General features: G+C 39.2%; 12 protein-coding genes across 16 annotated transcripts; 6 read left to right on the top strand and 6 right to left on the bottom strand.

Moving 5' to 3' along the window:
- The first annotated feature begins 794 nt into the window (after positions 1–794).
- LOC128743669 (very low-density lipoprotein receptor-like) lies at positions 795–727,086 on the top strand. 4 transcript variants are annotated; one of them, XM_053840287.1, is made up of 16 exons: positions 795–2,033; positions 276,292–276,429; positions 523,224–523,343; positions 534,148–534,270; positions 652,465–652,691; positions 652,757–653,027; positions 653,087–653,309; positions 653,371–653,703; positions 653,767–653,985; positions 654,055–654,199; positions 654,285–654,494; positions 663,345–663,543; positions 664,052–664,252; positions 703,188–703,309; positions 703,369–703,518; positions 724,271–727,086. In XM_053840287.1, the coding sequence occupies exons 1-16, from the start codon at positions 1,772–1,774 to the stop codon at positions 724,313–724,315; spliced, it is 2,988 nt and encodes a 995-aa protein (XP_053696262.1). In that variant the 5' UTR covers positions 795–1,771; the 3' UTR covers positions 724,316–727,086. The 4 variants fall into 4 exon arrangements, with proteins under 4 accessions (XP_053696262.1, XP_053696263.1, XP_053696264.1 ...); XM_053840288.1 differs by lacking the exon at positions 534,148–534,270 and adding an exon at positions 523,541–523,660; XM_053840289.1 differs by lacking the exon at positions 664,052–664,252.
- A 5,538-nt stretch (positions 727,087–732,624) lies between these two features.
- On the bottom strand, positions 732,625–734,150 carry LOC128742561 (developmentally-regulated GTP-binding protein 2). The gene is made up of 3 exons (XM_053838960.1): positions 733,965–734,150; positions 733,033–733,898; positions 732,625–732,964 (listed from the first exon to the last, which is right to left on the bottom strand). Exons 1-3 carry the CDS (start codon positions 734,026–734,028, stop codon positions 732,803–732,805), a joined length of 1,092 nt encoding a protein of 363 aa, XP_053694935.1. The 5' UTR covers positions 734,029–734,150; the 3' UTR covers positions 732,625–732,802.
- Positions 734,151–737,199: 3,049 nt separating this feature from the next.
- On the bottom strand, positions 737,200–748,948 carry LOC128742302 (uncharacterized). The gene is made up of 7 exons (XM_053838630.1): positions 748,630–748,948; positions 739,328–740,407; positions 738,968–739,267; positions 738,313–738,908; positions 738,077–738,248; positions 737,821–738,018; positions 737,200–737,753 (listed from the first exon to the last, which is right to left on the bottom strand). Exons 1-7 carry the CDS (start codon positions 748,931–748,933, stop codon positions 737,200–737,202), a joined length of 3,204 nt encoding a protein of 1,067 aa, XP_053694605.1. The 5' UTR covers positions 748,934–748,948.
- Positions 748,949–749,200: 252 nt separating this feature from the next.
- LOC128739502 (odorant receptor 85c-like) lies at positions 749,201–766,610 on the top strand. Its single transcript, XM_053834996.1, has 6 exons — positions 749,201–749,209; positions 754,157–754,312; positions 757,574–757,586; positions 757,658–758,628; positions 766,226–766,381; positions 766,551–766,610. Exons 1-6 carry the CDS (start codon positions 749,201–749,203, stop codon positions 766,608–766,610), a joined length of 1,365 nt encoding a protein of 454 aa, XP_053690971.1.
- A 16,102-nt stretch (positions 766,611–782,712) lies between these two features.
- LOC128742222 (glycine receptor subunit alpha-3) lies at positions 782,713–784,304 on the top strand. Its single transcript, XM_053838509.1, has 5 exons — positions 782,713–782,792; positions 782,862–783,316; positions 783,375–783,610; positions 783,677–784,030; positions 784,095–784,304. The coding sequence occupies exons 1-5, from the start codon at positions 782,713–782,715 to the stop codon at positions 784,302–784,304; spliced, it is 1,335 nt and encodes a 444-aa protein (XP_053694484.1).
- Positions 784,305–792,238: 7,934 nt separating this feature from the next.
- Positions 792,239–795,099, top strand: LOC128742607 (ribosomal protein S6 kinase delta-1). The gene is made up of 5 exons (XM_053839018.1): positions 792,239–792,498; positions 792,564–793,278; positions 793,334–794,390; positions 794,450–794,768; positions 794,827–795,099. Exons 1-5 carry the CDS (start codon positions 792,397–792,399, stop codon positions 794,932–794,934), a joined length of 2,301 nt encoding a protein of 766 aa, XP_053694993.1. The 5' UTR covers positions 792,239–792,396; the 3' UTR covers positions 794,935–795,099.
- Positions 795,100–795,134: 35 nt separating this feature from the next.
- LOC128739438 (40S ribosomal protein S3-A) lies at positions 795,135–796,437 on the bottom strand. Its single transcript, XM_053834925.1, has 3 exons — positions 796,349–796,437; positions 795,792–795,988; positions 795,135–795,727 (listed from the first exon to the last, which is right to left on the bottom strand). Exons 1-3 carry the CDS (start codon positions 796,376–796,378, stop codon positions 795,220–795,222), a joined length of 735 nt encoding a protein of 244 aa, XP_053690900.1. The 5' UTR covers positions 796,379–796,437; the 3' UTR covers positions 795,135–795,219.
- Positions 796,438–801,463: 5,026 nt separating this feature from the next.
- On the top strand, positions 801,464–802,474 carry LOC128741451 (60S ribosomal protein L6). Its single transcript, XM_053837277.1, has one exon. It carries the CDS (start codon positions 801,505–801,507, stop codon positions 802,297–802,299), a length of 795 nt encoding a protein of 264 aa, XP_053693252.1. The 5' UTR covers positions 801,464–801,504; the 3' UTR covers positions 802,300–802,474.
- A 9,247-nt stretch (positions 802,475–811,721) lies between these two features.
- On the bottom strand, positions 811,722–843,611 carry LOC128741400 (dihydroxyacetone phosphate acyltransferase). Of its 2 annotated transcripts, none has more exons than XM_053837198.1 (6): positions 843,332–843,611; positions 821,621–821,976; positions 821,377–821,553; positions 812,713–814,131; positions 812,480–812,652; positions 811,722–812,421 (listed from the first exon to the last, which is right to left on the bottom strand). In XM_053837198.1, the coding sequence occupies exons 2-6, from the start codon at positions 821,903–821,905 to the stop codon at positions 812,286–812,288; spliced, it is 2,190 nt and encodes a 729-aa protein (XP_053693173.1). In that variant the 5' UTR covers positions 821,906–821,976; positions 843,332–843,611; the 3' UTR covers positions 811,722–812,285. The 2 variants fall into 2 exon arrangements, with proteins under 2 accessions (XP_053693173.1, XP_053693174.1); XM_053837199.1 differs by lacking the exon at positions 843,332–843,611 and adding an exon at positions 843,129–843,323.
- Positions 843,612–854,708: 11,097 nt separating this feature from the next.
- LOC128742374 (uncharacterized) lies at positions 854,709–868,681 on the bottom strand. The gene is made up of 9 exons (XM_053838714.1): positions 868,370–868,681; positions 867,519–868,292; positions 858,211–859,593; positions 856,791–858,150; positions 856,517–856,730; positions 856,210–856,455; positions 855,813–856,151; positions 855,633–855,749; positions 854,709–855,557 (listed from the first exon to the last, which is right to left on the bottom strand). The coding sequence occupies exons 1-9, from the start codon at positions 868,392–868,394 to the stop codon at positions 855,429–855,431; spliced, it is 4,587 nt and encodes a 1,528-aa protein (XP_053694689.1). The 5' UTR covers positions 868,395–868,681; the 3' UTR covers positions 854,709–855,428.
- Positions 868,682–872,024: 3,343 nt separating this feature from the next.
- On the top strand, positions 872,025–872,949 carry LOC128743513 (uncharacterized). Its single transcript, XM_053840110.1, has one exon. It carries the CDS (start codon positions 872,132–872,134, stop codon positions 872,759–872,761), a length of 630 nt encoding a protein of 209 aa, XP_053696085.1. The 5' UTR covers positions 872,025–872,131; the 3' UTR covers positions 872,762–872,949.
- A 60,349-nt stretch (positions 872,950–933,298) lies between these two features.
- LOC128743708 (uncharacterized) lies at positions 933,299–934,334 on the bottom strand. The gene is made up of 2 exons (XM_053840334.1): positions 934,229–934,334; positions 933,299–934,175 (listed from the first exon to the last, which is right to left on the bottom strand). The coding sequence occupies exons 1-2, from the start codon at positions 934,319–934,321 to the stop codon at positions 933,345–933,347; spliced, it is 924 nt and encodes a 307-aa protein (XP_053696309.1). The 5' UTR covers positions 934,322–934,334; the 3' UTR covers positions 933,299–933,344.
- Between the last annotated feature and the right edge of the window lie 23,033 nt (positions 934,335–957,367).

Genomic DNA, 957,367 nt, shown 5'->3' with positions numbered 1-957,367 from the left:
ATGCAATTATACAAACAACAACATTGTTGTTTTGATAGTTTAGGTTAAAACTATGCCATACTTTGTTAAGTTGTGTTAAGTTTTCACTTATCATTAAAAAGCTTTTTTAACTATTGTGTGTTCCTGGATTGATATATATTTCTTATCTAACTCTAACAACAAGAATGTTTCCTTTTAATTTTTATGCATTTCCGTAAAAGTAAGACGTAAAAAATTACTGGTAATAGGAATAGAATATTTTGCAAATTAATTCCAGGTCAAAAACATCCGAAGTCAAAAACGGGGCCCTCCCCCGTAATGAACCGTCGCACACGATGTGGTATTTGGGTTTATTTCGGGATTTTGCACCGTATCCGTATGTAAACAGACAGCTGCTCGCCGTTCGCCGTGCTTCCCCGATATGGTTAATTCATTCTTTCTCTCGTTTTTCTGTATCCCACGCGCCCGGTAGGGCTGTGGTGGTGGTTCTCCGACTGATACAGACACCTCTGGCCCGGACCATGCGCCGTTAGGTTGTTTTGATCTTCTTCTCTGACAAATAGCCATGCATGCTGTTGAGTCTAGGCCAGACTAGACGTCGCAAAGCAAACCGAGATGGATACATAGAAAACAAGTTTGCGTGATATCTGGCCGGTTGCCATGGTAGTTGTGCGGTGGCGAGAGAGCACCGTCAGAGTGGAAGCCTTCAACAACACCATCATATCAGAGCAAAGCAGCTCGTAACTCGTACAATCGAACCTGTGAAATGAACCAACCCAATATCAGTATGTCACTTGAAATGCGTCGACTCGGTTTGGTTGATGGTTTCGTTGCTACCGTCGCGATTGTACAGGGCAAGAAGAAGTGAATCCTTCCGCTATCTGGGACGGAATTGCGATTTTGGTGGTCCCGCAGCTCTTCGAATCGGAAGTTTTTCCTAATTCTAGCTGGTTAAGTTGATTTGCATTGCGAAGGTGTTGACGGGTACCTCTGTATCCGGTGTTGAATTTTCCGGCTCAGTTGACCGTAGAGCAATTTTCAGGGGGCCTGTCGTCTCGGTGGAAGAAATCAATTCAAGGCTCCTCCGGTGGAGCGCGAGTAGCATAACGAAAGAGAAAGAGAGCCCCGGTCGTCGTCTGTGCTATCTCGGATTGTGGCGTGTTTCGGAAGTATTGTGTGTGCGTGCGAAATTCAGCGTAACAATTACGTTTTGAAATTTACTATTCATTTTCAATAGGTGTCGTGTAACGTGTGCAGGTGCCAACTAGCGCATCAGGTGTATCGGTAGTGCTAATCAAAGTCGGCTCAGCAGACCGAGGCCAGTATTGTGCTCTCGATTGATAGTTGGTTGCCGTTTTCCCCGCTGGTTGGCGCGGGTGTAGTGGTACTGCAACATTGTGTTTGTGTTGCGCTAAGTTTTGGTTACTGCTTTCTTCACCTCTCGAAGTGTGCCCCACAGGCCCCGGTACCGACGGCAATCGGCGGGTGTTCATTCTGCAGCAGTTTTTTTTGCATTGCAAAAAGATTGACGTAACCTCGTGTGGTGCCGTTCGTTTATATGCGAAGCAACCGTAGTGTCCGTACAAGCAAAAGCTAACCTCAAAGCGCGCGGTGCATCTTTTTTGTGTGTTTTGCCCGAGAATCATAATCGAAGCAAAAACAAATCATTCCGGTGTTTTGAATTGGTGGCATGTGTAATGTGTAAGCGGTAAAGTGAATTGTTCAAAGTTTAGTGTTAGTGTTGTTTATAGTTAAATGTGCTGAGGAAGTGCTACAGTCAGTGTTTTAAACCATGACCCTGTCACTACGTTTGTTAGTGCTCGGGGCACTGTGCTCGTTGCAACTGGGACCGCTGGCCGGAGCCAACAAGCTAGGCTCGACAGGTCACAATGATCCGGTCTTACTGAATGAGGAGACACTTCAGAGTAACATGTTGCCCGATGAGGAACCGCAGCATGTAACCAAAGGACCTAAGCTGCCGGCTGGCAAACCGGTAAAGAATTCAACCTCCGGCAAGGGGATGCCGTCTCTGGTGAAAGGATCCGCTAATGAATGTAGGTTTTGTCTGATTTATCTAAAATATTTAAATTTAAATAGGTTTTTTGAAATGTGTTTACCGTTGAAAATAAATTTTTCCACCCGAATAATCGAGTCCGACCTGTATTGCTAAATGTATTATGTTGTTCTAGGATCTTTCCTTATCTATTAAAAAGTCAATTTCGTTAGAAAGGAATTTTATTTCTTTGGGGAGATGAATCAATAATCAGAAACTTTTTGTCGTATTGAACGTCAAAAAATACGACATGTAAAAATAAATTTTCACAGAAAAATTTGACTCGGTATTCGGAGGGTTCGCTTATCCCGAGTGATTAACAATGAATACTCGGATAATCAAGTTTAAGCCAGATATAACGTGAAAACGATGACATTAACACTTAAAATCAAATATTTGAAAATATATTTTGAAAGATTTTTAACGCTAATAGCTCTTCTAAATCTTTTATTAATTTTGGTGGTTTGCATATCAATCGATTTATAAAAGATTTAGAAATTCTGTAGTTTTCATCAAACATTAGGCCCTATGAATAAAATAGTTTGCTTTGCTTTTCCCGTGTATAGCTTATAGGAGAGTTTGCTCCAACTCTTTTATTCATACGGCCTATTGCCTTTCAATTGCTAGAAAGTGAAAACTAACAAAAACTTAGATCAAATTCCACCATATATTTCCCGTGTGATAGCCCTTCTTCTCAGGCGCGGACGACCATTACATACGCCAAGCATATGGCTGCTACTACTGCTGCTTCAATAAAAAGAAGTAAAAGAACATTAAGGAGCTTGCGTAGCTCCGCCTTCCTCACTGCAAATACTATTGAAATCAGATAAAAAGAAAAGCAGAGTTATTATCGTCATTTATTCATCGCTCAGCTTCCGAGCTGTTCAGTTCAGCTTTTACTCTGACTTTGGCACTGATAAAAATATTCGTTGTTGCCATCCCAAAATAGGCAACCTACCAAAAATACCATAAAATGGCATTTTATCATGTATTCCAAAAAATACGATAACTTATGATTTCATATAACTTTTTGTAATTGTAGTCTTTCTAAGAGACCAAATATTACTGGTATCATTACTATAATGAAACATATTTGTGAGACTTCAGAAAATTAAGAAGCCGTTTTTGGAGGCACTCTTTCAATTACATCTGTTTAGTCGTAGTATCTGTAGTCATGAAACGTGTACTCCGTTTTCTGCAAGTTTTTGGCAAACTTTGGCATCTTCTGTTTACGGAGTTTCTCTGGAATAATAAACATATCCTTGACAGTGAGCTGCTGGTTCTCCGGAATCTGGTTGAAGTCCGCTTTCACGTAGCTCTAGTTGTCCATAACGCAGCAGTATGGTTCCGTCAGCTTTTGATAGTATAACTTTCAGGCACTGTTTTCCGCAACCATATTCTGTTTTTCGTCACGGTTTGGAGCCTTCTCAATCTTGAACGTTCAATCCAGTTCGAGTTTTGGTCTTTCGCACGAAACTTGCTTAGATACAATTTGTTGCCACATCTCAAACGGAGGAGTTTGGTTTCCGGTCCAAGACCCCAATTATGCGCTTGTGATCCTTAACGCTATACAGGCAACATTTTTCTTTGCATCTTGGCTTACGACGATCGACAGTGAGATGTTCTTCGAACCGTCTTATGATGCGAAAAATGGTAGAATTCAGGATCCCCACTTTTTACTGATGGCGCCACGTGAAAGATTCTTATTTTCTATGTTCTCGTGCAGATTTTTACAGATAATTTTCTACAGACGAACTTCAAAAAGCCCTGGAAGAACTCGACTCTACGAAAGGATTTGGAACAGACGGCCTGTCTCCAATTTTTCCGATAAACTGTGCCATTTCGCTTGCATCAACGATTGCCGCTGTTTTTAACCGCTCGTTACAGGAAGGGATATTCCCAGTTACATGAAACATGGCGTCCATACTTGCAATTCACAAGTCGAAATGTCATAATTCGGTTGCCAACTATCGTGGTACATCCATCCTTCGCGGCCATGATAAAGTATTTGAAAAACTGATCCACAGAACTTTGTACAGAGCAGTGGTACCGATCATCTCGAACAGTCAGCATGGTTTCGTGAAGCATCGATTTATTTTGCTTTTGCCGAAGTCTTTGATACTGTTCCACTTAATCTCGTTTCACGTCATCTCGTTATATTAAATCACGGGATTTCCATCAAGGTTCACTGAATGGCAAGGCTCATACTTGTCTGACTACAGAGCTTTCGTTGCAGTGAATTTCGTGCTGACCAGAATATTCTGCATTTCATCTGGGGTACCCCAAGGCAGTAAGCTTGGCCCTCTCATCTGTATCACCTATATCAATGACTTGTTGGAGCTGCTTTCATCATCGAAACTTTCTTTTGCCGGCGGTCTAAAAAAATTTCGTGTGATTGTCGCTCCTGTCGACTACGTCGTGTTACAAGAAGATATCAACCCACTGCTTATTTGTTGTGGTGACAGCGGTATGCGTGTTAACAGCAAAAAATGCTAGGTAATCCTACAGTCGCTGTAATACTGTTTCTCTCCATCAGTGTAAAATGGGACCGTATTGTCTGGAACGTGTCAACTCTATCCGCGATCTAGGTGTTACAATCGACGCAATTCCTTGCGATTTAGAAAGATTTTTTTTTGTGATTCGCCTTGCGTCAGCTACCTTGGAATGATACAGTTAATCTTCCAAGTTGTCTAGACCGCTGTCAGTTGATTAACCTGGAGATACTCTCAAACAGGAAACGTTTAATGGTCCGAGCTCTAGCAGCAGATGCGTTGAAATGTACCTTCTCGGCGGCTTCGTAATCCGCCATTATTTGCAATTTCGTTTTACAGAACAAATAGCGGTTATAATAATTGTTTTAGTTTTTGTTTACGGTCCTTCAATGATGTTTGTAATGTGTTTTATTGTATTAGAAATGTGTTAGTGTTAAGTTAATAATCTTGTACGACGTCGTCGGAGTTGGTTAACAAAGTAAAATAAAATAAATTAAAAAATACGTAGTGTCAAGGGAAAAGACTTACTTGGGAAGGCTGCAAGGAGGATTGAACTTTGGGAAAATGAATGTCAGGTCGGAATAAGTAATAATACCAAATTTAGTTGAAATCGTAGGTGGTCGTATACAACGGGTAACGGTCGCTTGAGAGTGCATGACCCTTATATAAACTTAAAAATTGAATTTTTATAAAAAAAACCCGATAAATAACATTTTAAGACCTTCTTTAAATACATTGTTTTGACCAATGCTAACACCGTCTGATGAAAAATCAGGTGCATGAAAGTTAAATAATAAGAGCCTTCGGATATAGTGTGCGACTCTTGACGATCTTCAACCAACTGAGCGGTTGTACGCCAGGTTAGAAGTGGCTCACGATAGCGTTTGATCCGGAGTGCGTAGCTGAATTAGGAAACGTGGTGTCTCGGGACTGAAGCTGAGATGGCAGCTCTATCACGAGACTCGGTAGCGTGGTCCTAGTAAGGCAATCTAAACCAAATTCCCATGATCATTTGAGCAAATGCGAATCGGAATTGGCGTAGATGGAGACTCGAACAGTTTGAATCCCGCAAACTAGGCAGCGTAGTTGTTCAGGGGATTTTTTGTAAAGAAGAGAAGAGAAGGTTTGAAAGATCACCGGCGGAAAGACCAAGTTTTAACTAAACACTACCAACGAACTGGGAACGGTCTTTGTAGTGTTGTGCAGAATGCAGGTATGCAGGATCGCGTGATAGATTGGAAGGCGATCAATGAGAGGCTGTGCCTTTTAAGCATAAATGTCCGCTTCTTTCATTACAGCATCATCAACGTGCACTGCGCGAACGAAGGTAGACCCGGTAAAGAGAAGGAAGCATACTCCACGCTGCTGGAGGCAACGTACAACGGCTGTTCGCCACGGGACGTCACGATATCGTCATTGGGGACATGAACACCCAGGTCGGTAGGGAAGAAATGTATAGACTGATGATACGGCCTCATAGCCTGCACACCGATATGAACGATAACAGCCAATGATGTATAAACTTCACAGCTTCTCGAGGCTTGGGGATCGGAGGTAACCACGCGAAGGTATCAACAAAGCCCCCTGGAGATCACCTAACCAACGTACAATCAACCAGATTAACCCCGTTCTTATAGTGCATCGGTTCTTCTCTAACATTTCGAATATATGGTTCCTACGGGGTGCGGATATTACCTCTGACCATCACCTAGTAGCAGAAATGATTGGTTTGATAAGGAATGTCAACAAGCAATGGAGAGGGAAAAAATGACTTCGAAAAATTATCCTGAGCATTGCCACTAGGGAGAACTTGGTCAAATACTGACGAACAAGAAACCAGTTGACCACGATTCTAAGGAGTAAAAGGCGCCAGAAAAACAGAGATCGTTAAGAATTGGAACACATATTCCAGGCTAAGGACATGTGCAAGTTTTACGAGAAAGTGAGCACCGTAAACTGACATGTGTAGGGACGAAGGAGGCTCCCAGCTAGCACCAACTCGTATATCAATGTACGAAAACTATCGTAAATATCTCCTAACAAACTCGAAATCGTAACTAAAAGTGGATAAAGTGCGATCAAGTTGATTTTCAGTCGTATAAAATGATAATAACTGACATACATACGATTTTCAGCACAAAATCGTAGAGTAGTACGGAGCGACTCGCGCTTAATCGAATATTATCTTATATATAAATACTTATATAGTCGTAACGCTCAAAATTATTCGTTATCACGTATATCGCCTCCAAAATAGTACGGATATGCCAATTTTGCGCATGAAATACGATTTATTTAGCATGTATATCTGTACGTAATGCTGATTTTTACCCTTTTTATACATATGGAAATGCTTGCTGGGCTATCTGATCACAAATGAGCACGAGATGGTCGACAAGTGGAAGTAGTTCTTCGATGAGACCCTCAATGGCCTGACTTTGGAGCATAGTGAATTTTTTTTCAGTCTTTATTTTTTCATGTTTAAAATTCATTTTTCAAAAACTCACGCTTAGGCTTCATTATGGAGCAAACCTAGTTTCAGGAGATACAATTTCTCAAACATAGCACCTATTAAAATAAATACGCCCTTTTTAGAAGTGATACTTGAGCCTAAATGGTGCCAAATTTTTTGGAAGGTGCATGTTTCCTCTTATCAAAAACGTAAGTGACGTTTAGAGTAAACAGTTCAAGTTTTTTTATTTACCTCTTGCACCTGAAACTGCTAAAATTTGAAAATTACAGAAATGTGATTTGTTTCGCCTTCAGAAAACGGTGAATATCTCAGCGAGATTTAAAGATACATCCTTACTTTCTTCGGCAAAGTTGTTCGTCATAAAATTTCCCATCTATACAGTATAGCTACGTTGCTCTAAGACACTGTTTGATACCCTGTTTTGACGTTTAATTAAATGAAATTTCGAAAATTTTAAATTTTTGCCAAATTCAATAAATTTTTGTAACCAAATATGACTCCAGACATGCCACCATAACTTTTTTATGGATGTATTAGGTCCCAATGATTGTGAAAAAAATAGTTAGGTACCTTGTTTCATCTATTATAACATTTCTAAAAATATTTTTTTGAATTTACTCCTGAAAAATGCCATTTTTCCATAAAACTCAAATGTGCGACCCCTAAATCGCGGCAACCAATGTTGACGTCATATAAAAGTTTTGTTGTGACACCCTAAGCTATCATTTGAGGGGTGAGCCCCCGGGTTTTCTGACATAGTGCTATTTTGGGACACTCTAATAATACATGGATGGCCACTGTGAATCAATTTTCGTGCCATGATGGTTCATGATTGGGTATGAAATGGAGAGAGTTACCTGGAAGGAGCATCACATACAGCTCTGGCTATCTCAAGCTCCCACCTAGCGCCTCCACGCAGGTCTAAGTCAAATGATGACGGTCGATGGCCTTACCTGGTCGATGGCTTCATGTACTTCCTGGAGCAGCTAAGCTAGGAGGTGCGAACTAGAGCGCCTGTTCTCCAGGTGAGGGGCGGCTCACACAGCGTCTCTCTCGGAACGAGTGGCTGAATATGAAATGCTGTATCTCGCAAGCTATACCTAAGACCGGCAAGGGACATGGAAACGATTAACGCATAACGATTGGAAAATTGGTACCTGGAATGTCCGAACTATCCATGAACCGGCACGGGCTGGCTTGCTTGCTCGAGAGCTGCATCAACTCGGGGTGGAGATCGCTGCTATTCAGGAAGTTCGATGGCCAATTTCCGGAGAACGGGAGCTTCGTGCAGTAGACCCTATTCAGGCACTTCTTTCAAGTACCACATCTACTACAGTGGCGGCAAAAAAACAAGAACATGAAGTCGGTTTCTTAGTGTTGGGAAAACAAAAGCAACGAGTTATCCGGTGGAGGCCCGTAGCTGACCGTATATGCGTGTTGAGAATTAAGTAAGATGGTTCATGATTACGAATAAGAAAACCGACTGGACGGAATAGGTTTGGACGAAACGGAACAGAACTGGACAGCACCAAAACGACAAGTTTGCTTTTCTTTCATTGCCGGTGTTGACAAACGTACGTTTATTCAGAGTTATTTAAGTGTGTGTAAAGTGTAAATAAGTGACGACTGTTTATTATTGGCAGAGAAGCATTTTTCAAAACAACCGTACAAAATGGGCTAAAGAGTCTTAGCATTTTGCTTATTTAAAAAATTCATAACTCTTCAACGAACCATCGCATTATAATTTCGGAAATACCGGAAAAATATTAGAAAAGTTTTTCACGAATTTGCCACTGCAATGGAAAGCTCCAAACAAAGGCCAAAAAAGCTATGTTCTAAATTGAGTAATTCTCGCTGAAACACGGCCACTACTGGCACGAGGTCTTCAAATATTGAAATTTTTGCACTTAATTGGTTGAAAATGGTTAAAAAATAGGAATTACACTTCTAATACCTCGAAATAGTGAACCCCTCGTTCGCCAAGGGACCTATCAGTTTAAAAAAGAAAGTTGAATTTTGAGCAAACCTTGAGATCTATATCATGTGATATTTCGTAAATTTGCCATGAAACAGCTAACAAATGGTCCGGTTCTGTGAAGAAGAAGAACATTGCTTTCAAATGGAGCAAAGCCCTATGTTTTCTCTTTACAAAACCGTGTCGTTTGTAGTTTGTTTCATGGCAAATTTATGAAATATCACATGATATAGATCTCAAGGTTTGCTCAAAATTCAACTCTTTTTGAAACTATTAGGCTCCTTGGCGAACGAGGGGTGCACTATTTCCAGGTATTAAAAGTGTAGTTCCTATTTTTTAACCATTTTCAACCAATTAAGTGCAAAAGTTCCAATATTTGAAGACCTGGTATCCGTAGTGGCCCCGTTTCAGCGAGCGAGTTTTAATTTTCGACATGTTGTCCAAGAATATCATAAATATCAGAGTTTTTTTTTTCAAATTTTAGCATGACGTTCCTCTGCACCATTCAGGTGAAAAAAGTCCAAACTTAGGGAAGCTTGGTTTTGAGCCAAAATTCATCAAAAAGTCAGAATAAGCACCACGTTATCGCTGTACATATTATGATTTAACAAACTTCAATCATTTACGTCAATCCGTAATTTAAGAGTTCTATACCTTTGCAGATCAGAAGATTAATCAATTCACTCATAAGGTTTTACGGTTTGACAAGTAGGACCACAGGTTATGGTTCATGTTTGTCGAAGTTTTTTTTGTGCTATAAGACAATGTGAATACAACACCCTAAGTGTGTGTCGCTCAGCGAGGTGGGACATCAATTGACTTCTACCCGAGCGGCAGGGTTGAAATCGAAATTGCAAACAGGGTCACTGGCTTGGTTGACTGAGTTCTATCCAGCCGTTTTATTGGGCCCCAGACGATCGAACCATGCTGATTGGCGGCTTGGTGCTGTTGTATTGTAGCCGGTGTGAAGCAGATTTTTGCCACTTTTTTCCTTCTGCTGACGTCTGTGAACCTTCCTTCGATTAGTTCGGTTGATTGACGGCGGAGAACGCGACAGACATATGGCGTCTTGCGGCGTTGGATATGTTGCGTTGCTCGAATTCGCGTGAATTGTTGACATGATTCGCTTTGAATGTACTTTGAACCCATGCTAGGTTGCCTCAACTCATTCGACTTAAAGCTACTTGATATTTCAGAAATAAACAAAATCCGATTGCTGTCTTTATTGTTCCATAAAACATTTGCGATAAAATTCTTCGATGACTCCGTTGCGACGCATTATGTTTTGCTTGCATGGCTAATTTTAGTTTAAATTAGAAATTTAAATTTTGGAAGAAGATCGTTTGAATGCCACATGTTTTGTAGATTTGTAAAGTCACTGTGAATATTGTTATTATTTACAGTCTTGGGTCCTTGACTAACCGGTTATTGAACCACCTTGAAGCTAGAAATATTGTTCGTCTTAATTTTTGCGACATACATAGATTACGAGACCATCTGCTCAGCTTCTGAACTGTCACCGTTCGGCGTTGGACAGGTCAAGATCACTTCAATCGGACTAACATAAACTGTCCGTAAGCTATCGTGTTTAACGTAAAACGATTTTTCGTTCGAAATCTAGTCACAAGGAAAGGTAGGTAATGCTTTTCAATGAAGCACGAAATTGTTTCCTAACTATCTCAATCGATAAAGCCGTTAATCTAGCGCTAATTAATCCAGCTAAAGAGCCAACGACATTGACCGAGAGAAATAATCCTAGTCGAAATCGGGTGCCGCTGCCGCCGCCGCGATAAGCGTGAAGAATCCTTTGCCGCTGTCAGCACATTCTCCCGCATGACGTGTTGCTGCTTGCTGCTGCTGAGCTTGAGTCGCTAATGTCGCTCGAAAAACGCAATTACCCGTCACGTTCGTGTCCCACTTATCCATCCCCACCCGCTTATCATCCGAGAGGCTAATCCGAGGCGGCAAATCCTCGCACCCTTTGAGAGTCGCGACTTTGCGTTCGCCCCTGAGCCGGATTACCGCATTTATGTGTCGTATAGGCGACCGGATAAATTTCGACGCGGTTATCGTTCACCGGCGGCTGTAATAAATTGCACCGACGGATAATCCTTTTGTCTGCCTGTTTTCGGACGAGACCAAAGTGAAATCGAAAACGATCGCGATTGCACTTCGCAGCAGGAAGCGCGATAAGCATGCGGTTTTCCATCGAATTGCCCTGCTTAGCGTGTGGAGCGGGAGGATATTTTTGGAAGCAGCAATAAAACTCGTTACTGTGTCGTATTTTTATGTTCGGATTTTCGCCTTTTTATTGAAGGGGGAGTGAAGTGATTCCGCTGCTTTGTTGCTTCTTTTGTTTACTTACCTTCGGCTTCAGTGCTTCAATTCAATCTTGCTCTTGGTGTTGCACACCTGCGCGACATGCATGCAAAGTTACGAAATGACACATGACCGTGGAAAGCGGCTGAAAATAGCTATCTTGTTAGTATCGGAAAATCGACCAATCGATACGAGATTTAATGAGCAGTTAACCGATCAGCCAGTTATTGTTCTCTGAAAAAAATAGAATAGTTGGTGGGACATGATTCGACGGCTATTTTCGTAATATCGGTCCACTCGCACGGAGCTGTCAACGGCTCTCGTTTGTACGATTCCGTGTTGAATTTTTAGCATACCCGAATCAGTTAATGACAATGTAACGCGTTCTGTAAAGGTGTTCTGTTTTTAAATATATCGATTCGAACTGTAGACCTATTTGGTATTGAACGCTTAGTGTTAGTTAGTAATTATAACAATTAGGCCATAGCAACTATTTTATAAAGTTTTTGTTCTTCCGGCGTTGGGCAGCTGAAGGGGGAGGGTGAAAAAAAAAACAATGAACAAAAAATATGCGTTTTGTACATTTTAACTTAATAATTTGCAATTCAAACCAACTGCTGATATATAATAGAACGAAGCCGGCGAGAGTAGTTCCTGGTTCAGAATCTTTTTTTGCGTACTGCGCTTATGCATTTATGCATTCGGCATTGTTCTGCCGCAAAACCAAATTGACGTTATAACGTTTAACCGTAGTTCTACGGTTTTAAGAATTTTCCACGGACCTACGGATCTAGTGCGGTACTGATTTTTTATAAACTTCACGGAAAAAGTCGAAAATTTGAGTATCTTTCAGTTCACGCGTATGCTACGTGCGGTGAATAATATCTCGAAGAACAAAATTTTATTTTTTAAGAGTCGATATGAAAGTTTCTAATAGAATTCTTCGGAGAGAACCCGGGGCAGACTGGGAGCCAAAGGGCCCACCGGGCCTTTGAGATTAGGGGCCCCAGTTTGCAATATTCTCATGATAGTAAATTAACACAAAAAACGACATCTGCTCAAAAGACATCAGCGTTACAAGGGCAGTAAATCGAATGAATATGGGCTCTGTAAGTCACGTCGTGCAACTCGCCTCGACTCAGGCACTGTCGAGTGTCGAGTATCGGGAGAACGGGCAGCATAGCGGCTCGATGCTCGAAACAAAACAAACTCAGTCGTTATTAGGACCGAGTTACCAGCTTTTAGCGTGTGTGTCATATTAGCGGTTCACGGTACTTTCGTTTGGACGCATTTTTCTTCAACCCAATCTTCGCTACTTTGGGTTTTAGTTTGTTCAGCCACCAGCACAGATGCTGTTCTATCGACAATATCCATTTCATTGGGAAAGAACACGAACTAACTAGATTTGCTGAAGATTGTGCCTGTGTGGTGCTCCTTTCATAATATCCTGTAATGGCATGTTGAACAGCACGAATGTTCAATTGCTGGGGCCCCATGATTCATGAAATCAACCGATTTGATGATTGAAAATTCAGCTTCAAATGGGACTGTTGGGGCCCCGAACTTTGAACCAAAATTTCTCTTTCAGTTGAACTTTTTCTACGACTCACGAAGGTTCAATTGCTGGGGCCCTATGATTCATGAAATCATTTAAGTTGAGCTGTTGGGGTCCAAGCTCCGAAAATATTATCAGCTTCAATTCTGAGTATTTAAAAGTAGAATTAGTATTTCATCCGCAGTTATTTGACTATATAAATATTGAACTGTCGGCTTAAGCTCCATACTCAGTTTACTTCAGTGGCGACGGTCCGTTATCGATCCTGCGCCGAATGAATTATGGTCCTACAGTACTCAATCCTGGGCTACCTTTCTTCAAACCCCTCGAACACCAGTTGAACCTGCATCATCTTCGATAGCGCACATTTATCAGTGCGATGTCTACTCCGAAGTCTACTGCCTCTTTTTGATTCTCTGCTTAAAATATTTTTGGCTACTCTTTCGTTGGGCATTCTAGACACGTGACCAGCCCAGCGCAGACTGCCACACTGTACTATCTTCATTATAACAGCATATTTGCATTCTTTATATAGCTCGTAGTTCATGCCTATCATGTGCACTCCATTTTGGAATTTGCCAAATTTTACGCTAAAACCCCAAGCATTCGTCGATCAGCTTCTTTTAGCGTCCATGTCCGTAAAGGGCCACCGAGAGGATAAGTGTTCTCTAGAGCGTCAGTTTTATGCGAATTTGCAAACTACGGGACTTCAGCTACAAAATGTAATGCCTGCGTAAAGGCCAATTCGCAGCTGTAATTAGTCGTTTTGTTTTGCGACTTACATCGTTATCACATGTCATGAGCATACCAAAATCTTCGAGACCAACACCATTTGGATTTCCACGCCATGTACTTCGTTTTGGCGGTGTTAATGATAAGTCCCAATTTCTCAATAAATGACCTAAAGGCCAAAAATCATACTGTTAAAATGCGCCCAAATGAGTTAGCTACGAAATCAGCAACCTATGATTCGTGCTACCTAATAAATGAATTAAGGGCGCTATCGTGAACGCCGCCGTCCAGTATGTGAACTTTGTTTTTCCTTTAGCGATTGTGGCAGTCAACTCATATATGATATCACTGAGTCTGAACTTTAAAGAAAATCATTTTCATTTCAACTAAATGATTTTTTCCGGGAGCGCCTATGCGTATCAAGAGTGTTCATAAAAGTGCTTATAATATAATTTACATTGTCTGTTCAATCATGAATGGTTAGTTCAGACGCTATTAGAATTTCATTTTTTTAGGTATATGCAGCAAGATTTTTTGTTTAGTTGTACAATTATTGTGATTAGAATTAGAGTGTTAAAGTAAAAAATCTTAAAACTAAATTCTTGCGAACATAGGCGCAATGAATGTTAACTGCCTGTGTGTCTAGAGGCGTTACTGAAAAAATCATTTCATTTGTTGAATGCTGATTTTTTTGATAACTGAAAGTAGCTCACTAGACTGCGTAGGGAAAGTAAAACGCGCGCAAATTCAAAATCAGCTTTTGGATATGTAGGTATCAAATATCTCCGAGTGCTATGATTTGATGTTGGTCTTACAATAGAGGGAATATAATGAACTGATATTTTCCTTTTTTCAAATTCATTATTTTCTGTCAACTGTTTTCAGCCCTGCCAGAGGCTTCTTTCGCTGCTCTACTTTTGATTTCGGTGATATCGACGTCATCCGCAAAATCAAAAAGCACGTGAGGTCTCATCTGATATTCTGACTCATAATTTTTACTCATTCAGCGTCACACGAATCAACGTAACTAGTTCTGTGGGAAAATCATGTCCTAGCGTTAACTGTCACAGCTCATTTCATTTGACTGAATCGTATGCCGCCTTGAAATCCATAAAAATGTGATGAGTCTGTAAGTTGTACTCCCGAAACTCGTCAGTTACTAGACGCAGCTTAAATATCCATCGTGAAGCGACCCTTATGAAAACCAGCTTGATACTCGCTGACGAAGAACTCAGCTAACAGACTCAGTCTAAAGCACTGGATAGGGAGAGCACCTTATACGCAAAATTGAGCAACGTAATGTCTCGATAGTTTTTACTCTCAAGTCGATGTCCGTTTTTAAAATTATGGGAAATGAGACCAATCAACCACTCCTCCAACCTCCCATATTCTGTTCCTGACAATGAGGTGGTGAATTGTTTCGTACAGCTGCTCGCTCCCCGTTTTTAGAAGTTCAGCCAGAATACCATCCTTTACAGCAACCTTACCGTTTTTCAGCTCACTGATTGCTATTTTGACCTCCTCCTGTGTTGGTGGCTCCACAGTTTGGCCGTCGCTCAAAATTCTTATCCTGTACCTGCTGATCTTCGTGTTTACTTCTCTATTCAACAGCGTCTGGAAATACTCTTCCACCTGGCTGCTACCGTCGTTTTGTCAGTAAGCAGGTTGCGCACAATTATTTCATTGATTTCAAAGTTGCGTATGATACCATCGACCGTAAAATCATGGCCATTCTAACCTCGCAGGGGACTTTATCAACGTGATGGTTCCTCATGTGGGCTGTACGGCGTAACGACGGCGAGAAGGCGATGATAAATGACGAAAACATTATTAAAATATGGCAAAAATACGTTGAAAAGTTCATAAAAAGACGACGAAAGACGACAAAAATTCGACAGAAATGACTTAAAAATAAGCCAACACAGCGATAAAAACAAGGCGACGAAACATGCAGAAAAGACGACGAATATGTGACAGAAAGACGACGAAAATGTAATAAAAACAATACTTTTGTTTTCTTGATAACACGACGACAAAAAATGGCAAAAAATTACTAAAAACGACGAAACGACGTCGAAAAGAATATAGCAACGAAAAGACGATAGAAACAGTGAAAAATCGAAGCACTGCAACCTGAAAAGATGGCAAAAGATCATGAAAAATGACAAAAATACAACAGAGAGATGGAAAGATCGAGGCCGCAAAACAGCCATTAACAGCGTAGTTGGGAGAACGTGTGGCACCGAATCGACGTAACGAATGGTTTGACGAGGGGTGCCAGTAGGATATTGGATAAGAAGAATGCAACGTGGGTAGAAATATTAGGTAGAGCCACCCGTCAGCATGGGGAGCGATACAAACAGAAGCGAAGACAGCAAACTCGACTCTTCCAGAAGAAGCAGCGCCTCCAGATGGAAAAGGAGTGCGAAAAACTCGAGCAGCTGTACCGCTTTCAAGACACGGATGTTCTGTCACGATGAATCTCGCAAAGGCTTTGTGCCGCGGGTTGAAATGTGCAGATATAAAGATGGACGTATCTTGACTGATGACCGTGCGGTGATCGAAAGATGGAACTAGGTGGAAGACCATGATAGTGGAAGAAGTGACCTCATTGGTGTAGCAAGCAACGAAGTTGTGCCACCCCCATCGATGGGGGAAGTTGAAGAAGTCATCCAGGAACGGGTCTGCGTCAACGGTTTGTCAAGATTTGGGATACGGAACGACTACCGGAGGAGTGGAAAGACGGGGTTATCTGCCCCATCTACAAGAAAGGCGATAAGTGATTGATAAGATTGTGAGAACTACCGAGCGATCACTGTCACTATCACCTGAATGCCGCCTACAAAGTGCTGTCCCAAGTCATATTCCATCGACTATCGGCAATAGCCAATAGATTTGTGGGAAGTTACCAGATCGGAGTTTCAAATATCTGTTAAACACAGAATAATTTGTGCATGTGGCAACCCTGGAAGTGCCGCGAATTCCGAGACCCCACGCATCACCGGTTCATCGATTTTAAAGCCGCATATGATAGCGTAAACCGACAAGAGCTATGAAAAATTTTGGACGAAAACGGCTTTCCGGGTAAGCTTACTAGACTTATCATGGCTACGATATATGTGATTCAGTGCTGTGTGAGAATCTCGGGTGGATTGTCGGACCCATTCGAATCTCGCAGGAGACTTCTACAAGGAGATGGTCATTCCTGCTATTAAACATTGCGCTTGAAGGTGTGTAGGATGAGGGGCGTGTGTAATTTAGTCAATTTATCTTCTTTGCTGACGTTGTAGAAGCTGTCTGCAGAACATTTGTGGCAGTGGGAGATCAGTACATCAGATCAAAACGCAAAACAGAGAATACTGGGTTGAAGATAAATTCGTCTAAAACGAAGTATATGCTGGGGTGGCGGGACCGAGCGCGACAGGGCCCACTTGGGCAGCACCGTGGTAATCGACGGGGATGAGTTTGAGATAGTCGACGAGTTCGTATACCTTGGTTCACTGGCAACAGAGGACAACAGTACCAGCCGTGAGACTAAAAGGGATATTATCAGCGGAAGTCGGTCCTACTACGGACTCCACAAACACTTGCGCACGGACAATCTGAGCCCCCGTACAAAGTGCACACTGTATAAAATGCTAATTAGGCCGGTTGTTCTCTACGGGCACGAAACGTGGACATTGAATCCGGTAGGAAAAAGACGGATAGTACGGAAGGGCACAGCGAGCGAGGTGGCAAGATCATGTGGAGATCTGGCGTGCACCGGGTACCCACGGAACTGGAGACCAGCTGCCATGGACCAAAATAGATGGAGAAATTATGCTACGCAGACCTGATCATAAGATAAATGATGACATAAAAGATGATAAAAGAATGCGTAATAACAACAATATAATGTTGAGAAAATCCTCGCTAAAGATCATTCTAATGGGTTAGGTACATTGAAAAAAGAGGACGGCTCTTTTACCAACTCAACTAAGGAAACATTAGAATTAATGATGAGAACACATTTTCCCTGTTCAATCACTAATACATGCGGATACTAAAGTGTACCGATTTTCAACACCTATTTTAACAAACCTTTTTCAATCAAACCTGATACTAGGCCATACAGCAGCAGCATGGCGACAAGTATGGGTCACGTTCATTCCGAAGGCTAATTAGAAGGATAAAACTTTACCAAAATCCTTCAGGCCGATAAGTTTATCGTCTGTTGTGTTAAAAACAATGGAAAAAATAATTGATGAGCATATAAAGTCATCATATTTAGCCCAAGATCCTTTGAGCAAATATCAAATCGCATATCAAGAAGGCAAATCTTCGATAACAGCAGTACAAACTGTTGTAAAAAAATTAGAAAAGTCTTTTGAAGCGAAGGAAATTGCACTAGCTGCCTTCCTAGACATAGAAGGCGCATTTGATAATTCATCTCATAATTCAATGATTACGGCTATGACGAAACGTGGTTTCGATATATCCATTATTCACTGGATTAGGGAAATGTTATCAAAAAGGGAGGTTTCAGCAAACCTTGGAAGCTCATCTATAAGCATTAGAGCAGTAAAAGGGTGCCCACAAGGAGGCGTAATATCACCTTTATTGTGGTCTTTAATAGTTGATGATCCTCTTCGAACGTTGACAGCGCTAGGTTATGAAATAATTGGCTTCGCAGATGATATAGTCATAATTGTTCGAGGAAAATTTGATATCGCTGACCGAATGCAAATAGCTTTAAATTTGATTTCGTCATGGTGTGATAGGCAGGGCCTCAGCATAAATGCCAATAAAACTACTATCACGTAAACTACATTTACGAGAAGGAAAAAAATTATATTAAACAACATTAGATTAAAAGGAACACTTTTAAAACTTTCAGACACTGTTAAATATCTTGGAGTATTTCTTGAAAACTCAATTGGAACACACATCTAGAGCAAGCAGCAAACAAAGCTACAAATGCTCTATGGATATGTAAAAGAACTTTTGGTAAGCAATGGGGACTGAAACCGAAGATGATCCATTGGATCTATTCGGGCATTGTTAAACTCAGGATTACCTATGCCTCGTTGGTCTGGTGGCCAAAAACGAAAGGGAAAGCTACCCAAAAAAGCTGGAAAGGCTTCAAAGGGTAGCCAGTCTCTCAATAACAGGTGCACTGAGAAGTACACCATCGAAGGCATTTAATGCTTTACTCCATTGTATCAGTTTATACAATTAGAAGCTGAAAAGAGTGCTCTAAGCGTGTAGAGCGCTATATCTGTGCTGTGCTGTCTATATCGTTGGTAAGAGGAAATGCTTATCAACTTAGGGACTATATTGGCTCGTTTCATTATCCTTGATTTCCCTGATCGCGGATAAGCTCAAGTTGTTACGTGGTTTTTGAGCCGTAAATCTCGCATGTGCATAGTATTTTTCGATATAAATTAAATTATGGTTGTATATAAGCACCATTGGTATTGTATTAAATGTGTTAAAAAGGTATTTTTTATATCTTAATTTTCGTAGTTACTGACTTTACAAGAAAATTTTCGAATATCCAGCTTAGTCTCATATGACTGATGCTTACATACTTACATTATCCATCTAGCTCCGCCCATCTACTAACAACAATTCCTTTCCCGAAATACTTGTGAAGATGCAGATGATTCCCTGGTCTTTAGTAGCAACAAGTATTGGACTAACATTCCTTTCCATCCCACCAGGACCCGCATTCGGACGTGGCCGGAGTCGGTATTGATCAGCATGCAGGGACCTGATAAGGTTGCACAATGAAAAATAGTGTGCTGTCCCAAGTATGCTTTTTCCAGCCATCATTTTGCAATTTTCATCGGTCTTGGTCAATAACGGAGTAGCAGCACACGGGCGGTATCCTATGCTTATGCTTATGCTTATGCTTAGAAGCTGAAAAGAGTGCTCTAAGGATCAAAAGATCAATTAACCTCTTTGAAGGTGATTTAACAGGTCATCTCAGTATTCTAAAAACTATTAGTATTAATCCTATTGTAACTAATAATGAAGATTGAATGGAGAAAAAATACGACTTTAATCGAATATTTCGTGTATTTGAGCCTATTTGACGTGATGCTTGGGAAGATGGTGGTCCCGATCTTCGTCCAGGCTTGACAGTTTTCTATGCAGACAGACGGTTCAAAAATAGACAATCAAGTTGGAGCAGGAGTGACTGGCCTAGGAATAGACATGTCAATTTCTATGGGCAGATGGCCAACTGTATTCCAAGCTGAAATACAAGCAATTATAGAATGTACGACTGTGTGCTTGCGCAGGAACTATAGACGTTCAAATATATGCACCATGTCCGACAGCCAAGCAGCTCTAAACGCTCTGTAGCCGCGACACATCAAAACTTGTCTGGGAATGTATTCAATCACTCCAAAAATTGTCTTGTCGTAACCAAGTCAACTTGTACTGGGTCCCAGGTCACTGTGGAATTGATGGAAATGAAAGAGCTGATGCACTAGCAAGACTCGGATCATCTCATCAATTTGTAGGACCTGAGCCCTTCTGTTGCTTATCTGCTTCCGCTTTAAAAATGGAGCTAAAAGCATGGAAATGTACGAAAGTGGAATCAAATTGAAAATCACTTTCAATGCTAGGCAGTCGAAACGGTTTATCTCTCCAAACGTTTCAATGACTCGCAAAATCCTGGAACTTTCGAAGAAAGATCTTAGCATTTATACTGATCTTATAACAGGACATTGTCCGAGCCGATATTATCTGAAGCTAATGGGAAAACTTCAAGATGATATATGTCGCTTCTGTGGCATAGAAAAAGAAGGCTCGGAACACCTGTTATGCCGATGTCCGGCAATTCTCTATAAAAGATTAGGGTTCTTCGAAAGAGGGCTGTTAAAACCCTCTGAAATTTGGAGAACAACTCCCAGCACAGTAGTGCACTTCATCCGAAGTGCATCACCGGGCTGGACAAATGCTATTAATCAAACAATGACGATCACTTCTGATAGTGGTACGTCATCTTGACAACATAGCTATAATAAAACGGGGGATATATCACAATAGATCAAACAAATGGTCGCAGTGATAAAAATGCCCAACGCGGGGAAAAAACAATAAAATGACGATAAGACAACAACAGAACAAAAGGCAAAAAGACGATGAAAAGCAGAAAAAACGAAATTGTCAAGACAGACAAAGAAATACTAAAATAAGACAATAAAAACGACAAAAAGATTATAAATGAATGCAGAAAAGACTGTGGAGAGAAATGACGCTGTGGTCAAAAAAGACTACAAATTACGACAAAAAAACGCTGTCAAGACCAACCAAAAACGATGATAAATGACAACAAATCGCAGAAAAAACAGAAAAAGTTGGGGTCTTTACCAGAAATGGACGCTTTCCGCAGTGACAAAAACACAGATGGCAAAATGACGGACCTCTCTTCAGCGAAGTCTGGTAACATGCCCAGCTAGCACCAACTCGTATATCAATGCACGAAAACTATCGTAAATATCTCCTAACAAACTCGAAATCGTTACTAAAGCTGGATAAAGTGGGATCAAGTTGATTTTCTGTCGTATATAATGATAATGACTGACATACATACGATTTTCAGCACAAAATCGTAGAGTAGTACGGAGCGACTCGCGCCTAATCGGATATTATCGTATATAAATACTTATTTAGTCGTAACGCTCAAAATTATTCGTAATCACGTAAATCGCCTCCAAAATAGTACGGATATGCCAATTTTGCGCATGAAATACGATTTATTTAACATGTATATCTGTACGTAACGCTGATTTTTACCTTTTTTATACGTATGAAAATGCTAGCTGGGTGGGAATTTTTCGCTTTTCTTGGACGTCGTTTATTTCACAAATTCACACCTCTTGAACAAGCAACTGTAAAATAAACATTTTTTTTTGTAAAAATGCAAGCAAATTTTCTCAGCAGTCCAAAAGAAAATATTAGTTGGGAAAAGTTCATGACATAATTTTGCATGATAGTGAAAAACAGTTTCAAAAAGGGAATACTTAGACTTTTCATTTTAAAGCTGAAAAATTGAGTTGTCAATCAAAATTTTAAGGAAGGAAGTATTATCGACCTGGTTGGTGAAGGTTAAGCTATTAAAAACTCAATAAACCAAATGCTAAGTTCGGTAAAAGAAACGAGAAAGAAATCAAGTTAACGTCGGCTCGAAAAAATGAAGAAATGATGAGAAAAAATGATTTTTTGAATCGATGAACATCCCTCATGAACATACGCTATTCGCCTGCCTCACCGATAATGAATCTATCGGCCTTGAATTTTATCACGATGAGGTTATGCGTTGCGAACATCGTTCCAAAATTGAATATTGAGTGTGGCCGATTTAGCGGGTATAGGATGCCCGGGGGCACCGAAAAATGTTCAAAATAATAACACCATGAAAAGAGTGTCAGTTGCTTTTGAAGCAGCAGAAATCGGAAGATGTTATTTCGCACTTTTACTTTGCACACGATATTCGTGTATTCAGCAATGCTATGAAGCGTTAATATATGTGGCTCATTAGTTCTAGGCGGATTGAATCATTCGCTTCTCTGTTTTGTCACGATAAAATCGTTTGCTGATGCTCGACGTAGATATTCATTTTGCGAATTTTTCTACCTCTGTAGCTCACACAATAACGATCAAAGGCTACCTGCTAAGGAAAATTATATAACATTTTTTTGGCATCTGCACAGTAGTAATTGAAACCTCTTCTAATTTTCACGTTTAGCTGGAGAATGACATTTACTAATTTCATTGTTACTAATTTCTGTTAATTGCTTTATGAGCACGCAAACTATTCAGTCCAACACTGCCAGAACCCTGCGATGTTCTAACCACTCCATAAAAGTGTCCTTACCAAGCCAAAAAAAAACTGTTGGTAAAAAAAACCTATTAAAATTTGCGCTATCAGAATGGATTCTTTCATTTTCCATCAGGAACGCAATCTGCTGCAAACAAATGGTAATCGATGGATTGTACAGTGTTTTTTTTTGCGGGACCAAAAAAACAGAGCTAAAAATGTATGTAAATTTAGCGACCCGTAATGAATTCCGGTTGGCGTTCGGCAAACGGCATTTTGTACCGCCAGCCAGCTAGCTAGTGCTCCAACTTATATGTAGTGTAGCAGTTACATGTTTACATTTTGGATGAGCCGATGGGCTCGTCGAAAATGGATCGGACGTGTTTCCATTTCGTTATGTTTATCGAAAACAATCGTAATGTGTCCACATGCTGGCAGTCAGTTTGTTTTATTGCTTGCATCAATATGTTTTGGAATTGTGTCATTTGAAGCTCGTCCGTTTGAAATGGTTTCCTCAATTTCGTGCAGACAGTGCGTTATTAGCAGTCTCGAAATTAAAAACTTTGTTTTTGTTTATTTATCACTCAGAAAAATTAATGGAAATGAAGGGAGGTCGCTTCAAGCCTAGTACTTTTCAATTAACGAAAATTCTGTTGATTATTCAATATCCCTATTATTAATGGAAATTCGTACCAAGAATTGCGACAAAAGACAACGTCAAAAAATCTAAACGAACAGGATTCTTCAGCTCGCAAAACAAGTTGTAAAGCTTCCACGAATAAAATAACCTTGGCACGCCTCGCGATTTGGAGACAATCCGCTGCTGGTTAATCACGGGAACAACAGTAGGCATCCAACCCACACCACAGCAGGACCACAAAAAGGAAGAAGCTTGCCTGCCAACAACGCCGGTCCCGAGCTTGTTTTCACTTTCCCACTGCTGCGTTCCCGAGGCTACATAATCAGCATCGTAACCGGAGGCCATGGAATCCGTTCTCCGTACCACAGACAAACAAACGCTCAACATCTGAAAAAAAAGCTCCAGTAGTGGAAACCGGAGCCGGAACGACGGGAGGGCACGATTATTGCTTCACTTCGTTTCTGCTTCACGAATTCGACAATAAGGCATCCATTATTTATCATCGAAACCGTACCCGAACGAAATCGATACGAATTGCAAATATTTCCAGGAATCGGAGAGGATTCGGTTGATGACTTCCCGGAACTCGATGCCGGACGAAAAATGCGTTGATGGGATTGATGTTTTAATTTATTATTTATGTAGCAGCGGGAACAATTCCGTTGTTTTCTGTTTACTTTAATTTCACTTACTTGAAAGCCACCCAGAAAATAAAATGGTTTTACACTTGCTGAAATGTGGCTTTTGAGATTGTCGAGAAACTGGAACATGGTCCAAGGAAACTATTTCCCAAGTTGAATACAAATGGTGAAAATTTCCGCTAGTTTTCTCCGGCAGTAAGTAATACTCTACTTTAGCACGGGGAAACCCCTCAACATACCGGCAAACATTCACGTCTTGTCACGTGCTTACTCTCATCTGGTTGAATACTTCGTACAGCCACGAAAAGCATGCTTCCGATTGCGGCACTATGATTTATTCGTGAGCCTCAGTCAAAGCTCTTTTTCCAGCTCACCCGCTCTCCCCCCGTAACACCAAACCGGTGCGGTGTGCTACAAGAATGTGCTAGTCAACCAGTTTTCGGAATCTAGCCCCATTCTTTGTTGGCAAAGATGCGACAAAAATAAAAAATAAAAGGAGAAGGATAAGCATCTACTAAAATCCGGATATGCCTTTCAAGATCCAACGCGTTCTACATTCGAGCCCGGTACATACCCGGTGCTTACCCTCGAGCCATACATATACTGGCTAGATTTATGTGTGCCAGTGTACCACCCACAACCGCTGAACCGTGTTGTTCGTCATGCACGTCTATTCGGAAGCAGCGGGAACCGTATTTCAAGCGCTCTACTTTCTGCCTCAGACTCAGACTCAGACGGGTGCTCTTTTCGGCCTTTCGAAGAAGACGAACCGGCGAGGAATCCGTACGGCAAACACCGACCGTAGGTACAAGAGCTATCGAGGAGCTGGATGCCAGCAAACAACACTTTCGCCCACCCGGCACTCGATGAGGTAGAGGAGAGTTACTACAACGTGAGCAGCAAAAGCAGCAAGAGCGCCAAACCGGGTGCATTCTTGGGTGACTACGAAATACTGGTTGACCGTTAAAGTTTCGTCCAGCACTAAATTCGATTAATTTAAATTACCGTGAGGACATGCAAGGTAAATTTCGGGGCCGATTTAAAAAATTACCACATAATTATAACCTTAGCAGTGAAGGGAGACAGCATTGACCTCAGCAGTTAGCAAACGTCAACAAGATGCAGAGACAAGTCTGCCCTAAATGCCTTACAACCGTACAGTTCATGGATGGTGAACCCAAAAAACACAAGCAAAAACCGGACTTGAACATAAACATAAAAGCCTAACATCAAAAATGACAGACCGTTCAAGGTTGAAGGGTCTCAGCAAAGAGCAAACTGTTAATTGAAAAATAAGTTTAGTTACTACCCTATATAGTAGCTACTGTGAATAATCTGGCCTATTTACAGGCAATGATAACAACAAGTACAACGAAATGGAAATTTTCCAGTAAATTTTATGTGTTGCCGATTCTATTTGGGACGATGCAATAAGTTGTCCATGGATGCCACTCATTTTGATTTATTTCCTTTGACATTCAAATGTTTAATTGTAAATTGTAAAGGAAAGAGTTATCACTTTGTTACAAAATTTAAGCTAGAGAATGAATGCTAATACTTAATTTGTCACCATTCTAAACGATCAACCGAGTCGACCAACAAAACTTTCTTATTGCTTAGAACAGCGGTTTTTCTATGATGCCGAAGCAAATAATATTTTGAAATCATGTGAGCTGTAGGCAAAACTTTTTGACGAAAAATCTGCATCTGATTCGGAGGCTGTCGTTGCATCTGGTGATGAGCCATTTACGACGATTCCTGTTTTTTAAAGTGGCGACCGTCGGAAGTTGGAACGTTCGAAACTATCATGGCATCACTAGTCTTTCTGATGTTATTTGAAACAGCAGTGAGCAATTTTACTCTTGCTAGAACAAAATGCTATATCTCCACCGACCAACATGGATTTATGCTCGGTCGATCCGTACGAACCTTCTGGATTTCACGTCTGCTTATATATCCCACATGGAATAAAGGATACAAATTTTTCCGATTTAAAGGCTGCGTTCGATCGTATAGACCATGAAATAATACTGCAGAAAATATCGCGACTTGGCATATCTTGGAATTTTGCGAAATGGTTTAGTTCCAACTTATATGGCAGCGTTCTATGTGTACAGCTTGACTCCTGTTTCTCTTCCCGGTTTACCAACCTCTCGGCTGTACCTCAAGGCAGTAACACGGGACCTCTTCTCTGTTTGCTGTTTGTTCTGGACACCTCAATTTTACAATAAAACAAATTTGCTAGAAGTTTAATCCATGAAACAATTTTATATCATTTATGTGTGAATCGTTAATAATTATCAAACAAATTAACATTACTTATTAGGTCTGCATGAAAAATGGCGAACTTTGGAATTTACCCTTGCCATGAGGGTCAGTGCAGACTTGTTGGCAACCAATTTACCTGCGTTTGTCGAATTTAGCTGAGATTTCCGAAATTTATCTATAGTTGTTACTTGTTGTTTGTGCTGGGACAGCTCTTTCTTCACCAAAGCCCATTACCGCTCGATGGGGCATAACTCTGGACAGTTAGGTGGATTCGCCTCCTTCGGTGCAATATGGACTCCATTAGCATCATACCATTCCAAAACATCTTTGGCGTAGTGACAGTATGCCAAATCAGGCCAAAACAGCGAGGGTACATCATGGCTGTGTAGGAACGGTAACAATCGTTTCTGCAGGCACTCTTCACGGTATATTTCCTTGTTAACCGTTCCCGTAGTGATGTAACTTTTGCTTGCTCGATCAAAGCTGCACATGGCCTACCATACTAAATATTTTTTGGGGAACTTGGCTTTCTTCTTTGTCCTCAAATGCTCTGCAACGCCATTCCGTTTCATGGCTTTGTAAAAAGACATACCAGGGAGCTGTTTAAAGTCTTCTAGAATATACGTATCATCATCAATTATAACGCATGGAAACTTCGTTAAATATTCGCGATAAAGCTTACGAGCGCGTGTTTCGACCGTTGTATTTTGCTTATCATTACGGTTTTGCACAGTCCTCACCTTGACAGACTTCATGCCTTGTCGTTGCTTACGTTGTGTGCACGAATGTTGGCGACATTTTTATTTTACGAGCAATGGTAGGGTATTGTCGTTATGGTTGGGCCACTGTTATGGTCGGGCCATCACGATTTTACAGTTTTAGCACAGACAAACAGACGAGACACTCGCATTAATTCCTTCGTTCAATCAAAAATCACTCATTTTTCAAAAAAACATGTTTCGCAACATGTGGCCGCACCGCGGCGCGGTTGTTGCTTTGAGTTTTCAGTATAAAACCATACAAATATAAAAACCCTACAGCATAAAACCCTGCAAATGCAAGCTACTCTGCAACATGCATAACAGAGGGTGCTAGTGTGCAAGCAAAATGTGTAGGACGATGGTTTTTAAAGGATTTTCTTCTATGTGTCATGTCATTTCGTCAGTGGTTTTAGTAACTCATGATATCTATGATACAACCATTGTAAAACTTCTTACTGTGATAGCTAACTTTTCACAATATTGTGAGTTTCAATCGTGTATTCAAAACACCCGTACTGAATTCAGTGACTAATTCTTACAAAAAAAGTTTTCCAGGCGCAATGAACTTTTCTTCAAGAAATGGTTCATGAAATGTAATTATCGAGATAAATTTTGAAAATGTATGAAGTGTGTTGTGCTGCACACGAAGACTATAGAAAAATCCCCTCCATGAAGGTGTTTGGGAAGGCTAAGCTGAAATACTAGAAAAGCGCTATTTGTAAAGGTCGGGCCACTTGAGTAGTCATGGTTGGGCCACCATAATTTTAAGCGCAGAAGCGCAATAATTGCTAGAGAATGTCAGTCACGTAAAATGTGATGAAATAAAGCAAAATTAATACGATAAAAACCTAGATTTTTGTTGTTTTTTTCATTGTAGTTCGGAAAAGGCGATTATAGCAATGTTGAATTTACAAGATCGTCAAAATTTCGCAAAAATGCAATTAAAAATAGGGTATTTGTAGCTATAAGAGTCGTTGTTCACGGAATTCATTCTTTTCATGTCTATATAGAATTTCAATACGTATGTCTTAGATTTTCTGCGGTGGCCCAACCTGTACAATATGGCCCGACTATGACAACAATTTTTGTCTTCACGTAAATGCCTATAACTTTTTTATTTTTCAAGCATCAAAACTTTCTAGAAATATACCTTATTCTTAGCCCTTTGCAACGATATATTTAGATTTCCAAAATTCCTTTTGAAACGAAAGTTATGGGCGAGTTCCAAAACGTGGCCCAACTATGACGACACTTCCCTACGTACAGAAAGATCTGGTCTCCTCCGTAATATTTGTTTTATCTTCGCATCCTTGTGGTGGTTCCTCAGATCCGTTTCAAGCAAGTATCGAACGATTTTAAAACACTGTGAACAGTGCTTGGAGGAAATTCAAGCTTTTTGGCAAGTTTGGCACAATTGCTTTTCGCACCTGCTCTTCATTTCTCCTTTTGCATTTTACAAGGTAAAAAAAATAAAAAAAACGCCATTTTGACGCATTTTACGCTGAGCGCGTGTAATATAAGTGTTAAGTGTTATATTTTCAGAAAGAACAGACATACGTCTACACTCTGCAAAATATTTCACTCATTGTTAATGTATTTCCGAAGTTGTGTGTGTTTAGGGGTGTCCAAATTTGCCAAATGAATCTACCACCGTATGCCGATTGTTGCCGTACGCGCGGGTATCCTGCCTAGAGAGCTGCAGAAGATAAAGGTCAAGGTTGCAGCCATCCAGAAAGTGCGATGGCCGATTCAAGTATCACATCTACTACAGTGGTGGCAATAACCCAACCAGCTCCAACTCGTATATCAATGTACAAAAACTATCGTAAATATCTCTTTACAAATTCGGATTCGTAAATAAAGCCCAATAAAGCTTGCTCAAGTTGATATTTTATCGTTTATAATGCTAGTAACTGACAAACATATGATTTTCAGCACAAATTCGTATAGCTGCATGCAGCTGGTCGCGCCTAATCGGATCTTATCGTATTGAAATACCTATATAAGTGTATCGGTCAAAATTATTCCTTAGTGCGTATCGCCTCCAAATTGGTACGGATAAGTAGCTTTTGCGCGTCGAATACGATTTTGTTGAATACATATCAGTACGTAATTCTTATTTGCAATATAATTATACATATGAAAATGCTGACTGGGAAACTAGAGCATAGAGTCGGATGTGCATTACATGGAAAACAAATGAAGGTCATTAGATGGAGGCCCATTAATCACTGTCTATGTGTGTTGAGGATTAAGGGCAAATGCTTGAACTATAGCCTAACGGCACCGACGAACAATAAACCCGATGACGTGAAAGAGGAGTTCTATGATCTTCTCGAATGGATATCCCAACAAATATTTTTGTTGTATAACAGCTTGCGATGCGCTTGTTACCCGCTAATTAGCTATACAACGGTTGAATAAGCTGCTATTCAACAGAAATGTTTGTTGGGATATAGAGACATATAGAAAAAGCAATCATATAAAAATAATTACCTGTGGCGGGTGGAGTTATGGTGTGTGTTTACGAATGATTAGACTGGAATGATCAAAACTAGATGTGAAATTTTCTAATATAGGGTGTCGTGTACTGATAGTTTAATTGTCAAAACACTTGGGCGCAAACCGAGAGAGTGTGGGTTAGAATCTCACTCAGTAATTGAACTACACAATATATTTTGGGCCCCACATCGAAGTTTCGCAATATCATCCAGTCTACCATTCTTCCTCACCAAACGCTCCTCCACCTTTAATAAAAAATGATATAGAGAGTGTCCAGCACATAACATAAAGTCGGGGATACAAATGCACTGTTTGGACGCGAAGAGTTCTTTCGTCCCGTTATTGGCTGCGTTAGACAGCTTCCATCCTACCACAAACGATAATGGCCGAGGCTAATCAACTCCGCTGCACCCATAGGAATGGCAATCTGTAGTACCTATTTTGCACGATGGAGCATTCGGAAGCTCACCTGGAAAAACTCCAGTGGAGTGGCCTGCTGCCAGATCAACCACTTTTCTGATGTCGCAGATGTGCGGTAGTAAGCAAAATTCGCGTCCGGTTGTCCAACGTATTCAGATCAAGACCAACAAGGAAGATATGACACTAAATTCGGCAGTTATCAACGAAAAGAGTTGTTGCAGAGTACCTACTCTTGGAAGACTGATGAGCGGATCGGTGAACATCTAGGAAAGAACCTGAACGAACAGTGGAGACACATCCACGACGCGATCAGTACTACAGCGCGGGTAGTGTTGGGTACTACTGCTGCAGTCACTTCCAGTGAGTGGTTCGACACAGACTACCAACGGGGGTGTTGCCGAGAAGAATCGAGCCAAAAGTTACATATTGACTGCAACTGTGATACGCCAGAGAAGGGAGAGATACCGAAATACTAGACTTCAGCGAGACTTCACCGTCGTAAGAAATGCAGAGGCAGAGGCGTCTCTTTGCAGAAGCGGAGAATTGCTTCGGGAGGCACGATAAGAAAAACGTCTTTAAAACGGCCAACGGAATCAGGAACCGGGCCGTGCCATCTTCTGTTATATCAACGATCAGGAGAGAAACTTGATTACCAAAAGATTGGTGGTAGTCAGGCGTTGGAAACAACATTTCGATGTACTGTTGAATGATGAACAAGACGAAGCTGTCAACAGAAACAGGATAATGATCGAGGACGATGGACAAGCAGTGGATTCACCAAATTTGAACGTTGTTTAAAAAGTAGCTTAAGAGCTGAAAAACGGCAAAACAGTTGGGAAGGGAAGGCATCCCCGCCGAACTTTTGAAAGTCGAGAGGAGTGATGTATTGTGCAGTCCATCAACATCAGGTTATACTAAAGGTATTAACTGAGGAGAAACTGCCTACGGACTGGTTTTAAGGTCTCATATGCCCCATTTACAAAAAGGGCCACCGACCGGAATGCAGCTATTACCGAGGCATTACTATCCTCAATTCTGCATACAAAACTCTCTCCCGCATCCCGTTTCATAGACTGAGGCCGTTGCAGGAAATCTTTGTTGGTGCGGGTTTCAAGAGGGACGCTCCACGATGGACCAAATATTCCCCTTGCGATTGCGACAAATCCTCGATAAATTCCGAAAATTTAACTTGCAGACTCACCATTTGTTTATAGACTTCAAGGCGGCGTACGATTCAGTTAAACGAAACAAGCTGTAGTGGATTATGTTTGAACATGGTTTTCCAACAAAACTGACTAGACTGATGAGTGCTAACCTTGATGGATCAAAATCAAGCGTCAGAATAGCGGGCGAATCATCAGACTCGTTTGTGACGTTAGATGGCTTGAAGCAAGGTGACTGGCTATCGAATTTGCTATTCAACATTGGAATGGAAGGTGCTATTCGAAGGGCAGGCGTGCAAAGAAGTGGTACCATCATCACGAAATCTCACACACTCTTAGGGTTCGCGGGTGAAATCGATCGCTCGTCATTGTTAACCGTAGGGCTGTGGAAGAGGCGTACATGCATCTTAACTCTACCAAAAAAAAGTATTTAGTGGCTGGTACAGAGCGCGGTAGCCTTTCGGGTGTTAGAACTGTGGTGGTGATAGATGGAGATACTATTGAAGTGGTCGACGGATTAACCTTGGTACGTTAGTGACATGTGACAATGATGTGAGCCGTGAAATAAAAAGGCGGATAGAGGCTTACAACAGGGCCTTCTACGGAGTACGTAGCCAGCTGAGGTCCCGTAGCCTACAACTCCGTACAAAACTCGCGCTCTATAAGACGCTACATCTCCCGGTGGTACTCTACGGCCACGAAGCGTGGACGTTGACAGAGAGCGACCGACGAACTCTTGGCGTTTTCGAGCGTAAGATCCTGCGATCAATTCTTGGCGGCATATTAGACGAAGGAGTGTGGCGCAGGCGCATGAATCATGAAATATACCAAGTATCGTTGTATACGGATATTGTGAAGCGATTAAAATACGGCAGGCTACAATGGGCTGTTCACGTAGCGAGGATGCCGGGTGAGAGACCAGCGAAAACAATATTAAGCTGAGAAACCGACAGAGGCCGACGATTTCGAGGCAGGCTCCGTACCCATTGGATCAGCGCTGTTGACGAGGATGCTAGAACAGCGGGTGTTAGGGGCGACTGGAGAGCGGCATCCCAAGACCGAGTAATGTGGAGACGGCTCCTGAATTCGGCATGGATTTCGGCTCGGCTAAAGAACCTCCATTATGCCGAACGTTTGTATACCTTACGTCCGTATGACTAATGGGGTACACTCGATGAGTATATATATATTGGGGATTTCTGGTCACCGCCGACAATAATACGAGTAAGGAGATTCAACGACGTAGTCTAGTTAGAAATCGAGCCTACTTTTCCCTCTGCAAGACGCTTCGATCAAGGAGCATTCGCCGCCGCACAAAGCTGACGATGTACAAAACGCTAATCAGACCGGTAGTTCTCTACGGACTTTAGGCAGTAACTTTGTTTACGGAAGACATATGCGTTGGTGTTGGTGGGACATAGGTGTTGCGATCTATTTTTGGCGGAGTACCAACAGAAAGCGGAGAATGGCGTATGCGTATGAACTACGAGCTGCAGGCATTACTTGGAGAGATTCCCTTCGTACATCAGGCAAAAAAGGTATACTACTGGGCCGGACTCTTCGTAAGGATACCGGACGACTGTGCTTTGAAATCAGTTCTCTCCCAGAACCCCAGTGGCCCCTGGAATAGAGGCGTCAAACGTGCTGGATGGCTCGACCAGATTGAAGCCGACCTGCGTGTGACGAGATACTCAACGAATTGGTGACGAGTAGCCCAGGACCGAATACAGTAGAGAGGAACTTTTGCTACGATAAGAGCTATTTCCGGCTCTATGATTCTAGAAGTAAGTACCTATAAGTACCTAAGTTGCTTTATATCAGCTTTTTGACTGCCTGCATAGCTGTTATGATTTGGCATCCAAAAATCTATTCAAATTCTTCTGGACTATAATCAACTGCAAATAAGCATTATAAAGAGTTAGCCTAAACTAGTTGTATATTTTGCCAAACAAGTTTCTAAGTTACATTTAGATGTTCTAATTAGTTACTTATTACTTATTAGTTATGTGGGTTGTCTTGCTTCTTGGATTATTCAATGCTTGACTACTCTTATATTTTATATTCATTGCATTCTTAGATAATTGAATTGCAGGAATTTTTAATTTTTGAACTACCAGATCTCAGATTGTTAGATTCCTGATTTCTTGGATACTTGGATACGTAAGAACTAGTGCACTAGAACTACAGGACTTCAGCTGGCTATATAATTCGTAGAAAGCTCGTTTTACGACTACAATTCGTCGCTTTACTTCGCGATTTACATCGTTGTCACATGTCACTAGCGTATCAAGCTATATGAAATTTTCCTCTATTTTATATCGTTCATCCTCCAGCTCCATCTCGACACCAACACATGTGAACCCCTATGTTGCCTACCCACAACCATGTTCTTCATTTTGGCAGTGTAAAAAAGTTTTAAAAATTCTAATCCTAAAGGCCTGCGCTAGGTTGATTCCGATGATATCGAGGTCATCCGTAAAGCATGTGTGATTTCTTGGTAATAGTCCCGTTCATTCCACGTTTGTTTGTCGAATTGCACTTTCAAGGCAATGCAGTCAGAGTGGTCAGAGAGTGCATCCGCTTGCTTCACCCAACGTCACGAGCTGAAGTCTCAGTCAGTCGTTATACTGGCACATGATTTTGACCCATCCAACATCGTACGAATCTGCTTCACTAGTTTCTCCGGAATATCATGTACTAGCATGCTCTGCCACAGCTCATGTCGTTTGACTGAACCGTACGCAGCCTTAAAGTCAACAAACAGATGTTGAGTCTGCAAGTTGTGCTGTCGGAACTTATCTAGTAACTGGCGCGGGGTGAACATCTGACCCGTCGTGGAGTGACCTTCACGAAAACCAGCTTGTTACTCGCCGACTAACTACTCCGCTAATGGTCCTCAGAATAGTCTACCTTATAGACAGAATTAAACAAGTTCATGGATTACTTAACACTAATTTTCATTTTCCATGATTATTCTGTTGATAAAAATTCTTTACTTCTTCTATTTTTACAAATTGAATTCTTTGTTTGAATACAAAAATCTTAGTTTTCAGATTTTTAAATTTGTGGGCTCTTGGATTTTATATTGTTTGGTTCTTGAATGCTCCAAACCTTGAATTTTAGAATTTTGATTTAGATCTTAATTCTTGACTCTTAAGTGATAGTTGAATTATGACAAAATTCAAAATTCCGCTGGATGGAGCAGGGTAGTTTATAGATTTTGCATTCATTACTTCGGTATTGTATTTTTAATTTGAGATTTATGATCATCCGAATGGAATCTTTCGGAATCATCGAGTTTTCTTCCTGATATCGGTTCAACACTCTACTGTGACATGATTCAGTAGAGCTCCCAGAGTATGTCACGTTGCAATCGGTAAAGTACAATATATATTTGCAAATGAGTGTTGGTCCTTGAGAAGTTTCCCTGCACTTCCACGTGTCCCTTCCGGATCTCCCCAACCTTTCCAAGCCAATGCCGAAGTACATTATAACGTGACGCACCATTTACCTCAAGACTCTCACGTCGCGCCGTATCCGGCTACCGGCCCAGGCCGGGCCGATGATAGATCCAGATAGAAGCCAGTTTTGTCTCAGCTTACCACCCAGCAGTAGCTGTCAGCCTCGCAGGATCTCGCAGGTTAGTATATATGTGGGATAGTGTGACAAACTTCAAGTGGGACTCGAAAGTGAAATGCCCCGAATGGCAGCAGGAGTGGAAAACGATGAAATATGCACCATTATAGGACCTCGCCGGTGGGAGTAAATACACCCCGACAGAGGGGAAATCTTCTGACTGACGCTCGCTCGCGTGGGAGAAGAGTCTGGGCGGAGGGTTTCTGACTGAATAGTGACACATTTGTACACATTTTAACGAACACGACACAGAGGTAACGAGGACGCAGCGTCGACATTGATGTAGGAAGAAACCCCCTATACTAGCAGGGGGCATTAGATTCACTCCAGTTTATGATGCCTTTGTGGTGAACATTTCAAATGCGCCTCCTTACCTGTGTGTTATAACCGCATCTTGAGCTAAGCACTCGGAGATTTATGCAGAGCAGCAGCAGCAGCAGAACGGTCTATTCTGCCATTGGAGGGGTTATTTAAGGCATGAAAGCTGAACACAAATATAATGCGCTCAATGCGGTGGTGATATTTTAGATTAATCTCAGATGCAAAACTGGCATGGTTGTGTTATCACGATGTGCAAATATGCTTTGGGAGTGTCGCTTCAATTATGCCTCTATTTTAGAGAGGTTGATTTCTAATAATAAATTGACGGTGCTTTTGAAAGGTTCTTTTGAAAAAACCTCTCCATTATCGCCTCCGGTTTCGAACGAATATTGCACTCAGCTGCCACTTTCCTCCGATGATGATCAATGGAACGAAGCTTGGTGGCCTTAATTGGCAATAAAAACCTCAGTAAAATGTTTCGTGTAGTGCATATTGATGTCACCAACGACAATGAAACATCCAACCAGTTTGCCTCTTTGCAGCCACAACCACAGATTGTCGGAACAAAGCGTCTAATTGATGGCATGTCAATTAGGCTGAATCGTACCGGAGCTTCCAGAATATCGATTGCGAGGTACATGGGTAGAGTATGTTGTTACTATTGTTTTGATTCTGAGAATTGTTCAGAAAATACAATCTCCACAAGTTTGGAAGGTTTTAGGATTTTAAAACTATTGCAGAATGATTCAGAACATAGAAAATATTGCTACGCAAAAAAAAACCTCCGTGTGCGTGCGTGGACATGAAAATCAATCAATCAACAAAAACAAATAGGGTTTATTTCTAATTCCCGTCATAGTAAATAAAGCCATTCTAATTTTCATCATTTGCTGGATGGATTTAATGAATACTCCAAAAGTTCTTGTGCTGATTGACTAAAACACACTTAACTTCCGATCCGTGAACTTTGAAATCACTGAAAAGCGATTATTAAAGCATGTTATTGAAATTACGCAACTGACTTTATTTCTTAAATTCGTCGTATCGTTTTAAAATCCGTACATCAAAATTTTTCATCGTCCGAACTAAAAATCACAACAGTGTTTACGAAGCTAACGCGCATGTATTTGTGTAGGACGGCATGACAAATGTTATTCTGCAAAAGTTCTGCAGGTCAGGCAAGTTCTACTGGCTGTAGAATAACGACAATGCCCTGCGTGAATTATTTTCATTTATGAATGACGGAAATTAAAACGATTAGTCAACATTTTCTTCTTCGTCGCACGAAAAAAACGTAGGAAATTTGGCTGGTAGGACTTCTTTAATGATAAAAAGCATTTAAATAGATCTCAGCTCACTTTGATTGATCGCGTATGATAGACAATAAATTAAAATATTAGGGAATAACTAGTTTTGCATTATGTGTCATAAAAATGCTGATATTTTTAATAAATTGTGTTGGATAGGACGGGAATAGGTAATCCCGACGAAGCAGCAACATACCCTACAACTTTCTGCTTCCTCATGCTAAAGCCGTTTGAATGTAGCCTATAATTGGTTACCAATGAGGTGCACTGTGTAGGTACACACATACGTTCCGCGATCGAGAAGCCAATTCAATATAGTGATCAAACAAACCGGCGACCCTGAAGCATATTACCCACAACGAGGAAGTTGCATCAAAACAAAACCTCTTCTCCATTTACTTCACAAAGCAATGCTCGAAGTTAGTAGAAGAGTTGTAGATTTCACACAAACAACAGTAATTTTCATCTTTCCTTGTAAACGTTTTCGAACAATGCTATCAGGTTAAGTAAATGTCTATGGTCTACGGCTCGGCATATTTGTGATTCAGAAAAATCTGTACGGAAAGATCAACGAACTCACATGTCAATCAATTCGGATGAGACATGCGTACTTACTCACTAACAATCCAATAGCGGCTCTGAACAAAGCAAAAGCAAAAATAAAATCGACAAAAATTGATAAATCTACTTTCTGTAGGTTAGATTGAATGCCAAAGAAACAGATCGAAAGAGGCGTGGTCCGGTGTGCTGGAGGTGGACCAACTGGAAGCTGTGTAGAAGGAGGAAGGCTGGTTGTTCTGAGGGAAGCTGAATGCAATGGGAAAATAGAGTAACAAAACAAACAGCTGTCGAATGTAGCATTTGATATGAATCGTTCTGCCGGCGGCGGTGGAAGAAAGCCGAAGCGTGTCAAGATCAAGGTTTGAAATTTTCGGATAATATCGGACGGTGTTCCGTTTCATACATACATAGGTAGAAATCCGATACAGGATATGTTACCCTCCTGCTGTATAGGGTGCATATGCATAACAATAGTGGCGAAGTTAGTCACTTCAGTTCCGATTGGTAATTTATAGGCAAGGCGCGAGAGTGATTTAATGGCCTGACAAATTGTATTTGACGCATGGCTACCTACTGGGACAGCTGGTAATAAAATTAATTAGCGGCTCTGCTGAATAGGCGGCCACTGATGCCGCCGTTCGAAAATCGGGCGCCCGTTTCCCGTAGGTTAGCACTGAGATGTCAAGAGAAATATATCGCATCCGGAAATTTCCAAGAAGTGAATAGAGCGATACAGTATCGTTGGTTCTACCGTTGTTATCAATTTGTCGACCACAAATATTCAAACAGTAAACAAACAAGGGAACATAAAGCTAATAGACAAGTTTTTTACTCACTTTAACACTATATCAAGTTGTGAACGTTGGTAATTGCAGGAAATCAGCAATTTAATGAAACAGATATTCTGTCATGCTAAGCCGGCGAGAAGATTAGTTCAGGTTTAATTTGTACAAGAGCGACAACACTTGATTGGCAGCAATGTGCCGAGATAATTATATGTTGCTAGAATGTGTATCAAAACCTGTATTCAACGGTACCCATTAAAGGCACAATGAAACAATTGGTGGCGGACTTACTTACTTAATACATACTTAATACTTAAGTGACGTACCGTTTCAGTTAAGGCCCACTACGTTGCGGAAATTTGACAGAAAACCAATGGAAAAACTGTCAAATTGCCGCAACGTGGTAAAATCCGTATGCATTGTGTCTGGGTTTTTATTCTCATAGTTTTGCGAATGACGCTGTAATAATTAGCACTTGAGAGACCGTGTAAACGGAAAAAAATATTCCAGTGTTGTCTAGTCAAACTTCACAAAGGCTCGTGGCAATCTGGTAAAGAAATAACCGTTAACCCTTAAATGCGCACGCTGAAAAAATTCATTTAAAAAGAAAATTTAAGTACTTATCTAAAGGCGGTAATCATAATTTATTTTGGGGATCTTTTTCACTATGTTGTTTTAAAGCAAAGGGTTTAACGTCGAGTCAACATAAGCAATTCGCTTATGTCTATCGGATATCTTTCGGACTATTTTTGCCGGAAAAGTTAAAATAATAGCACTGGCATCGCGCTAGCGTGTTCAGATTGTGGTAACAGGTCGGGCACCAAATTTTAGTCACACGCAATAGATCCGTTTTGACGATACTAAAATTAATGCGGAACATACTGAATCGCAAGTGATACGTTTTATGGTCCATTTTGTATCATCGTATTATCAGATATTTATTTAATTTGTTTTATAATGGCAGTTTTTTACAATCGACGGATGGAAAGGTAGAAGAAATTCATGAAACAAAGGTGCTGGTAGTATCTCAGGGGAGACAAGGCGTGAAGAAAAAAGCGGAAAATTAGAAGTTTACCCAGCTTGGGTAAAAAGGTACATTATGCTAACTTAATAAGCGTTGTTTCAATGACCCTCCTTTACCTATAATATTTTGCGTCGATTACAAAAACCTCATTGTCACAGGTAAATTTGACGCAGTGCTGTCCAGTCGTATGCAAGGAGCTCTAAACTCCACTATCTCATGGTGCCTACGAGAGGGGCTTAATATAAACCCCTCCAAAACAGTCGTGATACCATTTACTAGGCGAAGAAGACATACTCTTACTCCTCCTACACTGAATGGAATCAGACTAAGCTTCAGCAATGAAGTTAATCATCTGGGTATTATTCTGGATCATAACTAAACTGGACTGCTCACCTAGACTATGCTGTCAAGAAAGCAACAACAGCCATCTGGGCATGCAGTTTACTGTTTGGCAAAACCTGGGGACTACCCAAGCAGCACTTGCAACATCTTTCTTGTTGCTATTAAGTCTTGTTTAAATTGCAAAAAACTTCACCGGTTACAGTATTGAAACATGCAACAAATAAGCAACTTCATGTTATTAATACGTTAGATTCAGATTATCCAATACTTATACTGGCTATCACAAATATATTAGTCTATTGGTCTATTCCATAGGAACGGAGCCTTTCCCCGAACAACCGCATTAAGAATCGCGGCTAATATGTTGATAGACGAACAAGTAAGTCGTCGTCCCGTCAGTAAAACGAATTAGATTAAACTTCTCGATCGGCGGTTTCTACAGTAGACGGAGGAAGAGACACAATTTATGTCTGCAAATAGCTCAACCTGCCAAGGATTGGACCTTAGATAGAGATTATTTCCTGCTTCGAAACAATTTGAATTGTTGCCGAATTATATGAAATTTTTTCCAAGAACGGTACAGTGAAGTTACAGCATAAAGTGTAGTAAACAGTAAAATTCATTGTAATCGTAAAGTTTTTACATTAATATGAACACATTATATGAAAATTTTTCCAAGAACGGTACAGTGAAGTTACAGCATAAAGTGTTGTAAACAGTAAAATTCATAGTAACCGAAATGTTTTTACAATAATATTCGTTATGCACAGACATTTTTCCTCGCCGTACAGATTGTCAGATTTTTCCAACAAAAAACACAGAATTGTATGTGGCATCCCTGCTTGCAAGTCGTAAGGGCCTGCATAGTGTCGTCGTCCTGAAAGTAAAAACAAGTTAGATTAAAACTTCTCGGTCGATGGTTTCTACAGTAGAAGGAGGAAGAGGCACAATTTGTGTGTCTGAAAATAACCCAAAACCAGATACGTCGCTACATTAATAAGGGGGGTTGCGCAGTCTCCTTTTGTTCAGCGCCTCTATGGTTCATAGGTACACGGGTACCAGCGTGCCACACGCGCTGGCGGGTGTTGTGGGTTCGACTCCGGTTATAATCTCTGGTTATAGCTTGGTTCAACCCATGCATCTTCCAGCATTGGACAAAAGGTAGAAGTCACAACGACAACCAATTAACCCCCTCCCCCTTCTTTTCCACTCTTTCCCCTCCATTCTCAAAATTTTCTCTACTTTCCCCTACCGTCCCTCCATCAATTGTAGAACCATCGTTTCGAAAAAATATTTAAAAAGTCAAGACAAAAACACGAGGTAGGTCTATTCAGCGATTAGACAACCCGCGTGTTGCCGAGAGTTACGCGCGACTACTGGATAAAGCTCAATTTTCCTCTGTGGTGCGATGTGCTTTGACCCTTGTAGACGGATAGAGCAGAACACGTTTGGCCGTCAGCGAGGCCGCAACAACCGTAGTGCTAGGTGAAGAAACCTAGAATGAACGGAATGACTAGTTTGACGGAGAATGCCAGCGAGGAGAGGAAAAAAGAGGTTCGAAAAGTTATCTAAGCATTTCCATGAGGCCGAATTTGACCAAATATCGATTATCGAGTGCGGAAAAAGCGCTAGAAGGAGGACAGAGATCGTGTAGAGTTAGAACAACTAATCCGTGCTAATGACATGCGCATTTTCTACGGGAAGGTGATACAATCTTGTAAAGGATACATACCAAGATGAAGAGAGAAACCTGGGAAACGAGCTGCAGGAGGCTACTTGGAGAGATTTCCATCGTGCACATGACGAAAATCGGCCGGCCATGTCGTAAGGATGTCATGTTGGACGGTTGTGCAGTGAAATCTGTTCTCTTCAAGATCCCCAAGAATAAATGAGTCCAGCGTGCCAAATGACTTGACCAGGTTGAAACCGACTTGCGTGGGTCGAGACGCACAACGAATTGGCGACAAGGAGCCCAGGACCAGCAACAATGGAGAGAAATTCTTGATACACCACGAGTCACCCCAGCACTATGCTGCTAGACAGGTTATATGGTGCCATAATATTGAATTGTTTGAAAATGGTAAATTTTTGGTTATGGTTTTTATTTTTACTGACCTTGAACCTAGGCAATTTTCGAATATTAGAATAGACCTTTATATAGTCGAATACTTATATTGAGTGTCATTTCGTACGGTAATTCAGCATCGTTTGCTTGTGTGCCTCGTTTGTTGCAAAAACAACCAAGTCATTTTGTATTTTCCTAGACGCACTTAAGGATTTACATTGGAGCGTTATAAGCGAGGTACCTCGTACGTTCGAAGTACGTTCATATATTTGACAAATCTTTGGAAATTTGTTTGCTATAGACGCCTTATTGTTCTTCAGGTTATAGTAAAATTGGCATTATATAATAATATACCGTCAAATGGGGTAACTTGCAACAGTTCTCAACTGTGAACGCAAGTCAAAATTTATCTGCAGCACATTTGAGGACATCTAATTAATACGAAGTTCTTAGGTCTAGGATAGAATAATTTAACATATGTATGTATGTGTATGTATGGGGGTAGCCACCATCACCTCAAGGGTTTCCCATTGTATACAAGTAGAATTACTGCAGAATCGAGTTTATCTACCTAGCAACTTTCATGTCAACGCTGTTCGTGAAGGACCAAAAGGGGTTGGGTGGATCTATAAGCTAAGTCGCTTTGCAATGTTCGCCGTGCAAACTTATCTTGCGTGATGATTTGTGTGCTAGAAGGGCGCGTCAAAATCCTCTCCGACCTTATATTACTTGGGCTGGTTACCACATCCCTCATCCAGTCTTCGATTCATTCGATACCCTTTCCGCTTTACGATAATGATGGTATATGGCAATGTAATAAAACATGTATTACCGTGTTAGCACCATATTCAAAACAGTGCCCAATTCTGAACAGTTGCAAATTTTTCCCATACATTGACAAAATTCTAGCTATTTAAACCGTGTTGATATATAGGAAATCATCAGATCTAGGGATTAAATTGTTTAAATAGCTAAAATTTTGTCAATATTTATGAAAAACCTGCAACTGTTCAGAATTAGGCACTGCCTCGAATATGGTGCTTGCACGGTATATGAATATACAATATATGAAGATATATATACAAAAACAGAACAATCTCACCAGCAGTCCTTCGAATGGAATAGAGTTGCATCATTTGAGTTTACATGAGTGCTTCCATTATTAATTTAATTTTTTCTTCTGGTATCCATGAGCATTATTTAAACTTTCTTCGACCCGAGTTTTCACTGTACAGTAGGAGGTGCTTGCTCCATGAGCTAAAACGAAACAAATCATTAAAATAACTTATGTTAAGCTTACCTACTAACAAGGTCGTGTGGCTCAGCCGTCATCCAAACCCGCAGTTTTGAGATCAGGCAGCCGGGAACCACCCATCATCGCACCTCCTAGCTTGGCTACTCAATAGAGCATTACCGGGTAAGGCCGTGTGGAGGCGCTAGGTAGGGGCTGGAGCAATGTTGGACGCTTCCTCATTTGCCTTCCCCATTTCATACCCTAGAATAATTTCACATATTGACAAAAAATATATAATCAATGTTGGCTATTGTAGAAATATTAAACTATTTTGTGGCTAGTAACCCGTTCAACGGGGTAACTTGCAACAAACAATATTTGTCGGAAATTGAACGAATTTAATGCTTTGTATGAGTTTCTTTTACCTTGACTTGCGAGTTTTAATGCTTTTGCTATGAATATACGCTTAAATGGTCTACGTTACGTTTGGAAAATAGCATGAACCCCGTAATTGAAGTTACGAATTTAAGTTTTTATGTTATTCATGTAGTTGATATTCCGTGTCTGGATCCGATAGAGCTGCCTTTCTTAAGGACAATTCACACATTACGTAGCGTACTTAGCGGAGCGGGGGCTGTGTAACAACGCATTACATGTCGTAATAACTTTTTTTTTTTTTTCCTGTATGGACTCATCACTGCGACCAGTAAGTTAGATCTATTGTGATATCGCCCGGGTGTTTGTTGTATAACCCGCACTGCATTTATTTTAGCTATAGTCGCTATTGAGTGAGCGATATGCTTATTGAATTTCTTTTTTTTTTTTATGCGTGCTTGTGTGTAATTGGGTACCCTTCTTTCAATGCTTTACTCTACTTTATCCACCTCGTTCCACATGACAGCGCACAGTCCCCAATTATAGTCATCCCTGGCGTAGCAAACCAGTGCATTTTTACTACAAGGGTCTCATTTTTGCACTGTCAATAGGCCATATCGGGATAATATAGAACTCAGCATGAAGGAAGGGCGATGAGGGGCCTGAGAATAAACCCATGCTAAAGTCACTTTGACATCGAATGGCCTGATTCTACTAAGATTCGAACCCATGACCATTCGCTTGTCAAAGCAGACTCGGTAACCTTGCGGCTACAGAGCCCCCCGTCGTAATAACTTCGTCCACTATACAAAATACTATATAAAATACAAAATACTATACACTATACAAAATCTCGTCGAGCGGGCGAGTTAAAAATCATCGATATCTGGATTACGTAATACACTGAAGTCGCTTTTTACGCGGTTTTTTACGCGTTTTTCGGAATTTACGCGGATGTGCTCAAAAGGTCTATTTTTTCGCGTAGTGTTGAAATCCACAAAGTTTTTTTTACGCAAAATTTTGGTTTTTTACGCGAATTTTGGAATTTACGCGGTTTTGACTTACGCGGTACGAATCCTTCGCGTAAAAAGCGACTTGAGTGTATATAAATATTTATTACGTTACGACTGATCGTAACTAGACACTATCACATTGCTGGCCGGTCTCTTTCAGTGATATTCTTTTTGACTCCTTCTATGCCATTGTGCTTTTAGTATTGCTTGATACAAAAAGAATTGATAACTTGCCTCGTGAAGTTAACGGAATACAACACCGAATCCTGACTGCTGCACACCAAGTTCTCGTCGATAACGATTCCAGCTAGACAAAAACTGTGCATCAAATAGGTTTTAATGCAAGATATGCTACGAATGCGCTCTTGTACCAAATACGAACAATTCGTAATAACTACGCTTGCGGTAGACAGTAATTACTTCATTTCTCCAGCAACCAGCAATTTGTAGCAATTTGCACGAAACCGCCTAACCTAGACTAGGTTATCAAGAACTCCTCGACGCCATAATGCGCCTCAGATGTTTTCGTGAGCTAGTTGGTTGAATGCTTTTTCGAACCGACAACCGACTTTGCATGCCAATTTACAATAGTAATGCAGTAAAGTAGCTAATATACAGTAACGTGCTGTAAAAATGACAGATATGCTAATAAGCGGTTGGTTTACTATAATTTCCTATGGCAGTTCAGCATCATTTGTTTGTGTGCCTCGCTTGTTGCAAAAACAACCAAGTCATTTTGAATTTTCATAGACGCACCTAGAAACTTACATTGACGCGTTATAAGCGAGGTACCTCGTACCTTCGAAGTGCGTTCATGTAGTTGACAAATCTAGGGAATTTTATTTGCTATAAGCTAACGGCACCAGTTTTCCTGGTCGAAAAAGTTGTTAAATGTATAGTTTAACGGTCAAGCTTGTCTGTACGGTCGGTTGGTAATTGGGCAGCTCTGCCCTTGACATCCTTAGCATTGGGGCTATGCTTACACCACAAAGGCGGCAGACATTTTCTACAATAAGTTGATATGTCTACTGGCCGTGCCCCTTCCTCCCTCTTCAACCAGATAGGTAACCCTGGCTCTCTTGTTCCGTTTTAAAGACTTCTTAACAGCCTTCTCCAGCTTGGCGTTTCGTTGATGGATTGGTGTCTTAGTCGCCCTGGTTAGTGCACGCCTAATGCTGGTTTTCGTCGTGTTTGGAATCAGCTAACGACTGTTTTTATTGTTTATCCGTTCCCATCTCATCAAGGGCCAATTGAGCCAGCTGGCCAAATGAGGCAACTCGCCTTTTTGGCCAAGGACCTGTGAAATAATCTGTGGCCACATTCTGAACTTTACAGAATTGAACAGAAAGCTTTTAAACAGAATTACAGAATAGTTACAGAATGATTTGAGTTTTAAATGGAAGTGCGAAATTTCTCTTTAAATGAGTTAATGGTTCTAGATTAAGGCAATACGTGAAACGGTTGATTTCCAGTCTTATCACTGTGGCAAATATCAATTTCTATCTTTATTCTTTCAATTTAGTAAAAAGGGAATAGCTAACCGGATAAACTCCAGCATAACAGAAAAAACATAACACATAACATAACACAAAAAACTTTACTTTTTCATTCTTGTAGCTAATTTTGAGCTATATTCAAAAACCAGAGAAAAAAACTAGAGATTTGAAATCACAAATTGGGTCAGTCATCACTGACTGTTTCTCGGTTTCACGGGAAGGTTTTACAAACACTTGCTCCGTCATGTGCTTTGTGATTTTAAAACGATTGTCACTTTGTTCGTGAAATTAACATCACTAGGAATGGAGAAAGGAGAAAAGTTTTTCCGATTATTATTCTTCAATTGGCCGATACAGACAGATCTGCAACCGATACTCTATTCAACTGAAATGTCTTAAAAAAATGGTACATGTTTCCGAAATCAATACCATTAGTTGTCTTTTTTATTTTCAACCGAAAGCTAGACATCACATATCTTTTTTCCTTCTCTCAAGTGCTCAATGAATGAATCACGATGACGAAAAAAAGCTCCTTCCATTCGCTTTTGTGGGAAACAATTCTAAATATGACAAAGCTTTGTGTGACAGGATTCCGCTTTTGTCGAAGCGCCCCGCCCCCACTTCCCCCTCACATTTCTAGCCATCCTTGTCACAAAACGGTTGAGATAGGTTTCGGTTTGGTATTCGAGAAAAAAAAGAAGAATCTCTTCGACGTTCACGACGGTGACAGCACAGCAACAACGGAACAAATCATGGACTCTGAACTGAACGAAACAACACTGCTGCAGTAGCTCACAGAGTCACGGCAACAGCCAGCCGGATCGGAGAGGAGACGATCCTCCAGAGTGCAATAAATATTTCTGTTTTGATGGCCCAAGAAGCGAAATGGAGAGTGGGAATTTAGTTTTCCTCGTTTGTCGTATAAAAAAATTATCAGAAACGATATCTTATTTATTATAACAAACGTCGGTTGATACTTCCGCTTGTATCCTGACGATTGATCTACTAAGTAAGGTACAGTCCAGTAGCGGTCTACAGCAGATAAGTACTTCAACCGCTTAGTTGCAGTTGAAATATGACAGATTTGTTTTCTTCGGGAAAAGAAACTGAGTTTAATGTTTGCCCTGTGGAAAGATACAATGAGCTTAAAAATTTCGCAAATCATTTAAAAGTAAACTCTTTTGAATCGACTAAGCCTCCGATTTAGCAAGATGCTTGTTGGTATGTGTACAACAATTTCTAGCGTTTTATTGTGCGTGACATAAAGACACCATTTCTCCTTAGCTGGTTCCGGTTTCACCCTCTAAGCCTTGTTCAAAACATTCCACTTCCTTTTTACTAGCAAAGATATTCGAACGATTTATCAAACAGTGCGGAATGCTCCCGGCAGGTTAGAAATTGACGCTTTTATGTTTGCCAGTTACAAAGCTCCTTGAAGAGCTCGGTATTGTATTTCACACGCGTCAAATTCCAGCTGCTTCGAAGTTGTTTTTTATTTGGTACGAAGTTGTATAATATCAAATCGCACATCTGTTGGAATTAATATTTGAAATGTTATCAACTTTACTGATTAATTGTTCGCTTGGATCTCACTCACGGAGAAGGATAATCCGCTGCTCAAACGCTGTGGGCCGTATACTTCGACAACGGGCCTCATTCAACTTTTGCTTCAGGGTGGGGTGGAACGAAGCTGTGTGTAGAGAGGCTTTACTGGAGCTTTTCCAGCCAGTACTCGCAACGTAATCCAACCGACGAACAAGGGTTAAAATTTATGGTTTCTATCCTCATAACCCAATCTCCGCACTTCACAGTGCAGACGTTTTTCCTGCCGACAGGCAGGCAGGCAAGCATTTGGATTAATTTCGTATGCCGGAACAGATTAAACTTTGTTTTGAAAGGTTTCTCCGATTCCGTCGGAGAGGGCAAAAAAAACTAATATAATTAATCTCAACTATACCCTTTCAGGGATGGATCCATCCTTGGTAGTAGGCAGGCGGTTGGATGGATCTCCTGTAGCCGGAATGGTTACCTTGTTTAGTAGCCCTCTCCGTTTGTTCCAAGATCGGTTTGCTACGATATGATGCTGTGTTGCAGACATGTTCTTATCTGAAGTACCCTCTGAAGAAGAGCTTTTCGAGTTTTCTTTCTGGCTACTGACGAACCGAGCCGAAGATGCTTTCCAAAGAAAGAGCCTTTTCAACAGTTTTATCGGAAACCTGTAAATAAACGTTATGGTGAAGTATCAAGTAACGAGAGATAAAATGACTAAAAATGTCCAAAAATAAACCAATAAAATAAACCCGCGTTTAAAGTCTAACAAGCCAAACAACGCGAGTTTCAATTTCGATTTAGGGGTACCGTTAGAGCACCGTAAAAGTAAGCACGAAATTGTTATTTGTACGGGATGACTGGAAAACTTTACAATTTGAAAGTTAAACTTTTTTAAATCTATATGAGAAAGCTTGTCTTAGAAGTTACAATGTATTTACTGTTTAAAAACGTAAGGTTGTTAGAATCAATTGCATTCTTCTTCACAAACAGCATTAACTAATAATCAACCTTTTTCTATCTCCTATTTCAGGTAAGTTTCTGATCTCAGCGATGTAGCAAAGATTGGCTAAGGATCCCAGCACCGAAAACAAATAATATCCATTGCCGTCGATTGTCGAAAGAATCTGCATGTAAAATCGTAATTCTGCAGAAAGGTTGACCATAGAATGGTAGTTATAATGCAATTCATCTTACGGTATTGGAAACAGTGCAAAACTTTAAGTTACTGTATCGGTTTGGCAGCAATTTGATTAGCTGCTGTATTCTGAGAAGGAGTAATTTTTAGATTTCAAATTGTCTTTGTCCTGCATCAAGTACAGTATTAACGCACGTTGTCGCGTTTACGTGTCGAGGACCTGCTTCAATTTGGAGTCGGCTTTTTTCAAAAACTCCAGTGTGAAACCTGTGAAGATGTTACATTGCAAGCGATTGCATTCGTCATCGTCCAAGGAGGGAAAACAAAATTCTACAATTGATGAAGGGACGGTAAGGAAAAGTAATGAAGGATTTTTTTGCGGGAATGAAGGGGAAGGGGTGGAAAGGAAGGGGGGGGGGGTAATAGGTAACTATGCTTAACAAGTTGTCGTTGTGACTGGTTAATAAGGGGGGTTGTGCAGACTTCTTTTGTCCAGCGCCTCTGTGGTTCAAAGGTACACGGGTACCAGTGAGCGACACGCTCTGGCAGGTGTTGTGGGTTCGAATCCGGTTATAATCTCTGATTACAGCTTGGTTCGACCCATGCACCTTCCAGCATTGGACAAAAGATAGGAGTCACAACGACAACTTGTTAAGCATAGCTACCTATTGCCCCCCCCCCCTTCCTTTCCACCCCTTCCCCTTCATTCCCGCAAAAAAATCCTTCTTCATTACTTTCCCTTACCGTCCCTTCATCAATTGTAGAATCATCGTTTCAAAAAAATATTAAAAAGTCCTAAGTCAGGTGGCTTTTATCGCTTCTGGTCTGCCTGCCTACATTGATTATTGATCAGAAGCAGAAGGAGCTCTTAATACGTGCCGCATACAATCAAGCTATGAAAAAACCTATGATCACTCCAAATGGAATGGCCTCTACTTTTCTAGTACCGTCAAACGGGGTAACTTGCAACAGCGGGGTAACATGCAACAACACTATATCGATCCAATTTACTGTACTTTTTGATCTGTTACTTCAATTTTTAATCCATATCAGTCATTGAATCTTGTTGTTAACAGTTCAAAGAAGCCATAGATACTGTTATGTTGATTTTCTGCTGTTTTTGTGATTTTTAAAAAATTCCACAAGATGGTTTCAAATTCATCGCCAATTTTTCGTCAGTAAAACCTTTGTGTCGCCCACAGGCACTTCAAATAAAAGAAGCCTAACATACATTTTTTATAGTAAAATGAACGATAAGGAAACAAAATATTCGATTTATGATGACTAGTTTTGTTTATCTTACTTGTTACCACATTATTCGTAAAACAAGTACTTAAACGGGGTAACTTGCAACAGCTGGTAGATATAACAAGCTGTGTTCCGTTAGCTTCAAGAGGCAAGTTCGCATTTATTTTGCATCAAACAATACTAAAGCACACCTGAAGAATGTAAGATACTTTCGGTAAACCGGAAATATCTCCGTTGTTCTCTGGACATACTGAAAATGGCCATAGAAGAGGTCAAAAAGAAAATAACCTCACTGAGAAAACCGACCAGCAATATGACAGTGTCTAATTACGATCACTCGTAACGTAATGAACATTCATATATTACGTAACCAAGATATCGATGATTTTTAACTCTCCCGCTCCACTTCATGACGCGGTTTTGCATACGATATACGACGTGTAATGCGTTATTACACAACTCTCGCTTCCCTAAGTGCGTTACATAATATGTAATTGGTCCTTAAAGAAGGCAGATATAAAGAATCCAAACAAGGAATATTAACTGCCTGAATAATATAAAAAGTTATTTCTGTAATTTCCGTTACGGGGCGCATAATTTTTTTTCACCAACGTGACATAGGACATTTATGCGTATATTCATAGCAAAAGCATTAAAAATCGCAAGTCGGATTATCATTTGCATTTTCAAGTCAAAAGAAACTCATACAAATCTTTAAATTCGTTCAATTTCCAAAAAATATTGCTTGTTGCAAGTTACCCCGTTTAAGGGGTTACCAGTAACAAATTAGTTAAAAAATTCTACAACAGCCAATATTGATCGGAATTTTTTTCTCAATACGTGAAATTGTTCTATGCTAGACCTAATAACTTTGTATTAATTAAATGTCCTCAAATGTACTACAGATAAGTTTTTACTTGCACTCATAGTTGAGAACTGTTGCAAGTTACCCCGTTTGACGGTATGTATTAATTAGAATTCCCGAAAGGTGAGTACTTTTACGGTGCGTCTAATGCACTCATTTTTCCTCCTGTGATTCAGCTAGAATCTGAATTTCTTAAATTATCGGGCATTGTGAACTGGATTATTGCAACCTCTAACATGGATGATCTACTTGTAGGTCTTTTACTGGTAATTTTACCAATAGCTGGAAGGTTTCTGCATCCGTTCCTCTGAAATATGATTTACGTACAATTTTAAGACACTATAATAACGTTACACATCTGCATGGGATAGTTTAGATGAATTTCATGTTCAGGGTGCTGAATCCATAAATGATTTCCATTCCTACAGCACGTACAGATTTCGCGTTCGTTAATTTCCATGGAATTGTTGATAGCAGCAATCATTGTGATTGCTTGATTTGAAGTATAACTGTTGTACAACTAACATGTGGACAGTTAGTTAAAATATCAATTAGCTAACGTCCTCTGCACCTTACTAGTACTTTCGACACTCTATTTTACAGCTATTTGCATACTTGACAGAAATACAATTGAAACTATGTAATGAATTGTAAGCAACAAACCGACGCTGATTTTTCTCGCATTGTTTATTTGTTTATTTGTAAAAAAATCATCGGACACAAGGTGGTCTTCATGATATAAACACTTATGACAGTAAATACATACAATAGTACAATTACAAATTTATCGTCTACGAGAGAGTCGTCGTTGAAAGTTATTAGGCGTCATGTTGAAATCGAACCAGTAGACTAGAGTTCGTTGAACCGCATTGTCATAAATCGGATAGGGTCGTACAGTCCGTAGTTGCATTCCGCCCCTGCAGATGCAGGAAATACCTAGTTCTGAGGGGTCGTTCAGGAGCATACAGATTCAGTTGACTCAGAAGAGCGGGGCTGTCAATATCTCCTAATTGCAATCTAGCCAGGAACGTGGCTTGAGCGTTGGCACGTCTTCTTTCAAGGGTCTCCAAGTTAAGCAGACGGCAGCGTTCCTCATATGGCGGAAGGTTTCTGGGATCGCGCCATGGAAGACTGCGCAAAGCATACCGTAGAAATTTTTTCTGCACTGCTTCGATTCTAGTGATCCAAATTTTTTGATATGGACACCAGATCACTGATCCGAATTCCAAAACAGACCTTACAAGTGCATAGTACAAAGATCGAAAACAGTACGGGTCACGGAACTCCTTGGTGATTTTGAAAATAAATCCAAGTTGCTTATTGGCTCTGGAGATAATGTCGTTGTAGTGTATACGGAAGGTTAGTGCGCTATCCAGGACGACAACAAGTTCACGAATGTGAAAGACGCGTTGTAACAAATATCCTGCCATGTTGTAGCTTAAAGCTATAGGCTTATTTTTACGATGAAAGGAGATGGCGAAGCACTTTAAGATGCTGACGGTGAGCATGTTATTCGAGCACCAATTTTCAAATTTGTTCACAACGTGTTGCAGTTCAATGCAGTCGGAGTCCATTTTAATTACTTTAAAGATTTTTACACCGTCGGCATAAAAAGACCGACAGCCTGGTGGCAGAAGAGCTGATAGTTCGTTTATAAAAAGAGAAAAAAGCAAGGGTCCAAGGTTTCTCCCCTGTGGTACGCCAGAAATGTTGTTGAACGAGTCGGAAAACTCTGATCCGATCTTCACACTTAGCCTACGGTGTGTTAGGTACGAATGTAGCCACTTGCAGAACGGTGCGGAAACTCCCAGTTTCTCCAGCCTAGCAAGGAGGATGCCGTGATCCACCCAAACGCAGCTTTCAGGTCCGTGTACACTGCATCAATTTGCACCCCTTCATTCATGTTGCGCAGGCAGAACGAGACGAAATCGACGAGATTCGTGGAGACTGAACGTTTTGGCAAAAAAATCATGCTGGTCTGAGGAAATGTAGTGTTGACAGCTAGCGTTGAAATTTGGGTCTGTTGATTATTAACAGCACAATGTGCTACTTATGCTATGATTATAAAGTTTTCAACCAATTTTCTACGCGTCAATAGAAAATCAAAAAACAACTTGTAGGGCATTGTCGTTATCGTCGGGCCACTGTTATGCTCGGGCCATCACGATTTTACAGTTTTAGTAACTCATGATATCTATGATACAACCATTGTAAAACTTCTTACTGTGATAGCTAACTTTTCACAAGATTGTGAGTTTCAATCGTGTATTCAAAACACCCTTACTAAATTCAGTGACTAAATCTTACAAAAAAAGTTTTCCAGGCGCAAAGAACATTTCTCTAAGAAATGATTCATGAAATGCAATTATCGAGATAAATTTTAAAAATATATTAAGTGTGTTGTGCACGAAGACTATAGAAAAATCCCCTCCCCCCAGTAAGGTGTTTGCAAAGGCTAAGGTGGATTACTAGAAAAGCGCTATTTGTAAAGGTCGGGCCACTTGAGTAGTCATGGTTGGGCCACCATAGTTTTAAGCGCAGAGGCGCAATAATTGCTAGAGAATGTCAGTCACGTAAAATGTGATGAAATAAAGCCAAATTAATACAATAAAAACCTAGATTTTTGTTGTTTTTTTTCATTGTAGATGTACACTTCGGAAAAGGCGTAGATGTAGCAATATTTATTTTACAAGATCGCCAAAATTTCGCAAAAATGAAATTAAAAATGGGGTATTAGTACCTATATGAGCCGCTGTTTACGGAATTCATTCTTTTCATGTCTTTATAAAGAATTTCAATACGTATGTCTTAGATTTTCTGCGGTGGCCCAACCTGTACAACATGGCCCGACTATGACAACATTTTTTGTCTTAACGTAAATGCCTATAACTTTTTTGTTTTTCGAGCAATCAGTTCAAAACTTTCCGGAAATATACCTTATTCTTAGACCTGTGTAACGATGTATTTAGATTTCCAAAATTCCTTTTGAAACGAAAGTTACGGGCGAACTCCAAAACGTGGCCCAACCACGACGACACTCCCCTATTTATTAATGTTTTTATTTAGATTATATATGATTGAGTATTATAAATCATTTTATGATAATTCTGCTTTTTCATTCAATACCGGCTATTTTTCATCAAATTATTGCGAATGAAGTTCTACACCGATGAAACGTTCATCGTGCAAAATGGATTAAATTAATTTCCCATATTAAAGAGGATTTTTACGGCGGATCATGAATCGACGAGAATGAAAAACATATTCATCGTTCGTTAGCAGACAGGGCGGAGCCTTTTGATCGTAAACATGTTTTTTTTCTCAAATAGAACGTGAGCGTAAACATACATAAAACCGTCGATAAACATTACCATTCCCAGCGTAGTACATTCCCTTCTATCTATGCGAGCATATTCCGATATAGATATATTCCGGTGTCATGGCTGCGGCCATGAGAGTTTATTCCGAAATTGAAATTTTAATAGTTAAGTCAGAACGAAACTTATTTGTTTTAATTTTTGTTAAATGCTGCGCAGCAGCAATAAAGTTTCTTCCAATTATGGCGACTAAACTCTAAAGTAGGAAGTATTTCATTCATCGAACAATCCGTTTATAATCGCTTCCTTCCTCTGAGCACACATAGTTTACCCAACTTAAAACGTGAACCAATACACATTCTAGTACAGCACATCCGGTTCCGTTTCCCGATATTTACATTCGGGATAAGAAGAGTATCGGTGTGCCCGCACAGTCAAAGAGTATTAAGTATGTCATTACATCCGGTGAATTAGCGACTAGCGTCGATAGTATGGAGCGTCTTGCAAAATCCGAAAACTTCCTGACGATTCTATTTTCAACCAAAAATTTCCCAATTCAGGCATCGCACTTGGACGAGCGTTGATCCTCTGCGACACGCGTCCCCGACATCCACTGAATCCCATTTTGCATATCGGTTTTGCGTGTCACATACCATAGTTAGAGGCGTTTGACAGTCTGTTTGTTTAGCTCCCGTTAGCCGGTCCGGAACATAGGCTAAGCAGACTTCAACTGCGTGTCCTTTGTCGACCACTCGCTCGCTGAGAAATATAAGGTACAATGTTGTTTGCACGTTATTCAAAACTTGCAGGGCTAACATGTTGGGTTAGACAAGCAGACATAACATTTTGAAGAAAATCCCACCAGAAAAGCTAGCACCATCTGTGATCGATATTCCCAAATATCAACTTCAGGAATGGTTCTATTACTTTGATTTAATTTTCATTCATTTGACAGTACTGTCACAGCCGAGCAAAATTTGAGAAAGTTATGTATGGGACATTTGTAGAACCAGTTATTATCTAAAATTTTGCTGAGCAAAATTTTGTTGTATCTTTTGTAGTTACGGAGCTACAATGTTACAAATGAACGTTCACTTAGTTACTAATGAGGTACTAGTATTGTAGCACCGGAGCTACAAAAGATACAGCAAAACTTTGTTCAGAAAAATTGTAGCTAATAACTAGTTCTATAAATGTCACATATATACCTTTATCAAATTTTGCTCGCTTGAGTCGGTACTGTCAAATGAATCAATATTGAGTCAAATTGATCGGACCATCCCTGATCAACTTACAACAGGAGTATCCCTCGGACAAGCATGTATTTTCTAAGTGGTTTTCCCCTCCTTTCGTCAAAAAGCGCCACTTTGACGAATACGGAGAGAGTCGCAACCAACACAGCGTTCGATGAATGGGACAGCGAATGTTATGTCTGTTTGTCTGTGGTTAAACTATGCTCCGTATAATTTTTTTTTCGGTAGTGACGTTCCATTTTCAACATATCCAATAGTTCACAAAAGCTGGGAAAGCTGCAATGAAGCAGTAGGTAAACAATATAGTGGTAACGCACTGCAATAGCAGTGCGAAACACGAAACTGTTTGTGTTTGTGTCGATTGCATCGCAGTCACTTCGATCTACCGAACAACGCAATGGAATGAAACGGGAACCAGAACGGGCACAACGCAGCAGCACGCGGTGCAGTGCGGTGCGGTTCGACAGAATTGACACGTGCCGCTTCTCTAGCTGAGACAGTGGGGACAAGTTTAATTGGTACAATTTTCTGTCCCCAGTGGGGAAGCTGCGAAACTCATTGTGAATTCAATTTGCGAACTTGTCGTATAGCAGCGGCGGCGGCGTTCGTTGGTTTGGATTTATGGTCCAGTTTTGCTGATGGATTGCGTGTTTGTGACTGCGTGCGTGCGTGCGTGGCACCAGTGTTTGTGTGGAGCAAACTACGGAAGGTGACATTCGAACCTTGGACAAGGTAAAGGTGTAGATAATGTTTCTACCGTTGGAAAAATTGAAAAGTTTAAGGTTTCTTGGTTACTAAATGAATCCACTCCGGAGCGTTCTCGCTTGCCGTTCCTCTTACGGTTGAGCCTCAAGTCTAACCTAAAAATGTTCAGGGCAAAAACCCGGCGAGATATTTCGTAAGGTGTAAGGTATTACAAATTCAGGCAACACACCACCTGGCCCAGGATCGTTGTCATGTCTTCGCAGAAATCACCGTGTCTCGCAGTACACGAAATAGATAAACTTTCACTGACCGTACCACGGCTTCCCACAGTCCTCCGAATCGGGGTAAAATTGGACGGATTCTCGCTAGCGTCGCGTGATGCTTCGTAATTTTTGCATCATTTTCTATCATTTAGGCCTCCTTGCGCCCACGAACAGGGATGGTTCAATCACTTTGACTTTTAGATTTACTTTTAGTCAGACTTTATAACGAGCAATACGTGCACTTCAACGAGAGTGAGAGTGTATGGCAGTGAACAAGGGAGGTTATCAGCTTTTGCTCAATTTGACTGAACAGTCGCACATTATATTTTTTTAATGAAATTTTCCCATCACGGCCGAGAAATTCCAGTAACCGTTGTTGTAAACATTCGTAGAACATTTTCCATGTCGCGCGTTCCCCGTATCTGTGTTTCCGATGCATTGTGCTTGTGCAGCTCGAATTCCTACATGGCATTTGCTTAATTAGCTACACAAAACCACACCGGACAAGCTTAAGTTCAAATTTCCGCCGAGTAATACCGCCTGGCTCTCGGAAATGGAATCCCACCGAGCGACGCTGCCGGCCGGCCGATGTCGTCGTATCGTTTTCACTAGCTAGCCGCAACAACAACTGCCACCGCCCTCGGACCTGGACCTGGACCTGGACCCGGAGTGCACACTTGATGACATAGGGTTAATGTTAATGCGATAGCCTATCATGTGTGTATGGAAGCTCGGTTCGATTATGATTCAAGGCTGGCAAGGCAGAGGCAGACCTCCGGCAGCTCTGGAGCGTTGGAATTTTCAACAAATATGTTACATTTATCGAGTCTTCTCAGGTGCAGCAGCGGTATCAGAGAACACCGATAGTTGGAAGGCACGTTGTCTGGTGTATGTGTGCCTGGGCCTGCCTATGCGTGCAAGTGCGTGCCTCTTCCGATCCGCAATTACCGCAAGCCGATTTGACAGCGACAGCATCTGCGTCATGCTGTTTTGTTGCCTGCTGCTGCTGCTTCCACCGCTACATTTCGAGAGCAAATGTTTGCATAATAAAATTATGCCTCGGTAGACAATAAACCATAAGCTCTTTTTCCCCCAGTTTTCGTCCCCCGCACCCTCCGGGATTCAGATTGTCAGCTCTAGGCAATGAATAAAATTTGCACCATAAGGCGGGGGTTCAAGAACAGTGTGCAGCGCAGCTATCGACTATATTTACACAAAATTGGAACAACACTGCCAGATAAGTGCTGGTGCTGACTGTAGAACTTTCCCGTAAAGTGTCGACACGGTCGACGGGTTGACAGTGGATTGACTTTAATTGTCATCTATCCAAATCGGTCTTTGTTTGTGTCAGACAAGGTACCAAAACCTAATCAAATTGTTGTCTAGATGGAAAATTAACGTTCGGTTTGATCAATACTCTCCTTATTCAAGATAGACGTAATTTATCGTTATTTTTTCTGTTCCCGGCACTTTTGTTTATTGCTAACCCTTTTTATGCAATCATTGCTTTTTCCTTTAATCAGCAACTTTGGGGCATCGGCGGAGACCTTCACTGCAGAACGAGTTGCTCTCATTAGCTACCGTATTGCTGTTCTTGTTGTTGTTGTAGCGACCGCCGACAGAAAGAAACAATCTAGGCCCCAGTGCAGACGTTTCTTTGATCTCAAGCAGCTTAATATTCATCCGGTGAATTTGAGCTTGAGCCTGAGCTGTTTTCTGGAGCCTTCTGAGAAATGGTTAAATATTGTTTTCTCTTTGATATGCGAATTGCTGATTGATTGGCCGAACCTTGTGCCTCGAACTCGATTACGATCCTGGTAGTTGCGACGTCGGATAAGGCAATTATGGTTAACAGACAGGAAGTGTGTAGCGGGGGAAAATTGAAGGAATGATTGCGAATAGGAAGGTGGTATAAGGTACAAGATGTAAGAATTTGTTCTATTTTTTTTAAGTTTGGGGTAAGTTTTGGCCGTCATATTTTCAGCCATTTTCGTTTGAAAGCTGCAACTCATAAATATATGAGACTAGCTGACCCGACAAACTTCGTGTTGCCACATATTAAATTGTGTTGTACATAAACCGTGAATCTCGGATGACCTTTGTCACAATCTTGAGTTTTGCAAGTTTCTGGGGAGTTCATGGGTGTTTTAATATACAAATATACAAAGCGATAGAGTGAGAGAGCGGTAGAGCGAGAGCGATAGAGTGACACCAGGAGAAAGCGCACGTGTGTGTGTGTGTGTGTGTGTGTGTGTGTGTGTGTGTGTGTGTGTGTGTGTGTGTGTGTGTGTGTGTGTGTGTGTGTGTGTGTGTGTGTGTGTGTGTGTGTGTGTGTGTGTGTGTGTGTGTGTGTGTGTGTGTGTGTGTGTGTGTGTGTGTGTGTGTGTGTGTGTGTGTGTGTGTGTGTGTGTGTGTGTGTGTGTGTGTGTGTGTGTGTGTGTGTGTGTAATTTGACATGTTCCAAATTTTCTGAAAATTTCGCTTGACTACCAGTGAATGGTCATTTTTAGTGCGATAATTCAATTCAAGGACAATTCACAAGTTAATTCATGATACCTTTTAGATTTGGCTACCTTTCATTTGATACAAAAATCATTAAAATGGATTGAGTGGTCTTAAACTACAAATTAAAAAAAAAACAAAGTCAAACACAACATGGAAAATGTTTTTTGAGACTTTCCTAACTTAAAATGGAGCACTCTATTTCTGCTGGTTTGTATGGGCTTATCACCGCGGACAGCACTTGGAGATCTATTGTAATATTGTCTGAGGTGTTTGTTGTGTTCCGCACTGTATTTGTTTTTGCTATAATCGTTATTGAAGCAGTGAAATGCTTATTATTATTTGTATGTGTTCTTGTGTAATATAAGCGAGTTTTTTAACCCTTGCTTCGAAGCTTACTCTACTAACTAATTGCGCCTCGTTATTGATGACTTTGGCGTGGCCTTATTAGGTTTTGTTAAGTCTTCCCTAGATACAGGGATTAGACCCGACGGATTTGCGTTCTCTTTTCACCAATCGACTGGATATGAAATCTAGTTTTGAGATAAAATATGAATACCTATTAATAAATTTCCATCACAGAAAAAGATACCAGCGATGATCAAAATCAGTTTTTGGCCCTCGGACAACTCGGAATAACTCCGGTGTCCGCTGACTACTGCGAGTCTTGAAATATTTTAGACAAGCTAGACAAATATCCCCTAAATTGAAGAAAAGAAGAAAACTTTTTCCAACCGAAATTCCACTAATAATATTTCTCGCGTAACTTTTCAAAAGGACCTAAGAAACAATGAGAGATTCTCTTTGTGCCTCCTCTCTTTCGCTTGCCACGATGATGCAAATGCACTTTAAGACATCAGCCTTGTATGAATCTGTTGGCTAGCGTCACTATTTAGCTAAACATTAAGCAATTTTTTGTTAAACTGCATTACTGTCGCCGTAATAATTGAAAGAGAGAAAGACGCTGAAGAGAATCTCTCAATGTTACTTAGGTCCTTTTGAAAAGTTACGTGAGATGTGTTCGCGACAGATACGTATTTCGCCTACGACTTGCAGGCTTCATCAGTGTCTGTTTTCGGAATTTAATTTGGATAAAGCAGACTCTGTAACCTTACGGCTGTTAAGCCTCCTTGGGAGCACTCTAAAAGTGCCAAATAAATAAAAACGGTTCTAACAATCACAGAACAGGAAGAAGTACAAAAGTGTTAGATAAAATTTAAACACAAGTTTTTTTCCTTACTTTTTTAGGAATTTATATTTTTTTCTTTTTATTGCTTAAATTTCAGTTCAGATCTTACATTTTACATTTGGCTTCTTTGTACACTTTAAATTTTACTGTTCTCATTTTACTTTTTGTTTGTTTTTGCTTTTTAGTTCTTACCTTCCACTTTTTCTATTATTTATTTTATACTTTTTACTTTACATTTTTCATTTTTTATGGTTGCTTTTCACCGTTCATTTTTTGCTGCTTAATTTTTAATTTAAAAAAATTGCCTTCCGTTTGAAAGGTTTTGAAGACCAGACCCTATTTATTTTAGTTTTTATTTCTTTTTACTTTTGGTTCTTTGTTATTCAATTTGTACTGTTCGCTTCTAAATTCTAACATGTCGATTTTTTGTTTTTCGTTTCACGTTTCACTTGTTGCTTTTTAGAAAATTAAGAGACGCCTGGAGAAAAACCTTGAAAATTAAATCGAAAGTCAAATGTCAAAAACGAAAAATAAAAGCCCTGAATTCAAAAATCATTCAACCCAAAATCAAAATTTAAAATTCAAGAGTAAAATATCCAAATCCAACAGTTGAAAGCCAGAAGTTGCGTCAAACGTCAAATGTAAAGTGCAAAATTAAAAGTTAGAATTCAAAATTCTAAGGTACAAAGTCAAAAGCTAAACTTGAAATTTTTTTTTTGAAACGATGGTTCTACAATTGATGGTAGGGGAAAGTAATGAGTTTCTTTTGGAAAATGGAGGGGAAAGAGTGGAAAGGTTGGGGGGGGGGATGGAAATACGTAGCTGCGCTTAACAAGTCGTCGTTGTGTTGTGATCTATCTAGGTTTATTTATTTTGCTAGATCTATTGACCTCTATTACTTTCCTTCAGTTGGGTCGCCCCTGCGAAATGGTACTTTCTACGAAAAGATTTTCCGTGAAATGGTACAAACAGTTTGGTCACATTTTGGTTCCACCTAAACGATATTAATTGAATTTGGAAAAGCAAATTTGATATAATTCAGCAAATCTGCAACTGGAATTGAAACAATAAAGTGTTGTGGTTATTATAGTAACTATCGTAACTATCTCTTATGAGTAGCTCTACCGAATTGGGCATGGTAGAATAAACAGATCATAATCGTATCTTCGAGCTATTAAACAATGGTTAATCCTAAATAACGAATAAATAAAGAATTCGATGCAACGACATATTCAGCTACATTTCATTACAATAATGCTTTACAGCGTAATTGCTCACGATCTGTGTTTCATATAAATTATAAAGTCGCCCGTTGTGATCTGATTTCGTTACGCTATTTTTGAATGAACCATTCGTACAAATATTGTCTTTGATTGCTTCTTGCAATGCTTTAACATTGCTGTTTATTAACTTACCCAATTTTCTGTTATTTTATGCTTTTTAATCAAATTTGAATATAGGTCCCACTTGCCCCAGTAAATGAGGCAAGTGGGACCTATCGCCATAATTTGGGGGGTTCCGTAGCCGCAAGGCTATCGCTTTGACAAACGAGTGGTCGTGGGTTCGAATCTTAGTAGAATCAAACCATTCGATGTCAAGTGACTTTAGCATGGGCTTATTCTCAGGCCCCCCACCTCACTTACTTTTCCTTCATGCTGAATTCTAAATTTACCCATTCTTAACAGTGCAAAAGTCCCTCCTATAGTTAGGTGCACTGGTCAGCGGAACGAATTAGTCCTCGGACGGCTATAATATGGGATAGTACTGGTAGTGAGGAATAAGTGGGTAAAGTAGATCAAGCTTTGAAGGAAGGATTAAACCCACAATACACACAAGCACGCAGCAAATTTAATAAGTATATCGCTCATTCAATAGCGATTATAGCAAAAAGAAATGCAGTGCAGGTTATATAGCAAAACACCCGGGCGATATCACAATAGATCAACTATACTGGTCGTAGTGATGAGTCCACACATGAAAAAAAAATCGCCATAATTTTGAAAATTCTCCTCCAGATTCATTTCATGTAAATTGATAGACCTTTTTCGTAATTAAACCATCAAAGTGATACCACTGAAGGGTTTCTGTGCTGAAAGAATTTTAAAATAATCATATGTATAGATAACACAGTGGAATAAACCCTAACTATGTATTTTTAGGTCCCACTTGCCCCGGGGTACCTTATATTAAAACACCCATGAACTCCCCAGAAACTTGCAAAACTCAAGATTGTGACAAAGGTCATCCGAGATTCACGATTTATGTACAATACAGTTTAATTTGTGGCAATACGAAGTTTGTCGGGTCAGCTAGTCTATACATATAAAAATGAATTTCTGTCTTTCTATATGTTTCTTATTGACTAGGAAACTACTGGACCGATCGACGTGAAAATTTGTATACAGGGGTTTTTGGGGTCGAGGAAGGATCTCATGATGGTTAGAGACCCTTCCCCCTCTAAGAGGGGGGGCTCTCATACAAATGAAAAAAAAATTTCGGCACAACTCGAGATCTAATCAAGCAAATGGAACAAAATTTGGCAAGTGGGGATTTTGGAGGTAGGAATTTTTTCTATCCCTTTAAGCCCGAGCCCACACAATTGTGTAGGTAAGACATGACTACTTTTAAAAAAATTTCCTTTCCTTTCTAAACGTCGTACTTTTACATATATGGCACCAATCTCTTGTGTAAACATCGTAACTCGTAGAAAAAATAGAAAATAGCTGAAAAGAAGTTTTCTTCTGTGCTTGGATTAATTATTGTCTAGTCTTTAAAATCTTGTGAAAACAGCAAAAAGTTTTATCTGTCGTATTTTCTTATTGAATCCGTATTTCGAAATTGCTTAGATAAAAAATTATCGGTAATAAGTATTTCTAATTGATGTAATTAAAAATTTACGGGAAATAACTTTTACAACTTACTTATGCACATTGTTCTTCATACCTACACAATTGTGTAGGTTCGGCCTTATTGTATACCTAGTTTTACCTTTACGTTCCCGCCGGGACTTCAAAAATTAGTGTACTTTCCGTTACACTTTTGGCTCTATCTTTACTTTTTTGATCAATTTTTTTACAACTTGTCTTCAAAGAACCACCTTAGATTGACATTCAATGAAAAAATTTATTAGCAAATTTTAGATCCATTTTCCCGGAGATATTCCAGATCGCAGTGGGATTATTTTTTCACGTCATAAGTAACAGATGAAATAAAACGAAATCTGCTGCTGCCATCTCATTTTGAGTCAGTAAGAATGAATACATTATACTGTAGAGCATTCGTTCATGCTCCACACTACGGAACTTCCGTTTAGAGTACTACCGGAACCTAAAACTGGTCATTTATAAATTGTAAAATAATAAAGAAGTGTGGCAAATGATGTATTCAACTATGGGATTTTCTAATACAAATTCTTGGATCAACATTTGAATGTTTTTAAGCCAATCTGGACGTTCCGGTATATCTGTTGTATTGAGGTTAGTAAAAACTTTACTTGCAAAAAGTTGCGTGTATTTCCATAGCTACGTAATGACCGTTCCGCTGCTTCAGAAGCTGAAGTCTATGAGCCCCGAAGCGATGATCTCGCTCTAAACTAAACGGGTTCAACCCTATTCAATTCTGTGGACTTCTTTACACAAAATAATTAGGTTTTCATGTTTTGTTTTTTCAAAGCCTGCCAAAAAGGGTAAAAAATGTTAAAAACAGGGGAAAATGAGCAAAATGGGGCACTTACTGATGACAAACAGGAAAGCGGTGGGCACCATGCGATTCTCCGGAAAATTTTACATAAGATCACCTACATTTTATCAGCCTGCAGGCCATATCTTAATTGCGTCCGTTTTTTCGGCTCGTTTTTGCCCATAGTGCAATGGTATAAGATAAGGCCGAACCCACACAATTGTGTTGGTTGCTAAATTTAGCAAACATTTATTGCAATGTGTAGAACACACTGGTTTTGGTATCTCGAGAGATAAAAAAAAATTATATTGATCCAAAAACCAAAAATAACGTAACTAAAACCCGCCGTGCTTAAAGGGCTATGGTAAATTAGGACCCCTTCCTTCTTTAGAAGGGCGGCTCCCATAAAAATTAAATACAAATTTCCTCATAACTCGAGAACTAATCAAGCAAATGGATTCAAATTCGGCATGTTGGGAATTTTGGAGGCATGAATCTATTTTATGATGTACTGAGACCCCTCACCCTTGTGGTAGGGGGAAAGACTCTCATACAAATAAAACAGAAATTTTTGCGTAACTCAAGAACTAATCGAACTCGAGAAATTTTAGACTCTTTCATAAAACATTAGTTAATAACGAGACCACCAGAAACTACCTATAGTAACACTAGATGATTCAGGGCGAGATGACCGCAGGTCGCGAGCGTTGCTGGCGACCCGCCGTCAGAAGCGCCGGCCGGCAAACTGAAAATTTGTATATTAAACTACCTATACATTCATAGTTACGTAATTGTCATCCGAGATTCATGATTTATGTACAGCACAGTTTAATTTGTGCCTATACGAAGTTTGTCAGGTCAGCTAGGACATAGAAAATTTAAAAGTTAGAATTGAAATTACTAAAGATGAAGTCAAAAGTAAAAATTAATAATCAGAAAACAAAATTCACAATAAACAAACAAAGCCAGAAGTCAAAGATTTAAAACCAAAATCAAAATCAGGAGTAAAAAGTCATAAGCTAAAAAGTCAAAAGCAAAAAGTCATAAGTAAAAAGTCATAAGCTAAAAGTCAACAATTAAACGTCAAAAGCTAAGTCATGAGGTGAAAATCAAATGTTTAAATCAAAAGTCAAACGTCTGAAAATGTACAATTAAACCTTAAAACCAAAACTTTAAAGTAAACAGGTGTAACTTAAAAGTCGAAATACAATATTCAAATGTTCAAAGCCAAAATTCCTATAAAGATAATGTTTAAAAGTCAAAATTAGAGAAAATAGGAACAAAGAGTCAAAGTATAAAAATCAAAAGATTGCAGTTGAAATTGAAGTTGAAATTTAAAAAAAACCATAAGTTCAAACTCAAATGCTAAATATATTCATACGCTCAAAACAAAACATAAAATTGAAAAGATAAGAGTCAAAAATCAAAAGTCATAAATAAAAGGGTAAAACTCAAAATTTTAGTTCCAAAAACTCTAACGTTTATGGTCAAAATTAAATTCAATAGTAAAAAAATTAAGTTGAAAGCCCAAAGCCAACTCAAAAGTTTTCTTTTTTCTTGCGTGGACTTATCACTGCGACCAGTACTTTAGATTTATTGTGATATCCCCGGCAGTATGATATGTTCTGCACTGAATTTGTTTTTGCTATAAGACTTCGTACACAAATTACGTAACGCTTAGAGGGGAGGGAGGGGGGTCGAGTTAGCGTTACTTGTTGTTACATAGGGGGGAGGGGAAGTCATGAGAATAGTCACGTAACAAATTTATGAATACCAAAAAGGCAGTTGCCAAATGAGGAAAGGACTTGTAGGAGGTGGAAAACAGTGAATCGGTTTACACTAATGAAAATTATGATACAAAATTATGGTTTGTAGCTGATGAAGATAATCTTACTAAATTTCTAGTTATTACGGTTGAAGACCATTCAGACTGCCCACTTTGCTTCGGGGTACGATGCTCGCCTAACAAGCCGTTGTATGTTCGAATCTCGGCTGGGAAGTGCTGCTATTGAGCCAGTAGGATCGTTGCACTAGCCCCGTAATTGTCCTGTTCTCACAGACGCAATTAAGATATGGCTTGCAGGCTGATAAAATGTAGGTGATCTTATGTAAAATTTTCCGAAGAATTGCATGGTGTCCACCGCTTTCCTATTTGTCATCGGGAAGTGCCCCATTTTGCTCATTTTCCCCTATTTTTAAATTTTTTTACCCTTTTTGGACTACACCAAGCTAGGCTTTGAAAAAACAAAACATGAAAACCTAATTATTTTGTGTAAAGAAGTTCACAGAATTGAATAGGGTTGACTCCGTTTAGTTTAGAGCGAGATCATCGCTTCGAGGCTCATAGACTTCAGCTTCTGAAGCAGCGGAACGGTCGTTACGTAGCTATGGAAATACACGTAACTTTTTGCAAGTTAAGTTTTTACTAACCTTAATACAACAGATATACCGGAACGTCCAGATTGGCTTAAAACACTCAAATGTTGATCCAAGAATTTGAATTCCGTAGTTGAATACATCATTTACCACACTTCTTTATTATATTACAATTTATAAATGAGCAGTTTTAGGTTCCGGTAGTCCTCTAAACGGAAGATCCGTAGTGTGGAGCATGAACGAATGCTCTACAGTATAATGTATTCATTCTTACTGACTCAAAATAAAATGGCAGCAGCAGATTTCGTTTTATTTCATCTGTTACTTATGACGTGAAAAAATAATCCCACTGCGATCTGGAATATCTCCGGGAAAATGGATCCAAAATTTGCTAATATATTTTTTTATTGAAGGTCAATCTACGGTGGTTCTTTGAAGACAAGTTGTATAAAAATCGATCAAAAAATAGTAAAAATAGAGACAAAAGTGTAACGGCAAGTATACTAATTTTTGAAGTCCCGGCGGGAACGTAAAGGTAAAAGTAGGTATACAATAAGACCGAACCTACACAATTGTGTAGGTATGAAAAACAATGTGCATAAGTAAGTTGTAAAAGTTATTTCCCGTAAATTTTTGATTACATCAATTAGAAATACTTATTACCAATAATAATTTATTTAAGCAATTTCGAAATACGGATCCAACAAGAAAATACGACAGATAAAACTTTTTGCGGTTTTCACAAGATTTTGAAGACTAGACAATAATTAATCCAAGTACAAAAGAAAACTTCTTTTCAGCTACCGTGGACCCCCGTTCGTTTGACCATTTTTAATCTGAACAATTTTTAATATGAACCCCGTTGGTTTGCACGACGTGCAAATTAAAAATGGTTCAAATGTTATTCTCAACATGACATCATTTGTTTATGCAGACAATGCACATAAACACGATTCGTTTGTACTGACCTAGCGTGTTTAATCGGTTTCACATTTCGTTTTCCGAACGATTAAGAGAGAAATCCGATCGGAAAATGCAATATTCGCACTTGCAACTGCCAACTAAAACAAACCACCAAAACAATAACAAAGAGCAGGGCGGCCAGTTCACACAGGTTTCAGCAGATTTCGGGTTACCAGTTGTTCAAATTAAAAAGTAACCCCGTTAGTTTGCATGAGGAATCGTTCAAACAAACGGGGGTCCACTGTATTTTCTATTTTTTCTACGCGTTACGATGTTTGCACGAGAGATAGGTGCCATATATGTAAAAGTACGACGTTTAGAAAGGAAAGGAAAATTTTTTAAAAGTAGTCATGTCTCACCTACACAATTGTGTGGGCTCGGGCTTAAAGGGTTATATCTATGGCTTTGCTTTTTTACCATTTCAGCTCATGAGCCGATGCCTGATTGTTGTTTTTAATATGCTAATTTGCTAATCTTGCTAATTTGGTTGAAATTCTTAAAAATTAAAAAAATATATGCGGTTCAAGCCGATTTTATTGAATGTTGATAAACGAGGGGGGGGGGGGGGGTAACGTAATTTGTGTATCACACCTAATTGTATCTTAATTTTGATTTTATTCTTTTACTAGCTGACCCGACAAACTTCGTATTGCCACAAATTAACCTGTGTTGTACATAAATCATGAATCTCGGATGATCTTTGTCACTATCTCGAGTTTTGCAAGCCCCCCAGTGGGCGGCGCTTCCGACGGCGGGTCACCGGCTCGTCCTGAATGATCTAGTGTTACTATAGATAGTTTTTGTGGTCTTGTTATTGATTAATGTTTTATGGAAGAGTCTCGAATTTCTCGAGTTGGATTAGTTTTTGAGTTTCGCAAAAATTTCTGTTTTATTTGTATGAGTGTCCATATCCCCCTACCACAGGGGTGAGAGGTCTCTAACTATCATAAAATAAATTCAAGACTCAAAAATCTCCTACATGCTAAATTTGGTTCCATTTGCTTGATTAGTACTCAAATTATAAGGAAATTTGTATTTCATTTGTATGGGAGCCCACCCTCTTAAAAGGGAAAGGGGTCGTAATACACCACAGAAAAAAAATTCTGCCATCTAAAACTCTCACATGCCAAATTTGGTTCCATTTGCTTGATTAGTTCTAAAGTTATGAGCAAATTTGTATTTCGTTTGAATGGGAGCCCCCCCCCCTCCTAAAAAGGTAAGGTCCTAATTCATAATGGGAAAAATGGTTGCCTCCAAAAACACCCACATGCCAAATATGGTTCCATTTGCTTGATTAGTTCTCGAATTATGAGGAAATTTGTATTTCATTTGTGTAGAAGCCCCCCCTCTTGAAGTGTGGAAGGATCCTAATTCACCGTAGAAAATATTTTTGCCTCCAAAAACCTCCACATGCCGAATTTGGTTCTATTTGCTTGATTAGTTCTCGAGTTATGGGGAAATTTGTATTTCATTTGTATTGGAGCCCCCCCTCCTAATGTGGGAAGAGGTCCTAATTCATCACAGAAAAAATTCTTGCCTCCAAAAACACCTACACGCCAAATTTGGTTCCATTTGCTTGATTAGTTCTCGAGTTATGAGGAAATTTGTATTTCGTTTGTATAGGACCCCCCCTCCTAAAGTGGGGAGGGGTCCCAATTCATCATTGAAAAAAAAATTGTCTCCAAAAACACACATATGCTAAATTTGGTTCAATTCGCTTGATTAGTTCTCGAGTTATGAGGAAATTTGTATTTCATTTGTACAGGAGCCCCTCCTCTTAAAGTGGGGAGGGGTCCTAATTCACCATAGAAAATTTTCTTGCTCTCGAAAACCTTCACATGCCAAATTTGGTTCCATTTGCTTGATTAGTTCTCGAGTTATGAGGAAATTTGTATGGAAGCCCCCTCTCTTAAAGGGGAGAGGAGTTACAATTCCCCTTATAAAGAGGGAGGGGTCGCAATTTACCATAGAATAAATTCTTGTCACCGAAAACACCCACATGCCAAATTTGGTTCTATTTGCTTGATTAGTTCTCGAGTTATGCAGAAATTTGTGTTTCATTTGTATGGGAGCCCCCCCTCTTAGTGGGGGGAGGGGTCTCTAACCATCACTAAAACCTTTCCTGGCCCCAAAAACCTCTATATGCAAATTTTCACGCCGATTGGTTCAGTAGTTTTTGATTCTATAAGGAACACAGGACAGACAGACAGACAGACGGAAATCCTTCTTTATAGGTATAGATTGTATTGCGCATTTTTGGCTTTTCAGACAGTTTTATATTGAAAACGGCTTTTTTATACTGCCTGACGTTTCGGCCTTTGGTTTTGGCCTTTTTCAAAGGTAATATGGTTACGTTTTCTTGTCTAATCATTGATTGTCAACGGAAGGAAGTTCAAATTTTAACAGCTCCAAATGCATTGGTTTAGTCTTTAGTGACAAAATAATGTACACACCTAGACCTTTTGACCATAGTGCACAACTTATCTTTTATTATTTCCTAGTCAGTTTTGACTCTACTTGTAGCTCTTTCTACTCTCTATTTCTCACTCTCTTTTTCAAATTTTAAATTTTTTGGCTTCTCATTTTTGCTTTTCACGTCTAATCTTTGCCGTTTATTTTTTTTAGATCCTGCTTTTACGTTTGGTTTTTATTTTATGTATTGCCATTAAGATTTTGAATTTTATTTGAGCATTTTCATGAAAAAAGTACTATCAACATTCGAAAAGTACTTTGGTGTTGATCAAACCCTCTGTCTTTGTTTCTTTTCGGAAAATATTTAGACTCTTAATTTTGATTTGACGTGCTCGCCCTTGAGGATGGGAGAAAAATGGACATTATTTTAACATGGTAAAAAGCTTTTAATTATTTTGGTATCATACCAGAGGTATATTAGTGAGCATTTCAGAAAAAAAATCAGAGAGGTTGTGTACAAGACACGACCGCATATATAGGTGACGCAGGACTACGTAAGTCTCTTTGTAGTGTTAGTAGCATGTATTCATGCTTGTAATCATTCGATTCTTCATGTATACATGCTATATGCATCATATATACATGCTACATGCGTTGTATGTAACGTTTATCAAAGTAGTAACATTGCATACGTTCAATTCTCAAAAGATTGTGAATATGAAAACAATTTAACAAAATCAAGAACACAAACTATTACTTTCCTGCTACCTTACTGAAATTAAAGATTGTTTTTATTACCCAGGGTTCCCCACGTTGAATGGATTTTACCAATTCAATCCTATTTTATCAACAGCACATCTTTTCACTACACTTCTAATGAAACGGCAAGCATGCGTATTCATACAGAGTAGTATTATAACCGAACACTACAGCTGTAGCACATTTTTCCAACACAGATATCAAATTCGCCGAGGTTTAATCGTCTCGCAGTAAAGAATTTGCGATCTGTTGGGACAACGAACTTGTGTCATTTTTTCTGGCACACTTCCCTAACACAGCCATCAGATAGGACTAGGTTTAATCGCGTTCGTAAGAAATCTGTTGGCTCGAGGGGGCTTTGTCACTCTCTCTGGCGTACTTCCCAAGCAAGGACATCAAAATGATCTAGGTTTAACCGCAGTGTTAAGAAATCTTGTTGAAATGAGGAAACTTTGTCACTTGTTTTGGCTTACTTCCCAAGCACAGATATCAAATTGGTATAGGTTTAGATCATCGTAAAGAATCTTCCAACCAATCACGAAGCGACAATTCTGGTAAAACAAAGGTTCATTATTTTCAATTTTTCAATAGTTCAACATCAAGAGTCAATACTTTTCTTCATTTGGGTCAATTCTTAGAAGATTTTCCGATCGATTGGTGTAAGAATATTGAAAATCGATCGGAAACCCGCTGAGCTATTAGCGCTCAAAACCTTTCATTTTTCGTGACGCTCGCATTTTTCGATTTTTTGGAATGACACCCTATCTCAAAACTTGCCGTAAGACGTAGTCCTACGTCAAAATATTAGAGTGAAACTTTTTTAAGACGATGAAAACGTTGAAAACATTTGTTTTTTTTTCGTGTTTTTATGGCATGAGGACCAAAATCTGTTTTTATATTATTGTTGGAAAGCCGAGTTTTTAGTACCAAAAATATCAAGAATTCCGAAACGCATTTAAACAAAACTTCGATAAAGCAACGGAAACGCATGGTATTTTATTCTCAACTGTAAGGTAATGTACGTTTTTGGGTAGGAAAAGCTGACAATTTTTCCCCATAACCGTCAACACTTTCGGTGGTTGTGAATCCAAATTGAGCACAAATTGACAAAACTCACCGACAGATAAGCCACCGTTTGCACTCAGCATGTATATTGCTTTCCTCGCCTGCAATTGGAAACCGAAATTCCAAATAAGACCTAAATATTGAACCGCACCGGTCGGCGGGCTCTGGAAGCCCGGAACGAAAATGGGCTCTGCAATCGATCGATGCCGAAATTTGCTGCATCTATGTGCAGTCGGAATCGAAATTTACTCACTCGTCCTTGCTGGAGTCGACTGCAGGTGGCTAAAAGAGCTTGGGTTCGAGTGTGGGAGGGGGGAGCAAAACAAACCAACCAAAAAAAAAACTATGAGAAAAATGCGCTTTCCAAAAGCATCCATTTATCTTAGAATAAGATAGAGCACACAAGTGGGAAACAGAAAGAGAACAGGAAAAAGGATTCGAATGCAGTCCTAATTTATGTAGCACTTCGGCTGTAGGTGATGCTGTAGTCGGCTGGTGCAGGTAGGTTGGTACCAGGAAACGAGACACGGGTAAAAGAGATATTGACTTTCATTAGATGGTTTGCTGAGGGGCAGGTGTGGAAACAGAACCACCGGTGATACTCCGGTGTGTCGGTATTACCGCGCTCAGACAGGAGATTTGTTATCGGTGCAGGTCTACACTATGGATTCACATTCGTTCATTGTCATGGATTTCGAATTTCGCCTGTAATGGGTCAATTTGTGGACGTCGAAATCGGTGACAGTCATTCTCGGAACAATTTAAGCGGATGCCGAAACCAATGCCCACTGCTTTCGAAACAATGGGAAATTAGAATAGTCCTGCACCGTCGTCGGTGCCTGTTTGGTACACGTGCTTTACAGAGTAAATTATTGGTTACGTCGTTGCAATAAAATGAACACTTATATTTTTATTAAAACTAAATAACCAATTAAACATCATTCCATCAATTCTACTCGCCCCAATAATTGACCCGCTTTTTAATTAGAACGCCAATCAAAGCCAATAAACTATTCAAGGGGACACCAAACGTTTAGCTATGCATCGAATCTCAACAACAATCGTCCACCCAGTCCGTTTCACTTGGAGCCTAGGGATTCCATTTGCATCCGCTCGTAAAGAGCATTATGATTCTCCCGTGTATCCTGCCTGTGTGCTTGTCAAAAACTCCCGGTTCGACCCGGGATTATGCGACCATCGATGTTGGTCCGGTCCTATGAAACTTTACTCTGATAGGATTGGTGTATAAATAATATCTACCCCATAAGAAATGACGCGCAACAACAACAACACCAATGTGGATGACCGCGCTAGCTGCTAGCACAAACCAACCGAACGAGATCGATTGCACATTCATTTAATCCCCCAACCGGGGAACCGTCGGACCGTCCCTTAACTCCTGATCTGAGGGCGAGAATCCCGTCCGTCCCGGTTACGCTGATTCATTCGGGGCGCTGGGGAAATGATTTCGAAATCATGATTCACGCGATTGGCTTGATTCGCATGTTCGACTAGATTAATCCGATTTACTCGATTGACACGAGTCAGAATCATCGATCATCACGGGGTTGGACCACCCTGGCTGGCAGACCCCTGCCGTGTCGTGGGGTGAGCTGAACAGAAATTAACTCTAATTTGACCCATAAATTCCGGAAATATACTGCGGGGCTAGCGGTCAGACGAGGGTCTGGCCTGGCTATCCCAAAGCCGGAGCTGTAAATTGAAATTGGTTCTAAATATTTATGCGGTTTTTAGTGGCACCGAGTGCCAGTGGGGACGATATTAAATTAAAACGGCAATGATAAATGTTGTGGTCCGGTGGCGGTACGAACTTTGTTTGCTCGCCAAATGGACCATTTAAATATTGAAAATCATCCGGGCGCGATATGGTTTATGTTTTTATTTCCTCGCACTATCTGACTGCTTTTCTTTCTCTCTCTGTGTGTCTCGCTCTGTCACCGCCGCCGCGGTGGCATCCAGCGATAACCCACAGTGACATTCTGATGATTAATTTGTATTCAAACTGTTGACTTTTTAATTAGTGCTTCCAACTGATAGGAGGTTAATTGTTTAATTACGTTTTTCATAATAATTGGCTTTCGGAATGATTGGAATTTAGAGGCAAAACGATCGCAGTAAGCGTCAGTTAAGAATTTATTATTTGTGTCACAATGAATGACTACGTGGCATTCCATGGCAACTGGAATTCGGTTGGATAGTGAGGAACCGGTGGGAGACGAATTATTGTCGTGTACTATTGAAGCCATAATGAACCAATTTCACGCGATTTTTACTCAATTGGACATCGAACCGCCCCACAGTGGGACGGATTCATAATCAGGCGAACATGAAATAGCTTAAAGTCAATGCATGAGAAAAAGTAGCGGAAGATGCTATTTAAAACGACTTTTTCGAAAAAAGGAAAGAGGGAAGTTAAGGAAGAGAAGTTTCCGGGTTGCATATTAATGTACCCCCTTAATATTAGTTTTCCTAATTTCATTTGGTTATGTTCATTTTTACGTAATTTTGTGAAAATCGAGTTTATTTCTAATTCCCGTCGTAGTAAGTAAAGCCATTCTAATTTTCATCATTTGTTGGATGGATTTAATTAATACTCCAAAAGTTCTTGTGCTGATTTGACTAAAACACACTTACTTCCGATCCGTGAACTTTGAAATCACTGAAAAGCGATTATTAAAGCATATTATTGAAATTACGAAACTTACTTTATTTCTTAAATTCGTCGTATCGTTTCAAAATCCGTCCATCAAAATTTTCCATCGTCCGATATAAAAAATCACAACAATGTTTACGAAGCTAACGCGCATGTATTTGTGTAGGATGGCATGACAAATGTTATTCTGCAAAATTTCTGCAGGTCAGGCAAGTTTTCCTGGCTGCAGAATAACGGCAATGCCTTGCGTGAGTTATTTTCATTCACGAAAAAACGTAGGAAATTTGGCTGGTAGGACTGCTTTAATGATAAAAAGCATTTAAATATATCTCAGATCACTTTGATTAATCGCGTATGATAGACAACAAGCTAAATTATTAGGGAATAACTAGTTTCGCATTGTGTGTCATAAAAATACTAATATTTTTAATAATTTGTGTTGGATAGGACGGGAATAGGCAATTGCGACGAAGTAGCAACTTACCCTACACCTTTTTGCTGAAGAAAGTGTAACTCTAACCTTTCAAGCTTTTGAGTTATTACAGATTTTATCTAATTTCCAAACAAGCATCAAGAGGGCTTATTTTAAAACTGCGTAGGTAAGTCAATAATACGGCAGTACAGGGTACATTCGTGAGGTAGGTTGCCAATAAAAATATTCAAAAGGAAGAAGCAGACACCTATTTATTAGTACTTTTTTCCAACTCCATATGAAAAGAGGCACTCGCTCAAAACACATGAATTCTAATCTTATAGCAACCATTCTTGTTAAGTACTGGCAGTGTTCCTGTTCATTCGTTTAGCGGTAGAAGAAGACGGTACGTCTTTAGCATCATCGCATGCAGCAGTAAAGGGACGCATCCGCTAGTTGCTTGTTGCTAGTTGCTTTGCAGTAGCAGTAGTGCCGCGCAGTCGGTAATGTTGTTTCTTCTTGCGGTCGGTCGCAAATGACGCAGCAGTTGAAGATTTGAATGAACGAAATCGCTGGACGGAGACTTTGTAACCCTCCGTGGACGATGCGGTATTTGTGAGCCAGCCATTCCAGTCAAAAATGATTGGAAACCACTGATGAAGGCGCTCCGGAATTATAGCGATGCATACAAGCATAGATACAAACATACATTCGGTTTTATAAATTTAGATATAGAGTTATGGACATTAGCGGTACCAACATCAACAACACGTGGGCTCTTCCCTGTTTCAACATAGAACAGCCGACAAAGACGCCAACACACGCTTAGCAGCGAATATTGCCGACTTCAACATCAGACATCCGGCACGCCACGCTTAACACAAATATTGCCGACCTCAACATCAGACATCCGGCACCAATATCGATTGACATCAGCGTGCTGGAGTTCGCCCAGAACTTTCGCACGCCCGGATTCCTGACACAGCAGAATGCAACCCTCGATGCAGCCTGGATACACCTGGAGCATGTTCGGACACGAAAATCCTGACAACGCAGAATGTGCCAGCAGCTTAGGTTCAGAAGTAGACTTTAGCGGTAGCAGTAGTCAGTTCTTGTTAGACCTCAAGGTAGTGAAAACGTGTAAACTCTGTATTAGATTAAGTGATGGTGAATAAAAGTTTATTTTTTTATTAATATAAATGAACTCCTAACGTAACTATAGACCTACATATTCCTTGCGAGATCTTATATTCACGTGGAATCATATAAGCGACCCAACCCCTTTTGGCCCTTCACGAACAGTATTGATATGAAAGCTGCTGGGTAGATAAATGCGATTCTGCAGTAATTCTACTTGCATACATTGGGAAACCGTTAAAGGGATGGTGGCTACCCTCATACATACATACATATATACATAATCCACAGACAAACAGACGAGACACTCGCGTTAATTCCATCGTCCAATCAAAAACCACTCATTTTTCAAAAAAGCTTGTTTCGCAGCATGACCACACCGCGGCGCGCGTGTGTTGCTTCGAGTTTTCAGTATAAAACCATATAAATGTAAAAACCCTACTGCGTAAAACCCTGCAAATGCAAGCTACTCCGCAACATGCATAATAGAGGGTGCTAGTGTGCAAGCAAAATGTGTAGGACGATGGTTTTTAATGGATTTTCTTCTATGTGTCATGTCAGTTCGTCAGTGCATATTACTTGCCAGACTTGACTCCTTGACTCTTGTTTCGATGAGAGTCCACCCCCTCAAGAACGATGTTGAGAACAGCATGCAGAAAAAGCCGTTACCTTGTTTCAACCCTCATCGCGTCTCGAAGAGTCTCAAGATGTACACGAAACATCACTCGATCCAATGTAGCTCTAATCAGTCGAGTCAGTCTTTCCGCAAAATCGTATTCGTGCTTTATTTGCCATAGCTGGTTTCGATCGACTGTATCGTCTGCTGCTTTGAAATCAATAAAGTTGTGATGCGTGGGCACGTTGTACATCCGAAATTTCTGTAAGGCGTGATACACAAATTACGTAACGCAAAAAATATGCATATTTGACCCCCTTCCTTCATGTAATAATAAGTAGCGCTTGGTAAAGCCCCCCTTTAAATTTAAATTGCCCAAATGGTCTTAAGCTGCTCAGATGTATTTAGTAAAAAATAATTATTTAAATTTGATAAAATTGTTACGTAATTCTTCTCATGACTCCCCTCCCCCATGTGTAACAAAAAATAGCGCAAGCTCGACCTCCCCCTTCCCCTCTGTACGTTACGTAATTTGTGTACGAAGCCTAAGATCAGATGTGTCCGATGGTATAAATCTGGTCCGTAGTTCCGCGAGTCCCCATGAAGCTCGCCTGGTAATTCCCTACGAAACCCTGTGCTATCGGTGACAGCCAGTGTAACAGCATCTGGGCGAGCACCCTGTAAGCGCGTTGACCAGCGTTATGCCGCAATAGTTTTGGCAATCGTGTCGATCACTCTTCTTGTAGATGGGGCAAACCACTCCTTCCATTCATTCCGCCTCCTCCCATATCTTTGAAATAACCCAGTGTAGATCCATTGCCAGCGTTTCTCGGCCATATTTGTGAAGCTCTGCCGGTGGCGGTTTTTACCAGATTTCTCGTTGGATTTCTTGAAGTTTACATTACTATCTTCCATGGGTACTCCTAGGTTAAATTCCGTCCCACTACCTTTTGCAACTTCACCATTAAGGTGTTCATCAAAGAACGCTATTTTGGATGATTTCGGTTAGCCAACACTGTGGACAAAAGTCGATGAACTATCCTGGGCTTCCTGGACAAAGGAGCGTCGGTAACTCTGGTGGAAAAGAACTAAAGTGGAGGAGGAACCCAAACGAATGAACCTGTCAGGTACCAGATGTTGAAGAAGATGAGAAAATGTTGTTCATTCATCCGCTCTGCTTGAAATCAAGATCGGAGCAGTGCACGTGGAGCAGCACCACGTGGTAGATCCGATAGCGGTGCCTTACAAGCTCAGATGGATGGTCTACGACCTGATGCAAGCAAATGTCATCCAATGGGGTGGTGGATTTCTAGGATTCCACCATGAAGCACCCAACGATGACCTTCACACGTCGGTGAAAATACGCTGCGCGCTGGGAGAATCAGTCAGCATTCCACTGAAGTTTGCCGACGACAAAAGAGCTTACGAGTTACTGAAGTAGACTACGAAACGAATCGATGACCACTTCGAAATTGGTTCATCATGGAGGACAGATAATCCGCAGTCTGCAAGCAGGTTGATGAGTGCCAAAAGAAAGGATACGTCGCGGCCTAAACTAGTTGGCACTTTAAAATCCATCGCAAATGGGTGGCATTTTGGAACGGATGGTGAGGTTCGTGAAGGAGGCGATGAAGACATTAGACCATAAAGCGAAGATCGAAGTAGTTCGAAGAACAGAACCCGATGAAGGTGGAGTCTTTATTGTAGAAATTTGTCTTCTGATTCGAGGTGTTGTACCTCAGGAGTTGCTTCCGGGACTAAACGGACGGATTCAACGAATCAAACAAACCAAAAAGTGTACCTACAACTGAAAGATAGATGCCATTGCAAAAGCGTATTTGATTAAAGTATGATAAATCCGACTATGCTAAGGATGAGCTCTACGACAGACTCGAGAGAATCTATGGAGAGTGCCCAAAAATGACACTAAAATTAGTACCGAAGATGCAAATGCGCAGATCGGGAGGGAGAAATTCTTCCGTCCTGCCACTGAAAGACATAGCCTTCATCTGCCGATCTATGATAACGGTCTGAGGATCATAAATTTCGGCCAGAGAAATGCCCATCTACTGTAGCAACTGGTTTCCACGTTTGAATATCCGGAAATACACCTGGAGGCATCCAAATATCTCAGATCTCAGATCGATCATGTCTTGATTGACGGTCGATATACGGTCGTTTCGGGGACCAAACATCGACTCTGGCCATTATCTCGTTGTGTGTAAGACTCGCGCAACGGTCGCACTGAGAGAACAGGTTGGCAGCACTGCACTGAATCACAGAACTGCAAGAAAAACGGTAAGCAGTTGTAAATAGGCTGCGGAGGAAGTAAATAATACATGGTGCTATTGAAACAACTGCGAGAGAGTTTGTTGGGATGTGGAAGGCAGAGGAACGGCTGGTTTAATGCCGAATGTCAAAGAGTGACAGCAGAAGAGTGGCAGTGTTAGAGAAGAACCCGGTTAGGAGTAGTATGCTCACCGTGGTTAAAAAAAGCAAAGAAAAAAGAACTTATTGTCTAAAACGGCGCGTATTCAAGGAGCAATTCGCCAGAAACGATGACGCACAGGGCTTTTGGAAAACGGTGTGGGGCAGGAATTTCACCATGCCTGCGATGTTCAGTGATAGTGTTGGCTTGTGTCTACCTGCGGAAAATACGATGGTAGCGGCCAGATGGATGACGCACTGCCAGACCTTGTTGAATGGAAAGGTAAATACGGACAATTGCACCACGGAGAACATGATAAGAAATGTAAGCGATGGTCAAGCTGTGGAGTCGCCAACACTAGAGGAGGTTAACATGGCAATTGGGAAGTTGAAAAGTGACAAGACTGCTGGGAAGGACGGTATACTGAATAAAATTCTAAAAGTGGGGAGCGAGAGGCTGTACGAAGTAATCCACCGGATCATTGTCAGGATCTGGGCGGAAGAAAAAAAGCCGAAGGAGTGGTTGGATGACCTCAGGACATCGAGTCTAGTGATAGAAACTATCCAGACATTACATTGCTCAATTTTGCCTATAAGGTACTATGTTATCTATACTAAGACCGTTACCGGAATCTTTCGCAGGCGAGTTCCAAGTTGGTTTTCCTGAGCATCTCTCCACGACGGATCAGATGTTTACCTTGCGTCAATTACTAGACAAGTTCCGGGAGTACAACTTGCAGATTTATCATCTGTTTGTGGACTTTAAAGTGGTGTGCGATTCAGTCAAACGAAATGATGTAGTAGATAATGCTAGAACATCCGACAGTACTAGTTAAGCAAATTCGTGCCAGAATGGCCGATGAATGAGTAGGCCAAAACCATAATGAGTAGTTGGACAAGCTGGTGTTCGTGGGAATTGGAGAACGGCAGCTCAGCACTGATAGTAGGGGAGTGTCGTCGTGGTTGGGCCACGTTTTGAAATTCGCCCATAACATTCGTTTCAAAAGGAATTTTTGAAATCTAAATACATCGTTGAAAAGGTATAGGAATAAGTTATATTTCCGGAAAGTTTTGAACTGATTGCTTGAAAAATAAAATATTTATAGGCATTTACGTGAAGACAAAGAATGTTGTCATAGTCGGGCCATGTTGTACAGGTTGGGCCACCGCAGAAAATCTAAGACATACATATTGAAATTCTAAATAGACACATGAAAAGAATGAATTCCGTTAACAACGGCTCATATATATATATTTTTTTTATTCTATATAGCACTTTTCTAGTATTTCACCTTAGCCTTCCCAAACACCTTACTGGAGGGGATTTTCTATAGTCTTCGTGTGCAGCACAACACACTTAATACATTTTCAAAATTTATCGCGATAGCTGCATTTCATGAATCATTTCGTAAAGAAAGTTCATTGCGCCTGGAAAACTTTTTTTGTAAGATTTAGTCATTGAATTCAGTACGGGTATTTTGAATACACGATTGAAATTCACAATATTGTGAAAAGTTAGCTATCACTGTAAGAAGTTTTACAATTGTTGTATCATAGATATCATGAGTTACTAAAACTGTAAAATCGTGATGGCCCGACCATAACTGTGGCTCGACGTTAACGACAATACCCTACTGGAGGACTATAATTCGTTCGGTACAGAATCGATAATGGACCGTCGCGACGCGTCGCCATTGAAGTAAAGCAAAATATGAGATTACTTTTTACCAGGTGTGGCTCAAGTGTTACGTAATATCGGCGAATTAGAGGGGGGATTAGAAAAAATGGGTTCGATTTCAATTGTAATTGGCTTCCGTTTAGTTCTGGTTCAATTCGCGGATTTCCTAGCTTGGTAAAACGTAACAAACTACGAACCTAGTTAGTGCTGCTGGTAGTGGTCATTGCATTGCATGAATGGGTTCCTGCCATCATTAGCAAACTAATCCTTATAAAATCTTGCGTTGAAATTCGTTTATGTCGCCGTGATAATCAGAAGAGAGGAACATTAATGAGTGTCTCTCATTGTTAGATTGGACCTTTTGAAAAGTTACAAGAAAATCAACAATACAAAATTGAGTAAAAAGCATAGAAACAACTCTCGAAATAGTCTCTGTCTGATGAGTCTGGTTCTAATAAATCGAACGTTAAAAACTCAAACAATTCTTTCCATCCATTGAAATTGTTTTTAGCTTAAGATGCCTAATGCGTAATGCTTTATAGTTACGATTTTACAGGCAATTCGCCTTACGCTATGTTTATTTTCTGTAGCATTTGTAGTTTTCGGTCGTGCAGCAATCAAGCGGCGCACTCTTTTCTGAAGTTAAGCCTTTAGTTTTTATTTCTCTTAGAATGTTTCAGATGGAAATAAGGTCCTTCCGCAACATCGCATCAGTTTAATGGTCGAAACCCGAGCGCCATTAGACGGGAAACCCGCGATGGAGACGTAAAGTCTTACTGGTTAGTTGAAAATCACCGGGCGTCTCCATCAAGAACCTTTATTCTCAAATAAGTACCGGCATCAAACTGCTAACCTATTTACAGCGCATTACGGCATCTGTCCGTAGTCGGGAATGAGAATTTAAACAACTGCAGACCATCGCAATTACCCCTTGAACGCTTAACGTTTATTGCTTTGCTGCCGCGAGCCCGGCAAATGGTGGCACCAGAGCCGGTGGGTTTCGGGCCGGGCCGGGTGCGCCCGGTGTGGTAGCTGCCACACCGCTCAAATCAAATTATACCGATAGCATCTGGCGCGCAAAGTACAAAAGGAGACCCTTTCGTGTATCGCCAGTTTCGGTCTTTCTCGCAGCCAGTGAGTGCAAGCGAGTGAGCCAATTTCCGACTCGGGCAAAAGGAAGCCCCATAAAGTACCGAAAATCATCCACTGCTTCCGGGACCAGGACGCCGGCACCGAAGGTGGATGGTTCGTTGGGTGGCGCCACCGTTAGTGCCTCTCGGAGACAATACCGTAAAAAACTGCCACAAAATAAAGGATTTGAGTGCCTTCGGGGCTGAAGGGTTGTAAAACCCTTCCATCCGAAACGGCAGCCTCGCGACACAGAACACCAGCGGAGGAATAGTTGACATCGAGGCACATAGAACAACACAGACACAAACAACAGACAGACACAGAGCAGATACAACCAAACAGCCAAAAAATTGCAAGCAAGCGGACGAAACGAACCAAATGTGATAAGTTCCAATTTTAGTTTCAATAAAGCCATTGTTTTTATTCGACTGCTGGCGGCGGCCGCAGTGGTAGTTATTGGTGATTTTTGCTGGTTCCACCTGATGGAGAAACGACGAGACAGAAAAAATATCCAGCTTCGACGGACTGTTTCGACTGTGCAGCAGTCGTGAGCAATACGACAGCAATGGGAGCTAAAGTGTACGTGGTGGGACGGCAGAGGACGGCCATACAACTCGGGAGATGAGACTCTTTTGGCCGGTCCAGTTAAAACAGAAAAACCAAAAAAAAAAAAAAGAACGGCCAGGAAGATACGGTGCAAGGCACAGTCATTATTGGCATTTCGCTTCTGATAACGAAGAACTCGTCAGGTTTTACAAAGCGGTCAGTGGTGCCAAACGGGAAGGTTTTTTTTTGTTAATTCCAAAGGTGAGTATGATTTATTCATTTTAAACTATTCAATAAATATTCTAAAGCGACCTACAATTGAAGAAAACTGTGCCGCCCTGGCAGCACTGCTCTGGTAGTGATGTCTGCTGTGAATAGTAGTCTGCTGCGAAGGGGCAATTTATCAAGTCCAATTGTGGGATTTTGACGGCGGTGAGGGGCTGCGGCAGCCGTTCACACTGAGTTGACACTCGATTTTGGGCCCGGCGGTAACAAATTGCAGCGATGGAATGGTTTCGGAAAATACGCTTTTTAGATATAGGACTAAAATTGTTGCAAATGAAATATCTAGAAGTATGAGCAATTCATGGTCAGTATCCTTAAATTATCGATCGATTGATAGTCTTGACATCTCTGGAATAAGTGTGTGTCAGCAAACATGCACGACATCCCTGGATGCATTCCAGCATTAAGGGAACGTAGGACTACATCGAACCTGCGCTCGTGCTCCTAGCCAGCTAGGCTTCCAATTTCCAGTTTTGGTAAAACAATAGGACAGACATGAAAATATATAAGCATTTGAAGCTCATAATGTTGAAACTAACATCAAATTAAGGAGTTCTAATCTTTAATTTACGAACGATGAAGACACTAACGTGACATTGAAAACCCACATCCAAATCATTGTTCAAGAGAACAATGCACTTCACACATTCACGGCCTGCAATCTCCTACTCTGTAGTTGCTGCAGACGAGAGAGCAGTTCTAAGGTGCAACCGTTCTGGCACAAGTCCCACATATAACAATGCACGAGGAGTGTCTGTCTAGAAAACGGCCAGACAGTTTACGAAGCAAGCCACTTTCGGACAAACTGGTACACCTGAATGCAAAAGTTCATCGAAGCGTGTAACGAGGGAAGACATTTCTTCACCGGCCAAAGCCTCCGGCCAACTTCCGTCGGTGTACCGACGAACCAACCGAGAAGAAAAAGGACTTTTCTCCTATAAAACTTATCTACTATGGTTGCAGTGCAGCCCACTACTACGGGTGAACAACGGCGGCCTATCGTCCCGCATCCTTGAACGGAGAAGACTAGACAAAAATCGCCCCGTCGATGGCAATAAACGTCACCAGCCGCCAACAACGGCTAAAATCAAGCAGCCTTTCAAGTACTCTCCATGTTTATCTATTCAGCAACGACGAACTCGGGCGAACCATCAGAAAAGCAGATCATTGGAAAAGTAGAGAGAAAGTAATTTCCAGAGATTAAATCCTCTGCTGACTCTTGACCAGCAGCAGACACCACCGGCAGCTCGGCGAACCAGCCACTAACTGCACTCGATAAGACTTCAGTCTGGCACAGCGTCGTTGTTGTTGGCGTCGGGTCTTTGCATTCCCGACTGTTGCCAGGACAGAAGCACAGCACAGCTGGGCAGGAAATAATGGATTGGAATTTCGATAACAATTTATGGCTTCTTATATCCTGGGCTGGGCTGAGCTGTGCTGTGGTGCATTGTTGTTAGCTAGCCGGTCGGTGGATCAATATGTGTTGCACATACTCGATTGGAAACTGGACGCAGTAAAATTTCACGGCTCGTTGAATACTGCTGGCAAGTTTTGCCATTTGCCAGTATGTGGAACCGCAATTGCTTTCGAGCTAAATGTTGAAACTTTGGGGGTACACTGGCAAGTCCGAGCTCAGTAACAGTCAGTAGGGTTAACGTGCGACATAAATAAGAACAACACTTGACAATTTTTTTTTCGCTTTGGACTTTTCTGCTGGTGGCCGAGTGGGTTCTTTTTGACATCGGCGTCGGTATGGTTGTATATCGGTCAGTGAGAAAACATAATAAATTAAAAGTAATGACTCGAGCCTGGTTTTTTCTTCATTCATGTTATTTGATTTTGTCCTATTTTTTGTTTGTATCCAAGCTGTAAACATGTTCATGTCGTAGAATATAATTTCTCAACTTTTTTAAGCTGTCCACCGTCGTGGTTGAAATCACTAAAATATTGTAGAAAACTGTTTCCAGCTAATATGTTTTGTGGATTGCTGAGTGGATTACAGCGTTCTTTTCATGGCGGCTCTACTGACGTGATTCAGTATCGTGAATATTAAATTGATGGAGCCAAAAATACTTCCGATTTGTTGAGAGTGAACAGGAATCTTCTTCTTAAGGCATAGAGCCGGGGTGGCTCTTGCCGTATCAAGAATTCTGCTCCACTGTACTCGGTCGTAGACTACTCGTCGCCAATTTCTTGAGCGCCTCGACCCGCGCAAGTCCAACCTGGCCGAGCCATCTTACTAGCACGTCAATTGTGGGGTTAGTACTACGACTCTATTTACTCTAGTTGCTGCTTCCAGTCGAAATTCCAGCACGCGACGATTTGTTTAGTTTGTGCTTGGAATATTATTTTGTTGTTTATATGTTGTATATGTCGTTGTAACTTTATTAAACGTACAAAAATAAACCTATAAATAGCTGAATTTAAAGAATTACTTAAAATTTTTATTGTTTCTTAGTGAATTCTGCTAAGATGCTCAATAATAATTCATATTTATTCGTATAAAAATATTTCTTGGCTACAATTCCGCATATAAAATTCGATTCCGCGTTCTGTTCCAAAGTCATAGACCTTTTCAGAAGTTCGAGAACGACTTTTTACAATGGTTGTTAACTTTACATCCACATGTTGACTTCTACACAGCTGTTTCCGTAAATTCAATCTCCAGGTCCATCATTCATAGATTGTAACGCGGCGTTCGGTTCAGTTAGGCGAAATAAATTATGGAAGGTTAAGTTTAAACGTAGATTCTTAGCAAACTAACTGATTCTTGGTCACCCTCGATAGTTCCGCATCATGCGTCGAGATACGAACCGAGGTTTTATTGGTCTTGTTCAGCTCTCGAAAGCGCACTATTATCACGGAGTCTCGCATGTTTCCTGGATTTGTACATTGATAACAAAATTTCTTTGTTTTTGGAAAAAAATTCGTTGAAATATATTTGCAGCTGAAAATTCTTTTATGCTATTTAATAACATTCGTAGGCTTATATTCCACAGCAAATGCTGTTATCACGAATGGTTCGTGTTCAGATTTCAGATTTTTGCTCAGTAGATGCTCATTCGACTACAGGGCCTCAACTAAACAGAATTCGGAAATGTAGTGTAAAGGGCAATTGTAGAGCTAATTATTATCTACATTATTGTTGAAGAAAGTATAGTTTTATCTTTTGTATTTACGGCGCTATGCAATTGCTACCCCGTTGGTAGCCAAATGAGCGCTCTTTTTGCTACCGACGCACCGTGGGATGAAACCCAAATCTAGGTGGACAAAAGTAATTACGCTAAAACCGTTAGTCCTAGGTATATAATATCTTCGGAGTAAATTTGTTATTTTAACTTCCACATTTTTTTGGTGTATATGACATTAGGGTGATAGTATTACTCAACATCTATACAAAATTTGATTTGCTGCTTTTGAGCAATTTTTATGTTATTGACATTTGAGAAAAGCATTTTTTTAAAGAAAAAATGCCTGTAGGTTCAGAACCGTAGGAGATAGTGACTTGATTCCTTCAAGCAAAATGTGCGTTTTTCATGCATGTGAAAGTGCTCAGAAGGCATGATTTGTGAGAAATAAACACGAAAGGAGATATAAAGAAAAAACGGATTTTTAGGTCCACCCCGGCCAAAAAACTTTAAATAGCTCCAGCCCATCAACCATAAGAGATTGAATTTTCATTTCTTTAGCAAAGTCACTCAAAATTAAATGTTCTTTAACTTTGCTGAACATTTTATTCAGCTAACTTAAGCCTTAAATTTTTTTATGTTTTTCACTCGCTTACTGTGATGGTCACTCTAATGTCATATTCACCAAAAAATGTGGAAGTTAAAATAACAAATTTACTCCGAAGATATTAGAGTAAGGAGGGGTAAAAGTGCGATGTGGGTAAAAGTACAATTCAGTGCTTTATCGGTGCAGATTCCGAGTAAATTAACTAGATTGGCATGGATGGGTGACTACTATGACAGCTTGAATCTAACGTAAACATTGGTTGCTTACGATGCATAGTTGCTAAGTTATGTACAAATGTTATTTTAGGGCGGTCTTGATGTAATTTTTCGTTATACGGCAAATACGATATCAACAGGAGGATATTACTTGTGGAAAATTTGTAGCAGCGTTTTACATCATTCACATATTTGTTTTGAAAATACGTTGAAAAGAATTTACAAAATATATTTCGCTTTTCCGTAATTTAATCTAACCCTGTCAAGCGCTTAGCGGGGTAAAAGTGCGATTCACGGACGGGGCAAAAGTGCGATTCATGGACGAGGCAAAAATGTATAGCTCATTATATACAGCTTTAAGCACTATATTACAGATACTAGAAAAGGAAGATCTGCAGAAAACTGTGTGCTCTACAGATGTTGGCCGAAGGAAAACAATGCTTTACCGCACAAAAACAGACGTTTGGAAAAGTTTCAATTTAACGGAGGCTGCAATACAACAGCGCAAAATAGGAAAGGTGCAAATTGAGAATCCTTACCGAAACATAACGCAGATTGGAGATAATATGGTATTGTGCTAATTTCATGGAAGCTGCGAAGCTCGAACACTTTTGCCCCGCGGTATTCGCACTTTTGCCCCGCTAGTGGGGTAAAAGTGCGAATCGGCACTTGATCAGAAGACAGAAGAATTTATTTTGTAAAACACCATTAGCGCAGATTATTTATAGTTGAATGTAAAGACATTGAGTTACTGCATCACTATAAAATATATGATGTTGTTGTCCTTCTTTTTATCTCACGAAAATTGATGACAACTTCAAACATCGAACTTATGCCCCGCCCTACTCTATATACCTAGGACTAACGGTTTTAGCGTAATTACTTTTGTCCACCTAGATTTGGGTTTCATCGCACGGTGCGACGGGGAGGCAGCTCCTGATTAGCGTTTTGTACATCGTCAGTTTCATGCGGCGGCCTATGCTCCTTGATCGAAGCACCTTGCGGAGGGAAAGCATTGGCGCATTGATTTGTAACCCATTCCTCCAAGCTCCGTTTTTAAGCTTTTAGCTATGATATCAAGGTAGTTTGCGAAAGCTAACAGTTGACTACTTTTTTCGAAAATCATTCCTCTCGTTTTGATGCTCGCTCGCCGGATCATACTTTCAATGGCGATGTTAAATAACATACACGTCCATATCGTTCCCGCAACCCTCTACGCGATTCAAAAGGACTCGAGAGTGCCTGTGAAATACTCACCGTAGTTAGCACATTACTCGCTCCAGAGTAGTTTTGATCAACCGCGTCAGTTTATCCGGGAAGCCATTGTTGTGCATTACCTGTCGTAGCTTTTCGCACTCAACTGTTTCGTATGCTGCTTTGAAATTGAAACGAAAATGTAATGTATGGGTACGTTGTGCGAAATGTAATGTATGGGTACGATTCGACATTTCTGAAGGATTTACGGAGTGTGAAACTTTGATTCCGAGCAACTCGGTTGGAACCGCCCTTGAAAATCTCATGTTATTGGAGTTAGACAACACGGATCTAACAAGATCCGGAAGAACACCTTGTAGGCGGCCTGAAAACTCGCTTTCCTTTCTCACTCCTTAATCGCATAAAAGCAACGCCTATGTGCTACATTCCGTTATCGAAACTTGACCTTCTGTTTCTATACGATAAACTTCACAACCAGCTGTTAGAGTACAGGACAATTGCGGTGCCAGTGCAACGATCCTATTGACTCTAACAGCCTTTCCCAGCCGAGATTATATTTTTCTGCTGTGAGTAATTCTCGCTGAAACGGGGCCACTTCTGATACGAGGTCTTCAAATATTGGAACTTTTGCGTTTAATTGGTTGAAAATGGTTAAAAAATAAGAATTACACTTTTGATACCTCGAAATAGTGAACCCCTCGTGCGCCAAGGGGTCTAAAATTGCCATTGCACACTTAACTTGATAAATGTTTCTTATAGAATTTTTTATCAGCTTTCCGATGGTGGCCTTGAAATTAAAATCAGTTGGGGGGATCAAGATGAAAACGGCGATTTTTTGATAAAATCCAACATGGCGGCCAAATTCAAGATGGCGGCAAATTTTTTCACTTGGTTTATAAGTCCTATCTCTCCGCTTTACATACCGTGTCGTTCGTAGTTTATTTCATAGAAAATTTTGGGAAATATCACAGTAATTATATGAAAATTGTGAACCTTGCTGCAAATAACTGGTTGTTTTATTCAGTTCATGCCATTGCACGCTTTATTTTATGAATGTTATGAATTTTCAGCTCAGTTTCAGTTTATTTTATGAATTTTCAGCTTTCCAATGCACAGTGGTCCAAACAGCGAAATAGGTGATCGTTTGATATAGCGCCGAAACGTGAAGTGTTTCGCATATAGTACCGTTAGGAACATTTCTTGGTGCTTGTTACCCTTCTTGTGAGAGAAATCTTTGGGTGATTAATTCCCTTAAAAGTGAGATACGAAATTTATTTTCTCGTATATTCGAGATACAGGTTTGGTAATTTCGGCAAAGTTGTAGTAAATATCAATACAAATAACTTTGTCAGACACTATACTTGTAGCACTTCATGGAAATGGTCTATGAAGCGTTATTCGTGAACAAACCCTTCAAAACAGTTTTTAAACCCTGATTATACGTAATTATACGTGCAGTTTCGAAGATTTTGAGCATTTTTGATGAAAAATAGTACTACTTTGAGCTTAAATATTTCCCTCCTAAAAGTACAACACAAAACCTTTAAAAGCATGTGTCAATTGTCTGTATCTGTTTGTATCCTCAAAAGTTATACATAGTTGTTTTAAAAATGCATCTCAGCTATTTTAATAGAACAATTAAAATGTACTTCGGATGCAATAAACGCTATTTTGTTTACGTTAACAATCTCTTTCCAACAAGTTGAGTTACCAGCAATTTTTTCGCCTAATTTTGAGTCGTAGACTCGCCAAATGAATGTAGACTTAAAATTATTTGACGCAATTAATAAGAGAGAAGCTTCCAAATAACTAACTTAAGTCTATTTTGTTCAATACCTTGGATTGGTGTCTTTTCAAGAGATTACACTCATAATGGGCTGGTACCGAATGGCCGAAACACAAATGGTCGAATCACGAATGGCCGAAATCCAAAAGGCCGAATTTCAGCAACAGCCACCATTTGCCACCTTGGGAAATTTTTAAGCTCAAAGAAATACTATTTTTCATCAAAAAAGCTCAAAATCTCCGGAACTTCAGAAAATCACGTATAATAATGTTCTACAAAAACGTTGATTTTAGCAAAATAAACCACTTTATAGAACACTATGAACACGTAAAAGTTGACCAGAATAAGTCAAAGCTTAAAAACTGTTTTAAAGGGTTTGTCCTCGAATAACGCTTCATAGATAATTTTCATTAAGAGATACAAGCATAGTGTCTTTCACAAAGTTATTTGCATTGATATTTACTACAACTTTGCCAAAAATACCAAACCTGTATCTCGAATGTACGAGAAAATAAATTTCGTATCTCACTTTTAAGGGAATTAATCACCCAAAGATTTCTCTCACAAGAAGGGTAACAAGCATCAAGAAATGTTCCTAACGGTACTATATGCGAAAAACTTCACGTTTCGGCGCTATATCAAACGATCACGTATTTCTCTGTTTGGACCACTGTGCATTGGAAAGCTGAAAAAAAATTCTACAAGATACATTCATAGAATAAGGCGTGCAATGGCATTAACTGAATGAAACCATAAACCAAGAAATGTTCTAAAGACACTATATGCGAAAAACTTCACGTTTTGGCGCAATATCACACGATCACATATTTCGCTTTTTGGACCATTGTGCAATGGTGGTCTTAAAATGAAAATCGGTTGGGGGCTCATGGTGAAAACTGCGATTGTTTGATAAAATCCAATATGGCGACCAAATCCCAGATTGTCGCCAAAAAAATTTTACTCCATTTGAAAACCCTGTTCTTCTTCTTTACAGAACCGGGCCATTTGTTAGTTGTTTCATGGCAAATTTATGAAATACTAGCTGACCCGGCAAACTTCGTATTGCCACAAATTAACCTGTGTTGTACATAAATCATGAATCTCGGATGATCTTTGTCATAATCTCGAGTTTTGCAAGTTTTTGAGGAGTTCAACCTTAGATGATTCATTTTGGCAGTTACGTAACTATGAAAGCATTTCAGGTAACCAATAAGCATCACCAATGCTATTCAGTCGTAGGCCAATAAGCATTTAAGTCGCCTTAAATGCTACTTAAATGCTATTTTGGCAAAATATAAAGCTACTTTACTGATAACCTTCTTATAGTGCTGACAATGCTACTTTACAGCTAATTACCGACACGAACAATTTGAATACAATTTTGGATGCCAATTTACACCTATGCAGTCAAAAAGCTAATATACAACAACGTGCAGTATAAAATGCCAGATATGCTGATTTGCTGCTTTTGTTAATGCTTATTAGTTACCAGGAATGGGTAGTTTAATATACAAATTTGCAATTTTTCCTCACAGTAAAGTAGAAAACAACTCCCCTGCAGGGATGCCACATATAATTCTGTGTTTTTTATTGAAAAAATCTGACAATCTGTACGGCAAATGGGAAAATGGGATTTTTTCTTTTTATTCTGTATTTAAAGTAAAGAATTAAAGCAGTTTTAAGTTCTATAATAAAGCATTATTTTCTTACGTAAGGTATTAGCTTGAGATCATTAGGAATGTATGTAAACAGTTGAGAGCTTTGGAGATTTCTAATTCTAAAAACAACCTTATTGGGCACACAGGTCTTAGAATTTTATGAAATTTTGTACAGGGACCATCCATAAAGTACGTCACGCTTATAGGCGGGAGGGGGGGGGGGGTTGACCTAAACGTGACGATTTGTGACGTAGGGGGGAGGGGGGTATAAAGTTATGTGACGTCACAAGAAAAAAAATTCAAATGTAAAATTTATAAAAAGGCTACTTCATTTTGAGATAAAACTATTGAAGGCTTCTATAAAATTAACGTACTGATGGATTTTTTAACATATTTGTATAAACAGGACTTATTTATTTTTGTAGTATGAACTGTCCATTAAAGCTTTACAGAATATGCTGTACATCACTGAAGAACTCTTTGAGTACCGTCCTGCTTAAAAGATTTTTGCAACCGCAAATAGTAGTCGCATAAACTCCTGAGGGGCTACGGGGTGCTATCAGAGACCAATGGCAATGTTGCCTCTTGATATTCTTGCTGAACTCAATCGATGAACCTAAACTCATACCGAAGTTCCACGGCTGGTTTTAAGGTTCTTCTGTACAACCTATGCTGCCCCTCTCTCAAAAGCTTCCGGAAGAATAGAGTTTGTGCCACTTGGGATTAAATTTCGCATCTAAAGTAATATTGAATGATTGCAAAAAATACACAAAATGACAAAATCCGTCAGAAAAGTTCTTCCAAGGCGTGTTGCTGCCAGACGTCAGCAGGAAGTCCTGATTCTTTCAACTATAGTTCTATAAATCAGACGAATTTGAGTGGATGGATGTAAAGGACGTGGACATGCGCGAAACATTAATCGACGACACATCAGCGACTTCTGAAGCGTTTCCGATCGCAGTAATTGGAGATCATCTTCAAAATCCGTGAATCGATGACTTATAAGCTCGAATATTTTCCGTCTTTTATTTGCTGAAATTCATTTTTGTTATTTGATGAATTGATTGAAGTGAATTAAATTGATAGCTTGAAATTAAAAGGCTGGAATGTATATTTAATTTTTTTGTTGTGAAGTGGGGGGGGGAGGTGCCGTGGTGACGTGACGTACTTTCTCAGGGGGGGTCATGAATGTGTGACCAAATGTGTCAATGGAGGGAGGGGGGGTTGATTTTGGTCAAAATTTGCGTGACGTACTAAATGGATGTTGCCACATTGGAATAGCTTATCTTCTTGTGAATGAAAACAATATTTCGAACATCTACAGCAGTGGGAAAAGTTTTAGCGAACGTTGTGCCAATCCTCATTAAGGGCATCGTTAGAAAGGTTAGAGCATTCTTCGGATATAAGCAGTAAATCTTGTATTTCTCTTGATTCTAGCATACGTACAATCATTTTCATATAGTCAACCCAAACTTATGAAGTTGTACGATAATAAGCAGTTTACTACTCAAAATAGGTGGCTAGATTGAGCTTTTTTCTCTTTCTGACTATATGGCCTTACTTACTTACTAATTGGCCCACGTCTGCCAGTCCGGCTGAACAAAGGTATGAAATCAGAGAACGCCAGTGCCGACGGTTACCCGCCACGACTTTCATCTGTCATCAGAAGTAATTCTTGTCAACAGTCACAGTAGGCTAAGCTGCGTCGCCATAAGCCTCTTGGTCTACCTTTTCTACGTTATCCTTGTGGATTCCCGTTAAGTGCATCTCTGCATATCTCGTTCGGTCCTTTCCTCAAGGTGTGTCCGATACACTTCCACCTACCTATCGGACTTTTGAGCAAATTTACCGACTCTACTGGGCAAAAGACAACGTTTGTCTCCTTTTTAATTTAGTCCGTTCAACTAATTGTCAACTGTACAAATTGTTCGATTACTTTTTAATGTGAACTTTTTTAAATTCCTGTGGTTTAGACTACAAATGGCTATATTTGCGGGGTGGCACACTGTTCATATTTGACCAACCGCCAACAAGAGATAAAAATTAATTTATGTTCCCCAAGGCTCTCATGTGGTATTTATCTTTTTATTCTGTACGTAAACCTAAAAAAAAATATTTTCTATTTTAAGGTGAACTGTAATTTTTTTAGCCCAAAATCATTAGATTTTTGTACCTCAAATTTGGCTTCAAATTTGTTTTCGATTCAATCGAACAAACCAAACTTGGCGTACAGATTGCATATCTACTCATGGATTGTTCTTTCCCCATATTGTGGTAAATAAACATAAAGTTAATTGGATTGAAGCTTGATTACTCAATGCTCAGTACGATTATGCTTTTAAACTCCAGCCATTTCACTTTCGATTCGTATATCAGCCCGAGCTACCGACTTCGTTGTAGACTATAAAACCTACACACAAACCGATGATGGTAGCAAAACAACTAACGAAGCTTTTTTGTTTTTTTTTTCTCCCTTCTTCTAATTACAGGTACGTACGCACTGAAATGCAAGTTATTAAACTCTGTGCACAAAAAAGGTAGCCACCTAAATCCAATCCAACGTTTCCGTATGCAAAACATGGTCCGGATCGAATCAACGCCTCTTTAATCTCGGAATTAGAAACGAGCTGGTTAGATCGAAAATCGGGTCGGATTGTTTTCCGACGGCCGGACCGGGACCGGGACCGGGTCCGGGTCCATTACGCACGCAGTGTGGGAGTTGCAATTTTAGTTTACAGGACCTGACTGACTGCCTGTCTGCCTGCCTGGTCAGGCAGTATGGCTTCGTTAGTAGAGATTGTGTGTGGTCTACAATTTAGTTAACTTTTATGGGAATATATTGCAGAACATTATCCGATATGGTTCACTCTACTGACCCGCCCGAGCCTGCCTGAGTCAGGGATACTGAGAAGGCTGCTGTTCTAGGAAAATGTAGGTAATTCAATTCCGGAACTCATCTTTTCCCTCGAATGGTTCGGGCTTTTTCTTGTTTCCTCTTGTTTTCTATCATAGGTTTATCATCATCATCATGATCATCATCAAAGCACTCTCAAAGTCACTCTGAGCATTCATTAGCAGTTGGCTTTTCGTGCAATTAGATTTTCACACCCGCCGCATAAGCCGTGTACACTAGCATAACCAACAAGTTTAGTTCAGCAGGTTGAAAGTTCACTTACATCGTCCTAGTCCTATCAACATCATCATCATCATCATCATCATCAACATCATCACACGGTTGTTGGCGCTGTCAAGAGGTGTGTGCGGTAGCAGAAATTAAAACTCTAAAAGTGTCCCTGCTCTCTGGGTGGAAGTTAAGTCCCCCGGACGAACCCACGTCACAGTCCGTGCGCGGCCTAGGTGTGTGCCGCTGCAGACCCTTGTCTGCCGAAATGAGGTAAAACATATACTTTATACCGGTGTTGATTTTTTCACCCACCCACCTACGGCCCCGTAAGTAGGGGTAGAAAAGACGTATTTCACACCACGAGACAGAAGCTTTCCGCTTTGGAAAATTGTTTAAATAGCATTAAATTTAAATTGAGTTCCACTTGAGTGCGCCCGACGACGACGACGGCGGCGGTGGCAGTTTCAGCGAGCGAGCGAACGAACGAACGTTCTGAGAACGGATCGCGCGGGATGTTGTGCCGGGAGGGAGTTTTCATCCTAGCTAAATGTAAGGCTTCGGTTGATTGAGTTACAGTTGTGCGGAACTTGATTTATGTATCAGTGATTCATTTTGAAAGATTACACTGTTTGAGTATGGGTAGTATCATCTAAACAAAGCGCCAAAGATAATAGATAGTAGATCTCTAAAGCACACTTGTCCGTTTGTGGATCTAAATTTACTTGCGAGATATGCCCCCGTCGCGTCGCTACGCTACGGTAATTGACCGAGCAATATGCAAAACCACGCTTCGTCGGGATGGTTTTTGCCATCCCGATAGCGCCAGCACTACGCTGGCGTGCCTAGGCTGAGGCAAACTACGGGGCTGTGTCTTAACTTATATTTAAAAAAAATTAAATTGCAGTTCAGAAAAAAATAAAAGGATACAAAATAGCTCCATAATTAGAAAAGAAGCGACAGACATTTTACAAATAGGATTCAAAGAATAACGCAAAAATACATAATAATGATACAAAAGAACTCAAATAATACACAGAATGATGGGAAATACAAATAAGATAAACAAATGGTACAAAAAAAAACATAAAATAAGTTACAAAAACTAATATACCAAACAAGAGATAAAAAATACAAAAAAAATAATATAAAAAAGACACTACATAACGCAAAAATGATTTAGATATTATACTAAAATTAATTCACGAATACTACATTAATACATTAATACTGTAACATTAATTCAATAAATTCACGAATACTAAAATGTTACAAAATGGGTATAAAAATGAAACCGAATTACTACAGAAATTATTTTAAATAGGCAATAAATATTAGCCCAAAAATATTTCAAAAGATACAAAGCTAAAACAAAAGAATTTCAAGCATGGCAAACACTGTAAAAGAATGACTCAGATATTACTCATATATAATACAAAATTTATGTCAAAAATGATAGCAAAATAAAACAAAAGAGCATCAAAACTGACAGAAGCAATATAGAGAAACGACACAAAAATTGTCAAAATATGTTTCAAAAAAGTGCAACAAAAAAATGACAAGAAATTGATATGAAAAATGAGAAAAATACGATTGCACTCAAAAATGGTACAAAATGGTACAAAAATCTAACACAAATAACACAAAAGAGCTATAAAAATGTTACAAGATATTATTGATAAAAAAATTTCCACGAATGATACATTGTGTGTGAAATAAATGGAGTGAATACGATACAAAAGTGACTCACAAAATGATCAAAAATATAATTGTAACACAAAACAAAGATACAGAAATAATACAAAAAAATTGTGAAAAAAATGGTGTCAATTCCTGTGTAGTGGTTAGCATTCACACCTCTCATGCCGAGGCCCCGGGTTTAAATCCCAACCTTGCAGAAGTCCCAACGAATGACTCAAGTTGTTAAAGTGACTGAACAAAAAAAAAAAAGAATTGTGAAAATAATACAAAAAATGATAAAAAGGGCACAAAACAACGCAAAAATGATAAACATGATGCAAATTGCTGAAATGGAAATGATGCAAAAATAATACAAAAAGACATTAAAATGACACAAAATTATCACTACAAAAATGACACAAGAATATGCAACATATAACACAAAAATGACACAGACGACAATAATAATTCAAAAAGGACACAGAAAATCTACGAAAATGAGACAGAAATGATACAAGAATAACAAAAATGCAACAGAAATATACAAGGATAAAAGTGTGAAAGTGATGCCAAAAAGTGATACAGTGACAGTGAAAAAAGAGATATAAAGTTGAAAGAAATAATATAAAAACAAGACTCTAAAATGATGTAATTGATGTAAAAATTGAAAAGTGGTAAAATCACTGAACAAAAATACACAAAATGATAAAAAATACTAATATTATATATATTCGGCCTAAAAATTACGCTATAGAAAGAGATGTAAAAATGATTAAAAAAAATCCTTATAAAAATGTCACAAAGGGCATATAAATGATTGGAGAATGACGCAAAAGTAACCCAGAAGTGAAACAGGTGGCAAACAAATGGCAACCTGCTTGTTGACGATAGCCGCCAGGTGGAAGGAGCACTTCCTGACGCCATTGAATGGAGAGATAAATAAGGCAAATAACCGAAACATTATACTCATCTAAAAAGGAACACTAAAGTAGCCAGTAAAATAAGTGAGTAGGCAAATAAATATAAAAATGACACAACAATGATTCACAGATGATAGAAATGATGATTTACCCCTACTGGCGAAATTTTGCACAAAATTAATACAAAGAAGATTCCAAAACTCAAAATAACACGAAAATGCCCTGAATACCATAAACACGATACAAAAATAATACTTGAAAGTGAAAAATAACACACAAATGATACGAAATCAATACAAAAATGATAAAAATCTATAAAATTTAGTAAAATACTAAAGCCAGGCCTCCCAGTTGGCTTCGAGTTATGACGCTGGTCTAATAAGCCAGTCGTCGTATGTTCGAAGCTCAACTGGGAGATGCTGTAAGAATCAATAGGATCGTAGCAACTGGCCCTGCAATTATCTTGCACTCTAACAACCGGCTGCGAAGTCTGTCGTATAAAAACAGAAGGTCAAGTTTCGATAACGGAATGTAGCGCCTAGGCTTTGCTTACTAAAGTCATTTGGTTTTATTTGAATTTTTAAAGGTTTTATTGCGGTATTAATCAGTGTTGCGAAGCCCACACTCGCGTGGTCTAATTTTCTCATACCCGCGTACTCATTCTAACGAACACGCCGGCATAAGCATCCCTTTAAAACTCCCGCACTTATTTCTTCATGCACTGCAACGATTTTTTGCAACTGTGTGTTTAGCTAACATCTACTTACGACGGCTCGTACTTCCGCCTAGTGGTAGAATCGAGAGCGAAGATTAAGAAGAAGAAAAAGTAATGCAAAATTTGTATCCCAGTGCGCCACTAGCCTCACGGGCAGCTGATTCCCGGTGAATTTTTTGACTCGGGAATAAGCTATGCAGGAAGACGATGTGAGGAGGTGCGCGCGCGAGTGTGTGGGTAGCAGAATGTCTGCACACAGCACCGGCGGCTGTTTCTTTTACGTCTGCGTGTGCGGCGTAAGCGTTGAATGCTATGTTCTTCATACTCTTTTACGTGTGAGTAGAATGGTTGACTATTTGCTCGATTCGCAACATTGGTATTAATCATTACCTCTGGTTTTCTTATGGTATTACGCGTACTGAGGATACCAGCCAAAATATACTTATAGCCAGCTAGAAAAACATAATAAAACTGTTTATAAAGCAAATTTATTGTGGCTACTTTTATTACCACGTCGTTACCACCACGTTACTTACGGCTGCACCACGTCGAAAAGCTTCATTAAATTATGGTGGCAGCTGTCAAGCAGCGAAACGCATAATCGGTTTTATTACGGCTTTTTGTAGAGCGTGATAAGACTACTTCAGTTTATGATCTGATTCTTATACTTACTTACTTATGTGTTCATGTCCACCGGTCCGGCAGAACAAAGGGATGAAATCAGAGATCTTCACTGCTGACGGTTACCCGCCATGGCTTTTACTTGTCTCGTCTACAGCCTGGATGTCCTTGGCCAAGCTGCCTCTGGGTCTGCCTCTTCTGCGTTGTCCTTGCGAATTCCAGTCGAGTGCTTCTCTGCAGATCTCGTTTGCTCCTTTCTTCAAGGTGTGACCGATGCACTTCCACCTACGTTCACGAATTTCTGTTGCTATCGGCCGTTGATGACATCGACGATGGAGTTTCTCGTTGGATATCCAGTTGTCAGGCCACCTGGCACGAATGATATCTCGCAGGCACCGGTTGATGACCCAAGTTGTTGAAGTGACTGGAATAAAAAAAAGAATTGTGTAAATAGGGTAAGAACCCCACAATTCGCCCCCACCCCAGAATTCGCCCTCCCATTGGTATTCCCGTGATTTAACTCAATATACAGTTGAATTATACGTTGTTAGTTCAATTTATATTCAATTTAACTCAGTTTTCAGTTATTTGAATAGAATTCGTTGTGTTGTTTTATGTATTTTAATGATTTAATGTGGTTTGAAAAATAGGTATTGTATTTAAGACGCGATTTTTCCATTCTCAAGAACGAGCACGAAAAATAAAATTGAGGAAAAGTAATGGAAAATCGTATCTCCTTGCACTTTTTTCGCATCAATTTGGTTAGATCTGATTCAAATTTAATAATTGTGCTTTTATTTTAATATTTTATCGCAATTCTGCTGAAAATAGAACATAAATGCACTGGGCGAAAACTGGGTACTGTAAATCATATGAGTTCCAAAATTCGCCCGGGTCGAATCTGTATATACTTAACCGAACTTACTGCGTGAACCAGTTTTCGCCCTCATCTATCAAACATATACAAATATGCCACACATAAGCAAAAGCAAGTCACAATCGATTAGTTTGTTCGCTGATTTATGTTTATCAAAATGGTGAGTAAAAGTATCGAATAAATAATATTTTGATGCAGAAAGCACATCATATCTTCATTTGAATTCATCTAACAAAATAATTACCTGCTAAACATGGGCTAATGGGGTTTTTACCAAACGAAATGTTGAATTAGCAATAATCGACATCGAAATTGATAATAAGGTTAAAACCGCACGAATTAGTAAGATGCGCATAATATTCTCAAAAATCACAATTTTTCTTGTCATGAGAATAAATCTGACAACGTGGAAAACCACGCGAAAAATCTACTATTTTAAAACTTTGAAAAGAATTTAAAGTGCAATGCAGACAACAAAGAAATAATCGTGGTGATAAAATAAAATATTCCGGTAATATCATGAAAACTCTAATAGCTTAGCATTTCAAACCCGGTCTAGCCAAAAATGCTAGTTAAGAATTCCAAGTTATGTCAAAAAATATCCTAGTTGAGTAGGTACGATGGAAATGCTTGCCAGTTACCAGGAATATTTAATACAGTAAACCGGCATACCCATTTATAGACAGTGATTTACTAAACAATTTTTTTTCTTCATCTTTTTATTGACTATTAAACTAGCTTAACTGCTATAAGCTTAGTTATTTCTTGGGGAAAAGGTTAGGTTGTGGACTCGAGTCTCACCTTCGATTAGTCAATATATATAGCCGAATATCAAGATTTTCCAGTTCATCTAATTTTTTATTGTGCACAGTAAACATTTACTCTTTCCCAAAAAATTACTAAACAATGATATAAGTAATGATTATATAAGGTTTTTAAACTACTAAAATAAACATTGACCCTTCCGTATGCACTGAATTGTATTTATTCGCCCACATATCAATAGTGAAAATGAATTCAACAGATGACCAGAAAAAGAACCAACAGGACCATTCATTTTAAATATCTTTGACGGGTGTCAAAAGTCTTATTTTACTGCAATGAAAGTAAACATTTAGTAAAAACCCACCTTCTTTGTGTTTTTTGTTTTACTGAATCAAGTATCAGGAGGTGAGCATGTTCAGTTTATTTCAATTTAGATTTACATTTAACGAATTCCTGATACAAATTAATTGCCATATTAAGCACTGAATATAGACATAATCTTAACGTAAAATAATAGTAACAACAATTCTAACATAATAATTGAGGTTATTTGGGAAATTTGCAACAAATAACAAGTGGGCGAAATTTGGGTCACATGGGGGTCGAATTTGGGATCGCTATGGGCGAAATGTGGTACTAGAGGTTCCTGCTCAAAATTGAATCTTTTACTATCAAATTTCAATTTTCGTTATTCCGAATAACCAAACTAGATAGAATATTAATATATAGTCATACTTGTCTGAGTTCAGGGCTGATTTTATAATAATATGGCGATTTATTCATTTTACAGCATAAAAACCTGATAAAAGGGGCGAATTCTGGGGTCGTTACCCTAGTACAAAAATTTATAAAACAACCCAAAAATGATAAAAATGACGCAAATTACTGAAATGGAAATGATACAAAATAAATACAAAAAGACATTAAAATGACACAAAATTATTATAAAACTGACATTAAATGTAATGACACATGAGGACGCAACATATAACACAAGAATAACACAGAGGACAATAATAATTCAAAAACGACACACAAAATATACAAAAATGAGACAGAAATGATACAAGAATGACAAAAATGCAACAGAAATATACAAGAACGATATGAAAATGATGCCAAAATGTGACAGAAATTGAAAGAAAAGTGCTATAAAATTGACACAAACAATATACAAACATGTCTGAAAAATGATGTAAATAATAATAACAAAAATATATCAAAAAGCGGTAAAATACTACACAAAAAGCATATAAAATTGGCTTTAAAATACATAAAAATGATACACAAAATTATAAAATATACTAATATGATACATAACCGGTCCAAAAATTATCACAAAAACCATACATAAATCAATCTATACATATAAAAAAGGATTTCTGTCTGTCTGTCTGTCCCTATGTTCCTTTTAGAATCGAAAACTACTGAACCGATCGGCGTGAAAATTTGCATGTAGGGGTTTTTGGGGCTACGGAAGGTTGTCTCGATGGCAAAAGTCCCCTCCCCCCACTAAGAGGGGGTGCTCCCATACAAATCTAAGCCTTAAAAAATGGATTTCTGTCTGCTTTATGTTCCTTATAGAATCGAAAACCATTGAACCGATCGGAGTAAAAATTTGCGAGTAAGGGTTTTTGGGGCCAGGGAAGGTGCTTATGATGGTTAGAGACCCCTCCTCTCACTAAGAGGGGGGGCTCCCATACAAATGAAACACAAATTTCTGCATAACTCGAGAATTAATCAAGCAAATGAAACAAAATTTTACATGTGGGTGTTTTTGGAGATAAGAATTTTTTCTATAGTGAATTGAGACCCCTCCTCACTTTAGGAGGGGGGCTCCTATACAAATGAAATACAAATTTTCTCATGACTCGAAAATTAATTAATCAAATGGAACCATATTTGACATGTGGGTGTTTTTGGAGGCAAAAATTTTTTCTATGATGAATTAGGACCCCTTACCTTTTTAGGAGGGGGGCTCCCATACAAATGAAATACAAATTTCCTCATAACTCGAGAACTAATCAAGCAAATGGAACCAAATTTGACATTTGGGTGTTTTTGAGACAAGAATTTTTCTATGGTGAATTAAAACCTTTCCCTACTTTAGGAGGGGGGCTCCTATACAAATGAAATACAAATTTCCTCATAACTCGAGAATTAATTAATCAAATGGAACCATATTTGGCATGTGGGTGTTTTTGGAGGCATGAATTTTTTCTATGATGAATTAGGACCCCTCTTTCTTTTTAGGTGGGGGGCTCCTATACAAATGAAATACAAATTTCCTCATACCTCGAAAAGTAATCAAGCAAATGGAAACAAATTTGGCATGTGGGGGGTTTGGAGGCAGAAATTTTTTTAATGATGGTTTGAGACCCCTCACCCCTGTGGTAGGGGGATAAGGACTATCATACAAATAAAACAGAAATTTTTGCGTAACTCAAAAACTAATCGAACTCGAGAAATTTTAGATTTTTTCATAAAACATTAATCAATAACAAGACCACCAAAAACTATCAATAGTAACATTAGATAATTCAGCGCGAGACGGCCACAGGCCGCGAGTGTTGCCGGCGACCAACCGTCGGATTCTCCGGCCACTGCGGGGACTATCTAGGTTTATTTATTTTCCTAGATCTACTGACCTCTATTACTTTCCTTCAGTTGGGTCACTCCTGCGAAATGGTACTTTCTATGAAAAGATTTTCCGTGAAATGGCACATCCCGCGTAAGGTTTTTCGCGAAATGGTATTCTGCGAAATTCTATATTCCACGTTACGATCAACCGGGAATTGGTGTTCCGCAGAATGGTATTCGGCGAAATGGTTTGAGTTGTTTTCTACTTTACTGTAAGGAAAATTTGTAAATTAAAACACCCATGAACTCCCCAGAAACTTGCAAAACTCAAGATTGTGAGGAAGGTCATCCGAGATTCACGATTTATGTACAACACAGTTTAATTTGTGGCAATACGAAGTTTGTCGGGTCAGCTAGTATACGTATAAATGATCAAGAACGCCGCAAAAGTAACCGAAAAATGGCAGGTGGCAAACTGATGGAACTGATAGCGGCCAGGTGGAAGAAGCGCTTCCAGACCAACCGGAGACAATCAACGAAAACAAAAACCTCGCACTAAAAGAAACACTAAAGTCGCCACTAAAATAGGTGAGTAGAACAGTCCAATATAAAAAGGACACAAAAATGATGAAAATGATTACTGCTAACTGGCAAAAATTTGCACAAAAATAACACAAAGAAGATACCAAAACTCAAAATAATAAACAAATTAAAAATGTTTTAAATGCTTTCGAGAAAAATGACACAAACATAATACCAAAAGGTAAAAAATAACACACAAATGATATAAAAATGATAAAATACAATAAATAACAGTAAAATGTGACAAAAAAATTATTATTCTGTTGTAGTTGTTTATTTATCAATTTAAAATTGATCGTGACTTGACTTAATTTCGTTTCAATCTTTCAATTGCGTTCAACTTCGTTTAAGTTTTTTCGAAATTTCATCTTTCTTCTTCTTTTTTTGATTGAGGATTTTGTTTAAAATTTTGTCTCAATTAGACTTCATCTAGCAATATTTTTACTATTGTTAAAGTTTCACTGTTATTCTCTACAGAAGCCGATTTTATATTGAAGTGGTAAAACGAGGAGGATAAAATAGAATTTTCAATCATAAATTGGGAGCATTAAGTTTTAAATCAATGTAACGTTTAGCACGGTACAAATGTAGTAGTAGTAGGGGAAAGCCACCACCAATTCAAGGACTTGCCAATGTATGTGGGTAGAATTACAGTAGATCCAAATTTGATTATCAAATTTTCACACTAATGCTGTTACAGACGGGCCAAAAGGGATTGGGCGGACCCACAAGCAGAGGAACTTGTGCGCATTCCGGGGTTATAAGAGTCGCCTTCCAGTATTAGGATCCTTCCATGTAATAATCAATTTCGCAGTACCAACTTTAACCTCCGTGATGATTTGTTTGTTTTGAATTGAGAAGTGCCAAATTTGCTTCAGACCTTAAGGATTCAGGTTGGCAATCCACTCCATCATCCAGCCTTCCACATTTATGATATCAATAATAATACTGTTAATAATATGATATTAAGATGAAATGTGGTATATATGGTAAAAATAGAACAATCTCACCAGCAGTCCTTCGTATGGAATAGAGTAGCGTCCTTTCAGGTTCCATAAGTGCTTCTAATAGTTAATTTAATTTAATTCTGGAGATGCTTCATAAGCTAAAATAAAAAAAATAATTAAAATAGCTAATTAGGCTTACTATTAGCTAGGCCGTGTGGCTCGGTCGTCTGCTCAAAACCGCGGTTTTGAGACCAGGCAGCCGGGAACCACCCAGCATCGCACCTCCTAGCTTGGCTACTCAATAGAGCATTACCAGGTATGACCACGTGGAGGCGCTAGGTAGGGGCTTGGGATGGCTAGAGCTATATTGGACACTCCTCATTTGCCTTCCCCATTTCATACCCCGTTTAGCACGGTACAAATGCAATTAAGAAACACTAAAAATTAGAAATAAACCAGGCAAAAAGAAATGTACATTACATTTCCGTTTTAAACCGAAACAAAACCGACAGTACTCGAATAAGAGTGAGTAAAACTCAAGTAAAAGTAAAACAAAATGGAAATAAATAATCGAGAAACATTAAATCCATATTAAAGGTAAATTGTATTAATGCAATTAACACGGCGTGTTACAAAAGTTCGGTGCCCCACTTTCTACCAAGATCTGGACACGCCCCAGTGAGCATCCTGCATGAATCCAATGCTTTGCTGCCGTCCGACAGGAGGACAGCTGGCACAGAGTGCAAGGGAAATTGGAATGCCCTCTGGAGTGTATCTACTTCTGGTATGTGACTATGTTAGAGTGTGTGTGTGCACACAGTTGTCGTTGGTTCCGTTGGTTGGTTGGTTGGCCCAGTTATGAATTTATAACCCTTTCGAGAAAAAGTAACACAAGTGGACACTTTGTAACAAGGAGCCCACATTTCATGTTGAGTGGCTGATATTTCTCCTGCAATGTTTGTCGGTACCTACCTACTGACAGGCTGCTAAGCATCGAACGAATTTCACCGAAATAGAATATTAACATGTTCGGTTCGGTGCAGTGCAACGGAACAAAAACACACTTTTTTCTCGAATGACTTTTGTACGTACCAAATTTACGCCATAAATTTTCCGCTTACTGCATTGACTTTGTGCGGCGCTTTGTGTGTTTTCACTCTGACCAACCGCAGGCCAAATCCACATTCAGCTGAACCCAGCCAGTCAGCCAGCAGTGGCTTTTCTGTCGGACGTTGACTTGTTGCGCTGCTGCCGTCTGCCTGCCTGCCTGCCTGCTTGGCTGATGCACAATTTGTTCAGCTCTGCTTGCGAACGCGGATACAGAATTAATTTGTTAAACATTTGAATTATAATTTCCTCGAGGTGGAAAGTTAGATTCAGCGTCGTCACCCGTTCCCGTTGCGAAACGGCAAGCAGTCGACAGTAGTTGGTTGGTTGGTTGGTTGGCGAAAATTTCCCATTCATTACTGCCACCAGTAGCCTCCGAAACCGCAACAGCTCATAAATCTCGAAGCAAACGTTTCTTCTCCGGGACCGGGACGTTGCAAATTTTGACCGGTTCGGTTCGGTTCGGTGAAGAAAGTTGGAAAGAGGAAGTCGGCATGGCTGGCGGTTTGTATCTGCATAATTTCACGTTCATTCATCCGTTTGTTCCGTTCGTTACGCCGAAATCAGTGGGAAAATGGTGGGAAACCTCCCGCGAGGGTTACCAGCGACATACGGTGAATTTGCCGAGCTGCCAGTTTTCTAAGCTTCCTGGGGGAGGATAGGCTAGGCGGGCAAGTGAATGCGGAACTGTCGGATTAGACTAGACCAACTGAAGGCCACAGCCTTGTGCAACCAATACACGTTTATAGGCGTGTAAGCTTTCAGTCAGATCGACACCGAGATGAAATGGACTGACACTGAATTCGTTAACGAAACGGTTCGACTCTTCATATTGGACCATTGTTGCACACGGAACGCACACAAACTAATTGTAACATGGTCATTTCATATCATCCTTCGGTTGCGATGAGAGGGCCTCTTGTGCTGACGTTTATGGTTTAGCATTAGAGAAGCTTTTCGGGTTGGTTGGTTGGTTGGTCGTCGACAGTGAATTATGGGGCTCAGATGTGGTGAAACGATTTATGTTTTGTTTCCAGACCAGGGCGGATTTCGGTGCTGTTTTTAGAGTCGGAAATATAGAATAATAGTCAGCAGCAGTTGCAGTGGTTTTTGCCCTAAAATAGAAACAAAAAACTTTTTCTGAGTATAGAGGAAAATGATAACTTGTCCATGTTCAGCAATTTTGCACTAGGAACAGTTAGGGCGAACGTCATGTGTGATTATTTTGTAGCCTCGTTTCTAGATATTTCAAGAGACTTGTCCAACTTTTAGACAGAATTCACAGTACACCGTAGCGTGTAATATACTTGATGGGCTAGAATTACGAGTTTACTGAATATTAAATGCATTTATAATTAGCTCTGCTTACTCTTCGGGTACTTCTTGTATTCAAAATACAAGTGGTCGCCATTGCTATTAAGGAAAAGTACCACCCAAAGAATAACTCCGAAGTCCCAATCGGCTAGGTATTAAAAGAGAGTCAGCTACTGCATTTTTCTTATCTAGTAAATTCAATAGTAACCTGCTCGTGATCCTTACTTTTTAAAAGGACGTAAGTACATAACATTGAGAGTTTCTCTTCTCCGATTATCACAGTGACGTAAATACATTTTAACGTAAGTTTTCTTAACGTATAGCTAACTAATGGCTCCAGTCCAGTGACGCCATTCGAGTTCAACGCGTTCAAATTCATTTACATTGCCGTGATAAGTGAAAGGGAGAAGCGATAAAAAGAACATACATGGAATACATGAATTATTGTGAAATGTTACGCGGAATAGCTTACCTGCTCAGCATTAAAGGACGACAACCCAGGCAACACAAAATTCTTCGAAAATCGTAGCACATCGGGAGACCGAGATGTAACAGAAGATTACAGAATGGTCTTCTGTAAATGAATCAATGAACAACGGGTGGCAACTAAAATTTTGGAATTTTGTCTCGATTCTTTTGCTCAACAACAAACGAGCTCAGAGAGAAATGAGAGTATGTATGTGGTAGCTCTTTCTCTCCTCTTTTTGTTATTTTTTTTTGCTTTGTTTATGCTTGCCCAGTTTTGCTAAAAATGGCGTCGAAACAAGAAGCATTTCGCAAGCGCGTTGTACACTTCTACGAACTGCAACAGAAATCTCGGCAAAAAGTATACGGTACAACATTTAAAAAGTAAATATGTTGCGGCTTCGACTGTTTACCATATCCTAAGATGCTCAACAATTTTTCGCAAGCAAGGTTGTGGAAGACCAGCCAAAATTATGGACGCAGAAGGACATCGTTTTCTTTCTCGTTTCTTCAGCAAGAAGCCCTCTGGTTTGACTATCAGTTCAGATGCACCAGACGAATATTTCAAGAAAATTTTGATCCCATTTCTACAAAAACATCATGCAGATGGACAATACGTGTTTTGGCCGGATAGAGCATCATCGCATTACGCCAAAAAAATACAATCGTTCCTGAATACCCATTCGATCTCATTTTTACCCAAAAACCACGACCCGAAAAATCTGTCTCAGTGCGCCCAATCGAAGATTTCTTCGGGATGTTGAGTTCCTTGGTGTACAAAAGTAACTGGAGAGCCACGAATTGCACACTCAGTTGTTTGGTAGAATCAAGAAATGCATTCGCAAAGGTGACATGACGGTCGTATAACGCTCCTGTTTCGACGTCAAACGAAAGCTTCGCCGAACAGCCGATTACGGACTGTTTTCAAATGTACACTAATTTTTTTTCAACAATGGATAATGTGTCCTTAATTTCGGTAAATCAGATCTTCTTCATGTATCTCTGTCTTTTTTTTGACAGCTTGAGAAAAAATTCCAAAATTTTAGTTGCCACCCGTTATTTTAGAAGATCGACTGTTGAAATAACACGAACACGACGCATGGAGGAAAAATGTAGGAAGATTTTTAAAATTGACACGATTGTGTATGGATGAGAATTACTATTGATTAAGAGGAAATTTCTACAAACAAACTAAGAGAGCACCAATGGGCAACCCGTTACCACCGTCCCTGTGCGAACTATATGAGATGCTCCGAATTATAGTGGTCTATTCACCATTTAGTTAATTTTACAGGAGACGCAATTGTCTAAAAAACTCTACAATAAATTCTACAGAATTATTTTCTCCAAACCAAGTGTTCTAATGTGTATAAAGTGTATAAAGTCATTCAACATGAGAATACATAAAAATCCCAACTTTTGTCAAAATATACGATTTATTCACACCAATGTACATAGACCACTATGATTTCATATATATTTTCACCGTAATCCCCAAAACGTTTCGCAACATAGTGGTCTATATCCAAGAGATTTGTAAATGACTGTATTTTGCGCTGCTGACCATCTAGCAAGTTGCGGTCTTCGGGAAGGTTATTCCAATGACTACCAGCTTTAACATAATATCAAAATAGTACAGAATTGTCTCACTACTACAAGGCTATGAGAAATGATTAACTTCAACACTCAATTTTTTTTCCTCTAGCTACGTTAACTACCTGCAAAAAATCCATCTACCATCTATTTAATGGTACTTCTAAAAAGGCCAGGAAAATCCCACCAACTCAATTAATTTATTGGTCTCAGTCACGTGAACACATTCGTAGTTTATTTTCTAAACATTTTGCACGATTCATGAAAAATTGTATAATCAAAGAAAATTCGGTACCAACTTTTCAAAAGGGCCAATCTGCAAAATGTAAACAAACCGAGTGATGGTTATTTTCTGCTGGACTAGCATAGGAAAAGAAACCCTCACTCGGTTTCTTTTCCTATGTACGTTGCAGATTGGCTTTTTTAAAAAGTTGGTGCCGAATTGTTGCATTTTTTCACTAATTATTCTAAATCTAAACTTGCAACAACTTAATAGGCAATTATGTCATATAAGTAAATCTATACCTATAAAGAAGGATTTCCGTCTGTCTGTCTGTGTTCCTTATAGAATCGAAAACTACTGAACCAATTGGCATGAAAATATGCATGTAGAGGTTTTTTGGGGCCAGGAAAGGTTTTAGTGATGGTTAGAAACCCCTCCCCCCACTACGAGGGGGGGCTCCCATACAAATGAAACACAAATTTCTGCATAACTCGACAACTAATCAAACAAATAGAACAAAATTTGGCATGTGGGTGTTTTCGGTGACAAGAATTTATTCTATGGTAAATTGAGACCCCTTCCCTCTTTATAAGGGGAATTATAACTCCTCTCCTCTTTAAAAGGGGGGGCTTCCATACAAATTTCCTCATAACTCGAGAACTAATCAAGCAAATAGAACCAAATTTAGCATGTGAAGGTTTTCGAGGGCAAGAATATTTTCTATAGTAAATTAGGACCCCTACCCACTTTAAGAGGGGGGGCTCCTGTACCAAAGAAACACAATTTTCCTCATAACTCGAGAAGTAATTAAGCAAATGGAACCAAATTTGACAAGTGGGTGTTTTTGGAGGCAACCATTTTTTCTATGATGAATTAGGACCCCTTACCTTTTAAAGAGGGGGGCTCTCATACAAATGAAAAACAAATTTCCTCATAACTCGAGAACTAATCAAGCAAATGGAACCAAATTTGACATGTAAGTGGTTTTGGACGCAAGATTTTTTTCTATGATGAATTGAGACCCCTCTCTTCTTTAGAAAGCGAGTTATGGCTCATCTCCCCTTTAAGAGGGTGGGCTTCCATACAAATGAAATGCAAATTTCCTCTTATCTCGAGAACTAATCAATCAAATGGAACCAAATTTGGCATGTAGGAGTTTTAGATGGCAGAATTTTTTTCTATGGTGAATTACGACCCCTTCCCCTTTTAAGAGGGGAGCTCCCATACAAATGAAATTAAAATTTCCTTATAACTTGAGAACTAATCAAGCAAATGGAACCAAATTTGTGACCCGCCGTCGGAAGCGCCGCCCGCTGGGGGGCTTGCAAAACTCGAGATTGTGACAAAGATCATCCGAGATTCATGATTTATGTACAACACAGGTTAATTTGTGGCAATACGAAGTTTGTCGGGTCAGCTAGTAAATAAATAAATGGTAAATAGTAAAATATTAACTAATTTCTGGTTAAATAGCAACTGTAACCTAAACACCCTTTCCAAAGAAAGCAACTTCTTATAGTTATTACTAAGACAATAGCGCCGCTCATTGAGTAGATTCTTAATTATTTTCCATACCATCTTGAAGATTAGAGTAATTTTATAGTTTGAGTCACAAAAATCCTTTTGACATCATTTTTTCACTGATGATAATGATGATGATGAAGTCGTAGCAACTTGCCCTGCAATTGTTCTGTACTCTAACGGCTGTACTATGAGCCAGAAATGGCAATTTCGGGACAAATATATTTGCGGTTAAACGGCGTGTCTCAGCTCAATGTAGTCTTCGGCAACTTTTTGAATGAAAAAATGATGCATCTTTTGAAGGGGTCGTCCAACATTTACGTGTTACTTTAACAACAATTTAAGTAATAACTTTTTGAGTAAATTTTTTTTTCACCTTTTTGGTTTCAGAATATTAAAGATAAACCAATTTCAAGTATTTTTTCTGAAGATATCAAACTTCTACCGTTTACCCATTTTCAGCGATAGACCTTTGTTTATAAACGACCCCTCAAATCACATTTCTTCTTGTAACATGTTTATTTCAACAGACAGCTCAATGTGATGTTCTAGACAACATTTTGTATATTAAAGAGGAATATTTTTGCTGAAAACTGGATCGCTTTTTCTGCATTAATTAATAAGATATAACTGTTTTTAGGCTAAAACCGTTTGATGAAAAATGTGAATTTTTTCAAGGGTGGTGTCTTCGGAGAAGTAAAATAATAAAATATAGCGCATCTTCTTGCACTATTAGGGTGACCATGAATTCACCTATTAGGGTGATACAAACTTTTGTTTTCTTAAATAATTAAAAAAAAAAATGGTTTTTTCTCCAAAAGTTACAGAAAATACTAAAATAAGCAACTTTGCTGAATAAAGTAACTATCTATCTCTTACCGGTTACGAAATATAATGATCTGTTAAAAAAGAGCATTTAAAAATCAATTACACTCACTAACTTTGCACACAACTATTTTATTGCTTACAAATGTTCTACAAAGTTATTTAGTATGTTGAAATACATATTCTCTGTGAAGACTGTTTGACGCTGGGACGCATATTTATTAAGTTATATTCTCAGGCCCCTCCATTTACCCTTCCTTCGTGCTGAATTCTATATTTACCCTCTGAAGCCTCTTGACAGTGCAAATGTCCCTCCTATAGTTAAGTGTACTGGTCAGAGGTACGAATGAGTCCTCGCCAGGGACGGCTATAATATGGGATAGTGCTGGCAGCGAGGAATAAGTGGGTAAAGTAGATTAAGCTTTGAAGGAAGGGTAAACCCCAATACACGCAAGCACGCATAAAAAAAATTTAATAAGCATATCGCTCACTCAATAGCGATTATAGCAAAAAGAAATGCAGTGCAGGTCATACAGCAAACACCCGGGCGATATTACAATAGATCAACTATACTGGTCGCAGTAATGAGTCCACACATGAAAAAAAAAGTTATAAAGTGTATGAAAAAAAAATCCGCACTATTCCCAGGTATTCCCAGGTATTCTCTGAAATACACATTTGGGCAGATAGCTTTAATAATTCCCTACAAATTGGTATGCAAACTAATTGCAGATACTTGCAGATGGCTAAGATATTCGGATTTTTCATCAAACGGTTTTAACCTAAAATCAGTTATATCTTATTAATTAATGCGTATAAAGCAAAACAATCTTCAGCAAAAATATTCCTCTTTTATGTGCACAATATTTTCTAGAACATCACATTGAGCTGTCTGTTGAAATAAACATGTTACAAGTAGAAATGTGATTTCAGGGGTCGTTTATAAACAAAGGTCTATTGCTGAAAATGAGTAAAAGGTAGAAGTTTGATATCTTCAGAAAAATTACTTGAAATTGGTTTATCTTTAATATTTTGAAACCAAAAAGAAGAAAAAAAGTTTACTCAAAAAGTTATTACTTAAATTGTTAAAGTAACGCTTAAATATTGGACGACCCCTTCAAAATATGCATCAATTTTTTATTCAAAAAGTTGCCGAAGACCACATTGAGCTGAGACATGCTGTTTAACCGCAAATATTTTTGTCCCGGAATTTTAATTTCTGGCCCATAGTGGGCTGGCTGCAATGTTTGTGGTATAAAAAGAGAAGGTCAAAAAATTTTTGACAGAGTTGACAAATTACAAAATTTAAACTAAAAAGCTGGCAACACTGCTCAGGAAAATGTTACTACATACTGTATAAGGTACACCGGGACAAGTGGGACCTAGAAAATGCACAGTTTGGGTTTATTCCACTGTGTTTTCTATACCTTTGATTATTTCAAAAGGCTTTCAGCACAGAAACCCTTCAGTGGTATCACTTCGAAGGATTAATTACGAAAAAGGCGTATCAATTTACATGAAATGAATCTGGAGGAGAATTTTCAAAATTATGGTGATATTCAAAATCGATTAAAAAGCATAAAATAATAATAAATTGTGTAAGTTAATATACAGAAATGTTAAAGCATTGCAAGAAGCAATCAAAAACAATATTTGTACGAAGGGTTCATAAAAAATAGCGTAACAAAATCAGATCACAACGGGCGACTTTATAATTTATATAAAACACAGATCGTGAGCAATTGCGCTGTAAAGCATTATTGTAATGAAATGTAGTCTAGTTGAATATGTCGTATCCAATTCTTGCGAGACGTAATTTAGGATTAACCATTGGATTAATAGTTCGAAAATACGATTATGATCTGTTTGTTCTACCATGCCTAATTCGGTAGAGATACTCATAAGAGATAGTTACACTCAAAAAAATCGACACATCGCATCCACGTGAAAAATTATGTAAACTTCTGTACAGTAACTTACATGAACTTCATGTACTAGTTAATGGGAACGTTGATAAAATCTACCGGGATCGCACGTGAACTGGTTAGTATGTGTGCGAGTTACCAATAATTCACGTAAATGTAACATGAAAAATGTGATGGATGAGAATTACCTATGTTTTCACGTAAACTTAACGTGCCGATTTTTTTGAGTGTACGATAGTTACAATAATAACCACAACACTTTATTGTTTCAATTCCAGTTGCAGATTTGCCTTTCCAAATTCAATTAACATCGTTTAGGTGTAACCAAAATGTGACCAAACTGTTTGCTCCCTCATAAGCCGTGCATGTGGGCTTCTTTTTGGGGCCCCTTGGTTCAATCCTTTTCGGTTTTATTTTAAAGCTTTACTGATATTTACTGATTGTTCCCGGTTGGCTTCGAGGTATGACGCTGGCCTAGTAAGCCAGTCGTCGTATGTTCGAATCTCGACTGGGAGAGGCTGTTAGAGTCAATAGGATCGTAGCAACTGGCCCTGCAATTGTCCTGCACTCTAACAGGTGGCTGCGGAAACGGTCGTATAAAAACAGAAGGTCAAGTTTCGATAACGGAATGTAGCACCTAGGCTTTGCTTTTACTGATATAAATATTATGTAATTGACCTGAAAATGTTCGGAAGTACATCTAAAAATGTATTAAGACAGGAAGTTTTGTGCCGAAACACTTTATTTTTAATAGGTCTCACTTGTCCCGGGTGCTTTGAAGTGCCGACCTTATTTTGACCCATTTTTTTAATGCCGTTTGTTTATGTGTTTGTTAAATTAAACAACTAGTTTTCGGATGTAATTTGTTAATGCATTCATTATGTTTACCTACTGTCAGAAAAACATGTACTTTTACGTAAAACCTGTGGCCAAAATATTATTTATAGAAAGGTGCATCAAACTAACAAAGCAAATTGTAAATAACGTACAAATTTAAAGTCCAATTTTGATGTTAATGTTGGAATGCCTGTTATAAATAATCTATAATTTTAATACATGCGTTTGAGTTGTAACTTTTATATCTTGAAAGGTTCGGTTGGAGAAAATGAGGTTGACGAGAGTTATGAGCTCCGTTCCCACTTACCCCGTATTCCCACTTGCCCCGGGGTACCTTACCTGCTTTCACAACAGGACATAGAGACTCACTGCTTGATGAAAAAATTATTTTGCTCTTGGTTTTACATAATAAATTGGAGGCCGCTTGTTCAACACGTTGTCTCTGGATCGGCAAGGAATACTTGTGACGATAAGTGATTCTAATGAAAAAAAAAATCTGTGGAATACGATGGAGTCGGAACTTTTGAGATTAAAATGTATTCATTGAAAGAAAAATAGAACTTTAATTTTCAAATCGAATTAAAAAAATATTTGGCAGCACTGGTGCTAAAAAATACCACTATTTTAGAATTCCTTGGGCAATTTTATTTGAAAATGTGAAAATAGTATCTTTCTAGACTTAATATTTCCGGAGATATAGGCAAAAGAAAATTAGCAGATTAGTCGAAAACAAGACTTGTGCTAAAAAGGGGGGGCTCCCATAGAGGGACGGGGAGTCCAATCGGCACCAAAAAAAAACAATAGTCGACTTACGCTTATTAACTACCTTCACCTAATGCCCAAATTATGGGAGTTTTATCTCAATCTAGTCCTCAAAGTAAGTCGCATGCACATAGACCACTATAAAGCGGAATAGAATGGTCATTCTGTTCCGGACCAAAAATTCAACATGAAAAAAGTAGGTTGGAAACCTACCATTTGTAAATTTCAGCGTTTATATAGTACATCTAGCCAAAAAGATGCGATTTATGCAAAAATCTCATTTTTCACAAAAATGGTCAATAGACCACTATAATTCGGAACGGCTCATGTGCGGCAAATGTCGAAATTAAGCTGGCAGGTTAATAGATAGATGTCATCGCTTAATGGGCTGAAAATACCCTCCCGTACCCTATTACATTACAAAAACATAAATTTTCTTAGACTAATCTCAAGTTTTCAGTCTTGACCTTGAAATGCGGTCATACATATATATTAATATTTTTTTGAAACGATGGTTCTACAATTGATGAATGGTAGGGAAAGAAATGAAAATTTTTTTGGTGAAGGAGGAGAAGAGCGGAAAGGAAGGGGGGGGGGGGGGGTATTGGTAGCTATGCTTGACAAGTAGTCATTTTGACTCCTACCTTTTGTCCAATGCTGGAAGGTGCATGAGTCGAACCAAGCTGTAATCTGAGATTACAGTGGGTTCGAATCCGGTTATAATCTCAGATTACAGATCAAGCATAGCTACCAATACCCCCCCCCTTCCTTTCCGCTCTTCCCCTTCTTCACCAAAAAAATTTTCATTTCTTTCCCTACCGTCCCTTCATCAATTGTAGAACCATCGTTTCAAAAAATATTAATATAAATTTTCTTTCCAAATTAATCTTTCGCTGTCTGGTTCGTTACATGAAATGTCTACCTGTGGAAGAGGGAAGCAAAATGCTCACAGCAAAATGTGTGGTCCCGTACCCCTTTGTTGCGAAGTTTACCTAAATGATTTTAAAAGCTTACCTGTTACGTCCCTTTTTAATATCAAACTGAAGCCACTTCAACATTGGTTTACCTATCATGTTATGGTATGATAGGTAGGTAAAATATGAAGAACCTATAGAACCTATAGAAGAGAGTATATAAACCGTTGTGAACTAATGAATGTAAGTATTTTCCTACGAACTTTCATCGTTTGAAGACTAACTTACTTACTTAGCTGGCGCTCTTCAGGTACTACAGTTAGACAACATAGAAATGGACAATCGCGAATTGGATATCGAAGTTGAAACACTTTGGGCTGAACTTCCTGAATTGAGTATCTCCTGTGAAGTTCAGAATAAATCGTATAGCGTTTGTCCAACACCCAAGAATTTCAGTATAGTTTGTTATCCCTGCAAACGATTAGAAATGTTCCATAATTTGATTATGCAGCATATTTCACTGGGATGCGAAACCGTGGGGTTACCAATTTATTTCCGAATCTTAAGTGAATTAAAGAAGGATAGTTCCTGTGCACACGAGGCAGTGGGCCGTACAATTGATGCATTGATAAAACAGTACTTTAAGCGAAACAATTGTGCGGAAGCATTAAAACTAGCGTATTATACGTTAGAGATACGGAATGCAACGCAGAGTGACCATGATATAACGATGATCCAGGCAAGTGTCGAAGCACTACATGACCTCCTGGAAGTTTACAAGGAGCTTGAAACGATATGTGAAGGATTTCCGGTAACTCAGGAACTCGAATTGGGAAACTACAGCTTGGTAGCGGGGAACTACATACGTTTAGGTATGCTTTCCCAAGCCCAGGGCAAATATGAAAAAGCCGTATTTCACTTTCAACGGGCCTTGGGAATGTACGAGATAATGGCTAGCCCTGGAAATACCTATGCTGCTCGTATTGCTCGAGTAAAAAACCTTTTAATAAACTGCCTTTCGATGAAAAATCGGAACGGATTGCAATGGTAATCTAGCGCGTAAGAAAATTAGTATTAGTTTACTTGTAGGAAAGTGATATCAAATAAACTGGAACTCTATTTACAAAATCCCGGTGTTTTAAACTTACGTATTACATTGCCAAAACATGAATTTTCGATTCGTTTCTCATTGATCCAATTGACTGAAGTTTATGGAGGGTCTTAGTAGAGTTCGAAACCTGAAATTAAAGAAAAGAAGAAAACTGTCCAAATTAAATTTTACTATTAAGATATTTATTCGCGGCAGATACGTATTTCGCCTACGATTTGCAGGCTTCATCAGTGTCTGTTTTCGAACTAAACAGAATGGTTAAATTCAAATCCCCTTGCAGATATGATGAAACGTGTTGATAATGTACTTTACTTACTTTTTTTACTTATGTGTCCATGTCCGCCGGTCCGGCAGAGCAAAGGGATGAAATCCGAGATCTCCACTGCTGACGGTTCCCCGTCATGGCTTTTACCTGTCGCCAGGACAGGTTCTCGTCTACAGCCGGATGTCGTTGGCTAAGCTGCGTCGCCATGAGCAATGTTATTCAGTGTTATTTTGGACTACATAATATAGATCAAAACTGAAAATAAAAATATCGTGTTCTGATCTTATTTTTAGCAATAGCCTCTAATGACCCTCTTTTGCCAAATTTTCCACTCTGTCTCCTTCACGCCTTGTCTCCCCTTAGATACTATAAACTCCTTTGATTCATTACTTTCTTTTATCGTTCCTTCAGTCGATTGTAAAGTACTACCGTTAAAAAATATTTAGCAAAAAACCGGCACCGATTAATGATTAATGAATATCTGCAGTTTTTACGTTGTTTCCACTGAGACGCACCACGTTCCGCAGGCATGAAGCAGTGCAGATTTAACGTTTGAATGGAAGATTCGGGTTTTCGTACGTAGAGTGATCTGGTCTGGTCTTCCTGATCAGTTTTGGTACCACCAACGGGCGTTGTCTGGCAATCAAGATATGCCGTCGGCTAGGTCAAGGTCATTTAGCAGCTCCATCGTTAGAGCAGCCTTTGGCATAAATGGCAACCTGAAGGATGATGTGGGTGTCAAACTTCTGTCCATGTCCCACTCATTGGTTTTGGTACTTTTGGTTCTGGTGCCTACTTACAGGTTGATTTATCTTAAAACAACTGAAACTAACCAGAAAGCAGTTAAACATAGTCTATTAGCTCTAACTTAACTTTTATTAGCTGTTAGTTTCGATATGTAGGCTACTTTAAAATTGTCGCCATCCCACTTTGGGCCAGAAATTAAAATTTCGGGACAAAACTATTTGCGGTTAAACGGCATATTTCAGCTCAATATGGTCTTCGGCAACTTTTTGAATAAAAAATTGATGCATATTTTGAAGGGGTCGTCCAATATTTAAGCATTGCTTAAACAACAATTTAAGTAATAACTTTTTGAGTAAACTTTTTTTCTCCTTTTTGGTTTCAAAATATTAAAGATAAACCAATTTCAAGTAATTTTTCTGAAGATATGAAACTTCTACCTTTTACTCATTTTCAGCAACAGAGCTTTGTTTATAAACGACCCCTCAAATCACATTTCTTCTTGTAACATGTTTATTTCAACACACAGCTCAAGGTGATGTTCTCGAAAATATGTATTTTGCACATAAAAGAGGAATATTTTTACTGAAGACTGTTTTGCTTCATATGCATTAATTAATAAGATATAACTGATTTTAGGTTAAAAACCGTCTGATGAAAAATCCGAATATCTTAGCCATCTGCAAGTATCTGCAATTAGTTTGCATACTAATTTGTAGGGAATTGTTAAAGTTATCTGCCCAATTGTGTATTTCAGAGAATACCTGGGAATACCATGGTTGGAAATACCTGGAAATAGCGCGGATTTTTTTTAAAACATTTTATAACTTAATAAATATGCGTCGATACTTTTTGGATTTTTTCGACGGAGTTTCCTTGCGTATTTTTTACAAACAAAACAATTTGCGTTTGTCCATTCCTTTAAAAGTACTCTCTAATATTATTTTTTGATAAAAAGCATCTTAAAGCATTGTTTTCTAACTCACCTGTGATGTTTAGAACGATGCTTTTTTACAATAGATGGAGGGGACGGTACAAGAAAATCATGAAACAAACGTGTTTATAGTGTCTCCAGAGTGAAAAAGCAGGTAAGGGATGGCCCTTGAAGCAACGCTTACGGGTCCATGGAACAAAACAAGCTATAATGGGAGCCAATTATAACAGAATTCGAACCCAACTTTTCCCCTGGCCCTGCGGATCGTAGATATTGGTGAACCTTTGGACCACAGCGCGCTGAATATGGAAAAATACTCACTTTTTAAATGCGTTTTTCTATAGAATACATTACATTACATTTATTATAGTCAATAGATAAAATATAATCATAATGACAAATATCTATTTAAAACATATATGAACTAACCTAGCACAAACATCTTTTAAAACAACGCTTATTGTTTTCACGAGACACATTAAAATCAAACACTTCATAGCAGCTATTAAAAACCCGGCACATACTAAGCACTGGTTCGTGTAACCCATAGTTAGTTCTTGAATGTCGATTGACGAGAAAGGCGTGCGAATGGAGATTACGTCTTCTAGTGTTGATATCTAGACGACTAAGCAATTCAGGACAATCGATATTTCCTTGAAGAAGATGGCCGACAAAACACGCCTTAGCCACATTGCGCATTCCTTCCAGCGGTTCTAAATTAATCAGCTTGCAACGGCTTTCGTAACTCGGCAGGTTACGTGGGTCACGCCAGCGTAGGTGTCGCAGAGCAAACCTAATAAATTTGCGTTGAACTGCTTCAATCCGATGAATTGCATTTTGGTAAAAAGGTGACCAAACAATGGCGGAGTATTCCAGCATAGGACGAACTAGCGAACAATATAGAGATTTTAAGCAATATACATCCTTGAAACTTTTCGCAAAGCGGAACAGAAATCCTAGTTGCGAGGAAGCCCTGGATACAACGAAGGAAATGTGGTTCTTGAACGTTACCCAAGTAACAATCCAATAGCAAATTGGTCTTATTCATTTCTTATAGTAGTTTTATCAGAGCATTGCCAAGTGTATCAAATTTTATAATGTTTTTCCCCAAGAGAATTTTATCTTATTTGATTAATATTTTTGAAGAATGACTGAAGGAGACTTGAAGAAACACTCATAAAACTGTATTATCGATAAGTGTAATTCGCCTTAGAAGCGGTTTTAAGGGATACTTGATTTATGCTTAAAATCAACGCTCCTCAAAGCTTAGCAAAAGATTTGACAAAAATTTATGACATTCATCTACAAGATTGGTTCATCTTAACAATACTGCCATAAAACTCTCTTAAAACCGTGTATTCTTGAAAGAGAAATCATACTCTTAACAAAGAACATTCTAGCGTAAACAACTGATCTGTCAAAACGGGTGTCTGAACCTGGAGAAAATTGAAAAAATATGGATCTTTTAAACGAAAATTAAGCAAGAATCGGCCCAATATTTTGAAAACTCTTTCATATAAACAATCAAACAATCAGAGCAACAGAGCTGGGGAATGACGGTGCCGGTGATGATTTATCAGTGGTAGATTTGTTTGTAATTAGATAAATTTGGTTCGATTGTGTTTTGCCGGAGACGTTGCGGATTTCCTCTAGAGTTGTTTGCATTTTTTAAACTGAATGACCGCTATATCACTAGTCTTTGTTTGGTGTCACGGTGTCTTTGTTTGGAAAATGTTTGAAAGGATCGAAGCAATTGAAGCGTATTTTGTAAAAGCGATGGTAACGATAAAGTGTATAAAAAATTCTGCAGAATAAATTTTCCGCATTTTGGAAATCAATTTATATTGACAATCAACATGTCTGCTGTACTTTAAAATTATCGAGCTAAGGGGAAGTATATGAATCTCTAGCACAAACATCGACACTTCGACGTTTTCTTTGTTTATACTAGAATGGTTGCGAAAAAGCTTGGTGCCTTAAGTAATTCTAACAATTCTTATTCAAGCGCAGCTTGTCTTCTTCAAGAATGCAATAAGTATAGATGAACTTATATTCCTCTTGGAAAAATTTTGTTTGCCTTGTGCAAGAAATGTTAGTCTAGGAATCGCTTTCTGATTTAGATTTAGATAAAACCATTGAAAAAATAACGAACAGAGTTGTTTTGACTACTTTTGAAATTGTAGCCAATTGCATATCATTGTTTATAAACATGGTGTTTTTTTTTTTTTTTTTTTTTTTTTTTGTATGCCAGAAGGGCATTGGGTTAAAAGGCCACTGCGACAGTCTTAATGATCGTCTTTTGTGGCAGGCCCCGATTGCTGTACACAGTTTACGGATCGCTCATACCCATTGATGGAGTTGAGCGGAATAGTTGTAATCCTGTGCCCCAATTCGGTACTACATGGTTTATAAAGCCAATAACCGTTTTGGGATTTAGGCTCCATACCTGATATGGAGTAAGAAGGAAACTTCCTAAGAAGTTGTGCCTTGATAATGCAAGAGCTCCGCAATAGCAGAGCAGATGCGCTGAACTTTCAGGTTCAGAGTTACAAAAGCGGCAGGTGTCAGATGATACCTTGCCGATATTCTTTAAATGATAAAGAGCGGGGCTGTGTCCTGTTAGGAGTCCCGTGATCGTGCGTAGTTCACTACGAGTTAAATGGAGTAGTTTTTTAGCTACTGCAGGGTTTGGGTAGATAAACTGTTTAGCTTGCCTACAACCCTGTGTTTGATTCCAACGGGATGCTATTTCTAGCATTTCCCATGTCATCAGTTCGCCTTTCACGGCGGATGTGGAGGTGCCCAGAAACGGTTCAGGACCAATAAATTGCTGAGCTGATCCTTGTCTTGCTAGGTTGTCAGCAAATTCATTGCCCTCGATTCCGCAGTGACCGGGCACCCAAAGTAATAAAACTTTGTTTTGGCGGGAGAGTTCCCTCAATGCTGTGCTGCACTCCCAAACTAATTTGGACACGCATTTGGCGGACTTGAGAGCCAGTAGTGCTGCTTGGCTGTCCGTGAAGATACCGATTTTCGCATGCCTGTACTTTCGTTTCAAGCATATTGTCGCACAGATGTATATGGCATATACTTCTGCTTGAAAAACGGTGGGCCACTTTCCTAATGAGATAGTTTCCCTGATGCCGGATCCGTAGACTCCGGAGCCTGTGCAGGCCCCCATTTTTGAACCATCTGTAAAAAAACAGATAGTTCCAGATGGAAGATCTGGCCCTCCATTATTCCACATTGAGCGATCTGTTTCAATCACCTCATATGGAACGTCCATATTGGGCCTGGCTTCCATGCAGTCAGAGACTGAAGTTACTAAGGGTGTCAGATTGAATTCCCGAAGTATGCGAAGATGACCGATTTGGTCACCTTCGAGTATGGTTTTACTCCTTTGCAACCGTAGTGCGCCGAGCTCTGCTTCCTTCTTCACATGAAGATGCAAAGGCAGTAAGCATAGCATTGCCTCCATGGCTGCAGTAGGTGTTGTACGCATGGCACTGGTAACTGTAAGACAGGCCAGGCGCTGAACTTTGTTTAGTTTGGCTTGGGCTGTCACCTCATTCACCTTTGGCCACCATACGACTGCAGCATAGGTTATCCTAGGCCGTGCAATAGTAGTATATGACCAGAAGGCTAGTTGAGGTTTCAATCCCCAGGTTTTGCCAAACAGTGACCTGCATGCCCAGATAGCCGAAGTTGCTTTCTTAACAGCATAATCTAGGTGGGCAGCCCAGTTCAGTTTTTTATCGAGAATTATTCCGAGGTGTTTGACTTCATTACTGAAGCCCAGTCTGACACCATTCAGTATAGGCGGAGTAAAGGTATGTTTCCTTCGCCTAGTGAATGGTATAACGACTGTTTTGGTGGGATTTACATTAAGTCCCTCTTGTGAGCACCATAACATGGTGGTGTTTAGAGCTCCTTGCAAGCGACTTGACAGTACTGCGTCAAACTTTCCTCTGACGATAAGTACAACGTCGTCGGCGTAAGCAATGGTCTCATAACCAAGCTGTGACAGCTTGTGAAGGAGTGCGTCGGCCACCAGTGACCAGAGCAGGGGGGAGAGAACTCCTCCCTGTGGACATCCTTTGATCACCGAAATCGTGACCGACGTATCTCCCAATGATGCTGTAATTTGTCTGCTCGAGAGCATTGCTTGAATCCAGCTCATTGTAATGTGGTCGATTCTCTTTTGACAGAGAGCCGTATTAATTGACGCAAAGGACGTGTTATCGAAAGCGCTTTCAATATCAAGAAAAGCACAAAGTGCCGTCTCTTGATATTTGAGCGATTTCTCAATTAACGACACTAAGCAGTGCAGTGCGGTTTCCGTAGATTTACCGTGTTGGTATGCATGTTGATTTACATGTAACGGAGAGTTTTTTAAAAACTCATTGCGGATATAGTTATCCGTGATTTTCTCCATCAGCTTAAGAAGCGTTGAAGTCAGACTTATCGGTCTGAAAGCCTTAGGCATGGTTTTGTCTTTTTTGCCAGCCTTAGGTATGAACACAACCCTTACTTTCCGCCAATTCTCTGGGATATACCCCAAAGTGAAACTGGCTCGAAAGAGGTTGATGAGCTCGGACATTATAACACCGTCCGTTTTTTGTAAGAAAATGGGTAGAATACCATCCGGACCTGGAGATTTCATTGGTTCAAAAGAGCTGAGTGCCCAATTGATCGAGGCCTCCGTAAACAATCGGCGTGCAAGTAGAACCGAATCATTTGGCACATTGTGTAATGACCCATTCCACTGTTGCCCGCCTATGTTTTGCCCAGTGGTCACTGTCGAACCAGGGAAGTGCGTGTTCATCAGAACTTCCAGAGTTTCCCTGGTGGTAACAGTGAGACTCCCATCCTCTTTTTTCAATTGCCCTAGACCATTGCAATGGTCCTTGGACATCGCTTTCTGCAGACGCGTAGCCTCTGGCAGAGTTTGAATGCTTTCGCAAAATTTAACTCGAGATTTCCTTTTGGCTTTGCGTAGCTCAGCGTTGTATTTGGTGAGGGAAGCTCTGTAGTCTTCCCAGTTAGACGTGATTTTGGTCCTGTTGAACAGACGCCTTGCCTTCCGACGGAGATTGCTAAGTGTCTCATTCCACCAGGGCACATCACGGCAAACTGTTCGCGTGTTTACGGGACAGTTTGTGTTATACGCGTCTGTGATCCTACATTGCAGGTCACTAGCGGCGATATCCAGCTCAACTGGAGTTCGTATATTATTGTGACAGGAATTACGTGAGGCAATCAGATGATCCCTAAAGGAACTCCAATTGGTTTTCCTCGGATTCCTGAATTGTTCTCTCTTTAGAGGATTAGCCTCGATGTCGAAAATGATATGTCTGTGGTCTGATAAACTCGGTTCATCAGAGACATGCCAATTTTTGACTTTCTCAGCTATAGAGGTGCTACATAGAGTAAGGTCTAGGACCTCTTGTCTGATAGCGTTTATAAAGGTGGGGTCATTCCCTACATTGATTACATTGACATCGTTAGAAGTAAGATATTCAAGTAGGTACTCACCCCTGTTGTTTGTGTCCGAGCTGCCCCATATCGTGTGGTGCGCATTTGCGTCGCAGCCTATCACGTACGGCTTGTTGACTGCTCTGCAGTACCGCACAAGTTCAGCAACCTCGGGCGGTGGTATTTCGTCCTTGTCCCCTGGAAAGTAGGCGGACGCAACGACTATCTCCTGCTTCCCTCTAGTCGTCGGGACTACCACCGTAATGGCAACGACGTCGCGTTGGATGAATTCTGTAATTGGAGAAAATGTTATTCTCTTATTTAACAGAATGGCAGTCCTAGGCTTGGACTGTGTATTACAATAGATCAATTTACCATTAGCGCCGGATAGACCGAGGATCGTGGTATCGTTGATCCATGGCTCCTGGATCAGAGCAGCACTCAGCTGCTCTTTGGTGAACCTCCGGCATAGGACACTAGACGCGCCCTTGGCATGGTGGAGGTTCACCTGAATGCAGCGAAAGCTGCTCATTTGGAGGCAGGATTGCCGTTTTCAGCTTGATCCAGTACTGGATCGAGCCTTGGCGAACGGGTACCAGCAGCGTTTTCGCTGAGTTGAGCGGCTGGGTCGCTCACACCGGCAGGCTTCGGTTGCCGCAGGCGACAGGCCACAGATGTCCGACCCGCACTTAACGGCGGATTGAGCCTCTGAGGTCTGCTATCGACTGGTGATTGCTGCGTACGCCTCTTGCGAGGTTTTCGCGGCGCTCGCCTAGTCTTCGCAGGATTGCATTGTTTAGGTGGCGGCGGGGCACTTCCAGTGGGAAGTTCCGCACTTTCCACCCTCAACGTTGCAGGATTGCATTGTCTTGGTGGTGGCGGGGCGCTCCCAGAAGGGAGTTCCGCTCGTACCTTCCTCGACTTTGCAGCAGAGACTGTTGCGCCTGTGTTGATCAGACCTCTACCAACCTGTCGCATGCGTGCTTTGCCAAACATAAAATTTAGCGTAAAGCGCTGCTCAGTGATCTGACTTGCCGACTTTTGGTCAACCTCCATTAACAGTTCCACGGTATTTCCACGCACAATGCGACGGCGTATCTGCCACGCTTGCGTTGAAAAGCCGTCGTTCTGATTCTGGAGGAATCTCAGGATTTTCTCGTCCGTGGTACCGACACTGTCCTGGAAGTACCCTATGAAGGTGTGAGCCTTCGGCAGGTCCTTCGTGTCGTAGGCCCGTAGTTGTGCTCCTTCCCACGGGACGAGAGTAGATGCCGTTTGCTCCAGCCATTTGACCGTGTTCTGGTCAGAGCAAGCCAGTATCAAGTAGCCGTTCTTGAACTGGCAGCTCCTGAACTTGGGTCTAATGGCTGGAGTCTCCTGGTCAGCTATTTGATCCAGAAGAACGGCGCGGACAGTCTGGAGCTGATCCGTAGTGAGCAGGGAAACGGGATAATCAGCCGTAGTTATGGCTACACTGAAAGCATCCACCATTTCCCTGTAGGTGCACCCCGAGGATGGTTTTGGTGCCGAAGGACCCGCGCAGGCTCGACTGCGTGGTCTCTTTTTAGTGGGACCTTTGCTGCTGATGTTCGGCGACGCCGTATCAGCGGATCGTTGCCTTTTGGTAACGACAAGGTCCCGCTGGCTAGGCTGGCCGGCCGGCAGAAGGGCAAGTTCCTCCGCTTCGTTCTTTGAGTAGCCCTTGCTCCGATACCACTTCTGCCGTCGCCGTTGCGCTTTGGAGAGACGCTTGGCTACAACTCCGGAAGTCCCAGGTTGCCCCTTGACTTCAGGTAGCGTCACCGGATCGGGAAGGTTATCCGCGTCGCTCTCCGCATTCCCTGATGGTGAATTCAGGATCAGAGATGAAGCCGAGAGTCCTCCTTCCAGCGACATGCTGTCGAGGTTAAAGTCCTCTTCCATCCCTGTATCCATTACTTCGCCAGTATTGTCCGTGCCGATCGGACTGCGCACTTCCGGTCTACCGTCGTGCGCCACCTCTACACCTACTCCGGTGTTTATCACCAACTCTTGGGGGTCGTTGGTTGCCCCATCAATTATTGTTTCAAGGTTATCCATGGCGATGGTTGTACTCTGCTGGGGAGAAAATCAACGGTTCTTTACCAGCTTGGAACAGAGGGAGCAATATACTGCACAGGGTGCTCTGGTACCATGCAGGCTCCGTTCGACCTTGGGAAACTTTATTAGACCCCCCCAAGCATTCATCCCTAGGCACGGGTCGCGTTACACCGAGGATTGGGGTCCTCCTCCGCACTTTGCTCAGAATGTAGCATGCTCCTTGACTACTTGCTACATTGAGAGCAAAAGATTTTTACAAGATTTGCCGCGGAAGAGACTCGATGTGCAGTTCCGGATGGATCCACCATAAACTTACCATGGAGCCATCCGGAGCTGCACACCGAGCGACAAATCTCAACACTCCTCCTTTATCCTGGCTTGTGACAGACAGCTCGGGTCCCGATCCAATTTCCCCATCACTTGTTCACTCTTTTTAGGGAGCCACCCGTGGCGGTTCATCAGCGAAGGTCCGTCACTGGCGGAGTTACCATGGTATTTTACAATACCATAAGTGATTTTATCTTTTTAAATAAATGTTTGAACATATTAAAGGCTATTTGCTGCAATTTGTTAAAAATTTGGAAGCTATCAACTTTCTAAAGAAACTATGGAATTTTTTTTCAATAATCTAGCTAAAATAACTGGCGCGGTAAAATTGTCTAACTTTCATGTCACAAAACATCGACAAACTGAGCGTGACATGAAAAATTTGTCATCTATGTGCAACAATGCAGCTGCTTTTGTTACCATTTTTATTTTCAATTTTCATTATATCCATTTTGGAAAAGTAATATCTGTGAATGCTTTTTTCTCTTATAGTCAGTCAATTAAAAACTTTAAGGCTGCGAAAAGTGTTTGATGTCTTGCAAGCGTTCTTTGAGAAGACTATTATAAAATCAGCAACACTTGTGGTGGTTTTCTTTTAGTTTCAAGCGACTCTTGAAAGTCACTATAAATAGATAACGATAAAAATTACAAGTTTTAAAAGGACCTTTGGAATTATTCTTGAGAACCTTCTGTAGTGTGGCCCTCTTAGTTTTATAAGGGTTTTATGGTTGTTTTATCGCAATTTTGTAGAATTATAAGTTTTATGGTCGGTTTTAAGAAGAAAATGCTGGAAACCTCTTCAAATGCACCTTAAAATTAAATTTGTTACTTGGGTAGTTTCGAGTCAAGCAAGACTCCCAAGTCTTTAACAGTTGTTTCGTGCATTAGGGTCGTCTCACGAAGGGCGTAATCGTGCGGATACATGTTACGTTTGCGACCGAAGGAGATGACTGAGCACTTGGACACATTTAGTGACATATTGTTAATTCGGCACCATTCGTCAAAGGTCTCCAAATCCTGTTGCAAGAGATGGGCGTCATTAGGGCTTTTTACTGTACAGTACATTTTCAAATCGTCAGCATAAGATAATCTCGAACATTTCAGGATACTGTTCACGTCATTCATGTACAGCAGAAACAAGAACGGTCCCAAATGACTGCCTTGGGGAACGCCGGAAGTTGCTACGAAGGGTGACGATACGTAATCGCCGATTTTGACTGACATAGTTCTGCCGATAAGATAGGAGCGAAGCCAAGTCAGCAGGCCAAGGCCGCATCCAGTTGAGGATTTCAAATGTTTCCCAGCAGAGATCCCCACATCGCTAGTTATGTTGTACGGGAAACTGGAAACGGTTAAGCGAGTAATGCTACTTGTGGCTGCCACAATGTCATGAGCAAGGGCGATCTCATCAGAAAAAACGCTACTGAATTGCGAAACAAGTCGGCAATATCTGCGACTGAATCCGCTACTTTAACTCCGTCAGTCATATTGGAAGGAAGTCCAGATTCTTTCCGTTGTTCGTTTACAAAGGTCCAAAACTTCCTGGGATTTGCTCTAAGAGAGCTCTGCAGATGCGAATTATAAGCAATAAACAAACTATTATTTAGGCGCTTGTAGTTGGAGTTAGCATGTGCATAGTCAACTTTGGTGCGGTCCGAGCGATATTTGCAGTATTTCCTAAGGGCAGCTCTTTTCAGTCGTTTCAGGCGTTTAAGTTCCGAGTTGGACCATGCGGGCTTAGAAGGCTTGCGCTTGAATTTTTTGGGTGTAAACGGTGTAAGCAGCAAAGTTAACGTCATGACTAGCGAGTAAAGAATTCCAGTCCAAGTTAGCCAAAAAATTGTTCATCGCCTCGAAGTCTGCTCTGAGAAAGTCGTAATAGACGGTTTCAGCATGGTCTAAGAAACGATATTCGGGTTTCAAATCCAGTATCAACAATAGAGGTGGATGATGCCTGCAATGCTTGGCGAGTGGTGTTGGGGCTTGCAGAATAGAACAACGTTGCCCTAATTCTTCGCTTACGAAACACAGATCAAGCAAACGGTTATTTGCATTCAAAATGTCATTCAGCTGTCTCAATCCGGCTGTTGAATATGAATCAAGCAAGGACAGTGAAGCTGGACGAAACGAGGAATGAGCAAAGTCAGGAAAGCGGAAATTATTCGTATCGCTGAGCCACGAAACTGTGCTGAGGTTGAAATCGTCTACAATAATAATGCTATCATTAGCTTCCATTTGAGAGACAACCCATTCGAGAGAGAGTGCATGTTTGTCGATTATGCTGCTGTCATTGATGCGGTCAGGTGGAAAATATACGACACAGATAAAAACCGTTCCAGATTGAGTCGATATCGCTACCCACATATGCTCGACCGTCGTTATTGCCAGGATTTGATGCAGGAGCGCACGACCAAAAGAACTCCGCCGCCAGATTTTTTGTTACTATTTAAGGCTGTCCGATCGTGCCGATAAACCGAGTACGTGTCGTCAAACAGTTGCTTTGATAGTGTGCTGTTCTTCAGCCAAGTTTCCGTGAAAGCGTAGATATCGTAGCATGCGTCACTGCAAGCCAGCTGGTACTCAGCAAGAGAACTATTAATACCACCAATTAATACCAGAATAGGAGAAGTGTGGAAAAATGTCATTACATGAATTTTGTAGATCCAGGTACGTACTTTTGAACCATTAATTCCGTTTTCGAAAATATGTGCCAACGGAAGTGTGAGACGCCGTAGAAAACTATAATATTTTGAATCGAAAACCTCTATATCTTCCTTCAGACAATAGATAGCAACTATCTAGAAGTTTTAAAAAATGCATCTTTTTACGCTCTAAAAGTTATCTGAATTCAGTTTCCAAAATGGTTTTCAAATAAAAAAGTTAGAGAGAAAAAACTGCTTTTTCAAGATTCACCCTGACTTAGTCTAGAAAATTCGTTGTATGGCGATACACAGATGAGATACAATTTTGATTTCTTCAGCAAAGTTTCTGCAAAATAAATTATTTACAACCTTGTAGTAGATAGTATTGCTTTATATCGCAAGACCAAAAAGTTAAAAAAATTATAACGAGTAAAAGTGGACCACCCTAATGACTAATTATACCAAAAGATAGGTCTTTTTTTCTAAACAAAATCTTCTGAATACATGAAATATGTAGAGCCAATGGTTTTCGAGATATTGATTTTTGTCTGGAATTTTGGCTTTTTCGACCATAGTGCAGTGGTCTGTTTTCGAACTAAACAGAATGGTTGATTTCAATGAGTTTTTTTGCTACTATGAATTTCGCAACACTAGTCGAAAAATACTAGTTTATACTTTTCTCCTAGACCTCCATGGTTCGACGATATTCGTATCCCTTGAACCACAAAGGATTGGTGAAAGTTATCTCTAAAACCTGAACATCTCGTCGCGTCTTTGGAAATAATTGAAACCGCAGTAATGGGAAGGTATATGTAATTGGCGTCCGTGTTTGGGACGTTAAGATTCAACAGCAACCAGTTACAGAATCAAAGTTAACAGATACATCATTGAGATTAAAAATTTCACAATGACGATCAAGAAAGTGTGGATTCACTTAATCTATAATTAGCTGTGATGTTTTAGTTTATTAAAATTTTAAATCTTATAGCCATTATTTTGACATTTTGCCACTAAGACCCTGTGTTGCCCATTGTTGAAGTTCTTTTCCTGTTATCTTTCGTAATCCAAATTTATCCGTTGTAAAGACAACAACTAACTACCCGCCAGTGTCAGTGTGTGTGTGAGTCTGTACAGGTGTTGCACCACCTAATCCTAACTAATTTCTTTGCTTTAGATCACAATTTCACCCAAAATGTACCTATAAATTTGCGAAGTCGGACAGCCAGTTCCAGCTCTCCATTTAGCTCCCACACCGTAGCCGTAGCCGCACGATGGAATTTATCTTCATTTCTGGCTCAGAACGCACACGCTCATTGGTACTGGTCCTCGGTACTGGGAGGATCTTCATTCCGGATATCGAGCCGAATGCTAAGCCGGTCGGTGGTGGCGGGTGGCTGCGCTGTGCTGCAGCAACGAACGAACGGTCGTCGCTCGTCGTCGGTCACTAGGTACATTGTGGCCTGGGATGAAAGTCATAAATTTCAACCGCAATTCCGGACGAGTTTATTTAGTGCAGATAGACTAAATCGGTCGGTGTGGGGAATGGCTTAGACAGCGGCGCCACCGCTACGTACTTTCGTCGTTACTCCGGCCGGCGTCGTCATCGACGACCATCGTGGCACGATTCCGTCGGATCTTGGAAGTCGTTGGTGAGTCCAATTTGATGCCTAATTGAGTTGCTTGCACGGTAGTGTGCTGCCGTGACTGCTCAACGCGTGGTCGGGACCCGACCCACAGTGGGACCATTCTGGAAAAAGGCGGTCAAAAGTCTTTTCTCGCTTTTCCTGACGTTTTCGAGCTTAGGTGTCTTAGGAGAAGTATTATAAAAAAATATTCTGCATCTAATGACATTTTCATATAATTAGATATTAAGGGGATAACAAATTTGAAAAAAAATATTTTTTTATAGGAACTAGAGAGCATGGTCATGTGTTCGGCAAAGTTGTAGAACTTTGTGTTTAATTAGACTTTGCTGAAGACACTGAATGGTTTGCGAGTTATAATTAACTTTCTGTCGTGACCCCCTTAAAATCAGTTTTTTAAACTTTTTGTACATAAAACCTTATCTAACAGGTTCGACATGTTCTACAAACTTTTAGATACTATCAAAACACGCAACTTTCTAGAAGGTGTAAATATCATATGTTGCTTTATTTACTTTAAAAATTGATTTGAAGCATAAATTCTACCGTTTTTACAAGTATTTTTTTCCGTAAATAGGCACATACTAGCAGCTAAAATTAGCAGAACGAACGAAGATGTTTTCAGGAGATTGTTAATGACGTCGGATCCATTGATTTAAACTTTAAGAAGACCAACAGTAAAAAAACAATGCGGTTGTTACCAGCAGCATACAAACTTTTACAAAAGTACCAGAACGAAAATAATTCTGCAACAGATAGTGAGGCAGACGTGGACGAGGTCCTGTGAAATTATTATGAACATATACGAATATTAAAACCCTGATAACTTACTAAAACCAGCATATTTGTATGTAACTAGCTGACCCGACAAACTTCGTATTGCCACAAATTAAACTGTGTTGTACATAAATCGTGAATCTCGGATGACCTTTGTCACAATCTCGAGTTTTGCAAGTTTGTGAAGAGTTCATGGATGGTTTAATATACAAATTTTCCTCACAGTAAAGTAGAAAACCACTCCCCCCATTGCTTAGCCAGATAAAATAAAGTGGATACCGTTCGCCGCATACCGTTTTGCGGAACACCAATTCTCGGTTGACCATAACGCGGAATATAGAGTTTCGCGGAATACCATTGCGCGAAAAGTCTTACGCGGGATGTACCATTTCACGGAAAATGTTTTCGTGGAAAGTACCATTTCGCAGGGGTTATTCTCTCCTTACTCGCTGTCGCTCATTCGGACCCAACTAAACGAAAGTAATAAAGGTCAGTAGACCTAGGAAAATAAATAAACCTAACTGATAGTTTTTGGTGATCTTGGTTTTGACTAATGCTTTATGGAAGAGTCTAAAATTTCTCAAATTCGATTAGTTTTTTCTGTTTTATTTGTATGAGAGTCCTTATCCCCCTACCACAGGGGTGAGGCGACTAAAACCATCATAAAGAAAATTCCTACCTTCTCTAGTTATGAGGAAATTTGTATATATACCGTGAACGTACCATATTCTGCGCAGTTAAGACATTTTTATGATTCTTCCGCTATTCTAAGTATCCTAGATTTAAATTAACAACGTGGATAGCAGCAACGTGTAGTGCTACGATCTATAATATCTGGTAAAAAATATGGGAATTATAAGTCGACCAACAATTGAGTTTTTTTTTCGTTTTGTAAACTTATCCACGGTGCCTAATTCTGCGCACTTTCTTGCCCATGTTCCTAATTCTGCGCATGTTTGCTCCTAATTCTGCGCACCCAAAAAGTGAAAATAAATACTCCTGACATGCTGTTTATGTCTTTATACGCTGAAAGCACACCAAAAAATCCGGCACTAGCCATTACCATGATTAAATCCATGATCCGGCCTTCTTGTGCTGTCCGGGTGGCAAAGGAATATTGTTATCATTTTGATTGCCTCATTTTAATATTTTATTCTCGATAACGTGAAGGGCGAATTGATTCGGGTTTTCTGCATACTGAACATTACACTGTAGACTAATACTAAAAATTGTGTTTTCATATAGAAACCACTTCCCACTCTCTGACAGTCCCATGAGGTTGGACATTAACAAAAAAATAGAACACATGGTTTCATGAATTGGCGCTCGTAGGTTCGGACCCCGAGACACAGCACAGGATGCCAATCAATGCAAGTTAAAGATACTACTTGAATTTTCATGCCTCTATACCTCAGCCATTTGGGCGAGGTTGCGTATTCTTTCGCGATTTCTTCGTAGGATACATTACTGCGCAGAATTTGGAACATGAATAAAAAATCTGTGCCTAAATCTGCGCATTATTGCATCGCATTTTTCTAAGGAAAGCAATGCATGCAATTACTCTTTTAGTCTAAAACATGACTAAAACTAATTATTCTTTCTAATTATGCTGGGCAATTTGATCATTGCAAAGAATTTCGATCATAAATTTGTTAATTTTCTAGAAGGACAATCTTAGCTTTGGTGCTAACGACGATGTTTTCTGCCATATAAAATACTTTCAGTTTCACGTTAAATTATTTCGCTCTCAAATATTATGACCCGTTAGTGAATAATGGCGTAATATTCAACAGACATTTATAAAAAAATAACGCAATGATCATAGTTATGCACAATGTTGAAAAATACTCATATAAAGAAAAATGCGCAAAATTAGGAGCTGCGCAGAATTAGGGGCGGTCACGGTATCATATGTATGGGAGGGGTCGTAATTTACCTCCTGACGAGGGGAGAGGTCTCAATACACAATAGAAAAAGAATTTGCCTCCCAAAACATCCACATGCCTAGTTTAGTTTCAGTTGCTTGATTAGTTCTAAAGTTATAAGGAAATTTGTATTTTATTTGTATTGGAGCCCCCCTTCTAAAAAGGGAGAGGGTCCTAATTCATCATATAAAAAAATTTTACCTCCAAAAACACCCACATGCCAAATTTGGTTCCATTTGATTGATTAGTTCTAGAGTTATGAAAAAAATTGTTTTTTATTTATATAGGAGCCCCCCTCCTAAAGTGGGGGGAGGGATCCTAATTTATCATAGAAAAAATTCTTGCCTCTAAAAACCTTCATATGCCAAATTTGGTTCCATTTGCTTGATTAGTTCTCGAGTTGAAAAAATTTGTATATCATTTGTATGGAAGCCCCCCCCCCCTCGTGAAGGGGAGAGGAGTAATAATTCCCCTTCTAAAGAGAAGAAGGGTCTCAATTCACTATAGAAAAAAAAATTGCCTGCAAAAACATCCACATGCTAAATTTGGTTCTATTTGTTTGATTAGTTATGGAATTATGAGGAAATTTATATTTCATTTGTATGGGAGTCCCCCCTCCTAAAAACGTAAGGGGTCCTAATTCATCATAGAAAAAATTCTTGTCTCCGAAAACACCCACATGCCAAATATGGTTCCATTTGATTGATTAGTTCTCGAGTTATAAGGAAATTTGTATTTCATTTGTATAGGAACCCCCCCTCCTAAAGTGGAGAGGGGTCCTAATTCACCATAGAAAAAATTCTTTCCTCCTAAAACCTTCACATGCCAAATTTGGTTCCATTTGCTTGATTAGTTCTCGAGTTATGAGGAAATTTGTACATCATTTGTATGGAAGCCCCCCCCCCCCCTCTTAAAGGGGAGAGGAGTCATAATTCCCCTTCTAAAGAGGGGAGGTGTTTGTGTTTCATTTGTATGGGAGCTCTCCCTCTTAGTAGAGAGAGGGGTCTCCAACCATCATAGGAACCTTCCCTGTCCCCAAAAATCTCTACATGCAAATTTTCACGCCAATTGGTTCAGTAGTTTTCGATTCTATAAGGAACATCCCGACAGACAGACAGACAGACAGACAGAAATCCATTTTTATATATAAGATTCATAATTGAAATAACCAAAATGCCCGACCAGACCCGGCCGAGATTTTTGGCACACTTATACTATATTCTATGGCGGTTCAAGCGATGCTAACTTTAGCTGCCAGTAGGTGCCTATTTACGGAAAAAATTACTTGTAAAAACGGTAAAATCAATTTAATAAATAAATAAAATAAATAAAGTAAATAAAGCAACAATTTAATATTTACACCTTCCAGAAAGCTAAGTATTTTGATAGTATCTAAAAGTTTGTAGAACATGTCGAACCTGTTAGATGAGGTTTTGTGTACAAAAAGTTTAAAAAATTGATTTTAAGGGGGTCACGACAGAAAGTTAATTACCGTGACCGCACATAATGGCGATCAGCTCCTAATTCCGATCACTCAACCTAAATGGTCAATTTTTAGAAAATTGAGCCAAAATCTGTAGTAAATGAGCACGATTAGTTATTGTGCTATGTGTTTATCTGTCAGTTGTTGAAAAATGACTGCCTTTGGGGAACCATGTACTTCAAAATAAATTAAATTCGACAGGCAGAAGCAAAAAACTCCATCAAAATGTATTTTCTTAGCCGAAGTGCTAGGCGCACGATCAAATTTGCTAGGATCATAGCAGCGTGAAAACATATTACCTTCTTCGGTATTCTATGATAACTAATAGATACAAGCATATATAACCGTTCTGTATCAAATTTGGCTGAAAAAACGCTGAATTTGCGGAATTTATTCCATTAAAGTATGATCGGAATTATGAACATAATTTTTTTTTCTGCTTCTAATTTCGATCACTATATTAAAGTTATAATCTGGCAAAATGCAAGCTAACGAAGTTACTATTGGGATTTTAGGATTGATTGCAACATGATAACATGGTAGGATTATCGAAATTTTTTCACGTAGGACTACGTCTTACGGCAGGGTGTCACCCAAAATTTGGAGTTAAGCCACCGTCACGAAAGTATGAAAAATTTTGAACACTAATAGCTCTTCCAATTTAAAACGGATTTTGATCATAAACGATGCAGCAATTGTATGGCTTTCTTGAAAAGATTGTTTGCCAATCGCTAAATAGTGAAAATTAACGAAAGCTTTCAAGCTAAAAATTCTCCATACATTTTCCGTATGATAGTCTTGCTTCCCAGGCACGGACGATCATTACACACACCAAGCTTGTGGCTGGGGCTGATTAGCATAAGCAAGCATAAGCATAGGCACAAGCATTGGAATCCGCCCGTGTGCTGCTACTCCGTTATTGACCAGGACCGATGAAAATTGCAAAATGATGGCTGGAAAAAGCATGCTTAGGACAGCGCACTGTTCCTTTTTGTGCAACCTTATCAGGTCCCTGCGTGCTGATCAATACAGACGCCATGCTTGTGGCTGCTGCTGATTCAAGACAAAGAAGCAAAATAAACTTGCGTGTTTTTTATTTACTACAGAGCACAGCATAGCCTAGGTGCTACATTCCGATTTGGAATTTTGACCTTCTGTTTTTATACGATAGACTTCGTAACCTGTAAGAATACGGGACAATTGTGGTACAAATCCTTTGACTCTTTTAGTCGAGATTCGAACATGTGACGTCTAGCTTCCTGATCAGATGATTCTAGCAAAAATCTTAATTTCTATCAAACTTTGTTATAAATGTTTCTATCAAGATTCTATCTCGTTCTGTTAGTTATAAATTGCTTTGTCACAATTTGGTTATACAGCAAAACAGAATACTGATTTTTGTTACTCATATGGATATAAACTAGATAAAATTATATCATAATTTGATATATTTGTGATATGCCTTGAGCAAATTTTGTTACAATTTTAGTTATTTCAACTGCTAACGAGACCAAGTTTATAACAAAACGCAGAGAATACTTTGTTATAAAATACTTATTATCTAGAACTCATCCTGTTATAAATTTGATATATTCATATGATCGGGTTATTAAACCAGTGCCGTACCTCCAAGCCAACTGAAAGGCTCAGACGTTTTGCTTTTCTAACGCTGCAAACAAGCGACAGCGACAGCTCAGTTATGAACTATCTTATTAATGCGTGTTCTTTTAATATAACAATAACATATTATTTTAAGGACTTAAGTTTTCTCCTAGAACTTTGTTAATAGCTGGATGCGTGAGGCAAATTTATATACTGAAATACTCCGACTTTGGCGCTGGTAAAAATATTCTTTTGTGATATCACAAAATAGCTCACCTACCATAAATACGGTACAGCAAGATAATATTATTATTATATTGTATGTTTTTTTCTCACTTTACGTTATTTTACGCTACACATATACCAATATGGTGTAAAAAGTTTTCTTTAACATTCGAGGTTTCTTCGCGAAAACCAGCCTCGCGTAGTTCTACGCCAACTACGCGGTCATGTCTGGAACACAATCTTTCTGATTTTAGTTTTACTATTATTTATGATCAAAGCTTTATGAAAACGCCGAAGTGACCCAATTTTATTGTAATTGTAACAGTTGAACAAAGATAAAAGAAGAGGAAAGTTTTATAATCCGCGTGTCGATCTTTTAAGTACACAAATTTTATGAATATTAAGCTAATGATAATAATGATGATTAACGCAAACAAAAGATGACTGGTTGGGGGATTGTCGTCAAACTACATAAAAGCAATACATTTTAGATCCATTTGGTACGAGTTGACAAAAGTTTTTTGCTTTAACAGCTCATCATGACGTGATCGGAATTAGATACACCTGTGATCTGAATTAGAATCACCCCTTATAATTGATGATCGGAATTAGATGCACTGATGCATCATACTATGACGCATTTTTTTAACTTTCGGTAAATAATTTAGGCATTTTAGTATTTTTCCATGAAACATAATTGAAAATACTTGCTAAAGACACATACTGTGTTAATAAATATCAAAGCTATATTTTTCAGTAGGGACTCAAAGATGAATCATGCCTTAGGTGATCGGAAATAGGTGCTTTCACGGTATATCTCGCAAACCATATGATTCAGATACTTAGTATCTTCGGCAAAGTTTAATTAAATTTAAAGTTCTACAACTTTGCCGAATTCATGACCATGCTATCTAGTACCTATAATAAATTATTTTTTCAAATTTGTTATCCCCTTAATATCTATTTATATGAACATGTCATTAGCTGCAGAATACTTTTTTATGAAACTTCTCCTAAGACACCTAAGCTCGAAAACGTCAGGAAAAGCGAGAAAAGACTTTTGACCGCCTTTTTCCAGAATGGTCCCACTGTGCGACCGTTCCGTTCGTGTGTGTTCCGGAAATAAGAATTTGATTCCATTCAGTACCAATTATCGTGGGTTCTGGAGGTTAGCGTTGGGCCAGCCTGGGGTTAAGGACGGGCCGCAGTCGATTGATTTAATAGACGAAATAGTGTCGTTCGATGGCGCTCACACTCGTGAAAAAATATTAGTTTGTCTGTCAATCTTGGTCGTCAATCGAAGCCGGGTTGATTTCGTGGACAAATAATAAAAACGGTTGACGTTTCTCACGGCCACTGTGGAATTCGATTCAACTATTCAATGGAATTCTTTATCAAATAAAGGCCATTATTAATAAAAGTTATTATTCTTAATTGTGCGAATTGAATTTTTGTTGGTAAAGATTCATTTCTCACCGTAATTTTAAGCTAGTTTCACGAGAAAAAAGAATTATTCGCTCAATAAGACTATGCTGACTATCAAAATAACTTCCATTTCATTCCATCAGCAGGTGCAGCTTTATTTACGTGTCTCGCTTCTCTCCCTGGCTAGGAAAACCATAAAGAGAATAAATCTTTTCCTACTAGCGCAGACGGGATGCTTTAAGAAAAGCAAACCCCGAGCGTCTCCTGCTGTTCGCGGACCAACGGAGGAGTTCTTATCGGATTATACTTTCCTGTTTATCACGTCACGTACAGACCTCTGCGATCAATATAGTAGCCAGCGGTGGCGTGGGTACTGCTGCTATACGGCATAACGATAACGGGTCGTCGGGCGGCGGCGGCGGCGGCGGCGGCGGCGGCGGCAACAAATCCGAACTCCGCCGGATGGTGTCAAAATTGTTTTCCACATCCGACCGGTCGGGCAGGACCCGCTGCTGTCGCATCAACTTCCGACTGTCTTTCTGTCCGGTTGATCGTCGATCAAAATTTAGCCGGGCACAATTTCGATTGTAATAATATTGTCCGGTTGACCCAGTTCAAATTTTGCCCCGTTCGTTCTCCTCCAACCATGTCCTGTCAGTAGGCAGCAGCAATAGATAATCGCCATAAAATCAACGAGCTAGTTTATATGTAGTATCTCGCAGTTCAGCAGCAGTGCACCACACGCTTCCTGGAAAGTGAACCTCTTCCTGTTTGTTTGAGCGCGCACCGCAGCGTTTATGTGCGCGCCCCTGCCTGCGTCGCGGTGTGGCCTGGGTTGGTTGGTTGGCTGGCTGGTTGGTTGGCAGCATGCAAGCACAACAAGCAAAATTGTTTTTCCCTGTTGAATGCTTTGACAGCCCCATCCCGGGCAGTACCTTACCTACCAGTCAGTGGCACTACGAGTAGTAGCAGTACAGGTTCTTCTGATAGTGCGCGGTGCATTTATATGGCGGTACGCCACACTTTTGAACATTATTTATGTTTCCCGGGTGCGCGCAACTAGCGGAGCGAGACAATTGGATTACGCTGGTTTTGTGTGCGGGAAAATGCACTAATATCCTCCGCACGCAAAACTATCACGAATAGAATGCCAGCGACATAAATTTTGGGCGGGATGGCGTGGCATTTGCTTCTGGTTTGATTTGGGTGCAGTTATTGCATTCATAGCAGCACAGCACCAGGACAGCTTCTTTCCTGTCTTTCCGTGAAATGCGATTTTTTTTAGTCGCTTGTTACTCGTGGCCACGTTACTCGCTGTGTGACTGCCACGAAACGGAATTAATATAAAACGGGAATTTATTTTTTGGTGAATAGACAAATAATTTACCGCGCTGCTGAATTGCTTTTGTTATTGGAATAACGAATAGCTTCCGGTTTGTTGCCGTTTCGGCAACCGACCGGCCGATGCCAAAAAAAACGAGATGAAAAATTGATGCTGCATCGCATGATGTGAAAAACTTTCAATGAATTATTTGTTTGACGCGCTGCCTACCCCCTTTTACCCCTGTGTAGGGGGTGATTCCGTTTGGATCAAAAAGATTTGCTATTGTTTTTTTAATAAAACCAAAAAGGAAAGAAAAATTTATTTTGTTTTATTTCTGCTGCAAATTGACTGAAATATTATGCTAAAAAGAGCAATTTCAGCGACTAAGGGGAAAAAATTAGCAATCGTTAGCAGAGCAGTTTGATATTTTTAGCTTAATTTCATCTGTTGTATCAACCAAAAGCTAAATTGATATTTGAATGAACGTTATTTGGGTCTCGTTAAGTTTGTTAAGCCAGCCCTTCCTGAGCATAGATCTAAACGTCCTTAAGAACTTGACCGTTATTTATCGACAGACTTCGCAGCCGGTTATTAGAGTACAGGACAATTACAGCACCACCCAGTGGTGTTAACCCGCAGGGATTCGAACATAGGACGACTGGCTCATCAGAGCAGTATCCCGAAGCTAACTGAGCGGCCAAATCGGTGAAAGAAATCAGGGTAAACAGAATCCTAAATTTCCTAAACGTGAGCCAATTGAACCGGTAGTTAGTGCAGAACCTGTGACTTATCTACCCGTACAAGCTAGGTCAGGTCTCAGGTAAATCATATGCTTCGGTCTTAGCCGGAAACTCGAACATACCTGTTGTTTCAGGCATTTCCAAAAAGACCATTAATCCTGGGTTACCTAGGAACGATGCCATTACTGACGACCTAGGTATGATTACCCAGGATACACTTTTATTTTTGGAACAAGCAATGTCTATTCGAATGACTGCTTTGTTGCAAGTAAGTTCCATGACCAAAGTTATTCGAATTGGAACAAATTATACATACGAAATTGTAATGAAGTTGAAGTTCAGCAATGACTTTAAATAATTCAATTAAATTTCTAAATTGAAACGCTCGTTCATTAAAAGCGAGCGAAGATGAGTTTTACAATTTTTTAACGGTTAATAAAGTGCACATTGCAGTTATTACCGAAACTTTTTGAAAGTATACAAGCAAAATGTAATAAATATATGAGATATTTATATTCTCTCATTAACAGAATTTCTAGACTTTGTCTGAAAAATAAACTATTGATTTACAAACAAATTTTTAGACCGGCAATGTTATATGCCGTTCCGATTTGGTCAAGTTGCTGTATTACGAGGAAGAAGAGTCTTCAGAGGATTCAAAATAAAATTTTGAAAATGATTTTGAAGCATCCTCCTTGGTCTAGTACATTAGAATTACATAGACTTACTGGTGTTGAAACCCTAGAAGCTATGGCAAACAAAATTATTTCAAATTTCCGACAAAAATCGTTGCAATCCTCTATTGCCATGATCAGGTCTCTTTAAAGATTACTAGCTGACCCGACAAACTTCGTATTGCCACAAATTAACCTGTGTTGTACATAAATCATGAATCTCGGATGATCTTTGTCACAATCTCGAGTTTTGCAAGCCCCCCAGTGGGCGGCGCTTCCGACGGCGGGTCACCGGCAACACTCGCGACCGTCTCGTCCTGAATGATCTAGTGTTACTATAGATAGTTTTTGTGGTCTTGTATTGACTAATGTTTTATGGAAGAGTCTCGAATTTCTCGAGTTCGATTAGTTTTTGAGTTTCGCAAAAATTTCTGTTTTATTTGTATGAGAGTCCATATCCCCCTACCACAGGGGTGAGAGGTCTCTAACTATCGTAAAATAAATTCAAGACTCCAAAATCTCCCACATGCCAAATTTGGTTCCATTTGCATGATTAGTTCTCAAGTTATAAGGAAATTTGAATTTCATTTGTATGGGAGCTCTCCTCTTAAAAGGGGAAGGGGTCGTAATTCACCATAGAAAAAATTTCTGCCATCTAAAACAATCAAATTTGGTTCCATTTGCTTGATTAGTTCTCGAGTTATGAGGAAATTTGTTTTTCATTTGTATAGGAGCCCCCCCTCTTAAAGTGGGGAAATCCATAGAAAATATACCATAGAAAATATTCTTGCCTACAAAAACACCCGCATGATAAATTTGGTTCCATTTGCTTGATTAGTTCTGGAGTTATGAGGAAATTTGTATTTCGTTTGTATGAGAGCCCCCCTCTTAAGAAGGTAAGGGGTCCTAATTCATCATAGAAAAAATGGTTGCCTCCAAAAACACCCACATGCCAAATATGGTTCCATTTGCTTGATTAGTTCTCGAATTATGAGGAAATTTGTATTTCATTTGTGTAGAAGCACCCCCTCTTAAAGTTGAGAGGGGTCCTAATTCACCATAGAAAATATTTTTGCCTCCAGAAACCTCCACATGCCAAATTTGGTTCTATTTGCTTGATTAGTTCTCGAGTTATGAGGAAATTTGAATTTCATTTGTATAGGAGCCCCCCCTCTTAAAGTGGGGAGGGGTTCTAATTCACCATAGAAAATATTCATGCCCTAGAAAACTTTCACATGCCAAATTTGGTTTCATTTGCTTGATTAGCTCTCGAGTTTTGAGGAAATTTGTATTTCATTTGTATAGGAGCCCCCCCTCCTAAAGTGAGGAGGGGTCCCAATTCATCATAGAAAAAATTTTTGTCTCCAAAAACACCCACGTGTCAAATTTGGTTCCATTTGCTTGATTAGTTCTCGAGTTATGAAGAAATTTGTATTTCGTTTGTATAGGAGCCCCCCCTCTTAAAGTGGGGAGGGGTTCGAATTCACCATAGAAAATATTCATGCCCTAGAAAACTTTCACATGCCAAATTTGGTTCCATTTGCTTGATTAGTTCTCGAGTTATGAGGAAATTTGCATTTCATTTGTATAGGAGCCCACCTTCCTAAAGTGGGGAGGGGTCCCAATTCATCATAGAAAAAAAATTTGTCTCCAAAAACACCCACGTGCTAAATTTTGTTCCATTTGCTTGATTAGTTCTCGAGTTATGAGAAAATTTGTATTTCGTTTGTATAGGAGCCCCCCTCTTAAAGTGGGGAGGGGTCCTTATTTACCATAGCAAATATTCTTGCCCTCGAAAACTTTCACATGCCAAATTTTGTTCCATTTGCTTGATTAGTTCTTCAGTTATGAGAAAATTTGTATTTCATGTGTATAGGATCCCCCCCTCCTAAAACGGGGAGGGGTCCCAATTCATCATAGAAAAAAATTTTGTCTCCAAAAATACCCACGTGCCAAATTTGGTTCCATTTGCTTAATTACTTCTCGAGTTCTGAGGAAAATTGTGTTTCTTTGGTACAGGAGCCCCCCCTCTTTAAGTGGGGAGGGGTCCTAATTTACTATAGAAAATATTCTTGCCCTCGAAAACCTCACATGCCAAATTTGGTTCCATTTGCTTGATTAGCTCTCGAGTTATGAGGAAATTTGTATGGAAGCCTCCCCTTTTAAAGAGGAGAGGAGTTATAATTCCCCTTATAAAGAGGGGAGGGGTCTCAATTTACCATAGAATAAATTCTTGTCACCGAAAACACCCACATGCCAAATTTTGTTCTATTTGCTTGATTAGTTGTCGAGTTATGCAGAAATTTGTGTTGCATTTGTATGGGAACCCCCCCTCTTAGTGTGGGGAGGGGTTTCTAACCATCACTAAAACCTTTCCTGGCCCCAAAAAACCTCTACATGCATATGTTCATGCCGATTGGTTCAGTAGTTTTCGATTCTATAAGGAACATACGGACAGACAGACAGACAGACAGAAATCCTTCTTTATAGGCATAGGTAGGTTAGCTAGGTTAGCTATTAGGTTAAGATTTTCTTTTTTTTCTTTACATGTAGGTTTTAATCCCTACTGTTAAATAATCTTGATTGTCGTAACAAATCATAAGAAATCATAATAATAGTATATAATGCAATTCTAATTGTGTTGAAAAGTCACGACTTGTGATTGAACACACATTATGATATAGGATAGTTGCTCTTAAGTATTTTATGTAATTGAATATTTACCAAAAAAAAGGGAAATTACCAATTTCCAAGCTTCTCACCGTACCAAAATTCTTAACCGTGCCAAAAGCTATACATATATCAGCCTACCAGCACGGGTTCATGTCTGACCGATCGGTTTCCATCAACCTACTCCATTTTACCTTCTTTTGCTTGCGTGATGTAAAGCAGAAGTAAAAGCACAAGTTGTCGTAGTGTCACTGACATAAACACTGCACTTCACCTACACTGGTGTGCCTCAAGGAAGCAATATGGGCCCCTTGCTGTTCATATTATTCTTCAATGATGTAGTTATGTTACTAGAAGCCGGATGCGCACTCATCTACGCTGACGATCCTAAATTGTTTCCTACTGTGCGTTCCATCGACGATTGTCGCCGGCTTCAATGATTGCTGGTTGCCGCTAAACTTATGTTTAGCGCTTACCCTTCTGCTATTATTTACAAAGCATCCCGACAGTTAAGATTTATCGCTAAAATCGGAAGAAATTTTAAGGACCCTCATTAGGGGGGCTCCGTAGCCGCAAGGTTACCGAGTCTGCGTTGACAAGCGAGTGGTCGTGGGTTCAAATCTTATTAGGATCAAGCCATTCGATGTCAAGTGACGTTAGCATGGGTTTATTCTCAGGCCCCTTATCATCCTTCCTGCATGCTGAATTCTGTATGACCATCATAAAGCACAGTGCAAAAAGTCACTCTTACAGTTAAATTTACTGGTTAGCCTCGCCATGGATGGCCGTAATTGTAGCCAGTACTGGCAGTGAGGAGCAAGGTGGGTAAAGCAGAGCTGGCATTGAAGGAAGGGTAAACCCCACTATCACACAAGCACGCATTAAGTTTAATAAGCATATCGTTCTTTCAATAGCGATTATTGCACAAAAATTCGGTGCATGTTATACAGCAAACACCCGGGTGATATCACAATAGATCAACGATACTGGTTGCAGTGATGAGTCCATACAAAAAAAGGACCTTCACTACTTAAAATCTTTATACTGTGCATTAATCTGTACTTTGCTTGAAAACGCCTGTATGATTTAGCAACCGCACCAGCTCATCTGGATTCTAAGAATTGAATGCATCCAAAGACGATTTATCCGTATTGCCCCCAGAGATTTGCCATGCACGGATAGAAATTTAATCTCCAAAAAGAGCAAAATGATTCATGATTTCAGGTTTTTAGCTTATGCTTTATAAAAATACGCCATGAATAATAAACATGATATCACGAGCTTCTTGCAGTACAACACAACGCAAAATCATGAACTATTACTCATGATTTTGTGCCTCCTGATATGGAAGTTCAGTCATGATTTGACAGCAATTCAAACTTCACGAATTCATGATTTCATTCATGGTATCGGAATCGGATTTCTTTCCATGTGGAGAGGTCCAGAGAATCTGCTTCCTTATCGCGAACTTTGTCGTCTGCTCGGCTTGGATACAAGCCTGAAACGGCACAGAAAAGTTCAGCAAGCAGCGCTTGTAGCAAAAATTTTGAACAACGGCATTAGGTTCGCCAACGCTGCTTTCAAAAGTGAATTTTCGAGCATGGCAAAGATTTCTGCGAACTACGATTCTATTGCACACGGATTTGTGTTCCTCGAACCGCGAACCAATGACAGTATCCAGCCAGCACCAACTCGTATATCAATGTACGAAAATTGTCGTAAACATCTCTTAACAGAATCGGATTCGTAAATAAAGCCCAATGAAGTGCGCACAAGTTGATATTCTATCGTTTATAATGCTAGTAGCTGACAAACATACGATTTTCAGCACAAAGTTGTATAGCTGTATGAAGCTTGTCGCACTTAACCGTATCTTATCGTATTGAAATACTTATATAAGTGTATCGCTCAAAATTATTCTCAATGCATATATCGCCTCCACAATAGTACGTGTAATAGGCTTTTGCGCGTCAAATACGATTTTGTTGGATACATATCAGTACGTAACTCTTATTTGCAATTTAATTGTGCATATGAAAAGGCTGACTGGGCTCAGGTTGAAGAGCTGGACGAATTTGGAGAGCCGTCAAAAATTGATGCTTTATAAGAGTTTATGTGACTTTTATTAAGACAATGTCAGATGAATGTATTACATAAAATAAATAAATTAATAAACATAATTGTATTGTAGGTTTATTAGGGCATTGAATATCTAATGCGTAACATATACGACCCAGCTAGCATTAAATCGTGCATAATTGTACAAATATCGTCAATAATTCTTAACAATTCGGAACCATAACTTAAGCCTAATACCGAAGTTGATTTTTAATCGTATATAATGCACAGCACAGAATTGTATAGTAGTGCAGGATTGGGATAAATGCCGACAGTAGTTGAGGTGGCTCATCAAACTTTGATAGCTCACTGATACGACATGGCATAAATTAAAAGAGGACACACCACAATAGATCAGAATAATGGTCGCGGTGGTAATTCCCCAACACGGGGAAAAACTACAGAGCGAGTCGCGATTAATCGGATATTATCGTATATAAATAGTTATTATTCCTCATCACGTATATCGTCGTCAAAATAGTACGGCTATGCCAGTTTTGCGCATCAAATACGACTTATTAGCTTGTATATGTAATGTTGTAATGTAACCTTTAATATACATTCATAGAAAAATGCTGGCTATAAGCAAGGAATTCTGAACGAATCCCTTGCGAAACTCCTGTACCTAGATTGTTCGGGTGCGCATTTTGCTTGTAGTTTAGACGCAGGAGTTGAACGACTTTTTAGACGAGTTTCGTTAAGTCAATGTTCACTCTCATACAGGAGAATGGGGTTGCGGTAGCATAAGACTTTCAGATCATTTTTGGAAAGCAGCCATAGCGATAAGACGTTATCGGAATAAAATAATTCAACTCTATCGGCTACTGGCTATTCGCTTCACGGTTAATTAAACAGTTGAATCTCTAATAAATTGTGTTTATTCGTATCTCAAATTGAAGTGAATAATTAAAGCGAAACTTCGCCGATATTACTTGGTGTGACGAATCTAGGACGTGATTTAACGGATATATTTCATCCCCAGAAAAGGACACTTTACCCCAATTCCACACGATTGAATTCCGGAGCAAGGAATCTCTTCAACGCCGGTCACTAGACGTAACATATATGATTCTTATCCTATGCCAACTGGGAGGTTTCTGATACGAAATGCCGTTTCGTATTTTTTCGTTTCAGGGTAGTGTCCTGTCCGCTCACTGCCATCATGCTGCTTCTCGCGCCCGCGAAACGAGGGCATATGAAGAAAGCATGTTCTGCCGTTTCCTCAACATCCACGCATTCGGGACACGCGGGGGACTCCGCATGCCCAAACTTAGGCAGATTGTCACCGGAGTGTCAACCCCTCGGATCGAACACACCGAACGCACTCCAGTAGCAACAGCCCTGATCGAGCGAAAGTGGGCTGTATCGAATACAAGTGACGGTAGGAGAATCGTAAACAAAGGAAAAAAGAAGATTGATCTTTACAACGTGAGACGCGAAATAAAAGTCTGATTAAAATTTCTTTAAAATATCATTAAAAGTCAAAAGTTAATAGTTAAAAGTTTATAGTTTAAAGTTAGTAGATAAAATATTGTTACGGAGGCAAAAAACTTACTTTCTAACAGTGAATCTAAGGTAAAGATAAAAACTATAGGAAATTTGTGCTTAAAATTACTGTAAAATTGCTTATACTTAGGATCGTATGTCTACTTATGCCTATGATTAGTACGGAAGAAGGAATAGCTTGCTGATCTAAGTCTATGGTAAGGAAATCTATTCTAAAACGAGTTTAATGCCTAAAGATAAATTTAAATTAAAGGTAAAGCGTATTAACAGTGGGCTCGTACGTCAGCGAATAGAGAGGAAAAAGGACACTAAACGTAAGCAGACCTAGTTAACCTAAAAATTATCAAAAAAACTATCTAAAATTTATGTACTACACAGGAATTTAAAACGCTCGTTAAGCTTCGTACGAATAAACGACGTTGCAAATTTGGAAAGGCCAAATCACCCTCTTTGTTACCGTGTTCCGCAAGTAACACAGATACTGTCTGAAGCAACCATGCCCTGACAGAATCTTAACGAAGAATCTTAATATATACTTAACTTTAGTGGCGATGGTTCGTTATAAACCCTGCACAGAACAAATTAACGTTCTCCAGAAAGCCCGATTCGTGGATTACATCGTTGCCACATGTCATGAGCGTAAAAAAGGTATATGAATTCCTCCATTACTTCATATCGTTCTCCATCGAGCTCTATCTCGACATAAACACCACTTGGACTCCAATTTTTCTTGCCAGCAACTATGTACTTCGTTTTGGTGGTGCTAATGGGAAGAGTCCCAATCTTGTTGCCTCCCATTTAATTGGCCTAAATGCCTCTTCCACTGTTGATTCGGATGATATTGATGTCATCCGCAAAACTAAGTAGCATTTCATAATTATGTCCCCGTTCCTTTATACGTTTACTCTCCATATTACGTCTTCCAAGATAAAGTTGAGTAGCAGGTTAGAGAGTACATCTCCTTCAGTCCTCCTCCTCGCTTCAGTCGATCTAACGTCTCAAAAGCAGCTGAGGTCTCACCCGCTACTCTGACCTTTCCAGCCACGCACGAATCAGCGTAACTAGTTTCGTCCGAAAACCATATTCTAGCATTATCTAGCACAGCTCGTTTCGTTTGACTGAATTGTATGCCGCATTAAAGTCTACAAACCTATGATGAGTGTGCAAATTGTACTCCCGGAACTTGTCTAGTAACTGACGCAGGGTAAACATCTGATCCATCGTGAAGCAACCCTCACGACCAATAAACTTAGTACTCGCCGACGAAAGACTCCGCTAATGGTCTCAAGCTATCGAACAGGACACGGGAGAACAGCTTATAGGCAGAATAGAGCAGTACAACGGCTCCTCTATAGAGCAGGGATGGCACCTGAGGAGGAAGAAAAAAAGAGAAGAGAAAAATTCAAACTGTGCTCAGTCTTCAACGCGATTTATTCTACTCCGTTTCGTTTTAACTGTGCTCTTTCTTGCTGAACGCAGTTGTATGAGCAACCGCACACTGTGCTACTCATTGAGGAGAATATTAATACACTTTGAATAAGTTGATGCGATGCGCTGACGTATGACAACTACGGGTAGTTTTAACATGGGTAGTGCGTTGAGAAAAAACGACGATTGTCAGTAGCGGTCATTGCCATCAGAAAAATATTAATCCATTAATGCAGTTGAATCATGATTCTTACATTTAGTATATTCAGTTGAGTTTGGCTGCCCGTGAACGCAACTGCATCATATGGTTAGGCATGTCACAACGGCAACAGTGCGAAAAATGTTATTTAGATATGGCAACATTTGAATTCCCATACATATGCTTCTTGTCGCGTACCAACAGGAAAGTCCCATTATAAACAAAGGCAATTCTCCGCTAAGATTCAAAATATAACGACTTTTGATTGTCTTGACGCCTCTGAGTCTATAGCTGCTGTACGCGCACCGGTTGTTTTGTTTCCAGGTTTACTGCTGTAGCTACCGAGAGGACCGGGAGCAAAACCGAAAGTTGCTCATTTAAAGAGCGCATTAAGAAATTTTTCTGCACGTCAGTTTTTCTCATTGTGTTTAGTCTGTTTCTCATTGTGTGGATTTACTTCTCATTTCTGGAAGCAGTTCTGCTCATTGTGTGGAACAAAAAAAGTTGCACTTTTTGCACAATGAGTGAGGAAATAACAAGCCTGCTATAGAGCATCATTTTCCTACATTTCCGGAGGAATTGAAGCGCTAGTCTCCAAGTAGGTACGTATCCCATCGATGCAAATAGTTGGAAGGAGTTTCAAGTCTGGAGAGTAAGCCGCACGTGAAAGAACTTCCCAAACAAATTACTTATTGCTTGACCTGTTTTGTAGTGTGTGATGGAGCATTATCATGCAACAAAATCACATTGCGTTGCTTTTTTTGGTGGTCAGGTCGTTTTTCCCCTAAAGCTTAATTCAAATTGATCATTTGTTAACGGTTTTGTCGCGTCTGAGCAGCACTTTGTAGATCGCATCCTTCTGATCCCACCAAAAACAAAGCATTGTCTTTCGCTCATTGGACTTCGATATTTCCCACAGTCTTCAAACTTATGAAAATGTCTTCATTTTCAATCAATCATATTCAATCGATCCCATCTTCGCCCAATAGTGCTTTCAGTCCTTTCGAAGGTTTTGTCCGCTCTTGGTCTCTCACGTCAAAATCACCATTTTTAATTATCTTGAACCACTCGGCGCACTGTACCTACTTTCAAGAGCATGTTCACCTTAAGCTTCGACAAGCATTGCATGCATTTCTGCAGAGTAAAACTATTTTTTGTGTTGAAATCCTTAGCAAAGTGTCAAAACAAGGCAATGTTTCCAACAATGCATTATGATGAGAATGATTTTAACAGTTAAAGCCATCTGCTGGCAAATTTAGGGGAATGTCGTCGTGGTTGGGCCACGTTTTGGAATTCGCCCATAAGTTACGTTTCAAAAGGAATTTTAGAAATCTAAATACATCGTTGCATAGGTCTAAGAATAAGGTATATTTCCGGAAAGTTTTGAGATGATTGCTTGATAAATAAAAAAGTTATAGTCATTTACGTGAAGACAAAAAATGTTGTCATGGTCGGGCCATGTTGTACAGGTTGGGCCACCGCAGAAAATCTCAGACATACGAATTGAAATTCTATATAGAGACATTAAAGGAATGAATTCCGTGAAGAACGGTTCATATAGGTACAAATACGCTATTTTTAATTGCATTTTTGCGAAATTTTGGCGATCTTGTAAAATCAATATTGCTCCAATCGCCTTTTCCATAGTGTACAACTACAATGAAAAAACAACAAAAATCTAGATTTTTATCGTATTAATTTTGCTTTATTTCATCACATTTTACGTGATAGACATTCTCTAGCTATTATTGCGCTTCTGCGTTTAAAATTATGGTGGCCCAACTATGACTACTCAAGTGGCCCGACCTTTACAAATAGCGCTTTTCTAGTATTTAACCTTAGCCTTGCCAAACTCCTTACTGGAGGGGCTTTTTCTATAGTCTTCGTGTGCGGCACACCACACTTCATGCATTTTCCAAATTTATCTCGATAATTGCATTTCATGAATCATCTATTGGAGAAAAGTTCATTGCGCCTGGAAAACTTTTTTTGTAAGATTTAGTCACTGAATTCAGTACAGGTGTTTTGAATACACGATTGAAACTCACAATATTGTGAAAAGTTAGCTATCACAGTAAGAAGTTTTACAATGGTTGTAGCATAGATATCATGAGTTACTAAAACTGTAAAATCGTGATGACCCAACCATAACAGTGGCCCGACGATAACGACAATACCCTACATTTACATTACATTTTTCCACATCCGTATCGGTATTTGTTATGTGAGGCAACGACGTTGATCTTTGATTGAAATTATACCTTCGCATAAGACCGAAGCCGTCAAATGATTCTAAATGTATAGTTATTAATACTATTAAAGTCCCACCCCGAAACATGAAGCCTTCTCGAGTACCACTCCTAGCAATTTGTGCGTGTCGCTGCTCTCGCCGCCACGGTTGCGTCTGGTAATTGAATTGAAAGTCAATTAGAAGCAAATAAATATCAATTAAATATGCTAACGAAAGCATAACACGAATCTGGCAGCAGGCAGCAGTCGTACACTGGTAGTAGCAGAACCGTTCCGCTCGGGTGAACTGTGTGCCCGCTAAAGTCTCGAGGCTCGGAAAACCAACGACGACGGCGACGCTTCAAGTACAATGTAGCAACTTGGTTGGTGTCTACCAATTACAACACCCAATGATGGCTGTACTGCAACAAACAGCTGTTGGGGGTGTATGTGCTTTCGAGGACGCGATACAGACTGACTGACTGACTGGCTGCCTGACTAACTGTTTACACTGCCTGGAACCGACACGAGGTGACTGGATCGCGCGTGTTACATGCAATCATCAATTCCAACAGGATATGCTAGTAGGGCTGGCAGTAAGGTAGCGCTATATGAGTGCTTACTGTTTTGCCAGAGATCCCAGCTGAGCCACCTGGAAATAGCAAACGAACTACTACACAATTTCTGGTTTGGTGTGAAACTTATCAGGTCGCTTCCATAAGTGTCTCCCTGCCTGCCTGCCTGGCAGGAACTACGTACAGAACGCTCTGCGTACGGGTCGGGATAATTGGATGACAGACAGGATAATTTGTCACAACGAAACGACACACCCGGCCGGTGGGGCCGGTAGTCGGTTGGGTAGGTTGGGCTGGCGCAGCGGAGTGAAAGTTCCTTACATCCTTTAGAGCATGTTTTTAAGCGTTAATGAAGTTAATTTCAGCTGGGTGTGAAAGGGATGTTATTTCTACCTTTTTGTAAATAATTCTTTTTTAAGCTTTTTTTAATTCTTTTTTTAACAAATGCACTTAAACAATTGATACTTATAATTACTGACAATCAATGGTGATACCACCTAATAAATTTTAAAATTATTTTCTCAAACTTTATGAATTTCTGAATTATTTGTTTGACACACGACATTCCTGAAGAAAGTAAAAACTCGAAAGTTAAAAATATGCAAGAAGACTCAAAAAAATCATGTCCCACGTGTCACATCGCATCATCTCAAGGCGCAACAAATGCAACTCATGTTTCACAGGTGCAAATCATTGTGACACGGTCTCACCGCTGCCGGCATCAACTAGCTCATTCAGCGTTTAACATTCGTGTCTCGTACGCCAAGGTTGACATACTGTAACAAAAATAGGATAAGAAGTTGGTTGAAAACTTTAGCTGCGAATCGTACAACAATGTTGAACCAAAGCTGTTGGAAGCTGCAAAGGCTTTTGATCGCACAAGCGGGTTGTGAATTTTGTCTGCGAAAGCATGACAGCACACATTTATCAATCAGTTTCGATGGGAAATTTTTTTGACACAGCCACTTTCAAGAACGGAGTTTTTCGGTAGAAGGAGTTAAACATGAGGCGTAGATTTGCAAGAAAATACTGAACAATGGTTATACAGTTAGCACTAGCGTGTCCAAAATTACCAAATGCTGGGGTACCCGAACTGTTTTTTCTTTATAGTCACTTGAACAGTTTGGGTTAATCGTGACTACTGTGCGGTTGGGATTTGAACCCGTGTCCTCGGCGTGAGAGGCATGAGAAGCGTGAATGCTAACCACTACACCGGGACTGACCCCACCCGAGCTTTCAGAAGAATGTTTTGGCCTGTAAAAACGGAATAATCGTAAATCTATTATTCCTTATCGCGGCTAATTAAGTTGAAAACTCAGGACTTACGCGTGCAACTGGATTTAAAATCAAAGCTCAAATCGAATTAGATTAGTAATTAGGCTTGGAACTAGACTAGAAATTAGAGTTGAAAGCGGCCTTGACAGGGGGCATTTTATTAGACTTGAATTTGAACTAATTTGGGCATGACGCTTTACTTTAGATTGAACTGAAAATTAGACTTGAATTTGGAGTAATTTGGACAGTTTTAGTTGGAATTAGACATGAAATCGGACTTTGACAGAATTTGATTTTTTTATTGAAACTGGAAATTTCATTTTAAATTGCACTTGACTTAAACTTGAAATTGAAGTTTTTGACTAAAAAATGGATTTGAAATTGTGAATCTTACAATTTGGTGAAATTTGTAATCTTGCAATTGAACTTAAAACTGGAATTGAAATTGGACATCAATTGAATTTAAATAAAACTTGAGATTAGACTTGGAATTGTATTTAAAATTAGTCTTGAAATCAGAGTTTAAACACAAGCAAACAGACATAACTCTTGAAAGAAAAATCAATAAAAATTATCGTTACGCATATTTTGCCTGACACCAGCACCATCTATAATCGATATTCCCAAATAATACCTTACAATAAGAGTATCCCTCAAACAAGTAAGTATTTTTTACGGGGCATTCTCTTCCTTTCATTAAAAAGCGCCACTTTGACGAATACGTAGACATTTTCCAACAACAAGAAATTTGAAATGACTGTTGCAGCATGCGAAGAATGGAAGAGTGAGTGTTGTATGTCTGTTTATCTGTGATTCAAATTTGGCTAAACGTTGAACCTAAAATTAAAATTAAATTTGGCTTAACATTCGAAATGCAATTGAACTTGACATTGAACATTAAATTGGACTTAAATTTAGACTAATTTCAACTTGAAATTTAACTTTAAACCGGACATGAATATGAAATTGGTAACGAACTTTTACTTGAAATTATTTTTTTTCATTTATTCTCTTATTCGTCTTTTTCTTTCACCCGTTTTGCCTCTGTTCTGTTCCATATTTTCTCTTTACTAATTCCCTTTTTGTCCTCCTTTTGTTTTATTTGCCTCTCACTTTCCGTCTATTTTTCCGTCTTTTTTATTGTTTCCCTTTTTTCTGTGAGGTGTTTCATATTTCATTGTAACGCTTTTCTTCGTTTCCTGTTTTATTTTTTCTTATTTTCATTCATGCTTTCCCTGGTTTTTTTTATTTTCTATCTTTAAGCCTTGTCTCTTCTTTTTTTCCTTTCTTCGTTTCTTTGTTCGTTAGTACTCGTATTTTTCTAACATTTTTAGCACATTTCTTTCTCGTTTTTCATCTTCGTCTATTCGCTTTCCGATTTTTCATGTCTCGTTTTTTCGACTTTTCTGTTTTTACCTTTGTTTTATACTATAACAAAGGTTTAGGAATTGGTCGAAAAACACGAAATTGATCCGAGGCCCGGAGGGCCGAGCCACATATACCAATCGACAGGGTTCGACGAACTGAGCAATGTCTGTGTGTGTGTGTGTGTATGTGTGTATGTATGTGCGGGGCGCAACTTTTCTATATTATAAGTAAAAAAGTAAAAATTACGTGACACGATTTTCTCCGTACCCAAATGACCGATTTCAACGATCTTGGTATCGAATGAAAGCTCTTATTAACACTAAATTTTTCGGATAAATTTTATTGAAAACAAACAATCAGTTTAAAAGTTATGCTTAAAAAACCTGTTTTGACAAGGTAATAATTATCGCCTGTTTCTTAGAAATGACTAAAGCGATTTAGACACTATTAGTCTCATTTGACAGGTAACATAACCTAATAGATCACTATTGATTTGTTTTTTGATTGGACGTTTAATTTGAGAGTTATGATCAATTGAATACAACACATTAAAATTTACAATAATTTATAACGATTTCATCTAAGATGATTTATCTAGTTTGAATTATTTTGGCATCAAATTAGAGATTTTAATGCTACAAATATATCTGAAAAATTTCAGAAGAATCGGTTTTGCCGATCAAAAGATATTAACCCTCCAACACTCGCGCCGACTTTTGTAATTCGGTTACTCGTGCGCACAATGGTCCAAAGCCAAAAAGACATGCGCATTAGAATTTTGACTGGGAAAACTTGGTTTTAGGTTTATGGAACCTTCGGAAGAATTTCTTGAAATTGAAAGTTCTATCGTCTGGTGCAATTTAAATTTTGATTAATCCCCCTATAAGTGAAATAAAAAAATTATTTTTCTTCAGTTTCAATATAACACATTGATGTGTTCTGCAAAGTTTTAGAACATATTATTACAAGAAATTTTGTTGAATACAGTAACCTTCTATCTATTAAGCGAAGAGAGAAAAATCTTATTCATTGTATATGAATTTGTAAGATCAGTTTTTTCTATTTTAGCTCTTTTTGTAATTGTTGCATTCCTTTTTCATGTATTACAAAATTGTATAAATAGTAAAAATACACAACTTTGATTAATATAGTATACCTCTATGTTTAGGTACTGTAGAACTTTGATTAAAAAAAAGCCTTAATTTTGACCCCGAATGACTCGACTACCAACAGATACATTTTAAACATTTTATATTTGCTAATTATGTTGCTGCATACAGACACCATTTTTACATATGAAGAAACGAGAGAAACTTCCAGGGCCAATCGCGGTACAACTCACATGCTGATTGCTTCGTTTCTGTGATGTCAGTTTATGCTGATCTATTTGCCCAACAATTTAAAGTATTAATGCATAATTATGACATTTTGCTCATAACAAGGTAATTGAAGAACATACGTTAGTTAAGCAGAGATTTGTAACTTTATAACAATATGGCATTCAAAAACCTACACGTGTTGTACAAAATGCAACAGCGTGAGTAATCGAAGGTTAATAGAAATTGATGAAATTTATTCAAGAAAACTTTATTGATGTCAATAAAAAATAATGGCGTTACAGAAATTTATGCGTAGTTCAAAAACCTATGAACTAGACTTTTACTACGCAATGTATATGTTAAAGAATAATATTTCCTCTTATAACTTGCTTTTACTTGCACTTACTCAAATTAGAAACAACCAGCTTACCCTTACTCAGTAATTTCATGAAAAAAGGATCTATCAAAATTTATAGGTGCTGCTATTTTGTTCAAATTTTGTAAACTTATTAAATTTCCAAAAATTTAATGAAAACCAACGCACCACGCAACGTTAACCAATAGATGAATTATGTTTCGAAGACGTGTCGATTTCTATCTCAAATAGCAAGTAAGACCGTATAACAAAGGTTCCTTTCACCACTAGGTGGATTAAATCGGGTTTTTACCTTTGTTATACTATAACAAAGGTTTAAAAATTGGTCGAAAAACACGAAATTGATCCGAGGCCCGGAGGGCCAAGTCACATATACCAATAGATAGGGTTCGACGATTTGAGCAATGTCTGTGTGTGTGTGTGTGTGTGTGTGTGTGTGTGTGTGTGTGTGTGTGTGTGTGTGTGTGTGTGTGTGTGTGTGTGTGTGTGTGTGTGTGTGTGTGTGTGTGTGTGTGTGTGTGTGTGTGTGTGTGTGTGTGTGTGTGTGTGTGTGTGTGTGTGTGTGTGTGTGTGTGTGTGTGTGTGTGTGTGTGTGTGTGTGTGTGTGTGTGTGTGTGTGTGTGTGTGTGTGTGTGTGTGTGTGTGTGTGTGTGTGTGTGTGTGTGTGTGTGTGTGTGTGTGTGTGTGTGTGTGTGTGTGTGTGTGTGTGTGTGTGTGTGTGTGTGTGTGTGTGTGTGTGTGTGTGTGTGTGTGTGTGTGTGTGTGTGTGTGTGTGTGTGTGTGTGTGTGTGTGTGTGTGTGTGTGTGTGTGTGTGTGTGTGTGTGTGTGTGTGTGTGTGTGTGTGTGTGTGTGTGTGTGTGTGTGTGTGTGTGTGTGTGTGTGTGTGTGTGTGTGTGTGTGTGTGTGTGTGTGTGTGTGTGTGTGTGTGTGTGTGTGTGTGTGTGTGTGTGTGTGTGTGTGTGTGTGTGTGTGTGTGTGTGTGTGTGTGTGTGTGTGTGTGTGTGTGTGTGTGTGTGTGTGTGTGTGTGTGTGTGTGTGTGTGTGTGTGTGTGTGTGTGTGTGTGTGTGTGTGTGTGTGTGTGTGTGTGTGTGTGTGTGTGTGTGTGTGTATGTATGTAATGATTTTTTCTATCGCCTGTTTCTCAGAGATGGCTGAACCGAATCGTTCGCTATTACTTTTGTTTGAAAGGTATTATTGTCTAGTAGATCACTATTGAGTTGCTTCGTGACACGACGTTTCGTTTAAAAGTTATAAACAAAAATGTGAAAAATACGTGACACGGGTTTCTCTAGAACTACATGACCGATTTCAACGATCTTAGTATCAAATGAAAGCCCTTATTAAAGCTAAATTATTTAGAAATTTTTAATTGAAAACAAACAAGTAGTTTAAAAGTTATGCTTAAAAAACCTGTTTTGACAAGGTAATAATTATCGCCTGTTTCTTAGAGACGGCCAAACCGATTTATGCGCTATTAGTCTCATTTGAAAGATAATATATCCTAATAGATCACTATTGAATGGTTTTTTGATTGGACGTTTAATTTGAAAGTTATGAGCATCCGTATACACCACACCAAAATTAACAATAATTTATAATGATTTTAACCAAGATAATTTACCTAATTTCAATTATTTTAATATCAAACGAGAGGTTTTGACACTACGAATATATATGCAAAATTTCATAAGAATTGGTTGTACCGGTCAAAAGATATTAACCCTCGAACACTCGCGCCAACTTTTGCAACACAGTTACTCGCGCGCACAATAGCCTCAAACCAAAGAAAACGTGCGTACTAGAGTTTTGACTGGGAAAACTTGGTTTTAGGTTTATCGAACCTTTACAATAGTTTCTTGAAATTAAAAGCTCTATCGTTTGGTTGAATTCAAATTTTGATTAATCCCCCTAAAAGTGAAATAAATAAAATATTTTTCTTCAGTGTCAATATAACACATTGATGTGTTCTGCAAAGTTATAGAGCATATTATTATATAGTATACCTCTATGTTTGCTTGTTTAGGAACTGTAGAACTTTGATTATAAAAAATACCTTAATTTTGACTACGAATTACTCGACTACCAGCAGACGGATACATTTTAAACATTTTACATTGGCTAGTTTTGCTGCATACAGACACCATTTTTCCATAAACGAGAGAAAATTCCACTTGGGGTCAATTGCGGTACACCTCGCATGCTGATTGTTTCGTTTCTGTGATGGCGGTTTATGCTGATCTATTTTTCAAACAATTTGAATTATTAATGCATTGAATAATTATGACATTTTGCTCAGAATAAGTTTATTGAAAAATATTCGTTAGTTAAACAACGATTTGTAACTTTATAACAGTATGGCGTTGAAAACCCTACACGTGTTGTACAAAATACAACAGCGTGAGTAACCGAAGGTTAATAAAAATTGATTAAAATTATTCAAGAAAACTCTATTGATGTGAATCAAATAGAATGGCATTACAGGAAATTATGCATAGTTCAAAAATCTATAAACTAGACCTTTACTAGGCAATGTATATGTTAAAGAATAAGATTTCCTCTTACAACTTACTTTTATTTGCACTTACTCAAATTGATAACAACTTACTTATCCTTACTCAGCAATTACATGAAAAAAGGATCTATCAAAATTTAAAAGTGTTCCTATTTTGTTCAAAATTTGTAAACTTATTCAATTTTCAAAAATTTTATGTAAACCAACGCATTACGCAACGTTAACCAATAGATGAATTATGTTCCGAAAACGTGTCGATTTCTATCTCAAATACCAAGTAAGACCGTATAACAAAGGTTCCTTTCACCACTAGGTGGATTAAATCGGGTTTTATTCTGGTTTTTGCCTCCTTCTTTACCATTCCCTTACAGTTTCCTTTTTTTATATCCTGTTTGTTGTCTTTCCCGTTTCGTTTTATCATTCTCTTTGGCCCGTTTTTGCTGTTTTTTCTCTTTTTCGGTTCCATTTTATATCCCGCTTGACTTTTTTCCACTTTTCTCGCTTCCTCTATCGGTTTTCTTCTTATTCTTCCGTTGTGCTTCTGTTCCCTTTTGAGTTCTTTTATTTCCTGTTCGGTATTCCCTTTTTGTTTCGTTTTTCTTTACTTCTGCTCGCCGTTTCCTCTTTCTATGTTCCTTTTCTCTTCTTTTCTTCCGTCTTTTTTTTAAGTCCTGAATTTCCTCTGCTTCGTTTTTCTTCTTCCGTTTTCCTCGTTTTCAGATTAGTTTCTTCTTTTTTCCTGGCTCGTTCTTTGTCATTTTCTGTCCTGTTTCGGCTTTCGACTTTTAATCTTTTTTTTTTGTTTTTTACCGCCTTTTCTATTTCCTTTTTCATTCATTCTTCGTAGGTTTCTTGTTCATCTGTTCATCCTTTTCTGTCACGTTCTGGTTTTGTTTTGTTTTCGTATTAATTTTTTCCCCTTTCTGTTTTTTTAAGTTTTAAGTTCAAGTTTATCCTCATTTTTCGGGTTCTTCTTTCTTTTCGCTTCTTTTTCGCTTTTAACGTTTCATTTTTCCTCCTAAAACATCAGTCAAGAGCAAGAAAATCAACTGGCAGGTTAGTCGAGCAATCATTCAACACCACAACTCATGAATGAATTGTTGTTGTTGTGTTGTTGTTATTGGTTTATTAGGATTTTTTAAACGCCAGGCGTTCATTCGAATCCTTGAAGGGTAGGAAACTGAGAGAGACAAACTGTGCCAGCAGTTCAGTAGTAATGCCCATGGGCTGACAGATAAAAGAATACAACCAGGGGTAAAACTGTATGCGCTGAATTACACTTGAAATTGGACTTTAAATTAGAGTTTAAATTTGACTTACAATTGAGCAACATTAAAATTACCAGATTAGAAATTTGGCTTAAAATCGAACATGCAATTGCTCTTGAAATTGTGCTTGACATTGGACATTCAATTAAACATGTATTTGGACCTTGGAGTTTTCGGCCATTGCAAATCATATTTAAAGTTTTTGTTATCCCCCCCCCTTGGAAATTAGCTTGAAAAATCGGGGGGCAAAAAAAAAAATTTGTAGGATATGAGTCAAATTTCTTTTTATAAATTCAATTGTCTGTGGGCTCTACAGTCTAAAAAACTCGAAAAATGAGTCTCCTAGTTGAATTAACGCTTCTAGCATGAAACAGAAATGGAAATTCAAACAATGGAATTTCCGAAAATCGTCCAAAAAAATTTTCCTTCGTTTTTGTCGTTTTTCGTATATTTTTGCATAGAAAATTATAACGTATATATTATAAGCAAGAATAGCTTCGGTTTTCACGTTTAAACCTTAAATAAAAATTCTTAAAATCCAGGTTTTTTTTGCTCGATTAAAAAATTCACTTTGGTTTTTTTTCGCCCCCCCCCCTTCAGTAGCCGGACACCGGAAGGACAAAAACTTTATAAAATATTTGTAATGGCCATACTATAAACCGCATATCGACAATAAATTAGACATGAAATATTACTTAAACTTGGGATTGACATTTTTCGTCTTATTCTTTCACACGTTTTACCACATTTCAATTTAAATGTTTCGCTTTTCCAGTATTATTTTTTATTTCATTTTTATTTATTTATGTTTTTTCTGGTTTTTTCTCTCACTTTACTTCCGTTTTTCCTCTATATCTCTCATTTTCCTGTTTTGTTCCGTTTTCCCTTATTTCCTTTCCATTTTCTTCATTTTCAGTCTTATTTATTCATATGTTCGTTCGTTTCGTTTGTTTTTTGTTATTGTCTCTCCCGTTTTCCATCGTTTTTGTTTCCCTTTTTTTTCATTTTTTGTCTCCTTTCCTTCTTGTTTGTCGTCTTTGTCTGTTCCGTTTTTCTATCTTTTCTGTTGCGTTTATTCCCTTTTTTCCTTTCATTTCCGGTTTTCCCTTTTTATCATTTCGACCCCGTTTCGACTTTTTTCTTAATTTTGGTTGTTGTTTTTCTGTCTCGTGTTTCGTTTTGGTCTATTCCATGTTCCATTATTATGTCTTGCTTTTCCTCCTTTTCTGGCACGTTCTGTTCTTTCAATTCCATTCGACCTCTGTTTTCATTGTTTGCTTTTTTGTCCCGTTTTTTCTCTTTTTCTGTTCTCGTTTTTCCATTTTCCTGCTCTCGCATTATCCTTTTTCCCGTTTTTGCCTTTTCTGTACAGTTTATTCTCATTTTTTCTTCACGGTTTTTCCTTCTTTTCTTCATCTTTTTCTATCCACTGTACTTTTCTCAAGTTTTTAGTCTTTTAGACTAATCTCAAGTTCTCAATCTCAAGTTTTAGTTTTTAGACTAATCTCAAGTTTTTAGTCTTGACCTTGAAATGAGGTCATACATATATTACTTTTTGTCCCGTTACATTTACATTCTCGCTTTTTTCCTCCTTTTACGTCTCGTTTTCTCTCCCATTCTCTCGCATTGTTTCTCTTTTTATATCCCATTTGTCCAGTTTTTGTCATATGGAGAAAGCAACTACGAAGAAGCGCCCAACATAGCTCTAGCTATTCAAAGTGCCTACCTAGCGCCTCAACGTGGCCATACCTGGAAATACTCCAATTTGTATAATTGAATAGCCAAGCTAGGATGTGCGGGGTCACGTAGTTTTCAGTTCCTGATCTTACAACAATAGTTTAATCAAACTAATGGTCTAAATGCCATTAGTTCATCCCTGAGGGTCCTAAGTATCACTTAACCTTTATGAGCAAAGATACTCCCAACGACTGTAAATAAATCATTAACTATACGAGAAGGCTAATCTCAAGTTTTTAGTCTTGACCTTGACCTTTTTGGTACAAGTACCAGCGAACCACATGCCCTGGCGGGTGTTGTGGGTTCAAATCCGGTTATAATCTCAGATTACAGCTTGGTTCGACTCATGCACCTTCCAGCTTTGGACAAAAGGTAGGAGTCAAAATGACTACTTGTCAAGCGTAGCTACCAATACCCCCCCCCCTTCCTTTCCGCTCTTCCCCTCCTTCACCAAAAATTTTCATTTCTTTCCCCTACCGTCCCTTCATCAATTGTAGAACCATCGTTTAAAAAAATATTAATATACGAGAAGGGTTTGTTACGGGAGGTCCACGCTTTATGTCCTTTATTTCAACGAGTTGGAGGGAATTGGTTTTTTTGGTTCAACTTGATTCCTTGGAATTCTCTATGCGGTACATGCTGCGCAGTTAGCCTAGCCGTTAACAAGGGAAATGATTGATTCAAGAAATCGTCATTTCCAGGATGCTTTCAAGAATTGGCTGCGTTAGTATGAAAATAGATAAAATGCGCTGAATGCGTTTTATATTCGCCTTCATCAGTGCTGTCAATTTTTTCATGCACTAATACAAAATGAAAAAACGCAAAATACAAAATACAAATTTGATTCGAAGCTCAACACATTTTTCCAAACTTTTTAAGAAGACTTCTACAATCTTTCAACCCACCCTTTCATAGGTTAAAGTATTAAAAGACCATCCGTTTTCACAATCATTGAACACTACCGGGCCAGTAGTCAACCGCTTAAAGTATGCCACCGGGGATTGCAATAATTCGATTGTCACCTCGTCGGTCGGTCGGTCGGTCGTTCACTGCTCTTGTGCCCAATTAAGTTCGCACCAGGTGCGTGTGGTTTCCACGCCTTCACCTGTCAATCAGAGAAAGGCACAACGCGTCTATCCATCAATGTGCCAAGCTGCCGAACCACTCTCTCGTTCTCGCACTTTTGCTTGACCCTTCTTGCTTTTGCACTTCACCGACCCAAAACATCAGCATGCTAATCCGCACGCAAGTCAGGAATCGACAGGCACCTTCGCTTTTTCCGTTTTGCGGTTGCACCATACTCCGGAACGAGTAAGAGCGGCGAAAGGAGGGATTGATCCTGGTTTGCCCCCGACTAAGTATAACTGAATTGAGCAATTATTGTGTATGTGTGCGGTTGTGTGTACGGGTGGGTGTGGGTGGGTGATAATTGATTCCGAAAGCGAGTTTCATCAGCTTTGGCCAGATCACTCGCCAGAATGGGGTTGGCTTTTGCGTCACTGACGGCCAGGAAAATTAAGAGCCACACTACTGAACACATATGATTACATCCGATAAAGTGATTAAGGGAGCATAATCGATTTCAAAAAGGGGAACTGCTGCTTAATGAAAGGCCCACTGCAGCCGGATGGTACACAAATTACGATAAAGGATTAGACTGGGGTTCTCTGTGTAGATTCAATCTTTTAAAGTTCATTATTTAATGGGGACTCAGCACTTAGTCAAAGAAGTCAGGATTATTTTCCTTGCTCGGTAACTAACAGAACAGAAACTTTAAAGTCAAGCCACTCAGCACACATTCAGACCCCTTCGCTCGACTAGTCGTCCACCAGTCGATATAAATCAAACGATGATACCTCGACAAACGAGGGCACACCTGAATGGCTGTGTTTTAATTTGCACAACTTCTTGACAGTTTGCTGAGCAAGAGAAATCGAAATCGTTCGTTCGTTCGTTCTTTCGTTTGCCAGTTCCGATTCGGTTTGATATTTTGTCCAAACAGCAGCACCCTCACTGACTGGTGGTGCAAAGAAAGGACCCGACATCGTCGGTTCGTCGTCGTCTCCCATTTCCGGAGCAGCATCGTGTTTTTTTTTTCATTCGTACCAAACTCGTGGTCCACAACGTCGTCGTCGGCGGCAATCGCAAATATAAAATATTGAATAGTGAGTATATGCATACCAATAAATCCATTATAAGAAGAATGAATTATTCATAAGGATTGCTTCTTCTGTACGGTTGCACAATAAATAGACCGCTAGAGCTGCCAAGCAACGGCTGTGTGCCGTAGGAGGATTCTCGATTGCTTTCTCTTTTTCTGTTCGAATCTCGGAACTTGTTTATTGTCAGAAAGGAATGATAAAAAAAATTATCCAACGAGTGATGACATCTTTATATCGAAGCAGCACAAGCAAGCATAGTTTCGAATGCGAACAGGAGAAATCGAATTAGATTTGGAAATGGGATAGATTTGTGCACAGCAGAAAGAAAGACACACAAAAGCCAAGTTGTTTGATTCTTAAAACTGATTGGGAGGCATTTGTTTTAGGACAAATTATAATCACTAATCGAAGGGAATCTTAACTTAGTCCAAAAGATGTGTTCCAGCTCGGACATCTGGGGAGCGGTCAATGCGGCTGCTACCCAGATTGTACTCGAGCTACAACACCACTGGAGATCCGATCAACGGCGAATAAACAGCCTAACTACCATAGTCCAGTAGTTATCTAAGCGAGTGCATTAAGCACAATAGCCCCTCCCTGAAGTAATACCGATAAGGTGGTGCCAGGGGGGATTGAGGCTGGAGACTCGAGTAGGGTTTTAGTGGGTCGGGATCCTCACGCCCCATTAGGGGGGTCGGGATACCTAAACCCCACTCCCTGAGTTATCTTCTCAGGTGTCTGATAGTACCGTATCTTCCAAGGTGCTCAGCAGATTTACCAACTCGTAAAAAAAAAGAAAAAAGTTAAGTATATAAGTAACTGTTCTAGGAAACCATAATTTTTAGCTTTCAGTGAAGTTCGAAACTAAAAGGTTTTTTTTCCAAAAGTAAATAAACTTTGTAGAAGATATCACTACGATAAATCTTATAGTTTCGTCATAAATATTTACTTATGTCCGCCTTTCTTTGGGTTCGTCCTACTGCACTATGGGAAAAAATGAACCAAAAAATGGACGAAACGGCCGGGCAGGTAATAAAATATAAGTGATTTTATGTAAAAATTTCTGGAGAATTGCGTGGTGCTCACCCCTTTCGTGTTTGTCATTAAAAAGAACCCCATATTGCTTATTTTCCCTTTTTTAACAATATTTAAACTTATTGTATTGGGGCGTACCAACCAACGGTTGAAAGCCCCATCAAATAGTAAATAAATAAATAACTTATTGTGCTACAGTACAGTGAAGGAAGTGAAGAGAGGACTGCTCCGCAATGAAAAGATGGGGGTAATTCTCCCTCAGAACTTATAACTATAAACGAAAGAAAAACGGTATTAATATTTCCATCCCGCCAAACATAGGTTCATTTGTTCTCAGCTTAGAATGAGCGTGGAGCGTATCTCCACCTACTTGGTTCCCTAAGTGAGTTCTCCATGCGAGACTCACGTTATCCTACTCTACCCAGTGTTATTTCGCACTCCGCGGGTGAGTGTCTCGTACGCTATCATTTCGACATTAGTTTACTGCGCATTTAATCGCGCGTGGTGGGAGATAAAGCGATAAACAAGCGGATGGCATCTCTCGTCTCTCTTCGTCAACCGTTCACATTCTCTGAGCCATTGGCCCGACTGAGTGGTAAACTATTTAGCGACCTAAAGGTTAGTGATAAAGACGTTTTTATACTATTTATGCCGATGCTGGTCGTTCTACTTTCGGACGCGGCTGACTCAACCTTACCATAAATCATCCGGGTTTTAATCTTCCGGTCGCTACATCTCCCCCCCCCCCCTTATAATCTACTGAGTATCTCTGAAAGAGCTGCTCAGCAACTGGTACGTAATCTTCGTAACATGTCTTCAGTACTATACATAAGTTTTGTGACAGTAGCTTAATAATATTATCACTATATACTACTTACTTTACCAGCCGAGAGTTGGGGTTGCCGTATCAAAAATTCCTTTCTACTATAGTCGCTTCTGCGCTACGCGTCGCCAATTCGTTGCGCATTTCGACATACGATAGTTGGCTTCAACTTGGTCGAGCCATCTGGCACGTTGGCCCTCTCTATTTCTGGTGCCGGTGGGGTTCTTGAAGAGAACGGATTTCACTGTACAGTCGTCCGACATCCTTGCGACGTGGCCGGCCCACCGCAGTCTTCCAACTCTCAGGTGAATGATGCAAATCTCTCCAAGTAGTGCCTGTAGCTCGTGATACGTGATCCGACAATCTCCGCTTTCCGTTTGTACTCCATCAAAAATAGTTCGCAACACCTTTCGTTCAAATATGGCGAGTGTACGTATGTCTTTCGTGAGCAAAGTTACTATCTCAAGTAAGTAGAGGACTACCGGTCTGATTAGCGTTTTGTACATCGTTGTGCGGTGGCGTATGCTCCTTGATCGAAGCGTCTTGTGGAGGGAGAAGTAGGCTTGATTTCCAGCTTGAATGCGTCGTTGGATCACCTTACTCATGTTATTGCGGGCGGTGACCAGAGATCCCAAATATACGAACTCATCAACCACTTTCAGTTTATCGCCGTCAATAGTCACTGTCCGTGGAAGGCAAACGTTGCTTCTTCTGAAGGGTCTTCCTACCATATATTTGGTTTTCGACGCATTGATTTGTAATCCTATCCTAGCCTCCGTTTTTAGTCTGACGTAGATTGCCTCCACCGTTCCAAGATTGCTAGTAATGACGTCGAGGTCGTCTGCGAAGGCTAGGGTTGGCTACTCTTGCTGAAGAGCATTCCTCTCGTTTCGATGTCCGCTCGCCAGATCACACCTCCAATAGCGATACTGAATAACATACAGGACTGTTCAACCCCTTGCCGCAATCCTCTGCGGACTCAAGAGTGTCCCCGAAACACACACAAAGCAAATCACACGGTCCAGAATAGCTTTCATCAGCCGCGTCAGTTTGTCCGGAAAACCGTACACGTGAATTATCTGCCATAGCTGTACGCGCTCAACTGTATTGTATGCTGCCTTGAAATCCACCAAAATATGATGTGTGCCCACGTTGTACTCCCGACATTTTTGGAGGATTTGTAGGAGAGAAAATTTTTTATGTATAGCTGCACGGGCCCCCACGAAGTCCGCCTGATACTACTCTACGAATTCTCTTGCTATTGGGGACAAACGACGCAACAAAATCTGGAATAGCACCTTGTAGGCGGCGTTATAGGGCGCAATATTTCTGCATATTAGCGTTAGTAAGAGGAAATGCTTATCAATTTAGGAACTATATTGGCTCGTTTCATTATCCCGGATTTTAATTTACAGGTATAATAAGTTCAAATTGTCACGTAGTTTTCGAGCCGTAAATCTCACATGTGCACAGTATTTTTCGATATAAATTAAATTATGGTTGTATATGAGCACTATTGGCATTATATTAAATTTATTAAAAAAGGTTTTTTATATCTTAAATACTTGTGAAGATGCAGAGGATTCCCTAGTCTTTAGTAGCAACGAGTATTGGACTAACATTCCTTCCCATCCCACCAGGATTAGGACCCGCATTCGGACGTGGCAGGCGTCGGTATTGATCAGCATGCAGGGACCTGATAATTTGGCATGAAAGAGGAATAGTGTGCTGTCCCAAGTATCCCAAGTAGCACACTTTTGTCATTTCTGGTTGCTGCAACCTATTTATGACTGAAATTAGTCATTAATCGGTTACCACAACTAGTGTATAACAACCGTGCTAGTAGGGATGCTTTTTCCAGCCATCATTTTGCAATTTTCATCGGTCCTCGTCAATAACGGAGTAGCGGCACACGGGCGGTATCCTATGCTTATGCTTATTCTTAATTGCATCTTGTAGGCGGCGTTGACCAGAGTAATGTAGTTTCTTCTGCTCCCAAATCCCTGAAACTATCCAGTGAAGTGCTGTTGCTAGCGGTTCCTGCCAGTGGTGGGCACCGCTATCCGAAAATTTAGCGTCGCTAATCGCTAATGCGCTAACCGAAAAAGGTAGCTCGATAATCGCTAAACGCTAATCGATAAACTCAGATAAGCGAAAATTTCGCTAATCGCTAAATCTAAATTACCCAAAAATTACTACATTTTTGTTTGAGCATGTACTATATATAGCGCAAATAACTGTCGACAATTCATAATTTTTGGACATAATATATGCAAAAAAATTAACTGATTTTAGCAATTTTTCATGCAATTACCCAACCAACTGGTTATGAACCCACCTATGTGCCGTCAATCGTAAGAATTGATAGTGTACATTAACAATTTGACAGCGTTATCAATTGATTTTTAGCAGTTGTGACGAAAACAGACGAACAACTACACTCGATGCTTGTTCGTATTGCCAGATAAAGCCCGGAGTGAAAAAGTTGGACATCGTGAGGCACTTCGTGTCCGCCGGATATAGCCGATCCCTTCATCCTCTCCCCTCTAGGGAATGGTTAAGTGCAGTAGAAGCTAAAAAGGGACACCGAAAGCAAGATGACCTCAGCCCTCCGCGCCTTACCCTACTAGCACGGTTGTTACAAAGTTGTTGTGGTAACTGAAATATGACTAATTCCAGTTGTTATCCGGTTGCCGCAACTAAATGGACCTAAAGTGTGCTACTTGGGCAGGGAGGTCGGAACTAAACAGTAAAGAAGTACCTTGCCAAAATAGATATTTTTATGTGGATGCGTCAGTCAAAGCTAGCTGAAGGTGCTGGTAAAAACATTTTTTCGTCGAAGGATGATTAGACCTACTTGAAGTTAGACGGCAACGACTGGCAAAGCACTGGGTACATTACGCCCCACCAAGAAGGTAAGCGATGGCGTCAAATATATATCCGACACAAAGTTTCCAAAGAATGTCCATCTATAACTGACGATCAGCCAAAAGCGAATGTCCAGGCTGCTGTACTTTCCTTCGGAATTTGTGGTGAACGGGGATATATGCAGTATGAAGTACTTGCTGGAAGTTATCGCCTGGAGGACGTGGTCTTTTGGCCGCCCTGGCCTCGGGCCAATATGCCAAAACAGGAGATGTACCGGATCATTGTACTGAATACCGCCAACCCTTCCAGCATCACCCAGCTGCAAACAAAAGAACCTTTTTCATCGTTTCATCGGCCATAACTAAACTTCCGGCTAACTGCCGTAAGGTCGACCGACAGGGCACCGAAACATTTGTTGTAAAAGGCTTAATAGAAGTAGCGTTTAAGGAACCGTTTTGTAGTTCTTTTCATCGCCGTCCGTATTTTGTTTATTTTTGTAATGCATACCCGATTAGGAGGCCATAACAAGATTATATCTGCTTTATAACACACTAGCTGACCCGACAAACTTCGTATTGCCACAAATTAACCTGTGTTGTACATAAATCATGAATCTCGGATGATCTTTGTCACAATCTCGAGTTTTGCAAGCCCCCCAGTGGGCGGCGCTTCCGACGGCGGGTCACCGGCAACACTCGCGACCGTCTCGTCCTGAATGATCTAGTGTTACTATAGATAGTTTTTGTGGTCTTGTATTGACTAATGTTTTATGGAAGAGTCTCGAATTTCTCGAGTTCGATTAGTTTTTGAGTTTCGCAAAAATTTCTGTTTTATTTGTATGAGAATCCATATCCCCCTACCACAGGGGTGAGAGATCTCTAACTATCGTAAAATGAATTCAAGACTCCAAAATCTCCCACATGCCAAATTTGGTTCCATTTGCTTGATTAGTTCGCAAGTTATAAGGAAATTTGAATTTCATTTGTATGGGAGCTCCCCTCTTAAAAGAGGAAGGGGTCGTAATTCACCATAGAAAAAATTTCTGCCATCTAAAACTCCCACATGCCAAATTTGGTTCCATTTGATTGATTAGTTCTCGAGATAAGAGGAAATTTGCATTTCATTTGTATGGAAGCCCACCCTCTTAAAGGGGAGATGGGCCATAACTCGCTTTCTAAAGAAGAGAGGGGTCTCAATTCACCATAGAAAAAAATCTTGCGTCCAAAACCACTTACATGTCAAATTTGGTTCCATTTGCTTAATTAGTTCTCGAGGTATGAGGAAATTTGTTTTTCATTTGTATAGGAGCCCCCCCCCTCTTAAAGTGGGGAAATCCATAGAAAATATACCATAGAAAATATTCTTGCCTACAAAAACACCCACATGATAAATTTGGTTCCATTTGCTTGATTAGTTCTAGAGTTATGAGGAAATTTGTATTTCGTTTGTATGAGAGCCCCCCTTCTTAAAAAGGTAAGGGGTCCTAATTCATCATAGAAAAAATGGTTGCCTCCAAAAACACCCACATGCCAAATATGGTTCCATTTGCTTGATTAGTTCTCGAATTATGAGGAAATTTGTATTTTATTTGTGTAGAAGCACCCCCTGATAAAGTTGCGAGGGGTCCTAATTCACCATAGAAAATATTTTTGCCTCCAGAAACCTCCACATGCCAAATTTGGTTCTATTTGCTTGATTAGTTCTCGAGTTATGAGGAAATTTGAATTTCATTTGTATAGGAGCCCCCCCCTCCTAAAGTGGGTAGGGGTCCCGATTCATCATAGAACAAAATTTTGTCTCCAAAAGCACCCACGTGCCAAATTTGGTTCCATTTGCTTGATTTGTTTCGAGATAAGAGGAAATTTGTATTTCGTTTGTATAGGAGCCCCCCTCCTAAAGTGAGGAGGGGTCCCAGTTCATCATAGAAAAAAATTTTGTCTCCAAAAACACCCACGTGTCAAATTTGGTTCCATTTGCTTGATTAGTTCTCGAGTTATGAGGAAATTTGTATTTCGTTTGTATAGGAGCCCCCCCTCTTAAAGTTGGGAGGGGTCCTAATTCACCATAGAAAATATTCTTGCCCTCGAAAACTTTCACATGCCAAATTTGGTTCCATTTGCTTAATTAGCTCTCGAGTTATGAGGAAATTTGTTTTTCATTTGTATAGGATCCCCCTCTCCTAAAGTGAGGAGGGGTCCCAGTTCATCATAGAAAAAATTTTTGTCTCCAAAAACACCCACTTGTCAAATTTGGTTCCATTTGCTTGGTTAGTTCTCGAGTTATGAGGAAATTTGTATTTCGTTTGTATAGGAGCCCCCCCTCTTAAAGTGGGGAGGGGTTCTAATTCATCAAAGAAAATATTCATGCTCTAGAAAACTTTCACATGCCAAATTTGGTTCCATTTGCTTGATTAATTCTCGAGTTATGAGGAAATTTGCATTTCATTTGTATAGGAGCCCCCCTTCCAAAAGTGGGGAGGGGTCCCAATTCATCACAGAACAAAATTTTGTCTCCAAAAACACCCACGTGAAAAATTTTGTTCCATTTGCTTGATTAGTTCTCGAGTTATGAGGAAATTTGTATTTCGTTTGTATAGGAGCCCCCCCCTCTTAAAGTTGGGAGGGGTCCTAATTCACCATAGAAAATATTCTTGCCCTCGAAAACTTTTAATGCCAAATTTGGTTTCATTTGCTTGATTAGCTCTCGAGTTATGAGGAACTTTGTATTTCATTTGTATAGGAGCCCCCCCTCCTAAAGTGAGGAGGGGTCCCAGTTCATCATAGAATAAAAATTTGTCTCCAAAAACACCCACGTGTCAAATTTGGTTCCATTTGCTTGATTAGTTCTCGAGTTATGAGGAAAATTGTGTTTCTTTGGTACAGTAGCCCCCCCCTCTTAAAGTGGGGAGGGGTCCTAATTTGCTATAGAAAATATTCTTGCCCTCGAAAACCTTCACATGCCAAATTTGGTTCCATTTGCTTGATTAGTTCTCGAGTTATGAGGAAATTTGTATGGAAGCCCCCCCTTTTAAAGAGGAGAGGAGTTATAATTCCCCTTATAAAGAGGGGAGGGGTCTCAATTTACCATAGAATAAATTCTTGTCACCGAAAACACCCACATGCCAAATTTTGTTCTATTTGCTTGATTAGTTGTCGAGTTATGCAGAAATTTGTGTTTCATTTGTATGGGAGCCCCCCCTCTTAGTGGGGGGAGGGGTTTCTAACCATCACTAAAACCTTTCCTGGCCCCAAAAAACCTCTACATGCATATTTTCATGCCGATTGGTTCAGTAGTTTTCGATTCTATAAGGAACATACGGACAGACAGACAGACAGACAGAAATCCTTCTTTATAGGTATAGATTTTGATATTTTTAACATATTGTGTTACAAATCGAAAAAAAAACTAATTACGATGCAATTTCAAGTTTGTAACAGATTCAGATATAAGTACCACATTGAGTTATGGATGAGCTATTCAGATTCCACCACTAAGAACGACACATTTCGCTTTAATAACAAATTATGTTACTTGCAAATTAATTTCATAACAAAATATGTTACTTGCAAAAAATATTTTAATTACCATCATCATTTTAAAAGTATATTAAATATGTCACTTCACAGTTACTAATACTTGTTAATATATCTTTATTTGCTGTGTTATTTTTGGAATATCTTGAAATGTTGACAATTAACAGCGACATTACGTGAATTAACTATCCCCAACAGCAAGAGATTTCGTAGAACAGTAGCTAGTGGGCGCCCAGCAAACACCAACTCGTATATCAGTGTATGAAAATTATCGTTATTGACTTTTAATAAATTCAGTATCGTAAATAAAGCCTAATGAAATGCACACAAGTTTATATTCGGTCGTATTTGACGATAGCAAGTGATTGAACTGCGACTTCCAGTATAGAATTGTATCTTCTATACCTATAAAGAAGGATTTCTGTCTGTCTGTCCGTATGTTCCTTATAGAATCGAAAACTACTGTACCAATCGACATGAAAATATGCATGTAGAGGTTTTTTGGGGCCAGGAAAGGTTTTAGTGATGGTTAGAAACCCCTCCCCCCACTAAGAGGGGGGGATCCCATACAAATGAAACACAAATTTCTGCATAACTCGACAACTAATCAAGCAAATAGAACAAAATTTGGCATGTGGGTGTTTTCGGTGACAAGAATTTATTCTATGGTAAATTGAGACCCATCCCCTCTTTATAAGGGGAATTATAACTCCTCTCCTCTTTAAAAGGGGGGGCTTCCATATAAATTTCCTCATAACTCGAGAACTAATCAAGCAAATGGAACCAAATTTGGCATGTGAAGGTTTTCGAGGGCAAGAATATTTTCTATAGTAAATTAGGACCCCTCCCCACTTTAAGAGGGGGGGCTCCTGTACCAAAGAAACACAATTTTCCTCATAACTCGAGAAGTAATTAAGCAAATGGAACCAAATTTGGCATGTGGGTGTTTTTGGAGACAAAAATTTTTTCTATGATGAATTGGGACCCCTCCCCGTTTTAGGAGGGGGGGATCCTATACACATGAAATACAAATTTCCTCATAACTGAAGAACTAATCAAGCAAATGGAACAAAATTTGGCATGTGAAAGTTTTCGAGGGCAAGAATATTTTCAATGGTGAATAAGGACCCCTCCCCACTTTAAGAGAGGGGGCTCCTATACAAACGAAATACAAATTTCCTCATAACTCGAGAACTAATCAAGCAAATGGAACCAAATTTAGCACGTGGGTGTTTTTGGAGACAAAGTGTTTTTCTATGATTAATTGGGACCCCTCTCCACTTTAGGAAGGGGGGCTCCTATACAAATGAAATGCAAATTTCCTCATAACTCGAGAATTAATCAAGCAAATTGAACTAAATTTGGCATGTGAAAGTTTTCTAGGGCAAGAATATTTTATATGGTGAATTAGAACCCCTCCCCACTTTAAGAGGGGGGGCTCCTATACAAACGAAATACAGATTTCCTCATAACTCGACAACTCATCAAGCAAATGGAACCAAGTTTGACACGTGGGTGTTTTTGGAGACAAGATTTTTTTCTATGATGAACTGGGACCTCTCCTCACTTTAGGAGGGGGGGCTCCTATACAAATGAAATGCAAATTTCCTCATAACTCGAGAGCTAATCAAGCAAATGAAACCAAATTTGGCATGTGAAAGTTTTCGAGGGCAAGAATATTTTCTATGGTGAATTAGGACCCCTCCCAACTTTAAGAGGGGGTGCTTCTACACAAATGAAATACAAATTTCCTCATAATTCGAGAACTAATCAAGCAAATGGAACCATATTTGGCATGTGGGTGTTTTTGGAGGCAACCATTTTTTCTATGATGAACTAGGACCCCTTACCTTTTTAAGAGGGGGGGCTCTCATACAAACGAAATACAAATTTCCTCATAACTCTAGAACTAATCAAGCAAATGGCACCAAATTTGACATGTAAGTGGTTTTGGACGCAAGATTTTTTTCTATGGTGAATTGAGACCCCTCTCTTCTTTAGAAAGCGAGTTATGGCCCATCTCCCCTTTAAGAGGGTGGGCTTCCATACAAATGAAATGCAAATTTCCTCTTATCTCGAGAACTAATCAATCAAATGGAACCAAATTTGGCATGTGGGAGTTTTAGATGGCAGAAATTTTTTCTATGGTGAATTACGACCCCTTCCCCTTTTAAGAGGGGAGCTCCCATACAAATGAAATTCAAATTTCCTTATAACTTGCGAACTAATCAAGCAAATGGAACCAAATTTGGCATGTGGGAGATTTTGGAGTCTTGAATTTATTTTACGATAGTTAGAGACCTCTCATCCCTGTGGTAGGGGGATATGAACTCTCATACAAATAAAACAGAAATTTTTGCGAAACTCAAAAACTAATCGAACTCGAGAAATTTGAGACTCTTCCATAAAACATTAGTCAATACAAGACCACAAAAACTATCTATAGTAACACTAGATCATTCAGGACGAGACGGTCGCGAGTGTTGCCGGTGACCCGCCGTCGGAAGCGCCGCCCACTGGGGGGCTTGCAAAACTCGAGATTGTGACAAAGATCAACCGAGATTCATGATTTATGTACAACACAGGTTAATTTGTGGCAATACGAAGTTTGTCGGGTCAGCTAGTAGCATTATAAAACTAATCGCTTTGGGTCGGGTTTTATAGCATACAAAGGTTTGTAAAGTTGAATTGTTAACGTATGTGGCCTCCAAATTAGTACGCATATGCTAGTTTTGTGCATCAGATACGATTTCTCATGGTATATATAGGTACATATAACTCATTTGTTACTCTGATATGTGTACGAAAATGTTTGCTGGGCGTTATAGAAGCTCGTACTTCTCAAATCAAATCGCAGATCAAATTTTCGCACTCCGGCAAATCTTCCAGAAATGTGCATCATGCTAACGTATTTGTTCTTGGATTTCACGGCAGCGTACGATACAGTCGAGTGCAAAGAGCTATGACAGATAATACACGAAAACGGTTTTGCGGACAAACTGACGCTCCTGATCAAAGTTACACTGGAGCGAGTTATGTTCTACATGCGTGTTTCAGGGGCATTCTCAAGTCGTTTTGAATTGTGAAAAGGGGTTCGGCAAAGGAATGCACTATTCTGCATGTTTTGAAGGTGTGATACGGCGGGTGAGTATTGACACGAGAGGAACAATCTATAGCCAATGCAGCCTATTCCTAGCCTTACCAATATTACCAGCAACTTTGCGACGGCGTAGGCAATCTACGAATGACTAAAATCTAATTGGGCTAATTAATTAATTTCACGAATTTTTCTCAAGCCAAAACCAACCTTTCTTGGGAATTACAAACCGATGAGTCCGGTATATGTATTTATTTATTGCCATTTTTCTGTTAGTCTCCTTTACTAGGAAACTAAAGCTTCGTGGAAAACAGGAGCTTATTTTTATCTCTAAAAGTCATAAACATTTGTCCGAAGCCACATAAGACGGAAGATTGTGGATTGTGGCTCCTCGTTGGTTGGTTACGTGAGTACCTGGACGTTTTGCTCATACATACCCATCCCATCCCATATGATGGTACCTGTAAGTTTTGCTCTATTGCTCTAACGAATGTGAACAAACACGAACAAAGCGAAACTGCATGTTCACTGAAGAGAAACGCCAGAGTCAGAAAGTCCAGTCCAGTATTTTTTTTTTTTGGTTTTTAGATTCTGGTGGTTGGTCCGGGAAAACAATGGTACCGCACCGGGAATGCTACCCGGAGCTGCGATGCGGTGCGGTGCAGTGGTAATGGGATGAGATTTTCTTCGTGGTTCGTGGTTAAATGCAACCAAGAAAATGAACGGAAAAAGTATATATATAACTAAATAATTGACTGACGTTGTTGGATTGGGACGTGGCAAAATCGTTTTTGTTTCTGACAAGCAATGAATAATGGTCCGACGGTCCAGTTCGCGCGCGGGAAACACCACACCAAAGTATCGAAGCCATAATTGGTGCCAGTTTGATTTATTCTGTAATAATGTCGGGAACGCGTTTCGCGAATTTGTACAATGTGGAAACCAGAATGAAAATACATTGTAGTAACTATTATTTTTCTTTTCTTTTCGTTTTTTTCAGGTAAGTTGACTTTCCTGCAACTCAGCTCTGGAATGGAAGTATGGTGGAACCTAAGCAAACAGCAGCGAACGAGCGCCACGGCGCCGCGTGATGTTTCGCAACCTGCTTGGTAATTTCTCGGAACAAGCGGAAAAACTGCTGACTGCGGAGAGGTGAAAGAAAAAACAAGCAACTTCAGCGAAGGAGAACAACACGATATTGGCATCGTTTCAGCGGGAGCAAAACGTGCTCCGGCAATTTTTCTGGGCTTTTGTGGTTGCTAAAGTTTGCTTCTCGGTTGTTTGTTTTTTTGAGGGGGGAAAGTTCAGTGCCAGAAAATTTCCGAATGTCAGACGTTCGATAAAATTGTAATCATTAGTAAGAAACGCACTTTGAATCACGACGCGTGAGCGTTGTTTTCAATGTGTTTTGTCCTTAGTAAGGACTGTTAGCATCAATTATGCACGTGTCACTTTAACTCAAACGTTCTGAGGCGCTGTAGAGCTCGTGTAAATATAAATAGCTACATTGTTTGAAAACGTTTGGAATTACCTTTGAAAGTTATCTGTGTGCATCAGTACAAACACAGTGCAGGATGCACATTCACTTCAGATCGCATGCCCCTAGCTGCCATGCAGAAAGCCACATGAAAGGGCTTGAGCCCCTGTCACGGCAAACTTGGCGGCTGAACGAAAACAAACCGCCTCTTCACGTTCCGAAGTCAGCCCTCTTATCAAGCAATCCGTCTTAAGCGTCCCTTTAGCAGTACATGATGCGTGCGTAATTATGATAAATGTAAACAGTTTAGATATCTACGAAAAGTACCCACTCGGGACACTCGAACTCGGGTGAAGAATTTCTCGTTCAGAACGATCAACAAACAACAGCGGCCGGATGGAACGAGAGCCACAGCGTTTCGCACATAATTTCTATTGACAGCGCGCCCTGTAGAAAGGAGCCAACTGATAAGCCGCACGGAGGCCCAAGTGGTCCCGTCTGCGTCGTTACGGTCATTACTTCGGCTTCTGGTAAGGATCTGGGCACGCTGCAGCGCCGATGGCTTGAGATGGTTTCCGCTAACTTTCTGTCTAGCAGTGGAAGCTCGGTCGGAGTGGAACGGAGAGGACGGTACATTCCGCGCTCAATGTTGCACGTGTTCCTACCGATTTAGTTAGTTCGGTACGGGGGCAGCCTGGCAGCTGGAGCAACTATGCAGAACACGTACACGACTGTGGTAAGCCACGGGCGTTCGGCGTGGTACACGACGTCAAGGCCATTCCAGACGCGCGAGTAGAGAAGTTGACTCGACCGGTAATTTTGAAAGTTTCTGTATCGGTGAGTGTGACGTGGGGGACGGGAAACGCAGCGCCACATTAATGATGAGGACGAGTGGAATTAATGGCTTCATTTGGGAACTTTATCATGATGGATGATGGGATGCTATCTACAATGACTGCTCTTCCATCTTAGGCAAGGCTAATTTAAGAATTATTGTGTATAAAATAGTTGCTGTTAAAAATCATGATTGCTTTCATGATTTCATTCAGCGAAAAATCAATCAACTAGACTGTTTTCAAAAGCACTTCTCCGTAGCACTTTGAAGGAAAAGTTTCTGCTATCAACGTCTACTCGATCCGTAATGATAGAGGACACTTCAGCGCTAGTAAACAACAACTACGAAAAATATTTTCTAAATAATTTTTTTTCCAACACTTGAAACACCAACTTTTCGCCCGTCGAGGTGTCATATTCCTTCAACTCCGTCGTCCATCCAACCGTTCCAAACGGTTGTAGGCGAACAGCGTTATCACTGTCATTTAATCTGCCTCAATTTTAGTATCGCTCTTGAAGATGGATTCCGATGGCCGACAAGTACCGGCCGGCCAGGCCGGGGTGTCCAATGACAGTGGAAATGTGAAAAATTCTTGTACAGCAGTCCGTCGTCGTCGTCGTTTACACGGCCCTCGACATTGTTGAAGTGCCACCCGGAATCGATTGCACACCGGCCAAGTTTAAATCGTAATCAAATAAATCAAGCTTCGTTTCGCCATTTCCATTTCGCAATCTCGTTCGTTTCACTGTGCACTGCAATGCACTGGCACTTGCACTGTGCTGGGGAGACAACGGTATAGCGGTAGGCACTCGACCTGGTGTGACACACTTCCTATAATGGATTTGTTTTGTCGACTGTAGAATTTAATATTCTCGTTTTAATTGGCTGTCAGTCTATTGATAGTCGAACAGATTTTGTAATCTTTCCAACGTTTCAACTGTTTATTTATAAACAGTATAAAATATAATAAACAGTTGAAACGTTGGAAAGATTACAAAATCTGTTCGACTATCAATAGACTGACAGCCAATTAAAACGAGAACACTTCCTATAATATTGGCGATTTTAGCAATTGGATTCTGTTTCCGGCCGGTAGGACCATCGCCAATCTATTGCCTGGCAGCTTCTGTCCCTTGCAGCAGCGCGCAGGAGCGATTGTGTGTTATGAAAGATTTTGAATGGTGCAAGTGAGCGATGATCTGATTGGGAATTGATGTGGAATGAACGTTTTTGTTTTCGGTTATTTAAATGATGTTGCATGATAACCGGAATTTGTGCGAGCAATTTGTAGCAACACTCAACATCCGCAATGATGTTCTTCTGGAGATAAATATCTGATAAGTAAGTGAACTGACTTTCAGAGTAATCTTGTTATGTTACGTTTAAGAAATATTATATTCATCTTATGATATGAAGAAATTAGTGTGAATCAATTATCGTTATTTCCAACTGTTTTCTTCTGAATGACTTGTTTCTTATAACTACTATCTTTGCATCTTTGCTTCACTTTTACTTTTAAAAGTGAAAAATAAAATTAACTCGACATCGTGATGCCGAATATTTTCTTACGAATAAATTTCTATAGACAAACCGCAGGAGCACCGATGGAAAATCTTATTTCTCCTCAAAAGACAAAATTTTATTTTTCAACCATCACTTTTTTTCTCGAGCTGATTGTTAGTGAATACGTATCAAACACTTTTAAATATAAATCAGGCCAAAAAAACTGTTACATCGTGATCAGCTGCAAAGATTGCTCGGCACAGATTTCTACTGGTTTCAAGCAGCCGTCTCCATTCAACTCGACCTCGACCTAGTCGAAAGTCTTTCGCTAGATTACGATGGGAATCTCTCTAAGTAGTGCCTGTAGCTTGTGATTCATACGCCTCCCCCAGTCTTCGCTTTCAGTTTGTACTCCGTCAAATAACGTCGGCAGTACCTTCCGCTCCAACACGGCAAGGGCGCGTATGTCCTCCGTGCGTGAGTAGTATCACAACTTAAACTCCCAAATACACGAACTCGGTTACAACTTCTAGTGCGTTCTAGTTCGTTACGGTCCGTGGAAGGCACGCGTTCGTTTCCTTCGCATCGCTTCCTTTCATGTATTTAGTCTTGGACGCATTTATTTTTAGTCCAATTCTGCAAGACTTCGCTTTCTGTCTGGCGTAGATTATCTCCGCCGTTGCAAAGTTCCTGGCTATGATATTGAAGTCATCCAGGAGTTGGTTACCTTTGTGGAAGATTGTCCCTCTTGTTTCGATGCCCGCTCGGCGGTCGCCCCCTTAATGTTGCAATGTTGAATAGCATCCAACATAAATCGTCACCTTGTCACCTAATGTAGCTCTGACCAGTCGCGTTAGTTTGTCCGGCAAACCGTGTTCGTGCATTATTTGCCATAGCTGGTTTCGATCGACTGTATCGTATGCTGCTTTGAAGCCAATATCTGTCGGATACTGAATATCTGCTCTGTAGTGGCGTGAGCTCACATGAAGCCCGCTTGATCATTCCGTTTTAAATTTTGTGCTATCGGTGATAGCTGGTGTAACAGGATCTGAGAGTGTACCTTGAAGGCGGCGTTTACCAGCATTATGCTGCGATAGGCATTCCTAGGTTAAATTCCGTTCCGCTTTATTCTGCAACTTCACCACTTCATCGAAGAACTGCTTCCTCCTGTTGACAACCTCGCGACCATTTGTGATCAAATTCTTTCCCTCGTCCCTACACATGTCCGGGGTCACGATCTCTGTCCTCATTCTGGTGCTCTTTCCTGCTTAGAATCATGGTCAACTGGTTCCTTGGTCGGCGGTGTATGACCAAATTCTCCCTAGTGCCAATGCAATAATTTTTCAAGCCATTTTTTGGTATCTCCATCGCTTGTTGGCATTTCCCATCAAACCAACCATTTCCTATAACCCGGGGTTCGACACTTAGTACTGTAGCAGCGGTCTTTCCGATGACCGATTATGTTCCAATTGTCGGTTCGAGGTTTGAAACATCTAACTCCTCGGAAGAAGGCAGTGTCTAATCCACTATTCACCCGTAGTTCTCGGGTGTTCGTGATGTTAGAGAAGAACCGGTCATCTATGGAAATGCAATCAATTCAATTTATCAATCAAGTCAATTTGGTTCATTCTTCGTTAGTCAGGTGATCTCCTGGTTGCAAGTCTGCCAAGTCCAATTAGTATCAAGCCCGCTTCATATCTCAGTAGCTGGAGTAACGTAGTATTTTTTCTATCCAGTTTTTTTTCTAGTGTGGATATTATCGCTACGACCAGCATTTTGATCTATTGCGATATCGTATAGGTGTTGTGCCACACTTCATTATTTTTACAATATCGGTATAGAGTGAGCAAACTGGTTATTATCCGTGCTTAAGTGTCGATGTTTTTAGCGCAAAGTTCACATCGTTGAAATGCATATAGCACGAATATGATCTACTTTACCCACTTATTCCACGCTGCCAGCACTATCCCATATTATAGCCGTCCTTGGCGAGGACTCATTCGTACCTCTGACCAGTACACTTAACTATAGGAGGGACATTTGCACTGTCAAGAGGCTTCAGAGGGTAAATATAGAATTCAGTACGAAGCAAGGGTAAATTGGAGGGGCCTGAGAATAAACCCATGCTAAAGTCACTTGACATCGAATGGCTTGATTCTACTAAGATTCGAACCCACGACCACTCGTATGTCTAAGCAGACTCGGTAACCTTGCGGCTACGGAGCCCCCCAAGTTAAAAATGTTAATGTTGCTGGCAAGCTAAAAATGAATGAATGATTCACATTTGCGTTCATTCACTATTGTCGAGAATGAATGAATGTAGAGAACAACACGAACATGAACGCAAGTGATTCGCTCGAATCGTTGGTTGTAGGTTGGCAATGCTGAGTTCATTTCATCTGTATGAGCAGTTTGTTGAGAATGAGCAGCGTATTGCATCAATTCTGGCATATTGCATAAATTGAATATGTGATTTCTAAGCTAATCAATATGGGTCATTCCATGCCAAGTGACCAATAAAAAGTACAAACGTGTAATCGACCTTCACGGATTTGAACCAAATTTTGCCAGATTGTTCGTTTTCGGTCAGAGAGTAAAAATCCAAAATTTGGTATGGATCGAACATTCTCTCGATTAATGGGAGCACCTCTATTTTTAAGGAAAATACCCTTTTTTGTCAAAAGCTCTTTTTTTCTTTTGTTTATTTCTCCGGAAATATTAAGTTTTGAAAGATACTATTTTCACATTTTCAAAGGAAATCATCCAAGGAATTCGAAAAAGATATTATTTTTGAGCACCAGTGCTGCCAAACATTTTTAAACTCAATTTGATAACTATATTTACATTTTTCTATCAATGAAGACAATTTTATCTCAAAAATTTCAACTTCATCGTGCTCCGCAAATTTTTTTACATAAGAATCACTGTTGCGGCAGAAAGCCGCATTGTAATCCATCGCAGTTAGCGTCTATTGTCCAGCCGAAGCTAGTCACAAAACGCTATTGTCCGTTCAATTGAACGTGATGCACAAAGGCTATTATTCTGACCATGTAATAAATCTATTTACCGCAAGTGTATAAAAGGCGAATAATAAATAGCAATCAATACAGTGCACTAGCAACCACCGCTGTTGGCGGATGGTTGCCGTAAGATAAATCGAGCGTTTTATTTTAGTGTGAAGACATCCAGTCCCGTTGGTAATCGGCCCCCCTAACGACGATCCGGAACATTGGTGCCGTGACCAGGATTTGCCCTGGCACAGACAACGTTTTACCAACGGGACTTCAGTTTTATCGTTCGTGCTATCGGTTCGCAGCAACACGTGATATTTTCGGCGCTGAATTAGTGATTTCAGCAACATCATTTTACTCGCGGGACATCAAGTTCGTCGACCGTGTTGCTGGCTAGCTGCTAGAGGTGGAACATTTGGTATGCGGACAGTGGATAGTTCCTGTTCGACGTTAGTTGTGTTAGCCGTATTATTGCAGGTAGTGCGGTGTGAAATCGTTATCGGACATTTACGCTTCAGCTATGCCGGTGTGGGTGACTTCGCAGCCGCTTAGCAATCAATTCCCCCAGCGGAGCTATGCCGGTGTGGACGAATCACAGCCGCTTAGCAAGATGCATTCAGCTCCTGAGTCCCCGGTTCTTGGATTCAGCGTAGTAGTAGGAGGGCTGTACAGCACGGAAGCTTGCAGCATCCGAGAATGTATTAATTCCTGGAAGTGGTCAGTTTGCGGTTCGAGAAATTCGTCTGGGAATGCAGGCCTAGGACTACGCATAGTCAGGCTTGGATTGCGCCGCTGTGACCAGCGAGCAATTACCGTCCGCGTCGTTCGCCAGAAGCAGAATTCAACTAATCCACTGACATCATCGTTCATCCGTTCCGTCTAAATGTGATCATCTGTTCCTCCGCACGCCATAGTGAAAAACCGTTGGTTTTGGTGGTGGAGTATGTTGCGGCAGAAAGCCGCATTGTAATCCATCGCAGTTAGCGTCTATTGTCCAGCCGAAGCTAGTCACAAAACGCTATTGTCCGTTCAATTGAACGTGATGCACAAAGGCTATTATTCTGACCATGTAATAAATCTATTTACCGCAAGTGTATAAAAGGCGAATAATAAATAGCAATCAATACAGTGCACTAGCAACCACCGCTGTTGGCGGATGGTTGCCGTAAGATAAATCGAGCGTTTTATTTTAGTGTGAAGACATCCAGTCCCGTTGGTAATCGGCCCCCCTAACGACGATCCGGAACAATCACTCATCACCTCGAGGTATTCTTTGCCGATCCCGAGATAGAGCGTTTCAAAGCAAGCAAAACCCCATTTTTTATGTAAAACTAAGAGAAAAATAACTTTTTTTGAAGCAGTAATTCTCTACGCAATGTAAAAATACTTTGGCATATTGGGAAAGCATTTATACAGTTTATAGCAAAGTTTTTCTTAACAGTGTTGCCAACTTTTTAGTTTCCCGCATGATTAGTTACATTAATTAAGGGAATATTAGTCTCCTAGCAACAATAAACGCAATAAACAAGGAAGGTAAGAGCTCATGTTTATTAGCGAGATGAAGAACAGTTTACAAGGCTATGATCAAACAACTAAGGTATATTGTACGCCTTTTAAAAGTAACATTTCCTCATCTAGTGCTATAAATCAAACGAAAAACTGAAAAGCTGGCAACACTGTTAAGAAAAACTTTGCTATATATTGTAAAAATGCTTTCCCGATATGGCAAAGTAGTTTTACATTGCGTAGAGAATCACTGCTTAAAAAAAGTTATTTTGCTTATAGTTTTGCATAAAAAATGGGGGTTTGCTTGCTTTAAAATACTGTATCTCGGGATCGGCTAAGAATACCTCGGTGCGATGAGTGATTCTTATGTAAAAAAATCTGCAAAACAGGATGAAGTTGAAATACTTGAGTTAAAATTGTCTTCATTGAGAGAAAAATGTAAATTTAGTTTTCAAATTGAGTTTAAAAATATTTGGCAGCACTGGAGCTCAAAAATAATATCTTTTTCGAATTCCTTGAGTGATTTCCTTTGAAAGTGTGAAAATAGTGTCTTTCTAAACTTAATATTGCCGGAGATATAAGCGAAAGAAAAAAATATGCATAAAAATGGGGTATCGCTTGTTTTAAAAAGCTGTATCTCGAGAATGGCAAAGAATACCTCAGGGCGATAAGTGATTCTTATGTAAAACAAATTGCAAAACACGATGCAGTTGGAATTTTTGAGATCAAATTGTCTTCAGCAATCAGCAGTTTTCGTAGTTGTGCAGCATATGCGCATTAAATTTTATCGCTCATATTGGAATAAATGGCTAAAACTAACGTGTCATCGTAATAATGTAATTTTTGAAAACCATCTATTAAAACAGAATGTTATAGAGTACACTCAAGTCTTTTTTTACACGGGGGATACGTGGCGCGTAAAAACAAACCGTATAAAAAAACAGCGTTAATTCGAACAATGTAAAAAAATGCGTTAATTCAAAAAATGTTGTAAAAACCGCATTAATTAAAAAATCGTTGTAAAAAGCTGCGTCAATTAAAAAACACGAAAAAGCCACTCGAATTTAAAAATTGCCGAAAAAACGCGTAATTTGAAAAATGATATAAAAAAAACCGCGTTAAATGGAAAAATTATGTAGAAAAACCCATTTTGTAATTTTGTAAACCCATTATTTGTAAGGCCATTGCAAATATTTTATAAAGTTTTTGTCCTTCCGGTGTTGGGCTACTGAAGGGGAGGGGGGCAAAAAAAACAAAGTGATTTTTTTAATCGAGCAAAAAAACTTAAACTAACTTACTTAAAGTTTAAACGTGAAAACCAAACCTATTCTTGCTTTCAATATATACCTACGTTATTATTTTCCATGCAAAAATCTACGAAAAAAGACAAAAACGAAAGAAAAAATTTTCGGCCGATTTTCCGAAATTCCGTTGTTCGAATTTTCATTTCTGTTTCGTGCTAGAGGCATTAACTCAACTCGGACACTCATTTTTCGAGTTTTTCAGGCTGTAGAACCCACATACAATTGATTTTATGAAAAAAAATTACCTCATATCTGACAAATTATTTTATTATTAGAACTTGTTGATTCTTTTCGGTGAAAATCAAAAACTATTGATTTGGTGTGACGTTTCTGCCTACTGTTTTCCTTCGGCCATCATCAGACGTCTACAAAAAAAATTATAATTGTTGTATTGTAATTAAGAAATTGACTGAAAATTTTATGTTGTATGTAAAATGTAATAGTAAATAAATTTTATAATTGTTTTGTAGACGTCTGATGATGGCCGAAGGAAAACAGTAGGCAGAAACGTCACACCAAATCAATAGTTTTTGATTTTCACCGAAAAGAATCAACAAGTTCTAATAATATTAGTGTCACGGTGATCTAAATAAGCAGACAAATTATTTTGTTGCCCCTCGATTTTTCAAGCCAATTTCCAATTTCCAAAACAGATTTGAATGTATTTCCAGCTCAAAACGCTGAAAAAAGAACCATTTTTGTCTCGACTATTTTTTGTTGGAGTAAAATTTTGCTGATGTGTTGGATACCACGCAAGCATTTATTTTCCATACAACATTTTTTATCGTCAAGAGTAACTTTTCCAAAGGGTATATTTAAAAACTAGTTGAGCCATTTGATCGTACGATCCGGAAAATATAAATGTCTGTTCAGAGTTCCGAAAACTGCGGATACATTCCATTGGCCAGTGTTTGCGAAGATGTTTAATCTTTGTATTAGTTCTTTGAGTTCTTATATTGCATAATATAGCTCTAAGATGTTGAGCATAAAAGAGTAGTTTTTATGGATGTATTGGATTTTATTTAATTGAATAAAAACTTCTGGCTGTTTGCAACATTTATGTAGTCTGATTAGAGTAAAATGTTGCTTAGAAAATTCTTGATCGTTTGCTATTATTAACTCATTTTTTTAAATTTTGCGACTTGATCCGGTCTGATTTAACACCGACCATATGATATTGCGACAAGCAGTCGAGTTGAGCAGGCGAATCGAGCAGTCGAATCAAGCAATCGATTCAACAGTCAAGTCGAGCAGTCTAGTCGAGTAGTTGAATCGAGTGGTTGAGTCGAGCAGTTAAATCGAGCATTTGAATCGAGTAGTCTAGTCGAGCAGTCGAATCGAATGGTTTAGTCAAGCAGTCGGGTCAAGCGATTAAGTCAAACAATCGAGCAGTTCATTCGTGCAGTCGAGTCGAGCAGTCGAGTCGAGTAGTCCAGTCGAGTAGTCCACTCGAGCAGTTGAATCGTCAGTGAAGTCGAGCTGTCGAATCAAACAGAAGTCAAGCAGTTAAGCCTAGCAGTCAAATCGAGCAGTCTGGTCGAGCAGTTAAATCAGGCTGTTCAGTCAAGTAGTCCAGCCGCGCAGTTGAGTCGAGCAGTCAAGTTGGGCAGTTGAACCGAATAGTCGATACGAGTAGTTTAATCGAACAGTCCAGTCGAGCAGTTTAATCGAGCAGTTAACCCTCTAGTTCCCAACCCTGCCAATTGGCGGGCTTCAGCAAAATTGTTGTAAATCTACTATCCCGAGCAGGAGAAAATTACTGAAGAATACCTGATCCAGATATTTTTTGGGTGAATAACTGCATATCTGAATTAGGTATTGACGAGGTTGATATAAGAGGTAAAATAGCTAAAATAATAGCTAAAAAATGTTCTATAAACACTTAAATAATAATTGATTTTGCTATTGTAATACCTAAATAATATCAAATGTTTTTGCACACGGGACGTCAATCGAATATCTCAGTTTGGTATTACTATGCTATTCAATACTAAATCTAAATCTCATTTTGACATTTTAAGAAAAAAACGAAATATCTCGTTAAGTTATTCAGATGATATTTAATACTAATTGAATATCTCCTTTTAGTATTATAAGAAAAAATAATTAATATTTCATTTTGTTATGGCTATGGTATTCAATACTAACAGAATTGCTCATTTTAGTATTTTTACCTAAAATTAATATACACTGAAATCGCTTTTTACGCAAATTTCAGAATTTACGGGGTTTTTTCGTGATTTTGAAATTTGCGCGGTACTTAACGCGAATTTCGGAATTTACGCTGCTTCGATTTACGTGGAACGCATCATTCGCGTGAAAAGTGACTTGAGTGTACCTCATTTAGCCGATACTTAGAAAAATAAATAATTCCACAGTTAGCTTTGTAAATTTACATATTCTTCCAGCAGTTTTCTGAGTTTCATGTTTATTTAAAAACATCAATCATAGGCATAGAGGCCTGTCCGGCCATACAGGACTTCGCTCTATATGATTAACAGTATTGATAAAAATTCTAATTAACCTTAGACGTTCATATGATAATTTTAGAACGTTTTAAATGCAAAAAACAGATTTAGGTACACAAAATTACCACTAAGCGGCATTTTAGTATCTTCGGATAACTTGTTTATTTTTGTCCAGCTTTTGTATGGAGAGGAACCATAGTGCGTCGAAGCAGCGCTAGCATCAAACATTAGGCCGTATGAATAAAACAGTTTGCTTTGCTTTTCCCGTGTAAATCTTATGGGAGAGTATGCTCTAACTCTTTTATTCATACGGCCTATTGTTTGTGCGAACGAGAAAAATCGCATTTTGAAATATGCTTACATACTTATATCTTAAATACTTCTTAAATAACACTAACATAGTTTTCCTAATACACCATTATGTGTAAAACCCGTACCTGATATGACGTCACTATAGCTGAGTATTCAAAACTATCTAATAAAAACGCACTCTCATTGAATATTTTGCTAAGTCTTTTTGCTCTCGCTCTAGTGCGCTGCTTTAAGCATTAAATTCACGTAAATTACGAATTGCGTAAAAATAAATCGCATAAACGGCTTCAACACAACCAAACCACAAGATTGGTTGCCGAAAGTAAAACGCCGTGTGATATGATACAACAATCCCATCGACTAAACTAACGTCCCGAAAGTAAAGTGAACAGATCTCTGCTCACGCCACAGCACCAATTATTTTCGCACAGATCTTCGGTTTGGTGCAGTGCCTCAGAATTGTATGACATTTGGCGTACGGGCATAGTTTATGGGCTTATTGAAAAAAAAACTATTGAAAAAATCTCCAGTTTTCCATGAAAGCTCTAAGGGAAATTTTCCGGTTTTCTCGAACAAAGATTTTTTTGTAAAGATACAAGAAAATTTTCTCAGCAATCTAGGAAAAATACCAGTTTTCACAAAATTTTCCACGGCAGTGGTAAAAAAATGTCGACAAAACCATGTTCTTATTCAAAGAATTTTTTTTAAATATTGTTTTCTTATTTGCAAATTCATTATTTTTTAGTGAAAACACTTTACGATAGTGTTTTTTGTTGTTCTAAAGCCGGAAAAGGTAATTTTTATGAACATTTATTTATCTCAAATAATCATTTCTCAGGAACTAAGCATCGCTGAGAAAATCCTATTTTATGAAAATATTTCTTAGTTAACCACAAAAAATACTTTCTGGAAAAAAATTCTACAAAATCTTTCACGGTGGTAGAAAATTTCAAAGAAATGTCGGAAAATCTATGTTCTAATTCTTAAAAGTTACGTTTTTCTTATCCGTAGATTCATAATCTTACGATGACAAACATTTCACGATATCGTCACGATTGGCCATAACTCAGGAAGTAAACTTAACGCTATCGTAAAATTTTTGTCATCAAAATCTAATGAATTGGACTTGATATTGTACTCAAATCAGACTTGAAAAAGTGAACTTAGAATTGAGCTTGAAATTATACTTCAATTGGATGTGACGTTGATATCAAATTAGATCAAGTTTGGAACCGAAAGTTGGACTTTAAGTTGAACCTAATTACTGTTATTGCTTAAAAACTAAACTTGAAATTTTCCTTAAAATTGGATTTGAAATTGAACATATCAGACTTTCGTTTGGTCCAATTCAGACTGGAAGCTGGAACATGAAATTAGATGTGGAAGAGAACTTAAAATTGAAATTGAGATTTCACTTGAAATTAGGCTTGAAATGGACGTAAAATTACCGTTAATTTTTAAGGAAGCTGGGACTCGTGCCCCTACGCAGGTTGGGGATGCCAGAGATGATGCGTAATATTTTTAGTGGTGGAAGGCATATTGCTCTTTTATACCTCAATTAGTTACAACTAGTGTCATTCGAGAATACTTGCAATACCTTTGAACTTTGGCATAACTTTCGAAGTTTACCGTTTAGGTCAAAGTGTAAGTAGTCAAAACTTGTAAAGTGGCTAGTATTTATAAATTATGATTATAAAAAAATAGCAACTAACGAATCGAAGACCGAAAAATAGGGGTGTTTTGCAAATCAACTTGTGCACGGTATTACTTGCAACACTATTTTGATTTAGCCTTCATTATGAAAATAAATGTGATTTCTAACCATGAATGCATCTATCGTTTTTTTAAAGATATTCTGTGAAAATGCAGTATATATGCCAGCTTCGATCTGCCTTTTGAAGGAACGCAGAATTTTTCACAATTTTTAATTTTTTATGGAATAGAAGAGAAAATAACATCATACAGATGCAAATTTACTTTGCATGTACGGTCTACTATAATAATTATTTATTGTACAAGTGCTGTAAGTCGTGCTATATTGGAAGTCACAATAGGAATTCATCATTTCTTCTCCATGTTCAAAACATAAACAAAAACTACAAGGTATCCAGCCCTAAGGGTTGTACGAAAGGGTGACGTAGGACTATGTCAGATCATTACATCAAAGACTAATGTAAACTGCATTTCTGGTATATGTATGTTTATAAGAATATGTGACTGCCATTGTTTAAGTGGATGTTTAAAAGAGAAGAGCGAAATATTCAGATTCAATTTTTCGTTCAATGCAATGGTGGCTTTGAAAATACGTGGACGGGGGTTCATAAGTACAACGCCTGCAACCATTGAGACAGAGATTTTTTTTAAAATTACTTGTGGGCACATTAAGGTTGAAATAGTAATAAATGACCAGCCCAGAGATTATTGCATTAAATATGATTATGCGTAGCTTGACATGTTTCAATAATCTTACTTACTCTCGCTTGTGGCCTTTAAAAGGGCCATTGGTTACAAATAACTTTAAAGCCAAAGCACGTTCATCGCAAATATGATGAGCCATTCGAATGTCCTTCTCTTTTGACATGGCAACAAGCACGTAAGTTAGCGACGTCGATTCACCGTCTCTTGCTCCGAGAAGGTTTCACTACTTTACTTTCACAGCTTACCACCTGTTACATAGCGGAAAATATGGCAAATACGCAAAAATTTCTATTTTATTTGAAAGAGAGTCCTTATCCTCCTACCACAGGGGTGAGGGGTCTCAAACCATCATAAAATAAATTCATGCCTCCAAAAACCCCATCTGCTAAATTTGGTTTGCTTGATTAGTTCTCGAGTTACGTGGAAATATGTGTATATGAGAACCCCCCTCTTACGTTCTTCATAAAATTGCTCTCTATCCCCCTGCATAAAACTGCTGGTCATTTTTTCTATCCAACGACATATAAATTGTTCTGTTTCGTTCAGTCGTTTAGTAGTATTTAAAATCTTTCATGCAAACGTTACACTTCTATTTTCGTTTTCAGAAAGTGCTACCCAATCTCAGTATAGTAAACAAAGACGTAGTCCTACGTCAAAAAGATGCTATTTGTTAGCCTATATGATGCACTAATTTTTTAAAACGGCATTCACTGCAAATGGTTATATAAATAAACAAATGCGTTGTTTGTAAAAGGAAACCATACTAATAGATGGTGTGGTTAACTGTCTTCCATGCTTGTGAAGCAAGGTAATCACGAAGAAAATGTATGGGAAAATTTGAAGTTGAAAATTTTCGTTAATTTTAACTGTATTTAGTGATTGAAAATGAAAATTATAATGAAAACCATATAATTATTACATCTATTCTGAATCGTTTGGTATTCAAACCATCAAAATCCATTCATAATTGGCAGAGCTATTAGCGTTCTAAATCTTTCATTTTTACGCGACGCTCACATTTTTTTATTTTTTGGAATTACCCCCAGTGCCAGCTACCTTCCTGGGAGACGTAGTGCTACGTCAAAAAAGAAAATTTAACTTGCTTAGTGAGTTATTCATTTGATATAACATAAAACAGCACAATAATTAATTAATAACAAATTGAGGTATTATACCTCAATGAGGCATTTGTAAGTCATTCTTTGTAACTTCATAGCTGATTCAGTAATTCATTTGGTATAGTACAAAAATGTAAAATAACTTATTAATAGCATATTGAGGTATCATATCTCATCGAGATATTTATGAGTTATTTTTTATTAAAATAGGATTACTAATGAATATCAAATTTAGATATGATAGCTGAGTTTGATATTCATTAGGTGTGGATGAGGTATTGTCTCCTGCTCGGGATGCTTATTCGTTTTATGTTGAGATCCACCCATATCTTCTCATTATAGTCTAATCTAACTATTCGAGTGGTTTGTTTGTTTTATTACGTTAATTTAAAACAGATATTTCGTGCAAAACTTGAAAAATGCCAGAAAACTGCGAAAAAAATTATTTTGCTCTGCAGAGTGAAATTCAAATTGTTGTAAATTGCTTATTTCTTGGAATAAATGAACAAAACAATTATTGGTGAGTAGCTGATAAGTTGTACTTCATGGTAAAAAATGAAATTTGCGATAAAAAGTTTAGGAACTGGCCGATTTTTATCAAGGAACTGACCCCGCCAATTGGCGGGGTTGGGCATTAATGTCAACTTTTTTTTGGTAATTTGACAACGTGTTGTTTTCGTTGTATTTATTGATTTTTTTCGAGTTTAAACTACAAATTATTATTATAGGCCTTGTTAGCTTCTTTTATATGCCTTAAAAATATACAAGCATGCAGTGGCATTAATATGGAACGGGAATTTGCAGGATTTATCATCTAATTTTCAGTGCGCCTTTTTGACGAGCTGCAATATAACGCTTTATAGCTATATCACAAAACATTTTTGCATTTTATGGTATTTGAAAACCATAACCCTATAACCAAGAAACAGATTCATTGAAACTCGGCGAATTTTACTGCTTAACGACAAAATTTTGATAAGCAAGACAATATTATTCAAAATGGGATCTATCATAGACCATTTTAAAACCGCAAATTTTAATCTATACCGCTTAATAAGTTTGTGTTAATGAACAAATTGAATGAATTACCAGTCGATAAAAGATTATTGTGAACAAATGTGTACTACAAAAATGAAAAACCCAATTTATCAAACAAGTCACATAAATGAGGATTTAAGTTTCATGTTCTATCAGACTCTAAAGGTTTTTCAAAGGTTACAGTTTCAAAGCATATTATGGTGTAGGCAATCCTGACTTGGGAGCAGCTACTAATGTTGTTGTTCGCCTTTCTAAAATTTTGCCGGATTTTAAAATCATATTTTTTGATTATTATTATACGACATTACCATTAATTTTATATCTCCACTCGAGAGGAACGAGAGGAATATACGACTGGGAACTATTCGGAGTAATAGAATCCCTAAAAGCAAACTGCTTACTGATAAGGACATCAATAGGCAAGATCGTGGTGATTCTGCTGAATTCATTGCCAAATTTGAAAATACAACTGTTTCTGTGTCTGTTTGGAAAGATTCGCTTTTCACGGGCAATGACTATAGACAACGATGAACTGGAAGTGGTTGATGAGCTCATATATTTGGGATCTCTGGTCTCCGCCGACAATATTACGGGTAAGGAGATTCAATGATCCATTCAAGCTGGAAGTCAAGTCTAGTTTTCCTCCGCAAGACGCTTCGATTAACCCCTCTAGGGTCTACTTCATTTTTAGCACTGCAAAATTCACAAATTTTCTATTTTCATAATATCTATAGATAATAGCCATATGTCATATGGTCCCGGAGTTATTCCGGAGACCGTGACATGGCTTTTTTAGATAAAGTTGCCAAATATTTAAAACTTGTTTGAAATCAGTTGATTTTTGTAAGCATATCATCGACTGTGGACATATCAGTTACTTTACCGCAGTTATGAGCCATGGTGCGTGCCATCCGAATTCGGGGGGATATTATAAATCTGGAACCGATTCCCATAAAGGGATATTTCAGCATCAGTAAATTATGTCGTGTCGCATATCAAAAAACATCAGCATTCGACAAAATAGCGATTGGCGATCATCTCATGTCTCACAGAGGCCGTATGACCGGTTCCGGGCCCGGGGAGGGTTTCTTTTCTGATTCAAGCACGGAACGGATTTCAAAGAAACTTGTCCGGAACCTGGAATCGGCCATATGGTGAAAAATTTCAGTTGAAGCTCATTATAACTAGTTCCATAAATACTAGCACTGTTATAGATGTTCTGAAATCGATGTCCCGAATTAAATCGAAAAATTGGATTTTGCAACTTTTTTGCGCCCAGGTGCCCAACCCCGCCAATTGGCGGGTTACGAATTTTTATAAATAATCAAACTATTCCTGAGCTTAGTAATTAGAGAATATTTTTTCCATTATTCTGGCCACGAAATGAGCATTTTAAAATTTTTTCAAGCAAATCAAAAATTTGGGCACTAGAGGGTTAAGTCGAGTAGTCCAGTCGAGCAGTTGAATCGAGTAGTCTAGTCGAGCAGTTGAGTTGAGCAGTCGAGTCGAGCAGTCGGGTTAAGCGATTCAGTCGAGCAGTTAAGTCGTGTAGTCGAATCAAACAGTTAAGTCAAGCAGTCGGGTTGAGTGGCTAAGTCGAGTAGTCTAGTCGAGCTGTTGAATCAAGCTCTCAGTTGAGTCGAGCAATCAATTCGTGTAGTCTAGTCGAGCAGTTAAATCGATCGATCGGGTTGAGCAGTTGAGTCGAGCAGTTCATTCGAGCAGTCATTCAAGTCGAGCAGTTGAGTCGAGTAGTCCAGTTGGGCAGTGGAATCAAGCAGTTGAATCGAGCAGTTGAGTCGAGCGTCGAATCGAACAGTTGAGTCGAGTGGTCTAGTCGAGCAGATAAATCATGCTGTTCAGTCAAGCAGTCCAGTAGAGCAGTCGAATCGAACAGTCCAGTCGAGCAGTTCAATCGTGCAGTAAGGTCGAGCAGTCGAGTCGAGTAGTAAGTCAAGCAAATGTGTCAAGCATTCGAATCGAGTAGTTGAGTTGAGTAGTCCACTCGAGCAGTTAAATCAAGCTGTTCAGTCAAAAATTTTGTGCACTCTGAATATAGCAGCTAAGTTTGATAAGAAATGGTCTTACCGATAAAAGTTACGCCAAAAAAAAATTTCTCCATTTGAAAGCCCTGTTCTTCTTCTTTACAGAACCGGATCATTTGTTAGTTGTTTCATGGCAAATTTATGAAATATCACGTGATATAGATTTCAAGGTTTGCACAAAATTCAATTTTTTTAACCTATTAGGCTCCTTTGCGAACGAGGGGTCCACTATTTCGAGGTATCAAAAGTGTAATTTTTATTTTTTAACAACTTTTTTTTTTAACAACAACTTTTAACGTCATTCTATGTGACGTGACCGAGATCTTTGGAACCAACGTTTACGGATTTGAACCAAGTTTTTCATATTATCCGCTTTAGCTCAAAAAGTAAAAATCTAATATTCGGTATCGGTTGATCCTCCCAACGATTACTGGTGGCACCTCCTTTCCTAAAGAAAAGAGATTTTTGTAAAATGTTAGGATCAGAAAGAAACTATTTTCAAAATTTTTAAAGAAAATTGCCCAAGGAACTCTAAACAATTTTTTTAGCGGCCTGGCCGCCAAATACTTTTTAATTCGTTTGGAAAACATAATTTTCATTTTTCTTTCAATGAGTACAATTCAATCTCAAAAATTCCAACCCCATCGCGTTTCGCAGATCCTCGTTATCACGAGGTGTTCCGTACTGATCTCGAGATACACCGTTTTTAAGCAAGCAAAACGCCGTTTCTCATAAACCACGAGCAAAATTATATGTTCTTTTGAAGGCATCCACCGATATGTGGTTAATTCCGATGATATGGATGTCATCCACAAAACTAAGAATAATGTGAGCTTTCGTGATGGTAGTCTCGTTGCCTTCCTCATTTGCCCCTCGTATTGTACTTTCCACGGTAATGAAAAGTACCTCGGATGAAAGTACCTATAACTATTCAACTTCAAAGTGAAATCTGACATATCCATTAAAGCAAAGCTATAAGCTTTGGTGGTACATTCCGCATTTCGAACTTGACCCTTCTGTTTTTCGCAGTCGCAGTTGTTCGCAGTCAACTGTTAGAGTAAACAGCATAATTGCGGAGCTACGATCCGATTTGACTCTTACAGCCTCCCCCAGTTGACATTCGAACATACGACGACTGGCTTGTTGGACCACAGTGTCCTACCTCGAGACCAACCGGGAGTAACGTAGCCATTATGTTCTCTAAAACGGCAGTGAACGAAAAAGTTTTACCAGACACGAAATGTAGTTTTCCGTTTTTACTCGACTCGTGTGTTATAGTCGCAATGAGGCATGCCAAGAATGACCAACTGAATGAACTGAACAGGATAACGCAAGAGCATGATAGCATCAAATAAAAAAATGTCCGTCTAGTTTATCACTTGTGATACACACGGGATGGGGATGCTTTTATTGCAGCAAATATAAAGGAAGTTTCATTTTCGGACAGTCACTCTGACAATTCTCACAATCACAAAAAGTTCCTTCAAACCTAATCCGTTGAGATTTTCCTAAAAATGACGCACTGCAGTTGCTAAAAAAATACTAGCATTCGATTCGATTTGCGTCATTCGGTTTAACTCAAGCCAGTGTGGCCTAGGATTGCGGCTTAACTCGGGCTCTTAATCCTTAATCGCAAATCCGCGTATCGAGTTAATCAATTCCGTATCCGTGTTAATTCGGATTAATTAATTTTAACTGCGTGAGGAAAAACAAACAACAGTAGCCTGTAGCCAGCCCGTGTGTGTGTTATCTGTGATATGACCAAAGTGGATCTAAGACCGAGTGAGAGTGAGATTCCGAAAAAAATTAGGTCATCAATCACCATCAATTCTACGGCGACGACTACGACGGCGGCGCCGAGGATGGTTGGTTACCGGTTTCTTTGCTTTCACTAACTTTGGCAGGACCTGGAGCTGCTGCTTAATGTGCACCATCAACACCCGCCCACATCTAACGATATGGATTTTGCAATTTACGTTCGTTCCCTTCCCACGCCAGGACACGGCCAGCGGCGGAGATGGATTTTCGTTGCAAAATAGATGAGAAGCCAGGCAACCACCTGAGGTTGGCTTGGCAGTAGGTGGCGGGGGTGAGGATTCAAAACCTGGACAGCTGATGGATGATGTTAACGGCGGCGGTACCCCCGAATGATACACCAGACAACTCGGGGGAACGTTCAATTTATTTAATGTTAGAATAAACAGAAATTTATCGGTCCATTATAGTTGTAATGATCATAATGGAAAAGCTAGCCTGAATAGATAACTGGATCATCGGGTAAGAGGATTAGAACTGTCTTGACAACATGGTCCATTATAACAACTATAGAAAATCAATTGAGACAGTTCTATAGTAATTGTAAATTTACATTTTAATGGATAATTTACTTGAAGCTTTGGGAACGCGTGCCTAAGTTGTCTAAGTAAGCCTAAGTCACATTCGGCTTTAGATTTACTGGCATACATATTGGTGATACGGATCAGGTAACTTACATTTTCATTAAAGTCCTTCTAAAATTATAAATTAAATAGGTGCTTAGGCGAAAGTCACTCAAATTTCAACCAATTAAGGATAACGCTGAAATAAATCTGAGCCGAAAATAGAACAATAGCATGTTAAAATTGCTTCGCAATTAAACGATATAATTAAAAATATGTTCAATGGCTCAGCTGTGGTTTTAAGGTTCATCAATCCACACCTGCAATCCACAGGGTCTGAGAGGAGAAATAGGTTCGAATCCCGTTACAATTGGCTCCGATTATAGCGCGGATCCCCCAGCTTGGATAAAAAGGAGCGGTACACATCTTTTTAAGCGTTGCTTCAATGACTCTGCCTTACTTATCTTTCCGCTCTTTCCTCTTCACGCCTGGTTCAATTTGGCTTGAATCCTATCAACATTTTTCTTTCATTATTTTCTTCTACCGTCCCCTTCGTTGATTGTAAAAAAATCACCGTTATAAAATAGTTCGATAAGTTAATTGACATTTGCTACCACTTTAAAACGTATTGAAGACTTCGAGTTACTTACCTTGTTTTGGTATTTTTTTTTTCAAATTACGTTTGGCTTCTAACATTTTAGAAGCGAATTTATTTTTACATTTCGCCGACATTTTTTCATTCATTTTCAATTCTCTTTTGATTATTTTTGTGCCCATTTTTACTGTTGTTGAAGCGAAGTCGCGCTTTGAGTTCATATTGGCCTATTTTTAACAGTGTTTGACATTTTCTTGACGCAATCTAAATTTTATTTTTGACATATGATCGAATTATTGTTCACTTTTTAGGCTACGATTACCTTATTTCGTTCTCAACATAGTGTTAAGACATTTTTTGATTTTTTTCTGTTTTTTCTACTCTCTGATTAGCCGTCTTTCAACTGTTTTGGGTATTTGTTGGTCACTTTCTTCAATTTATTTTCTTGAAACCATATATTCTCAAATTTTGGGCTCAACCAGCTCAAACTTTTTGTCTTAAAAACTCATTGAGTCTTATTTGTTAGCGTTTGAAAGTGTCGTTTTCTTTTATATTTTAAGCACTAGCTGACCCGACAAACTTCGTATTGCCACAAATTAACCTGTGTTGTACATAAATAATGAATCTCGGATGATCTTTGTCACAATCTCGAGTTTTGCAAGTTTCTGAGGAGTTCAACCTTAGATGATTCATTTTGGCAGTTACGTAACTATGAAAGCATGCCAGGTAACCAATAAGCATCACCAATGCTATTCAAATGTAGGCCAATAAGCATTTAAGTTGCCTTAAATGGAACTTAAATGCTATTTTGTCTAAATATACAGCTACTTTACTGATAACTGTCTTATAGTGCTGACAATGCTAATTTACAGCTAATTACTGACACGAAGAATTTGAATACAATTTTGGATGCCAATTTACAACACCTATGCAGTCAAAAAGCTAATATGCAACAACGTGCCTTATAAAATGCCAGATACGCTGATTTGCTGCTTATGTTAATGCTTATTAGTTACCTGGAATGGGTAGTCCCCTGTCCCCTCATTGCATAGCCAGAAAGCGGATAGTAACATTCGCCATGATTATACAACATTTCGCCGAATATCATTTTGCGAAAAACCTTCAGCGGAAAGTACCATTTCACGGAAAACTTTTTTGTGGAAAGTACCATTTCGCGATCCTCTCCTTACTCGCTGTCGCTCGTTTCAGGAAACCCAGGTAGACCTAGGAAAACAAATAAACCTAGACAGTAGTGATTTCTGCGGGGAGTTGCCTCCCCCCAATGGGCGGCGCTTTCGACGGCGGGTCGCCGGCAACACTCGCGGCCGTCTCGTCCTGAATGATCTAGTGTTACTATAGATAGTTTTTGTGGTCTTGTTATTGACTAATGTTTTATGGAAGAGTCCTGAATTTCTCGAGTTCAATTAGTTTTTGAGTTTCGCAAAAATTTCTGTTTTATTTGTATGAGAGTCCATATCCCCCTATCACAGGGGTGAGAGGTCTCTAACTATCTATACCTATAAAAATGGATTTCTGTCTGTCTGCCCGGATGTTCCTTATAGAATCGAAAACTACTGAACCGATCGGCGTGAAAATTTGCATATAGAGGTTTTTGGGGCCAGGGAGGGTTCTTATGATGGTTAGAAACCCCTCCCCCCACTAAGAGAGGGGGCTCCCATACAAATGAAACACAAATTTCTGCATAACTCGAGAACTTATCAAGCAAATAGAACAAAATTTTATATGTGGATGTTTTTCGAGATAAGAATTTTTTGTATGCTGAATTGAGACCCCTCCCCACTTTAGGGGGGGGACTCCCAAACAAATGAAATACAAATTTCCTCATAACTCCAGAACTAATCAAGCAAATGGAACCAAATTTAGCATGTGGGTGTTTTTGCAGACAAATTTTTTTTTCTATGGTGAATTGTGACCCCTCTTCTCTTTAGGAAGGGAATTATGACCCCTCTCCCTTTTAAGAGGGGGAGCTTCCATTCAAACGAAATACAAATTTCCTGATAACTCGAGAATTAATCAAGCAAATGGAACAAAATTCCGGCTCTCCTCTTTAGAAAGCGAGTTATGACCTATCACCCCTTTAAAAGGGTGGGCTTTCAAACAAATGAAATGCAAATTTCCTCTTATCTCGAGAACCAATCAAGCAAATGAAACCAAATTTGGCATGTGGGAGTTTAGTTGGCAGAATTTTTTTCTATTGTCGATTACGACCCCTCCCCCTTATAAGAGGGAGGCTCCCATACAAATGAAATACAAATTTCCTTATAACTTGAGTACTAATCAAGTAAATGGAACCAAATTTGGCATGTGGGGCTTTTATGGGCCCCCCTTCTAAAGTGGGGAGGAGTCCTAATTCATCATAGAAAAAATTCTTGCCTCCAAAAACACCTACATGCCAAATTTAGTTCCATTTGCTTGATTAGTACTGGAATTATGAGGAAATTTGTATTTCATTTGTATAGGAGCCCCCACTCTTGGTGGGAGGAAGTGTCTCTATCCATCATTAAAACCTTTCCTGGCCCCAAAAACCTCTACATGCAAATTTTCACGCCGATTGGTTCAGTAGCTTTTGATTCTATAAGGAACATCCCACAGACACAGACAGACAGACAGACAGAAAACCATTTTTATACATAAGATAAAAGATAAAAATCAGCATTACGTACATATATGCATGCTAATAAATCGTATTTGATGCGCGAAATTGGCATATACGACAATATCCGATTAAGCCCGACCCGATCCGTACTGCTATACGATTTTGTGCTGAATATCGTATGTATAGCAACTGGTGGCGAAGATTGCTCGGCTGAGCGCTTCGTTTAGCTTCGTAGAATGGCTCAAATCATACCTGACTAGCCGTTCACTTACTGTAAAGATCGGAAACAATGAATCGTATAGCTTCGTCAGCACATCAGGGGTACCTCAAGGAAGCAATCTCGGGCCACTGCTATTCTCTATATTTTTCAACGATGTCTGTTTTGTCATCCCGCAAGGATGCAGGCTACTATATGCGGACGACCTCAAGTTGTTTCTTGCGATTCGATCCATAGGAGACTGTACTGAACTGCAAGGATATCTCGACGATTTATTTGGATGGTGCTCTTATAATCAGCTGATCCTCAGTATAAGTAAATGCCACGTAATCTCCTTCACACGTAAAAAAACATCCATTCTATGGGACTACACTATTTCTGGTCACCCGCTAGTAAGAGTGTCAACTTTTAAAGATCTTGGGGTTCTGTTGGACGCTTGCATGTCCTTCAGAGATCACTACTCATCGATCATTGCACAGGCAAATAGAAACCTTGGTTTTATCACCAGAATTGGCAAAGCGTTCACTGACCCACATTGTTTGAGGGCACTGTATTACTCCCTTGTTCGCCCTGTTTTGGAAACTTCAGCAGTAATTTGGAGCCCCTGTGCAGATGTTCGGATAAGCAGAATTGAAGCTGTACAGTCCAGATTTTTACGTAGTGCTCTTAGATCTTTACCTTGGCGTGACCCAATGCAATTATCCCCATACGAGCAGCGTTGTCGACTACTTAACATGGAAACACTTGCGCAAAGGCGTGATATTTCCAGAGCCGTTTTTATTGGAAAGCTTCTAACTAGCAAAATTGATGCTGCTCATCTTCTTGCACAAATCAATATTAATGCCCCTACTAGAAGCTTGAGATCATGGGACTTTATGAGGCTTGACTATCAGCGCACTGAATACGGCCAAAACGAACCCGTCCGGGCGATGTGTAACGCTTTTAATAGATTTTATGTGCTTTTTGACTTTACTATTTCAATAGATGTTTTTAAAAATCGCATAAGAAGATTTATTAGTTAAATGTTTCTTGTTTAGTTGCATTACTTAGATTATAAGACCGACAATGTATGTAAATAATATTAGTGTGTAAGCAGTGATATTTATTATTATATGAAATTATTGTATGTTATGATTGTAATCCAAAGTCAAAAGATGATGGGGTTTTTACGCCCTCTTGTAGAGGCTTCACCTCAAGGGGGCTTTTCCCCATCCTACCATAAATTCATGAAGACCAGATGGTCAGATGAATCAAATAAATAAATGATAAATGATAAATGATAAATGAAACTATTATCATTATATACGACTGAAAATCAACTTGGGCGGATTTTGTTAAGCTTACGTTACGATTCAGAATTTGTTCAGAGCTATTTTCGATAATTTTAGGTTATTGATGTACGATTTGGTGCTAGCTAGGTGTTGAGCTCAACGGCATAAAATCAGACTTGGCTAACGGAACAAGCGGAGTCCCGCAAGGATCAATTTTAGGACCGCTTCTGTTCTCGATGTTTATTAACAATGACGATGTTTTTTAACGATCTTCCTGAGCAACTGCTATACTGTAAATTTCATCGTTATGCTGACGATTTTTAATTATACCTTCCCAGAAGTAATAAAATCGACATTTCTTGTAATTAAAATTAATATGGACATAAAGAAATTTATGGATTGGAGTAACTCAAACGGTATTTGATTAAATGCTGGAAAAACTCAAGCAATCATTTTCATAACGCAGAGAATGATTTTTGATGAAGTTGCTCAAATTATGGTTGGAAACGAGATTATTCCCTTTTCAGCGGTTGTCAAAAACTGGGGCATACTCATGGATAACTATGTGAAGTAGGACGCTCACGTAGCAGCGGTGTGTAAGAAAGTTTATGGGTCTATGCAATCATTAGTTGCATTACATCATTACATTACACTCCACAACCCATACGATTACAACTAGCTAGAATTCTTATTGTTCCTTTGTTCGAATATGTATGGTAGTGTCCTGTATACAAATGTATCTAACGAAAATTTCGAAAAACTCTAGGTGGCTCTTAATTCCGTCACTCGTTACGTCCATAACATTCGCCGTTTTGATCATATTTCAAGGTTTCAAAACTCGTTGGTTGGGTGTACATTTAAATATTTTTTCTCAACTTCCGAATATGCACTCAAAGATACAAAATATTGTTTGATGGGCCAACTTATTTTTCAAACTTTTCCCAATCAAATAGAACAAACAATCTTTTGCTAACTAGTTGTGTACCTGATTTTGGTAGCAAAGCCTTTCGTCACCGTAGTATCTGTCTCTGGAACCGTCTGCCGAGCGTGTGCAAAAGTGCTAGAAGCTATGCCGCCTTCAAAATATCTTGTAAAACATTCTTCTCAGCAGAAAACTGATTAGTAAAATCACATTGTACGCAAACTTTGAAAACCATTATAAGGTTACTTGTGTGTTGTGTTACATGGATATGTAGTTAAATAAATAAAAATGAATAATAAATAATTTAATTTCATGTAGCGTTTTCCAAGCAGCAATACTGTTGGAAAACTTGTAGACCAGTTCTGGAATGGAGGTGTAGAACTGAACATAGAAAGGATCCTTTCTATGCTCAGTTTAAACAAAAAAGGAAAAATTGGAGAACAAAATTTAAAAACAATTTATTACGACACAGAAATAATGACAAATGTTAAAAACTTCTGCCAGTAACAGTAAAAACAAAAAAAAATTAAAGCATTAAACTTGATGCATGGTGCATTTACGTTCGATTGAGTCACTAAAATCCACTGAAATATTGGAGTATGGTTTCCCATCTTCTGGCAAAGTTTGAGCTAACCAGTAGTGCGTTTAATCAAATCAAATCATCATTGTTAACTATATTACTCAGAACGGGAAATGCAAACAAAACACAATCGGAACTAGAAAATGTCGGAAGAAACCGACATGCACATGTCGTGAACTCGGCAAATACTAACATTACTGCATAGAACAAGTACCATATTATGAAATTCAATAGAAGCTTAGTGATTTTAAAAATTCAACTGTTTCAGCAAAATTTCAGCGATTTTCCACAGCATTCTCCGGTCGGTTGTTCTACTCGGTTGCAGTAACTTTTACGACACTTTACATTAAATTCCGCATCATCTGCGTTGAACGTTGCTGCTGCTGCTGCTGCTGCCGCCGAGAAGAGCTTTGAAGCTCTGATGCTCTAGCCAGAGGATAGTGTATGTAGTCACGAGAGGTCGTAACCATCGTCGTCGTTCCAGCGGCGGAATAAAAAATTTACCATCATTCTCTATCGAGTCGAGTCGAGTCGAGTCTACGGCGAGCGTGCAGGCTGCTGTGTACCTACCCGGGCAGAGCAAGTTATGTTTTGAACTATGTTCATTATTTTGTACCAGACTGGAGAGCATACATGTGTGCGGAAGTGAGCGTGGTTAAACAACAGTACGGACCCACTCAAATGTTCCCGCTCGCTAGTGCTCTGCTGTGCGTCTGTTGTGGGAACAACGAAAAATGTCAATAACAGAAGCATGCTTGAAGATATGTAAATAATCCAAACTTTTTTTTTCCTACCGGCGTGTTTGTTTGCTGTAGCTTATTCCGTGTAATGTCGGATGGTTGAACAAGCAAAACAAATTTGACAGAACAAAATGGGCAGGCCAAATAAAATGTGGCTGTTTGTTTTAGCTCGAAACACTCGAAGCAGTTTTTTTCTGCTTGAGTGTAGCGCACAGCGTATAATAATTACTGATCAAAAAGCATGTAGGTACTCCTACTTTGAGAAATATACGCAAAAAAATATTCAAACGTGCAACAACCAAGCTTAAGCGGTAAACAGAGTAACAGAGTCACTTTCAGTCACGTAAGGTAGTACAGAAAATTAGAGAATATTTTTCTTTCTGTGCTCCTGTGCATAGAAGCTGAAGAAAAAAATTCAAATGAGGTCTCCATCTCCGAAGGAGCTTCTGGGAAATCCATTCCATTCTTTTACCATTCATTTGCCCTGTTTCTCTTGATTTCATTTTATCATTGTTGCCGTCGGTAGCCAACTTCCGGTTCCTTAGGTTGCTTTGGTAAGAAATCTGCTAACACGGGAAGTCTTGTTATCTCAGCCCAACCTTGAAGCTACTTTTTTGCTTCGCACACACCGAGAAAGGATGTCAGAAAGGATGTCATTAAGACGAAACTGATAAAAATGTACTCTCATATAAGAGAACAAAATTAGTAATTCAGAGGCTTTTAACTTTCCGGCCGAACAGCTATCAATTTGGGAAATTCACGAGTCTCCAACGGTCTCCTTCGGTAGAGTTGAATAATCTAGAAACCCGAATCAACGCTTCGCCGAAATCCCTATGTGAGCATCAATTCTCGGTCGGTATGAATAACCCGAACAAAGCATTCTTTTGGCTTTGCGGGCTGATGGGTGCATGCTTGCATTTCCGCCGTTCAGCAGCAGCAGCAACAGCAGAAGCACAACAATCACAGGAGCACATAGAAGTAGCTAAGCGTCGATGTGCAGCAAAAAAAAAAACAAGATCGCAACAAAAAGCGGCCAACATTTTCTGTTGTTGAAAGGGAACTTTTTTTTCATCCGAGCAGCGAGCGAGCTCCTCCCGGAAGGTAAAATCCAGTGCAATAAATAAATTTGCATCTTTCAATAGATTCTTGTTTATTTCCGCTCGTTTCATCTTTAATGTGCCATCAAAAGAAGAACGGGGAAAAAACAAACTGTTTTCTTTGTTGATTTCGGATTTGATAATTTTGCTTGCCAGCTGCAATTCAGGCGGATCTTTTCTGAAGTATGCGAGAACAGCATTATGTTTTAATAATGTTTGCTATAAGTTCAATTCCGAACAAAAAAACCCGAATCAATCCACTTAGTAGCGTGACCTGACCTTTCTACTAGATCATCTTTCATTTCTTAGTATCCGAATAAGTATCTATAAATCAGTTAGCCATATTTTTAAACTTCAATTTACTGCGAGCAACTATTATATTTTCCTTACTAGACTGCATCATGAACATCTGTAGTAGATCAATAATTCGAAAACCAAAGTGCCACAGACATTTCCGATTGCGGGTAACAGTAAGAGAAGAAAATTACGATTGAAATATTTCAGAGCAATTTCTGCTTAAAACGCTGGATAAAGAGACATTTTTAATTCGACTATTTTTAATTGAAATGGAATTTATTGGAATTTTGCTGTTGTGTTGGATGCCACGTAAGGATTCATTTTCTATGAAACTTATGTTTTTCGTCGAGCGTAACTATTTAAAAAGGCTTTTTTAGAAATGAGGTCAATATTTGATATAAAGCCTAAATTATGCTCTAAAATCTGGTGCAGTGTTATCGATACGGACACTCCTTCGAATTTAAAACAAATCTTTAAATTTTGACAAATTTTTCGAAAATACCCAAATTTTACTTTCTTTTAATAAAACTCAAACAAAATCTAATTGGAGCACCTTCTTTTCACTGAAAAGAAATTTTTGTTAAACCCTCTTATTTTATTTTGCTTATATCTCCGGAAATATTTGGTTTAAGAAAAAATCATCTTCACATTTCCAAAAAAAAATTGACCAAGAAATCCTAAAAAATATTATTTTTTTAACGTCAGTGCTACCAAATACTTTCTAATTCGATTTGAAAACATGGTTTTTTCATGAAATTTGGAAGTTTTTTCTTGCAGTGTATTTTTTTATTGAAAACTAGCTGACCCGACAAACTTCGTATTGCCACAAAGTAACCTGTGTTGTACATAAATCATGAATCTCGGATGATCTTTGTCACAATCTCGAGTTTTGCAAGTTTCTGAGGAGTTCAACCTTAGATGATTCATTTTGGCAGTTACGTAACTATGAAAGCATTCCAGGTAGCCAATAAGCATCACCAATGCTATTCAAATGTAGGCCAATAAGCATTTAAGTCGCCTTAAATACTATTTTGGCAAAATATACAGCTACTTTACTGATAACCTTCTTATAGTGCTGACAATGCTAATTTACAGCTAATTACCGACACGAAGAATTTGAATACAATTTTCGATGCCAATTTACAACACCTATGCAGTCAAAAAGCTAATATACAACAACCTGCAGTATAAAATGCCAGATATGCTGATTTGCTGCTTATGTTAATGCTTATTAGTTACCAGGAATGGATAGTTTAATATACAAATTTGCAATTTTTCCTTACAGTAAAGCAGAAAACAACTCCCCTGTCCCCTCATTGCATAGCCAGAAAGCGGATAGTAATATTCGCCATGATTGTAGGGTAACTGGTGGTAAAATGCCCAGTCGGGGCAAAATGCGCCGCTGTAATATTTCACGAATTACTCACTTTTAAACTGTAATTAAGGTGCTACTATTTTACATTACAAACTTGTGTTGAGCATATAAGCTTTCTGAATTACATAAATCCTGTGAAAAAACAAAAGAATTGTTTGCAGGCTTATTTCTTACAATTTTCGCAACTTTTTTCGTAAGACATTACGCCACCAATAAACAATATTACGTATCTGTAAATGGCTCTTCTTTTGAACAATGGTCTCGGTATCCAGCAGCCAACGTAAAATTGCTTAATTGAATTATTATTAATGTGATTTAAACTATTTTTTTTAAACAAGTTCTAGCGGGGCAAACTGCGCCGTGAGAAGCATGAATTTACTTACAGTGCAACCAAACGTTCGATGGGCTACTAGCCATACACTTTTAGGCAAACGTCAAAACGTTCGTAAAAGGCAAAGTGTTGTTTTAATTCTGATTCGTTCCGAAAAACTCGGTTAAGATGTCGCGAAGCTACATAAGAAAAATCCACCGTCGGTCTTGGCCGGAGCCTGCCACTTGCGGCGGTAGTGAAAAACAGTGAAAGACGCGTTGCCGGCAAGGTACGAAGAAAAACCCTTGTGTGATATTGTAGCATCGACCGCTCCAGCAAAGATGGACAAATTTTCAAATGCCTTATATAGTTTCTCGATTTAAACGTGTTTTATTGATTTTTATGCTTCAGGACGAGCATGTTAGGTAAAAAACTGTTCTACTTTACTTTTACTACTGAAATGCATTCCGCATTGATGAATAATATAGCATTCTTCTTAACGTGGGATATAATTATACACCCTACCACATTTCGCCGAATATCATTTTGCGAAAAACCTTAAGCGGAATGTACCATTTCACGGAAAACTTTTTTGTGGAAAATACCATTTCGCGATCCTCTTCTTACTCGCTGTCGCTCGTTCCAGGAAACCCAGATAGACCGGGGAAAACAAATAAACCCAGACAGTAGTGATTTCTGCGGGGAGTTGCCTCCCCCCAGTGGGCGGCGCTTCCGACGGCGGGTCACCGGCAACACTCGCGGCCGTCTTGTTCTGAATGATCTAGTGTTACTATAGATAGTTTTTGTGGTCTTGTTAGGCTTATACAAATTTGGAAAAAAGTTTATGTCCTGGTCTCGAAATATTGTTCAAGGGGGGGGGGCAAGAAAAAAATAATAACATCAAACCTTCAACAACTAAACAAAGGAGAAGAAACCAGTGCTTATTTTTCAAGATTAATATAAGTTTAATACAAAAAAGTTGTACAGTACTTAAATTTTAGTTCAAACCGAAACAACTTTCAAAATTTTTTGATCCAAGCACATAAAGTTATTATCTAGCAGAGATGAATCAACTTGAAAATAGTGGAGTGCTACGGGATCACCTTAGAGAGCCATAAACGCGTAACTTGATCTTCATTTGAATTTTTCGTTTTACTTGCATGACACTCGGTTAATTACCTTGTATTTTAGAATAATCCAAATCTGTGTCACTTACTAGTTCAGTACTCGGTAACCACGAAATAATATCGAAATCTAATCTTCTCGTAAAAATGGCAATTTAGTTCCCTACAACTTTTTTTACTTGGAACGCATGTGCTTTGCTACCGACATTTCTTAAGAAAAAAATCTCTGACACCATTCACGTTTGAAACCACTTGTTTCTTGGTCAACCTTTTAGTCATATGAATATCAGCCCATTCCTCAGCTGATGGTGGTGCTCAACAATAATGTGTTTAACTATGATATATTAAGGATGCAAGGATAGTGGTGCATCAAAGCGATTGTCATTGTTTGACTAATAGCATTTGTCCATTCCGTTGCTGCACTTCGGATGAAGTGCAGTACTGTGCTGGGAGTTGTTTTCCAAATATCAGGACTTCTAACAGCCTTCTGTCGAAGAACCTTGATCTTTAATGGAAAAATGCCGGACATCGGCATAACAGGTGTTCCTAGTTTTTTTTCTGTGCCACAGAATCGACATATATCACCTTGCAGTTTCCCCATAAGCTTCAGATGATAGCGGTTTGGACAATGTCCTGTTATAAGATCAGTATAAATGTTTAGATCTTTCTTCAAAATCTCTAGGATTTTGTGTACCATTGAAATGTTTGGAGAGATAAACTGTTTCGACTGCCTAGCAATGAAAGTGTTATTACAATTTAATTCCACTTTCGTACATTTCCATACTAAAGCTCAATAAAAAAGCAATATAACTTAACATTTCGTGATTTCGGGGCCACCGTTAATCCCAATGATAATCACAACATGACAATAGTCAGAAAAGTTTCGAACAGTTCAGTGACATCCTTTCTGCATGCGATCAATGCATGGTAAAATATTTTATCATTCAGTTTTTTGTCCCTTACATCCAAATTTAGGGTTGGTACATGGACACTACGGAATAAAACGATCAATTAGGATCCCCGAAAGCACCGAAAGCTGATTTTCCGGAGTGTGTAATTTGTTGTATTTTTATTTTAATCTTATCTATTACATATGACAGTAAAATATAATCCCACAGCAATTCGGAATATCTCCATCATAAGTGGGAGCAAATTTCACTAACACATTGTTTAGTTGATTGATGCCTCAATCCAATTCGGTTCTTTTGAAGCAAGTTGAATTAAAATGGAACAAAATTTAAAGTAAATGGAGTCAAAAGTCTAATTCCAAGCACCCCAATTTTCGGCGTCGAAACTTGAAGGTTAAGCACAATAGTCGCCTGTGACCTGTAGCAGGAATCAGAAAGCTTAGATGGTGTAAAATAATACTTCAACTTTGCACGAATTGGGTAACTTAGAAATGTAAACTCGTTGAATTGTACACATCTGCTCACCATTAGAGAATGCAACATTATTGCACTTTATTTTTTTGCCCCTTCAAATTTCGAAAATTTTTGAAGGGGGGGGTGACATAAACTTTTTTTCAAATTTGTATAAGCCTTATTGACTAATGTTTTATGGAAGAGTCTCGAATTTCTCAAGTTCGATTAGTTTTTGAGTTTCGCAAAAATTTCTGTTTTATTTGTATGAGAGTCCATATCCCCCTACCACAGGGGTGAGAAGTCTCTAACTATTATAAAATAAATTCAAGACTCCAAAATCTCCCAAATGCCAAATTTGGTTCCATTTGCTTGATTAGTTCTCGAGAAGAGAGGAAATTTGCATTTCATTTGTATGGAAGCCCACCCTCTTAAAGGGGAGATGGGTCATAACTCGCTTTCTAAAGAGGAGAGGGGTCTCAATTCACCATGGAAAAAAATCTTGCCTCCAAAACCACTTACATATCAAATTTGGTTCCATTTGATTGATTAATTCTCGAGCTATGAAGAAATTTGTATTTCATTTGTATAGGAGCTCCCCTTTCTAAAGTGGGGACGGGTTCTAATACACCATAGAAATTATTCTTGCCTACAAAAACACCCACATGCTAAATTTGGTTCCATTTGCTTGGTTAGTTCTAGAGTTATGAGGAAATTTGTATTTCTTTTCTATGGGAGCTCCCCCTCCTAAAAAGGTAAGGGGTCCTAATTCATCATAGAAAAAATGGTTGCCTCCAAAACCACCCACATGCCATATATGGTTACATTTGCTTGATTAGTTCTCGAATTATGAGGAAATTTGTATTTCATTTGTGTAGAAGCCCCCCTCTTAAAGTGAGGAGGGGTACTAATTCACCATAGAAAATATTTTTGCCTCCAAAAACCTCCACATGTCAAATTTGGTTCTATTTGCTTGATTAGTTCTCGAATTATGAGGAAATTTGTATTTCATTTGTATGGAAGCCCCCCCTCTTAAAGGGGAGAGGAGTCATAATTCCCCTTCTAAAGAGGGGAGGGGTCTCAATTTACCATAGAATAAATTCTTGTCACCAAAAACACCCACATGCCAAATTTTGTTATATTTGCTTGATTAGTTCTCGAGTTATACGAAAATTTGTGATTCATTTGTATGGGAGCCCCCCCCCCCCTTAGTTGGGGAAGGGTCTCTAGCCATCATTAAAACCTTTCCTGGCCCCAAACACCTCTACATGCAAATTTTCACGCCGATTGGTTCAGTAGTTTTTGAGGTTTTGGGATGATTTATCTTACGACATGTCGAATTACATCTCTTTGATAACATAAGACTGAGTAATTCTCGCTGAAACGGGGCCACTACTAACACGAAGTCTTCAAATATTGGAATTTTTGCGCGTAATTGGTTGAAAATGGTTTAAAAATATGAATTACACTTTTGATACCTCGAAATTGTGGACCCTTCGTTTACCAAGGGGCCTAACAGTTTCAAAAAAAGTTGAATTTTGAGCAAACCTTGAGATCTATATCATGTGATATTTCATAAATTTGCCATGAAACAACTAACGAATGGTCCGGTTTGGTAAAGAAGAAGAACAGGGCTTTCAAATGGAATAAAAAATTTTTGGCGGCCATTTTGGATTTGGTCGCCATAATGGATTTTATCAAAAAGTCACCATTTTCACCATGAGCCCTCAACCGATTTTCATTTTAAGACCACCATTGGAAAGCTGAGAAAAAATGCTACTAGAAACATTCATAAAATTAGGTGTGCAATGGCATTAAAACTGAATAAAACAACCAGTTATTTGTAGCAAGGTTCGCAATTTTCATATAATTATTGTGATATACTGACGTCGCTTTTTACGCGGTTTTTCACGCGACTATTTTTACGCAAATTTCGGAATTCGGAAACGCGTTTTTTTTACGCAAATTTCGGAATTTACGCGGTTTTTTTACGCGATTTTCGGAATTTACGCGGCTTTTTTACGCGATTTTCGGAATTTACGCGGATGTGCTCAGAATGTCTATTTTTTCTATTTAGTGTTAAAATCCACAGTTTTTTTATGCAAAATTTTGGTTTGTTTTTACACGAATTTTGGAATTTACGCGGTTTTTTAACGCGAATTTCGGAATTTATGTGTTTTTTACGCGATTTTCGGAATTTACCAGATTTTTTACGCGAATTTCGGAATTTACCCGGTTTTTACGCGATTTTCGGAATTTACTCGGTTTTTACGCGATTTTCGGAATTTACGCGGATGTGCTCAGAATGTCTATTTTTTCGCGTGGTGTTGAAATCCTTAGTTTTTTACGCAAAATTTTGGTTTGTTTTTCGCGAATTTCGGAATTCACGCGGTTTTTTACGCGAATTTCGGAATTTACGTAGTTTTTTTTACGCGAATTTTGGAATTCACGCGGTTTTTTACGCGAATTTCGGAATTTACGCGATTTTTTTACTCGGTTTTGATTTACGCTGGACGTATCCTTCGTATAAAAAGCGACTTGAATGTATTTCCAAAATTTGTTATGAAACAAACTACAAACGACACGGTTTCGTAAAGACGAAAGATAGACTTTATAAACGAAGTGAAAAAAAATTGGCGACCATCTTGGGTTTGGCCGCCATGTTGGATTTTATTAAAAAATCGCCGTTTTCGCCATGATCTTCCCAACCAATTTTAATTTCAAGGCCACCATCGGAAAGCTGAGGAAAAATGCTATAAGGAACATTCATCAAATTACATGTGTAGTGGCAGTAAATAAACGAAACATTTAATTATCTGTATCAAGGTTTACAACTCTCATATAATGGAATATCTTGCTACAGAAAATTGTTTTATTTAGTTAATGCCATCTTCGAATAGTCAAGTCGAGCAGTGAAATTGAGCAGTCCAGTTGAGCAGTTTAATCAAGGTCGAGGTTTAAGTCGAACAGTCCAGTCGAACAGTTGAATCAAGCAGTTAAGTCAAGCTGTCGAATCAAACAGAAGTCAAGCAGTTGAGTCGAGCAGTCAAATCGAACAGTCTAGTCGAGCAGTTAAATCAAGCTGTTTAGTCAAGCAGTTCAGTCGAACAGTTGAGTCGAGCAGTTGAATCGAGCAGCTGACTCGAGCAGTTTAATCGAGCAATCCAGTCGAGGAGTTTAATCGAGCAGTTAAGTCGAGTAATCCAGTCGAGCAGTTGAATCGAGTAGCCTAGTCGAGCATTCGAACCGAACAAATTAGTCAAGCAGTCTAGTCGAGCAGTCGGTTCAAGCGGGACAGTCGAGCAGTTAAGTCGAACAGTTGAGTCGAGCAGTTCAGTCGAGTAGTCCAATAGAGTAGTTCAGTCAAGCAGTTCATTCGAGCAGTTGAGTCGTCCAGTCGAAGCGAACAGTTCACTCGAGGAGTTCAGTTAAGCAGTCTAGTTGAGCAATCAAACCGAGCAGTCTAATCGACCAGTCCAGTCGAGCAGTCTAGTCAACCAGTTGAGCAATCGAGCAGTCCAGCAGTCGACCAGTGAGGTGACTGAGAATACAACCCATTGCTACTAAAGCATGACGTCCTTACAGGGACCTGTTTTTAGTAACCGATAAGCCTCTTATGACGTCCTGTCAGAGACCTAATTTTCGGTACAGACATAAGCCTCTTATATAAATAGATTAGAGTGGGTACCTTCGATTTGTTCTCATTTGGACGCAAGGCGATGCACGCGGGCTACAGCTAGTTTTCACAAATCTAGCCAAATAACCGGCGCATTAAAATTTTATAACTTTTATGTTACAAAACATCGACCAACTGAGCATGGTATGAAAGGTATGTCATTTATGTGCTATCAAAGTGGATGCTTTCATAAATATTTTTAGTTTCAATTTTCATATCTGTGGATATTATTTTGTTTTAGTCAATTTATATAAAAAGGGACATCAGCTAAGGCTCTACCGCTTCTGTCCCAACCTCCAACACAACATTGAAAGGTAAAAATGGACGACTTCTAACAACATCAGCTTAAAACACATAAATGTCCTCATCATTTCAACAAAGACTCGTTTGTTTTTTGCGAATGTGAATGCTTTCGATTAACTCACCATCAAAGCAGGTGCCAAATTTGTAGCCTGCACTGAAAGCAATCTTCTCACTACAAAGCAACTTGTCAGTTGCTTTAGTGGATCTTCCGCATTAGGATGGCAATTTCAAAAGCATTCGGAAAAAAGAAAGACGGGGTGCCAAACGATATGGATAGCTCGACAAAATAAAACAAAACGTCCTGCCCATTGTTTTCGTCGTCGTCGTTGTCGTCGTTGACTTGTCTGCTCCTTTCGAGCTTAGCCAGGACATTCCAAGCCGCCATGGCATGGCACCACCGGCGGCTATGATGGTGAATTATTCTCCGTATGTCAGACAGTCGGCCCTGACAGGCAGCGGCACATAATATAATGAAAGTAAGAGTATTTCTCTTCTTCTAAGACAGACAACTGACTGCTGCTGTTATCATCATGCCGTCTAGGTGAAAGGCGCACCACTCAGTCACTCGAAATCCTCGAATCATATCATATAATCAACACTTTGCTTTGACTCATTGTTATGAATTGAAGTCATCGACCGTGTTGATGTCGGAGGTTGGAAGAGTCTTGCGTTGAGTGGTGGCACAGGTTGTGAAATTACGGAAAGCTTCATCTTATTTTGCTCCTTATAATGTCATTGTCGGTTTTGATAGCTACGACGCTGGAAGTTCATCAGGAAAACATCATTCCGACCGGGGGGTCGGACTGGTTGGCTGGGCGATATCTTTACACAAGCGAAGTGAGTTATCATCCAGCTATCCCTCGCCTTTTTCATCACTATCAATTTGACCGATCTTGCCAAACAACTAGAAGATTAGAATGTAAATGAAGCAATGATAGGGTTCCATCCAACTCTAAGCGAACGACGATGGCGACGGCATTCTTCAATATCGTAGCTTATGGAACGCTTCAAGAAGTACTTGCTTTTCCATTTCCTGCTATTTCCTCCCTCTGCCGGCACCCTCATCAACGCAGTGTTGAGTGTGTTAATTCCTAAATCTTGCTTCCCTCAGTTCCGCTTGTTTCTTCCACCAGAGCCATATCGAACCAGTATTGGCACCACTCAGCAGCAGTAACCATAACACTTGAAAACTTTTCCACATTTTATCATTTCGGAAGTGTGTCTCCCGGAGAAACGTCCTTCCCTATCTATCGTGGTGTGTCCTGATGATCGTTAGAGAGCTTTTCCGGTTTCAATGGCAGCAGCCGCCTTGCTTAGGCAGGAGGCGGTTTGGTTCGCCAATCTTTTCCCCCTCCATCCATCCATCCATCCATCCGTACCCATCCACCGCGAAAAGCAGATTAATTTGAATGGACAAAGTTGCGTCACCATCGCCGGCAGAAATTGGATTTAAAATAGATAGGTTCACTGATTAAAGCTAACCTTAGCACACCGCACAGTGGTCCAAACGGGTGAAAAGTGGAACTTTTTTTCCTAGTGTCTTTTGCTTTCATTTTATCATTTTTGGTCTTCAGCACTTTTGTTCGTATGAATATCCCCCTTAATCCAAAATGGTCAAAAGTTAGTCATTGCTTACTATAATGAAAATAAAAAAATAACTTTTTTATGTTAGGAAATATAGACATAGTTTGTTCAGCAAAGTTGTAAATAATGTAAAAACAAGCAACTTTGCTGAAGAAATAAACTATCTATCTTTATCGAGTGCTGAACTATAGGGCACATTCTTTTAAAATTCTTTAAAAATTAGTTTTTCATTCTTAGCATATGTTGGTTGCATTTTACAAGAATATATAATTCTAGGCGATTATTGAAGGACTCAAAATAGACGTTTTTGCAGAAGATTGCAAATCTCTAGGACCTTTCCTTACTAAGTTATCGCTTTTGGCTCGCGAAGTTGAAGAAAAATTAAAATTTAATAAGCGATAACTTTGTGAGAAAAGGTCCTAGAGATTTGCAATCTTCTGCAAAAACGTGTGTTTTGAGTCCTTCAATAAACGCTTAGAACCATATACTCGTGTAAAATGCAACCAACGTACGCTAAGTATAAAAAACTTATTTTTAAAGAATTTCCAAAGAAAATGCTCTATAGCTCTGCACTCGATAGAAATAGAAATGTCATTTCTTTAGCAAAGTTGTTTGCTTTTGTATTTTCTATAACTTTGCCGAAGAAACCATGTGTCTATCTACTAACACAATAAAATGGACATGTACCGAGCCTTTAGCGAACGCGAAACACATAAAACGTATGCTCGTAGTACTCTCATTTAGGTGGTTGGGGACAAGTAGAACCCATACAAGTTTATAGTACTCGACTTAAGCTTTAAGATGAAGTGCTGATTTCATAAATTCGCTTGCCCCATTTTACCCCATGGGCTCGTGAAGCTATGGAAATTTAAAGCTTGAATATACGAGAACTTAGCAAGTAAAGGTCCAAGGGATTTTCGGTCTTCTACAAAAACGTGTATTTTGAGTGATTCGATAATTGCCTAGAACATTACATTCTTGTAAAACGCAACTAAGAAAAGCTAAGTGTGAAAAACCAATTTTTAAAGAATTTTAAAAGAATATGCCTTATAGTTCAGCACTCGATAAAGATAGAAATTTTATTTCTTCAGCAAAGTTGCTTGTTTTTACATCTTTTACAACTTTGTCGAAGAAACTATGTCTATATTTCTTAACACAAAAAAGTTATTTTTTTATTTTCATTATAGTGAGCAATGACTAAATTTTCACAATTTTAGATTAAGGGAGATATTCATACAAACAAAAGTGCTGAAGACCATAATTGGTAAAATGAAAACATAAAAAACTAGGAAAAAAGTTCCACATTTCGCCCTTTTGGACTACTGTGCATCGGCGCGGCGCGGCCGTGCGTCGTCGGGCCGGGAGTGGGCCATTAATGAAGTCCTAATAAAAGTGAAAAGATTGTAATGGACAAAAAAAAGCAATCTCAAATGCATTCAAGACAAGTTTACTTTTAAAATTGCGTTTCTAATTTCGAATATAGTTTTTCTCTAGGACTTATTTGATGCCCGAAAGATTAAAAAGTGCTCATCCCCTTTTTTGTCTTTTGTTTTCTGTTTTCTATATCTGTTTATTGTTTTTCATTTTCTGTTTTCTTTTTTCGGTTTTCTTTTTCTTGTTATTTATTGTTTGTCTTTGCTTTCATTTGTATTTTCTATTTCCTTCAATACTTTTGATGTTTTTTAAGTTTCTGTTTTCTGCTTTAACAGTTGACCTTAACCGGTCATAATTTCAAGTGTTGTAGCGGAAATAATCACACCCGATGTTCAACCAACCCTATTCCTTGCTGTTGTTTTCAATGAAGAAAAGGACAAGCTGACCCGAATCCGGACAATTTATTACTTTCCTAATGTTCCGAATTCCTTTACAGAGTATCAAGTTCCTTCCTTAGGCTCCATAGCGAAAACCGATGGTCAGCGATGGTCAGTCCAGTGCTTTAATAAGTCGTTTTTTCCCTCGACTCGTGTTCTTTATCATGCTGAGACTAGCTTTCCGGGGCTGTTGAAGCAGCTGGTGTTTTCCATGGTTCGTTCCATTTCCATGGCAGGGCAGGAAAGTAGCTTAGGCCTCCTAAAAAACCGCTCGTATTTTGCAGTGAATTTATTTTACTTCCCAGTGTGTAGCATCGTAGCTTGTAACTTTTATATCCTTGCGAAAACGGTGATAAGATGCAGAGAAAATTGAGCTGATGAATTTCGTCAAATAAACATTTTCAGAAGCTTTTTATACATTTGGGTGTGATTACTCAGAGGATAGACCAAGTAAATTATTTTTGTTTTTCCTTCGAAGATCCTTTCCCTCTTGTTTCAGTAACAATCTTTCCCTCCAGCAAGTATTCGATTCGATGAAGTATGTTTCACATTTTATCTAACTTTTTAACTGCCCTTTTTTCTAATGGACTTGATCGAAACAAATGGACATAAAACCCAACCACCCCCATCAGTGTTGATTTGCGCTAAATTTTACGCACTAAAAGTTAATCGTAAATTACGACCCATCTGCCGGACGGGGACGGAGACGGGGATGACATTCTCCTTTCGTACCGCTCCGGTTTTATTACGCATCTACTACCAGTCAGTCAACCACCAGCCAGGGAAACTCGGCTGCGGTTAGGCGGAGCCTTCCTTCCTTGCCTTTCTACGGAAAGCAAACCCAACCATTAAATAAAACAAACTTCGCTTCTCATCTCTCGTCGTCGCATAAACTCAACCTGACCGGAAGTAGAAAAGTTCCTTCCCATTCTCAGCAGCCAAACTTGCCGCCGAAGACCTTGACTTAACGGCTCGAGCGGTACGGAAAAGCAGGAAAAACCAAAGACATCCCAAAATGACACTCACGTTCGTTCGTTCGTGTCTCATCCGGTCTCTGGCTTGCTCTAGCGGCGAACAAAAACGGCCGGCAGCGGCGGAAGGACACGACTAAAGAAGCCCGCGCTCTCCCGTGGTTGTTGTTGACTTTTCCTACTCGAAACAGCAGCAGCACCGAGAAGAAACGCTGGGACAAATTTCATTTTTAATTTATTTGCCTTCCAAACGTCATCGTCGTGGCACACTTATATTTACTACTGTTTGAGGTGGTTGTATTTCTTCTGTTTTTTTTTGTTTCAGAAAGAAAACAAAGGTACAAGGGGCGCCGCCTTCTTGCTTGGGGTGGGGGTGCTTGCCAAGTTGATTTTCCCACTTACGTGCAGCAACCAAAGAAGTCCAAGTTTCAGTGAAGAGATGAATAGCGAAATGGCGTGGTTTTCTCGTTGCGATGGGTGTGATTTAAGTTTTAAATAGAAGCTTTCAAGTTTTTCTGTGAGGGAAGTTTTAAAATAAAAAGGCAGCTAGAGCTAGCGCGTTGAATATTTGAGCTCGCGCTCAGTTTGCTTTCGTGGGTAATAAATTTCTATTATTACATTGTTGATGTAAGAAATGCTCCGGATTCAGTTATTATGAGGCAAAATAAATGTTTGCTGCAAGAGTATAAAACTGGTTTGTATTCTTTGTGCTTCTTGTAGCATTGAAATTGATACTACTTTCTAAACAGCAGCATTAAAAAACGATATCTATTAAAATAATAAAATTTCGTCAAAATAGGTATTGAAATGCGAAATACGCACAATAAAAATCTATAAATTTCAAACATGTAGAGTTACAATAAGAAATCTAATATCTTGAGAAGTTTTTTTGATGCATTGAAGAGGGAAAAATATTACAAACAGTAAAATTTCAATAGCAGAAAATAGAAAATGGTAATTACAATATAGAAGAGGTAAAAAATCTAATAGAGAAAACTGAAAATAGAATGGAATAGCAAATGGAACATGGAACATGAAATGAACCATGGAATACTAAATAGAACATGGAACATAGAAACCAAACATCGAAAATCGAAAGTCAAAAATCGTAAATTAACCGCTGAAAATTAAAAATGAAAACAATTGAAAATCAAAAATCAAAAATTTAAAGTGGAAAAAATTGAAAACCGGAAAAATCGAAAAGGGAAAACTAAAAATTGAAAAAAACTTGAAAGTTAAAAATCAAAAAAAGAGAATATCGACAATGGAAAATTAAAAATTGAGAATGGAAAATTGAAAGTTAAAAATCAAAAGTGGATAATTGAGAATAAAAAATGGATAATAGAAAACAAAAAATTGCAAATAGAAAAAAGAATATAGAAAATAGATATAAAAAAAATAGAAAATAGAAATGAAATAGCAAATGGAAAAATGAAACAGGAAAAATAGAAAACTGTCAATAGGAATCAAAAATCTAAAATCCAAAAGTTTTTTCATCAAAATCAAATATCAAAAGTGGGAAACTGAACAAGTGAACACTGGAAAAAAAAGTCCAAATTCAACTCCTAGTCCAATTCTAAGCCCCGGTTTAAGTCCAAGGTCAAGTCCAACTCCACGCCCAAGTTCAAGTCCCGACCCCATTCCCAGTCCATATCAGAGTCCAAGTCTAACTCCGAATCCAATTCCAAGTTTCGATCGCAGTCCAAGTCAAAATCCAAATCCAAGTCCAAGACTCGGTTCCAGCCTTAGTCCTAGTCCAAATTCAAGTCCAAGTCCCGATTCCAGTCCAACCCAAATCCAACTGCTGGTTCAAGTCTCGAACATAAGCCCAAGTTTAAATCCTTCCAAGTCCAAGCCAAATCCAACTCAAGTCCAAGTTCCGAGCCCAGCCTCAGTTCAAGTTCAAGTCCAAGCCCAAATTCAAGTCCTAGTCCAAATCCAAGTCTAGCTACAAGTCCAAGTCCCAATTTCAATCCAACTCCAAATACAAGTTCAAGCCCAAGGTTCAAATCCAAGTCCAACTCAAGTCCAAGTTCCGATCCCAACCTCAATTCAGGTCCAAGTTCAAATCCAAGTCTAACTCCAACCCCAAGTCCCGATCCCAATTCAAGTCCAAATCCAAATCCAAATCCAAGTCCAAGTTCTAGTCTCAGCCCCTGTCCCCATCCAAGTCCAAATATAATCCCCTGTTTCAGTCCAAGACAAGTCCGGGGTAAGTCCAACTTTCGATCTCAATCCCAGTTCAAGTCCAAGTCCAAATCCAAGTCCCGATCCTAGTTTTAGGCCTAGTCCAAGTCCAAGTTGGATTCAAAATCCCGGCCTCAGTTCAAAAATCCATGTCCAAGTTCAAGTGCAAATCAAAATCCAAATCTAAGTCCAAGTCCCGATTCCAGTGCAACCGAAATACAACTGCAAGTTCAAGTCCCGAACCCAAGCTCTAGTTAATCCTAGTCCAATTTGAAGCCAAATCTGACTTAAGTCCAAGTTCCGAGCCCAGCCTCAGTTCAAGTTCAAGTCCAAGCCCAAATTCAAGTTCAAGTCCAAATCCAAGTCTAGCTACAAGTCCAAGTTCCGATTTCAATCCAACTCCACTTCAATCCAAGTTCAAGTCTAAGACCAAGTTCAAATCCAAATCTAATCCAAGTCCCAATCCAAGTCCAAGTTCCGAACACAGTCCAAATCCAAGTTCAAGTTCAAGTCCAACTCAAGTCCAAGTTCCGATCCCAACCTCAATTCAGGACCAAGTTCAAATCCAAGTCTAACTCCAACCCCAAATCCCGATCCCAATTTAAGTCCAATTCCGAATCCAAGTTCAAATCCAAATCCAAGTCCAAGTTCTAGTCTCAGCCCCTGTCCCCATCCAAGTACAAATCTAGTCCCCTGTTTCAGTCCAAGACAAGTCCGGTGTAAGTCCAACTTTCGATCTCAATCCCAGTTCAAGTCCATGTCCAAATCCAAGTCTCGATCCCAGTTTTAGGTCTAGTCCAAGTTAAAGTTGGATTCAAAGTCCCGGCCTCAGTTTAAGTTCAAAAATCCATGTCCAAGTTCAAGTCCAAATCAAAGTCGAAATCCAAATCCAAGGCCAAGTCCCGATTCCAGTCCAACCCAAATCCAACTGCAAGTTCAAGTCCCGAACCTAAGCCCAAGTTTAAATCCTAGTCCAAGTCCAAGCCAAATCCAACTTAAGTCCAAGTTCCGAGCCCAGTCTCAGTTCAAGTTCAAGTCCAAGCCCAAATTCAAGGTCAAGTCCAAATCCAAGTCTAGCTACAAGTCCAAGTCCCGATTTCAATCCAACTCCAAATCCAAGTTCAAGCCTAAGGCCAAGTTAAAATCCAAATCTATGGCAAGTACTAATCCAAGTCCAAATTCCGAACAGAGTCTAAATCCAAGTGCAAGTTCAAGTCCAACTCAAGTCCAAGTTCCGATCTCAACCTCAATTCAGGTCCAAGTTCAAATCCAAGTCTAACTACAACCCCAAGTCCCGATCCCAATTCAAGTCCAATTCCAAATCCAAATTCAAATCCATATCCAAGTCAAAGTTCTAGTCTCAGCCCCTGTCCCCATCCAAGTACAAATCTAATCCCCTGTTTCAGTCCAAGACAAGTCCGGTGTAAGTCCAACTTTCGATTTCAATCCCAGTTCAAGCCCAAGTCCAAATCCAAGTCCCGATCCCAGTTTTAGGCGTAGTCCAAGTTCAAGTCCCGGCCTCAGTTTAAGTTCAAAAATCCATGTCCAAGTTCGAGTCCAAATCAAAGTCGAAATCCAAATCTAAGTTCAAGTCCCGATCCCAGTCCAAGTCCCTGTCCCAATCCAAGTCCAAACCTAAACTCGATCCTAGTCTAAGTCCAAATTCAAGTTCCGGTTCCGATCTTAGTCCAAGCCTAAGTCCAAGTCCAAACCCAAGTCCATATTCAAGTCCCGGTCCCAGTACAGGTCCATGTCAATGGATGGGAGAGGCTGATCACATCAAGTGATCTACGATTCCTACATGACTTCTTAACAGACCCGCTTAGTACTATATTTGATCATATATTCAATTGAACATTGTAAACCAAAAATCAATCGACAGTGGAATATTGAAAATTGAAAAAAATAATGATAATAGAAACTGAACATATAAAACAGAAAAAAGGAAATAGAAAATAGAAAATGGAAAAAATAAAACGTAAAATATAAAGAGGAAATTGGCAGTATAATTAACCCTTTATAAGGCCTGTTATATTGCCACCAACGAAAAATATTTGTTTTGCGTCTATTATAACATCAATATAATTATAGAAGCAAAATAAATATTTTTCGTCGGTGGCAATATAGTTGCCACTGCCTTATAAAGGATAACAGATCTTTTCAGGTATTCTACTAAGACACTCAAATAAACGTTTGTTAATTAGAAAAATGGAAAATGAAAATCATAAAATGGAAATCAGAAGAAAGGAAACATGAAACAGAACAACACACGGATACAAATCGGCAAATTTGAAATGAGAAAATTGAAAAAATTTGAAATTGAAAGTCAAAAATTGAAACTTAAAAGTAGAAAGTTTAAAATAGAAGATACAACTGAAAATTTAGAAAATTGAAAATAGAAAATACGAAATGGAAAATAGGAGGTAGGAAATTGAAAATAGTGAATAGATACAATAGAAAATGAAAACTGAAGACATAAAATAGAGAATTGAAAAAAGAGAGCAGAAAATAGAAATAGAAAATAGCGAATGGAAAATAGAAAACAGAAACAAAGAGACATGAAGTAGAGAACAGACTATGTAAAAGGGAACATGCAGCATAGAAAGTGAGAAATGGAAAAAAGAAGAAAATAGTAAGCGTCTGACAACAGACAACAGCAATACCGACAGCAAGCAAGGAAAAATAAAATAGAAAATTGAGAAAACAGAATCCACAAAATAAGAAATAGGAATTAGAAAATAGAGAATAGAAAAGAGAAAACAGAAAATAGAAAATAAAAGAATAGAAACTAGAAAATAGAAAACAAAAAATGGAAAATTAAATACAGTAATGTTCCGATTTTGTCAGCCCCATGTTGAATTTTTGGCTGACAAAATGGGGAAACTGACCAAATCGTGAAATTTTTTTTTTCGAAAATTTTATCAAAATTTAAGACTTAAGACCTTGCTTGCAATATCGAAGACTTCTACCAAAAATTAAATTATAACCCTCAATTGGTCAACCGAAAGCTCAATGAACCGAGCACAGCACACTGCACTGGTCCAGAGCCTTTTTTGATGCGCATTAGCTTTGAGCGGGAAAACTTGGTTTTAGGTTTATGGAACCTTTGGAAGAGTTGAAATTAAAAGTTCTATCGTCCAGCGGAATTCAAATTTTGATTGATCGCCCTAAAAGTGCAATAAAAAACTTATTTTTCTTCAGTTTCAATATAATCCATTGATGTGTTCTGCGAAGTTTTACAGCATATTATTACAAGATATTTTGCGGAAGACAGTAACCTTCTAAGTCTTCAGTAAAGATAGAAAAATTCTATCTTATATATAAAAATAGATTTCTGTCTGTCTGTCTGTCGGGATGTTCCTTATAGAATCGAAAACTACTGAGCCAATCGACGTGAACATTTGCATGGAGAGGTTTTTGGGTCCAGGGAAGGTTCTTATGAGGGTTAGAGACCCCTCCCCCCACTAAGAGGGGGGTGGCTCCCATACAAATGAAACACAAATTTCTGCATAACTCGAGAGCTAATCAAGCAAATGGAACCATATTTGGCATGTGGGTGTTTTCATCATTTTATTCAAAAACTCTCCCCAGAGAATCAGACAGTTTCAAGCAGGCTGAAAAGTTTTATAAATCATGTTTAAAAGCACAAAAGTTCAACGAAATTTTTAGGTTGACCAAATCGGGATCAAAAGCTAATAAAATCGGGGGTAGACAAAATCGGGAGCTGACAAAATCGGAACATTACTGTATTGAAATATATAATTGGAGAATAGATAGTAGGCAATAGAAAATGGAAAAAGGAATTTGGAAAACAACAATTGGGAAATGTAAAATCGAAAATGTGCAATGGAAAATGGAGAACGGAAAGTGGAAAAAAGAGAAAAGAACATAAAAAAGAAAATAAAAAATGGAAAATGGGAAAAGGAAAATGGAAAATAAAAAAAAGAACATCGAAAATAGAAAATTGAAAACAGAAAATAGAAAATATAATGTAGAAAAAAGAAGATAGCAAATAGAAAACAGAAATAGAAAAAACAAAATAGTAAACAAAACATAGAAAACAGAAAATACAAAATAAGGTCATTACAATTATTTTATAATGTTTTTGTCCTTTGAATGTTGGGCTACTGAAAAGGGAGGGAGCTTTTTTAAACGAGAAAAAAACGAGAGGAAAAAAAGCATTTTTACTCACAGTTCAAACGTGAAGACCAAATCTATTCTTGCTTTTCATGTATACATTATTTTTCGTGCAATAACCTACCAACAGAAGGAAATTTGTTTGCCGATTTAGGAAATTCCATTGTTCGAATATCCACTTCTCATTTTTCGAGTTCTTTAGGCTGTAGAGCCCATAGACGATTGATTTTATACCAATAATTTTGACTTATATCTCACAATTTTTTTGCCCACCGCTTTGTCAAGCCAATTTCAAAGGCGGGGTGACAAAAACCATTTAAAATAAATAAATAAATGGCCTTAATAGTAAAATTGGAGAGTTAAAAATCTTAAAAATTTGACATTGTATAGTCGTAAAATCGTAAGAACATATAAGTACCAAAGTGGAGCAATATACGGGCGAAAATTTTGTCAATCATGTGTAATTCTATCTTTCATTTTTTACAATGATTTTTATAACACGTAACTGAATACTCCTGAATATATGATTAAGATATTACTTAATATTACAGTCACCCATATTGCTTTATAATTCACAGTCATGAGTTGTATATGAGGACATGCTACACGCACGAATGCAAAACAATTTATTATTTACTTTGCTTTGACATACTCTAATCATTGTGCAATTCCAATTTAAAATTGACATTCATACGACTTAATGTGAACTTTCTATTATGATCTTATCTTAGCTTATTGATCTTATCTAATTGTTAACCTCAAGAAAATTACTGAAATTACTTCATATCAGAGACATAATCCACCGACGAAAAACAGAAACGAAATAAGTTGTCAAACTAAACCAATCTCAACGTCTAGCTGAATTATTAATAAAAGGCAATCGCTTGCCAATGGTTTAGGCTGCCCCTCTGTGGGTGGCACTCGTCTCACCCGTTCGACAAGCAGCGGAGATCCTCTTTGATCCATCGACATGGCGCAAACATCTAATAGATAGAACAGCGCGCTTGATTTCCGACGGAAGAAACACAATCCAATTGAAGGCCGAGAATGTAGTAAGTAGCGCCTTCTGCAACTGCTGTGTTACTGCTTTACTATGCTAGTCTACTATGCTCTACCATTATGTACGATTAGACGGACGGCTTCCACCCAGGCAACGGTTGAGTGTAAGAGTTGCCGTTTTTCCTGAGTTGCGAAAGTTCCCGCCCATCAGCCGTTAAAGTTAATACAACTTGATTTATGATTACTGCTCGCGAAAGAGATAAAACAAGCGGAAGGTAGTTAATTAATCACAACACATTAAAGGATCACAGTGAAGAATCTCCGGCCTTGTATGTGTGTATGTGTCTGTGTGACTGTGTTCTTGTTGGTGTACCTTTTGGACCAGCAATGGTTTTGATTTTGTGTGATTTTGCTCCAAGCTTGACTCGATGTGACCCGGATGCTAACGATAAAAGGACTAAATTAATTATGATAGGGCAGGCTGGATCTAATTGGGTGTCTCTCTTGGTAAAGATGAGCAGCATTAATTGAAATGGACTGGTGTGATTTTAGTGAGTTGTTGGTGAATTTAAATTGGTCTGCTGCTTAAAATTGACTCTCCCAAGCTGATAAGGCGTCGAACAAACTGGGGTTATGGGGCCTTTGATTGCATACGACTAGGCTGATAGTTGATCCATTTGAAGTAAATTAAACTTCGGAGTATTGGAAACGAACCTTACAAAATCTTTAGAAACGATCCCTTTATTTGCAAACAGAAGTGATGGTTACAGTTACTCAGTGACTTAATATCCTTCTGTAAATTGGAAATAATCATATCATATTTTTTTTCGGAAATTACTAAAATTATCCACGCTTCATGCCTGCAGTTATATCGATTTATATCGACATTACTATCCATTCAGTTTATCGCATCACACATTCTGCACCTCCGATCCGGCAATAAGAAAGTGCAACCTTCCGTGGATGCAGCTGGTCCAAACAAAGGCGAAATAAATTATTCATCAATCATTGATTTACTGTCCCCACCCTGTGTGACACAAATATCTCTCCACCGGGGCGCGCTGGGACGAGATAGGAAAGGTCAACACAAAGAGCACCTCGAAGCAGCTAGCTTTTGCTTGTCCGTCAGGGATGGGGAATCATAAATTTCAATCAAGTCGAGCGATCCAGACCAAGAGGATCTGCCAATCTACCATGCTCTTTATGGTGGGGTACACTACCGTTCGGGGTCAACCCAGACGTCGATGGTGATGCTGACGACGATGGCTGGTCGGTCGGTCGGTCTCATCTGAAAGAATTTCCTCCGCCCGAGGCGTTCCGCATCATTAGCTAGTGTAAATAAAGTTTATGACCAGCTTCTTCCTCCGGCTTCCTTCGGCGGCAGTGACGTAGCTTGAGTCAAGGACGGTCCGATTTTCAAACATTGTATGTACATTTTCAAATCGACTAGAGTGCTTCTTGTTTCAGATTGTTTTTTCGCTAATTAAATTTGAACCAGATGGCGCACTTTCGCTACACTGACTGGAGTGTACTCCGATTGGATGGATGTGGTCGGAATGAAACTAAATAGGCAACAAAACTTCCCTACAATATTTTGTTCTAATTATGAGTGATCTAATTTCTGCATTCAATCGTACAAAAATAATATTGTTATTATTTTTCATTTAATATTAAAATCAGAAAATAAGACCGATATTGTTATTTCGTTGCTTCCACCCAAACGGGTTGCTTTGCTACCCACTTGTGTCTGAAACATTCATCCCAACGAACGACGACGTCTGTGGCGAAAGATGGCCCGGACATAACACTCTACCGGTTGAAATTGGTCTCGTCCCTTCAGTGAGCGAGTGAGACTGTTTCGTTTTTTGTTATGCTAGTTGTGCCACAGACAAACTGCAGCAGTGTGCAGCTCGAAGTGGTCGACAACGATACCGGTTGGCGGCCGGCGGTATGACGCCGAGGACACTCCAAGAACCATTGACGACTTCTCTTTGTTCTGTTATTTAATTCCACAAGTCTTTTCAGCCAGAACAAAAACCAACGAGAGCAGATTGCGGAAACAGTGAAACCTCTCTCTAGAATCGACTGATACTGCACAAATGACTAAGTAATGCTGGAGCTACAATGTTGGTAAAGTTTAAATCTGTTTGTAAAGCTGATGTAAGTCCTGAGAAAAAACCAGTAACGACCAGTGTCGATAAGCATTTCCCTAACCGTTATTCTACAGTGAATTTATTGTTATTGCTGATAACTTTTTAATTGGGAATGCCATTTGCGTTTTGAAGTAAGCTATGATTTTTTTTTAATTTGACTTTTTGCAATGTCAATTTATTTTTTGTTAAATCTTAACAAAAAATAAATATTAAATTAAATTCGATTGTTTTGTTGTTGTTGTTGCGACACTTTACACTTGATAGTGCATTCGTGTCGTGAAAACTACCGTACATTTTGACAGGTCGTATTTACTACTGAGTAATTCTCATGTTTGGTTGAATTTTATTTTTGATTTCATGTGAGATCCCTCCTTTCAGAGGGGGGAGGGGTATCGAACCATCATAGAAACATTTCTTGCCTTCATAAACCTTCACATGCCAAATTTGGTTCCAATTGCTTGATTAGTTTTCGAGTTATGCAGAAATTTCTGTTTCATTTGTATGGAGCTCCCCCCCCCCCTTCCCAGAGGGGTACGTCTCGAAACTTCATAGAAAAAAATTCCTCTTCCAAAAATTCCCACATCCAAAGTTTGGCTCCATTCACTTGATTAGTTCTCGAATTGTGCAGAAATTCGTGCTACATTTGTATGAGAGCCCCCCTTTTTAGAGGGGAGGTTTAGATCATCATGAAAATCGCTCCCGGCCCCAAAAACCTCCGCATACGAACAATTTTCTTACTTTAATTATGATTTTCCATTAACGACTCTGGTTTTCTACAATTAGGCCATTGCAAATTATTTTTAAAATTTTTGTCCCACCCCCACTCCATACCCCCCCCCCCCCCCCGCCCGGAAATTTGTAGGATGTACGTCAATTTTTTTATAAAATCAATTGTCTGTGGGCACTACAGCCTAAATAACTCGAAAAATGAATGTAGGTATGAGTTTAACTCCACTCATACCTTCTAACGCTTCTAACACGTAACAGAAATGGAAATTCAAAAAATAGAATTTCTGAAAGTCGGCTAAAAAATTTCTTTCAATTTTATTTCTCTTTTCGTAAATTTTTGCCAGGAAAATAATAACGTCTATATGAAAAGCAAGGATAAATTTGGTTTTCACATTTAAACTTTAAGTATAAATGCTTAAAACGCATTTTTTTTTATCGAATAAGAAAATCTCTTTGTTTTTTCAAGCTCCCCCCCCCCCCTTTAGTTGCCCAACATCGGAAGGACAAAAACTTTGTAAAATATTTGTAATGGCCTTATTCTCAACTTTCATTTTCCAATTTTTAATTTGCAATTCTCTACATTTTTTTTAATGATTTTCCTAACATTTCTGTTCTACTTTTTTTTCTTATTTGTGTTACTTTAACAGCTTAGGTCATTCGTGAGTTCTGCGGGGTTGGGATTTGAACCTGGTTTAACCCTTATGTTCTACTTTGTACTATATACATACTTTCAATAACTTTGAAGTCATTTTTTCAGTTTCTTTGAATGACTTTTTACTTTCTTATTTTCAGTTTTTTTTTATTTCAGATGTTCGCTTTAAATTCTCCATTTTCCATTTTTCACTTTGTTTTCTGTTATTTTTAATCGGGGGTGTGCAAAGCCTAAATTGCTGCCACAGAGAGTCCCAAAGTCTTGATTGTATAACCAACTGAATACGACTGGCTGTGCTCAGCTGTTGGCCTTTTGAATGCGATTGGAACCTAGACGACATCGGTGCGTTCATATCGTTCATCGCACCGGCAGCACAATGCATCGCTGCCGAGATCTTCAGATTGTATTAGATATATTCGGAACGTGGTGTAAACTATATTCTTTAATAATAAGCACTGATAAGTGCCAAGTGATTACGTATAGAGTATAAAATACCATACCCCGTTTTCGGAACTTGTTTACTGCTGAATTTCAATAGTTAGTATTATTAATATATCACTACAAGAGAGATAAGACATCATTCTGACGTGTGTTTGAGATAATCTGTTAGTTTTTGTCATTTTCAACAGTGCCAAGCTGTAGAGAATGGTGGAAAAAAAGTTAAAAAAATGGCAAAAAAACTTTGTCTCCAAAATGCATGAATATGTCTGCATTTTGTGACGAAGCATTACCTGCAGTATAAAATGGTCTAAATATGTAAAGTCTATCACAAAATTCAATAAGAAATATGTAAACAACGTTCGAAACTGAGCGTATTATATATAAAACCTGCAATATTTTGACCTTGAAATCATTCCAATTGACGATTCCGAGATTCCCGACACATTCGAGTCATAATATAATGGGTTACACCGTTTCACTTCATTTGTTCTAAATTTTGGTATATCCGGATCATAACGGGTTAAAGATCTTAGCGCTATTCTGGACCGAAAGCTAACGTTTAACAAGCCCCGCACGGAAAACATTTCTAAAGCAACCTGTAGGGAACCGGGGTTAAGCGCAAAAATTGGACGGAGCTCGAAATATCCTCATTGCTTGAAAAACGTTGTACTGCTCTCTGGTACGTTTCTCACTTAAAAATGCATGCTTGGTTTGGACTCCACACCATTTTATTTAACAGTGGTCGTATCAAGCAATTTCTTTCGTCTATGGTGTTACCGATTCATATCTTTTCATTTAATTATAATCGTTCCGAACGATATACTTCATTTAGCAATGATCGTACCGAATCATTTAATTCATCTATGTTCGTACCGAACCATATGGTTCATAAGAAAGGCGATAAAAAGGACATCTATGATTATCAAGGTATCGCCGTTTGGTGTGCGGCATCCAAGCTTTTCGAAAAAGTAATTTTGAGACCGTTAAACCATTGTAAGCAATTCTACGACGATTCTCAACATGGACTCATGCCACGTCTGTCAATCACGACAAATCTCCATTCATTTACTACTTATGCTATGGATACCATGTCGAGACGGTTCCAAACGGATGCAATTTACACCGACCTCTCTGCTCTGCTTTTGATTAGTTCCATCATGAAATTGCGATTGCCAAACTCGACAGGATGGGGCTTGGCGGCACCCTACTGCTCTGGTTGAAGTTCTACTTGCCGGATCGGCATCTGCACACTTAGATTTTATCACCGAGCACGGTAAAATAAATTGCCGAGATCCCAACAGCTGAGATCTCGGTGAAAATCTCGGTAAAACATTGAAACACCGAGATCTTCGAAATCCAAAACATCAAACAACTGTCAAACTTTACCGACAATCTCGGTATTATTTTTCCAAGATATCCGGTAATCAATACTGAAACTCGGCTGAAATTACCGAATATTCGTAAAGCGTAAGCGACCCAAACTGTCAAAATTTAACGAGATTTTCTGTAAAACACTAGCTGAAAATGCCGAACTACGGTATGATTATGCTGAAAACTCGCTATTTTTAATAAGTTTATGAAAATCAATAAAATGTTGAATAATACCATAAAACTATCATAATTAACCAATATGCGCATTTTTTTATTTTAAACAATTATTGTGAAACAGGGTAATAGTATAGTTAATAGTATAAACTATTGAAATATAAGGGCAAAGTTAAAAGAAATATAAAGGCAAGTTAATAGGTAGCAAAACGAGCAAATTCTTTTGTTTTGTTTTATTCTTTCCATGAGATGACGCATTGGCCTCCACACTGCAACATCTCACCACGAATTATTAGCTCTGGATTCACGTTATGGGTTGGGAGGGAATCGTGGACCTAGAGAAATGTTTTTCATATTTTGTCTTCCAAAATTCAGTACAGTAATTATAAAAGCTTACTCCAGTCCATTGCAGTCCATTCAAATGATTTTCCTGTGTTGCGGCTGCATCACGCGTGCGCTTACAGCCTCTGGTAGGGTTCTTAGACCGAATGATAACCAGGGATCAAAAAAAATCTGCAAGAATTTATGCGTTAAGTTATAACATTCACACATTCAGAAACATTCCATTTACCATCCGAAATTTTTTTGAAGAAATGCCGATACGCGAATAGAATTTTCTCCTGTCAGATCCACCATTGATCTACAAATACTGTCGTACACTTGTGTATTTTACAAAAATCGATGTCAATCTATGAAAAAAATCATCCATTTTCACAATTTTAACTTCACCGATAACGAAACTGCTGTCGATCGAGCACAGTTAATTTTTGACATTGCTTTCCGAAATCTCGGTAAAACAGTTTGTGGCTTTTTTCAGTAGCATTTAACGAAATTTCGTTAAAACGATATTGAAATAGCTAGATTCGGCACTTTATTTTACTGAGCTCGGGGGTTTACTGTTTTACTGATCTTTTCGGCAAATAAGATTGCAGTATCTCGGTAAATAAGTTTCATTTCCGATATCACAGTAAAATAATATTCCAAGTTACGGTAAAATGAGAAATGTTTACCGATATCACGGGAAAATAGACCTATTTTTGTGTAGTTCGGTATTTTACTTTACCGAGACTTTATTTTGGAATTAAGTGTGTGGCTGTTAAAAGTCCACAAGGCAGTCATCTAGGCCCGCTCATCTTCGTGCTATACTTCAACGATGTAAACTTTTCGCTACGAGGACCCAGGCTTTGCTTTGCTAATGATCTTAAGATGTATCTCTAGGCCAAAAAGAAGAAGACACCGTGTTCCTGCAGCAGCAAGTGGAGTACTTTTCTAGACGAAAATAGAATGGTGCTCAACATTAGCAACCCAGCTAGCACCAACTCGTATATCAATGTACGAAAATTATCGTAAATATCTCTTAACAAATTCGAAATCGTAATCAAAGCTTGATAGAGTGGGCTCAAGTTGATTTTCTATTGTATATAATGATAATAACTGACATACATATGATTTTCAGCACAAAATCGTATAGCATTACGAAGCGAGTCGCGCATAATCGGATATTATCGTATATAAATACATATATAGCCGTAACGCTAATAAATATTCCTAATCACCTATATTGCCTCCGAAATAGTACGGATATGCCAATTTTGCGCATCAAATACGATTTATTAGCATGTATATCTGTACGTTATGCTGATTTTTATCTTTTATAGACATATGAAAATGCTAGCTGGGAAGTGTTCAATTGTGTCGTTCTCCAGGAAAAAACGGCCAATCCTCTTCAGCTAGGCGGTGAACTGATCAAAATAGAGCCCTGCATCAAGGATCTGGAAGTTTTCCTTGACTCACAGCTGATCTGCAGCAGTTCAACTACAGTTGCTGAAATATCCCGCAGTCTTGGCCTAAACATGAGAACTGCGAAAAGCTTCAGCGATATATATAGCTTAAGGAATTTGTACTGCACGCTTGTCCGCTCGACGCTGGAATATTGTTCGGCGATCTGGAATTCCTATTACCTTAACGCGTTAATCGGCTAGAGAAAATACAACGCAAATTCATTCGATTCGCCCTCCGTCGCCTGCCATGAAACAACCCGCTCCAGCCACCAAGATACGGAGAGCGCCAGATGCTAATTGGACTGGACACCTAGCAACTGGGCTGCTAGCAACCAGGAGACATCGGTGCCAAGCAATCCTTGTAGCTGATACCCTGATGGCGAGGGTCGATTGTCCATGGTTTCTCAACCATATCAGTCTACGAGCTCAATCACGATATCTGCGTAGCAGAATGTTCCTCCAAGTACCGTTTCGAAGAACAAATTATGCAGCAAACGGGGCCATCGTCGGGCTGCAACGAGTTTCCAGCCAAGTTCGACTTTCACCGAAATCTTGGGACTATTCGTATGAACTTTATAGAACTAACGTCTGTTGGTATAAAATAAAATAAAATATGTTTCATCAAAAATGATCGTATCGAATCATTTAATTCTTCTATGATCGCACTGAACCATACCGCGTAAATTTGCGTAAAAAACAAAGCGCGTAAAAAGCGACTTCAGTGTACATCAGTCAACAATGATCGTACCGAATTATTTGATTCTTCTATGGTCGTACCGAACCATATTTTTTTATTTATTTTTTATTTCATTTGATTGTAAAATTCAATTAACATAGTTGTCTTATTGTATATTAGTCATACTTATAAAAAATATGTAGTAGATAATTTCTGTGCAAACTCAAAGAGGGCTTCAGCTGAAGAGAAAGTTCGAATGCAGGAGGCTATTGGTTCGTTGCATCCAAAAGTTGTTCGATGAAAACTCGGCTGCAGTAGTCCGGCTGATCGGAGGGAGCGTTCCGACGCACGTAATCTCAAAGTAGATAGAATTGTCGGTGAGTCGGTCTCGCCATTTAGGATCTTGGCTATCATACAGCTTGCTGAACCTTTCTACGTCGCTCGAGTGTTTGAAGACCCAGAAGACGAAAACGATCGGGATACGGTGGTAGATTTGCTGGATTGCTGGAAGTGAATGCTGACCTCTCTCCCCGGATTCATTTAGACGGTGGTGAAATCGAGGTGGTAAAAGAGTTCGTGTATCTGGGATCACTGGTTACTGCAGACAACGACACCAGCAGAGAAATACAAAGACGCATTATGGCAGGAAATCGTACCTACTTTGGACTCCGTAGGACGCTGCGATCGAATAAAATTCGCCACCGCACGAAGTTAACAATCTACAAGACGCCGGTTAGACCGGTAGTCCTTTACGGTCATGAGACATGGACTATGCTCGTGGAGGACCTTAGTGTTTTCGAACGGAAGGTGCTGCGCACCATCTATGACGGAGTTCAGATGGAAGACGGAACATGGAAAAGGCGATCGAACCATGAATTGCATCAGCTGTTTAGGGAACCACCCATCGCTCACACCGCAAAAATCGGTCGCCTGCGATGGGCTGGGCACGTCGTAAGGATGTCGGACGACAGCCCGGTTAAAAAAGTTCTCAATAATGACTGGAACGAGACGGCGGGGCGCGCAGCGAGCAAGATGGAACGATCAAGTAGATGGCGACCTGCAGACCCTACGCAGACTACGTGGCTGGCGAATTGCGGCCATGGACCGAGTGGAATCTATGGTCGTACCGAACCTGATGTTTCATCCAAAATGATCGTACCGAAGCCAAGCATTGAAAAGAAATAGGTTTAACTACACTCTATATTTCTCTGATGCTGAACAGCGGGGGAGAAAAAAAATCAGCCCGCCAAAACAATCTGTGTTATCCTACTCATGCATAAAGCAAAAATGCGTTAGGTTTTTTGGTTAACATATTCCATACGAGAAGAAGAACGCCACGAGCAGAAACAAAATGTATTTGTTAGAAATTTGGTAACCCATCGAGCACTGTATTGACCTCTGCAGCAAAGCCGCACCAACAAATGCTTGTACCAGTTCCCCTTTTCTTTGTTATAATATCGTTGCGTCATTTGCGCCTAAAACAAAATGAAATGCGGCCGGCAGAACGCCAACAGAGCCATACAAGAACTAACAACATTGACCTGCTCTGACCACCATCACTGTCGTTATCGTCACCCGTAAGAATTGTCGAAAGCCACTCGTAATCTGAACAATTTGCCATTTAAGTCGTTGTGAACGAGACAGCATTAAGTAACGCCAAAAAAACAGCCTGAAGTCTAAATTACTGCTACAAAGAACCGACGATTGAAAAATGTTGATTAGGTGGTTGTTTTTTTGTACATTTAAGGTTTCTCGAGCAAAATCTATTTTCGTGTCATACTAGTGTAAGTCCATCCATTAATCTCACCGTTCTCAGTTTATTATAACGAACAAAATGATTGATAACCAAGTGACCGCGAGCAGCTCTGCTTGTCTAAAGTTTAAATTTTCTCCAAAACATAGTATCCCACACTACATCCATCCCGGGTCCGTTTGTAATCAATCAGAAAAATATTGCTGTGGCTTGAACTACTACAAGCTCCACCACTATCCTGAGTTTACTCCGGGATTACTCCATAAAAGGATTTAATCCATCTCATTCCCCACAAAAACATCATCATCCATTTTCGAGGATGACAAATTACTTTCCGTATGATGTACAGAGGATCGAGACCATCAACAGAAGCGAGAGAGAGAGCAGTGAATGGAAAGTGCATTCCGCCGACCTCGGCCATGGCACTTGCCGTTGCCGTTTCATTTTCTTTTCCTCTCGGGTGGTTTAGTGCACCAACCAGCCAACAACTTCCTGTCAGCGTTCGATAAATAGTTAGAGAGCCACGGGAAGTGCTTCGGTGCACGTTCGCCGACTTCGTTTTTCCGAAAGGGGCCGGAGGTTGACTGTACGTTACTACGGCAATCCGAGGAAGAATTGCCACTTGTTTCGTTGTTTGTTCGAGTGCAATTGCTAAACGATTCCAACAACCACTGCACTGGCCGCCCTTCGATCGGTAAGGGTTGGTGTAACTTTTGCATCGTCCATTGCACTGCCTGGAAAGTAAATCGATGGAGGGGTCTGAGAAAGTAAGCAGGGGAGGAAAAAAGCTGTAAATCGAAGTAAATACAAGCATTCTGATGCAAGCAAGCAGCACCACCCTCATCTAAATAACGATTGTTTATTGAGCGGTTTAATTGTTTGTTGGTTTGCTAAGTGTTCAAGTGCTGTTTCATTAGTGCGAAATACCGGCAGTGTGGTTGATTGTTAACTGCTGGGGGAGTTCCGTTTGGTCTTATGATGTTTCTTGTGACTAAAATCTTATTATTTGATAGGCTTTTATGTGCTTGAAAAACTCGCTAACTGTTATTTAATCGACTTTATTCGCTATTCATATTTAATTCAAGTTAATTCACAATAATAACAAACAGGTAATCGATTCCTTGCATGTCACTGGCATTAGTTCTATGGGTTTGCTTCGCAAAGAAATTATTTTCTTTATAGCATATGGGAAAATTTACGATTTGAACAATTAAATGTACAACGAATTACTGTCTGCAATTAAATTCAGTAAATTAAATTTTAACGACTTTGTTTAATGGCGACGATTTCCCGCCCCACAGTTCATTTGAATTCTAAGCAATCACAACAGGAAATAGTCGACCGTCGTCAACTAACTATAATGCCACCGCCATTAGAAGCCTATCGAAACAAAACAGAACCCAACCGCTCGTAAACCGCAACGGTAATCGCTTTAAAGCTCACCACCTTTTAAATGATTCGCCTAACGAACTGAACTGAACTAAACTAAACTGAAACGGAAGTCGCGCCGCGTCACGTGGCGAACAAAGGACTCATTCAGTCGAACGGCTTGTGGCTTTCCTCTTCAATTGTCAAACGACTATTGTGCTGCTGTTGTTCCTACTGTAAAGCAAAGTATCCATAAACGTCGGCTTTGTCGAAAAGTCCGGAATTATCTGCTGCCACGTGTCCTTTGCTGCTTCGCCTTCGCCGCCTCTATCAACCGCCTCCGATCTAATGCACTGCCTGGGACAACTTTACCTGGGAAACCGGAAGCAGATAAATGTTGTTCCTTCTTTTGTCACCGATTCCGGAGGTCTTGTTTGTGCCCCGTTCGTTTGGAGCAAACTTGGAATGTAGCTTGTTTTTCATGCTCATACGTGAGCAGAGAAGGTGGCATCCACCAATGAACGGGTCGTTCTTATGCTTTAATTTCAGACGGCACCTATAGTCTGTCTAATGCAGTTATAAGAAGAAACCATGTTTCCTCCTGCGCCAGGGAGAGCACGGCAGAGCAAAAGACGTATGAACTAACAAATATTTCCGTTTTATTGTCTTCCAGGTAAGTTTTCCATCCGGAACAATTGCAAGCGTAGGCAATGGACTGTACGTACACTCGTTTGCCATTGTGAGCCTCACACTCGGAATGCAATGAGCATAAAAGGTAAAATTGTAACTACGTGACTGGGATGATAATTTCCTTTCCAAGAAACAGGTGAGCTTTTGTCGCCGTGTAGCAACGAGCGTCGTCATACGAGTAGTACTGGGAAACAGTTTCCCGTAGCCGCCTATCCATAGGCTAGCTACTGGATGCTGGAATTCTCTTTTGCTGCGCTGGCGGACGCTGTAAGACGCTAGCAACCGTACCTTCTCGGTTGCTCCAGTGTTGAGATCGTCCTGGCTGGTAGAAATGATACCACTGCCTACCTACCATGGTTCACGGCTTACGTGGGAGACAAGTCCTGGCATGTAGAGCCTCCCGGAAAGGAATGAATGCTGCAAATTTGCTACTGGCAGCAGTGTGATTCATTGGCGTGTCTAGGAAGGAGCACACTGGAGCACCTGCTGCTGTTGCTTCTTTTTTCAATTATTTTTAATTTACAAATTTTACAAGATGCAAAATACAAAATAACTTAAAATACAGAATACAAAACATAAAAATTGAAAATCGAATATTTGCAATCAGATATAAAAAATTGGAAACCAAAAATCCCAAATCGAAGAATGGAGATCAAAATTCCAGAATCGAAAGTCTTAATCCGAATATCGAATGAAGACAAATTGTAGTATTTTCAATGCTTTAAACGATTTATGTATCGTTAAATATAAACATTAGCTATTTTGATCAAGCTATTGTATAGTTCTAGAAAAAGTCAATTTTTAGTTGGTCATAATAAAGTACGCACTACTAATATAATGACTGCACAACGCCGCCTACTGCATACGAATAGCGAAGTGCCAAAACAAATTGTTTGTGATTGATTTTTCATTACGTACGATGTCAAAAAAGCAAATTTGTGAAGATATCCGTAAACTTATCGTTAAAAATCGTAAGGAAGGTTTCTCGAATAGAGAAATTGCTCGAAGATATGAAATTAGTGAGGCAGGGGTATGAAAAACATTGAAAAAATATGAGGAACTTGGAAGCGTGAAAGACCGGACTGAAAGAGGAAGAAAGCGGAGGACTACAACCAGTGATGATCGCCTGATTCGTCGAAAAGTGGCTAAAGATCCGTTCTCTACCAGCCGAGTAATCCGAGAAAATACGAACTTAAATATTTCCGAACGAACTGTTCGTAGAAGACTGAAGGAAATGGGATTTAAAAATGGATTTGCTCAACGAAGGCCATTTATTCGAAATGTTACTGGTTTTTTTAATTTCATATTCAATATTTGTTTTTAAGTAATATTAATTTGTATAGGATCAAACGTTTTAAATTTGCTCAAAAATATATCGACAAACCTCTGGAGTATGAAGCCTCTGTATAACACATCTTCTGAAAGTACATCTATAAAGCTAATTTTTGTTCGATCACTGTGAATAGTTATCTACTATAAATAATGAGAAAAGCATGAAAGTTTCAAGATGTGGTAAGTGCGTACTTTATTTTGTCCAGTACTGTATTTTAAGCTTACCTACTAACAAGGTCATGTGGCCCAGCTGTCACTCAAACCCGCAGTTTTGAGATCAGACAGCCGGGAACAACCCAGCATCGCACTTCCTAGCTTGGCTATCAATAGAGCATTACCAGATAAGGCCACGTGGAGGCGCTAGGTAGGGGCTTGGAATGGCTGGAGCTATGTATGTTGGACGCCTTCCTCATTTGCCTTCCCCATTTCATACCCAAGAAGTAGACCAAGACTAAGGCCTAAATCAAGACCATTAACAGGAACAAGGCCAAGACCAAGACCAAAATCAAGAATAAGATCAAGACCGAAACCTTAGTCCTCTGCTGCCCACGGCAGCCCTTTGGCGGGTTAGAGGTATTTCTCATTAAATGCCTATAAAACCCTGATAGTTGATTTTTATATATTAATCATACTCATACCTTCTCATTATTGTCTAATCTATTCATTCAAAGATTTAGTTTGATATATTTCGTTAATATGAGGTACTTATTTCGTTTCGTGAAAGTTGAAAAAATCATGAAAATTTAGAAAAAACCTGGGCACCAGAGGGTTAACCAAGATCAGAATCTAGACCAAAACCAGGAACAGAAATAAGACCAAGACCAAGAGGTAGACTAAGACAACGACCAAAACCAAGACCAGAAACAGGAACAAGGCCAAGACCAAGATGAAGAACAAGTTCAAGGCCAAGACCAGAGCCTAAACCATGATCAAAACTCAAAACAGGCATAAGGCTAAGACCAAGACCAAGAGGTAGACCAAGACTAAGAACAAAACCAAGACCAGGAACAGGAGCAAGGCAGAGACCAAAACGAAAACTAATAACAACATCAAAACCCAGAGCAAGACAGGAATCAGACCTATACCAAAACCAAGACTATGACCAAAACCAAAACCATGACCTAAACCAAACTCAAGACCCAGACAAAGACCATGACCGGGACCAAGATTAGTATCAAAACCAAGACCAGAAACAAGACCAAGACAGACCAGAAACAAGACCTAGACCAAAACCTAAACCAAGATCAAGACCAGGACCAGGAATAAGGCCAACATTAAGACTCACACCGAGACGAAAACCTAGACCAAGGCCCACACCTAGACTAAGACCAAGACCAAGATTAAGAACACGACCAAAACCTACACTAATACCTAAACCAAGATCAAGATCAAGACCAGGACCATGAATAGGAATAAGGCCAAGACGAAGAATAAGACCAAAACCAAGACCAGCAACAGGAACAAGGCCAAAACCAAGACCAAAACCAAGATCAAGATCAAGACTCAGACCAAGACCAAAAATAGTAACAGGAATAGGACCAAGAACAGGAACAGGACCAAGACCAAGACTAAAACCAAGACCATGACCAAAACCAAAACCAAAACCTAAACCAAGATCAAGACCCAAACCAAGACCAGGACCGGGACCAAAACCTAAATCAAGATCAAAACCATGACCATGAACAGGAATAAGGCCAAGACCTAGACCAAGACCATGGGCAAGAGGAAGGCCAAGACCAAAACCAAAACCATATATATAACTAAGACCAATACCAAAATCTTAACTAAGCTCAAGGCCCAGAAAAGACCAGGACCAGTACCAGAACCAAGACCAGGAACAGGAACACGGCCAAGTCCAAGACCAAAACCTAAACTGAGATCAAGATCAAGACCAAAACCAAGACGAAGACCAAACTAAGACCAAAACCTTCACCAAGATCTAGGTCAAGCCCAAGACCAGGAACAGGAATAAGGCCAAGATTAAGACCCAGACCAAGACAAAACCTAGACCCAGACGAAAGGCCAGATTAAGACCAAGACCAAGAGCTAGACCAAATCCAAGACCAAGTCCAGAATCAAGACCTAGTCTAAAACCTAAAACAAGATCAAGACCAGGACCAACATCTAGACTCACACCGAGACGAAAACCTAGGCCAAGACCAACATTAGGCTAAGACCAAAACCAAGACCAAGATTAAGAAATCGACCAAGACCTACATTAATACCTAAACCAAGATCAAGGTCAAGACCAGGACCATGAACAGGAATAAGGCCAAGACGAAGAATAAGACCAAAACCAAGATCAGGAACAAGGCCAAGACCAAGATCAAACCAAGATCAAGATCAATACTCAAACCAAGACCAAAAACAGAAATAGAAATAAGACCAAGACCAGGAACAGGAGCAAGGCCAAGACCAAGACTAAAACTAAGACTATGACCAAAACCAAAACCGAAACCAAGACCAAAACCTAAACCAAGATCAAGACCCTAACCATGACCAAGACCGGGACCAAGACCAGTACCAGAACCAAGACTAGGAATAGGAATAAGGCCCAGTTCAAGACCAACGCCTAAACTGAGATCAAGATCAAGACCAAAACCAAGACGAAGACCAAAACTAAGACCAAAACTTTCACCAAAATCAAGACCAAGACCAGGACCAGGAACAGGAATAAGGCCAAGATTAAGACCCAGACCAAGACAAAACCTAGACCAAGACAAAACCTAGACCAAGACGAAAGGCTAGACTAAGACCATGGCCAAGAGCTTGACCAAAACCAAGACCAAGTCCAGAATCAAGACGTAGTCCAAAACCTAAACCAAGATCAAGACCAGGACCAGGAATAAGGCCAACATCTAGACTCACACCGAGACGAAAACCTAGGCCAAGACCAACATTAGACTAAGACCACAACCAAGACCAAGATTAAGAAATCGACCAAGACCTACACTAATACCTAAACCAAGATCAAGATCAAGACCAGGACCATGAACAGGTATAAGGGCAAGACGAAGAATAAGACCAAAACCAAGACCAGGAAAAGGAAGAAGGCCAAGACCGAGTTCTTAACCAAGATCAAGACTCAGACCAAGATCAAAAACAGAAACAGAAATAAGACCAAGACCAGGAACAGGAGCAAGGCCAAGACCAAGACTAAAACTAAGACCATGAACAAAAACAAGACCGAAACTACGACCAAAACCTAAACCAAGATCATGGCCCAAACCAAGACCAGTACCATAACCAGGACCAGGAACAAGCTCCAACCAAGACCAGAATTAAGACCTAGACCAAAACCAAGACCAAGATCAAGACCAAGACCTAGACCAAAACCTAAACCAAGATCAAAACCATGACCATAACAGGAATAAGGCCAAGACCAAGACCATGAGCAAGAGGAAGGCCTAGACCAAAACCAAAACCATAACTAAGACTAAGATCAAACCCAAAACCTTAACCAAGTTTAAGTCCCAGAAAAGACCCGGACCAGGACCAAAACCAGAACCAGTACTAGAACCAAGACCAGGAACAGGAACAAGGCCAAGTCCAAGACGAAAACCTAAACTGAGATCAAGATCAAGACCAAAACCAAGACGAAGACCAAAACCTTCACCAAGATCAAGATCAAGACCACGACCAGGCACAGGAATAAGGCAAAGATTAAGACCCAGACCAAGACAAAACCTATACCAAGACGAACAGCTAGACTAAGACCAATTCCAAGAGCTAGACCAAAACCAAGACCAAGACTAAGACAATGAGCAGGAACAATATCAAGGACAAGGGTTTGAACAGGAACAACAACAACACGATCGAGAACAGGAATAGAAGCAAGAACAAGAACAAGCGAAAACCAGAACGAGCGAAAACAGAAGCTAACGAAAACAACAACAAACAAACGGAAACAAGAAAAAATGAAAACTGCTAACAAACCATAACAAGAACTAATGTAAATAACACCAAACGAAAAGAAAAATAAATAAGTACAAGCGTACAAAAGAAAACAGAGAATAGGAAATAGAAAATTGAATATATGATATAGAACAAGAAAATAGAGTTTTGTTTTTCGGCTTTGCAGTCAAATTGCTCATAAAAATGAACGTTTTTCTTCTACTTCCGACGTTTCGATTTGTATTAAATCTTTTTCAAGGATCAGAGAATTTTCGTTTTTCGTCTAATGGCTCTACCAGTTAGTTTTCGGGAAAGGAAGCGCATAGTACCAAATTTCAGATTTTGAAAAGTTTTTTTAAATTGTGATATTTTGTGATAATTTTTATACAAAATTGTAATGCAAAAACGAATGCTAGCACCATTTAAAGAAGTGACCGTTAATGCTCAATTGGATAGAGCCACTAGACGAAAATAGACATTTTCTAATCCTTGAAAAAGAATTAATACAAATCGAAACGTCGGAAGTAGACGAAAAACGTTCGTTTTTATGAGCAATTTGACTGCAAAGCCGAAAAACAAAACTCTGCAAAGATACTCAGCCGAAAGCTTCAATAAGAACAAGAAAATAGAATAAAAGGAAATAGATAATAGAAAACAGAAAACGGCTAATAAAAAACAGGAGTTTGAAGACAGCTTTGTTTTGGATATACTTTTCTGACACAAGGCAAAATACGGAAGACAAACAGAAACAGAAAACGGAAAACAAAAACGGCAGGCAGCAAACCAGAAGCCAGAAAATGAAGAATTGAAAGTAAAAATTGCAAATTTAAAATTCTAAATTGAAGGTTGAAAACGGAAAAATTGAATTTCAAAATTCAGAAATTCAAACTCAAAATGCAAAATTCGTAATTCAAATTCAAAAGAAAACAGAAAACAAAACAATAAACAGAAAACAAAAAATTGAAACGGAAAACGAAAATGCTGAAAATTGGAAGCAGAAAATAGAAAATAACAAACAAAAGCAAAAAACTGAAAACAGAAAAAAAATTAGAAGAATATAAGAAATAGAAGACATACAGAAAATGGCAAATGTATACGTAAAAGAAAATAAAAACTAGAATGAAAACCACAAAATAGAAAACAGAAAATAGAAACTAGAAAAAGGAAAATGGCAAATAGAAAACAGAGAATAAAAACCAGTATAGAAAATCGAAAATAAAAATATTATTTGCTGTTTGCTATAAAAAAGGAAAAGTAAATCGAAAATAGAGGAATGGAAAATGGCAAATGAAAAATTAAATAATCGAAAATCGGAATTCTAAAAGATGAAAATAGAAAATATAATATAGAAAATAAAATAGGAAATAGACAATAGAAAATAGCAAACTGAAAATAGAAAATCAAAAATACAGAATAGAAAACAGAAAATAGAAAATAGAATATTGAATATAAAACGGAAAATTGAATATTCTATTTATATAAGAGGCTTATGTCTGTACCGAAAATCAGGTCTCTGACAGGATGTCATAAGAGGCTTATCGGTTAATAAAAACAGGCCCCTGACAGGACATCATGTTTTCGTAGCAATGAGTTCTATTCTCAGTCACCTCACTGGTCAACTGCTGGACTGCTCGATTGCTCAACTTTGCTCAAATTGGGGTTGACTAGACTGCTCGACTGGACTGGTCGATTAGACCGCTCGATTTGATTGCTTAACTGAACTACTAGATTGAACTGTTCGATTCAACTGCTCAACTGCTTGATTGGACAGATCGACTTGACTGCTTGACTGAACAGCTCGATTTAACTGCTCGAGTGGACTACTCGACTTAACTACTCGATTCGACTGCTTGACACATTTGCTTGACTTGCTTGACTGTTCGATTCGACTGCTTGACTGGACAGCATGATTCATCTGCTCGATTAGACTGCTCGACTCAACTGCTCGACTCGACTGCTCGACTTGACTGCTCGAATGAACTGCCTGACTCAACTACTCGATTGGACTACTCGAATCGGCTGCTCGACTCAACTGCTCAACCCGATTGCTCAACTGCTTGACTTAATTGTTTGATTCGACAGCTCGACTTAACTGATCGATTCAGCTACTCGACTGGACCACTCGATTTAACTGCTTAATTAAACTGCTCGACTGGACTGCTCGATTAAACTGCTCGGTTCAACTGCCCAACCCGACTGCGCGACTTAACTGCTCGGCTGGACTGCTTGATTTAACTGCTCGATTTGACTGCTCGACACAATGGCTTGACTTCTGATTGAATCGACAGCTTGACTTAACTGCTCGACTGAACTACTCGACTCAACTGCTCGACTGGACTACTCGACTCAACTGCTCGAATAAACTGTTCGACTTAACCGCTTGCCCCGACTGCTTGACTAAACATTCGATTCGACTGCTCGACTCAAGTGCTTGACTAGACTGCTCGCTTCAACCGCTCGACTGGACTACTCGAGTTAACTGTTCGATTCAACTGCTCGACTCGACTGATCGACTCAACTGCTCGACCGGACTGCTTGACTGAACAGCTTGATATAACTGCTTGACTTGACTGTTCGACTCGACTGCTCGACCTAACTGCTTGACTCGATTGCTTGATTCGACTGCTCGACTCGCCTGCTCAACTCGATTGCTTGTCGCGATATCATATGGTCGGTGTTAAATCAGACCGAACCAAGTCGCAAAATTTTAAAAAATGAGTTAATGATAGCAAACGATCAAGAATTTTCTAAGCAACATTTTACTCTAGTCAGACTACATAAATGTCGCAAACAGCCAGAAGTTTTTATTCAGTTAAAAAAAATCCAACACGACCATAAAAACTATTTGTTTTAGTTTCCGGCTATGACTCTTTTATGTACAACATCTTAGAGCTAAGCTATGCAATATAAGAACTCAACGAACTAATACGAAGATCGAACAACTTCGCAAACACTGGCCAATGGAATGTATCCGCAGTTTTCTGAATTCTGAACAGACATTTATATTTTCCGGATAGTAAGTTCTAACCGTAAGCTATGCCAATTAGCAACTGGGAGACGCTACATTATGGTGCTCTCAGTAGCTTCCGGGAAACCAAAATTAGGTTCCGGGGGAAGTATAGTTGCAAAGTTGAAACTTATTCGGGATCAACTAGTAGAGAATCAAATACAAAATAGACAATAGAAAACAAAAAGTAGAAAATGCCCCAAGCAATAATGTGAGTTTTATTGTACCCTTATGGCGGTGTCCATGACCAATTTTGGTCTTTAATGCCATCATAAGAGTGTAATAGAACCCCAATTGTTACTTGGGGAATAATGTAAAATGGAAAATTGAAAATGGAAAATCGGAATTACAAAAGATGAAAATACAGAATATAGAAATTAGAAATTCGAAAATAGAATAGGTATAGAAAATAGAATATAGAAAATAAAATAGAAAATAAAATAGAAAATAAAATAGAAAATAAAATAGAAAATAAAATAGAAAAACAAATGGAAAATAGAAAACAGAAAGTAGACAATAGAAAATAAAAAATTTAAAAAGAAAATAGAGATAGAAAATATAAAACGGAAATTGAAATATAGAAAATAAAATAGAGTCTAGAAACTAAAATAGAAAATAGAAAATGAAATTGAAAATAGAAAATAGAATCTTATATATAAAAATGAATTTCAGTCTATCTGTCTGTCTGGTCCGTATGTTCCTTATAGAATCGAAAACTACTGAACCGATCAGCCAGAAAATTTGGAGGTAGGGACTTTTGGGGCCGGGGAAGGTTCCTATGATGGTTAGGGTCTCTCCCATACAAACCCAAATTTCTCCATAACTCGAGAACTAATCAAGAAAATGGAACTAAATTTGGCATGTGGGGGTTTTAGGAGGCATGAATTTATTTTAAATGTAATTTACATCACTACTACTGCTTCATTGTGTTTATTTCCTTCTCGACTGTGTTGTTTCATTACGATAATTGTTACTATATTTTTGTCAAGTTTGTTTTAGTTCAATGAAATAACTTGTTCCAATATGTTTGTCTCATTTATATATGAATCATTGACTAAATGTTTTATAATTTTGTTTTTTTAGTGTGAAAGTTGCCGTGGTTTAATTTTAGTTTTACAATTATCTTCTTGTGACTTATATTGTAAATGTTCAGTCAATTTTGTCCTGTCGTGCGAAGCAATTGTAGCTTCGTTCTTATTTTGCTTTGTTATTTGAATTTTTATTTAATTTTTATCTGCAGCTCTGTTCAGTTACATTTCAATTTATATTTTAAAATAGTGGCTCCAAATCTTGTTAGTTAACTTTCATTTTTTTTAAATCTTTTTTCACGTTTCAAGTTCTTCTGCTTTAGGCCATAGACTGAAAAAGTTTATTCCCCCATCTTCCCCTAAGACTTGAACACGCCACTGGACTGGCGGCGACAGTAATACAGCTGCAAGTAGTACGAGAATGACCTACTTTTAGGCTATTACCCGTGCGAGTGGAAAGTGGGAATACGGGAAAAGTTCTGGTAAGAAGTACTCGGCACTGTCTTGGGTTTGTTCTAACATAGCTACCTACATTTGCTAGCATGTGCATCTGGTCTGGTCTAGGTGGTGAATCGAGAAGACGATTGGAGGTTTACTTTCGAAACACGGATTATTTTCATATTTTTTGATGGTGCATCTGCAGATGTCACTCGAAAGAGGGTGAAGCAGTTTATGTTGAATTTTATTGCCTAACGGGAATGTTCTCGAATGTTCTTATTTGTGGACATTTTACAACGGTTCAAACACAGAGGTGTTTAATTTTAACCACAATCACATATGGTATTGAAGTTGACATCTTTGGTCGTTGAAATAGTTTGTAATGTAAACGAATAATTGGCTGTCGATTATTCTTCCGGAACGGTGCTTAAATTGATATGCTAATAATCAGAAATTACAGTAAAAATTGTTGGAAATTTGCGTTGTACATATGCAAATGAGTCTCATTGATTTGTTATCGCAATTATGGAATCTACGCACTTCTGCTGCCGCCATTCCAATCATTACCGATCAACCGTGCAAAACGGAATCAATTTTAAAACCCACTGAATAAATATCATTTGCAAATGGCACCAATATACATATAGAATATTTAATTGAATAATTAGATAAGCAGGCAAAATTTATCGGAAATAAATCGAAGCACGCCCGGTAATATCACACGATCGCTTTCGGAATCAAATATCACCTCCCGGCGGAACCACCAACAAGTGGTGGGTGTAGCGTTTAGCATCGGGATGGGATTGAATTGATTAATAAACACACACACTTTTGTCAACTCGATCCTGGTACAAATGGCCCGCGAAACCAGCAGCGTGATTGCCATGCGGTGTGGTGCTTGAATGATGATTTTATCATTTGTCCATCGAGGCTCAAACGATAACTCTCTACTCTACCCACCCACGCCCACGGAAGAGTGTGGGCACAGATTAGTTTACGCCCCGAGCATCAATTATGATGATAACTATAAATGCTTGCCTCCGGTTCATCTAATTTGCCGGGCACGTAATCATACACTCAAACTATTGTTGCACCCTCGAAATGGCTCGCGAAAGTTGAAGTTGATAATGAATTTTACAATGTAATAAATAATAAACTAGCATAAACGAAAGTAATCAAAATTTTACTGCGAACTTCTGACGGCCAGAGCTGCAACAAATAGGGTGGAAAATTATCTCGATTGTTTCGAAACATATCTGTGAAGTAAATTATATTTTGAGTGCTCGGGGAATGGAAGGTGCCACATCAAGCGTCCAGATTCCCACATGACTGAAACGCATGGGTGGCAGTAATTTCACCTCCCAGCACAATAATCATAATTTAGAACTTCCATTTCGCTTCCACTGGAAAGTCCGATATAATTGCTTCAAATTTCCGCACTGTCAGATTGTCCGAAAGCCTGATTTGGACAGACAATGAATGCTATAGACGGAATAAAATCCATTAAACTTTGCGAAGAGATTACGAAAAATCCTTTTTGCTTTATTTCGAAAACAGTGTCAGTAACAACAAATGCGTGTTTCTGAGTAAAGTTAATTTGGCTGGTGATTGTCCTTTCTTTTTTGCATTTCACGTTAGTTTTTTCTGTACGATTCCAAAAGCACCCACATGTCTGTTAGTTCCATTGAAACACGTCTTGTTGACTAGTCAGAACTTACGAAGCTTTTTTTGTAGGTGCTCTCGCTCTCTCTCCCCCTAACTGTTACAATTGGAGTCGACGGTGATGTAGCTAAAAAGTTCCTCCGCTTGAACGGCAGCAACAGCTGGTGGTGGACCGGGAGAAATCCTGCTCGTAACGAAGTCGAAGGAAATTAAAAACAGATCATCATTGTACAGGAAAAAGTTGACCATGGTACCGTGCCGTTCAGTGCCGAACGACCACCATCGTCGCACAGTGGGACCACTCTGGAAAAAGGCGGTCAAAAGTCTTTTCTCGCTTTTCCTTACGTTTTTGAGCTTAGGTGTTTTCGGAGAAGTTCCTTAAAAAAGTATTCTGCCGTGATTTTTGGTAGACTTATACTATATTCTATGACGGTTCAAGCGATGCTAACTTTAGCTGCCAGTAGGTGCCTATTTACGGACAAAATAGTTGTAAAAACGGTAGAATTTATGCTTCAAATCAATGTTTAGGGCAAATAAAGCAACATACGATATTTACACCTTCTAGAAAGCTACGTATTTTAATAGTATCAAAAAGTTTGTAGAACATGTCAAACCTGTTAGATGAGGTTTTGAATACAAAAAGTTTAATAAACTGACTTTAAGGGAGTCATGACAGAAAGTCAATTATATCTCGCAAACCATATGATGCAGATACTTAGTATCTTCGGAAAACTTTAATGAAATTCAAAGTTCTACAACTTTGCCGAACACATGAACATGCTATGTAGTTTCTATAAAAAGTTGATTTTTTCAAATATGTTATCCCCTTAATATATACTTGTATGAAAATGTCAACAGATGCAGAATACTTGTCCGTCTAAGCTCGAAAACGTCAGGACAAGCGAGAAAAAACTTTTGACCGTCTTTTTCTAGAATGGTCCCCCCACTGTGCGTCGTCGTCAGTCTTGTGCCGCACGGAATTGAACCGAAATTTGGTTCGGAGAAACAGCTGGATCTGGAAGCTGGAGATAACTTTTCCGTATTTTGAAAACTGGCTATTAAAATGTAGTCACAACAGCAGCACCAGCGGCAGCAAAGCCATCCTTAGCATTTGCTGGCTTAGGTCGATTCAACTAACTCTTTCTCGAAAGTTTGCGAACGAGTTCAGTTTGAAACAAAATGTCTAAAAAATGACGCTAACAGCCACAAGTGTCCTAGCTGCTTACATAACCAAGCCGATGGGGAACGACAAATTGCTGGATTTGTAATCGCCCTTTCAAAACTAAAAACTGGATCCTTTAGTTTAATATACTTGCTAACCGTTTAAATTAAATTAAAGTTTCCAAATTGCTCAATTTGATGACGATTGAGTCGAACTGAATGATGCTATCGAAATAAATTGGTTTCAATTTTATGATTTTCCTTTTGTTTGAAAAATTAATCATAATTATGATCAGGTAGTTATTATTATTTCAGATAAAAATTGATAATCTGTTGTGCAAACGCACAATCAAAAATGGCAATGACTGTTTCGCTTAAAAGCGAGGGATATTTGGTCCACCAAAATTCGCAGTAGATTTAATTAATTACTTAGTAATCATAGGTGTACATAACCACGCTTTAGACAGTAAGTAACTTGAGAGTATTTAAGCATAGAATGGTTTTCTGCCTGGTTTCTAGTTGCTGTTTTGTTTCTAAATGTCTTAACGATTTTTTCCTCCACGCTTGAGATCTAGATATTCGATCTTCGTTTAGGAGGCTTCCTTCGAAACTACTTCAGGTTCTGATGATGATTATACTAACTGGTTGAGGTTTTGATTCCTAAATTCTTCGGTAAGAAGTAAAGTCAAACAATGATAATTTTAGTCAAAATCCTCTAATGATGAAATTTTCTCCCTTTTTTGCCCTCCTCCCAATAAATCAATAATCAAATATTCAATAGCTGGTTCAGAAAAGTTAACAATTACTCTCAACCATCCTCCTTCCTTTCCGAACAATTGCTTCAATGAATCAATTGTGAACCACACGGCATGGTATGTTGTACCGTCTTGTTGGAACCACAGTTTGTCCACATTAGGGACACTCATTTGTTATACAAATAAGTCAGTGATCATGGCCCTGTAACGATCATCATTATCTAAAATCGAGTAAAAGACTGTAATCAAAATAAGTGGGACATACAAAAATGGTCGCCTTGAATTCATTTTAAGTTAGGTGTCTACTTCATTACTTAATTGGATCTTCTCTCCATAAGCGCACCTTTCCATTGACGTCACTAAAAAGGGTACACACTATTTCTTCGCAGCCAGCTTGTTCTTCAACACCTTAGCACAGTGGTCCAAAAGGGCGAAAAGCGGAACGATTTTCGTAGTGTCGTTTGCTTTTATTTTATCATTTATGGTCTTCAGTAATTTTGTTCGATTGAATATCTCCCTCAATCTAAAACTGTCAAAAGTTAGTCATTGCTTACTGTAAGGAAAATAAAAAAATAACTTTTTTTTTGTTAGGAAATATAGACATAATTTCTTCGGTCGAGTTGTAAATAATGTAAAAACAAGCAACTTTGCTGAAATAAAAACATTTCCATCTTTATCGAGTGCAGAACTATAGAGCATATTCTTTAAAATTTCTTTAAAAATTAGTTTTTCGTTCTTAGCTTTTGATAGTTGCATGTTACAAGAACACATTGTTCTAGGCATTTATCGAAGCACTCAAAACACACGTTTTTGTAGAAGACCGCAAATCTCTGGGACTTTTACTTGCTAAGTTATCGCAAATTCAAGCTTTAAATTTCCATAGTTTCACGAGCCCATGGAGTAAAATGAGGCAAGCGGATTTATGAAATGAGCACTTCATATTAAAGCTTGAGTCGAGTACTATAAACTTGTATGGGTTCCGCTTGTACCCAACCACCTACACCTAGTACGGCAAGCATACGTTTTATGTGTTTCGCGTTCACTATAGGCTCGATACAGGTCCATTTTTTGGTGTTAGTAGATAGATACATGGTTTCTTCGGCAGAGTTATAGAAAATGTAAAGGCAAAAAATTTTGCTAAAGAAATGACATTTCTATCTCTATCGAGTGTACAGCTATAGAGCATTTTTCTTGGAAATTCTTTAAAAATAAGTTTGTCTTAGCAAATGTTGGTAGCATTTTACAAGAGTATATGGTTCTAGGCGATTATTGAAGGACTCAAAACACATGTTTTTGTCAAAAAATGTCAAAAAATTGCAAATCTTTAGGGCCTTTCCTTACAAAGTTATCGTTTTCGGCTCGTGAAGTTAAGGAAAAATAAAGCTTAAATAAGCGATAACTTCGTAAGGAAAGGTCCTAGAGATTTGCAACCTTTTGCAAAAAAATGTGTTTTGAGTACTTGAACAATCGCCTAGAAACATATATTTTTGTAAAATGCAACCAACATAAGCCAAGTATGAAAAACTTATTTTTAAAGAATTTTCAAGAAAATGCTCTATAGCTCTGCACTGGATAGAGATAAAAATGTCATTGCTTTTGCGAAGTTGTTTGCCTTTAAATTTTCTATAACTTTGCCGAAGAAACCATGTATCTATCTCTACTAACACCAAAAAATGGACGTGTAACGAGCCTTCAGTGAACGCGAAACACATAAAACTTATGCTTGCCGTACTTTAATTTAGTTGGTTGGGAACAAGCGAAACCCATACAAGTTTATAGTACTCGACTACGCTTAAATATGAAGCGCTCATTTCATAAATCCGTTTGCCCCATTTTATCTCATGGGCTCGTGAAGCTATGGAAATTTAAAGCTTGAATATGCGATAACTTAGCAAGTAAAGGTCCAAGAGATTTGCGGTCTTCTGCAAAAACGTGTATTTTGAGTGCTTCGATAATTGCCTAAAACATAGTATTCTTGTAAAATGCAACTGAAAAAGGCTAAGTATGAAAAACCAATTTTTAAAGAAGTTTTAAAGAATATGCCCTATAGTCCAGCACTCAATAAGGATAGAAATTTTATTTCTTCAGCAAAGTTGCTTTTTTAATATTGTTTACGACTTTTCCGAAGAAACTATGTCTATATTTTCTAACACAAAAAAGTTATTTTTTTATTTTCATTACAGTAAGCAATGACTTCCTTTTGACAGTTTTAGCTTTAGGGTGATATTCATACGAGCAAAAGAGCTGAAGACCATAAATGATAAAATAAAAACAAAAGACACTAGGAAATAAGTTCCACTTTTCGCCTTTTTGGACTATTGTGCTCAGGTGTTTTACGAAATCTAGCCTTTATGATGACCCAAACTTCTCTATCGAGCGCAGTTCTGCCGAATTCGGTTGTTTAGGTTCAAAAACAACATTATTATCTCTGTAGCAATCGGCCGCGCGTAATGGCAGGATACCAAATCGGACCAACACAGCCAAAAGACTGCAAAATAATGGAGAAAAGACAGAAATATGACTAAAAAGTTGCAGGTAAATTACAGAAAAATGAAAGAAGACAGAAAAATTAGCAAAAATTTACAGAAAATTAATCAAAATTGATAAATTACAGATGATAGAAAAATATTAGGATAAAGGCGCATAAGTGACGAAAAATGACAGAAAAAAATTCTGAACGGAATAGAACAAAATAACGCAAAAGTGTCCTAAAAATTATCGAAACCTAATGTCAACTAGGAAAAGATCCGTAAGCCAAGAATTACAGAAACTGACCAAAATACGGCGAAAAATTAAAGAAAACACAAAAAAAAGATTGTTCGGGGTACAATGCTGACCTGACAAGTCAGTCGTCGCATGTTCGAATCTGGGCTGGGCGGTGCTGCTATAGATTCAGCAGGATCGTTTGTCTAGCCCCGTTTTGTCATGTACTCTAATGATCGGCTGCGAGGTCTGTCGATAAAGAAGGGTCTAGTTCTTATGCATGTTTATACCCATGGATTTGTTTTGATATCAAAGTCCTCTGCGAATCCTACTAGCTGTCTACCTTTGGTGAAAATCGTGCTCGAAGGGACTCCAGAGCCTGAAATGCATCACTCGATTGAATGTAACTCTGATCAGTTGCGTTAGTTTGTCCGAAAAACCCTTGTTCGTGCATAATCTGCCATAGTTGGGCTCGATCGACGGTATCGTATGCTGCTTTGAAGTCAATAAAAATGTGGTGTAGGCACTCCCTGTACACAAGCAATTTCTGCAAGATATGTGATATGATCAAAATTTGGTCCATACACTCAAGTCTTTTTTTACACGGTTTGTTTTTTCGATTACTCAACAACGGTGCAACTTAGAGACCATTTACAAACGAAATAAATGAATGTCCCTAAGTTGCCCCGTTCTTAATAATCGAAAAAAAAAACAAACCGTATAAAAATAGTACTTGAGCCTCATGAAGCCCGTCCGGCAATTTCCTACGAAACCTTGTCCTATCGGTGACAGCTCTGTGCCTGACAGCTCAGCTCGGTGACGTTTATCAGCGTTATGCCGCGATAGTCGTAGCAGCCGATTTGTAGATGGGACCAATAACTCCTTTCAGGCATTCCTTTAGTTGCTTCTTCACCTCTCAAATCTTGGAAATAACCCAATGTGGAACCGTTGCTAGCGTTTGTTTCTCAGTCAGGTTTATAAAGCTTTGCTGGTAGGCGATCCTTATCGGCTTTCTTTTCAGCTACCCGATTCGGCTTAACTTGCCATACCCACAATGCATTGCAATGGGTCGACCAAACCAAGAACATTTTGACAATTCTGGTAACGTAAAACTCCTTCCCCGGTAACTCCTTTATCTCCGTCTTGATGTACATCTCGTTGCACACCATAACTTCGGTCTCGATAGCCACTCTCGATATAGTTTCCTGGCGCGGGGTTTGACCTCCGTGTTTTGTTTGTCATTCCGGTTTGGTGCCTTGCGGACCTTGAAGTCGTAATGACTTCACCACCCTAGACACCGTCGAGTGACCGATTCCCACGCCAACCTTCAAGTCTGGTGTTAATTTCACGGAAGATTTTTAAGCCGCCTGCGAACACAAGTTTCGAATAGCTTCAACCACTCGCATACCTCGTCAACAAAAAGTACCGTGACCGCACATAATTGCGATCAGCTCCTAATTCCGATCACTTAACCTAAATAGCCAAGTTTTAGAAAATTGAGCACAAATCTGTAGTAAATGAGCATGCTCAGTCATTGTGCTATGTGTTTATGTGTCAGTTTTTGAAAAATGACTGCCTTTGGGGCGCCATGCACTTCAAAATAAATTAAATTCGACAGGCAGTAGCAAAAACCGCCATCAAAATATATTTTCTTAGCCGAAGTACTAAGCGCGAGATCAAATTTGCTAAGATCATAGCAGTGTGGAAACGTATTACCTTCTTCGGTATTATATAATAACAAGTAGATACAAGCATATATAACCGTTCTATATCAAATTTGGCTGAAAATATGCTGAATTTGCGGAATTTATTCCATTAAAGTGATTGATCGGAATTATGAACATAACTTTTTTTTCTGCTTGTAATTCCGATCACTATACCATAGCTATAAATTCGCAAAATGCATGCTAACGTAGCTGCTATTTGGATTTTAGGATTATTCGCAACATGATAACATGGTAGGATTGTTGAAATTTTTTGACGTAGAACTACGTTTTACAGCAGGGTGTCACTCCAAAATTTGGAGTCAAGCCAACGTCACGACAGAATGAAAGATTTTGAACGCCGATAGCTCTTCCAATTTAAAACGGATTTTGATCATAAAAAAGCAGCAATTGTATGGCTTTCTTGAAAAGATTGTTTTCCAATCGCTAAATGGTTAAAATGATCGAAAACTAAAGCTAAACGAAACGAAAACTATAGCTACAATTTTTCCATATATTTTCCGAAGGATAGTCTTGCTTCCCAGACAAGACAGCTGTGGCTGCTGCTGCTTCAAGACAGAGAAGTGAAATAAACTTGGGTGTTTTTATGCTTACTACAAAGCACAGTAAAGCGTAGGTGCTACTTTCCAATTTGGAATTTTGACCTTCTGTTTTTATACGACAGACTTCGCAGCCAGCTGAAAGAGTACAAGACAATTGTAGGACTGGTGCCACAAATCCTTTGACTCTTACCACCTTTTTCAGTAGCGATTCGATCATGCGACGTCTAGCTTATTAGACCAGTGCCGTACCATGAAGCCAGCTGAAAGGTTCAGACCACTGAAGGCCTACTGAAAGACTCAGACTCTAACGCTGCAAACAAGCGAGAGCAACAATGCAGTTATAGACTATCTCATTATGCCTGTTCTCTTATTATAACAAAATATATTATTAACAAAGTTCTAGGAGAAAACTTAAGTCCTCAATTAAATTTGCGTGAGGCAAATTTCTATACTGAAATACTGGCACTGGTAAAAATATTCGTTTTTGATATCAAAAATAACTCACCTACCAAAAATACGATACAATTTATTAAGCGTGATAATATTACTATTATGCTGCTTGTTTTATCTCACGTTACGCAATTTTACGCTACACCTATATCAAAATGGTGTAAAACGTTTTCTTTAATATTCGAGGTTTCTTCACGAAAACCAGCCTAACGTAGTTCTACGCCAACTTCGCGATCATGTCTGGAACACAATCTTTCTGGTTTGATTTTTACTATTATTTATGAACAAAACATGAAAACGTCAAATGTGGCCTAATTTTACTGTAATTGTAACAGTTGAACGAAGATAGAAGGGGAATATTTCATATTTCGCTCTCGAGTACACAAATTTTATGAATATTAATCTAATGATAATAATGATCATTAACGCAAGCAGAAGATGACTGGTAGGGGGATTGTCGTTAGACTTTATAAACGCAAAACATTTCAGACCCATTTGGTATAAGTTGACAATCATTTTATACTTTAACAGCTCATCATGTCTTGATCGGAATTAGATTCACCTGTGATCGGAATTAGAACCACCCCTTAAAATTGATGATCGGAATTAGGTGCACTGATATATCATATTTTGATGCATTTTTTGTAACTTTCGGTAAATAATTTGGGCATTTTCATATTTTTCCATGAAACATAATTGAAAATACTTGCTAAAGACACATATCATGTAAATAAATGTCAAAGCTTTATTTTTCGGTGAGGGTTTAAAGTTGAATCATGCCTTAGGTGATCGGAATTAGGTGCTTTCACGGTACAAATATCGAGGACCTTAGATGACTGCCTTGTGGCACGCCGGATGGCATTTCGAAACAAGCCAAATTAATACCATTGATGCTGACAAAAGCGGAGCGTTCGGTAAAGTATAAATGGATTCACTGTGCCGTTTGGTAACCCCATGCATCTCATACACTTTCACTGCCAGTGCGTGTGGAACTTTGTCAAACGCCTTGCTGAAGTGTATCGCTTCAATCTGTCTTTTCTTTTCAGTACTCTTGATCTAATTAGTTGACGAATCTTATCATCAAATTCATGGTTGTGGACCGTTTTCTCATAAAGCCGTGTTAGTGTTCGGTAATTATTGGGTGTACTGCATTTTACACTACATCGTTGACCATCAATTCAAGAACGTTGGGAAGTCAGTTTAGAATTAAAATTCCGCGATAGTTTTCAATGCCGTGGATATTTTTAGTCTTGTGTATTGGATTGATGGATGCAACTTTTCGCATCGTTAGAAAAATTTTACAATCAAAGTAAACGATTGAAGATGATCGTTATGGGCGAAGCGCGAGGGATGAAGCAAATTGTTTAATGAACGATGATGGCTGACTGGCTTTGACCGCGACTTGCTCCAAATTGTTAGCGTTAACCAAGGAAACCAACTTACTTCGCAAACGCTTTCTAACGCTTATCAGCACTCCACTGCCCCGTAGCAGTGGACATGTAGAAGGATTACGGTCCAGCTCTAATAAGCAAATTCGTTTCATTATTCGCTATAGACAAATCACAAATTTGGGCGAACAAACTACCGCCACATTGAAAATAATAAATAAATAATCAAACAAATCACAAAATGTCGTTAGAACAATCTTACGGATAAGCAATTTTTCGCACAACTCGGTAACTGCCGGTCTGTCGCGTTTACAAATAGTTTTGGTGTACCACATGTATCCATTTGGGACCACTGCTATTATGTATCTACATAAATGATGCAGTGTTACTGCTCACTGAATGTGGAAGGTTTTTCTTCGCTGATGATTTAAACATCTATCTTGAGTCAGACGAATCGAGAACTGCAGAATTTTACAGAAGCTTCTGGTCACTAAACAAGATTGGTGTGTAAGGAATCAACTCTAATAGACGGCTGCGAAGTCTGTCGATAAAGAAGGGTCAAGTCTTAGAAAGGACGTGTAATCTGACGGCTTTGCTAGATGAAGGATCTTAGAGTAATACTTGTCGGGAAACTCATCATGAAGTCTCACATTTCTGCCATCATTGACAAGTCCAATCGTGGGCTTGTGTTCATATTTAACATCACTGGTAAATTCAATCAGTCGTTTTACTTCCAAGCTCTTTATTGTTCTATTGTACGGTTAACGTTGGAGTTTACGAACATCGTTTGGAACCGGCACGAGTCTATCTGATTCATCTTTCCTGAAGCAATCAGCAATATAAAAAGTATTGCGAAGACCGCTGTCGTCTGCTGGAGTGCTGGATTTCTGCCAACTCTCTGCTAAGGTTTATCAACTCTCCCATCGCTTCCATGACCAGACAATTCAACTGTTTTGCTTCCTTTTAAATTTTGTTGAATTTTGTAGTAGTAGTAGTAGTAGTAGTAGTAGTAGTAGTAGTAGTAGTAGTAGTAGTAGTAGTAGTAGTAGCAGTAGCAGTAGCAGTAGCAGTAGCAGTAGCAGTAGCAGTAGCAGTAGCAGTAGCAGTAGCAGTAGCAGTAGCAGTAGCAGTAGCAGTAGCAGTAGCAGTAGCAGTAGCAGTAGCAGTAGCAGTAGCAGTAGCAGTAGCAGTAGCAGTAGCAGTAGCAGTAGCAGTAGCAGTAGCAGTAGCAGTAGCAGTAGCAGTAGCAGTAGCAGTAGCAGTAGCAGTAGCAGTAGCAGTAGCAGTAGCAGTAGCAGTAGCAGTAGCAGTAGCAGTAGCAGTAGCAGTAGCAGTAGCAGTAGCAGTAGCAGTAGCAGTAGCAGTAGCAGTAGCAGTAGCAGTAGCAGTAGCAGTAGCAGTAGCAGTAGCAGTAGCAGTAGCAGTAGCAGTAGCAGTAGCAGTAGCAGTAGCAGTAGCAGTAGCAGTAGCAGTAGCAGTAGCAGTAGCAGTAGCAGTAGCAGTAGCAGTAGCAGTAGCAGTAGCAGTAGCAGTAGCAGTAGCAGTAGCAGTAGCAGTAGCAGTAGCAGTAGCAGTAGCAGTAGCAGTAGCAGTAGCAGTAGCAGTAGCAGTAGCAGTAGCAGTAGCAGTAGCAGTAGCAGTAGCAGTAGCAGTAGCAGTAGCAGTAGCAGTAGCAGTAGCAGTAGCAGTAGCAGTAGCAGTAGCAGTAGCAGTAGCAGTAGCAGTAGCAGTAGCAGTAGCAGTAGCAGTAGCAGTAGCAGTAGCAGTAGCAGTAGCAGTAGCAGTAGCAGTAGCAGTAGCAGTAGCAGTAGCAGTAGCAGTAGCAGTAGCAGTAGCAGTAGCAGTAGCAGTAGCAGTAGCAGTAGCAGTAGCAGTAGCAGTAGCAGTAGCAGTAGCAGTAGCAGTAGCAGTAGCAGTAGCAGTAGCAGTAGCAGTAGCAGTAGCAGTAGCAGTAGCAGTAGCAGTAGCAGTAGCAGTAGCAGTAGCAGTAGCAGTAGCAGTAGCAGTAGCAGTAGCAGTAGCAGTAGCAGTAGCAGTAGCAGTAGCAGTAGCAGTAGCAGTAGCAGTAGCAGTAGCAGTAGCAGTAGCAGTAGCAGTAGCAGTAGCAGTAGCAGTAGCAGTAGCAGTAGCAGTAGCAGTAGCAGTAGCAGTAGCAGTAGCAGTAGCAGTAGCAGTAGCAGTAGCAGTAGCAGTAGCAGTAGCAGTAGCAGTAGCAGTAGCAGTAGCAGTAGCAGTAGCAGTAGCAGTAGCAGTAGCAGTAGCAGTAGCAGTAGCAGTAGCAGTAGCAGTAGCAGTAGTAGTAGTTTTCAAGGACTTGCCAGTGTTTGTAGGTAGAATTACAGTAGATCCAAATTTGATTATCAAATGAATTTCACACTAATTCTGTTACAGAATGGCCAAAAGGGATTGGGTGGACCCACAAGCAGAGGCACTTGTGCGCATTCCGGTATAAGAGTTGCCTTCCCGTATTAGGATCCTTCCATGTAATAATCCATTTTTCTGTACCAACGTTAACCCACGTGATGATTTGTTAGTGAGAATTGAGAACTGCCATATTTACTTCAGACCTTAAGGATTCAGGTTGGCAATCCATCATTCAGCCTTCCACATATATGATATTAAGAAGAAATGTTGTTTATATGGGTAAAAATAGAACAATCTCACCAGCAGTCCTTCGAATGGAATAGTGTTGCGTCCTTTGAGTTTCCATAAGTGCTTCCAATAATTAATTTAATTTTTTCTTCTGGTATCCATGTGCAGTATTAAAACTCGGGTTGGCCAAAGTTTTCACTATATAGCAGGAGGTGCTTCATAAGCTAAAACGAAAAAAATAATTAAAATAACTTATATTAGACTTACCTATTAGCAAGGCTGTGTGGCTCCGCCGTCTTCCCAAAACCGCGGTTTTGAGATCAAGCAGCCGAGAACCACCCGGTATCGCACCTCCTAGCTTGGCTACTCAATAGAGCATTGCCGGGTATGGCCACGTGGAGGCGCTAGGTAGGGGCTTGGGATGGCCAGAGCTATGTTGGACGCTCATCATGTGCCTTTTCCCATTTCATACCCTTGACGAACCATCTAGTATCTAGTGCCTACGAATTCTTAAGTGTTCATTTAGACCCAAATTGTCCGATGAATTAAACGTATAAAAACAACAGTAACAATAACTTACAAAAAACTACGGAAAATAATGAAGCGCTTTAATAGTAATTATTCACTATTTGATACACTGTGCTGTTAAATAAGGCCATTGCAAATTATTTTTAGTCTTTGTCACCCCCCCCCCTACCCTTGAAAATTGGCTTGAAAAATCGAGGGGCACAAAAATATTTTGTAGGATATGAGTTAAATATTTTTTATAAAATCAATCGTCTGTGAGCTCCACAGCCTGAAAAACTCTAAAAATGAGCGTAGGTACGAGTTGAGTTAACGCTTCTAGCACGAAACAGAAATGAAAATTCCAACAATGGAATTTACGAAAATCGGGCAAAAAAAATTCTTTCGTTTTTGTGTTTTTTCTGTGTAGATTTTTGCATGCAAAATAATAACTTATAGAATAAAAGCAAAAATAGATTTGGTTTTCACGTTGAAACTTGAAGTAAAAATGCTAAAAAAACCCATTTTTTTGCTCGATTAAAAAAATCCCTTTGTTTTTTTCACCCCCCCCCCCCCTTCCCCCCGAAACGCCCAACACCGGAAGGATAAAAACTTCATAAAATATTCGTAAAGCCCTCATTTTAGTAATTCAAGTGCCATAAAAAGTACTGTAAATCTTCGTCCAGGATTCTCTTTTTAGCCACTACAAAAAAAATCCCAAAAACGTTTGCAATGTTTTATTAAAAATCTGGAAAATCGGTCACTGTTCCGACGCTAATGTCTGCCCCATTTCGGCGGCTTATGGGAAGCTGCGGTGAATATCTTTAAGCACCCTCAATGTCAGCTGATCCCATCACGCCCGGGCACTTTCATTTGCGTTTCTTGTGGTTTCTCTTCGATTAGTTTGTGAACATTATTCTTAGTTGAAGCCCTAATGAAGACAAAACTTTAAAAGTTATATGTACGTAACATAACACATGGCATGGGAGCTTTGCTAGTCAGTTTGTAGGCACATGAAACCTGAGAAAGTCCTCTAAAGTAAGCACACTTCATACCTCACTAAACAGATCGAAAAATACCACCAAAGAGCTGCGTACACTCGAACGCAGCCAACCAACGGAGGCGGTAAGTGCTTTGTTCACAGTAGGTAGCAGCATCGAATGCAACCCTTCGGCGGAGAGTGGAAGAGTGAGAGCTCGTTCACGAGGATATGTAAATAAGGATACGCTTTTCCTGATTTTTTTCTGCTTCAGCTCGTCTTTCATAGAGCCAGCCAGCCAGTCATCCATAGTAGGCTTCACCGACCGCACCGAATGTGACACCATATTCATAGGTACGTACAGTCAGCCAAACGACCGACGACGACGACGCGACGCTTGCCAGCTGCAGCACACAGGAAGCGGCAGGATTGAAAAGTGCCCTCTGTTTGCTTCGAGCTCATTGCAAATTCAGTGCGAAAACAAAACAGGCTACCGGTTCGGTACGGTGGCAAACGTGCGCTCCTTCGGTGCTTCCTTGTGACCGAACCCGGCAACAGTGGGATATTTTCCCGGGTGACAGCGGTCAGAAAATGATTATTTTTGTGTAAATGTGCAAGGTGATATTTTGAAGTAAACAACACGAACTTGGAAGGACTACAGCAGTAACGATGGGAGCGTACTTTTTCGATTACAAATTTCCCAGTGGCATACGTCAATCCGTCAATCAGTCACCCAGGCAGCCAGCCAGCCAGCCAGTCGATACATGCTCTGGCAAGGCAAGTTTATTGATTTCGCAGCTGATGACTTCGATGACGAGGACGACGACGACAACACGTATCTGATGGAATGCATTATGGAAATAGAAAAAAAGCTCACTCAACCAGAACGACGGCGTTAGTTCTCTTATGAATGTTTGGCTTCCCATTGCCTCCTGTGCCTGGTGGACATTTTTTCATCATAAGGAAAAAAAGCGACATACCGTGACTTTGTGAACCAACACAGAACGCACCTGGACCGATCTAATTCTTCCAATATTCGGATAGTCCAAGAGCGTTTTCGCAAACAAAAACTACTGGCTGCATATTCCAGCTGAGCTTATATTTTTGCAGCACTCAATCTAACTCATCGCATTTCGAAGTCCGTTCTCCACGCGAGCAGCGTCTGGTTGCGCCGGTTGTAGATCCGAACATCGCACCGATAGTTTCCTCGCAGCAGATAGGGCAACACCATGCTGGCTCCCATCACGATTCCGCTGGCATTGACCACTCCTTCGTACGGGCAGGGTTTGACCACCTGCGGAAAGTTTCGCCGCGCCAGGTTCAGCACCAGTTCGGACACTTTATTGCTCCCGTTGGTGCCATCCTCTATCACTTTACACAGGTCCACGGTTGTCCCGTACAGGCTCGACCTCAGCCGTTTGTGCTGGACAAACAATCCGAAACTTACAAACACGCGCTGCTGAGGTTCCAGGGTTTCCAGCACAATGCTGATCACCTGTGGACGGTTGATGTCTCGAAAGTTTTGAACGCTACACTCGAGCAGTTTCGTGGCCGGGTAGGGTTGTCCGTAGCATTCAAGCTTGCGAATCCAGATTTTTAGATTGCTGCTGGAAGAATCAGTCGATAAATCGGTGGTAGTGCTAATGGCCCCTAACGTTGATGTCAAAAGCAGCGCAAAAATGGAGACAGTCAAAAATTGAATGGTCATCTCTGGAAGCAAAACCGAGCGTTACTAAATATGAATTTGATCTGGTAGCTAGTTTTTACAATTGATCCATCAACTCTATCAATCTACATTAATCTGTTGACATCATTTTGCTGTTCTAGTTGGGCAATAATATTAACTATCTGATGATTATACGATCTAGAAATGGGACAATTACAGAGCATGTTAACCAAACCACTGATTTTATCAGATTGGTTCCAAGCCACCTCCATGTAACGATGTTATTTGTTTTTGTGCACCTCGAAGGCAACACAAACTATAAAGTTTAAGACTACAATTTAATTGAAAATGTCCAAAGGACATAACCACGCCATGGGCAGAGTTCCTTCCACGTGGGCGGACATGATGTTGGCTGTGGTATGTGTTTGGATTTTTTTTAACTTTTTCTCAAGGCAAAATAGAGAAAAACAAATCTGCGGCATGCAGGCGCCGAGCGAGTAACTAGTAGTGGAATGGAATAATGGATTCCCATTACAAACCCACGAGTGAAACGAACCGACCCGCCACGCTAACGAGCCTTCTGAATTCTCCGCTTAACGGACCATGAAATGAGCGTACTTGAATGAGTGAGTGCTTTTGAAGAGGAACTGTGACGTACAGTAGTGGTGGCAACGGAGCAGCAGCGAACGTTTACGGGGATGCTTTTATTAACGCATCCTGACAGATGCTTTCGACAGATAATAATAATAATACGGCGCTGGAAGACAGTCCAGCGATGGAAATAAAAGTACCCCGTCACACACAGCCTATCACAGACGCGCACACACACAGGTGGTTGACGTTTTCCGTTTTTCATTCCACTGTAGTACAGGCAATCGAGTCAAGGTTGAGTGACTTATTTGCTGCTTAATACTCTATGTTTCGGATGTATCTACACAACAGCCACAGTAAGTGATACTCTCGGGCAGGAGTTCAAAGCTTCTTTTCGCAGAAATTTCAACGCAATTGGAGTGACTTTTTAAACTTTATTAATTTCTTTAACTCTTCGAACGTCTTGAGCTTCTTTCAACTTCTTTGATGTGATGTTATTGTACTCTGCACATAAAGACTTTCGCATTCAAACGGACTAAGGAAGGTGCTATTTTTTTTTCGTAACAACCAAAACGATTTGATCCAAATACCTACAACCAAATTATAAGGAATAATCTGGTTGTTTAGGATAGCGATTCAAATCTCTGTGAAGATCTGTGCACCAGTATGAGTGCTTCGCATTTTTGCCAATGAAATTAAAAGAAAAAATATTTAACTTCAAACATAAACCCCTCGACAACAGATTTACGGATCAAAATATTGTTTTCGGCAAAGTACATTTCGATCATATTTCGTTTCATTTCATTTATAATAGTGGTGTATAAAACTATCGTCCCGGTCTTGGGAATATCGTTCGCGCTCGACTGGATTGTATGATGCCTTGAAATCCACGAAAATATGATGTATGCGCTTGTTGCATTCTCGACATTTCTTGTGAATTTGTCGAAACGTGAGGATTGGATCCGCAGTAGCACTGGCCCCCTTAAGGCCCGCCTGCTACTGCCCTACGAATTCTTTTGCTATTGGGGATACACGATGTAACAAAATCTGGGAGAGCACCCGGTAGGCTGTGTTGATACTCTTTTTGTATATGGGACAGCGGGGATGATTCCTCCTCAGAATAAAAAAAAAAGGAAGAGAAAAATTCACACTTTACTCAGTCGCGATTTATTCTGCTCCGTTTTGTTTAAACTTTTCTCTTTTTTACTGACCGCCATTCGCACATTGTTCTACTCATTGAGGAGTAAACTAAGCGACAAAAAGTTAATACACTTTTTGGCTGCCCATGATATCCCAAGCAACAATTCCGGTTTTATTACACTCTTGTGATAGCATTTACGACCGAAATTGGTCACGAAAACCATCATAAGAGTACAATAAAACTCACTTTGCTTTGGGTTGCTTGAGATGTACACAAAAAAAATTATACTACTCGCAACCACAGTGCAAAAAATGTTGCATATGACGATAGTGGATGATAGATACGGCAACATTAGAATTCCCGTGCAGTTGCTTTTGACGCGGATCTTTTTGTTTCACTTTTACACGTAGATACTGCAGTACGAGTGATTTCGAAAGTTTCCCATTTTTCACATAATGAGAAACTTAATTTACCGTTTATATTTCTCCTTATTTTTGGTCTATTCCTGATTGTGTGGATGTATTTCTCATTTGTGGCGGCAGTTCAGCTTCTTGTGTTGAATAAAAAAAGTTGCACTTTTATGCACAATGAGTGATGAAATAGCAAGCCTGTGGGACGGACTACCCCTTCCATTCACTACTTCGGTAGTTTCTCCTCCAAAATCCATGAAATTATCTTAAGAGCTCTGCTGAAAAATGTTCATTCCAGTAGCTCTATTATTCTTCAGCTGACCGATTTCCCAGTGGATAACTTGGTGATCAGGAAAAATCAGACAGAGAAAGAGATGAAAACGAAAAAGAGCACAAAAGAAAAAATGCGAGATAGAGAAAGAGCCAGACAGATAGAAAGAGCCAGACAGATAGAAAGAGCCAGACAGATAGAAAGAGCCAGACAGATAGAAAGAGCCAGACAGATAGAAAGAGCCAGACAGATAGAAAGAGCCAGACAGATAGAAAGAGCCAGACAGATAGAAAGAGCCAGACAGAGCTAGACAGAGCCAGACAGAGCTAGACAGAGCCAGACAGAGCTAGACAGAGCCAGACAGAGCTAGACAGAGCCAGACAGAGCTAGACAGAGCCAGACAGAGCTAGACAGAGCCAGACAGAGCTAGACAGAGCCAGACAGAGCTAGACAGAGCCAGACAGAGCTAGACAGAGCCAGACAGAGCTAGACAGAGCCAGACAGAGCTAGACAGAGCCAGACAGAGCTAGACAGAGCTAGACAGAGCTAGACAGAGCTAGACAGAGCTAGACAGAGCTAGACAGAGCTAGATAGAGCTAGACAGAGCTAGACAGAGCTAGACAGAGCTAGACAGAGCTAGACAGAGCTAGACAGAGCTAGACAGAGCTAGACAGAGCTAGACAGAGCTAGACAGATAGATAGATAGATAGATAGATAGATAGATAGATAGATAGATAGATAGATAGATAGATAGATAGATAGATAGATAGATAGATAGATAGATAGATAGATAGATAGATAGATAGATAGATAGATAGATAGATAGATAGATAGATAGATAGATAGATAGATAGATAGATAGATAGATAGATAGATAGATAGATAGATAGATAGATAGATAGATAGATAGATAGATAGATAGATAGATAGATAGATAGATAGATAGATAGATAGATAGATAGATAGATAGATAGATAGATAGATAGATAGATAGATAGATAGATAGATAGATAGATAGATAGATAGATAGATAGATAGATAGATAGATAGATAGATAGATAGATAGATAGATAGATAGATAGATAGATAGATAGATAGATAGATAGATAGATAGATAGATAGATAGATAGATAGATAGATAGATAGATAGATAGATAGATAGATAGATAGATAGATAGATAGATAGATAGATAGATAGATAGATAGATAGATAGATAGATAGATAGATAGATAGATAGATAGATAGATAGATAGATAGATAGATAGATAGATAGATAGATAGATAGATAGATAGATAGATAGATAGATAGATAGATAGATAGATAGATAGATAGATAGATAGATAGATAGATAGATAGATAGATAGATAGATAGATAGATAGATAGATAGATAGATAGATAGATAGATAGATAGATAGATAGATAGATAGATAGATAGATAGATAGATAGATAGATAGATAGATAGATAGATAGATAGATAGATAGATAGATAGATAGATAGATAGATAGATAGATAGATAGATAGATAGATAGATAGATAGATAGATAGATAGATAGATAGATAGATAGATAGATAGATAGATAGATAGATAGATAGATAGATAGATAGATAGATAGATAGATAGATAGATAGATAGATAGATAGATAGATAGATAGATAGATAGATAGATAGATAGATAGATAGATAGATAGATAGATAGATAGATAGATAGATAGATAGATAGATAGATAGATAGATAGGTAGATAGATGGAAAGACAAACAGGGCAGAAAAAGAGAAAATAAGTGGAAATGTTTAAAAACGGAAGGAAGAAGTGGGAAAGTGAGCCAAAACACGAACGGTCAGAAAAAGATGAAGAACGAAAGAGAAAAGAAGAAGAAAAATATGAACGAATCGAGGAAAAAGAGAAAGTAAATGAGAGTAAACTGGTCAGAAAAGGTGCAAAATAGAGAGAGAAAAGGACGAAAGAAAATACGGCAGCAGGAAAAGAAAGGAGACCATAAATACAGGAAAAATTAGCAAAAAAATTAATTCGAATGATAAAAAGGAACAGAAGGTTGCAGAAAAGAAGGGAAAGTAGGACACGACAAGAGGAAGAACAGAACACGATATACGGGATAGTTAAGCGAAAAAAGACGAAACCCGAAAAATTAAAAAGTTGAAACGGGACACAAAATTACAGCACATGAAAAGTGGAAAAATGTGCTTGAAAACAAGGAAAAACAAAAGAAAAAAGACCGAAAAATGGAAAAGAACAACAGGACAAGAAAAAAGAAAAAATGAACAGAGAAAGAGAGAAAAAGGAAAGAAAGTAAAAATGAGCGAAGAAAAGAGAGAACGGGGCAATAAAGGAAATACGGAACAGAAAATAAGAGAAATTTAAAAAAAGAAGAGCGAGAAAAGAAAATCGATGGAGGAAACAAGAAAAACAGGAAAGAGGTAGAAACAAAATACATAAGGAGAAAGAAGGAAAATAAAACAGCAGAATAGGACAGAAAAAGAATCGGACAAACGAGCTTGTGACAAAGAAAAAGAAGTGAAACGGGAGACAGAAGGGAAAATGGGAGACAAAAACCGAATAAACGCTACATAAAAGACAAAACAATGGGGTATTAAAATGAAGAAAAATAAAAGAGAAAAGGTGGAAAACTGGAAGAACGCTACACAAAACCGAGTTTGAAAAATGGGAAGAACCAGGACCAAAAATAAGAAAAAATGTGATGAGAAACGAAGAAAAACGGAGCAATGAAACTGGAAATACGGGACAGAAAAGAAGAAAAACGAGGGAAAAAGAGAAAAATCGGAAGAAAAGTCATAGCAAAATCCTAGAAAACGGTACAGAAAAGCAGAAAAAATCGAACAAAAAGTGGAAAAACTGAACTGAAAAAACTGAACTGGACTGAAAAAAGGAGTTAGTAGAATTAGTATAAATTCAAGTCAAGCTGAATTTCAAATTGAATTGCATGTCCGATTTTAAGTTCAATTTCAAGTATAATTTGAATTCCGATATCAAGTCTAATTTCAAATTTGATTGCAAGTCTAATCTCTAGCCCAGCTTAAATCTTATTTATGTGCAATTTCATGTTCAATTTTAATTTCAATTTTAGGTTCAATTTCGAGCTTAATTTCAAATTCAATTAAAAGTCAAATGTCAATTTTAATTCCAAATCCAATTTCAAGTCTAATTCAAATTCAATTTCAGATAAAATTCCAAGTTCAAATAAAAATTTTAATTTCAAATTCAGTTTCAATTTCAACTGTTTGAATCCAAGTGAAACTTCTAGTGCAAATTACTCTAAATTTAAGATCAATTTAAAGTTCAATTCAACAAATTCAAACTCACTTCAATGTGCCTAAAACTTCAAGCCCAAGTTAGTCCGAATTCGAGTCTCATTTAATCCTAGGTCAAGCCGGATTTCAAGTCCACTTTCAACTCTAATTTTTAGGCAACTTTAAAACCAACCCAGTGAGAATTTGTCGCACGAAGTCGTCCGACACAAACGAAACTTTTGCTTGCGGTGTTGCAACGTCGGACGAAAAGTTTTTACTGAGAAGTCTAATTTCTAGTACAATCTCAACTTTGATTTTAAATCCAATTGCTCCCGAAAGTGTGAAGTTTTGAACCCAATCGACCGCCGGTATTTTTGTGATAAGTAATTATAAATTTTAACCGCTCAGTTAATTTCAATGTACGATACTGACTGGTCCATCGAGCTAGTCGTCGTATGTTCGAATTGCGGCAACGTGGGGCTGCTAGATAGAGTCAGTAGGATTGTTGCACTAGCGCCGTAAACTGTCCTGTATTCTAATAGCCGGCTGCGAAGTCTGTCACTAAAGAAGAGTGAAGTCTTAGAAAGACGTTCAAGCCCAAGGCTTTGCTTTTTTAATAATACTAGCTGACCCGACAAACTTCGTATTGCCACTAAACTGAACTACACTAAACTAAACTAAACTAAACTAAACTAAACTAAACTAAACTAAACTAAACTAAACTAAACTAAACTAAACTAAACTAAACTAAACTAAACTAAACTAAACTAAACTAAACTCAACTCAACTCAACTCAACTCAACTCAACCCAACTTAACTCAACTCAACTCAACTCAACTCAACTCAACTCAACTCAACTCAACTCAACTCAACTCAACTCAACTCAACTCAACTCAACTCAACTCAACTCAACTCAACTCAACTCAACTCAACTCAACTCAACTCAACTCAACTCAACTCAACTCAACTCAACTCAACTCAACTCAACTCAACTCAACTCAACTCAACTCAACTCAACTCAACTCAACTCAACTCAACTCAACTCAACTCAACTCAACTCAACTCAACTCAACTCAACTCAACTCAACTCAACTCAACTCAACTCAACTCAACTCAACTCAACTCAACTCACCTCAACTCAACTCAACTCAACTCAACTCAACTCAACTCAACTCAACTCAACTCAACTCAACTCAACTCGACTCAACTCAACTCAACTCAACTCAACTCAACTCAACCCAACTCAACTCAACTAAACTAAACTAAACTAAACTAAACTAAACTAAACCAAATTAACCGTTATGTGTGCAACAGGGTACCCGGGTACCTTTTCAGTTTTAAAATAGTTATAACTCATTCAGTTTAAAACATACGTCATTGAAATTTTGCGACATCGTAAAACTCGTTGATCTTAAGTAATTGAGGTATTTTTGGTGCATATCCATAAAGGGGATTAGCCATGAGAGGCACTTGAATTTTTTTATTACGTAGGAGGGCGACAAGGGTACCCGGGTACCCATGATTTGCTATGTACATAACTTTGGCTATCTTGAACCGATTTGGATGAAACCAGTGGCATTTGATTCGTACATTTGTCTAGTTTTGATTAAATAAGGCATTTGGCTATCAAATGACATATACTTCCCGGGAATCGGTAATCCCGGAGCAACGTCCGGTAAAACGAGGGAAGCCGCTTGTTTTGAAAGAATATCAGCCTTCAGTAAAGCTATTAGTTTTGAACTTGACATTGTGGACTCTTTTTTCATCTTATTATATAAATTGGTGACTTTAGATTGCATTGGCCATTCCAGAATTGGGTTTCTGTAGGGTTACAGATGACCAGTTGGGTGCCTAATCCAATATTAGAATTGGTTTAGCGGATCTATTAGACGTTTTGAACCGATATGGCCAGTTTAGTACTGATTAATAATTTTGGAACTGGTTCCAAATGTATAACGGATGGTTCTACGTTTTAAACTGTTCTGAAAATGCATTATCTTGAATTCTGCGGTATCATCTGTGACCCCGTAGAAACCATTTTCGAAATAATCAATCAAAATATATCGAAATGTAAAAAATATCACCTACCGAACTAATTCCAAGAACTTTGATACCCATATTGCCTGGTTTTACCTTCAATCCTAGACTGGCCACCCATGACCCCATAGGAACCTACTCCGGAATGGCCAACCTGATTCATCTCATTATATGAAATAGTTCATTGTATGAATTTTTAGAGTTTTTATATCCGACTGATTTTCCTGCAATACAATTTCCTGCAATACAATCAGTTCTCTACCTCACAGCGGACACTCTGCCGGAATTCCGGATTTTCGGGCCCCGTATGTCTTTTAATGGCCAAATGGCCAAGTAATTCAAAACTAGATTAATTAACGAATCAAATGACACCTATTTCATAAAAATCGGTTTAAAATTGTTGATGTTATAACAATATCAATTTTGGGTACCCGGGTACCCTTGTCGCCCTGCTAAAGGTGTTTTTTTTGTCGCACACATAACGGTTAAACAGTAAAGCAGAAAACAACCCCCCATCCCACGTTGCTTGGCCAGATAAAATAAAGCGGATAGCACTTAAATATTTGCTGTGATTGTATAACATTTCGCCGAATACCATTTCGTGAAAAACCTTACGCGGAATGTACCATTTCACGGAAAACCTTTTCATGGAACGTACCATTTCGATCCTCGGGGTTATCATCTCCTTACTACCTGTCGCTCGTTCTAACCCAACTGAAGCAAAGTAATAGAGGTCAGTAGACCTAGGAAAACAAATAAACCTAGACAGTGGTAATTTCTGCGGGAGGAGTGGCTGCAGATAGTTTTTGATGGTCTTGTTATTGACTGTTACGTTTTATGGAAGAGTCGAACATTTCTCGAGCTCAATTTGAGCTCGGTTTTGAGATACGCAAACATTTCTGTTTTACTTGTGTAAGCCCAAAAGGATAGATGTGATATCGGACTACGTTCTTGAAAACGAAACGAACGATTCTATGATACGAATTCAACTGTCTGTTTAATTAGCTCTCTTTACCTTTTATAATCGTTTGAATGGAAACAACTGGTATAAAAATCATTAAGGTAGTTTAACAAATTATAATCAAAATCAATTAGGCGTTACAATGGACACCACAGTATTATATCCCGTCCCGGCGATAATCAGTCATCGCCAGAATCACCTAAATAATCTTCCTCATCATCACTAGTCTCTACAGATGTACTAACTGCCCAGGGTTTCATCCTCTCCGCCGCGAATATTGTCGACGTTCGTTTTTGAGTAAAACGAACTCCAGGAACGTCGGTAATCAGATAACGATCGTTTCCAACTGCCTTTTGAATGATGAACGGTCCCTTGTAGCGCGGCTCCAACTTTTTGCTTTGACCAGTGGAATGCACGTCATTTTCCACCAGCACTAAATCACCTTCACGATATTGCTGCGCCGGCTGCCGTCGTTTATCGAAGTGCATCTTCTGCTTTTGTTGTTCACGCTCGATCCTGGTTTGTACAGTTTTGCGCAGTTTTTCAGATCGACCTACAGGAGTTTCCACTGAGAACATCATCAACAACTGGTTCTGCATTATGTCACGCGGATTGTAGCTAAACAATAACGAATGGGGCGACGTCTTTGTTGAATCGTTTACCAACGTGTTCAATCCCCACTGTATCAACCGGAGTTGCTTATCCCAACATTTGTCGTTGTCTTTCACCATACATCTCACTGAATGCAATACGTTCCGATTCTCGCGCTCAACCTGTCCGTTAGCACGAGGAGTTCCGACTGCCACTCTTACATGAGCAATACCCAGCTGCACACAAAACTCTTCAAAATCCTTTGACGTGTATGCCGTTCCTCTGTCGGTAATTATTCGGTTAGGCTTACCGAACGTAGCGAAAACGTCACTCAACATTTGGATCACTGGTTGCGTCTTCGTATTTCGAACAGCCCTCAATACAACGTATTTAGTGAACCCATCTACCAACACTATAATGTACTCGTTTAGGAGAGTAGAACGAATAAATGGGCCTAGATGGTCCAGATGGATCGTGTCGAACGGCACAGGAATCTTTTGTATCGGATGAAGCAATCCTTCCTTCCTACCGCTCTTGCTCTTCACGTAGGCACAATACACGCACGAATTTGTATACCGCTTCAAATAGTTTTTCATCCGGCGAAACCAAAAATTTCTTCTTACAGCTTCAAACACTTTATCAGCACCTTTGTGTCCTAAATCGTCGTGGTAGCTACGTGTGATTCGCCACCGTGCACGAGTAGGCACCACCCACTTCAACCCATCACTGCACCGTCGCATCACACCTTCATCGCGCAAAGCATACTCCTTATGTATCTGCCTACCACGATTATCAACCGGAGGTGCAGACAGAATCCGCATTAACTCGTACAAATTTTCGTCTTCTCGCTGCAATAATTTTAACCACTCATCTTCTCTGATATCAATTTGCATCACACTGGCCATCGCAGGCTCGGTTTCTTCACACACTGGCTCTTCAACTGGGTTGCGACTCAAGCAATCGGCGTGCTTCATTTTGGTTCCTTTTCGATGGTCGAGCTCGTAGTCATACTCGAGTAGTTTTAGTAGCTATTTTCCCACCACGGGTAACATTTGCTTTTTCGCGACCGTCTTCTTCACAGCTTCGCAGTCGGTAACAATTTTCACATGGCGGCCCAGTACATATTTCCGAAAACGTTCTAATGACTCCACTATAGCCAAAGCTTCCAGCTCATAGCTGTACTTCTTACATTCGGTCGGTGACGTTTTTCTACTGAAATAACTGATTGGATGTAAACCGTCATCCATTTTCTGCAACAGAATACCCGACAAGCCGTGAGAACACGCATCTGTGTGTAGCTCAATCTCTTTTGCTGGATCATACATCACTATCACTGGTCGATTTACTAATATCACTTTGAGTCTCTCAAAGGCCGATTGTTGCGCATTATCCCACAGGAACTCAGCGTCTTTTTTAGTTAACCGAGTCAAAGGTTCGGCGATCAAACTAAATTCTCTCACAAAGCGTCTAAAATAATTAGCCAGTCCCAAAAACTCTCTAATGTTTCGCACATTTGCAGGAACGGGAAAATCTTTGATAGCACAAATCTTTGCCAATCCTGGCTTTATTTCCCCCTCACTGATTTCAAACCCCAAAAACTCCACTTGCTTCTTCAAGAATTGTGTTTTTTCCAAATTCACTGTTAATCCATTCTCCGATAACGCATTTAACAGTACTTCAAATTTCTTCATCACTTCACTTTCGTTACATCCACCAAAGGTAACATCGTCCAGGTATGCCACGAATCCCATACGACGAAGTGGTGCAATCACAGCATCAATCATTCGCTGAAATACCGCACTGCCATTGGACAACCCGAAGGGCATCTTTAAGTATTCGTAATGGCCCATCGGTGTAGAAAAAGCTGTAAACTTCCGGCTTTCCAACGATACTGGAATCTGGTGGTAACCGCGGAACAGATCCACCGCTATAAAAAGTCGTCCTCCCACTAATCTGTTCAAGCAATCCTCGATGATCGGCATAGGCCATTTGTCCTTTACCGTCTTTGCATTAAGAGCGCGGTAATCCACCACCATGCGCCAATCTCCACTCTTTTTCTTAACTAAAACCGTAGGACTGTTGTACGGCGACTTTGATTGCTGGATTATTCCTGCCGCCAGTAGGCTCTCCACTGTATCGTCCACCACCTTTTCACGGGAGTATTCCATCGGGTACTGTTTAGTGTATATGGGCTTCTCATCTACCAATTCGATTAGCATCTCACAATTTTTGGCTGTGCCCATCTCTTTGTAGTTCTTTGCAAAGCAATGCCGATATCGTTCAACTACATTTAAAATCTTTTGGCGCTCATTATCACCACCATCCACATTTATCTCAGTAGCTGATATAGGCTCGTATGCCCGAATGTTACACATATTCGGATGAGTGCCGCTCGGTCCTGAAGATTGTTCGATACTACTAAAGGTGATCTGTGGTTGCTCTTCATCGATTTTTTCGATACGAACGCTTCCCTTCTCTTTGACGAATCGGACATCATCGCGATCGAGAACATCTCGTTCAATTATCACTGTATTCATCTGCACTTTATTCGGCACTACTAAAAAACTAACTTCCAACTTCAATCCATCCACTTCTATTTTTTCGGAGCTACGCTCTCGCACTTGTACTTTATTACCGCCAAATCCAACCAATTGCATTGTGCATGGTTCCAGGTTAATCAAAATTTCTCGGCAACTTTCCTTTATAGTGGTTACCGCCGAACCGCAATCATACAAAGCATCTACACTGTGTACACCAATTTTCAGTGTTTTCACATAGCTACTCGTTTGGCCAATTTCATGCATCACTTTAGGAAAAGCCTTTTGATTCGGGATCTTGGTACAATTTTTCGCTACATGACCCCTCTCATTGCAATGAAAGCATTCGATATTAGAGGAAGGTCGTGTACTTTTCCTCTCACTGCACATTGCTGCTACATGCCCAATAACACTACAACGATAACACTTGATACCCGATCCAGCATCTCCTTTTATCACTGATTTAGAAGAAGATCCACGAGAGACATCCGTCGTTTTCAGTTGCTTCACTTCGGCCAGCCACTTCAGCTGTTTCAATAGTTCAGGCAAAGTATCGACCTGAGGGATTGTTCCATAACGGCCTTCCAGACCAGACACTATATATTTGATCGTGGCCTGATCAGGAAGTTTTCCCTTTCTAGCCAATGCCACGTGGCTATAGAAATACGTCTCCAAGCTTTCTCCCGCCATTTTCTTACGATTCATCATAGTTTGGTGAATGTTCACGATATCTATCGCCGTTGGAAAATCGATTACCAGCTTAGCTTTAAATTCACTCCAATTCTTCACCGTAGCACCGGAAAACCAAATTTTGGCTGCTCCCTGCAAATTCACTATGCCACATTGCAGCATCCAGGCATCATCGCCGTTATACAATGCTGCCGCCTTCTCGATGGATTCGATCCATTGTTCGGCAGTCGGCGTCGTTGGCACATCAGGGTCAAACGGTAGCACTATGTCCTTTACATCACGTACGTCGAACCGGCGCACATTTCCCGCCGAAATTGTTTGTAACGTTTTAATCAGCAATCTCATTGTTTCGTTATCCATTATGTCACTGTTATCGCCTGGACTCTGCTTATAGCGCGGATCTCGAGCGTTTATACGTTCAAATTGTTCACGATCAGATTGGATAGTCTCGTTATTAGAATTGCCCCCACTGAACAAGTTTTTCAACAGGCCAAAAGCACCAGCACTATGCTCGCCCGTTTCCGTATGTCCAACAACTTGTTCGGCTACCTCTCTGGAAATCTCTTCCAACTTTTCGTCGTGATCACTCATCACCTTCCGGCAAACACCAAAAATATCCAATCTACCGCTACGATCGCTAACATGAACTTTATACTGACCGTCGCGACAATAGCATTACGCGCGCTAAGTATCTATCCTGTCTACAGAATTGTAAGCCCAAAAGGATAGATGTGATATCGGACTACGTCCTTGAAAACGAAACGAACGATTCTATGATACGAATTCAACTGTCTGTTTAATTAGCTCTCTTTACCTTTTATAATCGTTTGAATGGAAACAACTGGTATAAAAATCATTAAGGTAGTTTAACAAATTATAATCAAAATCAATTAGGCGTTACACTTGTATGAAAGTCCTTATCCCCCTACCATACTGATGAGGAGTCTCGGTATACCATAGAAAAAATTCTTGTCTCCAAAAACGCCCACATGCCAAATTTGGTTCCGTTTGCTTCATTATTCCTTGAAATGTGAGGAAATTTGTATTTCAGTTATAAGGGAACCCCACCTCTTAAAGGGGGGAGGGGTCATAATTCACCATAGGAAAAAAAAATCCTAGCTCCTAAAACCCCCCAATGCCAAATTTGCTTCCATTTGCTTGATTACTTCTCGAGTGATCGAGGATATTTGTATTTCATTTGTATGGGAGCCCCCCCCCCTCTCCTAAATAGAAGAAGGGTCCTAATTCACCATAGAAACAAATGCCTACTTTCGTAAACCCCCACATGCCAAATTTGGTTCCATTTACTTGATTAGTTCTTGAGATATGAAGAAATTTGTATTTCATTTATTCTAAAAAATTCTTGTCTCCTAAAACTCTCATATGTCAAATTTGGTTCCACTCATTTGATTAATTCTCGAGTTATGAGGAAATTTGAACTTCATTTGTACAGGAGCCGCCTCCCCTCCTAAATAGGAGAGGGGTTCTAATTCGCTATACAAAAAATTCTTGCACCCAAAAGGCCCCTCAAGCCAAATTTGGTTCCAATTGCTTGATTACTCCTCGAGTTTCGCTCGAGTTGTGCAGAAATTTGTGTTTCATTTGTTTGGGAGCCCCCTTCCCCCTCTTAGTGGAGGGAGGGGTCTCTGACCATCATACTAAACTTCCCCGGCCTTAAAACCCTCTACAATAATTTTAATCGCACAAGTGTATTTTCTCTCACATACAATCTTTGCAGCAAAAACTTATCGATAACCTAGCCCAGACAATAATCGCGTATCAAATGCTTTCTGGTGCAAAATATGCTACGAATGTGTTCTCGCACCAAATGCGAACCATATGTAATAGCAACATTTGCTGTAAAAAATGAACCCACGAATGTTTTTAAATGACATGAAATCTTTTCATCGCCTACGAATATAGTTTCACGAATATATTTTCTAAAACAATACTATGAAATTATGTTCACAGTATAACTTCATGAAGCCGTTGTACGTAATTTGCTCCGATATTGTTGAAGTCATGAATTCTTGTGAGGATTTCATTTAGTCTCATTAATGCGCAAACTTTCTGTCTCCTTAAGAAATCCATTCGAAAAACCACGGTTTAAAGGGGAAGAATTATGTTCATATCCGCAGTCCTATATCCAGCCCGCATTACAATCTAATTTTTAAAAGTATGCAAGTCTCGTTTCATAAATTATCTGCTTAAAGTAGGTAGCAGGGAGGAAATTTTCCTGCATGGTTTGGAGTCAATTTCAACATTTACAGTGAATTGACCACCGGCCGCACTTATCGCGATGTGGTTTTCACCGATTCGAGATTACTCGCTGGCTGTACCTAGGTTTATTTCAGCCAGATTTTTCGCATTTCATTCGGTTGGGTAAAACAATCCAATTACGAGGGTTTTATTTTTCAACCGCATTCATTGTGCTTACCTGGCACCGCCTTTGCATTTGCATCATGCATGGTGTTGCACGGTTGCATGTTTGCACGCTGAAAATTTAGAAAAAACTCAAATGCACCGCCGGTACTGTACTGAACTGAACACCAAATTCAGCGCTGAAGTGTGAAACTGATCCAGCACAATTTGCGTGTGTTGTGTGTTTGTGTATGCGCGTATGTTTCCATTGGGAAATTAAAGGCAGGACCATTTGCTTTTTGTGTATTTCATCCTGAAACTAACTATGCAGTGCCAGCGATAATTAAAGGATTGTTTACATTCGCGGTGTTTTTACGTCGGTTTTGCTGACCTAAACCAGGCTCAGTGGAAGCTCGATCGACATTGAGCTATTGTTACGTTTCAATTTTCCGAGTAGCTCGCTAATATCACATTGCATGGGATCAATTCCCGGCACTAAATTGATTATAATTAAAAACATTTTTTAATCTCCTGGTTAACTAACCGAAATGATTGACATGGGTCCTGTTACAGGAGCTGTCAGCGTGTTAAAAATAGTTCACATGTCGATTCAACCCAACAACTCAGCTGCACTTTGCGTAATTATCTTCTTTTTTTCTAAACTAATGATTTCCTTCGTTTTCTCTCTTTCCGTTTCCACCAGTGAACACAACCCTGCAGTGCTCGGAACGGCAATTCCACTGCAACGACGGTCACTGCATTCACGTCAGTTTTATCTGCGACGGCGAGGCGGACTGTGCCGACGCAAGCGACGAGGACCCGCGCGAGTGCAAAATTACAGGTTTGTTAGCTATGTGCCTACATATATATGTACCAACATACATTCACAGCATCCTTACGCAAGGAGCAACACATGTCGAGTCGACGAAGTCGAGCACTGGCTGCTGGCAATCACAGCCAAACTACGGACCGAACTGCGGAAGCAGTAGATTTTAGGAAATTTAATTTTACGGATTATTCGCTTCGGTTTTGTTTGACTGGAGAAGTTGTCAACTAGGTTCGCTTGACCCGGGTAGTGAAATCAGATCATTTGGTGCACGCCAGTGTAGTCGCAAGGTGGGTTTGTCGCGGTCGAAGTGCGAAGCACTTCAAAGCCCTCCGCTGTTCTGATTTCACTGGAGCCGCCTGCTGCTTCGTTAAGCGAAAAACTAGTTGCGCCTACTTTCTGAATCATCGCACTCACTCGGTCGTCCGTGTGCTCACAGAACAGAACCGGGAAACGCAATCAGCCCACTGGTGCGTTCCTCCAGTTTCCGGCAGTCAGTGATTGAAAATCTGTCGCTGCTGTCAAACTTTTCGATGCTGTTGATGAAAAAGTACCCAGTGAGGTTGTGTCACTGCTTGGCACCGTAGGTTAGGGCTGTTGGTGCTGGTCTAATTTTTCGTTTCACCAAAAAAGTGGTTGGTTGGATAGTAGCTAGGAACGTGCCTGCCATAGAATGGCAGAGAGTGTGAATGGCGTGCTGGAAAAAAAGGCTTACATTTCCGTGTCGCGAGAAAACTTTTGCCATTCGAGGCTGTATGCAGAGATCAGCACACGGCATCGACAGCATCATGTAGAATGACGCTTTTTTGTTGGTCGTGCTAATCAGGACGTAATGTTTGCTGTGCACGGTAATGCATGGCCATTTATAAAGGCCGCTGCTCGCTGAGGACAATCTATGCAACTCCGATAAACTTATCTCGAGAAAAATTCATCCGTATTTTATTACCAAACTAACTTTTGGTAATAAGATCTTATCCATTTTCCAACTTTCATTCGTTGGACTTGATTGATTTTTTGTCCAACTAACTTTTTATGTGATCTGTGAATTAAATTTTGGAGTTTAGACTTAACGGTCCTTTAGCTTTCATCATTTTTATATTTCGGTATTTTAATATTCAGAAAACTTGAGAATGTCACAGTTTGACTTTTTACTTGTTTAGGTCTGCATTTTTAAGATGTTGACAAATGATGATCACGTGATTTTGTCCTTTATTTTATTTTTCCTATAAATTTCCTTTATTTTCTTGGACTTGGACTGTTGGACTTTTCTAATTTCTTGGACCTTTCGGCAGTTCAACTTATTTGTATTACGGTCTTTCTTTTTCATTTCTATTTGTTTTTATTTTTTAATGTTCCAGATATTTAACGTTTTACCTTCTCAACTGTTCTATGTATAATATTTGATTCTTCGACTTCGACTTCTCGCCTTCTTTCGGCTTTTTTTCTGATTATTTTTTAATGTAGGACTGTGTCTTACGTGTAGGTAGGCTTTTATAAACAAAATATAAAAAGCAGTTCATTCTTTTATTCTTTAACGAATTTTTATCAATCGACCAGAAATTCTTTTACGAGTTGATCCGCATGGGAAAAGATCACATTTCGATTGATGAATAGTGAAAATTGATAACAAGTAAGATAAGGTATAAGGTGCAAATTTTGCAAACATTTGCTTACGATTTCCCAACTTCAATGCCGATTTTCAATCATGATTATAGCAAACATTGACATGAAAAAGCCCAAATTCTAGCCTCAGCTCCAATTAAAGACCCTAGTCCTAGACCCAACTATAATTCCCAGCCCTAGCTGGGACTCCATATCAAATTCCAAGCCCTAGCCCTAGCCCTAGCCCTAGCCCTAGCCCTAGCCCTAGCCCTAGCCCTAGCCCTAGCCCTAGCCCTAGCCCTAGCCCTAGCCCTAGCCCTAGCCCTAGCCCTAGCCCTAGCCCTAGCCCTAGCCCTAGCCCTAGCCCTAGCCCTAGCCCTAGCCCTAGCCCTAGCCCTAGCCCTAGCCCTAGCCCTAGCCCTAGCCCTAGCCCTAGCCCTAGCCCTAGCCCTAGCCCTAGCCCTAGCCCTAGCCCTAGCCCTAGCCCTAGCCCTAGCCCTAGCCCTAGCCCTAGCCCTAGCCCTAGCCCTAGCCCTAGCCCTAGCCCTAGCCCTAGCCCTAGCCCTAGCCCTAGCCCTAGCCCTAGCCCTAGCCCTAGCCCTAGCCCTAGCCCTAGCCCTAGCCCTAGCCCTAGCCCTAGCCCTAGCCCTAGCCCTAGCCCTAGCCCTAGCCCTAGCCCTAGCCCTAGCCCTAGCCCTAGCCCTAGCCCTAGCCCTAGGTTAAGCTTAACTTGAACTTTATTTTAAATTGGACTTGAAATTTAACTGGAAAATGGACATCAAATTGGATTGAAAGTTAGACTTGAATTTGGGCTTGCAGTGGGATTGAAATTGGACTTGGAAAAGGGCTAAAAATTGATTTGAAATTAAAATTGACCTTCAAATCGGAATTGAAAAATGACTCTAAAATCAAAAGTCTAGAACACAGAAGTCAGAATTTTACTTGCAAGTGAAAAGTAAAACGTCCAAAATCGAAAGGAAAAAATTAAAAGTCAATAGCCGAAGGATAAGAATAAAAAGTTTGATTGCAAAAATGAAACGTTCGAAGTTAAAAGCCAGAAGGTTAAATTCATGAGTCGTAATTCAAAAGAAAAATACTGTCAAAAATCGAAAACCAAAATTAAAAGTCATATATCAAAAATTACAAGACAAAATTCGAAAGCTAAAAATCAAAGGACAGAAGCAAGTTTGAAAGCCAAAGGAAGAAATCATACGTAAAATATCGAAATTCAAGATTAAAGTCAAAAATAAGGAGAAAAGTCAAATCAAAAATCAAAAGTTAAATGCTGAAATTCGAAAATTAAACGACAAAAACTAAAAGTAAAAAATCACAAGTCAAAATCAAAAGTCGAAAGTGAGTAGTTAGAAGTCAAAAATCAAGGCTAATGTCAAAATCAAAAGGAAAATGTGGAAAGTCGAAAATCAGAAGTCAAAATCCCAAAAGTCAGTGTCAGTCTTGACTGCTGACTCAAGAAAAAAGTCAAGATTGAAGACAAAAGTCAAAAATCAAAAGTTAAAAATAAACGGAGAAAGTCAGCAGTCAAAAATCAAAAGTAGAAATTCAGAAGTCAATAGCTAAATATGAGAAATCAAAAGTAAAAGGTCAAAAGTTAAGAAAAGGTCAAGTTTGCATGTCAATGTCAATATCAAGTGATAAAAAACAAAGGTAAAAAGGCAAGAGAAAGGTCAAGATTAACGTGAAAACTGGAAAACCGAAAGTTTAACATGAACAGTCGAAAGTTTGAAATTAGAGCCCCAAAACCAAAAATCAAAAACATGAAGTCAAGATTTATGTAAGTCAAAAACCAAAAGCTAAATGCTGAAAGTCGAAAGTAACAGAAACAGAAAGTCAAAAACCTAAAGTCAAAAGTCAAGAAATAGGTCAAAACTACAGTCAAAAGTCAATAAGCAAAAGTTAAAACTTGAAGTCGTAAATTAGAAGTCGAAAGTGAAAAGCCAAAAATCAAAAACCATAACTAAAAAGTTGAAAGTTAAATGCCAATAGTCAAAAATTAAAAGTTAAATGCTGAAAGTCGAAAATCAGAAACCCAAAATGGAAAAGTCAAAAGTCAAGAAAAAATCAAAATTAAAGATTAAACTCAACAATTAAAAGTACTAAATTGAAAGTTGACAGTCAGATGTCAAAAACCAACAGTTAAATACTGTAAGTCAAAAGTCCGAAGTCAACAGTTAAAAGCTAAACATCAAAAGTAAAAGGTTAAAAGTCAAGATTAAACGTCAGTCTATGCCGAATGTCAAAAACCAAAAGTAATAAATAAAAAGTCAAAGAATAAAAAGAAGAAGTTACAAATGCAAAAATCAAACGTCTGAAGTTAAAAGTTCGAAAAGCAAAAATTCACAAAAAACAACGTCAAAAACCATAAAGCACAATTAAAAGTCAAATATAAAAAATTAAAAGATAAATTTCGAAAGGCAAAAATCAAAAATCGGAACCACGTTTGAAAGCCAAAAGTGAAAAATTATATGTAAAATGTCAAAATTCAAAAAAAAAAAAAAAGACAAAGTCAAAAGTCAAAATAATTTAAATACTAAAAGTCGAGGGTCAGAAGCCAGAAACCAAATACTACAGTAAAAACCTTTGATATAGTATAACAAAGGTAAAAGGTAAAAGACTTGGAAAAAGTCAAGATTCAAGTGAAAAAACAAAAGTTAAATACTGAAAATGGAAAGTCAAAAGCCAAAAGTCAAGAAGAATAAAAACTTTTTCATCATTTACTCCACTAATAATTTTATTCGCGAAAGATACGCACTCGAGAGCTCGAAAACAGGTACTGATGAAGCCTGCAAGTCGTAGGTGAAATGCGTATCTGTCTTGAATAAAATTGATAGTGGAATTCAATAGTGAAAAACTTTTATTTTATTTAATTTTTCGTATCCCACTAAGACGTTCATTAAAAACCTTTAGCCGAAGATTAAAGTTAAAAGTTAAAAGCTGGAAGTTGTAAGTCAGAAATTAAAAGAAAAAAGTTTAAAGTCAAGAATAAAGTCAAAAATCAAAACTTTGAAATAAACTACAAGTTATACAGCCCTAAGGTTTGTACGAAAGGGTGACGTAGGACTAAACTGCATTTCTGGCATATGTATGTTTATAAGAATCTGTGAGTGCCATTGTTTAAATGAATTTTTAAAAGAGAAGAGCGAAATATTTAGAAATATTCTTTAACTCGCTTGTGGCCTATAAGGGCCATAACATTAAAGCCAAAGCACGTTCATCGAGTTATGAGGAAATTTGAGTTTCATTTGTATAGGAGCCCCCCCCACCTGTTAAAAGACGGATGGGTCTCAGTACACCATAGAAAATATTCCTGCCTTCTAAAACCCCCACAGACCAAATTTGATTCCATTTGCTTGATTAGTTTTAATGGTAAGAGGAAATTTGTATTTCATTTGTATGGGAGCCCCCCTTTTAGAAGGGGAAGGGGTCTCAGTACACAATAGAAAAAAATCTTACCCCCAAAAACCCTCACGTGCCAAATATGGTTCCTTTTGCTTGATTAGTTCTAGAGTTATGAGGAAATTTGTATTTCATTTGTGCGGGCTCCCCCCCTCTTACGCCCTTCTTAAAATTGCTCTCTCACTACCTCCATAAACTTGCTGGTCATTTTAACTATCCAACGACATATAAATTGTTCGGTTTTGTTCAGTAGTTTAGCAGTTATTAGTATTTGAAATCTTTCATTCAAACGTTGCACTTCTATTTTCGTTTGCACAAAGTGCTACCCAGTCCCAGTATAGTAAACAAAGACGTAGTCCTACGTTAAAAAATGCTGGAAGGCTAAAGTCAGAAGACAAAAGTAAAAATCAACAGTAAAAAGGCAAAAATCAAGATTAAAATTAAAAATCAAAAGCTAAAAGTCACGACATCAAATACATCAAAAGTCGATGTAAGTCAAAGGTCAAAAATCGAAAGTAAAATATTGAAAGTCAGAAGAAGTCTCAAGATCAAAGTCAATAATCAAAAGCAAAATTCTAAAAGTCGAAAGCCAGAAACCAAAAGTTAAAAAAAGTAGAAAATCGAAAGATTAAAGTCAAAAATCATAAAAGATAAAGTTCGAAAGTCAAGAAAAAAGTACAGATTGACGTCGAAAATCAAAAGTTAAATGCTAAAAATCGAAAGTTAAAAGACGAAATCCAAAACTAAAAAGTGGAAAGTCAAGAATAAAGTCAGGATTAAAATCAAAAATCAAACGTGGAGCACTGAATTTCCTGAAATCGAAAGTCAGAAGCCAGAAGTCAATAACCAAAAGTCAAAAGTCAAGAGAAAAGCAAAGACTAAAGTCCAAAATCAAAAGGTAAATGCTGAAAGTCGTAAATCACAGGTCAAAAACACCAATAGTAAAAAGTTAAAACTTAAAAAAATCAAGATTGAAATCAAAAATAAGAAATCAAAAATTAAATGCTGAAAGCCTGAAATCCATTTTCAAGCCAGAACCAAATGCAAACCTGATTTAATCCACCTAGTGGTGAAAGGAACCTTTGTTATACGGTCTTACTTGCTATTTGAGACAGAAATCGACACGTTTGGTTTACATGAAATTTTTGGAAATTGAATAAGTTTACAAAATTTGAACCAAATAGAAGCACTTATAAATTTTGATAGTTTCTTTTCTCATGAAATTGCTGAGTAAGTTGTTACTAATGTGCGTAAGTGCAGTAAAAGTAAGTTGTAAGATGAAATATTATTCTTTAACATATACATTGCGTAGTAAAGGTCTAGTTTATAAGTTTTTAAACTATGCATAATTTCTTGTAATGCCATTCTATTTGATTCACAACATTCTTGAATAAATTTCATCAATTTTTATTAACCTTCGGTTACTCACGCTGTTGTATTTTGTACAACATGTGTAGGTTTTTGAATGCCATATTGTTATAAAGTTAGAAATCGTATATAACGTATATACTAACGTATATTCTTCAGTAAACTTGTTATGAGCAAAATGTCAGAATTATTCAATGCATTAATACTTTAAATTGTTGGAAAACAAGATTAGCATAAACCGACATCACAGAAACGAACCAAGTAGCATGTGAGGTGTATCGCAATTAACCCCAACTGGAATTTTCTCTCGTTTCTTCATATGGAAAAATGGTGTCTGTATGCAACAAAACTACCAGCAAAGGTAAAATGTTTAAGATGTATCCGTCTGTTGGTAATCGAGTAATTCGGGGTCAAAATCAAGTTATTTTTTACAATTAAACTTCTACAGTTCCTAAACAAGCAAACATAGAGGTATACTATATTCAGTTAAGTTGTGTATTTTTATTATTTGTACAACTTTGTAATACATGAAAAAGTCATACAACAATTACAAGAAGAGTTAGAATAGAAAAACTGATTTCACAAATTCATATACAATAAATAAGATTTTTCTACCTTCACTGAAGAGATAGAAGGTTACTGTTTTCAGCAAAATTTCTTGTAATAATATGCTCTAAAAGTTTGTAGAACACATCAATGTGTTGTATTGAAACTGAAGGAAAATAATTTTTTTATTTCACTTTTAGGGGGATTAATCAAAATTCAAATTCTACCAGACGATAGAGCTTTCAATTTAAAGAAACTCTTCCAAAGGTTTGATAAACTTAAAAACAAGTTTTCCTAGTCAAAACTCTAGTGCGCACGTTTTCTTTGGTTTTGGGCTATTGTGCGCGCGAATAACTGTGTTATAAAAGTTGGCGCGAGTGTTCGAGGGTTAATATCATTTGACCGGTAAAACCAATTCTTATGTAATTTTGCATATATATTCGTAGTGTGAAAACCTCTCGTTTGATATTAAAATAATTGAAATTAGGTAAATTATCTTGGTTAAAATCATTATAAATTATTGTTAATTTTGGTGTATTTGATTGCTCATAACTTTCAAATTAAACGTCCAATCAGAAAACCATTCAATAGTTTTCTATCCGGCTATATTATTTGCCAAATGAAACTAATAGCGCGTAAATCGGTTTGGCCATCTCTGATAAACAGGTGTTCATTTGTATCTAGTCAAAACAGGTTTTTCAAGGCTAACTTTTAAACTGCTTGTTCGTTTTCAATAAACTTAGCAAAATGTTTAGTAATAGTAAGAGCTTTCGTTTGGTACTAATATCGTTAAAATTGGTTGCGTGGTTCCGGAGAAAACTGTGTCACGTAGTTTTCACATTTTTGCTTATAACTTTCAAACGAAAAGTCAGACCTCGAAACAATTTAATAGTGATATACTAGGCAATAATACCTTTCAAACAAAAGTAATAGCGGTCGAATCGGTTCAGCCATCTCCGAGTAACAGGCGATAGAAAATTCGGAGCGAACACACATACACACATACACACATACATACACACACACACACACACACGCGCGCACTCAGACATTGCTCAGATCAATTTCGTGTTTTTCGACCAATTTCTAAACCTTTGTTATATAGTATAACAAAGGTAAAAAGCCGAAAGTCAAAGTCATAATACCAATCAAAATTTTACTGGAACATCAAAAATCATAAGTCAAAATAACAAGATAAAAATTGCGGACAAGTCTCAACACTTATTACTCTTAGAACACGTTTAAAAACAAATAACGTTTTATTCGGGTCTTGTCCGCGTTTATATCTTGTTATTGTGGTGTTCTTACTTTGGCACGAAAGTTTAGTTATGCCGAAAATCAAAAATCAAAAAGTAAAAGTTAAATGGAAGTCGACAGTCAGAAGTCAAAAATCAAAAGTAAAAATCAAAAATCAAGAAAAAAGCTGTAAGAAGTCAAAAGTTAAGAATCAAACGTTAGAGGTTGAAAATCAAAAGTCAAAGCCAAAAGAAAAAATCTTTAAAAAAGTCAAAAGTCAAGATGATAATTAAAAATAGAAGTTTATAATCTGAAAGTAGAAAGTCAATATTATAGCCAAAAATCAAAGACGACAAGTTGTCCAAATACAAAAAACTTCAAAAGTCAAAAGGTGTAAATCAAAAACCAAAAATTAAAAGTTAAACCCTGAAAGGCGAACGTTAAAAATTAAAAATTAAATCGCAGGTCAAGTCAAAATTGTCGAAACTGAATACTACAAACTTTTCGAAACTAATAACTAATAACTGCTCGCTGTCTTGTGAAATATTTGTAAAACTTACAATAAGTCTGCCCTTGAAAGATAAATTAAGCCTCTTTGACAGTTCGAAAATTATACTAGCATGAAAGTAGTCAGGACTGTCCTACTTGGCAAAACCACCATCAATTAATTAAACCGGCAATGCTCGCGTAACGGTACACCGCTAGAACGTGTAATTACTACAGCGTGAACGTAGGATTTAACGACTGCAAACGAGCGTGATTCTTCCAGGGCAATGAAATGGTTCCTGCGAACTGCAACAAATCATTCCGGCTGTAGTTCAAAAGAAACTTTTCGATTTACAGCGATTTGCCGCACCAGCAAATTCTACAACTAGAGAGTTTACACTGAGGGCAGCAGCACAGGTGCAAAATTTATAGCCGACAAAAAAGTACGAAAGGCACCCTCATTATTTTGAAAGTGTCCGAAGAATTTTTTCTCTCGTATGTTGTTATTTCGTATTCGAAACAGCTTGAGCTACGAACAATGGACCCTCGTCAGTGGAAGCCAGGCGCATTCACCCGTCTACTTGCTATAGATAAATCATTTCCGACGGAAACAATAAGAAATCCTTGCGCCGTGGAATCCATTTGTCAGGTACGGTTCAAACGATCATTATTTGGCCAATTTAAATTTAGCATGTTTGAACGGAACAACTTTCATGAGCGTTTTCGTTTTAATTGTGATGCGATCCGTGAAAAATCATCAAGCAAAAACAAGCTCCGCTTGAATGAATTTTCCTCATTCAGCGTATTGTATCAGGCTATAAATAACCGAAATTTTAATCCTTCTTTTGAATGCACAATTTTCCTTTTATGAATCAAATTAAAGTTCAGCCCGCTTTAGCGGTCGAATCGCGAAACAACGTGAAAATATTTCAATGACCATGCGTCTCCTTTCCCCCGTTCATTCCCGGTCCAGAAGCAGACGCTTTATAGCAGGTCTAACAGGGCGGCACAGCTGCTGTTGCTGCCTGCTGCTAAGAATCCATCCCTGCCCAAAGGACCAGAACGTTGAAAAACTATTAAAATGTTCAGCTTTTCATGTTCCTTCAACCATGGCACAATACAAACTGCCACTTTGGGGGACCGGTGAAGAAGCAAAAGTTGCATCCAGCGGAACTACTTGTTCTCGGACGAAACGACCTACCGTCCGACCGACCCGAGAGCCAGGCAGCAGCTCAGCCGGGGGAGAGTTTGGATTCTGTTTGGCTCTTATCCTCGGCCGTTTTCCGAAAGAACGGCTTTCCCGTTGTACAGCAGCAGCAGCAGCAACAGCAGCGGCGAAACTTTGCTAATTTGTTTCTGTCCAGGAGCCAGCCGCCATGCCACACCGTTGCCGTCGCCGTCGTCGACGTCGGGCGCGTCGTTCCTTCTTTTTCAGTCCACTTAACCTGGCCACTTTAACCCTTCGGAGGAAATTTGCAACTTCAACAAACATGCAATCTGGAAAATCTTGCCCTTCTGGCTTCTCAATAGTTTCGGCCGGTCGGTCGTCGTCCGTTCGTGAAGCTCAAGCTTTTTGATCGTTCGACTGACTGCTGGAGTCGGACCGGGTCGGGTCGGGTCGGGTCGGCCGACTGGGCCGGGCGGTCGGCAAGATGGACGTTGAAAGTGATTAAGTAATTACACCGAGAGTTACAGAGTGAAATCACTTTATGCTTTGCTTTCGGGTTTGCTTCTGCATTTTTCAGCTGGATCGATTGAAGCTAATAGCGGTCGAAGTGAGGTTTTTTTTTCGAGGTGCTTGGGAGGTTATGTGGATGCACTGGGGGAACCTAGGGACCGAGACTCTATGTAAAATCAATTGAATCTGAGTGTACCACGGGGACCCATTCCAACGGAGGAGAATCTGTGCTAGAGCTAGAGGTTTAATTGTATGGCTCGTTTATAGCGTTTGCTTGAAGCGGGAAATTGAATTTGGCTGTCCAAAAGAAACGGAAAATGGTGATTAGCCTTTGATGCTGATAGTTGGTAGTTGTGGTTTGTTTGTAGTGGAGGTAATCAATTGGAAAGGCAATAAAGATTTTTGAATTGAATCTAAATGTTAATCAGAATACGCACAGTGTTGAGTACATTTATTGGAAGACAATAAATTACATGATTTATCGCGCATTGTTTGTTACTTCCGATTCCAGTCAGTTTAATCATTAATATGCCTCAGTGAATGCCTTATTTCAGTATGATTGCGGGACAGAATAAATGAGGCTTATGCGTTTTGGAACAATCACTTTATTTCACGATTCCCCAGAATCTTCGTTCCAGTCTACAGTAAATTTAGAATTATTTAAGCTTAATTTCTCCTTAACTTCACGAGCCAAAAGCGATAACTTTGTAAGGAAAGGCCCTAAAGATTTGCAATTTTTGCAAAAACATGTGTTTTGAGTCCATCAATAATCGCCTAGAACCATACACTCTTGTAAAATGCTACCAACGTTCGCTAAGTAGGAAAAACTAATTTTTAAAGAATTTTCAAGAAAAATGCTCTATAGCTCTGCACTTGATAGGAATAGAAATATCATTTCTTCAGCAAAGTTATTTATCTTTATATTTTCCATAACTTTGCCGAAGAAACCATGTGTCTATCTACTAACACAAAAAAATAGACGTGTATCGAGCCTTTCGCGAACGCGAAACACATAAAACGTATGCTGGCCGTACTCTCATTTCGGTGGTTGGGGACAAGCGAAACCCATATAAGTTTATAGTACTCGACTTAAGCTTTATGGTGAAGGGCTGATTTCATAAATCCGCTTGCCCCATTTTACCCCATGGGCTTGTGAAGCTGCGGAAATTTAAAGCTTGAATATGCGATAACTCAGCAAGTAAGAGTCCAAGAGATTTGCGGTCTTCTGCGAAAACGTGTATTTTGAGAGCTTCGATAATTGCCTAGAACATTGTATTCTTGTAAAATGCAACTAACAAAAGCTAAGTATGAAAAACCAATTTTTAAACAAGTTTTAAAGAATATGCCCTATAGTTCAGCACTCGATAAAGATAGAAATTTTATTTCTTCAGCAAAGTTGCTTGTTTTTACAATATTTACAACTTTGTCGAAGAAACTATGTCTATATATCCTAACACAAAAAAGTTATTTTTTTATTTTCATTATAGTAAGCAATGACGAACTTTTGACAGTTTTAGGTTAAGGGGAATAGTCATATGTACAAAAGTGCTGAAGACCATAAATGATAAAATGAAAGCAAAAGACACTAGGAAAAAAGTTCCGCATGTCGCCCTTTTGGACCACTGTGCGTTGGGCTAGGAACAATCTTTTAATATCAAAAGAAAACTATTTTCATGGAGATTCCAATGGTGTGTTGCTTGTTTACAGCACGCATTTATTTCCAGCAGTTTTTGCCAAAAGAAGGGTATTTTACCCTACTTTTTTAGGAGTACAGGGATATATCGATCAATAATTCTGGAACCCGCTGGGATAAAACCGTTCTTTTTTCACCACGAAAAAGCTAACTTTATGAAGATTCCAATGGCAGGGTATTTGATCACGGCAAAATTTTACCCATTTTACCCTAATTTTTACAGTTTACGTTGCCAAGTTAAGGTAGCATGATATTTATTTGACCAAAACTACAAGAAACAATCAGGTGCTGTGAGCAAAAACCAAACTGTCCGAAAGTATATCAAAATAGCTTTCTTGTGGTGGAAAAAGATGTATTTTTTCTCAGCGGAATTCAGAGATATTCACTTTTATTGATGATCATTGATAAAACTAGGGTAAATGCCGTTTATTTGACAAAACAACATGAAACAACATTGTTTCCTAAACAAATAGAGTTTATTTCTAATTTCCGTCATAGTAAGTAAAGCCATTCAAATTTTCATCATTTGTTGGATGAATTTAATGAATACTCCAAAAGTTCTTGTGCTGATTTGACTAAAATACACTTACCTTCCGATCCGTGAACTTTGAAATCACTGAAAAGCGTTCATTAAAGCATAATATTGAAATTACGCAACTGACTTTATTTCTTAAATTCGTCGTACCGTTTTAAAATCCGTCCATCAAAATTTTTCTTCGTCCGAACTAAAAATCACAACAATGTTTACGAAGCTAACGCGCATGTATTTGTGTAGGACGGCATGACAAATGTTATTCTGCAACATTTCTGCAGGTCAGGCAAGTTTTCCTAGCTGTATAATAACGACAATGCCTTGCGTGAGTTATTTTCATTTATGAATGACGGAAATTAAACCGATTAGTCGATATTATCTCCTTCGTCGCACGAAAAAACGTAGAAAATTTGCCTGGTAGGACTTCTTTAATGATAAAAAGCATTTAAATAGATCTCAGCTCACTTTGATTGATCGCGTATGATAGAAAACAAACTAAAATATTAGAGAATAATTAGTTTTGCATTGTGTGTCATAAAAATGCTGATATTTTTAATAATTTGTGTTGGATAGGACGGGAATAAGCAATTACGACGAAACAGCAACATGCCCTACTATGTCATCGGATTCTTAATAAGATAGCTTATGACGAAAAACGAACAATTTTATCTTAGTGGAATCCGGAGATATGGACTTTTACATCTCTCTATGTCGAGAAAAGTAGGGCAAAATGCTCTTCTTTTGGCAAAAACTGTTAGCAATAAATGCGTGCCGTAAACAAGCATCACCCTATTGGAATCCTTAAAAAATATATTTCTTTTGGCATCAAAAGAATTGATTCTAGCCCAGCGGCATTTTGAGATATAGAGATAAAGGACTTTTTTTTCGAAAAAATCCCCATTGTGCAGTGGCTTTGAAACTAGAATCTATTTATATAAGAGGCTTATGTCTGTACCGAAAACCAGGTCTTTGACAGGACGTCATAAGAGGCTTATCGGTAACTAAAAACAGGTCCCTGACAGAACGTCATGCTTTCGTAGCAATGGGTTGTATTCTCAGTCACCTCACTGTTCGACTGCTGGACAGCTCGATTGCTCAACTGGTTGACTAGACTGCTCGACTGGACTGATCGATATGACTGCTCGATTTGAATGCTCGACTGGACTGCTTAACTGAACTGTTCGACTGAACTGTTCGATTTGACTGCTCGACTCAACTGCTTGATTGGGCAGGTCGATTTGACTGCTTGACTGAACAGCTCGTTTTAACTGCTCGAGTGGACTACTCGACTTAACTACTCGATTCGACTGCTTGACACATTTGCTTGACTTACTTCTCGACCCGCCTGCTCGACTTAACTGCACGATTGAACTGCTCGACTGGACTGTTCGATTCAACTGCTTGACTGGACATCATGATTTATCTGCTCGACTCAACTGTTCGATTCGACGCACGACTCAACTGCTCGATTTAACTGCTCGACTGAACTACTCGACTCAACTGCTCAACTCGACTGCTCGGCTTGACTCAACTGCTCCAATGAACTGCTCGACTCGACTGCATGAATGAACTGCTCGAATCAACTGTTCGACTTAACCGCTTGACCCGATTGCTTGACGAAACCATTCGTTTCGACTGCTCGACTCAAGTGCTCGACAAGAATACTAGATTCAACTGCTCGACTCGACTGCTCGACCGGACTGCTTGACTGAACAGCTTGATTTAACTGCTCGACTGACTGCTCGACTTGACTGTTCGACTCGACTGCTCAACCCAACTGCTCGACTCGATTGCTTGATTCGACTGCTCGACTCGCCTGCTCAACTCGATTGCTTGTCGCGATATCATATGGTCGGTGTTAAATCAGACCGGACCAAGTCGCAAAATTTTAGAAAATGAGTTAATGATAGCTAACGATCAAGAATTTTCTAAGCAACATTTTACTCTAATCAGGCTACATAAATGTTGCAAACAGGCAGAAGTTTTTATTCAGTTAAATAAAATCCAATGCAACCTTAAAAACTACAGTCAAATTCCGTTAATTGCACTAAGATTATCGTCGGTTTTCACAAAAACTTTTATTAATTGGGCTCTGCTGTTATAGGTAACAGTTAAAGTGTTGTTCATGTCATCTATTGAATTAATCAGATCAGCGCAATTACGAAAAGTTCTTCTTAAAATCGGCGATAACCTTAGTGCATTAACGAAATTTGACTGTATTTGTTTCAGTTTCCAGCTATGACTCTTTTATGTACAACATCTTAGAGCTATATTATGCAATATATAAACTCAAGGAACTAATATAAAGATTAAACATCTTCGCGAACACTGGCTAATAGAATGTATCCGCAGTTTTCGGAATTCTGAACAGACATTTATATTTTCCGGATCGCAAGATTCGGGTTCAACTAGTAAAAATATATTTCTTTTGGCATCAAAAGTATTGATTATAGCCCAGCGGCATTTTGAGATATAGAAGTAAAGGACTTTTTTTTCGAAAAAATCCCCACTATGGAGTGGATTTTAAACTAGAATTTATAGTAAACTAGATATTATATAAGAATTTGGATTTAGATTTGAATCTTCATTCGGAGTGGAACTTGGAGTTTGGACTTGGATTTTAAATTTGGCTTTAAATTGTACTTATAATTGAACTCCACATTCGAAGTTTAGCTGAACTCGATTGCTCTACTACACTACTCGATTTAACTGCTCGACTTAGCCACTCGACCTCAACTGCTTGACTGTTCGATTCGACTACTCTATTCAGCTGCTCTATTCAACTGCTCGATTCTACTGTTCGACTAAGCTGCTCGACTCGACTCCACTGCTAGACTCAACTTCTTGATTTCACTGCTAGACTTAACTGCTCGACTGAACTACTTGACCCTCCCGCTTGACTAGAAAAGTTGACTGAACTATATGACTCGACTGCTCGACTCAACTGCTCGACTCAATCGTTCGACTTAAACACTCGACCTGACTGTTTGACTCAGCTGATTGTCTTAACTGTTCGATTCGACTGCTCGACTCAACTGTTCGATTCAACTGCTTGACTCGACTCAACTACACGATCGGTTGCTCGACCCAACTGCTGTACTCGATTGCTCGATTCAATTGCTCGACTAGACTACTCGATTCAGCTGCTTGACTGGACTACTCGATTCAACTGATCGACTGGACTACTTGACTGAACTGCTCGATTCAACTGCTCGACTGAACTACTCGACTGCATTGCTCGACTCGACTGGACTGCTCGATTTCACTGCGAAACGTAACTGCTCGAATGAAACACTTAACCCTACTGCTCGACTATACTGCTTGACTAAACTGTTTGATTCGACTGCTCGACTCAACTGCTTGACTCAGCTGCTCGATTCATCTGCTCGACTAGATTACTCGATTCAACTGCTCGACCCAACTGCTTGACTCGACTACTTGATTCGACTGCTCGACTCGCCTGCTCAACTCGATTGCTTGTCGCGATATATGGTTGGTGTTAAATCAGACCGGATCAAGTCGCAAAATTTAAAAAAATGAGTTAAAGACAGCAAACGATTTTACTCTATATCAATATATTTTACTCAATATATAATATTGAGGCGCAATATTTTACTCTAATCAGACTACATAAATGTTGTAAACAGCCAGAGTTACAAGATGATTTCGAATGATTGATAGCTATAAACCATACAGAGCAGCAAATTTTGAATCCGTATTCTTCGCGAAGGCAGAATTTTGTCACTTGGTTCTGTCTGACTTACCACCGACCATATGAATCGGTTCGCGGCAGAAAATGGCCGGTTAAAAGCTACTCACACAAAAGACCCATTTTGCCAACCTATAGAATCAGCACAGTGGAGATGTTTTTATTCAGTTAGATAAAATCCAATGCGAGCATAAAAACTATCGGTTTCAGTTTCCGGCTAAGACTTTTTATGTACAACATCTTTGAGCTATATTATGCAATACAGTAATGTTTCGATTTTGTCAGCTCCCGATTTTGTCTATCCCCGATTTTGTCAGCTTTTTAGCCCGATTTTGTCAACCTATAAATTTTGTTTAACTTGTGTGCTTTTAAAGATGATTTATGAAACTTTTCAGCCTGTTTGAAACTATTCTGATTCTCTGGAGAAAGTTTTTGATTAAAATGATGCCTTCTTGCGAGTAATTCGGAGTCAAAGTTAGGGTATTTTTATAGTAAAAATTCTATAGTTCCTAAAAAAGCAAACATAAAGGTATGCTTTATTCAGCAATGTTGTGTATTTTTACTATTTGTACAACTTTGTGAAACAGGAAAAAGTCATACAACAACTATTAAAACAGCTAAAATAGAAAAACTGATTTTACCGATTTTTCATTTATGAGAAATAGGATTTTGCTATCTTTGGTGAAGAGATAGAAAGTTACTATCTTCAGAAAAATTTCTTGTAATAATATGCTGTAAAACTTTGTAGAACACATCAATGTGTTATATTGAAACTGAAGAAAAATAAATTTTTTATTGCACTTTTAGGGGGATTTAGGGGGATTTGAATTCCGCTGAACGATAGAACTTTTAATTTTAAGAAAGTCTTCCAAAGGTTCCATAAACCTAAAACCAAGTTTTCCCGCTCAAATCTAATGCGCACCAAAACAGGTTCTGGACCAGTGTGCTGTGCCCGGTTCATTGAGCTTTCGGTTGGCCAATTGAGGGTAAAATTTTATTTTTAGTAGAAGCCTTCGATATCGCAAGATCTTAAGTCTTGAATTCCGAAAAAAAATTCGAAAAAAAAATTCCCGATTTTGTCAGCCCAAAATTCAACAAGGGGTTGACAAAATCGAAACATTACGGTTAAGAACTCAAAGAACTAATACAAAGATTAAACATCTTCGCAAACACTGACCAGTGGAATGTATCCGCAGTTTTCTGAACAGACATTTATATTTTCCGGATCGTAAGATTCGGGCTCAACTAGTATCCTATAAAGCAATTATTAAATTTTCAGCAGTCTCCGTTGATTTCCAGCATATGCGCATTAAATGATATGAATAAAATCACCGCGACATCGAAATATTCCAATTTTTGAAAACTGGCTGTTTTAACAAAATAAATATATTCAGTTAGTCAATCTCAATCTTTAGTAAAATCATCTTGGCTGCTTCCTGTGACAGAAAACCCAATTGATAACAACTTTCTTAATGCAACACACTTTGCTTTGATGAATTTTTGTTTGCGAGCTAAAACAAAATGCTAGAATATGGCCTCGCATAAAAAAATGTTTAATCGCGGTCGTAAGGAATATGGTTGGTACGGAGGAATTTTAGTCACTCTTTCTGGCGTACTTCCCAAGTAAAGACATCAAATCGGTCTAGGTTTGATCGTCGTAAAGAATATTCGACCCGTTGGAACGAGGAGACTCTGTCATTTTTTTTCTAAAAGAAAATCTATTGTAATCACAGTAAACAGCTAGTGTATTTAACTGTCATTCTTGGCTGTGAAGCAAGGCGATTGAGAAGAAGTTGCATGGGGATATTTGACCTTGAAATCTTTCCTGAATTTTTACTAATCAGTGATTGAAACAGAGAACTATAACAGAGTTCACATAATTGCTACATATATTATGAGTCGATTGGTATCCAAACCATGAAGATCCATTCATAATTGTTATGAGCAGAATCATTAGCCTTCAAAGTTTTTCATATGGGATGTGTGAATGGGAAACAAAAACATAAGTAATGTCAAACGGTACTGATTTAGCAAGCTCTCCGAGTCATATTTTTGCCAAAAATTTTGCCAGTGTTTTCAAAAGTGAATTTATTCTTGCCAATTTATTCTTGATTTATTTTTGTTTTCAAAAGTGGATTTAAGTGGACCTGGCCAGGAAGGCATTCCGTCTATTATTTTCAAGAAATGCTGTGACGTTCTCTGTGCAGCTCTCACTGCTGATTGCAATCAGTCCATATCCCAATCGAAGTTTCCAAAGGCCTGTAAGGAATCCATCTTATTCCCGGTATTTTAAAAAGGATGATGGTGACGTAGCCAACTACCGTGGAATTACCTCCTTGAGCAGAGAAGTACGAAGCTGAACGACACATTTCCTGTGCCCAGCACGGTTTCTCTTTTGAGTGATCTACTATCACTAATTTTGTAAAATTGCTATGCACAACGTGCTTTTAGCCAAAATCGAACATATGGTTACGGCACCAAACTTTGTAAACTAGTTGAAATCATACCTGGGTAATCGTCATTTTTCAGTAAACCTAAACGATGTCTCGTCCAGTAAATTTGGTACCCATTCTGGTGTTCCACAAGGAAGCAACCTCGGACCACTATTGTTTTCCTTATTTCTAACGACGTTTCTGCTGCACTTCTACCAGGATGCAGATTACTATTGGACAGATGCTATTGAAATCTAAGAAGAAAAACACCTGATTCTTTGCTCTTTTGAAGGTTTATAAAATCACAATTAATAAGCTAGCTAATTTACATTAAATTTGCAAGTTAAGTGATACATTATATACCCAAAGATATTATCTGCAGCATCCCTCCAATCAGTTCCGTATAATTAATATTCTTCCTAGCATGCGTCGTCCCAAAATATGAATATATTAACTATTGCTTAATTTAGCTTCTCCAACTGACAGCGAAAAAACATAAACTCACAACGGAGTTGCTCTTCATTTGTACTTTCGAGGGCATGAATAATCAACCGGGTTTCCATCAGCACACTGGCAGCAGTTCACTCAAGAGATTAATCATCTCCACATCCAGCTTCACCGTACCTTTTTCACTAACCATCCCGGCGGGCGGTCTTCCGCTGGCTGGCCGTGGACCGTCGTCGGTCCCGTCTGGTGGGAGTTAGGAAGAGGACCGAGCCGCCCCAAGATCATAATTCATTTTCCAAACCTATCAACCCCGACGGCCGGCTGGCCGGCTGGTTCGCACGCGTCGGAAAATGGGGAAATAAATTGAAAAAGTTTCCTCTTTCTCCGTTCGCTTGGCGACGACTTTACTGGCGGAAGCTCGCTAAAAGGTGGCCGGAAACTATGGTGAACCTTTTTTCTGCTGGTTCTTCTTCTTCTTTTTCGAGTGTCCAGAGAGGCAAACCATAGAGATAAAGAAAACGGCAAATGCACCGGCTTTTATCTATGCCCAATTTTACTTTTGATTCTTTTGGCTGAGAAGGATTTTCCCGTCGTCCTTTCGGCAGTAGTAAGGAAGCGGAAAACTTTTCTCTGACAGCAAAGTTCCTCAAACACTGAAATCGAGCGACTTCAGTTTGCGGCAAAATCAAACGAACCGACGCACGCAAACATCAAATTTTGCCCACTGTGTGCCAAGTCGATTAAATTGCATTTACTGGCCTGCGGTTGAAAGGGGTGTAAAAATGTCCCGAAAAGGCAAGACATTCATTGGTACTAATGTCTGAAAGTGATAATCTTTTCTTCCCTTCAAGGAGCTATTCTCTAATGCATTGTGTTGTGAATTAATTTTTCAAACGAAAACTTTCTCGCGCGAAGGCAGTTGGACGAACTTTCCGGAATCAGACAGAACGGCCAACCAACTAGCATATGCTGCCAGCCTTGAAGCGAACCACCGCGGGAGATCTGTCCGGATGGGAATGGATTTTTCAACTGTTGGTTGGTGCATTGGTTTTGCATTCAAGGTGCCAGCAAATCAGGATGGCCTAGAAGAAGAGAATGACTGTTTCGATTCCTGACGGAATCAGAAGGTGCAAACTTTTCGATCTCGCGGACGTGTGCAAGCTCGTGCGGCTGTGAGAAGAAGTTTCTCCGTGGAAACTGTCTCCCTGGATAGTGACTGTACGTTAATGGCATTTTCACTGAATTGCACTAATTGCAAAAGTGCAAAACCGGTGCAGCAAGTGGGGGCGAAATTTTAATTGAAATATATCTTTCGCGCGTTCTGTGAGCGAAGCGAGTGAACTTTTGCGGTGTTCGAAAAGAAATAAGTTTCCGTAACAATATTTATTTAATAGACACGTGGGAGATCTTTGCTGGAAATTGTCGTTAACTAGTTTTGATTGCCTGTGCTCAGTGGTGCAGTCTTATCCTATTAATGTGTATTGTGTGTTAATTCAAGAAATTTAATTTCGATTACTTTAAAACATCGGTAAGTCGTACACTTAAGGTCCAATCACGATGCATCCGTTTTTTAATACGTTGCTGAAATTTGACAGGTTTCCAAGGTTTTATGAATAATATTTGTAAGGTTAGTCCTAGCTGTAAGGTAATAAAACAGTTTGGGCGCTGCTTTCAAACTATTCGAAATATTAATAGAAAAAAAACACAGTGTTAAGTCCTATATCTCCACTGATCAACGTGTCTTTTTTCAGGTAGATCGACAACCAGTATTTCGGCATAATTAACGTCACAACACTGGAATAAACATCATACAAAAATAATTTACGCATTTGACGTAGCCGATTACTCTAATCTATTTGCAAAAACTGCTCGAGAGGGAGTCTCTTAAAGCTTCACACCTGATTAACCTTTCCTTTAATATGAATATATATGAATATTGGAAACTATTAATCAAATAGTTTCGTTAGTGCATCAGGTGTACCTCAAGGCAGCAATCTAGGGCATCTTCTTTTTTCCTTACTTTTTAATGATGTCTGTTTTGTCATACTACCAGGATGTAGAATATTTTATGCGGACGATCTCAAACTGTTTCTTATAATTCGTTCCGTAGCCAACTGTAATGAACTGTAACGATACCTTGATGACTCAGCTGGCACTGTGTAGTGATTTCGGGTTCAAAGGGGTGGAGCTTAAGGAGGGTAGCCGAGAAGGTAATAAGGAAGGGAATTACATCCAAATGAGAAATAAAAATTTGTTTTTTTTTGACGAAAAGCTACGTCTCTCAGGAAGTTGGTTGGTACAGGAGGCAATTCCAAAAACTTAAAAAATGAGTGTCACGAAATAAGGAAAGATTTTGAACGCGTATAGCTCTGCCAATCTATTGCTATACATGCTATCGATTGCTATACCAATCGATGCATAATAGATACAGTAATGACCCGATTTTGTCACCCCCATGATGAATTTAGGGGTGACAAAATTGGATATTTTTTCAATTTTTATTTTTTTGCATTTAATTTATAACGAACTACATATATTTCATTCTGATCGCTTTTAGAACATTTCGCACTCCGTTCTAGCTCTCTGTGGACATATGTTCCCTTTTCACAGCACAGGTCCCAAAGGTATCAAAACACGCGTTTTTTTTAATTGCGCCTAAATGGTTGGTTATACTGGTTATCTTTGTTCAGAGAAATTTCTCAGCGTAAAAAGCTCTTTTTTATGTTATGAACGATTCTTTGAAAATTAAGATAGAAAATTTATTTTTTTAACGGTAAGAGACAGAGCAAAATAATGTTCTACAAAATTTTTGAGAAGATTATTATAAAGAGCTTTGCCAAAAAAAGTAACCTTCTAGCTATTATAGTTGGGGAGATAAGAAACAGTTTTTGTGGAAACTCCACAATAATCAACTTTTTGAACCCAGTTCGTTCCACAGTGTTTTAACACATTTGACAATGATTTTCAAACAGTCAAATTGCATACTTTTCTAGAACAAATCTAGTGAAATACAATAAAAATACTACAAAATGCTAAACAAATTAGCCTGACTCTGCATGACTCTCTACCGAAACACTTGCATTGGAAGCTGTTACTCGGTGGGCTCTAATATGGCGTGGTTGAAAAACAATGTTATCCAGTAATAATTATCCGTCCATCTCCGTTATAATTATTGAAAATATGTAATTCAAGCAACATAGATTATTTCTACAGATTCAGATCATAATTTTCAAATATCCTTTTTGTATGGAATCTAATTAGTTGTAGTTCAAGGTGTACAAGTTTCAAAGGGTATTTGAAACTTCTTCATCATCACTATCGCTGTTACTGTGCCTGTCATCTGTACTGATCAATTGATAAATTGATAATTGATAAAGATATCATCGTTAAAAAATTGCGCATTTTTGTGTAAAAAAAGACTTGAGTGTATTTCGAAATTTAACCCTCCGATTTTTTGTGCGACAAACTACGCGCAACTGTTAGCACAGGACAATTTCGGGCCCGTACTACGATCCTTGTGAATAAGTCTTTCCCAGGCGAGATTTGAATATGCGATGACTAGCTTGTCAGACCAATGTCGTATGTCGAGAGTAGCCTCTCAGTTACATGCTGCATATATTTTTATTATCAGTAGGATTCAGTTGCACTGGCCCCGTAATTTTCCTGTAATCTAACAGCCGGCTGCGAAGTCTGTCGATAAAGAAGGGTAATGTCTAAAGACGGTATAAACCCATGGCTTTGCATATTTTTATTATGCATTTTTCAACACACTTCCTTCCGTAGTACTACAGTAATGTCCCGATTTTGTCTATCTCCGATTTTGTCTACAGCTTTTTTATTTTATCAGCTTTTTATCCCGATTTTGTCAATCTATAAATTTTGCTTAACTTTTATGCTTTTATAATACTTTTTAGCTTGCTTGACTCTATTCTGATTCTCTGGGGAGTGTGTTTGAATAAAATGATGCCTTCTTGCGAGTTATTCGGGGTCAAAATTAGGGTGTTTTTATAGTAAAAGTTCTATAGTTCTTAAACAAGCAAAGATAGAGGTATAAAATGTTCAGCAATGTTGTGTATTTTTACTATTTGTACAACTTTGTAAAACAAGAAAAAGTCATACAACAAATACAAAAACAACTAAAATAGAAAAATTGATTTTAACGGTTTTTCATTTATGAGAAATAGAATTTTTCTATCTTTGCTAAAGAGATAGAAGGTTACTGTCTTCGGTAAAATTTCTTGTAATAATATGCTGTAAAGCTTTGCAGAACACATCAATGTGTTATATTGAAACATATACATTCATGCGATGAATCTTGCTCTACTTTTAGCTTCAACGTTCGATCAGTTTATGAAGCAAGCGTCCAGTTAGTTCTATACTTGTTTTTAATATGTATGTTATTTCTTTCCTTACGAATGCCAACTAAAAGCGAAATACAATCGTAAGAAATTTTTTTTACCACTTTTCGGCCATTGCATTGTACGAACTTCCACTTCTGTTTCGCGCTGGAAGCGTTGTTAACAATCCGTACACTCATTTCTCGAGTTGTCATGTCCAATCAATTTTATGTGATTTTTAACTGTTATTTTTAAGGAGGGGGAGCGGCTGATTAAAGTAGTAGTAACGAAGTAACGAAAAAACAACAGCAAGAATGGCGAAACGACGTCAAAAACGATTAAATGATGACAAAAAACGAAGAAAAATACGATGAAAAGACCTTCAAAAGAAAACAAGAATACGACAGAGAGATGAAAACAAGGCAACGAATACGAGGTAAGGACAACAGAGACATGATAAAAAGAGAGCGACAAAAGTATGACGGAAAGACAGCATGTAGACGACAAAAGGACGACGAAGAGGCGGAGAAAAAAGCGTTGACAAGTACACTGAAGTCGCTTATTACTCAGTTTGTTTTTTACACGACTATTTTTACGCCAACCTCGGAATTTACGCGGTTTTCATGGGAATTCCGGAATTTACGCGGAACGTATCCTTCACGTAAAAAGCGTCTTGAGACAATAAAGAGACGGTAAAACAGCGATTCGAATTGTCAATAATGACTATAACTAACGACAAAATGACACAAAAGAGGATGAAAATGTCGGAAAACCAGATGTTGAAAAGACCGATTAACAACTAATAGACATTAAAAGACAACAAAGAAACGACAACAAGACCCCAGCGAAAGCTTTCTATACCTATAAAGATGGATTTCTGTCTGTCTGTCTGTCCGTATGTTCCTTATAGAATCGAAAACTACTGAACCAATCGGCATGAAAATATGCATGTAGAGGTTTTTTGGGGCCAGGAAAGGTTTTAGTGATGGTTAGAAACCCCTCCCCCCACTAAGAGGGGGGGCTCCCATACAAATGAAACACAAATTTCTGCATAACTCGACAACTAATCAAGCAAATAGAACAAAATTTGGCATGTGTGTGTTTTCGGTGACAAGAATTTATTCTATGGTAAATTGAGACCCCTCCCCTCTTTTTAAGGGGAATTATAACTCCTCTCCTCTTTAAAAGGGGGGGTTTCCATACAAAATTCCTCATAACTCGAGAACTAATCGAGCAAATGGAACCAAATTTGGCATGTGAAGGTTTCCGAGGGCAAGAATATTTTCTATAGTAAATTAGGACCCCTCCCCACTATAAGATGGGGGGCTCCTGTACCAAAGAAACACAATTTTCCTCATAACTCGAGAAGTAATTAAGCAAATGGAACCAAATTTGGCATGTGGGTGTTTTTGGAGACAAAAATTTTTTCTATGATGAATTGGAACCTCTCCCCGTTTTAGGAGGGGGGGATCTTATACACATGACATACAAATTTCCTCATAACTGAAGAACTAATCAAGCAAATGGAACAAAATTTGGCACGTGGGTGTTTTTGGAGACAATTTTTTTTATGATGAATTGGAACCCCTCCCCGTTTTAGGAGGGGGGGATCTTATACACATGAAATACAAATTTCCTCATAACTGAAGAACTAATCAAGCAAATGGAACAAAATTTGGCACGTGGGTGTTTCTGGAGACAAATTTTTTTTTATGATGAATTGGGACCCCTCTCCACTTTAGGAAGGGGGGCTCCTATACAAATGAAATACAAATTTCCTCATAACTCGAGAGCTAATCAAGCAAATGAAATCAAATTTGGCATGTGAAAGTTTTCGAGGGCAAGAATATTTTCTATGGTGAATTAGGACCCCTCCCAACTATAAGAGGGGGGGGGGGCTCCTATACAAACGAAATACAAATTTCCTCATAACTCGAGAACTAATCAAGCAAATGGAACCAAATTTAGCACGTGGGTGTTTTTGGAGACAAAAATTTTTTCTATGATGAATTGGGACCCCTACCCACTTTAGGAGGGGGGGCTCCTATACAAATGAAATTCAAATTTCCTCATAACTCGAGTACTAATCAAGCAAATGGAACCAAATTTGGCATGTGGAGGTTTCTGGAGGCAAAAATATTTTCTATGGTGAATTAGGACCTCTCCCAACTTTAAGAGGGGGTGCTTCTACACAAATGAAATACAAATTTCCTCATAATACGAGAACTAATCAAGCAAATGGAACCATATTTGGCATGTGGGTGTTTTTGGAGGCAACCATTTTTCTATGATGAATTACGACCCCTTACCTTTTTAAGAGGGGGGGCTCTCATACAAACGAAATACAAATTTCCTCATAACTCTAGAACTAATCAAGCAAATGGAACCAAATTTGACATGTAAGTGGTTTTGGGCGCAAGATTTTTTTCTATGGTGAATTGAAACCCCTCTCTTCTTTAAAAAGCGAGTTATGGCCCATCTCCCCTTTAAGAGGGTGGGCTTCCATACAAATAAAATGCAAATCCTCTTATCTCGAGAACTAATCAATCAAATGGAACCAGATTTGGCATGTGGGAGTTCTAGATGGCAGAAATTTTTTCTATGGTGAATTACGACCCCTTCCCCTTTTAAGAGGGGAGCTCCCATACAAATGAAATTCAAATTTCCTTATAACTTGAGAACTAATCAAGCAAATGGTCGCAGTGGTCAAATCTTCCGACAAAAAAAAGCAAATGGAACCAAATTTGGCATGTGGGAGAGTACATGAGTCTTGAATTTATTTTACGATAGTTAGAGACCTCTCACCCCTGTGGTAGGGGGATATGGACTCTCATACAAATAAAACAGAAAGTTTTGCGAAACTCAAAAACTAATCGAACTCGAGAAATTCGAGACTCTTCCATAAAACATTAGTCAATACAAGACCACAAAAACTATCTATAGTAACACTAGATCATTCAGGACGAGACGGTCACGAGTGTTGCCGGTGACCCGCCGTCGGAAGCGCCGCCCACTGGGGGGCTTGCAAAACTCGAGATTGTGACAAAGATCATTCATGATTTATGTACATCACAGGTTAATTTGTGGCAATACGTAGTTTGTCGGGTCAGCTAGTTACCTATAATAATTTAATGTTCAACATAAAAAGTTATATCCCTGCGGCACAACATGACTTTTTTCCTGGCAGGTCCGTAACTACCAATTTATCGGAATTTACTTTACTTTGCCTGCGTGCAGTGTTTCGAAGCCCACACTCGTGTGGTCTAATTTTCTCACACACCCGTACTCGTTCTAACAAACACGCCGGCATACGCATGCCTTTCGGACTCTCGCTCTTATTTATTCATGCGCTGCGACGAGTTTTTGCGAGTGTGTATTTACCTAACAGCGGTCGGTCGTCGGTCTTCTCGTTCGTCATTGCAGTCCGAGCTGCTGATACCGATTACTCGCGAGGATTCGCACTGCCGCCCGTGGGTAGAATCGTGGACGAAGATGAAGACGAAAAAAAAGTAATGCAAAATCTGTATCCCAGTGCACCACTAGCCCTCACGAGCAGCTGATTGCTCATGAGTTATTGTACTCGTCAGTAGGCTATGCAGAAAGACGATATGAGGCTGTGCGTTCGCGAGTGTGTAGGTAGCAGAATGTCTGCATACAGCAACGGCGATCACTTGTCTTACGCTTGCGTGAGTGGCGTAAGCGTTGAACGCTATGCTGCTCATATACGCTCGCGTGAGAGTAGGCATCGTTGGCTTCTCACTCGATTTGCAACATTGCATGCCTGGTATGGACCCGAGTAACCAGATAGATGATAGATGATAGATAGATAGATAGATCTGACCTAAAAGCTACATTCGATCGTGTCGATCATGGCATACTATATGCTAAATGTGATAAACTTAGAACTTCTATTGCAATTGTAGCGGGTTGTCTTATCTACGTAATAAAAAAATTGCTGTAAAGTTGGGTGCGACTCAATCTGGCTGGCTCAGTAACAATTCTGGGGTCCCGCAAGGCAGCATACTGGGACCTTTACTGTTATCGTTGTTTATTAACGATGTCACCAAGTTGTTACCAGCTGGCACGCGATTAGGCGTGGTACACAAATTACGTAACGCAAAAAATTCGGTTTTTAGACCCCCCCTCCCCTATGTAACATTAAGTAACGCTTGGTATAACCCCCCCCATTAAATTACGTAACGTTAACCAAACCTCCCCCCCCCCGTACCTCAACATTCAATAAAAATGTCTTGAACCGCATATTTTTTTTTAATTTTTAAGAAATTCAACCAGATTAGCAAGATTGGCAAATTAGCAAGCTCATTTTAAAAACTACAATCAGGCATCGACCCATGTTAAGCTGAAATGGTAAAAAAAGCAAAGCCATGGGTATAAACGTCCTGTTGAGAACTTGACCCTTCTTTATCGACAGACTTCGCAGCCGGCTATTAGAGTACATGACAATTACGGGGCTTGTGCAACGATCCTACTGGCCCTATAGTAGCACTTCCCAGCCGAGATTCGAACATGTGACGGCTTGTTAGGCCAGCATCTTACCCCGAAGCAAACTGGGCAGCCTGAAATGGTCTTCAACCGTAATGACTGGAAATTTAGTAGGATTATCTTCATCAGCTACAAACCATAATTTTATATCATAATTTTCATTAGTATAAACCGATTCACTGTTTTCCACCTCCAATACGTCCTTTCCTCATTTGGCAACTGCCTTTTTGGTATTCATATATTTGTTACGTAACTATTCTCATGACTCCCCCTCCCCCCTATGTAACAACAAGTAACGCTAACTCGACCTCCATCCCTCCCCTCTACGCGTTACGTAATTTGTGTACGTAGCCTTATTGTACGTAGACGACACTAAAATTTTTCAGCATTTCGAAACTAACAATCGACTAATTCTCAAGGACATTTTTTTTTTCTATTTTTCTGTATTTCGATTCTTTTTTTATTCTGTGTCATTACTTCACTAGTTTTATATCTTCCTCTGATTTTTTGTTGCTCACATTTTTTCTAGTTTATTACTAAGAAAAAGATATTCTTAAAAATGTAATACCATAGCAAATAAACAAAATTTCTAGCCTCTTGCAGACAAAAGGTAAACCAGCAGTGGTTGCAAAATGCGACTGAAGTCAGATCTTCTTACAGCATTGCGAAGGTACAACACACTGGGCAACAAACAAACGAGCACTGCTTTCGAAGCAGATTATTAAAAAATAGCTTCCTTCCAATCCGCTCATCGAATCACTGAAACAAATGGTAATCCCTCTCCGAATAACGATCTTGTTAGTGGCCATTCGTTATGATGATGCTCTCGTCCTCTTTCCGCTATCTACACTGCATCCATTTCGATTTCACCGGAATTTTGCATGCATGAATAACGGTCCCGATGGGCCTGCCGAGTTGTTCGAGCACAGCTCGAGGCAGGTTCCGATCCGATGCGATGGCGATGCTTCGAAACGAATGTCGGAAACAGGAAGTTGGTAGCACATTGTTGTTAGCAGTAAGCAACTGTTGCTAATTTTCAGGATATTTTTTTGCTATCGGAACTATTCACCGGAATCGATTACCGGCGGCGTGTTTCGATGCACTATCCGCACTCCCCGCGCGAAAGGAATTCAATTAAGGCTGAAAATAAACTCGACTTCCGAATGGAACCACTTGGCTACTGTCGGTTTGCATGAGTGCATAAATTTGGCTCTTTACGATATTCGGTAGATTGGAAATCACAGGCAAATGTGCAAAGCCCCTGGTGCAAGTTGGTTGACCCTTTTAATTTTAAACCTAATAAAATCAGAGCCGAGTTTTCCGAGTGAGCGAGGAACAAACGCACTGTTCAAGGGACTGTTCAAAGCCGAACTTTTTTGCGTTTATTTTAGTTTCAGTAAAGAGAGGTTAGTTTTTGTTACTCATTGAAATTGTTGCGAAATTTGTTTTACCCCTTCAAACCGTCAATGAGTGTCCTATCGGTGAGTTGGCCTGTGCACGGAACCGGCAACTATAGCCATCACAAGTTGGCCTGTGCGAGGAGTGTAGAAAGCAGAAGAAGTACACAAACAGTTTCAATAGAATACAAAATTAAAACGAGTACCGCCGTTCGTTTTCTACCCTACCTAGAGGATGCTGTGTGCCGATTTGTCCCCCGTAGCGGTCGGTCGGTCGGCGGGAAACTTCGACCGCAAATATTTTGCCGAAGAACAAGCTTTTATTAGTGTTTTATAGCGCTTTGTTCGAACGGCAAACCGATCCTGGAGTACCCACCTCCCGAGCAATCCAATCACCCTTAGTTATTATTCGAAGCAAGCTTCCGAGCCGGCGTGCCTCAATGATATCGGTAAGATAATGAAGGTGCTGCTGCTGCTGCTGCCCGTTATCATTGAGCAGGGTGTACTTTTCCAATTATGGTGTGGCATTTTGCGATTGCGGTTGTTTGGCAAACTTTCCAACAAACGGGACCGCTTCCCAAAGAATTGCCCAGCTGTCTGCCGGTTTCTTGAGTGACAGGAGTTTGAAAGTTGTTAGAGTTGGGCAATTGTTTGGGGTTAACTGTGAGGATAATCCGTAATTGTAATGAGGCTAATTTCAGGTTTTCAGACTGGTTGACGTGTGCCTTTAAAAGGTAAATTAGAAAACTTTGATTGGTTGAAATTGTGTAAGGCACGGCTCTGAATTCCAATAAGCTTTAGCTTAATTTGATACGAACTGAATTCATCGTTTGTTCATCAGATCGAAACCGACGGACGTGTTTGCTTGCTTGCACCAACCAACGCAACGGTGCTTATAAATACGTTCCAGATATCCTTCCGTTTTCCGCTGAACAAGCGAATCGTAATTCCTTTTTCGTTTCCCGCTCTCGCCTACGGCGATAGAACACAAACCTATAATAGCAGCAAAGAATGCTTTGCGAATGCTATTTCCGCTTTATTTCGAAACCGAATCGAGATTTCCGCCCCAAACACGAATCAATAACAAGTGCGTGTAAAAATAATGATCTGCAATTCGTTTGATGGGGTGCCGCACTTTTCCGTTTTCACGCCCAGTTTCTCTTCCTCCCGGGCTACTACTACACTATACACAGTACCGTACAATGCCGAGTACAGCCCATAAAAGTCTACGTTGTACTTTTGCGAGGATAATTGATCGTTTTTCCCTTACTTGTTTTTCCTAATGGTTTCTCTGCTTAGGATATTTATTGAATTGTGTTTGTTTTTTCCTAGATGCACAAGCGTTTCAACACGTAAGCGACAGGAGTTTTTTGCCTGTGATTTATGTACGACGTATTTATGTAGGTATTTATATTTATGCATGTATCTATAACACATCTATCACAGTTTGGTAAAGCTGCATGGACGAAATTCATAGATTTGTTGTGTTGTATGCATATATTTATAATACTGGGGATAGCAAGTGAGAGACAGAATATGTTACTATAAAAGATGATTACTGACCATCACATAATTGTCACGAATGTTGATAATTTGAATGGTCATACTATGCATCTGATTAGACCAAAATGGAGAAATGAATTGTTTCGTTTTAGTTGTGCATTACGAGAAAAATGACCAAAATATACGAAAAGACGGGATAAAATTATTCTACTGCATGACAATGCTCGGCCTCACGTCGCCAAATTCGTGAAAAAGTATTTGAAAAGTATTTATTCGCACTTGCCGTAACATCGCATATTTGATTACTGGTTTTTCTGACGGATGCAATACAATTTGACAGGTCGCCGATTCGTTGCTTTTTTATTAGAGATTAAATATTGACTTAACTGAAAAGAAAACAATTTTTCTAGACGAAATTCGAAAATTTTGGAGCACAATGACGCAAAAAGCTTATATGTATATAACCTTTGAGTATTACGTAAAAAACTAATTATTTTAGTAGACGTCTACAGCGAGACAATTTTTATCCAAAAATTCACTCCCTTTGAAAGGTATATTCTTCCAGTTGTTTGAAAAAAAGTTTCCGTCGCTTTGAATTAGTTACAACCACAAATGTGAAAGCGTTATTTTGTCTCCCTGTTCCCCAATAAACAGAAACAAAACAAAACAGAAAAGAAGTTGAAAATTGAAAATTTTAAATTAGAGAATAGAAAAAACAGAAATATAAAATTGTTAAATTGAAAAATTAGAAAATAAAAAAATTACCCGAAAAATTAAACATTGAAACATATAATGTCATTATAAAATTAAAATAACACAGCTCTGCATAAAAAAACTGCACAGAGTGCACTGAAATACGCTCTCTTATGGAAAAAAGCTGCAAAAAATACTACAGTACTCAATTTAGGAAGATTGCAGATAACGTTCAGCACTACTAATATTTCATACAAATATTTTTACATATTTTGCTTCTATGAGGCAGTGAAGTTGAACGAATGTAAGTGAGCGTAAGTTAGTGTAGCAATCCTGTTTTGAAAACAAAAATAAAGCAATGAAATTTGAATAAATGAATATTTCAGTCCACTGGTATTTTTTGCGTTAATTAGGTAAAAATTGATAAAAATTCTTTAGAAAATCTTGTTTAAGCTTTTTATTACAGATCTATGGTATTGATTGTTCTTTCGAAATTGTGACTTTTCCGTATAAAAAGCATGTTTTGCAAAAACGTGGAAATCAGTTTTGAATTCAGCACATCGAAAGACATAAATATCATCTAAAATTTCACCTAAAATTCTGAATCTATGATTGTTAGAGACCCCTCCCCCCTCTAAGAGGAAAGGCTCCCAAACAAATGAAATACAAATTTCTGCGTAACTCGAGAACTAATCAAGCAAATGAAACAAAATTTAGCAAGTGGGTGTTTTTGTAGGCGAATTTTTTCTCTGGTGAATTGGGGCCCCTCCTCTCTTTAGGAGAAGAATTATGACCCCTCATCCCTTTAGAGGGGGGGGGCTTCCATACAAATGGAATACAAATTTTCTCATAACTCCAGAACTAATGAAGCAAACGGAACCAAATTTGGCATGTGGGTGTTTTTGAAAGCAAGAATTTTCTTTATGATGAATAAGGACCTCTTACCTTTTTAAGGAAGGGGGGGTTCAACTTCCCATACAAATGAAATATAAATTTCCTCATAAATCCAGCACTAATCAAGCAAATGTAACCAAATTTAGCATGTGGGTGTTTTTGTAGGTAATTTTTTTTCTATGATGAATTGAGATCCCTATCCCTAGGGGAATTAAGAGCCCTTCAATAGTGCGGGGCTTCTATACAAATGAAACACAAATATCCTCATAGCTAGAGAACTAATCAAGCAAATGGAACCAAATTTGGCATGTGGAGGATTTTGGAGACATGAATTTTTTTTATGATGGTTTGAGACCCCTCACTCCTGTGGTAGGGGGATAAGGACTCTCATAACAAATAAAACAGAAATTTTTGCGTAACTCAAAAACTAATCGAGCTCGAGAAATTCTGGATTCGTCCATAAAACATAACAGTCAATAACAAGGCCACCAAAAACTATCTGCAGCTTCCCCGCAGAAACCACCTCTGTCTAGGTTTATTCGTTTTCCTAGGTCTAGTGACCTCTATTACTTTCCTTCAGTTGGGTCCTAGGGTCCTAACGAGTTACAGTGAGTAAGGAGAGGATCACCCCGAGGATCGAAATGGTGCTTTTCACGGTGCTTTTCGTGAAATGGTGTTCGGCGAAATGTTATACAATCACGGCGAATATTTAAGTGCTATCCGCTTTATTTTACCTGGCTAAGTAATGGGGGATGGGGGCTCTTTGCTACTTTATTGTGAGGACAAATTCTAAATTTGTATATTAAACTACCTATGCTTTCATAGTTAAGTACCGTGACCGCCCCTAATTCTGCGCAGCTCCTAATTCTGCGCATTTTTCTTTATATGAGTATTTTTCAACATTGTGCATAACTATGATCATTGCGTTATTTTTTTTATAAATGTCTGTTGAATATTACGCCATTATTCACTAACGGGCCATAATATTTGAGAGCGAAATAATTTAACGTGAAACTGAAAGTATTTTATATGGCAGAAAATATCGTCGTTAGCACCAAAGCTAAGATTGTCCTTCTAGAAAATTAACAAATTCATGGTTTAAATTCTTTGCAATGATCAAATTACCCAGCGTAATTAGAAAGAATAATTAGCTTTAGTCATGTTTTAGACAAAAAGAGTGATTGCATGCATTGCTTTCCTTAGAAAAATGCGATGCAATAATGCGCAGATTTAGAAACAGATTTTTTATTCATGTTGCAAATTCTGCGCAGTAATGTATCCTACGAAGAAATCGCGAAAGAATACGCAACCTCGCCCAAATGGCTGAGGTATAGAGGCATGAAAATTCAAGTAGAATCTTTAACTTGCATTGATTGGCATCCTGTGCTGTGTCTCGGGGTTCGAACCTACGAGCGCCAATTCATGAAACCATGTGTTCTATTTTTTTGTTAATGTCCAACCTCATGGGGCTGTCAGAGAGTGGGGAAGTGGTTTCTATATGAAAACACAATTTTTAGTATTAGTCTACAGTGTAATGTTCAGTATGCAGAAAACTCGAATCAATTCGCCCTTCATGTTATCGAGATTAAAATATTAAAATGAGGCAACCAAAATGAAAACAATATTCCTTTGCCACCCGGACAGCACAAGAAGGCCGGATCATGGATTTAATTATGGTAATGGCTAATGCCGGATTTTTTGTGTGCTTTCAGCGTATAAAAACATAAAAAGCATGGCAAGAGTATTTATTTTCACTTTTTGGGTGCGCAGAATTAGGAGCAAATATGCGCAGAATTAGGAACATGGGCAGGAAAGTGCGCAGAATTAGGCACCGTGGATAAGTTTACAAAACGAAAAAAATACTCAATTGTTGGTCGACTTATAATTCCCATATTTTTTACCAGATATTATAGACTGTAGCACTACACGTTGCCGCTATCCACGTTATTAATTTAAATCTAGGATACTTAGAATAGCGGAAGAATCATAAAAATGTCTTAACTGCGCAGAATATGGTACGTTCACGGTAACTGCCAAAATGAATCATCTAAGGTTGAGCTCCTCAGAAACTTGCAAATCTCGAGATGACAAAGTTCATCCGAGGTTTAGTTAAGGAGTCGGGTCAAGCGGTTAAGTCGAACAGGGTTACCAGCTGAATTTTTGAAAAGTCTTCACGAATCAAATGTCTTCATTTGTCTTCTCCCGGGTTTCCAAAATTTCCCACCCATTTAAATTGCATGGTGAAGACATGTTTAAGTGTCTTCAAGTGAAGACATTTCAAAATAAATCCTCAAAAATGTCTTCAAATTAAGACATGTCTTCACTTCTGGTATCTCTGAGTCGAACAGTTAAGTCGAGCAGTTCATTCGAGCGGTCGAGTCGAGTAGTCCAATCAAACAGTTGAGTCGAGTAGTTCCAGTTGAGCAGCTGAGTCGAGCAGTTGAATCGAGTAGTCTAGTCGAGCAGTTGAGTCGAGCACTCGAATCGAACAGTATAGTCAGGCAGTTGGGTCAAGCTGCTCAATCGAGCAGTTAAGTCGAACAGTTGAGTCGAGCAGTTCAGTCGAGTAGTCCAGTAGACCAGTTGAATCGAGCAGTTAAGTCGAGCGGTCGAATCAAACAATTAAGTCAAGCAGTTGAGTCGAGCATTCGGGTTGAGTGGCTAAGTTGAGCAGTCTAGTCGAGCAGTCTAGTCGAGCTGTTGAATCGAGCAATCGGGTTGAGCAGTTAAGTCGAGTAGTCCAGTCGAGCAGTGGAATCAAGCAGTTGAATCGTGCATTTGAGTCGAGCGTCGAATCGAACAGCTGAGTTGAGCAGATGAATCATGCTTCCAGTCGAGCAGTTCAATCGTGCAGTTAGGTCGAGTAGTAAGTCAAGCAAATGTGTCAAGCAGTCGAATCGAGTAGTTAAGACGAGTATTCCAGTCGAGCAGTTAAATCGAGTAGTCCAGTTGAGTTGAGAAGTCGAATCGAACAGTTCAGTTAAGCAGTCCAGTCTAGCAATTAAATCGAGCAATCTAACCGATCAGTCCAGTCGAGCAGTCTAGTCAACCAGTTGAGCAATCGAGCAGTCCAGCAGTCGACCAGGGAGGTGTCACTGAGAATACAACCCATTGGGCAGAATCGACCGAAAAAACGGAACTTTTTGTTGCCGCTGTTTTTATGGGATAAAAAGTGACTCTTCTTATGTTAAAAAATCATGAGAAATCGATTGGTGTTGGTCTCAACACGCGGAAATGACGAGAAGTAGTCGATTTTGCCCCATATTTTTTAAAAATTTTGAAAGAATAATGTAAAAAACTCTCTCTAATTTGAGATTCTATGGTAAGGAAAGAGGAAGAACGTTCGGAAATAGGTATATGAACAATTTTATTTTAACATAACATAATCTAGAAGTCTGTTTTGCCCCATTTTCCTCAAGGTATTTGTACTACAGGCAAAATACCAATTCGATACTTTTACCAGAGATTTTCAAGAAGGCATGCCTGTTGTCCAAGTTGAAACAGTCAGAATATCGAATGACGATCAAGTTTTTCACAAAAATGTCGTGTAAGGGAATGTTTTGCCTTGTTTTACCCTACAACTTGCTCTGAAATATTAGAAAGTATTGATAGAAAACGAGCATATGTAAAGGTGTTCCGATTTCGTTCAAATTTGGTGTGTTTGTTCCTAATCGAAAAATTTTAGATCCAAATTTTTTTATTGGACGCTTGGGGTACCCCTTTCTGAGTTAGGGTTGTCACAAAAATCGTCATGCTTTCCGATTTTACTTCATTCAAAATATTACTTTTGAACCATTGAACCGATTTTAATAATTTTTATTCCAAATAAAAGATATTTCAATCAACTTTTCAGAAAATATATTTAACTGTAGCTCAAAGCATTTCGGACAACAAAAATATTGAAATTTTGAAGAAAGAAAATATGACAAACATGATGGATTTTGTAGTCATCCTAATTTAGAAAAGGGCACCCTATGCGTCCTATAAAAAAATATGATTCTAAAATTTTTCGATTAGGAACAAGCACACCAAATTTGAACGAAATCGGAACACTTTTACAGTCGCTCGTTTTCCTATCAAAAAGACTAACAAAAAAACTTCAAGATATACAGCCCTAAGGGTTGTACGAATGGGTGACGTAGGACTATATGCGATCATTAGATCAAAGACTAATGTAAACTGAATTACTGACATATGTATGGTTATAAGAATCTATGAGTGAATGTTTAAAAGAGAAGAGCGAAATATTCAGATTCATTTCTTCATTGAATGCAATGGTGGCTTTGAAAATATGTGGACGGGGGTTCATAAGTACAACGCCTGCAGCCATTGAGACATGCAAGATTTCTTTTAAAAATCACTTATGTGCATCATAAAGGTTGAAATAGTAATAAATGACCAGCCCACAGATTATTGTATTAAATATGATTATGCGTAGCTTGACATGTTTCCATAATGTTACTATTACTCGCTTGTGGCCTTTAAAAGGGCCATTGGTTACAAATAACATTAAAGCCAAAGCATGTTCATCGCAAATATGACGTGCCATTCGAATGTCCTTCTCTTTTGACATGAATGCCAACAGGCACGTCAGTTAACGGCGTCGATTCACTGTCTTTTGCTCCGAGAAGGTTCTACTAGTTTACTTTCACTGCTTACCGCTTGTTACATAGCAGAAAATATTATTTGTATGACAGTCCTTATCCTCCTACCACAGGGGTGAGGGGTCTCAAACCATCATAAAGTAAATTCATGCCTCCATAAACCCCCACATACCAAATTTGGTTCCATTTGCTTGATTAGTTCTAGATTTATGAGGAAATTTGCATTTCATTTGTATGGAAGCCCCCCTCTTAAAGGGGAGAGGAGTCATAATTACCATTCTAAAGAGGACAGGGGTCTCAATTTACCATAGAATAAATTCTTGTCACCAATAACACGCACATGCCAAATTTTGTTCTATTTGCTTGATTAGTTCTCGAGTTATGCAGAAATATGTATTTCATTTGTATGGGAGCCTCCCCCCCCTCTTAGTGGGGGAGGGGTCTCTAACCATCACTAAACCCTTTCCTGGTCCCAAAAACCTCTACATGCAAATTTTCACGCCGATCAGTTCAGTAGTTTTCGATTCTATAAGGAACATACGGACAGACAGACAGACAGAAATCCTTTTTTATAGGTATAGACTAGCTGACCCCACAATCTTCGTATTGCCACAAATTAAACTGTTATACGTAAATCGTGAATCTCGGAGGACCTTTGTCACCATCTCGAGTTTCTGGGGAGTTCAAGGGTGTTTTAATATACAAATTTTCGTCACAGTAAAGTAGCAAACATTGCTTAGCCAGGTAAAATAAAGCGGGTAGCATTTAAATATTCGCCGTTATTGTATAACATTTCGCCGAATTCCATTTCACGAAAAACCTTACGCGGAATGTACCATTTCACGTTATACCTTTTCGTGGAAAACACCATTTCGATCCTCGGGGTGATCCTCTCCTTACTCGCTGTCGCTCGTGTGGACCCAATTGAAGGAAAGCAATAGTTATAGTCAATAGACCTAGGAAAACAAATAAACTTAGACAGAGGGGATTTCTACGGGGAAGCTCCAGATAGTTTTTGGTGGTCTTGTTATTGACTGTTGTGTTTTATGGAAGAGTACAAAATTTCTCGAGCTCGATTGGTTTTGGAGATACGCAAAAATTTCTGTTTTATTTGCATGAGAGTTCTTATTCCCCTACCATAGGGGTGAGGGGTCTTAAACCTTAATAAAATAAATTCATGCCTCCAAAATCCCCCACATGCCAAATTTGGTTCTATTTGCTTGATTAGTTCTTAAGAAATGAAGAAAATTGTATTTCAGTTATATGGGAGCCCCCCCCCCCCCTTTAAGAAGGAGGGGTCTCGGTACACCATAGAAAGAATTCTCACCTCCAAAAACCCCCACATGCCAAATATGGTTCCGTTTGATTAATTAGTTTTCGAGATATGAGGAAATTTATATTTCATTTATAAGGGAGCCTCCCCTCTTAAAGGGGGGAGGGGTCGTAATTTTCCATAGAAAAAATTCTTGCTTCCAAAAGCCCCCTCATGCCAAATTTGGTTCCAGTTGCTTGATTACTTCTCGAGTTATGCATGTTTCATTTGTATGGAAGCCCCCCTCTTAGTGGGTAGAAGGGTCTCTAACAATCCTTCCCAAACTCCCTACATGCAAATTTTCACGCCGATCGGTTCAGTAGTCTTCGATTCTAGAAGGAACATACGGACAGGTAGACAGATAGACAGAAAACCATTTTTATATATAAGATTTCTTTATGCTTGCGCACGTTTGTCGTTTCGTATAAATTCTGCATATGTAGGGTTTAATTCTAATTCCCGTTATAGTAAGCAAAGCCACTCTGATTTTCATCAGTTTTGGGATGGATTTGATGAATACTCCAAAAGTTCTTGTGCTGATTTGGCCCAAAAATACTTACCTTCTGATCCATGCGCTGAATTCACCGATTATTAAAGCATTTTATTGAAATTAAGCAACTAACTTTATTTCTTAAATTCGTCGTACTGTTTTAAAAACCGTCCATCAAAATTTTCCATCGTCGGAACTAAGAATCACAACAATGTTTACGAAATTAGCGCGCATGTATTTGTGTAGGACGGCATAGCAAATGTTATTCTGCAAAAATTTCTGTTGAACATGCAAGTTTTTCCGGCTGCAGAATAACGACAATGCGTTGCGTGAGTTATTTTCATTTTATGAATGACGAATGTTGAGACGATTAGTCGACATTTTTTCTTCGTCGCACGAAAAAACGTTGGAAATTTGGCTGCTAGGAATTGTTTTACGAAAAAAAGCATTTAAATAGATTTCAGCCCACTTTGATCGATCGTGTATGGTAGTCAACAAACTAAAATTGATTTTTAATAGGAAATTACGACGAAGCAGCAACATACCCTACATGAAGAACCGTATTATTACATGTATGGATTCCTGTTACTATCCCTACAAAAGAAAGTTACGCAGTCCTATGTCGTCTATGGGGTCGTGTCTTGTACACAACCCCTCTGATTTTTTTTTATTTTTTACGTTTGAGTAAAATCTTGACTTGAGTTTTAATTTTTGGTTTTGAATTTTTAACTGTCCACTTTCGACTTTCGCCATTTAACTTTGAATTTTTGATATTTGGCTTTCAAACTTTGATTTTAATTGCTGATTGTTGACTTTTGATTTTTGATTTTGGCTTTCGGTCTTTGACTTTGTCTTTGATTTTTATCTTTTGAATTATTCCTTTTATTTTTAACATTTGACTTTTTAGTTTTTCACGATCCTTTTTTTTCAATTTAGACTTCTAACTTTTATTTTCGGATATTTGACTTTTAAATTTAAACTTCTTGATTTAATCTTTTTGCTTTAAACTGGTTGCTACTTGCTAGTGGCTTATAACTGTATTTTCATTTTTGACTGTCAAATTTAACTCCAATTTAAATTTCAATTTTATTTTTAATTTCAGGTCAACTTTATATCCTGTTTCAAATTTAATTTATCTTCATTTTATGTTTAAATTTTAGTCCAATTAGAAGTCGAACTTTAAGTCCAATTCATACCTATAAAACTGAATTTCTGTTTGTCTGTCCGTATGTTCCTTATAGACTCGGAAACTACTGAACCGATCGGCGTGAAAATTTGTATGCAGTGGTTATTGAGGCCGGGGAAGGTTCTTATGATGGTTCGAGACTCCTCCCCGCTCTGGGAGGGAGGGCTCCCATGCAAATTAAACACAAATTTCTGCATAGCTCGAGAACTAATCAAGCAAATGGAACCAAATTTGGGATGTGGGAATTTTTGAAGACAAGAAATGTTTCTTTGGTGGTTCGAGATCCCTCCTCCTCTAGAATATAATCGAAGTCACAAAATTCTTTCGGAAATACAACCATAAAACCAGTGCTATTACATTTTCATTCATTTAGTTACAAGTATAGCAACGCTCACATCGGGTTCAGTTAGCTTAAAACTCTAAGTTCAAGTTTAAGTTCAATCTCAAAAGCGTGGGAAGAGAATATATCCTTCAAGTAACCTTTAAACGGAGCCTACGGACAGGAAGGTCTACCATGCGGTACAAGTTTGATATTTTATCGTCTTACAAGATCTAGCCACACCACCGAAGTCTCAATAATTGGACACGAACTGTCACAAAAATGCCAAACTCAATCTAAAACCGATTCCAAATTAGGAAATCAGGGTCATTAGAAGCTCAAACCACAGAAAACCGAACTTCTTGAACTCGAACGTAATTTGCCATCATCAGGAGGCCGACCATCGTAGAAACCAACTGCCAGCCAACGCAACGTGAAGGAATTGCCAGTCTTCCGTCGAGTGCCGCAAATCTAGCGACCAACGGCCACAATCGGGTCCTTCCGGGCCGGCGCGCCTGCCGGCCAGCATAATTTACGAGATGACAACAATAAAATCCAAACATTGGCAATACCATTTTACGATCACAGGCCATCATCATCTGTCTGTCGTTGGTCGACATCGGCAGTTTGACAATGGTCGTTTGTCGTCGTCATCCGCCGTCCGCCATCGTTTCACGATACGAGATGCCATAGGATAGGCTGTGCTGTGCTGCGGCATGGAAATGTGCTGTGGCCAACGAATCGAAACGAGCGATTCCTGCTTTACGATTGTTATTTCTCGGTTGGTCATGCGAAAATGAAACCTCCCCCCCTTCAAAAAAAAAGTTTTTACATTTCTAGATGATCAAAATAGTGTCGACATTATTCATGTTTCTCTCATGGATGACCATGAGAGTCCTGTCTTTGTCCTAACCATTGCCCAAGCTTAATCCTAATGTTAGGAAATTTAACTTTGCTTGGTGTAAAAAGTTCCGCAGGTACAACAAAAACCCACAGCAATATGTTTAAAATGTTGACACTTTGTCAGTCTGTGGAACTTTACAGTCCAGAAAAAGGTTGTTTTTGTTTTGTTAATGAGTCAACCAAAAAAAAAACGAACTGCAATCGAAAGGACAGATATTTTTTCTTAAGTGCCACAAAGCTGCCATCCCCCCGAAGGTGGTGATATAACGATCTCCGGCAAGGAAAATGGAAATCCGCGTACAAAAGCTTCCACGAAACGCTCAAGGCAGATCCCAGTGAGCAAACAAAGCCCACGAAATATTGCGCCACCACTCCGCTTCCTTGCTCCCGGGAAGGCGCACAACATTAACTTGTGTGTGTGTATCAGTCAGTGTACCAGTAGCTAAACAAACACGGAGCGGTGAAAAAAAAAAACGACAGCGAGCTGGCTGGAGGAGGTTGGCTTGTATAAATAAATAATTTCATTAAAACAGGGAACATCAAAATTTATCCCGGCAATTTATACCGTCAATCCGCCGAAGGAGCGAAGGACAATTTTTTTTTGGTTGGTTGTTGCTCGTTGGTCTATTCTGTCGTGCTAGCGCGACGATCCAGCTTCACACAAACGAGACCGGTGTCAAATTGTATTAAATATTAATTTCGAGTTTTTCTTTCAGTCTGTGCGCTGACAGGCTGGAAGCGTGCGATCCTGAAGCGAATACGCCCCGTTAGCGTACGTACAATAAATAAATTTGAACAGAGTGAGAAATTTGCCTGAATGTAACCAACACCGCGCTGATGAAGTTGTTGTTAGTTTTCAATGTCAGCTGAAACGTAGGCAAGTAGTTGGCCAGTAACGGAGTGAATAATTTAATCACATTTTGAAAATAAAATTAGAAATTCAGTCAGTTTCAGTTGCTTCAGTTAATGGGATTAAAACAAAAAGCTTTAAACTTTGAATAGTTGACGACTCAATCGCATCAGGCAGTCGAATTCCTTGTTCTGCCTTACCAATCAATACACCAATAAGTCTTCACTCAACCATGAAACATGGCTGATTCCGGATAAGTGCACATAAAAACCGAACCCACTTATTTCCATCTGGTTCCACCTGAGCAGCGTCAATCGGAATCATTTGCCGTTTGCTGAATTTCCATTTGTAACCGGACGCGACCATATGATGGTAGGTATAGGTACCTCCATATATGTGTATGCGTACGAACGCTATAGCTTTCGTCCCGTCGGGCGTGTGCCGTATGCTGTAGCCAAACAAAAATATCCACCGGAGCGAATCGGAACGAGGAATCAGATTCTGTCGCCACCTGAATACAGGAGCCGGCGGAGCCGGAAAGCTCGGTGGTCGGGAGGGTGGGAAAACTCGAAAATCATCCTGCGGCCCGACCCTGCCTGACTGCCCTGCTTGTAAGCTCCCCGTTCACACCAAACCAAACAAAATATTCTCGCATTTTAAATTGATTAAAAACAAGCAATTGAGGGATTCTGTTTTGAAGCCACCATTCTACCTCCTTTTCCCTTCCTTTGCCGCCTGCCATTCACACGCTGGAAAATGAACAAAATTCAAACATTCACACAAACGTTGACAAACATACACACAAACATGTTATGCATCGTTCCACTTGCACAATACCACCCTTTCCTTTGTCTTGTTCAGTGGCCTGAATCGAGCCGAGCTCGATTGCTTATTGGGAAAATATTTTCACAACAGTCACACCACCAATACAGCATCAGCACAGCAAAGGGAAAACTTCAGAAGCCATCGGATGAAACTTATTTGCCTGGTAATACCGGCCGGCCGGGAGTCGATCGAACCGGTCAAAACTAAAGCAAACATTCCTTTGCCCGGTGTTGTTCCGACGGCCAGGTTAAATAACGCTTGTCGTAAGCCAGTTTAAAGTTAAAGCCAAGTACCCGTGCTAAGTCTTTGTTTGTTTTTGCATGCTTCAATGGATGGCAATCATTTTGCTTTGGCCATTCAAGCCAGAAGCCACTAAAGTAAAAGTTCACTTAAAATTCACGCCAGCAAACAGTATCGACAGCCCTTCAGAAACACTCACACCCACACGCGCGCACACTTGCCTGGAAAGCTCAAAAGAAACCATTACCCTTTTGCTGGAAATTTACGTACCTACTCTCTACTCGGACTGACTGACCTTTCCGACAGTTCGGAAATTCCGAAGAAATCATGCTCAGCCAATCAACCAGAAAGGATCGGATTTGCATGCTAAAAAACCCCGGGACCGATAACGAAACACTCCTCCGCTGCACTCCGGAGCAAACCCGCACCGAACCATTCCGCCGGCCGCTGGCCGCCGCCGCACCGGAACCAACCGGAGACGAGATACGAGCAGAACTCCATTTGCTTCGGTCGTCGTCGGTGGTTCAATCAAAGTACCAGCCAGGCAGGCCGTTACCATTAAGCTAATTCTGTTCGATATCAATTAGCTAACCCACAGCCGCCACAGGTCAAAGAATGGAGCTCCATTCCAAATTGGGTAGATTAGAAGTGAAAGCATATTTTTCCTCTAACTCGCCGCTTCCCGTGCTCCCTCGGGAGAGGCAAACTGAACGGATGGGGCCAATTAGTTAAATGTACCTACTCTCTGAACCGAGCGAGCGGGTACGGCACGGTGAGGCCGAAAAAGGATCCGCCATGGCTGTGAACCGATCGTTTTATTGAAAAAATGAAACATAAAAATTAGTTAATCCACCCTTTTTGAATTCCACAAGTCATCCCCGTTTCAAAAAATTCACCTAAAATTGTGTATGTTTGATAGACTCAAGCTTTCGACCGTTTCTGCTGTATTTTTATCCAAATAAGCAAATTTATATTCTATGTCAGACTTTCACCGGAGTTTCTCGTCACTGTTGCCACATAGAAACAAGGATGTCAATACTATCAGCATTTTTTCCACCCAGCAGTTAATCCACCCTTCCCTTTGAATTCCACAAGTCATCCCCGTTTCAAAAAATTCACCTAAAATTGTGTATGTTTGATAGACCTAAGCTTTCGACCGTTTCTAACTAAGCAAATTTATATTTTATGTCAGACTTTCACCGGAAGTTTCTCGTCACTCTCGCTACATAGAAACAAGGACGTCAATATTATCGGCAAATATTTGTAATTTTTGACCCGACAAACTTCGTATTGCCACCAATTAAACTGTGTTGTACATAAATCGTGAATCTCGTAGGACCTTTCTCACAATCTTGAGTTTTGCAAGTTTCTGGGGAGTTCATGGGTGTTTTAACATACAAATTTTCCTCACAGTAAAGTAGAAAACAACTCCTCCCATTGCTTAGCCTGATAAAATAAAGCGGATAGCATTTAAATATTCGCCATCATTACAAACCATTTCGCCGAATACCATTTTGCGGAACACCAATTCTCGGTTGACCATAACGCGGAATATAGAATTTCGCAGATTACCATTTCGCGAAAAACCTTACGCGGGATGTACCATTTCACGAAAAATCTTTTCGTAGAAAGTACCATTTCGCAGGGGTGACCCAACTGAAGGAAAGTAATAGAGGTTAGTAGATTTAGGAAAATAAATAAACGTAGATAGAGGTGATCTCTACGCGGGGCTGTCTCCCCGCAGTGGCCGGCGAATCCAACGACAGGTCGCCGACTACACTCGCGGCCTGTGGCCGTCTCGAGCTGAATTATCTAATGTTACTATTGATAGTTTTTGGTGGTCTTGTTATTGAATAATGTTTTATGAAAAAGTCTAAAATTTCTCGAGTTCGATTAGTTTTTGAGTTACGCAAAAAATTCTGTTTTATTTGTATGATATGACCCCCTACCACAGGGGTGAGGGATCTCAAACCATCATTAAAAAAATCCTACCTCCAAAACCCCCCACATGCCAAATTTGGTTCCATTTGCTTGATTACTTTTCGAGTTATGAGGAAATTTGTATTTCATTTGTATAGGAGCCCCCCCTTCTAAAGTGGGGAGGGGTCTCAATTCACCATAAAAAAAATTCTTGTCTCCAAAAACACCCACATGTAAAATTTTGTTCCATTTCCTTGATTAATTCTCGAGTTATGCAGAAATTTGTGTTTTATTTGTATGGGAGCCCCCCCTCTTGGTGGGGGGAGGGACCTAACCATCATAAGAACCTTCCCTGGCACCAAAAACCCCTACATGCAAATTTGCACGCCGATCGGTTCAGTAGTTTTCGATTCTAAAAGGAACATAGGGACAGACAGACAGACAGACAGACAGACAGACAGAAATCCTTTTTTGTAGGTATAGATTGTAGTTAACCCTTTATAAGGCAGTGGCAACTATATTGCCACCAACAAAAAATTTTTATTTTGCTTCTATAATTATATTGATGTCATTATAGACGCAAAACAAACATTTTTCGTTGGTGGTAATACAATTGCCACGGCCTTATAAAGGGTTAAGATACATTAACCGTTAACAAAAAGTCACTAGCATTGTCAAATGGACCAGAATCGAAAAACAAATTATTCCTAACAGCCGTCCCATCAACAAACCCTGACCGAAGGCTAATTTTAGGAAAGTTTACTTGCTAGTTATTTGACTTTTTGTCATATTTTAGCGTTTCGGTTTTGTTTTGCTATTCGCTTACATTCTCTTGAGGAATTTTGGATTTCTCACTTTATTTTGTTAAATCTATGTTAAGCGTTTATCTTTCCACTTTTGTAACTCAATCTTACTCTCTTTGTTTAATTCTCCTTCTCCATTTCACATTCTTGACAGTCGTCTATTCTTTCATTGAGAATGATTTTTTTCCCTTTTGGTAGCTGGTATTTCATCAACTTTTGTATTATTCTTGGTATCTATTTTCTCAGTTTTTCTGATATTCAGTTTATATTTTATACTTTATTTTTCAAATCTATTTTATAATTTTTTTAAATCAATTTTTCAGTTTTTCATGTTTTCAAATTTGTAGTCAAATGGTTCGATTTCCCTTAATTTTCACATTTTGCAGTTGCAGAGCTAAATTCTTCTGTAAATACATTTTTTCTATTTGTTTGCTTTTCTTTTCATCTATTTTATTGATCTCAGAAATCAGCACTTTTTATGCCAGATTTTGTTTTTTAGACTTTTTTGCTTTGTTTGATACTCTAAAAAAAGAAGAGAAAAGGATATTCAAAAAAAAACCTTTTGACGTAAGCCTACGTCTTTCAGCAAGGTAGTTGGTATAGGGGGTCATTCCAAAATATCGAAAAATGCGAGCGTCACGAAAAATGAAAGATTTTGAGTGCTAATAGCTTAGCGGGTTCCCGATCGATTTTAAACATTTTTGCACCAATCGATCGGAAAATCTTCTACGCATCTATACGAATAAAGAAAACTATTGATTTTTAAGTGCGCACTATTGAAAAATTGGAAATAATGAAGCCTTGTCCATCTAGAAATTCTAGCTTCGTGATTGGTTGTTGGAAATGACGTCATCAAAGTGGTAATGCGTTTTCACGCTTCGGCTTATGATTCAGTCAATTCCTAATATATTTCCAAGCTATTTGCACCAATAGATCGGAAAATCGAATTGGAAAATATAGAAAACTATTGATTTTCAATGCGAGCCATTGAAAAATTGAAAATAACTCTAACTCGGTAGTTAGACAGCAGTTTGTTCATCTCTTCGTCGAGGTATAAATTCCCGCTTCGTGATTGGTTGGAATAATTTCCAATTATTTTCGAATAAGCTTTGATACAATTTAGGAACCAACGAGAACGTTAATGGAAAATTCCATTTAATTCTACTATAACAAAGTTACAAGAGAATTAAATGGAATCCTACCCTTTCTCGTTGATTGCCAATTGGCTTGATATTTCCTTATTGTGATGTACCACCAACGGCAACACGAGCGGTGCCGCAGTTATTTCAATTTCAATAATCTTCACACTGAAAACTTGTCTGCCGTGAACAAGTGATAGCAATTGAAACCAAGTTAACACCAAATTAAACACTATTGACCGCAACAAATGCGCAGGAAAATGAATTAAAACCAATCCCAATATTTTGTTTTGTTAATTATTGCTGACCCAATAAACTTTATTGTGATCAGCGGAGAACAACAATCTTTTATATCTTCATGAAAGCAGTATTTGTTTGTTCTTAAAAGAACAATTTTCGGTAATTGATAAAACTTAGGAAACTTAGGGCTTTTCACTCGTTTTTCTTTAGCAACACCAGTGATGTTAAAAACTCGAAATCTCAAAACTCATCAAAAATCAAAATCAACTGTGAATCATGTCAACTTGATCCTATGCAGAAAAAACTCACGCGTGAGTTTTTCTGTTTTCATAGCAAGAAGCACAAAACTCACACATTTTTCTTCTCGCTTGATCATATTCTGCTTTGCTTCAACTGCTACCCGGAGTTATACACCTATACATACAAATTCGTTGTTGAACAGCATAGGCATTCTCTCGTGCGATACGTAACTGTGACTGAGTGTAAGAGAATGAATCTCTAAATAAATCGTAAAGTTAAATTAAAACACACATTAAAACTACAAGTTTTTCTAATTCTTATTAGGCTTTTTACTTTCTAGTAAAGAAAATGTCGATTCTCGCGAAGGAAAAATGTAAATTCTGCCAATTTGTTTGCCATCTTCATTCATGTATGTGTGTTAGCTTTTTTCGCAGCTGATATTTTCTCTGGCGGTTAATTCTCTTTCGCTCTCTGGTTCGTTGTATGAAATGCCAGCTGTGGAAGAAGTAAGCAAAATGCTCACAGCTGAATTTGGTTCACATCGCATAGCAACAGAGACAACGCATATAATAGCGAGAGAAATTCATATGTGAGTTCGGCGTTTCTGATCAAAGATGAAATTTCTTGTGCTTGAAATCTCATTGAGTATTTTCTGCTATAAATTTTTCAACACTGAGCAACACAAATCTATCCTTCACCAATGCTACAGTAATACGTAGCGTAATTTTTCTTTGGCAGCAAAAGGTGAACGGCGCACTGGTAACTTTACTCTTTTGTTCAGATTGGAATTGAAATGCAGTTTGTTCAACGTAGATAATGGAAAGATGGACCATGCAAAATAGGCGGGACCGATTCTTGTCGCTTGCTCTGGTACATAACACGAGGTAAGTCGGCGAATAGCATTATTCAAACGCTAGCTGAGCTACTGCCAACAACTTACTGGTATGTCTGGACGCGGCAAAGGAAAGGAGGAAGCATCAAGGGCAAAGGAAAGTCCCGCTCGACTCGTGCGCGTCTGCATTTCCCGGTCGGTCGTGTTCATCGGCTGCTGAGGAAAGGAAAGTATGCTGAGCATGTTGGAGCTGGAGCACTCGTCTCGCTGCCGCGATGGAATATCTGGCTGCTGAAATTCTGGAATTGGCAGGAAATATGCTGCTCGCGACAACAAGACGACCACAATTATCCTACGTCACTTGCAGCTGGTCACTTGGATTGGTATTTCATCGTGACTCATGACCATACACGAACGGCTTCGTCGATCGCATAGCTGCTGAGGCTTTCCGGTTGATCCGTTGCAACAAGCCATGCCTGATTTGCGGTTATCGGTACGGTACTCCAATTTGCCGAAAAGAGAATTACGTTAAGTGCGTTAGTGAAAGTTTCTTGCAAGCTGGAGTTATGATAATCAAACAATCGGTCCTTTTAAGGGCCACATAACAATTGAAAAGTTTATTATATTTTCTTGCCCAGTTAATACCATAATAACACAGGCAACGCGGCATAAGTTTAAATTTTCGCTGTTGCGGACGACCAACAAATGACGGAAATAAGTTATCTGGTCACGGGCGACATTTTTTGCGACTTCCAAAACATCTACAGCTTGTAAATGCTTTATTATCAGTGTTCTTTTGTAAGCCGCAGAGAAGTTGTGCAAAATTTTCAACTTTTTGAAAACTCGCGCGTTCCGTCTACCGATTACCAGAGGAAAAGCACTATTCAACTTAGAAACAGATCATAAAAATTTATTTACTGTATGGTTTAGTGTGACTTTGATTCGTTTTAATAAAATAGATTTAATCAATTCATGGATATAACTCCAAAATCGGTTGAGGATTGAATGTATACAATGTTACTACTTTGATAAACGTTACGAATGTAGCTTGTATACATGAAGAAACGTGTTATCACAGACTAACAGACGTAACACTGAAGCTTCATTCGATCGTCAATAAAAACGATCATTTCAAATTTTCGCTTAAGCCAAGACTCAAACAACAGTGGCTGCGCAAGAACGCCGCTCGCTTGCGCTGGCGCTGATGTCAGATATTATACAAATAAATTTATAGCATTGCTAAATTTATAGCAACCTACTCTGCGTAGCGCAAAAACTGCACCAGGTGATGCTAGTGCTTTCTCCAAGTTTTAGGGGTGTCAATGAAACGATGTTTTAATTACGTCTGTTAGTCTGTGGTATTATTACGTACATGGATACATTATACTATCACTACAAAGAGACTTACGTAGTTCTACGTCACCTAGTCGGTCGTGTCTTGTGCACAACCCCTCTGATTTTTGACGTAGGACTTCGTCTTTGTTTACTATACTGGGTAGGGAAGCACTTTGTGAAAATGAGAAAAGAAGTGTAACGTTTGAATGAAAGATTTCAAATGCTTATAACTGCTATACTACTGAATGAAACATAACTGTTAATATGTCGTTGGAAAGATAAAATGTCCAGCAATTTTATAGTTACATAAATAATCTTTCATAGTGAAAATGTATGTAAAAACAAGGTCAAATTTCGTTAACATGGAAGGCTAGCGGTAAGTACGAATGACAAGCAGGAGCAATGGCAGCTGCTAGTAAAAGCTTTTCGGTGCAGGATACAATGAATGAATACCGATAACCTACCCTGTGCCTGTTGCCATCAGGGGTGTAAAATTGTCAAAATTTGGCGGACAAAATATCCATGGATGGCGACAACTCTGAAGTAGCCTTCATATCGAAAATAACAGCTAGTAATAGTTAAATTATAGCTAATAGGCTGTGTTTAATGATTTCTGATTAGTTTGTTGTTTTCAGATGAATCAATCAGTAAGTAGGTACCAGAACCAAAAGTATTTAATAGATTTAATGATTGATAATATTCATCAAGTACCAAAACTAATGGGTGGGACATGGACAATGTATGTAGTTTGATACCCACACCATCCCTCTGGTTGCCATTCATGCGAAAAGGAAAAGATATCCGGTATTTGCGCTGAACTTGCTTTGGCTTTGAAGTTATTTGTAACCAATGGCCTTTTTAAGGGCCACAAACAAATTGAATGAAGGTTAAATAAAATTTTTCGTAATCTGCAAATCGTATTTATAATTGAAAATTAACTTTCTTGTAAAAATGTTTAGTTTATCGTAACTAAAACGCTAAATATATGCTACTTTTGTGGCGTTCCCTTCGAACTACTAAGCTATAACACTGTAAAAATACCTAAAACAATTTTTGCTGTTGCTGATACATCGAAGAAATATTTTCATCTGAAAGAAAATTCAATTTCACGTTTAATTATTACTTGATGCTGAAGGCCACCAAGGCTAATGGATTGATGGATGATATTCATATTTATCATGAAACATTTACTAGGAGCCCGAATGCCATGATAATTATGAGCCTTCCGGGACGGAATTTTGGCTAATTCAATCACCAACAAGAAACGAACGAAGATCTGAACCTCACGAGCGGTTTCCGTAGCGCATCTGCTCACTGGAGCTGGAGGCGGTAGATATAAGTATCATACATATGCCAGAAATGCAGTCTGTATTAGTCCTTGCTCTAATAATCTGACTTCATCGAGTAAAACATGTTATCAAAATATTACAATATAATGTTAACACAGACCTACGTCACCCTTTCGTACAACCCTTAGGGCTGTGTACCTTGTAGTTTTTTCTTTTATTTTCTATCTGGTTGTGTTTTACGCTGAAAATTCAAACGTTATGAAAGTCTTCTTCAAACGTCTATCGACAAAACAAAATTATATGTCCCCATATGTCAATTGCTTGCCGAGCAAAAAGGTACATGAAGTTTTAAGATCCTATCAACAGGAGCTCTAAGAAAAAAAAGAGAGGCGTGAAGGCGAAAGAGCGGAAAATTAGGTGGGTCCCGGAAGCAACGGTTATTAAGTTTGTATAACGTTCCTCTTTACCCAAGCTGGGAAATTCGCAGGTCGAACCAAACTATAATGGAAGCCTATTATAACCGGTTTCGAACCCAACCTTCATGCCTTGTCTGCCCTGAGATAGTATCAACATATCAAGCATTACTTTCTTCCGTCGATTATAAAAACCCACCGTAAAAAAAATCAATCATAAAATAAAATAAAAATAATAATAATAATAAAAAATCATAAGGATAATGTAATGTTTGCGGTCTTTTCTTAGGGGTGCATGCCAACAAGCGATGGAGAGGGAAAAAAATAATTTGGAAAAACGATCTAAGCGTTGCCACGAAAAATAATTTGGCCAAGTATCGACGAGCTCTGAATGAGTTGACCGCGATGCTGAGGAGGAAAAAACACCAGATGTAGGACAGAGATCGTGAAGAACTCATTCCGGGCTGATGAAACGCGCAAATTCTAACTATGAGAAGGAGAACCACTATCGTAGATAATGCACACTGAACCCTTTGTTATGTGTTGAGACGAAGGGGAAAACCTGATCACGAACGAGCGCGAGGTGGTCGACAGGCGGAAGCAGTTCTTCGATGAGCATCTCAACGGCGGTATAACAGAAGGAGACGGAACGGAAGTTAACCTAGAAGTGTCTACAAACGATCTACAGACAGCGTGTCGGTTCCCGATATTGAAGAGAACCGGCGAGAAATCGGTCAGATGGTGAACAAAAGAGCCGCCGGAAAGGACTGATTCCAGCCAGAACTTTACAAAAATGACCATGAACCGCTAGCAACGACACTTCATTGAATAATTTCAAGGATTTGTGAGGAAGGCAAACTACCGGAGGAGTGAATGGAATGTGTAGTCTTACTTACTTACTCCAGGCCGTAGTTTCCTCTGTTATATGAAGAAGTCGTCTCCATTCCACTCGGTCCATGGCCGCAATTAGCCAGCCACGTAGTCTGCGTAGGGTCCGCAGGTCGCCTTCCACTTGATCGATCCATCTGGTTCGCTGCGCGCCCCGCCGTCTTGTTCCAATCGGATCATTATTGAGAACTTTTTTAAACGAGTTGTCGTCCGACATCCTCGCGACGTGCCCAGCCCATCGCAGGCGACCGATTTTTGTGGTGTGAGCGATGGGTGGTTCCTTAAGCAGCTGATGCCGTCTTCCATCTGCACTTCGCCGTAGATGGTGCGCAACACCTTAAAAATGTTTTCGAGGTATAGATTTTTGAAATAGGCAGTAAATGGTTCCACAAGGATGTACACTAGGCCCAATTGTGTGATTTTCCAGAGACGCTCCTAGAATTAAATCGGTGATGTTCTGAAGAAATTATACCACACATATTTCTTTACCAAAAATTACAAAATAAAAAAAACATTTTAAAGTTTTATTAATTTTGGATGCAGATTTTCGCTATTGATGACCTGCAAGACATTTCAAGCTATAGAGCATAATCGAATCTTAAGCATCACCAAGTGGATGATGATTGTTATTGTCAGTTGGATGGGATGATTGTTCTCTCAATACACAAGTCGCAATCATTTTAGCCCTCTTCAGAATAGCTTTTAGTACCTCCTGGTGCCTATTTCTATCTCCTCTTGATGGCATAATAATTCCACTTTCCATTCATCGGACTACTTATCAATAAACGGACATTTCAACAAGGTACTTGAGTGCTTAGTACTTACGCATTCACTATTAGTGCTCTTCACGTCAGGTAACGGAAATTAAAGTCCACTGCTATTGCCACGATTCGCACTTTTACATTGTTGCCTTAAATGATGATAGGTCCTATAACTGAGTAGGTACATACTAACCTTAGCTTCCTTTCTTTTTTGCAGGTAAGCTCACTGAACCACACAGAAACTTACTTTCAACTAATTGACAGCCACAATAATGTGCGAGGATGGCAGATATCCTGTTGCATATGGGCGGCCCGGCCAGGAATTGGCAGTGCGCTGGGAGGGGATGAAAAAAGCGGAGAAAAGTGCCATTAAGGTGAGTGCCTCGACGGTCCATTGGCAGTCTCGGCGGTTGCTGTGCAGCCTTGAAAGCTTAAGTAAATGTATTTTTGAACCCGCAGTAGCAGCAGTGGCAGCAACAGTGGCAACAGAAATGGCAGCGGGTGAGAACGGCGGGTGTGCGTTATTGTAATAAACATAATAACTTTGCCAGGTGTATGGCTTTCGCTCTGCCTGGTGGCTGTTGATGGTAATAAACGGCAAACTGCAAAAGGATTTGAATACTGTGCTATGCTAAAATGCTAGAGGTACCGTGTTTGTACTGTTTTGCTGCTCTGTTCTGTGTTTGCGGTGGGAAAAAGAAGTGCAGGTTTGCCAAAACCATTTTCACCGCAACTTTCGCCGGTAGCCGTTTCTTTCCCTCCCCCGGGAGGAGCACGGTTTGGTTTGGTTTGGGGGAGCGGATGCTTGTGAATGAAGGTTACTCACATGAGGCTTAACACTTGTATGAACTTTTTTATGGAATATTATGGGAGGGTGCGAGAAAGTGGCATTCACCGGCCTTGATGTGGAAAATTTTTATATACCTTCTTTACGAAGGAGGCAAAGCATGAAATGTGTCTCAAACATTTCGCACACACACACACACACTCACTCATGCACTTACACTCGCGCACATGTTACATGCTCACGGTAGAAGAAAAGCGCAGAACAAACAAAATGTTTTAAAACATGTCGAAAAGAGATCAGTAGCTGGTACTGTCGCTGTGGGGGTGGGGTCCTTGTGAACGGAAACTAGAAGGAAATAAGCATGAATGCGGCTTTGTGGCTCAGTCGGCTGAGCTGAGCTGGGATGGGCTGAGCTGTTGTACTGTACTGGGTCAGGCCTGAATGTGAGGAAATTTTTATTTAAATGTTGTACTTTCTCGCTTCTGGTTCCGTGCTGGCTCGGAAGCTGCTCCGCTTTCAGAGCACACAAATGGAAAATTACGACGACGCGTGTGTTGTGTTGTGCTGTGTGTGGTGTCTACGGCAAGGAAGGCCTCGTCACCTAACATTTTTCCAACCACCCACAGCCACTCCCACTTCTCCTTCCTCGTCTTCTCTACGATGATGCGTGCTGTAGAATTTGTTTGTGCTGGGCCCGGATTAACATAATCCGGCAACGGATATAGCTTTCATTGGCCTTTTTATGGGTGGTAATAACTCTGGCCGCCCAAATTCTTGTTTATGCCGGTGCTGAATTATTGAATTTCATTGCTGCTCTTTCTCTATCCCGCAGCAAGGCTAAATATGTGGGCCTTACCCACTTACGTTTTGTGGAAATTTACAGTTAATGATTTTGGGCGTATGAAGCCGTCAAGTGCCACGGAATTGCCTTTTTATTGGTCGCAATTTTCGACGGAAGGTTTTTCGGTTCGAAAAAAAAAACTGCCTTCGAAGGGGTGGTTGTAATATATTTTTTTTTATTATTTTTCCTGTGCTAAAGTTATACTTTCACACGCTGGCGTGCCTAGAATGGGGCGCACTGGGGCACGTGCTTCACCTTCTGTTCAAAGTAGTTATGTTTGACTTTTGACTTACTAGGTTTGTCGAGTTTTGATTTTTGATATCATCTTTTGGATTTTGGTTTGACTATAGCTTTGACTTCAAACCTTTGAATTTTACCTCAGCCGTTTGCATCTGGGAATCACGCGGCACCGCACCTCCTAGCTTAGCTACTCAATAGAGTATTACTGGGTATGGCCACGTGGAGGCGCTAGGTAGGAGCTTGAGCTGGCAAAAGCTATTGGTCGCTTTCTCGCTTGCCTTCCCCATTTCATACCCCTGAAATGTTTGAAGTTATAAATGCACCATTTTGATTTACGTTTGATACGAAAATGAGGCAAAAAAGGATAGAAAACTGAAACAACAGTGGCATAAAAATGGCACATACAATGTACAAAAATGACGCAAAAATGTTGCAAAATCCAAAATTGACATAAAATAACAAAAATGTTATTTAAATAGGACACAAAAATGGCACGTGAAATCGTACAAAAATTGCAAAAATGAAACACATAAGAACACAGATACATAATTAAAAAATCTATACAATATTCTAAACTGGCACAAAATAGTACAAAAATATCACAATGATCGTGCAAAAGGTGATACTTTTTTCATTTAACAAAATTGATTCAAGAATAATGCGAAAACCGATATACATGACATGCATAATTTGATAAAAGCATTATACAAAAGTAACAAAGAAATTACTCAAAATAAAATAAGATGCAAAAATGATAAAAATACTATCCTAGTAGAACCAAAAATTGACACAGAAATGATCCTCCACATATCATTGAATAAATATGAATATTATTCAATAGCAAATAAAACACAAAAATAATACAAAGGAGATACAAAAGTAGTACGAAAAACAATATAAAAAGCCAAAATGACATAAAATAGACTAAAATTATCATAAAACTGACGCAAAAGCATGTAAAAATAATACGAAATGTCAGAAAAGCCAAAATAAAATACAAAACGATAAAAATAATTCGAAAATTACAGGTAAAAACAACAAATATAGTACAAAGAATAAACAAAAATGATCAGAAAATGATTCAAAGAGTAAGCAGACAACACAAAACTGACACATCCGTGTAATTCTTAATGTGTAATCCAAATATGATACATAATAACACAAAACTGTTCTAAAAATAAGCCAAAAAATTACGGAAAACCAAAAAAAAATAAATAACAGAAACAAATACATAAGCGTTTCTACCGCTGATGATACAAATATCCTGCAAGAATACAGTGGTATTCCGATTATATCTACACCTGATTTAATCTACACCCGATTTTAGGTACCCCCGATTTTGTCTACCATTTTGACCCGGTTTTATCTACCTTTTTTTTAAATTGTTATTTTAACCGTGTGGCATGAAAATTTGAAAAATTTCAGGGATTTATGCATAACAGAGAATATTTCTTTGTATTTTATAGTTTACTATATGGCATCTGTGGTGTGTAATTATACACAAAATGTGTATAATAATGCTGAAGTCAAATACGCAAAGTAACTTCCATTTATTTTGTAACGCATAATTTTAACATTTCACAATGATCCTTTGTGAGACTTTTCTATACCGTAACGCTAACGGGCACACCTTGTCTCCGCTAGGAACTCTTTCTCTCCTTATAAATTCTCAGCTTTTGAATCGTTGAATCGATTTTAATGATTTTATTACAAAAAAATTGTATTTTAATGAACTTTTCAGAAAAAAAACCCGAATTAATCCACCTAGCGGCGTGACCTAGCCTTTCTACTGCCACAATAATCATTATTTAATTTCTCAGGAACATCTATGTATAATTAACTTGACTATATTTTTAAATATCCGTTCCGTATTCCTCAAAATCCTTATTTGCCAGTACAATTCCCAACGTATTGCGTAGAATAATTAAATTTTCTTTCCTTGGGTGCGTAAATACTTGTAACACCTTATTTAGTTTTATAATCGGTCAGCCTTAACTTTCGGGCTTCAGAGCCACATACGAAACTTGTTTTGAATTGACAATATGAAATATGTGTTCAGAACAGATTTTTTGATAATTAATTAATACCATGTGTTCAAAAGTTAGCATCTTTGAAAAACAAGAGTTCAGAAAAATTATTATTATACTTCGCCTTTGAAGACAAAGGATATCGACAACAAAATGATTAATCTCAAAATTTATTAGTACTCAAAATACTATTAGTTTGCTTGACTTCAATTTTGCAATATATCTGAATTAGAAAAAATAACTGAATAGAGCATTAGATATGAAAAAGAGAAATTGAACTTTTTCTTAGCTGGCGCTCCTTCAGATAATTATTTTTGCATGAAAATCAAAACTTATGCTTCTTTTGAATGTACTTTCATGAAAAGATAGTCATTAGCTTGATCGCATCGTTTTTACAATGTTGGAGGGTTAGGAAAACAAGAGGGTTGCAAAAGCTGCGCCTTAAACATGCTTGAGAATGGGAAATATGATCGATATGATTTTCAGTGCTTGTCATTTTTGATTTATTTGTTGAAACATGATACATGACATAAGACATCTGTCCTTTAAAATGTCACTAACGAAAATAAATCTTACAAAATTACTACCGTGCAACGTTTACTTCCTATTTTTCATATAACATTTCTAAGCTCTAGTATCTATTGATTGAAAAGAGCATATATTGATACGCAAAATATGTTTGAAACTTGTATAAATTTATTTGGAAAAATCAACTCACTAGTATTTTTAATCCTATATATGTACCACTATACCTAAGGAAAGAAGGAAAGCCTAGGTGCTACATTCCGTTATCGAAACTTGTCCTTCTGTTTTTATACGACAGAGTTCGCAGCCAGCTGTTAGAGTGCAGGACAATTGCAGGGCCAGTTGCTACGATCCTATTGACTCTAACAGCCTCTCCCAGTCGAGATTCTATACTATATCTGCATGCTGAAATTAACTGCTATTCTTCGCTTTTTGCTTTTCTTGTACAATTGTGAGCAACAGCAAGTGAAGAAAATGACAATTGAATTCTGAAACCAAAGAAAAGAAAAAGCTTTTCGATTGAATCCCACTATTTAATTTTTATTTGCAACAGATACGTAGTTCGCCTACGACGTGCAGGCTTCATCAGTGTCTTATTTCAAAGCGTATACGTATCTGTCGCGAAAAAATATCAAATAGTGGAATTTAGTCGTAAAAGTTTTTTCTTTTCTTTAATTTCAAATTTCGTATTCCACTAAGAGGCTTCAAAAATTTCAGACTATTGATTCAGAAAAGTGAGAAACATCTTTTCTTGAATTTCAATGCAAATTTAAAAATTGCAAATTGTCATCCCAAGTAACAATTTGAGTTTTATTACACTCTTATGATGGCATTCAAGACCAAAATTGGTCATGAAAACCACCATAAGAGTACAATCAAACTCACATTGTTGCTTGGGATCACATACATACACATACATACATACATACATACATACATACATACATACATACATACATACATACATACATACATACATACATACATACATACATACATACATACATACACATACATACATACATACATACATACATACATACATACATACATACATACATACATACATACATACATACATACATACATACATACATACATACATACATACATACATACATACATACATACATACATACATACATACATACATACATACATACATACATACATACATACATACATACATACATACATACATACATACATACATACATACATACATACATACATACATACATACATACATACATACATACATACATACATACATACATACATACATACATACATACATACATACATACATACATACATACATACATACATACATACACACATACATCACACACATTGAATACAATCAACATTTGTTTTGAATTCACACGTTTTAACGGTTTAATACACGGTGCTTAAGTGTTAAAGTTTAAATAACTTTTGAATGAACCGTCCGATTTTCAATAACTCGGTTTTGTTTGATAGATCTCAGCAGTAATTTTCAAATAATAATAAAATGTGTGATGTTTTTCATTGAATTAATGCTTATATGTTACAAAAATATGTTTTTAATACTGTTTTTCACATTTCTTTATGTAACTTTCAAACTACAAGCCCAATCGTCATGAAATTTGGAAGTTAAGGGTTTGCAAGGCTTCTCTTTCATATGCAATCAATTTTGTCCAAATCGATTAAGGGACCTATGAGATAATGAAGTCCCATATTTTTCATATTTTTATACATAACTTTTGAACTAAAAGTCCGATCAGTATAAAATTCAATAGCGACCAACGGGACACCTAGACCTTTCATTTGACACTAAGAACATTAAAATCGGTCTAGCCATCTCCGAGAAAAGTGAGTGAGATTAAAAGCGTCACATACACACACACACACACACATACACACACACACACATACATACACACACACAGAAAATGCTCAGTTTTCGAAACTGAGTCGAATAGTATATGACATTCGGTCCGCAGGACCTTCTTTCCATTTCCGGTTTTCCAAGTGATTTCTATACCTTTATACTATATATTTATATAGTAGAAAGGCAAAACAAAAACAGAAAAAAAAAACAATAAACTGGCGTTCAAAGTTTTTTTATGATTGCAAAAACATTATTTGTAGGAAACCCACTTAATCACTTAAATCACTTAAAACATTTAAAATATTCGTTATCAATTTTTTTATTAATAAAGCTAGTTTTAATGACAAGCTAGTTGTTTACATACGATATCAAAAAAACAGATATGACATTTTTAGTTTTTTTTATTAAGAAATAAAGATACGAAAATGTAATGGACTCGCATGGCTTTTTATTTAAGAGACGCATTTCTTTGTCAAAAAACCCTTTTATTACTAGTAAAAACAAAAACCATGCGTCTCCATTGTATTCTTGACACTTTATGCAAACTTCAAGTTTCTTTGGTCTACAGACCATGTAAACACAAAAAGTGAATGTTTTCAACAATTTTGCGACAATAAAAAAAACTGGGCTTCAGTCCAATATTTTTTCTGAAAAGCTCATTAAATTACTTTTCATTTGGTATTAACATTATTCAAATCGATTCAATAGATCAAAAGTTATGAATTTTTAAAGAAAGAAAGGTGGAAAAAATGGTAACTTTTGGGACCACACTGACTCAGAAAAGAGAACCCTAAGTGCCAAATAAAAATACGGTTCTAAAATTTACTGTGCACTTGTGCACACAATTTGAATAAAATCGGAGCAGTTTTGAATTTCGGTATGTCTTTTTTCATAATATGCTGAGTTGACGTGCATTATGGCTAATGGTTGATATGATGAATAAAATGTGCCCTAAGCGCAAAATTACGCTGAAATGATACACTATTGAAGAAAATGGTCAACATTAACAATATTTTTCGTTCATTTAAATTATTTTGGAGAAATTTATTCTTCCCCAAATTTGTCTACTTTCCAAATATATCTACCAAAAATTTTCGGATGGGTAGATAAAATCGGTAAACCACTGTAGTACAAAAATAATAAAAAATGGCAATATTTAAACATGACACGAAAAAATACATGTAAATCTAGGGGAGTGTCGTCGTGATTGGGCCACGTTTTGGAATTCGCCCATAACTTTCGTTTCAAAAAGAATTTTGGAAATGGAAAAAACATCGTTGCAAAGGTCTAAGAATAAGGTATATTTCCGGAATGTTTTGAACTGATTGCTAGACATACGTATTGAAATTCGATCTAGCGACATGAAAAGAATGAATTCCGTGAACAACGGCTCATATAGGTACAAATACCCCATTTTTAATTGCATTTTTGCGAAATTTTGGCGATCTTGTAAAATCAATATTCCTACAATCGCCTTTTCCGAAGTGTACAACTACAATGAAAAAAATAACAACAAAAATCTAGGTTTTTATCGTATTAATTTTGCTTTATTTCATCACATTTTACGTGACTGACATTCTCTAGCGATTATTGTGCTTCTGCGCTTAAAATTATGGTGGCCCAACCATGACTACTCAAGTGGCCCGACCTTTACAAAGAGCGCTTTTCTAGTATTTCACCTTAGCCTTCCCAAACACCTTACTGGTGGGGATTTTTCTATAGTCTTCGTGTGCAGCACAACACACTATATATATTTTCAAAATTTACCTCGATAATTGCATTTCATGAATTATATCTTGAAGAAAAATTCATTGCGCCTGGACTACCGTGAACGTACCATATTCTGCGCAGTTAAGACATTTTTATGATTCCTCCGCTATCATAAGTATTCTAGAGTTAAATTGATAACGTTGATAGCAGCAACATGTAGTGCTACGGTTTATAATATATGGTAAAAAACATGGGAATTAAAAGTCGACCAACAATTGAGTATATCTTTCGTTTTGTAAACTTATCCACTGTGCCTAATTCTGCGCACTCTCTTGCCCATGTTCCTAATTCTGCGCATGTTTGTTCCTAATTCTGCGCACCTAAAAAGTAGCAATAAACAGTCATGCCATGTAGTTTATGTCTTTATACGCTGAAAGCACATCAAAAATCCGACATTAGCCATTACCATGATTAAATCCATGATCTGGCCTTCTTGTGCTGTCCAGGTGGCACAGCAACATTATTATCATTTGGATTGGCTTATTTTAAATATTTTATTGTCGATAACGTGAAGGGCGAGTTCATTCGGGTTTTCTCTATATTGAACATTATACTTTAGACTAATATTAACAATTGTGTTTTCATATAGAAACCACTTCCCCACTCCCTGACAGCTCAATGAAGTTCGACTGTCATAAAAAATCAGAAGACATGGTTCCATGAATTGGCGTTAGTAGGTTCGGACCCCGAGCCGTAACACAGGATTGCAATCAATGCAAGTTAAAGGTTCTACTTGAATTTATATGCCTCTATACCTCAGCCATTTGGGAGAAGTTGCGTATTTTTTCGCGATTTCTTCATAGGATACATTACTGCGCAGAATTTGGAACATGAATAAAAAATCTGTGCCTAAATCTGCGCACTACTGCATCGCATTTTTCCAACGAAAACAAGGCATGCAATCACTCTTTTGCCTAAAAAAACATGACTAAAACTAATTATTCTTTCTAATTATGCTAGGTAATTTGATCATTGCAAAGAATTTCGATCATAATTTTGTTAATTTTCTAGAAAGACAGTTTTAGCGTTGGCGCTAACGACGTTGTTTTCTGACATATAAAATACTTTCAGTTTCACTTTAATTTATTTCGCTGTCAAATATTATGGCCCTTTTGTGAATAATGGCGTAATATTCAACAGAGATTTATAAAAAAATAACACAATGGCCATAGTTATGCACAATGTTGAAAAATACATATATAAAGAAAAATGCGCAGAATTAGGAGCTGCGCAGAATATGGTACGTTCACGGTACTTTTTTTGTAAGATTTAGTCACTGAATTCAGTACGGGCGTTTTGAATACACGATTGAAACTCCCAATATTGTGAAAAGTAAACGACCACAGCAAGAAATTTAACAATGGTTGTATCATAGATATCATAAGTTACTAAAACTGTAAAATCATGATGGGCCGACCATAACAGTGGCCCGACAATAGCGACAATCTATACCTATAAAAAAGGATTTCTGTCTGTCTGTCTGTCCCTATGTTCCTTTTAGAATCGAAAACTACTGAACCGATCGGCTTGAAAATTTACATGTAGGGGTTTTTGGGAAAGGTTTTAGTGATGGTTAGAAACCCCTCCCCCCACTAAGAGGGGGGGCTCCCATACAAATGAAACACAAATTTCTGCATAACTCGACAACTAATCAAGCAAATAGCACAAAATTTGGCATGTGGGTGTCTTCGGTGACAAGAAGTTATTCTATGGTAAATTGAGACCCCTCCCCTCTTTATAAGGGGAATTATAACTCCTCTCCTCTTTAAAAGGGAGGGCTTCCATACAAATTTCCTCATAACTCGAGAACTAATCAAGCAAATGGAACCAAATTTGGCATGTGAAGGTTTTCGAGGGCAAGAATATTTTCTATAGTAAATAAGGACCCCTCCCCACTTTAAGAGGGGGGGCTCCTGTACCAAAGAAACACAATTTTCCTCATAACTCGAGAAGTAATTAAGCAAATGGAACCAAATTTGACACGTGGGTGTTTTTGGAGACAAAAATTTTTTCTATGATGAATTGGGACCCCTCCACAGTGGTCCGAAAGTCCAAAAAGCTGGCAGAAATGTCAAAACGGTCTCCTAGAGTGTAGGTGACTTCTGCGAAGTTGGTTGATATACTCAGGAGATCTATGTGATATAATTCAACTAGTGCTTAACCCTTAAATTATAGGTTAACTCTTTAATACACGTTATTACCATAATATAAAATTAATTATTGGTTAAGTTTTTCAGTAATGGTTGAATTGATTTGATAACTCTCAGTTGCCTTATAAGGCACTGAAAGGTTGGATAACATTGCATTTTCATTTAATTGGATTGTTATCCAATAATTGCTTAGGTACTTTTTTTATTGAAAGATTTTTTCACATTTCTGCGATTCGATGCGATTCATTCGATTTTCTCAGTACATTTGATTCAGCATTCTAATTGCACCCGAATGGTTTTATAGACAAGCTATTTATTATTAAATAAGTTTTCAAATAAAGAAATACAAATAAAGTTCATATTCAAAACAGACACTGATGAAGCCGGCAAGTCGTAGGCGAAATACGTATCGGTCTGACTAATGAAACAACAAATAAAAGTTAAGCAGAAAAACCAGAAAGACTTCTATTTTCTTCCACTGAAAAGTGTGAAATTCTTTTTTCATATTTTATTTATTGTATTAGATATATTGATAATAGCTACGAACTTAGACTGGAGCCTACATTAATGTAATGTAACATACAGTGAACGATAATTACAGTTCCATGATTTGTTTCGATGTTGTGTCACATTTTGAATTCTTTTGAATAATTTTTGAATTAAACATTAGTTTTAGACCTTGTATATCCTTATCGTAAAGGGGCCTTCAATCTAAAATGCAAGCCTAATAATAAGATGTAATGGGAGTGCTATGTCTCCTGTAAATCCTATTGAAATGAACCTTTGCATCAGATGTGCCTTAGAAGCGCGTCATTCTGTTTCGATATTCCCGAAACAAACTAAATTGTTGTTTTGCGCTTCGAAGCTTTCTTTGAAGTATACTTCATAATCAATTTATTGAACTATATTAATGCTTGTCGCTTACATTTTCCACGATATCCTGGAATAATCAATGCCTACTATCATATATTGAAACCATTGCAATGCATTGCAAGGATTATTCGTTAAAATCAAATTTGCGTACATGAATTCGTACATCCTCTCTAAGATTTGTCTTTACTTTCTTAATTGCAGAAAGTTGCAACCAAATTTAGGTTTAATCGGTTCCTTACAGGTATACCTGCACACTAAAAGTAATATGGCAGCGGAACTCGACGGGTTCCATAAGTTACGACTGTCAATTCGAAAGAGTTTAGATATTCGTCCTCATTTTTGTCATAATCAAGCCAGATTCGGTGAACCAATAATATTTTAAATAAGTGTAACCTTCTCAAAAATATTAAAATAGATGTCGTTCAACTAAATATGTCATTGTTTATGATATTTATGCAACGTTTGCTACATACCTATAAGAAACAACCATACGTGTTTTTGAAAAGATTTCACTGGCTTTAATGTTATTCAACAAGTTCAGAAGGCTATAGCTTTTAGAAAACTAAGAAACGGACAACCAAAACGAAGATTTAAGCTCATATGGGTATGTAGAAGAACACTTTTGAGTTATTTGATCAATTCAAAATACTTGCAAAATGGGGTTTCTGCCAACTATTTTGATTTTCGGACCACTGTGCCCTCCCCACTTTAGGAAGGGGAGCTCCTATACAAATGAAATGCAAATTTCCTCATAACTCGAGAATTACTCAAGCAAATGGAACCATATTTGGCATGTGAAAGTTTTCTAGGGCATGAATATTTTATATGGTGAAATGGGACCCCTCCCAACTTTAAGAGGGGGGGCTCCTATACAAACGAAATACAAATTTCCTCATAACTCAAGAACTAATCAAGCAAATGGAACCAAATTCGGCACGTGGGTGTTTTTGGAGACAAAAACTTTTTCTATGATGAACTGGGACCCCTCCCCACTTTAGAAGGGGGGCTCCTATACAAATGAAATACAAATTTCCTCATAACTGAAGAACTAATCAAGCAAATGGAACAAAATTTGGCATGTGAAAGTTTTCGAGAGCAAGAATATTTTCTATGGTGAATAAGGACCCCTCCCCACTTTAAAAGGGGGGGGGGCTCCTATACAAACGAAATACAAATTACCTCATAACTCGAGAACTAATCAAGCAAATGAAACAAAATTTGGCATGTGGGTGTTTTTGGAGACAAAATTTTTTTCTATGATGAATTGGGACCCCTCCCCACTTTAGGAAGGGGAGCTCCTATACAAATAAAATGCAAATTTCCTCATAACTCGAGAATTAATCAAGCAAATGGAACCATATTTGGTATGTGAAAGTTTTCTAGGGCATGAATATTTTCTATGGTGAATTAGAACCCCTCCCCACTATAAGAGGGGGGCTCCTATACAAACGAAATACAAATTTCCTCATAACTCGAGAACTAATCAAGCAACTGGAACCAAATTTGGCACGTGGGTGTTTTTGGAGACAAATTTTTTTTCTATGATGAATTGGGACCCCTCCCTACTTTAGGAGGGGGGCTCCTATACAAATGAAAAACAAATTTCCTCATAACTCGAGAACTAATCAAGCAAATGGAACCAAATTTGACATGTAAGTGGTTTTGGACGCAAGATTTTTTTCTATGGTGAATTGAGACCCCTCTCTTCTTTAAAAAGCGAGTTATGGCCCATCTCCCCTTTAAGAGGGTGGGCTGCCATACAAATGAAATGTAAATTTCCTCTTATCTCGAGAACCAATCAATCAAATGGAACCAAATTTGGCATGTGGGAGTTTTACATGGCAGAAATTTTTTCTATGGTGAATTACGACCCCTTCCCCTTTTAAGAGGGGAGCTCCCATACAAATGAAATTCAAATTTCCTTATAACTTGAGAACTAATCAAGCAAATGGAACCAAATTTGGCATGTGGGAGATTTTGGAGTCTTGAATTTATTTTACGATAGTTAGAGACCTCTCACCCCTGTGGTAGGGGGATATGGACTCTCATACAAATAAAACAGAAATTTTTGCGAAACTCAAAAACTAATCGAACTCGAGAAATTCGAGACTCTTCCATTAGTCAATACAAGATCACAAAAACTATCTATAGTAACACTAGATCATTCAGGACGAGACGGTCGCGAGTGTTGCCGGTGACCCGCCGTCGGAAGTGCCGCCCACTGGGGGTCATGCAAAACTCGAGATTGTGACAAAGATCATCCGAGATTCATGATTTATGTACAACACAGGTTAATTTGTGGCAATACGAAGTTTGTCGGGTCAGCTAGTCTATGCCTATAAAAATGGATTTCTGTCTGTCTGCCCGAATGTTCCTTATAGAATCGAAAACTACTGAACCGATCGGCGTGAAAATTTGCATATAGGGGTTTTTGGGGCCAGGGAAGGTTCTTATGATGGTTCGAGACCCCTCCTCCCACTAAGAGAGGAGCCTCCCATACAAATGAAACACAAATTTCCTCATAACTCAAGAACTAATCAAGCAAATGGAACAAAATTTTACATGTGGGTGTTTTTGGAAACAAGAATTTTTTTATGGTGAATTGAGACCCCTACCCACTTTAGGAGGGGGGGCTCCTATACAAATGAAATACAAATTTCCTCATAACTCGAAAACTAATTAATCAAATGGAACCATATTTGGCATGTAAGTGTTTTTGCAGGCATGAATTTTTCTATGATGAATTCAGACTCCTTACCTTTTTGGGAGGGGGGGCTACGATACAAATGAAATACAAATTTCCTTATAACTTGAGTACTAATCAAGCAAATGGGACCAAATTGTGCATGTGAGGCTTTTAGGGGGGAGAAATTTTTTCTATGGTGAATTAAGACCCCTCCCTTGTTTAGGAGGGGGGGCACCCATACAAATGAAATTCAAAATTCCTTATAACTTGAGAATTAATCAAGCAAATGGAACCAAATTTGGCATGTGGGAGATTTTGGAGTCTTGAATTTATTTTATGATAGTTAGAGACCTCTCACCCCTGTGGTAGTGGGATATGGACTCTCATACAAATGAAACAGAAATTTTTGCGAAACTCAATTCGAGTCTCTTTCATAAAACATTAGCCTAGCCTAGCCTAAAACACTAGATCATTCAGGACGAGACGGCCGCGAGTGTTGCCGGCGACCCGCCGCCGGAAGCGCCGCCCACTGGGGGGAGGCAACTCCCCGCAGAAATCACTACTGTCTAGGTTTATTTGTTTTGCTAGGTCTACCTGGGTTTCCTGGAACGAGCGACAGCGAGTAAGGAGACGATCGCGAAATGTTACTTTCTACAAAAAAGTTTTCCATGAAATAGTACATTCCGCTTAAAGTTTTTCTCAAAATGATATTCGGAGAAATGTTGTACAATCATGGCAAATATTACTATCCGCTTTCTGGCTATGCAATGAGGCGACAGGGGAGTTGTTTTCTACTTTACTGTGAGGAAAAATTGCAAATTTGTATATTAAACTATCCATTCCTGGTAACTAATAAGCATTAACATAAACAGCAAATCAGCGTATCTGGCATTTTATACTGCACGTTGTTGTATATTAGCTTTTCGACTGCATAGGTGTTGTAAATTGGCGTCCAAAATTGTATTCAGATTCTTCGTGTCGGTAATTAGCTGTAAATTAGCATTGTCAGCACTATAAGAAGGTTATCAGTAAAGTAGCTGTTTATTTTGCCAATATGGCATTTATGTAGCATTTAAGGCGACTTGCTTATGCTTATGCTTATTGGCCTACATTTGAATAGCATTGGTGATGCTTATTGGTTACCTGGGATGCTTTCATAGTTACGTAACTGCCAAAATGATTCATCTAAGGTTGAACTCCTCAGAAACTTGCAAAACTCGAGATTGTGACATAGATCATCCGAGAGTCATGATTTATGTACAACACAGGTTAATTTGTGACAATACGAAGCTTGTCGGGTCAGCTAGTACCCTATATATCTATATCTACAAAAATTAATTTCTATCTGTCTGTCTGCATGTGCCTTCTAGACTCGGAAACTACTGAATCGGTCGGCATGAAAATTTTTATGCAGGGGTTTTTGGGGCCAGTAATGGTTCTTGATGGTCTTGAAAGAGGGGGGAGGGAGGGGCTCCAATACAAATTAAACACAAATTTCTTAATTACTTGAGAACCAATCAAGCAAATGGATTCAAATTTGACATGTGGAGGATTGTGGAGGCAGGATTTTTTCCTATGGTGAATTGAGACCCCTCCTCCCTTTAAGAAGGGGGGGGGGGCTTCCATTCAAATGAAACACAAATTCTGAATCGAAAAGAGAGGCAGAAACGGATAGAGAGGTCCAATCTAAATACATATATAAAAGTGAATGCATATTTGTATGCACTGCCACACTCCGGAACGCCTTGACTGTCTTTCATAAAAATTGGCATACATGTTCCTTGATATAAAGGAACCAGAATATGATAGTTGATACAACGGGGGCTGGGATACAACGGGAGCTGGGGGAAGATTCGAATAATTAAAAGAGATTTAGTCACTTTTTGAGGATTACCGAAAAGAAGACAGATATTCAGATGGCTGGGTGGGGAGAGAGCTAACAAGGGGACCAGGGACGTTCAAATGATGTAAAAGGGTTTTATTTCTTGCAGTATGCGAATTTTCGTAACAATAACAGATATACAAGTGGCTGAGAGACAAAGGGGCCCCGAGTAAGATCGGACACTTGGCTAGTGATAAAAGGTAAATATGCCATGAAGGTGATTCATACCAAAATGATATTCATAAGCTCAAAAATACCACAAAAGGGATACAAAAATCAATTTAAAAAAAAAAAACAAATAGTTCAGAATATCACAATAATAACAAGAAAAGATACAGACATGACACAAGGGACTTACCAAAGTGCAGTGATGTTAAAAACTCGAAATCTCAAAACTCATCAAAAATCAAAATCAACTGTGAATCATGTCAACTTGATCCTATGCAGAAAAAACTCATGCGTGAGTTTTTCTGTTTTCATAGCAAGAAGCACAAAACTCACACATATTTCTTCCCGCTTGATCATATTCTGCTTTGCTTCAACTCCTACCCGGAGCTATACACCATACATACAAATTCGTTGTTGAACAGCATAGGCATTCTCTAGTGCGATACGTAACTGTGACTGAGCGTAAGAGAGTGAATCTCTAAATAAATCGTAATGTTAAACTAAAACACACATTTAAACTACATGTTTATCTAATTCTTATTAGGCTTTTTACTTTCTAGTTAAGAAAATGTCGATTCCGCGAAGGAAAAATGTAAATTCTGTCAACTTGTTTGCCATCTTCATTCATGAATGTGTGCTAGCTTTTTTCGCTGCTGATGTTTTCTCTGGCGATAGATTCTCTTTCGCTCTCTGGTTCGTTGTATGAAATGCCAGCTGTGGAAGAAGTAAGCAAAATACTCACAGCTGAATTTGGTTCACATCGCATAGCCACAGAGAAATCGCATATAATAGCGAGATAAATTCATATGTGAAATCGTCGCTTCTGATCAAAGTTGAAATTTCTTGTGCTTGAAATCTCTTGAGTTGTTTTGCTGCTATGAATTTTTCAACACAGCTAAATTGACAGATGGATGATGCAAAAAAAGTACAAGTTCAATACAAAAATACAAATACACAAAAATGACAACAACAAAAAATTAAAATTATTCAAAATTATACGTAAAATACCAATATGACATAGAATTGATAATAAAATGGCACGAAAAAAGCACAAACGAGCTTACAAGTATGTTGATACAAAAACAATGTAAAAATCACAAATAACACAAAATATTACAAAAATAACAGAAAAATGATATGAAAGCTGACATAAAAGTAACAGAAATAAGACAAAAGTGACACAAATAGCGAAATGGTTCAAAAGTAATACCATAAATGACTCAAAATCAATCCAATATAACTAAAATAATACAAGAATAACAAGAGCACTAATACTCTTTTTGCTACCAACGGGGTAGCAACCCCATAGCGCCATAAATACATATGATAAAACTATACTTTCTTCTACATATTACAGATAATAATTAACTCTACAATTGCCCCTTACACTAGTTTGTCGAATTCTGTTTCTCTGAGGTGCTGTAGTCTACTGAGCAAAAAACTGAAAATGAAACCTGGAAGAGAGTGATAATATCGAAGGTGTTTATAGGAGCCCAACAGAGTAGGATAAGGCATAATGGCACCATTATAGGTTCAATTCGCAGATCCCCTAGCAGCGGTTGGATAAAGAGAAACGTTCTACGAGCCTCGTAAAGCGTTATTTCAATGACCTTACATTGCCTAATTTTCCACTCTTTTTCCTTCAAAGTGGGATGAGTCCACTCTGTTTGAATACTATGAAAATCTTTGATTTTATTGCTGTCTTCTACCGTTTCCTTCGTCTATTGGAATGGCTACCATTATGAGAAATTAATTATTGCCTGACCTCAAGGTCAATAGAATGAAAACATGAGGTTGGTCTGATATTCGTCAGCTGCCTGTAGCAATAGTTTGGAACTCTGCCTTTAACTAAGGTCTGGGTACGCCAGCGTCTTCACTTATTTATTTTATGTGGCTTACTGAGCGAGCAACTTTTGACATTTTCACTCAAATTTATAGTAAATTTTCTCAAGTATCTATCAAACAGAATTGGCTTAATTCGAATTGATTTACTTAGTTCAGAAATCCAAGTTTCTTACACCGTCATTGTCGTCATTTTTCCGTCTCTGTTCTAGGCTCATCCGGTTCCAATAAATCAGCAACCGTTTCAATCCTAATTCGGCTAGATTATCCCTTGTATCTTCTCCTGCTCAATCCAATTATCCTTCAGTAAAAATTTCCAGTACCTTTGGTGGTGCCTTTTTCAGTTCCTATCGACACACACAAACACGCCCGATAATGCTTGTACAATAAAATCTTGCCTGTGGCTATTCTGAGAAGAAACAAAAAAATAAAACAACAGTAGCAGCGGATAGATTCAGGTTGCAGTAATCGTCATCATCATCCTCATCATCATCGTCACCACGATCAGTTCGAAACATCCACCAACGCCACACCAGAGTATCAGGTTCGAAGCGGCCAAGGCCAACACACTTCGCTTATCGCGCGATTTACCAACCAGCCACTGTCTGCCTGCGGCAGGCTCGCTGGCTGGTGGGCGAGTTCGGTCCCGGTCCGGGTCCTGGATGGCTATTTTAGGTTTTGTCATTCGGGACCCCCCGCTAGAGAACAAAGCATACAAAAAAGCGTTTTTCCCTCTTTCCCTTGGAAATCGCTTCGAAAAGGCCGCCAGTGTTTTATTGCTGCAAATTTGTCCACGCTTGCAAGGTTCGGTGGAAGGACGACACTAATGTCCAGCTCGCTGCTATTGACGAGGGCGTCTGTGTTGAGCAAGTCTAGGAAACAAAAAACGGGGGAAAAATGTCCAAGTCATAGACCGTCTCATAATTGTATCTCGAGAAGTGACAAATCATGAACGAACGCCTGTGCCGACGAAGTTCCTCACTGCTTGTCGTCCAAGACGTGATTTTGTGCTGGCTGGCTAGCTGGCCCCTACCGAACAGGGCAGGTCGAGCTGAGCAGTCGTCCTGGCCTGGCGCATGGGAATCGATTTTTATTACCCGATAACAACTTCGTGATAAGAAATGGGGCTCCTTTGTCATTTGTTTCCCATTATTTTCGGATCCACCCGTACTTCCTGTAGGCAGTAGGCAGCGATTTTTTTGCTGTCGAGATTTTTCTCCCTCTCCATTCATTGGTCGCATCTGGTGGCTGGGGAAGTTTTTTTTTCGTTTTCGTTTCGTGGCTGTCCTGGGTGGGGGTGTTCACAAGTGCGAGTAGGCTGTGAGAATTACGCGGGGATTTCGCCAAACAAGCAAACAACGACGACAGCGACCGACGACAGGCTCCCTGGAACGGGAGGTGTAATTTTATTGGATTTTATTATGGTCAGTAATCTGCTGTTATCGGTGGAAGCTTGTGCCAACTGGGTGCACACTTACTCACTTTTGCACACACACTCGCACACATACACACGGGCACACGTACGCAGAGGGCACGGTACAGAAACGACGGTGCTAAATTTAACGAAGCTTGGGCTGGATCGGAAGTGGGTTGCTTGTTTCGATGGCTACCAATTCCCAATCCTGCTAAGCCAATGTGCTCGTTAAACAAGATTAATAGCTGATCCGTTCAGCTAGAATTGGTTCGGCCGAATCTGGCTGGTGGTTTCCGGAATTGTTTTACTGGTTGAGTGATTTTTTCCAATGTAGGTATTCTCATTTGAGAATTTTGTAAGCATGCGGTGAAGGATGAGATGGACTGTTTGAAAACAAGAAACAATGTAATTAACCTTCATTCAACTAAAATATGTACTAGAAAATATACTAATAAAAACCGAAATTTATTAAACTAAGAAAACTTACAGAAATTTGTAACCTAACGAACAAAATAAATTAAATTAAAATTAAACTTGAAATTAGAACATACATAAACAAAGACAATTTGCGACTAAAAAGGACAGAAACTGCTTATATTTTATTATAATTCTCTGGGTTAATTTAGCTTTCAATGCGATGGCTTCTGGATCTTCATATTTTGATTTTTTTATTCCTTAGTTCTTACTTTGAATTTTTAATTTTCAAACATCTCAATTTTCCACATATATTTTTTATCGTTTGTTTTTCGTTCTTTATATTATACTTACTACCTCATACATACATACACTTACATACCTTTTGCCCCTATTTTTACTATTCCACATTGCACACTTTAGTTTTAACTTGTGTCTCCTCCTTTTATGTTTCTTATTTTTATCTGCCTCCTGTTAACTTTCACTGAACATTTTTCAGTATCCACAGTTTTGACATGATTGTGAGGAACGTGCTGCTCGAGCCAAAGATACTGATCCACAGTTTAAGTTTAAGTTTTTACGTTTATTTAGCTTATATATTGTTTTGCTTTCCACTTTTGACAATAATCTTTTTGCTATTTCCCTCTTTTTGTTCACTTTTTCCTGTTAGTAGTTTTACTCTTTATGTTTTATCTATTTATATTTTAAATTTCGGAGTGTTAATTTGATTTTTGCTCTCTGCTTTGCTACTCTGTTTTATATTCTACTTTAAGTGCACTGCTCTTTTAAAGTTTGAACTGGTTCTTACTACTCGTTTATGGATAACAGTAATGTTCCAATTTTGTCAGTGCCATGTTGAATTTTGGGCTGACAAAATCGGGAAAATTTTTTTTCGATATATTTTTCAAAATTCAAGACTTAAGACCTTGCAATATCGAAGACTTATACTAAAAATTTTAATTTTAACCCTCAACTGGAGAACCGAAAGCCCAATGAACCGGGCAAAGCACAGTGGCCTAGAACCTTTTTTGGTGCGCATTTGCTTTGAACCGGAAAACTTGGTTTTTGGTTTATGGAACCTTTGGAAGAGTTTCTTAAAACTAAGAGTTTAATTAATCCCCCTAAAAGTGCAATAAAAAATTTATTTTTCTTCAGTTTCAATATAATACATTGATGTGTTGTGCAAAGTTTTACAGTATATTATTACAAGAAATTTTACTGCAGACATTAACCTTCTATCGCTTCAGCAAAGATAGAAAAATCCTATTTCTCATGAATGAAAAATCGTTAAAATCAGTTTTTTTTCTATTTTAGCTGTTTTTGTAGTTGTTGTATGACTTTTTCCTATTCTGCAAAGTTGTACAAATAGTAAAAATACACAACATTGCTGAACATAGTATACGTCTATCTTTGCTAGTTTAGGAACTATAGAACTTTTACTATAAAAATACCCTAACTTTGACCCCGAATTACTCGCAAGAAGGCATCATTTTATTCAAAAATTCTCCCAAGAAAATCAGAATAGTTTCAAGCAGACTGAAAAGTTTTATAAATCATGTTTAAAAGCACGAAAGTCAAACAAAATTTACAGACTGACAAAATCGGGGGTTGACAAAATCGGGAACTGACAGAATCGGAACATTACTGTATTATTTGTGCTGTACCCTATCTTATTTAACGTTTTTCATTTCATTCCTTTGTGCTCTTTCATATTTTGCATTTTGATTTACATTTTATAGTTGAGAATTTTACTTTTACATTTATATTACATTTTACTTTTTGCACAGTTTCCACGTTATTTTGCTCTTCACTCTTCTTTTTAAGCGAATTTGGGAATTTGCACTAATTTACGGAATTTACCCGACTTCTTTAAAAGAATTGCGGAATTTATGCGTTTCTAAGCTATTTTTGAAATTGATGTCGTTTTTAAGCGAGTTTTGGATCTTGATAGGATTTTTACGCGTAGTTTTAGCATTCACGTAATATTTTTAGATGCATTTCAGAGTTTGGTGTTTTTAGGTGACTTTCAGAACAATTTCTTTCATGTAGTTTTGGAATTCGCAAAATTTTTTAGGTAACTTTTGAAATTTACGTGTTTTTGAGGAATTCAACCGTAGATGGTTCATTTTGGCGGTTACGTTACTATGAAAGAATGGGTAGTTTAATATACAAATTTGCAATTTTTCCTCACAGTAAAGTAGACACAACAATTCCTCCCATTGCTTAGCCAGAAAGTGGGTGATAAAGCGGATAGCAATATTCGCCGTGATTGTATAACATTTCGCCGAATACCATTTCTCGAAAAACCTTAAGTGGAATGTGCCATTTCACCGAAAAATTTTTTCGTGGAAAATACCATTTCGCAGGGGTGGTCCTCTCCTTACTCGCTGACGCTCGTTTGGACCCAACTGAAGGAAAGTAATGGACGTCAGTAGCCCAATGAAAACAAATAAACCTAGACAGAGGTGATTTCTGCGGGAGGCTACCTTCCGACGTCTGTGGGCTGTACAGCCTAATGAACTCGAAAAATGATTCCATACACTCATGTTAACGCGTCTAACATCAGACAGAAATAGAAATTCAAACAATAGAATTTGCAAAAATCGCCATTTTTTCTTTCTTTTCGTAGGTTTTTGCAAGGAAAACAATAATACAGTGTTAACCAGATTTTGTCACTCCCCGATTTGTCACGTTTTTGACCCGATTTTGTCACGCTTTTGATTTATCAAAAGCTTAGTTTGAAAATCATTTTCAAATATGTCAAATGTGTTAAAACACTGTGAAAAGAACTGTGTTCAACAAGTTGATTATCGTGGACTTTCCACAAAAGTTGTTTCATATCTCCACAACTATAATAGTTAGAAGGTTACTTTCTTTGGCAAAGTTCTTTATAATAATCTTCTTAAAAAATTTATAGAACATTGTTTTGCTCTATCTCTTACTGCTTGAAAAATAAATTTTCTATCTTACTTTTAGGGGGGTTAATCAAAGAACCGTTTATACCATGAGAAAGAGCTTTTTATGCTGTGAAATTTCTCGGAACATAGTTAACCAGTATAATCAACCATTTCAGCGCAATTAAAAAACGCGTGTTTTCATACCTTTGGGACCTGTGCTGTGGCAAGGTGTAGTTCGTTCTAAGTTATCTGCAAAAAATAAAAATTTAAAAACTACCCGATTTTGTCACTGTCCCGTTTTTGTCACCCCTAAATTCATCATGGGGGTGACAAAATCGGGTCATTACTGTATATGAAAAGCAAGAACAGATTTGGTTTTCACGTTTAAAATTTAGATAAAAATGCGTTAGTTTTGCTCGATTAAAAAATTCTCTTTACATTCAGTTGCCCAACACTGGAAGGACAAAAACTTGATAAAATATTTGTAGTAGCCTTATTGACTAATGTTTTATGGAAGATTCTAAAATTTCTTGAGTTCGATTAGTTTTCGAGTTACGCAAAAATATCTGTTATATTTGTATGAGAGCTCTTATCCCACTACCACAGGGGTGAGGGGTCTCACACTATCATAAAATGAATTCTGGCCGCAAAAATCCCCACATACCAAATTCGGTTCCATTTGCTTGATTAGTTTTCGAGTTATGAGGAAATTTGTATTTCCTTTGTATGGGAGCCCCCCCCCCTCTTAAAGGGGGGAGGGGTCTCAATTCACCATAGAAAAAATTCTTACTTACAACAACACCTACATGGCAAATTCGGTTTCATTTGCTTGATTAGTTCTCGAGTTATGAGGAAATTTGTATTTCCTTTGTATGGGAGCCCCCCCTCCTAAAAAGGTAAGGAGTCCTAATTCATCATAGAAAAAATGGTTGACTCCAAAAATACCCGCATGCCAAATTTGGTTCCATTTGCTTGATTAGTTCTTGAGCTATGAGGGAATTTGTATTTCATTTGTATAGGAGCCCCCACTCCTAAAGTGGGGAGAGGTCTCAATTCATCATAGAAAAAAATTTTGTCTCCAATAACACCCACATGCCAAATTTGGTTCCATTTGCTTGATTAGTTCTCGAGTTATGAGGAAATTTGTTTTTCGTTCGTGTAGGAGCCCCCCCTCTTAAAGTGGGGAGGGGTCCTAATTCACCATAAAAAATATTCTTGCTCTCGAAAACTTTCACATGCCAAATTTTGTTCCATTTGCTTGATTAGTTCTCGAGTTTTGAGGAAATTTGTATTTCATTTGTATAGGAGCCTCTCCTCCTAACGTGGGGAGGGGTCCCAATTCATCATAGAAAAAAATGTTGTCTCCAAAAACACCCACATGCCAAATTTGGTTCCATTTGCTCGATTAGTTCTCGAGTTATGAGGAAATTTGTATTTCATTTATATGGAAGCCCCCCCTCTTAAAGGAGAGAGGAGTCATAATTCCCCTTCTAAAGAGGGGAGGGGTCTCAATTTACCATAGAATAAATTGTTCTCACCAAAAACACCCACATGCCAAATTTTGTTCTATTTGCTTGATTAGTTCTCGAGTTATGCAGAAATTTGTGTTTCATTTGTATGGGAGGCGCCCCTCTTAGTAAGGGGAGGGGTCTCTAACCATCATTAAAACCTTTCTTGGCACCAAAAACCTCTACATGCAAATTTTCACGCCGATTGGTTCAGTAGTTTTTGATTCTTTAAGGAACATCCCGACAGACAGACAGACAGAAATCCATTTTTATATATAAGATTTGTAATGGCCTAATTGTCGTGTGTTTATTTCTCGTTTTTGTAATTTCTGCTTATTGTTTCCTATTGTGGTTAGCTTTATGCATTCGGTTTTAAGAATATACTGTACGATTTGCCATTTTGTTCGTTTTTATTTTCTATTTTCTGAGTGTTTTTTCGGATTTTTGATCCGGAAGAGGAGGGTTTTTATTCCATTTTTAATTCTACATTGTGCGCATTCCAGTCCATTTGTCGTTTTCAGTTTTCGTGCTTTGCTTTTCTGCTCTTTTCTTAATCTCCTAAATTGTCGATTGCTTTCTCCCGTCTGATTTCTGTCTTGTATTATCTATTTTTGACGTAGGACTACGTCTTACGGCAAGTTTTGAGATAGGGTGTCATTCCAAAAAATCGAAAAATGCGAGCGTCACGAAAAATGAAAGGTTTTGAGCGCTAATAGCTCAGCGGTTTTCCGATCGATTTTCAACATTCTTACACCAATCGATCGGAAAATCTTCTAAGAATTGACCCATATGAAGAAAAGTATGGATTCTTGATGTTAAACTATTGAAAAATTGAAAATAATGAACCTATGTTTTACCAGAATTCTCGCTTCGTGATTGGTTGGAAGATTCTTTACGATCATCTAAACCTATACCAATTTGATATCTGTGCTTGGGAAGTAAGCCAAAACAAGTGACGAAGTTCCCTTATTTCAACAAGATTTCTTAACACCGCGGTTAAACCTAGACCATTATGATGTCCTTGTTTGGGAAGTACTCCAGAAAGAGTGACGAAGCCCCCTCGTGCCAACAGATTTCTTACGAACGCGTTTAAACCTAGTTCAATTTGATGTCTGTGTTAGGGAAGTGTGCCAGAAAAAATGACACAAGTTCGTTTCCCCAAGAGATCGCAAATTCTTTACTGTGAGACGATTAAACCTCGGCGAATTTGATATCTGTGTTGGAAAAATGTGCTACAGCTGTAGTGTTCGGTTATAATACGACTCTGTATGAATACGCATGCTTGCCGTTTCATTAGAAGTGTAGTGAAAAGATGTGCTGTTGATAAAATAGGATTGAATTGGTAAAATCCCTTCAACGTGGGAAACCATGGATAGTAAAAACAATCTTTAATTTCAGTAAGGTAGCAGGAAATCAATAGTTTGTGTTCTTGATTTTGTTAAATTGTATTCAAATGCACAATCTTTTGAGAATTGAACGTATGAAATGTTACTACTTTGATAAATGTTACATACAACGCACGCAGCATGTATATATGTTGCATATAGCATGTATAGGGTAACCAACGTATTTTGGACCCCATCAGCAGCTGTACATAATTTGGACACTTACAGCAAAATCAAATGGAAGTGTCTAAATTATGTACAGCTGCTGATAGGGTCCAAAATAAGTTGGTTACCCTACATGAAGAATCGAATGATAGGGCTTTTGCTACACACACATGCAAGACGTTTGTTAGGCACACATTGCATCTTTTCCTATTCAGTGCAGCAAAAACGCGTTGGATAAAATGATCATTTTTTCTAAAATTATTCATACATTCGAAACAATTAATGTTTAACTCAACCAAGAAATGTATCCCGATATATATGTTCACATTTAGCAACTAATATTTCAGTGAATTAGCATTAAATCGGTGACCCAAAAATACGATTTTCGGATGTAGCCTGCCGCATAGGCCAAGTTCGAAACAACTGAATGTATCATTGGTTTTAGTATAATTTATTGTTTTCTTGGCCGAAAGCAATCGCTGCTTATAGATATTTGGTCAGGTTTATCCCGCTAACATAGTTAATAGTTAGCTTGTTTGTTGAAAATAGATTTGTTATTTAGTAAACAGATATATTACGTTGCTATACATATAACGCAAATAGTAATTTCTGTTTTGAATGATGAAATTAAATTATTTAAAAAATCTCGCCCTTTCCAACCCTTACAGTTTATATAGAGCTGTCACTTTTGCCTGCACAACAGCTCTGCAATACATATGCACTCTGCAAACACCCTATTACAAGCATGAATACATGCTACTATCACTACAAAGAGACTTACGTAGTCCTGCGTCACCTATATATGCGGTCGTGTCCTGTACACAACCCATCTGATTTTTTCTTTTTCATTTTTCGTGTTTCATTTATCATTCTTAAATTTTCATTTGTCATTTTTCAATTTTTCACTGTTTTTCATCTTTCGTTTCACGTTTTTTACCAACAATTTTTTTTATATCATTTTTCATTTTTCGTTTTTCATTAGGTCATTACAAATATTTAAAAAAGTTTTTGTCCTTCCGGTGTTGGGCCACTGAAAGGGGGGGGGGCAAAAACTTTGAAAATGATTTGCAATGGCCTTATTCATTTTTATCTATTCATTTTTTTCATTTCTCATTTAGGCCATTACAAATATTTAAAGTTTTTGTCCCTCGGATGCTGGGCGACTGCAGGGGGGGGGGGCGAAAAAAAACAAAGCGATTTTTTTAATCACGTAAAACAAATTAAGATTCTTAGGAATTTTTACTTGAAGTTTAATCGTGAATCCCGAATCTATTCTTGCTTTTCATTTATACGTTACTAGCTGACCCGACAAACTTCGTATTGCCACAAATTAACCTGTGTTGTACATAAATCATGAATCTCGGATGATCTTTGTCACAATCTTGAGTTTTGCAAGCCCCCCAGTGGGCGGCGCTTCCGACGGCGGGTCACCGGCAACACTCGCGACCGTCTCGTCCTGAATGATCTAGTGTTACTATAGATAGTTTTTGTGGTCTTGTATTGACTAATGTTTTATGGAAGAGTCTCGAATTTCTCGAGTTCGATTAGTTTTTGAGTTTCGCAAAAATTTCTGATTTATTTGTATGAGAGTCCATATCCCCCTACCACAGGGGTGAGAGGTCTCTAACTATCGTAAAATAAATTCAAGACTCCAAAATCTCCCACATGCCAAATTTGGTTCCATTTGCTTGATTAGTTCTCGAATTATGAGGAAATTTGTATTACATTTGTGTAGAAGCACCCCCTCTTAAAGTTGGGAGGGGTCCTAATTCACCATAGAAAATATTTTTGCCTCCAGAAACCTCCACATGCCAAATTTGGTTCTATTTGCTTGATTAGTTCTCGAGTTATGAGGAAATTTGAATTTCATTTGTATAGGAGCCCCCCCTCCTAAAGTGAGTAGGGGTCCCAATTCATCACAGAAAAAATTTTTGTCTCCAAAAACACCCACGTGTCAAATTTGGTTCCATTTGCTTGATTAGTTCTCGAGTTATGAGGAAATTTGTATTTCGTTTGTATAGGAGCCCCCCCTCTTAACGTGGGGAGGGGTTCTAATTCACCATAGAAAATATTCATGCCCTAGAAAACTTTCACATGCCAAATTTGGTTCCATTTGCTTGATTAATTCTCGAGTTATGAGGAAATTTGCATTTCATTTGTATAGGAGCCCCCCTTCCTAAAGTGGGGAGGGGTCCCAATTCATCATAGAAAAAAATTTTGTCTCCAAAAACACCCACGTGCCAAATTTTGTTCCATTTGCTTGATTAGTTCTCGAGTTATGAGGAAATTTGTATTTCGTTTGTATAGGAGCCCCCCCTCTTAAAGTGGGGAGGGGTCCTTATTCACCATAGAAAATATTCTTGCCCTCGAAAACTTTCACATGCCAAATTTGGTTCCATTTGCTTGATTAGTTTTTCAGTTATGAGGAAATTTGTATTTCATGTGTATAGGATCCCCCCCTCCTAAAACGCGGAGGGGTCCCAATTCATCATAGAAAAAATTTTTGTCTCCAAAAACACCCACATGCCAAATTTGGTTCCATTTGCTTAATTACTTCTCGAGTTATGAGGAAAATTGTGTTTCTTTGGTACAGGAGCCCCCCCTCTTAAAGTGGGGAGGGGTCCTAATTTACAATAGAAAATATTCTTGGCCAAATTTGGTTCCATTTGCTTGATTAGTTCTCGAGTTATGAGGAAATTTGTATGGAAGCCCCCCCTCTTAGTGGGGGGAGGGGTTTCTAACCATCACTAAAACCTTTCCTGGCCCCAAAAAACCTCTACATGCATACTTTCATGCCGATTGGTTCAGTAGTTTTCGATTCTATAAGGAACATACGGACAGACAGACAGACAGACGGACAGACAGAAATCCGTCTTTATAGGTATAGATTATTTTCCATGCAAAAAGCTTCCAAAATAGATTGAAAATCGAAAGAATTTTCGGAAATTACTTTCTAGAACTTACTTTCTTGTTTCTTGCTATAAGCGCTTATACTCTGTAAACTCTTTTTTCGAGCCTTAAGATGTAAAACCCACAAATAATAGATTTTATACAAAAAAATTTTACTCAAGTTTAACAATTAACCCCCCCCCCCCATTTTTAGAGCATATTTTGAAGGGCGGGGAACAAAAACTTTAAAAATAATTAGCAATGGCCTTAACATTTTTTAATTTTTATTCACCATTATCCATTTTTCGTGCTTTATTTTTCATTCTTAATCCGCTTTTCTTCATTCTTTATTCTATTTCCAATTTCCATAGTATTTAAATTTTCAATGTTACTTTCTAGCATTTCCGCTTTTCAGCTTTGCTATTCTACCTTACCTGCTTATCTATATTCATTTTTTTCTATTTTTGCTTCTTTTCTATTCTGTCCTCTGTTCCTTGTCTTTTGCTTCAGGTTTTTCTGTGATGGCAGCAGATGGTGTTGCTATTTTCTGACATCTGGTTTCTATGTTATATTTTTCATTTTTAATATTTTATCTTTCATTAGACAATGGAAAGTCTATTTTTCATTTTCAATTTTCAATTTCCTACTTTCTATTTTCTCTTTTCCATTTTCCATTCTCCAATTTTCATTTGACATTTTACATTTTCCAGTTCCCATTTTCGATTTTCGATTTTCAATTTTTAATTTTCCATTTTCAATCTTCAATTTTCAATTTTCGAATTTCTACATTTCCACATTTCATTTTTTGTTTTCCGTTATATATTTTTCCTTTTCCATTTTTCTTTTTGCATTTTCCATTTTCCTATTTTCTGTGTTCTGTTCTTTGTTCTCGGTTTTTAGTTTTCTATTTTATATTTGCTGTTTTCTATTTTCTGTTCTTTGTTTTCAGTTTTTAGTTTTCAGTTTTCTATTTTCTGCTTGGTGCTTTTTACTTTCTATTTTCTGCTTTCTATTTTCTATTTTTTCATTTCTTTTTTCTGTCTCTTGTGCCATGTTTGTCTTTTTCTGTTTTTTCTCTACTTTTTTCTATTTACTGTTCCCTGTTTTCTATGTTCTGTTGTCCGTTTTCTGTTTTATATTTTTTGTTCTGTGTTTCCTGTTGTCTGCTTTCTGTTTTTTATATCTTTTTTCGTGTTTCTTGTGGTCTGTATTCTGCATTTAGCATTTTTAATTTGTATTTTGTAACTTTTATCTAGTCTTTTCTATTTTGTATATTTTGTGTTTTGTGCTTTGGATTATGTTCTTTGTAGTTTGTGTTTTATATTTTGTATGTTGTATTTCGCACTTTCCATTTACTATTTTGTAATTTTTCCTATTTTGTATTTCTCTTTATATTTAATTTTTTTCCAGACCGACATTCTTGGCTCGCCTTTTTTTTAAGTTTTACATTCCATTTCTGACTATAGAATGCTATTTCTTAAATGATATTTTCATCAAAAGCTCAGACCACGCAGACTGATCTCCTTCAAGTACAAACGCGTTTTTTTCTTTTAAAATTATTTGAACTAGCGAACGAAAACACCTTTATATGCATTCAATTCTATCTCACACATTAAAACTCCAAAAAATGATGAAGCACGCCTGCTTTCAGATTGTGCTTTTCATTCCGGAGACTCCACTAGCAGCCGAAAAAAAAACGAACGAATTCCTGAAACGACTAATTTCGATTCCTTTTATCATCACGTTCTTTCCGTGAGGCAAAAATTGGACTACTTTTGCTGCTCGTCAAAACCAACAGCTTCCATTTTTGCATTTATGCTAAACTCATGGAAATACAACCTGAATCCTGAGCTGACTGGATTACTCTACCTTTCCCGAGCGAGCACGGAACATGCAAATGCCTGGAACGAATAATCTCAACCGAACGAACGAAAGGCGGGAAGCAGTTTGCTGCTGCTGCTGCTGCACTGCAAGTCTCAAAAGAACATTTTCAGCTTTATGAAAGATTTTTTTTTGTTTTTCTTCATACTCGTTTCGGATTCGGATGTTTTATTTTCCGGCGCAAATTTGCCTGAAAGCGTCAATGAAAAAAAACCCGAATAAATATAAATAAATTTATCGCACAAGATAATGCCAAGGCAGGAAGAATGAACTTTTCGCTGCTCTCGGCCGTAACTTTAAAATGAACACCAGCTCCGCTTTGATATAAAGGTTTTCATATGATTGATGCTGCTTGTTTTATCAGTTTTTGGCGTAACGACGTGCTTTTGGCAGTTTTTTCTTTTAGTAGCTAGCTCAATTGAGAAGTCTTATTTCGTTGGATTAAATCTTCTATAATAAATATTCAGAAGGTTTACTAAGGTATGAAACCACTAAAAATAGAGAATAAGGAAAATTCAAACGTCAATTTCACGCTCCAACGGAAAGAAACAGCCAGTGCTATTTGGTTAGTGACCTGCAAATCTACGATTTTCTGTCAGACAGTCAGAGAAAGTCTGTTCGGTTCTGTTTTACGGATTGACTGAAACACAACGATACAAAACGATAACGAAAAAAGCGTGGGACGAACGATGGAACGGTCTGTAAACAACAGGGAATGTAATTTAAAGGTACAAATTGAAAAATAATTGTCTCGTTAAAATTCAGTTATGCGCGAAAATAGTTTTCCCTTCGCATTGACGGGTTGGACAGTGGGGCAACAAAGAGATTGTTAAAACAGAAAAACGAAAGCAAATATAGCCATGAATCTTCTATGGCTGCTACTACACGGATGACAATTAATTTGAGCTTCAACTCCGTTGCGTTCGAGTGCAGCAAAACCAATTATTTCGATTTCCAGAAAGGCTGTAATCGATTGGATTGCTACCACTGAATAGCTGTTCGAAATTAAACCTCCAATAATGGAGAAGATTTAAACGTTCGACGACAATTTGATTATTACCACTGCAATTGTGGCTAGTTTTGCTAAAATATTAAACTTGAAATTGAATATTTACCAAACTGTCAAAGTTTTTAAAAGAATTTTAAAGCAATAAATCATCAAAAACAAACAGTTTCGCGAAATGTTAGAGCATCAAATCGCTAAACCACTGAGAAACTGAGAAACGCTTAACTTAAACCTGCAAAACTTAGCATGGAAAACTAGCCCAAAGGGAGGAGTTGATTTATTTTTTCCTCGCACCTGGTCGAATTATCACACTTACTTTGACAGCCACTTCTTCTGCTGTTGGAATTTTATGCATGCTCGCAAAAGTTATAATACATGGGACCTAGCTAGGCTAGGAAAGCTACGATTTGGGATTACAGCCGCCGAAGAGGAAACGAGCTGAGTGAGAATATAAAATAAAAAAAAAGAAGAAAAACTAGGTGATATAGGAAAATCCCCACCCGGCAGAAAGGGCCGAGCATCGAACGAGTGGGTTAACTTTGCACATTACACAAGTTAAAGTTTTCCATTTCGCCTTCGTTGACTTGGTTCGGTCGGACGGCCGGGCGGATGGACGGACGGGCGGGCGGAGAACCGAAGGACGATCGGGGACGGTTAAATTTTTATGTAAAGAAACAGAGCTCAAGTGGCAGCAGCTGGTGGAGTTCGGTATTCTGTTTTGATGTTTTGCCAAGGCAAACTTTCGCCAGAGACCGCGCCGCCTCTCATAATCAGCAAACAGCCAGGGCTTAAGCCATATAGTTCCGCGGGAAGCGGCCTAGATGGGAACGAACACGTAACGAACAACGGTTGAGGTTCGGCGGTCTGCTACTGCAGCAGCAGAAGCGATCTTATTAAATTACACAGTTTTTTTCAATTTTCTTTCCGTTCTCTGGGGTGCATTTGGTGGGAAGCTGATAACCAATTTTAATTTCATTCGAGATATAACGGAAAGCGTCAGGAAATGAGACAAGTTTAAATGGGGGGGTTGTTGGAAAAGGAAAGCTGTTCTATCGCGAAATAATGGGCCGTAGTTTTGTTGCTTCGCAGAATTCACTGACAAATTCGCTAGGGAATTGAAAAAGTCACCACCAGTCAACACATTCCCATGTCCCATTAAAATAGGGTTTGAAGTTTCAGATAACAGCCTGATATTTAAAATGTAAGACTAATGTAAGTGGAAACACGGAGAAAAAGTCGAAATCAAATGGAAAACAGCAAAATGATCTGTAAAAATAGGTTCAAAATAGAGAATAAAAAGATAACTGCAGAAAGCCAAAATGAAAACCTGCTTAAGTTTAATTAGTTTTAGCCAAGTCAGAAATAAACCAGGTCAAAAGTTACAATTATAAGGCAAATAGTCAAAAATGAAAACCAAAAAAGTAAAAAAGGTACACAATTCAAAAAAGCAAAATAATAATATGTCGAAAGTCAAAATTTAATAGTAAAAGGTAAAGATAACAAATGAAAAGTAAAAAAGGAAACAACACAACGTAAAATTTAAAAAGTGAAAAGTAAAAAATTAACTATAAAAAGCGAAAAGTAAACAATAAATCGAAAAACGGCAAAAAATCCGAAGCATCCAGAAACCAAAAAATTTGGAAAATAACATACGTATCGAAAATTAAAAACTAAAAAGAGAATCTAATGTGAAATTTTTTTTTAAATTGTCAAGGATAAAAAAAACAATAAAAATAAGGCCATTGCACAGTGGTCTAGAGGCGAAAATTAAGTGGAAAGTTTTTTGTGGTTCAAAATAGCTTCCCATAATGTTCAGCAAAGTTGCTCAACTTTAAAAGACAATTAATGTGAAATTAACGGCCAAGTTGCAGTTTGGCTTGTAAATACATAACACATAATAACTTTTTATAGAAAAGAGATGAAAGAATAAATTCTTCGACAAAGTTGTAGCTATAGAATATATAAGTAACTTTGCCAAAGACATAGTAGGCGTTTTTTCATAGTTTTTGACCCACAGGGTGTTTTATATCAGGACCTACCCAAAATCACTTTTTCGCTAATTACTTCAAATTTAATGGTTTCATTGCATCATTATGTTTTACAAAGTTGTTTCACTTATAAAAAGACACATTTTTGTGAAATATTGTATGTTAAAAACTCGTACGTATGCCGAGTTCTAACGTTTTTCCATTATTTTTTTTAGTCTTTTTCAGAACAGAATATCTCAAAAAGGGGTAAACGAAAAAATCAAACTTAGCCGTTTATGACAGCTTGAAGTTTTGTCTCAAACTCATCTTATTTATATGTGGAAATAAAAAAACTGGTTTTTTCACTCGAGTAATTTCAGTTTAATTATTCCAAGTTTGACCGTTTTGTACTATACAGCATTTTCTAATATCTTCTTGAAAACGATTAGCGCTAACGATGTGATCGGTGTTAAATGCAGACCGGACCAAGTCGCAAAATTCAAAAAATAAGTTAATGACAGCAAACGATTAAGAATTTCTTAAGTTACATTTGACTCTAACCAGCTTACTTAAATGTTGCAAACAGCCAGAGATATGAAATGATTTCGAATGATTGACAGCTTTAAACTACACAGCAGCAGGAAACTTTAAACGCGTTTTTCTCGAAATCAGAGTTTTGTCACTTAGTTCGGTCTGGCTTAACGCCGGCCATGTAATAGTCAAAAAAATTAACGACCATGACACAATTTATTCTGATTGTCACGTAAAATAGTTTTCGGATTTTGAATATGTATATCATCAGTTTTCTATCGGCACCAGCTGTTTCGGATAAATATAGGGTACGGGAGGGTCTTCCCAGCACGCTACTAATTTCGGCATACATTACCTTCTTTGGCTACACTTTCCCAAATAAAAACTTTGCCGCTATATAACAATACTGAAACGAATGTGGCACTCATAGGCTTTAATGTGTTATAACTATTTTCATAAAAATGTAAGTAATTTGCTAAATTTTATTCAATAAACATCAAAACCACTATTTTTCCATTAGCACGTAACCAGGCTGAAAAAACCAGCAGCAATCGCTTACGCGTATCCGCTCTTGATGATGGTTTGGAAAACACACAATTATGATCACGTTTACTTATTCTAGAAACTAAACAGCTGTGAATATGCTATCACAGAACAATTCTACTTCTTTTTATCACGGAAGAACACCAAAATTCCCCTCTGATATGAAAATATAAATCAATTTTCATTTACTAGCCATTAGCAGCATTTTGTTTTTAATTCCAGCATTATTTACACTACTACCGATATGTGAGGCCTGAAACGTCTGAAAAGCTTCTATCGTGTTAACATAGCTAGTTATACATAGTAGCAAGCTATTATCACTGTAAAACTAATTATCTTCAATGAGCCCGGAATGTAGGCAATACCGAAACGTTATCCATCGGTCTCTTTTGATCTGTTTTTGAAAAGCATCCCTGTGCAGGCTATTTCGGCCCGTCGGATTTAAAAAACACAGACACCACTATAGAAAATGGGCTCAATTTAGCCGCAGCGACTTCATCATTTCTCGCGACTACCACTCAAATTCAGTAGCGTTTCATTAAAACCAAAATACACGCCGATATTCAGTAAATATTATTCTATCAACTGGTATAAAAATCTTGTCTCGAATAAATATAGTTTCAACGTAATTCCTGAATATTGTTCAGGCTGCCGCTTAATGGGCTGGAAATACCCACCCGTACCCTATATCTTTCAATATTTATTACTTTGCAAATATCAAGTATCGAAAATAGTACAAAGTGGTCAAACATGGAATAATTAAACTGAAATTTATACTCGAGTTAGTGGAAAAACCAGTTTTTTTTATTTTCACATATGTTTGAGATAAAACTTCAAGCTTTCATAAACGGCTAAGTTTGAGTTCTTTCGTTTGCCACTTTTTGAGATATTCTGTTCTGAAAAAGACTAAAAAAATACTGGAAAAACGTTAAAACTCGTTATACGTATGAGTTTTTAACATACAATGTTTCTCAAAACTATGTCTTTTGGTAAAAAAACAACTTTGCAAAACATTATGATGCATTAAAATCATTAAATTTGAAGTAATTAGCAAAAAAGTGATTTTGGGTAGCTCTTCATATAAAACACCCTGTGGGTCAAAAACTATGAAAAATACGCCTACTATGTCTTTGGCAAAGTTACTTATATATTCTTTAGCTACAACTTTGTCGAAGAAATTATTCTTCTATTTCTTTTCTATAAAATGCTATTATGTGTTATGTGTTTACAAGCCAAACTGGAACTTGGCCGTTAATTTCACATTAATTGTCTTTAAGAGAAGAGTCTTTTAGAACAGCTTTGCTGAACATTAAGGGAAGCTATTATGAATCGCTTAACCGTAAAAGTAACTTTCCACTTACCTTTCGTTCCTGGACCACTGTGTATTGCAAATTATTTTTAAAGTTTTTGTAATCCCCCCCTTGGAAATGGGCTTGAAAAATCGGGGGGCAAAAAATAATTTGTAGGATATGAGTTAATTTTTTTTATAAAATCAATTGTGCATGGGCTCTGCAATCTGAAAAACTCGAAAAATGAATGCACGAGTTGTGTTAACGCTTCTAGCACGAAACAGAAATGGAAATTCAAACAATGAAATTCCCGAAAATCGTCCAAAAAAAATTTCTTTTGTTTTTGTCTTTGTTTCGTAGATTTTTGCATGGAAAATAATAAGGTATATATTAAAAGCAAGAAGAGATTTGGTATTCACGCTTAAACTTTAAATAAAAATGCTTAAGGGGAAACCGAAAGTGGCTCAAAGATGGCTGGATAAATGGCTACCATTCGAAGCATGTATTGTTTTGCGCCTTAAAAATGCATCTGTATTGGCAGAGCACGCTTTCGCCACGTAATCAGTGCTTCCAGCGCTGTTATAATGTCCTAAAACTTGTAATTCAATTTATCGATCTGCTGTGTATCAATAAACGCTCAGCAAAACATAATTGCTAATGGAAAATAAATTTAACTGAACATATCGATCATTACGTGTTCATAAAAGCGACCAATGTATAATTTGGTATTAGTTAATTGATATTTGGTTACGCACATATTTCGTTGAACTAGCGATTTCCGAAAAAGCAGCAACACTGTATCAAACTTTCGTCACATCAATGAGCTTTTAAAGAGCTTTCGCCGCATCGATGAGCTTAGAGTGAAATAAACAAACAAAACGCAAACGCAGGAATCAAAAACGCAATCCGATGCAAGCGGATTAATTAAACATCCTAGTGATCCTACGCATTATTCAGTTGCTGTTGCTAATTTTGATTGAATCGGAATGCCTTGATAACGAAAACAAACCCTTTTTCGGGATGTTTGTAGTCAGTGCGGTTGGCTGCGGATCAGCTGTTTATGTTTGCAAGCTCCGCTATTTGACATATATTACCAATACTAATGCAATATTCAAATAAACGATTAGGTTTTTAACGAACACATGAGATGTACAGTACAATGTTTGTCGCACTAACACAATAACGTTAGCCACTTTCGGTTCCGCCTTAAAACCCATGTTTTTTGCTCGATTAAAAGATTCACTTTGTTTTTTGTTCGCTCCCCCCCCTCCCTCTTCAGTGGCCACACACCGTGAGAACTAAAACTTTATATAATATTTGTAATGGCCTAGCAATAAACAATCAGCAGCACGTCAAAATAAACAGCAGTGGGCGAAGTCTAGATCAAAAAGCAAAGCGCAAACAGCATATAACGAGATCAAAAATCAAATTAAAAAGGAAAACGTAAGTAAAAAATTGTAAAAAATAAAAATTAAGATTTTCTCAAATTGATAATCCAGGACTAACTATGAAAACGGAAAGAGCAAGTAAGTTATACAAACCAAACTGTAAACATACAAATTAATAGTGAAAATATATATAAAAATTGAAAGAAAAATACACAGTAGAAAAACATTGAAGAAACAGGTATGAAAAGAATTCAAAATTAAACGGTAAAACCTCAGAGTAAAAATAGGTAAGCAAAAAATAACAAGTGATAAGTTAAGTGTTAAAAATGAAATGTCAAAAAAATAAGAGAAGATTGGAGCAATTGGATTTTTTCTTCGTTGATTCGTTAATTCTACTAAGACGGGCGTCTATAATAACATTTTTTCTGAGAGAAAATAGAGTAAAGCAAACCACAAAAAAAGGAAAAGTTAAAGTAAAACACAACAGCAACAGTAAAAGTAGCAATCTGAAGGTGAAGTAAAGTGCAGTGAAGAAGTGTAAGCAGTCAGCAGTTACGTAAACAGTCGCATTACACTAATCAACAGTCAAAATTTAACACAAAAACAGTGGTACCAAAAATAAATTAGAATGTAAAAAAGAGAACTGTAAAGATCAAAAACTAACAAAAGTATAAAGGAAAAAAAAGTTAGGTAAGCATCGAAGTACAAGAAAAAAGTCAAAAATTAATTGTCGAAAGTCTTGAAAAGTTTAGTCAAAAATCTCAAATCAAGAACAAATGCCAAATGTCAAAAATGAAAAATCGAAAGTTAATTCGTGTATCGACAAATGAATAATGAAAAACGACAAATGAAAAGTGAAAAATGAACAATTAGAGATGAAAATTGAAAGGTCAAGAATGAAAAATGGAAAATAATAAAAAGAAAAATTTAAGTCGAAATTTGAAAAGTGAAAAGAGGAAAGTTCTTTTCCTCTTGAAAACAAAAAATGGAAAATAAATAATGAAAACTAAAAACTTCGAAAAATGATTCGAAAGAAAACTCAGAAAAGAGATAATAAAAACTAGAAAACTGCAAATCGTAGACAGTAAATTTTTAAAAACGAATGCATAAAACCAACCACAATAGCAAGCAGCAGAAATTACAAAACCGATAAACAAACACACTATCCAAGAGATACAGAAAAAGAGTGTAAGATACTCGAAGGTAGAAAGTAATAGCAAAGCAAAGCAAAGCCTAGGTGCTACATTCCGTTATCGAAACTTGACCTTCTGACAGATAACAGACTTCGCAGCCAGTTGTTAGAGTACAGGACAATTGCGGGGCTAGTTGCTACGATCCTATTGACTCTAACAGCCTCTCCCAGCCGAGATTCGAACATCCCAAGTAACAATTCCAAGTTTTATTACGTTCGTATAGTGGTTTTCATGACCAATTTCATAAAACCACTAATAAAACTATGAGCTTCACCAGAACTTTCTGATGGCCGCTATAAAACCGCTTCCTGACCAAGTGGCCCACTCTTCAGAATGTTTTCATAACCTCTAAAAGAATCAGGTTATAAACTCAAGTAGTCGTATCACGTTCTGCTGAAAGCCGCAATAAAACCGATTAGGCTTTCGCTGCTTGACAGCCACCGCCATTATTCTAGTAAAGCTTTTCGCTTTTCGCCTCTGGCAAAAGCTACATATCAGTTCGCCAGCTTTGTCAACTTGAAAATATATCCGTGAGCAGAAAAGTTTAAGTTTAAAATATCCCGTAGAATAAATAATGAATTTCTAGCAGTCTTAGTTCATTTGCAGCATGTGCGCATTATATTTTATCGTGCATATTGATATGATAGGTTGATAAATCAACGCGCCACTGAAATTTTACAATTTTCGAAAACCGGTTCATTTAGTTCTCAATTTCTAGCAAAATCATCAGCAACTAATGCTTCCTCTGACAGAAAAACCGATTGATAATAACTTTCTTTCCGCAAAACACTTTGCTTTAATGAATTTCAAAATATTAGAATACGGCAATATGGTCTCGCATAAAAAAATTGATTTTGGTGTTGAATTTTGGTATTCTTCATAATAGCAGCAAGAAAACTGTTTGGTCAGGGTGCTACCGATTTAATAATTCTATAACACTAACAGATTTATTGCGGTTTGACAAGCAACCGCGATAAGATCAATTCTGATTAGTGCGACATTTTGTATTGCCAGCCATCATAAATTACCAATAGTGTAAGCAGTGTGTTGGTTTAGTAACCTATTGACGTATTCCTGAACTACATATAAGAGCAATTTTAATATTGAACTTTTCAAAAGAAAATTTGGCCATCCACATTTTCTAAAAATCTAAGAAAAACCCTGTTATTTATACATTTGATTGAACAATTTTTTGATAGAAAAAAATAAGTGGCGCCATCTTTGGAACACTGAAAAAAATGCTCTTGAAAACTTTTTCGATTTTTTTACGGTGATATTCGCATCGAAAAATTTCCAAAAAACAATGGAAATGTGTCCTGCAATGAGTATAACATCTGTGATTTTTTTCAAATTTTTATGATAATTGGTTTCGGAGTAAACTGCGAAAAATGAAATTCACTCTAGCCGCCATTACTGATTCAAGATGGCGTCTAATGATCTGAAAATTTGCCAAAATGCTCCTCAGGTCAAGTACTTTGTTTGAATCATTGCATAATTCAATTAGGTTTGGGGACATTTTTTGTATGGAAAACCGGCTAGACCCTTTGTTTTATTAACAGTTTTGTTATGGTTTCCTAGCTTGCTATAAATGTGTTTGGACTCGTATCCTCTTGGTATTGCGCAATACCACAATAAAACCAGAGGTAATGATTAATACCACAATAAAACGTTTATAAAATTCAAGTAAAACTGAGTGGTTTTAGAATTGTTACTTGGGATATGACGACTGGTTTACTAGACTAGAACCGTGCCTCGAGGCCAACTGGGGGGCAGTGGAAAAGCTCGTTAGTGAAGAGTTGAAATTTTACAGAAAAGAAATGAAAATTGAAACTAAACAGAATAAATATCAAATGCAAAAAAAGAAAAAAAAAAATGATAGCAAGGAGTTGAATGTCGAAAGAGCTAAAAATCGAAAATTAAAGGTTTAAAGCCGTATGGAAAGATGTCAAAAGTGACGAATAAATAGACGAAAATAAAAGAGGAACTAATCGAATGTCGAAAATAAGAGAACAAAAAGTCTAAAACAAAGAAGCCAAACTAGAACGCAAAAGAGCAACAAGTCGAAAATAGTAGAATTAAAGCGGGAAAATTAAGCAACGAAAACTCGGAAATAAAGAAGTATGAAAGAAAAAGAAGAACAAAGTCGAAAATAAATGAGGTAACAGTTGAAAATAGAGGAGTAAAAATTCGAATATCATGCAATAAGAAGCTGAACATAAAGATGTAATAAACCGAAATAATGAAGTAAAAAGTTTAACAAAACGTAGTAAGCAATCGAAAACAAGAAGAAGAGTGGTTGTAAAGTTTTAAAGTAAAGTGAACAATGATCGACGAGAAATACGTCGACAGTCGAGAAACGAGTGACAAACTGATTTCTGCCGGTAAACTGTGAAATAACACATCAAATATGGAGGGTTGTATAAGTTCTCAAAATAAATATGCAACAGTTTGGGTTGCCAGTGGCTGTAACGAACCATTTCTCTACCATTTAATTCCGTGCACTGCATTCGGTCTGGTTGGTTGCTGCCAGGTAAACTTTACGTTCGCATGAGCTTCTTCCATATTTGATTATGCAGTGAACTCTGCCACGCACAAATTCCAATTTCGCTTTGCTAGGTTTCATGCCAGAATAAATTATGTCTCGTCTGCAGGACTATAACTGTTGAATAATTTATCTTGCACCGAACTGCCGCGCCGCAAACTCGACTGACTGTAGCTAGCAGTAGTGTTTTGGTCCTGTCCTGTCAGGACGAGGTGCTCTCGTCGCCTGCAATCGATCAGATGTTCTCGCTCGGAGCGACGAGATTCTTGAGTTAAGCTTATTTTCTTCTCTGGAAAGTTGTTGAATCGTACTTGGAAAGTATAATGGCTAATACGGTGTATAATCTTTCACTCGGTGCAAATGTTCACAGCTCCAGGCGGGTGGCTCTTGCTGGGCGCGTAATATATCAACCTGAAGCGACAGAAATGGGATCCCATCTAATAAGAGAAGGACAGGAAAGTTTTTTTACTCCTCGTACGAAACAATCCTCACCTTCACAAGAAGTGAGTAAAACAGCAAACAAGGACAAAATTACAAATAAGCAATTCTGCAATTTTCATTCTTTGTTAAAGAACTCTATACTCTGGGCTGATGTCATCGTTGTCGTCGTCGTCGCACACATGTCATTCCACGTGTACATCTTTGCCATTCTGTTTCGCTGTCTTCGGTTGTTTTGTTGAATCCGGCCAAGAAACCTAACTGGGATTCGATGGCAATCGAGGATGTTGTGTTTTTTCCTCTGTGGGCGGGAGCATGCAGCAGGGAGGGGAAAATATAAGAAAATAAAAAAGAGAACACATTGCAAAACTTGTCTCCTAATCAATTCCTGACACGTAGACACTTTTCATTTTTCTTACTGCTTTTTCGGATTTGTTCTTGTTTTCAGTCGTTTGCTGGCGTCCGCCGTTATTTCCAATCGGCCACCATCCATCGGGGTCCCCATGGTCGCACGTATTGGTTTCCATTAGGAGCAGAACGTGTTGCTGACCCTAGAGGTTGATAGAGCTTTCAACGTTGTGCTGCCCGTTACGGTGGGTGGCGAGAAAAGCTTTTTCGCTGCAAATGATTTACGTTCGATGGAACGATTCTGGGTCACGTTGAGAGCGGAGGTTGTGTAATTGTAGCAAAATTGCGCTGAATTTGTCATCAGCAAAACGAAATCGAAGCTCGTTGTTTTTCCATAATTATTTCAAAGCAATTTTATTCTAAACTTTCACCAGTGATCAACGAGTTCCAAAGGTACCATTGATGATTAGCTACTTTGTGCCTGGTATGTAGGTATACATATCCCTGCAGCAGGGATTTAGACCAAACAATCACAGACGGAATCCTCATCGTCGACGTCGTTGTCGTCGCCAGCTGTGCCCCACTACGGTAAGAGCTTTGTAAACAACTCGTTTGCTGCAACATCACTACCAGGACCAGCAGCAGGAGCAGCAGCAGCGTCATCGTCATCATCGTCGTATTGCCGTGTCGGGCCGTTTAGGTGTCGGTGCTACGCCGCTTGGATGTCCGAATATTCTCACCTTTGCCATGCGAGTTGCTCCTTCGTTCGGCTTAACGAGCCGCCACCATTGCCGTAGCCGCCGCTGCTGCCGTTCATCGTCATCGTCATACAGAGTAGTATACATGCAGGCGGATTTGAAATATTCACAACTCGAGAAACAAAGAGGAAGCTTTTCTGGCACTTACGGTTCGGTCGGGGTGAGTTTTATTGGATGGTAACGATGCGGTGGGATGGGCCGGGCACAGGCAAGGGCAGGTGTGGGTGGTATAAAACGCCACCGAGAGCCTAACAAGTGCCATCCATGCAAATTTCTCCCTCGGCTGAGATGGCTAGGTCGGGTCGGTTCGGTACGTATGAACTGCTGTTGTTTGTTTCCGTTTCTACAACTGCAGAGGTATTTCCGGGTATTAGTTCGCTTGTGTGTGGAAAAGCTGGATTTGGGTCTGAAGTGAGCCACTGGAATATGGGCCGAGTGGGAAAACGAACAAATGAAATGAATTAAAAGGTAGTCTGCTGGTAGATGAGTCTAAATTTATGATTTGACGATTCAATTTCGGGTTTCGTGTGTGGTTGGAATCTTTAATGGGGGAGAAATTCCTTGGGGGGTACGTTTTTCGTTTATGGCCAGATGGATTTTCTGTTTCTCGAAATAATAGATCAATGCTATGAAATTCTTTTGTGTCATTGAAGGATTGTTGGTTTGATTTTCATTTATGATTTCGATTTTTACTAAAATTGAAAATAGTTTTGCTTTGCACTTTTGCAGTTGAATAGTAGCATACAGAATAAATGCAGCTTCAGTAATTTTGCCATGCTAGGACATTTAAAATTGTTCGCATCATATGCTCTTAGATATATGATGACTGGCCAAACTTCCGATAATCGCGATCCGAATAACCCTCCTTTTTTCTTCGTAATAAAGTGGTACGCCACAATGTCAACAAACTTTCCATTTTTACAGCCAATGTAAATGTTAGCCAATAGAAAATTTTGACGGGCATTGTTTTACGTACTTACCGACGAAATAGGGCATCCAACGGATCAACGTATCAATCAACAGACTTCGCCGGATTGTATGGATGGTTTTCATCACTCGATGCATTACATTCCTGCTTTTTATATATAGGGTTTATTTCTAGTTCCCGTAGTAGTAAGCAAAGCCACTCTAATATTCATCATTACTTGGATGGATATAATGAATACTCCAAAAGTTCTTGTGTTGATTTCACTCAAACACACTTTACCTACCGATCCGTGCTCTTTGAATTCACTAAAAAGCGATTATTTAAGCATTTTATTGAAATTACGCAGCTGACTTTATTTCTTAAATTCGTCGTACTGCTTTAAAATCCGTCCATCAACATTTTTCATCATCCGAACTAAACATCACAACAACATTTACGAAATTAGCGGGCATGTATTTGTGTAGGACGGCATGACCAATATTGTTCTGCAAAAATTTCTGCTGATCATGCTAGTTTCCCTGCTGCAGAATAACGACAATGCGTTGCGTGAGTTATTTTCATTTTATGAATGACAGAAATTGAAACAATTACCCGCCATTTTCTTCTTCGTCGCACGAAAAAACGTAGGAAATTTGGCTGCTAGTAATTATTTAATGAATAAAGCATTTAAATAGATCTCGGCTCACTTTGATTGAACACGTATGATAGTCAACAAACTAAAATATTTGGGAATAACTAATTTTGCGTTGTGTGTCATAAAAACGCTCATATTTTTAATAATTTGTGTTGAATAGGACGGGAATAGGCAATTACGACGAAGCAGCAACATACCATACTTTATTTTGCGTGCTGAACTAACCAAAAGAGAGACAAATTTTAAAGAAGTTTTTTTACCGCTCTTCGGTTATTAAATTGTTTGAACTTTCACTTTTGTTTCGTGCTCAAAGCGTTAACGGGGTGTACATTTATGTTCCGAGCTGTTTAAGGTTATCGAGTCCACCGATAATTGACTACAAAATTACAAATGTTTTTTATTCCCCCATTTTCGAAGTCAATTTCAAAGGCGAAATTTTTTTTTGAAATGATTTGCAATGGTCTTATTTCCATATTTTTGTCATTTCAGTCCTTTATTTTCGACACGTCATGTTCAATTTTTTACTCTATCATTTCGTCTTTTCACTGCTTTATCTTCAACTATTTCAACCTTTATATTCTATTGATTCTTTACTTCTTTATTTTCGACCTTTTCCCCTTTATTTTTTATATTTTAACATTTGCATATTTTTTATTCTTCTTCTGTTGTTCTTAACTAGTATACCTGATCCTCATTGTTGTTTTGTAGTTCTCTCCTTTGTTCAGTTTTTTGATCTTAAAATGCTTCAGATAACGATTTGCAGTTTTCTGATCTCTTTTTTTTCTATCCTAACAAGTAAGTGTCATTTTTCGATATCCGTTTGGTCTTTTATTTACGAAGTTCCATCTACTTTTCACTGTTTTTACGTTGTTGCTTTGACGTAGGACTACGTCTTTCAGGAAGGTAGCTGGTATAGAGGGTAATTTCAAAAAACCTATCTCGAAAAGTGGTCAGGTTTTAAACTCTAATAAATTTGCGATTTTCAAACCGATTTTCTATACATATTTGTGCACCAATCGATCGGAAAATCTTCTACGCGTCGACCCAAGTAGAGAACGCTGTTGATTCTCAAGTGTGCACTAGTAAAACAATTGAACATAATGAAGCTTTGTTCAACTTGAAATCATAGTTGGAAAAGACGTTACCAAAGAACGAGCTTTTAGAAAAAAGGGACAGTCTCCCCGTTCCAATAGGAAGAAGATTCTTTTTTCTTTACGACGATTAAACCAAGAACAATTTGATGTCTTTGCTTGAGAAGTACGCCAGAAAAAGTGAGAAAGTTTCCTCTTCCTAACAAAATTTCCTACGATCGCGATTAATCCTCGAACAATTTGATATCTGTGTTAGGGAAGTGTGCCGAAAAAAAATGGCCAAAAGTTCCTTGTCCCAGCACATCTAGCCCGCAGATTGAATCTAGACGAATTTGATATCTGTGTTGGAAAGGTGCGCTACAGTTGCAGTGTTCGATTATGATATCTATAATTCTGTATGAATGCGCATGTTTGCCGTTGCATTGTAAGTGCAGTGAAAAATGTGCTGCTGGTAAAATGGGATCGAATTGATAAAATCCCTTCTATGTGGGGGAGGGGAACTATTGGTAATTAAAACAGTCTTCAACTTCCGTAAGGTAACAGTACAGCAATAGCTGCCTCCTGCCTGTACAGTTTCGTCGCAAGTCCCTATATAGTTTCGTCGTCCCGTGAGTAAAACGAGTTAGATTAGAACTTCTCAATTCGGTGGTTCGGTTGCAATAGATCGAGGAAGACGCACAGTTTGTGTCTATAAATAGTCCAACCTATAAAAGCTATTAAAGACCTGCTGTGACTCGTTGGCTGATCCGTTGACCCAAAATTTTCAATGCATCTCTAGCGACTGGATTCTTTCCTAACTCGTGGAAAATCTCACGACTAAGACCGATTCACAAAAAGGGGTCCAGAATAAAATTATAGAGGAGTAGCTATATTATCCGTAATCCCGAAGCTGTTTGAAGCGCTCGTCTATAATAAGTTGTATGCATCAGTGGAGAACTGGATATCATCAGCACAACATGGATGCTTCAAGCGCCGGTCAGTTGTAACAAACTTGTGTGTATTCACAACGCGTGTTATAGAATGGATGAAAATGGGATATCAAGTTGATTGTGTGTACACAGACAGGACAAAAGCTTTCGACGTTGTTGGAATTCTAGAGGTGTTACGAGCCGCTGAACGTGCTGGCATTGGTGGCCCGTTGTTAACATGGATCCATGGATACTTGGCCGGAATAAAGCAATATGTTGCTGTAGATGGGACAAGCTCAGAACTTTACGATGTAACATCAGGAGTTCCGCAAGGTAGTCATTTGGGACCACTTCTGTTCATCCTACTGATGAATGAACTGCCAACTGCTGGTTGCCGAGTGTCTCGCACTATTTGCTGTAGTAAGAAGATTCGCAACAGAACTGGATGACGCGTATATTAGAATTCGCAAGTGTGGTGTGGAGGCCAATGTATGCAACATACATGAATAAATTGGAAATGGTACAGAAAAAATTTGTTAAATTAGTCGTGAGAAATTAAGGATGGAGAGGAAATCTTCCGGAATATAAAAGACTAAATATAAAGACTTGTGCTGTCTGCTGAATATGGATACTGGAAAATAGGTACCACATTGGAGACGTTAGCTTTTTTCTCAATTTGCTGAGAGGACGATACGACAGCGATTATTTGAAATCCAGTATAACTGCTAACCAGTGTACAGTAGTTCTGAGGAGACCAAGGCCCTTCACTCTAGACCACCGTCGAGCAAACTACGAGCGCAATGAACCAGCATATCGCTTTATGCAGCTAATGAACAATTTTAGAAACATAGTACACTTAAATATGTCGACTGATACTATTAAGGAAAAACTTAGCCTATTTCTGAGAGGTCAATTACATGTACACTAAAACCTCTGCATTTTATATTATTTTGTATTTAGCTTTATATTTTATATTTGTATTCTGTATTAGATGACGGGCGAAGCCCATATATCTTGACAATGAACAAACAACCCACTAGTACTCGATGGTGAGTTTGAAGATACGTGGCGCGCTTAATAAGGGGGTTGTGCAGTCTCCTTTTGTCTAGTGCCTCTATGGTTCAAAGGTACATTAGTACCCCCCCCCCCTCTCACCTTTCCGCTCTTTCTCCTTCACTCCCAAATTTCATTACTTTCTTCTACCGTCCCTTCGTTCTTGACTTTTTTAAATCGTTTTCAAATGTACAAAAAAATAACTATGAAATCTATTGAGAATTGAATGTATACAATATTCCCACTTTGATGAATGTTACACACATACATACATACAACGTAGCATGTGTATATGCTGCATGTATACATGAAGAATTGTTCTACGTTACTTATGCGGTCGTGTTTTGTACACAGCCCCTCCGATTGTTTTTTGAGTAAAATTAATATTTTTTTTGGATCAAAACAGTTCAAGATACATTTGAGAATTGACTTAAATTATTCAAGGACGCTTTTTCTCGACTTTCATTCTTAAATTTATTCTTTCTTTTCGTCGTCTTTTGTGACATTTTTGGTTGCTTTTGATATTGTTTTTTATTGTTATTTATAGTCTTTGTCTTGGCATTTCTTGTTGCTGTTTTTTCATTGTCTTTTCATCGTCTTTTGGATACTATTTATAGTCATTCATTTTTTTTGACATTTTTGTTGCTTCTTTGGCGCTTTTTCAGCGGCTTTCGTATTTGTATTTCTGTTGTCTTTCGTCGTTTCGCCTACAATTTATCAACACTTTTTCGTCAGGTTCCCATCGTTCTTTCGCTGTCTTTTCGTTTTTCTTTTGCCGTCTTTTCGACATTTCTCGCGTAACTTTTCAAAAGGACCTAAGTAACATCGAGAGATTCTCTTTGGTCTTCCTCTCTTCCGATTATTACGGCGACATAAATGCATTTCAACAAAAGTTTTCTGGACGATTAGGTAGGTAGTGACACCAGCAACCGATTTATGCAAGGCTGATGTTTTAAAGTGCATTTGCATCGCCGTGGCAACCGAAAGAGAATAGGCACAAAAAGAATCTCTCATTGCTACTTAGGTCCTTTTGAAAAGTTTCGCGAGATTTCGTTGTTGTCGGTTCGACCCCTTTCGCCATATTTTGTCATCTATTTGTTGTTTTTTCTTTATATTAGTCGTCTCTCTTCATCGTATATTTATCGTCTGTTGGTCATTCGTGACTTCTGTTTTCGTGACTTCTGTTTTTTTGTATATTTTGTTGCTTTTTTCCAATGTTGCGTATTGAGCGAGAAGTCAACCATGTCTACTCACACGCGAAAAAGTATGAGAAACATAGCATTTAACGCTTACGCGGCACGCGGCGGCATAAAAGAAACTGCCGCCGGTGCTGTATGCAGACATTCTGCTACTCACACACTCGCGTAGGCACATCCTAACATCGTTGTCCTGCATAGCTTATTCCCGAGTCAAAAAATTCGTGGGGAATCAGCCGCCGGTGAGGCTCGTGGCGCACTGGGATGCAAGTTGTGCATTACTTTTTCTTCTTCTTCTTCTTCATCTTCGCCCTCGCCCTCTACTCACGGGCGGGAGTATGAGCTGTCGCACAGTGGCGCCAGTGAGAACAAAACTGAGACAAAACTAATAAAATTGGTAAAGTAGCATGGAACTTACGTATTTTGTATATAACCCAATTTGTATTGTGACCCAAATTGACTACTAAAACTTAGTTTTCAAATATTTAAAAAAATCAATAATTAGGGTGTCTCTAAAATAATTTTCTAAGAAAAGTTTTATAACTACTTGAACTATTATTTTTATTTTCTGTTTTTTGCATTGGGATAATTAGGTGAAGTAGTAATGGCCACAGTAATCCATAACATTGAGCCACATTTCAAAATAAATTTTGAATTTTAAAAATAGCACTTTCCCCAGCCAATAACCATGTTTATTCACTAAATTTTGAATATCAAAGTGTCACTTCTGCTCTGCTGACCTGGTACTAACCTTAATGCGGATATGATTTTTGGAAAGTAGACTAAATTCTACATAAGATATGAAAAAATGACGGTTACCTTTCGTTCCCAAAAAAAGATGCTCAACTTTGAAAATGCGAAGTCACATGTGTGTTACTATTTTGAGATTTGAAGTAAATATATTTTAGAGTGTACTTGATTTTCGTCAATCTTCAAAATAAGGTGCTAATCTATAACCATTTTAATACCAAATCACGTGTTCTTTGTATACAAATACCTAACCGGATACGATTAAAGGCAGTTTTTCGAAACTTGCGTTGAATGAATAATATGGGAAGTTGTCACACAAACCTCCGATTCAAACAATTTTCCAAAAAGCTGTATCATTCCCAGTGCTCTGAAATTTTGGAATATAGTTATTTAGTCTGTCTACTTTCATAGAAAATTAATACTTCATAAAAAACTTCAACTCCATTTTGGGTGTTCTGTCCCAGTATTTTCCACTGTGCGTCGTGAGTAATCGCTTCCAGCAGATCGGGCTACAACGACGAACGACGAGCGACGACTGTAGCTGTTAGCTAAACACACAGCCACAAAAACTCGTTGCAGTGCATGAAGAAATAAGAGCGAGAGATTTAAAGGGATGCTCATGCCGGCATGTTCGTTAGAATGAGTACGCGTGTGTGAGAAAACTAGACCACATGAGTGTGGGTTTCGCAACATTGCTTTTTTCGGCGACTTTTTGTTTTTTTATCGTCTTGTTTTGCTATTTAAGTGTCTTTCCGTTGTCATTTTGTCGGCTTCTCTTCATCTTTTCAGCGTCTTTTATCGTCGTTTCACCGTTTTTTCCATTGTCCTTTTTGTTATCAGGAATACAAAACTGTTGTCCTTTTAGTTTTCATCGTTGTTTTGTTGTCTTTCTGTCGTATATTCTTCTTTTCAACGTTTTTCTGCAAGTTTTGTGTTCTTTTTATAGGGTTTTTACGACATTTTGTCGAGTATTTTCTCTCCTTTTGTCGCTTTTTTGGGCGGATTTCCGTGTTTTTTTTCCAGTGGCGACTCGTCCGCATGTTCAACCCTATTTATAGAACAGGTAACAATATTCAGTCGGATATAAATATTTTCGTCTCTCCTTTAATGATTTCGCTTGCTCCGACGCACACGAACTAAGACGCAATCCTATTTGAATTCTCTTTATTTTTTTTGTTGCAAAGACGTTAAGGAATTTATCATTAGCTGGTTCAGGGATTTAACTGAACAACTTACTACTACATATTTCTATGGCCTGCGCTTCGATTCCATTTTATTCAACTGAACAAGCATACCAACACATTCTTCCTGGTCACATTTAGTATCAATGAACGAAATAAAAAGAGAATCATCTTCTTCACAGTATAAATAGAAAGCGGTTGTCATGCTTGCATGCATCATTCGCAGAATTTTCACATTTGCTGGTTCAGCGATACCATTGAACAACTCATTACCACATATTGCTTGTGGTGTTCTGCAAAATTTTAAGTTTATTTGCCATCGTTTGCGTGCATCGTAGCAAGGTTGTTATTCTTGAATTGAGTAAAAAGTTTTCGGTTCATAGTCAAAATTCAGTTGTTACCGTGCGTTAGTTCTGTGCCAAATATAACAGATATGGTGGAGGATTGCTTTTCTGTATTGCGGCGACTGAAAAATTATATGAGGACCACTGATAGAGATATGGTGGATCACATGATTATAGATATTACTCACTGCGTGTAGCGAAATTGTGTTTTTTTTGTAGCTGAAGGAAATTTCAGCCTTTTCCGCAAAGTTTATGAAAATTCGTAGACATAAGTGTTTGATCCGTAGGTCTTTAGAAAAACCTAAGTCCGTAGAACTACGGATTTATCTCTAGATGGCATCACTGCTTCAAAGTTGTTTCTACCACCATTATCTGACATTTTGTATTTTATGCCATTCGTTAACCATGTCAACATAGAGAGTTTTACTTTTCTCCTAGAACTTTTATCTATCTATCTGTCTTTGATTTGTTTTAATATCTCCATTAAATTCGAACGCTCATTTGGCTTTCAGTTCAGTAAGTTTACACCCAGAACGTAACGAATAAAAATAAGATAATGCAACACCTTTTTCCTCTGAAAGAGGAAACCGGCGCACAAACTTTTCCGGAATTTAACCCCGAAACATTTAAAATGCATTTAGTCCAAATACGGTAAAATAATCACAGTCAAAAGCCAGCTAAATCTCTCGCCTCGCACGCAGGCTGTGCTTACCTACGACGACGTCGTCGTCGACGACGACGTACGGGGTAATATTTCCTGTAAACGACGCAAACGGCAGCGCCGCCAGCATCAGCAGCTTAGGCCACCCGAGAAGGGTAATAAAATATGCAGGATAACAGAAGGAGATCAACATTCTGCTAAACTGAACCGAAAGCAGCAACACGAGACGATGAATGGTTCGTCGGTTGGTTGGTTGGTTGGTTGCGTACTTACCGGTAAGGCACGTCCTCAGCGCAGCGTCTCGTAGCTTGCTTTTCACTTTTCCGACAACCGAAAATAATTTCGATGTTGGTATGCACGAACGGCAGCCTTACGCGGGGTGCCAGGGGTAGGGGGAATTTGAGCTTTCACCATCCGAACCGGAAGTTGACTTCTAACTTTTGGGGAATTAAATAGCTTGTGTAGTTCCGACCTGTCTAATGTGTGTGTGATCCGACGAGATGTGTAATAGAGAAAAGGAGGTGTGCTGCAGGCAGCACACGTTTTCACACAACCTTCTACCCACCCACCCAGCCACCGGAGAGGTCCGGATTCCGGCCGGAATGGCCTTATTTTACGCATGTTTACCTGAGGATTTAATGTTTGTACGACTGCTTGCCTACGTTTTTTGCTAACATGGAAAAAGGTCTAGGGGGGGTGGGGTTGCTGATCTTTATTTATATGACATTTGCTACAGTCGGATGATTGAATTTCGAGCTCGAAAGTGAGCTGGAATGGGGCGGCGGATGACAGGGCAAATGATATATGCGTGCTTGATTGAAAGTTGATTACGTTTGTGTTTGAAGGTGTGCGATTGCGTCACTTGGCTGGCAGCCGGCGCGTGTTTGTCGACATTTTTGAATGAAGTTTGTTGATGGATGATGTTTGCTGTCGGTGAATGCACGATGCACGGGCCTCATTTCCGCACCGCCACCGACGACGCCGATGGATGCGCGTTGTGCAGATGCGCTCGAGGGGATCGTAAATATTTCATGTTTAAAGTTTACATCCGTGCGATACGTGCTCCGCTGGGAAAACTGGGTTTCTTTTAAAAGAACTATTGCATATCGGAGCGACCCGTCAGTGTCATAGTTGGACGCGATGGCTCGGTATCAAGTGTGTAGTCTTTTTCTGATAGTTTTTACTTTGGTGGTGCCTTCCAGAGGCAATCGAATAGTGAATGATGGACTGCTGCAAGCTCAAGCCACCTGCGCGCAGTATCTCGGAATATCCGAGTCCCGGTTGGCGCAGTACAATATTAGCATTTATCCACCGGATCGGGACACGATGTGTATGATTCGTTGTGTCGGAATCATCCTCGGCTTTTGGGATGATGACAAAGGACTGCTGGTGGACAACTCCAGGCAGTTGTTCCCGAATTCTGGTGACATTGCCGTCTTTTCGCAGAAAGTTTTACAATGTGTCGAACATAAGCTAGCCTCTTACGATCCTTCGGACGCTTGTACTCGTGCGTATTTCTCCTTCCGATGTGCTATGCATCAGAATGAGCCTTGCAGTACCCCGGCTCCGTTCGAGAAACTAACGGCTGAGCAGTTCCTGCGAGCCCAGGTCACGTGCGCCCGCATCCTTCGAATCCCGCCGAACCACTTGAAGCTTTACAAGCAGGGCATCTACCCGGATGATCCGGAGACCCGCTGTCTGTTCCGCTGCTTTGGCATCCGAACGGATCTGTACAGCGACACGGAAGGTCCCAATCTAGAGCGACTGCATGCACAATTCGCTGAAGATCAACCGCTGGAGCAGTTCAAAGCTCGTGCCCTTCAGTGCATGGAAGCGAACCGACCGATGATCAACGATAAATGCACAGACGCCTACCGGAATCTGTTCCTTTGCTTCAAGGAACATTTCAATGCGTTCACCACCCGAAATCGGCAGGTCCTAGTCAACACGGCAACCGTCATGCCGACGCTGCCAGCAGCGCTGGAAAAGAGAGATTCTCCGACTGAATTGTTGTTGTATAGTGACGATGATTGAACTAATAAAAGATAAGTTTATGTTTAAATTAGGACGTTGAGGTTGGTTTTGTTTTTCTCTGATCACTCGAAAATTTTCACCCCAATTGTTTTATCCCTCCATCAGATGGATCTATCTAAATCAACCATCGGTTTTGTTTCACCGACCCAGCCCAGCCGGGTCAACTTTTTGTCCAAATTTGGTCTCATTTCCGCTCGCGTTCTTAAACCGATGATAATCTCTTGAACTTAAAATTTACGACTCGATTTTATTTAGTCTTGGATCTCGAGTCATGGAGCTAGACGATTGGAAAGCAATTTTGATTTTACGACGACGACCACCGACCGACAAGGTGGTTGGTGCCGAAGAGGCTATCGACACATTGTGACCGGGCGCGCACGCCAGAAAAAAACGGACGCGTGGCATTGGTGATTGCTGTGTTATCGTCTCGCAGGACAGCAGACCGGCATTCGGTTCGGATGGGGAAAAGTTTTTATAACTTCATCATTCAAGAGCTGCAGCCTGGCAGCTTGTTAAATAGGACGCGCAACAGTGCAGTGCAGTGCCAGAGAGTGGATAATAAAACTGTGCTTGTTTACAAACAACGTACGATCCAAACATGCTGCCGGCGGGTTCTTTTCCAATTGTTTTGCAGCAAAATAGCGTAGGTACGCAGTGGGTTTGCAAGAAACGTTGCGCAGTCCGACGTGACAATTAATTGCAGTGATTAATTAATTCTGTTTTTGTTTTTCCATTGTAGGTACTGTGTCCCTGTGGAAGGGCGGAAAAGTACCGATGTTTTTCAGATAGTGGGACAGCGCAGTAGACGGATAGTTTGCGCGATGAATAGCATCCAGGTTTCGTAAATAATAATTAAACTGGACAAGCTTTGTTTTAATTAGCTTCAAAGGCGGCCGATGGAATTTTTCTTAACAACTACTGGAGCAGCTAGTTGAAGGATAACGATTTCTGAGTATAATCGTTTTAATTATCAAGCCAATTATATTTTCTCAGTCAAACATTCTTGATTTTGCCGCCAACGTTTAGCGCTTAACCGGGCAGTGGCAACTATATTGCCACCAGTTTTTTTCAAATTTTTCAACTGGCTTTTTAACAAGAAAAAAAATATCCACTAGTTCTCCCATATGTTGACATTATGCTTGTGTTTATTCTACGCGTAGTTACCACGATATGATAAAGGGTTAAACAAAAACCTAAATATTTTACTCGAAGAAGCATTTCTATGGTCTTACGAACTATTCTGTGCATAAAATTTAATTTTTACCTACGCGAAAAAAAACAAAGAGATTTTTTTAATCACGCAAAAAGATTTTTGGGAATTGTTGCTTGAAGTTAAATCGTGAAACCCGAATTTATTCTTGGTTTTGATATATACGCTGGTATTTTCCATACAAAAACCTTCCAAAATAGAGTCAAAATCGAAAAAAAAAAAATTTCGCCGGCTTTCGGAAGCTACATTATTTGTATATCCATTTTTGTTTCGTGCTAGAAGCGTTAACACTCCGTACACTCTTTTTTCGAGTTCTTTTGGCTGTAAAATCCATAGATAATTGGTTTTATACAAAAATATTTTACTCTAGAAGTAGTCCGTCCTCTGCTTCTCTGCAAAAAAAACAAGCAAAAGAGGAAAAATGAGACAGAAGGAGAATGAACGGGAAAGAGCATGAAGTAAAATGTAACAAAAATAGGACAAAGGAGATAGGAAAAAAAGGAAAAACGCGAGAGAGAGAGAGAGAGAGAGAGAGAGAGAGAGAAAGAGAGAGAGAGAAAAGTAGCAAAACTGGTAATCTGGCATAAACAATAGAAAAATGAATGAAAAATGTGACAGAATAGGAGGAAAAACGGGACATAAAAAGATAAAAAAGCGAAAATAAAACAAAACGAGAAAGTTAAAGTGGAAAAACGAAGCAAGAAACAAGACCAAAGACGAGGAGCAAGCATGGAAAAAATCACATCAAACAGCATTCATTTTGAAATCATCGACGAACCTACTCATCGTAAGGTTTCAATCGCACTGACCATCTCTGTACAAAATTACGCACTCATACGAACGAAGCAGAACAAGCAAAGCAAAGGAAAATATGCGACAGCGTTCGTTGGTGGTTTTGTTCACGCGATGGATCTTTCGTGTGGTGTGTTCATTATACTACGAACGCTTGGGAAAAGATTCGCTTTTGAATGCATTCACTGAGTCGCAAAGAATCGTTAAAAAAAAATTCGTTCGAATGTTTCTTCCGCGATCGTTCGAATGTTTCTTGAGCGTTCGTTATTTATTAACCCCTCTATGCGGTCGGCATCATTTTTAAGCCCCGCAAAATTAAATGAAATAATCGTAATTTTTAGTTTTTCCAATATTGTTTCACCAAATTTGGAAATTTTCTCTTCATAATCGCTACAGATTGTGATTATATGTCATTCGGTTCTGGATAGGGTTGAGATACCGGGCGTACCGGAACCGGGAAAACCGGTAGTATCGGCTGATTTTTCAATACCGAAATACCGGTACTGGCACGGGAGAATACAGGTTGTTTCGGTACCGACCAATGATGCAATTTTTCTAACATTCGTCCACAAAAACAAAGACGAGTAATAATTTTTGCAAATTTTGGAAACTGCGCGGAATGTTTTAATAAACCATTATAACGAGATTGGCGAAATCGTTGGTAAGGGTCCGCCGAGCGTTGGTTATGCGAGTAGAACTGAAGGAAAAATTTGAAAGGCCTGCAGAAGCACAAGGCAGTGGCAGCTTGAAGGGACTCGATTAGGCCCGTATTCCAAAAAAATAGGTCATATGAATTCACTTACAGTTGGATTTTGATTTTGGCATGGTTCGATTTTGGCATGCCTCGACTTTGGCAACAAAAGTATTCGTTTTTGGCAACACAAGATATTTCACTTCCAAAAATATGCTTAAATATCAATCAGTTTCCGCATACATCCCTTAAATGACGAAAAATGATGCCCTTAGTATGTTCATGAAAAAAAGTTATGTGCTTTCGAACAATAAAATTTTTATTGCCGTAGAACTACGTCTTACCGCAGGGTGTCAATAACTTATTTGTACCGGACGGATAGCTCTTGGCGGACTTTTTAAACATAAAATTGTTGCAATCGTTGATTAATGATATTTAGTCAATTTCTAAAGCATTTACATTCAATTTTTTCTCGTCAAAAAAGGGTCTCGATTTTGGCACGGTTTCGATTTTGGCAACATAGGCAACACGCATTTGTTGCCAAATTCGAAATCCTACTGTACTTCGAAACAAAGATTTGAAGAACAAGTATTTGACTATATGCTTTACGATACCTTGTGTACAGGCTGTCCTACGATGATAGATTCAGAGAGAAGATTTTGGGTGTCTGGCAATTTTGTTACAAAGGCATGGAGAATAGTGTATTGAATATTCTGTGCATCTTAAAGTCGAATTTTTGCAACCGCTAATTTTATTTAGAGTCTGTTATCTTATCTACACCGGTAGTATTATTTCCGGTTTTCGGACATTGTACTGCTAAAAATAATTAATACAGTTGGATTTAAAATTTGGCAACAAATGCCTGTCGCCTATGTTGCCAAAATCGAAACCGTGTCAAAATCGAGACCCTCTTTTGATATGAAAAAATTGAATGGAAATGCGTTAGAAATTGAGTAAATATTATTAATCAACGATTGCAATCATTTTATGTTTGAAAAGTCTGCCAAGAGCTATCCGTTCGGTGTAAGTAAGTTTTTGACAACCTGCGGTAAGACGTAGTCCTACGGCAATATAAATATTATTGTTCGAAACATTCTATAACTATAACAGCTAACTTTTTTTTCATGAGCACACTGAGGGTATCATTTTTGCGTCATTTAAAGCATGTATGCAAAAACTGACTAATATTTAACCATATTTTGTTAGGGAAATATTTTGTGTTGCCAAAAACGGATACTTTTGATGTCAAAATCGAACCATACCGAATTCGAAATCCTACTGTGTTTCGAAAAAGTTTATCGACCCGATCCCCAATCGATTAACTTTACCGAGAGTCTACTGTACCTCTAACCGTCACAGCTATCCAGCAAAAATCACTTTAAAATTGTTTTACTTGATGCCATACGTGACCAACATCGATCGATAACATGATAACATGAAATAAAATAATTTAATTTTTAGATTGGTCACACAAAGCCCGCACGACTAATTTGCATCATTTCATTTTTATTTAGCCTGTTAATGATGAGCGATACTTAAAACATAAAACAAAAATGGCAGGATTATTCCGTCAATACCATTACAAAATCTGCTAAAATATAAGTTTCAGTTAGTGCCTTAGTTGAAAAACTGCATTGAATGTTCCTTGCATAGCTACGTATTGCGCGGTTTGCGCTTTACCAACAGCAAACATTCTTCTATTTCGTTCAGTAAGAAGATCGTTGAACGCATTCATTTGGATTCGCAATCATAGTTCGCAGATGATTCTTTCCAACACAATCTTTTGATTCAAATGATTCTAAATGAACCTCGATACAAAAGTTCCGATCTTGTTTGAATCATTCGCATTCTTCCTGCTGTAGGTCGGCGATTCATCGGCGAATTAACTCTGTAGGGTTCTATTCGAGAGCTTGCATGCGAGGGAGAATGATTGGAAGCAATACTTCGAAGCAAGCAATATATTCACCAAAAATAATGTGAGTGAATGAATTTTTCCATGCTTGACGAGGAGATTTAACAGAGAAACAAAAGAAAATCTCTCGTTCTGAAGAAAAAAGAGAAACGCATAAAAAGCAAAAACAAGACATAAACCTGGACAGATAAAGTCGAAATAGGACGGAAAATAACAAAAAACACAAGAAAAGGGGAAAAAGGTCCTAGAAACCAGGAAAAACAGAAAAAGAACAACGAAATAGAGAAAAATCAGCACTTAGGAAAAGGACAAAAACGGGAAATGAAAAGAAGAGAAAAGAATATAAAATAGTGCAAGAGGATACATCGGGAAGAAAAACGAAAGAGAAAAAGAGGAAAAACGAGACAAGAAAACAAAACGGAACGGGAAACCAGAGAAATCAACAGGGAAGAGAAGAATAGCGAGAGAGAGAAAATAGGGAACTATAACGAGGAAAATGAGGAATATACGTTAAACGGGATATTTTTATTTTATTTGTCTATAAGACTCATCTTACAATAAGTATGTCTTAAGGCGGAACCGAAAGTGGCTAACGTTATTGTGTTAGTGCGACAAACACTGTACTGTACATCTCATGTGTTCGTTAAAAACCTAAACGTTTATTTGAATATTGCATTAGTATTGGTAATATATGTCAAATAGAGGAGCTTGCATACATAAACAGCTGATCCGCAGCCAACCGCACTGACTACAAACATCCCGAAAAAGGGTTTTTTTTTTCTTTATCAAGGCATTTCGATTCAATCAAAATTAACAGCAGCAACTGAATAATGCGTAGGATCACTAGGATGTTTAATTAATCCGCTTGCATCGGAGGCCAATTTTTGATTCCTTCGTTTGCGTTTTGTTTGTTTATTTCATTCTAAGCTCATCGATGCGGCAAAAGTTGAAAGCTCTTTAAAAGCTCATTGATGTGACGAAAGTTTGATACTGTGTTGCTGCTTTTTCGGAAATCGCTAGTTCAACGAAATATGTGCATATCCAAATATCTATTAACTAATTCCAAATTATACATTGGTCGCTTCTATGAACACGTAATGATCGATATGTTCAGTTAAATTTATTTTCCATTAGCAATTATGTTTTGCTGAGCGTTTATTGATACACAGCAGATCGATAAATTGAATTACAAGTTTTAGGGACATTATAACAGCGCTGGAAGCACTGATTACGTGGCGAAAGCGTGCTCTGCCAATACAGATGCGTTTTTAAGGCGCAAAACAATACATGCTTCGAATGGTAGTCATTTATCCAGCCATCTTTGAGCCACTTTCGGTTTCCCCTTAATGAATATTCTTAATTACTACCACTAATTTTTAACATTAAGCAAACGGTGACGAAAAACTTGTATTGGTACATTAAAGTCGAACATTTCAAACGCCTCGTTAAAACGAAAATACATTATTCGAACAGGTTCATGAGATCCATATAAATGACTCCGTGGTTTTCCAAAAAGAAGAAGTTTCTCTGGCGTAACAGTCATTCGGGAGCGTAAAGGGCCAGTTGTTCTAATAACAACGGGCAGTCGATGCGATCCGTCAGTAGTTTAGCAGCAAAAACTTGTGCAGTTCGTCTTCTGAGTTTCAGTGGCTGAATGCCAAGAAGTCGGCAGTGGTTTTCATACGACGGTAGGTTCAGAGGATCACGCCACGGAAGATGGCGAAGGGCATAGCGGACGTCTTCTGTACCATCTCGATTCTGCGCGACCAATTTGCGTGAAATGGACACCAAATGACAGAATTAGTCTCGAGAATTTCCCGAACAAGTGAACAGTAAAGCGATTTAAGGCATAGTGGGTATCGGAGCTCATCCGCAATCTTGAGCATGAATCGAAGTTGACGGTTGGCCTTGAAGATAATACTGTCGTAGTGGCTCTTGAATGTTAATCCATTATCCAACAGCACTCCCAAATCTTTAATACACTGTACGCGGAGGAGGTGGTGGCCGGAAACAGTATAGTCATATTCAACAGGCGCACGTTTTCTGTGAAACGAAATCACGTTACACTTCTCTATACTTAGTGTTAAGCAGTTTGCTCCGCACCAGCTCACAAACACGTTCAAGTACTCTTGCAGTTCCACACAGTCACTCAAGCACGTAATAGTTTTAAAAATTTTAGTATCGTCATGGAAGCAGAAAAGTAACCTGGTTTATGAAAATTGAAAAGAGCAGCGGGCCTAAGTTACTGCCTTGCGGGACTCCAAATTGCTTGGAGAAGCAGCTGGAGACAGTGGATCCTATTTTGACACATAAGTTTCTGTTTCTCAGGTAAAATCTGAACCAGCATACGGCATCCGTAAACACCCAGTCGCTCCATTTTGCTCAGCAGTATTTCGTGATCCACTCGATCGAAAGCACTTTCAGGTCCAGGAAAATAGCGTCAATTTGAAAGCTAGAGTCCAAATTTGTCAAACAGCGGGATATGAAAGGAAAAAGATGGAACAAAACTCGGGAAAATGAGACAGAAAAAGAATAAAAGAAAAATAGGTAAAAGGAAAAAGAAAAAATATAAACGGAAGAAAAAGTAATACAAGTAGTAGTAGTAGCAGTAGGAGTAGTAGTAGGGGAAAGCCACCATCAGTTCTAGGACTTGCCAATGTATGTGGGTAGAATTACAGTAGATCCAAATTTGATTACCAAATGAATTTCACACTAATGCTGTTACAGAAGGGTCAATAGGGATTGGGCGAACCCACAAGCAGAGGCACTTGTGGGCATTCCGGGGTTATAAGAGTCGCCTTTCAGCATTAGGATCCTTCCATGTAATAATCAATTGCGCTGTACCAAATTTAACCCACGTGATGATTTGTTTGTTTTGAATTGAGAAGTGTCATATTTGCTTCAGACCTTAAGGATTCAGGTTGGCAATCCTCTCCATCATCCAGCCTTCCTCATTTATGATATCAATAATAATACTGTTAATAATATGCTATTAAGATGAAATGTGGTATATATGGTAAAAATAGAACAATCTCACCAGCAGTCCTTCGTATGGAATAGAGTAGCGTTCTTTGAGGTTCCATAAGTTCTTCTAATAGTTAATTTAATTTTTCATTCTGGTGTCCATGTGCAGTATTAAGACGCGTTTTGGCCAAAGTTTTTACTGTATAGCAAGAGATGCTTTATAAGCTAAAACGAAAAAAATAATTAAAATAACTTATTAGGCTTACCTATTAGGCCGTGTGGCTGTGTTTTTACTGTATAGCAAGAGATGCTTTATAAGCTAAAACGAAAAAAATAATTAAAATAACTTATTAGGCTTACCTATTAGGCCGTGTGGCTCCGTCGAATGCCCAAAACCGCGGTTTTGAGACCAGGCAGCCGGGAATCGCCCAGCATCGCACCTCCTAGCTTGGCTACTCAATCGAGCATTACTAGGTATGGCCACGTGGAGGTGCTAGCTAGGGGTTTGGGATGGCTAGAGCTATATTGGACGCTCCTCATTTGCCTTCCCCATTTCTTAACCAGATTATAAACGGAAGAAAAATATGAAAAACCGAAGAAGAAAGCAGAAAAAAAGCCACAACAGAAAAGCGTTGCGGACTGCGGACTGAAAATAAGGAAAAAATGGGACTAGAAGTGAAGAGAAGCAGAACAATCTATATAATAAAACCAAGTTGGTTCGTTTGTTTGTAAGGGATAAACTCAAGAACGGCAGCACGGAATTGCATGATTCTTTTTTCAGTTGATGTGTTTTGGTTTGCGTCAGGTTTATACGCAAAAAAAATATTAAAAATCTACGCGAAAAACTGAAAAATAGTAAAAAAAACCGATATTTTACTTTTCCCGCCATTCGTTGCATAGACAATGTTTTAGACTACTACGATTATTATCGGTGCAAATCAACCGGCGTCGCATTCAATATGATGCGTCGTTGCTGGGCTAACAAACATGTTGATGAGGGTAACTTTGATTGAATGGTCAATAGTGCCTTTCACAGAACATCTGTTCATTACAACTGTGTTAGAAATACTGAATACTGAAATACTTAGAAACTGAGTTAGAAATGTTTGTTCGATTTAATCGACGTTTATCGTATTTATTTTTTCGTCCATTAGGTTCTACTTAGTTTATCTTTCTCCAAGTCCAAGTAGAACCTAATGGACGAAAAAGTTGTTCGCAGATGATGAGCGAAGACCAGTAGTAGCTCGAAACGTCCGGACTAACTGGTATTTAAAAATCTTCATACTTATTTCGCCGAAAAACGTCGATTAAATCGAACAAACATTGCGATGGCGGCGATTATCTGAAATCAACATTGGTTAGAAATGGTAATCTTTCCAGAATCCTAAAACTTATTGCCAAATATTCATTGAAAACATGTGGAAAATGTTGATTTTTCAATTTATAGCACTCAACAGTTAAGCTGGCTGTTAATTTATTTTTTGTAAAAGTAAATTCGATAGCTATAGATAATGCCTAATTCCGTCTGCTGTAGTTGTCCGTTAATATGGTATGCAATATATGTACATATCATATGTACAGAATCTTTATTCTTGCTAATAAACAGTTTTATGGGCTAGCAAATTTAAAAAATAATAAATGTTGTATAATGCGTTGGGGTTCAGTTTGTAAAAGAGCCTAATAGTCTAAAACTAATTCTTTCACATCATTTATCAAATTAATGAAATTAACCAGAACTGGAAACTTTCTACGTTGTATGCGTTTCTAATGCATGTTTACAAATGTTTCAATGACTAAAAATTAGGTATGGAGCTATATGACCGTCAAGTGAAGAATATACTTTATGTATTAAATTTAATTGAAAAGTGTACTTGAAGAATATTAGCTGAAATAAATTAACACTAAAAGTACATATAACCCATTAGAATAAATCGTATTGAAAACAACGTTAATTATTTTTTGTCCTTTTCTCTTCTAACTAGACTTCTAAAAGTGCAAAAAGGCTCATAAAATTATAATTCTGTTTCAAATTGTTTTGAAATACCAAAGTAATAAAGTAGACAAAAAGGGTTTAAGACAAGGCGTACATTTATTTGCATTTTCGTATGTTTGAGGAGCCCAGCAAGAAATGAAATTAGCAAATAACATTGATTATATTTTGAGGAATAATGAAACCTATCGGATTGGTATAATATACTAACAAAGGTAATTGCTTGAGGACTTTCAGTAGAGTATAATTCATTCGGTAAATTCTTACCAATCGATTGATAAGTAAAATTAAAAATCTAATGAATCTAATTGACATTCTCATTTCATACATATGAATATCAAATTTAAATTCAAAAATTACGGTGGCAATCACAACAAAGCTCTGATTTCGATAGAGGAAATCTAAAGTGTCAACAAATTATATGTTTAATAAACCAACAATTTGCGTAAAAAAGAACATGCAAAATTTCAAATCAATAATGGAAGAATGCACAAAGGCGAAAGAAAACATTTGAGGGCGTTGAACAGAACAATCATAGATTTCGGCGGCAATGAAAATATAATTGGTGGTGCAATGATTCTGTTCTCAAAAAGTTTTGAATGTATATTGCATATCATTAGACAGTTAACTGCAGTAGACGGAATTAGGCGTTATATAATAACATCGAGTCTACTTTTACAAAAAATAAATTGACACTCAGCACAACTGCTGGGTACTGAGAATTGAAAAATCAACATTTTCCACATGTTTTTAGCGTATATTTGGCAATAAATTTTAGGATTTTGATTGCCATTTATAACTAATGGTTTAGCACAGTTGTAAGAAACAGATGTTCTATGAAAATCCGGTAGTCAATTAACCATTCCCTCAAAAGCTAAACTTCTCAAAAACGCACAAAACTTAACCTACACTTTGAGTACATCCAAAATTTACTATTTACGGCATTTAATTCAATTGGTGGCAGTACGAAGTTTGCCGGGTCAGCTAGTAAAGTATAAAACAAAAAACGATAGAAAAAGCGAGACAACGGTAGGAAGGTGAGAACAAAAACCAAGAAAACTTAACAAAAAGTGATAAAATTGGTCTGGAAAAGAGAACAAACGGAACAGAAAAGCGATAAAACATATGAGAGAGTAAGACAAAAAATAGATTACCTACGAATGGCCGAATCACGAATGACCGAAAGACAAATGGCCGATATTACAAATGGTATAATATATCTAATGGTCAAATCACGAATGACGGAATCACAGCAGGCCGAAATACAAGCGGCCGAACGTCATATTCGGCCGAAACTATTCACGGCCTTCAACCTGCAAAAACGTTGGGTACATGCTGTCCTTACTCGCTGTCGCTCGTTCGGACTTAACTAAGGGATAATCTCTACTAGTCAGTAAACCTAGGAAAATGCATGCACCTAAATAGAAGCGGTTTCTGCAAGGGGCCTGCCCCCCGCAGTGGCCGGCGCACACTCGCGGGCTTTGGCCGTCTCTCCCTGAATCATCTAGGAAACAATTGCTACTAACAAGGTAAATAGTTCCCGCACCTTATAATGAACGCAGTTCATTTGAGCTTAGGGGAACAAAGAACTATCAATCATCTATACTCTAAAGTGAATAGTTGTGTTATTTATTTTGTTTTTTTGTTTGATTATTTATTTATTTTATTTGTTTGATAAGTTAATTTTTAACTACTGGCCAATTCTAGTTTTTTATTGAATAGAATTAGGCATTCCCAAAAAACTCGGCCTTTCGTGATTCGGCCATACGTGTTTCGGCTATTCGTGATTCGGCCTTTAGTGATTCGGCCTTCTGTGACTGTTGTTGAAATTCGGCCATTTGGATTTCGGCCATTCGTGATTCGGCCATTTGTGTTTCGGCCATTCGATAAAAAATGTCAATTCTAATTTCAAGTAAAACTCGTCTAATTTCGCGTCAATTGTCGGTTGGAAGTAAAACTTCAAGTGTTTTTTTAAGGGCTTATCACTTTGACCACAACATTATTGATCTATTGTAATGTTGCCAGGGTGTATGCTGTATTTTTGCACTGCATTTCTGTGCTTCATCGTTATTGAGTAAACGATAAGCTTATATTTTTTTTATGCGTGCTTATATGTTGAGGGTTTTACCCATGCTTCGATGCATGTCCAACTATACCAAACCTGTTTCGCCTCGTTATAGTTAGCACTGGTGAGTCCTCCTGAGGTTCAAAACCATTACCTCATTAGGTCCTCATACCAGTATATTAACCATAAGAAGCGTCTTCGGGATAATGTAGAGCTTAGCATGAAGGAAGGGTGATGAGAGGCCAGAGAATAAACCCATGCTAAAGTCACTTTGACATCGAATGGCCTGATTCTACTAAGATTCGAACCCACGACCATTCGCTTGTCAAAGCAGACTCGGTAACCTTGCGGCTACAGAGCCCCCCGACTTCAAGTTTAAATTAGTCCAAATTCAAGTCCAACTTGAAATCTACTATCAAGATCAATTTTAGGTTCAACTGCATGTTCGAATTTGAATTCCAATTTCAAGTTACAGCAGTCCCTCGAATAACACGGTGGGTGGTGGTGTACGCCCATGGCAGTTTCTCAGTTGTCCGTTAACCAATAAAGTTGATTTTTGGTACATTGTTCGTATGTGGTACTACCTAGTCAACTACCAAAAATCCACTTTATTGGTTAATGGTCCGCTCAGATATCGCGATGGACGTACTGCACCACCCATCGCGTAATTCGGGGGATTCCTGTAATTCCAAGTCTAATCTTAATACGTAGACCTACCGCTTCGCATATATAGATAATGATGTATTTACAGCCGCTGGGAGTATCTTCGCTAATAAAGGTTAAAAGGTACTACGGAGCGTCGGGGATGAACTAATGGCATTTAGATCAGAAGCTATGCGGCAATTGGCCAAGGATAATGCCTTATTTTACTCTGAAAATAGATTAAACTGCTAAAAATATTAGTTTAAATAAGGCCATTGCAAATCATTTTAAAAGTTTTTGTCACCACCCCCCCCCCCCACCCTTTGGAAATTAGCTTGAAAAATCGGGGGGCAAAAAAATAATTTGTAGGATATGAGTTAAATTTTTTTTATAAAATCAATTTTCTGTGGGCTCTACAGCCTGAAAACTTGAAAAATGAGTGTACGAGTTGAGTTATCGCTTCTAGCATGAAATAGAAATGGAAATTCAAACAGCGGAATTTCCAAAAATCGGCCAAAAAAATTTTCTTTCGGTTTTGTTTTTCAGTCAGCAGTCATTGTACAAAAATAAAATCGTCGCATAAGGAAATGGGAATGGAAGAATAAAATAAAATTAGATATATCTTAAACTATCTAATATAAGGCTTGTTCGCGACAAATTCTGGACACTTCAATTTTGCAATAAAACAAATTTGCTAGAAGTTTAATCCATGAAACAATTTTATATCATTTATGTGTGTATCGTTATTATCAAACAAATTAACATTACTTCTTTGGTTTGCATGAAAAATTGGCAACCTTTGGAGTTTACCCTTGCCGTGAGGGTCAGTGCAGACTTGTTAGCAACCAATTTAGCTGCGTTTGTCCAAGATTTTCGAAATTTTTCTATAGTTGTTGCTTGCTGTTTGTGCGGGGACAGCTCTCTCTTCACTAAAGCCCAATACCGCTCGATGGAGCGTAACTCTGCACAGTTAGGTGGATTCGCCTCCTTCGGTACAATATGGACTCCATTAGCATCATACCATTCCAAAACATCTTTGGCGTAGTGACAGGATGCCAAATCAGGCCAAAACAGCGAGGGTACATCATGACTGTGTAGGAACGGTAACAATCGTTTCTGCAGGTATTCTTCACGGTATATTTCCTTGTTAACCGTTCCCGTAGTGATGTAACTTTTGCTTGCACTCGCACAGCCTTAACAGCGTTATAAGTTGATTTGCGGCAACCATTGCCAAAACAAGCAACTACGCTCGATGCCTTGTTCGTACTACCAGTTTCCAGGCACCCCGGAGCGAAGAAGTTGAACTTCGTGAAGCATTTCTTGTCCGCGCGCCGGATATAGCCGATGCGGCATTTACAACATCTCTTCCGTTTTGGAGAAAGGCGAAAGTTTCGACTGGTCAGTCGGTTGAAACCAGACTTTTTACAGGACCGACAGGACTCGGATCATTTTCATGTTTTTCAACCAAGTTCTAAATCTATGCTACAGTCTAACAAAGATAATACTAAAAGAAGGAAACTCTGCACAGAAATTCTAACGTTTGTTAACAAAGTAAATGAGATTCGAAAGTTTGGGGCCTGTACTAAAATGAAAAAAAAAATGTATTGCATACGGCCTTGAAAATTCAAAGTCATCGCCAACCTACAATGCTTCGCTCGCCTCCAACTGTTGATGCTGTTCCTACTGTTGCAAAAAAAACTGTCCGGAACTGTCCGGACTATTATTGACCAAAGCTGACAGATGATTTGTTAAGTTCAGCTTCTCGCCGACGCACGGGACGTGGCTATTGGTCATTTGGAAAACATTTGCGAAAACAAATTTTCCTCTCAGTCCCCGTAGGAATGAACGTAGCAACAGCGGAAGTTAATTTTCACGTCAAACAGCGATGCAACAAAGCAACACCATCGCCATCGCATCGGGTCGGTACGACGATCCTTTGAATGGCAAGCCAAAGAAAAACCGACAGCTTTCTTCATTAATCACCAGCCAGAGCAGGAAGATGCGCCAGAAACGTGATACACCCTGGACGGTTTTCATTCAGAGGGAACAACTTTAGCTGGCGGCACTGTTACGTTACTAGGTACTGTAGTAGCTGCCATGGTAGGAAAGTCCTGTCATTTACCACCTGTCATTATAGAACATTTTTCACATCGCTCGTTTCCGGTGTTCCGACAGTACAGAAAAAAGTGCACCGTTCCGTTATTGCTTTTGCTCATACACAGACTTAGGTACAGTGAAATGTAACAAACAACTTGACTGTGCTGACTCTCTGTGCGATCTGCGACAGACGGGTGGCCCTTTTATTACTTGGTCGCATCATTTCCCGATCCTGATGGCAACAATGCGGGTATTGTTGAACGGAACGGAAAAGGGACACAAAGGTGTTCGACACAATATGTAATGTAGGTGTGGTTGGAATGCATGCAAATGCTGCACTATTGTGATGGTGTTGATTTCCTACTTAGGTTGTAACAAGTTGTAAGCATCTTAGAGGTACTGCGAATTCTACAGTTCAAGGTTGACTGTATCAATCGTGTATTAATAACACGCGCTTTGAACGTCAATTCAAATGCGATTTAACTCAAATGACAAGAAAACATTTTATTTTTTACTGTGTTTACCCAGTTGCGACGCACATGGATGATGACAAAGCATACCGAACGCCGCGGTATCAGCGCAAAGCAAAAACCAGTGTTGTTTGTTTTGGTTTTTTTGTTTCTAAATAATAATTTTCACTCTAATCAGGTCGGTTGGCGTTAAAGTAAAGTGTTACAAAACACCGGCTGCTGAGATGGCAGTTCAATTAATTGTTTATTGTCCGGGAAATTGCCATGTCTGTCTGGTCGGCAGTACCTAAGTAATCTGCCCGACGATTATTATGATGGCGCACACTAGGATGAGATTACGGATTACGGTCTTTCGGGGTCAGTATTTACAACCTCTGTGCACAGATGAGATGCTCGCATGCTTCTCCGACCGTTATCTCTCTGGGTTAGTGATGTAAATTATGTGGACGATTCTTTGTACTCGCGGATTAGAATATTTTGACGACGGATTTCCTAGTATTTTTCGCCTTTGTGCAGTGGCAACGAATAATAATGCGTCGTATGGAACAACGATTACTGAACGAGAAACGACGGAAGCTAATTGTAATACCCGGGTATTCATTAATTAAAATCTAGTCAGGCACAGCGAACGAACCTCGCACAGGAGGAAGCTTCAGTTCAGCGGGCTCCATAAAGAAAAGCCTCATCTATTATGGAACGGTCGTTCCTATGCTACGTTTCATGGAACGCGATCAGAATAGCGTGAAGAAAGTGGGGTTAAAAGTATATCAAAAAAAATTTAAAGTTTGACTTTCGAAAAATCGGGATTGTAAACATTTTACCCTGCCTTCCCCCGTTCGGCCGCGTGCAGTTCCGATTCGTTGCAAAATGTTTCATCAATTAGAATTGCTGCGCCATCGATGCTGGAGCTAGAGCAGGGCTTTGGCACATATAGTACAAGCTCGGTCCGCTTGGTTATCCGTGAATAATGTATCGGTCCTAATATATCATCGAACCAACCGACCGAGCAAGCGAACGAGCGAGCAGCCTCTACTTACGACCGACGACGAACGGACAGTAATAGTGGGATGAACTAATCAAAGAGCGCCGGATAATCGATGGCGCTCACTGCACTGGCTGGCTGGCTGCACGCTGCTTTCGATTGATGGTGCAGCAATATCCGTTCGACCATTCTTCCGTACGGCTTTCCATGAGGCTTTTTGAGCTAATTAATAGTGCGTTGAGCTCGAGATTGGACTGCAGTTCCCGTGAAATGAGGAAATATTCCCCATGAAATAAATCGATGGCGTCTTCCTGTGTACGCGTGTTGATGGGCTGATCTATTTCCGCTGGTGCTGCAAGGCCGCGCTTTGTGCTATTGTGGATGCAGCTTTCGGTTGGATGGAACCCAGTAACGTACCGGATGGATTGGTTTCGTAGTAAGCATAATTAAGGACCTTTTATGTACGCGGCCACTATGAAGAACAAATCATTTTCGAAAAAGCACCGGCATTCGAAAAGTTCTGGTAGCAAATCCGCACTGCACTGGTTCTAGAATGGAAAGGTTGAATTAAGAGCAATTAGTGCTTCCTATCTGCTACTGTAACTGCTCTCAATTTTATTCATTGGGGTTTTTTTCGACGTTTTAAAAGGCTCTTGACTTTCTATTTCATGATTTTTATTTCATGGCTTTTCGACTTTGTATGACTCTCTAACCTTTTTACAATTATTCGAACTCAAATCGAAAAAAAAAATTATTTCATAGTCATTCGAACTGTTTTTGCCAAAAAATTGGTGAAACGGAAGACAATTCACAGGGTAACAATTGGTGCTAATTGTGTTTCGTAACGCAGGAATGTGTCCTATGCTCTCTTGATATATGTTTACTAACTCTGTAGATCATTTCGACTCATTGATTGAACATCGCAACGATAACGATTAATCTTTTGTTCGTACGTTCCAATCATCGATTAAGATTTTTTCGGGGTTTTCACCTTTCTTATACCTTTCCGATCTGTGTTGTGTACTGTTTTTGCTTTTCGTTGTTAAATTTTTTACTTGCTTACATACTTACTTACTTACTTACTTACTTACTTACTTACTTACTTACTTACTTACTTACTTACTTACTTAATTGGCTTACCGTCCTAAGCAAAGCCTGATGAACAAAATTTCTCCAATTCACTTTGGGTTTTGAGCTACCACTCTACAATTTCTTGGAAACCGCGTACTCTCCACCAGATCTCGCTCCACCCGGAGATAACTCTTTTCGGTCGATGGTATCGTATGCGGCTTTGAAGTCAACGAAAAAATGGTGCGTGGGAACTCTGTATTGGCGGCCCTTTAGGAGGATCTGCCGCAGTGTTGTTGACCGTCCTTCAACGAAGCTGACTTGATAATTTCCCACAAATCTGTTGGCAATTGATGATAGACGGCCAAAAATGATTTGGGACAGCACTTTGTAGGCGGCATTGAGAACGGTGATCACTCGATAGTTCTCACAGTCCAACTTGTCGCCCTTTTTATAGATCGGGCAGATAATCCCATCTTTTCACTCCTCCGGTAGCTGTTCCGTGTCCCAAATTCTAACAATTGGCCGATGCATACAAACGGCCAGCTTTTCTGGTTCCAAGCTCCGCTCCGATGCCATCTTTCCCAGCTAACCCATTGTTCTTTAGCTGCATGATGGCCTCCTTAACTTCGCCTATCGTTGGGGCTGGCAACTCTTCCCCGTTCGTTGCACCGTCGAAATCGCTTTCTCCGCCGTCATGGTTCTCCGCCTGGGCGTCATTCAGGTGTTCATCGTAGTGCTGTTTCTATCAATCGGTCACCTCACGATCGTCCGTCAAAATACAGTCATTCTCATCCCGACATATTTGGGCTCGCGGCACAAAGCCTTTGCGAGATCTGTTCAGTTTCTGGAATAACTTTCGCGTTTCCTGAGAACCATGCAGCCACTCCAACCCCTCGTAGTCCTGCTTTAAAATAATTTGCAATGGCCTTAATTCCATTGCACACCTAACTTGATAAATGTTTCTTATAGCATTTTTTCTGAGCTTCGGTGGTCTCAGCTTTGGCTGATGGTGGTCTTACAATTAAAATCGGTCGGGAGGATCATGGCGAAAACGGCGATTTTTTGATAAAATCCAACATGGCGTCCAAATCCAAGATGGGCGCCGATTTTTTTCACTTCGTTTATAAGCCCTATCTCTCCTCTTTACAAAACCATGTCGTTTGTAGTTTGTTTCATGGCAAATTTTGGAAATATCACAATAATTTTATGAAAATATGAACCTTGCTTCAGATAACTGGCTGTTTTATTCAGTTAATGCCAATGCACAGCTAATTTTATGAATGTTTCTTGTAGCATTTGTTTTTCAGTTTTCCAATGGTGGTCTTAAAATGAAAATCGGTTTGGAGGCTCATGGTGAAATCGGCGATTTTTTGATAAAATCCGTTATGGCGACCAAATCCAAGATGACCGCCCAAAACTTTTTTTGCTCCATTTGAAAGCCCTGTTCTTCTTTACAATACCGAGCCATTTGTTAGCTGTTTCATGGCAAATTTATGAAATATCACTCGATATAGATCTCCAGGTTTGCTCAAAATTCAATTTTTTTTAAACTGTTAGCCCACTAGGTGAACGAGGATTTCGTGATTTCGTGGTAAGTGTAAGTCTTATTTTTTAACCATTTTCAACCAATTAAGCGCAAAAGTTTCAATATTTGAAGACCTCGTGTCAGTAGTGGCCCCGTTTCAGCGAGAATTACTCATATATGGTACTACCACATGCCATAGCAATGAGCCTATCATGTCAAAAAGAGTTGTACATATTCAACGATTGGTCATGCTTCCCAACTCTTGTATGAAAGGCCAAAAGGGAATTGGTCGATAAGCAACATCACTTACACGTACCAGGGATTTAGAGAATCTCCTTCCAACTGCTAAATCGCCTGAGTCAATCGTTGAATAAACCATCTTAATGAAGAATGACTCCAGCAGGTGGGGAGAAGAGCACGCTCATTATCCACGAAGTGTGGTTAATCGGGTCGAGATTAACCCTAGAAAGTTGACTGTTTCACTCGCCCTAGGCACACCGCTTCAAACAAGTGCTCTGATGGTCCCCCCTCTTCCCGATTCTAGTTTATTTATGAAATGTTGTATATATGGGCAAAAATAGAACAATCTCATCAGCAGTCCTTCGAATGGAATAGAGTTAGGTCCCTTGAGTTTCCATCAGTGCTTCTAATAATTAATTTAATTTTTTCTTCTGGTATCCATGTGTAGTATTAACACTCATATTGGCCTAAGTTTTCACTATATAGTAGGAGGTGCTTCATAAGCTTATAATTTATATTAAATAATTTATATTGTGCTTACCTATTAGCAAGGTCGTGTGGCTCCACCGTTTGCCCAAAACCGCGGTTTTGAGACCAGGCAGCCGGGAGCCACCTAGTATCGCACCTCCTAGCTTGGCTACTCAATGGAGCATTACCGGGTATGGCCACGTGGAGGCGCTAGGTAGGGGCTTGAAATAACTTGAGTTATATTAGACGCTCCTCATTTGCCTTCCCCATTTCATACCCTGGTGTACATGAAAGAGTCATAACCTGAAACTGAAACAAATAGTTTTTATGCTCGCATTGGGTTTTATTTAACTGAATAAAAACAATATCTCCACTATGCTGATTCTATAGGTGGGCAAAATGGCTCTTTTGTGTGAGTGGCTCTGAACCGTCCATTTTCTTCCGCGAACCGATTCAAATGAGCGACACGTTGATATCGCGAAGAGCAATCGAGTCGAGCAGTCGAATCAAGCAATCGAGCCTATAGCAGTTGAGTTGAGCAGTTAAATCGAGAAGTCTAGTCAAGCACTTCAGTCAAGCAGTTCAATCGATCAGTTCAGTCGAGCCGAGCAGTCGAGTAGAGCAGTCGAACCGAACAATCCAGCCGGGCAGTCGGGTCGAGTAGCTAAGTCGACCAGTCCAGTCGAGCAATGAAGTGACTGAAAATATAACCCATTGCACAATGGGCCAAAACGAGCTCGCAATCCCAAGAATTAGAAGCCGCTGGTTTGGAATCTTACAAGATACCTAATCTTATGTAGCAGGAAATCTAAAATGCAGGAAATCGATTGGTGACGGTTCCATCTTGCGCAGACTTCGGAAGTGGTCCACGCAAAAATCAAGTTAAAAGTTAATTAAACAGTATAAAAACTTATTTGCCGCCCGTGAAACGAACTCAAATAGCTTCCAAATTTTGTCAAAACATCAGAAGAATCAAATTCCATCCATCCGCAGCAATTCTCAAAACGAGGCAAATCAGCGACTGTCTTATCCGAGAATAGTTTTTGAGCGTTTAATTTGCTGCTTTGTGTCAGTTAGTTGGTTGCAATTCTTTACATAATTTCAATTGACTGAAGGTTTTGGAGCGTCTTAGTGTCTTAGTAGAATACGAAACCTGAAATTAAATAAAAAGAAAACTATTCCAATTAAATTCGTTAAAGTCGTAGGCGAAATACTTATCTGTGGCGAATAAGTATAGATAGTAGAATTTAATTAGAATAGTTTTCTTTTTATTTAATTTCAGATAGTTTCAATCGTATTTCTGTAAGGTATGCAAATAGCTGTAAAGTAGAGTGTCGAAAGGAACTAGTAAGATGCAGAGGACGTAAGCTAATTGATATTTTAACTGGCTGTCCACATGTTAGTTGTAAGACAATTATACTTCTAATCAATCTATCACAATGAATGGTGCTATCAACAATTTTATGAAAATTGACGAAAGCGAATCAATGTTGTAAATGATTGATAGCCCAGAATTGATATTTATGTTTTCGGTTAAATCATAGTTGTAAACAAGCTTCTTAAATAAGCTTACTTCATCAACTGGATACCAATTTCAAGCCAGTTGCTAGAAGTTGACTAGTACAGTAGGATTTCGAATTTGGCAACCAATGCGATGCGTGTCGCCTATGTTGCCAAAATCAAAAACCGTGCCAAAATCGAGACATTTTTTGGATATGAAAAAATTGAATGTAAATGCGATAGAAATTAACTAAATCTTAGTAATCAACGATTGCAACCTTTTTAGGTTTACAAAATTCGCCAATAGCTATCCGTGCGGTGCAAGTAAGTTTTTGACGTTCTGCGGTAAGAGGTAGTCCTTAGTATTGGGCGATACCGTATCGATATCGATACTCGAAGGCCGATATTTCTATATATTTCATTGATTATGCTAAATCGATAATTTCATCCCCAAACTGTTTTGATAAAGCGGGATATGCAGCTGAAAAAATATATAAGCTAAAACTAGGCCAGGAAATGCTCGAGAAAGCAATATGTGAAAGTGGCAGGGGTGGGTCAGAGATCGAGAAGAGCTAGAACCGGAAAGGAGCAACTCCCGGCGGAACTCTGCAGGAACTGCCAAGAACCGCCAACAACGACACGCGATCACTGGATGGTTTCAGGGGTTTGGGAGAGGGTTGGCGGACGAGTGGATTGAGGGTGTGATTTGTCCCATCTCGGATAGATTGCTGTAATTACCGCAGCATAACGCTGGTCGAAGCCACCAACAGGGTGCGAAATTTTTACTCTTCGGCAGATCATCCAGATGTATCGGGAGTACGACCCATCATATTTTTGTGGATTCCTGGGCAGTATACGATTCAGTCGGGCGCGAACTGCTGTGGCAGGTGTTGCACGAGTGCGGTTTTCCGTACAAAGCGACGTGTCCGAAATAGAGCTGCACTGGAGCGAGTGATGTGTTGCGTGCGTGTTTTGGGGACACTCTCTTTGCTCAACATTAATTTTTATGAATCCCTTTTTTGTGTAGCATTTCCTAATCCCAGAATGCCGCCTTAAATAGTATCGATAAATCTAATATCGATGCTTCACGAATGATATATCGATGGTATCGATAAAGCGGCGGATTTGATATTGATATTCAATTATCGATACTTTCGGGAATTTTGCCCAATCCTAACAGTCCTACGGAAATAGAAATATTATTGTTCGAAACATTCTATAGCCGCAAACTTTTTCATGAACAAACTAGGGCAATATTTTTTCGTCATTTAAAGTATGTATGCGGAAACTAACTGATATTTAAGCATATTTTTGGAAGTAAAATATGTTGTGTTGCCAAAAACGGATACTTTTGTTGCCAAAATCGAACCATGCCAAATTCGAATTCTCACTGTACTACAAGTCATTCTAAAATTGTCAAAATGCGAAATCATCACCAATCATTAGAAGATATGTAATTGTGGCCCGATGATTTTACTCTTAGTGGAACTACAAACTCTAAGAAGCTGATAAAAAGGATACACAGAGTACAGAAGCTTAGGATATTTTAACTTAATTTCATTTAACGAAAGTATTTAAACAAATTATAAATTTGCGTAACAAACTGCTGAATATTTTCAAATTGCCAACCATTGTCGAATTGTATCCGCCTTCATAGTCCTACGTGAACCCCTCGTTCTGCGCACTCTCTTGTCCATGTTCCTAATTCTGCGCATGTTTGCTCCTAATTCTGCGCACCCAAAAAGTGAAAATAAATACTCCTGCCATGCTGTTTATGTCTTTATACGCTGAAACCACAACAAAAAATCCGGCATTAGCCATTACCATAATTAAATCCATGATCCGGCCTTCTGTGCTGTTCGGGTGGCAAAGGAATATTGTTATCATTTAGATTGCCTTATTTTAAATATTTTATTCTCGATAACGTGAAGGGCGAATTGATTCCGGTTTTCTGCATACTGAACATTACACTTTAGACTAATACTAAAAATTGTGTTTTCATATAGAAACCACTGCCCCACTCTCTGACAGTCCCATGAGGTTGGACATTAAAAAAAATAGAAGACATGGTTTCATGAATTGGCGCTCGTAGGTTCGGACCCCTAGACACAGCACAGGATTTCAATCAATGCAAGTTAAAGATTCTACTTGAATTTTCATGCCTATACCTCAGCCATTTGGGTAAGGTTGCGTATTCTTTCGCGATTTCTTCGTAGGATACATTACTGCGCAGAATTTGGAACATGAATAAAAAATCTGTGCCTAAATCTGCGCATTATTGCATCGTATTTGTCTAAGGAAAGTAATGTATGCAATCACTCTTTTTGTCTAAAACATGACTAAAATTAATTATTCTTTCTAATTATGCTGGATAATTTGATGATTGCAAAGAATTTTGATCATAAATTGTTAATTTTCTAGAAGGACAATCTTAACGTTGGTGCTAACGACGATGTTTTCTGCCATATAAAATACTATCAGTTTCACGTTAAATTATTTCGCTCTCAAATATTATGGCCCGTTTGTGAATAATGACGTAATATTCAACAAACGTTTATAAAAAAATAACGCAATGATCCTAGTTATGCACAATGTTAAAAAATACTTATATAAAGAAAAATGCGCAGAATTAGGAGCGATCACGGTATATTTAGTTTGTTTCGAAAATTGCAAAATTAGCAAAATTAGTGGTTTTCGAAAATTGCTAAATTTCAATGGCGCGTTGATTTTATCCACCTTTCGTATCAATATTCACGATAAAATTTAATGCGCATATGCTGCAAACGAACTAAGATTGGTCAACATTTTATTAATTATTCTATGAGATATTTTATTATGGTCGCTATAACCCAAATCGATCAGAATGATCTGACGGTTGACAAGTTGACAAAGCTGGCGAACTTATTTAGCTTTTACCAGAGTGAAAAGCGAAAAGCTTTATTAAATTATGGCGGTGGCTGTCAAGCAGCGAAAACTTAATCGGTTTTATTGCTGCTTTCAGCAGAACGTGATACGACTACTTGAGCTTATAACCCGATTCTTATAGAGGTTATGTAAACGTTCTGAGGAGTGAGCACCTTGGTCAGAAAGCAGTTTTTAGCGGTCAGCGGTTTTATAAAATTGGTCATGAAAACCACTATAGGAACGTAATAAAACTTAGAATTGTTACTTGGGACAGCCACTATCTTGCCAGACCAGTGTCGTACCTTGTAGCTAACTGCGAGGCCTGCCTATAGACATGTTTTCAGCAATTTATTATTTTCTTTTACTACCGTTATTATTCTGAATTTGCAGGTATTTTACGATTGAGTAAAAAAATCCAATCTTTGGTGATATATAAATTCTACTAAGTTTGGCAAAACTATCTTTCGATTATTTGATAAAGTCCATCTTTTTCAATATTTCATTCTCGTATATTCAATGAACCTTTACATTTGATCCTTTACAATTCCCTTGAATTTCATATAATGGGTTAAAACTGGGTTATTGCACTGTGACAATTTTTGCGAATGTCCGCAATGCAGCTTTATTCGCCTCAGCCCATCTTGCACAATTACGTTTGCATTTTAATAATACCATTCTTTTACCTTGTGTTCTCTGTTTGCAGGTATGAAGAATCAACCATTTTTTTACGGATGAAGCGCATCTTTGGATGAAATATTACACGGAAAACCATGTAAGCATTAATTTTCTTTTCCATAAAGATCCTGAGATACAATGCAGAGAAATTATTCCCTCCACTTCGCACGTGGACTTTATTATCACAAGAAAGGACGCTCTTGTTACTAACGACAGCTCTGCTCATAAATTTCCCCCCCATCTAAGAGAAAGTCCAACCGTAACCATTCAGCCTTGGCTGAATTGTCCAATCGGATTAATGCTTGATCTGACAAAATGCTACTACACACTGAGGTCATCGCTGATGTACATATATGTATCTACATACACAGTCACACTCACCCAGCAGGACTCGATCCGCCGAAATGCCGCTATTTTGCGGCCAAAGCCGAGAGCTGCTGGCAAGTCGTAAATATTCCCAGCTCAGCTTAGCGGAAGTCTTGTCAAAAAGCGTTAGTTTTTATGGGTTTACTCCATGACCTACCACCCACCGCTGCCGTCGCCTCTCGGAATCAAAACCAAGCGGGATTTTGCATACGTGAGTTAGAAACAGCTGCGGTTGGCCACGCCTCCCTCCCGCACTCGCCCGGTCTGACGAGATGGCGGTTACCCGTTTTAGTATGCTCTTATCTGAAATAGTATGTAGTAGATTTGTTTCATTTTTAGCGACGCGCGTGGGCCCCTAGTGGGCGGGAAATATTTTGAGAGGTTAGAACGAGCACCGGTTTTAGTGCCGGCGAAAAGATCACAAGTCATGCGAGCGTTTTCGCACGGATGTGCGGCTTTTTCGGTTATCCTCAAATACCGCGCTGACAACGAATGCCGCCCCTCCGGCATGGTGAGTTACGAGCGCCTGGGAAAAAAACGCATAAATCTCCGGAAGTTGGTTCCGGGATGAGCGAGCTTTTCGGGGCTTTAAGATAAAGCTGTTCGGAGTTTTAAATTGTTTAAAATATTTGCGGTGTGGAGATTGCGTTGCGAATGGTTTCTCACATGAATCAGTTCAATCGTCTAATATTTATTTTCCTCGTCGTAAAATTCCCATGAAAATTCCACTCCGGAAACGTGTAGAGCCATCGAGTAAATTTTGCGATACAATCAACACCTACCGGATAGAATTACGCGCGTTGTATCACGTAACACAGAGAAAACCGAGCAACCGGAACGCAGCTCGCGCTTATCAAGGCAGGCGTCAATCGCAAGAACGATTACCGCTGGGACTCGGCGGTGCCCCCAAGTTAAGCGATTTCCTTCCCTGTATCGGGGAAAATAAAAAAGAACCTTAAAGAATCGACTGGGCTGGAGCTGAATATTCATAAGAACAGCAGCCTCGCGCTGCGGTTGTGTATTGTGTTGCACACGGTCCGTGGTGTGGTGGCAAGCAAGGCGACGACGCGACGTTGAATTCATTCTCAATCGGGAAAATCTTTTCGCTGAAGCTTTCACCCCCCCTGGAGGCAATTTTTCACGACCGTGTGGTCCAAGTGGGTGGTGTGTGGTGAAGCAGAGTGGCCTAAAACGTATTCGTTAAAAACGTTAAAAACTGTTTTCGATCGTTTTACTCCAATTGTATTCAAAGAAATCTACGATCGCACCTGGCAGTGAATCAGATTCATCCTGGGGATGGGGAGGCTCTTTATCTTGAGGTTTTTTTTTCGTTCGCTCAAGTCACTCGGTTTCCGTTTTCTGGTACTGACGCGGCTGCTGCTGCTGCTGCTATCGGTTTTGCAACTCAACTACAGACGAGTGTGAAGATCTGTGAACCGATATTCGGGTTACAATTTGGTATTGAATTTCTCAACACTACTGACGGCGGCATTCAAGCCCATTCTAGCTTATGGTAATTTCACTCAAATATAGAATCAGGCTTTCGAGTTTTATGTTCGAGAATGTAGGCGGTTGTGTGTGTTTATGTTGTGGTTTCAATGTGACAAACGGCCCACCCCGTCGACGTCGACGTCGTCGGGGGAATCGTTCGTTCGTTCGTTTTTCCTATAATACGTCTGTCGATGAAGGTTCAGCAAACGGGAATGACTTTCTCCCTCGTTTGAAAAGGAATTTTAAATCGACCTTGGTGAGCGCGCGCGTTAAGAAGGCGGAATTTGGGTCGTATTGTGAACGATTTTATACGCCACTAAGGAATGAGGTTTGCAAAATAGCGCGAGATTCGTCGAGTCATTGTGGGGAAGGTCTTCGACTTCGGTTCTCCGGTTACGGGAAAATGAAGCTTTAAATTGTGATTTTTTCTCGATTGAATCGGAAGTCATTTTTCGTCGGAAGAGTAGTATTTTTTACTTCTTAAAAAGCGATATTTCATTATTGCAGAACGATTTGTAGCTTAACCAGATCTTAATATAAAGCGGGATACCGATGTTGTATATATTTTAGGAAGCTCTACTTCAGTATTTTGTCATGCAATTCTCGGTTTCTGCTTATTTTACGTGGGGTTTATTTCTAATTCCCGTCGTAGTAAGGAAAGCCACTCTAATTTTTATCATTTCTTAGGTGGATTTAATTAATACTTCAAAAGCTCTGCTGCTGATTCGACTCAAACACACTTACCTTCCGATCCGTGGCCTTTGAATTCACTAAAAAGCGATTAATAAAGCATTTGATTGAAATCTTAAATTCGTCGTTCCGTTTTAAAATCCGTCCATCAAAATTTTCGTTATATATATACTTTTACAACACTTAAAGTTTCCTTTGCAAATGCTAGTTTTTTCAATTAGCGCGCACAATGAAATTGGCATTTACTTTTTGTGCCGCGAGGTGCCGTCGAATGTTATATGTTTTTGTGAGCGTCAGATTGTGACGGTTCGAAGGGTGTGTAGCTTTTTTGCAACTATTTGCAACTCCACGAGAAAATGGAGATTTAGTGTTGACGCGCACTTGTAGGCGAAATCAGACGTGTGAGCTTTTGATGCTCCAAACAACCTGTGCTAGCTTTTAACTTATTTTTTGCTATTTTCCTGTTCTTTACAAATAAATCGTTGATGGTGCAGAGCAAAGCCTAGGGGATAACCGTCTTTAGACACTACCCTTCTTTATCGACAGACTTCGCGAGTACAGGACAATTACGGGGCTAGTTCAACGATCCCACTGACTCTAACAGCACCTGATCCTTCTTAATGTGACAGATTATTGATATTAACTCTTACGATTCATTTTATAGCTTCTGCAAATTAACGAATGGATGAGGGTAACTGGCAGCAGGGTCTCCAAAAGGAGAAATTAAGGCAGATGGGCCACATTATTATTTGCCGAATTAAATGAACGCTCAGAATGTTGAAAAGAAAACGGTTGAAACATGGAAATTATAGATACAAACATGCATAAGTATTCAAACTTGCTGATTGATCGCTCGAAACCAGGATTGGGCAATTCTAATGACGAAAATACTGCAAGACGTATTATTGAACATTGGAAAGTGTCCGCACAAATTCTGGAGCTTGGGAATCGCGCAACATGAATATAAAGCATCAAGGAAATATACGAGTGAGAAGATAATGGAACATATTTTTCGTAGAATGATTGCTTGCAAACGCATACAACATTGAATGACACTGACAGCGATAAAATCGGCGACGGTGATGAAAGTAGCAGCGATGATCATTCCGATTAATATTATTTTTTAAAGTAATGTTGCATAACCTAATAGAATATAGAATTTTGCGATTTTAATAGGGTAAATAAGGCGATTATAAATTTGATTTGTTATTTAATTCAATTTTGTTTCTTGAAAAAGGGACCAAAAACGTGCTGATATAAACTTTTTTTTTTTTTTTTTTTTTTTTTTTCACCGAGAAGAATCAACGACACATGTTATTAATAACGTTACGGTGACTAAAAATATAAAGTATAAACTAAAAAGGACTAAAAGATACAAAAGTGGTCCTCCATATTGGTCAGCTATTTTACATTTTGAGTTTTATTGTTGAGCTCAACGACCTGAAGTCACCTTTAGATGAAATTTACAGCAAAAACTTTAAAATTTAATAAAAAAGGCCGCCATTTTGGGTCAGCCATTTTGAATTTCACATTTTCAATACCATTTTTGAAATCAGCAGCCCGAAAAACATGGAATCTCATCATCTTGAGGTTTTGGTCAAGAATTTTAAATTTCCCACCACTGTGCGGCTGCAGAATAACAACAATGCGTTGTGTGAGTTATTTTCATTTCATGAATGACGGAAATTGAAACGATTAGTCGACATTTTCTTCTTCGTCGCACAAAAAAACTTTGGAAATTTGGCTGCTAGGCATTCTTTAATGAAAAAAAGCATGTAAATAGATCTCAGCTCACTTTGATTGATCGCGTATGAGAGACAACAACCTAAAATATTGGGGAATAGCTAATGTTGCATTGTGTGTCATAAAAATCGCTGATAATTTTAATAATTTGTGTTGGACTGGACTGGACTGGACTGGACTGGACTGGACTGGACTGGACTGGACTGGACTGGACTGGACTGGACTGGACTGGACTGGACTGGACTGGACTGGACTGGACTGGACTGGACTGGACTGGACTGGACTGGACTGGACTGGACTGGACTGGACTGGACTGGACTGGACTGGACTGGACTGGACTGGACTGGACTGGACTGGACTGGACTGGACTGGACTGGACTGGACTGGACTGGACTGGACTGGACTGGACTGGACTGGACTGGACTGGACTGGACTGGACTGGACTGGACTGGACTGGACTGGACTGGACTGGACTGGACTGGACTGGACTGGACTGGACTGGACTGGACTGGACTGGACTGGACTGGACTGGACTGGACTGGACTGGACTGGACTGGACTGGACTGGACTGGACTGGACTGGACTGGACTGGACTGGACTGGACTGGACTGGACTGGACTGGACTGGACTGGACTGGACTGGACTGGACTGGACTGGACTGGACTGGACTGGACTGGACTGGACTGGACTGGACTGGACTGGACTGGACTGGACTGGACTGGACTGGACTGGACTGGACTGGACTGGACTGGACTGGACTGGACTGGACTGGACTGGACTGGACTGGACTGGACTGGACTGGACTGGACTGGACTGGACTGGACTGGACTGGACTGGACTGGACTGGACTGGACTGGACTGGACTGGACTGGACTGGACTGGACTGGACTGGACTGGACTGGACTGGACTGGACTGGACTGGACTGGACTGGACTGGACTGGACTGGACTGGACTGGACTGGACTGGACTGGACTGGACTGGACTGGACTGGACTGGACTGGACTGGACTGGACTGGACTGGACTGGACTGGACTGGACTGGACTGGACTGGACTGGACTGGACTGGACTGGACTGGACTGGACTGGACTGGACTGGACTGGACTGGACTGGACTGGACTGGACTGGACTGGACTGGACTGGACTGGACTGGACTGGACTGGACTGGACTGGACTGGACTGGACTGGACTGGACTGGACTGGACTGGACTGGACTGGACTGGACTGGACTGGACTGGACTGGACTGGACTGGACTGGACTGGACTGGACTGGACTGGACTGGACTGGACTGGACTGGACTGGACTGGACTGGACTGGACTGGACTGGACTGGACTGGACTGGACTGGACTGGACTGGACTGGACTGGACTGGACTGGACTGGACTGGACTGGACTGGACTGGACTGGACTGGACTGGACTGGATTGTGGGATTGTGGGATTGTGGGATTGTGGGATTGTGGGATTGTGGGATTGTGGGATTGTGGGATTGTGGGATTGTGGGATTGTGGGATTGTGGGATTGTGGGATTGTGGGATTGTGGGATTGTGGGATTGTGGGATTGTGGGATTGTGGGATTGTGGGATTGTGGGATTGTGGGATTGTGGGATTGTGGGATTGTGGGATTGTGGGATTGTGGGATTGTGGGATTGTGGGATTGTGGGATTGTGGGATTGTGGGATTGTGGGATTGTGGGATTGTGGGATTGTGGGATTGTGGGATTGTGGGATTGTGGGATTGTGGGATTGTGGGATTGTGGGATTGTGGGATTGTGGGATTGTGGGATTGTGGGATTGTGGGATTGTGGGATTGTGGGATTGTGGGATTGTAGTGTTTTACCGAACACCGCAATGTATTGATGTAATTAAAATTCCTAATCGTTCGGCAAAAATTTCGGTGGTACCAAACGTTACTTAAGATCTGAAATCATTAATATCTATCATCGAATTTTTTATCGAACGTAAAGGCAGCTGCCAGCAGTTCTAATTTCGTCAAAAAAATTGCGGTGTTCGGTAAAATAATTTAAGTGTGTGAATTTTTAAAATAGGCGTCCATTAAATCGAAAAAATTTCATTGGAGTTTTCCAGGAAAATGGGTAAACTATGCCTTTGTACAAAATTTTATGTAATTGTATGAGACCTTTCGTCCCAAACTTGAACGATTATTTTTAAAAATTCACTAACATTGCATCTAGCGCCATGTTTATCTAGTGCATCTAATTAAACCAAACTTGTGAAGGGGTCTAAAGCAAGGATTGTTGCCCGCTTCTAAAAACCTTTCAACATCCGGTTCGACAGACAACCGACCAGCACAACAAATTGAATCTCATTACGGAGGGTCTTTTTCTGTTATTTCGCTACTCTGCTGGTTGGATGCATTTACCGAACAAGCGCACGCGCGTGTGGTTCATGGTATAATGTTGAAAGGAAAAGTTGTCTGATGCGGAAAGTGTGCCTGGAAATAAGCGTATGTCAAGCAGCTGTGTCTGCTGCGAATTGCTGACGTCTGCATAGGCAACATTGTATCATGTTGGCATCTACCAAACCGTGAAATAGCAGAGACGAAGAGAGGACACTGCGAGGCAATGAGTTCAACAGCGTATTTGAAAAAAAGGGCTTCCGACCGACACCGGCACCGTAAGCCACACGGACAAGTTGCCTTGCACACTTCGAAGCCGGTTACGCCTGTGCCTTTAAATGGCTGATGAAACTTATTAGCTGATTGCAATTTTTCTCCTCACGATTTGCGGCTTTCTTACCTCTCAACAATGTTTTTTCCCTTTCCACATTTGACTTGTCCACAATCCACATAGTATGACACCGACAAGCAATCGACACTAATTCATGCTCGATTTAAAACCCATTTGTGGTTAACCGTTTTCCAGCTTTGCTCGAGCTGCATAGAGCAACCACACTTTTTTCCCGTGAAAAATGCAGCCCGCAAATTACGACGACTACGGACTCCTCGCAACCTAGTGGGTGGTTTCCACAAGCGTTTACAAAAAAAGGGCAAAAGCCAAACAATAGAGTTTGGAATTAGATTAAAACATCAAACGGATTGATGCTTGCCTTCGTTACCTAAATCAGCTGACCTAGAAGGTTTGGGCGTTATGAGAAATAAATACCTATATAATAAGTATAGGAAATTACCATTACGGTTTGATCCTGCGAAAATCGATTGTTATTTTCCACAATTTAGAACGGAAAAAATCAACAACGTATAGCTCACGTTCCATCGAAACAACGGGCAGCAAACTGCCTCATAAATAAAGTCTAAATAAAGGTCCAAACAAGAGCTGACGCCACCCATCACACGCACGTACCCTGCCGAGCAGTCGAACGGTGGCACTCACGAAAAGCGACGATGCAACCAGTGAGCGATCTTCCATCCAGCCAGAGCGTCCGTCAGTCAGCCAGCAGAACAACAAACAAACTTCACACGGCACAAGCACAACAGCAGGAAAGCCAAAAGGCATCTCCACTGGCATCTAGTTATGGCAAAAGGCTTTAGCTACTGGAAAACCAACTGAAGAAAACTTTGCCTGGAGCGGCAAGCACTCATGCTCAGTAGAGTACTGTAGGTACTCGAACACTGTATGGAGCATATTATTGAGAGGAAAATGTGGATACAGATGCATTCTTAAGCGGTGCTCACCAGAGTTACGCATACTTTGCCGTGGAAGATGTAGTGGGCTCGGCCGTTACTGCTGTTACCAGTCGGGTGGGTATCTCCAGTGCTGAATTGTCACACGTTGGACGCAAAATTACTGAAAAATTATTTTTAAACAAATGTCCTGAACTACAACTTTGTTTGAAACAGTCAGCAAGACAAGCTTCTAGTTTTGAGAGAATAATAAAAAAAATTAACATGGCATCTTTCAAAATATCCGTACAAAATGGACCGAAGTATCTCAGAATTTTGTTACATTTTATATACGGGCAATACATAAACGAAAACAATATTTAAAAATGTGTGGTCATCAATGCATGCACCTCCACCATTTCATATAAGGCACTAAAATTGAAGACCGTCTAGAGGCGATTGGCCTTGGGTTATGTACGACCAGTGGTTTCAACAAGATGGCGCGACATGTCATACAGCTCATTAAAACGATTGCGCTAAACCAGAATTAGCCGTTTTAACCATATAAAATTACACCTTTGAAGCTAAAATTCGATGATCCATTCATAAAAAAGTCTATAATCATGAACAATGCACAGTTATCCGAAACGAAAATTTAAGTTGTGACTTAATTTTGCTGTGATACTACACGAAATAGCCCTGCCATTATTCTAAAGACAGTCATTAAGATTATCTCAGTGACCATTTAACCTAATGCCCTTCTGACAAACAAAAAAAATGAGGTAGCTTTGCAATGTCTAAGAAAAACTCTCAATCACTGCAAAACTAAATGAAATCATTCTTCGCGTCAGACATTTCCTTCCTTTCTAATAAAATATGCAGTTTGGTAAAGGAAATTTTTCATTTTCATTGTTCAGTTTGGGGCGAAGACCGAGAAATTTTGTACATCGGTATAGTCTAATGGATTGAACTTATGAAGCGAAAAATTCGGAAACACCAATTTACTTATTTAATAGGAATTATCCGAAAATGGATAATTTTGTCGTAGAACAGGAATTTTCGAATGAAAATATAAGCACATTTTCTCAGCAATGTTGGCAAAGTATTATCTAGAAAACGTTTTAATAAAATTTTCCGAAATGGTAGAAAGCTTCAAAGAAAAGTCGGAATATCTATGATGTTAATCGAGTATTTTTTCGGTTATAAAAAAAATTAAAAAACGGTACAATTCAGAAAACAATATTTGACTTATCATCTAATTGTAGAAAGTACGAAAATTATAGTCTGCATTCGGCACGGTGCTGTCGCGTAGAGGTACACTCTCACTCGACTATTTTACTACACTACTTGAAGAATTTTTTATAAGAAAAAAATCAGGAAGGTTGCATTCCAGACTCAACCGCGTAGGTGGCGTAGAACTAAGTTGGGCGGGTTTCTTTGAATACTAAAGAAAACTTTCTATACCATATTGACCTATGTGTGGTGTAAAACAGCGTTAAGTAAATAATAGTGCTGAATAATGGAAGTTGGAATTTTTAAGATTAAATTGTCTTCATTGAGAGAAAAATGAAAATTCAGTTTTCAAATTGAGTTTAAAGATATTTGGCAGCAGTGTTACTTAAAAATAATTTTTTTTTTCGAATTCTTTGGGTAATTTTCTTTGAAAATGTGAAAGTAGTTTCTTTGTAAACCCAATACTTCCGGAGATGTAAGCAAAAGAAAACTAGAGATTTTGATAAAAAAGGGTATTTTCCTTAAAAATTGAGGTGCTCCCATTAATCGACGGAATGTGCGATCGGCACCAAATTTTCGATTTTTGCTTTTTGGCCGAAAACGAACAATCTGGCGAAATTTGGTTCAAATTTGTGAAGGTCGATTACACGGGGCTCGGACACTTCGCGTGGAATGACCCATATATAGTTCCGTACGACCATACATGAATTAAAGGACTCAGTACGATGATTGTTGAATGAAGTATATAGTTCGGTACGACCATAGATAATTTAAACGGTTCGGTACGATCGTTTATAAGTCAAATGATACGGTGCGATCATTATTAAATGAAGTACCTTGTACCCCCGCTGGAATGACCCAAACACCGTTTTATACAGTTTTATATTAAACCATTTTTTTAACCATGTTTTATCTTGTGAGAAGAGGAGAGATTCGGGGGTTGTATTCCCCTGCTACAATATATCGCTAATCCAAGCATCAGACATGTCTCGCGGAGTACATAATCTCAGCAGAGTTACGCTGTGCTACCGTCGCGACAAACGGTATGAACTGTTCGGTGCGTCATCGTGTCGGCAATCAGCGGTATCATCTATGTAGATTATGAACGCGTTCAACGATCTGACCGCTGATCACAGTCGGTCGTCTGCAGTTTGCTTATAAGCAAGATTTGGGCGATTTTTTGTGGCTGTAATTCAGGCTATTTACAGTAAGCACAGATGGTCGCGGAGTCCTCGGAGATTTTACATATATAACCAAATGGTCTGTTAACTTTCGTCAAAATAGCATTGTAATGAGGTTCGAAACTCAGCTCCTAAGTTCTGGTTAACCCGCTCAAGGTTGTGTCCAGAAATTGAATAATCAAACTTGATCGGTGTACAGAAACACGAACCATCACTTAGATGTATAAATTTATTAGATTAGTCAGCGTAAAACAAGTGGGATCCAGGTGGTAGTTTAACAGAAAGCTCGTAGGTAAAAAGCGAAAACAAAAAGGGTCCAAGTTTACTCCCCTGGGGGACGCCGCAAAGGATCTGCAGACCACGAGTTTCTCTAGTTTACTAAACAGAATTCCGTTATCCACTCGAACAAATGACGCCTTGAGATGAATGTAAATAGCATCAACTTTTGTCGCCATTGTCGATTGTGTGATGCGTTTGAGTGATATAAATTCAATCAAATTTTGCTCATCTGACAGCTTTGGACAGAATCCATGTTGAGTAGTTGATATATAATTCTTACATGGGCCGAAAAGCGCCTCATTGGTGATCTCAAAAACTTTTGAACAGCAATGTGATAGGAGGTGAGGAGGAAATGGCTTCTATAATTATTATGTACGATTCTCTTGTCAGCTTTCTTGTGAACAAGAAACGTAAATGAGGATTTCCACAGTTTAGAAAATTGGCTATCTTGCAGTCATCTGTTGAATAGTTTCATAACCGGAGCAGGCAGCATTTCTGAACACAACCTCAGAAAGGACGCTTGAATGCCATCTGGATCAGCAACAAATCACAGTTTTATTCAACTCAACTCGAAAGCATTACTAGGATAATCATTGTTGGCAATCGCGACCTGCTAGGGTGAAGCAGATCAATAGTTGAACGAATTCTTAAAGTATTGCGCAAAATGATTGCACTACCGTTCAAGGGGTAACGATTGTTTGCTGTCCATAATCGTCGAATAATTGCGTCAAAAATCCTCTCACGTTTTGGTAGTATAACGCATGAGGTAGTCATCTTTTACGTTGCACCATAATTCAACACTGAAGCTGAGCTACACGATGGTTAACAGCACGAGCGGTAAAATCTTAGGCTCGATAACAAGGAATATCACTACAGAATACAGATACCATTGCTACGGACGGAAAGATCTACACGAAACGAAGATGAATTATCAAGACGTTACTTGCCTGAGAAAGCTAGATGAAATCCCTCATCACCGGTATCGAGCACAGAAACGGAACAGCTGTAATAGCAGGAACTGGTTATATGCTCGACTGTGCCGAGATCACTGAGAGTTCCTCTCATACTGTCTGATTCTGATGACTGATGGGTATAAATGTCTTTACGACTTGACACTTCTTTATCGCCGGTTATTAGACAATTACGAGGCTACTGCAACGATCCTGCTGACTCAAGCAGCGCCGGTCAGTCGACGATTGGCTTGTTAGACTTTCTGATGTCCGTTCCGTTGAAGAGGAATGGAAAGAAATTGTTAAAGAACCTCCCCTAAATGGATGCATCATAGAGGCTTAAGGGATCAAGTAATATCTTTAACAACTTAACTTAACTAAACTTTGGAATTCTGTGAAGCGTCTCGGGTGTCTAACCTTATGAGTGACAATCTATGGAACCATATCTTCTGATTTGTTAATGACCAACTTCATGAAACTATAGGGGAGTGGGGAAAGGGTTTCTATATGGAAACACAACTTTTAATTTTAGTCTAAAGTGTGCAGAAATCCTGAATTTACTCGTTCTTCACGTTGTAGAGAAGAAAAGATTTAAAACGAGCCAAATAAAATTATAACAATATTCTTATGCCTCCTGAACAGCACAAGATGCTAGGCTGGATCATAGATTTAATTATGGTAATGGCTAAAGCCGGAATTTTGGTGTACTTTTAGCGTTTATAGATATAAGCAAGACAAGGCATAAGTTTTTGTTGTTGTTTTTCTAGCTGCGCAAAATTACGAACATGCGAAAGAAAGTGCAAAGAATTAGACCGTGTAGATGTTTACAATACAAAAAATATACTTAATTTTTGATCGAATTTCTACATCGACATTTTTTATCAGGTATCACTTGCCGTAGCCCTACACGTTGGTGCTATTAAGATTGTTGATGCAATTTTCGTTGGAAATCTGGATTGACAACGTTACGTATTTTAATGGTGCCAGCTTAAAGCTGCACAATATCAACCTACAGCTATCAAAATTTTTTACTAATACCAACGCGAGACGCGTTTTCATTCCACTTTCAGTGCCACATTTGGGCGGATTGTGGGAGCGAGCAGTTCGTTAAATAAAAGTCGCTTTCGTTGGACTGACGACCATTTGCAAGTCCCGACGAGGAAACCTTGGTGATGCCTTTGATTACGGCGGATGGAGAAGTCAATTTACACATGTGATATCTAGTCCCTTTCTTCTACTAAATTCTCAGGAAGCAACTTTGGGTTAATGAGTTGTTTGTTGCATGAATTCTGGGTGAAGGAGTGACAACAGCAAGGCATAACAAATAAGTAGGAGACTTGAAAGAAATAAAAAAGAGTGATAATGTGCCCTTTGTTTGAGAGTCAACAGGAAATAGATGGCTACGAGGACGAGTTTTTTTTTTATAAAATGAAGAAACGCGATGAAGAAGTTAGGCAAACTTTTTGGTTTGTTGGTTATGACCAGACAGCGTTATGGATGTACAATCCATTCTATCGCACGAAACGAAGTAAAAAGAGCTCCAAATTATTTGTTTGTAAGGAGAATACAGAGAACTTACCACAACTGTAAGTCATCTAAAATATCAATATAATATCTATTCAGAACTCTTACGTCAACCATACTTTACGATGCTGTTGCTGGTTCGAAACTGTCCCTAATAATTAGCGAAATAGGTATTAGTTTTTCGGCATGTCAGCAAAAACACATCAGCATCAGGTCACGCCCCGACGTCTGGTGACGTCTTAACGCTGGTAGACACAACACTGGAAAAAACGGCGGGAAATCCACGTAACTCCATGTGCACAACAGCTCAGATTAGCAACGCTAACTGCCAATAACACAGGGGATAAACCGTGCAATCGTTCGAAACGGAAAAATACTGAACGGTAAAAAAATCGCAGTCGAAAAGTTTACGGTCGGAACCGGCTCGGGAGAATGATGGATCGATTGCGAGCCGTCAACAATTTGCAAGAATGTCGCGCGACTAGTAATTTATGGCACCTTGTCAACTCGCTCGCAATCCAACAAATTCCTTTTCAATCAATGAATATCTTATCGAAGCCTCTCGATAGCGTTTTGTGAATGGCAGCATAGCAGGCTGCGCACGACGAATACCTACCTGCAATCAAAACAGCTAGATTCGCTACTTCTAATCCCAATTGGACGTCATAAGCTCCGGTTGTCAGGGTGGGGTCAGCGAGATTAGATTGATTGGTTTTCAAGTCCGCGTCAACATAATGGGGTCGTAAATTTTTTATACCCCAATTTACAGATTTCGAAAGGTAACGATTCGATAATAAACCTTCAATTGTTCGTTTATCTGTCTGGCAGCTGGTTTGCAATTATGACGGGAGACTTCATAACCAGATCGCTCCTCTGGAAGGTGATTGCAATTTTAATCGGCTTTGATTCCCTACTAGACGGCTCTGATAACAAATTTGATTCCGGGTTTCGAGATTTGGGATATTTAGGTCGCAAAAACAAGTCTGTGCATTCGAATGCTGATAATAGTATATAGAAATAGTAACATTTAGTGATCGACATGATGCAGATCGCACGTGTCGCCATCTCCGGGCAGACAGACGCCGAACGGTTCGTAGAATATGTATCCGGGCAGGCAGCTCAGTAGCAACGGGTCCTGATCGATCAGACAGACGTAGAACTTGGTGCAATCGTCCGGATGGGGCAGCAGACCGCTGAAACCATCCCTGCATGGTGACGATGGTTGCTCCGTCGTTGTTATCGGTGGTTTACTGGTTGTGGTTGTTGTTGGGGGGTGTGGCTTCTTCGTGGTTGTTGTATGTGGTTTTTTTGTAGTTGTTGTATGCGGCTTCTTCGTTGTTGTTGTTGGAGGTTCTTCCGGTGTCGTAGTTGTTGGAGGATGCGGTTTCTTTGTTGTTGTTGTGTGCGGCTTCTTTGTAGTTGTTGTGTGTGGTTTTTTCGTTGTGGTTGTTGGAGGCTCCTCGGGTGTCGTGGTTGTTGGAGGATGTGGCTTCTTCGTCGTTGTTGTGTGTGGCTTCTTTGTAGTTGTTGTGTGTGGTTTTTTCGTTGTGGTTGTTGGAGGCTCCTCCGGTGTTGTAGTTGTCGGAGGATGCGGCTTCTTCGTCGTTGTTGTGTGCGGTTTCTTTGTTGTTGTTGTGTGCGGTTTTTTCGTTGTGGTTGTTGGAGGCTCCTCCGGTGTTGTAGTTGTCGGAGGATGCGGCTTCTTCGTCGTTGTTGTGTGCGGCTTCTTTGTTGTTGTCGTGTGTGGTTTTTTCGTCGTTGTTGTTGGAGGTTCCTCCGTTGTCGTAGTTGTTGGAGGGTGCGGTTTCTTCGTCGTTGTTGTATGCGGCTTCTTAGTTGTTGTTGTGTGCGGTTTTTTCGTTGTTGTTGTTGGAGGCTCTTCCGTTGTCGTAGTTGTCGGAGGATGCGGTTTCTTCGTCGTTGTTGTGTGCGGCTTCTTTGTTGTTGTTGTGTGCGGTTTTTTCGTCGTTGTTGTTGGAGGCTTCTCCGTTGTCGTAGTTGTCGGAGGATGCGGCTTCTTCGTTGTCGTTGTGTGGGGCTTCTTCGTCGTTGTTGTGTGCGGCTTCTTCGTTGTCGTCGTGTGTGGTTTTTTCGTCGTTGTTGTTGGAGGTTCCTCCGTTGTCGTAGTTGTTGGGGGGTGCGGTTTCTTCGTCGTTGTTGTATGCGGTTTCTTCGTTGTTGTTGTGTGCGGCTTTTTCGTTGTTGTTGTTGGAGGCTCCTCCGTTGTCGTAGTTGTAGTTGTTGGGTGCGGCTTCTTTGTTGTTGTTGTTGTAGGGTGCGGCTTCTTCGTGGTTGTAGGCCACTCCGTTGTTATCGTAGAAGTGGTTGCAACCGTGGTTGGATGGAAGCATCTAGCCTCGGACGTTTCTACACATTCCAGAGAAATATAGTCGAAACTATAATTCCATTGGCACCGTTTCTGACTACTCTTTCCATGATAGCATTGAAAATATTCTTTGCAATTGTAAGGATTGGGTAAACGTGTTCCATCTGCTACTCCATGACACAAATCGTGCCCAAAATACTCCTCTGCTTCAGTGTCCCCTTCAGCCACAGCTACCGCCAAACAGGCTAGTAGCAGCAAACACTTAAGATAAGTCACCATTACTTGGCTGTCGATAATCCAAATCACACGACGATTCGCGGGCAACTGAAGCTCAACAGCTGCGGTTGGTGTTTAAAGCCATTTTTAAAGCCATTATCGCCGAAATTCGACTATCATCGAGATCATATCGGTTGGCTTTGATTATTTAATTAATCAAAATTAAGCTGATAAAGCCACAATTGAAAGGATGTTATGCAGACGGAATTATCTGGCTGTGATCAATACAATGGAATGCGGCTACCCCACTAAAAGATAACATACGAAAATTAGTTTCTCTACGTTTTTTCGTTGGACAATCAATCTGTGGGAATTTATTGAACTTTCGGAAAAACCGCTCAGTCTATGTCAATTTACACTTGGTTCTCTCGGAGTAAAACTTATGACAGAGTTTGTTATTTTGATTCTCCTGAAATTACTATAATGAAAGCTGTTTGATAAATTTGAATCAGGTTCCTCTCGAAACTATATGCACTAAAGTGTTTGAATTGTTTATACCGTGAGTTTTAATGAAAACTTTTTCAAGTTATATATCTTTGATAGTTAGTCCTCAAACGATTGTAACTAACAGTTACGGTTTACGATATACTTTAGTATAAAAAGTCATATTACAATCTTTGAGAATATTTTCCAGAAACGCTCGGATTTATATTTTTTTTACGAAAAGTTGAGGCGTTGAAATCTCCTACAAGGTTGAAGAACATTATAGAAAAAATATAAAAACACCGAAAAATCTGCTAAGAGCAGATCGCGAACAGTGTTGCGAAGCTCACATTCATTCTCGTCCTAACGAACACATTGGCATGAATTTATATTTCGGACTCTCTTTCTTATTTTTTCATGCACTACGACGAGTTTTTACATGTGTATATCACGGTCGTCGTTCTTACTTGTCATTGCAACCTGGACAGTTGACATCGATTGCACGCGAGCGCCCGCACTCTTACCAACGTGTGTATGCGAGGGCATAAGATGAAGAAGAAAAGAAGAAGTAAAGCAAAATCTGTGTTCATACATTCTTGTGTGTCGCTCGCGTTTACAAGCTATTGGCTTCGTGAGCGGACTGTGCAGAAAGACGCTACGAGGCTGTGCGTTCGCGAGTGTATAGGTAGCAGAATGTATGCACACAGCACCAGCGGTTGTTTTTCGTCAGGCTTGCTTTTCGTTCGATTTGCAACATTGATCACGAGTCGAAGTCGAACATAATCGTCCGTTCAGGAGTTTTCACGAACGGATTCCCTAGAGGCCTGAAGCAAAACTACGCATCCTAGACTACTACCATGTTTGGTCACACTGATGCTGAATTGCTGACAAGCTAATCTCAACGGTTCAATATACAAATAAGTAAACTATCAATTTCTCGAATGCCTCTTACAGAGCAACGTGGGCATATGTTGACTTCAAATTAGTATAAGCAAATCGGGCAATTCCTGATTGGGAGGACTCATTTTCAAATTGAATTAGAAAAGTCTTGGGTCCGTCTTTAAGACATTACCCTTATTTATCGACAGACTTCACTGCCGGTTATTAGAGTATATGACAATTACGGGGCTAATGTAACGAATCTTCTGACTCTAGCAGCACAATCTAATCGAAATTCGAACATATGACAACTGGCTTGTTGGACCACCATCGTACCTTGAAGCCAACTGGGTGGATGCGGCTGACTTTAAAACTTTTTGCTAATTTCCACTACTTAGCAGTTGAAAAACAATCTTCTAATAAAATCCAAGCAATTGCTGCTACTTTTATGAAGCAATCGAATCGATCAATATTTCGTGACCAAGAATCAAGATTATGGAATGACAGTCTGCGGTAAGATGTAGTCCTACGATAAAAAAGAATGTCATGACTTGCGTGTTTGATTATTCACCCACCAGAGAATGACACATAGTATATCCAGTGATTCCTGTATCGTAACTTTTCAGAGATTTGTACCCACCTCTGGGTCTCCAGTGGAAACATTCACGGCCAGCGGCCGCAATGTCGTTAATGATAAAGACAATATTTTTTCGAAGGAAGAAGCTAGAATTAATATGACGAACGTAGACACGTTTCCAGATAAAAAAAACCAAGTGATCTTTCAATCCACCATCGGATCCGCAATTTCGCATAAGGGTGGTGTATGGGAGCGCTTAGTGCCTTGCGTGAAAGAAACTATGCGTGCCATTGATGATGGCAGCAAGTTGACTGATGAAATACCGCTAGCGGATATTAAGTGGTTCATCAGCTCGCTACCTTTCTATTCTTAGTCTTGGTTGGCCGAATTTTCTCGGAATGACTAAGTAAGCAGTGCGTCTTATACAGTTAATTATGTTAAATAAAGGTGTAGGTGAGATGAATTGGCTGCGTTAGTGTGAGATTAGATTAGATTAGATTAGATTAGATTAAATAAAGGTGTAGGTGAGATGAATCATCATCAAATGTTGTTTTGGAAAAATGCGGAAGGAGAGAGCAATGCAAAATTGAACAAAATAGCCTTAAGTTAGTTATTTGGAAGCTTTTCTCTTATTAATTACATCAAATAATTTTAAGTCTACATTCATTTTCGCGACTCGAAAATAGGCGAAAAAATTGCTGGTAACTTAACTTGTTAGAAAGAGATTGTTAACGTAAACAAAATGGCGTTTATTGCATTCGAAATACAGTTTAATTGCTCTGTAAACATGACTGAGATGGATTTTTAAAACAATTATAACTTTTGAGGATATAACCAGATACAGAATAAAAAAAAATAAAAAGTACTCGAAACTTCAAAAAATAGCATATAATAATGTTCTACAAAAACGTTGATTTTAGCAAACTAAACAACTTTCTAGAACACTATGAACACGTAAAAATTGACCAGAATAAGTCAGGGTTTAAAAACTGTTTTGAAGGGTTTGTCCATGAATAACGCTTCATAGACAATTTTCTTGAAGTGATACAAGTATGGTGTCTTTGACAAAGGTGTTTGTATTGATAGTTACTACAGCTTTGCCGAAAGTACCAAACCTGTATCTCGAATATACGAGCAAATAAATTTCATATCTCACTTTTAAGGGAATTAATCACCCAAAGATTTTTCCCACAAGAAGGGTCTTGTTATACCATGAAATGTTCCTAAAGACACTACATGCGAAAAACTTCACGTTTCGGCGCAATATTACACGATCACGTATTTCGCAGTTTGGACCACTGTGCACTCTTATGATGGCATTTAAGATCAAAATTGGTCATGAAAACCGCCATAAGAGTACAATAAAACTCACATTGTTGCTTGGGTTCTGTGTTTCGCTGGTTTTAACCTCTGCTTTTCCGGCATCTTACCATCATTTTGTAGTCTATTTGCTGTCTGTTCGTTGTTATTATGTTGTCTTTTCATTATTTTTTTTGTTGTTTTCGATGCGTATCGGTGTCTTTTTGTCACCTTTTCATAGTCGTTTGGCCATCTTTACGTCACATTCCCGTCTATTTCTGTTCGTCTTTTTTTGACTCTGTTTTTGCACGTTTCGTAGCTTTTTTCAACGGATTTGCTGTTGCTATCGTTTTTCTTTTTTTTCTTGGTTTTTTGTCATCTATCCAGCGTTGTCGTTGTATTTTCATCACCTTTTCTCGCCGTCCTGTTTGTTTTGAAACCAACAAACACTGCATCAAAAGACGATCATTATGACTGTTGCAGTGGCTTTTTAACCCAAATGCCCTTCTGCCATATTATATTGCTTTCTTTACTGTCGTTTCGTCGTTCTTTTGATGTCTATATTCATGGTCCTTTTTGCCTACTTTTTCGTCTTTTTGACGCTTTCTAAATGATTTTTTGTCGTGGTTTCTGTTTTTGTTTGTTTTTTTTCTGTTGACTTTTTGCCATTTTTGTCGCTCTTTTGGCTTCTTTTCGTCGTCATGTCATGTCATGTGCCGTTTGTTCGTTATTTTCAAATCATTTTTTTGCATGTTTTGTCGTATTTTTGACATTCTTTAAACGTCTGTTTATCGTGTTTTTTTAACGTATCTTCGTCGTCTTCATCATATTTCTGTCGTCTGCACACCTTTCGTTTGCTGAGCTTCATTTTTTCTTTGATCTTTCGGCGGCTGTTTGGCGTTTTTTTGGTATTTTTGTTGCTGTGTTGGTGGTCTATTATCGTTTTATTGTCATTTTCTATTGTCATCTTTCCGTTGTCTTTTAACATCGTTTCACCGTTTTGTTGTTGTATTTCCGCCTATTTTTGCAATTTTATCGCCGTCCTGTTTGCTGTCAAGACAACAAAAAGCTGTCTTTTTACTGTTGTCGTTCGTCGTTCTTTCATCGTTTTTCTGTCGTATATGCGCTATTTTTTCGTCGCCTTTTTTAAGCTTTTTATTTGTTTTTCTTTGTCATGTTGCTTTTTGTTCCTGTTCGGCTGTCCTTTTAACGTCTCTTCAACAACTTTTCTACATCTATTTCTAGTCATTTCGTCATTTTATCGTTATCTTTTCGATACCTTTTCGATTTCTTTATGTCATCCCTTTGTTTTTTTCTATTCGTATGCATCGTCTTTTAGTCATCTCTCTGCCATATTTCTGTTGTCATTCCATGGTCTTTTTGTCAACCATTTTTATCGGATTTTGCCGTGTTCATCCTGTTTTTTGACACTTTTGAACGTCTCTTTTGTTGTGTTTTTTGTTTGGTTTGACGCATTTAGTCATGTGTCATCGTGTTGTTTTTCTTCGCCTCTTCGTCGTCTTGTTGTCATCTCTCTGTCGTATTTCGGTTCTTGCTTTGTGCTGTTTTTGTCGACTTTTTGTTGCTGTTTTGCGTCTTTTGTGTGTTTTTGTTATCTTTTGTCGTCGTTTCGCCGTTTTCTTGTTGTCCAATCATCAATTTTTGGTAAATTTTTCACCATTCTGTTAGTTGTCAAATCAACATAAACGTAAAAAAGGTAAAAAGGTAACTTTTTGCTTTCTTTTCATTGTTGTTTTAAGCATGTTTCGTCGCCCTTTTGACGCTTTTTAAATTTTTTTGTCAGGTTTTTGTTCTTTTTGTCGCTGTTTTGGCGGCTTTGTTTATCATTTTCATGTTGTTTTCGTGGTATTTTTGTCGTTTGTCGTTGCCTTATTCAACTTTTCATTAACTTTTTACCATCTCCTCACTTTTTTATTATTTTTTCACATTTTCGCCGTCTTTACGGCGTCTTATCGTTGTTTTTTTCGTAGTTCTTTTCGGCGCCCTATTGTTATGTTTACTGAAGGCTTAAATGTTCAACAGTTTTCGATTGCCGCATAAAAGGCCTGAATAGGACACCATACGAACCGTTGCATAATGGGCAAAAACGCGCTCGTAATCCAAAAAATTAGAAGTCGCTAGTTTGGAATCTTGCAAAATACCCATTCTTATGTAAAATAATGCAAGAAATCGATTGGTGATGGTTTCATTCTGCGAGACTTCGGGAAGTGGTCCATTTCGCCCTATTATCCTCACAAATTATTATAAAAGCTAATTAAACAATATAAAAATTTATTTGCCGCCCGTGAAATAAACTCAAATAACTTTCAAATGTTGTCAAAACATAAAAAAAAAACAAATCCCATCCATTCCATACAGTGCGAAATCCAGGTATAGTCCATTTTGCCCAATGCACCCCTAAATACATAGTAAAACATAGTTCATCGTTCTTTCAATGTTGTTTTAAGCATCTTTCGTCATCCTTTTCTGCGCTTTTTAAATCGCTTTTTGTCATCTCTTTGTTATTTTTGTCGCTGTTTTGGCACCTTTGACTCGCATTTTCATGTTGTTCTCGTCCTATTTTTGTCGTTTTTCGTTATCTTTTTGTCAACTTTTCATCGTATTTTCGCCATCTTCTCATCACTTTATTATTTTTTTATCGCACTTTCGTCGTTCTTACGACGTTTCTTTGATGTCTTTACTTCGTGTTTTAGTTCTTTTCGTCACCTTATTGTTGTGTTTTCTGAAGGTGAAGTTTTCGATTGTCGCGTAAAAAGACCAAAGCTAATCAATAGATCAATAGAAATAGAACAAGAATTTTATAACTGAAATTTCCAACAATTTCTGTGACGTTTAGGAAAATCAGTGGATACGAGCACTTGATCCGTAGGTCCGTAGAAAACTCCTAAATCCTTATAACTACGGATAAATCCGTAGATCTGGCATCACAGGCGAGGACTCATTGCGTTCCTCTGACCAGTACAATTGAACTATTAGAGTGACTTTTACGTTGTCAAGAGACTTTATCGGGGTAATATTGAATTCAGCATGAAGGAAGGGTAATGAGGGGCATGAGAATGCTAATAATTGAGTGGCCTTACTTTACTAAGATTCGAACCACCCACTCGCTTGTCAAAGCAGACTCGGTAACCTTGCGGCTACGGAGACCCCCCACCCCCCCATCTAGCCGGTCGCCTTTTTTTCTATATGGGACAAACCACACCTTCCTTCCATTCCTTCGGTGGTTGCTCCTCCTCCCAAATCCTTGAAATTTTTCAGTAAAGTACCGTTACTAGCGGCTCTTGGCCATTTTTGTAGAGTTCTGCCAGGAGTCGGTCCTTTCCGGAGGCTCTGGTAGTCTTGAGCTGTCCGATTTCTAATTGAAACTCTATCAAAATCGACAGCCGGGATGCTACTAGGGGAATTCCAAGGTCAACTTTCGTTCCGCCTCATTAAAGTCAAAGTGTCCTACTAGCACAATTGTTTTAAATTGGTTATGGTAACCGATTAATGACTAATTTCTGTCATAAATAGGTTACAACCTCCAGAAATGACAAATGTGTACTGCTTGGGTGGAAACTATATTGTTTCTAAACTAATTTCTAATCATCTTAAGCACCAACTACCCTAACCGCACAGGGTTTGTCCAATTTATCTGCTTTTTTAATTTCCAAAGTAACCAAATGTAAACGCGAACATATTCGAATCAATCAAAAGGATGCAGTTTTTGTAGAACCTTCAGTTACAGTTAATTGGGTATGAAATGCTGAAGGCAAATGAGGAGCGTCCAATATAGCTCTAGCTATCCCAAGCCCCTACCTAGCGCCTCCACGTGGCCATACCCGGTAATGCTCTATTGAGTAGCTAAGCTAGGATGTGCGATACTGTGTGGTTCCCGGCTGCCTGATCTCATAATCGAGATTTTGGGCAGACGGTGGAGCCACACGATAATAGGTAATAGGTAAGCATAATATAAGTTATTTTAATAATTTTTTTCGTTTCAGCTTATGAAGCATTTCCTGCTATATAGTGAAAACTTTATCCAAAACGAGTGTTAATACTGCACATGGATATTGGATACCAGAAGAAAAATTAATTAATTATTAGAAGCACTTATGGAAACTAAAAGGACGCAACTCTATTCCATTCGAAGGACTGCTGGTGAGATTGTTCTATTTTTACCCATATATACCACATTTCATAAATAAATTAGAATCGGGAAGAGGGAGGGACCATCAGAGCACTTGTTTGAAGCGGAGAGTGAAACAGTCAACTTTCTAGGGTTAAGCTTGGCTCGATTAACAATACATCGTGGATAATGAGCGTGCTCTTCTCCCCACCTGCTGGATCCATTCTGCATTAAGACGGTCTATTCAACGATTGACTCAGGTGACTTAGCCTTTGGAAGGAGATTCTCTAAATCCCTGGTACGTGTAAGTGATGTTGCTTATCGACCAATTACCTTTTGGCCCTTCAAACAAGAGTTGGGCATGACCAATCGTTGAATATGTTCCACTCTTTATGACATGATAGGCTCATTGCTATGAACGGATGTTCTGCTAACGCAGGTGGTAGTACCATATATTCATATATTCATATTCAATCTTCAGTTATAGTCAAATTTAGGATAATTCTGCCTTCGATCATCTCAGTGAACGCTTTTCTATCCAGGACTTCAGTCACGTCACGAGACTCACTCGGGAACAAGCCACACCTGTTCTTGCGTCCCAAATCGAATAGCGAGAGATAACTGGCCTTAGACTAGAGAAACGATACTAAAAAACTACTCCACAGAAATATTTCATTTATTGAAGTAAAGAAAAAGTTTTTATTCGAATCTTTGCTTCGAAGAGACCTGCAAATGTAGTGTGAAGCCGCCACCAGCTCAAGGATCTACCTATAGACGTAAAAAGATTGACTGTAGAATCCAGCTTGTTCATTGAGCAGCCTTTAGATAGATGTTGCTAAAAAGTATCAAAAGAGATTGAATGGTCCTGTAAGCAGAAACCCTTACACGCATTCCATGGACAGACTACTTCCCAGCTAGCATTTTCATACGTATAAAAAAGGTAAAAATCAGCATTACGTACAGATATACATGCTAAATAAATCGTATTTCATGCGCAAAATTGGCATATCCGTACTATTTTGGAGGCGATATACGTGATTACGAATAATTTTGAGCGTTACGACTATATAAGTATTTATATACGACTAGCTGACCCGGCAAACTTCGTACTGCCACCAATTGAATTAAATGCCGTAAATAGTAAATTTTGGAGGTACTCAAAGTGTAGGTTAAGTTTTGTGCGTTTTTGAGAAGTTTATCTTTTGAGGGAATGGTTAATTGACTACCGGATTTTCATAGAACATCTGTTTCTTACAACTGTGCTAAACCATTAGTTAGAAATGGCAATCAAAATCGAAAAATTTATTGCCAAATAAACGCTAAAAACATGTGGAAAATGTTGATTTTTCAATTCTCAGTACCCAACAGTTGTGCTAAGTGTCAATTTATTTTTTGTAAAAGTAAACTCGATGTTATTATATAACACCTAATTCCGTCTACTGCAGTTAACTGTCTAATGATATTATGCAATATACATTCAAAACTTTTTGAGAACAGAATCATTGCACCACCAATTATATTTTCATTGCCGCCGAAATCTATGATTGTTCTGTTCAACGCCCTCAAATGTTTTCTTTCGCCTTTGTGCATTCCCCCATTATTGATTTGAAATTTTGCATGTTCTTTTTTACGCAAATTGTTGGTTTATTAAACATATAATTTGTTGACACTTCCGATTTCCTCTATCGAAATCAGAGCTTTGTTGTGATTGCCACCGTAATTTTTGAATTTAAATTTGATATTCATATGTATGAAATGAGAATGTCAATTAGATTCATTAGACACATTCCAGCGTTACGAGACACCATGAGCAACCGTTTTTTCGAAGCAAATTTGTTCATATCTTACCAACAGTCTGACGAATATCTTTCAAAATAGGTGTTTTGAGATGCTATTTAGTAGTACTTTCTCAATACGAGGGCGAAATATTTATTAGAATAAGCATCATTGAATAGTGGCGGAATACTTTTCGTTACGGGACACCATCGCAGAAAATGCGTATTCTGAACATGATTCAAACATTTGCAAAACTCTGCTCTGTTTCAAGTTTTTCAAAGTCGACATGTTCCGAAAATTTTTAGCTGAAGGCAGCCTGAAACTCAAAATGTAAAAGTATATTTTGGTTTTGCGTTTAGTTTTTAAGATATAATAAAAATCATTTCGTTACGGGACACCATGCGCTGTTGGGCAAACGGTATTCTGCAAATGGTGTCCCGTAACGGAAAAAATGAACTGCATTATACGGTTTATTTTCTCTAGATTTCTGTTCAGGCCGTCATATTTTCTATATCTGGTCTAAATTCACTATATTTTGTAACAATAGTGTACTGGTTTGGTGTGTTATAGTCTGGTAATAAGACATACGTAACGAAGTATATGTAAGGTAAAGTTTAATTCCAGGTAAAGAGAAATACTCATGTGAGAACTATACTGAAGTATTATAATGAAATGCTTGCCTAATCTTAGGGTTTGGACACATTAGTAATTAAAATGTAGGGGCTATGGCTTAATTATGTAACGAGTTTTCCCCATTGTTGACTAATCGCCCCCTCCCCCTATGTAAGATTTTGCATGATTTTGGCCAAAATAACAAAATTCAAAAATTTTATTTGAAAAAATTTAAAACTGTAAATAAGGTTCGTCTTGATGCGAAAGGAATGCTTTATTTGCGCTGCACACCAAAATGGTATTAAATAGCAAATATTCGAAAATTAGGTATTTTGTTTTACTTCAGACGTATCAGTTAACGTATCATAACGCATAAATTTAAAAGTTTTTAAGCAACTCTACTATTTCATGCAACATTAACAACTCATGTTGCGAACTATAACTATAACATAAGTTGCTATAAAAGACTAATTTTGCCTATTCTTGAAAATAACTTTGTTGATAACTTGCAAATTATTCTACAGTCATAAAACAGTTATATAAAATATAAAAAAATAAAACAGTTGAAAAGGGTCGTGAAAACTTTCAAAAAAGAAACGCTAAAAAAGTAACTGAAAATGATGCCGTTCGAAGTACGACACTTACTATGCATTTTGCAAGCTAAAAATGTTCTCTGGGGTAGGCTTTCTTGCTAGTGTGCTCAGCGAAGTCACTATAATTGCTAAAAAAAGCTAACTAAACAACTTTCAGAAACGGAATTCCAAGTTTTTAGACTATTCAAGTATTTTAATGATAAAGTATTCAAGTAAGTCGCAATCGGCGTTAGGTATAAATGTCTTTAAGACTTAACCCTTCTTCTTTATCGAGAGACTTTCTTTCTTTTTCATTAACTTTTTTTTTGTTTTCGGGTACAGTGGGTTGTTAGCCTCAGGTCCCTATCCCACTGACGTGGCTGCCATCTTAAGGTGCGAGGAAGCCACTCTGTCCCCTTCACTGTTAGCCTACAGCAACCGAGATTGCGTACCCCAGCCGGCAACACGTGGACGTACGGGTAGAAGTTAGTAAACAGAGGTTATGGAATGCACATGTTCACCCTTTGCCTGGAGCCACCCTTAGTCGAGAGACTCTGCAGCTAGTTATTAGAGTACAAAACAATTAGGCTGATTTGTCTATTTTGGATAGGCTTTACGCGTACTTTATTTTGGTCACTTCTATTTGATTTTGCCGTAAATGTCCAAAATAACGTACGCGCAACGTCTGCCCAAAATAGATAAATCACTCTACGGGGCTTGTTCAACGATCCTACTGACTTTGGCAGCACCATCCAGTCAAGATTAGAACATACGACGACTGGTATGATACCTCGTTAGGTATTACTCATCAGGCATCACACCTTTTTTGCGGTGTCCACCTTTCATATAATGTGTCCGTTTTTCTGTACAATGTCTATAAAATATGATTACTAGGTAATGTTTTTGATGTTAAGGTATAAGTTTTGAACAAAATGTAGTAGTAGTATGGCTACATCAAACAGAGATACTTGTGTAGATATTGAATTTTAATCTTGAGGTGCCCGTCTTTACCGCACATTCCTTAATATTACAATATATTATTATATTTTAATCATATATTTATACATACTTATAGTAAATACATATTTACTTGCATTCGGTCATCAAAATAATAGATTTGTTATCGTCGATGAAGATTAGTTGAAACATGATGTGATAAGTGCTTTTTCATTCAATTACTTTTTGCCTTAAAAAAACGTTACGGGACACCATTTTGAAGCACCTATTTTATTTTACATAGAAATGCTTATCAAAAGTCAAGCACAGCGCGATTTTGATTGTACATATATGGTTAAAGAAAATCCATAGTGTCATAAAATTTGGATTTAAACTCTCTGGTATATGGAAATAAATGCAAAATTTTCGTTACGGGACACCATTATAAAAGTACCTGTTTTTAAAGGCCGCTTATCTGGAAAATGCTTTCATTTTCCAAAAAACTCTGTATGAACAAAATGTTAACCTAGTAATGAAACATGTTTTGACGATATACAGTTTTAAATTATTTGGGTTTAAAACTATTGACAGAGAATTAATTGCAGCCTTGCCCAAATGGTGAAAAAATCTATATTGTTAACCTCCCACTTGTAAGCTGCATTTTAGCATGAATTGTCAATAAACAATATGACAATTCAGGATTTTTGTAAGCTTTATAGTATGTTTGAACATACTACATACAAATATTTTTAATATTACTACTTTCAAAATTTGCTCTCATGGGATAGATGCGCTTGGAATGTGTCATTAGATTTTTAATTTTACTTAACAATCGATTGGTAAGAATTTACCGAATGAATTATACTCTACTAAAAGTCCTCAAACAATGACCTTTGTTAGTATATTATACAAATCCGATAGGTTTCATTATTCCTCAAAATATAATCAATGTTATTTGCTAATTTCATTTCTTGCGGGGCTCCTCAAACATACGAAAATGCGAATAAATGTACGCCTTGTCTTAAACCCTTTTTTGTCTTCTTTATTACTTTGGTATTTCAAAACAATTTGAAACAGAATTATAATTTTATGAACCTTTTTGCTCTTTTAGAAGTCTAATCAGAAGAGAAAAGGACAAAAAATAATTAACGTTGTTTTCAATACGATTTATTCTAATGAGTTACATGTACTTTTAGTGTTAATTTATTTCAGCTAATATACTTTTCAAGTATACTTTTCAATTAAATTTAATACATAAAGTATATTCTTCACTTGACGGTCATATAGCTTCATACCTAATTTTTAGTCATTGAAACATTTGTAAACTTGCATTAGAAACGCATACAACGTAGAAAGTTTTCAATGTTTTCAATGAATATTTGGCAATAAGTTTTAGGATTCTGGAAAGATTACCATTTCTAACTGATGTTGATTTCAGATAATCGCCGCCACCGCAATGTTTGTTCAATTTAATCGACGTTTTTCGGCGAAATAAGTATGAAGATTTTTAAATACCAGTTATTCCGGACGTTTCGAGCTACTACTGGTCTTCGCTCATCATCTGCGAACAACTTTTTCGTCCATTAGGTTCTACTTGGACTTGGAGAGAGATAAACCAAGTAGAACCTAATGGACGAAAAAGTTGTGCGCAGATGATGAGCGAAGACCAGTAGTAGCACGAAACGTCCGGACTAACTGGTATTTAACAATCTTCATACTTATTTCGCCGAAAAACGTCGATTAAATCGAACAAACATTTCTAACTCAGTTTCTAAGTATTTCAGTATTCAGTATTTCTAACACAGTTGTAATGAACAGATGTTCTGTGAAAATCAGGCACTATTGACCATTCAATCAAAGTTACCCTCATCAACATGTTTGTTAGCCCAGCAACGACGCTTCATATTGAATGCGACGCCGGTTGATTTGCACCGATAATAATCATAGTAGTCTAAAACATTGTTTATACGACGAATGGCGGGAAAAGTAAAATATCGGTTTTTTACTATTTTTCAGTTTTTTGCGTAGATTTTTAATATTTAATATTGCGTATAAACCTGACGCAAACCAAAACACATCAACTGAAAAAACTACAAGGTAAACAGCCCTAAGGGTTGTACGAAAGGGTGACGTAGGACTATATCAAATCATCAGATCGAAGACAAATGTAAACTGCATTTCTGGCATATTTATGTTTATAAGAATCTGTGAGGGCCATTGTTTAAGTGAATGTTTAAAAGAGAAGAGCGAAATATTCATATTCAATTCTTCCTTTGCCTGCAACCTTTGAGACATTAAAAAATTTCTTTTAAAAATCACTTGTGTGCATCATAAAAGTTGAAATGGTAATGGATAACTAATTTCTGTATGAGTAGTCCTTATCCTTATCCTACCACAGGGGTGAGGGGTCTCAAACCATCATAAAATAAATAAATTTGTGGTGTCTGATCTACCTCATTCCAAATTCAGTCCAGTGTACCTTAGGGCAGCATCCTGGGACCATTGCTATTCGTTTTATTTATCATCGATCTATGTTGGAAATTAAAGTCTCCAAAATTTTTATACGCGGACGACCTCAAATTTTACCGAGTAATCACGACGTTGACAGATTGTTGCGCACTCCAAACAGATATCAACACACTCATGGATTGGTGCAGTTTTTGAACAGAATGGAAGCAAACGTGAATAAATGCTGCATAATATCATTTACCAGGTTACGTGCACTAATTGGGTATTTTAGCGGTATTTAAATTCTCGCATATTATGATAATATATGATGTCACTGTAAAGTCACATGAAGACTTTTTCAAATTTGACGAGTGAAAGTAATAAAAAAAGCATTTTTTTCATTTAAAAATTTTTTTTAGGATAAGACGATAGCTTATAAGTAAACCATTTTTCTTCTCAGCTCGCCTTAGACAACACAGTGGATAGATAAACTATGGTCATCAGCCGATACAGGTTTCATATGGGAGCTGGGGGAGCTGTCAAAAGGTCGGTCAAAATGAAAAGCTCTATCAGAAAGATAGAAGAGAGGAAGAGAACTTCTGACATCATTTCAATCAATCGACTTGGTTGATATCTGTCAAACAGCAAATCATTCTATTTTTGATTTTTATTAATTTTTTCATCAAATATTCACTTAATTGAAATAAAAAAAGAACTGTTAGATTCAGAAAACGACGGGCTATCAAATGAGGTAAAAAAAGCAACTTTTTTGGGAAAATTAAAATACCCAATTGTGTTTGATTATATCATGGCAGCAACCAGTTTGGAACGAAAGGCAACTGTGAAAGATTTGGGAATTCTGATCGATAGTAAACTAAGATTCGTAGAACATATCTCTGCTGTTACGGCTAAGGCATACGCAATGTTGGGGTTCCTGAAAAGAAATACGAAGTTTTTTGCAGATATCTACAGTTTGAAGACCCTGTACTGCTCGCTCGTGCAGAGTGTTCTAGAGTATGCTGTGCAAGTGTGGACACCATATCATGTAGTTCACATCAACCGAATCGAACGTGTGCAAAGGCAGTTTATTTGTTACGCTCTTCGGAATCTTGGCTGGAGGGATAGGACAAATCTACCACCGTATGAAAGTCGCTGCATGCTGATCGGCCTACCAACATTGCCAAGTAGGCGAGTATTCCTTCAACGCATGATTATTTTCGACGTTATAGCAGGCAACATCGACTGTGCGGATATATTGAGCAAGCTACGCTTCAACACGCCATCACGGGTGATGCGCCAAACTGACTTTTTTCGGCAATTGCTTCATCGCACTGTTTACGGAATGAATAACCCGCTGGAAGTTTGCTGCAGTCGTTTCAATGAAATTTACTATCTATTCGACTTTGGTTTGTCAAAAAATGTATTTAGACTAAGAATTAGTAGTATTTAGTTAGATAAGTTTTATGTCTGAGCGATGTTTCTTTATGTCGAAGATAAATTAAAATTAAATTAAATTAATTTGTATTTCATTTGTATGGGAGTCCCCCTTTTTAGAAGAAGAAGGGGTCTCAGTACACCATATAAAAAACATCTTACCTCTAAAAACCCCCTAATGTCAATTTTGATTCCTGTTGCTTGATTAGTTCTCGAGTTATGAGGAAATATGTATATTATTTGTATGGGAGCCCCCCCCCCTCCTAAAGACGGGAGGGGTCTCAATTTACCATAAAAAAATCTTGCCTTCTGAAACCCCTACATTCCAAATTTGGTTCCTTTTGCTTGATTAGTTCTAGAGTTTTGAGGAAATTTGTGTTTCATTTGTACAGGAGCCCCCCCTCTTAGAAGGAGAAGAGGTCTCAGTACACCGTAGAAAAAAAATCTTGCCTTCTGAAACCCCCCCATGCCAAATTTGGTTCCATTTGCTTGAATAGTTTTTCAGTATTGAGGAAATTTGTGTTTCTTTTGTATAGGAGCCCCCCCTCTTACGTCCCCTTAAAATTGCCCTCTCACCCCCTATAAAATTGCTGGTCATTTTATCTATCCAACGACATATAAATTGTTCGGTTTCGTTCAGTAGTTTAGTAGTTATTAGCATTTGAAATCTTTCATTCAAACGTTACACTTCTATTTTCGTTTTCACAAAGTGCTACCCAGTCCCAGTATAGTAAACAAAGACGTAGTCCTACGTCAAAAGAATCATGCAATTCCGTCCTGCCGTTCTTGAGTTTATCCCTTACAAACAAACGAACCAACTTGGTTTTATTATATAGATAATATCCGATTAAGTGCGAGTCGCTCCGTACTACTCTACAATTTTGTGCTAAAAATCGTATGTGTGTCAGTCATTATCATTATATACGACAGAAAATCAACTTAATCCCACTTGATCTAGCTTTAGTTACGATTTCGAGTTTGTTCGGAGATATTTACGATAGTTTTCGTACATTGATATACGAGTTGGTGCTAGCTGGGTTGTTCTTTCAACGCCTGAAATGAAGAACGGCTGCAGGAATGTGTCCCTGTATAAAAGTGTTGCTCTAATTATTTATGTAAACTCGTGATGGTCGACGTCAGACAATGTTCAACAGGGCTTTATCGTAGATTAGCATGTAACGTCTCGCTGAAGAACAATGTGCATAGTCTTTGAGACTTAGCCAAAGCTTTTCGATATGAAGTAAATCAACACCAATAGTATCACTTGAAGAACCAGCCTCACTCCCATTCTTGTTTATCCGACTGACCTAGTGGCGAACTTATGCAACACCAGTAGGTAGCCCTAACGTAGGCGACAATCGGCGACTGTCACAGACAGCAGCTCCAGTCAGTAGCAGCCTATAAGCACTTAACCAAAACGTTTCTCGTGTCCAGTTATCTCATCAATAGCCGTTCTGTATAGCCCATCGTCATCATCACCAACATCACCATCATCATCATCAACACCATTCAGCATCAAATGAAAAGTTTCCATCTTCTCGCGGGGACCGTGGCACACGAGCTGTTGGTGAAACTGACCTAACCTGAAAACAGCAAGCGACAGGTCCAGAGCAGGTGACGCGCCGCGAGTAGCAGAGCAGTACGGATCCTAAAACAGTAGGCGACGAAACTTTCGCCGTCAATCGGAGGAATGCTGCCGCTGAGTTGTTTTGGAGCGAGAAAACTCTCACCGTCGTCGTTCCACCACGTGCATTTTGGGGCACTCACTGGAAGTGGAGCAGTTGTCTGGCGATAGCTGGCTGGCTGGTTGTTGTTACTCAGTGATAAGCCAGCAGCAACTGGGTGGCAGCTTTGATGATAACGATGAATGAGAGCGTGAGAGGGCGTGAGAATTACGACGATGAATCGGAGCGAAAAAAAAAAAGAGAAACCGAACTCAGGCATCCTGTCCGATTGTGGTCCAGATTCAGCACACACAGCATCCTTCTAGCGCTAACTAGCGCTCGCAGCATTCAGTTTGTCAGATCGTTCCGTGCTGGAATGTCACGAATTGATTATTGATCCGGGAAAAAGCTGAAAACGACTCGAAAGGATTGTATCGCGCGTGGCCGCTGTCTACCGTACCATAGCCTAGCCTGCTTCGATTGGTTGTCTCGCAGGGCGAGTGAAAATAAGAAGGATAGCACTGACTTGGAGGATTTGTTTTAAAGTTCCGATTCGTGAATCGTTGTACGTGTATGTCTGTGTATGTGTATGAGTGTGTGTGTGGGTGGGCGAGTCCTTGAAACTGAATTGAGATATAAAGTGAAGAGGATATTAGAAGGAAAAGTTTTTCGCACCCGGCGCTCGGTACAGATTTTGGCAGTAGGAAATTTTGCGAATCAGGCAGGATTGATGCAAGTGCAATTGTTTTTAATTAAAGCATCCTCGGCCGTCTATCAGATCAGCAGAGAGAGAGAGGGTGCAGTGTTGTGGCAGTTGCGTTGCGGATCCGCAGGACGAGCGAAGTGGCTTCGCGGGTGTAAGCCGGTCAGTGTCAATTGTCTGCACAAGACGGGCCGGATTTAATGGGATTTGAGGAGCTTCGTTCGGTCCTTGTACGCTACCAGCTCTAAGAACAACAGTCGCTAGAGCACGGCACGGTCACGGGCGGGTGGCCTTCGCGGTAGGGTGTGCGTGCGTGTATGTGGGCATGTGCCATTGTTCGGCGATGAAGTGCATTTGAGTGCAAGATAGGTGGCCTCTTTATACTGCAGCACCGGGTATCAAGGATGCTTTAGGTGAGCAATTGTCGACAGTGCCGAGTGCAGTTTGCAGCTGGGATTAATCTTGGCAGAGTAAATAAATTTTCGGTTTGAAGAAGCAGAAGCACACCTACCGGGAGGAGGTGTGCGCGTTTCGGTGTTTGTGTGCGTTCGCGTGATTCGTTCAGCAGCCAGCCAGCGGAAGGACGTGTGGCCTATCGTCCGTAGAGGGCGAAGTGATTGTAGTTCGGGTTTTTTTTGCTTGTGTTTCGTGGAAGGTTTTCGGTGAAGACCGTTGACTACCGGAGTGGAACTGCGATAAGCTCAGCAATGGCTAGTGGACGCTTCGTTGTTGGCTGGATGACGCTGCTGGTAGCGACTGGCTATGTCCAGTCAGCCATACCTCCGACTCAGCTGTCCAGGGCAAGTACAAAAGGTAAGAGTTGAGCACGCCATTGTTACGCCACGTGTTTTGTTTATTTGTAATCTTTTTACTAGATCTGGTAATTCTGTTCGGTTGGTCCAGTGAAAGAGTATCCACTTTCTAGGTTGGCTAAAAATCGTAGTCTTTTGTAGATTGAATTGAAATGCAATGTTATCATACACAATAATACAAAAATTGCTTAACTCTTTTAGCAAATGGAATTTCTATTATTTCAAATTACACATTATTCTGCAGTCAGTGTGCTTATAATTGAAATAAAATTCCAGAAAAGCAGAACCAGCACCGGCAGTACAGCAGTGCTGTTTGGATTAGTTTTCTGCAGAACTACGATTATATCCAAAGCAAAGGAAAGATTCGAAAATAAACCATTCATGGGGCTTACTCCGAACTCTCTTTGCTTGTGGGTGTTGAAAATTAATAAAGAGAAGTAACTGTGCACTGTTTACATTGGTTGTCTGTAGCTGCTGAGCAGTAAATGCAAAAAGGCAAAATAAATAGCTCAAACTAACGACTTTGCTGGTTTTCTCGGAAGTCTAGAATCTATCTAGAGTCGGTAGAATATTAAAATTCTGGTATTTGATTTGCTATGAGCATTCTTTCGAAAGATAGGGTTTATTTCTAATTCCCGTCGTAGTAAGGAAAGCCACTCTAATTTTCATCATTTCTTAGGTGGATTTAATGAATACTTCAAAAGCTCTGCTGCTGATTTGACTCAAACACACTTACCTTCCGATCCGTGCCCTTTGAATCCACTAAAAAACGATTAATAAAGCATTTGATTGAAATTACGCAACTGACTTTATAACTTAAATTCGTCGTACCGTTTTAAAATCCGTCCATCAAAATTTTTCATCGTCCGAACTAAAAATCACAATAATGTTTACGAAGCTAGCGCGCATGTATTTGTGTAGGACGGCATGACAAATGTTATTCTGCAAAATTTCTGCAGGTCAGGCAAGTTTTCCTGGCTATAGAATAACGACAATGCGTTGCGTGAGTTATTTTCATTTTATAAATGACGGAAATTGAAACGATTAGTCGACATTTTCTTCTTCGTCGCACGAAAAAACGTTGGAAATTTGGCTACTAGGAATTCTTTAATGAAAAAAAGCATTTAAATAAATCTCAGCTCACTTTGATTGATCGCGTATAAGAGGCAACAAACTAAAATATTAGAAAAACTAATTTTGCATTGTGTGTCATAAAAATCGCTGATATTTTTAATAATTTGTGTTGGATAGGACCGGAATAGGTAATTACGACGAAGCAGCAACATACCCTATTACATTTCTATACAATCATTTGAAGCGGCCACTATCCTGGCCACACATTCTGTTTGTCCACTGATAGAATTTTTTTCTCACCCACACAGTTTATTAATAACTAGGAAAATGTTACCTAAATCCTGGCACTGCACCTCTTCGCATTTGGTGAATATTTCCTTTTTCGAAATCATCTCGCCGAAAAACTAAGTCCGCAGCAACGAAATGCGCTAAATTATACGCAAAATGAAAATGAATCGAATAGTCTCCAGTCCAGACAGATGCTGCTAATGGAAATTGCATAGCTAATACCACCAACAGGTGGTGGGAACGTACCGGTTTGCTTTCATATTATTTCACTGAGCACTGAATTTTTTTTTCAAGAATTGGTTGCACCACAAAGTCTGTATGTGCAGAGCAGAGAGCCGAGCAAAATGTTGTGAGCAAATGCTGTGCGCTTTATTAATTATTCAAAGTGATTTTTCTGCATTCGTTTTTCATACAGTCAATGAGTTCTTCTGCTGGAAAAAATCTGCCGATCCTTTGATAGGTGGTTTGTAGGCTTAGTGTGGTTTACTGTGGTAGTTGATGCGCATTTCTCAACCGTTGTAATAGTTATTTTAGTTGACTACCAGAAAATGGCAGTTCTCTGCCATGTACGATAAAATAGGTATGTTTTGATGTTTGAACAACAAAATATCCATTTAATTTCATAAGCACTACTCAATAACATTGCAGGGTGGTCCAAAATAAATTTGTACTTCAAATCTATCATTGTCAAATATGCCATTCATAACGAATCAACAATGGTTTTGTGGTTTCAAGTCATAAAAAGAATAATACAAATTATTTGAGGTCAATCCTTGAACTACGTAATACACTCTGCATTCGGCATTGTACTGGCGAGAGGAGAGGTTGACACAGTGGCATTCGCTGGTTCTGTTTTGTCGTCGTACATAGTAAACATCAGTGGCCGGCCGGAAACAAAAAACCTTGGGTGTAGACGTCTTCAAGACTTGACCTTTCATTATCGACAGACTTCACAACCGCCTATTAGAGTACAAGAAAATTATGGGATTAGTGCAAGGATCGTACTGACTCTAGTTGCCGACATTCAAGCATACGATGACAGGTTTGTTAGACCGGTAACGTATCTCGAACACTTACTCTCTAATGGGTTTGTGGTCAAACCCTACCGGTCGTTACTGGTAAGATTCGCTCATTCCAAAGACGCTGGTTCGATGATACACAGGTTTACAGAACCCTTATCGAGTAGTTTCCTCGAGCCATCAAGGAGCTATTATTAAACACTTGAACAAATACTGTAATAAACACTGGCGTGTCCAGGCTAGAGCACACGGGATCACGAGTCTCGAACTGTAACCTGGCAGTCTTGGGGACTTAATTTGTTCGCTCAGTATTTTTTTTTTTTTCCATGTGTGGACTCATTACTGCGACCAGTATAGTTGATCTATTGTAATATCGCCCGGGTGTTTGCTGTACGACCTGCACTGCATTTCTTTTTGCTATAATCGCTATTGAGTGAGCGATATGCTTATTTTAAATTGTATGCGTGCTTGCGTGTATTGGGGTTTACCCTTCCTTCAAAGCTTGATCTACTTTACCCACTTATTCCTCGCTGCCAGCACTATCCCATATTATAGCCGTCCCTGGCGAGGACTCATTCGTACCTCTGACCAGTACACTTAACTATAGGAGGGACATTTGCACTGTCAAGAGGCTTCAGAGGGTAAATATAGAATTCAGCACGAAGGAAGGGTAAATGGAGAGGCCTGAGAATAAACCCATGCTAAAGTCACTTGACATCGAATGGCTTGATTCTATTAAGATTCGAACCCACGACCACTCGCTTGTCGCTCAGTATTTTAAGCCCAATTTCAAGTCTAAGTTTTTCTGACGGTAGTTTTTTATAACGGCGGAGGGAACGGTAGAAGACATCAATCAAACAAAGATGTTGATAGAATTTCAGGGGAGATAAGGCGTGAGGAGGATTGAGCTGTAAATTAGGTGAGGGAGGGTTATTGAAACAACGCTTATTAAGTTTGTATAACGCTTCTCGTTACCCAAGTACGGGAGGTGGCATTCACGGTTCGAGCCAAGCTATAACGAGTGCCAATTATAACTGAATAACCCAAATTACCCTGCGTTGCTTCAATGACTCTCTATTACCTAATTTTCCGCTCTTTTCCATTCACGCCTTGACTCCCCAATGAATGATACTATCATCAACTTTGATTCATTACTTTCTTTTACCGTCGATTGTAACAAACTATAAAATTGTAAAAAGATCTAATTTCCTATTCAATTCCGAGTCCGGTTTAAAGTTCAATTTATTTCAAATTTCCAATTTGGTCTCTGGATATTAATTTTGTTATTTTACTTTTAAATGCGGAATTACGGTTTGACCGCTGACTTATGCTGGTTTTTAAATTTTGTGTTTTCTTTTGAGTTTACTTTTTGACCTTTGATTTCATAAACTTTGGACTTTTACCTTATGGATTTTGAGCTTTTACTTTTAATTGAAACTTTGACTTTTGACAATAGGAACGAGTTTACCAGTGCCACCAGTTTTAAACAGTTGAAAATAAATGAGCCAAAAATACACTTTTTTATTCATATTTTCAAAATCTTTTGATAAGGACTACCAGGGATGGTTCGATCACTTTGACTCAATTTTGATTCATTTGACAGTACCGTCTCAGTCGAACAAAATTTGACAAAGTGGTGTATGGGACAATTGTAGAACTAGTTATTAGCTACAATTTTGCTGAATAAAGTTTTGCTGTATATTTTGGATTTACAGTGCTACAATGCTAGTACCTCTTTAGTAACTAAGTGAACGTTAATTTAGTCACTAATGAGTTACTAGCATTGTAGTTCCGTAAGTACAAAAGATGCAAAAAAACCTTTTTCAGCAAAATTGAAGATAATAAGTAGTTCTACGTATGTCCCATATACAACTTTGTGAAATTTTGCTCAGCTGCGACGGTACTGTCAAATGAATCAAAATTGAGTCAGCGTGATCGAACTATTCGTGAGGACAACATCATGAATTACTTAACCATAGTTTTAATTTTCACAAACACAATTTACTGTGTTTCCGACAGGAAATATGATGAATTAAAAATTGTTTTCCAAAAACGTATATTTTTCAGCTGCTGAAAACAATCGCCGCCTCGCTAATAAGCAATTCACCATATTTTTCAACACTGATTTCAGTGATTCTAAAAGTCAAGCACGATAGGAACGCGAACTTACTGAATAGGGGGAAAAGTTCGAGGGATATTTTATGGGGGCGTATAAAAATGCAGATTTCAGGACTGCTTAAAAAAGCACCTTGAGGGTTAAAATATGTTCGATCTGATCAAAATTAGTTCCATCGCTCCAACTTTTAAAGCGAAAAATCAAAAGTTTAGCTAACCAATAGTGTCTTTCAATGGTAGCAGCTAGAAGAACTAAAGATAGCAAGAAGATTGGTATGCTGATATCCCCCACTTAGTCAACCCATCGCTTGTAATAAGGTAAAACAATCAGTGCCCCGCTTAGACTGTTTAAAACCGGTTCTTTACCCTACTTTTGATTTACAAATTTTGAAATTACACTTTCGACGTTGTGACTCTTGGCATTTTACATTTGATTTAGGTATTTCAACTTTTGACTCTCAATTTATGACTCAAATCTAGACTTTCGACTTTGAATTATATTGACGTTTAATTTTTAGCCGTTTCGAATTTTAAATGTTGACTTTTGAATGTTTACTTGACATTTGAATTTTTGCATTTGATGTTTACTTGTTTAATCCTCGATTTTGGTTTTCTATCTTTCGATTTTTAATTTTCATCGTTTATATAGAATTTTGCCTAAACTTTTGACTTAAATTTTCGTTTTCGACACTTGTGGTTCACTTTTTGATTTTTTTTTAAATTTTGACTTGGGGAAGTGTAAATATTTGATATGAAAAATATAAATTTAGATAAACCTAAAACTCTTGATATTAGGCTAAAAATATAGGCTTAGCGAAAGTGAGAGTTCGAACTTTCAAAAACAGACACTGAGAAAGCTTGCAAGTTGTAGCCAAAATAGGTATCTGTCAAGAATAAATATACATAGTAGAATTTAATTGGAAAGTTTTCTTTTTAATTTAATTTCTTAGCTTTGATGGCGCGTGCAATTTACTATAGCTACTATATAATAAATTTTCCACGGTTTCCGTAGTTGTGCAGCATATGCGCATTAAGTTTTATCGTGTATATTGGAATGAATATGCACGATAAAATTTAATGCGCATATGCTGCACAACTGCGGAAACTGCTGAAAATTTATTATAGTGGAGAGTAGTCAACAGTGAGACAACAGGAACAGTGAGTGAACGGGAATAGCTACGTCATAAAACATTCAAGATCCATGATATTTTCATGCAAAGTCAAGTTTGTGAACCTACATTGCATAATGTAGTTTGAGAAAAATTTGTTGATTTTTTTACATATTTTTCATCAAAAATTAGTTTTGGGGGGGTCAAAGTAAATTTTGTTGCTATCATTTTCAAGTGATTTTCAACAACAAAATACATATTATTATTATTGCTAACTCCGCTAGTTCACTATTTTTCATAAAATATTCCTATTGGCAACAGTGAGACACAGACTCGTGGGTGACACTGAGACATAGCTGTTGTCATGCAAATTTTTTTGATTTTTTTTGTGTTCAATTGCAAATCAATCCATAGGAATTGACTGTAAATGTATTCTGAAGTGTAAGTTAAAAGTCAGATGTTCAGGATTTGTCCTTTATATGAGCACTAGCTGACCCGACAAACTTCGTATTGCCACAAATTAACCTGTGTTGTACATAAATCATGAATCTCGGATGATCTTTGTCACTTCTCGAGTTTTGCAAGCCCCCCAGTGGGCGGCGCTTCCGACGGCGGGTCACCGGCAACACTCGCGACCGGCTCGTCCTGAATGATCTAGTGTTACTATAGATAGTTTTTGTGGTCTTGTTATTGATTAATGTTTTATGGAAGAGTCTCGAATTTCTCGAGTTGGATTAGTTTTTGAGTTTCGCAAAAATTTCTGTTTTATTTGTATGAGAGTCCATATCCCCCTACCACAGGGGTGAGAGGTCTCTAACTATCATAAAATAAATTCAAGACTCAAAAATCTCCTACATGCTAAATTTGGTTCCATTTGCTTGATTAGTACTCAAATTATAAGGAAATTTGTATTTCATTTGTATGGGAGCCCACCCTCTTAAAAGGGAAAGGGGTCGTAATACACCACAGAAAAAAAATTCTGCCATCTAAAACTCTCACATGCCAAATTTGGTTCCATTTGCTTGATTAGTTCTAAAGTTATGAGCAAATTTGTATTTCGTTTGAATGGGAGCCCCCCCTCCTAAAAAGGTAAGAAGTCCTAATTCATCATGGGAAAAATGGTTGCCTCCAAAAACACCCACATGCCAAATATGGTTCCATTTGCTTGATTAGTTCTCGAATTATGAGGAAATTTGTATTTCATTTGTGTAGAAGCCCCCCCTCTTGAAGTGTGGAAGGATCCTAATTCACCGTAGAAAATATTTTTGCCTCCAAAAACCTCCACATGCCGAATTTGGTTCTATTTGCTTGATTAGTTCTCGAGTTATGGGGAAATTTGTATTTCATTTGTATTGGAGCCCCCCCTCCTAATGTGGGAAGAGGTCCTAATTCATCACAGAAAAAATTCTTGCCTCCAAAAACACCTACACGCCAAATTTGGTTCCATTTGCTGGATTAGTTCTCGAGTTATGAGGAAATTTGTATTTCGTTTGTATAGGACCCCCCTCCTAAAGTGGGGAGGGGTCCCAATTCATCATTGAAAAAAAAAATTGTCTCCAAAAACACACACATGCCAAATTTGGTTCAATTCGCTTGATTAGTTCTCGAGTTATGAGGAAATTTGTATTTCATTTGTACAGGAGCCCCTCCTCTTAAAGTGGGGAGGGGTCCTAATTCACCATAGAAAATTTTCTTGCTCTCGAAAACCTTCACATGCCAAATTTGGTTGCATTTGCTTGATTAGTTCTCGAGTTATGAGGAAATTTGTATGGAAGTCCCCCCTCTTAAAGGGGAGAGGAGTTATAATTCCTCTTATAAAGAGGGGAGGGGTCTCAATTCACCATAGAATAAATTCTTGTCACCAAAAAAACACCCACATGCCAAATGTTGTTCTATTTGCTTGATTAGTTCTCGAGTTAGGAGGAAATTTGTATTTCATTTGTACAGGAGCCCCCCCTCTTAGAGTGGGGAGGGGTCCTAATTCACCGTAGAAAATTTTCTTGCCCTCGAAAACCTTCACATGCCAAAGTTGGTTCCATTTGCTTGATTAGTTCTCGAGTTATGAGGAAATTTGTATGGAAGCCCCCCCTCTTAAAGGGGAGAGGAGTTACAATTCCCCTTATAAAGAGGGAGGGGTCTCAATTTACCATAGAATAAATTCTTGTCACCGAAAACACCTACATGCCAAATTTGGTTCTATTTGCTTGATTAGTTCTCGAGTTATGAGGAAATTTGTATTTCATTTGTATAGGAGCCCCCCCTCCTAAAGTGGGGAGAGGTTCTTATTCATCATAGAAAACATTCTTGCCTCCAAAAACACCTACATGCCAAATTTGGTTCCATTTGCTGGATTAGCTCTCGAGTTATAAGGAAATTTGTATTTCGTTTGTATAGGAGCCCCCCCCTCTTAAAGTTGGGAGGGGTCCCAATTCATCATAGAAAAAAATTTTGTCTTTAAAAACACACACATGCCAAATTTGGTTCCATTTGCTTGATTAGTTCTCGAGTTATGAGGAAATTGGTATTTCATTTGTACAGGAGCCCCCCCTCTTAAAGTGAGGAGGGGTCCTAATTCAACATAGAAAATTTTCTTGCCCTCGAAAACCTTCACATGCCAAATTTGGTTCCATTTGCTTGATTAGTTCTCGAGTTATGAGGTAATTTGTATGGAAACCCCCCCTCTTAAAGGGGAGAGGAGTTATAATTCCCCTTATAAAGAGGGGAGGGGTCTCAAATTACCCTAGAATAAATTCTTGTCACCGAAAACACCCACATGCCAAATTTGGTTCTATTTGCTTGATTAGTTCTCGAGTTATGCAGAAATTTGTGTTTCATTTGTATGGGAGCCCCCCCTCTTAGTGGGGGGAGGGGTCTCTAACCATCACTAAAACCTTTCCTGGCCCCAAAAACCTCTACATGCAAATTTTCACGCCGATTGGTTCAGTAGTTTTTGATTCTATAAGGAACACAGGACAGACAGACAGACAGACAGACAGACAGACAGACAGAAATCCTTCTTTATAGGTATAGATAAATGTATGTGTGAAAATAATCGGTATTTTCAATCATACCCGTAATAATGTATACTTTATAGACACAATAAAAAGCACGACACAATAGACATGTTCTTTATTACCCAAAAATATGGTTTAAATCGATTTCAAATTGGTGTCTCAGTATGCAATACTCGTTGTCTCACTCTTCCCACCTATTGGTTAACAGTGAGACAAAAATACACCCACACGTTTGTGGTTGTAACTAATTTAGCTTATAACCAAAACGACTGGAACTTTTTTTCAGGTAACTAGAAGAATACACCTATCAAATAGATTGAAGAGCGCGTTGGTAGCTATCACCAAAAAAAACACTAAAAATTTTTGGAAAAAAGTGTCTCACTGTAGACGTCTCTCCCCTATATTTTTTGGATAGTTTATTATGATTATCTTTGCCTTCTCAGTTTTGATTTTTGACTTTTGAATTTCGACTTGACTTTGAATGCATGCCTGATTATCAACTTTCGATTCGTTGACTTTTATTTTTCTGACTTTTGATTTTGTTTTTTAAATTTTGCCGTTCCATTTTCGATATTTGACTTTTAATGCTGGCATTTGGTTTATGACGCTCGTTTTTTTTTTTAATTTTGACTTCTAAATTTTACGTTTCAATATTTTAATTTGGATGTTTGGTTTGGAATCAAATCTTTTCATTTTCATCCGCTGGATTTTGATTTTTGCGTGTGATAGATAGATATTCGACTTTTGAATCTTCATTTTCAATTTTTGGCTTTTGTGCATTTAACCCTCTAACGGGTAAGACTGTCTGCAGACGACCTTCGCTTTTGGAGCCACATACAAAATTTGTCTTAAATTGAAAATATGAAAAATATGTTCAGTTCAGATTTCCTGACATTTCAATATCAATCACAACATTCCGAGCATGCATTCAAAAGTTATCATCTTTCAAAAACAAGATTTTTTTAGAAATGTCGGGAGAACAACGTGTCCACGCATCATATTTCCATGGATTTCAGGGCAGCATACGATACAGTCAAACGCAAACAGCTATGGCAGATGATGGTATGAGTACGGGTTTCCGGACAAACAGACGCGTCTGATCAAAGCTACCCTGAAGCGAGTGTTGTGTTACGTATTTGTTTCGGAGGCACTCTCGAGTCTTGTTGAATCGCGCAGAGGGTTGCGACAAGACAGTGGACTGTCCTGATTTATGCAATTCAACATCGCGATGCGCGAGCAACGAAACCAGAGGAATGATCTTCAGAAGGAGTAGTCAACTCCTAGCCTTCGCAGAAAACCTCGACAGACTCAAAACGAAGGCTTGCGTCGAAAACCGAATATATATGGTGGGAAGAGGCTCCAGAAAAACCAACGTTCGCTTCCCACGGACAGTGACTATTGACGGCGATGAACTGGAGGTGGTTGATGAGTTCGAATATTTGGAAGCTCTGGTCACGGCGCGCCGTCAACGCTAGGAGTAAAGAAATTCAACGGCGCATTCAAGCTGAAAGTCGAGCCTTCTTTTCCCTCTGCAAGACGCTTCGATCAAGTAGCATTCGCCACCGCACAAAGCTGACGATGTACAAAACACTAATCAGCCCGGTAGTCCTCCACCGACTTAAGACAGTAACTTTGCTTACGGAAAACATATGTGCACTGGCCGTGTTTGAACCAAAGATGTTGCGGACTATTTTTGGCGGAGTACAAACGGATAGCGAGGAGTGGCGTAGGCGCATGAATTACGAATTGCAGGCACTATTTAGAGTGATTCCCATCGTACAACTGGCGAAAGTTGGAAAACTACGACCACGTTATGTAATCTGTTCTCTTCAAGAACCCCACCGGCACCAGGAAAAGAGGAGAGGTTCAACGCGCTAGATGGCTCGACCAGGTTGAAGCCAACTTGCGTATGTCGAAACGCTCAACGAATTGGCGAGGAGTAGCCCAGGACCGAGTACAGTGTGGAAGAATTCATAATACGGCAAGAGCCACCCTGGCTTTATGCTGGAAGAAATACGCCAGTATATTAGTCCAAATATTTTGCTACTTTTAAGTTATATTTTGTTTTGTTCTCGCTATTTCAACTATTTCAACTTTCCTCTCCGATCTATACTTGGACCTCACCAGTGGTAGTCCGACATCGATAACGTCGTTTGCAATTTTATTGTACAAGGCACTCACGGACTGAATGGTTTTCAAAATAGAAATTAGCCTAATATACAGCTATCTTTAGCAGCAGTTTCTGCACATAATTCATTAACATCGAAAAAGGTTAGACTTATTAAGGTATCGATTTTTGACCGACTCTTAACACCCTTCCCTTTTTATCTGTGCCAATCTTTCATTCATCATTTTCTCTTGTAATGTTCTACCGGAAGTTCATTGCATAACTTTTTCCATACTATTGCATTACAATATGGTAAAAGTTCTACATTATTTGTAACAACAGCTCTGTTTCTGTTCCACTATTACAACACAAGTATTACGTGGCAATTAGTGACGCGTCAAACACACACATCCGACATGTATAGTATCGTATGTTGGCCGCTGACCAACCGGAGTGGGCCTGCCAACCGCTAAACACCTGCTCTTCACTTAACCAGGACCATCCAGGGATACGTTTCGCGTGTCTGCCGCGCGGATCGGAAAGTTTTTCTCGCATCTTTAGGTTGGGAAAGTTTTTTTTCCCTCCTGCACGTGGTTGGAAATATTCAATACCCATCATTGATATGCACGGTTGCCGGTTGCTGCCGACAGCAAGTTTCTGCTCATCGTCAGTCAGGACGTATTTGCACACCGGATGAAAGGATTCCTTTTTCCCGTTAGTTTAACTTAAGGAAACAAGTAACGGCATTAGGAAGCCGTCCTGTTTGCTGTGGGTGCTGCTGACTGACCCCCATCGAAGGGACGGGAGCAGGGTTGTAGTTTGCCCCTGCTGTGGTTAGAAGAGCAATCGGAAATGCTAAAAGAGACATCCTGAGCTAGGTATTAAGCAGTTGGTTGTTTGTTTTAATCAAAAAAGTTTTCCTATTTCGGACGAAATAGTTTGTTTCGTTTGAACCTTCCCTGAAGGGCATCCGATCAGCCGTAAGCAGTGCTAGTATTATTACATCTCCGGATAAACTTTGTCAGCTAACGAAAGCTGCGTACGGTATTACATCAGTACTTTTCGATTATCATCATCATCCTCATCATCATCGTCGTCGTCGTCCTTCTGGTGTGGGCTAGTGGTCTCTTGGTTAGGTTGGGAGATATCCATCAACGAACGATGCAAGCACACTCACTGCACATAATTGGCCATTAAGTGCGAAGCCTGTCCGACCACTTGGAACCGGATTCTGGCCGCAGCAACAGCAGTAGCAACAGCAGCAGCAGCATCGACCGAACGGACTTTGGACCGGAGAACTGGATCACACCCAGACTGCTGATGCAATTTCGATCGGACCAACCGTAAGCTGCACTCTAGCCAGCCAGCCAGCCGTCTGCTTTTGCTCACTCGCTAGTCCTGCTGCACTGTGACGGACCCATGTGTGTGCGTCTGCGGACCGGAGGCATTAGAATCGATTCAATTTTCTGATAATGGAATGCTAAATTTACTTCATCGTGTTTGTTGCGCGAAACGTTGGATGCCGGCACGGTAGCGCGGGAGTCTGTCTACCTTGAGAGGTCCCATTTTTCCGGGATTGGGATGTCAGCAACGATGAAGCTGTGTAGTAATCGGATTTTCCTACCGGTGAGTGAATTGCTACCGGACAAGTGCGGTGCAATTCTGTAGGAGTTTTTGTTGAATCCATCAAAGTGCTTTGAATACTTTCGTTTTCTATTTTACCGATTCTAAAAAAAACCAGTAGTTTAAGTAAACTTGACTTGATGGCAATTTTTTACACCAAGCTGTTTGCCGAAAAGTTCTTTATTCTCGAAATGGATCCCTATTTAGCAAAACGTTCAACACCGGGTGACTTACCGTATAGTTGTAAACACTTTCCAGATGTCAATCGATTTCGTCAATTCATCTATGTACACTTCAGAGTGATTTGCACATAAATTGAACCTTCAAGAGCTCTTACGTTTTGTTCCTCGGCTCCATTCTATCCCCACCGATTATGCTATGCGAATGGAAAATACTCGAATCAACAGCAGTGAGAGTGTTGTCGGCAGCAGCTAGTGTGACGATGGATTGAAGTCTGTTTTTTTTCAATTCGAGCTCCATCGCAAATTATAACCTTATCGACGGAAGTCTAGAACAAGTTATACCTAGTAGAAGCTTCGTTTGCCTCTAATTACCCTACCCATTCCAACAAAGTCACCTTTTTCCCGCAGGCTAATATTAGCGTCATTTCATGTTTTAATCGGTTATGATTGCACCTGCTCTCGCATTATGCGACTCGTTGGGGAAGATGTCATTCGCAATCAACATAACTCTCTATTGTTGATAACTGCCGCAGGCAGTGCACAGAACACGTAACACCGAGTCTCACCTATTTTCTAATTAAATCATCTTCCTTTGCTCCTTCATTTGCGGTAGCCGGTCTAGAACGAGTCTAGGCGTCAAGCCTCAATTATCCCCAATCTAGTTCTTCTTCTTCCTCTTCAAGGTAGTTTCGAAAAGAACTCATAACGGAAGCAGTGAGTGAGCAGAGCAGTTTCCTTCTTCTTTGTTCGAACCAGTAGTCGGTCAATCGCCCGAAGCGTAATCGATCACTTAATTAGCTGGTAGGTACTGTTAAAACTCGACATGAGAGCGATTCCTGCCGCCATCCGTCGGTAGTCAGCTGCAGTTGTTTGTCCTCCAGCTGGGATCGACAGCAGTTTTGGTGACAAATCGATTGGTTGTTGTGTGCAATTATTGCCACTTGTGTAGTCTACTTTTAGCCAATAATGGGATTTAATGAATGAACAATTGAGTGACTTCTGATGTACCACTCAATCAGCTGATGGTACTTGTGGTGTCAGTAACTTCGACATTTAATGAAATTATGTGATGTTTTGTCCAGACCTTGCTTATAGGAACTGTTTTCATTCATTGTCTGTTGAAATAACCGATGAAACGAGCAACCGATTTGTTCTTACGTACCAGTATCCGAACTTATTTCCTCCAGGGGTCGTAATACGAGCAGAAATCTTGCTGTTGGGTAACACTCTAGTTAACTTAAACAATGCAATTTAGAGAGGAAAAATAACCCGCGGAATAAAAGCCTACAGAAAATGCTTGTTACATAATAAAAAGAACAGGTCCCACAGGAGAACCTTGAGGTACACCAGAACTGATTTTAATTAGATGCGATGAATTCTTTTCGCTCAGCTTAATTATTTGTTGGCGTTTAGTTAAATATGGTTCAGAGAGACAGTAGTGGCAGCATTGGTATGTCAATACAATGTTGCTAAACTCCACATGAAGAGCTTCTAAAGGGTTTGCCAATAGGAAGGATAGCATTATGTTAGTTGTCAAATCTTTGGTTAAATGGATTTGTCTTCAGTATAGTTTTCCATTTCATCCTAATCATGATGATTTTATGTAGACATAAAACATCCTTTGGACACCTTTGGAAATTGTGCAAACGTTCTGTCTAAATTGAAGAAGTGTTACCGCTATTGAAAGGAGAATTTTTACAAGATATTAGGCCGTTTTTGAGACCCTAGATAACACTTCTAAAGCCGCTTGGTTTTATTTAAATTTTATAAAGGATTTGATCCATTACAAATTATTTTTAAAGTTTTTGTTTGTTTTGAAAATTAAGAATAGATTTGGTTTGATGCATAAAAAGACATAGAAGGCTTAATTTTTTTGCGTGAATTGAAAAATGTCATGGGTTGCTTTCAACGGTCCAACATCGGAAGAACAGAAACTTGAAATATAAAATATTTGTAACAGATAAATAAAATAGTATGAAGGTCTGTTCCTAGGGGCACGAACGAGAAGCTCACGTAGGACTAGGGATGCAGATTCAATACGACAAAGCTTGACCTTTTGCAAATCTTCGTCATACACATTTTTATTTACTGTATTGTAGAGCTTGTAGTAACACTAAGCGTTTCATCAGGCCACAATTACACTTCTTCTGGTGATTGGAGACACATTTTATTGCATTTTAAAAATTTTATGTGACTTCTAGCACTTGAAGATATAAGGATCTTGCTCAAAACATAAAATATATGTCATCGGACGCCCAACTTATGATTGAACGGAAAAAATAAATAAATAATCTGGATTATCATTTACCACTGGTTCACATTCGTCAATTGCCATGAAAATAGTTGATATATGAGCTGTTCCGAATTATAGTGGTCTATTGACCATTCAGTGATTTTTACAGAAAGCACAATTGTCTAAAAAACTCTAAACAAAATTCTATTTAATTATTTTCTCCTAACCAAATGTTCTAATGTGTATAATATAAAGTGGTTGAACATGAGAATACATAAAAAATCCCAACTTTTGTCATAATATACAATTTATTCATACCAATGTACATAGACCACTATGATTTCATATATAATTTACCTGCAATCCGCAAAACGTTCCCGTAATATAGTGGTTATTTTGGCATCAAAGATGGCAGCTTCCGTTTTTCTGAAAATGACCGCATATGACTGGAAATAATATAAAATTTCCACAATATGGGTATCAGATGAAAGGGTTTAACGAGCAAAAGTCAAATAATGTGTTCCGACGTAGTTTTGAAATCAAGAAAGGGTCGAATATAGATTATTAACAAATCCCATGTACACAGACCACTATAATGCGGAACAGAATGGGCATTCTGTTCCCAAGCAAAACTTCAGCATGCAAAAAAGCAGGTTCAAAAGCTACTTTTTTGAAATTTTTATTGTTTGCATAGTACATCTATGCAAATGTACATCTATGTACATCTATCTTCTATTTGATGCTTCGGTTATTAGTTATTTCATACAGCAATACAGCAATGGCAGCAATACAATCGAAAGTATGTAAACAATTACATGCAACAAATTAAACGCCCAGAACCTATTTTCGGATTAGACAGTCGCTAATTCTTTTTCACTTTGAAAATTGCTGCATCACGTCACATGCATGAATATTCCGTCAACTTCTTCTTCATATAAGACATCAGTTATGAATAAATTCTAACAGCATTTGGATACAATCGGGTGAGAGATAGGGTTGGTCGCTCACTCTTTTATAACTGTGCACTTCCAGTGCATCAAATTGGACTAGGTTTAACGCGATCTAAAAAAATCTTGTTGGGATGAAGAGACTTATTACTTTTTCTTGCGCACTTCCCTAACACAGACATCTAGGTTAATAACGGTTCTAAGAAATTTTGTTGGGACGAGAGGACTTTATTACTTTTTTGGCTTACTTCCCAGGCACAGATATCAAATTAGTATAATTCTAAACGTTGTAAAGAATCTTCGACCTATTGGAGCGGGAAACCTTTGTGGTGTATTTAACTGCCGTCTTTACTTATGAATCAAGGTGATCACCAAGAAAATGTATGGGACTATTTGACCTTGAAACTTTTCGTTGATTTTCACTAATTAGTGATTGAAAAAGTTAAAATGGAAATCTTATAATTGCTACATCTATTATGAGTCGATATCCAAATTATCCGTTTCCAAACCATGAAAATACGTTCATAATTGGCAGAACTATTAGCGTTCAAAATTTTTCATATTTTCGTGACGCTTGCCTGTTTTGATTTTTTGGAAAGACACTCCATGCCAAGCCTTGCCGTAAGTCGTAGTCCTACGTCAGAAACAAAATACAGAAAACTGACATCAGCAAAGAGAAAAAAGAACAGAACCTCACAACACAAAAACAAAATTAAAAGAAAAAACAAAAATAAAAAAAAGCAAAAAAGCAGGAAACAGAGAACAACAGATAAGTAGTAAAACAGAAAAACAGATGTCGGAAAACAGCAAACAGAGGCCAAAAGACAAAAACACTAAAACAGAAAGCCTGAAAACTTAAAAACAGAAGAACAATAAAACAAGAGCAAAAAACAAAAAAAAAAGATTTACAGGAAAACAGGAAACAAAATCACAAAACAAATAATAAAAATACGAACAAATAAACATAAAACGAAATGATAAAGAAATAAAACTTACTGCGTTTATTAGTAAAACAGAAAGACAGAAAAACACAAAAACGTCAAACAGTTGCTAAAACAGAAAATGAACTCAAAACGAAAAACAAATTAGGCCATTTGTTGCGTAAGCAAACAAGAATGCGACGATTTTCCGGTTTCGTAACCCGACTTTATTGTTGTACTGTGTGACAGGGTTATAAAATCCCTTTGGGATGAAATCAAATCAATTGTACATTAGTTTTAAGTTTTAACTAGTCTTCGTGTAAATTTTAACAATATGCTTGTGTAGAATATTTTTAACATAATAAATTTGTTTATCGTTACTCACGTTTAGTGCCTTTTTGTTGCAGCAATTATAATTAACCGTATGCGTTGTAGATTAGATCTAGATAGTTTTAATTTAGGTTAGTTTTGTATCGTATGTGCATGATGTAACAATTTTACCTGTATGTCTTTAGATAAGTAGATAATAGTTTAGCGTAAGAAATCCCCTTTAGATTTAATATAACTTATACTATTTTAGGCACTTTTGAAATTAATAATAAGGAAAAAAACTAGGTTTTAAGTAAATTTTTTCACCGCACTTACTCCACATGTACTGCTTGCAATTAGAGAAAGAAAATGACGGTCTCAATCGTCCAGATCAGAGGATGACATGCAGATGACGTTCGGTCGGTCACGGTTGCCAGTCGGCGGAGTTTCGGCACTCGCCGCAGGTGTGTGACACCATTTGTCCCCCCGCCCTTTAAAATTTGCTCTAAAAATCGGGGGGCAAAAAACTACAAGTTATACAGCCCTAAGGGTTGTACGAAAGGGTGACCTAGGACTATATCAGATCATTAGATCAAAGACTAATGTAAACTGCATTTCGGGCACATATATGTTTATAAGAATATGTGAGTGTCGTCGTTAAGTGTCGTTAATGTTTGAAAGAGAAGAAAGAAATATTCACATTCAATTCTTCATTGGTGGCTTTGAAAATACGTGGACGAGGGTTCATAAGTACAACGCCTGCAATCATTGAAACATAGAGTTTTCTTTTAAAAATCACTTAAGTGCATCATAAAGGTTGAAATAGTAATGAATGACCAGCCCACAGATTATTGTATTATATACGATTAAGCATAGCTTGACATTTTTTAATAATCTTACTTCAACTTGTATGTGGCCTTTAGAAGGGCCATTGGTTACAAATAACATCAAAGCCAAAGCACGTTAATCGCAAATTTGACATGCCATTCGAATGTCCTTCTCTTTTGACATGAATGACAACGGGCACGTAAATTCATATTTCATTTGTATGGGAGCCCCCCTTCTTAGCAGGGGAAGGAATCTCAGTACACCATAGAAAAAATTCTTACCTCCAAAAACCCCCACATGCCAAATTTGGTTCCATTTGCTTGATTAATTCTCGAATTTTGAGGAAATTTGTGTTTCATTTGTATAGGAGCCCCTCCTCTTACGTCCTCCCTAAAATTACTCTCTCACCAGTCATAAAATTGCTGCTAATTTTATCTATCCAACGACATATAAATTGTTCAATTTCGTCCAGTAGTTTAGTAGTTATTAGCATTTGAAATCTTTCATTCAAACGTTACACTTCTATTTTCGTTTTCACAAAGTGCTACCCCCAGTCCCAGCATAGTAAACAAAAACGTAGTCCTACGTCAAAAAATTGTTGAGACTTGAGTAAAAAGTTTTTGTATAAAATCAACTGTCTGTGGGTTTTACAGCCTAATGAACTCGAAAAAAGACTGTGCGGAGTGCTAGCGCTTCTAGCACGAAGCAAAAATGGAAATACAAATAACGTAGCTTCCGAAAACCGGCAAACCGGCCCCCCCCCAACAGCATCGGAAGGACAAAAACTTTAAAAAGTATTTGTAATGACCATACAGGAATAAAAAACGAGAACAAAAAACAACAGAAAATTAACATACAAAGACAAAAAACAGAAAAGAATAAAATCAGAACCAGACAACAAAACAGAAAAACTAAGCAGAAAAGCAATAAACCAACAAAACTGAAAACATCAAAACAGAAAAGCGCAAAATAGGAAAATAGAAGATCAGGAAAGCAAAACAACATATATACAGACGAATTTAAAAATAGAAAAATAAGAACATAGCACTAATGAACAATGAACAAAACACAAAGAAATAGAACTGAAAAACTAAAGCGATAAAGTACTATAGAACTGAAGAATTAAGGAACTAAAGAATTAAAGAACTAAAGAAGCTGTAAATTATGAAAAACTAGAAAATCAGAAAATAAGAAAACTTGATAATTAATTTTTAATTAGGTCATTATAAATATTTTATAAAGTTTTTATCCTTCCGATGTTGGGCGACTGTAAGGGCGGGTAAAAAAACAAGATTTTTTAAATCACGCCAAAGATAAGTGTTTTATGCATTTTTACTTTCACTTTAAAAACATTTCTATTTCTACTTTTCATATATACGTTAAGCCATTACAAATATTCAAAAAAGTTTTTGTCCCTCCGGTGTTGGGCCACTGAAGGGGGGGGGGGGTTGCGAAAGAAAACAAAGAGAATTTTTTAATCGAGCAAAAAAAATATGGATTTTAAGCATTTTTATTTTAAGTTTAAACGTGAAAGTGAAAATCAAATCTATTCTTGCTTTTAATATATTCGTTGTTAATTTCCATGCAAAAATCTACGAAAAAAGACCAAAACGAAAGAAATTTTTTTTGTCCGAGTTTCGGAAATTCCATTGTTTGAACTTCCATTTCTATTTCGTGTTTGAAGCGTTAATTCAACTCGTACACTCATTTTTCGAATTTTTCAGACAATTGATTTTATAAAAAAAATTTAACTCATATCCTATAAATTATTTTTTTGCCCCCCGATTTTTCAAGCCGATTTCCAAGGGGGGGGGGGGGGTGACAAAAACTTTGAAAATGATTTGCAATGGCCTTACTATTTTCCAACAAAAAACAGAAAAAAGTATAACCATGAACAGAAATCATCAGAATCGAAAACCTGACAATGGAAAACGAAAAACAAATACAAAACAATAAAACTAAAAACAGAATATGAAAAATGGAACAACAGAAACCAGAAAGCTAAAGACACAGGAAACAGAAACCAGAAAAGAGAATAACTAAGCAAAAACAAACAAAAAATAAAAAAAACAGAAAACATCACAACAGAACAGGAAAACAGTAAAACGGGAAAACAAAAATAAACAGAATAATAGGAAAATAGAAAAAAGAATAAAGCAAAGCAAAGCAAAGCCTAGGTGCTACATTCCGTTATCGAAATTTGACCTTCTGTTTTTATACGACCGACTTCGCAGCCAGCTGTTAGAGTACAGAACAATTGCAGGGCCAGTTGCTACGATCATATTGACTCTGACAGCCTGTTTCAGCCGATATTCGAACATAAGACGACTGGCTTATTAGACCAACTGGGACAAAAGAAAGAACATAGAACATTGAAAACAACTAACAAACAAATCAACTGAAGAACTAAATAGTTCACGGGTTAATGAACTAAAGAACTAAAGAACTAAAGAACTAAAGAACTAAAGAACTAAAGAACTAAAGAACTAAAGAACTAAAGAACTAAAGAACTAAAGAACTAAAGAACTAAAGAACTAAAGAATTAAAGAACTAAAGAACTAAAGAACTAAAGAACTAAAGAACTAAAGAACCTTTCCATATGCGTGTCCGTAGCACGCAGTGATCTAGTGTGCTATGCATGATGTATGAGTTCGTGTAGTTTTCAGATACTAATTCAACACCCAAAACCATGCGTTTGAAATGGAATTGCAACAAAACTAAAATAGATAGGCGTTTCACGTCAAAGAACAAATTGTAAAATGGTACTAAAGCTTTAACTTGGTAAACAAAAGCAATCAGTTTAGCACACCTCGTTAGGAGAAATTTGATAAATTTGGCTAGAGATACATTCATTTCAAAGCTTCTTGCTTCTAAAAAGTTACTAAATTTCATGAAGTAGGAGGTTTAAGACTAATTTTAATACAAAATTTTCTCAGTTTTCGAATGAAAGTAACAGAAATACGCGTGTACATACATGATATTTGCCTCATTTTGGGGAAGAGCCGATGCCTGTTTACCTCATTTTCAAGCACCAACACACACAAAATTGGAAAGGTCTATTGTAACCGAACACTACAGCTATAGAGCACTTTTCCAACACAGATGTCAAATTCGTCTAGGTTTAATCGTCTCGTCGCAAAGAATTGGCAGTCTGTTGGGACAATGGATTCTAGTAATTTTTTCTGGCACACTTCCCTAACACAGACATTAGATTGAACTAGGTTTAATCGCGTTCGAGAGAAATTTGTTGGCACGAGAGGGTTTTGTCACTCTTTCTGGCGTACTTCCCAAGCAAGGACATCAAAATTGACTAGGTTTAATCGCGGTGTTAAGAGATATTGTTGAGGCGAGGGGACTTTGTCACTTGTTTTGCCTTACTTCCCAAGCACAGATATCAAATTGGTATAGGTTTAGATCATCGTGAAGAATCTTCCAACCAATCACGAAGCGAGGATTTCCAGTGGGACAGTACTTTATTATTTTCAATTTTTCAATAGGTTTCATTATTGGTGTGGATGCGTAGAAGATTTGCCGATCGATTGGCGCAAAAATGTTTGAAATCAATCTGGAAACCGCTAAGCTATTAGCGCTTAAAATCTTTCATTTTTCGTGACGCTCGCATTTCTCGATTTTTTGGAATGACACCCTATCCCAAACCTTGCCGTAAGACGTAGTCCCACATCAAACAAATCCTAACAACGGAGAGTAGATTATATTCATTTTCAGATTTCGGAATAAAGTCAGCATGGCGCAGAATAGAGTCACATAAATTTCCCATAAACTATATCACGCTAAAATTTCAACCAACCGTCTGTTCTGATGGTCCAACAACGCTCATACCGAAATTAGGACCCGCTCTAGAGAAGCTCATGGCTCGTAATCGTTCGTTGTTTAAGTGCTTTAGTGTTTGTTTTAGCACTCGTTGAAACGAGATGCGACGATGTAAATCCGCCCGAAAGCAAATGGAAATGACCCTTCCAATAAAATGGCTATAAATTTTAGTTTATTACGGTTATTAACCACGATACGAGCGTTAAAATTTTCATTCCGGTCAACGGATTACGCTGGGTCAAGCTGTCTTGTTGTTTTAGTTCCTCTAGTTTAAATTTTATTATCAAATTCGGTAGTTTTGTTTCAGCTTAACAATATAAACCCGAAAGTTTTATCGTAAATCCTCCTCATCCCGACGACATGCAACCCGAGTTAGCTTGACAACTGGAAGCTGCTTCTGATTGCAGCCAGCAGCCAGCAACCAGCAGCTCTGATTGACTATTGCACTAGTTTACCTACATGATGGATTTCCTCACTCCTCAAGCTTTCCTCTCCTGATGGATGGGTAAGGGCTGATGCAAGCTTCGAATGACAGCGGCTATATTGTTGAGTACTCTAGCGTAAAGCGAACTTTTCAGAAGGGTTGAGAACTAGGCGCTTGCACTGTGAGTCGTTTTACCCCTTTATCCTACAGTCGTGATAGAGCTTTTAAAAGACCGAGCATAAATCGGCTCAAATCATACCGTCGAGATCCTGTAAGCCAGCAAATACATGAACTCTGATGACAACGACATGACGACGTCGACGACGACGACAACGACGACATGCTGCAATATAATCACCATAATCGAGTTTTTCTTCTCCACCTGCCGATGCCCGCGCCGTCCCGTGCGTCCGTCGTGCGCCAAGCCCTTTTATTGAATCGCTGCTACCACCTGTATTGAGCGTGAGCCGAAGGGATCTCTGCGTTGTCTAGCCGTGCCGTTGTCATCTGTCTATAATGATGATGATGAGGCGGCGGACGACGGTGATGCACACCGTCAGTGCCAACCATCCTGTCTCGCGCCCGACTAAGAGTCCTGATTAGTACTCGTAGTCGTTGGTTGCAATTGAGTGAACGCGATTTCCATCCATTCAAGCTAGCAGAGCTAACAATTGATGCCCTTGTCAACTTCATTAGCTTTTACACGCTGCGAAACGAAGCCAATTGGAGCGCTCCGCACTAATGCGAACTTTTAACAAGATCATGGAGCAGCTAAAAATAGCTCTATTTTGTAACATTGGAATATCAGTTAAAACGGTGAATACTTCATTACATAAAATTCTATTTTATAGGTCAAACCCGCTTGCAGATTAGCTGCAATAGACAAATAATTCTTCGAATTAGTCATTCTAATCAATTTAATTGTTCCGCAAGGCTTCACTCTTGGTCCATTATTGTTTTCACGTCCATAGATAATTTAGCCAACACTAAGAACACTATGAGTGAAAATTCGACGCGTAACTTTGCGGAAACTTTGAGAATATGAATCATTTCATTGGTGAACACATTTTAGTAGATTTTATATTACTTCGAATAAATTCGGCTCCAATGGACACCATAACTTTCCGATATGTTACACAGTTATTCGTCTCGTTTGGATTACCATTTCAGACCATCTTGATGAACAAACAGGATGAGGGGGATGGGCAATCTATCACATTGGTTGCGCTTTTTGAACAACACAATTCATCAAGCTAACCAACGCAACGTACGATCTAAAACGACCGGGCAAGACAACTACGAAAGAGGATCTTTCGATACAGTACGCCGTCGTTCGTAGTTCGTAGCAAAGACAGGTTCCAGCGAGGCGCTGTCATCCATGTTCCGACGGTAGACAGGCCAGGGTTTCAGCTCGAACGAACGAACAGAAAGGTTTACTTAAACAGGCAAGCATGTATTCTGCTGCAATAAATTACTAAACAAAATACCATAAATATCTTCATGCATATTTCAAATTTCTGCTCTAAAAAGCCCAACCCCCTGGGCGGCGTCGGCGGCGGCTTCAGTTTTCGTCAAAACGCTACACTACAGCCGTCAGACGGAGTTTCCTTTCCAATCCGGCCACCCAGTTCGGTCCGTTTCCGCCTCCGCTGCGGGAGGCTTTTGTATTCCGCCAATCAAGATATAAACACATACCATGTTCCATCCGCAGAAAATTTCCTTTGCAGCAAACAGCAGTTTACCATTAGTTCACTATGGTATTAAATTGTTGATTCTTGTTCGTTCTTCCATATTTTTGTTTGCTGTCTCCGTGTCCTGTCTGTGTCGAGACGACAATGCTGCCGACGATGACGACGACGACGACGACGACAAACGGTGACGCTGGTTGCTAGTTTTCGCCCAACCGAGCGTAATATCTCCAGATCGTTGGTTCATGTGGATGCGTTCTTCTTCGCTTGGTTACATACGTACGTACATTACATGGAACATCGTTTCCGTGTCGGGGCCGACATGGTATATTGTCATCATCGGGAGTGTAGTTTAAGCTGCTGCTAATGCCCGGTCGCTTCAGTAAATAAATGACGGAATGCTGCAACATTGTGTCTGTGTGCTGTGCATCGAATCCGTGACACAATAGTGAGCATAGAAAATGTATTACAAGTTTTTGGCGGTTTGTAACAGGACAAGTTTGTACTTTAACTATTTTCATTTTCTCATTTTGTGCAACGACGGTGACGATGGAGCACAACTGCGGTCAGCACTGGAAATGGAAAGCACGCCACTCAAAAACCAGTATGTAAAGTGATTTTGGTTTTATGGTACGAGTTTGAAAACGTCTATGAATTTATTTTCTGTGACAAGTCTTGAAATAGCGATCAAGCGATCAATAAATAATATGTAAATGTACCCAACTGAATGTTGAGATCCTATAACCTAGAAGAAATTTATACTCACAGATTAGAGCGTATAAACGAACTGTCTTTTCCTGCTGCTTTTCAACAAAGCAAAAAATAAACATTTTATCATAAACCCAGCGAAGGAGAAAAGTTATAAATCACTGGATCTATACGTACTCCAAACTCGCTGTTTACAACCCAGTAGTATCCAGGGAAACAGTCTTCAGTTGATGTTTTATAGCATGCATTGGATGTGTAGATTAAAATCGCGCACTTTTGAGCCTCAATGCATAACGTTACTTAAACGAAACCACGAGAACCACGTAAAAATGTACATTTGGAAACAATTTAACAAAATCAAACAAAGAACAAAACAACTGCTTTCCTGTTACCTTACAGAAATCAAAGATTGTTTTTATTGCCAACCCGTCCCGTATGTTGGAGAAATATTACCATTTTGATCCCTTTTTATCAGTGGTACACCATTGCCATAATACAATACATTTTCTTTTCATCATTTTTCCATCATTCTTCAAATTTCGTTTGTATCAAGATTACGCTTTAATTTTGTTTAACTTTTCGGTCAATTATAACCAGAAACGCTTGTTGTTTTTATTGATTATGCCAGTACATATTTTTATTCATTTAAGTTTTGTCGTTGCTATAATTTTTTACTTTTCTTCAAAATTTTGCACTTATTTAATGTATTGTTTTCTCGATTTGTTCTCTCATATTATTGTTTGATTTTTTGTGCTTACCTTATGCAGTATTGTTAGAAGAGTGAAATCTGACACAAACTAGATCGGTAAAAAGGAGAAAAAAGTAGAATAAAATAGGCTAAAATAGACAAAAAAGATTTGTTAAAGGTAGACAAAGAGCGGACAAAAAGTATATAAAAGACAGATACGCAAAAGTTAGAGCAGAGGCAAATTAAAAACAAACAAAAAGTATCACCGAAACTAGTCAACTATCAGATACAAAGTAGTCGAATAGTAGAAAAATACACAAAAAGCAGTTAAAAACAGACAAAAATACAACCAAAATTAGGCGAAAAGTAGACAATGAGCAGAAAAAAAGAGACGAAGTCTATCGATAAAGAAGCATCAAGTTCTTAAGGACGTTTATATCCGTGCCTTTGCTTTATAAAAACGAGACAAAGTACCACTAAAGTTAGGCAAACTATAGATCGAAGGCAGTCAAAAATAAAAGAAGAAAAGTAGACAAAAATAGGCAAAAAGTAGACAAAAATATTCAAAAACAACGGAGTCCACTCTGTACTTGACTCTCAAAAATGTTAACTCTCAGCAAAGTTAATTGTTCGGAAAAGTTAAGCGTGTGGCAACTCTCGTGTAATGCTTTAAAAAGTTAATTTCTTCCTTGACTTTTCAGAGAGTTTGAATAATTTACTCGCTGTCTGAGCAACCATGCTCACACGTACACCTTTCCTTTCATATCGAAACCTTATTGCACAGTGGTCCGTTGGTAAAATCCCAAATGGAGTAAAATGGAATTCAAATAACTGGGAGTTTTTTCGACTGTGATAATAATAGGTTGAAGAATTGGCTGTTCAGTCTTTAAATGCAGCGGACGATTTGTTTTATTTTACGCCAACGTTTCGATCTTTGGTTTAGATCTTCTTCAGGGCTTTTAGAATGTGTCTTTTATTAGTGAATTGTGACCTATCTTGTAATTTGTGTTGTGACTTACAAAGTTAAAACCATCCTGGTCTAGCCACACCATGACGACAGACAACATCTACAAACGCACCGACACGGAAGGAATAAATATATGTTACACAGCAATATTAAACACACTAAAGCTCTAAAATTATAAACCTCTTACACAGACAAATTCAAATTAGCACGTACATAAATGATTAACGCTACACACAAATAGAATATAAACAGTGAATAGGAAAAATCAAGCTAAGAGTTAAAAATATTGTGATCATAAAACTGCTACAAATGAGTGCAATTGTGACACAATTAACATATTTTAGAGATTATAGACAAACGAGTGAGTTTACATAATATCAATTACTTCAATATTCATGACTATACAATATTTACCAGACCATTATACATCCAAACCCAAAGACAGTCAACACTATAGGCTAAAAGTTACTAAACAAAGACGGTTTAAACTTTGTAGGTCACAACACAAACTATAAGATAGGTCACAATCTATACCTATAAAGAAGGATTTCTGTCTGTCTGTCTGTCTGTATGTTCCTTATAGAATCGAAAACTACTGAGCCAATCGGCATGAAAATATGCATGTAGAGGTTTTTTGGGGCCAGGAAAGGTTTTAGTGATGGTTAGAAACCCCTCCCTCCACTAAGAGGGGGGGCTCCCATACAAATGAAACACAAATTTCTGCATAACTCGACAACTAATCAAGCAAATACAACAAAATATGGCATGTGGGTGTTTCCGGTGACAAGAATTTATTCTATGGTAAATTGAGACCCCTCCCCTCTTTATAAGGGGAATTATAACTCCTCTCCTCTTTAAAAGGGGGGGCTTCCATACAAATTTCCTCATAACTCGAGAACTAATCAAGCAAATGGAACCAAATTTGACATGTGAAAGTTTTCGACGGCAAGAACATTTTCTATGGTGAATTAGGACCCCTCCCAACTTTACGAGGGGGGGCTCCTATACAAACGAAATACAAATTTCCTCATAACTCGAGAGCTAATCAAGCAAATGGAACAAAATTTGGCACGTGGATGTTTTTGGAAACAAAATTTTTTTCTATGATGAACTGGGACCCCTCCTCACTTTAGGAGGGGGGGCTCCTGTACAAATGAAATACAAATTTCCTCATAACTCGAGAACTAATCAAGCAAATGGAACCAAGTTTGGCATGTGAAAGTTTTCGAGGGCAAGAATATTTTCTATGGTGAATTAGGACCCCTCCCAACTTTAAGAGGGGGGGCTCCTATACAAACGAAATACAAATTTCCTCATAACTCGAGAACTAATCAAGCAAATGGAACCAAATTTGGCACGTTGGTGTTTTTGGAGACAAAATTTTTTTCTATGATGAATTGGGACCCCTACCCACTTTAGGAGGGGGGGCTCCTATACAAATGAAATTCAAATTTCCTCATAACTCGAGAACTAATCAAGCAAATAGAACCAAATTTGGCATGTGGAGGTTTCTGGAGGCAAAAATATTTTCCATGGTGAATTAGGACCCCTCCCAACTTTAAGAGGGGGTGCTTCTACACAAATAAAATACAAATTTCCTCATAATTCGAGAACTAATCAAGCAAATGGAACCATATTTGGCATGTGGGTGTTTTTGGATGCAACCATTTTTTCTATGATGAATTAGGACCCCTTACCTTTTTAAGAGGGGGGGCTCTCAAACGAAATACAAATTTCCTCATAACTCTAGAACTAATCAAGCAAATGGAACCAAATTTATCATGTGGGTGTTTTTGTAGGCAAGAATATTTTCTATGGTATATTTTCTATGGATTTCCCTACTTTAAGAGGGGGTGGGCTCCTATACAAATGAAAAACAAATTTCCTCATAACTCGAGAACTAACCAACCAAATGGAATCAAATTTGACATGTAAGTGGTTTTGGACGCAAGATTTTTTTCTATGGTGAATTGAGACCCCTCTCTTCTTTAGAAAGCGAGTTATGGCCCATCCCTTTAAGAGGGTGGGCTTCCATACAAATGAAATGCAAATTTCCTCTTATCTCGAGAACTAATCAATCAAATGGAACCAAATTTGGCATGTGGGAGTTTTAGATGGCAGAAATTTTTTCTATGGTGAATTACGACCCCTTCCCCTTTTAAGAGGGGAGCTCCCATACAAATGAAATCCAAATTTCCTTATAACTTGAGAACTAATCAAGCAAATGGAACCAAATCTGGCATGTGGGAGATTTTGGAGTCTTGAATTCATTTTACGATAGTTAGAGACCTCTCACCCCTGTGGTAGGGGGATATGGACTCTCATACAAATAAAACAGAAATTTTTGCGAAACTCAAAAACTAATCGAACTCGAGAAATTCGAGACTTTTCCATAAAACATTAGTCAATACAAGACCACAAAAACTATCTATAGTAACACTAGATCATTCAGGACGAGACGGTCGCGAGTGTTGCCGGTGACCCGCCGTCGGAAGTGCCGCCCACTGGGAGGTTTGCAAAATTCGAGATTGTGACAAAGATCATCCGAGATTCATGATTTATGTACAACACAGGTTAATTTGTGGCAATACGAAGTTTGTCGGGTCAGCTAGTTCACTAATAAAAGACACATTCTAGAAGCCCTGAAGAAGATCTAAACCAAAGATCGAAACGTTGGCGTAAAGTAAAAGAAATCGTCCACTGAATTTAAAGACTGAACAGCCAATTCAAATAACTTTATCCTGAAAATCCTGGTTCGTTCATTCCCGAGTGATGGCTGGCTTACTAAATTCCTGAATTGCTGGCTTAAATTTATTATTTTTGAAATATTCATTGAAATTGTACCTTAAAATCAGTATTATATTTGCAAAACTATATTTTTCTACTTCATCGCTTTCTAAATGATTACTCTGAAAAGTTAATCGACCGATTCCCATTTCAATTGACTTTTTCGAGAGTCCGCTTTAAATCAACGAGATAAACAAAAATTAGATAAAAATAGACAGAAAGTAGGCGAAATGTAAACAAAAAGTGGATAGAAAATCGTCATAAGATAGCTAACAGTAAGTTGCCAAGTAGTAGGCAAAAAGTAGATAAATAGCACTCAAAAAGTAAATAGAAAATAGATTAAACAAAATCAAATAGGCAAAAAATCAAAATTGATAAATAGTACCACTAAAAGTAGCTCAAAAGCAGATAAAATCTAGGCAAAAAGTACCATTAAAAATAGACAATAAGCAGGTTATAAGTAGCCAAATAGTGGGAAAAGGGTAGGAAAAAGGAAAGAAAAAAGAGACAAAAGTATCACCAAAATTAGGCACACAGCAGATGAAAGAGAGTCAAAAAATCAGAGGGGTTGTGTACAAGACACGACCGCATATATAGGTGACGCAGGACTACGTAAGTCTCTTTGTAGTGATAGTAGCATGTATTCATGCTTGTAATCATTCGATTCTTCATGTATACATGCTATATGCAACATATATACATGCTACATGCGGCGTATGTAACATTTATCAAAGTAGTAACATTGCATACGTTCAATTCTCAAAAGATTGTGCATTTCAAAACAATTTAACAAAATCAAGAACACAAACTATTGCTTTTCTGCTACCTTACTGAAATTAAAGATTGTTTTTATTACCCATGGTTCCCAACGTTGAAGGGATTTTACCAATTCAATCCTATTTTATCAACAGCACATCTTTTCAATACACTTCTAATGAAACGGTAAGCATGCGTATTCACGGGAAACTAGCAGTAATTGACTTTTCGTCGGAAAGCCCAATTTCGGAAGCAGCTTTTCGGCCCAAAAGCGGGATTGTGTTTATAAAAATGTATATACTGCATTCTTCTTGCCAATCTGAACACAGCGAATATATTTTCATAAACCGAATTTTTGCTTCAAACAAAAAAAAACTGCTTTTGAAATTGGCAGAATCGATGATGACTAATTTCACCTTCATACAGAGTCGTATTATAACCGAACTCTACAGCTGTAGCACATTTTTCCAACACAGATATCAAATTCGCCGAGGTTTAATCGTCTCGCAGTAAAGAATTTGCGATCACACTTCCCTAACACAGACATCAAACTGGACTAGGTTTAATCGCGTTCGTAAGAAATCTGTTGGCACGAGGGGGCTTTGTCACTCTCTCTGGCGTACTTCCCAAGCAAGGACATCAAAATGGTCTAGGTTTAACCGCGGTGTTAAGAAATCTTGTTGAAATGAGGAAACTTTGTCACTTGTTTTGGCTTACTTCCCAAGCACAGATATCAAATTGGTATAGGTTTAGATCATCGCAAAGAATCTTCCAACCATTCACGAAGCGAGAATTCTGGTAAAACATAGGTTCATTATTTTCAATTTTTCAATAGTTCAACATCAAGAATCCATACTTTTCTGCATTTGGGTCAATTCTTAGAAGATTTTCCGATCGATTGATGTAAGAATATTGAAAATCGATAGGAAAACCGCTGAGCTATTAGCGCTCAAAACCTTTCATTTTTCGTGACGCTCGCATTTTTTGATTTTTTGGAATGACACCCTATCTTAAAACTTGCCGTAAGACGTAGTCCTACGTCAAAAGAAGGAAAAAAGTGGATTAAAAGTAAATAAAAAGTATACAAAAAATAGACGCAAAGATAACAAAAAGTAGATGAATCTCGACAAAAAGTTGATGAAAACAGGGAAAGAAGAGTAAATGTGAAATAATGTAGATAAAAATAGACAAAATATATATAAAAAATCAACAAAAAATAGATAAAAAATAAACAAAAAATTGCAACCAAGTAGTAGAAGTATAAACAGTTGATTAAAAGTAGAAGAAAGTAAATAAAATATAGGCAAGAAGTAGACAAAAATAAACAAAGAGTAGACCAAAATAAATATATAAATAAAACAAGAAATAAGGCCACTGCAAATTATTTAAAAAGTTTTTGTCACTATCCCCCCCATTGAAAAATGGCTTAAAAAATCGGGGGCAAACAAATAATTTTAGGCAACAAGTCAATTTTTTTTATAAAATCTATTGTCTGTGGGTTCTACAAAAATGAGTGTACTTGGTGTACGGAACGCTTCTAATGCAAAACAGAAATGGAAATTCGAACAATGGAATTTCCGAAAGTCGCCAAAAAATATTCTTTCGATTTTGTGTCTCTTTTCGTAGATTTTTGCATGAAAAAAAATAACATACGTATAAAAAGCAAGAATAGACTTGGTTTTCATGTTTAAACTTAAGTAAAAATGCTTGAAACACATTTTTTTGGTTGATTACGAAAATCTCTGGTTGTTTGTTCGGACGCCCTCCCCCTCTCTTCAGTTTCCCAACACCGGAAGGACAAAAACTTTATAACATATTTGTAACAGCCTTGAATTTTTTTATAAAATCAATTGCCTGTGGGCTGTACAGCCTAAAAAACTTGAAAAATGAGTGTAAGAGTGGAGTTAATGCTTCTAACACGAAAAAGAAATGGAAACTCAAACAATGAAATTTCTGAAAATCGGCCAAAAAATTTTCTTTCATTTTTGACTTTTTATTTGTAGAATTTTACAAGGAAAATAATAACGTCTATATGAAAAACAAAAATAGATTTGGTTTTCACATTTAAGCTTTAAGTAAAAATGCTTAAAACGCATATTTTTTTGGTTGAATAAAAAAAAGCTCTTTCTTTTCTCTGCAAAAAAATAAAAATTGAAAAAATACCCGATTTTGTCACCCCTAAATTCATCATGGGGGTGACAACATCGGGTCATTACTGTAGTAAGAAAAAATAGCGCACAAAGAGTACATAGACTATATAAAATTAAATAGACAAAAACGGACTAAAATACCAACATGTGTAGACAAATAGCAGATAAAATATAGGCAAAAGGGCCAGATAAAAAGTATTTAAATAGTGGGAAAAAAGTAGAAACAGTGGAAAAAGTAGAAAGCAAAGGAAGAAGAGACAAAAGTTCCATCAAAATTGACCAAAAGCAGATCAAAATCAGATATAATATAGATAAAAAGTACCACTAAAAGTAGACCAAAAGCAGATAAAAGTATTCAAAAGGTAGGAAAACAGTAGCCGAAAAGCTAAGAAAAAAGAGATAAAAATACCATCAAAATTACGCATAAAAGTAGACAAAAAGCAAAGAAAAAAGAGACAAAAGGCATAAAGTAGACAAAAGGGAGTCAGAAAGAAGAAAAACGTAGGTAAAAATTACACAAAAAATAGACAGAAAGTGAACAAAAAGTAGATATACTACGATAAAAAGTAACCAAAAACAGACAGTGGATACAAAATCAACTAGAAGTTGTTAAATAACTGATATGAACTAGACAAAAAGTACTATCAAAAATACTACAAAACAAATAAAAAGTACCACTAAAAATTGACAAAAATTAGATACAAAAAACAGACAAAAAGGGAATAAAAAACGACAAACTGCTGATCAAAAATAAATAAAAAGGGACAAAAAGTACCATCAAAATTGACTGCTTTTGTAGTAGAAAAGTAAAAAAAAATAGACCAAAAGTAGAAAAAGTAATTTAAAAATAGGGAAAAATCAGTTAAATAGAGACAAAAGTACCATCAAAATTAGGCTAAAAGCCGATAAAAGGGAGTTAAAAGGAAGGAAACAGGTGACCCAAAAGTAGAAAAAACAAAGACAAAATATGAATTAACAGACAGAAAAAGTTAAAAATGATCCTAAAGCAAGCAGAATATAAATGAAAAGTAGATAAAAAATCGTCAACAAGTACTTAAAGAGGAGTCAAACAGTAGGAAAAAGGGGCTAAATGGCATACAAAAACAACCAATGAAATAAGTCTATTTTCTAAGTCTAAAAACAAAAACTTGATGAAAAGCACCACTAAAAATTAACCAAAAGTAACAAAAGTGGATACAAATGGACAAAAGTAGTTAGGCCATTGCAAATTATTTTTAAGGTTTTTGCATAGAAAACAATATTAACGTAGACATGAAAAGTAAGAATTGATTCGGTTTTCACGTTTACAATTTAAGTAAAAATGCTTATTTTTTTGCTCGATTAAAAACAGCTCTTTGTTTTTTTGCGACCCCCCCCCCCCCCGGCCCCCTTCAGTTGCCCAACACCGAAAGGACAAAACCAGCAAAACACAAAAACAGCAGAAAAGAAGTGTATAATAGATAAAAAGTAGATAAACAAATAGACACAGGAAGGCAAAAATAACAAACAGCAGATAAAGAAGCAACAAAAAGTAGATAAATAACAGATATGAAATCGACAGAAAGAACTACCAAAAGTGAAAAAATAGATAAATAGTTAACATAATGTAGATGAAAATGAAAAATTGACAAAAAGTAGGTAAAACATCGAAAACAAATCGAACAGAAGGTAGATAAAAATAGATAGAGTCCCATCAAAAATAGACAAACAGTAGAAAAATAGACCAAAGGTAAACCAAAAGTAGGAAAAAATAAATAGGCATATAGGCAAAAAGTAGACAAAAACCTATCTTAGCATAGTGTAGATAAACTGCTCGTGGTTGCATTCCGTGATTGGCTGAACCAGTAAGATTATTGCACAAAGAACAAATTGAATGGTGCTTGGGAGTAGCATGACATTCTCCTTGGTCATCTTATTCATCTTGGTTCATCTTGGTAGGTCAGGTGATATGATCCAACGAAACAACGCGTGCGTAAGTAATAACATTTAATCAATTACAGAAACCTTCGCGCAATCTTCAGTATATTATAAATTCTTGTTTAGAAAACGCGTGTGACGCGTGTATTTGGGCCTCAATTCAACACATTAGAAATGTATCGAATCTGTACCGGGCAAAACTATTTTGCTTTGGACATTTATTTCTTTGTGTAAAATATAAACTAGGGAGTGAATCTACTATACTAAAGATGAAAAATATTGCGACCATCTTGCTAGATGAGGTTGACAATTTATCACGATAGATAATGAAGTTAGCTTCCGTGAAATATCTCGGCACTAGATCATGTATTGATTAATTTAACATTTTCTCGTGGGCTCGAACTTACGACTGCATAATTGTAACGGCTTCAGAACAAGGTTATTATAAAATTGTTTGCAACGAATGAGGCACGAAAGCAAGCGATGCTGATCCCTTACAATAAATTACTCAGAACCTGAACAAGTCAGTACCACTTACGAAAATTGTTAATATTTATTAATTCGTTTCATAAATGATTTGCAAAAAAATAAATTTTGAACTTTGACCACTGTGGAACAGTATCAAATTCTTGGCGATATTTATGACGATAACGATAATCAAACATTGCTAGTTGGTTCACAATACCTGACAGCAAACCCTAGGTACAGTGAAACCAATGAAGCACTTCTTGAAGTATATAGCATTTCCTCTTGCCAACGCAAATATGCAGAGAAGTGCAAAAGCAGTAAAGAGTAAAAAGTAAAGCGTCTGAAGAATGTAAAGAGTAAAGAGTAAAGAGTAAAGAGTAAAGAGTAAAGAGTAAAGAGTAAAGAGTAAAGAGTAAAGAGTAAAGAGTAAAGAGTAAAGAGTAAAGAGTAAAGAGTAAAGAGTAAAGAGTAAAGAGTAAAGAGTAAAGAGTAAAGAGTAAAGAGTAAAGAGTAAAGAGTAAAGAGTAAAGAGTAAAGAGTAAAGAGTAAAGAGTAAAGAGTAAAGAGTAAAGAGTAAAGAGTAAAGAGTAAAGAGTAAAGAGTAAAGAGTAAAGAGTAAAGAGTAAAGAGTAAAGAGTAAAGAGTAAAGAGTAAAGAGTAAAGAGTAAAGAGTAAAGAGTAAAGAGTAAAGAGTAAAGAGTAAAGAGTAAAGAGTAAAGAGTAAAGAGTAAAGAGTAAAGAGTAAAGAGTAAAGAGTAAAGAGTAAAGAGTAAAGAGTAAAGAGTAAAGAGTAAAGAGTAAAGAGTAAAGAGTAAAGAGTAAAGAGTAAAGAGTAAAGAGTAAAGAGTAAAGAGTAAAGAGTAAAGAGTAAAGAGTAAAGAGTAAAGAGTAAAGAGTAAAGAGGAAAGAGTAAAGAGTAAAGAGTAAAGAGTAATGAGTAATGAGTAATGAGTAATGAGTAAAGAGTAAAGGGTAAAGAGTTGGTGTCACCAACTCGACATCTCAACCTTAGAAGGAGGCCAGGCATTCACAGTTTAACAGTAGGTCCAACTAATATGAGATTTATTTATTTCGATACACCCCGAAGGTATTTATGCACTGTAAAATCAAATAGCTAGTAGGTGTGGCACCAATTCAATTCATTCATATTTTTACAGTTTCAAAAATCGATTGAAATAGACCTTTAGAGCAAGGAAACCTTCAACATTCCATTAAATAACTTTTTTACTAGCCTTTGCCTAGTTTGTGCCAAGGGCCTTATTTTCAACCTTTTGCATGCAGCAGCACCCAAGACTAACGGTAATGCCAACCACAAGCCATTCAAACGCCGGCTAAATGATCTGCTTACCGGTTACATTAGGAACCCAAATTTATCCTAACCGGTTTTGTTACGAAGACCAGCATACAGAGCGATTTCTACGAAACAATATTCATTTCATTGCTACGAAGCTCCACCACCAATCCCGTAAACTCAATTAAACTGCTCTTCTACACGACAATAATAAGCACCAGAGAAGCACTAATCGATTAACTTACAGCCCGGATGAAGATCCTATCGAACCGTTCCTCTTCTCCTAATCACCTGAAAAATGGGAATCCTTCGTGCGACCTTTCCCTCTGCTCGTTTACCGTTAAACCCTCCCAATGTAAGGCACAAGTACAGCAGACTGGCGGAAGCTAAAACAGCCTCAATAAATTGATACATCCTTAGCCAACCAACGCGAACGGCGGCGCCATCGCCGTTCGGACTTTTTCAGGTTGACTGCAATACCATCAGCAGATCGGAAAAAGCTTTCCCCCTTTTTCCCATCCAATCCTCCTGTGTACCCGCTCTACATCGCGCAAACGAGTGTGGCTTATCGCTTGACGTTGATGGAAAACGGAGAAGCATAAATATTTGATCTGATTCTCGTTTTGAATGCTTCTGCTGTTAGTCGCTATTCGGTTCGGATCCTATCCCGTTATCCGAACAAGCCACAGGTCCTCTACCTACCCAGCTAGCGTTCTTCCTCACTTGTGCCGCTAGCATGATTGAATCGATGGATTCTCATTTTGTGGTCTCTATATATGGAGGTTGCGTCTTTTCCGCCATGCCATGCCGCAGTCTGTACTGGGGTGCTGGAAAAGATGCATACACCCACACCCACACAAACGAACATACGAACTCAGGAATATGCCACTGCTGCGGTTCTGTGGGTTGTGTGCCAGAGTTATGCATTCAAATTGCAGCAAATCTCCTGAAAGTCCGGCGTAAGCCGGGCTAGCCTTGGCTTTGGATCAGCTATGCTAATTGGTATACGTTTTCTGTTTTCTTTATTTTCAGGTGAGTGCTAACATCGCCCGACGCTTGGTTACCACCACCGTCCTCCTGACGGGTGCTGTCCTGATCCCTGTTCCAGGGATTCTTTAACCGCATCATATGGTATGATTCTAATGGATGTAAAAGGTATTTCGAAATAGTTGAGGAATTAAAATTGAAAGCCGACCGACTTCAAGGATCATTTGGATAAAAGAATCACATTAGGATTCTTTTACTTTTGCAGCCTAAAATATCAGCAAACCATATAAAGACATTCCGAAAAGTGTGCGTGTGTGTGCCGAGACTTATTTCCTTTCGCAACTATACCTTTTTCTTCGATGGCAATTTGGAAGCTTCACTTTTCGCTTTGACACAGAAAATGCCATTTTCCGTCGAGCTTCAGGCGCTCACGCAGGCAGGAGGCAGACATCATCTGTTGGCCATATAGCCACCGGAAAGTCTGATTAAATTTTCACGGAATTCAATTTAGACTTTTTGTGGGAGACAAAAAAAATGGGCTTGCTTCTCTGGTATCCCGGAGCTGGCAACATTACCAGTTCAGCACGCTGGCTGGTGTCCCCGTTGTTGGTAAAAGAGGAAATTGGATATTTTGCGTCTCACAATCCGAAGTAACAATATCGAAAATGGAAGTTCATTGATTAGCGGCAAATAACATGCAAAGGAGCCTTTTTCCTCTAAAAGCTTTCGGTATTATCGTCATTTTGATTTTGAAAACAAATATTACTTAGAAAAGTAGAGCTATCTAAAAAATTGAGCTTTTCTATAGAATTGTTTGCAAATAACAATTTGCAGGCAGCTCTCAGTGGTTTGGATTTATTATGACGTCTAATTTTTTACTAATCACTTTACTTTTTTACACTTTTTTTCGTCGCTACACTTTACTCTTAACTTTTCTATTATTTTTTGTTTAATTTTGGGCTGCTTTTTGTCTACTTTTTCCCAATTTTGTTTGCTTTAGGTTTGCTTTTGGTCTAATTCCAATCTATTTTTGGTTTATTCGTTAATTCATTTACGGTATTCGTTTTTACTCTTTGTCTGTTTTTCATTTACTTTTTGTCTACTAGTTGTCTATTTTTTTATCTAATTTTTCAATGCTCTCTATGTACTTCTTTTTACTTCCTATCAGCTCGGTTTTTGTCTACTTTTTACTCGTCTTTATTTGTCTACTTTTGGTCACTTTTTGTCTTCCTTTTACCCGCTTGTTTTCATTTTATCGGAAAGAATTATTTAGTGGAAAACTATTACGCAGACAATGCTGTATTTTTGCAGTAATTCATACAATCTACCCCGGAGCTTTCGATTTGCTTACAAAGAAAGTGTGCTCCGTCCTTACTCGCTTTCGCTTGTTCGGACCTATAACTGAAGGAATGTACTAGAGCTCAATAGACCTTGTAAATGTTTGGATTATTTTTTTACCTGCCGTTTGTCTGCCTATTTTGTTTATTTTCCTATTTTTTCAACCGTTCATCTATTTTTTACCTATTTTTTCCTATTTTTTCGTTATCTACATTTTGCCTACTTTTCGACTACTTTTGGTGATATTTTTTGTCTAAATTTTCTTTACTATTTTACATTTGCTTTTTATCTACTTTACGCCTTATTTTGCTGGTACTATAAGTTTTGTCAAATTTTAATTTACATTTTGTCTTATATTTATCTAATTTTTATTTACTTTTCAGCGGTTTTTTGTGTACTTTTTTCTATTTATACACGCTTGATTTTTGTTAACTTTTTATCTACTTTTTATCTACCTTTGATCTATTTTTGTTTACTTTTTGAATACTTCGTTTTTTAAAAAAAAAGTCGATAAAAGGTCGATAAAAAGTGGACCTTTATTTATTGCCTATCATTTTTTGTCTACTCTTTTCTCTACTTCTTTTTTATTTTTCATCTGCGTTTGGTCTTCTTATTTTCTACTACTACTCTATTTTTTGTCCGCTATTTTTCACTTTTGGTCTACTTTACGTTTGCTTTTGGTCTACTTTTGATCTACCTTTTGTAAACTTCTTGTCTACTTGTTACTTACTTTTTTACTGTTTATCTATTTTTTATCTACTTTTTGTCTACTCTTCGTCTATCGGTTATCTAATTTTTATCTTCTTTCTGTGTATTTCTTTCTGCTTTTACCCGCTTAGTTTTTGTCTAATTTTCGGCTTTTTCTTACCCGTCTAGTTTTTGTCTATTTTCACTCATCTACTTTTTGTCTACCTTTTTTCTTACTCTTGGAGTACTATTTATCAACTGTTTGTGTACTGGTGCTTTTTGTCTACTTTTTGTGTATTTTTGGTCTATTTTCAATCTACAATTTGTGTACTTTCTGCTTACTCTTTAACTCTTTTAAATCTTTACTCTATCTACTTTTGGAATACTTTTGGAATACTTTTGCTCTACTTTTTCTACATTTTGACTACTTTTAGCTCTATTTTGTCTACTGTTGGTAATATTTTTTGTGTGATTTTTGTCTATTTTTTGTGTGATTTTCATCTATTTTAAGACTATATTTGTCTGCTTTTTATCTACTTCAGGTCTATTTCTTGTTCCTTTTTTATTTTATTTGTCAATTTTTCTGTTTACTGATAGTCCATGTTTTGTATACAATACACTCAAGTCGCTTTTTACGCGATGGGTACGTCCCGCGTAAATCAAAACCGCGTAAAAAAACCGCGTAAATTCCGAAAAGCACGTAAAAAAACCGCGTAAATTCGGAAAACCGCGTAAAAATACTCGCGCAAAAAAATCGCGTTAAAAACCGCGTAAAAAGCGACTTCAGTGTATTTGCCTATTTTTTATCTACTTGTGGTGGAACTTTTCGTCTACTTATGGTGGCATGTTTTGTATATTTTTATCTGCTTTTTTCAGTTTTTGTCTACCTTTTTCTTTCTGTTGGACTATTTTTTGTCTACTTTTTCTTCACTTTTAGTAATAATTTTTGTCTATTTGATCTATTTGGAACCAAGTGACAGAATTCTGTTTCGAGAAAAACGAGTTCATAGTTTGGTTCTCTGTATGGCTTGTATCATTTAATCGTTCGAAATTATCTGAAATCTCTGTCTGCTTGCAACATTCATGTAACTTGATTAGAGCAAAATGTAATTTTGAAAGTTTTGGAAGGTTCTGGTTGCCTTTAACTCATTTTTAAAATATTTGCGACCTAGTCCGGTCTAACTTTATATCGACCATTTGTAATCAACTATTTGTTTACTTTTTGTCTGCTCCTTGAGAACTTTGTATCTACTCTTTGTCTACTTTTTGTAAAACTGTTCTCCACTTTGGATCTACTTTTTTCTTACTCTATTATATTTTTTGTTTTCTTTTTGTCTACTTTTAAACTACTTTTTGTCTTCTTTAGTCTACTTTTTGTCTATTTTTGGTGTTGTTTTTCCCACTTTTTGACCCCTTTATTTTTTGTCTACTTCTGGTGGTTCTTTTGGTATGGTTTTATCTACTTTTCCCTTTTGATATCTTTCTGGTTATTTTGGTACTTAATGTCTGCTTTTGTTGGTATTTTTTATCTAGTTTTAATCTGATTATGGTCCGATTTTTGTCATCTTTTTGACCAAATTGAGCAATCTGTTAACTGTCTGCTATTTTTATACTTTCTGATCGCTTTTTATCTATGTTTGGTCTATTTTTTGACAAAATTTTGTTTACTTTTGGTTCACTTTTTAACCACTCTTTGTTTGTTTTGTGTTTTGTATTTTTTTATCTACTTTTTATTTACCTTTTGTCTCTTAATAATCTCTGCGTCTGCGTTCAGTATATATTTCCTGTATTTTTCATCTAGTTTGATCTGCTTTTTCCTTGCTTTTGAAATATTTGATCTATTTTTATTCACTTTTGATGACACTTTTTGTCTGTTTTTAATCTACTATTTGTCTTCCTTCCTACCTTTCTACCTACTACTTTTAAGTATACAGTACTCTACTTTTTTCCTACTTTTAAACTAACTTTCAACTAGTTTTAGTGGAATTTATTGAGTATTTTTAACTACTTTTTGTCTACTTTTTTGACTACTTTTTGTTTTTTTAACCACTTTTTGTCTTGGTCCACTTTTTTTCCTACTTTTTGACTACTTATTTATCTTTTCTATTTGTGATATTTTTTGTTTGCTTTTGTACTGTACTTTTTATCTGGTTTTTATCTGCTTATTGTCCGCTTTATATCTACTTTTTGACCACTTTTCAGCTACGTTTTGTCCATTTTTTTAATTACTTTATTGTTTATTTGTAAACTACTTTTAGTCCACTGTTTGTGTATATTTTGTCTATTTTTCATCCACCTTTAGCGTACTTTTTGTCTACTTTTGGTGGTGCTATTTACCTCCATTTTATTTAGATATTGTCTGTTTTCAATCTCTTAGTTTTGTCTACGTGTTGTATACTTTTTGTCATCTTTTTGTGAACGTTTTATGTATTTTCAATCTACCTTTTGTTTACTTTGCTGTTCTTTTATCTACCTTTTGTCAATTTTTTGAATACTTTTTATGTATCGTTTGATCTAATTTTCCTACTTGGTGTTTCTGTTTGATTACCTCAATGGTCTTAAAAAATTAAAAGTAGCACAAAAACCAAAAGTAAAATAGCAAGCAAGCATGTAAAGAGCAAACGATAGAAGAGCAAAAAGAGGAAAAACCAAAAGTTGAAGAGTAAAAAGTAAAAGAAGCAAAACTAGAAGGTTTAAAAGCAGATGAGCAAAAAATAGAAAAGCGAAAAATAACAAAGCAAAAAATAAGGAATACTTTTTGTTCACGTTTTTTTTCGTCAACGGTATTTTTCGTCTACATTTTGATTTCAACTTTTTTACTACTTTTTCACTGCTTTTTGTTTTCTTTTTATCTACTTTTCACCTGCTTTTTGTCTACAATTTGTTTATTTTTTTTTTTTTCAATTATAGTTAGGCCATTTCAAATTATTTTTTAAGGTTTTGTTAGCCTCCCCCCCCCCTTTGGAAATTGACTCGAAAAATGGAAATTCGAACAATGAAATTTCCGAAAATCGGCCGAAAAATTTTTCTTTCGTTTTTGCATTTTTTTCCTAGATTTTTGCATGGAATACGTTTAAACTTTATGTAAAACTGTTTAAAATCAATCCTTTTTGCTCTTTTAGAAAAATCTTTTTTTTTCACCTACCCTTCCCCCCTCCTTCAGTGGCCCAACACCGGAAGGATAAAAACTTTGTAAAATATTTGTAATGGCCTGGCCATTGCAAATTATTTATAAAGTTTTTGTTTCCCCGCCCTTCAAAATTGGCTTTAAAAATCGGGGTGCAAAAAAATTGTTGAACCTGAGTATTTTTTTTTTGTATAGATCAATTATCTGTGGGTTTTTCATTCTTATTTCTTATTCTTATTAATACCATCACAGCCACAATTAAGGATTCCTGGAAATAATTTTAAATATTGCTAATCATAGAAATATTTCAAATTATTTTCTTGTCTGTATTAACATTTGCATAATATTCGAGATATATTGCAAATGTTTAATCGGCCAGGCCAACTGTGAAGTATTGCCGCGAAGACGATTATGCGAAATGAATCTTGTGTGAATAAGTTATTCACACATAGATACATTTCAAATCAACAGGGGAAGAAGAAACGGGGACGTCTCGTACCAACCGTTCCTATATTTATAAGTGTAAATTGTAAACGTTGGGAGTATCATTGCTAATAAAAGTTAAGTAATACTCCGGACCCTCGGGGATGAACTTATGGCATTAACCACAAGCCAAGCTGCAATAGGCCAAGGATATAGCGCCTTTTTTCGCTCTCTGAAAATAGATATAGGACAGCAGCTACCATGCTACTAAAGATATGTTAGTATAGATTAATTACTTATTTAAGCAACAAAAATTAAAAAATATTAAGGAAATTATTCTCTCTTTTATTCCTAAACTTATTTGAAAGTAATATACTTTTATAAACTTTGTACAAGTAGAGAATAGCATCTTAAATCAGTTTCACGATCAAAATATTAATTTAAGTTTTGTGAAAATAAATGTTTTTGAGCGATAGAAACTGCAATTCGCCAATGGTTTAACGAAAAGTATTAAACAATAAAGAACTTCAGCACAACGTCATGACTACCAACGCCATGTAGTTGCTATGACCACGAGAGTCGACCTCTTCACTTCTGGTCACTCAAGGACGCGCTTAGTAACCTAATAAAATAAATATTTAAAACTCACGTCATATTGGTTTCTGTATTCCAATTTCTTTAAACTGTCCTTTGCTTCCGCTTTCACAAAATTTTACCAAGCCACTCTAATTACTTCATACATACCAGAAACGTTAGATTCCAATCACTTACAAAATACCAATTTAAATGGCAATCCGTTCCCATTCGCAATCGTCGGCCGCAGAGTTCATTTTTCACCTTTTCTCTGACCAAAACACAATCGTTCTTTCTTCCTATAAATTCACTTTTTTTTATACCACTATTACTATTTACACTTCATGTACAGTAGATATTTAGTTCTAGGTGTAATTTTCTTCTTTTTTCCATAAAATAATTATAAATTTAAGGAAAACTTGAGACACGAAAATTTTTGCGTCCATTCACGGCCGCAGTTTGCTTCGATCTCTCTCAATTATCTGTGGGTTTTTCAGTTCAAAAACTCGAATAAAGAACGGACGAAACAAAAATGTACAAATAATGTAATTTCCGAAAATCGGTAAAAGATTTTTTTCCGGGTTTGGCTCTATTTTGGAAGGTTTTTGCATGGAAAATGATAACGTGTATATCAAAAGCAAAAATGAATTCGGGTTTTACGATTAACCTTCAATTAAAAATACCTAAAAATCTTAACTTTTTTTGCGTAACTTAAAAAAGTCTTTTTTAGTACCCCTACCCCCCCCCCCCCCTTCAGTTGTCTAGCATAGGAAGGAAAACAACTTTTAAAAATAATTTTAATGCAATCTTATTACAAATCCCTACGAAAAGACAGACAAAATCGAAAGAATTTTTTTACTGCTTCGAAAATTTCATTTCTATTTCTGTTTCGTGGTGGAAGCGGTAACACTCCGTACACTCATTTTTCGAGTTCTTTAGGCTGTAGAGCCCACAGACAATTGATTTTATAAAAAAAAATTGACTTGATAATAAATTATTGCTTCCTTGCTTTGTTCTTTTTTTGAATATCTCAATGGCTTTAGAAAATAAAAAGTAGAATAGCAGAAGTATAGAAGCAAAGGGTAGAAGAGCAAAAGGGGGAAGAACCAAACATTGAATATCAAAAAGTAAAAAAAATCAAAAGCAGATGGATAAAAAGTAGAAGAGTAAAAAGTAACAAAGCAAAAAGAAGAAGAGTAAAAAGGGCAAAAGCTTAAATCAGAAGAGCGAAAAGTCGAAGAGTAAAAGCAGAAGAGCAGAAAGTTTAAGGTCCAAACATAGAAGTGTACAATGTAAAGAATATAAAAGCTCAAAAATAGAAAGTAAAAATTCAACCGATTCATAGTAAAGATTTGTTATTTGAGGTGCTACACACAGAATGTCAAAATGAAACATTTCCTGAAAAATGATTATTTGGACCTATTCCATATGTTCTTTGCATATTTCGCTCGTTGGCAAATTTGTTCAACACGTATTTACTTTTTTTCTGCTGAATGGTGCTAAATAACATTGTGTACATCGGATTGGGTTAGAATTTTATTACATTTTTATAAATATGCTGGTAATACTTCGACAGTATTGACGCTACTAGTTGTTCTGATTTCTATGAAAAGATTTATTAGCATTTATTTTTAGATGCTTAAGTAACACGCAAATGTCATTTACAGATAAAGTAAAAAGTACGAGTCCTAAGTAGAAACTCTGTGGCACGAATTTTGTTTGCATTTCGTTGAAGCCTTTTTGAAAGTTAAAATTTCATGTTAAAATCCAATAGTTTATTTGATTGAAATCTATTTAATACTTTCGTACACAAGTTATGCTCGCAGTTGTTGTTACTAATCATCAGAAATATCTATGGTACCGCAAGGCAGTTGCTCGGGATCACTTCTATTCATTTCAGTTTTCGAAATGTTCTCAATGTTAACCCATTGTCTACAATAACCGTTTCAAAGTATTTTCAAATATAATACTAACAAAACTTTTTCAACGTGTATGAGAACTGTGACAAGATACAGTTAATTTATTTTAGATATATTTTGATTTAATAAACTTTAGAATATTTGATGAATAACTGGACTTTTTATTTCCAAAATGGGCTTCATGATTTTTAAAATTGAAAAAAAAAGTTTTCATCAGAATGAAAAGAAATAGTTTTTAGTAAAGCTTGAAATGATAAAAAATGCTTCTAATACTTCAGTCAAAAATTTTGCTGAAGGCAGTGTAAAGATTAATTTATCATTACAAATTAGAAATGGGACTCTATTAATTTGCTCTAAACTTTCCCAGAACAGTAAAGTCTACATAGATAACTTTTTATGTGTATAAAAATCAAAACATGTTTTAATAACCATAAAAGTTGAAATGTAAGCTGTTTCATTAACGGCAAAATAAACAAAAAAACTTATATTCACTAAAGTAATAGCAACACGTTTGTACATCGTAGAAGATAAACCAACTTTTAATTAATTTCCCAGTGGACTTTCGTTGCCTAATCTCGTATTTTACCGCAGCGCACTACCATCGCATCAAACAAGTTTAATATGAGAAAAAAAGTGTGTATATTCTCATCTCCTTGTCCAAAGCAGGTAAACAGACGATGAAACCCAAGTCCCTTGAGAGAATTACACTATGAATTTTACCGAGCTACGAAGAAACCAGGTGTGTCTGTGTGTGTGCGTGTATAACCGTGGCTAAGTGACCGCGAGTGTCAGCAGGTGAAAACCTTTTGAACAGAACCCTAGAGGAAAACTACTTCAGTATACATTCCTCCTCGTCCTGCTCTCCTCACTTAATTCCACCCATCGCAACCCACTTTCAAGCAGAGTACAACCGAAAACCGTAACCAAGCGAAAATCAGTCCAACTTTCATGGCATACAAGCATCCCCCGGATCAGACCTTCATCACTTCCTGCAATTTAGTGCTGCAGCTTGACTAGTTTCTCACCAAGCAACCGCAATCCAACGCTCTGGCAGCCTGGAACTTGCTGGAAGCAAGCCAGAAATAATGCCAGGGTAATGTTTACTCATTTACAATTCAGCACGCTCGAAAGAAACTCCGCCGGAACAGCTGTGAATGAGAACGCACAACCATGCACACATACACACACACAGACAGCCAAGCCACATGCCAGGTCATTTTTCGCCGACAACTGCTAAATTCACCCATGTGTGTTGTATAGCGAACAACGACCAGCAGGACGATATGTGGCCGAAACAATTCGTCCACGGTGGGTGGTGCGGTGATGTGTGGGTCAAAGTGGAGAAGCGGAGATAGCGAGCCACCAGAAACTCCCCTCAGCAGCAGCAGCAGCAGCCGGGTATGGCAGTTATTACTGCTTGGAGAATAATTTACCGTACCGAGTGGCCAGCTTCCAACTATATAGTTCGGTGGAATTTTTCAGCACGACAGCGCAGCGCGGCGTTTGTTGGCGCGGTTCCTGTTTACGCAGGATGCACAAACTAGCGAGCGCACAGCAGCGGTCACGCTGCATTAGGCCAAAGCTCGTCTGTGATCCGCCATCCGCTCTGGACCGGCTTAGCCGGGGGTTCATAAATCGCTCTGGCGACTGTTTACCCGCTGTGGCCATGGAAAATAGGATTTTTTACTCCACTCTGTTGCATTTGTTTACGCAAAAAAAATTAAAATCGGTTCTTCCAGCCTAATCGCACAGAGCTTGTCTATCGCAATCAATATTATTTGTTTTTTTTTTGTCAGCGTCGAGCCATCTAATGGTGGACTCAACGAAGCGACGACCGACACGGGGTAAGGCTTTTCGGTTAGGCAACCAATCGCACATAATTGGTTGTCAGCCACCAGCCACCAGCATCACAAAGAAGCGTTGCGGTTGGTGCCGTCAATCGATGTGCCGGCCAAGCCGAACCCACAGTGTCCGTCCGTCGTCGTTTCGTTGGTGCGACAATAATTTTGAAATTGGACGGTACGTGCTCGGAATAGGAGGCTCTACCGGTGGCGGCGGGTAAACTTAATTCTCTGGATAAGAGAGTGGGAAATTGTAAATTTCGTTATCTGTCTTTTCTTACCTACACAGTGGAAACGATCAGAAAAGCTGTTCGCAAGACACGTGGCCGTTGGCACGGCAGTTTTCTAATCAACGCATAATGTTTTCTTTTGCGAAACTTTTAATGATTTTATTTATTTCCACAGATTTATAGATAAGTGATTCACTTTTGTTTGACAAACTTCGGTACGTGATCGTATCGATAATTTTGAATCCGATTGGCAAATTGTCGTATTCTTATTCTAGAGTAAACAAATTTGATTGAAAAATAAACAAGAAATTTTAAAACCCAACTAAGCAACTAAGCGTTTAGGTAGCTGAAGATTGAGTAGAAATAACAGACAGTAAAATACATTCAATCGAAAGGCGTGAATACTAACCTAACCACCATCATAATGAAGCCTTTTACTAGGGCAAATTATAAGAATAGTACTTGCTCAAGGTGCGTCTGAAGTCTCTTGTCCAAGGGCAAATTACAACTAGTCTCCGCACTTCCTGGCTGGTTGGTCGACTGGTTGAAAAGCAGTAAATAGTATAAAAAACCACCGACGCTCAAGTACGGATAATAAGCAGCTCGAAGTGCAGAAGTGAACGATGTGCAGAATACAACACTTGGACGATATCACAATAGATCAAAATACTGGTCGTAGTGATAATGTCCACCAAAAAAAAAAAACAAACACCACGCACTGCATAGAAAATATTGAAAACTTTTATAAATATTGGTCTTCAGCTTTTTGCTTTTCTTCTCGTTGCTCTTTTTTCGTTTGCTCTTCCCCTTTTTGATCTTCTACTTTTCACTTCTTGCTTGTTATTCTTTCAACATTCAAATATTATACTTTTTCATTTTTCTTTTCTACTCTTGCTTCTTTGCCCTTTGCTTTTCTACTTTTAAGTTTTACATAGGCCCCTATTCTGTAAGTCACGTCGAGTGTCACTTTGCTCAACTAGTCGACTTTTGGTATTATGTAAGTCACACGCGACCCGCTTTTGTCGAGTAACTCGACTGAGTCCACCGCTAGAAAGCTAGTGACTAAAAGGTTAACAAGTGACGTCTGAGCTAGCTTTGTTTTGGTCGTGCAATGAACCGCTATGCTGCCCGTTCTTCTTGCACTCGACACTCGACAGTGACTGAGTCGAGCCGAGTTGCTCGACGTGACTTACAGAATAGGGCCCATATTCTACTCTTTTACTTTATAATTTTAAATTCTTTACTCTTCTGTTTGTTGCGCTTGACTCGTTCACTTGGCTATGCGCTTCCACCTTTTTTATTCTTTACTCTTCTGCTTTTTGCTCTTCTATACTTCGTTCTTTTACTTTGATCGAGCAAACCAAAACTATTCTCATTTTTCGTATTTACGTTATTATTTTCCATGGTGACAAAAGATTTAAAGGTAATTTGCAATGGCCTTATTTTTCTATCGTTATTTCTGCTATTATTTCTATGTTTTTATTTCTTTTGTTTAGTTGAAAATTGACTTATTCCTTAGTTTTTCTGTTCCCTTAGTTACTCACTTTTACAATTCGTATATATTTCTGTATTTTGTATAATCGTGTTAAAATGGAAACTTTCCAATTTTTCATATCTTTTTATTATTTTCGTAAAAAAATAACATTTTAAAAATTATATTTAAACGTTTTCTTTATTTGTTCTGTTCTTTTTTTTACTTTTGCTTGCCTAGTTTCCTTGTTTTCTATTGAACCCCTCTATGCACTATGGGCCAGGAATTAAAATTTCGGGACAAATATATTTGCTGTTAAACGGCATGTATTAGCTCAATGTGGTCTTCGGCAACTTTTTGAATGAAAAAATGATCTTTTGAACAATTTAAGTAATAACTTTTTGAGTAATTTTTTTTCATCTTTTTCAAAAGTTTCAAAATATTAAAGATAAACCAATTTCAAGTATTTTTTCTGAAGATATAAAACTTCTATATTTTACCCATTTTCAGCAAAATAGACCTTTGTTTATAAACGACCCCCTAAATCACATTTCTTCTTGTAACATGTTTATTTCAACAGACAGCTCAATGTGATGTTCTAGACAACATTTTGCACATAAAAGAGGAATATTTTTGCTGAAGACGGTTTTGCTTTTTCTGCATTAGTTAATAAGATATAACTTTTCAAGGATGGTGTCTTCGGAGAAGTAAAATATTAAAATATAGCGCATCTTCCTGCACTATTAGAGGGACCATGAATTCACCTATCAGGATGATACAAAATTTTGTTTTCTTAATAAAAAAAAAGTTTGTCTCCAAAAGTTGCAGAACATACTAAACTAAGCAACTTTGCTGAATAAAGTAACTATCTATCTCTTTCCGGTTGCGAAATATCATGATGTGTTAAAAAAGAGCACTTGAAAATCAATTACACTCAATACCTTTGCACACGATTATTTTATTGCTTTAAAATATTCTACAAAATTAGTCAGTATGCTGAAATACATATTTTTTATGAAGACGAACATTGGTCTGGACTAACTTTTGGAAAGGGCTTAATTTTTTTCCTCTTTTTTAGGCCATTGCAAATCATATTTAAAGTTTTTGTAACCCCCACCCCCACCCTTGGAAATTGGCTTGAAAAATCGGGGGGCAAAAAATTATTTGTGAATGTATTCAAATTGATCACGATCGGTGAATCAATTTGAATACATTCACATAAGTGCACGGTGATTAAAACCAAATCATAAAAAATAATTTGTAGGATATGAGTCAAATTTTTTTTTATAAAATCAATTGTCTGTGGGCTCTACAGTGTGAAAAACTCGAAAAATTAGTCTCCGAGTTGAATTAACGCTTCTAGCACGAAACAGAAATGGAAATTCGAACAATGGAATTTCCGAAAATCGTCCAAAAAAATTTTCCTTCGTTTTTGTCTTTTTTCGTATATTTTCGCATAGAAAATAATAACGTATATATTATAAGCAAGAATAGATTCGGTTCTCACGTTTAAACCTTAAATAAAAATTCTTAAAATCCATGTTTTTTTTTGCTCGATTAAAAAATTTACTTTGTTTTTTTTCGCCCCCCCCCCCACTTCAGTGGCCGAACACCCGAAGGACAAAAACTTTATAAAATATTTGTAATTGCCTTATTATAAAAAATATAACTCGAATATTATAGGACCTACAAAAAAAAGATCGATGGGTGACTTTTAGAAAATCTTCTGAATTTTCATTAAAAAATACTGAAAAAAATAAAAATTAATTTCTACACAGAGAAAAAGCATTTTAAAAACTTAAAATCGATTTTCCAAAAAAGGACATCTCAGATATGGATGATTTCTTTTCTGAAGATAGATAATTATATGGCCTGCAATTCTTCCATACATCGCAAAATAGGCATATTTAAGGGAAAAAAGTTTTTCTAACCAAAACTTTTTCAAGTCCTTCCTGGGAAAAAAGATATAAATAGGTATAAGTTTTTATTATACCTTTTATCCCTCAAATATGATCATTTTACAATATATAAAATACTTGTTGGTCATATAAACTACCTTCAAAACAAGTTTCATCAATTTTCGAGATATGTGTTTTAAGAAAATCGAATTTTAGTTTTTAAAATGCTTTTTTTCTCAGTGTAGAAATAATTTTTATTTTTTTCAGTATTTTTTTATAAAAATTCAGACAACTTTGTAAGTCATTTGTTGTAGGTGCTATAATTTTCGAAAATACTGAAATACGTTTTTTCCGGAAAAAAGTGTTTGTTAGAAAAACTTTTTTCCCATAAATATACCCATTTTGTGATGTATGGAAGAATTGTAGTCCATGTAATTATCTATCTCCAAAAAAAATTTCATCAATTTCTGAGATGGCCTCTTTTGGAAAATCAAGTTTTAGTTTTTAAGACACTTTTTTCTCAGTGTAGAAATTAATTTTTATTTTTTTTTCAGTATTTTTTATGAAAATTCAGAACATTTGCTAAGAGTCACTCATACATCACTTTTTTGTAGGTGCTATAATTTTCAAAAATACTTGAATACCTGTTTTTCCGGAAAGGACTTGAAAAAGTTTTTGTTAGAAAAACTTTTTTCCCTTAAATATGCCTATTTTGCGATGTATGGAAAAATTGTAGGCCATATAATTATCTATCTTCAGAAAAAATTTCATCAATTTCTGAGATGGCGTTTTTTAGTTTTTAAGATGGTTTTTTCTGAGTGTTGAAATTAAGTTTTATTTTTTTCAGTATTATTTTTTATGAAAATTCAGAGAATTTTCTAATAGTCACCCATAGATAATTTTTTTGTAGGTCTTATAGTTTTCGAGTTATATTTGTTATAATAAAAAAGAGAAGAATAATTCTTCTCTTTTTTATTATAACAAATAGTTAGTCTAGACCAATTTTCGAAAAACTAAGTATGCAAAGATGTTTATTTACATAAACTGCTTACACACACAAAGTTTCATTGAATTCTGAGAGGGTCATGCCAACCTTTGGTCGAGTTGGCGTGAAATCCGTCTATTTCGAATTATCTTTGGAGTTTCTACCTTTACCATTTTCATACCACTTTTTTCATTTAAGCTATTTGTCTGTTTTTATACTTTTTTTTTGTATATTTATCAATTTTATTTTTGCAGGTCTGAGCATTCCCGATGTTTATTAGTTGAGTTTCCTATTTTTTGTTTTTGGTTTTTAGTTTAGTGTTTGTTTTAAGTTTCTTTTCCGTTGTATACTCTCACGCGAGTGAGAATGAGAAGCATAGCATTCAACGCTTTACGCCGCACACGCAAACGTGAAACAAACAGGCGCCATTGCTTGTGCAGGCATTCTGCTACCTACACACTCGCGCACGCATATCCTTACATCGACTGCCTGCATAGCTTATTCCCGAGTCAAATAACTCCTGAGCCATCAGCCGCCCGTTAGGCATAGAAGCACACTGGGACTGGGATACAGGTTTTGCATTACTTTTTCTTTTCTTCTTCATCTTCGCCCCCGATTCTGCGCGAGCGCTCGGCATCAGCAGCTTGGGCAGCAACGAAGAACGAGAGCGACGACCGTAGCTGTTAGCTAAACACACACTCACAAAAACTCGTCGCAATGTATAAGTACGAGCGAGAGTCCGCAATGGACGCTTACGTCGGCACATTCGTTAGGGTGAGTACGCGCGTGTGAGAGAATTAAACCACACGAGTATGAGTTTCGCAACACTGATATTTTTACCATTTTTATCTCGATTTTATTAAGTTTTGAATTTTTTTAAATCCTATGTGTAAACTCGAAATTAAATAAAGAAACCAAAGCAATGAAATTCTACTATTTATATGAGTCATTCCACGTCAAGTGTCCGAGTGCCATGTAATCGACCTTGTCGGATTTGAACCAAATTTTGTCAGATTGTTCGTTTCAGGTCAGCACGAAAAAATCCCCTGTTTGGTGCCAATTGGAGATCCCCTCAATTAATGGGAGTACCTCCATTTTTAAAGAAAAGACACGTTTTCGTCAAATTCACCTATTTTCTTTTGCTTGTAACTCTGGAAACACCAGGATTAGAAAGACAATTTTATCACGTTTCCAAAGGAAATTGCCCAAGGAATCCGAAAAGAGTAATAATTGTTAGGGGTAGTGCTGCCAAATATTTTTAAAGTCGATTTAAAAACTAAATTTGTATTTTTCTCTCAATGAGTACAATTTGACATCAAAAATTCCAACTTCATCGTATTCCTCAAATTTTTTACCTAAGAATCACTCGAAACCACGAGGTATTCTTTGCCGATCCAGAGTTATAGCGGTTTGAAGAAGGAAACCAGCGATTTTTCATAAATAATCAATAGTAAAATTATATTTTCTTAAAGCGTTGAGTTTCGTTGCAATATAAAAACACTTTGTGTTATCGTGGAAGCATGCATACCGTATATAATAAAGTTTTTTCCTTAACAGTGTTGATTTTTTGACTGATATTTTAAATATTTTATTTACAGCTAAAATAAAATAGAAATTCTTCCATTACAAAATTCAATATGTAGCATCTATTTTCATCACAATTCACTCAATCCTAAAACACAATCTTCACCGACGGTTGCTTATGCCGTGAACCCGCCGCCGCCACCTGATGACGCGCATCACGTTTCTCGTCCATCTCTCGGAGGTACAGCTCTTCAATCAGGTCCTCGATCATTCGAGCCATCCCCAGCAGGTGGTCTTTCTGGACGGCAATCTGCTGCTCCTGTGTGGACAGTTTCTGTTCCAGCTGTGTTATCTGTAAACCTTGCTGCTCGCGAACCGAAGCCAACTTCTGCACCAACGTTTCGTTCATGACTTGCATCTCGCGCTGTAGCTTCCGAACTTCCCACCGCGAGTGCAGTGTTACGTAGTTGACGTAACTGTCCAGGCAGCATAGTCCCTGGATGGAGGTCCAATTTTTGGCGCATTGGATGTTACTGGAGGGGACACTAATCGATTTGTTTTTGGAAAACTCTACAAGATCGAAGAGGCCTCGACAGTTCCATTGGTTCTCTTGCAGACTAAGGCTTTCTAATTTCGGAAAAGCAGCGTGCAGTTCTTCTCCATTCAAGTACAGGAGTAGGTTTGAACTGATGTCGAACGTTGAAAGGTTTGGGAGCTTCCAGCCGGTGAAATCTAGTTCTTGAAGTTGATTATCGACTAGACGAAGTTCTGTCAAATGCGTTAGCAGAAAACCCCCTTCCAGTGAACGAATCTTGTTGTGACCCAAATCCAATTTACGCAATTTTTGCATTCGTCCAAAAAGGTTTAAGTTTACAAAATCTATTGCATTGTGTGATAAGTCCAACTGTTCGACTGCTGTGAAGTCCTTCACGTTGGGTATTCGATCAAACTGATTGTGTGCCAGGATCAGTACTTGTAGCCCACTGTAATCTGCCCGGGAGGAACGTTCCAGACGCGTAAGTTTATTCCAACTTGCGTTCAAATGCTTTAGCAGTGGACCAACGAACAGTCTTGCCACTTCGGAGTGGGTGATTGTGAGATTTGTTGTTGTTTCCAGTTGCTCATAGATCGGTTCACCAAAGTCCGGAATGTTACCATCGAGAAACTGAATCGTTGGCTGTTCCGCAGGAAGTTCAATTGAGTTGATGTCAGCGGAAGAAAGTAGTTACACGTTTTTTAAAAGACAAACATCCTTCGAGGTTGGCTTGGCACATTCGTAAATGGCCGCATCTTGTGCCTTTGTTGTTTGCAATTGGATCAACAAAATAAACCTACAAAACGTTATTTTCGTAATAAATTTGGAAAATGAGACACACTTAACACTGTACTTACGGCAGAGTGATGATGATCGACATTTCAATCCGAAGGGATGATTCGATTTGAGATTGTTCAAGAAATGCGCTTCAGCCGATCGTGTATCACTCACTGTCAGTGAGTGACCCACTGACCAAGGAGCTTCGGCACGGATCATCGCAAGCTACTGATAAGACTAATTGGAGAGCCTAATCTAATCAGTAGTATACTACTGCGATAGTATGCATAAATTGACTATCTGTAGTTTATATTATATTCTTGAACCCGTCATTGCAAACAACTAAAGAGTCATTCCCGAACTACTAACCACACGCACACACACACACAGAGACTAGACGATTCAGTAGACAAGTCAGGTAGGTAAATGCAATCTAATTACAGGGGACAAATGACTTGACTAACCAGCTAGCAGCGCCGAGCAAGTCAACCGGCAAGAAACTTGCTCCGAAACGGTAAGGTGACATATAATTTCCTATTCACGTAATTTTCAGCCCCACAGTCTGGTGCGTCGTCGTCGTCGTCGCCTGTTGCACGACCGGACCGGTTCGCGGCCGGATGACTCGCCAGGGAAGCGGGCAGACGATGGCCCCGGCCGGCAGTGGGAAAATTAGCATTCGTAGTGCAGCGTAAATGCTGCACCCCAGGATGGACACTCTACAGCTCTACGGCTCGTCACAGTCACAGTCGCTACAGCTGCGGAATATTATTCTTGACCAAATTGGGACGGACGGAATGTTTCAACGGGTGCGGCGTGGCACTCGGGCGTTGACACAAGAAATTTCAATTAATGCCGTGTCTCCAATTATCCGCTTCCCGATGGTTTCACTACAAGGGAAATCAAAATATGTTATTCCAGAGCATGTTCGGCTTGCTTGCTTGCTTGCTTGCTTGCTAGGACAATGGCTTCAACGAGACGTTAATGATTGCATTCATGCGTTCATGTTATTTTGTTACATACTAGAATGCTAAATAAATCGGTGAAATATGTTGAATAAATGTGTCGGGAGGCATATTTAGGTTCACATCTTAACTTGGACAGAATTCGATAAAGTTGTTTAAAATAGTTTCTGCCATAGTTTTCTTAAGGGGTTATATACAGTTAGAACTTTCGAAAAATCGATTTTCTTTTTATTTCATGATCGTAGTGTACATATATTTAAGTGTGCGCACAGAAAATTTCATGCATATCCGGCAAATATTAACGATGTTATACGCAAAAATATACGTTTTTATTTTTCATGCAAAAACCGTCGAAAAAAAACAAAAACGAAAAAAAAATTTTCGGACTATTTTCGGAAATTCCATTTCTGTTTCGTGCTAGAAGCGTTAACTCAACTCGTACACTCATTTTTCGAGTTTTTCAGGCTGTAGAGCTTACGGATAATTGATTTTATACAAAAAAAAAACTTATATCCTGCAAATTATTTTTATGCCCCCCGATTTTGCAAGCCAATTTCCAAGGGAGGGAGGGGGGGGTGTGACAAAAACTTTAAAAATAATTTGTAATGGTCTCAATATTCACCGCTAAAGCACGTCTATTGCGATTGAAATTGTTTTAATTTCATTTTCAGTCCATTTTCTTTTAAATTAGACAATCAAAAATTGAAATATAATTGAAGTCAATCAAAGACGGGGCGAAGAAATAACACGAACATTGGGAAAAATGCTGCACGTGATAAAAGTAGAATAAAACTGAGGGAAAAAGAGGAGAAGAAGAAATAGAAATAGAAAAACAGAAAGCAGTATAAAAGTAAACAGAAAGTATAAAAGTAAAAGGTAGTAAACCAAATAGAGAAAAGGTAAAAGCTAGAGAATAAAAAGTAGAAGAATGAAAAGAAAAATTAAAAATATAAAGTGTAACAAGTAGAAGAGTAAGTAATAGAAGCTGGAAACTAGAACAGTAAACAATAGAAGAGAAAATGTAAAAGTAAAAAGATGCAGGGTATATTGCTGCTTCGTCATAATTGCCTATTCCCGTCCTATCCAACACAAATAATTAAAAATATCAGTGATTTTTATGACACACAATGCAAAACTAGTTAATCCCTAATATTTTAGTTCGTTGTCTATCATACGCGATCAATTAAAGTGAGCTGAGATCAATTTAAATGCTCTTTTTCATTAAAGAGTTCCTAGCAGCTAAATTTCCTACGATTTTTCGTGCGACGAAAAAGAAAATGTCGACTAATCGTTTCAATTTCCGTCATTAGAATGAAAATAACTCAACGCAACGCATTGTCGTTATTCTGCAGTCAGGAAAACTTGCATGACCTGCAGAAATTTTGCAGAATAACATTTGTCATGCCGTCCTACACAAATACATGCGCGCTAGCTTCGTAAACATTATTGTGATTTTTAGTTCGGACGATGAAAAATTTTGAAGGACGGATTTTAAAACGGTACGACGAATTTAAGAAATAAAGCCAGTTGCGAAATTTCACTAAAATGCTTACAATAATCGCTTTTCAGTGAATTCAAAGTGCACGGATCGGAAGGCAAGCGTGTTTGAGTCAAATCAGCACAAGAACTTTTGGAGTATTCATTAAATCCACCCAAGAAATGATAAAAATTAGAGTGGCTTTCCTTACTACGACGGGAATTAGAAATAAACCCCATATTAGAAATTAAAAATATTAAACACTAGCTGACCCGGCAAACTTCGTATTGCCACAAATTAACCTGTGTTGTACATAAATCATGAATCTCGGATGATCTTTGTCACTTCTCGAGTTTTGCAAGCCCCCCAGTGGGCGGCGCTTCCGACGGCGGGTCACCGGCAACACTCGCGACCGGCTCGTCCTGAATGATCTAGTGTTACTATAGATAGTTTTTGTGGTCTTGTTATTGATTAATATTTTATGGAAGAGTCTCGAATTTCTCGAGTTGGATTAGTTTTTGAGTTTCGCAAAAATTTCTGTTTTATTTGTATGAGAGCCCATATCCCCCTACCACAGGGGTGAGAGGTCTCTAACTATCATAAAATAAATTCAAGACTCAAAAATCTCCCACATGCTAAATTTGGTTTCATTTGCTTGATTAGTACTCAAATTATAAGGAAATTTGTATTTCATTTGTATGGGAGCCCACCCTCTCAAAAGGGAAAGGGGTCGTAATACACCACAGAAAAAAAATACTGCCATTTAAAACTCTCACATGCCAAATTTGGTTCCATTTGCTTGATTAGTTCTAAAGTTATGAGCAAATTTGTATTTCGTTTGAATGGGAGCCCCCCCCCCTTCCTAAAAAGGTAAGAAGTCCTAATTCATCATGGGAAAAATGGTTGCCTCCAAAAACACCTACATGCCAAATATGGTTCCATTTGCTTGATTAGTTCTCGAATTATGAGGAAATTTGTATTTCATTTGTGTAGAAGCCCCCCTCTTGAAGTGTGGAAGGATCCTAATTCACCGTAGAAAATATTTTTGCCTCCAAAAACCTCCACATGCCGAATTTGGTTCTATTTGCTTGATTAGTTCTCGAGTTATGGGGAAATTTGTATTTCATTTGTATTGGAGCCCCCCCTCCTAATGTGGGAAGAGGTCCTAATTCATCACAGAAAAAATTCTTGTCTCCAAAAACACCTACACGCCAAATTTGGTTCCATTTGCTTGATTAGTTCTCGAGTTATGAGGAAATTGGTATTTCATTTGTACAGGAGCCCCCCCTCTTAAAGTGAGGAGGGGTCCTAATTCAACATAGAAAATTTTCTTGCCCTCGAAAACCTTCACATGCCAAATTTGGTTCCATTTGCTTGATTAGTTCTCGAGTTATGAGGAAATTTGTATGGAAGTCCCCCCTCTTAAAGGGGAGAGGAGTTATAATTCCTCTTATAAAGAGGGGAGGGGTCTCAATTCACCATAGAATAAATTCTTGTCACCAAAAAAACACCCACATGCCAAATGTTGTTCTATTTGCTTGATTAGTTCTCGAGTTAGGAGGAAATTTGTATTTCATTTGTACAGGAGCCCCCCCTCTTAGAGTGGGGAGGGGTCCTAATTCACCGTAGAAAATTTTCTTGCCCTCGAAAACCTTCACATGCCAAAGTTGGTTCCATTTGCTTGATTAGTTCTCGAGTTATGAGGAAATTTGTATGGAAGCCCCCCCTCTTAAAGGGGAGAGGAGTTACAATTCCCCTTATAAAGAGGGAGGGGCCTCAATTTACCATAGAATAAATTCTTGTCACCGAAAACACCCACATGCCAAATTTGGTTCTATTTGCTTGATTAGTTCTCGAGTTATGAGGAAATTTGTATTTCATTTGTATAGGAGCCCCCCCTCCTAAAGTGGGGAGAGGTTCTTATTCATCATAGAAAACATTCTTGCCTCCAAAAACACCTACATGCCAAATTTGGTTCCATTTGCTTGATTAGTTCTCGAGTTATGAGGAAATTGGTATTTCATTTGTACAGGAGCCCCCCCTCTTAAAGTGAGGAGGGGTCCTAATTCAACATAGAAAATTTTCTTGCCCTCGAAAACCTTCACATGCCAAATTTGGTTCCATTTGCTTGATTAGTTCTCGAGTTATGAGGAAATTTGTATGGAAACCCCCTCTCTTAAAGGGGAGAGGAGTTATAATTCCCCTTATAAAGAGGGGAGGGGTCTCAAATTACCCTAGAATAAATTCTTGTCACCGAAAACACCCACATGCCAAATTTGGTTCTATTTGCTTGATTAGTTCTCGAGTTATGCAGAAATTTGTGTTTCATTTGTATGGGAGTCCCCCCTCTTAGTGGGGGGAGGGGTCTCTTACCATCACTAAAACCTTTCCTGGCCGCAAAAACCTCTACATGCAAATTTTCACGCCGATTGGTTCAGTAGTTTTTGATTCTATAAGGAACACAGGACAGACAGACAGACAGACAGACAGACAGACAGAAATCCTTCTTTATAGGTATAGATTCCAATTATATTGAAGTTATCCATGACGTGTAACACAATTAGTAGTAATTCTGTTTGGACACGGGTTCACTGCCACAAAATTCAGATCTAATCAGAAGAAAGTTCTTCATGATTTAACAAAACAGCTACATTTGGAAATTTCATTACGATTTGCAAAGAAAATTTTTATCTCTTCATAAATGAATTCGCTCGTCCTAAAAAGGACGGTTTGGAACCTTTAGGATGAAGCCACGGATGTGACTCGAAAGCTGCCTGCCGATGTGTCACCTACCAAAACCGCTGACCGAATGACGATGCGCAGCAAAAGGCAAGCAAAAGTATTTCAAATAAACACCTTTATTCTTGTTTTTGGCCGTATCCTGCATTCGTACGAATAGTTTGTTTCGAACGAATCGGGAAGCACTATTCTCATATTCTAATGAACAAAAGGAAGGGATTCGAACGAAAACAAGAATAAGGGTGAAAACCTTTCCTGTCGATGTGTCGCCTTTCCTGCTGATCTGTAGCCTACCGAAGCTGCTGACCAAATGACGATGCGCAGCAAAAGCATATCGTTCACTGGCGGATGAGTAGATGGATTCTTCGGTTTGTTGGCGTCTCGCTTGGTGAATTTGGATGTCTTCGTTGCCTTATCCGGGGAAGCAGCAACAGCTGAAGCTCAACAATATTCGAGCGGATTCTATAGGACGTAAATTAAATACAATAAAAGGGAGCTTAACCCAACCCATAGCTCATCTCGTATATATTTCTGTCATTCGTGCTACGGAAGCATTGACGTGGAAAGGCGAGAAAAAAATGAAAATAATGAAATAATGAATAATCGTCTAATATTTTCTCAATTATTAAACGTCTGTTAGGGAAACGTGTAATCTGCTGTATTGTAATGGATTTTTTGAAAAATTTCCAATCGATTGATACCAATATCTCTAAAATCTATTGACGGATGACTGAGTTATAAGCGTGCAAACTATAACCACTTTTCGTTACATGTTCCCTTTTCGTTTTTCTAAAGTGCACCCCCATATAGATAGAATAGAAATCAAAGACGTAGTCCTACGTCAAAAAGCAAGGAAAGAAAAAGAGAAAGATGCGAAATAGAAAGTAGAAAGAGAAAGGAAGTAGAAAGTAGAAAGATTTTATTACCAATCGTTTCACTACGTTGAAGGAATTTTACCAATTCACTCACATTTTATCAATTCTTTTAACAACTATTCACTGCATTTTCAATGAAACGTGAAACTTGCGCATCCATATAGAATGAAATTATAACCGAACACTACAGCTGCAACGCACTTTTCTAACACAGATATCAAATTTGCCTAGATTCAAACGTCTCACTGTAAAGAATTTGCAATCTGTCATTTTTTCTGACACACTTTCCTAACACAGACATCAAACTGGACTAGGTTTATTCGCGTTCGAAAGAAATTTGTTGGCACGAGGGGGCTTTGTCACTCTTTCTGGCGTACTTCTCAAGTAAGGACATCAAAATGGTCTAGGTTTAATCGCGGTGTTATGAAATCTCATTGAGAGGAAGAAACTTTGTCACTTGTTTTTGCTTACTTCCCAAGGACAGATTTCAAATTGGTGTAGGTTTAGATCAGTGATGGCCAAACTGTGACTCTTCAAGATATTTTATGCGGCCCGCAGACTGATTTGAGAGATGGTGGACTTATGAGTAACTTTTTTGATGACACAGGGGTCACTCAAATCAGCTGTAATGCCTCGTGCATTTTGTAGTTCCGAGTACTTTCAGGTTTGAATCTTGTGGTAATCCCCAAAAAAATGGTTTTTATTGCCGCATATCTTGCATTTTATTATGCACAGGAATGGCCAGAGGAACCTGCGGCCCGCGACATCATGGGGCGATCATGTTTGGCCCGCACCATGCCTATACCTGGGCACCACTGGTTTAGATCATCGTAAAGAATCTTCCAACCAATCACGAAGCAAAGATTTTCAGTTGAACAATACTTCACAGTTTTCAATTTTTCAATAGTACGTACTTTGAAATCAATAGATTTCATTATTGGTGTGGATGCGTAGAAGATTTTCTGATCGATTGGCGTAAAAATATTTAAAATCGATCTGGAAACCGCTCAGTTATTAGCGCTCAATATCTTTCGTTTTTCATTACGCTCGCTCTTTTCGATTTTTTTAAATGACACCCTATCCCAAACCTTGCCGTAAGACAGTCCTACGTCGAAAGACGTTAATAATACGGATTTGAGATGCCGCGTGTCTAATGGTACGGCAAGGCAAATTGAATCAAAAGCCAGGGTCAGGCGGCGAGAGTATAAAGTTGTCTTCACAGCTTTATCGAATCTTTCCCATCGAGAAGAAACGACAATTTTGAACCTTCAATTCAAGCCTTTTAACGTCATCCAGCTAACTATAGAGTAGGCGCAATTATTCATAGATATAACTGCAAGAGAAGGACCTATAGATCTGCATTTGGACGCTACTGGTACGCAATCGACCGTTGTGGTTAAAGGAACTATATTATTTTATAGTTTCATTGCGAATGTGAGTAGCCAGTTCAGATAATAGCAAAAAGCCGTTCTCTATGGCGTATTTTTCTCAGAGAATCGGCTTTGGAAGATGTGATAAAATCCTTTTACAATAAACATACCACGAGATCAATTTAATCTATTATTCGCTCTTTTACAATTACCCTTATTCTGCGAGTCACATGACTCAATACGACAATTGTCACTTGGGTGACTCGCCACGGCGAGTCGAGTCACCTAAGTGACAATCATGTCACCTAGGTAAGAAACCCTTGTCACCTAAGTGACAAGGCGAGTCACCTAGGTGACAATTGTCACCTGATTCGCGGTGACTGCAACATAGTCACGTCACTCGCCTCGCAGAATAAGGGTAAATGACTGCTCTTTGGCAGATATGATTAAAATTGTAACAAAAGTCTCAATTTTCTGTGTTGAGAACTTACCACCGCCACCATTATTGATCTATTGTGGTGAAAGTCCCAACAAATTGTGAAAGAGTAAATCTGTGAATGCCTCAAAATAGGAACAAAAAATTGAAACCCTGAAAAGCAGCAATACTGTGTAATATGAAAACAGAATACAATAACAGAAAAACTGGAAAAGTTCTGAATAAAAATATAGAATGGGGAAGTTTCAGAAGTGCAAAATATAGCAAAATATAAGTAAATAGCTAAATTTTTATTTCAAAATAGGGATGCATTCAGAAAAGTAACCATCTATCCAGCCATAGGGTGGAAGCCCCTGAGCCAGAGAATCTAATCCCCTTCGCAAGCGTAGTGTCGTGTATTTTTAGACCTGTTGATTTCACGGTAAAAGTATAAATTCACTGCCATAATTACACCATAAAACCTTTTACGTTAGGTCACCGTATTTCACCATTATGCAAATAATCTTCTTTCTGCTTTTAAGAGAATTTTAATTATGAAATTATCACCATACTGAATGTTTGATGTTTAATATCTTCTGATCCACCCGTTCCGAATAGAATCTAATTTGGGAATTATTTTCACCATCTGGTTGGCGCAGATTCTTTTCCCTCCGGGGGGGCGAAAAGCAGCGCGCATTTTATAGTTATTTCTGCCTTCTTTTATAATTCAAAAATCCCGTTCCCGTGGGTCGCATATCCGCATCCTCTTAAGGCGCACACAAACAAATAGATTCTGATAAAAGCGAAAGCAATCGCAGCAGCTCCAACCGGCGAAAGGTAATCCTCGTTAATTCCAATAATAAGATTATAAAATGAAATTTTATGCAAATAGCATACCGCCTACCACTCTCTCCCGGGAGGCAGGCAGGCGCCGCCCGGCGGGCCGAGGGATATCTCATTAAGCGATAGCCCTTTCTTTCCAACTCGGAACAGCAACACGGTGAAAGGGCTAAAACGTCATCTGTTTTTGTGTGTGTTTTTTCTGTACTGTTGTTGCAGTTCCGCTGGTAAGCGCCCGGTAACCAACCGAGGGTTGACAATTTAACCAGTTGTCACTAGCTTACCACCATCGGGTAGCCCCCCGGTGGTAGTGGGTCGGGTCGTCTGCTGTGGGAACGAAGAATAGCATGTGCCTCCTTTTTACCTTGGTAGGTACTAGCTCTAAAGCTGCAGCAGCAGCAGCAGCAACAGCAGTAGTTGGTTGATTCAGTGCAAGGGAAAAGTGTGAAATTGAGGAAAATGCAATTAAGTGAACGCTTTATTTATGAACTGTGAAAGCGACAAAGAAGAAAGAGGCACGCGCGGAGTGCTGGGTTGAGCAGAAGGGACGCGGGGAGGGGGAGGTAAACAGGTGCCACTGTCTTGTGTTTGTACAAGTACAGGCAGTGACAATAAACAATGCATGAGCACCGCCTGCCTGTGGCTGATACCGGGGATTCTGATTTTGAAATTATCCTTCTATGGGCGGTTGTGGCACTGATTTTGAATGAATTAAGTTTGCTTGACATTTAACCAGTGCAGTGCACAATGAAGAAGGATAAGCTTACAGATGTTATGTGGGATCGATTGTCAATCCAAAATCGGTTGGAAAACTCCACCGGATTTAACATAAAATCACAATCTCGTTAAAGATTAATCGGGTGCTAAGTGATGACACGTGTTCCATTCAGTTGAGAATGCACCAATGTGACGGAGAGGAAATCGAATCGATTCAATGAAACAAGCATTTGAAAAATTAAGAAATTTTAGCTCAAATTCGAATCCCCTTCCATTTCGCCTTCCAATCGTAAGTCGGAAAATAAGCTAACGAACTACTAACCGGGCGGTTAGTGGTAACGTTTGAACGATGGAACGGAGAAGAAAACTCGTTAGCAAACTTTGTTCGAACAGGAGGAAAACTATCGCCGTTGGGATTATAAACCACGGGTGCTTGCACACTCTGGCACATATGTAGGTACCTATGTATACGTATGGAATTCTCCGATCGTTCGGCGCGTATCCTGGCAATGGACCAGTTGAAAATTTTTCCTACCGAACAGAAACAACCGAAACGCAAACGAGCAAGTTCGTTAACACGGATTAAAGGACGGTTTTTTTTTCTTTCTCTGTCGTTGCTGGTTTCTGGTTTCACGATGCCATCGTCTCCGTTTGATGGCTGTTGGAGCTCTTTACGCTGCGCCTGAATAGATGATACTTTTCCTTCATATTTCGGTCGCGCTATCGGAATCTTCCTTTCTTTTTCTTCGGTCATTATCATGTTCACTAATTATCACGGATGGTGCGCTACGCATTGCAGCTTATTCTGGCTGTGTGCCAGCTTTCCGGTGCAACCTAAGTAGTTGAAATTATCTCCGATGGTAGCGTAGCGCTAGAGATATTATCGTGAAAGTTTTTCTGCAATTGCCTAAACTTTTCTGCATTGCATTGTAAGGATTTTTTTGAGTTTTCGGATGCAGAATATTATTTATTCAGCATTTAGGAATACTGTCATGTACTGTAACGCACTGTCAGATTAAATCACATGAATCCAATGCACGTTTGGTAAAATATTTTATTATTAATTGCGTAAGTGAAAATTTACATTTTGTCTGCGTTATTCAAAATTGACAATCACCATCAACCGTTAGAGTAGTATGGTTGAATCTTTCACCAATCTGCCGTTTAACGACATATTTTGCAGTTATCTTGCATATTTAGTTATCTTGCATGATAGTTTTTTTTTCGGAGTATAGGTGATTTGCATAATAGCTATTTACAATTATGTTGAATATTTGAATCATTTTTTCAAAAGAGGGAGGTGTTGCATGAATTGTAAAAACAAAAAAAAAAAATCATTATTCGTGAAAATTCGAGAACCTTTACAAGCCTTACGGCAAGTGCTTTCTATCAGTATTCCCGATCGGTTTACTTACTTTACTTTAGTGGCAACGGTCCGTTACCGATCCTGCGCCGAATGTACTTCGTTTTGGCGATGTTAATGGTAAGTCCCAATCTCGCCGCTCCCCTTTTAAAAGGCCTGAAGGCCTCTTCCACTGCTCTACGGTTGATTCCGATGATATCGACGTCATCCGCAAAACCAAGAAGCATGTGAGATTTCGTGATGATAGTTCCATTCCTTTCCACGTTTGCCCTTCGTAATCCACCTTCCAAGGCAATGTTGAATAGCAGGTTAGAAAGTGCATCCACTTGCTTCAGTCCATCCAACGTCATAAAAGCAGCTGAGGTCTCACCCGCTATTCTAACGCATGATTTGGATCCATCCAGCGTCGCACGAATCACCGTAACTAGTTTCGTCGAAAAACCATGTTCTAGCATTATCTGCCACAGCTCATTTCATTTAACTGAATCGTACGCCGCTTTAAAGTCCACAAACAGATGGTGTGTCTGCAAGTTTTCTTGTCTAGCAACTGATGCAGGGTAAACATCTGATCCGTCGTGGAGCGACCCTCACGAAAACCAGCTTGGTACTCGCCGACGAAGGACTCCGCTAACGGTCTCAGTCTGCAGAACAGGATACGGGAAAGCACCTTGTAGGCAGAATTGAGCAATGTTATTCCTCGATAGTTTTTACACTCCAGTTGATGTCCCTTTTTAAAAATTGGGCAAATGAAGCCATCCAACCTCACAGATCCTGACAATGATCCGGTGGATTGCTTCGTACAGCCGCTCACTGCCCGCTACCTAGGTAAGCTGGAAAGTACCTATCGTCTCATGTGCTTGAGAGTGGCGAGTGTGTATCGCACAGTTTCATGTGACGCAATCTGCGTCTTATCGGGTATGATGCCTATTGGCATCATCATCAGTGAGGACGTTGAGTGCTTTAACCAACGTGGAACTAGAGGCATACGGAGTACCACAAGATCGGCCTCGATGACCACATGGCAGCGGGCATGGTCTGTTTCCACAAAGGGCCGGTGGACGCACCGACTTATTCCGGATGTATCCGGGTGGGTCGACAGGCGCCACGGCGAAGTCAACTTCCACCTGACACAGATTCTGTCAGGGCATGGTTGTTGTAGACGGTATCTGCACAAGTTCGGGCATGCAGAGTCCCCCGCGTGTACCGAATGCGTGGATGTTGAAGAAACTGCACAATATGTTTTCTTCATATGCCCTCGTTTCGTGGGCGCGAGAAGCAACATGCAGGCAGTGAGCGGACAGGACACTACGCCGAACAACTTAGTCCAAAGAATTTGTTCTAGCTCGGATGCCTGGGGAGCGGTCAATGCAGCTGCTACCCAGATTGTACTTGAGCTACAAATACGTTGATAACCGATCAACGGCGAGTAAATAGCCTAACTACCATAGTCCAGGAGTTGTCTAAGAGTATGCGTTAAGCACAATAGCCCCTCCCTGAAGTAATACCGATATGGTGGTGCCAGGGGGGATTTAGGCTGGAGACTCGAGTAAGGTTTTAGTGGGTCTGGGTCCTCACGCCTCATTAGGGGGGTCGGATTACCAAACCCCACTGTTTGAGTTGTCTTCTCAGGTGTCTGATAGTACCGTAGCTTCTAAGGTGCTGAGCAGATTTCCCTACTCCTTAAAAAAATACCTTCATTCCGCTGATGGGTCTGCCATCTTAGGTACAGCTTGCGGGATACAGCATTTCATATTCAGCCGCCCGTTCCGAGACAGACGCTGTTTGAGCCGCCCCTCACCTGGAGAACAGGCGCTCTAGTTCGCACCAGTAAGTACATGACGAATTTCCGGGTAAGACCATCGACCGTGATCTTTTGACTTAGATCTGCGTCGAGGCGCTAGGTGGGAGCTTGAGAGAGCCAGAGCTATAGTTGACGCTTCTTCCAGTAACTCTCTGCATTTCATACCCAATTGCAGTTTATGCAACTAAAAGTGCTGAAATTGTGTTGCTTGGGATGAAAGGAGAGAGGAGAGAGATGCTGCTTTACTACCAGAACGTGCGTGGACTCCCAACCCAAATCTAATTTTTTTTTGTATTTTGATACGCGTTTGATGTGTAAATGATGAAGATAGTAGAAACTGCCGTTGGAAAGCAAAACTATTCGTTAGCCGCTGGGCTTATAGCTTTCCTATTTTGTGCCTCGAAAAAGAATCCGACTGTTGACCGTGACCGATAGACCTCATTCACAATTGTTTGATGGTAGGTTTCCTTCTCAGTGGATAGATTCTGTTATGCTCCCTGTGCACAAGAAGGATGACAAGCGTTATGTGGAAAACTATTCAGTTGTTACATCGTTATGTTTCTGTTCTAAACCTCGACTCACAATAACTGGACACACTATAGTCCCCTATAGGGGAGTGTCGTCGTGGTTGGGCCACGTTTTGGAATTCGCCCATAACTTTCGTTTCAAAAGGAATTTTGGAAATCTAAATACATCGTTGCAAAGGTCTAAGAATCAGGTATATTTCCGGAAAGATTTGAACTGATTTCTTGAAAAATAAAAAAGTTACAGGCATTCACGTGAAAAAATGTAGTCATAGTCGGGCCATGTTGTGCAGGTTGGGCCACCGCAGCAAATCTAAGACATTCGTATTGAAATTCTATATAGAGACATGAAAAGAATTAATTCCGTGAACAACAACTCATATAGGTACAAATACCCTATTTTTAATTACATTTTTGCGAAATTTTGGCGATCTTGTAAAATCAATATTGCTACAATCGCCTTTTCCGAAGTGTACAACTACAAAAATAAAACAACAGAAATCTAGGTTTTTATCCTATTATTTTGCTTTATTTCATCACATTTTACGTGACTGATATCCTCTAGGAATTATTGCGCTTCTGCGCTTAAAATTATGGTGGCCCAACCATGACTACTCAAGTGGCCCGACCTTTACAAATAGCGCTTTTCTAGTATTTCACCTTAACCTTCCCAAACACCTCACTGGAGGGGATTTTTCTATACTCTTCGTGTGCAGCACAACACGTTTCATACATTTTCAAAATTTATCTTGTTAATTGCATTTCATGAATCATTTCTTGAAGAAAAGTTCATTGCACCTGGAAAACTTTTTTCGTAAGATTTAGTCACTGAATTCAGTATGGGTGTTTTGAATATATGAACACGCACGTTAGAAATCCGACATGTTGTTGCTGATTTACCATATACAGTGTTCTCAATTGTTTCCGTGAACAGAAGGACGGATCTCAGTAAACGGCGTAATAGAAAACACGATCGGCAACTGTGTCGCAGGGTAGTGAGATCCAGTAACAGATTTGGGGCTTGCGGATGTTGATATGGCCAAAAAATACTATTAAAACATGAGTGCATTCAGGTGAAGTACCAAGGATACCTTCCTTATGAACGACGAAATGGATGTGAAAATGTATTTGGGTTGCTTCCCTGCTAAAATATGGCCACGGTTCGAGGAGATGTCTCCACTCCCCAGCAGTCCTGATCTGGTAGGAGACCTGCAACTAAAGCCAGAAAACTAAGGTTATCGCTAAAAACCAGACTGTAAGCTCTAAAATTTACATTTAGAAGAGTGCCTGACGGAATAGAATCTTCCATATAGAGTAGGGCGGGGCATAAGTGCGATGTTTGAAGTTGTCATCAATTTTCGCGAGATATAAAGAAGAACAACAACAAAATATATTTTATAGTGATGCAGCTACTCAATGTCTTTACATTCAACTATAAATCCTCTGGAATAATAGTGTTATTGAAAATAAATTCTTCATTCTTCTGAACAAGTGCCGATTCGCACTTTTACCCCACTAGCGGGGTAAAAGTTCGATTACCGCGGGGCAAAAGTGCGAAGCTCGAATCCATGAAATTAGCACAGCAGTAGCTAACAAAACCATATTATCGTCAATCTGCGGTATGTTTCGGTAAGGAATATTCTCAATTTACACCTTTCCTATTTTCCGCTGGTGTATTGCAGCCTCCGACAGATCGAAACTTTCCCAAACGTTTGTTTTATGTTTCATCAGCGGAAAAACATTGTTTTCCTTCGACCAACATCTGTAGAACACAGTTTTCTGCAGATCTTCCATTTCTAGTATCTGTAATATAGTGCCAAAAGCTGTATATAAGCTATACATTTTTGCCCCGTCCGTGAATCGCACCTTTACTCCGCTAGGCGCTTGACGGGGTTTGATTAAATTATGGAAAAGCGAAACTGTTATTTTCTTGATTCAAATAGAATTTCGTTTCGAAACAAAAATATTTTTAGGTTGTTATAAAAATTTCGTTTGAAACAAACGAATTTTTTCGCTCTGTGATAGAACTAGAACTCCTTTCCCCGAACAACCCCGTTGAGAATCGCGGCTATAACGCTGACGGACGAACAGCGTCGCCCGCAGTACCTTACAAGTCGCAAGGACTTGCATAGTGTCGTCGTCCCGTCAGTAAAATGAGTTAGATTCTCGATCCATGAATCGAACTTTTACCCCGTCAATAAATCGAACTTTTGCCCCGCTAGGCGCTTGACGGGGTTTGATTAAATTATGGAAAAGCAACATATATTTTGTAAATTCTTCTCACCGCAATTTCAAGAGAGATATCTGAGTGATGTAAAACGCTGCTACAATTTGTGAATAAGTAATATCCTCCTGTTGATATCGTATTTGCCGTACAACGAAATATTACATCAAAACCGTTCTAAAATAACTTTTACCCATAACTCAGCAACTATGATTCGTAAACAACAAATGTTTATGATGGATTTAAGCTGTCAAAGTACTCACCCATCCATGCCAATGTAGTCAATTTACTCGGAATCCGCACTGATAAATCATTGAATCGCACTTTTACCCGCATCGTACTTTTACCCCTCCTTACTCTATATCAAATCAGGTAGAGTTCTTGTGAAGGTTTGACCAGATTTAGCTAGCTGCCAGTAAAGCCGAAAGACACTTTAGACACCAAGATAATGGAGTGACTTTTGCCGCAAAAGACCCCAACTAACCTGATTGTCCCCAATTGTGCCCGATCGAGAAATATTAGTCAATTGTTAAGCGGAAGCTGAAAAAGAGTGGCCAGGTGGCACGGGATGCAGCTGCGATCAGGTTGATCACCAATATGTTCCGAAAAATTATGAAAGGTATTTGAAGAAAAATTCTTAAATTCACTGATTTCATTTCGTTCTGCCTAATGAACCAAGACGAGTGTTCGAATTCATTGACATACATCTGCGGCGTACCGCAGAGGAGTAATGTCGGATCACTTACTCTTTTCACTTTTTATAAAGGAACTGTCAGTTCTGCGGCCACTTGACCGTCGGTCATTTCATGCCGATGATGTTTCTTTTTACGATAATTTGATTATTTTTTATCTGAATGATGATCTGAAGATGATTTTTTTAAGATGTGGCTGGTTCATCTGAGTAATTGACCAAATTGTTAAAGTTTGATTCAAAACTTCATTGCTGAGTAATTCTCGCTGAAACAGGGCCTCTACTGACACGAGGTCCCCAAATATTGGAACTTTTGGTTGAAAAATAAGGATTACACTTTTGATACCTCGAAATAGTGGACCTCTCGTTCGCCAAGGGGCCTAACAGTTTAAAAAAAAGTTGAATTATGAGCAAACCTTGGAATCTATATCATGTGATATTTCATAAATTTGCCATGAAACAGCTAACAAATGGCCCGGTTCTGTAAAGAAGAAGAACAGGGATTTAAATGGAATAAAAAACCTTTGTCGGCCATCTTGGATTTGGCCGCCATGTTGGATTTTATTACGAAATCGCCGTTTTCGCCACGATCCTCCCCACCGATTTCAATTATAAGACCACCATCGAAAAGCTGAGAAAAAATACTATGCTTAACATTCATCAAATTACATGTGTAGGGGCATTAAATAAACGAAACAATTAATTATCTGTATCAAGGCTTACAACTCTCATATAATGGAATATCTTGCTACAGAAAATTAATTGTTTTATTTTATCTTTTAGTATTTTGTCTCAGCTTTCCGATGGTGGTCTTGAAATTAAAATCGGTTGGGAGGATCCAGGCTAAAATGGCGATTTTTTGATAAAATCCAACATGGCGGCCAAATCCAAGATGGCAGCCAAATTTTTTTTTCATTTCGTTTATAAGCCCTATCACTCCTCTTTATAAAACCGTGTCGTTTGTAGTTTGTTTCATAGCAAATTTTGGAAATATCACAATAATTATATGAAAATTGTGCACCTTGCTACAAATAACTGGTTGTTTTATTCAGTTAATGCCATTGCACACCTAATTTTATGAATGTTTCTTGTAGCGTTTTTTTCAGCTTTTCAATGGTGGTCTTAAAATGAAAATCGGTTGGGGGCTCATGGTGAAAACGGTGATTTTTTGATAAAATCCAATCTGGTGACCAAATCTAAGATGGCAGCCAAAGGTTTTTTATTCCATTGAAAAGCCCTGTTCTTCTTCTTTACAGAATCGGGCTATTTGTTAGTTGTTTCATGGCAAATCATATCATATGATATGGATCCCAAGGATTGTTCAAAATTCAACTTTTTTTGAAACTGTTAGGCCTCTTGGAGAACGAGGGGTCCACTATTTCGAGGTATCAAAAGTGTAATTCTTATTTTTTAACCATTTTCAACCAATTAAGTGCAAAATTTCCAATATTTGAAGACCTTGTGTCTAGTGGCTCCGTTTCAGCGATTAGTCTGCTGTATTCATTCACTATCGAACATTATAAGTCGAAAGTGTGAAGAAACATTGGACAATTCAACAAAATGTTAACACTTTTGTCGTAATATATCTTGATTTTTACCCAACTAGATGAGTTAATTATGAAAAAAAAATCCAGTCGTTTTTCGGCCAAAGCGTCGCCTTGGAAAAAGATCACTGCACATCGCTCGCTGTGCACCATACGGATGGTTGCTTTCTTTTGCTGCATTGTGAACCTCCCCGAAAGCTTAATTTAAAAATTATTTGCTCCAAAGACCATTAAGAGCAAGACCAGAGTTTGTGGAGTAGCATCACTTCAAAGCTAGCGCTAGAAGAACTCAAATCTAATTACACTGTAATTATCCTTTTTTACCTCGTTTCCTTGGTCCTTCCGAAATCCTTGCCGCTAGGATTCCGTCCGTTGGACTCAGCAACAGCAGCAGCAGCAGCAGCAGCCCGAGCTCGATGTAGTTTTTGTGAACCTTTGAGCCCCGTTTTAAAGTGCAGCGAGTTCGGTTTCACGTCTGTTTGTCTACTCCCTGCTGAATGCTTGTAAATTAATTTGTCTTCTATTTTTATTTCCTTGCTCAGTGCAGAAAACCGTTGAGGGGAAAAAAATCTTCAATAGCTTTTTCTTTTACAGCTGCTGTGCAGTGTGGAGTAGCTTTGAGGAGAAAGGGTACCCAACGAAAGTACCCACCACCGCAATTGTCTTCGCGTCGCTTACTAGTAGATTTCGTCATTGGCCTCATCCCGAGTCGTCTTCATCCCGAGGGTTGCTGTTGTTGTTTGTTCTTGATTGCGTCGCCGTCCGTCGCCGACTTCGTCGTCATCGTCATCGTCATGACCGATATCGAGCAAAATCTAATTCGCCGCTGAAAATTGTTATTGACGCTGGGAATGCAATTTCATTTTCGCCGCTCGAGACGCATTCGATGTAGCGCAATCGACAATCTTCCCAAAACGACGCAACCGCGCCAACCGTTCAGCTGCGGCATCTTGAAGAAATCGATTTACTTCTCCGTAGAGGAAGAAAGGAACGGTTTGCTACTCGGTTGTTTTTGTTGTTGATGACGAAAATCATGATGATGACGAAAATCATGATGATGATGATGATGATGGTGATATCGGTGTACTAAGGAAGACAATGATTATACGGTTGGTCGGAGTCTCGAACCACTCATTCGTTGGTCTCCTGATGGCCAACATGACTGCCCGCATGGCAAGGCAAACCGCCCCATCTGGCTAACGAGAATGAGACGTGCTTCGGGTCGATTCACCGGACTGGACTGAAACCGTTATCGTACTTGCGAGAGGCATTTCGATTTAATTTCGAAGGTCGATACGGTTGCTGGGTTCGGATAATTATTAGGATTTCGAACACCGGGACCGGGTGGACAACGACGACGACGACGACGACGACGACGACGAAGACGACGGTTAGGGATTGTCGTCGTTCCAAATGGACGGTTGTAAATTTTCTTCGCTCCTCACATACATATGTGTTTGCAGTTCAACGCTCCTGGTGGTTCGGGGTTTCCGTCTCAGAAAACCGATATCTCTCTTGCTTTGGATGCGGGCGGAAGCAGATGAAACGGAACAGGGAAGATGAACGAGGGAAGAGTTCCTTCCGGATAAAGCCACCTCTCGTATCGGGTTCTGTAGGCTAATGAGAAGTTTAGTGATTAGTGGCAAGTGCGAATTTAGAACTTGATATCGGCAGCGAAGGTGACAGCTGCTAAATTATGTAAATACCGGAACGCTTACATAAGCGGGCTAATGGTTGGAAAATTGTCGTCTTATTGAAAATCGATTTCATTTGCTTGTGCTTCGACTCGAAGCCAACAATGTATTAATCGTTTTATGTGGTCTGCATTTAAGACATTCAATTCAATCAAACGAACATTTCATCAGGTAATTTATAATACAAATAATTAAACCTAGCAGAAAAAAATCAATGCAACACTTGATACCGGTCGACGCCAATCATCATTCTACCGATAATACTTTGTTATTACCGTTAATACCGGCAACTTATCGCCCGACTGATTGCGGTTGCGAACGTCGCGCGAACCTGCGGCGATGATAGAGCTCTGACAGGCGGCAGGTACCTATTTGCGCCCCGAAATCGGACGATTGCAGCCAATCCCCGTGACCTTTTACTTCCTTGATAACGACAGAATTAGGCGGACATCAAATCACCGCAGGTGATGTTGTGGTCGTGTGGCCAGCACAGGTTATCGGTGGGCGGTGATAGTGGCCATAAATACGCGCACCGGAATGCCCCCGTACACTGTGAAGACTGTGAAGATGCTCGTCGGTCGTGGCATCCTGACAGACAGTCGGTCGGTCGGTCGGTGGCAATCTTCCTACAGTTTCTATTTGCTAAATTATCTCACGAAATGCTACTAAAATTAGATTGTTGTTTAGCCGTAACTCAGCGTCCGATCGATCGGTATTATTAGTTGTGCCTACCGAAGGATAAGAGCCGCATAGAAATGATGGGTTCAACACTACACACAACATCTGCAACTTTTCCAAATGAGCCAGATTGTGTTTAGCCCGGAATAGAAACATTATCAGCCCTCGCACTCTCTCTTCGGGCTGCTTTCCGACGGTGTATTTAAGCATATTAATTTATATTTATGACGAACATAAATCCTATAGGCATAACGTACGTTCGTTCATTCTCAGGTCCGACCTGCGCCACGGTCGGCTTATGAGCCCTGTCGATTCCGATGCCGATGTGTTATTCACCAGGATGTTACCCCGGAAGGCTTGCGTACAAAGACATTGGGAAACACATGTTTGTGCACAATATCGATATTAGTGCAGGCAAACACAATCTTGCATAATTGTAATGACCATCAGTCTTCTCGTCCTGGCCGGCAGTGCTGGCCTTTCGGTCGTTTTCTTCGGTTCGCTGCTTGCTTGTGGGTCGACTCGGTCCCGCCGCAGTATGCGCCGATAAGCCACAACAATAATGATTAAATCACACTCCATTAGAACTGTACGCCTCTTCTAATGGAATTTGCCGACGGTACTAATTGCGCACTTCTTGCGCGATGAGTGCATAAATCATTCACGCCGCAAATTGGTTTTTAGTCTAAACCTATATTCGCAGTGCTACAGAACGTGACCGTTGGTTTCGGTGTTTCAAAATCATATAACCTACTAAACTGGCACCAATAACAATTTGAGTGGTTCACTGCTTGGCAAGTATTTAAAAAATAGAGGAATTAAAATGTAATATTTCATCTATCTCAGGACCAACAGGATCTACTTAGGCCCTCATCAAAGCATCGAAGTATCGCCGTAAGCATCCTGTTATTGTTGCTACTTAGCTTATCATTTTAAATATTCTCCAGATCCTCCAGAGCATTCCAAGCTTACCTTTTTTGTATTCTTCTGTCTATTCTCCTATCGTTGTGTGAAGTTTTCTTACATTCCAATTTTTCATTTTACAACTATTGATGTAAGTCTTTTAAAATTACTTATATTTCACTTGTCTGCTAGATTTCATTCTTCTATTTCTGTATTCTCTTATATTATTCTAGTTTACTGGGGGGAAGGGGGGGAGGCTGTGTCTGTACACTGCTCCGTGCACCTGTCGAGACGTGAACCGATCCGGAGATGGCGACCGTCATAACGACCACTCCTTCACAGCCACCCTCTCAGGGTTCTCCCGAGCAGGAGCGAAGAGCAAAATAATATAAAAGCAATATCAAACTGTGGTATAATGCTATATTTTGTTATTGAATAGATATGGAGATACATTGATAACACATTTTGTTATTGAGTAGATATTTAAAACAATGGTTGTAAGATGAGTATTATAACTGATTTTGTAAAATTTCATTTTATTGATTTAAGAGATTTTAGATTATAAATATTTTATAAAATGATTTTTTAATATCTCTTATGCTACTGCATTTGTTATACAATACTTTAATAATACTAAAATATGCTATTCCAAACTCTGAATATAGTCATGTTATTGCTTTGTTATTTAAATAACATAAGTAGTTATTCTTTTAGCCTTAAAGGAGAAAATTTTGATATTATTTTTTGTTATTTTACCAACTATGTCAGCCAAAACAAGACCAAATTTTGATATGAGTTATTCGAATTCCATAACGCATTTTGATATTATTTTGCTCTTCGCTCCTGCTCGGGCTGCCATCCGTGATGTTATTCATGCTCCTTCACCGTCCACTTTCCTCGCACCTGTCGACACGTGTACCAATGTAGGGATGGCAACCGTCTTAACTTCCGTCCCTTCACGGAATTTCTTCCTATGTCGCGCGTTTGTAGTTCCTCAAATAATCCCCAGCAATGGATTTATTCTATTCCGACAGAGATTTCCTCGGCGATGGAATATCTCCCGAATCCGATACGCGAATCGACTTCTTCAGCTGCTCGAACTATGTCCATCTCGCTGATGCCGGATCGCTGTTCGTTTCTCCATTTACGTTGCAGCTCCGACAGAATTTGCGTCATTGCTCCACTAACGGTATTGCAAGTGGCCTCTTCTCGACACATTTCGGTGACAATATTCTCCGCGTAAAGAGTGGGCATAGTGGGCATTGACTAAGTGTCAATTAGACAAACGTTTCTCAGAGATGGCCGAACCGATTTCTGCACTATTTGTCTCATTTGAAAGGTAATGTAGCCATTATAGGTCACTGTCGATTTGCTTAATGGCTTTTAATTTGAAAGTAATGAACAATCTTGTAAAAGCACATTAAAAGCTATAATAATTTACTTTTAAACAACGTAATTTATGTCTGTTTCAATAATTTTAGCGCAGACAAACAGACGTAACACTGAAACCTCATTCTATCGTCAATAACAACGATCATTTCAAAGCTTCACTTAAGCCAAGACTCAAACAACAGTCGCTGCGTGCTTGCGTTGGCACTGTTGTCAGATAATATACAAGTAAATTTATAGCATTGCTAAATTTATAGCAACTTGCTCTGCGTAGCGCGAAGACTGCACCAGGTGATGCTAGTGTTTTTTTTCCAAATTTTAGAGGTGTCATTGAAACGATGTTTAGTTAGAAAATTTGTTCGACGTGTTACGTCTGTTCTTCTTCTTCTTCAGCAGCATAGAGCCGGGGTGGCTCGTGCTGTTTCAAGCACTCGTCTCCATTCAACTCGGTCTTGGGCCACTCGTCGCCAATTTCCTAGTCGTCTCAGAAGTCGCAAATCGCTTTCGACCTGGTCGAGCCATCGTGCACGTTGGGCCCCTCTGTTCCTGGTGCCGGTGGGGTTGTTGAAGAGAACTATTTTCGTCGCACTGTCTTCCGGCATCCTTACGACGTGTCCGGCCCACCGTAGCCTGCTAACTCTCGCTAGATGTACGATGGGAGCCTCCCCAAGCAGTGCCTGTAGCTCGTGATTCATACGCCTCCGCCACTCTCCACTTTCAGCTTGTACTCCATCAAGCATCGTCCGCAACACTTTCCGCTCGAACACGGCAAGGGCGCGTATGTCCTCCGTAAGCAGCGTCACGGCTTCAAGTCCATAAAGAACTACCAGTCTAATAATGGTTTTGTATACATTGTTAGCTTCGTGCGGCGGCGTATGCTTCCTGATCGTAGCGTTTTACGAAGGGCAAAGTAGGCCCGATTTCCCGCTTGGATGCGCCGCTGGATCTCCTTACTAGTGTTGTTGTCCGCGGTCACCAGCGATCCCAAATACACGAACTCCTCTACCACTTCTATTTCGTCGCCGTCAACAGTTACCGTCCGTGGGAGGCACGCATTTGTTTCCTTTGAGCCTCTTCTTTTCATGTATTTGGTCTTCGACGCATTTATTTTTAGCCCAATTCTCCTAGACTCCGCTTTCAGTCTGGCGTAGATTGCCTCCGCTGTCGCAAAGTTCCTGGCAATGATATCGAAGTCATCTGCAAAGCCTAGAAGTTGGCTACTCTTGGTAAAAATCGTGCCTCTCGTTTTGATGCCCGCTCGTCGGATCACCCCCTCAAGAGCGATGTTGAACAGCATGCAGGATAGACCGTCACCTTGTCTCAACCCTCGTCGCGTCTCGAAGGGACTCGAGAGTGTCCCAGAGATGCGTACGAAACACATCACTCGATCCAATGTAGCTCTGATCAGTCGCGTCAGTTTGTCCGGAAAACCGTATTCGTGCATTATCTGCCATAGCTTGTCTCGATCGACTGTATCGTATGCTGCTTTGAAATCAATAAAGATGTGATGCGTGGGCACGTTGTATTCCCGACATTTCTGCAAGATCTGTCGGATAGTAAAAATTTGGTCCGTAGTTGCGCGAGCCCCCATGAAACCCGCCTGATAATTCCCTACGAAACCTTGTGCTATCGGTAACAACCGGCGTTACAGGATCTGGGAGAGTACCTTGTAGGCGGCGTTTACCAGCGTAATACCACGATAGTTGCAGCAGTCTAGCCGATCACCCTTTTTGTAGATGGGACAAACCACTCCTTCCATCCATTCCTCCGATAGCTTTTCCTCCTCCCAAATCCTAGAAATAACCCAGTGTAGAGCCTTTGCTAGCGTTTCTCCGCCATGTTTATAAAGCTCTGCCGGTAGGCGGTCCTTCCCAGCGGCTTTATTGGTCTTCAGCAGCCTGATTTCTCGTTTGACTTCTTGGAGATCAGGTGCTAGGACATCACTATCTTCCATGGACGCTCCTAGGTTAATTTCCGTTCCGCCTCCTTCTGCGACTTCGCCATTGAGGTGTTCATCGAAGAACTGCTTCCACCTGTCGACCACCTCGCGCTCGTTTGTAATTAGATTCCCTCCCTCGTCCCTACACATGTCAGGTTTCGGTGTGTAGCCCTTTCGAGTTTGGTTCACCTTCTCATAAAACTTGCGCGTGTCATTAGCTCGGAATAGTTGCTCTAATTCTTCACGATCTCTGTCTTCCTTTTCGCGCTTTTTTCTCGTCAGGATCGTGGTCAACTGGTTCCTAGCTCGTCGGTACTTGGTCAGGTTCTCTCTAGTGGCAATACTTAGATAATAATGGTTTTTCTCCAAGCATTTTTTTCTCTTCCACCGCTTGTTGGCATTCCCCATCAAACCAATCATTTTGTGTACTCTGAGGCTCAGTACCTAGTGCCGCGGTAGCGGCCTCTCCGATGGCCGAGCGTATTCTGCCCCAACCGTCTTCGAGGTTTGAAGCACCTAACTCCTCGGAAGAAGGCAGTGCCTCATTCAGTACTCGCGCGTAGTTCTCGGCAGCTTGTGGGTTGTCTAGCTGCCTGATGTTCAGCCGAGGAGGGCGGCTTTGACGTGTCCGGTATACGGTGGACAGCTTTGAGCGCACATGTACTGCTACTAGGTAGTGGTCAGAATCAATATCCGCACCCCGACGGGAGCGTACGTTCGTGATGTTAGAGAAGAACCGGCCCTCTATGAGAACGTGGTCAATTTGGTTCATTGTACGTTGGTCAAGTGATCTCCAGGTGGCTTTGTGGATATCCTTGCGCGGGAAAAAGGTGCTTCGGATCACCAGGCCTCGGGAAGCTGCGAAGTTTATACATCGTTGGCCGTTATCGTTTGTGTCGGTATGCAGGCTATGGGGTCCTACCACCGGTCTATACATTTCTTCCCTACCGACCTGGGCGTTCATATCCCCGATGACGATCTTGATGTCCCGTGACGAGCAGCTGTCGTACGTTGCCTCCAGCCTCGCGTAGAACGCTTCTTTCTCATCGTCGGGTCTACCTTCGTGCGGGCAGTTCACTGTTAGTCTGTGATTTTAGTATTCAATGATAAACCTTAACGCTACGAATATATCTGCTTAATTTCATATCAAACTGTCTTACTGGTCAAAAGTTATTAAAAACTTATTTAAGAATACTGTTTTGATATCAAACAACAGCACTTCCATAAAAAATGCGTATTAATATAAATTTCGTATAAAGATATGAAATTTGAACATTGTTAGGTTAAATTGTATTCGATACATCTATACCACTCTATTAATTTCATTCTTAAATTATTTTAAATGCAGGAATACAATTCTTCCTGCGTCAAATCAGGGTTCAAGACTCAAGACGGTGTACCTTCTGGTTTTTCAATTATTATCCAATTTTGATAGATTTAACGCTTGTTCTGTTTTGATATATTATCCGTCAAGTTTTAAATCATGCAGTTTCAGCGATAAAGCCAAAGCACGTACATCGCAAATATGACGTGCCATTCGAATGTCCTTCTCTTTTGACATGAATGGCAACAGGCACGTATATCAGCGGCGTCGATTAACTGTCTTTTGCTCCGAGAAGGTTTTACTGGTTTACTTTCACAGCTTACCGCTTGATACATATGGTAGAAAATATGGCACATACACAAAAAATTCTGGTTTATTTGTATGAGAGTCCTTATCCTCCTACCACAGGGGTAAGGGGTCTCAAACCATCATAAAATAAATTCATGCATCCAAAAACCCACCTATGACAAATTTGGTTCCTTTTACTTGATTAGTTTTCAAGTTATGAGGAAATTTGTATATTATTTGTATGAGAGCCCCCTATCCTAAAGAGGGAAGGGGTCTCAATTCACCATAGAAAAAATTCTTGCCTTCTGAGCCCCCCACATGCCAAATTTGGTTCCATTTGCTTGATTAGCTCTAGATTTATGAGGAAATTTGTGTTTCATTTGTATGGGAGCCCTCCCTTCTTACGCCCTCCTTAAAATTGCTCTCTTACCCTCCCCCTCCGCTCCGCATAAAATTGCTGGTCATTTTATCTATCCAACGACATATAAATTGTTCAGTTTCGTTCTGTAGTTTAGTAGTTAAGAGCATTTGAAATCTTTCATTCAAACGTTACATTTCTATTTTCGTTTTTACAAAGTACTGCCCAGTCCCAGTATAGTTAACAAAGACGTAGTCCTACGTCAAAAAATCTTCGACATGTTGGGACAAGTATATTTTGTCACTTTGTGGCGTACAAGCAGAAACATCAAATTGGTCTTGGTTTAATCGTAAATAATTTTCAACCTGTTGTGACGAGGAGATTATGTCACGTACTTTCTAAAAAAAAAAGCAACCGAAATCAAAGTAAACAGATGGTGTATTTAACTGTCGTCCCTGCCTGGGAAGCAAGGCAATCTCGAATAGAATGGGTGAGGAAATTTAACCTGTGAAACTGTTCGTTAATTTTCACTAATAAGCGATTGGAAAAGTAAATTACAATTGTTTTCTGTTTTTGGATTGACGCGTAAAAGATTTTCCGGTCGATTGGTACAACAATATACAAAAATCGATTAGGAAATCCGGAAAAGTTTTTTGGTTTAAAAACCTGACCACTTTTCGAGACAGATTTTTTTTGGAATGGGCGCCTATCCCTGCTAACTTCCAGTAAGACGCAGTCCTATGTCAAAGTTACAATCGATTGATACAAATATCTCATAAATCTAGTGAGTTATAAGCATGTAAAATGTTACCACTTTGATACTATATGTATATATTGGCTATATATATATATATATATAGCCTTATTTATTGCATTTGGCTTGATGTAAAAATATATCTTTTAAAACGGTTTAGGCTATTTACGTTTTATTTAATGGAATAATATATGAGATTTTTGTTACGTGTTCATTAATTCGCGTTTAATTTCAGTTTCATTAAATTCAGTTCACGTCGAATGTGAGATTCGTTTTTTCGTTCTGATTTTTCAATAGTGTAGGTACACTTCTTTATTTGGGTCGACGTGTAGAAAATATTCCGATCAATTAGTGCAAAAATGTTGAAAATCGATCGGGAAACCGCTTTGTTATTAGCGTTTATTAACCTGACAATTTTTAGAGACGCATTTTTTTGAAATGACACTCTATCTTGCTAAAATCTTGCCTTAACGGCAAATTAGCAGTTATCACCTTTTCGCCGGAAAGCCCAATTTCGGAAGCAGTTTTTGGGCACAAAACAGGGGTTCTATTTATAGAAATCAAATGTATTTACGGTATTCTTCTTGCCAATCTGAACACAACGAATATGTTTTCATGAACCGAATTTTTGTTTCAAACAAAAAAAAACTGCTTTTGAAATTTGCTTAATCGATGACGACTAATTTCACCTTAAGACTACCCTACGTCGTAATCCAGAATCTTGACAAACAATGGACGATTGAACAATAACCATGCGCTTCCATTTGTTCACATTTGATGGAGGTGCTTTTCAATTAGATCTTAGATGTAAGAAAGCTGTAGGAATTCATCATACCAGAACCAATTTCGGAAACGTTCCGATAGGAAAGAAATGTTTCTAGCAATAAGGCCGGTCACACGATAATCACTATCATTAATTAGGATAATTTGAGGTGTTAATTGAACTCTCCTGGTGACCTCTGCGCTTTCATAAACCTACAATGTTTAGCCGTAAATCTTCCTATAATCATGATTTGTTGTTAGCCAACGCGTGCGGTAATCAAGTCAATGATTTAACACACCACAAATGACCTAAAAAAATTGACGCATCGTTGTTTTTTTTTATTCCTCTATCGACGCATCGGTTAATCCCGTCCTCGGCAAATCGAACGACGGCCGAACGACAGGCCGGCGGCGGCGGCGGCCCCGGCAAATGGTAAAATTAATTCACGCTGTCAGTTGTCCAGTGCTGAAACATCATAAATTGTCACAAATTGACCCCACCTTCCCCCACGCCTGCGTCAGATCATCGGCTTGTCATTTCTGTCGAGTGTTGTTTTTTTTTTGCGTGTGCGATTGCACCCCCAGTTAAAAATGTGAGCCCTTTTGACAAGCTGACAACCCGGCATGCATTGTGCTGTAATTAATCTAACCACCGAACATGCATAAATAAAAGTTTATCCCCTCGCAGGCCCAGGCCGGCGCGCGACCTCGGCGACATTTTTGGCTTCGGTTGGCGTCCGCTGGCTGAGGCAGTAGGTAACACGCACGCGGCCTGTTGCACATGACGTCGCTGCTGATGCTGACCACGGTCTATTTAATTAAAAACTATATCTCACTATGGCCAGCCGCTCTGGAGCCGCTGTGTTGGGTGAGATGGGCGAGCTTGGTGATGGTGGTGGGATGGTGTAATCGAGAGGGAAGATTAAAAAAAATGCTGCCGGTGGCTTCGGGTGATTCACAGCTTGTGGTCAGCGATTTTTGTAATTTGCCAACACAATGGCGAACAATAGCGCGTGCTTGCTTTTGCGGGAACGTTGGCGCTGGGGAGGGGGAAGGTGTCATATCATTCAAACCAGGTGTCAGATGTGATTCGATTGTATTGATTTGCATTTGTCACTTGCCTTCGTTCGCTTCCCATATGGTAAGGTCTTGCGGTCGGATTGGTGGGTGGCATCATTGTACTTGGCCTGATCCGTCTGTCGATTACCAGCAAATTTTCAATTATTTTCATTTCTGTTTTTCTCTCTTTCTCTTTCACAGAATCAAACTGCTCCGATGATAAGTTCCGTTGCAAGAGCGGCCGGTGCATCCCGAAGCACTGGCAGTGCGACGGGGAGAACGATTGTTCCGACGGTTCGGACGAGGATTCGGAAAAGTGTCGTAAGTAGAGAGCCCCTTAAACCTTCTGTACAGACCGTTTTTGCTAGCTGCTTCTAATTGTTGTTGACTGCTGTTCTATATTTTCCTATCCTATCACACACACCTCTCTTTGCTGTCGCTTGCTTCCCTGTACTTGCTTGTGATAATCGCTTGGTCGTGTGCACCCCGGAATCCATCGCACACCGGACATCGCACAGTGCACAAAACCTGTCCGTTCAACGAAGTGATGTGCAAAACCGGCGACCGGTGCATCCCGAAGGCGTGGCTTTGCGATCGGGACATCGACTGCCCGGACGCTTCGGATGAGAAGAATTGTAGTAAGCATTTTTGATTCAACGAAAAAGAAAAGTGGAAAATCTCATTCACTGTGGGTGGGTGTTTCTTAGGATTTGCGTGAAACTATTTCCGAGGAATTTATTGCACACTCGAGCATGGAGCGTCTTACATAAGTCTAAAAATTTTATTATTAAACTTAGCAAACAGTGTTAAGTTTTTCCAGTTGAAACTAAACCGGCACAACATCTCGTTGTGAGCCAGCCGATTCCTGGGGAAAACTTTTCACCAATCTCGTCGTACTATTCCATTTCTGTCAGCACAATAGAATGGAAAATTACCACATTCCAGAGTCCACCCACAGCTGCCGAGGCGAGGTACCGGGTACCGGGTACCGGGTACCGGGTTATCGGGTACCGAGTAGTAGTAACGACAACAACGACAACAACTGCAACACCCGGCGATATTTGTGTCACGTGTGGCTCGGTTTCCCACCGAACCGAACGTGATATGGTACGAGTTGATGTCATCTCCCGTTCTTCGCTTGGAGTTCCCCAACAACATACAGCACACACCACACATATGCAGGAAATCGGCAGGCAGGTCGACGGCGGGAACGTGAAATGTTCGCGTGCTGGAACGCGCAAAAGCATTCCCAACTTTTAATGACGACATGCTTCCTGATTATCTTTATTATATTCCTGGCTGGCTGAAAGTTTTTCCCGACTGGAGTCGTCACTTATTTCTTTTTTTTTCGCTCTCTCGCTTCTGTCCGACCCTGTTTTAATGTCATCCTTGTTGTTGCCGCTGTTGTGTCCATCCTATTCTGATGACGATGGCCATTTCACCGGTTCACGGTCCACGCTATGGTAGGTACGTGATATTCGGCGGTAAGTGGCAGTTTTATGGGTCGTAATTAAGATGAGTTTTCCAGCCAGCCGCTGTAAGCGGTTGTAAAAATCCAACCCAATCCACCTAGTAGGAGCGTATCATCCCTGCTGCTGCAAATCCTAGCGCAATCATTTCCAAACTAGCAAAAATCTGTAAGTGAGATCCTTTCATTAGTGGCTGCCAGGGGTCACGATAAACGGTGGCACACCGAAAAGATGCTTGTTACAAATCGTGCCATGGCACAATGAATGCCGAATGCAGTCTGCGGTAAGCATCATCGATTTCTCGTTCTGTTGTCGCTGTTGGTTGCCCTTCAGGGCGGCCCCCTATAACGACGATTTACACTGCTGCTGATCATGGCAGTCGAACCGGGCACCGGGTTGAATCCGGGCTCATGGGATTTTATTGCTGTCGGAATGACCTGATATGGAAGAAGCGAACCTTAATGAAGCTGTACTGCACCTACCACGGACTGGATGGATGAGTGGTGCCTCTGACTGCCACTGTGAGCTCCGTTGTCGTCGTCGTCGTAATTGTGTTGGTACATATGTACCGACGAAACTGTGGCAGCCATTCAGGGGTACCGACCGCGTTCGTTCCGCGATAGAAGAGGATCGTTTGCGCCTACGGCTAGACAATTACCGGGGTAGTGTAATTGCATTATTACTGTAGCAGCAGCAGAGGGAACAGAACGGTTTGTGTGGGATCTAATTATAGGATGATTGTTAGCGTTTGATACCGAGTGAGCTGATTCACTAGTTGGTTTCATTATTCGAGACGCTCTGTGGCAGCGCTGGAGGTTGAATGCATCTTTGGATGAACTTTAAAATCGATTTGCGACACGCAGTACTACAACTTCTAAATCAGGGATTTTTTTTTATAATTTTACCAGATATTAGCATGAGAACATTTAGATTCAACAGTGAAATTAACAGACATTTGAAAACTGTACATTAATAAGGCAGTAAATATCATATTTTGCCAAATCAATTGGATACGTCAAATGCATGAAAACATTGCTTGTTTTTCTGAACATTGATGGGATATCAATTTTCGGGTTGGGGTCAGCCCCGGCGTAGTGGTTAGCATTCACGCCTCTCACGTCGAGGACCCGGGTTTAAATCCCAAATCCCGCAGAAGTCATGAATGACCCAAGCTGTTAAAGTGACCATAATCTAACAAAAAAAAATTCGGCTTCCATTCCACTAGTTATCCCCATTTCAAAAATAATCATACTGTGTGAAATTTGGAGTATTCGTAATTGAATATACTAGGCGTTAGGTAGCTCGGTGCAAATATTTCAGGGGGTGATAGAGGACCACATTTGACGAAAACAAAATTCTTCTACGCATATGGTCAAATCTCACCTCTCTCAGACATGCCACGTGGATGTGGAGGCATAATTTTGATGACCTTCGCGTTTTTTTACATACCACTGATTGGTCAGTCATCACGAATGCAGCTGACATTAATAGTTTCGTCGAACAATTTACTTCGGTGATCAGAATGGAAAACGTCCCTAAACGTAATTCTCCTGCCAAACCTCTATGGGGAAATTCAACACTGAAATCACTAAAACGAAGAAAAAACTCAGCTTTATGTAAATATCGGTGCACTCGAAATCGTAGTAACCAACATAGCTTTGTTGATGCTAGTAGCAGATATAAGTAATATAACAAAGTTTGCTATCATTGATACGTGGCACAGGTGGAAGAAAACCTACGGAAAAGCTCAAAATCGTTCTACAATTTCGTGAACTCAAAGCGTAAAAGTTACGGTTATCCTTTATCCATGTATTTGCGTGATACTGTTCTACTCCGGTGGACATAGTCAATCTCTTCACCACTCATTTCGAAAGCGTGTTTGATTCAGCTGTACTTCCCGCTCAAATGGAAACAGCAATGGCAACGACGCTTGTACCGGAAGGCTACGTGGATTTAGGAATTTTCCCTATAACAGAGGACATTGTCGTGGCATCAATGAAAAAGCTTAAATCATCGTTTGCAGCAGGATCAGATTGCATACCAAAAGTGTTGTCGGTGTTCAGTGGAGTTTTTTCTACCCTTTGGAAACAATCTTTCATGTTCCCTGTATTCAAAAAAGGCGAAAAGCGAAACATGGCAAATTATCGAGGAATTACGTCACTATGCGGTGCTTCCAAATTGTTAGAGCTGATTGTCTATGACTATCTGTTCTTTAAGTGTAAGCGATATACGCCAGTCGTTCGGTTAACACAAATCTACTACAGTTTACCTCAGAATATCTTAACGCCATGGAAAACCACCAACAAATTGTCACTATCTACACAGATTTGAAAGCAGCATTTGATAGAATGAATCGCGATTTGTTCATGGCCAAAATCTCTAAGCTCGGAGCCGACAAATGCCTGGCGCAATGGCTGTGATCTTACTTTTTCGATCGAATGCTTCGAATTATGCTCGGAAGTGTTAACCTTTCGTTACTCGCGTCAATTTCGATTTATAGGCGTGCTAAAATCTAATAGAATTCACTCAAATACTAATGCCGCTTGGCGAAAAACTTATGAAACTTTTACCACCATTTGAAAGATCTTGGTCTGCGGATCAACTGTACTGAAAACAGTAATTTTCTATATTGCTGGAATCCTGAGTTATGCCGAGATAAAGTTAACGATTCACAGGCGTTGTACAAACTACAACAGCGCGAGTAACGGAGGGTTAAGTCCCGGGCCTGCACGAACCCATCTGGAGTTCCGCAAGGCAGTAACCTTGGTTCTTTGATATTTTTGTTATACGTGAATGATACGTGTTTGTTTTCTGCTTCCCGATGGATGCTGCTTGCTTTTCATGGTTGTTAGAAACACCGAAGATAGCCCTGAGCTCCAGAAAACTCTTCATATTTTTGTTTAGCGGTGCAAGTGGAACCATATCATCATAAGTGTCGAGAAATGCTGTGTTGTATCATTCACGCGTAGTAAAAATCAAATACTTCACAACTATTACATCGAGGGAAGTTGTTTGGCAAGAGTTCATGAAGTAAAAAACCTAGGTGTTACATTGGATAGTAAATTGACTATTGATACGCATCGATCAATCATCGTACAGCAATAATGATCACTGAATCATCGAGTTCAGTGATCCTTATTGCTTTCGATCGTTGTACTGTGCTTTGGTAAAACCTCTCCTTGAAATTGCTTGCATTATCTGGGGCCCGTATAAGGAGTACTGGAACGACCGTATAGAACAAATACAAAAGCGATTCGTTCGGTTTGCTCTAAAACGAGTATCTTGGAGAGATGCCAATAACCTGCCCACGTATCCAGGTCGGTGTCATCTGATCAATATAAGCACACTACTTACACGCCGTAAAATTACCCAGGCCAAAATTGACAGCCCCTTTCTGCTGTCACGTTTCCAATTCAACACGTCCGAACGGCCGTTACGTCAACGTAGCTTAAGCAATTTACCATTCCACAGTAGCCAATACGACAGTAAGAACCAATCACCAGGCTCCAACGAACATCTCCCGAGATCGTCGAACTATTCGACTTCCACGAAACTACTGGATCCTTCAAAAACAATCTGAAGACGACAAGAATTTTGAACTAGTGATGTATTACGGACGATTTAATTTAATTGTATTTGACTATTATATTATTTGTACTTTTTTATTGTTTCATGTATGTACCTAAAAGATGGTGGGGTGAGAATATCAAGACGGCTTTTCCCCACTCCTAGATCATTAAGGTCAATTAGATCGGATAACTATATTTAATAAACATAAATATAAACATCGTCTCCCAGTTGGCCTCGAGGTATGATGCTGGCCTAATAAACCAGTCGTCGTACGTTCGAATCTCGACTGGGAGAGACAATTTCGTGTATTTCAGTTATTTATTATTGAATTCAAGATCTTTTCTTACACAAATGTAGCATTTTCTTTATACTTTAAAGAAAAAATACGGATAAAATTACTCGTCGTTTTGCGGAATGCCAAAAATACATAGGTGAAGCTAACCAAATTTCCGACACGTGGGTGATAAGAACTTCCAAATCCGTCCACCAAGAGTGCCACAATATGAGCAAAAGTTTGCCCCAATTCTAAATGAAGCAAGCTTTACGTAGTACCAGTCGGATGAGCTTCCTTTTTTGGTAAGAATGGCAATAGGCACGCAGATTATTATCGGCATAGATTCACTGTCTCCTGCACCGCGAAGGATTTAATAGCAGCTATCATTGCAGTTTTCAGTTGCCATCCGTGCTACTCCCGTATCTCCTTGACATATCTCCGACGACGTTGAGTGAGTACTCAGACTGTGAAATGAAACTAACACTGTTTTACAACTTACCGCTTGTTATATAACAGAAAACATGACACGTTTTTTTTGTATGCCAGAAGGGCATTGGGTTAAAAGGCCACTACGACAGTCTTAATGATCGTCTTTTGTGGCAGGCCCCGTTTGCTGTACACAGTTTACATGACACGTTTTGGAAAAAGGGTGTGGCTTATATAATGGTCTCGTACTATATCATTTGGATCCGAATTGCCCAATTGTCTGTCGTCCGTGTCTATGGAATAAAGCGATCACCAAGAAAGAATTTGCTGTCGGTTGCGACTAGGGATTTTTGTTAGTTTTCCTGGCGCACTTCCCTAACACAGACGTAATACGTAAAACATCTTGTTGAGACGGGAAGACTTCAGCACTTTTTCTGGCGTACTTCCCAAGCACAGATATCAAACTGGTCGAGGTTCAATCGTCGCGAAGAATCTTCTTTCTAAAAACACGTTAAAACTTACATGCCACCTTCTCCAACCAACCACGAAGCGATTCTAGTTGAACAGTCCACTTTTCGAGATAGATTTTTTGGAGTGACCCCCTATTCTTCTTCTTCTTCTTCAGCATAGAGCTGGGGTGGCTCGTGCTGTTTCAAGCACTCCTCTCCATTCAACTCGGTGTTGGGCCACTCGTCGCCCATTTCCTAGTCGTCTCAGCAGTCGCAAATCGTGCAGATTGGGCCCCCCTGTTCCTGGTGCCGGTGGTGTTGAAGAGGACTGTTTTCGTCGCACTGTCTTCCGGCATCCTTACGACGTGTCCGGCCCACCGTAGCCTGCTAACTTTCGCTAGATGTACGATAGGAATTTCCCCAAGCAGTACCTGTAGCTCGTGATTCATACGCCTCCGCCACTCTCCGCTTTTAGTTTGTACTCCGCCAAATATCGTCCACAGCACTTTCCGTTCGAACACGGCAAGGGCGCGTATGTCCTCCATGAGCAGCGTCACGGCTTCAAGTCCATAAAGAAGTACCGGTCTAATAAGGGTTTTGTACATTTTTAGCTTCGTGCGGCGGCGTATGCTTCCTGATCGTAGCGTTTTACGAAGGGCAAAGTAGGCCCGATTTCCCGCTTGGATGCGTCGCCTATCTATGATATCGAAGTCATCTGCAAAGCCTAGAAGCTACCCTTGGTAAGAAACGTTTCGATGCTCGCTCGTCGGATCACCCCTCAAGAGCGATGTTGAACAGCATGCAGGATAAACCGTCACCTTGTCTCAACCCTCGCCGCGTCTCGAAAGGATTCGAGAGTGTCCCAGAGATGCGTACGGAACACATCACTCGATCCAATGTAGCTCTGATCAGTCGCGTCAGTTTGTTCGGCAAACCGTGTTCGTGCATTATCTGCCATAGCTTGTCTCGATCGACTGTATCGTATGCTGCTTTGAAATCAATAAAGATGTGATGCGTGGGCACGTTGTACTCCCGACATTTCTGCAAGATCTGCGGTCCTTTCCAATGGCTTTATTGGTCTTCAGCAGCCCGATTTCTCGCTCGACTTCTTGGAGATCAGGTGTTAGGACATTACTATCTTCCATGGGCGCTCCTAGGTTAAATGTCCGTTCCGCCTCTTGCTGCGACTTCGCCATTGAGGTGTTCATCGAAGATCTGCTTCCATCTGTCGACCACCTCGCGCTCGTTTGTGACTAGATTCCCTCCCTCGTCCCTACACATGTCAGGTTTCGGGGTGTAGCCCTTCCGAGTTTGGTTCACCTTCTCATAAAACTTGCGCGTGCTCGGAATAGTTGCTCTAATTCTTCACGATCTCTTTCCTTCTTTTGGCACTTTTTCCTCCTCAGGATCGTGGTAAACTGGTTCCTAGCACGTCGGTATTTGGCCAGGTTCTCTCTAGTGGCAATACTTAGATAATTTTTCCAAGCAGTTTTTTCCCCTTCACCGCTTGTTGGCATTCCCCATCAAACCAATCGTTTTGTGTACTCCGAGGCTCAATACCTAGTGCCTCTCCGATGGCCGAGCGTATTCTGCCCCAACCGTCTTCGAGTTTTGGAGCACCTAACTCCTCGGAAGAAGGCAGTGCCTCATTCAGTATTCGCGCGTAGTTCTCGGCAGCTTGCGGGTTATCTAGCTGCCTGATGTTCAGTCGAGGGGGGCGGCTTTGACGTGTCCGGTATACGGTGAACAGCTTTGAGCGCACATGTACTGCTACTAGGCAATGGTCAGAATCAATATCCGCACCTGTCGGTGGCCCCTGTCAGAACAAAACTGAGACAAAACTAATAAAATTGGTAAAGTAGCATGGAACTTACATATTTTGTATATAACTGTGAACCAAATTGACTACTAAAACTTAAAGTTTTCAAATATTTAAACAAAATCAATACTTAGTGTCTCTAAAATAATTTTCTAAGAAAAGTTTTATGACTACTTAAACTATTATTTTTATTTTTTGTTTTGTGCATTGATATAATTAGGAGAAGTAGTAATGACCTTGTAATGACTCATCAATCCATAACGTTGAGCGAATAGCGAATAATTTAATAATAAATTTTGAATTTTCAAAATAGCATTTTCTTCAGCCAATAACCATATCTTAATCTAAGTTATTTTTCCTAAGCCTTTGGGTCACTTTTTGGTCACTATTTTTCAAATTTTGGTCACTAAAGTCACATTTTAGTTGGCCAGTTCGCTTTCAGCCCTTCGGTTGCAAAGCCCGCAATCGTGTGGTCTAATTTTCTCACACACGCGGTCTCGTTGTAACGAACACACGGGCATGAGCAATTTTCTCGGACTTCCTTTCTTATTTTTTCTTACCCTGCGACCATCATTTGTGAGTGTGTATTTAGCTATCAGCCACGATTGTCGCTCACGCTCGTCATTGCAATCCGCGCAGTTGATACTGAACGCTCACGAGGGCCTGTGATCTCATCCGTGACCGTGAGTTAAAAAAGAGAGCGTAACATGAAGAAGCCCCAGTATAAATAGTCAAGCGGTGCTACATGACCATTATTCACCGCGCGATGTGGCATGTTGTACCGTCTTATTAAAACTTTTATGTGAAAATATTGTTTGGATATTGTTTTCGGCTGCTACCCGTAAATCAAAGGAAAATAAATAAAAGAAAAACACACCCGGTGGTCGTTTTATCACGAAACTTGCCGGAGCGACTGTCGGCAATGCACTGCTTGTTTCTATTGCACCGAGTAGATAACAAACAAGAGCAGTCATTCAAAAATAATATCGTCTTATAAGAGTGTGTGGTGCGTATACAGGAATGAAAGAACTGGGAGAATGAAAAAGAACTAGGTATTAGACTTCCTAATATAACGGATGGCAGTAATTTAGTGAGTAAAACATTCGGGTACCAACCGAAAGAGCGTGGGTGCGATCCCCACCTGCCATTGCACAGCCAAAGTCATCCCCTTTCCTAAAGTTTCCATCTAATAAGGTGTGGATAACGACTTTTAGTCTCTTCAAGTTAGCTCCGTTTCAAAGATACTGTAAGGATTTCATTCCTTATTCCAAGCTGTAAATATTCATTCAACTATCTTCCGCCATCGGCGGAAACGGCATTGCATATCGACTAGAAGAAATGTGCAACTGTAACATCAAAGCTTTTAGGTACCATATCCCGACCAATCAAACTGCATTTGAAGAAATATTAACCAGTGCTCAGCGTCCGGTCTTTTAACGAACCTTTAAGAGGATTGGACTTCCTCTGCAAATCTCTTTATTTGACCTCTGGAAATAGAATCCACTCTTTTGCTAACATACAACACAGCGAACACTACCAGTACAAGTCATATAATCAAACATTGGTAAAGCTTCACCGAGCACCGAACTTGATTTCCCTCCGCAGGGCAGCAAATGAATAAATCGGATAAGAAGCCTGGGTGGTGCACCAATCTAGCCGAGGCATAACCGAGATAACACATCCGGCACTATTCGAAACAGGGCCCGGAGCAGACGAAACTCAATCAACAATATTGCAATCGGTCACGGGATTTTTTTTTCTCGTTCATCGATCACAAACCATAAACCTGAGACGATAGTCGACAGTCGCCGGCAAGCAGCGTCGGACTTCTGCGGCGAATGAGATTCACTGTGCCGGACAGAAGATCCCCAATATCCTACTGCACTGCACTATTTCGGATGTCGGACACGGAGACATTTCCGAAAACTTTCTACCCGGCGCTGTTCGACATGAGAGACCCGGAGAAGCATAGAAGCCATACATCAAACCAATATTTTCCTCCCGTTCATCGTTTGTCAATCTTGGGGATTTTTCCTCGCTTCTTGCTCGGTCGAAAGCACCGGCCGAAGGCGGTCACAGTTTGACCACACTGGCTGTCTCGCACTGGCCACTCGCCACTCGTGACACACTGTCACACAGCAGCGCGCGCGGGGACAGTCCGTATAGTCCGGTCCGAGTGAGAGCTGAGAGGTGTGAATTGCAAACGCAAAACCAACATAGCAGAGCTCGTCGAGCAGCTTTGAAGTTGGAATTTCTTCCTGTCAGCTGCTTTTTTTTGTCTCTATTCAACGCTAACATTTTTGCACTGGCTGTAGGTTATCAAAAGATGGTTCGATCGAGTAGATGCTGCTTCTGTTCGGTGATACGAAGCGAAATTGTCAGCTTCAATGTGAATAAATCAAGCTGAAACATGCATGTCTAGGCGACATTCCCCTCGGGTATAGAGAGAAAGGATTCACCCTCTCTTGTTTTTTTTGCTCTTGCTTTATCGCATTGTAATAATTTTCGATCTTGAATCATATCTTTTCATTGTTCAAACGTTCAAGCGATGCTTCCTGAAAAAAGGAACCGAGCCATATTGGGCAAATTACGGAAATGGATTTTTTAATTTATTGATGGCTTTTCAACCATAAACATGTTTCACGAATTAACTATGCGTGAAGGGTACCGAGAATATTGTGTGTTTTAATAAACCATGATTCTTTTTCCGATATTAACCTCACATTTCCTCATTTGCACGCTTTCAATTAACATATTTAAACCTTCACCTGTTCCTGTTTTTAAACGCATCCGTTTTTTTTTTAATTTTATTTCATTATTTAACCCAACGTAGCCGATCGACATTCATAAGGTCGTGTGTATTTGCATAATATGTTGTGTTGTTGTTGTTTGGTTTTTTTCTCTCTCTCTCCTTTGCATGGTAGAATGTAGCGTTACGTTGACAATTAAAAATTGCATGTGTGTGTGTTTGTCCGAAAACGCCCCGCATTCTCTCGGTACACAACAACTCACCATTATCCGATGCAAACGTGAACTAACGGGAAAATTTCATCCAACATTTTTTTTTCTCTCTGTTTACCTTTATTTGCCTCTATTTGCATGTCAATTGCCCCCGCAGAAAGTAAGGTGTGCTCATCGGAGGAGTTTACCTGTCGCAGTGGAACCGGAACGTGCATCCCGCTGGCCTGGATGTGCGACCAGAACCGAGATTGCCCGGACGGATCGGACGAGATGTCATGCAGTAAGTAGCAATAGTAGTAGTAGTACATAGTAGCAGCAGCAGCACAGCTGGTTGCGCTTATGTTTGATATTCAGTTTTTATGGGTTAAACAAACGACCATCTGCTCAATCTGGCAGAGTACCTACGCTCGCTACCGTTTGTAGCTGGGATTTTAAATGTGAATTGTTGGGGAAAATTTCATTCTCTTCGGTGTAACCAAACGATAACTGTGATATGAACTCATACATCATCGGGCTAATTTATCTGTACTTAACATTCGAGGTTGAATTGTGTAGTTTATGAAGCCAAAAGGGTTTTAATTCCATTTTGATAACTTTATGTGATCAAATCTTTGTTGTGTATTGTATTGCGAGGCACGGTGGGACCTTTTTAATGAAGAACATTTAGTTTATGGACGATATAAACGTAAAATACTTGCCACCTTCATTGAGTCCGATTTAATGGAGGCGCTTGGTTAGCTTTCAAGAAGTCAAATGACTTGCTTTATGAGTTATTCAAATAATAGGGCTTGGGACCTTTAATAGACAAGACTGTGTGGTATTTTACCATCCCATGATAGAGATATGTGAGCACTGTTTTATGTTTTGTATTGTAGCGAATTTTTATTTGCTTTACTTTTGCCTGTGGCATTTTAAATCATGGTTTTCATGATTGAGTTTGAATTTTGTATCGACTTAGTCTCAATCTTTAGTTTGTATTGTTCCACTTCTTTTCCCGTTCTTTTTTTACTTCTTATTAATTTTATTTTAATCATGATTTTGTTTCGATTGTTTTTTATTCAAATAAACAAAATTATATAAACTGTCATGGATCTACATAAAACAGAAAAGAAACAAAGCAATAGTAAAAAACGAAATAGAAAGATGATAGATGCAAAAGAACAGGCAGAAATTATTTAAAAAAATTTACTTAAAATATAGCAATATAATAAACGGTTATAAATTTTTGGTAAAGAAAAAAAATAAAACAGATAAATAAACGAATAGTAAGCCAGTCATCGTATGTTCGAATCTCGGCTGGGAGAGGCTGTTAGAGTCAATAGGATCGTTGCACTGGTCCCGCAATTAATTGCCATCTACTTTATCAGCTGGCTGCAAAGTCTCTCGTATAAAAACAGAAGGTCTAGTTTCGATAACGGAAGGTAGCAGCTACGCTTTGCTTTTTTTAAATAAGCAAATGAATCAGTTGTACCACGCATACATTTAAATAGGAAAAGATAGAAGAAAAACAAAAAAAAAATGTTAGCAAGGACACAATTTGGGTTGGTAAAGCAGAAAATGAAAAGAGTAGATACAAAAAAAACTTGAAATAGAAAACAGAATTGAAGAAGAAGAAAAACGACAAAAGAACGAGTCAAAATTCTTCAAGAAGATTTTAGTTTTTCATCAAAGAAGTCTGTAGATGCAATGAAAAATGACCTCACACAGGAAAACAGGGAAACATACAGGAAAAAGACCGAGATAAAAAAACAAACTGAGCCAGCATAAAATGAAAGGAAAAGAATAAAAATGCTTTAACAAAAACACAGAAAAAAAGCAAAAACAGTTTGAAATGGAATAAATAAACACTGTAAATAAACTGAAAATAAACAAAATAAGGTTGTAACGACAGTGATTGAAACAAAATTGGAGAAACAATTAGTTTTCTGTAGCAAGATATACCATTATATGAGAATTGTAAACTTTGATACAGATAATTAATTGTTTCGTTTAGTTAATATCACTAGACCACTGCACATTTCTAATTTGATGAATGTTTCTTATAGTATTTTTTCTCAGCTTTCCGATGGTGGTCTTAAAATTGAAAACGGTTGGGGGGATCATGGCAAAAACGGCGATTTATTGATAAAATCCAATATGGCGACCAAATCCAAGATGGCCGCCAAATTTTTTTTTACTCCATTTAAAAGCCCTGTTCTTTTTCTTTATAGAACCGGGCCATTTGTTAGTTGTTTCATAGCAAATTTATGAAATTTCACATGGTATAGATCTCAAGGTTTGCTGAAAATTCATCTTTTTTTGAAACTGTTCCCCAAGGGGCCTGACGAGGGTCCAGTATTTCGAATCAGGGATGGTCCGATCACTTTGACTTAATTTTGATTCATTTAACATTACCGTCTCAGCCGTTGAGGTGTGGCTAAAAAATGAGAATTACATTTTAATACCTCGAAACAGGCATAGTCCGATTTTTAATACCTCGAAACAGGCATGGTCCGATCAGTTTAACTCAATTTTGATTCATTTGATAGAGACGGTAAACCGAGCAAAATTTGAAAAAGTACATTTGTAGAACTAGATATTATCTACAATTTTGTCGAATACAGTTTTGCTGTATCTTTTGCAGTTACGGAGCTACAATTCTAGTGCCTCATTAGTAACTAAATGAACGTTCACTTAGTTACTATTGAGGTACTAGCATTGTAGCACCGTAACTACAAATTATAGTCATTCAGCAAAATTGATGACAAATGTTCCATACAAAACTTTGTCAAATTTTGCTCGGTTTACCGTCTCTATCAAATGAATCAAAATTGAGTTAAACTGAAAAAATTTTTAAGTGCAAAAGTTCTAATATTTGAAGACCTCGTGTCGGTAGCGGCCCCGTTTCAACGAGAATTACTCATACAGAGAAAAATGAAGGCAAAAGAGGCGGAACACTGAGGGAAAACGGCTGAAAAGTAAGGGAAAAACACTGGTCAAAAAAGAACAAAGTCCAAAGAAGGAAATAAACTGGAAGACATAAAAAATGGTACAAAAAAGGTGGAAAGAAGACGACAAATCCGAAAGACCGAAAAACAGAAACTCAGGAAAAAAACAGAAGACAGACGAATCAAACACGATGAAAAAGAGCACAAAGACGAAGATAGAAAAAGGCGGAGAAAGGAGAAAAAATTAAAAAAAAGAAACCGGAAAATAGAAAACAAAGACAGAATTAGGTGGAATAAAGAAGAAGATAAGTGGTACAAAGACGGAAAAAGGCTGGGAAAATGAAAAACTGACCATGCAAAGTGGAAAAAGAGAACAAATACAAAACAAGGGGGAATATAAACGAATAAAAAGAGAAAAGACAGAAAATAGAAAAGAGAGTAAAAAACGGAAAGCTTGCAAAAGGACCAAAGAGCACAGAATAAGGCCGAAATTATATAAAAGAGAATAGAAAAAATACTGTAAAATTAAAATCCGAATCCGATTAAACAAAACGCAGTCTGAAATAGACCGAAGAAAGACTGTAAAAGCCTGAAAAAAGATTCGAAAAGACCGAATAATGATTGGAAACGGAAGAAATAAAAAAGACAAACATAGATGGAAAAAATGAAAAAGTAAGACAGGAAAAAAACCGAAAAGGAGAGAAAAAAACGAAAAAATACCAAATAAAAACTTAAAATGGTGGAATAAAGAACGAAAAAACCGGAACAAACACAGAAGAAGGACGAAAAAATGTCAAAGAATGGAAAAAGAACAAATAAAGACAAAGAAAGGTGATACAATGATGGAAACAGCAGATTTAAAAAGATAAAAAAGAAAGAAGATGGAAAAGGTGACAAAGCAGTGCAATAAAAAATCAGAGGGGTTGTGTACAAGACACGACCTCGTATATAGGTGACGCAGGACTACGTAAGTCTCTTTGTTGTGATAGTGGCATGTATTCATGCTTGTAATCATTCGATTCTTCATGTATACATGCTATATGCAACATATAGGGTAACCAACTTATTTTGGACCCCATCAGCAGCTGTACATTATTTGGACACTTGCATTTGATTTTGCTGTAAGTGTCCAAATTATATACAGCTGCTGAGGGGGTCCAAAATACGTTGGTTACCCTATACATGCTACATGCGTTGTATGTAACATTTATCAAAGTAGTAACATTGCTGCATACGTTCAATTCTCAAAAGATTGTGCATTTGAAAACAATTTAACAAAATCAAGAACACAAGCTATTGCTTTCCTGCTACCTTACTGAAATTAAAGATTGTTTTTATTATCCATGGTTTCCCACGTTGAAGGGATTTTACCAATTCAATCCTATTTTATCAACAGCACATTTTTTCACTACACTTCTAATGAAACGGCAAGCATGCATATTCATACAGAGTCGTATTATAACCGAACAGTACAGCTGTAGCATATTTTTCCAACACAGATATCAAGTTCGCCGAGGTTTAATCGTCTCGCAGTAAAGAATTTGCGATCTGTTGGGACAACGAACTTGTGTCATTTTTTCTGGCACACTTCCCTAACACAGACATCAAATTGGACTAGGTTTAATCGCGTTCGTAAGAAATCTGTTGGCACGAGGGGGCTTTGTTACTCTCTCTGGCGAACTTCCTAAGCAAGAACATCAAAATGGTCTAGGTTGAACCGCGGTGTTAAGAGATCTTGTTGAAATGAGGAAACTTGGTCGCTTGTTTTGGCTTACTTCCCAAGCACAGATATCAAATTGGTATAGGTTAAGATCATCGTAAAAAATCTTCCAACCAATCACGAACCGAGAATTCTGGTAAAACATAGCTTCATCATTTTCAATTTTTCAATAGTTCAACATCAAGAATCCATACTTTTCTTCATTTGGGTCAATTCTTAGAAGATTTTCCGATCGATTGGTGTAAGAATATTGAAAATCGATTATAAAACCGCTGAGCTATTAGCGCTCAAAACCTTTCATTTTTCGTGACGCTCATATTTTTCGATTTTTTGGAATGACACCCTATCTCAAAACTTGCCGTAAGACGTAGTCCTACGTCAAAAGGCGAAAAAATAAGGAAAATTCGGGAATCAAATCTAATCTAATCTAATCTCACGCTAACGCAGCCAATTCTTGAAGGCATCCTGGAAAATGACGATTACTTGAATCAATCATTTTTCTTGTCAACGGCCAGGTCAACTGCATGTACCGCAGAGAGAATTCCAAAGAATCAAGTGGAACCAGAAAAAATACTTAATTCCATTAAACTCCTTGAAATCGAGGGGAAGCAAGAAAGCGTGGACCTCCCGTACCAAACGCTTCCCATATAGATAATGATTTTTTTACAGTCGGAGAGAGTATCTTTGCTAATAAAGGTTAAGTGATACTCCGGACCCTCAGGGATGAACTGATGGCATTTAGACCAGAAGCCAGGCTGCAATTGGCCAAGGATATAGCGCCTTATTTCGCTCTCTGAAAATAGATTAGTTTGCCAAACAAAATAGTTCAAACCGTATAATATTTGAAAATAAAGTCGTGTGGTTTAATGATTGCCGAAAACTACATTTGTAAGGTTAGGAACTGAAAACCGCACGACCTCGCACCTCCTAGCTTGGCTACTCAATTATACTAATTGAAGTATTTCCAGATATGACCATGTGGATGCGCTAGCGAGGAGCTTGGGAAGACTAGAGTTATATTAAGCACTTTTTCCTAGTTGCCTTCCCCATTTCATATCCTACGGAAAATTCGGGAATCAAATCGGAAAAGAGAAATCAAATACGGCAAATAACAAAACAGAATAAAGACCGGAAAGAGGTGGAATAAAGACAGAAGGATAAATATAAAAACAAAAAGAAGGAAGAGAGCGAACGAAGACGAGTAAAGAGCACAAAGACGGAAAAAAGAAAAAAACGGTTGGAAAAGGCCTAAAAGCACAGCTGAGCCAAGATCGAAGTTTAAAAAACTACTATTCTCGTAGCAAACGAGATTGGAAAAAAATAAAAGACGTCTAATCATATAGAATCAAAAACATTCGAACAAAGAGATCAGAAACAGTCAGTTATTTTCTAATTCACGAATGAACGAGAACCAAATTTAATCTCGCTTAACCTGAAACAGATTGAAATAAGACGGAAGAAACGAAAGATGGAAGACTGAAAAAACAACTACTGAGAAATGATTGAAAAAATAGTGAAAAACCCGATTTAATCCACCTAGTGGTGAAAGGAACCTTTGTTATACGGTCTTACTTGCTATTTGAGATAGAAATCGACACGTCTTCGGAACTATTGGTTTCATCTATTGGTTATCGTTGCGTAGTGCGTTGTTTTACATAAAATTTTTGAAAATTGAATAAGTTTACAAAATTTGAACAAAATAGGAACACTTTTAAATTTTGATAGATCCTTTTTTCATGAAATGGCTGAGTAAGGATAAGTAAGTTGCTATTAATCTGAGTAAGTGCAAATAAAAGTAAGTTGTAAGTGGAAATCTTATCCTTTAGCATATACATTGTCTAGTGAAGGTCTAGTTTATAGATTTTTGAACGATGCATAGTTTCCTGTAATGCCATTCCATTTGACTCACATCAATAGAGTTTTCTTGAATAATTTTCATCAATTTTTATTAACTCACGCTGTTGTATTTTATACAACACGAGTAGGTTTTTCAACGCCATATTGTTATAAAGTTACGAATCGTTGTTTAACTAACGTATATTCTTCAACAAACTTTTCATAATTATTCAATGCATTAATAATTTAAATTATTGGGAAAATTTATGCAGCAAAACTATCAGCAAATGTAAAATGTTTAAAATGTATCCGTCTGCTGGTAGTCGAGTAATGCGGAGTCAAAATTAGGGTATTTTTTATAATCAAAGTTCCACAGATCCTAAACAAGCAAACATAGAGGTATAGTATTTTCAGCAAAGTTGTGTATTTTAACTATTTGTACAATTTTGTAGTACATGAAAAAGTCATACAACAATTACAAAAAGAGCAAAAATAGAAAAACTGATTTTACAAATTCAAATACAATAAATAAGAAATTTCTATATTCGCTGCAGAGATAGAAGGTTACTGTCTTTAGTAAAATTTCTTGTAATAATATGCTCTATAACTTTGCAGAACACATCAATGTGTTATATTGACACTGAAGAAAAACAATTTTTTATTTCACTTTTAGGGGGATTAATCAAAATTTAAATTCCACCAGACGATAGAGCTTTCAATTTCAAGAAACTCTCCCAAAGGTTAGATAAACCTAAAACTAAGTTTTCCCAGTCAAAACTCTTATAGTGCACACGTTTTCTTTGGTTTGGGGCTATTGTGTGCGCGAGTAACTGTGTTACAAAAGTTGGCGCGAGTGTTCGAGGGTTAATATCTTTTAACCGTAAAACCAATTCTTATGCAATTTTGCATATATATTCGTAGTATCAAAACCTCTCGTTTGATATTAAAATAATTGAAATTAGGTAAATTATCTTGGTTGAAATCATTATAAATTATTGTTAATTTTGGTGTGGTGCATACGGTTGCTCATAACTTTCAAATTAAACTTCCAATCAAAAAACCATTCAATAGTGATCTATTAGGATATATTATCTTTCAAATGAGACTAATAGCGCATAAATCGGTTTGGCCATCTCTAAGAAACAGGCGATAATTATTACCTTGTCAAAACAGGTTTTTTAAGCATAACTTTTAAACTACTTGTTTGTTTTCAATTAAAAATTCCTGAACAATTTAGCTTTAATAAGGGCTTTCATTTGATACTAAGATCGTTGAAATCGGTCATGTAGTTCCGGAGAAACCCGTGTCACGTATTTTTCACATTTTTGCTTATAACTTTTAAACGAAACGTCGTATCACGAAACAACTCAATAGTGATCTACTAGACAATAACACCTTTCAAACAAAAGTAATAGCGAATCATTCGATTCAGCCATCTCTGAGAAACAGGCGATAGAAAAAATCATTACATACATACACACACACACACACACACACAGACATTGCTCAAATCGTCGAACCCTATCGATTGGTATATGTGACTTGGCCCTCCGGGCCTCGGATCAATTTCGTGTTTTTCGACCAATTTTTAAACCTTTGTTATAGTATAACAAAGGTAAAAAGATAAAAAAAATATGAAAGACATACAAAAAGGGTAGAGCAAAAACAAAACAAAACAAAAATTACGGAAAACGATATAGAAAAGACGTAAAAAAGGAAAAAACAAAACGAACAAAACAAACAAACAAAACGAACAAACAAAACCGACAGAAACAGAAGTAAAAAAGACAGAACAAAGAAAGAAAAATAATAAAAAATACTGGAAAAACAGAAAAGACGAAACACAGGCTGAAGAACAAAGAACAAAGACAGAAAAATCATTAAAAAGCAAAACAAAAACATCAAAATGGTAGAACAATGTGAAAACCGACGAAACCAAAAGGAACAAAATATGAACCAACACAAAAAAGGACGAAAAAAGAGCCAAAGATAGAAAAAACCGGAACAAAGACGGAACAAAGGCGGAAAAGGATGAAATAAAGATGAAAAAAAAGAAGTTAAAACGATAAAAGAAGGAAAGGATAGAAAAAAAAGAAAACAGACAGAAAAAGGCGTAAAATGAACTAAGCAGAATAAAGACGGAAAAAGGTTGAGTAAGAACAGTATCTCAAAGATGGAAAAAGGAAAAAACAGTTGAAAAAACTTAAAGTTTTAAGTTGACTTAAAAACACAGCCTAGACAAGACCGAAATTCAACATAAATAATATAATGAGAATACAAAAAAACAGACGTCTAATCATAGAGAATTGGAAACATTCGAACGAAAAGTTCAAAGACTGAAAGTCTGAAAGAATTATAAATTATTTTCGACTATCTTTGCAAAATTGACGGATGAAGAGAACCAAATTTAATCTCGTTCAATCTGAAACAGATTGAAGAAAGATGGAAAGACGGAAGACTGTTAAAAGACGTAGGTTGAAAACTGATTAAAAAACAGATTAGAGAAAGACAAAGATAAAAAAATACGAATTGATTCGAAAATGGTGGTAAAAAACGTTGCAAAAAATTAAAAAATTAACAAAAAAAACAGATATAGAAAAGACGCAACAAAGAGGGAAAAAGGCAAAACACCGAAAAAGAATAAAAAACAGAAGGTACACAGGAAAACGGAAGAGTACAGAAAAGTGGCAGGAAAAGACGGAGGACCAACTTCGAGGTTTTAGTCTTGACCTTGAAATGCGGTCAAACATATTTATTAATATTTTTTTGAAACGGCGGTACTACAATTGATGAAGGGACAGTAGGAGAAGTAATGAAAATTTATTTGGAAAATGGAGAGGGAAAGAGTGGAAGGGTAAGGGTCCCCCGTTGCGACAAAAGGTAGGAATCGCAACGACAACTTGTTAAGCGTAGCTACCAATTATCCCTCCTCCCCCCCCTTATCTTTACACTCTTTCTCTTCACATTTTCCAAATAAATTTTCATTACTTCTCCTACTGTCCCCTTATCAATTGTAGTACCGCTGTTTAAAAAAAAATATTAAGGACGGAGGAATAAACACGAACCATGCGATAAAAGACCACGGAGACGGAACAAGGGCGGAAACACTAACAAAACCGAAAAAAGAATAATGGAATAATAACGGAATCGACAAAAACATGGTTACAGAATGGAAAGACGGAAAAAACGAAAAAAGTCATACAACAAACAGAACAAAGACAAAATACGGATCAAATATAGTATTAAAGAATAAAAAAGAGAGAAAGAGAAATTGTGAAAAATAAACAAAAACGAAATAAAACTGAAAAAAATATGAAGGTCTATGTCTAGGGGCACGAACGAAGGCCTTACCACGAAGACCACGAATACAGGTTCAATTCGACAAAGCTTGCCTCTTTGCAAATGTTCATCACGGAATTTTTTATTTAACTTTATTGTAATAAATGCTCTGAAACATTCCTATACATATGATCCATGAAGGGAAGTTTAAATTTCCTATATGCCCGTGCTCTGTACATTAGTTTTATCCGTTCCACCACTAAGATTTTCATCAGGCCATAATCACACCTTTTCTGCTGATTGGAGACGATATCGCACTTTGAATTTTTTTGTGTAACGAAGCATTAGCACTTTAGGTTTGAAACTGGTATGCTGCTGACGAATGTTCACTGGCTTAAGGATTATGACAGTCAAAATATCATCAATTAGCTAACGTTTACTGCGCATTGATAGTTCTTTTTGACACTCTGTTTATCAGTTATTTGACAGTTGATGGTTGTATTCGAAAGTTTATATACTGTTTACACGCAACTAATTGTAAAGCATCAGTAATTTAAATACCCGAAACCTATCTGCGGATCAGACAATCGCCAATTCTTCTTCACTTTTAAAATCGTTGCATCACGTTACATGCATGAATATTCCGTCAACCCCTTTTTCATATAAGACATCAGATTTGAATAAATTCTTGTATGTGGGTATCGGGTGAAAGATGGGATTGCTCGCTCAATTTTTTTAAAACTGTTTACTTTCAGGACATCAAATTGGACTAAGTTTGTCGCGATCTTAAAACACCTTGTCAGAATGAGAGGGCTTTATCACTTCATCTGGCGTACTTCCCAAGCACAGATATCAAATTAGTATAAGTCTGACAATTTCACTTATTTTACTTCATCACTAATATTTTTAACGCGTTTAGAGTGCTGGCATAGATCGAACCACAACCTTACTCGTTCAACAAGCGTGGTGGTGCTAACATAAAATCACCAATCCGGAACTGATTTACATACAGTTTCATCAACTTTTATAAGCTACTACGCGACTCCGTACCATGCTGGAACTCTCATCGAATGTCATTCACCTGCTCTAAAAGCTTCATTCCCGCTCTGAAGCATCCCCACGGAAGCATCACTTCACTACTGCTGGTGTGGCAGTGGCACTGCACCCGTACAATGTTGCGCCGATTTTTGGCTTTTCCGGAGATTGTGACCTTAGACGGGGGTTGTTGAGCTGCCGCTGCTGTTGCTGCTGCTGTCGGTGGTCGCTGATGCAATATATTAAATTTCATGCTCCCGTGAACTTAATTTTCGCCGCCTTCTTCCTTCTCACCCCCAAAGGCCCGAAGCTGGCGGGGAAAAATTTCACTGTGGTCGAACCACGGTGCACGGTACTGGAATTTACCGCTTTTCGCCTACGGATTGACGTTTCAATTTCGAAATTTTGATTGTGCAGTACACCTGTACTGGTGCTGGTGGTGCTGCGACTTTATTCATGGTAAAATGTCGATGCTGGAAAAAAATTTTTTCAGTGAAAGCAAACTGCACACTCAATTCGGAACGTCAAAGTTCGTGCAAAATTTGCGAGCGGATGTATTTCACCCAAAACACGTTATGATAAATGGAACAAGTGCAAACAAACTAATTGAATTTCTCGCAAAATGGCTTAATTTTCACAGCGCAAAATAAGTGTTGCTCTCTCTGTATATGTGTGTTTGGATCTCACCCCTGAGGGAGAGCAACTTTGCTAATTCTAATTGGACGCTCTACGCGCGTAACACACGACGACAAAGACGATGACGACGACGGCATATCAAAGGCACAGCCTTGTAGTGGCTCTAATCCGAATCCGAATGAAACCTACAGTCGGGGGGGGGGGGTCCGTGCGCGCCTGGAACCATAACCAACCAGACGGAAAAAGGATCCACCAAAAAGCGAAACTTCTGATTATCATCGCTCTTATCTGACAGGGGTGTGTCGACGTCGTCGTCATGGTCGTCATCCTGCTGGGTCCAGCGAATTGTGGTGAAAATCTATGAGATCATCCACAGCGCGGTAGAAAATCTACGGGTGGGTGGGCCCATGGTACGGATGAGCTTACTTGAACGACGTTAAAGTATTCTACCGTTTCGGAATGGATTTAATAAATTTTAACGATAATTACTTGCTGCATGCTAGCCTGCTGACGGTGCTGCTGCTGCTGCTTGTAGAGCGCTGCACAGCGGGCCCGGTTATTAGATTGCCAGAGGATCATTAAAACCGGGCGATGCGATGGTATTAAATGGGGAAGTCAATCAGTAGTGTGACGTGTGCAAGAGCTAAAGGATCAAAGCTTTACGAAGCTGATGGCCATCCAATTATTCGCAGCAGCAGCAGCAGCAGCAGCTCGTTGGTTGGTGGCTGCTGTGGAGTTCAGTTCTTCACGGTGCCAACCTCCTGGAACAGCTTGATTTAATGCGATGATTAAATGACTTTCACTTAAGTGTTAAGTTGCAGGTTGCAAACAACTTGCAGTGTGAAATGGATTGCAACTCTTTTTTTTACCTTGAACAGTGTTATTCAAGACAGCAATTTTCATGAACAAATTTGTATTTTTAAAATTGTTGGTTTTTGCTGTTTCAACTTTAAGCTTTGGGAACGTACGCAAGCAAACGCCATTTTCCTGTCTCATGTTATCGGCATCACACCCCCGGAGATCATAATTTAATGACCGAAAATTTAACGATCTTCTGATACGCATGTTAATGTTCATCCGCCGTACTTACTGGAAGCTTTTCCGAAATCCAGCTCAAGTTGTTCAAGCCTCTTCCATTATATCCCATCACATCACCACCATCCTCGTTTCCATCGGAAGCAAATGTCACAAGTTTATGACTTTCGCAATGTTCGAAAATCGTTCTCTGAATCTGATTCTGTTTGCCTTCGTTCTTTTTTTTTTTTGAGGGGGGGGGGGGGGTTTGATATTCCACCATCAAAATCGAACCAACGACGACGACGAAAGGGGGACATTGTAAAACATTTACGACGATTGCAGGCTTATCTTTTTCTGGTTGGCTTCTGTCACAGTCACAGAAACGAAACGAAACATCGAAAGGGTCATCCGGAAATTCCGCGTTTTATGTCCCTTCCGTTCTGGATCGCCTTCCCGGAAAGAATGCCAACGGCAACAATATGGTTGGTTTATCAGTTTACTGCCTGCCAACCAGCCAGCCGGCTTGCGAAGAAGTCCGAACTGTTTTAGATGCGAGGCTTATCGCTTCCGGCGAGAGTAAGTTTATTTATAAGTTGATTTAGCGGGTGAATGGTTCAGTTCAACCCTAGCCATAAACCTCCCCAATCAATCCGTCCAGTCGCATCGGTCCTGAATCCTGGTCGGATAAATTCACTGGGGCGATTAGACACGCTCATTGCGAAGCAAAGTCCGATTAATTGCTTGTGTACAATAGAGTTTGGTTTAAACTATGTACCCCCCCCCCATGACTGGCTGCCAGCCTGCCTGCCTGCCGACCACCTACCCATCGAATAATGATAACGATTTAATACCGACGATCCAATTTATTAGGTGTATTTAGAACTGGAATATATGAATCGAGAGCTGGGGTTAGTCATTCATTCCGGTTGGGCTTCAAAGTGGTTGGGCCGGGTGGCATTATGGCTCGATTACGGGAGTACGGCGTGCGGCAGAAACTAGTAATTACACACGTTTAGTTTTATTACAGTTTCAACACAAAGAGATTTAGTGATCAATTTTGTCTATTGATGCTGTGCATTATGGGAAAATTATTAAATAAATTATAATCCCTATGATTAGACCACCACCCCCTCCTCACATTCGGGGAGCGTCGATATTGTTTCTAAACACTCCAACCTAGCATTCAGTTCAGTGCAGTTGTGCATGACCAAATCGAAATGAATGATTTTAACTACCTACGGAAAACCATCTAGCCAGAGGCGTTTGTCGATGGCACACCTCAACCGGAACGGAAAAGTGGAAATTTATACCGTATTGTGAGTTTGTTGAGGTTGATTAAGGATATCTGATCAAGCGGTTGAGGAGGAACTATTTTATGATGCTTTGTTCTAGTTCATTTAAATTAGATTAAATTAAATTAAAATGAACAAAAAAATGTAGCTGGTGCAATGGTACGTTTGTGCGAATCTTTTTTCTGATTAACGTAAAGTTTCAAGGTTAGATATGCCCATACATTTTCTTCGTGATCGGCACAAATCGTGACAAAGGTCACTCGTCCCAAAAGGTCCAAGTTTCTTTACGACGCACAGTGCGTTGAATGTATGGTACTGCGGGACAAAAATCAAAAGGTAGTTTTAGACATTTTATCAAGCTAGTTTAATGAAAAAAGTAGTTTGTATTAATCAAAGCTAGTATTTGCTTAAATGTCTCAACATATTTACATAATGGCAAAAATGTCTCAAGCGCCAAACTTTTACGCAAGCATTGCTAAAGTTTTTTATCATTATATGGGTTGCCGACGGCTATATAACTATCAAAGTAGTTGTGAAATTGCCATTTATACTAGAAATACAATGGTAAAATCAGCAATGCAATCTAGTGTAAGATTAAGTAGCACTTGAAGATCAACCTTGGCAGCAATTTCGATAATCGAAAGGTTTTTTTCAGTGCATGAAAGCTTGGAAAGCTATGTTTATGGAAGACGGTTAAGCATTTCGAAGCACAATATACTTTCGCACTAACAGATCTAGATTATGAACAGATCTATTGTTCGAGTAATACCATTAATGCCAGAATATACATAAAATACAGTAATACCATGAATTAACATTCTCAGTCGTAACGGAAAAGTAAATAATAATTTTTCCGCGACATTATGTCAGATAAAGTTTGCAGCTCGTCGTTTTCTGTTTTTGTTGGGTAATTTCTGAAAACATTTTAATTAGATCCACGAAACGAATTTCGAGCAAGAAAATCATTCATTGTTCGTCATTATTATCAAGTCGAGAAACGGGAAAAACGGCAACCGGTACCAAGTTGATTATTTTTTATCTAGAAATATTTGCTCACTATATGAAATAAAATCGCTTTGAGTTTAATTTTGAGCAGTAATAACACAAAACTTCATAAGCAGTGGTTTCTTCTGACAAGGATAACAGAATATAGCAGAATAAACGGAAATCTGACGGTTTATCAGTGCCTGACATTGGTCTATAAATATTGAAATATCTTGCAGAGTTGCAGGTAGTTGCAGCTAAAAGCTATTCGATCGTGTAGAGGACACTTTGAACAATCATTCTGTGCATATTTTAGCTTGGAAGTCGGTGGAAGATTTTTTAAATCAGTAATCGAAGTTGGAGTTCTGTTTTGTTGAAGGTCAATATCTATGTCATTTCTAGCGGCGATTTTTTAGGAGTGAGGTCAAAATGAATTCTTTCTATAACCAAAATTTATTCTACTAACCTTGGTTGTTAATCTCCATTTTAAAGATTTTGATTACACGAACTATAAAACTTTTACGAGCGTGATGAATAACCTTCAAAAATGATATCAAAATTTGTAAGTAAAATCCACTTTGCAACATGACAGTTTGAACGCTTGTAATAGTAGTTGTGGTGCTTTCCCAAGCAAACTTATACTCGTTTATATAGCAGAAGGCATCTATAAACAATTCTAAATACTTAGTATACCCGATTAAAAAAAAGTGAAAAACGATTTTTGTCTATGGCTCAACGCACTGTGCGACGTTCAGACTTATACTGATTTGATATCTGTGCATGGGAAGTACACTAGAACAAGTCGAAAGTCCTCTCGTTCCAACAAAATTTCTCATGACCGCTATAAACTAGACCAATTTGATGTCCGTGTTAGGGATGTGCGGCAGAAAAAGTGATAAGTCACCACATCCCAACGAGATACCTTAGGACCGCGATAAACCTAGTACAATTTAATGTCCTGAAAGTGAACAGTTATAAAAAATTGAGCGACCAACCCTATCTTTCGTCCGATTGTTTCCACATACTACAAGAATTTATTCAAAACTGATGTCTTATATGAAAAATGGGTTGACGGAATATTCATGCATGTGACGTGATGCAGCAACTTCTTTCAAAGTGAGGAAGAATTAACGACTGTCTGATCCGAAGATAGGTTGTGGGTGTTTAATTTGTTGCTTTACAATAACGTGCATGTAATTGTTTAAATACTTGCGACAAAGTGTGAAAGAACTGATAAACAAAATGTCAAAAAGAACTATTATTGTGCAGAGGACATTAGCTAATTGATGATATTTTAACTGTCATAGTTTTAACCAGGGATGGTTCGATCACTTTGACTCAATTTTGATTCATTTGACAGTAGCGTCCTAACCGAGCAAAATTTGACAAATTGAAGTATGGGACATTTGTAGATAATAACTAGATCTACAATTTTGCTGAATATAGTGTTGCTGTGTCTTTTGTAGTTACGGTGCTACAATGCTAGTACCTCATTAGTAACTAAATGAACGTTCATTTAGTCACTAATAAGATACTAGCATTGTAGCGCCGTAACTACAAAAGATACAGCAAAACTTTATTCAGCCAAATTATAGATAATAACCTGTTCTACAAATGTCTCATATATAACTTTGTCATATTTGACCCCGTTTAGACGGTACTGTCAAATGAATCAAAATTCAAAGTCAAAGTGATCGAACCATCCCTGGTTTTAACTCGTTGTTCGTATGTTAGTTGAGCGGCAATTACATTTCACCTCAATCTGTCACAATGAATGGTGTATATATCGACTATTAACCAAGAAATAATTCAAGAAATTAAGAACGATAACCTAAATTATTTATGTATTTTTTCCGTTCAACAAATATTTTACTTATGTTTTGAGCAAGCTCTTTAAACCAGTTAACATTTGTTTCAAGCCAATTACCTAGAATTGACTAGTGCTACAATTTAAAAATGCGATTTCGTTGCCAATCACCGGAAGAAGCACAATTGTGACCTGATAAAATTCTTAGTGGAACTACAAACTCTAAGAAACGGATAAAACTGATATACAGAGCCCTAGCATTTAGGAAATTTAAACTTGTTTTCTTGTATCAAATTTATAGGAATGTTTCCGAGCTTTTACTACAAAATGTCAAGCTTCGTTGAATTGAATTTGCATTAGTAGTCCTACGTGAGCCCCTCGTTCGTGCCCTTGGCTCATACTTTACACTGTAATTCTTGCGTTGCCATTTCCGCGTGTTATCAGGTAGCAGTATCTTTGGCTCAAGCAGCGTTAAGACCAACACTAAACGATTTCTCATAATTTTTTAACTTAAGAAAAGTTGAAAACAGCGGCAATGGAAACTCAGTGTTTCTAGAAGATATATTGCGCAGATTCCACCTATTTAGACTCCCGTGCTAAAATTATTAGCGTGGTAATTTTCTACGTGTCCCACACATGTTTGCAGTTTAGCAATTTGAATCAGTTTTTCGTTATTGCCTCCTCACTACACCCCTACTTGCTTAACAAACATATTTTCAATATAATTGGTAAGTACAGGATAATTATTATTAAAATATTGATTTGCGTAGGACTTGTAAAATTGCTGCAAGGCACAATACTTACCTCGATTTTACATGCGAAATTGGAAATTGTTTGCTTCAAAACGTTGCATCTCGGGCTCAACGCAAAATATTCCATAGTGATACCGTGAACTACTTTAGTTGAATGATCGGAATTACCTGTGTTCACACACGGCAGCACACCGTCCCCCTACGGAAGAATAACGTAATGGAATGAAATACGTCATTCTCGAACAAAAGATCGTTTCAATTATCTTTTTCGTACAACTTTATAATTATCTTCTTCTTCTTCTTCTTCTTCTTCTTCTCCAGCATAGAGCCGGGGTGACTCGTGCTGTTTCAAGCACTCGTCTCCATTCAACTGGGTCTTGGGCCACTCGTCGCCAATTTCCTAGTCGTCTCAGAAGTCGCAAATCGTTTTTGACCTGGTCGAGCCATCGTGCACGTTGGGCCCCCTGTTCCTCTTGCCGGTGGGGTTGTTTAAGAGGACTATTTTCGTCGCACTGTCGTCCGGCATCCTTACGACGTGTCCGGCCCACCGTAGCTTGCTAACTTTCGCTAGATGTACGATGGGAGTCTCCCCAAGCAATGCCTGTAGCTCGTGATTCATACGCCTCCACCACTCTCCGCTTTCAGTTTGTACTCCGCCAAATTTCGCACGCAGCACTTTCCGCTCGAACACGGCAAGGGCGCCTATGTCCTCCGTGAGCAGCGTCACGGCTTCAAGTCCATAAAGAACTACCGGTCTAATAAGGGTTTTGTACATTGTTAGCTTCGTGCGGCGGCGTACGCTTCCTGATCGTAGCGTTTTACGAAGAGCAAAGTAGGCCCGATTTCCCGCTTAGATGCGCCGCTGGATCTCCTTACTAGTGTTGTTGTCCGCGGTCACCAGCGATCCCAAATACACGAACTCCTCTACCACTTCTCGTTCGTCGCCGTCAACGGTTACCGTCCGTGGGAGACGCGCGTTTGTTTCCTTTGAGCCTCTTCCTTTCATGTTTTTGGTCTACGACGCATTTATTTTTAGCCCAATTCTCCTAGACTCCGCTTTCAGTCTGGCGTAAATTGCCTCCGCCTTCGCAAAGTTCCTGGCTATGATATTGAAGTCATCTGCAAAGCCTAGAAGTTGGCTACCCTTGGTAAAAATCGTGCCTCTCGTTTCGATGCCCGCTCGTCGGATCACCCCCTCAAAAGTGATGTTGAACAGCAAGCAGGATAAACCGTCACCTTGTCTCAACCCTCGCCGCAACTCGAAGGGACTCGAGAGTGTCCCAGAGATGCGCACGAAACACATCACTCGATCCAATGGAGCTCTGATCAGTCGCGTCAGTTTGTCCGGAAAACCGTGTTCGTGCCCGAAAACCGTGTTCGTTCTGCCGTAGCTTGTCTCGATCGACTGTATCGTATGCTGCTTTGAAATCAATAAATATGTGATGCGTGGGTACGTTGTACTCCCGACATTTCTGCAAGATCTGCCGGATAGTAAATATTTGGTCCGTAGTTGCACGAGGCCCGCCTGATAATTACCACGAAACCTTGTGCTATCGGTGACAACCGACGTAAAGGGATCTGGGAGAGTACCTTGTAGGCGGCGTTTACCAGCGTAATACCGCGATAATTGCAGCAGTCTAGCCGACCACCTTTTTTGTAGATGGAACAAACCACTCTTTCCATACGTTCCTCCGGTAGCTATTCCTCCTCCCAAATTATCAAAATAACCCAGTGTAGAGCCATGGCTAGCGTTTCTCCGCCATGTTTACATAGCTCTGCCGATAGGCGTTCCTTCCCAGCGGCTTTATTGGTCTACAGCATCGTCCTCATTCATTAGCGGTTACTCAGCTGTAGATATCTGCATAGACTCCCAGGCATTTTAATATCGCCGCTCTTCAGTTTGACCAAGTTGAGGATGTAGATGCTCTATCTCTTCAAGATAATCAGTTGGACATCACTCCGTTGATGGGAAACATGTTTCCCGAAACCGGTCGGTTTAAATGGTAAACGATATCCGTTTTGTAAGAACTATTAGTGTTGTGTCCCATTCACTAAATATTGAGTTACTGGTTCTTACGTTGGCATGAAAAACGTTATTGTGGTGGGACTACAAACTCTTAGAAACAGATAAAACTGATATATAGAGCGCGGGCATTTCCGAAATTTAAACTTGTTTTGTTGTATCAAATTTTTGGAAATGTTTCAGAGCATTTATTACAATACAATAAAGTTAAAATTTGCTTAACGCGCATTAAAAACACCATCAAACGATTTCCCGTGATTTTTTACATAAGAAAAATTCCTTTTTACCCTTTTTTTGTTTTGGATTATAGTCACTTTAACTAGTTTTTAGTCATTCGTAACTTCTGCGGGGTTGGGATTTGAACCCGGGTCCTCAGCGTGAGACGAGTGAATGCTAACCACTGCGCCGGAACTGACCCCCTTTTTACCCATTAAAAACAGTGGCAACAAAAAGTTTCGGTCGATTTTACTCACTCTGCATTGTATGGAAACTCAGTGTTTCAAGAAAATACTTTTTTTCTCCCTATATTTTCAAAAAATTGAATTACAATTCATAGTTTAAGGGCAAGTTTGGATAATGAAGATTCTCATTAACTATGGTTTTTGATCCAGTCTTCTAAAAATCGACTTCTTTGGTTGCGTGATCGAAATTACCTGCATTACACACGGCAGCACACCGTCCCCCTACGGAAGAATAACGTAATGGAATGAAATTATTCATTCCAAAATTTGTCATTCATCTCGCATTGTCTCGTACAAAGGATCGCTTTGTTTCAATTCACTTTTTTGTGCAATTTTATAATTATGCTCCACTGAATTTTGCACTCCTTAGAATAAAATTGAATATCTTTAGCTCACCTCGTCTTTAGCTTACTAATTTGATTTCCACTTTCCAGCTGGAGTCTGGTTTTTATTTTGCCTATAACTTAAGTTTTTTGTATACTACAGATAATTTTCTTGCAGTCACGTGCTTGATTTCAAACAACTCGAACGAACCAATTGATTTTAATTTTCAAATTTGTCTTTTCTGATAGTAACGGTAAACGGGGTAACTTGTAACAACGCTGTATCGATCGAATTTATTGTATTTTATGATCTGTTACTTCAACATTCAATCTAATTCAATTATTGAAACAATTTGGTTAATATCAAAGCATTTGTTATGTAGAGTTTTTGAATAACCTCTGGGCATGCCGTTAAATTTGTTATGCAAAAAACAATGACCCATTCCGGACTACAAGTGTACAAAGTTGTGAAGGCTCCGAATCGGAAAGACAAACATAACACGGTAGCCAGACGTTGCGCTAGAAAGTGGCCCATAAAATCGTTCTGTACTGTAATGATGGTAGATAAAGCCTGCATCAAGTCCGACACCAGACAAATGCCGGAACGTGAATACACTACGATACTGGTAGCATCGCAAAACACCGTGGAGATGGTCATCAAAAGACTGCAACGTCAGCTAAGACTGTTCGAAAGTCGAGAAGTGATATGAGCGAAATCCACGGTGTCAAGTGCCAATAGCTAAAGAACTGAAAATATGCAATTGCAGCATCCGACGTTTATTATAAAATAAGCTTTACAGGTTCCAAAAATAGCATGGTCTTACACCGAAACAGCATCAAGTTGGACTTGAGAGAACGAAAAATTTCCCATCTGTGCAATTCATAAACTCCCAAAACGATAAGGTTTACTTGACCGAACTTACTTCTTATGAGAATTAGAGTCTTTGCACAATGGACAAAAATCCCAACTATTTAGATACAGTAATGTTCCGATTTTGTCAGCTCCCGATTTTGTCTACCCCCGATTTTGTCTTCCCCCGATTTTATCAGCTTTTTATGCCGATTTTGTCAGCCTATAAATTTTGTTCAACTTTTGTGCTTTTAAACATAATTTATAAAACTTTTCAGCCTGCTTGAAACTATTTTGATTCTCTAGGGATAGTTTTTGAATAAAATGATACCTTCTTGCGAGTAATTCGGGGTCAAAATTAGGGTATTTTTATAGTAAAAGTTCTATAGTTTCTTAACAAGCAAAGCTGGAGGCATACGATATTCAGCAATGTTGTGTATTTTTACTATTTGTACAACTTTGTGAAACATGAAAAAGTCATACAACAACTATAAAAAAAGCTAAAATAGAAAAACTGATTTAGACGATTTTTCATTTATGAGAAATAGGATTTTTCTATCTATGCTGAAAAGATAAAAGGTTACTGTCTTCAGCAAAATTGCTTGTAATAATATGCTGTAAAACTCTGCAGAACACATTAATGTGTTACATTGAAACTGAAGAAAAATAAATTTTTTATTTCGCTTTTAGGGGGAATAATCAAAATTTGAATTCCACTGGATGATAGAACTTTTAATTTTAAAAAAGTCTTCCAAAGGTTCCATCAACCTAAAATCACGTTTTCCCGCTCAAAGCTAATGCGCACCAAAAAAGGTTCTGGACCAGTGTGCTGTGTCCGGTTCATTCAGCTTTCGGTTGACCAATTCAGGGTTAAAGTTTAATTTTTAGTAGAAGTCTTCGATATTGCAAGGTCTTAAGTCTTGAATTTTGAAAAAATGCTTGAAAAAAAAATTTCCTCATTTTCTCAGTTTCCCCATTTTTTCAGCCCAAAATTCAACATGGGGCTGACAAAATCGGAACCTGACTTTACCGCTAGTTTGTAATTTTGCAAGATACCTATTCCAATGTAAAAAAAGCAAATAATCGATTGGTGATGGTACCATCTCGTGCAGACCTTGAGAAGGTATCCATTTTGCCCTATTACGCCCAATAATCATGGTATATGCTAGTTATACAGTATGAAAGCTTATTTGCCGGCCATGAAACGATCTCAAATAGCTTCCAAATGTTGTCAAAACATCAGAAGAATTAAATTACATCCATTAAGTGCTGTGTGAAATGCATGAATAGTAAGAATAGTAACGGAAGTTTTATACAATCGACGAAGGAACCGATAGCAGAAAGTAATGAAACAAAGGTGTTTATAGTATCTCAGGGGAGACAAAACGAGCTATTTCCACTCTTTCTCCTTCACATTTTCTAGGGAATTATGGCTAATGGGATATCAAATCACAGGATTTCTCAAGCTAGAGTGGACATTTGGATGTATTTTGAGCCAATTTGGACATCCCGGAAAAGCAGTGTTATTGGTTTCACCTGAATTCAAAATGTTTCGTTTTAAATTTTCTTCAGTAGTAAGGCAAATGCGGCATCAAATCACAGGATTTTTCAAGACAAGTTAGAAGAATCTTTTAAGCCAGTTTCATATATATATATATATATTTTTATTGTATACCATTTGTTGTTTGCTAGTTAATATGCCACTTAATTCAATTTTTTAAACTCAAACCATAGAAAACTATAGACAGGGCTGCACGCACACCCTCCCCCTACGAAAGAATATTGTAACGGAATGAAATTATTTTACAAAAGTGCAAAAATCTGCGCCTAGGGACATGAACGCGAGGCTGATATTGAACTACGAATGTAGATACAGATCGACAACACCTGACATTTTACAAATGTTCTACAGTTCCATATGTTTCATAGGTTTATGATTTACCATTTTGTAACAAATCTCTTGAAGTATCTTTTTTTATCAATTCGCATATCTTTTTTATCAACTATTAGTTTCCAGAGATTATTAGGAGTTATTCTACTGCATTCTGCATACCAGTTGACGAATAGTGGCTTAAGGAGCCTTCTCAAAACATAGGATATTAGATTATTGGACGCATAACTTTTGGTTAAATAGAAAGAATTAAGCAGCCATTTTCAATACTATCCCTCGTTTCGATCAAATTGGTTGCCAGATTTCGGCCAGACACTTTCATACGTGTTTGCCAGGTTTGCCAGGTCATATTTTTCTTGCTCTTTTTAACTCTCTTTGTTAGTCTCTTTCCTAGAAAAGATCAACTACAACACTGCGACAACACTAACAACACTTCGACAGCGACATAACACAGCTTTTTTTTGTGTTTGCAATGAGTAAATTACCGTCCAGATTTATCAGTCGAGTTTTCGTAGCACAAAAACATTTCCTTTATCTCCTGTGCCGGAATTTCCATTCCTGCAAGCTCTGACAGCTGGCAGCTTTACCGTCATGTCTCCCATGAGAAAAAGCAACACTGTCGGAGGTAGGAGGTAGCATCGCATCGGTGTTTAATTAAATGTCTCTCGATAATAATGACACATAAGCCATCTGTCGGGTTGCTCGTTCGGTTACCAGCCACCAGGATGGAGCAGGACACACGGACCGGGAGCTCGGGTTTTTTTTCCCTATAAAGATATAAATTGTGCATACCGGATGGGGCTTCATTCCACATGTTCAGCACACAGGGACCCTACACTGATAGCCGACCCAGCCACGCGTGCCGATAGTGATCCTTCTCTTTCTCTCTCTCTCTGGTCCCCGTTCAGGAAGCAAGGTGCGAGAGGGCAAACAGGATAACATACATAGTGTGCGGTAAAAGCCACTAAAACCGCCATTATCGCCATTTGCTATAGCCAGGGATGGCTGACGGGATCCAATTCCGACTAGCATCTTTCACTCGGTTGACTACTGAGTGTGCCGCTCGTGCGCTCCGTTCGGTGCCGGTAATTCGAAGATAAAGAGATTCTACAATAACCGTAAATTTTCAGCCACCCCTTTGGATAGGTGCTGCTCGAAGGGAAAAAAATCGACTGAATGGCGGTCGAGATAAATGGCAGAGGTTTCCTTCACTTGATGGGATATATCTTAATGGGTGCTTCCATTGGTATGGCAACGAAAAGAGTGTTGAAGCTTGCAGTGCTGTATTTTAGCGTGATGAATTCGCTGCAGTTAACTGTTTGGCTGACTCCTCACTGCATTAGAATCTAGCAATGACATATGAGTTTGTGCGATTAGAAAGTTATCAGGAATCTTCAAAATTATGTTCAACCTTTAGAACGTGGTGAATTATGTAATTGGATGCAAAGCAACGTTTCGCCCAATCGCTTAATCACCCTCTGGCTTACTTGGCACAAAACACAACCATACGCATAAATCAGGATTTATGTGATCAGCCCAGCAATGGGAATCCCTTTGCTCCAGCGTAGTTGGTGCGGATGGGCTAATTATGTAAACTACGCGAATCCTCTCGGCCATCACTATTAATCACGTCGAAACGAAAAGGAGCGCGCGGATACAGACAGTTCCGGTTTCCGGCGTGGAAATCGATCGGTCCCTTCGTATTTGCTGCTGCTGCTGCTGTGAGACATGTGAGCCCATCAATTGAATTATAATTCTATGTTATTAGAAGCCGTTTCGCTGCGCGAACCGACGCCGCCTGATGCCTGGCGCCCACAGTGCTGTAAACGTACATAAATATGTATCCAACTGATTAAGTGTATTGAATTTCATAATACAATTAGCCGAAGTTGAGGTAATTGATTATCACAATTTATGAAGCATACCGTGAAAGGGTCGCCGCGCGAGATCCCTTGATCCCGCCGGGATCCAGGGCAGCTGTTTGCGCTTAATTCGAGCGGGATAATTTATTTTATAACTGTTTCGATTTTGTAGAGCGCGATAGGAGCCGAGCGTGTAAATTAACTTTTGTACGGGTCTCATTGCCGTTTATGCTAGGTTCGTAAAGTGGCGTTTTATAGCAGATAATAAAAAAATAATTTCCGATTTGACAGAATATTTATATACTTTTGCATGCAAATCAAATATGTCTCTTGTTTCGCATGTGTACGTTACTCGCTTTAATTTTAATTAATTTTCAACGACTTTAAAGTCTGTTTTTTAATATTTGAAAAAGAGAATAACCAAATTTCATTTCGTTAACTTTGTTTTCGACTGTTGTTAACTGTAATTTTCAACTTTATCGCGTCCTACGTGCATGTTTAGCGTTTGCAATCCATCCACGTTTTTAAAGTACTCATTCTGTAAGATTTTTTGTGCATTCATCAGATGCAATGGTGTCAGATATTCAGGGATAGTTTATAAAGGTAATTTTTAGTACCGTAAACTGTCTCCCTAGAATATATACGCCCAAGTTTTGGTGCTCCAGTGACCAGTGCTACTCCTGAAGGTGGCCAAGCTTTGCCATCAGGAAATAATTTTCGTTCCACAAGGTCTTGTTCTGGGAGCCGTTCTCTTTTGTCTATACCTAAATTATCGGTTGATTCTATCGCTGATATCTATGGTTGATCATCGAGTTATAAGATGAATGCTAGTACGAAGTTGTTTCTGGACTCTTTGAATTAATCGATAACGGTACACAGCAGCATGCATTCAAAATAAGAAAGTCAAAAGTAATACAGTGAGTAGAACATCGATTTTGGTACGGCCAAAAGCACATATTTTTGGCAGTACGGAGTAGTATACTATTCTAAATACCATAAACTGTCCGTTATTTTGCCATAGACCAACCTCGTGTTTCTGTCTTGACCTTTATAATGAGGTCAGGCATTGAATTAAATTTTCGACGGATGGATCGACGGAAGGGACGGTGCAAGAAAGTAGTGAAACAAAGGTGTTTACGGTATCCAAACAGAGTAGGACAAGACGTGAAGGGGAAATTGCGGAAAATTAGAAGAAGAAAATTTAAGCAATGCGTTGCAACGCTCAATTAGGTATCGTTCCTCTTTACTCAAGCTGGGGTATCCGCTGATCGATCCAACTAATGATGGGAGCCAATTATAACCAGTTTCGAGCTCATCTTCACTTTCTTGGCCCTGTGGGTCACTGATATTGATGAATCCTTGAACCACAACGTGTTGGACACAAATTTTGCCTCTTTCTCCATTTATCCTCGACAATACTGCCCATAAAAGCGTAACTGTCCCATATGGATTTTTATCCATTTCGAGAAAAGTACGAAAGTAGCTTATTTAGATCATAATTTATCTAAAAAACTGTAATTTATACGGACTTTGTTTGAAAAATTTTCCAAAAAATATCAACTCTGAGCAGTCCCATACGAAAAATAAAGGCATGACTGTCCCATTATGATACTGTCCATTAGAAACATTTCTTTTTGCCAGTTGAGGCAACCATAAAGCATTATATCTTTGATAAAATAATATTATTTCAATTTCAGCCTCTATTGAGTACGATAACAACTTAACAAAAAGATATATGACAGTAATATTTGTTTCAAAGTTTATTTCAATGTTCGACTACGATTTTTTCTTAATCGGCAAAGCTTTCACAGGTACAACTTTTTTCGGCAGTGACAGGGAGAAGAGTATTTAATAGAGCAGCTTTTTCTCCGTTTTGATTCCGTGATGCCTTTTATGCAGATTTTTATTTCGATTGAAAAGTTTTCAAAAACTTGTCAAAAACTTCAACAGCGCTATACTTGATGTTCGAAATTCGAACTTCAGCAAGTTTGCTGTTGTATTTAACAGCGAGGCTGCTCTTTTTGAATATAATTTCTCGAATATCTTCAAAATATAGCCTTGGTTAGGGTTTATAATTTGTGTATTACGAAAGCAGCATCACTGGTTCGAAAAAGACTGACGACTCTATGTTCAAGACCGCGACGGCTTTCCTGCCTTCTTTAATCACGATCTTAAAATCTTGGAATATTATAGAAGCATTCCTGTAGCGCACACTTTGGCGTAGGAACTGTCTACTACTATGTACTGAAAAAAATTAAAACAAAAATGGGACAGACTTGCTTTTATTTAGCAACTAGCGCTTGTAAATAAAAGCATTACTGTCCCATCTTCGAAATTTTGAAAAAAAAATTGCTTTAGTGTTTAATTTTACAACAGAATTCCTGTGGATAGTTCAATTACTAGTGTAACGTGATGTTTTCTTCGAATAGGATAAAATAATTGTAGTATAACGACCCACAACATATAAATAAGTCTGTCACTTTCAATCTCGTTTTCCCACGCTTCACGTTTTTCCATATGGGGCAGTTATGCTTTTATCGGCAGTATAGTTAACCCACCGACTGAGAAGTCTACCTCGTTTTACTAACGGGACGACGAAACTTCATGCTCCGTTTGGATACTATAAACGTCTAGCCCTAGCCCTAGCCCTAGCCCTAGCCCTAGCCCTAGCCCTAGCCCTAGCCCTAGCCCTAGCCCTAGCCCTAGCCCTAGCCCTAGCCCTAGCCCTAGCCCTAGCCCTAGCCCTAGCCCTAGCCCTAGCCCTAGCCCTAGCCCTAGCCCTAGCCCTAGCCCTAGCCCTAGCCCTAGCCCTAGCCCTAGCCCTAGCCCTAGCCCTAGCCCTAGCCCTAGCCCTAGCCCTAGCCCTAGCCCTAGCCCTAGCCCTAGCCCTAGCCCTAGCCCTAGCCCTAGCCCTAGCCCTAGCCCTAGCCCTAGCCCTAGCCCTAGCCCTAGCCCTAGCCCTAGCCCTAGCCCTAGCCCTAGCCCTAGCCCTAGCCCTAGCCCTAGCCCTAGCCCTAGCCCTAGCCCTAGCCCTAGCCCTAGCCCTAGCCCTAGCCCTAGCCCTAGCCCTAGCCCTAGCCCTAGCCCTAGCCCTAGCCCTAGCCCTAGCCCTAGCCCTAGCCCTAGCCCTAGCCCTAGCCCTAGCCCTAGCCCTAGCCCTAGCCCTAGCCCTAGCCCTAGCCCTAGCCCTAGCCCTAGCCCTAGCCCTAGCCCTAGCCCTAGCCCTAGCCCTAGCCCTAGCCCTAGCCCTAGCCCTAGCCCTAGCCCTAGCCCTAGCCCTAGCCCTAGCCCTAGCCCTAGCCCTAGCCCTAGCCCTAGCCCTAGCCCTAGCCCTAGCCCTAGCCCTAGCCCTAGCCCTAGCCCTAGCCCTAGCCCTAGCCCTAGCCCTAGCCCTAGCCCTAGCCCTAGCCCTAGCCCTAGCCCTAGCCCTAGCCCTAGCCCTAGCCCTAGCCCTAGCCCTAGCCCTAGCCCTAGCCCTAGCCCTAGCCCTAGCCCTAGCCCTAGCCCTAGCCCTAGCCCTAGCCCTAGCCCTAGCCCTAGCCCTAGCCCTAGCCCTAGCCCTAGCCCTAGCCCTAGCCCTAGCCCTAGCCCTAGCCCTAGCCCTAGCCCTAGCCCTAGCCCTAGCCCTAGCCCTAGCCCTAGCCCTAGCCCTAGCCCTAGCCCTAGCCCTAGCCCTAGCCCTAGCCCTAGCCCTAGCCCTAGCCCTAGCCCTAGCCCTAGCCCTAGCCCTAGCCCTAGCCCTAGCCCTAGCCCTAGCCCTAGCCCTAGCCCTAGCCCTAGCCCTAGCCCTAGCCCTAGCCCTAGCCCTAGCCCTAGCCCTAGCCCTAGCCCTAGCCCTAGCCCTAGCCCTAGCCCTAGCCCTAGCCCTAGTCCTAGTCCTAGCCGAAAGTTGTGCATTTCAACTGCGCCTATAGTTGCGTTATATTTTAGAAAATCGGCATTTTAGCAAATAATGTTTTAATTTTAAATGGTGATCGTGATTGTTTTATTAAAAATTCTACGGTGACGAAAATATGCATTAATTATTAATAGTAGCGCAACTATTGGTACTACCACAATTATTGGATCAACTACCCTATAGATCTCAAGGTTTGCTAAAAAGTCAACTTTTTTTTAAACTGTAAGGCCCCTTGGCACACGAGGGGTCCATTGGTTCGAGGTATTAAGAGTGTATTTCTCATTTTTTTTAACAATTTTCAACCAATTAAGTGCAAAAGTCCCAATATTTGAGGAACTCGTGTCAGAAGCGGCCCCGTTTCAACGAGAATTACTCATATTCAAGTTCAAGTCAAAATATATATGTATAACCGCTTTTCAAGGTCAAGACTAAAAACATGAGATTAGTATAGCATTGTCAATGCGATCAAAAGCAACTTTTAAGTCCGTGTAGACTACTGCAATTTACTTCTTGATCTCCAGTTGCGAAATGCAGAACAAAGGAAATTCCCTCAAATTTATGCCAACGAAGCGATCATAACCATTTATGCTAACGAAGCGACCAGGCTTGAAACCATGCTGAAACAGAATTAAACAGGAAATGAGTATGTGCCTTAGTGTGCTTCAGCCTAGGTACGCCTTTTTTCCTAACGTCTAGCCATCAACAGTTTCGATCCCTAAAATTATCGTTTTTTCTTCAAAACAGTGGAATCGTAGTTTATCAGAAAACTTGACTTAGCCTACAGTTTCACGAACTGGGGCAAGTTCTGAGTTTCCCAACAAACGTGATGTTTGACTTTTTAGAAGTCTGTTACGAATATTATCAGTAATTTCTATGAGAGATAATGAGAGATTACTACCTTGCAGTTTGTTTGCTACGTTTACTGAAAAAAAAACTCACCGAAAAGTTAAAAGTGGTTTCCCATGGACGCCCCTTTAGTTTGTTCATATCACAAAATGTGAACAATTTCAGGAAAATAATATTTTTGGGAACTTTATACTTTTACTTTTGTGCTGTATGTATAATTGTATACCTAGGGTATAAAATACGAAGTTGATTCAAGGTTTTAGACGTCTAGATTTGACAAGATGTGTAATGGTTGCATCCAATACAATCTAATTTTCTCAACTAACACCAAACGGATTTCAATGAATTTAGAATTAAATGAAAGATCTCATTTCTATTAAGTTGTCTGGCAATATTTCCTAAACAAGGATGTCACGAGTCATTATATTAACATGCCGATGAGTCTCTTATTTGACAAGCGATTTTATCGCTTCCAAAGCCAGAACTAGAACCGTAACATACCGGAACGTGGCCTGCAGTTTTCGAACGTGATGTTTGAATGCGATGCCACCTGTCAAATAAAGCGCAATTCAAGTTATTTTCTTCGTAGCGTAGTCGTTCCGTTATGAGTTTGTTTCAGCATGTCTACACCAGTCAGTGGCTCGTAAATATTTTCTTTCTCGACTATCTACAGACAGACAGAGATATTACGCAAAAGAAGAAAAAAAGTCGCCAAACAGCTTTTGTTGATGGTAAATTGATCACGTCTATTTTTCCTTCCCGGCTGACTGCTGTCGAACGTAATCTATTATCGAAAACATGTATTTCTTTTTTCTCTGGATTGTTATACCCCGTTCCTATTGAGGAGCTCAACTTCAAGTGATTCCCTGTTCTTCCGTGAGTGGAGATTCGATCGCTTGCAGCAGCGCAGGTTGTAGCGTTGGTTGTTGCCTAGTTGCTGTGGCCTTCATAAGTATCACCGCGTGGCTGGCTGGCTGGCGGGTTGTCTGCTCCCGAGGAAGCCGCCGTTTTTCGCCGTTCGAAAAGGTATGCAATCGAGAAACCTTTGTACACACAATGGCATACAATGAGTGTGCGATGATGATGCTGATGGCGCTGACGACGATGGAGCCAGCCTGTTTTCTACAAAAGCCCTCGACGTTGACAATCTGTGTCGAGTGCCTGTTTGCTGCTGCTGCCCTCGGGTTGGAGGTAACAGGATGCCCATATTAGAATGCAAAGTGAGTGATGAGTTTACTCGAACGTCAGGAATGTTCTGAATAGAGGAAATTGTATAACTTTTATGGATACATCGATTCGACGGGGTGTGTCACATTGTTAGCTCTCGAACTCGTCGTTCTCAGGCCAGAGGATGCGACCTGTTGCAGGAAATATGAAGCAACATTCACCTTAACTTGCACACCCACCGGAAATACACAGGCACAAAAGCACACTAAGCACAGAGAGGACGAGGGCCGAAGAAAGAAATGTAATATTGAAAGTTTTATTACAGCCGACTCCGGGATTGTCATCTGGTTCCTCAGTGGTACTGCTGCTGTGACGAGAAAGCTGTGTGGCCAGGGAGCAGGGCAAGGAAGAAATGGCTTTTCAAAAGGTGAATACAGCAACAAGCTCCATCGCCAACGGCTCGGATTGACTCGCTCTTCCGTACCTACTAATGCATGGCTCACCGAGGAAAACTACTTTCGAGTTGTGGTGATTCGATTACAAGTTGAATGCGATTGCATTTGTTCGGATTGAATTGCTCGTTTGGTCGTTTTCGCCTGAATGAGAACCGGGCAGAAGTTTCGCTATTTGGTTAGCGTGGGAAGGACGAACGTTGGAGTCGATTCTATCCGGCGGCTAATGGAATGAGTGTGGCTCGATTATGGGATTCATTTGCGCTGCGAAATGCTTTTTTTCCTCTGAAAAATGTAAGTTTTGTTACACGAAGCAAAAGATTATGTCAATTCTGTGATTATCTGTCGATAAAACAGTAGTGGCACGATTATTTTTCTGCTCCACCAAACAACGAGATACAAATCACGTAAAAGTATCTCAGATCGTTCATAAGAAGACTATTCCTAATCGGTTAAGATGTAACAAATTTGTTCCACGTCTCACGTTCGAACCTAAATATATACCAATTTTCCGGTGGAACACCTGCAAATGTTCGCTAAATTTTTATTTTTCCGCAAACCATACAAGTGTCAATTCGTTTGGATTGCCAATTTTGCCACATTCGAATGTGAACCGTAAAAAAACAAAACAGACCGCCGAATCTTCACATTTTTTGCACCACTTATGCAAATTCTCTGAATCGACACGCTCGCTTATATGGCCCTCCTCCGTATCAGTAGCGTCCACGAGGACGACGACGACGACAGGTGGTAACAATGACAACAAACGTAAAATTAAAGTGCCCAAATTATGTCGAAGGAGAGCAGCAAACCGCAGCGCGTTTCGGGTAAAGTTCCGACAAAACGGTACACCTTTTGCCAGCCAGCTAATTAGACAACGACCGATTAGTCGGTTTGTTTTTCGAGAACGGACACAGAAGCTGGGCACCTGTGCTAACAGTAGTAGGTGGGTTAGTTGGTTGTTTCACATATGTTTAAATTGAGCTTAATTTTTGGACCACACAAAAAAATGCAAAAATCTGACGAAATAATCCGTTGTTGTCTCCGATGATAGATAATGGATCTGCCAAAATGAGGTCTTCATTCGCAGACAATTCCCTCGCATTTGCATTCCAATTTATTTCATCATTTTTTCACCCGAATGGTTTCACCTTTCAATCAAAGTGAAAGAAAAAAAACTCTTCCATAAATGTGAATAATGGTCTCCGTCACGAACCAATTCCGGAGCCCATTTCTAATTTGGCGGGCCGTAGCGTAGTATCTCGTGAGCTAGAAGAACGGGCGGCCGGCTCATCTGTCAAGCTCTTGCCAGCCAGCACACATGATTTCACACACGAACTCACGCACGCACGGTCGGTCGGCCGGTCGGTCTCGGTCATGATGGAAGCAAGCAGTTCCGTCGGAGGGTGAGTCGATTAATCTTTATTTGGTCTAGTTCACGCCTTTCGACGAAGGCGATCGTTTCGTGACGCTTCGCTTGCCTGGTTGGTTGCGCGTTCACAGAACCAGGCAGAAGGGAGAGCTTTCCGGAAAGCTTCGGGCTGATCCCTCCCTTTCCGCTGTGTGCTCCGTCAGTCACACCTAACGAACGAATGAACGGAAACGGCTTTGTTATCCGACGTTGTTGGCCTGCTGTTAGTGACTGCTTGCTTGCTAGGCACCACCAACTCACTCGAACGGGATCAATATGCTTTGAAATGGAGAGCGACGGATGCTGCTGCCGCTGCTGATGCCATAGGCTCACCATCAAAGTGACAAAAAGTCATAAATCAAGGCTCTTTTCATTGTTGGTGGGTGGATTCGCGGATGGATTTCTAGCCATGTGACATGTGAACCATGATGGTATGAAATATATTTCCCCTTCAGCTAGTATTATTTTTATTAGCCGTGAATAAAACCATTGTGATGTACTTTTCACAACGATTTTTTTAAAGATTAGAAAACAGGGGTTATATGGAAAATAGCAAGACGTCAAACGTTCATTCAAAACATCCTTCCCTTGGAAACGGTTGATAAAATTTGAAATGAAGATGTCGCCTTGAACTGGCGGACTATCTGCTTCTTTTCTGTGGAGGGTAGAATGGCCCATGCTATTAATTGTTTAAAAACGCGTAAACTATTTTATAAAATTATGAATGCGCATTTTATTTTGGTGTAAAACAAGCTAATTCATAATTGTGTAGCATGTAAAAGCATCAAACATAGCCACATCCAATAAAATAAAGCGATTATCCACGATCTCATTCCACATGCAAGAAATCACGGGTTTCACTTAAGCTTTTACCACTAGTCGGTATGCAAATTTCATAATAAATACAGTCTATCTAATTGATATACTGTCATACTCGATGATTAGCATTAGCATTAGCATATGTCGCTGCACACATCGTAGATGGCTATATAATCGCATTATATACCTGGCTACGTCCGAACAACCGCAGGGGAAGTGGGCAGGAATGTTAGTGTAGCATCTACTTTTGAAAGTGCAGGGAACCCATACTACCTTCATAGATGTTACAGGAAAACAGAGTATATCATGTTAGTAGGGCTAGGCAAAAAATAAGGCTCATGAGGAAGATTTATTCAATAATAAACTGTATATAGTATATATTGAGTATATATATATATGCAAAAATAGAACAATCTCACCAGCAATCCGTTGCGTGAAATACAATTGCGTCATTTGACTTTCCATCAGTGCATTTAATATCCAATAATTAATTTAATTTTTTCCATATCCATGATATCCATGTGTATTATTTAAACTTGTTACGGCCAAAGTTTTAATCGTACAGTAGGAGGTGCTTGATGAGCTAAAACGAAACAAATAATTAAAATAACATATTAGACTTACCTGCTACCAAGACCGGGTGGCTCAGCCGACTGCGCAAAACCTTAGTTTTGAGGTCTAGCATCTGGGAACCACGCAGCATCGCACTCCCTAGCTTAGCTACTCAATAGAGTATTGCCGGTTATGGCCGCGTGGAGGCGCTAGGACATACTGTCATACTCGATGATTCATCCCAAAAATGGCATTAACTAGGCATGTTTTTCACATAAATTGCAAAAAACTTCAAAATACAAAACAAGGGTAGAATGCATCACAGCGGGATCGAACAGTTATAAAATATTTTTAATTTGCAGTACATCCTCTGTTTCAGACTATTTATTAAGAATGTAGCAATATTATGTATTGTATAGGACTTAGAATTTGCCTTAAACCTAATTGTACTTTGTTCAACTTACAATATTTCATCACATATTAGTTGGAGAAAAGTAGATGAATAAATTTTATTGCCAATTATGTTGAGATATGAACTCATTATATCCCATCTCGTTTTTGACATTTTTGAGACTGATTAAGCCGAGAAAAAATCAAAGAACATAACATATTTATTCATAACTTAGAATGGAACACAGATAATATTAGCAAACTATTTAGCCTAAATAGGGTTTCAAAGTTCGCGATCGAAAATACGCGGAAATAACGCTAGTAAAAAAATCAGAGGGGTTGTGTACAAGACACGACCGCATATATAGGTGACGCAGGACTACGTAAGTCTCTTTGTAGTGATAGTAGCATGTATTCATGCTTGTAATCATTCGATTCTTCATGTATACATGCTATATGCAACATATATACATGCTACATGCGTTGTATGTAACGTTTATCAATGTAGTAACATTGCATACGTTCAATTCTCAAAAGATTGTGAATTTGAAAACAATTTAACAAAATAAAGAACACAAACTATTACTTTCCTGCTACCTTACTGAAATTAAAGATTGTTTTTATTATCCATGGTTTCCCACGTTGAAGGGATTTTACCAATTCAATCCTATTTTATCAACAGCACATCTTTTCATTACACTTCTAATGAAACGGCAAGCATGCGTATTCATACAGAGTCGTATTATAACCGAACACTACAGCTGTAGCACATTTTTCCAACACAGATATCAAATTCGCCGAGGTTTAATCGTCTCGCAGTAAAGAATTTGCGATCTGTTGGGACGACGAACTTGTGACATTTTTTCTGGCACTCTTCCCTAACACAGACATCAAATTGGACTTGGTTTAATCTCGTTCGTAAGAAATCTGTTGGCACGAGGGGGCTTTGTCACTCTCTCTGGCGTACTTCCCAAGCAAGGATATCAAAATGGTCTAGGTTGAACCGCAGTGTTAAGAAATCTTGTTGAAATGAGAAAACTTTGTCACTTGTTTTGGCTTACTTCCCAAGCACAGATATCAAATTGGTATAGGTTCAGATCATCGTAAAGAATCTTCCAACCAATCACGAAGCGAGAATTCTGCTAAAACATAGGTTCATTATTTTCAATTTTTCAATAGTTCAACATCAAGAATCCATACTTTTCTTCATTTGGGTCAATTCTTAGAAGATTTTCCGATCGTTTGGTGTAAGAATATTGAAAATCGATCGGAAAACCGCTGAGCTATTTGCGCTCAAAACCTTTCATTTTTCGTGACGCTCGCATTTTTCGATTTTTTGGAATGACACCCTATCTCAAAACTTGCCGTAAGACGTAGTCCTACGTCAAAATGTCTCGCATGAACCAACCCAAACAAGAAATCGCATCAACTTGCTATTTTGAAGGTATATAAACTAACTATTCATTTACAATGTATTGAATGGTTATTATGCGTTGGATAAGTTTTGATTACGAAAATAATATTTTTCGAAACTTTTCGAGCTTTACGGGGGCGAGATTGTGCCAAGCCATAATGATCGATCCAATTTGTGGATTTCACATATACAACAAAAATACGTCAGTATAACCAGTACACTCACATTCTTTACTATTGAGCACAATATTTTGACAGATTAGATTGCATCATCCATTTGGGAGCAAACAGCATCATAGGTCTGTCTAATTTAAACTAATTTTTACTTTTTCTCTGGAAATACTTTGAATAAACACTCTAATATAAGACGAATATATTATACCGTGTATAAACTGCCAGTTTTAAGGAGGGGGAGGGGGTGGGATAGGCCACATGTTCTGCGGCCCCGGGTTCTCGAACGAAGAAATGGTTACTTTTGTTAAATGATCAAATAGGTATGCCCCATTAGGATACACCCCTTCATATATCTCCTCCTTGTTAACCCTAGAAACGCTACTGGCTATATAAACGCTGTCCATTGATTACGAACTTATTTTTAGTTATTTCAGACCTCTCCGGGTTATTTTCGCTCATACTTTTTGTATGATGCGTTGTTTTTGGCCGACCCCCTGCCCCTAATAGTCCACTTAGTCCATGGACGGCCCCATGTGAACTACTTTATACTGATATTTATGTGTATTGTTTATAAACATGCTAATGTTTACTGTTTAGGTTTTTAGCCTAACTTTATGTTTTTGGCACAATGTCACCCCCTAGAAGGGGTGAGATTGTGCCAAAGTTCATGCACTTCCAGTAAAATTAGGTTTCATTGTAACTAAACCATCTCTACGGTAGTTGTTAATTGAACAATTTAGTATATATTGACAGGTTTGAAATCAACTTAGTTCCTAAATTGTGTGTATCCCGAGCTAAAGAACCAAAATATACGCTTTTTTGGCCTAATCTCGCCCCGGATGACGGTACTACTATCGTTTCAAATGCAATATAAATGCGACTCCTTCAACTTATTTGGATCCTCCCCACTCTTATTTGGGACCACAACCCTCCCTTTTGTCAACCTTCTTCGCTGATTCTTTTATGTCAAGGAACATATGTGCCAAGTTTGATGAAGAATTGACGAACCGTTCAGGCGTTTCAGAGCTATGGCGAAACATACATTCATACTCATGTTTCGCTTGAGCTTGGCAGAAGTTTCGCTATTTGGTTAGGAGGATGCTTACCCTCGCCAGATACAGTCCGGAAGAACGCCCCTCTGTTGGCTCCCTTCCAGCTTACCTTCTCTTCTGTCACACAGTCAATTATTCAGCCATTTACTTACTCAAAGTCCCTATAACGGAAGAGATATAAGGCCATTTTCTCATAATCTATTTATATCTATTTATATAAGAGACTTATGTCTGTACTGAAAACCAGGTCTCTGACAAGTCGTCATGAGAGGCTTACCGGTAACTAAAATCCGGTACCTGACAGGACATCATGCTTTCGTAGCAATGGGTTGTATTCGCAGTCACCTCACTGGTCGACTGCTGGACTACTCGATCGCTAAACTGGTTGACAAGACTGCTCGACTGGACTGGTCGATTAGACTGGTCGATTTGATTGCTCGATTGGACTGCTTAACTGAACTGCTCAACTGAACTGTTCGATTCGACTGCTCGACTCAACTGCTCAACCCGATTGCTTGGTTCAACTTCTCTGTTCTTTGTCTGGTTCAACTTCGATCTGTCCGATCGACTAGACTGCTTGACTGAACAGCTGGATTTAACTAATCGTGTGGACCACTCGGTATAACTACCCGATTCGACTGCTTGACACATTTGCTTGACTTACTACTCGACTCGACTGCTCGACTTAACTGCATGATTGAACTGCTCGTCTGGACTGTTTGATTCAACTGCTCAACTGGACTGCTTGACTGGACAGCGTGATATATCTGCTCGATTAGACTGCTCGACTTAACTGTTCGATTCGACGCTCGACTCAACTACTCGATTCAACTGCTTGATTCCACTGCTCGACTGGACTACTCGACTCAACTGCTCGAATGAACTGCTTTACTCGACTACTCGATTGCACTATTCGAATCGGCTGCTCGACTCAACTGCTTAACCCGATTGCTCGATTTAACTGCTCGACTAGACTACTCGATTTGATTGCTCGACTCAACTGACAGCTTGATTCAACAGCTCGACTAGCCTGCTCGACTAAACTGCTCGACTTAGCCACCCAACCCGACTGCTCGACTCAACTGCTTGACTAAACTACTCGATTCAACTGCTCGATTGGACTGCTCGACTTGATTGCTAGACTCGACCACTCGACTCAACTGCTCGACCGGACTGCTTGACTGAACAGCTTGATTTTACTGCTCGACTGGACTGCTGGATTTGACTGCTCGATTTGACTGTTCGACTGGGGTGGTAGATTAGACTGCTCGATTTGGTTGCTTGACTGGACTGCTTAACTGAACTGCTCGACTGAACTGTTCGATTCGACTGCTCGACTCAACTGCTTGATTGAACAAATCGACTTAACTGCTTGACTGAACAGCTCGATTTAACTGCTCGAGTGGACTACTCGATTCGACTGCTTGACACATTTGCTTGATTTACTACTCGGCCCGACTGCTGGACTTAACTGCACGATTGAACTGCTCGACTGGACTACTCGACTCGACTGCTCGAATGAACTGCTTGACTCAAATACTCTATATTCGAATCGGTTGCTCGACTCAACTGCTCAACCCGATTGCTAGATTCAACTGCTCGACTAGACTACTCGATTGGATTGCTCGACTCAACTGACAGCTTGATTCAACAGCTCGACAAGATTGCTCGAATTAGCCACTCAACCCGACTGCTCGACTCAACTGTTTTATTTGACAGCTCGACATAACTGCTCGACTGGACTGCTCGACTGCACTGCTCGACTGGACTACACGACTCAACTGTTCAACTTAACTGCACAACTGAACCGCTTGATCCGACTGTTTGACTAGACTGCTTGACTAAACTATTCGATTCAAGTGCTCGACTCAACTGCTCGACTCGACTGCTCGACTCAACTGCTCGACCGGACTGCTTGACTGAACAGCTTGATTTAACTGCTTGACTGAACAGCTTGATTTAACTGCTCTACTAGACTGCTCGATTTGACTGCTCGACTTGACGTTCGACTCGACTGCTCGACCCAACTGCTAGACTCGATTGCTTGATTCGACTACTCGACACGCCTGCTCAACTCGATTGCTTCTCGCGATATCATATGGTCGGTGTTAAATCAGCACGGACTTAGTCGCAAAATTTTAAAAAATGAGTTAATGATAGCAAACGATCAAGAATTTTCTAAGCAACATTTTACTCTAATCAGACTACAGAAATGTTGCAAACAGCCTGAAGTTTTTATTTAATTAAATAAAATTCAATACGTCCATAAAAACTATTTGTTTTAGTTTCCGGCTATGACTCTTTTATGTACAACCTCTTAGAGCTAAATTATGCAATATAAGAACTCAAAGAACTAATACCAAGATTAAACATCTTCCCAAACACTGGCCAATGTAATGTATCCGCAGCTTTCGGAATTCTGAACAGACATTTATATATTCCGGATCGTAAGATTCGGGCTCAACTAGTTATATTATATTCTTTCTCGCCCACCCCTTTGCTAATCCCCCAACTGTAATCGGTCTAAATGCAGGTGAAACGCAACCTTTTACCTATTTCGACCTCCTCCGCTTGATAGGGACCCCCCTCCCCTTTTTTGTTAACCCCACAATGCTGATTTCCTTATGTCCCTTGTGTGATGCGCCAAGTTTGGTGGAAACCGGTCAAAACGTTCTGGAGTTATGGCGGGACATACAGATTTTGCAATTCAAAATATTTGTTGGTATTTCTCGAAGAAGCATGCAAAATATGGAACTAAAGCAATAAAAACCCTGGAAGTTATGAGTTTTTGGCAAAAAGGTTGTTTCCACAAACCCTTTTTTAGTTAGGGCCGGGGTTCATTGGGGCTCTTGCCGCTACCTTCTCTGTAAAAATTAATGTGAAAAAAAAACCAATTCGTGTAATTCGGAAGTCCGCAGCTTCAAAATTACCTGATAAATAAAATAATTGTAAAAACTTCTATATTGTATTTGTAAAAACAGTTGCAGTTACAAGTTTCAACTGATTTCAAAAAGATTTAAACAAATTCAAGTCTAGTTTCAGTTTCAATTTCAATTTTAAGTTTAGTTTGCAGTCCAATGTAAGCTCAGTTTCAAGTCCAAATTTAAGTTTAATTACCTGTCAAGTATAGGGTTAAACGTCAAATTTAACTTAGGGTAAGAAACGAGCTAAGCAGTGTCACCTATTTTAATCAGTTGAAAATAAATGAGCCAAAAACGCTCTTTTTTATTCATATTTTCAAAATCTTTTGATCAAAAGATCATCATGAATCACTTAACCATAGATTTCATTCACTCAAACACAATTTACTCCGATAAGAAATATGATGAATTAAAAATTGTTGTCCAAAAACGTACATTTTTCAGCTCCTGAAGAGAATCGCCGCCTCGCTACTAAGCAATCCATCACATTTTTAAACACTATTTTCAGCGGTTCTAAGAGTCAAGCACTATACATTCATATACCATATTATTCAATACAATTATGGGGGGCCCTGTAGCCGCAAGGTTACCGAGTCTGCCTTGACAAGCGAGTGGTCATGGGTTCGAATCTTAGTAGAATCAGGCCGTTCCGATGTTAAGTGACTTTAGCATGGGTTTATTCTCAGGCCCCTCCACATCCTTCCTGCTGCATTCTGCATTTACTAATAATGAAAGCCTCTTGCCAGGGCAAGTTATAAGAGTGGTACTTGCTCGAGGTGCGAATGAAGCCTCTTGTCCAAGGACAAATTATAACTAGTCTCCGCACTTCCTGGCTCTAGCGCTAAGTTGGTTGAAAAGTAGTAAAAAGCGTAAAGGGAAAACGGGGTGAAAACACACCGACACTTTAAGCACGGATAATAAGCAGTTCGCTCACTCTATAGCGATACTGCAATAACAACGAATTGCGGAACAACACCCGGATAACATCACAATAGATCAAAATGCTGGTCGTAGTGATAATATCCACACAAAAAAAATCAATACAATTTATTCTACAACCTAAAGTTTTGTTACCTGCCGAAAGTCTGATTATTTTATAACAAAACTGAAAATAAATTCTGAATCGACGGGACCTGTTCAGCAGCAGTAGCAGCAGCAGCAACGGCAGGAAAATTCGTGAACTATTGTGTTGCCAAAACACTAATTTGTTTCTGGAAATAAGAATTATAGGTTTGAAATTAACTGAAACCTATAATGGTGAAAACGTGGTTTAATAGTTTCTAGAGATATGTATGTTCATAATTAATTTTAATCTTTATTAATCTTCATTAGGCCATTACAAATTTTATGTACATATTATTTTGATCAAAGCAGAGGAGCGTTTGGTGCGAAAAATCTTAGACTAAATACTGGGAAAATTTCGATTTGCGGCTAAAAAATTGGGTAGTTTGTGGTAGTGGGACTCCAACCCACAATTTCTCGGTTGGTACCCGATTTCAAGTACAATTTGAAGTGTAACGCATCACTCGTCAGTCGAAATTAGTGCAAATTTAAGTTTAAGTTCAAGTTCAGTTTAAGGGCAAATTTTGTGATCAATTTGAAGTTCGATTTCAATGTTAATTTTGAGTTCATTTTCAAGTCAACTTCAAGTCCAAGTCCAATTGCATGTTCAAAAACCCGAAATAAAACCAACTAGCGGTGTTTGAGGTAAATTTGAAACTCAAAGTCGAACAGAGGTAATAATTATTACTTCTGCTAAATTAAAAATTAATAAAGCTATGAAACCTTCGTTACGCGAACGAAAGTTCATACTCATAGCGAGTAAAATTAGCAACTGTCTTAGCCGTGAATAGTTTTTGTGCGTTTCGTTTGCTGCGCTGCGTCAGTTAGTTACTTACAATTCTTTACGTAGTTTCAATTGTATTTCTGTCACGTATGCAAACAGCTGTAAAGCAGAGTCTCGAAAGCAAAGGAAGCTAGTAAGGTGCAGAGGACGTTAGCTAATTGATATTTCAACTGGCTGTCCACATGTTAGTTGTAAGACAATTATACTTCAAATCAATCTATCACAATGAATGGTGCCATCAACAATTTCGTAGAAATGGACGAATGCAATTCAGTGTTGTAAATGATAACCCAGAATAGGTATGTATTATCTTCTCGGTATAACCATAGGTAAGCAAGCTCTTTAAGTAAGTCAACTTCGTCAACAGACGGCCTTGTCCGTTAGAGGATTAACTACAAGGAAGCACATATTTCTAACAAGAAAATATTCATTTCTGGTTTATCTTCACTAGAAATACGGTCAAGGTTTCGTTCTTTAATAAAAATATAAAGTGCGATTCCGAACAGTGCACTATTAGTTTGAAACAGCATCACATCTTGTCACAGCGAATAATCGTCGATTACTTTTAAAACTTACAATCCCTTCATCTCAAGGTGGAATTTGGTATTTCCAAAGTGCAGTTCTAAATGAAGCTCTCACGACGATACCAACCGGCACATTTCGTTAAACCTCTCGAATGGTATTATCATTCCTCTCACCGCCCGGTAAGCTTCTTTACTGTTTCTGGCAGCAGCCTTTTAAGTAGTGCTTAGACTCCTAAGGGTTCCCCAAAGAGCACTACAAGCCGAAATTCCAATTTGTGCACGTTAACCACTGTTTTCCACTTCAACGTACCTCTGCCACTTGGTGTGGATTACGTAATTCTGTGCTGCATCAGCCGTACCGTACCTGGCACAGGTAGGTACCTACGAAAGAGCGGTAATTTTTTGGTGCTTTCAAATCCTAACGCTAACCTTCCGTCCGTGTGCCTCCACGTTCGTATTAAATTCCCAACACGTGGCAACGTAATTCGTCATTATTCGACTCACCGGAGGATTGGATGCCGTCAAATGGCAGCCAAGTGCCAAGATCGGGTCGCGTTAGGAAAAATATCCTCGATTCATTACGCCTCGCTGGCTGACTGGCTGGCTGACTGGTGATGCACACACACTGACCCGGTTTAGTAAAATATTTTCTCTACGCGTGTAGTGCCACCGCGACGGGATACGACGGAAGTTTGCACCTTTATCGTCCGCTCGGCAAGTGATAAACGGCGATACGTGACAGGTTTTAGCAAGTTCGAGGTTTCAAGGGACCACTACCTACCTACCGTACGTACAGGAAGGAAGGAAGGACACGTTTTATCGTCAAGAAGTTTGTAAATAGACGCTCTGTTAACCTAAGCAAATGTTAGTTAATCGGTGAATTATTTCAACTGCCTGTGAGGAACAAAACCTTCTTCGTTTAAGAGAGGGGTGTTTTATGTTCGTAAACTTTCTCAAGTGCAATAAAAATATAGCCACTCAAAACGGGGAAAGTACGTAAATACTTTAGCAAAGAAACATCAAACAAACGAATCGAATGTTTCAGCCGATTGAATTACATCATCCCACCATCCCACTCAGCCCACCATCGCCGTGTTCGAGGATCATCTAGCCTATCCTAATCCAATATTGAAAAGAAATAAAGTAACAAACTCACATCGAAGTCGAAACGACATTCCGTAACCCGATGCAGCCCCGAACATCCGTCATGCCTGGGCGTGGGTAATAACTTTGATCGATTGCAGCTCCGTCCACCTGCCTGCTGCTGCTTTGGCAGGTAGGAGGTGCGAACAAAGGTGTGATTAAATGGTTCACTCGCTGTCCCTGTCACTGGCAGATGCGCGGAGGTAACACGAACCAGTGTTATTGAGTTATTGAGCTATTGAACACAGGTGGGCGGAGGGCGGCGGGTGGTTGAGGAGTTGTGCAAACCGGTTTCGAGAGCCCTTTTGATTTATCGAGCAGGCCAATGGAGATGGCAAACGACAACAATATAACAACAGAAACAACAGTGCTTGTTTTAACGTTTTTTTCTTCCTTTGAAGGTGGAATGAAGATGACATCCGGCTTCCGGAATCTGCCGCGATGAAGGCTGAAGGAAAACTGTTTGCGTTTAATGTCGTACTCAACGAGAGCCGGGTGTGGGTGGAATCGACGGTGCCAGTAGAGAAGGGAGAAGATTTATTGACCACGATGGAGCGACTGATTCCGAGCTAGCCTTGATGATGGGATCATTACAACTGGGTGGAATCAAATGGGGCAGATGATTCCTCTAATACACACTGCCGAAACTGGAATTAGTTATCGAGCAGTGAAGTGATAAAATAATTATTGGATATTCGCTCATACAATTCATAATTCACTGGAGACCAGGCGCCCGCTTTTGTAGATCTTTGTGCAATACCATGCGCCTCCATATAAGTTCATTCAGTAACCGAACAAAGTCAAACATGAAAATAAATTGAAAACATATTTGAAAATATTAAATTTACTCAACAATCGGAACTGGCCAGCTCTTTACCGGTTACACTCGTTTTATAACATTACGTTTACCAAGAAATCTAACGAAAGTTTTCCACTGAAAACAAGGAAGACATGTAAAAAAGTACAACAAGGAAGCAAATATTCCCACCGGATCCGTCCGGAATGCCTGCTCACTCGGATAAATGTACGCACTGTCAAACAGCAGTAATATTTAGCGGTCGTCAGTCGCCGGGAAGTGGTCCAGGCAGGAGGTGAGGATGCACACTGTGAGGCAAATAATGGAAAGCAAACAGCGGAGGATAGGTAAAACCCGTGTGTAATAAAGCAGCAAACGGTACTAGTTTTGCCATAAAAGTCAGCATAAATAAAATGGCGATCTCTCTGGACGCTGCTGCCGGAAATGCGCTGCTCGCTCGTTTTTTTTTGTTTTCGGGTGGCGATGAATGCGAAGCTTCCCGGAAAGCGGGATATGAATAATTTTCGGATAAACCAAACGCTGTGAATGCTGATGATGCTGCACTTCGGTCGTCGGCGGTGAGTGAGTGGCCAAGCAGCGGAGCGGCGAGGAAATCTCCGAAAAAAAAAATGTTTCAACAAGACGGATAAAAGTCTCGTTTCCGGGCGTGGAACAAAATATTTGCATGCATTTATTTATTTTTATCAGCATGCATTTTCTAGTCTAAACGAATTCGAGCTTGAGCTGGGCGGCTCGAGCGAAGGAGCAACGGGCGGACTTTGCATATCCGGAAAAGTTTGCATTATTCCCTTTGGCTAGAACAGTTGAACAGTAGTGCGCTCTCCGTAGCGGAAAATCATCCCTGTGGACATTGCTGATTTCGTTTGTAAAAAGCTTTTTCCGGAATGGATTCAGCGCTCAGTCGATTTTCGTTCTGGCAAACGATACGATAAGCTTGTATCTGCACTAGCTGAGAGTGATGATAGTGTTAGCAGAAACAAAGAGGATTGAAGATCTAAATTACGAAACAGTTGCATTGCTTGGAGCGCACTCCATTTTCATACACTAATGGATCATTAATGATCTACATTTTTAAACCGATGTTCACCCAGAAGCACTTGCTTCCAAAATAAAACCTTGCCGACCATCGGTCTATTGTCCCATTCTACTGCAACACCCTTTTGACAAATGAAATCAATTCTCCGGCAAAATTGATTGAACTGGTTCGGGCAATTCGTCCATTCTTGCCCGAACCTCTATTGTGACGGGGTTGTCGAGGAAACCATCAAATTTTTGACACCCACGGTTGAGGTTAGAAGCTGTTCCCCGAAAGTCAATGGCAACAACAACAACGGCCGGACAACGGTCCGGTTTCCCTTTTGGCTTCATCCCCCGACACGACCGGCTTCCTCTTCTGTCACACCTTTGGCTAGGCGGGTTTCCAAAAAGGGCAATCAAATTGAAGCTTATTCTTCCGAACCGTAACCGGTCCTTTTTTAACTGCTCGTGAATGGGCTTCCGGTTTTCGGAAAGGCTGTAACATATTTTTTTTTGTTGTTGTGCTGTTCCATTGAGACCCAACCGACCGACGCACACGGGTGTAATTGAGAGCTGCCTAGAAACGCTTCGCGCCGGCTGCCGACAAAGGTGGGTTTCCCGGGAAACTGAATTAGTTTGAGTGTCAATTCAAGAAAGAAAAAAAAAGATCAGTAGAATGAACACAGAAGTGATTGTCGCGTACGTAGTTCTGCGTGTAAATTGTTTATTTACTTGTTATCCACCTGGTCAGATCCACTGGTTCTATTATAATAGAAGAAATCAAATTTTTGCAACACGCAGTTGGTCCGTTTTGCTAATTGTAATAATACAATGACGCTTTAATTTGCATTTATTTTTTATTTCAGTTTTTGTGTCATTTTTGTGCCTTCATTGATTATTCGTGAATTCCATCAAGCTGCTAGAAAATAATTTATAATTATTCCGCAGGAAATTATTGTGACATTACAATTCTAACGACTTTGTAGTGAGTGACTTTATCCTTTCTCATACGAAGAATTACATTCTTCAACATGAGTTCGTACTAGGTCGCTCTGTTTGTTTCTGGAAGTATTTCATCGTATATCTCGTAAATGAAGCACAAATTGATGTCATTTAATCTAATATAAAACCCACCTTCCCACGTATTGATCGGAGTCCTTTTCTGTAAGATTTCGCGTCTTGGAGCTTCTTGTCGATTCCCCGAATGACTAAGCTTCCGGTAGAGTCTTACTCGATAACCATGGTATTAGTGTATCTTAGCAGTTTACTAATAATTTAAGAGTTCCACAAGGAATCAACGTGGGACCATTATTATTCGTGCTCTTACAAACAATCAGTTACAAATTAGTATATGCTGATGATCTGAAATTGTATTCGACAGTTCGAGCTAAAGAAGATTGCAATCGTCTGCAAACCTTGCTTGATAATTTCGTTGACTGATGCCGGAAAAGTTGGCTTGTGATCAGCATCGTTAAGTGTGAGACTATGACATTTTATTGTAAAGTCGACGGGCTGAAACTGAAAAGAATCGACTAGTGCAATTGATCTCGGTGTTCTTTTGGATTCTAAACTCATGCTTTTTATTGCTCTGAGGTTCGCCCACTACTAGAATTGCATTTTTAGTGAATTCCAAAACCAAAAGTTTTGCGTTCAATGGTAGGGTAGCTCCGAGTAACCCTGCGGACTTTTTCTCGAGATAAACGGAAAGACGGATTAATGATTAATCTGGGACCAGGCTCGCCTCAAGGGTTACCCGCCCAGCCTCATCGACTCCTCGAATCGAGCTCACTGTATTTTACTCAGAAGTATTCGTTCCTGAACCAGCCTAAAATGAAGGGGAAATTTCCCCACCTACTGTGTGTCCCTAAGCAATTTCTCCATGCGGGGAATCGTTTCCTTCTATTTTTCCAACAGTAAAATTGCGTTCCGCAGGGTGAGTTTCTCTTTGAACATCTCGCTTGCGCCGTTTATTCTTGTATCCCAGTGGGTGAAGGTGGATAAACAAAGCTTAGACTGAGCGGAGTGCGTCACTTACACTCTGCACTTAACTTGCACACTCTGAGACATCAGCCTCTCGTGGTGCAGCAACTCGAGCCACAAGGCATTATGGGTTTATTTAATTTCAATTTCGTGACTTATCATGAACTAACCGGTACTTTTCTTAAACGAGTTAGACGGATGGTACGATCGTTACATCTCCCTCCCCTTATGAGCTACTGGGTGTCTCTGAAAAAGAGGTTTAGCCTAAAACTGGTAAGTAATCGGCAGTTAGTATGGCATTCACAGCGGAGGAATGAACGGTGGAGGACCTCAGCTATAGGTGGCAATTAATTTTAAATATGATCTTCATAATCGAATACGTTTTCCAATATAATACATAAGGCTTCTTATACCAATTACGTAACGCTTAGAGGGGAGGGAGGGGGGTCAAGTTTGCGTTACTTGTTGTTACATAGGAGGGAGGGGGAGTCATGAGAATAGTTACGTAACAAATTTATGAATACCAAAAAAGCAGTTACCAAACGAGGAAAGGACGTGTTGGGGGTGGAAAACAGTGAATCGGTTTATACTGATGAAAATTCTGATACAAAATTATGGTTTGTAGCTGATGAAGATAATCCTACTAAATTTTCCAGTTATTACGGTTCAAGACCATTTCAACTTAACATGGCCCGATGCCTGATTGTTGTTTTTGATAAGAAGCTATTGCTAATTTCGTTGAATTTCTTAAAAATGTTACAAAATACTTACTAATGTTACATAGGGGAGGGAGGGGATCAAAAAACGTAATGTATGTACCACGCCTAATCATTCTGTTATATATTCTTGGTTATATTTATATCTTTCAATTTTTGGAACTCTTATCGTATCATTATCATCATATCATACTCTTTTAGACTTTACATAAGATTTAACGCTCAAATTCAATTTTAAATACAGACAAGACATTAGTATACCGTTCCCAGTATAGAGCTATGTTATTAAGTAATTCATTATTTTAAGTTCTCATCATAAAATTTAGGTAAATATGACACTTTCCTTTTCGTTCAACAAATATTTTAGGTTTTGAACAAGTTGCTTAAGGTCATAAATGAACATCGTGCGTTAACTGGTGTGTAGTTTCCAGCCAGTTATCTAGAGTTATCTAGAGTAACAACCTGTTGAACGATTGAAAAACATTTAGCACTATTGAATTGTACCTACGTTCGTAGTTCTACGTCAACCCAGCGTTTGTACCCCTAGATATAGATATTCATGCTTTTTTGTTTTTTTTTTGTGCTATTTCTTGTAGAAAGCAAGGGCGACGAATTTGGCATTCTATTGATTTTGTACGACAGACTTCGCAGCTAACTGTTAGTGTACGAGACAATTGCAGTGCTAGTTTTATCCTATTGACGGATTTCACGCCAACTCAACCAGAGGTTGGCATGACCCTCTCAGAATTTAATGAAACTTTGTGTGTGTAATATGTTCATGTAAATAAACAACTTGGCATACTCAGTTTTTCGAAAATTGGTCTAGACTAACTTTTGGAAAGAGCTTAATCTAAAATTAAATAAAAAGAAAACCTATCCAATTTAATTCTACTATGTATATTTTATTCACGACAGATACGTATTTCGCCTACGACTGGAAGCCTGCCAGTCGTCTGTTGCAATGTCTGTTTTTTCCGACTTCAGTCATTGAGAAAAATAAAAATTAATTTCTAGACTGAGAAAAAAGCATTTAAAAATCGATTTTCCAAAAAAGGCCATCTCAGAAATTAATAAATTTTTTTTTGAAGATTGATAATTATATGGCCTACAATTCTTCCTTACATTTGCATTATGATGCATCGCAAATTTAAGCGAAAAAAGTTTTTCTAACAAAAACTTTTTTGAGTCCTTTCCGGAAAAAAGGTATTTGAGTATTTTCGAAAATTATAGCACCTACAAAAAATGGTCTATGAGTGACTTTTAGCAAATCTTCTGAATTTTCAAAAAAAAAAAATAAAATGAAAATTCAATGAAAAAAATAAAAATCATTTTACACTGCAAAAAAAGCATTTTTAAAACTAAAATTCGCTTTTCCAAAAAAGGCCGTCTCAGAAATTGATAAAAAAATTTCTAAAGATGGATAAGGCCATTACAAATATTTTATAAATTTTTGTCCTTCCGGTGTTCGGCCACTGAAGGCGGGGGGGGGGGCGAAAAAAAAACAAAGTGAATTTTTTAATCGAGCAAAAAACCATGCATTTTAAGAATTTTTATTTAAGGTTTAAACGTGAAAACCGAATCTATTCTTGCTTATATATACGTTACTAGCTGACCCGACAAATTTCGTATTGCCACAAATTAACCTGTGTTGTACATAAATCATGAATCTCGGATGATCTTTGTCACAATCTCGAGTTTTGCAAGCCCCCCAGTGGGCAGCAACACTCGCGACCGTCTCGTCCTAAATGATCTAGTGTTACTATAGATAGTTTTTGTGGTCTTGTATTGACTAATGTTTTATGGAAGAGTCTCGAATTTCTCGAGTTCGATTAGTTTTTGAGTTTCGCAAAAATTTCTGTTTTATTTGTATGAGAGTCCATATCCCCCTGCTACAGGGGTGAGAGGTCTCTAACTATCGTAAAATAAATTCAAGACTCCAAAATCTCCCACATGCCAAATTTGGTTCCATTTGCTTGATTAGTTTTCAAGTTATAAGGAAATTTGAATTTCATTTGTATGGGAACTCCCCTCTTAAAAGGGGAAGGGGTCGTAATTCACCATAGAAAAAATTTCTGCCATCTAAAACTCCCACATGCCAAATATGGTTCCATTTGCTTGATTAGTTCTCGAATTATGAGGAAATTTGTATTTTATTTGTGTAGAAGCCCCCCCCTCCTAAAGTTGGGAGGGGTCCTAATTCACCATAGAAAGTATGTTTGCCTCCAGAAACCTCCACATGCCAAATTTGGTTCCATTTGCTTGATTAGTTCTACAGTTATGAGGAAATTTGTATTTCGCTTGTATAGGAGCCCCCCCTCTTAAAGTTGGGAGGGGTCCTAATTCACCACAGAAAATATTCTTGCTCTCGAAAACTTTCACATGCCAAATTTGGTTCCATTTGCTTGATTAGCTCTTGAGTTATGAGGAAATTTGTATTTCATTTGTATAGGAGCCCCCCCTTCTAAAGTGAGGAGGGGTCCCAGTTCATCATAGAAAAAATTTTTGTCTCCAAAAACACCCACGTGTCAAATTTGGTTCCATTTGCTTGATTAGTTCTCGAGTTATGAGGAAATTTGTATTTCGTTTGTATAGGAGCGCCCCCCCCCCCTCTTAAAGTGGGGAGGGGTTCTAATTCACCATAGAAAATATTCATGCCCTAGAAAACTTTCACATGCCAAATTTGGTTCCATTTGCTTGATTAGTTCTCGAGTTATGAGGAAATTTGTATGGAAGCCCCCCCTTTTAAAGGGGAGAGGAGTTATAATTCCCCTTATAAAGAGGGGAGGGGTCTCAATTTACCATAGAATAAATTCTTGTCACCGGAAACACCCACATGCCAAATTTTATTCTATTTGCTTGATTAGTTGTCGAGTTATGCAGAAATTTGGGTTTCATTTGTATGGGAGCCCCCCCTCTTAGTGGGGGGAGGGGTTTCTAACCATCACTAAAACCTTTCCTGGCCCCAAAAAATCTCTACATGCATATTTTCATGCCGATTGGTTCAGTAGTTTTCGATTCTATAAGGAACATACGGACAGACAGACAGACAGAAATCCTTCTTTATAGGAATAGATTATTTTCTATGCAATATACGAAAAAAGACAAAAACGAAGGAAAATTTTTTTGGACGATTTTCGGAAATTCCATTGTTCGAATTTCCATTTCTGTTTCGTGCTAAAAGCCGTAATTCAACTCGTAGACTCATTTTTCGAGTTTTTCAGACCGTATAGCCCACAGACAATTGATTTTATAAAAAGAAATTTGACTCATATCCTACAAATTATTTTTTTGCCCTCCGATTTTTCAAGCCAATTTCCAAGGGCGTGGGGGGGGGACAAAAACTTTAAATATGATTTGCAATGGCCTAATTATATGGCGTATAATTCTTCCATACATCGCAAAATGGGCATATTTAAGGGAAAAAAGTTTTTCTAACAAAAACTTTTTTCGGAAAAAAAAGGTATTTCAGTATTTTCGAAAATTATAGCACCTGATCTGAGAGTGACTTTTACTAAATTTTCTGAATTTCCATAAAAAAATATTGTAAAAAATAAAAATCTTTTCTACACTTAACAAAAAAGCATCTTAAAAACTAAAATTCGATTTTTCGAAAAAGCCCATATAAAAAATTAATGAAATTTTGTTTGATTGTTTGTTTTGGTAGATAATTATATGGCCTACAAGTCTCTCATACGTTGCAAAATGGGCATATTTGAGGGATAAAAGTTTTACTAACAAAAACTTTTTCAAGTCTTTCCCGGAAAATAAAGTATGAATGGGTATAAGTTTTTGTTAGAAAAACTCTTTTATGTTAAGTATGCCCATTTTGCAACATATTAGAGACTTGTAGGCTATATAGTAATCTACCTTTGAACAAAGTTTCATCGATTTCCGAGATGGGCTTTTCTAGAAAATCGAATTTTAGTTTTTAAAATGCTTTTTTGTTCAGTGTAGAAACGATTTTTATTTTTTTCAGTACTTTTTCATGAAAATTTTGTAAAAGTCACTCATAGATCATTTTTTTGAAGGTGCTATAAAATTTTCGAAAATACTGAAATACCTTTTTTTCGAAAAAAGTTTTTGTTGGAAAAACTTTTTTCCCTTAAATATGCCTATTTTGCGATGTATGGAAGAGTTATACGCCATATAATTATGTATCTTTAGAAAAATTTCATCAATTTCTGAGATGGCCTTTTTTGGAAAATCGAATTTTAGTTTTTAACATGTTTTTTTGGAGTGTAGAAATGATTTTTATTACTAATATTTTTTAATGAAAATTCAGAAGATTTTATAAAAGTCATTCATAGACCATTTTGTAGCAGGTGCTTTAATTGTCGAAAATACTCAAATACCTGTTTTCCGGAAAGGACTCAAAAAAGTTTTTGTTAGAAAAACTTCCAGTTCCGTAAAGGACTTAAAAACAGTTTTTGTTAGAAAAACTTCCAAGCTCCAGTTTTTGTTAGAAAAACTTTTTTCTCTTAAATATGCCCATTTTGCGATGCACAGAAAAATTGTATAATTATCTATCTTCAAAAAAAAGTCATCAATTACAGAGATGGTCTGTTTTCGAAAATCGGTTTTTAGTTTTTAAAATGCTTTTTTCTCAGTGTAGAAATCAATTTTTATTTTTTTCAATATTTTTCTATGAAAATTCAGAAGATTTTCTTAAAGTCACCCATAGATTATTTTTTGTAGCTTCCATAATTTCCGAATTATATTTTTTATAATAAAAAGAAAAAAATTAAGCCCTTTCCAAAAGTTAGTCTAGACCAATTTTCGAAAAAATTGTTTATTCTTATTAATACCATCACAGCCACAATAAAGGATTCCTGGAAATAATTTTAATTATTTCTATTTATAGAAATATTTCAAATTATTTTTTTGTCTGTATTAACATTTGCATAATATCAGTGATATATTGCGAATATTTAATTGGCCAGGCCAACTGTGAAGTATTGCCGCGAAGACAATTTACGAAATGAATCTTGTGTGGTTATAGCGCCTTATTTCGCTCTCTGAAAATAGATTAAACTAACCAACTACCAAAAGTATTAACATAAATTATTTTATAAAAAGGTCAAATTTTCAAAAATAACCAAATAAAGAAATAAACAGGAGGAAATGATTAACTTCCCAGTTTGTGCTGTGATTTGAACCGTCAGATAGATTACTTCTGGATGGCACTGATCCCAGTTCCTCTTGGGCTCGCTATTAAATATTTTGCTGCTGCTTCGAATTACCCCGTAGCAGCCGCACCATCAGTCTCCAATGAGGTCTTGTTGCCTTTCTACTGCCACCGTTGGATGAACTCGGCACCTGCCGCTTGAGCAAGACTTTCAAATTTAACCAATTCGACTGAGACGGCTTCTTCAAATTTTTCGATTTGTTCCGAGTTGGCTCCAATTCTAGATTGTTGCACCCTGCCAAACACCGGCTTTGACCGCCGGAGATATTTGCACGGCTCTATCCACAGTTACAAAAGTCAAAGCACATCGAACTTTCATCCTCCTACTTCCGGTCCTTCTCACTTGCTCCAAGATTCAATCGGGAAGTACCATCCGGAACTGACGAAATGGTAGGAAATCTTAGCTTACAAGTATCGACAGAATCCACATTACACTATTTTTCACTTCAAATGGTCCAGCCACGCAAAACTTGAAACTGGATTACACATCGACAGCCAATTAGCAGAAAGTTTTCCAGATTTCAAAAGGAAAAATGCACTGTACTTTTACTTTTTTCGATGGGCTGATTTCACACGGTTTCTGACGAATTCGTTAATTAAATTTTATGTTAAAATCGAAGTTAAATGCTTCAATTTAAAAACGAAAAATTCGCGACGTAAAAATTTTCACGTTAACGTTAACATTAACTCTTTACACACAAAAAGTTTCATTGAAATCTGAGATGGCACTGCTAACCTCATAGACGAGTTGGCGTGAAATCCGTCTATTAACTCTAACTGTTTCTTCTAGGCGAGATTCGAACATGAGACGACAGGTTTGTTAGACCAGTGTCGTGCCTCGAATTCTTCTGGAAGAACCATTAGATAAAATAACAAGAATAATGATTTAATTCAATTTCGCAAGTGTTCCAACAACTCGTTTGAAATGAAATTTCATAGACCCAATGCCCGCTTCCCACATTCCTCCGAAATGACGGCTTTTCAGAGGAAAAAAATGCCACCGTATTCCCTTAGTTGAGTCGAATTCAGCAAATTTCAAACATCAGATCCAACTGGCTACCCAATGGCGCTCAGAGCATCTCGGTTCTGAAATTTCGGATGCCTTTGACTTTGACGGATGAATACTAGACTCTACTTTAATAAATGGATAATTGATGTAACACTTCTTGTCAAGTGACTTTAGCATGGGTTTCTTCTCAGGCCCCTCATTTACCCTTCCTTCATGCTGAATTCTAAATTTACCCACTGAAGCCTCTTAACAGTGCAAAAGTCCCTCCTATAGCTATGGGTCAGAGGATCGAATGAGTCCACGCCAGGGACGGCTATAATATGGGATAGTACTGGCCGCGAGGAATGAGTAGGTAAAGTATCCAGCTTTGAAGCAAGAGTAAACCTCAACCGTGGAAACTAGATATCAGATTCCCTGATGATAAATTGGTCGGTGGTGTAATCGGATAACGCAATACTTTCCAAAGTTTGCCTATCATTTGGCATAGTTTGCAAATTTTAGGCATGGTGCCTTTTGATATGTTTATAATAGGCCGCATGAATAAAAGATATAGAGCAAATGCTCCCATACGATTTAAACGGGAAAAGCAAAGTAAACTGTTTTATTCATACGGCCTAATGTTAGCACTGCAGGATACTCAGCTTTATTTTACGATTTTACGATCAGGTAAATGGTGTTAATTACCATGAATTGATGAATTTGGCTTTATTCGAAAGATAATTCTTTGCAATTTTTATTTGAGTATGATTTTTGGTATGTCGGATGGCTCGGGGGAAGCTCAATTTTTAACCACTTTTTGCAGTAATGGAGGTCGTATATCAGTGAAACCGGGGCGAATGCTGTCTTTCAAAGTGTCGATCGTCTGCGACTAATTGTCGTCTGCGACCTCTTATAGCCCCACTAAAAGTAATCCATTGGTCCAATTGCTCTTTACGCGAAATTAGGCATTCGCCGAACATTTCATTCAATGCATCAACTGTGAAATGTGCAATGTGGCATGTTGTACCATCTTGTTGAAGCCAAAGCTCATCCACATTAAGCACACTCAATTATTGTACAAAAAAGTACAAAAAGTGGTACGAACTGATGCAAAATGACACCTCACTAACTGTAACATTCATTGACGGTCCTATCTATGTGTCCGCCCGGGGCTTAATGACCCATGGGTTACGAAGCACTTTTCTTTGACCAATTAACCACTTTCTACTGCCTAATAAACAGCTGAAATAGGCCTCACACGGACGCACGAAAAACCGAAAAACAAGTCAAAATAGCTGCAGAACTTTGAGTAGTCTAATCACCACTCAACTTGATTCCATTAACGACCAGGCCATAAAACAGGCCGTCTTTATGCTGGCATGATTCGCACAAAAATCTTTCGCTTCTGGCACATTCTCCATCAGGACGGAGCCGAACTTCACCACCAGAATCCATAGCCGGAAATTGGCCTGCATCATGGACGCACACGATGGACGGAAGGAATGGCGCAGCCGGCCGGGTGCCATCTACATGTTGCTAATATATCATTCGCATCACAAACCGCTCTCGTGTGTTAGAGAAGTGTGCATTCGAGGGAAGCTCACGTCATTTTTATTCCGCCAGCAGCAGCAGCAGCAATAGTAGGCACCGTTGTTCCGAGGATCCTTTGACTCCGGGAAAAAGGATATTCCGCCTTTGCCACGGTTTCAACTGCAGCTATAGGGCATAGGAGATAATAGATAAAAGAAGTGCACCGTCGTTGTCGCCTGTGATATGCAGATGCGACCGGCCGCGCTTGCAAGCGTACAAGAGTAGAACGTGTGCAGCACACATTCCCCAGCTACAGGGAGAATCCTCGTGGCCGGGGAAGTACATGTCGCTTGGCGCCAGAACATGACACTATCGCACGCGTGCTCATCGTCGTCGTCGCCACCGTCGCCATTACTGCCGTCGCCCCGTTGTTCGTTCCGGGCGCGGTGATATCAGATATTGCGACCAGGTTGCGAAAGAAAACGGAGCGAAAAGCGTAGCAGAGGCAGTAAAATAGTTTTTCAGTCGAGTGGAATGTTTTAGCAGCAGTTTCCGAAGTGTTGTGTCGACCGGACTGGGTTCCGGTGATGGTTGTGGGGGGGGGGGGGGGAGGGGGAACATACTCAGGAAGTCGTTTTTATTAAGTTTCACCATAACGCGCATCATTCTTTCGGTTTTGTGTGTTGCCGGTTGGATTCAAATGTTTGATTCTCTGCTGGCTTTTTGTCGACTTTGCCTGGTGAGGGGAAGATGCACATATGGCGCGGTTGAGGAAAGGGATGTTTGGGAGATTTGACTTGATGGGTTTTAGATGCTGATATATGGTTGCAGAACGATTTAAGGTGTGATTTATGATGGATTTTGTTTGGTGGTTCGCTGTAAGCGTCTTTAAAACATATTTCATCCGAACGAGCAACGGAACAAACGGTTTGTTCCCACCCTGCCCTGGCTGGCCTAGTTTAAAACGATTTAAACGGTCGATATGAGTTACCCGGTTATAAAGGAAATTTAAAAACCCGTTGCTAATTCCGAAAAAGGAAAAGGCATTTGCAATAATTAACCGGAAAGTTTCTCCTGTGCAAACAGGCAAGAAAATTTGGATCATGCGATTGACCGGCTTGGCCAGGAGAACTACTAACAACACTATTAAAAGTTTCGGCAAAGTTAAAACAGCCACACAGACGTCGTTGACAATCCTCTTTCCATTACTCGGAACAATAAGCAATAACAATGTCAATTTAATTTGGTTCGACGGTTCACTCTGGCCCGTAGTCTAGCAAAAGCCGGAACGGGTGTTTGCCGAGGAAACTTCGGCTCCTAAAAATTAAACTTAAAAACAGCAAAGCATGTACATGTACAACCCGGGCCAATAGGGAACCGGGACAACTTAAGAGCCATGTTCGAACCCGAAATGGTTATATTTACCTCGTCTAAGACACCCTGAGCTGAAAACACAAACAGAAACGTGGAACTACTCAACGGGCAGGGCGGGCAGGAACGGTAGCCGAGGGAAAAGGTTAAAGTTGGAAAAGGTATAGTCGAGCAGGCAGCATCAGTGCCGAAGTTTGGTTTTGAATTTTTTCTCCTCCCCATCATCGATGCCGCCGATGTCAGCAGGTAGTGGAAGAAGTGAGCAAGTGGAAGGCAAAAGTTTTAATTTTACTTTTCGGTTGATTCTTCAACAGCAGAGAATGGAGCAGAGACTTCAATTGCTTGCTTGTCAAACAGACGGGAAGGAGTTGAATCACTTTGTAGTGCGAAATGATGTTTGTCATCGGAAGAACTTCTTAAACTTCTTAAAAAAATAGACCTGACATTTGTTACCATCAATAAATTATAATTAATTAATTAATGGTTTTCGAAGCTGCGTGGATGAAAAAATGTGTTCCCCCTAATGGAACATAATCGACATCCATTGCCACTACTGTTCACAGGCGAAAAGCCAAACGAGCAGTACCTACTGCTACGAACGGGGCTAGGATCCTTTTTTTTATTTCATTTCCTACCCATTCCAGCAACCTAATGCCGCCGCAGGCGTGCCAGTTAATTGCATCCAATACTGTTTGCTAAAGTCAGTTTTTTACCTTATTTCGCACGCTTTTCCGCTCCGGCGGTAACGCCAGCAAAAAAGGGGGTGGCCCCGACCGACTGTGTGTGTGGGTGCGAATGTTGTAACTGGCGTGAGCTGCATCACCAGCAAACATAAACTAAAAAGTTAAATACGAAAAATTCTACCAAACTTAATTTGCTAGCGAACTTTTGGCTCTGCCAAACCAGCAGCAGCACATGTTTGGCACGTACCTACTACCCAGTGCTCTTTCTGTTTGGCGAGAGTTGCTGACCGAAAAAAAGCAGAAACGGCAGCTTCACTGTCGAAATTGTATTACAGCTGGAAGCTGTGCGGTTTCTGGGCTGGAAAATGTGTGAGAGAGAGGATACAGAAATAGTCGACGTAGTCGACCGAAACGCAACGGTTCACTATGGTCGGTTCTGCATCATTCGCAAAAGAGCAAAATATTCGAACAGATTGTGCCCTGACAGTTGGTACCACTCCACTTTTGGAGATAGGTTCCCGCCACTGACTGTATCTTGCCACTTGAAATCTGCTAGTGATATAATCAGATAACGAGAGGGGGCGAGCGGGAAATCCACGGGTGCACTATGAGATATCAGGCGGACAAAAATCAGAAACCTGACTTTCACTAATCATCCTCATGAAATTTTCTATTGATAGCAAATACTTCAATTAAGAAAAATCCAAAATAAGAAATCTCTAATCGATGTTGCTTCTGAAATAGAGGCTGTCAAAGTTGAAAAACGATATGACATATACGCTTTTTGCCATTCAAACACGTTTACTTTCAAATCAATTTTTGAACACTATTTCCAAAATTAAATCTTATGTATTATATATCATTAGAAAGGTAATGAAATGAGCTTTCCGAAAAATAGATGGTTTAGATGGCTAGAGGAGAAATTATAATAATAAAAAGCATGACAAGAAGGAAAATATAAAAAAATAAGAGAATTTTCTGCTTTCTTAGTCGAGAACTTTTTTTCTCCAGATATCTCCAGGTTAATTCCTCCTTCTGGGTTAAATCTCAGGTATATACTATCAACTTATGAAAGAATTACGTGCCACCATGCGCCACTCTGCGAAATATAGTGTTTTGAAAATGTCTAGTCACCATGGCAGATTTCAAGATTAAATATATTTCCAGCGAATAACACACACACACACACACACACACACACACACACACACACACACACACACACACACACACACACACACACACACACACACACACACACACACACACACACACACACACACACACACACACACACACACACACACACACACACACACACACACACACACACACACACACACACACACACACACACACACACACACACACACACACACACACACACACACACACACACACACACACACACACACACACACACACACACACACACACACACACCCACACACACACCCACACACACACACACACACACACCCACACACACACCCACACACACACACACACACACACACACACACACACACACACACACACACACACACACACACACACACACACACACACACACACACACACACACACACACACACACATACACACATACACACACACACACACACACACACACACACACACACACACACACACACACACACACACACACACATACACACACACACACACATCACCGAGATTTCCTCCATACAACGTTAATGGAACTATGAAGAAAACATGCGCCCCTCCTGTTAAGTTCATCGAAGAAATGTCTTCGAAAATTTTAAATTGCAATCCATATTGAGTGGGCTGAATTTTTAGACCTATGGCCTATTTCAAGATATGTTCTAGATCTGCTGAACTTATGGACCAATTTCGGTAAATCTTACAAAGCTTATATAAGACGAATGAATAACTTAACTGGCCTGATAAACTCCATTAAGTAAAAATATTGTTAAGAATAGGGGAAAATCAGCAAAACTTAATAATTTCCGATGACAATTAAGGAAGGGGTGGGCACCATGAGATTTGCCGGAAAATTTTACATAACGTCAGTTATATTTGATCAATTGCAGGCAGTTTCTGAATTTCGTTCGTTTTAGGTTAGGTTTTCCCGTAGTGCTAATAAAGCCATTTTCAAAATTACTTCGAAGTTTCGAATAATTTCAGAAGTGAAATACCATAATAATTTTACCAGTGAAATGCATTATATTGCACCAATAAATAGCACAATTAAATAATAGAACTATAAAAATTTGTACGAAATTATTACTTTTATTTAAATACATACAAAAGTATCCCGAACCTCAAAATTTATTATGTTGATTCTATGTTGAAAATGCATCTTTTTCATTAAAATACATTATTTAGTCATACAAATGTCTGGAAGCTTCAGGTAAACGTATTTAAACATACTTTTACTAATAATTCAGATAGAATAACGTATGCCCCGGATATTCAAAACACCATATCTCCCGAACTACTAATATTGTCTTTTCTAGTTAAGTGATTCTTATGTAGAATTTGTCTGGGGAACATTTTGAGCATATTTATTTGAAAATAAAGTTGGGGGTGTTTTGAGATATTCGCATTTTTGGTTTTAAATTGCAAAAATATGTATGATCTTGACAAAAAACTGATAACATCATTCGATTGCGCGGTCAAAAACCCATAGAAAAAGTACATTGGCATGTCTTCACATCAAACTGTTACAGAGATATTTAAGCCCGAAAAATGACTTTTTTTGAAAATCTGTAAAAAAGTAAGCAGCGCCACTGCTAGGGGAATTGATCAATCGGCGTATAACTTCGGGAAATTGGTTGTGGGGTCGGAATGAACAATTATGCCAACTTTGGTTGAAATCGCTGATGGTCGAATCCAAACGTTTGAGATGGAATGACCCCTATTAGTTTTTCACATATGACAAAGGTAAACAGTTAAACCCTTTTAAAATATGTTCGTGAAATGTTTGCAAATGTACTCTAACAACATATTTTAATCATATCAACTAGAAAAACGTCAAAAATCCTAGAAAAAATTCGAAAATATTTTTGTCCGCCTGCTTGTATGGAAATCCCCCATAGTGGGGTGAGGGGTTCAGCTTTATTTTCTGGATGTCAAAATTGGTTTTTTGAGAGTTCATGTTTCGTTGGATATAATTGAACTTGCAATGACAGGAAGAGGAAAAAAATTACCAAAAATAATGATGGTGTCACACTGAGAGCTCGTCCTTTTCCTGGTTTAAATTGATTCGATTGGTCTAAAGCATAAAGAAAAGCTGAATTTGTTTTTGATAATGAATAACACATTGGTGGCTTATCAATTCAAGAATTTTAGAACCTTAGCTTAGTGCACTTATAATGATTTACCCGAATCAGTGGAATTGCACAATGAATCAACTGAATAAAGTTAGGAGTGACCTATCATTCTCACTGTGCAAAATTCAGTGACTCGATATTCAAAGGATCAATACCTGAGCCGGCCACCTCCTTGTAATCAGGTGGGACTGAGGAAGGAATGTTAGTGTAATCTTTGTTGTTTTAGGGACCGTGTTAACCTCTGCAACCCCAGCAAAGATTACAGAAAGGAAGAAGTTGCTTTTTGTTAGTAAGATAGGTTTCGTTGGATCGGACCTAAAATTGAACTTGACAATGGACAGTAAATTAAACTTGAATTTGGACATGCAGACGAAATTAGATACGAAGATTTACTTTAAATTAGAATTGAGATACATATTTCGTCTTACTCTCTCACACGTTTTACGTGTTTTCTTTACCTTTTTTACTCTTTTGCAGTACCGGTTTTCCACTTTTCGTTCCGGTTTTCCTTCTTTTCTGTACCGTTTTCTTGATTTTTGCGCTCACTTTGCTTCTTTTTCATCCATTTTTTCTCCTTTTCCTTGTTTTTGACGTAGGACTACGTCTTTGTTTACTATACTGGGACTGGGTAGCACTTTGTGAAAACGAAAATAGAAGTGTAACGTTTGAATGAAAGATTTCAAATGCTAATAACTACTAAACTACTGAACGAAACTGAACAATTTATATGTCGTTGGATAGATAAAATTACCAGGAATTTTATGGGTGGTAAAAGAGCAATTTTAAGGAGGGCGTAAGAGGAGGGGCTCCTGCACAAACGAAACACAAATTTCCTCAAAACTCGAGAATTAATCAAGCAAATGGATCCAAATTTGACATGTGGGGGTTTTTGGAGGTAAGAATTTCTTCTATGGTGTACTGAGACCCCTTCCCTTGCTAAGAGGGGGGGCTCCCATACAAATGAATACGAATTTCTTCATAACTCTAGAACTAATCAAGCAAATGGAACCAAATTTTGCATGTGGGAGCTTTATGATTATGACCCCTCACCCCTGTGGTAGAAGGATAAGGACTTTCATACAAATAAAACAGAAATTTTTGCATATGTGCCATATCTTTTGCTATGTAACAAGTGGTGATTTAATGATAGCACGGATAGCAACCGTGATTCGCTGGACTGAGAATATAATTTCGTATTTATTTTGAAAAAACATTCGTAAAACTATATTCGTAGCTGGTAAAAATAATTTCATACCATTTCAAAACTTTCGTAGGCTTATTGTCTACCGCAAATGTTGTTATTACGAATGGTTCGTATTTTTACGAGAGCACATTCGTAGCTGTCTTGCATCAAAACCCATTTGATGCACGGTTGTTGTCTGGCATCATTATCGACGAAAACGGGATGCGAAAATTGTACGAAGAGAAAATAGACTTGTGCAATTATGACCTTCTTGGTATGCAGTAGCTATGGTTCTGTGGTTTGCGGCGTCGTCGGTTGTTCGTTAAGAAGTATGACAAACGAGCTCAGTTCGATTCCCGATAAAATCAGCTCTTTTCCAGAGACAATAAAGATTTCGCTAATTTTCGATAGGTGTCGGTAATGTAGCATACTGACACCTATCGGAAAATAGTGAAATCTAGTATTATTTTTATCGACAGCCTTTTCGTGCATTCGTAAAATCTACGAATCATTTTGTAAAATGCAATAATTCGTACGAATATAGCTTTGTTACTATGTACAAAACATTCAGGATTGATTTTACGAATCTACTTCGTGGTAGAAAATAACGAAAGAATTCGTAAAGCAAACGCTCGTTTTCGTACTATAAACCAAGTTTTATTATCAGTGTGTGAAAGGAAACAAAAACCTTCTCGGAACAAGAGACAGTGAATCGAAGCCGCTAACTTACGTGCCCGTTGTCATTCATGTCAAAAGAGAAGGACATTCGAATGGCACGTCATATTTGCGATGAACGTGCTTTGGCTTTAATGTTATTTGTAACCAATGACCCTTTTAAACGCCACTAGCGAGTTAAAGTAAGATTATTAAAAAATGTCAAGCTACACATAATCATATTTAATACAGTAATCTGTGGGCTGGTTATTCATTACAATTTCAACATTTATGATGCACACAAGTGAGTTTTACAAGAAATCTCTATGTCTCAATGGTTGCAGGCGTTGTACTTATGAACCCCCGTCCAAGTATTTTCAAAGCCACCAATGAAGAATTGAATCTGAATATTTCTTTCTTCTCTTTCATACATTCACTTAAACAATGACACTCACATATTCTTATAAACATACATATGCCAGAAATGCAGTTTACATTAGTCTTTGATCTAATGATCTGATTTAGTCCTACGTCACCCTTTCGTACAACCCTTAGGGCTGAATACCTTGTAGTTTTTTTTCTCTAGTTTTCTGTTTCATTATTCTGGTTTTCTTCAATTTCTGTATTTTTTCTTATTTTCAGTAGTGTTTTTCTTTTTGTTTTTCATTACTTTCATGTATTCTTGCGGTCCGTCTTTTCTTTTCCTTTTTCCTTTTACGTTTCCAGTTTCGTCTTTTCCAATTCTCCTCCTTCTCGTTTTTCGTATTCGTTTAATTCTCCTCTGTCCGTTTTTCTTCGTTTGGATGACCCGTTTTTTCTTCTGTCTTTACTCTGTATGTAACTCCCTTTTCCATTTGCTCTTCGATTTTCCTTTCTTAAACCGCGTTTTTTACTTTTCCTGTACAGTTTTTTTGTTCCGTTTCTTCCTGTGTTTTTTTTATTGGCCACTCCCAATATTTTAAAAAAATTCTGTCTTTCCGATATTGGACAACTGAGGCCCCCCTTAGGGAGGAGTGGGAGGGGGGGGGTCGACAAAAACAAAGAGATTTTTAAAATGAGCAATATAAAAATTATGTGTTTTAAGCATATTTATTTTCAGTTTAAATGTGAAAACCAAATCTGTGGCTGCTTTTGATATATACGTTATTTTCCATGCAAAAGCTACAAAATGAGAGACAAAAGCGAAAGATTTTTTGCCTATTTTCAAAAATTTTATTGTTTAAATTTCCTTTTGTTTTGTGCAACAAGCGTTAGCACTCATTTTGTAGGCCTAGAGCCCACAGACAATTGATTTTATACAAAAAAGTTTGACTTATATGCCACAAACTTTTTTTGACCCCCCCCCCTCGATTTTCAAGTCGGGGGAAGGGGGGGGGGGTGACAAAAAATTTAAAAATAATTTGTAATGGCCATTATTTTTTGTTCCATTTTCTCGTACTATTCCCATTTTTCTCGGTTCCCATCAGTGTTCTGTTTTCTATCTCGCTATTTTTCTTTTTCTCTTTTGGTTTCTCTTGCTTTCTGTACCGTTTTTCCTTTCTTGTCTCGTTTTACGTCTTTTTCTTTCCTGTTTTCCCACCTTTTCTGTGACGTTTTATTTTCTTTTTCTGTTCCATCTTTCCTCTATATTTCTCGTTCCTTTTTTCTACCCGCTGCACAGTGGGACCATTCTGGAAAAAGCGGTCAAAAGTCTTTTCTCACTTTTCCTGACGTTTTTGAGCTTAGGTGTCTTCGGAGAAGTTTATTAAAAATGTATTCTGCATCTGTTGACATTTTCATACAATTAGATATTAAGGGGATAATAAATTTGAAAAAATTAACTTTTTATAGGAACTTTCGGCAAAGTTGTAGAACTTTGAATTTCATTAAACTTTGCCGAAGATACTGCATGATATGGTTTGCGAGATACAGGTATACCTCGATATAAGACAATTTATAATTTCTAAAAGTTGTCTTATATCGAAATTGTCTTATATCGAAACATGGTTTTTTCAAAAAAAAATTGCATTAGCGGTCGCCAGTTTTGCTCTGTTTTATGTGTTTACGGTTTTTGAACTATTTATTATTGTTTGAGCTATTAGTTTTTTACTATTTTTGGGGTTATTTTGAAATAATGAACAACTTCATGGCACCGATTCCAGAATGGAAAACCAGCTCTGGTATCGTTACCAGCTATGTCAAAGGGATTTGTTTCGATATAAGACAAAATTGTCTTATATCGAATTGTCTTATATCGAGGTTGTTTTATAACGAGGCTGTCTTATATCGAGGTATGCCTGTATAATTGACTTTCTGTCGTGTCGTGACCCCCTTAAAATCAGTTTATCAAACTTTTTGTACAAGAAACCTCATCTAACAGGTTTGACATGTTCGGCAAATTTGTTGACACTATCAACACTATTTTTAGCACACTTATACCATATTCCATGGCGGTCCAAGCGATGCGAATTTTAGCTGCCAGTAGGTACCTATTTACGGAAAAAATTACTTCTAAAAACGGTAAATTTTATGCTTCAAATCAATTTTCAAGGCTAAGTTCAAGCGTTATTTACACCTTCTAGAAAGTTACGTATTTTGATAGTGTCAAAAAGTTTGTAGAACATGTCAAACCTGTTAGATGAGATTTTGTGTACAAAAAGTTTAATAAACTGATTTTAAGGGGGTTACGACAAAAAGTTAATTATATCTCGCACACCATATGATGCAAATACTTAGTATCTTCGGCAAATTTTCATGAAATTCAAAGTTTTACAACTTTGCCGAACACATGAACATGGTATCTAGTTCATATGAAAAGTTGATTTTTTCAAATTTGTTATCCCCTTAATATCTAATTGTATGAAAATGTCAACAGATGCAGAATACTTTTTTAAGAAATTTCTCCGAAGACACCTAAGCTCAAAAACGTCAGGAAAAGCGAGAAAAGACTTTTGACCGTCTTTTTCCAGAATGGTCCCACTGTGCGCCGTTTCCTTTTCCCATTTTTCCTGAGCCTTTTTAGCCTTTTCCTCTGATTTTCCTCTTATGTTTCTACTTTCGTCTATTTTTTCTCATTGTTAGGCCTGTTTTTTATTTCATCAGTCTCGTTTTTTGCTTTCTGTCCCGCTAACTCCTTTTCTATTTTTTGTATTCGTCTGATCCGTTCCGTGTTTCCTCTTATTATGTCCTGCTTCTTCTCCTTTTCTGCTACGTTTTTTTTCGTTTTATCCCGTTTGTCCTCCGTTTTATTTTTTTTCCATTATGCCCTTTCTCTGATCTCGTTTCTCAGTTTTCCTGCTTCCGTATTTTCTCAATTTCTGTCACATGTTACTACTTTTCAGTCACGTCTGTCCTCATTTTCTTTACCATTTTCCTTCATTTTTCTTCTTTTTCTTCTTTTGTTTTCTAATCTCCTTCTATTTCTATTTAGACTGCTCTGTTTTGCCTCGTTTTTCTTTGTTTGCCCCGTCTTCTTTCTTTTCCCTTGTTTCTTTTTCTGTCCCATTTTCCCTCCCATTCTGTAACGATTTCTTTGACAGTTTTTTTTTCTTTTTCGTTTGCTTTTTTCTCTCTTTCTATCCCTTTTGTCAATTGTTTGTCACATTTTCCGCCGCTCTCTTTTCCGTTCTTTTTCTCTAAGAGCAGCAAGAGACAAACTACTCAAAGAAAACTTTATGTATGATTCCAATGTGTCACAATAAGCAATACCGTCATCCGGGGATACTTTTGAACTTTGACTTGGTATAACTTTGGAAGTGTACTGTTTAGGTACAAGTGTAAGTAGCCAAAACTTGTATAGTGGTCAGTACTTTTCATTTATGATTATGAGAAAAATTATCAACTAAATGAGCCTGTAGAATGAACCAAAAATAGGGGTGCTGCAAGTTACCCAGTAAACGGGGTTACTTGCAACACTTTTCTGATTTTGCGTTTGTTATGATTTTAAATTTGATTTCAAACCGCGAATGGGAATTTTTAGATATTCTGAGTATATTTCTAGTAAAACAAGTAATACTGGACGCATGTTTCGTTTCCCAATTTTGTCTATCGCTTTTTTAAAGATATTCGGTGAAAATGCAGCATGTCGGTGAACTTCAAATTGCCGTTTCAAGGCACGTGGAATTTCTCACAATTTTAATTTTTCTGGAGATCGCAGTAGACAAAATAACATCGTACAGATGCAAACATACTCTCTATTACTATAATTATCTATTTTACAAGTGCTGCAAGCCGCGCCATATTAGAAGTAACAACACGAATTCAGTAACAACACGAATTCACGAATTCATATAAATAAAGCTAAAAGTTGCTATTTGTTAGCTTATATGATGCAGTAATTGTGTACAGGAACCAAACGATGAAAAATAACTTCATGTCAATGCACTGACGCAACTTTGCGCACCCATTTTGCTTACTTTGAAAGTGATATTAATATCCAATCGTATAAAAACAAGCAAATCAATGATATAATGGATTAAACTTAACTAAACAATAGGTAAACGTCCCTTCTTTAAAACCCCATTGACTACAAATGGTTATGTTAACAAACAAATGCGTTGGAACTGTCAAAAGCGCGATGCACAAAACTGTTGCATGTAACCCCGGTGTTGCAAGTATCCCCGGATGACGGTAGTTATTTAGCAATTAAACAGTTAATTTTATAAAGATATTAATACTCAATCGCCTCCGTCATAAAACGAAAGCTTCACTACATATCAGGCTTGTTTTTGCTTATCTTAACCATACAGAGACAGCCCAAGTAGCAATGTGAGTTTTATTGTACTCTTATGGTGGTCTTCAAGACCAATTTTGGTCTTAAATGCCATCATAAGAGTGTAATAAAACCCAAATTGTTATCTGGGAGAGCTATCTACTTCTCACAACTACCAAGTGCTGTCGTGTTCTATTCAACATTTTCATTTCCGTCAAAATGATGGTTACTTAGTAACTTAGTTGGCCTTACGCGCCTTATGACAAGGCCCGCCTAGCATAATTTCTCCATCTAATTCGGTCCATGACAGCTGGTCTCCAGTTCCGCGGCATCCCGGACTCGCCAAATCTCGCTCCACCTAGTTTTGCCACCTCGCTCGCTCTGCCCTTTTTCGTCTTGTTCCTATCGGATTCGTTGCAAAACCCATGTTTGCAGGATAGTTGTCCAGCATTCTAGCAAGTACCATCTAGTACCAACCATCGTAGATTGAATTAGTTTAATGAGCTTTTAGGAGAAGCTGTTCTCGTCAATGATTTTCCATAGCTCTCTCCGGTCGATGGTATCATATGCGGCTTTGAAGTTAACGAACAAATGGTGCGTGGGAGCTCTACGATCTCGGCCCTTTTGGAGAATCTGCCACAGTGTAAACAAGTTTGACAAGTTACCACAAATATTTTTGCAATTGGTGATAGTCCGTGTTTTCATGGTGATGGTATGGGGATGTTTCTTCAAAAATTTGAAGATTTTATTGCTGTTCATGGAACCGTGTGTTTTTTTTTCTTGACCCATCGACTAAAAATACTACAAGAACGCACCATACTGCTTCCAGTAAGATTCTACACCGTCTCACTAGGCGAAAGCTACGCAGGTTTGGTGTAGTACAATTTTCCGGAGACTGCCTCTTCGCTTGATTTGAATTCTCTTGACTTCTATGCATGGGGTTACATGCTAGGCAAACTAGAGAGTGCCAACGGATTGGCTGTGGATACTTTCAAGCAATGCCTCAGGATATCGTGCATGCCAGCTGTAACGCTTTTCAACAACGATTACGACTGGTAATTAAAGCAAAGGGAGAATGATATAAATTGGATTAATTTAACACAAATGTTATGGATATACTTTCCACAAAATAGACTCAAAATTTACATTTATGCAAGCGTGTATTGAATTAAATATAGCTGAAATCTTCCAAGTCATTTTCTGTACGATTTCGCAACTGCCTAAGCACGGGTAATACAACTGTCCACATTATTATTGCCAATAATATTTATTTTCAAGGTTTCCAATTTTCTAAAGCGTTCAAAGTGGGGCCAGTCCCGGTGTAGTGGCTAGCATTCACGTCTCTCACGCCGAGGACCCGGGCTCAAATCCCAAACCCCCAGAAGTCACGAGTGACCCAAGCTGTTAAAGTGACTATAATCTAACAAAAAAAATCTAATAATTTTAGCAGGGCTTATTCAGTTCCATAAACAAATAGAGCGAGAGTGTCCGGTGTCGGTGTTTTTCGAAACTTCGAAAACACTCGGTATCGCGTACGCTAGCTTCGTAAAAGTACCTCGGAAATATACTGGACGATCAGCATGAACACCCCAAGTAACAATTTGGGTTTTGTTACACTCTTATGATGGCATTTAAGACCAAAATTGGTCATAAAAACCACCATAAGAGTACAATAAAACTAACATTGTTGCTTGGGATGTGTCTTTTTGCTATAGCGTTAGCTTTTCGTATTTACTTTTTCAATTTCACTTCATGTTTTTGCAAACTTGATTTTGAAATTATGCAAAAGTTAGGTTACAGTTTTCAATAAAAGCTCAGTACAACTGGCGAAAGTCGGTAGGTAACATTTTTCGTAATGCATGAATAGTCTTTCAATATGAGTATTTCTGGAACAAAGATAATTTGTGGAAGTCAAACTTGATGACTGATGTCACATATGAATGTAGGGTAGCTGATCGACCTGACGGGTCGACCGGCACCTTACGACTCATTTATTAATATTTTTCAAACCTATCGTGTAGCCCTAACTTCTACGTAAATACAAAATAATAAACGCGACCATGCGCGTTTTGGTGACTTTAATAAAATGACTAAATAGGTCGATGCTATAAGTGAAAGACTACCGCGGTTAATATCTTCTTAGTCATTGTCATTTTCTAGAAATACGCATTCAGTTGGAACATACACAGAGAGAATACCCAGATAAACGAGCAAATTTCTGCTGTTCATGACCATCGACCAATTGTTATACTTTTGTAATTATACAACAACGGTAAAACCCGCAATTTGATTGCTTTTACGTTCGCATTTACTCAACTTTTGAAATGAAGCTGCAAGCAAACATTGCGTATCCATTCGCCGAACCCGTGCCAACCTGCCAAGCAACGCGCGCCGTGGAAAGGAAACATCATCAACATCCTCATCATCATCCCCGCCGTGGGCTATTCCGCCGTACGTAATTCGGCGGGTACCATTAAAAGTGATTTACTGTTATGAGATTAGTGCACCATTATTGCCATCAAAGCAACTGGCCTGATGGCGGCGGTCGTTGCTGGCTGCCTAAGCTAGCCTGGCACTGTGTAGCTTACTGCCAGGCCGGCAGTCAGTGTGGTGTGGGCGGAAGCGTAATTTTATGGGTGAATTTCTTTGGTTTGCTTTTGCTATTTTATTGACGCTGTCCAGGAAACCCAGCTCCAACGTGCCCTGCGGTTTTACGACCTTGACCGCTGTCTGTGACCCGCTCCCGTTCCGATTACTTTCGTTGCCATCGTCCAATACTATTTTTTATTGTAATTTTTGTCAAAATCAGTGCTTTGTGTGATTTGTGTCCTTAATCGTTGTTTTTTTTTATTTTTACAACATCCCACCATTTGGAAAGAATGTTTGAACAGATAAATTGAATGAGGCGAGCTAATGAAATATTTTCCGCTTCGATTCATAAACTTCTGCCAAACCGAGCACAGCTGTGCTCTGCAAAGAAAGTGCGTCCTACACTTGTCGGACTAATAACATCAGCCCAGACATGGCATAGGACTAAACAACTTAATACTGATGTAAGCCACGAGAAATCGTCTACGCTATCGGGTAATCCGTTTCGTTCGATAAAAGATTTATCAATTGCCAAAGTACTAAGACTGATGAAGAAATTATTCCACCCAACTGATCGCGTGTTATCATCTAATTAATTTTCTGCTTAATTAGAATAAAAGAATTTGTGAGTAAACCTCACGCTTTGGGGTCAACCATCTTAAGAGTTTCAAGCTAGAGACGTCTTTAAAATTCAGAGCAAAAATCCTATCATCAGAAGAAAAAATAACATTAGTAACTGCCAGTGAGGTTGGACACGGCAGGACGAAACGGCATAAAACCAAGCCGTGAATTTTAAATATTCCCCCATCATGCACACCGAAAGAGAGAGAGATAGAACAAGAAGAGACACCGGAAATCCGTCCACCAAAGTCCGGAGTCTACACTCACTGGTGGCAAGTTGTCGTCGACGTCGTCGACGTCGCTAGCTGCAACTGCATTCCAGCTTGCCAACAACCGTCCGACACACACAGAGTTGCACGGGTTCCCCCGCTGTGGGCAGCGGGGAATATCTTCTGCTAGTGAACTGCCATAAAGTGCACAACTGTTAACCACACTTTCCAGTCAGCCAACCAGTCATACACACACAAAGCCACCCATTTACATTGACAGGGAGACCAAAGTTTTCTTTCGCAGCGAATTCTTCGTTTCGTCTCATTTTATATTCAAATCATAGTGCGGGGGATTCAACGCTTTTTTTTGCTCTCGCTGTGAGGACTTCTTCTATTTCCGCCCTGGGAGTATTCTGCTGTGAGTCATCGCCGTCGTCGTTGTCGTCGTTGTCGGTGGTGTCACCGCAACGCGGTACAAGTGAGTAAAAAGTTTTTGCTGGTGGCAGGTTGTTCTGTTCTTGTCTCTTCTATGCGTAGCTAGAAAAAGGATGTGTAAAACTAAAGTTAAACAGTTTTGCTCGCAATCCACGGCAGGCCAATTGGGGGCAAATATAAAGGATCACATATCCCATTGCTGCAATATGTAACTACTACTCTTCACCAGTCTGCACTGAGAACATAATTTCGTATTTTTATTGAAAAAATACTTTATTGAAATACTGAATAGAACACGACAGCACTTGGTAGTTGTGAGAAGTAGATAGCTCTGTCTCTGTATGGTTAAGATAAGCAAAAACAAGCCTGATATGTAGTAAAGCTTTCGTTTCATGACGGAGGCGATTAAGTATTAATATCTTTCTAAAATTACCTACGACGGTAGGCGAAAGTAATGAAATTTTTTTAGGAATGGAGGGGAAAGAGTGGAAAGGAAGGGGGGGGGGAATAGGTAGCTACGCTTAACAAGTTGTCGTTGTGACTCCTACCTTTTGTCCAATGCTGGAAGGTGCTACCGTCCCTCCATCAATTGTAGAACCATCGTTTCAAAAAAATATTAATATTAATACCTGACCGCATTTCTAGGTCAAAGACTAAAAACACGAGTTTGGTCAAAATTAACTGTTTAATTGCTAAATAACTATTGCTCATTGTGACACATTGGAATTATACATAAAGTTTTCTTTGTGTAGTTTGTCTCTTGCTGCTCTTGAAGAAAAAAACGGAACAGAGAGCGGGGGAAACGTGACAAAAGCTGGGCAAAAGGGATAGAAAAAGAGAAAAAACGCAAGCGAAAAAGAAAAAAACTGTCAAAAAAATCGTAACAGAATGGGAGGGAAAATGGGACAAAAAAAGAAACAAGAAAAAAGAAAGAAAACGGGGCAAATAAAGAAAAACGAGGCAAAAAGGAGCAGTCCAAATAGAAAAAGACGGAGAATGGAAAACAAAAGAAGAAAATGAAGAAAAACGTAGAAAAATGATAAATAAAATGGGGACAGACGTGACAGAAAAGTAGAAACATGTGATAGAAATGGAGAAAATACGGAAGCAGGAAAACTGAGAAACGAGGTCAGAGAAAGGGTATAATGGAGAAAAAATTAAAACGGAGGACAAACGCGATAAAACGAAAAAAAAAGTGGCAGAAAAAGAGGAGAAGCAAGACATAATAAGAGGAAGCACGGGACAGAACAGACGAAACAAAAAACATAGAATAGGGGGTAACGGGACAGAAAGCAAAAACCGAGAGTGGTGAAATAAAAAACGGGCCTGACAAAGAGAGAGAAAAGACGATAGAAAAAGAAAATAAAGCGTCACAGAAAAGGTAAGAAAACAAGAAAGAAAAAGACGTAAAACGAGACAAGAAAGTGAAAACGGTACAGAAAAAAAGAGAAAATAAAAAAAGAAGAATAGCGAGATAAAAAACAGAGAACCGATGGGAACCGAGAAAAATAGGAATGGTATGAGAAAATGAGACAAAAAATAAGGCCATTACAAGTTATCTTTAATTTTTTTGTGAACACACCTCCCCCCTAATTGGCTTGAAAGTCGGGAGGCAAAAATAAAACTTGTGGCATATAGGGCACGGGAGGGTATTTTCGGCCCATTAAGCGATGGCATCTATTTTTTCGGCCTATGGCCTAGTTCTAGTGGAAGAACAGGTGGTTTTGACGTTCTTTGAATGAAAAATAGTAGATTACTTACAGTCTTGAGAAAATAGTATGTCGTAATATTAAAATTGTATGTCGGCAAAGTACTTTTATTGGCGGAAGAAAAGACGAATAGGTTGAATTTAGAAACCTGCTGAAAATATCCTCCCATACCCTAAGTCAAACTTTTTTGTATAAAATCAATTGTCTGTGGGCTCTATGGCCTAAAGAACTCGAAAAATGAGTGCTAACGCTTGTTGCACGAAACAAATTTAAACAGGAAATTTAAACAATGAAATTTTTGAAAATAGGCAATCTTTCGCTTTTGTCTTTCATTTTGTAGCTTTTGCATAGTAAATAATAACGAATATATAAAAAGCAGCAATAGATTTGATTTTCATGTTCAAACTGAAAGTAAATATGCCTAAAACGCAAAATTTTTTTTGCTCATTTAAAAATTCTCTTTGATTTTTTCGACCACACCTCCCCCCCCCCCCTCAGTTGTACAACATCGGAAAGACATAAACTTTATAAAATATTTGGAGTGGCTCAAGAAAAGAAAAACAGGAAGAAATGAAACAAAAACAAAAAGAAAAGTAAAAAACGGGAATTAAAAAAGGAAAATCGAAAAGTAAATGCAAAAGGAAGTTACACACAGAGTAAAGAAAGAAGAAAAAACGGGGTATCCAAACGAAGAAAAACGGACAGAGAAGAATCAAACGAAGACGAAAAACGAGAAAGAGGAGAATTGAAAAGAGACGAAAACTGGAAACGTAAAAGGAAAAAGGAAAATAAAAGACGGAACGCAAGAATACATAAAAGTATTGCAAAATAAGAAGAAAAACACTACTGAAAATAAAAAAAAATTACAGAAAATGAAGAAAAACGGAATAATGAATCAGAAAACAAGAAAAAACTAAGAAAAGGAGGAAAAATGGTTGAAAAAGAAGCAAAATAAGTGCAAAATTCAAGAAAACGGTATAGAAAAGAAGGAAAACTGGATCGAAAAGTGAAAAACTGGCTTTGTACCGAAAAGATGGAGTAATTCTCGCGGAAACGGGACCAGTACTGACACGAGGTCTTCAAATATTGGAACTTTCGCGCATAATTGGTTGAAAATGGTTAAAAAATAAGAATTATACTTTTGATACCTCGAGATAGTGGACCCCTCGTTCACCAAGAGGCCTAACAGTTTCAAAAAAAGTTGGATTTTGCGCAAACCTTGAGATTTATATTATGTGATATTTCATAAATTTGCCATGAAACAACTAACAAATGGCCCGGTACTGTAAAGAAAAAGAACAGGGCTTTCAAATGGAGTAAAAATTTGTTGGGCGGTCATCTTGGACTTGGTCGCCATATTGGATTTTATCAAAAAATGGCAGTTTTCACCATGAGCCCCCCAACCGATTTTCATTAGAAAGCTGAGAAAAATTGCTATAAGAAACAGCCATAAAATTAGGTGTGCAATGTCCATTTTATGAACGTTTCTTACAGCATTTTTTCTTAAAATGAAAATCGATTGGGACTTTCTTGGTGAAAACGGCCACTTTTTGATAAAATCCAATATGACGACCAAATTCAAAATGGCCGCCAAAAAAAATTTTTACTCCATTTGAAAGCCCTGTTCTTTTTCTTTACAGTACCGGGTCATTTGTTAGTTGTTTTATGGCAAATTTATGAAATATCACATAATATAAATCTCAAGGTTTGCTCAGAATTCAACTTTTTTTGAAACTGTTAGGCCCCTTGGCGAACGAGGGTTCCCCTATTTCGAGTTATCAAAAGTGTAATTCTTATTTTTTAACCATTTCCAACCAATTAAGCGCAAAAGATCCAATATTTGAAGACCTCGTGTCAGTAGTGGCCCCGTTTCAGCGAGAATTACTCATTCATTAAATTACGGCGGTAGCTGTCAAGCAGCGAAAAGCATAATCGGTTTTAAGTATTGCGTGATAAAACTACTTGACCTTGTGATCTGTTTCTTATAGAGGTTATCAGCATTTGTGGCTCGAGCAGCACGTTCTTCACAATCGCGTGGAAGATTTGGGGTTATAAGTTTATAAGTTTATAAGTATAGTTTGGGTTTAAAAGGTTATAGAGGTTAGAAAAACCTTCTAAAGAGTGCGTCACATGGTCGGAAGGCAGTTTTATAGCGGTCATCAGAAAGTACTGGTGGAGGTCATAGTTTTATTAGTAGTTTTATAAAAAACTGCTCACGAAAACCATTAGAGGAACGCAATGAAACTGAAAATTGTTACTTGGGTATTGACAGGGTGGAGGAAATATATGTTTTCAGAAGTAATTGGTTGTTCTTTTAAGAAAACTGTGCTCTGAAAATCAGGATTTGGAATGGTAGATTTTTTTCTTCTGAGTTCTTTTCTCGCTTTTGTTAAGTTCGGAAATATGCTCCCTTAGTTGCATTTGAAAATTCCTTTTTGTTAGTTTATGGACCCTAATCGTGTTTGAGTTGCTTTTTGCTACTACTGTAGACAAAATCCATCGTATATTTTTTAAATTTAGTATGAAGCTGGTGTCTTATAGCACCATCGTACTCGACAGCTACACTTTTTAGATCTTCTGTTTATTAGGATGAATGTCGTAAAAGGTGCAAAGAGCTATCCTGGAATTATGAGCCTTTATGCTGCGCCAAAACTGTTTGAGATAAGTAGAGCTGACACAATTTACATGAACTTGAAATATTCCCAGCCAGGGGCATCTCAACAGACGATTCAACGGCTAAGCTCGTAAATGCGTAGAAGAGTACTTCATTTGAAGCGCGGTTTCTGTATTTTTTTCGCAGTTTACGAATATGCCTGAAGTTCCGCCAGGCACCAATATGAGCCCGCTGTTTTTCAATTCAATTTTTATTTTTTCAATGACGTGACCTTCCTATTGGCTGCTGGTTGCAGATTTTGATACTGATAATCTGAAACTGTTTTTGGCAGTTGGAAAAATTGATGATTGTCGCCGCCTACAAGCTTTGCTCGATGTATTTTGTGCAAAGTCTATTTCACAGCCACAAAGAATCGCATCGAAGCCCTACGTGTTAACCAACTGCATACGACTGACTGAGATCAGCAGAGGTCGTTGAACGCGGCCGGAATGTAATCCATTTTGTGTTGGATTTCGTGCACCATGCATTGCTCCACGCCACTGCGTGCACTGCTTAGAGAACTTCATAGGAAATTTTCCGATTTTCCCGTACATGACCATGACATTCCATGACAAACGGAATATCTTCCAAAAAAAATTTGTTATTTTTTTTAAATATTTACATAGCGTTTTTGTTGTTGAGGGCAGAAAACCTAACTTTTTTTAAAGATTTACCAGTTTTTAAAAATCAAATTTCATGAACCAAATATCTCGAAACAAGGATTTTTGTTCTAAAATGTAAGTACATTTTCTAAGCAACCCAGAAAGATATCTGTTAACTCATATCTGCTGAAAAAGCACACATTGGTGGAAAACTCTAAAGAAAAGTCGGAAAAACAATGCCCTGGCTCATAGCAAGTAATCAAAATATGTTTTTCTTTTTCACCGAAAAATAATGTATTATTGATGGAAATTTCACGAAAGGTTTATGAATTTTTGAAATAAACTATGTCCGATAAGTTCGAGGAATTTTTCCTGGATAGTTATCTAGAAAATAGGAATTTACCCGCGTACAAATCGTTTTTAAATTCTGGGACCCCTCGACTAAAACCTATTTTTTAAATAATACTCTATTATAAACAAACCAAATGGGCACCAATGGGAAATCACTTTTCGCCTTCTCAACGTGGGTCATCGAGGAGAAACTCAGAAGAAAGTTCAAAGTTCACCCATTCACTGGTTGAAGTCTTACTTACTTGGTAGGCCTTACTTCTTATGACAAGACCAGTGTAACGGAATACTTCTGATCTGATTCGGATTCGATTTTTAAATATTGCTTTCGTTCATAAATCTACGACTACGACCTTGTATAAAATTATCCGTAATTCTGGAAGCCTTCGGTCTATACACGTGCGTTTTATGCATCGCAAAGCACTGAAAGGATTTCTTCGAACATTTCATCGCACAGCAATAACCGGTAATCTCTTTATCGATTCATCATTAAAGGTTTTATCTTTCCAATCCGTGTCCCGTTCTGTTTCGCGCTAATGAAACGGCTGAAAATCTTGGAAAATGCTTTTAAAAAAATCCACTTTCAAGCGACCGACCGGTAGGAACGGAACCAACCAACCGCGTTCCAGCCTTGCCACACATCTTCGTCTTCACCGTCGCGTCGGTCGGTCGCTCCACTTTTATGACCACCGTTAATGGGAAAATTTCAAAATTTATTACTTTTCATTATTTTTATGTCTTGCCCACGCGAGAGATGCAAATTTTCTTCGGCGCAACTTTCTTTCCGTCCGCGGCACAGTTTGTCGTCGTAGGTCGGTTCGGTGTTAAACTTTTGCACTTCAGCGTTGCTCTGGAGCCTCCTTTGTGGGAGGGGGGAGGACGGACTGACGAAGAGAGGATGCGAACCCATAAAAAGATCATTCCCTTGATCTTGTACTCTATTACTGCGCCGGCCGGGGTGATGTGCATACTTTATGGCAGATACGACGGAAGTGCCGTTGTCTGATTGGAAGAACGATGAATGCTTACCGGGGTGCGAAAGGTAAAGTTGCATTTACCGAATGAAGTTCTGGTTCATTGTTAATGGGGGCCACATTCGCTTTGATTTTTTAATCGTTATTTTCCTTTTTGTCTGCTTGGTTTAAAATTCGAAGGTGGTTAAATGCAGAGAATTCAAGTGACGGAGAGTGGAATTATCCGTCACTCAGTTTTTGATTATTTCCACAGTAGGTTATCATCCATCTCATTGGAACGGCAAACACTCACCACATTTCACAACCAAAAAGGCTCCAATCCGTTTAGTGCAAACACAAATTTACATTTCCTCACCAATCGAAACGTATATGAGCTTTGCGTCAATCTCCCGCAAGCCAGAAGGAAAATTCGGGCACACGTTTTTATGATCCCTCTGGAACCTCGACTGGCAGGAGCTAGCAATGTGTCGCCATTTGTCGTTTTCCTCGAACAACATACATTACCGCCACGATTTTCGTTCGTCCTAGAGAGCTGCCGCCCGCCCGTCGAAGTTTGCTGCTAAGCTATTCTCCGTCCGTAACAGATTTGTTATCCTCCTTGCCTTCGGCAATCAACGTTCGTTGTTTGATCAATGCGTGTGTGCGTCACACATCCGTTCATTCGTCTTCACGCCGGAGCCGGACGGAAACTGGAAACACACACATCAGATCCGTTTTCTTTTCGTTTGAAGTACAGTTCATCTTATCGTCCGATAATAAATATCATCGACGCAGGCACGCTCGGTCGTTCGCACTCACGAACGGATGCAGGACGAACGAACGAACGAACGGAACGCACGCACGTACGCACACACACGTCCATCATCCGGGTACGCGCCCGGTGACGACTAGGACGACGACGGAGCTTACTGAAATCCGACGGAAATGGGAAAGGATATATGGGAACATATGTCATAACTCACAGCCGGTCAAATCAAGTTCTGTGTCTGTAGATAAATGTTTTCGCCTTCCATCTTCTCGTCATCCTGCCGGAAGCTTTTTGTCGTCCGGAGCCAGCAGCAGCAGTCGGTGCGGTGGTCGGTTCTGGCTGACGCCCTGGAATGAGTGATGCCGTTTGAATTTGAAACGGATTCGGCAAAACCTCGCTCGTTCAGCGGTAGCAGCCGTAGCGCCGGTGGACCACTAAATGTCGGATAAATATTGCCGAAATTTGAAATTTACGCCTGGCGGTTGAATACATAAGTAGCACTTAACGACGTGTCGTCCTGGTTTTCGGTTGCTTCCGCGATGATTTATGGTTGTCCTGGTTTGGAACAATGGTTACTGTCAAGGTACAGGACGAAAACATGTGCGGAAGATTATCGTTGGTTTGTACTGCGTGGCAATGCGATAATGTTGGTCGGAAACCAATTTTTGTTTCATTTCTAATTATTTTTAGTTATAAAACTTGAACTTGTGGAACAGCACAGTACTAAAATAACACTAAACAATGCTGTTTATGAGAAAGAAATGAAGTCTTCAAAGAGACTTTCCCAACGCTTGAAAAGTGATTATCTTACTATACAATTGCACACCAGCTAGGATCTTTCTTCCGCTCGAAAGACCTTGTTTCTGCACTCCTTTCTTGGCTCAAACTAACAAAATCTTTAGTTAATAGACTAAAGACTGCTTCCCACTTACAGTACGTTGTCGCCGCTTTGTTCCCCGAACATAATAGAGCGAGAGGGAGAGAGAGAAAGTTGATAAATTATTCCACTCAAACGCATGCATCAGGTATCCCCTCTGATCTCGAATCCTGCTGAATTGCATTATTCGGATTCTCCGGGGGCTACAAAGCGATTCGGTGATTGTAAGTTTATGACAAAACCATTTGTCTTTGAGCTTAACTGAGACATATCCGGACGGAACTCCTTTCGCAGACTCCAGCTGGTTTCCGCCTCCGACCGGTTTCGTTGTGCGAAGTTGATTTTGAATTTCTTATTTAAGCTTTCGAGACAGTTGCCCCTTTATTCCGAAGGTACAATAGAACTAGACGACGAACAAAGAGATTATACATTTACCGTTTGCAGCTGGAATAGGGTAACTGCTCTATCATTCACCAGGAAGAAAGGATGATATTTTTCAGCAGTTGAAACGTTTGCTAATCGAGGTCGGTTGGTTACCCCCCACACAACAATGTTAAATGTGCATGACAGTTTCAGTTACAGGACAGCTTTGAGAACAAACTGATTACACACGTACGCAAACAAACCACATCTTGCACACGAGAGCAATAATGAGCAACGTCAACATGTTGCCCGACCAAACCTAACAATCCGCAAGCAAGCGAGAAGATGAAGTTTTCATTTGAAATTGTACTGCCGCTTATAAAATAGTTCGTTTTCCGACGTGGAACTTACGCTTTCGTCTTTCGGTCTAAATTACACCCGAAATTCTCGTCCCTCGAAATTACCAAAACGGTACGACGCACAGCAGGGCGAAGGGGTTTGTGCTGGACAAAAAAAAGAAATATAAACTTCGGGCAAAAACTATTTCAGAAATAACCTGAAATGTAAAATCTTCACTCTCATTTGAACATTGTAAATCGATCGTAGACGGTATGAAAGGATAACATTTTTGGCCTAATTCCGTTACAACCTAAACCGATGTTAGCTCGTGTGGAGTGAGCATTGTAATCCCGTGTAATTGCAAAAGTTGGTCGCCGGTCAACATGTAGAAATAATAATTCTAGTTTAGCATACTTTGCGCGAAGCTTCCCAAAGTTTGCTTCAGTGTGCGGTGCAAGTGCCGTGCTGCTCTGGAGAGAGTCATGCAATACAACTTCCTTAGAATTTTAGAATTCCAAGCTGGCATTCGCTGTTAAAAACGACATAAGAAACGAAAATGTGAGAAAAAAAAACCTAAACGAAGATGCTTTGTTTTACAATCAGTGATATGCATGGTGGGAACAAATGCAAAACCTTAGGTATAAACGTCTTGACTCTTCTTTATCGACACAAACTTCGTAGCCAGTTATTAGAGTACAGAACAATTACGGGGCTAGTGCAAGGATCCAACAGCTACTTGAATATTGTTTTCAATCGTCAGTCTACTATGGAATCATAACACTTTCAGTACATTTTGCTTGTTAATCTGACAAAAATTGAAAATCAAAAACTTGTAAGGACTAGTAATCGATATTTCCGTAAAACAAAAAGTCAAAAACTTGAAAAAAAAATTCTAAAAGTGGAAAAATCTAAAAATTAAAGTCGAGAAAACCAAGAAGCCAATAATCAGAAAGACGGAAACTCAAAACTACTGTAGAAAATCAAAAAGTCAAAATATCGAAAATCTAAGACACATTGCAGCGTTATGGGCTGATATGCTTTGCTCTGCGAATTAGTTCCTGTTCAGGGAATCAAAAATCACGAACGCACAGCAGACAATGATATTATCCCTGCTTCAAAATGTTGGAACAATATATGATTTATGAAAGTTTGTCACTACCGTGCCGTATCGAAATCCGTACACCTAAGAACTAGACAATTTTAAATGGTCAATATAAAATTATGATATCGTAATACGTAGCAATTCGACATATTTTAACAGTATAATGCTTATTTTAACATTATTTGGAATAACAAAAAACTAAAATTAATCCTAGTTATAAAAAATCGAGATCGAAATGTGCAGCTCTTGATTCAAAATCCGTACACTTTTTTATGTCTGATTCAAAATCCGTACACCTGTGACTCAAAATCCGTACACCATGTTCAAAATCAATTAAAGTCCGTAGAATTTAGAAATCTAAATTCGTGTAAGCTTGATCGAAATGAGTTTAAAGTTTATGGCTAAGTTGTTTTTGTTTATTTGACTAATTGCTTTATAAAATATGCTTTTCTCGATAATTCACGCATTGTATTTTAGTCCTGCTCATCTAAGAGTCGTTTACACGCGCAGTAGGTACACTACAAGGAATCAATCTTTTCTTTGTTTAGCCAAATTATGGGTAATTGCTCATTTTCGGTCGGATAGTTTAAATATCAGGTTTGGTACTGATTAAATATTGCCTCTATCCATGGGACCAGCCACTTGTAACAAAACCTCGTTTGTGTTAAATGTTCTTACATTCTTTTCCTTATGCCTCAGGAAATATTAGGCTTTTTTAACATTTTAGAGTAAATTAACTTGACTTATAAGCAATATATAACATTTTTTCTTGATTTTTGTTGCAAATTATACGGAAAGCTGAAAAATTGCAGAAGAGACTCCGGTATTTCGAGAGTACCAATTCAACATACTAGCTCTTATCGTAGTGACCGGAACTTAAACTATCTCGATGCTTTATTAAAGGATTATCCACCATTTATTATCGTAATTCCCATCTTCCAGTTTATCGACATATATTTAGCTTTAGTTATTAAGCGTGTAGGGCGCTATATCTCTGCATATTAGCGTTGGTAAGAGGAAATGCTTATCAACTTAGGGACTATATTGGCTCGTTTCATTATCCTTGATTTCCCTGATCGCGGATAAGTTCAAGTTGTTACGTGGTTTTTGAGCCGTAAATCTCGCATGTGCATAGTATTTTTCGATATAAATTAAATTATGGTTGTATATAAGCACCATTGGTATTGTATTAAATTTGTTAAAAAGGTATTTTTTATATCTTAATTTTCGTAGTTACTGACTTTACAAGAAAATTTTCGAATATCCAGCTTAGTCTCATATGACTGATGCTTACATACTTACATTATCCATCTAGCTCCGCCCATCTACTAACAACAATTCCTTTCCCGAAATACTTGTGAAGATGCAGAGGATTCCCTGGTCTTTAGTAGCAACAAGTATTGGACTAACATTCCTTTCCATCCCACCAGGACCCGCATTCGGACGTGGCCGGCGTCGGTATTGATCAGCATGCAGGGACCTGATAAGGTTGCACAATGAAAAATAGCGTGCTGTCCCAAGTATGCTTTTTCCAGCCATCCTTTTGCAATTTTCATCGGTCTTGGTCAATAACGGAGTAGCAGCACACGAGCGGTATCCTATGCTTATGCTTATGCTTATGCTTATATATTTAGCTTTAGTTATTTCCATTTTGTTTGGCAAAACATAGAATAGAGTAAGATCGCTAAGGATACTGCACACGTGTACGGATTTAGATTCAACTACTGAAACTGAATCAAAATCCGTACAGTACTAATTATGATGAATAAATATTACTTCAATGCCATAGTGAATTAAATTAAGCTGTAGAACGATAAACACCTATAGTTCAAATTGATTTTCGGGATTTTAAATAGGAAAATCACTTCAAGTACGCTTAACACTTCATTTTATTGGAAGTTATTTTCTTAGCAAATTGCTAACAACACAGCCAATTTAGAAGGGAATCTGATAGGCATTAACGTTTTAATTTTTATTAGTTGTATTTCGTGGCCTACTGCCTATGTTTTGACATTGACGTAATGCTAATAAACCACGGATCTAGGCCTATTATTGATATTTTGCATTTAGACTGTTTAATACATATAATCAAGCAAATTGTATTAGGTGTACGGATTTCGATACCGCATGGTATTGCATGAAAGTTAGGACAGCAACAAGGTGTCGTAGCTGCTTATAGTAGATACAAATGTTTCATGACAACCATGCTGTTGCTTGCGAAAAAGACACACTACCCAGCTAACACCAACTCGTATATCAATGTACGAAAACTATCGTTAATATCTCCTAACAAACTCAAAATCGTAACTAAAGCTGGATAAAGTGGGATCAAGTTGATTTTCTGTCGTATATAATGATAATGACTGACATACGTACGATTTTCAGCACAAAATCGTAGAGTAGTACGGTGCGACTCGCGCTTAATCGGATATTATCGTATATAAATACTTATATAGTCGTAACGCTCAAAATTATTCGTAATCACGTATATCGCCTCCAAAATAGTACGGATATGCCAATTTTGCGCATGAAATACGATTTATTTCGCATGTATATTTGTACGTAATGCTGATTTTTACCTTTTTTATACATATGAAAATGCTTGCTGGGTATTGTATACAATACGTATTGTATGCAACAAAAGCAAACCTGATCATATCACACTCAAGATGAGTTAAGAGGCTTAAGACAGGTGATCTAGTTTTCACAGTTTTAGGAACAGCAGTGCGCGGAGCGAATGGTTAGAAACCATCGAGTTTGTTTGTACATATTCAACAGTTTCCCGTTTCAAAAATTTTCCGGTCCGAGAAAAATTTCATTCGCCAATGTTAGAATTTCAAAGTTTTGTACGGTAAAAGGGCAGTAAAATGGATTCTCTGCAAAGAAGAATGTTAAGAAAATCGTGATCTTGCTATTTCAAGTGAATTGTGAAAAAAAAGAATATCTTTCTATGCTTTGGTTGTTAACAGGGTCGGTGATCGTCAGGGGTAACACCCTGCAGGGCTGATAAACAAATTTGAACATCAGAAAACCTCTTCTGACTTGTAGTGACAGTGACCTCACTGTCTGGTAGTAACTAATGTAACGTTGGTAACTTATCAGTGGTAAGCATTGTATGCCAGACTTTTGATCAAAGCAAGCTAGTCTTTTTATTAGGTTTTTACTGTTTGTCCCTTTTGTTCAAATCCCTGATAAAGTATTGTCTTTAACCAGCCGACTTGCGACAAACACATATTTTATTGTAAAGGATGTCCCACATTAGATTGCACCACGGAAGAAACGCTGTAGAAAATTACCTAATTGACCGATCCTTTTCAAACTTTCAGACAACAAAATATAACCTATTAGTAAGCTTTTGGCATATTTGTTTCATTCAACATCAATACCATAACCGTATTCTCGCCCCTTACGCTTAACTCCACTCAAAAAGTTTTGTACAACCTACCTGCAGCTTCATCTGTACGGAAATCCACTTTTTCTTCATGTCTTCCTCAGACTTGACCTCCTTGGGATGCTTCCGTGGTGCCTGCTTCATAATAGCCTAGTATTTTTCGATAGGCCTTAGTTCCAGTGCGTAGGAGGCGTTCATGTACTTGGGTACGAAAGTGACTCCGTTGGCTTCGTACCACTCCAATAAATCCTTTGAATATTAGCACGAAGATAGATCTGGCCAGAAGATCGTAGGGCCCTCGTGTTGCTTCGACAGAGAAGTATTTCCATGTATTTCTTGGCCAAATCATGTATTTCTTGGCAAACTTTGCAAGTTTTTGCATCCTTACTTCCTCCGGAACATCAAACTTGTGCTGGGCGGTAAAGTACAGTAGCACCGGAAGCTGCCGGAAGTCCGCCTTGACGGAAGTCTAATCATTCATCATGATGAGAGAATTCAGGATTTATCGAAGTGCTTGCGCAAAATAAATTTGCGACGTTGCTTTTCGGGTGACGCCATTTTTCTAATTTTCGAAAAACTGATCGCGATAAAAATAGAATGTAAACAGTACGCTCTAAACTACTTCTACTCAAATTTTCAAGAGAAAATACCCAATGGGTAATTTTCTGCAGCATTTCTTCCGTGGTGCAATTTGATGTGGGCACCCTTTATACCTGTAACACTAAACCAAGCGCTTGTAAGAGCGAGTGTGTAACAAGATATATTCTTACCGAAAGTTATACTGTTCATATCCGTGAGGCAACATTTGTCCCTTCATTTTGTTGTCGTGATACATTCTGGTTGCTATGAATGTTTGCTTTATAGGCAGAGAATAACTTGTTTATCTCTCATCGTTTTTGTCGTTTATTTCTTGGTATGACCAATGATATTTTTTACAGCAAATAACTGGAAAAATAGAGTGATGAAGGACCCGTCGGTTAAACTACTCTATAATAATTTCAACAACAACTGGAAAAATAAACTGCTAGAAGTGAATTAAGTTTTCAGTTGTATGCCAGACAAGTTTTCGTAACGCTGGAATTAAAACGTTAAAAGGTCTTAGGAACGAAACATTGATAGTCGAAAAGTCAATAAATCGAAAAATCAAAATCAGATAGATGAAAAGGCGAAAAGTCGAAATCAAAAAATTAAAATACGGAAATAAAGATAATCGAAAAGTTTAAAAGCTGGAAAATAGTTGGTTAGGGAGCTCTTGGCGAAAACGGCCATTTTCTGATAGAATCCAATATGGCGACTACATCCAAGTTGGCCGCCAACATGTTTCCTACTCCTTTTGAAAGCCCTGTTCTTCTCCTTTACAAATCATTCATATCATTTGTTAGTTGTTTCATTGCAAATTTAGGAAATATCACATGATATAGAAATTCAACTTTTTGACGTAGAACTACCGTCGATTCGGGCGAAATTGATCAGTCGGGTGAAATTGATCACCGCGGACCAATGAGTAAAAAACTTACTATACTACGTTTATACTGATTCATAAAGCTGTATATGCACCCATTCATGTAAAGATTGAGTTACAGATCAAAGTCACTTGGATTTCAGCAAGATTGATCTTGTAAATGGCTTGATTTTTTAAAATTTACTATTTTGATCGAATCGCAATTTTTAACATGACCGATAAAACTCTTTGCCTTTAACACAAATTTCGTTGCAGCAGGAAGTTTTAATGGGACTAGTTCGGTTCTATAATTATCTGGCTGTGCTTTGATAGTTTCCATGAATAAATAATTCGATAGAAATTGTTTAATTTGACCTTTTACAAAATAAACCGATTGATAACATCATGAACTGACACAACATAGATTTCTAGTCAGCAGTCAACATAGTCTAGATGGAGCTGCCACCTGCGAAAGTTTGTTCTTTCTGTGAAGCAGAATGGAGATTTATAAAAGAGTGCAAAAGACAGACATATGGCAGTTGCATGAGAGTGCAAGAGATCGGTTTGTGCTTTCATACCGAAATGCAACTATACACATTCAAAGAGACAGTCAAGCTCCCGTATATGAGGAGAATCAAATTAATTGTTTCACTAGATAGGTGAAGATTGTATGCGTAAATCGTACATTTACACATATATACAGCTATGTTTAAACAAAAAATCGCGATTACGATGCAAAATTTGCTTAATATCTTTTTTATCGTTCATATTTATAGCAGCTGCATCAACCATGCTAATGTAGAGCTGTCTGTCTGATTTTTGTGCTAGTTGCTATACGCGACATTGTTGCCTACATGCAGGATGTTATGTTGCCTATCTCGATTATGCCAAATTTTATACTGCACGCTAGCTTATTGCTGTCAGAGCATATGGTTTGATAGCAATATCGTCTTGATTTCTACGTGATCAATTTCACCCGTTATTTGTGATTTTTCAATTTCACGATTACATTAAGTTTTATCTAAAATAAAACTATTTATATACGATGTACATAATACTGTCGTGTAGCCAGCGCTACAGTACTTATTTTAAAATTCGATCATCTTCTTAAATATGTTTCTATTCAAAGATATTTAAAAAATACTCGAAAAAGTGATCAATTTCACCCGAATTCATGATACGTCTTTGTTTACTATAGAGCAGTTCCACGCCAAATCGTACAAAAAAACGCTGAAATCTGATATGTACCTCTATGATTTAGGTGCAACTTTACAAACGTTTTTGATAGGAGTAAATATGCACCTTCAACAGGTCTTGGCGCCATTTTGATTCAAGGCTCATTTTTAAAAAGGGCGTATTTATTTTCATGTGTATTATGTTTGAAAGATTGAATCTCGGAAACTATCGATTTCACAAAAAATGTGTCTAAGCAAATGTCTCTGAACATGAAAAAATATGTACTGAAAATAATATTTTGAAAAATTTTTCAAAAATTTGAAAATAAAACTCAACTTAAACTTAAAATCAAGATATCAAAAATATACCATATTTGAATTTTTTAAATTATTTTTTGGAAAAAATATAAGTAATTTGCAGTCTTTTAAAAGTTATTCTGAGATGGAACAACTTTCATGGACGGACTTCGTAGAACAACGACCTTCATGATTTTTTCCAACATAGAATTTTTCAAGTGATATATGAATTTGTAATACAAATAACAATTATTTATGTCATTTACAACAAAATTGGTCATAACAATTATTTTTCTAAATGCAGCCGTTTTCGAGGTATTCGGAGAAAAAGTTAGATTTATTTTAATTTTTTATGTTAAACACGTCTTTTTCATATGTTACTCTAGTCGCTCCACTGTTTCTATAAAATAGCTTAGCTTAGCTTAGCTTAGACTGATTGCACATATCAATGGTTGCACTCAGTGATTGACCCGAACCAGTGAAATTGCACAATGAATCAAGTGAATGAGGTTGGGAGTGACCGATCATCCTCACTGTGCAAAATTCAGTGACTCGATATATAAAGGGTCAATAACTGCGCCGGCCACGTCCTTGCAATTAGATGGGATTGGGGAAGGAGTGTTAGTGTAATCTTTGCTGTTTTTGGGACCGTGTTAACCTCTGCATCCCTGCAAAGATTAGAGGAAGGAGTTGCGACTTGTTAGTAAGGCAGGTTTCGTTGGATCGGGATTCACCTTGATAAGTGATGTGATCGTTATTCTTTAAATTTATTTAGTTTTTAAAACGATTAGTAGAATTATTACATATTTAAATATTTTTAAGTCGACAGTCAAGATAAGCCTGTTTAAGATATTTTAGTTTTGCGAACAGATTTATACCAGAAATTTTTTTTAGCTTTGCTTGAAAATAGTGTAAACAACAGGCAGAGAATTGTTGGATCAAGGTACCGAGTAAAGTATGTTATCATTATTGGTAGCGAAATAAATTCCAAACCGCTGGTCGTAGGGAGTTTTGCTATAGGTATCCGCGATTATGATTTGTTTCTGTAAATAGAAGTTTTTTGAGGACTTCGCGCGTATGAGTTATGGTGTATACATTAATCGTTTCGTTTACTACAGAGAATGAGCATGATGTACTGATATTGGATCCGCGTGTTTTAATAGTATATAGTCAATATGTATGAAAAAGATTGACTATCGGGTATCTTAAACTTCAATCAGCACAAAAGGAAAAGAATGTTGGTTATCGATTACTTTGCTAATCAGTTCACTCCAAAGACTCTGCGAATAAATTAGTATACTCAATGACTTGACCACCTATCAATTGATCTACTTGAAAATTGAGCATCACTATGTCCAGTCCAACCGCTGCTTATTTCGAAGACTGAGTTCTGGAGTCTTCGCTTATATCAATGTATCGCAATCATACTCCTAAACCATTAAACAATGAATATGTTGGATGATTATAATCCCTTCTGTGGATCAAGCATTAGTACACAGTAGTAGAATTAAAGGATACAAACAACTCTCTGTCCCTCCTCCTTTTTTATTATTTGAATGTTATTTTGTTTTAATTACAAATAATAAATATTATATATAATGTACAATAATATGCAATAATATAAACATATTGGGAATTTAGTCAAATTGGTTACACTGCCATAACTACTTGCGTATATACGGTACACCAGTAGTTGTGTTGACAAATTACAGCAGAAGATTAACTTGGATTTTGAGCGACGCACTTCCCGAATGTAAAATCATAGGCCTTGGGCCTTGGCCGAGAGGAGAGAATACTTTCGATAGAGTTATTCAAATCTAATGATTATGCTTTTGAGATTCACTGTCACTATGCCGATGTTAGCTTCATTCAATCAGACAAACCTATTTGTAATTTGCACAACGGTACGCGCCGCAACCAAACCAAAATCCCGTACATAGCACACACACCGGCTGCCCCCAGCGCAACCGTCTGCTATGAAAGAAGTCACCGTCAAAATTTCGCTTTCCTATGTGCGTTCTCACTGTTCCCACAAACCGTTAAAAAAACTGCTATCACTCACACACTTATCCTAGGCCTCGTGCCAATACAGCCTTTTTCTATGATAGCCGAAAAAACTGGCGCTACGCCACCTTCACAGCATGCAAAAATCTTAATGCTTTGATTAAAGGAAACTATTCCCATTTAACCAAGGGGCAATAAACCCCTACCAACGGCACTCGATCTAAACATTTATTTGAGACAATAACTTAGCTGATATTTTGTTACACTCCGTCTCCGTCATCCAGCGCCTCTCGAGTTGCAGCGGCTGACGCCATGTAATTTAACAACGCCGATTCGCTCACAAACAACAAATTGGCTGCAAAAACACATGCACTTTTTTGCAGCCTAGTCTTTTCTTTATTAAGAAATCAGATAACTTCGCCGAATAACACATTCAATTTCGCGATACACAAGGATCTCGAGTCGCTCCACTGTTTCTATAAAATGTCTAATAACTACATTTAATTTCCTACAACTTATCCAAACATACCTTATTGATGCAACCTTTCGCTTTTGAATTGTGGGTATTTTAAAAACTGTATTCGAAAAAACTGGACACGCTGATTAATTAGTAACTTTTTGCCGCGTGAGTAAACATAAGGGAAATTTTGACTAAAAATAGTTGAAAGTATGTTGTTTATATCATTTCGTTCAGTAGTCTGATGCTTCTTGAACGTTTAATTACTTGGAATACGGTTGAGTGTTCGATTCTGAGCTGTTTACTGCTCCGTTGATGAGAAGCTTTTGGCTTTTGGAAGAAATTTTCCAAATTTTTTTACGTACTTTCTCTTGTTTCAAAGATATTACAGTTATCTCTTAATCTATTTTGGTAAAATTCTAGCGATATAAGGAACATACTTTCAACTACTTTTAGTCAAAATTTCTGTTATGCTTACTCAAGCGGTAAAAACTTACTAACTATTCAGCGTGTCCAGCTTTTTCGGATACAGTTTTAAAAATACCCACAACACAAAAGCGAAAGGTTGAATCAATAAGGTGTGTTCGGATAAATTGTATGAAATTAAATGTAGTTGTTAGAAATTTTATAGAAACTGTGGAGCATCTGGAGTAACATATGAAAAAGACATGTTCAAGATAAAAAATTAAAATAAATCTAACTTTTTCTCTGAATATCTCGTAAACGGCTGCATTTAGAAAAATAATTATTATGACCAATTTTGTTGTAAATGACATAAAGAATTGTTATTTGTATTACAAATTCATATTAATTGAAAAATCCCAAGTTGAAAAAAAATCATGAAAGTCGTTGTTCTATCAAGTCCGTCCATGAAAGTTGCTTCATCTCAGGATAACTTTTAAAAGCTTGGAAATTACTTCTATTTTTTCCAAAAAAAATTAAAAATTTTCAAAAATGGTATATATTTGATATCTTGATTTTAAGTTTTATTTTCAAATTTTTGAAAAATTGGTAAAATATTTTTTTCAGTGCATATTTTTTTCAGGTTAAGAAATCAATTTTCTACAACTTCTGCTTAGATATAATTTTTGTAAATTTGATAGTTTTCGAGATACAATCTTTCAAACATAATACAAATGAAAATGAATACGCTTGTTTTTAGAAATGATTCTTGAATCAAAATGGCGCCAAAACCTGGGTAAGGTGCATATTGCCTCCTATCAAACACGTTTGTAAAGTTTCACCTGTATCAGAGAGGTTCAAATTTTGTCATTTACCTATTTCACGTGGAACTGCTCTATGTGAAAACGAAATGAAAGATTTCAAACGGTAATAACTAGGGTTTCTTTCTAATTCCCGTCGTAGTAAGTAAAGCCATTCTAATTTTCATCATTTGTTGGAAGGATTTAATAAATACTCCTAAAGTTCTTGTGATGATTTGACTAAAACACACGAACTTCTGATCCGTGAACTTTGAAATCACTGAAAAGTGATTATTAAAGCATAGTATTGAAATTACGCAACTGACTTTATTTCTTAAATTCGTCGTACCGTTTTAAAATTCTTCCATCAAAATTTTTCAACGTTAGAACTAAAAATCACAACAATGTTTACGAAGCTAACGCGCATGTATTTGTGTAGGACAATATGATAAATGTTATTCTGCAAATCTTCTGCAGGTCAGGCAAGTTTTCCTGGCTGTAGAATAACGACAATGCCTTGCGTGAGTTATTTTCATTTATGAATGACGGAAATTAAAACGATTAGCACGAAAAAACGTAGGAAATTTGGCTGGTAGGACTTCTTTAATGATAAAAAGCATTTAAATAGATCTCAGCTCACTTCGATTGATCGCGTATGATAGACAACAAACTAAAATATTAGGGAATAATTGCATTGTGTGTCATAAAAATGCTGATATTTTCAATAATTTGTGTTGGATAGGATGGGAATAGGCAATTACGACGAAGTAGCAACATACCCTATTTTTCTGAATTATTGTTTTTGAAACATAATTACTTTTGAACGCATCGTCAGAATGTTGTGATATTAATATCAAAATGTCAAGAAATGTGTTCTAAACCCATTTTTCATATTGTTGATTAAAAAAGTCGTAATCGTTGCTTCGAAGCTTCAAAAATGAAAGCCGTTTACAGATGGCCGTTAGGTTAGATAAGCATAATTAAAAACCAGAAAAATTACAGTGGTGCCTATTTTCTTCAGATATGAAACCGCAATCGTTTAATTACAGAATATTCTTTTAGTTTGTTTTTTCCTTTTAACAGACCAATCTTTTATTTCCATTTTAGAATAAAAGAAATCATTAAAATTTAAATTAAAAGTCTTTTCATTCCACTGCATGAATCAATTGAGACAATGCACACCCATTAAATCCACTGGACAATGTTTTATTTCCCGTCACCGTACATCCGTACAAAACCCTGAAATTAAATTCAGTTTCCGAAATGCCTTTTATCAACCAACAACATTATTGTAAACACACTTTCATGTAATATTCATGGCTCACTCCGTCCAATTCGACCAATTCTCCAGTAGAAGGCATGAAAAGTCCTTTGAAATATTTCCACTAAAATCACAAACGGTCCCCTCCCCCGCGGGGCTGGTCGCCGTCATCACCACCATCGCCGCCATCAGTTCATTGTTTCCGTTCGCAAGCATCGGCAACGGCAGCAAGACTGTGCGGTAGCATAAATCGCCCGAATCAGACCGCCTCGAGTGGAATAAAAGCAGCCCAACCCCCAACCAAACCGGTGCAGTGCGGTGGTGGGCGGTGGTGGAACCTTTCCTTTTTTCGCCGCCGCTGCCACCGTCAACACCACCACCTTTCTGTGCTTCGCTTCTGCCCGGACCGGTATTGCCTGACAAAAGCGGTATACCTAATGAGCCTTTTTCTAAACACTCAGCCGGCAGCCAGCCAGGCAGGCAGGCAGGCAGGCAGCGTCGTCCTTTTGTCTGCCATGAAAATTAAAATCTCGCGTTCTCGAGCTACTCGGAATAAAAAACACTAATATTTTAAACGACGCACACAGTGATGAACTAGCCTAAAAGTGGCCTTTTATGCTAATTGCTTTGAGCTTTGTGTCACTCTGTGACGTATTTTAAATACCATGGCGCGGTTGTTCGTCGGTTGCTCTTCTCGCGAAGACTTTTATCAGACATTTAAATATGAGTAGACGGTTGAGATTAATTGACACGCCACGTCGGGCGGTGAAATGACTTGACATTATGCGTATTTGCTTTGTGTAACTTTCTGTTATTGAAATAGACAGGCGTAAAACCAGCCGTTCGAAAGCAAATCAAGCAAATTAAGAAGTCATTATTGGGTGGGAGGGTGAAGCTTGCACGTTCGAACAAATTCATCAAACACGTTCGCTTACGATTCAAACTTTGGCCTGTTACCGCACAAGCAAGTGGAACCACTTTTCGTACGAATCAGACGCAAGGACAAGATAGCAAGGAAGAACGTTACGAACGAAAAAAATATATAAAGTTGTGCCACCAATCGATCAATCAGTCGAAGTCGTTTTCCGCCCAGGTTTGCGGTGCGGTGCAGTGCGCTGGTGGGAAGATTGGAAAACAAAAATGTAATTATTTTCGCCATGTGCTCCGCGCAGGATCGGTGGGTTCGCTGGGTTCCGGTCGAAACAACAGCAGTCCCAGCGAAATAGAATTGGTGGAATCACATTGGTTCCGGATGGCTAAGCTTGACTGTGTTCGGATCGGAAAACAGACGGAACACCGGTCGGCGCTGGTAACGTAGATCTTCCACACCATCACCGTCGTCGCCGTCTCGTCTCTCGGACTTCTCAAACGAAGTTAGCTTGGTTTGCCAAATTGGCGGAGGCAATTTCAGGGATGAATGGTTCGAAATTTTATTAGCGTACTTTCCGATGGAATGGCGGTGGAAAAACTTTTATAAAGCCATCAGAGGTGCTTTCTAAGTAAAATTCTGTTTAAGAAAAAAAGCTTTAAATGAACTTAGCTAGGAAATTTAAACTAAAAATTGGTAAAATTTGGTCGAAAAGTTTTTATCAAAGTAAATTACCAAGTTACCACGGTCGGTGGAGTAACTTTCTGTCAGTAAAGTTCAGCTTTGTGTAAAAAATCAGTTTCATGTTTCTTGAAGTAAATCAGTACAAAGCAGTCAAGTCATTGCATTGTTAATTTAAGACAGTCCACTTAGGTATAGCGTGTAATGCAAAACTTCGAATAAAGAGAAGAAACTATAACAAACAGGAGACGTTTCAAATGTTCAAAGAGAATAGTGATCAAAGAAAAGAATCAAGAGTGGACAGATAGACAAAAAAGGAACTACCACTAATGGGAAAAATATCTGAACGGGTTGCTCAAGCTGATAAAAAATGCAAATAAAATTTTGTGCACCACACAGTGATACTGCAAGACGTTGCTTTATTTCAACGAAAACAGAGTAGATCTTCCAATTATGTTGAGGATGAAATCTTTTTCAAGTATCTACATACAACACAACCAAGTATACAGGCAAGAAGAAAGATGGATGTTTTAAAAGAGATGAATTTCAAGAGACACAAAATATACTGGCATTTACGGGTACGAACAACATAACTCGTTTTTAGTTTTCATGCTCTAGGTACTTGCTATGAGTTGATGACTTTAATTCTGGTTTAAACAGGGTACGGCACTAGTTCTTCAACCAACTTCTATTTTGAACCTACTCTTTGGTCTCCATATGTTGAGAGGAAAAACTAATTCTTACTAATATGCAGCACTGTTTTTGCATATTCGTTCCGTGATGACAAATTGATTTTTTAGGCTCATGCAGCACGGAAACAGAGTAAGCCCAATAATTAAAAGCATGCTGGATATACCAACCCATATCCTATACAATTCATACATCAAATTAGCTGCAAACTAATCAACTCTCGTTAATTTCCTTTCAACTGAGATTTTCGATTCTCAGTTGGAAAGAATATGGACCTCTCGGTTTATGACTAATGAATGTTTTGAGTTTTTAACTTTCGGACTTTTTGACTTGTTTCTTTTTCACCTTATGATTTTGACTTTTCATACTTTTTACACATTTATTTTTTGGGCTTTCGAATTTCCATCTTCTCGACATTTCGAATTTTGGACATTTCAAATTTCCAACCTCTCGTCTAATGGACCTAGCAGCAGTGACAAGAGCAGCGGGTCCATATCGGTGCCTTTCGGAACTCCAGGCATGTTCGCAAACTGCGAAGAAATACAGGAACCAAAGTTCACACGCTGTATTATTCCGCGCAAGTACGAGCTCAGCAATTGAATTTTCTGTTGAGGTGCCCCTAGCTGGGAAAGCTTACGCAATAATATTGCATGATCAATTTCATCAAAAGCAGCCGTCTAAGTCCGTTTAAATTTTTCATTTCCAAAATGCAGAAAGAAGTAAATTCCATCAAGCTGTCACCGGGTATGAAATTATGCTGAGCTTTAGATAGATGGCTTTTAGTGCAAGACAGAATCACTCCACTCACGATAAACTCAAACAGTTTTGACGCAGCAGAAAGGCTCGTCATTCAGCGATAGCTCTTTGCGCCTTTTACGACATTCATCCCAATAACAGAATATCTAAAAAGTGTAGCTGTCGAGTATGATGGTGCTTTAACATTTATAAAATATGGCATGGATATTGTCTACACTAGTAGCAATAACCAGCTTCAAACACGATTAGGGTCCACAAAAGATCGCATTAATAAATTAAAGAAAGCAGGTTTATACTCAATCTCATATAGCCACTGAATAAAAGTTATAACAGACCAACAAAAAGGAATTTTGGAATTCAATTAAGGGAGCATATTTTCGAACTAACAAAAGCGAGAAAAGAACTTATCTTCTTATCACGCTCTGCTGAAAGCAGCAATAAAACCAATTTTGCTGTTCGCTGCTTGACAGCTGTCGCCCTAATGTCACGAACTTTTTCGCTAGAAAGCTTGCGCTGGTGAAAAGCTAAATCCTTCGTTTGTCAACTTACAATACATCTGTGAGCAGAAAAATTAATATTTTACTGTCAGATTATCTTGATCGATTTGGTTTGTAGCCAACATAATAAAATATCCAATAAAATAAATAATTAATTTCCAGCAGTTTCCTTAGTTGTGCAGCCATATGCGCATTAAATTTTATCGTGCGTATTGGATTCAATTTTTGAAAACAAGTTGTGTTATCGTTTTAATAGCTCTATAAAACTAACTGATTTATTGCGGTTTGATAAGCAACCTAATTAAGATCAATTGATTAAATTGAATTGATTGGTGCGCCAAATTGTATTGCTACGCCCTACGTAAGTGGCGCAGCCAACTAATTTTATCATTGTAATATAAGCAACCACTGTGACTTTGGTTTGATAACAGCTTTATTGTGATTTTATAGCTTTCTATAAGTAGTTTTAGGCTTGTGACATCTTGGTATTGCGCAATACCATGTTAAATGTTAAAACGAATAAACTTGTGCTTTATAACCAAGTAGCTGGAATCCTTGTCCTGTGTGCATTATATAGCTTCACTCTTTTTACAATCCAACAATAAACTAGCAAGGAAAGGATGACTAAAATACAAAAAAAAACTCGACAAATCATCGTAAAGACAGTAAAAACTACAATACGAAAGCCAACAAAAAAATCAGAGGGGTTGTGTACAAGACACGACCGCATATATAGGTGACGCAGGACTACGTAAGTCTCTTTGTAGTGATAGTAGCATGTATTCATGCTTATAATCATTCGATTCTTCATGTATACATGCTATATGCAACATATATACATGCTACATGCGTTGTATGTAACATTTATCAAAGTAGTAACATTGCATACGTTCAATTCTCAAAAGATTGTGCATTTGAAAACAATTTAACAAAATCTAGAACACAAACTATTGCTTTCCTGCTACCTTACTGAAATTAAAGATTGTTTTTATTATCCATGGTTTCCCACGTTGAAGGGATTTTACCAATTCAATCGTATTTTATCAACAGCACATCTTTCCACTACACTTCTAATGAAACGGCAAGCATGCGTATTCATACAGAGTCGTATTATAACCGAACACTACAGCTGTAGCACATTTTTCCAACACAGATATCAAGTTCGCCGAGGTTTAATCGTCTCGCAGTGAAGAATTTGCGATCTGTTGGGACAACGACCTTGTGTCATTTTTTCTGGCACACTTTCCTAACACAGACATCAGAATGGACTAGGTTTAATCGCGTTCGTAAGAAATCTGTTGGCACGAGGGGGTTTTGTCACTCTCTCTGGCGTACTTCCCAAGCAAGGACATCAAAATAGTCTAGGTTTAATCGCGGTGGTAAGAAATCTTGTTGAAATGAGGAAACTTGGTCACAGATATCAAATTGGTATAGGTTTACATCATCGTAAAGAATCTTCCAACCAATCAGAAGCGAGAATTCTGGTAAAACATAGGTTCATTAATTTCAATTTTTCAATAGTTCAACATCAAGAATCCATACTTTTCTTCATTTGCATCAATTCGTAGAAGATTTTCCGATCGATTGGTGTAAGAATATTGAAAATCGATCGGAAAACCGCTGAGCTATTAGCGCTCAAAACCTTTAATTTTTCGTGACGCTCGCATTTTTTGATTTTTTGGAATGACACCCTATCTCAAAACTTGCCGTAAGACGTAGTCCTACGTCAAAAACGGAAACGACGGATGACGGATACACTGAAAAGATGATAAAATGACACCAAATCAACGACGCACGATACAAAAAACCCGACAAAAACGACGAACAGACGTTTACGACAGAAAGATGACGAAAAAGCCATAAAAATAACATTTTTATCTTGGCATCAAACGGGATGAAAAAATGGCAAAAAAGTGACGAAATGACAACAACAAAAACGACAATAAACGAATACAAGATGACAAATAAAGTCAAAAAATTTGGCAAAATGACAACAAAAAACTGCCTATACAGCAACAAGGTGACAAAGATGGCTAAACGCCGCGAAAAAAGCAACAAAAAGAGCCAAAACCAGAGGTCAAAAAGAGGCAAGCAGACGACGAAAACGCTATGGTTGGAAAGATGGAAAGATGGTAAAAAACAATCAAAAGACGACGAATGCAAAGAAAAACAACCAAGTGCAAACCAACAGCAAATAAACGACGAAAAGAAGGCGAAGGAGTGATTGCGAGTAGGTGAAAAGATGCTGTAAAAAGACGAAAAACGACAAAAATACGATGAAATGAAAAGAAAGACAGAACTAACATGAAAAAATCTATTTCTAGTCAACAAAAAAACGCCAAATTAACGACAAATCTGCGGGAAAAAAACGTTTAAAAGGGTCAAACAGGCGCAACATGCAAAAAAGACGCCGAAGAGATGACAAATATACGACAAAATGATGACGAAAGAACGATAAAAAGCATTAAAAAGACAATGTTTATGTTTTCTTCACAACAAGCGGGATGAAAAAATGGCAAAAAGAAGCGAAAAAACGTCAGTAAAACAAAGAAAAAAATCGGCAAAATGACGACGAAAAATCATCAACAGGAAAAACGACAAAAAAACGGCTTAATACCACCGAAAAAAACGACAAAAAGCGCCAGAAACAGAAGTAGAAACCGACGGACAGACGACGAAAATACGCTGAAAAGATGGCAAAAAAACTATGAAAAAATGACGAATACAAAGGAAAGACAACAAAGAGATGACAAAATAAGGCGAAAAGACGACTAAAAGGCACCGAAGAGGCAATGGAATGACAGTGAAAATTATGATAATTAGGCAAAAATAAGATGAAAAAGGGATAAAAGGCTATGAAAATATGATGAAATGACACCTGAAAAACAAAAGCGATAATCATTCTTAAAAAAGACAGAAAAACGACGAAAAGACCATTAGTAGATGGAGGAAAAGTGATGCAGGAACGATAAAAACACGACAAAAAATGACAAATCGCTGAAAAGGGACAAAGACAATCGCCGGGCGTCTGCCATGCTTCCCAAAGCCGCCACATTATGAGGTGGCGCTACAGGTGCATTGTTTTTATTAAGCAGCGTACACATGGCAGTGGAAATCACGCGACCAAGCCAATGAAACTTAATCACGTGTGTATCAACTATATGATATAGAAGTGAAGATTTTTTTAGGAGTCTCAATAACAGTTCATTGATAATATTAATTTACATCCGACTAAAAACTTCATCTTTTGGACGCTAAACAGATGATGATGCAGCGAAAATTGTATGGCGCTGCAGAAATACCGTGTGAATCGTTCCTTTACACGCACACTAGCATAAAAGTGATCCAGTGATCAAGCCAAAGTTGCACACAGTTGGGTGCAAAAAGGCGATGCAAAGCCGGACATTAATAAGAACGAAAAATGACTAACAGACTTTAAAAACGACGACTGCAAGAATTGACAAAGTATAACATAAAAGGAAACATTAATAACGTTCTAATCCGGTTATAATTGGCCAATAGTTTGATTTGATACGCGGATCCTCTAGGTTGGGAAAAGCAAAAGAGGAGCGTTATACAAACTTAACCCTCCGTTACTCGCGCTGTTGTATTTTGTACAACGCCTGTGAACGGTTAACTTTATCTCAGTATATCTTGAGATTCCAGCAATAAAGAAAATTACTGTTTTCAGCAAGGTTGATCCGCAGACCAAGATCTTTCAAATGGTGGAAAAAGTTTCATAAGTTTTTTGCCAAGCGGCATTAATATTCGAGTGAATATTGTTAGGTTTTATCATGGCTATAAATCGAAGTTGGCCGAGTAACGAAAGGTTAATAAGCGTTGCTTCAATGACCCTTTCTTACCTAACTTTCCGCTCTTTACCCTTCGTGTCTTGACGCGCCCTAAGATACTATCAACTTTCAGTCTGAAGTGACCAGAGTAGGGGAGAGAGAACTCCTCCCTGTAGACATCCTGTAATTTCTCTGTTCGAGAGCATTGCTTGAATCCGGCTCATTGTAGTGCGGTCAATTCTCTTTTGACAGAGAGCCGTATTAATTGACGCGAAGGACGTGTTATCGAAAGCGCCTTCAATATCAAGAAAAACACAAAGTGCTGTCTCTTGATGTTTGAGTGATTTCTCAATTAACGTCACTAAGCAGTGCAGTGCAGTGCATCGGCGAGCAAGTAGAACCGAGTAATTTGGCACATTGTGTAATGACCCATTTCGTTGCTACCCGCCTATGTCCAATGGTCACTGTCGAGCCAGGGAAGTGCGATTAGAATTATTAGAATCATTAGAACTTCCAGAGTTTCCCTGGTGGTAACAGTGAGACTCCCATTCTCTTTTACAATTGCCCTAGACCATTGCAGTGGTCCTTGGACGTCGCTTTCTGCAGACGTGTAGCCTCTGGCAGAGTATGAAGGCTTTCGCAAAATTTAACTCTTGTTTTTCTTTTGGCTTTGCGTAGCTCAGCGTTGTATTTGGTGAGGGAAGCTCTGATGTCTTCCCAGTTAGACGTGATGTTGGCCCTGTTGAATAGACGCCTAGCCTTCCGACGGAGGTTGCTAAGTGTCTCATTCCCCTAAGGCACATCACGGCAAACTGTTCGCGTGTTTACGGGACAGTTTGTGCTATACGCGTCTGTGATCCTACATTGCAGGTACATAGCGGCGATATCCAGCTCAACTGGAGCACATAGACATAAAGCTGCTTGTACATGTGCGTGCGTCCCACTATATTCAATTAGCGTTCTTTATAAAAAATACATTTACTCCTCACATAGGAAAGTAAAAACAATTTGACCAGTACACTAGATAAAAATTAAAAGAACTCAAATCGCAAATATTATCCAGCTAGCATTTTCGTGTGTATATAAAAGATAAAATTCAGCATTACGTACAGAAATACATGCTAATAAATCGTATTTGATGCGCAAAATTGGTATATACTTACCATTTTGAAGGCAATATACGTGGTTAAGAATAATTTTAAGCATTCCGGCTATATCAGTATTTATATACGATAGTATTCGATTAAGCGCGATTCGCTCCGTACTGCTATACAATTCTGTGCTGAAAATCACATGTGTGTCAATGATTATCAGTATATACGACTGAAAATCAACTTGAGCGGCCTTTATTAAGCGATTAGTTACGATTCCGAATTTGTTAAGAGATATTAACGATAATTTTCGTACATTGATGTACGAGTTGGTGCTAGCTGTATTATATTATCGATGTATTATTTAAACTGAAGTTTTTGGAGCGTCTTAGTAGAATACGAAACCTAAAATTAAAAAAGAAGAAAACTTATCCAAATTAATTCTACTATGTGTAGAATTAAACTGGATAAGTTTTCTTCTTTTTTAATTTTAAGTATTATTTAAAACCAATTTGTATAATTCGTCCGATACTAGATTTGAAATTATCTAAGGGGTGTCGTGTACTGATAGTTTAATTGTCAAAACAGTTGGGCGCAAACCGAAAGAGTGTGCGTTAGAGTCCCACTCAGTAATTGAACTACGCAATATATTTTTGACCTCACATCAAAGTATCATAATATGATCCAGTCTACCATTCTTCCTCGCCAAACGCTCCTCCATCTTTAACCTTCCGTTACTCGCGCCAACTTTTGTAACACGGATACTCGCGCGTTGTATTTTGTACAACACTCTTTATCTCGCAATATCTCGAAATCTTGGCTATATAGAAAGTTACTGTCTTCAGCCAAGTTAATCAGTAGGTCAAGACCTTTCGGTTGGGGGATAGAATTTCATAAGTTTGTTACCAGGTGGCGCTAAAATGTGCTGTACATTGTACGTCTCACCATTGCGGCTGTATACAGGGTGTTGCATTCGAAAAGATCATTTTATCGTTCCTAAATGAGATAACATTCTATTGACTAGATTTTTTTCTAGAAGTTATCATGTTTTCTTAGATGTTTTTCGCATAATATCATTATAATATCACGCATGATATCATTTCTGCTGTTGACAGCTTAGAAAGTAGGGCTGATGTGGTGTTTTGATTCGCTTGGGCAAGAATGTTTAGGAAGTTACTTGCACAGTAATGACACATAGTGAGATAATTTGAAACTTCCGTTCATCAGCCTAGCGTTTTTGATCTACTATAACATTTTCTCAACAAGTCCTTACAAAAAAAAACAGATTCTGTAAATATAACAAATTCAGAAAACTGATCCATATACTAGCGGCCTAAAGCCACGAAATTATGAACTTTTTCACACCTGCGGAATGATCATCAACTGCTGAATAACTTTGCTGGATACAGAAACCAATTTCCCTTATGAAGAAACGAGAGAAAATTCCAGTAGGGACCAATTGCGGTACCACTCGTACGGCGCTTGCAGCATTTCTGCGATTTCGGTTTATGCTGATCTATTTTTCTGAACAGTTTAAAGCTTTGGTGAATTTAATAATTATGTCATTTTGTTCATAATAAGTTTATTGAAGAATACGCGTTGGTTTGACATCGATCTGTTACTTTAAAACAAAACGGCATTCAAAAATGTACAAGTGTTGTACAAAATACAACAGCGCGAGTAACGGAAGGTTAATAAAAAAAATTCTTACGGTGAAAAAGTGCCAGCGCACAGTGGTCGGAAATTTAAAATTCTTGGCCAAAACCTCAAGATGATGAGATTTCATGTTTTTCGGGCTGCTGATTTCAAAAATGGTATTGAAAATGTGAAATTCAAAATGGCTGACCCAAAATGGCGGCCTTTTTTGTTAAATTTTAAAGTTTTTGCTGCAAATTTCATCTAAAGGTGTCTTTCAGGTCGTTGAGCTCAACAATAAAACTCAAAATGTAAAATGGCTGACCAATATGGAGGACCACTTTTGTATCTTTTAGTCCTTTTTAGTTTATATCTGGTTCAGCACGTTTTTGGTCCCTTTTTCAAGAAACAAAATTGAATTAAATAACAAATCAAATTTAAAATCGCCTTATTTACCCTATTAAAATCGCAAAATTCTATTTTCTATTAGGTTATGCAACATTACTTTAAAAAATAATATTAATCGGAGTGATCACTGCTACTTTCATCACCGTCGCCGATTTTATCGCTGTCAGTGTCATTCAATGTTGTGTAGCGCAACAACGCGATTGCAAGCAATCATTCTTCGAAAAATATGTTCCATTATCTTCTCACTCGTATATTTCCTTGATGTTTTATAGTCATGTTGCGCGATTCCCAAGCACCAGAATTTGTGCGGACACTTTCCAATGTTCGATAATACGTCTTGCAGTATTTTCGTCATTAGAATTGCCCAATTCGTTAATTTGCAGAAGCTATAAAATGAATCGTAAGAGTTATTATTAATAATCTGTCACATTAAGAAGGATCAGGTGCTGTTAGAGTCAGTAGGATCGTTGAACTAGCCCCGTAATTGTCCTGTACTTGCGAAGTTTGTCGATAAAGAAGGGTAGTGTCTAAAGACGGTTATCCCCTAGGCTTTGCTCTGCACCATCAACGATTTATTTGTAAAGAATAGGAAAATAGCAAAAAATAAGTTAAAAGCTAGCACAGGTTGTTTGGAGCATCAAAAGCTCACACGTCCGATTTCGCCTACAAGTGCGCGTCAACACTAAATCTCCATTTTCTCGTGGAGTTGCAAATAGTTTCAAAAAAGCTGCACACCCTTCGAACCGTCACAATCTGACGCTCACAAAGATATATAACATTCGACGGCACCTCGCGGCACAAAAAGTAAATGCCAATTTCATTGCGTGCGCTAATTGAAAAAACTAGCATGTGCGTAGGAAACTTTAAGTGTTGTAAAAGTATATATATAACGAAAAAAACTGAATTCCCATATAACGCTAATGAACTACATTCCTTCAGAAACGTTATCCATTTTGGTTGATTGTTAGTTGATAATGCAATAACGAACCACATGCGTTATTGCCGAGAGCCACAAAACGTATGCAAGCCGCACTAGCGAAGAGTCTCTCATGCACTGACGTTTGACAGTACGCCAAACCACAAATCTACATTATCGATAGTTGATATTACAGGATATGATAAAATGACTTATTCTACGTGTAATTATGTCAGAATATGTCATGAATGATAACTTTCGATTTTGGAGGTTTTGGCCAGGTTTTTAAGGTTTCCAACCACTGTGCAGCGTGGCCCTACTCCCATCAAAAGGCTCGACTGTTCACGTTACAGCTAATTTTTCGAAATCCGAAGCTGCTAAAGTTACCGGAAGAGCTTGGATTCGGGAACTCACGGGAATAAACCACGTTTGTTTTCACACTCCGCTTGTACTTTTTTCTGTGCAAAAAAAGTTAGATGGAGTAGGTTATTGCGGTATGTTTTTTAATTTAATTATTTTAAATGGTTGATTTTTCAGTTATTGTCGAAATGACCCATTTCACAATTATTTGTCAAAATTCAATCTCAAATCAGTTGAAAACAAACTTGGCGTGAAATGTCTTCTCGTTTAAGACATTTATGGCATTTCCATTTAACATTTGAATGCATTCTACTGTTGAAACAATTCATATGAAGACCTGCTTCGTAGTTAACCTAATAAAACTGTTAGGTTTCCTTCTAATTACAAGTTTAATTTAATTTTCTAATTTAATTTAGCTTATAGCTACGGTGTACGACGGTTCTGTTCATTAAGTTCGTCTACAAAAAGTCGATTGATGCGCTTTCAATAAAAACTAGTGATCAGTGTCTCCCATTGTATCTAAGCCTGCACCCGGGCTAAGAAAAGCAAAAATATGACTTCGGTCTCATGCAGTGTGTGTGTGCATCACATATCAGCTGAGTCCGATCGCATCTACTGCTTCGGCGGTTGCGAACGAATCATACATACAAAATGTGGTGATATCTGTGTTGCGGCTTAGAGTGCTCTGCGTGAGAACGTGGCTCTGAAGTACATGTGCTTCGAATGCAGAAAGAAACAGATTCGCCTTAATGACGTCCAATAGATATGCAATGCACTTCTGCAAAAAGTCGAAAAACTGACCGAGGCAATGATCAAGTGTGAATCGAAAGTGGGGAAAATTGTTTCGGGGCAGTGCGAATTATTCGAGGCTGAGCTCATTCCGCGGGTAAAAGCTACAGTGAAGGAAGTGGTTACTGCTGAATTAAATAATATTAAATTGTTCAGCCGCGAGGGTTTTAGCGCCAAAACAGCAGATATTGGTGATGAGGATGTTGCACCCAGCGGTGATACTGTACGTGGAGCCACTTATACCAGCGTTACTCGTGCGACTAGAGCCACTGCATCAACGTTATCTAAACGTAAAGCTCCTTCATGCGTTCAGAGAGTGGGTGATGACAATAATAGTGTCCTGAGATCCGGCAAAAGGCGCAGAATGGAAAACTCTAACAGCGCATCAATCAGAAATGAAAATTTCATTGAAGTGAGTGACACGCAGTCCTCGCCCAAGATTAAGTCACCGAAATATAGGTCGTCCAACTCCGATATGCCGAAGCCTAAAACTAGCGCCGTTCTGAAGTTAGAACAAACAGTTTTGTTTAAACCAAAGAAAACTCAACCTGCCGAATCCACCCCAAAAAGATATTCGAGAAAAACTCGATCCTATGTGCTTTGAGTAAGCAGTAAGATGAGGCTCGATTGACTTTGTGATGAATTTGGTTCGTGATGCAAAAAGTCTACGAAACTACGATATTGAAAAGCATAGCGGGCTGTGCTGTAAACCTAGAATTAAAATTATTGGTATTGATGAAGATTTATCGGAAACTGATATAGTTGACAAAATTAAAAAGCAGAACCATTTGCCCTTAAACGCTGACTTCCAGCATAATCAATATTCAGTTTACTCCCACTTTTGCTAGAAGCAAAAGCGTCTATCGTTTTTTAATTGGAATAAATCTACAAAATATTCAGCTGGAATATTTACCCGAAAGGAAGTGATAATATTTCCCGCTCCCAGAGCACACTATATCAAAGTAAAGAATAAAAATACAATTTATATTCGAAACACATCTTCATCGAAACGAAGTTTCGTGGAATCGGAGAAACTTTGCAGACGAAGAAGACGGGGTACAGTTGGCGGTGATGCTGGCGTTGGAATATTGGCGCTATTTTCGCTCCCTCGAACTAATCAGTAATCAATTCCTGTCGTACACCCACCCGCGTCCACCGTCGCCAACCCGGGCAAGAACCGAGCGAGTCGAATTTCGTGGTTCGAGCGATTTTCTATTCAAACTCTTGGCGGGAACCTCCCACCGATGTTTCATATCGTGGAATCGCAACCAAAGTCCTTCGATTAATTCAGCAATCGATCAATTTAGAATATTGCTTTCGGGAACCCACACTGACGAGTCGACTAGCTAGCTACCCGTTTGCTAACTCAGAAAAAAACAGCAAAGAAAAAAGCGCACTCCTTTCGTTCGAAAGGTTTCGTTTGCTTTGCTTTGCTCCGGAGGAATCCGCTGAAGTGGAATCGAAAGCACATTGCTTTCGGATTGGTTGGTTGGTTGGGAACGAGATTGCCGGCAATCGGAGTGATTGGAGGACCTTCTCCGTGCCTCCGTACTGAAGCTTTAAACAAAAGTGTAATTTGTGAACGATACTTTACTAACGTGTACAATCAGTAAAGGATACGGCAGAGCTCTCGGGAACAAACAACCTCAGATTTCCTCTAATGATGTTTTATCACTGCTTGATTATTTATTTCCCCTCTTTTCGCAGAGGTTCCAACCCCGCATCGCATCCTACCCCCGAGACGGGGGCACCATTTGACGATAATTTGCCTCCGATCGGGCACGCTCTACAGCCAGCGCTATGTTTATCAATTGATTTTTTTTTGTGTGCTGTTGTTGCTCTCCTTTACTAACATTTCAAACGAATCTCAATTAAGTATGCAATCGACAGCATCCGTTCGGTATCAAACGAGAGCATTTTCGAGCGCACAGCCAGAATTTCAAACGCGTTCCGTTGTGATGATGTTTTCTAGCTTCGCTCGCCAGGTCTTCCCCATGGTGATGCTGGTGGGTGGTGGGCGGTTGATGAACTGAAGTTTTAGCATCATGCTTTTATTTTATGTTGTAGCAAACAACAACCTAATGCTGCCAACAACGAATGTGAACCGGCGAGGAGAAACAACGGTTGAGCAGGGTAAATATTTTGAAACACAAAAGCGAACGTTTGACAGCTCGAATCGTTTATTCGAATAGATTATTCGTGTCGTCGTACAAAGGCTGCGCGCGGGTGGGTGGTGACTGCCCGGGATTTTAGAAAAGGATTTTTTTATTGTTTCAACATCCCACCACCGAACGAGGATGATGGGAAAACTGCCGGAAAATGCAATCGCAGTTTATGTGTTATGGAAGCGCTCGATTTATCTACAATGATGTTATGCTTTGTTAGCTATTTATGCAGCAGCTGTTAGAGCAATTGCACTAATGAGACTTCATTAACCTTTTGATGGTAGACCATTGTAGGAGAGCATTATTTCAATTCTGCAATTTGATTTCCAATGTTCCTACAGAACGAATCTATTTTCAGAAAAGCCATTCAATTTAAATCGTTACAATCAGTTGATCGCATTTTGAACCTAGATTAGCATAACAATTTCGATTGAAAATGCAATTTACCGATGAGTGAAGCGAACTCGCTTCCAAAATCCAGTAACAGAAGTGTCATAAACTTTATAGGTACCTTAACTTAACGGAGGGCACAGATTGCATAAATTGCTGCGAACACTTTTCAGCTTCGACAAAATGCTCCAGCCGTAGGTACCTTACGTCTTGTTTCGAGCATGGATTAGAAACAAACTTTCCCATGCAGCTAACAGCTTACGTGTCGTTATTTGCCAGCTTGTGTCCATCCGTGTGTCCTTTCCGTGCTTGCTCAGCTCGTTTTTTGCATCGTTGAATGTAAAACTTACCCATCTCGTTTTTTTTCAACATAAAAAAAACTCAACGTGTGTCGTGCCAGATTGTGTGCTGCACTTTTGTGATTTTGGGAAATACTTTTTCCCGACCAGGTAACACTTTTGCTAAGCCATGACCAGAAACAACAGCTTGTCGTCGTTGTCACCGTCGTCGTCGTCGTCGCTGTCATCGTTAGATGAAACTGGGCTGCTTGCCGGGACGGGCAAAGGGTTGTTAAAAGTTTATTCCTTTCTTTCATTAGTCCCATTCTTGTCCTCGCAGTGGCTCGCAGTAAGATTTGACTCTTAGCACCTAACTTTTGCGAACCAATTTTATTCTTCTTTTGCATGAGCCTGAAGGATACCATTATTACAACAGGCAGCCACATTCAGAAACGATATTGTTCAAATTTATGTAAACTTTACACCGCTCAAAAGTAATTAAAACTGTTATCATATGAAATCGAGTCCCGGTCCCTCCGGACAGGATTTAGCTTTCACACGCGCTTCTAGTGTCTCCCCTTCAAACACTGCCTACCACGTACTTTAGGTACGATAACGAGGCTCAAAGATTTCGGCTCATTTCCAGGAAAAAGGATACCGCCATTTTTCGGCAGTCAAAATTTACCGTTTAGAAACTCCTTAGATTAGAGCCTGAAAAAAAGCAGCTGGCAACAGTCGGCGCAAATTGTGGAATTTCTGCGAAAGGGGCGTCGTCTCGCTGCTGCTGCCTTTGCTCCTGCTGGAGAGGTGAGTTATTTTCAAATTTATGGCATATTGAAAAAGTTTGTTCGGTCTGTGCCTTGCTAGAGCACTAGTAGCTTCGTGTTCGCTGTGACAATTACACGATGCTTATTTCGTCGACGATGAAGAGCTGCGTCTGGAAAATTGCTTCCACTTCTTTGGAACCGGGTAGGGTGGCGGAAGCAAACGAGACCTACAACCGCCGCCGCGCCGGAAGCGATACCGCTCGGGACTATAATTGCGGGGATCGCAAAAGAGAATTAGCAGCGTTTAAATGTGGTCTGCTCGGTTAGTTATGATTAGCAATTATTAGTTGCTGGTTGGATTTATTTATTTCAGATGGAGATTAAATTAAAGCGAGTTACAGAATTACATGGAAATTCAATATTTTTTTATGTAACTTTTCGCAGTTTTCTCTTAAAATTGTTGTAGTAAGTTAGTAAACGCGAAGACAAATCACAAGATTTACATCACTTTCATCACCATTTAAAAAAATATCAGATCAGAACATAACTAATGATGCCAGATCTACGAATTTAGAAATTTACTACGGACCTACGGATTCAAGCACTTGGTATATACGGATTTCCATAAACTTTACGACAATGAAAAATGAAATTCCATTTTTTCGTACATTTTGACAGTTCCTTCTTTCAATATGAATTCTGTAGTGCTACAGAAGTTCAAAATTCTTTACTACAGTCAAACTAATAGGGTTGTTCTTTATAGCCAAGTAGTTGGAATCCTTGTCCTATTTGCATTAATAATTTTCACTCTTTTGACACGATAAGTAAAACCTTTGAAACCTACCTTCAAACCTTTAAAAAAGCGGCTTAGCATAGTTTAGACTGATTGCACATATCAATGCTTGCACTCAGTGATTGACCGGAGTCAGTGAAATTGCACAATGAATCAAATGAATGGGGCTGGGAGTGACCGATCATTCTCACTGTGCAAAATTCAGTGAAGAGTGACGGTGAAACATGTCTATAAACCTTCAGAATGCACAACAAAAAGGCGTCAAAAAGATAGCTAAAATACGAACAAGAGACAAATGGAGAATAGACGGTGTAAACACGGCGTAAAGCGACGAAAACGTGATGAAGAGTTGACGAACAAGTGACGAGAAAATGGAGAAAATACAATAATAAATCGGAAGCCGAATCAATTGAAAAAGGCGTAAAAACGACGAAAGACGACCAAAATACGGCGGCAATTGCGTTCAAATAAATTGAAACGACACCGAAAAAATGCTAAAAAGCGACGAAAACATGGGAGAAAAGAAAAAAAGGCGCCTACAAAACGATAAAACATGCGAAAAATACGATGAAAAGATGCAAAGAAAAGACGATGGAAGAACGATGAATAGACCGTAAAAAGTCAACATTTTTGCTGTATCTTGACAACAGACACGACGATAAAAGGTGGCAGAAAAGCAACGAAAAGACAACAGCAAAGAATGGCAAAAAGACGTCAAAAGACGATGAAAAGATGACAAGAAACGAAGAAAAATACGTTGAAAACATGGCAGAAGACCCTCCCAAGGAACAATTCTGAAGCTAGTTGGTTTTACTTGAATTTTATAAAGGTTTATGGTTTTATTAAGGTATTACGCAATACCAAGGGAAGGCGAGTCAAAACACACTTCTAGCTAGCTATAAAACCATAATAAAACTGTTAATAAAGCAAATCTATTGTGGTTGCTTATATTACCACAATAAAACTAGTTGGATGCATCACGTCTCTTATAAACTTACCGGTGTGGTGTAGCAATACAATATGGCGCACCAATCAAAATTGAACTTATTGTGGTTGCTTGTTAAACCAGAATAAGTCTGTTAGTTTTGTAGAGCTTTTAAAACCCTGACTATATAGATTTATTGGTGTTCTGAAGAATATTAGAGTTCAACACCGAAGACATATTTTATGCGAGGCCATTGTGCCATATTCTAGCATTTTGTTTAAACACGCAAACAAAAATTAATCAAAGCAAAGTGTTTTGCAGAAAGAAAGTTATTATCAATCGGGTTTTCTGTCACAGGCAACTGCAACTGAAGCAATTGAAGTAATTTTGCTTGAAATTGAGATTAAATAACTTATGTTTGTCTTATATTTCTCGAAAATTGCAAAATTTCAATGGCGCGTTGATTTTATCCACCTATCATATCAATATGCACGATAAAATTTGCGCATATGCTGCAAACCAACGAAGATGGCTCGAAATTTATTAATTTTTACCAGAGCGAAAAGCGAGAGGCTTCATAAAATTATGGCCGTCAAGTAGCGAACGCTTAATCGGTTTTATTGCTGCTTTCAGCATACGCGTGATACGACTACTTGAGCTTAGAACCTGATTCTTAAAGAGGCTATAAAAACCTCTTGAAGAGTGGTACACTTTGTCAGAAGGCAGTTTTATAGCGGTCATCAGAAAGTTCTGGTGGAGCTCATAATTTTATTAATGATTTATGAAATTAGTTTTGAAAAACCATTAGAGAAAGGTAATAAAACTTAGAATTGTTACTTGGGACGAAAAAACAACAAAAGTACGACAGAGAGATGCAAATAAGCGACGAAAACGAGGAAAACAGAATAAAGAGACGGCAAAAAGGTGTCGAAACGGCAATGATGAGATGACACAAGAATGACAAAAAGACAGTATATAGACGACAAAAGGACGACGAACAAGCGGCGAAAAGAGGGCGAAAAGACGATGATGACGGGAAAAGGATGACAAGTAGGCGAAAAGCAATGAAACAAGACAGCAAAAATACGCCAAAAGGACAAAAAAAGGACTAAAAGACTAAATAGATGCAAGAAAGGCAATGAAGAAACAGTGAACAGACGGCAAAACAGAGATACGAGATGTCAAAAATGGCTACAACTAACGACAAAATGACACGAAAGAGGATAAAAAATGTTGGAAAGCCGGATGTTGAAAAGAACAAACAAAAAAGGTCAAACAGCCATTAAAAGACAACAAAAACACGTCAGCAAGAGCTATTATCTATAATCATTTAATGTTTAACATAAAAAGCCACTTCCAAACGGCATAACATGGCTTCTGTTCTGGTAGGTCCGTAACTACCAATTTAGTGAAATTCACTTCATGTTGCCTGCGTGCAGAGTTTCGTGTGGCCTAATTTTCTCACATAAGCGTACTCGTTCTAACAAACACGCTGGCATAAGCATCCCTTTCGGACTCTCACTCTTATTTATTCATGCACTGTGATGAGTTTTTGCGAGTGTGTATTTAGCTAACAGCCACGGTCTTCTTGTAGTTTGTCATTTTAGCCCGAGCTGCTGATACCGATCACCTGTGAGGACTCGCACTCCCACCCGTGAGTACAATCGTGGACGAAGACGAAGAATAAAAAAAAGTAATGCAAAATCTGTATCCCAATGCGCTACTAGCCCTCACGGGCAGCTGTTTGCTCATGAGTTATTTGACTCACGAGTAGCCTATGCAAAAAGACGACACGAGGCTGTGCAACGGCGGCTACTTGTCTTACGCTTCCGTGGGTGGCGTAAGCTTTTAATGCTTTGCTTCTCTATGCGCGCGTGAGAGTAGGCATCGTCGGCTTCTCGCTCGACTTGCAACATTGCCTTCATGGCATGGACCGGAGTAACCAGATAGATGATCGATAGCATCTGACCTAAACTCTGCATTCGATCGTGTCGATCATGGTATACTATGTGCCAAGTGTGACAAACTTGGAGCTTCTGTTGTAATTGTAGCGTGGCTGGAATCTTAACTACACAATCGAAAAATTACTGTAAAATTGCTTTCAAGGTAGTATACTGGGACCTTTACTGTTTTCGTTGTTCATTAACGATGTCACCAAGCTACTACCACCAGGCACACGATTATTGTACGCAGATGACACTAAGATCTTTCAACTTATCGATTACAATGATTACTAAAGACTTCAAGCATCCGGCAATCATCCGGAAGCAAGCGCGTAATGTCGTTGATAAGTAGCATGAAGAGCAACGGTCCTAGATTGCTGCCCTGTGGAACACCGGAGTGATTGAAGAAATATTCAGATTGCTGCTTACCTATCTTCACATAGAGCATACGTTACAACAGGTAGAATCAAAATCATCGTACAAGTGCAAAATTGACTCCAAGTTTCTCCAATTTAACCAGTACTATGCTGTGATCAACTCGAGCGAAAGCAGCTTTTAAATCGGTATAAACCGCATCAATGTGGGCACCTACGCTCATGTTTTGTTGGCATGGTGCTATGAATTGCATAAGGTTTGTAGCAGTAAAGCGTTTCGGATAGAATCTGTGTTGGTCTAATGAGACGTAGTTTTTGCAGTTTGCGAAACAAGAGCATTGTGTATGATTATTACACTTTGGAACATGTAGGGGAAATGTGTATAATGTGCCCCCCCTAAGAATAAATGGATATATCTCCGTTATACTTCCCCAAATTAACGTTACAACTACGTGTATATGTTGGTATTTAAGCTGACAACCAATTGCAATTGGTTATTTCATTTAGTATTGTGGAATAAACATGCTAGGAATTATTTAATAAAAGCACCTAAATGTTGTGTTGCTCGTCTGCGCGGAGTAAAATGCCCCACCTGCGGTATAATATGCCCAATGCGGTACTTTGAGTATTTCTACCAGTGACAGACCAACTCTATTTTGTAGAAAGTAAAACTATTTCCTTTGTTTTGCAAAATATCGTTATTTTATGTAAAATAAACCTAGTTTCGGCCTTCTGGTGCACTTTTTCTTTTCTGCATGGGGCACATTATACTGCAGCTGTGGCGTTTTGTACCGAGTAGTTGAATTACCCAGAATTTGGACGTTGGTAATAAATTATTCCCACCACGGTTGCTCTACAATACTAATTGAATTAAATAATGGCAATTGACTTCAACTTGGATCTATTTACCTATGTTTATAGCCACATTTGCAAGGGGGGCAAATTGCACCACCGCAAGTGGGGCATATTGGCCTGCTTTTACTTATTTGAAAAAATATTAAATGCTAAAGCAAATCAAGCGTTTCATACCGTTATTTTTGACTGGGATGTCTTTTTGAAGTTCACTTTACGCAATCGAATCGCAACAACCGGTTATTTACAGATTTTGACAAGAAAATAGCTTATGGAAATGACGCCAAAAGTTACATCGGAAGCTGCTCAAAAACAAATTTATTTTTGTTTTGTTTTTACAGCATGTGACAACTGTCATACTTGCATAGTAGGCTAGTTCCATCAAATACTATGGTTTCTGGGTGGTTTTGCATTTTGATTTCGCTTGTTTAGCGAAAAACGAAGGGGGGCACATTGGCCAGGGGGGGCACGTTATACACAATTCCCCTACAAAGGGATGTTATACCTTTCAAATTTTTTACATCTCGTTTGTCACCTTTCTTGTGCACAGGGAACATAATAGAAAGCTTCCATAAATTTGAAAACAGACAATAATGAAGCGATAGGTTAAATAGCAGGCACAATGGGTGTTTAAAACGAGCTGCACTTTTTGTTAAAACACATGATGGGACGCCATACTTTTAGGAATTTCATAAGAGATGTGCCGCAGCCAACTGATTTTATCTTGGCAATATAAAGCAACCACAATAAATTTACTTCATTAACAGTTTTATTATGGTTTTATGGTTGGATGAGATGTTGGCTACGCGAAAAATGAATGGGAATGTCATTTGTGACGGTGCGGTGTATTAAATATAAAAAAAATAAACAAGAATGGTTCAAAAAATTTATTTATTTATTTTTATTTATTTTATTTGATACATTCATCTGACAATGTCTTAATGAAGGTCACACAAACTCTTACAAAGCATCAGTTCTTGACAATTTTTGAACAAAAATTCGAGTAGGCTCTCCAAATTCGTACAGTTCTTCAACCCGAGTGAACATCCGGATGCATGACGTCACTGGTTCGTGGTACCCAAACGTGGTTCGGTGAAATTCCGTGTGCAATAAGGCCGTAGTTCGCAGAGATCTTTGAGATGCTCGGAAATTCACTTTTGAAAGCAGCGTCGGCGAATCAATGTCGTTGTTCAAAATTTTTGCTACGAACGTTGCCTGCTGAACTTTTCTGCGCCATTCTAGTGTGTCCAAACCGAGCAGAAGACAACGTTCACGATAAGGAGGGAGATTCTCTGGGTCTCTCCAAGGCAACTCTCTGAGGGCAATACGGATAAATCGTCTTTGGATGCGTTCGATTCTTAGAATCCAGGTGAGCTGATGTGGTTGCCAAATCACGCAGGCGTTTTCAAGCAAAGGACGAACTAGTGCACAGTATAAAGATTTCAAGCAGTGAGGGTCCCTAAAATCTCTTCCGATTTTGGAGATAAATCCTAGCTGTCGGGATGCTTTGGAGATAATAGCAGAACGGTGAGCGTTAAACATAAGTTTGGAGTCGAGTAAGATGCCGAGGTCGCTAACTTGCTCTACCCTCCGGAGAGTATTTCCATTTATATTGTAGTCAAAGATGATAGAGTTTTGAGTGCGATGAAACGTTATAACCTCACATTTTGCTGTGCTCACTATCAAATAGTTGATCTTACACCAATTCACGAAGCCATCTAACAATTTTTGGAGCCGACGGCAGTCGTCGATGGAGCGCACGGTAAGAAACAGTTTAAGATCGTCAGCGTAGATAAGTGCGCATCCAGTTTCTAGTACCATAACTACATCGTTAAAAAACAATATGAACAGCAAGGGCCCCATATTGCTTCCTTGAGGAACACCAGACTTATTTGTAAACACAGATGAAACAGTAGATTCTAACTTGACTTGCAAGACTCTATCGCGTAAATATGATTCAAGCCAAGCCAATAGCTGCTCTGAGGCTCCCAAACGATGCAATTTCTGCAGAAGGATGCGATGATCGATCCGGTCGAATGCAGCTTTTATGTCCGTGTAAACTGCGTCGACTTGTGCTTTTTCTTCAAGTTGCGTGATGCAGAAGGAGGTAAAGTCGAGTAGATTGGTGGAAACCGATCGGCCAGGCATGAACCCGTGCTGGTGGGCTGATATATAATTTTTGGTACGGTTAAGCATGGCAGTGCCCACAATAATTTCAAAAAGTTTGGAAGCTGCAGACAAAGGAAGTGAAACAAATGCACTAAAGTCACTTTTTAAGGGGGCCAATCCCGATGTAGTGGTTGGCATTCACGCAATTCTGGGAAAATCTCTATATCACTGATGTCGCTCTTTACGCGACTATTTTTACGCGAATTCCAGAATCGGTTAACTTTTGCACGATTTTTATTTATGCGGAACGCACCCTTCGCGTAAAACGAGACTTGAGTGTACTTGAAAGTTTACGTATGTTTGTATATTCTGGCATAACTCCAGAATGTCTTGAGCGTTTTCCACCAAACTCCCTGACATAAGGGAATCAGCACGGGGGGAAATCCCAACACGGGGGGAGATCAAAATAAGTAGAAGAGATTGTGTTTCTCTTGCATTTAGATTGATTACAACTAGTTGGGAAACATGAAGGTAAGGTAGTTATGCAGAAGGTGGGGGGATAAGGACAAGGGGGAGAGGAGGGATATAAAAACAAAGGCTTTATTTCTCTTCCGTTCCATGGATTTTTAGAGAGCAAACAGATGCATGATTAGCTACGTGACGGAAAGGGGAGCTGACTAGAACAGAGCCAACACGGGGAGGGGGGATGAGGAACGTCAGTATGAATGTATATTTCGCCATAACTCCGGAACGCCTTCACGGTTCTTCGTCAAACTTGATACACATGTTTTTTGACATGAAAGAATCAGCGCAAGGGAGTTTAATAAAAGTTAAAGGCGGTTTCTTACAAGCGGAAGAAAGGTTCAAATGGGTAAAGCGGTGCGTTTCTCTTGCATTTGGAATGACAGCAGTTGTACAAGTGGCTGGATGACAAGAGGGAATTTCTGAAAAGGGAAAATGGGGTGGTCATTTGCAAGGGGAAGCTGTAAATGCTTAAAAAAGGCTTTGTCTCGCTTCATAAGGATTACCGAAAAGAGGACAAATTTACAAGCGGCTGGGAACAACAAGAAGGGAGCTGACAAAGGTAGTAGACACATTGAAATGAAGAAAAAGGGTTTTGTTTCTTGCGCTATGAGAGTTTTCGTTACAATAACCGATGTATCCGAGGGGCTCCGAATATGATCGGGTAATTAAGCTAGTACATGTATAAAACTAACCTACAAATTTGGTTTTGAGAGCACGGAGCAGGAGATGATGGAGCACGAAAAATGATTCCGAAAACGAAAAGTTAACACAAGAGTTTACAAAAAATATAAAAATATAATAACAGATTAAAGGGAATCAGAAAAAATTATTAAAAATAAACAATAAAGACACAGAACGACAATCTACTGACTAGAGCATTACTTGTTGTATGGAAAAAAAATTATTTTAGAAATGGTTTAGAATGATTTGATTATAATTTTGGGCCGTCTCAATAAGGCTCTGCTTTGACAATTTGAACTATTTACTCAGATAACAAAGATGGTAATAGAAAGTACACATTAAATTGTATGCACGTAAGTTATACATAGAAATTGTTTAATGATTAGAGTATCTCAAAACCAAGTGAACACTAAGTTGTTTTGCAGTCGTGCATGTCCTCATATACAACTCATGACTGTGAATTGTAAAACAGGGCAGATAATTGTAATATGTATAAAGTTATATCTTAATAATATATTCAGAAGTATTAAGTTGAGTGTTATAAAAACCAGTTCTAGAGTTAAAGTTCTACAACAGGGTGTATGTGTTGTCAAATTGATGCACACAACTCTCGATTTGATTTGTTGTAATACAGTGCTGAACTAGCTAGTTGAAATCTCGACTATGACAGTCCAATGAACCTTATATGTAAAACTCAATATAAATAGCACTCTTTTGAAAGCCTCAATCATCACTATTCACCGGTAACTTCGTGCATTCCCTCGACATCGGTGTTAATTTGTATGTGCTGCCATCTATGTGCAGTAATGCTTCATTCATATTCTCTACCGCCAAATATGTGCACTACTTTTCAGCTTAGCCAAATAATAGCAACAGACTTTAGGAAGGCAAAAGTTTTCCGTTCCGATTGCCTCACTAGTTTCCTGACGTTGATGCCATTTGAATGCCATTTCCGTCTGTAATCGTTCTACACACGTTCGCTCGCCATCGGGGCATCACACTAAACTAGCACTACATTTGCACATATAAACCGGTCCAGGGAAAAAAAGGACAACAGCTGTCAGTTGATTATTTTCAAACAAACTTTCGTACACACTGTACTGTGCTGTGTGGTTAAAATAGTCGAATAACTCCTCCGGGACGATGACCGGCCAGCCGGCCGACTGTGAAGGTACGTCTGTTGAATTTTGCGAATTGGGGGGCGTTAGGTTGGGAATAAAAATGACTGCATAAAAAATACGCCGTCGTATTTTACGATGGCGGCTACTGGACCTGGACCGGGTTGCTGCGCTGCTCGGTTGCTCGGATATTGGATGGAAGTGGATTGTTTTCTTTTTTTTACTATCGCCGAGACCACTCAGAATAGAATTTATGCCATCATCCCAGCGGGCCAGCCCTCAGAGTAACTATCGACCCCCGGATGTTAAACCGTACTCACATGGTGAGGCTGGCATCGCATCGGTTGGTTCCTCGGATGGTCAAGCTCGAGTTCAAACCCCATCAAATTGTTGTGATCCTACGGGGAAGCAAAATGGAGGGAAGCCCCGGATGGTCTCTTCGGAAGCGTTATTCTTCTTGTTTACAATCGAAGGCTTTTTGGGACAATCGACCGGGGGCCAATAAAAGTATTGTGCTTGCCAGTTCCGGACCGACTGAACCTTACAAACGACGCGTAAATTATGCAAAACGTATCGGAACAGTACAGTCTTTCGATGCAACCGATTTCCTGAGCCGGGTTTGACAGCCGTCCGATGGCGTGTCAATTAGCCGTCTGTTGACGGGCGACCAACCGGCCAACCAAATGGCACTAACCTCACAGTTCATAATTGGATTCCCGTAAAGATACCGCGCGCTCACTATGAGAATGAGATTTTCCACTTGGTTTTTCAACTTTTTTTTTATAGTTTCCTTTTAGATGGGTTTGAAAATAACCGTACATTTTTGTTTTGCCTCCCCCAGATGAAACCTGTCGCTCGGATGAGTTCACCTGTGCCAACGGGCGCTGCATACAGAAGCGGTGGCAGTGCGACCGGGACGATGACTGCGGAGACAACAGCGACGAGAAGGGTTGCCAGGCAACGACCTGCGATCCACTGAAGCAGTTTGCCTGTTCGGAGAATTACTGCATTACGGCCAAGTGGCGCTGCGATGGTGAACCAGATTGCCCGGATGGATCCGATGAAAGGGTACTGTGCTGTTAAGGAATCAGTTTTTATTTTATTTTTGTTTATGATTTCTTTTCTTTGTGTAGGGTTGCTCGAATTCAACTCCACCGGCGGTGAACCCGTGTCTGTCGTTGGAGTACCAGTGCAATGATCGAATCACCTGTATTCACAAGAGCTGGATATGTGATGGGGAAAAAGACTGCCCCCAGGGTGATGACGAAATGCCGCCGATCTGTCAGAATGTAACCTGCCGGCCGGATCAGTTCCAGTGTAAGAAGGACAAGACCTGCATCAACGGGCGATTCCACTGCAACGGGAAGCCCGACTGCTCGGATGGCAGTGACGAGTTGGAGTGTGGTGAGTACTTAAGAGGGTTTACTGTTCGATGGAGCGAGTCAAAATAATGATTTTTCCAGCTGAACGACCGGTAGTTAAGTGTAATCCAAAGACAGAGTTCGACTGTGGGGGAGGTATGTGCATTCCATTGTCTAAGGTTTGTGACAAGAAGGCGGATTGTCCAGAGTTCCAGGACGAACCAACGGATAAATGTGGTAAGAACGAATGTCTACAAAACAATGGGGGTTGTTCGGACATTTGCGTGGATACACCCGCTGGATATTACTGCGATTGTAAGCAGGGGTATGTAGAAAACTTCACTCTTACAAAAAAACAGTTCTAATTAGATATTCCATCATATCAGCTACAAACTGGTGAACAACCGAACTTGCGAGGACATCGATGAATGTCAGGAAGCCGGTTCGTGTTCGCAGAAATGTACCAATGAGATCGGTACGTTCAAGTGCGAATGTATGACCGGATACCTTCGGGATCCGCGCGATCACACCAAGTGTAAGGCTACCGAAGGACACGCTTCGCTTCTATTCGCTAGACGGCACGATATTCGCAAAATTTCCCTGGACCACCGTGAAATGACATCGATCGTAAACGATACCAAATCCGCTACGGCTTTGGATTTCGTGTTCCGAACGGGCATGATCTACTGGAGTGATGTTTCCGAGCAGCGCATTTACAAGTGAGTTATTTTATGGTTTTAATCGTTAGAGATTTGATCCAATTCGTTCACACAAATTTACAGGGCTCCGATCGATGAAGGATCAGACAAAACGGTGGTGGTTAAAAGCCAAACCGTTACTTCAGACGGACTGGCTGTCGATTGGATTTACAATCACATTTACTTCACCGACATCAAGAAGTCCACAATTGAACTGACCAACTTCGATGGAAATATGGGAAAAATTCTGATCAAAGATGATCTGGAAATTCCTCGGGCGATCGCGCTGGACCCAATTGATGGGTACGTTGTGTTAAACCTGTTGCTAGTCAATTGCACTGTTTCAATTATTATTATATTTTTGTTTCACAGATGGATGTACTGGACCGATTGGGGTACCAGTCCACGAATCGAGCGTGCCGGAATGGATGGAACCCATCGGCAGGTCATCGTAAACTATGAAGTCAAGTGGCCGAACGGAATCACGCTGGACTTGGTGCGGAAACGAGTTTACTGGGTCGGTAACGAACTTATCACGCTGTGTCACATGGTTTTTATCTGAATGTTAATTCTGTTTTCGTTTGCCTTTGTCAATCACGCAGGTTGATGCTAAGCTAAATGTCATTTCATCGTGCAATTACGATGGCAGCCAGCGAACGGTTGTACTCTACTCGGCAGACTATCTGCGGCATCCGTTTTCGATTACCACCTTCGAGGATTATGTGTACTGGACCGACTGGGACAAGGAAGCCGTTTTCAAGGCGAACAAATTCAACGGCAAGGACATTGAACCGGTGACGGCGATGCACATGGTAAGGGAATGCTTTAAGTTTCTTGTATAGCAGTTTAGGTTATTGTTTTGTAATCTTTTTTTATAACGTTAGTTTTTAACGGGGGCCACCCATTTGGCATAATGTTATTTGGCATAATCATAAGGAATCATTTGGCTTTTCTAGATGATTCAGGGTGATACGGCCTCAGGCTGCGAAAATTTGCCGGTGAATTTGGCTAAATTATCAATTATGCCAAAATGTCGTTATGCCAAACGATTGTTATGCCAAATGGATTTATGCCAAAAGACTTTATTACGAAAAATAAGTTTTATTACGTTCCGCTAGAGGTTTTCATGATCAATTTCATAAAACCGCTAAGAAACCTCCACCAGAACTTCCTGATGACCGCTTTATAAATGCCTACCGTCCAAGGTGCCTCTTCAGAAGGGCCTTGATAACCTCTGTAAGAATCGGGTTATAAAATCAAGTAGTCTTTTTACACCCTGCAGAAAGCAGCACTAAAACCGATTTTCCTTCTCGCTGCTTGACAGCTATCGCCTTAATTTAATGAGACATTTTGCTTCAAAGGTATAAATCATACAGCTTGCTCTGGTGAAAAGCTGAATCAGTCCGTCAGCTTTATTAACTAACTGAAAATAGATCTGTGAGCAGAAAAATTAAAGTTTTACTGTCAGTTTATTCCGATGGATTTGATATAAAGCGACCATAATGAAATATCTCATAGAAAAATTAATAAATTTTCAGCAGTCTCCGTTGGTTTGCAACATATGTGCATTAAATTTTGTCCTGCTTATTGATATGATTGGTGGATAAAATCAAAACGCCACCGAAATTTTGTAATTTTCGAAAACAGGTTATCTTACAGGTAGTGTAATAAAACCCAAATTGTTACTTGGGACTGTTCCGCTAACGGCATTCCAAGTGGCCTCTTCTCGACGCATTTCAGCTACAATAATATCCGTGTAAAGAGTGGGCATCTCTCTTCGCGCTGCCTGGAATCTAGGACAGTCGGACACTACATGTTCTGGTGTTTCATCCACGTTTCTACACCTCAGACAGAGGGGTGACCTTGCATGTCCGAAACGATGAAGATACTGCCTAAAGCAGCCGTGATCAGACAGAAACTGCGTCAGGTAGAAGTTGATTTCACTATGCTTTCAGTTCACCCACGTCGAGAGATTCGGTATTAGTCTATGGGTCCATCTACCGTTTACCGCCGTGTCCCACTGTTACTACCACTTAATCATAGAAGCCCTCCGCACCAGTTTCCTAATGCCTCTGGTTTCCCACCGCCTGTAGCACTCGCTATTCTCCCACAAAGTTATACCGACAGGAATCATGCCGGCGATGACGCATACTTCCTCTGATGAAATGGTCCTATTTGCACTCCTAACCCGCATAGCCCTCAGCCGGAATGTACTGTCCAGCTTCGCTTGAATACGCTTAGTTTTTAGTGCAGCAATCCAAGCGGGACCTCCATACCTTAGTATCGATGAGGATACACTGGCCAGCAGACGTCTTCTACTACTCCTTGGCCCATAGTTGTTCGGCATTATCCGTTGGTGATCTTTCCCGTCTTCTCACAAACGTACTCAACGTGGCCATTGAAACTCAGCCGGTCGTCAAACAACACTCCCAGGTATTTCAACAGTCGTTGCGAGATTGTGACGTGCTCTCCAACGGTGATTTGCTCCTGCTGCACCGCTTTACTGTTACTAACCATTAGTATTTCCGTCTTTTGGTTGTGCTAACTAGAGTTTCGCTCTAGGCATCCAGTTTACTATCATGTCTATGGTTTCGGAGACCAGCATTATCACCTCTTGCAACGATTCACCTATGACAGTTAGAACTACATCGTCTGCAAAGCCAACAATCTCGACACCTTTCGGCAGCTTCAATGTCAACATGTCGTTGTATATTCCATTCCAGAGCGTTGGACCCAGGATGGAACCTTGAGGAACTCCAGTCGTGATTCTGATGGATTTCTGTCAATCTGACGTATCATAAACCAGTACCCAATTTTGGAAATAGCTCTCAACAATTCTGCATAGGTAGTCGGGGACCCTCATTCTGTGCAGTGCGACGTCAATGACTTCCCAGGTGGCACAGTTGAAGGTGTTCTTACAATTATCGTTATCACGGCGCAGTAACGATCTCATCACTGCTTCTGCATTAACGGTTTCATTCTCGGCCCTCTCAATTACCGTCCGAATTGCATCCACTGTGGACTTTCCTTTCCGGAAACTGAATTGTTTGTTCAACACTCCGTATTCGCTCTCCGTATATCTCGTCAATCTGTTGAGGATGACTCTTTCTAGGAGTTTACCGTGTGTGTCCAGCAAACATATAAGCTTATACGAAGCCGGACCTCCCAGTGGTTTTCCTGGTTTAGCTAACAACACCAGTTTCTGTGCCTTCCATCTGTCTGTGAAGTGGCTTTCGTCCAGACGTTTCTGCAGCGCCAACCTAAATATGTCCGGGATTCCGTCCATCCCAGGTGTTTTCCTCACCTTCAGTCCTTTTACCACTACAGCCCGGACTCGATTATCCGGGTGACAATTTTTATTTTCAGCCCGGATAATCGAATCATCATTTTTGGTACAAAAAATTTTCAGGCATGTCAAATTTTTTGACTTTTAGGTATCAGAAATGTTTTATTTATTATTGATCTATCTTCCCAAAAGCCAGAAAATTCCTTTCTTATGATTTTTTCCACTGATATTTTTTTTGGTACCATATTATTTTTTGTATGTTATGTTTTTCAATATTTAGGTATTGTAAACGTTTTTTTATTATTGATCAATCTCCCCTAAAGTCATAAAATTCCTTTTTTGCAATTTTTTTATATTGGTGATTACGATGATGATGATGATGGTAATGGTGATGATGATGATGATTTTTAAGTAAAAAAATTGATTCCATCATCGCAGGATTTATTTTTATTTTCTCGCCGATAAAAGGAATATAAGAAAGGAATTTTGTAGCTTTAGGGAGGTGTATCAATACTTGTCAAGTTGGAATCATCATGTAGCATGACAACTATAACATTAAGGTTTAAAATAAATCATTGAAAAAAATAATTTTTTTTTTCACCCGGATAATCGAGTCTAAAAACCCAGATAATCGAATCCCCGGATAATCGAATCCCCGGTTAATCGAATCCCCGGATAATCGAGTCTGGCCTGTACTACTAATTCCTCATTGGAAATTATTCTCTCAACAGCGTTATCTGCCTCCTGGTCTTGATACGGTGTCAAGGGCCAGACCATTGGGGCGTGCTGTGGAAGTTGCTTTCAGCTTTTCTGGACATGTTTCAACGGGCATCGATGGACCTTTGAACTTTCTCATAATGTTGCGGTATGCGTCGCCCCAGTGTCAGCATCTTGACACTGCTCCTTCAAGCAGTTAGATTTGCTCCGCTTGGTTTCCTGTTTTGATGCTGTCCTAGCCGCTCTATAGATTTCTCTACGCTCCTCTCTGTCTGTCTCCGTTCTTGGAGGCTATGCCCGTCTTCTTGCCCTCAGACGTCTAGCTCTAAGGACGCTTAGCTCTTCATTCCACTGGTACACTGGTCGCCGTTTATTTCTGGGTTCCAGTTTCTTGGCATAGTTGTGTCACAAGCTCTCATTAGCAATTCAGTCAAGTCTTTTGCATTCCGGACTGTCTTCCACTTACGCTCGTCTTCCATTTACGCTCGTGGATTCGAGACCCCTGTATCACCGCCGCATTACGTTGGCCAACGCTGTACCGGATCGCCTGACGGTCACTATGGGTATACCCCTCGTAAACTCTCCAATTTGTATAGGCTGAAGCCTCTTGCGTCAGTATATCTGCTTCCCCAATCAATTGCCCAAGCATTGAAATCCCCACCTTTTACGACTGGTTGCCGATTGCTGAACTGTTCGGTGAATTCATCCAGCATGTGGTTAAACTGCTCCATTGTCCACCTGGGAGGTGCGTAGCAACTGCATACGAATATACCGTTGAATTTGGCGATCATGAACCCGTTGCTTGAGCTTGCCACCACTTCCTGGATAGGGTATCTACCCACAGCATGGATTGCTGCCATCCCTGCTCTGTCTGCAATCCAGTTACCGTTGTCGGGAGAACACGATATGGTTCTGCAATGATTGCAACGTCGCATTTTGCTCTGTAATCGACTGCCTCAGCAGTTGTTGTGCCGTGTCACAGTGGTTTAAATTGATTTGGGTCACCTCCATTATCTTCTGCCAGTCAACGCGTCTTTGTAGACCGGGCATTTTGGACCACCTGTAAAGTGGCCATTTCCATCTTTCCATCTTCCTTAGTACACAACCTACATTTTGGCCGGTTAGTGCCATCTTTCACAAAATGACCAGTTTCGTTGCATTTTCGGCCCAGCTTAGATCTGTCTGGCCCTTTACAATTTTTTTGCTTGGTGTCCAAAATTCATGCACTTTCAAAGCATCTCTCTGGTCCTTCCTTCCTGATGTGTGTGTGTGTGTGTGTGTGTGTGTGTGTGTGTGTGTGTGTGTGTGTGTGTGTGTGTGTGTGTGTGTGTGTGTGTGTGTGTGTGTGTGTGTGTGTGTGTGTGTGTGTGTGTGTGTGTGTGTGTGTGTGTGTGTGTGTGTGTGTGTGTGTGTGTGTGTGTGTGTGTGTGTGTGTGTGTGTGTGTGTGTGTGTGTGTGTGTGTGTGTGTGTGTGTGTGTGTGTGTGTGTGTGTGTGTGTGTGTGTGTGTGTGTGTGTGTGTGTGTGTGTGTGTGTGTGTGTGTGTGTGTGTGTGTGTGTGTGTGTGTGTGTGTGTGTGTGTGTGTGTGTGTGTGTGTGTGTGTGTGTGTGTGTGTGTGTGTGTGTGTGTGTGTGTGTGTGTGTGTGTGTGTGTGTGTGTGTGTGTGTGTGTGTGTGTGTGTGTGTGTGTGTGTGTGTGTGTGTGTGTGTGTGTGTGTGTGTGTGTGTGTGTGTGTGTGTGTGTGTGTGTGTGTGTGTGTGTGTGTGTGTGTGTGTGTGTGTGTGTGTGTGTGTGTGTGTGTGTGTGTGTGTGTGTGTGTGTGTGTGTGTGTGTGTGTGTGTGTGTGTTTTTACAAGGTTTCGGAAAACTTATGTTCTTATCCGGAGCCAACCCGGACGTTGTGTGGGACTTTCGCCCACCAAAACCTCATCCTTGCCCTCTGCCTGGATCCCTCGGTACCACAATGAACTTCAGGGGGACGCTGTTACTCCTTCAGGCATATCGAGGGGATGCCCTGCTCATGCACTTTGCAGTTATCAACGCAGGCTAACGTTGCTGGTGATTTGCACTGATTAGAAGGTGTCGACAGTCATAACGTGCACCCCGTCAAAGCCACCCTCGCGGGATTTTTTGACCTGACGAGACATGTACCGATTAGGAAGTGCCCTCCAACATGACGCGCACTCCGTTACAGCTTCCCCCGCAGGATTTCTTTGCTACGCCTATTTCAACAAGGACCGATCTGAGTATTGGGATTATTTCGGGATAAATCCCATCCCCACACATATGAATCAGTCTAGGGTTTTACCGCGCCCCGGATCGCGTTGCTTTGGGGCGTCATATGCGGCTCTGAGAGGTTTGTTCCCTAGGCCACCTTTCATCCAAAATATGTCACTTAACTGACGATGCTAGCTCGCTGTTCCGCTCTCCACTTACGCTGCAGATCACACATGATGCATGCGATTGCGCTATTGACGACATTCCAAATGCTCTCGTTGCGACACATTTCCTCCACCATATTTCCGACGTTAAGACTGGACGGCAATTCTTCCCACCACGCAGCAAACCTGGGACAGTCAAAAACCACGTGCTCTGCTGTTTCTTCCACGTTCCCATATGCCGGGCATAAGGGCGACCTGATGTGCCCGAACCGATAAAGGTATTGCCTGAAGCAACCATGACCAGACAGGAACTGCGTTAGGTAAAAGTTCACCTCCCCGTGCTTTCTATTCACCCAAACCGAGAGAGTCGATATGAGCCTGTGGGTTCACCCAAGTAGCACACTTTTGTCATTTCTGGTTGCTGCAACCTATTTATGACTTAAATTAGTCGTTAATCGGTTACTACAACTAGTTTAGAACAACTGTGCTAGAAGGGCATCTACATTTCTGTGTCGTGTTCCACTCCTGTTGCCACTTAGCCATTGATTGCTGCTCTCATCAGCTTTCTAATTCCTCTGAGTTTCTTTTGCCTATAGCACTCGTAGTCCTCCATCAGGGTGATGTCGATGGGAATCATCCCAGCAATTACGCATGCAGCTTCCGATGAGATAGTCCTATATGCGCTCACGATTCGAATGACCATGAGTCGGGCCGTACTTCTCAGCTTTGCTCTGTTGCGCTGGGTTTGGAGCGCTGTAATCCAGCCTGGTCCGTCATACCGCAGTATCGACGATGATACACTGGCGCCTCTTACTACTGCTTGGTCCAAAGTTATTCGGCATGATCCTAGACAGTGCACTGATGGCTTTCGTTTCGCATGCGTAGTCAACGTGACCGTTGTATTTTAGCCGATTGTTGATCATCACACCCAGGTGCTTCAACTCGCGTTTTGAGGTTATGATATGTTCTCCGACAGATTGACTCAGTCGTCAATATGTTCTCCGACAGATTGACTCAGTCGTCAATGCCTCCACTTCCTTTAGCGATTCGCCTGTAACCGTCATCACGATGTCGTCCGCAAAGCCGACGATTTCCACTCCCGTTGGTAACTCTAGGGTAAGCACGCCGTCGTACATAGCGTTCCAGAGAGATGGACCGAGTATTGACTGATCACGGCCGTTTCCTTTCCGAGGTTCGTCCGGCATACTAGCACCCGATTCGTGAAGTAGCTCTTCAGAACTCGGCACAGATAGTCGGGGACTCTCATTCTATGGAGCGCTGCTGCGATGGTTTTCCAGCTGGCGCTGTTGAATGCAGTAACCACTGCGCAGTAGCGGTTTCCTCTGCGTTTCTGCTTGGACGCCTTCTGTGCTGTCTCGACGACAGTCCGGATCGCATCTAGCGTGGACCTTTCCTTCAGGAACCCAAACTGCCTTTGTGTCAGTCCGCACTCGCCCTCCGTGTATATGGATAGCCTGTTCAGGATAATCCTTTCTAGCAGCTTTCCCAGTGTGTCCAACAGGCAGATTGGCCGATATGACGCTGGATCCCCCGGCGGTTTTCCTGGTTTCGGCAACAGTACCAACTTCTGGATTTTCCGCTTGTCTGGAAAGTGTCCCTCGTTTAGGCAGTTTTGCATCACCGTGCGGAACATATCCGGGAATACATGGATTGCCACCTTAAGAGCTGCGTTGGGGATCCCATCCGGGCCCGGCGCCTTCTTCATCTTCGGGTCTTTCGCGATTCTGACTAGTTCGTCATTGGAGATTCGTCTCTCGTCGGCGTTCTCATCCTCTAGTGCCCGGCAGGGGGTAGGGGGCCAGGACGTTGGCTCGTGTTTCGGGAAGAGGCCTTCAATTATTCACTATAGCTTATCTGGGTATCCTTCGGCTGGCATTGCTAGGTCCCTGCTCTTTGCCATCACATGGAGTGGGGTTTGGTATCCCGACCCCCCTACTGGGGCGTGAGGATCCAGACCCACTAAAACCCTACTCGAGTCTCCAGCCTCGATCCCCCCTGGAACCACCTTATCGGTATTACTTCAGGGAGGGGCTATTGTGCTTAAAACACACTCTTAGATAACTACTGGACTATGGTAGTTAGGCTGTTTATTCGCCGTTGATCGGCTTTCCAGCGGTTTTGTAGCTCAAGTACGATCTGGGTAGCAGCCGCATTGACCGCACCCCAGACGTCCGAGCTAGAACACATCCTTTGGACTAAGTTATCCGGAGTAGTGTCCTGTCCGCTAACTGCCATCATGTTGCTTCTCACGCCCGCGAAACGAGGGCATATAAAGAAAGCATGTTCTGCAGTTTCCTCAACGTCCGCGCATTCGGGACACTCGGGGGACTCCGCATGCCCAAACTTGTGCAGATACTGTCTAAAACAACCATGCCCTGACAGAATCTGTGTCAGGTGGAAGCTGACTTCGCCATGGCGCCTGTTGACCCATCCGGATAGTTCCGGAATAAGTCTATGTGTCCACCGGCCTTTTGTGGAATCAGACCATGCCCGCTGCCATGTGGTCATCGAGGCCGATCTTGTGGTACTTCGTATGCCTCTAGTTCCACGTTGGTTGAAGCACTTCACGTCCTCGCTGATTATGATACCAACAGGCATCATACCCGCTAAGACGCAGATTGCGTCATGTGAAATTGTGCGATACGCACTCGCCACTCTTAAGCACATGAGACGATAGGTGCTTTCCAGCTTGGCTAGATAGCTTTTGGTACCTAACGCCTATGACCACACCGGCCCGCCATACCTGAGTATGGACTGGACCACGTTGGCTAAAAGCCAAAAAAGTATGGTTTTATTTACTGAAATCAGTACCATGTTTTACAACACTATACAAAGTCATAATAAAATGAAAAGTTAGCAATCGCAAAAGATAAGATTTACTGCCGAGATGGTCGTGCCTTTACAGTGGCTCGATTCTTACGACATCACCCTATATAAAAAGTGGAGTGGAAAAGATGTTCCAGCTGTAAAACTAAGACCTACCTAAAATTGTAAATGCAAATACCAGCAAACATAAAGATTTGTTCAAAATTTTGAGAAAATCAAATTGTATCAAAAATTAAAATTGTATCTACTGGACTTGTGGCGTTTTTCGAACGAATTTGTTTATTTACCATTACTTCGAATAAGCTTTTGAATGCATTACTCTAATCTACATACAAATAATTCTACGTTCTCGTACAAGGAACTTAAACCCATAGCCTTGCAAATCAACATCAACAAAAGCATCTATTTTTACCTTCTTAACTATCCCGCAGCTCCAGCATCCGATGACAATCCACGTGTACCATCCGTACCGCCAGCCGGACGGCACCAATCACTGTCAGGCGGTGAACGGACACTGCTCGCATCTCTGCCTACCGGCGCCGCAGATCAACAGTCGGAGCCCGAAAATATCCTGTGCGTGCCCGACCGGTCTAAAGCTGATGGATGACGGTCTCATGTGCGTGGAAGACGGTAAGTACCTACCCGCTCGCGGCCGAATGTCAACGGCAAGCCAAGTCAGTGAATTCCTTGCCCGCATTCTCACTGTACCCGATTGTCCGATTGTGTTCGTACTGCCAAACAAGAACAGCTGCTTCGAATGACAGAATGGCTGTAGGGCGACAAGTATGAGTGCGAAACCGTAAATACGACTCCGCAAATCTTGTTCAGTTCGGATTTCAGTTTCTTGATTGTTTTATTTATTTTACTTTTTTTTTACGTTTCTTTTTTTATTCCTCTTTCTTTTCGATTATTTGTACCGTGAACTGCCATTTTCTCGCCAATCGTGGGGTTACGAAACGTGACATCCGGTATGCATGACTACATCATTGGGCTTTATTCTTTCGAATGTGTCCATGCGCGAACTGAAATTCTCTACCATCCGTGTAAATTGTAAAAATGCATCTCCGGTATGTTAATTTCAATCAATCAATCAATCAATCGATCGTTTGATCGATCTGGGCTGTATGCATCGTCGCAGTGAGTGCAACTACCAGGGGTCCACCAATGCATGCCGTACCTCATCCGTCATCGGGACCGAGTGCAACCAAAGACAACAAACAGATCGAGCACCATTCCAGTAACCTATACGATAGCAGCAAGGATATTATAAGCTCCTCCACGGTAAACCCGTTGACGTCCTCCTCCTCGTCCTTCTCTACTTCGTTCGAAAGCCAAAACTGTGAGTATGCTGATCGACTAACACGTTAGACGAAACAAAAGCACAATCCGCTCAATCCGAACACTCGACTAACATTGATTAACTAATTAGCTTAATAAGTCATTCGGGTGAAAAACGCTTACACGCCTAATACGCTTCGCTTGTCACGCCCATCAAGCGAACGCACGCACGTTCACATGCTCTTCACATTCAGCCATACACACGCACATACATGCATACATACACCGTTTGTACTAACATGGAAAACCCACGGATCGTCCGAAAGGCAGGCGTGTAAATAATTTCCCAGCCGTCGATTAATCAACTCGGATGCGGAGCGATGGCATTTATTCGAGGATGAGTTTGCTGTCGAATTTCGGCTCACGGTTCATCGCATCACAGACAGGTTTTAGCTGTTGCTGGCTGCTACTGTTGTTGATGTTGTTGTTGCGTAAAGTGGGCATCATTAGGTTTTCTTTTGCGCCTCTAACCACCCCCTGTCCCGCACCCGCCCCTTACCCCTCATGGTTTTATGGAACCGAAAGCAAAGACCCCCCAGGGCAGCTTAGCACAGGTGTGTAAATACCGAAAAGAACTTTTATCATTAGGTGAAAGGAAGCAAAAGAAGAAGAAAAATGAATACCGCAGGCATCCACCTTTTTTTGTTTGGGCAGTCCATTGGAACAATTTGGGCTTGTAGCATCATTTCGTTCCTGGCCTGGATTAGGATGGACAGGTTGGTTTTACGAGAAATTAGGGAAAATATAAACAAACAAATAGCGAGTGAAATGGAAACATGAAATGGCCGGGGGGCCGTTGGCTGCTGTTGTGCAGTTTTTGGCTTTCGGTGTTTTTCGCGCGTTTGTTGGTTGTTTTTTTTTGTGTCCGAAAAAGAATTTCGACAATTTGTCATTGTAAATCCCTGTTTCCGATGGAGAGGGAGAGAAACCGGAAGCCGGTATCAGCATTATTTGTTAGGTGGTTTTCATCGTTTTTGTTTGTCGTTTACATTTGCTAAGCTAAAGCGTTCATCATTGCGAAGCTGGTGCAAAAGGCCGGCTTCGATCTGACCCCTAGTGAATTGAAATTTTAGTGCTTCCTTCAGCAAGCGAAGAATAATGGCATATTTTTGTATGGAGCACACTGCATATTTTGCTCTGTATGATACCTAACAATAGACTGACTTGCAATGTGCCAGAATAGGAAAATTAGAAGAACATATAATAAAAAGTATATAAAACAGGAAAATAACTACATAGATAAATAGAAATATCATAAAAACAATAAAACAAGAAAATATAAAACAATAAAAAACATGAAAAAAGTGAAACCAAAGATAGAATAGTATATAAAAGAAAAGTTGAGAAAAGTACGAAAACTTAAATATAAACAAAAATTAGAAAAATTAAAAAAAAGTTTAAAAAAATTAAAATGTAAACAGAAAAAGATTAATAAAATTTCAAAACCGAATGATAAAGAGCAAGATTTTTATACTTTTCACGTATTTCAGCGGTTTAAACCCAAAAATATGTATAAATCTGTAAATAAAAAACCAGAAGAATGAAATCGAACTCTCAAATAAGGAGAATGTACAAACTATTGAAACAAAAAATAAAGTAAAAGAGCAAATCTTATTGCCCCAAATATGTTAACAAGAGCAAATCAAATAAAAACTATGAAACTGCAGAATGCAAAAATGGAAAGATAAAGCTAAAAAATAGATAAATGGAACGATAGAACGCAAGAAAAATAGAAATACTGAAAAATAACAAAAGGAAAAAATGGGAGAATAAGACAACCTAGAAACGGTAAATAGAAAATTAGAAGCAGAAAAATTGAGAAATCAAAAAATTAAAACGTAAAAAACACGAAAAGAACGAAATTTAAAATATTGAAAAATAAGAGAATAAAAAATTCAAGATTTAGAAATAAGAAAATAGAAGTATGGTTGAAGAAATATAAAGACAAAAAATTAGGAAAAACAGAAATTAAAAAAGAAGGTTTTGAATAGAAAATCAGAAGATTGAAACGACAATTTTATGGCAAAATCGGACATAGTAGAAATCCGAATAGAATAATCGAAAAGTGAAAAATGGAAAAATCGAAAAACTATAAAATTTAAACTTAACAAAAGGAATTTCTAACTAAAACTACCACGACCGCTAAGGTGGTTTCGAGGTACGATGCTGGTCTAACAAGCAAGTCGTCGTATGTTCAAATCTCGGCTAGGCGGTGCTGCTAGATAGAGTCAGTAGGAGTGTTGCACTGTCCTGTACTCTAATAGCCGGCTGTGAAGTATGTCGATGAAGAAGGGTCAAGTCTTAGAAAGGACGTTTAAGCCGAAGGCTTTGCTTTTATTTTACTAACATGACAATATTGTAACTATCCTCGAAAAAGATTAAAACAAATAGTCGAAACGTTGAAACGAATTGAAAAATTTTCGTTACAGCCTGAAAAAGCTAAAAAAAAGCATAGTACAAATTGTAAAATTTTTGAGCATAGTAAAAATTGTAAGGTTTTTGACTTCTAACTTTCGATTTTTGACTGAAGTCCTTTTAGGCCAATGCAAATCATTTTCAAAGTTTTTGTCACCTCCCCCCCCCTTGGAAATTGGCATGAAAAATCGGGGTGCAAAAAAATAATTTGTAGGATATGAGCTAAACTTTTTTTATAAAATCAATTGTCTTTGGGCTCTACAGCTTGAAAAACTCGAAAAATGAGTGTACGAGTTGAGTTAACGCTTCTAGCACGAAATAGAAATAGTAGTTCAAACAGTGGAATTTCCGAAACTCGGCCAAAAAAAATTTTCTTTCGTTTTTGTCTTTTTGTTCGTAGATTTTTGCATGAAAAATAACACCGTATTTATTAAAAGCAAGAATAGATTTGATTTTCACGTTTAAACTTTAAGTAAAAATGCCTAAAATCCATTTTTTTGGTTTTTTTTCGCCCCCCCCCCCTCAAGGGGCCCAACACCGGAGGGACCAAAACTTTTTTAAATATTTGTAATGGCCTTATTAGTAGTACGGCAAAGTTATTAGTAAGGCCATTACAATTATTTTAAAAAGTTTTTGTTCCTCAGGTGTTGGGCCACTGAATGAAGGGACGAAAAAAACCAACGAGAATTTTTTAATCAACCAAAAAAATATGGATTTTAAGCATTTTTACTTGAAATTTAAACGTGAAAACCAAATCTATTCTTGCTTTTAATATATACGTAGGCTATTACAAATATTTAAAAAAGTTTTCGGCCCTCCGGTGCTGGGCCACTAAAGGAGGGGTCGAAAAAAAACCAAACAAAATTTTTTAATCGAGCAAAAAAACTATGGATTTTAGGCATTTTTAAACGTTAAAACCAAATCTATTCTTGCTTTTAATAAATACGGTGTTATTTTTCATGCAAAAATCTACGAACCAAAAGACAAAAACGAAAGAAATTTTTTTTTGGCCGAGTTTCAGAAATTCCACCTGTTTGAATTCCCATTTCTATTTCGTGCTAGAAGCGTAAACTCAACTCGCACACTCATTTTTCGAGTTTTTCAGGCTATAGAGCCCACAGAGAATTGATTTTATAAAAAATTTAACTCATATCCTACAAATTATTTTTTTTGCCCCCCGATTTTTCAATCCAATTTCTAAGGGTCGACAAAAACTTTAAAAATTATTTGCATTGGCCTAAAAGGACTTCAGTCAAAAGTCGAAAGTTAGGAGTCAAAAACTTTAAAGTCATGAGCTGAAGTACCGAACTTAAAGCTAAAGCTAAAAATCAAAAGTCAAAAAATAAAAGCGAAAGCTTTTACTGAACAACAAAAACCAAATTTGACTTTGGTCCAAAGCCAAAGTCGAAGATCAAAAATTAAAAGTTGAAAATGAAAAATCTGAAGCCAAACATCAAAAGTTAAAAGTCAATAGTCCAAAGTCAAAGGTCAAAAATCAGAAGTCATAGATCAGAGTATAAAAATCAAACAGAGAAAGCTAAAAGTCCGAAGTCAATAGTCAAAAGTTAAAAGACAAAATTTAAAAGTCAAAATCAATATTTAAAAATCAAAAATTTAAAGGCAATAGTTAAAAGTTCAAAGCCAAAAGTCAAACATCCAAAGACAAAAGTCAAAAATCAAAGGTTCGTAGTCAAAAGTCAAAAGCAACAGTCAAAATTTAAAAGTCAAAGTTTGAGTCAAAAGTCAAAAATCGTAAGTTAAAAGTCAAAAGGCAAAAATTAAAAGCATCTTTAGCAGAACAACAAAGTAAAAATAGTCATTTGTAAAAGAACAAAAATCAGAAGTAAAAAGTCGAAAGTTAAAAACCAAAAGATGAAAGCCAAAAATCTGAATTTAAAAATCAAGAGGCAAAAGGACAAAAATCACAAATTAAAAGACAGAAATCGGAAGTTTAAAGTCAAAAGACAAATCAGAAAGTCATTGATAAATGGACAAAACTCGAAAATCAAAAGTAGAAAACCAAAAAATCGAAATTTTCAAAGACTAAAGATTGAAGTTTTTGAAGCGTCTTAGTAGAATACGGAACCTGAGTTTCGACTTTCAACTTAGGATTTTTAATTTTAAACTTTCGACTTTTTTTATGATTCCTAGCCTTTGTCCTTTTACCAATAACTTTTGGTCATGATTTTTATTTGTTGGCTTTTTTATCTTTCACTTTTGGCTTTTAACTTTTGACCGCAAACTTTTGTTTTTTTTTTCAACTTTGGCTTTTGTCCTTTTAATAATGACTTTTGATGTTTGATTTCTGACTTTTGTCTTTTGACTGTAGACTTTCATGGTTTTATTTTCGATTTTTGAACTTTCACCAATAACTTTGAATTTTTGACTTCCGAGTTAGATTTTTGAATTTGTCTTTTTACTGTCTTTTTGACTTGATTTGTGAATTTTATCTTTTGATTTTTGCTGTTTGCTTGACTTGCAACTCTTAACTTTCGTCTTTTTTCGAATGACGTTTATTGTTTGATTTTTGAATTTTGATTGTTGACTTTCGTTGTTTGATTTCTGATATTTGTCCTTTTACTATCGATATTTGATTTTTGACTTTTGACTTTCGAGGATTTTATCTTCCAATTTTAGATTTTCTACGCGTGATATTGGATTTCTGTTTCAGGCCTTTCCCTAAAAACTTAGATTTTTGATTCTATCTTTGCGCTTCCGGCCTTCGATTTTTCAATTTTGCCTTTTGACTTTTGGGTTTTTTTTACTTTTGTCCTTTTACTAATGACTGTGATTTTTAACTTTCGAATTTTTGACTTATGTTTTTTTTTATTTTTATCTGTTAATTTTCGAGTTTTGTTCATTTCATTTATGACCTTTATCTGTCGACTTTTTTTCTTTTTGTGTCTGATTTTTGTCCTTTTATCTCTTGATTTTTGCTTTTCTTTTTAAGTTTTTGGTTTTTGACTTTTGTCCATTTTTTAATGATTTTTTGATTTTTGACATTTGACTTTCAACTGTCGGTTTTTTACTTTTGATCTTTAACATTTGATTTATGGTTATTGATTTTTGACTTCGGAATTTGATTTTTATCTTTAGCGCTTGATTTGAGACTTTCGCTTTTTTGGCTATTTTTGATTTTTGAGTTTTTTCCATTTACTAAAGATTTTCTAATTTTTGTTTTTTGACCTTAAACTTTCGATTTTTGTCATTAAATTTGTGATTTTTATTCTGTTACCTATTAATTTTTTAACTTTTCACTTTTGACTTCTGGTTTTTGGTCTTTTACTAATGACCTTCGACTTCTAATTTTTTAATTTTACCTTATTTTAATCTTCGACTTTTGGCTTTTGGCTTTGGTATTTGATTTTTGTAATTGTACAATAGATTTTACTTTTAATTTTTGACTTTCGACTTTTATAAAAACTTTGATTTTTGATTATGGATTTTAGGCTTTTAACTTTGGTGGTTAACTTTTATACTTCTGCTCATGAATTGTACCTTTGGTTTTTGACTTTTAACTTTCGGTTTTGACTTTCAGATTTTGACTTCTGACTTTTAATTTTTAACTTTAAACTTAAAACTGTTGCTTTTGACTTCGGACTTTTTAATTTTTAACTTTTGATTTTTATCTTTTGACGTTTAACATTTGCCTTTAAACCTTTGACTTTGAGTTTGAGAACTCTGAGTTTTTAACTTTTAACTTTGATGTTTCGTCCATTTACTAAAAACTTTTTGGTTTTGGTCTTCTGACCATTAAAAGGATACGAATAACTAAAATATTTGAAAAATTCGCAATTTTTGAGTTCAGATTTGGATTATACAGACATTTACGCTTGTATTGATATTAAGTAATTTTGCAATGATCCGACCACGACTTTGGACTTTTGATTTCAATCTTTAGCTCTTCAGAGCCCTTCAGTTTGAGAGTTTCGATTGTTTGGCTTTCAACTTTTGATTTTAGAGTTTTGTCCATTTAGAAAAAGTGTTTTGATTTTTGTCTGCTGACCGTTAACCTTTCACCTTCTGACTTTTGAGTTTTAACTTTCAATTTTCGACTTTAGGGTTTTGACTTTGGTATTTGATTTTTATTGTTCTGCTAAATAGTTTTTAATTTTTGGTTTTTGATTTTTATCTTTTGGCATTTGATTTTTGACTATGGATTTTAGTCAAAAAGTCAGTAAAAAGACAACTTCAAAAATTTAACCTCGGTAGTCAAAAATCCAAAGTGATTGGTAAAAGTTTAAAAATCAGAAATCAAACCATAAAAGTCTACAGTGTAAAGTCATTATACTAAAAGAACAAAAGCCAAAGTTGAAAAAAAAACAAAAGTCTACAGTCAAAAGTTAAAAACCAAAAAAGAAAGATCAAAAAAGCCAACAGATAAAAATCAAAACCAAAAGTTATTAGTAAAAGGACAAGGGCTAGGAATCATAAAAAAGTCGAAAATTTAAAATCAAAAATCTTAAGTTGAAAGTCGCAACTCAAAAGCCGAAAGTCAAAACTCAAAAGTGTAGAGTTTAACATTAATCATCAAAAATTAAATATCCGTAATTAGAAACTAAGCCAAAACTCAAAGTCTTTAGTTAATGACCTAAAACAAAAATCAAATGTCGAACGTAAAAAAAAATAAAATCAAAAAGTTGAAATTCTCGAAAGTCAAATTCAAAAATCGAATGTAATTAGTAAAAGAACAAAAATCAGAAATCAAACGACGAAAGTCAACAATTAAAATTTAATATTCAAACAGTAGAAGTCATTATTAAAAGTAGTCAAAGCTTAAAAGTCAAAAGTTCTAAGTTAAGTTAATAGTTAAAAACCAAAGGATGAAAATCACAAATCAAGTCAGTAAAACGACAAAAGTCAAAAATCAAACGTCGGAAGACAAAAATTCTACGTCATTCAAAAATTCAAAAGTCAGAAATCAAACCTCTAAAGTCTACAGTTCACAGACAAAAATCAGAAATCAAGAGCCATTATTAAAAGAACAATAGTCAAAGTTGGAAAGCCAAAAGCCTGTAGTCAAAAGTTGCAAATCAAAAGTGAACGGTCAAAAATCAAAACCAAAAGTTATTAGTAGAAGGATGAATGTTGGAAGTCATAAATAAAAAGACGAAAATTAAAAATTTAAAATCTTAAGCTAAAAGTCAAAACTGAAAAGTGTAGAGTCATTAAAAGTTAGACATCAAAATTCGAATATCCAAAGTTAGACGTTAAATCAGAAATCAAAATTGTTTCAATTAAAAAGCAAGAACTCAAACTCAAAATTTGAAATCTAAAAGTAGATTATACTATACCGTGAACCCCCGCAGGTATGACGTTCTTTAACCTGAACATTTTAATCTGAGTTGCGGTAATATGAATACGCTCTTATTATAAAATAAACTAGCGTTATACTCAATTTCTTTGTTAGATTATAGTCACTCGAACGACTTGAGTCATTCGTGACTTTTCCAGGATTGGGCGTCCTCGGCGTGAGTGGCGTAAATGCTAACCACTATACCGGGACTGACCCCTCACACTTAATTGACGGTAAAGTTGCCCAGGCAAATTGGAAAAGCAAAAAAAAATATGTTGCTTCTTGATTAGCAACTTTAGCAATACACTCAAGTCGCTTTTTACGCGAAGGATACGTCCCGCGTAAATCAAAACCGCGTAAATTCCGAAATTCGCGTAAAAAAACGCGTAAATTCCGAAAATCGCGTAAAAAAAACCGCGTAAATTCCGAAATTCGCGTAGAAAAAACCGCGTAAATTCCGAAATTCGCGTAAAAATAGTCGCGTAAAAAGCGACTTCAGTGTATAGGTCATATGTATAGAATGTAGCTTACCTCTCTTCAGCATCCAAAATAGACCTAGTTTCAGCCGGAATTGCGGAGCAAACTTCCTATCTTTTACAATCCGGTCGTTGAGATTTAGAGCACTTTTGATACATTTTCTAAACGTTTGTTTTCGTCAAATCAAAACAACAAAATACGCCTTGCGCGTATGTGACAGTCAGTAGAGTTACCAAAACTTCAGATTAAAAATAGGCTCGCCTATTTTGAACGAAGATCCATTCATATTAGCGGGGGTTCGCGGTATATGTTAAATGATGTAATGTAAAAAATAAATTTAAAGAAATTTAAAAACCAAACAACTGATGAAACAATAGAAATCAAAAATCAAACCAAAATCAAGGTTCGATAATAGAAATTAGTGCTATTAATAATGGTGGAGTATTAAATAGAAGGGTAAAACTATAAACTTCGAAATGGAAAGCAAAAGCTTAAAAATTGTGTCAAAGATAAAAAAGGAAGTAAGCAAAGTGCATAGCTTTTGAAGCTGTAGAAATTAGAAAATGAATAAAGTAAAAGAACATCAAGCAGAAAAAAATTAAGTGCAACGAGCATAACATCAATAAAAATATTTTACCAAAAAACTCATTCTAAATAAATGAGGAACTAATTAGATAAATAGAACTATAAAAATTAATTATAAATAGACGAAAGAAGTCTCGCGTAACTTTTCAAAAGGGCCTAAGTAACATTGAGAGACTCTCTTTGATCTCCCTCTCTTCCGATTATTACGGCGACATAAATGCATTTCAACAAAAGTTATCTTGACGATTAGGTAGCTAGTGACACTAGCAACCGAATTATGCAAGGCTGATGTTTTAAAGTGCGTTTGCATCGCCGTAGCAACCAAAAGAGAAGAGGCACAAAGAGAAACTCTCATTGTTACTTAGGTTCTTTTGAAAAGTTACGCGAGAAGTAAGCAGAGTAGAATTTAAATCGACAACAAAATAAATGAAACGTAAAAAAGTAAAAGTTAGAACGGTAAGATGTAGAAGCGGAAAATCATAAGTAGATAAACAAAAAGTACGCACTCGCTTGTAAAAGTGAAAAAAACATAAGAAGTTTTACATAAGAGTAAAAAATAGAAAACTAGAATTGAAAAGTTATGAATTAAAACTAGAAGTGAAGAGATTAAAAAACAGAAATGAGCACAAAGAAAAATCAAAAAATTAATGGTAGAGAGTATAAAAACTATAGCTTATTTCCACACTATGAGCACACTAAACTAACCGATAAAAACGGCTACGATAAAACATTGCATTAGCTGGACTCAAAATGACACATAACTCAGTTCGGATTGATAAATCACCGTTCATTTCCTGTTTTAATTACTCGCTTGCCAAACGCGCATTTTCCGCACCGTCAATTTCTTGGTTTCTGTTGCCCTATGAAAAATCCCACTTGAATTAGTTCTTGCTTGCTGCCGCCTCCCCTGTACTGAGGCTGATTCCCTGCTGGCCATCTTACATAAATTGCTCAAGTAGCCAAATTCGACAGCAAAATGGGAAGATAAAGTTTTTTTCTTCTACTCCCTTTCCCGGACTTGACTTTTGCTCATTCAATTTTCCGCCGCTTCCAAAATGAGATTAATCTCACTCCTCTTTGGCACCGATTACTGCTTCTAGGAAAAATTGCTTGCGGAAATAGTTCGAATAGAGCGAAAAAAAAGTTGGACAAGCGTGAAATAGCGTATTTTCGGAGAGGACGCAATGAATATTCATCGCCCGGCCAGCCTAGAGTGCAGTCGGCGGGGATCCCATCAATCACCATCGTTAGCACGCATTCATTCGCATTTTCGCACAATCCATCAAAAGTTACTAAACCAATTTACACACACACACACACAGACATTCACACCTCCTCATACACTTCAAGGGTTGCACTAATAAATTCATCAACATTTACCACTTTTCACCTATTTTCGGCCATTTAACACCAGCACCCGCTTTAGTATCATCCGTCACTCGACAATCAGCGTCACCAGCATCATCGTTGCACCCCTCGTTCGCTAATAGCCTGCACATTGCGGCCATCTGCAGTAACCTTACGCATATCGGCGCTTTGGTCGCGGAACTGAAATCCATCAAAACGGTCAACAAAACAGCCCTGCACCGATCGTACTTTAACAGACGCTACCGAGTTCGACTGCCGACGGTGACAAATAAGACGGTGACGACGGACTTCGGTCGGGAATCCCATGAGTACGTCACGGCAGGACCTCAGCCAGCAGTGGAGGAACCAAACGAAGACGCTTTGCCGACAATCGCTCCTCTGCTGATTTTCATTGGCAACGATCACCGGGACCACCATGACGATGATGACGACAATGATCCGATGACGACGACGACGGTGCCACCGACGACGACTGCTGACAGTGACAGCCGAGAGGCACTGACCGAGTATCGCTACTGGGAATTCCGGAAGCGATTCAACATGCTGGAGACACTGTTCACGGACCGGGTGGACGACATTGGCGGACCGGACGGGGGCAATCGGGACATTTACGACAGCGAATTGCAGGCGTCCTACGAGTACGTGCGGTGGCTTTGCCGGCGCTATCAAGGTTTGTGTCTTACGTCATTTCGGGTGGAACGGAAGGTATCTTCTACTGCTGTACACGTGTTTCGTCTTGTGTTTCTGGGACCGGCCGGCCGTCGCGTCACTACAGCAGCGCACTGTTTGTGTCCGTCCCCGTTTGCGTGTTTGTTTGATGGCTTTCGTTTATTTGTCTGTTGATTCAATTTGTTACTGAAAGCGTTTCTATGTTGCAGTGTAGTGCTCTGTTCTACTGCGTTAGTGAACCCACTTTATTCCTAAAATAACGCGAAAATTACTTATTTTCGCAAAAAGTTTTGATTTGAAAATGTGTTCCAAATCCACTCCGGATTTATTTATTTTAGTTATAACATGTGCGATTTGAATTCCGTCAATAACCCAACTGTACCAGTAAACTTACTCTTAAAAAAACGTATTACTTTTGCTGCAAAGCAATCTTTTTCAATCGGTCTTTTTAGAAAAAGCAACTAAAAAAATTCAATTTACGAAAAATTATAAAATTATAAATATTCTTAGTCAGGTGAAAAAACTGAGTCGTCCAAACTATTTTGCTGAAAGCGTCCAGCATCCGCTTCTTAATTGATTAGTATTTTGAAAAATAGCTCAAACAACAATCAAATTACTCACATCTTTACCAGAGCCATATGACTCTTTAGCTCCGCATCCGCTTATTATCGCAAAAATTTCTCGAAAACGGCAAAACTCTAGATATTGACTATCATTTACCAAAGAAGCAATTATCATTTTAATAAACAGAAACCGATGCGTGAACCTTTTATCCGTTTGATTGACCAACAAAGTCTAACTACTAATAAAGTTTATGTTCTGAAGAGGTTTTAATATATCTTAAGGCGTACGAAAGGTAGGTAATAGGTTGATAATCATTATGTTACAGACGTTTCAGAATTTCTGGGCAACTTTAGGGTAAGCCTAAGAGCAACTTTATCTTCAGTAATGCAGTCATGCGGAAAATTATCCTTATTTCTTGTCTGTCAAGTAAATATTCCTTTACACGCATTATTGTGTCTTTCTGGACCCGCAGGATTCGCTACCTGGGAACATTGCCGAAACGGTGCTATTGAATTTTCCAGCTCTTTTTAGTCTATCTGCTCAATATAACAAAAATCTATTGTGTGTGATAGAATTTTACGAGTTAAGTTTGCATCGGATTTATCTCCTACAACTACAAACAAATCAGGTGTACCGCAAGCTTGGCCTCTCCTTTTGATCATGTGGCAGCAAATGCCATAGGAAAAAGTTAACGTCGATGATATAAAGATTCAGAAGGTTTCTACGTTTGGAATTAAGGGACTTACTCTGGCGAGACCCCAACAGCCTTCCTCCTTATAAGAATCACCGCCGTTTGCTTGGAATGGACAACAGGTATTACTCGTGGACAAAGTGCTGAATGGCGAAATTGATTCACTTCCGTGATCGCAACGTGTTCCAAGTAATAATTTCAGGCTGATCAAAAGCGGTTAAAGCTTATGCAATTCAACGTTTGTCTGAGTGAAGGTTTGTTAAAAGAAATGAAAACCTTTGTTCAGCTCTTAAACATATAAATCTGATGAATTTGCCAAGCCCAAATTCTTAATGGCTGCTTTCAAAGCTGCAATGAAGCTTAACAAAGGCTTTTCCGCGCTTTTAAATAGTTTTGCTTTTCGAACCATTTAATCAACGTCCCAGCTAGCATTTCCATATGTATAAAAAAAGGAAAAATCAGCATTACGTACAGATATACATGCTAAATAAATCGTATTTGATGCGAAAAATTGGCATATCCGTACTATTTTGGAGGCGATATATGTGATTACGAATAATTTTGAGCGTTACGACTGTATAAGTATTTATATACGATAATATCCGATTAAACGCGAGTCGCTCCATACTACTCTACGATTTTGTGCTGAAAATCGTATGTATGTCAGTCATTATCAATATATACGACAGAAAATCAACTTGATCCCACTTTAGTTACGATTTCGAGTTTTTTAGGAGATATTTACGATAGTTTTCGTACATTGATATACGAGCTGGTGCTAGCTGGGGTCTCTGCAACATTTATGCAGCTTTAAAAATCTATTTAAAATGGGTCAGCTGTTTCATCTGTAAAAATCCACATAAATCAACAGCTTGAACCTGTATAACTACTTTTGCATATAATCTGATACACGATTCACACTAAATAAAACCATCATTTGGACATGATCGTGCAAAACCATTTAATTTTTGTCAATGGTTGTATTTTAAGCAATTTGGTTTGTCTATGGTCTTACCGATCCATATCTTCTCATTTAATTATGTTCGTACCGAACCATATACTTCATTCAACAATGATCGTATCGAATCATTTAATTCATCTATGGTCGTACCGAACCTTATACTTCATCGTCGATCATCGTTTCAAACCATTTAATTTATCTATAATGGTACCGAACCATAGACGTCATTCAACAATGCTCGTACACAATTAACGACAAGGTCGTCAGTGTACATTTATGGCAATCAATATGGCACCGGATATCACCCTTCCCTTCCCTTTTTCAATGTACCCACATGCTTCCAAAGACTCGAGAAACTATCACAAAATAATAAAATTGGTTCAACTAACCTGCTGGCTGTAATAAAATCTTGCAACTCGAGGCAGTAAACATTGCATTTTATAGCTTCCATTACTTTTTGGGGCATAAATTACACTAAATACTGAGGTTTGTGCCCAATTAAAATGCATCACTATATTTTCACTTTTTTGCTGTCGATTTGTCACTAAGTTTTTTTAGGGCCGTTCCATTCGTCACATAACTCGCGAAACTTAACTTGAGGCACAGAAAACTTTAATTTACCACCCGAACAGTTATTTAGTAAGATACTACAATTATTTTGCTCAAACTGTTCATTTGAATTGCTCGGAAAAACTTCACTTCGTTTCGATTGCAATTCCGAATCCACGACCGTCGTTGCTGTACGTTACCAAGAGAAAAGGCGTATATATAGAGTGATGCCAACGTAAACATTTGAGCATGAAATTGTCCAATATGTTTCGCTATTAAATTAACGGTCGTAGAGTGTCGATAATATACTTATGAAATTCAATGATAATAAAATTGACCGTAAACAACATCTACTGTCGGATCTAGTTCAACCGCAGAAATAGATACGCGATTCTACGTTTCGCAATTGTTCATAACAGATTATTACCTACTACTACCAACTCTGTTCTCCTAGAAAAAGTGCCATAGCATAAACAAAACGATAGTGACAGGACGTGAAAGTACTGCAATCTATAAAAAATGCAGCTGGATTTTGACGTCCTTCACCTTAATTAATCTATGGTCGTACCGAACCATATACATCATTCAACTATGATCGTAAAGAATCATTTCACTTACCGATTGTCCTATCCAACCATATACAACAATAATCTAATCTAAATAAAAAACTACAAGGTATACAGCCCTAAGGGTTGTACGAAAGGGTGACGTAGAACTATATCAGATCATCAGATCAAAGACTAATGTAAAGTGCATTTCTGGCATATGTATGTTTATAAGAATCTGTGAGTGCCATTGTTTAAGCGAATGTTTAAAAAAGAAGAGCGCAAAATTCAGGTTCAATTCTTCAGTGAATGCAATGGTGGCTTTGAAATACGTGGACGGGGGCTCATAAGTACAATGCCTGCAACCTTTAAGACAAAGAAATTTCTTTTAAAAATCACTTGTGTGCATCATAAAGGTTGAAATGGTAATGAATGACCAATTTCTGTATTATTTGTATGAGAGTCCTTATCCTCCTACCACAGGGGTGAAGGTTCTCAAACCATCATAAAATAAATAAATTCATGCCTCCAAAAACACCCACATTCCAATTTTGGTTCTTTTTGCTTGATTAGTTCTAGAGTTATGAGGAAATTTGTATTTCATTTGTATGGGAGCCCCCCTCCTTCTTAGAAGGGGAAGGGGTCTCAATACACCATAGAAAAAATTCTTACCTCCAAAAACCCGCACATGTTAAATTTGGTTCCATTTGCTTGATTGGTACTCGAGTTATGAGGAAATTTGTATATTATTTGTATGGGAGCCCCTCTCCTAACGAGGAGAGGGGTCTCAATTTACCATAGAAAAAATTCTTCCCTTCTGAAACCCCTACATTCCAAATTTGGTTCCATTTGCTTGATTAGTTCTAGAGTTATGAGGAAATTTGTATTTCATTTGTATGGGAGCCCCCCCGCTTAGAAGGGGAAGAGGTCTCAGTACATCGTAGAAAAAAATCCTGCCTTCTGAAACCCCCACATGCCAAATTTGTTTCCATTTGCTTGATTAGTTCTCGAGTTTTGATGAAATTTGTGTTTCATTTGTATAGGAGCCCCCCCTCCTCTTACGCCCTCCTTAAAATTGATCTCTTCCCCCCTATAAAATCGCTGGTTATTTTATCTATCCAACGACATATAAATTGTTCAGTTTCGTTCAGTAGTTTAGTAGTTAATAGCATTTATAATCTTACATTCAAACGTTACACTTCTATTTTCGTTTTCACAAAATGCTACCCAGTCCCAGTATGGTAAACAAAGACGTAGTCCTACGTCAATACCGAAATTTAAACCAGTTTGTCTGGCAAATTAGTGTTGCCTTGCTTTTCTGCACCATTCAGATTAGTTTTTGTCGAATTGATTCGAATCATCGTTTGCTGTGCTCGATAGAAATTGATACGCATGTATTGTTTCCGTCGCTTCTTTTTGAAGTGTGTCCTCGTGTGCGAAAGCGACTTTTCAATGATCGTTGCTTGAACATCCACCAAATTTGGCGAAACTAGCGGTCGACCAATACCGCAGCGAGTACCTTATCCAATCGAATACGGTCTGCATTTGTAGGAGGCTAGTAGCCTTCGACAATAACTATATCTCGAGCCGTGATTTTGAATTGTTTACCGCAAAGTTGTACTACCGCGAACAAGTGCCCTTCATTGCCGTATGCAATTTGTTTGTTAAACGACAGATTCATCGGTAAGCTGGGTACTGCCACTGTCGAACAATATCGGCTGCATACAGCCGAGAATGGAAATTTGATTGCGGAATGAGCCGAAAATGGATTAGACGCACCGAAGGTTGATGGCGACTGTTTAAATACATAAAATAATGCTGGCCATTTGCTAAATATTTGTTTAGCAAATATTTCAGAAATAGAAACCGCTAAGTAGTGAAAATAATAAGTTATCCTACAATTTAGATCAACTTTCAGCAAAATATCGGCACATCCAATTCGATTACGGAATGATCGTAGGAATCATTCAACTATGGTCGTACCGAACCATATCATTCAAATTTGCTCTTGCCGAATCATTTAAATCATCTGTGTTCGTACCGAACCATATAGATCATCATCGATCATCGTTTCGAACCATTTAATTCATCTATGGTGGTACCGAACCATATACCCCATTCAACAATGCTCGTACCGAATCATTTAATACATCTATGGTCCTACCGAACCATATACTTCATGAACAATAATCGTTTCAAACCATTTAATATGGTGGTACCGAATCACATACTTCACAATGAGTGTTAAAGGAATATTAAAGTTGTTTGTTCGATTTAATCGACGTTTTTCGGCGAAATAAGTATGAAGATTTTTAAATACCAGTTAGTCCGGACGTTTCGAGCTACTGCTGGTCTTCGCTCATCATCTGTGGACAACTTTTTCGTCCCTTAGGTTCTACTTGGTTACTAAAGGTTGTACCGCAATATGCAATATATGGTATACGACATGTAGCTAGTTATTGCTTCTGTCACTACCTGAACATTTATGATAAGTTGCCATAGTTGCACGGAAACATCGACCAACAAAACTGAAAAAACACGAATTATCGCACACGTAACACTTTTTTTCATACGCGGTCCCAAGATACAGGCTTTCTTGTGTGATTCTTTCGCGTAAACCCGAACAAACAACTTGGAAAAAGAAACTCTATGATTTTATTAAATTGGGTACTGTCCTGTCACGGTCGTATTGTAAAGGCGACCATTACTGCACGAAGAATCGCCCAAGTCTTACTCGTGTTACCAGCTGCACACGACTGACTACGCTCAGCAATCCGTTCTTTTATTTTTACTAGAGAAAATCGTCCAAAATTACGAACGATGGAGCCTCGGATAATGAACTCCGTACTGTACATTTTTTAATAAAAATATTGGAGTGATTACCTACTTACTTACTTTACTTTTACCGGCCGAGAGCTGCGATGGCGCTTGCCGTATCATTGTAGTCGGTCGTGGGCTATTCGTCGCCAATTCGTTGCGCGTCTCGACACACGCAACTCCGCTTCAACCTGGTCGAGCCATCTAGCCCTCGTTGTATGTACCCCTCTATTCCTGATGCCGGTGGTGTTCTTGAAGAGACCGGATTTCACTGCACAGTGGACCGGCATCCTTGCCATCCTTTGTTTCGCTATCTGGTGCAGATACCAGAACGAAAATAATTCTGAAACAGATAGCGAAACAGACGTGGACGAGGTCCTGTGAAATTATTATGAACATACTCGAATAATAAAACTCTGATAACTTACTAAAACCAACATATATGTATGCAATTCATAATTGAAATAACCAAAATGCCCTACCAGACCCGAGATTTTAAGCACACTTATACTATATTCTGTAGCGGTTCAAGTGATGCTAAATTTAGCTGCCAGTAGGTGCGTATTTACGGAAAAAATTACTTGTAAAAACGGTAAAATTTATGTTTCAAATCAATTTTTAAAGCAAATAAAGCAACATATGATATTTACACCTTCTAGAAAGTTACGTATTTTGCTAGTATCAAAAAGTTTGTAGAACTTGTCGAACCTGTTAGATGAGGTTTTGTGTACAAAAAGTTTAAAAAACTGATTTTAAGGGGGACACAACAGAAAGTCAATTATATCTCGCAAACCATATGATGCAGATACTTAGTATCTTCGGCAAAGTTTAATAAAATTCAAAGTTCTACAACTTTGCTGAACACATAAACATACTATCTAGTTCTTATAAAAAGTTATTTTTTTTCAAACGTGTTATCCCCTTAATATCTAATGGTATGAAAATGTCAACAGATGCAAAATATTTTTTTATGAAACTTCTCCTAAGACACCTAAGCTCGAAAACATCAGGAAAAGCGAGAAAAGACTTTTGACCTCCTTTTTCCGGAATGGTTCCACTGTGCGTCGTCTTGCAGTAAAGAATTTGCAATCTGCAGGGACAAGGAACTTTTGTCACTTTTTCTGGTACACTTCCTTAACACAGACATCAAATTGTACTAGGTTTAAGCGCGCTCGTAAGAAATTTTGATGAGACGAGAAGTCTTTGTCACTCCTACGGGCGTACTTCTCAAGCAAAGACATCAAATTGGCCTAGGTTCAATCGTCGCCCTGTTGGGCCGGGGAAATTTTGCCACCTTTTTTTCTAAAAACACACTAAAACTATGATGGCGTCACGAAGCGGAGATTTCCACTTGGACACAAACTACTAAAATGGGGATAGTTTTCGTGTTAAAAGGCGCAAACCACTCAAGCCTAGAATATAACAGAACTTTGCTTTCTTAGGTGCATGCAGTGACTCAAAAAATTATAATTTTGTGTAGTTTATAGTAGTCGGAATTCGAGCAATATCAAGGCCATGTTATGATAGTTTCACTACCATAATAATGCTTTTATTCATTTGGAAATCACATGCATGCAATCGACAGTTAGCAGAACTAAACTAGAGTTGCAACGAAAAAATACAAACCGAATTTGTTGGCTATTTTTTCTACATTTACTGAAAAGCATAAATAAACAGAACGCTATAGTTTCTATTATTGTTCGAGCCAAACAATCACCTGCAGTCGAACGGAGTAATAAATTTATCCAAACATTCGTGGCAGCAGTTCCAACAACAACAACAGCACACTAACGCATACATACATATTCCAATTGCTGTGTACTCCAAGCGTACTTAGAACTGACCTGCTTAGCATGTGCAACGTAAATAATCATGGAGAGAAGCGAAAATAATCACGCTGAAAGTTTGGTGAAAACATGATTTCAGTTGGAATCCGGCCAGGGCACAGTGCGCTCAGTGGGGAATAAAATTGGGACAAAACTCACAAAATTAGTACAAAGTTAGTCAACGTTTTACATAAATAGGATTTTCGAAACAATTTTAAACTCGTCAACAATCAAGATTTTTTAAGCTCAGTTATCTGGCTGTTCTATCTGTACTGTGTACAAATAAAAATGGCAATGAAAATATTCCCATAATTTTCCGGAATTATTTCGTTTTTTCCACTGTGATTACATTACACTAATCCCTTCCCGCACTTCAGCATAGGCAGTTGAAACATCGAAATCTAAATAATTTAGATGGTCTAATGACGATGCTCAAATCCTAAACAGAGTACACGAGATACACTCGTGCAGGTAGATTTGGCCATACCAATTGGCGTGAAACTGCCCGTTAATATCCGGCGTCCAGTCGAACCGCGGGATCGTTTGTACGGTACCTACACTCAGTACCGCTCGATCGCTTCAACCGTCATGAAGTCTACCCACGCGGCTGGCCGGTCACTTCTTTGAGTCAGATTTTCCTGCACTGCAACAAGAAGCACAACAACCGGTGAAAACGATTTCGGCGTGCGGCGCGGAAAGCGCCGGCAGCTATTTTTAGCGCGGAACTCGTAAATCAATAAGGATTGAGTTTTCATATTCCTAAAAACAATAACTGGTGATGGTGAAACTTTGTGCCGGACGAACGTTAATTGAAATTTGGCAGCTGTTGGCCGGATGCAGATTTTCCTACCAGTAAACAGTAGAGTTTCATTTTGCGACCCCGAACGGTGCCACTCGACCGACAGCGTCAATATTGATGAAACAATGCGGCTTACCAATGCAACCCTGCTGATGCTTATCAATTCCATTCAACAAAGGCAGCACGAGCAGCAGCGTGGTAATTAATTTGAAAATAAAAACAAAAATCGATACCGAAGAACCCGGTAAGAGTATGGTGCAAATCCCGGTTTCGGTCGTTCGGATTTTTTTTTTGTATTTTTAAGTGTGCAAAAGTGTTTATGTGACAGAACGCGGAAAATGTTTCACAAATGTCAACTTGAATTATTGGCTTCGGGCCGGTCGAGCGAAATTTTAATTACATACTGTCACCACCCGAACCGATAATTTATTACAAACAGCGAAGCTGTTTATTATGCAGCGCAGTTCGTGGCCAACCGCAACCTATTTTCAACTCTTTTACACCTATGAACTTGAATATTGCGCGGGATCGAATAAAAAATACGTACACGTCCAGCCGCTGCTGCTGACGTTCGGAGAACCAGCATTAAATAGCTTTAATTTGGCGCAGAAAGTAATGTGTTGTAATTTGTTGGTAAACCGGCAAACAACGGAGCGCTATCTTGTGCATGTTTAAGTGCTTCTCGATCGTTAAAACCGCGCGCGGATTGTACAAAGGCAAACCACCACCCAACACCCTACAGCAGGACTGCGCGCCCCGTCGTCGGAATGCTACGTCGGCCGGCGGCGTTGGGGTTGGGTGGGGCACATGAGCCGGACGCCATCGAGTGGAACGAAAATTTAATTATTATTTACCAGAGCACGCAGACATCAAAGTTATTTCCTCCAGGTCTTCCGTCGGGCTTTCGGACATTCAGTGTCCCCGCGAGGTATTTGACAATGGCGGTGGCGGCAGCTGAGAAGCGTGTAAATATTTTTTTCAACAAAATATTTTCTCATGCGTTACTTCAATCTACAGTATGGATGGCGACAATTCATTGTGATTGTATCGGAAGAGGGAGGGCATAAAACGTGGAGATCGATATGTTTCCGTCAGCCAGGACATGTTAATTAGTAAAATCGCTTCGGTGCTTGGTTTCCGGGCCGAAGGTTAATTGGACTGATGTGTCACTCATTCCTACTCTTATCGATGTTTGGATTTGTGAAAATAATTCAATGTGAAATTTTGTGATAATTGAGAGGGGCAACGAAAAGTTGAACGTGAAGCTCCGTAAGATAAAAATGGGTCGTTGACCTTTTAGTTCTTACAAAAAATTACCTTATAGCGAGATAAAAATTATCCAAAAATCAGATCCGTCAAAAAATTGAACCATTTCTGAGTATTTTTCTAAAAATTATTTCCAAAAAATAATTTCTTAAAATTATCATGATTTAACGATATAACGATTACACTCCATAGTACATGAAATTAAATTTTGTTTTGATTTGTTGAAAAGATTCGTAGCTTGTGAAGTTACTTTTAAATTTCTTACCTTAAGTGCACTTCTGTTATAAAAATTAGCCATTCACTGTTCTCCAGTATTAACTAGTAATCAAGTCAGCAGGACAAATTGGTTTTTTTTATAGAATGGATACTTGATGCTATATTGAAATTCAAGATGGTGGATGACAACATCAACATTTTGTTATAAATGTGTCCCTTGCCTATTGTAGGGATTTTACGTGAATCATCAAATCATTTTCCATCTAGAAGATTGAAATTGCATCAGCCATTGATTTTCGACCTCTGACACACATCCCTGTTCTAAAGAATATATATTGCAGCATGTATAATCATCGATCGATATATATATATATATATATATATATATATATATACTAGCTGACCCGACAAACTTCGTATTGCCACAAATTAACCTGTGTTTTACATAAATCATGAATCTCGGATGATCTTTGTCACTATCTCGAGTTTTGCAAGCCCCCCAGTGGGCGGCGCTTCCGACGGCGGGTCACCGGCAACACTCGCGACCGGCTCGTCCTGAATGATCTAGTGTTACTATAGATAGTTTTTGTGGTCTTGTTATTGATTAATGTTTTATGGAAGAGTCTCGAATTTCTCGAGTTGGATTAGTTTTTGAGTTTCGCAAAAATTTCTGTTTTATTTGTATGAGAGTCCATATCCCCCTACCACAGGGGTGAGAGGTCTCTAACTATCATAAAATAAAATCAAGACTCAAAAATCTCCTACATGCTAAATTTGGTTCCATTTGCTTGATTAGTACTCAAATTATAAGGAAATTTGTATTTCATTTGTATGGGAGCCCACCCTCTTAAAAGGGAAAGGGGTCGTAATACACCACAGAAAAAAAATTCTGCCATCTAAAACTCTCACATGCCAAATTTGGTTCCATTTGCTTGATTAGTTCTAAAGTTATGAGCAAATTTGTATTTCGTTTGAATGGGAGACCCCCCCCCCTCCTAAAAAGGTAAGAAGTCCTAATTCATAATGGGAAAAATGGTTGCCTCCAAGAACACCCACATGCCAAATATGGTTCCATTTGCTTGATTAGTTCTCGAATTATGAGGAAATTTGTATTTCATTTGTGTAGAAGCCCCCCCTCTTGAAGTGTGGAAGGATCCTAATTCACCGTAGAAAATATTTTTGCCTCCAAAAACCTCCACATGCCGAATTTGGTTCTAGTTGCTTGATTAGTTCTCGAGTTATGGGGAAATTTGTATTTCATTTGTATTGGAGCCCCCCCTCCTAATGTGGGAAGAGGTCCTAATTCAACACAGAAAAAATTCTTGCCTCCAAAAACACCTACACGCCAAATTTGGTTCAATTTGCTGGATTAGTTCTCGAGTTATGAGGAAATTTGTATTTCGTTTGTATAGGACCCCCCCTCCTAAAGTGGGGAGGGGTCCCAATTCATCATTGAAAAAAAAATTGTCTCCAAAAACACACATATGCCAAATTTGGTTCAATTCGCTTGATTAGTTCTCGAGTTATGAGGAAATTTGTATTTCATTTGTACAGGAGCCCCTCCTCTTAAAGTGGGGAGGGGTCCTAATTCACCATAGAAAATTTTCTTGCTCTCGAAAACCTTCACATGCCAAATTTGGTTGCATTTGCTTAATTAGTTCTCGAGTTATGAGGAAATTTGTATGGAAGCCCCCCCTCTTAAAGGGGAGAGGAGTTATAATTCCTCTTATAAAGAGGGGAGGGGTCTCAATTCACCATAGAATAAATTCTTGTCACCAAAAAAAACACCCACATGCCAAATGTTGTTCTATTTGCTTGATTAGTTCTCGAGTTAGGAGGAAATTTGTATTTCATTTGTATAGGAGCCCCCCCTCCTAAAGTGGGGAGAGGTTCTTATTCATCATAGAAAAAATTCTTGCCTCCAAAAACACCTACATGCCAAATTTGGTTCCATTTGCTGGATTAGCTCTCGAGTTATAAGGAAATTTGTATTTCGTTTGTATAGGAGCCCCCCCCCACTTAAAGTGAGGAGGGGTCCTAATTCAACATAGAAAATTTTCTTGCCCTCGAAAACCTTCACATGCCAAATTTGGTTCCATTTGCTTGATTAGTTCTCGAGTTATGAGGAAATTTGTATGGAAACCCCCCCCTTTAAGGGGAGAGGAGTTATAATTCCCCTTATAAAGAGGGGAGGGGTCTCAAATTACCCTAGAATAAATTATTGTCACCGAAAACACCCACATGCCAAATTTGGTTCTATTTGCTTGATTAGTTCTCGAGTTATGCAGAAATTTGTGTTTCATTTGTATGGGAGCCCCCCCCCCCCTCTTAGTGGGGGGAGGGGTCTCTAACCATCACTAAAACCTTTCCTGGCCCCAAAAACCTCCACATGCAAATTTTCACGCCGATTGGTTCAGTAGTTTTTGATTCTATAAGGAACACAGGACAGACAGACAGACAGACAGAAATCCTTCTTTATAGGTATAGATATATATATATCCACCTTTTTCTTCCAAGTTTTCTTGTCAGATCATCCTGATTGATTTGATTTACAGCGAGTGTAAAAAAATATCTGAAAGAATGTATAATAAATTTTTACTAGTTTCCGTTGTTCCGAGCAGCATATGCGCATATAATTTTATTGGAAGTTCATCTGTGAAATCTACGGGCTGGTAACAAATTGCTCATTTTGTGAGCATTTACACATTTTGAACACATTGTTCATCCATTTCTTCCGCTGAAGAAACCTTAGTTGACTTTGAATGGGCGGTAAGGACAGCACGTACCCAAAATTTGTGCAGATTGAGGGTCGTGAATATTTTCGGCCGAATATGACATTTGGTTATTCGCATATCGGCCATTTGTGATTCGGTCATTAGATCTGTTATGCCGTTTATTTCGGCACCAGTTGAGCCCGAATCTTACGATCCGGAAAATATCAATGTTCAGAATTCAGACAACTGCGGATACATTCCATTGGCCAGTGTTTGCGAAGATGTTTAATCTTTGTATTAGTTCTTTGAGTTCTTATATTGCGTAATATATGAATGACTATTTATATAAGAGGCTTATGTCTGTACCGAAAACCAGGTCTCTGACAGGACGTCATAAAAGGTTTATCGGTAATTAAAAACAGGCCCCTGACAGGACACCATGTTTTAAGCGCTCTCTGTAAACACACACGAAACTATAGCAGAGAAAGGGACCGTGCACTCTGCTGATAGAGATTGTTAATTTGTAGTTGGGTTCCCCGGTTTTAAAAAACCCTTGAGCAGCACAGTAGGAAAACCACCAACAGCAACAACAAAGCGCGTGTGCGCAATGTGTTTCCAGTGAGACTTATGGTAAAACGGCACGGAATCCAACATGGCCGAAACGATAGCACCTATATGCTCACATAGACGTCATTTTTCCGGCCATGTTGGGCTTCAGTACCGTATCACCTTATAGGTGCGTAGTAATTATTTCCGCATCATAGGATTTGGGCTCAGCTAGGTATGAATAATCTCCCATGACGAATTTCAGAATGGCCCCAAAAAGGGCTGGCCTTTTATAGAGCTTATCTACAAAATTGTTAAATTAACTGTTGCTGTATTTTGTGAATTTACGGCACAATTCTGGTTTTCACTGAGTGTTACAAATAGTATCATAGCATAGATCAACTGAATTTGCGCAAAGAACCACCAGAATGATGCTTGGGAGTATAGCATCATCATTCTCAGTGTGCATTTTCTGGTGATCCAATACTTTGTGATGATCAATAACAAAGTCGGCCACTTCCAATGCGGGTCAATTTGGGAAGGGGAGGAATGTTAGTCCAACACTTGCTGCTGCTAGAGACCGAGGAATCCTCTCTGTTGATCGAGTCATTTGAAGATGTGTTTATGGTTGCATGGTCATTGCGAAAAAGGTAGTGGAAATCCGAAATATCGATACGAGAAAAAGTCATGAGCAGTCCTATTTCGACCTATTTGATCTGTTTGAAATCGCGTGCGAGCAATTATTAGATGCCGATAGACTTTTGTTGCTATGCGTGAAAGCCGTCCTGAGACAAACGCGTCTATTTGGCCATTGACTCGAAAACGAGATACCTTTTGGCTTCCTTCGTTCATAAAATATCTTTAGATACTCTGACTACTTTATCAGGGAGCTGTACAAAAGCTATCAAGCTATTGATATACTATAATCATATAATGGAAAATAACGCGCGCGGTACTCCTAAGTATATAATTTTACTACTCGAATGTACCAGATTGTTTATAACGCTTCAATATAAGTCCGGGTTTGTAAACGCGTCATTGTTAAGGGTGCCCCAGTGAATTCGATATAACCTTCAAAAACAACCGCTGTCGGAAAAATGCAACGAGCGAGGCACGAAAGCAAACGATGCTAAATTGTCATACTAAACGACACTCAGTATGTAAGCACCAGCTATATGAGACTAACCTGGATGTTTGAAAATTTTCTTGAAAAGCCAGTTATTACGAAAATTAAGATCAAAAATACACCTTTATAAATTTAAAAAATAAACAACCAGAATTTGGAAATTGATAACGAAAAATACTATGCAAATTCGAGATTTTCGGTGGTTCAGAAACCATTTATCAAACTTGAATTTATTACATCAGAAAATAAAAATCAGGCACATTAAAACGTGCCAACGTTAATATGCAGAGATAAAGCGTCCTGCACACTTACTTTTGAGCAAATATTAATTAATGTATCCATGCTTCACGTATACATGCTACATGTGTTGTATGTAGTTCCATCCTCAATAGATTTCAGAGTTATTTCTATGTGCATTTGGAAACAATTTAACAAAATCAAGAACACCAACCTGCTACCTTAAAGAAATCAAATATTGTTTTCATTACCGATTGTTCCCCTACATTGCAGGGTGGTAAGATCCCTCATTTTGTATCCATATCGATCGATCTCATTTTGTATCCATATTAGAATTATATTATAATCGAACATTACAGCTGTAGCGCACTTTTACAACACAGATATCAAATGCGCCTAGATTTAATCAGCTCGCTGTAAAAAATTTGCGATCGGTTGGGACGGGGAACTTTTGTCATTTTTTCTGTCACACTTCCCTAACACAGACATCAAATTAATTTAGGTTTAATCGCGGTCGTAAGAAATTTTGTTGGAACAAAGAGACTTGCTTAAAATAATGAGAATTCATCTTCCAGATGCGCTCGAAGCCTATCATTTTTTCCTGACGCTGGCAATTTTTTTTTGTAATGATCCGCTATATCAGCTGCGTTTGTGAAAGACGTAGTCCTACGTCAAAAATTGTCGCTTACCGAAAATCTAACGAATGCTTTTCGTCAATGCACATCCCTTTGTATCTCACTGAAAACATCTGAAGACGCCGGAATGCAATGGCTTCTTCAATCCAACAGGTTCACAGCACAGCGCCGCTCAACGACGCTAAAATCACCATTGCACGGAGAAAATTACCAATATACACGCGCATGTCAAGCATCGCCATGGATACCACCACACTACAACCACTATACCAGCACTTTTGGCACCGTAAGTTCGCCACAAGCAAAAAACGAAAAACGATTCTTTTTTTTATGATCGCCCGTTAAATTTTTCTGGGGGAAAAAGCCATGCACTCCAAACAATTTTTGCTCGTTTTTCTCTGCTTTCCACTGGGTATATTCGTTCTTCAAGATATTTTTAACTAAAGCTTTTTCTGCAACATATCTTCCCAAAATACCCAAAAGCGTGTATTACATACAATAGCACGGTATCATTCTTTATGTTGAAGTTCCTCGGAATGACCTTTCTGATGTTTCACTCTACTTACCGAAATATTAACTTCAATGCTGCACTAATTATAATTAGTGATAACCTGATAATTATCACTTTTTCCACGATAGATGTTACTTTCACCACGCGAACCACAAAGCTTTTTTTGCCGTCGCCACAAAATGTACCGTTAAACTGTAAGATCAGACGCGAACCAATCAACAAGCTTCGAGTTTATCAATGTACTGTTTGAATTTCTAGCCTTGCACTTTAAATACGCGTTATTTTTAAGGAAAATACCCGTTTTTGTCAAAACCTGGCAACACTGTTAAGAAAAACTTTGTTATATACTGTAAAAATGCTTTCCCGATATGCCAAAGTATTTTTACATTGCGTAGAGAACCACTGCTTCAAGAAAAAGTTATTTTGCTTTCAGTTTTACATTAAAAATGGGGGATTGCTTGCTTTAAAACGCTTTATCTCGGGATCGGTAAAAATACCTTGGGGCGACGAGTGATTCTTATGTAAAAAATATCTGCGAAACACGATAATAGTTGAAACTTTTGAGGTCAAATTGTATTCATTAAAAGAAAAATGTTAATTTAGTTTAAAAATATTTGGCATCAAAATTCTTGGGTAATTTCCTTTGAAAATGTGAAAATAGTGTCTCTCTAAACCTAATATTTCCGGACATACAAGCAAAAGAAAAAGAGGTTTTGAAAAAAACGGGTATTTTCCTTAAACAAGGGAATGACCGATCGACACCAAATTTTGGATTTTTACTTTCTGACCGAAAACGAACAATCTGGCAAAATTTGGTTCAAATCCGTGAAGGTCGATTACAAGTTTGAACTTATGACGCAGGACTACGTCTTTGATTTCTATATTGGGGTGCACTTCAGAAAAACGAAAACGGAATATGTAACGAAAAGTGGTTATGATTGGCTCGCTTATAATTCAGTGATCCCTTAATAGGTTCTAAAGATATTGGTATCCAACTTTTAACCAACTTTTAACTAATTGAAGAATGTTGAGCATTGTGTAACTAAAATTCCATGCTCTGTTATTGGTCGGAATAAGCAATGCTGATTTGCCGTAACGATAATGAAGTTTCCATACCACAAGCAGTACGGTTGTACACAATCGTACTTAAATTTGCATTCATTCCAATTTTAACACTTGCATTCAATGGTTTTTCATGGTCCCAACAGCTGGACAATTGGTTACAACGTTTAGATTTATACTAATTTCAATTTGATACCTGTGCTTGGGAAGTACGCCAGAAAGAGTATAAAGTTCTTTCGTCCTAACAAAATTTCTCAGGACCGCTATAAACTTAGTCCAATTTGATGTCCTGAAAGTGAACAGTTATAAAAAAGTGAGCAACCAACCCTATCTTTCGGCCGATTATATTCACATACTGAAAGAATTTATTCAAAACTAATGTCTTCTATGAAAAAGGGGTTGACGGAATATTCAGGCATGTGACGTGAGGTATCAATTTTTGAAATGATGAAGAATAAGCGACTGTCTGATCCGAAAATAGGTTTTGGGCGTTTAATATGATGCTTTAATTGATGGTATTTTAACTGTCATAATTTTAACGCATTGGTCGTATATTAATTGAAAGACAATTATATTTCAAATCAACCTGTCACAATAAATGGTACTATATATCAACTATTTGCGAGGAAATTGACGAAAGTGAACCAGTGGTAAATGATAATCCAGACTATTTATTTATTTTTTTCGTTTAACCATAAGTTGTGTGTCCAATGAAATGACAAATATTTTATGTTTTGAGCAAGATCTATAATGCAGTTAACATTCGTTTCAAGCTAGTTATCAAAAGTTGACTAGTGCTACAAGTTACACAAAAATTTTCAAACTGCGATATCGCCGCCAATCACCAGAAAAAGTGTGATTGCCTATGTGTGATTGGCCTATGAAACATCTAGTGGAACTACAAACTCTAAGAAACGGAAACGCTATGTCCGAAAGCACTTATTATTTAACTTTCATGCACCTCAGATTTCTCTTCACAGGATGTTAGTATTGGTCCAAACGATTAATTTGAAAAAGTTCCTAAAATATTCTATCTTGGGTTTTTAGAAAAATTCAATTTTTAAGTTTATACAGGGGTCATTCCCTTTCAAGTGATCTTACCTGTTGTAATCTCCGATAATCCGGTTATAATCTCAGATTATAGCTTGGTTCGACTCATGCGTTAAGCGTAGCAACCAAAATCGCCCCCCCCCCCCCTTCCCTTTCGCTCTTCCCCTCCTTCACCAAAAATTTTCATTTCTTTCCCCTACCGTCCCTTCATCAATTGTAGAATCATCGTTTCAAAAAAAAATATTAAAACAAACTTGTATTTTTTCAGTTCAAATAAAAATACCAATATTTTGAAATTCGTTACCCTGCATATATTATTGGAAGATATCAGAACTGATAACGTTAGCGATTTAACATTTTATTGAACCACGTCTTCCGCCCAACCATTGATTCACACATCCTACAGCGCACTAAAACATCATCTTGACACGTTCAGTAACGTATCCATTCGGGTGGAATCGTTAAACAAGCGATCCACTGGAACAATCCTCGGGTACGACTTGCACAGCTTTTATATGTGCTCGCAACAATATTTATTAGGATAAACAGAATTTATGGCAATAATTCCATGCATTGAACGTCTCAGCGGATTCGATGGGTTCACTGGATTATGTTTTCTTCTCCAAGCGCTCTCAACGCTTACACGTGTAAGGAAGCACCACCATTCACACCCATAGAAAACAGACAGAAAATGGTACAAAGCACCGCGCGACACCCCCATCGCAGCAGTGCCAAGCTACCGAGGAACCGACACGATCCAATGTGAAATCAATTACGCGGAAATTTCGCCATTCAAGCGACCAGAAAGAAAGTTGTATCCAATAAAAATAAAAACTGCTCATTGCTAATCGAAGCGCTTGTTGTGTAGCGTGGAACAGTAACGTACGGGCAGCAACAGCAGCAGCGCACCCGACAACAGCACAAGTTTCCGCTTCCGTCTGCGGAAATTGAAAACTTTAACTCTTGTTAAGCAGTTTTTCAATCCACTTTCGAGTCAAAAAGGTGCACAACACAGACCGAGTCAGAGTCGAATCACGACGAGCTAGCGAAAAGAGATGAAGGAAGAGAAAAGCTATCCCGGAATCAAACTGAAGGTGAAAAGAACAGCTTTGCATTTGCGTCCGCGACGACGCCGTGCCCGCCACCTGGTTCCCTCCGGAAGATGATGGTGCAGTTGAGTTGCGTTTGGGTGTCTGTAGTCTGTAGTGCCGCCGCCGCTGCCGCCGCGCCGTTCGAGTTTGAGAGCCCAGAAAAAAAATTATATCGTCATCAAAACCGAGTCATTCAGAAAAGTCAGCCGGGGTGAACCAAATGGCAAAAGTCATTTTCCACCCGGGGATAAAGTTTCCATTCGTTCGATTCCCGGAAGCCATGTCAACTTTTGTCGAATGCCATAGAGCTTCTGATGGGAATTGTTGGTTTTTTTTTTGTTGGTTGGTTGTTGAAAGGTGGGATGCCCGCCTGTTTTCGAAAATCGTCGTTTTCAATACGTCGCAAATTGATTTGGCTTAGCATTTGGCGACTTTCCTAGTATTTCGGGGGAGATTGGATTTGGTGGTACGAGGATGATAGGAGGATAAACTTCCTAAAAAATATGATTCCATCTAAAAGTTACCTGATTGGTTTAACCTTGAGGCGGCTGGAGCTAGACTAGAGAAGGCAAAGTTCAATCGACACGCAACAGAGAGCAACCGCAGTCGTTGCGCTGCGATGAAGCGAATCTGATGCTGACAGTTATTATGTTCGCTTAACGACAAGATAGCAACAACCGTACCAAAATAGTAAGTATAAAACACTGACAAACAGCAGCCTTGTTGTAGGACAGAACAGGAAAAGGAAAATAAGACGCCCGACGCACTCGACTATTGGCCAGAGTACGAGGAGGGCTATAAATGACGACGACACAAATGATGCTGTTGGTGTACCGTACATACATATTTATAGCAGAAGCCCAACATGGCAACCGGTGAGTGACGGGTTGGGGTGAAGGCCTGTAACGTGCCATTATGACCATTAGTACGTACCATGGACGATAGGTACAGAAGGACCACGGCACCGAGACACGCAGCAGAGCAGAGCAGAGCTCCGCTCACTGAAACGCGCTCGTAATGAAATTATCTCAAGGAAAATGGACATTTAGAAGGCGTTGTTCGCCATTACGGAAAATGTTGAACCGTCGATTCGTCGTTTCCTTTCATCGTACTCGCAGAATCAGCACATTTACTGGCCGTACTGGGGGAAGTGGCGGGAGCGGTAGGAGATATAAGTGTTCACCAAATGAACTATGAATAAGTTTCGAATTGAACGTCCATTTGCACTCTTACAAGTTCCCAGTCGTGTTTTATTGAAAGTGTGTTTTTGGTTCTTTTTCCACTGATCGTTTTGTGGATTGATTGTTAAAAGCTTGTTACTAATGATGACAGAAAAAAATTAGTTTAACGACTGGCCTTGACTTTTGAACAATGACGCGTGACCGAACGTTAGTTTTTGTGCGATAACTCAGAAACGAAGAATACCCGTATCGTTAAACTGTTTTCACTAAAACACCTGGAACCTGGTGCAGGCAGAAGCACAGGCATGACATTATGGCTCCCTTGGCGAGACCCGATTTGGCACTGCTTCGTTTCTTCCTGCTAAGTTCATTATTTTTGATAAGATTTTAAACCAACCAGATTCTGAACCTGCACTAAATTCTGGACAACATTTTTTTTTTATCAGATTTTGTTCCAAATTTTGAAACAAAATTTTGGAACAGATTTGTACTAGATTCTCTACAACATTTTGGACCACATTTTTAATCAGACCTTGGACCAGATTTTGAACCTGGAGCAGATTTTGAGCCACAGTTTTTTGATCGGTTTTTTAACCACCAACCAGATTTTGGATCAGGTTTTGAACCAGTTTCCGTTCCTGGACTAGCTTGCTAACCGTATATTTTAATAACTTTTGTTTTAGATTTTGTAACAGATTTGGGCTCTAGAACAAATTTTGAACCACAGTTTTGGCCAGGTTTTGAATCAGACTTTGGATAAGATTTTGGACCCAGATTCACCGGACCGGGTATGGCCCATATTCTGGACTATCAGACTTGGCCCAGATTTTAAATAAGATTTTGGACCACATTTTGACGTAGAACGTCACAACATTTTGACGCAGCGAATGGCTCGACTTCCGAGTTGATCACTGTAACTTTCTACGTCGATGTAGAACCGGAGCCAGATGTAAGAGTGCAGAACAATTGTAGAGCTAGTGCAACGATTCTGTTGACTCTATCAGCTTCTCCCAATCGAGATTCGAACATACGACGTTTGGCTTGTTGGACCAGTGTCGTACCTCGAGGCCAACTAAGAGGCTCAGGCTTTTTACGTGCTACATAACGGTGCAAACAAGCGTCATATGCAGTCATGAACTGGCTAATGTAAATCCATTTTCCTGCCTTGCCTGCAATGAGATAGCAGATAAGAACGAATATGTTCAAATGGCAAAAATAGAATAAAATGGTCTCTTCACGACAAACTTGTTTTTTGATAATTGTCAGTGCGGGCACACGTACGCTGAACTTAGTATTATTTGAATTTTGGTGAAGCCAGATCAAGAAATGGTTCTTATTAATGCCAATATTCTTTGGAGGATTTAATTGTTTTTCTAGAATTTTGTGAGGGAGATTTCTGTTCTAAAATACTGGTAAAAATATTCATTTTTGACATCACAAAATACGCAAAATATAAAATACATACCTTAAATACAATTACAATACAATTATTTAGCACCATTATATTCTTAACACTATTAACGCTACAGATAGGTCAATGTGGTAAAAAGTTTTCTTTAATATCCAGGTAACCAATAAGCATTAGTATATGCAGTAAATCAATTGTTTATGAGCATCCCTGGCGTTTTATACTGCAGGCTGCTGTTTATCAGCCTTTTGACTGCAGAAGTGTTGTAAATTGGCATCCACAATTCTATTTAAATTCTTCTTGTCGGTAACTAGCTGCAAATAAGCATTGTCAGCACTATAGCCCTCTTAGAAGAGGGCTAGCATTTAAGTAGCATTTAAGACAACTTAAATGCTTATTGGCTTGCATTTAAATTGCATTGGAAATGCTTACTGGTTACCTGGATATTCAAGGTTTCTTGGCAAAAACCCGCCTATCGTAGTTGTGTCTGACTACGCAGCTACGCAGTTGTGTCTGGAAAACTTTCTGTTTTTTGGTCACATTTTGGACCTCATTTTTGTTCAGATTCTGAACAAGTTCTTGGAGCTGCATCAGATTTTGAATGAAGTATTAAACCAGTTTCTAGACCTGGACTGTATTCACGACCTGAACTAGATTTCGGACTACGTTTTTAGCTAATTTTGTTCCTTAATTTGTAACAAATTTCGGAACAAATTTGAACTAGACTCTGGATCAGATTTAGGATTATATTTTTAATTAGATTTTCGCCATATTTTAAACCAGATTCTGGACCTGAACCAGATGTTGGACCATCTTCAGATTCCGGACCACATTTATATCACATTTGGACCAGATTTCGAATAATATTTTTGACCACACTTTCGAACAGATTTTGGTTCAGATGTGGGATGCTGGATCAGCACATTTTTTATCAGATTTTGAATCGAATTTTGGACCACATTCTCAAACTGGACCAGGTTATAAACCAGATCCTGGACCACATTTTTGCGTTTTTGGCATTACCTTAATGAGGTTCAGATCAGTTTTAGCGCCCCCTAGATCTAGCGCCCTTGGCTTAGGGCCAGTCAGGCCAACTGCAAACTACGGCACTGAGTACAGATTATTATCTTTTCAATGATTGTTAGTAAATTCAGTTGTATCATGACTAGCTAATGAGTTAGTAGCACTATACTATCTGTTGCGCACCCAATGCGTTGAATGGATTTTTTTTTTGGAAAATAACAACTATCTTTTGTAAAACAATTTTATCACACAAAACGAGTATGGTAGATTGACCTGTCACAAGAGCAGTCAGAAGAGCATAAGGTCAGGCTAATTCGCGCAACTGGTCTGGTCAGACTGGTTAGGGGTCAACCAAACACTGCAATTGGTGTTTTCACCGTATTAATTTTATAATTTAAGACGGACAAGAAAATTCCTTCAAAACTACAATCATTATATGTTGGCCCTAAAAAGGGCCGATTGTTTGATTATCATGACTCTGGTTTAGAACATTTACTTGTGAAGTAAATGTACTTTATGACACCCTTCGAAGCTGCATGCTTAGTCAGCTCACCAGACAACAACAGACGCACGGAGGCTTAAACCTCGCGAAAGGTATTTGTCGAACGTTTTCTTGTAATAAACCAACCGGGAAGCCTTAGCAGTTTTGCGCGTCTTTTTCTCGTTCCTCTAGTAATGTACTTTGATTAACCTCCTGGCGTTTTTTTCACTGACGCCGTCGACGGTACCTTCGTATCTGCTTGCTTCGCAGAAACTGATAAACCATCTCGAGCAACAGGTAGTAGGCCGTATTTTATACGAACAAAGTAGTTATACCTTCGAAGTCCGTCCCATTTTTCAAGTTCTGTTATTCCATAACTTACGTAACCGAACCTTCTCATCGATTGTTGTGCTTGTATATAACAAGCGGCAAATCGCGAATCAGCATCAGTTTGACACTGTTGTTGTTGCCGGAGATTGATCCAGAGTGGGGAGGGGTCTGGAACCACCATAGAAAAAATTCCACTTCCAAAAACCCCCACGTGCCAAATTTGGTTGCATTAATTTGAATTTTATTTGTATGAGAGCCTCCCTTCCAGAGGAGGAGGAGGATTTCGAAACATCATAAGAACCTTCCAGGAGCCCATAAGACTCTGCAAAAAAATTGTATAAGGTACAGGCAGAAATTCATTTTTATAGGTATAGAAGGTTGCTTAATTAATAATTAACAGGGATTGAAATAAACTCGGTTGTTTTATCTCACTCTCTTGTTGGCTGGTTGTTTGGTAAATTCAATAGGAACCTGTGCATTTTCGTCTCTGAAAGACGGCTGATACAGCTTTATCCTCTTACACAAAGAGAGGATAAACTCGTGTTACGAAAATTTAAAAATAAACAAATCATGATCGTGTATTCCTTGGGATAAATGAAAGTCTAGGTAGCCCATGTTCACGAACGACAATAAATGGGTATAAAACATTCTCGTTTCACTTTGGTTCAGTTTTTATTCGTAGTAGGCAAAAATCATAGATTGTCGCGCGTTTGAGATGGTAAATTGAATGCCTGATAATTAATTTTAAATATTTGCAACAGGCGGGCTTCGTGGAGGCTCGTGCTACTACAGAATTTTTACAATCCGACTGATCTTACAGAAATTTCCAAAGTATAATATGCCCACTCGTCACATCTTTACTAACTTCAAAGCAGTATACGATTTAGTCGTTCGAGCCAGCTATGGCAGCAACTGGCCCTGCAATTGTCCTGTATTCTAACAGCTGGCTGCGAAGTCTGTCGTATAAAAACTGAAGGTCGACTTTCAATAACGGAATGTATCGCCTAGACCTTGGCAGTGATGTCAAAAACTCGAAATCTCAAAACTCATCAAAAATCAAAATCAACTGTGAATCATGTCAACTTGATCCTATGCAGAAAAAACTCACACTCTAGTAGAAAATGTCGATTCCCGCGAAGGAAAAATGTAAATTCTGCCAATTTGTTTGCCATCTTCATTCATGAATGTGTGCTAGCTTTTTTCGCAGCTGATGTTTTCTCTGGCGGTTGATTCACTTTCGCTCTGTGGTTCGTTGTATGAAATACCAGCTGTGGAAGAAGTAAGCAAAATGCTCACAGCTGAATTTGGTTCACATCGCATAGCAACAGAGACATCGCATATAATAGCGAGAGAAATTCATATGTGAGTTCGGCGCTTCTGATCAAAGTTGAAATTTCTTGTGCTTGAAATCTCATTGAGTTTTTTGCTGCTATGAATTTTTTAACACTGGACCTTGGCTAGATCAACCTCGTGTTTTTGTCTTGACCTTAAACTGCGGTCAGGCATATAAATTAATATTTTTTTGAAACGGTAGTTATTTTACATTTGCGAAGGAACGTAGAAGAAAGTAATGAAATTTAAAGTGAAGGAGAAAGAGCGGAAAGGTGAGAGTGAGGAAGGGGATTATTAGTTGCTATGCTTAACAAGTAGTCGTTGTGACTCCTACCTTTTGTCCAATGCTGGAAGGTGCATGGGTCGAACCAAGCTATAATCTGGGAATCCGGTTATAATCCCATCGGTTATAAACCGAACAGTCTGACCTTCGTAAAACACTACGATCAAGAAGTATGCGCCGCCGTACGAAGCTGACTCTTATATGTACAATACCCTTGTTATAACAGTAGTTCTTTATGAACTTGCCGTGTTCGAGCGGAATGCGCTACAGACGATATTTAGTGCAGTACAAATTGAAAGCGAAGAGTGGCGAAGACAACTGGTGACGAATGGTCCAAGATCGTGTTGGATGGAGGCACTGCTTGAAATAGCCACCCAGGCTTTATGCTGATGACGATGACGACAGACATGGAAGTTTATCTGTGGCTTTTTAAAAGATGATAAGAAAAATTTCCAATCGACTGATACAAATATCTTTGAAATCTCTTAAGAACTGAGTTGGAAGCTGATAAAGTGATGCTACTTCGATACATGTTACATACAATGCAAATTAGCAAGGTTTTTTCAACCAATCAGAATGCGAAAATTGCTGTGTTTCATTCTTTTGAATTTTTCAATAGCGCAAACTTGGAAGTCAATAGTTTTTCTATTTATGTCAATGCGAAGAAGTTTTGCTGAACGATTAGTGTAAAAATATTGAGAATCGATCAAAAAATCGCTGAGTTATTAGCGTTCAGAATGTTTCATTTTTTCGTAATACTCGTATATTTTGATTTTTTGGAAAGTCGCTTCCTTCCAGTAAGACGTAGTCCTACGTCAAAATATTTCCAAGAATGGAAATGTTTGAATGTTCGGTGTGGGCTTAATTTATGATCTCAAAAGAACAGAACAAAAAAACGAATTAACACGTCATATCACACCTTCCCCCTTTGAAAGAATGGTGTAACGATATGGAGACATTTAATAAATGTTTGTCAACAAGTTGTTTCGTACAAGATAAAAGAAAATTATACCTAGTAGCCACTTGTATTGTTCTTTTATTATTATGCTTGAAATCAGTCTAAAATGCTCAACTTCGCTAGGGAAGGCCAAAGGAGGAGATGGCAGCCATTGTTTCTTTGTTGCTTTAAAAAAACTCTTTTTGTTATTGACCAACCACATGTTTTTGAGTTGACTAAAATGGAGGCAAAACTTTGAATAATTTTTTGTAACGATAGTCTTTCCAAGAGACGAAGGAAATTGTAGAATGTAATGTAGTAAAGTGAAAAACAGGTTTTTGATTCTTAGAACAGCAAATTTTGGTGTCTGACGTGCTTCCAAGCATTCGGGAATTGATACAAAATATTTTATAATTAGCCGGTCATGTTACATGATTGTTGTGATTCGCCGATATTGCGTATCCCTTAAACCACAGAGGACTGGACCAGTCATCTAGACCAGTTTCCAGAGGACTGGAAAGTTCAGTTATAATATGTGATTGCCTCCCATTATAGCTTGATTCAATCTGCTGATCTTCCAGTTTGATAAAATAGAACGAACCACGAAGTTATAGGTGTTGATTCAATGATCCTTCCTTCATCTACTTTTCTGATCTTTCCCCATCACGTCTTGTCTCGCCCTAAAACAACTATAACACCATAACTTTCTTCTATCATTTCCTTCATTTCTTGAAAAGACTATCGTTATAAAAAATTATCACCAAATGTTTCACAGTCTAAAATTATATCAACACCTTTCGGTACTTGAAGTACTCATGATTCGTGCAACTTGTGTGGTTATACAATTACTTTTTCTGAACGTGCGCGTTGTTCACGGAAGCTATTGAGCTTTTCCAAAAAAAAGTTTAGATTTAAGTCCTGAAAAACAAATCATGTTTACTACAGTTTAATAACCGGTTGATTTAGAGCAATAAAAGTTAAAGCAACAAATAGGGAACAACAGTTTTGAAACGAATTTATCCCCCTCGGATAATTTTCGAAAACAACCGCCTCTATATTTGAACATGATTATTTACTTCAAAGTGCCAAATACCGACGAAAGGTACCGACTAGAAAATAAACTAGATCGAAACCATCTTCTAAACAATTCCTTCTGCGTTGAACTGTGGGGAAAGCTTTGGTGAAACAGGGGAACGGGCTGTTATCAATTCAATTAGCAAGTTCCGGTACGAGTGTCTCCTCGAATCGACCGCCCACTGGCTGTATCCGCCTGGATCTGTGCTGTGTGTGTGTGCGCCATGCCAGCCCGTACCAACTCACTTCGGTTTAATTGTTTAACTATTGCCGATGCTTGGTGCTGCTGCTGCTGTTGCTCTGGTGTGTCCCAGCCAGCTAGCCCAGCTGGAGCTTTCTGTTTGAGTTTTTCAGCCATTCAGCCTGCGGGCGGCACTTTGTCATGATGCTTCGCCATTTCGTCGTTTCGCTCGGAAAGGATGGAAAGGATGAGCTCTGAGCTATCGCCGGATGTTTCGTGGAGAAAGTTATCGCTATCGATTGAAAAATCAAACAAAACAATCGCGCAAACTTTGTCATTCACTGTGTTCGGCGTACCGTTTCCGAGTGCCATTCAAGTATGTTCTCAATTTTCCGTTTGTCGATTCGTTGATGCGTATTTGTTTCGTTGGTAAACACTACAAACAGTTGTCGTTTTATGTTGTTTTTGTTAGGTTAATTAATTATAATTCAATTTACAACTTCTAACGGATGTTTTTCGTTTACAAACAATTATGGTGACGGAGGTTGAGGTAACATCATATGCGTGTTGGTGTGTGATAGCAAAACAGGCTAAAAGAGTTGTGGATATTCGTTTGCGGATTGAATGTTGTTTACCCAACAGTTGATTTTAATTCGAACTTTTTCTTTTTTTAATCGTCAAACTATCTAGCTACCGTAAGAAATGGCACCGACGGAACCATCATCCAACCGGGAGTGGTAGAGCCCGATTCCGGATTAGTGGCCGGCATCGTCATCGTTGTCGCCGCAGTTTGCGTCAGCATACTGTTCTTGGTAAGTTGTGATCATTGTTACCGCGAACTTCAACTTTATATCTTTCGCAAATTCCACAGTTCTGCTACCTTCTCTATCGGCATTACGTGCACCGGAACTCAACCTCGATGAACTTTGACAATCCGGTCTATCGGAAGACTACCGAAGACCAGTTCACACTGGAGAAGAACCCACCGAACCGCATGTACCCCAGCACGGTGGGTGAAGAGGTAAGAGCTTTTACCAGGGATTACTCCGTTAGTATAAGGTAAAGAGCTTTCGACAGGCTCAGAAGTGGTCTTGCGAAACCGATACAACGCACTAGTGTAAATGCAGTGAATCGCAAAGACAAAGACACACTAACCAAATTAGCTTAAGGAAGAAACATTTTTAGCTCGTTAAAAAACTTCTTTGATGATAAAACTTCTTTCACAATGCCGTACAATTTGCACTGTATAATATCGCATCGGACTGGCTCTCAAAGTGCGGATAAGCCTAATACATAAAGCTAACTGTAATTAAACCGCAGCTGAAATTCCATTCAACTCGACCGCACTTCTGCAAGAAGGAAAAGCGACCGTTTCCTTCCCCGAACTTGACAACCATTGAGGCAACGAAAATATGAAATCTAATTAAAAGCTAAAACATTTTTTAAAAACTTTGCATTCACAACGTCCGGACTGCCGGCGCTTGGATGCAAAATTCCTCGGCGAAAGGAGGACCTCGTGCAGTGGTCGCATTTTTAAGTGAGACCCACAATGACGACGACGACGACAAGACAAACAATGCAGACACAAAGCCGGCCAGAAACGACGCAATTAATGTTCCGACTGGAGAATGTAAATAATAATTGCGAAAACGACCCGGTTCAGCACCCGTTTACTGCAGCTCACTCTCACTTTGTTCCCAGCCGCAGTTCGGACTGACTAAATGAAAGCTGGTCACTGACAGGAAAAAGCGGAAAAGTTCACCTAATTACGGTCACTGGCAATGGGCTGGTGCGCGCGTTACCCGCTCTGCGGAAGTGCACAGGCCTTCGTCAGCCGACGACGGAAGCCGCCTCAGTTAGCGCTGTGCATTCCGAGGTTAAGTCCCGATGTCAACCCAAAACGCGCGGGGGGAGGAGGGGTTCCTTTGGTTTCTTCTCATTTCTGGTTAGTTTTTCGTTTTACACTACGAAAACTGGCACAAGCCTCATTATTAACGCTTTTTTGTCGCTGGGCAAACTATTTGTTCAAATGTTATATTTAAAAAAATGGTTGGTAAAAGTCAGCAGATGAATTCTTTGCTAAGTATCGGTAATTTAATTTTTGTTTTCGGAAAATCAATGAACTGTCATCGATCGCTGATATTATTAACATAGACCAACATAGTAGAATCAATATATATAGAATGCCAGTGTCGCTGTTTTTCTACAGGACTCATTGTGGTAAACATGATGCTAACGATCTGTATCAAGTCTGTGAATCGGGAACTTCATTGTCAAAGTTGCTCATTGTTATTTATCTGTTCTTTATCTGTGCGCTGGTTGGTGCTGTCATCAGTGCGCTCATCGCTGTGTTTTCATGCCAGTGAAATGTTTTTAAATGTTCTTTTTCTTTTTGTCCGGATGAATTGAATCCCAGAACTGCGCCCTTTTGCACCGTTTTTTCAGAAATTTGAAGCAAACGAAGTTTCCAATCACATTACGTGGCAGCCATATTTGAAACTTTAAACTGGTTGTCAAAGTTTGACAATGAGATTCCTCTTTTGATGAATCTCAGCTACACACACATATGCATATATAATGTAAATACATTATCTGAACATGTGTGATGTTTACCACGCGCGCTGCAGCGACACTGGCATTCTATATATATTGATTATACTACCAACATAGACTGTGTCAAGCACAATTCCGAGGTCCTTGAAAGATGAGATTCAATCGTCACTTCATTCTCATTCTGGTACTGCTAATATAATGCTTTTTCCGTGTGTAAGAAATTACATTCCGTGTGCAGAATACTGCTATACAAACAAATGAACCATCCATAGTATCTGCCTGCAATCCTAAATAGACCTCACCCTTAAAAATGTAGAAGTCAACGTCAAATAGTCTGTATCTAGTGGATATAATAAAGCAAGTATCGGTGATTGATAAGGATAAAAGTAGCGGTCCCAGGTTACTCCCCTGTGGTGCATCAGAAGAGCTTTCATGCAAATCATTTGTTTCATGAATTGTTTGAAAATTAGACAAAAGCTGGAATAGCTTGAACGTCCAATAGGAAAGAACTACGCTTCTTTCAGTAAAAAGATTTATTTTCATAGTATGTTAAACTTTGTGGAATATCAAAACTGCCGAGAAATGAAAATAACCAAAAAAATTAGAAAAACTAGTATTAAGGGGATACATTAGTTTATAGCATTATAATTTCTTTCCCTTAAGAGATAGAAATTTTCTTTCTTCAACAACAATAACATTTTGTACAATTTTTTCTTAAAATTTGTTTATTTTCGGCTTTAAATAAAAAATTTGAATTGATTATATATTGACCCATCTCCTTAATGCATTTATGCTTTTTTTGTTATAACAAAAAAGTACTTCGAAAACGAAGAAACTTTTTTTTAATCCGTCCTATAGTGCGCCCCCTAATACACCATATGGAGTGCTTTTTCTTACGTGCAGGTCTTGGCATTGGCCATTTTTCAACATTATTGTACAAATTGGTCCGCAAACTTCCAGATACGTTTGAAATTTTGTCAACGGGTGTAGGCTATAAACTTCTAAACGAAGGCAAAATTCAAAAGTTTCGAGGTCTCTTATTTTCACAGAAAGAAAATTTTCCGATTTTCATGGACATTGCTAAAAGCTTGTTACAATCAAAATTTGGTTAAAACAGAATGCTGGTAAATTGATTACGTTTTCTTTTTTGCTTCTGAAAGTTTAGTACAAAATATGCATCGAACCTTCCAGTTGACCGAAGACGAATTGTCAGCCCTTTCGGTTAACTCCTGCCATCAGATTCTATACAACCGCCTCTTCCACTTTGTTTGCTGCAGAACGCGTGTTCCCTAAATTATTTCTTGCTTCCAACAGTCTTGATTTGGTTTTTTTAGGTTCCGTTTGATGATGGCTCAATATTTCTCAATTGGACATTGTTTTGACCAATGTTACAAATCGAGCGAGCAACAAACGATGCCGACCAGTACGCGAGTGAATGTGAAAAGCACATGCGTACGACAACCTACCACCGTATGCGTACGACAACCTACCACTGCACAGTGGAGATTTTTTCGAAAAAAGTCTTTTATCTCTATATCTCAAAATGCCGCTGAGCTAGATCATTCTTTTGAAATTATATCTTTTTTCAACACACGAAAGTTATTTTTACATACTTTCGAACAGATTTGTGTTTGTTCACAGCACCTGTTTTTTTATTGTAGTCTTGGTCAAATAAAGGCCATGCTACCTTAATTTGAGAACGTTAACTGAGAAAATTAGGGTAAAATGACCAATTTTTCTGCGAACAAATACCCTGCCAAAAAGAACGGTTTTATCCCAGCGGATTCCAGAGTTATTGATCAATATATCTTTGTACTGCTAGAAAAGTAAGGCAAAATCCCCTTCATTTGGTCAAAAATGCTAGAAACAAGCGCGTGCCGTAAACAAGGATCACACCATTGGAACCCCCATAAAAATAGCTTTCTTTTAATATAAAAAGCTTGACTGAAGTTTTCGGAGCGTCTTAGTAGAGTTCGAAAACAGACACTGAGGAAGCCTGCAAGTCGTAGGCGAAATACGTATCTGTCAAGAATAAAATATAGGGTAAGGAGGGGTAAAAGTGCGATGCGGGTAAAAGTGCGATTCAATGATTTATCGGTGCAGATTCCGAGTAAATTTTCTACATTGGCATAGATGGGTGACTACTTTGACAGCTTGAATCTAACGTAAACTTTGGTTGCTTACGAAGCATAGTTGCTGAGTTATGTGCAAATGTTATTTTAGGGCGGTTTTGAAGTAATTTTTCGTTATACAGCAAATACGATATCAACAGGAGGATATTACTTGTTGAAAATTTGTAGCAGCTTTTTACATCACTCACATATCTGTTTTGAAAATACAGCGAAAATAATTTACAAAATATATTTCGCTTTTCCGTAATTTAATCTAACCCCGTCAAGCGCCTAGCGGGGTAAAAGTTCGATTCATGGACGAAGCAAAAATGTATAGCTAATTATATACAGCACTATAATACAGATACTAGAAATAAAAGATCTGCAGAAAACTGTGTGCTCTACATATGTTAGCCGAAGAAAAACAACGTGTTTCTGCTGATGAAACAAAAAACAGACGTTTGGAAAAGTTTCGATCTAACGGAGGCTGCAATACACCAGCGCAAAATAGAAAAGATGCAAATTGAGAATATTCCTTACCGAAACATAACGCAGATTGAAGATAATATGGTTTTGTCAGCTCCTGCTGGGCAAACTTCATGGATTCTAGCTTCGAACTTTTGCCTCGCGGTATTCGCACTTTTGCCCCGCTAGTGGCGTAAAAGTGCGAATCTGCACTTGATCAGAAGAAAGAAAAATTTATTCTGCAAAACACTATTCCCGCAGATGATTTATGGTTGAATGTGAAGACATTGAGTAACTGCATCATTATATAATATATTATGTTGTTGTCCTTCTTTATATCTCACGAAAATTGATGACAACTTCAAACATCGCACTTATGCCCCGCCCTACTCTACATAGTAGAAAATAATTGGATAAGTTTCCTTTTTATTTAATTTCCAGATCAAAAGATTGTTCCTAGCCCAGCGGCATTTGGAAATATGGAAATAAAGTACTTTTTTGCAAAACAATTCCCACTGTGCACTGTTGCTGTGTGCTCCTGACACACTCGCGAGTACACAGCTTCGTAGCGTTGTTCTGCGCAACTCGCTCACGAAATTAACAACCCGCGTGCGTGAGTAAGATGTATGGCTGCAAATTTTGCTTTACTTCCTACTTTCTTCTTCATCTCATGCCCTCGCTTCAAACGTGGGTAAGAGCGCCGGTCCTCGTGAGCATTCGGTATCAGCTGGGCGGCTGGCAATGACGAACGAGAACGACGATCGTGGTTGATAACTAAATACAAACTCGCAAGAACGCGTCGCAGGGCAATGAAAAATAAGAAAGACAATCCGAGAGAAATACTCATGCCAGTTAGCATGAGAACGCGTGTGTGAGAAAATTAGAATACACGAGTGTGAGCTTCGCAACACTGGTTTTGGCGTGTTGGATGAGTTTCTTAGGCACAACCTGTACGTTGTTGGCAGTATGCCACCGCATGACCTTTGTCCCGTAATACTTCCGTAAAAATGCCAAATCCAGCCAAAACAATACGAAATAATCTTATTGCTACAGAAACTGGCATTTTTTTCAGACTCTCGCTCACGTAAATTTTCTAGCTGACGGTCTCGATTGCAATAAAAATGTCGCTTTTAAGCCACAGGCACATATAGCTTGCCAGCCTGCCAGACCAGACGTTTCTTAGCGAACGTCGACAGCTTCATATGCTTGGAAATGTCTGTTTTTACTTTCCGATTACGGTAGAAAATTCCTTGACGCAAGTTTCGTCGCCCATCATCACGCAATCGAATCGCAATCGATTCGTCAGCATCATCACGTGTAGACAGCTTCCGGGATCGTGTTTTGGCTCCCTAGTGTTGGTTTTCGTTGCGCTTTGAAGTTACAACCTTTTTATAAGCCGACTCGTTTGCGACATCTCGGACAAAGAGTGTGGGGATCCGCTTGAAAGCACCGGCCGCTACTTTTTTGCCATCACTGTCTGTGGCTTCCGGTTTTCGATTTGTTCCCCGATCCAGGCTACCAAGCTGTCGATAACACTTTTTTTAAGTTGGTGACAGTTTTGACGCTTTTAACCTTCTGTCTGTACAAAAAAATACTTATGTTGTCTGTACATTGGGGTCAATTTGACCCCAAAATTCAAACTGCTATATTTTAGCGAAAACTTGACGAGTTTTTAGATGTTTCAGAAAGATAATTTAAATGATGAAATTTCGAATATCGACGTGGCGGGGGACCTTTTACAAGGAGGGGTTTTAGTAAAAAAAAGTCGTAAAAATCGGATTTTTTCAGATTTGTGACGTTTATATCACGAAATCCTTACCACCTAGAATTCCTTCCTTCTACAAAAATATACGCATACACGAGCTCTTCAAAATTACGTGTGGTATTTTACAGGATTATGATAAAATTTTATCATTTAGTCCATTAAATTATCTTTCTAAAACGTCTAAACATTTGGAAATCCATCAAATTTTCGCTGAGATACAGCAATTTGAATTTTGAGGACAAATTGACCCCAATATACAGACAACGTAAGTATTCGAAAAAAAATGTTGTAAAACTCAAGTTTTCGAAAAAAAATCAAATAATTCCTATAAGAATGGTAGCCTGGATGATATTGCGAAACTTCGACGTACGGCCAACAATATATTGTGTAGTTCAATTACTGAGTGGGACTTTGACCCACACTCTTTTGGTTTGCGCCCAAATGTTTTGACAATTAAACTATCAGTACACGACACTCTATATTAGATAATCTCACATGCAATTTTCGAAAGAATGTGGGTTAGAGTCCCACCCAGTAATTGACCTACACAATATATTTTTGGCCCCACATCGAAGTTTCGCAGTATCATCCAGTCTACCGTTCTTCCTCACCAAACGCTCCTCCACCTTTAATAAAAAAGTGATTTACGTTGGACCGCGACAGAGTCTAAGACAAGTAAAACAGAAAAAAGTAATAGTGTCAAAACGTAGCTTCATTACCTAACGTATTGCTTCATTTCCAGAAAGTTTGAAGAGAATCGAACTTCAAGGATATAAATGTACAACCTGTTCTGCGTGTCCAACTTTTTTTAAATACATTCTTTACTCACACGTCATCAGTGAGTGAAATCATTAACCCTTTGTCTGTACCTTGAGAGGAACGTGCTGCTCGAGCTAAAGATGCTGATTGTCTGTACCTTGGGATCAATCTGACCCTAGGCCACTTTGAAAAGCTAACTTGTTTTTATTTTTTAAAGAATTAATCTACTTTTTTCGCGATCAGGTGTGTCTACCGGAGATGTTTGGATTTGGAAGCATGTGTTTTTGAAGATCTACTCGTTAACGATCCCTAATGTGATGAATGGTTGACTCGTTTTGCCACATCCACAAATTGCTTGCCAGTCAAGGAATTTTTTACCGAATTTCGACAGCTTCCTTACACCGTAATTCTCGGTAGGGTGCCTAATTCTGCGCACCCTACATTTCAGTCTAAAGTTCCAAATTCCTTCAAATTTTTATTTTAATCAACAAATCTTGGAAAATATGTGTGTCTAGAGTTATTCATTTAAGAATGCTGGGATTTTTAAAGAAAATATGCGAGGCGCAGAATTAGGAACCATATGCATAATTAGGTGCGTTTACAATACTCTCGAAAATTGCGAAGTTAGGCCAATATATTATTCTTGTCACAGGATTTGTTCGGTGTTGATGTTGATGTAATGCGGAACGGTGTTGTGAACCACTTCCTGTACAGCTTCCTTGCGCGAGTTTTTGCCACCATGTTTTGTTTGCCATAGCAGTTAATACTTTTTAGAAACGATGGTTCTTCCGTGAGCGCGGGTAATTCCGATCACTCAACTAAAGTTGTCAATTTTTAGAAGATGGAATCAAAAACCATAGTTTATGGGAATCCTCATGATCAAAGCTTGCCTATGAGCTATACATTTTAATTCAATCTTTTAAAAATCGGCTACTTTAGTTGAGTGATCGGAATTCAGAACTGATCGGAATTACCTGCGTTGACGGTACAATTGATGGAGGGACGGTAGGGGAAAGTAATGAGTAATACTTTCCCCTACCGTCCCTCCATCAATTGTAGAACCATCGTTTCTAAAAAATATTAATATTAATGCCTGACCGCATTTCAAGGTCTAAGACTAAAAATACGAGTTTGGCCTACGCCATTGCAGTTCCGAACGCATGTAGTTATAACTTTTGCACAAAACTAAGCAGTGTTTTTGTCACATCCCGATTCGAAATTTTGGGTTGAGTCTTGAATTTGTTGGATTTCATCGGATCTACGCCTTCAATGCCGCATTTTCTACCGCTATCATTCTTCCGCGTGGTAATTTATAGCTCTTTGAATGGATTACTTGGGATACTGTATACTGTTGAATGTGCGATTTCGAGCTGTTCATCAATCCATCAATGAGAAGCATGTATGTTTTAGAAAGGAGCACCCAAAATTTCTTTACGCCTTTCGTCTAATTTTGAAGCCATTACAGGAATACCTCGATATAAGACAGCCTCGTTATAAAACAAGCTCGATATAAGACAATTCGATATAAGACAATTTTTGTCTTATATCGAAACAAATCCCTTTGACATAGCTGGTAACGATACCAGAGCTTTTTTTCATTCTGAAATCGGCGCCACGAAGATGTTCATTATTTCAAAATAACCCCAAAAATAGTAAAAAACTAATAGTTCAAACAATAATAAATAGTTCAAAAACCGTAAACACATAACACAGAGCAAAATTGGCGACCGCTAATGCAATTTTTTTTTTGAAAAAACATGTTTCGATATAAGACAACTTTTAAAAATTATAAATTGTCTTATATCGAGGTATGCCTGTACTGTAACCACCAGGGATAGAAAAAATCGCTTCTAGCAATCAAGATCATAGAAGCGATCAGATTCAGATTCATTGACATCACTACTTGTAAGCGACAAACACTTTGTCGCGATCCGTACAGATTATGACAAACCTCATGTCAGATCATGTTCATTGCATGATTGCGTTGAGAAATATAACAGATATTTTGACCACATAGCTGTTATAAAATGGCATACAAAATTCTACTCTAATTTTTCTTGTCGGTAATTAGCTGCAAATATGCATTGTCAGCGCTATAAGAGGCTTAGCAGCAAATTTGCTTTGTATTTTGCCGAAGAAGCATTTAAGTAGCATCTATGATAACTCAAAGGCTCAATGGCTTGCGTTTAAATTGCATTGGTAATGCTTATTGGTTACCTGGATACTTTTAGGTAAAATTTCTAGTCATTTTTACTCACAAAAGCAAATTGCGCGTCTAATTTTTTTTCGAATACAGTCCTTAGTTTCGTGCACTGTTTCGGTTTTCGCGAAGAACAAGCTTTGAATGACCTAATATTGTTCCATTCAGCGCCTGATCGGAACTTTAACGCATTATTGGAGGTATTTTTGTTCTTGGGCACCTCTTGTACGTCGTTGGCGACTTTTGGCGCTCTACGATTTTTGTTCCATAATGGCAGTATCCGGCCAAAACAGCACGGAATTTTCGTGTTGTTTTTTCCAGACACACGTTTGCTTAGTTGACAATCCCCGGTGCACTGAAAATGTCGCTTTTCAAGCCTAGGTAGCCTACCAAATATTTTTGGCTGGCTTGAATAGTTTCATATGCTTGAAAATGTACGCTTTTTTTCCCTTTCGATTACGGTGTAAATGAAATATGTACGTAAGATTGAAATAAATGTAATACGGTATAATGAAAAGTTTTGTACCAAATTTCAACTGAAACTCAATTTTGTAGGTAATTTACAAAAATTGAACTTTTCGGATGTCGTTTGGCAGTTTTCTTTATCAAAAGCAGTGTTAAATTAAATGCCATGCATTGTGTCAAACATTATTGAACCAGTTTAAATCATCTTGCAGTGACCATCTTCCAGTGGGTGCCGGGTGAATCATTTCTGCCTGCAAAAAGTAGCAACGTTTGTCACAAGTGTGCTTCTTCTCCTTCTCCAAATTGGCCCTTGACTAAGCAAAACAGTGATCCTCTATTGGCTCCTGTAAATACACGTCCGTCCCACGGTCCGTGGCCGAATTTCTTCTGCAACATTCCGTTTAGGAAACAAAAAAAAAGGCAGCACACTCCACCTTTTCCGCACCGGCGGGAAATGCTCACACCAAGACCAACTTGGAATGCCAATAAAATTTACATGTAAGCGCACTCGCCACCCGGTAGCTCGGGAGTTGATGTTTTCGAATTTCGTTAAAGAAAGGGGAAAAAGGTTTTGCAAAAGTCCCGCAGCGGCAGCAGCAGCAGATGCACAGCTGCACGGCAGCCAAACGGCACTGACTGTTTCGGAGGAGCACACACACAAAATGGCACACAAATATGCAACTTGTGCAAAACAAGCACCCCGGCAGCGAGCGGAAGAATGCTAATCTCACCCACCCTCGCCGGTTTTTCCGTTGGCATCGTACGGCAGGATCCGGTTTTTCGACCTCTTACTACTATCGGATCCGGTACGAACAACGGGGGTAGTTCACTGCTTATGGCAAGGTAAAACATTTGCATTTGCAATTTCTCGAGTGCAGCCAGCTTTACGATTCGCTCGAGTGTTTGAAAATCCACGGGAGGGAGAAAAAAAAGCACACAGAAAGAAATATACGAATACAGCAGCAGCGAAACAGCAGCCAAAGCAGTCGCATCTTAATAATGCAAAGCTACTACCTACTGCTTGGCTCCAACAACATAAGAAAAATGACGCTTAAAACGAGAATAATGTTGTTTATTGCAAGTTTTACTTGTCAGTTTTTCTTGATTCAGTATTGTTTGTGTTTGAATTGTATTGGCAAAAGGGACACAAAAACAACCTCGGATTCGCAGACGCAGCTGGAGGGTTTGGCATTGTGAAATGTATGTTCATATTGATTGTACTCGAAATAAATGCTATTTTCATTTAATTAAAATATCGGCTAGTGCAGTAGAAATAGGTTATAGGTAAATTGCAATTAGCTTTGAAATATTCGATAAACATAAGCACAGAAGCTACTTCACCATCAAAGCACCCAAAATAGATTCCGTATTCTGTCATCGCTTGACACTTAAAAAGGCTTTAAAAAACCAATTAGGAAACATAACGATAGGCTCAAGCCCGCCACAGTTAAACCAATCGCTGTGTATGTGTTGTATAGTAATATCATGATCCATTCTTGTTTCTTTCTCCTCAAAACCGCTTCACTCACGCATCAATTCACCGACTGGTAAAACGCAAATCGAACAAATCTATTTACCACACGCCCTCTCTCTAATGCACGACCCACAAACGAACGTCACCGTGTGACAAAACAAATACAACAAAAAAAAAACTACCAAAAATTGTCCTACAACAACTTTTGTCCACAATGGGCCGCACGTGTGCTGCACCCACTCGAGATAAATGCGTTCCACTGCCGAACGTAAGCGAAACAAGCACTCTAGCAATCGCTCCTAAAAGCAACCGAACCGTCAATCGCACCACCAGCAGGTAAGCACCGCAGCCGCAGCGGCAGTAGCAGCAGCTGGCAGTTGTGTCCGCGCAGGAAGTGCGCACACGGGGTCTAGGTATCTCCAGCACAGGACTGCATTTCGATGAATTGCTCGGCAGGCAGCTGCAGTCGCGCGCTTATCGTTGTACAGCATGCACTCAACTATTTTTTACTATTTTTTTTCTCGTTCCCCGTTCCTGATTGGTTTAAGTTGTTAAGTTATTGCGTGTATGTGTGCTTGGTCTGCTTCCTTTTTTTTTGTTTCCGTGCCCAATCACCGGAAGTGAATTCCATTGGATGAAATAGTTTGGTAAAAGTTACCGTCGATAGTGCACCTCCATTAGAGTGTAACGCAATGGAAACGCATGGTAGATCGACGTTTTGCTTTGTTTTATAATCGAACATTTACGGTGGGTGTCCGTGAAAGTTAATTTTTGGGTACCTACACCATTTAGGAATAATTTTCAACAGATTATTTCTTTTGAATTTCTGTCGTTATTCTTATATCGATTTACCCAGAAAAAATCCATCATTAGTTTTGATTAATTTAACTAGTAATTGAGTAATATTAGGTAATATAAGCTCATCATATTCATCATATACTGTATTTCATCAATATGTCATTAAAAATTGATAAGCAATATGACTTAAATTCAACTGATGTTATTCATATTATTTGTTTAGTAAAGTTAAATATATTTCCAAACATACATTGATTCTTCAAATTAATCATAAATCTCATTTTTGTATCAAATCTTCACAATCAGTGTATTTAAGAGTTTTTCATCATAAAAATATGATCTAATTATTTCCCCAAAACAAATCAAATTCATCATATCGATGTCATGTAGTCAAATCAGCTGACAATTGTCAGCGTTTCCGCGGACTGCCTTATTGAACCAGTAGTTCTTTATGGACTCATAGTGATGCTGGTTACAAAGAACATATGCACTTGCGTTTTTTCAGTAAAAGTGATGCAGATTTTTGGCAGAACTCAAACAAAAATCACGAGTTGTAGGCATCAATTACGGCGGAACCGACTCTGACAGAACAGTTGGAACTGAGAGGGAGAGTGTACCGAAACGGTGCCACGCATCACGAGTCTCGGTAGCGTGGCACTAGTAAGGCAACCTACCTAAACCTGCCTTACTAGGGAAAATACTAGGAAGGTGACAGGGCGATGGTCAATCAGTTAGAACCCCGAAAGTTCGGCATTGTCGCACTGTAGGAGATCTATCGCAAAGTCAAGAAGGTTTGGAAAATCCGTGGCGGCACGGCCCAATTTTACTAGAGCTGGGAATGGGCTTTTTTTAGTGATGGGCAGAATGCAGAATTGCGTAGTGAACTGGAAGGCGACTCAATTACACGTGCACTGTCCCCATGAAGGTAGACCCGATGACGAAATGGAAGCGATCTACGCCCAGCTTGAGATAACGTATGATAGCTGTTCACCACGAAACATCATAAACGCCCCGATAGGCAGGGAAGTCATGTCTAGGTCGATTATCGGGTTCCATTGCCTGTACACCGACACAACACACAAACGATAACGGCCAACGGTGCATCAACTTTTGCAGCTACCCCAGTATTTTGTGATCAGAAGTACATTCTTTTCTCGCAACCCCAAAGCCACGATATCCACAAAAGCACCAGGAGATTATCTGACAACGAACATTAAACCAAATTGACCATATTCTCACCGATGGTCGATTTTTCTCGAACATCACCAACGTACGCTCCCTACGGGGTACGGATATCGACGATTTGGCAATTAGGCAACCTGCTAGTTTCCGAGAACTACGCGTGCGCACTCTATGAAGGTCAACCTTCCTCTGTGGAGTTGGTTGCATCGACCCTTGAAAACAGATGGAGTATGATACGCTCGGCCGTCAACGAGGCCGCAACCGCGGTGCTAGGTGTGGAAACCTCGAGTGTACGAAACGATTGGTTTGACGGGGAATGCCAATAAGTGATAGAGACGAAAAAAAAAGCTTAAGTATATCCACGAGAGAGAATTTGCCCAAGTATCGACTAGCGCGAAATGAGTTGACCACGATCCTGAGGAGGAAAAAGCGCCAGAAGGAGGACCGAGATCGTGAGGAGCTAGAACAACTATTCCGGGCTAATGACACCCGCAAGTTTTACGAAAAGGTGAACCAAACTCGCAAGGCCCACACACCAAAACCTGACATGTGCAGGGACGATGGCGGGGATCTAATCACAAACCAGTGCGAGGTGGTCGACAGGTGGAAGCAGTATTTAGAAGAGCAGCTCAACGGCGATATAGCAGAAACAGATTTTGTTGCGTCGTCTATCCTCAATAGCAAAAGAATTTGTAGGGTAGTATCAGGCGGGCTTTATGGGTGCTACTACGGATCAAATCCTCCAGAAATGTCGAGAGTACAACGTGCCCACGCATCATGTTTTTGTGGATTTCAGGGCAGCATACGATACAGTCGAGCGCGATCAGCTATCACGTGCGTTCGAGCACCGAAATTGAAGGTGGAACGAGTAGGTGCGAGTGTCACATGCCGAACTCGCCTAAGGACACTAAATAGGTGGGGAAGTTAATTGGCCTAACGTCTTATGACAAGCCCTGCGCAGTATAATTTCTCCATCTGTTTCGGTCCATGGCAACTGATCTCCAGTTCCGCGGGCACCCAGTGCTCGCCAGATCTCGCTTCACCTGGTCTTGCCACCGCGCTCGCTGTGCCCCTCTTCGACTTGTTCCTACCGGATTTGATGCGAAAACCATTTTTGCAGGATAGTTGTCCGGCATTCTAGCAACATGTCCTGCCCAACGTATCCGTCCAGCTTTAACCATTTTCTGAATACTTGGTTCGCCGTAGAGACGCGCGAGCTCGTGGTTCATTCTTCGACTCCATACACCGTTCTCTTGCACTCCGCCAAAGATGGTTCTTAGCACCCGCCGTTCGAAAACTCGGAGCACTCGTAGGTCCTCTTCTAGCAGTGTCCACGTTTCGTGCCCGTAGAGGACAACCGGTCTAATTACCGTTTTGTACAGGGTGCACTTTGTACGGGGGCTCAAATTGTTCGACCGCAAGTGTTTGTGGAGTCCGTAGTAGGCCCGACTTCCGCTGATAATACGTCTTTTAATCTCACGGCTGGTATTGTTGTCGTCTGTTGCCAGTGAGCCAAGGTATACGAACTCGTCGACTACCTCGAACTCATCCCCGTCGATTACCACGGTACTGCCCAAGCGAGCCCTGTCGCGCTCGGTCCCGCCCGCCAGCATATACTTCGTTTTAGACGTATTTATCTTCAATCCAATCCTCTCTGCTTCGCGTTTCAGTCTGGTGTACTAATCTTCCACCGCCTCAATTGTTCTGCCGACAGCATCCACGTTGTCAGCAAAGCAGATAAATTGACTGGATTTATTGAAAATCGTGCCCCGCATTTCGATCGCCGATCGCCTTTTAACACCTTCAAGCGCAATATTGAATAGCAGGCAGGAAAGACCATCTCCTTGTCGAAGTCCCCTGCGAGATTCGAATGGGTCCGACAATCCACCAGAGATTCTCACACAGCACTGGATCCCATCCATCGTAGCCATGATAAGTCTAGTAAGCTTACCCGGAAAGCCATTTTCGTCCAAAATTTTCCATAGCTTTTGTCGGTTTACGCTATCATATGCGGCTTTGAAATCGATGAACAGGTGGTGCGTGGGGACTCGGAATTCACGGCACTTCTGGAGGATCTGCCGCAGGATGAAGATTTGGTCTGTTGTAGACCGACCCTCCATGAAGCCGGCCTGGTAACTTCCCACAAATCTATTGGCTATTGGCGATAGTCGATGAAAGAGGACTTGGGACAGCACTTTGTAGGCGGCATTCAGGATAGTGATGGCTCGGTAGTTCTCACAATCCAGCTTATCACCTTTCTTGTAGATAGGGCAGATAACCCCGTCTTTCCACTCCTCCGGTAGTCGTTCCGTATCCCAAATCTTGACAATCAATTGATGCAGACAGCCGGCCAACTTGTCCGGGCCCATTTTAATAAGTTCCGCTCCAATGCTATCCTTTCCCGCTGCTTTGTTGTTCTTCAGCCGCTGGATGGCTTCTTTAACTTCCCTTATCGATGGGGGTGGCACATCTTCGTCGCTTGCTGCACCAATGTGGTCACTTCCTCCGCTATCATGGTCTTCCGCCTGCACGCCATTCAGGTGTTCATCGTAGTGCTGCTTCCACCTTTCAATCACCGCACGGTCGTCAGTCAAGATATCTCCATCTTTATCTCTGCACATTTCGGCCCGCGGCACGAAGCCTTTGCGAGATCCGTTGAGTTTCTGATAGAACTTCCGTGTGTCGTGAAAGCGGTACAGCTGTTCGAGTTCTTCGCACTCCTTCTCCTCTTGGTGGCGCTTCTTTTCCTTGAAGAGTCGGATTTGCTGCCTCCGCTTCTGTTTGTATCGCTCCACATTCTGACGGGTGGCTCTACGCAGCATTTGTACCCGCGCTGCGTTCTTCTCATCCAATATCTGCTGGCATTCCTCGTCAAACCATTCGTTACGTCGATTCGGTGCCACACTGCCTAGGACGTTCTCCGCTACGCTGTGTCCAGCTCTCCCTCTTTCGGCAGCGCGGTTTCGAGAGATAACGCGTAGTTTTCGACCTCTGGTTGCTTCAGTCGCGCTAGATTATACCGTGGCGGGCGGCGGTATCGTATGTTGTTCACAACAGATAGTTTTTGACGTATCCTTACCATCACTAGGTAGTGATCCGAATCAATGTTAGCGCCCGGATAGGTTCTGACGTCGATAATGTCTGAAAAGTGCCGACCATCTATCAGAACGTGGTCGATTTGTGATTCCGTCTGGTTGGGTGATCTCCAGGTGTACCGATGGTAGAGGTTATGCTGGAAGAAGGTACTACGTATGGCCATGTTCTTGGAGGCGGCGAAGTCGACAAGTCTTAGACCGTTTTCGTTCGTTTGCGGGTGGGCGCTGAACCGTCCAATTACCGGTTTAAATTCCTCCTTCCGACCAACCTGAGCATTACAGTCCCCGATGATAATTTTGACATCATGTCTTGGGTAGCGGTCGTATTCACGCTCCAACTGCGCGTAGAATTCGTCTTTGTCATCATCGGTACTTCCGAGGTGAGGGCTGTGCACGTTAATTATGCTTATATTGAAGAATCGGCCCTTGATTCTTAATCTGCACATTCGGGGGTTGATCGGCCACCACCCGATCACCCGCTTCTGCATCTCGCCCATCACTATAAAAGCTGTGCCCAGCTCGTGTGTATTGCCGCAGCTCTGGTAGATGGTATGACCATCTCTATACGTACGTACCATCGTTCCTTTCCAGCATACCTCCTGCAGCGCTACGATGTCGAACTTGCGGCTCTTCACTTCTTTAGAAAGTACGTGGTTACTTCCGAGGAAATTTAGAGACCGACAGTTCCATGTTCCTAATTTCCAATCGTTAGTCCGTTTTCGTCGCCTGGGTCTTTGCCGATTGTTCCGATTAGAGTTATTATTATTACTTACGGAGTCCATTGCTTTGGTTTTTTTAGTGGTTCAGGCTTGCAAAGCCCGCAACCAACCTCACAGTATCGCCGGAGGGCCAACGTAGCTCGAAGGAGCCCTTCTCCCCTGTCAGCATACGACCTTGGTTTCCACCGGGGTTGGTTACCCGGTTGCTCGTATATAAATAGGTGGGGAAATTCCAACATGGTTGGTTGGAGGTACAATTAGAATTCCGTGTTTTATTGCGTAGTCCCAAGTTCAAAGGAGGCGCTTCCAACTGTCGACCGGTTCACACAGTTTGTGATCAAATTTCCTAACTCGTCCCTACACATATCAGGGATGGTGTCCCGGGTGGTGAAATCATACAAGCAGATCCAGGCGACTCAGCGGCAGTCAGAAAATTATAGACAGCATATCTGGCGAAACCCGGGAAGGTGTTGAGTCTGTTCAAGTGTAGGACAAAAGTTTTGATTCGCGACGCGACGAGGAAAAAGGTTACCAAAAAATAATAAATCTCCACGTCTTAAAACTCTGGAAGGCACCGACCTCCGAAGGCACCGAAGTCCAAAACTCGAAAATCTTGATTTCGAAATTATCTATTTTGCTTAGAGTAACGATCAAAGTGGATAACCATATCCAAGAATATTTAAGCTGCTATCATGGTAATCCCAAAATAGGACAAGTGTCCACCGTTTACATGGTAACTTGGACAGTTTGACGTTGTTCTGGCCCGAAACAGTCGTAGCCTCTTGAAGTGAAATGCGACAAAGATTTGTGTTTTACCAATAACGAGTGACAACTAAAATTTTGGATGTTTTTCAAGGCCCCTATGCACAGCAACAAACGGGCTCAGAGAGTAAAAGGAGTGTGTATGTTTACCACATCCTAAGTTCCTCAACAATTACTCGCAAGCAAGGTAGTGGAAGACCAGTCAAAATGATGAACGCAGAAGGACTTCGTTCTTTTTCTCGTACCTTCAACAACAAGAATTCCGTGAGCCAGTGGGATGTCGCAAGAAAGTTCAACAGTTCCCACCAGTACATCTACAAAACATTGAAAAGAGTTGCAATAAAGTGCCGAAAGAAAACAAGAGCCCTGGAATACACTGAGGAACAGATTTCGGCGCTGAAATCTCAATGCCGCTGGTTGATAAAAAAAATTATTCCAGAAAATGCTTTGTTTTGGACGGCGGAAGATACTTCCCTCTTTCGAAGACGCACATACTCGGAAATGATCAATACTATTCCATGGATAGTTTGCATGAGTTTGAACAGAAAGTGATGCTGTATATTGCCATTTCCGAGAGAGGTATTGCTAAGCCAAGCCCTCTGAGTTGGCCATCAATCAAGATGTGTACGAACGTGTATTTGAAGAAAATTTTGATCCCGTTTAAGCAGCATAACATAAGCATAGGATACTATTTGAAGAAAATTTTGATCCCGTTTCTACAAAAACATCATGCAGATGGACAAGACGTGTTTTGGCCTGAAAAGACATCATCGCATTACACCAAAAAAACACAATCGTTCCTGAATACCCATTCGTTCCCATTTGTACCCAAAAACCACGTCCCAGCAAATCAGCCTTAGTGTAGCCCAATCGAAGATTTCTTCGGGATTTTGAGCTCCTTGGTGTACAAAAATCACTGGAGAGTCACAGATTGCAAACAGTTGACTGGTAGAATCAAGAGGTGCATTCGCAAAGTTGACATGACGGCCGTACAACACTCCTGTTACGACATCAAACGGAAGCTGCGTTGAACAGCCGATTACGGACCGTTTTCACATGTTCACTAATTTTCTTTCAGCAATGGATAATGTATCTTTGATTTCAGTAAATCAGATTTTCTTCAAGTATCTTTGCCTTTTTTGACAGCCAATGTTGAAAAATTCATAGCAGCAAAAAACTCAATGAGATTTCAAGCAAATGAAATTTCAACCTTGATCACAAGCGCCAAACTCTGTTGCTATACGATGTGAACCAAATTCAGCTTTGAGCATTTTGCTTATTTCTTCCACAGCTGGCATTTCATACAACGAACCAGAGAGCGAAAGAGAATCTACCGTCGTCAGAGAAAACATCAGCAGCGAAAAATGCTGCACACATTCATGAATTATGATGGCAAACATATTGGTAGAATTTCCATTTTTCTTTCGCGGGAATCGACATTTTCTTAACTAGAAAGTAAAAAGTCTATTAAGAATTAGATAAGCTTGTAATTTAAATGTATGTTTTAGTTTAACTTTGTGATTTATTTAGAGATTCATTCTATCGTAGCTACAGCTACGTATTGCACGAGAGAATGCCTAGCTCCAGGTAGCAGTTGAAGCAAAGCAGAATGTGATCAAGCGGGAAGAAATATGTGTGAGTTTTGTGCTTCTTGCTATGAAAACCAAAAACTCACCCGTGATCTTTTTCTGCATAGGATCAAGTTGACATGACTCACAGTTGATTTTTTGATGAGTTTTGAGATCTTGAGTTTTTTCACTGTTGATAGCTTACGAAATAAACTCCAAAATTTTAGTTGTCACCCGTTAAAATCAGAAGGAGAAACCGACGAGTCATACCAAGTAGTCGACACTCCAACTGACCCGATATGGTCGCTAGACGAATGCACCTTTAATATACAGTTACACACAATTTTCTTCAGTTTAGCTCCAATTAGATGACGCTATAATCAGAACAGTTGAGTTGAGTTTGCATTATCACAAGGTAAATAATAATCGTGCTGACCGAGAAGATAGACGATTATCGACTGCATTGTTGTTGGAGCTAACAGTCTGTTGCCTACCGTCGGGGCACGCTGGTGTTAAACCACACCGGGTGTGTTTTTCATTTTACTGTTACTAACTTTTTCGGACTGGTAGGGACAAAACTAGGTCTGAGACTAATTAATACATGAGTGTAGTGGTATAGTTTAAATGCGTAAAGCACTCGGGTACCAACCGAGAAATTGTGGGTTGGAGTCCCAGTACCACAAACTACCCAATATTTATAGCCGCAGATCGAAATTTTCTCAGTATTCAGTCTAACATTTTTCGCATCAAACGCTCCGCTGCTTTAATCAAAATAAAACCTAGCATGTTATTTGCCTTGTGTATTATTACGTTATAATAGTCGTCGAAAGTTAGTTTGAAGTCTGAGATAATTCTTAAATCCCTAGCTTTTTCACATTTTTGTACTGTTTGATTTCTTAATCTAATTAAGATTATAATCCTTTTACATGTGTATTTGATTCTAGAATACGCAGATGTCTTCTTTATTTCTTATTCCCAAAAAGAGTTTCATGTCCTCGGCATATAGGTTCCTTTAAAATGGAGGAAATACCGTTAACATATAAAATAAAAAGAAGAGGTCTTAACCTTGAAAACCTTGAAGGACACTAGAAATGACTTGAATTGGATTCGAGTTCTTTCCGTTAAATTTAATTATTTTTAGGCGATTAGTTAAATACGAATCAAGAAGTAAAGCCGTGGGTATAAATTGAATTCCATTTCTTTACACTTTTAAAAACCGCATTGGCATGTCAATGCGATCAAATGCCTAGCCAAAGTCCGGGTAAAGTGCTTCTACATGGTTTCCATTAATCATTGCATTCAATGAAAAGCAAAGTCTTGGGCTAAAAAGTCTCTCTAAGGTAACTAAGGAACATATGAACATATTTTTACATGCAAAAATGTTAAAATCTCTGTCTAAATTTCAATAATTGTTACTCATTTTGTTTTTTTTCCTCTTTGTTATACTGTAATTTTTGGTGTTCCATACGATTAATGGTTGTCAACGTTTTTATTTCTGCCTTGTAGCCTGATTTTATATATTTTGGATGAGCACAGATAGAAAATAGAAGGACAGTAGTAGCTTGCAGAAGTACAGTGAAACGGAAAGTAATGCAAACTGTTTTAAAATTTGTCCAATTCTTCAGTTTTCAGTAGATCGGATTGTAGACTGTGCATTCTTTATTGTACTCATTGTTGTTAACGATTTTATAGCTACATTATAGATGTTTGTGTGTAAATTTTATTTAATTAAAATTTAATTTAATTAAAACCAACCGCTAATCCATTTTACTTTCAGCATGATAATACGTTCTTCGTTCATAGCACAATTGACGGAATTATGTCTAATTACCTTTCTCATCCATCCCCTCATTCCAGGCCCAGGAACCACTAAACAAACCGGGCACGAACGACTTCGTTTAACCTCTCCCCTTTTTTTGTCTCCGGATGAGGTAGTAAAACATAATAGAACAGTAATAAACAACGCAACAACAGCAAAGAACAAAACCAGTCAGCAAAAACAAAAAGTTAATCACAACAACAACAACAACCACCACCACCAAATCGAGAGTAAGACTTGCGGGCAATTGTTCACGGGCGGGCGGCGGCGGCGGTTAACCACAAAAAAGAAGATTATGATAATGATTCACACGCACGCGTGGGGGGGTGAAAGAAGAAATGAACCGAGTCCTGGAGCGGGGTCGATCCATCCGACCTGCCGGCCGAGGCTGTGCTGTACCTTCCTACTGTCAGAGTGTCAAATTTTGCAAACTTTGCGAAACTTTGACGAATGAAAACCCAGGCATACTAGATTCGCGTGTGCGCGCTTCCCTAAGAAAAAAATAAATGGCAGCAGACAGTGTGTGTGTGTTTGTTAGTAGGAGGCAACATTAACAACGCAACACGGTTGGTTGAATTGTTTACAATTATAGGTATTCGTTTGTTTTTTTTTTTGTTTGGTTAGGTGCAACCTCTATCTATTTTTCCCATTTTTTAGAATATTAATTGTAGAAAGTTTACAACTTGTGTGTGTATTTTTCGTAGAAAAAAATATCTATTTAGCAAAAGTGTGCACGCAACTTGCGGATTTCGCTCAAATTTTAGGGTTACATTATAAGTTTAATTTGTTAATTTTTCTTGTGTGAAAAAAAATAAACAAATAACTCGTTCAAAGCTTGAGCTAGACATTCCCTGTCTAGTTGCAGCTTTGATGGCGGGTGAAATAAATGTTAAAGGCATTATTTTGGACACTAGTTCTTCTTTATCGATTGTTCATTCGGCCTTAATCATGATTGTAGCTTCGAGTCTTCAGGTGAGGAAATTTTAGGCCAAACGTAAAGTAATTGTAAAAAATCGAAGAGAATTATTATTAGCAGAACACACACAAATGTTTAATTAGACTATACTAGTGCGGGTGTGTTGAACAGTGGTGTAGATATTATTTTGTTCTAATTAAACACAAAAAAATTAAAGATAAAAAAAAACAATCAAACACAAACCCTGCGAATTTATAGAAACTTTTTTACTTTAATAAATATTTTCCTAAAACACTCAACTAGAAAAAAAAACAATCAAGGCAGTTATGCAGCACGCACAATTTTGGTTACGAAAAAAAAACTGTGTAGACTCAGTGTGCTTCGTTAAAGCGATCGTCTACTGTAGAGATAATTTTAATGCTCAATTAGTTTTCTTGACTCTTCATACGGGACTGAGAATGCTTTTGGGAAGATTACTAACTTCACTGTAGTTGCTTTTTTCCACTCTCAACAGCGCAGCTCTTCTACAGCTATTACAATTATAGGTACTACTCATCGTTAAGCACGCATCTTTCGCTGTTTCCTCCAAATTGTTATCGCTCATCGGGAATAGAATTTGCTCAAAATGGTGGTTAGCGGAATGTTTAATCCTGGCAGTGGGCCACATTTTTCCTAGTTCAAATAACCGTAGACTTTACGATAGAGAATCAGTACACTCCAACACAGAACGAACGAAAACGTCCGTCTGCATAATTCTTGCCAAATTTAGTCTAGTAGAAACATTGTAGCTTTATTAGCGATGACTGTTTATTTTTCTGTTATCCCTCAACATTAAATGAAAGTAGGATTTAAACCCAATTTCTTTCCTTCCATAGTCAAATATAAGGAAACTACGAGCAACTATTTTGAAACAAATTTAGCGAGAGTTTTTAATAACATAATTTCCTTCCCCCTCCAAAAAAAGGTAAATAAAAATCCTGCCAAATAATAAACGGTACAGTTTGTATCAACTCAACACATCTTGAAACTAAAACCAACATTAAATGTGTACCATTAAAGCAACAGAGACCGTATGCTGTTTAGTAATGCACACGCCCTGAGTTGAATCCATCATGGTAAAACGCCACCATAAAAGATACCCCTTAAACGATATCAAACCTTCTAAACGAGATTAACAAGACAAGATTCACAAACGCTATCGCTACGAGCGAACAAGAGCAGTAACAATATCATCACACGCAAACACACAACAAACAACACACACACACACACACACGCATACATATAAACACATTCTTAAAATCGAAACAAACTAAACAAAAGATCAAAATCCACGAGTCTTTTTTGATATTTTGTAAATATAATTGACGCAGTAAGAAACATGCGAAACAAAAAAAAATTAAAACATTAACCCCGAGAATTCATACTCTAAATTAACGTAATTTATTAAGAGAAAAGAAGAAAACAAAAACAAGAAACAAGCTAAGCGATAAATTCTACGCGCAACCCAAACAGTAAATAGATTGTATCCCTTACAGAGGAGAGGGGTAAAAAAGAAAAAATAAAATCAAAGACAATGTCCGGGTTTGGGGACATAAAAGTTTAAAAACAAAAACTGACCCGGCTACGGTTACGCGGTTGAATCGAACAACTTTACTAACGGGATTAAAGCAAAAGCAAACAAATTGTGCGGAAGAAGAAGATCACACCACACACACACACACGCTCACCATACATGCAGTGAAATGGAGCCGATTATTTTTGTACATAATGAGTGAAAGAAGACAAAACACAACTAACACAAAAAGAAGATGATGAAGAAGAAGAAGGTGAAAAACAACCAGTAAAACAACAGAAAACAAAATTCTATACACTGTAAGCGTCGAAAGAAAATGATGATAAATAAACATTGGAAAGGTAATGTACTGTAATGGAGTAATAAATATAGGATTATTTGAGTTTTATTGCTGTTTGCGATCCGAAAGTGCCATCAAACCTTTTCTTTGTTTCATCGAATTTTTGGTGATTTTTGATTTTAAATAGGTTATGGAGCGTAAAACGTGAAAATTTGGTGATTTTTGGATGTAGCTGTTTGCGTTAAACCTAGGAGCTGGTGAGATTTTTTGATGATGGTAGGTGATGATAGAGCCGGGGTGGCTCGTGCTGTTTCAAGCACTCGTCTCTATTCAACTCGGTCTTGGGCCACTTGTCGCCAATTTCCTAGTCGTCTCAGAAGTCGCAAATCGCTTTCGACCTGGTCGAGCCATCGTGCACGTTGGGCCCCCCTGTTCCTGGTGCCGGTAGCTCGTGATTCATACGCCTCCGCCACTCTCCGCTTTCAGTTTGTACTCCGCCAAATATCGTCCGCACCACTTTCCGCTCGAACACGGCAAGGGCGCGCATGTCTTCCGTAAGCTGCGTCACGGCTTCAAGTCCATAAAGAACTACCGGTCTAAAAATGGTTTTGTACATTGTTAGCTTCGTGCGGCGGCGTACGCTTCCTGATCGTAGCGTAGCGTAGCGTTTTAGGCCCGATTTCCCGCTTGGAAGCGCCGCTGGATCTCCTTACTAGTGTTGTTGTCCGCGGTCAACAGCGATCCCAAATACACGAACTCCTCTTCTAGTTCGTTGCCGTCAACGGTGACCGTCCGTGGGAGACGCGCATTTGCTTTGAACCTCTTGCTTTCATGTATTTGGTCTTCGACGCATTTATTTTTAGCTCAATTCTCCTAGACTCCGCTTTCAATCTGACGTAGATGGCCTCCGCCGTCGCAAAGTTCCTGGCTATGATATCGAAGTCATCTGAAAAGCCTAGAACTTGGCTACCCTTGGTAAAAATTGTGCCTCTCGTTTCGATGCCCGCTCTTCGGATCACCCCCTCAAGAGCGTCTTAACCCTCGTCGCGTCTCGAAGGTAATCGAGTGTCCCAGCCCAAGCAACAATGTGCCATTTCTGCAAGATCTGTCGGATAGTCAAAATTTAGCCCGGCCGTAGTTGCGCGAGCCCCCATGAAACCCGCCTGATAATTCTCTACGAAACCTTGTGCTATCGGTGATAGCCGGCGTAACAGGATCCGGGAGAGTACCTTGTAGGCGGCGTTTACCAGCGTAATACCACGATAGTTGTAGCAGTTCCGCCTCCTGCGACTTCGCCATTGAGGTGTTCATCGAAGAACTGCTTACATCTGTCGACCACTTCGCGCTCGTTTGTGATTAGATTCCCTCCCTCGTCCCTACACATGTCAGGTTTCGGTGTGTAGCCCTGCCGAGTTTGGTTCACCTTCTCATAAAACTTGCGCGTGTCATTAGCTCGGAATAGTTGCTCTAATTCTTCACAATCTCTGTCCTCCTTTTGGCGCTTTTTCCTCCTCAGGATCGTGGTCAACTGGCTCCTAGCTCTTCGGTATTTGGCCAGGTTCTCTCTAGTGGCAATACTTAGAAAATTTTTCCAAGCATTTTTTTTCTCCTCCACTGCTTGTTGGCATTCCCCATCAAACCAATCATTTTGTGTACTCCGAGGCTCAATACCTAGTCTCCGATGGCCGAGCGTATACTGCCCCAACCGTCTTCGAGGTTTGAAGCACCTAACTCCTCGGAAGAAGGCAGTGCCTCATTCAATACTCGCGCGTAGTTCTCGGCTGCTTGCGGGTTATCTAGCTGTTGTTCGCTGTTTATTTTTACTGAACCGACAATTGTCAGTATAGTGCCCGTGCTAACATGGAAACACAATGTTTCACAAACGTACAGATTCTGGAAGTCATGGTATACCGTACGACACGGTTCCAGTTTTATCAAAAATAATGGTCTTCACTTTGTCGGCATTCTCCAGTGGTCCAGCCACTTTCACCAGTAATCCCGTGAAATGCCCCAACACCGGTCGAAACCATAACGCCGGTAGGTGTTTCCAAGCACAGCGCACACGGACATGCTATCGTCAGCACGCTCAGTGCACAACAGAAAGCATGACTGACAATGATCTACTCCCGATTCAAATCTTTTCGGCAGCATTTGTCATGGGAATGTGGCTGAGATCGATCAATCCGCTGATCGTCTATCCGGCACGGCAATCACGAACGGAACAAAGTAAGGGGACAACTGCTGATTCCACTGCTGGTCAACTTCTGTAGCAGATTGTCAGATTCCGGCACAGAGTACCTACTTTAAATGTACCCACGGTTCCATATATAATTCCATTTAATTATTGCAGCACAACAAACAACTACTGCATTTCCGTTACCATTTTTCCATATAGTTACCGTTATGAATATTGAATATCATTAGTTACCAATTTTTCCATAGTTACCATTTTTCCATACTTACAATTCCATTTAACTACAACTGATTTTCTTTTCTTCTAATTAGTCCAGCATTTAAGCTATACATTTTTGCAATTCAGATTTCAGAATTCTCATTCCTGCATTGAAGCACTTTCTTTTCAAACCCAGCATTTAAGCAAAAAAAATCTCAATACTTTTATTCCTGCATTTAAGCAACTTTTTTCCGAGTCCAGCATTTAACCCTCTAACGGGCAACATCGTAAACACGATGCGATCGAGCAAATGATTACTTTATAATAAAAGTACACTCAAAAGAAGCTCGAGTGTTGATTTTCATGGGAAAAGATTTATCTGGAGGACCGCTAGGTATGAAATAGTACAATTTCTCATTTCAGTTTTTCATGCCTAACGCTCTAACCAAATATTTTTTCAGTTCAAATATACCACAAAATTGAAAAAAAGCATGTAAGTTACTCATAGGAAAAATTTGAGATCGAACATTTTGTTCTAGATGTCCTTTTACTTCAAACGTAAAAACGGGAATATTCGCACCATAATTTTTTTCGGGATTTTTTGGAATTCTTGTTTTTGAAAGATGGTAACTTTTGAACGCATGGTCAGAATGTTGTGATAATAGTATCAACATGTCAGGAAATCTGTTCTGAACATATTTCTCATATTGTCAATTCAAGACAAATTTCGTATGTGGCTCTGGAGCTCCAAAGACGAAGGCCGTCTACAGACGGTCTTACCCGTTAGAGGGTTAAACAATAAATCTCATTGTTCGATTCAGATTATACAAGCCTCTGCATTGAAGCAAACTCGCTCTTTCGCAATTCCGTCTTCATGTAAATTTCCCGCATTTAAGCGTATTAAATTAATAAACTATATCAGATTATTTAACCTTTGGTCATTCGGGTTTATCTTACCTAACGAGTTCGCCATTTTCCTCGTCGCCAATTGTACTGTAGAAGAACCCATAAATAGCTTCTACACTTCACGCTAGTGACAGTTATAATAATGATTTATTTAACAGCTCAGAGTCTATGTTTACTAGATCAAGAACACAGAGTTATTGTACGATACTACATCTTCGTGTGCACAATGCGCATTTATGATGGTGTAGTTGAAGAAACGGCCTGTTATCCTCAACAAGATGTGCATGTCGTTGATCGCTTTCCAGTCCATTGTGTGATCATTCAAATGCATTCTGCCCATCACTTTGAAGCCCGTTTCTAGTTCGGTGGTTGCTCCATTGCTCTGGTAAAACTGGGCGTTGCCGCCATGAATCCTCCACACCTTTTTGCCTTTGCGGTAGATTTCCTGAGTACCATGATGCCAAACTTTCGGGGTTTCTAACTGATCGAGCAGCATCCTGTCGCCAACCACGAAATTTAACGATCTGCTATTCCAGCTACCAAACATCCATTCCGAGTTCTTGTTTCGTCGCCTTTGTCCATGCCGAATGTTCCGAGTGGTATTGTTTTGATCGTTCGTAGTAGACAGCTTTAGGTAAGTCGCCTTACCAGGGCCACACTACCGAGTCGCGTGATGGGGCTACCATCGTATAGTGCCGAGACTACACAGTGCCTACTATCCTGTCGGAATACGATCTTAGTTTCCACCGGGGTTGGTGACCCGATCTCCACTAAGATTGCTCGTATTCCGGCTGGTACCACGAGGAGGTATGGATAGGAAATGCAGGATCCAAATTCTGCGCAGTTTGCTTTAATTTTGCTTGAGAATCGTTCAGATAATCGAATTGACAGTTAGTTTTATCCATAAATAAATAAATGTGCTGTCCCAAAGCTGGTCATGCACCCCCACACCGTATGACTCCAACTACCATGTTTTACTGTTGCCCTTAGCTGCAATATCGTTGGTCACTTTTCTATAGAGATTGTTAATATTTATCTCACGCACACTGCGTATACGCACACGCGATTTGTTTTCGTTATAGGATTTTTTTTCCACAGCGAAATCTTTTCCTGATGGACACAAACCACCAATACAGTCACACATTTGCAACCTTTATACACACGGTCCTACAGAGACTGTAGATTACAGAGGTGCCGAGACACTCAAAAACCGCTAAATTTTGAACGAAAGCGAGTTTCCTTTATTTATAATGGCACTCTCCGTTTTGTTTCAAAATTTAGCGGATTTCGAGTGTCTCGGCGCCTCTGTAATCTACAGTCTTTGTACACGGTCCTGGTAGGCAGCCATGTTTTTGCAGTCGGCATCTAACCATTTGCGTAAATGAAACAGCATGATACCGCTATAAGTTCTGTTCCTTTGACTCCCCAAGTAACCATAAGCATTAACCCAAAACTGTATTCTGAGAATAAATAAGCATTCATAGGGCTAACTACTGTATACCAACAATCTTAATGTTTCTAAAACTACAGTATTCGGTAAAACGAATATTCGGCCAATTTTAAATTGGACTGATATTCGGGCCAAATATTTGATTTGATTTTTTTTTGGTTTTTTAGAACCGACTTACCGGAATGATTAATTGAATTCATAATCTATCCAATATCCACTGAAGAAAAAACCTTTGCCACTTCCCCCTCTCCATCGAGAATAGGTATCTTCAAAATTGTCTTCACTTCTTTTGCTTCGAGTCTCCGGATCTCAATTCCAGGTCCAAAATGGCTCTGTTACCAGATTGTTTTCATTTGGCAGAGATAAGATACCTAATTCATACTACAATAACTAATAATTTTCTTCTTCTAAATTTTGATTGTTCAAGGCTAACTTGATTCTTACTTATCGATGATTGGTACCTTAGTATTACCACAGCGTATTTCGATCTATTTGTTTGCCCATCTAATTTGGCTGGCAAAATGAAAACCATTCTTTAATCTTTTTCGATCGAAAACCCGTTCCATCGAAATACAGAATATAGCAGGGTATTTAAATATTTGTTATTTTACAGACCAATTGCTGATGCATGTTTATGAAAACGTTTTGTAAAACTTTTTACGATTCTGTTAACTCACAGTACGCCAAAAGTGAATATTCCGCTCCCTCTTATTCCGAATTATCATTCTTATCTTCTAAATTTAACAAAGGACAAATACGTGTTATTCATAATACTTTATAAAGCCGTATAGCCGTTTACAGCAAAACAAATTGTCAAGCACTAAATTAAGGAAGTTTCGGACCATCCACTGGCAAGTCCATTATTTCTAGTAATAAGAATTTCATTTTAATAGTCACATTGAACTGCTTCTCCTATGTTGTCTCATATCAAACCAAAAACGAAGGGCAATGATACTTACAAATCGATGCACCACCGGTGATCAAGCGATCGGCTTTATCAGGTATATTCGAACCAACAACTGACGGAAGAAGGTGATAATCTTTTTCTTCTTACTTTTTAACCACCTGAATAACATCCTCGTCTTGCATGATGTGCGATATCCCGACTCGTTGCGGGGAATATTTAGTTGAGGTCCCCCATACCAGCGCGTACTTAAACTGGTCCGCCAGCGTTCGATGAATAGCGTGGCACACATGCTCCACAGTGACTCCCTTAAAAATAAAATAAAACGATAACACCCATAAATTTAAAAACGAAACAGAACAAAGCCTATCTTTACCCTTCTTAGGATCAAACCATCGTCGAAATCCGGAGGCGCACCCGGCTTCTTCGTATATACTCTTATCAGCATCAGGTGTTCCCAGAGAACCTCCAACAGATAGTCCAAGTTCAGGTGCATATTACAGCTGACCACCACACTGAACGGCTGGCGAGCCAACCGGTCAACCTCCTCAATTGAAATCTGATCGATTTTGTTGTAAACGTAAATACATGGAAGATAAATTCGGTTACCCGAAACCACATCGATAAACTCGTCCTCAGTGCAATCCTCTCGGAACAGAACTTCGGCGTTGAAAATTTTAAAAGAATGTAAAATAGTTTGCACCATTTTCTCATTGCATCTAGTTAATGGACAAGTCGAATTGAAGCTAACGCCGCCTCCCTTCTTGATCTTGAAGTAGATGTTTGGTTTTCGCTTATTCAATCTCAGTCCGACGGATTCCAACTCGTACTCAAGCAAATCACGATGTACGTTAGGCTTAGTGGCGTCCAGCATCATCAACACCAGATCCGCGGTACGGGCTACGGCAATAACCTGCCGGCCACGACCTTTTCCCTGAGCTGCACCTTCGATGATTCCCGGCAGATCCAGCAGTTGTATATTGGCACCCTTGTATTCGATCACACCCGGAATGCAGGTCAACGTAGTAAACTCATAGTTTGCCGCTTCGGACTCAGTCTTGGTTAGCGTGGATAGCAGTGTGGACTTACCGACGGACGGAAAACCAATTAGGGCAATTCTTGCGTCACCGGATTTCAGTACATCGAAACCGTCTCCTTTTTCGCCCTTCTTCGATGGTTCTAGCAGCTGGGACCGGTACTTAGCTAGTTTGGCTTTAAGCAGCCCAAGATGATACTCGGTGGCTGACGAAAAAATAAGTTTTTATCTTTAACCGGACTACCATAACAAACACACGTTTTGTTCCCTACCTTTATTCTTTTGAGTTTTGGCAATCTCCTTCTCAATGTCGGAGATTTTTTCCAGAATACCCATGATGCGTCAACTAACTACCGACCGTAAACGAAAGAAGATCAACTTAAAAGTGGTTATTTTTGCTAAATTATTCGTTCGGGTAGGAATTTTTCTTGAGCGAATTGAAAGAAACACCGAAACCGACGTCGACGGACGGACGTCCTGAACAAATTCTGACAAACGTCAAAACATTAAAAGGCAGAGCTGCCAGATTTTCAGAAACTTATCGGAAAGTGCTCGAATAGTAGAGAAACTGCTAGAAAATTGAAACGAGATGTGCTTCACAGAGAACAGACATATTTTAACTATTTTCTTACCTGGTTTATTCGTTATGTGCGCACAAAACGTTTTCTTGTACACTCATAGCATTGCCCATATAGAATGTTTGTGAAAATTTGTGCACATTATTGTCTGTCTCTTGCACTCTTTAACAAATTTCTGTTTTACTTCACAAATAAAACAAATCTTAACAGATGTGGTTATTGTCTGTATTCCCAAACTAAAATGAGTAATCAGTCAACCCCGTTTGTGAATACAAGTGGCGCCGTCTACATACAAATAGCCAAAGCTAATGAAATCGAGCTTATTTTTTCCACAAATGTCCGTGACCGCTACAAAAATTTACATAAGCGCTCGATTACCATACAAGGCTGCCAGATAACACACGTTAACCGGCAATGGAATGCATTCGTTCAACCCAGGGGGGATCTATCGGTAAGGAATTGTGAAACTCACATGTGAAGGGGCAGGCAGGTAACCATAATTTTCAATGCCGCTCTTGCTATTTATTTTCTTACCGATTTGCTGCTCTTGCCTGTATATGTAGCTTCCGAAAAGTTTCTTAGTTTGTTTTATTTACGCAAAAAAGCAGATAAATGCATTGTCGGGATCAAAACAATACAAGCGACAATTGCGCTGCGTGTTTGGGTTTGAGTTTCTGTCAACTGCAGCAGACAAAAATAGAGTTGCGAGTCCCCTGGCTCGAAATCAATCATAAGCCGTTTGGTCCATGACAGTACAAACGTCATGGACCAAACACCATCTGCGGTAACGCACACATGTAAGGAATTTGACAGCAATAGTTCCCCCCTGGTTCAACCCCGGAGTAATTTGCTGTAGATATGCGCAGTGCGTCGCTTTTGGTTTTGCTCTAGATGGCATTGATTGAAAGCGGAATACTCAGTAGCAACTCGTTGATGACAGGGCGAACGCTGTGCTCTACACTCTTAAATGATTCTACCTGTAAATAGGTTTGGCCAATTTTGGCTACTTGCAACCGATAATTGAATTATTCTCTGCGTCAAATAACGCACTTTTAAGTTTCTACTATCAATTTTTTGGTAGAAAAACTACTCAAAATCTGAGTTACACTTTAAGGACATTTTGAGTACCCAGGTAACCAATAAGCATTTCCAATGCAATTTAAATGCAAGCCAATAAGCATTTAAGTTGCCTTAAATGCTACTTAAATGCTATTTTGGCAAAATATGCGGCTACTTTACTGCTAGCCCTCTTATAGTGCTGACAATGCTTATTTGCAGCTAGTTACCAACAAGAAGAATTTAAATAGAATTGTGGATGCCAGTTTACAACAGTTATGCAGTCGAAAGGCTGATAAACAGCAACATGCAGTATAAAACGCCAGGGATGCTAATAAACGATTGATTTACTGCTTATACTAAAGCCACAGACAAACAGACGAGACACTCGCGATAATTCCATCGTCCAATCAAAAACCACTCATTTTTCAAAAAAGCATGTTTCGCAACATGGCCACACCGCGGCGCGCGAGTGTTGCTTTGAGTTTTCAGTATAAAACCATTCACATGTACAAAACCCTGCAAATGCAAGCTACTCCGCAATATGCATAACAGAGGGTGCTAGTGTGCAAGCAAAATGTGCAGGACGATGGTTTTTAAAGGATTTTCTTCTAAGTGTCATGTCAGTTCGTCAGTGCTAATGCTTATTGGTTACCTGGGTAGTTTTAACCAAGTTTTAGCAAAAATTCATCCAATTTACGGGTAAATTCATTTAAGAGTGTAGTTAGAAATTAGATTACATACTCCTCCTCTAGTCGCTCGTGACGGTTGATCACTCTTGAAAATACATCCGCTTGACCTATCCGCTTGAAGCTATCAATGGAATATGTAGGGAGAAGGGTTTAGGGGCCAGCGTTGTAGTCTGTTGGCGTTGTAGATGGAATTGGGCTTCTTCGAGCCAAATATCTGCAAGAACAGCTTCACAGCTTCCCTGTCTTCAAGTTCCGGAAGGCACCGAACCGGAAAGACAAACAAAACACGGTAGCCAAAATCCGTACCAGGAAGCTGTACAGAGGGTGGCTGATGAAACTGGGGTGACTTACATTAAGGTGGACACAAAGCAGCTGTCGGGATGCGAGTTTGTAACATCTCTGTAGTATTTACCCATTACACTCACTCATTTTGGTTTGCGACAGACAACTCTGGTTCCGATAAAATTTGCTCACACGTGTTCCTCGAATAACGGAATATTCGCCAATTTTTTGGTAAGTAAAGTCCTTCCGTTTGATCTAGTTTTAGTTGGGATAGTGATATGAAAATAAAACGATCCAATCCATTTCTATCTTCTTATTTACACGATTCGCTATAGTCTTGCTCTAAGTTGATTCAATTTCGCCTTCCTTGTACATGTACTGTAAATAATGATACTTTTATTGAAAAATAATAAATATTACTGCTTTTAAATTCTTTCCATATGCCTTGAAATATGTTTATATGCATTGCTCTATTCTACTCATTTATATATGTTAAACATTTTGTCCTCCATCAACAGTTCTCATTATATAGTCTATCCATTTGTAGGACTTCCACCATAAAAATATTGTGATAGAATTGTTTAAAATTTTAGTTTCTTGGGTAACAGACTGGACAACAGATTCTCGCTTATTCGTGATGCAACGCCTCCGCTATAGATTACATCCGACGTGTAGAAATTTGTACAGTGTAGTTTATACTTTGAAGAGGAAAACCTATGTATTCGTATTTCTACTATTGATTCACAGATTGGAAGAAACGCTGAAAGTTGGCCATCGGGAAGGGTAGCGTTTTCAGGATGAGCTTCAGCTAGTAGTAGTTAAAGAAAACGGTATGATTGTGCTGTCGGTTCAATCAATGGTGCCCCGCATCACACCATCTCACCCTCTCCGCCTTGATCTCAGTAGGTACCACTTCCGGTATTTCCCATGTATTCGGTCCACCGTTGTTGCTCGTAACTGTGCAGCTTGGAGCACACTTCCCGCGAGGGATTCAGATCTGTACTGCATGAACAGCCAATCTCCACTCGGGTGACGATTATCTGCGTTTCGTATTTCTGATAGCTAGGTTTCAGATTTGGGATGCGTGATTTCAAACATTGCTTTAGGAACTTCTTTTCCAGCTGCAGTAGGTCGTCACTGCTAAAGGTCTGGTAGGCGGAGAGCTTCTCCTGTACGCAAGTCAGATCCCGTTCGAGGAACAGTGGCGGGTAGGTTTCCGATTCGCGGATGTTCATCACGAACACGTAGTCTATGGTTGGGTTCACGGTGGAGGAGTTCAGTGATTTAAGAAGCACTCCCGAGGAGGCGATCGATGGAAGGATATTTCCATTCGGCGGTGACTCCGTTGTCGTTGGAGGAGACGCGCTTGTAGTTGATGATGGTTGAACCGAAACTGCGTTTGGTTGGGATTCTCGTTTTTCTTTGTTATAATCGTAGTTCAAAGAGCTCACATCTGAAAACAAATTCATAAAGTTCGGTTGTTACGAGAGCATCCTAATAAGCAAGAAGTGAGAACAAACCATTTATGGCTTCTTTGGCTTCCTTTTCCATTTCCAGATCCCATAGCGTTTCCTTGGACCCTTTGGAATTATTTTCATTTTCCTTCATTTCGTCTAAAATTTCATCGTTAAGAAGAACTTTTTTAACAATCTGCGAATTTGGATTGGACTCGTTGAACACTTGATCCTCTAGCGATGGGTCATGCAAGTCAACGTCATCTGAAGCATATCGCAATAATGTTGAAACTTTAGCAATAAGGCAAACAGAAACACTTACCGAAAACTCCAAATTTACTTCGTACATCCCTTCCACCTGAATAGCGATTTTCACTGCTTCTATAGTGTGGTCTCTGATATCTACGGCGTTCATTCTCGTCATTAACTGCACCGTAATCGTAATCCAATTGCGGCGGTGGAACAGGAATTTGGTTCTGCATAAAAGGGTTTCGCTACAAAACAATCACACAGAGGGAATTTACAATGATAATCTAAATAATAAGTGTTCCAACTAACCGAATTTGCATCCATTTGATCGTAAGGTAGATAAATGTAAGGTTTATCGTTTCCACCATTCAACAGATCTTCACCGTCATTCGCATTGTAGGTGTATTTCTTATAGACATTATTCATGTTCAGCTTTTCCTTCCGTTTGTTCTCTTCATCGACTTCCAGCGTTTCCGGTATTCGGTTGGTGTTCAACATTTGCTCGCGAAGCCGTTGTTTCCTCAACTCTGTAGCGGCCTTGTTAGGACCCGTCATCACGACGCCTACATCATCGGCCTGAGACTGATTGGCTTCCACACTACCGGACACTCTGTGTTGGTCCAACTTTTTGTCCATACGTACCTGAATCTGTTGCGTATCACTAGCCTTCCGGCCATCATCCTTTCCTTTCAGTTTCATTTTGGGATGCTTAATCGGAGTTACGTATCCTTCTCGCAATTGTTGTCTCTCGGTTTCGTTCAGTTTGATCAACAAATCGTCCGTGGAAAAGATTACTGCCCCCGGAGGTTCCATGTGACGGTTGATTGCATACAGTTTAAGCACCGATGATTCGTTGTATCGAAGCATACAAGTGTCTGCCCGTGATTGCTGAATGATATCGCTTTCTGTAACGAGAAAACTTGAGAGTAACCGCTATTTCCGGAATACTAAAATGTTCGATTACCTGGAATAAATTGGTACTCTTCACTGGTTTTAAGTTTGTTCCTACATTGAAGCTGCCAATGTAGAAAGAAGTCACCACCGCCTGTCTGGGAAACAGTGACACCTCCAAGTAAACTGTTAGGGCCCCCTGAGTCCTTCACAGTATTGTCCAGGAAGGGTTTTCCGTTTGTACCATTCAGAATCGTCGTTTGCGAATAATAATAGATCGGAAAACCTGGTCCAGTGTTATACTTTACCATGAAATCTGTGACATTGTCGTGGTCAAAATGACCAGGAACTATCGAGCTGACACTTTCCGAATCTACAATAAGGTTGATAGTTAATTTATTTTCATAAATTACTCACTCCTTAGAGTTGTTACCTGGAATAGTATATGCCCAAAGCTGCGTTTTGTTCACCCCATCGAAGGCGTAGATAGTAGAATTGAAAGAACTCACAACAACATCCTCTACTGAATCGTTATTTAAATCCGTCAACACTGCCGGCACCATAAATCCTGATGAGTCAAGCCGCATTACAGGATCAAAGTCCTTCTCATCAGTGAACTTCATCAGGCTCTCCTGCTTTAAAGTATAGATACCACCCGGCGAGTTTTGCCCTCCGGTAACCATCAAAAACTGCTCCGAACCACCATTTTGTACCAAAACTTGAATCGGCACAAACATCTCCTCTCTATACGGCGTCGGAATACTCTTCAGAATTATTCCCGTAGCTCCGGAAATCAGCTTAATATGCCCTCCATGAGCCGTTTGCGTTTCCTCAACGTGAACCGCCAGGACATCCGGAATACCGTCATTGTTCAAATCTCTCACCACATTTATCGTATACAAATCAATGCTCGTTTCGGCGTAACTCTCCAAATCCGAATAGTCCTTCAACTCCCACAGAATGTTTCCATTTTTACCATCAACCGCCAAAATCAATCCACCCCTTCCGGCCGCCACGCAATCGCTCTGCCCATCCGAGTTGATGTCAATGGCACACTTAAGTGAAAAAATCGTAAACGACGTCCACCGCTGCCACAGCGTATCGCCACTGATGCCATTCAGCGCCAGCAACCCGCCGCCGCACATATCCGTCAAACCCGTCTTCTGCGAGGTACACCGCGGAATGAACCCACGCGAATCATCAATCATCTCATCGATCCCATATCCGACAATCACATCCTGCACCCCATCACCGTTGACATCCAGCTTACGCAGCGGACTTTCGCTGTTAACCCGAGCAATCACCCGTGTCCACACCTTCTGCACCGTGATCTGTGTGCACGGTACCACCTCCAGCGAAGCATTCCCGGCGTCCGATCCGCTGTACAGCAAACTGTTGAATCCGTCCCGAATCACGGCACCGCTGAAGGGTGACTCCTTGTGCAGCCAGACTTTGATCTTTTGCAGCGGTGCAGGGAATGCCGTCAGCAATAGGGCCGCCAGTACGATAAGGCCTGGAAGGGGAAATTTTTTATTTTAGTACTTTTCTGGATATAGCTATTAATTCCGGACGAGAATGATAATGCAATTTAACGTATTACGTATTGAAATTAATATATTTCACTATTACCAGTTTAAATTATGGTGCTCGGGGCTATGTGGCTAACATTGGAAATCGGATAGTTTTCACAGTAGTGACATAGGGTTCTCTCAAGCACTGGGATACTCTTAACTATAATAATTGTTAGTTAATACAAGCCGTAATATACCCCATCCTAAACGGCCTGATAGTCACCAATTTAATTTATTTAATATATAGCGACCGTCATAATACAAATTCAATCAAATGATTCGAAAAGCTAGGGCAAAATTTAGGTAGAAACGAATTTTAAGATATTTCGATTTTCAGGTTTTTTTTCTACTGTGTTTTAAAATGGATATAGATACAACGAAAGTGCAACAAAAAATAATCTGAATTATATACATCAGAAAAAAGTGTGAAAATATTTTTATCATCTTTTGAGGCAGGCTTCAATTGCTCTACACTGTTTACGAACTGCTCATGCCACCAGAGTCCAAATCAAAGGAGAGAGAATTCCTTATGAACATCCTTTGAACACCGAGATCGTGACCGACATTTCTCCCAATGATGCTGTGAATTCTCTGCTCGAAAGCATTGCTTGAATATAACTCATTGTAGTGTAGTCGATTTCATTTTGAAAGAGAGCCGTAAAAATTGAAACGAGGGATATGTAATCGAAAGCTCCTTCAAAATCGTGGAAAGAACAAAGTGCCGTTTCCTGATATTTGAGTGATTCTTAATTAAAGTCATTACACAGTGCAGTGCGGTTTCCGGAGATTTACCATGTTGGTAAGCATGTTGATTTCCATCAACGGAAAGCTCTTTAGAATCTCATTGCAAATTTAATTATCTGGAATTTTCTCCATCAACTTAAGAAACGTTGATGTCAAACTTATTGGTCTGAAAGCTCTATGCATGCTTTTTTCTCTTCATCTCCTTTAGACATGAACCTCTAATTTCCACCATATGGGATGTGTCCCAAAGCGAAATTGGTTCGAAAACGGTTGATGAACTCGGACATTATAACGTCGTAGATTTCCTGTAGAAAAATGGGTGGAATACCATCTGGACCTGGAGATTTCATTGGTTCAAAGAAGCTAAGTGCCAATTTCATCGAAGCCTCCGTAAGCAATCTGCGTGCAAGCTCTGTGCGAATGCACAGGTTTGCCGGCCTAAACGCCGGCTCTGGTAGCCGCCACTAGTAACATTTCGCGCTTAGCTGTTTCCAATTTCCCGCTCAACGTTACTAGCGACGTGATGATTTCTGCTGGAAACCATATGAAATACACTACTGGATACCGCCCAGATGGCATTTCTGAAATACTGTCTGAATACTCTTGCATTGCCCTTAGCTAAGAATCTCAATATAACTTTGACGACGGCAGTTTTTCCCGAGTGCTGGAAGACTCAAGTCCGTGCAAACCACAAAGGTTATCAAATATACACACTATATATACCGAACTTTCTGCAGCCTTTGACCGTATAAACCACGAGATAGCCAACTCCAAATACCACAAATTGGATTGTCACGACAATTTGCTGACTTGGTTTCGCTCCTACCTCACTTCTTTTGAAATCGGTAAATACATTTCGTCGCCCTTCACAGTTACCTTCAATGTTTCCCAAGGCAGTCGTTTGGGACCGTTCCTATATCTGTTGTACATAAATGACGTGCTTGAGATGATCATATGCTGACGACTTGAAAATGTACTATACAGTAAAAAGTGCTAATGACGCCCACCTCTTGCAACAGGATTTGGAAAACTTTGATGAATGATGCCGAAAACAAGATGTCATTAAATGTGTTCAACTGCTCAGCCATCTCTTCCGGTCGCAATGGTAACATGTATCTACATAGACTAATCTCATGTTTTTAGTCTTGACTGACCTTGAAATGCGGTCATACATATATATTAAAATACATAGCGTGGTTCTACAATTGATGATGGGATGGTAGGGGAAAGAAATGAAAATTTGCCGAAGAAAAAAAAATAAAATTTGTCTTCTTTTTCCTTTTTCTCTTGCTGTCTTTCGTTTAGCAAAGCAAAGCAAAGCCTAGGTGCTATATTCCGTTATCGAAACTTGACCTCCTGTTTTTATACGATAGACTTCGCAGCCAGCTGTTAGAATGCAGGACAATTGCAGGGTCAGTTGCTACGATCCTATTGACTCTAACAGCCTCTCCCAGTCGAGATTCGAACATACGACGACTGACTTGTTAGGCCAGCGTCGTACCTCGAAACCAACTGGGATGTGTTTCGTTTACCAAGTTCAAAAGTTATAAAAGTCTTTGCCAAGCTTCTACCAATAAAACAAAAAAAAGTTTATTCCAATGCGTTGTGTAGTTTCTGAGAAAAAGATACATAAAGTTTGAAAATCGTGGTTTTACAGGAGCGGCGTTTTATTCCGTTGAGGTTGTTCCACGCCGCACTGGAATGCTTATGTGTTCGATCGTTTTTCGGCCACTTCCCGTGGTCGGATCATTACAAAACTAGTATCAAAATAAGCGGAAAAGACTGCAGAATCAAAATCAGAAATAAAAAAACTTAACTTTGTTAAAATTTACTGCTTTAAATCTGTTTATCTCAAAAAAATTATACCTTTTCGATTTTTTTTTGTTATATTAGGTTGAATAATCTTAGCTCACAAGGAAACATCACTATCGGTCACAGGCTGAGAGCCTAACCATATACACCATAGTGTAGTCCTGTCGAACCAGAACATCACTGCACTGCTCGTATAGGTGTAGTCTATAGAACTTTTATGCGAAAACTTAACTTGAAATTTGTATGGCAATGTGACTCAATGGAGGTGCATGGTACATTGTGAATATCCTACACCCTCAAGTAACAGAACAAAAACAAAATGACATTTGCTTTTCCAAAATCACTTTTTTGTCCATCTAGAAGTGTTATTAAATTTTTCTCCTCGTTACGCTACACTTTCACTACACACTACACTATGTTATACCGCACTTTCCGCTAAACGGGACTCCGCAATTGGAAAGTGCGACTACACAGAACTGTGATCAAATTGCGACATGCTGCAATCACTGTCGTAAGAAAGAGAAAAAGCAACAACGGCAATTGGAATTAGGGTAAATAATCCAGAATTGGCTGGCAGGAATATTAATTTAAATAATCTCTGACTTAAAGCATGAGTTGTATTTGTAATAAATCGGAGTTTATCGCCGCAATTTAAACTAGGAAGCTCACGTTTTACAACATCTTTCTATCCCGTTGTTCGAGCACATCATTGTAGTAGTAGTTTTCTTTGCTAATGATCTTAAGGTCTGTCTCGCGGTCAATAAAGTAGAAGACGCCGTGTTCCTGCAACAGCAACTAGCTTTTCTAGAGCTTTTCTAGAGCTTTTTTAGATGGTGTAACGAAAATAGAATGGTACTCAACATTAGCAAGTGTTCAGTTGTGTCGTTCTCCAGGAAAAAACGACCAATCCTTTTGAACTATCATCTAGGGTAGCGGTTCCCAACCTTATTAGGTTCGCTAGCCCCCTGGCGGAGTTCCCTATACTATTCTGCAGCAAACTAAATTTTTAGCGAATCCCGGGGGTTCACGAACTCCCATTTGGGAAACGCTGATCTAGGATCCAGGCGGTAAACTGAGAAAAAGAGAGTCCTTCCTCAAGGACTTCGGAGTGCTCCTTGACTCACAGCTCACCTACAAGCAGCACATTAGCTACATCATTGCTAAAGCATCCCGCGGTCTTGCCCTAATCATGAGAACTGCAAAAAGCTTCACTGATATACATTGTTTGAAGATTTTGTACTGCTTGTCCATTCGGCGCTGGAATATTGCTCGGCGGTCTGGAATCCTCATTATCTTAACGGCGTTGATCGGTTAGAGAAAATACAATGAAGATTTATTCGATTCCTGCCATGGAAGCACCCGCTCCAGCTACCAAAATACGAAGTGCGTGCCTGATGCTAATTGGACTGGACACCCTAGCAACTAGGAGAAATCTGTGCCGAGCAATCATTGTAGCTGATATCCTGATGGTGAGGGCCAATCGCCCATGGCTTCTCAACCATATTAGTCTACGAGCTCAACCACGATCTCTTCGTAGCAGAATGTTCCTTGAAGTGCCGTTGCGAAGGACAAATTATACAGCAAACGGGACCATCGTCGGGCTACAATGATTTTTTAGCCAAGTGTCAGCTTGGTTCGACTTTCAATTAACTCGTAGGACTATTCGTGGGAACACCGAAAACCGTTCATAGCAATGGGCCTATCTGACAATGGGAAAAATAATCAATACAACACAAAACGAAGCTTAGCACATTAAAATTATCATAAACTTTGTTTCTTGCTGTTTTATACAACCTGATACGTAACAAAGAAAAGATAAAGAAGAAAGCTTTATTCGGTTATCAAGCAGCAAACGTACTGTAAATATGGTTGAAAGTTTGCCCACAGATAAGTTTGCCCAATTATGCCACAGTATCTAGTTAAAAAGAGAGAAAATTTCATCCTATATCATAAACGCATAACTTGTAACGCAATTAACAAATTATTAGTAGGAGACAAGTTTGATGACACTTCCAGGTGGACAAAAAAGTGATTTTAGAAACGCTTATTGTTTAATAAAATCATCCTTTTTCAATCAATATTATTTTCTTTTTGTTCTGTTACTTGACTGAAGTTTTTGGAGCGTCTTAGTAGAATACGAAACCTAAAAATAAAAAATAAGAAAACTTATCCAATTTAATTCTACTATGTGTATTTTATTTACGACAGATACGTATTTCGCCTACGACTTGCAGGCTTCCTCAGTGTCTGTGTTCGAAAACAGACACTGAGGAAGCCTGCAAGTCGTAGGCGAAATACGTATCTGTCGTGAATAAAATACACATAGTAGAATTAAATTGGATAAGTTTTCTTATTTTTTATTTTTAGGCTGTTACTTGAAGGTGTAAGATATTCATAAAGTAACATGCGCCTCCATTGAGTCACATTGCCATACAAATTTCAAGTTAAGTTTACTCAAAAAAGTTCCATAGGCTACATCTATACGAGCAGTGCAGTGATGGTCTGGATCGATAGAACTACACTATGGTGTATTTGGTTAAGCTCTAAGCCTGTGATCGATAGTGATGTTTCCTTGTCAGCTCACAACATTATAACACACAAAAAACATTTCTTTAATATTTTGCGATTTTTAATATACTTTAAATCGATATTTTTATTGAAACGATAATTAAAATACTTTCATTTAATACCTCCTTGACTTTATAGGAGATATAGTTCCGATTATGCAATGGAGATGCATTATGTTTTACTTTTAACTGCAAAAAAAAAAACGGTTTTAATGGATTTTCTTTGACACAACTGATTTGCATGCTGCTTGTTTTGTTGAAAAGCAAGTCGATTGCTTTTGAATACTTTATTTAGTTGTGTTAAAAAGTTATGTATAATTCATATGAGATTAAACAGGGTATTGGGCGAACAGGTGCGAATGGTCGTGGGTTCGAATCTTTGTAGAAACATGGGTTTATTCTCAGGCCTCTCATCACCCTTCCTACATGCTGAATTCTATAACATCCCGATGAAGCCTATTGACAGTGCAAAAATGAGAACCTTATAGTTAAATGCACCGTTTAGCTGTTCCAGGGATGGCTATAATTGGGGACAGCGCTTGTCATGTGGAACGAGGTGGGTAAAGTAGAGAAAGCATTGAAGGAAGGGTACCCAATTACACACATCAAAGCATAAAATTCAATATAATCATAAGCATATCGCTCACTCAATAGCGATTATAGCAAAAATAAATGCAGCGCGGGTTATACAGCAAACACCCGGGCGACATCATAATAGATCAACGATACTGGTCGGAGTGACGAGTCCATGCAGGAAAAAACAGGCTTTTCTCCTAAGCAACAATGTGAGTTTTATTGTACAATTATGGTGGTCTTCAAGACCATTTTTGGTCTTAAATACCATCCTAAAAGTGTAATAAAACCCAAATTGTTACGTGGGCTTGGTTACCTTTCCTTGGGATCTTAGGGGCCGTGCACTAATTACGTAAGGCATAACGGGGGGAGGGGGTGTTCCGCGAAATCTTACAAAATCTTATTTGGGGGGAGAGGGGTTGATTCATTTCTTACGTAAGATTTTCACACACGAAAAAAATTATGAAAAATTCACATTTTAATAGCCACTCATATTACTTGTTACAAAAAATTTCAAATTGATAAGTTGTGAAGTGTCGAAATCCTTCATACTGCAAGGAAAGGCGTAGCAACCTGCTGAGTATTTTAGCCTTGCCCACTCAGGGAAACAACAGTTGGGCTACTTGTTCTTGAGCCATCTGATGTCATTGGTATAGCATAAACCACGCCAGCTTTCCACGAGCGTTGAGGGTGGCTGATGGGTACAACTTTCTGAAGGGCACAGCTCGGCTTGACATTCAATGCAGGAGCGGTTACTGCGGTTATTATGGAAACCGCTACGGTTGTTTGCTGGTTGAGTGGAAAAATGTAAACATTGTTTAGTTTTCGCAGACCAGCCGAAAAGGAATTTAGTTATACGGAAGCGCAGTTTTGTAACTATTCTTTGCTGAAATATTGTCGCATTGACCCAATGCAAAGACTATTTCACAAAATGATAGCTAAGAAAGCACAAAAATTCGATTCTCTTCAACTAAATTCCTCTTCGGCTGGTCTGCGAAAACTAAACAATGTTTACCAATCACAAAACAACCGTAGTGGCTTCCATAGTAACCGCAGTAACCGCTCCTGCTTTGAATGTCATAACCTAACTGCGCCCTTCAGAAAATTAGACGCAACGGAGTACATTAGACGCAACGGAGTGTCAATTCCAACATAAGACCATGTCGCGGGTCATCTAGAAGAGGCAAAGAAGTTCTTTGTACGCTACTTGACGAGGACACGTGTTTAGACGATTTAGAGTGGATCAATGCAAATTAAGTGAACGCTAGTGAGTTTCTGAGCATACACCAACATTTATTGACAACCTCAATGCTGAAATACGTTCGGTTTGTGAGTGGGCCATAAAGGGATTTACAACAGATAATGGATTTTGTTTTTTATTAATTTTTTTGAACTTTGGTTTTTATAAACTTGTTTAAACTTTGTTGACTGTTTCAATATTCTCTCAATGTCTAACTTTTTAAATAAAACTTGAGTTTTGATGTTTTAAAAAATCTTACTAAGATTTTTTTATTGGGGGAGGGGGGATTGGCCAAAATCTTACAAAATCTTATATAGGGGGGAGGGGGGGTTCAAAAATGAGGAAAAAGCCCTTACGTAATTATTGCACGGCCCCTTACCTACTAGACAACATTTTTCACATTCTGCAATGTCATATCTTCCAGGTCACCCAAATTTGCCAACATTAGCACTTTTGATAATAAAGCATTTTATTTTTCAGTGAAAATATGAAGGAAATTATATAGTTTACTTAAAAAATGCATTTCATTTCAAGTTAGTCAAAGCGCAGCTTAGACTTGAAATATTACACTATAAGTTTCTGGTCATGATTATAGATCAAATTCTGAATGTTTTAAATAATTTCAGTCAAAATTTAGCCCGCTTTTATACAAATACATGTGCTGGTCATGTAATCATATTCAAGCTATATATCATGGATTTGTATGAATTCGGAATGAAATCGGAACAAAATTACCCAGTTCCTGAAATTAACCGATCCTTATAATTGTTAGTATATTAGGTTTGATAAACGAAATCAATCAACAATATCTGCTATGATGATATTGATGGTTGTACAAACTAGCAGGCACTGAACATTACAACTACTTATAAACTTTGTTGAGCAGGGTTATATTGCAAAACTTTAAATTAAACCACATTCCTCAACAGTCAACATGCCTCTCCCTTTCTACAAAATTCGTGCCGACCCAAGCAGCAAAAACAGCACACTCAAGTCAATTAACAAACCCATTCGGCAAAAGTTTCTCTCGGCCTGTCACACTTAAGCTTGTGTTTGAATACTTAATCACTCTTACAATGCCTTGCACAATGCAGCTTGTTATCTTCTTTCTAAACGAATGCCCTTGAACCTGCAGCTGAGGGACAGCAGAGGAGGTGATTTTTTTCTTTGTCTTTTGCAAGTCATCTCCTTTTCGCGTACCCATAAAACTAGCCAGCAAGAAACTTACCGATAAGTACCGTAATAGCAGCCAACCCATAGCAGAATGGTTCGCAGCAATTCCAGCATCGTCGTCTACGATACTTTTTCAAAATTGGACTCGACGTTCCACAACTTGTTGATTTGCTGTTGTTTCCCGCTCGACTTCTAGGTGCCATCAGCGGACGTTTCGCCCCACGGTCCTCATACGTTCGGCAAGTGCGCCCGTCCCGTATGAACACTTCATCTTCAACGTCATCGCTCAGATCTTCGTCCATACTAAGCGAGACACTGTCCCGTACCACCAGCTTCTCCGACGGTTGGTACGGTTTCATTTTCTTTCGTATAAGTTCCAGGTTTGCGGCCGCTGCCACTTGCCTCCGATTCGGTCGAACCGATGAAAGCACCAATTTGCCTACACGGCTCTCAGTAATCCTTCTCCACGACGTAATGCTTTTGTCAAGTCGCAATTTCAACACACGATTGCACCGAACGAAAGCAAGTCACGATTTTTTGCACTTCCACGGTATTTTCACCTACTAGCACAGCAGTTCTTCAAAAGGAACTATGGATGAAAAAGTAATTTTTCCGCTCTAATTAGGATGCACCAGGTAATTACTGCACTGGAGCTCTCGTATGCCGAGAAATGTGAACAGTAAAAAAGCAAAAACAGGTAGGAAAAGCTCAATTTTCGCGAAACATATGTGAACACAGTTTTCCCTTTGACATTGCAATTCACAATCTCTCACTGAGATGTGGTTCGCGACCACCTGCTACAATTCACAGTAATTAGCTGGAGAATCGATCCAAGAGCTTGCGTGTAGATACGAACTCACATAGGGAAAAGTTTCATATCCCCCTATAAATCACTTATCACACGACATACGCTTTCTATTCGGTCGCTTTTCCTACTTCGAAGTTAGTCATCTCTTTTAATGTGAATTCAACGCAGCGACTGCCTACTTGATGTCAGTACTGCAGAGGGTCACGTACCAGAGAGCGAAAATGTGTGCTCGTGAAAATCGGAAAACTCACCACCCGTCGCCCAAATGTCATGGCTTCCCCAGTATGTATTCAGAGTGCGATGTCAAAGTTGAACTAATCAAGCTCCACGGTGGTAGTGCATTCTGTTGATACTGCCAATCCTCCCGTTCTCAATCCACGTCCGAAAGCTTGTTTTGAGGTTGTTGTTGTTTTCGTTTAGCTCCGTGGACTCTATTGTGCTTGGTTGTTGCATATTTTAAGGAGCTGACAGTGCTCTGTTTACCAATTCATATACGATCTGAGTGCGCATGTCCCCACTTCAGGATGGTGTTACACTAATACACACCGACAATGCAGTTGACAGCTCATGCTAGTAGATTTGGGTTTCCGTTCCAGTTGCTCATAGATGGAGTGCAAAATGTCGTTTGCTTCTTATAATTTCTGGTAAGATGATGTTATTGTGCGCTTTAGACAAAGCAATTTCCGATTCAGTTAACTACTAAACTGAACTATTTAATGCTTTTGAACGAGTGAGGTATTGGCGGAACTAGCACTGATTTGCAGGGGGGATATAGCCCGCAGCATTTTTTTGGCCGTTTTATTTCGTCAGCTAATGATGCAGATAAATAGTGTTCTAAAATTATTATTGCCTGTAGTTTTCTAACTATAGTTTTTATAGAACTATAGAACTGCTTTGACCACACCTCGTGATTTTAGTCATGACCTTGAAATGCGGTCAGCCACATATTAATTTTTTTTTTGAAACGATGGTTCTACAATTGATGAAGGGACGGTAAGGGAAAGTAATGAAGAAGGATTTTTTGTGGTTGGAGGAGAAAGAGTGGAAAGAGTGGAAAGGAAGGGGGGTAATAGGTAGCTACGCTTAACAAGTGGTCGTTGTGACTCCTACCTTTTGTACAATGCTAGAAGGTGCATGGATCAAATCAAGTTATAATCTGAGATTATAACCGGACTCGAACCCACAACTCCCGCCAGGGTATATGGCTCGCTGGTACCCGTGTACCTATGAACCACAGAGGCGCTGGACAAAAGGAGTCTGCACAACCCCCCTTATTAATGTAGCGAAGTGGGTTGGGCTATTTTTAGACACAAATTGTGCCTCTTCCTACACCTACTGTAGAAAGCACCGACCGAGAAGTTTAATCTAACTTTGTGTTTACTGGCGGGACGATGACACTATGCAGGCCATTGCGACTTACAAGGTACTCAGGGTTGCCACATGCACAGATTATTCTGTGTTTAACAGATATTTGAAAGAAATCGCCTGTACAGAATCTGTATGCATAGAATACAGATTTTCGCCAAATTACGCAGATTAAACAGATTTTTGAGCTTTTACATGAGAGTGAAAGAGACGGAAATAGTCAGCAAAATGACTCTCTATCTCTTTCACTCTCATTGTTTTGCATTGGACAGATTTTTGCACAGATATTTTTCCTCGCCGTACAGATTGTCAGGTTTTTCCAATAAAAAACACAGAATTATATGTGGCATCCCTGAAGGTACTGCGTGTGAACGCTGAACGCTGTTCGTCTGCTAGCGTGTTAGCCGCGGTTCTCAGCGCGGGGTTTCGGTGGGAGGCCCCGTTCCTGTGAAAATTTGACCAAACCTCGCGATTTTAGTCATGACCTTGAAATGCGGTCAGGCATATACCTATTAATATTTTTTTTGAAACGATGATTCTACAGGGTGGCAACTCAACCAGGAAAACCGGGAACACCAGGAAAAGGCCAGGAATTCTATTTCACCGGGAAAAAACCAGGAATTTTTATCCATAACCAGGAAAAAGTTCTGTTGCTTGCTGACGACTTAATTACTTATGCGTCCATGTCCGCTAGTTCGGCAGAACAAAATGTTTGATTTCCCAAATAATGACAGCAATCCGCCATGGCCTTGATCTGTCGCCAGGAGCGTTTCGAATCAATAGTCTGAATACAGACGACTAGGCTACACCGCCAATAGCCTCTAGATCTGCCTATTCTGTGTTGTCCCTGCGGGTTCCAGTTGACTGTCTTTTTGTAGATTTCGTTCTCTACTCTCCTCAAAACATGTCAGATCCAGACAACGATTGACGAAGACCTGCGGTTATGTCCGCTGAAATACATCAGATCGCGCAGGCAATAGAACGAACTTCACGTTCAAATTGAAAATTCGTGTTATGGTCGATAAGATGATCTGATTTGAGCGCCAAACATTTCCAAAATCCAAAAATCACCGCCGGCCTGGTTTATGTTTCTATATCAGTCTTGGTACCACCGCCTAGGGTTATCACCTTTCAAAGTACTTTATGAGTGATACAGTGCACCATGATACCACCCTAGTTCCCACATTCAGATAGGTTCCATCAGAGCCGGGGTTTAGACCGGCAAACCCTTGCGGTCGCGCTTCGGAGGGGCCTTGCACTTGGTAAAAATATTAAAAAATATTGATAAAAATATTAAAAAAAATCTCAATCCTTGGCTGTAAACAACACAATTGGCTATTCAAAATATATTTGCATGATTTCCATTGTTTCCTTTTCTCTTTTATTTAAATGCAGAGTGTTTAGTGCCAAGAAAAAATCGATGAAAGTGCCAAACGACTCGGCTCAGCCTGTGCGCCAATTGTTTACGGAGGTTTCGATCAAATGGGCACTTAGATCTTTTGAACCAATGAAATCTTCAGGTCCGGATGGCATTCTATCCACTTTTTTCACAGAAAATCACTTAATTATCAGAAGACGGCACTTTGTGCTTTCCTTGATATCGAAGAAGCTTTCGATTACACGTCGTTCATTTCGATTATTACGGCTCTTTTTCAAAACTCAATTCACCACACTCAATGAGCTAGATTCAAGCAATACTTCCTAGCAGAGAAATCACATCATTGGAAGATACGTCGGTCACGATTTCGGCGATCAAATGATGTCCATAAGGTGTTCTCTCCCTAATAACCAAACTGTTATGAGATTATTGCTTAAGCCATCAATGAAGAACTTATCGTCAGAGAAAAGTTTAATGCAGTACTGTCAAGTTGTTTGTTAGGAGGTTTCAAAACACCACCATGTTATAATGCTTACAAGACGGGCCTAATATAAACCCCACAAAAACAGTCGCTATATCATTCACTATTCACATGCTATTTCTTCCCCTATATTGATGGGTGTCAGGCTGAGCTTCAGTAACCGCCTAGATATTGCTATTAAGAAAGCATTCCGTTGAAATCAAATGCAGGGTTGTAGACTAAACAGTTAAACAGTTTATCTTCCAAAATCCTGCAGTAGCTAAAAAACTGCTCAGCTTAACTAGTAGTGAACTACGCACAATCACGGGACTCCTAACTGGACACTATCCCGCTTTTGATCGTTTAAAGAATATCGGATGATTCCGGAACCTGCCGCTTTTGTAATTCTGAACTTGAAAGTTCAGCGCAACTGCCCTGCAATTACGGGGCTCTTGCTTTATCTAGGCATAAGTTCTCTAGGCAAAATTTCTTTCCTAGAGCCCAAATTCTTAAAGTACGTTGATTTTATTAACCATGTAGTACCGACTTAAGGCACAAGATTTCAACTATCTAGCTCAACTCCATCAATGGGCATTAGCAGTCTAGACTAATCTCAAGTTTTTAGTCTTGACCTTGAAATGCGGTCATACATATATATTAATATTTTTTTGAAACGATGATTCTACAATTGATGAAGGGACGGTAGGGAAAGAAATGAAAATTTTTTGGTGAAGGTGGGGAAGAGCGGAAAAGAAGGGGGGGGGGTATTGGTAGCTATGCTTGACAAGTAGTTATTTTGACTCCTACCTTTTGTCCAATACTGGAAGGTGCATGAGTCGAACCAAGCTGTAATCTGAGATTACAACCGGTGTTGTGGGTTCGAATCCGGTTGTAATCTCAGATTACAGCTTGGTTCGACTCATGCACCTTCCAGTATTGGACAAAAGGTAGGAGTCAAAATGACTACTTGTCAAGCATAGCTACCAATACCCCCCCCCCCTTCCTTTCCGCTCTTCCCCACCTTCACCAAAAAATTTTCATTTCTTTCCCTACCGTCCCTTCATCAATTGTAGAACCATCGTTTCAAAAAAATATTAATTAGCAGTCTGTAAACTGTGATAGAGCAATCGGAGCCTACCTCAAAAGATGATCATTAAGACTATTACAGTGGTCTTTTAATCCAAAAAAAGCCTCACTGTTTAATCTGCACAGGACCTCGCGCGTTGTAACGCCGGTTCCCTTCATGGTGATTTACTAAGATGCCTTGAATCCACTCCACAGAAAAATCCAGACATTGCTGAAGAGCTGATGCAACATTGACGGTGACAATACTGGGTAAGCTTTCAGCATCTCGGTTGACATGCAGAATTTTCCTGGTGCTCTGCAAGACTTTATATTTTTGAGTGCTGCTTCAATTTGAACTAACAACAGCACCTAGGAGCTGATACGGTCGATGCTACGTAGTGTGGGCGTCATGCGCTGCTGATTTTGTTGACCTGCGATATTTGAGACTCCGAATAGTTATTTAAATGTACAGTTCAACGGTTAAGCTTGTCTGTACGGTCGATTAGTTATTGGCCAGCTCTTCCGTTAGCGACATTCTAGCATTGGTGCACACCACTAAGGCGATAAAAACTTTCTACATGTCCACTTTTATTAAGTGGATATGTCTATTGGCGGTGGTCCTTTCTTCTTCCAATCCTGGGTTTCGCCGTGTTTGGAATCAGGTAACGGTTGTTTTCATTGTGTATCCATTTCCATCTCATCAAGGCCGCGTGAGCTCCTAGGACCTCGAATAGTTACAGTATTTGGAGCTACAGGCGGCTAAGCCAATTGAGCCAAGTGGCCAAAAGAGGCAACTTACTTCGCTGGGCAAGGGTATGTAAAATAATCTGTGGCCACATTCCACAATTTTGAATTTCACCAAATAGAATAGAAAGCTTTCAGTTCGAGCAATAGAATGATCTGAGTAGTTTTAGTTTTAAATCAAAGTGCGAAATTTCTTTTTAAATGAGTTAATCGTACTAGATTAAGGTAACTTATAAACGAAACGGGTGATTCCAAGCCTTTTCAGTGCAGCAAATATAAATTTCTATTTTTACTCCTTCGTATTTAGTAAAAAGGGAATAGCTAAATCGATAAACTTTCCAGCATAATATTCCACACACAAAAAACTTTTTTCTTCTTGTAGCTAATTTTAAGTTATATTCACCAACCAGGAATTTTTCTAAAATCGTCCAGGAAAACCGGGAAAAACCAGGAATTTGAAATCACCAATTGAGTTGCCACCCTGATTCTACAATTGATAAAGAGACGGTAAGGGAAAGTAATGAAGAACGATTTTTTGGAAATGGAGTGGAAAGAGTGGAAAGGAAGGGGGGGGGGGGTAATAGGTGGCTACGCTTAACAAGTTGTCGTTCCTACACCTACTGTAGAAACCACGGACCGAGAAGTAACGTTGAATAGGTAGACTATGACTATCCTTGAATTCAGGATGGCAAGGTTCATAGACGTACAATATCAGTAGTATTTTCTATTTTGGTCGTCACATTAAAACAGTATCTCTACAGGCTATGTATGAGAGTTAACGAGTTTCAATATAACAAACGAAAATAATTTGAAGATGTCGTATATTGAATTTTTCATTTAATGCAGGGGAACGATGTGGTATCCTGGTATTTATAGCATATTAGAGGATTTGCATGGAATGTGTAATGTTTGTTATTGACAAAATAAGTTGAGTCGGTTGACAGCTTGCCGCATAAATGGGATGAGTTGGGGAGAGACGTCTACAGTGAGACACTTTTTTTCCAAAAATTAAAAAAAAAATTTGATGATAGCTACCAACGACCTCTTTAATTCATTTGAAAGGTATATTCTTCTAGTTGTCTGAAAAAAAGTTCCAATCGTTTTGATTATAAGCTAAATTAGTTATAACTAAAAATGTAAAGGTGTAATTTTGTGTCACTGTTAACCACCAGGTGGGAAGAGTAAGACAACGAGTTCCGATACACCTTTTTGAAACGAATTTAAACCATATTTTTGGGTGATAAATAAAGAATAGTTTAGAGGTCGTGCTGTGTATTGTGTCTATAATGTATAAATGATTGTTTGGCATGATTGCAAATTTCGGTTATTTTCACATATACATTTACACTCATATAAAGGACAAATCCTGGATATCTGACTTTTAACTTACACTTCAGAATTCATTTACAGTCAATCCCTATTGATTGATTTGCAATTGAACACAAAAAAAAATCATAAAAATTTGTATGGCGAAAGCTATGTCTCTGTGTCTCACACGTTGGAATATTTTATGAAAAATAGAGAAATAGCGAAGTTAGCGAACAATTCGATTGTCATATTTTTTTTTGAATATTAATTCTTATGGCTATGTGATGCCATCCAGCAATTAATTTTAATTTGATATGTATTTTGCTGTAGAAAATCACTTGAAAATCATTGCAAAAGAAATTACTTTGACCCCTCCAAAACTGATATTTATTGAAAAATGAACCAACCAACCAACCATTAAACCAATCAACAAATTTTTCTCAAACTACATTATACAATGTAGGTTCACAAAATTCACATTCCATGAAAATTGCATGGATTTTGAATGTCGTAGCTATTACCGTTGACTCATTATTCTTGTTGTCTCACTGTTGACTACTCTCCCCAAGTCGATTTGTATTAGAAGCTGAACCGCAAGACGTCATAATCATAAGTAAAATTTCATGATTTTTAGTACAGATTAGATTGATTTTTCTTTCGCAATTAAGGTTTAAAATCTTTTCTAAATTAATCTTAATTTATCTACTCAAAATTTGTTTACAACGATACGATGATGTCATCATGAGAGATAAATAAGTAAATAACATAATTTGTTTAGCCTTCTCTAAAAAAGTTTGTTTCTCGATAAATGCCACACTCGGCCTATTCCTATCCTCATCTGTTACAACTTGTCACAAAATTTCATTTTTAAAATGGGTGAGTTTCTCCTTTTAAAAATTATTGCAACGACCTTAGCAAGATTGTTAACATAATATACCGGACCCGTTTTTTTTTTCAAGATACAGATCCATAATGGCAGAATTTTTAATCAAAAGTTGGGTGCTTTGTTTAGTCTCTAAAAAAATAAAAAAGGACGCAATGGCATGGCAAATTTACTCTTTCAACCAAATGTAAATCATTTAATCAATCTTTGAGTCAGGATTTTACAGTAAATCATCTTTTAAAGGCCCTTTTAACAATGTTCCGTCAGCGAATCTAATGTATAAAACAAAATCGGAACTAGAACTGAATTCAGAATACTCAAGTTAAGTTTTTTTGCTCATAACAAAAATTAAAATAATCTAGTAGACTAACTATCACAGCGTAATCAATTCTGTCTATCTCACAGAATCGATGAGGCGGAACTGAGAGTTAACGGTTTAAAATAATGACTTCATTATACGTACGGTATACAAGTGAAAACATTAAAATTATAGGGTTCCAAAATGATTGATGGTTTCGATGACAAACATATATTTCAACTTCAATTGGTTGCTCGTGCATCGGGTCGGACAAAAGAAATTGTAGACTTCAAATGTTCGACATTCAAAGTTCCATTCAATATTATTTCGCGTATCACTAGTAACGAATCACTATATCCAACTTTAAGTATTTAAAGCTTGTGGCAAGCTATGCCAATAAAATATATTATTTAAAGTTATTTTTTCAAAAAATAAATAGATCAAATCAATAAATGGTTGTACATATTTAAGCTGTTAAGTTTTACTAAAATTAAACCAACAGGTTAACATTTCATCAGTGGTCAATCGGTCAATGGTCAATTCATCTTGGAAGTGACTATAGTTACTGACATATTGCAATTTTTCACATATCGTCATTTGTTATTCCTAACGGGACTAAAGGCGCTAAGATTGCTTTTATAAATTATTCACCAGCAAATCGTAATCGCTTTATAATCGGCAATGTCAAAGGTCATTAAGCAAGGTAATTTTTAGCCATAAAATGTGCAATAAATTCCACCAACCGCAACCAATCAAGTATCATTCAATCAATAGCACTCTACTCCCGAATGACGAACGATTTAGTCAAGTTTGAGTCCTTCATCCGCGTGCCGGAGATTTTCTACGACATGATAGGAATCACGCGGTACGGTGAGCCACGCCATACGACGAGGGCGCGCTTGAAGCAGCTCTTCTTCTGGAGTTCGTACGCCAACACCATATTTTGCCTGATAATCGAGCACATCTACTTCATCAAAGCGGCCGGGAATTTCACCAACTTTCTCGAACTAACGGCACTGGCACCCTGCATCGGATTTACGGCGTTATCGATTGTGAAAATTATGACCGTCAAGCTGAACGAGGCAAAGCTGAACCGAATCCTGGACCGGTTGAATGATCTGTTTCCCACCAGTCACCTCGATCAGGAACGATATCGTACGTTTCAGTACAATCTGGAATCGCAGGTTGTTATGAAGTCGTTCTCCATTCTGTACATGATACTGATTTGGATTTTCAACCTGCTGCCGCTGGTGTCGATGTTGGTTAATTATTTGGCCAACGCGGTGTTGGAGAAAGAGCTGCCCTACTTTATGTGGTACTGGTACGATTGGAATAAGGAAGGTTACTACGAATTAACCTTCTTCCATCAGATTTGGGGTGGTTTTGATTCGGCTGTGTTCAACCTGTGCACGGATCTGATGTTTTGTGCGATAATTTTGTTGCTCTGTCTGCAGTTCGATATCATCGCGTATCGGTTGAAGAACGCAACAAACGACTATCGGGAGTTGGTTAGCTGTATTGAACTGCATCAGGCCGTTGTGGATTTAAGTGATCAGTTGGAAAGTATATTTTCCCCTTCAATTTTGGTTAATTTCGTCGGCAGCTCCGTTATTATCTGCTTGGTAGGATTCCAAGCAACGTCGGAGATTAGTGCGTTCGATTTATTCAAATTTATTCTGTTCCTGATATCATCGTTGGTGCAAGTTTTCCTACTGTGCTACTACGGAAACAAACTGATCGAAGCGGTAATTATTTATTGTTGATAGTTGTGACTTTATTTATTTGTTTATGCAAGTGTATAAAATTAATCTAACAATAAGCTTATTTGAGTTTTGTAGTTTTGTAACAATAATTGAAAAATTACATTTCCCATTCAGCACTTGAGCGTGTTTATCATAAGTCATTTATTAAGTCATTAAACAGACAAACAAAACTATACAAATAGGAATTCGCGTAAATGAGGAAAGTCCAAAGCAAAATCTTGGTTGAAAGCGTCTTTAAAACATGAATTTTCTCTATCGACACAGCCTTTGCAACCGATTTGCGGAGTACAAGACTCTAGAAGCATTGCCTAGCCGAGATTCAAACATATGACGACTGGCTTGTCGGGCCACCATCGTACCTCGAAGCCAACAGGGCAGATGAGGAAAGTGCGTAGATCATGTATCACGCACGTATGTATTTGCAAAAATTTCTCACGCAGGTTTTCTTTTCAAATGTAACAGTAATTGAAAACTCATAAATCACTGCTATTTTACAGCGATTTCTATGTAAAAATGTCTATGTAAATAAGTCTCTTAGAAGATAAATGCAAATTTAGTTTAAAAATTAAAATAAAAAAAGAGTCTGTGTCTTAGAAAACAATCGGCGGTTTGGCGTAGGACTACGACTGTAAGAACAGTTTCTTTTCATGATTTTAATACCATGGACCATAAATTTTTCTTACAAGACATCAGTACTGAATATATTACATCAGCATATCCACACAATCTTTCGAAATGAATCCAGTGCTGTTGGAATGGGGAAACTGTGACTTTTTTCGTAAAATAACATTAATTCGTTTTTTTTTGTTTTTTGAAACGATGATTCTACAATTGATGAAGGGACGGTAAGGGAAAGTAATGAAGGATTTTTTTTCCGGGAATGAAGGGTTAGGGTGGAAAGGAAGGGGGAAGGGGGTAGAATCATCGCTTCAAAAAAAAAAAAATAATATATGCCTGACCGCATTTCAAGGTCATGACTAAAGTCACGAGTTTGGTCAATTGTCATAGGAACGGAGCCTTTCTTCGAAGAACCGCGCTGAGAAACGCGGACTAACACGCTTTCGGACGAACAGTGTCACACGCAGTACCTTGCAAGTCGTAAGGGCCTGCACAGTGTCGTCGTCCTGAAAGTAAAAACACGTTAGATTTAAACTTCTCGGTCGGTGGTTTCTACAGTAGGTGGAGGAAGAGGCACAATTTGTGTCTAAAATAGGCCAACCCATGTCGCTATGGTTAATAAGGGGGGTTGTGCAGACTTCTTTTGTCCAGCGCTTCTGTGGTTTAAAGGTACACGGGTACCAGTGAGCGACACGCCCTGGCAGGTGTTGTGGGTTCGAATCCGGTTATAATCTCTGATTGCAGCTTGGTTCGACCCATGCACCTTCCAGCATTGGACAAAAGATTGGAGTCACAACGACAACTTGTTAATCATAGCTACCTATCACCCCCCCCTTCCTTTCCACCCTTCCCCATCATTCCCGGAAAAAAAAATCCTTCATTACTTTCCCTTACCGTCCCTTCATCAATTGTAGAATCATCGTTTCAAAAAAAAAATATTAATATATGCCTGACCGCATTTCAAGGTCATGACTAAAGTCACGAGTTTGGTCAATTAATTCCAGTAAATTCCAGCCCCCTTCAAACTTCGTCGATTTTTGCCATTTCCGGAGTGATTTGCGATTAGGGCGTAACTAGCAAAATGTATACAATGAGGAATATCACTGTGATAATTTGCAAGTACATTTTCAAGTCGTAATTCAAATGAAAGTGAGAAAAATCGAGTTTAAACACATAAATTGGTGTAGAATAAAGCAATCTTTCATGCTCAAAATCTAAGTTAACTACCCTTGAAATGAGCCTCAAAGCATTTTGACAATCACCCTTATTCTGCGAGTCACGTGTCTCAATACGACAATTCTGACTCGCCGGGACTCGCTACGGCGAGTCGAGTCACCTAGGTGACAACCGTGTCACCTAGGTAACAAACCCCTGGACGGTTAAGGCCCTAACCCAGCGAGGTCATGGCGCCGAGCAAAGCCGCATTCGACTTTGCGCGCCTCCATATAGCCAATAAGATGGGCCAAATACCAAATACCAGTCTTTGGTTACACCCTCAGTTGTGTGCTAACAGGGAAAGGGGGGCACGTTGTGCTTGCGGGTAGCGTGGCGCAGTGGTGTAAAGAGGCGAGTGGGGCTCAACTCCTATAAGCCAGCTGCGGACGCCGTAGTGTCCTGTTAGAGCTCAGGAATTTAAACGAAAAAGCCGGGTCAGGAGTGCCGTGGGCACATTAGGATCGGTTCCAGGAAGATCCTAATTATGGTGTACTGGACGGGCGAGAAAAAACGTTTGGATTCGGCGCTATAGGGCTGACGGCTGTGCTATTCTACTACCTTAGGTAAGGAAGGGTGGTACCTTCCCGAAACGGCAAGTAGGCTAATGGTACAGCTGCCTTCCGTCCCGTTAAAACCGCGGCTGGTCTTTAGGTACGTTGAAAGCTCGTCACTCACGTCAAAGTGCGGTGGTGTAGGCTCAGAAGATACATTCCTGACTAACGCTGATCGGATGCTGACACCCCTGCCCCTATGAAAGGTAGGGGGAGTGTCTCTAGCCATGGCCTCACTGCTGCATAGATCACCATGGGATCGTTAAGGCGACTACACAATACGAGCGGAGATAGCGGTATAGAGTTGGGACCCACAAGAATTTTTTTTAAAAATTTGTACCGAGGACACGAATGCGGATGCTACTGGAGGCACAGATGATATCTTTGCCAAAAGTAGTAAGCTGGCGAGATCACCGCCGGCAAAGATAGGTAGCCCCCCGTTACCGGATGCGCAACCCAAGAAGGGAAGTCCGCCGAAATCGGAGGCACATCCCAAACAGGGAAGCCCCTCGAAAACGAGGGCGATACCGAAAAGAAAGTTGACTCCACCAAAGTCTAACACCCCAGTTAGAACGCCGGTGGCTACCGCTGCTAGCTCAGCACTACGTGGTGCATCCTTTTGAGGCGGGGGTTGGTCTTCCTCCAGCCAGTAGCAACCTGCCAGTAGCTGGAGGAAGCCAAAAGGTTGGTGGACGAGTTGTACTCGTTCATCAACTCTAGGTCAAATGTCCACCTCGACATTAAAAAGCTGGCGGTGAGCCTCCGCTCTACCGTCATAGCTGCCGAGGTGGAGAGGCAGGAGCTTCTGCAGCGATGCGAAATCGCCGAAGCTCGGGTCGTAGCCGCTAAGGCTGTGGCCATGCCTAGTCAGGCGCGTACGCCGCTTGCCAAGCGCAAGGCGGCTATGCTTGACCATGGACCAACGCTGGTGGTCAAGAGGCAGCGGACCTTGGATCGCGCCTCTACCAGCGAACACGTGGAGGTGGTCCCGGACGGCATAAACCACCTAAACCGCCCAGGCCGAAACCGAGCGAGGCTGCGGCTGCAAAGCCAAAGCCAAGGCGTGTCCATAAGGGCGACGCCTTAGTAGTGAAGCTGACAACCCAGCTAACATTTACGTACGTATATCAAAGTGAAAAATGTGAAATATGTACCGATATATATCTTGAAAAATCGCACTAGATGCATGAAAACAGCATATGCGTACTATTTTGGAGGCGATATACGTACTGCAGATTATTCGCAAACAATTCACATTCATAAGTATTTGTATACGATGAGATCCGACTCAACATGATTAGTTCCATAATGCTATACAATTCTGTTATGAAAATCGTATGTAAATCAGTCGTTATCATTTTGTACGATTGAATATAAACTAGGGTGCGATTTAATAAGCTGGACGCAGCTGGAGAAGCTGGATTTGTGGACGATTTAGATTTTAGGATGATTTTCATATATTGATATACGATTTGTGGTTTGCTGGCAGGTAATCTGTCGTACGCTGACCTACTGCGTAAGGTTCGGGTGGACCCCAAGTTGCAGGAGCTTGGGGCCAACGTAGTGAAGACCCGCTCAACTCAGACCGGGGATATGCTCATCGAGCTCAAAAAGGACCCAACGGTCCAGAACTCGAAATACAGGCAACTGGTTGAGCAGTCCCTGGGCGAAGCGGGCCAGGTCAAGGCGCTGTCGCAGCGTGTTCTTGTCGAGTGTAAAAACCTCGACGAGATTACGACGGCAGTTGACCTGAAGGATGCTCTGCGGGATCAGTTTAATGTTGATGTGGCACCCGCAGACATCCGGTTGCGGAAGGCATATGGAGATATGCAAACCGCAACCTTAAACGTGCCAGAGGCAATCGCCAACAAAATGTTGGTGTCTGGCAAAATTAGGGTGGGCTGGTCAGTCTGTACATTGTCCCCGGCTGTGAAACACCTATCATTTTTGCGTGTTTATCAAACTAGAACTACCTACGACTCGTCTCATTGTATTCTAGCTTTTGAGCAAATAACAATCAAAATACAGACTTTAGAATTTTTTGTAGGAAATGTGTTTTTACGAGTTTTTTAGAATGTTTTGAAATTGATTTTTTTGTGCATCAAATAGAATAGAATAAGACAGTAAAATGCATATAACCTTAGTTTTGGACCCCTTTTCTAAGTGAAATAAATTACTCAAAAAACCTATACCTATAAAAATGGATTTCTGTCTGTCTGCCTGTCCGTATGTTCCTTATAGAATCGAAAACTACTGAACCGGTCGGCGTGAAAATTTGCATATAGGGGTTTTTGGAGCCAGGGAAGGTTCTTATGATGGTTAGAGACCCCTCCCCCCACTAAGACGGGGGTCCCATACAAATGAATCACAAATTTCTGCATAACTCGAGAACTAATCAAGCAAATGGAACATGATTTTACATGTGGGTGTTTTTGGAGACAAGAATTTTTTCTATAGTGAATTAGGACCCTTTCCCACTTTAGCAGCGGGGGCTCCTATACAAATGAAATACAAATTTCCTCATAACTCGAAAACTAATTAATCAAATGGAACCATATTTGGCATGTGGGTGGTTTTGGAGGCATGATTTTTTTCTATGATGAATTGAGACCCCTTACCTATTTAGGAGGGTGGGCTCCCGTACAAATGAAATACAAATTTTCTCATAACTCGAGAAGTAATCAAGCAAATGGATTTGGTATGTGGGGGGTTTTGGAGGCAGGATTTTTTTTATTGATGGTTTGAGACCCCTTACCCCTGTGGTAGGGGGATAAGGACTCTCATACAAATAAAACAGAAGTTTTTGCGTAACTCAAAAACTAATCGAACTCGAGAAATTTTAGACTCTTTCATAAAACATTAATCAATAACAAGACCACCAAAAACTATCAATAGTAACATTAGATATTTCAGCGCGAGACCGCGCCACAAGCCGCGAGTGTTGCCGGCAACCTGCCGGTCACTGTGGGGAGCAGTCCCCCGTAGAGATCACCTCTATCTAGGTTTATTTATTTTCCTAAATCTACTGACCTCTATTAATTTCCCCTTCAGTTGGGTCACCCCTGCGAAATGGTACCTTCTACGAAAAGATTTTCCGTGAAATGGTACATCCCGCGTAAGGTTTTTCGCGAAATGGTATTCTGCGAAACTCTATATTCCGCGTTATGGTCAACCGAGAATTGGTGTTCCGCAAAATGGTATTCGGCGAAATAGTTTGTAATGATGGCGAATATTGAAATACTATCCGCTTTATTTTATCAGGCTAAGCAATCGGGGGAGTTGTTTTCTACTTTACTGTGAGGAATATTTGTATATTAAAACACCCATGAACTCCCCAAAGACTTACAAAACTCGAAATTGTGACAAAGGTCATCCGAGATTCACGATTTATGTACAACACAGTTTAATTTGTGGCAATACGAAGTTTGTCGGGTCAGCTAGTATTATATAAATGTTTACAAACTGGCGTCTGCCAGTGAAACAGCTATCACTGTCATTTTTATTTTTATATGTACTCCTTAAGGGGGTGTATCTTGGGGGAGAGCAGCTATGAGCAGATAATCTCACTTGTTTTTTATGAATCAATTTATGCTGTATGCCACTTTGTACAACTTAGGGTAGAACACTATGGAAAATTTGAAAAAAGTTACTATGAAGGCAACCGTAGGTGAACATGTAGAAATAAAACAAAACACAAGTGATAGCTTCTAAAGAGAAAATGGTAGATCTATACTATCTTCGACGAAAATGTGCAAATTTAATTCGACTACCAATTTCTTAGAACATCTGAAAGGCGTACGAAGCGTCCCGAGCAGGAGCGAAGAGTAAAATAATATAAAAACAATATCAAACTGTGTTATAATGCTATATTTTGTTATTGGATAGATATGGAGACACATTGATAACACATTTTGGTATTGAGTAGATATTTAAAACAGTGGTTGTAAGATGAGTTTAATAACTGATTTTGTTATCATATCTCATTTTGACCTGAAAACGACATTCGAAATATTTCATAAATTTTTTTTAATGATTAAAGAAATTTTTGGATCATAAATATTTTATAAAACGATTTTTTAATATCTCATATGCTACTACATTTGTTATTCAATACCTTAATAATACTAAAATATGATATTCTAAACTCTGAATACGGTCATGTTATTGCTTTGTTATTCAACTAACACAAGTAGTAATCTTTTGGCCTTAAAGGAGCAAAATTTTGATATTTTTTGTTATTTTACCAACTATGTCAGCCAAAACAAGACCAAATTTTGATATGAGTTATTCGATTTCCATAACACATTTTGATATTATTGTGCTCTTCTCTCCTGTTCGGGGTTATTAAAGAGCTAGATCGAAAAACCTATTTTAAGGGTGTCCCTAAGTGTTGGGCTCTATAACTTTTCCCATGTAAGAAATAGAAATTTTCTGTATTCAACAAAGTTTCTTAACGTTTGTTTTTCTACAAATTTTCTGAAGATAGCAATCATTTGTGACTTAAAATAGAAGGAAAATATTTTTTGTGTCTGTCTAAACCCTAAAGTCCGAATAATTTTTCACCACTAGCCAGTGTTTTTTAAATGAAGAAACCTTTCTGAAGTAACTACCATGCTATGTCTTACGGTTTCGATGCTATTACTTATGTCTCACTTTTTTGAATTCGTCCCGCCATGCGCCGTGACGTTACAACGCGAGCTTCAACCAGTTGTAACTTAGGTTCTACTTAACTTATTTTCATTCTTTAGACATATTTGAGTACAAAGAGAATTAGGATTATTAGATTGTTTGAATTTGTACTTTTCTGCGAAAGCGAAAAACTACATCTTTTTCGTGACGTTACAACGCAAAAAAGGCCCGCAGAATGTGTCAACTACTTAGTTAATGCCTGATTGTCTTACAAAAACTTATTTATAAAATTTAAGAGATAATAAAACTAGATTGACTGTTATTCAAAAATTTCAATCTCAAACCAGTTAAAAATATAAAATTTAAATACGCATATATTTTATCTGGTGGATAATGATAAAAACTAGAATACTGATTACTGGGTATCAGTAACGAACGTGATGAACAAAAGCATCACCAATCTCTTGTTTATTAAGCGAATTGTGCTAGCGCGCAATTCACCTATTTTGAGTCAATAACACCACTCAATGAAACCTTTAACAATCTCTACCTACGTCTATCCCCAGAGCTCCCAGATTGCCTACAGTGCCTTCGAGGGAAACTGGTACATGGCGGACGCGCGTTATCAGAAATCACTGCTCTTTGTAGTTACTCGTGCCGGAAAGTGGCAAAAACTAACGGCGATGAAATTTTCCGTCGTTTCCCTTGCCAGCTACAGCGCGGTAAGTGAAATTTGTGTTTCTAAAATAATGCCACACGTAGACCTACTTTTATCCAGGATGCCAGTGACCATGCGTCTCCTTCAGTTAACTATGTTAAGGGAACGCATGGTATTCTTTTCTTCTGGAAGTCATCACTTCAAAAGAATAATTAAAAGTGTGTTTTTTTCAGATACTAAGTACATCATTCTCCTACTTCACATTGCTGAAAACCATATACGAACCGAAGTAATGGAATTGCAGATTATCGTAGAATACCACACGGCTGTTATATTTCTTCACTCTAGTCTATAGCACTCTAATAGCCAGCTTATTAATCTAATAAATCGCCGAACAAAGTACGATTATACCTAGAATAATCTTCTTAGTAGAAAGCAATTGAATACAATGTATAACATAATCTCGTACAGAACCTGTTTCCAATCGATTTATTGATTAAATAAAGATTTTCAAGCATCTTGCGCACTGGTTAAAATTCAAAGCACTCATCACTGAAGGATAGCACGCGGTTATCGGAAGTGCAAATCAGCAAAATTCTCACGTTCCCGTCTTGGTCGTAAGTATAGTAGAACCAAGGCTTTCTACTACGAGCGGGTCCCCGGAGCAATCAACTCGTACACACATGCGCAGGCTGGGGAACTATTTTTAGACCGGGTACTTGTCACAATTTCAAAGCAGACCCTTCTCGAAACTTCGAACCATACGGTAATGGTTTTACACACAGCCGAACAGAAGAGGTACTTTGCTGAAAAGTATCCCTTCATCATAATGATGCGGTTCATCATCATTGCCGCATCGCAACCTCGCTAACAACTCGCAGCGAAGTCAATTCTTTGATATAATTAATACGGTATGCTCTACACTTTTGTAGTACTCGTAGCCATGTACCTACTACTATTAACTAGGCGGAGGCTGCCCTGGTGTTAGCTTCCGATGGCGAGTCAAAGGAAGTTGACCCCGAAAGGAGGTGACAAGCGGGTAGCATCATTTTCAATGATAAGAGGTTGGTCACACAATGGCAATGACGTAAATTCAGATTCGCAAGTGCGGTATAAATATAGTTTGCTTGGAAACATCCAGAACGCAGAGTGGAAGTTTTTGTGGACTAAAATCTATTTTAAATATTTTTGTTGGTTTTTAAAATGCGGACACGAGATACAAAGTCAGCTACACTATAAAATAGGAACGCTAGTCGATGGTGTTTTTTAGCTCCAAATTGGATCAAATTTGCAGGAATCAGCAATTGTATGTTTTATACATTTTTGCATCTATTAGAAGTCTTTTATATAGCTGCAAATTTCTACTATCAACAATTCATATTCCCGGTTAAGGAATCCGGCTTAGGCTCGCCGTTTTTACGCCCAAATCTTGCTTTTTATGCCGAAATTATTCTAAACTAAAATATTAAAATTATCCCAATTTAGTATTTTGCAATTTGCATTCTAGTTTTTTGATATGTCATGTAAAAAAATCTCTTTGGTCTTCATGAAAATATGGAAAACAAATATTTTTAATCTTTTGCAATTATAAAAAAGCGCTTTAGTTTCTATATTTTTCTGAAAAACTCCATTTGATTCTAAAATTATATAAAATGGTTCTGTGGATCCAAAGATCCAAAGAAAAAAATACTGATAAGTTTTGGAACCCTATGCGCCAAATGCAAAAATATGTATCTAAAATTTTCATGAAAGGAACGAGTACACAAATGATGTATGAAATTCTATAAGCTGTAATAATGATGAATCGCCCAAGTATCGTACAATAATGCTGAACTAATCCGACTAGAGCAGCACAATCCTGCAATTTACCGATCCAGCTCTGTTTCCTCTTTTTTTTTTTTGTTCCTTACGAGGCCTGGTAAATTTCATCATTATCAAATTCACGAGTGGTTCGTTTCCTGCATCACTTCTTGTCAAGTTCTTCTCGACCGTGCCTTCACAAAAGCGTCTTTGTTGCCACACTGCGACATCCGAAGGCATCACCATCGTCATAATCGTCGCTGTCTTCGTCACGTGGTTCACCAACTGCTTTTTTCTTCCTCTCTTAACGTTTACGGTTCACATGCACTGCGAATCACGCTGCCTCCGGCCAACAGTTCCGCAACGCACGCTTTTCCCCTCACGGCAAATGAATCCGAAGGGGAAAACGTTCTCGGGCGACCCTCCGCGCTCTCTTTCCCCCAGGACCTGTCGGTCAGCCACAGCGGACAGCGGGACGCGCGCAAAATGCCTGTTTTCAGCAATCACCAGCAGAAGAATCAACAACAATGGGGGATCAAGGACGCATCGCATCGCAGCTTCGTCGGTAGTGTGGAAACTGCAGCAGGCAGGCAAAAGCATTCTGTCCTCCAGCCAGAAAGTCTATTTAAACACCGGCAATGTCGCAAAAACGCTTAGTTCAAATTTAAAACTCGCCCCCACAGGATCGGGAATAGTAAAGGAAACATCGATCTTTGAACCTAGTTTAATCAGTGTAATCAGTTTAATCGGTATGGCTTACTGCTAATGGACAATTTCTGTTAGTAGACCAATGGATAAGCTTTGGATTAAACGCTGCAATACAATTTGGAATTGAGTAAAAAGTAGCATATCAGAAACCAGTGCGTGAACAGTTGGTGATTTAGTGTAAAATAAAGCGAGTTAAATGAGCGAACAAACAACTAGTTAGTGTCAAGCTATCGCGACCGGTCGATTGGATAATAATTTCATCGATTACTCTAACGTTTACGTTTTAGTTATTATCATTCTGTAAGTGCTGTAGATTATTTTTGAGCAAAAAAAAAAATTCATTCAAACAGATCTTCAACTACACATTTTAACGAAATGCGTTAAAGTTAAAATCGCTTTTAATTAACTTTAACTGTGAACTCAATTCGAACTAGGAAGCTTCGCAAAAGTTAACACGGGGATCAAATCTGATAATTACACTTCCGATTTTCGATAGAACCACAGCGGTATCAAAACTGTCACGTATTTTAAGTTTCATATTATTAAAAGAGAGAAGGTATTGCTTTAGAAAAGCAATTTTTTGAATAATGTGATAAACAAGCCACACATCTTATAATTCTTGATTGGTGTACCGTTGTCTGTGAGTGGAAAGCTATGAACTTGAATTGGCATTGATTTATTTGAGAAGTGGGTGGCTTAAAAAAAATGAATCTAATATGAATCTAATAATTGTTATAATCTAATAATAAAAGTTTTTCAAAATATTTTCCACTGTGACCGGGTTTTCTAAAATAAATACGGAAAAACTATGTTCTACCTCAAAGAAAATTTTAAAAATTTCCCGATTGCGCATTTTTAGTTCCTAAGTTATGACCGTGATACTAATAATTAACGACGGCACACAATCGTTTTTCGGTCATAATTGAAAAAGAGGCAATGTCACCATTAAAATATTAAGTATAAATCCTAACTTTGGAATGTTTCGCCGTCGTTGAAAATTTTGTGAAAAACTTTTACCAGATAATATTTTTCTTGGATTGTAGATAATATTTGCTTCCATTCTCATTTTCTCAAGAAGAAAGTATTGTAATATGCTTTGTTCAAAAGTAATAAATTGTTGAAATGGGCGCTCTCCGAGAATATTGGAAATTTCCTTTTTGGTAGTTTCTAAGAAAGTAGGAAACCTCAAATTTTTCAAATATCGTTTTCTTTCATAATGATGCTCGGGTACGAAATTTATATTATTCTGGAACCATACAGCCCAAACCAGTGCAATAATTTAATTTCTATTTGATTCCAAATTATATGTTCCTCGATATTTCTACTTTTTTTCTTCTCCATGTCTTCTGCACTATTATTTGCACTATTATTTATTTATTTATAATACATATATCATTGTTACACAAATAACCTCCTACTGGTTCTCAAAGCTTATGTACAATGTGATGCACAACTCCTGCAGATCAGTTTAATTTGGCAAAGAATGATTTACAATTTTTTTTTGATAATTTGATAATTCCTGGCATTTTTACACACACTCGGTAGACGGTTCCATAGACCAAATACTACGATGGCGGAAAGCTTTCTTGCCGACATCAGTTGTGCAACTGGTAACAATAACAAAAGATTATTTGTTCTAGGCGATAGAGAAAACGAGTGAAAGTCAGACAGACATTTTGAATGTTTGAGAGCACATTCGAAAGTCCAAATAGTTCTTAAATGTGCACCCAACCAGAGATTTCTGGAACCTTGAAATATAGTCAAATCGGCGAGCATTGTGGACGTAACGAGTAACAGAATTGAAGGCCAATTTGAGTCTTTCAAAGTTCTCGTTTGAGACGTTTGCGTACAGGACATTTCCATAATCAAATAGTGGAATTATGAGCGCCCGAGCTAATTGTAACCGAATCGCTTGAGGAGTGAAATGGCGCAGTGCAACTAATAATTGCATAGACCCGTAAACATTTTTACATGCGGCTGATACTTGGGCATCCCACTTCATGTAACTGTCTATGAGTATGCCCAAGTTTTTGACAACCATTGAATAGTCGATTATTTTGTCTCCAACCACTATATTATCAACCTCATCGAGAACCATTCTCTTTGTTTTACAAACAATTGCTTGAGTTTTGGCTGCATTTAATCGAATGCTATCTCCATTCCATAATTTTACTGATGTCCATATTGAGTTTATTGACTACTTCACGCATTTCATTAGTTTTCCCGGAAAGATATAATTGAAAGTCATCAGCATACAGATGAAATTTATTATGCAAAAGTTGTTCAGGCAGATCGTTAATAAACATAGTGAATATGAGCGGTCCCAAAATCGACCCTTGCGAGACTCCGCTTGTTACATTTAATAAGTTCGATTTTATGCCATTGAACTCAACATATTGTGATCTTCCCGAAAGATATGAGTGGAGAAGATCAATAGCACATTTTTCAAGCGCGAATAAATGCTTAAATTTGTTACGTAGCAGTGAGTGATTAATGGAATCGAAAGCTGAAATCGAGAAGTACCATGATTGTGACAAGTTTTTGATCCAAGGCGCAACGGATATCATTTTCGATTTTGATGAGCGCTGTGGTTGTGCTGCAATGTTTGCGATATCCTAACTGATATGAAACGATATCCTCTAAGTAGACATTCAGTTGTTTCACAATTAGTCGCTCGAAGATTTTAGATAGAGCAGGAAGAATGCTGATTAGACGATAATCAGCTTCAGAAGAAGGATTATCAGTTTTTGCAATTGGAACAATACGAGCGATTTTCCAGTCGCGAGAAAAAGATGACGTTGTTGGGGGTCAGTCCCGGCGTAGTGGTTAGCATTCACGCCTCTCACGGCGAGGACCCGGGTTCAAATCTCAGCCCCGCAGAAGTCACGAATGACATAAGCTGTTAAAAAAAAGATGACGTTGTTATAGTACAATTAAACAAGTCAGTTAAAAACGGCTGCGTAACACAAAGTGTCTTTTTTAAAACATGTAGAGGAATTTTATCGATTCCAGAAGAATCACATGTAGCCGAATTGAATTCATTAAGCACTTCATCTTCGGTCACACCTCTAAAAGAAAAAATATCATTGGTTACTTCTGTTGTAAAGTCGTGTAGATTGGTTTGATTGAAATGAGGAACAAAATATACATATGCATGTCTATGTAATATACTGATAAATTTGTATAATATTTCAAAGCAATCAAAAAATGTCTTTCTTTTATTTGTAAGTAGCTGACCCGACAAATTTCGTATTGCCATAAATTAAAATGTGTTGTACTTCGTGAATCTCGGATGACCTTTGTCACAATCTTGAATTTTGCAAGTTTCTGGGGAGTTCATGGGTGTTTCAATATACAAATTTTCCTCACAGTAAAGTAGAAAACAACTCCACCCATTGCTTAGCCTGATAAAATAAAGCGGATAGCATTTGAATATTCGCCATTATTACAAACCATTTCACCGAATACCATTTTGCGGAACACCAATTCTCGGTTGATCATAACGCGGAATATAGAGTTTCGCAGAATACCATTTCGCCAAAAACCTTACGCGGGATGCACCATTTCACGGAAAATCTTTTCGTAGTAAGTACCTTTTCGCAGCGGTGACCCAACTGAAGGAAAGTAATAGTGGTCTGTAGATCTAGGAAAATAAATAAACCTAGATAGAGGTGATCTCTACGGGGGCTGCCCCCTGCAGTGGCCGGCGCACAATGGCGTTTCTCCATACAAAGCTTGGCCAAAAGTCGAAAGTTGCTTCAAATTGACTGAAAATAACATCTCTAACTAATTTTGGGTCACTGATTTCAAATTAGGGATCAAAAATCGAAAAAAAAGATTGCTCATTAGGGTGGTTCACAAAATTTAAAAAAATAGTTTTGCTTGTTACTTGTTTTATTGTTGTTTGTTGTTTTTTGAGAAGGCAAATTTTGTAGTTGCCCTTGAAAGCATAACAAACATGTATCGTAATGCATTAGGGTGGTTCACAAACCATATAAAAAACTTTATTGAAAAAAAAAACTTGAAAATCGCGACCTGTGGCCGTCTCGCGCTAAATTATCTAATGTGGTCTTGTTATTGATTAATGTTTTATGAAAGAGTATAAAATTTCTCGTGTTCGATTAGTTTTTGAGTTACGCAAAAATGTCTGTTTTATTTGTATGAAATTCCTTGTCCCTCTACCACAGCACTATGGTCGAAAAAGCCAAAATTCCAGACAAAAATCAATATCTCGAAAACCATTGGCTCTACATATTTTATGTATTCAGAAGATTTTGTTTAGAAAAAAAGACCTATCTTTTGGTATAATTAGTCATTAGGGTGGTCCACTTTTACTCGTTATAAAAATTTTAACTTTTTTGTCTTGCAATATAGAGCAATACTTTCTACTACAAAGTTGTAAATAATTTATTTTGCAGAAACTTTGCTGAAGAAGAAATTTGTATCTCATCTGTGTATCACTATGCAACGAATTTTCTAGATTAAGTCAGGGTGGATCTTGAAAAAGCAGTTTTTTTGCTCTAACTTTTTTATTTGAAAACCAGTTTGAAAACTTTGTTCGGATGACTTTTAGAACGTAAAATGATGCATTTTTTAAAACTTCTAGATAGTTGCTATCTATTGTTTGAAGGAAGAAGTTTTCGATTCAAAATATTATAGTTTTCCACGGCGTCTCACACTTCCGTTGGCACATATTTTCGAAAACGGAATGAATGGTCTAAAAGTACATACCTGGATCTACAAAATTCATGTAATGACATTTTTCCACACTTCTCCTGTTCTGAGAAAAACGTATTTGAAAAGTGAGTATTTTTCTATATTCAGCCCGCTGTGGCCCAACGGTTCACCAATATCTACGATATGCAGGGCCTGGGGAAAAGTTGGGTTCGAATTCTGTGCACAGGGGTGAGGGGTCTCAAATCATCATTAAAAAAATTCCTGCCTTTAAGCCCCCCACATGCCAAATTTGGTTCCATTTGCTTGATTAGTTCTTGAGTTATGAGAAAATTTGTATTTCATTTGTATGGGAGCCCCCCCCCCATTTTTATAGGTATAAATTTGTTATTTTGAGTTAATAGCGGGATCGCATTCTGTGGTTTGGTTTAAGTTAGAAACTGGCCGTTTTTCTGGATGTATTCGAAACGTTTCCAGAACGTATCCGGCTGTGGTCAATGTAATCCTGGACACTTTATATGACTACAAATGAACTACTTTTGCAATTTGGAGTACGTAAAGATGTCACCTGTTGCATTTTAGTTCAACTCATGAAACTGATACCCGATCCGTAACACTCCCGGACGTGTTCAGATGGGGCCGATGATGTCTTGAACATTTTATATGACTACCAATGGTCTAGTTTTGCAATTTCGATTACTTGAAGGTGTCGCATGACGGATTTGTTACGATTTAAGGTGCTTATATGTTCAAGTTTCATATATTCCGAACCTTGTTCCGGACATATCTTCGGAACCGCAGATCCGATCCAAATTCTGTTCAATAGAGTTCTTCTAGGCCACAAAACTTTCCGTTTGTTAGTTTATTGCAGTCAAATCGGTCCAGGCATTTCCAAAAAGCAGATGTTTATTGTTATATTTTCACTACTGAGATGTAATGCGTTTATTTGTAACTTGTGACTGACATAGTTTGATTTTTTTTTTCAAAATTTTGGGAACAAATCACTGTTTGAAATATTGAAAGCATGAACAATTTAAAGATGATTCCCAGGCTCTCAAAAGTAATGAAAATCACATAGGACTGTTATGCATTTATAGGCAGTAATGGTAGATATCATCAACACATATGCCATTTATCATGTAAAATGATAAATTGTACAGCAAAGTTCCTTATTTTACTGTGTTCTACAACTTTTGTGGAGACACTGTACTTTTTTGGACGCATTTAAAGTAACAAAAATTTGTATCACCCTAATAGGAAGATTTACGGTCACCCTAATAGTGTAAAAAGTTGCGCTATATTTTTTTAATAAACTTTTCCAAAGACACACCACCTGGAAATTTAAGAATTTTTACGCTAGAGCACATGATCGCGTTTTTTTCTATTTGGTTCATATCAGCAAAGTTTGCTTAAATAATTTCATCAATGATTTATCAAATAACTTTTGACTGGTAAGGTCAATTCTAATAGAATTTTGCAGATATGTTCACAGCGTTAAGGCCTCTCGTCTGATACTAAGATAATTGCAATCTGATTAATTATCTGGTTAAAATCGTTACAAATAATTGTAAATTTTATTATGCTGTACACGACAGCTCATAGCTTTCATAGTAAACATCCAATCAATAAACAAATCAATAGTGATCTATGAGGCTATATTACCTACCAAATGAGACTAATAGCGCATAAATCGGTTTGGCCATCTCTGAGAAACATTCGACTAATTGACACCTTGAAAAAGCAAAAGCACATCACAACACACACACACACACACACACACACACACACACACACACACACACACACACACACACACACACACACACACACACGCACACACACGCACACACACGAACACACACGCACGCGCACACACACACACACACACACACACACACACACACACACACACACACACACACACACACACACACACACACACACACACACACACACACACACACACACACACACACACACACACACACACACACACACACACACACACACACACACACACACACACACACACACATACACAAACATTGCTCAATTCGTCGAACCTTATCGATTGGTATATATGACCCGGCCCTCCGGCCTCGGATCAGCTTCGTATTTTTCGACTAGTTTCTAGACCTTTGTTATAGTATAACAAAGTTAAATATGTGTTTTTCCAAAATAACAAAAAAAATCTTCCAATGTATTTAAGCGACAGTTTACATTTCAACGTAGGATGTGTTATAGCGTTTGACTTTTTCAATAAAAGTTAAAAAATCACCCGTTTTTTGCATTGTGAAGATCGTCACCATAAAACATTTTTAAGGAGACATGAACGACTAAAAATTTTGAAAAATCATTATTTTTTATTTCAGATTTTGCAATCTGATTTTGCAAAAGATTCTGCAATCTTTTCCGCTTATTTTGATACTAAATTTGTAATGATCCGACCACAGGAAGTGGTCGAAAAACGATCATACACATAAGCATTCCGGTGCGGCGTGGAACAACTTCGGCGGAATAAAACGCCGCTCCTAAAAAACCACGATTTTCAAACTTTATGTACCTTTTTCTCAGAAACTACACAACATATTGGAACAAACTTTTTTTTTGTTTTGTTGGTAGTAGCTTGGCAAAGACTTTTATAACTTTTCAGTGTCGTAAACAAGACACAGCTAGAGAAAAAGAAGACAAAATTTTATTTTTTCAGGCATCTATTTTTCTTCTTTTTCGAGAAAAAAGAAAAAGAAGACAAAATTTTATTTTTTCAGACATCTATTTTTCTTCTTTTTCGTTTTTCGCAAGTTGTGTTTTGTTTACGAAACTGAAAAATTATAAAAGTCTTTGCCAAGCCAACAAAACAAAAAAAGTTTGTTCTAATACGTTGTGTAGTTTCTGAGAAAGAGGTACATAAAGTTTAAAAATCATGGTTTTTCAGAAGCGGCGCTTTATTCCGCCGAAGTTGTTCCCCGCCGCACTGGAACTCGGCCACTTCCCGTGGTCAGATCATTACAAATTTAGTATCAAAATAAGCGAAAAAGATTACAGAATCAAAATCTGAAATAAAAAAATAATGATTTTTTCAATATTTTTGGTCGTTTATGTTCCCTTAAACCAATTTTCAGCAGGAACTTCGGAAGACAGGATTTTTTACTATTTAAGCTTGATATTTGCTATTATTCAATTCATTATTGCATGTGAGTGACACAGAACTTTACAGAAAATTTACATCGCTCAAATTCATTTTAGTGTTCAGTTATGTTTCTAACCAATTCTAATCAATAGATTTCTATTTAATGATTCATTTGAAACTAAAACATGAATCTGAGAAGATTTCAGTTGCTAATAGGTACTTGCTAAAATTTTAGGGTTTTCATTTGTGAATAAGTGTGGATACAATAATTGCCAGTTTTGATAATATTTTTTCCTTAAAAAATCATAATTTTTGAGTTACGGAATCGATTTTAATGATTAAAAGTATTTGAATCAATTGAGGAATTATCCGAATATTGAAAATTTTTGGCCTAGAGAGAAGAGACATTTCGGCTAGAGCTCGATACGGACTTAGTAGGCTGACCTCCGGACAATATCGATGTCGCACCCTCATACACGTTGTTTTTTTCCACCCAATAACAAACTGACATCAGATTTTCCTTGATTTGTTTTGCCATTAATGGTCTGCTCAACCCAAGAAAACTGCATCTTTTATTCTCTTTCATAATCACAGTCACTCCATTTAACATGTCGCGCACCACCACGAAAGCATTCAAACAGATGCGCGGTTCGTGTATAATACTCTAAAGCACACTGCACTTTCATTCGGCGAAGAATGGTCTCTATGTCAAAAGGATGCTGTATTATTAGACCACATTAAGAGCAGTTGTTGAAATGAAATCGCTGACAGGGCCATTTACATTCCTCTTATACGCTTCTTTACGCTGTCGTCACTTAAGACTACTAGGGAAACCGGGGATGCACGCAAATATTGCGACGATAAAGTACAACTATGCAGCCGCTGCTGCCATCCTACGGACATTCTCAAAGAAAAAAGTGATATAAAAGGCTAATTTTTACCGTTTGTTGTCTGCGTCAAACAAACAAATCTAGTAGACAAGTAAACTTAACCATTTGAAAATTTAAATATGTGTTTTATTGATCTTATAACAATATTCAATGAATGTAAAGAAATTGAAATTTTGTAATAATTATAAATGATAGATAAATTAGCAAGCATAAGCCACCGGCATTGTTTCTCCGATGAGTTTGAGAAAGCTGCACACTAAGCTGGATGAAGAACTCATACTGTGACGTTATTTCCGTCACATTATTCTCGATTTCTATGCATTGCAGTTGAATGTTTGACAAATACTTTATACAGTTTTCGAGTGTCTCTAAAATTATGATGTTAATCGTTTTTCCTTTGTGCTCTTTAAAATGGAATAACTCTGTTTTTGTCTATCTTTTGAAAACATGACGGGAATGCAACAAATATGAAAATATAGAAGGGTCCATGCATACTGGACAACGTAGGACTATGAATATAAAGCAATTCGTCTCCTAATTCTGAAACCAGCGATCTTTGTATGAGTTTCAATCTCTTCAATGACCAATTATGGTGCTTTCGATAACCTCCTATACTTAGCTCCGATGTAGCTCCCAGATTTTGCACTAGGAGCGGGGTTTGTATGAAATTGGCTTTCTAACGACCGAACAAGTCTTACTTTTCTACATTAAATATGCACTAATTTCGGATCGCGAACAAATTTTCCTTGAATCCTCCTACGCCAAGCTCCAGGATGGAGCTGGTAAAACGAACAAACAATCAAGCGTAGTTGCATGGCTGTTGTCGCCATGGCTGATGAAAATCAACTGATTACACTGTCAATTTTTTTCTGTACAGGCTTGATAACCGTAGGATTCAAGGAATATTTGTTCCATTGAATTATCTTTTGCAGTTTTTTTCATTCCATTCAAAATTAGTCCATTTTTTAATTCATACGTTAGTACACAAAGTGTAATAAGAACCATTTAAATGCAAGTGTAGAAAACTTATTTAAACTTCAGTTACTAGTAAGCTCTGGTAAGCACTGATTATCTTTGAAACGTTTAGAGCAATGGCATCGATTACTTACCATTAATTTGGCTTCCCGAGCAAATTTGGTCGTCATCTTAGCTTCCTTAACTCCAAAATTCACGCCATTTTGATATCGAACCGGGTGCATATCGAACTAAACCTTGCTGCTTGTAACTTTCTTGAACGTAAAACTGGAGTTAAATTACTATATTCAGGTATTTTATGATTGAGAAGGGAAAAGCAGCGACCAATAGGAATAGGATGGGAATTCCGTGCAACGATCAAGCCGTGGAAATACCAACACAGCAGAAAGTTAAAAAGCTATCAATTAATTCAAAAATGGCTAGCATACTGGAAAAAACAGCCTCGTAATCGTGGTTGTCGTCATCAGCATAGAACCGGTTGCTCTTGTTGCTTCAAACATTCGTCTCCCTCCATAGTAATCTTGGCATGCTAATCGCCAGTTCCCCAGGCGTCCCAGAAGTCGCAAATCGCTTTCAATCTGATCGAGCCATCCTACACGTTGGCCCAATCTGTTCCTCGTGACGAAAACAACTCCATAGCGAACTCCAATCTAATGCGAGGTTTGTATATTAACAGCTTCGTACGACGACTTATGCTTCCTGATTGCAGCGGTTTGGTCTTTAACACATTTATTTTGAACCCAATCTTTCTAGACTGTGCTTTCAGTCTGGCATAAATTGTCTTTTCCAATACAGATATTTAGTTCGCGTAGGTTTAATCGTCTCGCCGTGCGGAATTTGCGATCTGTTGGGACAAGAAACTGCACACACAGACATCACACGGGTTTAATCACGTTTGTAAGAAATTTTGTTGGGACGAGGAAACTTTATCACTCTTTCTGGCGTACTTCGCAAGCAAAGACATCAAATTAATCTAGGTTTAATCGTGGTGTTGAGAAAACTTGTTGAGACAAGGAGACTTTGTCATTTGTTTTGGCTTACTTCCCAAGCATAGATATCAAATTGATCTAGGTTCAATCGTCGCAAAGAATCTTCGCCCTGTTGAGACGAGGTGATTTAGTCACTTTTTTCTAAAACACGTTAAAACTATGATAGCGTCTTTTTCAACCAATCACGAAGCGAAGATTTCCAGTTGGACAATGCTTCATTAACTTTAATTTTTCAAAATGCGTTTTTGATTTTTTAGAACGACCCCCTATACCAGCTACTTCCCTGAAAGATTCAGTCATACGTCAAAATTAACCTTTCGTAGGAACATAACAAGTTCATGTGTTCAGCAAAGTTGTAGAACTATAAAATTCATTAAACTTTGTCCAAGATCCTAAGTGTCCACGTCGTATGGTTTGCGAGTTATCTATGACTTTTTGACTTTGCTGAAAACATGAGTCTGCTATCTAGTTCCTACAAAAAATTATTTTTTTAAGTGGGATATCTCCTTAATACCTTACTTACTTACTTTAGTGGCAACGGTCTGTTACCGATCCTGCGCCGAACGAATTATGGTCGGAAAACCATGTTCTAGCATTATCTGCCACAGCTCATTTCGTTTAACTGAATCATACGCTGCTTTAAAGTCCACAAACAGATGGTGTGTCTGCAAGTTGTACTCCTGGAACTTGGAACTGTAATGACCCTAACGAAAACCAGCTTGGTACTCGCCGACGAAGGACTCCGCTAACGGTCTCAGTCTGCAGAACAAGATACGGAAAAGCACCTTGTAGACAGAATTGAGCAATGTAATTCCTCGATAGTTTTTACACTTTAGTCGATGTCCCTTTTTGAAAATCGGTCAAATGAGGCCATGCAACCACTCTTCCGGCATTTGTTCTTCCTCCTCCAATGATTCCAATGATCCGGTGGATTGCTCCGTACAGCCGCTCGCTCCCCTCTTTTAGAAGTTCAGCCGCGATACCGTCCTTCCCAGCAGCGTTACCGTTTTTCAGCTCACTGATTGCCTTTTTAACCTCCTCCTGTGTTGGTGGCTCCACAGCTTGGCCATCGCTTACAATTCCTATCCTATCCCTGCTGATCTCCGCGTTTACCTCTCCATTCAACAGTGTCTGGAAGTGTTCCTTCCACCAGGCTGCTACCGCCGTTTTGCATTGCACATCACAGGCATGGTAAGATTCCTGCATCTCACCATTTTATAGAAACTCCATGTGTCGTTGCTGGCGTATCGCTCCTCTGCGCCGGTGAGCAAGTGCTCCTCGTAGTCGCGTTTCTTTAGACGATGAATTTTTTCCGCATCTCTAGTGTCTCTGTACCTCTCTCTGTTTTGACGCGTTGCTGCAGTGAGCAAGCGATTCCTGGCCTGGTTCTTTTCATCTGTCACTCTCTGGCATTCGGCATCAAACCAGCTGTTACGCTGTCTTTCGCGCGTCGTGCCTACCACCTCTCTCGCAGCTGTTTCGATAGCACCTCGGATGTTCCTTAACAGCCCATTTATATCTTCTCCTTCTACCTGCTGCTCTGCGATTCGTTGGTCAAGCTTCCTGGCGTACTCCACTGCTACGCCGTCTGCCGTTAACCGCTGGATGTTGAAACGCAGCGTCCTCTCAGTGCGAGCTTTCGCCGTGTTTGACAGTCTTGCGCGAATCTTACTGTGATAGTGGTCAGAGTCGATATTTGGTCCACGAAAAGACCGTGCATCGATAACATCCGAAAAGTGTCGACCGTCAATCAAGACATGATCGATCTGAGAGCTAGTGTCTCCATTTGGATGCCTCCAGGTGTGTTTCCGAATATTCAAACGTGGAAAGTAGGTGCTACAGATGGCCATTCCTCTGGTCACGGTAAAATTTATAAGCCTCAGACCGTTATCATTGGTCGACAGATGAAGGCTATGTCTTCCAATGACTGGACGGAAGAATTCCTCCCTCCCGATCTGCGCGTTTGCATCTCCGATAATGATTTTCACGTCGTGTTTTAGGCACTCTCTATTGGTCCATCGGTAAAACCGGGCCTGTCGTAAAACTCGTCCTTAGCATCATCGGATTTATCATTTGTCGGTGCATATAAGTTGATTAGGCTGTAGTTGAAGAATCTGCCCTTAATCCTCAACACGCATATACGGTCATCTACGGGCCTCCACCGGATAACTCGTAGCTTTTGTTTTCCCAACACTGCGAAACTGACTCCATGTTCTGCTTTTTTACCGCCACTGTAGCAGATGTGGTACTTGAGAGAAGTGCCTGCAATAGGGTCTACTGCACGGAACTCCCTTTCTCCGGAATTTGGCCACTGAACTTCCCGAAGAGCAGCGATCTCCACTCCGAGTTGATGCAGCTCTCGAGCAAGCAAGCCTGCCCGTGCCGGTTCATGTACTACCTCACCGGGGTCGCGATACCTACATCCCACTGATGGGTCTGCCATCTTAGGTATAGCTTGCGGGATGCAGCATTTCATATTCAGCCGCCCGTTTCGAGACAGACGCTGTGTGAGCCGCCCCTCACCTGGAGAACAGGCAGTTCTAGTTCGCACCTCCTAGCTTAGCTGCTCCAGTAAGTACATGAAGCATTTCCGGGTAAGACCATGGACCGTTATCATTTGACTTAGATCTGCGTGGAGGTACTAGGTGGGAGCTTGAGAGAGCCAGTGCTATATTTGACGCTCCTTACAGGTAACTCTCTCCATTTCATACTCTAATGGTATGAAACCCCCTACTTAATGGTATAAAAATGTCAAAAGACCCATAGCAAAAGGGGCCGGCCATTTTAGGTCTAGTGCCGAGCCGAGATATCACATTTCTTTATTCAGCCGTACGCCCCCAGAACAGACGCTATCGTAGGCCGCTCTTAACCTGGAGTGTGGTGCACTAGTTTGAGCATTGAGATACTCAGCTCATGCGAATAAGCACTTTCCTCCATGTTCGTATACGACTTTAGTTTCCCTCGGAGTTGGTTACCCAATCTCCACCAAGGTTGCTCATATTCCGCTTGGTACCACGAGGAGGTAGGGATAGAAGATGCTGTCGTCACGAGGCATCTGAGAGCATGCATATCCAGCCGTTCACCAACCAAAGAGCCTTTCAGTCAGTTGAAGAGTATTTTAGCTTAATCAAACTCTAAATCTAGGTATTAGGAAACTACCACTACTTACTATCTGCCTAGAATTAAGAGCTAATAATAAACTGTCATTTTTGTTTTCAGCAAACAGGTCATGCTTGTAGATTATGACATACTTTTACTAATCACTGTAGTAGCAGCATGTATAACAAGCACCGCCGGAGAACATTACCAGTAAGTACCAATAGTGAAGCGAGTGATCAACGTTCGTAAAATTTTATAATCCCTCTTCTAATATCCCAGAACAAGCCTCACCTTCAACGATATCCTTCCGGAGGATCCGAAGTTGTATGATAAGATGCGTCCTCCAAAGAAGGACGGCCAACCGACAACGGTGTTCTTTCACGTGACCGTCATGGGATTGGATTCGATCGACGAAACTTCGATGACGTACGCGGCGGATATTTTCTTCGCCCAAACCTGGAAGGACCACCGGCTGCGGCTGCCGGAGAACATGACCTCCGAGTACCGGCTGCTGGAGGTCGAATGGTTGAAGAACATGTGGCGGCCGGATTCGTTTTTCAAAAATGCAAAATCGGTTACGTTCCAGACAATGACTATTCCCAACCATTACATGTGGCTTTACAAGGACAAAACCATTCTGTACATGGTTAAGCTAACGCTGAAGCTTTCCTGTGCGATGAATTTCCTTATTTATCCTCATGACACTCAGGAGTGCAAGCTCCAAATGGAAAGTTGTGAGTAACAATGAATAATGTGAAAGATTTCGAAAAACTTAATTGAATTACTTTCTAGTATCACACACTACGGACGATCTAATTTTTCAATGGGACACTGACGTTCCTCTAGTCGTGGATGAAAACATCGAGTTGCCTCAGCTGGCACTAGTAAAGAACAACACTGCTGACTGTACGCAGGTGTATTCAACGGGAAACTTCACCTGTCTCGAGGTCATATTCGTGCTCAAGCGACGACTGGGATACTATTTGTTCCATACATACATACCTACATGTCTGATTGTCATCATGTCGGTAAGCTATGACTGGAAAAATAATACTAATTCGAAATGCATACTTAAATTTTATACTCTTCAACAGTGGGTTTCGTTTTGGATCAAACCGGAAGCGGCACCGGCTCGTGTGACACTGGGAGTAACCTCGCTACTAACGCTTTCAACGCAACACGCAAAGTCTCAGGCATCGTTACCGCCGGTGTCCTACCTAAAAGCCGTGGACGCGTTCATGTCCGTCTGTACTGTGTTCGTGTTCATGGCCCTGATGGAGTACTGCTTGGTCAACATCGTTCTTGGCGATTCTGGACCACCAAAACCGGAGCCACCACCACCGCCAAAACTGGACAGATTTTTTGATTTCTCCATCAAAAACGGCAAACGCAGCAGTAAAACGATGGAGAACAGCGAAACAACCACGGTCAATACATTCCAAAGACAGGTCAGTCAGCCAATCTATTGCCAACGATGCTCCCTGTCCAGTAACTCAATTGAATTCATTTCAGGAAAGCACCATGCTGCTCTCGCCAGTACCACACATCCAAACGATTCCCCCGCCACCGAGCAAACCGGCGTCGGCCATTCCAAAACTAACACCGGCCCAAATACGGCTGACACGAGCCATCAACGTCGATCGCTTCTCCCGCGTGTTCTTTCCCCTGCTGTTCACGGTACTCAATGCCGCCTATTGGATCATGTTTTACGAGTACATTTAAACGGTTTGTGCCAAACAAACGCATTTTAGCTTAAAGCCAACATGTATAAACAACTAACAAAACAACAGTTTCTCGGGATGAAGCATTTAGTGAACGTCAATTTATCCGTAGAATTTGACATTCTCGTTGGATTAAAGATGAATAATTTTAACTACAATCTCAAAGCTGTAAATTACTAAAACACCACGCGCCTCCATCGTAACGATTTCCAGCCGATATCAAGCGGACCGAAATCTCAAAAAGATATAAATAATTTTAAACTGATATGCATAATAGCCGAGACCAGTTGGCACAAAAAAAATATACGATTTAAATTGCATGATGGTCGAATCTTGTAATGTTGTGACCAGAAGAGCAATCGTCCGTACGATTAGTATCAATGGAAACATGCATACTAAACCAACCAAATCGTTTAACCAAACCAATAGAGAGAGAGAGGTATAAAATTTTTTGGAATAGGCTGTAATCGACAGTAGATGTTGTAGAGCTTTGTATAAAGTAACTCCTATAATCTTGAGCTATCGTTACTTGTTGAAGTAGATTGTAAAAGCCAGGATAAACACACGCAATATTCTGTTTTTGTATAAAGAGAATGAAGTCGCTGAATAAAAATACCTATAGTATGTATATAACTAGACAGTTAAATGAATACTTTTCACCTAGATCCGCTTTCAGGTACTCGGGGCCTAAGTATCTTCTTTCGCATGCTGCATTCAAATCGAGGAAAATGTGACATCGACATCGATTCTTTCGATGGTTTTTCATCCCCTTAGAATTTGTCCATTCACATAAAAGTTACAGCATTTCCTATCCCCGTGATACTGTCGTGGCTGGGATATGATCAACGTTAGTGAAGATCAGCTCACTAACCTTGCTGACCTGATCTCCACTATGCTGAAAGGGAAAGTGACAGTCATGTGAATGGTAACTTTGTGTACGAGGAATAGCCTTGCCGGACTTCAACGTTCGATCCCATGTCAGGAACGGGTCTTCACAATGATTCTACTGCAAACTGGGACATCGGGACATCGTCTTCTCATCACAGTAAGCGTCTGTAGTCGGAATTAAGAGACGTGGTGTCATGGCACTAAAGCTAAGATGGCAGACTTGGGTGCTTCAACCCTCGAAGACTGTTGAGAAGTAATACGCTCGATCAACGGATTATTGGACAAATAATCTTAGCATTATCACTAGGGATAACTTGATCAATTACTACCGACATGCACGGAACCATTTGACTACAATCTTGAGCATGAAAAAGCGCAAGAAGGAGGACAGAGGTCGTTAAGAACTGAAACTACTATTTCGAGTTGAAAACACGCGCATGGGTTACATTCCAAAACCTGACATAGGGATATAGGAATCTATTCACAAACAAATGCAAGGTGGAAGTAGTTCTTTGAAACAACGGCGAAGTTACGTCAGCTGTCACCGACAGCACAAGGTTTCGTAGGGAAATATCAAGCAAGTTTCATGGGAGCTCGCGTTGCAGCGGACCAAATTTTCACCATCGGTCAGAGCGTGAAGAAATGTCGGGAATACCACCCACGTGCCCACGTGACCAACTCTGCTAGAACACTATTTATAGAATTTCACGGTGATGAGCCTTAACAGCATATTTGTTGATTTCAAAACAGCATACGATACAATTGATCGAGATAAGCTATGGCAGATAATGCACAACCGCGGATTTAAGCAGAGCATAAGCATAAGAATAAGCAAAGGATACCGCCCGGCCCGTGTGCTGCTACCCAGTAAACCATTTGGTTTGTATATCTCGATTGCAACTGAGATATACGAAATCATATCTGAACGAAAAAGTTATATTTCACTCCGTATAAGAACATATATGTACCAAAGTGGAGGCAATATACGTGCGAAAATTTTGACAATTATTTGTAATTCTATCTTGCATTTTATACAGCGGTTTTTTATTACTCGCAACTTAATACTCCTGAATATATGATTAAGATATAACTTAATACTGCAATCATCTGTACTGCTTTATAATTTACAGTCATGAGTTGTATATGCGGACATGCACGACTGCAAAGCAATTTACTGTTCACTTTATTTTGACATACTCTAATCATTATATAATTTCAATGTAAAATTGACATGAAAACGATTTAATGTCAACTTTTTATTACGATCTTGTGTTATCTGGGTACTCCGTTATTGACCAGGACTGATGAAAATTGCAAAATTATGGCTGGAAAAAGCATACTTGGGACAGCACACTATTCGTCATTGTGCAACCTTATCAAGCCCTTGCAAGATAATGCGCAACTGCGGATTTCCGGACAAACTGGTATAACTGATCGGAGCAACATTGGATCGAATGATGAGGAGCGTATGTGTTTTTATGAATAGGGGAGAGTATTCAATAGTGAGACACGAGGAACAGTGAGTCAACGGGAATATCTACGTCATAACGAGTGACAACTAAAATTTTGGAATTTTTTTGAAGCTCCTATACTCCACAACAAACGAGCTCAGCGAGAAATGAGAGTATGTATGTGTTCGCTCTCTCTCTCTCTCTCTCTCTCTCTCTCTCTCTCTCTCTCTCTCATTCTCTCTCTCCTCTTTTTGTCAATATTTTTTGTTTTGTTTATGCTTGCCTTGTTTTGCTTAAAATGACGTCGAAACAAGAAGCATTTCGAGAGCGCGTTGTACAGTTCTACGAACTGCCACAGAAATCTCGGCAAAAAGTATATAGTACAACATTTAAATAGCGAATACAGTGGACCCCCGTTCGTTTGAACGATTCCTCATGCAAACTAACGGGGTTAGTTTTTAATTTGAACAACTGGTAACACTAAATATGCTGGAACTAGTGTGAACTGGCTACCCTGTTCTTTGTTATTGTTTTGGTGGTTTGATTCAGTTGGCAGTTGCAAGCAGCGAATATTTCATTCTCCGATTGGATTTCTACACTAATCGTTGGGAAAACGCAATGTGAAATAGATTAAACACGCTAGATCAGTACAAAAAAACGTGTTTATGTGCATTGTCTACATAAGCAAATGATGTCATATTGAGAATGACATTTGAACCATTTTTAATTTGCACGTCGTGCAAACCAACGGGGTTCAAATTAAAAAGTGTTCAGATTAAAAACGGTCAAACGAACGGGGGTACACGGTATGTTGCAGCTTAGGCTGTTTACCATATCTTAAGATGCCCAACAACGCAAGCAAGGTAGTGGAAGACCAGTCAAAACAAGCCCTCTTGTTTGGCTATCAATTAAGATGCAGCAGACGAATGTTTGAAGAAAATTTTGATCCCGTTTACAAAAACATCATGCAGATGGACAATACGTGTTTTGGCCGGATAGAGCATGACGGCAAAGCAAAGCAAAGCCTAGGTGTTACATTCCGCTATCGAAACTTGATCTTCTGTTTTTATACGACAGACTTCGCAGCCAGCTGTTAGAGTACAGGACAATTGCAGGGCCAGTTACTACGACCCTATTGACTCTAACAGACTCTCCCAGCCGAGATTCGAACACACGACGACTGACTTATTAGGCCAGCATCGTACCTCGAGGCCAACTGGGAGGCAGCATCATGGCACTACGCCGAAAAACACAATCGTTTTGTTCCTGAATACGCATTCGATCCCATTTTTACCCAAAAACCACGACCCGAAAATTCTGTCTCAGTGCGCCCAATCGAAGATTTCTTCGGAATTTTGAGTTCCTTGGTGTACAAAAATAACTGGAGAACCACGAATTGCAAAAAGTTGATTGGTAGAAACAAGAGATGCATTCGCAAAGTTGACATGACGGCCATACAACGCTCCTGTTTCGACGTCAAACGAAAGCTTTGCCGAACCGCCGATTACGGACCGTTTTTAAATGTACACTAATTTTTTTTTAACAATGGATAATGTATCTTTAATTTCGGTAGATCAGATCTTCGCCATGTATCTTTGTCTTTTTTTGACAGGTCGAGAAAAAAATTCCAAAATTTTAGTTGTCACCCGTTAAAACATTCAAGATCCATGATATTTTTATGGAAAGTAAAGTTTGTGAATCCAAATCGCATAATGTAGTTTGTGAAAAATTTGTTAATTTTTTAACATATTTTTCAACAAAAATCAGTTTTAAGGGGGTCGAAATCAATTTTTTAATATATTTTGAAATTTTTAGCAATCATTTTCAAGTAATTTTCAACAACAAAATACATATTAAATTAAAATTAAAATTGCTGCATGGCACCGCATAATAATAAGAATTAATATTTAAAAAAATATGACAATCGAATTGTTTGCTAACTCCACTACTGTGTTACCGAACCACTATTTCCGAAATTCTAAAATCTCTCATGCTCTTATTTTTGGAGTAAACATGTAATTTCTTGTTATGTTATATAGTTGATATTTGTATGTTCTATTCGAATTTATGATCAATTAAACGAAAAACCACAAAGTTTGTGAGTTACGAGACCCTCCCCCGTATATAACGTATATTCGTTGAGTCAGGTAACACAGTAGTTCACTATTTTTCGTAGAACATTCCTATTGGCAACGGTGACACACAGAGACGTGGGTGATACTGAGACATGGCTTTCGCCTTGCAATTTTTTTTGATGATTTTTTTTGTGTTCGATTGTAAATCAATCGCGATGTAAAAGCACGCGATAAACAGAATAGAAAAAGAGGAAAAACGCCAGAGGGAGAAAAAGAAGAAAAACTGGCATGTAAAAAAACGAATATGGAAGAAAAACCGTGACGGGAGACGGAAAACTAGACGTAAATAAAGAAAAAAAAAACTGAAACAGAAACCCGTTTTCGAGAAAACGAGGCAAAAAAGGGGACACTGAACAGAAAAAGAGGGAAAACGGGTGAGAAAAGAATAAAAGTGGGAAACAAAAAATCAGAGAAAAAAAGGAAAAACGATTAAGAAAACGAGAAAGAAAATCAGGACAAGCTTCAAAGAAAATGGAAAAGGAGGAAAAGAAAAGGAGAAAATACGGGAGCAGGAAAACTGAGAAACGAGAACAAAAAAGGGGAAAATGGAGAGATAAACATGAACATATAGAATAGAAAACATGAAATGTATACCGTTTACCGAAAAACAGAACTTGACAGAAAAGGAGGAAAGTAGAACACAATAAGAGGAGGAACAGTAGGGACAAAAACGAAATAGAAAAAGAGTAAAAACTAAAAAAGAACACAGAAAACGAGACTGGAAAAGAGGAAAAACGGGCATAAGAAAGAAAAAAAAACGAAAATAAATCAAAATTGAAAACGGGACAGACAAAGAAGAGAAAGAGGAAATAGCGGATGGAAAAAAAAGAAAACGAGAACGAAAAAGTGGCAGCAAAGGTGGGAGAATAGGAAAGCGAAAGAGGGAACACGCGCCAAGAAAAGTAAAACGGAACAGAAAACAAGAAAAACTAACAGAGAAAAAAGAATAACAAGATAGAAAAGAGAAAAGCGATGGAATAGAGCGAGGAAAACGGGAATAACGTGATATAAATTGAGAAATATGGGATAAAATCGGACTGCAAATGGGAATGGAATAGGAAAATGGAACAGAAAAAAAAGAAAACAGTAAAAGCAGAAACGAATCAAAGAAAGAGGTAAAAATGGAGAGAAAAATATAAAAAACGGGAGATGAAAAAGGAAAACAGGAGAGTAAAAAGAGAAAAGCAGGCAAAAACAGACAAAAAGAAAATAAACATAAGAGAAAAAATCAGGACATCTAAGAGACGAACAACGGAACAGGCATAGACGAAAATTGAGAAGGAGGAGAAAAAGACGAAAACTGGAAATGAGAAAAAGAAAAGAGAATGAGAAAAGATAAAAAACGCGAAAGAAAATTACAAAAAATGAGTGAAAGAAAAGAGGAAAAAGAAATCAGAAAAGAAATAAATATGGGATAAGAAATGAAGAAAAACGGAACAATGAAACAGAAAACACGAGACAGAAAAACGAGTGAAATAGACGAGAAAACGGAAGAAAAGTGAGAGAAAAAACTAATAAAATGATACAGAAATAAAGAAAAATGGAACAAAAAGTCGAAAAACGGAACTGGAAAAGATAAAAAAGGAACAGAAAAGAGGTAAAACATGTAAGAGATGAAGACAAAATATATTAATCCTAATTTCAAGTAAAACTTAATCTAATTTCGTGTCCACGTACAAATTTAATGTCCAATGTCAAGTCAAATTGCAAGTCAAGTTTAGTTAAAATTTGTAATTCAAAACTGCTTAGTTGGTTTCGAGATACGATGTTGGTTTAACATGCCAGTCGTCATGTGTTCGAATCTCGGCTATGCGGTGCTGCTAGATAGAGTCAGTAGGATTGTTGCACTAGCCCTGTAACTGCCCTGTACTCTAATAGCCGGCTGTGAAGTATGTCGATAAAGAAGGCTCAAGTGTTACGAAAGACGTTTATGCCGAAGACTTTGCTTTTGTAATTTAAGATTAAACTCAATTTCTATAAAATTCCAATTCCAAGTCAAATATAATTCCAAGTTTAATTTCAAGACTAATTTTAAATAAAAATATCAAATTCTCTTTTAAGTCCGATTTCATGTCTTGTACCAAATAATACATTCAGTTCAAATTACTTCAAATTAAAGTCTAATTTTGAATCCAATTTTGGATTTCAAATCCAATTTCAACTTTAATTTCTTGATTTTTCAGGCCAAATCACTCTTCTGAAAGCTCAGGTGCCCTACCTTCTGTTTATGCCTGGGAACGCTAGTGAGGGCTGCCACAGTAGGACACGATTTCGGAACTACCTGCGGGGAATATGGATGTCTACCTAGCTTGAGAGGGAGCTAAAATCGACATCTCCGCTCAGTAATCCGAGTCCTTTATGGTCTGCATTTGGTGTATGTATATGGCGAGTATTGAAGGAGAAGTTTAACTTGCATACCATTTAGAGTACACCATCGAGAAGGAGAATCAATTTAGCTTTGGAGAGTACTCGAGTACAACAATCAAATCTGCTTTTAATTTCGTGTAATAGTTATCTTTAAATCGCCAGCGCACATAAGCTTAGTGGAGCTTGAAAAGCCGCCCAGCTCGTTAACAAAACGTACAAATGCAAACAGTTTGCACTGTAGTACTATTTTAAATGCATCGATGGTCAAATTCATATATTTGATAGCTACCCAGGTAACCAATAAGCATTAGTATAAGCATTAAATCAGTCGTTTATTAGCATCCCTGGCGTTTTATACTGCAAGTTGCTGTTTATCAGCCTATTGACTGCATAACTGTTGTCAATTGGCATCCACAATTCTATTTAAATTCTTCTTGTCGGTAACTAGCTGTAAATAAGCATTGTCAGCACTGTAAGAGTGCTAGCAGTAAAGTAGCCGCATATTTTGCTAAAATAGCATTTGAGTAGCATTTAAGGCAACTTAAATGCTTATTGGCTTGCATTTAAATTGCATTGAAAATGCTTATTGGTAGCCTGGGTAAGCTTAAAGGCCCAGACACAATGCATACGGATTTTACTACGGTGCGGAAATTTGCCAGAAAACCCATGGAAAAACTACCAAATTGCCGCAACGTAATAAAATCCGTATGCATTTGTGTTTGGGGCTTAACGGAGACAAATCCAAGCCTTCTACAGATAACAATCGTTTATGCCGACGAACTAGAATTGTTAGACAAGTTCTTGTATTTGGGATCGCTGGACTACGAACAACAACACAAGTAAGGAGATTCAGCGGCGCATTCATGCAAAAAATAACCCTATTTTCCATTTGCAAAGGTTGTCAATTTTTTTATTCATGATCCAGCATTTCGGTTATGTAATGAACAAATGATCCCTGAAATTATTTACTTGAAATGAAATATTTCAAACAAATAAACAACTCAACTTCGAAACGTCAAAACTTGGAAAAAAACGAGAAAAACATACGCGAATTTTGTGCATTTTATGTTTTATTCTGCAATCCTGCAAAAATTGAATAACAATATCGTTTGTTTTCTTACGTGTTTTCTTTTATAGTGCGCAATGGCTGCTATCAGATCTGTTTTACTGCTGGCATTCAATATGGTTCAATCAGGAGAAAAATAAAAGCCTCAAAGTGCGAGTTATCTCATAATTTAATGTTTTTCACACAATGGATAATCATCGAAGGAAGCCCTTGAATTGGCTGCATAACTTTAACATAAGCGAGACTCGGAAGTATAAAGGATACACTATCTATAAAATTACCTCCATTGCAAGTGATTCGAAGATCTGTTCGTGGAATAAAATCTAATCAAGCTTATCCTTGTTCGTTTGAAGGTTTTCCCACGTCACCTGCCGGAGGCCCTAATTAGTGTGACACGTTGGAAACGGTTTAGCGACATTAAAAAGTTGTACAAAGAGCTCGCCCGTAAACATCGGGACCGTCATCTTGCTGGAAAAGTTCCCACGCTGTCGGAAAAAACCTACTTTAAACGATTCGATCCCAGAATTATCGAGGAACGCAAAAACTACATCCTCGAGCTGTTGGACTTTGTCGGCAAGGAACCGGTTCTGTATCAATCGTATGCATTTATAAAATTTTTCGAACAAGGCATTTCACCGGAGGGCACGCCGGTGAAGGGTGGAAATATTGCCGCCATCTGTGAAGATCTGGACATCCCCGTGCCGAAGGAGATCGAGTTGGTGGATCCTAGCAGAGATGGGAGTGGCGCACCGGAAGAGGTTGATGAAGGTGGGGAGGATATTTTGAGTGTTCACGTGGAATCGTTGCAGTCCGGGAATGGTTCAATGGAAAACTCGACGCATTCGCTAGCGAGTGAAGAAAGTGATGGGTCGGAAGTGGTGGATGGTAAGGTTGAAGCTTTGGAGTCAGCAGACGGTTCTCCGTCCGAGGAAGATCCTTCGGCGGATTATATTGTTCAAGCTGCTATTATATTTAGTCGGGCCATGGAAGCGGAAGCTAACGGAGACTATAAAGTTGCCTTTGAAGAGTACAAGGCTGGTATCTATCGGTTGCTTTCGGGGGCAAAAAGTAGGTTTGACGATTGTCTCTTGAATTGCGTGTTTTCTAATCAATTTTGTTTTAGGCGATACAAATCTGACACGGAAACAAATGGCTAAAGAGAAGACTTGCAAATATGTTATCCGGGCGGAGGAGATTTACGAACGGTACCTGCTGTATCAAGAGGATGATGAAATTCTTAAGTTGAGTCCAATTTCGTTGGACGGCCCAATGTCTCCTATTGAGCTGCTGGAAAGGCCACTAAACTACCTGTCCCGATACAAAGTGGTACAAGTTATTGAAGGACGCATAATGCAGGTTCAAGATGTAACAGATAAAAAGTTTTATATAATGAAGGGTATTCGGAAGCCACCGGGTGGCTTTTCACAGGCGATGTTTCCACAAGATGTTCCCTATATGGTTCCATTGGCAGCATACTTCCAATCAGAATCTAGCGTTTTTCTGTTACTTAAACTAATTTGTGGGGGGAAATTGTGGGATTATATCTCGAGTTACAGGAAGTCGAAAGATCTTATTGTCGAAAATGATGTAGAGAATATTGAAGAGCAGCGAAATACCTCCGATCTGGAGGCTAAAACGTTGGAATCTTCTAACGAATCTGATTCCAGTCAAACCACTGGTTATGACTCTGGCTTTATTGATCTCCTAAATGATTATAACAGTAAAAAGACATGTAGCGAAGAAACTAATGTTAAAAAGACTGATCGAATAACGGAAGAGGTGTCGGAGGATGCCCTAGAGGCGATCGATGAAGTAGATCGCGTCGAGCCGGAAGGAGGTGAAGAGTTTGCTCCATCATTTGACGTCCTTTCGAAGGACATGGAAGTCAGCGATTTAGTAAACTGCAGCCAACAGTTGCTAAAGGCGGTTTCACAAACCTTGGAACAGGTTCAAACACAACCAACTGATCTGTTGGAAATCTCAGATGTACCGGAGAAGCTTGAGGCATCCGATACAGAGCTTCCGAGGCGTCCTCGGATAGATACTAGTCAGTTAGAATTAAGGAAACAAGAGGCGGATGGGTGCGAACCGGATCCGTTACCGGAAGGATGCGTTAAACGATGGATTAGCGAGTTAATTATCGCAGTTGATGCGCTTCATTTCAACGGAATTATTTGCGGGTGAGTCTGGTAGCTCACCAGAGAATTTGGTTCAATTACTTTTGCATGTGTTTTTCCAGAGACCTAACAATGGACAACCTTCTGCTCGGTGCGGAAGGGCAACTCATGTTGACTTACTTCTATCGAAAGGGAAAGTTTCCGAATGCTGCAACACTGACGACCATGCTGCGACAGGATGCGGTCCAGCGGTTGTACGTTGCCCCGGAGAGACCACTGCAGGCTAAGTCTGATTTTTGGTCTGTCGGCGTAATTCTGTACGAAATGCTCACGCGAAAGAGCTTTCAGTCTTGTCATCCGGCTGGAATATTTTGCTATCATGAGATTCAGTATCCGGAGGATGTCGATGTTTCGGAAGAGGCTAAGGAGCTGCTCGATGGGGTAATTTAGTACATTTCTTGCATCAGCATCGAGTAATTGAATTGTCTTATCATTTCAGCTTCTCCAACCATTGCCGGAGCACCGTTTCGACTTCAAAGAAATTATTGCAAGTGCATTTTTCCACTCGATCGATTGGAGCGATGTAAAACAAGCAGGGCACGCCTAAGCTAGAGTTAGAGCGCAATAGAATGTAACCAAGTCACGTACTACTAAACTACCACAATAAGAATTCAGTGCAAACGATCGTAGTTAAATGTTTAGTCAGTTTGAAAAGTAGTAAGCATCTGTTATTTAAAATATTACTGTATCGTCGACCAGTTTTTCGTGCTATATCGGATAAAATAAATGTTTATACAAACTTGACTTTTCTGTTTTTTTTTTCATCTCACATTTTCCGTATATATTCACCCAAATTAATCGCGCTTACTGCGTAATGAATACAACTAACAGCTTAGCTAGCCACTGGTTCCACAACCACTTCGGCGATTTCCAGCGTCGGCTTGTTCTTCGGTTCGCTGCGGGGTGTGCTGTACATGATTTCGTCCTTTGGCTCCACCACGGACACGTTATCCGGCAGCGGCTTCTTCGGTCCGATCTTGCCATTCGGATCCCAAGGCAACATAATTTTGACCTTGATTCCAAGCACTCCCTGGCGCAGCAGTACGTGACGAGTGGCAGTGTCGACGTACTCGTTGCACGGATCTCCGGAATGGATCATCAGTCCGTCGACGAACTTCATCGACTTGGCACGCTGTCCTCGCAGTTTGCCGGACACGACCACTTCGCAACCCTTGGCTCCGGATTCCATAATGAATCGAAGCACACCATAGCACGCCCGTCGGACGGCCAGCCCTCCGATCAGCTTGTAACGCAGCGATTCAGCCTGAGCGATGGCGCACAGACCTCGGGTTGCAACTTTCTCGGCGTACAATTCAACTGTTCCTGGAGTGAATCCGAATCTGAAAAAAAAAACAATTCATGATGTCACTTGAATACACAATGCTCCTACAACAATTGACTTACCTCTTCTGGACAACAGCGGTCAGTTCACGGATGCGACGTCCCTTCTCACCCAGCACGTTCTGCGTACGGGTAGCCATAATGATAATTTCGGTACGGGTTGGTGTAACACGAACCTCCACACCGGAGTATCCATCCTCAGCCAATTCACGGGTCAGGAATTCATTCAATTCAGCACGGAACATGCCATTGGCAACGAACTAAAACGGAACAAGGAAAAACATCCGCCAATTAGGTTTTGTTTACTTCTGCCATACCGAATATGTAAGGTTATGTTGACAAAATATATCCTTATTTTCCGCTACGAGTTTCTTATTTTTAACTTAATTCTCATCTTTAAATTACTTAATTGATTCACTCTAGCATGTTTTGTCCAAATTAAGTAAGCTTCTAAAAAGTATGTAATAATAGCCCAACTACGACTCTCACAAGCACCACAAACTTCAATCTTCTATTTCTCACTGAAAATCACCGTTTCACGGCAACATCCTACATCAAATTTTCCACAAAATGCTACTTAATCTATTTATCACAGTAACAGGCATTAAAACTGGCATTACCCGGCGTTTTTTCGACACAACGTTGTACATTTTGGTGGAACCACAACTTTAGCAAAACGTGGTAGAATCAGAAAAGAAAGATGTCAGACGGCGACCGTGAAGCAGTGTCGCCAGCGAAAAAGACTATAACAGCGTTTCTCGGGGAACGCAAACTTTGACAGTTGCATCAGTCAGCATTCTATGATGCGCGCGGTTGTGGCGGTGATTGTCGAAAGTCCAAATGTCGAAATTATGGAACTTCTAATATTTTCAAGAATATTTTCTAGACCATAGGCGAATTCGAGCAAAACTAAGAGCAACCGTTCGCTACCTGGTTGTGATTATTGGAACTACAAAAAAAGTGCAATTCCCAAAATGCTTGCTGGCACCTATATGGAACTCGACTTTAAATGTAATATTTTATTGAATTATCAACAGTGGGAATGATGAAAATGGATAATAAAGGTAAGAAAAAGCATTACCTTTCATTTGATATATATTGTTTCTGTTTCGGGAGATTATTAGAGCTTTGCAAGTGTATTTATGTTTACGAACTGATAGGTTATATGATTGGTTCTTGGCGCAGATGATGCTAATCACAAAAATAAATCCGTTAGCATTGGAAAACAGTGAAGACTGAAAATAATCGGTGATTCTCTATCCAGGATATGTAAACTTTACAGCTGACTCTATGTACTTTTGTTTCATGCGGTACAAAATCAAACATTAACATTTTTCTGCCATAAAGTTAATTAATTCGAATATTTTCGAATTCGAATTATTCGAATTACCTTAACGAAGATAAACAAATTTCTTCCAATATTTCGCTACCTAAAATCCTGACAATTGAAAGGGTTAATCAAAAACTGCATTTTATTTCAGCTTTTTTCAAAAATGTATGGAGTTTGACAGCGATTTTACTTTTCATCACTTTTTTTATGCAGCGCCTCTAAGCGGGCGATAGCTTGTCAAAAACGCCTATAAATGTTGGAAATACTCAGAGTATTGAAATACGCGGAAGCAGCCATCTTGGGAGCTAATTGAGCAGTGAGAATTGTCAAAAGGGAGCTAATCGAACACGCATACCGTTTACTTAAATGTTTGATTAACAAGTATTGAAATAGTTATGAAAACTTCTTAAGCTATCCAGCTTTTTACGAGCCATAATGGCGGACGTGTTCGTAATATTTGAACAACATTTTTGACATTTTCCCAATACATCGCACGTTTTCTTTCCGCGCGTTCACGGTAAAACTATAAAGGAATGTAGGGAAAGAAAATGTGCGATGTATTGAGGAAATGTCACAAATGCTGTTCAAATATTACGAACCCGTCCGCCATTATGGCTGGTAAAAAGCTGGATTGTCATGCACCTGAATATTATACTCGGACACAGTGTGTATCCAGCTTTTTACGAGCCATAATGGCGGACGTTTTCGTAATATTTGAACAGCATTTTTGATATTTCCCTAATACATCGCACGTTTTCTTTCCGTACATTTCTTTGGTTTTACCGTGAACACGTGGAAAGAAAACGCGCGATGTATTAGGGAAATGTCAAAAATGCTGTTCAAATATTACGAACACGTCCACCATTGAGCTTGCTGACGTTTGCCGCACGCACGCATCGACGCGCGATTTGTTGTTGCTGTTGTTAGTTTTTACATTGATTTTAGACGTTTGTTTTTGTTTTCCCCTAGTTATACCCCGGTAAAAAACCATACGTTTGAGTAAAAAACGATAAGTTTTGTAGTCTTTTGCACTGGGATTAGCAAGCGCTATTATGGCTCGTGAAAGGTGGATAAAGCTTTGCAATGCATTTCACATTGATTAAGTTGAAAGATATATCCATTAGCGGAACTAGGGGGGGGGGGCTAGGGGGGACTAAGCCCCCCCTAGTAGAGATCTAGCCCCCCCTAGAAAAATTGACTTGGCCGACCAATAAAGCGGTCGAAAAAAATTCCGGGGCTATAGCCCCCCCTAGAAATGAGCGCTAGTTCCGCCAATGGATATATCTATCGCTCTATTGTGCAAAATTGAATTTAACAAAACAGAAGCGGATCATGTTGAAAACAATCAAGTCACACTACTACAACATTTTGCTCCGCAGCAAGTGCTGGCAGTTTTTGTGCACGGATGCCAAATTGTTTGCTTTAGTTTCCGCGAATCTCTTTCTGTGATTATTTCTAATAAATATTGCCCCTTTTATGACTACCTGAAAAAAAATAACCATAGATAAAGAAGATAGAGAAGATAAAAATTATGATAACAGTAGGATACAAAATACAGTAAAAACAAAAAATCTTATCGCCAGAAACGATTACCAAACCATCAAACTTATTGTAGACCACAATAACTTTCATGGTTTTGAGAGATTCTATCATAAAATGATTGTTAAGTATCTTTACAATAAAAAATCTATTTTTTCGCGAACAAAAATTTTCATCTACAGTGAAAGAAAGCGAAAAAAATAAAATATTAAAAGAAGCAGTAATTTTGTTATGAAATATAGTGGTATTCCGATTATATCTACACCTGGTTTAATCTACGCCCGATTTTAGGCACCCCCGATTTTGTCTACCATTTTAACCCGGTTTTATCTACCTGTTTTTTAAATTGTTAGTTCAACCAAGCGGCATGAAAATTTGGAAGATTTCATGAATTTATGCATAGCAGCGAATATTTCTTTGTATTTTATAGTTTACTATATGGCATCTGTGGTGTGTAATTCTACACAGAACGGGTATAATAATGCTGAAGTCAAATACGCAAAGTAACTTCCATTTATTTTGTAACGCTAACGGGCACACCCCATCTCCACTAGGAACCATGGTACCCTTTCTTTCCCTAAAAATTCTCATTTTTGAACCATTGAATCGATTTTAATGATTTTATTACCAAATAAAAGGTATTTTAATTAGCTTTTTAGAAAAAATAACAATGAACTTACGTTCAAAGTTTTTTATGATTGCAAAAACATTTTTTGTAGGAAACTCAAATCACTTAAAACATTTAAAATATTCGTTGTCTATTTTTTCATTATACACTCAACCCCCGCTAATATAAAAAACAGCTCGTTCAGTTTGGGCGAGTTCATTTTTAATCTGAATATTTGGTAACACTAATCATTTGCACACACACGCAAGACACGCACCCTATGAACTTGTTGTTTTGATTTGACCAAAACAAACATCTTGAAAACATTTCGAACATGCGCGAATTCTAAAGGTTCGGTTTGTATAAGACGAAATTGGCTCGGCAGCTTCGACTAAAATGGTCTATATTTTGCTGGAGAGAGGTAAGTTGCATATGAGCTATAGGCGTTTTTGACAAGCTATCGCCCGCTTAGAGGCGCTGTATAAAAAAAGTGATGAAAAGTAAAATCGCTGTCAAACTCCATACATTTTTGAAAAAAACTGAAATAAAACGCAGTTTTTGATTAACCCTTTCAATTGTCAGGATTTTAGATAGCGAAATATTGGAAGAAATTTGTTTATCTACGTTAAGGTAAGTGAAAATATTCGAATTAATTAACTTTATGGCAGAAAAATGTTAATGTTTGATTTTGTACCGCATGAAACAAAAGTACATAGAGTCAGCTGTAAAGTTTACATATCCTGGATAGAGAATCACCAATTATTTTCAGTCTTCAGCGTTTTCCAATGTGTTTTCAAATGCTAACGGATTAATTTTCTTGATTAGCATCATCTGCGCCAAGAACCAAAGATATAACCTATCAGTTCGTAACCATAAATACACTTGCGAAGCTCTAATAATCTCCCGAAGCAGGAACAATATATATCAAATGAAAGGTAATGCTTTTTCTTACCTTTATTATCCATTTTCATCATTCCCACTGTTGGTAATTCAATAAAATATTACATTTAAAGTCGAGTTCCATATAGGTACCAGCAAGCGTTTTGGGAATTGCACTTTTTTTGTAGTTCCAATAATCACAACCAGGTAGCGAACGGTTGCTCTTAGTTTTGCTCGAATTCGCCTATATTGCCAAAGCTCCTGAGCAAGAGGAAACGCGTTAAGATTTTTTGCTTTTTTTTTTTAAATTTACCAGTCAACTTTAACGTCAATTGTGTGTGACGCTTGATCGGGTTTTAATGTGAACGCATTCATACCACCGGGGTACAGATTAAAAATGTTCAGAATAAAGAAGGTCATACCAACGGGGGTACACGGTGCTTTCAATGGCAGGCTAGTTGTTTACATACGATATCAAAAAACAAATATGTGACATTTTTAGTGTTTGAGATAGTCGTTTTTAAAGCCTGGTATCGACCTGAAAAGAAACGGGCAAAAAGATAGGCCAAGAAATGCTAAAGAAAAGATTTTCCGTTTGCGATTTCTATACCGGTATGGACCTCACAAGAAATATTGTTTCATTTTCAGATGGCGCAGTTTTACATGCAAGTGAATTGAAACGTCACTTTTCCGTACGGAATAATATCCGGCGCAATTTTTACCACAAGAAAAAATGACAGATAATTGCTTGCCTTGCAGTTGTCAAAATTTCTTCGGTAAATAGTAAGATTTTTTCTTGAGCTGTTTTCTTTTCAGCTGGATACTAGGCTTAAGAAATAAAGATGCCAAAATGCAATGGACTCGCATGGCGTTTTATTTTAGAGACGCATTTATTTGTCAAAAAACCCCTTTTATTACAAGTAAAAACAAAAACCATGCGTCTCCATTGTACTTTCGACACTTAATGAGAACTTATAGTTAATTTATGAATTCACTATTATTTCAACTTTTCGACCAGTTGGTCGAATCAGAGCTGCCACAAATACAGATATTTGTGCATGCATAAATTTGGGACCCATCAATTATTTCAGTTGCTGCGATTTCTGGCTCTACTAATTTTCCTGAATTTTAAAGTACTTCATAAACTATTTATGTTATTTAAAAGATTAGATCGAGAAAATAAAATAATCCGGAGAAAACGGTAGGGTCCCAAATTTATGCATGCACAAATATCTGTATTTATGGCAGCTCTGGGTCGAATCCTCTTGCGTGCCATCATCCGCAAAATAAACTACGCTGTCAGAGTTTGCGTTTTCCGAAGACGACCACGACACCGCAATCTTTGACAGTTTTTTGAAGTTTAACCTCGAAGCGGAGTTCTTTTCTCCGAGTGTGTTTCACTTATTTACACGTGTTTCGGGATGGCCTCTACGAAGGAAAAGGCCGCTGCGGCCCCAAAAGTGGCGAAAAAGGCGAAAAAGATGCATAAATTCAACAATGCCTTGCTGGCCGATGGCGTGCGTCGTTTTTCTAAGGGAAAGGTGGTGCAACGGAAGAAAATGTTTGCTCTGAAGAGCCTTAAGAAAGTGCGTGTCGAGAAGCCAAAAGTCGCCATTACTGTTGTGAAGAAGATCGGCGGAGCCAAAAACGGTGGCGAACGTAAGGTGCTTTTGAAGAAAAATAAGAGCTACTTGCCCACCAAAGCCATCATCCGCAAGCGTACGGGAAAACGGTGCTTCAGCAACCACAAGCGTAACACCCGCAAGACGTTGAACCGAGGCAAGGTTTTGATCCTGTTGGCTGGTCGTCATAAGGGTAAACGTGTTGTCCTGCTGAAGGTTCTCAAGTCGGGACTGCTGCTCGTAACCGGGCCATTTGCTTTGAACAGCTGCCCGCTCCGACGCATTTCGCAGAACTACGTTATTGCCACCAAGACCCGATTGAACGTGAAGAACATCAAGGTGCCGAAGCACATCAACGATAGCTACTTCCGTCGGGTGGTCAAAAAGAAGAACACCCGCAACGAGCGGGACATCTTCGCCGAGAAGGAGGAGAAGTACGTCCCATCGGAACAGCGCAAGGCCGACCAGAAGACCGTAGATGCCGCAGTGCTGAAGGCTATCGCTGCTCACAAGGAATCGAAGGTGATCCAGCGCTATCTGAAGTCGATGTTCTCGTTACGTTCGAACCAATTCCCCCATCGTATGCAGTTCTGAGGCGGTGGAGATATTCCGTTTCCAGGATTAGTGGAACAGAGCTCTGGTCCGCTTTTCTAACCAATGGAAGAACATTGTTTTAAGGTTTATTATAGATGGGTCAACAAAACGAAACAGCTGATGAATGTAACTTCTATGCGAAAAATACATTTGAAGATTATATCTTTAAAGTAAAAACAAAGCGTTTTTAGTGTAATTTATAGTACGAAAAGAAAGGATGAGTTGAGTGGTTTCTATAGATTTGAGTGTAGTCTTTCCTCGAGATGTAGATGCGTTGTTTCGTGATCTACGAAACATATTTTTCATGCAATCTTAGGTGGTGAACTTATTTCATTGGTAATAACTTATTAGTTTTAGTTACCGATTGCAATAAAGGTTGTCCAATCAATAAGTGCGCAATCGCTCAGCAATCAATCAATCAATAAAAAGGTAATTTTTGTGTGTTTTTCAAGGATCAAGCAGCAATTTGCTGTTAAGATTAATTAAATGTTCCTTCTTGTGCAACTTTTCTTTGAACCAAACTTAGTATAAATTACATAGCTGGAAAATTCTTCGTTTTTATTCAATATTATAAAAATAGGGATCCAAACAATAGTGTGTGTTGAGCATAATCTACGAGTGATACAAAGCAAAGGCCCCTTTGTCACTCAGTTACTTGTACATCTGTTTTTGCAACGAAAACTCTCATAATGCAAGAAACAAAACCCTTTTTTTTTCATTTGAATATGTCTGTTTGCTTTGTCAGTTCTTCTCTCGTTGTCCCCCAACCACGTGTAAAACTGTCGTCTTCTCGGTAAACCCTATATATCGACACAAAGCCTTTTTTACGTTTTTGAACCTCCCCCTTTTTAATGGCCACCCTATTTCCCCTTCCAAAAATAAAACAACTTTCGACTTGTGTTCCTTTTGGAGACGATAACTTCACCGTACACACCACATCTGGTGCTGGTACGTTCAACGTGGCCTCGGCCACGGCCAAAAGATGGTACGTAGTCTCGGTTTCGTTTCGTAACACTAAAACCGACAGCTGGACTACCAATTGCCTTGGAGTACGGATTGCAGACAACGGTTGATCTACTCGCAGCAGGGCTTTTGCTGCTGGTACGGTAGACGTGGACTCGGCTATGGAACCTGGCTGGCGATGTCTCACGATAAAACCGACGGCAATAGCCACCGATTCTGGATGCGCGCTGCACCGAACGCAGAATTGTAAAACGGGTAATCCGGGTACGGGTGTCCATACTAATTCCGTCTGTGGAAGAAAGACCAAGAACAAAAATTCGAGGGATATTAGCCTTTTTACACACAGCCTTAACTTTCCTACACCAGCCTTAATCTACCGTTACACATTTTAAAATTTGCTTAAAACTATTTTTACCTTTTGTTTCTTGTATATCAGCACTGTTAATTTTTACAATCTTTTAATTCACGTTTGTTTCTTTGTTACGTGTTCGTGGATTGTTCGCTTTTACCCATTTTTGTTTTATAATTGTTTGGTACTCGAATGTAAGTTTTACAATAAACTATTTACTTTTAACAAATCACTTTTTACGACTTGATAATTATCTAGTATTGTCCTTTCAACACACCACAAACGACATACTTTCAATTCTATCTCACAATAAAATATAAATTAGAACATTAAAACAATTAATACGATCCTCGCTCACTGATCGTTGAGTTTTTCAAACAAGATATGATCTGCTGTTTATCGAGCTAGCCCTTTTATAATTTCGGTCAGTTAAAAACTGGAATCTTTTAAAGACTTCCAATTTTTAACCATCTTTTGTCCTGGCAACAATTTTTTACTGGATAATACCCTATAGCTTTGAATACCTTGGTTGTATTCCTAATGGTATCTGTGAGCAACGCTGTAGGGGTGATCCCCCCGTATAACGTGGACGTGGAAGGTTATCACACTTGCAGAGGAATCTTCCGATTGTATTAGAAAAGGCTTTCCCGAGCGAATTGCCCCTCCGTCCCAGACGTGAGACGCCAGACGTGGAGGGATATAACTCACTCAGTCGATCGCATCACCGTTTCTCTTGCAGATTATTGAGAAAGCTTTTCCGCCGTGAGCGACCCGTCCGTTCCAGTCGCGATGCGACAGACTTAGATATCGCTCACCTCGTTGACAGCTTTCTCAAACCTGTTTAGTTATGCCCGAGAGAGCTTTCCCAAGTGAGTGACCCGTCCGTCCCGGTCGCGATGCGACAGACTTGGAGGGACATCACACACTCAGTAGACAGCTTACTCAGGTCGTTTTAGATCTTGCAGGAATGTCGGGAGCACAACGTGTCCACGCACCACATCTTTATTGACTTTATAGAAGCATACGATATAGTCGATAGATTATGCACGAACACGGTGTTCCGGACAAACTGGCGCGACTGATCCGAGCTATATTGGGTCGAGAGATTGCTACATTGGATCGAACTTCGCGACGCGGCGAGGTTTGAGACAAGGTGGCGGCTTATCCTGCATACAGGTCAATATTGCGAGAGGCATGATTTTCAGTAAGGGTAGCCAACTCCTAGGCTTCGCAGGTTACTCTGATATCATAGCCAGGAACTTTGCGACGGCGGATGTAATCTATGCCAGACTGAAAGCGAAGTCTCGGAGGATTGGGCTGGTAAGATTTTCAAAGAAAACAAACGCGTTCCTCTCACGGACGGTAACCGTTGACGGCGACGAAATGGAAGTGGTAGTTGAGTTCGTGTAATTGGGATCGCCGGAGATCGTGGACAACAACACTAGTCAGGAGATTCAAGCGGAAAATCGGGCCAACTTTGCAAAACGCTATAATCAACAAGCATACGCTGCTAACTCTTATTAGACAGGTAATCCTTTATGGACTTGGGGCCGTGACGCTGCTCACATGTACTTACGCACCCTTGTCGTGTTCGAGCGGAAGGTGCTGCGGACGATATTTGACGGAGTACAAACTGAAAGCGCAGTTACGGAGGCATATGAATTAGGAGCTGCAGGCACTGCTTGGAGAAATACCCATTGTACAACTACCGAAAGTCGATAGGCTACGGTGGGCCATGCCCGTCGTAACGATCTTCAACATCCCCACCGGCACCAGAAACAGTGGGGTTCAACATGCAAGATGGCTCGACCAGGTCGAAAGTGATTTGCGACTTCTGAGACGCCTGGGAAACTGGTGATGAGAGACCCAAGATCGAATTAAATGGAGATGAGTGAGTTTTTATAACCGTGGTTTTTACAATTTACGGAGCGTATTGAGTCACGTGGCTCCCAGAATAATGGTGAGGATCTGGGAGAGTACCTTGTAGGTGGTGTTTATCAGCGTTATGCCGCGACAGTTGCAGTGGGATATTACTATCTTTCATGGGCACTGGTAAGTTAATATCCGTTCCGCCTCCTTGTGCAACTGCGCCACTGAGCTGTTCATCGAAGAACTGCTTCCATCTGTCGACCACCTCGCGCTCGTTAGTGATCAGATTCCCTCCCTCATCCCTACACATGTTAGGTTTCGGTGTGTGGCCGCTAAGGGATTGTGGTATCTTGGAATAGTTGTTCTAATTCTTCGCGATCTCTGCCCTCCTTCTTGCGCTTTTTACTTCTCAGAATCATAGTTAACTGGTTTCTTGCTCATTGGAATTTGGACAAGTTCTCCTTAGTGGCGTTGCTTAGATAATTTTTCCAAGTCATTTTTTACCTCTCCGCCACTTGTTGGCATTACCCATCAATTAGTGTGGTCTGCTCGATGGCCAAGCGTATTTTGCCCCAACTGTATTCGAAGGCTGCAGCACCTAGCGCCTCGGAAAAAGGCAGTGCCTCATTCAGTATTAACGCGCAGTTCCCGACAGACGTTTAATGTTCAGCCGAGGAGGATGGCTTTGACGTGTCTAGTTCATGGTTGACGGTTTTTAGCGCACATAAACTGCTACTACCCAGCTAGCACCAAATCGTATATTGTACCGATCTGATCCCTCGCGTGTCTATCCGTAAACTGCCGATTCTCTGCTCGGCTGTCAAACGCTCTTTCTCTCGATAACCATCACATAAGAGATACGCTGCACCTAATCCAATGTATTGTATCTAACGGTGCAAGGTGTGTTATATCTCGCAGATGACTCCAGTACATCCCTCCCCAAATTAAGAACTGTACTCAGTCTTCGATAACATTCGATACTATATACTTGAAGGGCATTCTCCATAGTATTGTTATTGCACAAAGAAAGTAATTATTGATTCAGTTCGCAATCTTTATATTTTCCCGGAGCGCTCCGCCGTCTTCGGGGCGATTTACGTTTCCTGCAGAAACTCCTTGAACATGAGCGAACTCTGGCTCTAAATCTGTCCCCTTTCGATCCTCGGCCATGTCAGCGCTGGGGAGCCAGCAGTGATTCGCCAGTTGCTTTAAAGTCGAACATCTGTACCACGTAGCATGTTCGGAACAAACCTTTTGGCGTGCGTTCCATTCCATGCATACTCCCTCCTAGGTTCCATTGAGTTGGCAGCAATCTCACTAGCCTGCATACTGGCAACTTCCAACTCTTTCCCTTGAAAGTTTGGTTGTGTTGATCCCAGCTCTAAGCTTCGCATTAATACCGTGTCGCCAACATAAAAGTTACCATCTTTTGCATTTCTTGCACTTGCGTGCAGCTTTTTTCGCTCCTTGCCTAAGGAGTTACCTCTACAGCCCCTTCATGAAACATTCGGTGTATAGTACGGACAGTACGGTGCTGTCAGGTTAAAATGGATACTGTAGGAATCAGAACTTCCTGAGCTCCATGGTGTGGAAATGCCACCATTACCATTAAACATGTAGGATGTTTCATTGGTTAAAGCATGGTATATCGGGTTGCACAGTAAACCACAACTAACATCGAGTAGTCGATAGGTAAACCTTCAATAAAATACACTGCCAGTGCTGATAATACTCGCGTCACAGGGTATGGTGGATCAGGTTTTGACATCAATTCCATATTCTTTACATTTTTAGGACCTTCTCGATTGAGTCGTCTAACCAGAAAACCACAATCTCGATCTTTATGTGTCTTGTAACAGCCACCCCTTGGTGACAAATGTGCTATATGTGTGACTCTCAGTTGCGAAGCTGGACGACTCGATCGCCTCTTAGAATTATTTACTTGTATTGGGAAAGCCGCTCTTTAATCATCATCCTGTACTAACCCGGAACATTAGTTCAATCACACGATGACACCGCCTCACGAATCGCCTTCAAATGAACAGTGTCGAAAACCAGTCCGCGTCTTCACGGTGTATGGCGTATCTCAAAATGAAAACTCTGGAGATGCAGCATTCACCTTTCTAATCGACCGAAGTGCCCCGATCACACTCGCTCGAATAAGTAGACAAGAGATTTACAGCCCAACAAACATTTATGCTGTATAATTGCTTATTAAGCGCTTGATTCCTTAACATTGGCTATATACCGGTTGAATAATCTACAGTTCAAATAAAATGTTTGTTGGGAGTCTTTGATGGATGATTCGACAATTTCGATTTTCGACCATCTTTCTCGGTTTACGCACATTTCCCTCCTCGCTTTGTCTATAGACAAGAGTACCAGTTCATTCGCAGCTCTTAGATAAACGCAAAAACCCGAGCCCTGAATCACCCCTTCGAACAGACACCAGTCGTGGACACCCAACCGGTCGCGTCCCTGACCATCTCTATGACCTTCCGAGCAAACCCCCTTTATATCTGCCATTCCACGTCTACGAGACGAAAAGATCAATATACAAAGCAAAGCCTAGGTGCTACATTCCGTTATCGAAACTTGACCTTCTGTTTTTATACGACAGACTTCGCAGCCAGCTGTTAGAGTGCAGTGCCAGTTGCTGCGATCCTATTGACTCTATCTAATAGATCAATGTACATCCCTAGTTAAACTTCCGATTCCGTTGGAAATGAAGCAGACGTATCCGGCTCAGGACCCGAAATCGCCTGATTCCACAATCAATCCGATCTACCCCAGCATCATTCTAGTCAACAAACTTGTTCTCGTAACCGGTTATCAAAATCGTCAAACAGTTCATTCTTGTCTGGTCCAATGCTGTTCAAGTGTCCTTCGCTTGCCCGTTTTTGGGGCATAACAATTATTAACCTAAAAGGTGATTAAAGCGTACTCGTCCACTCAGTGGCTCCCGCTTCAATCTTTACTCAGACAAACAGACGAGACACTCGTGATAATTCCATCGTCCAATCAAAAACCACTCATTTTTCAAAAAAGCATGTTTCGCAACATGGCCACACCGCGGCGCGCGAGTGTTGCTTTGAGTTTTCAGTATAAAACCATTCAAATGTACAAAACCCTACAGCATAAAACCCTGCAAATGCAAGCTACTCCGCAACATGCATAATAGAGGGTGCTGGTGTGCAAGCAAAATGTGCAGGACGATGGTTTTTTTAAAGGATTTTCTTCTAAGTGTCATGTCAGTTCGTCAGTGCTAGTAGTGAACCTACTTCTCATACTGATCTTGCAAATCGATACGTCCTAAAACCAATCTCCACCATTCCGGGAGGATCTTCCACCATCCTCCTTTTCTGCGTTCCAGCTCAAACTCAAACAATATTCCTAAACGCGTCTCCACTTAATCCAACCATCGGGCGCCATGACCTGGTCCGAAAGGTCAACTACTGACGTTCGCAAAATGGTATAAATAAATCTCTTTATTTTCCACATGTCGTTCTACAACCACACGGTAGTTTATCTGTATGCGCTTCTCACAAATGCAGTGCTACGCAAACATCAACCATCCTCCAATGTCTTTCTACATTGACATGAAGCAACCCTACGGTGGCTTATCCGTAGCACATACGCATCGGTAATTCGGTATGTGCTCCTCCAATATCTACATTGACATGAACCCTACGATAGCTTATCCGTATGTGCTTCCCACAAAGATCAGTCATGTGGTCACCACATGCCTTACCCGTATGTGCTACTCACATAAACCGGCCATGTGCTCCCCACATGCCTTATCTGTATGTGCTACCCACATACACCGGCCATGTGCTCCCCACATGCCTTATCTGTATGTGCTACACACATACACCGGCCATGTGCTACCCACAGGCCTTACCTGTATGTGCTACCCACATGCCTTACCTGTATGTGCTACCCACATACAACGGCCATGTGCTACCCACATGCCTTACCTGTATGTGCTACCCACATACACCGGCCATGTGCTACCCACATGCCTTATCTGTATGTGCTACCCACATACAACGGCCATGTGCTACCTATATGCCTTACCTGTATGTGCTACCCACATACACTGGCCATGTGCTACCCACATGCCTTACCTGTATGTGCTACCCACATACACCGGCCATGTGCTACCCACATGCCTTACCTGTATGTGCTACCCACATACACCGGCCATGTGCTACCCACATGCCTTACCTGTATGTACTACCCACATACACTGGCCATGACTAAACGTATTACTCACATAAACTATTTCATTATCAGTTCTTGCACCATCTAATTTAGGTATATGCTGCCCATATATCACACCACTCAAAAATTAGACACTCCACAGGATTACCTCATTTACATCCGGACAATCCATACACCTCAACACCACACGGGAAAATCTAATACCGTTTTTATTTTTGGCAAGGTCCAACCAAGGTTCGCACTAGTTCCAAACAAGCGGCTGTCAAAACGTTTGTTTCTTTTTCCACTCCTGCTGAACTTAGTTTCGCTCTGGGAATCTGGGATGCACTTGCACTCGACGATGTTTGTTCACTCTTCCGAAAATGCCTGTTCATTCGGTGGTTGGACTGGCACCAACCCACCTCAAAAAAACAAAAACACTACAAGTGCACTCCATCTCCAACAGGCAAGCAGGCCGCAGCCGAAACGCCTGAACAAATGCTTGTCGAAAGAACAAAAAAAAATATCAACATCAACTTCAACTGAAGCTGAAATCAAACACGAAGTGCGTCGCAGCAGACCACTTCGAACAGAAACCAAGCTTTCCTATACGAAAGCAAAAGCTCGTACTGATCCGTACCAGTAATTTACATTCCATGTTGAATTACTTGACCTGTTTTCACTGAACTTTACTGAACGAGAACCATTTTTATTCTCGTCGCCATTTGTACCGATCTGATCCCTCGCGTGTCTATCCGTAAACTGCCGATTCTCTGCTCGGCTGTCAAACGCTCTTTCTTTCGATAACCATCACATAAGAGATACGCTGCACCTAATCCAATGTATTGTATCTAACGGTGCAAGGTGTGTTATATCTCGCAGATGACTCCAGTACATATATCAATGTACGAAAATTATCGTAAATATCTCCTAACAAAGTCGAAATCGTAACTAAAGCTGGATAAAGTGGGACCAAGTTGATTTTCTATCGTATATAATGATAATAACTGACATGCATACGATTTTCAACACAAAATCGTATAGTAGTACGGAGTGACTCGCGCTTAATCGGATATTTATAGTTATAGTTATAGTTATAAAGTCGTAACGCTCAAAATTATTCGTAATCACGTATATCGCCTCCAAAATAGTACGGATTTGCCAATTTAGAGCATCAAATACGATTTATTAGCATGTATATCTGTACGTAATGCTGATTTTGATCTTTTTTATACATATGCAAATGCTAGCTGGGTAGATTAGATGATGATCAGAGTCAATATTCGCACCCCGTAGGGAACGTGTATTCATGATGTTAGAGAAGAATCATTTATGAGAATCTAGAATATCTAGGTCAACCTAGCTCATAAAACGTTGGTCAGGGGGTTTGTGGATAACGATGGCGAAAAGCTATCATGCGTTATCTTCAACCGTTGTTTCGTTGCTTAAGCCGATTTTAAATCTTCCGATCCAAATTTCTGGCTTTAGTTTTCATAAGGTCGCATAATCAACCCTTTTACATGGATTATGCGACCTTTTGAAATCTAAAGCTAGATTTGCTTAAATGCTGGTTTAGGTAGGTTGCCTTACAAGGCTGCCATCACGCTACCGAGTCTCGTAATGGGGCTGCCATCTTAGCTTTAGTGCCGAGATATCACGTTTTCTAATTCAGCCACCCGCTTCGGATCGGACGCTGCCACAAGTAGCCCCCAACCTGGAGTACAACCGCTCGCTTGGTTGAGGAATCGTCAAACCATCAAGAGCCGCCCCTGACATGGTAAAAGACACTCAAGGCTGGCACGGCCCTCGTGCCAACATACAGTATCATTTGTATGAGTAATCCCTTGGACCTTGGTTTCCATCGGAGTTGGTTACTCGTTCTCCAACTGCTGCCACGAGAAGGTAGAGATAGGAGTTGCTGTACCTGTAACTTAAATGAATGAAAGTCAGAGGCGATGACTTTTTTCTTAAAATGTGCGAGGATTTCGGACTGACAAAAGTTATCAACAATTTTGTTGTTCCATGGCACAAAGCCGAATGAGCAAAAATGTGCAAATCATCTATTATGGTATTTACTACGTGGCAATATCCTATCAGAAATTTTAGAAACTAAACTGCACTAAACCCATTAAATTGTAAACACTAAACCAATTGGAGTAGTATACGTTACATACACACACAAATATGCTGTTATACTGAGGCATACTCCTCAAACTTGCTTTCGTCGAGTGCTCCGAAAATATTTTTCGGATAGCTCTGAGGAATGCTCTTGAAGCTTATACCAAGGGTCTCTGCTTCCGAGTATGAGTTTTCGTTAATAGTAATAGAGTACCTGCCACTGCCAGATCCACAACCTTATGCTAATTCTCGAAAAACCTTCAACCAGCATGCGCACAGCTTCCCGTAGGGGATAAGATCTAAAGCTAAACTAGTTCCAACGGATCGCACCGACCCGTTCCGATGCCAATCTGCCGGCGTAACGCACCAAACGTGCTATACAGTGCAACACCCTTACCACTAGGTTCAATATCAGCCGAACCAACTGGAAGACGTTTTTCAGCACTGACAAGATGCGACCGGCAACTGGCATCGAAAACGGATTCTACAACTTCGACTCGTTCAGTACGGCTCCCTGGAAGGTAAGGTACTCGAACGACAGCAGATCACAGTACTGTTGCAGGGTTCCGTTCAGCGACCGGACATGAACAGGGTCGACAGTAAATATTGTAATTTCATTACTAAAATAAAAGACAAGGATGAGAAACACGCTTTGATAGGTCATCTTGCGAGACTTACTCTTTTGCTTTTTTGATTGCCCCAAGGGCGACTAGAGAGTGCAGTGCTAAATTGATGCTGTCCAGCGAAAGACAATACGGATGGACGTTTTTCTCCTTCCGCAACAGCAATTGTTCGATGTGTTCTTGTACCCGAGCAAGGTAGTCCTTCTCTTTGAAGTGACTGTCGGGGTTCTATAAAAAAAAGGAGCATTAATTTATATAAATGAAAAACTTCAGTCTGGTGATACATACCTGCTCCAAAAGCACTGTGGTAACTTGTAGATAGCAGCAAAGGAATGGACCGATGGAGCTTAGGTATACGTTCTCAGCATCGGAGTTCTTCGCTAGAAGAACCGTTTCGTCGGTTTTCCCCCGTTTGAATAGACCAAAGTGAAGTAGATGTCTCACAGCCTGCTCGAAATCACGTTCCTCCCGCCGAGCATGAAGCACAAACTCACCGGCAAAAACATTCCTTAATTCTACGACAGCGGTCCTTAGCTGTTCCAGCCGAATATTCTCCGCATTTTCTTCACTTCGGCTGATACTTCTAGCCGCCAGCAGAACCAGCGCCGGCTGAGCCAGCCAATGCAGACAAGGATTACTGTACAGCTGCAGTGTGAAGATTGGCACCGATAGTTTCATGACCAGATCGGTCAGATTATGTCCCTTCAATTTCCGCTTGTCCACCTGGTTAAAATCGTGATGCGACGTGGCAATCACCAGTACCTGGTCAGAGGTCAATTGCAAAATATTTCGATGAACCGACAGTGCTTCGGTAATGCTTGCTTCAATCAGCAAATAATCCGTTTCTGGCCAACCCGTTTTTTGGATTGTTGTAACAGCTCCAAGATCTTTAAATACGTCCAGTATGTAGCTGAGACCTTCTATTAGCTCTGGCAGCGTCGTCGATTTGCCAAGATACTTTTGGTAATTGTAATAAATCGAGATTAAATGGAATGTGGTCAACACGATTTTCTCCTGTTGAAGGTGGACCACATCAAATGCGAGATTTTGGATCATTCCCAGTTCAGCTTTCGTGAGTGTTTGAACGTGACTGGGAGTCATTGCATGCTGTGCTCGGTTGAGGTCCTTTCCAAAATATTCCTTGACTGAGATTGGTTCTCCGAATTCGAAATATATGGAGCCATAGTTTTCCTTTAGAATGCTCATCGCTTTCAGCAGCCCTTTGGTGGATTCTTTCGGTTTTGGAACTCCCAATAGCTCGTAAACGAACAAATGCTCCTCCAGGGGTCTGTCGTAGGATACGCTAACCGGAACTACCAGCAGGTCCGGAATTTCACCCATAAATAGCGGCTCCAAGGCCATCGAGAGTAGTCCAATTTTCGGAGACAGTGCCTTGTTACTCCGGCTGCGGGTGCCTTCGATGAAGAACTCAACTCCACGATCGTAAGCTTTGACTAGTTGTCGCATGTACTCCTTGAAGATTGTCCAGTAGATTTGATCGTTACCGAAACTTCGGCGCATATAGAACGCGCCGGTGTTGCGCAGAATGCTCCCCATGAAGGCCATCGAGTGGAAATCCATGCCGGCCGCAATTCCCGGAATGGCGATGTTGTAACAGAATGACACGTACGACATGAGAATGAAGTCACCGTAGCTCCGGTGGCTGGGCAGGTATAGTACCGTTTGTCCGCCGAACTTCGATTTGAGCTGTAATGGAAAGAGAGGTGGAATTTGGTTAGTTTATAAATCTAAATTGAATTTTGGTTAAAAATATCAATATAATCAATCCCATCCCAATTGATAAAATTGAAGGACCTTTGTAGGTACAAGGTACAAGTACCACCGAACCACATGCCCTGGCGGGTGTTGTGAGTTCGAATCCGGTTATAATCTCATTTGAACCTTACTCTCCCCTTGTAAGAGACCGTTTCCCTTTTTTGTTAACCCCCCGGTGCTGATTCTTTTATGCACAAAAATATCAAACGATGTTTGATGAAGAACACTTCAGGAGTTTCGGAGTTATGGTCACCCCCTGTTATGAACCCCCACCCCTCTTCTTGTCAACCCTTCAGTGCTGATTGCCTCATGTCAAGAAACATGTATGCCAAGTTTGGTGAAAAACTGTTCAAGTATTTCGGAGTTATGGCCTCCCCCCTCGCCACAGATCTGATTCCCTTATATCAAGGAATATGTGTGCCAAGTTTGGTGGAGATCGGTAAAGGCGTTCTGGAGTTATGGTGGAACATACATACAAACATACAAACATACTCATGTTCACTTTTTAATACATAGATGTTACATGGAGTGAGACAAATATGCGTCCATTTTTTCAGTGGGACAAATTGTTTTCAATTTTTTTTTTCGATTTTTTCCGGTATAAACACCATGTTTTCAATTCATATTTCAAAAATACATATCGAATTATAACGTTAAAGAACAAAACGTCAAAAATGGTAAAAAGTAATATGGGACTGGTCATTCAGGTTCTCTCCAGCTTGGAACTGGACTACTTGTCGTCAATCCCTTAAGCCCTCGATACTCGCAAGTCCGCAAACTAGTTCAGGGGTGTTATTGTAGATAATAACTAACTCTGTTTGGTTGAGCACCGTAATCAAAAGAGCAAAATCAAACCGAAAACAGCGTGCCAAGTATGGTAATCCCCTCGAGTAATACTTCAATCCCTGTTTCTGTTCACATTCAATATTTGGCTTTGATATTTGCAGTGACGGCGTTTCGTTCTTGAGACCGATCACAAGCCGTTGTTCACCATGTTCGGTTCGGAAGAGCTTCTTCATGAATCACGTGGCGTTAGAAATGGGCATTGACAACACACCTCAGTGTCAATGTCGACATTCATTACGTCTCAATGGAAGCTTCCCACACGCAAGCTCCATGGTCTGTTTTATTAATCGTGATGCTCGTCCGGATGAGGAATGTGTCCAACGTCCAGTTCGAGATCTGATGGTGCACCATTATGAACCAATCCCTGGAAGCTCAGCTAGTTTCGTTCAGGATTTTTCAAGCTAAGACTCGGAAGTGGAGCCCTACAACAGATGAGCCATCGCGTTAATATTACGTGGTCAACCAAGAAAACGAGTATCACAGACTCACAGACCCAACGACCCAATGATGTGCGGTGAGCATTTAGCTCTACCAACGCAATAACAGCCATTATAAAAGCACTTTGCTAGCGAAATGTTCGAAACGTGGTGCGAATACAGTAGGTACCATTTTTTTACTTGAAGAACGTTCCTTTTAATCCGAAGTCGAGCGGCTTCGCGACATCAACACCTTCAAGAGTATATTGAAATAATTTATCGTCAAGGGGAAAATGCTACAAGGAGCCATCACCACTTTCCTGCGGCGCTATAGATGCTATGCACCATATCGCACCGCATCAGAAAGAAAATCTCCCACCGGACTTTGACTCGGCAGACGATTTCGGACGATCTGACCACCAAAACTTCAAGCAAGATCAGCAGTTTGGCCAGAGGCAAAAAGTTATTCCCATCCGCACCTTGTCTGGTCCAAAGTATTTCGGAAAAACAAGTGGCACTGGAAAACAAGAGAAGTGTTTGTGCGCATAGGCAACGTCATATACAACTTCTGATTGCCTGGGAAACGAATTCGGATACGGTGCTAGCTAGATCTAAGGAACCTTCGGAAGGATGTGAAGATGAAACATGGATGCAGGCCAGATTTTTCTTGTGTTAATAAAATAATAATATCGCTAATGTTTGTACATACCTACATCATCAATGAATGAAGTGCATCGTCAAGAATCATTCAAAGTGAAAACTGTACCAAAGCGCAAAAATAAACAACATGTGACTATGCAACGGAATAATGTTTCATAACATTTTTCCGAGCATTTTAGGATGAAAAAAATGCCTTTCGCAATAAGCAGCTAGGCTAGGCTGACCAGACGTCCCGGATTATGCGGGACTGTCCCGGATTTGGATGGCTTGTCCCGGATTACTAAGCGTCCCGGAAACTGTCCCGCATTGATTATTTTTTAATCGAAACAGTTTCTAAGGATGAAACATAGGAAATTATGTTACTGGTGACTGTTCTGTTCATCTTCAGCTTTTGCTTCATTATCCCCCAGTATTTCAATACTGCACGAACCCGGGGACAATTTGGTGCAATCAGCTCTTTTGAGATGAACTGAAGTCCATTGTCCATTGTAGCATGAAACTGCGGCAGGGTATCATGGGTCTTAATGAAGGGCATAATCCCCTTAGTGAGGCACCTACGGCATTGGGTATATCCGAATTCTTATCCGTCACAAAACAGTGGTTTTCACACGGATGCCAATGAAACAGATCCCTTGCGAAGTCATGATCTTTTATCACGAACCGATCCCCAAAACCAATCTAAAATCTGCTACAAACCCTACCGCGTTTGGTTGAAATCGGCCTTTCTGATTCTTATTCATCATCGATTTAGACACCTGTATCGTGTTTCGTCCAACGTTGCGAAGCGAGCGAGAAGTCAACCATGCCTACACACACGTGAAAGAGTATGAGAGACATAGCATTCAACGCTTACGCCGCATACGCAGACATAAAAGAAACAGCCGCCGGTACTGTGTGCAGACATTCTGCTACCCACACACTCGCGCATGCACATACTCGCATCGTCTTTCTGCTAAGCTTACTCGCGAGTTAAATAACTCCTGAGGAATCAGCTGCCCGTGAGGCCTAGTGGTGCACTGAGATAAAAAAAATTCATTACTCTTTCTTTTCTTCTTCATCTTCGCCCTCGATTCTACTGGTTTTGTCACCACCCGGCCGCGTAGCCCGCGAGACCGGATTCTAGCCTTTGTTTATTATTTGAGGCTTATGTAGGGCTTCCCACTTGCTCGGTAACACTTGTAACCCATTCCGAGGCGGATTCGCTGTTCAGTACAGCGGTTAGTATTCAGTATTTTCGCCAAAACATGCTGATATCAGCCCTAATTTTTCGAATGACAAGCAAATAAGCCATTTAATACGTCCCGCATTCACCGCATTCAAATCTGGTCACTTTAAGCTAGGCGCAATACCGGGTAATTTTGGAGCTAGTGCTACGATTTTATTTTACTTTAAAAGTTGCTTCCTGTCGTGATTCGAACATACGATGACTGATTTGTTAGACTAGTGTCATACCTCGAGGCCGACAAAGAGGACAAAATTAGGATAGAGGCAATAAAAACGAATATTTGTCAATTTTTATGCAACAGAATTGAATAATAAATGTTCGAATCTCGGCTGGGATAGACTGTTAGAGTCAATAGGATCGTAGTAACTGACTCTGCAATTGTCCTGTACTCTAACAGCTGGCTGCGAAGTCTGTCGTATAAAAACAGAAGGTCAAGTTTCGATAACGGCAGAGGTGAGCACAATTCCGCTAATCCGCTAACAGCTAATTAGCTCAGCTAACATTTTGGTTAGCGGTTAGCGTTTTCGCTAATTTTTAAAACCGTTAGCGTTTTTGTTAGCTTCCGCTTAATTTATGTGCCACTAAATAAACCGCTAACTTTTTTTAGCAAGAGCAAAATTGTTGAGAAATATGAAAATTTTCTTTTAATTCAACCACTTAGCTACTATCTATCAATCGCACAGATCTGGATCGAAATACCCCAAACTTCATAAACTTTTGTACGCGACACAGTTAATATACTCACGAACTAAATCAATATTTAAAAAATTCGGGAGCACCTATATTCTCAGAAAACATCAAGAGAAATTATTCGATTTATTCACTTCACTTAGATCACATAAATTACTTCAAAAATTCATAAGTCTTAAACCAAGCATCATTGAAAACGTATTATAAAAATGTAACAAAGTTTTCTCAATAATCCAGCAGAATTGTTATTTGGAACACAGTTTTTCATAAAATTTACCACGGAAACGAAAAATTCATAAGCAAGCTTAGAAAAACTATTCACTACCTCATGGAAAATTTCCAAAATATTTTTTTCTTTTTTCACATACTGACAAATGTGTGCTTGTTAGGGATTAAAATTTCACGATAGCGTTATTTCTGAGTGATGACCAAAACATTCCTAAAATATTCACAAACAGAATAAGGCGGTGAGTGGAGCTACACGCCCACTGCATTTTTCCAGTTTCATCGTAATCAATTTAGTTGGTGTTTGATAGTTAACAAGCTTATAACGGGCTCTAACAATATACCAAAAGTCAGTTTTGTTGATCGATAGATCGCTGAGAAATTTGGAGAATTCCTTATCTGGAGAATTCCTGTACCATTTTGACAATTCATATCTCAGGAACCAAGCGTGTAGTAGAGCAAATATTTTTAAACGAAAATGTAATGTTTTTTGGCGATCCAGAAAATATATTATTTGAAAATTTTTTTTACAAAATTTTCCAAAATCGGTTCTAAAATATTGCTAAATTTGCACTGGTTTCTGACCAATTTAGCGGTTAGCTTCCGCTACATTTTTGGTTAATTTAGCGGTTAGCGGCTATCGAAGCTAACGTTTTGAATTAGCGGTTTAGCTATTAGCGAAGCTAAAATTTCGGTTAGTGGTGCCCACCTCTGGATAACGGAATGTAGCACCTAGGCTTTGCTTGGATGTAGTAAAAATGATAAAATAAATTCCTCCTGGATTAAATTGACGGCAAAGTTATTTTATTTGAAAATTGATATTTGAACTTTGCGAAGGATCTGCATTTAGTTGTAAGTTCTGGCGATCAGTAATTCTATTAGTAATCATAACATAACAGCCGTTTTGTTACCCAGGTATCAACAGGAAACAAGCTGATTAGTGAAAAAAAGTGAAAACGGTCCTAGATTACTTTCCAGCAGAACACTGTAAAGATTTCAGAACGAGATAAACTCCAAAGAAGTCGGTTAGTCAAGTAAGTTTTGAACCAACCCCAAGAGATAAAAAATCCAGGGATTCCGAATTTTTCTAATGTACCTAAAAATGCTGTGATTCACTCAATTAAATGGTCAACGCATTCGCATCTACCGTCCGAACGTCCGAATAGCGTCACGTGTTACGCTAATTACTTTTTTCCGATTACGCTAATTACTTTTGTAGATTTAAATTAACAACGTGGATAGCAGCAACGTGTAGTGCTACGGTCTATAATATCTGGTAAAAAATATGGGAATTATAAGTCGATCTAAAATTGAGTATATTTTTCGTTTTGTAAACTTATCCACGGTGCCTAATTCTGCGCACTTTCTTGCCCATGTTCCTAATTCTGCGCACCCAAAAAGTTAAATTGAATACTCCTGCTATGCTGTTTATGTCTTTATACGCTGAAAGCACACCAAAAAATCCGGCATATGCCATTTACCATAAGTAAATCCATGATCCGGCCTTCTTGTGCTGTCCGGGTGGCAAAAGAATATTGTTATCATTTTGATTGCCTCATTTTAAATATTTTATTCTCGATAACGTGAAGAGCGAATTGATTCGGGTTTTCTGCATATTGAACATTACACTGTAGACTAATACTAAAAATTGTGTTTTCATATAGAAACCGCTTTCCCACTCTCTGACAGCCCCATGAGGTTGGACATTGAAAAAAATTGAAGACATGGTTTCATGAATTGGCGCTTGTAGGTTCGGACCCCGAGACACAGCACAGGATGCCAATCAATGCGAGTTAAAGATTCTACTTGAATTTTCATCCTTCTATACCTCTGCCATTTTGGTGAGGTTGCGTATTCTTTCGCGATTTCTTCGTAGGATACATTACTGCGCAGAATTTGGAACATGAATAAAAAGTCTGTGCCTAAATCTGCGCAGTATTGCATCACATTTTTCTAAGGAAAGCAATGCATACAATCACTCTTTTTGCTCAAAACATTACTAAAACTAATTATTCTTTCTTATTATGCTGGGTAATTTGATCATTGCAAAGAATTTCGATCATAAATTTGGTAATACTCTAGAAGGACAATCTTAGCGTTGGTGCTAACAACGATGTTTTCTGCCATAAAAAATACTTTCAGTTTCACGTTAAATTATTTCGCTCTCAAATATTATGGCCCGTTTGTGACTAATGGCGTAATATTTAACAGATATTTATAAAAAAATAACGCAATGATCATAGTTATGCACAATGTTAAAAAATACTTATATAAAGAAAAATGCGCAGAGTTAAGAGCTGCGCAGAATTAGGAGCGGTCACGGTACCAACACTTATTTCAGAGTAGGTAACTGCTTCATTTCATTAAGATTTCATTGTGATTGCTCTGTTCCGGAAGCCTGCGCGATAGAAGTTACTGTGATTCATATTTTTTATCTGGTTTACTATCCATTTAGGCCTCGTTATTACTTGGTTAACCTTGAGTTTTGCCAATTTTTCTACGTCAGTATGTATTTTGGGAAACAGTCCAATTGGAGGAATATTTTTAATTTTCTAAGTATGTCCCTAATATTTTACTCAGTCACAAACTGATGTAGGTAATACATTTTCTACCTCTACAAATCACATCCAAACTGTTATCTTTATAGATAAAAAAGCAACTGTTTTGGGGCTTTCTTCTATTAGTGTTCAAACAAGCCATTCTGTTATCTAATATGATTTCGACAGAAACACTACAAGCCTGTTCGTGAGCCGTAATTTCCTGATAACGTTTTTTTCAGTGAAGACTACAAATCATTAGACTAGATTAGACGAAAGTGCATATGGAAATAAATGTCTGCATATGCTTAATTTTTTTCGTAGGTACCTATTTAGAGATAGGAGCCAAAAAACTCACATTATCACCAAGGTTCTTTATATGCCGAAAAGTTGACCAAATTTTAATTCTATCTTATCTGGAGATAAGCCGTCTTTGCACAAGCTCATATCTCCCATTAACCAGCATGGTGAAATAGAATGTAGAATATCCGGTTTGTTTGTACAAATTTACTTCCGAGAAAGTGTTACCTAATAGTTAGCGTGTCATATTTTTTTATAGTAAACGTGGCTCACTTACCTCATTCAGTTTGGTTTCATTCACGTACAACCCGCTGAGTATTCGTCCAAAAATGAAGTTTAGAATCGTGCCCAACGTTCGGATGATGGGTAAACTCTCGTCCAGTCCAATCTCGTCGAGAATCGTTCGGATGGTTGTGACGAGCTCTTCGGTCTTTTTAGCATCACCCTCCGTTTCCTGTAAAGTAAATTGTTTTTTTTTTTAATTTTCTCAAGTAAAGATAGAAAAAATCAACAGTACACACCCTTCGAATCATCATTTGTATCCGTTCACTGCTCATCACTAGCTTCTTAAGTTCACTGGGCGTCACTTGAGTATCCTTCGGATAGGGATAGGCCGGTCCGTACCGTTTGGTCATGTCGGTCAGTTGGTTCATGTCCGATCCAAGCAGGTTTTTGAAGTGCTCCAGATAGTTACGTTGCCTTCCTGTCCCATTCTGCAGCTTGCTACTGCTACCGTGAAGATTTCCATTAGAAAGACTAGATTTGCTCGAACTTGCGACCGCTTCACTTGTCGTCGGTTCACTCATTTTACCACTCTAAAACTGAACTGTCTCACTAGCGGTGGTTACTGCATAGACAGACGATGCAGGTGAAGAAGCTGCGAGATAAAACGAGGTAATAAAAGATAAAATAATTAATGTCACGTGGAACTGTAATTGTCTCTATACGATAGATACTGCGTATATTTGTGCTGCACTCTTGAACGATTGCCTATTGACTTTACTTGCAATCGTGGCAGCACCGCATTTTGGAGTGTCTATTGTGGGAAAAATTTAGTAAGAATTCTCTGCGAAATGATGTCATATGCAAATTACTTTTTCACGCTGTAACTTCCAAAGGCGTGATATGACGACGAATGGCTTAATGCACATGACGAATGCATGAGAGAGCTGTCAGAATCAGAAGTTAATTGTTGATGTCCAACACAAGCGTACAATGGCTTCGAAAATATTTTTTTTTGAAACATAAAAAATTAAAAAACAATATTGATTCACATGCACATGAGTAAAAAGAACCTTTCTTCCGAAAATCCTTAATGCTATTTTAAAATACTAGGTCATAAAGTTTGTTTTTCATCTTACATTTCAGGTTTCAGGATTAATATTCCGCAACTCACCCTTAGATATAAATTTGGTTCAATCCATAGTTTTCGAGATACAATTTTACTCTTGAACCGACATGGTGCATGTTTTCTTCTTTCAAAAACATAGATAGTTATAGTTTAACAGGTTCAAATTTTGTCATTTACCTACTTCATGTTGAACTGCTCTACAAACAACAATCTACAATTGCAATGTAATAGATAGGTAAAGCGAATTGAAGGTTATTCGTTGAATTTGGGGATGTTTAGTAAAGGTTTACAAAAAATGCCACCCCAACGGAAGCAATCTTAACGTAAAACTAAATTATAGATTATAAGTCATGGTAAAATAAGCACACATCGGTCTTGTACCTAGTAAGTAATGCTAACTCATCCGTAAAGGTTAACAAAAACGGACGACACACATGGTGAGTGATATTTTCGGTTATTTACCAACTTAGGGGATGCACTAGTTCCGTTCTGTGTACTTGCAAGTTCGTCAGTTTCTATGGTATTTCCAACAAACAAATAACGATTATAACGAGGTTTACGTCGTACAATTTTTTTTTCATCGTTAAATCTAAAATCTGCATTAAATTAAGTTCATTATTATAACAAGAGTATCTTTCGACAGAGAGCCATCCAGTGTGGACTTCCCTTAGTTTTGCTTAGGTCCATACTTGAATGTCAGACTGACGTCGAACGACAATGAATTTACATGAAGAGTTAAACCGTGTGTAATATTCGAGGTTAAATTTAAATTATAAACACCCAAGTCTCTTCCCTCTTCCACCCAACCGCAACCGCAAGTAGTGCGTCGAGCAGACGAGACCGGCTCAGGTCCGGCTTTAGAAGAGTTTAAATAGCGTGGAAAAGAGGCATTTTTTGTCCCCAAATTAATTCGTTCGACGCAAACCAGTCTGATAATGGTAGGTATGGTACTTTGTTAGCTGAAGAACGGCAGACGGCAGGTTAGTCGCACCGCGCATACTGTTATTAGTCTTGATCTATGGCGCATCATCACGCTCCAGAATGACGAGAAGCGAAGGAATCAGCAATGGTTTATAAAAGTGTCGGCCAGTGCTATGGCAAATTAGGAATATCGAGCAAACTCATCTTCGGATCAATCAAAGGGACGAAAATTAAAGGCAATGAATCTTCAATGTTTTAGGGGCTGGTATTGAATTATGTTTTATACCACTCTTTTAAATTTGAATAGTAACGAAATGCGTCAAGACATGAACGTTGGTAATTTACTTTAAATTCAAGTGTCATTAAAAAATACGGGTTTTATTGATCCTTAGTTTACCATCAGCAAGAAACGATCAAATATTCCATACCGTCTCGGTCAACAGCAGAAAAAAATCCGACCGCAATAACACTGAACTAAAAATAGTTTCGATAATCCGATTGTGATTGTCAAGAGTTTTGTTTTCCTGATTGTCATGCAATATGTTTTCATACGGTACACCAAACAAAAATAAATCAGATCAAATCAGTTCCTCACAAAAAAAAAGCAAAGTAAAACCAACTGGAAGACCTCCAGCTCAAGAAGGGAAAAAATTTCAATTAATCCCCTTAGAGACGGGAAGAATTCTGATAGTCGTTCCACATCCTTTCACATCATGGATTTGTCTGCATGGTCTGCAGGACCATAATTCGAGAAATATTTTTTAAAAATTGATTACTTTTTTCAATAATAATAATAACATTAAAGGTTGTGTGCGAAAAAATGTAAGGTTCAATACCTGCAGATTCCATCGGAATAAAATTGAAATTTTTGCTTTAAAAAAACTATTTTCATGTAGAATCCGATGGTGGTTATAATAATACAATAGAATTTTACCCCAAGTTTCTTGACCTGCATGGTAAAATATTCTGAATACAGAATACAAACCCGCATGTCACGGTATTAACGGAAGTACTGTTTCTAGTCAATTGCTCGACGACTTTTACGTTTTGTACACTCACAGACGGACCTTATAGTGGTCCGTAGCCTCTTATTCAGCAACTCCTATCCCTACCTCCTCGTGGTACCAGCCGGAATACGAGGAACCTTCCAAAAGTGGCGTGAATACCAAATCCCTACGCACCACCTATTCATAGATTTTGTTAACTTCAAAATTGGTAACTTGTCCAGAGCTGCTCAGTGGTGGGGAGGTGAGGAGGGAAAGACAGTGAAGGTGCGGGTGGCAACCCCGGCTAAACTGCAACTCACCACGGACTCACGGTACGCTAATAGAGAACAACTGAAAGCGAAATTTCATGCGATGCAACAACCTAGGACAGAATTATTACGGGCCAGTCCACGCAGTTTGCTCAAAATCTCTATGCAGAGGTGAATTTTATAACACAGTTATCAAACTAACAGACTAAGAACTCCTTTCGAGTTAATTGAACGAGATCGCGAAATGGTGCAAAAGGGGCTGTCGCTGCTTTGAGGAACAAGATCTGAACTACAATTCTTAGCTTTTATTCCCCCCTTTTACAATGTGTGGTTCTTGGCTGTTTCGTCTTACTTGCTACTATTCATCTTAATCTAAGCTTTACTTATCGTGCTGGTGTTGGGCTATCTTTGAACAGGACGTTTCACGGCCGCGAAGCGAGGTGTCTCAGCAGATGCCGATCCTGTTCGGCCTACGCTCGCCGGCGTAGCAATGATTATAGATTGGTTTTCAGCAAATGCTGGCTTCTAGTTCTAACCAGCTTACCACCGCCTACGCTGGCCTTGCGTAGCAATGGCTTCGACGACCTTTGTCCCCACCGGTATCGATGGCTGACGAATTGTTGGCCGCAACAACAATGGGCGTATTGTTGGCCAAGATAAGAGCTGTCCTCAAACGAGGTAATGGCTGACGTGTTGGTCGGAATAAAGGCTGACCAGGACAAAAGCGGCCCGATGGCAAAGGCTGTTGATCTATGAGTTTGCACCAAAAGCTGCCCTCAAACGTCGCCTTCGGGTGGATAACTAGAACCAAGATAAAAAAGGTCCCTCTGGGACCTGCCGAGGGATATTAGCCACTTTCTAATTTAATTTTACGCCCACTTTACACCAGCACCCCAGCACTACAAAGTTTATACATATTTATACATTGTACATATAATTTACCTTTTTGTTTTATCTTTTTATCACTATTAATTGTAGTTTCTATTGTGCCGTTTTTTTTACAATTCTTGACACTATAATATAAACGTTTAGCCATTAGTTGTATACACAGTAGTCCATAGCATAACAATAAGTTTCAACTAACTATATAATTTTTACACAACTGACTATTCAATTTTTACACAAATGACACAATAATTTTATTCTACTTTTAACTATACCTTTTAGAACACTACTTCTTTTAGACACAAGACTTTTCTTCTTTATGAACCGACAATACAATTTGCACCACTTTTGATATGTACAATATCTTAATCTTCGCCACGATCTGCTGTTGTTTGATGTTTCAACAGAATAAAATTCCCTAAACATAAGAGTTGAGCTTTTTAAAGGATCTGTCAGATGAGATTCGGAGACGAAGTTTCTCCGAACCTCAACAATGCCCTATTGTAATGGCAACCCTTCTTATGGTTTTTGAACCGTGGCTTTGAATGCCGGAATCGTCTTTTCCCTTTGTATCTGTGAGCATACAAATATTGGTGACCACTCCGCCAAGACGCAAACCGCGCCTGGCTTGGCGTGATATCACCCCTATTGCTGTGAGTGTCCGTGGTGAATTCAGTGAACGCTTCTTTGTTAGAATGACCACTCCGCCCAGGACGCAAACCGCGCCAGGCTTGGCGTGCTATCACTCAAACAGCCATCTGCATTCTACCTCTCGGTAATGCTTTCCAAAGTGAATCATCCATCCGCCCGCAGGCTTGGATGGTTATCACCCACATCGTTGACAGCTCAACCGGAGAGGGATGCTTTTGCAATAGATATCTACTTTTGAGAAAACTTTGCTCCGTGAGTGGCCTCTCCGCCTAGAAGCGGCTTGGAGAGCTATCCCTCATTCTGTCAAAGTTTGCTCAGAGGTGGACTTAGGATGTGGGAATAAACTGCGCAACTCTGAACAACATTATAATTTTGGTGAAGCTGAAATCTCAACTGTAACCAACGGTTACAATTTCAAGGCCGCTTACGAAACTATCGACCGTGAAAGTCTATGAAAAATTATGGACGAAAACGGCTTTCCCGGGAAGCTGACCAGACTGATCAAGGCCTGGATGGATAGCGTACAGTACTGTGGGAGGATATCGGGGCGCGTTATCAAGCACGTTCGAAACTTGCAGAGAACTTCGACAAGGCGATGGTACCTCTTGTCTCCTGTTCAAGATCAGGCTAGAAGGTGGAATGGAACATTTCATCTGTTTCGCTGACAACGCGGATATCGTCGGAAGGTCGTTCCAGACGATTTCTGAGCTGTTTACCAAATTGAAACGTGAAGCAGTGAAGGTTGGATTAGAGGTGAATACGTGTAAAACCGAGTATCTGCTAGCAGGAGGAATACAGCGCGGTTGAGCTCGCATAGGTAAGGTCAATGTGTGGTTGTCGACGAAGACGAGTTGATGCCGTCGGATAACTACTACAGCAGAGAAATACGCAGACGTGTTCTCACCTGAAGTAGTACTTACTACGGACTCCACGAGACCCTAAGATCTGTTAAACTTCACCCCCGTACCAAATGTACTATGTACAAAACACTAAAAAGACCGGTAGTCCTCTAGCGGCACGAAACGTGGACAATGGTCTACGGAAACTTGAAAGTACTGGCCATTGTTGAACGTAGTGTGCTTAGGACCATCTTTGCTAAGCTGGTGCAGCTCTTCAGCGAACCCAGTTCCCTGAAAGTTGCTAAAGCTGGAAGGATACAATTGGCGGGATATGTTGTGAGAATGCCTCGCAACAACTCCGCGATGGCGTTCGCCTTGAATCCGGTTGGTACCAGACACAGAGGTGCGCGGCGAGCTCGATGGTTAGATCCAATAGAGCAAGGCCTAGAAAGTGTGGGACATTCGAGAAATTGAAGACGGACAGCCACGAACCAAATTTGTCGGCGGAACATTGTTATGCAGGTGAAATCCTAAAGGACATCGCACCAAGATAAGTAAGTGAAAGTAAGTACGAGGAACCTTAGCGGAGTTCGAGTAACCAAATCAAGTAGAAAATGAGGTCGTATACTAACAGGAAAGAAGGTTCTACGCGAGACTGGAAACAACGTAGGACAGCTACTCGCCACGGGACATCAGGATCGTCATCGGGAATATGAACGCCCAGGGCGATAGGGAAGAAATGTATAGTCCGGCGACAGGACCCTATAGTCTGCACACCGACATGAACGATAACGACCAACCATGAATAAACGAGCGCGAGGTGGTCGACAGGTGGAAGCAGTTCTTCGATGAACACCTCAATGGTGAAGTAGCAAGAGGAGGGGGACGAAAATTAACCTAGGAGAGTCCACGGACGATAGTTATGTTCCAGTACCTGATCTCCAAGAAGTCAAACGAAGAAGAAAACGGATTGCTGAAGACCAATAAAGCCGCTGGTAAGGATCACCACGCTGGTAACGGCCCTTCACTGAGTTTTTACCAAGTTTTGTGAGGAGGAGAGGCTACCGGAGGAATGGTCGGAAGAAGTAGTTCGTCCCATTTACAAAAAGAGTGATAGGCTCGACTGCTGCAACTATTAGAGCCGGCGTTACAGCGCGCCGGACTTTTTTTCTATGCCAGAAGACCACTGTGATGGTCTTAATGATCATCTTTTGGACTAGGCCCCGATTACTGTACCACAGTTGTAATGATGTACCCCAATTCGGTACTACATGGATAATAAAATCAATTAGCTTTTGGGATTTGTCAGTAATTGGGCTTTTACGGCGGATGCAGAGGTGCCCAGAAATTAGGCTATCTGTAAATTCATTATCGTTCATCCTGTAGTGACTGCGCACCCAATTTTTTCCTTGTTGGGAACATTCTACACTGCGACTAGTTTTTTTTATCTATTCCCAACAAACATTTTTGTTTAACAGTAGTTTATTCAACTATTGAACAGCTAAAACCAATGATACAAGTGTTTGATAGGCTGCTAAATAATAAAAATGTTCCTTGGGTTGTAGCACCCAAATTAGTAACACTTTGTTTCGGCGAGAGAGCTCTCGGTTTGCGCCCAAGTGTTTTGGCAATTAAACTATCAGTACACGATACCCTATATCTATATGTAAACCTTAGCAATGCAAAGCAAAGCCTACCCAACAAACAATTTTTTTGAGTAGTTGCTGGTTCAGCCATTGTACAGCTAATTACTAAGTAACAAGCGTTTGATAAGCTGTTATTCAACAAAAATGTTTGTTGGGTAGGTGCTACATTCCGTTATCGAAGCTTGACTTTCTGTTTTTTATACGACAGACTTCGCAGCCAGCTGTTAGAGTACAGAACAATTGCAGGGCCAGATGCTACGATCATATTGACTCTAGCAGCCTCTCCCAGCCGAGGCTCGAACATACGACGACTCTGCTGTGCTGTGCTGTACTCGCAAATTATTACGGATATGCATTTGACGGACTTGAACGCCAGTAGTGCAACTTGGCTATCCGTAAATATATCTACGTACTTTCGTTTCAAGCATATTTTAGGATAACCAACCTATTTTGGACCCCATCAGCAGCAGTACATAATTTGAAAACTTACAGCAAAATTGAATGGAAGTGTCCAAATTATGTACTGCTGCTGATGGGGTCCAAAATAGGTTGGTTACCCTAGTATAGAGGTATATTGCATATAATTCTGCTTGGAAATCGTTAGGCTACTTTCCTTACGATGAAATAGTTTAGCAAGCATAGCATTGCCTCCATGGCTCCTTGGCATGTTGTACGCATGGCACTGGTAACTGAAAGACAAACCAATCACTGAACTTTGTTTGGTTTGATCTGGGCTGCCACCTCATTCACCTTTGGCCACCATATGATTGCAGTAGCTATAGTTTATAGGGTAAAGCGACATTTTTCTCTAGTCATCAAATGCGACCGCACGGCCTAAATGCTCTTGCAACTATCGCGACACAACGCTGGCAATGCCGCCTGCAAGTTACTCTCCCAGATCCCGTTACACCGGCATAGGGTTTTGTAGGGAATTATCAGACGGGCTTCACCTAATTTTTACCATATTTGACAAATCTTTCAGAAATGTCGGGAATACAACGTGCCCACGCATCACATCTTTATTGACTGCAAAGCAGCATACGATACAGTCGATCGAGATGGCAGATGGCAGATAATCAAGTGATGTGTTTCATGCAAATCTCGAGTCCCTTCGAGACGTGGCTGACGTTGAGACAAGGTGACGGCTTATCCTGCATACTGTTTAACATCGCTCTTGAGGGGGTGATCGTTATCGTTTGCAGATGACTTTGATATCATAGCCAGGAACTTTGCAAACAGCGGAGGCAACCTACTCGAGATTGAAAGTGAAAGGTTTTGGGCTAGAAATAAAAGTGTTGAAGACCAAATAACAGGAAGAGGCTCCCACAGACGATAACCGCTGACGGTGACGAACTAGCAGTGGTAGATGAGTTCGTTTGTTTGGGATCGTTGGTAACCGCAGGAAACAATACTAGTAAGGAGATCCAGCGGCGCATTCAAGCGGGTAATCGGGCCTACTTTGCCCTTCGCAAAACGCTACGATCAAGAAGCATATGCCACCGTACGAAGCTGACGATGTACAAAACCCTTATTCGACCAATAGATCGAAGCCGTTACGCACACTTGCCATATTCGAGCGGAAGGTACTGCGGACGATATTTGGCGGAGTACAAACGGAAAGCGGAGAGTGGCGGAGGCGTATGAATCACGAACTACAGGCGTTGCTCAGAGAGATTCCTGTCGTACAAAGTACTATATTTTGTTTAGGAAAAGTCAAATTTCCATCAAAAGATCCAAAGCAACCTCAGAAAAAATCAACTGAAAAATGTGTTATTTTTTGACAGAATTCTTTATAGCTCGTTAAGAGAAAGAGCTAAAGAGTTACAGTAATTAATGAAGTTGCGCTTTTTCGTGTACTCTACAACTATTCTGAAGACACTATATCGTCAAACGGGGTAACTTGCAAAAGCGGTGTAACATGCAACAACGCTATATCAATCCAATTTATTGTATTTTTTGCTCGGTTACTTCAATTTTCAATATATATCAGTCACTGAATCTTGTTGATAACACTTCAAAGAAGCTTTAGATGCTGTTATATTGATTGTCTGCTGTTTTGGTGATTTTTAAAAAATCTCACAACATGGTGTCAAATTCATTATCAATTTTTCGTCTGTAAAACGTTTGTGTCGCCCACAAGCACTTCAGATAAAAGAAGCCTAACGTACATTTTTTATAGTAAAATGAATTATAAGGAAACAAAATAATTGATTTATGATGACAAGTTTGGTTTATCGTGCTTATTACTACATTATTCATAAAACAAGTACTTAAACGGGGTAACTTGCAACAGCTGGTAGAAATAAAAAGCTGTGTTCTGTTAACTGCACGAGGCAAGTTATCATTTAATTTTGCATCACACAACAAGGACGCCTGAACAGTGTAAGATACTTTCGGTAAGTCGGAAATATGTCCGTTTTTTCTGGATATACAGAAAATAGCCATAAAAGTGGCCGAAAAAAATCCTCACTGAGAGAAATCGACCAGCAATATGATAGTGTCTAATTACGATCACTCGCAACGTAATGAAGTGCGTTACAGAATATGTGAATGGTCCTTAAAGAAGGCACCCAAGTAGCACTTGTAACTAATCATAAAAATAAAAAAATACAAAAGGGTTGCACAGCAGTTACATTTAGGATACTTGTAACGAGTTAGGTTACATAAAATTAAAAATAGTTACTTTTTAGTTTTCTAGTGACAAGAATTTCAAAAAGTTACCAGCTAGTTACCAAATGACCAAATTGAAACCTTAATTTCGAACTGTCAACAACTTGGTCGTCGCAAAACAGTTAATTTTCCGTTACGAGCAGTTACGAAATCAAAAAAAAAATCGGCTAGTAACATTTTCGCAACATCTTGTTCACTGTTTCTTGTAAACACAACGGACTAAGCAAAAACTAGATCTCAAGAATTTTACTAATGGTAAAGATAAACAATTGGGTTGTAAAATGCTCTTGTAAATGCGTTTATTTACTTAATTGATGGTACTTGGAATCTTCTCCGCACAGACATTGGTATTAAGTAAACAAATTTTGATTATTCTCAAACGTCAAAACGATCAAGTTACATCGAAACGAAACCGGCAATGAAAATAGGTTACAGTGTAACTTAGAAATGACGACATAAGAAATAAGTGACCACAACAGATTTAATATTGGTTACCGTAACCGATAGCGTAACCAGGTCGAAGGCTAAGGTTACGTGCAACTAGAATGTAACTGAAAAGTAACCTTCTATGATTATCACTGGTGGTAAACTGTATTATTCAAACTGAAACTATTCTTTGATATTAAATTAACACTTTCTTTTCACAACAATCACTAAAAAACACCTTTTCCCGATATCTATGAACAATGTCCGCTTCATATCATTTCATGCAATATGCCGAAAACGATACAAAACTTCAAGGACGATGGTGTAGTAGTTAAAACCAAAGGCAAAATGGCTTTGGGAATTTTACTAAGTGATAGCGAAAACAATTTGTTTTTTAATGATTTCTAGGCAAAGCTTCACTAATTCATAATTGCTAAGAATAAATTTAAAAAATCAGAAAATTAACATTTTTATATTTGTACATATTTGTTTTACAAAAAATTAATTTTTCAAAGACGTAAGTAACGAAAAGCTAGATTAAATAAGAGCGCGTGAATTTTTCAAAGCTAGAATCATGCATTTCACCATAAATTTGAAACTGCATTAAAATTTGTGTTGAAATAACAAGCGAAATTTATACTCTTCTATATTTAACAGTTAAATTTACTGCTTGACGTTGACAGCCATAGATTGAAATAATAAACCTGCTGCATTGTTTTCGCTATGCAATAAAAGTTTCAAGATAACTAATTTGCCACCAATTGAAAGTCAATTTATAGTTTATGTGTAACTTCAATAGTAACCTTTTTGTAACTATACATGTTACATATTGGTTATTGAGTAACTGTTAATGTAACCAGATTTAGTTACATACGTTGCGCTATTTCGGTTACACAACTATTATATTTTAGGTTACTGTTACCGAAGTTTTACATTTAAATTTGTCGCATATCAGCCGCTGCGACTCAATTGTGACAACGTGTGCTACTTGGGCAGCACTATCGGATCCAGACAGAGAACATCATTTGCATGTATAATATAAAAAGTTTAATTCGTAATTTCCGTTACGGAGCTCATAAATTATTTCCGCTAACGTGGTATAGGACATTTATGCGTATATTCATTGCAAAATCATAAAAAATTGCAAGTCGGATTGCATATTCAAGCTAAAAAAAAACCCATACAAATCATTAAATTCGTTCAATTTTCAAAAATTATTGCTTGTTGCAAGTTACCCCGTTTAAGGGGTTACTAGAAACAAACTAGTTAAAAAATTCTACAGCAGCCAATATTGATCGCATAGTTGTTCTTAATATGTGAAATTGTTCTATCCTAGACCTAATAACTTTGTATTAATTAAATGTCCTCAAATGTGGTACAGATAAGGTTTTACTCGCACTCATAGCTGAGAACTGTTGCAAGTTACCCGAGTTAGTTTGACGGTACCTCTTTGAATGCATTTAAATAAACATAAATTTGTATCACCCTAATGAAACCTCCAAAATCGTTTGATCCCATGATAGATTGATTCGATCAACGGATCCTCAGATTAGGTAAAAAGGAACGGTACTCAATTAGGCGTGTCCTCCCATGCCAAATTTTCCACTTGTTCCTCATCACGTCTTGTCCCACTCTGTTTGAATACTATAAACACCTTTGTTTTATTATTTTTTTCTACCGTCCCCTCCGTCGATTTGAAAAAACTACCGTTACAAAAAATTACTTCTGAAAATTAAATTTATTTTAAAGGCAATATTTTCTGTCAAAATCAAAACAAAAACTAGGACAACAATTCTATTATAGCAGGCAAAAATGATTGATAAGCTCAACTTAGCGGTAAAATGGCAACTGAAGGAGTCGAACGAACTAAAAACAAGTTTCTTAGTCATCGAATAGTAACCATGCGCTGAGACCCCTATCTCACGAAATGCTATAAATTCTCTATATCTTGGTGGCTTGGTTAATTACGGTATTCGTGTAAGAACTTGCTTCTTAAAACAGCAACCGTCTACTCATAGTAGCGGCTATAGCGGTTAGGTAAATAAACCTGTTTGATTGGTCAATTCTGTTACAGCTATTGGACAGTGACCGAGAGTTAACCATACGCATGCGTATTTGCTGTGGAAAATCAGAATTAACAGCTAGAAATGTGTAAGAAATTGAGTGTGGTTTCTTACAAACAATCTGCTTGCCTGACTGCAATATTGGTGTTAACGCCTATCTTAGTTCTGTTTTATAAAAATCGCAAGGGTCGAGCGGACCGTATTGGGCCATTTCAGGAGCCTAGGAGATATAAGGACCTAAGACTTGAATTCTAAAAATGAATCTACGGTAATTGGTGAATAACTGGTCTAACATTAGGTCAATATGGGCCCCACTGCCCTACTTTATGTCTATAACGCAAAACATGCACCAAAGTCAACACGGATCAAGAGTAATACGCGAAGTGCAAGGCGTTTGTGTTATTGCTTCGGCTGCCAGAGTAAATATTGCCCGTGCAAAACAGGTAGGGCTGAGCTGTAGATAGGTTCTTTTCTTATTTCATTCATCAAACCACTAGAATAGCACACATGTACCAGGTAGGTACTACCTGCCACTCGGAGCATGGTCTTTATATAAATATGGCAAAACAACAACTAAAATCGACTAATCAACACCACGGGCGTTTAAGCGCAGGCACACTCAACCAACAAAGCTAGTGCTGTTCATCACTTCACCAGCAAAATCCGGAGCATATACCTATGCTCGTACCTACTAGTTAGCTTATGGTATATCCACCTGCTACTACTTGCTTGCTATTAGACTTGTCTTTTACGGTTAAACAGCCGCCGGCTGCCCCCTGCTCTGTTGCCTCCGACGAAGGTTACTATCCATATGGCTGAACATGAGTGGAAAAGAAATATGCAGAAAAGCGGAGCATAAAACGTGTTTATTTTGCGACATTTTTTTCGTCCCATGCTGGCAGCATTTACAGCACAACCGTGTGACACACGTAGGTATATACCTATGTTGAGACGAAGTTTTGGAAGAAGCCCAAGATTGTGAAGCGGTGCATATTTCAACGCGTTTTGGTAGATTTTTATGCTCAAGAAAGATGAGTTATGTAATGCAGAATTGGACTCTTGGCATCGCAGTGTGAAACATCTTCGTTTTACTTTTCCATCAAAATCAACCGGTTAGCTATTTGAAAATCTTCTTTGTTTCGTTTTTAAAACAAAACTAGAGTCCAGAATGATTTTTCAAATACAATAACCATTCCAAGACGGGTTTGGATTGATTTTGTCTGATGAGCTCCGAGTGAAGTTTCATTATGGAATACGAATTTCTTGTTTACATAAGACTTATTTCCAATTTAATTCAAACAACAAGCAGCTTTAAAAAGACGCTGCAATAAAAATTTTGATGAACGAATTTCGTTTTCACAGGCCCCTGCCAGTGGCGTATGGGATGGATGTTTCTCAGCTTCACACATCTATGAATATTCTGAAAATGAGTCAATCGCCTAATGCATGCGGAAATAAATATTATGTTGTATGAATCAAGGCTGTTTGTTTCGAGTTGTCTGACTTCTTCAGTTTGTAGATAATTTTAGAGTGGCGATCGGGAATGTTGAACTCGTGGCAGTAAATTTAAATTAGGACTTTTATGTTATATAGAGATACACTAGAAAGTAGACATGAAAATGATTGAGTTATTCTTCCAAAGTAGTAAGTTCAACTGTTTAGTTCAGTTAATCTACTCGAATATTTAGTTTTGTACTAGGTAGAAATATAGTTTCAAGGCTATAGTGCGAATTGATGCACACGCTTGAACACAGCTGGGCAATTGTTACACATAAAAAGCAGAAAAAGTAGCCGAAAATGAAAAGTTTGCATACGGGCATGTGTGGGAGATAATCGCAAATATTGTGATGCAAACATCTCTCAAACTTCATTGAATGCCAGAGTTATGCACTCACTGGCCAATATGGATACCACTCGGTATGGCGTTGTTAGTTTATTTTTGATCATATCCGTGCCCACAGTGAGACACACTGAGGCACGAAATATCACCGAAAACCATTTACTTTCAATTTTATCTAGCACTTGTTAGTTTATTTGACTATTCACTAGGTACATTCTTAATTAGTATTGAATTGGTTGAAAATAGCTTCTTGTCGAATTGGAGCACTTCTAGTCAAGGGTCTGTCATATTTTTAAAACGATGAAATCTTAACCTGTTATGACGCATTCCTATTCCTGTAAGGAAGAGATCATCATCGCAATCTACAAATAAAAAACCGACCGAGTACTATCGAGCGATCACCGTTCTTAATGCCACCTACAAAGTGCTGTCTCAAATCATTTTCCGCCGACTAGCACCAATTGCGAACAGATTTGTGGGAACTTATCAAGCCGGCTTCGTCGAAGGTCGGTCTACAACGGATCAAATATTTTTACTGCGGCATATCCTCCAAAAGGGCCGTGAATATCAGAGTTCCCACGCACCATTTGTTCGGTGACTTCAAAACCACATATGATACCATCGACCGGAAAGAGCTATGGAAAATCATGGAAGAGAACCGCTTCCCTAGGAAGCTCACGAAACTGATTCAATCTACAATGGATGGTACTCAGTGCTGTGTTCGGATTTCTTAGTACCAGACTAAAGTGCGAAGCATAAAGATTAGGTTCTAACGTAAATACATCTAAAACAAAGTACATGCTGGCCAGTGGAACCGACGCCGACCGACGCCGCCTGGGTAGTTGTAGTGTAATGATCGTCGGCGCTGAGTTTGAGGTAACGGGTGACAACTAAAATTTTGGATTTTTTGAGGCCTCTATACTCAACAACAAACGAGCTCAGAGAGAAATGAGAGTATGTATGTGTTAGCTCTTTCTCTCCTCTTTTTGTCAATATTTTTTGTTTTGTTTATACTTGCCTTATTTTGCTTAAAATGACGTTGAAATAAGAAGTATTTCGAGAGCGCGTTCTCCACTTCTTCGAACTGCTACAGAAATCTCGGCAAAAAGTATACGGTACAACATTTAAAAAGCGAATATGTTGCGGCTTCGACTGTTTACCTTATCCTAAGATGCCCAACAACTATTCGCAAGCAAGGTAGTGGAAGACCAGCCAAAATTATGGATGTAGAAGGTCATCGTTCTCTTTCTCGTTTCTTCAACAACAAGCCCTCTGGTTTAGCTATCAATTAAGATGCAGCAGACGAATGTTTGAAGAAATTTTGATCTCGTTTCTACAAAAATATCATGCAGATGGACAATACGTGTTTTGGCCGGATAGAGCATCATTGCATTACGCCAAAAAAAAAACACAATCGTTCCTGGATACCCATTCGATCCCATTTTTACCCAAAAACGACTACCCGAAAAATCTGTCTCAATGTGCCCAATCGAAGATTTCTTCGGGATTTTGAGTTGCATGGTGTACAAAAAAAACTGGAGAACAACGAATTGCAAAAAGTTGATTCAAGAGATGCATTCGCAAAGTTGACATGACGGCCGTATAATGCTCCTGTTTCGATGTCATACGAAAACTTCGCCGAACAGTCGATTACGGACCGTTTTCAAATGTACACTAATTTTTTTTTCAACAGTGGATAACGTATCTTTAATTTCGGTAGATCAGATCTTATTCATGTATCTTTGCCTTTTTTTGACAGCTTGAGAAAAAAAGTCCAAAATTTTAGTTGTCACCCGTTAGTTGACGAATTTGTCTACGTTAGGTCACTGTCAACGGCGGACATTGGAGTATGAAGGCGGAGGATGAACCATGAACTCGCACAGTTCTATGGCGAATCCAGTGTCCAAAAGGTGGCTAAAGCTGGACGGGTACTATGGGTAGGGCATGTTGCAGGAATGTCGAACAACTACCGTGAAATAAATTAGAGAGCGGCAGCTCACAACCGAGTAGATTTGAGAAATTTTGTTTAACTGGCTTTGTCTTATAGGACGGCAACCCGCTAAGTAAGTAAGTAAGTAAGTAAGATACATTTCAGCGCTACCTGATACCATCCCCACTATAACTCCTGGTGTAAAACTGAAACATTAGGCCTCCTTTAGTCACATATTTATCCAGCTATTTGTCCTAAATTTGATGGAAATGGAACCAATTCACACAGCAAACATAATTGCTAATTGTGTCCCACACGCTGAAATGCGTGTTTGTGTGTGGGGATATCTACTACACCTATCTCGTTCCTCCAGCCAGTACTACCTCTAGTTACAGTAGACTCTAGCGAGTCTACCATTGCATTGCTTTGACTAGTGACATTTACACTCTCAAGAGAATTCAGTGTGCAGGATGCGTAAATTCCTTTCGAGTCTGCTTTGCCAAGCGAATGGTCATGGGTGCGAATCTTAGTAGAATTAGACCATTTGATGGCAAAATGACTTTAGCATGGGTTTATTCTCAGGCCCCTCACCACCCTTCCTTCGTGCTGATTTCTATGTTATCCCGATATGGCCTATTGACAGTGCAATAGTTAAATAAATGCACTGGTTATCTGCGCCAGGGATGGTTATAATTGGGGACAGCGCTGTCATGTGAAACGAGGTGGGTAAAGTAGAGAAAAGCAAAAAAAAAATTAAATAATCATATCGCTCACTCAATAGCGATTATAGCCAAAATAAATGCAGTGCGGGTTATAACACCCGGGCGATATCACAATAGATTAAACCATACTGGTCGCAGTGATGAGTCCATACAGGAAAAAAAATGCGTAAATGATGGGTATGAGAATTGCCCCATGCTTGAGTCAATCAACATCGAATGGCTTTGATTTTACTAAGATTAAACCCGCTCATTAGTGCACATTCAGTAAACAGTAACTTTGAGCCTCCCTCATAAAGCTTTGCCACGCACTTTGGTATTCAAGCAACATATTGTTCAGTCGATAGTACTAAGCCCTGGCGGATGATAGCTAATAAATTCCCACTAAACCAGTTCAGTTTACCAGCATTATCCGAGTTAAATCGAAGAAATATGACCCAAATTACGAAAGAATTGGTAATCCGTGGAAGTCAGCTTTGGTGAGTACGGAGAGTAAGGAGAAATTTGCAACACTAATTCTAATTTAAGTCACAGTGATTTGATTTGTCACAGCAAATCGGATATGAGCACTCGATAATTTTTCGGCCGTAACTCGGAAACTATCGTGAAATATTTATCACCGAAAGAAAACAATTCATGACGTAAAACGGAGAACATAATTTTCTGCGGATTTCCTGGATTTTTGATATTTTTTTACATTTTCGTAACACTTATTTTACGATGCTTTTTTCACTACGATCATCAGTATGTTGATTTATTGTGATATCGTCCAAGTGTTGAATTCCGCACTTCGTTCTTTTTGCAGTATCGCTATAGAGTGAGCGAGTTCCTTATTATCCGTGTCTAAGTGTCGATGTTGTTTTTGTATACTTTTTTTACTACTATTCAACCAATCGATGCTTATTTGCAATAATTTGCCCTTGGACAAGAGGATTCATTCGCAACTCTAGCAAGTTCCATTCCTATAACTAACCCCGGTTAGAGGCTTCATGATCGGTAAGGCAGAGTTCAGCACAAAGCAAAGGTGTGCATGTGTATGAGTATTTTTTATTTGCAACTTTGCATTACCAATCTCGTTCCTAGAACCAGCCAGTGGAACAAGTTACAATTCGTCCTTGGACAAGAGGCTTCGTTCGCAGCTCAAGTAAGTGCAACTCCTATAGCATGCCCTGGTAAGAGGTTTCATTGTTGGTAAATGCAGGAAGGAAAAATTTGGAGGGGCCTAAGAATAAATCCATACTAAAGTCACTTAACATCGAATGGCCTTATTCTACTAACATTCGAACCCACGAGCCACGACTACTCGAATGTCAAAGCAGCTTCGGTAACCTTGTGATAACAGACCCCTTGATACAATGCTTGATTGAGGGGCTATGAGAGAGGGCGAAAGGAAAGAGAGAGACTGGAGTGCAGAGAGAGAGAGAGAGAGAGAGAGAGAGAGAGAGAGAGGGAGGGGGGGGGAGAGAGTAAGCCTGGAGAGAGAAAGTGAGTAAGACTGAGAGAGAAAGTGAGTAAAACTGGAGAGTGTAAGACTGGAGTTTTATTGTACTTTTATGGTGTACTTCAAGGCCAATTTTGGTCTTAAATGCCTCATAAGAGTGTGGTAAAACCCAAATTATTAGTTTGGAGTGAATGAGACTAGCGCGAATGAGTGAATGAGGAGTGAGTGAGTGGGTAAGACACACAGAAAGATATATATATATATATATATATATATATATATATATATATATATATATATATATATATATATATCTACTACTAGTTCGAAAACAGACACTGAGGAAGCCTGCAAGTCGTAGGCGAAATACGTATCTGTCATTGAATAAAATACACATAGTAGAATTAAATTGGATAAGTTTTCTTATTTTTTATTTTTAGGTATATAATGTACCTTAAGTATTTACACTTTTTTTAATATTTGTAGGCTTTTGGATGTATGAATATAGAATATAATAGGTAGCTTAATAAAACGTAGTCCAATACAAGATAGTCGCGCGGTTATGAATACGCCTTTGTGCAAGCGGTTTAAAATCGAAGTCTTTTTACTGGATTGGGATTGCAGAATTCGTAAGCCAAGCCGCATCGCCCAAATTAATGAGTGTCCTTCGTGGAAGTCGGTTGCTGACGTTGCGACGGTTTGCGTTGCACGACCGAAGGATACCAAAAGGTATCTCGCAGACGCACAGTCATGGTTTTCGGCATAATTGCCGAGTAGTCATGTTTGCCTCAGGAAACACTTAGCACATATCAACAAATCTGTCTGCCGATATCTAACGGGGTTCAGCTCTATCACACCACGCACCAGTCACTATCGAGAGTCGAGTGCGAGGAGAACGAACTGCATAGTGGCTCTATGAATTACCAAAACCAAACAAGCTCACTCCCCATTTGCTATTAGTTGAGTCATTAGTTTTCTGGCGGCCGACTCACTCAAGTTACGTGTAACTTACATAATATCAAGTACACTAGTCGAGAAAAGTGACACTCGGTGTGGCTTATTGGTCCATAGAGTACCAAATTAAATAATACTTTAAAAGTAGTAGTAGTAGTGTAAAGTTATTAATGTCACTATATTGACCGCACCGGTCCATCCTGGAATACAGTACAGAGAGGATTGGATCAGTTTAGCGCCAATTTCTTCGATTCGCTTTGCGAAGGTTGCATGGAGAGACCCGTTCCGTGTACCTAGTTATGTAAGCCGCTGTCAGTTGATTGACTTAGAACCTCTCTGTGTTCGTAGAGCTGCCTCTAGAACTTTGTTTATTGCGGATTGCCTGCAGTGTAGAATAGACAGCCGCAGGGAACAGCTTATGGAACAGATTAACATAAATGTGCAACCACGAGCACTGCGTAATAGTGCAATGCTGAGACTACCAGATCGTCGCACTAGTTACTCTATGAATGGTGCTATCAGTGGCTTGCAGCGAGTTTTTAATCAAGTGTCATCATTATTTGATTTTCATCTGTCGCGTCGAATACTTGGCAGAAGATTTGCGAGCTTTTTTTCGGGAGCAGAAAACCGCGAGTGATGTAGATTTATGTTTAAACTGTTTTTGTATTTGTGTTTTACTCACCTGACTGTATTTTTATGTAACTGTCGACAATCATTGGGGCTATCTCGAGCCCGTTGATTAAATAATAATAAATAAATAAATAAATAAATAAATAAATAAATGTAAAGTACAAGAGGAAAAGACAAAATCTTTTGCAACCCAGTTGATCAGTTTGAATTTCAAAATGCCATTCGACATCCACGTTTTAGCTCTACCAGTATCGCATCACAAATCACAATATCACGTAAACTCATGCTAATATTGAGTCCCGAGCAAGATCGCGTGCTCAGCTAGTTGTCAATAAATGTGTAAACTTTCTGCCATATCAGTGCCGGCTGAATCAATTTTTTCGCGTCCTTTGTCATGAATGAAATTAAGTATCCACGTTTTGTGACTATTATAATGACCAGTGTTGTCTCAATTGGCTGTCCATTAGTTGCTAAAAAGTTGCACAAAGTGAACGTGAATGTTGAAACCGATTTCAGTTAATCTCATGGTTATATTTCGCAGTCGTATAAATCCGTAAACCAGAGCCAAGTGTGCGAGTTTGCGAGTAGCCAGCAGGATATCGACGGTAAAGCTTCATTCGCTGAATGTTTCTTAATTAGATATCTTTCAGCAGCTTCCGGGTTCAAGATTGATTGTAGCATCTGATCGTGATAAGTCGATGTTTGCTACTGTGCAAATAAACTTTCTTCAGGTAAGCAAAGAATTATAATGTGAAAGTTTCTAAGATGCTCGAAGTTTATCAACTGTTAATAGAATGCAACAGGAGACAACATATTTTGGTAACATTTTGTGGAGTAGAAAAAATGTCAAAATGTTAAAAAATTATATAAAATTACTTTCTAGATTTTCACTTTGATATTTTCCCTGAGCATCGGTACCTCGTCGACGATTTCACTCCGCACGGTGAACGTTCTTAGCGGCCGGCGAAGGCCACGAAACACCACTGTCAAGGATTTTCGACTGCAGCGATGAGGAACGAATCGCCTAGTTTCGCATTCGATAAGCTGACACAACCGACGAAGTTTAGCCATTTCAGCGCGATTATAAATTAATATAAATAACAAACAAAGCCTTGAAGCCGCTACATTTCGCTTTCAAAACGTATGGTCTTGCAGCGACACAACCGCCAAAGCCCACGGGTTAACTCTCCTCTCTACCTGCACTGTATACACGGCGGCTAAGCTTTTGATTCAATGGGAAACTTCTCAATAGGAACCAGCAAAACTGCGATAATAAATTCAACAGTCGCAATTAATTTGTAACTTTAATTGTTCTACTTGTCAAATTTCGGTTCCGTTTTCGTAGGAAAGCAAATGGTAAGATACTGCGCACTAGAATTCATTTTAAAATTTAGTTCCGCTTCCGCACCTCACAAATAGATTGATCTAACATTGAAATTTTGTAAACTAGATTTCTTGCGCATGTAATCGTTTGTTGTAAATAGAAGTCATATCTATTTGAAGGGGAAAAAATTAAACGCATTTTTTTTAATTGCTTGCTCGACAAATAACTTTATCATTGAGAACCCCAGTTCATTTACAATTGTGCCAACCTATATGTGTCACACTGTAGTGGTGGTCCTTAGGGGCATCGGATGATGTGCGCGATTCGATCGATATTATTGCACTGGAGGAAACGTGTCTCTTGTGCGAGTAATATGCAATCGTTTACCGCAGAGTAGCGTAGTTTTTTTTCTGGAATATGTCGCATTAGCACTTCAACAAAGAACATTCTTCTAAACAAACACAAACTCCATTATTCAACTCACAAAGCAAAGAAAATATAGTTTGCCACCCAAAAGCACAGCCGGTCTGCGTGACGTTCTCCGTAGCTCGAAATTTATTGGCAGAATAGTGCACTAATGTATTCCTTATATCCACATTTACTGACTACAGCACAAATGCCACGAGTTGAGAAATATAACACAGACGGATACTTCTTTTACATAAGACTGCATCGATTGAAACACACCTCTGGAGAATTTAGCCACTGCTGAATCTGAATGCACTTCACGAATCGGTAAGTGAACACACTATACAGTGTTTGAGAATCGTAAATTCCAAGGTGCAGAACGATGTGCAGCACTGATTTCACAGTTTATCACTAATTGAGAAAATCTTCGAGATTACGTCGAGAACGCCTAGTTTCTGCTCGATTCGGTAATACAAACTCGAGAATGAATCCGCGACGATAACGATTGCGATACCAGTAGGGAGACAGCTGAAAAAATTTCAGTCATCGCGACGCGATGGTGAAGCTCAAAGACCGACTAAACGACTGCTGCTGGCGTCGAATGCGTATGTCGGATAAACATGCCTGCCCGTGGCCCGTCCGTGTGGTGAAGCGAGCGTACACTTACACACCATGCCACGGCTGGAGTCGTAGTGAGCACGCGCGAAATCACAGCCTCGGCGGACGAAAACCAGGATGGATGGGAAAAAATGGAACTCCCATCTGATTGTAGACATCAACCTAGTTGGTTGATTAATTTATCATGCCTTCTTTATGCACGTTCTGCGCCACATTTTCCTCAAATATCACGTGTTCTAGGAAACCTGATTCCAGGCCGACGCTTGTAAAGGTTTTACAATACCATGTGGCACCACAAGCCGGCGATCTATCCAACTACCCAGCCCGAGGAGAATGAGAAATGAACAAAACTGGTTAAACCCCTCGAAATATACACAGGCAAATGCAATCCAGATCGGTAAGGTAAAGGCTACATTGTGGACAGGCAGAAGCACTGTTCAGCATGCATGTCGTTGGTTCGCATCGAAGGCATGAGGGTAACGCTCTGTGCCCTCCTACATGCATCTCAAAGTTTTTAACAAATAAGGGTTGTTTTCGTTGTTTCTTCATATTTGTTTTAGGGGAACTCTGATGTGTTCTGATATTCAGCTTCAGGAAAAATATAAACAATTACTAGTCAAATCAATGCATACAAAAATATCATTATCAATTTAAAATATCAATTTAAAATATAAAATATCAATTAGGTACAATAAGTAGCAGCTGAGAATTTTATTCCAAAATAAAAAAGAAAATCAGAAATACGCTAAATCTTTGATTCATTGCGACAACATGCTTAGTTTAATTACTATTGAATATTTTCTGGTACTTTATGAAGTATATTCTTTTGGTTTACTTGAGGTACTCAATTATTTCATGTTAAAGATTTCTAAGTCGATTTTTTTGTAAAGTTTCTATAAAGTTTAAGTATAGCTAGCATGTTTATAAATATATCCCTTAATGTCCTTCGATCTATGGAAACTGATTAAAATCATAGATAACGTTTTAAGAAGCCACAAGAGGTATCCGATTAAAGCACATTACAAGGAGTTGTTGAACTACATTTCCAGAAGAGTGCAGCAGGAAAAGAATGCTGCCAAGAAAAAGTCCTATAGAGAACTTGTTAACTGAGGCAAACCAGAAGAGCGTGTGGAGCAACATTAACAAGATTCTTGGTCGAAACAAGGAAGAGGACGATGTTGCAAAACTAACGGTAACCATGGACCTCTTTCGAGCCAGTTTCACTTTGGGGTATATTGGCGGAACGTAAGGATGGTGTTCATACCTAAGACTGGTAAAAAAGACAAAACCATGCCTAAGGCTTGCAGACCGATAAGTCTGACTTCAACGATTGTTGAGCTGACGGAGAAAATCACGGATAACTATATCCGCAATGAGTTTTTAAAATACTCTCCGTTACATGTAAATCAACATGCATACAAACACAGTAAATCTACGGAAACCGCACTGCCCTGCTTAGTGACGTTAATTGCGAAATCGCTCAAATGTTAAGAGACAGCACTTTGTGCTTTCTTGATATTGAAGGCGCTTTCGATAACACGTCCTTCGCGTCCATCCAAAATCCAATTTTGGCTCTCTACCAAAAGAGAATCGACCACACTACAATGAGCTGGATTCAAGCAATGCTCTCGAGCAGACAAATTACAGCATCATTGGGAGATACGTCGGTCACGATTTCAGTGATCACAGGGAGTTCTTTCCCCCCTGCTCTGTTCACTGGTGGCCAACGTACTCTTTCACAAGCTATCACAGCTTGGTTATGAGACCATTGCTTACGCCGACGACGTTGTACACTTGTACTTATAGAGGAAAGAAACAAGGAACTCTAAACACCACCATGTATGGTGCCTACAAGAGGGACTTAATGTTAACCCCACCAAAACAGTCGTTATATCATTCACTAGACGAAGGAAACATACCATTACTCCCCCTATACTGAATGGTGTCAGGCTGGGCGTCAGTAATGAAGTCAAACACCTCGGAAGAATTCTCGATAAAAAGCTGAACTGAGCTGCCCACCTAGATTATGCTGTTAAGAAAGCAACTTCGGCTATCTGGGCTTGCAGCTCACTGTTTGGCAAAACCTGGTGATTGAAACCTCAACTAGCCTTTTGGTCATATACTACTATTGCACGGCCTAGGATAACCCATGCTGCAGTCGTATGGTGGCCAAAGGTGAATGAGGTGACAGCCCAAGCTAAACTAAACAAAGTTCAACGCATGGCCTGCCTGACAGTTACCAGTGCCATGCGTACAACACCTACCGCAGCCATGGAGGCATTACTATGCTTACTGCCTTTGCATCTTCATGTGAAGAAGGAAGCAGAGCTCGGCGCACTACGGTTGCAAAGGAGTAAAACTATACTCGAAGGTGACCAAATCGGTCATCCTCGCATACTTCGGGTATTCAATCTGTAACTTCCTTTAGTAACTTCAGTCTCTGACTGCATGGAAGTCAGGCCCAATATGGACGTTCCATACGAGGCGATTGAAATAGATCGCTCAATGTGAAATAATAGAGAGCCCGATCTTCAACCTGGAACTATCTGCTTACAGGTGGTTCAAAAATGGGGGCCTGCACAGGATCCTGAGTCTACGGACCCGGTATCAGGGAAACTATCTCATTAGGAAAGTGGCCCACCGTTTTTCAAGCAGCAGTACAGAAGTCTGTGCAACAACGTGCTTGAAACGAAAGTACAGGCATGCGAAAATCGGTATCTTCACGGACAGCCAAGCAGCACTACTGGCACTCAAGTCCGCCAAATGCGTGTCCAAATTAGTTTGGCAGTGCAGCACAGCATTGAGGAAGCTCTCCCGCCAAAACAAAGTTTTATTACTTTGGGTACCCGGTCTCTGCGGAATCGAGGGCAACGAATTTGCTGACAACCTTCTAAGACAAGGATCAGTTCAGCAATTTATTGGTCCTGAACCTTTTCTGGGCACCTCCACATCCGCCGTGAAAGGCGAACTGATGACATGGGAAAAGCTAGAAATAGTATCCCGTTGGAGTCAAACACAGGGCTGTAGACAAGCTAAACAGTTTATCTATCCAAACCCTCTAATAGCTAAAAAACTACTCTATTTAACTCGTAGTGAACTACGCACAATCACGAGACTCCTATTAGGAGAGAGCCCCGCTCTTTATCGTTGAAAGAATATTGGCAAGGTTTCATCCGACACGTGCCGCTTTTGTAACTCTGAACCTGAAAGTTGAGCGCATCTGCTCTGCAATTGCGGAGCTCTTGCATTATCAAGGCACAACTTCTTCGGAAGTTTCCTTCTTACTACATATCAGGTATGAAGCCTAGATCCCAAAACGGTCATTGGCTTTATAAACCATGTAGTACCGGATTGGGGCACAGGATTACAACTATCCCGCTCAACTCCATCAATGGGTATGAGCGGTCCGTAAACTGTGTACAGCAATCGGGGCCTGCCACAGAAGACGATCATTAAGACTGTCGCAGTGGCCTTTGAACCCAATGCACTTCTGGCATTCAAAAAAAAAACATGGACCCACTATTGCAAACGAATTTAATGATTTTTTCAGTACAATTGGACACAAACTTGCTAACTTGATTAACAGTGCGCATGACATAAACAAGTGTGAAACTTTACGATCGGTCTGCAATTCAATCTTCCTTCAATCAACCACTGAGCAACAAGTTGTTTTGAAAATCAAGGAATTGATAAACAGCCAATGCTGCAGCAGAGATGGAATCTCAGCTGGGTTCGTTAAGAGCCATCACCAGAGTTTTGCAAGACTCCCACGAGATTCTTTCAACGAATGTGTTTCAACTGGTCGTTTTCCGGATTGTTTGAAGATTGCTAGAGTAATCTCCATCCATGAAGATGGCAGCAAGCTGGACGTTAATAACTATCGACCGATTTGCACTTTGTCGGTGTTAAGCAAAGTGCTGGAACACGTTGCGTTGTTTCCACTGATACGCACCACGTTTCGCAGCCATACAGCAGTAGCGTTTCAATTAAAGATTCAGGTTTAGGTACGTAGAGTGATCTGGTTTGAGCGCCAAATGTTTCGCAGACCTGCAAAGGCACCGCTGGCGTTGTCTGGCTACCAAGATATTGAAAGGCGTTTACCTGCTCAACTTGTAGTCCCGCTGCTGTGAAGTTGGTGGAATTGTCAGTGTTCACTACTATAGACTTAGTTTTCACTACATTGACTGTGAGACCTGCTGCCTGGGAGCTCTCGGAGAGGTCGTCTAACTTGCTCTGCATATCGTTTCGGCGTTGTGCGAGCAAGACAATGTCGTCGGCTAGGTCGAGGTCATTTAGCTGCTCCATCGTTAGAGGATTCCAAGGCAATCCTCGATTTGGTCTACTGTCATTTGCTTCAACTAATATCTCATCCATTACGATGAGAAACGGAAGCGGTGATAAAATGCAGCCCTGTCTCACGCCAGCAGTAACCCTTATGGGGTCGGACAAGACGCCGTAGTGCAAAATCTTGCACTAGAACGCCTCGTACTGAGCCTCGATGAGATGGACTAGCTCATCTGGAACTCCTCTACGCCTAAGTGCGCCCTAGATGTTTTCGTGATTGAGTCGGTCGAACGCCTTTTCGAAGTCAACGTACACCAGCAGAAGAGAGTCCTGGAATTCGTTGATCTGCTCCAATATAATGCGGAGCGTTGTGATATGGTCTACACATGATCGGCCAGCACGGAATCCAGCTTGCTGCCGCCGGAGAGTAGCGTCGATCTTCTCCTGGCTCCGATTGAGGATTACCTTACAGAGTACTTTGAGAGTAATACAAAGCAACGTAATACCACGCCAGTTACCGCATTCCGTTAGGTCTCCTTTCTTAGGGACCTTGAGCAATATGCCATGCATCCAGTCCACCGGAAAAGTTGCGGTTTCCCATATATTTCTGAAAAGCTGATGCATCATCTGGGCTGACAAAGATGGGTCAGCTTTGAGCATTTCGGCTGAAATACAGTCTATCCCTGGCGCTCTATTGGATGTCATAGTCTTGATGGCTCCTACAATTTCATCCAGCAATGGCGCCTCAGAGTTGATGCGATTAATTCGACGAACTGTAGGCGTCATACGCTGCTAGTTTTGTTGGTCTCTGACATTTGAAACTCGGAAAAGTTGTTCAAAATGTTGAGTCCATCGCTTAAGCTGTTCTGTACGGTCAGTCAATAGCTGACCAGCTCTGTCCTTTAGCGGCATCTTTGTATTCATCCTGGCACCACTAAGGCGGCGAGAAATATCGTACTTCAAACGGATATCACCATTGGCGGCGGCGGTTTCTCCTTGTTCGGCTAGGGAGTTAGTCCAGGCTCTCTTGTCCCGCCTACACGCACGTTTAACAGCCCTCTCCAGTTCGGTGAATCGTTAACGGGCAGCTGTCTTAGCCGACCTGGTTCGCGCTCGCTCAATGCCGGCTTTCGCCTCTCTCTGCCCGTCGATCTTTCTCCAAATTTCATCCGAGATCCACTCCCTCCGTCCGCTGCGCGCTTTGCCGAAGCTTTCATCATTGGATGTGATGAAGGTGTTCTTGATGCCGGTCCATTGCTCTTCGACGGTTCCACCAGGTGGCAACTCCGAGGTTCTAGATTCAAGTTGTTCGACAAAGGCCCTTTTCACCTCAGGATTCTCCAATCGGCGGACGTCGTAACGGCACCCGTCTTTCTCCTCCCGTCGTCGGACACGTGCGACGCGCAAACGTATTTCAGCGATAACAAGATGATGGTCGGATGCGATATCAGCGCTGCGTTTGTTGCGTACATCAAGAAGGCTCGTTCACCATTTTCGGCTTCGGATGCAGATGTGGTCTATTTGGTTTTCTGTTCGGCTGTCGCAGACCCACTTCGGGATTTTCTCAACCATGCTGGTCAGCTGGCTGTAAAAGCTCTCTTTCTCCTGCAGGTCGGTAGCATCTGTTGGTGCATAGTACTAGACTGTAAGGTTTCTAACCCGTGTTCTGAATCTGGCAACGATTATTCGCTCCTCCGAGTAGCCTTTTCACCTCACATGCCAGAGTAGAGCAAGACTTGCCCGGATAATGTCTTGTGTTTGCCAGTACTCGGCCAGCGGACCTCGCTTAGCCCCAGGATTTCAAGCTTCAGGCGGCTAGCTTCCCTTGCAAGTTGAGTCAGCTTGCCCTGCTGGGCAAGGGTCAGTATATTCCATGTTCCGAGGGCGTGTCCGTGTTTTCATGCTAAAAGTCGTTGCCAGTAATCCAGAGAGATTTCTTCTTTCATTTTCATTAACTTTTTTGTCTAAAAATAAAAAATAAGAAAACTTATCCAATTTAATTCTACTCCAATTCCAATTTAATTCGAACTACAGACACTAGTTCGAAAACAGACACTGAGGAAGCCTGCAAGTCGTAGGCGAAATACGTATCTGTCATTGAATAAAATACACATAGTAGAATTAAATTGAATAAGTTTTCTTATTTTTTATTTTTAGGTTTCGTATTCTACTAAGACGCTCCAAAAACTTCAGTCAACTTTTTTGTGTTCCGGTACAGTAGGCTGCTAAGTTCCTTATCCTACGGATGGGACTGCCATATTAGTGTGAGCGGCAGCCACTTTGCCCCAATTCCTGTTAGCGTACGACAGCCGAGGTTGTGTACCCCAGCCGGCACCACGTTGAGGGAGGAATAGGAGTTAGCGAACAGAGGTTATGGAATGCACATGTTCACCCTTTGCCAGCCTTCCAATAACTGGTCAAAATTTTTCCTGCTGGTTAGGGAGATCTCCGATAAGGATTTTGAGGTCATGTCTTGCGGCCGTATTCATGCTCCATGCTCCAGCTCTAAAATTTTACTGAACAATCCCTGGTTGTATACAACACAATTGGCTGTTTAGAAATATTTGTATGATTTCCATTGTTTTCATTTCTATTTTATTTAAAGGTAGAATTTACAGTGTCAAGAAAAAACCGATGAAATTAGGCCTTGCTGCTTTGGAATCAGGGGCATGGTGTGAAGCTATCACTTTCTCATGTAGGAGTGAAGAGAGCAACTTTCAAATGGTTCTCGGTAAAGGGGAATTCCCAGCAAATTTTTTGACAGGTACTAAAATTTACAGTTTGGTACCTATGAGTGGGACATCGAAAATGTCTGAGTTTGACAGTCACTTCAGCCCCTAGTTTGGAATATGTCGTTACATAATGTGCCAAACGACTCGGCTCTGCTTGCACGCCAATTGTTTATGCAGACTTTTTTTTTGTTAGATTATAGTCACTTTAACCAGCTTGGGTCATTCGTGATTTCTGCGGGGTTGGGATTTGAACCCAGGTCCTCGGCGTGAGAGGCGTGAATGCTAACCACTATGCCGGGACTGACCCCTATGCAGACTTTGAACAAACGGGCAGTTAACTCTTTTGAACCATTGAAATCTCCACATCCGGATGGTGTTCTACATCCCTATAATGTCCGAGCTTATCAACATTTTTCGAGCCAGTTTCATTTTGGAACATACCCCGGAGAATTGTTGGAAAGTAGGCAGATACCTACAGGCATATCTAAGGCACATAAAAAACAGAAAACTATAGGTACATAAGGCTTTCAGACCAATAAGGAAAAGAATAGGGATAAGGAAACATGAAAGTTCTACCAGAAACTCAACACATCCCGCAAAGGTTTTGAGCCGCGAGCCGAAGCGCGCCAGGTCAGGATAACAATGGCATTATCTTGATGGGCGATCGTCAGATGACCGAAAGGTGGAACCAGCACTTCGATGATCACCTTTTTAATGGCACTGTGGCAGATAACCATGACGGCGGAGAAGGCCGTTTAAATCGACTGGGAAGAATGCCATCGGAGTGGAGCTGATAGATGGCCCGAAAGAGCTTGTTTCTTGTCTGCACCGACCAATTGAAAGAATTTTGGATACAGAACAGCTGCATGAGGAGTGGAGAGATCAACAAATCCTCCAGAAATGTCGGGAATACAACGTGCCCACGCATCATCTTTTTGGGGATTTCAGGGTAGTATACAGTGCGAACAGCTATGGCAGATAATGCACGAGTACGGTTTTCCGGACAAACTGTCGCGACCGATCTAAGCTACCCTGGAGCGAGCACTCTCGAGTCCTTTCGAATCACGCAGAGTTGCGGTAAGGCGATGGACTGCTGCCCTCTTACATCACTATTGATGGTGTAATCTGGCGAGCGGGCATCGAAACCAAAAAAACAATCTTCAGCAAGAGTAGCCTTCGCAGACGACCTCGACATCATTACTAGAAACCTTGGGACGACGGAGGCAATCTACGCCAGACTAGAATGCGTCGAAAGCCAATTATCATGGTAGGAAGTAGAGATGGTCGGGTATGAAAATTTGAATACCCGAACCCGACCCGTACCCGATCAAGAAAAAAATTAAAAACCCGTACCCGACCCGAACCCGCAAGTTTATTATTTTTGATACCCGGACTCGACCGCAACCCGACGGGTACGGGTACCCGACCATCTTCAGTATTAAATGTGGTTAATAGAGATACCCGACCCGAGCCGTACCCGGTTTCAAAAACAAAAATTAAGAACCCGTACCCGACCCGAACCCGCAAACTATTTTTTTTCAATACCCGAACCCGACCCGAACCCGGCGGGTACGGGTACGGGTGCGGGTTTCGGGCAAATTTTCCGCTACCCGACCATCTCTAGTAGGAAGAGATTCCACAGAAAACAACGTTGGCCTTTCACGTAAAATGACTATTGGACGGTGATGAACTGGAGGAAGTTGATAAGATCGTATATTTGGAATCGCTGGTCACCGCGGACAAAAATACGAGTAAGAAGATTCACGGACGGCTTCAAACTGGAAGTCGAACCTAATTTTACCTCCGCAAGACCCAGGTAACCAATAAGCATTTCCAATACAGTTTAAATGCAATTTAATAAGCATTTAGGTGGCAAAATATGCGGCTGCTTTACTACTAGCCCTCTTATAGTGCTGACAATGCTTAAGTGCAGCTAGTTACCGACAAGAAGAATTTAAATAGAATTGTGAATGCCACTTTACAACAGCTATGCACTCAAAAGGCTGATAAACAGCAACCTGCAGTATAAAACACCAGGGACGCTAATAAACGATTAATTTACAGCTTATACTAGTGCTTATTGGTTACCTGGGGATGCTTCGATCAACGAGCATACGTCGACGCATGAGGCTGACGATGCACAAAACGCTAATCATACCGGTAGTCTTCTACGGACCTGGGACTGTAACTCTGCTTACGGAAGACATACTTGCACGTGCCATATAATATTTGAATTACGAGTTGCGGACACTACAAGGAGAGATTCCTATCGTATCACCTGGCCGGACGACTGTGCAGTGAAATCCGTTCTCTTCAATAACCCTATCAGCACCAGAAATAGAGTGGCCCATTCTGCTAGATGACTCGATCAGGTTGAAGCCGACTTGCGTGGATCGAGACGCTCAACAAATTGGCGAAGAATAACCCAGGACCGAGCATATTGGAGAGGAATTCTTGATACGGCGAAAGCCACCCCGGTTGCTGGAAGTAAGACGAAGAAGTATCTTGATGACACGGATTTTGATTGCTCGATGTGATTTCATTTTGGTTGTCTTTGATAATTAATATATAGCATATAGCAGCTGAAAAAAGGAAGTCGAGAAATTTCGGATCAGAAATTGGTTTTACGACAATCCCTGTTTATGAGATTATACAATTTTGTTTTTATTTGACTGCCGGTTGCGACAAAGGTGATATAACGCCGGCTTGTTAGTTAGTTGGTAACTGTCAGATCACTTCTATATGGCTGGATATTGTTGAGACTTGGTTTGTAACACTGAATTTTTATAAGCTGTTGTTATTGTTTTTTCTTTCTTTTCAGACTGGACTGAGCAGTTTTTTCAGATTTAGATTTAGTCACTGGATTATATAGATGCGCAAGTATTATTTACGAGCTTTGTTAGTTATCAAATTGTGTATAACGGGAGAGTATAAATATTTCTTTTTGGTTTGATTTGGTTTTTTTTTGTAAATGAGAGCCAACACGATCGCATGCAAGTTGGATAGCTATGTAGTTCAATCCAAAAGTCAGTCGTTTTATGCGAAAGGAATATAGCCACTACAGCACAGAGCCATGATCATCGCAACCCTTTTTCTTGGGAGTGGGGCGGTCTCGTGATACTGTTCCTTACAAACTACCTAGAAACAGTTGTTGCATATTGCGTTGGGAAATTGGATTCGAAAAGAAAGGCATTTTTCTCTACAGTGTTAACCTAATTTTTGCAAGCGTTTTTCCGTGATTCATAGAAAATATATGAGATGACTAGATTTCATTGTGATTGCAAGTGGGACCAATAGTGGAGTTGCCAGTTTAACAGTTAGCTATTCATCAGGCTTGTATTATTTATGAAAGTGGGATAGATCGGTTATTGGTTTAAAGGAGAAATCTTCAAGAGTGTTAACTGCAAAAAGCAGAAACATTTGCGCCTGTTTTGTGTTTGCTTGACTCATACTATTATTATTGTTTTTTTAAGTGTAGAAGCATTTAGTGTATTTATAAGAAGATCCGTAGAATCTTCTTTCGTGAGAGAGGAGTTCAATATAGTAGTCGCAATTGTGGTCGTTAAAAGCTACAAGCACATCCAAGTTGAGTAAATATTTCTTTGATTTTAAATAGCTTGATTGGAGTATACAAGTTAATAGAATGATACTGCCGATAAGCGTGATTTTTGTAATAGTCCTGATTTATGTTTTACACCTATTGTTGTTTAGCTAAGCTATTTGCAACTCATAGTTGTCGAAAACGTAAAAAATCAGAGCCATATTTTTATATTTTAAAATTAATAGAAATAGAAAATTTTAAGACAAAAAATAAATAAAAATGAAGTAAAACAAAATATTAATTTAATCGTTGTAAAATATAATGTACGTCCGATTTAAACAACCCCAAACGGCCATAATCTCATCCAATAGTATTGTAACATTCGCGGGATTCTGGCATACCATTCGTTGTCTTATTAGAACACAGTTGAAAAAGTCTAAAAAATTGAAATTTTGCAACATAATAAATAAATCTCGTATAACCTTTGAAATAAATGGAATAATTTGATCACAAAGCAGCGGCTTAGAAATCTTAGGTATGAACAAAAAATAGCGGCTAAAAATCTATCAAATTCGATGATAATTGGGGAAGCTTAATAAACTTCAAATAATTAAATATATTTTTTACCACATCGAAAGTTGAGTGAACAGCACATTGAATATTTATAAAGCTAAGTATTCTGGTTTGTTTTGTTTAACATTTACATTGCATATATGTTAATCAGTTTACTCAGATAAGGTATTCCCATTGTTTTTATTACAATATTTGTTAGATTACTGTATAGCTGTGAAACGTTTAATACATATTGTCTTATTATACGACGATTTCAAACTGTTGCAAAAGCAAATTTTGGTGTTGGAAAAAATTATAACAGGTATTAATCATATAACAATTTAAGCACCAATTTTGGAGTTGATTTTTAGAGAGACCTAATAATCAGTACAGTGAAAATCATATAAAAATTAATTTTCAAGCAACTAATAATACCCTAAGCCTTCGTCTTCCGTTTGGATCCAGCCCAAAATGAAAATTTTATCAAAGCCCTTCCCTTGCTAGGTTTTAGCCACTCTAAACGCTTAACATTAATTTTTTTTATGCCTGTTCAGGCTAGAGTTCACAGGGTACAAAGAGGAGAGAATGACTATTCCTGTCATTCATTGATAGTAAATGTACAACTTACCAGGTCAACCGAACCGAACACTTACTGCGGAAAGCCCAATGCAGCGGACAGCAGCGGTTCCCAGGACCGGTTAATCTCAAGAAACAGTTTTGAGCAGTGCTGGTATACATTGTCTTCACTGGTCACGATCGACGCCGGGAAGGAATCCTCCTATGGAGGGTGATAAGTAAAAAGTAACAAATAAGTAAATCAACTCACTCAAATAACCTGGACTGAAAATCTTACCTTCTTAGAATGCCAAATGGACTCCAACATTGAAAGAAATCGTTCCTGCTCGCTGCTGGTGGAGAAGAAAACAACAAGGTCATCCGAATTTTCTCGTACTTCCTGACACTCGAACTCCTGTAAAGCACAAATTAAACAATTAATTTCGATTTGCTTCTAATTTTCGAATCCCTCGCTTACCAGAATGCACCACCAGTTCGAGGATATTGCCGGAATCTTAACCGCTGTCATTTCGTCAATGCTTGCGCAAGTCAATACCTCAACACCGGAGTTTTTCCCATAGAAACTACTCATATTGGTATGACTTTTCTCTTCGTTTGTGCCGCCGCCCCCAATTAGCCCTTCCACCGAGGAGGACGGACGTCGGTAGCTTTGGGTCGGGGAGTTTGCAGCTAGATTTTTACTAGCCATCTGTAGGTTAGTCTTGGTTGGTGTGCTAGTGGTTGAGTTCGAGCGCCGGTCGCAAACTGCCGGATTGAACCGCGTTGGAGTGCTGCCGGTCGAATGGATTGAACTTATCTGTAAGTATTAAGCATATTAAGGATTTTTAAAGACCGCTAAATGGACGTTTAGTTACCTCGCTAGAAGTATCTAAAGCATTTGAGGGCTTTCTTTGGTTCTCTGCTGTGAGAAGCAGTTGCTGTTGCGTGTTTGGGTTTATATTTTCTTTCGCTGGAGACATCATGACGCTAGAGCTTGCACTGGTGGAAGCCGTATTCCGTCTCAATGGTGCACTGAAATCTTCGCGCAACGTTAGCAGGTGATTTGAGGTCATGATCAGCGTACATCCAAGCGTTGGGCGACGTTCCTGGAGCTCAAAGAGCTGCATCACATAAATCAACGGTTAATAACACATTAAAGCAAAATTACTGATTGAAACTTACTCCACTGGCAGCCTGTACCAAGGCTTGTAACCAATCAGAAGCTACGTACTCATCCGGAGCAGCCAGCTGCAGAGCACCCGTTCGCAGTAGCAACTCAAAACAGTACGGTCTACCGGAATGTAGCGAGCGTCTGGCTCCTTGGCACTCGGCCAAGGCTACTGCCCACGTCGGAAGTTTTTGACTAGCGTCCGCAAACAGGTACAGCACACCAGCTCTGAAAAATTACCACCTTTAGCGCACTTCAAACAATTGATCAATTTATTGCTCTACTCACTTCAGCAGAAAATACCCAGCAGCCCAGTTATCAACGAATCCCGCATGAGACATCCTTCGATGCATCAGCGGTCCCTTGATGTGCGGTCCAAGTGGTTCCTCTTCGCCACCGAGTGATCCCGCCGGAACATTCACCACAGCGTAGTATTTCCAGGAATCTTCTCTAGTTACATTGGAATGATCTCGCACGAAGGCCTGCAGCGGAGCTAGATGATCCAGTGTCAGCTGGCCCACCGCTGGCAGAATCGAACCGCCTCTTCTGGCGCAAAGTTCCAAACTCGCTACCAACCCGTCAGCCGGGTAAGGACCTCCAGCAAGCAAAACTTGCTGCATATCACGAGCCGAATTGCTCAACAGAACCGTGTTCCCATAGGGACCAACCAATATCACGTCCAACTCCGAGTAGGGCAGCACAAACTTATTGCAAAGCCTATTCCTCACCTGATCCGTTACATACAACGTTTTATCCGTAAGAAAAACCAACACCGGAGTCATGTAACCCTCTCGACTGTACCCATTATATAGCTTAAAAACCTTCATCAGCACTTCGTTTTCATTACGGAAAATATGCAACCGATTGCCGTTGAAAATCTCCACCGGAATTTCCCCTACCCCGACACCACCACCATCGAATTTAATATCCCCCAGCGCTAACCCATAGCCGGCCTGTTCAACGTGCAAATCGTTCAACTGTATTCGATCCAACTGGCAAGCGGACGAGCTCAGCTCGATTTCCATGGCAATCTCCGCATTCAGATCTTCAATCAGCTCCCGATTCAACGACTGAACCTTAGTTTTCGGTACCAGATTATCGAACAGTTTCCGCTCTGTGTTCAGCTTCGATTGGAAGAAAGTGTTCTGCTTGATCGTCGCTTCAAGGATCTTCTTCTGCGTTACGTTCCGGAGAAAACGATTGATTAGCGAACTCTTCGAAGTGGACGTCGAACTCGCCGAAGCCGTCATCGGATTGTGATGCCGCCGACCAAACAGGGCGGACCGCTCCGACGGTAGCATCTCGACGACGTCTGGCTGCGGCGTAGGAGTGCTGCTAGCCGTCGAAGGATAGTCCAGTATGACTATGTCGCTGCTGTCCTTGTCCGTTTCGTTGGTTGCACTGGTGGTAACCGTGAGAATGTCATCGAACTCGTCGGAAATGAGCTGCCGATCTGCGTTCAGATGACGACCGGGCGGCAGTGGTGGTAGGCCACCGAGATTGAACAGATCAGGACTCATGCGGGCACGAGAAGAATCTACCCGTGTGGTTAGCGACTTTTTACGCAACGGCGATGGAAGGTGCCGATGGCCAATCGAGTTACGAGGAGAGCTAAGATTGCTGAACGGCTGCTGCTCGCGTGATAATGCTGAAAGACGTAACATATTAGGAAAACCATCATCAAACTTTGAAACTGTTAGAAATTAACCTTTCTTCTGCTCCCTGCTGGTTTCGGATTGCACCGACGAGCTTTGCTCGCTTTCGCAGGATGAAATTGTGCTGCTCTCCATTCGATTTTGGCTCTTATCGGAGCTCTTCTCCGTCGTAGAATCCCCAAGCCCGCTGTCGAGTTCATCCGCCGACTGCTTACGAGGTTTCGTGTTCGTCGAAGCAGTAACAACTGCCGGTTGTACCTCTTGCATCACTTCCGTTCCATCTCCACCACTACGTGGCGGCCCGGCGCTAGAAGGCGTCGGTGAAGTCGCATTCGAACTGATTACCGTCATCTTTTGAAAAATGTTGGATAATTTCTTCTTGATTTGAGTTTTACCGATAAACGAACCACTAGTGGTTTCACCAACCGGCAGTTCCTTTTGATTAAGAGTTTCACCGGGAACGGAATTATTCTCCCCATCTTCATAGCAATAGGACACCCCAGTATGTTCAAATACAGTACTTTCACCATTGATAATGTACTTATTGCGATACGGAGCTACGGGTTGCTGTTTTTCACTGACCTGCTGCATTTGCTGTTGTTCTTGCTCCGGACTTTTGTCATCCTGTTTCTCCTCTTCTTCGACGCTGTTCTTTCGACTGGGAGCGAACAGATCCTCGTCATTCTTACGCCTCAACTGTTCGTCCACGTTGTGGACGTACTTTTTCGGTCCGTTCGGTTTGTTACTGTTGAAACCGCCGTCCAAACTTTTCGAAAGAAAATTCTTCGGCTTTTGCACCACGGTGAAGTCATCGATCATCGGATCGTTTGCTTCCGGTATGCACTCCCGCACGGTGGAAAGATCTTCCGAACCTTCCGGTACTCCCCGTTCCGGGAGTGCAATTCCGAAAATGTCTTTCAACGAACCGAAAATCATTTTACTATTATCTATCACCGACAGGTGATGAACGTTAAACTTTTTAACCTTCTTGGTCAAATCATACTCCGGAACTACTATATTCGTGTACATCATGTTTCGCTTTGTTTTCTTCAAGCAGCTGCTCTTTGGTTTCTTTTCCTTGCTCCACACCGATTTGGTGACTCGTTCGTTTGCGCCCATGCTGTTACCGTTAAATTCATCCAGATGTTCGATATTCGGTTCACTGTAGTAGCAACTGTCCAGTATTATATTGTTGTTGTTATTGCTCTGACCGATGCACTCGCAACTGTTCGATTTGCTCTGCTTGTAATTCGTCGCTTCGTTGCTGCTGCCCGAATCCAGACTGGAATTAGATCCCGAACAGGTGCATTCGTAAAACTCTTTCCCGTCCTTGTTGCGCTTCGCTGCGGCGCGTTTTTCCGGCGGACCATACTCGAAAACGCCCGAATTGTCATACTTGACGTAGTTTTTCTCGTCCTCGATGTTTTCGAAAACGTCTGCAATCGAAATAGCTTAGTTTAATGATTAGTTTAAAATAAAGGGTGCAATTTTAGATTCAATTGGAGAACATATCTTTTGCCGACTATTGAAATATTTTTGCTAATAAGCATCATGGTGTGATAACATAAATTACGGAGAGAAGCGTTTTATATTTAGCATTTCAAGTGTCGGGAACGCAAAACTGTGAAAATATTTGTTTGCGGAATATTGTGAATAATGTAATGGTTTCCTTACAGATCATGGTTAAAATTTATTATTATTTAGATAGTTATATTTTTGAAATGTGTGAAGACTACCGTACTCCGTAACTAACTTATGTTGATTCGTTCTTTTTAGGTGCTGGTTATTTTAATACCTGAGCACCTACCACAACTCATCAAACAATGCTAAAACCGAAGGTGGAGCTGCACCGATTGCAATTTCAATTTCCTGAAAAACTTGCATCTATCCTACGTTAATCTCGATGTGCCTTTGTCAGATTATCTTTGTGAGTAAATCGCAAGCTCTGAACCCGGACACAATCACATTTTCGTTCATCAGTTCATGATTTTTTTCAACTTTCAATAGCACTTGCTTGGTTCGTATTTAGTTCGTTATTCGTTGCAAGCTAGAAGATTCACGGATTGAACCAGATTATAATGGAATCCAGTTATAACCAGGCTTGGTGATCAAAAGCACTTTCTTTCCCCGCAAAGGTATCCACAAAGCCACCTGAAGATAACCTGACCAACGAACTTTGAACCAAATCGACCATATTCTCATCGAGGGCCGGTTTGTTTTGAACATCACCAACGTACGCTCACTACGGGGTGCGAAGGTTTATACCTAGCGACAAAGCCGCCCTCCTCGATTAAACATTTGGCAATTAAACAACCCACCAGTTGGCGAAAACTACGCGCACGTACTGGATGAAGCTCTGCCTTCCTTTGTGAAGCTAGACAAGGCGGTCGACAGGTGGAAGCAGTACTTCTATAAGCACCTCAACGGCGAGATAGCAGAAGGAGATGCAACAGAAATTAACCTCGGAGTGCCTACAGACGACAACTGCCAATCTCGAAGAGATACGGCGAGAAATTCGTCAGCTGAAGAATAATATAGCCGCCGGTAAGGACCAACTCCATGCAGAACTCGACAAAAAAGGGCCAAGAACCGCTATAGCGACGGCAGTTCACCAGATTTCAAGGATTTGGGAGTAACTGCCGGAGGTATGGATAGAAGACGTGGTCTCTTTCATCTACAAAAAGGGCGAAGCTAAATTGCTGTAATTGCCAACACCGCCTTCGAGGTGCTCTCTCAGATTTTGTTGCGTCTTCTATCCCCAATAGTAAGAGAATTCGTAGGGCAGTATCAGGCGGGCTTTATGGGGGCCCGTCCTACTACGGATCAAATTTTTACTCTCCGACAAATCCTCCAGAAATGTCGAGAGTACAACGGACCCACGCATCATCTTTTCGTGGATTTCAGAGCGGCACACGATACAGTCGAACGAACTGATGCGGCTGATCAAAGCTACCCTGGAGCGAGTGATGTGCTACGTGCGCGTTTCAGGGACATTCTCGAGTCCTTTGGAATCGCGCAGAGGGCTGCGGCAAGGGAATGGACTATCCTGTATGTTATTCAATAACGCTATTGAAGGTGTGATCCGGCGAGCGGGCATCCAAAAGAGAGGAACGATCTTCAGCAAGAGTAGCCAACTCCTAGCCTTCGCAGACGACCTCGACATCCTTACTAGAAACCTTGGGACGGCGGAGGCAATCTACGCTAGACTAAAAACGGAGACTAGTAGGATAGGGTTACAAATCAATGCGTCGAAACCCAAATATATGGTAGGAAGAGGTTCTAGAGAAAGCAACGTTTGCCTCCCACAGACAGTGACTATTGACGGCGATAAACTGGAAGTGTTTATGTTTATTAAATACAATCATCTGATCTAAAGCTGCTCTAAAGAAATTTTCGAGGTGCAGGACCTTACCCCTCCGCAACCACTACCTGTCGATTAATACAAGATACAAACGCCTGAGTCGTTCTTGCTTTCGAAGCTAGCTGAGAAATGTCGAGCGAAGATTGAAACGTAACCCTTAATCTTTCTGGAAATATGTCAACGAGCAACGGAAAGATGACGGTCTACCCTCGGTTATGTTCCTGGGTGATAAAACGGCCAGCAACTCTGAGCCAATTTCTGAACTGTTCTCGATGAAATTCTCCAGTGTATTTACTGATGAAAGTTTGACGATTGCAGAGATATCGAAAGCAACCGAGTGTGTTACTTTCCTGGGTCATTCATTGAACAACCTCACCATTGAACAACAACCACCATGAAGTGATGGTTACATCGGCCGCCGCGAAGTTGAAACTTTCTCGACCCGTTGGACCGGACGGTATACCACCTGTGTTCCTGAAAAAATGCATCCACGCTATCGCTTCTCCAATGAGCCATCTTTTCAGCTTATCCGTTAACTCAGGTGTCTTTCCCTCAGCATGGAAATCGGCTTAATGTTCCCTGTGCATAAAGAGGGAAATAGGAAAAACCTAGATAACTATCGAGGAATCTCTGCTCTAAACTCAATTTCGAAACTGTTTGAGCTCGCCCTGTTTGAACCAGTATTTGCATTTTGCAAACAGTACATCTCTGATAACCAACATGGATTTATGCCCAAGCGCTCCACGACTACCAATCTCGTAATAAATAGTTTCGAAGCTCGGTCGAAACGGATGTCATTTACACTGACCTTTCCGCAGCTTTCGACAAATTGAACCACCAAATCACTATTGCTAAACTGGATAAGCTTGGCATAGGTGGTCCGTTGCTGCGTTGGTTCCGTTCATACTTATCCGATCGCCACTTAAAGGTGAACATTGAGGGCAGTCTCTCTGGATCGTTCACTGCTCATTCTGGAATACTACAAGGCAGCCATCTTGGTCCTTTAGTATTCCTTATCTACATCAATAACGTCAACTACCTGCTTAAAGGTCCGCGACTCTTGTTTGCTGACGACCTCAAGTTATACTCAAAAGCCGAAAATTTATCCGACGCCGCTGTCCTTCAGGAGGAACTATCGACCTTTGCCAAATGGTGTGTCGACAACCGCATGCTGCTTAACCCCAACAAGTGTGAAGTCATTTTCCACATTTTCCTGAAAGCTGAACCCGTTCGCTTTTGACTACAAGCTGTCAAATACGCCATTACGTCGTGAAAACTGCGTCAAGGATCAGGGGATACTGCTCGACTCTAAACTTACATTCAAACAGCACATCGCGTTCATCGTGGACAAAGCCTGCAGAAACCTTGGCTTCATTATGCGCATCGGCAAGAACTTCAACGATGTTTACTGCTTGAAAGCTCTTTATTGTGCATTAGTCCGCTCCAATCTTGAATTCTGTGCTCTAGTTTGGAATCCATACTATCAAAATGGAGTTAGCCGAATCGAGTCAGTGCAGCGGAGATTCATTTGTTTTGCTCTTCGGAGACTTCCGTGGAATAACCCTTTCCAGCTGCCAAACTACGAACAACGCTGTAAGGCCATCGGCCTAGACCCCCTTCATGTTCGTCGCGATGTAAATAGAGCAACAATTGTCTCCGATTTATTGACCTCACGAGTGGATTGCCCGTATATATTGGAAAGCCTTGATATTCACGTCCGGAGTCGTACATTGCGCCATAGCCACTTTCTATACGTGCCGAAACGACGGGCTAACTACAGCAGCTTCAGCACGATTACCGGTCTCCTACGCCACTTTAACCGTTTTTACTCCAGCTTTGAATTTGACGTCAGCCGTAACGTGCTGAAAAATCGTTTTTTATCAACAGCGCGAAGTTTTTAGGTTAAATTATCATTTGGGCCACAAGGCCTGTTGATGCACAAATAAACAAATAAACATCTAATTGATCTTAATGATTTTGGGAAGGGGAAAAGCCGTCTTGACATTCTCAAGGGGCATAAAAACCCCACCATCTCTTAGGCACATGTATGTATGTACATGAAATAATAAAAAGTACAAATATAGTAGTCAAATACAATTAAATTAAAACTTCCGACACACTACATAATACAACACTAGTTCAAAATTCTTGCCATCTTCAGCTTGTTTTTTGAAGTCTCGTGAAAGTTGAATAGTTCGACAACCTCGGCAAATGTCCGTTGGAGCCTGGTGATTGGTTCGTTACTGCCGTATTGGCTACTGTGGAAATGAATTCGTATATTTGGGAACTCTGGTCACCGCTGACAATAATACGAGTAAGGAGATTCAACGACGCATTCACGGTGGAAATCGAGCCTACTTTTCCCTCCGCAAGACGCTTTGATCAAGGAGCATACGCCGCCGCACAAAGCAAACGATGTACAAAACGGTAATCAGACCGATGGTCATCTACGGACTTGAGACAGTAACTTTGCTTACGGAAGCCATACGTGCTTTTGCCGTATTTGAACGAAAGGTGTTGCGGACTATTTTTGGCGGAGTACAAACGCATAGCGGAGAGTGGTGTAGGCGTACGAACCACGAGTTGTAGGCACTACTTGGAGAGATCCCATCGTTCATCTGGCAAAAGTTGGGAGACTACGGCGGGCCGGCCACGTCGCAAGGACGCCGGACGATTGTGCAGTGAAGACCGCCGGACAGAATCGACTCCCACCTGATCTGTACAACCATGGTACAGAACCACTAATAACGGCACTGTGTTACGAAGCCCTCACTCGTGTAGTCTAATTTTCTCACAATTTCTAGCGAGTAGACTGACAAGGGCATCTCTCTCGGGCTCCCTCTTTTCTTATTTTTTCATGTACTGCGACAAGTTTATGCGAGTATTTGGAAATTTTGCTCGTCATGGCAACCCTAGCAGTTGATACCGATCGCTGGCGAGGTCCGCTTGTATAAACGAGGACGTAAGATGAAAAAGAAAAGAAGTAAAGCCATACATCCTAGTGCCGCTCACATTCGCAAATTGTTGACCGCTCACGAGCTGTTGGCCTCATGAGCGGGCTGTAAAAAAGACATTACGAGGCTCTTCGCTCGCTGGGAGGAGAACAAATTGCCGGGGGAATGGATGGAAGGAGTTTGTTTCATCTACAAATGTGGTGATCGGGATCAATCCCGGAGTAGTGGTTAGCATTCACGCGTCTCACGCCGAGAACTCGCGGTAAACTCCCAACCCCGCAGAAGTCACGAATAACCCAAACTTAAACTATAATCAAACGAAAAAAAAGGTGATCGGCTACATTGCTGCAATTACCACTGCACAACTCTGATCAACGCTGTCTACACAATACTTTCCCAGATGTTCTTATGTCATCCAATTCCAACAGCAAGAGAACTCGTAGAGCAGTACCAAGTGGAATTTATGGGGGTTCGCGCAGCAGCAGACCAGAAATTTCCAAATTTGCTCTAAGAAGTTCTCAAAAATATGAAATATCAACGTGCCCACACATCATGATTTCGTCGATTTTAAGGCAACATACGATACAGTTAAACGGAAACGGTTATGACCGATAAGGCACGTGTCCTCCGCAAGACATCGGTCAAGATGCGGTTTCGATGCAGCATAAACCTAACAACGTAGAAACCGCCAATTAAATCGGTAGTTCTTTACAAACTTGAGACTGTAATTTTGCTTGCGGGATTCGTAAGTCACTAACCGTATTTTAAAGAAATCTGACGCAAGTTATTTGTTAAGTGGCGCAGACGTATAAACTATGAGCTGCAGATACTCATTGCAGAGATATTCATTGTACACCTGACGAAAGTCGGGAGCTTATGATGGGCCAGTCACGTCGCGAGGATGCCGGACGACAGCGCAATGAAATCAGTTCTCTTCGAATCAATGCTCGACCAGGTTGAAGTTGGCTTGCAAGTGAAACGAGACGTGCGAGAAATTGGGGATGAACCCCAATACCCCAGTACCGATTAGAGCGACGAGTTCTTGATATAATGCGAGTCACGGCGGCCCTATACTAGAGCGAAAACAACGATTTAAGTGGGACAAAAGAGAAAAGTTGGCAACGAGGGTAGGTCCGTTCAAACGAGAAAAAAAACGGTTTCTTTCGAAATGGGTCTCCTACGAAAGGCTGAAAATCGAAAGGCTGAAATCTCGGAAGGCTGAAAACCGAAAGGCTGAAATTTCAAAAGGCTGAAAGCTACGAAAGGCTGAAAATCAAAAGGCTGAATATCACGTAAGGCTGAAACATCATAAGGCTGAAAAATATATAAGACTTTGTCTATAAGGTTTGCCAGGGGAAAGCAAAGCAAACAGAACTGTTTTATTCATACGGGCGAGTATGTCATAAAACTTTCGCGGCTTTCTGCCTGCTCAAGTGTTCGTTATATGCTGTCCTTACTCGCTGCCGCTCGTTCGGACTCAACTAAGGGATAACCCCTACTAGTCAGTAAACCTAGGAAAATGCTTGCACCTAAATAGAGGTGGTTTCTGCGGGGGGGCTGCCCCCCCGCAGTGGCCGGCGCTTCCGACGGCGGGTCGCCGGCGAACACTCGCGGCCTGCGGCCGTCTCGTCCTGAATCATCTAGGAATGTGTTTGGCACATAAACATGGGATCATTGTCAAAATTTACTGGAATACATTGAAACGAGATGAAAAGCATGCAATGCCTTCTCAGTACACAGGTTAAGCTTAAATGATACGCTTTCCCCGTTGGACACTATAAAATGTAGTGTAATTATTTTTCATAATTTATAAAAAATTATCAAAAATTAATTAAGTTTTCTTCGATTTAAGTTAAAATTGTGAAAAATTCTGAAATTTCTGCCTTTAGTATTACATGAACATTGTTTATTCAAAGTTTCAGCCATTCGTTATTCAGCCTTTCGAACATTCAGCCTTTTGTCCATTCAGCCTTATGTAGGCGTTACTTAGTTTTCAGCCTTTCGAATTTCAGCCTTTCGTGTTTCAGCCTTATGATTTTCAGCCTTATGTTGCTAACCCTTTCGAAATAGCTTGGAGAAAAAGGGGCTCCGAGTAAAATTGGACACTCAGTAATACACCACGGTAGCGTTTTTGAGAGTATCTTGTGATCTAGAGAGTAATCCAGCTAGCCGCCCATTTGTGGATTGGGAACATGATTCCTTCCATCCACTCCTGCGATAACACGTCCTCTTAAATCTTCGTAATTATTCAATGCAGTGATCAAGCCATATTTTAGTCTGGTGTTAAATTTAGGTCAATATCAGCAGCTTTATAGCTGCTGTCCGATACTGTCCGATCTTCTTCCTAACTTATTAAGACAAAGTGCTGGTAAATGGTCATCATCTCCGTGGTAAGGTTTTCCTTCAAATCCAGGGCATACCGGTTTGCGACAAAAAATTTACGGTTAGACAAAGTTGACTGTAAATATTGTGAAATATCCGTGTGTTGTTTACAGCTTTTTCACCGCTTCGCAAAGCTGTTTTCCTTTGTTCGGCGCATCTGCGTCTGGAAAACTGAGTTTGGCCTGCCCTGCGCATGTCTGCGCAGTTCCGCTTTTAAAGTGTAATAATACAGAAGAACATATATATAATAGGTCATTGCACCAGTCAATTAACACGCTGGTACGATGAAGATAATCGAATGCCCCTCAAGAAATTAAAAGCCAAGGTATAACATTCCGATTGCGAAACCTAACCATATTTGGTGATGAAAATTTCCTTTTGCTATAAATCGCTATTGAGTGAGCACTTTTTATACTATTAATCTTTTATACGTGCTTATAAGCTATATCAAGAGGTTTCATCGGGGTAATTCAGCAAAAAGGAAGGATATGAAAAGAGGCCTGAGAATTAACCCATATGCTATTCACTTTGACATCGAACGGCCTCAGATATTATTGATTCGTGCTCGCTATCACTCCCTTGTCAAGATAGAATCGGCAACCTTGCGGCTTATCTTACATTTCTGAGAAAAAATAAATCAAGTAAGATCACCAACAAAACTCACCTGTTTTACCGTAATCCAGTACATCCGAGCAAGCATTCCTGTATACGTATTGCTGGTTCTGGCCAGCATCTTCGTCCCCGTAATCAAATCCATCGTCGTTATGCTCCGAGCACCAAGAATAGCGTCCCTTGCCCCCAGCTGATTGTTTATTTTTATTGGCTCCAGATTTGTAGGTGATAAATCCGTGCTCAATGTGAATGTTGTCAGTTTTGGTGTTTTTTAGAATATCCTCATGAAAAGAAACCCTTTTCTTCGGTGTTTTGTTTTGCACCTGACCGGCACCTTTCTTTACCCGTCTTCTGTACACGATATTCTCTGTATCGAACGTCGAGCATGTGCTGGAAATCATTTCCTCCGGCAATTGGCTGCTGGTCATAGCTTGTTCCACCTCCCCATCAGTGCCACCCTCTGCACCATCTTCAGTTTTCTGATAGTCAATCTCAACAAATTTGCCTATTTCTTCCTTTACCGGACTATCCAAAATCAAGATCTTTCCATTGTTGTTGTTGTTATTATTGTTCTGCAAGTTGGTCACATCAAACTCAAACCCACCGGCACTGGATATCATTGACTCATTCAGACCACTAGACTCGGAGTCTAGCAACTGAACCCCGGAGTCACTGGGCGTCGTATCGTCCAGCAGACTTGCCACGCTACTCGTCATCGCTGGTGGTCCAGAAGCAATCGTCGAGTTCTCCAGCAATTTGTTGTCATCGAGTTTGTCACAGCAGATACTATTATTATTGTTAGCACCCCGAAGGACTTCCGGGTTTTCTAACAAAAAATAAAACGAATTAATCAATATTTTGTTGCATGCAGACTAGCCGAAAATATAAAAATCCATTTCTTACCTAACTTTAGAGCAACTACTTCCATAGTTTAAAGAAAACTAACTCGCAATTGCATTCAATAGTATTTTTTCGCAGACTTGCGAAAATAATCTATCGATTTTTTCCCACTTCGGTACCTACTGCTCTCTTTGTTGAAGGATAGAAAATAGCTCACTTTAATAAGCACCTATCGAGCATTATTTGCACAGATCGTCCCAAAGTGACGACATTTTTCTGTTTGGGACTTTTTACACAACCAACTGGGACCGATTTTGAATCCAACGGGCTACATTTAGACGAATAAATACAGTTTTCTTGCGCAACTAGCTTCAGGCAACACAACTGGTACAGGTAGCCATATCTTGCGTTCGATTTTTCTTGTGCATCGAAAAAATGATGCAAAGTTTTGACATTTCTTAAGCAGGGTTGTGTAGCGGTTAAATAGCACATTTTTAGTACAAAGTGTTTAGATTCGTTATTAAATATTTAAATATTTAATAAATATATTTTATATATTTAATAAACATTTAAATTTTAAATAAATAAAATTGCGCACCTTTTTGCGCACTATTTGGTAAACGAAAATTTGTAAAAGTATTTAATAAACTTTTCTCCAAGTTGTTTCAGTGATGCAAATTCTCTTGCGCAATCATTTTATATTTGCTGATACAATTTAGGCTGTGAACCATTTCGCGAAATTTTTAACTTTTTAGTTAAAATTTGACAGTTCGATGGTTATTTCACCTCGAATGGTTAAAATCAATTCAGAATGCGAACCATTTCATATTTGACAGATTGATAGTTGCTTTACTCAATGAGAGCATAGGGTAACCAACGTATTTTGGACCCCATCAGCAGCTGTACATATTTTGGACACTTCCATTTGATTTTGCTGTAAGTGTCCAAATTATGTACACTGATGGGGTCTAAAATACGTTGGTTACCCTATATAAGGTAAAGATGAAGAAACAGCGAATTTAAATTCACTCCAGGTTGCAATTGGATGAATTTTTGGTGTTCATTTGCTCCTATTTGTTAGATAAAATTCATCTCATTTCTTTTCGGGTTGAATAAACAAATTTGTTGTATGTTAAACATCCATATATTGGTGAAAAAAAATATCAAAAATATTCGGTTTGTAGAAAAGGTAATTGGTTCGGCAGTTTCGACTAAAATGGTCTATTTTGAGTGCAGGAGAGAGGTAAGTAGCATATGAGCTATCCAGCTTTCCACGAGCGATAATGGCGGTGATTAAGCACAAGTGGGCACAATCTTTTGACATTCATTGGAGGAGCGTCGAGTTCACCCTGATGGAGTTACTATGGAAACATCCATGATTGTTTGTTGGTTTGTTGTTCGACTGTAAAAATGTAAACATCGTTAAGTTTTGCAGATCAGCGGAAGAGGAACATAGTTGAACGGAAGCAAACTTTTGTGGTTTGTGGCCATAATTTCCTGAAAGCACCGGCTCAAAAAATCCCCTTTAGTATTGTGCGAATTGAATACTCGCGTGCACTCAGACCTCGACTCAGACAAACATTAACTTTATATTGGTCGAGCCGTAGCCAAGTTGGCCAGCGTCTCGGTCTGATAAGAAACTTTCCTTTGCGCATTTGGACGTTATTCCCGAAGTATGCGCAAACTACGAAGCCACAATCCATAAAACTTCTTATCTGTTCAATTATACATCGTACACGAAAAGGTGGAAAATTAGCAATATGTTTCGCTTCATGTGCGAAAACTAAACAATGTTTATATTTTTACACTTGAACAACAAACAATCATGGATGTTCCCATAGTAACTCCTTCAGGGCGAGTCTGATGCTCCTCTAATGAATGTCGAAAGATTGTGCCCACTTGTGCTCAATATCCGCCATTATCGTTCGTGGAAAGCTGGATAGAGTACAGGACAGTTACGGGGCTACTGTTTTACCTGACTCACTGCGAATATGCGTATTATTGAAATAAAACGTAACCATACGTTTTATTCGTTTATAACGCATATGCAGGCAATATCGATAACAAACGATTTTTTATAAGTTGTGCTTTTGTTAGGGGCCATCCAGATACCACGTGGACAGAAAAATACCAATTTTCAACCCCCCCGTCCCCCTCCGTGGACAACCGTGGACATTGGCTCAACCCCCACCCCCTCACCTGTTTGTCCACGTGGACATTTTTTTTTCTCATCTAAAATTCAACAAACATAAACACATGACACCAAATGTTTTCAACTTGATTTATTCAGTAATTATTAAAAAAAAAAATAAGGATAAAGATTACGTAAAAAGGACGTTCTAAATCAGTCTATTTCTTCTATCCATAGCGATCTTGTCTACTGCGAAATATTATCGACTTCAAAACTACCCGTTTAACCCGTGTCTTTCGTTTGACGATTCTCCGTCAAGCTCAAGAGTCAAGAGTCGCGTCCAACCAGGGTGCCTCAAGTTGGCAGTTGACTTCTACACAACACAAGACCATTTTCACAATTTTCTGAGGGCGATTCCTTTTGTGGTGAGCTACATTTGATATAGAAACAAAATGAAATTTACATTCGGTGCAAGTGCGAAGTGATGCATGGTGGGCAGGTTATATTCATGGGTTTAATGTTGTGACGTTTCAATCAACAATTGGCAATCAACATTCCTATGTAATAACGCAGGCTTAATCTTTCCTATAAGAAAATTTCTAATTTCTATTTTTTATGACAAAAAACTTGTCCACGTGGACAGTTTTCATACCCCCTCCCCCCCTTCCGTGGACAAGCGTGGACTTTTTCATACCCCCCACCCCCCTCTAAACTGTCCACGTGGTATCTGGACGGCCCCTTATAGCATTTAATTTGTAAAAAGTTGCATAAAAAACAATTCAGTTTCACAATACAATTATTGCGTACTACTCGCACTTGAAATATAACGTTTAAGTACGTTATTTTTAGTGATCAAAATTAACGATATTTTCGATACAAAGGCGATATTTTTCGAAACCTTTCGAACCAACACGATCCCGCGAACACAACGCATATTCGCAGTGAGTCAGGTAACACAGTAGTGCAAAAACCCTACTAACTGTATCTAGCAAGCACCGCCTAGCCGAGATTCGAACGTACAACGACTGGCTTGTTAAACCAGCATCGTACTTCGAAACCAACTAAGCGGCACTAAACACACACACACACACTTGCATCCAATATTTGAAACTTGAATAAATCTTGAAATCAATGTTGCTCAGTTCAGAGAACATATTGTGTGCAACCCTGTAAATTGTACTAAAAGCTTCAGCCACGGGAATGACACTTCCAATACCAACCTATACAAAAAAAACGTAGCCAACATAGAGCGGGCCCAAGCTGACAGCTTCATAGATGGGCTCAAGCTGACAACCGAGTCGGATGTGTAAATTGTTAAATTTTGTTAGTTTTAGTTCGATTTTAGTCAAGGTTTTAGCATCACATAGCCAATTTCAGGCAGACAATTAATGCGAAATACATGAAACTGTGAAAATGGTTAGATAAATTCGTTTTGTGAAATCGCATTGCGTTTGCCGCCTTTTTCATGTGAGCAACGAAAATGTGACGTCATATCAGCCCCCTGGCTTCAGCTGTTCTTCAAAACAAAAACAGAAAAAGAAGACGTCACTGACTGATCGATTTCTTTACAAACAGAAAACCATTTTCTGACAGGGAAAGAAAACGTAAATAACAGTAGTGAAAATCAAGAAGCGAGAAAATTTTCGTCATATTTGCAAACCAGATATATTGTACGGGATAATGATCAACCCGCAATGAGCGACCACAATCCTCCGGGCCGAGGTATCAGCAACAATTCCATCAGCAAACGCCCACGTCTGCTATCGTTCCAAGGTCCAAGTTCGGAATCGGCCACCGTCGAGCGTCCTCCAATGGCTGCCGGGCCGTCGTCGAGTTCACTGGAGGAAATCAATGTGAGACAACCGGCGCTGGCGGCTCCTGATCTGGCCAGCTGGCAGGAGGCACAGATTGCGGCCTGCATCGAAGACAATACCATCAACATGGTACTGGAGCAGTATTTGAGCTTTTTCGAGGCACGTCATAACGGTGTGGAAGCCGAGATGATGGCCCGTGCAGAGGTGGCCGAAATGGAACACCAGCAGGAGGTGCTGATAGAAGATCGTGCAATTATGGCCGCCATCAGTGAGCGGGGTTTGCAGCCGGTGCAAGTTGATGGAGATGGTGATTCTGCCGGAGGTGATGACGAGGAAGACGGCGTCCCGGTTGTTCCTGTGGTGGCGGTTGATCGCCGAGTGGACATTGTCAACGATGAAGGATTGGATTTGCTTGAGTCGGCTGTTGTCGCAGCAATTCAGGAAAAGGGACTGGCCAGCAGCGGTAGCAATCAGAGTGAGGAACTAGAGGATGGAGCTGCCGGAAGCTAGTGCATTCGTTGCAAACATAAATTGACTATATTTCATCAATATTTAGCGTTCAGTCATGTGTTAGGATGTAGACTCGATATGGAAGCATTAGACTGTAAGCTCATCCGGTAAGGGAAATCTCTTATTGGAACACAATAAAACCTTTTTTATTTTATCCTAGAATTTAAAAGAATAATAAAAACGTAATAAGAGCAATAAACTGACTATCTTTGCGGATTTTTCACAAACAAAATTCAGAAAAACAACCTTTTCTAATTAACCCTCTCTGTCCCAGGGGTGTTTTGGTGGTTTACAGTTTTTGATCATGTAAAAAAGCTATTAATTAACAATTCATCAAACGCAACTATACACCTTGTAAAACAATGCTTTTACTACGTTATAAAATCAAAATATCCATAATTGAATGCCTCAAGCATTTTATCGGTCGATTTTAGTATCAGAAGTCATGGAGCACATGTGCTACCATGGGACAGAGAGGGTTAACTCGTAAAAGATGTACAGAAAAGTGTGTTCATTTTAGTCATCGAATGGTTTTTACGAAATTTTTGCTTAGACGGGTGTAGAACAAATATCGGAACGGTTTTATAACGAAAAATAAAACTAATAGCCGCCCAAATAAATGATGTGATCTTTACAATACTATTAATTACAACGTGTTCCAACTCCTAAAAAGCAAAGCAAGTCTGGTAAAAGATGAGTCTTCAATTCATTTATAAAGCGCCTGAAAAGCGTATGTCCTCCATGAGCAGCATCACGGCTTCAAGTCCATAAAGAGCTACCAGTTTAATAGAGCGTGGCAAAGAGTGAACATGTGAAAATCTACCACCTCTGTTTACCAACTCCTATCCCTACCTGGGCGTGGTGCAGACTGGGATACGCAACCTTGGAACCTTAAGCTTACAACCTTACTTATTTTTCCGACGACAATCCGCTTATCGAATCCATTCTGAATTCAGGAACCGTCTCCACATTTCTCGGTCTTGTACTGCCGCGCTCCAGCCGCCCCCAACCCCCGCTGCTCTAGCATCCTTGTCAACAGCATTCATTCAACGGGCACGGGATCTGCCTTGCAATCGCCGGGTACTCTGATAAATATTGTTTTCGATGGTCTCTCATCCGTCATCCTTGCTACGTGGCCAGCCCATTGTAGCCTACCGTGTTTTAGTCGCTTCACAATCTCCGCATCTTTGTATACTCGGTATATTTCATAATTCATGCGCCTGCACCACACTCCATCGTCTAATATGCCACCAAGAATTGATAGCAGTGTTTTACGCTCAAAAACGCCAAAAGCTCGTAGGTCACATTCTTTTAATGTCCACGCTTCGTGGCAGTAGAGTACTACCGGGAAAATTAGCGTTTTATACAGCGCGAGTTTTGTACGGATTTACAGGCTAGGATTTACAGGACCTTAGCTGGCTACTTAATCCGTAGAAGGCCCTGTTGGCAGCCGTTATTCTCCTTTTAACGTAGGACTACGTCTTTCAGGAAGGTTGCTGGTATAGGGTGTCATTCCAAAAAATCTTTTTCGAAGAGTGATCAGGTTTTGAACGCTAATAGCTTAGTGGTTTCCCGAACGATTTTCAATATTCTTACACCAATCGATTGGAATTGGCCCAAATGAAGAAAAGTATGAATTCTTGATGTTGAACTATTGAAAAATTGAAAATAATGTACCTATGTTTTACTAGAATTCTCACTTCGCGATTGGTTGGAAGATTCTTTACAATGATCTAAACCTATACCAATTTGATATCTGTGCTTGGGATTGGGAAGTAAGCCAAAACAAGTGACCAAGTCCCCTCATTTCAACAAGATTTCTTAACACCGCGATTAAGCCTAGACCATATTGATGTCCTTGCTTAGGAAGTACGCCAGAAAGAGTGACGAAGCCCCCTCGTGCCAACAGATTTCTTACGAACGCAATTAAACATAGTCCAATTTGATGTCTGTGTTAGGGAAGTGTGCCAGAAAAAATGACAAAAGTTCGTTGTCCCAACAGATCGCAAATTCTTTACTGCGAGACGATTAAACCTAGGGGAAAAATATGCTACAGCTGGTAGTGTTCGGTTATAATATGACTCTGTATGAATACGCATGCTTGCCGTTTCATTAGAAGTGTAGTGAAAAGAAGTGCTGTTGATAAAATAAGATTGAATTGGTAAAATCCCTTCTATATATTTGAAGAATCGAATGATTACAAGCATGGATACATGCTACTATCACTACAAAGAGACTTACGTAGTCCTGCGTCACCTATATATGCGGTCCTGTCTTGTACACAACCCCTGTGATTTTTACTTCTCGGCTCACATCGGTGTCATATGTCACTATCATACCAAGGTAAACAAATTCGTTGAACACTTCAAAAGTATCTCCATCTATCACCACCGCAGTTCCAACATCCGCAAGGGCTACCACGCTCTCTACCAGCCATCAAATACTTTGTTATGGTAGACTTTATGAAAAGCCCTATCTTCGCTGCTTCCTCCTTGAGATGCGTGTACACTTGTTCCGCAGCTCTACAGGTTTTGTGACGATGGTACCGCTTCTCTGGACGCCTGCACCTTCCAATGCAATGTTGAACAGCAAATTCGATAGTCCGTCACCTTGCTTCAAACGTCAATCTAACGTCAATCATCTAACGTCAAAAACGAGTCCGATGTCTCACCCGCTATACTGACGCTTGATTTTGAATTATCAAAGGTAGCACGTATCAGTCTAATCAGTTTTGTTGGAAAACCATATTCAAGCATAATCTGCCACAGCTCATTTCGTTAAACTGAATCAAACGCCGCCCTGAAGTCTATAAACAAATGGTGAGTCTGCAAGTTGAATTCTCGGAATTTACCGATGATCTATCGTAAGGTGAACATTTGGTCTATCGTGGAACGTCCCTCTCAAAAACCGCACTGGTATGCAACGGCAACAGTCTCAGTCTGTAAGGAGGATTCTCGTAGGGTCTCCAAATACCCAGCTTTAGTGAACGACGATCACTCGTCTGCCGAGATTACGGATCAGTTTGCCCAGGCTAACGTTTTCCTAACCCTACGCGAAAATCCACCTCCAAAACTGCAATTCCCTAACTACAAAGTACCAAATCTTTTCCCCACCTGATTTCTTCAAATTCGAGTAAATTACCAAATTCTTCACTTTAAATTTGAAGATTTAAATTAATCTTGTTCAATTTCCTTTTTTTCTTTATTTGTTTATCTTCTTTATCTCCCCTCTTCTCCTATTGTCAACTACCTCTCTGAGAAACCATCAGTGGATCTCCCGGAGCGTACTCACTTGCCAACGGGACCGATCGGTCTGATGACGTCACTCTTCTCCTAACTACTACTTCTCGCATGAGTCGTCTCTATCTTTCTCTCATCCTACTTGACACTTTTACTCCCTAGTAATGGTTGCGATCACGAGGTAGCTTTGATGCCAAAAGAATTTTCCAAAAGTACTCACAGCTTTAGTCCTTACTTTCCCGATGGGCGAGCAGTAGGCGATGCGAGACGACGGTAGGTTAGGCTATTTCGGCCCCAACGGGGTCTCAGTGAATAGAGGACGACGCTAGCAGCAATAGCATGCAGTGGCATGCGGCGGTGGCCAACAAATCAACGCAAGCCACGTGACGTGAAGGCAGTAATGTTCTCTTCTCGCCGGTTTAGGATCGGGACTGCAATCTGCGTGAACCGAACGGATCGCACTGGGGTTTGTATTCTTTTCCTACGAAGACCAACTCGTAAATACGGCAACCACCTTAATGGCGAGTGGTGCTTACGAGGTCGAAATTCCAAATCGACGACAAACGCACTCCGAATGTATCGATAAAGGTACGCAACCTCGAGGCGATGGATGCACCCAGGGGATCCGCCTAGTCCACCGAGCAGACCTTAATGCGTTCACCGAGGAATGGTGCGTTCAAAATGGTGGATTCCCAATCCAAGGGACCGTCAACGTGGTCGCTGCCAACTTCTGGTTTTAGAAGCGCACAATTGTCACGACTCACGGGTCAACTTCTATCGGTATGACTCGTGACTAGAGTTGGGAGTACCGTCAGGATTTTTGAGAACCGGTATTTCGGTACTGGAAGAATCAGTACCGGTAATACCGGTATTGGTACTGGTACCCAAAGCTTTAAAAAGAAAATCCTTGTTCCTTGAAAAATCTGCATATACTTTTATTTGAGGTCCAATTCTTAAGTCACTTGACCTCACCTTGCAGTTACCATTTCATTTGTACTGTCACTTAGGTAACAGGAGTCACCCAGGTACTTTCAAAATCGCTAATTGTGTTCTCATCTAAGATCTATGAGAATAGGGCCCTTGTAAAAATGAACAGATTTGTGATTGCAAAAATTGTAGTGATTCCAAACGACATCTGGCGAAAGTGGGAGGCTACGATGGGTCGGCAATGTCGCAAGGATGACGGATGACTGTGCACCGAAATCTGTTCTTTTCAAAAACCACACCGATACCATGAATAGACGGGTCCAACGACCAGGTTGAAGCCGACTTCGAGAAGCTCAATGAATTGGTGATAAGTAGCCTAGGACCAAGTACAGTGGAGACAAGTTTTTGATACAACACGACCCCCGGTTGTATGCTGCTAGAGGAGAAGCTTGCAAATTCAACTTTAAGATGCACAGTATATTCAATATACTGTTCACCATGCGAAAATGAATCTGCCAGACACTGAAAATGCTTTCTCAGAATGTATCGCAGAAGAACAGGCTGTACTCAGGGTACCGAAAAGCATAGTCCAATACTTGCTCTTCAATCCTTGAGTTACATCGAAGCGAATTCATTGCGCAGAGTGTTTTGGTGTACAGGTCTAATCGAACTCCTTGAACTGCTATAGGGGTCTGAAGTCCGTTCTAATTTTTTCTTCATGATCATCTAGGCATATTCATTCCAATAACTAACGCTCAACAATTTCTTCAATCTCGTTACTGGTGTTAAATCGTTGTAGTAACTCATCCGCTAGCTTTATCAAAATATAGTGCGTAGTTTTAGAAATTATTTTAAAATTGTTATCTTCGATTTTAAGGCCGAATGTTAGAAAAATTGCATAATTGATCAGTACCGAAAGTACCGGTTTACTCTTGTGCCAGTACCGGTATTTCGGTACTGGAAAAGCAGGCGGTAGTACCGGTATTCCCGGTTCCGGTACTCCCGGTATCCCAACCCTACTCGTGACTGTTTAATTTTATCACTAGACTCACGACTTTTTTAAATAAATTATTCACAGCGAACTTCACTTCTTGACGGAAGTAGGAGAGACCTGCTTTAAAAATTTCTCAGACTCATGTACTTTGAAAGTTTTCTCAGTCCTATAGTTCCAGTTTTGTTTTTCTTATAGAGCTTGCTAATTTGAGATTGTGTTGGTGGTTTGTTTTCCCCCAGTTTGAAAGACGTCATGGAAAAATCAACAGCAGCAGCAACAAATCGCGTGTACGTATACGCGGCATAGTGTGCGTACGGTAGCTGTCAGCAATCTCAATTCTCTAGAGGGTGTTTTCGATTTCTTGAAACACCGATTCTAATTCCTAATTTTCTATCATGTATGACTGTAAAACCCTACCCGAAAGAATTTCCACCCATAACCCTCAATCGTCCGTTGATAGTAATTTTTATTGGTTCGAGCACTGGTTGCATACTTAAAGGGTAATGTCAGCATTTACTGACGCTTCTTATGTAATAACCCAAGTAACCAAAAGTTCCGATAAAAGGGGATTTTTGGCTTAATCAGCCAACGAAATGATCATGAATAGAACTCTATTCAACTTCATTTTTAAGTAATTAACCGTACTTTCAAGTTCCTATTTGATGTTTAAACTTCGAAGGGAATACAAAGTAACTTCTAACAAAACTAGAAAGTTCGCAAAAAGTTCGCTTAAGTCGCTATATAGAACACTGTTCAGCCCAAAAAAAACTCCAATAATTTTCAAAATAAAAAAGATTGGGGGAATATTTTCCCACTTCTTCCTGTTTTGCAGATTCATGACATTTCTCATTAACTAAGATGTTTAATTTCGGTTAATAATCGACGGTTTTTTTTATAAATATTAATTTATTGTAACTTACCACACACCACCAACATAAACCTCGGGGATTTGAACTCGAGTACTTCTTTTCGGTAACTTAGACGCATACCACTGCTCCGTTGCTGGAATATGCAATTTGCATCGTTTTTACTCGATGTGCTAATTTCTCATTTATCACAGCCCCGAAACGAACTTACACTTAAGAACAACTCATCGGCAAAATTCATGTCAGTAGCGGCGTCAGAGATGGCGCAATGCATTAGGACAAGGAACGCTCGGGTTCAAATCCAGTAGCGGTCGGTGTTAGTTAGGCTTTGTAACCGTTGGTTACAGTTGAGATTTCAGCTTCACCAAAATTATAATGTTGTTCAGAGTTGCGCAGTTTATTCTCACATCCTAAGTCCACCTCTGAGCAAACTTTGACAGAATGAGGGATAGCTCTCCAAGCCGCTTCTAGGCGGAGAGGCCACTCACGGAGCAAAGTTTTCTCAAAAGTAGATATCTATAGCAAAAGCATCCCTCTCCGGTTGAGCTGTCAACGATGTGGGTGATAACCATCCAAGCCTGCGGGCGGATGGATGATTCACGTTGGAAAGCATTACCGAGAGGTAGAATGCAGATGGCTGTTTGAGTGATAGCACGCCAAGCCTGGCGCGGTTTGCGTCCTGGGCGGAGTGGTCACCAATATTTGTATGCTCACAGATACAAAGGGAAAAGACGATTCCGGCATTCAAAGCCACGGTTCAAAAACCATAAGAAGGGTTGCCATTACAATAGGGCATTGTTGAGGTTCGGAGAAACTTCGTCTCCGAATCTCATCTGACAGTTCCTTTAAAAAGCTCAACTCTTATGTTTAGGGAATTTTATTCTGTTGAAACATCAAACAACAGCAGATCGTGGCGAAGATTAAGATATTGTACATATCAAAAGTGGTGCAAATTGTATTGTCGGTTCATAAAGAAGAAAAGTCTTGTGTCTGGAAGAAGTAGGGGAACTGTGGGTAAGACGAACAGGGTGGGTAAGACGGACAGGTGGTTGATTCTACCAGTTAAGCATTAAAATTCGTAAATGTTTTGATGGGCATCCAACCATCTTCCTATCTCATGATGTCTGAACGTTTCCATCATCATTTAAAACTTTCCAATTTTGATAAAGTACAAAAAAAATAAAAATTGGACAAGATTCTGCGTTTGGATGTAACTTTTTTTCCATCGGAATTAAGATTTTTGAGTGGTTTAGTTCCAAAATGTTGCCCATAGCATGAAGAATTTCGATTTTATACCTTTTCAAGTAACGTCTCCATTCAAATAATACGTAATTTCATTTGCGTATGAAAAATTGTGAACGCTTTAAAAAAAATGTATAATGATGGGGTGAAATGGACAACTGCTAGTGTGGGTAAGATGGTCAGTGAACATATTATGTTAAAATTGTTGATTTTGCTTCTTAGTGATATCTCATGCATATAAATGAAAATTTAACCGGCAAACGTGAACTTCAAACAAATCAGTAGCGGCCAGGCATGAAACAGTTTTTGGAATGCTTGTTCATATTGCCGCTGCCAAACAACTTTCTATTGGCTGCCTCTAGTGGGAGGGGGTGGACTGCCCCCCTCATTTTTTGCACGCTACACCACCATATTTTACGTATTCAATTTGTTAAGGGTTAAAAATAATAATATGCGCTCAGTTGGGGCGATTCATAATACCTGTCCATCTTACCCCCACACATTGTCCGTTTCACCCGCAGCACTAAAAAAGTTCACTTTTTCGGACCATTTTTAAAACTCAAAATACACATTGAAAAACATTTTTTGTTAAATATTTTACTAGCTCCTTTTGAAAACAATATGTTGAACTGAAGTAAACTGTATTTAGGTTTTATAAATCATAAGTTCTCTGTATTATATTAGCTGTTCTTCTTAACCTGTTCGTCTTACCCACAGTTCCCCTAGTGTTCTAAAAGGTATAGTTAAAAGTAGAATAAAATTATTGTGTCATTTGTGTAAAAATTGAATAGTCAGTTGTGTAAAAATTATATAGTTAGTTGAAACTTATTGTTATGCTATGGACTACTGTGTATACAACTAATGGCTAAACGTTTATATTATAGTGTCAAGAATTGTAAAAAAAACGGCACAATAGAAACTACAGTTAATAGTGATAAAAAGATAAAACAAAAAGGTAAATTATATGTACAATGTATAAATATGTATAAACTTTGTAGTGCTGGGGTGCTGGTGTAAAGTGGGCGTAAAATTAAATTAGAAAGTGGCTAATATCCCTCGGCAGGTCCCAGAGGGACCTTTTTTATCTTGGTTCTAGTTATCCACCCGAAGGCGACGTTTGAGGGCAGCTTTTGGTGCAAACTCATAGATCAACAGCCTTTGCCATCGGGCCGCTTTTGTCCTGGTCAGCCTTTATTCCGACCAACACGTCAGCCATTACCTCGTTTGAGGACAGCTCTTATCTTGGCCAACAATACGCCCATTGTTTTTGCGGCCAACAATTCGTCAGCCATCGATACCGGTGGTGACAAAGGTCGTCGAAGCCATTGCTACGCAAGGCCAGCGTAGGCGGTGGTAAGCTGGTTAGAACTAGAAGCCAGCATTTGCTGAAAACCAATCTATAATCATTGCTACGCCGGCGAGCGTAGGCCGACCAGGGATCGGCATCTGCTGAGACACCTCGCTTCGCGGCCGTGAAACGTCCTGTTCAAAGATAGCCCAACACCAGCACGATAAGTAAACCTTAGATTAAGATGAATAGTAGCAAATAAGACGAAACAGCCAAGAACCACACATTGTAAAAGGGGGGAATAAAAGTTAAGAATTGTAGTTCAGATCTTGTTCCTCAAAGCAGCGACAGCCCCTTTTGCACCATTTCGCGATCTCGTTCAATTAACTCGAAAGGAGTTCTTAGTCTGTTAGTTTGATAACTGTGTTATAAAATTCACCTCTGCATAGAGATTTTGAGCAAACTGCGTGGACTGGCCCGTAATAATTCTGTCCTAGGTTGTTGCATCGCATGAAATTTCGCTTTCAGTTGTTCTCTATTAGCGTACCGTGAGTCCGTGGTGAGTTGCAGTTTAGCCGGGGTTGCCACCCGCACCTTCACTGTCTTTCCCTCCTCACCTCCCCACCACTGAGCAGCTCTGGACAAGTTACCAATTTAAAAGTTAACAGCTTTTTTTAAATGGTCTATCTTAATCGCATGAACCGACTTTACAAATGTTAGGAGGAGGCGGAGGTAGAAAATGGAAAAGTATAAAAATAGAACTACAAGTGCCTGTTTTATAAACTTTTGCCAAAGTTTCTTCAGAAGCTGCTTAGCGCTCTATGCAGCGAACTCCAGACAACTTTGAAGTTCGGTTAATCGCAAGTAAAGCTGCTTAGCAAGCTATACCTCCATAGACATAAAGCTTGTTAACCTTCCTTAGACACCATCATCCAAACTCTAAGTTACTTTCAAGTTGCATGTTGAACTTTCAAGCTGCATGTTGGACTTTCAAGTTGCTGCAGCTAGTAACGGTACTTTAATGAGAATGAAGTTCGGTTTACAAATGTAGTGTCTGGTTGTTCAGCAAGAAAGTTCTGCGGAACTAAATTTGAACCAAATATGAACTTTCAAGTTTGTTCCTTAAGTGAAATTCGAACTTTTGGTTGCTTGGGTTACTCATTACAAGCCTAAGAAACAGGATGCGGGAGAGAATTTTTGTATGCAGAATAATTGATAGTAATGCCACGATAATTGCTGCATTCGAGTCGATGGCCCTTTTTGTAAATAGAGCATATGAGCCCTTTCAACCACTCCGTAGGAAGTTCCTTCTAAGTCCATACCTTTATTATGAGCTGATGGATTGCCTGAAATCTTCTGCTATCGGTGATAGCCGGCATAATAGGATATGGGAGAGTACTTTGTAGGTGGCATTTACCAGCGTTATGCCGCGATAGTTGTAGCAGTCGAACCGATCACCCATTTTGTAGATCGGATAAACCAGCAAACCACTCCTTCCACCCATTCCTTCGGTAGCTTTTCCACCTCCCAAATCTTAGAAATAACCCAATAAAACTTATTCGGACATGTTCATAAAGCTCTGCCGGTAGCCGGTCCTTACTGGCGGCTTTGTTGGTCTTTCAGCAACCCAATTTCTCACTGGGACATTACTATCTTCCATAGGTACTCCTAGATTTGCTTCCGTTTTACCTAATTCTTCTGCAACTTCGCCATTGAGATGTTGATCGAACATCGAAGAGGACCGCAACTTATGAACCCTCATTACCAGTTCGATCAGCGGAATCCCCAGGTTGGGTATAGAGGAACGGTTCCTTCTACCGTCGGTCTGGTTGGTATGCGACGTGGGTAAATTGCATTCTTATTTCTGTTCGGTGTTCTGTTCGGTCAGGTCGAAGGCGACAGCTTCCCGTGCCTTTATAAATAACATAGTTCGAAGGGGTGATTAAGTTTAGCTAAGCTAATCAGTTTGACACTGTTTGCTATGGGGTTTAGATCAACGGTCACGAGCTATTCATTAGTTACACACTGGGAGACTGGCTGTCTCTTTTTGGGTCGTACACTACAACTATTACCGGATCAAAGCAAATGCAGTAAATGTCGTAGGGTGTTAGAGTCGGACCACCACGATTTTGGAGTTTTAGTAACTCGTACTATCTATGTATAAAGCAAAGCAAAGCAAAGCCTAGGTGCTACATTCCGTTATCGAAACTTGACCTTTTGTTTTTATACGACTTACTTCGCAGCCAGCTGTTAGAGTACAGGACAATTGCAGGGCCAAATGCTACGATCCTATTGATTCTAACAGCCTCTCCCAGCCGGGATTCGCCCAAACGACGACTGGCTTATTAGGCCAGCGTCATACCTCGAAGTCAACTGGGAGGCGTCTATCTAGGTATATTCTGCCAGGAATTCATGTTCCCCTGTCGTTGACTGCAACTTCCACATTATCTGATCTGGTACCGTAGTTATCGTTTTAAATGTTGGGTTTATTTCTAATTCTCGTCGTAGTAAGTAAAGTCATTCTAATTTTCATCATTTTTTGGATGGATTTAATGAACACTCCAAAAGTTCTTATGCTGATTTGACTAAAACACACTTACCTTCCGATCCGTGAACTTTGAAATTACTGAAAAGCGATTATTAAAGCATATTATTGAAATTACGCAACTGACTTTACCTATTTCTTAAATTCGTCATACCGTTTTAAAATCCGTCCATCAAAATTTTTCATCGTCCGAACTAAAAATCACAGCAATGTTTACGAAGCTAACGCGCATGTATTTGTGTAGGACGGCATGACAAAAGTTTTTCTGCAAAATTTCTGCAGGTCAGGCAAGTTTTCCTGGCTGTAGAATAACGACAATGCCTTGCGTGAGTTATTTTCATTTATGAATGACGGAAATTAAAACGATTAGTTGGCATTTTCTTCTTCGTCACACGAAAATACGTAGGAAATTTGGCTGGATCTCAGCTCGCTTCGATTGATCACGTATGATAGACAACAAACTAAAATATAAAGCATTGCACGCAGACATCAGTGCTTTTTTTTCGTCCCAAGTTTGACAGTGTTGTGTGGTTTGTTTTGATTACTTATTCGCAAGAACCAGAGGCAAAAAACTGCAAAAATGACAAAAATATATGTTGTGCTAAATTGCTATCATTTTTCTGCTTCGAGAAAGTCGGGCATTTACGGTTTCCGAAAGCGAGCGGTACGAATTACTAGTAATAAGTCCACTAGCAATAAATGTATGTTACAATGGGAATCAAAACAAACAACACAAAAACTTCAAACCAGAGTTGAGGTTAGGTACCGTGCAAAGGTTTATTGGGGAATAACTAGTTTTGCATTGTGTGTCATAAAAATGCTGATATTTTTAATAATTTGTGTTGGATAGGACGGGAATAGGCAATTACGACGAAGCAGTAACATTCCCTAGTTGGTGAGGCAACGCATTTTGAAATTCAGCAGCTCAGGTCATAAGTTTAAGTCATGTAGTGTAATTAGTGGTATTCGGCGGATCAGTCTTCAGAGAGAATTATCAAGACAAAGATTTGATATTTTCCATCAAATCCAGTAGATTGAAAACAAAACATCATAGGGTATGTTGCTGCTTCGTCGTAATTTCCTATTCCCGTCCTATCCAACACAAATTGTTAAAAATATCAGCGATTTTTATGATACACAATGCAAAATTAGTTATTCCCTAATATTTTAGTTTGTTGACTATCATACGCGATCAATCAAAGTGAGCTGAGTTCTATTTAAATGCTTTTTAAAGAATTCCTGGCAGCCAAATTTCCTACGTTTTTTGTGCGACGAACAAGAAAATATCGACTAATCGTTCAATTTCCGTCATTCATAAAATGAAAATAACTCACGCAGCGCATTGTCGTTATTTTGGAGCCGGGAAAACTTGCATTACCAGCCGAAATGTTGGCAGAACAACATCTGTCATGCCGTCCTATTCAAATACATGCGCGCTAACTTCGTAAACATTATTGTGCTTTTAGTTCGGACGATGAAAAATGTTGATGGACGGATTTAAAAACGGAACGACGAATTTTAGAATAAAGTCAGTTGCGCAATTTCAATAAAATGCTCTACTAATCGCTTTTTAGTGAATTCAAAGTGCTCGGATCGGAAGGTAAATGTGTTTGAGTCAAATCAGTGCAAGAACTTTTGTGGTATTCATTAAGTCCACCTAAGAAATGATGAAGATTAGAGTGGCTTTCCTTACTACGACGGGAATTAGAAATAAACCTTACTGATTTAAATTGCACAGTCAAAACTATGCGAATGTTTGAAGAAAAAAAGAGGGGCCCTCAGGGTTCAAGCAAAGTTTTAACATTTCTTTAAAAATGGAATTTGCTGAGGCTTGACCTTATTTGCATTCGAAGTTTCGTGGGTTGAGAATTGTTTCCATGCTTTGAGTAGGCAATTATTTGATAATTGAGCCCACAGTCGCACCCACTGGATTTGCAAACGCACATGGTGGCTCTGGAACAATGAGAGTAGCATCAGCTGCAGTAGCCGGTGCGGTGGCAGTGGGGTAGCTCGGCTTAATTTGAATTCGTTATCTGTCTGCTGTTATCAGTAGCTGCAATCTCGCACAAAGGTAAATGATGTTATTTCCAATCACCACCGACAGCCGACATGTGCTGGGCCGAAAGCTCGCTCTTCATACTCACTGACTGTGTTATTATAGACTGAAATGACTGAATGCGCAAGCCCTGGAGAGCCGCGCGATTAATTCGATGTGATTCGCTCTCCTTACTCCAGTGCAATAACAATCTACAGGTAATTCAAACTGTAGGTATTATCTGTTGATTGCCAGCTGGAATAATCCAAATTCGGGCGATGTTTTTCTTTTAGCTGTTTCGCTGAGCGAAAATCGAGAATCCAATGTTCTGTTTCCACTGGTATTATTTCTTGGCGCTTCGTCCTTCTAATATAAGAAATGAAAATCCGGAAAGGTTTCTCAGAGCAAGAAAAATTGGTTCACAGCTAAGTAAGTGAGACTACATTTCAAAGTACAAGTGTTTCTGTAACTCTCAAGCAAGGCCGCGCTGAGCTGCAATGCGTTTGGACAGTGAACTGTAAGCAACTAACGATCGGTTACTGTTAGGGAAAAAAGATCAAATCGTGAGAACCCGGATAGTAACGACTATTGGCTAGTCATGGAAATAAGTGCATGTAATTATCAAAATTGGTGCAAACAACAAGTAAATATGTAGTAAACTTCCATTTAGTTCCGTCGAAAGGAAATCCGGGCTCGGAATCAACAAAATAACAATTTTACTATATCTTCGACTACTACTTTTGCTCAAATGTGAATAAACAAATTTTGCAAAGAGCGATTTAGGTAATCTTTTACCTGAATATAATCGTTACGATTTATAAATAATTACCTACTACATTCCCCAGTATTTCATAAATCCAAACTACCGCGGAAGTAACTTCACGATTTGGTGATTCCAGGAATAATCGAGACAGGCGATTCGCCTCTATTCTACATGCCGATCGAACCCGGATCTGATCAGAAATTTCGCTTCGATTAGAATACAACGTATGCTATAACACAGGTCGATTGGGATGTTTCGATTGGGATCGGAACGGGCCTGATCGAAATGTAGATTCGGGATGATTAGCGAATATACAGTATTAGCAAAAAAGTATATTTTTCCATTAAATTTTACTATAGTTATTTATTATTCCGACAGATACACGTTTCACTTATGATTTGCAAGTCTGTACTAATAAAAGAACGTAAAAGCACAGACTAACAGACGTAACAGTGAAGCCTCATTCCATCGTCAATAAAAACGACCATTTCAAATTTGCGCTTAAACCAAGACTCAAACAACAGTCGCTGCGCGAGAAGTAGTCTGTGGTAAAAGAGTGCTCTTTTTGCTTCCAACGACATTGCAGCCATATAGCGCCGTAAATTCAAAAGATAAAATACTACTTATTTCAGTATAATATTGTAGACAATTACTTGTTCTACAAATGCCCCTTAAACTAATTCTACATAATTTTGCTTGGCTGAGGTGCAGTAATCAAAAGAGCAAAATCGAAGCGAAAAAACATGCCAAGCCTGGTTGATTCTAATGATATGCACATCATCCGCAAAATCAAGAAGCATGTGAGATTTCGTGATGATAGTTCCGTTCCTTGCCACGTCGGTTCTTCGTATTCACCTTCCAAAGCAATGCTAGGAGAGAGTGCATGACCTTGCTCCAACCCATCCAACGCCACGAGAGTGACTGAGGTCTTACCAGCTATTCTGACGCATGATTTTGATCTATCCAGCGACGCACGAATCAGCACAACTAGTTTTGTCGGAAAACCATGTTCTAGCATTATCTGCCACAGCTCATTTCGTTTGACTGAATTGTACGCAGACTTAAAGTCCACAAACAGATGATGTGCCTGCAAGTTGTCCTCCCGAAACTTGTCTAGTAACTGACGCAGGGTAAACATCTGATCCGTCGTGTAGCGACCCTCACAAAAACCAGCACTGGTACACGCCGACTAAGGACTCGGCTAACGGTCTCAGTCTTCGGAACAGGATACGGGAGAGCACACCTTATAGGGAAAATTGAGTAGTGTGATTCCTCGATAGTTTTTTCACTCGAGCCGAGTTTTATTCCTCTGAACTTTGAATCCTCTCAACTTCTATGCATGAGGTTACATGCTAGACGAACTAGGGAGCACCAAAGAATTGACTGTGGGTACTTTCAACCAACGTTTGGAGAAGATTTAGGATGAAATGTTTCATGATATCGTGCGTGCCAGCTGTAACGCTTTTCAACAGCGATCTAAATTTTGGACCATTTTGGACCAACCCAAGATTTTGGGCTTGGACCACATAAGCGTGAGGACGCTAAATCACTATATAATAACATTGGTAAGAGGAAATCCTCCCAGTTAGTTTCGAGGTATGATGCTGGCCTAATAAGCCAATCGTCGTATGTTCGAATCTCGACTGGGAGAGGCTGTTAGAGTCAATCGTAGCAACTGTCCCTGCAATTGTCCTGCACTCTAACAGCTGGCTGCGAAGTCTGTCGTATAAAAACAGACGGTCAAGTTTCGATAACGGAATGTAGCACCTAGGCTTTGCTTTGCTTTAAGAAGAAATGCTTATCACTTAGGGAATATTATGACACATTACAGCGTTACGGGACGCAATTAGAACCCATTCTTACTGTGAAAATGCTTCCTGTTTCACCAATTTTTTTGGCAAATAACTTGTAAAATAGTTGATTAACGAGGACATTATCATTCAGGCATGACCTGGCGGGTGTTGTGGGTTCAAATCCGGTTACAATCTCAGATTATAGCTTGGTTCGACCCATGCACCTTCCAGCATTGGACAAAAGGTAGGAGTCACAAAGACAACTTGTTAAGCGTAGCTACCTATTACCCCCCCCCCCTTCTTTCCACTCTTCCCCTCCATTCCAAAAAAAATCCTTCATTACTGTCCGTTACCGTCCCTTCATCAATTGTAGAACCATCGTTTTAAAAATATTAATATATGCCTGACCGCATTTCAAGGTCAAAAGACTAAAACACGAGTTTGATCAAGAGGACATTATCTTTTACTTAAATGCCAGGAATTCGATGAAATAGCAACTGATTTGCATAGTAGGTGCATAGTGATTTGTCCCGTAACGCTGGAATGTGTCTCGTTTCGCTAGGTGTGATTTTTATTTTCAGATAAAATAAGTTCAAGTTTGTCACATGGCTTTCGAGTCACCGTAAATCACGCATGTGTATTTTTCGATACAAATTACCAAATTATGGCTGTTTATGAGTACCATTACCATTACAGTGTGACACATATATATTCGAACAAAAATCATTTTATGCTTGCAGCGGCATATACAATTAATACAATCAAACTAAGACCATGTGTGTGTGGCATCATGACTTAAGTGTTACTGGACGTAGTTTTATTTTCGTATTGTGTCTCGTTCGGTGTGCTCGTACCAGAGTTTGAATTACGGTCGTTGATAATAAATAAATGGTGAAACGGTACTACATGCGGCACTATTTTTCGTGACCTCAAACATCACGTCATAAAAACAGGGTTTGTATGCTATACACTAAAAAAAATTGTCGAGACGGGATTTGGTAAAAATCATAAAAAAACTGGAAGAAAACGAGGCGTTAGAGCTGCAGAGGACAAAAAGGTTGCTCGTGAACGAATTTGGATCACAGTTTTGATCTAGTTTTGGACCTCATGTTTTATCAGATTCAGAACCTGCACCACATTCTAAACCTGAACCAGATCTTGGAGCTGCATCAGATTCTGCATCATATTTTGGACCACATTTTTATCAGATTTGGACCAGATTTTGGATAAGATTTTGGGCTAAATTGTGGGCCTTGCTCCGATTCATGACCACATTTTTTATCAGATTATGGACCAGATTTTGAATTAAATTCAAAACAGATTTTGGGAGATTTTTTTATTATCAGATTTTAAACCAGATTCTGGACCTGGACCGTATTTTGGACGTGGACTAGATTGTGCACATTTTTTTTATCAAATTTTGTTCCAGAATTTATAACAAACTTTGGAACAGATTTTAATTAGATTATAGACCAGTTTTTGGACTATATTTTTTATTAGACTTTGACCATATTTTGGACCGAATTCTGGACCTGAACCAAACTTTAGTCTTCCAACATAATTTGGATCAGATGTTGGATCTCATTTTTATTAAATTTGGACAAGGTTTTGGATATTTTGGACCATATTTTTGATCAAATTTTGGATAAGTTGTGAGACCAGATTATAAACCGCATTCTTATTAGATTTTGGCGCAGATTTTCAAACTGAGCCAATTATAAACAAGATTTTAGACCACATTTTTGATTGAATTATGGACCTGATGCAAATTTTGGACCACATTTTTAATCAGATTTCAAGCCAGCAACCAGATTTTGGATCAGATTATAAACCGAATTCTGGACCTGGAACATATTTTGAACCTGGACTATATCGTGGACCATTTGTTAATCAAATTTTATTTTAGATTTTGGAACAAATTTGGACTAGATTGTGGACCATGTATTGAACCACATTTTTTATCCGATTTTAGACACAGTGACTAGATTTGGGGTGACATTGTGGTTCTCGTTTCGAGTGATTTTGGTTCGTTACGCCCATTCGTTTAACGAAGTCGAAACGAACCAAAATCACTCGGAACGAGAATCGCACTGTCACCCCTGGTTCCAGTACCGTAGCGTGACATTGTGGTAACCCTGGCGATGGCCCGATTTGGCGCAAACTTTTTTCTTAAATCATTGTTCCTTTCTAATTTGTTATTTGTTAGAATTAGACTGTCATAAACGATTTGTACAACTTCCGAAATTCTGTACTTCGCTACACTTGAGAGTGCCTTACTGAGGTTCATGCTGCTTTTGGCGCCCCCTAGAGCTAGCGCCCTTGGCGGGGGCCAAATCACCCTATAAAAAAATATTTAGGCATAAATCACACGAAATACACACTATATTAGGTCAAATTAAAATTTCAAGTGCATTAAAAATAATCCATATACCTATTTGTTCCTAAATTTGATACATCTTTTTGGACCTTATTCTCACAGTCACCTCACCTAAATTTTTTGTGTGAGAGCACAATTTGCGGTTCTCACAGTCACCTAGGTGACTCCGCTATCCTGGGTGACTGTACAAATCAAACGGTGAGCCGTTAGGTGAGATGAGGTGATTGTGAGAATAGGGTGCGTGAGAGAAGTGAGGTGAGGTGAAGTGACTGTGAGAATATGGCCCAAATCTCGCACGTTAGAGCTGATTGGTACCTACAAAATAATAATTATTTTACAAATAAATTTGTTTTCTAACAGCTTCCGATGTAATTTTTTGTTATCTCGGTATATCTCGGGATTCTAACAACAAAGAAAATTACTGTTTTCAGTAAAGTTGATACGCAGACCATGATCTTTCAAACAGTGGAAAAGGTTTTTCACCAAGTGGCATTAGTATTCGAGTGTATTCTGTTAGGTTTTAGCACCGCTATAAATCCAAGTCGGCGCGAGTAACGAAAGGTTAAGCAATAAATATATTGCTTATGTTACAGAATTTTCTTTCGAATTAATTAATTTATTAAACTAAGTAGGTATTCATGTAAACAAGAAGAATTTCTTGCCGGATCTCTTCGACATCGGGAGCCGGCACGCAGTTGTCGTTTATAGGCATTCCGAGGTTAACTTCCGTTACGTCTCCTATTGCTATATCGCTATATACTGAGGTGCTCAACGAAATACTGCTTCCACCTGTCGACCACCTCGCGCTCGTTTGTGATTAGATCCCCTCTCTCGTCCCTACACATGTCAGGTTTAGGTGTGTAGCCCTTATGAGTTTGGTTCACCTTCTTGTAAATCTTGCGCGTGTCATTAGCCCGGAATAGTTGTTCCAGCTCTTCACGATCTCTGTTCTCCTTCTGGAGCTTTTTCCTTCTCAGGATCGTGGTCAACTCATTCCTCGCATGTGTCAAGCAGTCGAATCGAGCAGTTAAGTCGAGTAGTCAACTCGAGCAGTTAAATCGAGTTGTACAGTCAAGCAGTCAAGTCGATCTGTACAATCAAGCATTTGAGTCGAGCAGTCAAATCGAAAAGTTCAATCGAGCAGTACAGTTGAGCAGTCCAGTCGAGCTATCAAATCGACCAGTCCAGCCGAACAGTTGAGCAATCGAGCAGTCCAGCAGTCGACCAGTGAGGTGACTGAGAATACAACCCATTGCACAATGGGCAAAAACGAGCTCGTAATCCCAAGAATTAGAAATCGCTGGTTGGAATCTTACAAGATACTTATTTCTATGTAAAAAATGCAGGAAATCGACTGGTGATGGTTTCATCCTGCGCAGACTTCGAAAAGTGATCCATTTTGCCCTATTATCTCCAAGAATCATGATAAAAGCTAATTGAATAATACAGAAACTTATTTGCCGCCCGTGAAATGAACTCAAATAGCTTCCATATGTTGTCAAAACATCAGAAGAATCCAATTCCATCCATTCCACACTGGGCGAAATGCAAGCATAGTCTATTGTGCCCAATTCGCCCCTATGTATATGGGGTAAATTAGATAACCTAATTAGTATCTTGTAAGATTCCAAACCAGCGGCTTCTAATTCTTGGGATTACGAGCTCGTTTTTGCCCATTGTGCATTGCTACTGTCCTGTCAGGGACCTGTTTTTAGTTGCCGCTACGTCCTGTCAGAGATCTGGTTTTGGCTACAGACAAGCCTCTTACATATATAGATTTTCCCCGTCATGTCGAATGCGGCCAATTTGTCCCACTTGCGATGGTGCAATATGCCCTATTGCAGATACAAATGCAGATAAATAAATATAAGTGACAGTCTATTGCCACTATTAGCCTCAGTTAGCAATGTAGCATAAAAGCGCTAGTAACAATTTATCTATCACGTCCGAATTCTAGTTTGCTTAACTATGCGGGATAATATACCCTAGCTGCAGCATGATATGCCCCATGTGGAAAAGAAAAGTTATCCCAGGAAACCAAAACAAGATTTATTTTATATGAAAATTTTTGACAGTCTCTAAGTAAGTTCAACTTTATACAAAATAGAGTAAGCATATCAATTGCAAAAATACTCGAAACACTGGGGCATTTTGCCACATAGACGAGAAACCTAAATTTCAAACGCCGTTTTTAAATAATTCCTAGCATTTTTATTCTGTAATATTAAAGGAAGTAAACAGTTGCAATTAGTTTTCAGATCAAAAACTAACATATATTCGTAGTTGTAACGTTAATCTTGGGAAACCCGTTTGAGATATATCCATTTGTTTTTAAGGGGACACATTATACTGCATTACCTTAATGCATTCTTTTTAGATAAATTCAATCCTGATTGGCACATGCAAAAGAATTTTGATAAATTACTGTATAATCTAAATATTCAATACCTGAAAGAAATTTTTCAGAAAAAACGCCTCTATGAAAATAAAAGCCTCATCAAAATCAAATAATCAACTCAAGTCTACAATTTATGCTAACATGCAGTTACCTAATTGCCTCCCAAGAATTTCCGATAACATCTATACATCTACGAACAATGTAAAATCATTTTTCTAAGATACACAGTAAACTCTCCGGAACTCGCTAACTAGCGGTTACATTTGAAACGACCGCAAACAGCAACGGTCGAAATCCAACAGCCAATAAAATAATACTGCCTGACTACTCCAAACCGCAGTAGTAACTGATAAAGGGGGGCCACACTGTAGACGGCGCCGCAGACGTAAAACTTTTTCCCCCAAATCAAACTTTGTTTAGACGTTAACATTCCACAAACGACAACTGGCTGTCGCCGATCGGTTTGCTGGCGAAAATTTTTCCCAACCATACACTCACACACAGTGCCCCTGCTAGCGCTTCCAAAATTGCCACACGCCCACCTAGAACCACCCATCGAACCCCACGCACCCGTCGTGTTTCACCTTCGCACCAGCGCGCACCATCCCCCCATCTCCTCCGCACGCCAACCAGCGGTTTCACAGTACCTATACACAGTGGCTCAAGGCGGCTGGGAAAATGTAAACAATTTTCCCGCGCTCGTCTTTCGAACGCACTCGCTCACGTGTTACCGCATTGTCTGATGCGATGCGGTATGTATATTCCTACGTTATATGCGATACGGCTATTCTTATCTGCACGCCGCACCGTGAGATGCAAAGAGCGAAAAGATGGAGAGCATGTGCCGGCTGACTATTGGAGAACATTTTCCAGCTGTGGTCGACCCGCGAACCGTGCGATGTTTTCCGATTGACGCACCAGCAGAGCCAGAGCCAGTGCCGAGCAGACCGGATGGCCGGTTGGTGCGAACTGATTTCGACTCCATTCGACTCGGATTGCCAGTTCGGTTGCAGCCTCACTTGGTCGGCGGTCGTTGTGCTGGGTAGACGCGTACATTCGTCCGGTTCCGGTTCAGAACAGCCACACAGCTAAGATAAAGCTTTCCAAGAAGTACGGCTGCTAAGGATGCCACCGAAGTGGGTGGGAGCCTGTCGGGTGCGATTGGTGCTTTGAGTGACAAAAATCTACCACCTGTTGAAAAGTGGGCGCTGGCTGCTGCGCTGGGTGGTGAGCGAGCAAGCACAATAGGCCCCGGTGCTCAACTGTGGGGGAACTAAAAATGCCGCCAAAGGATATCCCCGGTGTGGTCGTAGCGGACGGTGCCTGTTTACCGTGAAAACAATCAACGGTGTATATTGATGCGGGGCGTTGAAATACAAAGCGCGAGAAAAATGCGGAAAGTCTATTCATGCTTCTGTTGAAAGTTCACTGCTTCAAGTTAAAATAAATAAGGTTGATGTGTAAAATTTAGAGTAAATATTTTCTGTGCGAACTCGGTCTGCCGGTGTATGTAGCATTGCAGTGTGTTTGTCTCTAGAGTCGAATATTTGTGAGTTATTATCGACCAGCGCACCAAACGCAGATTGGGCCAAACAAGATAACCGAAGATTCGTGGAGATCGTATCTCCCGTGTGCAAATTGGTGTCCGACGCTACTCGGTGTGCTGTTGTTATCAGTGTTTAGATTCTAAGTAGTAGATTTACTCGTTGCAATCCCAACAGCTACCAGCATCTATAGCCGACTGGTCGGGCTGGTCGAAAAAGTGGCGAAAAATTGTTCAACGATTCACGTGAATGTTGGTGTTTAGAGTAAATATATTTATCTTGCTGTGGAGAGAAAAAAAGTGCGTATATTTTTATTGCTTGTTCACACAGTCGGTTGCAGTAGTTGCTAAACATAAAATCATTACGGGGTGAAAACCGGTGCAAACCGATGAAAATAAAACAACGTTCAACTTACTGTGTTAGTACTACGCTGCTGGCGGTATTGATTTTGCTCTATAAAGAAGATTCACTAACAACGTAGATTACGCCGAGAATCGCACCGAGAGGTCAAGGTGCTGTCCAAAGAGTCAAGGTAGTGTACTGTTTGTACTGTGTTGTATATTTATCTTTAATCAAATCAAACCACTTCGTTTTGGTCTTCGTGCTGTGGAGGAATGGACCACTTCAGGGAGCGGTTTCGCCAGTCTGGCAAGGTCGGGACTTTTCATGTTTTATTTTAAAATTTCTCCTTCGTGGATCGTGGAGCGCAGAAAATAGCCTGCTGGTGAATGCGTTCTGCTGGTTCGTGTCAACATTGACTCGTCCTTTAGCAGTGCTGTTATTTTGTCTATTCACGTTTCCGATGAAGAGAATTATTCAATGGTGCAGTTGCAATTTTAACGATGATTAAATAGGTAGGTTCAAGAAATTAAAATGCTCTATTCAAAGGTTAAATCGTAAAATGTAACAATGCTGTTCAGGTCTTAAATATAACTAACATTCAAACATTTCCACAAAGTTGGAATCAGCTGTCATATTGTGGAGTATTAGGTAATTTAACACTTTTAAAACTTGTTCATTTTTCGAGTTACGATCGACGCAGGGAACGGTAGAAGAATGTAATGAAACAAAGGCGTTGATAGTATCCAAACAGAACGGGACAAGGCGTGAACGGCAACGAGCAGAAAATTAGGTAAGGGAAGGTCGCTTAAGAACATCCTCCAAGCTGGGGGATCCGCAGATCGAAACAAGCTATAATCGGAGCCAATTATGACCGGATTTGAGCCAACTTCTCCTCCCAGGCCCTGTGAATCGCCGGTATTGGTGAACCTTTCAACCACAGCGGACTGAATAAAAAAGAGACTCCACAACCCGCATATTAAGCGTGCGACGTATTTCAACTTTCACAGCTGAGTACAGGACAATGCTAGACAGGCTAGTACTACGATGCTATTGACTCTTAAAAGCCTCTTCCAGTTGTTATTTGAATCTACGACGACTGACTTCTCGAGCAAAGTTTTAGAGCAAATTGAAAACAAAATTTAATACCTTGATATGACGGATTTAGATTATTCAGTGTGACTTCATTTCGGTCGACTTAGCGGTGCAAAATGTTATTTTGCTATCATATCCTCATCATATTGCTATCATCATCATTACTAATTTACACTCATTTGTTTCGTGGTGATAAATTAGTTCTTCTTGTTGGTGCGCTATAATAATGCGATAATTATACACGCACTGTGCTAACATTGAATTTAATTGTTTTAAAAGCTGCTATATGTAAACATCTTTCGGTGAGAACGATATCTATGAACTGCGTCATCTTAAAAAAGGTGTTGATTTAGTTAATATCGATTTGCAATCTAGAAAATGTTTATCTCAAACTCTTTATAAAATAAAAAATGTTATTTGGCGGGAAAACCCCTTTTGATTAACTGTTAAAAATATGTTTAAATATTTTCTTTGAGAATTCTTGCCTATCCTTTTTAGTAGCACAGTTTTGAAAAAAACATGTTTTCTTCGGAGAGAGAGGCGCCAGCTGGGATTTTTATTGTGCATCGAACTGGCAGTGGAAACCGGGTAAGAAATGTTAGTGTGAACCGGGCTAGTTTGATTGAATAAAACGGGGGAAGTATTTATTTGCGTTGAAATTTCAAACCCCTCGCAAATCTGACTTGATTTAAATTGTAGTATTTGAATTTTTTCCATCATATATAAGAAGAAGAAGAAGAAGACAACGACAACAATCAATCTGTCACTGAACTGTCGCCTCTCTCTCAGGTTTTCTTTAACCAGATTTCGTGCCTGTGGATAATTCGCGCATTCATTCTTAAAATCAACTTGCCAACAGTAAATTTCATTAAAACGTCTAGATGATGATAATATGAATAAAATCTGTTTCATTTAACATTTGGCAGTGAAGATAAAAACGTTGAAAAAATCACAATTTTTTATTTTACTTTTCGATTCTCTATTGTTTTCTGCTTATTTTGATACTAATTTTGTAACGATGCGACCACGGGAAGTGGATGAAAAATGATTATAAGGGTAGGCGGGACAAGACCGTCCCCTTAAGCCAAACCACCTGTGTAAAAAAAAGTTGTAGCTCAATTGCTAATTTATCTGTTTCAAATGAACCAACATGTAAAAAATAAAAATATAAATATCTGTAATGATTTCTATTTTTATTGCGATTTGAAAACACGTCCAAAAAATAGAGTATTTTTTCCATGCGGGGTGAAACACGCCATAGCCTATAACTTCAACAATATACAACCGATTCGAACGAAACTGGTGGTATTGGATTCGTAAATTTATCTGATTTGAATAAATTGAATCATTTTGCCATCAAACAATACATGGTTCCCCGAGATTCGCAATTTGCATTGCTAAGAAAATTTGCTATATTTTCATAAAAAAAATGTTTATTCTATGATACTTGTTCCAAGAGGGATGAATTATTGAAAAACCCTATATCCGAGAAAACAAGAAAATGTCCAAGGCGCTCGCAAGGAAAATTGGCGATTTAGATTTTTTTCAAACAGTCTACCAGCTACAAGCTGAGCACATTTACATTGTTTTATGTAAATCTGAGATTCTTTGGTCCAAACTATGCAATTATTTTAAAAATCTCCTTATCGCACTAGCATTATGCACGACGGTCTTGCGCTGTTCGTAGTGGGCGGTTTTACCCCCAAATGACCGAAGGGGAAAATGAACACCCTTAGCAATGTCGCCATTTGCTTCCCCAGGAACCAACCAAATGCTGAACGCACTACATGAATTGAAAGCTGGATTCATATTCCACGTAGCAAAATATAAAAAAAAAAGGACGATTTGTCATGAAAAATTCCTTATTTTCGAAAGTGTCACATTCGAGCCTGATTTTTTTTCGTGTGGGTAAAATGAACATGCAGTGAGGGCAAAATGAACATGTCATAGAAAACTAAAGTTAACATGCAGTTTGGATAAATTAAACATTATTTTACCTTATCATTGTTCTACATAAGCTGTAGATATTCAACAAGGCTGCTAAAATTAAAATAGGACTCCACAAAGTTAACATAATGTATCTTCGCCACGTTCATATAATGCTTGACTTTCAACTCGCTTCATCGGTCATTTTCCGTTATTTTTCGAGAGACTCGATCATTTTTATTGATTGAATTGTAATTAGGTTCTGGCTGCTGATATGTGGAAAATAAAACATCATTGTACACATAGTTCATTTTGCCCCCATAGTGAAGTGTTCATTTTGCCCCCAAAACACCAATTGTTTTCTAGTGTTTATTATAAACAAACAGTTGATGAAAATAATTGGAATTTTCGACAGATCCGCAGGACAGTGATAAGCAAACAACACTAAGTGATACCAATAGTCGAAATTTAATTTGTTTCGCCAAAAAAGCTTATATACTATTAGTGGAAATTACCATCAGCGTCAGATTTCAACAAATATTTTTTACTTTTTCAATTTTTTCACATTAGAAAACTTATGCTCACCACGTATTGTCTCAAACAGCTTGAAATACTTCTAGGAGAAGATACCTATTGATCTGGTACAGATTTTAAGCGGTTTACTGGCAATTTGGCTACCTGTTCATTTTACCCCCCTGTTCATTTTACCCACAGTTCCCCTACACATTTCACTACAGTAATCTATACCTATAAAGAAGGATTTCTGTCTGTCTGTCTGTCTGTCTGTCTGTCTGTCCTGTGTTCTTTAAAGAATCAAAAACTACTGAACCAATCGGCGTGAAAATTTGCATGTAGAGGTTTTTGGGGCCAGGAAAGGTTTTAGTGATGGTTAGAGACCCCTCCCCCCACTAAGAGGGGGGGCTCCCATACAAATGAAACACAAATTTCTGCATAACTCGAGAACTAATCAAGAAAATGGAACCAAATTTGGCATGTGAAAGTTTTCGAGGGCAAGAAAATTTTCTATGTTGAATTAGGACCCCTCCTCACTTTAAGAGGGGGGGCTCCTGTACAAATGAAATACCAATTACCTCATAACTCGAGAACTAATCAAGCAAATGGAACCAAATTTGGCAAGTGTGTGTTTTTGGAGACAAAATTTTTTTCTATGATGAATTGGGACCCCTCCTCACTTTAAGTGGGGGGGGGGCTCCTATACAAACGAAATACAAATTTCCTTATAACTCGAGAGCTAATCCAGCAAATGGAACCAAATTTGGCATTTAGGTGTTTTTGGAGGCAAGAATTTTTTCTATGATGAATAAGAACCTCTCCCCACTTTAGGAGGGGGGGCTCCTATACAAATGAAATACAAATTTCCTCATAACTCGAGAACTAATCAAGCAAATAGAACCAAATCTGGCATGTGGGTGTTTTCGGTGACAAGAATTTATTCTATGGTAAATTGAGACCCCTCCCTCTTTATAAGGGGAATTGTAACTCCTCTCCCCTTTAAGAGGGGGGGCTTCCATACAAATTTCCTCATAACTCGAGAACTAATCAAGCAAATGGAACCAAATTTGGCATGTGAAGGTTTTCGAGGGCAGGAAAATTTTCTACGGTGAATTAGGACCCCTCCCCACTCTAAGAGGGGGGGCTCCTGTACAAATGAAATACAAATTTCCTCCTAACTCGAGAACTAATCAAGCAAATAGAACAACATTTGGCATGTGGGTGTTTTTTTTGGTGACAAGAATTTATTCTATGGTGAATTGAGACCCCTCCCCTCTTTATAAGAGGAATTATAACTCCTCTCCCCTTTAAGAGGGGGGGCTTCCATACAAATTTCCTCATAACTCGAGAACTAATCAAGCAAATGCAACCAAATTTGGCATGTGAAGGTTTTCGAGAGCAAGAAAATTTTGTATGGTGAATTAGGACCCCTCCTCACTTTAAGAGGAGGGGCTCCTGTACAAATGAAATACGAATTTCCTCATAACTCGAGAACTAATCAAGCGAATTGAACCAAATTTGGCATATGTGTGTTTTTGGAGACAATTTTTTTTTCAATGATGAATTGGGACCCCTCCCCACTTTAGGAGGGGGGTCCTATACAAACGAAATACAAATTTCCTCATAACTCGAGAACTAATCCAGCAAATGGAACCAAATTTGGCGTGTAGGTGTTTTTGGAGGCAAGAATTTTTTCTGTGATGAATTAGGACCTCTTCCCACATTAGCAGGGGGGCTTCAAAACAAATTAAATACAAATTTCCCCATAACTCGAGAACTAATCAAGCAAATAGAACCAAATTCGGCATGTGGAGGTTTTTGGAGGCAAAAATATTTTCTACGGTGAATTAGGATCCTTCCACACTTCAAGAGGGGGGGGGCTTCTACACAAATGAAATACAAATTTCCTCATAATTCGAGAACTAATCAAGCAAATGGAACCATATTTGGCATGTGGGTGTTTTTGGAGGCAACCATTTTTCCCATTATGAATTAGGACTTCTTACCTTTTTAGGAGGGGGGGGGGCTCCCATTCAAATGAAATACAAATTTGCTCATAACTTTAGAACTAATCAAGCAAATGGAACCAAATTTGGCATGTGAGAGTTTTAGATGGCAGAATTTTTTTTCTGTGGTGTATTACGACCCCTTTCCCTTTTAAGAGGGTGGGCTCCCATACAAATGAAATACAAATTTCCTTATAATTTGAGTACTAATCAAGCAAATGGAACCAAATTTGGCATGTGGGAGATTTTGGAGTCTTGAATTTATTTTACGATAGTTAGAGACCTCTCACCCCTGTGGGAGGGGGATATGGACTCTCATACAAATAAAACAGAAATTTTTGCGAAACTCAAAAACTAATCCAACTCGAGAAATTCGAGACTCTTCCATAAAACATTAATCAATAACAAGACCACAAAAACTATCTATAGTAACACTAGATCATTCAGGACGAGCCGGTCGCGAGTGTTGCCGGTGACCCGCCGTCGGAAGCGCCGCCCACTGGGGGGCTTGCAAAACTCGAGATAGTGACAAAGATCATCCGAGATTCATGATTTATGTACAACACAGGTTAATTTGTGGCAATACGAAGTTTGTCGGGTCAGCTAGTCCCCCAATAAAGACGCTAATAGGGACCGCGTTAATGAAACCCATGTTAATGGAGTCTACGGAGCATATGGGAATTGACTTAATTGGTTCCAACATGGAATAACTCGTGATCTTGAGCTTCTAGAACGTTGGTGTCTTCAACAAAGTTGTTCGGCAGTTCGAGGGGTTTTCGTTGGATTGTAGTATTTTAGAATTGCCCCACTACGTGGCGTTAGCGTATATGCAATATTTTGGTATGGGATGTATCTTGCGCTGCTGACTATCTAGAAAGTTGAGGTCTTCGGGAAGGTTACTCAAATGACTGCCACCTTCAAGATGGCATAGGAAATAGCGCAGAACTGACTCTCTACGTGGCGCTTGCGTACATGTAATATGCTTAGACAGGCTTAGACGATGCTGACTATCTAGAAGCACAGAGAACAGACTACCAGGTAATTGACAAAAAGTGTGTAAAAGGTTTTTACGTAATATACGAGTAATCCTTCAATAGATCACCCCTCGAGCTGTAAGTGGCAAACTAAATCTTGATGCCGCTGCCATCGCTGCTATGTAACTTCAGCACAAAGAAATATTGATAAAGGTACATGGATATTTTTTGATGCGTTTGGTAAACTATTTCTGGAGGGCGCTACCGACAGATTTTACACACACAAAATCGATTACTTCCTTCGAGCCTGTTAATCTGTTCTCTGTGCTAGAAGGTTGCGGTCTTCAAGAAGGTTACTGTGTTTTTATTTATTTCTCCGATAGCTCATACGATATTGCTGTACAAGGTATTGTAAAATATGGCGTAGGCATTCAGTAATATGAATGTCATCAACATTTAACACCAATTTGAGCAAGGCCCTGTAAAACCATGGTGGGTGGTTTTACCCCGGGCGTTGTTACCTCGTCTACCGTCACACATAAATATTCCAGTGCCGCAGGGAACAAACTCATCGTAATAAAACGCCCCACTCCTGTAAACACGCGATTTTCAAACTTTATGTACCTTTTTCTTGGAAACTAATTACCTTGATGGAATTTTTTTTTGGTTTTGCTGGGAAAAGACTAACAATTTTTGACCTCTGTAAACGAAACATGACGTCAGGAAAAGAAGAAAACAAAGATGAAAAAAAATAAAATTTTGATTTTTTACCTTTGTTATACTGCCCGTTCAGTAACCCCCGGGGTACGACGCCAGTCGTCGTATGTTCGAGTCTCGACTGGGCGGTGCTGCTTATAGAGTCAATAGGATCTTTGCATTAGCCCCGTAATTTTCCTGTACTCTAATAACCCGCTGCGAAGTCTGTCGATGAAGAAGGGCCAAGTTCTTAAGGACGTTTATACCCATAGCCTTGGCTTTGTTATACTATAACAAAGGTTAAATAATTGGTCGAAAGGAGAGGGCCGAATCATATATACCAAACGATAGAGTTCGACGAACTGAGCAACCTCTGTGGTATGTATGTGGGGAAAGCTTCTTTTCTAGTGCTTGTTTCTCGGAGAGAGTGATGGTAAAATCTCAAAATCTCAAAACTCGTCAAAAATCTGAGGGGTTGTGCACAAGACACGACCGCGTAGGTGACGTAGGACTACGTAAGTCTGTTTGTAGCGATAGTAGGATATATGCATGTATGTAATAATACGATTCTTCATGTATACAACCTACATACGCAACGTTTATCAAAGTAGTAACATTGTATACGTTCAATCCTCAACCGATTTTGGAGTTATATCCATGAATTGATTGAATCTATTTTATTAAAACGAATCGAAGTCACACTAAACCAAACAGTAAATAAATTTTCATGATCTGTTTCTACGTTGAATAGTGCTTTTCCTCTGGTAATCGGTAGATTGGTTTTCAATAAGCTGAAAAATTTGCGCAAAACTTTTCTGCAGTTTACAAAAGAAGAACACTGATAATAAAGCATTTAAAAGTTGCAGACGCTTTGGAAGTGGCAGAAAATGTCACCCGTGACCAGTAAACTTATTCCCGCCATTTGTTGGTCGTCCGCAACGGCGAAAAGTTCAACTTTTCCCTCGTTGCCTGTGTTATTATGGTACTAGCTGACCCGACAAACTTCGTATTGCCACAAATTAACCTGTGTTGTACATAAATCATGAATCTCGGATGATCTTTGTCACAATCTCGAGTTTTGCAAGCCCCCCAGTGGGTGGCGCTTCCGACGCCGGGTCACCGGCAACACTCGCGACCGTCTCGTCCTGAATGATCTAGTGTTACTATAGATAGTTTTTGTGGTCTTGTATTGACTAATGTTTTATGGAAGAGTCTCGAATTTCTCGAGTTCAATTAGTTTTTGAGTTTCGCAAAAATTTCTGTTTTATTTGTATGAGAGTCCATATCCCCCTACCACAGGGGTGAGAGGTCTCTAACTATCGTAAAATAAATTCAAGACTCCAAAATCTCCCACATGCCAAATTTGGTTCCATTTGCTTGATTAGTTCTCAAGTTATAAGGAAATTTGAATTTCATTTGTGTGGGAGCACCCCTCTTAAAGGGGGAAGGGGTCGTAATTCACCATAGAAAAAATTTCTGCCATCTAAAACTCCCACATGGCAAATTTGGTTCCATTTGATTGATTAGTTCTCGAGATAAGAGGAAATTTGCATTTCATTAGTGTAGAAGCACCCCCTCTTAAATTTGGGAGGGGTCCTAATTCACAATAGAAAATATTTTTGCCTCCAGAAATCTCCACATGCCAAATTTGGTTCTATTTGCTTGATTAGTTCTCGAGTTATGAGGAAATTTGAATTTCATTTGTATAGGAGCCCCCCCTCCTAAAGTGGGTAGGGGTCCCAATTCATCATAGAAAAAATTTTTGTCTCCAAAAACACCCACGTGCCAAATTTGGTTCCATTTGCTTGATTAGTTCTCGAGTTATGAGGAAATTTGTATTTCGTTTGTATAGGAGCCCCCCCTCTTAAAGTTGAGAGGGGTCCTAATTCACCATAGAAAATATTCTTGCCCTCGAAAACTTTCACATGCCAAATTTGGTTCCATTTGCTTGATTAGCTCTCGAGTTATGAGGAAATTTGTATTTCATTTGTATAGGAGCCCCCCCTCCTAAAGTGAGGAGGGGTCCCAGTTCATCATAGAAAATTTGTTTGTCTCCAATAACACCCACGTGCCAAATTTGGTTCCATTTGCTTGATTAGTTCTCGAGTTATGAGGAAATTTGTATTTCGTTTGTATAGGAGCCCTCCCTCTTAAAGTGGGGAGGGGTTCTAATTTACTATAGAAAATATTCATGCCCTAGAAAACTTTCACATGCCAAATTTGGTTCCATTTGCTTGATTAATTCTCGAGTTATGAGGAAATTTGCATTTCATTTGTATAGGAGCCCCCCTTCCTAAAGTGGGGAGGGGTCCCAATTCATCATAGAAAAAAATTTTGTCTCCAAAAACACCCACGTGCCAAATTTTGTTCCATTTGCTTGATTAGTTCTCGAGTTATGAGGAAATTTGTATTTCGTTTGTATAGGAGCCCCCCTCTTAAAGTAGGAGGGGTCCTAATTTATTATAGAAAATATTCTTGCCCTCGAAAACCTTCACATGCCAAATTTGGTTCCATTTGCTTGATTAGTTCTCGAGTTATGAGGAAATTCGTATGGAAGCCCCCCCTTTTAAAGAGGAGAGGAGTTATAATGCCCCTTATAAAGAGGGGAGGGGTCTCAATTTACCATAGAATAAATTCTTGTCACCGAAAACACCCACATGCCAAATTTTGTTCTATTTGCTTGATTAGTTGTCGAGTTATGCAGAAATTCGTGTTTCATTTGCATGGGAGCCCCCCCTCTTAGTGGGGGGAGGGGTTTCTAACCATCACTAAAACCTTTCCTGGCCCCAAAAAACCTCTACATGCATATTTTCATGCCGATTGGTTCAGTAGTTTTCGATTCTATAAGGAACATACGGACAGACAGACAGACAGACAGACAGACAGAAATCCTTCTTTATAGGTATAGATTAACTGAGCAAGAAAATATAATAAACTCTTCAATCGTTGTGCGATCCTTAAACGGATCGATTGTTTGATTATCATAACTCTAGCTTGAAATAAACTTGCACTAACGCACCTAACATAATTCTCTTTTCGGTAAATTGAAGTACCGATAACCGCAACCAGACACGGCTTGTTGCAACGGACCTGCCAGAAAGCCTTAGCAGCTATGCAATCGACGAAGCCGTTTGTGTATGGTCATGAGTCACGATGAAATACCAGTCCAGGCCAAGTGGCCAACTGCAAGCGACATGGGATAATTCTGGTCGTTTTGTTGTCGCGAGTAGCATATTTCCTGCCAATTCCAGAACTTCAGCAGCCAGATATTCCATCACGGTAGCGAGACGAGTGCTCCAGCTCCAATACGCTCAGCACACTTTCCTTTCCTCAGCAGCCGATGAACACGACCAACTGAAGACGATGTGCACCGTAAGGCAAACAATGTTTCAAATACAACCTTTAAAATTATGCCACGGATGTGACTCGAAAGCTGCCTGTCCGATGTGTCGCCAACGAAAGCCGCTGACCGAATGACGATGCGCAGTAAAAGAAATACCAGCCAAAACCGTATCGTTCACTGGCGGTCGATTGGAAAATTTGGATGTCTTCGTTGCGTTATCCGGGGAAGCAGCAACAGCTGAAGCTCAACAATTTTCGAACGGATTCTATAGGGTGTTGGGTGTAAATTAAATACAATCATAAGGAAGCTTAACCCATTGCTCATATCGTGTATATTTCTGTCATCCGTGCTAGGGAAGCACTGACGTGGGAAGGCAAAAAAATTAAAATACTTCGTTTTTTCATTCATTCAAAAATCAATAGTTTTCTATATTTTCAATATTTTCCGATCAGTTGGTGTTAATATCTTGGAAATCTATTGAAAATTGACTGAAGTATAAGCCGAAGCGTGAAAACGCATTTCTACTTTGATGTTATTTCCAACAACCAATCACGAAGCGAGAATTTTTCAATAGTTCATCATCAAGAATCCATACTTTTCTTCATTTGGGCCAGTTCTTAGAAGATTTTCCAACCGAATAGTGTAAGAATATTGAAAGTCGATCGGTAAACCACTAAGCTATTAGCGTTCAAAACCTGACCACTTTTCGAGAAAGATTTTTTGGAATTACCCCCTATACCAGCTACCTTTCTGAAAGACGTAGTCCTACGTCAAAAATCAAAGTCAACTGTGAATCATGCCAGCTTGATCATGCAGAAAAAAATCTCGTGAGTCTTTCTGTTTTCATAGCAAGAAGCACAAAACTCACACATATTGCTGTCATATGTGCCTTGACATAGGGGAATCAGCACCTGCGGATGACAAAAGGGGGAGGGAGGCCCTAAATCCGAAACACCTGGACGGTTCTTCATCAAATTTGGCACCAGTTTTGTGAAGCCTATACTCGTGTGGTCTAATTTTCACACACACGCGTACGCCGGTATAGGCGTCCCTTTCCGATCTCGTTCGTACTTATTCATGCATTGCGGCGAGTTTTTGCACGTGTGTATTTAGCTAACAGCTACGATCGTCGCTCTCGTTCTTCGTTGCAGCCCGAGCTGCTGAAACCGATTGCTCGCAATCGTTTGCACTCCCGCTCGTGAGTGGAAGTGAGGGCCAGAATAAAGAAGAAAGGAAAAAGTCATGCAAAACCTGTATCCCAGTGCACCACTATGCCTCACGGGCAGCTGATTAGTCACGAGTTATCTGACTCGCGAATAAGCTTTGCAGGAATACGATGTGAGGATGTGCGTGCGCGAGTGTGTAGGTAGCAGAAAGTCTGCACACAGCAACGCAACGGTGGCTGTTTGTTTTACGCTTATGTGTGCGGCCTAAGCATTGGATGATATGTTTCTCATACTAATTCGCGTGATAGTATACAACGTTGGCTTCTCGCTCGATTTGCAACATTGCTTGGCACACATGTTCCTTGACATGAGGGAATCAACATTTAGGAGTTGACAAAAGGGGAGCAATCCCCCACAAGTGGGAGGTCCAAATAAGTAAAAGGGGTTGCGTTTCTTTTGCATATTCCGACTGCAGTTGTACAAGTGACTGCTAAAAAAGAGGGGGGTTCCACCGAAGAGGTATTTTCATAGAGCAAACCGATACATAATTGACGTGACAGAAGGGGGAGCTGTCTAGGAAAGAGCCGACAAGGGGGAGGAACCCGAAATGTAACTATGAATGTATGTTCTGCCATAACTCCGGAACGTCTGGACGATTCTTCAAGCGGTTTGTCAAACACATGCTTTTTGACATAATAGAATCAGCGCAGGGAGTTGACAAAAGAGGGAGGCGGTCTCTTACAAAGGGGAGAAAGGTTCAAATGCGTTTCTGCGTTTCTTTTGCATTCGAAACGATAGTAGTTATACAAGTGGATGGATTTCTGAGGGGGAATAGGCCCAGCCAGCACCAACTCGTATACCAATGTATGAAAATTATCGTAAATGACTCTTAACAAATTCGGAATCACAAATAAAGCATGATAAAGAGCACATAAGTTGACGTTCGATCGTTTATAATGATAGTAGTTGATAAACATACGATTTTCAGCGGAAAGTTGTACATCTGTATGAAGCTGCTCGCACTTATTCGGATCTAATCGTATAGAAATACTTATATAAGTATACCGTTTAAAACTGAGGAAGCTCAGTACATATATCCAGAATGGCACGTACAAGCGGTTTCACGCATCGAATATGATTTTGTTGAATACATATTGGTACGTAATTCTCATTTGTAACCTTAATATGCATATGAAAATGCTAGCTGGGAGTGGCCATTAACAAGAAGGAGGTTTTAAAACATAAAAAAGGCTTTGTGTCGATTTATAGGGATAACCGAGAAGAAGACATATTTACAAGTGGCTGGATGACAACAGGAGGGGAGCTGACAAAGGGAGTAGACACATTCAAATGAAGAAATAATGTTGTGTTTCTTGCATACTGAGAATTTTGGTTACAACAGACGTACTAGTGCCTGTGAGACAAAGGCCCCCCGAGTAAGATCGGCCACTCAGCTAGTAGTTAATATACACCAAAATTTGTAGTATCAAATTTCCCTGTATATTTTCCGTTTGATTGCCCGGGCATGGCGTCCTGTCAGTGACATTTGAATACCCAAAGAACTGAAAATATCGGTCATAGTATTCGACGCATGACGCATGGCAATGGCATAATGAGATCTCAAGGCTTACCAGTTCCAAAAGTCGCATGATCTTACACCAAAGTAACAATTTCCCAAAAATGGTGATTTCTAACGAGAAAATATTTCCAATTGAGCAAACTGATAAACTCTCAAAACGATAAGGTTCACTTGGGCGAATGTTCATACGAGTATTTGAACCATCGGTCTGTCACCAGGAAACAGTCTCAAAGCCATAGTCAAGACAAAATGTTATCATATCGAGTCAATAGGAATTGATTCTAAATTTTTGATAATTTACACATATTTTGGAGTTTGCAATAAATACAAATCATTTTCCAATTTGAGGCCAATAGGTTACGTATCGAGTAGTGTACCCTGTACACGGGATAAAGTCGTGAAAAAAGTTTCGGGTTGTCCAGAGCACAAACTAATTGATTCTTTTTATTAATGGTGTAATTTTATCGATATTAAACATGCCTCAATGCCAATGGCAAGCCAATGGTCGAGACGTGCCTTTACAGGCATTTTCGATTATGGCTCTTCAAGTGTTGTTAGAAGTATCTTCTCTTTCTTCTTCATAAGTAGCAGATTTTAACAAGAAAATGTATCTCCCGTACATCAGTTGACATATGAAGTGCAATATTTCCTTCGACTCTTCTTGTGACAAAAATTGGCATGTACAGTTTTTTTTATTATAGCCTCCATTCTCATAGTTAACCAATTATTTTAGTTTTATCAAATTTATATAAACAGTTTCTGAACATTTGCTGGAGGTGACTCCACGTCACGGAGAAATTATTACATCAAGCTCACGAAAAAACATCAAAACAAATTGTCCGGGAAGAGCAGATGTGTCAGAATGGAAAACAATAGCGAAACAGTGACGCGTGCTAACAGTTTACACCCGCCTAAACCTCATTTAATCCTAGCCAGTGTCAGTCAATTCAGTTTCCGCTCAGCTTGGGCGTACGTACGTGCTCACTTCCGGGCTTGCTTGCTTGCATTTAAACTCTACGATGCCATGCCGGAGGCACTGCTGTGGGTGTCAGCGTTCGTACATCTAGCGGGGTGTAACATTTGAATAAAAATCGACGCTTTAAATCGAGGCTTGGACCCTTCATAATGTGTTTTATAAGACTAAAATTGTGTTTGAAAAAATTCCCGCTAAACGGAACTTCGCAGTTAGAGTACTGTACAACTGCACAGACTGCGAACTCAAGTTTCTTACCTGTTTGTCTGTGGTATAAGTAACATTTAAACTGTAATGAAATTTATAGTTTGGGGTCGATTTGAGCATGTTATGCTAAAAATGAATTTTAATGTTTCTTTTCGAAACCAATAAATATAAAATTCAAATTATGCCGAATAATTTACGTATGGAATAGTCGCATTGAAATACTTACTTACACTTCCATCATAAAATATGCGTTACGTTGGTATGAAAAAAATAAAGGTTCCACCTTCAAATCATATCATTTATTCAACATACATTTTTAAGCTATCGTACGTGTGACTGATGGTTGCGATTTTCCACCTGTAGATTGTTACGCGCTACCACCGAGCTTTCCACACTGATCCAGTTCGGCATCTGAAATCTCTGCTCAAGTTCCATTCTAGCTATACGGGTAACTTTTCCCATCTTACCGTGAATTGAAACGCGAGAAAGGATTTTCATGTACCGGGCGGGAGACACAAATTGCCAAAGGGTCCCCAGATTACCGAGAAGGTATTTTGCTGCTTCGGAAGCGGAGCTCTTCCCAGGGCCGGAAACATGAGACCACGCTCGGAAAACGAAGGTGAAAAGCACATCGGAAAGCCCATTAACCGCGTGTTTCTTATCGATGTTCATAAGGGAGATGTCAATTTTTCGATATGTTTCCGTCATATAATAGAACGGTTTGGCACGAGTGTCTGTCTGTCCTGGTTAGTAGATAATAATAAAAGCAAAAGTTATAACAAACTTTGACTTTCAACATGGCACACAGACAGAGCATCAGCAACAGTCCGACCAACTTTGTCACTTGAATGGTTGAAGTTGCTGCTGTTAAGTTAATCGTTATCTCACTTTAAGTTGAATTTATATATTTCTTTAGGAATCTTTAGAAAGTTTATGTATCAATCAGCTCACATAAATAAAAAATCTACTGAAACAGAAAAGCAGCTGTTTTGTTTTCAGCAAACTTTTCTCACGATCGATCCTGCCATTGCGTAGCGTATAAAATAAGCAGCTTAGAGTGAAAGCTGCGCAAACAATCGACCGATTTTTTTCTCTCTCTCTTATGCTCCTGTGAAGATTGCTCATTCGATACGCATCAACGAAACTTGGCTGCTGGCTTTGTTCCATACAATTTCGGAACTTTCCCCGAAAAGCCTCGAAAGTTACAACTTAGTAGGTATATTTCGAGGAAAAGCCTCATCCTCGCCGTTCGCTGCTATTATGCTTACCACACAGTATCGAGCGCCTCCAGTGGAAGGAGCAAAACAGTGGACACGCACGGTTAAACGTCTCAATGGGTGCGCCGTTGTTCGTAGCTGAATCCGAAAATCATTCACTTTGAAAGCACTCCCAACAGCAGCAGCAGCAGCGAGGAACCTCGCAAGCTCCGTCGGGAATGGCAATAAAGTTGAGCTGTGTGTTATTGGTCCGTGCAGTGGTTGGATAAGCGATTCCCGTGTTGATATTTTATTCAGATTCAATATCACCTAAAGAGCAGAACGTAACCGCCGCGTCGGTGCCGGTGAGCCGCAGGTATACTAACCGAAAGCAAACCGATTGGTGGCAGCAAACTTTCCACCCACCACCGTTGGCGTTGGTGGAACAGATAAGCAACGGTGGGTGGAGCAATAAGGGGATCGAGATGGATGGGGTGGTAAATTTATTTATAGAGTTGTATGGAAAACAACTGAGTTGAGTCGAAACGAGAAAGCCGTTTTGTAAGTGTGCATACAATGAAAACGGATTCTTAACAGAAGGCAGGGAACATACAGCTACTTGCTTACCACTCACTGAGAAGGTGTAATGCGGCTGTGAAGAGAAATACAATTTCCTGTCCCGCGGTTCCGGCCCCCCAGCGGGGAGACGATCGAGGATTTCGAGTCTTTGATATGGTAGCCGTGTGCTATAGCAAAAGCGGACGACATTGAGTGAACAGCTGTGCAATAGCCTGCGGTGAATCCATTTGTCGAAAAGGGCTGTTCAAGTGGAACCGGTCCCGTTCGGTTCGACATTTGTTACAAAGAGTCGATTGAATTGTACCGACATGTACGTACAAAGAATGCTCGGATTCTAATGCTGAAAAGGATTGTGTGGGTCGTCCGAAGAAAAAGTTTTTTTTCATGTTACTGTGAGGGATTCAAACCAAAAAAAAAAACGTTGCAAAAGCAAGTCTCGTTTTCGCGGAAACTTTTATAATGATGACCATGATGTTGACACTTTCAGTCTTTGCCGCGAAGCAAAAACGGAATGTTTCATCGTGCGATGCTGTTGCGAACAATGCAAAGTAGAGTTGTGTTTCGTACAATACAGTTGAAGTGGTTTACAAGATTCGCTTCGAGCGAAACATCTCAAGGTGAAAGTGTTGATGATAATGTTTTCAACACTTTTGATTGTGTCACAGTACAACGAAGTACAACGAGAGAAAAGGACTACAGGGCTTTTGCCGCTTTTTGGCAACAGTTTATTGTTGTAGTTGATCTCTTTTATTGGTTTATCCTTGTGAGGCTTGGTTATAAACCGTGCCAAAAATAAAACGTGCTAAGTTCGTACTGGACCGGTATTAAAGTCATGAGAGAAAATTAGGCTATAGACACTCCTATAGGCATTAAATCAAACAGTGTGCATGGTACTAACAAAACCTTTTTATAACATAGTACTTTACCAGAGACAGACTCTTTAGTGGAGATCATTTCTAGCCAACCGCTGAGCGAATAACATCCAAGCGAACAAGTGGACGTGAAAATAAAAATGGTTAAAAAATAGATGTGTTACAAATAGAACAAAAATTTGAAGTATGAATGAGAGTTAAATCAGGTGAATAGAATTATAACATTAAGTGAAGAGGAGAAAAAACTTGTTCCTGAAAATTCAGGCTACAAAATAACCCAAGAAACATTTATGCGCTGATTAAACATTTTAGCAGCCATTATTATTCAGCCATAGCTGAAATATGCATCGAATGAAATTTCTGTAAACAATTCTACAATACTTATTCAGCCGAAATTGGGAAACTTATCCAACCTATTTCGTTTGAGGCAGAAAAAAACACTTGTTAAGCAATTATATCGACCTTAATATAACCTCTGTGCGCCTTGTTTTTAGCTTTGCGCAAATTGGTTATTTAAAAACGCGCAAAAGCCTCTATTAAGCTCCACTGCAGCTTCGAAAGCAGCTATTAGCAAGCCCGAAGCTTGATAAAATCACCAGATTTAGATGTTTAAGTGCTGAAAAAAAGGTTTTTATTTTTAAAACTAAACCATAGTTCAGCCACTGGTTGAATAAATTCAGCTATAAAAGCGTTTGATCGGCCTGAAATTGTTACTTGGGTAGCTACTTTCAAAGATGCATGGAGCTTAATAGAGGCTGCGCGTTTTTAAATAATCAATTTCTATTTCTATTTTTAGAACGAGAAATAGTTTTGCAATGCTTTTTCAATCGCTTAATCAACGTCTCATCAACCTTTATGCAGCCAAAAAATAATCGAATTTTAAATTTAAAAAAATGGAGCGCGTCATATTTTTTTTGCTATGGCGCCGTATGCTATATTTTTAATTTCGAATAACTTGAATTCGTATATGGGTCATTCCATCTCAAACGTACACAAAAATCGGAAAAATTGGATCCGACCATCAGCGATTTCAACCAAAGTTGGCAGAATTGTTCATTCCGACCCCACAACCAATTTTCCAAAGTTTTATGCCTATTGAACAATCCCCCTAGCAGTGGCGCTACTTCCTTTTTTACAGATTTTCAAAAAAAGTCATTTTTCGAGTTGTTTATTGTTTATTTGTTATCAATCAACAGACCCAGATGGTCCTAATGATGCTTAAGTATACTTAAAATATTCACTTTAATTCTAGAACGTGGAATGTGGTAGTCGAATCCAGAAGAAACTCTATTAAAGGTTCGCTGCAGACCGATGACAGCACCGTGGGTCCGTAATTAGTACATCGAACAGGCAATCTGAAGAAGGCACTATCGCGAAGAGCTCGAGAGCGGACGCTGATATTTAATTCGCCGAGAAACGAAGTGCAATCGATGTGATTGATTAGCAGATCGGCAATCAGCATAGCACGTGAAAGCTCACGCCTCACTTGCAGTGAGTCAAGTCCCATAAGCTGTGCACGACTTTCGTAACTTGGTAGCTGGTGTGGATTATTCCAGGGTAACCACCGAAGAGCATATCGAACAAATCTTCGTTGGACAGCTTCGATCCTGTGTACTCCATTGAGGTAATGAGGGTTCTAAATTGCCGAGCAATATTCAAGAACTGAACGAACGAGTGAACAGTAGAGAGATTTCAGGCAGTAAATGTCCGTAAAATTCCTAGACACTCTCATTATGAATCCCAAGCAACGAGATGATTTCCCGATTACATATGAAATATGCTGCTGGAACGATAGTTTGCTATCTAATAGTATGCCTAGATCTTCGATGCAGTTAGTCCTTCTAATGCTAGTATCTAAAAGCTTGTAGTCTGTAAAGTTGTCTAACTGTTGCTGAAGCACGTGGGCGTCGGCGATAGAGCTGATTCGATAGAAGATTTTCAAATCATCGGCGAAGGACAAACGGGGAACTTCGAGTTTAAAATTCACATCATTGATGTATAGAAGGAATATCAACGGTCCTAGGTGGCTGCCTTGGAGAATTCCAGATGGAGCAGAAAATTCTTCAGAATAATTTTCACAAATTTTCACTGCTAGCCGACGGCCAGTGAGATACGAACGCAACCAACTGATAACTCTGCCGCCGAATCCTAGCTTTTTCAGTTTGGCTATGGCAATCTCGTGGTTAATACTATCGAATGCCGCTGCTAGGTCAAAATAAACTGCATCAGTTTGCTCAGAATGATTATAGCTATCTGTTATATAAGAAGTAAAAGATAAAAGATTGGTCACAGTTGAGCGCTTTGGCATAAATCCGTGTTGGTCCTCAACAATGTATTGTTGGCAAAATCCAAAAATGCAATCCAATACAGCAAGCTCAAAAAGTTTACCAACCGAGCTCAGGGCAGATATAACACGATAATTCTCAATATGCATTTTCTCCCCTTTTTTATAGACAGAAAACAAAAACGAAGATTTCCTAAAAGTCGGGAACTTGCCTTTAGCCAAAGACATATTAAAAATACGATGCAGTGGAGTCAGCAAGCTGGCAGTGCAGTTTTCAGCAAAGCAGATGGAATGCCATCAGGACCAACGGAGTAAGACGCTTTGAGTCTAATTATTACTGACTTCACCATCGATTTGTCTAACTCGATTTGGGTGAACGAATGTCCAAGAAAGGGTACAGATTCAGCAGCAGATTCAATTTGTTCCAGGCTCAAAAACTCCTCCGAAAAAACGCCTATAAGGTGCTCTCCCATATTTTGTTGCGTCGTCTATCCCCAATAGCAAGAGAATTAGTAGGGCAGTATCAGGCAGGCTTAATGGGGGCCCGTGCTACTACGGATCTTTTGTCCAGCGCATCTGTGGTTCAAAGGTACACGGGAACCAGTGAGCGACACGCCCTGGCAGGTGTTGTGGGTTCAAATCCGGTTATAATCTCTGATTACAGCTTGGTTCGACCCATGCACCTTCCAGCATTGGACAAAAGATAGGAGTCACAACGACAACTTGTTAAGCATAGCTACCTATTACCTCTCCCCCTTCCTTTCCACCCTTCCCCTTCATTCCCGGAAAAAAAATATTAATATATGCCTGACCGCATTTCAAGGTCATGACTAAAGTCACGAGTTTGGTCAATTACTACGGATCAACTTTTTACTCTTCGACAAATCCTCCTGAAATGTCGGGAGTACAACGTGTCCACGCATCATATTTTCGTGGATTTTAGGGCAGCATACGATACAGTTGCACGAGCGGAGGACAGCCAGACTAAAAACGGCTAGAAGGATAGGGTTACAAATCAATGCGTCGAAAACCAAATATATGGTAGGAAGAGGCTCCAGATAAAACAACGTTTGCCCCCCACGGACAGTGACTATTAATGGTGATGAACTGGAAGTGGTTGATGAGTATAATTGGAATCTCTGGTCACCGCATATAATAATACGAGTAAGGAGATCCAACGACGCCATCAAGCTGGACATCGAGCCTACTTTTTCTTCCGCAAGATGCTTCGATCTGGGAGCATACGCCGCCGCACAAAGTTGATGATGTACAAAACGCTAATCGGACTGGGAGTTCCCTACGGACTTGAGACAGTAACTTTGCTTACGGAGGACATACGTGCACTAGCCGTATTTGAACGAAAGGTGTTGCGGAGCATTTTTAGCAGAGTACAAACGGAAAGCGGAGAGTAGCGGAGACGTATGAATCACGAGCTACAGGCACTGATTGGAAAGATTCCCATCGTACACCTGGCGAAAGTTGGGAGACACCGGTGGGCCGGCCACGTCGCAAGGATACCGGACGACTGTGTAGTGAAATCCGTTCTCTTCACGAACCCCACTGGCATCAGGAATAGAGGAGCTCAACGTGCTAGTTGGCTCGACCAGGTTGAAGCCGACTTGCGTGTGTCGAGTCACGCAACGAATTAGCGACGAGTAGCCCAGGACCGAGTACAATGTAATGGAGAGGAATTCTTGATACGGCAAGGACCAGCCCGGCTCTCGGCTGCTAAAGTAAGTAAGTAAGCTTATCACTCGCATGTTACCCGGTAATTAGTTGTACAATGGTTGAACAAGCTACTATTCAACAAAAATGTTTGTTGGATAGGTTGTTCGTAATCGGGCTGGTACCACGAAAAGGTAATGTAAGGGTGAAATACAACTTTGCCAACAGAGATTTTTTTCCATGCTAATATATTGAACGTAATATTTTTTTTGTAATAACTATACATAACTCATAACTATACATAACATAACTATAGAATAACTCTACAGTGAAAAAAGAGTTGAGAATGGTTATGACAAAAATAAAATATCGTTACTGGCAATACGGAGATTGCCATGGCAATGACATTAATCAAGCAATGCGAAAGTAGCGAATATTTGCTGCTATGTCGGTTCGTCTCATGAAAGCGTCGGAAGAGAAAACAAACGGTAAAAGTAGTTGATCTAAATAGGCTTTTCTGATTTAAACCAGCAAGGAATTTCAAAGATCCGGTGCTTGGAATCAGCAATTTCAGCCCGGCAATTGTTTGAAGAGAATTTTGGGTCTACCCCAGCCATTTAACTCAACTCATTCGGCAAGCGTATTTTTAGTGCCCCTTAGTGCTCCAGCATCAGATATTATTTGGGATAAGTTGACAGTTGGACGAGGCTAGGAAGCTAATCTAAGCCTTGTTTTTTTCGACAAAATAAACGGCAGATAGAATAGAACATCTCCTAAAACGTTTTCTTAGCTTTTCTTTAAGTTAGATATCTTTCAGCTATAAGCTGAGCGTTTTTGTATTTAAAATTTCCTTAAAGCAATTTTTAAATGCCATCGGTATTGTTCACTAGCAATTGTTTCTGAATTCGAGGAATGCCTATGGTTGAACGGCACCAGTTGCTTGTTTTTATTCGTTAATCAAAGAGAGTGTGAATGTCAATATTAACTTCCATAAAAGGGGAGCTTTTTTGATCAAATGTGTATGCCTCCGTTTAGCGCACATTGAATACGACAACGATAATGCTATTACAGCAGAACCACAGAGTGTGAGGATGCATGCTAGCGGGACTTTGCGAAATATGAAAGGATCAAAGGAAAAATTCTTAAAGGAAAATATTTGACTTTGTGAAGTTGCTTCGTGGCAAACAGTCACGAACACTGGAGACGACACGCAATGATTATGGATGTTTCGAACGCTTCGGCGACGAATTTCGGCAAACGATTCAACTGGTTCTTGTTAAGTTATTCGTTGTACCTATATCAAACGACACTTGTTGGGGCAGTTTTGAGAACTGCTTTGATTTTTTTTGCCTCTGAACTGTGACAGATTGGGCCGCCTTCGATGGTGCGTCTCCATCATGCGCTTCGTGAAGCAGTCGCATGATCAACAATCCTTGTTTATCCTTCAGTTGCCTTACTAACGAACGAATGAACGAAGCACTTAGAACCGAAACGGTCAAATCAATATATATTTTTCTTCCCGAAGGCTCGAAGGGTGCTCGACAGTTGTTCCACTTGCACTTGAACGCCACCCACTTTGCCACTATCGAGTTCGATTCCATTCAGACCAGTGAACGGAGCAATATCACACGACATCGCTCCGGTTCAAATATTCGGTTTTTTCAGTCTTGCAGGGCGTTCAGCTCTCTCTCTCTCTGTCTGGTGTGTGATCTCGCTGGTATCCAATAAAATGCCAATGCCTGCAGGGCTAACATCGTTTGGATGTAACCTTTTCCTACAGGTTGAACTCTATCTGGCTAAACCAAGCTGAGCTCGGTGACTGTTGTTTGACATTACAGGAATCATTTTATTGCGGTGTTGATAACAGGTCAAACCGTCCCTATAGCTTTTATGAGACATAAAAAATCGTCAAAATTATCTAGTCTTTAATTAATGAACGGTTATGGCACCATCAATTCTATTATCACGATTTAATACCTTCTCCTATTTCACTAAAGTGTATTCCTAACGAATAATTGCATCTCATAAAATGTGCTCACTTAATTATTGGTTGACGTTCGGCTCGTGCGTTCCGCACACTTCGCAGCACTCCAAATGAGGCACTTCGGCAGCGTATTTACACATCACGCGATTATCCGGCTGAAAATCACTTCTCATTATTAATGATGCACTTCGGATCTCGTTTAATCACACGGCGCGCTTTTACTCGTCTCATTAATTAATCAATCGAAGACTTTGCTTGAGTGCCGCTGCTGCGTGCTGGGTGTCGCCTGTTTCACCCCGTTCGTTGTCATTTGAACAATTCCCCCGTTTTTTGTAATTTTGCATACTGGTATTTCCACTTTGTTATGGAAAATTTAAACTTCCTGTAGTGGCATTTTTTTAAAACCGCATTTTAGGCACACCCTACTCAGCGTGAACAACCATCGAAGCAGCTCATGCGTGTGTACTTACATTATTTTCGATGGGAAATAATATAAAAATTATAATGAATGCAACAATATTGATTTCCTGGGATTGCAAAGGCGAAGATATTGAAGTTCTCTTTACACAAATTGTCCCATTCTTGGTTTAAAGTTTAACTGTTTAAAAATTTTGTTTGGTTGTCATAGAATTCTCACTTCCAATAAAACGTTGTCCTCTACAAAAAAGCGCTGAATAAAAAACCGTCCATCCACTGCTGTCATCCAGATGGAATTCCACTGATACTGGTGAAACAAAAAAAAAAAAAACGGAAATCCGACTCGCTCAAACCGAAAACCAATTATTAAAACGAATATTCTACGGGGAGGTTTTGGGTGGAGAAGGAAATATGACCACAGCAGATTAAAGTTTACTATACAAAAAAGGTTTTGCCCACAGTACGCATGGGTTACAGAACCACAGACACTCAGGCATAACACTCAGGGTTCCATTCTTCACATGCTGTAACATTAATTTGAAATTCGGTTCTGGTTGGGAATGTCTCCGTACTTGTAATAGTGCCATGTCTGTTCGCCTGTGGTAAACCAGAGATTTGGCATGTGAAATTGGAACGCCTATGCGTCGATTCGATCATAAAAGTGAAGTTCCGTTCTACGACTGTACCGTTTGTCCTAACTAAGAAAAACTTATTTTTTATTCTGCATCAGTCTATTTTATTTAACAGTATTTTTGAATCAGAAAGGTGACAATCAGGTTAACTGATACTACCAGCGTGAGAGAGCACAACCTTTATGCGAATTACCATTATACCAGTTTTCGGATAAAATTTTGGTCCATGATTGGACGGTGTCGCACCAGTGGGGAAATTGATTTGTTTAAAAGCATTAATTCATCAAGGGAAAATTCTCGACACAGCCTGAAGGACTACGATGTTGTTTGCTCCTCTCGACACTCCACATGCGTGTTTTCTTTTTTCGAACCTGTTATGCGTTGAGTGGAAGATGCTTTATGTTGGCTACCTCCGGTAATCAAAAGTTGTTTACTGCGTGGAAATGGAACCAACTGCCGAAAGCTTTTTACGTGTTTACTTTTCATATATGCTCGTATGTTTGCTTGTCGTCGCGATAACTTTTGATTAGAAAGTTTTTTTTTCTCTGTCAAGTGCTATTTGAAGTGTTTGATGGACAACACAGTATTTTCGGTGCGCGGGCGGATTTACTTTTAGGTTTGCAATTGAACGTTGTCGGAAACTTTTTTCAAAACTAATTATTAGACTTTTTATTTAGAACCAATTCCTTTGAAATTAATTCTATTCCGATTAGGGATCGAGTGAATTAAAATAAAGCATACCTTCAGTATTTCGGTGACTTGTCTTTTTCAGCAACTATTTTCTACTTGTTTGACTGCCAAATTCCGTTATTGCTTGAACTCCTTTTCATTGTTGGCAGCTCCACCGTTCTTGTTTAGTGTTCCCTTCACAATCGACCTGTATTTCTCAGTCGGCCTTAGCTTCCGGGTATTAGCCAGAATCCATTCTTTGGAAACGCCATTGTCGTCATACCAGTAACAAAAGTAACAAAAGTAACAAATGGCTAGCTCAGCGCCACACTTTCTGTCAGGGTCGGCTCGCCCACACTACGGTTCCGGAGATCACGTGGACGACGGTTCTACTTACGGTGCTCGGATGCGGAAAGAAGATGAGCTTCAGCCTCCAAAATGTCCGTTTCCTCCTGGCAAAAGACCCGTGCTACAACGACGATATCGGAAAGGGGCTCGCCGGCCATAACGATGAGAAACAGAAGCGGTGATAAAATGCAGCCCTGGCGTGAGACAGTTTTAATGATCGTCTTTTGTAGCAGGCCCCGATTGCTGTACACAGTTTACGGATCGCTCATACCCATTGACGGAGTTGAGCGGAATAGTTGTAGTCCTATGCCCCAATTCGGTACTACATGGTTTATAAAGCCAATAACCGTTTTGGGATTTTGGGTAAGAAGGAAACTTCCTAAGAAGTTGTGCCTTGATAATGCAAGAGCTCCGCAATAGCAGAGCAGATGCGCTGAACTTTCAGGTTCAGAGTTACAAAAGCAGCAGGTGTCGGATGATACCTTGCCGATATTCGTTAAATGATAAAGAGCGGGGCTGTGTCCTGTTAGGAGTCCCGTGATCGTGCGTAGTTTACTACGAATTAAATGGAGTAGTTTTTTAGCTACTGCAGGGTTTGGGTAGATAAACTGTTTAGCTTGTCTACAACCCTGTGTTTGATTCCAACGGTATACTATTTCCCATGTAATCAATTCGCCTTTAACGGCGGATGTGGAAGTGCCCAGAAACGGTTTAGGACCAATAAATTGCTGAGCTGATCCTTGTCTTGCTAGGTTGTCAGCAAATTCATTGCCCTCGATTCCGCAGTAACCGGGCACCCAAAGTAATAAAACTTTGTTTTGGCGGGAGAGTTCCCTTAATGCTGTGCTGCACTCCCAAACTAATTTGGACACGCATTTGGCGGACTTTAGTGCCAGTAGTGCTGCTTGGCTGTCCGTGAAGATACCGATTTTCGCATTCCTGTGCTGTCGTTTCAAGCATATTGTTGCACAGATGTATATCGCATATACTTCTGCTTGAAAAACGGTGGGCCACTTCTCCAATGAGATAGTTTTCCTGATGCCGGGTCCGTAGACTCCGGAGCCTGTGCAGGCCCCCATTTTTGAACCATCTGTAAAAAAACAGATAGTTCCAGATGGAAGGTCTGGCCCTCCATTATTCCACATTGAGCGATCTGTTTCAATCACCTCATATGGAACGTCCATATTGGGCCTGGCTTCCATGCAGTCAGAGACTGAAGTTACTAAGGGTGTCAAATTGAATTCCCGAAGTATGTGAAGATGACCGATTTGGTCACCTTCGAGTATAGTTTTACTCCTTTGCAACCGCAGTGCGCCGAGCTCTGTTTCCTTCTTCACATGAAGATGCAAAGGCAGTAAGCATAGCATTGCCTCCATGGCTGCAGTAGGTGTTGTACGCATGGCAATGGTAACTGTAAGACAGGCCAGGCGCTGAACTTTCTTTAGTTTGAGGTTGTCACCTCATTCACCTTTGGCCACCATACGACTGCAACCTAGGTTATCCTAGGCCGTGCAATAGTAGTATATGACCAAAAGGCTAGTTGAGGTTTCAATCCCCAGGTTTTGACCTGCACACTTAAAAAATAGCACCGAGTTCGGCAAAATTTTGCCTAAATCTCAACAGCCGAACGTTCGGCAAAAATGTCGATGGTGTATATCGACGTTTAAGGATCTTTGGTAACGTTTGGCGACATAAAAAATTTTACAGAACGGTCGGCTGTTGAGATTTCTGCAAAATTTTACCGGTGCTTTTATTAAAGTGTGTGCGTGCCCAGATAGCCGAAGTTGCTTTCTTAAAAGCATAATCTAGGTGGGCAGCTCAGTTCAATTTTTTATCGAGGTGTTTGACTTCATTACTGAAGCCCAGTTTGACACCATTCAGTATAGGGGGAGTAATGGTATGTTTCCTTCGCCTAGTGAATGGTATAACGACTGTTTTGGTGGGGTTTACATTAAATCCCTCTTGTGAGCACCAGAGCATGCTGGTGTTTAGAGCGCCTTGCAAGCGACTTGACAATACCCAGCTAGCATTTTCATATGTATAAAAAAGGTAAAAATCAGCATTACGTACAGATATACTTGCTAAATAAATCGTATTTCATGCGCAAAATTGGCATATCCGTACTATTTTGGAGGCGATATACGTGATTACGAATAATTTTGAGCGTTACGACTAAATAAATATTTATATACGATAATATCCGATTAAGCGCGAGTCGCTCCGTACTAATCTACGATTTTGTGCTGAAAATCGTATGTATGTCAGTCATTATCATTATATACGACAAAAAATCAACTTGATCCCACTTTATCCAGCATAACTTACGATTTCGAGTTTGTTAGGAGATATTTACGATAGTTTTCGTACATTGATATACGAGTTGGTGCTAGCTGGGTACTGCGTCAAACTTACCTCTGACGATAAGTACAACGTCGTCGGTGTAAGCAATACACAATCTATACCTATAAAAATAAATTTCTGTCTGTCTGTCCGTATGTTCCTCATAGAATCGAAAGCTACTGAACCGATCGGAGTAAAAATTTGCATGTAGGGGTTTTTATGGCCAAGGAAGGTTCTTATGGTGGTTAGAGACCCCTCCCAAACTAAGAGGGGGGGGGGGGCTCCCATACAAATGAAACACAAATTTCTGCATAACTCGAGAACTAATCAAGCAAATGGAACAAAATTTTACATGTGGGTGTTTCTGGAGACAAGATGTTTTTCTATGGTGACTTGAGACAGTAAAATCAATATATATAGAATGCCAGTGTCGCTGTTTTTCTACAGGACTCAGTGTGGTAAACATGATGCTAACAATCTGTATCTAGTCTGTGAATCGGGAACTTCAACGTCAAAGCTGCTCATTGTTATTTATCTGTTCTTTATCTGTGCGCTGGTTGGTGCTGTCATCAGTGCGCTCATCACTGTGTTTTCATGCCAGTGAAATGTTTTTAAACGCTCTTTTTCTTTTCGTCTGGATGAATTGAATCTCACAACTGCGTCCTTTTGCACCGATTTTTTCAGAAATTGAAGACAGCGAAGTTTCCAATCACATTACTTGGCAGCCATATTTGAAATTTTAAACTGGTTGTCAAAGTTTGACAATGAGATTCCCCTTTTGATGAATCTCAGGCACACACACATATGCATATAATGTAAATACATCATCTGAACATGTGTGATGTTTACCACGCGCACTGCAGCGACACTGGCATTCTATATATATTGATTATACTCTTGAGACCCCTTCCCACCTTAGGAGGGGGGGCACCCATACAAATGAAATACAAATTTCCTCATAACTCCAGAACTAATCAAGCAAATAGAACCAAATTTAGCATGTGAAGGTTTTAGGAGGCAAGAATTTTTTATATGGTGAATTATGATCCCTCCACACTTTAGGAGGGGGGCTCCTATACACATGAAAAACAAGTTTCCTCATAACTTTATAACTAATCAAGCAAATGAAACTAAACTTGGCATGTGGGTGTTTTGGGAGGCAAATTCTTTTTCTATGGTGCATTGAGACCTCTCCCCTCTTCAGGAGGTAAATTGTTACCCCTCCCCACTATAAAAGGGGACGCTCCCATACAAATGAAATATGTACAAATTTCCTCATAACTAGAGAACTAATCAACCAAATGGAACCAAATTTGGTATGTGGGAGGTTTTGGAGGCAGGAATTTTTTTTATGATGCTTTTAGTCGCCTCACCCCTGTGGTAGGGGGATAAGGACACTCATACAAATAAAACAGAAATTTTTTCGTAACTTGGAAACTAATCGAACTCGAGAAATTTTAGACTCTTCTATAAAACATTAGTCAAAAACAAGATCACCAAAAACTATCAATTAGGTTTATTTATTTTCCTAGGTCTACTGACCTCTATTACTTTCTTTCAGTTGGGGCCGAACGAGCGACAGCGAATAGGGAGAGAATAACCCCTGCGAAATGGTACTTTCCACGAAAACATTTTCCGTAAAATGGTACATCCCGCGTAAGGGTTTTCGCGAAATAATATTCCGCGAAACTCTATATTCCGCGTTATGGACAACCGAGAAGTGGTGTTCCGCAAAACGGTATGCGGCGAAATGTTATATAATTATGGCGAATATTTTAATACTATCCGCTTTATTTTAGCAGGCTTAGCAATAGGGGAGTTGTTTTCTGCTTTACTGTGAGGAAAATTTGTACATTAAACCACCCATCAACTCTTCAAAAACTTGCAAAACTCGAGATTGTGACAAAGGTCATCCGAGATTTACGATTTATGAACAACACAGTTTAATTTGTAGCAATGCGAAGATTGTCGGGTCAGCTAGTAATCGATAAATTGCGATTTTTGGCCAAAAATATTTTTTAGTTTCAAATTGATTCTAGATTATATTTGTTACAAATGAAATGATTTAAACTTATAAGAACTCATATTTAGGGTGATTTGAAAAATGATCAAATGTTTCTGATATAAATATTTCCCATTTTCTCATTGAAACTCTCTTCAGGTACTAAATAAATTTAGTAACAAAGATAATCAAATTTGTTGAAAGAATACTTTAAATTCAACAAACAGATCATGAGTCTGCATTGGGTACTCCCGGAACTTATTTAGTAATTGGCACACGAGCACTTTGTGCTTTTCTTGATATTGAAGGTGCTTTCGATAATACGTCCTTCGCGTCAATTAATACGGCTCTCTGTCAAAAGAGAATCGACCACACTACAATGAGCTGGATTCAAGCAATGCTCTCGAGCAGACAAATTACAGCATCATTGGGAGATAGGTCGGTCACGATTTCGATGATCAAAGGATGTCCACAGTGAGGAGTTCTCTCCCCCCTGCTCTGGTCACTGGTGACCGACGTACTCCTTCACAAGCTGACACAAAATATGACAAAGTTTATTATTAAAGTTTAAGAGAATTTCATTTTTAATATAAGTAGCCTATGGCGCACCTCATTGAGTTTAAATTTGTTTTCATTTCATTTTTTTAATAGGCTAACATATCAGTTTTAAAATGATATATAGGGGAGTGTCGTCGTGGTTGGGCCACGTTTTGGAATTCTCCCATAACTTTCGTTTCAAAAGGAATTTTAGAAATCTGAATACATCGTTACAAAGGTCTAAGAATAAGGTATATTTCTGGAAAGCTTTGAATTGATTGCTTGAAAAATAAAAAGTTACAGGTATTTACATGAAGACAAAAAATGTTGTCATAGTCGGGCCATGTTGTACAGGTTGGGCGACCGCAGAAAATCTAAGAGATACGTATTGAATTCCTATATAGAGACATGAAAAAAGTGAATTCCGGGAACAACGGCTTATATAGGTACAAATACCCTATTTTTAATTGCATTTTTGCGAAATTTTGGCGATCTTTTAAAATCAATATTGCTACAATCGCCTTTTCCGAAGTATACAACTACAATGAAAAAAAAAACAACAAAAATCTAGGTTTTTATCGTATTAATTTTGCTTTATTTCATCACATTTTACGTGACTGACATTCTCTAGCGATCATGAGCGTAGCCAGAAAAGTTCCTTGGGGGGGGGGGGGGGGGGGTTTACCAAAACAAATCTGACATAGCCTAACCGTAAGCAGCTTATTCAGGAAATGGAGTATTATTTTCAGTTAAAAACTATTTTGGTTCAAATTGAGTGTTCTGCATCAGACAAATGCCGCCTAGTTGGTTTCGAGGTACGATGCTGGGTCAACAAATCAGTCGTCGCATGTTCGAATCTCGGTTAGGCGGTGCTGCTAGATAGAGTCAGTAGGATTTTTGTACTAGCCCGGTAACTGTCCTGTACTGTAGTAGCCGACTGCGAAGTCTGTCGATGAAGAGGGATCAAGTCTTAGAAAGGACGTTTAATCCCACGGCTTTGCTTTGCTCATCAGACAAAAAATCAAATTGAAATAACAGAGTTAAAGTTATGGCTTCCCAGCCGGCATTGAGGTACGTTGTATGTTCGAATCTCGGCTGGAAGAGGCTGTTAAAATCCATAGAACTGAGTCTCTTCAAGACGCAGCGAGAGTGCTGAAGAACAACTTATGCTGTATGATTCTCGACATCGCTCGTAAGGTGATCCGACGATCAGATTTCGAAAAGAGAGGTTCCCAAGTAACAACGGTAGCTGAATTGCAAGAGCAATGGCTGTTTACGGGTTGGTTTAAGGCGATCAAAGCTGCATAAAGTAAGCACTTAAATGGTGTTTAAATAAGCGATGTTTAAGCTACTTTAAGTTTTTCAAACCAGTTCTCTCCCAAAAGCTCATAAACAAGCTTAATAGTGGATTTTTCTGCTAAACAATCTGCTTCTCAACAGCCATAAACATCAAACCGTTTTACGGCTGCTTAAAGGTGTTAAAATGTAGAGTGGAAGCTTTCATTAGGCTCACAGCTTTCAAACTACTTTAGGGCTGCTTAGAGGTGTTAAAGTGGCTTTACAAACTTCTACCAAGTTTTTTTTTTCGGCTCACAGCACGCTTACTGTTAGATCATAGAATTTCGCAATTCGGCTGACAGCAAAAGCTTATCCGTTATCGACATTATCGACTGCTTCACGCTAGGCGGGCTAGGCTTCAGGTGTAAAGATATTCTCACTGTCTGTTCTGCAGATGCAAATGGGGCGGATCATACGGTGAGTGCTTATGGATCAAAAGATGGCGGGTTCAATTCCCGGAAAAAAGACATGCATTTTTAATTAGCTATAGCTTACTTATACGAATTAAAGTTATTCGAAATTAAAAATATCACGTTCGAAACATGTTTACAGCAAAATAAAAAAAGGCCGCGCTTCATTTTTTAAATTTAAAGATAGATTTTTTTTGGCTGCATAAAGGTTGATGAAGCGTTGATTAAGCGACTGGAAAAGCAGATTGCAAAACTATTTCTCGTTCTAAAAATAGAATTGACAGCATTGCGTAAATTGGCTACTTAAAAGCGCAAAAAAGTTTCTATTAAGCTTCATTGCAGCTTCGAAAGCAGCTATTAATTAGCCTGAAGCTTGATAAAATCACCAGATTTAGATGTTTAAGAGCTGAAAAAAGGTTTTTATTTCTAAACCTAAACCATAGGTCAGCCACAGGTTGAATAAAATCAGCTATAAAAGCGTTTGATCAGCCTGAAATTGTTACTTGGGTTTGATTCTTAGTAAATGTAGCAAACTTCTTGGCTAAGCAGATGACTTTGCCAGGTGGCTAAGCAGGTTACAGAAACTTTGCCACGACGAAGGCCATCTGGTCGGTGTTAAATCAGACCGGACCAAGTCGCAAAATTTAAAATAATAAGGTAATGACAGCAAACGATTAAGAATTTCGTAAGCTACATTTTACTCTAATAAGATCAAACAAATGTTGCAAACAGCCAGAGATATGAAATGGTTTCGAACGATCGATAGCTTTCAACTACACAGCAACAGCAAACTTTGACTTCGTTTTTCACGAAATCAAATTTTTGTCACTTGGTTCGGTCTGACTTAACACCGACCATCTGTGCTAGACTGAAGGCGGAGCCTTGCAGGATTGGGCTTTAAATCAACGTGTCGAAGACCAAATACATGAATGATAATAGCTCAAATGGTCGCTGTTAAGTCAGACCGAGCCAAGTGACAAAAATCTTATTTCGAGAAAAACGCGTTCAAAATTTGCTGCTCTGTATGGTTTGTAACTATCAATTGTTCGAAATCATCTCATAACACTGACTGTTTGCAACATTTATGTAGTCTTATTAGAGTAAAATGTAGCTTAGAAAATTCTTGAACGTTTGCTGTCATTAACTCATTCTTTTAAATTTTGCGATTTAGTCTGGTCTGATTTAACGCGGATCAAATGAGACGAACGTGCTTTTTTCGCGGACGGTAATCGTTGACGGCGACGATCCAGAAGTCGTAGATGAGCTCGTGTATGTGAGATCGCTGGTAGCCGCGGATAACAACACAAATAAGGAGATCCAGCGGCATATTCAAGCAGGACAACGGGCCTACTTTGAGCTTCGCCAAACGCTGCGATTAAGAGGCATAAGCCACCTTAGGGACCTGACAATGTACAAACCCCCTATTAGACCGATAGACCATGCTCACGGAGGACTTACGCGCCTTTGCGGACGGCATTTGACGAAGTGCAAGCTGAAAGCGAAGAGTAGCGGAGGTGCATGAATCAAAGGCAACATACACTGCTCGGGAAGATTACCAACGTACATTTGGAGTAAAGTACAGTGAACTAGTCACGTCGTAAGAAAAACGGTTCTATAAAACAACCCCACCGACACCGGCACATAGCGACTCAACGTGCGAGATGGCTCGTCCAGGTCTAAAGCGACATTTTTTATTTTTTAAGTAAAAACTGCGACTTCAGAGATACCTGGAAAATGGACGACGAGTAACTCAAGATCGCATTAAATGGGACTTAAAACAGCACAAACCACCGGCTCTAAGTTCACGACGCCGACGGGGATCGTACAATCAGCCCCGTACATTTTCCTATACTTTAAACAACAGCTGGCTGTGAAATTTCAAGCTTGAAAGTGTATAACAAATTTTCTCCTGGGGGGGGGTTTGAACCCCCAAAACCCCCCCGTCGCTACGCCCATGCTAGCGATTATTGCGCTTCTGCGCTTTAAATTATGGTGGCCCAACCATGACTACTCAAGTGGCCCGGCCTTTACAAATAGTGCTTTTCTAGTATTTCACCTTACCCTTACCAAACACCTTACTGGAGGGTATTTTTTCTATAGTCTTCGTGTGAAGCACACACACTTAATACATTTTCAACATTTATCTCGAAAATTGCACTTCATGAATCGTTTCTCGAAGTAAAGTTTACTCCGCCTGCAAAACTTTTTTTTGTCAGATTTAGTCACTGAATTTAGTACGCGTGTTTTGAATAAACGATTGAAACTCACAATATTGAGAAAAGTTAGCTGCCACAGTAAGAAGTATTACAATGCTTGTACATAGATATTATGAGTTACTAAAACTGTAAAAATCGAGATGACCCGACCATAACAGTGGCCCGACAATACCCTAACAAAATTTACGTCTAATAATATTTACATCCGCGATAACTATTTAATTTTTTGACTTTTTTAAAATGACTTATTTTTCAAACTTTTGAAATGGGCCGTCAAGGCTTATTTCTACATGATATTTTTTTTCTATCAAAATTTTATTCGCGAGCCATAAAAATATAGACAATTTACTACAAAACCGCGTTTAAGCATGTGCTAAAATGCGAAATTTTACATTCGGCAATTTTGGCCGCTATTTTATATGGAGCCCTTCTTATGTGCAATGGTCTCATAACCAAGCTGTGAGAGCTTGTGAAGGAGTACGTCGGCTACCAGTGACCAGAGCAGGGGGGAGAGAACTCCTCACTGTGGACATCCTTTGATCATCGAAATCGTGACCGACCTATCTCCCAATGATGCTGTAGTTTGTCTGCTCGAGAGCATTGCTTGAATCCAGCTCATTGTAGTGTGGTCGATTCTCTTTTGACAGAGAGCCGTATTAATTGACGCGAAGGACGTATTATCGAAAGCACCTTCAATATCAAGAAAAGCACAAAGTGCTCGTGTGCCAATTACTAAATAAGTTCCGGGAGTACCCAATGCGGACTCATGATCTGTTTGTTGAATTTAAAGCGCCGTACGATTGAGTCATACGAACTTATCTGTGTAGATAAAGCATCAGCATAATTTTCCGACGAAACTAGTAAACGGCAAACGGATTCGTACGACGTTGGTTGGGTCAAAATCATGTAAATCATGGAAATGATACAATAATATAAAAAAATTATTCAGTAGAATCATAATACTGCTGACGCTAATTGAACGGAGTTTCAAACGATGGGCATCCACAATTCTGTGTAAAGGGTTAAAAATATGAATACATTCAGTTTTGTGAGTTATAAATTTGGTTAAACAAACTACATCCCTTTTGCTTTAACTGGTATCAGGAATATTAGTTTTCTTTACCGTTCACTATTCTTATTCACTAGAATATAAATGTTACTGATCGTTATACTAATCAATTTATTTATTCTTTTTTCTTCTTTTCCAGGTAAAATGCGAATTGTAGAAAAACTACTCTATTGTCCTGCCAGGATTTACCGGTTTCTGCGAACGTTTTGTCACAAACTAGTAGATGTAATATTCCGAGCATATGTGTCATATTTCATAAAATAAACACTGGCACAATCACCGGGAAAAAGATCGTTAGTTTTAGCTGGCGACGGAACAATAATACCGCTTACATTCACTGAGGTCGATTACGATTAGTTGTAAGACAGTAAATACTTGCAAAAGTAGTTTAAAGTAGTTCTAATAATAAATTAGGTAACGAACGAAACTCGATAACTGGCGCAAAAGCTTGCACAAAGGATGAACTGAAAATTCAAGAACGAAGCATAACGCTGTCGTAAAATTTTTAACACTCAAAGGATGTGAATTGACGAACACAAAACATTTTGAACATTTTTCAGTATGTAGAAGATAGTTTTTACGACTTGTCTTTGGAGTTTCATTTATTTATCTTTGAATCTTTGGTCTAAGTTACAGAAAAATTTTTGAGAGGCCTTGGTGGGAAGAACTAAGCAAAATGCCCAAATCGCCCATGTTAAGAATCAGGTACTGAGTTGAAATAGTTGTTGCCTACAGTGCCTGCGTTTTTATGCAACATCTCAATTTTAAATAAATTTCCAATAAATGTTCCATGATAAAATGCATAAATAAATAATCAAAAGAAGACAAGACAACAACTTGGTCTAGCTTAAATTGCAATAGAAACTTCTTAAAATCTGTTATACTGTCTATGTCAATACGTACTTAAATTCGCAAGTTTGTTAAGAAATGACCAAGTGATAATAGTTATGATAATCTAAAACATTAGCTATACGTTGCTACGATCGTCTATTGACTCTATCAGTTACTGGCAACCAAGATTCGAACCTATCAATGGCCAGTAGGTCGGGGTGACAAAACAATAAAATCAGCGTGGGTGTAATGAATGTGACTGTTTTCGCACCAAATGTGTGAATTACGATTGTGTAAATCCACTCGGGGTCCTTCCAGGAAAAAAGTGGATACGAATGGTCACAGCTATTGACACGCCTGACGATGCTTATAGTTATTTTTTTCCCGTTCGGTAATCCTCAGTTTTATGTGATGGATGGATTCGATCGGGATTTGGAACCAACACGCTTTCGGCTGCTGCTGTGTAACAACGTTCACACACTGTGCCACGTCAAAGCCGGCAACGGATATAGCTTAGAGTTTATGAGCCGAGAAGAGGACACGATTGTGACGGTATAAAAATTCAGCGATTCAGGCAAGTTGGTTTGCAAACGAAATGGCACAGCATTCGTTGTCATTTGTCCAGCTTCCAGTAAATTCTCAATGATTGATTGATTGAATGAATGATTGATTGAGTTTAGTTTGTTGTAGAGAACTGGAAATGTGGGTTGTTCCGAGTCGCGTCGCGACTGGTATATCCTGGCATTCTTCTCGTCTGTTACCTATCATTCGAATGTATAATTGGGCGGAGATAATTGACGGAATTGCATCGAACTAACAACTGACAGCCAGTACTACCGCCGCAACTGCTGACAGTACTGTCTTTAATATATTAATGTTAAAATTAAAGTAAAACAAATGTCGTCTGAATTCGAAACGAAACTTGCTGAAAGCAAGTGTTCGCATAATCGGCGCATCACGCGTTATTGTTATTGCATTTCCGGTTCGCATCTCCCACCGTCTCGGCACGACTTCGGAGTAAGCAGCAGGACCGAGAGGTATGTACATTCACTGTGCCAGCTCTTCCATCCAATCAGATTTGCACCGCTTCCCTATATATGCGATTGGAAATGGTTTCCTGTTACGTTGTATACTTTTTCCGATTTAATGAAGATATACTTTCATACGGGGGAAGTGGTCGGCCTTCGAGAGTTCAGCAGTAGCTGTGGAAAGTATGGGAGGCCGTTTTCTATTTTTGTTCGGGTTATTCCGGGAAGTGCCTTTGCGGTTAATTTCTTGTGGCAAAGGACAGGAAGGTGGCTTGAAATCTTTGAGATGCGGTCTTTGAAAAGGCAAAAGCGGGGACCATTTTTACCATTGTCTCGTCAAACTGAAGCCCGACCCCGAATGACGAGGTCAAGGTTGAGAGGCACTGTTGCAGCGAATCAGGCAAAGTACAATAAAAGTTAAAACCGGGGGAAAAAATTTTTGGCTTCAATTTGATAGTAAAAAAAAAAAAACAAAAGAAAAGCCAAATAAATTCCTTACAATTCCAATTGTGATTCATTCTGGTACGACTTTGGCTGGCTTGCATCTTGCATTTGAAGTTTTTAATAAGTAAAAAAAAGAAAGAAAAAAAAATCAATTAAACTTGACAAATTCAATTTAACTTATTATAAACGGAAAGCATTTGCCCAATTCTTATTCTGAACTGTTCAATTTATTCATGGTTTGGATCTACTTCGCAATAACGCAGTTCCATTGGAAGGTCGATGAAATTATTTATAGCGTATACAATCGGCATCAATATTATTTATTGCAACATCAAACGCTTTTCTATCCAAGCAAAGAAAATACAAAACAGCGCACCATGGGAGTAAAGGTATAACAGAAGGTTTGGACACTAAAAATGTGTAATTTACACCATAAGCAACGAAATAGAACGCAAACGTAAACGTACCGGTCAATTTGTTTCGTCCTTCGTCTTCGTGATCGTCCACTGATGATTAGATTCCGATCGAGGCGTATTTTACCTACGGCGTGGAAAGGCGCATCGCACATTTTCCCGCCCTTGCGGTTGGCCTGGTCCAATAGTGAAAGAAAAAAAAACGGTACCGCAGAACAGACAATCGAAATTGTCTGTGTCTGTGGTTCTGCTTATTCCTAAATATTTACTTCGCACCATACTGACCGGGATTCGTGTGAAGGCTTCGAAAGAAAACTGTTGAGAAGTTACAATTCCCTACGAAAAAGTTGGCATGCTCGTACTTTTGTTATCATTTGAACACGTTTTATTACATATTATATCGTAAACGTATATAAATCAGATATTGCTGAGATTTAAAACTTAACATGTAACTGGCCAAACAAACAAGTGTACTTTTAGTCTAAGCATCCCTTTGCGGAATATTTTCATAGATTCTCCAAGAACTAATTTGCTTCAAGTCCCCTTTTCCTTCCTTCCATTCAGCGTACTTGTTGTGAAAGAGGACGCCATCCAGCGGCGGATAGTTGCAAACATGCTTCTCATCCAGACCGACCAGCTTGAATGCGTCCAGGAAATAGTTGTAAAACTCTTCGTACACGAAAATCACGTGGAAGGCTCGACTGTCCAAATGGCTGGGATGTTGAATCTTTCTAAAATCATATGTTTCGTGTATGACTTCGTAGGCCACCTGAAGTATAACATCCGCTTCGAAAAGCTGCAGAATTTGGTTTTCCATTAAGAAATATAAAGTAGTAGCGGTCACGCGCAAACGTTCCGGAATTGTTTCCAATACGCGATGATCTAGCTCGTTGCATGCTATCCAGCAATACAGTTTTATTTTTGTCGTAAAGAGGTTTTCGCGAAGTTCCGCTTCGCTGGAGTAGAGATCAGGTAATTCTGGTGGACTGATGTGTTCCGGAAATTGTGCTGGATATGTTTTTTCTTCATATTCTGAACTGTGTGATAGTTTGATCGCTAGTTTGACGTCTGTAACACTTAAAATTTGACGTTGATGACGTTTGTGGAAGAGGATTATTCCGGCTTGACGTTGTATAATGGGAATTATTAAGCGTGGAAATTGTCCTCCCAGCTCCGATTGTCGCCCATCAATAAAATTTGTGACAACATTCCATATTTGCCCCATCCAAATAAAATACAAAAATGGTTGATCTCGGTTTAAGAGCAATTCAGTTATTTCGTTCTTCGCAGGATTGCTCTCCGGAAGATAATTCTAAAACGAGATTTTTTGAAATGTAACTTCGCAGAAAATAATTTATTCCTTACCGTATTGTACTCTTGCAGACTAGTACGAAAAGTATCTATCATTTGTCGGCTAACCGAAGATTGACAATAGATTTGCGATAGCAATCTTCGCATTGCATGCGGCTCATTTACAATCCTCCAGTTTTGTTGTACAAAACTGGCTAAGCCTGGGAATATCTTGCTGCGATTCTTACGTGTTCCGAATTGCGAATGGAAGCGTTTTAATTGTTCGTATGGAATTGCTGTATTTCCAGCGAGGCAAGCAAACAGTGGCACTTGGGCGTTGGAAAGGCCCAGGGTCTGCAACAGTATCTCACGGTTATATTCATCGCAAACATAATTTTCTAAACTAGCATATTCAAGCCACCAACGGCGCCAGGCGCCTTCGAACATCAAAAATGAATTATTGTTGCTTGAAATCACAGCAAAGGCATTAACAGAATTGGCATATGCTGCAAATTCCGGGCCCTTAAATTGCCTGTGAACAGTAAACTTTGCTATGCCATGTATCTTTGTTAACTGATTAATTACGCAAATGTAATTTCGGGGAAAATTATACAGATTGGCCAATGTCCCTATATCTGCACCTTCATCAACTGCATCGGCAACGTTCATCAATTTGTTCAGATTTTTATTATCAGCTGTTCGGTGTTGACTCGCGGTGATCGATGTCACACGGCCGTTGAAGAAAATCACTAGTTTAGCGCCACGCTGGGTAAGTTGACCAAAAAACCGATCAATAATTGAATACGCTCTGTTGAACCGTCCGCCACAAATTTGACCACTCTTGTCCGATTGACATAAAGATATCATTAATGCAACTGAGTCTACGATTATAATTGGTTCCGAACATTTCGAATTGTTGCAGTAGCTTCTACAAAATAGTAAATAATGTTAATTTAATTTAATGACACCCTTGCTTGCGATAACGCAGCGGATGTAAACTTACGTGATTTCATCGAGAATATTGACTCTTAAACAACCGTTGGGAACTTCTCTCCGGATATATGATTGAAGATACTTAATACCCATATTGTTGAAAACTTTTGGAACGGCTAAATTGTACACTTGAACATTAATTATTATAATTTGCTTTGAGCAAATAATCTCAATATTTTAGATTTCCCAGGAAAAGGAAAAATTATTGATCGGTAAATAAATTAATGGATATTTTTTTATGCGTTTGGCAAACTATTTCTGGAGGGCAGGGCGCAAGGGGCGCAAGGGGTTTCCAACAGCAATGAACGCACCTTTGAAAAAAGATATTGGCCTTGCCAGCGTTGCTGATATTGTTCAGGGTTTTGCGTGAGAAAAAAAGAAAGGGAAGTATTTTTGCTTTTGTCAACACTCCCGCGTTGACAGTTCGGCACGAGATTTCCTGTAAGTGCGAGCAGCCTTCGAAATCTCTTTCAACGCTGGCAAGGCCAATTGCGATTATTATCTAAAATTTTTCTTTCGTAGGTTAAGTTGTGCGCCTAACAGTTGCGCGCAGCTCTGTTCTGGTTGCTCGCAGTCAAAATATCTCTTTTACACTCACACGAAATCTCGTAAGAAACTGTCAACGCAAGAGTGATGAGAAAAGCAACAATATTTCTCTCTCGCTCATCAGCTGAATGCTAGGGTAGCTTGCTTCGTGTTTGTCCGTTCAAACATGGACCAATTTTTTACAAACGCGATCAGCATTTAAATTTTATCATTTTCGGTTAACGTATAAGACATTGTAACTGTGTTGTTTGTAAGTCTGTACGTAATAGAACAAAACAAATGTTATCTAAGCAATAAATAAGAGCATAAACATAGAAAACTTACACGTGCTTACACTGTCAATAATACATGATTTACCTTTGCGCACAACTACACGGAGCGAAAAAGCTCCAGTTTGTTTCAAACAAAATGATTGTTGTTTTAAGCCTCAATAAAATATTTTTATAACAACCTGAAAATATTGTTGTTTCCAAACGAGATTCTGTTTGAATCAAGTAAATAACAGTTTTGAATTAAAAGTAAAGTATTTTCAAATTTGAAGTTGACATTGATGTAACAATAAATATTTTCATTTCAATCATACATTTCAGTTTGAAACAAAACGAAATTTTTGTTTGTGCGTAAAACAACCATAAATATGGTTGAAACTACATTTTTATTCTCCGTGTATATAAAGCTGAAAAACGAAATATTTTCTCGGGAAGCACAATACTTTTGATTACTTTACTGATTACCTCTGATTACCAGTAATCAATCTCTTGTGATTACTATAAATTAATCATGATTACCAACGATTACTTAAGATTATCATTGATTACTCTACTGATTAAGTTGAATCAATATATTGTGCTTCCCGAGAAAATATTTCGTTTTCCAGTTTAATATAGTTGTGCGCAAAGGTAAATCATATATTATTGACAGTGTAAGCACGTGTAAGTTTTTTATGTTTATGCTCTTATTCTTTGCTTAGATAACATTTGTTTTGTCCTATTACGTACAGACTTACAAACAACACAGTTACAATGTCTTACGTTAACTGAAAATGATAAAATTTAAATGCTGGTTGCGTTTGTGAAAAATTTGGCCATGTTTGAACGGGCAAACACGAAGCAAGCTACCCTAGCATTCAGCTGATGAGGGAGAGAGAAATATTGTTGTTTTTCTCATCACTCTTGCGTTGACAGTTTCTTACGAGATTTCGTAAGAGTGTAAAAGAGATACTTTGACTGCGAGCAACCAGAACAGAGCTGCGCGCAACTGTTAGGCGCACAACTAAACCGACGAAAGAAAAATTTTAGATAATAATTGCAATATTGTCAGTTCAGAGAAAAATTCTCATCGAGCGATTTTGAACGAAAAAGAAGAAGCAACCCCGCAGTTGTCAAACTTCACAAACACTGAAACAAAAACGCCGTTATGAATAACACGTGATACACTCATAATTGGAAATGCACAAAAATAAAATTTTCGCGCAAATCGTCACAAAAAAATTTTATTCCGAAGAACTAACGTCTGTTTTTTTTTTTCATTTAAATATAGAAAAACGTTTATCTAGTCACATATTGCCATATTTTACTTACTCACATATTGAAAAAACGTCACGTCGAAATTTATTTGTTTATAACATTCAAACAACCGAACCGATTTTAATGATTTTGGTTCCAAATGAAAAGTTTTCCTGTGAAGTTTTTAGGGAAAGTATTAAGCTGAAGCAATAAAACGAAATACACTTCTAATTAAAAATACGCGTGAATAATAATCTTTTAATTATGTTGGATTTGGTGTAGGCCAAAAATAAATTACCCATAATCCGTACCTATTCAGCTTTTTGCGAGCCATACTGGTAGACGTGTTCGTAATATTTGAACAACATTTTTGACATTTCCCTAATACATCCCACGTTTTCTTTCCTAGGTCTATAGAACATGACAAATTTTGATATTTAACTTTTGTCATACAAATAAGATTCTAAGTTGAATTTATATTTTATTAAAATTATGTACTTCTTTAGATTTGGATTTAAGAAAGAATTATCTGATAAACAGTGTAGAAGCCAGGCAGGATATAATTTATTAGGTAGAACTAGGGTAGAAATATCTACGCCTTCTGGAAAAGAATATGAAGGAATGGGAAAACTCGGTTTTAGTGTAGGAAATCAGGATTCATCGGAAGTCCAGGGGTAGAAATTGTATGTCTCAAAGCGCACGTGACGTGGCATTGAAATTGATTTGAGCGAGGATGTTTGGAGAGTCCAATTCGCCCACTAAAACTTTCCTGATTAACAGAACTCTTTCAGTTTTTCTCCTATTGTCGAGAGTTTCAATGTTGAGTAGGTTGCAGTGGTCTTGATACGGCGGAAGCACTAAAGGGTTTCACCAGGGTAGAAATCTCAAAGCATACCGTAAGAATTGTTTGTACTGCTTCCAACCTGGAGGACCAAATTCCAGTGAGGGGCTCCAAACTTCAGCAGCATACTCTAGGATAGAACACACAATAGAGAAGTACAGAGAAGTACAGGGAACGTAAGCAAGATGGATATCTAAATTCTTTGGATACCCTAAATATGAAGCCCAAATTTTGATTGCCTTTAGATATTACATATGAGTAGTGTTTCCGAAAACAGAGGCTCGTATCAAGAAGACTTGGGAGTTCTTTGATTGCATTTACCCTTTCCAGTATTTCGTTGCTGATGCGGTAGTTTCATATAATAGGTTCTTTCATGCGACTAAAAGAGATGATCGAACACTTGCGCACGCTAGTGGAAAGCTCATTCTTTTGATACCAGTCTGCAAAAATGTCGATTAGTTGTTGTAGTTCGCAGCAGTCTTCAATTGATTTGACCGGCACAAACATTTTAAGATCATCAGCGTACAGCAATCTGGATCCTCGTGGAAGTACAGCACAAACGTCGTTAAAGAATAAGGAAAACAATAGCGGTATGAGGTTAGGGGCCATCCAGATACCACGTGGACAGAAAAATACCAATTTTCAACCCCCCCGTCCCCCACCGTGGACAAGCGTGGACATTGACTCAACCCCTACCCCCCTCCCTGTTTGTCCACGTGGACATTTTTTTTTCTTATGTGTAATTTAAAAAATTTGCTAAATTTTGTTGTCAACTTGATTTATGCAGTATTTATAAAAAACGTACGCTCTAGTCTAAAGGCCGACACAATGTATACGGATTTTGAGTCGCTGCGGAAATTTAAGTTTTTCCGTGCATTTTCTGTCAAATTTACGCAGCGTTAAAATCCGTATGCAAGGTGTTAGGACCTGAATTCTTCTGGTCATAGTAATCTTGTGTACAGCAAATTATCGACTGCAAGAAATTCAGTTTCAGCTTAACTTTTGATTGACGATTCTTCTCCGTCAAGAGCAGTGCTGGAAAAAATCACTTTATCGAAACTCAAAATGATTGACAGTTTTAGAGATGAAATAATGATTATCTGTTCCAACAATATCGTGACTGGATATTGAAATTGATTTTCATGCTGATAAATATCAGCTACATAGGGAGCGAGGTGTAGTGTCTGGTCGTTTTTCTACGCCAAATTTCCGAAATACGCACAACGCACCAAAAGACGTCCGTCCAAATCTACGTTCGTCCAAAAACTGACGCGCTCGTTTCGGGAACGATATTCATACTCTCATATCCGTGCGTCTCGTCTCGGACCTCGGACGATCTCCGATCTCCCTCTTTGTCGTACTATTCGTCTCACGAAACCAGTGAGATTCGAATTACACAATGTATGTTCGTTCTCTCGTTCTTTCGAACTTTCAGAATGTCGTATGCATGCATGTATTTCAGTTGCACTGAAACAAATGATACAATCGATCCAGATTCATTAACTCGCCAATTCATTTAGCCTGACATGTTCCCTACATTCACCCCTTCCCCTACTCTATTGATAAATATGACACGAAATCAATTTCCTTAGTCTTTCCGGTTTTAATCATCCTTTTGACCTGGATGACAGATATAAAATCAGCCAAATTTTTCGTTTAGACTCTCGGCTCTAAAGCCCGGTAGAAGTCACTGGCATTTAAACATTATTTACATGCAAATTCTCGACACCACTGCAAAGATTTCATTAGGAAATTTCGAACGAACACGCTGAGTCCAACATCAGAAACGACGTGTCCTTAACGGGAAATTAGTAGTCATTAACTTTTCTTCGGAAAGCCCAATTTCGAAAAGTTTTCGAGCACAACAAAGGAGTTTTGTATCTAAAAATGTATTCACTGCATTCTTCTTGTCAATCTGAACACAGTAAATATATTGTCATGAAAAAAACGACTCATTTTACCTTAATGGGCATCGATCTAGAATTTTTTATCATCATCATTAACGCCATAAAAATTTACCACTCTATCAAAATCATCATATATCATGCAAATCATCAACTGCATCAAAATCATCAGAATGATCAACACTATCAAAATAATCAATATCATCAACACCATCCACATCATCAAAATCAATAACATCAACAATACAAAAATCTTGAACACATCAAAATTTTCAGCATTTTCTGGTGCTCATCTTTTCATCATGAGCAACAACAAATTCAAAATATCAATGAATCAATATCATCCACATAATCAAAAACATCGTTATTATAATCATCAACACCTGAAAATCATCCAAATCATCATCAACATCCTCCACACCACCAAAATGATCAACATCATTATAATCATCTAAGTCGTCAACATTATCAAAATAATCGGTATTAGATTAGCAACACCATCAACATAATTAATGCCACGCAGATCATCAATATTATCAGTATTATCGATACCAAAATCATCAACACATCAAAATCGTTAACATTATCAAATTATCTATATCATCATCATCAATATTATCACAATCCTACTCAAAACAATCAAAATCATCTATGCCATTCACCTCAACAAAATCGTCAAAATTATACGCCTCAAACCTCATAGCTTCAAAACGTTCAAAATCATCAACGGCAGCATCATCCAACATCACTAACCCTATTAACTTCTTCAACACCATCAAAATCATCATCATCAATATTCTCAACACCACCAAAATCATCAAAATGACCAACATCAGTCATCAAAATCGTCAACCTTATCAAAGTCATCGCTATCATCGTAATCAATCACAGGTCTGCTAGGCAGCCATGTTTATGCAGTCAACATCTAACCATTTGCGTAAATGAGACAGCATGACACTGCTATACGTTCTGTTCGTTTCACTCTGCAAAGCGAGTATGCTGGCAGACGGGTATTATTTTCAAATCTTAGCCAGATTTTTGTAAATAATACCCACGCCGGCAGTAGATGTTGGCTACTGTCAAACACATAGAGTAAGGATAGGGTTGCCAGTCCCTTGTAATCAATCCTTCCTAAATACTCGAATCGTAGCACTGATATACAGAAACCAAAGCTTGGCATCCTCTGTAAATAACTAATAGATATTTACCTAATGTCTGCACAATCAAATGGTTGTGACAAATAGCCTTCGCAGAGGCATATAAGCGCGTTACTAGGTGTCCCTCTCAGCAGGCATGTCTAAAAACTGAACCAAACTGCGTGCCGCATTTGAAAACTACCACGAAGTTTATTTGAGACGGTACGCTGTTGCCGTGCCTGATAAAACAACCCGTACGCTGTGAAAAAGCAACCGCTAGCCTTTTCAGTGTTGTTTTTTGCACACCGGGTTTTAACACTTCGGAAACACTCGGGATGGCGTGTATTTCTACTTCGTAAAAGTTCTCGGATATATGCTGGACGACCAGCGTGAACTCGTGTCTTTTTGCTTTTCCATTTCTTTCACTCACACGGCCAATTGGAATAAGTATGAAGCGCCTCCATGCGTGTTTTTGCAAGCTTGAAAGTACTCGCCTACGGTGGATTCCGATATCGGTAACACTCGGAAACCGTGTGCTACCCGAGGACATTGAAAACAGACCGAACATTTTTTAAACCTAACGCCACCGGTGTAATGCTTCTTACACTCCGTGTTTGTTTGCATGTACGGGAACGGTGTGTAAAACGAAATTAAGTTTGTTGAGTGGTTTTGAGCAATGGTGCCCACGTGTAAGCTTGGTTCGGTGTTTTACCCATGCCTGCCTCTCAGGGCACACCTTTCGCACACAAACGCTTTTTCAAAGCCTTCCTAGAGGCGCTCAAACAACGCCTACTAGCTTATTTCAACAACGGATTCTGCCTTCCCGCATTTGCACAAATCATGCTATCATGCATGCAAGCAGTTGGAAATGCTAAAGATGTAGCCCTCACAGGGGCAGTTTACAAAGTCAGACGCGCACAAGCATCTTTTTTTGATATCGCCTATTATATTATATTGGCATATTGGCAATTAAAACCGTCAAAATTATCATCTTCAAAATCGTCAACATCATTAAAATTATCAACGTCAACAGCGCACGCAAGCGCATTTTCATAGCTTTCCCAGAGCGTTCAAACGGCGCACACAAGCGCATTATTCGTAACCCTCTCAGAGGCATTCAAGCAGCGCACACAAGCGCGTTTTCATAGCCTTCCCAGAGGCATTCAAGCAGCGCAAACAAGCGTATTTTCATAGCCTTCCCAGAGGCATTCAAGCAGCGCATACAAGCGCATTTTCATAGCCTTCCCAGAGGCATTCAAGCAGCGCACACAAGCGCATTTTCATAGCCTTCCCAGAGGCATTCAAACAGCGCACACAAGCGCATTATTCGTAGCCATCGCGGAGGCATTCAAGCAGCGCACACAAGCGCATTTTCATAGCTTTCCCAGAGCGTTCAAACGGCGCACACAAGCGCATTATTCGTAGCCCTCTCGGAGGCATTCAAGCAGCGCAAACAAGCGTATTTTCATAGCCTTCCCAGAGGCATTCAAGCAGCGCATACAAGCGCATTTTCGTAGCCTTCCCAGAGGCATTCAAGCAGCGCACACAAGCGCATTTTCATAGCCTTCCCAGAGGCATTCAAACAGCGCACACAAGCGCATTATTCGTAGCCATCTCGGAGGCATTCAAGCAGCGCAAACAAACATATTTTCATAGCCTTCCCAGAGGCATTCAACCAGCGCACACAAGCGCGTTACTCGTAGCCCTCTCAGAGGCATTCAAACCGCGCACACAGGCGCATTTTCATAACCTTCTAGAGACAGTCTAAAAAGTCACCAGATGCGCACAAGCATCCGTTCACTTTTCAATACCACATGCTATATCGCCTACAACACAAAGCCGCTTCTAATCTGCAGCTCAGTAACGATTCAGCACACAACATTTTGCCGAGAAAACTATACTCACACTTTGAGAGCATTACCTGCGCCAATGTAGTGTCTGGTCGTTTTTCTACGCCAAATTTCCGAAATACGCACAACGCACCAAAAGACGTCCGTCCAAATCTACGTTCGTCCAAAAACTGACGCGCTCGTTTCGGGAACGATATTCATACTCTCATATCCGTGCGTCTCGTCTCGGACCTCGGACGATCTCCGATCTCCCTCTTTGTCGTACTATTCGTCTCACGAAACCAGTGAGATTCGAATTACACAATGTATGTTCGTTCTCTCGTTCTTTCGAACTTTCAGAATGTCGTATGCATGCATGTATTTCAGTTGCACTGAAACAAATGATACAATCGATCCAGATTCATTAACTCGCCAATTCATTTAGCCTGACATGTTCCCTACACGAGGTAATATTCAATTTTATGAGTATCAACTGATAATTTTAAGCACTGGTCAAGAGTATCCCTGTCTAACTGGAGCACCACAGATTCTCCGTCTACTTTAACACAACACAGGACCTTTCCGATGCGACGCGGTTCGAAAAATCGACGAAGACGAATCCTTTCGTAATGCTTGGTTCATGTGTTTACATCAACATATGCCTCATCAGAAGATAAAACTTTATTTGAGCCTAAAAACAATCACTGATCAATGGTTATGTATAATTAATTCAATATTTCAGTTTCTAATTTCTGTTTTTGGTATGAAAAAAAAAAATTTTTTTCCACGTGGACATTTACGATACCCCTCCCCCCCTTCCGTGGACAAGCGTGGACATTTCCAAACTCCCTACCCCCCTCTAAACTATCCACGTGGTATATGGATGGCCCCTTACTTCTTTGTGGAACGATATTGAAAAACATACAGGACAGTCCATCCGCTTGCCGCAACCATCTGCGTGATTCAAAAGGACACGAGAGTGTCCCCGAAACGCGCACATGGCACATCACTTACTCCAGAGTAGCGTTGATCAGCCGCGTCAGTTAATCCAGAAAACCGTATTCAATGTATAAAACGCTTACTAAATAATAGTCTGCCATCTTGGATTTCAAAATGGTTCAAATCTATTTTCGACTACTGGCAGTTAGCTCCGATCTAAAAAAGTCTGTATTGCAAAGTTTTTCATGAAAAATGCTAAATAATAGTCCGCCATCTTGGATTTCAAAATAATGCCAAACATCTATTTTCGACTACTGGCAGTTAGACCCGTCCTAAAAAAGTCTAATTGCAAGGGTTTCCAATTTTCCATCTAAAATGCTAAACAATAGTCCGTCATCTGGGATTTCAAAATGACGAGACTTACAAAGAACGCATGAGACTATTTTGCAAGATGACATTTAGTATCAGTGATGAAACTGACCGTCACCAGCCCCGATAGGGGTAGCAAGTACATGTAGTTCACTACGAGTTGAGTAGGTTTTTAAACTACTGCACGATTTAGTTAGATACTCTGTCTAGCTCACAGCAGCTCTATGTTTGATTCTAATGGGATGCTTTTTATAACCTTTTCCATGTCAATAATTCGTATTTACATTGCTAACTCTAAAAAAAATATGTTTCTGCGTCGTTGAAATGTTTATTTTAAATGTGCTTTTTAAATTTTTGTGCGATTAAATGTATTGTGCTTCCCGAGAAAATATTTCGTTTTTCAGCTTTATATAGTTGTGCGCAAAGGTAAATCATGTATTATTGACAGTGTAAGCACGTGTAAGTTTTCTATGTTTATGCTCTTATTTATTGCTTAGATAACATTTGTTTTGTTCTATTACGTACAGACTTACAAACAACACAGTTACAATGTCTTATACGTTAACCGAAAATGATAAAATTTAAATGCTGATCGCGTTTGTAAAAAATTGGTCCATGTTTGAACGGACAAACACGAAGCAAGCTACCCTAGCATTCAGCTGATGAGCGAGAGAGAAATATTGTTGCTTTTCTCATCACTCTTGCGTTGACAGTTTCTTACGAGATTTCGTGTGAGTGTAAAAGAGATATTTTGACTGCGAGCAACCAGAACAGAGCTGCGCGCAACTGTTAGGCGCACAACTTAACCTACGAAAGAAAAATTTTAGATAATAATCGCAATATATTTTTGCAGGTTATGACTAAAAATAATTCAGCGTGTACGCATAATGTTTACGTGTTTCTTTAGATGAGTTTGTATCAGTGTTTTATCAGAACTGTCAGTTTCGGTTGTCAGTTGCGGTTGTCAGAATGAGCGCAAAACGCTAATTTTTCTCTGAACGGACAATATATAGAATGCCAGTGTCGCTGCAGTGCTCGTGGTAAACATCACACATTTGAAAATTACGTATTTACACTGTATGCGCATATGTGTGAGTGATCCACCCCATCGACATCTCTATAACGAGCTGCAGTAAACGTCAGCGACAACATGTCCTGGGCTCAAAATTTGACAGCGGGCCCAAATCAGACTGCTGGCAGTTGAGTGAAACGCAGTGCTGACATGCTATCTCATTTTCGCACACACGAGATTGTTGTAGCGAAAACATGGTTGCCTGCCGATGGGGTGGAGTGATCGATTCGAAACGGGAATCTGATTGTCAAACTAAAAAGGCAACCCAATAAAAAATCCTTCTGCTTTTCCGTAAATCACGTAGGATAAATCACCCGATTTGGTCGTTTTGGGGTATTTCGTCGGCAGGAAAATTTTCTATTGGGCAATTTGACAATGTAGTTCCCGTATCCAAGACACGAACCAGCAACATGTTTGCCACCAAAATATCCATGAAACACCAGCGACACTGGCATTCTATATACAGCAAAGTTTCGTTAATTGGTGGTTCGTTAATTGGGCGGTTCGTTAATTGGGCGTTCGCTAATTGGGCTATGTGACAACTTGAATGTCAAAATTGTATGGAATTTTCGAGTTTAGAATTTTCTAACAACTGTCAGTCGGCCCAATTAGCGAATCAGCTGGAGCGCAGTCGTGGCCCAATTAACGAATTCAGGCTGTATTGCTCTTTGCATTGAAAGTTGGATTTTGAACTCACTTGTCCAGTCACACATTTTGTAGGTGAGAAAAGTTGCCAAAATTTCGTGGGAAAAAACCATGAATCTTGGTTGATTTCTATTTAAATTCTAATGCTTACGTAGAGTTGTTATCGACGCTAAGAATAATATAAAAATAGTTTCTAAATACATAATTCCACGCATAATTTATAACTTGAATAAATAAGCAGCATATATGACATAAATGAAAAATTAAATACTATTTGCTTTTCCTACAACTGGTGCTGGCGCCACTGCTAAATCAAATGTCAGCTCAGATGGGAGAGTTGTAATGATGGAAAATGTCGGTCAAAATCTATAACGATTATTGATAAAGTTTTGTTATCGTTAATAAATAATAACGATAATATGGCAGTATAAGCAAAAATACGTAAGAAATAGAACAAAAATGTTAAAATATCAACAAGCCAAGAAGAAGATTTCACTTTAAACCCTCCCATTTTCGATATTCTTCCGTGACGATAAAGTTTGATGGTATTATCGATATAAGATTACTAGCGATATTATCAGTAGCACACTTTTCATCACAGTTTTGAAGGTTGCACTTAATAATTGTGCAGTCCAATTGAGTGTGAAGAGCGCAATATATTGATTATACTACTGATTACCATTGATTGCCTAATTAATTCGAAAATGATTACAAAAGTAATCTCTGATTACTACACACTTATACGCCTTACTGGAAACCCCTTGGCAGGGCGCTACCGACAAATTTTACAAAAAAAAAACCCGAATTAATCCACCTAGCGGCGTGACCTAGCCTTTCTACTGCCACAATAAACATTATTTAATTTCTCAGGAACATCTATAATTAACTTGACTATATTTTTACATATCCGTTCCGTATTCCTCAAAATCCTTATTTGCCAGTAATATTCACAACGTATTGCGTAGAATCCAGCTTTCCACGAGCGATAATGGCGGACATTGAGCACAAGTGGGCACAATCTTTTGACATTCCTTGGAGGAGCGTCGAGTTCGCCCTGACGGAGTTACTATGGATACATTCATGATTGTTTGTTGTTCGAGTGTAAAAATGTAAACATTGTTTAATTTTCCAGATCAGCTGAAGTGGAACATAACTAAACGGATTCAAACTTTTATAGTGGTTTGCGGCCATAATTTGCTGAAGGCGCTGGCTCAGAATACTTTTTCACAATCGTGCGAATAAAACATTCGAAACATTACACATTAACGCAAATATTAACTTCATGGTCGAGCCGTTGTCACGTTTGCTCTCGAACAGCGTCTCGACTTGATAAGAAACTTTCCATTGCGTATTTGGACATTCTCCGTGAAATTTGCGAAAACTGCAAAGCCACAATCCATAAAACTTGTTGTCCGTTCAATTATGTTCCTCTCTAGCTGATCTGCAAAATTGAACAATGTTTACATTTTTACATTCGAACAACAAACAATCATGAATGTATCCATAGTAACTCCGTCAGGCCGAACTCGACGCTCCTCCAAGGAATGTCAAAAGATTGTGCCCACTTGTGCTCAATATCCGCCATTTTCGCTCGTGGAAAGCTGGATAATTATATTTTCTTTCCTTGGGTGTGTAAATACTTGTAAGCGTCATTTATGTTACTTGATGAACACCTTATTTAGTTTTATAATCGGTCGGCATTAACTTTTGGACTTCAGAGTCACATACGAAACTTGTTTTGAATTGACAATATGAAATATGTGTTCATAGCAGATTTTTTGATATTTTGATATTGCGATACCATGCGTTTAAAAGTTAGCATCTTTGAAAAACAAGAGTTCAGAAAAATTATTATTAACTTCGCTTTTGAAGAAAAAGGATATCGACAACAAAATGATTAATCTCAAAATTTTACTATTAGTTTGCTTGGCTTCAATTTTGCAATATATCTGAATTAGAAAAAAAAACTGAATAGAGCATTAGATACGAAAAAGAGAAATTGAGCTTTTTCTTAGCTGGCGCTCCTTCAGATAATTATTTTTGCATGAAAATCCAAACTTAAGCTTCTTTTGAATGTACTTTCATGAAAAGATAGTCTTGATTAGCTTGATCGCATCGTTTTTACAATGTTAGAGGGTTAGGAAAACAAGATGAGGTCGAAAAATAGTGCAAAGGCTGCGCCATAAACATGCTTGAGAAAAGGAAATATGATCGATATGATGTCCAGTGCTTGTCATTTTTGATTTATTTATTAAAACATGATACATGACATAAGACATCTGTCCTTTAAAATGTCACTAACGAAAACAAATATTACAAATTTACTACCGTCCAACGTTTACTTCCTATTTTTCATGTAACATTTCTAAGCTCTAGTATCTATTGATTGAAATGAGTGTCTATTGATGCGCAAAATTTGTATAAATTTATTTGGAAAAATCAACTCACTAGTATTTTTAATCGTATATACCACTACAGTGGACCCCCGTTCGTTTGAACGATTCCTCATGCAAACTAACGGGGTTACTTTTTAATTTGAACAACTGGTAACCCGAAATATGCTGAAACCTGTGTGAACTGGCCGCCCTGCTCTTTGTTATTGTTTTGGTGGTTTGTTTTAGTTGGCAGTTGCAAGTGCGAATATTGCATTTTCCGATCGGATTTCTCTCTTAATCGTTAGGAAAACGAAATGTGAAACCGATTAAACACGCTAGGTCAGTACAAACGAATCGTGTTTCTGTGCATTGTCTGCATAAACAAATGATGTCATGTTGAGAATGACATTTGAACCATTTTTAATTTGCACGTCGTGCAAACCCACGGGGTTCAAATTAAAAAGTGTTCAGATTAAAAATGGTCAAACGAACAGGGGTCCACGGTATACCTACATGCTTAAATTAACTGCTTTTCTTCGCTTTTTGCTTTTCTTGTACAATTGTGAATAAGTGAAGAAAATGACAATTGAAATCTGAAATCAAAGAAAAGAAAACACTTTTCGATTGAATCCCACTATTTAATATTTATTTGCAACAGATATGTAGTTCACCTACGACGTGCAGGCTTCATCAGTGTCTTATTTCAAAGCGTATACGTATCTGTCGCGAATAAATATTAAATAGTGGAATTTAGTCGGTAAAAGTTTTTTCTTTTCTTTAATTTCAGAGTTCGTATTCCACGAAGAGGCTTCAAAAACTTCAGACAATTGACATGTTTCTCACTTCTCTTGAATTTCAATGCAAATTTAAAAACCCGAATTAATCCACCTAGCGGCGTGACCTAGCCTTTCTACTGCCACAATAATCATTATTTAATTTCTCAGGAACTTAATTGTAGATGTATATAGATATTATATTAGACTACATTTTTAAATATCCGTTCCGTATTCCTCAAAATCCTTATTTGCCAGTAAAATTCACAACGTATTGTGTAGAATAATTATATTTTCTTTCCTTGGGTGCGTAAATACATGTCAGCGTCATTTATGTTACTTGATGAACACCTTATTTAGTTTTATAATATTTATAGAAAAATAATGTAAACACAAAAGATAATTTTTACAGATTTGAATGAATATGTATAGAAAATTAGAAATTAACCCTCTAACGGGACTACAGACGGCCTTAACTTTCGGGCTTCAGAGCCACATACGAAACTTGTTTTGAATTGACAATATGAAGTATTTGTTCATAGCAGATTTTTTGATATTTTGATATTAATACCATGCATTCAAAAGTTAGAATCTTTGAAAAACAAGAGTTCAGAAAAATTATTATTATATTTCGCTTTTGAAGAAAAAGGATATCTACAACAAAATGATAGATCTCAAAATTTTACTATTGGTCTGCTTGGCTTCAATTTTGCAATATATCTGAATTAGAAAAAAATTACTGAATAGAGCATTAGATATGAAAAAGAGAAATGGAACTATTTCTTAGCTAGCACTCCAGATAATTATTTTTGCATGAAAATCAAAACTTAAGCTTCTTTTGAATGTACTTTTATGAAAAGATAGTCATTAGCTTGACCGCATCGTTTTTACAATGTTAGAGGGTTAGGAAAACAAAATGAGGTCGAAAAATAGTGCCAAAGCTGTGCCATAAACATGCTTGAGAATGGGAAATACGAACGATATGATTCCCAGTGCTTGTCTTTTTTTGATTTATTTATTAAAACATGATACATGACATAAGACATCTGTCCTTTAAAATATCACTAACGAAAACAAATTTTACAAAATTTCTACCGTGCAACGTTTACTTCCTATTTTTCATATAACATTTCTAAGCTCTAGTATCTATTGATTGAAAAGAGCATCTATTGATGCGCAGAATTTGTTTGGAATTTGTACAAATTTATTTGCAAAAATCAACTCACTAGTATTTTTGATTCTGTACACCACTATACCTACATGCTTAAATAAACTGCTTTTCTTCGCTTTTTGCTTTTCTTGTACAATTGTGAGTAACAGCAAGTGAAGAAAATGACAATTGAAATCTGAAATCGAAGAAAAGAAAAAACTTTTTGATTGAATCCCACTATTTAATATTTATTTGCAACAGATATGTAGTTCACCTACGACGTGCAGGCTTCATCAGTGTCTTATTTCAAAGCGTATACGTATCTGTCGCGAATAAATATTAAATAGTGGAATTTAGTCGGTAAAAGTTTTTTCTTTTCTTTAATTTCAGAGTTCGTATTCCACGAAGAGGCTTCAAAAACTTCAGACAATTGACATGTTTCTCACTTTTCTTGAATTTCATTGCAAATTTTAAAATTGCAAATTGTCATCACATACATACATACATACATACACACATACATACACGGAGAATAAAAATGTAGTTTCAACCATATTTATGGTTGTTTTACGCACAAACAAAAATTTCGTTTTGTTTCAAACTGAAATGTATGATTGAAATGAAAATATTTATTGTTACATCAATGTCAACTTCAAATTTGAAAATACTTTACTTTTAATTCAAAACTGTTATTTACTTGATTCAAACAGAATCTCGTTTGGAAACAACAATATTTTCAGGTTGTTATAAAAATATTTTATTGAGGCTTAAAACAACAATCATTTTGTTTGAAACAAACCGGTGCTTTTTCGCTCCGTGTACATACATACATACATACATACATACATACATACATACATACATACATACATTGAATACAATCAACATTTGATATGTTTTGATTTCACACGTTTTAACGGTTTAATATACGGTGCTTAAGTGTTAAAGTTTGAATAACTTTTGAATGAAGCGTCCGATTTTAAATAACTCGGTTTCGTTTGATAGATCTCAGCAGTAGTTTTCAAATAATCATAAAATGTGTGATGTTTTTCATTAAATTAATGCTTATATGTTACATAAATATGTTTTAAATACTATTTTTTCACATTTCTTTATGTAACTTTCAAACTACAAGTCCAATCGTCATGAAATTTGGAAGTTAAGGGTTTGCAAGGCTCCTCGTTCATATGCAATCAATTTTAGTCAAATCGGTTAAGGGACCTATGAGATAATGAAGTCCCATATTTTTCGTATTTTTATACATAACTTTTGAACTAAAAGTCCGATCAGTATGAAATTCAATAGCGACCAATGGGACACCTAGACCTTTCATTTGACACTAAGAACATTAAAATCGGTCCAGCCATCTCCGAGAAAAGTGAGTGAGATTAAAAGCGTCACATACACACACACACACATACACACACACACACACACACACACACACACACACACACACACACACACACACACACACACACACACACACACACACACACACACACACACACACACACACACACACACACACACACACACACACACACACACACACACACACACACACACACACACACACACACACACACACACACACACACACACACACACACACACACACACACACATACATACACACACACAGAAAATGCTCAGTTTTCGAAACTGAGTCGAATGGTATACAGCAAAGTTTCGTTAATTGGTGGTTCGTTAATTGGGCGGTTCGTTAATTGGGCGTTCGCTAATTGGGCTATGTGACAACTTGAATGTCAAAATTGTATGGAATTTTCGAGTTTAGAATTTTCTAACAACTGTCAGTCGGCCCAATTAGCGAATCAGCTGGAGTGCAGTCGTGGCCCAATTAACGAATTCAGGCTGTATAACATTCGGCCCACAGGACCTTCTTTCCATTTCCGGTTTTCCAAGTGATTTCTATACCTTTATACTATATATTTATATAGTAGAAAGGCAAAAATGCAAATTGTCATCACATACACACATACATACATACTTACATACATACATACATACATACATGCATACATACATACATACACACATACATCACTCACATTGAATACAATCAATATTTGATTGATATTTTTTGCTTTTACACGTTTTAACGGTTTAATATACGGTGCTTAAGTGTTAAAGTTTGAATAACTTTTGAATGAACCGTCCGATTTTCAATAACTCGGTTTCGTTTGATAGATCTCAGCAGCAATTTTCAAATAATAATAAAATGTGTGATGTTTTTCATTGAATTAATGCTTATATGTTACAAAAATATGTTTTAAATACTATTTTTTCACATTTCTTTATGCAACTATTAAACTACAAGCACAGAGAACAGACTACCAGGTAATCGACAAAAAGTGTGTAAAAGGTTTTTATGTAATCTACGAGTAATCCTTCAATAGAGCACCCCTCGAGCAGTAAGTGGCAAATGTCGACTAACATTTGAAAGGGGCGGATAAGCCAACTGTCAAACAGAACGAGTGAGAGTTATTTTTTGCTGGAGCAGCATAGGAAAATGAACTCTCACTCGTTCTGTTTGACAGTTGGCTTATCCGCCCCTTTCAAATGTTGGTCGACAAATGTCGAATTTGTTTATTCAATCCGGGTTAAAACTGGATGAATTTTATCTGTCAGATAGGAGCAAATGAACACAAAAAGTTCATCCAGTTCCAATCCGGATTGAATAAACAAATTCGACAAAACTAAATCTTGATGTCGCTGCCATCGCTGCTATGTAACTCCCAGGGGGGATCTATCGGTAAGGAATTGTGAAACTCACATGTGAAGGGGCAGGCAGGTGACCATAATTTTCAATGCCGCTCTTGCTACTTTTTTTCTTACCGATTTGCTGCTCTTACCTGTATATGTAGTTTCCGAAAAGTTTATTAGTTTGTTTTATTTACGCTAAAAAGCAGATAAATCCATTATCGGGATCAAAACAATACAAACGACAATTGCACTGCGTGTTTGGGTTTGAGTTTCTGTCAACTGCAGCAGACAAAAATAGAGTTGCGAGTCCCTTGGCTCGAAATCAATCACACCCCAAGCAACCAAAAGTTCGAATATTACTTGACACGCGAACTCGAAAGTTCATAGTAAGTTCAGATTCAGTTCCGTGGAACTTTCACGCTGATTAGTAGTGTATATCAAGTATATGTGGAACTAAATGCTTTAAGAAGTGCTGCGAGTACTTCATAGATACTTCAAAGCTATTAGGATGCTACATGAAGTTCTGAAGTAACTTTAGTTGCTAACAAGTTCTGCGTGTTGCTTTTTTGTTTATATTTCTGGTGATCAAACCAGCAGAACCTGAAACTATTGGAGATTAATTTTTATTTCACTTGAATAAATTTAATCCTCGCACATTTCTAATTACAAATATAAATTAGAATGTAATGCTCTTCATTATTGTGTTGTGTAGCATATGCTGTCGGTATCTCACTACTACAGTTAATTGCCTGGTTCCAAACTTTATGTTCTATAATTAACTCGCGCTGCATAAAGCTGCTGCAAGTTCCAAATCAAACTTTTACTTAACAACTCATTGGCAAAATTCACATCGCTTGTATACGACAAAGGTGACGCAGTGGATCGGTATAGGTTTACAACGCGGAGCACCCGGGTTCAAACCCAACAGCAGGCAAATGCAACGAATATAGAAGTATAAAAATAGAACATAGAAGTGCTGCTAAATTTGTTTTTTCTTAGTTTTTGACAGTTTATTTCGAAGCTGCTTAGCGTTCTATGCAGTGAACCCAAGACAGCTTGAAAGTTCGGTTAATTACTTAAAAGTGACGCTGCTTAGCAAGTTATAGATTGATATACATAAAGCTGTTTAACCCTTGTTAGACACCATTATTCGAACTCTTGGTTACTTGGGACGCCGTTTGGTCCATGAGAGTACAAACGTCATGGACCAAACACCATCTGCGGTAACGCACACATGTATATGGAATTTGACAGCAATAGATCCCCCCTGGTAACTCCAGCACAAAGAAATTTTGATAAAGGTACATGGATATTATTTGATGCGTTTGGCAAACTATTTCTGGAGGGCGCCACCGACAGATTTTACACACAAAAAATCGATTACTTCCTTCGAGCCTGTTAATCTGTTCTCTGTAGTTTAACTGGTAAAGGCGTTGCACTATTCCTGCAAAGCCACATATGGGAGCGTAATTGATAGATTGACGGTTCAATTCTCACCAAAGAAGAAAAATCACGAAAAAGCAAGCTTGAAACATCAACAGGATAACAGAGAGGGGAAATAAAAAAGGACGTACATATATTTTTTCAATATTTTTTGCTTAGGCTGTGAACCATTTCGCGAAATTTTTAACTATTTGGTTAAAATTTGACAGTTCGATGGTTATTTCTCCTTGAGTGGTTAAAATCAGTTCAGAATGTGAACCATTTCATATTTGACGGATTGATAGTTTTTTTGCTCAATGAGAGCATATAAGGTGAGGATGAAAATATAGTTTTTTCTGTCCGAGTTAAAATCGGAGGAATTTTTGATGTTCATTTGCTTTTATTCTATAGATAAAATTCATCTCATTTTAACCCGAGTTGTTTGAACAAATTTATAATGCGATAAGCATCCATACCAATGTAAAAAAAATCTAACGAAAAATCAGTGAAACTTGTCGAAGCTCTCTTCCTCACCTGTGCATCTCTCATTGGCTCTCAGAACTTGGTTAAAACTAAGAACTAACCATGCTCCCGAGCAGGGTTATTTTCGGAAAACCATCGAACTGTCAAATTTTAACCAAAAAGTTCAAAATTTCGCGAAATGGTTCACAGCCTTAGTGATTAATCGTTACGCAACAGATTAACAAGCTCAAAGCTTGATCAAATCACCAGATTTAGATGTTTTGGAGCTGAAAAAAGGTTTTTATTTTACTTCTAAACCTAAACCATATGGTTCAGCCACTGGTTGAATAAGCATAAGCAAGATCAGAAGTAAACCTTTGCACGGTGCCTAACCTCAACTCTGGACGTTTTTGTGTGTTTTGTTTTGATTCCCTTTGTAACCTAATTTTATTGCTAGTGGGTTTATTACTTGTAATTCGAACCACTTGTTTGCGGAAACCGGAAATGCCCGACTTTTCCGTAGCAGAAAAATGATAGCAGTTTTGCACAACATATATTTTTGTCATTTTTGCAGTTTTTTGCTTCTGGGTCTTGCGAATAAGTAATCAAAACAAACCCCACAACACTGTCAAACCTGGGACGAAAAAAAACGCACTGACATCTGTGTGCAATAGATCATTACACGGGAGCTCCTAACCACACTTTTTTGACAGCACTTGGTGGTTTGTTTACGTGGTGTTAAATTTTGAATTGAGTTTTCTATCTTTGTCCGGCAGATAATGATAGAAATTTATAGTTTTTATTGAAGAGAAAGTGCCTTACATGCGTTTTACAGAAATTGATGCAGTAATCCTTCACGAAATTTCAAATCGAAACTGCTGGATGTGACAAAAAACATGTAAACAAACCACCAAGTGGTGTCATTTGACGGCAAAATGACGTCATCGCAAAATGATCTATGCTTTGTAGCTTTTTTCCAAGGGGTTTCCAGTAAGGCGTGAAAGTGCGTAGTAAAAAGAGATTACTTTTGTAATCGTTTACAAACTAATCAGGTAATCAATGATAATCAGTAGAATAATAGATCATTTCACGGGAGCTTCTAACCACACTTTTCTGACAGCACTTGGTGGTTTGTTTACATGGTGTTAAATTTTGAATTGAGTTTTCTATCTTTGTCCGGCAGATAATGATAGAAATTTATAGTTTTTATTTAAGAGAAAGTGCCTTACATGCATTTTACAGAAACTGATGCAGTAATCCTTCACGAAATTTCAAATCGAAACTGCTGGATGTGACAAAAAACATGTAAACAAACCACCAAGTGGTGTCATTTGACGGCAAAATGACGTCATCGCAAAATGATCTATCAATGATAATCTTAAGTAATCATTGGTAATCATGATTAACTTATAGTAATTACAAGAGATTGATTACTGGTAATCAGAGGTAATCAGTGAAGTAATCAAAAGTAACTTTTTTCCAAGGGGTTTCCAACAGCAATGATTACTACGCACCTTTGAAAAAAGTTACTTTTGATTACTTTGCTGATTACCTCTGATTACCACACGGAGAGAAAACTTTAGTTAAATAAAACAAAATTTAGGTTAATTCAAACAAATTTTCAGTTTGATTTGGTAATAAACATACATTTGCTTAATATCTACAATAAGTGTTGTTTGAAATAAACTGTAATCATTATATTATTACAACCTGGTGGTTGCTAATTAGTTTAACAAGCAATTGGTTAATTGTAACCAAGTCTTATGTATTATTTTCAGCAAACACGATGGCTACACCAAACAAAATGTTTTCCGATGTAAACAAAACTTTGTTACGAATAAAAATATAAAATATTTCATTCAAACAAATTGTTTATTAACATTTAAAGCTTTTTCTTTGATTATTTTTACTAAAATTTTATTTAATTGTACTTTCTCAATATATTTTTGTTTAATGTATTATTTCATGATTAATTTTATTATAACAGAGACATTTAATACTTTTACAACTTTGATTTTAAATAATGCAATTAATGTTTCTGAGTTATCACGAAGAAATATTTTTAAAACCCACTAGGAATTAATTACCTACACTATTTTTTAAATTAATTTAATCGACATTCAAACCTCCAAGGCAATTTATCCGGGATAATCCAGGGAAACGCTGGAAAATTTCTTCGAGTTGTTAGTGAAAAATGCCAGTGTCTAAGCGGACGCTGCAAAAAGTTCACAATTTGGTTAAAAAACCGTTAAAATGAAAACGATGATCCTTACTTCTATACTCGCCTCCGTGTCCACTCGAAACGCTAAGTAGCTTTGAGTTACATGTAATCAAAAGGAGTTTTAAAATAATACGAAAAATAGCAATGTCCTCTAGGGAACGCAAAAAAATAATAATCCAAGCTTACATCTTAAGCACTTTGTTACATAACGAGACGATGATGCACATTAAAGCGCGCTTGTGAGAAAGAGAGCGAAATAATTGAATATAAATTAACAGTGCGTTATGAGCGTTGACAGAGTAGTT

The sequence above is a fragment of the Sabethes cyaneus genome, chromosome 3 (assembly GCF_943734655.1).
Source record: "Sabethes cyaneus chromosome 3, idSabCyanKW18_F2, whole genome shotgun sequence".
Lineage (NCBI taxonomy): Eukaryota > Metazoa > Arthropoda > Insecta > Diptera > Culicidae > Sabethes > Sabethes cyaneus.
This window is presented reverse-complemented; position numbering and strand designations above follow the sequence as displayed.

What these genes read in the sequence shown, in the direction of transcription:
- LOC128743513 (XM_053840110.1), top strand. Translation starts at nt 872,132, where the DNA reads ATGAGCGACCACAATCCTCCGGGCCGAGGTATCAGCAACAATTCCATC.
- LOC128739502 (XM_053834996.1), top strand. An exon ending in GAAACAAACTGATCGAAGCG is followed by an intron (nt 758,629 to 766,225) that starts GTAATTATTTAT and finishes GTCTATCCCCAG; the next exon opens with AGCTCCCAGATTGCCTACAG. An exon ending in CCCTTGCCAGCTACAGCGCG is followed by an intron (nt 766,382 to 766,550) that starts GTAAGTGAAATT and finishes TGTTTTTTTCAG; the next exon opens with ATACTAAGTACATCATTCTC.
- LOC128741400 (XM_053837198.1), bottom strand. Translation starts at nt 821,905, where the DNA reads ATGAGTGAACCGACGACAAGTGAAGCGGTCGCAAGTTCGAGCAAATCT. An exon ending in ATGAAACCAAACTGAATGAG is followed by an intron (nt 814,132 to 821,376) that starts GTAAGTGAGCCA and finishes TTTCCATTACAG; the next exon opens with CTCAAATCGAAGTTCGGCGG. An exon ending in CCACAGTGCTTTTGGAGCAG is followed by an intron (nt 812,653 to 812,712) that starts GTATGTATCACC and finishes TTTTTTTTATAG; the next exon opens with AACCCCGACAGTCACTTCAA.
- LOC128743708 (XM_053840334.1), bottom strand. Translation starts at nt 934,321, where the DNA reads ATGCGAAGATTGCTATCGCAAATCTATTGTCAATCTTCGGTTAGCCGA. An exon ending in GTCTGCAAGAGTACAATACG is followed by an intron (nt 934,176 to 934,228) that starts GTAAGGAATAAA and finishes ATCTCGTTTTAG; the next exon opens with AATTATCTTCCGGAGAGCAA.
- LOC128741451 (XM_053837277.1), top strand. Translation starts at nt 801,505, where the DNA reads ATGGCCTCTACGAAGGAAAAGGCCGCTGCGGCCCCAAAAGTGGCGAAA.
- LOC128743669 (XM_053840287.1), top strand. Translation starts at nt 1,772, where the DNA reads ATGACCCTGTCACTACGTTTGTTAGTGCTCGGGGCACTGTGCTCGTTG. An exon ending in TGCGGAAACGAGTTTACTGG is followed by an intron (nt 654,200 to 654,284) that starts GTCGGTAACGAA and finishes TCAATCACGCAG; the next exon opens with GTTGATGCTAAGCTAAATGT. An exon ending in GCGTCAGCATACTGTTCTTG is followed by an intron (nt 703,310 to 703,368) that starts GTAAGTTGTGAT and finishes CAAATTCCACAG; the next exon opens with TTCTGCTACCTTCTCTATCG.
- LOC128742374 (XM_053838714.1), bottom strand. Translation starts at nt 868,394, where the DNA reads ATGGAAGTAGTTGCTCTAAAGTTAG. An exon ending in AGTAGTTGCTCTAAAGTTAG is followed by an intron (nt 868,293 to 868,369) that starts GTAAGAAATGGA and finishes ATTTTTTGTTAG; the next exon opens with AAAACCCGGAAGTCCTTCGG. An exon ending in CTTTAGATACTTCTAGCGAG is followed by an intron (nt 856,152 to 856,209) that starts GTAACTAAACGT and finishes TAATACTTACAG; the next exon opens with ATAAGTTCAATCCATTCGAC.
- LOC128742222 (XM_053838509.1), top strand. Translation starts at nt 782,713, where the DNA reads ATGCTTGTAGATTATGACATACTTTTACTAATCACTGTAGTAGCAGCA. An exon ending in ACCGCCGGAGAACATTACCA is followed by an intron (nt 782,793 to 782,861) that starts GTAAGTACCAAT and finishes CTAATATCCCAG; the next exon opens with AACAAGCCTCACCTTCAACG. An exon ending in CAAGCTCCAAATGGAAAGTT is followed by an intron (nt 783,317 to 783,374) that starts GTGAGTAACAAT and finishes ATTACTTTCTAG; the next exon opens with TATCACACACTACGGACGAT.
- LOC128742607 (XM_053839018.1), top strand. Translation starts at nt 792,397, where the DNA reads ATGGATAATCATCGAAGGAAGCCCTTGAATTGGCTGCATAACTTTAAC. An exon ending in GTTGCTTTCGGGGGCAAAAA is followed by an intron (nt 793,279 to 793,333) that starts GTAGGTTTGACG and finishes ATTTTGTTTTAG; the next exon opens with GCGATACAAATCTGACACGG. An exon ending in CTAAGGAGCTGCTCGATGGG is followed by an intron (nt 794,769 to 794,826) that starts GTAATTTAGTAC and finishes TTATCATTTCAG; the next exon opens with CTTCTCCAACCATTGCCGGA.
- LOC128742561 (XM_053838960.1), bottom strand. Translation starts at nt 734,028, where the DNA reads ATGGGTATTCTGGAAAAAATCTCCGACATTGAGAAGGAGATTGCCAAA. An exon ending in CAAAACTCAAAAGAATAAAG is followed by an intron (nt 733,899 to 733,964) that starts GTAGGGAACAAA and finishes TTTTTTCGTCAG; the next exon opens with CCACCGAGTATCATCTTGGG. An exon ending in ATGGTTTGATCCTAAGAAGG is followed by an intron (nt 732,965 to 733,032) that starts GTAAAGATAGGC and finishes TTTATTTTTAAG; the next exon opens with GGAGTCACTGTGGAGCATGT.
- LOC128739438 (XM_053834925.1), bottom strand. Translation starts at nt 796,378, where the DNA reads ATGTACAACGTTGTGTCGAAAAAACGCCGG. An exon ending in TTGTGTCGAAAAAACGCCGG is followed by an intron (nt 795,989 to 796,348) that starts GTAATGCCAGTT and finishes GTTCCGTTTTAG; the next exon opens with TTCGTTGCCAATGGCATGTT. An exon ending in ACCGCTGTTGTCCAGAAGAG is followed by an intron (nt 795,728 to 795,791) that starts GTAAGTCAATTG and finishes TTTTTTTTTCAG; the next exon opens with ATTCGGATTCACTCCAGGAA.
- LOC128742302 (XM_053838630.1), bottom strand. Translation starts at nt 748,933, where the DNA reads ATGAAACCGTACCAACCGTCGGAGAAGCTGGTGGTACGGGACAGTGTC. An exon ending in ATCAAATGGATGCAAATTCG is followed by an intron (nt 738,249 to 738,312) that starts GTTAGTTGGAAC and finishes ATTGTTTTGTAG; the next exon opens with CGAAACCCTTTTATGCAGAA. An exon ending in AGCCAAAGAAGCCATAAATG is followed by an intron (nt 737,754 to 737,820) that starts GTTTGTTCTCAC and finishes ATTTGTTTTCAG; the next exon opens with ATGTGAGCTCTTTGAACTAC.